This window comes from Mustela lutreola, chromosome 13 (assembly GCF_030435805.1).
Source record: "Mustela lutreola isolate mMusLut2 chromosome 13, mMusLut2.pri, whole genome shotgun sequence".
In the NCBI taxonomy this organism is placed as follows: Eukaryota; Metazoa; Chordata; class Mammalia; order Carnivora; family Mustelidae; genus Mustela; species Mustela lutreola.
In genome coordinates this window covers 29,925,841-31,079,273 of record NC_081302.1, presented here as the reverse complement: position 1 = coordinate 31,079,273, position 1,153,433 = coordinate 29,925,841, and the positions used below count along the sequence as shown (strand labels likewise).

The 1,153,433-nt window shown below is 38.7% G+C and overlaps 7 protein-coding genes, 3 long non-coding RNA genes and 1 pseudogene across 47 annotated transcripts; 5 read left to right on the top strand and 6 right to left on the bottom strand.

Annotated features, from left to right (window-relative positions):
- Positions 1 to 21,101: 21,101 nt before the first annotated feature.
- Positions 21,102 to 159,958, bottom strand: LOC131813830 (uncharacterized). Of its 2 annotated transcripts, XR_009346991.1 has the most exons (9): positions 156,467 to 159,958; positions 155,697 to 155,803; positions 150,978 to 151,166; positions 140,407 to 140,580; positions 138,691 to 139,977; positions 137,760 to 137,858; positions 63,914 to 64,015; positions 30,076 to 30,231; positions 21,102 to 21,171 (listed from the first exon to the last, which is right to left on the bottom strand). It is a non-coding gene; the product is annotated as an uncharacterized LOC131813830 (long non-coding RNA). The 2 variants fall into 2 exon arrangements; XR_009346992.1 differs by lacking the exons at positions 140,407 to 140,580; positions 150,978 to 151,166.
- Positions 159,959 to 174,832: 14,874 nt separating this feature from the next.
- On the bottom strand, positions 174,833 to 228,313 carry LOC131813682 (uncharacterized). Its single transcript, XR_009346893.1, has 3 exons — positions 227,582 to 228,313; positions 176,889 to 176,997; positions 174,833 to 175,018 (listed from the first exon to the last, which is right to left on the bottom strand). It is a non-coding gene; the product is annotated as an uncharacterized LOC131813682 (long non-coding RNA).
- On the bottom strand, positions 220,605 to 226,944 carry KCTD12 (potassium channel tetramerization domain containing 12). Its single transcript, XM_059144062.1, has one exon. The coding sequence runs from the start codon at positions 226,715 to 226,717 to the stop codon at positions 225,734 to 225,736; it is 984 nt and encodes a 327-aa protein (XP_059000045.1). The 5' UTR covers positions 226,718 to 226,944; the 3' UTR covers positions 220,605 to 225,733.
- A 3,148-nt stretch (positions 228,314 to 231,461) lies between the features above and the next one.
- Positions 231,462 to 261,250, bottom strand: LOC131813767 (uncharacterized). Of its 3 annotated transcripts, none has more exons than XR_009346960.1 (6): positions 261,111 to 261,250; positions 260,439 to 260,599; positions 245,789 to 245,873; positions 237,479 to 237,522; positions 234,750 to 234,928; positions 231,462 to 234,360 (listed from the first exon to the last, which is right to left on the bottom strand). It is a non-coding gene; the product is annotated as an uncharacterized LOC131813767 (long non-coding RNA). The 3 variants fall into 3 exon arrangements; XR_009346959.1 differs by lacking the exons at positions 260,439 to 260,599; positions 261,111 to 261,250 and adding exons at positions 254,106 to 254,229; positions 254,328 to 254,393; XR_009346958.1 differs by lacking the exons at positions 260,439 to 260,599; positions 261,111 to 261,250 and adding an exon at positions 254,106 to 254,306.
- A 60-nt stretch (positions 261,251 to 261,310) lies between these two features.
- Positions 261,311 to 277,423, top strand: ACOD1 (aconitate decarboxylase 1). Of its 4 annotated transcripts, none has more exons than XM_059144234.1 (5): positions 261,311 to 261,450; positions 271,407 to 271,568; positions 272,429 to 272,518; positions 274,338 to 274,543; positions 275,447 to 277,423. In XM_059144234.1, the coding sequence occupies exons 2-5, from the start codon at positions 271,491 to 271,493 to the stop codon at positions 276,390 to 276,392; spliced, it is 1,320 nt and encodes a 439-aa protein (XP_059000217.1). In that variant the 5' UTR covers positions 261,311 to 261,450; positions 271,407 to 271,490; the 3' UTR covers positions 276,393 to 277,423. The 4 variants fall into 4 exon arrangements, with proteins under 4 accessions (XP_059000217.1, XP_059000216.1, XP_059000215.1 ...); XM_059144232.1 differs by lacking the exon at positions 261,311 to 261,450 and adding an exon at positions 267,975 to 268,145; XM_059144233.1 differs by lacking the exons at positions 261,311 to 261,450; positions 272,429 to 272,518 and adding an exon at positions 267,969 to 268,145.
- A 17,782-nt stretch (positions 277,424 to 295,205) lies between these two features.
- On the top strand, positions 295,206 to 304,260 carry CLN5 (CLN5 intracellular trafficking protein). 3 transcript variants are annotated; one of them, XM_059144717.1, is made up of 6 exons: positions 295,307 to 295,426; positions 295,902 to 296,007; positions 298,065 to 298,230; positions 298,725 to 298,769; positions 299,494 to 299,719; positions 302,281 to 304,260. In XM_059144717.1, exons 3-6 carry the CDS (start codon positions 298,147 to 298,149, stop codon positions 302,790 to 302,792), a joined length of 867 nt encoding a protein of 288 aa, XP_059000700.1. In that variant the 5' UTR covers positions 295,307 to 295,426; positions 295,902 to 296,007; positions 298,065 to 298,146; the 3' UTR covers positions 302,793 to 304,260. The 3 variants fall into 3 exon arrangements, with proteins under 3 accessions (XP_059000698.1, XP_059000700.1, XP_059000699.1); XM_059144716.1 differs by having other exon boundaries at positions 295,355 to 295,426; positions 295,838 to 296,007; XM_059144715.1 differs by lacking the exons at positions 295,902 to 296,007; positions 298,725 to 298,769 and having other exon boundaries at positions 295,206 to 295,426.
- A 2,799-nt stretch (positions 304,261 to 307,059) lies between these two features.
- FBXL3 (F-box and leucine rich repeat protein 3) lies at positions 307,060 to 327,545 on the bottom strand. 3 transcript variants are annotated; one of them, XM_059144713.1, is made up of 6 exons: positions 327,407 to 327,545; positions 326,004 to 326,174; positions 322,818 to 323,166; positions 320,117 to 320,239; positions 316,766 to 316,937; positions 307,060 to 309,564 (listed from the first exon to the last, which is right to left on the bottom strand). In XM_059144713.1, coding segments are annotated over exons 2-6 (1,290 nt in total). In that variant the 5' UTR covers positions 326,006 to 326,174; positions 327,407 to 327,545; the 3' UTR covers positions 307,060 to 308,920. The 3 variants fall into 3 exon arrangements, with proteins under 3 accessions (XP_059000696.1, XP_059000697.1, XP_059000695.1); XM_059144714.1 differs by lacking the exon at positions 326,004 to 326,174 and having other exon boundaries at positions 327,407 to 327,542; XM_059144712.1 differs by lacking the exons at positions 326,004 to 326,174; positions 327,407 to 327,545 and adding an exon at positions 326,801 to 327,234.
- Positions 327,546 to 329,836: 2,291 nt separating this feature from the next.
- On the bottom strand, positions 329,837 to 623,943 carry MYCBP2 (MYC binding protein 2). Of its 13 annotated transcripts, none has more exons than XM_059144685.1 (85): positions 623,329 to 623,943; positions 594,722 to 594,797; positions 580,365 to 580,580; positions 569,273 to 569,426; positions 564,910 to 565,106; positions 558,593 to 558,835; positions 558,295 to 558,366; positions 556,776 to 556,872; positions 552,925 to 552,998; positions 552,654 to 552,792; positions 550,866 to 550,942; positions 549,757 to 549,961; positions 548,150 to 548,314; positions 545,402 to 545,560; positions 543,029 to 543,233; positions 540,834 to 540,979; positions 540,406 to 540,507; positions 531,840 to 531,947; positions 525,316 to 525,435; positions 523,924 to 524,005; positions 516,164 to 516,281; positions 510,679 to 510,883; positions 509,920 to 510,073; positions 501,633 to 501,805; positions 500,459 to 500,584; positions 500,238 to 500,365; positions 494,749 to 494,840; positions 492,390 to 492,524; positions 490,455 to 490,538; positions 489,342 to 489,438; positions 486,447 to 486,639; positions 485,661 to 485,935; positions 481,962 to 482,183; positions 477,346 to 477,537; positions 474,888 to 475,094; positions 473,936 to 474,067; positions 470,069 to 470,247; positions 467,604 to 467,746; positions 466,174 to 466,274; positions 465,269 to 465,487; positions 458,735 to 458,960; positions 457,349 to 457,467; positions 456,593 to 456,680; positions 454,207 to 454,256; positions 452,259 to 452,431; positions 450,885 to 451,029; positions 448,189 to 448,404; positions 444,608 to 444,663; positions 441,528 to 441,643; positions 438,421 to 438,518; positions 437,596 to 437,712; positions 436,518 to 436,658; positions 427,740 to 427,814; positions 424,741 to 424,965; positions 423,743 to 423,875; positions 420,009 to 420,131; positions 417,066 to 417,245; positions 402,344 to 403,987; positions 401,080 to 401,249; positions 400,095 to 400,339; positions 397,840 to 398,007; positions 387,199 to 387,356; positions 385,666 to 385,865; positions 384,679 to 384,828; positions 381,219 to 381,379; positions 379,523 to 379,679; positions 379,116 to 379,340; positions 376,188 to 376,253; positions 374,525 to 374,764; positions 374,117 to 374,215; positions 366,526 to 366,606; positions 365,227 to 365,493; positions 364,477 to 364,760; positions 362,988 to 363,084; positions 360,708 to 360,827; positions 359,087 to 359,188; positions 358,249 to 358,377; positions 357,743 to 357,875; positions 356,453 to 356,556; positions 354,301 to 354,489; positions 353,384 to 353,491; positions 351,941 to 352,150; positions 349,186 to 349,293; positions 348,367 to 348,532; positions 329,837 to 333,742 (listed from the first exon to the last, which is right to left on the bottom strand). In XM_059144685.1, the coding sequence occupies exons 1-85, from the start codon at positions 623,628 to 623,630 to the stop codon at positions 333,660 to 333,662; spliced, it is 14,259 nt and encodes a 4,752-aa protein (XP_059000668.1). In that variant the 5' UTR covers positions 623,631 to 623,943; the 3' UTR covers positions 329,837 to 333,659. The 13 variants fall into 13 exon arrangements, with proteins under 13 accessions (XP_059000668.1, XP_059000665.1, XP_059000666.1 ...); XM_059144682.1 differs by lacking the exon at positions 329,837 to 333,742 and adding an exon at positions 342,384 to 343,215; XM_059144683.1 differs by lacking the exon at positions 329,837 to 333,742 and adding an exon at positions 342,384 to 343,215 and having other exon boundaries at positions 374,126 to 374,215.
- Positions 623,944 to 624,027: 84 nt separating this feature from the next.
- Positions 624,028 to 953,644, top strand: SCEL (sciellin). Of its 14 annotated transcripts, XM_059144697.1 has the most exons (36): positions 624,028 to 624,166; positions 662,308 to 662,412; positions 740,468 to 740,639; positions 787,948 to 788,087; positions 796,752 to 797,015; positions 862,742 to 862,803; positions 863,812 to 863,929; positions 866,665 to 866,724; positions 870,388 to 870,456; positions 875,423 to 875,491; positions 876,285 to 876,323; positions 878,400 to 878,480; positions 880,470 to 880,535; positions 897,726 to 897,806; positions 900,296 to 900,361; positions 903,577 to 903,636; positions 907,575 to 907,619; positions 908,594 to 908,653; positions 908,954 to 909,013; positions 913,051 to 913,110; positions 913,612 to 913,671; positions 915,077 to 915,136; positions 919,190 to 919,249; positions 919,895 to 919,954; positions 920,993 to 921,052; positions 923,814 to 923,876; positions 927,503 to 927,562; positions 927,706 to 927,765; positions 927,908 to 927,964; positions 935,715 to 935,771; positions 941,350 to 941,442; positions 942,141 to 942,212; positions 944,048 to 944,122; positions 947,775 to 947,883; positions 950,133 to 950,235; positions 951,684 to 953,644. In XM_059144697.1, the coding sequence occupies exons 6-36, from the start codon at positions 862,761 to 862,763 to the stop codon at positions 951,698 to 951,700; spliced, it is 2,043 nt and encodes a 680-aa protein (XP_059000680.1). In that variant the 5' UTR covers positions 624,028 to 624,166; positions 662,308 to 662,412; positions 740,468 to 740,639; positions 787,948 to 788,087; positions 796,752 to 797,015; positions 862,742 to 862,760; the 3' UTR covers positions 951,701 to 953,644. The 14 variants fall into 14 exon arrangements, with proteins under 14 accessions (XP_059000680.1, XP_059000681.1, XP_059000682.1 ...); XM_059144698.1 differs by lacking the exon at positions 740,468 to 740,639; XM_059144699.1 differs by lacking the exons at positions 624,028 to 624,166; positions 662,308 to 662,412; positions 740,468 to 740,639; positions 787,948 to 788,087; positions 796,752 to 797,015 and adding exons at positions 845,182 to 845,364; positions 848,382 to 848,496.
- A 26,941-nt stretch (positions 953,645 to 980,585) lies between these two features.
- On the top strand, positions 980,586 to 1,039,546 carry SLAIN1 (SLAIN motif family member 1). 3 transcript variants are annotated; one of them, XM_059143973.1, is made up of 8 exons: positions 980,586 to 981,193; positions 994,364 to 994,503; positions 1,022,091 to 1,022,240; positions 1,023,373 to 1,023,522; positions 1,025,583 to 1,025,924; positions 1,031,692 to 1,031,847; positions 1,036,511 to 1,036,796; positions 1,038,465 to 1,039,546. In XM_059143973.1, the coding sequence occupies exons 1-8, from the start codon at positions 980,586 to 980,588 to the stop codon at positions 1,038,538 to 1,038,540; spliced, it is 1,908 nt and encodes a 635-aa protein (XP_058999956.1). In that variant the 3' UTR covers positions 1,038,541 to 1,039,546. The 3 variants fall into 3 exon arrangements, with proteins under 3 accessions (XP_058999956.1, XP_058999957.1, XP_058999958.1); XM_059143974.1 differs by lacking the exon at positions 1,022,091 to 1,022,240; XM_059143975.1 differs by lacking the exons at positions 994,364 to 994,503; positions 1,022,091 to 1,022,240 and having other exon boundaries at positions 981,175 to 981,193.
- A 12,000-nt stretch (positions 1,039,547 to 1,051,546) lies between these two features.
- LOC131813796 (14-3-3 protein theta-like) lies at positions 1,051,547 to 1,052,935 on the top strand (annotated as a pseudogene).
- Positions 1,052,936 to 1,153,433: the final 100,498 nt, after the last annotated feature.

The following is a 1,153,433-nucleotide window of genomic DNA, read 5'->3' as shown; positions in this document are numbered from 1 at the left end:
TTAAAAAATAAGAAAACACTCTATAATCCCTAAAAACATTCTATATACTGGCCATATTGTTCCAACATATATAAAGTACTGTGCTACTGATTTTAAATGCATCACTGATGTCTTAGAAATAAAGATAATGAGGGGTGCCTGAGTGGCTCAGTCAGTTAAGTGTCTGACTCTTAATTTCAGCTCAGGTCATGATCTCAGGTCTGTGAGCTGGAACCCCATGTGGGGCTCTGGGCTCTGTGCTCGGCAAGGAGTCTACGGGAGATTCTGTCTCTCCTCCCTCTGCCCTCCCCCTCCCATTTTTTTTAAAGATTATATTTATTTATTTGACAGAGAGAGATCACAAGTAGGCAGAGAGGCAGGCAGAGAGAAGGGGGGAAGCAGGCTCCCTGCTGAGCAGAGAGCCCGATGTGGAACTTGATCCCAGGACCCTGAGATCATGACCGGAGCTGAAGGCAGAGGCTTTAACCCACTGAGCCACCCAGGCACCCCTACTAAATAGATAAATCTTAGAGGAAAAAAAAAAATAAAGAAGAAGAAGAAAGAAGGATAATGATGTAAAAAATATATATATATACCAATCATATTAGGATATCCCTTTAAATTAGGCATAGAATGTTTTTGATTTCTAAAAATCCTCTAAAATTTGTCGCAAGTTTATATAAGATGTTTACCTCAGGAAAGTTAAAAAGATTCTCTGAGACTCATCTCATCTACTATCAAACTGGCTCAAAGACATTAATGTAAAATAAATGACCCACGGTATCATATTGATTTATTATTTCATCTTGTAAAAAATATTCCAGTCCTTAGGGCTCTGAGGGCATGTAATTTTCAAAGAAGAATAAATAGTGAGACTAACTCAAAATTAAAGGCACAGAAAATGGCTACATTCTGTGAAAGCAGGTTAAATAAGTAGTTCGATCAATATGCATGTATCAACGGAGAATTGGAAGCAGGAGTTTCTCCCTGGCTCTTAAGGTACAAAATCTTAAGGAAAAAAAGAAACAGCTCGATGAATAGAAGATAGATTCGAAAGAACACGTGATGAGCAAGTGTCTAAATGAAATTCACTGGGCTGTCTTGAGGAAGCAAAAATAGAATACATGGAGACACACTGCGGAGCTCAAGAGAAGAGGTCCCACTGTGAAGGCACCATGCAGACTGAAGCCAAGTCAGAATGCAGAGATGGCCCAGCCTCCACCCAGCCGTCCAGGCCATTGTTAATACCCAGAAGCACCATGGGTACAGTCAGAGCTCATAAACCAGCCCATCTCCCCATGCCTGCACCAAGGAGCTATACCAACTCTCCTCCCCACTGGAATTCAACGAGAACTTTCCTTTGACAGCAGTGCACATGGATCAGTGGCCGTTGACTAGCCAGCATAAGTGACATCCAGTAGAGCCCCAAGACTCTGCTTGGTCTATATCAGTCTAACCTCTATGGAAATCCCCTTATCCCAAGGAATTCATAAGCCCCAGGTCTATATGGGGATCTGAAGCATGGCATCTGGTGAAGTGGTCAGGGTACTAGAGAAATTCCACATTAGCTGATACTGAACAAACCCAACCTAAGATCCCCCTCTCTGGAAAAATGTGTGTGCAAAATTGATGAGAAAAAGGGATGCCTGGTTGGCTCAGGTGGTTAAGCATCTGCCTTTGGCTCAGGTCATGATCCCAGGACCCTGGGATCAAGTCCTGCATCAGGTTCCTTGCTTAGTGGGGAGCCTGTTTCTCCCCCTGCTTGTGTTCTCTTTCTCTGACAAATCAATAAATCAAAGCTTTAAAAAGGAAAAAAAAAAAAATTAATGAGAAAACAAAACAGAATTCCTTCTCCTTCAAATATCCTTGAGGATCCCAAACTTCTAAGATGTCTATTAGACCAAAGAGATTACCACACCATACACACATTTATAATCCTTACTGAGCCTCTTGATTTAAAAAGTCAAGTGTTGGGGTGCCTGGTTGCTCAGTGGGTTAAGCCTCTGCCTTTGGCTTGGGTCATGATCTCAGGGTCCTGGGATCAAGCCTCACATCGGGCTCTCTGCTCAGCAGGGAGCCTGCTTCTCCCTCTCTCTCTGCCTGCCTTTCAATCAGCATTTGTCGACAATTAATTTGTGTGGACAGATACACATTTGATGGACTGTCCCAGGCTTACTCTGCCATTCCTCACTAGGCATCATCAATACAGTTTGGAGACTTGTCCCTGTTCCAGAGTGAGCACTAAGTAGTCTAGACCAAAAATGGAAATCTCTTCAACTACAAGCATCAGAAAGCCCTTCCAAGCCAACAGCTCATGGCATTTCCCAGGAAACAGCCATCAGCTCTGGAACAGGCATGTGACTCAAGTCAGGTCAAAGAGCCATCAGGGGCAAGTTTTCAGAGAGAGTCACGGGTAGAAATGCTCTCTCGCTCTTCTGCCAAAATTGTTGAGAAAGCAGAGAGCTTCATTTGCTACTGGCCGGACCTTCATGACAGTCAGGGATCCAGCTTTAGCGTGGAGCCTATGCTGTGAACAGCCGACAAAATGAAAAAAGTTGGGATCCTTAATTGCACCCTAGACTGGACCAACCTATCCCAAGGCCAGCCCTGCTTAGCTAAGTGCCACCCATACAGTTAATCAACAACTAAGCCAGTTACATTTCTGCTACTTGTGACCAAAAACAACTGAATCAATATATATGGCTATGATGCTAGTTTTAGGAATATTTGTGGCTCTAGAGACCAAGATATTTCCTAAACACAGAGTCAGTTTTCACCTGAAAATATACCCTGTTCGCATTCTCCTAGGTAATGGCTTGTCCCTCAGATTAGAAACCAAAAATAATATAAAGAAAATCTTAAAAAAAAAAATAATTAGAAGGCTTTGGGAGAGGATCAGAGTTAAAACACCCCTTCTTGACCCTGTAGCAAAGAGACCACATGTTCTATGAGAAAATCAAAATCCCTTGAAGGGATTGAGTGTATTCCTAATGGGAATGGGAATTAAAGTGAGAAGACTCTAAGAGAAAAGAGAAAAGCTAGAGCACTGGATGCTGACTACTCTTGTTTGGAGATTCTCTTCCAGGGCTTGACCCAAGAGGTCCTAGGTTTTATTTTACTGATGAGCAGCATGTCCCTTTGCAGCATTGTGGTAAACTTGTGGCTATGCTGGATTGTAAATGGACCAGACTCAGCATCTAGATAGTCTCAGACGTGACAATGGTGACGGGGGCATAGTCCCTGGGTAGTGTTTTCTCACCTGAGGAATACCCACTTTAACAGGATTTGCTGTCCAGGGTGCTCATGAAATCCTCCGGCACCATGAACACCCAGTCAGCAGAGTGAATTCGTTTCCTTCTATGAGGCACCTGTGAGGCCCATGCAGCCTGAAAACGAGAGATTCTCTGAATATGTACCAGCATACCACTTTATAGATGTTAAGACCCTGCCCATCCATTTTAGAGGATCTTGCAGATTCTCGTTTCAACAGAAAATCAATATATGGAAAGTAATTCATGTATCAGCACAATTAGCAGGGCACAGAGCAGAGACTAGTAAAGTAAGCATTTTTTTTTTTTTTTTTTTTTTTTTTTTTTTACTATTTGGAGTAAAAAAATAAGTTACTGCTATTTTTTTCTCCCAATTGCTCAGCAAAAGAAAATACCATTTTAGGATGTCCACCTTTACTGGCTGGTTGTAGATCTATTTGACTTTAATTGCTTTTTTAGGAGAAATTTTTATCTATTACATGAATGCACCAGGCTGACTTACTAAAAAATCTATAGAACCTTTTCATCAGGAAAAAAACCAAGTTCCTGAAAGAAAATAAACCTAAGAAAAAAAGTACCATGCAAATCACAATGTAATTAATGTTTTTTAGTTTGGTTGGGTTCTTCTGCCTGCCTCCAACCAATTTCCCACATTATCAGATGCTTCTTGTGTAATTTTGATTCAGCTAAATCAACTTTAAAAATTAGCTTATTGTCTCACTTTTGTCACTTATTTCAATCCCAAATATATGTTTTATTTGAGCTCTTTAAAAAATTATGCCATGCTTTGAAATATTCAATCTTTGCCCTCAAGTTTTAGTGGTTATATTTTTGTTGTATTGAAGTTAGAAATCACTCAAGGGAGACACAGCAGCACTCTCCCTTCGAATGGCTCAGCTATGTACTGTATTTGAACGTTATCAATATTAGATAATGTTTTTGAATTCTTTTGAAAATAGAAAGTCCAAAACATCAAAAGGAAATCTCTTAGATAGGCACCACATGCCACTCCTATGGTTAAAAATGGAAAGCTAATCTTTGGAGCAGGAATTCATAGTGACACCAGATCTCTGCTTTTGGTTATTATGATTTTCATTATTGCTCAGTAATTGGTTCGTAGGGCAGTAAAATAGGACACCACAAGACCCATTTTCAGCACAGCAAGCAGTTATAGGGTTCACCATGCAACTTGCAATAGCCTTACTGTGCAATGAGAAATACATTTCCACCCTCCACACTGACAATGTTGCCAGTAGGACTGCACTCACAAGACAATAAAACTGAGACCAATAGGCTACGCCATCTCTGGTTGGGCGGGTAAAGCACAAAAGGAGTTGAAGATTTGGCAGAGACCAGTTAATTTGGACAAGGGATACCACCTATGCAAAATCATTTAAGTCCTAATGTGGGTCTAGGAATGACTCTTCTCAATGGTCAAATTAATTTTATAATTGTTAAGATATTGTTTGCAAGTGTAGGCAGTGCTATTTGCATAAGGTGTAAATGAATGTGATTCAGATACCTGGTATTTCTGATTTACCAACGCTGCCAAGATGGTCTGTGAATAGTAGGTGAGGTAGTTTACTCCCCTGATACTTCTAAGGGGATTATATGACAACTAACAAATATAGCAACAGAGTCATTGGTTACATCTCATTCCTTGCAGAAGGTACAGAACTGAGGTATGCATTCCGTTGACACATCCCTTTATTTTCCCCGCAAACATACAGTGAGACAGAATGAACAAGGTACTGTTCGAGGAAATAGGAATGATCATGAGACGAGGCAGACACTGCACTTGCTGTCCTGTGGCTGTCCACAGGAGGAATGACATGAGCCAGGCACCTGTCCATTCTGTTTCTACAGTAATCACAGCACTACCTTCAGAGCCAGACAGACCTGGAGCAGAATTTGGGCTCAACTCGCAAATAACTTACCATTTGTGTGCCTTTGGGCAAAACACATAATTTCTCTGAGACTTGGTTCTCTTGTATGTTAAAAAAAAAAAGGGGGGGGGAGTGGGGGAGGTAATAGTAATATTTTCCTCATAGAGACTTTTAGGATTCAGATAATCTTGGAAAATACCAAGGCAAGTGCTCAAATAACAGCTCTCCTTCAAATGATGACAATGTGGCAATGACAACAGCAATGAGGATGGTGGTGGTGATGACAGTCTTAAATGGGGAAGGAAGATAATTATTAGAACTTCAAACAGCTAGAGATGACCACTATCTTCTATGTATAACTTGAAGTATATCAGAAAACCCTAATTCTAACCACCAATGGAAATATACCCGATCTTTAAGTCTGCCCCTTAGGAATTCATGCCTTTGATTTCAGACCTTGTACCTGTTAAAATACAGAGGCAGGGAAGAAAAAACATGCAGGCATATTTTCAGTCCTTAACATCTTAGGATGAATTATTTCATTATATCCCAAATGGAGGACCTATTCGACAAGGTTTTCATTTGTGGATAAGAGGAGGGGTAAAGGGGGCACCTGGGTGGCTCAGTGGGTTAAGCCTCTGCCTTTGGCTCAGGTCATGATCTCAGGGTCCTGGGGTCAAGCCCCACATCGGGCTCTCTGCTCGGCAGGGAGCCTGCTTCCCCCTCTCTCTCTGCCTACTTGTGATCTCTCTCTCTCTCTCTCTCTCTCTCTGTCAAATAAATAAATAAAATATTTAAAAAAAAAAAAAGAGGGGGGCGCCTGGGTGGCTCAGTGGGTTAAAGCCTCTGCCTTCGGCTCAGGTCATGATCCCAGGACCCTGGGATCGAGCCCCGCATCGGGCTCTCTGCTCGGCAGGGAGCCTTCTTCCCTTCCTCTGTCTCTGCCTGCCTCTCTGCCTACTTGTGATCTCTGTCTGTCAAATAAATAAATAAAATCTTAAAAAAAAAAAAAAATGAGGAAGGGTAAGTCCAAAGTACAGGGCGTGGTTATCAGGCATATATGGGACCTGCACAGTCAAGAGTATGTAGACGTAGCACTTATGGTCAAGAAAGAAAAAGGGAAGGAGCTTCTGGGTGGCTCAGTCGGTTAAGCATCTGCCTTCAGCTCAGGTCATGATCTCAGGTTCTGCACTGGGCTCCCTGCTCAGTGGGGAGCCTGATTCTCCCTCTCCCTCTGTCTGCTGCTCCCTGCTTATGCTCTCTTTCTCTCTCTCTCTCTCTCTGTCAAATAAATAAATATAATCAAGAGAGGAAGGAAGGCGTACAAAAGAAAGAAAAGGAAGGAAGGAGAGAGGGAGAAAGGAAGAGAAAGGGATAAGGAGAAATGGCAGCAGGCGGGAAGATGGGAAATTTTTAAATAATGGCTAATGTGACTATTGTAAGGACTATTCTGAAGACTTTGCATGCACATCTCCTGTGGTACTCACAAGAAGCTTCCTAGATACAACTATTCATACTCCTGGTTTACAGCTGAGAATTTGGAAGCAAATCAATTTTAAGTAACTTCCCCAAGATGTACAGGTAACGTGAGTGGCAAACGCCAACATCCATACTCCAAGATCCTGACTGTAGAGCCTTCTCTTAATGACTGTCCCCAAAAGGTTCTTTCAGCCCTTCAATCACATGACTGTTTTGAACTGTGTGACATTTAGCCAATATATTACTTAGGGTTCTCCCGAGACACAGAACCAATAGGGTATATTTGGTACATTTAAAAGGATTTATTACAAAGGATTGGCTCACATGATTACGGAGGCTGAGAAGCCCCGGGATCTGCCATCTGCAAGCTGGAGGTCCAGGAAAGTCAGGGGTGTAGTTCCAGTGCAAACCTGAAGGCCTCAGAACCTAGGGAGCCAATGGTGTAAAATGTCAATCCAAATCCAAGGAGAACAGGAGAAGATGGGATGTCCCAGCTTAAATTGAGAGCAAAGCTGCCCTTTCACTCTATCTTTTTGTTCTACTCGGGCACTCCCTAGATGGGATAATACCCATCAGTGTTGCCCAGGGCCATCTTCTTCATTTAGGTAAATGCTCATCTACTAGTTAAATACCCTCACAGACACTCATCTTCACTAAGCAAATGCTCATCTATTATTGAAACACCCTCATAGACCCATCTGAAAATCATATTTTACCAGTTATCTGGGCATCCCTGAGCCCAGGTAAGTTGACACATAAATTTAACCATCTCAGCCAAGATTCTCAAAGTTCTTGGTATGTTTAAGTCCATCCTCTGAATCAATGGGAAGACCCATTTTTCTATCAGGAACTTTCTGAGCCTACAACACAAAAGGAGACAGTAGAAATGAGACCAAAGGATTCTTGTGTCCTGATGCTTTTATGGGGACGGTCTGAAGAGATACAATATGTGCTGACCTACAGGCAAGGTATTTTGGAAGTCCTTTATAAGGAAGGGACAATTGCTTCCCTTTGAGCACAGCTGTTGGAGTGTAGCAAAGAGTGCTTTTTTTGACACAAGATAGACATTGATACTTAACAAAACAGGGCTCCTAAATCCATCACTTTGGTAATAGATGGAGTAGGGACACTACAGCACTTACTTTCTGGCATTACGTGCAGCTGTGGTTGTATTTGACACTGGCAGCCCGCACCTTGGTAGAAATGTGGGCAGGAGGCAGAGGGACAGGGAGCGTATGAAATGTCTCAGCTGAAAGCAGGAGCAGCTGAGGAACATCTTGTGGGGATTGAATCTTTTGCTCCCTATTTATGATAGCTCTCATGGGGCTGGCCTGAATTAAAAGTAAAATGAATTCCTCACCCTGGAGAACCAAGATGTCCTTTATAGTTTCCGGCTTCAGCTTGGGACAACTTCTAAGTCTTATTACTAATGTTCTCTTTGCCTTCTGAGCTCAGCTGGCAGAGATAGGATGTTAGCTCCCTACTGAGGAGGATTATGGAATGAAAGACAGGGATCAAAATGTAGGAGAGGCCCTTTTCCGCCCCACAGACCAATGTTATCTTTTAATTTTCATCAGTGTTATGACTGTGGAGGAGGGTATAAAATCAAGAAAAAGAATGGAGGAAGGTGACACTTCTAAAATGACTTCCAGACCTATTAAAACATCAAAGCCAAACTATTCCCCCAGGAATGATAACAGTTGAAAGGAAGACATTTCAAGAAATGTTTTTCTTAATATTCACAAAACCTAAAGCTCCTCATCTCCATGGTATTCTATGTTTTTATGTGTTTTAGCAGCTTATAATGACTTCAGAGAAGAAGTAAAATTATGAGCGCATTTTGTTTTTAGATTGCATTTTAGATTATATGTATTTATTATAAGATTCTATTGATTTAGATTTTATATATATTATATACATATCATATATGTAATCTAAAACACAATCCTTAATCTTTCATTATCATTCTAGCCTTATCCAATAGGGACGGAATAAAAATTGAGGTTGTCATGTATATCAAGATAGATAAAGAACACTTCTACAGGACTATTCTTTATGGAAATATTTTTTATTGTCACAGAAATGTTTCTAACCCCTGGAACACAAAAAAGGTGTGCAGATACAAAAAAGCTATAAAAGGCTCTAAGGACCTACAGTTAAGAGGACATCTACCTCTAGAAAAACACACACCCCTCTTTAAGTGTAAAGCTCTGCCTGAATCTCTTTCAGATAGAAAGAGCACCATGATACGGTAAAAATCAAACCTGATTTGAGTCAACTTTTTAATGCACAGTAAGGTTAATAGGATAAGCAGTTATAAACTCCTGGTAGGCTTATGAACTCTTCCCAGACGTTTTTACATTAGAAAACCCAGTCGTCAGACATCTCAACTTTGGGGGAGAATTTGCTCTTCCAAGCTTGCTGTAGCTCTCACAGGAATGGAGGAATAAATCTGTCTTCTCTGCCAGTATCCCCTAGCAAGAGGGGAAGCGGAGGTTTCAATCTCTCCAAGGATCCCTTTGTGCTCTCGGCAGCAGGCAGTGGGAGCTGCCTAAACAGATTCCTTCTAAGGCTTGTGTGAGACTAGAAATCATGATGCAAACCAAGGGGTCGCGCGTATAATACATTTGGCGTTACTGTCCCCAGATAGACACGTACAGGTCAGACCGTGTGTACTGATTGGCCATGCAAGAACTATGGTCACCATATGTTCAGATTTCTGTGTTTTCTTAATTCTATTTCCTCCCCACCTTCCTTTAGCAGTTTATGGTTCTTTTTCATTGACAAATTACCAATGCTTAATTTATAAAACAGACAAAGTGTAAAGTCACCATAGTGAGGAAACCAAAACAAAGGGAAAAAAAGCAAAAAGAAATAATAGATCAAAATACTTCCCATCACAGAGGTATGATCTGTTTTCAACCTTTGAGCCTCTAGAACACTCAAGGGGAGCAAACACTACTCAGAGGTGACCCGACTATGATATCATTTTATATCTGTTTGGCGGGGGTAGAGAATGTGGGAGTGATACTTGTTTAATTTACAAATAAGCCAGCTTCCTAAAACAAGGGCTAAGGATCTGAGAGATTATTAAGCATTTTTAGAGAGCACATTTTCTTACTCTGGCTTTATCAAAATAAAAAGAAAACATCTTGAATTAGAAAACCCCAGGAAACTCCCCAGTCTGCCCTAGTACCTAAATGTCTAAATAGTATCTTACGAAAATAATAAGCAAGTACCTTTCATTCCAGGCTCTTGCAAATCCCCCAGATACTTAGAGCTCTCTCCCAGACTGTCCTGTTAAATCTGCTATCAGCTACAGGCCCCTGCTCTAAGGCCAAGTCACTGTCCTAATTGAGGATTATGAGATTCTCTGTCCAAGATTAAGCACTTGCCTATTCTGACTTGTTAAAACTTAACTTATTTGTCCAAACCCCAGATCCCCTAAAAGAAAATAGACTTGATCTTAAAATAAGGGCAGTTAAAATGAAGGCAGTTAAAAATTCCCATATCATAAGGAATTTTCTCCTTTCCTATAGCTAACTAATGGTATTAACCTACTCAAGAATGTTTGCTTAAAAGGAGATGACCAGGACGAGGATATGGAATAGAATTTGCAGACTTAATTGTCTTTCCAAGCAGCTTGGTGCTTGGGATAGTGTCCCAAATTGAGGGTCATAAGCACCAGAAAGGAATGCTTCCCTCTCCCAGGCTTCATTTCTACTGCTAGTCTCCATGACTGGCTGATGGTGTTTTGATTGGTATCAGCCCATCTCTGAGAGTCTCTTGGTCTCTGGAAAGTACTAGTAATGTCATGGTCTTTGAGCTGCAGAAATAAAGATCTGATCTGGTTTCAGTATCTTCACCAAGGCTGGGATACAGTAAAGACAAGAAGCCTACTGGTGTAGAGCCAGTTGGTCAATGACATACTTTGGCCTCACAGAACACCTCTGTTCAAAGGTCAATGCACTGTGTTCAATCAACATTTTATAATCTCTTCCCTCCTTCCTTCACCCTTTCTTCCTTTTACCCTCAAGGCTATTCACCATTCCCCTAACATGCCAAGAACACTCATAGCTGTGTCTTTTCCTCAAATTGTTCTTTCTGTCTAGAGTTCCTTATGACTAACTACATCTGAGAAGTAAGCAAAGGAGAACTTTTTCCAAGGTGCCCAGTCCAGATGGATGGAAGGAAAGTGGTGCCATTAAGTGCATTGAGATGCAGACACAGTGAGGAACAGACCTGGGAGGGAAGGAGATAGTGGAGATAATCAACGTGGGGACCTGTCGTGTCTTTAAAGATCTATAAAACATTTCAGAAGAGAGCCACATAGCAAATTATTCAGGCAGAGTTTGGGGAGGGTGATAGATACATGAGAATCATTAAAGCAGTGATAAATGAAGAGATTTCCAAAGGAATGACAGGAGAGGGAGAAAATAAATAAGATGAATGAGGAAAGCACCTTGGTAAATGTAGGAAAATAGGACACCAAAAAAATGTAAACAGTGTAATAAAATTCCCCAAAAATGAAGAGAACAGGCAAGTAGGAGAACCAGAAGACAGAAAGTTCTTCACACAAACTCAGGAAGGATCAATAATGTCAAGGAGTATCAAGATGCGAAGCAACAATAGAACTGGGAAAAAAAATGAGTCATTAGATATGGTCATTACAAGATTAAGTAAAAAAAAAAAAAAAAAAGATTAAGTAAACCTTGAGTGGAAGGCACCCCAGCTAACCCTGGAATGGGACTGCCTGGGTTTGTAGACTAGCTGAAACTCTGTGGCCTTGGACAGATTATTTATTCTTGCCTCCATGTCCACGTTTATAAAATGAGGATCACGATAGCACCTACTTTGTAGAGTTGACATGAGGATCACATGAGTGACCACGTTTAAAGTGCTGAAACCACTGCCTGACACGAGCTCTACAAGGATGTTTCCTGCTATTATTGATTATTATAAGATTTCAAAGAGGCAGAAAGCAATACATAGATGGCCAAGCATATTAATCTTTGAAGAAGTGTGGCAATAAATCGAAAGGGAGAAACTGGGCACTATCTTCAGTAGGAAAAAGAGTATAGTTACTTTTCCTTTGACTTTCCCCTACAACAACACTAACGGTAAAGGAAAAGAATATCAAATTCATGGATAGTTACAACATCAACTAGTAACATGGAAACTGAAATTCTTGTCAAATGCTGGAAAACACCACCAAAGTCCTTATGGGCATTCCTAATCTGACATTTTTTAAAACGTGGAGGTCAATGCCTGTTGGTCTGATTTGCTTAAAGTATATTTTTATTTCCACCAATTCTGTGATTATTTACCTTGTTTAATCAAGTAACTATCAAGTATATTCCTTTCTCATTGTCTCTACTTTGGCTTTAAGAAGTAATCATTGCATTATATTAGATTTGTAAATAAAGCAATTCACTCTATCCAGAGAAACATTACAGAAAAACTAATCTATACAGCACATGTTATTACATTAAGTGAGAACAAATTATGCTTCCCCAAATAATTTTACCTTAACTCTGGCCATCAATCATCTCATACTTAGTAAACAAAATGATTCTTCTCTTTAATTATGTAAATCCTTACATCTGTGAGTGAGAAGTAAGCAATAAAGTAAAGATTTATTATAAGGAATGTAAGGTACTTTTTTAAAATTAAAAATGACTGTAGTTTTTAGTTTTCCCAGAATTTGGTGTCTTTCTGTTCATACAGTATTCCATTGTATTCTTATTCCTTACCCTTACAAAGCTTCCATTCACATCAAAAGTATGTTCAAGACCCTGACCGTGACCATGAAAGTTCTCTTTGTCCTTATGATTACATCTGGTAGAACTTAGCTGGCCACCTGCTATCTATTATTTTATTTAATATCATAGGATACTTTGGCCTGTTCCACAGAGCCTTTCAAGTGAAGTTTGGTTGGGATTTTTTATTGTTGTTGTTTCTTTTTTTCTTTCTTTTTATTTTTTTTTCATTTTGAAGAATGAGAAACTAGAATAACAGAGAAAGATTTTTAATTTGTTTAAAGATTTTATTTATTTATTCAACAGAGATCACAAGTAGGCAGAGGCAGACAGAGAGGGGGGGGGGGAAGCAGGCTCCCCGCTGAGCAGAGAGCCCAATGAAGGGCTCTATCCCAGGGCCCTGGGATCATGACCGGAGCCGAAAGCAGAGGCTTTAACCCACTGAGCCACCCAGGCGCCCCGATTTTTATTTTTTTAAGCCCATTAAGAGCTAACATTTGGAAAGGAAAGCAGCAGGATTTTCACAAGCACGTTACCAACTGACCATATGGTGACCAGTAGAGACCCGGTAGGCATGGTAGGTCCTGTAAATCATGGTTTGCCAATGTATCCATGTCATGCTCCACCAATCATTCTATAAAAGAATCTTAGTCCCACGGTGGGCTCTCTTTTTAAGGGACATTTTTCAGTTTCCTAGAATTTGCAAGGACACAAGTTTAACTTGGGAAGCAAAACTAATAAACATGATTGATGAATTATCAGCAGAGTGTCAAGCACTGAGAAACTGTCCATAGGTGCAGTCAGAATGGGGAAAAAGGACATCAACAGTAAGGAACAGAAGTGAACATCCACCTGACTGGAAAGGTATGAAGGGTGAGGAAAGTCTCTCGGTCGCAAAACTACATGCAAGAAAAATCCCAGCAGCCAGTTCTGCCCAGGGAGAACAGAACCTGGTGCACCTAGGAGAATGCCTCACTGGCTTACACACCTGCCTTCTCATGGACCCCTCTCAGTCCATACACTTCTTGTTTTATCTGGAACAGTAGAGTTTATTTATAATTTGACATTTTACATATTTTATAACTCTACTAAGCCTGTAAATTACAACAGAAATGTCTCATATGGCAAACTAATTACTAGAAAAGAAAGAAAAAGAAAGGAAGGAAGGAAAGAAACAAAAGGAAAGAAAACAAAAGGAAAAAGGAAACATAAAAATGTGTGTCCTCCTTAGAAAGAAATTCGTGTTCTTCCATGGTTTATTAGGTGTGGCTACAGACTATTTTCCAAAGATGTTTGTGCTTCTGGTCTTCTCTCCTTCAGAATTATGCTGCATGGAACACGGAGTCCTGTGTGGCCCCACGGAAAATCTGCCCACAGCTTCCCTGGCAAAGCGTAACCGCAGCTGCTGTCAACAGACCTAATTCTGGCCGTGTGTACCAGCCATACACATGGAAGGGACATCCACCTTCCTAGACATTGTTGTGGCCCACTGCAGGTGTTTGATTCTATTGATAAACTGACTTTAAAATGACATAGCTGATTAAGCCATTTCCAGGAAATTTAAAAAAAAAAAGGAGCATTGGTTTAGAGGTTTAGATTAGATTGAGCATCAGGAAAAAAACCCTCTGCCCTGCATCACTTCCAGTCTTGCCAGTTGACTTATTTTGTTGTGTATGGAGGGGTGGGGGCTGGGCAGCCTGACGGCTGCTCACCAGTTGTCTCATTGACATGGCTGCACAGAGCTCCCCCCATGCTCCTCAAGCCTGAGACCACCCACTCCACACCTAGATCTGCAAGGACCTTGAAGGACACTTCATAAACTCTACTCTATGCCCCCACCACGTACCTGGCTTGATCCCCGCTGCTCCTTTTTGGTTTATCCTGATTTTCTACTCAGTCTTTCATTCTATGACCCAACTGATGAGTCAGTAGAAATCACACAAATAAATCCTTTTTTTTTTTTTTTTTTAACAAGTAAATCCTTTAACACTTAAATGTATGTGGCCGAATTCAGTGAAGAATATTGAACAAGTGCTTAATGTGTTTCTTATAGTTAGCTGCCACACAATGGTCGTCATTTTTAAAAGGTAAGAGAGAGAGAATTTCTTGAAATTCTGTTCCTTGATGCAGAACAGATGCTAATAACTTACCAGAAAAGTATTCAATTCTCACACAGGTAACTGAAATTCCTTTAAATAAATAAGCGTGTCAGCCTTGTTACTTTTTTATCTTAACAGTGGTACCAGGAAAGAGCTTTCTTAATCCAGGAGCACCAGTCATTTGAACTCTGCCAATGAACTCTAGATTTCTGACTAAATTTATTAATATGCCTCATTACCAGACTCCAGCAAATCACAAGTGTATTATATTACTTACTCATTAAGAAAACGTTTTATACGTCCACTATTGTGCTGTGCTATATTCAACCATAAATGTGGGGTCAAAATGCCTCACGGTCAGTGAATATTTATATATGTGTGTGTACATATACACAAATATATATGTATGCCATAATTATATATAATTATATATAATATACAAGAAAAATAACAGAAGACAAGGAACGTTACTTCATGCCATTCTAATCTGAGCTCTTCCTCAATTTGATGTTACCCTAATACCTAATTTCTCAAGGCCACCTTCATATTCTGAAAATGGGGAGTTTAGACTACATGCTTGCTTAGAACACTCATAGCTCTAAAATGTCAATGAGTTTAGATTTAAAAAGCATAAATATCTAAAGTCATGGTGATAAAAAACAGAGGGTAAAAAATATAGTCAATAATACGGTAACAGTGATGTCAGGAGACAGATGATTAGCTATACCTGCGGCGAATATAGCATAACGTATAAACTTGTCAACTCACTATGTGGTACCTCTGAAACTAACATCACATCATGTGTCAACTATACTCAAATTAAAAAAATAATTAAAAAAAAATAAACATCTAGACAAGGTAACTTGGGCTAAGTGTTGACTGACTATAGATATTAAGGAGGTTTAGAGTAGAAGTCAATCATGGCAGCCTGGCCGGGGGAAGACATCCAGAAAGAAGGCAAAGCAGACCAGGTTTGAGGGATTATAAGATGGATGGGGCGACTGGCGACTTGAACTGCCTACTGAGGTGGTGTGGTGCGCAGCTACATTCAGATGATGGAACCAGGTTCCTTATGCTGAGGGGACCGATGAGGCTGGCTGAAGGGAGGGAATTATAGAAGCTGTGATGAAGCTGAGAAGCAGTTAGGAAGAAACCGCTTCCTTCACATCACGCTAACTGCTTAAGTTACTGGTACATAATTTTTAACTGAATATAAGTAAAAAGCCAAATCCTATTTCACAATAGAGCATATAACCTTCACTTTCTATTGAAACAGTTACTCACACTGGATTCTTCCTATTTTTTTTTTAATATTTATTTGTTTTATTTTATTTTAGAGAGACAGGGAGACAGGGGGTAGGGACAGAGGGCCAGAATCCTCAAGCAGACTCCCTGATGAGTGCCGAGCCTGTCTCAAAGCCCTATTAGAGGCTTGACCTGGGGCTCCATCCCAGGACCCGATCATGACTTGAGCTGATATCAAGAGTTGGACATTTAACCAACAGAGCTACCAGATTCTTCCTATTAAGTACCAGGTAAAAATACATCATTCGGGGAAAATAGTGATTTTGAAATTAGATAAAGGATCTAAGGAAATAGGCATGCTTGTATTCCTTTTCCAAGCCCAAATAATCTCCCAAGAAACCGAGAATATGAATATCAGATTTAATTCAAGGATTCTGCACCAATAGGATATTTCGTCCAGGATTTCTGGGTCTCTGACCACATAAGGTTTGCTCCCTGTGTCCAAGCTCCTCTCCAAAAGTGAAGATTGAAGATCTTCATGCTGCTTGTTCAGCCTAGCTGGGCTTTCAGTTAGTAAGCAAGCCCTGAATTTGTAGGACCTTTAGCCCCACCTTTAGTTTGGCTGCCCTATGGATGTTAATCCACTTTGTCCCAAGTGAACCCCTGGAGATCTGTTTGGATGCCAGCTTCACGTTCATGTCTGAATTCTACTGTGTGTGCACCATTCACAAGATGGGGCTTTTTCTCTTATTCCTAGTTGCTCCTCGAGTTTCCCTACCTTGAATTTTATCCCAAACTCTAGTCTTCTTGTCTGGGGTTATACTTACCTAATTTGCGACAATCCCCTATTTCAAGAGCCATCATATAAAAGACCAGAAGTTTTCAGTTTAAGCGGTCTCCATTGCTTACAGTCATGGTTCATTGCCCCATCAATGTTTATTTGGGCACTCCCAGGATGCGAGCCTCAACAGGGCTCAACAGTGGTTTCAGGTGCCCATTAACAGGACAGGAAGGTGTTTTGTTTTGTTTTGTTTTGTTTTTTTAATAAACATATAACGTATTATTAGCCCCAGGGGTACAGGTCTGTGAATCACCAAGTCTACACACTTCACAGCGCTCACCATAGCACATACCCTCCCCAATGTCCATAACCCCACCACCTTCTCCCGACCCCCATCCCCCCAGCAACCCTCAGTTTGTTTTGTGAGATTAAGAGTCTCTTATGGTTTGTCTCCCTCCCGATTCCATCTTTTTTCATTTATTCTTTTCCTACCCCCCAAAACCTCCATAGGACAGAAAGTTTTGTTTTGTTTTTTAAGATTTTATGTATTTATTTGACAGAGAGAAATCACAAGTAGATGGAGAGGCAGGCAGAGAGAGAGAGAGGAGGAAGCAGGCTCCCTGCTGAGCAGAGAGCCCAATGCGGGACTCGATACCAGGACCCTGAGATCATGACCTGAGCCGAAGGCAGCGGCTTAACCCACTGAGCCACCCAGGCGCCCCAAGGACAGAAAGTTTTTGAATTGTCTCTTAGCTCCCAGAAGATTCCAGGATCTATTGCCACTGTTAGTCAAAGTCTGTCCCCCAAATTTGATTGTATCAACAGCTCTTTTAAGGCAGTGGGAACGAAATGTCATTTCGTTTAAGTATGGTTCTGGATCTCACTGTGGCTCTCTTAGGAACTCTAGAAAGGAATTTATAACACTCTGTACTTTGCCACATTTTTTTTTTTTTTTTTACTGCTGTGTAAAAATCACCATAAACTCAGCGACTGAAAACAGCATCCATGTATCTCACAGTTCCATAGGTCAGAAGTCCAGGTAGACTTAGTTCTTTCATGGAGCCAAAACCAAGATGTCGACTGGACTGATTTTTATCAGAAGACTCAGAGGAAGAATTCACTTCCAAAACCATTCAGGTTGTTGGCAGAACTCTCCCTTCCCTGAAGCTCTCAGTCTGAGGTGCCTTTCCCTCCTGACTGCCAACCAGAGTCTACCCTCAGATTCTAGAAGGAACCCACATTCCTTGCCTTTTCCATCTTCAAGTAAACAATGGCACATCAAGTCCCACCTCATGCTTCAAATCTCTCTGACTTCAGTCACCAAGCAAAGAAAATCCTCTGCTTTTTTTTTTTAATTTTTTTAAGTTTTTATTTATTTATTTAACAGAGAGAGAGAGATCATAAGTAGGCAGAGAAACAGGCAGGGGGGTGGGGGAAACAGGCCCTTTGCTGAGCAGAGAGCCGGATGTGGGGCTTGATTCCAGGACCCTGAGATCATGACCTGGGCCGAAGGCAGAAGCTTAACCCACTGAGTCACCCAGGCACCCCCAAAATCCTCTGCTTTTAAAGGCTCATGCAATTACATTTAGGCCCACCTGGATAACCTCTTTTTGCTCAGGTCAACTATGCCTATGTTATGGGTTCAGTTGTGTCCCCCCTCAAAAAGATATGTTCAAGTCCTATCACCCAGTACTCTACAATGTGACCTTATTTGGAAATAATTTGAAGAGGTAATCAAGTTAAAGTGAGGTAATTAGAGTATACTCTAATCCAATATAACTGGTCTTCTTATAAAAAGGGAAAATTTAGACATATAGACTGACACAGAAGGAAGAGGATGTGAGGATATACGGAGAGGATGTCACATAAAGAAAGAGGCAGAGTGCAGTCCAAGGATACCAAGGATTGACCTCCCCCAGCAGAAACTAGGAAGAGACAAAGAATGATTCTACCCAGAGTCTCAAAGGGAGCATGGCCCTACCCATACCTTGACTCAGACCTCTAGATTCCAGAACTGTGAGTTTCTCTCGTTTTAAGCCATCTATTTGTGGTGCTTTGTGATGGCAGTTGTAGCAAACTACCATGTAACATAACACAATCTGAAGAAATGATAACTCACCACATTCACAGGTTCCAGGGATTAGGGTGTGTGTGATGTTGAAGAACTTTCCTAGAAGCTCCCTACCATACTTACTCTATAGCTCTTTCATAGAATGTGAAGATCCTATGTTCTGAATCCCCCCAGCATCTTTTTCTCAGACCACATTCCTTTCTCCTCCCAAGGCAGAACACAGACCCACTGATTTTCTTCAACGCTTTATTGAGATGTAACTGATACACAAAAATCTGTACATTTTTAATGTATATACCTGATGAGTTGGGACATATGCAAACTCCTCTGAAATCATCATTACAATCAAGGTAATAGATATATCCATCATCTCCCAAAGTTTCCTGTGTCCCTTTGTTTTTGTGTGTGTGTGTTGTAGAAACATCTAACATGAGATCTACCTTCAACAAACAAATTTTTAAGGGCGCAATGCAGTATTGTTAACTCTAGACACTAAGCTATACAGTGGATCTCTGGAACATACTCATCTTACATAACCGAAATTTTATATCCATTAAATTCTCCCTTGGCTCAGAGCATTTTTTAAATTTCCTTACACAGAATTCCTTTTAGTAGACTGAACTGGGACTACTATTCCCTCCGACCAAAGCCCAAGAGTAGACATAGAAAAGCCCCCTAAATTCTTTTTCAGGGATTCAATGACCAGAAGTTGGAAAGACAGTTATGTAATTCAAATACCAGGAGCACTTTACATAGTTCCAAAGTGCTCAAAGTAGCTTTGTGAACAAGACCCTAAGGATGACTCTGGATTACACGAGAGGAACACAAGCACAGCTAGTGCGTTAGGGAGCGACGCCTCTGTAAATGGTCTACCAGACGCACAGATGCTGTAAATGCTCAACACAATGTCTTCATCAGAGCAATTTGTTCTTACTGACCTTACTTGTTTAGAACAGAAACCTCAGGTCTGAGCATTGTTTTCCAAATTCCCAGCCTTTTTGGTACCTTTCCTCTCCCTCTCAAAGAAGGATTGATTTCCCTGAAGCCACTTAAGCCCCTGGAGTGAATAACACAGACTTTGTCTGAGAAAAATGGGATTTCTGAGGTTCCTCTTTTTTTTTTTTTTTAAGATTTTATTTATTTATTTGACAGAGAGAGAGATCACAAGTAGGCGGGGGGTGGGGGGAGCAGGCTCCCCGCTGAGCAGAGAGACCGATGCGGAGCTCGATCCCAGAACCCCCGGATCATGACCTGAGCCGAAGGCAGAGGCTTTAACCCACTGAGCCACCCAGGTGCCCCTCTGAGGTTCCTCTTGATCTCCAGATACTCTGTCCTCTTATTTCCTGTCTAAACACAGATGCTCCTCTTTCCACACCTTTTCTATCACTTAACAACACTGCTCTCTCTTCCTTCCCCAGGAGAGTCTCTGCCAAACATTTTCTCCATATGTAGACAATGCATCATACTTTCTGAGAGCCATAATATCCATTCGTAAGCATGAATTACTGTAGGCTCAGGGCCCAGAGATCAGCCTTGACCCAAAAGCTTTCCCCAACAGGCAAGAAGGGAGAGTCAGCAGCCTCTGTGGGTTACCAGGCCAGAGAAGCCTGTCAAACCCCACCATTTGGAACTGGTATGTGAGCGCAGCATCTGAGCACAGGTCTTTCCAGGGACTCAGAATGTAAAACATTCTGCAGGCAGGAGCAGAAACCGAAGGAGTCACCGGGCAGAGGTGATAAGCCTCAGTCATGACACAAAGAAAAGCATGATTGGGTAGAAGCCACAGGAAAAGAAAAATAAATAAATAAAGGTAGTGTGAGAGTGAAAGGGAGGGAAAAGCAGAGACAAAGAAAAGCAAAAACAGCAGAATGGTAAGGTAACTGGAAGAGGAAGTGATGAGTTCCACCTCTGAGGGCAAAGTCCACCGAGTCTTTGCCAGCTGTGTGCTAGGCAGGCAGAGCCAGCGTCCTTAGTTTCCTTAAAATCAGTCCCCAGCATCTAACGTTATAGAACATTTTACTTCATTTTCTCAACCTTATTTTCTTCCATGTTTTACACCCTCAAATGGACTTCGGTTCTATCATATAGTTTCAACTCAAATCATTACATTTCAGAGAAAGAATATATACATGCCACCATGACCTGTCCTCTTAAGAGGACATTACTGATTTTTTAAGGCAGACTTCGATTTTATATGTAAAAACCACGTAACCAATGAGCAAGTTCAAAGTGTTTCACCAAAACTTTATAATATAAGAAAGGAAAAAGTATCTTCCTAATGATTTCCAACATTTAAGAAATGTATTGACCCAACGTTATGCATCACTGCTCTTAAACATTTTCTTATCATGAATCTAACACCCTACTAGAAAATTGTGCCCCCGGAAATATCACAAATTGAACAATTACATAACCACTACCAAGTCAAGAAATGGAACATACTTCTCATACTCTCCTTCAGTAACTTCAGTAACTTCCTTCTTTCTTCCCAAAAGATAACTGCTATCTGTAAATCCACTTCTGGTCTGCACTTACCTTTGGCTCTAGTTCTGTCCCCCTTGGTCCCATGTCACAAGTGCAGTTGTGTTTCTCAGCAGATATCCCTGGAAAAAAAAACTGGACTTACTGGGCTTACCCCTCCTGATTTCCTTTTTCACCTAGATCTTGACTCTATAATTCTTTACCACCTTGTTAGCTAACCAATGCTTTCAAACATATTTTTAATTTATTTTTACACCTTTCATAGGTATTCTCTATTGTTGTAGTTGGACTGAATTGCTGTATCAGCCATACCAGAATTGGAAATCCCAGGCAGACGAAACCTGCAGTTACTCTTTTTAACCTTCTTCCCCTCGGCCACAAAAAAGCATGAGAATATATTCATGGCTCAGCATATAGACACAGAGTAGTGAACTTGACCCCAGTATTTTATCTTCTTTTATAGTAAGCTACCGTCTTCTAGACATAGTATATTAACACTCGAACAGCATTTTAACTTTCCACTTACCTTCTAAACACTAACTGATTATTTAACTACTTAATTGGGGGATTCTAGTGCTTATCCATTCAATATTTACCTAGTGGAAATACTGCTTTGTGTTCATTTATACATCTATTCAAATATTTTTGATGGTTTCTACATGCCAAACATCGTTTCAGGAGCCAGGACAAGGCAGGCAAGAGCTCTGCCTAGGAGACATAGACAAAACAAATACTTGAATAAGTCAGAAAATTGACAGAGGGTGGCATAAAAATGATTATGTATTAAGAAATATTATGTGAAGAATTAATATAGATTGTTGTGAGAAAATAAAGAGTGATCACTTTATAATATAAATCATGAAAGGCTTTCTTGAGGAGCTGCTTCCAAAGCTCAAATACGGAGGAGCCACAGTGTGTGGTCAGAGAGAAGAGCACTCTGGGTAAAGGAAAGAGTTTGTGCAAAAACTCTGGAGCCAGAACAAGCCTGATTCATTCAAAAAACACAACACAGGGCCAGTACGGCTGAGTATAATAAGTGAAAGGGAAGGTGCAGTAAATGAGGTAAGAGTCACATACTGGACCAGATTAAGGTGGGCTTTGTCACCCAGTATAAGGAGCTGATATTTTATCTCATCATGGTAAGTTTTAGGGAATATTTAAATGGGTTTAGAAAGGGAGAGGGAAGGTGGAGTTGACAGAATCTACATTATATTTTTAAAACAATTTCTCGGGGCACCTGGGTGGCTCAGTTGGGTTAAAGCCTCTGCCTTCGGCTCAGGTCATGATCCTGGGGTCCTGGGATCAAGCTCCACATTGGGCTCCCTGCTCAGCGGGGAGCCTGCTTCTTCCTCTTTCTATCTGCCTGTCTCTCTGCCTACTTGTGATCTGTCAAATAAATAAATTTTTAAAAATCTTTAAAATAAATAAATAAAATAAAACAATTTCTCTGGCTGCCATGTAGAGATTATGCTGTGCAAGGGGGTAAGTGAATTAGTGTTGAACAAAGAAATTATTTTTAAAATTACATAGGTTCTCTCTATTTTTTAAAGATTTTATTTATTTGTCAGAGAGGGATAGAGAGCAAGCACAAGCAGGGGAGCCATAGGCCGAGGGAGAAGCAGGCTCCTCACCGAGCAAGGAGATAGATTAAGTGACCTGATTCCATGGCCCAGGGATCATGCCCACAGACCAGAGTCTATGGCAGATGCTTAACCAACTGAGCCAACAAGGTATCCCTGCTTAGCTCTTTTAAACAATGACTATATAGTACTAGGAATTGGTTACAGTGGTGCCTGGGTGGATCAGTTAGTTAAGTGTCTGCTCAGGTCATGGTGCCAGGGTCTGGGATGGCACCCCTCAGTGGGGATCCTGCTCTTCCCTCTGTCTGCCATTCTCCCTGCTTGTCCTCTCTTTCTCTCTCTGTCAAATAAATAAATAATATCTTTAAAAAAAAAAAAAAAAAGGAATTGGTTATAAAGCTATAGAAGACCTAAGATTTAAAACAGGGTATGATGAAACAACTTGAGATTCACCTCTACTACTTCCAGATTGAAGAAACCAAGAAAAGTAGCATGAACATGGCCCAGACACTAGAGTCCTCCAACAACAGAACCTTCATCATCACCTTGTGTCTAGGTCAAAGCATGGAGATATCAAGTGTGTGTTAAATGAAGGTATGCCAATTTGTGATAGACCATATGAGAATGGTCATCTAATCATCAAATTTAAGGTAAACTTTCCTGAGAATGGCTTTCTCTCTCCTGATAAACTCTTTTTGCTGGAAAAACTCCTACCTGTGAGGAAATAAATAAAAGAGACTGATAAAATGGACCAAGTAGAACCGGTAGACTTTGATCCAAATCAGAAAAGATGGCGCCATTACACCATTACACCGGGGAAGCAAAATAAGATGATGAACATCATCAAAGGGGGTTGTTCAGTGTCAGACCTCTCAAAGAGGGCAGTGAATAATACCACTGGCATCTTTTTTGGGGTAGTGAACAAGTGAAGGACTATAATCATAGCTCACTACTTGCTATTTTTTTTAAATATTCAACTATAGTTGTGTTTTAAAAGTTAAATGAATAAACTCAAGTATAAAAGCTCAAAAAAAACCTTCTTATGTTCATATAGTATCATGGTAGGAGCCTTCTTTAGGTCTACACAAGATGGGACTATCTCAAGCAGCTGGAGCCACAGAGAAGATGTGTTATAGGAGTCATCACAGCAAACAATCTTCCACCAATTCTCTCTCTACTAGGCAAATCTACCTACAAGCCAGAGGACAAGGGAGGCTAGGAAATTTAGTTCACTGAGGCACTGAGCTGTACAAGAGATCAAAGAACAATAAGACAGTTGACCAGCCACAAGACAAAAGCAGAAACAAGGAGACCAAGAGGAGCCTGATGAAGTAAGTCAAATGAAAATTATAGTTGATTGGACCATAAAGGTAGAAATGGAAATGACCACAAATAAATGGAGTCAATATATTTGAAATACAATTAATAAAACTCATTGGGAGAGCAGATGTAACAAGTGAGAGATAAAGTGCAAACTTAGGGATAACTTCTAGATTTTTTTGCTTGAACAACTGAAGAGATAATGATACCTCTAAAAGGATGAGAGACTAAAAAAAAAAAAATCACTGGACTTTAGATGTGCTAGAATTAAAAATTCTATTTTGGCCATGTTAAATTTTAAGTGCCAATTAGAAATCTATATGGAGATTTGGCATGGGATAAATGAGCCTAGAATAATGGGAAAATATCAGGACTCAAGATATAGAACTTGGGACTCATTGGTATAAACATTGTTTAGGAAAAAAATGGGATGGATGAAATTACCAAAGGAACATATATAGACAGAGAAAAGACACCCAGGAGCATTCCAATACTGCATGCTGTTGACAGGTCAACAAATATAAAAACAGAGAAAAGACCATTATATTGGCAACCCAGAGATCACTGATGATTTTGACAACAGCCACCCCTGTTTAGTTGAAGGCATAGAAGCCAAATTAGAATGGGTTGAGAAGAGAATCTAAATATTATATGGGGGGAACTATCAGGCTATTATGAAGAAATTTTGTTCCAAAGAAGAGCAGAGAAATGGAGCCACAAATGAATGAATTTTTCATCTTTTTAAAGATAGGCTATTTAAGATAGGAAAATTTGATTAGATATTGATGGAAGGGGCGCCTGGGTGGCTCAGTGGGTTAAGCCTCTGCCTTCGGCTCAGGTCATGATCCCAGGGGCCTGGGATCGAGTCCCGCATTGGGCTCTCTACTCAGCAGGGAGCCTGCTTCTCCTCATCTCTCTCTCTGTCTGTCTCTCTGCCTATTTGTGATCTCTCTCTCTCTGTCAAATAAATAAATAAAATCTTAAAAAAAAAAGTTTAAAGATATTGATGGAAAATTATCTAGTGGAGGGATACAGAAGATGCAAGAGACAGAGGAGGAAACTTGATAGGGCCAAGACCTTAAAAAGTTAAGAAAAACATGATTCAAAACACACAAGTTGGAGGGTTTGACCCTTGATAGGCACAGGGACACTCCATCGACAACTCCATCAGAGTTGGCCACAGAAGCAGGTAGGTTGGTGGCTGGGGATCTCAGAGGGTTTCTGTTTAATTTCTTCTGTCTCAATAGTGAAACATGAGGACAAGGTCATCAACAAAGAGTGAGGAAGTAGGGTATGTAAGAGTTTAAGGAGAGTTTGAAAGAGGGTTTGAAATTGTTTTGAAAAATTAAAAATAAATATGCAAGGGATGTATATTAGGGCTGCCCTTTATAATAGCACCATCGGAGTAGATGACTAACAGATTTTAACTAGGCAAGTACAACAGAGCAAATGAAGGACTTTAGGACAGTTACTGGTTTATGATGGTGCACTATGGAAACAACGTAGAGTCATGTCAAAAATGAGTGGCTAACTCTCTCCTGAGTAGATATGTAACACACCTAGCTAATCACCTACATGATAGCAAGCAACGCAGCCTTCTTTCAGTACCACAGAATGTCTGTATATGGCTGAACATCTGCTCAAAGCCAAGAATGGCCAGCCTGACCAAACCAAGCAATAGAATCCAAGAGTTTTCAATAAAAAACAATGAGTGTCTTCTACTCCAGGAGTTCATTCTTAATTCCTTACAAAATAAATATTTGTGTTATTCAATTATTTATTTATATGGGATAACTAGAGGGGGGAGGGTATTAGTATTTTTATCTACTGACATATGTGTGTTTTTTTTACATTTTGGTGTTGAGACCCCTATGTGAAACTCTGTAAACTCTACTAAGCTTGGTCAAATGAAACAGATTCTTACACCCAGGAATCCAAATTCCCAGGAGGCCCATGGAAGCATTTCATTTGAAGCCATCTGATACAAAAGGTCAGAAGCTGGGAGGCTAAAAACAATTTTTCTCTATCATGGACCATTCTGGTTGGTAAACTGGCCGTGCCAGTGACGACTCAGTAACTCAGCCTATATAAAACATGCTCCAAAGGGTCCTAAAATACAAGATTAGGATTTCTAGTAGATGTGAAGGTTATTGGCTCTAAGGGAATGATTTTTTGAACCAGCGGAAGATTAATGAAAGATTTGTTAGAAACCACAAATATAATTTCTTCTTCTGCAGTTTCCAAGATCACATTGCAGAACATTCCATCTAGAAATCAGTAATGTGACAAAATAGTTTTTGTTTTACTCTAGGTAGACAATAAATACAATGCAGTGATTTAATACAACTGCATGAATTTCTTTCTCCTTTATTGACATGGCATATGCATCATTTTTATCTACCATGTCAGCTGCTATTATAAATATACTGATTTTTGGTATTCCTTAAAATAACCCGTTTGACATCATTTGTGTGATATGCACATGCAAAACAAATTTGACATAAAAACAAAATAACCACATATAATTTTCTATTGCAAGAGTCCTTTTGGAGACTGAAATTTCTAATGAATAACCTTAATCAATTTATAATCCCGAGACACTGGAACTATAAAAGATCTCAGAGACCATCAAGACCAATCTTCTCATGTTAAGAAATAAGGAAACTGAATCCCAGGAAGGACAAATGTGTTTTATACAGGATCACACAACTCATTAGAAACAGAACAGGGACAAAAACCCAGACCTTCTGACTCCACTCAAAACACTGGGCTGGTGATCAACTTAAAATTTATAGACCACTCCAAGAAATAATAGATCTATTGAAAAACATACTTATGTAAAGTATGAGGCAGCTTTGTTAAGCAAATAATCAGAATCTTAATGAAGTCAGGATGATATTAATGAAAATTAAGAACCCAGACTAGTGAAGAAAGGAAAAATTATTAAACAGCTAATAAACTTAGTTTCCCCCATTAACTTTGCATTGGCTTACCGGACACTTTAACACTGTATGAGAGCTATATACAGATGTCTTGTATCTTTTAATCCTAGTCTTAAAGGATCTGGAAAGGAGCCACAAATTCCAAGAAGCCGGAGAAACAAAAGTAAATATAAATGGGCAACCATGTTAATTTAAGAAATTTCAGGCAATAGTTCATGTACCAAAAATGAGTTTGAAGACTAGATGTTCTACAAACAGGAAAAGCTTAGGCATCAAAATCCAATTTGATCAAACCACTTTGTACAAAGGAAAGGAAATTGTGTGCAAGATAGTTTGCAATGAGGTTGTCTGTCATTTCTGAGAAAAAGACTTTATATTCATACAAGATTCATAAGCAAAATCATGTCAAGTATGATGGTGTTGTTAAAGGATATAGCTGTAAAGTCAATGCATCCACCACAGTAAAAATTATCTTTCATGTAAATATTGAGAAACATTTTAAAATGTGAATTCTAGTTACTAATTTTAAACATCCAGTGAGAAAATGACTATAAAGAAATTGAGCTTATGACTGTCTGTATGCGGGCACCAAATGCCACCAGGAAAACACCCCAACCCAGTCTCTTAGGGGTCAGTAACAATGTCCCTGGCCAAAATGATTGTGGGGTGAACAACATATATCCCTGAGAGGGCCAGTAAGACCTTCTCAGCATTGTAATGATCTGTATATATTTTAATCTCATGATTACAACCTACAAAACCAAGACCTATACCAGTATCTGAAAATTTAAAACTCAATATATGCTTTATCTCAAGAAAAAGAACTCTAAGATTGGTTCACCAAATCTTGAAAATCAACATTGTTAGCTGTGAATATAGTTCCTATATTCAGAGTTCAGTAATTCCTATGTTTTTAAATAATTTCTTACATAAGAAATGATGTGTTATTATAGAAATGTAGAAAATATGCACATAAACAAAAAAACTATAAAAATGAATTATAAATGATAGGAAATTAAAAGAAGGCAAGGATGTCTCCTCCCTCTACTCTATATAATATTATATTGGAGGTACTTGCAGTCTTGCTGTAAATCACAAAAAGAAGGCATTCCAATTGGAAAGAAAAAGTAAAACTTGCCTTGTTCATAGATGACATAATTTTATATACAGTAATTCTTAATGAATCTACAAAATAAGCGATCAGATCTAAAAAATGAATATAAAACAGTCATAGTATATAAGGTAAATGTGAAAAGTCAACCATATTTCCATAAACCAACAACAATCTTTATGTTCTAATAAATAATTGGAAATTTTAAAAATTCTAAATGCCACTACAAGAGTATTAACAAATGAAATAGTAAGGATAAACTTAAAACACAAATGCAAGATCTCCACACTGAAAACCATAAATATTGCTGAGAAAACTAATGGAGACCTAACTAGGTAGAGAAACATACCATGTTCATGGAATGATTGATTCAAAGTTAATCAATTATCTCCATATTGATCTATAGAGTCAATACAACTTCAATAAAAATGCCATGAAGGTTTTTTGACTTGACAAACTGACTCTAAAATCATGCGGACATAGAAGGGACCTAAAAGAACCTGAAACAAATTTGAATATGAAAAACAAAGTTTGGAAATGTAATCTACCTAATTTGAAGATTTACCATATAAAGCTACAGTTGTCAAGGGAGTGTAATAGTAGCATAAAAATAGACATATGGAAAAATGGAACAAAATAGTGAATCCAAATGTAGTTCCACAAATACATACTCAGTTTGGGGTCTTTAATTTTTCTTGGTCTGGTTTGGTTTGGTTTGGTTTTTCATTTTTCATTGTTTTAAAATTTTATTTAAGTAATCTCTTCACCCAACATGCAACTGGAACTCATGACACCAAGACCAAGAGTAGGATAGGAGTGGAGCCTACTTTTAAAAAAAGATATGTTTGGCTTTAAAAAACAACAACAACAACAACAACAACAACAACTTACCAAGGTTATCTGTAGAGGAAAAAAGAATGTTTTTTCAACAGATGGAACTGGACAGTTGGATTATCACTGTGGAAAAAAAGATGAACTTTAACCCTTACTTCACACTGCAAACAAAAACCAACTCCAAATGGATCATCAATCTAAATATAAACTTTAAAACTATAAAACTTCTAAAAAATAATAAAACAAGAAATAGAAAAATCCTTTGAAGTCTTGAGGGAGGCAAAGATTTAATAAGTAGAATACACAAAAATGAGTACTTTTTAAGGATATGATTACACGGACTTTAGAAAAATTTAAGACTTTTGTTTCTCAAAAAACACCACTAAGAAAGTTGAAAAGCCAAGTCAAAGACCAGGAAAGAATTTTGCAATACATATACCTGGCAAAGGACTAATGTCTTGAATAATAAAGGACTCTTACAACTCAACTGGATGATAGTCCAATAAAAAAACCAATGGGAGCACTGGGGTGCCTGTGTGGCTCAGTCAGTTAATCATCTGTCTTCAGCTTAGGTCATGATTTCAGGTCCTGGGATTGAGCCCCACATCAGGCTCTGCACTCAACAGGGAGTCTGTTGCTCCCTCTCCCTCTGCGCCCCCATCTCTCTCTCTCACACACACTCTCTCTCTGTGTGTGTGTGTGTCTCAAATAAATAAATAAAATCTTTAAAAAAAATAATATGAGCAAAGGATTTGGATACTTTATAAAAAAGACTTATGTATGGCTAATAAGTACGTGGAAGGGTGTTCAATACCCCTAGTTATCAGGGAAATGATAATTTAAACAAGATACTGCTACAAACCCACTACAATTGTTAACATTATAAACACCAATAGGGGGGCGCCTGGGTGGCTCAGTAGGTTAAGGCCTCTGCCTTCGGCGCAGGTCATCATCCCAGGGTCCTGGGATCAAGCCCCACATTGGGCTCTCTGCTTGGTGGGGAGCCTGCTTCCCTCTCTCTTTCTCTGCCTGCCTCTCTGCCTACTTGTGATCTCTGTCAAATAAATAAATAAATAATCTCTATAAATAAATAAATAAATAAATGAACACCAATAGTACCAACTATTGATGTGAATGTGGAGCACCTGATACTCATACATTCATTACTCATGGCCATGTAAATGGTGCACTCATATTGGAAAGTATTTTTACCCAGCAATTGCACTCTTAAATATTTACCTGAGGAGCTCCTAGGTGGCTCAGTCGGGTAAGCATCCGTCTCTTGATTTTGGCTCAGCTCATGATCTAGGGTGGTGAGATAGAGCCCTACATCAGGCTCTGTGTTGGGCATGGAGGCTGCTTAAGATTCTCTCTCTCTTTCAGTTTGTCCCCTCCCTAAAAAGAAAAAAAAAAGATCTTTACCAAAGAGCAATGAAAATATATATTTATAAAAAGTCGTGACATAAGTATTCATAGAAGCTCTATTAATAATAGCAAATAAATGGAACAACCCAAATGTCCATCAAAAGAGAAAAGGATACAATCAGGTACTGCTTAGCAATAAAAAGGAACTAACTACTGATATATACAGAAACATAGCTAAAATCTCAAAATCATCATGCTAAGCAAAAGAAACCTGAATCAAACTACATACTACAAGAGTCTATTTATATAAAATTTTAGAATGAGCAAAACTAATCCATAGTGACAGAAAAAAAAGTAGTGGTTGCATGGGGCAAGGAGTCAAATTTTTTACTGAAAAGGAGCATGAGCAAAATTCAGGGGGATGATGGAAATGTTGGTATTTGTATTGTGGTAGCAGTTCCATAGGTATATACATCTGTCAAAACTTGAAAGTATAATAGAGCTTCCAGACTGACAAGCAAATAAAAAAGAATGAAGGAAATTTTAGCAAGTCAACAAAAGTAGGCAAATGGAGAGGGGAAAATAAATAGCAAACATCAAATAAGAAGGCATAAAATCAAGTATATCACATGAACCGACCTATTTTTAAAGGACATTCTGGCCTCTGTTTTAAGAAGAGGCTGAGAAGGTATAAGCAAGTTTTCTTCTAAATATTGCCTCTATAAAGAAATCTTCTCTGGCTCCCTTGTCTAAAGCAGTCACACACATCCCATTTATGATTATCATACATAGAAAAATGCATAAATGAACAGAAAAATTACTAGAATTAATGTTGTATTAGCAAGAGTTCTGGATACAAAAAATAATAAATATATAAATCAATTTTGTTTCTATGGAATAAGCAAATAATTGTAAAATATTTTGAAATATCACAATGGCATCAAAATATCAAAAACCTAGGAATCAATAAATTATAAAATATTACTGAAAGAAATTAAATAAGACCTAAATAAATGGAGGCATGTAATCATTCTCATGAATTGGAAAACTCAATGTTATAAAAATGTCAACTCTTCTAAAATTTATCTATGGATTCAAAATTTGTTTATGGTTGAGAATTTCTACAGCTTTTGGTAGAAGGTGGCAATCTAAACTCCATATTAAAATGCAAAAGACCAGGGTGCCTGGGTGTCTCAGTGGGTTAAGCCTCTGCCTTCAGCTCAGGTCATGACCTCAGGTCCTGGGATTGAGCATGCTCAGTGGGAAGTCTGCTTCTCCCTCTCACTCTGCCTCTGCCCTCAACTCCTGATCTCTCTTTTTCTCTCAAATAAATAAATAAAATCTTAAAAAATAAAATAAAATGCAAAAGACCCAGAATAGCCAAGATGAAAAACAAAATAAGAGTACTAACTTACCTAGACATAAAACTGCAGTCACTAAAACAGCTCAATATTGCCTCAAGGATAGACAGATACACCAATACAACTATTAAAGAGGCCAGAAAGAAATTTACACATGTTCGATGACCGGATTTATGATAAAGATAACACTGCAGAGCACTAGGGGGAAAGAGACTACTTCAATAAATGGTTCTGGGTCAATTAGATATTCTAAATAAATGAAACTGCATCCCTACCTTATATTATATAGAAAAATCAATTTTAGGTAGATTGAAGACTTCAATGTGAAATGCCGAACAAACTTCCTAGATGAAAATGTTAGTATATATCTTTAGCATCTTGAAGTAGTTTCACCCGAATATAAAAGTCCTAATGATAGGGAATAAGATTGATAGATTATAGTGAAATTAAGAACCTCTACTGGAAGATTCAAAAGAAAAAAAGTACATAGGCAAGATATAGGATTGGAGACGATGTTTGCAACACTTACTTGCAACAAAAGACCCAAACACAGACTGCAGAACTCTTATAAATCATCATTAAAGATACAATTCTACTCACTTGAATAGGATAACCAAAAGGTTCAAAAAGGATAACCACACGGTCAGCAAAGTTATGAAAACTGTCCAACCTCAGTAGTAACCAAGAAACACAACCTGAGATCATAAGTCAGTATCACTCTAAGTGCACCAGAATGACAAAAATTTTAAATCTTGATAATATAGTGGTGATAATTCACTAATATATGCATTTATGATTTCCATGTATAGTGTCCTCCACCATACATAAAAGTTACAACTAGTTAGAAAATAAATGGTGGGGGAGAGGAGTCAAGATGGCGGAGAGGTAGCAGGCTGAGACTACTTCAGCTAGCCGGAGATCAGCTAGATAGCTTATCTAAAGATTGCAAACACCTGAAAATCCATCAGCAGATCGAAGAGAAGAACAGCAATTCTGGAAACAGAAAAACAACCACTTTCTGAAAGGTAGGACCGGCGGAGAAGTGAATCCAAAGCGACGGGAAGATAGACCCCGGGGGGAGGGGCCAGCTCCCAGAAAGCGGCGGAGCAACGGCGCACAAAATCAGGAGTTTTAAAAGTCTGTTCCACTGAGGCACATCGCTCCAGAGGCTAAACCGGAGCGAAGCCCACGCGGGGTCAGCGTGGCCTCAGGTCCCGCAGGGTCACAGAAGGATCGGGGGTGTCTGAGTGTCGCAGAGCTTACAGGTATTGGAACGGGAAAGCCGGCTACAGAGATAGAGCCGACAGTAAGCTCGCAGCTCGGTGTTACCTTGAACCGGTCGCAGGCTCGGTGAGCTCGGAGCGCGGCCGGAGGTCAGGCAGACGGGAGTAACTGGCGCTGTTCTCTGAGGGCGCAATGAGGAGTGTGGCCCTGGGCTCTCGGCTCCTCCGGGCTGGAGACCAGGAGGCCACCATTTGTATTCCCGTCCTCCAGAACTCTACGGAAAGCGCTCAGGGAACAAAAGCTCCTGAAAGCAAACCCGAGCGGATTACTCACCCCGGCCCCTGGTAAGGGCGGTACAATTCCGCCTGGGGCAAAGACACTTGAGAATCACTACAACAGGCCCCTCCCCCAGATGATCAACAAGAAATCCAGCCAAGACCAAGTTCACCTACCAAGGAGTGCGGTTTCAATACCAAGGAGAGCAGCAGAATTCCAAGGAGGAGAAAGCAGAGCACGGAACTCAGGGCTTTTTCGCTGTGATTTTTTTTAGTCTTGCAGTTAATTTAATTTTTTTCTTTTTCATTTTTTGTTTTTTTTCTCGCCTTCTGGTAAAATTTTTTTTTGAACTTTTACCTTTTTCTTTTTTAACGTTTTTTAACCAGTTTATCTAATATATATATTTTTTCTTTTTAATATTTTTCTTATTTGTTTTCATTTTTTTAAAATTCTTTTCTTTTTGTTTTTCTTTTTTCTTTTTTTTTCTTTCTTCCTTTTTGAACCTCTTTTTATCCCCTTTCTCCCCCATCACGATTTGGGATCTCTTCTAATTTGGTTAAAGCATATTTTCCTGGGGTTGTTGCCACCCTTTTAGTATTTTACTTGCTCCTTCATATACTCTTATCTGGACAAAATAACAAGAAGGAAAAATTCAACACAAAGAAAAGAACAAGAGGCAATACCTAAGGCTAGGGACCTAATCAATACAGTCATTGGTAATAGGTCAGATCTAGAGTTCAGAATGACAAGTCTCAAGGTTCTAGCCAGGCTCGAAAAAGGCATGGAAGATATTAGAGAAACCCTCTCGAGAGATATAAAAGCCCTTTCTGGAGAAATAAAAGAACTAAAATCTAACCACGTTGAAATCAAAAAAGCTATTAATGAGATGCAATCAAAAATGGAGGCTCTCACTGCTAGGATAAATGAGGCAGAAGAAAGAATTAGTGATATAGAAGACCAAATGACAGAGAATAAAGAAGCTGAGCAAAAGAGGGACAAACAGCTACTGGACCACGAGGGGAGAATTCAAGAGATAAGTGACACCATAAGATGAAACAACATTAGAATAATTGGGATTCCAGAAGAAGAAGAAAGAGAGAGGGGAGCAGAAGGTATACTGGAGAGAATTATTGGGGAGAATTTCCCCAATATGGCAAAGGGAACAAGCATCAAAATTCAGGCGGTTCAGAGAACGCCCCTCAAAATCAATAAGAATAGGCCCACACCCCATCACCTAATAGTAAAATTTACAAGTCTCAGTGACAAAGAGTAAATCCTGAAAGCAGCCCGGGAAAAGAAGTCTATAACATACAATGGTAAAAATATTAGATTGGCAGCTGACTTATCCACAGAGACCTGGCAGGGCAGAAAGAGCTGGCATGATATTTTCAGAGCACTAAACGAGAAAAACATGCAGCCAAGAATACTATATCCAGCTAGGCTATCATTGAAAATAGAAGGAGAGATTAAAAGCTTCCAGGACAAACAAAAACTGAAAGAATTTGCAAACACCAAACCGGCTCTACAGGAAATATTGAAAGGGGTCCTCTAAGAAAAGAGAGAGCCTACAAGTGGTAGATCAGAAAGGAACAGAGACCATATACAGTAACAGTCACCTTACAGGCAATATAATGGCATTAAATTCATATCTCTCAATAGTTACCCTGAATGTTAATGGGCTAAATGCCCCTGTCAAAAGACACAGGGTATCAGAATGGATAAAAAAACAAAACCCATCTATATGTTGCCTTCAAGAAACTCATTTTAAGCCTGAAGACACCTCCAGATTTAAAGTGAGGGGGTGGAAAAGAATTTACCATGCTAATGGACATCAGAAGAAAGCAGGAGTGGCAATCCTTATATCAGATCAATTAGATTTTAAGCCAAAGACTATAATAAGAGATGAGGAAGGACACTATATTATACTCAAAGGGTCTGTCCAACAAGAAGATCTAACAATTTTAAATATCTATGCCCCCAACGTGGGAGCAGCCAACTATATAAACCAATTAATAACAAAATCAAAGAAACACATCAACAATAATACAATAATAGTAGGGGACTTTAACACTCCCCTCACTGAAATGGACAGATCATCCAAGCAAAAGATCAGCAAGGAAATAAAGGCCTTAAACGACACACTGGACCAGATGGACATCACAGATATATTCAGAACATTTCATCCCAAAGCAACAGAATACACATTCTTCTCTAGTGCACATGGAACATTCTCCAGAATAGATCACATCCTCAGTCCTAAATCAGGACACAACCCGTATCAAAAGAGGGGGATCATTCCCTGCATATTTTCAGAACACAATGCTCTAAAGCTAGAACTCAACCACAAGAGGAAGTTTGGAAGGAACCCAAATACATGGAGACTAAACAGCATCCTTCTAAAGAATGAATGGGTCAACCGGGAAATTAAAGAAGAATTGAAAAAAATCATGGAAACAAATGATAATGAAAATACAACGGTTCAAAATCTGTGGGACACAACAAAGGCAGTCCTGAAAGGAAAATATATAGTGGTTCAAACCTTTCTCAAGAAACAAGAAAGGTCTCAGGTACACAACCTAACCCTACACCTAAAGGAGCTGGAGAAAGAACAAGAAAGAAACCCTAAGCCCAGCAGGAGAAGAGAAATCATAAAGATCAGAGCAGAAATCAATGAAATAGAAACCAAAAAAACAACAGAACAAATCAACGAAACTAGGAGCTGGTTCTTTGAAAGAATTAATAAAATTGATAAACCCCTGGCCCGACTTATCAAAAAGAAAAGAGAAAGGACCCAAATAAATAAAATCATGAATGAAAGAGGAGAGATCACAACTAACACCAAAGAAATACAAACTATTATAAGAGCATATTATGAGCAACTCTACGCCAATAAATTTGACAATCTGGAAGAAATGGATGCATTCCTAGAAACATATAAACTACCACAACTGAACCAGGAAGAAATAGAAAGCCTGAACAGACCCATAACCAGTAAGGAGATTGAAACAGTCATTAAAAATCTCCAAACAAACAAAAGCCCATGGCCAGATGGCTTCCCAGGGGAATTCTACCAAACATTTAAAGAAGAACTAATTCCTATTCTCCTGAAACTGTTCCAAAAAATAGAAATGGAAGGAAAACTTCCAAACTCATTTTAAGAGGCCAACATCACCTTGTTCCCAAAACCAGACAAGGATCCCATCAAAAAAGAGAGCTATGGACCAATATCCTTGATGAACACAGATGCGAAAATACTCAACAAAATACTAGCCAACAGAATTCAACAGTACATTAAAAGGATTATTCACCACGACCAAGTGGGATTTATTCCAGGGCTGCAAGGCTGGTTCAACATCCGCAAATCAGTCAATGTGATACAACACATCAATAAAAGAAAGAACAAGAACCATATGTTACTCTCAATAGATGCTGAAAAAGCATTTGACAAAGTACAGCATCCCTTCCTGATCAAAACTCTTCAAAGTGTAGGGATAGAGGGCACATACCTCAATATCATCAAAGCCATCTATGAAAAACCCACTGCAAATATCATTCTCAATGGAGAAAAACTGAAAGCTTTTCTGCTAAGGTCAGGAACACGGCAGGGATGTCCATTATCACCACTGCTATTCATAGCACTAGAGGTCCTAGCCTCAGCAATCAGACAACAAAAGGAAATTAAAGGCATCCAAATTGGCAAAGAAGAAGTCAAATTATCACTCTTCGCAGATGATATGATACTATATGTGAAAAACCCAAAAGACTCCACTCCAAAACTGCTAGAACTTGCACAGGAATTCAGTAAAGTGTCAGGATATAAAATCAATGCACAGAAATCAGTTGCATTTCTCTACACCAACAACAAGACAGAAGAAAGAGAAATTAAGGAGTCAAACCCATTTACAATTGCACCCAAAACCATAAGATACCTAGGAATAAACCTAACCAAAGAGGCTAAGAATCTATACTCAGAAAACTATAAAGTACTCATGAAAGAAATTGAGGAAGACACAAAGAAATGGAAAAATGTTCCATGCTCCTGGATTGGAAGAATAAATATTGTGAAAAAGTATATGCTACCTAAAGCAATCTACACATTTAATGCAATTCCTATCAAAGTACCATCCATCTTTTTCAAAGAAATGGAACAAATAATTCTAAAATTTATATGGAACCAGAAAAGACCTCGAATAGCCAAAGGGATATTGAAAAAGAAAGCCAAAGTTGGTGGCATCACAATTCTAGACTTCAAGCTCTATTACAAAGCTGTCATCATCAAGACAGCATGGTACTGGCACAAAAACAGACACATAGATCAATGGAACAGAATAGAGAGCCCAGAAATAGACCCTCAACTCTACAGTCAACTAATCTTTGACAAAGCAGGAAAGAATGTCCTATGGAAAAAAGACAGCCTCTTCAATAAATGGTGCTGGGAAAATTGGGCAGCCACATGCAGAAAAATGAAATTGGACCATTTCCTTACACCACACACGAAAATAGACTCAAAATGGATGAAGGACCTCAATGTGCGAAAGGAATCCATCAAAATCCTTGAGGAGAACACAGGCAGCAACCTCTTCGACCTCAGCCGCAGCAACATCTTCCTAGGAACAACGCCAAAGGCAAGGGAAGCAAGGGCAAAAATGAACTATTGGGATTTCATCAAGATCAAAAGCTTTTGCACAGCAAAGGAAACAGTTAACAAAATCAAAAGACAACTGACAGAATGGGAGAAGATATTTGCAAACGACATATCAGATAAAGGACTAGTGTCCAGAATCTATAAAGAACTTAACAAACTCAACACCCAAAGAACAAATAATCCAATCAAGAAATAGGCAGAGGACATGAACAGTCATTTCTGCAAAGAAGACATCCAGATGGTCAACAGACACATGAAAAAGTGCTCCATATCACTCGGCATCAGGGAAATACAAATCAAAACCACAATGAGATATCACCTCACACCAGTCAGAATGGCTAAAATAAACAAGTCAGGAAATGACAGATGCTGGCGAGGATGCGGAGAAAGGGGAACCCTCCTTAACTGTTGGTGGGAATGCTAGCAAGTGCAGCCACTCTGGAAAACAGCATGGAGGTTCCTCAAAAAGTTGAAAACAGAGCTACCCTATGACCCAGCAATTGCACTACTGGGTATTTACCCTAAAGATACAAACGTAGTAATCCAAAGGGGCACGTGCACCCGAATGTTTATAGCAGCAATGTCCACAATAGCCAAACTATGGAAAGAACCTAGATGTCCATCAACAGATGAATGGATCAAGAAGATGTGGTATATATACACAATGGAATACTATGCAGCCATCAAAAGAAATGAAATCTTGCCATTTGCGACAACATGGATGGAACTAGAGTGTATCATGCTTAGCTAAATAAGTCAAGCAGAGAAAGACAACTATCACATGATCTCCCTGATATGAGGAAGTGGTGATGCAACATGGGGGCTTAAGTGGGTAGGAGAAGAATAAATGTAACAAGATGGGATTGGGAGGGAGACAAACCATAAGTGACTCTTAATCTCACAAAACAAACTGAGGGTTGCTGAGGAGAGGGGGTTTGGGAGAAGGGGGTGGGATTATGGATATTGGGGAGGGTATGTGCTTTGGTGAGTGCTGTGAAGTGTGTAAACCTGGTGATTCACAGACCTTACCCCTGGGGATAAAAATATATGTTTATAAAAAATAAAAAATTTTATAAAAGAAAAGAAATGGTGGGGAATCAATATTAGAAAATCAATTAGAATAGCAAACAAAAATGGGTCTAATGAATGCACAAATACCTAAACAATATTTACAAAAAGTAGAAGCTTTTGTCAAATATTTAATTCAGCCAAATTAATTTAATGTAATTTCAGTTAGAATCCTAATTTTGATGATTCTGTTGGGGCTTTGTGGGGGAGAGAAGATGGATAAAATTTTTTTAGGATTTGTAAGATAAAAAAGGGTCAATAATAGAAAAGAAGATTGTGAACAAAGAAAAATGGTAAGGGGGATATATGCCTTTACAGATATTTAAATTTACTGTAAAGTCATTGATAATCTCTGGGACTGACAACAGAAATAGGTAAATATATTTGTGGAACAAAGTAGAGTCAAGAAATAATCCACAAAAGTGACATTTTAATTTGGTGGGAAATAGTTGGTTTATTAATAAATGATCTTGGCATAATTGGCCATCTACAAGAAAACAAGCTGGATCTACCTCGCACCATATGCCAAAATGAATTCCAGATGGGTAAAATTTTAATGCAAAAATATTTTTGAAGTTTCTAAAAATTAGAAAATTAAGAAATTTTCACAAGCTTGAAGTAGAGAAACACTTTCTATGCAAGACATAATGGTCTGAAGCCATAAATAAGAGACATATTTTGACTTCACAAAATTAAAACATATATATAGATGTCAAATCCTCTGTAAACAAAGTCAAAATAAACAATGATAAACTAGGAAAATATTTGCAGTTCATGTGACAAAGGACTTCTATATCTGACAAGCCAAAAGAATGCCTCTAATTTGAAAAATAATGAAGAAATGAAAGAAAAATGGACAGAAGCTATAAATAGACCATTCAGGGATGCCTGGGTGGCTCAGTGGGTTAAGCCTCTGCCTTTGGCTCCTCATGATCTCAGGGTCCTGGGATCAAGTCCCGCATCGGGCATTCTGCTCAGCAGGGAGCCTGCACCCCCCTCTCTCTCTGCCTGCCTCTCTGCCTACTTGTGATCTCTGTCAAATAAATAAATAAATAAATAAATCTTTAAATAAATAAATATGCCCAACTGGCCAATAAATGTGGAAAGATTCCTGGCTTCATGAGAACCTAGAGAAGTAGAAACTATAGAACAATTGAAGTGGCCCTTTTCACCCACATCAGTAAAAATAAGATGTATGGCATTCAGTGCTGATGAAGATGTGGGGAGAAGAGCACTCTCGCATTTTCTTGCTGGAACACAAGCTCCTTGCAATAAGCTAATATTGAGAGGTCCTGCAATTGCTATAAACTTCAAAATATACATATCTTTTGACCAAACAATTTCACTTTGGAAAACCTATTCTATAGAAACAAAAACATCAATGCATAATGATAAATACAAGGATGATTGTTGCAATGATTTTTGTAGCAATAAAAAGGGAAAAAGAAAAAGCCCTGGAAAAAAAAAATGAATGTCATCAATACAGAAATAGTGAAACACATTGTGGAATATCCATTCTATAGATGTGACTTTTGAAACAAGAGAGAAAGGAAGGGGGAAATGGGGAGGTGCAAATCAATGGGTATAAAGTTGAGGTTAAGGGGCACCTGGGTGACTCAGTGGGTTAAGCCTCTGCCTTCGGCTCAAGTCATGATCTCAGGGTCCTGGGATCAAGCCTCGCATTGGGCTCTCTGCTTGGCAGGGAGCCTGCTTCCTCCTCTCTCTCTGCCTGCCTCTCTGCCTACTTGTGATCTCTGTCTGTCAAATAAATAAATAAAATCTTAAAAAAAAAAAAGTTGAGGTTAAGATGAGTAAGTTCTAGAGATCTAGAGTATCTAGATTATGCCTCTAGATAACATTATATTGTCATCTAAAAATCTGTTAAGAGGGTAGATCTCATGTTCAGTGTGCTTATTACAATAAAATAAAATTTTAAATTAAGAAAAGAAAGGAAAACATTTAGATCAGTATCTATTCACTTATGGATATCCAGGATGCATAACTAATTTGCATGCAAGTAAGGATCATATGATAACTACTTTGTAAAAGAGCAAATGAGATCCTGTAGGTGTGTATACATTTCTATGAGCACTGAGAAAGTCCCAGAACTTTAACACCCAACATATATGTATCAGTTTGAAATATCTGGGTATAGAAGGAATGAGAAAAGATCATATCTTGGTACATCTTTGGATTGTTTCACTAATTTCAATGAGCACATATTTTGTAATTACAGATTTTTACTCAACACCTCTTCTAGAATACTTGTTAACTAATTGAAAACAGACATTTGACCATCGTTTAGTATAAACTCACACATTCTAATTAATATAAATTCTTTCTCTTCTCGTCTCTATCACTCTTCTTTCTTGACTTGGCTTTTGCCCTCTCTCTAACCCTTCCCTAGCTCCCTTGTTAGCACCTTTTCCTCACTCATTTTTTAAATTAAGTCATTTCTGATCATCCCTTCCCATAGCCATTCCTTTCCTGTGGGCTTATGGTCTTTATTTCTCTTACTTATGGTCCCAAATCACCACAAATTCAGAGAAATGTAGGAGACAGATAAGGAAATCAAAAATTAAAATAGACTGAGAAAATCTCTTGATGTAACATACATTAAAGTTCTAGAGGGAAGTACACAGAAATCCATTTTGGAACACCAAAAAGTTACCAACCACCTGGGGCTAAGCCTTTACAGCAAAATCCTGACATGGGAAATGGTGGGTATATGTTGCCATTCATTGATTCTCGTTTTCTCCAGCAACATTCAATGTTAAGATTAACCACATGAATTATAGAAGACGGCCTACTGGACTAAAATTGTGCTAAAAATACATTTCCTGTTCTGAAAAATGTAGAGAAATAAAGATGCTGCCAGGCTAGTAAAATAGGCCAACCAAAGTATCAATCTGGAATTCAAATTCAGCAGAAGAAATAAGAATCATGCAAATGCTATCCTATTCTTCTCTAAGTTTCCAGCATTTATATTTTTACTCCTTCTACAAGACAGAGGCAGTGCCTAGCTTCACAGAGCCATGCAAGTGAGATGCATGCAAACAGAAAAGGAGCACAGGATGTTGTGGTAATGCACATTTGTCGTCCTTTGGTTTGATTAATTAATTATAAAACTTTTTGTTATATGTGTTGATTCGGATGATTTGTTCAGGGGTCATTTTTCTTTTTTTTTTTTAAGATTTTATTTATTTATTCAACAGACAGAGATCACAAGTAGGCAAATAGGCAGGCAGAGAAAGATGGGGAAACAGGCTCCCTGCTCAGCAAAGAGCCCAATGTGGGGCTCGATCCCAGGACCCTAAGATCATTACCTGAGCCGAAGGCAGGGGCTTAACCCACTGAGTCACCCAGACGCCCCAGGAACATGACTGCTCCTTGCAAGAGCACTCTTGGAACAAAAGAACGTGGAAGAATTCAGGTAGAGCTCTACTGATTTCCCCTCTTCTCATCACACCACAGCACATGACCGCTACCGGGATGGGAAGGATAGACACAGGAGGATTTGTTAGAATTGGGCAAGCACACCTTTTTGGCTCTTTGGCTGGGTCGTCTTCCAGAACACAGAAATATATTCCTTCAATAACATGGGGAAAAAAGTTTATCATCTCGAGAACTTGCTTTGTATGGAGCAGAATTGTATACCTATGGAGAACATAACCAAAAGCTCTCTTAGAAATACCTGTCTCAGCTCCTTTTTTTTTTTTTTTTTTTAATAGATTGAGTCAGAGCAGAGCAGTTAAATAAGATGTTCAAGGTCTCACAGCTACAAAGTAGTCTTTCATTTCCATAATTCTATGTCCCTAAGGCAAATGCTTTGAATGAGAAGCAAGCAAATATTTCTTGAATTTCCACAAACATGAATTAAAATCTTTTTGAGAATTTCTACAGTAGGAATGCTACTTTAAACACACAAGGAAAAGGGGTGCCTGGGTGACTCAGTCATTTAAGTGTCCACCTTCGGCTCAGGTCATGATCCTAGTGTTCTGGCCTTGAGCTCTGCAATGGGCTCCCTGCTCAGCCAGCAATGCTCTCTTTTGCTCACTTACTCTCTCTCTCAAATAAATAAATAAAATCTTTTAAAAATACACAAAGGAAATTTGCTATTAAAAGAAGCTAAGCGCAGAGGACCATATCGGAGGGGATGGAAAACTGAATGGGAAGGAATCAGAGAGGGAGAAAAACCATGAGAGATTCTGGACTCTGGGAAACAAACTGAAGGTTACAGAAGGGAGGAGGGTAGGAGTGGGGTCACAGGGTGATAGGTATTAAGGAGGGCATGTGTTGTGATGAGCACTGGGTGTTATATGCAATTAACAAATCATTGAACACTACATCACAAATTAAGGATGTATTATATGTTGGCTAACTGAATATAATAATAAAAAATAGAAACATTAATTAATTAATTGTTTTTTAGTGAAATAAATACCCTTTCATCAATACTGGGTTTCAGTTTTTAAATACTACAGTATTTTTCTGAGCGAAGGAAGTAGTGCATTATATTCTTAAACCATATCAGTGAAGAATCAATGCTCTTGTCACAATAGCTAGAGAAAAATCATTGCAATGATCTTATCAACTCTACCATTAGTTACTGAAAAATGTCTTGTGTTTCTATTCCACTAAATAACGTGCCCAGTGTGTTCTTCTTTTTAAAGATCTCATTTATTTATTTGAGAGAGAGAGAGAGACAGAGAGAGCGAGAGAGAGCATGAGCGGGGTGGAGAGGGAGGAACAGCCTCCCACAGAGCAGGGAGCCCAGTGCGCAGGGCTTGACCATGACTTGAGCTGAAGGCAGACGCTTAACCGACTGAGCCACCCAGGAGTCCCATGTGCCCAAGTGCTTTTAAAAAATAAAGGAAATCTCAAGATTGTCCAGTCAGAATAAGATCAGCACATTTATTCACTCCCCATCCCGGGAAGTTCTGTTAATTCTGACTTGCCTTTTGCTTCTCTGCCTCCCTCCTTTAGACCTTTCTTTCCTGGCATTTTAATTTTTTTTTATTACACGTTTTTTGTCAGCTGCAGGGCACCACCTGTTTCTGAGCACTTGGCATTCATGTCTAATAAATTGTTCTATAAATACTTTGGAGCCTTTCTTTATGGTCCTTGTCAACCTTTCCCTACTACATTTTTCAATCTTCAATGATCATATTTGCAATCATACCTCAAATAAGAGGAGAATATTCAGTCCTGGTCTAAGAGAAGGCACAACATTTGTAAAGGATGGTAGGTGAAATCATGTCTATTTTGGGAAATGGACATAACGTACCACAGCATATTCTCTTCCTCTTTATCTTTATCCCAGTGCTGCTTTTCCTTTTGGTGCTTGTACCTCAACTATAACAACACACTGTAACAACTAAATGTTACACTAATGTAACATTTTAGTTCAACCAATATTTCAGTGCCCAGGGTGTGGCATCCGCTGAATATCACAGACGAATGAAATATGGCCAGTGCCCTGGGAGCACGCAGTCCCAAGTGGAAGGAAAACAGGGTTCAGTTACTATATTACAAGGTGGTTAGTGCTTCCTAATAGAGGTATTATCATGGATCGAAACATTGAAGTTGTTCTTAAACTGCATCTATGGAGTAAAGCATATGAGTCGTGTACACATGGGGAATTAGAATCCAAGGGACTAATGGAGGCAAATGTTACTTAGAAGACTCTGGCGGTGGCTATCTTTGGCCACTGAAGATTACCCTGTTCTGGAATTAGGTCCTCCCTCCCTGAATATCCCAAAGTGGATTCTCCTTCAAATTCCAACCTATTTCTGCCCCTTCCACAGGGCTGGCTCAGTCTACCTCACCTGGGGACCTCTGTGAGATATTTATGCATATACCTAATCCAGTCTCCAACTTCTTTCCCTGTCCTAAGACCTCTTCCCCTGGCAGTTCCCATGAGAGAGTTTCTCCAGCTCCTACAGCCTGTAATTCCTCACTCACTCAGTGGCTGGTGCTAGTCTCAAGCACTAGGACCAATCACTGCTTTGGAAGACCAGATCTCCTGCTCACGCCCCAAACAATAAACCATATTAGCACAGAGAAGACATCCACCTGAAGAGATTGCAAACTCGGGGATATGAAACCAGCCAAAAAATAAAGATGAAAGGGATAGAAAAAGAACTAAAACTATCAACCCAGGGCAGAAACGAGATTTCAAATAGAATAGCGAAGTCTGACTGGAAGCATTTTCAGGGGGTTCTCCAAGGTCACCAGGTTGATCATTTCCTTTTCTCCTGATTTGCAGTTTGTGTTGGAGTTTTGTTCTGTTCTGTCTTGTTTTGTTTTGCATGCCTCCAATAGTTTCTTCCCACATCTCGATAGCCCAGAAGGAAAACTATAGTTTTCTCTTCATCCAAATGCCACATTTAGCCGCTTTAACCCACACTTAAAGCACCAAGAATTCTGTCTGGAGAATTGAGTGGGTAGAAAAGGTAAGTAAGTGCTCTGGTTCAGCTGGGTTCAATCAGTCCCCATCTTCCAGTCGGCGCTTGAAAGAAGGAGGCTTTTAAACCTCAGAATACTTTGAAGAAACTCTTACAACTTCAAAGGAGTGTCAGTGGGAGCCTTCGAAGAGCATCTTTTCTAGCTTCTCTGTGATGTCCCAGCCGAACCTCTGAGGTAGAACCTGGTGTCTCCAGGCTCCTGGGTTCCTTCTGTGAAAGAAGCTGACTCTTCCCTGTTTAGTTGGGACTTTTGTCTGGCTACTTCATGCCTTTTTTTTTTTTTTTTTTTTTTTTTTTCCTGAAACTATAGCATCTTTGGGCAAGGATTTCCACACGTTTTCTAAGCAAGGGCTTCAGCTTCGGTCTTATCTGAGGGCAAGTTCTCTGGGCCTGCTTCTCCCACAAGATGTTGTGTTTTGAAACATCATCAGGTCTCTCCTTTAGTGTGATTCATCATGATACTATTTCCTGTGTAAACTTGTGCCATGCAAATACTACCTCATGAATACTAAAATGAAGGTGGAAAGAGAAAATATTCAGCATTTCCTCAGAAAACCTTAACGTCTTGAATAATTTCAACATACTTAAGTTGAAAATGCTTATATGAGTCCCATGCATTTCAGACAAAATACAGACCGGTGTGGGCCGAAAAGATGCTGGTAAATTATTTAGAATGTAGTGAATTTCCCGTAGAGACAATGATATAAAAGATTCTCAAATGATATGGTAGCAGTCCTCATTAGCACATCTGATTCCATTTGACATTAATTGTACCACTTGCGATAGCAAACTGCACACGTACCAGAGAACCCCAGAACATATCACATACTCTGCCATAACTCCCCACCTCACAACCAGCCCTCCTTGGCCTACCGCCAGAACGGCACAAAAGGGGAGAATAAAACAAATGTTTGTCTAGCAACTATCAAGTGCTGAGATGGGGTAACATAGAAATTGTTACTTGATTTCCTATCAACAAGAAATTTGAAAAGCTAGCCTGATAGGAACTATAATTATATGATTATAGAATGTTAATGTTGCTCTATTTCCAGGGGCAGACTTACAGTATTCCTCTGTGCACCAGGGGACCCTGCTTGGTGATAGATGTAAAGAGGAATTAAAATGCTGTTTCTATGCTCAGTGGAGTTTATAGAAGAATGGGCAAAGCAAACACCTAAACAGGTAAATGTCCTTAGGAAGCTATTGCTTTCATCCAGTCTTCATTAGCAGGATGGGTCTAAAACTACGCACCAAGAGGGGGCACCTGGGTGGCTTACTGGGTCAACCAGAGGCCTCTGGCTGAGGTCATGATCTCAGGGTCCTGGGATCAAGGTCCAAGTTGGGCTCCCTGCTTGGTGGGAAGCCTGCTTCTCCCTCTTCCTCTGCCTGCTGCTTCCCCTGCTCGTGATCTCTCTGTCAAATAAATAAGCAAAATCTTCAAGCAACAACAACAACAAAAACTGACCAAGAGGTTTGGAGTAAGAACTAGCTGCACTAAACAGTTTTGATAAGTATCAGCCCAGCACTTACATGCATCACGAAACCTAACTTCCACCCTGACCGTGACGTTTCACGGGAGACCGCACAGAAAGCACAACAAGCAACATCCCACAAGGTATAAGAACAGTAAACCAGGCTGCTCTCTTCCCTCCCCTCCTTGATATTTCATATTACGCGTAGAATTTTTTAAATTTTTAAACATTTTTTTAAAATTTTTTTAATTTTAAAACTTTTTGAAAAGATCAAATTCCAGATTTCTGAACCGCAGAGGAAACTGTCCAATGTAGGAGCATAATTGTTCTGGTCTCTTACTTCTTCCACTGTCAACAGCTCTCCCTGTCCAAAGCTGTGAGAATGTGGGTCATCTCTGCAGGACGGTCCCTCATGATCACTCAACGTTGACCCCAGCTTGCTTCTGCTCAGAATCCTACATACACTGGCAAAGCCCGTGTTGCTACAAAAGGACATATTTCTAAGCCGGTGCGGTGTCGTTATTTGCTACAAAAGGACATATTTCTAAGCCGGTGCAGTGTCGTTATTTAGAAATAAACGTCTATGATTTCCCTTTATCGTCTTGTTCAGTAAGTGTCCCTTTGTTCAGAGTGACCTGGCAACGTGTGACTAACGGGAACTTGCAGCCAATTTTTTAAAAATCCATTCAGAAGTCTCCATTGAAGGAGGGAAAAACTGAGAGCCTAAGGACATTTGAGAAAATGCCAGGGGCTTGTTCAGAACTTGCTTATTAAACCCCAGACCTAGTTAGCAATAAGTTCTTCTCTTTTAGGTGAATAAGGAATGATCTCTAAGGTGCCTGCTGCTATGATTTCAAGCGAGCAGGGTTTCCTTAAGAGAGCAAGCTTTTTAACGATATGAGCAGTGGATCTGAACCCTTAAGCTCTTACTTCAGAAATTCATTTCAAGGGACTGATTTCTGCTTTCAGAATTCATCAAAGCCCTAGCCTGTCCTTACTCCGTGGAGATGAGCTTCTTTAGAGGAACGTGCCTTTATGTGATGTGTGCCGCCCAAGCAACATGTATTTTTAACCTGGGTGCGCCATACTGGGGCAGGGCGGGGGTGGGGGGTAGTCCACAGAAACGTTTCCAATGGGTGAAACAGCCTCTCTCCTATTCGCTCCAGCCTGGGAGCAAGGCATGAAATACAGTGTTCCGTGCATTTTAGTTCTCAATTAAAATTCTTCTTTGTCCTCGGTCTAAATTCTTAATCCAGACTCGACTTAATTTCTTTCCAACACGGACTCCTGAGCCGCTGAGGACAACTGAGGACCCATAAAAATTTCCATTTATACCTGGAAAGTCTTCTCCAGCAGGCCCCTTTGAGAGGGAGAAACTAAACAAGAGACTAGTAAGAGCTCACCACCCTGCATTCGTCTGAAGTCTTACACAGGTGCATTTAATCTTCATAATTATCCTATGAGGCAGCACAATTAATGTCACCATATTACAGCTGGAGACAACTGAGGCAGAATGTTTTCAAAGTTACACAGACACTGAGTGATAGAGACAGGTTATAAATCCAGGGGCCACGTGCTGTGTTACCAGGGCTGGATGTGAGAAATTTCCTTGGATTGACCCTCAACAATTCTGAATCATTTATGGTGGGTTGGGCTAGGAGAGGGATGGAGGCGGTGGATGTTGGGGCAGCTCACATGGCTCACGAACCAGCCATTGGCCCCAAGCCCCACCCCACAGAGCTGCTTATTGAACACAGCTGCACACGACTGCATGGAGACCAAGTACCAGTAATTTTTTAAACTCTGATCATTCTAACACACAGGTGGGGTTGAAAACTACATCTCATAGACTGTTAACTCTAGTCTCTCCAAGGAGTGAAATCAGAGGAGAGAGGCAGTGACGTCATGTTCAAGATGGCCTCTGTCTCTTACTTACATAGAAAGAAGTAGCTGACCATGTCATGTTTTGGACTTGGCAATGGGGATGGAGATTGTAGATAAGGAGAAAAGTTCTTACCTCTGCCTATCCAAGAGAGTCAAGAGCAGCAGAGTCAGTGGTGTGAACAGCCAAGAGCAGATTCTCAAGCAGACTGGAAAGGACCATGGTCCAGGGAAGAAACTCGGCAACTTATTCAGTAGGAAATAAAGATGAAGGAAATCAAGCAGAGAGGTCTGACACCAAAGAGCTGGAGTCCAGTTCCGATGTCTGGGCTTCAGAGACAAGAGGAGAGTTCATACCTGACCAGACTGGCACAAACCAGGGAAAGCTCTGGTCATGGAGGAACTGGGATCCTAGGAAGGATGCCCACTTGTGGAGAAGTGGCCCTGAGGCACAGTCCTTGAAAGACCAGTTCACTAGGTCAAGGTTCTGAGAGGACCAGAAACCAAGCTGGCCTGACTAGGAGCCTCTACCTGAACTTGCTAAATGTCCGGGGCCTTGGCCATGTCCTTGCCATGTCCTTAGAAACAAGGATGATCTGACTCCTGGAGCTGATATTCTGCAGGCAGTGCGCCAGCAGACCTGATGCATATAGTGTCACTGCAGCAGGCATGATGCTCTGTGAATTACAGTTTTTCTGGCAAGGCAACTTCAGTTACATAGACTGAAAAAAATAAATAATCAAATCAGATGCCATTGCAATGGAGCAACACAATGAGGCCATTCCATCCCCCTCGCAAAATTTCTTATGTAACATCAAGGTCTAACTTCCTGATTTTTAGCAGAGTAAAAGTGAAAAACAAGTAGAAAGCATAGGTATCCACAGTGCAGCATAGATGTGAAACATAAGGGATGTGTATCATATAAAAGCCAAGATTGGGACCAGAGGACATGGCCCCATTATGTTCATATAATGATTACACTATCCTTAAATTTTCAGTCAACACAAGAGAGGAAACTTTTGGAGAATGAAGAATGGCTCCCCATGCTGCCAATAAGAAAGACACAGCTACCATACTGTGTACCTGAAACTTACACAGTTCTATATGTTGATTATTTATCAACGAAACTGGAAAAAAAAAAAGAAATAATGTGGCTAGACAAGACATCTATTGTATTGGCAAAACAATTTCAGCAGCTTAATTCAGATGCAGTCTTTGAAAACAGTATCATTCTTTCACTCTGACCCATTTGCTTAGAAATGATGATGATAGATCACCCACGTACAGTTACCATTCACAAAACCTCAGATTCGTGGAGCTTCTTGGGGCAGAAACTCTAATGGTGCTTAACACAGAATAGATAGTCAATGGGTATTTATTGAATTGAAAGCATGGTATACAATGACCTCAATATTACCCATCACTGGGGTGGCAAGGGTAGAAGTTTCAGAAGGAATTTAGGTGTTCCACCAGAATGCATTCCTGATGAAGGATTTTTGGTCATGAGCTGGAGTAAAATAGTGGTCTCATTGGTTACATTTACTAGGATGATAAGTGTTAAAGACATCTACATTGTTTTAAATATTAGAATTACATCATACCACACCTGGGAATATATGGACTCATTTCCTCTTCCATCTCTTTAATGGCACATTTACCTAAAACCCATTTTATCATAATTTATTATTTTATCTATACTAGAGAAGCGTAACTCCACCTGAGAATTTTTTCTATTCCTTTAGTTTTCTATTTTGACAAACTAAACTTCAAAACTGTCTTTAACCAACCTGGAGATATTCCGTTTTAATTTCTTATTACGAAAAAAAGTTCAATAGATTCATAGCCCTTCATGTATGCTAGCATGTTCTCAGTTTCTTTGACATTTCCAACGTCCTTTCAAAGGTATTCTGACCTATTTCTGCTCATATTAAGGATTTGTTTTCATCTAATTTATCTAAGACAACTTTCATTTTGTTTAAATTTTTGCTAAGCATTTAGTTATGGGGCTGTGCTAAGATGCTCAACCTTGGAAACTTTGAAGCAACACAGCCAAAGAGACACGAATCACTCCTTTTTGCCTAATAATCTTGAATTAGTTGGCAGGTAACCTTGAAATAGATGCTTTGGCAAGGAGCTCAAGTTGTTCAAGAGTGAGGTGGAGGCAGAGAAGAAGAGCTATCAGAGGTATAGCCTGCCCAAGGCTCTCCATTTGCCCCACACTCCACTCCAGAGAGGGTTTCCTTTCTATAGGAAGCTTAAGGACACTCAGATCCCTTTTAAGGATGTCACCATGTACGTTCGTTTCCTATGACTGCTGTCATAAAGTGCTACACACTTGGTGGCCTGAACAACACCTATTTATTCTCACAATTCCAGAGACCAAAAGTCCAACATGGTTTCACTAACCTGAAACCAAGGTACAGACAGGACCACACTCTAGAGGAGAATCTCACCCTTTGCCTTTCCCAGTTTCGAGAGCTATATTTCTTGCATTGTATCTCTGGCCCCATCTTTCACCTTCAAAACCAGCATCACGGAATCTTGCTTCAGCGGTTATTGCCTTCTTTGTCTGTATCAAATGTCCCTTTGCCTCCCTTCTGTAATAACACTCATGATTGCATTTAAAGGCCCCCTAGATAATTCAGAATAACTCTGTCTCAAGATCCTTAATTTAATCACATCTGAAATGTCTTTTTTATCATATAAGATAGTGTTCATGATTCCAGGAATTAGGATTTAGATATCTTCCGGAGCCATCATTCAATCTATCATAGTCTGTTATCCTCCTTTCCATATTTTAACTTGTTTTACTAAACATGTTATTTGTATATATTTTGAAACCTTTGTACCACAGTAACAGAACTTTCTTTTATCCTTATTTATTCTACTTTTCATCCATTCACTCTTTCCATTCAAAGTTGTGTACCTACTTTTTGCCAGACAAAACAATAATCAGAGCAGACAGATATGGCATAGATGTTGAAGTGATTAAACAGGAAATTTAAGATAACTATGACTAAAATATGAAAAGCCCTAATGGAATGAGTAGGCAACATGTGAAAATAAATGGTTAAGGTGAATGGAGAGACAGAAAATACAGGAAATAATTAAAAGGAAATACTACAAATCAAAAACACTAGCAGAAATGAAAAATGTCTTTGATGGGCTCATTAGTAAGCTGGAACACAGTAAAGAAAGAATAAGTGAGCTTGCATATAGGTCAATAGAATCTTCCCAAAGTGAAATCAAAGAAAAATAAGTATTTTAAAAAACAGAACAGAACATCCAAGAATTATGAAAGAATATGAAAAATATAAGTATACTTAATGGGAATACCAGAAGAAAATGAGAAAAAGAAAGAAGCAGAAGAAATATTTTAAGGACTATTGACCAAGTAATTTCCAAAATTAGTGACAGACAACAAAGCACACATTCAGGAAGCTGGGAGAACACCAAGCAGGATTTAAAAAAAAAAAAAAAAAAAAATCACCTTAGACCTACACATATCCTTCAAACTGCAGAAAACTAAACACAAGAAAAAAATCTTGCAAGAAGCTAGAGAGAAGAAAACACCTGACCTCTAGAGAAGCAAACATAAGAGTTACAGTTCACATCTTGCTAGAAACCATGCAAGCAAGAAGAGAATGGAGTGAAATCAGTAAAGTATTGAAAAAAGAACCCCCAACCTAGAATTCTATACACAGCAAAATTATCTTTATAACGTGAAAGAGAAATAAAGACATTTTAAGAGCTTTTTCAGACAAATAAAAACATGGGACTTACCACCAGCTGAACTGTAGGTGGAAGGAAAGGGATATGGTCAGAAACTTGAGTCCACATTAAGAAAGGAAGACAGAGAAGGAATAAATGAGGGCACTTTTGTGTGTCCATTTGGTGGAGCTCTGGTTTCAGTTAGTCAATCAGGCACTAAATCTAGATGTCATAGATGTGATTAAAGTCCATAATCAGTTGACTTTAAGTGAGATTATCCTAAATAATCTGAATGAGCTGATTAAATCTGTTCAAAGTTCTTAAGAGCAGAGCCTGTTTTCCTAAACAAGAAACTTCACATGTGGACAGTGGTTTCAGCTTTAAAAGACCAGAAGTTCCAGCCCGCCTTTCAAGACAGCCTGCCCTGTGGTTTGGGACTTGCCCAGCCAGTATAAAATACATATATTAAATATGTATGTAGATATAATGTGCATATATATATATATATATATATATATCTCACTGGAATTTTAATTTGAATGTGTTTGTGAGTGAAACTGAGTATTTTTTTCATGTGTTTAATTCTTGGTTTACAAGGGTAGCTTTTCTTGGAAAATTGGTACTTTGTGAAAGGGAAGGGGGAACAGGGGGAAGGGAAAGGAAAGAAGAGAAGGAAGGAGGGAAGAAGGAAGACAGGGACGAGATATACTGAAACAGTGGATGTCTCATTTTAACATGATTAATTCATTTCATTTGTATTATTTCTAAGTTTGCTTTAAAATTTTTAGTCTAGAGATGCCTGAGTACCTCAGTTGGTTAAGGGTCTGCCTTTAGCTCAGGTCATGATCCTGGGGTCCTGAGATGGAGTCCCAAGTCAGTCTCCCTGATCAGGGGGGAGCCTGCTTCTTCCTCTCTCTCTCTCTCTGTCCCTCCCCCAGCTTATGCATGTGCACATGCTCTCTCTCCCTCAAATAAATAAAATCTTTTTAAAAAAAGTTTTTAGTCTAGTTTTTAAAACTTCTCTTTTACTTTTAATCTTTGTAGTTTTAATTAACATTAATATTTTAAGTGTTAATTTTCAATCACATCCTTTTTTTAAATTACCATTCTTAACCTTTTATTTTCCCCCATGGAACGCCATTTCGATTTCCTCTTCTTTTATACAAACTTAATCTGTTGACTGTGTTTCGGAAGAATTGTGTTCTGACTGCAGTGGGGAAAGCCAGCAAACATGAGAGGTGGGGAAATTACCCTGCTGCCTGTATTATCTGCTACTGCCTAATAATCACCCCCAAAATGCAGTGGCTTAGATGCAATAGTCATTGCTTACCTCTCATGATTTCTAAGGGTCAGGAGCTCACACAAGGCACCTCAGGACAGCTTGCCTCTACTGCAATATGTCTGGGGCTCCAGCTGGAAGATTTAAAGGCCGGCACCTGGAATCCTCTGAAGGCTTGCTCACTCACAAGTCTGACATTTGATTCCAGCTGTCAGCTGAGACCTAAGCTAGAGCAGTTGGCTGGAACACGTACACATGGCCTCACCAGGTGGCCTGGGCTTCTGCACAACATGGTAGCTGAGTTCTAAAAGTAAGCAAGCTGAGAGAGAGAAAAAAAGACAGCAAGGTAGAATCATACTCCCTAATTATAACCTAGACTTGAAAGTCACCCAGCATCACTTCTGCCACATTCTGTTGGTCAAGACAGATGCAAACACACATCTAGTTTTAATAGAGGGAGGATATTGTTAATGTCATATTCTTTGAAGAGTGTATGAAATGGGATATATATTGGTGGACCCATATTTAGAAACTATAATTTGCTAGAGTGCCAGATGTATCTGAAACAATCCTTTGAGTTCTTCCTAAATGAAACTTCATGCCTTCCAAGTGTGGCTATAAAAATAAATAAATAAATGCAGGAACAAATAAATGAATGAATAAATTACTTCCCTTGGTTAACTTGGAATGATTTGTGGCACTATATTTCTCTGCCCACCATTTACTTCATTGAAGATTGTCAACCACTCACACATTCTACAAATATTTGAGAGTGCCTGTCACGTCTCAGTCACCGAGCCAGCATCTAAAAAAATAATGACAACATTACAGAATCTCTGTCCTTAATGAGCTACAGTTTCGTGGGAAATACTGAGAGTAAACCAGAAATTGTAACTCAAATATGTCTTGTTTGAGAACAATGGTAAGTAGTGTTCTACAGAAGTATCTAGGAAAGACTCATTACCTAGACCTTGGAATTGGGAACAACTTCCCAAGGGAAGTGACATCTAATGTAGAAATAATGAATAAACAGCAGTTAACCAGGAAATATGTATTCATAATGCAGGAAGGAGTGGGGGCAGAATTATTCAAAATAGAAGGAAGAGCACGTTCACAGTTCACAGGCGAGAGAAAGTATGGCTTGATCATAAACAAGTATGTAATTAGTTTATTATGGCTAAAATGTTTGTTTTGAAAACAGTCATGAAAATAGTTGAGACTAAAATGTTCAGAGCTAGAACTAGAAAGGCATGTTAAGGAAATGGATGTACACTATTGATCAGATTTTTTAATCCCAACTTGTCCTACCCCGGGCTTCAGATGTTCTATGCAAAGCATGTTCTCCAGTACAAAGACTCCTTCAGTCTCTACACTATCCTTTCTTTACCCATGGAGGGCAGGAAGAGACCAAAGAAGGAGGCAAACTGCCCCAGATTGGTGGGTATCAGTTTTTACAAGCAAAGGAACTTAGTCACAAGGCTCGTCTTGCGCAGCCATAAGACAAGTAGACCCTAGATCAGCCAATCAGAATCTTCAAAGTATATAAAGGCCTTAACTGGGTTTAGCCACATATACCATCCAGATGGTCGAAACAATACATTCCTCTCTCTCAAGGCTGTGACCTTGAGAACACCTCCCACTTTGGAAGAGGTGGGCAGAGCCTACACTCCAAAGACAAGGGAGAAGATGAGGAGCCTCTGATTGCTTGGGTCCACCTCAGGGTCAACCAGCAGTCACATCTACTTCATGAGCTTCCCCAACATATATCAAAAATTCAGAGACAACAACTGTTGGCAAGAATGTGGAGAAAAGGCAACCCTAGAATATAGTTGGAGGGAATGTAAATTGGTACAAGCATTATGGAAAACAGTACAGAGGTTCTATAAAACATTACAAATAGAACTACTATATCATGCAGCAACCCTACTTCTGGGTACATGTCTGAAGGAAGTGAAATCAGAATCTCAAAGAGATATCTGTACTGCTATGTTCACTGAAGCACTGTTCACAATGACCAAGATACAAAAACAACCTAAGTGTCCATCAACAGACAGAGGAATGGATAAAGAAAATATTATATATATATATATATATATATATATATATATATATCCATAAAAAAGAAGGAAATCCTGCCATTTGCAACACCATGGATGGACATTGAGGGCATTATGCTAAGCACAAGTCAGACACAGAAAGACAAAAAGACAAATACTGTATGGTCACACTTAACATGACAAATCTAGGGGGGGAAAAGCCAAATTCATAGAAACAGGGTAGAGTGGCAGCTGCCAGCAGATGGGGAATGAAAGAAATGAGATTTTGGTGAAAGGGAACAAACTTCTAATTATAAGAAAAATTAATCCCAGGACTCTAATCTTCAGCATGGTGACTCTAATTAACAATACTATATAATATACTTGGAAGTTGCTAAAGAGTAGGTCTTAAATGTTCTTACCACAAAAAACGTATTGTAATTACATGAGGTGATGAATGATACATTTATCACATTGGGCACCATAAATGTACATAATGTTATGTGTCAATTATATTTCAATAAAGCTGAAAAAATTCTAATTTTAAAAATCCCCCATACAGGGGTGCCTAGGTGGCTCAGTCAGTTAAGGGACTAAATCTTGATTTTGGCTCAGGTCATGGGAGGATTTGGGGGTCATGAGATCTAGCCCCTGCATCAGGCTCCATGATGGGCATGGAGTCTGTTGGGGATTCTCTCTTTCCCTCTGCCCCTACCCCCACCCCCACTCATGTTGTCTCTCAAAAAAAAAAAAAAAAAAAATCCCCTACATAGTCTTGGTGTACAGTAGGAACTCAGTGAATGTGGGAGGAAGGATTTCTAGTGAGAGGCAGTAGGTTGTACCAGAAAGAATACTGAATTCTACCATTAACTTACATAAGTCACTTTTCTTGAGTCTCAGCTTCTTTGTTGTCAAATGAGGAGACTGGTACTTTCATCAGAAACCCCAATGTTGAAGAATTTGCTGCTAGCCCTGTAACTTTAAATCCAGCACACTCATATTGTATTTTTTTTTTTCTCAGAAGAAATATATTGCTTTGGAAGAGCCCAATCAAAGAGCAATAGAAAGAGAAAAATAGTCTACTAACTCAACATATCACTTTATATAAAAATAGAAGAGGCTCAGAAAACACTAAAGCTTGGTAATATTTTAAATTCCTAAGTGAAAATAATATGTGTATGTTAAAACCCTGAAAGCAAAGAATTAACTTCCTCTGATATCTGGCAGCCCCAGAAAAGGGTGATAGATTATGTATTTGCTTGTTTGGAATGCCATTTATATTCTATTCAGTGCTGGAAGATTTAGAACATCATGAAAATGTTGCAGCTCTTAGGGAAGAAGAAAAGAAAAGAAATAATAAAGTAAATCCTCAGATTAAATGAAAAAAAATTAAAGGAAGAAGAAACAAATCTCAGAATATAATGGAAACAGATATCTTCTAAGAGGAAAAGGGAGTATATCATGCAGGTAAATGCAAGCTTAAAAAGGAAAAAGATAAATTTGTAGTAGATTTGCCACATTACTGAAACACACCACCAAACAAACACCAGAGCTTCACTCTATAGATTTAAATACATAATTGCTTCATGGTCCTGCTAAATGAATTCAAACCTATAATTGCTTAAGTTCCTATTGTAAGCGAAGTTTTGCAAACTCTCAAACACATTTGGGAAAAAATTGCTACACTCAGCTGTGGCTTGAGAACAATCAAAAGACGCTCATGGCATTTCTCAAGTTATAAGAAAAATATTCAAGTATGGTTTATTCTAATTTAGACCAGCATCCAATTAAACCCAAATCTTGCACAGTTCTTCATTTGAGCATTAAAACTTACTTTTATTAAAAAACTTCAAAAAGCATTCTTTTGCATTTTCTTCCATATTCCCAGTGAGATGCGTTATCTGTACTGAATTTATCATTCAATGCAGTGGTACCAGGTGGTCTCGGAGGCTTAATGAGGATTTGATTACAGGCGCAGGGGGGGAAAACTGCAATGAAAATGCCTTCATTCTGGACACTTAACTTTCTCATTTGTCTCAATATGTTACTTTTTAACTAAAGTTTCATATTTATACCTAGCAGAGATCAGGCTGAAATAGCAGGGCTTATCAACATTGGCTCGACAGAACTGTGTTCAGATCTTATGTTGCGGGGCACCTGGGTGGCTCAGTGGGTTAAGCCTCTGCCTTGAGCTCAGGTCATGGTCTCAGGGTCCTGGGATAGAGCCCCGCATCGGGCTCTCCACTCGGCGGGGAGCCTGCTTCCTCCTCTCTCTCTGCCTGCCTCTCTGCCTACTTGTGACCTTTCTCTCTCTCTCTCTCTCTCTCTGTGTGTGTGTCAAATAAATAAATAATCTTTTAAAAAAAAAGAAATCTTACGTTGGCCTATTTTCCCAGACCGTATCCTCTGTAAACGGAGAAGTCAAGGAGATTCCATCCATAAGCGACTCTACAAATAAACAGGCAGGTGACATCTAAATGGTTCCACATGGCTTACTACGCCATGGAGTCAAGTTTTTAAGATAATTTTAAAGGGAGAGAGGAGGCTGTAAAAAGGAAAGAGGAAGGGAATTTGTTTGCAGCTGATGTTCCGGAAAGGAAAGCTAATGTCAAATATGACATAAGTTTAATAAGTCACTGTCTTGCCAAAGGTGACTAGTTACTTTTGAAGGTAATCCTCTCTGAATTGGGCTAGAAAAACATTTGACTGGCTAGTATCACTTAAATAGACTTTAGTTCTAAACAAATGGGAGGAGAGAAACACTGAGTGCCTGGTGACCTCCTGCTCTCCCCTAGCTTCTCTATTCCCGGGTATATTTCTCTTTTTTGCTACAATCCCCAACTTCTATATAAGGAAATAAAGCCTCTTTTGCTCTGCTGAGTACTTTTATGAGTTTCGGTTATGCAAGTTTTTTCGGCGGGAGGAAAGGGGTTAGGGGTGAAGGATGAGAATTGCTTTGCAAAAAGCAAGAAAATGATTTCGAACTCTGTGACCGATGCGGGATAAAAAGAGGCAGAAAAATAGAGGACTATATGAGTGAAGGCTCCAAAAAATGAACAGAAATCATAAGGCAACCTTTAGATGCTCAAATCTGTGATTTTTGCAAGATTTCTTAGAAAACAATATTTGCATATCAGGAGCGTGAGAAGCTTTATTTCATATCTGGGTTACACATCAAAATAAGCCCTGAGCATAGAGGGGTCTGAATATAGAGATTGAAATCAATGGCACTGAACAAGGTCAGCTGGAAATCATTATCAGAAAAGGTCATTGAGACTCTGGTCTTGAAGACATCTCTGAAGTCATTTAGCCCATCTCCCCCATTGCCCTGGGACCCATCCAAGCCACCACAAGCAAACAGCATTCCTGCCTTCCGACACCCTTCCTTATGACAGAAGAGTCCACCGTTTCGCCAAAACATCACCCAATTCTCACAGTATCTACCAAAGATCCACATAACTGAACGACTCTCTAGTGCCTACAAATTTACCTACCATTTAAAGTCAGCAGAATTTGTCAGCATCAATGAATTAATCCATTTTCCTAAGAAATGTTTTAATAATTCAGCTATGAGATTAATAATAGAAGGTTTTGCTAAAACTACAGCTCATCAGTTTCCCAGAAGGAATCAGCAATTATATCAAGACTTTCAAATACCTTTTCTCATTACTTAAGGTATGATTTCAAATTTGGCTTCTTTTAGAGGGAAGAAATAGTTTATGAACATGTACTGGTGGGAAAGTCTTTTGTCAGCATCATTTGCGGTTTAGTGGGATGGAATCACTGCGGCCTGAAATGGGTCTGCTGTGCCCCACCAGACCAAAACAGCCAAAAGGCTAACACAAGCCATTCAGCGTGTCATTAAAATTCAGTGACAATCAGGGTGGAAGTGACCTTTACAAATGAGGAGACAAGGCCAGGATGGGCGACTAAACTGTATTTCGAACATGATTTCATTTAGCCATCACAGTTAGTTCATTCTTTTTTAATCTTTAACTTGTGAAATGACAAAAATGAAGGCAGGTTTTAAAAGAGAGAGAAAGGAATGAAGATAATTCATGAGCTTGGCACACATATGCTGAATAATGCAACATTTACCATAATAGAAATAGCCCACTTATTTGTCTTAAAAACGCTTGGTTCTTTTTTCATTGAAATTAGACACATGATTGCTACAACAAAAACAGTACACACTTCTGAGGTCCCAAATCTTTCTTCCATTCACCAAAATCAAACAATAACAAAGTTTGGTTTTTGTGTATAAATAGCATTCATAAAAACATACATATACTATATTTAGATAATGACCTATTTTAATTAATAGCTGAAAAGAAATATTTATTCTTGTTTTTTTAGTCCTACATTACTGGGAAGTGTCCTACTCTAATTTTATGTCATTGTTCTTCTCCCTATGGATTCAGGCAGAACACGTACCACAGAATAAAGACTTTTACTACCTAAAAAGCCTTTGCAGCAACTGTCCATTTGATGAACTTGTTCGCTTTGACTATAATCAAAGCACTGATAAAAACCAAAACAAGGCGATCCTGGGTGGCTCAATGGGTTAAAGCCTCTGCCTTCAGCTCAGTTCATGATTCCAGGGTCCTGGGATCAAGCCCCGCATCAGGCTCTCTGCTTTGGTGGGGAGCCTGCTTCCCCTACTCTCTCTCTGCCTGCCCCTCTGCCTACTTGGCACTGTCTGTCAAATAAATAAATAAAAATCTTTGAAAAAAAAATTGGGGGAATGGGAAAGAGTTTAAGGTGAAAATAGAAAAAAAAAAAAGTCTACTTTTCCAATGACTCCAAACAGGTAAATGTTGATACAAGACCCCATCTTTATCGATTGGGTCTAGTTTCTAGACATTAGTCTACCACACTGGGCCATTCACTGAGGAATCCTCCCAACCAAGTTCATGGATGGAAAAGGACCTACAGATGTTTCCAGGGGAGTCGGCGGAGCACTGGCCACAAATGGAGGCCATAAGAAAACTCAGTACCGTTTGATTTAATTCATTTAGAACATTATTATTAGACTACAAAAATGTAATTTAATAGAAATAAATTTATGTATGACAGAAAGTGTTTGGTTTCAGCTGTCTTAAATGATTGAATTGTCATAGATTTTGTTGATGCTGATGCCGTTCTCTTATCCCGAAGTGCATACATTAGGTTGACCCGTGTCCAACCTATCATGCCCTTCTCTCCCGGAAAAGCCCTATTTGGAAGCTGGTAATTCTGTTTGCCTCCTAAGAATGGTTGCTGGTTTTCCTTTTTGTTTGTTTCGGTTACATTGGATTTTGGTTTTGTTCACATCTGTCTTTGACTAACTTTATAATCTTCAGATTTTCTGGTATGTGAATGGTTTCATGTCTTTAAAATACTGTCTTTTTTGTGAGACATTGTATGAAGTAGCCACAAAAAGTCAAGAGGAAATTAACTTTTTTTCTTTTTTTAAAATTTTTTATTTTTTATAAGCATATAATATATTTTTATCCCCAGGGGTACAGGTCTGTGAATCACCAGGTTTACATACTTCACAGCACTCACCATAGCACATACCCTCCCCAATCTCCATAATAAATTAGTCTAAGGGAGGGGCACCTGGGTATCTCAGTGGTTTAAGCCTCTGCCTTTGGCTCAGGTCATGATCTCAGGGTCCTGGGATTGAGCCCCGCATCGGGCTCTCTGCTCGGGGAGGAGCCTGCTCCCCCTATCACCTGTCTCTCTGCCTACTTGTGATCTTTCTCTCTGTCAAATAAATAAATAAAATCTTAAAAAAAAAAAAAGAAAAAAGGTAGTCTAAGGGAAATGTCCTTTCTTTTTTTAGTGACTGCTTCATTAAGAGGCTTATAACCCAACTCAGACCAAGGCAAAGTAGAAGATGCCTTCTTGGGTGCTTCTGGGAAAACGACGCCTGCCTAGGGGAGCTACTGGATGGAACAACATCTCTTGTCCTGACTTTTTCATGTCTAGAAACTGCTATGGCATATTACTGTCTACACAGAGAGCCAACACTAAGAATGGCAGATCACAGATGGAAAGAATTTGAATCTCTAAAACCTCACTGAGATAGGACCCAGCCATCCCTTAGGATGTTCCTGCTGTCTACTGCTGATCTTCCTATTTTATAAGAAAGAGAACTTCATTAGGGCTCAAGCCAGTGTGAATCAGAGTTTCTATTGCTTTCAGATGAAAAGACTCTAACTGATGTAACATACTTAACCACATTGATTTAGTTCTTATTATGGACAAGACCCCATGCTCCTTCCCTCAGACTCTCATGAGCTTCCCCAAAAGATGTGAGAAATAGTACAACTAACTTTGTGGAGAAACCAGTGGATTGTGTAATTTTTAATGAATAAGCTGTACTTGATATTAAATCACAATTTTAAAATAGAAATATACATGCTGCTATGATAGCACAGCATCTGGAGCACCTAACCAGAAAGCAGGAGTCTTCCACCTCTTTTGCTTAAAGAACATAGAAATGGTCAAACAATATATGACTTTTTTCCTGCTGAAGGGACTGCTGATCTAACTCAATCATGTTGATAACCAAGTATTTGGCTGGGGTCTGAACTGGATTCCCTCGCCTTGAAAGGGAACAGTAGAAGCCCTGAATACTCAGAGCCAGAGGGAAAACCAGACCAAAGACCACTGGGGGGGGGGGGGGAGGGAAGAGGTTTGAAGATCCAAGAGACAGAAGCCAAGTGTCAAATCCAAGGGTAAAAGGCAAGAATCAATGCAAGGGCCTAAAAGCTAAATGAACCTGTAAGTCAAAATCCAAGCTAATTAGAACCAGCCCAACAAAACATGGGTTTCCAGAACTGTCTCCACCACTTCTCCACCACTCCACAGCACAACTGTATTTGTGCTTCCTTGAAGGAGACAGCAGGTGTAGGATGCTTGGAAAGATGAAAATGGCTTCCAAGACTAGGACTGGGCAGGCAGCCAAGGGTCTCAAAATCAGAACTGGGTTTTAAGCACTTAAATATGAATAACTACAATGGCAAGAAGCAAAGTACTTGCTATGGCAAAAATATGAAAGCAGAATTTTTCTCTTGTGTGGCAAGGGCTCTCTAGTGAGAAATAATATGAGAAGACACAGGTGTTATGGTCATGATAAAGGTCAATAATCCTCAAGTACATTTGAGGATGCTGAAGTTCTATAACACTTGATCATTGAGAAAGAGCAGAGATCAAGTGTCTTTTGCATAATTCTTCCACCAAAAGACATCGAGACTAACTGAAACTCAAGTCTGGACTGTGGCACAGCCCTCTGGAAAACACCACTGGGGATCCACTGCCGAGCAGAGCAGGCTGCCTGCCGAGATGAAGGGAACCGTCACCTGCCGGAGGTTATGTTACATATTGTGGGCCATACTGATCGGTGCATCCGAATGACTGTCAATATCCAAACTTGAAACAATTCCAGTGATAGAAATGAACATTAAATATTTACCAGCCAGTGCACCACCAGATCAATGCGCTCATCTCCCTCCCTTGAGGACACACAATAATAAATGAATAGACTTGGACCAGCAAGAACGGTTTGCCATAAAATTGGAAATCAGTGATACCACTATGGTTACATGACTAGAATAAGCAATAAATGGAGGCTGCTGTCATTTTTTTAGAGAATAGTATAATAACAAGGAAATAAAAACGAGGTAAAGGGAAAATTTCCTTATATCTGCTTTATTTATTTTGAATTTGTTCGATGAATTCTTCCAGAAGTCCCAGGCTACATGTCCTTTACAAAACGACATATTATCCCAAACTAACAATGTCTCCTAATCCTAAATCAAGTTTCTGTCAATCTGTCCCTTAAAATATTTTAGGTTCAGATTCTCAGTTTGTGTCTCTGCTGAGAAAAAGTCCAATGACTAAACGTCTTGAGGAGGAATGGAAGGTGGGGTTGCAATAAATAGTGTCAAAGGAAGAAAAATATGTGTGTTTTCTTTTCATCTTTATTTCATTCTCTCAAATCTCATGCCTTACAAGTTCTGTGAACCAAAAAAAAAAAAAAAAAAAAAGTGCTCAAGTCCTGACTTACCGTGGAAAATTCTGATGTTAATGTTGTCTCTCAGAACTAATGAGCTCTAGGACTTGATCTAGCTAGTTGTAGAAGCTTCTCTGATATAGTTAATAGTAAGATTGTGACTACAATACCACGTCCCGTCCACAAACCGGGTAAGGTCTTCCAGCAGTATGACAATAACACCTTCGTGGCTTTCATTCACTCCCTCCCAAATTAAGTGGCTAAGTGACAAAACCAAATAGAAGACATACCTGAGAAAACGCCAGAGCGAATCAGCCAGAAGCTGCATCCGGGACCAATGTGTTCCTCCCCTGAGCCAAAGAGTTGGCCCCAGCCAAATCCAAGGAGGAGACCTAGGGCACACAGGTTGGTACAATCAGAAAATACGTCTCCTCTTCGAGAAGAGAATTGGCACTAACTAAAGAGAAAGATAAGTTCCAATTTATTACAAGTAGGGAGCCCTATGAAGTAGAAAACCATTTCAGGGGCCTAAATATACTTTTTTCCTCTGTTGCTAATTTTGAATGTTGCTTTTCCCTATACCTGAATATAAATTCAGCAGGATTCATAATATGTGAAATGAACAAAGGAACTTGTTAGAGCTTTTCTTTATCATAAAGCCTGCTCTTTACCATTTCACATGTTACGTTTCTCTATTTTATGCTAAAATTTCAAAGAGCGCTTTAAATGTTAGATTGTTTTCCTATAGAATTTATCTTCCTGTAGAAGTTCCAAAGCCTGTAGAGCATGCTTCTAAAATGATGGGAAAGCATACATATGTCAATAGTAGGAGTTGTTTAGTTCGCAGTGCCCCTACAATTACTCGCTGAAGTTGTCAATAGGTAGGTTCATTCGGTTTTAGGGTTTTGGGGGGATTTTTTGGGTTTGAGGGTATTTTTTTTTCTTTCTTTGTTCCTCCAGTCTATGCAGATTCTGCAAACCCTCTGGAGAAAAGGCCCAGTCAGTGACTTTCTTCTTGCAATATCTGTATCAAGCCAAATTAACAATATGGATACCAATATGCCACTATTTATTAAAATGCTAATTTCATTTAATAAATCATCAATGATCATTTATTGAACCTCTAGAATGTGCTACTACTACTATTGAGCCAGGAGATAAGGAGACAAGTTAGCAGTCTGGCAGCAAATCGTGAAATCCCCAGGGTTTTCCAGACAAGTAGGGTTCAAATGTGAAAATGAGCGTGTAAAGAAATGGAGGTAGAGAATTTTTCAGTTTCCAAGATTCTGCTTGGTGTAAGCATTGTACCCTTTTGCAGAACAAAACGCTGCAGAGGGCTGTTGCCATGAGATTGGAGACACTAAAGTAAAAGGCTTTCGTTAAAGAGCAGAAGCCAGTGAAATGTGGTCGGAAGCTCCCAGTCCCATGATGGATGAGAAGCCAACCCGGGTAGAAGGAGGGAAGAGAGTGCACATTGCACTGTGCAAAGAGAGCAAAGGAACTTGAAGACCTCTGGGGAAATCCAAAAGAACAAAGAGCATCCAGAGAAGGGGGAGTAAGGAAAAAGAAAGTAACAGCCACAAAGACTTGGTAGAAGCAAGGCCAAGAAAGAAGTCCAAAGAACATAAATTATCTCATGTGATACTTTTTTAAAATGCTTTGTTACATAATGTAGGGTTCCCACTCCTACTCAGTTCTGCCCACCCACCCCCCGCTCCTCCCCAAGGCCTCCTGCCAGGTCTCCCTCCTCAATGTCTTCAGTAAACACTACCAAAAAAAAGAAAATACAAAAATCTTTGTTATTTATTGGATTTCTTGACAAAACCATTGACTATAGAACATTCCAGATCTGGGTTGAGGCAGACTGTAACAGAATCCGGATGTGGCCGAGGAGACAGCGGATACTGGGCTGGTTTCACACAGAGAATCTATCAGCAGGACAGATGCAGCTTTTTCTGAGGCCCAAAGTAGTATCAGGAGGATTATCATTTAAGAAAAAAAAAAAATCCACAAAAACACACATTTATCTTCAGGGGCTTGGAAGGAGGCCATACAAGTGAAGGTTACCAAAACTAAAGCTTCGTTTGCTTCGAATCAACCTGCCTATGAGTCAGTCAAATTATGGAGACTTTTCCGAAGAGAAATACAAATATTGTTTGAGAGTTTTCTTCCTTTAAGACAAGAACTCAGAACTCTGGATAAAGTGGAGAAAGGATGGGACTATATAAAAATAAAGTTATTTATAAAGTCAATGTTTACCATTAATTATCGAAATCATTTCCTATATACCCATCATTGACACATTCTTTTAATTAAATGCATGTCTGATATAGAAACCATCTCATTATGTTACTATAATCAGATAGGAGCAGTTTATGTCATTACGTTTAAGTACACGTTAATTCCCAGTGTCAAAGTATATATAGAATGCTGATTGCATTGGTTTCCAGTTACTCTTATTAAGACTTGTGAATAATCTGCATGAATTATAGAGCATGTTATTATTGTAATTATGGGTGGAAGATAAACAGAAAGTATACCGTGCTTATTTTTTAAAACCCCCTTTACAATGAGGGATGTGTGTCTAAGAAAGAAGAAAGAGGTGTTATCGCTTCTGGCATGGTTTCACTAAACAACTTCCCTGATCTATGCCCTTCCTGCAGCTCAGTGCCTTCCCTGCCAGAATTTTCCACCAAGAATCCATACAAAAGCATCAGGAGAAGATCATTAGAAGTATATCAAATATGCAGATTTTTAATCAGAATATTACCTTTCTACCTGCATTCATGTTGATTTCGCACTAGGTGGAAGTTCAAGGCAGAGCAGGAAATAAAATGCCATTTGACAGTTCTGTTTCAGCACAGAACAGGGGTGCTGGCCCAGTCTCCCCTCCCCCTTCTTGGCAACAACCTTGGCTTTTCCTATGAAGGACATGACTCCTTCCAGTTTTCTGGTCCCTTGAGACGGTCTCAAGGGTATTGAAGGGACAGCATGTGACCCAGGCCAGACCAACCGGACTTGCCTCCCTGGGAGGCTGCATCTATCTCTAACAGCATGAAAGGCAGATGGAAGCCATTGGGGCTGAGTTCTTCCAAGGGCACAGGCCAGAGAAGACAGTGCAGTGAACAGCAACAGTTCCCTGAAGCCCGTCCAGCTCCCGTCCTTGCGCAGGCGTGGTGACTCAGCAATTCCTTCGCATCTGCAAGCTATCCAGAGCCATTCCTGCAAAGTCCTTCTGTGCTTAAGTCAGGAAGAGCTGGGCTCTGTTGCTAGCGACCAATGGGTCCTAACATGGGGAGAGAGGTGGTGACCTCCATGAACAGAGCAGTCCATCATCAGAAGAGCGGCTCTTTCTGATTTTATAGTCATGTTCATTTCTCTCTATAATCTTGGAACTACACTAAAAGGAAATCTGAAAGCAGTCTTAAAAGCAAAAAATCCCCTCCCCTCTTGGGGAAACAAAAAACAAAACTTCAATGAAAAATTTAAAACATTAGTTTTTACTAATGTTTACTATTGTGGATTTCACAAAATCCACAATACCATGTCTAAAACTACTTAGACAAGATACAACAGGAGAATTTTCTTTTGGGATTTTACATATATCCCAAAAGAAAATGTGGGGTTTTTTTTCCAAGTACTTATGAAGCTAAATGAATTTGGGCGTTAAAAAATTATTTCTTGTGGTTTGAGGACTTACTGAGACTTTTCTTTAAACGCTCTTCAAGACCTATTTGCAAGCTTACCTTCATTCTTGGGGGACTTGAAAAATAGTCTAAAAATGTTTAACTAATTTTTAAATTTGTCAAAAATATTTTCAGGGGCACCTGGGTGGCTCCGTGGGTTAAGCCTCTGCCTTGGGCTCAGGTCATGATCTCAGAGTCCTGGGATCGAGTCCCGCATCGGGCTCTCTGCTCAGCAGGGAGCCTGCTTCCCTCTCACTTTCTCTCTCTGCCAGTCTCTCTGCCTACTTGTGACCTCTGTCAAATAAATAAATAAAATCTTTAAAATATATATATATTTTCAGCACATTTGTATTTATGTATATGTCTGGATTACTTGAAAGAGATTAATTTTGACAAGTTGAAATGAGAAAGGCAGTTACCTCCAAAGGCAGCCTAATTGCTTTATCTACTTAAACAAGGAAACAAGTAGATAAAGTGAATTTTCCAAGCACAGCATTCTCCTAATGTGTTCACCACCAGCCTGAGAGGTTAGCATAAGACAGTCTAATATGCCCTCAGAAGAGATCTCCAATTACCTTTCTATATGGAATCTGCCATTGGAGGCAGGCCAGTCATGTTCATTTCTCTCTATAATCTTGGAGCTACACTGGAAGGAAGGCAGGCCTTTTCTCTCCAGACAGGACTTACATGCTGCCAACTACAGAGGTTTCTGCTCTAATGTCTCCATGTAAATTCCCCGGATGTGGACCAAATGTATTTCTAGACTTGTACATGAAAGCACTTTTAAAACAGCAAAGCCAATCTATGTCCAGCATAGCTGTATGAGATGTATTCATAAATTGCTAATAATTACAAAATAACCCTTGGCTTTTTCTGCCTATATTCTGGATCATTCAGATTGGACAAACTCTGTCAAGAAGCAGTCTCTCTGATCTTACAGAGAATGCTTACCAACCATACTTCAAACCAGGGTGTGGCAGTGGAAAGTTTATAGTTTTAGCAAGACCTATAAACCCCTAGATAACATTTGCTGATACTAAGATTATGGAGATAATGTGTACTGTGGTGGCAAAGAGAAAAGCAAATGATAAAAATCTTGGTAACACCTATTTTGGGTCCCGCTTAGAAATCAAAGGTGAAGTAGAATATGAATTGAGTTCCTTTAAAAGAGCCATGTGAATTATGGGGTCAGGGTGGGCCACAGACAATGTGGTTTTGTGGCCCATACAACAGGGATGGTACCCATGGCCATGTTCCCACATGCCCCATCTCTGGGAACAAACCTTGGGTTGTTTCTCCTCAGTTCCCCCAAGTAAAGGCGTGAAGGTTTTATTTTCCATGTCCCATACAGTCCTGGGTGTCGAAGACCTGTATTTTTGCTTTTGTATTCTATAGTTAGGTTTGGGAGTGACATTGGCATTTGTGGGTGCTCTGGGTCCCTATAAGGGGGTGAGATCTGTACTCAGGGGCTCAGACAGAGCTGAACAAGCATCACTGTTGCCCATCACATCAGCTCTTGGTGGAGGTCCCCACCAGATATCCCCTCGAAAACCAGTTGCTGAAGCTCCTGGGCAGGGATGGACAAGCACTGCCCAGGCCACCTTGACCTCAGTGCTGTTCCGATGGCAGAAGCCCCCAGAGTCTCAGTGCCCTTCTGCTCCCCTTCCTGTGGTCACTTCAATGTGGCCATTGTGTGGCCCATTGATGGCCTCAAGTGTCACAATCCATGCCTCATCCTCAAGCACAGCCTCCCAATGCTCTCCCGCTAGAGAATCACTATTTGTTTTCTCAGGACACCCTCCTTTCTCCTGGCTTCACTGCCCTCACCCACTCCACCCAGCTGAGATGACTCTGCCTCAGATGCAGGCATGACTTCCCTTGAGAGCTGGGTAAGTTTCGAGGAGTCCTTGCTCAATAAGAGCAAGAAGCTATCCTTATCTAAGCACAGAGAACAGGTTTGGGTAAAATATCAACCCAATCTCCTGCATTCTCTCCCCTCTCCAGTGTGAGGGGTGGTCTCCTCATTGGAGAGGTAGTTTTGGTTCCAGTTTCTGGACTTTCTCTCACTTGCACCAATGAGATCTCCCAATTCCTAGCCTTAAAATCTCTTCCTTGCCTGATTATGGAGGGAGTCTTTACCTTCAAAGCAAAAACCCTCCAATATCCCCCAGGTCTCCATACTTCTCATCAAAGATGGTACAGCATTCCCTCCTCAAGAAGAGATTCAATACTTTTGGCATCTTGATGCCTGAAGTTGGGGTCTTTCCAGGCCGAGCCCTTTCTATGATACACTCTCAGTCATGGGATTATGACAGCCTCTGTCTAAAAACAGCTGGGATTTCTGAGCATTTACCTCAATGCCATTTTTCTCCTGGGGACACAACTCTGATTTCAAACTGACTTGTTCTAATTCTTACCCAGGATTATTATTATTATTATCTGTTTGTGGAACAGATGTGCTTCAAACAAGGACTCTTCAGAATTCCAGACAAGTGTGCCCAGGTAAGGGGTATGAATTTCAACAATCACAGAAGATGAGTGTGCACAAACAGATATTTCTTTGTATCTTCAGAACTCGACACAGCCCATACACTCCTTTTTTTCTGCTGATGACAAAAACATAATCATTTCACATGGATATTAAAGAATGGTAAAACAGAAGGCTTCAGTCTGAATAGTGGTGGGAGCCCCCAAACCATAGACACCAACCATTTTCACTCACATTTCACTTCCTGTCATGGGGATAGTGGAGAAAAACCAGTTATGTGACTACTGGCCCCTAACTGAGTGGTGACGGTAAAGCAGGGAGTGTGGAGTCTTGTCATCTCTAGTCAAGTGAGAAGAACTTTAGTGGGACCATTGACAAAGCTTTCTATGCACAATGGGGTCAAAGAATTTGATCCCATTGTGCATAGAATTTTACTCAATGAAGTTATGTTCTTCTCTCACAACTTTCTTGGCGTGACCATTCAGGGTGGAGAGAGACTTTGTCTTACCCCTTTAGGTGAGCTCTAGGGCAGGCCCCTCACGTTACCTGACTGTTCTCAGATAACGTTCACCAGTCATTTCAGAACCGCTGAAAGTAGACTTGTTTTAATAATTAATGTACGTTTGAATGTAATCACCAAAAATTTCATTCAGGATTAAAGTGTCCACCTTCCCTAGCTCAAGCCTGTGCTGAGGGGGAAGTGAGCTGTGGGAAAAGAAGCGAGAATCTGGAGTCCTCCTTTTTTATTCTGTCAGCATCTCCAGGAACAAACCTCCACACTGGCTATAGCTTCTCACCCCTCAGGGCTTGGAGCATGGAGAGAAAGAGGAGTCAGAAGCAGGACAATATCTCGCTCAAGTGGCACTACTCTGAGATTGGTTTCCACAGAGCCTGGCAGGTGTTTGAAATGGAATTTTTCTCCTGTGGATGTTTCTTCAAAGCCTCCTTGGCAGCGGGCTGAGGCCTGTCCTATGTCTGTTTGCTCTCAGATCCATCCTTTACTCTACCTGCTCTGTATTTCCACAGGGCTGGTTTCTTGGGGTTTGGCTAGTTGGAGGCACTGAATGGGAAACAAAAAGCGGGAAGAAAGGGAGGAGCCAGGGCACATCTTTCCATGTCACCTCATATCCAGTGGCCCCTCCAGCTGTGGCTGTGTTGTCTCAGAAGCTCGGCTCCCATGAAAGAGCCCCACTCAGAGTCCAGATCCCTTCCAGTGGTCCCAGGGCATGGGCTGCAGTAACACCGCCCCTCACGTTGTCCTCCAACCCAAGGGCATAGCAGCTTCCTGCTCATGCCCATCTCTGGGTCACCTCTCCACCCCCTGTCTGGATCTCAGTTCTTCTGTCACCCATATAAATCATTCACCACAGCAAAGTCCCACCACTGTAAACACTGGAAAATGTCTCTGTTTTCCTAGTTAGACTCTAATGGGGTGCTCCTGGACACATACACATACACACACACACACACACACACACACACACACACACTGCTGCCCCATGACTAGGGAACCTCCCCTTCAACCCCCTGACCTGGGAGTGTAGTCTGGCTTGCCACATGCTGCTTTTCCCTCAATCCCTGCTTACTGGGAACACTTGAGCATCTTTTAGTGGAGGACCCCTCTCCCTGCCAGTGGCCATCCTGTCTAGAATCTAAGATGAACCAGCTTCATATGTCCTAGACATGGTCCTCGAGGAAAAACCCACCACGGAAATGGTCAATGGAAATCTAATTATTCCCTGTCTTAGCCAGGGCTCCCTCAAAAGCAGACTCTGATACAAAGGCTTGGGATTGTGACCTCAGGGAACAGGAGTGAGGGATGGGGAGTGGAACAGTGGAACTCTAAGAGTTTCCTCTTAGAGTTCTGCCTTAAAACCTTACAAATGTATTATCTGAGGGTCATGAGGTCAGAGGTTTGAAATGGGTCTTACAGGCTGAAATCAAGGTGTTGGCAGAACCGGTTTCTTTTGAAGTCTCTGAAAATAAAATCCATTCCCTTGGGTTTTTTTCAGATTCTAGAGAATGCCAGAATTCCTGGGCCCGTGACCCCTTCCTCACATCACTCTAACCTCTTGCTTCCAACTTCATACCTTGCACTCTGACTCTACTGCCTCTTCCTTATAAGGACCCTTGTGGTTACATTTGACCCATCCAGATAACCCAATAGAATCTACCCATCTCAAAATCTTTAACCACATCTGAAAAGTCCCTTTTGCCATATAAGATAATGTGCTTAAAGATTCCAAGGTAAGAATGTGACCATCTTTGGGGTGTCATGATTCAGCCTACCACAGACATACTGGCCACTGCTGTGGGCAGTTCAGTCCTGCAGAACCTTCTAAATGGTCTTACAAAACCCTTCTCAGAACTAGCTGCCTAGAGGACGAAAGGGAGACAATAGCAGCACCCATCCCCTGTTGATCGAGGTTGTCTCTGGGGCATTAACTCCCACAGCCACATCTCATGAGGGTGTTGGGGGGAGGAGGAAGAAAACCCTTCAAAGGCCTAAAAAGGAAAAATCAGGATTTATCTCTAACAGCTACTACAAGGAAGAGATACAGAAAGAAGCTCCAAAGACTGGACTAAAGCACCAAGAAAGGCAGTTAAAGAAATTATTCTTTGCCTGGCTAGAGTCAGTTCTTACTGAAAGTTCAAGCTCTTCTCAGATAACATAAGAGATAGAGCCTCTGAGCCCTGACTGGGCAGATTTCTAAAATGTTACCAGAGTGAGAGAATCAGGAGGTCAACAACACAAGCTACTCCGTCATTCATGTTCTCAAGAACCACCACCCTTTAATGAGAAGGCACCTGGACTTGTAGAAAACATTAGGGCTGACCTCTGTCTTCCACCATTTACTAGAAATGGAAGAGAAGTATCTGTGGATGGAAACTGCCAGAAGCAGAGGGAGTAACACCACTGCACTGGGAATCACGAGTGTCAACAAAGACAATGCTGTCTCATTGATCAGAGAGGCAAAAACTAAGAGGAGGAAATAGATAGAGTTTTGGAGAGGGGATGAAAAAAATGAGCATTCTGACAATTTCTTTGGAAGCATGAACTGATAGCTTTTTGAAATGCAGTCTGGCCTTTATCTACCCAAATGTAACAGGTGCAGCCCCTTTGACTCAGAATTCTGCTTCTGGAGGGAAAACAAATCTTCCAGAAATATATAGACAAATGAGCAAAAAAATCACATGAAAGCATGATTGTTACAACATTGCTTTGAATTGGAAATCGTCTGAGAAGTTGTTTAAGAAAAAAAAAGGTGAGGTAGTTCTTTATGTACTGACGTGGGAGAAGCTCATGATACATAAAGAGAAATAAGCAAATTGCAAAATAGTGGGTGTGGTACGGTCCTGTTTATATTTCGCAAGAGAGTATTTGCATGTGTGAAAGCTTAGTGTGATTTGACTATCATGTCGCAGCCCTGCTACGTTCTGGAACAGCCTTCGCATTATTGGTCCCTCTCACGGCCAACATGGGCTTCACAGAAGAGAAGCTGTAACACCAGAGCGGCTTCCTTTGTGGGACTTCTTCTTTTGTTTATGAGTAAAATGGGCGATTACGATGACAAATGAATATGAAGTCTGTGTTAATGAGAGTGCTGACAGCAATAAGAAAAGAAAATCCATTCTCTTGAACAAAATGGGATATCATCAATTGTTAGATGTGGCCAGTGGTGTTTAAGTTTTGCATGTTGCTATTCTTAAAAGAGTTAATGAAACCCCTCTAGGTAAAAAATAATTTTGCTTTAAAATTCTAAACTCTGGCACCCCTGGGTGACTCAGCGGGTTAAGCATCTGCCTTCAGCTCAGGTCATGATCTCGGGGTTCTGGGATCGAGCCCCAGGTCAGGCTCCCTGCTCAGTGGGGAGTCTGTTTGTCCCTCTCCCTCTGCCCTCATATGAGCCTGTTCATGTTCTGTCCCTCCCCCTCTCTCACATAAATACATAAAATCTTTAAAAAATAACAAAAAATAAAATAAAATTCTAAACTCTGTATTCCCTTTTATATGAAAATAATTTATTAAATGATTATTGTTAAAGCAAGACAAAATGCCTGAAGAAGACTATTACTATAGCAGGAATAATTTATATCTATTCCTAAAAGCCTGGAAGGTCTGACAACCTCGGGCTAAACACAGAGCATGGGATACGGATGTTGCTGTCTTGCAAAGCCCCCACTGAAATAAAACTGGAGGAACAAAACCAAGATGGAAACCTACAAGGACTGAAAGGATATAAGAGGGTATAGTCCTGAATGGAAAACGGGTGTCAACGCATTTTTGGAAGAAGGAAGAGTGTGAAGGAACCGAGAAAGCTGAACAACAGGGTTGTCGGTGGCAGGAGGGGAGGACATGAACAGGAAGTCAGTCATTTCATTCAACAAAACCCAGAAAGTCCCGGGCAGGCATGGGGGCACAGCTGCCTGAAAGTGTTAAGCTGGGAATTGAAAACAGGAGCATCTGCGAGCCTGTAGGAGGGAGTCAGACCTCTGGACCCTCGTCCTCATCCGACACAACTGGGCCATTGCTGTTGATGGGGGCTCAGACACATACGGCAGCTTCCTTGATCGCTTTCCTGTCCACTAGGTATTGAGCTCTTCCTGGAAGGGAGTTGGGGTAAGATATTCTCCTCAAGGAGCAGAGCAAAAAGCTTTGGGACAGCCGCTGCTTCTTCGCAATCCTGGGAAAACTGCCACCATCCCGGTAAGATGTAGAATTCCAAGATCGTGGAAAGGGCAAAGACCTTCTCCAGGGGACCAGAATGTGGCTCCAAGACTGAGACCGTAAAGCTGTTTCATGGTATAATGTCCCTTTGCAACTGGTTTTGCCCCAAAACACATCCTACAGTTTTGAGAGAGCTAGAAAAGAGAGAGAGAAGGTTGGTGGGGAGACCATTGTCTACCCTGGCAGAGGGGAAAAAAAAAAAATTGTATTAATCTAAGATGGCAGAACACATCAAATTTAAATTCCAGGCTTATACCCACTGCAGTCAGCAGAAAGCCCTGCCAACAATCGACAGCTTATTCGGGAACTACCCAAAGCAGCAAAATCCTAGAGCAAGCATGCATAGATCCCTTGTCCTGGGAATTAGCAAGAATGAAATCCGGAGACATCTGGTAGAGGCCACAGCTCCAGTCAATGTGCACAAGCCAATGACCGCACAGGCTGGAAGAGCCCCCAGAGCTGCTCAGTGTCACAGGACAAATGTTGCCCAGGTACGAGTTTTCTATTCAAATCCTCTCAGCTCAAGAGAGGTGGATCCTATAACAAGTACTCACTAAACCGAGTTACAAAAGTCTAAGATGAAGAAGACCCACAATCCGAAAGAGTTAACAAATTCAACGGAACTTGTTAGTGACTGTGGAGCCGGAGTCACCAGATGGCCGATATCAGGACCTCTCCTGGCCCAGCTCTATCGGTGACCTGTTGCTACCATACTGTCACCTAAATACCAACCACTAAGCCTCAGTGGCTCACAATAATAAATATTTATTTTGCTCACAAATCTATAGGCCATCTGGGTAGTCCTGCTGCTCTAGGACGGGCTTAGCTGATCTTGGCTGGACTCGCTTACGGACGGGCAGCCAGCTGGGGCCTGATTGTCAAATGTGGCCTCATGATACAGTTGGGATAGCTCCCCTCTGGTTCTTACAGTTCCTCAACCCAGCAGGCTGGCCCAGCCTTGTTCTTACGAAGGAGGTTGGGGTCCAAGGTAGCAAGCAAGCAGCACCCAAGGCCTCTTGTGGCCAAGGCTCAGAATGGGCTCATCTTTGTATCTGCTGCCTTTTATTGGCCAAAGCAATCCGCAGGCCAGGCCAGTTTCAAGAGTGGGAAAGTAAACCACCTCTTTACAGGAGGTGCTAAAATTTTGCATTGCAGGGAGCATAGGAAGAGGGAGGGGTGATAAATGAAAGCCATTAAAGCAATTAATCTACCCCACCAACATCTTGACATAAGAGAATTAGTTCCCTGAGTAAATCAGAAGAACTTGGTTAAAGGCAATGTGATATCCTAGAAGGAAAAAAAGAAAAAGAAAGAAATGTGTGTATATATATATACATATATATATATTCTTTCTTCGTGTATATATATGTATATACATATGTATATACATGTATATCAGTGAGAAAACTGCTACAATCTGAATCAAGTCTGTATTTTGTGAATAGCAATATTAAGTTCCTTGTTCTGACCAATTCAGCACGGCTCTAAGGTGTTAGCAAGAGGAGAAGCTAAGTGAAGGACATACAGAAACTGTACTGTCTCTGCAAATTTTCTGTAGAATTAAAATTCATTCAAAATAAATTTATTTTTAAAGAGCATTATAAAAAGAACCTGGAGGGAGCCACTTTGGTGTGCAGCCCCCGAAGCTGGGTGTACCACCAAGTCCCAGACAGCACTCTGTCCTATTTTGGGAAACCCCCGTGGCCTGAGAAAATCTGGCAGCACGCAGGGCATGAAAAGCCTGGGCAGGTGGCTTGGCCGGGGCCGCGTCTCTGCAGACCTCCCAGGCAATAGCTGCCCTGAGGCTCCAGCTTCAGCAGGGGAGGGGCTGGCTCCGCAGGGCAAAGAGCTGTGCCAGCATCCTTTCTCAGGGTGTCTGAGGGCTGCTGACCCTGCTGGCTGTGGCGGTGGGAGCAAACGCCACCTGGCCACAAGCCTGCAGTGCCTGGGGAGACTCTTTTCCTCTCTTTTCAAGTGAGTGAAATCTAGGCTTGGCTGACTCCTTCTGGGAGACGTGACAAGCTTTGTGATTCTTTGTGAGAGTGACAAGCAGCAATCTTTGGCGTCCTCACCCCTGAGTCTAACGGGGAGACCAAATAAGACACAGAAACACAGGATTATGGTACAGTGGGACAAGATCCATGAAGGGCAGTTTCCCAGACCTGGTTACTCGGAGCAACCCTCCCTCTGGGCACTACAACTGGTCAAAGAAAAGTCTTTCCCCAAGGTGTGCTCATCAGACCCTGTCAGACTCTGTCATATAGGAGATGGGATCTCTGGGAGGAAAATGGAGGGCTATCTTTCTTTCTCTGATATTAGAAGCAGTTATAAAAATACAGACTGTCCGAAGGTAAAATTACCAGATGGAAGAACCAGGCTATGGAAAGAGAAAATCATCACAATGTAGCTGCAGCCCCTGGATACAGCCAAGCCTGAAGCCAGAGGGACCTTTTGGACTTCCATACCTCTGGCCATAATCCACTTTGAGTTGGGTACTCTCACACTTATACCCACAAAAACCCTGCCTATTGCAGAGATCAGGACCTACAAGTGGGGTTGGGAATTAACAGGCATTACAATGAGCATTCAGCTGAGATTAGGTGAGATGCCAGGCAGGCAGGGTGGCCTTTCGCGTTATGGGAGGATAACAGGGCTTGCTAAATGCAAACAAAACAGCTGGGCAGATTTGTCGTATTTGTGTTTTGGGATTCAATGCAGTTCATCTCTGCGTGTCTGGGGAAATCAACTGTGACAAAGTTAAAGTGGGTTGACCCCCAGTTTCACACACTTTGGGATGGTTCCTAAAAGTCTGGGACCAAACTAGCTCTCTGATGGCAGAAAGGGAAAGTTCCACAAAGCCTCACCAAAGAGATTACTTCTTCTCCCCGAAATTCTTATGAAGATACAAAAACTGATTCTTCTATTTCCAAAGGAGGTCACGTCAGGATGCAGGAAGAGGTAGAGCACAGGAGAAACCCTAGTTCCCAGGTCTCTCAAATATATTCCCTGTCCCCCCAAAAGCTACAATTCTCCCCATTTTAAAAAGACTTCCATAAGAATGAACCCCACATCATTATCCCAGGCCAAGGTTCCAAGGGCAGGGACCAAGAGACACCCAGGTAAAGACTTTCTGCTAAGAGACAGAAACTCCAAAAGCAGGTTGGATTACGGAGCCATGCTATATTCAGACTGCTGGTCTCTGTCACCAAGCCCGCTGCATTTCCAGAAACTAAACAGGCTGGCCTCCCTCTGAGATCTCAAGGCAGTGTTATTTCCACAGATTGCCCCAGCCCTGCAAACAGGCTTCTGATGGATCGTTCCACCCCTAAGGCAATCCCCAAGCCCCCAAACCTACACTAAAGGAAAATGGGCTCCAGTTCTCCAGCCGTTCTTCCTGAACTTTATGGGTAAATTCAAGGGAAGGATTACGGGAAGTCACATTTCAGCCTGCCTCTGGCCCAAGCGCCAGGGTAGTATGACCGGCAGTAAATGGGATACTGCCCTCTCATCCCATCTGGCTTACGTCTAACCCACAACTGATTCGGAATTAGGAAGGAAGAAGGATGAGTAATTAAGCTCTGCCTCAAACCCCAAGACCAGAAGGTTGGTACTTTTACCCCGCAGGCTTTAGGGACCAGGAGGGAACTATCACCAGTTTCAAACAGGATTAAGGCAGGGGAAAATTCATGGTGGGGTTCGTGAAGATAATCATGACAGCACGGTACATTGGCAGGAGAGGGGGTGACTACAAAAATGAGGAAGCGACAGCAATAGAAGAACGAATAATGGCTTGAACCACAGAGCGCAAGGAGTAACGAGTATGGAGAAGCACTGGGGGACACAGAAGTTGTGCAGAAGATGAAAATCCCACCAGCAGAGGAAATAAAGCAAAAGTGCACACCTTGGAAGCCAGCACTCAGATGAAACTCTGCGGACTGTAAATAGAGACAAGTCCCTCATGTTCTGTTTTCGTTGGAGTGAAGGGAGCAGCGGACAGCTGGAATTCTCTCTGGAACAGAAGGAAAGATTTTCAAACCCCTGTTTGTTTTACACTTGAAAAGGATTTGTCCTGAAAATTTCCAAGCTGTATAGATGTTCTTTTTTTTTTTTTTTTTTTTAGATTTTTTTTATTTATTTATTTGTAAGAGAGAGAGAGTGAGAGTGAGCACAGGCAGACAGAGTGGAAGGCAGAGTCAGAGGGAGAAGCAGGCTCCCCGCGAAGCAAGGAGCCCGATGCGGGACTCGATCCCAGGACGCCGGGATCATGACCTGAGCCAAAGGCAGCTGCCTAACCAACCGAGCCACCCAGGCGTCCCTGTATAGATGTTCTTAAGGGACCTTGGCAAGACATACACAAAAGAATGCATTGGTTGGCTTAGCTGAATCCGGCCTGCTGGGACCTAGGAGCCACCAGCTCCATGGCGCCAGGTTTTAGGTTAGATAATGAGGTTAATTACATTCCTCCTGGGTTCCCTGTAACCTGGATGAGAGCACAGCACTAAGCTAGCCTAAAGGAGTCTCCTGCCTATGGAAATACGCAAACCAGAAAGTTCTGAAACACACTTCCATGATTTATAAAAGCCGGACGAGATTATTACCTGCCCAAAGGAGTTTAGCATCCGTCCATTTCCCCCGATAGTCCTTCCCTGACTGGGATTCTATGGAACACTGCCTTTCTTTCCATAACTTACCTCCCCTCCTCCGTCACAACTTTGTGACAGTCCCTAGAGAGTTCTTTCTACCTGGGTGCCGAATAAACACCCACTGGTATCTCAGGCAAATGCAGATTCCGTTTGGTAATTCTAGTCTGTGCATCATATGGGGTCAATGGGAGGACTGAATGAAATCTTGCAGGGTACGTGCTTAGCTTAGCTTCTAGTATAGAATGAAAATCACATATGGTGGCTATCCCCAGTTACAAATAACACTGAAAAGTCTGGCTTTGGCTACAAAAGGATTTAACAAAAAGACACTTCGATGTTCCGAGTATCTAGGAACCCACCCCTAATTTCACTCCAGTCTCTACTTCTTCCTCTGTCGATGCCTCTCTGGAATTCATATATCAGAAGAATTCAGGCACATAGATGCTTAAATTTAATTTAAAAAAATTAATGGCAATCCAAACACCACCCAAGCATTCCTTGGCTAAGTGCAAGATTATTATTCACTAGCACACTCGGGCTTCTCACCCTTTACAAAGAGTAAAAATTATTTCTCATCATCAGCAGGGAGACTTAAAGTTCTTTCCCAGAAACAGCTTAGAGTTCTTTCCCCGACTTGGCCAGCTGCACTTGAATTCAGGGTTTCCGCCCTAGAAAGAATGCGGTTGAGTCCAAGTGGGATGAGTCACTGAATTCTAAGCAGAGAAGCTTTCATCTCTTTTAAGAGGAGCAATGGAGAGTTCCACGTTTGTGGTGAAACAGTGCTTGAAGGGGACCAGGACGAGAGCCATCCAATGTCACATCCTCTCTTCCAAGCTTCGCAGCTAGGAGAGAAAGGGATGAACTGACAGGAAAGAAAGAAGAGTTGAACTCTGGCAACAGGCCACTTGGCCTTGTGGAATTACCAAGTAAATCTTGGCCAAGAAAAAAAGGTTCTTGAGCAATGGTATGGAACATGAAGCCCCTCCAGATGCTCATGAAATGCTTGTTGGCGTCTGTTGAGAGCCCTGGGCCTCATTGAGGTCTGCTGTGCCGCTTGCCACTGATAGACCTACAGACTGCATCCTATCTCCACCTTCTTTCGCCGCGGTCTCTATAAACTACACTGTTACTTTTTTTTAAGATTTTTTTTGTTTATTTGACAGACAGAGATCACAAGTAGACAGAGAGGCAGGCAGAGAGAGACAGAGGGAAGCAGGTTCCCTCCTGGGCAGAGAGCCTGATGCGGGACTCGATTCCAGGACCCTGAGGTCACAACCCGAGCCGAAGGCAGCGGCCCAACCCACTGAGCCACCCAGGCGCCCTACACTGTTACTTTTACTTTTGAGATTTGCAACACTTAACCCTCTCCCAAACATCAATCACGTGGAATGTGAAAATGAGCTTTTGTGGCATCGTTTGCTGGAAGAACAAAGTTTTCAGAGGGATTTAGGAATATGGGAATCACCTAAGCTTTTTTTTTTTTTTTTTTTTTAATATCATCACTGAGGATGGGACCATTTAATTTTGTCAGTGTTCTTCTACATAATACTCCATTGAATCATCAGCTCTACCTTGAGAAAGGTCAAGTCGATATTAGTTCCATTTGATAAAATCATGTAACAGGCATGTAATGAACACCTACTAGAATTCAAACTGCCGTGCCGGGTGCTTTGGGAAATACAAAGCTGAGTAACACATAGTCCCCACTCTCTAGTAGCTTTTTTTTTTTTTTTGAATTTTACTTATTTATTTGACAAAGAAAGAGAGAGCACAAGCAGGGGGAGCAACAGAGGGAGAGCTGAGCAGGAAGCCCAATGCAGGGGTCCATCCTAGGACCCTGGAATCATGACAGGACCTGAATGGCTTGGAATCAAGCCAAAAGCAGATGCTTAACTGACTGAGCCACCCAGGTGCCCCTCTTGTAGCTTTCAATCAAGAGGAAAGACAAAGCAAAGTGAGCTATGAAAAGCTTTGGATTATTTCCCATAAACTCATGGAAAAGCATGGAAGGATTGTAGGCAATAGCATGACACAATCCTAGTGGTATTTCAGAGAGCTCCCCCTGCCTGCAGGATGGAGAACAGATTTAAAGGAAGCAAGCAAGTCAGAAAGCACCAAGGGGCTACTGCAACAGTCTAGGCAAGATACAGAGGAAGCTCAACCTAGTGCCCGGAATCCAGAGAGAATGCGGAGAACACATTAAAGGATTTTAGTCAGGGAAAATTAGTAGGACTGGTGACAAATGATTGACTGATGGGGGCTGCTGAGGAAATGTGAAAAGGAACATCACGCCTAAGTCTTCAGCAGCTGGGGGGGATGCAGTACAGTGGCAGAGACAGAGAAGGGCCAGGACAAAGGAGCCTGGGAAGGCTTCAGGGAACAATGACACCGCAGCGGACAAGGTTGGGAAAGCGGGCTAGGGCAATGAATGCCAAGCATGGAGTCTGGGCTTCAATTCAGTGAGCAATGGAAGCTTTTAAGCCGTAGAACAACAAGACTGAAGCAGTTCTCTTGGAAAACTAACCTGATCAACAAAGAGACTGAGATTTCAAAAGGTTAACTGGGAAGACAATGAGTCAGCGTCAGAGGTGAATCTAATATGCAGGTCTTTGGACTCTTGGTCTGATCTGTCAGAGGAGGAAACTTGCCGGCTTCTCAGAATTCTAAATACGCACTCCCGTCTCCAAGAAGTCTTCTGCCCTTCCTGAATCCCACAGCCTTTAGGGTCAGCTTGGGCTGGACAATTAGCACACTGAGAATGGATGGCTACTTGTATTTAATATCAACCGAAGAAGGTTGTTCTAATCACAAATGTGCAAACATCAACTCTAATTGTTAAATGTAGATAATAAGACTCCTCCAAAGGTAGGAATCTAGCAGAATTAAAAGGGTACGGAATACGATAAAAATAATAAAATGGCTTGCCAACACAAGTTAGTACTATAAGACAACAGAAGTAAGAACCACATTTTACTGAAGTTGTAATCTGTGACAGCAATGACTTCAGCCATTATTTTGTCTTCACAACAGCCGAATGGCAGAGTCGGCATTCAGGCCCAGTTCTAACTGAAATAATCTGAAATAATCTGCTATTCTGCCCTTCCCAGTCATTTGCTAGGGAAAGTCCGAAAGAAGCTAGAAAGAGCAAAAGAGCTTATTTTTGTACAAGGACATGGAGCAGTGATTTTCTTGTGGCTGCGTAGGCCACTGTAGCAGACAGACGTCTTTTACCCGGAGCCACAGTGAGAACCGACCAACTCCGGTCACGTCCCCTTTGCAATCTTCCCTACTATTTAGGAAGAACAACAAGATCCTGTTACACTGGAAATAAAGACAGGGGAGGGGGACAGCATGAGAGGGGAGTGGGCTGCCATTAACACCACTTACTTTAAATAAACACTGCATGAACAAAAACAACCAGGAAATGAAAACAAACAAAATTCTAAGGAGTGTGTGTCCTTTCTGTATGTGCGTGCACAGAACTAGAGGGAAGGCGCTGGAAAACCAAACAGCCAGAGTCAGCAGGAAGCAGTGGGCTTTCCTGTTCACTTCTCAGAGCTGTTGTTTTCATGACATAAAATGCTGTGTGTTGGCGCTTCCATTTTATTAAGGCCCTTGGGTAGATTGTCTCTTTTTTAATGAATGACATTATTTGCTAAAATAAATTTAATAAAGAAGTTCCCATGGGAGCAAAATGATGAGTTTTTTTTTAGCGAACATTTTGTAATATAACGTTACCTCAACATTTCTCTTTATCATATTTATTCATGACCAGGCAGTGAGTTTTAAATCTGCTCCTTTTGGAATCCATCTATTGAGAAGAATGAAGGTTGGGCTTAAGGAGAAGTGAGTCCAAAGGAGAGGAGCTCCTGTGCTGGGCTAAACATTCATGCTGGTTGGAAAGGAATTACGGAAAAAAGGAGCCATAAGAAAATACTTCGTCAAAACAACATGACTACAGCATGCAAAAATTAACTTTTTAGGGTGCCTGGGTGGCTCAATGGGTTAAGCCTCTGCCTTTGGCTCAGGTCATGATCTCAGAGTCCTGGGATCAAGTCCCGCATTGGGCTCTCTGCTCGGCGGGGAGCCTGCTTCCCCCCCCCCTCCAGATCCCCTACCTGCCTCTCTGCCTACTTGTGGTCTCTCTCTGTCAAATAAATAAAATCTTTACAAAAAAAAATTAACTTTTTACTAAAACAGATTCTTAATTTTTGCCCATGATTAACCTAATATTCTCAGTTTCATAGCACTGTCTATATTATATCAAAGTATTGGCCCGTTGTAATATCAAATTAAGGATAATACGATCTTTGGGAGTCATGTAGTCCATGCAATCAGCTGCAAGCAATTCATTATAAATGGCGATTCCAGAACGAACAAATGTCAATTCAGAGGAGGAAAGACAGAAGGGAAGAGTGAGAATGAGAGAGTAAGGGCAAGGAACAGGGGAGGGAATCACTCCTAAGCCCAAGACATGACTCCTGATGGAACAAGGTGCATGTTTCACTTTTATATTTGTTATTAAAACCAGATAAAACAAAGTGGCTTAAGAAAAAAGAAGGGAGCAGTAAATCTCAAAGACGTTGTTCTTATAGCCATTTAAAACTATAGTTTAAATAGATAGAACACGCCATGAAATTAAATGCTTTCCCAAAAAAAGAAATAGGAAAAAATCAAATAAAGCGACATGATAATCTTGGTACGTGTTGACCTTTAGAATATTTTTTTAAGCAGAGATGAAGACTTAAGGATAGCTTATTCCAGAATACCCAAATCTAAAAGAAAAATTGTTTATTGACATAACAGAATTATCTAAGATCATATGAACATGGTTCATCTTTTTTTTTAAGTGAGATGAAGATCTTTAACAGAAAAATTAAAGAATTTTTATTGTCTGTATATCAAATGAGTCGTTAAAGAAAACAGAAGACTCAGTCTAGGAATCACCAAAGAAACTACAAAAAAATATTTACAATACCTCTTTCTTTCTTGCTTTTTCTATAAATAATAGTTTTACATTGGAAAGTTGGAAGGATTTACTATAGAATCATAGATCTGGAAAGAACCTGTCTAAAATTCCTCATTCTTCTAAATGGGAATGATTTCAGACCAGGCAAAACTTATTTCTATTCAACTTTTTCTTAGGAGGTTCAGAAAAGGAGACACTACAGTCTCAAAAATGCCCATCAGTCTATCCCCAACAACCTTGAAAAATCATTTTTAACTCTAACATGAGACCAATAAAAATATAATCATCAACTTTCAGAAAGGACATTTTTCCCAAATATTGCCTTTGGACACTTTATCTTTTTTCTTCTTCTCCTGACTAAAAAAAATACAAATCAAGGTATTTGTGACCTATTTTTCTAAAGCCAAAAACATAAAGAAAATAACTTTTTAGATAAGTAAAGGAGCCAGCTGGTCCATAGAGGAGCCTGAGAAAGGCCCAGACAAGCATCAGTCTGGCTCCAAGGAGACCCTGTGTCTGCAGTAAGCAAATTATGAAGGGACTAACTCACCTGGTGAATCACCACAGCTGATCTACATCAGAAAATGGCAATGCAGAAAAAATGAACACTGCTGTGCCTGATGCATAGTGGGGACCTTCAGCCCTAGATTTGAAATTGCCCTCCACAGCCCAGCTTCTTTGTATCAGAGAAGAAGAAAAGCTAAGAGACCTCTCCCTCTTTTAATTAATGCTTTGGTGTGAGGTGATGGATGTCCCTAAAACAGATGTTCATTGTGATGGTCATTACGGAATATATATCCATATCAAATCATTATGTTGTACGCATAAAACTAATACAATGATACATGTTGATTATATCTCCATGAATAAACAAATAAATAGACCAAGGTTGAAGCAAAATATGGATTTCAAGAACCTTAACAACAGAACGATGATAACACGGGTAATAATAAAAACCAGAGGAAGGGGAAAGCTGGAGGACGTGTGCCAGTTTTCTAAGTTACAGAGCCAGGAGTCCAGTGATACTGTCTAAAATTTGAATCTGTAGTTTTAAAAAATGACTACATTCTATTTTTTCTAGCAAGGTGCCTGAGAGCCATGCAATGAAATTAAATGGCTCACAGTGAACATTTCTCTCCAGTTCCTGCAGCTTCTGCCTGTGCCAGTGTCTCTGATGGATGAGAAGCTTGGCAGGCAGGAGGTTGCCCCAGGAGGAACCCTCAAAAATGAGGGGCAGGAGGCGGTGGATAATATGGGCCGAAGGAAGATTCTGAGGTGGGTTTGGCAGTCTTTCAGAAGCTGCCTGATTCCTCACAGCCCCAGCTCCCCTCCGTGGTTTTCCTCCCTCTTTGTCTCACCTTCCCGCTGTCTCGCACTGCTCCTGGGATCAGAACTCCAAGTAGCAACCCGCACTCAACCCTTGACTCAGATTCAGCGTTTGGGAGAAGCCACCTGTATTAGTCTGCTCAGGCGGCTACAGCCAAATACTACAGACTGGGTGGCTTAAGCAACAGAAATTTATTTCCTCACAGTTCTGGAGGCTAAAAGCCCAAGATCAAGGAGCCACGAGTGTTGGTGGTTTCTGGTAAGGCTTTCTTCTTGGCTTGAAGATGGCTGCCTTCCTTCTGTGTCCTCACAAGGACCCTGATCTGTGCACAGGCAGAGAAAGAAAACTCTCAAGTCCCTTCCTCCTCTTGAAAGGACGCTAGTCCTATTGGATTAAGGCTTCACACTTATGACCTTGTTCCTCACAGACCCTATTTCCAAATATAGGCCCCTTGGGGGTTAGGGCTTCAAAATACAAACTGGGGTTTGGAGAGGGCATGACTCAGCGCCTAACAGCATCTAAAATAAGACCTCACGGTGAGGAGACATCAGCTCCATGCTGCTCCCACAGGGACTCCCCACCCCAAGATAAACAGTTGATTAACTGGAGGCAGTAGAGGGTCAGAGGAAACATCCCACTGTCCTTCTTCTTAACCAAGCTTCCTCAGGTGCCAAGGTCCAGAGCCACTGGTGAAGACTCAGGATGGCCGACAGCGCGGCTTACAGATCTCCCGCGCTCCTTACCCCCTCAGTGAGAGGAGCAGCATCCAGGTGGTGGCAATGAGGAAGTCGAGGCAATCCCTGTACCCTCACAGAAGAGAGGAGGTGGCAATTTCTCAAAAGAAAGTCAAGAATAGAAACCATATGGTTGAATCCAAAGCCCAACACCCAAAAAATGGAGGCTACAGTTCAAAAGCTTATGGTACATACATGTTCTTTTTTCCTAATTGATTAAACCGTATTTTTCTGCTTTTGCATAACACTCGTAATAACACCTAATGTCAAGGTCATAGTGAAGAAATGAAATTGCAGATACCACGTGGTCAGTCCTGTGCCCAAGCCAGTTGCCATCACTTGACAAGCATGACTTCTCTTTCGGCTTTTAAAAATGTATCTTTCTCCCCCTCCACTGGAGACTGGAATGTAGACTGGTCTCTGGTTAGCCTGAATCTATCATTCACAGGGGTTTTATTGTGTTTTACTGTTGTCGGTTTTTAGAAACTACCTCTGGGTTCTTATGTTTCAAATCAAATTTTGTCGAAGTGAAAACAAAAAATTTCTTTTTCCGTGGACCTCTTAAGCTTTCTGATTTCCACTAAAATGAAATTTGGGGTACGAAACTATCGTTTCACTGATTTGGGGACAAAAAAATCAAGCTTACTTCAAATATGTACCAGTGTGAATAATCTATCTGATTCCTATGTTAGAATCAGCACCTACTTCCAGAGCTCGGCTTGGGGGCTGGTTAGAGAACCCCTGTCATCAAAGGAGACCCTTATTTCACAGGAAAGATGACAGGAAGAAGGGCTGATTCCTGTTTTAGACGAGACAGAATTATCTCCATGGCTTTTCCTCTTACTTAGTCAATAGGGATCTCTGTTTCTCTAAGTCAACCTCATTTTCCAGTTCTTGGATCTGTTAGCATCCAAACAACATCTACTTTTCCTCCCAAACTATTTCCACGTTTCAAATTCCCATCCTGCAGTGATTTCTCTCCTCCTCCTCTCCATACACCCATGTGGTTCTCGTACATTTCTCTCCCTCTTTGAAGCTCACACTGGCCTTTTCTTTTCTTCCTCATAGCTTGCTACAGCAAAGCCCTTCCAGGACCAGTCTGTCTCTATGAGGCCTTCGTGACAATACAGTGAAAATCTCCGTGACAGCTGGCTCCCGGGATGACACACAGATTTTAACCGATGTTTGGTATTCTGCTCACAGTTCTCGGGGCCTCGTGGAGAGGGTCTGTAGCTTTGATAAGAGCATCCCTGGACAATCTCCACAAACATGTCTACCTTCCACCCTCCTGACTTCTCTAAAATTAGAGAGGAAAACTGCTGTGATCCTAGTGGAAGAATAAAAGAGGCCTGGGAACAATCAGCAAATCTCCACTTGGGTTGACCAAACAAAATATTCAACCCCGACTTGCCGAGAGCAGCCTGGTGCCAGGGTGCCAGGCTCCAGCAGCCCACTCTCCTGGTGCACGCTTGCACACTTCCCTGACAATGACCAGAGACCACAGCCTCACAGCTCATAGCAAACAGGAAGCAAGGGAAACCACTGCATGAAAAGGGGTGAGAGCCCCAAGCCACCAGAAAAGCTCATGGGGGCGCCTGGGTGGCTCAGTGGGTTAAAGCCTCTGCTTTTGGCTCAGGTCATGGTCCCAGGGTCCTGGGATCAAGCCCCACATCGGGCTCTCTGCTCAGCAGGGAGCCTGCTTCCCCCTCTCTCTCTGCGTGCCTCTCCGTCTACTTGTTATCTCTCTGTCAAAGAAATAAATAAACAAAATCTTTAAAAAAAAAAAAAAAAAAGAAAAAAGAAAAGAAAAGCTCAATTCCAGACTTCCAACATCTGCCCCAATGATATCCTGTGCCTTTGTCAACTAAGCAATTTGAATTCTCTCCATTTCTTTTTCTTTTTTTTCAATCTCAAACAATTTCTTTTCTTTTCTTTTTTTTAATTAGCAGATAATTTCAGGGGTACAGGTCTGTGATTCATCAGTCTTACACAATACACAGCGCTCACCACGACACATACCCTCCCTAGTGTCCGTCACCCAGACACCCCATCCCTCCCAACCCCCTCCAGAATTCCTTCCACTTCTAATGGACAGACCACAGATACCATCTGCCCATGCTGTCACCCAGTGAAGGAATTCTGTTTGTAACATTCCTGAAGCTTAGTCACCCAACCTCTGCTAGACTATTTCTAGAAGGCCTTGAGGGATAATGGACAGAGTTTGCTCCCTTTTTCACCTCCTATTTTGATTTCTTCTCCTGCAAGCTGAACAGTCGTGAGTCCTTCCCTCACTCTAAGCTAGACATGTTTTGTGGGTCCTTCGCTCTCTCAGTTGCTCTATTTTTATTATACTTGGGTTTCAAAGCTGGTGTCCAAACCAAAGGTGTTCACAACTCCAGCTAGTATTACTGACAATATTACTAATAGGATACTACACAGACATTATTATCGTCTGCATCGTGGTAGGCAAATGGCCAGGGGCTTTAGCAGTGATTACTTAATACTCCTCATTACATACTGGGACACGAATTAGCCTCTACTTAGCTCCCACTTTCTGATTTTTCTCCAATAGTTGGGCAGGCCCTGAAAAAAAATCACATTCATTCCCTTGTGAATTCAAAACATGTCTTACAAATGTCAAGATTATTTCCTAGGAATTTCTTGTTATTTAATATTACCCATTCCTGAAAAGAATCGTCAGCAAGAACTAAGGAGCAATAAAATTTAATACAACCAGGACTGGAGGAAAATGCATGTTAAAATGTGTGCAAAATCTATGTGACAAAATGAATCAGACACTATGGAGGATCGCACTGAACGGCGTAAACATGGAAACCAAACTTTTTTAAAAAATCTGGTTACGTGTCCAGAAGCTAGAGCCAAGTTGATATTAACAAAAGCGGCAGACCCATGCCTGCGTCCTGCTGCCTATATTAAGTGGGCAGACACTGGACGCTGGGAGGTCCTTATGCTTTAGAATCTCTGCAGAGCAGGCTGAGAAGTGAGGGGAAAAAAATAGAAGGCAAGAAGGAAGGAAAAGTAGGAAGGATGAAATCAGTAACAGAGCTAACCAAGCCTGCTTGCCTCATACAAACGGCATTTCTGCCAAGAGAATAGAAAATGATGATAGAGCGTTTCCTTTTCAATAACCCATCTATCAACAGCCTCTGTTGTGTAGCCGCTGTAATGATTCATGCTGTAATTAGTAAAACCTTCCCTATCTATAGTCTCTAATGTGAATGTGCAAAGAAGAACATCATGTAAATATCCTAAAATAAGACAGTGCTCCGAGACAGACACACACACCCAGAGCTGGACGACAGAGAAATAAAAGGAAAGAGCTGCTCTTTTTCAACTTCCGAGTGTTCTGGGTCCGTGCAGGGAGGGAGAGCAATCTGTGGGTTTGCGCTTTTCTGTTTTGTTTTGTTTTCCAGGAGATAGCATCTGCTGAGAGCCTTTCAAAAATGGAAAGAGAAACTCCTGCAGGTTTCGAGGAGGCAACGTCGAAGAGCTGTCTTTCCTGAATCACAAACTGCAGCAGATAAACAGGAGAAAGTAACTAAAGGTCATCACACACTCACGGCCTCTGAGTTTGGGGCTTTCCTTTTTCCTTTGGCCACCACACTGCCATCCAATACGTGGTGTTTTCTTTGCAGAATCGAGAAAAACAGGCAAGCCAAAAGCGATTATTTTCCAGAAGCTTTGCTTGTTCAATGTCCTGGGAATTGTTGTTGTCTGGTACATTCGGGAGTCACAGCAAAGGCTCCATGATGTTTATGGATTGCTTTCCAGCTTGATGTTTCTACCATTCTCTCTCCTCCCAACAGATTTCGGTTGCACCTGTCCCCCTGCTCTGTGAGCGTGAAAGGACAGCTAATGTTCACTGTCTAAGGCTGCCCTGCCCTAATCCCAGAATCATAGGAGAAGTCTGAAAACATAAAGCAAGCAGGATTTTTCTCGAAGACTCATTAATCATATTTTGAAAGGAATAAAAGACTTGACAAATTTTTCCTATTTTCTGGGCAAGTAAAAAAGAAGGTCTTGGAACCATCAGATAAAATGTATTCAATTTACATCATACCATGTGTGTGCCCAGAACTATAACCAGGCACTGTAAGGGATGTGGCATTTTGAAAATACAGGACATGGTCGTTGCCTCTACACAGTTGAAAATGTAACTGAAAAAAATTTAGAGGATAATGAAAAGGCCACAGGAAGAAGCAAAGTCTCAGGAGGGACAGAAAGTCCAGCAAGACCTTGAGCCAGCAGATTTGTGGAGAGCTAGAGAGGGAACTGCGGCCTGAGAAAAGCACGACTAAAAGCAGAAGGGAGGGACCACTCTGAGACTTTTTAGGCAGACCCGGTAAACCTTAGAGGAAGCAAACAGAGAAACCCAATTACCATGCTAAAAACAAGCTTCAATTATTTTAATTCTAGGAAGGGGTCATTTTTCTGCTCAGGAGGGCATCAGATGCTTTGGAGTACATGTTTTATTTTCTTTTCATTTGTCTCAAGTTCTATTTCCTTTAATGTAATAAATTCCTGGTGGAAATGGGGGGGAGGGGCGGGCAAGTTGGGTGGTGGGGGTTGTTTGGCTGGTTGGTGGGTCTGGTTTTGGCTGGTGAACGTTATGCAGGACCTGAAGTACTGCTTCCTCCTAAGCAAAGCACAACCTCTTTTACTGCGGAAACCACATGCACACAGCCCTGTTCCTCATACCACCTGCCCACCCATACTGCCGGGGCTAAGGCCTAATAATAGCTGGGGGGGAGAAGGGGCCGGGCAGGGCTAAGGGTGAGGGAGGAACACTCATAGCATGAAAGCCAGATGGACTGGGTTTGAATTGTTCTGTTTTCAGGATTTGGTGGGGCATTGCTTATTAGTATTTTACGAAAGATAATGTTCTATTATTAATAACTTCAACTCCACCGGAGATGGAAATAGTGCCAAAACCCGTACCTGGGAGAGAACAGTATTTATTTCATTAAGGTTTGATAACATCCACAAAAGTAGCCCCTTCTTTCTTATGGCTGTGTATCTCTGAGGAGGCACCCTGATTTTCTGTGTTCGAGTAATATCCTTCAGGCTATTGCAAGACTGTTGGTTCTGTTGTTTAGCTTTGAAATTCCTTTTTCATTCCCTTCCTTCCATTGACCCAATATCTAGGCAAAGCTGTGAAACAACCTGAAGACAAAAGAAAGGAAGGGATTTGTAAGTGAAGGTCGTTACCATGTATTGTCCTTCAGATGTCAGATCTCTGCCAAGAGCCTTACCTGCATTATCTCATTGAATCCTTCCCAGCACCCTAATGAGGTAGGCATTATAATCCCCATTTTATACAGGAGGAAACTGACAGCTCAGAGAGGTTGCGTAAGTTTTCTAAAGTCACATTTTGGCAAGCGGTAGAGCTGGGATTCGAAGTCTGCCCTGACCATCATGGAAATTTCAGTATGGAGCATGGGGTGAGTGAAAGGGGAAAGGGGCCACGGGAGATGTGAAATTAACCCTTCAGGAACTGAACTGAAGGGATGGTCCCGGTGTCAAAGCGGCTGATCTCTCATCCTGAGGCAAGAGGGTGCGTGAAGAAGAAGAACTAGGATCAGAGTTTGGAACAGATGAGAGATCCAGAAGGGATAAGCAATACCCAGGAAATAAAAGCCTGGTCTCAACCAGAAATCACCCGAGCCCCCAGATTCTCTACTCTCATCAGAAATTATCTGAGTGGTTTCTGCCCTGCATGGCTATGGACAAACTGGAGAGACAGACCTTCTCAGAGACGCCAAAGACTAGAAACCAGGAGTGTTGCCCAAGAAGGAGAAACGGTCTGTTTTTACACAGGGTTGGTGACAACCTTCTGTGTGGAAGGAGTAAGACTGGTTGAAGAACCAAGAAACAGACCAATAGGCTGTCACAACGGTATCTGCCCATCTTCAAAGCACATGAAATCTCTGGCACATGTTGTCATTTTTTAGACTGCCAGTGTTGAGAAGACATTACTTAGAAAGACGGTAATTTAAATGTTACAGGATGCTTTTTTGTAAGCTAGAACAGGGATGGTGCTGGACCAGTGTGTGGATATGGGCAACTTTCCTGGAAGTACTTGGGGTTTACTCCAAAACCCTAAGAAAAAGTGTCTTTCACCATCATAGGAAGTTTCAGGACAAGCAAAAATGTTCTAACCACATTTCCATAAGAAAAGATCTGAACAGTGATGATGATATTCAGGTCCCTTAAAATTATGTCTGCTGGAAAAGTCCAGAGAAACCCCGATGTCAGGGAGGAACAGCCTCAGAGAAAAGCCCAGTTAATGGAGAGAGAATCTGGTATGCTGGGTGAGAAGTAGCGCAAAACCTGAGTGTCCATAGGAAAAGAGCTGGTCGACACAATGCAAGGCAACACACTGACACCCACCCTTTGAAACTCGGTCTCTTGATGGCACCTAAGGACCTAAACCCAAGCAAAAGGAATTCACTAAGGAGTACTTGGATATCTCTGTCTCTTGGGATCCAAGACTCCGAATTTCAGCACAATCCATAATCTTAAATATCCCCCCTCATTACTAATGCCATTCAAACCCCAGGGAAACTCTTCACATTCTCGCCCTGTCTTTGAAAGAAGTGACAACTGTATCCAAATGCCAGGAAGGTTTAGGGGCTATGCCACTGCCCATTTCAGTGATTGACAAGGCTTCAGAGTGCCGGGAGGACACAAGCAGCCAAAAGTACTCAAGTAAGGGAAAAACAAATTAAATAATGTGTCATAAACTTCTCCAATATTGTGAAATAATATATTCTTGCATAATGAAGTATATCATTTCCTACTGCTACTGAGCATCCATTGTCTTCCTTTTCTTCACATTCCAAATTGAGGCTCTGGCGGCACTCACAAATTAGCATACCATTCACAACAGTTGCATGTGGAAAATGAGGGGCGTTCTTCCATATTAAATAGTTCCTGTTACTCTTAAATTATACATATATAAATTTATACTCTTAAACTACACCTAAAGATCTAGACATAACGTGCATAAAGCAAAATATCCTTTCTTTTTATTGACAACTAGATGGACACTGAACACTAGAAGTAGTAGTAGTTTTATTTTTACAGATAAACTTAAATGATTTAATTTACATTCAGAAAATTTAAATGCCAGCTCTATTTTAAAAATTGACTGCAGTTTATGATATTCAACAATTACACTTTGAATTTTAGCTCTTAATTTTAGTATATCTTTTTAAATATTGTAGAAAAAGTAGTCTTTGAAATTTTTAAAAAGGTTTTATTTTTCAGTATTTGCCTTTATTTTATTTTTTTTAAGTATGTTTAAATTTTATTTTTTAAGTATGTTTAAATTTTGTATGCTGTTAATAAAACTATACTTTATTTTATACTTTAGATTACTGAGGTTGAAAACAAGCTAAAACATGATAAAAATACACCAAAAAACTCAGAAAAATTAAAAGGCTAAAATTTTTAAAAAATAAAAATTTGTTGTAAACTGAAGGAAAAGATATATTTTCTAGAACATGTTCACTTGATTTATACTCTGAAGTCTTAAGACTTCAATATGTGGGCCTCCCATTTTTACTCTTCTCCTGGGCCACAAAAATGTTGGGGGCAGGACGGCTATGCTCCCTAAAATGGAGAAAAATATATAGGAAGACCTTTCCTTAATGTGAGAAGCTGTATTTTTAAGACCCTAAGCGAATTGTGCACTTTGCCTTTGGAGAGCTTGGTAATGTAACTGAAACAGCTGTATCTCTTGGAGTCTCTCTTACAAGACAGCTCCCACACACCCACATGACCAAGAATGGGCTGGGCTCCAGAAAGAGAGTCATTTTACTGTGGACAAAAGGTGAGATGAGCACCAGGGTCAGGAGGCAGAATTCCGGGCCATGGCAACCCAGAGGATAAATCAAGGGCAAGTCATGAGTGCCAAGTAGAGATGCGGCAGCCACTTTACTAGACCAGAGAGGCCAAGACAGATGGATTCCCTAGGGAGACCAGCAGCAGCCAGAGCACAAGGACAGCGGCCCCCCAGGCATTGGCCGTATTATAAGGGCCCCTCTCCTCCTCTGTCTTCTGGAGGGTTCCCTGATCATGAGAAGTCAAGGACTGCCTCTTGAAAGAAGTGGCTGTTGATCCACAGGACCAGAAGTTTACTACAGGGGAAGGCATCAGACCCAGGCAGCTCCTGTAAACTGGTGAAATCTAGGAGCTATTCAGGTCCTAGGGATACAGATGAAAATATTTGGTATGAACATTATTAATAAGTAATAATATCCTAAGGCTGGTCCTCGAGGAATGTAAAACTTGAAAATAAAGACATTATTAAGCAAGACTAATCCATTAAAAAAAAATTTCCTGAAAGACATAAAATACTATTTTGAGATACATAGTTAAAAATCTGGGATTTTCAACTTTTTTGTCTCAAACTTGAAGTATGTAATATAATATATGAGGCATTTTAAGGAATCAAGACACCTCAAAAGATAATTTGGTCGGTTAGTTTTTTTTAAGACATAACAGATATGGTTTACTCTTTCAGGCTGTAAATGTCATAGGCGCCACTTAACCAAAAGAAATAAACATACTCAAGATAGATGCTGCCTGTTCTAAATCAAACACAGCAAAGAAAATGCGTTGGGAAAGGATCCTTCCCCAGAGAACCATAAAACGTATTATGCTTTTTGGGAGGGAATGAGTCCTTTTTTTTTTTTTGCAACAGTCAACATTCCCCTAAAAGCAAGTGGGACCATCCCTCTCAGCCTGGGATTTTTGCCTCTGAAAGACAATTTTAATTGAGAACTTCTATGTCCAGTCATAGGTGAAAGTATGAGAGCTTTCCCGAAGTTTTCCTATCACGAGGAAACAACTCCTGCAGCCACATTCGGGGCTTTCCAATGACTCCAAAGGTCCATGCAGGAGGTGGCCTTGCCAAGATGGGTCCCCCTCAGGCAGATGAGGGGAACTGAGGCAGACGTTGTCAGTGGAATTGTCTGAATGGTTACTATTTCTCCACTGTTACAAAGGAAGATTTTCTTCAGGCCATTTAAATAGGCATAATATTTATCACCCGTGTTAGCTCTCCTGGAACATTTTAAAAGGACTCTTCCAACTGACCTCCTTTAAACAAATGATGCCTCTCTGTGTAATCCTTAAGAGACAAGAAGCAGAGATGCAGAGACATTGCCATATACTCAGACTAGCCTATTAAATCCTGGTCTGCAAAAACAAACAAGCCATCTGTCACCCATGAGACCTGGAAGCCAAAAAGACACAAGCTACCACAATCCACTGAAGCCCAAACCACAAGGCAGCCTCGGTAAATTGGGGACTTGAGGTCACCCTGGAAGGGCAGCCACACTTGAAATCCCTATGGCTGCTGCCAGGTCCAGGGGGCATTTCCTCCAGCAGTCTGGAGTCCGGAGAACACAAGCTAAAGTCTCAACTGAGGATCCAGTAGGCTTCTGTATGAGTCTTCCAGAGTTTCTCCAGAAAAATGGAACCAATAGGGTAGAGACAACACAGACAGAGCAATTTCTTTTAAGTAATTGATTCAAGTGACTGTATTAGCTGGGCAGGTCCAGAACAGGCTGGCAGGTTGGAAATTCCAGCAAGAGTCCTGGACTCTCACCAAGATGCTCCAAGCTCTAGAATCAGGTCACTTAGCATGGGAGCTAGTCCACCTTGCACAAGTACAAAGTCACCCCCCATGGCCTCATCCCAAACATAGGTAGGGATCCCACAGTTCCAGATACTTCTTAGCCCCCTCAAACCCTAAGGGCAGATCTCTCCCATACAAAGCACCACACCCTGTCCGAACATGGAAAATGGGCCAAATGGGTTCCCATTCCCTATACCTGTGCATGGATCATGACACAAGCCCCGAACGCAAGCACTGAACTGAGCTATCAGTGCAGTCACAAAATCCACCTGCCCCGTACTTTTGGGCTGTGTCTCTCAGACATCCCAACAAGACAGTGTGAGATATTTATAAATCACTCAGAGATCCCCAGATTGGTACCACTTTGTGTAAAAACTGGGCACTTTTAGCAGCTCTACACTTGCACATACTAGGAAATAGGTTCCTTTAATCTCTAAGCTTACTCTGAGTTTTAAAGAAAGCCTTTCCCTGCTGTTTTTGATAACAGAAATGATAGCGGAGTGAAAACAGAGGTAAGACCCATCTCAGGCTCAGGAACCACCACATGAAATGGGTCCCTGAAGCTGCAGGGCTCATCGGGAGGCAGAGAACAACAACAACAACAAAATACAAAACAAAACAACAAAAACAAACACACAAAAACAAAAAAACAAAAGGAAAGGCATGGAGCACTCATTTCCTTACCTTTGGAATCACTTTCTCTCTCTCTCTCTCTCTCTCTCTCTCACACACACACACACACACACACACACACACAGGCTTCATAGAGGGTTCTGGAGGCTACAGGAAAGGAATATCATACAGCAGAGTGAAAACCAAACTGAACAGCATCACCACAAAGGATAAAATTTTCCAAATTCGTATTCATTCTCTAGCAAGACAACTGCAAGCAACCGTAGCATCCTAAAATGAGTTACCACAGATCCTGGTAGCACTATAGAAATTAAATTAGTTCTTCCATCCTTAGGACAATAGATCATTTGCATGGTAATGGGCGGCTGAAGCACCCAAGGAGCCTTGTTTTAAACAGGGAAGTGGCCTCCATTTTGTTTCACACGGTGCTGTCCCCAAAGAGGGAAGCGGAACAGCAGGGACAGATGATTTTGTAGACTTGTTATCATCATTGGTAATTAACATTTACCAAGCATTAAGGGGACACTCAGTGCCTAGCAGACACGAAGGCAGCCAAGTGGGCCCTTGGCCTAATTTCAGCCCCCAAACATCAACAAAGACCAGCCACCAAAATCAATAGCAAGAGGAGGCAGACTTGGCTCATCAGACCGAGAATTGCCTGATTACACAACAGGAAAACGAAGTGGCCAGAAAAGAACTTGAAAGAGGAAAGCTGATTTTTAGAAACGTGTCATTTCTTTCCTTTACCCATTGACCTCCCCAGTAGGACTTTTGTAACAAAGGTATCATTATTTACAAAAGTGGCTTATGGCAGGCCAGAGAAGAGACCTGAGGATTAACAAAGATTTCTTGTGGAATAGAGGAGGTTTTGATTTCAAATGAAGGAGCAAGTTCTTCATCATTCAAGTTGTAGTTCGAGTCCCCAGTAAAATTGAAAACTTAAAACAGTCCTGTTGCCACATCTTGAGTTGGACATACAAGGGAAATTTCCTTATAACTAATAGGAAATCTGCATTCCTGTTTTACACTAGATCGTTTTTGGCCTGGTTCAAATCCCTGGAGGAATGTAGGGCACAGAGGTAAAGGGTCTGCCTACCAGGGTTTGCATCAGAGACAGGAAGCCAAGCCTCCTCTCGTCTTTCTGACCCAGGGCTCTTCCGCGTCCCCAGCACACTAACAAGTTCTACAAACTCTGATCCAGGTTTGGGCAGCAGGGATAGGCAGGCTCCGTGGGGAGCCTCACTCACTCACCCAGGGCTATCACAGTTAGATCAACCAGTAAGCGGATGTGCTTCCCTTCTCTCCTTGTTTCCTTCTAGATCAGTTCCTCTTTCCCCCACGAACCCCTCCCCAGGTCCCAGCCAGCCTTGCAAGAAGATGCAGCTCAGAAACGGCTTTTGCAATAAAACACAGGGCCCAAGGTCAAAACCTACTCCCACCCACCTCCTCTTTTCCTTACTCACCCACGGTTCCTCTCTGTTCTGGCCCTTACGTCGGGGCTTTTTGACCACAAGCCCTACAGACAGACTCCCAAGGAGCCTTCATTTCCCTGCTTCTCCCACTTTCCACCCAGTCATCTTTGCTCTCACCCTCTGCATGAATGTCTTTCTTCCCTTCCTCCCTCCCCCCCACCCCATCCTGGTCACCTGACTATCCCTCCCTCCTTCTGCAACTCTTAATTCCAGCATCCGGAGCTCTGCATCCTTCTGAATCACTCCCACCCACTGCCCAGATGGGATTCAAGTGCCTCCCTTGCTGGTTCCCAAATGTGTATTTCTATCCTTGCTTCCTTGCACTCACCACACGTTTTACATCTCTGCGTGCACTCTCTTCGAGGGCAGTGACCATCTGCTTTCACATCCCCGGGACATAGCACAGTGCCTGGATTCTCAATAAATATTTGTTTGAATGAATGTAACACAAGTAAAAATATCCCAACTCTTTCATTTAGCTAAAACTGCTGTTGTTTGCATGTTAGTGACTTAAAACCCTTTCATGGGTTCTTTAACTGATGAACGAAGCAACTGTTTTCTTTTCTTTTCTCCTGATTCTGATTTCCCTACCTCCCCTCATGAGGCACTGCCTCTTCTACTTTGTTCTTTCCACCAAAATCTACAAGTTCGAAGACAATCTCTCCACTCAAAGAGTTAAGAGAGACTTGGGGTTGCACGGGTTGCATGGTACGAAATCACTCACTGCACGGGAAGTCCTTGCAGTGACAGATACACCGAAAAAAGGGAAGAAAGCTCTTACCATGAACAGCACACGTGCTGCTGCTGAGCAAAGGTGCCCTTGAAAATGCCATCACCACCGCCACACTCCACGCCTCTCTTGGGCAGCAATTTGGGCTGCCCAAAGAGCACATGAGGTACCCCAGATGCCCCCTTCTTCTAGATTTCCTTCCCACTTTCTCTTTTTCCCCGAATCTCCATCCCCAGCACTCCATCTCACCCTCAGCGGCCATGACCTTGCACTGGAAAGATGGAGTTCGGCCCAGGAGTCCTCCCGTGAGCTCGCGCCCTCACATGCTGCCCCGCCCATCTCATCTGCACCCTCAGACTCTCCTCCTTTCTTGAGAAAGGCGAACACTGCCTGCTGCCCTTGTGCATCAGATCCCAAGCCTCCCTGCCTCTTCTTGGGCATTTCTTCAGCTCTTCTTTCCTCTCTTGCACAGTATCCATTTTTCTTTCTATACTGGATACTTCCATTAGACATACATAGTCTTTCCTCCCATCTTAAAAAAGGAAAAAGGATGGAAGGAAGGAAGGTCGGTCTCTACCCAGTTCCTTCCACATTTTCTACTTCCTTTCTAGCACTGCTCCCCAGGAGCCATCAGGAGCAGTGTTTTCAACTTAACCCTTTGTGTTGTGACTTGAATCTACACCAGTCACACTTTTACCCTCAGAAGTCCATCGAGGTCCCCAACACCCTCTACAACACTAAAGCTATGGCCAAGTCTCTGGCTTTGCCTCATTGACATTTCAGCAGATTTTGTGAAGGCAGGAACTACTTTTTCTGATTCCTCCTCACTGGCTTGGAGGACACCTCACACTCCTGGTTTGTCTCCTCCTTGCCTAGACACTCCATCCTGATTGTCCTTTCTGGTTATCCTTCATCTCCCAAATCTCTAAATGTTAAGAGTACTCCAAACTCCTTCCTGAATTCTCTATACTCACTCCCTTGGTAATCTCATCTAGATTTATCATTTGAACTGTCATTTTTATCTTAATGATTTCCAAAGATATCCAATAGCATCTTAAATCTATCATATCTGGAACTAAGCTCTCAACACATACCCCCAAATTAGCTCCTTTCTTGTTAATTGCAACTGAATTCTTCCAGTTACTCAGGCCAAAACTCTTGGAGTCATCTTTAGATCCTTTTTCCATTTGCCCTACATCAGCTCTGTCAGCCAATTCTGTTGACTCTGCTTACTTTTTGCCTTCATCAGCATCTTCTATTATTATTAAAGGGCTCTAAGCCTCACACAACTCCAGAAATTGAAAAGGAACCATGAATGCTATCAGGAATGACAAAGAAGGCAGAAGACCCCAAGAAAAGCCACAGTTCTGCTTAACCCTCAGAACCCTCTTTTTCCCTGTTCCCCCTGATGTGTCTCCCCACATCTGCTAATATTATTTCATTTTTGTACCTTTCACCCAGTTTCTACCAGTATTGCATCTTACATATAACTGTAGCACAATGTCAAAACCAGGAAATCAACACTGGTATGCATGGGTAGTACCATGTCATTTAACCATATATGATGATTGCCATCAGCACCACCACAAGCAAGATACAGAGTGATTCCATTGCCACAAAGATCTTCCTTGTGCCACCCTTTTATTATCACATCTACCTCCCTGTACCCCTAGCCCCTGAAAATCACTAATCTGTTATCCATCTCTTTCATTTTGTCATTTTGATAAAGTCATATAAACAGAGCCATATAACATGTGATCCTTTAAGACTGGCTGCTTTTCACTTGACATAATAGCCATGAAGTCCTTAGTAGTAATTGGGTGCATTGATAATTTGTTCCTTTACATTGCTGAGAAGTATCCTATGCTATGGCTATTCCATGGTTGTTTAATCATTTACTTATCAAAGGACGTTTTTGTGGTTTCCAGTTTTTCACTATTACATATAACAGTGCTGTAAATAATCCTGTACAGGTTTTTGTGTAGGTAGCCTGGGTGGCTCAGTCAGTTAAGCATCCAGCTTTTGATTTTGGCTCAGGTCATGAGCTCAGTGTTATGAGATTGAGCCCCACTTCAGGCTCTGCACTGAGCATGGAGACTGATTGAGATTCTTTCTCCCTCTCCCTCTGCCCCTCCCCCCTTCTTACTCTCTTCTCTCCTCTCTAAAAACAACAACAACAACAACAAAGCAAAACAAAACACATAAACATTCATTTCTCTGCCCAGGAGTGCAATTACTAAGCTACATGGTAAGTGGATGTTTAGGGTTTCATGTTTGGATGGTTTTGTTTCGTTTTAGAAACTGCCAAACTACTTTCCAGAGTGACTGTAACATTTTACATTCTGAGATAGTTCCAGAATCCAACCACTTCTCACCACCAGGATAGCACCCAGATCCAAGTCACAGTCCTCCCTTTCCTGGATCATTTGAATAGCACCTTAACGGCCATCTCTCCTTCAATCCAGGTTTTTTCCCCACCCCTTCAGTCTATTTTTAGTCAGCAGCCAGTGTGAGCCTGGTAGGATGAAAATCAGTTTCTTTTACTCCCCTGGGTGAGACTACGCACTAGCTTCCCATGGCACCCTGAGTAAAGTCAAATTCTTTACCATGATAGAATTTCATCTTCCCTCTTCTCTGACTCTATTCCCAGTTATTCCTCCTGTCACTCACTCTTCTGCTGCTATGACAATGGTGTCCTTGCTCTGTCGGCACATGACAGGCCCTCTCTTGTCAGCTTCACATTTGCTGTTCTCTTTTCCTAAAAAGCCCTTCCACACAGCTCATTCCCATACTCCTTTCAAGTCTTTATTCAAACACTCCTCCCAATTAGGCTTTCCTAGTCATCCTACCTCCCCGCCAACCTGCCCTGCTTTGTTTTTCTCCTTGGTGCATTATCACCACTACACATGTGACTTGCATTGATGGCCATCTCTTACCTTTCATTAGAATGAAAACACTTGGAAGGCAAGGATTTGGTCAGTTTTGCTCCCCACTGAATTCCCAGAGTCTGAAATAATTCCTGGTACATGACAGATGCTCAATAAATATGTTTTAAGTGAATGGATGAGTGGAGGAATGAACAATCGCTAACTAGAAAAAGATGATCGCCAGCACCCCACATTTGTTCACAATGTTCCTGTGTAGAACACCATTTTAAGCACATTGAAATGGAGGTCAAAGCAAAACACTAAAAACATTTACAAATGTTCCCAGAAAATAAGAACAAATGCATATTTGTAGATGGCCACATCAATAATGCACTGGGCCACTGGGCCAGAGTCCTTGAATGTCTGCATCTCTAAAACAAAACTCTGGATCTGCCCCCATTCTAAAATGTCCTATCAGAACACACATTTCAGGAGGCCACAAGTTCATTCCCTGAAAACCTAGAGAAGAAAGCCTCATACCATTTACAGCCTCCCTTTGGTTGTCAATCCGAACACAGAGGCAGACTCCTTCACTCCTGTAATGACTGATTCTCAATGCCTGAAAGAATAGAATTTTACCTCATTACCCACTGCATTCCACTTTGAGCCAAAGTTATGCTTGGTAAGAGAGAGAATTTAAATCAAAAACAATAGGCAGGGACGCCTGGGTGGCTCAGTGGGTTAAGCCGCTACCTTCGGCTCAGGTCATGATCCCAGCGTCCTGGGATCGAGTCCCACATCGGGCTCCTTGCTTGGCAGGGAGCCTGCTTCTCCCTCTGCCTCTGTCTGCCCTTCTGTCCACCTGTGCTCGCTCTCTCTCCCTCTCTCTCTGACAAATAAATAAATAAAATATTAAAAAAAAAAAAAAAACAATAGGCAAAGAGTTCATAGCATGTGTAAGAAGTTTCAAAGCCAAGAAGGAGAGCTTGCTAATAGGCCAACAGGTACTATGACATGACACAGACTTGCTAGGAAAAAATATTTTAAGTAGGCTTATTTCTACTTTGCTTACTGATGTCTTTTTTTTTTTTTTTTTTTTTTAGTGCTTGCTATGAAAATAACCAGTAATGATATAGTACCTATTATGTACCAAAGACTTTTCTAAACACTTTACACATATTAGCCCAACCAATCCCCCCTCAATACCATGAAGAGTTAGACACTGTCATGGGCCCCAGGTTACAGACAGCTTTAGCAACATGTCCAAAGACACGCAGCCAAAGAGTGAGGCCCCGCGCTTCCCGAACCCAAGCAGCCTGGCTCCGGAGTTGTGTTCCACACTTTGCCTCTTCACATCTGAGCTAAAATATGTCCCCCTCGTTATCTTGTTCAATGTTTAAGACCACCCAAGAGCGACTGAAGAGCTGAAGTAAGCAGCCTGCTAAGTGGTAGGCAGGGTTTCCAGTTGAGGACGTCCGACTCTTAAAGTCCTCTAAGCAGCCTCTTCTGGCCTCTCCTTCCTCATTTTCTACATTGAACTCTTGAGGGGGGGGGTCTGTCCATGGGCTGCCCACCTTCATGGGCAGCTTCCCAGCCTACAGTAATACATACACACCAACTAGCCTCCCCTTCCTCCTTCCTTCAAATCACCTTCCCCTAATCATGTTGGAAAGAAAGTGCATCCATCTATTACTGAGACTCCCTTTAACAGTCCACTACTTACCTCAAAAGAAGTTTTTATCTATCAGGTTTCAGAGGCCAAGATAAGAATCTCAGAGAGCATAATGGAAATACTTTTGACTGGGGTGGGGGCAGAGGTCCCGTTCTGGTAGACCACAAATCACATCCTTTGAGCACTTGTTTTTATCTTCAAGCAAAGCTGGCAAAGCCACACTGCCTGTGTGATCTCTGACAAGTCACATCATTTCTCTGTACCTCAGTTTCCCATGCCAGAAAGGAGATTAAAACATAGCTACTCCGTGGCAGGCGTGAGAGGCTTCTTTGAGCTGTATACAGAAAGCAGTATTTAGAAAAGTTCTTGGTTAAAAGTGAGTGCGATGTAAATATTTGCTATTATTAGCCCTCTTATTAAATGCCCTCCACACTTCCCAACATGGCGGCCTCAAGGAAGGAGGAAGGAGAAAGGCGGCTTTCCCCCTCCTCCATTCCCAAACTCCTCTCATCTAGAAATCTTTCCTGCCACTGGTTTTCAAGAGAGCTTGTTTTATGCCTTGTGGAGTGGAGAACTGGGTTGACTTAATATTACTTGCTATTCATATAGTGTTTTTCTTCCTTAAAAAACCTCTGTGCAACCAACATTACTTTGCATGAGACCAGACAGAGATTCTTTAAAAGGAAGTCTTGAAAGAAATGTTTTGGGCCTCGTTTTCAGGAGTGGCCAAGCTGCTTCAAGTCTGTTTACTGTGAGAAATGTGACACAAACTACCCCAAAAAAAGAATTTCCACAAGACAAGGAAATGGACTTTGTTCAAATGGAAAAAAAAAAAAAAAAAAAAAGGCCATTTTACATTTATCAGCATTTGAGAGTAAATTTGCATTATTCTGAATGTTTTGCATGGTGCTCTTTAGGCTTCTTTTAAAAGGAACTTAAGAGAAGGAAAAAGAAAGAGAACAGTAAAATAAAAGAAAGGCCTCCTTTGCTTCTATAACTCCCGCCAAGGAGATTAGCAAAAACAGCCCACTAAGCGGAGTTAGCCCCTCTCCCTGCACAATCCACTGATAATCTTCACCTCACCTGCTGGAAACTTCTATGCTTCCTCCTACTTTTGCATGGGATTGTTCATCTTCCTCATTCAGAAGCTATTTCCCACAGCATGAATTTTAAATATCCTCATTTAACTCTTGCCTCACTGTGCTCTGAGAGAAGCTCTGAAACTTATAAACGGGAAACACATCCTGCTCCCTATTCCCTACCCGAAGACATGCTTCCGTGATTATTTATGGCAGCGACTCCAGCAGTACAAGACCTGTTGCAACTTTCAATCCAACAAAAGGATTTGCTCAGGAAATTATGAAAGAAGCCAGATAAACGGTGAAATACCTGCATAGTTAGAAATGAAGAAATTTTCCTAAACAAGATATCCTAAGACACTCTGCTTCCCCTGAGCTGGAGGACAAGAGTTGCTACTCCTTGAGCTTAGGGATGAGTGCCTGGACGACAGGAACTCCCCTCAAATTAAAGCTTGATTAAAAGATCAGCTTTTGGGGTGCCTGGGTGGCTCAGTGGGTTGGGCCGCTGCCTTCGGCTCGGGTCATGATCTCAGTGTCCTGGGATCAAGTCCCGCATCGGGATCTCTGCTCAGCGGGGAGCCTGCTTCCCTCTCTCTCTCTCTGCCTGCCTATCTGTCTACTGTGAACTCTCTCTGTCAAATAAATAAATAAAAATCTTAAAAAAAAAAAAAAAGATCAGCTTTTGGGGGCACTTGGGTGGCTCAGTGGATTGAGCCTCTGCCTTCAGCTCAGGTCGTGATCCCAGGGTCCTGGGATCGAGTCCCGCATCGGGCTCTCTGCTCAGCAGGGAGCCTGCTTCCCTCTCTCTCTCTCTCTCTGACTGCCTCTCTGCCTACTTGTGATCTCTGTCTGTCCAATAAATAAATAAACTGTTAAAAAAAAATCGGCTTTTAGATCCATACTTCCATTCCAGATGTCTGGACTGGATCTGACATAAAAGACACGGAGCTACTAACTGTTGGGGCCCTGTGATTCTGCCCCACAAGTAAGACATGCTCAGCTGATGTCCCCATCGCAGGTGACAAGTCAGCGGGTCTGATGGGAGCCACCGCCTCCTCCCTGGCAATGGCTCTCACACATGCCCTTGATTGTTCCTTCTGTCTGCTCTGAGGAGACTGCCCTCCTTCAGCAAACAGTGCAGCAATTGCTTTGACATCCTGTTATCACACATCCTGTTCCCAGGCACAGATAAGAAGACCTGTGTCCAAGCAAGCAGAGTGCTGTCGCATTTTCTTCATTAGATTGAGTGATTAAATTGCCTAATTATGGGCGTGTTGTAAGCCTGTGGTGGCCAGATCTACACAGCTGGGCAGGGTTTGTGTTGCTGGTTGATTCCAGAGAACACATACGCTGATGTTGAGTTTTGCGTTTTATCCCTGTAGCTCTCCTTGGCTCCACGAGCTTTCTTTGAAGTCAGCGCTTGTTGTGTTAGATCATTAGCATGCAATCGTAATAACGCCAGAGCCATTAACTGGTTCATTTGTCAATTAATGTCACTCAGTTCCATGGCACAGACTGTACTCATTCTAGTTAACTTTCCCAGAAATAAGTATAGGTTACCAAAAAGACCAACTTAAGAAAAGTGACTAGATCATCATAAATCCAGGACCCCAAGACATAAAGCAATTCAAAGGTACCATGGGTGGAGGGGGTCATTTTTCTTATGTAAGCAACTGCATTGCATACAGAATGGCTCCTTAAGAGTGCCTATTTATGTAAAACGAATATTTATATAAGACTGTAAGCCAGCACCTGTACTAAAACTTATATATGTAATTAATACCTACATATCAAAAGTTCAGAGTCTAGGGACACCTGGGTAGCTCAGTTGGTTGGACGACTGCCTTCGGTTCAGGTCATGATCCCAGAGTCCCAGGATCGAGTCCCGCATCGGGCTCCCAGCTCCATGGGGAGTCTGCTTCTCCCTCTGACCTTCTCCTCGCTCATGCTCTCTCTCTCAAATAAATAAATAAAATCTTTAAAAAAAAAAATTTCAGAGTCTAATGTTCACACACGTAATGACATCACCATAACCAAAGCTTTTGTGGATTTTCTCTATGTCTTGAAGCATACAAAGCAATGACACTGGCTTTTCCCCCAGAGTCACTGTGACAACGTTCAGCATTACACCAGAATTTATTCTATTAATAAACCAGGAATGAACACTATTTGCCAATATAGATCATTATATCTCATATCAAACAGCCAGAAGGGCAGATGTCCTGGACCTAGTGCATGGTCCACCCTGTCCCAAAAGTGGATATATCCATATCAAGAAGATGAATTAGTCAAGCTCTCTCTGCCAAAGGCCATGGATTGCTCAAATCATGCAACTAAATTCCCTGATTGGAAGAATCTCTGTAGCTTGTCTGTGTGGGTAAGACGCACTTGATGCTGACACCAGGACTCATCAATTTACTGAATTCAACAAATAGGTATTAACGGTCTAATTCAGGCTTAGGAATACAATATCCTCCGGGAGCTTGAATTTTAGACAGACATTGATCAAAGAATTATATAAATACCTATGAAATCCTGCTTGTGACAAATGCTATGAATGAATGGTATAGACTCCTAAAAGAGCAGAAAATAATCTAAACATATCAGTATTGTTATTATGGTGAGCAGGTTAAAATCAATGTACTATTTAACTTTCAAAATTCTTACATGTTAGTTCATTGAATTTAAATGAAATAAATTTTTTAATTAAAAATCTCTACATACGGGGCACCTGGGTGGCTCAGTGGGTTAAGCCTCTGCCTTCGGCTCAGGTCATGATCCCAGGGTCCTGGGATCGAGCCCCACATCAGGCTCTCTGTTCAGCAGGGAGCCTGCTTCCCCCTCTCTCTGACTCTGCCTGCCTCTCTGCCTACTTGTGACCTCTGTCTGTCAAATTAAAAAAAAAAAATTTTTTTTAATTCTCTACATACTTAGATAAAAAATAAGGATCAGCTTACTATAGTGGATGGGCTAAGCTATGTTGCAGAATAAGTAATAAATAAAATCATGGAGACTAAATACATCCAAGGATTATTTCTCACTAAGACAAAAGTGCCAGCAAGTGTGGCAGCTCCCTAGGGAAGCTCCCTTCAAGCAGGGAATCATCTTAGAATTCCAGAGCATCTCAAGCTGTGGCTTCTAGATCAGATGGCAACAAAAGTCCATAGGGCAAGGGACTGCAGGGTCATGCACTGGCTCTTGCATGTTCCATTTACCCTGAGAATGCTAGTAAATATGGGGAACATGGATGTTCAGTAAATATTTCTGCCAATGAGTGGGAAGAATGTGGTTCTTGAATGAGTGACCTAACTTTTTTGAGACCATTTTCTCATGGATCAAACGGAAAAGATCCTTCAAGCTATCTCACAAAGTTAAGAAGACTTGCAGAGAAGACCTTATTCTCTGCAAAGGGCCAGAGAAAAGACTATTATTGCTATTTCTACCACAACCACCAATGACAGCAACACCAAAGGAAAGCATACAAACTGAATGGAAGCATGATGGGCCTGGACTAGTTTCTGCCAATGGAACAAGCCACCCTGTTTGGCTGGGCACCTAGGGATTGACAGCACCCTGCAACCATGTCACCTGGGAACATTTAAGGGGGCTGGAAACAGCACTAGAGCAAACAATGCAGACACTGGTCCTTCCCCTACCTCTTGGAAAGTACAATTTGACTTCCAGGTCCCTGCACATTTACCTAGTGAGCTAGTCTAATTGTCCTAACAGAGAGTTAGCAAAAAAGCTAAATACATCTACTATTTCCTTATCCTGAATATTACCCTGGGTCAGAGATAAGGTATATCACTTGTTTAACTGCCATTATAGGTCCCTGTCTGACCATTAATGGAGGCCAATGGCCTTGATCTAAATTACAGACCCTTCTTTACTAACTAAAAACCAAGAAACCCGTAAAGAAGCAATTCCTGGTTCTCGTTAGGGCTCCCAATTGTCTTTGGTAAAATGGAAACTGAGGGGGTGTTTATCTGCTTGAGAAATATTGTATTTACTTAGACTCTCCAAAGTGTCTGTCCTCAGCACCAATATATCTGCTTAATATGCTCCGCTTATTGCGTTGGTGATGGATACCAGCATTAGGAGCACAGCATGACAAATGTATATTTGGACCTTGTGAAAATCATGTCGGGCTTTTTATCAAGAGTTTTAGTTGTCTGTCTGCCTGTGCAGCTATTCACAGCCAGAGCCAAAAACAACATGTGATAATATTAAAGGAATACTAAAATTTACCAAAAAAATATGTTTCTATAAAAACAAGTAGAAGTGAAAGAGAATGAAATGAAAGTAACTGATTCTAAGAAAAAAATCTCAGAGTGAGGAGGAACGAGATGGCAGAGAAGTAGGAGACCTAAATATCACGGTGTCCCAAAAGTTCAGCTAGATAGTTATCACATCATTCTGAACACATACAAACTCAACAGGAGATCGAGTAGAAGAACAGCAGCAATTCTAGGAACAGAAAAGTGAACACTTTCTGGAAGGAAGGATGTGCAGAGAAGTGAATCCAAGGTGATATAAAGGAAGATATACCATGGGGAGAGGTGCCAGCAAGCAGTAGAGCAGCAGAGCACAAAATCAGAACTTTTAGAAGTCTGCTCCACTGAGAGATGAAGCTCCAAACGCTAAGCTGGGGGTGAAGCCCTTGAGGGGACAGTGTGGTCTCAGGACAGGGTCACATAAAGACTGAGGGTGTCTGTATGTGGCAGAGCCCCCAGGGATCGGAGCAGGGAAGCCAGCTACAGAGATGGAGCCAAGGAGGGACACTCAGCTCGGGATTACCTTAAACTGTGATCCAAGACATAGTGAAGCCACTGCTCTTCAAGCAGGGACCCCACAAGTGGCAGATCCAAGGAGACCCCTACTCCTTCCTCCTCCGGGGGAGTGGTGCACGAGCATACTGCAGGAATCTACTGGGTTTGGAGACTCCAAATGGGGCCATGCACCAGAGAGAGAAATGCTCGGTCACAGGCCAGGTGAGCACAGAGCGGGCCCAGAGACTAGGGAGATGGGAAGAATTGACTGCTTTTCTCTGAGGGCCCACTGAGGAGTGGGGCCCTGAGCTCTCAGCCTCTCTGGGCCAGAGACTGGGAGGCCACCATCTTCATTCCTATCCTTCAAAGCTCTATGGAAAGTGTTCAGGAACAAAAGCTCCCGAGAGCAAAACCGAGCAGATTACTTAGCCTGGTCCCTGGCAAGGGTGGTGCAATTCTGCCTAAGGTAAAGACATTTCAGAATCACTGCAAAAGTCCCCTCCCCCAGAAGATCAGCAAGAACATCCAGCCAAGACTAGGTCTACTGATCAATGAGAACTGCAGAACTCTAGAGCTAGGGGAATATAGTACATAGAATTCATCACTTTTTTCCCATGATTCTTTAGTCTCTAAGTTAAATTTTTTTAATTTCATTTTTTTCTTATTCTATTTTTTTATTTTTCCTCTTCCTATTTTAACCTTTTTAACTATTTTCTCTTATTAATATCTTTAAAAAAATTTTTTTTTATTTCATTGTTATAGTCAGATTCTATCCCTTCATTATACTTAACCTTATTTTTTGTATACATATAGGTATTTCTTTCTTTAAAATTTTGGGATACAGTTTCTTCCAACAGATCAAAATACACCCTAAATCTAGCATATGGCTTCATTATAATATGCAGCCTGTTCACATTCTTTTCTCTTTTTTTTTCTTTTTTCAAACAACTTCTTACCTTATCAATTCCTTTTTAGAGCCTTTTTAAATTTCCATCTTTGGGGTGCCTGGGTGGCTCAGTGGGTTAAGCCGCTGCCTTCAGCTCAGGTCATGATCTCAGGGTCCTGGAATCCAGCCCCACATCGGGCTCTCTGCTCAGCGGGGAGCCTGCTTCCCCCTCTCTGTCTGCCTCTCTGCCTACTTGTGATCTCTCTGTCAAAAAAATAAAATCTTTAAAAAAAAATAAATTTCCATCTTTACACTCATATTCCATCCCTTCATTGTGTTTACCCTTATGTGTGTGTGTGTGTGTGTGTGTGTGTGTGTGTATAAATGTCTTTCTTTAAAATTTGAGAAGCAGTTTCTTCTAACAGACCAAAATACACCCAAAATCAAGTGTGTGGCTCTGTTCTATTTACCAGTCTAATATATATGTTATGTGTGTGTGTGTGTTGTGTGTATTTTCCACCCCCTCATCTTAAATCTGGAAGTGTCTTTGGGTCTAAAATGAGTTTCTTGCAGACAGCATATCAGTGGGTCTGTGTATTTTCCCCCCTCCTTTCTTCTCCCCCCATTTCAGGTCTCTTCCAATTTGATTAGTGTATATTTTTCTGGGGTCATTGCTACACTTTTAGTGTTTTATTCTCTCATTCATCTATTCTTTATTCTTATCTGGGTAAAATGACAAGGCAGAAAAACTCACCTCAAAAAAAAGAACAAGATGCAGTACTAACTGTTAGGGACCTAATCAATATGGGCAATAGTAAGATGTCAGAAGTAGAGTTCAGAATGACCATTAACAAGGTGCTAGCTGGGCTCAAAAGAAGCATGGAAGATAGTAGAGAAATCTTTCTGGAGAAATAAAATCCTTTTCTGGAGAAATAAAAGAACTAAAATCTAACCAAGTTGAAATAAAAAAGAGCTGCTATTAATGAGGTACAATAAAAAATGGAGGCTCTAACTGCTAGGATGAATGAGGCAGAAGAGAGAATTGGTGATATAGAAGGCCAAATGATGGACAATAAAGAGGCTGAGAAGAAGAGAGACAAACAACTACTGGACTACAAGGGGAGAATTCAAACGAGAAGTGATATCATCAGATGAAACAATATTAGAATACTTGGGATCCCAGAAGAAGAAGAAAGAGAGAGGAGCAAAAGGTATATTGGAGTAAATTCTAGCAGAGAATTTCCCTAATTTGGCAAAAGGAACAAGCATCAAAACCCAAAATTAATAAAAATGGGTTCACATCCTGTCATCTATTTTGTAAAACTTACAAGTCTCAGTGACAAAGAGAAAGCCCTAACAGCAGCTCAGGACAAGAGGTCTGTAACATATAACAGTAGAAATATTAGATTGGCAGCAGACCTATCCAGAGAGATCTAGCAGGCCAGAAAGAACCGGCATGATATATTCAGAGCACTAAATGAGAAAAATATTCAGCCAAGAATACTACATCCAGCTAGGCTGTCATTGAAAATAGGAGAGAGAAAAAGCTTACAGAACAAATAAAAACTAAAAGAATTTGCAAACACCAAACCATCCCTACAGGAACTATTGAAAGGGGTCCTCTAAGCAAAGAAAGAGCTCAAAAGTAACAGACCAAAAAGGAAGAGAGGTAATATATAGTAACAGTCACCTTACAGGCAATACAATGGCATTAAATTTATATCTTTCAATAGTTACCCTGAATGTAAATGGGCTAAATGCTCCCAAACAAAAGACACAGGGTATCATAATGGATTAAAAAGAAAACAAGACCCACTGATATGCTGTCTGCAAGAAACTCATTTTAGACCCAAAGACACTTCCAGATTTAAGATGAGGGGGTGGAAAATAATTTACCCTGATAATGGATATCAAAATAAAGCTGGGGTGGCAATCCTTATACCAGATAAATTAGATTTTAAACGAAAGACTATAATAAGAGAGGAGGAAGGACACTATATCATATTAAAGGGTGTATCCTACAAAAAGATGTAACAATTTTAAATATATATGCCCCTAACATGGGAGCAGCCAGCTAAATGAACCAGCTAATAATAAAATCAAAGAAACACATCAACAATAATACAATAATAGTAGGGGACTTTAACACTCCCCTCACTGAAATGGACAGATCATCCAAGCGAAAGATCAACAAGGAAATAAAGGCTTTAAATGACACACTGGACCAGATGGACATCACAGATATATTTAGAACATTCCATCCCAAAGCAACAGAATACACATTCTTCTCTAGTGCGCAAGAAACATTCTCCAGAATAGATCACATCCTGGGTCACAAATCAGGTCTCTACCAGTACGAAAAGACTGGGATTATTCCCTGCATATTTTTAGACCACAATGATTTGAAACTAGAACTCAACCACAAGAGAAAAGTTGGAAAGAACCCAAATACATGCGGGCTAAAAGGCATCCTACTAAAGAATGTATGGGTCAATCAGTAAATTAAAGTAGAATTTTAAAAATTCATGGAAAAGGTGAAAATGAAAGCACAGCTGTTCAAGATCTTTGGGACACAGCAAAGGCAGTCCTGAGATGAAAGTATATAGCAATACAAGCTTTCCTCAAGAAACAAGAAAGGTCTCAAATACACAACCTAACTCTACACCTAAAGGAGCTGGAGAAAGAACAGCAAAGGAAACCTAAACCCAGCCAGAGAAGAGAAATAATAAAGATCAGAACAGAAATCAGTGAAATAGAAACCAAAAGAACAGGAGAACAAATCAAGGAAACTAGGAGCTGGTTCTTTGAAAGAATTAATAAAATTGATAAGCCACTGAACAAGCATATCAAAAAGAAAACAGAAAGGACCCAAATAAATAAAATCATTAATGAAAGAGGAGAGATCACAACCAAAACCAAAGAAGTACAAACAATTAAAAGAACATATTATGGCAACTATACACCAGTAAATTTGACAATCAGGGAGAAATGAATGCATTCCTAGAGACATATCAACTACCAAAACTGTACCAGAAGAAATAGAAAACCTGAACAGACCCATAACCAGTAAGGAGACTGAAGCAGTCATCAAAAATCTCCCAAAAAACAAGAGTCTGGGGCCAGACAGCTTCCCAGGGGAATTCTATCAAACATTTATAGAAGAACTAATACCTATTCTATTTAAAAAATAGAAATGGAAGGAAAACTTCCAAACACACTTTATGAGGCCAGCATTACCTTGATCCCAAAACCAAAGATCCCATCTTTGGAGAATTACAAAAAGAATTACAGACCAATATCCTTGATGAACACAGATGCGAAAATTCTCACCAAATGCAAGCCAATAGGATCCAACAGAACATTAAAAGGATTATTCACCACAACCAAGTGGGATTTATACCAGGGCTGCAAGGTTGGTTCAACATCCGCAAATCAATCAATGTGATACAATACGTTAATAAAAGAAAGAACAAGAACCATATGATACTCTCAATAGTTGTTGAAAAGCATTTAACAAAGTACAACATCTTTTCTTGATCAAAACTCTTCACAGTCGGGGCACCTGGGTGGCTCAGTGCGTTAAAGCCTCTGCATTCGTCTCAGGTCCTGGGATAGAGCCCCACATCGGGCTCTCTGCTCAGTGGGGAGCCTGCTTCCTCCTCTCTCTCTCTCTCTCTGCCTGCCCCTCTGCCCACTTGTGATCTGTCTGTCAAATAAATAAATAAAAATCTTAAAAAAAAAAAAAAAGCTTCACAGTATAGGGATGTAAGGTACATACCTCAATATTATAAAAGCCATCTATGAAAAACCCACAGCAAATATCATCCTTAATGGGGAAAAACTGAGAGATTTTCCCTAAGGTCAGGAACACAGCAGGGCTCTCCACTATCACCACTGCTACTCAACATAGTACTAGAAGTCCTAGTCTCAGCAATCAGACAACAAAAATAAATAAAAGGCATCCAAATCAGCAATGAAGAAGTCAAACTCTCACTCTTTGCAGATGATATGATACTTTATGTGGAAAACCCAAAAGACCCCATTCCAAAACTTTTTGAACTCACACAGGAATTCAGTAAAGTTTCAGGATATAAAATCAATTCACAGAAATCAGTTGCATTTCTATACACTAACAGCAAGACAAAAGAAAGAAATTAAGGAGGCGATCCTATTTAGAATTGCACCCAAAACCATAAGATACCTAGGAATAAACCTAGCCAAAGAGGCATAGAATCTGTAGTCAGAAAATCATAAAGTACTCATGAAAGAAATTGAGGAAGACACAAAGAAATGGAAAATTTTCCATGTTCATTGATTGGAAGAACAAATATTGTGAAAATGTCTACAGTACCTAAAGAGATCTACACATTTAATGCAATTCCTATCAAAGAAATGGAACAAATAATCCTAAAATTTATATGGAACCAGAAAAGACCCTGAATAGTCAGAGGAATGTTGAAAAAGAAAAACAAAGTTGGCAGCATCACAATTCCAGTCTTCAAGCTCTATTACAAAGCTATAATCATCAACACAGTATGGTACTGGTACAAAAACAGACACATAGATCAATGGAACAGAATAGAGAGCCCAGAAATGGACACTCAACTCTTACAGTCAACTAAACTTTGACAAAGCAGGAAAGAAGGTCCAATGGAAAAAAGACCATCTCTTCAACAAATGGTGTTGGGAAAATTGGACAGCCACACGCAGAAAAATGAAACTGGACCATCTCCTTACACCACACACAAAAAATAGACTCAAAATGGATGAAAGACCTCAATGGGAGAAAGGAATCCATCAAAACCCTTGAAGAGAACACAGGCAACAAACTCTTTTACCTCAGCCGCAGCAACTTCCTCCTAGAAACATCACCAAAGGCAAAGGAAGCAAGGGCAAAAATGAACTATTGGGACTTCATCAAGATCAAAAGCTTTTACACAGCAAAGGAAACGGTCAACAAAACCAAAAGGCAACCGACAGAATGGGAGAAGATATTTGCAAATGACATATCAGATATCCAAAATCTATAAAGAATTTATCAAACTCAACACCCAAAGAATAATCCAATCAAGAAATGGGCAGAAGACACGAACAGACATTTCTGCAAAGAAGACATCCAAATGGCCAACAGACACATGAAAAAGTGCTCAACATCACTCACCATCAGGGAAATACAAATCAAAACCACAGTGAGATACAATCTCACACCAGTCAGAATGGCTGAAATTAATAAGTCAGGAAAAGACAGGTGTTGGCAAGGATATGGAAAAAGAGGAACCCTCCTACACTGTTGATGGGAATGAATGCTAGCATAGCCACTCTGGAAAAGAGTATAGAGGTTCCTCAAAAAGGTGAAAATAGAGCTACCCTATGTCCCAGCAACTGCACAACCAGCTGGTGTGTTCATGCACTGTTGTGTAACTTGAGTGTGTGCATGGCTGTGGTTGTGCCTTGTGGCTGTGCCGTAGTGTATGTGTATGGTGTGGCATGTGTATGACTGTGAATGTGTGATTCTATGGGACTGCACGCATTGAGTGGCGTGGGGGATGTGATTTTGGATATGTGTGAGTCTTCGCAAGTCTGTGTGAGCGTATGTGTGAGTATCCCTGTAAGTGGGGATGTGAGGATGTGTGAAATTGTGTATGAGTGGATACATGAGTGTGGGTGTGTACGTATGCATGCATGCAGGCACATGTGAGGATATGTAGGAGGCTGTTGCCCAGAGCAAAACACTTTTAATAAACCCAAGGAGTGAGGCATTTCCATGGCCTAGAAGGAGACAAAGAGTACAGGTAGCTAAGGGGTAATTAGCATAGCAACTTCCTTCTTCTGAGATCCCTCAGACCAGCACCACATTCACTATAAAAGTAATTTCCTGAGTAGTCCCATAGAGGCTGAGGTCCACCTTCCTGTCCATCTGTTCACTGCTCTTTTTATCCTTCCTAGCCCAAGAAGACAAAAGAACTCCAGGAGTATCCGTCATGAGCTCCCGACCAGCTCTCTCTTCTAGGCACCCTGCTACGTCTGTATGAGTGAGGAAGGTGCCAACCTCCACCATCCAGGCCCAGAACGTTTTCCAAGCCCTGACACGTTCATTCACGAGACCTTCCCTACCCAACCTCCCCTAACTCCAAACTCCCTCAGCTCTCAAGAATAACCTTTACATTTTGAATGACATATCGAGGGGAATCAACTGTGTAAAGAGATGAAATCACATGACTAACTACACAGGGTGATTTTAATGAGTATAATAGTCAAGTTTTATTGAGTACTTACCATGTATGTGCCAGCCACTCTACTAAGTCCTTTATCCACATTTCAATCATCACCACATTCCTTTGACATGGCTATAGTCAGGACTTTTATTTTAAAGGAAGAGAGTGAAATCCAGACAGTTTAAGTAACTTGTCTGAAGTCTACTCTCTCTTTTTTTTTTAAAGATTTTATTTGTTTACTTGACAGAGATCACAAGTAGGCAGAGAGGCAGGCGGGGGGTCAGGGGTGGGGAAGCAGGCTCCCTGCTGAGCAGAGAGCCCAATGTGGGTCTCGATCCCAGGACCCTGAAATCATGACCTGAGCCGAAGGCAGAGGCTTTAACCCACTGAGCCACCCAGGCGCCCCAAGTCTACTCTCTCTTTCTCTTTGTTCTCTATTATTCATATTCAGTAAATTCTACTGATGTGTCCTCAAATTCACTGATTTTAGCCTGTCTTCTCTAGTCTACTACTGAGTCCATCCAATGAGTTTTTACCTTGGCTATTATATTTTTCAGTTCTATAATTTCCATTTGGTTCCCTTTTTATAACTTTTGGGTTTTTGCCCAGATTTTCTAACTTTTCGTTTGTTTCAAGAAAATTCGTTTGTTGTGAAGCATTTTTACAGGGCTGCTATAAGTTGTGTGATCATATTAAAATGTGATTCATCTCGGTGTTGGCATCTGTTGATTGTCTTTTCTCATTCATGTTTTGATCTTTCCGTTTCTTGGTATGACATGTGACTTCCTATTGTATGCTGGGCATTTTGGATCGTTTATGATGAGACTTCATATCCTAGATTACCTTCTGTTTCTAGCAAGCAGGCTCCCCAGGGAGATGTAGTACAAGGTGGGATGCGTGTGAATGTTCGAATGCCCTGTGGGCCTGCCCACGCCATCAGAGCAAGAGAAAAACACCAACTCACACTGCCTCCTTGAAGACAAAGGCATTCCTACTCAGCTCTCCTTCTGCCTGATTGACACCTTCTTGTTGAAAGTGGGGCACTAACTCCCACACCCTGAGCTTAGCTGCCATCAGGGGAGGGGCAGGAGGGAAGTGGAGTGCCAGCAAACCCTGCCTCCCAACATCTAATCCTGTCTTGTTGCTACTGGAAGGAGTAGAGGCTTAGCTCCCTGGTAGGGAAAGTGGAGTGCTGATGGCCCCAGGGTGCACAGCCTCTGTCCCATTGCTGTTGAAGAGGAAGACTCAGGTCAGCACTGGGTCCTACTGACCCTCCCCTGACAGATTGGCACTGCCTGGTTCCTCTGGGCAGGGCATGGGAGATCAGCAGCCCACTTGGTCCTGCCAGAACCAGCCAGTGGGAGAATCGAGGCACAGCCTACTTCCTCAACACACAGGACAGAAGGTTAGCTTCCAGTTCAGTCCTGCTGATGCCTTCCTGTGGGGTTATGGGAGCATGCTGCCTGCTTCCACACAACACGGGGGTGGAAGATAGAGCGGTCATTCCACCACTGGTGTTTGATGCTTGGCTAGAGTAGGGTAAATGTTTTCAAAATGCTTCCTGGTCCTTCACCTAGGGGAAAGAGAGTCTTCTTGGAGCTTCCCATGCCTCTAGATGGCTCTGGTTTGGAGGCTTCTGAGGGGTCTATACAAAGTATAGAGATGTTTGGTATCCCAGAAAACCACCATGTGTCATTCCTCAAGTCCTGTGGCCTCAGGAGGCCCTTCTTCATTTACCTTTCAGGGACTCCCTAGGCTTGTTCATTGTATTACGTCCAGAGACGTTTCGTTATAAGGGACGGGATAGGGAGGGGGAGAAACCTCATAGAAATGAGGCTACCCCTTCTTGGTGGAACTGGAACGTTCCAGGGTATTATAAACTCTAAATGGTGAGGCCAGAACTTGAACCATGAAATCTAGTCATAGAATTATTATTTTAATTGTCATGCTAACACTAGTCATAATAGAAATTATATGTGTATTAGTTTGCTAGGGCTATCAAAATAAAATACCACAGATTGGGTGGCTTACGGAACAGGAGTTTATTTGCTCTCAATTCTGAAGCCTGGAAGTCTGAGATCACCATGTCAGCAAGGGAGGTGTCTTCTGAGGTCTCTCTTCTTGCCTTACAGATGGCTGCCTTCCTGCGTCTTCATATGGTCTTGCCTCTGTGTGCGTCTGTGTCCATTCTCTTTTTTAAAACTAGTCATACTGGATTAAGGCCCACAACAAGGACCTTATTTAAACTTAATAACCTCTTTAGGACCCTGTCTCCAAATACAGTCGCACACTGAGGCACTGAGGATTAGGACTCCCAATACATGAATTGGGGTGGGAGGCTGGGACTCAATTTAGCCCATAACTATATGCCATATTGTATAAAGCAGTATTTTACATAAAGGTAAGATATTATAAATGTATATTATATGTGAGAAAAGTAGCCTAAACATATAGTTGTTTCTTGGCCTCTGGTGACTTTACCAATTTGTACATTAACCATAATTCATACTCACTTATCTGGCCCTTCTCCTTAGTATTATGACAGGCATGGATTATAGCTGATTGAAGGAGTGCAAAGGAAGAAGCTATTGCCCTCTCTGAGACACTCCGGTTGAGAAACAGGAAATCCATTGGCTCAACGTGGCCTTTTCCTGAAAAGAATGTATCTTGCACATTCGCCACAGGCAAATCTAAATACAACCAGGCCAGTCTGCCCACCACCAATGTGGAGCTCAATGGTGCCTCTGGCCTTTCGGTGCAGTCCTTGTCTGGAAAGCCTTCTTCTCTCTCTTCCACCTCTCCAGATCAACATCCACATCCAGATCCTTCCAGGCCAGATTCAAACCTTTTCTTCCATCTAAGCCATTTCTGATTTCTTCTCACTTCTTCAACAGCACATGGTAGCCCCAAAGAAAATCCTATGAAGTGACTGACATATTCCCTAATTTCTCTCTTTACAGAGAGTAAACCTCTCAGGACTGAGAGTTATTTTTTTCATCTACATCACTTATGATTTGGATTGTGTTGAAACTTGTGGACACTTAGGATTCCATCAATCCAATGTTCCCTTTTACAACACTGTCCTTCTTTCTTTGCCCCAGGCTAATGCCTGAGCCACCCTGTTGATAGAAAGACATCTCACCACTGACCTATTCAATGCAGCAAGCCTGACTTTAATCTAAACAAGGCTAATGAGATCCTTCTGTAGGATTTTTAGACCTGGTGCCCAGAGATTTGAGACCTTAAAAAGAAAAGTTTGGATGCTGATATCTCAATATCAGTCATGTTTCCTACTATGGGTAAAAAAGAGGCAGAAAAATCTAATGTTCAAATAGAGGAAGGAGCAGCTGAACAGAAACAAGCAGAATCAGGACTGGAGGGAATGTTTGGGTGGTTGTTAATTCTCTGCTTCCAGTCAATTCCAGAGTCTTGACTGAATTCCTGTCCCTGGGTTTAGCAAGACCCCCTCAGTATTTAATAAATTCCCCCTTTTAGTTCAGCGAATTTAAATAAACTTTCTACCAAATTCATCCAAGGAATCAATCTTTATGATCCATTCTCCATGAGGTTGATGCATCGTACCTGCCCCTCATTGTCTACTTTCCTGAGCCCTCTTAGCCTTTTAGCCAAGAAAGAATATTATAGTAAAGGAGGTGGTGGCTATTAACTAGTTCAGTCAGCATTTACTGAGTACTCTGTGATGCCGGGTGCTAGATATCAGACCCTTGCCCCCTGGAATGCCCTCTGACTACCCTCCATACTTCCAAGAAGTTGGCATTCAACCACTGGCTAAGCTCACTTCAACTCTGACCTCCCCCAGAATCTCCCTTTGTTTCCGGAACGGACACCCTCAACATCCCTGGAGCCACATTTCTCACATTTCTTGGTTTCAGGATTAACATTCATTAATTAAAAAAGAAAAATGCAAGGTTATATAGATTGTAACACATTCTCTCAGGTGTGGCAAAACGGAAAGAGGACTAAACCCTCTTTCCGTCTCCTTGCAAGGAATCCATACTCTCAAACTTCACAGAACAGACTATCTCCTTAATATCTGATTTTCAGAGAACAAATCATAGAAACAAATATCAGATCACTAAAGTTTTGGCTATTTTTACGAGTATGCACATTCATATACATCCTTAAACTATGGATTTCACGAAGCAATGCGAATTCTGACCACATTTTAAATATCTAAAATAAATGAGTTAATTATTTGCTCTGAGACCAACACAAGGATTTTGCACAGCTACCAACCTGCTTTTCACAGATAACATTGTAGCTGGTGTCCCAAGCCATGCTGTCACCATAAAGAAACACTCCTGCTTACTTTGCGCTAAATCTACAAAGCACACGTATTTTTGCCTGCCAAGCATTCGAGCTTCCCCCTCCACCCCGTGTCAGAATTATGAATTCTGTGGTACCGAACGGTTAGTGGTGGCAAACGATTAGCAAGGGACTACTGCAGGTCCCATAGAAAAACTAGAACAATAAAAAAGTCAAAAACCGGTCTCTTGGACACTCCCTGGGTCTCTCCCCGTGGACCAATTAACCAACACATTCAGATGTTGGCAGTCCTTCTTATTTTCAGAACCACGGGCCCAATTACGGGGCTCCAAACAGCTACATTTTATAGCTGAAATGATTTAGAGCCAATGTTTTCATTGCACAGTACGTGTTCCTCTTTGTTAAAACAAAAGTTCCCAGAGCAGGCCCCAACTGAGGCGGGGAAGGGGAGGCAGGCAGGCAGAAAGATCCCACATGCAAAAAGCCAAATGCAAATTAGAGAAAAAACAGCAGTCTTTGGACTTCAGCCCTTGTTCTTTGGGATTCAATGCCAAATGGGTATTTAAAGACACCCTGAAATATCACCAATTTAGAATGTACTTCTTGCCTTTGTTGAAATGCTGCTCTGCCACAGGGCTTGTTGAACAATAAGCCTAATTCGATTACCAGAGGGCAAAAAACTAGCTGTCCATCTAGTTTGCTTTGTTAATGACTAAGTCAGGCAGAGGATCAGAGACCCTATTCATTGTTTAATGCTCAACCATTAAAAATATTTGGAGTGAAGGGTGGGAAATGGGCTTCAATTTCTTTTTTCCTCAAGTAGGCACTAAACCCAGTGTGGAGCCTAACCTGGGCTTGAACTCACGACCCTGAGACCAAGACTAGGACACTTAGCTGACTGAGCCACCCAGAAGCCCTAGACTTCAGATTTTAATACCGATGAGGATGGAGCCTCAAACCTGTGTCAAGCCATCCACTGAAGAGGAGAGCTGACTCACTCTCACAGGGTTAGCCCATGGGGTTTAAGTAAAGAAGACATCTACCTTCTGGACTGGATTGCATAAAATCATTCTTCCCTGACTAGCATCTTATAAATGAATTTTCTGTTCACCGTTCCACCTTGGGTAATTAAGAAATGACATATGCTGAAAAGGGAATCTAACTCCAAGAGTGGTAGAGATTTAACTGCTTTAAAACTTTTTTTTTTAAGATTTTATCCACTTATCAGAGAGAAAGCACGCACACACACAACCAGGCAGAGTGGCAGGCAGAGGTGGAGAGAGATGCAGGCTCCCCGCTGACCAAGGAGCTAGATGTGGGACTCGAACCCAGAACCCTGGGATCATGACCTGAGCCAAAGACAGCACCTTAACCTACTGAGCCACCCAGGCATCCTTTTTTTTTTTTTTTTTTTTTTTTAACTGCTGTAAAACTTTTGTACTCAGTGGTTTTCTGTGAGGGGAGAGAGGAATATTGCCCACCAGAGATCATTCAACAATGTCCAGAGACACGGTTGGTTGTCACAACTAGGGTGAAGGGTGCCACTGGCATCTAGGGAGAAGAGTCAGAGATTTGGTTAAACATCCTACAAAGCACAGGACAGGCCAGCACAGTCCAGAATTATCCAGTCTATAATGTCACTAGCGCAAAGGTTGAGAAACACCATTTTACACTTCCACACAAATTAACCACCAGATACTTTCAAACATTAAGCTAAAAGCAGGTTTCCATAAGATTTTATCTCATCTGAACAAGGTGCCTAGGGTGAGAAGGAATTAAGAAAAGGGCAGGAGGTCGCTCAAAGGGTGAGCAGAAAACTGAACTGAACACAAAACTTCTCTCCATTTCACTTGAGCTTAAAAACTAATTATCTACTGGAAACTTGGTCATAATCAGCCTGATACCTCGTCCCTTATCAAGAGAAAAGTCGGCTTCAAGCCTTTTTGCACAAGTGTTCAAATTCTTCTTTACATGAGGAAACAAATTTCCCTTCATCCTCACTCACTTGGGGCTTCTTTCTGGACGTTTACATCCTAGCATTTAGCTTTTGATATTCAAGACAGAAAATAGGCCTTGTTTATAACAACCTTTGAGTATTATATTTCAAAGTCAATTTCACATTAGGTACCCAAAATTCTATATATTTTCTCTAGGAAACAGCTCTGGGAAAGAGATAACAGCCAACTTCAAGAATTCTCATCACATCACAGGTACCGGCTCCCTCAGTTCTTTAAAAATATTGATACACATCTCAATCTATCAGATCAGCATTCCCCATCTGGTTTCCTTAGAAGAGTAGTCTCTCGTGTGTTGCCCTCAGAGTCACGCATTCAAATAAGATAATGATATTATACTAGAAACAAGAAACTTGTGTGTGGACTCTGATCCTGGCATTCTGCCAAATGTTCTACATAATGTTATATTATTTGCCATCCACAATAAACCCTATGAGCTGAAACTCATTATTCCAACTGCTAAAATGGAGCTGGAAGATTTCCATCAGGGGAGCCCGGGTGGCTCATTCGCTGAGGGTCCAACTCATGATTTCAGCTCAGGTCATGATCTCCAGGTCATGAGATAGAGCCCCATATCAGGCTCTGTGCCCAGAGTCAACTTGAGATTCCCTCTCTCCTTCTCCCTCTGCACCCACCCCCTCAAAAATAAATAAATAAAACCTTAAAAAAAAAAAAAATTCCCATTGTATAGGGAAGTAACTTGCCCAGGTTTCATGGCTAATAGAGAGCCTGGGATTTCGGTCCATGTCTGTGCTCAAAGTCGGTGTTCATAATTACTACATCCTACTAGTGGGTTAAACAGAGTTAAAGAAAAATTCTTAACTGCAGAATTTCTCAGGCCCTTAAATATGTCATCTCTAAACACAAGCTCTAGGGGAGCCTGGGTGGCTCAGTTGTTAAGCGTCATGGTCCTTGTTGGCTCAGGTCATGATCCCAGGGTCCTGCAATTGAACCCCGCATTGGGCTTCCTGCTCAGTGGGAAGCCTGCTTCTCCCTCTCACACACCCCTTGCTTGTGTTCCCTCGCTGTCTCTCTCTCTCTGTCAAATAAATAAATATATCTTTTTAAAAATAAATAAATAAATAATAAAATATAAACATGAGCTCTAAATGTGTTTCCCAGCCTGATTTGTCCCATGCCACCTTTTTCACCACGAAGCATCTGGCATGACCAATTCCCAAAAGAACCTGTTGAGAACTACACCATGTTCTCTACCCAGAAGAACCTGGTCAGAAAAAAAATCTGAAGGGGAGCTCGCACCAGTTAGTTGTGCACGAAGTGACCTGAGCCAGTGACCACAGGACCACCACTGAAAAGCTCTGTGAAGCAGTAGAAGTGTCACGGGGCTGATGAGAGAAGATCATTTCCCAAAAGCAGAGGCCAAAGGGAGTCAGGTTTTTTGTAGAGTCTCCTTTAGAATTTAAAGCAAGCACCGTTTTCTCCCTGAGAGCCTCCTGTTGAGGTCTTTACCAACGAACAGCTGGAGAGCATTAAAAGCTGCGGGAATATTTTCTTACCTTCTAGAACAAAAGACGTTAAACTGCCAAGGGAGGTTTGGTGACTTATGAAGTGTCCCGCATCACGAGCAGTTTGGGCGGCTGCAAGAGCGGTTCAGAAAGGCCAAAAATGAAGTGTTACTATTGAATGAATTTCCACATTTTCATAATATCGTTAGCGTGTTATGCTTTTCAAAACTTTCCGCTGTGTTCCTCACTTTTATAGTGGAAGGGGAACAAGGGAAAGTCAGGTAAAGAGCATTATAGCCCATGAGTCACATACACTTGAGGGAAGCCAAGAGGAGAGACAGTCAGCAAAATAAAACCAGATGTGAATTTGATATGATTATACCAGCCCTTCCAATGGGACAAACACTCTCAAATTCACATTTTTTTTCCCCTTGGAATCGGTTGCATCACAGAATTCTTTCAAATAAGTGAAACACTGAGCATCTCTTGCCCAAAAAGAATTACATGAAACCCACACAGGGCTTTTGAGAATTCATTTGCATTTGAATGATGCAAATTATAATTTAGTATAATAAAGTCTGGAACTGAGAGGGAGAAATTATATGAACAACTCCACTCCCAGTCAAGTCTACTCCTAGTCCCCATCCCAACCTTCAGCCAACATGTCCCATCAGAGATGCTTTTCTGCAAAATAAGTCCTACCCTTCCTAACACGGCCACACCTGTCTGTCACTGATAAGATCAAAGGTGGTCTACGCATGTAGTTATTTCCACCTGATAATATATTCTTAAAGATTCCCCATGAACAATGGATGTTTCTGTCTGAGTCTTCTTTGGTACAATAGCTAAGGCATGATGGTGCCATAATTAAGAGTGAACCTCTCAAAGATATATTCAGGCTCTGATGTAGAATCAGCATAGGAACAAGTCTGTATTATAAAAGATGGTATCTTTGCTGGGGGAAAAAAACAATATTCATCAATTATACATTATTAGAGTACAAACAACTATAAAAATACTTCATTTTTCGAACATAAATAGGATAACAATGCAAGAAAAATTGTTCTTTCCTTGGAATGGTTGACCCATGTAATTTCTAAGCCTGAATATTGCAATGTGAGGAAAGGAGACTCGGGCATCACTCACTGTGCATGTCTGTCGCATCTCCACAGTATGGTACTGTCCCCTTAAAGCTGAGCTTAAATTTTTCAAAAATAATTTCATAAAAAGTATGAATTTATAGTCTCTTTATCAACTCTCAGGCTTCAGAGAATCTTAGATGTCACCTCGCGTCCCCACCCAGCCCCTTCCAGTCAGGACTGACTTCTTTGCTGGAGCGCCTCTAACAGAGAGGCAGCTGAGGTAATTACCTCCTGTGTTTTGTGTTTCTGCTCTGAAAGTACTTCCATAAACAAAAGCAGAATTGACCTCTACAAAGTTCCTTGGGAGCAACACAAACTGAATCTAGTCCTTCTTTAAAAAAAAAAAGACTGAAAGGAGTCTCAGTAGCTCAGTGGGTTATGCATCTGGCTTCAGCTCAGCTCATGATCCCAGGGTCCTGGAATTGAGCCCTGAGTGGGGCTCCCCGCTCGGCAGGGAGCCTGCTTCTCCTTCTGCCCTCCCCACCACTACCCACCTCCATTCATGCCCTCTCAAATAAATAAATACAATTTTTAAAAAATAAAAATAATAATAAATTAAAAGACTGAAAGGCATACTATTCCACTCTCGAAAGGATCCGCTCTCCCTAGAGCCAAAGTTGGCCCATTCACTCAACCATGCCTCATGTGATAGGTGCAGAGACTAAATATCCTCGTCGCCCTTCTTTGACACTGTCATCTCCCAACCTCCTCCTCCTGGACCCAACCTTTTGTGTTTGGGTTTTCTCATTTTCCTTCCTTCCCTTCCTTCTCTTCCCACACCACACACTCGCGCCTATCTCGTAGACGAACACTACCCATGCTCAATCTTCAGTGCAGGTTTCTGTTTCAAGCTCAAGTCCTAGCCGAACCACATGCATGCATCAGAGGCATCTCAATCTCAAAGAGCCAGAGTGACCTCTTGCCACCGCATCCCTGAGCTCAGTGAATGGAATCTACCATCATCCAAGGGAGGCACTTTGGAGCCATAAGAAAATCCTCTTTCCCCTCTCAATACATCCTTCCAATAAATCCATTGCCTAGAACATGCTTGAATTCTGTTCCCTCTTATCGATCCTCCTCCTGCCACATTCACTCAGGTCATTGCTGTTCCTCCTCACCCATTTCCCTCTCTAGGGCCTGAGCGATCCTCCCCAAACTCAAGCATGTCACCTTATTTTAATCACAAGGAAAGAAACTATACCTAACTAAACCCCCTTTCACATCATATAAAGTACACTTACTGGTCATACTCTGTAGACAAGAGATATGCACATAAATGGTATTCTTTCTTTAATCAAAGCGTGGTTGACATACAATGTTATATTAGTTTCAGGTGTACGACATAGTAATTTGACATTTATATACAATACAAAATTATCACCTCGATAAGTCTAGTTACCATCTGTCACCATGCAAAATTATTACTTTAGGGACTATATTCCTTATGCTGTACTTTACATCTCTATGACTTACGTATTTCATTAACGGGAAGTCTGTACCTCTTAATTCCCTCCGTCTCTTCATTCATCCATCCCCCACCCCCCTCCCCTCTGGCAGTCACCAGTCTGTTCTCTGTCTTTGGGAGTCCGTTTCAGTTGTGTTTAGTTTGTTTGTTTGTTTTGTTTTTCAGATTCCACCTATAAACACCATACAATGTTTGTCTTTCTCCGACTTATTTCACTTAGCGTAATAGCCTCTATGTCCATCAATGCGGTCACCAAGCTGTATTCTTTTTAAGAAGAGGTTTGAGCTAAACAAAAGAAACAGTTGTCAGAAAGCAAGGGCTACAGCTTTACAAAACATCCCCACACAGCTCATCAGTTCTAAGCTGTTAGTTGACAATAAACATATGGGAGGAAACAACAATATAAGACAGATTTAGGAGCCCCATAAAAAATACCTGTGATTTCAATAAGACATTTTCCAGACCCCTCATACCTGGGTAAAATCAAAGACCACATTCTGTGATGCCTTTCAGTTTTTAAGAAGGAAGTTAATCTTCCATTTGCCCCATCATTAATAACTCTGTGGTATTTTTATGCCTGTCTACCCTCACAGATTACAGGGGGGATCTGATCGAGTTCCCCAGGAGGGAACTGAAGAGTTTGAAGGACTGTGATTCAGCAACAGAAACAGAAAACTGCATTACACTTTTTTCATGAGGCAGGTTAACTTCTATATCATATGAATTGTCTCTTTCACAAACAGCATCCCATGAGAGATGAAAGCAGATTCTGTTAGTCCTCAGTCACTTTTATGAACAAAGCAGAGTGATTTAATTATACATTCTTGGGCTCCTAAAATCAGCTCTGCCATTCTTTGCCCTTACAGTTTTCAATAAATGCACACTGTGAGTCACAACTTTGTAGCTTCTTGACAATTCTCCCACAAAATATTTTAGATTCATTCACTTGTCTAAATCTATTTAGAAAAAATATTTAAAGGGTGATGATGGACTGGACCTAGCCACATTTCAAATGAGCAGAATGTCCTAAATTTTCTAATTTACTTATTTTTTTGACAAAATCCACAGCACATTCTCATTTAAGTAGTGTAAAATTAAAGGAAAAGTTCTTTTTTATTTGATTTATTTGATCCTGAAGACTAACACACTCTAAAAACAAACACACAGAAACAAAAACACTAAATCATGAACAATAAATGATTTCAATTAGGTCCCAGGCCAAAAGTCTGACTTGTCTCATACTCCAGAAACAAAACTGGTTTTCTTGCACATTTGTAAGTGTTTACGTAAGTACAACACAATGAGTTCTCTTCTCCTCTTCCTTTAAAAACAGAAATATTTTGATTGAAATTTTTATTTTTCATTGTCCCTTTGGAATCTGACACAAAGATGCAAAGCCACACAGTTAGGTGTCGCCAGCAGCCCCTGGAGAAGTTGACCTTGATTAGCTTAATTTGAAAGAATCATTTTTCGAATGGGTTCATTAACAGATACTATTTGAATTCACTTTTCATAGTCCAGCTGGTAACCGGAGCACATCTTTTGGTGGTCATAGATCAAGCTCTTCAACCTCTCCAGAGACCTATAAGCATAGATATGTTTATGACCAAGTCACTGTCCTGTCTGGCTACCCAAACAAGATGATTTTGATCAAAATCATACGGGAAAAAAAAAGAGGTTTGGTTCTCTTTCAAAGAAGGAAAAATAATTGCAGTAGTTTTGTTGTTGTTGTTGTTGTTTTTCTGATTATGGCCATAAAATGATTTTTTTAATCCTCTCCAGGAACTTAGAGGCTATTTCAGATGCAAGAGAAAACTTGGGGGAAAAAAAACAAAGAACAGGAAAGCCATTCTTAAATATGATATTTGTACAACATCAATTCCTTACCTAAATGCAACCCAAAAGAGGAGGACAATATCTCTCTATGGTGGATAAAAATAAATAAATAAAACTTGAAAGTGGAAAAGGAAAGCACTCAGAGAAGATGTGTTAACGTTGAGGATTAACCTCTGTAATGCTAATAAGATAGGGAAGGAAATGATAAGGATTTTCCACCACCTTTCTCCTGCTGAGCCAGAGATAACAGTACCTCACTGCCAAGAATTTGTTTATGTATTGCCATCTATGGGGAGTTCCGTACATTTCACCCTATTTTTGTGCATGTAGAATATGAGCATTTTTAAAACCTCAGAATGGCACTGATTACAGATATTTTCTTTAACTTGAGACTTTTAACAGGTCTTAACTCATTATGGATTCATCTCTGTATTTCAGCTCTTGGTTTAAAACCCCTAGTACCACATATGTCAATCCATGGCTATCTAGAGCATTAACTGAAAATGTCAAAAGTGTAATTCTTCATCACAGAGGAAATAGAATTATAAAAATTAGATCTTTCAATTACAACTGACATTTACCACTCTCATCAAGATTAGCCTTACATGTGGTTGAGGTCAGAGGTCGAAGGAGAATGATTCTATACTCCCACCTAACTCCAGCACAGGTCTGCCATTAAGGTTTTGTTTCCACCATTAGTAAATTCTTCCGCTATCTCCGTTCTCAGTCATAATAGCCACAATAGCTATACTTTACTGCAAATTTACTAGGCACCAAATACTGTACTGCACCCTTAATAATTGACAAAAGGAGTCCTAAAGTATGGACACTAAAGTCAGACTCCATGTATTTGAACCCTGGCTCTTGGGAAAATTACCTAACCTTGCTAAACTCCTGCTTTCTCAAGTGTAAAATGGACTTGATTGTATCTATATCATAAGGTTCCTACAGAAACGATGTGACGATGTTTGAAAAATTAAGCATTTTTCCTAAGATCATAGTCAGCTAAAGAGATGAAAGGGCCAGATTCAAACTTAGTTCTTATAATGCCAAATTTCTGAGTTCCCATAACTGTCCACTGTGCCACACCACCTCTGGGAGGGTGACAAGGATTACATGCAGGTGCCACAGAGGAACAAGCCACCAACACACACAGTATTTCCATTCCTGGGAGGAAATCCAGACCTTTGAGGTCCCGGGGTAACCTAAAGCAGGCAGATCCTGTTGGACACTCAGAATTTTAGGAAATCATATCGGTGACCTGTTGTTCAGCTGGACATCATAGGGGCGGATACAGTTTCTGACCAACAGTGCCCGACACACAAAAGAACACACACACAGGACTGAGGGTAGAGAATGAGCCAACTACTGAATTCTAAGAAATTCTATAAAGGAAAGAGAAAAATTCCTCCTCCCAGTGAAACATTTATACTTCTTTCCCAACTTCAGCACCCCTCAAACACCTTTATACCTACATTTTGGTACAGAAGATGAGGGTACAATTCAGGAAATTTGGAGTGAGTCATGGTGCCTCTTGATTGTAAGCTCCACGAAGGTAGGATGATCATTGTGTGTGTGTGTGTGTGTGTGTGTGTGTGTGTGTGTCCACTGTACTCATATTAGTTAGCCCATGCTATGTTAACACTCAGTAAGTACTCTTGAATTTAATTCAGTCAAATTGCTACTGTGATCTTCCCCCATAGCACACAGAATTTGACCCTCCTGTTTTGTCTTGAACTCTCAATATCTAGCAATATTCAATTTGACATACGTTTGGATCCCATCCATATTAAGCATCTGCAAGGCAAAGACCTAAAGCCACACAGATCAGACAATCAACTCAAGGAAAATGGAAACATTCCAGATCAAAAGGAATGTGCATTATTCTAAATGGCCCTGTTTAATATAAGATAATGCAATTTGATAGAGGGATGTAATATTACACGATGTTAATCCGGATTTAACACAGACTTTTCTCCTTCATGAAATCTAGAAGCAGTCTCTCAGTGTTTTTTTTTTCTTTGCAAGACACTACAGTCATCTGAAGACCTGACTGGGACAAAAGAATCCATTTTCAAGGTGATTTATTCACAAGTCGGTTCTTATTTTAAGGCTCAGTTCCTCCCTAAACAGGCATCTCTGGAGGCTGCAGTGTTCCCTTAACAAGACTCCTGGCTTCCTCTAGAATATCATTCCACTTTTCAGAACCTATCCCAAAGAAATAGTCACAAATGCAAAGAAACATTTGTATTATGAGAGAAAAAAGTTTGGTTTTTTTAATAAGCACATAACTTTTATAAATAAAAGACCCAGCATAACAAAATGATTAATTAAAATTCAGGTGCATCCATTGATGGTAAGATTCACCTTTTTCCACATTTTAACCTCTCTGAACTTGAAATATGTCTTAGAAGTAGTCAGCCAGCATTTTATTATCCCCGTCAGACACGCAGTAGACAAGAAGTAGCTGTCATTGCCAGGCACGCATGAACATGGTCACAGATGTTCATCTTGTCATTTCCTCAGTTGAATTATGTACATTGTTGGTACTACACATGTTGATTTCACTGCTACTTAAAATGTATTCGAAGTAACACTGTGATTCAGCACTGCAAAGAAAAGTTTTGTGTACACAGAAAGGCATGTAAATAGAACAGCAGTGGGTAAATTTTGTATTGGTGAGGCAAATATTCGTCACAGGAGGAATGATCACTAGTTCACATTTTGTTCCAAAGCGATAAATCATGTGAGTACTTTATGGGACATAGGTAGACGAAGAGATGTTGCATTTTGTTTTCTAAGTCATATGCAAATGCATGTGTGTGTGTGTGTGTGTGTGTGTGTGTGTATTTCTTCTCCATGCCATATAATGCAAATAAAGGGAAAAGAATTGCCAAATCCCTGAACTAGAAAGAAATGTCAAAGCATTAAAAGGCTGGTACTACTGACAAATTTTTCATGGAAGGTGATCATTAAGGCTTTGTGTCATAGCTTAATTAAAAACATTATGGTCCTTTCATATCAGTATGTAAAATAATAATGTGTCCTAAAGTCAATGGCATCTTAAAATCACATTTAAAAGAAAGATTCCCTGGAGACTTGAGAAAACTTTGGGCTTCAATAAAAATATAAAAGCAGCAAACAAAATTTCAGTCACAGCCAAGATAAGATGATTTTAAAATAGTGTGGAAAAATGAAAGCAAATATATCAAAATGTTAAAAGTAAAATGAGATTAATCTCTATTTTCTTGTTCCTTCTCTAAATTGCTAGAAGAATGCATTTTTTTAATTAGCTACAAAATAATACTTCAAATATTAAAAACAGAGATGGGAATGTATCCCCCTGATCCTAATAACTTCCTTTATAGCTGTTATTGTTATCCATCTAAATCTTTTTTGAATCCATTTATATTTCATATCTTTCTTCTTCTGTGGGAAGCACATCCTATAGATTCATAAGTTTCAAGCTCTACCTCCTGTCTGGTGTTGCTGGCTTGGCCAGTGCAGGTCAACGCAATCCACATTCTTCACCCTTCCATAATCTTCAATAAAACTTCCACAGCCTTGGTATTCCAGCCACAAATGCTAGTTTATTAGGTTTTCTTTCTCCAAATATTGAAGCTCTTTCAGAAAACCTAAGGACCTTTCCAACTCCTCTTTCTTGGTACTTAATAATTATTCTGAGCTCACCACCCAAGACCATCCTGAGATCAGGTCTATCGCAGACCAAGTATATCCCCAATTCATTTAACCATTCGTGACATTTTCCCACTTCTTTCCTATGTGACAGAAACTAAGAGAACTTCTTCTGGGCATCTGAGTGATCAAAGAAAGGGCCACTTAACTGGCATTTTCTGCAACCTTGGGATTTTGGATAGCAACTTTAATACCAAACATGAGAATTTCTGAGGTCACCCAGAAGATGAATGAGTAGAGCAGAAGGTGAAGATGGTACGGAAACAAGGAGATACGGAAGCCGAATTGAACGTCAGAACCAGGCGAATCTGAACCAGCTGGATTCATGCTGGGGAATGTACTCCCAGACCCCTCTTCCTCTCTGCCCCGGATCTTTCTAAGTGTTACTGCATTTGCAAAATCCATTTCTTTCTTCGTTTCTCTCTCTCATGCTTTTGCAGCCGGAATAAATCGTGACCCATTGCCACAGGCAGTCTTGGGTTGCAACCAAGAAGCGGGATGAACCCAACCTCCCACGCTTGGGCTCTTCATCCTCAACACTACCAGAAGACCTCCCCCAAAGCAGCATCTCCATTTGTCTCTGAAGTTCACAAGCTTCCATCCTGGGGCCTCATACACCTTCAGTCACTTACCAAAGCTGATATGGACCTGCTGCAGAGGTGGCAAGAGTATCAGAGGACCACCCATCAATGCCACCAGCAAAGGCCACCATGCCCCACACTACACTCTCCCATTGGCTCCATCAGTCAACCAAGTCCCTAAATCCAAAGCTGATTACAGAAGTTGTTTCTATTTAGTCCCTCCCACAAGCACATTCATTTCCTGGTATAATTACCAACTCACGTAAGCATTTAACCTGCAGCCCATAAGCATGTTCAACTCCCTATTTTCACCCTAACCCACCACTGACTAGTTAAAATAATAAATTAAATAGAATCAGGCTTTAATGCTACTCATTTACAACTAATGATCAATGCCTGAATTGGTCTGAGATTAAAGTTCAAGTCTTTCTTGGCTGGAGCTAGACTTTTCCCAGTTCTTGGACACAAAGGCATGGTGGAGGAAGATGGGATGCCTGGGCACCACAGTGATACAGAGCCCCTTTCAAATCAGAGATGCGACACATCTGCTCGCGCAGGGAGAGGAGCAGCTGACACACAAGTTTGGGGGAGGAGGGGGGAAGGGTCTGCTCTAAGTGTCTCGTCACCATTACATTAAGTCCTAAACTTCATAAAGTCAGAACCTGCCAAAAATAGCAAAGGAAGAATATATCTCATTGCTCTGTCATGTGTGAGACGTTCATTAGCATTTCATGCAGGCAGGCAGAAAATTGCTGGAGAAAGGAAGAAATCACATTCCTAGCTCATTCCACCAAGCGCTGCAAATCTGGCATTCCTGCACGGGAGGAAACCATCCCTGCTGGCAGCAGACTCATCATCAACCCAACTCACAATGAAAACACAAAGAAAGCAAAACACCCCTGCATCTTTATTGCATTCAATACCTTGTGAGTATTTATCAGACTCAGGAACATTTCCCTGGAATCATTACATAAACTCTCTGCTCTCCCGAAGTTCCAGGCTCCCTACCTGAATTCTGTTTAATTCATTGGAACAGAGGTATAATTAGTTTCTCTAATGAGCAGCAGCATCGGAGGCATCTGAGGAAGTGCGGGAAGAGAGGAGAAACGGCATCATTGCGCTCCGAGCACCGGAGGGAGGCTGGAGGTCACCTGCGTCTCAACCCCATGCACTCTGCCCTTTTCAGAAGTGGGGTCCTCTCTACCAGGCAAAGCTGCTGCCTAGCCCCAAGGGATCAACCGGCCACAATGCTGAGTTTGACTTACACCTTTGAGGTTATGTCGGTGCTTCTAACCCTGCAAATTTCTCAATTATCTATGGCAACACAGAACTCATGAAGTAGAAGAAGGCGAGCCCTTTGGATACTTGACCCCATTTTTCATCACACCCTTTATGCAGAACCGATTAGCGAGGAACAGGGTGGACAGTTTGCAATTTTTCCTGTTCTTCCTTTAATGGCCCTGCGTCTGGCAAAACAGTAATAAACAGGGACAATCGAAAAGCCATGTGTCAAAGGGGGGACAGGCTAGGTAATTGGCGTCTGATGCAGAAATGTGGCTTGCGCATCTGTGTCCACCTGGGAGAGGAGGGCTCTGTCTTGCAGCAGCTTGAGGGACCAGTCTATGGTCTGAACAGTGCTTTGCATTATCAATTTGTGCTGATGGGGTGGGGGGGGGGAATCTATTACACTGTCTTTAGTGTGTGTCTTTGAATTGACTTTCTGTCACCTGCCTCTTGAGGACCTGTGTCGCTGCTGGCAGAAGACTGACAGCTCTCCATGGCCGTTGTCCCTGAACGTTCCAGGCTGAATCTCAGACCGCAGAACCAAGCCTCAGCGCCCTTCTTTCCATTCGGTAGCAGGATTTATTCCACTCCGTCCAGTCCTCAGGGCTCGTCATTTAAAACAATAAAAACCAAAAAGAACGACCTAAGAATATTAGCTGGTTAGGGATTTAAAAACCGAGTTCTTTGCGGAACACTGAGTGACATGGGAAAAGGCTCATCATATAATAGCAAGTGAAAAAACCAGGATACAAAATTATGGATGCGACATGATCTGATTGGATTGTACGTGAATGTATGTGTGTGTCATTCCAAAATACTAATCTTGATCATTTCTTGACCATGCAGTTAAGAGTAATCTTAATTTTCTTCTTTAGGTTTTCAAAAATTTGCTCAATTGAGCATGTATTATTTTTATACGTAGAAAGAAAAGAATCTCTTCAAACTGCTACACGGATATAAAATACTCCTCTGTTTAAACCTGCATTTCATTGTTTATACTACAGTCTGCTACACTAACTCCACTCCCTATCATTCAGATTCTCCAAGTCCCACCCACATGGCTCAACTCCGGTTCTAACATCCAGAACACAAATGACGTGAGCAAGCTGATTTCTGGATGGCCCCTCCACAGGTCAGGAATCACGAAGCAGAAAGAGCGGGGGGGAACTGACTGCTGGTCCCCATCCTGCTCCTAAGAATAATGCAAGAAACTTGGAAATTCCTCTGAGCACCCTGGGCCAACTTCTCCCCATATATGAACTGAAAGGTTGGGCTGGACAACCCAAGGGCCCATCTCTCCACCGAAACTTCTACTTTTCATGAGCTGCTGGATCTAACTGCACCAGAAAGTTCCAGTCACCATGAGTGTGCAGTGACTGCAAAGTTCCGTTCACAAGGCAAATGATTTTCATTCAACAGGAAATGGTGAAAGCCAAGAGTCATAAATACCCATAAATATGTTTTGTTTTATCTCAGAACAAATCTCTCAGGCAAAACAGTCATTACGGATATAAATACAGCCCAAACCTCTACAGTATAAAAAATTGGGGGGGGGGGGGTGGCAGGGGTGTGTGTAAAGGAGCTCAGAGAAGAGATCAGTGAGGTGGGCTTTCAGAAACATTAAATTAGGGGCACCTGGGTGGCTCAGTGGGTTAAGCCTCTGTCTTCAGCTCAGGTCACGATTTCAGGTCCTGCGATCGAGCCCCGCATCAGGCTCTCTGCTTGGCGGGGACCCTGCTTCCCCCTCTCTCTCTGCCTGCTGCTCTGCCTACTTGTGATCTCTCTCTCTCTCTGTGTCAATAAGTAAATAAAATAAAAAAGAAAAGAAAAGAGGGACGCCAGGGTGGCTCAGTTGCTAAGTGTCTGCTTTTGGCTCAGGTCATGATCCCAGGGTCCTGGGTTCAAGCCCCACATCGGGCTCTCTGCTCAGTGAGAAGCCCACTTCTTCCACTCCCCCTGCTTGTGTTCCCTCTCTCGCTATGTCTCTCTCTGTCGAAATTTAAAAAAAAAAATCATAAAAAAAAGGAAAAGGAAAAGAAACAATAAATTATACACTGTCCCAAACATAAATAAGGAGTTTACTGTGTACCCAACATTTAAGTTTAAGAGAGTCTGAATTCACCTGAATCCTTAGGTGACTCAAGTATAAACCCCTGGTATGATTACAATAATCTGAATCTGAACAATTAGTCATAGAAAATATAACCCTTCAACTTGGACGAGATTACTAACATGTTAGCTAATTTCTTAAAATTATGCAAGTCCACATTTGCTGTCAAATAAAATTCAAACCATACAGATGTACTCTACATATAAAGTAAAAACATGGAAGTTTCCCTCCAAGTCTTCCCCCTGCCCACAGCTCTGCCCACAGGTGACCTATGTTGTCGACCCTTTTTATGTTTTTAAGATTTTATGTATTTATTTGAGAGAGAGCGACATGGAGTGCTAGAGAAAACAAGCATGAGTTGGTGGGAGGGGTAGGGTGGAGGTAGAGGGAGAAGCATTGACCAAGGAGCCCAACATGGGGCTGGACCCTGAAATCATGACCTGAGCTGAAGACAGACACCCAACAGAGTCACCCGGATACCCCCGACCCTTTTTGTTTTAAATGTGCCTATCTTTGCATAGTTCCTATCTGTACCTCCCAAAGCCCTACAAAAATATCCACAACTATCAGATGTCTTTGTTTTGTCAAATTTAACCAAAAACTGGACAAATTTCTTACTAAAATAGAACAGTTCCTTTCCAAAGAAAAATCCATTACTTAATCTCTTCTGAATGGATTCCAAGCATTATTCTCTAACTCTGCTAATCTTATTTTTGAAATAATAAGCAGATCAACATGAATCTTAAAGGCAGAAATGCTACTGGGACAGCAAGAACAGCAGAGAAGACTCCAAGGGTGTGTGCAGCTTCTGACTTCCCAGACCTGCCTGTGCAGACCTTATTAGCTCAGACTCTGAGAGCTCAACAGATGCCCCAGATCAGTTACCATGTGAAAACCCATCCAGTCTGTGGGAGCTGCTAGTAAAGAGCACCCCAGCTCTTCTTTCTTGATTTTCTATCCTCACTCAACTCTTCCTTCTCTGCAAAACTATTCCCAAAACTACAGTTCAAGAAGAATCAGGCATTTCGGAGATACAAGTCCAGAGATGGCTCTCTGATTAGAGATCAGTCCTGGACCTTTCATTATTTAAATGCTGATGTGGACAATGTATTACTGGAAAACCCAATTTTCTGGGAAGTCTAAAATTCAATGAAGGTTTTGCAGAGATCGCTGAAGTATGGAGGTAATAGAAAAGAAAATAATTTATGAGATTAAATACAATTAGCCAAACAGCTTAGGTCCAAAACATTATTGAGCTCAGGGAGGAGAAATGATGGGTTTTTTTTTTCCCTTAAAATAGAGGAAATATACCATATCTACCAGTAAGTATCATTTATTGGTGCTTACTACCCTAAGCATCTTATACAAGTTAAACAACTTAATTTCAACAAACCTACAGGAAAGTAATATTATCATCTTCATTTTAAAGATGAGGAAACTAAAGACCAAAGAGCTAGTAAGTTTCATCTGGCAGGATCTGGGCTCTCCCTCCTTGTAGCTAATGGCTGCAGCAGTGTCAGCCCTCACATCTCCTTCCTACCCCATCCAGAGGAAGAGAAGGTCTCTTCTGCAATTGACCTGTTGTGTCACACACTCTTACTACGAGGACAGGGAGGCTGGGATATACCAATTAGACTAACCCGATGAGAGCCAACTAAGTATGTACCTGGAGGGAGGGTCACTATTACCTAAACCTCCTGGCTGAGAATGGAGATAGTAGCAGGAGGGAGATCATGGATCCTGGAAAGGTGGTCTTCCCTGAAATGTCTACCATAGTATCCATCCACCTGAAAAAGAAGAACAGAAAGTTTCTCCAATGGTACAATTATAATCATCTTTCAGCTTGACACTATTACATCTTATTGGCATTATCTGTTCTGAAACAATATGTCCTCTCTGCAGTTCCTTTTTCAAGAAAAGTCCAAGTTTTATTCTAACCTCTCTTCTCCAGAATCGATTTCTCCTGGGGACAACAGTCGGTTTGTAATACATGTTGGGTACTCTCAGGAACATATGTGACCATTTTTTATGAGGAAATTTGATAGTGCAGAACTAGGACAATCATATACTTTTTGATGAGAGAAAAATAATGATTTCAAATAAGACGACTCTGTCTACCTACTCATCTTTTGTGCGTGTGTTATTTCACCCCGAGTTACGGAACTAGCACTCTTCTTACACACAAGCAAAGCACACAAGTGAAATCAAGAACTGTATGAGTCCTTAAGAAGTACTCAGAACTATTTCTCTGCTTTTATTCTAAACAGATAATTAGCTATCCAATTTAAAAGATGTTCTCAAATGAAGATGCCACAGTGTTCCTTGGGAACACATTTTAAAGTTTAATGATCTTTACTATCAGCAGGATGCCTGTATTGAAACTAACACTGAATTCCATTTAATCCATGAATATTTGTGAAGTGTGGAGGACCCACTACGTGCTCCTCCTGAAGCTCAGAGACAGATCTCAACAGAAAACATCGTCCCCGTTAGCCTTCGTAAACTAGAAGACCACAGTCGTGCACAGCCCCACACAAGTTAATCAACAGATATGTATTTGAGTCGCTGTGCTAGGGAAAGTGACATGCAAACACGCATCAACATTATCCTCAACCTCACCTCCCCAGGATACATGTTTGCATTTCATTTTCCTGGTCTTCATCGTTTCCATGGCTTTCCTCTGAACCTCCTGCTGGTTTTCCACAGCTATGATAAACTGCTGTCTCGCAATGGAACTCCACAAATAGAAACAACCAAATGGATCCTAGGAAAAAATAGTGGCTTTTTTTGGGAAAACAGATTCCCAACCACAACACCCTTTTACATTGAGTTGTCCTTAAACGGAAAAGAAAAATAAGTATAAAACTGAAAGAGTAAACATAACAGATCTCGACTAATCATCCAGGGGAAAGGCTTCATATCATTGTTACTGCGGATGACTAATCCGATAAAGCCCTTAGCGAACACCAGCTGTCCATAATCAAAATAGACTCGCAACCATTCCCAGGCCCACGGTGATGCGCACACATGCTGCCGAGAAGGACTGATTCTATCAAAGCCTAAGCAGCTCCGAAGTTCATTTAGTTCTGCTCCTCAACAAGCCTCAGGGCCATCTTAGACCTCTCCAAGGAGGGTATGAAGCTCCAGGGCAGGCATATTAGGGAGTGATTGAAGTCATCTAGTTTAACGCAAGAATCCCTCTACCACCCTCTACCACCGTGTTTATCCGCCGAAGCAGCCCCAGGGAAGCCGGTCAGGGTGGCTCCAGAGACCGTTGTCAAGTTCCAAATACTGGGGAGCCATTCCTTCGAGTAAGTCACACCCCTCCTGTCTGTCATTCCCATCCCAAGGTGTCTAACCCTCCTTCCCAGGACAGGGCTTTAAAGAGAGAAAGACAGCTCTCCTGGTGCCTTAGTCACATCTCCCACTGTCTTCTTCGTAGAGCATCTGACAGCTGCATGTCATTGGCGTCTTTCTCCTTGTCACTTCAGTTCAGCAGGTTACATGATCCAAAATCCAGACTTTTTGCAAAAACTTACCTGCTTCCTTTTCTACCATATTTTTTTTTTTTTTTGCTGCTGTTAAAAGGTGCTTATGTTTATTTTGTCCTCACTCAGAACTGAATGAGTGAACCAATACGTGTCATCATAAGCCTTTATCCTGAGGATATCCTTTTCGTCATGAGTCAACATTTAAGCGGCTCGGCACCCGTTTGAACTCTCCTCTGCCACTTTCCTCTGCCTGGGAGTCTCTCCACATTCAGTCTTCTCCATGCAGTCCCTCTGGCCCGGTGGATTAAGGTCAGGTAGCAAATGCCTCTATTCTCCATCATCTAATTGATCATGCTGCTGTGACATTTCAATCTCTGCTGCATCGGGAGAAGCAGCCTCATGTTCGATGGTATTGCTGTGGAGGGAAACACAGAAATAGAAAAAGCCCATTAACCTTCAGAAAATGATAGTACATTTGGTGCTTCTCTTAACACCTGATTATTTTCTAAGCAGTAAAACTTCCAATTTATTAAGCCCTAGGTGGGTAAGGAATGATTTATCAAACGGAAAACCCGAGATACCACTTTTACGTCATTTTGTGGCAATCCCACCAGCTGGGAGAGACTGGAGCAAGGACCCATCGACGAACACCACAGACCTGAGTTCCAAACACTGAGGTGCTCTGTCTGCACATTTCTAGGTTGATATTTACACAGATAACGCTAATGTGTAACTCCAAATGGCAGAATTCAGACTTCATCTGAAAGACCCGGGATTGTTAAGTACCCAATATAGACCCAGGTTCTACTGTGTATATCGGCTTCACCCATCTTAACTCACCTACACTTCAAAACATCCTGTTCACACCTGGAGGATGGGCTCCATTTTGCAGATGAGTTCCCTGTGGACACTTGTGACTTGTCAAAGCTCACGTGTCAAATGGAGTTGAGGTAGAAAACAAATCAATCACTAGGTCGGTATAGCACAAGTGTTTCTCATCTTTCCTCCTCTCCGAGACCTAATACGACAAAATTAATCTCTGCTTTTGCTTGCCCTAAGTTTTGATTAGTTATACAGACAAAAGAGACAATCAGAGGGGAGTAAGGATCCCAAGAAGGCTGCCAACATATGTCCTCAAGGATATGTCACCAGGCCTGCCACCAACACTGATCTTGGCCTCAGTGACTCGAGGGTGCTTGTCACACAGGAACACCACCAGGCTGCCTTGGCATCTGCTGCTGGCCACCCCTCCTTCAGCTGCTTGCTGCGGAAGCCTGACTCCAAACCCAGCCTCACTGTGAATATAGGACCCTCCAAAACCTGGCAGCCCCGAGACAGTACCCAATTTTCCCGTCTCTGAGGCAAGGTCTGAAAACCCGTTTTTTAAAAATGCTCCAGGGAGAGGGGGAGACCATTTTTTTCTTTCTCACTTTCTGAGAGAATTGGGAAGCTTCCCTCTGAGATGTTTGTGGGGGGGGGGGGGAATCCTTGGGGTGGGGATGCAGTTTTCCTTCTGAAATATTTCCAGGTATTTCTGAACCTTCATACCACTTACTCCACTATTAAGCATGTGAACATCGTGAACCTTTTTTTTTTTTTTTTTTTTTTTTGGGTAACTAAGCACAGAACAAACTCTACTTTGCCATTTGCTTTATAATTGTAGGCTAGTGACATATGTTCCTTTATCTACAAAATGGTGATAATATTACCCTACTCCGGGGAAATCTTGTAAGAATAATAGAGAAAAGCCTTTAAACCCAGTTATAGCAACCACCCCCATAGACAAAGGTTTCTAAAGGATTTGGGAGGAGTGGGAAGGAGCACAGAGGGAGTAGGATGATAGGAGGAGACTCGGAGAAAGAAGCCCCGCCCACCTCGCCCCAAGTCGTAACATTCTAGCCTCTCTTCTCCTAATACAAGCACTCTTCCAAGATCTAGTTCTTCTTCTGACCCAGCAGGTTCTCCATCAGACCTCCTCCAGGTCCCAGGGAACTATTATTTCCACATTAAGGCCCCTTGCTTAAGATTTCATTTAAGAATCTCACATTTTTATATGTGCCTTGCTGCTTTCCAGACTACCCAAAATACGCTAATGCCATGGCTAAAGATTCTTGCAGTAAGAAAATTATAGTAATGTTGAATCTGTTTACTTTTCATCTTAGAGACCCATTACATCACCATCTACTTCCGGCTCTAGTTTAACAAAGGTTGACAAGCTTATAGAGCCACATATCAGGAAAGGCATAGCCAGTCTACAGGGCCGACCCTCCTGGGATGCTACATCCCCAGTCAGCCTCAGAGTTAATAAAATATCACCTATCGCTGGAGAAATAAGGAATACAAAAGAAACCTCAGCTGAACACCACCACGGCAGAATTATGAAAAAAAATGAAGTCATTGCTTGATTGGATTTAAAAGGAAATTACATAGAACAAAAAGAACATTTCTCTTGGTCAACCCAAATGCATAATGCTTAACTTTACTGAAAGCACTATTTGCCAAGAATGTGTATCAGTAATTATAGGTCAAGCCACTAACAAAAACTCAGGAATCAAATCATAAGAGACTCTTAATCTCAGAAAACAAACTGACGGTTTCTGGCGTGGAAGGGGATGGAGGAATGGGTTCCTGGGTGATGGCCCCTGGGGAGGGTATGTGCTATGGTGAGCACTGTAAACTGTGTCAGACTGATGAATCACAGACATGTACCCCTGAACTAAATAATAGATTATATGTTAATTTAAAAAAATAATGTGGGGAGGAGTAAAGATGGCGGAGAAGTAGCAGGCTGAGACTACTTCAGCTAGCAGGAGATCAGCTAGATAGCTTATCTAAAGATTGCAAACACCTGCAAATCCATCGGCAGATCGAAGAGAAGAAGAACAGCAATTCTAGAAACAGAAAAACAACCACTTTCTGAAAGATAGGGCTGGCGGAGAAGTGAATCAAAGCGACAGGAAGATAGACCCTAGGGGGAGGGGCCAGCTCCCAGCAAGCGGCGGAGCAACGGAGCACAAAATCAGGACTTTTAAAAGTCTGTTCCACTGAGGGACATTGCTCCAGAGGCTAAACCGGGGCGAAGCCCACACGGGGTCAGCGTGGCCTCAGGTCCCGCAGGGTCACAGAAGGATCAGGGTTGTCTGAGTGTCGCAGAGCTTGCGGGCATTGGAATGGGAAAACCGGCTACAGAGAGAGAGCCGACAGTAAGCTCGCAGCTCGGGGTTACCTTGAACCGGTCCCAGGCTCGGTGAGCTAGGAACACAGCCAGAGGTCAGGCAGACGGGAGTTACTGGGCGCTGTTCTCTGAGGGCGCACTGAGGAGTGGGGCTCCCGGCTCTCGGCTCCTCCAGGCCGGAGACCAGGAGGCCGTCATTTGTATTCCCATCCTCCGGAACTCTACGGAAAGCGCTCAGGGAACAAAAGCTCCTGAAAGCAAAGCCGAGCGGATTACTCAGCGCGGCCCCTGGTAAGGACAGTGCAATTCAGCCTGGGACAAAGACACTTGAGAATCACTACATCAGGCCCCTCCCCCAGAAGATCAACAAGAAATCCAGCCGCGACCAAGTTCACCTACCAAGGAGTGCGGTTTCAATACCAAGGAGAGCAGCAGAATTCCAGAGGAGGAGAAAGCAAAGCACGGAGCTCATGGCTTTCTTCCTGTGATTTTTTAGTCTTGCAGTTAATTTGTTTCCTTTTTCATTTTTTTTCTCTTCTTCTGCTAAAATTTTTCTTAACTTTTACCCTTTCCTTTTTTAACATTTATTAACTAGTTTATCTAATATATATATTTTTTCTTTTTCATACTTTTCTTTATTCGTTTTCTTTTTTAATTCTTTTTTCTTTTTCTTTCTTTCTTTCTTTTTGAACCTCTTTTTATCCCCTTTCACCACCCTCACGATTTGGGATCTCTTCTGATTTGTTTAAAGCATATTTTCCTGGGGTTGTTGCCACCCTTTTAGTATTTTACTTGCTCCTTCATATACTCTTATCGGGACAAAATGACAAAGCAGAAAAATTCACCACAAAAGAAAGAACAAGAGGCAGTACCAAAGGCTAGGGACCTAATCAATACAGACATTGGTAATAGGTCAGATCTAGAGTTCAGAATGACAATTCTCAAGTTTCTAGCCGGGCTCGAAAAAGGCATGGAAGATATTAGAGAAACCCTCTCGGGAGATATAAAAGCCCTTTCTGGAGAAATAAAAGAACTAAAATCTAACCAAGTTGAAATTAAAAAAGCTATTAATGAGGTGCAATAAAAAATGGAGGCCCTCACTGCTAGGATAAATGACGCAGAAGAAAGAATTAGCTATATAGAAGACCAAATGACAGAGAATAAAGAAGCTGAGCAAAAGAGGGACAAACAGCTACTGGACCATGAGGGGAGAATTCAAGAGATAAGTGACACCATAAGACGAAACAACATTAGAATAATTGGGATTCCAGAAGAAGAAGAACGAGAGAGGGGAGCAGAAGGTATACTGGAGAGAATTATTGGGGAGAATTTCCCCAATATGGCAAAGGGAACAAGCATCAAAATTCAGGAGGTTCAGAGAATGCCCCTCAAAATCAATGAGAATAGGCCCACACCCCGTCACCTAATAGTAAAATTTACAAGTCTTAGTGACAAAGAGAAATCCTGAAAGCAGCCCGGGAAAAGAAGTCTGTAACATACAATGGTAAAAATATTAGATTGACAGCTGACTTATCCACAGAGACCTGGCAGGCCAGAAAGAGCTGGCATAATATTTTCAGAGCACTAAATGAGAAAAACATGCAGCCAAGAATATTATATCCAGCTAGGCTATCATTGAAATAGAAGGAGAGATCAAAAGCTTCCAGGACAAACAAAAACTGAAATAATTTGCAAACACCAAACCAGCTCTACAGGAAATATTGAAAGGGGTCCTCTAAGCAAAGAGAGAGCCTACAAGTGGTAGATCAGAAAGGAACAGAAACAATATACAGTACAGTAACAGTCACAGGCAATACAATGGCACTAAATTCATATCGCTCAATAGTTACCCTGAATGTAAATGGGCTAAATGCCCCAATCAAAAGACACAGGGTATCAGAATGGATAAAAAAACAAAACCCATCTATATGTTGCCTTAAAGAAACTCATTTTAAGCCTGAAGACACCTCCAGATTTAAAGTGAGGGGGTGGAAAAGAATTTACCATGTTAATGGACATCAGAAGAAAGCAGGAGTGGCAATCCTTATATCAGATCAATTAGATTTTAAGCCAAAGACTATAATAAGAGATGAGGAAGGACACTGTTTCATACTCAAAGGGTCTGTCCAACAAGAGATCTAACAATTTTAAATATCTATGCCCCCAACGTGGGAGCAGCCAACTATATAAACCAATTAATAACAAAATCAAAGAAACACATAAACAATAATACAATAATAGTAGGGGACTTTAACACACCCCTCACTGAAATGGACAGATCATCCAAGCAAAAGATCAACAAGGAAATAAAGGCCTTAAATGACACACTGGACCAGATGGACATCACAGATATATTCAGAACATTTCATCTCAAAGCAACAGAATACACATTCTTCTCTAGTGCACATGGAACATTCTCCAGAATAGATCACATCCTCGGTCCTAAATCAGGACACAACCGGTATCAAAAGATGGGGATCATTCCCTGCATATTTTCAGACCACAATTCTCTGAAGCTAGAACTCAACCACAAGAGGAAGTTTGGAAAGAACCCAAATACATGGAGACTAAACAGCATTCTTCTAAAGAATGAATGGGTCAACCGGGAAATTAAAGAAGAATTGAAAAAAATCATGGAAACAAATGATAATGAAAATACAACAGGTCAAAATCTGTGGGACACAACAAAGGCAGTCCAGAGAGGAAAATATATAGCTGTACAAGCCTTTCTCAAGAAATAAGAAAGGTCTCAGGTACACAACCTAACCCTACACCTAAAGGAGCTGGAGAAAAAAACAAGAAAGAAACCCTAAGCCCAGCAGGAGAAGAGAAATCATAAAGATCAGAGCAGAAATCAATGAAATAGAAACCAAAAAAACAAAAGAACAAATCAACGAAACTAGGAGCTGGTTCTTTGAAAGAATTAATAAAATTGATAAATCCCTGGCCAGACTTATCAAAAAGAAAAGAGAAAGGACCCAAATAAATAAAATCATGAATGAAAGAGGAGAGATCACAACTAACACCAAAGAAATACAAACTATTATAAGAACATACTATGAGCAACTCTATGCCAACAAATTTCACAATCTGGAAGAAATGGATGCATTCCTAGAAACATATAAACTACCACAACTGAACCAGGAAGAAATAGAAAGCCTGAACAGACCCATAACCAGTAAGGAGATTGAAACAGTCATTAAAAATCTCCAAACAAACAAAAGCCCAGGGCCAGACGGCTTCCCGGGGGAATTCTACCAAACATTTAAAGAAGAACTAATTCCTATTCCCCTGAAACTGTTCCAAAAAATAGAAATGGAAGGAAAACTTCCAAACTCATTTTATGAGGCCAGCATCACCTTGATCCCAAAACCAGACAAGGATCCCATCAAAAAAGAGAGCTATAGACCAATATCCTTGATGAACACAGATGCGAAAATTCTCACCAAAATACTAACCAATAGAATTCAACAGTACATTAAAAGGATTATTCACCACGACCATGTGGGATTTATTCCAGGGCTGCAAGGTTGGTTCAACATCCGCAAATCAGTCAATGTGATACAACACATCAATAAAAGAAGAACAAGAAGCATATGATACTCTCAATAGATGCTGAAAAAGCATTTGACAAAGTACAGCATCCCTTCCTGATTAAAACTCTTCAAAGTGTAGGGACAGAGGGCACATACCTCAATATCATCAAAGCCATCTATGAAAAACCCACCGCAAATATCATTCTCAATGGAGAAAAACTGAAAGCTTTTCCGCTAAGGTCAGGAACACGGCAGGGATGTCCATTATCACCACTGCTATTCAACATAGTACTAGAAGTCCTAGCCTCAGCAATCAGACAACAAAAGGAAATTAAAGGCATCCAAATTGGCAAAGAAGAAGTCAAATTATCACTCTTCGCAGATGATATGATACTATATGTGGAAAACCCAAAAGACTTCACTCCAAAACTGCTAGAACTTGTACAGGAATTCAGTAAAGTGTCAGGATATTAAAAAAGAAAAAATCAGTTTCATTTCTCTACATCAACAACAAGACAGAAGAAAGAGAAATTAAGGAGTCAATCCCATTTACAATTGCACCCAAAACCATAAGATACCTAGGAATAAACCTTACCAAAGAGGCTAAGAATCTATACTCAGAAAACTATAAAGTACTCATGAAAGAAATTGAGGAAGACACAAAGAAATGGAAAAATGTTCCATGCTCCTGGATTGGAAGAATAAATATTCTGAAAATGTCTATGCTACCTAAAGCAATCTACACATTTAATGCAATTCCTATCAAAGTACCATCCATCTTTTTCAAAGAAATGGAACAAATAATTCTAAAATTTATATAGAACCAGAAAAGACCTCGAATAGCCAAAGGGATATTGAAAAAGAAAGCCAAAGTTGGTGGCATCACAATTCCAGACTTCAAGCTCCTTTACAAAGCTGCCATCATCAAGACAGCATGGTACTGGCACAAAAACAGACACATAGATCAATAGAACAGAATAGAGTGCCCAGAAATAGACCCTCAACTCTATGGTCAACTAATCTTCGACAAAGCAGGAAAGAATGTCCAATGGAAAAAAGACAGCCTCTTCAATAAATGGTGTTGGGAAAATTGGACAGCCACATGCAGAAAAATGAAATTGGACCATTTCCTTACCCACACACACTAATAGACTCAAAATGGATGAAGGACCTCAATGTGAGAAAGGAATCCATCAAAATCCTTAAGGAGAACAGAGGCAGCAACCTCTTCGACCTCAGCCACAGGAACATCTTCCTAGGAACATCGCCAAAGGCAAGGGAAGCAAGGGCAAAAATGAACTATTGGGATTTCATCAAGATCAAAAGCTTATGCACAGCAAAGGAAACAGTTAACAAAATCAAAAGACAACTGACAGAATGGGAGAAGATATTTGCAAATGACATATCAGATAAAGGAATAGTATCCAAAATCTATAAAGAACTTAGCAAACTCAACACCCAAAGAACAAATAATCCAATCAAGAAATGGGCAGAGGTCATGAACAGACATTTCTGCAAAGAAGACATCCAGATGGCCAACAGACACATGAAAAAGTACTCCATATCACTCAGCATCAGGGAAATACAAATCAAAACCACAATGAGATATCACCTCACACCAGTCAGAATGGCTAAAATCAACAAGTCAGGAAATGACAGATGCTGGCGAGGATGCAGAGAAAGGGGAACCCTCCTACACTGTTGGTGGGAATGCAAGCTGGTGCAACCTCTCTGGAAAACAGCATGGAGGTTCCTCAAAATGTTGAGAATAGAACTGACCCAGCAATGGTACTACTATGACCCAGCAATTGCACTACTGGGTATTTACCCTAAAGATACAAACGTAGTGATCCGAAGGGGCACGTGCACCCAAATGTTTATAGCAGCAATGTCCACAATAGCCAAACTATGGAAAGAACCTAGATGTCCATCAATAGATGAATGGATAAAGAATATGTGGTATATATACACAATGGAATACTATGCAGCCATCAAAAGAAATGAAATCTTGCCATTTGCAACAACATGGATGGAACTAGAGCATATCATGCTTAGCGAAATAAGTCAAGCAGAGAAAGACAACTATCATATGATCTCCCTGATATGCGGAAGTGGTGATGCAACATGGGGGCTTAAGTGGGTAGGAGAAGAATCAATGAAACAAGATGGGATTGGGAGGGAGACAAACCATAAGTGACTCTTAATCTCACAAAACAACCCCAGGGTTGCTGGGGGGAGGGGGGCTGGGAGAAGGGGGTGGGGTTATGGACATTGGGGAGGGTATATGCTTTGGTGAGTGCTATGAAGTGTGTAAACCTGGCAATTCACAGACCTATACCCCTGGGGATAAAAATATATGTTTATAAAAAATAAAAAATTTAAAAAAAAAAGAATAAAGAAAAAAAAGAATGTAATTCTGGGGCAGCTGGCTGGTTCAGTCTTTACAGCATTTGCCTTTTGATCTTGGGGTCATGAGTCTCTTTAAAAAGTTAGGCTTTTTATACTTGTATAAATAATACAATCAGTTGTATTTGTAGATGAATGTGATTGCCCCACTTTTTAATAAATAAAATTTGTATCTATACTGAATTTGGTCAAGATGTTTATCCATAAATATAGCTATATAACAACTAACTCTAGAAACAAAGTCAAGATGAAAGATATACTTGTCAAGTATAAAATCTGATAAAATTTTAGTTTAGCTTCACAAGTCTCAAAAATGACCTAGATTGGATTACATGTTGATTCCCTTCTTCCTTTCCAACTACTTGTTTTGCATCACAAACCAGACTATTCTATACTTGTGATCCTCTTCCTGAGTATGTCAAAAGGCCAGTGGTCCTTCTGTCATTTCAATGCCCCTCTCTCTATGCATTTCCATACACCTTCTCAACAAGTATCAAATTAATGAGCTGTTCATCTCCAAGTCACTACTGAGGCACCCCATAAATCAAGAGATGTGCTTTTGATTCAACACATCACCCTCATTTCTTCTCTGCTAGCCCCTAAAAAAGAAATCATTCAGACCAGGGGAAATTATTTCCAGAAAAGAATCATCAAAAAGGTGTTTCAAAAGGGCACCTGAGTGGCTCAGTGGGTTAAGCATCCCACTCTTGTTTTTGGCTCAGGTCATGATCTCACTTCACTGTCGTGAGATCCAGCCCCAAGTTGGGTTCTGTGCTTAGCATGAGGTCTGCTTGAGCTTCTCTCTCTCTCCCTCTGCCCCTCCCTACAATGCTCACTTGCTCACTTGCTCTCACTCAAATAAATAAATAAATCTTTTTTTAAGTATTTCATGGCCTTCAAAATCTACATCAGATCTGCAAAACTTTGATAGTGAAGTGTTGGCTAGGCACTATCATTTCAAGATACTATTTAAAAGTAGCATAGGTCCATGTAATATGATATGCATTTGAGTATGCATGCACAATGACTTAAATCAAATGCAAAGACATAAATATAAACTATTGCAGTAGAGATTTATGTGCATGTGTGTTTAATATTTTTGACAGCTCAATATTCACTTCTCCTTCCTATAGGACACAAATCTTCTTTTGGTGAATTACTTCTTTCCCATTTTATTGCTTTGGTGGAAGAGTAAATCCAGTGCCTGCATCCTACTAAGAATGTCAAATTAACGAGCTTTCTCCACACTTCCTTGGAAAAGCCAGAAGCCTGGGGAATCAGCTGCTGTCTCCCAGGATCTGCAACTTATGTGAGAGATACTGGGATGGAAGAAGCTGTTGGAATTCCACACTTCCCACCTGTGGTGCCCAAACATGATCATTCCTGGTCTGAAAACACTCCCAGCCCCCAGAGCAGCTTTAAGTAATGACTATTACCAAGTCTGATTCTTAGCTTTCCAAGTGATTTTCTGAGTTCCTGGTAAATTTCCAGGAGATTCCTTTCTTCAATTGCCCAACGTCATCTTCTGTTGCCTGCAACCCAAGGACCCTGATCATGACTGTTACTTTTGACATAAACACTAAGAAAGAATACACATTAAATATATTATTTACATTCTTGGTGATTAGTATATATTTGTAGATGCATTTTGTTGATCAATGACTAAAGAGGGTAAAGGAAGTTGCATTTTCAGGCAGGAAGATTGACATGAGCTCTCTCCAGGAAAGTAAGAACTGAGAAAACATCTTTTTCAGACATTGTGTGTATGTGTTTGTGTGTTTCAGATACTATATATACATATAACTAGTGGTATGTTCTGAAATTTTATTAGTACCTTCAATGGAATATCAATTAAAATTGGCAGCCTGGATGTTCAGTGAGAATTCCTAACAGCAAAAATGTGAGCTGCCTTTCTGTGTTGGAAAATTTTGTATTTTGCGCAGCCAATTAAAAGATCATCTCATCCAACTATTCAATATGAGTTTATTATGCTCAAATAGCTATGGATATTTTATTGTTCACTCTTTGCGATCTTTTCTAATAACTACTAACTGTCCTGATGAGCCCATATCACCCCGCCAGGAGGAGATTTCTTCGTTTTGTTGATGCAGAGCATTAACTTAATGTTGCAGAACTTAAGGTCTTCTCTTTTATAAACTTATCATATCCTTTCTCTCCCTGCACAGTAAGTCTGATTTAATTAGCTCCCAGAAATCAGTAAAGGTACTATTTTCATCTTTGCTTGCCCTTAATCCTTATTTGATTAAAATATCACATGTTTAATTGGGTTGCATTTACCTCAACCTCTTCCCTTCCAAATATGGAAGACAGCCTTGGGACTGCTCGGGTGGTTTCACAGGTCCCTTGGACTCCACAGAGGGCTTGTGGCCAACCAGCAGATGGGAGTAATGCATAAAATGCCAGTTCCTCTCCTCAGGGGCTCTGCCCTGCACTGCCACGCCCCTGCACCTCTTCCGTTTCCTGTTCCTGCACATAAGGGAAGTGGCGACATTTGTAAGAAGGAGGAGGATGTGTGGCACCAATTACTCCCCGTTCAACAAGCTGGAATCTTTTCAGTCTTGCAGGTCTTTGAAAAGACTACAAGTGCTATCTAACAGAAACCCTGCAGTATTGACCAGAAAGGGCTCACTAAAAATCTCAGCATCTGAAAAGGAAAGAGAAGAACACAGGCCCCTGTCAACAAATATTTTTTAGGAAAGTATGGGTATCATGGTGACACTTTTACCAATGAGGGAATTTTCAAGATGTGGGGAGAGGGAGACAGTTGGGCCAGGGAGAGAGAGAGAATTTCTCTCTGCTCCAAGTGGAAGCAATATTGCATCAAAGTCATTTTCCCACCAGTAGGCATCTCCAGGGTCTCCACTAAACAAGGTGTAACTGTAACATAAAAACGGTGGTGGAGGAAATGACTGATTTCGACATTACCCTCAGGGCTGGTTTCCTGTGGGGCCACCATAACATAGCACCATAAACTAGGGAGCTTAAAACAACAGAATTTTTTTCTCTCACAGCTCTGGAGGCTTGGATTCTGAAATCAAGGTGTTGGCAGGGCTGGTTCCTTCTGGAGGGAGGGAGGATTCTGAGGGAGAATACGTTCCATGCCCTTCTACTGGCTGGTGGTGCTTGCCAACAATCCTTGGCATTCCTTGGCTTACAGCTGATTCACTCCAATCTGTGCCTCTGTCATCACGTGGCATTCTCCCTATGTATCTCTGGGCACAAATTTGCCTCTTCTTATGACAGCAGCGTATTAGGACCCACCATTATCTCGGATGACCTCAACTTAATTTGATTACATAAGCAAAAGCCTTATTTCCAAATAAACTCACATTCACAGTAAAGAGAGTTAGGACTTCAACATATCTTTTTGGGAAACACAATTCAACCCACGGTGCCCTCCATAAATAAAGTAGCCTTGTGCTATTCCCAAGCTATTCAGTGTTCATCTTTGTATGTTCAACACTTTCTAGAACTCACAGTGGTCCACAGTCAGTGGCAACTACTCAACTACTCATGGAGTACCCTTGTGTGGGTGTGTTGCCATAATTACATTGAAATGTTACAGGGTAGAGGACAATGTGTTGTGAATAAGAGGTAAGGAACAGAATTCATCTGGATCCAAATAAAGGCCGTTTGTTCACTATAAACCACAAGAATTTTGCCTTGTCAGTGTATCAGAGAAGGAGTTCAGGGCAATCCATAGGTCCACCAAGATGGGCAACATTGACACTGGTGAGCACTGTGGGAGTGAGGAAGAATGTCCTACATGCTGCGAGGTGTGACTATACCGTGGTAGCAGCCAGACTGTAATCATCACTTATTTGTTACGCTGTTCTGAGACTCTGAGTCTCTTCCAGTATGCCTTCAAATCTGTTAATGCTTAGAACGCGTACATATTAAGAAACACTGTTTTCAATTTTAAGTGTAGATCAAATGTTCTAACTCCAGCACCTCTCCCACTAAATGACACCTTTGTAATTTACCAATTTCCTCACTCCGTGCATTGTCTAAAGATGAAAACCTCTGACCTATAAAGGAAATGATTTGTGGTAGCTGAGTGCTTTTTCAAATTTATCCAGTGATTCGTTCCACGGGTATAGGAAAATAGATTTAGCTCAGGGCTTGAATAAAATCACCCAACTTCACCAGAAAAAAACTTGGATTCAAGAATATGAATCTCAAGACCCCATCTATAGCTTCGGAGAGCACCTAGGAGGATTTGCCCAGGCTACAACCTCCAGAAACTGTTGGGGAGCCAGAAATCCCAACAGCAGGGATTTGTTCTGAAGATGACCAAAGAACAGCCTGACACAGTGGAAATACCCCCACACACACACACACAAAGTGAAGATTTTATGGAGAGCCCTTTATCGGGTATGTTTCCAACCAAGAGGGCTAGAAGTAAACCCAGGAAAGTCATCTGCTAAAAAGAAACCAAATGCAAAGCAAAGGTGCCTAATCATGCCCCCTCCTTCATAGTTGTCCTAGGGGCCGGCCCTGGGACTCTTCTTCCCGTGGAGCTCTGCATAGCATGTCTCCCGAGGACATCTTACATAACGTGGATGATGGAGGGGGCCCGTGAGGCAGGAGAACTGCACAAATATTCTCACAGAGAAGAAAGTCCCATTCAGTGAAGGGAAATGAGGGAGAGAACAGAGATCTAGAGAAAAGAAAAAATGTGTTCTGCTTTTGCTCCCATGGTCGGCTTCCTCATCCCTCAGCAACCCTCTTCTTATCTAACCCGCTGATTGCTGAGTCCTCTATGTTTATCCCAAAGGCCAAGCGAACATTAGATGGAAAAAATGAGAGCCCACGGCGCACTGGCCTTCCACCACTCCCCCTGATCCTGGGCAAAGCTGTGAAGGAGACGCTCCCCCTGCTGAGACGCTGGGTCAGATGCAGAGACTGCACCCACTACAAGCCAACCCTAGAGTCTCATCAGTTTACAGATCGGAAAAGGACTCTGGAAATGTCACCGGTGCTGAAGCTCTCTCTCCTGACCACACCTTGGCTTCTCTGTTCCTCAGAAGCCTGCTCTGCTCTGCTCCACAAACCACTCTAGTCAGAACTTTCAGGCCACTGTGCTGGGGCTATAACCAAAAGAACACGTCCCCTTTCACAGGACAGCCTAGTGCCGCAAAGGCCCTTGTTTTTCCTGGGCATAGAGCTGGACCTCACCCCCAGTTCCCTCAGAGTTGGCTATAGCCACAACATGGAACCCTAACAAGGGGACAGTAAGGGACACAAGCCACTCGTCCATCTGGCACATGGAACTTCCGTGCACAGGAATCTTTGCTCTTGGCCCACCCACTAGCCTGATGCAACCAACACAACCACATAGGAAGCCACGCAGAGAGGACGGCAGAGCCACATGCCAGGGCCACAGGGTAGACAGAGCTTGGGTCCCAGAATCACCACCAGGAAGCTTCAATCAAAGAACACCTTTCAGGGTATTATATAAGCAAGAAATAAACTATTATATGGGCGCCTGGGTGGCTCAGTGGGTTAAGCCGCTGCCTTCGGCTCAGGTCATGATCTCGGGGTCCTGGGATCGAGTCCCGCATCGGGCTCTCTGCCCATCAGGGAGCCTGCTTCCTCCTCTCTCTCTCTGCCTACTTGTAATCTCTATCAAATAAATAAATAAAATCTTTAAAAAAAAAAAAGAAATAAACTATTATGTTTGAGCCATTGCACATTCTTGACTCCAATTTTTTTCTTACTGCCATGAGTCCATCTTAATACACCTTCTTTCCGAGGTGCCCACCATGGACGCTGTGTGCTTTCCCATGCTGGTTTTCGCTAGAGCATTTCATTGGGCAATCATGCTTTTGAAAACACTGCAGATGATGTAAGAGAGTCTTCCCTACTGATGGCAAAACTTTGCTAAGCAACTGGCATCTGATATTATGCAAAGGAAACAGGGCAAGCTATAGAGTCAGACTGGGTTTGCTCTCCTTTCCACAGTATTCTGCCCAGGTGATTAATACCACTCCCTTTATCTTTCTGAGCCTAAACCTTTCTCATAACTGGGACAACTAATTAGCCCAATTAATTATTAAGATACAGTTGTAAAGAGTAAGGCTTAAGGAGTAGAATCAAGTAGAATCACTGTATTAAGTGCCAGGTATGCAGAAGCTATTAATGTCATTATTATTTATATTTACTTGTATTTACTCGATTGTACCCTTTAAGTACAGGAACAATATCTGATTCATCCTTTTAACTTCAGCATTAAACATGAGTTCCCAGAAGACATGGACTATGTCAAATTTATCTTTGCATCCCTCATCCAGAACTGTGATGGTTACTTCATGCAGGGAAACTATCCTTGGTATTAATATTTTTACTTACTAACTCTCACCTCCAAAGCAAGGATTGTGTCCATTAAATCTTTCTCTGGAATCTAGAAGGGTGGCCTATATATACTAGGCCCTCAACAATAGTAATTAGTAAACTAATTTCTCAAAAAAATATAAATTAAATCAATAAACCAGTTTCTCTCTGGTAGGTAGTTGATGTGATTCTGGTCATGGGGACTGGTGGGAGGCAGGGGTCACTAGAGAGCAGGTGGGTCTGTGAGGGAATCTAGATTCCAAATCAATAGCTGCCTGGAGTTCCCAGACCCCCTACACCACATATGGGGCATTGCTCCTCACAACCACCAGAACATTCTTTTGAGATGGCACGTTCTCCAGTTCCCACTGTGTTGTTAAAAGTACACAATATAGCCTAACCAGCTACCTCAAAAAGTTGTCATGAAATTCATCTAGTGCAAAAAAGTTGATAGAATGCAAGTTTTTCTGGGAAATGGACTGGTACTGCTCTATCACCAGTTTACTTTATGTCACAAAATAATTATTATCTTTCCCTAATTTCCAGAGTCATAAATAGAAACAGTGCCTCTAATTTTGATGTTGTCATTTAAAAAGTGAAAACAGTACTAAAAAAAAAAAAGCCGATGTGAAATGATATACACACATGGAGAGATGCTGTTACCGTTATGGTTGTTTCTACAAAAGTCCCCTCCAGTCTTCTTCGTCGTCAGTACCTTGGGTTCGTCCTTTCCCTTCACCTGGTGGGAGATGCTGTGTCCCATTCTTCCCCTGGGTAAGGTAAGGCCATGTCTTACTTTAAAACATTATTATTAAGACAAATACTCTTCTACTGTATGTTACATAAAGACAAATATCTTACCTAAAGACAAATATTTTTATTATTAAATTGTCCATTTCTTGGAAACACCCCCAGAAATGACTCATTTCTTCGAAAAGGTCATAAAGCACTCCACTTTGTCCAAGACATAGCTGAATCGCACGCCAGTGACTACCTGGTGATAAGTCACATTTCAGTTTCTTAACAGTGTTTCAACCATGAGGAGACTCATAAACTGCTTTTGAAATGAAAAACGGGAATTGGGAGGAGAAGGCGGGGCAAGAGCTTAAATGAGAAAAATAGGTTGAAATTAAACTTGGACGTAGCTGGAGGAAATGTAGTTCAATTACACCGTATATAAATAATTGCCCTGGTTACACACCTAAAGAAGTTTGAAAGAAGGTGCAGTGTCACCAGGAGGGTCTGTCCAGCTGAAGGCCAAAGGACCCTCAAAGTGACATTTACTTTGGGGCTCCCTCCCTCGGATAAGGCCAGTCGTCCCCTTTAAAGATCTGCTATTCCATCTTGTCAGCACACGCAACGAATTCAGCTCTTGAGGACCGAAGTTCACAGGAGATAGAGGGAAAAACAAGAAAGGCAACATATCCACTTACACTGAGCCTTGCAGCTTTCAGGACCCTCGTGTGTGTCTCATCTGGCCAGCCTGGAAATATAGCCTGAAGGTGGTTCGCTTGGTGCGCCCCGCCGAAGAGCGGGCTGCAGGATTCTGAGGACAGCCTTTCGGTCCGTTCCTTTCCAGCACAGAACACACCTGCCTCTAGGAGTCAGTGCGTCAAGCTGGGGGAAATGGGTGCCTTTTGCCTTCCTACTGTGCCACCCTTGGCCTCTCTGTCCCTTGGTCTCCTTCCTCCCACGTGCTTGCCCTTACTAACCGCCACCCCCCCCCCCAACTGGATGGCACAGTCTTTCTCATTCTTCATCATATCGATCGGGTCAAGCAAGGGTCTCAAGCTTCCTGTTGACAGCATGTGAAATGCTTTCTGTCTCAGGTGACTCTTGCCACCGTTTGATCTCCACGACCATGCGATACAGTTATTCAAGTTGTCAGCTCTCTTTATAAGAGGTCCTGTTGCTTTTGCCCAGAGCAGAATATATATGTTAGGCCTGGTTTTTGAGGCAGATGTTACTTGTTTGATGGTGTCATCTGTAAGTCCTTAGGTTTCAAGTTCCATTGGAGGACAGATATCCTTATTATTAAATTGACTTCAGAAGCACAGATTTCTTGCCAAAGGAAGTCTGGAGGAGACATTGTAACTAAAAGAACAACTGGTACCTGCGACACAAGAAGGTTGCTGAAATAACAATGGACTAGAAATCGGAGTACCTGGGTTCTCAACCTCCCCCACACCCTCTGATGGCCAGAAGGAGGCCAGCATCCACGACCTCCCACCAGGAACCAGATCAGCCAGCAGCAGCGTCTCGGATTCCCGGCATCCAAAACTATGAGAGATAAACGTTTGTTGTTTAAGCCACATAGTCCATGATACTTTGTTTTAGCTCCGTAAGACACCCAAAGCCCTACAGTTAGGACCAGGTCCAAACCCTTTGCTAAAAGAAGTGGCACAAATGTCTGAAGAAATCGCCCCCAGGGCAGCCTACTAAATGCCAACAGTCCCAGATCTTGGGTTCCGCTACTCGGAGGGCAGAATTAGAAATTAATTTGTGTCAGTGCCAGCCCTACTCCCAAAAACGTAGCCAATGACCTAGATGGTCTAATTCAGAGGACGGACACTCCAAAGGCCACCTTCGGCAATAGTATCTCCCTGGCCTGGGAGCCAACAAGCTGGGCATGTGCCCAGGCACCATTCACAAGTCCATTCCTCTGGAATCAGCTCTGCTTTCTTCCCGGGGCTCTCTGTCAAACTGCATATCCCACTAGCTGGGAGGCAGAAGCTCATAGCTCCGAGCCGGCCCACCAGATGTAGCTGCCAAGCGAGAGAGAGCCCCAGAGGCCTGAAGAAAGAACGGGCGGGGACCGGAGGGAGGGAACTGGTGAGAGGAAGGAAGCAGATGGGGCCACCACCAACTTCTCCCGGCACTGGCCCGACTCCACAGTAGAGAGGTCTGCTCCTGCCTTGAGTCGGGGTGCTAAAGCCATTATTTCTAGCTTACAGCCTGCCCAACCAGGCAGCACCCCTTGCCTGGGAAGGTAACCAGAAGAAGCCAGGAGCACAGAACAGTGGGGACACTGCTACAGCAGATGGTGGCCATGTGAGCTGGGGTGGCAGCCTGTTTGGAGGAGATTCTGTTCTGCTTTAATGGCATCTGCTTCCAAGCGAGCCAGAGCCTTCAGATCTGCTGACTCCACTGCTCCTGGATCCAAGTCGGTCACCGGCTCGGCATCCAGACCCCTCAGCCTTCGGGCAGGCTGTGCGGAGCTCAGGCAGAAGATGGAATTTCCCCTTCCTGCCTCGTTAAAGGAACCATCCAAGTTCACTTCTCCAACAAGAGTAATTTGGGCTGAATTGAGTCTTGAGCAGCGATGAGCCGAGGCATCGAATGGCACGGGCCTTCCTGTGTCTTAGTAAGAAACACACTGGAGTCAGAAAGAACTCGCTGCACACATCCTCCCTCCCCTGGGGCGCGTGCAACTCCATCTGCCACTTCACGTGCGGAGTGCTACGGATGGCAGTCACTTCTGAAAAACCGTTAAAAAAAAAAAAAATTCTTTCCAGGCCATACTTTGCATTTTTACCTCCACTGAGCATATCACCGGGCACCAAGCAGAGAATACTATGGGTCACGAAATCTCACTAGCTTTAGATGTTTCTACGTTTGGGGAGTGGGCCATTCTGGAGGTTTCCTCTGGAATACCCAGATAATGGAGGGGCCATATTGATGTTTCTCATAACATCTCTCTTAATACCCCTCCTTAGTTTCCCCAATGTGGACCCCGCTGTCATTTCAGCTTCTTCAGCTCCATGTCGGGCTTGAGATTTGTAGTTCCAGTGTGGGCTGTGAGGAGAAAAATGTAAGAATGAGATCATAGGTCTTACTAAACCCCACTGCCCCAAAACACAATGAGCCGCTTTTGGCAGCCCGGCCGGTTGGACAGGAAGGCCAGCGGCTGAGGAACAGTGCCAAGCTTTAGCTAAGAGCTCGGTGTTGAAAGGTTTCAGGCAAAAATCCTGAAGCAGAGAAGTGAAATGCTCAGGGAGTAGAGCCCCACAAATCGTGTTTATTGGATCGTCTCTGGCTCCCAGCACCCCAGTCTCCATTTCCACCAGGCAAACAGAAATAAACACAAACTTTGAGCCACCTCACCCTCCCGACCCTCCCCAAGCGACCCAGGCTTGCAGCAGGCTCAGACTTCTCTCACTTCCCTTCTAAACACAAGCCCTCAGCACCCTCCACTCCACCCAGAAGGTAGGTGGCAAAGAGCCAGGCTCTGGCGCAGACAGAGCAGCAGAGACACGAGAAACCGAGCCCTGGGCATGTGGGCCACTGCGGGGCGGGCAGAAGGGAAGGTGGTGTTGCAGGGAAGGTTCTGCAAGCCCTTGAAGTTTAAGGCCCCAGGAATTGCAACTTAGAAGGACCTCTGTCTGCTTTGGTCATTTACTGCTAGAAGCCCTAGCCCAGAGTGAGTCGTGGGAACCCAAGATTACACAGAACTCAAACTCAGGTCTCCTGGGCACTCTCTGCCCACTACTCCTCATGGTTTTCTTGTGTGCCGGGTAAGAAGAGAACGGAAGAGGATCACGGAGCAGGAACATCTGAGAACCTCTAGCTCCAGGGTTTTCTGAATCAGAAATCGTGCGCTTTTCATCTGTTCTGCTCCGAAGACATGTCCTCCTCTCCTCGTGCCAAGTTGGAATGGAGTGGGGCCAGGACAGAGCTCAGCCCATGTCTGGGCCCCAGGGGCTCCTTCTTGCAGCCTGGACAGCCTTGCAGCTACAGAGGAAACATGTGGAAACTTAGAAAAAAGGAAGCTGTGGCTTAGCATTAGCAGGCAGCATACGGAGACACAGGGCTGAGAGCTGAAGCTTACCCGCAGCTTAGATCCCTATCTCACCCACCATCTCCAAAGCCACTGTCCAGAAAAGCTAGTGTGAAATAATGTCGATTTCTTTGCCTCTCCTTACAGGGTTTCGAGAGCTTTTAAAAGAAAAAAAAAAAAAAAAAAGTTCCATCTTCTTTAGATTGTGGATCTTTTTCTTTTTTAAGATTTTATTTATTTATTTGACAGAGATCACAAGTAGACAGAGAGGGAGGCAGAGAGAGAGGGAGGGAAGCAGGCTCCCTGCCGAGCAGAGACCCTGAAATCATGACCTGAGCCAAAGGCAGAGGCTTAACCCACTGAGCCACCCAGGGGCCCCTGTGGATCTTCTTATAGCACAAAAACCTAGAATTTTAACTCAGGGCCATGCCACCTCATAAGAAATGCAGATTCATGGTGAAATCCAATACTCCAGAATTTTTCTTGTGGGTCCTCCGGATGTCGTTATTGCCTTGGTACACAGAATGTACCAAGATAACAGAAACTGCTCTTTGTGCTACAGGCCAGGGATCTCAGATACATCAGGCAAAGGAGATGTTATTATTCCCATTTTACAGACAAATAAAATGAGGCTGAGAATTACCGGTTGCATGATTTGCCCCAGATCTTACAGCTGGTCCCAGGGCTGTGATTCCAACGCAGGTTTGAGTCTGAAGCTGGTTTCATTCCCAGCCATGGCTCCCTCCACCCATCTCCAGTACCAGTGGCTGGAACTCAGTCACCTCATGACCCCACTCCATAAAACTGAGCACAGAGAACCCTGGAACACCTACCACCCCCACACTCTCTTTGACTACTGAGACTCAGCGAAGGGGAGCTCTGCTGTCCCTGTCCCCATGAAATACTAACCCAAGAAAGGCAAACTACTTCCTTTTCCCTGAGAGCCGCGTGTCACCTACAGATCTCCTTCTGATATGCCAGTCGGGGTCCACCCATGCTGGCTGCTACCAAGTTTGTTTCCTCTGTCATATTTATAAATTTGTGCCCATCCCTTTGGCAATGGTGTTTACCCTAAGTTATAATCCTACGCAGAGGAAATCTAGGCTGTTTAATTTTTGATTCAGTATCAAACAAAAAATCACCCAGGATTGGGCACTTAATGAAGATGATGGTGGTGAAGAGGAGGAGGAGGGCCTGGGATGCTCTGTCCCCGTAAAGCATCTCCAAAATGATCCGTAAAGATTTCCCAGCAAGCCGACGCAGAGGACTCAGTAGACATGGGCATCAGAGTCTCTGTGAGCAGCCATGGCTCCCTCCACCCACCAGTAGTACCAGCTAAGGGCTTGGCGTCTCCCCCCCACCCAGGGCACTGAACCCCAGGACGGGGAGGGCCCGAGAGGCTCAGAGGCAGCAGGAGGCCACTGCTCCAGGAAGAGCACCTGTGCGTAACCAGAAGCATCACCTGTTCTCCACGACAGGGAACCAAATGCCTCTGAGTCATCATTACCAAGCTCAGAGCCAAGCTGACAGGCGGGAGGAAGAAGTTAACACACCTTCACATGGGGCCCAAGGACTACTGGTTTCCGTCATGATATGCGGAGCATGGCTCTAAGTGGGAGAAGCTGGAACAGAGAGCCCAGTCCCTCAAGTAAGCCAGCTGCATTTCCCCCACCCTCCTGGAGAAGGCTCTGCGTCCCACCATCCGGCCCGCTGAGTAGGGTCAGTGCCATAGCACAGGGCCTCACCTCCTAGAAAGCAACAGCAATAGCTATGGTCCCATATGGAACAGGGCAGCAATGACAATGTAATAACTGGAGAGACACTGTCACACGGGGTGGAACTTCTTCCAGGAGGCACTCAGAGCCTAGCTGTGAATATCTTTTAAAATGTTCCGGGCCCCCTGGGTGGCTCAGTCTGTTAAGCACCCAACTCTTGATTTCAGCCCAGATTGTGGTATCAGGGTCCTGAGATCCAGCCCCACACTGGCTCTGGGTTAGGTGTGGAGCCTGCTTCAGATTCTCTCACCCTTGGGATGCCTGGGTGGCTCAGTCGGTTAAGCTGCTGCCTTCAGCTCAGGTCATGATCCCAGGATCATGTGGGGTTCCTTGCTCAGCAGGGAGCCTGCTTCTCTCTCTGCCTCTGCCTGCTTATGCTTTCTCTCTCTCTCTCTCTCTCTCTCTCTCTGACAAATAAATAAATACATAAAATCTTTTGAAAAAAATAAATTCTCTTTTACTCTCTCTCCACCAGGTTAAAATGCTCAGAAGCTTTTCCCCCAGGTTTTCTGCATAAATCAAAAATTACCTTTTATCTTCTAAAGCAATTAGACTTAAGTGATTGTAAATAAAGAAAACAAATAGCTTACATTATACATCGAGTCAATATATCACGTATCCCAGACTAATAGCTGTCGCTCTGATTCCGTCTTGCATTTAGGACATTTGCTCTTTATTGCATTCGTGGTTTGCTGAGTGCTTTCAGGGAGAATAAATAAGACTTTGAAGGAATAGCCGAGGAAATTTCTAAATGGGAAGTCTTTTTTTACTTTTAAAATAATTTTACACTTATAAGCAATTGTATGTCAATAACTTATAGTCTTTTAAGAAGTTGTACATTTTCGGAAAGGAAATCTACTTTAATATGAACACTTGCTTGCTTGCTTTAGAAATAGGACACAGAAATCAATCCACAGATATATTTCAACTCTCTCTTGTCATTTTTGTTATTTTATTCCAGAGCTCACAGAGATGAGGACTGGAAAAGAATGAAAATGTACCGTTTGACTCATCTATCCTTATTCTGTTTTAATTGCAGGTAAAGATGACACATTATAGTGAAGACATTTTATTACGATTCAGAAAGAAAAAGGTTGAGTGAGTTATGAGCAGTATGGGATGGGAGCACAGAAAGATTCATGAAGGTTCGGTGCAGGAATACCCATCATTTCTCTGCATGTGGTATTGCAACAGATAGATAACCCGCACGTCAGGGATTGCATCTGCTTAAATAAATGGCATCAGCTTGCTATAAATATTGAATATTGTCTTTTCTATTAGAGTAAGCATTAGTAATGATACCACTATCTCTGCATTTGAGGTCAAATGGAAAGATTAGTGTGCCAGGTTCTAGAATGATGAACTTTGACCATCCTTCTCTCTAGCACCCACATCCAGTTCACAGGCCTGAGCCACGGTGGTGGGAGTGGGAGAGAAAGGGTATGAACACACAGTCGGGAGCCAGCCGGAGTCCTGACCCTACCCCTCACTAGCATTAGACCTTGACCAGCTGCCCTGTCTCTCACTCTGTGCCTCACTCTCCTCCTCTGGAAAATGGAGCAAGAATCATTGCCTGTTGTGTGGATTCATGGAGCTGCATGGAAAGCACTGAGAACAGTGGCTGGCACCTAAGCATCAGGTCTTTTGAGGACAATGATTCTTTTTCATATTGAGGCCTTCTTGAGCACGGCTACTTCCACTCCTCTCCACACCTACTTCCCACCCCCTCCCCCACCTCACCGCCTCCGAGCAACTGCAGCAAGTAGGATCCTAGCTGGGCTTTCTGCTTTCTGCTCACCCACCACCAACACTACCATTGCCCACTCCAGCCGCAGATCAAGTCTGATATCCGCCCCCGGTACTCACACTACCCAGGAGACAGAGCCATCCCAGCAGCCACGACACTTAAACCATTTTCTTCATCCATCTACATTCATGTGTAGTGGGGCTAAAAAACACATGTTTTAAAGGCTGATTTCAGAAGCCCACTTTGATAGGAAATCATCTTCACTTGGGATATACCTTAATAAGCAAACGTGGGCAAGAAAGATAAGTCCCAAGATTCTTACTGTAAGGAGGGACTAACTCCTCCACGCGAGCAGGACACATACACTGGGTGAATGGTGGAAAATAAGTTCAGTGAATGGAGAAAGGCCAAAATGATTTCAACGTACAGAAAAAGATGGCCAGAGAGAGATGCCTGGCAGCTGGGGCTGGAGAAAATATTTAAGAAGGAATGAGGCCTCTTGAAGTTTAAATTGTTTGCATTTCTGAGATATGAAAAAGACCCAAAACTTAAGTAAAGTCTTAAATAAATTGGCTCAGGTCCTCCAAGAAACAGACAGGATTGGATATGTAAGAGATTTACCAGGGGAAACCACAGAGTTCTAAGAAAGATCTGATGAGGCTGATGGAAAGTCCTTGAGAGAAAGTCACTGTTGGAGGAGTCCAGGCACATCACAGTCAGCAACAGTACGCACTCCATGCTAACAGCAGCCCACTCACTGCGGAATGACACCCGGGGCTGTCAGCTGCACACCTGCCCTTGCCACCACCTGGGGTCACCTCAGCTGACGGGAATCATGTCTGATTCATCATTAGATACTCAACTACTCAATAAGTTAATGAGTAAACAACTATTGAAAGTAAACAACTATTGAAACCAAATGTGCTACACAAGAGAATTATTGTACTCTGCCTTCTATTTTATTGCATTTAAATTTTCCTTAACAAGAAGGTTAATTTAAAATATTATTTAGGGGGCGCCTGGGTGGCTTGATGGGTTAAAGCCTCTGCCTTCAGCTCAGGTCATGATCGAGCCCTGCATCGCTCTCTCTGCTCAGCCGGGAGCCTGCTTCCCCCTCTCTGCCTGCCTCTCTGCCTACTGTGATCTGTCAAATAAATAAAATCTTTTTTAAAAAATACATACTTTTATATATATATATATATATATATATATATATAGAGAGAGAGAGAGAGAGAGAGAGAGAGGTGCCTGGCTGGCTCAGTTAGTTAAGTGTCTGCCTTCAGCTCAGATCATGATCCCACCATCCTGGGATTGAGCCCTACCTTGAGCCTACTGTTCAGTGGGGAGTCTGTTTCTCCCTCTTCCTCTCACTCTCCTCCCCCATGCTTTCTCTCTCAAAGAAATAAGTAAAATCTTTTAAAAATATATTATTTAGGAAGCCTGTGATGGTTCCTCAAAAAATTAAATATAAAAAAAATTAAATACAGAATTCTTACATGACCCAGCAATTCTACTCCTGGGTATATACCCCAAAAGAACTGAAAGTAGGGACACACAGACAAATCTACGTTCTCATGTTCACAGCAGCACTATTCATAATCGCTAAGAAGTGGGAACAATCAAAATGTCCATCAACAGAAGAACGGATGAACAAAACATGGTATACACATACAAGAGAGTATTATTCAGCCTTAAAAGGCAAGGACAACGGACGAATGGATAAGGAAGATGTGGTCCATATATACTATGGAGTATTATGCCTCCATTAGAAAGGATGAATACCCAACTTTTGTAGCAACATGGACAGGACTGGAAGAGATTATGCTGAGTGAAATAAGTCAAGCAGAGAGAGTCAATTATCATATGGTTTCACTTATTTGTGGAGCACAACAAATAGCATGGAGGACATGGGGAGTTAGAGAGGAGAAGGGAGTTGGGGTAAATTGGAAGGGGAGGTGAATCATGAGAGACTATGGACTCTGAAAAACAATCTGAGGGGTTTGAAGTGGCGGGGGGGTGGGAGGTCGGGGTACCAGGTGGTGGGTATTATAGAGGGCACGGATTGCATGGGGCACTGGGTGTGGTGAAAAAATAATGAATACTGTTTTTCTGAAAATAAATAAATCAATTTAATTAAAAAAAAAAAAAGGCAAGGACAAGCTACCCCATGCTACAACACAGATGAACCTTGAGCATCGTAACACTAAATAAAATAAGCTGGTCATAAAAAGACAAATAATGCATGATTCCAGTTATGTGAGGTAACCACTGTGGTTTCAAATTCCTAGAGATAGGAAGAAGAATGGTGGTTACCCTACCGGGTGGCAGAGAGAATAGGGAGCCAGGATTTAATGGTTAGAGTTTTGATTTGGGGAGAAGACATTCTGGCGATGCTTAGCGCCGCTAACGTGTACATCAAAAAATGGTAAAAATGGTAAACTGCGTCTTATGCATATTTTACCACAGCAAAAATACATATTATTTAGAGATTATATCCAGTAAGGAAGAAAACTACAATGGGATACTTTCTGCTACCATGTGCTCTTAGGCTTCAGGCTCTAAGTCTCTGCCTCCAGATCCCCAGTGAAGTCAGTACAGCTATGACTTCTCCAGGCCCAGCCATTTGGCTGGTGGGCTGGTTCCAGGGCTTTCTCTAATTGTCTTCCTCCCAAAGTCTGCTTAGGGCAATTTCTCCCAGGAGCCTCCTCTTAGACCAGCCATTCCTACAAAGGGTCACAGAGCCCAGGTCTTGGTAGCTCATTAAGTCCTAGATGCTGGCCCTGTCCTTTGGTCCCCTTAACTGAGATTCCTCTGTTTAAAAATAAAAGTAGACTTGTTTTGGTAAAAGTAGCGAGATGATATTTCTTTCCCTGAAAGACTTCTGCCAGGGTGATGGCATGAGAAAGAAAACCCTAATGAGACACTAACTGAATCTTTGGCAAGCATGGCGGGCTGCCCCCACAGCTCCCCACTGGGCCATGCCCCCTGGGTTAACAATAAAGAGGATCAAAGAAGAACCAGGGCAAGAGGCAAACTGGCCTGTCTTCACTGCCTGCTTCCTTACCTTCTACTTTTCTCATGCTTCTGACCCTTCTCACTTTCCACTCTGCTTCAGGCACTAAATGACTTCAGATACCCTGTCATTCTCTCCATCTTCCTTCCTGCATATCTGTCTACTCTATAACTTCTATCATACAAGAAGTTCCGATCATCAGGAACCCTAAATTCAAAGTTTGGGCTCCACATACTTTGTGTTCAAGTCGGTGTGTCAAACACGGTAAGATGCAATCAGCAGGAGCTGTGGGAGCACTGACCACCAACACGGCGGACCCAAGCTACCATAGGGCCTGGATCTACACATTGTTCAAAAGGTCAGGGGAAGAGGGACCAAGAGGGCATAGGATGTTTGAATAAAGGATGCAAAAAGTATAGCTATTCCTGGGTGCCTGGGTGGTTCAGTTGGTTAAGCAGCTTCCTTTGACTCAGGTCATGATCCTGAAGTCCTAGGATCAAGTCCCACATCAGGCTCCCTGCTGAGCAGGAAGTCTGCTTCTCCCTCTGACCCTCCTCGCCTCATGCTCTCTAATAAATCTTTAATAAAAAAAATAATAAATATGACTATTCCCTTGCAGCGATGGCAAAATAGAGAGTCTGTCCCTCTCTTCCCCCGAGTAGCTTCCCATGTCAGTTTACTTTTAGGTGACCCGAAAGCAATTCTAAATAGTTTTAATCAATTAATTAATTAATTAATGGAGATGAGTTCCTTCCTAGGACCTTTAGAAAACCTCGCCAATACACTTAGGGACTAAGCAACCAATAAAATGCCCAAATTGAATTCATCCAGCCCTGCGGTTCGGGAGAGTTAGGTCCACACAGCCAGCACTGGCAACATGTGCACACCATCCTGCTCCAGACCCTCTGCCACAACGGTCTCCAGAAACTAGATGCTCTTCCCCTTGTGCTAGCCAAGACGGCCCCACACCAGCCCCAGCTTCACTGGCTTCCAGAATAAAGTCTGATTGGTGGGACCTAGGTCCCATGTCTATACCCTAACTGGAGGGCTGCTGGGTAAGAATCAGGGGGAACTGGTAGCTCTCTCAGGTAGGGGAGTCTCTGATCCTGGGCACCAGAGCCACAGGCAGTGACGGAGATACTCTATTTATATGGCAAACCTCATCATGGTCTCCTCAGAAGGAGTATATTCTAAGAACTTTAAATTTTCACAAACTCTTTAATTTTAATGTGGAGAATGTTTAACAGAAGAAGCTTACCAATATTTCTCTGTCCCTAAGTTTATTTGAGGGGATTTCAGATCACACACACTATAGCTCCTCTCGCCTCCTGAAAGAGTCAAGTCAGCTAAGGCAGGTTAGAGAAACATCTGCCTCTCTGTGGCACAGAAATTCAAACAGGAATGTCTCATAAGTGCAAAAGCTTCTGTGAAGAAACCAAACTTTCCCTCGCCTCTTCAGTTTAATGGTATGCTAATCATACTATCTGAGGCATGTCTGAGAATAAACTCTGAAAGCCACAGTTTTCAAGAAGATACCAAGAGTCTAATATAGATGTGTATCTACATCCTAGAAATCAAATTCTCTTATTTGAATATTTATGAAGCTATATGGCAAGGTTAAAATTTTCCAGTGGCCCCAATCAAAAAGCTCTTTTGCTTTCATATTATTATATTGTGTTCAACTCAGGGGAGGTATTTTTAGTACTCTATTGCTAGGTACTCAACTTCCTTCTCCCATCAGAAATATAATTGACTTTATTTTTATCTACCTCTACGTTTCCTTAATAGGATAACCTTCTAAACATCCGTGTCTGATAAATAGTCAGATTTCCTTATAAATGTAATGTTTTCAGCTCTCACTGAAGATACCATAAAACTATAGGAAACTCATCTTGGATGGAATGTTCCTTTGGGAATTTTGTGCCCTCCATCTTCCAGTGCCTTTCCAGAAATGGGTATCACATGAGGAATTGCTTCTAAATTTGTGTTCTAGAAAATATTCTGCCTTTCCTGAAGAGCCGAAATTATTTGTCTTCCCAAAAATGAAAACTAGTCATGTCGCTCATCTCACTTTGGCCACCAGGAAACTCGGTGCCAGTTTGCAGGCCAATTATGTTTGGATCCATTAGCTGCAACCAGAATTGAAGCTGTTCAGAATCTTACGACTCAGTAGGACACTTACCCACTTACAGCCTCTCAGCTCCAAATCCATGCTTTTTTCTGCTCTGTAAAAATGGATATGGTCCCTTTAAATGTTTTTACTCTGCCAGCTGGCACTGCGTTAACCTTTGGAAAGACATTTCAGGAGAAAAAGATTTTCTTTCCTGGTTCTGGTGTTTAATCTCCAGGCTCCCGCAGGGCTCGCAGCATCTTGAGGGGTCTCTCCCAGCTTGTGTGGCTTCTCCAGCACCTGCAGCAGAAGCAGCTTCTCCCTTGCCAGACTCCTGCAGGGCACAGTAGCCCGCATCCCAGAGCAGCCCGCGGCTCTTCCAACACCCCTTTGGGCAGATTTGTAGCAGAGTTTCTGTGGCAAGACAGCTCCCTGTGAGCAGCTTTCTCCAGCGTCCTAGATCGCAGGTTGCCAGCAAATGCCTAAGGGTGACTTTCTAGAAAATTCCAACAGCACAGCACCACACTGACTTCTCTGCTATTGTCAGCCGCAGCTGCACCCTCCGAAGGAGACCTGGGTCTCTTGGATCCAGGGGCGCTCTCCCCCCACCCGATCTCAGCCTGAGGGATAGTGATGATTCCCTCTCCCACGTTCTGTTATTCTATAGAATTCTCTTTACTTCTTCCCCAGCAACTCCTTATTGCTCCATTTCCCTGTTAGAGTCAGTAATTCCTTATATTAAACTTTCTGCGTTCAAAGGACTATGGTTCTTCTCTTCTGATTAGACCCACACTGATACACTCAGCGTATGTGCACTTTATATTTTCTTCCTATCCTGACATCTGCTCAAACAGATTTTACCCCTCGGTTCTATTATTTTTTTTTTAAAGATTTTATTTATTTATTTGACAGACAGAAATCACAAGTAGACAGAGAGGCAGACAGAGAGAGGGGGCGGGAAGCAGGCTCCCTACTGAGCAGAGAGCCCGATGCGGGCCTCGATCCCAGGACCCTGAGATCACGACCTGAGCCAAAGGCAGAGGCTTTAAACCACTGAGCCACCCAGGCGCCCAGTTCTATTATTTTTATTATTTTTAAAATTCAGATTTCACTACTTAATTGTGTATATGCTCTCTTTACTCTAAAACTATCTGTGGAATGTCAAGGCCAATAATGAATTGAAATGTCTATGCAAATGAGGGTCATGCCTATTTAACTTGCTGTGCACCTTTCCAGAAAGGCATCTGTCTCCATGCAGTAAACCAATTATTTTTGACGAAGATAATGAGACTAATGATCCTAGGTTCTTCCATCCCACGTTAGACTTTTCTAACAGCTGGAATAGGACCCTTAGAAGTTTAGAGATTCGTACCAAAAATAACCAACCGATAGACCCATGATAATAATAGTTCATCACTGTGCTCCTCAAGTCAAAATTTTTTTTTCCTACATGGTTCCTGAAGTTCACCTGACCTGCCCCAGGCTAGCATCTGATTCAAGAGATCCTAAACACAGAGAGATGGGTAAAGATGGAGATGGAAAATTTTATGAGATGGAACAGAGATTTTTCCGACTAGTGTGACGGAGCAGAGGACAGCAACTTTACAGAAACATAAGAGAGACCAGTGAGCACTGTGACAGTTAAGGAGTAAAGTCTCAGACCAAATTCCCAGGGTGGCCCCAAACTGCAAACCTCCCAGATTAACCATCAGTTCCCTCACCACTGCCCCAGGGACGGAGGGCCGTGGCAGAGGAGCTGACTTTTGTGAACCTCCAGGCCCCATTATATGCCCTCGAGAAATTCCTTAACCTCTAGAGTAACAATGCCCACCTCCCATGGCTGCTGGGAAGATAAAAAGAAGCACTAATATGAGCACCCTCATCACGGTGCCTGGCGCATCCCAAATCTTACCAAATGTGATTGCCTGCCACCCTTCTTTTCATTTCCTAGGGCTGCTGTAGCAAAGAACCACAAACAGGGTGCACTTGGGTGGCTCAGCTGGTTAAGCAGCTGCTTTGGGCTCAAGTCATGATTCCAGAGTCACGGGATTGAGCCCTGCATTCGGTTCCCTGCTCGGCAGAGAGCCTGTTTCTCTCCCTCCCTCTGCCTGCTGCTCTGCTTACTTGTGCTATCTATCTCTGTCAAATAAATAAATAAAATCTTTAAAAAAAAAAAAAAAAAAACCACAAACTGGGTTTGTGGCAACAGAAAAGTATTGTCTTCCAGTTCTGTAGGCAAGAAGCCCTAAAATCAAGATGGTGGCTTGACCCCGCTTCCTCTCGAAAACTACAGGGGAAGGATTCTTCCTGCCTCTTCCAGCCTCTGGTAACCGCAGACATTCCCCGTCCTGTGGCAACACAATTCCCACCTCTGTCTCCACCCTTACATGCCCTCTCCCTGTGTCTGTCCATCTAGTCTTCCCTGCACGTGTCTGTCTCTGTGGCCAAATTTCCCGTCATGCTGCATTAGGACCCATCTTTAGATGAGGGTCAGTAGACCTCGTTTTAACCTAACTCTCTGAAGACTCTTTTTTTTTTTTTTTTTTAAGATTTTATTTATTTTATTTGACAGAGAGGGATCACAAGTAGGCAGAGAGAGAGCGAGGAGGAAGCAGACTCCCTGCTGAGCAGAGAGCCCGATGCGGGGCTCCATCCCATTCGAAGGTACTGAATTCCCTTGTCTAAGGTCACCTCTCCAACTCCCCCCGCATCAGGGTCTAAAACACCCATCACTAGGCCCACTCTTAGGTCAAAGACGTCCTATCCTTCCACATTTGATAAAAGCAGAACATTTCTGGGGAGGAACACACAGTCCTTAGTGCCCGTGAACATTTCATGGGTACCAGGAGACTGTATTCCCTGGTGGTCGCCTCCGTCAGCCATCCCCAAGGGGAACAAATCCAACCTTGGACGTGCGTTGGTTTTGTTCTCTGCCCTGTCCTCAGAGCTGTACGAAGCCCTGGGTGTGAAATGGCATATACATCTGCCTCTACAGAGTGAGACCAAATAACACCCAGCACGTCACGTTGCTGTGAAGAGTTAATGATTAACGCGGCTAAAATGCTCAAAACCATTCCTGGCCGCAAGAGAGATGCTGGTAAATATTGACTGTCATCATCATCATCATCATCATTCTTGGTAATGACTGAGAAAACACACAAGCAAAGGAGAAAGGGCTAGAGAAAGGACACCGGAAGGCCCCCAGGGGGTGATGCGGGAGGGAGGAGGGGTCTGAGAGGAAGTGGGTGCTGGGCCAGAAGGGAAGGAGGGCAGGACCAGCGGCTCCCAGTGCACAAACGCGCGGACAACAGCCCCGTGAGCACTGCCTGTGTCCCGGGCACATGGCGGTCACAGAGGCTCACTGAGAGCCTGGCACTGACCCGTGACCCTCTTTTCCCTCCTGGACTGAGCCAGAAGCATTTGTCTAACTGCTCTGCCGTAGTCAAGGTGTGATAAAACGCAGCCGACTGCAGCGGGGAGAGGCCCCCATAAATTAGAGAGGGACTGTGTCCCAGAATCTCTGCACCGAACCAAAGAAATAGGGAGCCCCGGGGCACTGGAAATGAGCGTCCTCGATAGTCAGCGAGTACCCACGGGATCCCACGGGGCCTAAATGGAAGGCAAAGCGCCCGAACACAGGTTCCCCAAAGTGTGTTCCAGGTGGCTCAAGAAAATAAGAAGTATTCAAATAGGTTTCTGGGTTAAACGGAGTTTAAAATATTTCTTCTTCAGAAAGAGGTTTTCAGAGCTTCTGATATGCCTAAATGTGTTGTGACAACCCCTCACAGGTGGGTCCTGTGCCGTGTTCCCCTCACGTGCTGGAGAAGAAAAGCCTGTTTTTAAAAGTATCCGGCGACCGGTGTCCTGTCAGGAAACACTGGGGCCGTTGGTGAATGCTGGACAACGTGTCTCAGAGGGCAGGTCACCCAGGGTTTCTGAGCCCTCTGTTTCCTCATCTGAGAGATGAAAGGCCTCAATTGGCAGTTCTTGGCTGAGCAGCTGGTAAAAGCTGTGGATGGCCTCCCCATGCCGGGGTGCCTATTACACACGTGCCAGACTTTTTTCCCATACAGTTTCAGGAAATCGTAAGTCTCTCAACGCTCTGATGTTCTAAGACCCCTTCAATTCCTTGTATTAGAAGGATATCATGAGAGGGGAAGCTGGGTGGCTCAGTCGGTTAGGCGTCTGCCTTCAGCTCAGGTCATGATTCCAGGGTCCTGGGATGGAGCCCCGCATTGGGCTCTCTGCTCAGCAGGGAGTCTGCTTCTTCCTCTGCCTCTCCCCACACCAGTTTGTGTTCTCTTTCTCTCTCTCAGTCACTCTCTCTCTAATAAATAAATAAAATCTTTTAAAAGGGGGGGCGGCTATCATGATAGATAGCCATTGCTTTTACTCTGTCTCCCTTCCCATTCATTTCGGGAACAGCACCAGCCTCCTCGCGAAACCACCTCTTTCCCATTCTCCTTCCATATATGTCCACACAAGGGGACCAACTGCTCCCTCCCAACTCCAGAAGCTGGTACATCACCCAAGCCTGCTAACCAGTCAGCGTACCCCGTTCCCATGGCCACAAGGAACCACATGGATGGTGCGATGTTAAGAGAATTCTCGAGGACGCAAGCTGGGGCTATCGGATGAGGGAGGGAGGGAAGGAGGAAGGTGTCCACAATGTGGGTATTAAATGAGCAGGACGGAAGCCTGCAGTCTTGGTAACCATCTTTATCGTTGAAAGGGAAAAGCCATTCCTGGTTATATTAGCTGAATCACCTCTGAAATCCACTTCATTCCCCCCCCCCTCACTTATTGTGAGACAATAAGTATTTCTTCTGTTTAAACCAACTTGCAGCTGAAAGAGTGCTGAATAATTCAGACATCAATCCTGGGAGCCTCAGGACGGCTGTGAGGCTCCACATTAAGGGGCTCACACTTTGCTGAGTGTGGACTCAGCAGAGAGCCACTGTGGAAGGACAGTAATGGATGACCGTGCACTGGGAGGTCCTGTGACCCGTGAGAGCTGTGTACCAACAAGACCCCAGAGACTCCAAATAATCTGTCCCCCGCTGCTCCCTGCTTCCTGCAATGCCATCATGGAGATCCGCCATGGTGGAGAGGTGGGGGTGGGGGAGGGGGGAGGATGTCACAGAAACTTTTGAGAATCTAACAAATTTAATCAATCCTCTTCTTTAAAAAATATACAAAAATATCTGCCTGTGATTACAGGGGTTTTACACTCCCTGAAACCCCAAAGAGCCTCTCTTCCTCAAGGGTCTCACTTCAGGATTGGAGAAATTGCTGGACGTGTCAAAGATGGCAGCCTCTCGGAGGGCTAGGGTTGGGAAGGGAGTAAAAATTGAACTCCCCGAGGACACAAGAAGGGAAACGAGAGAGCCGAGATAATCCAATAATCCACAAAGACTCTGGCATTGGAACAAACAGCATGAATCGATCCCACAGCCTCCCCTCTGCCCTTTGAGGACTTTCCACCTTAGAGCAAAGGAAAGCCACCAGGGCAAGAGCCCCAAGGTCAGATTCGGAATCGACCTTGTTGGTGGTCAAGTCTGGACTCCTGTGAAAAGGGATCTCGGGAGAGAGGACCCTTCAAACTCCTATCCATCATTCATACCTCGTCCCAGTAACACATTTCCAGAAGGAGAACAGGTGAGTCAGTGCATGCAGAGGGAAGAGGTCTGAGAACGCGGGTCTTCGGCTGTCTGCCTTTGTCTGTGCCTTTTCTGCAGAAGCGCTACTCTCTGAGAACAGCTACTTATCCCAAACTTTGGAACATCTTCCTAAATAATTGTGTTAAATGGCTATGTTCTTTCCAACTGTGGGAGGTTTTCTTTTAAAAAAAAAAAAAAAAAAAAAAAGCTAGGCCTCATAGCTGAGGAACTACTGAGTTTATAGTTGGCCTGACATTTAATAGTAAAGTCAGACGCTGACGGTGTGACAAATCCTCCCCCATTTTTCTTTTCATCCTTAAATTTTTTTTATCAGAAATGGTCTCCCCCACTGCAGCCTGCGCGGTCCACTCGCAGCCTCGGAGCCCACCCCCAGCAACCCCTGGCAGAAGGTAGCCAAGGCCAGGGCACCGCCACAGCTCCTCTCCTGGCCAGGACCCTCCCACCAAACCGAAGTCACGGGTATTTTTCTCCTGCCATAAAGGATGTCAGATCGAGGGTCCCATGTCAGGAGCGCTCAGGCGACTCTGTGTAAAACACATTTTACGAGTGGGAGCTTTTTGCCAAGAATAAGAAGGGTCTCGCCTGTGCTTATTTCAGTCTCAAACCAAGAGCAGATAATAATTTATGTTTGCCTCACTCCTCCACAGCTCAGAAAGTGCTTTTCTTTATCCTTCTGCCTGCGTGTGTTACCTGAGACCCCTGAGTGGAAGCGGCGTGTCCCATCCGCTCCCTAGCAATGCTGTCCCTCTCCTTTCAGCTGGGCCCTGGTCCTCACCACACGCTTGCCGATGACGTCTGCGCCTGGCGCTGGGTCCTCGACCTCACTTCAGGGGTACTGGTGCCAGTAAATGTGAATATTTTTCAACATCGCCGCCATAAATCCTGGAAAAATAAGAACAACTTACTCTTATATGAACTAAGAAATAAGACATTTACATCTAAAAAGCCAATTTCGTGGGGGACCTGGGTGGCTCAGTCATGAAGGGCCTGCCTTCAGCTCAGGTCATGATCCCAGGGTCCTGGGATCGAGCCCCGCATGGGGCTCCCTGCTCAACAGGAAGCCTGCTTCTCCCTCTCCCACTCCCCCTGTTTGTATTACTTCCTCGCTGTCTCTCTGTCAAATACATGCATAAATAGCAAGTGAATTTCACAAAGGCAGCTAGCTTCACTTTATTTTGAAAGGCTTGTTTCAGTACCAAAATCACTCAGCTTGATATCTTCCAACAGGAAGCTCATTAAAACCTGAGAAATATCGTGAGCCAAGGCCTGACACCCGTCAGCTCACAGGGCAAGAATCTGGAGACGAGGATCTGTGTTTTATGAATGACCACACAGGGGCACAGCCTCGGGCAGCGAGCGAGGACTTCACCTCAGTGCCCCTAAGGAGAGCCAGAAAGTAGGAAGTCTGTATTGGGGTCTCCTCCTCTCTGTTTTCGCCCCCTCTTACACTTCACAGAACCCCTTGGAAGCTTCTCTTTGTTCTCCATCCTCAGACTTCATCTTCATGCTGCTTCTCTGTGTCAAAGGGCTCTAGACTTTAAAGTACCAGCATGGGGGTGGGGGGTGGGGAGAGGTGCGGGGGGACCTGGGAGGCTCAGTCAGTGACGCGTCCAATTCTCTATTAGCTCAGGGCATGACCTCAGAGTCCTGAGACTGAGCCCCGCATCAGCTCTGGACTGTGCAGAAACTGCTTAAGATTCTCTCCTCCTTCCTCTACTCCCCCCCCCCACCCCGCCCCTGCTCATTCTCTCTCTGGCTCTCAATTAAAAAAAAAAAGTACCTCCCTGGGATGGCAGTTGTAAGACTGTTGCAAGAGCAAGTCTGGCCTGTTAAACAGCTTCATGGAGTTGTCAGGCACCATCTGGCAAGATGCTTCTGCCTCTCCTTAGCAACTGCTCCCACTCCCACGCCCATGGCTCTGGTTACCTTGCCTGCTTCCCTAGTTACCAGCGCTCCCCATCTCCTGCACACCCCTGCCACCACCCACCTCCGCTTGCAGCTTCCCTGGTGAACCCCCCTGGGGGTGGATCCCAGGGATTCTGCCTTCCAAGCCCAGACTGACTCTCAGCACCAACTCTGGTTTTCATCCTGCCAAGCCCATAGTATGTTAGTCAAAACCCCCAGTTCTAGAGTTTTAATTCAGCATTAAATAGTCCAATCCGTTATCCCAGTGGATCACAATCCTGAAGCTCGTTTGAATCCCCCGGAAATCTGTAAAAATTACTAAGTCCCCAGGTTAATACACAGCCTCCCCAGAGATGTTGATTTCATCGGTCTGTGGTAAAGCCGCGTTTTTTTAAGCCCTGCCCTGGTTCAAAGGGGACCCATGGTTATGATCTAACCCAACAAATAGACAGTGCTGAGCTCCCTTTCACATGCAAAAAAATAACTGGCTAACAATGACTACAGTGCCTGGGTGGTTCGGTTGGTTAAGCATCTGACTCTTGATTTCAGCTGAGGTCGTGATCTCAGAGTCAAGAGACTGAGCCCCACCTTGTGCTCTGCACTTGGCGGGAAGTCTGCTTAAGATTCTCTCTCTTCCCCCTCCCCCTGCCACTCCCCCTGCTCTCTCTCAATCTCTCTCAAATAAATGAATATATTGAATCTTTAAAAAAAAAAAAAAATGATTTCTTGGACAAATACTAAAGAAGTTATCGCAGTTTAAATTAAACAAATAATCCCTCCAGATATTTTAGTATGCCTAACATTCAGTAAAATACATATTTTATGATGATATTTTGTAAAGACTAACCCAATTTTTTAGTCTTCGTGGAACTGCATCATGCCGTTCTGGCCACAGACTTCATCACGTGACTCCCCGGCTGACCTTGGGAAGCTGGAAGTCCTTCATATGTGAAACCCTGAAACAGTCGGTTACATAATAAGAATGTCATTAACCATTTTCCCAATTAAATCTTCGCAGTTTTTTACCCCGTCCTCCAATCCCTTGCTATTCCCTGTGAGGTCCATGGATTAGCAACACAGACCAACTGGATCAGAATCCCCATTTTAACCAGAGCCCCGGGAGAACCTGCGGCGGCATTCAAGTGTGAGAAGCACTACCCAGCAAACTGCCTCGATCCATTTCGGTGGTAGAACACTGCTTTCAAAGCCCTGCCTCTGCGGCCTTGGCCCTCCATAAATCCTCCGTTCCCCCCCACACCGGACCACCTCCAGGTTCCAGAATGTTGCTCTCCCAACCTCCTTCTCCACCATCTGCTAAGCCCTCTTCTCCCCTTTCTGCCTGAAAGCGGCATTCCCATTTCTCCGAGACCTCACCGAGTCTCTCCTCTCCAGAATGTGTGTACATCTCCCCGCCCAGCGTTCTTTTGATGCCTCTCATTTGATGGCACTTGTCTAGCTACACATTCAGCCAACAGCGTGGCTATTCTGGTTTTACTATTCAGTCTTTATTTTGCCCTTGCCTTTCCAAGTATTTCTGTCCTGTCCATCCCACTTGTCCATCACTTATTCGCCTTTGTACCTGCCGTGGGGTTTTTGCACTAACAGAGTCAACAAATATCTGGTGTTGGGCTTTGACTTAGGTCTCTGAGGGAAAACTACATGATACATAAAACCTACAAATCTGAGTCTGGAAACTGGTAAAAAATTTACAACCTCTAAGCTTTGCTGGCATTCAAATTTCCAATATGCTCAACATAGGAGTTGAGAATGACCAGTATATAAATAGATACTGAACTATTTTAAATAACTAGAGAAAATAATTATCAAAAATGAAAGCAAGGGATGCCTGGGTGGCTCAGTTGGTTAACTCGCTGCCTTCAGCTCAGGTCATGATTCCAGGGTCCCGGGATCAAGTCCTGTATCGGGCTCCTTGCTCAGGAGGGAGCTGCTTCTCTCTCTGCCTCTACCTTTCACCCTGCCTGCTTGTGTTCTCTCTCTCTCTCTATCTCTCTCTCTGATAAATAAATAATAAATAATCAAGACAACATAAAAGCAGGTACTGGCTAACAATGCACAAAGAAATACTTCATGTCATTGCTTTTAAGGACATTTAATCCAATAAAATCCCGCAGCCACCAACAGCTGCCATTGACCAAAATGCACTGGCAAACAATCCCAGACCCACAATGTACAAATAAAAGCATCTCAGGTTCCTGCATATAGGATTTCTAGCAGGGTACAGACAGTCCCAAACTCATTTCATTCCCCTCCTCCACTGAATGACCCCATACATGGCAGCAGGAAAATTCAGGGGTAAGTTTTTTTCTATTTTTTTCACAAAGTCCATAAATATTATTGAGAATTAACAATGTATCCAGCCATAGAGACACAAAGATGACTAAGACGTGTCCTTCCGTTGTTCAGTCTTAGTGGGAGGAGACATAAAGAGATCATTTTAACACAACGTGGAGCATGCAGCATACACAGGGTATTATTGGAACACTAGGAAGGGTTGCCTGACTCAACCTGAAGCAATCAAGGAGGGCACTTTGGAGGTGGTGATAGCCTGAGCTGAGCCGTAGTGTTGGAAAAGGTATTAGTCAAAGGAAAGAAGAAAGATATTCCATTTAAGGGGGACACGCAGGGGAGGGAAGAGGTAACTGACACCATGGTGTGTGGAAAGAGCTCAGATTGTTCTGCAGAATAAGAAGCAGGAAGTGAGGAAGTTCCCTTCACAGAGGCAGTGAGAACTTGCCAGCTGATAAGCTCCTTTTCAAAAGACCTTGAACTTTGTCCTGAAGGCAAACAGAGACTAGCTAGGCTTGAAGGCCTCCCTGTAGCTTCCAAGATCTAATTCAGAAAGTAAGAACAGCTTAGATTCTACACAAACCACACACATTAAGAACCATGGAGTCCTTGTCAACATGGCTGAGACACTGATTCCAAACTTTCTCGGATCATCTCTGCAAGTGGTTAGTGGGGAAAATGATCCAAGATAAATCCCTTCCAGCCCAGGTTCTACTTTCTGATGCCCAATGACTGACAAAACTATGGACCTCTGTGGTAGCCCCATTCTCCTGAAGGCACTAACGCATACCACAGAACAATATACAGTGTTACCAAGGTATGGTAATAAAATAAGAACCACAGAATTAAAGGACAACTGAGGACAAGAGCCTGTTTCCCTCTCAGCCCTAGCTAAGAGCTCTCTTCAGCAATCTACACTTTCCCTCCAATAACAGCTCATCACGTCAGGCATATGGTATATGTTTATTATTTCTTTACCTCTAGTGTTTTAATTGAAAATACTTAGTAGGTTTTTTTTTTCCTTTGCAACCAACCAGTTATTTGCTTTATACTTACACACACACATACACACTCAGATTTTTACCCCATTTTGAGAGGTGAGAAGCTGCTTGATTTGAATATTGGCATTTTGTGAAAGTTTGCCTCTGTATAAAAAGTAAATTGTTTGGTCTACATGTTCAAAACCATTAACACAGATGAAAAACACCAGCAGGAAGTAATTCGGTTTGGCTCAGGCAGGTGACAAAATGAATTATACCGAAAGTTACACATAAGCTGGAATCATTCAACTGCCTGCCTTTAAAACATGTCATGTCTCCAACCTGAAACTTACATTCTGATTTCCCTGATGGCTCCTAATTGGGTCCAGACTTTCAAAATGGGTGAAACTGGATTAACGCGGCTTCCTTCCCTCAACCTCACGGTACCTGGAGGCAACATCCTATCCTTCCGTGTCACCTGTGCACCTTCTGTTCTTCTAGCAGGGACTCTACTTTTGGGGGATGGGGCAAACGCACATATTTACATTTTTTTTTAAATCTTTTCAGGACCACAGAATTAAGTAATCTTTAGGAAAAATGGTGATGATAAAACTTAGAATAATGTTAAACAGGTAAGTGTGATCCTTAAAAACATAAAAATTGGGGGGCACCTGGGTGGCTCAGTCGGTTAAGCGTCTGCCTTCAGCTTGGGTTATGATCTCAAGGCCCTGGGATGGAGCCCCACATCGGGCTCCCTGCTCAGCGGGAAGCCTGCTTCCTCCTTTCTCTCTCTGCCTGCCTCTGCCTACTTGTGATCTCTGTCTGTCAAATAAATAAAATCTTTAAAAAAAAAAAGAAAGAAAGAAAAAAGTAATTTATATACAGCATTTAAATCTGAGCTTGGCACATAGGAAGCTGTAAATGTTAGCTATTATCACTGTCATCATCATAATCATTAAAAGGCACCATAATCGATTAATCTCGGTAATTCTCAGAAAATAGTGCCATGGAATATCACAGGATATTTTCTATTTTATATTCACACAACCCCTCCTTTCCTGGGGTTGGGAGTGGGGGGGGACTCATCTCAAGAGGTTGTATTACAAAGTTAGCAGGAAAGTTTGATGAGGCAGACATTGTTGGTTAAATGATCAACCCCACTTCCAGCCTCTTCCCTGGGTCCTCTCCCAGCTTGAAATGCCCACATGACACAGCTCAGCAGGAAAAACCTTCTCCCTTCTTCCTACTGAAATGATGGCTGGGCTGCAGGAACCTTCCTTGGCCAGTGAAGGAAATGCAGAAAGAATCAGAACTGCCAGGACTAACACCACCGGGCCCCTGAACCAAGGCCAGCAACAAACCCCCCTACAGATTTCTCTCCAGGGCATGAAAAACAAACTCCTTCTCAAGTGAGACATCATATTCAGGTTTTCCAATACATGCGGCCAAAAGTGCTCCTGACGGACACCTATACAGACTCCACACTGCTCTTGAGACAGACGGAGAGGTGCCAATCTGCACCAGATTCAGCCACTGCCACGGAAGGGTGGCAAATTCTTTTCCTAGAGTAAAACTAGGTCCTTAGCGCTGGTGCTTCCACATGTTCCGCCTTCCGCCTTAGCCAGCATATGCTAAATCCCAGAAATAACCAGAAATCCCTTCCTTTCAGGTCTCCTCGATTCCATCCTCCGGCTCTTGGGTACAGCCCCCCACTTCCGGCCACCCAGGAAGCCCCGGCCTGGATAACCAGTGTACCTGTCACCAGTGCACCCATAACTCTTGACGCAAGCATCACAAGGTTTCTCTTAAGTGTGACCCAGGAGGGAGGCACACATCTCCCATCACTTGTCTCCCTCCACCACGTCAGTTTTATTCTGGTGGCCGGTTTTTCCAGGCTCCGCTGGTTTTCAAAAAGATGCTTCTGGCCAGCTAATCCTCGGTCCCTTCCTGCTCTGTTACAGTCTGTTCCAGTTGTAGACACAATCAAATTGGTAAAAGCTATGGAGCTTCGGGGTGCCTGGGTGGCTCAGTGGGTTAAAGCCTCTGCCTTCGGCTCAGGTCATGGTCTCAGGGTCCTGGGATCAAGGCCCACATCGGGCTCTCTGCTCAGCAGAGAACCTGCTTCCTCCTCTCTCTCTGCCTGCCTCTCTGACTACTTGTGATCTCTGTCAAATAAATAAACAAAATCTTTTAAAAAATTAAAAAAAAAAAAAGAGCTATGCAGCTTGTGAACAGCTACGCAGCTTGTGAACAGCAGAGAAGGTTTCCAATCATCCTTTTGTGTTATTGTTATTTAGACAATCAAGCTGCTCGTTGAAATTAATACATTATTAAACTAGTTTTAAATTGTCTATGGACTTATTTAAGATGGTACTACTTCAGCTCCAAAATTATCCCACCAATTCAATTAAAAAAAAAAAAATGAAGACACTGGAACCCAGACTATGTAATTGATAAATTTTTCTTCATAAAATTAGTTCACATTCCAGAAACAAAGGTTTGTCCGTTTAATATCATATGAAAAATTATAGTCACCTTGGCTAAACAACAGTGTCAGTAAATAGCATCTAGATAGGACTGGGGAAAAAAGAAACTATATTCTTGCTGCCAGCAAAAAGATAAATTTTGTTGGCCTTTGAAAGCCAGGGGATTAACTAGCGTTTGGGGGAGATGCTTTGAAAGATACAGAACCTGTCATATTTTCTGCTTCATGAACTAAACATAAACACTGGGAAGGCTGTAATGGGTGTGTTACAGCTGTCTGCCAACAGATGAGGCTTTTGAGGTTGTGAGCCCAAGGAATAGCAAATACCATTCTGTGTTTAATAAGCCATATACCCTCCAGTACTGAGATTACCCCTGACAGGGAGTTAAGATTTGGAAATAACTAGTTCTTCCAAGTCATGGAGGTATGACGTAAGATCCTGTGATTGTAAAGAAATTACATGGATTGTGAAAGGAGAAACTAGGAGAAATGTCATTTTTCTTTAAAATTCACTAGAACTTACAAAACGGGGAGAGGCTGAGCTGATGAAGTATTTGAATTATCCAAACTACTATTTGAAAATGATTTAGGCAACAGGAGACACAAAACAATATATTTGTTTTCTAGCAAAACATGTGTATGTGAATTGAGGTGATCAGAAACTCTTCCCAGATAAGAAAAACGTTAAATCATCGGGCGCCTAAGTGGATCGGTCATTAAGCATCTGCCTTCAGCTCAGGTCATGATCTTAGGGTCCCGTGATAAAGCCCCGCATCGGGCTCCCTGCTCAGTGGGAAGCCGGCTTCTCCCTCTCCCACTCCCACTGCTTGTAGTCCCTCTCTGTCTCACTCTGACAAACAAATAAAATCTTAAAACAAAAAACACAGAAAACTTTAAATCATCATAATAGTAAAGATAAAAGTCACTTTCAGGCAATAGCTCATTAATATACCAAGAATAGAGTCACCACATATATAATTCAAGTATAATATCATCCTCAAGACACATATTCCTAAAATAAAGAGGCAGACAGCCTGTATGGGGATCTGGCTCTTGCTGTGTTACTCTGTGCAAGTAACTTAACATCTCTGGGCCTCCGTATCCAGATCTGTAAAATGTGGGTAATAACTAAATTGTAGGGTTGTTAAAATAAGTGAAGTGGTTGATACTTGTACAATGTTTAGATCAGTTCCAGACACATCGTAAGTGATATGCGCAGGATAAATAACGAATAAGAACAACTGAGTAGCTTACTTGATGGGATAAATTTAAACGAAGCACTCAATGGAAGGAGCCATGGAACCCTCCAGACCAACCTCTTAATCTCATTACAAAAATCCTCTAAAACGCACCAACAGACCTTTGACACACTGCGAGGAAGAAAAGACTGCCTCTCCGTACCGCCCACCTGGAATCCTCAGTCTCCAACACAGGAGAGAAATCCAACCCCCTCCATAAGGCAACAGCTCACACCTCTTTAAGGAGCCCTCACCACCCTTCCCTCCTCCTTTTCTTCACGCTGAGCACCTTTATGCCTTCATCCTTCATCCTTTATGACTTGGATGCGGCCAGTTTCTCCACTGCCTGCAACACCTGCCTTTACAGGCACTCAGCCTGTCAGGTCCCTCAGAAAAATGGGGCAGGATGTCCCCCGCTGTGGTCTGTGTGGCATCTTTGACAATCTCTTCTGGATCTTGATTTCTAGTAAACTGAGGCTTGGATCACATGCCCAGCTTTTGGTACCCATGTCACCCAGCTTTCAGTTAAGGAAACTAGCCTCTTGGTCTCCTGAAAAAGCCGGAGCACTGAGCTCTACCCTTACATTAATATTTTTAAGCCTGAACTCAAAAATGTCTATTTATCCTTATTAATAAATCCTACTTTATTATTAATTGGGATAAATGTGTGTGCAAATGGAATCTTAGTATGCCAAATCAGATTTTAAATGCCTAGAGGAAATTAGGTTGTTTTTTTTTTTAACAGAAATCTTATAATGAAAATTTTGTAAAGCAGATAGCTATCCTTTGATTGATTTTTTATGTAAATATCTACTAACATATTATAGTTGCCTAAAGCAGGATACAAATATATTAAGCTTTGGATTATAGCATATTATGTTATTAGAACAGATCTGCCCTCCTGTACTTTGATTAGGCTAATACTCAAATCAGTTTATTTTCCCTGAATATACTGAAACCGGAAGATTAGCATGCAGAAGACAAGGCCAGGAAGCCACAGACCAGAAAGCTATGTCCAGGTCTGAAATGTCCATAAGATGAAAATAATTAATTAATTGATTGATTGATTTTTAAAATGTCCATAAGGTATACTATCCTCACAAGGCAAAGCAAGAGTAGATTCTTTTGGCTTAAATGTTTCCCTTCGTCCCCTTTATATGAATGAAATAATTAAGAAAAATGAAACATTATAGTTGACTCTTTCCTATTTGTTTCCTTTCCATTTCATACAATTCTTTGTCCTTAGGCAAAGCCTTCTATGGGCTGGCCCTAATTTAGCTCTTCTGCTTCATGTCTGATGACACTGCATCTGTCACCCCTAGAGTTTCACCAGCCACACCCACCTGGACCTCAGTTCAACCCATTTCTCCAAACCACTCTTGACAAAGGAGGCTGCAGGTAAGATCTCAAAGCAATCCTGTGGTAAGACAGCCAATTTCTGGTGTGCCTGGGTGAGCTCTGGGAACCACAGCTGGGATGTGCCCTTCTCTGATGCTTACTCTCCCCGATCATGGAACACACTATGCATGGCTTTCTAACTCAGTTTCTGACGAGGCCCTCCTGGCCCACTACTAAGGCTGAAGCCCTTGCCTGTGTCCAGACACTTAACTGAGGCCTGACAACTTCCGCAGCCCACTTCCAGATGAGTTACCACCTGAGATCCTGTCATAAACCAGAAAGACCTCCAAGCACCATCATGCCCCCTCCCACTAGAGTTTCAGTATCAGTTCCCTGACCAAGGACCTCCCACCACATTGGAAAATTGGCTCAAATTTGCCCTGGGTCTTTCAACATCAATATTAGGATTGCCAATGTTAAATGGAAGCTTGAAGAAGAAATAGGCAAACTCGTGGGTAAAGAAAACCTCAATTTCTTCTTCCACAGCATAAAAGGAGTCTCACAGAAATGAAGATTCAGGCCCTATTCCTGGAGGTAACAAAGAGTCAAAGCCAGGAAGTACTGAAAACCCAGTTGAACCCATTAAACCTTCAGCAGGACCAATCTGCTCATGGGAAGATTCTCCAATCAGAAGAATACTCAGGTGTAGAAGATTGATGGTTTGATTCATCCGGGCTTGATGTCTTGCCAAGCAGATATGAGAGAAGGACATGGGAACAAAAGAATTGATCGTTTCCAGAGAGAGTCTGAAGTGATGGAACATAGCATCTAAATGGGCTGGGAAATGAATTAAGTATATAATATGGGTGACGGAGAAAGAAAATGTAGAGGAATCAAGAGTCTGGAAAGCCTAATGAAACAAAGAGCCTGAAGCTCTTTGTTGGAGGCTATGTCCAGAGAGAGGACATCTGGATACGAGATTTCAGCGATGAGGTATGGAGGATGACAGTGCGAATTACGGCTTTTTAATGACTTGATGAAAAGGGAGCTAGGGGAAACTGGCAGAGATAAGTCAGCCAGAACTCTGAGTGGCTGTTGTCATTCAAGTCCATCTGGAGTCACCCAGGATGTGGCACAGCTTAAGGGTTCACTGAAGGACCAAAGTCACAGGGCAAAATGGAGCCTCTCTCAGAATGAGTGGGGGATTAGCTCATTTAGGGCAATCACTTAGAGGGGCGGCTCAGTAGGTTAAGCACCTGCCTTTGGCTCAGGTCATGATCGCAGGGTCCTGGGATGGAGCCTCTTGTCAAGCCCCCTGCTCACCGGGGAGTCGGCTTCTCTCTCTCCCTCTGCCCCTCCCTCCGCTTGTGCTTCATATCTCTCTCTCTCTCTCTCTCTCTCTCTCTAAAATAAATAAATAAAATCTTTAAAAATATATATATATATATATAAGGACAACCACTCAGACGCAGAACAGGAAAAAGAAACATGAACTGTCAAGAATCCTTCCATGTCTAAGATTAACTACAGGGAGATAAAAGGAATTCTCAGTTTACACGCTCTGGGTAACTCTACAAATACAAATTTAACTTCACCAAGAACAGTTATGAAAGCATGCTCCCTGGTAGGAACAGTGCAGCTCAGGTGGTACAGCAGCACAGCGTGAGTTTCCAGAGGTTTCTATTTCAACATTAATGAAATAGAACCCACCCTCAAGTTACCTTTCAGCATAGCAAGAAAATGAACTCAGGGGATTACCATTAAAACTTAAAGTAGAAAAAAATACATACTTGGCACATACGTAATTTCATTAGTTTAGAGAGCTATTTACAAATCATTAAAAGCCATGACACCTCTAATGAAAAAGAAAATGGCAGAAGAAAAAAAAATGACACTGGTTCTAGCTGGGATAGTAAGTTGGTACAACAACAAAATTATAAAATATTAAGTTCATGCCATAGAGAAATGCCAGTTACTGTAGCCTCCCCAGTATCACCCTCTGATTTCCTTGGAATGGCATTCCATTTCCATATATCATTTGCACTTAGCATGGAAGTTCTAATATCAAACAGAACCTAAAAACTCATGAATGGAAAAGCAAAAGGTAAAGTTCTATTGGCCCTACTTCCTTTGATAAATAAATAATAGTGACATTGGAAGGCCAGTTTCATGTTAAAAGTTCCAACTTGCTCCCACAGAAGTCCATTACCTAAAAATGACGAGCTAAATGGCATTGTTTGAGGCCCCAACACTAGATCCAAAGAAGGACCATTCACAGTTTTGGTTAAAGTAAAAGCTTCTCGACAAAGAACCCACAAGCATTTTTCTGATCAGTACTCATCCACCAAGTTTATAAAACCCAGAGATGGACTCTTAGGTTGGGGGAAAAGAGATTGAGCAAACTATGCTTGACTTGCTGACATTTAATTTCTTCCACAAAGTAAAATTCCACTCATCTTGCTCGTTGATATGTCAAACTCTCTAACATCGTGAGGTTCTACACCATATATGACATCCAACTGAGAACGCAGAGGAGTAACTGGTAACCCACCTCCTATGCTAAGACAGAGAATCAGGGTCTGCACCCACTAATTTCCTCCCCTAATATCTGTGTCACCAACCACTACTTTACCACGGAGAGAACAAACCTTTTTCAACAATTCTGGGAGAACCAGGATTCTTGGCAGGAAATTAATTCCTAACTAAATCATTTTTTAATATCTGTCTTCCTATGCAGGTCCCTCTTTTAAAGCTGTGGTTGGGTTTATCATTATTTTGATAATCAATTTTTATTCATCTTTGTACATAGGAATTGAGATCCTGAATTGAAACTACAAAAATCTCTTAAAAAATAAAAACAATGTATCTGTTGAGGGCTCGTACACCTTAACGAGAAAGTCAACTTTTGATATTGATGTTTGAAATGAGTTTCAGTTTTAAAATTATAAGCAAAAATTGTGCAAAATAATGAGGAAAAAAAGAGAAAAAACACACATTGACACACACACAACTTTTTGTCTCATTCTCTTAAATCCCAAAGTGACTCAGATGCTAGTGGTCAGTTTATTTTTGGGTAACATTGGGCGCCTGGGTGGCTCAGTGGGTTAAGTCGCTGCTTTCAGCCCAGGTCATGTGATCTCAGGGTCCCCGGATCGAGTCCCACATTGGGCTCTCAGCTCAGCGGGGAGCCTGCTTCCTTCTCCCTCTCTCTCTCCTGCCTCTCTAACTACTTGTGATCTCTGCCAAATAAATAAATAAAATCTTTAAAATAAATAAATAAATATTTTGGGGTGACATAAAAGTATGCCAATATTTTTCTCACACTGAAATTTGGGTAGGGGGTAGAATGGGCTTCTTTTCAATTAGCTTCAAAACTGGAGCCAAAAAAAACCAAAAAACAAAAAACCCAGATCAAATGTAAATCAATCCTTTTCACAGAACAAAATATACTAAAGTAAAAGTTAACGTGTGTGCTATAGGGGAAAAAAAAATCATACCCCTCTACTTCAGGTTTCATAGATTAATTCAATGTTTTTAAATCTTTTCCATAAAAGATCATCCTCTCACTTTAAAATGAGAAAACTGAGCATAAGCAAAACTGTAGTTATTCCATGTTTCATTCTCTGAAATAAATACATTAACATAAAGCTACTTTTCAGCATGACACAGGAACAGTGAAACCATCTCAGACAAATATTCTATAACCTCTCTGTCTTAATTTGACAACTTAATCTCCAACACTGGCTCTGGAACACTTGCTGACCAAAATATTTCATGAACTACTCCTCGTATTATTCAAAAAAATAATAAAACATATCACACTGAGTCATTTTTCTTTTTAGAACACCAGGGTAAAATCTTGCAAAGATTCAATGGAACAGCAGTGTCCCTCTGGGGATTAATTTGGCAAAGATAGTATGACTGGGAGAATCTTTTTTCTGGTGAGATATGTAAGAAAAGATACAAAGCCATAAGTATTCATTTGTCCTTTTCCTCCCTGTGGTGACAATATAAAAAGGGTTTATCTACCTTTATTCTTGATTGCAGCATAAATTTAAGATAACCTGCTCCCTTGTAGACAATCCACTTGTAGGTCCTTGGGCCCTGACATCTGCATTCCTGCAAGTTTGGGCTCTGAGAAGAAATTCTTCATGCCCAGAGAAAATGTGTCATAAAATAACATACGCATGGCAAGTGTGACTATGAGTCAGTACTTTTTCCTTTATAATTGGTCATTCCAGAGGAAGAAAACCATTAAAAATTGCCCTAAATATGAAAGATTTTCTTTCCACAACATATTTTGAGATTCATAACTGAATCAAAGTAGATAATGATTAGAGTTTAAATCAAGAGGACTATAAAGCATTAACCAAAATGCTGATGGTTAGAGGGACTAGGAGGGACTAGAAAGCTGTCAGCAAAACTACTCACAAACATGTTCTTTGCTTGCAGGAAAGCTGTGAAGACAATGTCATGCTAATTAATTTTATTGATTAAAATGACAGTTTCTCTACCTGTTGGAGTAGAAATAATCAAATAGTTTTGCCTTTACACATTTTCCTTGTTGCCAAGAAGGTTACCAATTTAACCTTTTGGCCTCGGAACAAGATTAGCTTTTCAACCAAAATGTGACTAACAGAATCATAAAACTTGAAAAGCAAGGTATCATGCTCACTTTGAAAATATGCAGTTTGAGATTTGCCAGATTCCCAGCTTATTTTTGTTCTTTCCTAACTTTCTTCAACAAAACCAGTGAAACTGTTATCTTAAACAGCAAGACTTTTTCTTTCTAAACGTGAAGCTTTGGTTGTCAAATCCTAGCCGGAACATGTGCTCCCAGGCCTGGCTGCCAATCTCTGGCCCACAGGGTAGAATCATTCTACTGCAACATCGCTTGCCCTTTCCCCAAGTTCCCAGCAAAAAGATCTCTGTGAGCCAAGTCACCAAAAAGATAGGTTCAGGATAAACTGCAAATGCAGACTATTTTTGCAGAACTGACTCTTCTTTCTTTAAACTAGAAATAAACCAAATTAGAATTTGAAAACAAAAATTAGAGAATTTTTTTTTAAATGTACTCTTTACCCAAGTTTTGAAGGAAATGGTGCTGGAATAAGACATGTGAACTTACTACATTTAACAGGATAAAATCTGAAAGAAAATTTTTTTTTTTTAAGATTTATTTATTTTGCTGGAGGAGGGGCAGAGGGAGAAAGAGAGAGAGAATCTTAAGCAGATTTTCCGCTGAACATGGAGCTCTATGGGGGGCTTGACTGGAGGGAGAGAGGACAGGGGGCTCGATCCCACAAAACTGAAATCACTACCTGAGCCAAAATCAAGAGTCAGGGGCTTAACTGATCAGCCACCCAGGCACCCCTGAAAAGTATTCTTAATATAACTATTTATATTTCCCAGGTATTATTTTCTCCCCCTTGTCAGTTTTCTACTTTTCTCCTTTTTCCCTCTTTATCTCTATCCTTTGTTTGGGGAAGTTGTCCATGGTTCAAACTTCTTTCAATTTCTTTTCTCTCTCCACTTGGTAGTTCACAGTAGAACACATCTGTATATCACTTTATATATTTTGCAACAGTTAGCACATTTGATTCTCATAGCCATCCTACGATATAGTCCTAAAAGGTACCACTACCTTCCATTCTAAGCTTCCATTCTCTACCTACCTGAAACCACACACCTATTAAGTGGTAATACAGACACCTGCGAGACTCTTCCAATTGCCTTCACCCCCTCTAAGGAGACCACGCAAGCAGGAACATCTCTCTTTTTCATCAATGTGACCTCAGCAATTAGCATAGCTTATGTTATACATACATAATTATACATAAACGATCATTGTAATGTGCTCAATATAAGATTTTATTTATTGATTAATTTGGGGAGGAGAGAATATGAGTAGTAGTGGGGGAGGTAGGTAAGGACAGAGAGAGGGGAAGGACACTCCCAGCTGAGCAGGGAGCCCGATGTGGAGCTGGATCTTGGGACCCTGAAATCATGTCCTAAACTAAAGGCACATGCTAAGCTGACTGAGACACCCAGGAACCCCTATATATTATATTCAATATATTGAATAAATAAATGAGTGAAAGCTAGCTCTACCTCTTATACATGTACAAGATCATGCACTTTCCAAAGTACTTTTTAAAATATGAACTCCCCTGGGGTGCCTGGGTGGTTCAGTAGTTTAAAGCCTCTGCCTTTGGCTCAGATCATGATTGCAGGGTCCTGGGATCGAGCCCCACATCGGGCTTTCTGCTCAGCAGGGAGCCTGCTTCCCCCTCTCTCTCTACCTGCCTCTCTGCCTACTTGTGATCTCTGTCAAAAAAAAAAAAATATATATATATATATATATATATATATTTAAACATGAACTCCCTGGATGAACCCATTTTATGAATTGGTAAGGTCAACTTTGGCCCTAATGCTACTGATAAAGAAACTGTGGCTCAGAAAAACTGAAGAATTTATTCAGAAATAATAGTCAATAGCGGTTCCAAGCTTAGAGCCTAAAAAAATATCAAGTTGAGAGAATTTGGAATCCTGTATGAACCTGCGGGCTACTCTTTACTATAAGGCTGCAGTTAGGTGAAATCAGTTATGTGTGGCTAATTATTTTCATCATTCTGTATCACTCTAATATTGTATATGTATCTGTGTATGTTCCAGTGCAAGCCTTTTGAGATATGAGGGGAAAAAATTTTACATTTTTTTACTAGCCCATTGCCTCTAAGCAATTGAATTAAACACAATTAGTCAGTTCCTTTTAAATTTTAAAACCCATCATGAAAAGATCAAAGCTTTCTAATATTATTTAAGCCACGATAGCAGTCCCTATATCACTGTTCTGTATTAACACTCCTTTAAGTAAAAAACGTCCATGACCTCACACATGACCACAAACATTCCTCACACATCACATATCGCATGTATGTTCACACATGTTTGGCGCATACGCACTGTTTCTTGCAGTTTTCATCACCATTCACCACCCTGCTCTTGGGCCCTCCAGATGGTCCGCTGGTTCTGTTCACAATGAACTCCAAGATTCCTCTTTCCTAACTGCTGGCTGCCAGCTGAAGCTGTCTGTGGCAGCTGTCCCCCGTGGTCACCTGCAGCTATGCACGGCGTGGGCCTAGCCTCAACACAGTCTTCAGGCTCTTCCTCTACCTACCAACTTCATGGCCATAACCAGTCCTCGACTGTCTATGCAGAAAGGAGATTACCTATGCAAAAATGTAAATCACAAATGTAAATGTAAATCACAAAATCACAAAAATCACAAATCACAAAATGTAAATCACAAAAATGTAAATCACAAAAAGTCATGTTGAAAGAACAATAAGGGGTGCCTGGGTGGCTCAGTGGGTTAAAGCCTCTGCCCTTGGCTCAGGTCATGATCCCAGGGTCCTGGGATCGAGCCCCACATCGGGCTCTCTGCTCAGTGGGGAGCCTGCATCCCCCTCTCTCTCTCTGCCTGCCTCTCTGCCTACTTGTGATCTCTGTCTGTCAAATAAATAAATAAAATCTTTAAAAAAAAAAAAAAAAGAAAGAAAGAAAGAAAGAACAATAAGTATTAAACCAGGTGAGACCTGTCGATCTCAGTTTTCTGGTCTCTGAAGGCAGCAAACAGGCTTGTAGAAGAATTTGGTTATCAAGATAAAGTATATTCCTTATTAGCTATTTATTCATTTATTCAATAACTTTAATAAAGAGTGTAGGATACAGGAGACCTCAGTTAAGTAGGTGGGGGCTAAATGGAATGAAGGGAGAAAGAAAGGGATGCAAGTTACTATTCCAAGGAACTGAAATCAAGATTTCCGGCTAACATACCCATGATGTGCTCTGTTGTCTTGGGCCGTGTGCTTCTGCCCTTAGTCTGCAGGAACCCTCCCCCCCATACCCTTCTTCTGCCGCTCTCCACTCTCTCCTCCACACTAGCTAACACTGATCCATCCTTCAAATCTGACACCCAGTGTCGCCAGAGGCAACCTTCCCTAAACCCACCTCCCAACCACAGTAGCGGTCCCTCCTCGTTGTGCCTTCCACTCTCATCTACCATCACGTTAGCTCTAACTTTACATCTAAAATATTTTATTTGGGGGGCACCTGGGTGTCTCAGTCAGTAAGCATCTGCCTTCAGCTCAGGTCATGATCCCAAAGTCCCAGATGGAGCCCTGCATCAGGCTTCCTGCTTGGTGAGGGGTCTGTTCCCTCTGTCTCTGCTCCTCCTCACACTCGTGCTCTCTTTCTAATAAACAGATAAAATCCTTTTTAAAAAATAATAAATAAAACATTTTAAAATTTATTTTATTTCATAAGTAAATAAAATCTTGAAAAGATAAATAAATAAAATATTTTAATTATATTTAAATATATTTAATATATTACATTATGTAAGAATCATTTTAGTCATATTTATTTTATTTAATATACAGTATTACATATTTTAATGATTTACTCTCTGTCTCTTCAGAACCTAAAAGCATGCCAACCATCTAGGAGGTCCCCAACTAATGTTCTTGAATAAAGAAATGAATTAGTATATAATAGATGTAAGACAAAATGATGTAAGCTCTCAGTGGTTAAAAATGCAAGTTTTAGGGCACCTGGGTGGATCAGTGGATTGGAGCATCTGCCTTTGGCTCAGGTCATGATCTCAGGGTCCTGGGATCGAGCCCCACTTCGGGCTCTCTGCTCAGCGGGGAGCCTGCTCCCCCCCCCCGCCACCGCCTGCCTCTCTGCCTATTTGTGATCTCTGTCTGTCAAGTAAATAAATAAAAATGTTTAAAAAAATGCAAGTTTTCAGTCACATTGCTGGGCTTGGATCCTTCTTCAATATTCACTAGTTGAAAGAAACTTGAGAAAAGTACAGAGATTAAAGTTGTCTCAAGTAATAGGAGATTTTTAGTAAGGATTCTGTGATGGTTAATTTTACATGTCAGCTTGGCTCAGCTTTGGTACCAAACTAGAAAGTCAAACCCAACTGAGATGTTTCTGTGAAGGTATTTTTTAGATGTGAGTAACATTTAAATTAGTAGACTCTGAGTAAAGCTGATTCCCCTCCATAATGTGGGTGGGCCTCATCTAATCTGTTGAAGGCCTTAAGAGAAAAGACAGATTTCCAAAAGAGGAAGAAATTCTCTTCAAAACTAAAACATAGAAACCATGCCCAAGTTTCCAACCTGCTGCTGTATGTGGAATCAGACTCAAGACAACAACCTCAACTCTTACCTGAATCTCAGGCCACACAAATTTTAGATTTCCCAGTCGTTCTTCATAGATCAAATAAATCAATCAATATCTCCTCCGTGGTATATATACATACTTCTCTATACTATATACACATATATACATATATGCATATGTACTCATATATGTGTGTGTAATATTGGTTCTCTTTCTCTGGACAACCCTTCCTAACACAGATCCATATTAGGGAACCCAGGAGAAGTCAACAGTCCTCCTTCACAGAAAAAAGAAAAGATAGACTCAGACTCATGGAGACCGTGGAGGCCCAGTCACACAGAGCCTCAGCAGCAGGCACTAGTACTTCTCATCCTTGGACTTTGCCATCAGTGTGGCTCTGCTACTACTCCCGTGCGTCTCCCATTCTCCAGTAGCTAGAGACAGGCTGCTCCTATGCTGATCTGCTCATCTGTTCCCTGGCTCGTATCTTCTGCTGACTCACAGTTTCTGCCTTTCCATCTTCCCTGTCATTTCTGCCTCTTCCTGACCTTGATCTAAGTCATGACTTCATAGCACCAACATGACTCCCTGGTTTTCTCCTAAGCGACCTATGTTTCAGCTCCCACAGCTGGCCTCTTCCCTATCATTGTGATTCACAGATCCCATTCCTGACAGAGAGACTTGAGTTGGCACAACTCATCTTTTGGGGCCAGATCATAGTATAGGCTTCTGGACAGCCTGTGAATTGGCTGACTTTGTAACAGTGAACTACAGCTGGGGATGAGCCTTGTGAAGCCATGCATGGCCATCTGAGACCATTTTTTCATAAAGAACCATGACAAAGTTTCCCTTGGAAGAGCTGTGAGTATACGGTGACACGTCTACAAAAGGGGACAAGGCATTGGCAGAGAAGAGCAGCCGCCACAGGCTAATGAGAGCAGGATCTCTTTCCCACCCCTGTGGAGGGAACAACCAGTCCATCCACGTCTACAGTACAGACCACTTCCGACCTGGGCTCTGTCACTATCAGGGACAGAAAACCTTGGGTGTTCCACTGGTTATAATAATGAGAGGGACTGTAAGATAATGATAGCATTCAGTGTTGTTCTGAGTAATATAAACATAGTATTCACAGTGTTCACAGCACTGTCGTGAGCTCTAAGCTTTTATTCTTGCATTAGATTAGAGAACCTTCAGAAATTTTTATTATCTTTGGGGGAGAAGGAGTTTGAGCAGGACCAGGCCAAATTCTGGCATAATGTTTATCTGTGCCATAGATTTGCTGACCCTTCTTAAATTCAGTCTTTTTCTTTTTTTTCAGATGTATTTATTTTAGAGAGAGAAAGAGAGAGCATGAGCAGTGGGAAGGGCACAGGGAGAAAGAGAGAATCTCAAGCAGATTCCCCACTGACTGCAGAGCCCATGGCAGGGCTCCATCCCATGACTCCGAGATCATGACCTGAGCCAAAACCAAGCATCAGACACTCACAGACTGAGCCACTCAGGCGCCCCTTACATTTGGCTTCTTGATGTTGTGGAAAATTGCAGTGAGACTTTTAAATGACCTCCATGGGATTAATGTGGGCCCTTACAGGTCATCCCTAGCTTGAGAAACACTGCTAACTGAACAGTGACAAGGGCTTCACTGAAAAGCCAGCAGGTGGGTACGGAGCTGTACCTTGCAACCCAGCAGCCTCTGGTTATACATGACTGTGCACATTTAAATAAATTTAAGTTGAATTAAATTAAAAATGTACTTCTCAGTCATAATAGCCCGTTTTCAAGTGGCAAATGGCTAGAAGAGTGGACAGCCGAGAAGTAGGCCACCTCTGTTATCACGGAAATGTCTATTGACAGTGCCTGAATGGCACGCTTGCTGTGATACTCGAAGTGAAAGGAACGAGAACACAGGCTATTAGACCTTTCCTTACAGAAGGATGATCTTAACATTTCTAGGAAGGTACTTCTGAAGAGATTTCCAGGAAAAAGAATTGTTGGTACCTTGCCTTATACTCGAATTTTTAAAGAAGTTGACCCATTTCCTAGAAAGTAAAATGAATACACTGTAAAATGTGGCCAAACACCAGAGCATGAAACGCCCCTGCAGTCCCAAGCCCCATGATCTCCTAAGAAACGTATGCCATGAAGAAGGTGCCTAGCTCAGCAAGACCCTTACAGCAGCAATTAAAGTCAGAAAATCAGTGTTTCTCCAGAGAAATCCTGCATGAGCCTTTGAGAAAGCCATCTGAAAGCTGTCTAACAATTACAGCTAAGATGGGGAATGGCAAGTCTGAGGGAGGAAAACCCTGGAATTCAGTAGAGAGTCTACAAGCCTTTCTCCTGAAGGCAGCCATGTTCTCGCCTGGTACCGAGAATTCTTAGCCAGGTGTTGGGGGCTGTGAGAAATCTAACACCTCTACCAGAACAAAGGAAAAAGTCCAGAAATAGTACAGGAAACAGTACAAAGTAGAGGACTGGATAATCAACCAGAAGTTGCACAGCTTCTGAGCCTACAGTTTCCGGCATTGACAGTTAGAGGGCAGACAGAGGATCCCGCCAAGGTGGAGCAAGACAAGAGGACTGCTCTGTGAAGACCCGGTCCTCACGGAGTTCTTGTTTATTCAACGGTGTGATGAATCACCTCCTTTTACTCTTTTAACCTTCTTACAATGGGCAAACACTATTTACATATAATTGTAGCCTCTAGGAATACATATTTTAATCTTTCGTGTGGTCAAATTTATTAGTCAAGGTCTCTAAACCTGTTGGATTAGAAAGCAGGTGGCCTGAGTGTAGCCTTGAATTCCTGTGTACACATAACCTGGTTTGCCTCAGCAGCTGTGGTTTATGTTCCTGTTCAGGCGTAATTATTAATAGAGCCCCCTTCCACTCACAGAAGTCTTAATTTGGACAATAGATATATGGCCACCTACCCATAATGCTATTCTCTAAATGTGTTCCAAAATGCCAAGGGCAAATGTGTTGTTTTCAAAGTCTGGTGGTTTTAGGGCCACTTTCCATCTCAGCAAATGTCACCTTGGATGAAAGACATTACTTCCCCAAGTTGGCATTGTTGGCCATTTTCAAAACTATTTCATTCCAATGCCTTTTTTTAACCTCTCTGTACTTTTCAAATTCAATTTTAGTGTCAATTTTGCTTAGCACAGTCTTCTTCTTGTCCTTCACTCTTCAAGACTTTTTCCCTTTGGCTTTCTATGTTCTTACCTCTGTTGTCTATTTTTCTACATTTACTGTAATACGTGTCTCCTATTTATGGTTCCTTTCCTTCCCACATTCAATTTGTCTGTCATGTTCTAAATGACTGTTTTTGAGTAAAGGATAGCATTTCACAAACAACCACTGGTAGAATGTGTACCACCAATAACTAACCTTTTTATTCCACCTCAAATATATTATATTGAACTTAGTCTGATAGGTTAAAATTTTTAGTGCCTTTAAAAATATCTGAAAAGCTGGGGTGCCTGGGTGGCTCAGTCATTAAGCGTCTGCCTTCAGCTCAGGTCATGACCCCGGGATCCTGAGATCGAGCCCCACATCGGGCTCTCTGCTCCCTGCTCCGTGGGAAGCCTGCTTTCCCTCTCCCACTCCCCCTGCTTGTGTTCCAGCTCTTGCTGTCTCTCTCTCTCTGTCAAATAAATAAATAAAACCTTTAAAATATATATCTCTGAAAAGCTTCAGGTTGCTGGTAAATATTTACCAACTGGCTTTGGAGGTAAGGAACCCTGATTTGTAGTGTTTACTTATTTCTGTGGTTTAATAGTCTCACCATGGATAAATTCAAGCTACCAATATGACTTCAACTGATCTGTGAAAATTTAACAATCGTCCTGATGAGCCAACAGGAGCTAGCTTCAGCAAAGCATAGCAAAACCCTTTGCTGAGATACAAAAATAAAATTTCTGAAAAACAAATCACATAATAATATTCTAATTATTTAAATTTTGTATTTTATCATAAAAGGAAAATAAGCTTATATTGTAAATATATATGGAAAGAAAACTTTTATGGGAAGCTTATTAAATAATAAGTAGATATTGAAAATAAGCTTCTATATGAAAATAATAACATCAAAGATTCTGTTTGGTAAGTAGAAGTTTCGATAGGGGCTATTTCTGGTACTAACTTGGCTCTCTTCCCCCAAAGATCATTCTCAAATCCCAAGAACATTATTATGCAAGGTTAGGACTCCAGGCTCCATGATTGCCACAGTAAAACAAATCCATGGGCCAGGAAACTTCCAAGCTCTGGATGTGAGCCTCAGGGCAGAAAGTGAAAAAGTCAGACACTATCAGAGCTATAGATCACTTTACTAGCTATTTAAAAAACCCTTTGGTATTCAGAAAATTTAAAAGATTGCCTTCTTTCTATTCTAAGAGATTCCAGAAGACCTACAGGTTACATTTGGAATCAGTGGTTTTTCACAGATCTAAGCATTATTTTTATTTAAAGCCAATTTATAGCTTTGTTTAGTGCTATGGCTTCATAAACAATAGAAACTAAAGTAGCTTAGAGGTGGGAAAAGTCCTACGAGAAATAAATAGTTTAAGAACCACTCCCATCCATTCTAATGATTTAATCAAACTTAAGAGTTCTGAAAGAATGCACTAACCAGAGACATGCAGTGAGAGCAAAATGAATATTTTCTAGGAAACGGTCTGTGGCCAACACAACACTACCTTTGAACCTGAAATATGTGGCCTGAGGGGGAAGAACTAAAGGCTAAAGATTACAGACCCCAAATGTATTAAGATACTTGTCTTTGAACATATCAGCCATATATATTATTGTAGAATTTTTAAAATCCATATGCCAAACTCCACAGATAACAGATTAAAAATAAAATAGACTCTACTTATAGTCATAAATTGAGGCATCATTTCTAGAAATAGCTCATTTGTTGTTAGACACTATGATAAAAGCTCTGCACAAATGATTTTATTTAACTATTAAGAATGCTAAGAGAGGGGCGCCTGGGTGGCTCAGTGGGTTGGGCCTCTGCCTTCGGCTCAGGTCATGATCCCAGGGGCCTGGATCGAGTCCCGCATTGGGCTCTCTGCTCAGCAGGGAGCCTGCTTCTCCTCATCTCTCTGTCTGTCTCTCTGCCTATTTGTGATCTCTCTCTCTGTCAAATAAATAAATAAAATCTTAAAAAAAAAAGAAAAAAAAAAAGAACGCTAAGAGAGGGGTGCCTGGGTGGCTCAGTTGGTTAGGCAACTGCCTTCGGCCCAGGTCATGATCCCAGGGTCCTAGGATCAAACCCCATGTTGGGCTCCTTGCTTGGCAGGGTGTCTGCTTCTCCCTCTCCCTCTGCCTGCTGCTCTGCCTGCTTGTGTTCTCTCTCACTCTCTGTCAAATAAATAAATAAAATTAAAAAAAAAAAAAAAAAGAACACTAAGAGATAAAAAGTGTGATCTACACTACACGTTAGGAAACTGAGTCTGGATCAGAGACTTACCCACAGTTACACAGCTAGAAAATGGCAGGATCTGAGCTGAAACATAAGCATGACCCACAAAGCACCTACATTTAACCAAGGCCGCCCTGTCAAAAACCTTAAAATCAGTTTAGGCTCTCTGACCACTCGTCCAACTGCTACAAAGCTACCCCAAGATACTATGTCCTAGGCAGCCACAAATACAACAAAAGAACTGGAAAAAATGTAGATGTTCGGCAACGTTAAATGACCTATTCATAGGATAGAGTATTTTTCAGTCAAAAGTTTGTATTCATCAAGATTAATGAGATGAGAAATTGATGATATAATATCCCCAAAAAAGCAGATCATAAAACCAAAAGTGCAGTATTTCACTGTGTAAAATAGACATATATGTGGATGGGGGCTCCAGGGTGGCTCAGTCGGTTGGGTGGCTGACTCTTGATTTGGGCTGGGATCATGATCTCAGGTCAGATGGAGCCCTGCACCTGCATCCAGCTCCACGCTCAGTGGAGAGCCTGCTTAAGATCTTGAAATTTTCCTCCTCTCCCTCTGCTCCTCCCTCTGCTTGTGCATGTGCTTTCTTTCTCTCAAATATATATATATACATATATATATATATATGTATATATATATATATGGGAAGGATGGGAAAAGCTAAAAGAAAAACACAGCAATATCTCTGATTGTCTCTTGGATTAGGATGTTTTTGTTTTGTTTTTACTTTCTTCATCTATTTTTTGTGATGAAAAATATTTTTATAATGAGAAAGCATCATTTTTAAATTCAACAGAAGCCTATATAGAGTTCTCATTCCCACATCTCATGAAGGAAATGTTGGAACTATAAAGGGTCAAATAAAGTAACTAGAATGGTTAGAGGAAGGGGTAATAAACTAGTATTATCAGCTCTAGGAATTGTTCAAAATGTTCTGAAATACACAGGCAGGAAATGTCCCAGTTGAGTCCGTCCTGGCTGGGGAGCACACTGGACAGAATCCTTAGTCAGGAACAGGACAGAGGCCCAGGCCAGCCCTGGGATCTCTCAGCTCCCTTATAGCCAAGACCCTTGAACAACTTGCCTTCCCTCCCTACCTCAACTCCCTCATCCCCATTGACTCTTTAACTCACCATAACCCGGCCTGCCCCCATATCTTCCTCCCCCACACCATGGAAATTACTGTTATCACTGCAACCAACATTCTCTTTATTGTCAAATCCGACAGTCACATCCCATTCTTGTCTTCTATGAATGACCCCAAAGCTGCCAACTGACTGCTTCCTTGAGCATCTGTTTCTTAGAATCCCATAGCAGACACACTGTTGCTTGGCCCCCCAGCACTCATTCTTCTATACTCAGGTGCCCACACAGTTTCTTGCTACACAGTGCCAGCTGTGTTCAGGCATAGGACAGCAGGATACTCAAGGGGAGTAGGCCTCTCCCCCATGCCCAGGAGATGAACTGTGTTGGCTTAAACCAATCAAGGAAATCTCGTTCTCCTTTGCTGCACATTGGTTTAGGAGTTGGTACTGGCCAATGAGACCTGGTAAGCCCTGCTCTTTCTCTGAAGACCAGTTCTTGTTTTTATGGAGCTCATAGGCTCTGCTGGAATACCATACGTGTGGGGGGATGCCAGGGCAGGAAGAGGGAAGATGTGGCCAGCCAGAGATGGTAGCGGGTATACAATGCACGATTCCTGTCTTTTGAACACAGTTTTTAGTATTTGATACTGTAACAGCCTTTTTGTGATCGTGAGAGGAAAGCCAGGAGAATTAACAGAAGCTAACATACAGCTTTGACATGGAACTATCTTCCCCTAAACTATTATGTAAGATGATAAAAGCCTATTATTTAAGTGACTCTTAGTAAAGTGTTCAGTTCCTTGCTGCCAAAGATATTCTAGTCAACCCTGATACACTCTCCTTTCTGGCCTCCCTTCGATACCCCGTCTACTCTTCGGGCCCTCTCCTGAATTCTACCACACTTTGCGTGGCAGTGTTCTGGAGAGTGTCACCTTTGGCCTCCTTATTATTCCATTCACTTTCTCTTTGTGCTTTCTCTCTTCCACTTGGATGATTTCAACTATGCTTATTTATTTATAGTTCACATAAATATTTACTCAAAGTCTACTATGAGCCAGATCCTGTTTCGTTTTCTAATGCTCTGGGAATATGCTGATGAATAAGACCACGGAGAGACAACAGAGAGGGAAGGAAGACAAGGGAGGAGAGAGAATTGAGGATCTTTTCATGAGTCTTTTTATAAGATTTATGGATGGTATGACATGGCATCTATAGTTAAGAAATCAGTATTGCACATTTAAAAATTTGTGAAGAGGATAGGTCTCATGCTAAGTGTTCACACACACACACACACACACACACACACACACACAAATGGAGGGTTGAGCAGAAGGAAGAAAACTTTTGGAGATATTTTATTGCTTTAATTGTGGTAATGGGTCACAAGTTTCTGCTTATGTCCAAACGCACCAAATTGTATACATTAAATGTGTTCAGGGATTTTTTTGTTTTTGTTTTTGTTTTTGTTGTTGTTGTTCTGTTTTGATACATCAACTATACCTCAATAAAGCTATTTTAAAAACAAAAATACAAAAGAAAGTTCTTTTACGAAAATGTACAAGTCGTCCGCCTCTTTTTCTATGGAATTATCTTTTTCATATTTCTTCTAAGAAGTGTTTTATACTGGACACGACTTTTTCTATTCTCTGAGTCTGCATAGTACAGATAGTTTCTGTACTATGTTTCTTAAAGATTTTATAAAACTTCTGGTAAATTTATCTGGACCTGAAATGTTCACTGGAAAAGGGCTTTTTATTTCTATGTGAGTCAATTTTGAGGAGTTATATTTTTCTAGGAATTCATCTATATCTTCAAATGTATTAGCTAAAAATTGCCCTCTCTTCAGCTTTGGTTCATCCCAATAAGTTTTTACATACAGTATCTTTATTTAGCTGTGATTCGAAATACCTTCTAATTATATTACAATTTCTCCTTTGACCCATGGGTTACTTAGAATTTTTTTAGTTTTCACATATACTGATTTTTTTTTTCTAGACATCTTTTTGTTAGTGATTTCTCTCTGAATGCATTTGTAGTTAGAAGACATACTCTGTATGATTTTATGATCTTAAATTTGTTTAGACTTCCAGTATGATATGGGATCTATCAATTTTTTATAAACCCATCTGTTCTTAAAAAGAAATGCATTTTTTATTTCTTAGATGTCCCATATGTGACCATTAGATCAAATCTGTTAATCTATTGCTCAAAATTTTCTCTCTTTATTAATGTCCTTTTCTTTTTTTTTTTTTTAAAGTAAGCTCTACACTCAATGTGGGGCTTAAACTCAGGACCCCAAAATGCTCAACCAACTCAGCCAGCCAGACACCCTATCCTTGTTTACTTTCTTGTTAACTAATTCTATTACTTCCTAGAAAGACGTATTAAAATTTCCACTATGACTATAGAATTGTTTATTTCCCTTAACAGTTCTGTGGATTTTGCTTTATATATTTTGAAACTGAGTTATTTGGAGCATCCAAATTTGTTATAATATTCAAGGGAATTAAACATGTGACCTTTATCTCTAGTAATACTTTTCTGTCTTAAAGCCTATTTTTTAAATAAATTAATATAAATACATAAGCTTTCTTTTCGTGAGGATTTGCCTGATTTGTTTTTTTCAATCCTTTAATCCAATCTTTCTTTATCATATCCATTGCCTTTTAAATGATTCCATAAAACTACTATCTCTGTTGTGTTCTAATTACAGTTTTGGCTTCCAAAATAAGATTATTCACTTCTCAAAAGAAACAAGAAACAGAACTGGTATTTCTGGAATCATGGTTTGTGGTTTTGAATATCACTGGCTTACTATGGTAAACCCTGTCTTTCTCTGAAGACCAGTTCTTGTTTTTATGGAGCTCATGGGCTCTGCTGGAATACCATAGGTGTGGGGGGATGCCAGGGCAGGAAGAGGGAAGATGTGGCCAGCCAGAGATGGTAGCGGGTAAACAATGCTAAGTGTAGGGTGAATGTGGCAAGTCCAAATGCCTACAAGGACCAAACAGCCAATTTAGGCAATTACACAAGGCAGGAGGGAACTGTCCAGACTGGGGATCACTTGCCCCTCTAAAGGCAGCTGTTTATTGTCTATCAATCCTTACTCTGTCGGAATGTTGCCAGGTCATTTTCAGAGCACCTAAATCTAGATTTGGGTGGGCATACTATGCCAGTCAAATAAATCACATCTGTTACTTACATTTGCAAATGCTTGGCTCCACCTGCAAAGCCTGGAAGAGATTACAGTTAGGAGGATTAGAACTGGAGAAGGCTTTTTCCCATCCCTGCTTATCCTCCTCATTGGGCTCGCCACTCCTCTTTATGAAAAGAAATTCCTCTTAAGCAATGTAAACCTAATTCACGTCCTAGCTCTTGACAAATGAATTTTGAGATTTTTTTTGGCCTGGTCAGCTACCACAAGCAGTATGATATGCTGGTCATCCCTAGAGATATAAATGGGAAATGGTAAGAAGCAAGAGTGGGGCTCATGCATGAAGATGTACCCAAAAATTGCGACCAAAATAAAATTTGAAATGTCGTCTAGGGCCCATGTTGGCAGCCCTATGCCAACTAATCTCACTAACCTCAGCCCAGGTTAGTCCAGTCTGAGAAAAAATATGGAAAAAAGAAGAAAGGAAAAGTTAAGATGTACCCTCCCCCCAAAATATATATATATATATATTTTTTATGTGTGTATATATACATATATATACACATATATACATACACACACACACACACACACAGAGGCACGTGCACATACAAAATCCTTATACTTCTTTATACTTCCTTATACTTCCTTATACTTCTGCTCATTTGTTATTATTTCCAAATCATAAAATATTAGTGATGTATCTCCAGACAATCTTTAGAATCTGTCCCACCACCAAGAGGAGGTGCTCTGATGACTGGACAAACAGAGTGTTCTTTACCAAAAAGAAGAAGAAAAAGAAGGAGAAGAAGATTGAGCCCCTACTACTTACAGATCACTTTTAGCTGCTTTTATGTACGCTATTTTATGTAGCGTCCTAAGAAAACTGTGAAGTACTTCCATTTTATAATGAGAAAACTGAAGCACAAAGAAGACAAAGGACTTACCAAGGTCATAGATTTAATAAGTATTAGTTACCAGGATTCAAAAGAGGTCTCTTGTATGGAAATCCTGGGTTTTTCACTCTATCACACCTTCTCTGACTGACAATCAGATGAGAATCTCAGCTCCAGCAGCCTGTTTCTTAGACAGCCTTGACTTCTGACAAAGTGTGGGAGCTGAGAGGTGCCAATGTCAGGAATTCAAAACTGGGTGAAATGAGAAATGAAGAGCGGGACTCCGCATGTAGCAAAGGCAGGGCTGCTGGATTGTAACAAGTAAACACTTACGTCTGATTTGTAAAACCCTGTGATTTCTCACCTTCCCCACAACCAAATCTCCTTCCCCTCTCCTCCGCATGCAGACCTCGTACCCACATTACTTCTCTGAACATGAAAGCCATTTTACCTCAAATTCAAAGAAATTACTTTTCTGTTTCCCTTTTTACAGTCTCTTTCCACAACCCAATCAACTAATTACTTGAGCTTAGCAAACTCCAAATTTCCACAAAATTATTTCACTGTCCACCTTCTTATATTTTTAGTATATTAATATAGGTAAGTCAGTATGTATTGCCTCAGGTAAAGAGAACACACTCTCTATATAGATTAGAACATGTTGGGGCGCCTGGGTGGCTCAGTCATTGGGCGTCTGCCTTCATCTCGGGTCATGATCCCAGGGTCCTGGGATTGGGCCCCACATTGGGCTCCCTGCTTGGTGGGAAGCCTGCTTCTCTCTCTCCCACTCCCCCTGCTTGTGTTCCCTCTTTGGCTGTTTCTCTCTGTCAAATAAATAAATCAAATCTTAAAAAAAAAAAAAAAGATTAGAACACGTTGAGTAACAAAAAATTCCTTCTGCTTTAATGCAGTGTCCATGAACAGAATTGTATTTATACCTGTTTAGAAATACTGATCATTGGGTGCCTGGGTAGCTCAGTGGGTTAAAGCCTCTGCCTTCAGCTCAGGTCATGATCTCAGGGTCCTGGAATTGAGCCCCGCATGGGGCTCTCTGCTCAGCAGGGAGCCTGCTTCATTCTCTCTGCCTGCCTCTCTGCCTACTTGTAATCTCTGTCTGACAAATAAATAAATAAAATCTTTAAAAATAAAAAATAAAAAGAAATACTGATCATATAAAGTACATATCTGTAGCATGGTATTCTGACACAATTTTTGATGGGTCATATAGTAACTGTATTGAATTTGTCATATAAGAAAACAGGGTGTTTTCTTTTAGACAGAAAATAAATAAACAAGAGAGTATATAATTAAATTAGTTCTCATCCTCTTCAATATGCACAATATAAATTTTCTCAGGGAATTGTGATAAAAGACATTTTACTAGAAAAGGAAATCCATAATTCATATGCCATCTCTCTGGTTAATAGTCACACTGGCCCGTCAGAGCAAAGTCTACAATTGTCCTTCAACATTTTCATTATCAAAGGTTTATTTTACAAATAAAAATGATACATGTATAACCCACTTCCCAACATTGTAAAATTTAACTTATTCTTGGGCTTTATTAGAGATTTTAGATATTCATTCTGAAGTGAACAGCTTCTCCCCAAACTGATCTCAGGCTCACCTTGTTCACAATTGCTGTATATCTCTGAAAATTCACAGAAGCTGTAATAAAACATTTAGTAGTAAAGACAGTGTCTTATTTGCCTCAATCAGTATCTACCACAGTTCCTTGGAATGAACTGTGGAAGGAACAGAGAGCATATGAAAACTGTAAACAAATAGGTGCTTGCCTGTGTAGGGGAGAAAAGAACTTAACTCTACCTTTCAACATTCTTCTAGCTGGGCTAAGAATCAAACTGACAGGAGACAGAAAAACGAGAAAAAAAAATCAAAGTCTAATAATATGTATACCTCCCGTACACATAAGAGAGATCAAGGAAAACTGAGTAACTCACCGAAATGGCTGAAGCTATCATCTTAAATATCACCTCCAGCTAAAGGCAAAAGCAGTTGGGGAGTGAGTTACAGAAGCTTACCAGGAAAAGCACAGTAAAGAAGGGTTAGGTTGTTATGCAAATTTAAGCCCCCATCTTCTCTGCTGATAAATTTCTACTGACTTAAGAGTGTCCCCTTTTTCTTGATACTGAGGAAGAAACTTACGAATGGGGATTTCTCTTACACATGTAAATGTCTCTTACTACCAGCTAACTTCTACTCAGTTTTCAGAGTTTCTCTTGCCTCTGCAGTTTCTTAAAATAACCAGCTCGGAACAGTCAATATGCCAAAGAGGCAGATCTTGGGGTGGCAAAATTTGCTCCCTTACACCCACAAACAAAATTAAGCTTTAAATATAGATTTCCTGTACAAATGACTCAAACCTATTTTGAAGAGTTCTCCCATCTCCATCGGGAAGGTACTTGGGAAAACAGAGTCATTTACATTTAACTGAAAGTTCACTTTATAATTTTGCTATAAAATTGTAAGTTTTCAAAAAAATACTTGCTTATTGATACACTTTCACATACACGCACACATATAGCATGTACTGAAACTCTTTGCAAAAAAGAAACCATTCAGCTTTCCAACTTGATTATGTCCTATCCCCCTTCAAGAAGCAGTTATTGTCATATGAGAGGGTCAATGATTATAAAAAGAATTATGTTTCTCTGGTTTTTAATAGAAAAATTCGTGAAGTGCTTTTATGAAGAGCATTTTTAAAATCTCTAGCAGTTTATTTCATGCATTTCTAGGACCTTTAGCTAAAATCAAAAATCCATTACCGTTTCTTGAAACATTTCACTGGGCATTACAACTTGTATAGAAATAGGTCCCCCAAGGGCCCACATTATCCTCAGTGACACCTATACCACAGTGTCCCATAACTCCTGAGTCAGCCCAGTGAATCACGACCAAATAACAGCAGAGGAAGTAAAGATACAGTCTGAGAATAGTTGAGTGTAATTCCAATCCTATGGTATCTTATACACCACTATTCAACACTGATAAAATATAGTGGATCTATCTATCTCATAGAAACTGGAACAGAAGTAAAACAGTGAATTGAGAAATGTTCAATATATAGCAGAGAATGTTGTCTTTCTCTCCTGGAACACTGAGTCTTCTAGGTTACTTGCTCACAAATGTTTTTTAGATCCCCATGTCTGGGGATCTCTTCAGGAGATCATTTGCCTAAACAGAAAGGACTTAGTAGAATAAATGGGTCATAAGTGAGATATTGAATGAAAAATAACAAGTAAATTAGTAATTTATTTCCAGAAGTAAAACTTTTTTTAAAAAAAGATTTTATTTATTTATTTGGCAGAGAGAGATCACAAGTAGGCAGAGAGGCAGACAGAGAGAGAGACAGAGGGAAGCAGGCTCCCCGCTGAGCAGAGAGCCCAATGTGGGGCTCAATCCCTGGACCCTGGGACCATGACTTGAGCCGAAGGCAGAGGCTTTAACCCACTGAGCCACCCAGACCCTCCCCTCACTGACTTTTATATACTAGAATAAAAAGCAAGCTGTCCAAGATCCATGGGATAGACTCTTACAGACCATATTAGTTCCCTAAAACTGCCATAACAAATTATCATATACGTGGTGGCTTAAAACAACAGCAATTGATTCTCTCACAATCCGACAGCCAGATGTCCAAAATTAGCTTCACTGGGCTGAAATTAAGGTGTCGGCACGACCATGTTCCCTCCAGAAGCTCTAGCAAAAAATCCTGTCCTTGCCTCTTCAGCTTCCAGGGGCTGTGCCGTCCCTTGGCTCGTGCCCACACCACTCCAACTTCAGCCTCGGTGGTTGCATGGTTTACTCATCTTCTCTCTGTCTTCCAATCTCCCTCTGCCTCTCTTTTAAGGACAATCACCATGGCATTTAGGGACCTCTGTCATAACCCAAGACAATCTCAAGTCAAATGCTTAACTCACCCAATATCTGCAAAGACCTCTTCTTCACAAGTGCAAGTTCCAGAAATTCGATTGGAGAGATCTCTGAGGGAAGGTGGAGAGGCAGTTTCAATTTACTGTACATACCAAGACCATAGCTCAAGAATTTAATTGTGAGTAAAGAAAATGATGAAGAAAAAAAAAAAAATCTGAGTTTTCCAAGTCTCACACGACATCTTTCTCAAGTCCTTGTTGAACGTCAGCGTTCTAGAGAGTCGTTTAGGGTCTCAGTCACAATGACGTTTATGGATTAATAGATTATCTGCCCTCAGGCAGTCATCAATCAATGGGGAAGCCGATTTCTCGGCCATTTATCTAATAATAAAGATACATGTAATGGGAGCGAGCGATCCTCTGACCTGACCCTGAAGTAGGACAGAACATGTTCTCTGATTATCCTTCAGTGCCTTCCAGCAAAGTGTTTTAGCTTAAAAGTTGCCTTGGAGACTACCAGGTTTTTTTTGGCCACAGAATATTGTCACTGACAGGGTTACAAATAGGGAGGCAGAGTTTACTTCTCAAAATGTCAGGTGAGGTGCGTGGAAAATGTCAGGCCAGCTTTGGTCGCCCGGTGCTCACCTTTCCGTGGCTAATGTATGTAAATGATCCCATCCAGGGGCCCAGCTGTTGGATGTGGAAATGTGCTGATGAAACTAAATTGGGATTCTAGAGAATGCAAATCAAATTGTAGGCTAAATTACTGAAACACGCCAGCCCTCTTCTGAAGCATTCTAGACCAACCCAAGAAAAATGACTAATGGGTAATAGGACACAGTCCTGACAGGAATCATAAGCTAGGAAGGAAGCTGCATGTAAAATAATAATAAAGAATATTAAATTGCCACCAGGCCCTGCCAGAGACAAATGAAAATGGAGCAGATTCTAACCACCAGTCACTTACTCAATCCCTTTGAAAATGTCCCAGGAATCTGGAGACAGAGAATGCTTTCACCCATATTCCCTTTCTGCTAGAAAGGGATGTTTTCTCAGGAATGTTTCCACACAGGAAAGGGCAGATAGGGGATGCCCTCTGAAAAGGAGGCCTCCTTCCGGCCAGTCCGTCCCACTTCTTTGGGCACCAAGGTGAGATAATGGGCTGCTTTTATCAACTACCTGTAAAGAAAATTGTGCACTTTCCCCAAGATAGCCATAGTTTCATGGCTTTTCATTTCTTCTCTTAGAATGTCATTCTTCTCGGGCGCCTGGGTGGCTCAGTGGGTTAAGCTGCTGCCTTTGGCTCAGGTCATGATCTCAGAGTTCTGGGATCGAGTCCCGCATCGGGCTCTCTGCTCAGCAGAGAGCCTGCTTCCCTCTCTATCTCTCTCTGGCAGCCTCTCCGTCTACTTGTGATTTCTCTCTGTCAAATTAATAAATAAAATCTTAAAAAAAAAAAAAAAAAAAGAATGTCATTCTTCTCTTATCCATATAAAATATGAACTAATTGTTAATTGTTCATAAAACTAAAGATTCTTTTTTACTCCTAGGTGATTCCTTTTCATCAGAAGACTATTTGAGGTCTTTCTGGAAGTTTAAATGCAAAGCTCTGTCACTGGTCCCTCAAGCAAAACCCAACCTGCAGCTCTGGGCATCGAGCCAGCCAGCAGCAAGCCGCACACGTGCCTGCAAAGGGCAGGTAGAAAAACTGCGGGCAGAGGACAGGCAGCCCCTAAGCTCCCAGGGCAGCTTACTTCAGCCTTATTCTTATCACACTGTTTATTCCTCCTTGATTTTATTGACCTATGAGGACAGCGGTTTTCAACCCCAGCTGCACATGAGAAACATATGGGAAACGTCTATAAACATAATTGAAGTCTCATACCTTCCCCTAAACATGGATTGAGTTGGTCTGACATGGGGCCCCAGCATCACTATTTTCTTAATTCCCCAAGTGACTCTAATATGCAAGCAGGTTTGAGAAGCCTCGCTCTGCTTGCTGGCTTCCACTACTTTTGACCAGTCCTGTCTTCCCAGACTCTCTTCCACATTCACCTCCCGGGGCCCACCGTATGTATCCACTTCTTTTTCTAGAGCCCTTTAAACTTCATTTCGCTGCCTGAAGCGGTAATACTGTCCTGCCCTTCTCCAGGCTGGATACATTGCCTGGCAAGGCTTTCTGTTCAATTCTTTTCCAGATCCTGGCTTCTCCCGCCTCGCTCCAATGGGACATCCACCAAGATCACAAAACTCACCTTAGCAAGAGTCGCCTACCCACCGGCTATCTCCCACCTTCACTTTAGCGCATCCCAAATCTGATAAGTCACTTAATCCTTTCCTCCTTGGAACTCCCGTGACATTCTGTGCCTTAGTACACATTTGAGCCGAACACCTTACCATGGCTATACCCTTGCCTACCTACGCATTCAGAATTATCACCATGTAGCGCCAAATAAACCCTTTGTTGTGGGAGGCTATCCTGTATGTTAAGATGTTTGACAGCGTCCCTGGTCTCTGCTCACCAGATGCCAGGAGAGCAGCCCAACTTGTGACAACCAAAAATGTCTCCAGACATGGCCCAGTGATCCTGGGGGAGGAGGGAAGAATTACCCAGTGTCTACCCCATTCAGAACCACTGCTCCATCTGTATGTCTAATCTCCCAAACTACTTCAATCAAGTTGGTTCGTCTGTCATCTGGTATATACAGTCTTCCCAGTACTAATTCTCATCCAAGTTTACAATCCATTATTCTGAAGCATCTTCTTCGTCCTGAGTTGATAACCTTCAGCTTTGATTCACTTCCCAAATGATGCCAACCCCAAAGCAGCTAAAACAGATTCTCACATGCTCTGGTCATCCTTAACTCCCCTGCGCAGATGACCACTGGGCAAATTCTGTGGAGCGTATCCCAACACAGAGTTCCAATCCATACAGTTATTCGGAAATCTCCTTAAAATCACTACTGTCGGGGCACCTGGGTGGCTCAGTGGGTTAAGACTCTGCCTTCAGCTCAGGTCATGATCTCAGGGTCGTGGGATCAAGCCCCTCATCGGGCTCTCCGCTCAGCAGGGAGCCTGCTTCCCCCTCTCTGCCTGCCTGCCTCTCTGCCTACTTGCGATCTCTCTGTCAAATAAATAAATAAAATCTTAAAAAAAAAAATCACTACTGTGATTTTTCCATTACATAGCTTTGTTGCATAAAGAGTGGTCTTATGCTGAGGCACCTGGGTGGCTCAGTCGGTTAAGCATCTGACTTCAGCTCAGGTCATGAACCCATCGTCCTGGGGTCTAGCTGTGTTGGGGGTCCCAAGCTCAGTAGGGAGGCTGGTTCTCCCCCTGCCCCTCCCCCCACTTTTCTCTTTCTCTCTAAAATAAATAAATGAATAATCTATTAAAAAAAATATTGGTCGTAAGTTATAAACCCTGCAAACACTAAATGAATTTATATAACAATGTGAATGTTAACAGAACATAGACCAGGACTTTTTTTTTTTTTTAAGATCTTATTTTTAAGTAATCTCTACATCCAATATGGGGGTCAAACTTACAATCCCAAGATCAAGAGTTGTACCTATTGAGCCAGCCAAGCACCCCAAACCAGGACCTTTCTTAACATTAGAAATGCAAGTTGATTCCTGACTCTGAACACTCTTACCCTCCTGAACAATTATTTATTCCTGCCTCTGACTTGTGGAATGGGAATTGTAATGTTCTTGCAAAGACCTCCGAAATTCCAAATGGGGTGGAATTTCATTTCAATTCGAGTACCAACTCTTAATTACTTGAGCTAATGGAGAGGGACAAAGACCAAAAATAGAATATTCATATTATACAAATTTAAGCTCATACTGACACAAACATGTATTCTCAATTTTTCAGAAATTAAAAGGTGACTTAAAGTTATTAGGCTGATTTTATGGCGTGATTCAGAATTCTTCCAACTGAAGAACTGCAAATACATATGAGCATTATGTTATTGACATAAGACAACCAGAAGAGCAACTTCCCGGAGTTCCTCACTGTAATTAGAGGTGATTTCAATGTCAATGCTGTTTCAGTAGCTTCATATAAAATTTTTATTCTCGTCATAATTTTTTCGTGTTATCTTCATTAAACGCTTGTTTTTATTGTGACAAAATACGCATACAGAAAATGTATGATTTAACCATAATTTTGAGAGATTTATTCATTTATTGGGGGGGTGTGTGCACAGGTGCAACAGACAGAGCGGCAGAGGAAGAGAATCTCCACCCAAGCTGACTCCCCACTGAGTGTGGAGCCCCAGGAGCTCAATCCCACAACCCATGAGATCAACACCTGAGCAGAAACCAAGAGTCCAAGGCTCAACCAACCCAGCCACCCAGGCACCCCCCATTCACCATTGCTAAATATCCAGTTCTGTGACATTAACTTCATTCACATCGTTGTGTCGCCATTGCTACCACCCATCTCCAGAATGTTTATCTTCTCCAACATATCTTAACAGATAGCCCCTCCCTTCTGTCTACTAATAACCCGCTGAATATCATTTCAAGTTAATTTGCGGTAGCTCTTATTGCAATAAAGTTAAGTCTACCTACAGGATTTATATGGGTTTATTGATGCTCCTATATAAAAAGAATTCTTGTCTTCTCATAGTTACGCTTCATACATTCCTGCTACCCAATGCCTGATTAACCCTGTCCCCTCACCATTTTCCTTTCAGCACTCCAGGGGAAATCAACATGTGCAAGAGCTTCTAGTTGCCTCCAATAGTACATAGAGTACAGGTGGCTGACTAGACAACTATGGTTTCATATCTGCAAAATTAGAAAGTTTTTTTTTAAGATTTTATTTATTTATTTGACAGAGATCACAGAAGGCAGAGAGGCAGGAAGAGAGAGGAGGAAGCAGACTCCCTGCTGAGCAGAGAGCCCGATTCCGATTCCGGGATTGATCCCAGGACACTGGGATCATGACCTCAGCTGAAGGCAGAGGCTTTAAACCACTGAGCCACCCAGGTGTCCCTAGAAAGTTATTTTTAACAAATATAACTCATTTTGCTTAAAAAAGTGTTATGGACATTGCTTATACGATACTAAAACAAAAGCATGCTCATTTGGAGGTTTTGTTTTTCTTTTTAGGGGGTGTGTGTGTGTGTGTGTGTTTTAACCCTTTGGCTTTTAGACTAAACCACTTTTGGTTCAACAGGTACAAAGTGTTAATCACTGAGGAAGACAGAAGTTTTGTAAAGCTTTATTAATAAAGTTTACCTTAGCCTCCCACAGCCCTAGCTTTATTAATAAAGTTTGTTTTAGCCACACATCTCTTTTAAAGGCTACAGCAGCTTCTCTGGAACATAACATACTACCCAACTATCACAAAACTCCAAACTTTGGATTGAGGAAAACATTGCTACATTGATTTTTATACCGGAACTGCAGACTCTCATTTTGTGAGAGACAACAAAAGACTGAAGTGGACGGCATTGATAATCACTAAGGCATGTCTCCAAGATCCATGTCTTTCATAGAACCACGAACAATCATCCCCACCACACTCTAGCTCTTGTTTAAAAACTTCTCGATAAGGAAGCTGTATATCACAATAAAAAGTTGAGTTCTCCATAGTTTCTCATGACAGCATGTGACAATTTTAACTTCAACATTTTTTAAAAAATGACTTCCTTCTCTCTGCTCTTTCTTAATGATTATTCTTATTTAATTTGCTGTAACTAAGTGAGAATTAATACCATCCTCTTAACCAGAAGTTGCTGGCAGGTTTATTAGTTATGTCATATAGTAGAGTGCATCAAAGACAAATGTCAAAGGATTCAAGCCCTAAAGACTCTCTTCATCTTTTAGGTCCAGAAACTAAAACAAAGCACTGATTTTCTTACTTATCCCCCAAATCGACTCAAACCTAGAATTAAACTCTTTGATGAGGGTGCCTGGGTGGCTCAGTCTGTAAGCATCTGCCTTCAGCTCAGCTTATGATCCCAGGGTCTTGAGATCGAGCCCTGCATCAGGCTCCCTGCTCAGTGGAAAGCCTGCTTTTCCCTCTCCCACTCCCCCTGCTTGTGTTCCCTTTCTCACGGTCTCTGTCAAATAAATAAAATCTTTAAAAAACAAAAAAACCTATACGATGATAATAACATGAAACTTGTTTTAAGAATTCTTCTCAGATACCAGAAGGAGACTCTAAATTCCAGAGGAGAGATACAACAACAATATAATCAAATTTCACTGTTACTTGTCATAGTTCATGCTGCTGTAACAAAAATACCATACACTGGAGGAGCTGAAATAACAAACATTTACTTCTCAGTTCCAGAGGTGGGGAAGTCCAAGATCAAGGCGCTGGCAGATTTGGTGTCTGAGGAGAGGACACTTCTGGTTCACAGACATCCAGCTTCCAGTTGTGTCCTCCAATGGTGGAAAAGACAAGGTTGCTCCCCGGGTTCTCTTCTCTGAGGGCACGGATCCCACTCTTGAGGGCCTCACCCTCATGAACTAGTCACCTCCCAAAGGCCCCACCTCCGGACAGCATCACACTGGGCTTTAGGATGTCAACATATGAATTTTGGGGGTAGACACAAACATCCAGTCCACAGCACTGTTGTTCTTACTTATATTTTACAAGTATCACTTCCAGATGGAGCAGGCCACACTGTGACCTACTAGCAGTGGCTCTGATATTAGCTCATGGAAACTACTTAATACTTGGAACACACGTGGTTCTGAGCAGAATTGTAAGGTCAGAGCATCATGGCACAGACCGTTTATTTTTTTTTTAAGTCCTTGCAACTGTCATGTTAAAAACTCACAACCCTCACCAGCAGAACATTTGGAACCATATACTCCAGTGTTCCAGGGAGGTCAAATTTGTTTTCTACAGCTCTTAAAAGGCATCCTTGAAACTTTCCAGTTAAGGTTTTCAAAACTTTGTAATAAATAATAGCCCTGGATGAAAGCCTGTAACATGGCTCTCAGTGAACTTGACTTCCACCATAAAATGGAAACATTGTCAAGATTTGGGGTTTCAGAGCAGCTGCCACCTAATAAAAATGCCCACATTAGTTTAGGTCTTTTTGTAACCTTTGTAACTTTCAAGTCAGATAGAGGCATAGTCATTTCTATTTATTTATTTATGAAACTACAGTTATAATTTCTCAAAAAATATATATGTATAAAGAGGGATTATTGATTCTTAGAAGCGCTACCAAAAGAAAAAAAAAAAGGCAAATTTTAAGTTTGGTCTTTTTCTCCCGAACACCTGAGAAAGGATGAATGATGTGAGCATCCATTTATTGATTCAACAAACTTTTATTAATGATCTATTATGGGCTGAGTACTGTGTTGAGCCCTGAGGCCAATACAAAGAAATAAATGTTCCCCCCCACCACCATCCCACATAAATGGGGTAAATCAATGTCAAGGCTGAGTGAAGATTAAAAAACCACACCATAGGGGCGCCTGGGTGGCTCAGTGGGTTAAGCCGCTGCCTTCAGCTCAGGTCATGATCTCAGGGTCCTGGGATCGAGTCCCGCATCGAGCTCTCTGCTCAGCAGGGAGCCTGCTTCCTCCTCTCTCTCTCTGCCTGCCTCTCTGCCTACTTGTGATCTCTCTCTGTCAAATAAATAAATAGTTTAAAAAAAAAAAAAAAAAACACAGCATAAAGGAGAAGCAAGCAGCCCCGTCAGCAGGCAGCCTGAACGCCCAGCGTCCCTCGCATTCCTCTCGCTGGAAACCACGTGGTTTCATTCAGTGTTTTTCAGAGACAGATAAAGGCTGAACAGGAAGATACTTCTACTCCCCTTTCCCTTCCATATACAGAAACAAGGGCTTGTTCTAACCTTAGATTCTCTCCCTCACCCACTTGGAAAGTAGTCGAAGGGAGAGAGGGAATGAATGTATGAGGAACAATTTGTAAATCACTTGGGAAATGTCTGTTACTAAAACAAAGGGGAAGTCCACATAATTAATTTTAGAATCTGTCATTACTGCGCTTCCTCTTTTTTCCTTCTTGTTCTTCTGCTTTAATTTTACTTGCACTACGGTTTTGCACATCGGTGAATAAAAAGACGTGTCTTCGGTCAGGTTGGAGTGGTCATTGTTTCTCCATCACGACCAGGAGCAACCGTCTTCTCCTTCACCCTATCCTGCTCCGTCCACGTCAAGGCCAGTCCAGAGGAATGGGACCCCCTCCTCAGTCCAGGATGTCCCTTACTCCAAACCCCTTCGGTGCCCAAGGTGGACACCCCCCCCACACACACACACACACACATCACCACCAGCTCAGCAATCCTGTACTTCTTTTTCCCTTTGAAACTTTTTCCCATTGAAAAACCGGGGGAGGAGGGTGTGAATCATGCTTAGTAGCTAGTAAGTGTATTCAAAACAATTGTGGGGGAAAGGTCAGGTTCATAAAACTCCAGACATGCAAAGTATATATGGCCCATCAGTGCTAAGTTTTCCCTGATTTCTGGTAGTGTCAGAAGTAAAGGCCCTTCACCTGGCCAGTCTACCGTTTCGCTCTCCACTGTTGAAGGTAAAGAAAATACACCTGAAAGGAGACTGGTGTGTCTCAAACATATTGGGGACTCAACGAATGCCTGTTGCAGCTAAAAGTTGAGTTGGTATTTCAGAGCTCTTGATGTACTCTAACAGGTGCTCAATAAAGTGCCTAGTGAATAATTAGGTCTTGCCAAGATTCCATAAAATGTCCTTGCTCCTCAGATCTAGGGATTAATAGAATTCCTCATTCAAACATGGTGTTCCCAATACATTGCAAGCAAATCTCACAGAAAACCGAGTAGCCTGGGTGGTTGAACGGGAGGAGAAAGGTGAACAAAACCTTACCCCCCTTGCAACCAGGTGCTCCGCATGGGGCTCAGGGTACATAAACCTGACCCCGCACACAGTTGCCTAACTGGCTTCCAGCTCCCGAGGCCCATCAAACCATCGCCCACGAAGCTCCCAGGGATCTCTGAAAAAGTGGCATTATTTTTTATTATTTCACACCTTGCTTAAAATTATTCAGTAAACACTAAAAATTAACATCTCTACCTTTGAACACGGTATATGAGGTTCACCGTGCTCTGGCTCTCACTTCTACTCCAGCTTCTTTGTTGGTTGGCTAGGTTTTTTTGTTTTGTTTTTGTTTTTGTGGGGGAGGGCTTTTTTCTCCCCCATGAGGTTCTGGTATTCACTGTGTTCAGGTCTTTCCTCAGGAAGCTGGCCTATGCTTAGAAGGCCTCTGCCCTTTCGCTTCTTTACCTATAAGCCTCGTTTCTGGCACCTCCTCCTCCAGGAAGCATAAGGCTGAGTCAGGTATCCCCCTTCCTTTCTCCAACAATTACTCAGACTATCCCAGCACTGCACCTCCAAGTTTCTTATTATTTGTCTCCCTTCTCATGTTCACTGCTTATTCATTCTGGCACAGAACTGGCACAGTCCGGCACATAGTGGATACTCAAGAGATTCTGAATAAATGAATGAATGCTGGATGGCTGTACATGGGGAAAAGTTACAGCAGCCAAGTTAAGAATTAATGGCCTAAAGTGGCCCCTGAGTGCCTCTTTTCTACCTCGCCCCATAGGCCACTCTCAGGGGGATCTGTGATTGGAGAGAGAGGTACATTTTGGCCCCAAAGAGACACTGACCTTGAAACTTCTTATATGCGAATAGAGCTAAGAACTTAGGAGGTTAACATTTGGGGCACCTGGGTGGCTCAGATGGTTGAACGCCTGCCTTCAGTTCAGGTTGTGATCTCCAGGTACTGGGATCAAGCCTCACACTGGGGTCCCAGCTCACTGGGAGTTGGCTTCTTCCTCTGCCCCTCCCCTGCTTGTACTCTCACACTCTCGCTCTCTCTCCCCCCATCTCTCTCTCAAATGAATACATAAAATATTTTGTAAAAAATATTTTATGTATTTATTTGACAGAGATCACAAGCAGGCAGAGGCAGGCAGAGAGAGAGAGAGAAAGAGGAAACAGGCTCCCTGCTGAGCAGAGAGCTTGATGTGGGGTTCGATCCCAGGATCCTGGGATCATGACCTGATCATGACCTGAGCCACCCAGGCACCCTGAATAAATAAAATCTTAAAAAAAAAAAAAAGAGGTTAGCATTTTCCCTATTCATCAAGAAACAAGCCCAGCACATACCAGCAGAAGTTCTCAACCCTACCACCAAGTTGTTAATGACAGAGGAAGGTGAACTGTCCTGAGGATTGTTTACAAGGTCAGGTCAGAATATCTTTAATGTTTATGGTTCTCTTGGAAGTTTTTGTAAATTTATCATTTTTTCCATAAAACGAAACCGATTTTTTTGTAAATTACCTGACAGTTAAATGACTTAATTTCCCAACTCAAATATATGCATCTCAGTTAGTCCAACTGATATTCCAGGAAAGGGCCCCATATTTATTCTATAGCTTCCTATCCTTTCTCAACTCCCCCCTAGAGAATACATTGACATTAAGGCTCCTCTTTCTACACTATATTCCTAAAAACCAAGTGTCATCTTTAATTCATGGGGGGCAAAAAGCCCTAGAATAAAAATGGATAAGGGTGACCTTCAGAAATAGAAAAAATGGAGGACATGGGAGGGAGGACTTGTCCTCAGTATGAAGAATACACATAAAACTTCATACTTGTGGGGTGCCTGGGTGGCTCAGTGGGTTAAACCTCTGCCTTCTGCTCAGGTCATGATCTCAGGGACCTGGAATCAAGCCCCGCATCGGGCTCTCTGCTCAGCGGGGAGTTTGCTTCCCTCTCTGCATGCTGCTCTGCTTACTTGTGAACTCTCTCTGTCAAACAAATAATAGAATCTTGTTTTTTTTTTAAAGATTGTATTTATTTATTGGATACACAGAGAAAGATCACAAGTAGGCAGAGAGACAGGCAGAGAGAGAGGAGGAAGCAGGCTCCCTGCTGAGCAGAGAGCCCATCACGGGACTAATCCCAGGACCTTGAGACCATGACCTGAGCTGAAGGCAGAGGCTTTAACCCACTGAGCCAACCAGGTGCCCCAAATAAATAGAATCTTTAAAAAAAAAAAAAAAAAAAACTCCATAGTTGTACATCTAATTATTCTAGAGTTACTCCATCCACCATATCCCCATTCCCTTGAGAATTCCCAGTGAATCTTACCATTTCCATAGCCACTACAGAAAATAGTACCTACAGGTGATTTCTGTCTTGGCATAACTTCATACAAAAAAGACTCATATTTGCATCAACGTGAAAAGATACTCAATACAGCACTCTTTGGAGCAGAAACAAAACACCTGAAAAGTTAAACGCCCATCAAGGACTGGTGAAATAAATGCCAGCATATCCAGACAATGACCCACCACACAAAATACCACGGAGCTATCAAGTCAAAGGAGGTGCATCATTGCTACACATTCAGGCACGCATGGCAAGAGCTCCAGAACGTGTGGTTCAAAGAACGCAGGACACGGGGCAGGTATAATTCCTGCTGAACAGAAAAAAGGGAGGAATATATATATTATATATAGAATGTCTCTGTAACAACACACCAATGGTTCCCCCTGGGGAGAAAAACCCCTCCAGGGATTACTGGAGGAGGGAGACTCATTTGCTAGGATATACAAAAATTACATTGCTCAAAGTTTCCACATAAACTTTCCAAAAACAAAATTGTTTATGTGTGTATTTGTACATAAACACACACACTTTCAGAACAAAAGCTATCTAGAGGAAGTACAGGCAAAAGCAAAGAGGAAGGGCGAAGCCCGGCTCCCTCTCCATGCGCCACTCCTGGCTTCCGGTGCCACAGCCCAGCAGACCAGGCTGTTGCCCCCCGCCTTCAGCTTGGCTGATTTCTCAGTCTGGAAGGCTCTGTGCTCTCTTTCAAGAGGAGGGTCACCAGTGATGGAGGGGATACAGGGGAGAGACCCTATCATAAAAATGCAGATTCTCTCCCAACATTCTGTGGAAATTTATCTTCACAAATTCTACTTTTAATTAAGGCATGTCTCGAAGTTTCTATTTTTTTCCCCTACAAACTTTTTTTTTTTTTTTTTTTTGAGAGAGAGAGAGAGAATGCAAGTATGAGCCAGGGAGGGACAGATAGACAGAAAGAGAGAATCTTAAGCAGGCTCCACGCCCAGCATGGATCCCAACACAGGGCTTGATATCAAGACCCAGAGATCATGACCTGAGCTGAAATCAGGAGTGAGACACTTAACTGAGCCACCCCTACAAACTTTAAAAGGCATCTTTCCCTTCATTCCCCACGTTCGAAAATAATTGGCATGTGCTGCTAAGACTGAGGTCCAAGAAAATGGGAAGGACTCTTCCTCCACCCTAACAACCCACCTTAACAGGCATTCAACAGACAATAAACTGGGGCCGAAGCCTGTTCACTCCTGGCCAAGCTGGCCAGTTACACCGTAAGGAGTTCTGAGGGCCCAATGTTCATCAACAGCCCCACAACAACCTGGGAAGCATTCCCTCCCAGTACTTAACCCCTTAAATGAAATCAGACCACTCTTCAAGCCAATCCATACCCAGGAGTCAAAAGGAATAATTAAAGGAGTGAATGTTTTATTCTTTAGTGTTTAATAGAATACATAACAAGTCACATAATCAATGATTCATTACTTCACACACAGGGAGGAAAACAGTATCGAGTAGGTCTCTTATACAACTGGTTGTGAACAGGGAAAACAAATCTCTAGAGCATTTAGACGGTTGAAGAAATCCTCACTTAAAGTTTGGGCACGTCTCAATTGTCTTTTTTAAAATACAGAGGGATTTTTTTTTCTTGGCTTTCTGTTTCATGAGGAAAGTCTGATAATCGTTATTTTTTTTTTCTTTTCCCCTTCTATTTTGAGAAAATGGCTCAGTGATACGTATCACTTAGCATGTAATGTTTTCAACAATTGCATAATCCAGAGAGCTCTGTGGGAATCTTACATTGTTTGGCAGTTAAGAGTTTTCAGATGTAGGGAAAAATTTAAATAACATATAATTTAGGTCTTCAAAATTAACACCCACAGTGGACATCTTAAACTTTTGTCATTAAATGTCACTAATGATGTGTAAGTGGTCACAAATTATCATCATTTGTGATCAATAGTAATGGCAAAATTCACCTGCCTATAAAGTCACAAACACAGCTGTAAAATACTTTACATTACAATTAATGTTCACATACCTCAAAATACATTTAAAATACAAAAAAACTTGGTGGGGGGGGGACCACAAAATGTATAAGGTGACAAGAATTCTTGGTCAACTATTCATCTTCCTACCACACAAGATTAAACTCTAATATAAATTAGTCTGCTTGGATTTCTTCCATCTAAGTTTCAAAGGCCCCAGTAGAGAATCTAAATCTTCAAATTCAAAGATCTTTAAGACTTTATTGTCCAAAATTGTGACAAAGAAAAATTAACTTCAACATAACTTGTTTCTGGCTCTAGGAAACCCTGTACCAGGTACTACAGCCACTGAAAATCCAAGAGTATTTTATTTATTCTCTAGAGACAGACAGGTCATCTAAGAAAACTAATTCAGTTTTTTAAATGAGTTATCATAAGGAAAAAACAAAAGAAATTCCAAAGGATTTACTCTGCTAAGTTTACAATAAAAAATATTCAGTCTACTATTTTAGAAATTTAAGTCAATTGAATAAAGTACTTATGATTGAGACTATAAAAGAAATTCTTACAGAATTCAACCACTCCAGTCAATACTTTTCTAAATACGTGCACTAAAATTTAGCATTTTTCATGTGGAGTACAAAATGTTTCGAATATTAGAATTTACCATAATTTAAAAAGTAAAAAATTACCAAAGCTTCACCTTACATGGCTTCAATGTAATGACATTCCATGGAAAATTCCAATAAAAATTGGGATATGTTAGAGAATTGCCAGTTGCCCATTTTTGTCTGAGAATTCAGATTGTGCATTTCCTCAGAGAAGCAACAGGCCCCATATATGGATCTGGTTTGAAAGAGAAGACAATTTTGGCTAGTTTCACAAATTTTCACTTTGCTATCAATGCCAAAAAAAAAAGGCAAAAAAAACAAACAAAAAAATAATGCCACCACCACTACCACAAAAAAAAAAAAAAAAAAAAAGAAAGAAAGAAAAGGAAAAAAAAAAAAAAGGCAGCAGCAGCAGCACAAGAATAAAAACAGTACAGAAAGGGAAAAAAAATTTTTCCAAAAATTTCCAAGTCTCACACCTCTAAGGAATATTTTCCACAACATATAATCTGAAAAATTAGACTGAATATGGTTCATGGTCTACATGTACTTTAAAAATAGGCAACTTATCCAACTCCTGGTGAAAAAGCACTGGACGAGGTACCTGTCTCTAGCCACCACTGCCAACAATCTTTTTTTTTTTTTAATAAAATTTGTTAAATCTCATGTCACTCACTTGTACTGATGAACCAAACAGTCATTAAAGCCATAACACAGGTAATTGCACGCTATACTGGGTCAGTTTCATGCAATCATAATTATGTGAAGAATTTATGACATTCTCCCGGGTTATCTGAATGGTGTCTTTGGAGGGCTTACTGGTACGGACCCTTGATATCCCATCCAAGATCAGAGGTGACAAGTAACACTCCAGCCCACTTTGTAGATCACAAAGGGTCCTTCTGTGGCCCACAGTACAGGGAAGAGAAGGGACCCAAAAGCACCCATGCTAAGTCACCTAGCCACAGTAATCTAAGCCACCCAGCACAGAATGAGTTTCCCACCCAGCCTTCACGTTGGGCTGAAAGTAGAATATTTGCATTTTTTGACTGCCAACCTTAGAGGAAACAGTCATTCCTAGGAAAAGAAGTCAGTTTATGATCTCTGATCATTTAAATTCCCAGTCTTTGACATAATGCAAAGGGAGGGTAGCACTGCTGGGCAGCCAGAATGTGAGGGAAAGTAAAATCCATGTGCCCAAAGACGCAGAATAGTTCAACTCAAAGTTTTACGACATAAAATTCATTAAGACTTGAGTGGCACAAACAAAACTTTAGCACTGTCCCAGGACTCCTGGAATTGTGCAGATGTAACAGAGAAAATCAGAATCCCGGAGTCTTGCCACCTCTCAGTGGCTTTGAACTGTCCTAAGATGTTCTCACATATTTGTTGTTTGCCAAACAATCTAACAGAACACCACATAGGGTGGAGAAATCTGTGATGCTCTTTTGTCCAGAAAGTGACTTTGCTAAATCATTTCAGGCTTGAAACAGAGATAAGCTCTGTTGCACTACCTACTCTGAGAACACACCCAACTTATACACAAACACAACTTCCTGGATTTCTACTTCCATTTCCCTTACAATTACAGTCTTTATATACCAACCTAACTTTACCTTTCTAAAAATGTAAGTCCAATGAAAAGACCTCAAATCTGTTTACCAATTAAAAAAAAAAAAAAATTAGTAGGTTAAAAATACAAGTACCTTCTTTTTAAGTGGACAGTTAACTGACATATTATTAGTACATAATTAATAGCCAAGGAAAAAAGTATGGAGCAAACTCAGTTTTATAATCACGTCTTTTTTCCTAACCCAGTGTCCCCAGAGACAAGGATCTGAGAAACTCACGAAAACATGTTGCTTTAGTATATACACCATCTGATGCACGTTACTGGGAGTAGATATAGGAAATTATTTAGCATTAGTAAATGAATTAAAAAACTAAATGATTCGTGTAAAATGTTTATATATGGTATATACAGGTTGGATCACATGAGTTGTAAGAATAAAACTGTTCCAATTCTTAGTATCTGTTACGGACATAGTAAGATACAGTACAAGATTCATTTTTAAAAAGAAGAAAAAATAGCACTAATTTGAACACTGAAAACGACTCTTACAAAATCTTTAAAAACATACTTCAGAGGAACTGCTGTAACTCATGAAAAAGGAAAGGCTTCTCTGTCATCACAGAATATCCAAAGGAGCCTCACAGCATGAAAAGACAAGGATTCACTTCCCTTCACCTAAAGTGTAGATAGAATATGCAGTGGGGATTTATTCCATGTTAGAGTAAAGGTATAAGGCAACCAGGTCTCCTTCTGTTTCTCTTGCATTTACCTAAAAACACGATTTTATTGCTGAACCCACTTGTAAGCACTTTCTTGCCTTTGTTTACAAACGTTTCATTGTATAGCTATGTACAGATGGGCAGCCCTGGGTGCTTCTGTCTCTCTGCAGCTCTGTCACCCGAAGAGATTCCACCTTAATTTCAAACCATCTGCAGGAAGAAGTGGCATTTTCAGGTTTTCGGGGTTTGCCCAGAAGTCAACATTGGCTGGGCTTGAAGAAAATAAGGATTTTTAAGAAGAGATCTTAAGTTTAAGTAACCAAGACCAAACAGATTTTGCTCGTTAATAGATCTTAAAATCAGGATGTATAATCAACAAGAAAATAAAGTTCAGAAAAACCTAAACTAAAGTTCAAAAACTACTGGGTAACTCTTTGGTTAGGTTATGTAAGTATCAGCAACTTCTAAGTTTAGGACTCAAAACAGTTAGTTCAATAAACTGCCAGATAAGAGTAGATCTGTTACTAATCTTTACAAAATGCTTTGCATGTTTGTGTGTACTATTTTTTTTTTAAATGTGCGTGTACTCAAACGGATGGCACAAACTTCCAACTTTCAAATAATAAAGGAATGTGTCTGCTCCCCCCTTCCCACCCCTTCACCCCTCCTTCCTCCCTCCCCCCCATCCCACCCCCCAAGTCTTACAAGCTAAGGTCCTACTGCCATTCACTGCAACAATACGGGCTCTCCTAATACCCACGACGTGCATTATGGCTACCCAGCTCCGGTTACGGTCACAGCCAGGTGGCTTCCCGCAGTGCCGGGTGACCCGGGCTGTCTCGCCCTTGCTTGCCGGCGTCAGCACTCTTGCTCCCTCTCGCCGGTAAAGGCAGCCATGTCGACCGGTCGAACTAAGGGAAGCGGGCGCTGGAGCCAAGGAGAAAGGATGCCTCCCCACGCAGGAGGGTAACTTTCTACAAGTTTAAGCCACAGGCGAAGACTTTTCATTGTGCACGGAAAAGATACGATCCTTCATTGTGCCAGCACTAGATTCTTTTCCTACTTCTACCTATTAACGTGTCAAAACTTTATTCATTCTGCAGTCTCTGTCTCCACGGGATCCTAATTCCAGGTCCAGAGTCTTCCATCCAGCTCTCTCAAACTCTACCTTTAAAGAGGGTCACAAAGGCTACGTAATGACCTTTGAAAACACTAACTAGTCCCAGTGTTACCAATTCTGATCTCTCGAGCCCCGAAAAGAGTCAAAAGAGCTTGGGATTTCAGGGAATCTTCTACACACTGGACAGAGTCCCATCTGGTTCTGAACAATTCTGCCATTCCCAGGTACTTGGTGACTTTGTGGCCACACTGCCTCATTAGATCCAGACTGAAGGACAATCCAGGGGAGGGGTGGTTGGAGTCAGTGGGGCAGAGGAAGCACTGGAGGGGGTACATCGGGGCTCTCTCGGTTAGCGGGGTCCAAAGAAAACGAAGAAGCCGAGAGGATCTGCGGCTGCAGGTTCTCAAGTGGGGCGTGAGTGGGCCTGGCGCAGCTACTAAAGGTGGGAGACAGGGGCATGGAAAGGCGTGGGGTAGGAGCAGGAAGGCGGGGGATGGGAGCGCTGGAGTCGCAAGGGGGTCTGGGGAGCTCACTCCCGGCAGAAGACGTACTCCGTGTAGCTGGTCCAGATCTTGTCCTCGCTCTGGTCGGTGCTGCTGGCGAAGGCGCAGGTGCCCGTGGAACTGCACGCCACCATGTGGAAGCCCGACTCGGACAGCTTGTCGAAGGCCTGCTCCAGGAAGTTGAACTTGAGGTAATAGCGCGAAGTGTAGCGCTCGGGAGGCCGGTCCGGGTCCCGGCTCTCATTCAGGGTGTCGCCGAACACCTCCTTGGCCAGCGACGTCTTGCCGCACACCGTGATGCGTGCCACTCGCCGGAACTTGGCGTCTGCCTGCGCGTCCCGCCCGATGGTGTAGGAGCCGCGGTAGCCGATGGTGATGTAGCCCGAGCGCCGGCTGCCGTCCAGCGACTGGGACGGCGTGAGCAGCGGGCCCGCCGCACCCCCGGACGGGCTGCGGCTAGCCAGCTCCAGCGTGGGCGACGGCGCCCCGGCAGACGAGCCCTCCTGCTGCTCGGGCTCCGCGTAGCCGAGCGGCAGCAGCTCGTCGCCCAGCGAGCCCTCCTTCTGCACTCCGCGCCGCGAGTGCGGAGGCGGCGGCCCGGGGCCGGGCTGCTGGGGCGCCCCGAGGCGGCGCACGAGCTCGGGCAGCTCGAAGTACTCGGCCTCGCGCTGCAGCCGGCTGCGCTCGGGGAAATAGTCGGGCAGCACGAGCTGCAAGTCCCGCAGGTAATCCAGGATGTAGCGGAAGAGGAAGCCGTCTCGGTCCAGAAAGAAGCGGCCTTTGCTGTCCCGGGCCAGCTCCTGCGGCTGCTGCTGCGTGAACATGCGCCAGAGCAGCGAGTCGGGCACCGACACCACGGTGCAGCGCCGGGTCACATACACCTGGCCCCCCACGTTCAGCTCCACGATATCGGGGAAGAGCGGCGGCTCCGCCGAGGAGGACGAGGAGCCGCTGCCACCCCCGCCGCCGCCCCCGTTGGGTAATCCACGTGTGCTGTCCGCTAGAGCCATGGCAAAGAGGGGGCCGGTCCGGGGTGATGGCAGGGAGCGGGGCCGCGCACCGAAGCCGCCGCCGCCTTTGCCGGACTCTGGCTCAGCCCTGCGCTCCGGCCGCCGCCGCCACCGCCACCGCCACCACCGCCGCAGCCGCCGGGAGCCGCGCAGAGCCCAGCGGTGCCAGCGCGCTGCTGTGCGCCCCCCGAGGACCGCGGTGCGCTCGCCCCGCCTCACCCGCGCGCTCCAGGCGAGTGCCGGGTCTCGGCCGGCGCGCGGCTTAAGTAGAGCCGCCCGCTCGGGCGCCGCGGCGCGCAGGAGGCGTGGGCGGCGGTGGAGCGGCGGAGCCTTGCTCCCCCGGGCGGGAGGGGGCGCCGGCGGAGCCAGGAATCGATTTGCATCCTAAACGCTGACGCCGCGCCCGGTTGCTGGCTCCACCCCGGCTCGCGCGCGTCGGGGACGACCCGACTCCCCCGCCGCCCCACCTCCACCTCGCCGGGCCCGCGCTCCAGCCCTTCGCGCTCCCGCCCAACTTTGTTCCCCTGCAAAATGGATGGAGGAGGTTGGGACCGGCCGCTCCGGAGGACCAGCTTCCTTCGGAGGGGCAGTCGCGGCGCCCTCTGCCCTCCTAACCCCGCCTGGGAGGAGGACGTGAACTTTCCGGCTCCCCCCGCAGTCCCAGCCCCGGCCCGGCCGCCTCCGGAACTGGCCACTTTAAACCTCGGACCTGTGGCGCTGCCCTAGTCGGATGTTGTGTTCCCGAAAGTTCTCAAGAGAGGCCAGAAAGCTGGAGGGACGAAGGGGCCGCCCCAGGCCCGAGGCAGCCAGATACTACGGGCGTTAACGAGTAGTCTCGGGAAAGCCGAGGAACAGAAAACTAACCTCGCGCTCCAGCCGTAGAACTCTCTCCGACAGTTTGTTCCATGGGTGAGGCGGCAAACTCTGGCTGAGAGACCTCAAGGTGGGAGGAAATGAGCTGCTGTGGCTCCCGGAGAAGTCCGGTGCGCTGGAGGAGTGACTTGGTGGCGCGTTGCCGAGGGCGGAGGACGCGGCCTCCTCCCGTGGCGCCTTCGAGGCCGAAGGAACCACTGAGCCTCCCGGTCCCCTTCAGCCTTCGCTGAATCTCGCGGTAAAATAAGCAGGTTTTGCAGATCTAACGTCATTTGGGAAAACCACCTTTCCGCCCCAGCGTGTTTCTCCTCTCAAAGGGCCAGGTGCACCGCGGTCCTTCCAGGCGGTCCTCTGAAGGTTGCCTCGAAGTCTCAGGGCCTCTGGACTTGTGGAGGCCCCTCTGGGATCCTGGTGCCCTGAATCCTCCCTCCTCGCATTCACCTGGCGCGCTGCAGCCCAGAGGACTCCTTCTCCCGCACCTCGCCAACCCTTCCCTGGCTTCGCAAGGCCGAGGAGCCCGCTGGATTGCTCCTTCCACGTGCCAGCCCAGCCAGGCCCAACACATTCAGAAATTTCATGTTGGTGATGATCTGATCCTGACTTCGGAAAAGAAGAGCGCTACTGGGCACTGAAGAGCGAGGACAGAAGAGAGGGCGGAGGGAGGATCTTAAGAAATCCCCATGCCCATGAATAGTTCTGCACCGCTCTTTGCCAAGGCCCTATAGTGAAGTAAGATCCAAAGTGCTTTCCGCGCAGCCTAGCAGGCAAACGGTCAGAAGTCTGAGCGGTTGTCAGATCAGTTTGAAGTACATACCGTCAGTCAGGATAAATCAGGGCAGATCTTTGTTCTCCATAATAATGTTTTCCCGTGTTGTAACTACCCAATGAACTTTACAGTCTTCTCACGGATAAGTGTCATTTTTTACTTTGAAATGTTTATGTCTGTTGAACAATTATCTCATTCATGTCAGAGTGCTGAAATTCGATCCAGCCCCAAACTAGCTCACTTAATTGCAAGTACAGATTTTGATACTGAATATATTTGACTGCTCTTTTTTGTTTGTTCTTTCGGATAAATAATAGATGACACAAAAAGTTCCAAGTTCCGAAGCTGAATTTCTAGATGGTTGTGCTACTATTTGGTATATCAGTGTCACAAGACTGACAAAAGCAGTCTCTTTTCTATAAACCCCAGAAAGGCCTTCTTTCTATATATATTTTTGTATCATTACTTTGTTCACTGTACCAGCAGATCCTTTCAGTTCCACCTTAAAATACATCCAGACTACCAACAAGTCCTCCCTTGCCCATAATCACCACCCTGGACCAAGCCACCCATCATCTCTTACCTGGATTATTGCATTGGTCTGCTAACTGCACCCCCCTTTGCACCCTAAAATATTTATATTTTTATGTAATATTTTATCACCAGAACAAAAGGAGGGATCCTATTATAACCTAAATCAGATCATGTCTCTGTGCCCAAAGCCTCCCAGTGGCTTCCCACTTGACAAAAGAATAAAAACCAAATTCCTTTCATTGGCCTACAAGACTCTACAGGATTCATGGCACCTGGGTGGCTCAGTGGGTTAAAGCCTCTGCCTTTGGCTCAGGTCATGATCTCAGGTTCCTGGGATTGACTCTCATATTGAGCTCCCTGCTCGGTGGGGAGCCTGCTTCCCTTCCTCACTCTCTGCCTGCCTCTCTGCCTGCTTGTGATCTCTCTCTGTCAAATAAATAAATAAAATCTTCAAAAAAAAAGAAGACACTACAGGATTGGAGCTGCCCCCTAGCACCTCTCCACCCTTCTGCTGCCACTTGACCAGGAGCTTGCCGGCTTTAGCCACCTTAGCCCCCACCCCCCCACCCCCATTTGCTCAGGACCTTTGCACTTCCTATCCCCTTTGCTAAAAGACATACCCTCCCCCGCCTTATCTTCCTCACCTTATTCAGAGGCCTACCTCCTCACCTTCTTCAAAACTCTATAGCCAGACCTTCCCTTGATCACTTTATTTAATACAACACAGCCCCACCCAAGCAGCTTCCCCTTCTCTGTTTTGTTTCCCTGAATTAGAATGCAAACAGAGAGTTCAGGGAGTTAGCTTGATTCATAACCACATCCCCAGTGCCTAGAACAGGAGTGGTATATAATAGTCATTCAAGGAGTATCTGCTGCTCACTGGCTCATTTGACCAATATACATTAAGGGCCCTCTACTGTGTTCCAGGTAGCTTGTTAAAAAACAATCTCTGCCTTCTCAAAGCTTACAACAGTATGGTGAGGATGAGAGATAATAAGTATATAGACAGGTAAGTTCACTTTAGGTAGAGATAAATGTCATGAATACAATTGTGAAAAGAGATAGTATCTTCACTGTCAGCCCCTCTACTTTGTATAGACTGGCGGGGAGGGCCTCTCCATGAAAGTGACATTTGAGCTAAATAACAAGAGAGAGAGAACCGTGGGAAGCTCTGGAGGCAGAGCATTCAAGGCAGAGGGCAAAGCTAGTTAAAGGCATCTAGGTAAAGAATGAGTTTGGTACAGTTCACAGTAGAAGTTTATCTATGGTTATCATCTGCTTGTATCTTGTGAATCTTCAAAGTACCCCTGAAGAGGTGAGTATCAGCTCAATCGTGAGAGATACTGCTTGCCTGCACAGCAGCGGCATGCTACCTTTGGTCTCTCCGGTGGACATAACCCATTCATCCACCACAAGCAAGTCTACCACAGGAAGACACTGGGATTTCCTTACAGAAGTCTAGGCTGTGCATGAGAGGCATGATAATGAATGGCACAGGTGATCTGAGACTGAAGGAATACTTTCTGGTCAATTTGGTATGTTCTATTTCTTGTCTGTTGGTTAGTAACATGAAATTAAAGAGGAAGTGTGATTGGGGAACTTAAAAGCTGGGACCTAAGGGCCTGCGTGTTTATGAGTGAAAGGAGGGCCTGAACTCTGGCTTCTTGTGTATGTTAAATATGCTTAAGGTAAGGGAGGAGTTGGGAGATCGCCAGCGCTGGGTCTGGTCTCAGTCCAGTTTCTGGTGATGGGAGAGGGATGCTCACTGTTCCTCTGCAAGTGACTCTTTGGACTTGCCTAAATAAGAGTGCTTTTTCCTTTCACCCTACAGTGTAAGGTACTGGAAACATCTCTGATCTACATTCTCATCCGATGTCCATCTCCCCTCCACGTACCACCTTCTCCTCCAGTCAACTTCCTCCCTACTGTGCCCCCCATGAACTTGGCAAATATTCTGCACACTAAAGATCTGAGCAAGGAAGTAAGGACGGTTATGAGAAGTACGAAGTTAAAAGGGGAAGAAGAGCTGAGTGAAATGAAGTGAGTGCCTCGGAGGATTGAATGAATTTAACATAAACGATCAATAAACTATAAAGCACCATTCAAATGTCAAAACCACGATTTCCCACTGCCTGTCAGAGTGCCTGACGAGCCTTCCCAATAAATAGTGGAGGAATAAGTGAATCGCAAAAAACACTGAAATGAATGCTGCGAGGAGAGGGGAGAAGAGAGAGAATCGCAAATTATCCCAAACAAATGTTTTGTTCATTTATCATCCTCCCAAAGTGTGTGAGTCCCTTCCGTGTGCAGCCTTTAAAATTCAATGATGTGTTGGTTTCAGAAAAAGGAAAGACCTGGATACTGAACTTGAAGTAAAGCCGGGTACAGAAGAGTCTTAATAAACACTCAGTACAATATACACCACATCTAATCCTTAAAAAAGAGAGAGAAAATGTTAAATGAGGGACATGGCCAACGTCTAGGACATGGCCTAGAAAATGAAAGAAACCCCAACATCACTACGATGTGACTTTTATACTTAATAGAACCAAACACAGGAAGAAACATTAATAATGTTGGAAATTTTTAACTTTTTATTTCCATAGCCTTACAAACAATGTCTGAGACTTTTCCCGGACACAAGTAATAATATAACAGTAGGCATCCCTAGAGCACTTCCTATGTGCTGACCCTGTTAGATCCACCCAGGCACTGGCACATTTCACCTATGAGGCTAGTCCTATTAACCACCCTATTCTTGGAAAAGCATATGAGCAAATGAGTGGTGGAGCTGGGATTTGAGCCCAGGCAATCTATCTTCCAAATTGATGCTTTTAAATGCCATTTTTCCAGCTTCTCACTTCTTCAAATGCTTTACATGCACGAAAGAAATTGGTTCTATTATTTTCCCCACTTTACCAATGAGGTATCCAAGACAAAGAGAGGTTTGGTAACTTGACCAACAGCCGTTTATCCCTGGTAGGAGCGGAAATGGCCCTCAAGCTCCCTGTGCTTGTGAGCTATACGGGTGGTGACTGAAAACTCAAAGGAGCTGCCCTGGAAGGACTAGGACTAGGAAGGAGTGAAGTCTTGGCTCCCTTCTGCCTTCTAGCTGTAGCACAATCTTGCCTCCAGGAGAAATCTCCAAGGACGCATTTGAGCCCACAGACAGAATGGACTCATTATTGCTCTACTCTTCACCCAACCCAGTCCTACACAAGATAAATATGACTTCATTCCTGGCCTCCTAAAATACCATAAAGGTTTAAAGCACTGGGTTCTTAGTATGTTTATTTACTCTGATCTCATTAACTCTAGACAAGGATTAAGTGAGTCGGTGAAAACTGCTGAGACCTGGTTCCAGTATTCCAAAGCAAGCAGCATCCGTTGGTCTTCTGGGGCTTGTGAAATTAAACAAATGAATTCTACTGGTGGCTTTCCATATCAAGCTGAGTACAGAAATAACTGGCCCTCACACACACACAGGTGACTCTGGAATTTCTCTTCAAGACTAATTATTAACATCACTGATGTTTCCTAAGAACTTGAAGGCCTTGGCTTCGGACTGTGGGACTTCACCTGGAGGTTAACCATGAATGAGTTACCACATTCTGTTCCTGCACCCCACTGTTTTGAGGGGTTTTCTATTGTCAGCTTCACCTGATAATCACAACTGTGTCAGCAGGTGTCATTCAACAGTGTCCCAAACGCAGGCAGGAGCTCAGAAAGGTTAGGTGACTTCCACTGCCCCTCAGGGAGCAGCAGAAGGCAAAGGTGCCTCACAGGGAGATGGATGCCCGGCAGGGAGGCCAACAGATGCTTCGTGACTCAACGTTCAGTGCTCTTCCGGCTCATCAGCAGCCCTGTCAAATCTACTCCATTTCATGCCCCACAGGAGGGTTGTCATTCAAAATAATCACCTTGGAGACTATATGCTTATTTGGGAAATGTCAGAATAGCTCACCGATTTATCTGTTGAGGAATTTTCTTCTGAGCTTGTTTACAGAAGAACATCATTGCCTTACTTTATATGTATGCCAGATTTGGGGTCAATCTCTTTACAAGGCTATAAAACAAGGCACCTCTCCACAGGACAGACCCACGTGTCTGAGAATAAATTAGGACAAAGCCAGTTTTCACAAGCGTGAAATTAAGGTGATGATTATCAGGTACTCACCTTTTGACACTGGGCTTTAAGGATCTCATCCCTGGAGTTCTCTATATGCTGAATAGTACTGAGGTTAGGTTTTGCAGAAAAAGGAAGGGCTGATTCAACCGCAGAGATTTTAATGTGTGGTTCCAGAAAGTCTGCATATTTCACTGTGAGGTTTGGACAAGAAGCCAAGCCACTGGCTAGAATATAATGGGCGACTTCTTATATAATTGTAAGATCATTTGTTTGATAAAATTAAGTGGGGGGAGGGAACCTTCCCTAATTTGCTTTCCAGTTACTGCGGAAATATGCATGATATTTCACAGTAAGGAAATGGCCTCAGACTCTGCTAAACTTTAAATTGATACTGCCTATTATGACTTATGTTTAGAAAATAAGTTTCTTATCCTCAAGTGTATGAGAAAATCATACACTTTGGAGTTGGGTGAACCCAATATGCTTCTACTGGCTTTGTTATTTAAAATCTAAGAGTTGGGGCAGAATTCTTTAAATATTGTGAATTTCAGCTCTTTATCTTAAAATACAGCAAAAACACTGGACTCTTATGAGATTAAGTAAGATGATGGAGAGCGCTGCATTTCGCTGTGTCTGGCAGATAATGGGCACATCATAAACATGGTGCCACCTTCCAGTTCCTGTCTCCATCACACTTCTATAATCCAAACAGTTCCTTGCTGAATACGCTTATCTTGAGAGTTTCATTACCTTTTCCCCTTGGATGACATCTCTAGTAGTTTTATCAGTAGTGTCTTAAGTATATCTTAAGAGTATTGTAGTGTCTTAAGAGTATCTTAACTGATACTCTCTAGTAGTATCAGTAGTGTCTTGAGGTCTACAACATTTCATCTGCTATTCCCTCTTCCTCTCAGAAGTCAGTAATTTCCAAAATAAATTTGCCCTCAGGTTCAAAGATTTAGTCAAAATCTAGACAGCTCAGAGGTTTCAGTGTCGGGGCTCATTTGTCATCCTAGGCTTTGCAACAATTAATAAAATGGCTTGGTTTTATTCTGAACTAAAAGTTCAGCCACCGGCAACACCTGGGAGGGGGAGTCTAGGTGGCAGGGGGCAGAGGTTAGACGGCATAAAGGAAGTCTAAGGAAACTCCAGGTGTCCTGAAAATCCAAAGACAGTGACTTCCTTGCTGTGCCCAGCCCAGGAGCCTAAGCCAGGCAATGATGAAGAATCGGGCCTAACCAGGGTAGAGCAGCAAGAGCACCAGCTCAGATGGCAACTGCAGTGTTTCCCCGCAACTTCCGGGGTCCAGCAGGTCCCCAAGAGGAAGAACACGTGTGTGCCCTGCAAAGGAAACAGAAGTTGTACGTCGATTGTAGCACACATTACTGGAAGAGAGAGCAACCATATGAAAGAAGTTTAGTGCCTCTTCACATTGCATTCAACATCCCTTTAAATATTTATAAAGCGCCAGCTATGTGCCTGATCTTGTTGGAAGTCACCATGGCTCTAGAGGTCTATGGCCCATGAGAATCTGCACAGTATCAGAGTGAATGGCCACCCGTAGGGCTGTCGAGAGTTTCCATGTCACACAGGAACATCATAGGGCAGGAAGATACCTTCCTGTGTCAGTTATCATCCTCCAAAGGAAAAGAACCAACAGGATGGATATCTATATCTAAATATCTGTCATTTGATAGATAAAGATAAAGACTGATTTTAAATTAGCTCACATGATTAGGGGGCGGGTAAGCAAAACTTTTGTAAAGCCAGCAGGCTGGAAACTCGAGCCTTGAGATGGAATTCTTCTTTGGGAAACCTCAGTCTTCTGTTCTTTTGACCTTCTGTTGACTGGATGAGGCCCTGTTGACTGGATGAGGCCCAGCTGCATTATGGAAGATCATCTCCTTTACTAAAATGAAATAATTGTAAATGTTAATCACATCTTCAAAATATCTTCACAGCCATTGTCTAAACAATGGGGCACCAGAGACTAGTCAAGTTGACATGGAAAACTAACCACCACACCTTCCAAACAGTGTCCTATTTCATGAAACTGAGCTTCTTTTTTTGTTTGTTTGGTTTTTGGGTTTTTGTTGTTGTTGTTGTTTTGCAAATGAATATTTTCTTGTCTTTTTTGTGTGTGTGTGGTATATAAACATATATTTTTATCCCAGGGGTACAGGTCTGTGAATCGCCAGGTTTACACACTTCACAGCACTCACCAAAGCACATACCCTCCCCAATGTCCATAACCCCACCCCCCTTCTCTCAACCTCCCTCCCCCCAGCAACCCTCAGTTTGTTTTGTGAGATTAAGAGTCACTTATGGTTTGTCTCCCTCCCAATCCCATCTTGTTTCATTTATTCTTCTCCTGCCCACTTAAGCCCCCATGTTGCATCACCACTTCCTCATATCAGGGAGATCATATGATAGTTGTCTTTCTCCGCTTAACTTATTTCGCTAAGCATGATACGCTCTAGAAACTGAGCTTCTTTTGAGGAAAGATGGCTGTTGGTCAGCAAAAAGCCACAGGTTCATAAGCTGTAAAGAACCGAAACTACATGCATGTAGTAGAGCGTCTGCAACTGCAGGTTCAGCTCCCTTAGTCACTTCAGACGGACTTTGGAGTCCAAGCTGTGAATAGATGAGCTCCGGGGGTCTCTCTCTTGGCTGTGTAGCTTAGGGACAGGAGGAAGCCCTTTCCTGCATTTACAGCCCATAAACCCAGGTACAGTAGGTATGTGGACACACTGCACTGTATCTAAATGCTCCTTTATTAATAAAGATGTTCTTTATTATTAATTCATCTTTTATGTATCATTTATATATGACTCTGTTAAGGGGGTATAATGAGATACAGTGGAGGAAAGCTTTTCATAACTAATCTGACAGTGCCCAGCCACCTCCAAAAAATCACTTTTCACACCCACCTATGTACCTCTCTATGCCTTCAGTCTCTAGGCTATATAGGAAGAGAGTGTTAAAGGATCTACTTTTTCTACCCATGAATGAGACACAAACCAATGTTGTTCAGCTTTCCAAGGAGAGAGAAAAGATAGTTACCATAAAGTAAAGGCTAGAAACTTGACCACCGCCTCCAAAAAATTCCAGAATGGATTATTAAATAGACTGTGGACTTTTTAGAGCGAGAACTGACTACTGGAAACAGTATCAGATAACTTCTACCAAGTCATCTCTAACAAAACACTTTTACTTCTTGAGCTGCATTGCTAATCTCATGCAATGTAGTAATACTGCATCATAGTATATTATATTTTTACAAGTTCTTTGAGAGCTCGATCATAATATCTTTTTGGACAATTTAGGGAGAGAGGCTGGATTTAATTATCAATTACATGGGCACATTGTTGGTAAGATAGGTCTATTCAAGATTGTTGATGAATGGAACAATGTCAAAGTGAAGAGAAAGGGGTAGGAACAAGGTTCTGTTTAAGCTCTTTTCTACTAAACTTTTATCAGCAAATTAAATGAATATACGACAATCATGTTAACAAAATTTATAGATGACACACATCTTGCTGGGCTCACCAATCCAACAAATATGGAATTAACATTCAAAATCATCCACAGAGGCTTTAGTAACAAAAAGAAACAAAGAGAGAAAGTAACAGGGATAAATGTATATCATACAGTTGTTTAAGATGCAGCTTAGCAGAAGGTCATGTGAAAAATTATCTGGAACTCTGCAGCAGTTGCAAGTTCAAGAAGCAAATAAGATGGAATATCTGTAACACAGATACACACACACACACGCACATACACAGGCACACCAAATACAATAGCTTTTAAAAGCTGGAAAGAACCCCAGAAATTATTCAAATCAAATCCCTCATTTTACAGAGAAAAGCTGAGCATGCAATCATAGAAACACAGTAACTGATAGTAAAACCAGTATTTATGTCTTATTGTAGACATCAAAACTTTGAGTTGTTTTTATTGTGGTCTTGATTTGCATTTCCCTGATGACTAGTGATGTTAAGCACCTTTCCATATACCTTTTCAATGGCCATCTGGATGTCTTCTTTGGAAAAATATCTATTCAATTATTTTGCCTACTTTTTAGTAGGTTATTTGGGTTTTTGCTATTAGGGTATAGAAGTTTCTTATGTGTTTTGGATATTAACCCTTATCAGATATAAGATCTGCAAATATTTTCACCCATTCCAAAGGTTGCCTTTTCATTTTGTTGATTGTTTCTTTTTCTGTGCAGAAGATTTTTTAGTTCAATATTGTCCCACTGGTCTATTTTTACTTATATTATCCAAATATCCACTGATGGATGAATAAAGAAAATGTGGTATATACATTAAATGAAATATTATTTAGCCTTAGAAAAAGAAGGAAATCATGCCATTGGGACATGGATGAACCTGGAGCACATTATGCCAAGTGAAATAAGCTAGACATGAAAGGACAAATACTACATGATATCACTTACCTGTCAAACTCCCAGAAACGGAACAGAATAGTGGTTCCTAGGGGCTGGGAGTAGGAAGAAATAGAGAGAGGTTAGTCAAACAGCACAAAGTTCAATTACATGAAATGAATAGATCCTTAGAGATCTACAGTACAGTACAGTGCCTATAGTTAACAATACCATATCATGTACTCAAAGTTTTGCTAAGAGTGTAGGTTTTATGTTCAGTGTTAACACAAATAATAACAATAAAGAAAAAAGTTATTTCAATAGGCAACAGTTATTTCAAAGAGCATAAGCAAGATTTTGAGGAATACAAAAACCATATAATGGCAAGAGATTTTTAGTTTAGCCTAGCATATAGTAGAATCGCCTAGAGGGGGTTCTATTTGAGGTAGCATGGCAGCTATATTCTTCCCAATACCAAATAGCAAAACTAAGATCTATAAGTAGAAGTTAAAAAGGAAAATTCGGGTGTAGCTATGAAAACCTTTTGAACAACTGAAGCCACCCGTTGATGGGAAACGCCACTTCAACAAGAATTGTATTCCCAGGCACCTGGGTGGCTCAGTGGGTTAAAGCCTCTGCCTTCGGCTTAAGTCATGATCCCAGGGTCCTGGAATCGAGCCCCACATCAGGCTCTCTGCTCGGTGGGGAGCCTGCTTCCTCCTATCTCTGTGCCTTGCCTCTCTGCCTACTTGTAATCTCTCTCTGTCAAATAAATATATAAAATCTTTAAAAAAAAAAAAAAAAAAAGAAGAAGAATTGTTTCCCCATTCCTGTGATAGATCTAAGCTCTAGGCCCACTGAAAACAATTGACATAAACGGGATTCAGAATTTGGGTGAAGAAGGTACAGTAGATGATCTACTTCCTTTCTATTTCTTTCTTTTTTTTTTTTTAAGATACATTTTTTTGACACAGAGAGAGAGAGAGAGAGTACAAGTAGGCAGAGTGGCAGGCAGAGGGGAGAAGGAGAAGCAGGCTCCCCACTGAGCAGGGATCCTGATGCAGGGCTCGGATCCCAGGACCCTAAGATCACAACCTGAGCCGAAGACTGGCACTTAACCAACTGAACCACGCAGGCCCCTCTTCCTTTCTATTTCTAAGATTCTATAATTTCAGACAACTGCCTCACCAACTTCTTATGCAAAAATAAAAAGGATTTTTTTTTCTCATTTCCTCTCCCATTTTCAGGGATCAAAACTTGATTTAACACCTCTAATTTTAGAGAACTTACAATCATAATCAATAGCTAATATGCCTTATACATTCCCCATGTGCCAGGATACATGGCAAACAGTAGACCAATGATGCCTTAAATGTCCACATACCTAGTGATTACCAGATTTGGGGGGAAAAAAAAGTCAGGATTTTCTTCTTGTTGTTGAATATATGACTAAATGTGAGGGCCATGCTCTCGTTATGATCAAATATTTCCAAAGTGTTTTATAATCATTTTTATTCATTTACTTAAATAAATTCAACGATACAAGTATAACAAGTGAACATTTACTAATAAATCTAGTTTTATAAGTACATTAAAGTGGAATTAAAAGCCTATTAAAAATCAGTGCCAATCCACATAATTTAAATCTTTATTACACAAATTGATTTTTTAATTATATTGGTTTCTCTCCTGTTCATTCTAATAAAATCTTATATTATTGACCCCTTATGCTATATAAAAACTGAAGCAAAAAAAAAACCTGAAGCAATCAAGTATTTAGCAAAATCCATAGAATTTTGTAATGCAGAATAAATTTTAATGTAAAATATGGACTTCAGTTTAGACTAATGTATCCATCGTCACATCAGTTCTAACAAATACATTACACCAATGGAAACACAGAAGAAACTTCAGAGGTGGGGAGTTTATGGGAACTCTTTGTACTTTTTTTTCAATTTTTCTGTAAACCTAAAACTGCTCTAAGAAATGAAGTCTGGTAATTTAAAAAAAAAAAAAAAAAAGAAAGAAAGAAAAGATTGAAGCAGTCAGGGGCACCTGAGTGGCTGGTTGGTTGAGTCTCCACTTTCAGCTCAGGTCATGATCCTGGAGTCCCAGAGTCAAGCCCTACGGCAGGCTATCCACTCAGTGGGGAGTCTGCTTCTCCCTCATACCCTCCTCCTCATGCTGTCTCTCTCACACACTCTCTAATAAACAAAATCTTTAAAAAAATAAAAAATTGAAGCAAACTTTCATCAGCCCTTTGATTAATTACAATTAAGCCATGCCCCCAAAAGTGTCTATCACCCTGCATTTATCACTGTTTGCAAATATCTCAGCCATAGAAATATAGAGATACTAAAGATAGAAAGAGGCAGCTCTCAATTATAACTGTCCCAATGTGTGACATCATCACAATCTGGAAGCTTAGCTTTCCCCTACCCAATTTAACACAGGACTGGGTGTTTTTAATATATCCTAAGGAGAGTGGGAGGGTTGTTCCATGAATTTTATACATATTTGGACTATCCGATCCCTATTCCTAATAGAATCTCCATCACCCTTCCAATTCTTCTAGCCCTCTAATTAGACATTATATCAGCCCATCCCAACTGGCCCCAAGGACTCATGTTGTTTGCACAGTGAAAGTAGCTGTCACCAGGCCTGGAGTGCCTGTCACGTGCAAGGCCCTGAGCCGGGTTCTGGGGACACTGCCGTGTCTAAAGCAGGCGGCCTTCCTCTCCTCGGCAGAGAAGAAAAACATCACAGGAATTTTACAATAAATAAACTATGTTTATCACACTCACAGTGTTCACACAAAAAATACCGATTGAATGAATGAATTCAACTGATTAAGAACATGGATTCAGTTTCACTTTTCTCCTCCTACCTACTACCTAGAAAATGTTTACTAAGAAAAAAAATAGCATAGACAGAATAACATGTGCATATCCAAAGTGCTTAAACTGAATATGTTTAAAATATTGATATAATCACTTAGTTGATGTCCTAAGTTTCAAATAAGGCCTATTTTTTTTTTTTTAATTTAAGAGGAGTATTTTTCCCTGGTTAGCAGCTTCAAGTGACCAGAGGACTCTCCTGCGTGTTTTGTGAGAGCACCTCAGGAAGGCTGGCTACGTGTGTTAAGTATTTAAATGTTCTGACCAAACTTCTGAGGTTCGGTTCAGAGGAGTAGCGAGGGAACTCTCTGTTCTGTCAGCAGGATAAGGCAGTAACTGCACACCCTGTCCGAGAACATCAAAAGGCATGTGTTTGTTTGGTTTTCTGCCAGCTCTTTCCAGCTACTCAGGTGAGGCTCGGAGTTGGACATACCCAGGGAGGGAGCGGCAGGTGTGGGCAAGGGAGTGATGAAGACGACGGAATGCATCCAAGTGGTGCACGGCGGGGAAAGGAGGGCACGAGTGGGGCCTTCTCAAAATAGCACTTGAAGACATAGGATTATGCTTCACTATTCTTTTCTCCTCAAAGGAGGAGTTCAGGGAGCCAATGGAGCACATAACAGGGTTTCTAACCAAGAGGGAATAATAGAAAGATCATTTCCCACCTCTCGCCTTTGCTGTCTCTCAGTGTGTCTCTCGCCTCCTTTATTAACACGACATGCCTGGAGCCCACTGCTTCGGGGCTACTGGAAGAACAGAGCCTTTTCAGCTTCCCCTGGATTAATCAATATTCCTTTCACTTCAATTCTCTTTCGACCTTCAAAAGTAACCTTTATGGGTGACTTGTCCTCTTGCTGGTGTGAAAGGGATTGGATTGCTGGATTTGATCATCATGTTATTTCTATTTCTGTCTGGCTAAACACTAAAATCCTAACTCCAAAGTCAGAACAAAAAGCAGGTCCTTATTCCTCTAACCAAAATAGTTCCTTAGCAGGGAAATGAGACTCAAGAAATACAAGTATACCCCTGGGGATAAAAATAAATGTTTATACAAAATTAAAAAAAAAATACGAGTAAGACAAAAAACAGTGTTGATTTTATTTCCAATGACCCAATTACAATGAGGAGTCGTATCACCGCCCCCGACAGTGACCTGTGCTGGTAACCTGGAGGAAGGCAGGCACCTGTTCCAGGTGTCCCGCCCAACACTTCCACAGCAATCTCTTTGGCCCAAACTCAGTCATGGAGCCACATCCTCCCTGTGGGACCACCAGGAGGGGGGCAGCACAGCCACCAGCAGGTTCCAGAACACATCGTCCAGACAGTGGAAAGTTTCTGTCCCCTTAGTCTCAAGGCATGTGAAAGTCCCCAAAGGATCCTTCCATTCATACCATCCTGCTCAAAGGAGAGTATCCTGGGAACTGTCACTGTGCTCTCTGCTTACGAATCTCTCTTTCTCTTTCTTGCCAGCCCCACGTCACCCTCAACTTCAAGCCTTCACAGCACAGAGGCTATTCCATTTTATTTTTGTATCTGAAATACATGAGCTTGCTCAGTAAAAGTTTGGCCAGTGCATGAATGAGTCAGTGCGTGAACAGCTAAACTGGACAGGGGAATCTGAAGGAAGACCTGAAGAAGACATATGTTCCAAGGATCTAATTTGCCCAATTGGCTTATTTTGGGTTTTTTTGAAAAATCACAATTTATTTAGTTTTTCATTTTTTCCCTCCTCAAATTGTTTTATCCAGTGGGAAGAGAATTTTTTAAAATTTTAATATTTAGAATTGCTAAATTTTCAATCCGATGCCCTGATAAAATCTTTTCTCTGAAGGCCCAGTGAACATAAATATGAAAGTGGTTTATGAATTTAGAATTTAGAACCAAAAATGTTTACGATGTGCTTATCCACAAGCACTGGGTGGGAGAAAATCTTCCAGAAAAGCTGAACAAACAGGGATTCCTATCAGCTACTTATCATCTAGCTCAAGATATTTAGCATGAGACTATAAACAGATCCCATACATTTTCCTCCTGTGCGGCTATAGATCAATAATAATGCCTTTGGGTGATTTGTAATATATAATAACTTAAAGTTCTACTTTTTTACTGTCTCACATGTAAAATGGTATAGATACTATAATATGCCACCTTTTCAGCGAGAAATCATGGGCATGTCAACTGTCTTTTTCATGACATTATAACCCTATAGCTTCCTTTCATTAATATGAATTAATAGCAAGTAGAGGTATTGATCGTCTTCAGTTTTCTGAAACGTGCTGTGGGATGATACTGCAGAAAGCAGGGATAAGCTTCACTTTCCACAAATGTTGAATGCTTGGCCAACCACTTTCAAAATACTGTATTGTTACAATGATGAGTAAATAGGCAAGGCAAAGTTTTAGCTTGTGTTTAAATAGGCCGTCAGGAAATAAAGAACTCCGTTGGTTTTGCATCTGTTTTGCTTTTGAGACTGGAGATATGTATGTGATGGAGGAAGAGTAGCACCTAGTGGTAAAACGTATCAGCTGCACCCACCAAGTAGCCAATGGAAGTGTTCCAGAAAGTAATTCAGCCACTTTTGAAAAATGAAATTTGTGTTTCAGGCATTTTTAAATGCTGGCATCTTCGATTCCTCAGATGGGCGTTTATCGTGTCAATTACAGAATCTGAGTCAACTCTATATGCTTGAATATTTCCAGATAAAATGTAGAGACAATCAATATAGCCAAGAATTTAGAAAAAGACCCTAGGAGTGCCTGTTTGGCTCGGTCAGTTAGGGGTCAGACTCTTGAACTTGGCTCAGGTCTTAAGCTCAGAATTGTGAGTTCAGGTCCCACACCGGGCATGGAGCTTACTTAAAAAAAAAAAAAAAAACAAACCCTAAACTTCCCAAACTTTTTACAGTTACCTAAAGTATATATGGTAAACGGTACAGGTTAAAATAATATACTTCTTAGATGACCTCAGATTTTATTTAACAATTATCTTGTTTTGAAACCAATATTGCTTTCTTAAGCAATGAGTTAGTATTTCACTGAAATTATTCAAAGAACTTATAGTACATTTCTTCTATTTTAAGATTTATTTCTTTATTTGAGAGAGCGAGAGGGCAGGAAGAGGGGCAGGGGAGAAAATCCTCAAGCAGACTCCCCACTGAGCTCAATCCCAGGTCCCTGAGATCATGACCTGAGCCAAAATCGAGTCGGACATTTAAGCGACTGAGTCATCCAGGCACTCCAGAAGTACATTTAAATAGCTATGCTGAACTTCATTTTTCTTTCAGTGATGGATAAGCACAACACAGTATTTTACACCCTTTGGACATAAAATAAATTAATAATTGAGGATTAAAAACTTATATAGTAGAAACTAATTTTAATTATATAGCTTAGAGTTTGGATGCCATTGACAGAGGTTAGGAGAAATCACTGGTAAAAGTATGAATAATCATTTGTGTATACCGTTATTCCTATACTAAATATAAATCCAACTCAAATTTTATTCCCCTAGTGGGGTATAATCATAAGAGTACGTCATTTGTCCATGAGACCCTGACAGAAAAAGACAGAACGGTGAAATTCGAATTGCACTAAACATTTTGCTTTAATTCCCCAGGCTCTTTTTCTAGTAGCAAACACCCCCGCCCCCCCCACACACACACACACTCAGGCCAATCATCATATCCTGCCCATTGGTCTTTGTGATTATTCCAAGGTTGTCCATTCAAAGTGCAGCTTCCAGCAGAGACACCTTCAACCAGAGCTGGAAGGGAAGCCCCTTCTCTCCCCTTAGGTGGGCAACTGTAAGGGGTAATGGTCCAGCCACGAGCAGCTTTTGCAGCAGAAAATGCAGGCAAATAACAAGATATATAGCCCTTAACACATGAGTCTCTCATTCTCTGGCTCATGTTTTAAGTTCCTGTTTCTCCTCCCAGTGTCTCTTCCCATATATCTCTTTGAGACAAAATCTACTTCAAGATAGGTGTCCACAACCTGAAGAGAACTGACTCGTACCGCGTTTCTAAAATAAGACATAGCTCTGCTCATACCACCACCCTGGTCAGAAATCTCTACTGCTCTCCACTGCTTGGAAAAGTAACGTCCAAGTGCTTCTGACTTTGTGATTCGGCTCTAATCCACCTTTCCAGCCTCATCTCATTCAATCTAGCGAAACTGCTCCTTATTTCTCCAAAACACCTATGATTTATTCTCATTCACTCTGCACCATTAAAATGTTTTTCTACCTCCAGACACCCCCGTTTCCACCTTCTGAAATTGTATCCACTTTTAAGATCGACCACCAGTGACTCATCTTCTAGAAACCCTTCCTCATTACCCCACGAATCAGCTAAGGTGAGGGTCAGCTGCCTATAAATGAAAATGTAAAATTATAATCGTTTAAAGAAGTGAGAAATTTAATTCTTGCTCACGTAAAAGGAGCCTGGAGGTAGGAATTCTTGGGCGGTTACAGTGGCAACACCAATATATTAGTGTTTGTGCTACACCAACAAATTAGCACTAACTTAACAGCTCCAAACAATGCACTTTTATTATCTCCCAGTGTCTGTGAGTGAGGAGTCAGGCTTTGGCTTAGCTATGAGGCCTCTCTTAAGGCTTAAACCAAGGTGTTGGCTAGGCGCTAATGTCATCAGGAACCTGGCAGCTGGGGGGCGGGGGGGGGGGTAATAATACTCCCTTGGGGGAGTAGGGGGCGGGGAGGTGGAATCCACTTCCCAGCTCCCTCAGAACTGAATTTTTGGCAGAATTCATTTCTTTGTAGCTGTAACATTCGTCAAGCACTACTTTTTCAAGGACAGCAACAGAGAGACAAGAGTCTCTGCTGCTTGGAGTCTCTGAATTCAGGGAAGGCATAGGCCCTCTCCCCTGATTAGGGCAAACCTACCCAAAATAATCTCCCTTCTGATGAACTCAAAGTCAACTGATCATGGACCTTAATTACATCTACAAAATTCTTTCGCCCTTGCCCTATAAGGAAGTGTTGTTGTGGGAGTGATATCCCACCTCCTTTGCCTGTCCCATTGTTTAGAAGAAGCAAGTCACGGGTTTCATCCTACCCCAGTGAGAGGGGATTCTAAAGATTTTTTCTTTATTTATCTGACAGAGATCACAAGTAGGCAGAGAGGCAGGCATAGAGAGAGGAGGAAGCAGGCTCCCTGCAGAGCAGAGAGCCCGATGTGGGGCTCGATCCCAGGATCCTGAGATCATGACCTGAGCCGAAGGCAGAGGCCCACAGGTGCCCCGTGAGAGGGGATTCTAGAATGACATAACTCATCGGGGGCTACTCAGTATTGTCCACACAAGCAGGGACCTGGGTCCTCAATTTTTCTGCTCTACCTTATCACTAGCCTCCACCCTCAAGTTCCCCTCATGATGGAAGAAGGTGCTAGAGCTCTACCCATCATGTCCTCCTAAAACACTGCAGAGATGAGGAAAAGAAATAGAGCAAGAAAGAGTATTCCTCCCACCTGAGTCAGTCGCCTGTAAGCAGAAGTCCCACATGTTCACTTAAACCTCTTCAGGCTCAGCTGCCAGCAATAAGAAGTACATTATCTGTAAAGGAGTTATTAAGAAGCAATAAAGCATTAAAGTCCACCTGCTTTTTGTTGTCACCATCCACCAGCAATTCTAAACAATCCAGTGATACTCCTTCCCAAAAAACAGTTTACTGGTGGTCTAAACTGTAAACAATTGGTGTGATTACAGTTGAGTTTTAATAATATACTATATAGGGATGCCTGGGTGGCTCAGTCAGTTAAATGTCTACCTTCAGCTCAGGTCACGATCTCAGGATGCTGGATCAAGCCCCACCTTCAGGTGGTCCCTGCTCAGCGTGGAGTCTGCTTCTGCCCCCTTCCCCATCGTGCTCACGCACTCTCTAATAAATAAAATCTTTTAAAAATAATAATATATGTGCAAGTTTCAAATTAACATAGTTTTATTACTTATCCTCTAATAACATAGTATTCTATTTGGAAATTAATTCAAAGAACTCCCCGTTTTCCTCCCCTCACATGAGAACTTGTTTATCTCAAGAGTACATTCATATGCTTTAGAAAATCTTCCGACTCCTGGAGTGTCTGGGTGGCTCAGTCGGTTGAACATCTGTCTTTGGCTCAGGTCATGGTCCCAGGGTCCTGGGATAGAGTCCTGAGTCAGGCTCCCCACTCAGTGGGAGGCCTGCATCCACCTGTGCTCTCTGTCACTCTCTCTCAAATAAATAATAAAATCTTAAAAAAAAAAAAAATCTTCTGACACATCCCTGCACTGAAACAGCAGATTCCAAGTAAACAATGATAGCATAGGAAAGAAACAGAAATGGAATTACTTCAATTCCTTCATTCTGAGTTGTTACTTTGTATTTGAATTTAAGACAGTGGAAGAGAGTGTGTGCAAACTGTGAGGTGTATTGTTTTGTTTGGGGATTGCAAATTTTAATTTATGTATGAAATGTATGAAATATTTCACTTCATGGTGATGATTTGAAATTTAAAAAAAAAAAATTTTTTTTTCAAGTAATCTCTGCGCCCAGGGTGGGGCTCGAACTTACAGGCCCAAGATAAAGAGTGGCACACTTCACCCACTGATACAGCCATGTGCCCCTTTCTTCTTTTTTAATTGTTAGTTATTTCTAAACTAGAGAACAATTTCAGAAAATGAAACATCATGTCAGTGGTCAATTTAATAGGTGCCTATATTTGCAGATATTTTGGTTTTATTAAATTTTAACTTTTATTAACTTTATTAGTTACTATAGTGTCATCCATGACTATGACAAACAATTATGCAATTTAATAGGTTATTTTCTTTCTATTTTATTACTCCTGACATAATTATGGAGCTCAATGACCTTGACCTATCTTTCAGGAAATAAATAGGCATAATAAGTAACTACAGAACTAAGGTAGCATGCTTTGCTGAACCCAGTTTTGAGATGGGGAGCTCTCAACTTCCTGTAATTCTAACATTTGGTTTCCTCAAATGCCTCCTCCATTAATCTGGGGAGGGAGCTGGAGCAGAAATTGTTTGTGCCCTCTAGACTGTAGCTGGCCCCAGGGGGTGCAACCCTTTGTTCAGACTTTCACAATAAAGAAAGATCCAGGGGCACTGGCCATGACAAGGACAGGGTCAATATGTGGACATTCTCAAATGCAATACTTGGTTATTTCATTGTGCAAGAAAACAAGGATTTTGTATTTCAAAACTAAGTCATTTCTATATTTTAAATTCATATTAATAGAAATTGAATTCTAGGGACGCCTGGGTGGCTCAGTTGGTTAAGCAGCTGCCTTCAACTCAGGTCATGATCCCAGCGTCCTGGGATCGAGTCCCGCATCGGGCTCCTTGCTCCACGGGGAACCTGCTTCTCCCTCTGACTCTGCCTTCCACTCTATCTGCCTGTGCTCACTCTCGCTCGCTCTCTCTCTCTGACAAATAAATAAATAAATCTTTAAAAAAAAAAAAAAAAAAAAAAAAAAAGAAATTGAATTCTATTTGTTTAAGTAACTTTTAATAAATGTTATTCTCAGTAATATTGTTATTTACTAAATAATAATGATGTCATGTGTTAAATAATACTTATTTAATAATATAATATAAATAATATACACTGAGTAAATGTTATTAAATGATAATACATTCAATTTTAAAGTAAGCATCAAATCTCCAATGTGCTAAATACAAATAGGTCAAATGCAAATGGAAAAAGAATAAAGCAGGGTACATTCTGGAGTTAACAGGGTGAGGATATGTACCCCATAACAGTGAGGATAAGATACACGTGTTCACTCCAAACCTCCTAAACTTTCTCCACGGCAGTGGGTCAGGGTGGGGGAGAAGGTATTAGAGAATCTGCCTGGAAACCTCACAAGAACACCTCCTCCCCTTTGCAGGGTTCTGATTCTTTTTGTCACTGACCCACCTCCAAGTCTTCTAGGCCAAGAGATAAATAGCCCATGCTGAGCCCGCAGAGAAGAAGCGAGCCAACCAAAGCCCAGGTGAAGAGGTGTGGTGCTTCTGCCTCAGAGGCTCCCTGTTCCTTCTAGGATTCCTCAAAACGGTTCACTCTGGCTCAGAAGAGACTCCTGGCTTCTGGACGCATTCTGACAACTAACACGGTGGCAGAGGCTCCCAAGACTGCAATTCGATACGCTCTGACCTTTAAGACAAACTGAACCCGAGATCATCTTAACACAAGAGAGTAAAACAATGCTTTAATGGTGGAGTTTGTGTTATTGAATGTATTAACACCAATTTTTTCTATTAGTGGAGAGAGTCATGTCAACAAGGGGCCTGTGTCAAGCAATGAAGTGAGCGGTTAGGTACCGCAGCTAGGAGACATGGCGGGACCAATGTTAGCTGACACCCCAGAACTAATATCAAGGTCTGCGGGGAACCAAAACCTATTAAATCCCTTTATAAAGGAACGGACGTTGGCAGCAAACTGTCAGACTCTTCAGACCTGACCCCTCTGCGCCAGACCACTTAAAAAAGGCAAGTGATGCCGAGGGCTCTGCAGGATGGATCTCTGAACGGAACCGAGAGCCTTCCCTGCTTGAACATCAGAAGGTGGCCATCTCTCGGACTTGTGCCCCATTCGCTCTTCTCCAGCTTCTGTAATCTCAAGTGTTCCTTATACTGACTTCCTCTATGGCCATAAAATATAGCCACCATCCCCTTTAATAAAAAATACCTTCAGGGCGCCTGGGTGGCTCAGTGGGTTAAGGCCTCTGCCTTCAGCTCAGGTCATGATCTCAGGGTCCTGGGATCAAGCCCCATGTCGGGCTCTCTGCTCAGCAGGGAGCCTGCTTCTCCCTCTTTCTCTGCCTGCCTGTGTACTTGTGATCTCTGTCTGTCATTTAAATAAATAAAATCTTTTAAAAAATTTAAAAACCTTCAAATGCCCCTGCATCCCCCTTTTTTCTGTTTCACAAAGAAGCTCCTCCAAAAAATCATATGCAGGGGCGCCTGGGTGGCTCAGTGGGTTAAGCCGCTGCCTTCGGCTCAGGTCATGATCTCAGGGTCCTGGGATCGAGCCCCCCGCATTGGGCTCTCTGCTCAGCAGGGAGCCTGCCTCTCTCTCTCTCTCTCTCTCTCTCTCTCTCTCTGCCTGCCTCTCTGCCTACTTGTGATCTCTGTCTGTGAAATAAATAAATAAAATCTTTAAAAAAAAAAAATTCATATGCAGATGGTCATGTCCACCCTGCTATTTACCACTGCCAGCTGGCTCCTGCTCCATCACTGCCCTGAAAACGCTTTGATAAAGATTCCTGAAGGCCTCCTGTTGGCCAATGTAATTTTTGGTTTTTTTTACTTTTTTTCAGTGATCCAAAATTCATTGCTTGTGCACCACACCCAGTGCTCCATGCAATACGTGCCCTTCTTACCCACCACCAGGCTCACCCAACCCCCCATCCCCCTCCCCTCCAAAACCCTCAATTTGTTTCTGAGAGTCCACAGTCTCTCATGGTTTGTCTCCCCACTCCTATTCCCCCCTCTGCCACTCACTTCTCCTTTCCATCTTTTATTCAGATTCTCTCTGTCAAGTGACCCTGTTGATCACTCTGTGTCTTTAAAACTTTTTTCCCTTTTGGGTTTCAAGAAAACACACCTAATTCTGCTGCCTTGCTCAAAGACTTTTTTGTTGTTTAAAGGTTGGTGTTCCCTAGGGATCTGCACTCAGGCTAGTCATTACCTATGCCTCCAGTTGTGGCCTCCAGACCAGGACCACCCTCATCCCCGCGGCCCTGTGTTAGAAATGCAGATTATGTTGCCAGAATTCAGGATACCCAGTTCAATTGTAATTTCAGATAAGCAGTGAATAAATTCTATGATAAAAAATATGTAGAATGGGGGCTCCTGCATGGCTCAGTGGGTTGGGCCTCTGCCTTCGGCTCAGGTCGTGGTCTCAGGGTCCTGGGATGGAGCCCCGCATTGGGCTCTCTGATCGGTGGGGAGCCTGTGTCCCCCTCTCTCTCTGCCTGCCTCTCTGCCTACTTGTGATCTCTGTCTGTCAAATAAATAAACAAAATATTTTTTTAAAAATGTTGGATGAGGGGCGCCTGGGTGGGTCAGTGGTTTGGGCTGCTGCCTTCGGCTTGGGTCATGATCTCAGGGTCCTGGGATCGAGCCCCACATCGGGCTCCCTGCTCCGCAGGAAGCCTGCTTCCCTCTCTCTCTCTCTCTCTCTGCCTGCCTCTCTGCCTACTTGTGATCTCTGTCTGTCAAATAAATAAATAAAATCTTTAAAAAAAAAAGGAGGATGAGTATGTGGCATGTACTTTGGGGACATACTTATCCTTAAAAAAAATTGTTTATCTGCAGTTCGAACTTAATCAGGCATCTTGCATTTTTTTTAATTTGCTAAATCTTACAATCCTAAATGCACATTTATAGTCCCTGTCACAGTCCTACTGAAATTCTGGAGATGGGATCCATAATGTTTTAATAAGCTCTCCAGGTGATTCTAAGTTCCCTAAAGTTTAAGGAGCACTGCTCTATCTCATACCAGTGAGTGACCTCATCTGCTTGACATGACAACACTTCCCCCAAGTGTGGGATGCTCCCGAACTGCTAACTGATGTGGGTTTTCCTGAATTTGATTTAATCATGGGACCCACTTCTGCGTGGAAAAGCAGGAGGAATCCAAGAATCCAAGATCAAGGGTTTGGCTTTAGAGCAATTTAAACCTGTCTCGGTGTGAGACAGAAAGATTGGGGAGTGGACACAACAAGGGACAATCTGGTTTTCTCCCTGCAATTCCCTCTAGAGAATTTAAAAAAAAAAAAAAAAAAAAGCCCCTGGAAGCACATTTGCTGTATCCAGTCCCACATCCTTATCTCTGTAAGGGAAGGTAATGGACGGGTGGAGGCCCCCCCATAAGTGTGGGGCTCTGAGCATAGAGGAGCGAGTGCCTCCCTCTGGAGTTTCTCTGAGCCACTGTGGCTTTTGAGTCTGGAAAGGCTTGGACGGTGAATTAAGTTGCACAGTTGCACAGTTATTCCATCTGGAATAGTCTTAAGGACTTAACTCTGAAATTGTGGAAGAAGAGGTAGCCTTTAATGGAAATAGCGCTGTTAAACACCTGCGGATCCCAAGATCCAGTCATTGAAAGCCCTGCTCTCGTTCCCCACACTAGTTCACTGAGCGCCCGCTCAGCGCCACGGACCATACCAGATACTGTACAGACTGGAATGGTTCGAACCGTGGCAATCACTGATACAAGAAATACTGAAAGAGCTGGGTTCCAATGAACTTCATCGATAATTGTAAAATTCTTGATATGTCGCTATTATAAGGAAGTAAAAATCCCAACGGTGAATGGAGGTTATTAGAAGGAGCAGCAGCAATTAAGTCTCAGATACATACATAACTTTAGGATGAAAATATCAAGAAGGATAAAGGGAAAATCATGGAAGCCAGTAAGAGACATTCCATAAAATAATAAAAGACAGGACCTTTTCATAAAGGTAAGGTCTTTCTTGATGGCAAGAAAATATCACAAGTTAGAGTAATGCTCATTATTTATTGAATGTGTTCAGTATGTCACGTGCGGAGATCTTGTAATTCTATGAGAGATTTCAATTTAAAACTCCCTTTGTGTGGACTAGATAATGACCTGCCTACTAGCTTCTTCCCACCAAGGGCCTGGGAAACCGATTTGGCACAGTAGGTGGCACTGTCTCCCCGGGGTTTCTCAGTCAGGGTCCTGCAACGGAGCAGAACCTTCCTGAGGGAGGCGCTGTTGACACCGCCCACTGCCTACTTGTCTCTCTGCATCTGCCCATCCCGGTCACCCCAACCTGTGCCACCCTGTCTGGCTGCCTGCCTCTCTCTGAGGTTGCCCTCCTCCAGCAATGCCCTTGCCCCTCTGCTACTACCGGGAACATTTCTACTCATCCTTTTCTCATCAGGCCTTAATGAAATGTCCCCTCCCCGTGACACCTACTTGACGCCTCCAAAATGTGTAACCGCCACTTGAGTGATAACCTCAGCTCTCCGTCAATGCCCGCTGTTGCACGGCAGTAACGCTTTATAGTCACTCGTGCATTCCTTCATCAAATATTTATTGATCACCTGCTATGGATCAGACCCTGTGTCCGGCCCTGAAAACAGAAAGATGCCTGGTGCGTGGGGTCTGCTCTCACGCAGGTGGCGAGCTCCAGGGGGAGACAGGGACCTGATTCCAGGATGGTGCACTAAGGATGGGCGACGATGTGCCAGGGTGAGCCGTAAACAACTGAGTTAGCAGAGGAGGTGTGATGCCTAAGGAGGGTGATGGGGCGGGGGGAGGGATGCCTGGGAGGGCAACGCAAGGAGCAGTCAACGTTGCTAAGGAAGGGAAGGCACTCTGGGCAGTGGGGAGAGTGGAAAGGCCTGTCAGTTACCAGTGCTAGAGCTGGGGAAAACCTACAAGCAGCTGGGTGTTCGGAGGAACTCAGAGAGACTGACAAGAGATAAGGTTAGAGACAGGAGTAGAAATCAGAATTCCCCTCCTTTTAGGAGGCTTAGCTCTTATTCAGGCAGCATATTAGAATCACCCAGGTAGCAGCATAAAACTACAGGGGGCAGTCAGTTGAGTGGTGGATTCTTGACTGTGGCTGAGGTCACGATCTTGGGGTTGTTAGATAGAGCCCACCATGAGGCTCATGTTGAGCCTGGAATCTGCTTAGGATTCTCTGTCTCCCTCTCCCTCTGCCCCTCCCCCCACCACAGTCCGCCTCTCTCTCCAAAAAAGAATGTATATAGATAGATAGATAGATAGATAGCACACCCCAGATTTGCTGATTTCACAGATCCAGGCAAGGGCCAGAAATCTTCCATTTAATAACCACTCAGGTGACTCTGATGCATTTGCCCAAGAACTGCATTTTTTCTTTTTTAAGATTTTATTTATTTGGGGCACCTGCATGGCTCAGTGGGTTAAAGCCACTGCCTTCAGCTCAGGTCATGATCTCAGAGTCCTGGGATCGAGCCCCGAATCGGGCTCTCTGCTCAGCGGGGAGCCTGCTTCCTCCTCTCTTTCTCTGCCTGCCTCTCTGCCTACTTGTGATCTCTGTCTGTCAAATAAATGAATAAAAATCTAAAAAAAAAAAAAAAGATTTTATTTATTTGACAGAGAGATAGAGATTACAAGTAAGCAGATAGACGGAGAGGGAGAGCAGGGCGCCCGATGTGGGGCTCGATCCCAGGACCCCAAGATCATGACCCGAGCCAAAGGCAGAGGCCCAACCCACTGAGCCATTCAGGCACCCAAGAACTGCATTTTTAAGAAACCTCTAAAAAGGGGCGCGTGGGTGGCTCAGTGGGTTAAGCCGCTGCCTTTGGCTCGGGTCGTGATCTTGGGGTCCTGGGATCGAGTCCCGCATTGCATTGGGCTCTCTGCTCAGCGGGGAGCTTGCTTCCCTTCCTCTCTCTGCCTGCCTCTCTGCTACCTGTGATCTCTCTCTCTGCCAAATAAATAAATAAAATCTTTAAAAAAAAGAAAAAGAAACCTCTAAAAATGACGGGAAGCCCTTGAGGGACTTCTCAAACACATAACAAAGACTTGAGCTGTAGAGAAAACAGTCTTGTGGTCTAAAAGAGGATGCAATTAAGAGGATGAGGGTGGAAGCAGACAGTACTCGTAGGTGGCCTTTTCTGGCCAAAGTTAAGAAATGCTGAGGGCTCCAAGCAGAGCAATAGTTTAGAGTACAATGAAATTCCCCCAACACCACCCAGGTGCCCCATTTAATGCTCTTTTTGAGGAAAATACTGATCCTTCCCACAGAACTCTGTGTGACTCACATATGGCAGAAGACAGAAATCGGGCTCTTGAATTTCAACAACATGTTGGCAATGCTGTCTCCTTCCATCCAGCCTCTCTTAAGAGATGGATTCTTCCACCAGCAACATAGAACATTGTAAGGGCCTATTTAGCCAGAGCAATTCCATCCGGTTAAACAGTGATTTTGTTGTTTATGCAATAAAACTTAAACTGACCCTGCCCCCACCCCCAGGGGAACTTACTTAAAAGCAAGTCCCGGAAACCAGTAGAATATGGTCGACCAGTCCCTGATAACAGAGCCCAAATGCAAGGGCAGGTCAGGTCAGGTGGAGGTAACAGAGCCCGAATGCAGGGATGAGTCAGGCCAGATGGAGACATCCAATCAGAAAAGCCTGAATACTGTCCCCCTAGCTACCAAGGAGTGTGGGCCCCGCCTTTTGGGCACCAATTCTGACCAAGGTGATAGGCTAGTTCAAATAGCTACTATGGGGTGAATTGTAATTCAGTTGGCCACCCATGTGTGACCTAGCATGACTGTGCAGCTTTCTCTGTGTGTTGCAATCTCACTGGCCACCTGTGTGTGGCCAGGCTCAACCAAAGGGCCTTTGCTCTATAAAAGTTAGTCTGTGAGGCTGGGAGGGGTCTCTCTCTCTGTAAGAGGCGGCCCCGAACGGTCGGTTTGATTCTCGCTCCATGCTTGGCGCGAGAAATAAAGCTTTGCTTGACTTTTGCTTTGTATCAGTCTCGTTCCTTTGATTACAGACCCATCAAACATAATTTAAGGTCCAGCTTGGAAAACCCAACCTCAAACCCGTTTAAAACCAGCCCTTTCCAAAGGAATCCATGGGGCCTCTGATACTGAGAGCACCGAGGGTCTCTCTCTTGCCCACCTCTTGGAGCTCTCCCCAGCTGCCAGGAGGCTAGACCACACCAAGTAACCAAGCAGGCTCCTATTACCGAAGCTCCCTGCACAGATGGCTTCCCTTACTAAGGTGTTTTCTTCTCTTCAATTTTTATGGATGGTATATACACAGAACATCCACTTAAAACCATGTCCCTGTGACTTTTGCAAAATTAGAGTTACTGCCCATCAAGTTGTACAAGATCCCTCATGGAAGAGCCGGATGATAAACTGCTTCTTCATTCAGGGCAAGAAAAATATTAGTTCCTCACAAAGCCAGCCCTGCATCTTGCTGTCAAGCAGTAAGAATACTATTATTCAACTATTTCCCCTATTTGTCTCAGCTCCAGAAAAGTAGAAATTATTGTGCCTTCCTGCATTAACTGATTTGTCTCAAGGGCCCTGGAACATTGATTCCCCTGCCATATTAATTAATGTATCTCTGGTCTAAATTGTGCACTGTGTTTGATTCTGTAAATTGCCTCTGGCTTTTCTAGAAATAGGTGCGCTATCAATTTAAGGAAATGCATTTTTGTTTTACCAAAAATTGGTTTCCTTCAAAACTTTTATCTCAGTTTTCTTTAATTTTAAAAGGTTTTATTTATTTATTTGAGAGAGAGAGAGAAGCAGGATCCTGTCGAGCAGAGAGCCATAGGCCCAGGACCCCGAGCTCATAACCTGAGCCCAAGGTGCCTCACAGGTTTTTTTGTGTGTGAATTTTTCTATTTAGTTAATCTCCATACCCTGTATCAGAACCCAAATTCCATGAGGAGAAAGACTCCATTTAACCTACTCACTGTGTAGCCTCAATACCTAGCATTACTCCTGAGGGTCTGTGGTACCTATACAGGTCCAGACAAACCAACTGTGCTTCACCAACAAACAGCCTGAAAACCCCCAGGAGTTAAAAGAACAAAGGGGTTTTTTTTTTTACCCTTCCTCACTCTACACATCATAGAAATCAGCTGTGGGTGTTCCCTGCCTCTTAACCACTGGAAGAGGACCATGAAACAGAGAAAAGAGAGAGGAGAAGCCACAAATCACTTGTGAGCACTTCCCTTTCAAGAGCCAAACCCCAGTCACAGGGCCAGGAAGTGGAAGTGTCCCTCTCCCAGGAAGGGTTCCTGCACTAAGGGAATTTAGTGATTGGTAAGCCCATCTGTTAACACTACTGTAGGAATTAAGTCATCTAGGCATACAAATTACATTTTCTTCAGTTAGCTAGGTGCTCTTGTGGAGGCCAAGAAAAACAAGGCTGAACCCACCTCGAGTCTAGCCCTGACATAAGTACACGCATCTTGACAAAGCAAAAGCTGGCACCTTGCACCCCCTCTCCACCCGCTCCCGCTCCCCTCGGTAATCTGTGTGACATTCCTCAGGCACAACTGGCTGCTGCCCTAAAAGAAAAACAAATAGTTAACTTTCAGAGATCACAATCCTGCAAGACAGGAGTCTCCCTTGGTTTACAAATGTCCTAGAGATTTACAACAAAGAAGCTATCTTATCAACAGCCCAACTTCCAGAGACAAATAACTCAGTTCCTCAAGCCCTAACATCGCCCTCCCCTCCATAAAACTGAAGGAGGCTGAGGCGGAAGAAAATGGAAATAAAGTTAAACCTAAATCTCACTAACAAGGACACTTGATAGGAGGCATAGGACATTCCACCAGGAAACTCCCAATTGTCTTCATGTTAGTGCCTCCTTAGACAGAAAAATGGCCTTGGCTTGATAATAACCAGGCCTCCAAAATCCTGAAGGTCTTCTTTACCCAGATAGCCCTTCTGAACATCCCCTTTGTCCTCACCTACTGCCGAGTCCACCCCTACTCTACCTTTAAAAACTCTGACTGTAATCTGGTTCGGAGTCCAAGTCCCTACTCTGCTGTGTCGGGCATACTTGGGCCCAAGCTTAAGCTTGTCAAATAAACCCTCGTGTGATTACATAGGTGTTGGCTCCTTGGTGGTCTCTCAGACGCGAAAACTTGGGCATAACACTCTTTAATCATTCTTTCCCGTGTATCTTTAGTGTTTGGTACATTCGAAACTTACTTTTATTTTTTTTAATATTTTATTTATTTGACGGAGATCACAAGTAGGCAGAGATGAAACTTACTTGGTTTTGTTTGTTTGTTTTTAAAGATTTTATTTATTTATTTGACAGACAGAGATCACAAGTAGGCAAAGAGGCAGGCGGAGAGAGAGAGGAGAAAGCAGGCTCCCTGCTGAGCAGAGAGCCCCATGCGGGGCTCGATCCCAGGATCCTGGGATCATGACCCGAGCCGAAGGCAGAGGATTTAACCCACTGAGCCACCCAGGCGCCCCGAAACTTACTTGTTTTTTAACTGCCTGATTTTCAAAGTATCTCACTGTACTTTGACTTGGTTATATTTAGGTCAAATATATTTCACCACACATAATATCTCCCTCCTACAAATAGCTCAGGAAGTCTAGAGAGCTGCATACTAACTTTTCCTGAGACCAATATAGTACCAGAGGCCTTTGTGCTACTGGATTTCTTTTCCTTTAGTGCCACAGGTTCTTGGTCAGTCACTTTGCGAAAAGAAGAGAGGGAGACCAGAGGAAGAATGGTGGGCAACAAAGCAAAGTTGATTGAGTGATAGTTACTGAACATAAACCCAAGAGGGTTGCCTTTGGGCGTTTAGATAAAGGGGTTTTAACAGGCTTCTTGGTGGGCTGTTTTAATCTGATTAACCCTCAGTGTGCCTGCAATCAGATTTTTGTCCTCTACCTATCACTTTGCAGGGGGCCGGAGGAGGGAGGTGTCCTTCTAAGGTGGTGTAAAATCCTTTGAAGAATGGTTTCCTCTTAGGGCAGCTTCCCTTGTCCCTGCCTGCGGGCCTTTTTCCCAACTACCCTTCTGACTTTTACAGAGCTGGTGGCAGTTTCCCATTCTGTAATAGGATAGCCCAGATAACCTGAAACCCTTTCACTTCAAAACACCTGAAAACCCTGGACAAAATATAACAACATCCTCTTAAAGCCTGCCTGAGCTTAGAAGAAAATAAGGGAATTCCGAGGGCCAAAAAAATGAGAATGAAAGTGCAAACTACAGTAGGAAGCCAGGGAGCCAAGAGTGTGTCAATCATGTGGTTGGTGGGGCTTTCCAGTCTGATGCTAGCCTCACGACCTCAGGGTTGAGAAAGCGAGCACGTGCGTGCACTCACATGGGCACAACGTGGGGGTGTAGCGCAGAGGGAGAGAGAGAGAGAGAATCTTAAATAAGTTCCATACCAGGCTCTAAGTTCCTGGTATGGAACTTATTTAAGGGCTCCACCTCAGGACCCTGAGATCATGACCTGAGTGAAATCAAGAGTCAAACGCTTAAATGACTAACCCAGGCACCTCTCAGAACTGAGATTTTAAAGTCTTCATGGAAGCAGGAGACCTCAGTCAAGTTGAGAAGTTACAACTGAGACTCCATATAAAGCTTGACTTTCCAAAAGACCTCGGCCTAAGTAAAAGTTACACCTAGAATTGCCATATTTAGCAAATAATAACATTAGCATTGTAAGGGCCTATTTAGCCAGAGGGATTCCATCTTAGGTTAAGCAGTGATTTTGTTGTTTATGCAGTAAAACTTAAACTGACCCTGCCCCGCCTCAGGGAACTTACTTAAAAGCAAGTCCGGGAAACCAGTCCCAGGTAACAAAGCCCAAATACAAGGGCAGGTCAGGCCAGGTGGATATATCCAATCAGTGGGACGCGCATACTGTCTCCCTAGCTACCAAGGAGTATGGGCCCCGCCTTTCGGGCACCTTTTGGGTGCCAATTCTGACGAAGGTGATAGGCTAGTTCAAATATCTACTAGGGTAAATTGTAGGTCACCCATGTGTGACCTAGCTTGACTGTGTAGTTTTCTCTGTGTTACAATCTTATTGGCCACCTGCGTGTGGCCAGGCCCAACCACATGGCCTTTGCCCTTAAAGGCTAGTTTGTAAGGCAGAGAGGTCACCGCCTGTTTGCAAGAGACGGCCCCGGCCAGTCAGTTTGATTCTCGATGCTTGGCATGAAATAAAGTTTGCTTGACCTTAGCTTTGTATCAGTCTTGTTCCTTTGACCATGGACCCAATAGTATTAGAGGATTTTTTTTCCTCCATCGGTGGCTACGGTTCTTGGTTACGTCACTTCGAAGAATGAAGAGGTAGACCACACAGTGTTGTGGGCAGCAGAGCAAGGGTCAAAGTGACAGTACGAAGCTCCCAAGGAGGGAAGGCACCCAAATAGATTGCTACCAGTTTCTAAGTCTGAGTTTTAAGGGACTTGTTGGCACACTGTTTCAATCTGATTAACCTTCCTTCTGCCTGTCATCCAATCAGATTTCGTCACCTATGTATCGTATGGGAAAGGGTGGAGGGCTCCTTCCAGGGTGGTGTAAAATCCTTTTGAAAGTGGTCTCCTCCTTGGGGGAGGTGGGGAGCCTTGTCCCCACTTGCCTGCCTTCCAATTATCCTTCAACAGCACTCTAGTTAAATCAGTAATGCAATGAACAGCAAATAAATGTTTAATATAGGTATGTCCAGTATAGTATTTGGCCATACTAACCCTAGAAAATTATTTGTTGCCTATCTGAAATTCAGATTAAACCGGGAGCTGTGTATTTCATCTGGCAGCCCTAGATAACACCAGAAAAACCACCCACCAGTATAGAGAGTCAACAAGAACACCTGCCTATCTCCATGTGGGCTCAGAGTAGGGGCAGGAAAGTACCTCACCACAAGAATGAACAATCATAGGTCTGCCCTTCCATGATCTTATGATTTGACTTTATACTACCTGCATGATCCCCATCTACCAAGGCAGAAATAAGCATGAGAACTGCTCCCTGCCCTCCCAACCCCAAGATCATAAAATGCTGGGACTCTCCCAGCAGAAGTAAAACCTGCCCTGAGTAAGGAAGGGCTGTGCCCTCAACTCAGGCTCCTATGGAGATCCACAGACAAAACTCTGATGTGGAGAACAAAGGCAGAGGCAACATAGAAAAAATTAAATATCCTTATAACCTGCAGCCCATTGACAAATACTTGAGGCAGGCAGAGTGTAACACTCCTCCAGGGAACCCAAACTTGTCTCACTGCTAGTGCTTTGTTAGAAGGAAAACAACCTTAGCTTGACAATAGCTAGGTCTCCAGGGTCCCAGGAGTCTTCTTTAGCATATCAAAGTCCTTTTGGAAACTTGCCAGAGTCTTTACCTCCCCCAGCTCCTACGTATATAATCAGCCACTCCTCACAAGCCCTTGGAGTTCTTTCTGCCCCAGGGTTTTAATCACCTTTTGGGACCAAAGACATCTCAAGAATTCTTTCTTGCCCACTGGCTCCAAACCCCACCACTTCAAACCACATCAACTTCACTAAAGATGCATTCACAAGCCAAAATTAAAAAACATAGGGGGGGTTGCTTGTCTACAGCAAGAAGGCTGGCCTTTTCACTTACCAGTTAAAAAAGTCAAAAGAGGGGCGCATGGGTGGCTCAGTCTGTTAAGCATCTGCCTTCCGCTCAGGTCCTAGGATGAGTCCTGCATCAGGCTCTCTGCTTCTCCCTCGGGGAATGTGCTTCTCCCTCACCCTCTGTCTGCTGCTCCCCCTGCTTGTGCTCTGTCAAATAATAAATAAATAAAATCTTAAAAAAAAATTAAAAGTCAAAGTGCACAAAGCCTTTGAAATACATCCAGGACCATTCAAAGCTGATTACTTCACCATGTTCCTTTAAGTGGGGCAAATCACAGTATCTGGTTTCCAGAAGTAAGACTGTGATTCTCCTCAGGCCCACTATATCCCACAAATCCATCAACATGGCCGAAAGAAAAACAAAAACAAAAACAAAAAACAATTCTAGGGGCATCTGGGTGGCTCAGTAGGTTAAGCGTCTGTCCTAGGCTCAAGTCATGATCCTGGGGTCCTGGGATGGAGCCCTGCATGGGGCTCCCTCCTCAGTGGGAAGCCTGCTTAAAAGAAAAATAAAAAGCCAATTCTAGTGACAGAAGGCTCAGCATTCATTAATGCATTAAGAATAGATCTAAAGGCACTTCAGTGCTTTTAGTCCCCTTTTCTCACTAAAAAGTGTTTGTTAACTAAAACTAGAGAAAAGCCCAAGCCTGCCACTTACAGAGCCTAAACTCAGGGACTGCACTTCCCCAAATTTCCCAGAGACTAATCAACATCACAGTACTTTCCGGGGCAACGCCTCAGTCCCAGGCACATCAAGACAATTGGTCACCGAAAGTATTCTTCATCTTTTTTTTTTTTTTTTTTTTTTTTTGACAGAGATCACAGTAGGCAGAGAGGCAAGCAGAGAGTGAGGGGGAAACAGTCTCCCCACTGAGCAGAGAGCCTGACGCGGGGCTTGATCCCAGGACCCTGAGATCCTGACCTGAGCTGAAGGCAGAGGCTTTAACCCACTGAGCCACCCAGGCGTCCCAATATTCTTCATCTTACTAAAAGGCAAAGTAAGTAAATATGTGAATGTTTTCCTCTGTATCTTCCTACCAGCAACATTCAGGCAAAATAAACTAATAAGTATTTCAAAAGGTTCTCGCAGACAGTGTCCACACTGACAGCATGGAGAAGTAAAGAAGCATACAGACTCTTGGCTCCTTGAGCTTTGGTCTCCTCATCTGCAAAATACCAGCAGCCATGGGACCAGGATGGGCAATGAGATTGTGTTGAACGTAGATAAAGCTCTTAGCTCAGTTCCTGGCACAACATACACACTCAAGAAAGATGGTTATTTGGATTACTAAGTTTGGGGCTTTTGTATCATTGAGATTTTATATTTCAGAAACATTTACTAAATTATTCCATTTTGTACATTTTGGGCTTGAAATAGCAGTTTTGTTGGTATTGCTTGATTATTCTCGTGCAGCATGTCAGAATTTACTGACTCGTGCAAATTATTTTCTCTTACTGTGTTTGGATGCTCATCTGGTTGTTCATCTTTGACTTTCAATATCCAAAAGTCTTCATTGAAACTTAGGAAACATAACAAGAATCTCGATAATCTTTTTCTTCCCACTTTTTAGAAAGCAAAGCTGACATACTTTATCTTGTCTATCTTTATTTTTTTCCAAAATGTAAGAATAACTGTAAAAATAGCACTTTTTTTTCTATCTCCTACCATCAGTGACCCAGAACTAACAGTCTGTATTTCTAACTGACTGATTTTCGGAGTATTCAAACTCTAAGTAACCTTTAAACTGAGTGTGTATGTTATGCCATCCATTGTTTTACTGAAAGAGAAGGAGTTAAAAAAGCTCATTTTTCCCCTTTGGCATTAGGCTGCATTGAGCGTATGAGTATTAATAATCTTTTAAAATTGCTAACAATTTGAAGACATTACCTTCTCTCTGTAAGGACACAGTGCTGAATCATCCGGAGTGAGTTGTAATAGATTTGTCCTCAGTCACCCATAAATTCTTATTTGGTCTCCTTTGTGGCCACAATATAGTATAATGTCCTTTGGCTATTGATATCCAATAAGGTTTTTCTTGTTTGACATTAAAAGTCCTAAATGGAATCAAAACACATGATCTAAACTAATACTTCTCATGATTAAAGGTGCTCCCAAATCACATGCTGAGAAACTTACTGAACAGATTCTGATTTGATAGGTCCAGGCTGGGCCTAGAATTCTGCATTTCCAGCAACCAGCAGATGCTGATGTCTAGAACACACTGCAGCAGCACTGGTGTAAGCCTATGGTTCCCAGAACATGGTTATGGCACCAGATGCAGGGACACCACCTGAGAACTTGTCAGAAATGCTCATTTTTGGACCTCCTCCCAGACTTTGTAAAAGAAACTCTAGGGACAAGTCCTCCAGGTGACCCTGATAGACACAGTTTGAGAACCACTCTTCTAAACAAGTAAATCTGCTTGCCTAGATGAACTAAGTGTTGGGTTATTTCCCATGATGAAGAGACCCAAGGCTGTCTTGGGACTCAGACAACCAAGCCAGACAGGCTAATGCTCAGTTATGGAAAGGAGCATTTAACAGATCCATCCACACTAGTGAGTCGGCTTTGGGGTAACAGACGCTGCCAGGTGCCAGCTGAAACTTTGTCAAGCAGGTATGTCCTCTGCATCCAATATGCAGGCAGCACTGATGCCCCCAGCCAGCGTCAGGGAAGGGTGACATGAGGTAACACAGCAGCGCTCAGTTGCCCAATGGAGGAAATGGGCAAGTGCTTACAGCAGCTGTTAAGCAGGGACACCAAAAATGTAAGACTAAATTTTTGAAAGAATTTGACATTTCCTCCCATAAAAGCATCAAAGTAGATACCTGGGGGAAACATATCATTCAACTTCTTTACACTCCTTTTACCATTTAGCATGGCTGAGTCTGGAGCCAGACTGCCCATCTCTAAGTCCTGGCTCTCCCACGTCATGGGGTGACCTCAGGCAAGTCACTCAGCTCTCACCACCACAGCTTCCTCACCTGGATCTCACATTTTGTGAGAATTAAACAGTACATTAATATATATAAAGCTCTTAAAATAGTGCCTAATATTCAGTGTCTCATAAATTTTTATTACAAGTAGGCATAAAGGGCAGAAGGGCCCTACATTTTTTTTTTTCCAGTGCTAAGGGTCATTAAAGAAATAATTTGTGGCCCAGTGGAACCTGACACAGCTTAGGAGAAATCAGACAAAAGTCAGAACTGCATGGAGAGAAGAGACAGCATCTGGAGAGTTCTGTGGGCCCCAGGGAAAGACTGAGAAAGAGCAGTCTAGAGCTAGAGCAACTGTAGGGCTCTTCACAAAGCCAGGCACATATCTGGAGAGGCAGCAAGCCTTAAATCCCAGAGTGGAAGCTGGGAGACCAGTAAGGGCTGACTCCACAGGAGAACAGTAACATCATCAGTAAATCTCAGGATCTTAGGCTCTCACCTTGGCTACAAATGGAATCATCTGGGGAGGATTAAAAAAATACTGATTCCTGCATGTCACCCCTAGAGAGTCTGTTTCTGTAGTCTGGGGCCTGACCTGAGGAACAGATTTCTAAAATCTCCCCTACTTGAGTTTTTTTAGGTAGAAAGGGTCAAGGATCTTACACTCAGGTCAACACTGATCTTAGTTGTAACGGGCTTAACTCTACATAGATGATCAATGAAATGGCTAGAAAAACAGTCCCTGCTGATTATCTCCACCTTGTCTCCTCTTTATGTTATGCTCTGAACTTAGCTCACTCTTTTCTGGCTCCTGGTTGTTCAGAGAGTACCTTTTTGCTCTTCAGAAAAATGCTCCCCTTCTTCCAGACTTCTTGTCAAGGACTGAGACATTATCGTACAAGCAAGCTAACGATGTAGCCTACCGCAGTTTCATGGATGGTGGCTGAAGACATGAGACAACTGGGCCAGAGACAAAGAACTTTTGTTCTCACAGAGAATTACTCACAGAAAGAATATCAGTTTTTCTTGCAGGAAGAAAGCCCCCTTTCCCACAACAACAGAAAAAGGAGACATCTGCACATACAGCAAACTTTATTACGAGAGAAGAACCCTGAATTCAGGAACCTAAGTCTTTTATAGTAGGCAGTAAGCCTGCCTGCCCTTTCCTCCAAAGAAATAATACTTCTACTTTCAAAGGCTGTTTACTACGCACATTCTTCAAAAGATATTCTGAAATAAAGAGTCAGTGCGTCTGCTGGCAAAATGTGGAGATATGTGTGAGACCCATGCAGAATGGTCTTCCAGCATACTTCACTTTCCTCATCTGAAAAACTGTTATAATGATCTCATTGGAATGAAAAACTTCATGTCTTCTGCTACACAATTATCATAGTAGTTCTACAAAGCTACAATGTCTGCGATGTACGTGGAGTCCTCCTACATATGAAGCAGTTCACAACTTATGCAAGTGTACTGTGTGGCATTTCATATTTTTAGCTTACTTGCCTACTCTATCCTTGTTGGGCCATATTCAACCTTGCTTTTGGACTTATTTTAGTTTGTTTTTTTTAAAAGATTTTATTTTTATTTATTTGACAGAGAGAGATCACAAGTAGGCAGAGAGGCAGGCAGAGAGAGAAAGAGGAGGAAGCAGGCTCCCTGCTGAGCAGAGAGCCTGATGCGGGACTCGATCCCAGGACCCTGAGATCATGACCTGAGCCGAAGGCAGCGGCTTAACCCACTGAGCCACCCAGGCGCCCCTTATTTTAGTTTTTAATCATGTCATTCCTAATCATTTTCTTTCTTCCACCCCAACTTTCCACTACTTATTTACCTTAAAATTTTAATACTTTGAAACATGATCAGTCCTATTCATTCTTGGGCCTATTCCTTGTTATTCATTCACTGGAGCAACATGAGGGACCCCCAGGGCAGGGGCACACAGAATACCTCTCCAAATTAAACTAGCAAAATCCACACATGACAACTGGGTTCTGTACAAATGACCCATACTAAAGATGAGATGAAACCACAGATTTCTAAGAGCAACGACAAGGTCTCAGGACCATGAAGATACTTCAGGAAGACATGATATGCCACAAGTAAGGATACACCTTCCCAGTTACAAGAAGTCAAGTGTAATTTCTGAGAACTATACTGAAAACATGACCAAACAAGAATGTGCTGTCATGTATGGGAGTGTTGCAACAAGAAGAGGAAGATGATCAGTACGGATTCTTGAAGGGGAATAAAGAAAAAGAAGTAAACAGAGACCATCTAGCATAACCTGAAAGGACTGCATCTGGTGAAGACCAACAGAGAAGTAGCCCCTGTGTGGGGGCAGGGACATGTGAATGTCCTGGTGAATGTCCTTGAATTCTGCTGCCACTGTTGTGTTCCAGTCCTAGACTCCGCAAGCAGCCTGCCATTCCCGACCTGGCTTCCCAGCTCTGGTAAGGACGCTCCACGGTCAAAGTACCTAGCCTTGCAACCCAAAGGTATAAAATGACAGACTGGCATTCTGATCTATGCCTCCACCTTTTAAGAGGGTGAGGCATCCCTCCCCAGTGGAGCTCAGCACTCAGGGCTGGATCCAGTGGGGTCGCACACATGACCTCATGAAGGCACATTCCTAGCAAAGCCCTACTGGGTTGGCCAGTTTGTCTCTTTAAACTCCTCTCATGACTCCATGCCGCCAACTGGTCCCAAGGTCAGATTTCATCCCTCCGCAGGCTGAGCTCCTGAGCTGAAACTGGTCCCAGCCTTCCAAAAGTCCACGCATGCAGAGGAGCTCCAGAGCCTTTCAGGAAAACCTCTTGCCATCCATCTTTGGACAAGTAGGTAGAATGTTCCTCCCGGAGCTGAAATGCAATTTCTCAACTGTCCAAAAAGTAGAATACGGGAGGGACTTGGAGCTACCATACCCACATAGGGTACACAGTCATGCCTTCCCTCACACATTCATTCACACAGCACCCAGAATGGGGCAGAGACTATTAAAGGTACTGGAGATACAAAGACAAATGATATGGAAGCTACTGGTCCTGAGGGCATTTTGTATTAGGGTTCCGCAGAGAAACAAAACCAATAGAATGTGTGTGTGCTGTGTGTGTGTATATGTGTGTGTGTGTGTTTGACTAGAATGCATGCAAGTAAGATAGAGATTTCAGAGAATCAGTTCATGTGATCACAAAGGCTGGTTAGTATGAAATCTGCAGGGGAGGCTGGCAGGCTGAAGACCCAGGGAAGAGCGGACCAGGAGACTTCAGTCTGAACCGTGGTCTGGAGGCAGAATTCCTTCCCTCTTGGGGGATCTCAGTATTTTCTCCGAAGGACTTCTATTCATTGGATGAGGCCCATTATAGAAAATAACCTGCTTTCCTCAAAGTCTATTGATTTAAATGTTAATATACCTTCAAAGCAATATCTATACTGGTATTTGACCCAATCCACAGATACCATAGCCTAGCCAAGTTGACACATTAAAACAAAAATACAGGCAAAACTTGTTAAAGTTCATCAGACTTACTAAACCCATCATATCTTTATTTTATTTTTTTTTTTTTAAGATTTTATTTATTTGACAGAGAGGAGAGGGAGAGAGAGCACACAAGCACGGGGAGGAGCAGGCAGAGGGAGAGGGAGATGCAAGCTCCATCCCAGGACCCTGGAATCATGACCCCAGAGGAAAGGCACATACTCAACCGACTGAGCCACCCAGGCGCCCCTCATCATTCTGTTATAAAGCTTTTCCACGATGAGATGCTTAAAGTTATCTTAGCCTATTTTTCATTTCATGTAAAAGTGGTCTTAGGAATTGCTCAGATGTTAAATAACCTGTTTTGGGGACCACTATGAGTATAAACCAACTGTCTAAGACTAGACAGCCCAAGGGAAACAGTAATTACCCAGAGAAGCAGAGAGAGATCCAGAGTAGCCAAGACACAGTGACTAATCATAAGCAAAGAAGCTATGGGGCAATTGCCCTGGGCAAGGGCAGGGAGGCAGGCAGTGTATCCCAGCAACTGGGCAGGGGACCAGGAACCAGAGATCTGAATCTGTAAAAATGCAGGGCAGGACCAAATAAGGATCGAGCTGGGGAAAAGTATGATTAACTCCCAATGACCTTCTAGATTCTTCATCTCAAGCTACCAGGAACTCAGGCTGGCACACTTGTCCCCAGACAATGGTGACCAAGGGACTGACAAGGAAGGGAGAAATGAGTGTCCTTGAACACCACCCATGCCCTATTTTACTCCATGGGGTAAAATTGTTCCTAATTTTCTTAGAATTGATTGTTTCTAATTTTCAATCTTCTAGCAAATCTGTGCACTTTTTTTTCACTAGATTCTTACATACATCCATGCTGATTTCCTCAGTATAAATTTTTTGAAGTGGGAGTACTGGATAAAGAAGTGCATATTGTTCTGTGTTTGATGCAAGGCATCTAAGCCCAAGATGCAATCCTAGCTTCGCTGTCAGTGCACTTCCCCAAGGTCTGTGAGAAATCATTTGACCATCTCTCTGTTCCTTCCTTGTTTCTTTCTTCATCCCCTGGTAGGTTAGACAGCTCATCACCGGGAAGCTGAAGTGAGCGTACGTATATGGGAGGTGTTGAAATTGTGGAAACTTTAGCGTCACAACGCAGAGAAAGGGAATGGGCTGGAGTGAAAGGTATAAAGGGAGTCACCTAGCTAACTAAGTCCTCCTCTGGTTCGTGCCTGAGAGAGCCTCTGCTTTCGACATGATGCTCAAGGTATTGTTACATTTTACATGGCTTATTTAAATTGGTGTTCTAGCCTACCTCTCCTTTTCTCAGTGTCCTTATAGCTTCTTGCTTCTTCATCAAAAATGGCATTTTGGCATTTCTCACAGCCTCTGGGCTATCTAATTACCTGCAACTTTTTTTTCATTGGTGCCTTCCCAGTAAGAGATGTGATTCTGTTGCATAGAATTAGGAAGAAAATGAATCATTACAAGTTCACTGAATTTTAATCTCTCGGTTTTGTCTGTGTCCATCCCGGAATGGCCAGATTGCCTCCTGATGATCTGTTTGCTGTCCTTAGTTCCCTGGAGAAGATGATCTTTCTGTGGCAGGAATTCTAACATCTTGGTTTGGTATTTTAGAAAGCTTAGCACAGTGCCAGACATGTGGCAAGGCCTTGTAAAATATTTATCAAATGGCTGCACATTTTGCCCTAATTTATACACTGATCACAGTATTTTACTACAAAGTTGTAAATGCCATGAGAAAATCAGGAAGACCAAAAAACATTTTAGAAATAGACAGGCTCGATCCTGCAGACAGCTGAGCAGTTGCATGTTTACGGTCTCACGTGCCCTTCTTCCTTGGGAGAATTTCTGTGGGACACTGGTGCTATGCAGGACTTGTCAGGAGATCCCCAGGGGGCGTACCTTTGTAGGTCACTAGCACCCCGGGATCATGCAAACAGATGCCACAATCCCTTTCCAGGCTTCACGTTGGTGGGCCGATGACACACGCTCCCCATAAGCCTCTCCCAAGCCAAATCAAACCCTGGAGAGATGAATGACTAATCACTAAGTGCCCTCAACTGTAGGAGCTGTGGGGATGGAAAGAAAGCTTGAAAAGAGGTCATTTTGCTTAGAACAAGGGATCCAATCAGTTCTCAAAACTTTAAGTTTCACTTGGTGGATCATGAAACCAATGCTTTTTCTTCCTTCCCTGCCTCTGTCCCTAAATATGTTTACCCACATTCCTAGCAGCAGGACAATCAAAGTTTTGTTATTCTCCATCCTAATTAGAAGCATCCATGCCAACACCCTCACTCTCCCATCCATCTTCTCTCCTGCTCTCTCCCACCACAGGCTCCCTTCACCTTTCTATCAGAGCTTCAGAGACATACCACGTAGCCCATCCTTTTGAAAATGGCACTGGTTCTGAGACTTGGTCATCTGAAGACTGAAAATAGGGGACTAGCTGGTGGCCAGGTTGAGGACTTTCAGCTGGGCACTGGTTCCATCTCTGTACCTCTGCCCACACACCGATCAATCAGGGAACCCCAGACACCCCAGATCCTCTGATTCAAAAACCCCTCGCCCTATATAGCTAATGTTTTAAAATGGGTATCTGATGCTCAGAGAGGCAAAGGAAGTTGTACAATGATGCAATAATCAGAGCAGAAAAGGGAAACAAGCTGACATTTACTAAGTGGTGCTAAGTGCTAGGCATGTCTGAGACACAATTGAAGAGTGGGTGTTTTTAGCTACACATAATAGATGTTCTCTTGGGAAGACGTGTAGAAAACAAAATCATTGCCTACACATTGAAGAACTTGATATTTAAAGGAACTGCAAAACAGTCTGCTGCAAATAATACTGCAGGTTTTGATGATCTGGTTTGTGGGCGACAGCGGAATGGTCTTCTCCGCTAGGATGGGCATGGGCATTTCACATTCAGCAAGTTCACAGCAAGACCATCATCACTGTCTGGACAGCAGCCCCTCTTCCTGTGCTCCCTCTCTTGGCAGAGGGCACTGCCATATCACTGCCCAGACCCCAGGCTTTTGCCTGCCCTTGTCTATCCTCTCAATCCATTTGCTACACAAGGGCCTCCGAATATCTGCAAGACACAGTCTGATAATATCGACCTTTTTAAAGCTAGCACTATGGCTCCCCTTTAAGTCACAGACTCCAGCCTGGTGGAACTTCCGCCACTCAGTCCTAGCCTGCAAAGCCCTCTCACCTCTGCCCACTGTGTACAGCTCTGCAGCTGGGCTTTGCCTAAATCACTGCATCTCTCGCACCTCCAAGCCCCAGTCTGTACTGCCACCTCTGCCTTTAACATCCATCCTTGTCCTGGGCACCTTCCCCTGCTGACTCCCCTAAGACTTCATAACCAGGCCAGGTATCCACACCTCCAGGTGATCTCTACCAACAAGAACGAACAGGAAGTGGTTCTCAAGTGTATTTTAAATTTTCTAGTGGCCATATTTTAAAAAGTAAGAAGCCGATAAAATGAATTATAATGGTATATTTCACTTACCAATACATCCTAAATACTGTCATCTTCGCATGTAATCAATATTTTACAATTATTTTTGAGATCCTCTATAGATTTTTTTTTCCTACTAAGTCTTCAAAATTCAGTGTTTATTTTACTCTTGTGACACATTCTAGTTTGGACTAGCCACATTTCCAAATGCTCGATAGCCCAGGTGGAGAGTAGCTACCACATTGGCCACAATAGCACTAGAACATTTAAGAATCACCTAAAGATCTTAATGAAAACACAGAATCCTGTTCTTTGCTTCCAAAGCTTCTAGTTCACTTGGGGGGGGGGGTATTCTCATTCTGGAGATCCAGAGTAGGGACCAGTTCTCATTTTCAACAAGAACTCTGTGTGTTTCAATGTTTGTTTTCCTCTTCAGGAAACACGGCTTAATAATTACATGCAGCAGTCTGGAGTTAGACCCATAGGAATTTGTGTCCAAAGTCCTCCATTTAAGAGTTGTGTAACTCAGTGACATCAAGTCTGGGTCTCCTCACCTGCAAAGCAAGATGACGCTCATAACACCTACCCAGAAACTTGTGGCACAGTAGATACTGTATTTACAAGAGTCAGCGTGACACCTGGCACGTATCTAATAACGGCAGCTCCTAGATGACCCACCGGCCCCAGCATGCCCACCTTACGGGCAAGATATCCCCCTATCGTCTCCTCACTCTGTGCTTTGCTCTGCCATAGCCCACGCACTCTGTGGCCAACATCTGCATGTTGGTCTGTGTCCTCAACTCGAGGACAGAAACTGGCTATTGCATATTTCCACATCCCTTCGCCTCACACAGAGCAGGGGCTCCGTGCTTATCATTTCTCAGGAACTGAACTTAAGTTGATTAACTAGGTTTCCCCTAGTTAATCCCCTAGTTATATAAAGAGCAAAACTCTTCATATAAAAGTACCTTAAGCTCTTGTATAGCAAGGAATAAGCAAATAACGATTGAGTATAGCACTGTTCTAACACTCTTTTTTTAAAAGTCTGTCACAGAAAGCTTTGCCAGAGTGATCCATGGCTTGGCCGTGGGGCACCTGACCGATCATGTTATTCAAAGAAGCAAGAGAATGATTCTGGATACTCTGGGCGTTGGCTTCCTGGGAACAAGTACAGAAGTGTTTCACAAAGTCAGCGAATATAGTAAGGTAAGAAGTTTGGGGGGCGGCTGGGTGGCTCAGTGGGTTAAAGCCTCTGCCTTGGGCTCAGGTCATGATCCCAGGGTCCTGGGATCAAGCCCCACATCGGGCTCTCTGCTTAGTGGGGAGCCTGCTTCCCCGCACCCCCTACTCCTCTGCCTGCCCCTCTGCCTACCTGTGATCTGTCAAATAAATAAATAAAACTTAAAAAAAAAAAAAAAGCCTGCTCATGACGTATACCCACCAATGTGCCCGGGGATGTGTGTTTATAGCCTATTATTCTACTCTGTTTTGGAGATAGTACTTGGTGTGCGTAGGATTGTTGTATACAATTTTATGCTATATTTATCCGAGTTTTAATATTCATCCGTATTCTTCACTAAGTTACTGTCTGAAGACCAATTTTAGGAAGAGTGTCTTCCCTAATAGCATCTACTATTTATTCAGGCAAAGGCTTTAAAAGTCTCTGGAGAAAAAGCTGGTTCAGCACTCTGAGCAGAGTGGGTGTATATGCGGGAGACAGAATACCCACTCTCCAAAAGATGTGCTTGGTACGGACAACTGGTCCACCTTCCCTCCTGTTTAACCTCAAGGCATAAATAAGAATAAATTCAGACTGCATCCCCAGGCACACCTGTGGATCTTAGACTGGGACAGAGAAACAACATCTCCTCTCCTTTCCATGGAGAAAGTTGTGTTCTTCTACAAGGAAGAGAGGAATGCAGTGGTTAAGGCTACGATCCACAACGAAGTGTTCATATAAGGACTATTCAAGTAATGCCTCCAAATATGAGGAACGGCTCTTGAAGCAGCAACTTGGCATGCTGTGTTTCCACTCTGTATGGCTCACTGATATTCTTTCGTTTCAGATCTACAGTTCCAATGTGTCCAGCAGTGTTTGGGGTCGACCAGAGTTAAGACTCCCGCCGCCATATGCTGCTTTTGTGAATGGTGTGGCTGTAAGGAGGTTTACAAATCTTTTCAACTGTTAAGCAATAACAATTTCAGAGCCAGGAAGTATCTCAGAAATCTTTCAGTTTCCATATTTCATGGATGAGCCACTGAAGTTCAGGGAGATGAAGTGGTCTGTCCTCTTTTCTATGTACTTACTTTACTTTTCGTGTTTGACAGTGAATTGATACTTTTCAAACAAATTGTGAAGTATGGGAAATAAGATGGAGGATTTAGATAAAAACAGTGTAAGCTATCTAAATCTGGAATATATATATAGCAAAAAATACAAAACCTGATATCCAAACTCAGTTCCTTGTGTTGTGACCAGTACCAGTTTCTCTTCAATAACCAGCTTTTCATCCATCCTCTCAGTCACCAGATAATTATTGAGAAAGAAACAATGACCACATGCAGTCGATATTTTCTGAAGCAAAAATCAGCACTTTTCATCTGACAATTTTTTCGCTTTGTGTATCAGTGGCAGTCTGTATCTATATACAAGATATAAGTTAGATATGAATGTGTTGGGATTTCTGAGATATTCTTATGGTTTGTGGGACAGTAACTCAGAATATTAAAAGTTAAACCCAATAGCACATCCAGCAGTAAATGTCCAGTGTCCAGACCAACCATATCCCATAGATATGGAATTCTATTTTTTAAAAGATCTTATTTATTTATTTATTTGAGTGAAAGAGAGAGAAAGAGCATGAGCCAGGAGGAGAGGAAGAGAGAGAGGGAGAAGCAGACTCCCTGCTGAACAGAGAATCTAACATGGGGCTCCATCCCAGGACCCTGAGATCATGATCTGAGCCAAAGGCAGACGCTTAACTGACCAAGCCACCCAGGTGCCCCAATATGGAATTTTATTATTATTTTTTAAGATTTTATTTATTTCTTTGACAGAGAGAAACATAGTGAGAGAGGAAACATCAGCAGGGAGAGTGGGAGAAGCAGGCTTCTCCCTGCTGAGCCGGGATTCTGATGTGGGGCTCCATCCCAGGACCCTGGGATCCGAACCTGAGCTGAAAGCAGACTCTTAACGACTGAGTCAACCAGGTGCCCCTGGAATTCTATTTTTAAGGAACTTCTGGTTATTACTATTTCATATAAGGGATAAATAAATGTCTAGAATGAAGAGAAATAAAACCTTGGAGCAGCAAATAATGATTTTAAAACATAGCTTCATAGTTGGGGCACCTGGGTGGCTTAGATTGGTTAAGCATCTGCTTTCGGCTCAGGTCATGATCTCTGGGTCTACAGATCAAGCCCTGAGATGGGCTCCCGGTTCAGTGGGGAGTCTACTTCTTTCCCCTCTTCCTCTCTCCCCTGCTCACGCTAAAAATAGTTATTCTGAGTTCAAGAGTTATTGCAACTTCCCCGAAAGTTTGAAATTATTTCATAATAAAAAGGTACAAAAATTTATGATCTGATATGGAATAAATGGCATTAAACTTTTAGTGCAACTTGTTTGAAGGGTGGAGGAGGGAAAAAGGAACAACCACCTACTTTCACAGCCTTATTTTTAAGGGGGATATAGCTCTTCCCAGGTGCTGTGGCAGAGAGCTCTGGCCACCTGGGTAAGATCTGAGCTAATTGATAGGCTTTCTAGTTGCTCCCCAAAGTCCTGTCTGCTCTGGGCAGAGGACAGCATGTCCTGTGCCCAGCCACATGATCAAGAATTACAGCCAGCTTCTAGGTTTTATGTTCAGATCATAGGGTCTAAAAATCTCATATCAAATAAAGTTATTACTAAACTAAACTCTTACTGGTCATTGCATTCAGGGAAATACTTTCTTGGTTTTTGTGTGTCTGTTTACACAGATTCACTCAATGGATTTTGACGACACATGGCATCCCGCCACCCACCCTTCTGGAGCTGTCCTTCCTGTCCTCATGGCTTTAACAGAAGCTCTCCCTTCAAGTCAGAAGTTTTCTGGCCTTGATATGCTGCTCGCTTTCAATGTTGGGATTGAAGTACAAGGCCAATTAATGCATTTCTCCAAGGAAGCCAGTGACATACCAAAGAGGTACGGAGAGAATCTGTCCCCTGCAGAGGCACACAAGTTCCCCTTCACCTGTCAATCGTTATCTCTGTGGAGCCTTCTGACATAGAGGTTAGCTCAGTTGAAGATAATCACATTAGCGCTGACTGCTAAGTCAATTTTCCCATCACATATCAACCATATATCCATAAACAAAGGTATGGCTTCAGAAGTACTAATGAAAAGTCTCCTTTGGGTTTAGAGAGTCAAGCAACCATGAGCATAAAATTAATCAGAGCCTCGTGCTTAAGGATGATTCCTGTCATTCTGGTATCCACGGGTACTCTGAACCTTCCTAATCCCATCTCAAAGCAGAATCTACTTTGACATTTGCTAAGGTCCTTCAGACCAAGAACATTCAGAAGATCGTGAAACTGTTCAATTGATTAATCAAAAATGGTCACATGTTGACTGTATCATATAGTTCAATCTTGTATTTCCTTTTTACTTGATCCCACCTGCTAGGAGAGAAGTAGGTTGGAATTCTCAGTGAATTTTCACAGTTTCTACCAGGCTCTCCATTTTTATGGCTACTTGCCATATTTTTATGGCTACCTATGATTTCAGCAAACAACTTTTGGCTTTCTGGCAATAATTATTAAAAATTTACTGCATCAGGCACTATTATAAGTATGTGGATTCATTCAAAACTCACAAAACCCTATGGGGTAGATATCATTATTAGCACCATTTTGTGAGAGAGGAAGCAGGCACAGAGAAGTTGAGTGACTTTCCTAGGATCACACAGCTAGTAAGTGGCAGAGTGAAGATTTGAACCCAGGCAGCAGGTCTGCAGGATCTATACTCCCAACTACTATACCACTGCCTTCTGGTGACTGAGGTCTGTAATCTCCAGCTCTTTGCTCTTTTTCTTTTTTCACTTTTCAGATTCCACCCCCCTTCAGTGGTAGGAACTTTGGGGAGCGCGGCCGCAGCATCCAAGCTTTTACGGCTCAGCATGGCTAAGTGCCAAGAGGCCCTGGCTATTGCTGTCTCTCATGCCGGGGCACCCATGGCAAATGCTGCCACTCAGACCAAGCCTCTTCATATGGGCAATGCTGCCAGGCATGGCATGGAATCGGCTTTTCTAGCGATGCTGGGTCTCCAAGGAAACAAGCAGGTCTTGGATATGCAGACGGGCTTTGGGGCTTTCTATGCCAACTATTCCCCACAAGCTCTTCCAGACCTAGATTCCCACACTTGGCTGCTGGGCCAGCAGGACGTGGCATTCAAGCGGTTCCCTGCACATCTGGCCACGCACTGGGTGGCGGACGCAGCTGCGTCCGTCCGGAAGCACCTCATCACAGACGGAGCCCTGCTTCCCACTGACCATGTTGAGAGAATTGTGCTCAGAATTCCAGATGTCCAGTATGTCAACAGGCCCTTCCCAGACTCAGAGCACGCAGCTCGTCATTCGTTCCAGTATGTGGCCTGCACCACACTGCTCGACGGAGGCATCACCGTCCCCTCATTCCACAAATGCCAGATCGACAGGCCACAGGTGAGAGAGTTGCTCAGGAAGGTGGAGCTGGAGCACCCTCCGGACAACCGGCCCAGCTTCGACACACTGTACTGCGAGATAAGTGTCACTCTCAGGGATGGAGCCACCTTTACAGAGTGCTCGGACACCTTCTACGGCCACTGGAGAAAACCACTGAGCCAGGAAGACCTGCGAGAGAAGTTCAGAGCCAATGCCTCCAGCATGCTGTCCTGTGACACCATAGAAAGGCTTTTAGAGATCATCGAGAATCTAGAAGACCTAGAAGATTGTTCTGTGCTGACCACTCTGCTGAAAGGACCCTCTCCACCAGAGATGGTTTCAAAATCTATCTAGCATTTAACAATTCCAACATACAATCTCTCCTGAGGCTTATCAACATCTAAGTGACTTTATATTGGGGAGAATTCGGTGATTAGCTTTTAAAGCCAGGGCTTACAGTCGGTCGGCCCAGAATAAGGGAAGCAAGTTGGAGAGAGTCCAGAAACAGAATTGGATTTTTATGGAAGGAGTCTTGTCCTATAAATTTTGCCAGACAGTTCCAATTACCTAAAGCAAAATAATAAACATGTAAGAAACACAGAGAAATTGATTTTATAAGCATTCATAAGGCTGAAATTCAAGTCACCTCTAATTTGCTTATAAAGTTAATCTTTACAGAGGACTTCTTTATGAACTTCACGAACCTCAAGGTGTAGGGGGAATTTGAACCTACATGTAAATTTGCTGACAGTGGAGAAGGCCTCTGGCCTACTGTGCCACCAACAGATTTCTTACACCATGGGTTTTTACAAATCCTCCACAGGGGAAGGGGTGCTACCAGGTTTAGATATAAGGAGTTAGTGGACCCAAATCCTGCCCCTACAACTTACTAAATGTGACCCTAGGCATGTTGCTGGGTAACCCTCTGCCACAGTTTCCTTATTGATAAAGCAGAAATAAAAAGCAGTGTAAAAAGTAAAAAGAGTTTGGCTCTGGAAGCCATGCTGTTAATCACTGCAATATATTGCCTTTTGTTATAAAAATTTCTCAGGAAAAATACCATGGATGAAGAGTCGGAGATATAATACAGGATGACAGGGGGGGGAAAGTATATATGTGAGTAATTAAAAATATTGATTTTGTAAAATAACAAAAATGTTTCATGGGGTTAAAAATTGCAAATTTAGGGCGCTGGGTGGCTCAGTTGGTTGAGTGACTGCCTTCAGCTCAGGTCATGATCCCGGAGCCCCAGGATCAAGGACCACATTGGGCTCCCAGCTCCACAGGGAGTCTGCTTCTCTCTCTGACCTTCTCCCCTCTCATGCTCTCTCTTACTCTCTCTCTCTCAAATAAATAAAATCTTTTAAAAAAAAATTGCAACTTTAGCAACAGATATAAGCAAGGAGTTATTACAGTGAATGTATTCTAAATTCCTTGTGTTATTTAAGAGGGCAAAGCTATTGGGGTGCCTGGGTGGCTCAGTGGGTTAAAGCCTCTGCCTTTGGCTCAGGTCATGATCCCAGGGTCCTGGGATCGAGCCCCGCATCGGGCTCTCTGCTCAGTGGGGAGCCTGCATCCCCCTCTCTCTCTCTGCCTGCCTCTCTGCCTACTTGTGATCTCTGTCTGTCAAATAAATAAATAAAATATTTTAAAAAAATAAAGAGGGCAAAGCTATTAACTCTAGACTATGATTTGCAAGTATGCATGTTGACATTTCCAGGGTAACCATTATAAGACAGTAGTAAAATGTATCGCTTCCAGGTTAATAGAGGGAGAAATATGGAATTAGGATAAAAAATAATCCAAATGAAGGCAAGAAAGGAGGAGGAAAAGAAATATGTAATAGGTAGAACATACCGACAACACAATATAAAACAACAGGAAAGGAGCGCCTGGGTGGCTCAGTCATTGAGCACCTGCCTTCAGTTCAGGTCATGATCCCAGGGTCCTGGAATGGAGCCCCACATCGGGCCCTCTGCTCAATGGGGAGCCTGGTTCTCCCTCTCCCCGTGGTTGTGTTCCCTCTCTCGCTCACTCTCTGTCAAATAAATAAAATCTTAAAAAAGAAAAAGAAAAAAAAACAGGAAAAAAATCTAAATATATAGGGGCGCCTGGGTGGCTCAGTGGGTTGGGCCGCTGCCTTCGGCTCAGGTCATGATCTCAGGGTCCTGGGATCAAGTCTCGCATTGGGCTCTCTGCTCAGCGGGGAGCCTGCTTCCTTCTCTCTCTCTCTGCCTGCCTCTCAGTGTACTTGTGGTTTCTCTCTGTCAAATAAATAAATAAAATCTTAAAAAAAAAAAATCTAAATATATAACTACAAAAAGAATAAATAGACTAAATACCCCAGTTAAAAAATACAAAGATTTAAATAAACAAAATCTTAAAAAAAAAAAAAGGTGGGGGGTGCCTGGGTGGCTCGGTTGTTAACTGTCTGCCTTCAGCTCAGGTCATGATCCTGGGGTCCTGGGATCAAGCTCTCCCATTCCCCCTGCTTGTGTTCCCTCTCTCACTGTCTCTCTCTCTGTCAAATAAATAATCAAAATCTTAAAAAAATATATAAAGACTATGTATACATTAAATACAATGTTTAATAAATTTATTAGCATCAAATTTACATATCATTAATTCATCTATTTTGAGTGTACAGTTCAATGAGTTTTAGTAAATTTAGAGTTGAACAATCATTGCCACAATCCAGTTTTGGAGTACTTCTTCTTCTTTTTTTTTTTTTTTTTTAAGGTTCCATTTATTTATTTGACAGAGAGAGAGAGAGAGAGACAGAGATCACAAGCAGGCAGAGAGGCAGGCAGAGGCAGAGAGAGAAGCAGACTCCCCGCTGAGCAAGGAGCCCGATGCGGGGCTCAATCCCAGGACCCTGATCATGACCCGAGCCAAAGGCAGCGGCTCAGCCCACTGAGCCACCCAGGCGCCCCTGGAGTACTTCTTTTTAAGATTTTATTTTTAGTAATCTCTCCACCCAATGTAGGGCCCAAACTCACAGCCGGAGATCAAGAATTGCATGCTCTATCAAATACCTATTTCTACCAAATATCTATCAAAATACCTACAGTACCTCTGTCATGCCAAAAAAAGCAAAAACCAAAAACCAAAATTCTTCCTGCAGGCCTGGAATTAATCCCCATTCCCACCTCCAGTTCTCAGCAACCAATGATCCATTTTCTATCTCTATAGTTGTCCAGACATTTCATATAAATGGAATAATATAGGGGCACCTGGGTGGTTCAGTCAGTTAAGGATCTGCCTTCAGCTCAGGTCATGATCCCAGGGCCCTGGGATCAAGCCCAGTGTCAGGCTCTCTGCTCAGTGGGGAATCTGCTTCTCCCTCTCATTCTCTGCTCTAAAAGAAATAAAATCTTTTTAAGAAATGGAAGCATATAGTAGGTAGTCTTATGTGTCTGGCATCTTTCACTTAGCATAATGGGTTTTTCCCCCACATATGTATCGGTACTTTATTCCCTTTCATTGCTGAGTAGTGTTCTGTTGTATGAATATACATTTATTTACCCATTTAGTAGTTGATGGACAGTGGACTGCTTCCAGTGAGTCTAGTACAAATTATGCTTCTATGATCATTCATCTGCATGGCTTGGTGTGGTAGCACCTCCATTGTTCAGAGGTAGATACCTAGGAGTTGGAATGCTGGGTCATTTAGTTAGTACATGTTTAACTTTATAAAAAACTTCTCCAGGGGAACCTGGGTGACTCAGTCCCTTAAGTGTCTGCCTTCGGCTCAGATCATGATCGCAGGGTCCAGGATCAAGTCCCACATCAGGCTTCCTGCTCATTGAGGAGCCTGCTACTCCCTTTCCCTCTGCCTGCCACTCTGCGTACTTGTGCTCTCTTTCGGTCAAATAAATAAATAAAATACAAAAAACTTATCCAAAGTAGCTCTAACACGTTACATTTCTACCAGTAATATATGAGGGTTCCAGTTTCTCCACACCCTAACCAACCCTTGGAATTGTCAGTCTTTTTTATTTTAGCCTATCTAGTGTATATATAATGGTATCTTGTTTCAGTTTACATTTTCCAAATGACTAATTCTTGCTTTTTTTTTTTTTAATTTATTTATTTGACAGACAGAGATCACAAGTAGGCAAAGAGGCAGGCAGAGAGAGAGGAGGAAGCAGGCTCCCCGCTGAGCAGAGAGCCCGATGTGGGGCTCGATCCCAGGACCCTGGGATCATGACCCGAGCCGAAGGCAGAGGCTTTAACCCACTGAGCCACCCAGGTACCCCAAATTCTTGCTTATTTTTGAGAATTATTTTAATTAGTTTGTCTTCTTATCCAGTTGTAGGAATTCTTTATATAACCTGGGTTCAAGTTTTTATCATATATGTTTTATAAATATTTTCCCCCAGTCTGTGGTTTGTCTTTTCAAGTGTTTAGTGGTCTCTTTTAAAGATCAAAAATGTTAAGTTTTGATCAACTCCATTTTACCATTTAGATTTTTTTATTAAAAAATATAGAAAACAAAAATAAAAAATGTTATTGTCCCTGCTTTTGGTGTCATCAGAAGGTTTTTTTTTTTTTTTAAATCAAGTTAAATAAGTTATTCAAGACTCATAAGGATGCAAAAAAAGTTTAAAGTAAAAAGATGGGAGAAATATGTATGGAATACTAACCAAAGCAAGCTGGAATAAATAAATGTTAATGTTAGACAAACCAGATCTCAAGCAGAAAGCATTACTGGAAACAAAAAAGATGACTATATAATGATAAAAATTTCAAATCAGTAGGTAATTAAAATAATTTTAAATAATACTGAACTACAAGGAGAAATAAATGAATCCAATGCCACACAGAGAGAATTTTAACACTAATCTCTTAGTAACTGATCTCTCAAGGAAACCAAAAGTAAGTAAACTACATCAAGATTTAAACACAATATACATGTTTTATGTAAAGGACATATAGAGAATTCTGCACAAAAGAACTAGAGATTTCACAATCTTTTAAAAATCTCACAGAACAGGGTGCCTGGGTGGCTCAGTGGGTTAAGCCGCTGCCTTCGGCTCAGGTCATGATCTCAGGGTCCTGGGATCGAGTCCCGCATCGGGCTCTCTGCTCAGCAGGGAACCTGTTTCCTCCTCTCTCTCTGTCTGCCTGCCTCTCTGCCTACTTGTGATCTCTGTCAAATAAATAAATAAAATCTTTAAAAAAAAAAAAAAAAAAAAAAAATCTCACAGAACATTTACAAAAAAAGGACCATCTACTGAGCCATAAAGTGAGTCTTAACAACTTTACAAAGGATTGGACGATATAGATCATTTTCCCTAATCATAATGCAATTAAGTTTAAATTCAACATAAAAAAGATAATTGGAAAAGCTTGAAATGTTTGGAAATAAAAATTCTTTTAAGTAACTTTTGGATCACAGAACAGTCATTAAAAATTATAAAACATTTTGAACCAACCAATAACAAAAATAGTATATATCAAAATTTGTAGGATGTAGCTAAAACAGTACTTAGAAATGTGTAGAATTTTCTATGGCTGGCTCTCTATCACTTGGATTATGCTGTTTGATAAGACATATCATGTAACTGTGATTAATTTGTTTGAACAGTAAATAAAAAGTAAATAAAACAGGAGATAAAAGTGGTGGTTTCTATTATGGCCTTCAGATACAATTTAATTATCCTGTCTTTATGCACTTCAGAAATTTCTAGTGGTAAGATCTAAGGACTAGTAATAATATCCCCAAGATCTAAGGGCTAGTAATAATACCCCCAGTAATAATATCCCTTTGGGCCAGTAAAAACCCCTGCTAAAAACAAGACAACAGGTGTGCCTGGGTGGCTCAGTGGGTTAAAGCTTCTGTCTTCGGCTCAGGTCATAATCCTGGGGTCCTGGGATCGGATCAAACCCCACATCGGGCTCTCTGCTCAGCGGGGAGCCTGCTTCCTCCCCTCTCTCTGCCTGCCTCTCTGCCTACTTGTGATCTCTCTCTTTCTCTCTGTCAAATAAATAAATAAATCTTTAAAAAACAAACAAAAAAAACCCAAGACAACAGACCAAAAATGGAGTCTTAATGCTAAGCACCACACACTAAAATGAGATTTATTTACAGTTTCAGCGCTCGCAGAAATGGAATCTTAAACCAATCATTCAGGAATTGCCAGAACAATTAAGTAATATGCCTGACAGACCCCTGCCATCCCCTAAAGGAAAGTAACCTTGAAATAACCAATCTATTTTGTCGAATGTAGCTTCCTTGTTCTTATTTCCTTCTACCTTTAAAAGTTTTTCATTTTATAAGCTCCTTGGAGCTCCTTTCTATCTGGCTAGGTTAGATGCTATATGATTCAAATAAATTTTTGCCCAAATAAGCTCTTTTTTTTAATGGAATATAATGTTATTTATTTATTTGGGAGACAGCAAGTATGTGAGCAAGTGAGCAGGAGCAGGTGGGGCAGAGGGGGAGAGAGAGAGAGAGAATCTCAAGCAGACTCCATGCTGAGACAGAGCCCTGATGCAGGGCTCAACCTCATGACCCTGAGGTCATGCCCTGAGCCAAAAACCAGGAGTCAGATGCTCAACCTACTGTACCACCCCAGGGCCCCATGAATAAACTCTTAAAAAAATTTAATACAGGGCAGCTGGGTGGCTCAGTCTGTGGAGCATCTGCATTAAGCTCAGGTCACAATCCCAGGGTCCTGGGATAGAGTCCCATGTGGGCTTCCCTGCTCAGCAGGAGTCCGCTTCTCCTTCTCCCTCTGCCATTCCCCTGGATTGTGTTCACTCTCTCTCTCTGCCAAATAAATAAAATCTTCTTAAAAAAATTTAATGCGCCTCAGTTTATCCATCTTGATGGATGTTTCAGACAAACAACAAAGGTTGGAGAAAATGATCTCTCCTGAGGAGACGACAACATTCGAGGTGATCTTGATATTGGTTATTATGCACACTAAGTGACCTTGACAGAGAACATGAGGGGATATGCATCTGGGGAGGGAACATAAGGGACCTCTGCACTGGCAGCCCTGCACACCATCTCCTGCTCCCCACATACAAAAAAAGCTGAGGTAAGATAGGGAAAGACTTGTTCCCCACATTCCTTTCTAGATGATTCCTTTCCAGGAGGGTCAAAAGTATGGGCATTTTTGAGCCAGAGTGCTGGCAGACAGCTTTGATGAAATGGGAGAGTTAAATCAAGCCCCTTTGTCTCTTGCATCCATGAAGCTGGGGAACAGGACAGCCTGCGAGCCACTCACCCTGGAAAGCCAAAGGTGGGCTTTCTGGGCTGCTCTGATCTGCTGTCTAGGCAGTGTGGCAAATGCTTGCTTTTCCCCTTCCGTTCCCTTGGGGGTGACGGCAAAGGATGCCACTGTAAGACAGGGTCTATGTGTAGGCAAATGAGTCTTCCACATGGATAAAGCCAGACCACCACTGAGAAAACCCACCCGAGACTGGGACCAAGGCTCCAGCTCAGAGAGAGGCTCATTTTAGCACTCTTGGTGTTTCTGCATCCTTAGCACACATTTGAGGCCTTGAGTCAAACTACCTGTCACCAGACACACCCAAGGAACCCCAGTACTGGCTGGCATATATGTTTTGGGGATCTCCAAGACCACATGTACATTCAGGGATCACAAGATGAAGTTAGGGGACTCAGCACAGAGCTGTACTCATGGTTAAGGTTTATTACAGTGAAAGGATACATGACAGGATCAACTAGAGAAAAAGCCAATAACAGCAGAGTCTGGAGGCTTCTGATGCCCTCTTCCACCAGTCAGGAAACACACGAGTGCGTTCCTCTCTCCAGGAGTGAAAAATTCACCGAAGTGTGCACATTTTTTCTCCCCTGGGGAGAGCCTTAGCACTCAAGGTGTTTAATAATGTTTGGTCATGTCGGTCCCCTCTGCCCAGCAAAGATCATAATCCCAAACTCAAAGAAGGAAAGCAGGTGTTCGGCATAATTCTGCATAGTCTCGGCAGAGCAAACTATTTTTCTCAGACAGGGGGCGGGTTAAGTGCCAAGCTCCCAGATGCCAGCCGAGGACGAACCTCAGGAACAGGACTTAATAAAGACAGCAGCTTGAGGCCTGCTATATTCTCTCTCTTGCACAACGTTTCCCACCCCAAAGTGCTCTTCCTTCCTATTTGTGTGGTTTTGCAGGGTACAGAGACATGACACAGAAAATGGGCTTTGCCTCCACTCCAGGAATTGTCCTGCTCTGTAGCACTCGGAGCTCTACAAGCTGTGTGTTCTCTCACAGTAGTAACTCCAACTGATGGCTCCAGCAGCTTACAGCTGTCACAGACCAAAGAGCGTTAATGATTTTAACCCTGGCACTGAAAATGAGACTTATGGGACTTTTTTTTTTTTTTAAGACTATTTATTTATGTGAGAGATGGGGCACCCAGGTGGTTCAGTGGGTTAAGCCTCTGCCTTTGGCTCAGGTCATGATCTCAGGGTCCTGGGATTGAGCCCTGCATTGGGCTCTCTGCTCGGTGGGGAGCCTGCTTCCCCCTCTCTCTCTGCCTGCCTCTCTGTCTACTTGCAATCTCTGTCTGTCAAATAAATAAATTTTTTTTAAAAAGATAATTTATTTATGTGAGATAAAAAGAGTAAGACAGAGAGCGCCTGAGCAGGGTGAGGTGCAGAGGGAGAAGCAGGCTCTCCACTGAGCAGGAAGCGCGATGCAATACTTGATCCCGGGAGTCCCAGATTATGACCCAAGCTGAAGGCAGATGCTCAACTGACTGAGCCACCCGGGCTACCCCAGAATATGTGACTTTATATAACATAAATATATATATTTTATATGTAAATATTTTTATATATTTTATAACAACTTTCCTTGGAAGCCTTTATCTGAAAAAGATATCACAGTCAGCTACATGCCCTATGTCCCCACCTTAAGGTCTGTATGGGTTTATAAGGGGAACCTCTTTGAAGACTCTGAGTAAATGGTGGGTGTTCTTTATCAACAAATTTATATCAAGGGCGTCTTATGCCAGAGGATATTCCTGGTGCAGGCGATAAAGCAGTCAACAAAACAGACAAAAACCTCTTGCAATCATGAGTTCATAATTTATAAGCTGGGAGCAGAGATACAAGCAAACTCAGTACGTAGGACAAGGAAAGTGCTCTGTACCTATATTGGGCCAGCAGTGCTTCCTCACTCCTCCCCAGTGAGAATGTGAACCTTCCATAGGTGGAATCCATGGTTTTTGGTTCTTCCCGGGCCGAAACAGAACCTGTGACAACAATAACTTTGTGGGACTGGAAATATGCAGGACCTCCTCGTGCAGAGCAGCACTCCAGAACTGAAGGGAGGGGGCAAGGTCACAATGAGATCTGCTGCTTTTCCTTCCAGCAGAGGGGAGCACCTGTGCACGAGCACGCACATGTAGTCTCTTCCCATCCACGTGAAATCTACCTGCAATGTTGCAGGTTCTTATCACTCGGGCTGAGATCGTTTTATTCTCCCTCTTCACCTACTTTAGATTTCAAAAAAATAGGGGTAGTTCATTGCAAGTGAAACACTCAAAAACAGATAAGCATTCCGCAGGCTACTCTGGTTCCTGCTAAACCCTGGGTGCCCAGTGGCAGACCACTATAGAGGAAGGACATCAAAAGAATGTATGAGGGGTGCCTGGGTGGCTCAGTGGTTTAAAGCCTCTCAGCTCAGGTCATGATCCCAGAGTCCTGGGATCGAGCCCCTGCATAGGGCTCTCTGCTCAGCGGGGAGCCTGCTTCCTTCTCTCTCTCTCTCTCTCTGCCTGCCTCTCTGCCTACTTGTGATCTCTGTCTGTCAAATAAATAAATAGAATCTTAAAAAAAAAAAAATGTACCACACACAGTAACTTTAAAAAGTGTCATGGCTTTACCTGAATCATATGAACAGAAAATCTTCACAAAAATCCTGAAGATTAGTTTAGTCAACTAATTCAGTTGTAAGTGCAGAAATCAGCATCCAGACATCATATCACTTAAACTCTCCCCTTTTTTTTTTTTTTTAAGATTTTATTTATTTATTTGACAGACAGAAATCACAAGTAGGGAGAGAAGCAGGCAGAGAGGAGGAAGCAGGCTCCCTGCTGAGCCGAGAGCCTGACGTGGGGCTCAATCCCAGTATCCTGGGACCATGACCTGAGCCCAAGGCAGAGGCTTTAACCCACTGAAGCACCCAGGCGCCCCTCTCCCTGCTTTCTGCTATCTTTCTTATTAAAGACAATTCCGCCCATCCCAATCACAGTTGGTGTCCTTACAGGAGACAACCTGGAGGTTCACGAAAAAGCCCTTGGAACAGTCCAACGCCCATCTGTTTGAAATACGGCACGAGAGTCATTTCTGACTTTAAAGAAGTGAAAGTGTGCTTGCCTAGAAATCAAGTATTTCTGAATAATATCATGGCGTTTTTAATCTTTGAGTCAGGATTACACTGAAAGTAAGTGTTGGAGTGTGTACCTCATGTGGCTGGAGCTGTTTTTACTTGAACAAATTCTTCTAAATATTACCACTAAAGCATCACTTTTCAAATACCTTTGAAAGCCTCCCTTGCCATCTTACCTCTCTCTACACATGGCTCCTGTGGAGGGGCCACCTCTGAGCCACTCTGTGGGCAGTGGCCTGGCAGGAGACCCCTCCCGGCAGCCCTGAGCACAGTTGGACTTCTGCACAGCAGTGGCCCCGGCAGCATCATCGAACCTACCAGAAGAGAAGATACCTGGGTGGAAGAAAATGTTTCTTAGGCAACTGACAGCATGACTGTGAAGAAAGTTAAAATGATCAGCTTGCAGTGGCCTCTCAAATGCTGCACTGTTTGGACAGAAGCCCGAAGCCACCTTGCATGGAAAAAATCTGTTCCAACATGATACTTCATTTAAATATTGACTTAGTAAGAGAAAATGAAGGCTGTATGTACTCGGATCAATAGGAAAAAAATTACAGCAAGGTTAATTTGAACCATACAGCTGAATGATATCATACAAGAGAACTGTTATACTGAAAATATTTTCTTACAGAATAAGCCAGTGTATCTCAAAAGAATGCATTTTCCCTCTGCTTCAAAGCCAGCTGGTCTCATTGCCTTAGAGCACCGTCCCCTACCATGTCCACCCACATCCCACCCCCGTGCCATTAGGCAGTCCCCAAATGAAAGATAATTTGTTAAGCAAAGCAGTTGCACTGATATTCATTTGCAGCAAGGAAAATGGGAAAAGGCCATAGAACCTGCTTACCAGGCAGTAAGCTTTTCATCCTTTTTCTCCCCCTCCATCCACAAGATTATCCCAACCCACCGTGACTTCGCAGCAGGAAGGTGTCAGCTGCCAGCATGTGGGAAATGCAGCCAAAGGAGTCCTCCACAGAACCGCTGATGGGGCAGTCCTGGGCCACCCCAAAACCACCTGCAAAGAGAGGAAACGCAGGATTATTTGAACCAGCTGACCTATGAACAATTAATACTTCATCAAAGAATTAAGGCAGAGGAGAGCAATAACCCACGATTAGAATGGGAAAATAACATTTCTTTAAGTCTTCTGGGGTCAGCAATGATTTAATTAATTCGTTAACTTCATTTTTAAAAGTCAGAATAGCAACCTGTATTTGTCAAAGTTGCTCCAAGATCCTTTTGTAAAAAGCTGGTGCCAAATGCTGAAACACAAACCCAATCCTTAGGGAATTTACATGGCTTCAATGTAGCCCTTGTAGAAAGTGGATTTTATGGACATAAAGGAATTATATTAACCAAATGATAATAATAAACATTTTGCATCAACAGCAAAATTCTGAAGACACAGGATGGGATACCATCATGATAATAATTTTTGCTAAGTATTTCAAGTGTGGTATAAAGTAGAAATATATTTTTTAAAGAGCACTTGAGATAACTTCATTCATCCTAAAAACAAAGATATAGCTTTCTGTATTAGACTAAAAGATATTTTTTTTAATCACTGTAAGTTTTTGATTGATTTACGAGTAACGCCAATTTAGAAGTGAAAACTAATTTTAACATCAAACCTCAAGGGCAATAAAATTTACAAAGTTATCTCAGGGCATACCTATTTGCAGAGAAGAAAAGAATAAACCTACAAGATACCAGCAGCTCAAATAAAACTAATCTCCTTTACGTCCGCCCCATGTTTTGTAAAGATATATTTAAATTTATGTTGTATATATAGTATGTAGCAAGTCTCCAAAAATGGTGCCTGATATCTATACCTCCTGGTATTTTTTCCCTATTGTAGACTCCTGTCTTTGAATTTAATCTCTCTTTTGATCAATGGAACATGGCAGAGGTGACACTGAGGTCATCTGTGGCTGGAGCATAAGAGGAAAGCCTGGGTTTCCCGGAATGCTGTTCTAAAGAATGCCAGCTCTCAAGTGAGAAGTTCAAACGCCCAGGGTCTGTAGGTTCCCAGGAAGCCCAAGCTTGCCAGAGGGAATGGCCAGATGGCCGTGCAGCCACGTCTCAGGTGTTCTAGCTGATCCCAGCTCAGGCACCGGACACTGGCATGAAGACACCGTGGTGCTGTCTTCACCAGTGATACCTTCAGCTGTCTGCAGCTCTAGTCACCATGCCGCTTGCCAGAGAGATCTCAAGTAAAGCTCAAGCTAAGCCTAGTCAACCAACAGAACCAGGAAAGGTAATAAATTATTGTTGACGGCGCTAATTTTGGTGGTACTTGTTACCCAGCAATATATACCCGGAATACTTGGTACATAAAACAGCAGTAAGCAACCTGTTCAGATGGACCTGTAAGCATCCACAGCAACACACTCCTTATCTGATTCTCACTGTAGGACATCTCCAAACCACCTTCAAAGATTTGAAGGATATTGTGAACATTTAAAATAATCTTAAAATAGGGATTGCCTGGGTGGTTTAGTAGGTTAAGTTGATCCTGGCACTCTGGGATCAAGCCCTGAGTCGGGTTCCCTGCTCAGCGGTGGGGGCGTGGGAGGGGAGGCTGCTTTTCCCCTTCTCTCATGCTCTCCCTTGCACTCTCTTAAATAAATAAAGTCTTTTTAAAAAATAGTAATCTGAAAATAGTGGCGCCTAGATGGCTCACTCAGTTAAGCATCTGTCTCTTGATTTTTGGCTCAGGTCAAGATCTCAAAGTCATGAGACTGAGCCCTGCATCAGGCTCATGCTCAGGGAGGAGTCTGCTGGAGATTCTCTCTCTTCTCCCTCTGCCCCTTCCCTGGCTCCTGTGTGTACACAGATGCGTACGCATTGTCTCTCAAGAAAGAAAGAAAATCTTAAAAAATAGTAATCTTAAAATAAAACCAATTTTAATAGTTTAGGCAAACTGTAAACAAACTAAACCTGTTTAGTTTGAAAAAAGATCAATATATAACGTATAGTTCCTTAGGAAGGGATTAAATAAGAAGTAAAAAAATCTAAGACAATTATATTTGTAAATCAATCACTTATTTTAAAATGTGGAATCACCTATCTATAAAGTGATTTCTACACTGAAAAGGTCCAGAATCAGGTAACCCTCCACTGTGATTTCCAAAGTCTCAAGGCCTCACATGCCACCTGTCCCCTGTCACCTGGGAGCTGAATCAGCACCTGTACTGGAACAAGAGCTTCAGGTGATTCACATACCTATTAAACTTAGAGACATGCTTTTATAGAGATGTGGTTCCCAAACTTATCTGCATATGAGAATCATCAGGGAATCTTAAAAATTCCAAAATCCTGGTCATAGGTACACAGGCATAGATGGTTTTAAAGCCCTCCAGGTGGGTCCAGGTACAGCCAAGTCTGCGAACCACTGGTCACTCTTGATAGGTACTGGTTCTCAAGTTTGGCTGCACAGTGGGAGAACCTGTGGAACAACAAAAAAGCACTACCATCTGTTTCCACTCCCAGAGAGTCTAACGTGAATGGTCTCAGGTGTGACCCAGGAGCTGAGACTTTTTAAAGGCTTCCCAAGTGACTTCCAAGTACATTAAAGTTTGGGAACCGTGACCTAGAGCCTGGCACAGAGGCTTCAAAATGGGAGCTAAGTCTGCACTGCTCTTTCTGGAAAGGGGTTTAAAGTCAGTGAACATTAATTAAAACGAACAGTTGGTCTCACAGCTTTTAGCTAACTCACTGGTATAATGACAGCTTCAAGCTTGCTGGAGTTCAGGTCTGCCAAATCTTGTATGTCCCCACGGGCTCTCCTGGCACTTCCTCCAGCACATTTCTCTTCTGCTGGGCTCTCTTTCAAGTGATTAACAATGTACATCTGCTCAGCATTAGGAGCAAATAGCTTCACCTTTAAAAATAGAAATAAAAACAAATGATGTCATTGCCTCCATGAAAATAATCAAGCAAATCAATCTCAAACCAGGAAGGAAAGTCAGAAAACCACTAAGTAATTCCATATGCCTTCTGGGCCAACACCAACTACAAATAGCAGTCACAAGGAAGAAATTGTAGGAGACTTCTTGAGGGGGTGGTGAGCTCTAAATTACCTTCTAGAAAGAAAGTAGAACAGAAAGTTTGGTTTCCAAATACACATATCCACATATCTATACACACACACACAGAGTAATTAATATGTGTACGTGTGTATACATAGACCTTAAATAACACACCTATGCAGCCAAAAATTCATGTATAATTTTGACTACCCAAAAACTTAACTACCCATAAGCCTGTTGACATAAAGCCTTACTGATAACATGAACTGTTAACACATATTTTGCATGCTATATATATTATATACTGTAGCCTTACAAGGAAGTAAGATGAAAACGAAAATGTTAAGAAAGTCATAAAAGAGGGCATCTGGATGGCTCAGTCAGTTAAGTGTCTTCCTCCAGCTCAGGTCATGATCCCTGGGTCCTGGGATTGAGCCCTGCATTGGGCTGTCTGCTCAGCAGGGAGCCTGCTTCCCCCTCTCCCACTTCCCCTACTGTGTTCCCTCTCTCACTATGTCTTTCTCTGTCAAATAAATAAATAGAATCTTAAAAAAAGAAAGAAAGAAAAAGAAAACCATAAAATATATTTATAGTACTATATTGTATTTATATTAAAAAATTCTATGGATAAGTGGACCTACACAGTTCAAACCCATGTTGTTCAAGGGTCAACTGTACAGGCTTTTTTTTTAAGATTTTATTTATTTATTTGACAGAGATCACAGCTAGGCAGAGAGAGGAGGAAGCAGGCTCCCTGCAGAGCAAAGAGCCCGATGCGGGGCTCCATCCCAAGGCCCTGGGATCATGACCTGAGCGGAAGGCAGAGGCTTTAACCCACTGAGCCACCGAGGCGCCCCCTGTACATGCTTTTTAAAGAGATGGAAGAGAGGACTTGATTTTATTTTAATATTTTATTTATTTATTTATTTATTTGTCAGAGAGAGAGGAAGAGCACACGCAGGAGGCAGAGGGAGAAGCAGACTCCCCACTGATCAGGAAGCCTGTGCTGGACTCTGCCTCAGGACCCTAGGATCAGGACCTGAGCTGAAGATAGACACTTAACCAACTGAGCCACCCAGGTGTTCTGAGAGGATCTGATTTTATAGATAGAAACACAGAGGACTCAAAACCATAGAGAATTGATTAAATCTATCTTTAAAGTCTTTCCAAAGCTGGGATTCTCAAGCCTGCTGCATATTAGAGTCACCTGGAAAGGCTGAGGCCCCGTCACATGGACTCTCTGGGACTGAAGCACTAGCTTGGTTACTGGTATGTCTTAAAATCTCCAGAAGTGATCCCATCAATTATCAGAGTTGGCAACCACTGATCAAAGACAAGTAGGAAATAAAACTCACAAATTCAGTTAAAATTTCAGGGGTTTTATTTATTTATTTTTAAGATTTTATCTATTTATTTGAGAGAGCACAAGCGAACAAGAGAGGGGAAGGGAAAGAAGCAGACACCCCGCTCAGTGGGGAGCCTGACACAGGGTTCAATCCCAGAACCCTGGGATCAGGGCCCAAGCTAAACGCAGACACTTAACTGAGCCACCCCTACCCAAGCACCGCTAAAATCTAAGGGGTTTTAATGTAAAAAACCCAAAGCAGACCATTTGGTCTCAGTTGACTCACTTCCACACAATCAACCCAACCAAGCTCTGGATTATCACCCCCAGTCTGCCATCAGAAATAATTCCTCTTTCTGCAACCACTGGACCCTGCAGGGTCAGAGTCATGAAGATTAGGAGGCAAGGAAGGAGGCTCAAGTAGGCACCTATATACTGGGGCCCTTGGTGTCATACTTTCTCCATTGACATCCACCTTACCCCAAAACTTGCAGGTCCACTTCTCCAGGAACTGGATAAGGCTGGTCTGAGACAAAGGTCCCTTGACTTGCTGGGAAGGTTTTAGCCTCCTGTTATTAACCTTTGTATTTGTTTAAAATATATATTAATAGTCTAAACATTCTCTCTTCCCTGTATTTTTGGTTTTGTTTTTTTGTTTTTTTTTTTTTAAAGATTTTATTTATTTATTTGACAGATCACAAGTAGGCAGAGAGGCAGTCAGAGAGAGAGAAGGGAGGAAGCAGGCTCCGCGCTGAGCAGAGAGGCTGATGCGATGTGGGGCTGGATTCCAGGACCCTGGGATCATGACCTGAACCGAAGGCAGAGGCTTTAACCCACTGAGCCACCCAGGCGCCCCTATATTTTTGTTTTACAAAACCAAGTAATATCTCCAATCCATGTGATAGATCCATGGGAGAGAGTCTAAACACATATATAGCCCATTATTAGTATAAAGGGAAAAAAAGCTTACAACATTCTGATGGGCTAGAAAGATGAAAAAAAAAAAAAAAAGTGGACTGGTTTTTAAACCAGTAATTCTGGAAGCAGATTGACTTGCAGTTGCTTTGAGAAATTAACCAGATCTACCTGCCCAATGTACAGGTGAAAATAAAAATTTAAATTTCACTTAAACTCTACCCTTCTCCAGAGAATCCTATAACTCTATTTTTCCCTTTGAGGAGATGCCATACAGTTCCACTGGTGGGCAAGAGCTCAGTGGTTGATAAACATGATTTTATCAGACTACACTAATGTTCTGAGTACTCTTAAACTGAGCAAAGACCCAAGGGAAACCGATTGGATTATAATTCAATCCAGTTTTTTTTTATGGATCTTCAAGATTTGAAAACCATGAACTAGGGGAACCTGGGTGGCTCAGTGGGTTAAACCTCTGCCTTCTGCTCAGGTCATGATTTCAGGTCCTAGGATGGAGCCCCATGTCAGGCTCTCAGCTCAGTGGGGAGCCTGCTTCCCCCTCTCTCTCTGCCTGCCTCTCTGCCTATTTGTGATCTCAGTCTGTCCAAATAAATAAATAAAATATTTTTAAAAATAAAAAAAATAAAAACCATGAACTAGAGAGAAGTCAATATAATGAGGGATCAGGCAACAATAGTCTATCTGCATCTTTAGCCTGGGATACTGGGGTCATAGCCAAAAGAACAGAAGGCAGAACCAGACCAGAGCAGATGGGAGCTACAGAGAGACTGAGTTAGGGCTAATATGAGGGACTGCTTTCTCACCATTAGAGCTCCCTACACCCGGAATGAAGAGACTGCAGTCCTAAGAGAGAAGATCCTCACCACTGACAGCAGTGAACTTGAAGCTTGTTTCTATAGCTCCAGGAGGTCCTGAGTAGGATGAGAAGCTCCCCTGTGTTCCTCTAGCATATCCCATTATTTGTAAACTGTTACTTCTGAGAGCTGTATTAAGCCAAGCTCATGTAAATACCCACGGGGAATCCTGCCGGTGCCCTATCAAACTGAACATTACATTTCAGCTGCCATAGCTAGGATGTGTTGCCCACCCTCCTTCACACCCCAACCCCTCCCCCTTCCCCGCCCAACTCGTTCAGGTCTTTGAAGAGGTCATTTCAGCCTTGGGGATGCTAAACTGAAACGCCGGTATGCAGGAAAGCTAGGAGGGCAACCACCTAAACGTTTAGATAAGTGATGCCCTGACTGAATTTTTTTTTTTTTTAAGATTTTATTATATTTATTTGTCAGAGAACACAAGTAGACAGAGGCAGGCAGAGAGAGAGGAAGGGAAGCAGGCCCCCTGCTGAGCCCAGAGCCCGATGCGGGACTCGATCTCAAGACCCTGAGATCAGGACCCGAGCTGAAGGCAGCGGCTTAACCCACTGAGCCACCCAGGCACCCGCCTTGACTGAATTTCCACAGAATTCTCCAACCTGGGGCAGCAAGCGGGCAAAGGTGGGGGGCCTGGGGGTTAACGAGTTCCCATTAGCCCTCAGAAGACCTAGTAGGCCTGAGGAAGCCAGTGCCGCTCCCTTCAGCCCAGCATGGTTCATGCGGGCGCCTGTGGTGGCATCAGCCCCCTCACGTACTCCCAGACGCTTCCAGATACTGTGACGGTTCACAAGGGCTGTGGGTGAAGTGAAGGCAAGATGCTCTCTCGGGAAACAAGGGACAATCCGTTATAACGCTTTTAATGTACTATTTATGGACATAGGTCAGTATCTTTGTATCAAAGTATGGTAGGCCACGGGTATCTCACCAGAAGCAGGGCTGTCTTGAGGTGGCTGAAGGGTCACAGAGGGGTACGGCAGAATCTCCTTCCCCACGGAAGTGGTAGATCCCAACAAGGAAGAGCATCTGGGGCTAGGGGACGAGGAGGGTTAAACGGCGTTTAGAGTGATGTGCTATCGCGGGGTAGGACCAGTCATTCCTCCATCCCTGTCGTCCTCACCGCACCACCACCGCCAAAGGAAGATTCTCTCATGCAAATGTTTGCGGTCAGCTAGTCTGGACCCTGGGGAGCGGCGTGAGAGTTCCGTGCTAGAGACTCCAAAGAATGGGCCCAAAGCTGGATTTTTTGTTGGTGGTGGTTTGGTTTGGGGGGTCGTTGCGGAGCGGAGGTCGGAAAATAGCTCCAAAGAAGGGGTGAACTTTAAACGCAGACGCGGGGCCAGAAGCACGGGCATTCTGGGTCCGTTTCTTAAAAAGGAGGCTCCGAGGCCCGGATGGAGCGGGAGCGGAACCCAAACGCCTTCCTGGTCGGCGAAGCTAGAAAGTCGCCACCGTGCAGGCCGCAGTGGACAGGAAAAAGAAGCGCGCCGAGGGGCTCCGCTCCCTCCCACTCAGGCGGGCGACGGGCGTCGCGGGCCGGGGAGAGGGCGGGGCCGGCCGGACCCTAGGGGCCGAGTCCCGGGTTGGCGCGGCGCGGCGCGGGGGCGTGGCTCCGCGCATGCTCAGCTCGCGGGCTGTCCGCGTCGCCAGGCTCGAGAGGCGCCGGAAGCACCGCGAACCGCGCCATGGTGCGGGAGGGGAACGCCGACCCGGGGGTCGCGAGGCAGCGGGCCGCGGGCGCGGCGCCAGGGTGCGCGCTTTGGTGCTGGGCCCTGGCGCTACTGTGGCTGGCGACAGCCGCGGCCGGCCCCTCCCGGCGCCAGTGGCCCGTGCCCTACAAGTGAGTGCGCGCGGCGCGCGGGCGGGGCGGGCGCGCGCACAGCGGGGGCTGGCGGAGAGGGGAGCCTGGGGCCGAGAGGCGCTCCCGGCGCGGTGGGAGACGGAGTTCACCCCGTCCGAGTCGCCGCTGCCTGCCGCTCGCCGCCCTCGGGCCTTTCTTCGTCTCCTCTAACACTTGAGCAAATTTCTAGGTGATGTAGGCTCAGGACAGTCCCTAATCAGGGAAGAAACGGGGAGTAATGTCATATTATTGAGTGACTTTTAGATGCAAGTAACCGACTGTTTGAAGAGTTTGGGGAGACTTTAACGCCCTGCACGCCGTTAGTTATCGTGAGCGCGTACCCGTTGGCACAATTTACAGCATAACCTACTGGCCTGGGTTCTCTGAGACTGACGTTTTTATCCCCCAAAGTCACGTGTCCTTGGACCCAGGCACCCCCGGAAAGTTGGTGACCTCGTTTGTCCCCCGTTTCCAGTCTGCGTGTAGGATGTGGTCCTAAGACCAGGATACAGACTGCGAACCTGTGACGCTGATTGGAGCCTCTGACGTAGAAGAGGATTTACACGGCTTAAGACGACCAGGTGGTTAAACACACCGAAAGAAAACGTGTTGTTCACAATCAGGCAGGGCTTTTGAAAACGCACAGCCATTTGGGAGGACAGAACAGTGAGTGGGGTGTCAGGTGAATGTAATGGTCAGGAGAGAACTCTGGGTTCCAAGCTGGGCGCCACCGTCACTAGCTGTTCCATACTCCGGATCCCTGTGACCTCGGGTCCCGAGTGAGCGGGAATAGTAGCAGCATTTACCCCGGGTTTGTTAGGAGGATTACATCTAGTAAATGTCAGCTGTTGTCAGGCCTCGATATTAGTGTTTTCTGCTCACTGAAAGGCTTGCACCACTTCCTTGTTTTGCTTGAGATATATAAAAAGAGAAGTTTGGGGTTTCTTGGGGAAAAAATTCAATAAAAGGTTCATAAGAAGTAAAAAAAATTAAATGTTCAATAAAATAAGGGATTGTAAATCCAAAACTACTTGATTTAAAATTAGGGCAAGGTATGGACTATAACTCCATGATTCTATAAAAGTTTCTAATCTCAAGTGAATATAATAAAATTTAACTTTAATAAGCTCATACAAATTATGCTTTTGAAATTACCCTTAAACCTACAAGAGGTTTAGCTGTGGCCAAGTGAAAACTATATAGTTATGTATTTGTTAAAACCAGATGAGCACCTGTAAAACAGGTAAGAAGTATACCTGAGTCTTATAAACTTTGTGTGCGGTGGGGGATATTTTTGGCTAACATCAGTATTCTTCTTAAAATAAGACATTTTTGTTCCTGTGTTAGGGTTAAAAGAAAACAGATCTTTCTAAACCCTTAGAGATCCAGGATTCCTCGAGGGTAGATGGAGGCAGCCTCCTTCTTTCATGGGTATATTCTAGTGCCACATACGGAAGGTGATCGGGGTAGGTACTACTACTGTCCACACCCTAGCCCTATTGCCACGGCCTTCTCTGGGGTATTCTGGTTACATTATTACAGTAATCTCCTACCTGACCTCAGCCTTAACTTCCCTTCTCTCACTGCTGTCCTCTAACTCATAGAATAAGGTTTGTTTTGTGGCAAATCCAGTCAGACCAGGTCTACTAAAAAATCCTTGAACCTCTCTGGGGCTCACTCCTCGCCAGTGGCCAGTCGTAGCTTCCAGGGCTTGCCGATCTTGCTGCGTCAGTGCAAAATGACAGTCTCTGCGTCCCTCTCCTGCCGGGAAGGCTGGATTCCTCATTCATAGTTTTATTTACTTGCTGTCTTATAATACTTAATGTTTCCTCTATTTTTGTGTCCTGACCTTCAGAAGTATTTTAAAACCTAAACCAGGTCTTCATCTCTTTCTTTCCCCTCCTCATCTCCACATCAGGTAGAAGTGATTTCTTTTTTGGGCCCATAGGACTCTGAAGGGAGCATCATTTTAATTTTGTTTTCCTTCTTCCTACTATAGCGTCTGACTCATAGTAGAGCTTGAATAAAATTGGTTGAAAATAGAAAATATATTCTATTTAATCATATTTATTTTGGAATCATCTTAACATGGAGAGTTTAGATAATTAAATGTCACTTGAAAAAACTACTTTATTCAGTAAATATTTGTCTACTAAATAAGACCTGATCTGTCAACATTTTAAGATACAGCCCCCATTTTCAAGAATTTCACAATGGGAGAAGGAAACTAAGAAGCATGCATTTAGCAAAGTGCTCTTAATGTATCATTTGCTATCAAAGCCATCATTGCTGGGCACCTGGGTGGCACTCAGTGTCTGCCTTCAGCTTAGGTCATGAGCCAGGGGTGCTAGGATCAAGCCCCAGATCAGGCTCCCTGCTGAGTGGGGAACCTGCTACTCCCTCTCCCTCTGCCTGCTGCTTCCCTTGCTTATGCTCTCTCTCTCTACTAAGTGAATAAATAAAAATAAATAAAGACATCATTGGCATTTGTTCACAGGATAAAGAAAATGTTTAAACACCATGGGCTAAAGTTTTGAATGTTTTCTCTGAAAATGTTACATGTTCTGGATTTGAAAATGTGCAAGAAGAACCACATTCCTATTAGAATCTAAGTTAGTGGTTTCTTTTTCTCTATTAGACGCTTTTCCTTCCGTCCAGAACCAGATCCTTATTGTCAAGCTAAATACACGTTCTGTCCAACTGGCTCACCTATCCCAGTTATGAAAGGTGATGATATCATTGAAGTCTTTCGGTTACAAGCCCCAGTATGGGAATTTAAATACGGGAACCTCCTGGGACACTTGGTAAGGCTGCATCTTGATCTTATAACTTTGGTTAATTAGATGATTTATTAAGTGGATGAGGGAATAATTGCCATTCAAAGGGCTAATGGGAGATAATGTTTAATTGGTGTTCTTCATGGTAAAATGAATAGTCAGTGGGGTGCCTAGGTGACTCAGTTGCTTAAACATGTGACTCTTGGTTTGGGGTCAGGTCATGATCTTGGGGTCATGAGATCCAGCCCTGCCTCAGCTCTGTGCTTGGGGGCAGACTCGGGTTGAGATTCCCTCTCTCTCCCTCTGCCCCGCACCTCTCTCTGAAGGGCACCTCTCTCTCAAGGGCATGCACGGATTCGCAAGCTTGTGCACATGCGCTTGCTCTTTCTCTTTCTCAAATAAATAAAATCTTTAAAATGTGTAGTCAAAAAATATTACCGTATTTTGTGACCCTGACAATAAATGCAGTTGCTCTAATCCTTTTTGATTGTCCTGTATCCATACCCCCCTCCTGTACCCAGCTCTTGGAAAGTAAGAAAGGAAGTCCAGAGGAAGGGGCAAGGCAGGTGAGAAACATTTCACTTCCAGTCCCTGCTGTGCACATTTCTGCTAGGATCGCTCACCGCTTGACCCGCTAATGCCCCTGCAAAGTATATAGACTGCCTGAGACTGTGGCACGGAGCTTCTCAAACCAACTCTAAGGAAATTAAGAGCATGTCCATATAGCAGACATCCTTACTATCTGAAATAGGCAGCAGTGGTCAAAACCAGAGTGGAGGGGCACCTGGGTGGCTCAGTGGGTTAAAGCCTCTGCCTTCAGCTCAGGTCGTGGTCCCAGCGTTCTGGGATCAAGCCCCTCATCGGGCTCTCTGCTCAGCGGGGAGCCTCCTTCCTCCTCTCTCTCTACCTGCCTCTCTGCCTGCTTGTGATCTCTGTCCGTCAAATAAATAAATAAAATCTTAAAAAAATAAAAAATAAAAAAAAAACGAGTGGAATGGTGAGTGCTGTGAAATGTGTAAGCCTGATGATTCACAGATCCGTACCCCTGGGGCAACTAACACATTATATGTTAATAAAAATAATTAAAAAAAAAAAAAAAAAACAGAGTGGAGGAGAGCCTGGAATTTGAGGAGCCATAGAGTGGACACAAGAATAGCAACATGGAAGAGGAATGGCTGAGCAGTTGTTCTACCTGAATGCAGTTGTGGTATATTAACATTTTCTCCCATTTGGTTCCTGGACCAGTAGGTCCTTCACAAATGCTTTTATACATGTATGGTTTTTACACAGAAAATTATGCATGATGCCATTGGATTCAGAAGCACTTTAACTGGCAAGAACTTCACAATGGAATGGTATGAACTTTTCCAACTTGGAAACTGTACATTTCCCCATCTCCGACCTGAAATGAATGCCCCTTTCTGGTGTAATCAAGGAGCTGCCTGCTTTTTTGAAGGAATTGATGATATTCACTGGAAGGAAAATGGGACGTTAGTTCTAGTAGCAACCATATCAGGTAAGTTTCAAAAAATATGGCAGTATCTGACGATTACATCAATATCCAAATGAAAAAAAAATTACTTCCATTGAGACATTTCAGTCATGTTCTACTCTTGATGTCAGTTTACAAAATGTACTTCTGGAAGCAATAACTTTTGACCCAAACTATTGCCCATGGCAAGTTCACTTTTAGGTGATGGATGGTGTCTCTCCTCTATTCCATGGGGTGGGGGGGAGAATGAATTTTCTGCAATTAAATTGGACTTAATAAATGAAATAGTGGAAGAAAATCCACAAAATGCTTGACAAAATAACTGATTAAAGGTCCTGTTCACTGTATCTGGAAAAAGACTTAGTGATGATACCATATTTTTATGTCAAGAAGTATTAATAGCTGTCTCTCATGGGGACTTAACTTGGCTCAGCGGTTCCAAGTGCTTTATCTATATATCACATCATTTATTATCATAACCACCACCCCCCGAAATAGATACTGTTACTCTGCCTCCCCCGTCATTTTACAGATAGGGAAACTAAAGCACGAAGTGGGATTCCAGCCCTGGCAGTGAAGCCCTATTGACCATTTTCTTAACGACTTCACGCCATTGCTTCCCAAAATATGCATGATCTTACAGACTTGAGGCTCCTTGAGCAATTGAAATATTTTATCTCTAACATTTTTTTAGATTTTTTTACTTTTGAATGTATTGGAAAGTTGCTGAAACACTTAGAATTTTGCTTCATGTGTTGTGTTGTTGGGTAGTGATGAAAAAAGTTCAGAGCTTTCATCAGAAACTGGTGTGTGACCTTGGGTGACCTTTTACTTTCTTGACTCATAACCTCATGTGTAGAATGGGGATGAGACTATCATTGGATCCTAGAGGTAGGGAGCTTGCCCAAAGGATTCATAGAGCTCTGCATTATAATTGTTGCTCTCCTAGAAAGGGAATAATCTGGAAGGAAAGCCCTGTTTGTGATAAGAATTTTGCAGTCAATCACAAGACCTGAAGATGTTAACATGCTTTCTCTTTTGATAGCTCTTCGCACAGCATTTTGGATTATGTTATCTGACAGTTCAGTGAGGAAAAGAAAACACTCTTCTTTAATATGTAAGGAATTGAGGGTCAGCCAAGTAGCATGATTTACCAGTCTCTTAGATCACAGGTCTGGTTGTAGAACCAGGGATAAAATGTCATCTGGGGATCTTCTAACTATAGTCCATGCTGTTATCTGATCTTCCTTACTGCTTTCTAATTGATATGCCCCAAACCATCCCAACAATATCAAAGTCCATTTCTCTTTTAACTGTGCTCGGTGTTCATATTCTTTTCATTCCAGATCAGTTACATTTCTTTCTCTTACTCTCTGAAAATCCTGACAACGGTATATGATATGAACAAATGATCATTATTTCATGTAAAATAGTTTGTAATATGCTAGTACTTAAATCTTTCAAGTTATCCTTCTGCTTTGTGATTAATCCTGTTCATTGATGTTTTCTCATGTTACATAGTGTTTTGAAGTATTCTTATCTCTTAATTATAGCAGTGACTTTTTAAAGTTGAAGAACACTAAGAACAGTATCCCCAGTTCTAAGAAAACAGGCTTTATATTATTCCACACTTTTAATTCCATAAATTGATCAAAGCAGCCACTCTTCATTTTATAGGACATGAAGTATTGATTTTATAGACTCAAGTTTGAGCACTTAAGAAAGGTTCACATAAGGTAACAAGGTGAAATGTTGGGGCCAGGCTCTATTAGACATTGTAAATGCTCAGAGGAGGTTGTAACCATGCAAAGTATGGCGTTCTGTTAAATTTTGGGAAGATTAGTGTGGTACAAGATGTTAGGAGAGTGTGAGACGTTCTGGAATCACATCCACAAACGTGACTAAAAACATTTCCACTTTAGTTCTTCATTGTAAGAATGGTTAGGGGATGGTTGTAAGCAGGACCCCAATAGCTACAAGTAGAGAGAGAAAAGGGAAATAACAAATATTCAAGGAGGATAGGGCATAGTAATTACTTTCTCTTGTAACATTAGTAGGCCAGCCTTCTAGAGTAGCCGGTCCCCCGGCTGCTGTTCATACTATATGCACACTGTGCTGCATGTGACAGAAAAATTCTGCATGGCCCCCTCCTCCATTCTTAACACTGCCTTTGTCCCATTCACTTTTACCTCTTCCTCAAATTTTTCCTTGTTTTCTTTTGCCTCTGAATCCAAGAGTTGTTGAGTGGGGTAAAGAGAGGGCTCCTGCATGTATCTAATTTTGCTTTTGACTATACTTTAAATGTTTATAGAACTGGTATGTAAGGCTTTATACACTTATTATAGCTGATGTTAACGATTCAGAAATACCTGGTGCCTTGAAAAATAGAATAAAAATTGGCTGAGCTTGGACTCCTATTGTGAGATGCAGGTTTGGAACTAGTAGTATAAATAATAAATAATTAGGTAAATAAAGAATAATAAAAACTATTATTTATTTGTGCCCTTAATCATCAGGTTAGAACATTTTCATAAAACTATTTGATTCGCTTTGATGCTTACATAGGTAATTTTTTTTTTTAATAGGAAACACATTTAACGAAATGGCAAAGTGGGTAAAGCAGGACAATGAAACAGGGATTTATTATGAGACATGGACTGTGCAAGCCAGCCCAGAAAGAGGGGCAGAGACATGGTTTGAATCCTATGACTGTTCTAAATTTGTGTTAAGGACATATAAGAAGTTGGCTGAACTTGGAGCAGAATTCAAGAAGATAGAAACCAACTATACAAGAATATTCCTTTACAGTGGCGAACCTACCTATCTGGGAAATGAAACATCTGTTTTTGGGCCAACAGGAAATAAGACTCTTGCTTTAGCCATAAAAAAATTTTATTACCCCTTCAAACCACATTCGTCAACTAAGGAATTTCTGTTCAGTATCTTGCAAATTTTTGATGCAGTGATTGTACACAGAGAGTTCTATTTGTTTTATAATTTTGAATATTGGCTTTTACCTATGAAATTCCCTTTTATTAAAATAACTTATGAAGAAATCCCTTTACCTAACAGAAACAAAACACACTCTGATTTGTAAAATTTTAATTCTACTGCTCTTTTTTTCTGTTACCAGCATGTGTTTTTCAAGGGGTGATTACATTTGTGGATTTCTTAGGCCTTTCTGTCTTGGAGCAGAAATGCACCTGGGCAGAACTGCCACCTATCATCTCAGGACTTTTCTTCAAGAGAAGCTGAAACACTGCGTTGGCCAAAGTGAGCACATTAGGTGACCTTGATTGCAAACTCCAAGCCTCTGCTAATAAGAATTATAGTTCGTATCAAATACGTAGGATCTTCGGGTCCTGTATTTTTTTAAATTGTGGATATGGTGAGCCAAGATTTTTTAAATACCCTCAGTGACATTCATGATGGGAGGTACTTTTTTCTGGTATGGTAGTTAACGCTTTTTCCTTATTTTTTGGTAGTTTAGACTGACTTGACAGCTTTTATAACTTTGGGGACCAGGTCTAGTAGTTTGGTTTTGTTCTATTCACTTAAAGACCAATTTGGACACCCTAATTGCTGCATTTGTGCTTCCGGATGAAGTACAGTGTTAAAGAGCACAAGTTTCCAGCTAGCATTTTAGAATTAGCTAGTAACTGGCATTTTGTGATTTAGGCAGATGAGCATTTCTGAACCTTAGTGTCCTTATCTCTGTGATGAGTCGTCTTGTCAGGATTGTTGTAAAGGTTGAAGCCATATATGTTTGTCATAGGAAAGTTAAAGTAAATGGTTGCTATAATGATGAGTCAAAGAATAAAGTGCCATCTTTGACTTGGCCTAATATAGTTTACATGCCAACCTTTCATGGGTTTTATGGTGATACCCTAGACTTTGAGCTGGCAGTTGAATGCGTCTGCAGTTCTTTAAACACAGGGGACACAGAAGTATCAGACTGCAGATGCACCTGGGTGAGCAGGCACCCCCTGACTCCCTTACTCCTCTGGTATTCCTTCCACTCAGTAGAGATGCCAGCTCAGTAGAAGAGGGTACACTTCTGACAGGGGACAGGTTTTTGTCAAGATCTCCAAGTAGCTGTGCTTCCTTCCATTTAGGGCCATCAAACAAGGTTTCAAACCCTAAGTTGGATGATCAACTGAACACTACTGTTCATAGGAAAAACACAAGTCAGTAAGATGGTGAAGCAGAGACAATCTGTTTAACACATAAATTATGTTATTTAGTTTCTACTAACAGTTGAGTGCCTCTTGAGAAGTTAGGTACATTATCATTGAGTTCTCTTAATCCAGATGATTAAATTGGGGCTTAGAAGGTTGAATGACCCTTCCCTGGCTACCCAGTTAATGGTAACGGAGCCATATTTGAACCAGTTCTGTTGACTGCATGGCAAACATTATGAAGTGAGGTTTAGTTGTTTTCCTCAGACAAGTGTCCATACCACAGGTTACCAACACTAGGTTACTACAGATACCAAAACATTTTAAAGCAACTTATTGGAGTAATTTTGTTTCTGTTGAATCTAATAAAAAAAAAAAAGGCTTGTACTTTGTATGTCTTTTATTTCATTTGTCTAGGAATTCATTTTTATTGACTTTTTAGGCACTACAAAAAACCCAGCCCTTCACCACAGATAGCTTGAGAAGCACTGCATTATTTTGCTTACTGCAGCACAAAGGCAGTCTTGCTCAAATACATGGGAAGAACTTTGTTTCACTGCTTACCATTTGGCCTATAAACTCATATTAATAGTGCCTAAACATCCCTAATTAAGTTTGTCCCTTTAACCTGCTAGTTTAGTTGTCTTCAGAGTGTCACAGATGTGGATCTTTGCATTATCTCCACCTAGTGGCTGAATTCGGGCAATGCCAACTTTTACTGGATTTTTAGGAAAATTGATCTGGGAAAACAGAATTTTGTTTTCTAGAACTACATTGGGCAAACAAGCAAAAACTCCTGTGCCACATTTGTGTTAACTCTAAAGCACAGAACTTGGTTCTGTAGCAAAGACAAATGAGGACATCTGGATGTGGAACTTGAATTTTAAAGCAAGATTCTAGTTTAAAAAAAATCAGTATTTTTCAGTTCCTAAGAATATTAACAAATCAAGGAATTCTCTAAAAATAACAGGCAGACTGGGTGACTAGAGAAGAGCATAAAAATCCCATTAGTACTTAAGAATTTATCAAACTTGTCAACTGTACTTATAAGATGAAGTAGGGCTTCTGGAGTGGAGATTGAATGAACATGCTTTCAAAATGTCTAGGCAGGAATTTGCTGATTAAATTTTGCTGCCCTTTGACCTACTATATAACTTAAATGTGATTTCTATTTTTCTATTTGTTATGAATATATAAAATTTCCTGTTAAGACTGATTTAAGGCTTTGGAATAAATATATTCCCACTTATTAATTCTGGTTCAGTGTTAAGAAAGTATCCCACAAAGTGTCATCAAATATATTTTAATAGTTACAGGGGAACAGTCAAAAGGTTAAAATACTATTTGGAACCCTTGATATTGGCTCCTTTGAAATCAGGGGGAAAAAATTTCTTTGGAAATTGCATCTAGCTTTATAATCTGGTCTGGTGGTACTTAATGAATTTTGGGGGGGGGACTTCATTTCCTTTAAGATCATTTATTTATTATTTTTTAATTTATTTGACAGACAGAGAGGGAACACAAGCAGTGGGAGTGGGAGCGGGAGGAGGCATCCAGCTGAGCAAGGAGCTGGATGCTGGATCCCAGAACTCTGGGATCACAACCCGAGCCAAAGGCAGATGCTTATTAAGGGATGAGCCACCCAGGTGTTCCCCCCCCCCGCCCCCGCGCCTTTTTAAAGGAATTGTTGGTATGTTATACAAAGAACAGTGTTCCAAAAGCACACACACATTTTTTCCCTGTTCACAGCCAAGGCAAACGGGCTGGCCAGTTTGTTTCCAGCATCTTCCTACTTACCCGTCATTGTCCAGGTAACTTCCTGTGCTCTCAGATTTGCCTATCTATGTTTTCTCCCCACTACTTAATAAAGCCTTTTACTGGACTGATTATTCTAAAGAAACGCTCTTGGTTCACTTTTGGAATAAATGGTTTTGTGTCTATTGTGTCCTGTATGTCCTTGTGTTTAAAGTAGAGTTGGGTGTCACAAAGCAGGTAAAATTTTTCTAGCTGCTTCCTAACAGTAAAATCTCAAACTGAAGCTGGAGTCTGCAAAGACTGTTCCATTTTGTATGGGGTACAGATTACTTAACAGCTTCTTAAAGGACCTAGTTCAGGCCTGGAGCCTTCTTCACACCAACCCCTCCCCTCCCACTTATCTATTCTAACCTTTTCTGTAAATATAAATATTTCTTTAAATGTGTAAATTGACTTATCTTTAGTCGTGCTCATTGTTTTTGTTTTGTTTTTTGTTTTTTTCTGGTAGTATTGTTAAAATAGCCCAGATTACCAAGGGAAACTGAAGTTATTTTCTGGAAGCTGTGAAGACAGGAAATAAAACAATCTCAATAGTTTAGCAACTATTCTGGTTGGGACAGCTGGGTGGCATGGCACAGACCATTAAGCATCATACTCAGGTTGTGATCTCTTAAGTCATGAGATTGAGTCCCAGGTAGAGCCCAGTGAGGCTCTGTGCACAGCACGGAATCTGTTTAGGAGGGCTCTTTCTTCCTGTGCCCCTCCCCCCAGCTCTCTCTCTAAATAAATAAAACTTAAAAAAAAAACCAAAAAACTATTGTGATTGTATGGATTTATAGAAGACATTTCTCTATGAAAAGACTACCTGGGTTTAAGGACTTTTATGAATTCTGTTTTAAGGGTGCCTGGGTGGCTCAGTCCTTAGGCATCTGCCTTCGGCTTGGGTGGTGATCTGGGAGTCCTCAGATAGAGCCCCGCGCTGGGCTCCTTGCCTACTTCTCTCTCTCCCACTTCCCCTTGCTTGTGTTCCCTCTCACTGTCTCTCTGTCAAATAAAATCTTAAAAAAAAAAAAAAAAATTCTATTTCAAAACACCTGTTTTATAATTCTTCTAAAAGCATAGTCTATTCTTTTTTATTTAACCATTTTCCTTACACAATTTGAAAAATAAATTGACATTTCACAGTCATTTCCTATCACTTTGGTCATCAGAGTTTATCTCAAGAAAAGATTTCATTTGCCTTAACTTACTACATCTTCAAAACAGTCATTCTACCATAAACTTAATATTAAACACTGTATTTATCAAATACAAATCCAAAACTAAATCCCTAAGTTTGTATGCTTAACTTGTTGGAAAGTATGTATTTTAGGGTATGTATTTTAGGGTAGTTTTTTAGGGTAGTTTTTAAAAATTATAATAATACAACAGTGTTAGTAACTATCTTTATTCTCAAATTGATAAAAGCATTTAACATATACTTTACAGTATAAACAAAGTAAGTGCTACGCATTTTGCTTATAAAGTGACTTAAGTATTTCAAGCATTAATATTCAATTTGTACAAAAAAGTACATTTCCAAATAAAGCTTTGGTTAGTAGAACTCATTATGTACTGTCAAATCCATTGTCCAAAGTTGTTCAAGGAAAAAAGCTTCATCCACTAACACAGGTATTTCTTGTACAAAGCTATTTACTATTTAGTAAGAGGGGAAAAGATTACAGTAATTGCTTTTCATTTCCAAGTCTGGATCAGCCTTTTTTCTTCTCATTTATATGTGGCCAGAATACCAAGACTTTGAAAAATCACCTTTTACTTTATTCTTAGGAAGGTAATCTATTTAAAAAATAGATTAGATCTGTAAGACTGTTAGTTTCCATAATTACCAAGATGCTTTCCAAATATTTCAAGCATTATTGTATTAGTCAATTGGGGTAAATCACTTCTAATTTCCCTTAGGAAAGGTGGTATCTACTAGCACTAGTGCTCAGAATCAAAGCTTATATAATACCTCAAAAAACTAAATGTAGCCTCAAACTTAATATTTTTATAGCAACGTGTGGATTACCTTTTATTCATATGAAAGTAATAAAAATGCTACCTAACTTAAATAATATAAAACAGCGTTTTAACCAAATTAACAATCACAAAACTTAAGACATTTTTCTATTAAAATTTTCCAGTCCACTGAACAATATTTACTCAAAAATATGATTATGAACTTAAATATATCCTCTTTTAAGTTTACTTGTTTATGCTAACCTGTACACTGGTGCTCCTTTTATGTTTTTTGAAAGCCCTGCTTACGTAACTATTTAATTCCAAAATGGAAAAATGAGCCATCACTAAAATTCACTGGAGAATAATATTCTTTCATGGAAATAATTTATAAATATTTTAAAGTTCTACTTTTAATTACTTCAATTTGGCTTTTTTATATAGATAAGCTTTTCATTTCAATTACTGTATATTTCAAAACTAGCTTAAACAAAGATAAACAAAACCAAGGAGAACTGGTAAAGCATTCCTTACTTTACATAGGATGCCTCAAAGTGTCACATACATAGTAACATCACAGAAGAGAATTTATATGGTTTAGCAGATTATAGAGCAAACCTGAAAGTTTATACAAAGTTAAATACTGCCTCCCTTCCTGTTTTTTTTCTTTTAATTTGATCTTGGCTCTGTTTATTATCCTTCTATAACCACTGTGACACTTCCAGTTGTCTACGAGATCCAATTACCTATACATACCTCTTTAAACAGCTCTGTAACATATTTCAGAAACATTCAACCAATCTTTTTCATTCAATATGACATATCCTACATTTTTCTCACAAAATGCTCTGTCCTGAGCTATAGTAAACACCTTATAACAGGTGTATGTATAACTGAAGACCCTAAAATGTCAAGTTTACATTTTTTAAAAAATGCATAGAGAACATAACTTTGGAAAACCTATTAGTACTCACTTCTCAGATACTGTAAGACACAGGTTTTGTTTCTTTCAGACTATTAATCTTCAATAACTGGTTATTACTTTCAGATCTGAACCACATTTAAAAAACTTTTTCCGAGCTTTGACTGCTATTAGGCTGAAGAAAGAGATGAAGTTTTCTGACCAAAACTGGTCCATGGGTCTTCCAATAAACAATCCTTACATATTCAATGCAGGTATCAAATTTCCATGCCACAAAATAGAATTACATCAGAACTACAGGATATAAACTCTTATTATAATACAATATGCTTAATATTAAGGTGCTATTCATCATGTCCTACATCATTCAGTCTACCAAGTGGGCATCATGTCGGGAAACCATACCCTACCAAGATGCTTGGACACCTCCCAATGGATCTGCTCCAAACTGTATTTTTGGTCAGGAATTAATACTTCTTCCATAATGGATAACTGAGACAGGCGGCCACCACACATCTTCACAAACTCAACAAAGGCACTACATGAGACTTCACATTCCCCTAGTCCAATAGCTGACAAATTTTTACAACGTTCTGCAATGCGAATTAACTCTTCATCAAGTGGCCGTAATCCATTAGCACATACTACTAATTCAACTAGTCTAGGGCAAGTCATTCCCACACGGCCAAGCACATCTTTGCTTACTGATCTCCCAAAGTAAAGATGGGTGGCAGGTATTTCATACCGAAAGAATGGATCAAATTCCTCTTCATATAAAAAAAAATACATCACTAAGTTCACTTTTGGTGAATGTCTGATGAAAGCATCCCAGCTGCTTTTCTGAATAGTATGGAAGTGTGTCTGTCCAGGATTCTCACTGACTACATCAATGCGCAAATGTTCTAATCGGACATGTTTTTCAGAAGATAAAGCAAGCAGCAATTCATCACTTAACAAGTGGTAATTCAGGGCCAGTTCACGTAAGCCATGACATTGATCAGCCACACAGAGGATACCTTGAAAGAAAAAAGACCTAATTATTTACAGATTTTTGTACAAGTTCATTATCTGTTCAAAAAAGTTAATCAAGTACATGTCTCACAATAAAGGCTTACATATTTTCTGATCACAAAACTACAATTTAGTTATATGGTTGGACGAGCAGAAAGTCAAACATTCAAAAACCTATTACTAATTCTGTCTATTAACAATGAGACAGTAAATCTGACACCTTAAAAAGAAGGTGAAGCTCACTTAACAACTTACATCATAAATTATTAATAAATACAGTTGACCCTTGAACACCGAGGTTAGGGACACTGACCCTTGTACAGTTAAAAATCTGTGCATAACTTTTGACTCCTCCAACACTTACTAATAGTCTACTGTTGACCAGATGCCTTAGTGATAACAGTCAATTAATACATACTTTGTATGTTAAATATATTTTGTGCTACACTCGTACAACAAAGTTAGAAAAAAGAAAATACTAAGAAAATCTTAACAGGAAATATATTTATAGTATATGTCTGTATTTATTGGAAAAAAAAAAAAAAAAAACAAGAAACCACATGTGGACCCACAAAGTTCAAACCCATGTTGCTCAAGCGTTAGCTATATGTTAATATTCCATAACTTAGTAACGTTTACCCTAGTTATGCATGGACAATGCCATAGTCTTTAGAAAACTTATTATTAACACCCAACTTGTAAGTTAAGCCAAGAAAAGTTAAGTGATCATTGCTATAGAGGCCAAAGGACATTTTTTTAAACTGAAAACTTAATCCTAATTAAAAAGAAAAAAAAAAGGCAAAGCCAAATAAAAGAATCAATGTAACTTAAAAAAAAATTAGACAAATTTTAGAAAAATATTTCTAATAGGTGAGCAACAAAGAGTTTTAACTGCTAATAGTGCAAGATACCACTAGATAAATGAGTCCAAGGTAACTAATTCACATGAATGGAAATATTAAATATAACTAACATATTCTAACATATCCAGAAAGCAGTTCTATAAATGTTTCCCTAAACTCAGGGCACTGTGCTTCAGAACTGCCCCAAACCCCTATCAGCAGATCTTACCAAAGGTGAGTATCTGATCTCAGAAATGGCCTAGTATAAAAATTCTACCCCAAACAGAGAGCCTGTACTACTTGATAAATGATCCATTCAAACCATTTATTTCTTGTACTTAGAAACAAGGATAGAAACAAAACACACATCACATTATCTACTATTTATTGTGTAATTATGGTATGTCAGATACTTGATATGCTATCCCATGAATACTCAAAAAAATCTAGAAAAATAAGTATTATTTCTATTTTGAAGCTGATGCAGCTAAAGACAGCAAAGCTGGAATTCAAACACAGATTGAATGACTCTTAAGTTCATGTGCTTAACTACTGCTTGAGAAGTGACAAAACAGAGAGGGAATTATAAGATAAAGTTTAACAGCAGTGGAAGGAGAATATCGGCAATACAATCAGTGAAGAGATAAACTGAATCACCAGTATAAGAGTCACAAAAGAGGGGATAAAGGATATCTGTGCTGGAGCACCTTGGTGGCTAAGTCAGTTAAGTGTCTACTTCTTGGTTTCAGCTCGGGTTGTGAGATCGAGTCCTACATCAGACTCCATGCTCAGTGCAGAGTCTATTTGTCCCTCTCCTTCTGCTCCTCCCCCACTATACTCTCTCTAAAATAAGTAAAATCTTAAATTTTTTAAAAAGATTTCATTTATTTTAGAACACAGGCAGAGGGAGCAGGAGGCAGAGGGAGAAGCAGGCTCCCCACTGAGCAAGGAGCCTAGTTTGGGACTCCATCCTGGGACTCCAGCTAGGATCATGACCTGAGCCAAAGGCAGATGCTTAACCAACTGAGCTACCCAGGCTTCCATAACATAACATATAACATAACATAACACATAACATAAAATGTAACATAATGACACCTGTGCTTTCAGCCATAGCATTCAGCCATGGCTGAATGAGTTTCCACTCTCCATAAGGTGTGTATATACTTTGAAATAAATCATTACCCAAGATAACATGATATCTCTTCTTTACAATCTCATAAAGCCCAATATAAAAAGAAAACAAATACAAATAATATAAAAAAATACAAACAATATAAAAAGAAAACAAATGAGGAATGGTAACCAAAGATATAAATAAAAGAAACTGAGAGACCATCTGATAACTATTAAAGCAGCTGTGGCAGGCATAATTCTAAAAGTGATCCCCAAGATTCCACAATGTAACCACCTGGAACCTGTAAATGTGGTAAGATACCACCTCTATGACTATGTTATGTTATACTGTAGAGCTGGCTTTAGTAAGATTGTCTAGGTGGTTTGACTCTAATCACATGAGCCCTTCAAAAGCTGAGTTTGCTCTAGCCAGTTGCAGAAAAGGAGTCAGACTCAAGAACTTCTCTGGCTAAGCAGACAAGCTAACTGAGCAAGGCCTATAGTTCTGAACTATAGAACTGTGATCCTACTAAATCAGTGTTGGTTTAATCTACTAAATTTGCAGTTGTTAGTTAACACAGCAATAGAAAACTCAAACAATTACTATATGACTCAGCAATTCCACTCATAGGTAAATACCCAAAAGAAATTAAGCCTTATGTCCACACAAAATCTTACATAAGTTTTCACAGCAGCATTGTTTGTAACAGTCCCAAGGTGGAAATAACCCAAATACCCATCAAATGAACGATAAACGTGGTATATATCCATACAAAGGAATATCACTTGGCAATAAAAAGAAATTAAACACTGATACATGCTTTAACTTGTACAGAAATTCATTATTGGTGGTATTATATAAATTCACAGAACTCAATTAGAAGAAAAAACGGTAAAAAGCATAAAAAAGATTCAGACCCTCTGTCCTATGGAAGAAATTAGTAGAAGCAAGCTGCTAGGTGCCAAAATAGTTCATTTTTTAAACCACAGCAAAAATGTAGAAACAAGTATCCAACCTTTAAAGAATTATAAGACTAACATTGGCTTATCAACAACACAGAATACTGAGTAACTAAATGCTGATTAGTTCGGCTAATATTTAATTAGTGTCTACATGTCAAGCACTGGACCATAAGTCCAGTGCTTGACATGTAGAACAAAACATCTTTATCCTGAGAGAAGGCAGCAGATAATGAAACAAGAATGTTCTGGGGGTGCCTGGGTGGCTCAGCGGCTTGAGCCTCTACCTTTAGCTCAGGTCATGATCTCAGGATCCTGGGATCGAGCCCCACCATCAGGCTCTCTGCTCAACAGGGAGCCTGCTTTCCCTGCTCTCTGCCTGCCTCTCTGCTTACTTATTATCTCTCTGTGTCATATGATCTCTCTCCCTGTGTCAAATAAATAAATAAAATCTTAAAAAAAAATCCTTTAAAAAAAAAAAAAAGAATGTTCTGGGAGTGGTAACAAGGGAATCCAGGAAATTTCCTAGAACTAACACAATGAGACAAACAATTAGAAAGATCAAGTGAGGGAGAAGGAAAGTGAGTAATATTTCCTGTGTGAACACCCAGACATGGAAGAAAACACAAGCCTTCTAAGAGCTCAACATACAGTGATGCAAGTAAGGTAACACTTTATGGATGAAACCCAATATACAGGCAAGGGCTAGATCATATGGGAACCTTTTCAGCTTCAATAAGGAGTTGAGATCTTACATAAAGCATAGTGACAAGTAGTGAAGAAAACTGGAGTAAAAAATCAAGATTTGTATTTTAGAAAGATTATTCTATCTGTAACATGGAAATCCCATTAAAGAAGAGCAGGCTGCAAGTTAGGATATCACTGTAAGAGGGTACTGCAGCAGGGCACCTGGGTGGCTCAGTTGGTTAAGCATCAGACAGACTCTTGACTTCAGCTCAGGTCACGCTCTCAGGGTCATATGAGATCGAGCCCCACATTGGGTTCCTCAATGAGCACAGAGTCTGCTTATCCTTCTCCCTCTGCTCTTTCTCCCCACCCCACTCATGCTCACATTGTCACTTTCTTGTTCTAAAATAAGTAAATCTCAAAAGAAAAAAAAAAAAAAGAGGGCACTGCATATAAAGACACAAAGATGGGGGCCTGTACTAGAGTAGTAAGAGTAGAGATGAAGAAAGGTAGAATGTCTTAGTTCAGGTTGCTTAACAGAATACCATACACAGGGTGGCTTATGTAATAAGCATTTATTCCTCATAGTTTTGGAGCCTGCAAGTCCAACATGAGGATGTTAATAGCATGGTTAGGTTCTGGCGAGCAACGTACTTCTTGCTGACTTGTGGACAACCACCTTCTTGCTGAGTCTTCACATGGTGAAAAACAGATCCTTTCTCCTCTCTCTCTTTTTTTTTTTTTTTTTTAAGATTTTATTTATTTATTTGACAGAGATCACAAGTAGGCAGAGAGGCAGTCAGGGGTGGGGGGAAGCAGGCTCCCCGCTGAGCAGAGAGCCCAATGTGGAGCTCGATCCCAGGACCCTGAGATCATGACCTGAGCCGACGGCAGTGGCTTAACCCACTGAGCCATCCAGGTGCCCCTCTCCTGTCTCTTCTTGCAAGGGCACTAATCCCATTTGTGAGAGCTCTACCCTCATGACCTAACTACTCTCCCAACCCAATGCCAAATACCACCACACTGCAGCTTAGGGCTTCAGCAACATGAATGAGGGGCTGGAGAAGGGATCGACACAAATCTTCAGTCTCTAGCCTAGAGATTCAAGGCATACTTTAATGATGGGAGTCACCAGACCGTGGTGACTGAAGGGATATAGAAAGGGCAGCAAAGGGGCGCCTGGGTGGCTCAGTAGGTTAAAGCCTCTGCTTTCAGCTCAGATCATGATCCCAGGGTGCTGGGATCGAGCCCCGCATCGGGCTCTCTGCTCAGCGGGGAGCCTGCTTCCCATCCCCCTCTCTCTGCCTGCCTCTCTGCCTACTTGTGATCTCTGTCTGTCAAATAAATAAGTAAAATCTTAAAAAAAAAATTAAAAAAAAGAAAGGGCAGGAAAGAATCAAGGATGTCGGCCAGGTCTCTGACAACTAGGATGGATGGTACCATTTACCGAGACAGCACACAGGACAAAGCAAGAGATTTGGATAGAGAGAAAAGAAAGTTCATTATTAGTCTGAAGTACCAGTGAGACACTCCAGAGCAACTGGGCCACCGGCAGCTCCACACATTGCTCTGGAGTTCCAGAGTAACTGTAACTGGGAAGTGTTAACATACAGAATGAAACTGAAGCCACAGATGACCATGCACAGCCCAGAGTGCAGAGTAAAACAAAAAAAGACCCAGCACAGAACACAGTGAAACACCAAAATTTAAGGAATGAAAAGAAAAATCAGCAAAAGGAATGGTAGGAAAAATCAGAGGAGGAAAATCAAGAATACAGTATCAGTCAAGTCACTAGTATCAAATGGTGCCTAGATCAAGCAAGAAGACAATTATAATTACTATATGAAATGGGAAAAAAGTCTGATAAAATATTCAGTGAAAAAAGAATAGAAAATAGCCCTTAATTTCAACTTAGAAAAAGAACAGTCCCAATATGCAAAATATAGATAGAAAGAAAATATGCAAATATATTAAATTTTAAAGTGAAATTCTCTACGGTTATACTCTTAAATTAAAAAGCATTACAAGTACTCTCTTTCATTTCCCTTTTCGAACAACTTGCCCAAAGCCATTAGGTAAGACCACACAAGTTTATACATGCTATCAGAATTGATGTGTATATATTTAATAAAAGTAAATGAACAGGAGATGGGCTAGGATAAAGAGAATAATGAACTCACAGTTTCACAGAGAAACTAGAGACCTAACGGCTCTCTTAGTATAGTCTAGTATGGGAAGTACTATAAGTTATGTTTAGAATACTATGGAAACAACACATGGGTGAATTAAACCAGAGAGGAGGAAATAAGAACAAAACCAGAATTCTGAAGGCAGGCCTGGAGTTAGCTAGAGGAAGAAGTGGGAGAAAAACTGAATTCCACAAAGTACAGTGTATTAATGCACACACAGGGACTAAGAACCATAGTTATGTAGGACTCAAGTAAAAGCAGAAGGTAAATGAATAGCAAACAAGATTAAAGAGACAGGAGGAGGTAAGGATACAAAGGACCTTGTACGTTATGAAGCTATGAAATGTGGACCATGCTCTCACAGCAAACCTATAAAATAGACAGAAAATGTGACCAAGGTCACATTAGAATTAAGTGCCAAAGGTCCATTCTTCTTAAATTCTCTTTTATTAGATTATTACTTTCAGTAGTAATCTAGAAGGGGCAGAATCAACTAGGGAAATACTGCAATACACCTAGCCATTCCAATCACCAAGACCCTCCATGTAGGACACATGGACAACAAGTAAGTAATCTCCATCCAAAAGGAAATCATTTTCTTGGGGGAAAGCCAGGCTTTAGTCATGGTAAGAAGGTGGGAAGTATCCTGCAACGACATCAAGGATTTAACAGTCTTAAAAACAGGTTTCCTAAATAACACAGCCCAAAGACTGGGAGGGATGTCAACAGTGGGAGGATGTGTCAGAATGGAAGCCTCAGGGAGTAGTAATACCAAGTACAAGTTTAGTGCTCGCTTCGGCAGCACATATACCAAGTGCAAGTTTATACTTAATTTACAGTACGAACCATTTGGAATTTAAAAGATCTCAAACTGAATAATGTAGTAATGCTTAGAAAATTCTATAAAAGTTGGAAAGAGCTTTCATAATGCTACTCCCCATTTAATGGGCTCTCAGCTCCAAAACTCCACTTAAGAAAAGGGTTATTTTGCAAAATCTAAGGTGGCGACTTTAGCATAGTTCTCCTCCTTCTACACAGTGAGAAGAAAAGCAATTTTGAAATTGCTCTGATTCAAAACCTACACCCTGCTGGCTCAACTACAATTAGAGTAAATTCTATCTTACCTGAATGGGCAACCTCAGGCAAATCTTTTTTTTTTTTTAGTATGTCCATTTTCTTGAACATGTTGGACACAAGTTGCCAAATAAGAGTAGAAAATAAGTGAAAGTTAAGTGTCTAGGTTAGGAATGCCACAAACTTTATGTTATTGCATTATGACATTAATATTAAATATTTATCCAAAAAAGATGAAATAATATTGACCGATCTATGAGGTTAATGATCACAGTTTTTAATTTGATAAGTGCATCAATACATTTTACTAACATGTTATCTGGCAAAAAACAACACACCTGCTGGAGAGACGTGAGGACAGCTGCTCATTTTCAGAAGCTTGAGTGTATCGCTGTTGTTGGCCACTAGTACTTTGAGGGATGGATCATCTACTGGGGTATCATCTATTTTAAGCGAGGACAAGGATTTGGAGTTTACAAACACTACCGTCAGTGCAGAAATAAAGTGAGACTGAAAAGCAAAAAAAATTAAAACAGTTGCAATCTTCATAGAAGAGAATAGAGGGGTGTTCATATAATTCACATAAGGATCCATCTAAACCCCAATGATATATTCCATAACTATTATAGGGGTAGCATCCCTCCACTTTGTTGTTGGAGATATGGCAAAAAAGAGAGGTGACTATTTGTTATCTTTGAGGAAAAGATTTTTAGTTGTAGAAGAAAGAGATTTTAAGCCTCAGGCTGCGTGTCTCTAAATCACAACTGTCACTGGTGAGTAAAAAGACAAATTACGGAATCCAGGATGAGAATACCTCTCAGATACTTCGTATCATCTTATCTGGAAACCCTATTCCATTGTTTTATAACACTGAACTGCATTTTTTTGGTCTGATAATGACCATTAAAACATTCATAATTATTAGCATAATCATTAAAATTATAATAAAGATCAACTCAGAAGCTATGAAAGACTCACCTGGAATATAAAAGCTCATAGAAAATTTGATTCTAAAATAAGGAAAAATCATACCTAAACAAAATTCCAAGTTTAAAACTCCTTTAAATATGTTCAATTATCTACAATATTTTCAAGCTATTTTATTCCAATATATTTCCCCACAAATGTACCAATTATTATTACTGCATTTATTATATACATATAATTATGTTGGAATCTGACCTAAAGGAACCACTGCAGAATAGCAGGAATTAAAGCATGGTCAGCGTATGTAACTTGGAATCAGCTAAACCAATGGACGAGGAATTCAGGAGTAGGAAAGAGAGGTAGACATATGCTCCAACATCATCTTCTACATAACCAATCTCACCCTCCACTTAGCTTTATTTATAAATTCACTACAGCAGTTAAAAGGAATGAGGGCAGGCTAACACAATGAAACACCATTTTCATGGTCACATTCCGTAACTTTCTTTTCACCTACAATTAAATAACTAGTTAACTAATTAAATTTTGACCTATCTTCTCTTAATACTTTGACATCAACCTCAATTCTACCTTGTACAGTCACATGTCATTAGCATACTCACAACTGTATTACTGCCCTTTCCCCATTTCCCTCAGATTTATCTCTGGTCAAATACAACTTCTTTTATGTTCTTTTCTGTTCTCCCAGGATTTCCAAGATATAGAAACACCCTATTTCAATCTTTGACAAGAGCCAAAATGGGGATCAAGGTGGAGGCAGAGAGAACTTCTACCAGATGCATCACAGTACCCAAAGAAAAACTACTAATGTACACATTTGTTTTTTAATTAGGTACATAGAAAATAAATTCAGAACATATAATTTCCTATATAGAAGTCAGTACTCTGACTTAATCAGAATCTCCTGTACTGCTCAAAGGAGGGGGGAAATTCAGGATAGGGAAAGTAATCTAAAATCTCAAAGCTTCTCAGGTGATTTTCATGCACATTAAGTTTGAGAACCACAGTGCTCTGACTCACATACTTACATTCTTAAAATGTTGAACAGAATATCTTACCCATCCCCTTATCTTAAATGAGGAAAACATTTTCTCTCAAATGTATGTAAAGAACCATTTAAAAAAATCAAGTAGGGATGCATAGGGGCTCGGGTCATAATATTAGGGTCATGAGATCAAGCCCCATATTGGGCTCCACATGAGGTGTGGAACCTTCTTAGGATTCTCTCTCTCCCTCTCACTCTGCCCCTGACCCCAGCTGCTCCTGCTTGCTCTCTCAAAAAACAACATCAAATAAGACTTTTAATCAATTGGTGATACATTTCTTACTGATATTCCATTCTATTACCACCTGGGTTATAACACACACTCAATTGAATACAATTTCTTCCTAAATCATCCTTGTAAATTAAACTGTTAGGTGTGTTAAATGGATATCTAGATTTTAGTTTGCAGTGTACTCTGATAAAAAAAACTTTCAAATTATTGTTAGATGCTAATCTACCCAACATTAACTAACATACTTAGGGGACCTTTATCAATTGCCTTTCTAAAAACACACACTTGGGGCACCTAAGTGGCTCAGTCAGTTGGGCATCTGATTCTTGATTTCAGCTCTCGAGGTCATGGGATCGGGCTTCACATTGGGTTCCATGGTGGGGGAGGAGTCTGCTTGGGATTATCTCCCTCTCCACCTCTCTTTGCCCCTCCTTCCCACTAGAATGTGCTTTCTCTCTAAACTAAATAAATAGGGACGCCTACATAGCTCAGTCAGTTAAGCATCTGCCTTTGGCTCAGGTCATGATCCCAGAGTCCTGGGATTGAGCCCCACCATCAGGCTCCCGGCTCAGCAGGGAGCCTGCTTCTCCCCCTCCCTGCCTTCTGCTCCCCCTGATTATGCTCTCCTTCTGTCAAATAAAATCTTTAAAAAATATAAATAAAAATAAACTAAATAAATCTTTAAAAATGTATTTTTTCTATTTTAAGAGACTAGTTATTAGAGACACCATCTAATTACATGTAGGATTATGTTGGAATATATATATAAATATAAATAGTTCACTCTTCACAAAAAACAAAAAAACTTCTCTTTAAATAAAATCTATGCATTAATCCAAGCTGTACTAATTTTTGCTCAAGAATAAATCTTTACCCATTACCAGAAGATTTTATAATTAATCTATACTTGTTCTCACTACTGGCACTGTCTACTTTTCTTTGATTAAAATTTCACCAATCTGCTCTGAAAGTCCAAAAAGGAGCTGCTATATGCCTTTTTTCTAATATGCTTCTCAGTTTTACTTAGTCTCTTGTTGAACCCTCTGCAAATTTCTTTTTAAAGATTTTATTTATTTATTTGACAGAGATCACAAGTAGGCAGAGAGGCTGGCAGGGGTGGGGGGGAAGCAGGCTCTCTGCTGAGCAGAGAACCGTATGAGGGGCCTCAAGCCCAGGACCCTGGGATCATGACCTGAGCCAAAGGCAGAGAGGCTCAACTGACTGAGCCACCCACACACCCTACCCTCTGCAAATTTATTCACTCTTAACTTTTCCCACCAAGAAGCACAAGGTGATCAGAAAAAGGAAAAGCTTTTAAAAAAAATCCTATTGCCTAACAATCTAAACAGTAACCAGTTTTCCAATGAGTGTACTATTTTTCTTACACTCCCATTGTCACTACAAGAAATGGGCAGGGCTTCATTCGATTTCTCAGTAACTACCAGTAACAAAACCAGCAAATACCTTTGGTAAATCCATAAAGCTTGGTCGAGCCGTTGAAATAAGTCCAAGTGTTTTTAAAGAGCAGTTTACCAGTTGTGATAATATATCACAAGCTGCTTCAGCAGATTCTTTGCTGCTGTCCACCTTAAAAAAGAACAGATAATTTAGCCATGCCTATATTTACATTTCTATGCATAATCTTAATTTTACAAAAGCAAGTTATTAATTACATTACAAAGAATTAATATTTATTCTTTCAATCATATACCCTCATGTACAATGTCAGCTTTTTCTGAGTCTCCTTGAAAAATTTTAAGTGCAACTGTCAAGACTTAAATTTTGTTATGATATAATAAAGGACTTGATTTTTAAGCTGATTTACTCCAAACTGACTATATAATATATAATCTAATGGAACACATGAATTTATAGCTTTTGAAAAATAATTACATATTTGGTAATAGATCTAATTCTACATGCAAATACAGTGTCTATGGTACACAGGTTTCAAGGCACCAGAAAGTGAATATTTACTCAAAAGGTTCAAATTAATCAAAACCTGGGATTCATCACTAATGATATTAACGGAAAGATGAATGTGAAGTAAAATGAGGACATCTGACCAGTCAAGCATGAAAATCTGAATCAAATGAGAAGCAGCTGCTCCCACACAGAAACATTTCCTAGTGAAGAGTAATATGGACAAAAACTCCTGTGGGATATGAGAAGGAGCTCTAGTTGTTCCATGAGCTAAAAAACATCTTAAAAGAGAACAGTTAAAAGTAATATGACTTTCATTTCTAGAATGATGTACCTTACCTTAACCCAAAAATGTTCTGAAGAGCTGGCTGTAAAACTGCGAACTGTTTCAGAGCTGTTTATAGTACTTTTCTTTGACTAAGTATTTCTACAGAAGTGGTTCCTAATGTGTGCTCCCTAGACCGGCAGCATCATCATCACCTGGGAACCAGTTAGAAATGCAAATTCTCAGGCCTGTCCCAGATCATCTCAGTCAGAAACTCAGGGGGTGGCACCCAGCAATCTTTGTCTCAACCAGCACTCCCGGTGTTTATGATACACATAAAGTTTGAGAACCACTGTTTTATACTCATAATTACTAACGCCTGTCTGGCCTAGTTAGTGATAAACTCCACACACAATATAATCAGGAGAGCTCAGGAGACTATTACGGTATGGCTCTTTTGGTAAATAAGAAATTATTTTCTCAGGAAAATAAATAATCCCTAATAAAAATGTTTAAACTTACAAGAAAGATGTTTTGTAAGGGTTATGCAAGTTGGATACAGCTGAACTGTGTCATATGGCTGTAAAGGAGTAACACTGACCCAGCCAACCCCTGGATGGAAGTGGTTTTTAGATCTATGAGATTATGTTATTATGCTCATCTTTTCTCAAATTTATGACAGAATACTCTCAGACAACTCAAAGATGACTGAAACCGAAGGAAGGCTCTTGAGCTTTCTTCATGGGGAGATGGGGGGAGGGACAACACTTGAGGAGTTCTGGGATTTGTCTGATTCTCTCACCATTCCCTCACCCTTACCCTCAGTTAGGGATGCCAGGTAACATACAGGACATCCATTTAACTAAGTATTATGCCTCAAATAATGAATGGAATATATTTACACTAAATATTATATGTTGATTATCTAGAATCAAAACTCAATTAATAGGCATCTTCTATTTTTCCTTGATAAAGCTAGCAATCATATCCCCAGCAGACTAAGAGCCTTTGCGCATTTTTCTGGGAAGACAGCCAAACGCACCCAACCATTCCTATCACCACCACTCTCCTCCTCTTCAGATACATATGGAATAATAAGCAGGTAATCTTTATCTAAGAAGGAATGACAACTTTGAGAGCAGTCAAGACTAGTTTTGGCAAAGAACTCTGGGTTGAGAACCACTTTATCTAGGTTTAATCTGACCTATTTAACAACTGCTACCTATGGGTAATCAGGTATGCCATGTGTTCCTTTTCAACAACTGTCAGGTATGTTAAAGGTTTAGTAAACATGTCTACGTTCCATTATTTATCCTCAGAACAAAACATTATAAGCCTCTGTACTCCTATAAACCACTGTGATTCCTTAAACTATTCTAGACATCTCAAAAAGCCACCCAAGTTCATTTCTCTCCTCACTGCATGAATTCCCTTCTGGCAACGAAAAAGAAATAAACAGTTCCCTTTGGCATTCTTCCAAACACCTTTGCCTATTTCTCTCTAAAACATACTCTTCTGAACCTTTTACATAGTATTTCTGTATCTCCTTTTTATTTGAAGATCCCATATCATAAAGCCATCAATAACCAGAATTCAGTCCCTATTAAATAGTAATAGCAATTAAGTTTTGGTCAATCATAATATCCACATTTTTTTATTTTATTGTACATTTCTTTTTCCTCAAATTAACAATAATGCAATGTGACTGTCAGCTTTGGTAAATGATTTATACTTATTTAGAAGTTACTTCTGTTCTTTTAAAAAAAATCAACAGTAATTATGACTCAGTGGAGTAATTTAGCTCAAAAATAATTATTTCTCACAGCTTCCAACGTATGCTATAATTCTCAATCTTTTAAGAACTTTCTCTAAAAAGGCAATATTCTAAAGACAGGGGAAGACATATTGGTTTAGGACAAAAAGCCAAAACAAAATATGCTTTTTTTCTTTTTTTAAAAGAAAGATTTAAATTATTACCTTGAAGCTGACATACTGCAGATGGTTTGAATGTCTTTTAATAATCTGTTTGATCAGCTCTGGATGTGTAGCTTTCAAGTAAGATGTAGCTGGCTGATTCAGTTCAAATTCAAAACATCTCCACAAGTCAGGCATGTGAAATACCTGGTTCCAGTTGCGGCAAACTTGTGAAGCATGAGCCCGGTCAAGAAGAGGCAAATACTTAAACACCTGGAGAATAATGTCCTGAAGGAGATTACCCCAATCACAAGTCTGAGAATGCTCATTTGTAGTCCTCAGTTTCTTAGATTTCTCTGCAGTACCTTCTTCTGATGAATTATGGTCACTATCTCTTCCTCCTCGTTTCATCCTATTCAGAAAAATGCATCATTTTTTTCCACATTTAACTTTTGAATAAAAATAAATCCAATACTCACTATCACTGAGATGCATATATATGTTCATAAATAGAAACACAAATATGCAGAAAGAACTGGATGAGTGATTCAAGGAGAATATCAAACAAAATGGAAAATGCCAGTGGAGACCAACTGTTATTTAAATATTCTATACAGGTGTTTTTAAACATCTATTTATACTATACTACTTGGGGGAGGGGAAGTATCGTGATTTTGAAACTAAACCAAGAATTGTATTTCAAAAACTACAGTCAACTAAAAGGAATATAAAAAAGAATCTACAGTGACACTTCCCAAAGGTTTCTTAAAAGTCATCTAAGGATACCTGCTATATTTGAGTTCTTAAATTTAAGGAGACAGTCCCAAGAACCTGTAGAAAGGATTTGAATTAAGTAACCACCAGATCTTTCCACAATGAGTAGTCTGTGATATGCATTACTACCAGACCCAATCTTTGCTTAAAATAAGCAAATCCACCCCCCTACTATGCATTGTTTGGTCCAAAATGTGGTTTCTTCTTCCAACATATCAGTTACTACTGCAATATTTACCCTAAGTTGTATTTCTGAACCAGGTTATGTATTTATTCTGTGTATATGTACTACCTTCATTTCATTTGTTTCTTTGAAATAGTCATTGTTGCAAAACAGTAGCGTGATTAAGAGAATGGGCTCTGGAATCAAGCTCCCTGGCTTTGAACTGTAGCTCTACCTCTCACTGGTTCTAGGGCCTCAAACAAACTACTTGATTGACCTTCCTGTGCACTTCAGTTTATAAAATGGGGATAAAAACATACAGGGTTCTTGTGAGGAATTAAACTGCATTAGGGCTTGAAAAGAGAGAATGCTGAACTCAGGTACACGAAAGCAATCCAGCATTAAAGACATTAGTGTGTGACACACAAATGAAGTATGTGTGAGTAAGTGCAAGAACACATGCTTATGTAAGAGAAACACATACTGGAAGTAAATTTACCATATTAATTAACTATAATAAGCGGAATTATACTGTATTGTATTACACTAATAATATAGTAATAGGATTATAATAGTGGTGGCATTACAGGTGTAATCAGATAAAGAGGTCTTTTTCTTTTTTAAGAGATCTTGTTTTGATTTGTTATTCAGAAAAATAAGTACTAAACTAAAAAATAAGTACTCCAAATTAAAAAATAAGTACTGCATGATCCAAACTAAAGGAGTAAGTGCAGACCAATCATTAGTACCCCTATTAGTTTAGGCCTGCAACATTTTTATCTCTAGAGAATAGTTCTGGCAGGGTAGTGGTTTGGAGTCACAGCTTTTGCAAAGAATGGCTTGTGGCTCCAAACTCCCTTCTTCTGGTATATGAGTGTACAAGAATTTCTGATTTCTGTGTGGGATGAAGGATGTACATATGCATGACTCTTAACCAAATATGTCTCTGTAGATGCTCTCTATCCAGCAGCCAGCAAAACTTGTGAAAGGACTGGGGGCTGAAAGGAAACAGAATGGCAAAGGCCCCTTCATGCCATTAAAAATCTGCCCAGGTCTTAGCTCATGTGCAATAAATGAACTACATTCCTCACTGATCCTACTTCCAAATATGTGAGTTAAAGTAAACAACCAAAAGGGGAGGGGAAAGGAGAAAACAGAATGACACAGGTGATGGCAAGAGGGTAGTTTTATGAAAGATTAAAACTTGCGTGTTAATGTAAGAATATATTTTTTAATGTGTTTAGAGAAAAGGCTGATTATACCTTTTAGAGAAAAGAAATTTACTATACCTTTTAGAGAAAGGGTATAATTTACAATATAGTCTTTAATATTTTTAAAAAAAACCTCTTCTAGGAATAATGTCCCACTAGAGGCTGAGGTCACACTGTCATTATGACCCATTTTTCAGCTCTACCTTATCCTGGAGGCTTACTTTAATTTTAGCATAGAAAATTTGGGTCAAAGAACAAAGAGTCTGCTACCCAGCAAACTCATAATTTGGCTTATAATTTCTCTTCTGACTGCCTAAAACTACTCATAATTTTGAGATGCAGAGTTCAAAAAAGAATGAAGCTGTCTTTATAACTACTACTCCTTATTATACAATGCTGATTGTCTGTTTCTGGAGAAAATCTTCTAAAACCATAATTATTCAACTTACAGATGGAATGATTCATTTTACTTTAGAATATAGGGATATATAAACAAAAATAAAATGACAGCCTTATTTACACAATTATCTTTGCTAACACTTTGCTGATACTAACAATAGTTCCTTTCTTTTGTCACTACAGCCATTTTAAGTATGTTTCAATATCTTTCCAAGTTGAGTGGAGAAAAAAAGGTAACATATAAAAAAGACATATGCAACACTGAGGAATAGTAATCTCTTGAACTAGATATAAGACTGTATGATTGCCAAAGTATATTTTAAGCACTTACTAGTTTATGAATACCTGAACAAAAGTCTGTAATATGTCAGAACTATAGTACATATAGCAACAGAAAAAAATGCAAGGCCAAATGCTGATAAAAATGGTTCTCTGTATTATTTTCATTCATGCATGAAAATAAAAGAACACTGTAGGCACCTAATAAAATTTTTAAATGTCAATCTTTTCCAAGATGATCTCGTTTATTCATGCAAAAAAAGTTTATATTGCTTCTAAAAGTATTTAATTAAACCTATGTACACATGAAGCTCTTCTGTATAAAGAAAGCTAAACAATTCAGAGTATCCACCAGTCTGCAAAAAATTTACATCAATAGAGTATTAATCTCCTTCTTTTAGTCAAAGTGAAAACACCTCTTACATTTGAACAGGAAGAGTGCAGAGGAAGAAGCTGGACAATAAATGTCAATGACACTTTGCAGAGCACCAAAATCAGGTTTCTTCAAGGGCTCCAGCAGTTCCATTTCCAACTGCAACTTCTCCAGGCCCCAAATAATTCATGCACCTTAGGCCCCAAGAACATTTGTTGGGACTGATATTATCATGATGCACCAAAGGAAAAACAAAACAAAACAAAAACAAAAATGAGGAAAAACTACAGACCAGTTGAGCAGAGCACAGGGAGTTACTGAACTAATTATTAATATTTCCATACACTCTGAAAGAAGCAGTAAACTGGTTCATCAGGAGAGCTGAGGAAAACACTCAGCTGTGTCCACCATGTGTATTAAGCACTTTTAATAAACTGTGCATGTAGTAATTTAAAAAACCCATTTGTACTACGCTCTAAAAAGCCCGTTTTGGCATCACATTCCCTTTCCGTTTCTGTTCTGCTTTGACGATTATCAAAATTAATTTGCATGAATATCAAAATTAATTTGCATGAATATCAAAATTAGTTTGCATGAATATCAAAATTAGTTTGCATTCTTCGGCAGGAATGCAAGAAATAAAAAAGTGGGAAGAGATTAATTCTCGGAACTAAATGGTAGGAAGAGTGAGGTGGTGACAATGTGTGTACAGTCATTTGCAGGAAACTCGGAGTGGACGGCATTTTTATAAATATTTCAAAAGAAGGCGGAAAAAAATAAGAAACTAATTAAAAGATCTGGGGCACTGGATTGGGTATCATCAACAACAAAATAATGGTAATCTAACCTCTTCGCTCGGACATGCAGGTCAATCATTTAATAGGCTGCTTCCTGTTCTCGGTCTGCAACTCCACCTGAAACGCTGCCCACGCCTAAGGCTGGCGCGAAGCTGCTCATCACAAGTTGGCCAAGTTTTCCACTTGGCTACGGGGCCGCAGCGTCCCCTCCTCCTGCGCCACCTCCAAGGATTGGCTCTCCCTGACATTTCTCACGCGCTCCACCCAGGGCAGTCTGCTTTGACGTCTTAACGCCCCTCGCTTTCCACACTACACGCACCGGCACAGCCCACGCCGGGAAGAGCCCGGCACAGCGCAAGCTCCACGGTGCCCGTCACCAATCCCCGCCAAGGGTAACAGAAGCGGGCGACAGCGGCCCCGAGCCCGCACACGCACCACGCCTTGTTGACATGTTTTGAAGCAGGCGTCGCGGGGAAACGCCCCCAAGCAGGCTCCGACGTCTGGGCGCCGCGCCCCATACGACGCTCCCGAGGGGCGGCGAGTACGCGCCCGGGACCCGCCGCCCCCTACCCGCCCTGCCGCCCACGAAGGTCGGCGGACGCACCCCAGCCCCGCCGTCACAGGGGGGCTCGGGCCCTGCCCCTACCCGCCGTTACCTGCTGCCGGGGGCGGCTTCCCCCACACACCACCCCGGGCTCCGGGGACGGCGGCGGCTGGTCCCGCGGCTCTCACATGAGGCCCCCCGGGAGCCCGGCTTTGCGCTCCCGCCGCCGCGGCCCGCCGCGCTCCGCCCGCATCCGAGACTCTGGTCCCGCGGCGAGCGCCAACCCGGCTCCACCTTTGCGGCTCTGGCTGCCCCAGGAGAAGCCTCCTTTCGCAGTCCCGCGCTGCCCGCGTCCTCCTTCCGGGACGCCTTGTCGCCGCGAAAGACTCCTTCAGCGAGCCGCGGCCACCGCGTAGCTCCCAACCGCCTCGGCCCAGACAGCGACTCCAAAATGGCGTCCGGGGCTCGCGGCCGCGCGCTTTCCCCGGCGCGTCTCCGCCCGAGGGAGCGGGCGCGTGTCCGCTGGGGCGCGCCCGCGGAGGGCGGGGGAAGGCGGCAGTGGGCTGCGCCCGCCGGGAGCGCGCACCCTCGGTGCAGCTGGGGGCCTCCGCCTCCGGGTGCCAGGAGTCTGTTGTCTTCCTCCCCCAGACGCTACTGCTACTTTTAGGGGATTCTTCGTTTTGAAGCCAGTGTGGGAGGGCTGGAGCAGGCTAGATGGCTGAAAAGCTATCTGCGGTTGAAACTGGAAAGTTTAGGGAGGTGGAGCAGGAAGGGAGAAAGGAGTGTCTCCGCAGCTGGGGACAACTCCACAGCTGCATCTCCGCAAAAAGATAACCTGTAACGGATTACAGCGGACTCACCTGCGTGCTGCGGCGCCGGGCTTGGGAAGGCCACGCCTGCGCCGCGGAGCCCGAAGGGTTAAATACAGTCTCTGAAAACTGACACACGGCATAAGTCCAGAAGGGGTTGTTGTTCGTTTGACATATGATGTATCATTTGCTTGAGGGGTACAGCTCTGTGAACGGTCAGTCTTAGCCAGTTCACAGCACTCACTATAGCACATACCCTCCCCAGTGTCCATCACCCATAAAGCTGCGGCGGATCAGGGAAGAATGGTTGGCAGTGTTAACGTTGGGATTACGAATGATTTTTCTACTTAAAATATTTGTATTTTCCAATTTCTCTAAAAAACGCTTTGGGTCGTCAGAGTTACTACTTGTTAAAAAAAAAAAAAAAACACACACACACACCTTTAGGGGCGCCTGGGTGGCTCAGTGGGTTGGGCCTCTGCCTTCGGCTGGTGTCATGATCCCAGGGTCCTGGGATGAGCCCCGCATGGGCTCTCTGCTCCTCGGGGAGTCTGCTTCCTCCTCTCTCCCTCTGCCTGCCTCTCTGAATACTTGTGATCTCTGTCTGTCAAATAAATAAATAAAATCTTAAAAAAAAAAAAAACACCTTTATAAAGTCGGATGGGACTACTGAAATTTGTAAACAGCTTTCTGAAACACAATGAGAAAGTATAAAGGAGAAGATGGTTATTTAAAAGATAACCTACAGGTGAAGCCTTGAGTCAGTCATGGAGTCTTTGTGTCTAAGTGCTACCTGCTTAACTTGTTTTAAAAGTGTGGGGTTTTAGATGCTGTGTTTTCTTTTTTTTTTTTTAATTTTTTTTTTAAAAGATTTTATTTATTTATCAGAGAGAGAGGGGAGAGAGCAAGCACAGGCAGACAGAATGGCAGGCAGAGGCAGAGGGAGAAGCAGGCTCCCCGCCGAGCAAGGAGCCTGATGTGGGACTCGATCCCAGGACGCTGGGATCATGACCTGAGCCGAAGGCAGCTGCTTAACCAACTGAGCCACCCAGGCGTCCCATAGATGCTGTGTTTTCTTAAAGTTAGAAATATCCTTAACAAAATCATGACTTGAAATCATACACCGTCCCTCTCGCCTCCCCCCCAAATAAAAAGAAAGTGATTTTTCACCCCAAGAGGTCTTCTCCGTGATCTGACCTATGTGTTAGAGCCTGGAAGCAGTGGTCCCTAGCCAGGACTCTACTCTTCTATGGGTCCCCAGAATTCACTCTTGGAAGTCAGGTGTAAAATTACATTAAGATTGTGGGAAAATGCCAGCGGTTCTTCTTTGAGGGCCTGGCTATCTGATCTTCAGGTCAAACGGATCAAAGTCTCTAGCAACATAATAATGTGGATGTACCTGAAAGGCAGCATTTTTTTAGGTTGCTCAGTGACTGAATGATGAAGGACGACAGGAAGTATAAGACACGCAATGATAATTATTAGTGGAAGAAAAACAGGTAAATCAAATCAGGCCCATGTATTTAAAGCGAGTTTAACAGTATAAATAATTGACAAAGCACATTAAACCAGTTCACCAAACATAACTAGGATATATTGTGTTACGTTCAAACTCTCATACTCCAATCGTAGTCTGTTTTAAAATCCTCATCACGGTCTGTTCTCCCACTAAAGAAGATAAGGATCTAGACACATTTCACCTGTTGAATGTTCCCTCTCCTTCCCTGTTACTGTTTTTTTTTTTTCATGATTTTATTTCACCTTTTTGTAACTTGTGTTTTAGAACTTGTGTGTGTGGGGTTTTTTTTAATTATTTTTTAAAATTTATTTATTTGACTGACAGAGATCACAAATAGGCAGAGAGACAGGCAGAAAGAGAGGAGGCAGGCTCCCTGCTGAGCAGAGAGCCCGGTTCGGGGTTTGATCCCAGGACTCTGGGATCATGACCTGAGCCAAAGGCAGAGGCTTTAACCCACTAAGCCACCCAGGCGCCCCAACTTGTGTTTATTTTTAAACGAGTCAACACTTACTTACATTTGTCAGTTGTATTCGTCAAGATCAGTACCACTGAAGGGGAAGGAAGAGGGTGGCTGTGGAGTAGTTCGGTCCAGCACAGAATCTTTTACTGCCAACCCTGTTTAGAATTGCCAATACATGTGATAATAAAAAGCAAACCAACATTTATCAGCATTACTACTGTTTTTAAATTCTCTACAGTGTACCCCATCTGCCAGGGACAGGTTCTTCTCACCTCCACACCCACCTTGACCCTTGACCCTTGACCCTCACTGGTTAAGATAGATTAGGTTATGTTGAGTCCTTTCTAACACACCATTGTAATTATTCCTTGTTTTAATGACTTTCACAGTTAGGAGTTCTGCCCTAGGATTCAGTGTTTTCTATAGTGTTCTGCAATTAGGGTTTGTCTCGTTTTTCTCATGATTGGACTGACGGTAGGATTATTTGGGAGAAAGATCACAAGTATATAAAGTACCATTCTTATCATATCATATCAAGGCTACCTGTTGTCAAAAGGACTTATTCCCTCTTGGAGTTGACTTTCATCAGGGTGAGGTCAACTTGCTCTGCTCCAAAATTACTTTTCTCCCCTCTGTTTCCGTACTGTACTGTTTGGAAGGAAGTCACAAAGCACGGATCATTCTAAAGGGTTGGGCAGTTATACTCCATCTCTGTGAAGGAGGGGAATGTCTACAGAAATTGTTGGAATTATTCTGCATGAGAGGATTGCCTCCCTATCTCTTAATTTAATATTTTTATGTCTTTATTGCTCTGTATTGAAATATTTTTGATTTCCTCAGATATGTCTTTCAAGTCACTAATTTTTTCTTCAGATCTGTATAGCTTCTGTTAAGCCAATCTCTCCCTGTATTTTTTTTTTTAAGATTTTATTTATTTATTTGAGAGAGAGACAGTGAGAGAGAGCATGAGCGAGGAGAAGGTCAGAGAGAGAAGCAGACTCCCGGTGGAGCTGGGAGTCTGATGCGGGACTCGACCCCAGGACTCCAGGATCATGACCTGAGCCGAAGGCAGTCGTCCAACCAACTGAGCCACCCAGGCGTCCCCTCTCCCTGTATTTTTTGTTTCTAAAAGTTACACGTGGTTCTTTTCACATCTGCTTGATCTTTCTTGATGTTTTTTTCTATTTTGTTTTTAATTCTTTCTTTCTTTTTTCTTTGATCATTTTAATTGCATGGAATGATTGGGGGTCTAATCTTGATTTTTGTAAATGTTTGTTCATGGTGGGCTGTTATTCATGTATTTTATGATTTGGGGTGGTGAGTTCATCTTCTGTGAAGCTTTAGGTGTAGGAATCCTGTGCAGCCTGCTTGAGGGGGTGTCACTCTAGAGAGGCTTTTTGTGTTTGCCTCTGCTAAGTGGTGCTGGGTGTTACTACCCTGGAAGAATTTTTTTTTTTTTTTAAAGATTTTATTTATTTATTTGACAGACAGAGATCACAAGTAGGCAGAGAGGCCTGCAGAGAGAGGGGGGGGGGGAGGCAGGCTCCGTGCCCAGCAGAGAGCCTGATGCGGGGCTCGATTCCAGGACCCTGAGCCAAAGGCAGAGGCTTTAACCCCCTGAGCCATGCAGGCGCCCCCTGGAGAACTTTTTATCATAATTTCTTGACTCCTGGATTCTTGGGTTATGACAGGATAAATTCAGGCTCCAACCTGAGTGAGGGCAGGCCCATGGCTATGAATTCTCAGAAAGAGAATTTTTCTTTTTCCTAACTTAGAGCTCAAGCTAAAATATGTCCCTTAACTGTTAATCTCCCTGTGGTCTGGGACAGCTATTCCTTGAAAAGGATAAAGGTCTTCAAAACTCCTACCTTATGCAGGGATCTGGTTACAACTTCTTTCTTCTCTCTCTCTTTTTAAAATTATTTTATTATTTTTGAAAATATTTTGTTTATTTATCTGACAGAGGGAGACTACAAGCAGAGGGGCAGCAGGGAGCGAGAGAAGTGGGTTCCCACTGAGCAAAGAGCCCAAAGTGGGGCTTGATCCTGGGATTCTGGGATCACGACCTGAGCCAAAGGCAGACGCTTAACTGACTGAGCCACCCAGGTGCACCATGGGTTACAACTTCTTCTGCAAACTCATCTCCCATCCCCTATAAGACGCTGTCTTTTCAGATAGTTCTTTCCCTTCAATCCTTCCCTTTGGTCACATGGGCTGCATGTTCACTCCTCTCAATTCATTTTCTATATCTTTTAACTGCCCTTTCATATTTTCTCTCTTTGTTTCTCTTTGCCACATTACATATTATCTTCTAACTTACTGATTTTCTCTTTGCCTCCAATCTAGAGTTTATACCAACTATAAACTGAAATTGAAAATCCCATTCCCCAAATTTCTCATTTGCTTTTCATATTCATCTAATTTTAAAATAATTATTCCTGGGGCGCCTGGGTGGCTCAGTGGGTTAAAGCCTCTGCATACGGCTCAGGTCATGATCTCAGGGTCCTGGGATTGAGCCCCGCATTGGGCTCTCTGCTCAGCAGGGAGCCTGCTTTCTCCTCTCTCTCTCTGCCTGTCTCTCTGCCTACTGGTGATCTCTGTCTGTCAAATAAATAAATAAAATCTTTAAAATAAAATAAAATAAAATAATTATTCCTTGGGGGGCCTGGGTGGCTCAGTCAGTTAAGCATCTGACTCTTGATTTCAGTTCAAGTCATAATCTCAGGGTCATGACATTGAGCCCTCCTTCAGGTTCTGTGCTGAACATGAAGCCTACTTAGGATTCTCTCTCTCTCTCTCTCTCTTTCTCTCTCTCCCCCCCTCAGGGTTCCTGGGTCGCTCAGCCAGCTAAGTGTCTGTCTTTGGCTCAGGCCATGTTTTTTTGTTTTTAAGATTTTATTTATTTATTTGAGAGAGAGAGTATGAGCAGGGAGAGGGGGTAGAGGGAGAAACAGGCTCTCCACTGAACAGGAAGCCTGATGCAGAGCTCGATCCCAGAACCCTCAGAACACCTGAGCTGAAGGCAGAAGTTTAACCCACTGAGCCACCCAGGCTCCCTGTATGTCTATTGTTTAATGTCTGCCTCCCTGACTAGACTATAAGACCTAGGAAAATGAGAATCTCAGTCTGTTTTGTTCACAGATTCTAGGCCCCTACAACAGTTCCTGGCTCAGTAAATGTTTCTCTGAAGAATGAAAGAACAGGACAGGACAGGGCTTATGTTCATATTACACAGAGCAGTGCCTGGACTTGAGCCATGTTGTGGTTAAAATAAATCTGTCCTGGGGAATAGCTGTGCAGTTAGATGTTGCAGGGGAGAGGAGAATCTTAACATGTGAGTAGGATGGTGACAAGAAGACAGTCATAAGTGAGTTTGCTTATGGGCCAGAGGACGCAAATTATACAAAGAACTCTGTGCATTTATGACTCACCAATTTCACAAGGCCCATAAGGAATGGGAAACCTTCTCACAGAAAACAGGAAATCTGTTAGTAGAACCCAGGAGAAACTAGTGCAGCCACTGTGGTCCTCCTCTTCCTTATTCTCCTTCACCTCGTCTATATCTTCTACTTCCTCCTCATCCTCTTCTTCTTCCTTCTTCTCTCTTCCTCCTCTTCCTTCTTCCTCTTCTCCTTTTTCTCCTCCACTGTCTACAAGAAGCTTGGTGGTTGCAAAGAAAAAGAACAAGGTTTCTGTCCTTCCACAGCTGTCTAGAGGTAGAACATCCACCAGGGAGATTAGAAAATGCTTGTACAACACTTATTTCATACAAAACCCTTGTATGAAAAAGTTCCTAATAATAAGATTAACACTGTATACAAAGGTGCGGAGGGCATGAGAGAGAATAGTAATGGGCAGGGAGAGCTCATTCATTGAGCACGGTCAGTTTTGAATCAAATCTTGAAGAAAGTAATGGAGTTTGGCAGAAGGGAGGCAGGCAAGCTATCCAAGTGGCAAGAAAAGCACAATGCCAGGAGTTAGTAAGATCCAGAATCATAACTAGAAAGTCATCTAGACTTTCATCTAGAAAGTCATTTCTAGAAAGGACTGAAGTCTGTTAGGGCATCTGTAGTGGATACCTGTTCAATTGTCTACCTAGCATCTCTTTGGCGGGGGTGGTGGGGAGCACTTCCCCATCTACTTGGTTTTAGTCTCAGCTTCCTGGAGCTCACGAACCTTGCCCCTTTCCATTCAGTCTAAGACAGTCTGTCCCCAAGGAATTTTGAATTAATTCTGAAGGAAAGAAAGTTGCTTCCTTGAGTGCTTGGACTTGTAGCATCTAGACTCAGGAGCAGTAGGTAGTCACTTCCTACCACATGGTCTGGAAAGTAATAACAGGTGCTCCGCAGTGAGAAAGAAGAAAATAGAGGCAGAGAGGGGACCTAAAGGAGAGACACCGCCAGAGCCCCCAGCCCTGGTTCTACTCTATTACCAAAGCCTGGAGGTATCCCAACAATTGCATCTGTTTTGCTTGGTTTTTGTTTACTGAAGTTATTTTGAATTTGTCTTCTTTTGCTCATAACCAAAACTCCTTACCCTGCAAACCTGACCTGGAAGTTTTCTTCCTTGGGTCTCAAATGATGTTTCTTTTCAACTGAAAGGTGACAGTGGAATTTGGTCTCACTGTGTCCGATGTCCAGAAGTGGGACTGGGATGTGGCATCAGAGACTATAAGTCAGAGACTCCATAGCTTACATGAACCAAGTTCATGAACCACGAACCCTGCCTAGTTATGCAGGGACAGTGGAGCTGGAGATGGGCTTGGCTTGGATGGAGTCACAGGAACATGAGTGATTGCCTCTTCTTCCTGCCATGCAAGCTGACAGATTATCCACAGATCTTACTATGAGAAAGATGCCTGTGGTACTTCCCTGAGGGGCAGGTAGATTTCTAAAGATTCTGGTTCTGCCTTTACTGGATATGCAAGCTTGGACAAGCTACTTAGAGTTGTCTGTGCTTCAGTTTCTTCATCTGTAAAGTGGGAACAATAATAACAATAATAGCAATATCACTTACTACACAGAGTCATCATTAGATCTAAATGAAGTTAATGCATGTAAAGCCTATAGGTCGGTTGCAGGTGTACAGTAAATGCCCAGGAAACGTTAGCTACATCTCTGCTATTATTATGACTGGTTCTAATTAGCCTCACTGGTGAGGACACCCACTCCTCCATGGTGTCATGTCTCAGTAGTACCACTTCTCTGGGTTATTCCGCTATGCACCACCATCCTCTGCCAGATTAGTCCAACTAAACCATTTCATCTTCTCTATTTTAACCTTATCGAGGATTAGACTGCAGGCTTCTCAAAGGAAAGATGTGATGAGAACCTTCTCCTTCAAGCCACTTTCTGACCTGTTTCTTGCATATCTTTGTAAAATACATGTCTTTGCTCAAAAACAATCCAAAAATAGGTGACCAAACCAAACTGTTGAGAATGAGATTCTAGGTCAGTACTGTTTATTAGAAATATATACAGGTCACATGTGTAATTTAACATTTTCTTGAAGGCACATTTTTAAAAAAAGCTAAAAGGGAAGGCACCTGGTGTCTCAGTCAGTTAAGCATCTGACTCTTAATTTCAGTTCAAGTCATGATCTCAGGGTGGTGAGATTGAGCCCACCGTCGGACTCTGTACTTAAGATTCTCTCTCTCCCTCTCCCCCTGCCCTTCCTACCCTCACTTCACATTGTGTCTCTCTCTCTTTCTCTCCAAAAAAAAAAAAAAAAAAAAAAAAAAAAAAGTAAATAGGAACAGGTAAAATTAATTTTAATAATATATTTTATTTAACCCAGAATATCCCAACTATTATATTTCAATATGTGAGCAATTTAAAAATAATTCAGGGGGCGCCTGGGTGGCTCAGTGGGTTAAGACCTCTGCCTTCGACTCCAGTCATGATCCCGGGGTCCTGGGATCTAGCCCTGCGTCAGGCTCTCTGCTCAGTGGGGAGCCTGCTTCCTCCTCTCTCTCTCTCTGCCTGCCTCTCTGCCTACTTGTGATCTCTGTCAAATAAATAAATAAAATCTTAAAAAAAAATAATTCAGATATTTTCGATTCTTTGTCTTTTAGTACTGTCTTTGCAAAACCTTGGGCTACTTTTTTTTTTTTTTAAGATTTTATTTATTCATTGGAGAGAGAGAGGTAGAGAGAGAGAGCATGAGAGGGGAGTACGTCAGAGGAGAAGCAGACTCCCCACGGAGCTGGGAGCCCGATGTGGGACTTGATTCTAGGACTCCGGGACCATAACCTGAACTGAAGGCATTTGCCCAACCAACAGAGTCACCCAGGCATCCCCTTCCCCCTGCCCATCCCGTCTCGGGGTACTTTTTAGCCTCCATGAGACTCAATTGCCTCATCTGCAAAAGGCAAGCAGTTGTGCATAGGTTTGTGGAAGACGGAAGTGTGATCACATGCATGAAGCCCCTTGTATTTGTGTTCTGCTGCTGCCGTAAGAAATTACCCCAGACTTAGTGGTTTAAAACAAGACAGACTTATTAATGTATGCAGTGCTAGAGGTCAGAAGTCCAGGTAGGCTAAAATCAAAGCGTTGGTAGAGAAGCCTTCCCTCTAGGGGCTCTAGCAGAAAATGTTTCCTTCCCTGTCCCAGCATCTACAGGCTGCTTGCACTCCCTGGTTGCTGGTCCCTGCCACTGTCTTCACAGCCAAACAGTGGAGGATCTTACAGCCTCTAACTCTGGACTCTGCTGCTGTTCCCACCTCTCCTCTGGCTTTGATCTCCCTGCCTCCTTTTTCCCATATTAGGAATCTTGTGATTACATAGGGCCTCCTAGATTAATCCAGGACAATCTTCCAATCTCTGGGTCTACAACCTTCATCACATCTGCAAAGTCCCTTTTGCCACACAAGGCTGCATATATTCGCACCTCCTGGGGGTTGGGACGTGGGCGTCTTTGGAAGGCTGTCATTCACCTGCCACACCCTCCACTGTGCAGTAATGCAGGGTTTGGTTCCTCTACGCTCTCCACAGTTTTTTTAAAAAAAGATTTTATTTATTTATTTGACACACAGAGAGAGATCACAAGTAGGCAGAGAGGCAGGCAGGGGGGGGGGGACGTAGCCTCCCTGCCGAGCGAAGAGCCTGATATGGGGCTCAATCCCAGAACCCTGAGATGATGACCTGAGCCAAAGGCAGAGGCTTAACCCACTGAGGCACCCTCCACAACTTTTTTTTTTTTTTTTTTAAGATTTTTATTTATTAACTTGAGAGAGAGATTGAGAGAGTGAGAGGGAGCACAAGCAGAGGGGACAGAGGGAGAGGGAAAAGCAGACTCCCCACTGAGCACAGAGCCTGATAACAGGGGCTCCATGTGGGGTTCCATCCCAGGACCCCGAGATCATGAACTGAGCCGAAGTCAGACACTTAACTGTTAAGTTAAAAACAAATGTTCTTATTTTTAGGAAACCTTGATTCTAGTTCCTAACAGCATTACTCACACATTTTTGTAAGTGTCTATGAATGTCTTATCCTTGGCACTTGGCACAGCACATTGCATCGACTTACCAACTCATGTTCATCAGGTACCTTTCATGTGTAAATCATGGTTCATAAGGAGTTGGGAGCCCAGCTCCCATCCTCGTGAGTATGTACTGTCAACTGTAGATATAGAATGGCACTCAAATATTTATAGATGAATTAATAAAGCAAAACAGCTTATTTCCACCTCAGAGGAACAGGTCATTGCTTTAGTTCTTACCATAGTCTCTCCCCGGGATGCTCTTTCCTACTTTTGCTTGTCAAAATTTATCCATCCTTCAAGACTAGGTTCAACACCTGCTCTTTTCGCTTTTTTGTGGAAAAATGGCCATTGTAAGTTGCACGTGAACATGTTCCCTGCCTTGCTTTGTTAGCTAAGAAACTTATCTCAAGCTGATGGCCTGCCTGTTCTCCACGAACTATGCAAGACTGTATGGTTACTTACTGGACACTCATCTCTAACCTGGGATTTTTTTTTTTTTTAAGATTTTATTTATTTGACAGACAGAGATGACAAGTAGGCAGAGAGGCAGGCTTGGGGGCGGGGTGAAGCAGGATTTCTGCTGAGCAGGGAGCCCAATGAGGGGCTCGATCCCAGGACCCTGGAATCATGACCTGAGCTGAAGGCAGAGGCTTTAATCCACTGAACCACCCAGACGCCCCCTGGGATTTCTTTTCATAATTTTTCTTCACTGTTACTCCCTTGAGCATTTATCTTTTGTAGTCTCTGAATTTCCTCTAAGCTACCTTGCACAATTTGTGAAACGAAGACACCATACATAAGTCATTTAAAATGTATTATCCTCCTGTGTCAGTCAGTTGGGTCCTCTGGGAAACAGATGCCAAGACAAAGTTAGAAGGGCAGTGTGGGGTAGTACCTATGAAGGATGAAGGGTTGAGGGGGTAGTAGGCAGGGAGGGCCATCAGACTGTGTTGCGGGTTTGGCATCTATAAGAGGGTAGAGAGTCAGATGGGCTGGGAAAAGCTGCCGACTGCAGAGCTGCCCTGGGGGTCTCGGCTGGCCCTGGAGTCCTGGTGCAGAGTGCCCGGAAAGGAGTGCTTCCTTGGGCAGATATGGCCAGGTCCTAGCACCCCATTCCCCCCCCAAACTGGGTGGGGCTTCCCTGGGGAGAGTGTGGCTTTGGACCAAGTGCCGTGGCAGATCTCACAGGTGCTGTAGCTGGAGGCTGTCAGCTGTCTCCTTGACCAAGGGGGTGCTCCCAGCAAGGAGACCCGAGCTGCGCACCTCCAGACCTAGCCTGCTTCTTAGGCAAATACTGCCATGGTCCCTTTGTAAGCTGGTCCATACTGCAAGTGTCCGCGAACTTCTCTTCATCGAACCTTTGGGTGATATAATAGCAATAGCATGATGTGGTAGAACCAGCTTGGGTTTTAGAGGCAAAAAGAGCTGGATTCACACCTCAGATTTTGTTTTGTTTTTAAGATTTTATTTGAGAGAGAGCGAGCGAGAGAGAGCGAGCGTGTGCACAAGAACGGGAAGGGCAAGTAGCCGAGGGGGAAAGAATCTCAAGGAGACTCCAGGCGCTGAGCCTGGAGCCCAGTGCAGGGCTGAATTTCACACCCGAGATCATGACCTGAGCTGAAACCAAGACTGGGCCGCTTAACAGACTGAGACACCCACCCAGGTGCCCCACATCTCAGGCTTTTTTCAGCCAAATCTCAGAGTAGCTGGAATCCAGTGCAAGTCTCTTAACACCTCTAAGCCTTTAAAGCCGTAAAATGAGATTAATGATGTTGTATCCTTCAGAATTGCTGGATTAAATGAAAGACTTACAGTTTGGCGTCAGCCATTTAGAAAGTGTTGAATAAATGTTCTTTTCTCCTTTACTCTTCACTTTTAAATGCTACTTCATTGTAGGATGAGATGCTTGTGTAAATACTTTCTCATATGACTTAGATTAGGTATCAGTTTCTCAGACATTGTGACTGCAGAAGGCTAAGTGGTTTACTCAGTTCCCACAGCCAAAGCCACGGCAGAGGCAGGACTTGAACTCAAGCCTGCTGGCTTCAGTGTCAGCAGTTTTAGGTAGTGTTGGCGGTTTTCAGGAAAATGAGCTGTCATGTCCCATTAGACAATCACTGTCAGAAACACATGTGACTACCTACAGGTGGCATTCAGTGACCAAGTGGGGAGAGGCATTGGGGCTCAAAATCTGAAAAAGAAGGCACATCAACACCTGTTGTGAATGAAAAGTGAACAGAGAATACTGCATGTATTTACCAAATAAGCTTATTGATGAGGTAAGGAGGTTTTAGACCTAAACGGTCTGGCCAGAAAACTGCTTAAAAATGGCTTTTCCTAGGCCTGAAAATATAAGAGGAAAGCAAGCTTCTTTCCAGATTGCCTAACACCTGCTATTGTGATTCTGCTGTTTCTTGCCTTTTTCTTTGTGCACAGAATGCTTTGAGACAGATTGATGCAAAGCCATTTCCCTTCTGTGCTTTGGCATAACTTATTCCTAAAGTTATGTTCTCTGGTTTTGAGATGCTTCAGATATGATTAAAGATACCTTCCTTATAAATTATGGTGAGTTTTATTCTTCTGATTTCTCAAATATTAACTTGAGATGGCTTATTCTACTCAAGCATCACATTAGTTTCCCGTCTCCTTTTATTTCCATCACAGTTCACACGTGGAACTGATCAATTTGCCAGCAAAGTTGATGGATACAAAATGGTATTCTTTCCAGTTCTCAAGTGTCCATGATGTCTCCTGTGTGCCATTCTGAAGGCTGGTCTCATTCCTGTGGCCTATGTGTTTAAATCCACTCTAATTACAATGGCCTCTTCACATTCTTCCCTCCAGTCTCCAGGATACACCTAGGAACAGCTTCTGTCTCATCTCTGCACTTATTTTGGGTTTTCTTCTTTAAGATTTTGAGAGAGAGAAAGAGAGAGAGCATACAAGCAGTGGGAGGGGCAGAGGGAGAAGCAGGCTCCCTGCTGAGCAGAGCGCGCTGGATGTGGGGCTCCATCCTGATCCCAGGGCTCTGGGATCATGACCTGAGTTGTAGGCAGACGCTTAACCAGGTGCCCCTATTTCGGCTTTTCTGGAAAAATGTAACTCCAGTCCTGAGCCTGTGCCCTCAGACTTTTCCCACAGGCGTAGGCCAGGGGCCAGGTTACCGTCATAGCTGAGAGCTGTTAGAGACATAGAGCTTCCTAAACAGGTCCTGAGAGGTAGACTCTAGGGCTGAGTGGTCATCCTTTCCTGATGCCTGTTTCCCAACCTCAAGGCGGAATGACATGTTCTGAAGAAAAAGACTGTGTTGCCCTGAAGGTTCTGGAATCTTTTTTGAACACAGGAAGCAAGTCCCAAATGGCCCTTTGTGGATATAAACATGTAAATGCCTTCAGAACGCTTTTCTGCTTAAGGCATCAAGATTTCTTCATGAAATATTAATTCAAGGTACTTTGGAGGGTGAAATTGATTAGTTCTGCCTGAAACCCTTTCACCCTGGGTTGGGACCACCAGTAGTGCCCTTAAAGACAACAGATTGCTCCTGGTTTCAAACACATTGGGGCAATTACAAATTGCTTGTGACTCTGGGGCACTGTCACGCCACACAAATGGAGTTTGCATGATCTCGGATGGATCAGATGTATCTTTGTTTCAGATGAAGGGGGACTTTCTGTACTACTTCAGAGTCCTTCCTTGCTCAGGAAGCCTATGAGCTTGCACAAACAGCAGATCCACAAACTGCATTGTGAAGAGATCAGTCTTTGTGATCTTCAGGTTTGTGTTTTTTGGCAGTAAAATCTCCAACATCAGGAGTTAGACTACTCACACTTTTAAAAAAATTCTTTTAAAATTTATTTTATTTGAGAGAGAGAGTGAGTGGGAGAGAGAGGGCACTCAAACAGGCTCAGAGGGAGTGGGAGAAGCAGGCTGAGCAGGGAGCCTGATGTGGGTGGGGCTCAATCCCAGGACCCCGAGATCATGACCTGAGTGGAAGGCAGACACTTAATGACTGAGGTGACCCAGGTGCCCCTACTCATACTGATCTATTACATTTTAGAATTTTCTATTTACATATTTTTCCTAATGCCTTTCTCTGCCCCTTGAAGTAACTTATTCTTCAAGATGGAGCTTAAATGGCCTCTTACTTACTCCTCTTCCAACAACAACAACAACAACAACAACAACTACAACAACAAAAACCAATACTAACAAGTTTTTCCTAAATCCTGAAGCATAGGACTTGGACATGTTTATGAAATTTATTAGAAGATTCTCTGAATAGTTATGTGTGTTCAGATTTGATCTTTTCAAGTTTCTTCAAAGCAAACATTATATTGACAAATCAATTATACATTTTTAACAGTGGGAATGTAGAACAAAACTGATAAAAACTTTTGGCATTCTCATGAAATAAACACAACCAGACTTATGATGACTCATAAATCAACAGTTTGTCAATTTCATGAATTAACTGTAAAAAAGATCTATAGAAACTATACTGTAGTCTGTAAAAAAAAAAAAAAAAAACCTAGTGATTTTGTTGATTACTTTATAAAAGTTTAATAAGGGCCTGGTTAATATGATGGGAGTTGGCCAATTTCCTAAATGTTTTCTTTTCCTGTCTTTGGCATATGTCTGTTCACTAACATACATATTTATATGTTCTTCCCAGTGTTTAGGATTCCAAAATGTACTTCAATGCTATTCTTCTTTTCCCTATGAGTTATGAAAGTCATCTTTGTGCTTTGTTAGTGAATTTGGATAGATTTTTAGATCTTAAAGGTATTTACATTTTGTTCTGAAGCAATAGCTCACACAGTTGTCAGACTTTATCACTGTATAAAAATGTACAGTGGTTTATTGACATGTACATTCCAATATGTTTACAGCTGCAAGATAATGAGGCACACTCCGTATTGCACTTCATTAAAATTTCAGGCTCAATGTAACCTAGAAGTTTAAATGAAACTGCATTTGTAATTTAGTAATTCTTATACAGGACAAACATTGATATCTTTATATACAGTGTGATACTTATTACATTTATATGCCAGGCCTAACACAATTTTTTTTTTAAATAACAGTCTAGGAAATAAACCAGAATATTCCTTTTTTCATCCCCACCCGTGATGCAATTATACAGGATTACAAAAAGGCAGTATACAATAAACAATGATTATTTTTCTTTTTTGCTTGAAAGCCAGCATCATTCTTAGTCCATGGGCATGGTGATTCTTTTATATCAATTATCTATAAATGTTCAATGCTTCACAGGCCAATGACGGTAATGGCCACATGCAAACACCTCACAAGTTTGATGTCTTGGTTCAAAAGAAGATAAACCAAAAGAATGGGGAAATTTTCATAGCAAGAATTATGTACATGGTATTTGGCATCCTTCTTGCACTGTGAATGGTTCATTTTCATGGATGTAAAAATGGTCCCGTCCTTATCCTGAGCAGAGTTTAAACTTTACCACATCCACTTGGGGGATGAAGGCAACTTTTTCTCTGTAGACAAAGGAATCTGAGTGTTCTAAAAAGTGTGAGCATTTCTGCACACTCCACAACCCAGAGCAAATTCTTCCCCAGTGGGTGGATGAACAACATGGAGCGGACATTCAGTTCCTTCTAATTGTTTGCCTTTGGGACCTGTATAAATTTTGAAGGAGGCAAAGAATATAACTTAAAAAAACCCCACATACATAGAAACCTAATGTAAATATAAATCACCAATAATTTATTCAAAGAAATAATATGGCTATGATTATACAAATATAAAATTTAAAAATTAATTTTCTAACTACAAAAGTAAAAACATTTGCCATAAAAAATTCAACATACCAGGTATATACAACAGAGAAGGGACAGAATCCCTTATCCACAACATCCTCCTTAGAAATAACCCTTATGAGCCATAGATCTTATTCTATTTGTGAATGAGTGAGATACATCATCTAAAAATTTTTTATTTTTTAAATTGAAGTATAGTTGACACACAATGCTTCAGCTTCAGGTGTATAATATAATGATTCTGCAGAATCTAAACACTATGCTATGCTCACCACAAGTGTAACTACCCTCTGTCACCTACAAAGCTGTTCTAATACCCCTGACCATATTTTCTATGCTGTTCCTTTCACCCCCATGACTTATTCCATAACTAGAAGCCTGCATCTCCCACTCCTGCTTTACCCATTTCGTGCTGCCCCCATTCTGGAACTATCAGTTTGTTCTCTGTTTTTATGGGTCTGTTTCTGCTTTTTTGTTTTGTTAGTATTTGTCTTTCTCTGACTTACTCCACTTAGCATAATACCTTCTAGGTCCATCCACGTTCTCACAGATGGCAAGACCTCATTCTTTTTATGGCTGTGTAACATTCCAGTGTGTGTGTACACATACCACATCTTCTTTATCCATTTATCTACCAATGGACACGGGGGTTGCTTCTGTATCCTGGCTATTGTAAATAATGCCACAGTATACATATGGGTGCATATATCTTTTTGAATTAGTGTTTTCATTTTCTTTGGGCAAATACCCAGTAATGGTATCACTAGATCATATGATGTTTCTATTTTTATTTATTTACTTTTTTAAGTAGGCTCCATGTCCAGCCCATGGAGTCCAAAATGGGGCTTGAACTCATGAACCTGAGATCAAGACCTGAGCTGAGATCAAGACTCAGAGGTTTAACTGACTGAGCCACCCGGGAGGCCCTGGTATTTCTATTTTTAATTTTTTGAGGAACCTCCATATTGTTTTCCACAGTGGTTGCATCAGTTTGCATTCCCACCAACAGTGTACGAGTGTTCTTTTTAGTGCACTTGTTATTTCTTGTCTTTTTGGTTCTAGCCATCCTGACGGGTGTGAGGTGACACCTCACTGTGGTTCTGACTGGCGTTTCCCTGATGATGACTGATGCTGAGCATTAGATACATCATTTTATAGCAAAGAGCGATGAACAAAAATGGTCATGAAAACCCATCAGTTCAGTTAAACAGAAAATTATTCTGGATGAGAGAATATGGAAACTTTGGATAAAATGTTTTTCTCCAAGTAAGAGCAAATTTAAGTGTGAATAAGCCATGTTACCCTTCTACCTCTCTGAAAAAAAAGCACATACTGATGAATGGGAAGACTGATTATTAAAGACTGTTATTTTTAAAAGTATCTGAAGGGAGATTAGTAGAAAAATGAAAATCATTGTAAATATATGAATGGTAAAATAATATAAAATTTAACGATCTGGAAGAAGCATTTTGGGGAAGATATAAATTAATAATAATCAAATAGATGAAGCTTAAAAATGGACAGTAAGGAGGGCATGCGATAATAAAACTGACGAATCACTAAACTTTACCCCTGAAACTAATACATTGTTAAGGGCGCCTGGGTGGCTCAGTGGGTTAAGCTACTGCCTTCGGCTCAGGTCATGATCTCAGGGTCCTGGGATAGAGTCCCGCATCGGGCTCTCTGCTCAGCAGAGAGCTTGCTTCCTCCTCTCTCTCTCTCTGCCTGCCTCTCTGCCTACTTGTGATGTCTCTCTGTCAAATAAATAAATTTAAAAAAATACATTGTTAATGTATTATTAATTATGTTAATTAACTTAATTTAAATAAATAGAAAAATAAAAAATAAGAATAAAAAATGTATAAAAACCTGTATTTTTCTGACTTAAGTGCATGACACCATCAACGATGGTTCCTGCAAACTGCAGTTCTTGTTTTTTTTCTGGGACAAAACAAAGGGCCATTTATTCAACAGCATTTACCTGGTGCCCAATGTTTGAACGGTGTTATAGCAGGTCCTTGGGATGTAAAAACTAACAGTACATGGCCCCTATCTTCAAGGAGTTCATAATCTAATCATGATGGTGAAAAATTATAGTAGTAAAGGTAAAAACAAAAGAAAACATACCTGCAGACATCTGCATGCTTACTACTGAGGCTCTGGTCTAGTATATCAACTCAATTTTGTACCAGTCAGAGGCAGGAACTATTGTCCCCACTTTGCAGATAGGCAAACTGAGGCAAAGTTAACTTAATCTTTCTTGATTCTTAGGTCCCTCATCTTTAAAATAGGCACAGCAATATTTAACTCAAAGGAAGCTGTGAAGGTTAAGTATCCTGGCACAAAAAAGGTAATTAGTAAAAATTTTAGAAAGTAATAGAGGAATTATCTACTTTAATTTGGACTCTTGTCCTCATCCATATATTAAAAATTGGAATTAGTGGGTTGACCGTGCTTAGAGAATCAATCCTCTGTCCTTCTAGGTAAAATGCATGGCCGTTTTCCCTGCTGATTTCATTGTGGGGTCTGCATTAATTCTATTCTAGTCTCTGAAGGAATGGATGAATTAGAGTAAATCAGTGTAAATATATCAATGGTAAGCAAATACATGAATGATCCAGCAAGAGGCTGGACAGCATGCCTCAGTCTGAACGTTAGGCCAGCTACTGAACCTCCTCTTGAGCCCTGAACCTTCCATCTGTGAGGGTGGGGATAACACCATCTACCTTATAGGTCATAAAAACTATGGAAGAAAATACATGTGAGGGGCACATGGGTGCCTCAGTCAGTTAACTGGGCTCCTTGCTCGGCGGAAAGCCAGCTTCTCTCACTGCCTGCAGCTTCCACAGCTGTGTGCTCTCTGACAAATAAATGAATAAATAAAATCTTAAAAAAGAAATGAAGAAAAAAACTAGATGTGAAAATGCCCAAGATAGATGTCCATTCTTTCTTTCTGCCATCTCTCTAAATCCTTTCCTGCCTCATTCCTCTGGTTAACAGCTGTTGCCAGGGTGTGTTCCCTGTGTTGGCTGACTGGTGTGATCGTGTGAATTGCGAGGGGAGGCCTTGCCTTGTCTAGAACCTCTCAGTGACGATCCCACCTCTCCACAATATCCATTTTAGTTCTAGCTAATCTGATCACTTTCAGTGTTTGGTTGTTGTTTTGTCTTCGTTTCTGAACACAGAAGAAACTTTCTTTCATTAAGTAAAATGTGGACTTTCCCTGATGATATTGCTGGCCTCTAAATTTCCTCAACTATAAATTGCTGATCTCTTGAGCTCCTCTATGTCATAAAGGCCAGGGAGGAAGACTGACTCCCCTGGTTCCCCTTTACTTCTAGACCACTAACTTAAAACTTTCATTCAGTAACAACACCCCACCCCCCACCCAAGCTAACCCAATATAAACGCTGCCCCATCTCACTCCCTTCATCTGCTTACCACCCTTCTCCTGCTATTAGGTTCACATCTTTATTTAGGCCATTATCCTAAAGACCTAGCCTCTCATTATTCTGATCTTGCTTCTTTCAAAGTCTATCACATCTCCTTAAATAAAAAAAATTTTTTTTTAGAAGGGGAACAGTGTAACAATTTATTTTTGACATGAAGAAACAGAAGTAGCCATACTAAAACAAAACAAAACAGAACAAAACAAAATAAAACAACTCTACTTATTCTTTCTGGATAATATATTTCTCATGGTTTAAAAATAAAAAGAAAAAATTAAAAAAAAAACCCAAAAATCACAGAAGTCCTTTAAAATGGTTATATTATCAATTCGTAACCCCCCCCATTTCTACCCATCTTCCTGGTTTTTCCCCATAGCTAATTAATTTTATTAACTTCTAGTGTATTGTTCCAGTAGTTAATGCACATATAAACAAATGTAAGTATATATTTTCATTTCCCCTTTCCTTACAAGACTGTATACTATATACCCTGTTCTGTAACTTGATTTTTCATGTAACAGTCTCCTCTACATCTTCCCAGATCAGTACACAGAAACTCCATTTTCATCATTATTTCCTCTTTTTGATGGTGCACAGTACATAGTACTTAACCACCCACCTCCTGGATACTTGAATTGTTTACAAATTTTTGTTACTATAAGCAATAGGCTTGCACATTTGCCTTTTTTATTTACTTCACATATGTACGTATATCGCCAGAAATGGGACCCGTTGAAGGGTAGATGTGTTTGCAATTTTGAGAGGCACAATCAAACGGCTTTCTCTATAGGTTTCTAGCATCTGCACTCTGATAAGCAGTGGAGGAGAGTGTGTTTCCCAGCCTTAACAAAATTGGGTATTGTGCTGTAAGTACTTTTGTGTGTATTTTCACCAATTTCAGATATACCTCATGTAAAATTCTCCTGTATGGTCACATTTACTCTACCTTCCACTTCTCTCCCTTCTCACCTCATTGGAACCATCAGGCTCCTAATCTCTTGCAATGTTTTCAGTTTCTTTTGGTTTCATATTCTTATTTTTTTCAGCCCAACCTCCATACACAATCATTTGTCCTGTATTCTCAGTGGCTTAGCCCCTTGGCTTTCTGATGCTCACTGCACTGCCAATTCCCAGCCATTCTAGATCAAATCAAGTTCAAATCACTTGTTCATTTCATGGCACTGGTTCCAGACTTCTCAAAAAAAAAAAAAAAAACAAAAAAACAAAAAAATCACAGAAATCTTTTAAAATGGTTATATTATCAATTCGTAACTTCAAACTTTACATGGCCCTTTAGTGCCAAAGAGTGATTCTTTCACTAATCTTTAGCTGATTTTCCTTCTTCTTCTCAGGCAACTGTCTCCATTACAACTTCTGACCTATCATCACCATGGTGTTCTTTCTACTTCACTCAGAATGTCAGAAGCTTACAAGGGCCAAGAAATTCCCTGATTCTTCAGGCTAGTTTGAATTGGGTTTCTGCCACTTGGAATAGTTACCATGTGATCATTAAACCAGAAAGTATATACATCACAATCACTTAAAAATATTAAAAGCATACCTGCAGGACAGTGTGGTAGTTCTTCCTTGGGAATGCTAGTCATTCTTTGAAAGTCATCATGACAAGCATTACAGAAATGTGTTGTTCCAAAACAGAAAAAAACAGCCACTGAACAGCAGTAGCGACATTTATATTCCAAAAAGTCTGTGCCATGTTTTGGACACATCTATAACAAAAGAAAATACATAGACACAAGATTATAGCAAGTCTATTTCAATTACACTTAAGATAGTCATGTACATATAGCTCGGTGATTCATATTTTCTGAGTACACATAACTCTCAAAACTGACTGAAAAACTGGTGATAGATACATGAAAAAATTAATGAATAAATGTGTGGCTTTGTCCAAAGGGTACAGAGAAAGCCCCAAATTCTCATCTCAGATCTATCAGAACCAATCTGATTTAATAAATAAGACAATTTCCTGGTGACTTGTTCCTGGTCAGACAAACTGAATAGTTGATATTTCATTTATCTCTCAGTCTCACAGCTACATTGTGAAGATTTCGAAGATTGGAGTGAGGTAAACCTAAAACTGTGGCTGTAGGTTTAAGAAAATGAACTAAGGAAATTTATTACTTGTTGAAATATGGTGACTATTGCATGGAGGACAAAAATTATAAAATGCAAATACTATCTAAGAGAATAATATCTATGAATTAATTTGGAAAATTATACACTGCTGTATAAACATCAGAAAACACTGGGCAAAAAACCTGCTATCCTATTCCCACAATATTAGTTATATTATTATTTTTGGAAAAAATAGAGGTTTAACATTTCTAAATTATCCTTTCTAATAAAATGTTCTGCCCACCTGAGCCCTGGACACATCAGAACAGGCACCACAAATGAGCTCTCTGGGATCATAATCATCCCCTTGTCCAGCCTCAGCATCGCAACGAGCTTCGCCACCAAAATATGCCTATGAAGAGAACACAATTAGATTATAGCAGGAAAAAAGACAACCTTGCTATGGGAGATACAGTATGAGCATAGTGAAAGTAAGATCAAAAGTCTTAGAAAATACTATTATCTATTAAATACTCCCTTGCAATGCCAAGTAGATGCCTGTATAGGTGGATCAGGGTATGAAATAAATCAGCTTTAATTTTGGAATAAACTCATGCTTATAGTAGGAAGTTCAAACACTGTACTGTCAAACCAAAATAACGAGAGAATGTATAATATCCCAAATAAATATCAAGAATAAGATATTAAGTAATGATGAGAAACTGCTTTTTCAGAGCAAAGTTTCAGTAATTTTTCTCATTTTGAAGTAGTAAATGTTTCCTCCTACTGGTCTGATAAATATGCTCAAGGAATTTCTGAATTTTAGGGGTGCCTGGGTGGCTCAGTGGGTTGAGCCTCTGCTTTCAGCTCAGGGTCCTGGGATTGAGCCCTGCATAGGGCTCTCTGCTCAGCAGGGAGCCTGCTGCCCCCACCCCCACCTCTGCCTGCCTCTCTGTTTACTTGTGATCTCTGTCTGTCAAATAAATAAATAAAATCCTAAAAAAAAAAAAAAAATTCTGAATTTTAACACTGTAGTACAAAAAATATGCCTAAAAAAAATATTAGTACACAATTAGAATCCTGGGGCTAATGGGAGAGAAAAAAATTCAATTTTGATCATACAGAAATTTTTAAAAAGGAAAACAAAGGGGTGCCTGGCTGGCTTAGTCAGTACAGCACAGGACTCTGAATCTTGGGGTTTTGAGTTCAAGCCCCATGTTGGGCATAGAGATTACTTAAAAAAAGAAGGGAAGAGAAATTTGGTGATTGCTTAGAAGATTGCTCATATTTATAAAGCTACACTGTATAAAGAACTCAGCAGTATCCAATATACATACTTGATAAATGAAATGATGTTGGTGGATGGTTTATCTGTATTTTCTCTGGACACAAAATAAATGAGGCCAATTATAATTGGGGCAATCTGCATGGACAACTTGTCCCACAGCCATGTCCATACTTGAGGATAAACAAGATGAGTCAATATAAATCTATTATCTGCACCAGAAAAACAGGTCAAAAGACAGGCTCCATTGATAAAGAGGTTATAAATGGTTATCCACCAGCTAAATTTGGCCTCAGAAGTATTTCATTTGTCCTGAGGTCTACTGTTTATTTTAGCTGTTTCTCTTTTCCAGATTCCCTGCTTAGCTTCCTAGAAATTGGACTGTCATCCCTGTGGTAATGAATTAACTATTAGTCTTGCCTTGAATGTATGTATATTTATCTGCCTTTCCACCTCTTCAGCCTTCCATTCATTAATTGTATTTTCTTTTCGTTACATTGGGAGACTACGTACTTTTCATTTACAGATTGCTTCAATCATTTATTCATTCTCTAACTAACCTAATGTCAAGTACTGGAGAAACAGAAATGAAAACCACTGTCTTTGTTCTCACAGGACTTATCAAGTGATACAGAGACAAGTGAATCAGTAATCATAATGCAAAATACGGAGTTCTACAAAGAAGGTATGCAAGAGATCAACGTCGTGATAGCAGAGTGGAAGTGTGGGCACATTACAGAGCAGGTGAAATGGAAGTGTGATTAGACAGATTTAGCTCTGCATATGAGCATGTCACTTTGGGTGGGTGTCAGGTCAGATAAAATGCAGGGGAGGAGTAGGGAAGAGCATTCCATAAAGAGGAATAGCCTATGCAATGGCATGAGTTTGGGCAATTGTAGGCTGCTCAGTATTTTGTAGTATGGGGCACAAATGGTAGCATTTTGGGAAATGAGACTATAGATGTGGATAGGTGCTACACAGGATCAGAAGCAGAAAAATGACACATCAGACCTGAGGTTGTGAAATATTCATCTACTAGCAGCGATAGAAGTGTAAAGGATGGAATGGAAGGGGTACGGGCTCCACACAATGGGCTGAATAAGAAGGCTACTATAACTACCAAAGAAAATGATTAGGGTTACGGAAGACGTAACAGAAAAAAAGAACTCAGAGAGATTTGTGAGAAATTCAAATGTGTGGAAAGCAGTTAAATAGTTTGATCTAAATCTCAAAAATTTTGGAAGAATGGTACAGATGTTTGGCAAAGACGTGGATATACAGGAGCTCAGCAAAGGTAAGGAGGTTATTATTAGGTATGAACACAGTGCTAAGAAACTAAATATGTAATGAGGAGGTGAATGAAAAGGAGTTAAAGACAACCAACCAGAATGGAAGGATATCATGAGTACTATCCCGGAAGCCAAGGAATTTTAATGAGAAAATGGTGAAAAGAGTGAAGTAGGAGACGTTTATTTAAGAATCAAATGGTTTGCCTAGCAGGAGATTACTGATGTCAAGCAGCTTGGGTAGAGCAACAGAGCATGATTTGGAAATAGTATGTAAAGGTAAGAAAAAAAAAAAAAAGAGAAAAAAAAAAACCCAAACAAATTAAGTAAAAAAAGAATTCAACTTCAAATGTAGTATCAAGCTTTTTGATTTTTAATTTCAGACTTAAGATGTAAGAATTAGATATCATTATACAATTCAGGTCAGAATCTGAATCACATAAGTAATCTCCAGTTCTTAAAAATTCCTAGTTTAATTTATAGCATACCTTTCTGCATTTGTAGCAGACATAATATGCATATCTGTTCATGGCATAGCCAGCTGGGTCATTATAAAATCTCACACCAGGAGTTGTGATAGCTTCACTCTTATGCAAACCTTCATATTCCAATCTCATTAAGGCTTTTCTTCTGACATCCTCATAGAGTTCTTTTATTGGATCAAGCAGGTCTTTTAATACTATATGATTTATTTTGTTCTGAAATTTAAAAAATAAACATTCCTTAGCAAAATCATTTATCTATGAATCCAATAAATATTTAAGTGGGTACCTAAGACTAATAAGCACTATGCCAGGAGATCACCAGAGAGTGAATGTTTTCTCAATAAAATGCCGGTTAGAAATAAATCTGTAAAATCCTCATAAGCCTGTATTTTTCTAAGATCAGGGACAATAGGAGAAAATGGGACATATAGCACGAAAATTCTGTTTCATTAGCTTCATATTTCCTGAATCTGAAATGTTACCTCTGGTTGCCTTAGCTCTTCTGGGAATAAAAGTTTGCCTTGCTGCCACAAATAAGACATACTCCCTCTGTGTTGTTCCTTGGGGCTGGGTAGACGCCAGGAAACAGCAATGAGGAGGTAGTATTTTCTATATGTTCATATATCATTTCCTAAATGTGACCTTTCTTTGTGGCACCACATGAGAAGAGAAAGCAAATTACTACAATCCTATTGATTGTTCCTCCGTCTAACTAAGCAATGACTGTGTTGTCTTTCTATGTTAAACCCTTTTATACCAGTCTGCACGTCTGTTGGAAATAGAGAGAGCTTAAGAGAACAAAAAGAAATGAAGAATGAATTGAGAAGGCATGGTCAATCACAATCTTAAACAAAGGTTTTTTTTGTTTTGTTTTGTTTTTTAAATTAATCATCACTGGCTTGCCAAAATAAGTGGTCATTTTGCTTACTATCTTTAAAGAGATGTGGCAAAATGTCAATAATTTTTCCTTATTTTACCTAAGATTCTAAAAGAAACTGGTTTTTTCAGGCTTCATCTTTAATGATGAAAACCCAGACTTCATCTTGAATGGCAGGTGTCAGAGTCTACAAGTATCACAGGCTCATACATTTTGGTAGTCATCCGTTGTCATGTTACACAATCTGAACTCTGAAGGGTCTAAAAGTGGTGACAAACCGCCTTTAATGCGTGTTATGTAAATGAATTTTCTGATACAGTATGTTTAACTCCATTTAATCAGCTTTTAATTGACACTCACCATTTTGAAATGCATTATAACAAACAGAGGGATCTTACAATATTCTCTGGCATCACCTGGATGAAAAGGGTAGAAACTGATGGGGGCTGGGAGGAAAAAGTAAACTGGGAAGGACACCAAGAGATGTGGAAGCATTTATTCTAAAAGATGAAGATAAAGATAAAAATAAAAATAGATAGAAAGTAGATAATTTCTGAATCTCTCCATACCTTGCAAATGGGACAAGATATAAATCCAAATGTTATCCTTGGACCAAGCCATCTGTTTTCCAAAACTCGTCGGCAGCACTGTAAGTGGAATACATGACTGCAGTCCAGCTTAAATTAAAAAAAAAAAAAGAGAGGGATATAAGCAAATGTGATAATGATATGTGCTTGAATAAATGGCAGATTATTCAATGAAGGTGCTAGTTAAAGCAGATAAGAGAAAAATCAAGTTTAGGAAAATGAATTTGCGCCCATTTCTGTTACTCATGAAATATCATTAACTAGGTCTTTAGCTTGTTCCAATTTATTACCACTTGCATATTAATGCCACTTTATAAAGAGTAAGTCAGATTAGGGAGCAATTTAAAATTATTCCCTTCTGTATTTCATAGAAGGAAGGAACTACTGATTTTATTAAAGAGTTAAGATTTATTTTTGGAGACTATTCATTTACCTTGGAATCATAAGAACTGAAAATATAAACCAGTGGTCAAATTTAAAAAGATATATTTAGCAAACAGTAACTTCAATAATATCATTAATATTATAGATGTAGGCATATACATTATGTATGGAGAGGTGTGTACTACTATGTATACACCAATCACACAGTGATACCATTCCATGTTTTAGAAATTAAGAATAGTTACTAGATAATCTAATTGTTTTTTTCCTCCCTATGAACATTTTATATTTTGTTGATTATATAGGCTCACACAAATGACAAAGTAAAGCTGAGCACACAAAATGGAAACAGAACATATAGGGACGGAATCGGCTCCTCAAAACACTGGGAGGCACTAGGGGCACATTTTCCCCCAAGGACGTGAACAGTCCAGGGATCTGTTTATTTCACAGATATACTTCTATTTCCCATGTTAGATTCCAGGCCCACCCGATGCTTTAGAAGCTGAGACAACCTGAATAGCTGGTGCTGCCGAGAGCGCCTCGGTGAAGCAGATCATGCACATGTCATCGGCGTCCTGCTTCAGCGTGGTGGCGCTTTTGTCACAGCCGTGTAGACAGGGCAGACAGTGCTCTTCATTCTTGACACCTCCACATGGATGGCCACAGGGATGCGTCTTACTACAGGCTATCTTAGCATATTCCTATTAGAGATAAATTATAATGGCATAGAAAATATCAAAAAGGCACACACTCTGATAATTATATCAATTATATTAATGTTCTAAGATATTTCCCACAGGAAATACATATTAAGGCTATATAACAATAAAGTTATTTTTATTCTTTTTTTTTTTCAAAAAAGATTTTTTAAAAAATTTTTTTATTTTTTAAAAACATGTATTTTTATCCCCAGGGGTATAGGTCTGTGAATCGCCAGGTTTACACACTTCACAGCACTCACCATTGCACATGCCCAATGTCCATAACCCCACCCGCCTTCTCCCAACCCCCCTCCCCCCAGCAACCCTCAGTTTGTTTTGTGAGATTAAGAGTCACTTATGGTTTATCTCCCTCCCAATCCCATCTTGTTTCATTTATTCTTTTCCTACCCCCTTAACCCCCCGTGTTGCATCATCACTTCCTCATATCAAGGAGATCATATGACAGTTATCTTTCTCTGCTTGACTTATTTCCCTAAGCATGATACCCTCTAGTTCCATCCATGTTGTTGCAAATGGCAAGATTTCATTTCTTTTGATGGCTGCATAGTATTCCATTGTGTATATATACCACCTCTTCTTTATCCATTCATCTGTTGATGGACATCTAGGTTCTTTCCATAGTTTGGCTATTGTGGACATTGCTGCTATAAACATTAGGGTGCATGTGCCCCTTCGGATCACTACGTTTGTATCTTTAGGGTAAATACCCAGTAGTGCAATTGCACTACTATAGGGTAGTTCTATTTTCAACATTTCAACATTTTGAGGAACCTCCATACTGTTTTCCAGAGTGGTTGCACCAGCGTGCATTCCCACCAACAGTGTAGGAGGGTTCCCCTTTCCCCGCATCCTCGCCAGCATCTGTCATTTCCTGACTTCATTAGGCAGAGAAGGCAGAGGGAGAAGCAAGCTCCCCACTGAGCAAGGAGCCCAACTCAGTGCTCAGATCCCAGGACCCTGGGATCATGATCTGAGCTGAAGGCAGATGCTTAACTGACTGAGCCACCCAGGCATCCCATCACTTTTTTGTTTTAAAATTTTATTTATTTATTTGAGAGAGAGAGAGACAGAGAGAGAAAGCAAGCAGGGGGAGGGGCAAAGGGAGAGGTAGAAGCAGGCTCCCTGCTGAGCAAGGAGCCGATGGGAGGCTCTATCCCACTGAACAGAGGGCAGACACTTCACTCACTGAGCCACCCAGGTGCCCCTATTTTTATTCTTTAACTGAACGTAACTTAAGAATTATTAGCAAATTTTTTTAGTGTGTAATTTCTAAATTTTAATTTAAAATTTTCAGTGTGAAATTTTTCTTTTCATGTGATTAAAAAAATTTCACTTCGCATAAAGGGAATGCTGATAAAAAAGGGAAATGTAATTTTAATCTATTTACTTTTGTGTGTAGTCATGAAGCAAAGAATTTCTGGATATACAATCTCCCAATCACCACCTATCCCCTCACTAAAATGGGTATAAACAACATACAGGTATCTTTCATTAGCTGAGCCCTATCCAAGTTCTTGCTAACTGAACTGAGGAACTAAAAATATCTGGATGGCATGAAATATGTGTATGGATGTTCAGGACTAAAGAACTCTCAAATATTAGAAGTTGATTGTAGGGAAATAAGTGAATAAAGTAGGTAAGAGGTCAAGGAAATGCAGTCCAGAGATTTTTACCTTTTTCCAGCACAAGAGCAAACATTAAATATTTATTATGGTGATAGTTGATAAACACACACTGTATATTGGGGTTTGAGAAATTTATCTGACCCATTCTCTAGCTCTGATAAAGCATTTAGGTCTTAACATGGGGATTATATTAATTTAGAAAACTGAAGTGATGCTGAGCTGAGCTCTAACTCTTATTTAACATGAAGTAAATACATCATGAGGGAATACATGCTATTCCTTATTGGGACAGCCTGACTATCTAAGCACATACTCACCTGGCAGTCTGCATCAGAACACACACTGCCAACAGCAGATAACTCTGTTCCACTCCTGGAACCACAGAAGCGGCATGCTTCTGAGCTACTTGTGGTTGGCTTGCCTAGGTTCAAGAAGAAAAAGAAAAATCCTCAAGAATAGGTTTTCCACATATTTTAACACAATTAATAGAAAAAACCTACAGGAAAATCAGGTTTGTATCAGTTTGCTATCACTGGGAAACCAGCCGGGCAGTTTTACAGTGGAAGGGTTGTTAAGACGTCCTAATTATAAGGTAACTAAACACAAAAAAAGGAACAAGAAACTAAAGACCTATTAGAAGTCAAACACATAAGAGGTTGAGCAGATAAGGCAAATCCCAGCTCCAAAAGCATAGTTTCAGACAAAACAGAATAATAAATGTTATGCAAGAATATACAGAAGAAAGATAAACCTTTAAGAATTTCTATAATAACAAAATTACAAGGCATAGAAGAAAACCTATTGTTAGAGAATATGAAAGCTTGAAAAAAAGAAGAATTCCCATCCAAGGAACTAGTACTGACAGAGCAATATGAAAAGAAAATTAAATGTCTGAAACAGAAAGAAGGAACACAAGCCATAAAACAAGAACAGAACAGGAAAAGGACAGGAAGATATGGATGCAGACCAAACTCATTTTAAAACACAGATACCAAAATTCTAAATATAACAGTAATAAATGGAATTCAGCAATATTTACAGGAAAAATAGATTTTTAAAAAGAATAGTTTAACTCATGAATACAAGGATGGTTCAACATTAGAACATTTATTAATGTAATATATGACTCTGATAGACTATAGGAGAAAAAAAAATCAGCCAGGAGAAAAAAAGACCACGCTCTCATAGCATGAAAAATTAATATGAGTGGAGTTATATTTGTTCAGATTTTTACTAACTCCAACATCATAAATTTGTGTCAGTCAGACTATAAAGGTAATGAAAATTAAGAATCTGTAAGATTCAATGTAACTTTAAGCTGAGAATCTCAACCAGATTTACTTTAGTAAACCACGTGTTTTGGGGATAAAATGACTTGCTCGAGTGCACATATCTAGTCAATGACAAATCAGATTTCCTTACTTGAAGTCTAATGCCTCTCTGCTATAGAACATTGTCCGGAACATGTAACAACAAACAGTGATTAATGATTCCATAGTTATCAGAATATACCCGAAATAATCCACATTAAGTAATTCATAGTAAGTAAAGAACATCTAATTAAATCCTAAGCAGCAGGCATGGTTCAATCCTAAATCCTCTGCTACCTGTGTGCTCTCGGAATTCCACCATCGCCTTCATTGTTTTAGAATCTGCTAGTGCCATCAACCAGAACAATTTGGTTCTACCACAACCTTCATGAAGGTCAACCTTGATAGCTTCTTCTTCTTCTTTGAAGACCTATTGTTTCATCAAAGAAAAGGGAAAAATATTTTATTTTTCACTCTGAAGGAGGAAGTATAAAATTTAATTACTCAATAACAATAATAGCTTTTATTTACTAAGCACTCTAAGGATTTCGGACATTTGCAGTCTTGTCCTGAATCTTGACAATGACCCCATTTTTATAAATGTGGAAACTAAGTCTCAGGTTAGCCGACTGTCTTGATTTACACAGTGATAAATGAGGCGGCGAGGAACTCCACTGAGGCTCTGACTGCAAAGTCCCTTTCTTCCCATCACAGCAAGCCTCCTTCCCACATTTATTTTAAAATTTACTGAATGTATCCTATGCTCCAGAAACTGCTCTGCGTGTACAGACAGAAGCCGGCACCTGTCTTTGATGAGTCTTGGTTCGCCGATGAAGATGAAGGAATCTGTCACAGTCAGTGCACAGATTTCCACATACGTTGCACAAGATGATAGCTGCAGTTTCTCCATCATCATGGTTGTCACACATAGGCTGAAACAAGGCATTTTCACATGTCATATTACATTTGCAAGAACGTCCCAGATGCTCATACAAATGGAATGTAATTTATTCACAACAATAACGTTATTGTTCTGAAGTCTATTAGGAAAATTTAGAATCTGAACATTAAACAGAATTATGGCAAGTGTACTCAAGTACAAAAGACCTTAATTCAATAATTAATGTGCTGAACAGTTTCAATGATTAATAAAATAAGCATGTATACTTTGATTAATGAGTTAAGCAACTTTCTTCCCCCATGTTCAAACATTCTGTATGCTAAATGAATAAATGATTCATTTTGAAACTTGAACCTTAGTGAGAAAATGTTGGAAGGGCCTCTATAAAGTCTTCCCTCCCAGTGCACCTAGGGATACCTATCAAACTACTTTAAGTACTGTGTATTTGTGAATAAATGAGATGTCATGGTGCCTCACTTACTGCTCTTATTTCCTTCTTACCATAAGACTGATAAAGCTCTTTTATATAATTAAAGCCTCTAACACGCTATGAAGAGGGGACCCTAAGTGAAACAGACTTGTGAGATGACCATGGGCAATGTGCCACAATTTTCTGCTAAGTGTGGAATTTGGACTTGCAGATTCTTTTTTTAAATTTTTAATTTTTTTTTAAAATGCTAAGCTAGAGCTTACTTATAAAGAAAAACAAGATACATTTTTATAAACAATTCTGTTCTTACCATTTGTTTTTGCTGTCCATCCTTTCCCATCCATCTCCCCGAAGAGAGACGATCTACATGGTCCTGATCCAGCACGCACAGTGAAGCTAGAGCAAGCCAGAGCTATTAAAAGGAAAGGCTGTCACAATACTGAATTTTCAGAAAAGACTTGTAAAGTATTGACTGTTTGACACATTGTAATAGCTCAATAAATGTTAGCTGAATTTGAAAATACATGGATACCCACTGGCACTCAGGTACCAGGCACACGTGCTCACTGCTGTATGGGCCATAGGCACAGTAGGCACTCAAATATTTACTGACTGCTGCTGGATGAACCATTCTGGTTTTTACCTGACATATAATATTATCCTTTATTGGTCTACTAAGGAAGCAACGTATCAGTAAATGAATTTACATATTCAATATTTACTGTACCGATGCTTCTTGCAAATCTTCCCATCTAAGTGGCATCTGCCTGAGGCACTATGTTCCAAGCAAGGTGGCACGATGACTTTCATTTTACACAGTCCCAGGAGTGGGTGGGTACATATTAAATCCTTCTGGATAAGAGCAGCTCCTTAGAAGTCTCTGTATACCCCTAAATGCCTAGCACTATCCTTGGTATACTTTGTCAGAAGTAAATGTCTAGCAAACTTTTGAAAATAGCCCTCAAAAACAGTTTAAAACTTTCTGGGGCTTAACGGGTGAGCTTCAGTTTTTCACGGAAGGATATATTTCTGAACTGAAAACTGAATAGAACTGAAATAATGAAAAGGAGTTATTTAAGAAGTGCGTATGAGTGTCACCAGACATGAAGAGGAAGACAAGGAAAAATAGAAAAAGGAGAAACAGAAGCATGAAGTGTGCAAGGAGAAATGGGGGTGCAGAAGGAAAGCATGCGCGTGCGTGGTGCTAGAACTCTGCTGTTCGAGGAACTGCTTCACAGGTCCACTCACCAGCAGCACGGCATCAAGCAGCTTTTCCTGCCCCAGAGAAAGACAGTCTGTCTTCCTTTCCAGACTTCAGAAGATTAAATCAAGCAATTTCTGTTAGTGTTTACTTCTTCCTAATGCTGCCACACATCCCTGCTTCAAGGAAACCCCTAATCTCTTTTGGATGTACATGGGACATGAAATTTGGTAGGTCAAAGTGACTACAGATGTCTCACCTGAAGAATGCAATCCTACTCACTAGCTAAGAAAGTCTGCCTCACCTTGTCCAGGGCTTACACTTTTTGCTTTTTAAAAAGTAAGGTCTGTAAATCCAATAGGTAGGCTTTGCTTTAGAATAATTAGGCCATACCAAACGAGTAAGGGAGGGTCTTGTCTTTGAAGGAGCTTCAGTCTATCTGAGCATAAGGCTGACACTGAGTTTACTGTGTAAGCTCCAGTAAAGACATTACTAGAAAGACAACATAGCCTTTTCTAACCAGATGATCCTTAGCCTCCCCCAAAATAACAAAAACGAAATAAAGAACACATAACAGTGAGCGTTTATAACCACTAATTCAAAAAAGCCTGTCACACTTTTTCAGTAAACACAGTATTTGGTAAAAAATTGGATTAAGCTGATTTATTCATTTAAGTTTGTTCAAACTAATTACTGCAATGATAAAGACCACATAAAAAGAAACTCCTACCCTAGTTGTTGCAATACATCTCACTGGAGATCTAAATTCTTCCTCCATCTTGGTCAAGGCAATGATGGTTTCTGCAATGGCATTTTTTGTCACTCGGGACCATGCTTCAGACAGATGACCCTATTGAGAAAGAGAGAATAATAAATAACCAGACATGTGTAATAGTAATATTAAATTCTCTTCTCTTAGATAAAACTCATCAAAAGGAAAGACTTGTTAGTGCAACTTTTAAAAAAAATTTTATTTATTTATTTGAGAGAGAGAGGGAAAGAGAGGGAGAGAGTGCCAGAGAGAGAGTGCATGAGTTGGGGGAAGAGCAGAGGGAGAGGGAGAAGAAGAAAGAAGACTCCCTGTTGAGTGAGGAGCCTGCTGTGGGGCTCAATCTCATGACCCTGAGATCATGACTTGAGCTGGAAATCAAGATTGGACGATCAACCGACTGAGCTACCACATGTCCCTGTGAGTGCAGCTTTAGATTCAGGGGCATACTTCTGAAATAAAAATCCTTCACAACTCTATGAAAAATTCAACTTCTAATCACTATTTTAAAGACTGGAAAGTAAATAAAAAATCAGGTTCTCATTTTCTTTTTCTATAGAGCTCAAGAGTATTTTCTCTTACATTTAGATAAAAACATAACAGAAGTATTGAAGTATCGGGGCCTGGGTGGCTCAGTTAGTTAAGCCACTGCCTTCGGTTCAGGTAATGATCCTGGAGTCCAGGGATTGAGTCCTGCATCGAGGACTGCATTGGGCTCCAAGCTCTGCAGGGAGTCTGCTTCTCCCTCTGACCTTCACCCCTTTCATGCTCTCTTTCACTCTCTCTCCCAAAATAAATAAATAAAATCTTTAAAAAACAAAGTAGTACTAAAGTATCTATGCTCCAGAAATTCTGATTATGAAGACTTGTTATTGAACACAAAATATATAGATAAGTGAATTGCTTTTAGATGAACACTAGAACTGGTGAGCATAAATGGGTTCAAATAAAAAGAAAAAAAACCCTCTTTTATTTATTTATTTACAAAGATTTTATTTATTTACTTATTTGAGAGACAGAGCAAGAGAACAAGCAGGGGGAGCATAAGGAGAGGGAGAAGCAGGCTCCCCACTGAGCAGAGAGCCTGAAGCAGGGCTTGATCCCAGGACCGTGAGATCATGACCGGAGCCGAAGACAAGTCACTTAACTGACTGAGCCACCCAGGTGACCCTACAACTAATAACTTGGTTTTTGCTGAACATAAACACCTGTCTACCATAGAGTTTAGGTGTTCCTAAATATTATTCCTTGGTATTTTCATCCAGTGAACATGCTGTGAAAGACTTATTGAAAAGTGAGAAAGTTATCCATTTTTCCAATTGAGGAAACGTCCTTGCTGTTGGGAAGTGACAGAACTTTCTATATCCTGAGAATATCCTCTCTTGTCTCTCATCCATTTGCTATCAATCTTTTTTTTTTTTTTTTAAAGATTTTATTTATTTATTTGACAGAGAGAAATCACAAGTAGATGGAGAGACAGGCAGAGAGAGAGAGAGGGAAGCAGGCTCTCTGCCGAGCAGAGAGCCCGATGCGGGACCTGATCCCAGGACCCTGAGATCATGACCTGAGCCGAAGGCAGTGGCTTAACCCACTGAGCTACCCAGGCGCCCCCATTTGCTATCAATCTCTTAAGAGGCAGTTCCACTTCCTCTTCCTCCAAGATGTTTTGTCTAATCTCTCTCTCAGAAGCCCACATTTCCACAGCACCTTGCCCTCATGAGCCTGAAAATATAATGGAATGTGAGGAAACTAGCATTGTGGAGCAACCAATAAGAGCCCGGTACTTTGAGAAGTAATTCCCTTTTCTCCACACTCCCAGATCTCGCCGAAAAGAACATCTAACAACAATGACAGAGAATGTTAATAAAGAAGAGCAAAAGGTTTATAAACCAGGAGAACTAAAGAAAAGGAGAAACTTTTGTTTTTCCTTTAGGGTTTTGATTTGTCAGGCTCAAAAAAGGTATATTTCATTTTTCAAGTTTTTAAGTCTTAGAAGACTAATATAACAATTTGCAAGTAAGTTAACTGGAAAGCTTGAAATTAACAGTTTTCCCAAAGGACAAATTAATCACTGGCTGAAAAGACAGACGGCACGATAGTTAACCTACTAAACAGAGGCTTTAAGTAAAGCAAAATAACACCAATGTACTTCTGCTATTAAGGTAGCAGAATAAACTCCTTCTTTTAATCAGATTTTGACTGTACTTCAATGACAAAATGATCAGGAGGATGGGAACTCACTGCTGCCATATCCTTGATAAGTTTAATGATGATCTCTGAGATTTGGGTAGGAGTTGAGCCCTTCATCCACCAATGACTTTCACCTCGACGGACATAACTACAAAGAAAAGTCAGCATTTGCAAACCAACCAGTGACAGTTACAGATAAATATGATGAAAACTGCTATATTTCAGCATGCATTTTAATTTTTTAAATGATTCAAACAACTAAAGAATTTTAAAAAGAAATTAATCAAAGTATCACCCGTAAGATATTCAACTTCAACCCTGAGAGTAGCTATTCTGATACATGTTCCCTTCCATGTATTTGTATATTATTTTTGTAGCCTGCATCTTCTAGAACAGAGCTGTTCAAAGCATATTCACAGACCACGAACTATTTGTTACCAATCCACATAGAGAGAGATATTAAGAGCTTGCACCAGAATATGTCAACTATATCACTGAGTATACTACTCTTTATTTCAGCTGACTTTTTTTTTACTTTCGTAAAACTATCTAGATGAAGAAAACAACACACTGATTTATATTCTGGTACTACTTAATATCATGGACTGGCTCTTTGACTAGACTGTTCTGGATGTCTAATCTTCTGCTGTTATACGCAATTCTGTAACAAACTTCCTTGCATATATTTTTGTACACATGTATAAACATCTAGAAGTAGAACTGGTAGGTCAAAGGATAGGCATATTTTAAATACAGTGATATGTTATTAAACTGACATCCAAAAAGGCTGTAGTAATCTACATTAGATGCCATAAAAAATGCCTATTTCTTCATAATGCTGCCAAGACAAAGATATTGTCCTACTGTTTTAATCTACAGATCTCTGATTCCCAGTTAAGTATCTTTTCTTTTGTCTACTGGCATTTGTAATTTTTCTTCTTGGAACTAACTCTCTTGTCATATATTTTTCTATCAGTTCTTTGTCTTTTCTCATTAATTTATAGTCATTTTTTAAATATTATGATTAATAATTTATTCTCTACTATATAGGTGTTAAATATTTTCAGGTCAGTTTATATTTTAAAAACATTTTCATATAGTTATCCTTCATTTTTATGTAGCCAAATCTGAGAATTTTTCCTCTGTGACATTTGTATTCTGTGTTTTAAGGAGGTCTTCCTGGATTGAAGATTACAAAAATAATCTTCTTTAATTTGTCCTAGTAGATTTTTAAAGGAAATATACATAAAGCTTTAGTTGATCTCAAGTTTACTTTTGGATATGGTGTGAGATAGGGGCCTACAATATTTTTTCTACATGAGAAGTATTCCAACATTATATTCAACATACAAACATACCTTCCTCTCCCCATTAACTTGAAACTACACCTTGGTTATATACAGCATTCTCTTTTATACATGCATTAGTTGTTTATGGCTTCTATTTGGTAAACAAGCAAACAAGGTGGAATTTGAAATCCTGTTTTAATTCTCCAAATAGGATTTACTATTTTACTACTAAAGCAGATGTAATGACCAACCTGGAATTGAAAATCATTGGAAGAGTAACTGTGGTAACACCTTTGCCCACAGTGGTACCAGCTGTTCCTGTGATGGTAGTTCCTTTGGCTTTTAGCTGTACTGTGAGTGCTTTGGCAATGCATCCCAGAAACATGTCCAAGATACCTAGCTTATTCCAATCTCCTTTTTCTGTTGAGTGAATGATATCACTGATATCTGCTGGGGGAAGGGATTTTACTCCTATGATGCTGGCCAGACGATTAGGGGTCACCTCAGGCAACACTCGTCTTAGTAAGGAGGTTACCTGATAAGAAAAAAGGAAAGAATTCATCTTAAAGACTGTTGTTCTAAAGTTCTCATTTTTTAAAATGAGCCTAGCGGGTGTTCTAGGACTCCAAAAGCTTTCAGAAGGACAAAAATATGATTTAAACACTATTTTAATTTCTGAAGTGGTAATTACCCCTCCAGGGCAGCAAGAAAAAAACATGTCTTTATTTGGTCAGGAATAAAGAAACATTACACATCTCATGGTAACAAGACAATTAGTAGAGCAACAGCACAGTAGTAAAACAGAACATATTTTGTTCTTCCATATTCTCATTACAATGAGTCAAAAATAAAAACCATGGAGTAAAAATGCAATTCAAAAAATCAAGTAACAAAAAATAAAGATCAACAGTTAAGACTCTAAGGTGATTCTCTTTGATAATGTAATTTTTAAGTGTTTTGAGGAACAAGTAAGCCAAAAGGTAGGTGGAATGACCAGTCACCTGTCTCTGGACTCGAGGAGAGGCCGTATGGAGCAGTGAAAAGAGATCCTGGAGTAGAGTTAGTTGCTGAGCCAGATACTGGCGGCCCACGTTAGAGCCACTCAGGGCTAAGACCATAGAGAGCAGCTCAAAGCAGTAAGCATCAGAGGAGGCATCTTCATCATTGGGCTGAGAATTGGCATTTTCTTTGCTTGATATAGCATGTTCCCATTCTTCGCGAACTCTGGTGGCTTCCATGCGAATAGCCTGGACGATGTGAGCACACACCTATTTAAAGACAAAATAAAGGATATGTAAAAACCTACTTGCAAATCTGATGTACTACTTCTAGTAAAAAAAAAAAAAAGACAAGAATATTAGTTGATAGTCAATTTAATTATTTCTCCCCATTAATTTCCATCATACCATCTTAATTCATCTTATAAACAATTAAGAAAATCTAGCAGATTTCTAGGAGAAATTCTAGCAGAATAAAAATCTTAACATTTAAATCAGCTACTATGTAGAAACTATTTATATACAAGTTGCCAATACCCCTGCCTGTGGTTTAAGACATCAAACAAAAGCAAATTACCATAATTTATCACTTCTAAGCCATATTTCCTTCCAGATATCATTAGCATTTCTATTCATAATGTGTTTTATAATTGATGGCATTCATAATGTAACTGGCAGCAAACTTCCTTTTTTTAGTGATACATGAAATACAGCACATTTTATAACTGGTAGAATCTAAGATTCAATGATATATTGTTAAAAAGACAAAGCACAAATAAATTTATTGATTTAACAAGTTGAAAGTTAAAATGATGGGCTAATTTAAAACCAGTGTTTTATTTGACTTCTGAAGGGCTGATTATTATGTTATCTAGGTACTCCATTATATGAACAATCTAGCACTACCCCACCTCTTTATAATTAAAAATATTAACACTGATTTAGTTAACACTATAATTGCTCAGGAAAAAAAAAAATCAACTGACACAAAAGAACAGTGGGAAAAGGAACACAGAAAATGCAAATGAACTTTGATATATCTGGATATTTGACACCAAAATAAAACAATCTACCTGAAAATGAGAAATAACAAATAGTAGTAAGGTAAGAAAGTTAACATTCATAACAAAATCTTTAAAGTGATGCAGGTATGCCTATACACTCCTTCGTCTCTAGAAAAAGGCAGATACAGTCCACAAGACCTATAAGAGTCAGCAAAGAAAAGCTTCCATAAATTTTGGAAAATACTTTACACCCTAAAAACAAAAGCTGATGAAGACAATGAAATGACTATTTACCAACCTGTTTTTGTAAATTAGTCAGCTTACTCCTGCTGAATATGATTCCAACCATATGTTCTTTCAGGTCAGCATCTGATGTTGCCTTTACACACAAAAAGGGAAGAAAAAAAAACCCCACCAGGTTCTTTGAATAAAATTTGTGTATTTGATCTTAAAGTATCTTGAGAATTAACTATGCAGGTATTTTTTATAAGGTGAATTTATTTTAAACTGAGTCTGTAACACTAAGACAAAGGGTAAGGTTTGAAGAAACCACTATTGGCTAACAATGACTCCAAGAAAAAAAGAAAAATTTCTGAATTTAAGAAATCCAGAGAAGCATACTACTTTTTCATGAACTTCTTTAATCTGTCAATTTGATTCACTTTAATTACATCTATTTCTAAATTGTGAGGATCCTACATTTAGTTATTAGAACAACTCTGAAAATGATACTTGGTTAAAAGGGAAATATCCTAACAAAACTCTATGATAATGGTATTCTTAGAGTAGGCTAATCTACTGCTAACAGGAGTCAAAGAAACATATCATAAGAAGAGAAATAAAGGCTGGCGTTTTATAATGCTTATTATGTGAATGGTACTCTCCTAAGGTTCAGATACACAGCCATATAGTTATCACACACACAAATACTCTTATTTAATCTTCAGAACAAGCCCATAAGGTAAATTTGATGTTTGATTTTACAGGTAAGGAAAGTAACACAAAGCTTCTCTTCTAAGAATAAAAAATGACTCTCAGTTTCACTTTCTTAGGACAGAGAAAGCTACAAGAGCATGCAATGCCAACCTAAACGAAAAAGAGCTGATCATCTACAAAACCATATAATTTTGATGCCTATCAGACAAATGAAGTTTGCAACCAGGTAAACTAAAACCCAAATAGACAAGTACATATACAGGTGGACACTTCAAAATTTTCTCTGCACTTGAAAGTATAAGTAAATGAACAAAGGATAATCAGTAAAGCTCCTGAAGACTTGAACAAAACTATGAACCAAATTGAACAGATAATTATAGAGCCTCCTCACAAAACAAAAACAGAGTTCGACTTCTTTTCAAGTGCATGTGGATATTCGCTAAAATATGTGAGTCAGAATTCAAATCTTAACAATTTTAAAAGACCTGAAATTATACAAAGTATATTCTTTGACCTCAGTGAATTATACTAGAAATTAGTAACAGAAAGCTATTTGAAAAATCCCCAAATATTTAGAAACTAAACAAGAAATTTCTAAATTATCCAGGGGTCAAGGAAGAAATCAAAATGGAAATTAAAAAAAATATTCTGAACTAATGAAAAGAGAACGAACATATAATCAACACACCAAAATTTGTAACACTCGACTAAAGCAGTGCTGAAAAGAAAACTGTACCACTACTTATAAAAAAAGATCTCAAGTCTTTGAAACTAGAAAAAGAACAAATCAAACACAAAGCAGATGGAAAGAAGTAATAAAAGAAGACACATCACTACAGATTCTATTGATATTAAAAGAATAATAAGGGTATATTATTAACAACTTACACCAAACAATTTAGCAACTTAGATGAAATGAGAAAATACTTGAAGCACAAAACTATCAAAGTTCAGTCAAGAAGAACAGATAACTGCATTAGCCTTGTATCTGTTAAAGAAAGCACACTGGTAGAATAATTCTCTTGCTAGTTGAAACGCTAGCTAGATTATACATTAACAAATGAGAATTTTTTATAGTTACTTTATCTTCTTATTTTAAAAGTTCTTTCAGAATTTTCTTAAATAGCTTTGAGATATACAATGGAGTATTACTCAGCCATCAGAAAGGATGAATAGCCACCATTTGCACTGACATATATGGAACTCAAGGGGATTATGCTAAGTGAAATAAATTAGGCAGAGAAAGACAATTATCATATGGTTTCACTTACATGTGGAACATAAGGAATAGCATGGAGGACATTAGAAGGAAGGGAAAAATGAAGAGGGGGAAATCAGAGGGGGAGACGAACCAGGAGAGACTATGGACTCCAGGAAACAAACTGAGGATTTCAGAGTGGAGTGGGGTGGAGAGACGGGTTAGTCCCCTCATGGGTATTAAGGAGGGCACTTATTACATGGAGAACTGGGTGTTATACGCAAATAATGAATCATGGAATGCTAAATAAAAAACGAATGATGTGGGGTGCCTGTGGGTAGTAACTGAGTGTCTGCCTTCGGCTTGGTCATGACCCCAAGGTCCTGGGATCGCGCCCCGCATCAGGCTCCCTGTTTAGCGGGAAGCCTGCTTCTCCCTCTCCCAGTCCCCCAGCTTGTATTCCCTCTCTCACTTGCTCTCTCTGTCAAATAAATAAAATCTTAAAAAAAACAAAACAGGGGCGCCTGGGTGGCTCAGTGGGTTAAGCCGCTGCCTTCGGCTCGGGTCATGATCTCAGGGTCCTGGGGTCGAGTCCCGCGTCGGGCTCTCTGCTCAGCAGGGAGCCTGCTTCCCCTCTCTCTCTCTGTCTGCCTCTCCGTCTACTTGTGATTTCTCTCTATCAAATAAATAAAATCTTTAAAAAAAAAAAAAAAAAAAAAAAACAAAACAAAACAAAACAAAAAACTAATGATGTACTATACGGTGACCAACATAATTAAAAAAATAGCTTTGAGATATAGTTAACATACTATTCAGTCATTTAAAATATACAATTCAGTATTGTATTAAAATATACAATACTATTCAGTCATTTAAAATATACAAATATACAATTCCTGGGTGGCTCAGTGGGTTAAAGCCTCTGCCTTCGGCTCAGGTCATGATCCCAGGGTCCTGAGATCGAGCTTTGCATTGGGCTCTCTGCTCAGCAGGGAGCCTGCTTGCCTTCCTCTCTCTCTCTCTGCCTGCCTCTTTGCCTACTTGTGATCTCTGTCAAATAAATAAGTAAAATCTTAAAAAAAAATACAATTCAATGGTTTACAGTATATTCAAATATATGTGCAACTATCACCACAGTTAATTTTAGAGCATTTTCATCACTCCAAAAAAGAAACACTATACCTTTTAGTTATCACTCCCCTAGTTCATTAGCTTCCTTTTATTTTAATTTAATTTTATTTTTTTAAGGATTTTATTTATTTATTTGACAGAGAGAAATTACAAGTACACTGAGAGGCAGGCAGAGAGAGAGAGAGAGAGAGAGAAGGAAGCAGGCTCCCTGCTGAGCAGAGAGCCCGATGCGGGACTCGATCCCAGGACCCTGAGATCATGACCTGAGCCGAAGGCAGCGGCTTAACCCACTGAGCCACCCAGGCGCCCCCATTAGCTTCCTTTTATTAAAGAAAAATACACTGACATATCTACTAACATATAGCAATATATGAATTATCTTAATGCATAAAAAGAAAAATATTTAAGAATATCCATTTGAGGGGCAACTGCGTGGCTCAGTCATTAAGTGTCTGACTTTGGCTCAGGTCGTGATCCCAGGGTTTGGGATTGAGCCCCATATTAGGCTCTCTGCTCCACAGGAAGCCTGCTTCTCCCTCTCCTGCTCCCTCTGCTTGTGTTCCCTCTCTCGCTGTGTCTCTCTGTCAACTAAGTAAATAAAAATATTAAAAAAAAAAAGAATACCATTTGATAAAAACTCTCAGAAAACTAGGAATAGAAAAAAACACCTTCAATCTGACTAGCGCATTTACAAAATATCTACAGCTAACATCACACTTAATGGTGAAAGACTGAATGTTTCCTATTAAGATCGAGAAAAGGCAAAGATGTCTGATGTCACCACTTGGTATTGAAGGCCATAGCTATTACACTACACAAGAAAAGAAATTTAAGGCATATGGGCTGGGAAGGAAGTAAAACCAACTTTCTTTGCAGACAATATGATTATCTATGAAGAAAATCCTAAAAAGTCTACAAAAAAAAAAACCCTTCTAGAACTAAGAAGTGAATTTAAGAAGATCACAATTATATTTTTACATACTAGAAATGAACTGAAAAGTGAAATACCATTTGCATTAAATCATTAAAAACTATTATTTACAGATTATTGTTAATATTAATATAATTATTTAGGGATTAAGATGTGTATAAGACCTGTACAATGAGCTACAAAACATTGCTGACAAAAATTAAAGAAGATCTAGATAAATGGGGAAATATATCATGTTCACAGATAGGAACACTCAATATTACTAAGATGTCAATTCTCCCCAAATCACTTAGCAATTTGGTACAGTTACAATCAATATTTCAGTTTTTTTTTTTTTTTTTTTTTTTTTTAAGAAGAGGAAAAGACAAGCTGGTTCTAAGCTTTATATGAAAACATAAAGGGCCTAGAATAGCCAAAATAACTTAAAAAAGAACCAGGTTGGAATCTGATCTCATGATTTCCATAAGCTGCAGTAATCAAGACACTCTGATGTTGGTGTAAGAATATACATATAGATCAATGGAAAGAGTGAAGAATACAGAAACAGACCTACATATTTATGGTGAATTTATTATTGATAAAGGATAATTTTTTTCAACAAATGGTGATGGAACAACTGGCTATCTACACGCAAAAATAAATGAAATTCTGGGGCATCTGGGTGGCTCAGTAGTTTTAACATCTGCCTTTGGCTTAGGTCATAATCTCAAGGGTTCCGAGACAGAGCCCTGCAGTAGGCTACCTGCTCAGCAGGGAGTCTGCTTCTCCCTCTGCCTTTCATCTTACTCGTGCTTTCCCTCTTTAATAAATAAAATCTAAAAAAAATCCACCATCCTAATAGAATAAAGAGATTAAAAAAATAAATAAATGAAACTCAACTCTGACCTCACACTATAAAGAAAAATTAACTTAAAATGTATATGGCTATAAACAAAAGAATTAAAATTCTATTCCTGTTAGAAGAAAATCTTTGTGACATTAAATTTTAGGTAAGATTAAAAAATCGCAAGTCATTTAGAAAAAAACAGACTGGATTATACTTCCTCAAGATCAAAAACTTCTGTTCCCAAAAAACAAACAAAAAACCCCAAAACACTTCTGTCCCTAAAAGATAAAACACAGAGTAGGAGAAAATATCTGAAAACGCATATTGGCTAAGGAGTCTTTATATATATATATATATATATATATATATATATATAAAATCTTTCAACCTAATATAAAAAAAATAGGGGTAAAAAATTTGAACAGATACTTCACTAAATAAAGTGATGGAAAATAAGCACATGAAAATTTACTCAACATTACTAATCATCAGAGAAATCCATATTAAAACCATAATGAGATACTGCTACATACCTACCACAATGGCCAACATTAAAAAGAGTGACAATCCTTATAAAAAATAAAAAATTAAAAAAAAAAAAGTAATAGAAAAAAAAAGAGTGACAATCCTAAGTGCTTTTGAGAGAATGTGGAGCAACTGGAAATCTCATACACTGCTGGTAAAAATGCAAATTGGTTCAATCACTTTGGAAAGAGTTCAGCAGTTTCTTACAAAGTTAAACATACATTTACCATACAACCCAGCAATTCTACTCACAGGTATTTACCCAAGAAAAATGAAAACATACCCATACAAAAATCAGTTTTATTTATTAATAGCCAACAAAGAAACAACATAAATATCCATCAAAAGGTCAAAGAATAAACAAATTATGGTAAATCCATAAAATGGAACACTTCTCAGCAACCAAAAGAAACAACTACTGATACGTGTTCCTACATGGATGAATCTCAATATCATTATACCAAAAGAAAGAAACCATAAGAAAAGGTTACATTCTATCTGGTTCCATTTATATGACATCTGGGGAAAGGCAACACTCCAGGAGCAGAAACAGTTCAGTGGTTGCCAGGATCTAGGCATGAGGTGAGAGGACTGACTGCAAAGCACCCAGAGGGACATTTTATGAGTGATGATTTTACTACTGCATATATTGGTCAAAATTCATCAAACAATACAGTTTAAAAGGATGAATTTTTTCCTTATCTAAATTCTACTTAAAAAACCTGATGTAAAAAATGATTCTCTTAATAATTATACTATTTCATGGGCATCTTACCACTAGCATAAACTTTCCCAATCAACCTTAAAATCTCAACCTACACTCTCCTACTGTTAGTCCAGCCTCTTCAAAGAGCTCTACTCAAATCCCTTCTGTCATGCTAACTCTGACTCATGCCCTTTCTAGTCCAAGTCATACCCAATACCTACCCAAAGCCTCCTCTGACTGCTGCAGGGCATAATATTTTCAACATATTCTGAAACCCTGTGACATGTGCTATGTTTTCACATACATAAAAAAACAGATTACATGCTATAGAGTATCCCTACTGATTTCTTCTTTGGGGTTGTGTGAAAAGTTCACATCTAAGAAAATATAGTTTTCTGAGGGCTTGGTACCAATTACCATAGTTACTTAGCACAAAATCACCATTTGCTAAAATTCAGTTGATTTAATGAATAATCACACAGTCTTGTAGTCATTCAAATGAAATCGCCACAGGATGCTAGAAGAAACAACCAGACTTTATAAAATCGTACTTTCTATGGAGCCCAAATAGAAAGATGTGGATGACTTAGACATTACTACACCAGAAGGCACAGAGCTAGACTACGTAAGTCCTTGAAATTATCTTTCAAAGAGCTGCCAAGGTGGTTATCTGTAACATCTAACAACATAAGAATATTGAGACCAGTCAGGCTTGACCTCTTTTTGGAAATAGGTGAGGTTTTCCTCTTGGGTATGGTGCTTTAGAATAGAACAAATAAGTAAAGGCAACCACATTTTACAAGAAATTTCAAGAACAAGATAAAGAACAGGTTATTCCAATAAAAACAGACTGAATGCATGTGTGTTTATGCCATGGATATAAAGACAAATCAGATTATGTACTTGGTTTTTAAGAAGCTACGATTCAGTAGAAGAGACAAATCTGTGTACAAGTAAACATATGGAAGAAATTGAGAAGAGACTCATAGAAACTATGATGAAGTTTAGCAGAAGGAAAACTGCATATTTTGCGGAGGGAATGTTAAAGAAGATTCCTTGAGGAGACAGTATATATATATATTTTTTTTTAAGATTTTATTTATTTATCAGAGAGAGAAAGGGGGAGAGAGTGAGCACAGGCAGACAGAATGGCAGGCAGAGGCAGAGGGAGAAGCAGGCTCCCTGCTGAGCAAGGAGCCCGATGTGGGACTCGATCCCAGGACGCTGGGATCATGACCTGAGCCGAAGGCAGCTGCTTAACCAACTGAGCCACCCAGGTGTCCCAAGGAGACAGTATTTTTGACAGAGACTGTGAAAGGCAGAGTAAATGGAGGAAGGAGATCACTGACGGCACACGGTACAGTAGATGCCTAAGCTGATTTTACAAATCCCAACACTTGAACACAACAGCCCAAGATACAGAGGAAATTTTGTTGTTACTTATAATGCTAGCTAGATCATACATAAACAAATAATTTCTTTTGATAGTTTCTTCATCTTCTAATTAAAGTAAAAAATATTAACTGCATATTAACTATCATCTATCCATTAAAATACATGGCAATAGGTAATTTCACTGAATAAAAGTAAGAAAATGAAAAAAAGAAATAAGTATCTTTAGAATACAAATAAATACATTGTATACTTTTTCCTCTCCTTCAGGTGAGGACAGTAGTGCTTTTTCCTCTTGTTCTGGTGTAGGTTCAGCATCTCCAGAGATGAGCTTTCCAAATACCTGATGAAGACAGGAGCATGAGATGGGATCAATGGCAGTAATTATTAGTGTAGAAGCTAAAGGATGCATGAGCTAATTCTGCAGGCTTTATAATATTACTATGCTATCCTTGCTATACTTTTAAGAGTTACGGGTGCAAAATGAAACACAGGAGTTTTGGGCTATGAGAAGAAGAGAAAATGGGTCACATCTGTTGCCAGCCATCTCTAACAAGTTTTACAAAGTATTTTGTTACTGTTTTGGTATTGTTATTGAGTAAGATTTTATTTCAGGGCATCCTGTGCTAGATTATGTAGTAAGGACACTCACTTGAGATGTAATAAGTCTGAACACTCGCAGAGTCTCGGCTTCACAGTTCCTTTGCTGGGCCACACTGGCTGAAATCTGGCCAGCAATTTTGGTGCTTTCGCCATCCTTCCAGCCCAGGACTTTCACTTGTCGAACTCTCAGTGTATTTTCTGGGCCCTTTAATTCAATCTTGATGATGTGATTATCCCCTCCTGGAAGTTCACTTGTTACCCAACCAATGTGCCTGGAATCCAGATCAACCTAGTATAACAGAAGAGGGATAGAAACCTGATACAGCTGTCTCACTCTCTTATCACTGTCCTAGACTTAGCGCTAATAACAGCAAGCTCAAATCACAAAGACCTGTGCAGAGACCAAGATTTACTGTGTTACTTCACACTGATTATCTTACTTAAACCTTGTGAGGGTAAGTAATACTACAGTAGCTATTACACCGATGAAGTGAGGTTAACACAGGTTAAAGGATTCTTAGTACTAGATGGAGCTGAGAATTAAAATGCAGGTCTGAGCACTTTCCAGGGACAAGTTATATAAGTAACATCACTAATCACTATATGTGACAGTCCTTTCTGTATACTGACTATGAGTAAGAGCACTCACAAGATCAGCATGGGGTCCTGTTTTGTGGATTTTTTTTTTTTTTTTTTGGGTGGTGCATCTTCACATAAAAGTACCATTTAAAGATAAATTTTTTAAAAAAAGATGAGGATTTTTGATGTGCAGTAACTTAATATGTTTTACTTTTGAAGAAAAATTATATGTAACTTCACTTTTATGATTTCTTATTTCACTGTATTTCATTGTGAAACTTTTTTTCAAGGATTAAAGTTCAATGCACTGTAAAATGGTTTTGACACTATTCACTTGATAACATGAAAACCATTATTACATTATTTGATGTCAAAAAGAAAGGAGCTGCAACTTCATTATTTATGTAGACATCTAAATTGGTATTATTTTAATTGATAATGCCAATTTTATAGAAAGAGCATTAAGTATAAATAAATAGTACCTCATGAATAGGATTATTTCCCTAAATTTTTTAGCTTTTTAAACAAAATTAATTATTTAATCCAAAATCTCAATTCATTCTGTCCATGATTTGAAAAACAAAGCAAAACAAGTGGTCAACATTTATGGGATAAAGTTGCTACAGAAGAACTCTGATAAAGTTTCACTAACACAAGTCAGTTTATACAGAATTTCAGATACATACCCAAATAAAATTTAACTTGTTTCTAGAGATGGTTTGTAAGATCAACTTGCAGCCTGGATACAGTTTCAGTGTTCTAAGTAATAGATTCAGGCTGGAGGACAATTATCTACATTTTAACCTGAGGTGTAGGTGTTCATTGTGAATTGGATTTATGATGCATTTAAGGCACCCTGAATCTTTGTAAGGGAGGTGGAGGCAGATTGGAGGACTATAGGTACAGTATAAGCGTTGGTGGCAGGAGAGCATTTAGGGCACTAATGGATAAGATGTTTAGCACAGAATGGTTATAAACATTCCTATATCTGGAATATTTGTCAGGTTAGTGTTTTATAAACAGATGATTTTCTATAGTACTTTGGTAGCATGCCAAAATTAGAATTTAACAGTGGAGGCTGAGAAGAATTTCTCCCTAGGTAGCAAAAAATTTAATGACAAAATTTTAATTACCTGCTTTATTCTGCACAAATCTTCTACTGCTTTGCCAGTTAAGAAGGTCATTGAGGTAACTTTATTCTAAAATAGACAATTCACAACAATTATTATCCTATATTCCTGGTCCTGAATTTACAATGGTTTCTTATGTCCTACCAATACCACATTAACAGTAACTGTCATTTTTCTTCCCAACTGACCTCACTCCCTCTGCCTGATCAACCACATTCTTACAACTCCAGTCTTGCCTTATTCTCACAAATTCTACCTTCGGTCTCCATGGGCTCTGAAAGAGGAGCTTGGCATTCCCTCTTTTTATCCAAAGTCTAAAGACTGATTTTTTAAAAAAGATTTATTTATTTGAGAGTGAGTGAGTGAAAAAGAAAGAGCATGAGAGGGGAAAGGGGCAGAGGGGCAGGTAGACTACCCACTGAGCAGGGAGCTTGATGCAGAGCCCGACATGGGACTTGATCCCAGGACCCAGGATCATGACCTGAGCCAAAGGCAGATGCTTAACCAGCTGAGCCACTCAGGCACCCCCAAAGTCTAATGATTTAAATTCTATCCCTATCATGAGACCTTTCATAACTCTGTTTGCCACTCCTGTCCCACTCTCTCTGCTATACTTTCATTGCTTCTGGAGGTAAAAGCAAGGAAGGTAGGGGACTTAACCAACAAATACTTGTGAGTGTCACAATGTACACGCACTGCCTTACAGATTTGGAGAAGGATGTACGAGAATGACGGGTTCTATTCTCTCGAGATCCTTGCCACACTAGGGAAGGAACATTAATTAACACATGAAATAAATATCAAATAGAAGTTTAGAATCTTTAAGTACTGAAAAGAATCATTCTAGTACTAGAGCCAGAGACCCGAAAGTTGAGTAACTTTTATGTAAGGCACATCAAGGAACAGATTAGCACATTAATTCCTGAGAGAACTGCATACTTAGCTGTATGTCAGGTCTAGGCTAATCCAATTCTAACAATTGCTGTGTATGAGGCACTGATGGTGGGCAGGTGGGGACACAGAGGTACATCAGCCTCAAGGATGCTTGTAACTCAGAGGAGGTTTCTTAAAAAGAAAGCAGATGTTGGCTAACCTACTGGGGCTTTTATTTTTAGTCTTTTTAATTTGTTTTTTAAGATTTTATTTATTTGACAGACACAGATCACAAGTAGGCAGAGAGGCAGGCAGAGAGAGAGAGAGAGAGAGAGGAGGGGAAGCAGGCTCCCTGCTGAGCAGAAGCCCAGTGTAGGGTTTGATCCCAGGATCCCGGGACCAGAGATCCCAGGTAGAGAGGCCTTAACCCACTAAGCCACCCAGGCGCCCCACTACTAGGGCTTTTAAAAACGAGTATTGCTACGATTCTCTCCCTAAAAGGGAAAAATGTCAAATTGATTGCCATCATTGTTCTGCCGGAGAGTATGTCCTGGCTTAAAATATACCATGAATTATACATAACTTTGTACTAAACAGTAAATTCTAGGTAGAAAAATGTTTTGATTTCTTACACTTGACTTTCTAGTTGTGCCAAATGAAACTCTTGGCTCCAAAAAGGAGATACGCCTTATGATATATTAGCTAAACCCCCTTTTCTTATTCACTGCCAGGGAACAGGAGTTAGGGATGGCTGTGGATGGCAAGGAATGTTGATGGGAGACTGGACTTCTGATGTTGGCATCCTATACGGGTTATCCAAGACCCAACCCCACTACTCTGGCTCCTTCCGGGAAAGAAAATACATGAATGGAATGGGGAGAAAGCTAGCAATGGTCAAAGGGGATTTATTTACTTATTTATTTTAAAAGATTTTATTTATTCATTTGACCGACAGAAAGGCAGAAAGGCAGGCAGAGAGAGGAAGGGAAGCAGGCTCCATGCTGAGCAGAGAGCCTGATGTGGGGAACAATCCCAGGACCCTGAGATCATGACCTGACCCGAAGGCAGAGGCTTTAACCCACTGAGCCACCCAGGTGCCCCTCAAAGGTGATTTATTAATACTGTTTCTGCTAGCAAGCCACAACCCTTCTGAGGGAAAAATTCTAAGGAGTTCCTTCCCCAGGAATGGGGGTAGAAGCATGCGAGGCAGCTGGTGTTTCTTCTTGGTTCTCAACAGTCCAGGAGATAGGACTCTTTTTCCTTTGTTTACTGCCTCTTGTCAAGGAGTACTAAATTCAGTTCAAACATGTGAACAGGCTAGGTTAGGAAGAATACAAATTATGATTATTCACGGTAGTCTAGATACCCCACCACCACTGCCATGAAAGCTAAGAGTGAGGGTTGGAAACTGAGAGCTAATTACATGATAGGTCAAAGTATGTTAAGTGCCATCAGAGTAATATAAAAAAAGAACCTAGAGAAGGGAAAGAGTAAATTGTTAAAAAAAAGATTTTATTTATTTCAGAGACACAGAGATAGCAACAGAGATAGAACATGAGTGGGGAGGAGAGGGAGAAGCAGGTTCCCCTCTGAGCAGGACCCTGGGATCATGACCTGAGCTTTAGGCAGACACTTAACTGACTGAGTCATGCAGGAACTCTGGAAAGAGTAATTTTTATAGAAGAGGTCCTGGGAGAGGAAATTTTTCCTGGTCTTTCAAGATTCTGGAAGAATCGGATAGGCAGAGTTTAAGGCAAGGACTTCCAGGCCAAGAGAAGAGCTGAAACAAGGGCATGTGGGCAGGCAGTTACAGTGCATTCATTTATTCTGCTTAGCTGGGAGCCAGGGTGTTCCTGTATCACATCTCTTTTTAGAATTGGTATTCCATAGTGCCCCAGTCCTCTTAATGTTTTTAGATTTAAGATTTATTTGGGAAACATAAATGTTATTTGGTGAAGTTCTACATGAAAATCTTTTTGCTAAACTCAGAAATGATAGGGCATAGTCACTGACGGTCTGAAAAGAACTAATGAGCCACAAATTAGTTTCCTTTCTTACCCCGAGATCTCGCGAATTGTCCACATGGACAGATACGTAGCGGGCATTGATTCCTTTTACACAGTTGATGGTGATGTTCTTAGTTTTGTTTTTATCCTCATCTCCTGATTCCCAAAAGGTTTCTGTAGAACCATCTGTCAAACTGCCGATCATGGCAGGTCGGCTTGAAGTTTTTATGTCAACAATGCTGGTTAAGTCCTTTAGGCACATTACTATGCACAATTCCTACCGGAAACAAATGCACGTTATTACAACACTGAAATGGAAATCTTTCCTGGTAATAAGACAAACAAGACATGAGATAAGAAACAAATGAACCAAATTGTTTAGGAGTAACCTGCAGTTTCTCCTTCTACACACTGTTGAATGTTAGCGGGATAATACAGGACAGTGGGTCAATGACTGACCTGACTCATTGCTTCAAAGCCAGACTGAATACTGATGCTAAAACTTTCTTCACTATCTCCATCATCTGATTTTGACAAAATATTGTTAATGTGATGAAAGACATTACTCTGATGGAGGAACTGGTGATCAGACTGCTTGAATTTCAGACTCCAGCACCTAAAAAGGTATAAGCAATACATTAAATAATTTCTAAGGAATTCTTGGAAAAGCACTCCATAGTTAGTATTCCAAAAAATCTTAATGTTCCAGGTGAAAAACAGAAATGGGAAAAAAAATTAGGAAATAGTATCACTGCCTTTTTCTGAGAAATAAAGGCAATTTCTTTGGGACAAGGTAAGACCTAAAGAAAGTTTGTTCATTTTACATCTAGAAAAATACATTTACATATAAAGAAATTTGCTTCTGTAGCCATGAAGATAAAGGGTATAGAAACAAAAAAGGTAATAGATCAAATTTGCAGTTAGACAAGTGTTACCCCAACTGAAATAGCCTCTCAAATTTATTAGTTTTAGAATTCTATATTAATTCATCAGAGTGTATATAACACATCCTGCACTTCAAAAATCTTGTGAGGAGGAAAACACAATCTCCCCTCTGCTGGTTTTATCATTAGGGCTGTGGGTAGCCAAAAATCATTCCATCACCTTACAGCTTACAAAAGTCAATGGAGCATTCATTTATATGTGTGGCTCCATATGTAGATCTGATAACAAGGTTCACAATGTAGAAGTAATGTTAAAATCTTAGCAGGCTTTAGACTTAAAAGTAGGTGATGCTCCCTACCTTCAATTTTTCTCAAAATTCTTTTCAATTCAAAATCAGTATTTTAATTTCTATTTCTGAGACTTTATTCTCCCTCTCCCTTTTATGACATTTAAAAGTCTCCTCTTAAGTAACGGAAAAATTTACATGATGGTATAAAATGTAGGGGACATGATGAAGGTCACAATTCTTCACCGAAAAGCTCACTCCCTCATTTGCTGCTCTGAGTGGGAGCTGTAGGCTCACAGAAGACCAAGTGGGTTACACAGGGCCAGAAGGAGTAGAAGGGGGGAATCAGGTACTTAGTAGCTTCATGGCCTTAGCCAAGTGACCTCTCACATCCTTAGTCTCCACCTCTGAAAAATGGGAACAGCACACCCCAACTTCCTGGCTCGAGGGGCCTCCCAAGTGCACTCCCAGGGACACAGGCCCAAGCTCTTCTTGTTTCCACAAGAGTTCATTCTAAAACATAGCAGGGAGCTAACCATCCACAGGAGTGGGGAGGACCAGGTTTATATCACTCATTCTATAGCAAATAACTGACCATCCCTTTTGCAGTAAGCACCAGTCATTGGGGAGTGGGATGGAGGTGGCAGGGGGAGTACACAGAAGTGGGTTTTTTAAAAATAGGTAATCTAAATATATTTAAATATATTTGGGAAAAAACAAAAACAAAAATCTCCTCTTGGGTAGCACTGAGACAAGTGACTTGGGGTAGAAGTGAGGTGGGATGTGAGGAAAACTGTTACAGACTGATAATTCAGAGCATCAAGAGTGTATTAACCTCATTTTATAGAGGGGCAAACAGGTGTGAGCTAAGAAGGAGAAGTCTTTGTATCTTACTATTTAACAAGGTCTTTCAAGCATTTTGTGTTTGAATACTACATAAAATCTCTTCTCCACTGTACCTAGAACACTTAGATGTAAAATTACCTTAGGGCCATTTGCTGTAATGAACTGCCACTGGGGAGAGACATCATAAGATCGGAGATTGTCTGAAGTAAGCGGTGAAATGTGTGGGGTAAAGGATGAGCAGCTTCCCCGGCAATCACTATATCCGAGAGGGGATGTTCACATACTCTCGTGTCCTTCTCCTAACACAGAAATGGAAAGCGAGTTGATCAGTCTGTATACTGAAAAGGACTTTCCCCCCACACAAAAAAATTATGTATACTTAGAAGTGTTATGTATACAGTAAAGACAGTTATGTAACAGAAATGCAAGCAAGCAAACTAAAACCAAATCATACCCAAAACATGCTTTCACTAATTATGTTTTGTACTATCTTTTAGGGAAAAAGTGATGAGGTCACTCATAAATAAAATCACCAAACAAATGGATACGGTATCTGTATAGATTCTGGTGAGCTCACAAATATACCAACAAGGCAACTTCTATGTTTGGAGCCTCAGCCAAACCGCTGACCTACACAGTAGTCAGCCAGTAGGCAACTGTTTTCATCCGATAAGTTTTAGGTTGGTTTGTTATGCAGGAATATTTAGTTGTTAAAGGTGTGAAACAATCTTACACTGTAATTGTGTATTTTTTTTTTCTATTTCTCCTTGCAGTTCTGTCAATTTTTACCTATTATTTTTAAGACTATATTACTGAGGGGCGCCTGGGTGGCTCAGTGGGTTAAAGCCTCTGCCTTCCGCTCAGGTCATGATCCCAGGGTCCTGGGATTGAGCCCCGCCTCTCTGCCTACTTGTGATCGCCTGTCAAATAAATAAATAAATTCTTTAAAAAAAAAAGACTATATTACTGATGCATACATGTTTAGAATTGTTCATCATTTTGTAGAAAGCTTTTTTATCCCTATTATTAATTTCATCTTAAAACTTTCTTTTCTTCTGATATTAAAGAGTCACACCAACTTTATTTTGTTCGGTGTTTGTCCAGTATATATTTTTCTAAACTTCCACTTTCAGTCTTCTGTATCCTTATGTTTTAGATGTGATGCTTATGAACAGCATCTACCTTTTGTTTTATCATCTATTCTAACAATTTTTGTCTTTAATTAATTTTTTAAAAGATTTTATTTATTTATTTGGGGGGGGCATGAGTAGTGGGGAGGTGCAAAGGGAGAGGCAGAAACAGATCCCTGATGAGCAGGGAGCCTGATACACGACTTGATCCCAGGACTCTGAGATCATTACCTGAGCTAGAGGCAGAAACCCAACTGACTGAGTCACCCAGAAAACCTTTATTTATTTATTTATTTTTTAAAAAAGACTCATTTATTTATTTGAGAGAGAGTAAGAGTGTGTTTATGTGTGTGTGTGTGTGTGTAGGGGGAGTGCCAGAGATAGAGAAGCAGACTCCCCGCTGATCGCAGAGCCCCACACAGGGCTCTATCTCATGACCGAGATCATGACCTGAGGCAAAATCAAAAGTTGGATGCTTAACCAACTGAGCCACCAGGCATCCCAATTTTTGTCTTTTAAATGGAAGATTTAGTCCTCTTTGTACTTATTTCTAATATGTTACTTTCTATTTGCACCACTTCTTTCTATTTTGTTTTCCCTCTTGGGGAGGGGCTGAGTTGACTTTTCACATTTTTCTATGAGTTTGGAAATTATACACTCTTTTCTTTCTTTCTTTTTTTTTTTAAGGTTTTATTTTTAAGTCATTACACTTTGTGTAATGACACACACTCAACTTAATCTAAAGCTAATCAAAAATTATTATCAGCCCACTGAACACCAACACCAATCACCTGCCTCCTGATGTATATGGTACTGCTGTGTGTATTTTGGCACTAAGTTTTACAAATCACTCCCATTACATATTATCACTTTTTATATAGTCTTTGTTAAGATTTAACATTTTCTTTTCTTTTCATTCTCAGATCTCCCATGGAAGATCTCCTATTGTAACTGAAGCGCATTACAATTTTCCTTTGCAACAGTCTGTTTGTGGCAATCCCTCTGTTTATTTTCTGAAAATATCTTTATTTTTCCCTTCTTCTATAAAGATAGATTCATTGGATTGACAGTTATTTTCTCTCAGCACACTGAAAGTATCAACTGATTGCCTTTTAAAAAAAGTTCACCGTTTTACAACTTAAAATACGGTTACTGAAAATTCAGTTGTCATTCTTACTGTCCCTAATTTTTCTGTCCCTAATTTTACTGTCCCTAATTTTTCCCTCCATGGCTACTTTAAAGACCTGCTCTTTGTTTTGGTTGTTCAGTTAATTCACTATGATTTGCCCACCACGATTTTTCTTTATTCTGCCTGGGGTTCACTGGGCTTCCTGATTCAATGTATTGTCATCTGTAATCAATTCTGGATAATTTTCAGGTATCAATTCCTCAAATAGTACAATTTTCCATTCTGTCTATCCTCTCTTTCTGGAACTCCAATTAGATATATGTTACACCTTCTCATATTTTTCACTTTTTAAAGGAACTCATTTTTTTTCTGTTTTATTCTGGATGATTTCTTTAGGTCTCTCTTAACAGTTCACTAATTTCTTGACTAATCTGCTGTAAATCTCAGAACTGATTTTTTTGGTTCACTGCTTTTTTTCTAACATTAGTTATTATACTAACATATAATTCTTACATGTTAATTTATTTAGTTCTTTTTCAAATCTGTCATTCTTACATTTCTTCTTACATTATTAAAGTTTGTCTTTCATTTTTTAAAGCACATTAAACATAGTTATACTACACAGATAGATAATAAATTACAACTACTGAAATTGTTGAAGGTCTATTTCTGCTGCCTGTTTTTTCTGCTAGTTCTCACTTAGGGTACTTTGTTTCCTTGTGAATTTTAAGAATTTGGCTATGATAATGTTGTCTGATATCTTTGCAAATTAATCATAATTAAGCATATAATTTCAGAATGCCTGCAGGTGAATTAAATGCGGTCTAGTTTTCCATTTACAGATGAGGCCAGTAAGTCACAATGTTACAGATGTGGAAATGGGTCTAGCACCCAGGCTTCTAGGGTCCTAGTCAATGTCCTTCCATTATGCAGGTTGTTTCCTATAAAATCCAAGTCCTTTCTAGCCAAGCAAACATTTTTAAGTTTCATGTCCTTACATAGTACATTTTTATTACCAACTTAAAGCAATGTTGTGAAGTAGATAGATCTTCTATACAATAATGTTGCCCTGTTTATCTGTCTTATGTAGTACTGTTAACAGTATATACCTTTCAATTCTTTGTTTCAGGACAATAATGTTTAGTGAGACATCAGAACTAAATGACCGTCTTTGCCAGAGAGAAAAACATGTTGCTCATAGCACTGAAATTTTACTCTTGCCTTTAGGTTATATAACCTGTGAATGAGCTCATGCCTATTATTATATTATCTGAAGATGGTTCTACTCTTCTATAAAAAGATGGACAACCCCCACCCCCACCAAAAAAATCTCAGTTACTTGTTCTGCATTTTCTTTGTTTGTTTTATTTTCCTCATCCTCTTCTTCTTCTGGTTCCACTGGAGCAGGAGTTAATGATGCCACAAAATGCCACAGAATATCATGTAGAGAAGTTGTTTGGATAACATTACACAGAAGCCAGTTGAAAGCCTGAATAAATGATGGTTAAATGAGTCAAAGATAAAAAGAAAATATGTGAGTAAACATTACCAAGTATTCCATGGACCAAGTATTTCAAGTAAAGATACTAAAAACACCTGAGTTTCATTTTACCAAAAACACACCAAACTTGAAATAGTCAGTAATTTTGGTTCCCAATTAAAAAACATGATAGGGAAAATAATACATATGAAATGCAACGCAGAAGTCTTTTTTTCAAGCCACTTTTTACTTCAAAGCTTCATCTTCATATTAATTTGCTAAAGCATATTTTTTTCCCAACTTGTATTTAGGATAACACAAAATGTTTTTCAAGTTCTATACTTAAATGTATTTATATTGTTCCCATCATCGTTGAAGTGGCAGGTTATTTATTACACTGATGACAAAAAAGATTAAAAATATAAAAATACATATAAAAATATGACAGATAGCAATTCCATCATTTCCAGAGAATAGGCTCAGAAAAGTTATTATAGTTAAATTTATAAATCAAAAGCCCTACTTGTCCTCTCTTTTTCATGATTCTTCTAACTGAAATGATGTCATTCTTACAAAAAGCTTTTTTAAAAAAGATGCTAACAGGATTAAAACAATAAAGCACTACAGAAATAAATTTCTTGAGAGTGCTTAAATATGGATCTTTATATTCATTTATATTCATAAATGAAGAGTTTCATTTTGATGTGAACATTTTATATTTCTGATTGGCTAGTGTCTCTTAATTTTTTGATATTTCTGTTGAGTAGAAAAGAAACTAACATTAAAGAAAATCATCAAATGATTTGTATTATCAATGAATCAATAACCCCATTAATGTATTCATACCTCCATGGCAAAAACTCGGCAAGCAGATTTCCTTAGGGCCTGTTTCATTGCTATTTCAAGACCTTCTAGATCATGATGTTGTATAACAAAAGCTAAAACTGGCCATTGAAAATTTCGTTCTCCTTTGGAAAGAGAACTGTGGGCTGAGATTAGCCGGGAAAGCTCAGGAGATGGATGCCTCAAGAGGGAAGAACCAACTTCTATTTATTAAAAAAAAAAAAAAAAAAAAATTAACTTTCATTGACAATAATACATACAATTAATATATTTAAGATGATATTAAAATAACAGTATCTAGGTTATTCACTATAGTATTTTTTTTCTTCTTTTTTTGGGTTTGTTTTGCATGTGACACAACTTCAATTTTTACTGAGGCTGAGAAAGATTAAATATACATTTTTTAAAGATTTTATTTATTTGTCAGAGAGAGAGAGAGAAAGCCTGGGAGGAGAGGCAGAGGGAGAGGGAGTAGCAGTCTCCCTGCTGAGTAAGGAGCCAGATGCGGGACTCTACCCTGAAGGCAGATGCTTAACTGGCTGAACCACCCAGGCATCTGGAAAGATTAAATACCTTACTTTCCTATAATCATGTAGCTATTGAGTTATCAAACTGAATTTTGAATCCAGGGCTGAATTTTAAGTTCATGGTTTCTAAAACACTCTTAAAAGCTAAATGTTATATTTTTTTCCCTAAATGGAATCTATATAAGATATATAATTACCTATGTATAAATACTAGATTAAATCTTCATTTCAGTGGGCTACCTGATAAATCACCGTATTATCCTTTTCTCTTGGATTTCTTTCTTTATTCCTGACACAGAATCAAGCAGCTCTAATTCGAGGCTACTGATACTAACTAGTACAGATTATTTAACTTTTTCGATGACTAAGAGCTACTTGTATCCCCACATTATCTATTCAGAGTGGAAGTAGCTCCACTATAGAAGCTCTATAGAGTTAGAAGTGTCTATTGGGAATGAGAATAATTGTGAAAGTAAGTCACGGGAACCACCAGTTCACTGGAACTTAGTAAAAGGAATAATGGTGGCAACATGTGACTTAGAAACTAACAGGTAAGATTTTATTTTATTTTATTTCACTTTATTTTAAAGATTATTTATTTATTTATTTGACACAGAGAGATTACAAGTAGGCAGAGAGGCAGACAGAGAGAGAGGAAGGGAAGCAGGCTCCCCGCTGAGCAGACAGCCTGATGTGGGGCTCAATCCCAGGACACTGGGATCATGACCAGAGCTGAAGGCAGAGGCTTTAACCCACTGAGCCACCCAGATGTCCCTAAAAGGTAAGATTTTAAAGGTCAATTTATTCTTGAATTATCACTGGATGCTCTCTAGGTCTCTTCCAACTGAGATGCAAAATTTAGACAGGCATACTGTTGGGTGTGTCTCATAAAAGGAATGTCAACACAATGTAAAATTAATCCATTTCCTTTAAAAAACTAGATTTTAAAAAATATCTGCAAATAAAACCATTTGGACCACACAATCTTCCTTTTTATCTTTATACTCACCAGTGTCTCCACTGTTAACTCTTCTTCTAGGAATGGCTTTCACTCGTGCAGGTAAGATGGAGTGTTGTTTATCATATTCAGAAGCAACAACTGAGTATGATCTTTGGAAGACAGTTCTCTTTGCAAGATCAGTGTCGGTTATGGGGCTAGTTTCCAAACTGCAGAAAGAACAGAATGCCCGATAAAAACTTAGGAGAAGCAGTGAATAAAGTGAAATTATATTTAATTTATAGTAGTATAGTCAAATATATGAACTTATATCTCATGGAAAAACACAAATTCAAAGCCAACTTGACAAGCGCTCTTTAACTCACAATTTGATCTTTCCAAATGCACTAACATTTTGATTGATTTCAGAACCTGTGTCCCAAAACTTCTGGTTTTCTTAAATCTACTTTGCATTTTTTAAAAAATATTTTATTTATTTATTTGACAGAAATCACAAGTAGGCAGAGAGGCAGGCAGAGAGAGATGGGGAAGTAGGCTCCCCGCTGATCAGAGAGCCCGATGTGGGGCTTGATCCTAGGACCCTGGGATCATGACCTGAGCCAAAGGCAGAGGCTTTAACCCACTGAGCCACCCAGGTGCCCCTACTTTGCATTTTTAAATGAAAAAGAAGAAAAGGTATTAAATGTTCTAAACTCCTTTCAAAATCAAAAGCATTCTGGTGGAAGTTATGTCATGATATTCAAGAAACCTAGACAGATAAATTCGTAAGAGCACAGAAAAGAAAGAAAATAGATATGTACATACATAACAAATTGGAAAGTGAAACAATTCAAGGTTCTTTCTGTGCCTGAGTTTTCTATTACATTTCTCATTCTTGGGAAGTGCTGCCCACAACCCCTTCTAGAACATGGCCACACTAAGTATAATGAAAGGTAACAAACTGATTTTTGGTGTAGAGTTACAGTATACTGACATTCTGGAAGAACTCAGTTTAAGTAAACTAACAATTTTTCTATTTACTATAGCAACATTAAAAAATACTTGAAAAGTTACTAATATAATAATATATTATACTAATATAATATTGAAGCTTTTCATAAAAAAGAGAAATACCTTTCCTTACTTCCTCTCTAAGACAGCTTATTCTTTCAGGTGTGGTTTTTTTTTTTTTTTTTTTTTCTGTTACCTCATTCCAAATAGGGAAATTTTGCTCACTGTGAGTTCTGGATTTCTTTTCATCATTCAAGCCAGGTTTGAACTCTTATGTCTGTCAGTCATGCTTATACGTTTTCTAGAAACTAGTTACCTCCCTGATGTTTTCTGTACTCACCACCTCTCTAAGGGTATAGACATTCTCATTTGAACAGGCTGTAAATACCTCATATAACCCAGGGTGGTAAAAGTGCCTGGATGTCAGCTTGGGCCAACAGGTTCCAGAATGACCAGAGAAGAGAGTCTAATTTAATTTAACAGAACTAATTTAATTCACTTTATAAATGGTTTTACTACAAAACTCAAGACCTCTGTTGTGCTTTCAGAGGAAGTTTATCAACTTGAAAACAAAACAAAACCCGAACTGCTATACAACCTAAAAAGAAAATGACTCATTCTCATAAAAATGGTTATGCTTGTAAAAAAAGAAAAAATTCAAAGATAACCACCACAACCTCAGCTACTTTCCATCAGATTACTCCCTGTTGTGGGGGGCTGTCTGGTACTACTGTAGTTTGATTAGTAACATTCCTCACCTCTCTACACTGGGATGCTGCCTAAACTAGCCTAGTTATGGCAAACAAGGATGTTTTCAAATACTGCCGGTGTCACCTGCAAGGTAAAACCACCCTTTTACTCCCCACTGATTTAATGGAATCATTATTCATTATCTTTTGTAATAGCTAGAATTTGTCAAGACTTTTTAAAGAATAGCTCAAAGATGCTCTATTCCCTGAATTACTATATGCTTGGGATGTCTCAACCTGGCTGAATATAAAACACTTGAGTCATAGTTTCTTTTATTTAAGACTTTATGAAAATTACTCTTACGTGTAAAGTATATATCTTTTAAATGTGCTTTTCATGCATTTATTTGATTAATCCATAATTTAGTTCTAAGATTCCCAAGACCCTTTTTAGAAAAAAAAATTTTTATTTTTTATTTTTTATAAACATATATTTTTATCCCCAGGGGTATAGGTCTGTGAATCGCCCAGTTTACACACTTCACAGCACTCACTAAAGCACATACCCTCCCCAGTGTCCATAACCCCACCCCCCTTCTCTCAACCCCCCTCCCTCCAGCAACCCTGTTTGCTTTGTGAGATTAAGAGTCACTTATGGTTTGTCTCCTTCCCAATCCCATCTTGTTTCATTTGTTCTTCTCCTACACCCTTAAGCCCCCATGGTGCATCACCACTTCCTCATATCAGGGAGATCATATGATAGTTGTCTTTCTCTGCTTGACTTATTTGGCTAAGCATGATACGCTCTAGTTCCATCCATGTTGTCGCAAATGGCAAGATTTCATTTCTTTTGATGGCTGCAGAGTATTCCATTGTGTATATATACCACTTCTTCTTTATCCATTCATCTGTTGATGGACATCTAGGTTCTTTCCATAGTTTTGGCTATTGTGGACATTTCTGCTATAAACATTCGGGTGCACGTGCCCCTTCGGATCACTACGTTTGTATCTTTAGGGTAAATACCCAGTAGTGCTATTGCTGGGTCCTAGGGTAGTTCTATTTCCAACATTTTGAGGAACCTCCATGTTGTTTTCCAGAGAGGTTGCACCAGCGTGCATTCCCACCAACAGTGTTAGGAGGGTTCCCCGTTCTCCGCATCCTCGCCAGCATCTGTCATTTCCTGACTTGTTAATTTTAGCCATTCTGACTGGTGTGAGGTGATATCTCATTGTGGTTTTGATTCGTATTTCCCTGATGCCAAGTGATATGGAGCACTTTTTCATGTGTCTGTTGGCCATCTGGATGTCTTCTTTGCAGAAATGTCTGTTCATGTCCTCTGCCCATTTCTTGATTGGATTATTTGTTCTTTGGGTGTTGAGTTGGCTAAGTTCTTTATAGAATTTGGACACTAGCCCTTTATCGGATATGTCGTTTGCAAATACCTTCTCCCATTCTGTCATTTGTCTTTTGGTTTTATTAACTGTTTCCTTTCTGTGCAAAAGCTTTTGATCTTGATGAAATCCCAATAGTTCATTTTTGCCCTTGCTTCCCTTGCCTTTGGCGATGTTCCTAGGAAGATGTTGCTGCAGTTGAGGTCGAAGAGGTTGCTGCCTGTGGTCTCCTCAAAGATTTTGATGGATTCCTTTCTCACATTGAGGTCCTTCATCCATTTTGAGTCTATTTTCGTGTGTGGTGTAAGGAAATGGTCCAATTTCATTTTTCTGCATGTGGCTGTCCAATTTTCCCAACACCATTTATTGAAGAGGCTGTCTATTTTCCATTGGACATTCTTTCCTGCTTTGTCGAAGATTAGTTGACCATAGAGTTGAGGGTCTATTTCTGGGCTTTCTATTCTGTTCCATTGTTCTATGTGTCTGTTTTTGTGCCAGTTCCATGCTGTCTTGATGATGACAGCTTTGTAATAGAGCTTGAAGTCCGGAATTGTGATGCCACCAACTTTGGCTTTCTTTTTCAAAATTCCTTTGGCTATTCGAGGTCTTTTCTGGTTCTATATAAATTTTAGAATTATTTGTTCCATTTCTTTGAAAAAGATGGATGATACTTTGATAGGAATTGCATTAAATGTGTAGATTGCTTTAGGTAGCATAGACATTTTCAGAATATTTATTCTTCCAATCCAGGAGCATGGAACATTTTTCCATTTCTTTGTGTCTTCCTCAATTTCTTTCATGAGTACTTTATAGTTTTCTGAGTATAGATTCTGCGCCTCTTTGGTTAGGTTTATTCCTAGGTATCTTATGGTTTTGGGTCAATTGTAAATGGGATTGACTCCTTAATTTCTCTTTCTTCTGTCTTGTTGTTGGTGTAGAGAAATGCAACTAATTTCTGTGCATTGATTTTATATCCTGACACTTTACTGAATTCCTGTACAAGTTCTAGCAGTTTTGGAGTGGAGTCTTTTGGGTTTTCCACATATAGTATATCATCTTTGAAGAGTGTTAGTTTGACTTCTTCTTTGACGATTTGGATGCCTTTAATTTCCTTTTGTTGTCTGATTGCTGAGGCTAGGACTTCTAGTACTATGTTGAATAGCAGTGGTGATAATGGGCATCCCTGCCGTGTTCCTGACCTTAGCGGAAAAGCTTCAGTTTTTCTCCATTGAGAATATTTGCGGTGGGTTTTTCATAGATGGCTTTGATGATATTAAGGTATGTGCCCTCTATCCCTACACTTTGAAGAGTTTTGATCAGGAAGGGATGCTGTACTTTGTCAAATGCTTTTTCAGCATCTATTGAGAGTATCATATGCTTCTTGTTCTTTCTTTTATTGATGTGTTGTATCACATTGACTGATTTGTGGATGTTGAACCAACCTTGCAGCCCTGGAATAAATCCCACTTGGTCGTGGTGAATAATCCTTTTAATGTACTGTTGGATCCTATTGGCTAGTATTTTGGTGAGAATTTTCGCATCCGTGTTCATCAAGGATATTGGTCTATAGCTCTCTTTTTTGATGGGATCCTTGTCTGGTTTTGGGATCAAAGTGATGCTGGCCTCATAAAATGAGTTTGGAAGTTTTCCTTCCATTTCTATTTTCTGGAACAGTTTCAGGAGAATAGGAATTAGCTCTTCTTTAAATGTTTGGTAGAATTCCCCCAGGAAGCCGTCTGGCCCCGGGCTTTTGTTTGTTTGGAGATTCTTAATGACTGTTTCAATCTCCTTACTGGTTATGGGTCTGTTCAGGCTTTCTATTTCTTCCTGGTTCAGTTGTGGTAATTTATAGGTTTCTAGGAATGCATCCATTTCTTCCAGATTGTCAAATTTGTTGGCGTAGAGTTGCTCATAGTATGTTCTTATAATTGTTTGTACTTCTTTGGTGTTACTTGTAATCTCTTCTCTTTCATTCATGATTTTATTTATTTGAGTCCTTTCTCTTTTCTTCTTGATAAGTATGGCCAGGGGCTTATCAATTTTATTAATTCTTTCAAAGAACGAGCTCCTAGTTTCGTTGATTTGTTCTATTGATTTTTGGTTTCTATTTCATTGATTTCTGCTCTGATCTTTAAGATTTCTCTTCTCCTGCTGGGCTTAGGGTTTCTTTCTTGTTCTTTCTCCAGTTCCTTTAGGTGTAGGGTTAGGGTGTATACCTGAGACCTTTCTTGTTTCTTGAGAAAGGCTTGTACTGCTATATATTTTCCTCTCAGGCCTGCCTTTATTGTGTCCCACAGATTTTGAATCGTTGTGTTTTCATTATTGTTTGTTTCCATGATTTTTTTCAATTCTTCTTTAATTTCCTGGTTGACCCATTCATTCTTTAGAAGAATGCTGTTTAGTCTCCCTTTATTTGGGTTCTTTCCAAACTTCCTCTTGTGGTTGAGTTCTAGCCTCAGAGAATTGTGGTCTGAAAATATGCAGGGAATGATCCCAATCTTTTGATACCGGTTGAGTCCTGATTTAGGACCGAGGATGTGATCTATTCTGGAGAATGTTCCATGTGCACTAGAGAAGAATGTTCATTCTGTTGCTTTGGGATGAAATGTTCTGAATATATCTGTGATGTCCATCTGGTCCAGTGTGTCATTTAAGGCCTTTATTTCCTTGTTGATCTTTTGCTTGGATGATCTGTCCATTTCGTGAGGGGAGTGTTAAAGTCCCCTACTATTATTGTATTATTGTTGATGTGTTTCTTTGATTTTGTTATTAATTGGTTTATATAGTTGGCTGCTCCCACACTGGGGGCATAGACATTTAAAATTGTTAGATCTTCTTGTTGGACAGACCCTTTGAGTATGATATAGTGTCCTTCCTCATCTCTTATTATAGTCTTTGGCTTAAAATCTAATTGATCTGATATAAGGATTGCCACTCCTGCTTTCTTTTGATGTCCATTAGCATGGTAAATTCTTTTCCACACCCTCACTTTAAATCTGGAGGTATCTTCGGGCTTAAAATGAGTTTCTTGGAGGCAACATATAGATGGGTTTTGTTTTTTTATCCATTCTGATACCCTGTGTCTTTTGATTGGGGCATTTAGCCCATTAACATTCAGGGTAACTATTGAGAGATATGAATTTAGTGCCATTGTATTGCCTGTAAGGTGACTGTTACTGTACATTGTCTCTGTTCCTTTCTTATCTACCACTTGTAGGCTCTCTCTTTGCTTAGAGGACCCCTTTCAATATTTCCTGTAGAGCTGGTTTGGTGTTTGCAAATTCTTTCAGTTTTTGTTTGTCCTGGAAGCTTTTAATCTCTCCTTCTATTTTCAATGATAGCCTAACTGGATATAGTATTCTTGGCTGTATGTTTTTCTCATTCAGTGCTCTGAATATATCATGCCAGCTCTTTCTGGCCTGCCAGGTCTCTGTGGATAAGTCTGCTGCCAATCTAATATTTTTACCATTGTATGTTACAGACTTCTTTTCCTGGGCTGCTTTCAGGATTTTCTCTTTGGGACTAAGGCTTGTAAATTTTACTATTAGGTGACGGGGTGTGGGCCTATTCTTATTGATTTTGAGGGCCGTTCTCTGAACCTCCTGAATTTTGATGCTCGTTCCCTTTGCCATATTGGGGAAATTCTCCCCAATAATTCTCTCCAGTATACCTTCTGCTCCCCTCTCTTTCTTCTTCTTCTGGAATCCCAATTATTCTAATGTTGTTTCGTCTTATGGTGTCACTTATCTCTCGAATTCTCTCCTCGTGGTCCAGTAGCTGTTTGTCCCCCTTTTGCTCAGCTTCTTTATTCTCTGTCATTTGGTCTTCTATATCGCTAATTCCTTCTTCTGCCTCATTTATCCTATCAGTGAGAGACTCCATTTTTGATTGCACCTCATTAATAGCTTTTTTGATTTCAACGTGGTTAGATTTTAGTTCTTTTATTTCTCCAGAAAGGGCTTTTATATCTCCAGAGAGGGTTTCTCTAATATCTTCCATGCCTTTTTTGAGCCTGGCTAGAACCTTGAGAATTGTCATTCTGAACTCTAGATCTGACCTATTACCAATGTCTGTATTGATTAGGTCCCTAACCTTCGGTACTGCCTCTTGTTCTTTTTTTTTGTGGTGAATTTTTCTGCCTTGTCATTTTGTCCAGATAAGAGTATATAAAGGAGCAAGTAAAATACTAAAAGGGTGGCAACAACCCCAGGAAATTATGCTTTAACCAAATCAGAAGAGATCACAAATCGTGAGGGGGGTTAAAGGGGATAAAAAGTGGTTCAGGAAGAAAGAAAGAAAAAAAAATGAAAGAAAGAAAAGAATTAAAAAAAGAAAATGAATAAAGAAAAGTATAAAAATATATATATATATATTAGATAAACTAGTTAAAAAACATTAAAAAAGAAAAGGGTAAAAGTTACAAAATTTTTTAGCAGAAGAGAAAAAAAATAAAAAAAGAGAAAACAATTAAATTAACCGCAAGACTAAAGAATCATAAGGAGAAAGCCATGAGTTCCGTGCTTTGCCTTCTCCTCCTCTGGAATTCTGCTGCTCTCCTTGGTATTGAAACTGCACTCCTTGGTAGGTGAACTTGGTCACGGCTGGATTTCTTGCTGATCTTCTGGGGGAGGGTCCTGGTGTAGTGATTCTCAAGTGTCTTTGCCCCAGGCGGAATTGCACCGCCCTTCAGGGGCCGGGCTGAGTAATCCGCTCGGGTTTGCTTTTAGGAGCTTTTGTTCCCTGAGCACTTTCCGTAGAGTTCCGGAGGACGGGAATACAAATGGCGGCCTCCTGGTCTCCGGCCCGGAGGAGCCGAGATCCTGGGGCCCCATATCTCAGTGTGCCCTCAGAGAACAGCGCCCAGTAACTCCCGTCCGCCTGACCTCCGGCCGCGCTCCGAGCTCACCGAGCCTGCGACCGGTTCAAGGTACCCCCGAGCTGTGATCTTACTGTTGGCTCTGTCTTTGTAGCCGGCTTCCCCGTTCTAATACCTGTAAGCTCTGCGACACTCAGACACCCCCGATCTTTCTATGACCCTGCGGGACCTGAGGCCAGGGCTTCACCCCGGTTTAGTCTCTGTAGTGATGTCCCTCAGTGGAACAGACTTTTTAAAGTCCTGATTTTATGCTCCGTTGCTCCACTGCTTGCTGGGAGCCGGCCCCTCCCCCTGGGGTCTATCTTCCCGTCGCTTTGGATTCACTTCTCCGCCAGTCCTACCTTTCAGAAAGTGGTTGTTTTTCTGTTTCTAGAATTGCTATTCCTCTTCTCTTCGATCGGCCGATGGATTTGTAGGTGTTTGCAATCTTTAGATAAGCTATCTAGCTGATCTCCTGCTAGCTGAAGTAGTCTCAGCCTGCTACTTCTCTGCCATCTTGACTCCCCCCCCCCCCAAGACCTCTTATATTTCAGTATGTTTGATCGATTAGGTAAAACTTTCAAGGTAGTATTTTCTTTCTTTTGAAGCACTGGAGACATTGTTTCACTTTTTTTCTTTCATTCAAAGTTGTTCAACAGAAGTCTGAATTCAATATCAACTTTTCCTTTTGCAAAATGACTTCTTTTTCACTGCTCAGATACTTGAGAAATTCTTACGGTTTTTTTACTTGGAATTTCAGTAACTTAACCAAAAATTTTTTTTTTTTTTATTTTAAATTCTGTTATCTCTCATAGTCACCTGCTATAAAAATTTCCTTTTAATTTGGAAATTCAATACTTATTCATTTGGGGAATTTTTCATATAGTTTTAGATATATTTTTAATGATATTGGTTGATTTTTCTTCTTTAAAAATACTAGTCATTCCTCCTTTATTTATTAAGATTTAATTTATTTATTTGATGGAGAGAGACACTGAGAGAGGGAACACAAGCAGGGGGAGTAGGAGAGGGAAAGAAGCAGGCTTCCCGTTGAGCAGACAGCCCGAGGTGGGGCTCCATCCTAGGACCCTGGGATCATGGGCCAAGGCTTAACCCTCTGAGCCACCCAGATGCCCCATATTATTATTATTTTTAAAAGACTTTATTTATTTATTATCTGAGAGAGAGCATGAGCAGGAGGAAGGGGTAGAGGGAGAGGAAGAAGCAGGCTATTCACTGAGCAGGGAACCCAATGTGGAACTTGATCCCAGGACCCTAAGATCATGACCTGAGCTGAAGGCAGCTGCTTAACCCACTGAGCCACCCAGGTGCCCTAATACCAGTTATTCTTAGGTTAGACTGTCCTGTTTCCATGCCTGTTTTTTTCATTGTTATAATTATTTATATTTCCCACAGCATAGAACTGTGGGAAACAGGATTCCCTAGACTTCCACTTTCTTCTGACACTAGTGATGATGTTCAGGGCTTCTATGTTAGAGGGTTTCACCTTGACTATGCCAGTCTATGATACACAGAATATTCTAAGATATTCCAAGATATATGTAAACTTCTTTTCATTGTCTTTACCTGAAAGTTTATGCTACTTGATTTTGGTCCTAAAGGTTAATAACAACTCAATGAATCACATTTACTAACTAGTCTCAAAATGGTTTCTAACTCTTTAAGAAAATCTATAGAGATACTTTATTACCTTCAAAGTTATAAAAGGCTACACTGTACTCTTCAGAGAAACTTTTAAAAACCTTTCTTCTTTAGAGAAAATTTTAAAAGCAGCTCAAAAAAACTCTGATGAATAATCCACACAGCCGGGGGAGGGGGGAAGTCGCAAGTATTTTCAGTGGAAAAACACTCATTTGGATATATGAATTCTACTGTCTGTATTCAACTCTGTTATAGTAGTTTATAATAATAATAGCATAGTATTAACACAGTGGCATACCTGAAGAAGTGCATTCTTTCTTCCTTCAGCAAATGTCTTCCTTTCCAATGATAATGTGTATGCAGTTACTCATGTCTGATATCCTGACACGATCCTAAACTTATCCTTTTCATTAGCCAGTTAGCCAACAAGCCACACTGACTTTTACTAGAAAACATTTCTATTATCCAACTTTTTTTTTCCATAATCATTGCCAACATAATTCAACTCCACACACTTAGTGAAAATCTTTGACTAAATTTATAAGCTTCTCAGCTGACACTGTTTAGACTATCTTTGCATTTTTATCATGCAGTTTCTCCTCCAAAAAGTCATGGTGGTACCCTAATTCCTTCTGCATTATATTTACATGCTTTTATTCAGTTTTCAAGAAGGTCTTTACACTGATGTTACTACCATACTTAAGTGAGTGGGAGAAGACTGTATACAATATTCCAGTGAATTCAAGATTTATTTTTGGTACTAATTTTCCCATGGAACTTTCTTTAAGGACTGCCTCAAACTGACCTTTCTCTAGTCTGGTTTACGACAGCACTCAATGATACAGTATTATACAACAGAGTCCTTCATTATTACTTCCATTAGTTGATCTTTTCTCTCCAACTAGTCTGCCTCTGCTATCAAGGACTTTGTCTTATTCATGTATGTATGCTTTTTCTTACAGCTCTAATAGTTAGCAGAGATTCAATGTCCTTCTTGAGATGAAAGGACATAACAAAAGAACTTCTAAAGCATTCTTTTCTAGTTCAAAGTCCTTCTACCACCAAACACTGCTATTCAACAGAGAGGAGAGAAGTGAAATACCTTGGAGGCATAGACTTCATATTGCTCTCTGGCTCTTCAAATACATTAGGACTTGCATCTGGTGTCACGGATATGTATGGGGCAGGTACAGATGTTGAACGTAGGTATCTCATTTCATCCTGGAATAGGTTGTCATCTTGATAGCCCACAAAGTTTTCATGATGATGCCTGCATTAAATCAAACCCAGTGACTTCAAGTATGACAGCACCATAGATACTTTTCATTTTTAATCTCGCTCATAAAAGTAAAAGCAGCACATGTAACTGTAAGGGTGAAATATTAAAACAATCATAGATATAAGTAGAAGGAAATAAAATAATTATTCCAGGTACTACAAATATTTCAAATCCAAAATTGAACTCCTTTTCTTTTATTTTGAGAACTTCTCTATCCCCTATTGTTTTGATGAGTGATCCCACCAACTATCCAGGTGCCTGGGCCAAAGTATCTTGGTGTTGTGGTAAGTCTAGTCCTCAACTATGACCAGTTATGACCACTCAGCCCTATGAATACTAGGTTTCCTCTCTTCTGACTCCCTGTCATCATTGCTTGGTTCAGGCTCATGTTTCTTGCATGGGCTATTGAAATACAGTCACCATTTTTGGTAGGAACATATGTAAGAATCAAATTTGAGAACGATTAGATCCATGAAATGTTCCATGGGGTTGGGTGGGTGTAGGTGTCCATTTCCCAGAAGGCTAAAAATATAAAATCAATATTATGGTACAGTGGCATTTTTAAAAAAATGTTTTACAATTTGATTCTTTACTTTTCGAACTGGAACAGAGAGTTGTTAACCTAAGTCTACTAAGTGGTCTGACTTAAGCTAAAGATTTATTGCATTTGGCATACTAATGATCTCCACCTTGGTCTCAAATGCATTTAGTATCACATTCCATTTTGTTTCCTGCTTGTTTTATTAAAATAGTAAGTAGAAAACTAAAAAAAAAACCCAAACTATATAATTCTGCTACAGAGAGGACAACATCATCAAAATGGAAATGTTGGTTGGTGAGCCATTCCTGCAGGCAATTTCCAGAAATCTTCATTTGACAACTGTTGAAAAGCAGTCTGAATTTGGTATATTAAAGTCTGTTTACAATGCCAGTGTACAGTGTATGGAAGTATAGGCTGTATAGCTCAAGTCCAATACAGGAAAATAGTATACTATTAACAGGTTTCCCTCACCTTCAGTTATACCCTTTATGAAGTTTCCATGTTTGAAGCAGAATGATCTTATAACTATAAATCAGTTTATGTATTTCCCTGTTTAATATTCCTTAACTGTTCTCCCTGTGGGATAAAATCCAAACTTAGTATTGACTGCAGAGCCCCATATTATGTGGGCTTAGGTAACTACTTCTGGGGCATTTCCTATGTTTCTCCCAAAGGCCAATGCTTTCACCAGCCTCTGATTCCTTAAATGTGTAATGTTATTTCATGTGTGTCTCCACGCACGTGCCTTACTCTGTGAGGAACTGCTTTCCTCTACCACCTACTTGATTGATTCTTATTTATCTCTCAAGACTGCTAAAATGTCAGATCCTTTGGGAAACCTTTCTTGATTCCTTGGAAAGATAGGTACTCTCCATCCTTCAGGCTCTAACAGCAGTCCATGCATACTTCTATCACAGAATTCCTCACAAAAACATTTTAAATGTTTCCTTTATGGGTCTGTCTTCCCACCAGAGTGTGGAACACCTGAATTGTATTATATTTATGTATTATGTACATACATATATACACACATATACATATTATGTATATGTACATATAAAATATATGTACATATAATGTATATGTACATATATGTATTATATTTATCTTGGTATCTTCAAGGTCTAGAACAAAGCTGGTTCCCAGCTAACTAACATTTAAATACTAACAGAATGAAACTTTAAAAAATGAAAGATTTCAATAGCAAATTTTTTTTTCCACTATAGTACTTCCACCTATTAATAGACTGAAGTCAACTTTCCAAAAACTAAGACAGCTATTGTCTTAGTTTCTAAGTCATTTTTGCACTAATAATACAAATTGATATAGCGTTTACATGTTTTTTAAGAATACCTACTACCACAAAGTGTGTACCCTACCAGTCATATATTGGTCAAAACAACTCACAAAATACATTCCTGGAGGTCTTTTATTGTACACAAAAGGAATGTAGTGTGGGTATTCAGAGAATGATATTAATCAGCAATGGCTATTAATCCCAAGTGATTAAAAACAAACAACCACCAAGTTATATTACCTAGCTAATGTCTGCAGGTAGAGACAAGGCATTTTAACAGGAAGATCCTCAGAAATGCCCTCTTTCACGCTGGGAAGATGAGACTGAAATGGCTTTGCAGGATGGTAACAGAGAATGCTTGGCTCCGCTGCACTGCTCAGGGACAGCAGGAAGAGCGCGTTTGCTTTAATCACCTGGTGAGCTTCCATGGTGGGCAAGGCACGAGGAGTCTTGACTTGCACTGGCTTCCTCCTGGACTGCTTGACCTGGCAAAGAAAACTGTGCAGTGATCTCCTTCTACTTGGATTCAAATGTCAAATTTCTTAGCCTGGCTATTGTGAGTTCTAATAAAAATTACTGAATATTTACAGAACAATTTTAAAATAATAATAGTGATTACTAAAAATAACATTCACTTCATGCTTTTCCTGAACTGTCTGAAATTATTTTATTTTGGACACAAACTCTCTCTTTCCTTCCCTTGGGAAAATTTAAATGTAATTATTTTTTAAAGGGTAAATAGTGTGCGCGTGTGTATGTGCATTATATGTTTGGAAAAATTTTAGTTAGGTGTGCCTCTAGTTCCCATAGACCTAAAACATAATTAAGGGTTTAAAGACAAAGAGAGGAGAAAGTGGAAAAGGAAAAGGAGAAGGGAAAAGAGGGGAAGTTCAGAGAGATAAAGGTGAAGAGGGAAAGCTATGTACATGTATGGAGTAGTATACCATTAATAATAAAGAATTACATAGTAAATGTTTGTCAGTCAGGCATATGTGCCACAGGTTAGTTGTCTTGTATTATTTAAAGATATAATTTATTTTTGTAATTAAAAATAAAACAACTAACCTAGTACAATATTAAACTTGTATATTGTTCCTATTATAAGATAAGCTGATCTTTAATATCATTTCTGTGGAGTTATCTAATATTGCATGATGATAAAAAGGGATTTTTATAAGATTGATTCCTATAATTAACAGTATAGCCATAACAGAATAAAAAATACCTTCTCCCTCGCAGCAGCCTGTTTTTCACGGAGGTATTTTTCTCTACAGCGATCACATACCAGATACCAAGTGCTTCCTCCTATGCCGCCATCACCACAGTTACCAGCCCATCCTCCACAAAAATGTCCAATGCTATTGTAACCTTGTCCACCAGCATACCGGCCACAACCTTGAAACAAGCGCAAAAATACACTGTAAGTGTCCTTAACAATCCAATGCTTGACACTTGTACATGAATGACGACTTACCTTTGCAAAATAAGAAAAATACTGAAGCAAGTATCTGACTTTTTTTTTTCCAGGCTATTAGCTGTATCAGAAAACATGCTTGGCTAAAAAATAACCAGTTAAGTAATGCCTAAAATACCGGAGATACTCTATATAGTTAGGGAAAAAGAAATTTAAGATAGGGGTACATTTAGGTTTACTGACATATGCCAATAAAATTGGACAAAATATTCTGTAGGAATGGTTTATTTTAAGAAATCATGTATTTTACAGAACATTTCATGTATAATATGTAGAAAGAAAAAAAATTTAACCAAATTCATAATAGGTGAATTTTGGAATACTAATCAATTATTACAGAAATCCTTACATTTATCTAAAATATAGTCTTCTGGGCACCGGTGGCTCAGTTGGTTAAGAGACTGCCTTTGGCTCAGGTCATGATCCTGGAGTCCCAGGACTGAGTCAGCATTGGGCTCCCTGCTCAGCAGGGAGTCTGCTTCTCCCTCTGATCCTTCCCCTCTCTCATGCTCTCTCTCTCTCATATAAATAAATAAAATCTTAAAAAAAAAAAACCCATAAAATACAGTCTTCTGATTAAATAGTTGAGATGACTTCCATAGGAAAATGACCAGGGAAATCAGTATAGTCTAATTTAATTTGCAATTTTTAATAGGAAAACACTAAAATTGAAGGAGACCTAATACTGGAACCTCTCTTATGTATATGGACAGGTCATTATTTCTGTTGTGTTAGACACCTTAACAAAACCTTAACAACACCCTTTGGGTAACACACATTTTAAAAATAAACTATTTTAGAATATGATACATTAAGGTACCATTGTACTAGATTGCCTTACTACTATAAGAATTTCTTTACCTATTTTCCACAAAACTGATGCTGATACACTTTAAACAGTTTCCCTTTACTTTAACATAATTTATAGAACAGCTCAACTTAGAAGTGACTAAGTTCCTTTTTTTTTTTTTTTTTTTTTTTTTACACAAAGTACTTACAGATTCAATATTTTTACCTGGGTGAGCCTGTCGCATGTGATATGTCACTGGGTACGGATGGGATTCTCCACACAGCTCACAGATGGTATCTTTCTCTGGTCCTCCCACTGCCAGCTGGGCCATCTCACCAAACAAATTACCCCTGGGTCGAACTTCTGTCTTTTCCTTTTTCTTTTTGTCTTTTTTGGCCTTCTTATTTTCTTTTTCACACTCTTTCTTTTTAAGGACTGCACAAGAACCAGGACTTGGAAAAATCATATTCTGGGAAGCTGCTTTGATAGTAGCCAGAGAGATGTCTTCCCAAAATGCCACTAAATGTTGTAAAGTTAAGGGAAGAGGAGATTTGGACTTCATTGGGTGGTGCATGGACATTTCAAAAGTGGCTTCGGTTTTCCCATCCTCACATTTTTCATGTAGAGGTGGTTCTTTAAGCATAGACAACACCTTATTTTTGTTGATACTACCCATTTTAGATATATCTGGTCCATGAGGTGCAATATTAAACATATTCAGTGCAGATGATATCTCCAATGAATGTCTATTTTTTAATTTGGTTTCCTTTTCTTCTGTAGGCTGTTGGCTGTTTAAACTATTTCTTATAGGAGCATGTTCTTTGGAAAGTTCAGGATTAAACTTTAAGAAAGACGAACAGGCCATTGCATCATGGACTATGCCTTCATGCCACAGAAAAGAGGCAAAGACTGCTCTGGCACACTCAGCTACAGAAGGGGACATGGCTTGCTTGGCTGGCTCTAAAGGTTTGGATCCATCTCCTTTAAAGAGAAAGCTAGATTTTTCCTTTTTGGGCCTGGTGTGCCTATTAGCACATTTTCTACTTATTTTGGGGGATGCTCTCATTTCCTGTTCATCTTTCAGTGGTGCTTTTCCTATGCTGAAATGAACTTTATTGGAACTTTCATCGATACTCTTAAATTCACTGCTTTCATCACAGGTGCTATCTGTTAGACTATTTGTTTTCAAAGTACTTGAAGTGCAGACCTCAACCACTTCACTGTGAAGGTTTTCTTGTACCACATGGGGAGAAGGAGCTCTATTTTCGGATCCAGGGGAATCTTTAGAATCCTTTGGTACCGGTTTTGGTTTTGGCGATGTTGATCGTCCCCTTAATGGTTCTGTGAGGGGCATTTTCTTCTTGCGAAGGGTATCTGGGTCAAGTGTGTAAGAGTCTGATTTAGAACGTTCCCGAGGAGGATCAAGTTTAGTTTTAACAGGAGCAGTGCTTTTTTGAGGTAGATTTTTATCATGTGGTGAGGAGGAGCGTGGAGAACTAGCACCAGAAGGGCTAGACCTATTGGTTGGGAGAGTCTTTGGCTTAGGAGATGATGACCGAGAACCTGGTCCTGGGGATTCAGCTCTAAAGCTAGAAGACATCCTCCCATCAGATTTTAGTGTCTGCAAGGTGTTATGGTTGGGGGACAAGGACCTACTATGAGAGTCCGACCTCAACTTTGCAGCATCGGATTTCAACATCAGGGATTCACTAGCTGATAAGCCTTCTGTACCCCTTGGCTTCTTCTGATCAGCAGTAGTCCGGCTCATACGTCCATCAGGTTTAAGTGATCTGCTGTGTTTAGAGGGCAGTTCTGATTTTCCTGGTGTAGAGACTGGTCTAGAAGATGTTGAGATAGTTCCCCGGTCACCTGTATGGTCCATTTTATAGTGAAACTTGTTAATAAAACTATAACTTACTGACAATATAACCACTAAATAATTGAATAAAAACACAGCTAAAAAATGTATATTGTCATAGACAAAAATACTTAAAGAATAAGGAAAAAAGGGAAATATTTCTTGTAAAATTTCTATTGCATCATTACACAACCATTTCCACCAAAAACTATTTTCATGGATGCATAACAGACTGAACAAATACCGCCTACGCATCAGTATGAATTATCCCTGATACCTCAATCTCAGCCCTAGTACAATTTTTCATTAGAATTTGAATGCAGGGGCAGACTAGAAAGAAAAACCATAACTATTTTCTGAATAATAAATTAAAACCGATGTATTTTAAAGTATAAAGTAGTTGAGCTAAATTTCCAGTAGAGTCGTACCTCACATCATTATTAGGGTAATGGTAAGGATCATACTGAATTAGGAAGCTGGATCTATATATAGATACACTTATTATTCTCAAGTACACAAATAGATACAATTAGGCCGATAAGAGCTGCTTAGGAAACACTAGTGATTGGATTAGAATTTATAATTAATATATGAATGCCTGAAAGTTAATATTTAATTACATGTAATTCAGGCAGTCTATTGTTTATAAACAGACTGTATTCTAAAAGTTTATTAAGTTCACTAAGTTTAGCTGGTTAGAACTTAGAGCTTGTGTCTTCCTAGAAAAAAAATGGTGGGATCCTGAGAGTTAGTAGTACAAGTCTGAATCATGGGGCCCTGAAATAAGGAGTCAAGAAAATGACAGAAAAAAGGGGATTAAAAAAAAAAAAAAAGTCTCTCTTTGCCAGGCAGAGCACTAGTTGTTTCTATAGGGACACCACTATTCTTGGCGTCCTGGCTCTCAGGCAGTGCCTCTCCTTCCTCATGTTCTCCTTTGAGGCCTTAGAGCCAGGCTGTCTTTGTCACAGGTAATAAGGGTCAATCTAGAACATTACTTTTCTTCCATAAAATAAAAACTTCTACCTTTAATGCACATAAAATTAGTTGTAAGGAGAAAAACAATCTGATTAAAGTGATTCAAGTGGTATTAAAGACTAAAAACTCATAAATCTTGCTAGAAGTATTTATATTTTTTGAAAAAGGGTATATGGTAAATTGAGATGGATCTCTTAACGGGTTATATTACAGGTATTTCTCTCTCTTTTTTTTTTTTTTTTCTGAAAAAGGGATGCAAACAAATTTGGATAATGTAGGAAATATTTTTTGGCTGGCCTGTATGTGTGTGTGTGGGCATGTGCAAGTGCACACAGGTGTTTGTAGCCAATACTCTAGTTGTCTAAATATCAAGATAATATTGCCATAGAATTTGCCCTCCTAATGGAAGGTCCAGAAGGACAAGTATCTTTGTCTGCTATTTTTCAGTGATATAATGTCAACAATGGGTCATGGAATATAGCATGTGCTCAATAAATACTTTTTTCTTCTGTTATTCCCAAATTTCACATTCCCTGAAAATCCACTTTTTATAATGATGACTCCCAAGGCCACAGGGCAGAGGTAACTATAGCCACTATGGAATAAGGGTCAGATGCTGGCAAGTCTTGTAATGTAGAAAAATAATGAAGTATGGCAGATAGCCTCTCCAGAACATATTAATGAATGGAGCAGTTATTTAACTGTGAAACACCAATGTCCAGAATAATTATTCTCACTCTTTGAATAAGAAAAATACACTAAACATAATGTTCTTCAGTTTCTACAGTTCTTTAGCATTCTATCATGAATTTCATTTATCATATGTAGTATGTATTCTCTGCATAAAGATAGTATAAGAGACAAGGCTAAATTGAGGGAAAAGTTGTGAAAAAAAATTACATTATAAAAAAATTCTAGACACTGATGCTACCTTGTAGAGCACAGATAAAAAAGATGTAAAATCTGACAAGTAAGTGCTCTCAAACTGTACAAAGGTAGTTTAGCAAACTGCTGCTCAAATTACTGATCTAGTAATGGGTCCATAGAGCAAATTTTATAAATAAACTCTATTTGGTAGAATTAAATATCAACCTAGTTCTTTCCACTAATTTTCCATGTGTGATGTTTGGAGTACTAATTTCTGTTACTAATTTGATATCCTGAAGTGCTATCATCATCACATTTACTTCAGAAACTGAACAATATGTAACAGTAAAACTAGACAGTTAAGTAAACAGTAAATCTTTTATGTTTGCCAGTCCTTTCTCTAAGAGATCAATTCATGAATCGAAACAGGTATGCTTTCTAAATCAATGGTGTGCAATTCCTCATAAAGGGAGATCTCTGTGGTTGGCTGAATAACGGAATCTTACAAATAACAGGAACACCACTTGTCATATGCTAGCAATAAATGTTTGCTATGTAGAGAAGGTCAGAGAGTACAGGCGCCTGTACAGTTCATCTCTTTGCCTCTAGCAGTGATGAATATTTTCTCAAGATCTGTAAGTGGCCAAAGCTGAATACCTTTTGGGAGTCTGAGTTTATAAATAATGCAGAATTATTTCTTCTTGAACTGTTAATTGCCAAATTATAAATAAATCCTTTTGACAAATTTACTTTTCCAAAACACATTACATATATTTTTTTAAAAAAATGTCATGTTTGCTAAGTATGATAGGCCCATATGCTAACTAATTGATGTTTTTCTTCTTCATTTGGGTTTAAAAAGTTTTGGAGCATGTAGTAAGTATTAGGAAAAACTGTCATTTGTAGCTGCTTGAAATATCAGTACATATAAAAAAGATCAATAAATATAAATAAAGTATTTAGGACATCCATAATACTTTCACATTCATCACTTAGTTTAATCATTGTATTTATCGTATGTAAGTTTAAGTGATAGTAGGCAAAAACTGTCTAGTCTCAATGCAATTCTGAAGAAAAAATAATACAGGGCAGGATGGAAATTTAGTACATTCAAATAAATCAGTAAACATGTTAAACATTACATATTCATTCACCAATGACCTGTATAATTCTTTCATGCCAAAAGCATAAATGATCAGGTTATGTGATACTACACTATAATTAACATACCATAATATAATGACTATATTGTGCTATGCCATACTATGTATCAGGTTATACAACTCTATATACCGAACAGATCAGGTTCTACAATACTATTTACTATCCTATAGGAATATATAGTATCACTGTGAACTGTAAAAATGAGGAATGTAAAAACGTTTTACTGATTTCTAAGAAAAAGGAGAATTACTTGAAAGACTTATGTAATATGTTAACTACTGGTACAAAAATAATTTGATAAAATTTTCTTAAAACACAGGATTTTAAGTTTAATTAAATATTACTTTAAGACAAAAAAAAGTGTAGGCATCTATAGTCCTATAAAAGACCAAAAGCATATTTTTAAACTATCTGAAATTTTATCAGTTGTCATAGTAGTTTGAATATTTCTAAATTTAAAATTTTAAAACTAAGAAAATGCTACAAAGAAGACTTAATGACAGATGGGACATGTAGGTTTAGACCTATGTATCTATGTATGTATATCTATCCTGATAACTAAGTTAAACTAAAAGACTTTAACTTAATTTTCGAAGAAGACACTAAAACAGGAAAACGATTTAACATTCTGTAGCAGTAAAATAAGTTTAAGGCTAAACCTGCCACCTGAGATACTACATTCTTACAGATCACAACATCCTTTATGCCTTATACAAATATACCATCTGTTCTGATGATACTGACTTAACAATTTCCCAAATCAGGGACTTCTTTCAATATCTCTATTTTGTTTTTGTTTGTTTTTCCTATTTTGTTTTTTTAAGACCTTACAGAGGTCTGATATTAAGTAAAAGTAATCCTTAACCTATAAATATAATTAACATGCATATCAACAGGATAATTAACAATATATTATTGAATAAATACAACATAAATTGCCCCCAAATATCAAATTTTAAATAAAATGATAAACTTTAATCTTTAAAAATGGAATGGAATGGAAATGACTGAGGTGAACTAATAAAACTTTATTGAAACTTCCTATGTTCACTACGAATGGCCCATCCGTGAATGCACGCATACCCACCCTTGAGTTTGTGAGACAGAGATGAGAGAGCAGAGGCAGGCCCAGCTACACCATAAGTTTTGTAAATGCGCTCGCGAGAAGCAAGGTTGTGAGATGGAGATTCTATAGTGGAAAACATTGGCAAAGAAGCAGCACAGATTCAATGGAAAAAAAAATTCAGCAGAGAACACAAGCAGAAACAAAGCATTTCAAATGGTATGCACAATCACCTTAGTAAAAAGTTTGTATTTTGCTAAATTTTCCAACAGGTTTATATTTCTCTAAAATTAAAATGGAAAACAAAGACCAAATTGATTTAAATTAATTAAGATAGCTCCAAATGCATTAAAAGTTAAGGCTCATTTCTCTCATAAACCAAATTTGAACATTCCTTTTTAGACTAATATTTCTTTAACTCATTTTTCTTGTCTTTGGTGCTCACTTACTTATAAATAAAAGTTTATAAGTAAATTTTTTTCTTTTGTAAATAGTGGGAGATACAGAAATATTACTTACAGTTTAGCATACTACTGTTGCCTAGTTTTCTATATGGACACATGACTATGACTTTTCCAGTATGTATGGAAACATTTAGGGTTGACTACTTTTCTGAATCCACCTTTGGTGGGAAATGTTAGTGCTACTCCCAATATTTAGTATTTGTTCTATAGAGCCTATTACTGAGATACCAAATTTTTTTTATAAAAAGTTTTGCAACACAAAGCAAAGCAAATTTACAAGTCACTGAAAAATGTTAGACACATTAATGATTTATCATGCAGAAAACGAAGTACTTAAAATTATCTTTTTTTCCAAATAACAGAACTTCTAAATTATAATCTTTTAAAAGGAGTATCTTAAAAAACCTTCTATCTAAATCTGAAAAAAAAAAGTATTTCATTTAAAATTTTAACACACAGCAATGAAAATAAATGTAATCCATTGAGCTAAAATAAATTCAGGCAGTAAGGAGATAACTTTATTATTGAAACAAAAATTGGATACAACATACACTTTTCTCAAAACAGAAAAAGTAATAGTTGACTGACTTATTAGCATGGCCAAGATTAAAGACGAACTACTCATAAGCCAAGAAGTCCTTCCATGCAAGGTATGGACTATGAATTACATGTCAGACACTGTTCTAGGAACTGAAGATAAAACAATGAACAGAAATAAAGTCGATGCTCTTATAGAGTTTATTTATCTTCAGGTAAAAGGAGAGGCAACAAACAAATATATACTAGCTCAAGTGGTGACGAATTTGGGAGCCACAAGCATGCAGATGCTGAGTGACATTCCATGCCTGGAGAGGACCAGTTAGGGATGGCGTCCAGAAGAGAAAAAGCCCTGGGACATTCCTAGGAAGACACAACAGAGGAGGATGCAGAAAAGAGAAATGAACAGTCAATGAGGTAGGAAACATCCAGCAGAAGATATTTCAGGGAAAAAAAAGAGGGATCAACTCTGTCACACACTCCTGGACAGAGTACCAGAGATCTTAGTACTGACGAGCAAAAGTGACTAGTAATTTCTGTGAATAAGGATGACTGCAAAGGACCTCTTGCAGTGGTTCAAGAGAGAAAGGCAGGAATGCATGGAGAGACGGGGCATACATGCCCTCAAATCATTTTCATCTAAGTTTAAAAAAAATAGTAATTTTTAATGTTTTTGAGCACCTTCTTTATGAAATCTATAAAACCTCAAAGGTACCAAGCACTGCGAAAGGAGTTCTTCTGCTATTTAAATCTCATGTAATACAAAGTCTGAACCCGTCTCTGAAAATATCCATTAGGAGGGTACTAGTTTTTGGCTAGAAGAGTTAATTCAAGGAAAATTCAAACTACAAATTTAAGGACACAGTCTTTTTTTTTTTTTTAAAGATTTTATTTATTTCTTTATTTATCAGAAAGAGAGAGAGAGAAAGCACACAAGCAGGCAAAGAGGCAGGTGGAGGCAGAGAGAGGCAGGCTCCCTGCCGAGCAAGGAGCCCAATGGAGGACTCGATCGCAGGATCCTGGGATCATGACCTGAGCTGAAGGCAGTGGCTTAACCCACTGAGCCCCCCAGGTGTCCCTAAGGATACAGTCTTGTGGCTTGCTTGCTAAAATCTATGAAGACAGGGTTTAGCAGGAGGACACCGGAGAAGAAATCAGAATACTATCTTAATTGGAAGCGCCCATAAACATAAATGTGAAAAATAAGGCAATTTGTAGGGTAAGGTGTTAGAGGTTTAAGGACAAACTCCTGGAAAAGGGTTTGAAGTCAAAATTGCTTTGAAGTCTTTTCAATATGTTACAAAGCCTAGAGATATTGAATTCCTAGCTATGATTCAAGTGAATAAGAAGAAACATTTTTTGGAAGTCTTAAATGCCTAAAAAAATTAAGCTGTGACTACACACTTGTTCTATGCATCTAATTTTCACAAAATTAGCTCATATTTGAAAACAGTTTGTTACAATTTTTAAAAAAGATTTGTATTTTTCAATTTAAGAAGAGAAATAATCCTTAAGACATACATTGATAACTTTATACAAAAGAAAAAAAGTTAATCAACTTTCAGGCAATTTGTTAGAAACTAAATAATCATGTTCTTTTAAAAATCTCACTTTTTAGGCAAAACACCTAATTATTAAATTTGCCTCTGTGGAATTCTGATTATTTTGGGTGCAACATACAGTTCACTAAAAAGAGTATTAAAAGCAATATAAAAAACAGGATTTTTCTCCAGTACTCATATGAAGTCTATGCTGTGTGTTTGGTATAAAATATCCCTTTATTAACAATATGGTTCTTAATATGTAATTTATTCTTAGTTTTCTAAGTCTAAGTCTTTTTTATTTTTTTTTTTTAAAGATTTTATTTATTTATTTGACAGAGAAATCACAAGTAGGCAGAGAGGCAGGCAGAGAGAGAGAGAGAGAAGGAAGCAGGCTCCCTGCTGAGCAAAGAGCCCGCACCCTCTAAGTCTTAGAATAAAACTTATTCTAAGTTTTCTTAGTCTATGTTGTGTGTTTGGTATAAAATATCCCTTTATTAACAATATGGTTCTTAATATGTCATTTATTCTTAGTTTTCTTTGTTTGGGATCCCAACTATTAAGTTCCCTGGGGAACTTCGTTCATTTTCACATCACAGGAACTCTGAGTTCACTGTAAACTGTACTTAAAAAAATTACTCCCTAGGTATTGATAAGAAAAAAAAAAAAACAGTATAACTTTCATTTTTAATAGGAAAGCATTCTTGTTTCAGTTTAACAAGGACAAAATGTGGTTCTGCTGTGAATTTTAGAACCCTGACCTTTGTCACTGGGAACATAAACTGGAAGAATCGAAGAATATGTCACCATCTAGTGGCAGCACACAAAACTGCAGTTCTGGGATTTAAAAAGTAGCATATACTTCTTTTCATTGTTAAGTCAACAATTAAGCAATGATTAGAAATGTTAGACGGAATATTAGAAACAACACTATGCCGAAAATACATTACATATAAGAGGTCAGGTGTCTAATCATATCGCCTATGTCACTATCCCTGACACTCTGATAGGAGAAATAATATTAATGGAATTTTTTCCACTTAACATCCATCTTGTAGAAGGCTACAAATAACTGGCAGAAATAATCTTCAGCACCTATTTCTCCTCCTTTTCTAGTTCTCAATCTTAAAAAGACTTGGATTGGATTTGATAGTCTCAATAAAATTACTAAATGTAATCCTAACATAGATATTTGAAAGTATTTGAGGACATTTTATAAATAAATCTATGTCAATGCTCAAATTTCACTATTCTGTCCATTCTTATACAACCTACATTGATGTGTGTGTATATATATGTTTTAAAATATAAGAAAGAAATCTAATTCTATAGATCCTTCATAAGCAATGATCATAAAATTTCACTGAGCTTATTATGGTAGAACGACAGGGACAGTGCTCCTGACTTTCTTCACCTGATTTAAATCCCAGTACTGTACATTTGTATTCTGCTCTGAATAGAACTTCAGATATTTTTGACAGTATGGATGCCTTCCACAGACAGAAAATGGTTAAGTTTAACTTGATATTCTGGAAACTATTTTAAAATTATCTATTTTAAAAAATATAAAAAAACTAGTTTATTGGTTCTTGAGACATTATATAAATTAAACATTTAAAATGGTCAAAAGATGTGAGTAATTGAACAATATGCAGATAAAAAATTAGTGTAATTAAGTATAACAATTATTCTTACTTCTGTCTATTAATAGTTTGGAGGATTTAAAAGAAGGTGATAGTAATAATTACATACTCTTAGCTAGCAGCCGCCTGGACTGACAGTTTTAGATGCAATATCACTGCATGATCAGTAAATCTAGAATACTAGTAAATGTAGGAGGAAAAAAACTGAATTAAGTGAATGCTAAAGGAATGGGAAATAAAATCTATTCATTAAATGAATTATAAAATAATGAAATCTAGAACAAAATTTCCAACTGAAAGATAAAACAGAAATAAGCTTTTCATTAAAATGTAACACTAACCTAAATGAAAAGAAAGTTGTAAGAAAGATGGATGACCCCTAGGATAACCCCTAAAACACAATCTGTCTCTAAGTAACTTCGAGACATAACTGCACCTGCATAAAACATATTCATAGCATATTACTGAATAAATAGTAAATTCCAAGTAACTATGATTAAGGGATATAACATTAGGGAAAAGTGTATCATTTCAGAGTTTTTGATGGCTGAGATAGGAAAATGCTGAGAAAATTTGATGTGTATGTATCCTGGGCCTTAGAAAGAATAACTTCAAAAAACTCCATGAAAAGGTTAAGTATTACTCCTTAAGCAATAATGTGAGGTGCAAGAGAGCTGGGAATGCTCTCAAAAATAAAAATCTGGCTCTCCACAAACTTCTTACTAACTGTAAGGTGAAAAGTGGTAACTATTCATCAGAGAAATCAGACACTTTGTTCTGGTTCAAAACAGGAGGATACAACAAATGTAGAACAAAGACAGCTAAAACTGAAACCAAAACAAAAAGGTTTTTAGAGAAGATACTTATGTTTGAAGAAAGAAGAAAAGAGGAGAACATAAATTCAAGGTTCCATCTGTGCCACAGCTTCATGGTAGGCAGGTAAGCAAATGGGACAAATTTTGTGGTATGATTACAATCCAGGATAGAAAGGACTTCTCAGTCTTGGAAACAAAGCTGGCATTTATACACTAACATTCACAGTAATATCTGAAAATAGTGTTACTACATGAAGAATCAATCTCAAGAAAAATAAAAGTTATGCTGTAAAATGTACACTGAAGACTAGCTAGGAAACCTTAACTGTTTCTTTCCAAATTCTTTCTTGCCACTCCTTCCATACTGAGAATAAAACTGCTCTCTCTCTCTCAGGCTATGATTTCTTCTAAGCTTCCCTGGAGCTTAAGATATGTTAAGTGCTTGCATCAAAAGGCAATAGTGATACCAGCAGATAACACGCATGGGGCACCCCACTTATGGCGGGGTAAACAGGGCTCAGATGTGTCAGTTACCTAACTATATAAAGCTAGTATGTGGCTGGAGGGGAAATTTGAGTTTTAGGTCTTTCCATCACTTCATCTCTGTAAGTTAAATAAACACAGTGTTGGTATATATTTATATTCTCAAATGTAAATAAATATGCATGCAGATACTCAAGTGGACCTTTTAAGTCACATTTAACAAATTTTGGTTTCATTTAAGAATGTGACATACAGGTGTAACAGAAAAACTCTTGTTGCAAGGTAACCTTGAGGTTTCCTATCTAGGCTTGAAAGTCTTGTCAAAATAACAGATAACATAACAAATAATGACAAAATAACATATGTTACATGTTTAAAATGTCTGGGAGAATACTAAATTGTCTTCATTATAATTTTTTCTACAAGAAAAATAAATACAAACTACGTAGCATCCTGTATAGTAGATATAAACGCCCATGTTAAACACAGTCATTTGGGATAGTTTCTCAGTTGGAGGATCGTGCTTAAGTATACTCAGAATTATCATAACTCTGTATATTAGGCATCATATAGGCATTATAGCGTTTTATTTATTTATAGTGGTTTTAATTAGTACTGAAATATTTTTCCTCTTCTTTGAAGATGTACTCTGAGTAAAAACTGGAATATCTAGCGTGAAATAACAAGAACTACATGATCTTAAATTCATGTTTTACACTGAAGAAAGTGATCATCTTAGGCATTTATACTCAATAAAAATTCCTTCAATGCCTATGATGTATGAGACCTGGGCAGGGGCTATGGAACAGAAAATGATGCTTTCAAAAGGAAGGAGTAAAGAGTGAAAAAAGTAAGTGGTATGATATTCTTATAGAAATCAGGCAGAGATATCATTTTCCACCTCAGTTCACTAGACCCTCATTGCAAAATTGTTTACCAATTCTAAAAACTCCATAAATAATCTGAAATAAAAAAGTAAATTACAGAACAGTAAAGAAAAAGCTTACATGCACACTTTTCTCTCTCATGCCTATCTACACATAAGGGAAATTTGTAATTTTTTCTGTAATCATTCTATTTCACTACAATAACAGTTGAAAAAATTTGTGTGTATATATAATTTTGTTAATTTAAAAAAATTACCAAATTAATTTAATGTACTAGGATAAATTCCAATTCCAAGATTAATGAAAAACTACACCTCAGGAATAAAACAACCTAAAGAATTACTGATAATAACACTCACAGAAATTCTAGGTAAAGTTAACATGTGGGTCAGTTTAATGTGTGTCTACGTAGAGCTTGTCTACTTAACTGGGAACCTGAGTTATGACATTTAGGAAATCTTTTTTTCCTTTCCAACTATTCTGCACTCTTAAAATTAAACTATAAAACAAACAAACTAATAAAACAAAACAAACAAAATACTCTACATAAAACAAATGTAATCAGAAATTTTAAAAACACATATTGGGGCACCTGGGTGACACAGTTGATTAAAGTGTCTGACTCCTGGTTTCGGCTCAGGTCATGATCTCAGGGTTGTGAGACTGAGCCCTGTGTCAGGCAGTGAATTCAGTATGGAGTCTGAGTTTCTCTCTCCCTCTGCATCTCCCCCACACCCACCACCCTGCTCCTGCTTGCGCTTTCTCAAATAAATAAATCTTAAAAAAAAAAAAACAAACCCACACATATTAAAGGCCAGTTTTGGCAGTATTACTTATCAGTACACAAAGGTGAATATTTAAAACATGGCACTTGTAGTCAGTAGGACTGGCCTCACATTCTGGCTCTACCATTTTACTGTACGTGTTTCTAGGGAAAATCATTCATTCTAAGCTTCTGTTTCTTTGATGGTGATATTACCTTAAATGAGGATGTATTAAAGTGCTTAAACATAGTGTTTAGTACATAGTGGTGACTAACAGTATAAGCAAAAATTAGTAAATATACGTTTTATTTTCGTATCATAAAAGTGTAAGACAAAAATGAGTCTCATATTACTAATTAGTAATGGGAAATTCAGTATGTAGCCATCTTCTAAAGCAAGGTGAACTGCTGGTGTGACAGACAGCAATGACGTTCAGGAAAGAATACCCTGCTCAGGTAGTCTTAACAATCAGCACTCTGCCACATTTAATTGTCTTAACATAATGTGATTAAGACCATTGTAATTTATTTCCAAAACATTAAAACTATTTTTACATTCCGCACTGTTTTTAGTCTTGCTCGAAATTAAGAATTCTGGTTTCTAGAATTTGGAAATCAAACTTCAATGATATTCTGATGATACTAAGAAGTTTAGAAGAAAGATTTAAGTAATCCTCATTGTTGGAGTACAGGCAAGCAATGATTCAGAACATTGGTAACTGAGATATGTCTAGGACACGATTTCAAATTTGCTCCAAGATGGTAAAGGAAGAAGTGGTACTAATAACATCTAGACACAAAAGGCACAAAATTACTTTGATACAGTGTCAGTTGGAAGCCCATTATCCTTTGGGAGAGACAAATCTAATTTTATTATGGTTGTTATATTTTGAAATATTTCATTAAATAATTTCATTAAACTTGCCTAATATATAGTAAAATCCTAGAGAAGTTTATACTCCTATAAACTCTAACATAGAAAATAATATCATAATGAGTAACATCATTTGCATGAAGTGGGACTTTCATAAATATCTCATTCAGTGAGCATGCCTACATATTGTATAGCTGATATATGAACTGAAGGCCAAAAAGAACATATTGTTGTCATACTGCAAGAAGCTTTGAGAATTTTATGTGGAAGCCTCAGGAGGTCATTAAGAAAAAAGAACACTCCATTAAGAGTAATTTGTTTGGGTCTATTTTACAGATCAATGTGAGTTACTATCCTGGAGGAAGGGCAAAAGCAATCCCAGAAGGCAGAGCTAAAATCAAACGACCACTTTAACATAGTAGGAAAAAGAAAAACAACAACAACAAAAAAATAAAAAGCAAGAGAAGAAACAATAATTTGAGAAAATCTGGAAACCTAAAATTGCTACACATTTCACAGATACCAAATTCACTTAAGAAACAAACAAACCTGCCCAGTACCACCTCTCCTCCACCCACTTGTACAGTGAAATAGGTTTATTCTTTTGGGGCATCTCTAAGTAATAAAGATCCAGTGTAAAACAATGAAAGTTATCTCTATAACTGATGCTTAGCATAGTCATGCATATTGTAAAAGAAGAACTTAAATAAAATAGTTTTTTCTTAACATGCTTTAGCATATGTATTTGCTTATGTTGGAATTAGAATAGAGAGCATAATAGTCAGACTGCAGTAACTATACTTAATAAAAAATGAGTGATTAAAAAACAAATGTCTTAGCTGCAGAATGTCTTAGCTCAAAATAGCTTAAATGCTTCAAAAATGTGGGAAGGGATAACATCCTCATAAAATAAAACCAGTCAAGTGAGTTGATAAATAATCAGTAACTGATAAACAACTTGGAACAAAGCTTCAGAAATGGCTTCATGAGGCATGTAAGGCTGACAGACTTACTCTGAAGCTGAGGCTGCTGGAAGGAAAGGGGCTGTCCGAACACAAATGGGCTGTGGACTAGGGAAGAGGGAGGTTTTGCAGCTTGATCAAAGATGGAAGGAGCTGGGAGATTGGGCCGTGACTGAATGGAATTCAATATGGCACTCAGTTGGTCACCTGCAGTGGGCAAAACAGTCAAAACTACAACTTGTTATTAATTAACATCCAAAATGGCAAAGAATATGGTGCTTTATGACATTCAGATAAAGTTAGACACTAAATAAAACTATGCCAATTCAGAAATGAGTGGAAACTGGTGTTGATTATCTTCAAGTTAGGGACAAAATGTTGCATGTTGTTTTAATACTCTTATGTAACAGCCCACCTACAAAAAAAAATTTATGTAAATTCATATACAACGTTGAGCAGCAGGCATGGAAGAATTCAGAGTCCATGAAGAATCTATGACAGATAAGTTGACTCAGTATCATACCAGTGTAAATGAAGATCTAAGTAAACAAAGTCTTCTACATAATACCTAACAAATAACTAAATAACCCTGCCTCATATGCATTACATGACATGCAGAAGATAAGCAAATATGAAAAGGTTTTTAAGTAAATGTAGAACTGAAGGGAGGCAAAGCCTATGTTATTAACTTAATATATTTACATTTAGTTAATATATTAATATTTTCATTAAGTTGTTCCTGCCAAAGAAATTATGCTTCTTAAAAGCATGAACTCCTTTGCTTGGATGAATAATATAAAAATCTGTAAGACCTACAAGATAAAAAGGAGTATGAGCTATCTAATTTGAATAGTAGCTCAAATGTGAATTCTGACATTTTTCCTTAAAATTAAATGCAAAGGACTTTAACAGATAAATATTTTAAAAAATATGAAACAATATAATTAGATGGATGATCCTTATAAGATTATGCATATTAAATAGTTTGTATGATGCTGAAAAAGAGAAGAAGAAAAAAACATCTAGAATAGTTGATGCAGAAATTGGAAAACAGTACCTTTCCAATCCCTAAATATAATAAAGTTTTTAAAGTGAAAACTTTAAATGAAGCAGCAAAAAGCAAGAGTTATATGGAAAGACCTGTGTATACAGCTACATGTCTACTTTTCAAAAACTTAACGCTGTACATTACAGAAAGGATTTTAGAGATTATGAAGAATTTTTTACAATTAAGAATAAAGAATTTTTGCAAAAAACAATTTCTTGAACTTCGACAGTCTAAAAATTTAAAGAAAATGGGAACTACTGTTAAAGGTAAGTTCATAAACAAAGGTTAGATATATCTAATTAGATTTAAGTTTCTTAATACTACTTTGCACCATCTAAATATTTAAAAAGCACATAAACAAGTACATGATATTTCTGAATATTAGCAGAATCACACTTTTAAAAAGTAATATTTTATTATTTCTACTTAAGAACAAATTTTCTCAGCAATGTCTGTCTCTTAAAAGTTGATTTATATATCTATGATGTTTTATAATATTTTAAAGACTGATTTAAAGTGATAGCCACCAGTACAATTTAGACATTACAGCATACAATTTGAAATAAATGTGGCTTTAAAACAGATTATTAACAAAGCATAGTAGCGGTAAGTAAATGCTGAGATTTTAATTTAAGAATCGACAATGGGAGAGAGAAAGGGACATGAAGAAAAAACCACCAAGCATTTACCCTACTTAAATATGAAGATCTAGCTCAAGTTAGTTGAAATCTGACCTACCAAAACTAAGCAAGCAGGTATCCCCAAGCCTGAAGGATAGTCCAACATAACAGAATAGGAAAAGCCAAAAAGAAATCCTGACACTAGGCTTCCTTCCTATGAATACTTTGTGGAAAGAAATAAAGGTATCCAACAAAATGTAGTTTTGTTCTAAATTGAGTATTTCCTTTACATTGATGTCATTTTGCATCTTGTTGACTATTGCATTATTTCACTTGCTCTGCAAGTCAGGTCTAATGACACTGTTTTTATTCCTTGACATCAAATCCTACGAATTAGTGTAAACAACATTTTTTTTTAATATATATATATTTTTTAATATTTTATTTTTTATAAACATGTATTTTTATCCCCAGGGGTACAGGTCTGTGAATCATCAGGTTTAGTGTAAACAACATTTTAAAATAAAATTATTTCCACAAAGGCTATCTTCTCCCTCCTACCATCATTGAACAAGTAGCAAGTAGCCAGTATGCTACTTGCTGATGATATGCTGATTTAGAAAAGAAGTCACGATCAGGTACATGGAAAAGAACAGGAATGTGTCTGAATTTAGATACAGATACAATTTTAGATGAAATTCGGGTATAAATTGTTCTGAAATACTTACTTGTTTGCATTGTCCCTGACACTGGTCTCTTTTAATACTGCAGTCCAAAACAGCTACACACAATTTATATTTTTTGGCTTAGGGCTTTTGTTTTTCTTTTCACAACTTTCTGATTTCATTACACATACCAAACCCAAAGATGTCATTCATTTCATATGATTCTAAATTAACTAAGGTAACTTAGACATTCAAAACTGCACATGTAATAAGGTTGATGTGTAATATTACTTAAAATGTTTTGATTTTAAATGGATCATTGTAGAGGGTTCTTTTTTTTGGTCATTAATACTACTCTTAATAATAAGTGGATGATAAAAACAATAGTTCTTTTACTAGATTTCACAGAATCTTTATGATGTGAATTCTGAGCGAGTATCTTTAAAATAAGAGCATATAAGCAAGAACTCCTATGAAACGTAAACTAAAACTGGTAAAAATGATAACATAAAAACAACACTTTTGCAAACATTTTGACTATTAGTTTTCTAGGAAACTTTAATAAAGTTTCACAGGTGAACAGTAAGAAAAATGGGTAAAAGAGAAGGTAATAAAAAATATTAAAGTTGGGTAGGTAAAAGACTCACTTTCAAACACCTACCTTTATTATTTCCAAGTCCATAATCAAATCCTTGGGCGCTGCAACTTGCCCCTTTATTAAAAGCTTGCACTGAGAAAGGGCTTGGAGGAGGAGTTTGAGAATTTTGATCCAGAAGAACTTGTTCTATAATAAAAGGCACAGCTATAACATTAGTTTCCTATGTGCTAATCCCTATTCACTTACATTTCTAGACTCTTTTCAAAAAATCAATCCCAGCACTTCCCTTAGGCAATACTCTTCAGTATGAGAGATTTCAGCAGTGAAATAGCTCTTCTGGAAAATACCCGTGAACAAAGAGAGAGTTGCCAAGAAAGACTTTATAATGGTTAGATTTTAAAATAACCTCACATTTAGATTTAACAATAAGTCTAACAATTAGGGCCATCAACACTTGACAAAGTAGATGACAAATCTTTGTTTTCATCTATCAAATACACAGTGAAACTTAGGAACTGGATATGCTCTTTTGGAGCCAATTTGCTTTTACTGTGGCTGGATATATCACTGAATGTATACTAATATTTTTGGACCAGGAGCTCAAATTTATAACAAATTTATATAAGAGTATTTTATAAAATAAAAACAGGCACCTATAAACCAGAAATCAAAATATTTTGTATATCACTACTCAAATAGTAAAAAGTCTTAAAAATGTCTAAGTATGTGGTACTTATTCTATTTGAATATCTAATATATAAAGTATTTTAAGTTCTGAATATAAAAATTACGGAAAATTTATTTCTAACTTATTTTTACTCATTATATAAGGCCATTTTCCCCAAAATGAAAGGATGATAAACCAAGTCATGCAGTCAGAGCTATTTGTACATGCTCAAGTCAATCCTATTTCATGAAAAAAAAAAAAAAAAAAAGGGCAAATATTTTATTTGGTTTACTACATAATTAATAAGCTAAGTTATTCTCTATTATCAATCAAGTGGCCATAAGATTCTGTATGATATAGGACTAAAAACACTAATGCCAGAATTCAATAGCTAATTAATGCCAGCTAAAAAAGGCAAAATAACATCTGCCAAATGAAAAGTAAAAAAGAGAAAAAAAGATTCCATCAAAATAACATAATGAATAATGAAAATTTTTGAGTATAGTTTTTAAAAGTCACATCTCTTTAAAGAGAAAATGGAACTAGAAGGTGGTGGTGGAATGTGTTCCTCCTCCCTGTGAATCAGACTCCTGCTGTACCACTGGTACTGTACGTCTACCTCTTCATTTACATTTCTAGACTCTTTTCAAAAAAATCAATCCCAGCCCTTCCCTTAGGCAATACTCTTCAGTATGAGAGATTTCAGGGGTGGAAGAGCTCTTCTGGAAAATACCCATGAACATTAATCTCAGTGGGAAAGATGACATCACTCTTAAAACCTCAGAATGGTCTTAGCACCAAGCATGAAGTCTGTTTCTAACCAAGCAGTAACTTTGCCTACTAGTTTTACTTAAAGATATCAAAGACCTGTCTGTAAAGAATTTTAACGAGAGGAAAATTTTATTTTACTTATACTACCTCATATAAATTGCTATAGTGCCAAATCCTCTTATTTCCATATTAGATACAGTTACTTGCTAATACCAATGAGCAGACTATTTGGGATACAATTATCAACGAATCTTAGTGATTTTAAGGCACTAACTCATCACTTTTTTCCAGAGCACCCCAGGTCTTATGTTAATTGAAGAATCACATTATTATCAAATATATATGTATCAAAGAGGGAAAGGATGTTAAGTGACGGCAGAGAGAAATGTAAACTTCTGCTTTTAGGGCTGAATATCTTTCTTAGCAGAAATAATATCCTAATTTAATTTAAGAAGCATTTTATCTAAGAAGAATCTTCTACCTTCTAAGTAAGTAAGTAAAGTAATTAAGTAAGTAAAATTCTCCCTTTAAAAGTCAGTCTTTAGAATAGACAGTATTTTACATTTTAATAACAGCTAACCTTCCCATCTGGCACCTTTATGTTATTATTTGTTCATGGAGCTTTCATATCAAACTTATAAAGTATTTTCATTTTGTAAATGAGAAAACTGAATGACAGAGATGTTAGGAAACTTGGCCAAGGTCACACTATTGAAAAGCTGCAGAGCTTGTATTTGTGTTCTAGCAGTCGAGCTCCAGAGTCCACTTTTACACATGAGGCTGTATTAGGCTATACTGCCAGTTAAAATAATTATTATACTAGGAAGGTCCTTTGATAGTTACCTACACTATTCTCATACTATTGAACTATATCTTCTATAAAGGTGATTCCACTTTAGGTATTTTTATTTATATCTAAATATTCCTATATAGTGGAAATGTTTACAAATTTCTGAATACGTAGTATGTATGTAAGTATATTATAAATGAGAAGGTTATTCCGTAAAATGTCTGACTTACATCAAGTGAACCCTTTTTCATTCTCACAACAAATGGAAGAACAGTTATGCCATAAGGGAGTAGGTTCTCAAGTTCTATTCCTTGACTACTGATACAGGCTGGTGTGGTGTCATGAGCACAGCACTTCAAACACGAATGAAGATTCTGGCTTAGGTCTTACATCTGCCATAGAGCCAGCTGTATAACTACAGGCAAGTCATTTTAAATTCTGTGACCTTTAGTTTCCTTATCTGTAACATGAAGATTATGTAACTTATCACACAGGGTTGTTGTGAGGAAAAAAAAAAAGGAGGACTTTAATATACAATATTAATACATCTAAATGTACTCTGTCATTCATGAAGCTTTAACTTTTTAAAAAATCTATTTATACTTATGGCCATATTACCTCTTGGACAATAAATACTGTGAACTTACTCTCTTTTGGATAAATAAACATGTTCTTTTATTTATCTGACCTTTTCCTTTACGTTTTGGGATTTGATTTGGAGTAAAATCTATGCTTGACTTAACCATTTATTTTGATGGCCTAACTAATATTTTTGTGACCCAACTTGTATTTACAAAACTTAGTATGCAATTAGTATGTTTTAGAACAAGGAACACAAAGATTAAAAACCCGTGCCTGTCCACAAGGGACTCACAATCTAGGTGTAAAGATATGAAAATTAACTTCAATATAGACACAGTTTTATCTAGTAGTGAATATAGTTCTTTGGGAACACAGAATTCTTGACTCAGTCAGTTTCAGTTAAAGCTTCGCCCAAGAGATGACATGGTCTGAACTTGGAAGAACCATGTTTCTGCCCACAGGAGAATGAATAGAGGGGACAATAAGGAAAGTCTTTTATTAAATAAGACCGTTACTAAAAAAGATAAAGTTGAAAGCTGAAACTCTAACAACAACATAGTAATGCTCCAAAAGATGCTATGCATTTATCCAATGCTCAATGAGACAAAATTTAATCAAATGAAATTGCCTGGGAGAAGTACTGTGATTAATGGTTTGAAAAGTGAATCTCCATTTAGTGGCAGAAAGGGTGAAACATTCAGCCCTGGACTGGCACAGAATAATGAATTCATATGAATCCACATCAATGAAATAAAAAGCATGGTTTTCAAGGATGGAATCATATGTTTCATATTTTCTTTTAATTCTCTTCTTACATGTGCATTCATTTAGTATCCATTATTTTACAAACAAATGTTAACAATTTTAAGATTTTAACCTTTAGTTTTGCTTTTTTACCTAAAAAAACCCCAAACAAACACAAAAATGCTGTTTACTTCTGCATTCCAAAGGTTAATCAGATTAAATCACAAATTTAAGCCAACTTGCCATCTTCATGTCGGAGGTACTGGTTTCCGCCTCTGTCTCTAGCTAAGGACCATGCCTCTCCTTCATCACTCTCACAGAACTCTACCATGCTGTTCTTATCCAGCTGCACCCACGCACCTTCAGAATTGGTTACCTAGTACATAACAAAAAGCATGATTGATTGGCTTGACTCTTTTAGGGCACTCAGACTGAAAACCAGCAACAAATTTAAGTGTTTGAACAGGGTAATCATTCAGAAAGTTTTTACCAGAAATTAGTTTCTGAAATTAAGACCACAGCCTGAGGTAAGACAGAAATCAATAAAAAGTTCTGTAAAATACTGCTTATTTATGACTTTGGTAAAAATAGTAATTTTTAAGGCACAGGATAACCCCTAAGTAACTTGAAATATTACCCCAAAACAGGTGGCATTCTCTCTCTTTTTCTTTTTTGCACCTAAAATGTCCTAACATGGCAAACTATTATTTAGATTGGTCGTGTCTACAATACAACCTGAAAATGACCCTGACACTGAGAAATAGCATGACACACTACATCTTCAAGCTCATCAGTGAGGCAAATGCCACAGGTGACTAAAAAGTAATTTTATTTGCTCAGGACTTCAGTGAGACACATAAATGGGAACAAAGAAATGTAACTTTATATATATTACATCTCCACACCAATTCATAGCAAATATTTTAAAGTGCTGTTAATCAATGATGTTATAGTACATTTGTAATTATGAAAAGATATATGCACATACCAAACATTCATATGTACAATACAAATCATTTTGTTAATATATTGTTCTCACAAGGATAATTATAAGAAAAAAATTACTTAAAAAAGAAACAGAAAAATTATGTTAGTAATATTTGTAATACAAGTAAAGATAAAGAACATTAACATTTAAGCACCTGGGATGGAAATGGCAACCTTTGGAAGAAAGAGATGCTCTGGTTGTATTATATTAAAAAGGAATAATTTAGAAGTCATGAAGCTACAAGAATCCATACCTCTCCCACTGCTTTGACTTTGTTTCCCAGAACTAACATTCCAATTGGGATACCTCTAAGGTTAGGGCAGCTTCTGATGTTGTGACCGGAAGGTCCTGTCTTCACTACCTTGTACATGCCTGGCCCTCCTCGCAAGAACGGCATATCTTGTTCTTGCATTGTGGCTTCCTGTGGGCAGCAGGAGTTTATATCTTTGAAAAAGTCATCAGTATTAGTTTTAGGTTCCTGAAAATTTGAATAGGAAAAAAAAAATACAATCTATTATCACTTTGTCATCCTCTTATTAATAGCTTTCACAGCAAGTCTATAATACTATCAAACAAGAATACAATAACAGAATATATACATTAATACCACTACTAAAGAATCTTTCAGTTTCTCAATGCTGAGTAATACTTAAATAGATGTGAAGAAAAGTTAGCGGGAGAGCATATGAACCTCTGGGTTTTTGCCCACCACAGTTTAAGAAATATGGTAGTACTTAGTTTTATTTTTATCTTTTAATGAAATATTGAAGAGTAGGAACAACAAAAAAATACACTCTGTGAACCACAACTGAATAATTTTGAATCATTATTACTGCATTGCTGCATGTTGGTATGGATTAAAAAGTCTAAATCTTCATTTCCTTACACCTTATAATATTTATTTATAGAGAAAACAAGTGTGAAGACTCTGGAGACTTATCTATAAATAGTGATAGCAATAATGAAAAAAAGGGCATAAAATATAACTGTATCTTAATATTTCTAGTTATGAATGAAGTAAGAGTGCTTTTAAGATTTTAACAACTCATACTTTCTTAATATAATACAAATAAAAATGTCTTGCTAGATTTGCTAGGCCATTACTAAACATATTAATGCTATTAACAGAAAAAGATGATTATACTTCCAGTACAGAAATATCAAAGATGCATTTTTACAGAAATATAATGCATTTAGATAAAAAGGTTTGTTTCTAAAATGAAAGAAAAGGATATGCTCTAAATTTTCTGTTGAATCTGAAATCTGAATGAAATTGTTTCCTATGTGAATGTAATAAAGAGAAATAACAACCTCCTCACATTTGTCTTCTTCCCAAACATATGTAAAGGAAAGTTCCATACCGGGGTTCTTCTATTGTCATTACTACTCCTTAAAGACAGATTTAAACTGTACTTTTAAAAACAGTACTAGAGACTCTAAAAATTGTTTTATATTTAAATACAACAAAAGATGACCATAATGGGACACTTTTTCAAACATTAGGTTAAAATTAAATTAATATTTAGCAATGTCATATAAATGGAATAAAAATGAAAAAACCCACTAATATTTATACAAGATAAAATAATCCTGAATAGTTCTATCCTTCTATCACTACAAGGAGTCTCATACTAAAGGGTCTTTCCTATGGTAAAAAATTAAATATAAAATCCTGAGGTTAAAAAAAAAATGTGGATTTGAGAATTCTGTGTACCTGTGACTTTAATTCAATATATGATCAGGGAAAAAAATTTTTTTTTAAGATTTATTTATTTGACAGAGAGAGATAACAAGTAGGCAGAGAAAGGCAGGTGGGGGTGGGGAAGCAGGCTCCCTGCTGCGCAGAGAGCCTGATGTGGAGCTGGATCCCAGGACCCTGAGATCATAACCTCAGCTGAAGTCAGAGGCTTAACCCACTGAGCCACCCAGGCAACCCCAATCAGGGAAAATTTTTAAACCCACTATTAACCTTCACATAATATTCCATAAATTTCATTATGGTGATAAAAAATCACCAATTTTTACATATACAAATATGTACTAGGGATAGTATTTATTTACATTTAATATAATTGTCATGCTGTATTTATCTAACATTCTTTAGTCATACATTGACAATTTAATAGAAATGAGAATTTTAAACACCTGAAAAATTTAGATTAGAATTATAATCTAAAGTAAATTTAAAATATGCATTGTCCTTACCCATGCATTTGTATTTATACAGACTTACATAAGAATACAAAAGATGGTGCTCAAAATAAAAATGGGAGAGTAAGGGTCTAAACTTCAAACTGTGTTACTACACTAACAAAGTTCTCAGTAAACATTTAAAAATGTCTAGTTGTGAATAATCAATTTTAGTAAATACATCATGCTATTTCATAGTTGGAAGAGGCACGTTAGTCCTATTTACAACTCATTTAAAAAAAATTACATAGTATGATGTCAAAAACAAGCAAATATGAATAGATTTAGTGAAAAATCAATTTCACTCGTATTCAATGATATATCTACAGCTTTTAACTGAGTTATAACAATATTTCTAACTTGATCATTTAGTGTAACATTAAGAGGTAAGTCTTGGCAAAAACTAGTGACAATTTCAAGTTATTCAGTGAAAGGTAATACATGAGAACTTCTATTAAAAATTTGTTATTGAACTATACAAATTAATAAATACAAAACAAGGTCTACACTTTTTTTTTTATACTAAGCAGCATAAGAAGAACTGATATACAAAAAAGGTCATAGAACTATAGCTGTCATGCTCAAGCAACCCTAGCAATACACACTTCATTCAGTACAGAAATGGAAGACCTGGGGGCCAGCCTGTGAAACTGACAAAGTGCAGTGCTCTTTTTCCTCCTTGCATTCCCACCCCATTCTCAGATGAACATCCAAAAGGGCATGTGAAAGGCTAGGGAAGAAGAGAAGAGCCACAGAGTGGGGACTCGCCCATTAAAATAAGCAAGCTCTGAGAAAGCCAGATGTGGATGTCGTTGTGGGAAAAGCTAGTCATAAATTACATATGCAAATCTGAAGTCATATAAAAGCTTAACTTAAACTAATAATACATTCTTTGGCAAAAGTAGAGGGAAAAGGATTACCATGGAGACTCAACTGTAGCACTTTTTTGGCAAAAATTCTTTTATTAACCATAAGCAAAGGCTTCAAAAAGTAGAAGGTAAAATTTATTATACATGCTGAAATACCTGAATAATGTATGACTGTTCCTTATAGTTAACTCACCTGGGGAAAAAAAGCTTTGGAAGTCCATGAAAATACGTCCAAATCCCTGACTCCTTGGCTAGCATTAAAGATACTCTGAGCGACAAAGTTTAAGAAAGAAAAATATCAACAAAGAAAGGGAACAGAATATTATCTGCAGAAGATGCGTTTACAGTAACAACATTGCTCTGTACTCTATCACCAGCACTGTGATATTATTTTACTAAAGGGAAACTGAAGCCACCTGAGTAAACCACACAGCAAAGAAAGACTGATAAATTTAAGTTTTTGTCAAAAGCTCTCCATGGATATAGTGTGTCATGCCATTTACTAAAATTAAGAGCCAGACATTGATTTAAAGCTTAAGACAGTCAATGCAAGTAGGAAACCTTCAAACTCTTTTAATAGACGACATATGTTTCAATACACGCTGGATTTGTTTTATGACAGAAAACAGTCTGCTGTTTTATAAAGAAAGTGTAAATAATATAGATTGTATTGATAGTGCAATTATCATTATGAATAATAATGGCATGTAGAATCTGTGGACATTTTTACTTTTTTAAGTACAAAAAAGAAAAAAATTAAAAAGCTAAAAAAAAAAAACTAAGTCATTTTTTCAATTTCCCTTTCTTCTCTGAATGAGAAAAAATCATTTGGAAATGTTACTAAAAAAACTGTTAGGAAATATGTTAAGAAAAGCATAAAGAAAAACATACAACCTGAATCTTTTCTCAAAAGACAGACCTAGTTTTCTTCATTTTAAAGTTTAGGAAATGCACAGAGCATTTTCATCTCTGTTAGAATCTAAAAACATTTTGTTAAACAACCAACTTGCAGCAGCATGGTCCCAGAAAAATCAACATCTTCACAAATGTCTTAATGAAAATGTAAATGGGATACATTTTACATAAAAATATCATGCAACTGAATATATTTGTATGATCTGAAATTAAAATCTCTCCAGTGAATAGCAATTACAATTTTACTGCTTATGTAAATACATTGAAAAATGGTTATTTTGGGGGGAAAAAAAGAGGACACTCAAAATGTTAATAAAAGCTGTCATCATCTAAAACTTCAATACAAAAGAAATGTAATTCCCAACCACTTATAAGTCACTTTTGATAATGAAAATTTATTTAATATTCTCTAGTTCTGTATTTTCCTCATGTATATATGTATGGACAGATGTAGATACACACCCATATACATACATATGCATGTTAATTCAGAAATATAAGACATATGAAAGCCAGAAAAATGAATTTCTAGTAATATGCCTACAAATAAATCTGAAACAAAATAAAAACCAAAAACCAAACCCCCCCTCCACATTTAAAAATATACAGCAAATAGGGCCCTTTCTCTTTACGTGAAAATACTATTCTTTGGGGAAAAGAGATGTCCTTACTGGCTCACTCATGTATATAGAATTTTTGGGCTATGTGCTCAATGGTTTTTCTCCTTCACAGAAAATAGTGGTACAGACCTTTTGACATAAAACAATATCAAGATTTTTTTAGCGTTTTCTACTTTTTCTAGCATAAATTTCTGTAGCGTTAAAAGCAATGTAAAAAGCATTGTGAAAAGCAAGGCAGAAGTTAGTGATAAGAAGCAATGTGGTGATTAACAATATTTAAAGCTTGTACTTTTATGTCAGTGTGCATAAGTCTTTCCTGAGTCTGAGAACATGAGTTAACATGTATAATGATATTTTAAAGTTACATTACTGCTAATCATTATAATAAATTGCCAATCAAATCAATTTTGTACGTATTAATCATATATGGAGTCGAATTTGACACTTGTTTGCTTTTGTTCTGAATTTGTGGAAAATTCTTAGCCACACTGGTTTACTATTATTATTTTAAGAATATGCTGTCTAAATAAAATTCAGTTTATCAAATATCAAAAATACACCTGATAGAAAGCTTGAGTTTAAAAATAATATATACTTGTATGGTTTTCTTTAGAAAATTTAGGAAAGTTGTTTAAAGATATGAACATGCATGAAAATATTAATTTCTCTGAAGTCTCAATTTCTTACTTTAAAATACATAAATTAGGATTCATAGATTAATAGGAGTAACACTATGTATGTGTGTGTGTGTATATATATATATATATAAATACACATATATCTATAATAATCTAAATCCTTTTATTCTCAAAGACTAAATACAAAGATGGTCTCTTAAGAAAATTAAAACTTGAAGCATACTAAAACCCTAACTAAACTAATGAGCACTAAACTGCAACTCTAAGTTGATAATCTTTCAAGGCACAGAAGATCAAGCAAGTGAGTAATTTTCACTGTGAAAATACATGACCAAACATGCCAAATGTTCATGCAAAAATATGATAATAATTCTTTCATGGTGCTGCCTGATGAGCAGAGTTAAGAATTGCCATTTTTAAAGCAAAAAAGATAAAATCTCTCAGGAAAATAAAAAACAGCATATGTATAACAATTAGTGTTACTTTAATTGCCTTAATTTCATTTTGTAAATGGTGTATTAAGTAAATATTTAGTATTTACTAAGATTAAAAAACAGATTATGTATACATATACAGAAGTCTATGAACATAACAAAACCAAGCAATTCAGGGTAAGTTAAAGGTGTGGCTATCAGGCATCATCAGGTAACCAAGAAGAAAGTAATTGGACATAAATAAAATGTGAAAAACATTTGCTAATTTGACCAACTGCCCTGGGTAATGCTGTTAGAGAGATTACCAAAAGATATTTTCCCTTCATCTCTCTTCCACAACTTCAGGGCCCTAAAATTTAGAAAAATCAACCTACTTTCTATATGTGAACACCAATCAGCCTAAGCAGGTTTGTACAAATGGATGGAGATGTTTTGAGACACAAGTTGCTTCTGCAAGAATTCAGATAATATAGGCATTATAAAGTTATTTTAGAATACTTCCAATGAGGTATTATTTAGTTTCTGGATATAAATTCTAACACTCAACCTTCACAAAGCTGGAAGCCTCATTTCTGGCAAGTATCCAAAGAACTGGGCCTGTAAGTTTCAAATCACTTTATCTCCTAGCCCTATCCTAGAAGTAAACCTGTTTTCCAAAAATTTAAGCTCTACTGTAGGTAGTCAAATATTTCCCATGTCAAGTACATAATTTATTCTCTCTCTTTTTCTACTTATATTTTCCTCAATGAATGAAACATCCTATTAGCCTGCTTATATTTCATAGTTTCCAATCTTCAGGATTTTAATTTAAGATCAACATTTTACGCCCTATGCCTTCTCAGACTGATGTACATCAACTTCAGAGTCCAGAGCACTAATCATTTCATGATGGGACCATGACCTATGCCACCTTCAACATGTATCACAATATTCATCCTCAATCAACCATTAGGGTCATGAATATTCACATTTATTTAATTTGGGAGTTCAATCCAAAGGAATATGATTTTCAGAGCTATATATTTACTATATCCTTTTGTAATTATGTATATCTTTCTCTCTCCACTACTTTCTACTTGTGATCCTGGGACAGTAGCTATCTGTTGACATACAAAAAAAGAATAAAATACATTAACATCACAGGTCACAATGAAATTAAAGGAGAGAATATTAAATGAGAAGCAGCATATATGTGATAGGAATTATTTTGAGAAGCACAATCATATCAAATGCCAAGATTTAAAATTTAGTATTCAACAAATGTTGAAAGCCTACCATGAGCAAAATGTAGTATTTAATACTTTGGAAGAAATGTGGATGAATAAGAAGGGATTCTTAATGAGTCCTTACCCTTAAGAAGCTTAACAGAAATAAGAGGTATACAAGTACAAGTGGGCCACAGGCAAGAAAATAAACTGAACATTGTGGGTAAGAAGTAAGGCTTTCCTACTTTTACAAAGTACTAAGGAAAGAGAGGGAAACCTAATTTCCCCAGTACTTCTATGCTTTCTACCCCCACTCCTTTACTTCACCATATTAACTAGTTTCCAGTTTCCAAACATAGCAGGGCTCCATGACTTTCAACAATTGATTCTCTGTCTAGAAATTCCTTCACTTTTCTTAGCAACTTTTCTTTAAGATTTTTTTGTCTCAAGTATTACTTCCTAAGTGAAGACATTCTGTAACTTATCACAGTGCAACCTTATTATCTGAGTATGGCATGTCTGTCAAATTATATAGTGAGGACCCCAAGAGGAAGAACTGTACTCCTTATTTATTTTGTATCCCTTCCCTTTCCTCTCTACTCAGTGCCTACCTCCTATCTTGGTATTTAGGTATATTAATAAGGACTCAATAGTCCTTGAGTGAACAACTAATAAATTGCTAACTACAGCATTACTGAGAAGTATAGATAAGAAAAGATGACAACAGAAATTTCTGAGCCTGGTCAACTAGGAAAACAGTAAAATCTGAGAAGTACAGATAAGAAAAGATGACAACAGAAATTTCTGAGCCTGGTCAACTAGGAAAACAGTAAAAATGCTAGGAAAAAAAAAAGGAAAGCATTTTAGACAAATGAAACAACAGTAAACAAAGATTCTAAGATGCACAAGTGAATAGTCTGTTCTAAAACGGGCACAAAGTTCTGGTTTTCTTTTAAAGGGTACAATGTCTATAAGCACATAAGCACCTCACATAAAAGGGTCTTTATTCTTCATATTATTCCCTGTTCTTACCACTAATTAACATATATATTTTAAAAATACAGTTATATATAATAGGAAAGTCTAATGCTATTTACTCTCTAAACTAAAGCATTACTAAAGTGCTAAAACAGAGTGAAAGTCACATTTGCACTAAGTGAGGATGCCATCAGTTCTTGGCAAAGTAATGAAGTATTGTGAGGCAGGCCAACAGTTAGTTACAGTACCTATTTGCAATGACAACAGGAGTTCTATAATATGGCTAAATACAGAAGACAGTGTAACAAAAATCACTTTAAAGTTTACTCTAAACAGGATTATTTACGGTGATTTTTAAAGATAGTTCATGAAATGTTTAGTCAGTGTTCCAATTTCTAATCCTCGCTCCCACTCTTCCCAACAGTTTGGGTCAGGATCTGCATAGAGTACATACACTGAAGTGAATGCAAAATTGTTTTAACAAGAAAAGGTTTAAGAGGTAGATGTCAAGTTTGCTAAAGGCAACTTTTTGGTATTTTTCATCTTTTTCAGTTAGTGGAATCTGTCCTTGGTTATTTCTGTATTATTTTTAAATCTCCAGACTCTCTCCCTCTCTCTTTTTGGTTGAGTAGTGTTTAACAAGCATCAGCCGTAATTATACTTGATTTATTTATAAATGGACTGAAGTATAAAGGGAGAGTAGGTAGAAAGTGAAAGTGTTTTTCTAACAATAAATGTAGTAAGAGATATAAATAAGGAAGTAGAAAGATACATTTACTTAGCTGTATTAATTCCCTGAAAGGATGAAATGGAATCAATATTCCTTCTACCCCTATCGTGTTTAGCCCTACAGAGTAACCTACTCATTAAAAACACTGACTGTGTAAGGGGCCTGCCCCCGTCCCTACAGACAAAACCTTAAAAAACTAGTCTGTCTTTGCCTACACCAGGCTGACTGTGTGAGTCCTCATCTAACAACTGCATTGAAACAACTTTATACCAAATCTGTTTGGAGCCATAGGCCAGTTAGTTTTATCCCCTCTCTCATCTTTCGTCGCCACATAAAATATAAACCTTTCTATCGTATACGTGTTTTCATATTTTTATACTAAAACTGCTGTATGCTTCTCCCTGATTCAGCATCAAACTACTGCCATCTGTCCCATTACTTCATATTGTATCTAAGGGGACCCCTCCTTCAATGGTAAACATCTTTAACCCTGTGGGTCACAGTGCTGCCATCCACCATCTGTGTGTCTTTGTGCTGATACAGATGATCACCTAAGTGCTAAGCCTTTTAGTTCTCAGACTGAGGTATTTAAAATGACTTTCCCCTCCACTATACTTCAGCTACAAGCTCATGGTCACATTAACAGGCCATATCATTCAGTAAAATGCTCTGTGAAAAAAACCCTCAAATATTCTATTTTATCACACACCATCTATCCTTCTGTCTCTTCAACCACAGTGTACTTATATATCCTATTCTAGGATTTATTATGCCTACAAATCCCTTGGATATTCCACTTCTCCTTTCATTTTTCTAACTCAGGCTGAATTCCGCAGTTGGTGAACTCAAGTCTTTTTTCATCAACATCTGAAATTCTGTCCCTATTTTTTCTGTCACAGCAGCCCCAAATTCTGGTCATTGCTATAATTGACTCTCTTGGCACTTTTGATTCTAGACACATAGGACTAGGGGTGAGGAAGGGAGGAAGGGCATCCAGAATGGATCCATCCATTGGTCTCATTGGGTCCTTAGTGGCCCACTAATTCAAAAACAAGTAGTTTTTCTTCAGGTCCCTCTCCTGTTTCTCTCAAACATTATTCCAAGCCTTTATTGGATGTCTAAACCCTCTAACCTAACTCATTTGTTTCCATCTTAACTGATGTCTTTCATCTTTTCTATCTTATAAAACTCATGGTCTCCTTCAAACTCTTCCCTTTCTCTCACCATCCCTAAAAAACCTTACCTGCCATATATATCCCCTCCCCTCTCTCACAAAACAACTTTCCAAATGTGCCCTGAATTCCATTTTCTCCTTCTTTTTCAGTCTTCAAATTTCTTATCTATATCTGTATTTCTGCCTTTGTATTGACATCTTTCTTTTTTAATTTATAAGGATCTCAAGTCATTACTAAAATAAAGGATGGGGAAAACCTCAGCCTTATCAATAATCCTGGGCATTCTGAGTTACCTACATTAAAACAGAACTCATGTCATTCTTCAACATAAAGAAAGGCTAAAAAAATACCACAAGTCACTTCATATCTTCAATATTCTATCTCTACATTTCTTCAAATAAATCACTGACAACCTCTTTCACATTCCAGCAAAAATGCACCATGAAGTATTTGTATGGCTCACCCATTTAGCTTTTTTTCTTACTTCCGTTACTGCCCTTCTCTCTCTGGTCTCAAGAAGACCATTTACTACAAACGGTCTCTTGAATGGGGTTTAAGAGCATCAAATAATGGAACACACTGTTCCAAAATGAAACCAGGGGATTTAAAACTTCAACACACAACATTTCTTGCTCTTCCTTTCTGCTTTTGCTTATTCTCATTTTATCTGTGTGAATATATTCCTCTTTTAAAAGCATCTCCTCAAATTAGCAAACAAAGGAATTAAGAAGAAAATTTTGGAGTGGGAGAGATGGTAAGGATAATAAAATTTAATTAATGCCTTATCAGAGATAATGGAAAATGGTTTCAAACTATTTAAGGCTAACTTTTTAGATACAGATGATAATTATTATTCCTTTTCCAGACTAGTCCCTCTTTCCAGAGGCTCAAAAATCCTTTTCATTTTTATTTATTTATTTACTAAAGGTTTTATTTATTTGTTTGTCAGAGAGAGAGAGCACACAAGCAGGGGGAGAGGCAGAGGGAGAAGTAGGCTCCTGTTGAGCAAGGAGCCCAATACAGGACTCAATCCCAGGGCCCTGGTACCATGACTGAGCGAAGGCAGACATTTAACTGACTGGGCCACCCAGGTGTCCCTCCCTTTCATTTTTAAATGCAGATACAAATATGAGGAAAATTAAAGAAGATATGGTTTATTTATTCAAAACTTTATATTTTTAATTATACATTTAGCATTATTTGGCTTAATCTCAGTAAAATAGTATGCCAACACTCTCCAAACTTTATCACACACCTAATAGTAAAAAACAGATATATATCTCTCCCTACTGTAGTATTATAAAACATATATAAAAGAATATAAAGAAGAATGAGATCAATAAATATGAGTAGAAGTTCAATTATTTCTTTCCCCAAAGAATCATCATTCATATCTGTCCCTTTGGAGCACAGAATCTGGACTACCAAAGAGGAAAACATATAATATATTGAATGCTTTAACATAATAAGCTAACCTTATACATGGATTTTTAAGAAATTCAACTGTTTAAACTACTAAGTTTTTTTAAAATAAAATTTTGCTAGTGCTATTTATGAACAGTGTCATTAGGACTAAATACATTTGATGGTGAGGAAAAGGAAAAAAAAACCCACATATTTCTGTTAAATTATAAACCCATAGGTTGCTATTACATTTACAGCAATTTACAGACATTGGCTCTAAGTACTCTACTGCATTTGTTAAAGAGGTTCAATGAGTTCTCTGACACCAGAATTCAGTTTCAACTAGAATACTCTAACACCACTAAAAAGACTAAAGAATCCTTCTTATTTTTACACCACAGTATTATAACATAGTAGTGTTTTAAGCCAAGAAAGAACAGAGGCAAACTTGGACAAAACACAGAGAACTAATTACAAAATGCCAACACACAGAAGAAATATGTTATACATGTTTTTGAATGCATAATAATAGTGAATTCACAATTTTTAGTTTGGAATTCATTCCGAACAGTTGGGTGAATAAGAAAGGGAAAAAAAGTATACTTTCATTCTCTACTTCTTTGAAAGGAATTCCATAGACCTAGTTTTATTTTACTACCTCCTGCTTGTGATGGGTCATAACAAGTACTAAAGACCTTAGCCTTGCCAAACTCCACCTTCATTACACAGAAGCTCCTCAGAATTCAAGCACTTATAAAGTAAAAGTTATTTAGTTGTGGTTTACCTCAGAACTGAAAAGCCTTAATTAAAGAAAGCTCTGTAATGAGGACAGAGTGTACCTATTACACATTTTAAAACCACCTTTTACTTACGTCAACTGGGACCAGAAGACTCTTGCCAAGATGCTGATTGAAGGACAGGCACCAGGCTTCAGTGTAACCATTCATATTAGGAACATACTTCTTTATTGTCTCATCATTCAGTCTCAGCCATACTCCATCATCATTGTGGATCTACGGAAATAAATAGCGAAAACAAGCCATGCCCACCTTTAAGTCCTAGGAGGCAAGCAAGGGCTAAAAGGCTGTAGAGTAGGCAAACAATGGTGGACATGAAGAGTAAGCATCTAGTTTTTGCAGGAGGTACAAAAAAGAGAAACTTTAAGGAAAAAGCAGCAAAGAATGGCAAGCAAGGTGGTAATTCACATAGTAAGACAGTAAAAACAATGTCACTTAAGAGTAAAAGCCCAAAGAAATCACAAATTAAGAGTTTAAAAATAAAATGTTTGTTTCTCAAAAGAACATAAATTCTTCCCTCACCTCAAGTTGGATTTTAAAAATCAGAAGTTACTTGGTTGTATTAATAGAAAAATATGTTGTCCAAAGTCAAAGCAATATGTGTGTGTTTTAAACACATTTAAAAACGAACAATACTTAAAGTACTTAAGAAAAGCGGTACCCATTTTCAATGAGTACTTGTACAGGTTCTGTTTTTGTTTTTTTTTTTCAAAGATTTCATTCATTGGTTTGAGAGCCAGCAAGAGCACGAATGGTGGGGAATGGCAGAGGGAGAGACAAACAGACTTTCTACTAAGCAGGGTGCCTGACATGGGGCTCAATCCCAGCACCCCGAGGTCATAACCTGAGCTGAAGGTAGACACTCAACCCCTCAACGGACTGGGCCACACAGGAGCCCCCAGGTTCTGCTTGTTAAAATTAAGTTTCTTTCAGGTGAAAAATATAATTTAATTTATTTGTTTTTAAACATAATTTTAGTTATTTTGTTGATAAAGAAAAATAAAATGTTTGAAACTCAATTAACTCAATTTTCCAAACACTATCCAAACCAATTAAAACATACTAGCAGAAAATTTAGTAACCTTATTAGTATACAAATAATGTAAGAACTTTCTGTCCAAAATTTATTACCAAGTGTTTCTTTACAAATTACCTCATCAATGAAAGTGATTGTTCCATTGACTTTTACTATGCCTATCTGCTCACTTTGAAGGGAAGGGTGGCTACGGATACGGAGTCCTGCACTATCCTTGGCCACAAATTTTCGAACCTGAGAAAGGCAAAGACAGACAGTTGAGACAGAAAATCATAGAACAGACATCTTATAAATGGTAAGAAAATTAAACAGATTTGAAAGTATTATAATTCTGAGAAAGTTTCCAAAATCACTTGCAGCTGGTTTCCCTGCGCAAGTTAACACTGGTTTATTTATAAAAACAGAATTTGTTTTATGTGTATGTATTAAATATACATATATAATTTCCTCTCTAAACTTTAAAGGCATAGGATAAAAAGGAGAAAAGACCCATTTTTTTCTTTTTAGAAAGATTAGATACAAGTTCTATTACCAATATTTCCTTTTTAATAAACAGTTTACCAAATTCCCTATACTTTTTAGATGTTAGGAAATTATTTTTTCTTTTGACAGGATAGGATACTTTCCTTGGAAACCTTATGCACTGAACTTCAATAAAATTTTTGTTAATTGTAAATTTTCAAATAAGAGAAGTACACAAGACCTATAAATTACCATAGCATTATACAAAGAAGACTAAATGTACATGTTTTAAAATTGACAAATGATTAGAATTACCACAAAATACCCTTCAAATGGATTTTGGGATACTTAGAATTCAAATACTAAAATCAATCAACTAAAATATTAGATACTGATGGCCACCTTAGAACATCAATGAATAAAATTACTAATTCTCTAACCAATTCAGATTCTTCTATCATTATATCATTCTATCCTAACCTTATTTGGTTGAGGTTCAGTCTTTGGTTTGACCAACTGAGTTCCTGGTGGTATCATCCCTTTTGGTGGGTCCTTTACTTTAACTTCTAGGCCAGCATCTGTAAGAAAAGGAAGGGAACTGTAACATTTGAGACTACAAGGGGGAAGGATCCTTAAACCTACCCTTATATAAATTCGCAGACTATTTTATTTATTTATTTTAAAGATTTTATTTATTTATTTGACAAAGAGAGAGGGAGAGAGAGATCACAAGTAGGCAGAGAGGCAGGTGGAGAGGGGCAGTAAGCAGGCTCCCTACTGAGCAGAGAACCTGATGTGGGGTTTGATCCCAGGACCCTGAGATCATGACCTGAGCCAAAGGCAGAGGCTTAACCCACTGAGCAACCCAGGCGCTCCTCATAGACTATTTTAAATAAATAAAACAAATGTCTAAATTGTCTTTTTAAGGTGATTAATATTTAAAAGCTAAAAAACGGACGTTTAATTACAGAGACCACACTGACGGCTACCAGAGGGGACATAAGTGGGGAATGGGTGAAATAGGTGATGGGGAGTAAGGAGGGCACTTGCTGAGACAAACACTGAGTAGTGTATGGAAGTGCTGAATCACTGTATTGTACACCTGAAACTAATACTACACTGTGTTAACTAACTGGAATCTAAATAAAAACTTTAAAACAAAAGAGAGAAATATTTGAAAAATGACTTAAGGATTCCAAATGAGTGTCTCAGAGGTTCAAGGAGGAGAAGGAGTCCTTATTCTCTGTCTACGAAATAATACTGAAAAAAGTAAAAACAAGAAACCCTAGAGCAGTTAAATGTTAGCATCAGATCGCTGCGCCAGGTCACTGTGTCAGATGGTGACATCAGCTACACCAGTCTAGCCAGCAGGCAGTGCAGCATGGTGGCTGAAAGCTGGGGGTCTCATGTTGGACTGTCTTGTTGTTTGCACATGTACTGCTGATTGTCTGTTAGTACCTCAATGTTTTTATCTATATCATGAGAATGAGAACAGCACCTACCTGGCTGAGCTATTGTGAAAATGAGACAATTTAAAATATAAGATGTGCATAAGACAATGTAGACATTATTTAGTGATCAATAAATATTAGCTATTGATAGTATTGTTATTCTTTCTTCTTTTTAAATTTAATTAATTTATTTGACAGACAGAGATCACAAGAGAGGGAGGAAGCAGGCTCCCCGCTGAGCAGAGAGCCCAATGCCAGGCTCAATCCCAGGATCCTGAGATCATGACCTGAGCTGAAGGCAGAGGCTTTAACCCACTGAGAAACCCAGGTGCCCCTAGCATTGTTATTCTAATGAATGATTATCTGTCCTTGCCTAGGGTCAAGCAAGGTCCCAGTCTACTGACAGTTTGGTCACATTGGAAAAAAGTTAAATTCCAAAGGTAGGATAGAGGGCACCTGGGTGGCTCAGTTGGTTAGGCAACTGCCTTCGGCTGGGGTCATGATCCCAGAGTCCCGGGATCAAGTCCCGCATCGGGTTCCCAGCTCCGTGGGAAGTCTCTTCTCCCTCTGACCTCTCCCCTCTTTATGGTCCCTCTCAAATAAATAAATTAATTAATTTAAAAAAAAAAGGTAGGAAAGAAAATGATGCTAAGTAAATATGAATTATTTTCTTCAGTTTCATTTCAAAAAACAAGTATGTGGATTTTTCTTATCTACCTTGTATTAGTTTTCTTCAGCCCACTATTAGTGAAAATTAAGCCAGTCTTAACTACCTCCACTTTTGAATTCTTAAAATTTGTACTTCTCATGGATCACTACTTATATCGTACTTCATGTGATTTTGTTTGCTCATTTTGTCTTGCAATCATCAGTAACTGTTAACACTAGACAGGAACTGTCTTACCTAGAACAATGTTTTGCTCAGAACCAACTAAAGTTTGCTGACTAAAGGCTTTATGGATATGTTGAAATAAAGGAGAATGAAGTAAAGACTGAGGATAAAGGTCCCTGGAATAGGGACATCTGATATATCTGATTCTGTACAGTTACATTAATGCATAGTGTATCCAGTTACAATCAACATAAAGTGCCTCTCTACCTTCACTGTAAAAATAAACTACTTAAACCAGAGTTCCTCAAAGGGTATTTTGGTGGAATGTCTTTTTTTTTTTTTTTTAAGATTTTATTTATTTATTTGACAGAGATCACAAGTAGGCAGAGAGACCGGCAGAGGGAGAGGAAGAAGCAGGCTCCCCGCTGAGCAGAGAGCCGGAAGCGGGGCTTGATCCAGGACCCCGAGACCATGACCGGAGCCAAAGGCAGAGGCCCAACCCACTGAAGCACCCAGGCGCCCCGGTGGAATGTTAATCAGTATTGCTTTTATCTCTACCTTCAATCCCTCTTCCCTACAGCAAAGGGTCTCAGGTAAGTGTTAAAGTTAGACAAGATTCTTAATTTCATCGCTTTTAGACTCCCTTCTATGTTAATGTGAATTGTATAAATGTCTAAGGTAAGAGTTTTAGGTTTTCCAAATCTACCTCATCACAGAAGCCCCTTCTCTTGAAAAGCATCAGGAATTAGTGTTATAAGAAATTCATACTGATAAACACTTATTAGAGCTTTCTTGTTCTACTGTTGTCTATTATATGAATAGTAAAGGAAAAGATTAATGACCAAAGGAAAAGCAATATACTTTTTAGAGTTAGTGGTGGATAAAGAAACTTCAATCATTCGATAATTATTTATTGAGCAGCCACTATGTGCCAGGCACTTATCTAGATTAGGAAATACAAAGATGAATAAGATGGGCTCTGCTCTATGCCAGGAAAGAAAGACTGTAAGAGGGGGATGAGGTATGCACATGGTGAGCAGCAGAAAGGAGAACATAGTTGACCAGTCACATTAGAGAATGGAAGAAAGGAGTCATGAGTGCTACGATGATACCATAAATTATTACAAAATTTTGAGATGTTATGAATGTACTAATTAAGTACTCACTGTAAAGGAGGATGAAGACCCAAATAAGTAATGGAAGCTGTCCATGTGTCTATGATATAAGTTAAGGAGAAAACCAGAACAGAAAGACAATTCTGATTTTGGTTGTTTGCACTAAGTAACTCATAACTTAAAGAATACCTATTTCAATGCCATCAATGGTCACATGAATAGTGTAGAGCCCAATAGCCCCTGGAGTCCAATTTGCACAGTAAGTGCCATCGTTATTGACACGGATCAGCATATTCTCACTGGGTCTGAAAAGAATAAGGTGTAATTTACTTTTGGTTAAACAGCTGACAACATCATTAAGATAATTTCTAACTGTATTATTACAACAGGTGGCAATCCTATTGTCCTGCCATAGTATGTGTTCCCACCCTCCCAAATGACCCATTTTATTTTTCTTCTCCTCAAACCTTTATGACCCTTCTTCCTCACTCTCAGAAGATCACAACCTTACCACTTTTTCAGTGAGAAATGGAAGCAATTAGATACATCCCCAAAGTTGTAATCAGATTAATAAACCAACTTTCCATATCTCTACCTTCTGTCCTGATAAAATCCAAGAAGTGCCTTGTTGCTTATTTAAAGCCAGCCCCCTCATTTGTCCTGTGAATCTCATTCCCTCAACACTTCCATGCTGTAATTGCCTTGCTCATTCTCACTCATCATCAACTTCTCCCACTTTACTGAATCATTTTTATTTCCATCTCATTTCTATACAAACAAACTTCAGAATCTCTTAACTTTAACATTCCTTGATATTATGACCATCAAGACTCTAGTAAGGTCTCATGTCCCTTTTCCCATTACATCAAAACTTATCTAAAGAATGGTCTACAATCACCCTCTCCATTTCTTAATTCCCAGTTCTCTTCCACAACTTGTCCTAGATAGGCCTTTGTTCCCAGCACTTCACTGTAACTGCTTCTGTTGGTCACCAATGACCCCAAATTCAATGGTCATTTCTTCATCCTCAGCAATCCCTCAATAGCATTTGATAGCTGACAACTCCTACTTTCTTGAAATATCTTCTTTTTGCTTCTGCAACATTCTCCAGGTACTTATATTGCTTGCCACTGTTTTTTAGTGTTTTGTTGGCTCTCCTTCTGACTGCCCCTTAATTTATGGACATTCCACATAGGTCTAGTTCTTTTTTCTTTAAATAGCATCTCTCTAGTTGATCATCCATTCCTCTGTTTTAAATACCATCTCTATGTAGAGGACTCAAATTTTATTTCTCTCCTGAATTTAAAACTGAAACATCCCCACTTAGATAGCCAGGAGGCATCTTGGCATCTCAATTTTTAACATAGCCAAAGAAGAACTCTTCTCACTCACCCCAGTACCAACCAAAACAAACAAACAAACAAACAAACAAACAAAAACGCCAGCTCATTTCTCAGACTTTTTGACCCTCTTAGAAATCATGATACTCTACATCAGAGATCAGTAGTATTTTCGGTAATGAAATTTTAATCTACCGTGCAAAACAGTTTTTGTCACACTACTTAACTACTCTATCTCTGTGAAACAAAAAGCAGCCACAGACAATACGTAGCTAATGAGTAAGGCTATGTTCTAACATAATTTTCTTTACAAAAGCGGGCCTGATATGATCTGCAGGCTAAAGATGGCTAAACCCCTACTACTATACTGCTCTCTGATCTCATCCTCATCCACCTTCCTTCTTGCTCACTACTCTCCTGCACTGCTCTCTTTTGGTTCCTTGAAGACATCAAGCTCCGTCCACCCCAGAACGAACTTTTTTTCTCTGCCTAGAACGAACTTCCTCCAAATCTTAACATGATCAACTACCATCTAGCTCTCTAATGAGAAAACACCTCCTCACACAGGCCTCTCCTATCACCCAATACTTTGCTGGACTGTCCTATCCTCATCACTCTCTATCAAAAAAACTTACTTATTATTCCTATTTTGTTTACTTATTTATAGTTTGTTTCTCTACAGGAATGTAAATGTCCTAAGAACGAGTACCTTGTCTATTTTGTTCATAAAAGCCTATAGCAATGTCTCTCACATAGCAGATGCTTAATTAATAATATTGATGAATAAATAATGCATTTACTTAGATAAGACTATCTTTTTTTTTTTTTTTTTTAAAGATTTTATCCATCTATCTGACAGAGAGAAACCACAAGTACACTGAGAGGCAGGCAGAGAGAGAGAGAAGGAAGCAGGCTCCCCGCTCAGCAGGGAGCCCGATGCGGGACTCGATCCCAGGACCCTGAGATCATGACCTGAGCCGAAGGCAGCGGCCCAACCCACTGAGCCACCCAGGCGCCCCGATAAGACTATCTTAATTAGGTTTAAAATACCTAATATATATGAAAAAACTATTTACAGGCAAATGGCCACTATTTTCTTATTTAACATATTATAAATTTATAGAGTTCGTATTTCTTTTATAAAAATCATATGCTTCCATTGTATGGACATTTTATAACTAAAATTAAGCCTTACATAGAATGTTAATGCCCTATTTCTAGACAAAGATACATTCTCAAAACTTGGCTATTTTTATAGAAAATTTTATAGATTATGCATTAAAACTCTACTTGGAATACATGTGAGAATAAAGTCACAGTAACCTGTTAATTTCTAGTAAGTTATGTGATATGTGATATAATGAAATATATAAAAATCTTTTCAGGTCCACTTTGGAGCTTTTTCTAAATTTTATGGAGGTAGTAGTCTCTCCAAGGTACATTCTATCTAATAATTTTTTCAAGGCTTCCAAAAGTACTTCTCCTAACAAGCAAATAAAATAGTAAGTCAAAAAATCAGCTCAAATCTGGAGATAAGAATACTCAAAAACTGAAAACTTAAGACTCTGAGCTAAAAATAAAAGTACAACATGTACTGAAATTGCTCTATAACATATAAGGTGAAGGAGAGAAGGAATAAAAACCCCAGAAAAGAAAACTAACAACTCTAAAGAAGCCAATATGTATCTTTTTAGATACTAATTATTCTTCCTCTAGGACCTTAGCATTATGTAACATTGGCAATATTGCAACTGATATATTCTATCGGTAAATCTACACATTATAAAATCTGTGGTAAATCTCTACTGGAATGTAAAAAATACTATAAAATATCTGCTTATGGAAAATAAAGTTGGAATGTAGGTTGATGTAAATTATAAGCAGCTGACAATACATGTCTTAGCTATGTGTTGCAAAAATGATCCTTACCTTTTAGGAGTTGGTGATGCAAAACGTAGTTCTTCAAATGAGTAATTTTCATAAACCTTTAAGAAGAGACCAGTAAGAATCCAGTAAAATAAATTCCAAGACCAGTAACTCATTAGAAACATTCCTAAGGCAGTGATAAGAAAACAATAACACAACTGGTTCTCCATATAGGAGTAAAAGAAAAACTCAATTACCTACATCATACCCTTTACAAAAATAAATCCTAAGTGTGCTAAAGACCCAAATGTAACAAACAAACCATCAACAAACTTAGAGGAAAAAAAAAAATCTTCTGAGTACATTAAATTTTTAGATTTCTCACCAAAAAAGATGCTTTAAAGGGCAAGGATAAGCCTTCACCTGGGAGAACAGGATTTGCAATTCACAACCAAAACAGGATATACATCCATAATATAAAGACTGCTGCAACTGGACCTGGAGAACAATCTGTTTCTCAATAAAAGGTAAAAAAAAAGTCTGGAAAAAATTATGGTGAAATGTAAAGACAAAAATGGACTGCAGGTACCTGAAACTAGTTATACTATTCCCAATATTTTTGTATTCCTGCAATATTGCCAAATTGATCATTAACTTTCAAAGTTCAGGTAAAGTTCTCCAACTGGCTCATTCACTTCTAACTTCTACTCTACTTAAAGAAAGGCACATCCACACCCCTCAGAAGCTTCCCTCCTTTTTCCCACTTCTCTATTTTCACGAATGTGATTTAGAAAAGACCAAGCTGCCTTCACCTACTAAAAAGTCACAAATGAGAAATATGCCGCTTAAGGGTAGGTCTAACAGGAACTCCCAGGGTTCCAGATTCCCAGCACAATGTGTTTTCCACTCCACCATTTTCCTTCAGAATACATACTGCATTTATTAATGAAAGAACAGATAATATCTCATTTTCCCTATCCTCCACAATATTTGGTTGACTGCTGAGTAGCACACAGTAGGTGTGAATGGCTGATAAAAGAAAATCCCTTTCCTGGAACATGCACTGATATCTCAGAGACAGTGTGGGATGGTATACTGTAAATGCTCTAACTCTACTCAGGATAGTCTTGAAAAGTTCTGATCAATCCAAATGATTACTTTCCCCATGTTCATATGACACACACTGCAATGTTAACACAGGATTTCCCAATTTCATCTGATTCTTCAGGATGGGTGATAACTCTTTTCTCATCAGTTCTCTTTCATTCTCTGTAATGAATATTTCCTTTTTTCCCCCTTTGTTTTAAAATCCTGACCCTGACATTCATCACTCCTAATCCAACTTAAAATGTGTGATTACTACCATAATAATTCTTTTGGCTGTATAACATAAAAATTAACAAGCATCTGCACTAATTACTTTCTTTTCCCTCTCCTGTAGGGTGAAAGAGGTGACACTCCTGTTTAAGGCCCACCCCTCCCTCATAAAGAGTTTGGAACTCTAGACTCTATTTCCATCTCTCAGACTATCTTCCTGGTTTCCTTCCTCTGGACTGTCTCCTCATCAGTATTGGGTCTAAGTCCTTCTCTATTCATCCCAAACTTAAAAACCTTCACTCAATGCCATTTCTGCTGTTTCTTCTTAGAACCAAATATCTTGAAAGACTTAATCTACTCATTTTGTCTCAGTTATTCTTACTTCTGCTCAATCTATAAATTTTTCTGACCTACAATGTTGTTTTTTTTTTTTTTTTAAAGATTTTATTTATTTATTTGACAGAGAGAAATCACAAGTAGTCGGAGAGGTAGGCAGAGAGAGAGAGACGGAAGCAGGCTCCCTGCTGAGCAGAGAGCCCGACGCGGGACTCGATCCCAGGACCCTGAGATCATGACCCGAGCCGAAGGCAGCGGCTCAACCCACTGAGCCACCCAGGCGCCCACTGACCTACAATGTTTTAAAACTGCTCCTGCCAACATCATTGATGAATTCATTGTTGCTAGAACCTTTTCAAAACTTTGCTTCTGCAGCATAATTTGCTTAACCCCTCCCAAACTGTTCTTTCAAGACATGCCATAAGGAAGTGATCAGGAAAATCAAACATGGAGTCAGACTTCCTGCCACTTGTGTGGCCTTGAACAAGTTAACTTCACCTCTCTCTGTGCTTTAGTTTCCATGTATGTAAAATGGGAATAAAACCAGAAATTTATAGGGCTGTTGTGAGGATTATGTGAGTTACTGTAGGTTAAGTGGGGGAAAGTGGCAAAAAGTAAATGCTGGTCCTAGCTTAATGTCGTATCTCTTTGGCTAATAGTCTTATCAATGTTTCTTTTTTTCTTTCTTTCTTTTTTTTTTCTCTTAACCTATTTTGTAAATCAATGTTTCTCAAAGCGTAGGTTTTGAATTTGAATCACTCTGCATATTTGCAAATTCTTGAACCCCTATCCAGACCTACTGAATCTAAATCTTCATATTATTGGAAAATCTCCTTTTTAAATAAGCGCTGCAGATGATTTTGATGCAGACAAAAGTTTTAGAATCAGGTGTTTCTCAGGATCCTGCCCTGGAACTTCTCCCTTCACTCAAAATGGAAGATAGATATTATCTGCTTCCATGATATCATGAGTAATCCAAGTGCTATTTATTCCCAAATTCTTGTCTTGAGGTAAGATCTGTGATCACTTCAGGTTTGTACAACCAACTTCCTTTTATATATCTTCGCACGGATATTTCAGAGATATCTAAAATTCATTACACCCCAAAATATTATCTTTTTCACCAAAATCTGCTCCTCCTCCAATATCAATCTTACTACTTAAGGTCAAACTGTGAATTTCACCTTTTATTTCTTACCTCTTTCTCTTTATCCCCTTCAGCTACCAAGTACTACTGATCTTAAAACTATTCTCATCAGTTCAAGGGATTAACACATTTTACCACGTTAAGTCAACATTTCCTCTCCAAAAGAGACTTAAACCCAATCATGTCTCTTGATCATCTGTCCAATAATTCTCCATATTCCATTATGATCGTTACCAAACACAAATCTAACTGTGCTGTTTCTCTAACTGAAAGCCTTCAATGGCTCACTACTGTTCTCTGTTACAGGCACAATTCCTAACTCCGCTTTAACTAATGTGCAATTTGCTAATTTAATCTAGCAATGCCTCTGTAGAGAACTGAAAATGCTGCACAAAATATTTTAAAAAATCTGTCTAAAGGCAGTGGAGAGCAAAAAACCCCCAAAGTAGAGAACCCAAAGACATAAGGCTGGCATATAAGAGAACCCCAAAGTGAAGGGGGGCTAGGTAAACTGAATTCTTGAAGGGTTCTATATCCTAGGTAGAAGTGGTAAATTGAAAATAGACAAATACTTTTGCAGGAAATGAAACTGAGTTTTCAACCATCTCAATCTCTGACTGGATTAACTTGATCTATTACTGGAATCTGCCTTAGGCATCTGCCAAAAAAAATAAGTGAAAATCCTCTTTGGAGGAAAAAAAAATCATCCTAAAAAAAATATTCCAAGTTTGTACCTATCAATAGCTCTTGACCTGTAATTTTGTGTCTGTGTTAGGATCACTGAAATGCCTGTTAAGTGAAAAGGGTGGAAAATAAAACTTTTCTGATGAGTGAAATAAATTACCTTCATCATTGTTATGGCAATATACCGAGCTTCCTTCACTATCATGGGTTCATAGGAAACATCCAGCTTCGGAGATGCCAGCCCGCCAAAGGTCATATCAGTATTGGAAGGCACAGTTGCTACTGCAGGGCTGCCAGGGATCCTTTGAGGTTTTTTCACTTGCTCTTGTTGTAAAGATGTTTTTTTCTGAGAAACAGGAACGGCTTTCACCTCCACCTAACCACATTATAAAAACCAAATACTATTACTATATAATTGTCTATGACACATTTAAAGAAATAATTAACAAGTGTGGACCCACATCTCCATAAATTTTATGTGACCACTGGTCCGTCTCGGGCATTCCTTTCAAAGGTGTGCAAAATGACCGCAAGATAATTCTACAACGTGAATCTGTGTAAAAGAGGTCTTGATTTCTGGAACAAATACTCATAGACATCAAAACATAAAATAAAAATAAATGCCACTATTCATAAAGTACACGACAGCAGAATGAACCTTCAGTGAATTCTTGAATTCTTGCAGGGAATAACATTAAATTACTTTATTAGGTAATTCACATTTAAAGCACCAATCTCCATTTTAGCTATACTATTCTGCAGAAGAAAATGTACTCTATTGATAAGACTTAAAAAATAACACATAATAGAAGAATTTGGACTGGCATTATGCCCTGGGAATACTACAAATCCATCTTATATTTAAAAAACATAGAAGTTTAAAGGTAAAAAGTAAAATTCTTTAGCTGAAATGCATTGCCATCATTAAAAGGTTTAAACTTTAAATGTAATAAAAAGAAAAAAAGGGAAAAGATAAAAAGTGAATACTTCCAAATTTAAAGACACCTGATTTTTAAAATTACAGTCATTGTATTTTTTGGCTGTATACAGCCACATATGTACACAAATATATAGCCGCATATATTTTGATTAAATCTTTCTTTAAACAACTACAATTACACTAAATAAATTAGCATCAAAAGTTCATTTGCCTATGTACTATGAACCTTGAAGTAAATCACTGAACAATTTTATACTTTAAGAATACTGAGATATTGCAGAATGACAGTTACACTACTTTTTTTTTTTTTTTCCTAAAATAAACTACTCTGTGAGTGAATAGGATTTTGTGGCTTAATAAATTCTAAGCTTCAAACAACCAAATCACTTTGCAACAACAAATCTTTGAGGGGTTGGGAGCCGCTGGGGAACTGCCCAAAACAAATTTTCATTCAATACATTTTTTTTTAGAAATATAATAAAAGTTTAAAATGAGATAGTTACATTAATTATATCATAATGGATTCATTTAGTGCATTAAAATATGCTCTAAAATGTTATTATTAATTAATGTCTCAGGAAAGACATATCCAAATAACTATATCCATTAATGTAACATATGACTATTTCCGTTTCCCATTCTTTTATTATCCAAATTCATGTATTTCTAATTTTTTTATTAAGTTTTTTATTGTAATTCTAGTATAGCTAAGATACAGTGTTTCAGATATACAATATAGTGATTCAACAATTCTATACCTTACTCAGTGCTTATCACACTAAAAGTCTACTCCCATCACCTATTTCAGCCATTATCCCCCAATCTCCCTCCCCTCTGGTAACCATTAATTTGTTCCCTACAGTTAGGAGTCTGTTTCTTGGTTTCTCTTTTCTTCCCTTTGTTTTGTTTTTTTACACATAAATAATTTCACATATAAGTGAAATTATTTAATATTTGTCTGTGTCTGACTTATTTCTCTTAGCATTATACTCTCTGGCTCCATGCATGGTGTTGCAAATGGCAAAATTTCATTCTTTTTTGTGGCTGAACAAAATTCCATTGTGTATGTGTGTGTGTGCATATATACAACCTTTTCTTTATCCATTCGTCTGTTGATGGACACTTGTGCTGCTTCCATAATTTCACTACTGTAAATAATGCTGCAATAAACACATATGTATATGCCCCTTTGAATTAGTGTTTTTGTATTTTGGGGTAAATAACCAGTAGAGTGTGATTACTGGATCACAAGGCAATTCTATTTTTAACTTTCCAAGGAACCTTCACCACAAACTTCTAATTTAATATGTACCAATATTATATTTTAAATGTTTCAACAGTACCAAATACAGAATGTACCTAGTCTTTTAAAATTTAAATTCAACTAATTAACATATAGTGTATTAGTTTCAGAGGTAGAGTTCAGAGATTCATCAGTCTTATATAATACCCCGTGCTCATTACATCACGTACCCTCCTGAAAGTCCATCACTCAGTGTGTTTGAGTCTTTTAAAAAATACATACAAGGTTTTAAAATGTGTTCTGGGTGTGGTGCATAATCAATGAATTCTGTTACGCTTAAAAGAAATTAATAAAAAAAAATGTGTTCTTTCACTGATTTATTCAATCACTACATAATAAGGGCCTTCCCTCTACGTACATAAATGAACACTTTCTTATACTTCTTTTGATCACCATACCTCCTAGCAAAATGTAAGACAGAAATAATAAAATATATAACGTGGAAGTGTATACTAATTAATATAAATAAATCATTTAAATAATTTTTTGGCTTCCTCTATAAATATGAAGACAGTACTGCAAATGGGCCCTAGCCACTTGTTTTTCCCTAAAATTTTATTAGTTAAAATAGTCAGTGCTTTGATGACTATTACTTTAATTCTGATATAATTACCTTCATATTGGGAACATGTACCACATCCCCATATTGGTCTTTTGTTTGAACAGTTATGGTGGTAGGCCAACCACAACGAATATCATCCTTGTTCAGGATCAGAGATGTTTTCTGAGGATCAGCATAAGAGTCTGGCTGAAGCCACCTGAGAGTGACGAAAAAGCAAGCAAAAAACTAAATATTCATCAGTATCTTTAATGATTAACATGAAATTAAGCCAAATGAATAAAACCTGTATCAAACAAAATGCTAAAACAATATCTTCATTTCCAATGCAGTGAAAATCACAAGTGTCTCCCTTGCAAACTGTTAATGACAAATTTGTTAAAAAATATGTCAAAGTACATGAGATTTCTGATGATTTTATAAATAAAATAGAAATAATTTTAAAATCAGAAAATTTGACATTTTAACATGGATGATATAATAACCAAGAAAATGAATTTAGGTTATATATATTTTAAGTCTTAAGCATATGCATTTTACTGAAGGACATCTGCCTTAATTTGCCAGACTGAAAACCTGGGAAAGAACAGCTCCTCTATAAAAGCAGTGACAGAAATGGCATTGTACTTGCTTGAGGACAGCTAGGTTAAAGATACACTATCTTCTCTTCACACAATTTTTCAACTATCTTTCCTCATTACCTTCCATGAAAATTCTGTCAAATTTCTATACTCTGGGATATCCATTCTTGAATTCATTGCATGATCTACATTCAAGTTGTCCTGGGAGATAAGTGATAAGTAATTCTGTTGTGTTACATAAGATTGTCCATAAAGTTAGCAGTGAGGCTGATTTAAATGATTTTCTATTTTCCAATCACCATTTTGGTTTTTAAGAACCACAGAGGAATCTCTTTTATTAAAACTAAAACTGGGAAGAAGTTGGACTTCTGTAATTACTAGTAAAATCAAACAAGCTAGGATATTTTTTCTTTCCATTAAAAAAAAGAAGCAAATAGCAAAAAAATAAATGAGAACTCTACAACCTCAAATTATTTCATTTAAATTCTTAATTTATATTTATATTATTGGTAGCTTTCAAGAGAAATCTGATTAAAATAAAATACAGTGATAAGTTTAGTCTAGATATTACATGTTATTATTGAATATACATATACTTCTCAATTATACCATGTGCTCCATCTATTTTTTTAAATAAAAGTTCACCAAGGAAACTTTAATCAACTAAAAACAACTATATATTTTTAAAATATTTATCATTTTATACTTCAGCAAGTTCAAAACATATAAACCAGATTATTTAAGGCTGCATTTTAACATCTTAATGACTTTCCTTTAGTTTTTCTTCAGAAATGAGGAGAGAGACAAGACCAGACAGTCAGGAATTGTAGTGCTTAAAGCGTATTACCTTGCAAGCCTGCCACCACTTGATCCTGGAACACAAGCAATAAAATCATCCAGAAAGGACTGTTCATTGCTTTGGATTTGAAGTGGTAAATTTCCTTCAAGTGCCTCTAATATAGTTGGTGAATGAGAAAGAGCTAAACCCTTTCCAAGAATACCGGAATGGGTTTTGCACACCTGATGGGTAAAAGAGAACAGTTATGTATTTAAAATGTAAAATTTAAATTACATGAGTTTCTTGAACTTGCAGAATTTTAGGGAGTCCTTTTGGGGGAACATATTTTCTCTCCATGCCTTACAGCTCCTTTAGCCTATAAAATAGGTTCCCCAGGCGGGAAAAAGAGCCTACAAAATAGGCTCCCCAGGAGGGAAAAAGATGGGATAATACTTCCAGCCTCTTTCCTTCACAAAAACAAGTGACACATCAGAGATATGCATGCTACCTGAGACAGTGCATCCCTGCCCAGTCTAGCCCTCGCTGTGCTGCATCCCCATCTGTCTGGGCCAGGCCTCCCTCTACAGGCAGCTGTGGAGTCTCCCACTTTCTGTGTTCCCATTATTAGTAGCTTTCCTGGTTGGACTATATCTGTTCTCTTAGGTGGGTGGGGATCAAGGTCCTGCCTTGGGCTAAAAGTGGACAGAAGCCTGACTGTGGCTGCACATAAACTCTATTAGCCTGTCAGCAATTGCATTAGGGTATTTACCCTAAAGATACAAACGTAGTGATCTGAAGGGGTACATGCACCTGAATGTTTATAGCAGCAATGTCCACAATAGCCAAACTATGGAAAGAACCTAGATATCCATGCACAGATGAATGGATAAAGAAGGTGTGATATATATATATATATATATCACATCTATATCTATCTATCTATCTATCTATCTATCTACATACACACAATGGGATACTATGCAGCCATCAAAAGAAATGAAATCCTGCCATTTGCAATGATGTGGATGGAACTAGAGGGTATTATGCTGAGCAAAATAAGTCAATCAGAGAAAGACAATTATATGAAGAATTTGAGAGGCAATGTGGGGGGTTTGGGGGCTTGGGAAGTTAAAAATGAAGTAAGATGGGATGGGGAGGGTGACAAATCATAAGAGACTCTTAATCTCACAAAACAAACTGAGGGTTGCTGGGGGTAGGGAGGTAGGGAGAGGGTGTTTGGGTTTTGGACATTGAGGAGGGTATGTGCTGTGAAGTGTGTAAACCTGGCGATTCACAGACCTGTACCCCTGGGGCTAATAGTACATTATATGTTAATAAAATTTTTTTAAAAAAATTCAAAGTATTTGGAATAGTATTTGATGAGGTCAAGATCAAATAATGTCTATTTTTATTATTACTGCTGTGATCAATTCATCTTGGGAAATAAATAAGATTTAAACCATTAGCTGTAGGTACCTGACTCTATCTCCCAATTAGTTGAATTCTTAAACAAATCATAGGATTTCTCTAAACTGCAGTTATTGTATTATAAGGTGCAAAAGAGAGTATTGACTTCAAAATGAGAATTCCAAAATAGATAATATTAAAGATATGATAAACTATAAAGTGCTCTATAGGCATTATTTATATTACTACTATTAATACTCTTTTCTCTTTTTCTAACTGGTAAATAAAACTTTCAAGATCTAATTTCAATGTCAACAGTTCTGTAAAGCCTTCCCCTATCCCCCAGGTACTGGGTAACTCTTCTTCCAACCCCCCACTTCCCCCACTCCCACCCCCAGGATTTATGTCTCCTTTCAGATTTAACAACCACTGTGCAGCACAGCAAGAGCTCACTTGGGTTTCTCCCACCAAGAAGTATCTTTATCTGCCAATGAATAGAATCAAGTATTTGATGAAAGTCTTATATTCAAGAAAAATAAGGTTGATCTGAATGAAAATAGTCCTTTTAAATTAATGCACAATCTTATCCTTATGATGTTTGGAACAATACCTGCAATGCAGCCTCTTCAAGAATTTCAAGGTCTTCCTCTAATTCATTACCTGTTGTGTGAATGAAAAGTTTTATCAACATATATCAATATTTAGTTTAACTTTCTAGTCCTTTGCATTAATTATACCTTTTTCATAATTCTGATATTCCAGACTGAAAAGAACTATTATCGTTTTGGATCAGTTTCAGTGCTTTACCTTTTAAAGTGTAATTTTCAGTGTGAATATAAGCTATAATTCTCAAGGCAATACTAAAAAATTATCCATTGAGTGATTTGCATAAGATATAGACTATATTTAGGCATATAAATGTGTACTTTTACATTTAGCCTATTTATAATCCCTTCCCCCCCCAAATAAGGGAACTGATTATTTGGAATCAGAGTCTTTTTATTTTGGTATGTTATAGAAAGAAGAGCTATACCTTTAGTAAAAAGAGTCACAGGAAAAAATGAGGTAATAATTGTATCCTCTATCCCTTTTCTCCTTTATTGCTTAATATAAAACATTACTAAGGTTATACATCTTAAAAAGGAAATATTCATATTATCCAGGAGTTGTAGAATGAAAAATTCTCCCATCATCTCCCTTCTGAAGATAAACAGGTCAACAGTTGAAGTATTGTTCAAGAAACTGTATGCAAATAAGTTTATGTGTGTCAACATACATATTTGTCCACACACACACCTATATTCATATATATATATAACATAATGTTCACAAAAATGGGACTAGCTTTTGCAACTTGCTTTTCTCAGTTAATATAGTTTGGAATCTTTCCTGGTAAGGACATAGAGAACTCCTTTTGTTGTTGGTTTTTATAGCTGGACACATTTCCACTGACAGATGTACCTTGAGTTATTCAACCAGTTTTTCAGGTTTTATAACCATAAGCACTGTTATATTAATCTATCTTACAACACATATTTTTTGAGCATTTGTGCAAGTAAATACAACAATTGCTATATCAAAAAGTAGAAGGCATAGAAAATTTGAACAGGTATTAACAAATTTTCTCCAAAGGTTATACCCATTTTCTTCATATAAATAGAACACAAGATGTCTCATTTGCTCGTACATGTAACAACATTCAGTAGGAACAGGGGAACTGAGAAGCATGGAAGGGAACAGAGAAGGAAGAAATGAGAAGAAGAAGAGAACGGAAGAAGGAGGATGAACTGAGAGGTGTAGTCTCAGAGGGAGGGGCTATAGATGGACTTCTAGGGATTAGAATTGGGGAAATACAATTATTGCCTTTTATTCCCAAACACTGTGAAAATAAATGTTCAACGCCAAGCATCACAGAATCAGTAAACATTTTTAACTTTAGTTTCACCTTTATCATCCTGATTATAAATCAACTTACATATACAAATTTGTATCATATAAAGAGGTACTACTCCTGCCAGTGCCTCATTTCTCTGCTGTGCTTCTCATGAAAACTCTTCTAAAGAGATATCTATTCAACCTGTACCCCCGCTCTGACTACCCATTCTTTCACTCTAGTCTAAAGGCCTTCTGTTTCTCTCCTATATTTCTTGTTGAGTATGTAAGTAACCAATTGGTTTCTCCACTCGATGGTAGATTTTAACTGACTTCTCAATTGCATTCAAAAGAATGTCCTCTCTCCTGGTTTTATTCCTACCTCCTTGGCTGCTATACCAGAGTGTTTTTTACACCTCTTTCATCCTGTCTGTCCATTTTTGACACTCTGGCAAGTCCCACCTTTGATCCTGGGGGATCTTCTAGTTCTTATTTGTATTCTCTTCCTAGCCCATCTTTCACATGGTCCATGTCTTTAAATATCAACTGTGTTCAAATTACATTTCCACTGACTTGTCCCCTGAGTGCCAATGAATATTCACCTGCCAACTTGATATGTCCACTAAGATATTTAAGAAATATCTCAAACTTTTGGCTTAATATCATATATACAGTGCTTAACCCAGTGCCTGTCACATAGCATGTACTTACCTAAGGAGGGTTTTTGTGCATGTCTGTGTGTGAATAAAAAAGACCAGAGGACACTTCAGTAAAGAAAACCCAAACTACTAGTGTATTACTATTCATGAATGTATGTGACTACTGAATTGATTTTGATAATTTATTTCAGAATGTCCTAAATAAGCATATTCTACTCTTGAATTTTTTTTTAAATCATAAACACAGGGTGCCTGGGTGGCTCAGTGGGTTAAGCTTCTGCCTTCGGCTCAGGTTATGATCTCAGGGTCCTGGGATCGAGCCCTGTATCGGGCTCTCTGCTCAGCAGGGAGCCTGCTTCACCCTCTCTCTGTGCCTGCCTCTCTGCCTACTTGTGATCTCTGTCAAATAAATAAATAAAATCTTTAAAAAAAAATCATAAACACCTAGTACTCGACCAGACTTACCAATAGGAAGTGCTAGATCCTTTTTCATCAAAGCTGCGGCACAAACTCCACCAAGATTGGCTAATTCTTTTTCCAACTGAATAACTCCCTGGATAATCATTAAAAACAAAAACAAAAAAACAAAAACCTGCTTTAAAAAAATGTTTGTAGGACAAAGTGTCTGGAAGATAAGGTAGCTTATTAATATAATGTGATTTGCATCCAAGCCTAACTTTTGAGACCAGAAGGAAGAACAGGTCAGCTAGTGGTTAAATTAAGAGTAGAAGAGGGTCAATAATACATCTCCTACATGTTACAAGGTCCAGGCCTATAGGCTCATCATCCAAAGAACTTATCATTCACTACTTTAAAGTAGCATGATAATTTTTTTCAACTTTTATTATATGATTTGAAACACTTAGAAGGGATATTGAGTTAGTCCCATTGTGAAATCAGGTTCTATTATTTACTCAGAAAGGTACAGCCACCTGAGGGGATTTGAAGCAGGCACAATTATACTTTCTTTAAAGGCTACGTCATGTTGCACAGACTCCATTCTCTTCATGTATTAAAAGTAGCAAAAAAAGCAAAAAACAAAAAACAAAAAAACCAAAAAAACCACTACACAAAATTAAACCAGAAGGAATTCTAAATTATACACCCTAACTTAAAATAAATTTCAGAGTTCTTGAATACAGGTAGCGAATACAACTTTAGTTAATAGCAGCCCTAAAAAAAACACACTCTTAATAGAATGAGAAGATAATTCCTTCTTACCTCATCAGGTCCAGGGCTAAACTCGTATCCAATTGCAAAACATTTAAAACCATAGAAAGAAGCTTTGTCATCTTTCACATAATCTGATGCAGTTTCCAATGAAAAAAGGGCCTCATTTCCTAAAGAAAAACATTGAGTTCAAAATCTGAAACAATTTTATTAAAATTATATAAATATAAAATTAAAGATATAAAATATCTTTCATCTATCTCAAGATAGGTGGCAATACAAATCAGATACTAAAAAGCCCAGTCTTTTTGGGGTGTTAGGGGTGTTCCTGTATGTGCCGGATTAAGACTGCTAAAAACCACGCTGGCCAACAACAGAAACATCCCAAGTGAATTGTTATTATTTTTCTTTAGGACCAACCTCTCAACATCAAATGTTCTACCTTTGTTACATAACCATTTTTTCAATTACCTGTCAATTACCAGGGTGACCTAGGTTAGTTAGCCTTTTCTGTTTCAGAATGAGCAATCCTCTAACCTGGCCCCTCACAAACAAACAAGGCAGGTCAGACCAGAAGACACAAGCTTCTGAATTCAAACAGGCTGTGAATTTGAGGAATCACAAGAATATTTATGGTTAATTGGTTAAAAACACAACAGACTACATACAGTTTTAATAACTTACAAACTTTCTTTGAAAGAATACCAGTAATAGCAATAACAGAAGTGCTGCCTGTCCGTCTCTGACACACACAACCACAAATGCGAATACACATCCCTCCAAGCCCGAAGAACTGAAAAACAATAGCTTTAACATAACTCAGAAGGGGGGCGCCTGGGTGGCTCAGTGGGTTAAGCCACTGCCTTCGGCTCAGGTCATGATCTCAGGGTCCGGGGTTCGAGTCCCGCATCGGGCTCTCTGCTCAGCGGGGAGCTTGCTTCCCTTCCTCTCTCTCTGCCTGCCTCTCTGTCTGCTTGTGATCTCTCTCTGTCAAATAAATAAATAAAACCTTTAAAAAAAAAAAAAAAAAACCATAACTCAGAAGGTTAGGTAGTTGACCAATTCTCCTGAATGGAAAAGAGTCCTGTTAAGTTCTCAGTATCTTTCACTTACTGGGGAAAATAAAAGAGCAAATCCACTTTTTCTAGAGTTTGTTCCCAACTGTGCAGGCAGCCACTCCTCAGTATTAACTCTGCTTTGGTCAAGCTAATCTTTTTCCAGAAGATCCTCACAACATTCTCTCTTCTAAAACTCAGTCATGCTATACCCCACACCCAGAGTCTTTTTCAGTACTCAAGTGCAATCAGATGCATAGCAGGTCTTGAAAAAATCCTTTCAAAAGTTGTAAACATCTTCAGTGATGGATCCTTACTAAGCATAATTATTATAAGTGTGTAGATTTTACCATATTAAACATGAAGAGAAAAAATAACTTACCTGGCAACACTAAAACCATAGTAGGCCACCCAGCGGACCCTGAAAATTTCTTTAATTCTATCCAGGAATTCAGATTTTCATGAACAGATGTCAATTTTGGTCCATATCCTGAATTCTGAATAGTTCTAACAGGAATCAACAAACGAAGGACATCTTCTGACTGTGCAGTGCCACACTGGGGGTCAAACTCGATCGTTATCCACCGTACACATTCCGGGAATGTCACCTGAGATGAAGAGGACACTTTGTTAAGAAGAGTTTGATTTTCGTCTTTTTTTCCTATTTTAGAAAAAGGACGTATCGTAAAAATGATGCTTTCAACATATGGCAAACTAAATTTTAAGTAAGAAATTAATAGAGTAGTTTCAATATGATAAAAAATCATATTAATGTTCAGTATCAATTGTCCCAACTCCCCGCTTGCAATATCTACTGTTTTCTACCTAATACCTGGTTGATACATTAATAATATTTGTATGTACATACTGATAATACTTAAATAATATTACAAGGTTAATTTCTATAGACATTGAGCTAATCTTCTTGTGGAAGTTCATTTATATAATAAATTTTCCATTTCAGTCAAAATACATTTAAGGAATATAATAGGTAAATGAAAATATAATTTGATGGGTAAAATGTAAAGATATATTGATAGAAAGTGAATAAATCATTAAAATCTAAGGTTTTAGTCACTTTCAGGTTATCTATTATTCATGGTATGTGCTACAAATGATACTTTTGAGTAACAAAATACTTCAGAACTTCATATATTATGAAAATAAATAAATATTAACACACGATGAGTGGTGTTTGGGTGGCTCGGTTGGTTAAGCATCTGACTCTTGCTTTCAGCTCACGTCATGATCTCAAGTTTGTGAGATTAAGCCATATGGGAGTCTGCTTCTCTACCTCTGCTCTCCACCATGTGCACCCACAACATGTGCTTTCTCTCTCTAATAAATAAATAAACCTTAAAAAAAAAAACCACATGATGAAAACCTAGATTTTTATGTTTTCTTAACCTAAAGTTTTATTGTAATGTGAGTTTTTCATGACATATAATTACATTATTTTTAAGGCCACTTTTAAGCTTTTGTTACCATCATGGCAGGAAAAATCATGTCTTAAAAGTCAAATTACAATTAAACAGGACCATGTCAATAGTAAACTATGAAATAGTTATAGGATATATGAGCCTTAAGAAATCTCCTAAGATATTGGTCTAAAAAAATTACCTAGTTTAGACTAAAGCAAAAATCTTTAGTAGGATTAAAAAAAAAATCTCCATTTAGGGGTCACTGGGTGGCTCAGGGGGTTAAGCCTCTGCCTTCGGCTCAGGTCATGGTCTCAGGGTCTTGGGATCGAGCACTGCATCAGGATCTCTGCTCAGCAGGGAGCCTGCTCCCCCACCCCTCTCTCTTTCTGCCTGCCTCTCTGCTTACTTGTGATATCTCTCTCTCTGTCAAATAAATACAATCTTAAAAAAAAAACCTCCAGGGGCGCCTGGGTGGTTCAGTGGGTTAGACGTCTGCCTTCGACTAGGGTCATGGTCTCAGGGTCCTAGGATCGAGCCCTGTATCGGGCTCTCTGCTCAGCGGGGAGCCTGCTTCCCCTACCCCCTCTGCCTGCCTCTCTGGCTACTTGTGATCTCTCTCTCTGTCAAATAAATAAGTAAAATCTTTAAAAAAAAAAAAAAATTCCATTTAAATGAAAAGCTCTTGTTCATAATTACATAAATGCAAATTAAACCACAAGTAAAATACCATTTCTTCCATTTTATTAGAGGTCCAAAATTTAATCATGTACTCTGTTGGAGAGGCTGTGAGAAAACAAGCACTCTCAAACATTGGTGGAGACACAAAATAGTATAGCCTCTACAGAAGGGATTTTCTCAACATCTAGGAAAGATACATATTCATTCACTTTCTGAATCAGTAACCCCAAATGTATGAAGCATATGGCTCTTCAGTCTATATTTGTTTGACCCAGAAATCCCACTTCTAAGAATTTACTTTGAAGATATACTTCTAAATACATGAATAAACAAACAAGAAAACCCAAACACATACACAAGGTTATTCATTGCACAAAAATTTGCAAAATACTGTAAATACCCTAAATGCTCATAGATAAGACTGACTGAAAAAGCTATGATATATCTTCACAGTGGAGTACAAACCAGTTTTAAGAAAGAATGAGAATAATTTCTTTAAGTGGATATGGGGAGATTTCTATGCATGTTGTTACATTAAAAAAGTACAAAATAGTGTATTTGCTGTACTACCATTTTTCTTTTTTAGATCTTATTTATTTGCTTTAAATGAGAGAGTGAGAGAGAGAGAGCACACAGGTAGAGGGAGCAGCAGACTCCCCACCAAGCAGAGGACCCAATATGGAGCTTGATCCCTGGACCCCTGAGATCATGACATTAAGTTGAAGACGCTTAACTGACTGAGCCACCCAGGTGCCATGGTGTGCTACCATTTTCCATTAAAAGAAAAAGAAGACTACATCTATATCCGTCTATCTATTTTTCAAAAAGGAAACAAAGAAACACCAGGATACTCAGTGTAGTAAGTGAGAACCAGAGAAGGGAAAAGGAAGGGCCTCATAATTCTGAGCATATTATTTTGTAAAACTTTATTTCTGGTGTCATGTTAACTATTTTACACATTTAAAAAATAAAATTAGGGGCACCTAGGTGCCTCAGGGGGTCAAAGCCTCTGCCTTCCGCTCGGGTCATGATCCCAGGGTCATGGGATGGAGCCGGAGCCGGGCTCTCTGCTCAGCAGGGAGCCTGCTTCCTCCTCTCCCTCTGCCTGCCTCTCTGTCTACTTGTGATCTCTATCAAAATAAAAAAAAAAATAAAGTTGAATCAAGTAGGATGGGGGAAAACCACAAAAATTAAGCACAAAAACCCAAATAGGGCTATCCTTACAGCAAAGTGATCATAAAGCAACCTGCGCATATAGATGAAAAGAACTATTCCAACTTCTGAATATAGTATTTCGTTATATAATGTCACTGGGATATATTCTAAAGACAAAACATTTTGAAAGGAAATTGCTTAGGAAATTGTTTTTTACAGTGACATCTAAATGGGATAGACATAAAGAAAAGACCCCTACGATGTTGACTGGAATTAAAAAGGAATGCTCAAAAACTGAAAAAAAAAAAACATAGGAAAAGGACAAAGAATCCAGCTTGAATGAACTTTCACCTGCCAAATCAACTAAAATTTGAGCGTCAAAATGAATAATGACAGCAAAGGATTGTAACATTAAACAAAAAGAAAATTCTTAAACCTGTATTGATATAAACACGTAACATAATGGATGAATGTTTAAAAGTGGAGGGGATGGGAAAACTGTCTTTTAAAATTGAACACCAAATGAAAGGAATAAGAGAATTAGAAAGCTACCATTTTGAAACTTCCTATAGGAACAAGTGATTTGGGTTAAGAATCACCAATAGGTGCTAAAAGCCCTGGGTGAAATTTGTTAGGAAATGATATTTTTTATATAGTCTCTAGCTGTCTACCCATGAACATTTTCTTCCTTTCTTTTTTTTCCCAAAGATTTTATTTATTATTTGACAGTGAGAAAGAGAGAGAGAGAGCGCGCACAAGCAGGGGGAGCGGCAGAGGGAGAAACAGGCTCCCCGCTGAACACGTGGGGTTCCTGGAATCATGACCTGAGCCAAAGGCAGCTGCTTAACTGAGCCACCCAGGTGCCCCTACCCACAACCATTTTCTTTCAAAGGGAAAAAAGATGCTTTTTTGGTGGAGAAACTTGCCAGATACCCTCTTAATCAAGTGGTAAGTACTTCCTGATGGGATGCACTGAAAAGAATACAGCATCACTTATGAAGTGTTGCTGCCCCAAACACTCAACCTGAGTTTAATCATTAAAAAACAATCAATCAAGTCCAAATAAAAGGAAATTTATAAAACCACTGATTGTATTATTCATAAATGCCAATGTCCTGAAAGACAAGGAAACCCTGAGGTACTGTTTCAGATCAAAGGAGACAGAAAAGACCTCACAAACAAATGCAGTGGATGGGTTCCGCTGGAACCCAGATTTGGATTTAGAAAAATGTGTAATGCTGTTGTTGGGGCAACTGGCAAAAATGTTTATCTTATAATATGATCTACTACTACTATTAATTATGATAATATAGCATCAATGTTAAATTCCCTAAATTTGATTGATGTATTGTTGCTATACAGGAAAATCACTGTTCTTAGGAACAAGGTGATGGGTAATGATGTTTGCAACTTACTCTTAAATGGTTCAGCAGTAGTAAATCCATATAAATAAATACAACAAATGTGGCAAATATTAACTGATGAAGCTGGGTGAAGGGCATATGGGTGATCATTGTACAAATCACTTTTTCCTACAGGTATGAAATTTTTTTTTTAAGATTTTATTTATTTAGTTGACAGAGATCACAAGTAGGCAGAGAGGCTGGCAGAGAGAAAGGGGAAGCAGGCAGGCTCCCTCCCTGCTGAGCAGAAAGCCTGATGCTGGGCTTGATCCCAGAACCCTGGGATTTTAAGAGTGGGTTAGCATAAGAATGGCCAGCCTGAAGGCCAGGAAGCCATTTTACTGAGCGTGCCTAACTGGTCGACACTGTGTACGTGACTTGAGATAAGAGGAACTAGCTAAAACCTGAAAAAACAACTTAATCATATACCACCATAGGCGGTGGCGCCACAGGGACCAGATGTTAATGAAAAGCAAATAGTTAACTTGCAGAGATCACAATCCTGCAAGACAGGAGTCTCCCTTGGTAATATCCCAATTTCCAGAGACAATGGCTCAGTTCCTTGAGGCCTGGTGTCCCCCTCCCCACTATAAAACTGAAGGAGGCTGAGGCAGAAGGAAATGTAAATAAAGTTAAATTTCTTCTAAACCTAAATCTCACGTAACCGCCAGGGTGGCGAAAAGTTAAACAAAGTTAAATCGTCAAAGTGTGGCTGTAGCTATGAAAAAGTGCCTTGAAAAATGCTATATAAACCCTTGGCTCTGAGAACTCGGGGTCCTTATTGAAACCGACTGTGCCCAGCAGATACTCAGTACCCTAACAGGATCATGACCTGAGCTGAAGGCAGAAGCTTTAACCCACTGAGCCACCCAGGCGCCCCAAATTTTGGCTTTTAAATACTTATAACCATTAAAAGGAACCAGGGCATTTTGTAAAAATGGCTAGTTTTAGATCTAAAGCAAGAGATATAAAAGAGGAGCCTAGAATACCTTATACCAGAGAGGAAGGATGCTATGAATGACCACAGGGGGTATGTCTAAAGGATTCAGAAGGCAAGATGAAGAGGCTCCTATTTAACAGAGACATATGATCCAGTTTCTTAAATAAAATGTAAGGAAACAAAGAGTTGGAGGAGAACCTGTAGATAACAAGAGACTTAAGAGACATAATAAACAATAACAATGTATGGATCTTATCTAGATTCTAATTCAAGCAATTAAAAAAAATTAAACTCTTATTTGGATCCTAATTCAAATAATTAAAAATGTGCACATGATTACATGAAGGAATGAGCTTTTTTGGTGTAATAATAATATAGTTACTTTTTACAGGTCCTTATATTTAGAAATGTATAATGAAACATCCACAAATGTGCTTTAAAATAATCTAGAAAGGGACAAAATGGGTGGGGAATAAATTAAACAGGTCTGGCCAAGAGTTGGGTATGGGGATGGGGTAAATGGGTGGTGGGAATTAAGGAGTGCACTTGTGAGCACCGGGTGATGTATGGAAGTGAATCACTATATTGTACACCTGAAACTAATGTCACAATGTATGTTAACAACTGGAATTTAAATTAAAACTTTAAAAAAAAGACTTGGTAACTACTGAATCTGGGATGACTGGTGTGACTGTACTGGTTTGTCATTTTATATATTTACCGTAGTCTACATAAAATGCTGAATATTTTACAAGTAAATACAACGTATTATTAAACTGATGAAGTAGATGAATCCTCTTTTTCCTCCTTAATTTACATGACATAACTTAAAAAGCAAGGAAGGAGGACTCTGGATACTCTACAATAATATTGTATTTATAAATATTCTATATGGTTTTTGTTTGACATTATCTGTATTAGAGCCCCTCAAATCCTATCTTGGATATGCAAATTTTCAGAGCTCAGGTTGTGGTATAAATATTATCAGGTCCAAAAAAATGATTTTAAATTTTGATATTTATATCCACTACTATTACAATACATAATATGTTTAACATTATATACTGCATTATACTTATAAAGACATATTAGCACAATTCTCATAAATACCCGGAAACTACATGCTTTCAACAAAAATTCTGTCTTTAAACCCCTTTGTGTATCTGACAGCGCCTAACCACCTGCTGATTTCTATATTTAAATGCAAAAAAATTATACTTTTAAACAGAAAGTATCTAAACAAAGTATACTTGAATACAGCATTATAAAACATCAAACCAAATTTTACGTTTAAACTCCACCTAGGAACCGGCACCTACCTTGTAGTGCATCACACACGCCGGCTTATAGGGGTGCTCACTCTCTATGACAGCGTAGTGATTAGAGGTTGTACAAGCAGAGAGGCCTTGCTCAGGCTGGTTTCCTGTGGTGCTATCTGTCGACTGATTGGGATTGAATGCAGGGGGTGCATACTTCTGATTCAAAATGGCAACTGAGGGAAGTAATTGTTGGACAAGACCAAAGACTTCTACAGCCACCTAGTATAAAAAAAAAGATTAAAAGAGATAATAAAGGTAAAAATTGCTTTAAAATTATTAATTACTGTAATTGTTGGCTACCCTTAATTACCAAGAACATTACTGAGAATTCTTCTAGCTAAGTTTTTATTCAAGGAAATCTGTTCTATGGAAAAAAGATTTACCTTAGATGTTTTAGATATTACATGAAAATAACCTCGTCTATACTTTTAAACACTTTGCCTTTTTATAATCTGCTGTAAACTGGGTTTTACTCAATATTTAATTATGCCTAAGAATCAATAGTTTATGATTACCTTCATGTCTTGACTATTGCACAGTTGTAGAAGACTCCTATCCTTCTACATTGTTATTCTTATCCAAAACGAAAGACTTGGCATCAATTTCATAAATTAGGAAAATGTATGTTAACTTAAGCTCTCCTTACATATCATAATTCTAAATTATATTTCTCATTCCCAAATTCATCAAATGTAAAGCCAGTAAATAAGCACAGTAATCCGGTAAATAAAACGAAGAACAGTGAGATTTAACTGATAATGTCTACCATTTAACTTATCTACCTTTGTGTGTTACTTGTAACCCAGGTACCTCAAAGATGAAAGTGTTTATTAAGGATAGATACAAAGTCTAAAAAAAGAGATATTTCAAAAAAATATTCAAAATTACAGAATTAAATTACACACCTTGGGAATAGCAGCAGCTACTGGTCCTATGTAGGCTATAATAAGGGGAAGCAGCATGGAAAACAGACTGGAAGAGCTAAGCAGTTCTGGAATGTCATCAGCTAAAAAAGGTATTAAAACTATAGTTAGAAGGTAATTTCATTGTAATGTATATACGCTGTACTAAATCTATATTTTATTCTTTTGAGCAAAATAAAATTATAGTTGACATTGATTGAATGCTTATAAAGGACGTGGCCCTCTTCTAAGGGTTTTATACACATAGCCGTATCAATTAATCCTCACAATAAGATACTTTTATAATTTCCGCTTTTTACAAGGGGAAATCAAGGCACACAATGTTAAGTAACTTACCCAAAATCATATACCTGTAAAATGATAAAGCCAGGATTAAAACCTAGAGTAACAGCCATGATTTTAAACCACTATAGCTGATACCACACATGGTTACATGTGTGACATTACACCAATTACTTAACTGGTATGTGCCTCAGTTATTCCTCTGTACAAAAGAATAATAACAGTACTTCCCTCACTGGATGTTATGAAAACTGAGTTAATATATGTAAAATGCTTAGAACAATGCCTGCACATATTAAACACTACAAAAATGCTTACCTTTATTAAGCTATATTGTCTTCTATTTTACCAGAGAAAGCACTTTGTCACTTATTTAAAAATAATAGTTCCTTAGCCCAACCCAAACCTCTAATTTGGACAGGCCAAATATTCTTTATTTTAAGAAAGTTTCCCAGGTGATTCACTAGGTGATTCCCAGGTGTGCACTAGGCTCAGGAACAAATGGTCTAGATAACAGTAAGACTGGGTGGGTAGCAATGAATCCTTTTGTAAACGAGCTCTGCTGCCAGTGCGGAGGATGGACAAGGAGTGGGAGAAAGGTGGCAGTGAGATTGCTGGGATGCTATCCATCCATGAGGAAAAGGACACAGGCCTGCACCACGGTAGCTTGAACTACAGAACAGACAGGGGAATACCAACTGGAGAGTTGCCAGTGGAAGAACTCCCAGAACTCAAATCAGATAAGTGAGTTTAGGTTACCCAGATCGTTGGATGAATGGTGATACCATTACTGGAAATAGGATACATAGGAAGAAAAACCTGCCTAAAAGAGAAAACAAAATGCTTCTCTACTCCTAAAGGAAGGATAAAGCAAACACTCAGCTTACTGATGAGTTTTTCTCTTACTAGGTTAACTAAGAAAGTAACAGGTATCAGCTAACTGCTTTTGAACACCCTAAAAAATCCTGCATATGGAGAGTACAACTGATACAAAATGAATGTATATACATGTACAGATCCACCATGAATAAAATACTCTGGGATTCTATAAGATGGTTCTTCTTAACCCTGTGTGTAAGTTAGAGAATTAAGAATTTAAAATATGACTATTAAGCAAATAAAAGTCTTACCATCCACAGCAAGAGCTCTGTGCAAGAGGTCTTTTGCAGCTCGAACAACAGTGCTTACCACAGAGAGAGCTCTGCTACAGTTTTTATCTTCTTCATTGGCTTTACTTAGAAGCTGGGATTGTAAATCTCCATCAAATTCACTCCTGTAACAAGAGTAACATATGAAATTTTACAGGGTAGGTAAAACATGATCTAACTCTAGTTATCATATTTACATCAGAGTTCCTCACTTATTTTAAGACACTACCAAGGAGAGTCTATCTTAGGAACCGATACTTTAAAAAGGCCTGAATTATGTTTAAAAAAAAAAAAAAAAAAGCTGAGGGAAAAGTATTCAGGCAAAAGGAACAGTAAGATAAAGGTTCAGACAAGAACAAAATGAGCAAGTTTAAGGAACAGAGTGACAAGTGTGCCTGGAATGAAAGGAGAATGGAGGGTGACAGATGTCAGTTCATGTGAGCTTTCTATGCTTTCTCTGTGAGACCGTACATTTCATGCTGGGATGGAAAGCTGAGCAAGGGCAGCACTTGCCCTGATGCACATTTCTGTAAGATCCTTCTGGCTGCACTGTGCAGAACTGACTGCAGCAAGACCACAGCAAAAGGAGGGAGACTGGGTTAGAAGTTGTGATAGTTGTTAGCCAGGGAGCACTAGTGATGGTTTGGATCAAACTGTTAATAATGGGGATTAGAAAAAGTCAGATTTGAAACATTTTACTTTAATTAATTAATTAGTTAATTAGAGGGAGACAGAGAAGAGTGTGTGCGTGTGCATGGCAGGAGGGAGAAGGGCAGAGGGTGACGGAGAGAATCTTAAGCAGGCTTCATGCTGGGTGTGGAGCCTGATGTGGGGATTGATTGGACAATCCTGAGATTATGACCTGAGCTGAAATCAAGAGTTGGGCCCTTACCCAACTGAGCCATCCAGGTATCCCTAAATTTAATTAATTTTAAATTTAAAGCTAAGGGTTGGTAAAGCTGGTGGGAAACATAAATATCTAAAACACTGTATTTGTGTAAGAAATAAAGTCTAGATAGCAGATGCTTCTAAGGGGCTCCCCAGCTTTTTGGAATATATAACTTCTGCGCATGATATGACTTTTTAATGTATGGTTTGAGAAAGAGAATACTATTTGTTATAGTGCTATGTAACAAAAAGTTTTTCACAAGTTGGTAGAAGGACTAGAAAACTTGTATCTCAGCAGCAACCTGCCACCAGGAAGCTATTTAACACCTACCGTTTCTATTTTATTTCACACACAGAAAGGCAGGAGAAAATTCTACATCCAGGCAGTGTTCCCAGATTGTTTATGAAGGAAAGAGAGAAAGCAGCAAATCTCTGAAAGTGATACACAACCCTGGTGATCTGAGGCTAAGTCAGACGGAGGGTAGCTACGGTGAATGATACTTACTATGTATGACTCCAGCTAACTCACTAAAAGAAAAACTGAGATGTGGTGACAAATGTATATTTAGAAGTGTTTTTTGTTTTTTGTTTTTTTTTTTTTAAAACCCCAAATTGTTATCCTTCTTTTTACATACTGGTTACATAAGGAATGGTTAAAGAGTACCTAGAGTACATCATTATGTACTCTAGGGCTTTAAGAAGTAGATTTACAGATATCAAAATACACTGCAGACAGGATAACAGGATCAAGGCAACACTAGTACTTGGATAGAGTTGATTTGATCATTAATTTTTGGTATTTTTAAAAAGAAATGAATAAATTCCACTTAAATTTGAAACTGTAGATACAAACTATAAAAGTGACAATAGAGGGGCTACCTGGGTGGCTCAGTGGGTTAAGCCTCTGCCTTCAGCTCAGGTCATGATCTCAGGGTCCTGGGATGAAGTCCTGTATCGGGCTCTCTGCTAGGCAGGGAGCCTGCTTCCTCCTTTCTCTCTCTCTCTCTCTCTCTCTCTGTTTGCCTCTCTGCCTACTTGTAATCTCACTCTGTCAAATAAATAAAAGCTTTTTTAAAAAAAAAAGTGACAATAGAGGAGCGCCTGGGTGGCTCAGTGGATTAAGCCTCTGCCTTCAACTCAGGTCATGATTTCAGGGTCCTGGGATAGAGCCCCGTATTGGACTCTCTGCTCAGCAGGGAGCCTGCTTCCCCGCTTCTCTCTCCCAGTCTGTCTGCCTACTTGAGATATCTGTCTGTCAAATAGATAAATAAAATCTTAAAAAAAAAGAAAAAGTAATAATAGCACACATGTCCAAGACACAAAATATTTCAAGGATATTAAAGAAATAATGGCAACTACATTTTAAAGCACTCACCTTTACAATAAAGACTGAATTTACACATTAAAATGAGACCTTTTTATATGAATTAGCACAAGTATGTGCAAGGCAGTTACACAGCATAATTATAACTATGAATTTAGCATTTTTTACCTTGGTAATAAACTGTATGTGTCCTATCACTTAAAAATAGTCCCTTTACTTCTACACACACACTCACCTATAGTAGAGTATCTGTGGAATCTGTCCTCTGGTTTGGTTTGTGCCATTACTACTCAAGCTGCATGTGCTGAATGTGAATGTCACGCCATCAGGGCACTGAACGGTGGTCATTCCTCCATCTCCGTTGGCTGTACGGCTTCCGTAGTTCCTCAAGCGCACAGCATATTTAACATTTTCCTTCACAATCAAGATATAAAGCATGTTTATAATGTACAGAGGATATAAAAAAACTGGGCAAATAAAATGAATTTGTCATTTATAGATGATTTGGTTAAACACATTTGAATGAATCAAACTGGAAGATAAGCAACACTTCCTGATGTTTACTATTTAAAGGAAAGTATACTAATTATTTCAAATGCTTTAATCAAATTATACCTTAAAATGACTTCATGAGGTAAGTACCATTACTATGCCTATTTTACTGATGAGGAATCTGAGGCACAGAGAAGTTAAGTAACTCACCCAAAGTCACACAGCTAATACGTGATGGAATTAGTATTTCAATATAGGTAGTTCCTGCTCTTAACCATAATGTAAAGCATATTAACCATAACAAAAGATTTAAAATACATTATCTATTTTTTTGATGGATTTAACTTTTGAAATAATTTCAAATGTGGGAAAAAATAGTGGTGAGTCTACTATATTTTTTTAAGAGACACTCAAAGATGGAAAGAGTTAGGTGGACAGAAATGGGAAAAAATATTCGTAAGCAAAAGTTGTCCTAAATAAGATGCACTATGCGTAGAAAACACGAGATACAGACATGTATGTCTGTATGATCTACGATATAAACCTCATAGTGAAGATTTTTTGATTTTTTAGTACCTAAACTCTTTTTGATAATGTCTCTGATGAACTTATCTTATCCCAAATTCTGCTCTATAATAAAAATAACAATATAACTACTAGAACTCATACAGCAATTCAGTAATGTGGCAGGATACAAAGTCAATGTACAGAAATCAGTGGCTTTCTTACGCACTAACAATGAAAATACAGAAAGGGAAATTAGAGAAATGGTTGCATTTACTATAGCACCAAGAACCATAAGATACCTGGGAATAAACCTAACCAAAGAGGTAAAGGATCTGTACTTGAGGAACTACAGAACACTCATGAAAGATATTGAAGACACAAAAAGATGGAAGACCATTCCATGCTCTTGGGTCAGAAGAATAAACATTGCTAAAATGTCTATACTGCCTAGAGCAATCTATACTTTTAATGCCATTCTGGTCAAAATTCCACCGGTATTTTTCAAAGAGCTGGAGGAAATAATCCAGAAATTTGCATGGAATCAGAAGAGACCCCGAATTGCTAAGGAAATGTTGAAAAACAAAAATAAAACTGGCGGCATCATGTTACCTGATTTCAAGCTTTACTGCAAAGCTGTGATCACCAAGACAGCATGGTACTGGCATAAAAACAGACACCTAGACCAGTGTAACAGAGTAGAGAGCCCAGATATGGACCCTCAACTCTATGGTCAAATAATCTTCGACAAAGCAGGAAAAAATGTACAGTGGAAAAAAGACAGTCTCTTCAATAAATGGTGCTGGGAAAATTGGACAGCTATATGTAGAAGAATGAAACTCGACCATTCTCTTACACTGTACACAATGATAAACTTGAAATGGATAAAAGACCTCAATGTGAGCCAGGAATCCATCAGAATCCTAGAGGAGAACAAAGGCAGTAGCCTCTTTGATATCAGCGACAGCAACTTCTTTCAAGATATGTCTCCAAAGGCCAAGGAAATGAAAGCGAAAATGAACTTTTGGGACTTCATCAAGACAAAAGCTTCTGCACAGCAAAGGAAGCAGTCAACAAAACAAAAAGGCAACCCACGGAATGGGAGAAGATATTTATATTTGCAAATGACAGTACAGACAAAAGGTTGATATCCAGGATCTATAAAAAACTTCTCAAACTCAACACATACAAAACAAATAATCATATCAAAAAATGGGCAGAAGATATGAACAGACACTTCTCCAATGAAGACATACAAATGGCTATCAGACACATGACAAAATTTTATCATCACTACCCATCAGGGAGATTCAAATTAAAACTACATTGAGATACCACCTTACACTTGTTAGAATGGCCAAAATTAGCAAGACAGGAAATAATGTGTTTTGGAGAGGATGTGGAGAAAGGGGAACCCTCTTACACTGTTGGTGGGAAAGCATGTTGGTGCAGCCACTTTGGAGAACAGTGTGGAGAGTCCTCAAGAAATTAAAAACAGAGCTTCCCTATGACCCTGCCATTGTACTACTGGGTATTTACCCCAAAGATACAGATGCAGTGAAAAGAAGGGCCATCTGTACCCCAATGTTTATAGCAGCAATGGCCACGGTCGCCAAACTGTGGAAAGAACCAAGATGCCCTTCAACGGACGAATGGATAAGGAAGATGTGGTCCATATACACTATGGAGTATTATGCCTCCATCAGAAAGGATGAATACCCAACTTTTGTAGCAACATGGACTGGACGGGACTGGAAGAGATTATGCTGAGTGAAATAAGTCAAGCAGAGAGAGTCAATTATCATATGGTTTCACTTATTTGCGGAGCATAACAAATAGCATGGAGGACATGGGAAGATGGAGAGGAGAAGGGAGTTGAGGGAAACTGAAAGGGGAGGTGAACCATGAGAGACTATGGACTCTGAAAAACAACCTGAGGGTTTTGAAGGGGCAGGCGGTGGGAGGTTGGGGGAGCCAGGTGGTGGGTATTAAGGAGGGCACGTATTGCATGGAGCACTGGGTGTGGTGCAAAAACAATGAATACTGTTACGCTGAAAAGAAATTAAAAAAAAACAATATACAGTTGAATTCGGAATCACTCCATTCATAATTAAAGTTAAGTACAATTTCTGTTTTGCTAATTCGTTATTTACTGCTAGACAACAAAGTTACATGCATAAACAACTTATATAGAGTAATAGTAATTTAAATTACTATTAACTAATAGTTTATTAAGCCCACTTTTTAAAAAGATTTTATTTATTTGATAGAGAAAGTACGAGAGAGCAAGAGAACACAAGCAGAGGGAGAAGGGGAGGGAGAAGCAGGCTCCCCACTGAGCAGGAAGCCCAATGTGGGGCTCGATCCCAGCACCCTGGGATCATGACCTGAGCCGAAGGCAGAAGCTTAACCAACTGAGCCACCAGGTGCCCCAAGTCCACTTTTTTTTTTTTTTTTTTAAGATTTTTATTTATTTATTTGACAGAGAGAACACAAGTAGGCAGAGAGACAGGCATAGAGAGAGGGGGAAGCAGGCTCCCCACCGGGCAGAGAGCCTGATGTGGGAATCGATCCCACAACCCTGAGATTATGACCTGAGCTGAAGGCAGAGGCTTAACCCACTGAGCCACCCAGGCATCCCCCAAGCTCACCTTTTAAAAAAGTGAGTTTTGTCACAATGAGAAGGAAAGACAGGAACTCATATTTACTGAGCTTCTCTGCTGTGCTAGGCATGGAGACAAGTACTTTATTCCATTATTTAATTTTACCTAAACAACACTACAGTATAGGTACTATCCTTCCCAATCTACAGATAAGTCCCACAGTAGCTAAATAATGAATGAAGTTCAATGTCTTAGAGCTACTATGTGGAAGAGCAGGCATCTGAAGCTACTTCTATCTAACTCTAAAACCTAACAATACTTTCTACTAAACCAGATTTTTAAGACACTTTTTGCAAAAATAGAATATAAGACAGTACAATATCAGGAGTATAGTAGTGACTCAATAACATTTAAAGCACCACTTAAAGGAATACTTCTCATTACTACATAAGTAAGCTACATAATAATACCTCTTATTTACAAAAGAAACATAATGAAATTACCTTTAAAGGAACAACTTTGTCAAGTCTGATTTCAGCTATATCACTGGGTGAATCATCTGTTGTATAGGTTCCTTTGACTAATTCTAGAGATGTCCATCTATGAGAATGAGTCGAATCTCCTGCATGTTCACTCTAATTAAAACAAAACAAAACCCATCATATTCTTAATTTTGTTTGTTTTAAGCAGTTTATTTTCTTGCATATAAAATTATCCATCAGCATATCCTCATACATACTGAAGAAAAAATTTTTGGTATGCTAAACTATTCACTTTTATCTGATTTCCTAAGGACACTAGAACCTAAATCATATCAATGGGCTTTCCTCATCTGATGTCTTAAAGTGATTCCCACTTCTTCATTAGAAGAGTGCAACTCTAACTATAGAACTTAACGAATTAGGGAAATAAACTAATTGTTACAAAGAACCAAGATATGGATAGATTTCCATTTATTATTAAATGATTTACATGGTAACTTTCTGTCCCATTTTAATAAAACTTAGTGAAAACTCAGGTTTTTAAAGTAATTTAGAGAATATAGTAAGATAGACCTTAATCAATCAGTTAGTGTCTTTACTAAGAATCATCCATTAGCACTCTATGACAAAACTGCTTTAATCACTGATACAGGTAATAGCATTGATCTATCGTTCTCATTTCTTAAAAAACTACAATAGCAAAAAAAAATTACACAAAAGTTGTAATCAGGGGCTTAGCTATGTAATTTCTAGTCTTTTCATTTAACATCTCCCCTGGAAGTGTAAAAAATATGAGGCAGAAGTGATCCAGAATGGCACACAAAGCAATCATGCAGGATCACTTTCTTTCAATTTCTTTCACATCTGCCAGGATGATTATGATTAATCAGCTAACCCCTCCAAGATCTGGGCAGCCTTACTATGATAATGGTAACCCACACAGCAAGATGAATACTGTAAGAGTCATACTTACGTCATCAACCAATACCTCTAATTCATATTCATGAATTCCACCTCCTCCATAGACAGAAAAACCAACCACAACTATTCCAGGTTTGTCTACTGAAAAACAGATTGCATCAGGGGACCCATTCCCAGTGTTCCAACTTCTTCCTTGACTTGTTTTTGTGAATCGATTAGCACTGGCTTTAACGGAGTGGAGAGAATTAAGTCCATCAACCTAGGAACAAAAGCAAAAGCAATTATACGTCAGCAGTCTATACCTGAGCGTTAATAACATGCCTTTAACAAAACCCCCAACTTTCTAAGAAGTTCAAAAAGATAACCTACATTTAACAAGTGGCTGTAAGCCTTCCTAAATATACATTCTATAGAGATTACCCAGCAATAAAACCAGATTTTAAATTTATAAATCATTATCACTTGACAGTATTTTCTTCCTTAGTCATAGGAGACTATACATTTCACTTAATTTATAGTATCAGAACTATAAACCTGTAAGTAATTATGGTCATAACATATGAACGAATTATATCACTCACTTTGAAAAGAGATACCAAAATTTCACCAACATTCTATGGACCAAACGTTTTCAAACCATGAGACATCGGGCTCTAGGGATTCAGCAGAGATGGGTAGTCAACAAAGAAGTGGATTTAAGTTTCCTTTGTCAATCAGGCTATCCTATCCCTCCTCTTATCTGGGAGTTCTGAAGACTTTTATTAGCAAAAAATGTTCTATGTCTTAAGTTTGAATACCACTAAAATATATTATGATAACTTGGCTTTCAATATTTGAATATATATATACAAACAAGTACAGCCTCACTAATTACAGACTCATTAGAGAAGATCAGTGAACTTATTTTGGCTTGAAACCGCTCTTTAATTACGGAGCCAGCTTTTGATCTAAATTGGCTGCAGAAATCTGGAAGACCCACAAGAGGAAAAAACTGCAGTTTATGATTCTAGCAAAAATTTTAAACTGCCGTGGGAAAGAAAGAAATATGGGTGTCTAAGCCAGGACCTTTGTAAACTTCCAAGTTTGTATATTAGGCACCTGCAATTTGGGACATTCTTTTTCATTAAAAAAAAAAAGCTCATAGGGGAAAACTAGACAGTAACCTTCTGAGGGGGAGCTATGTATCAGAGACTTTCTCCTTCAGGATCTGGTATGGAAGGGAAGTATATTATAGGCTGAATGACTAAGTGGGGAAAAAAAGAACCAAATTAAAATTTTCTGACAGGGGATTCAATGACCTCCTACAGCTAAGTCAAAGCTAACAAAGAAATGAAGGAAGTGCTTCCCAGGGTGAAATACTAAAATATGCGCAGGTACATGTAATCATTCAGAAATCCTAAAGGCTAAACTGTCACTATGAATCAGTAATGAGTATAGACTACATGATTAATTAACCATAGATTCTAAAATAAATCTGTAAGTAAGAAAAAACAAAGGCTAGGAACTATAAAAGTAAAAGAGAAAGAAGATGTTATTTTGCAAGCAATGGCATACATGCTAGCTATTAAACATTCATTTAAGTGATAGAAGGTGTTTCACATTAGGACATGATTTTCTTTTTTAATTCTTTTTTTTTTTTTTAATATTTCATTTATTTATTTGACAGAGAGAGGTCACAAGTAGACAGAGAGGCAGGCAGAGAGAGAGAGAGAGAGAGAGAAGCAGGCTCCCTCCTGAGCAAAGAGCCCGATGGGGGACTCGATCCCAGGACCCTGAGATCATGACCTGAGCTGAAGGCAGAGGCTTAACCCACTGAGCCACCCAGGCGCCCCAGGACATAATTTTCATAACCAATCTTCTGTCTGCTTTTTTGGGATAAAATTAGAAAACTTCACTAAATTCAGTCAAAACATTTATATAAATTGTACAACAGAGTGAGCAGGGCACTGAAATGGTTAAAAATGTTACTTTACAAAATGTAAAGCCCTTTCAAAGTAGTTTTCCCAAACAGAGTAATATTTGTTCCTTTTAAAATTTTGGCTGTACAGCAATGTGAGTGTACCGAAGGCCCATTTTACATACGTTATTTGTCTAGTGTCAGTCAAGTGAGCAGAACTAAGGTCTAATCCTCTTTACCTCCTCCATACCATGTGCTCACTATTAGCAGCCCCATTTCCATTATGCATTACCAGGAATGCGAACGATTTTTGCTTCTGTTGTGACATCGCAGTGAGGTTGTACTATGGAGTATATAAGGAAAACATACGGTCTGTATTACTGTGACATCCTGGGCAAACGTGAGAGAGAGGGAGCAAGCAAGAACAGAGAAGTAGTATAAGGAAGGGAAAAGCAAAGAAACAATTTAGCTTGGAAGGTTTTGTGTTGTTTGAAAGAAAAACAACACAAATGGGATTAAAATTAGTTTCTACAAAGCCAAAATATGTGAAAAAAGAAACTATGTGGAAAGTTTAAACATGTGCTTATTACCCAGTCTCAAAATATAACGTTACCTCAGATCCCAGGGCTGATGCTGTCAGCTCGCTGACAATACTGGCCAGCAATCCACAGGTATTGGAAACCAGGTGGGAGGAGAAGAGCTCATTTTCTCGCCTCAGGCTATTCCTGACTGGGAGCACAACAATAACCAACATTTTCTCCAGAACTTCTCGGAAGCTTGTCATACCAGAGATATTCTCTTCACTCTATGGTACATGGAAAAGAAAAAAGTTCCAGGATATTACTGCTTTATTTTCCTTCATGTGAGTAGCCCTCAATTGCAAATCTTATTTTTCTAGATGACACCCTTAAAATTCAGGCCTGACTCTATGTCTATAAATCCATCCAGTTGCTTGTGGAACCACTGAATTTACTTTTCACTTATAAGTTCTTTTTTCAATTATTTTCTCTGTGTATCGTAAAAGTACCACATCCTTACAAGATTTTTTTTTATTAGCTTTGAGTCATTTTCACTTATACTCTTAACTTCTCAATAACAATCATATATGACAGAAAAACACTCCTGTCTGAAAAGCTTTTTTTTTATAGGGCAAGATTCCAATATAAGATAATTATTTCTGGTATATTTAGAGGTAAAGTAACTGAGTATATGAGCTGCCAAAGCGAACAGGAAGTAAGGCAACTGAGAAATAGTACGTACAAATATATTTTCTTTTCTTTTCTTTTTTTTTAAAGATTTTATTTATTTATTTGATACAAAGAGAGAGATCACAAGTATGCAGAGAGGCAGGCAGAGAGAAAGGGGGAGGCAGGCTCCATCCCTTGACCCTTAGATCAGGACCTGAGCCAAAGGAAGAGGCTTGACCCACTGAGCCACCCAGGCGCCCCCAAATCTATTTTCTAATAAAATTCTTTCTGTATATATATATAATAAAAATATGGAATTTTACTACAAATACTCCTATACTCCCTACTATACTTGATTTCCTAAGAAATTCCAACCCCTACCAATGGAAAACTTTCAAGATAAGAAATTATAAAGTCCCATTAAAGACCAAGGGGGAAAATATTTTTTTCCCAGAAATAAAGGGAAAAGATGATTAATTTAAGTGATATCCAGCATGAACACTCTTTATCATTTTTTTACCATCCAATACCATATCTTTTAGCCCACTATGGACAGGGAGTAAATGCATCTGATTTTGAGAGGGGGCAAATTGTGAGCAATGACCATTTCAATTTTACTGTAGACTAGCAAATCAAACAACCTGGGATTTAGTTCCAGCTTCTTTGCAATGCCTCAACTTCGGTAAAATCAGGGGAACTATATGTTGTAATTCGTTTATCAAAATCACCTGAATGCCCCCTGAACACACAAGTTTTTCCATACTGCTTTCTATAAACATTCCATACTGCTTTATGAGAGATAGCATAGGTAACACATTCAAAAGATTTCATAAAGTCATAAAATCTCAAGGCAGAAAAGCATCTTTATACTCAACCCATGACAGAATATTAAGTTAATTAATTAATTAATTACAGTTAAAATCATCACAAGCATCATTATATATCTTTCTTAAAGCATAATCTTAGGCTTAACAAAAAGTCTCTTAGAGATAATCCTCCACCTTTAAATTATTTCTATTATTACTTGAATAAGATAACCATAACACATCAATTTCTTACGTAATTATTTTTCCTGGCTTTACAATAATCAACTCCTGATTTTGTTAAAATTATAATTCTTCTATCCTTTACATCACTTTGACTCTCCAGAACTTTACTTTCTGGCACTTCTCAGAAAATCAGTTTTGGATGAAACTCAATCCCCAGTGTATTCCATAATCAACAACCTTGGAAGGACTTTATTAGGGGTATGGGTGAAGTATATTTATTTAGTTATACCCACTTAGTTTCTAATTAGTGACTAACAAGATTAATACAAGAAGCTTCCCATATAATCTTAAAATGGAGTTAATGGTGTCAATGTTTTAGTTGAAGAATAAAAAAAATATACATATACATATATGCATATCACTAGCCCCCTAGATTTTAGAAAAAGGAATTCATTCACCAGTGATGGGGAATGCAAGGTGACACTAGCTTTCTGGAGGACAATTTGTTAATTGTAAAGTCTTGAGGTGTTTTTCTTTCACTTAAGAATTTTTCCACTCCAGGTGATTTAGTTTGGAAAAATCATCATGAACACGCATAAAAATGCAGTCAATGGCATTTTCAGCATGTTTAAAATACTAAAATACTGGGAACAATCTAAATATGTGTATTTTTTTTTTTGAAGATTTTTATTTATTTGTCAGAGAGCGAGCGATAGAGAGCGAGCACAGGCAGACAGAGTGGCAGGCAGAGTCAGAGGGAGAAGCAGGCTCCCTGCAGAGCAAGGGGCCCAATGTGGGACTCGATCCCAGGACGCTGGGATCATGACCTGAGCCCAAGGCAGCTGCCCAACCAACTGAGCCACCCAGGCATTCCTAAATATGTGTATTTATAGAGGGAAAAGATGAACTGAATTATGCTACACCCAAATGGTAGAATCTTGCAATATCTATTAAGATAATAGAAGATGCATTCTATCTTCATAGAATATTAACAAAGACCTACAAATATTGAATTATTAATCATTAATAATTACCAAATGTTTATAGTTCTGAAAATCTTTAAATATTTAGAAATTTTATTATACCTTTAAGGAAAACATTGTAAACACTAAAGTGAATTCCAAAGGAAAAATAAGAGAATTACCCATAACTTTATCACCTAAGCATTATTTTCATTTCTCAGTATTCTCTTTCAAAATATATACTACATACATACTACAAAATACATATGCCTTTAGCACACAGTTTACACAGTCATCATAGTATACCATAGTCATAAAGGATATATACTTTGGTTTCTGATTTTCTAATAAAAAAATGTAAAAACATCACCTTTTTAAAAAGATTTTATTTATTTGAGAAAGCAAGCGCATGCATGGGAGTACAGGAGGAGGGATGTAGGGAGGGGAGGAGGGGCCAAGGGAGAAGCAGATTCCTCACTGAACAGGGAGTCTAACGCAGGGTTCAATCCCAGGACCCTGAGATCATGACCTAAGTTGAAGGCAGACACTTAACCGAATGACCCACCCCAGGAGCCCCAACATCACTCTTGATATTAAATGTAAATATAGGGACGCCTCAGTGGCTTAGTCCCTTAAGCAGTTGCCTTCGGCTCAATTCATGATCCTGGGGTCCTGGGATGGAGTCCCGCATTGGGCTCCTTGCTCGGCAGGGTGCCTGCTTCTCTCTCTCCCTCTGCGTGCCACTCTGCCTGCTATGCTCTCTCTGTCAAATAAATAAAATCTTAAAAAAGTAAGAGTAACTATAGCTATTTTTAAAGGCTGAGCTCTTTTCTGTCACACTGATATATCCAAATTAAACTATTTGACTTAGCAATGAACATTGTACCAAGGCTCTCATTAAAGTTTCCCATTTTCCTTTTAATAAAATACACATAAAACTTCAGTCTTTCAATTATTTCCTTGGATAATTTCCTTTGCAAATACTCATCACACCTAATACTGAATTGATGATTTATCCCGTAAGAATATCTTCCAGTTTATAGACATCCACTGCTCCACCAATTAAACAGCTATGTTTTTTACTCCTGTTTCAACTAGTACCTAATTATAATCCCAGTAAATACTAAGAATACAATAAATACCTGCTGAAAGACTGAAAGAAGATTACTTAGACTAATTACATAATGAAAGAAACCATCTATAAATTTAGTAGGTTTCCTCATAGTCTCAGCAGAGTAGGACTTAGTAAGAGAAAAAAAAATCATTTTTTCTAATTTTTACAAATAAATCAGTACTTCAATTCATTCACATTTAGTTTCTAGTAAGGCTGAAATTTTTCCCGTGCTGGCTTACTCTCTAAAGTTCCTCTTATATTTACTCTTATTATTTCTAGTAATTCTACAAAGGTATTATATTAACTATAAATTTTCTTCCCATTCTGCTAATGTCCTTCATTTCTGTATGTCACTTAAAATTTTCTCATAATTTTTCTATTGCTTCAGTCAACATAAAATTGCTATTGTAAAGTAATTAGGATAACTATTCTATATTCTACTGCTTTTCTTGGCTTTCATTTTAAAGATTACTTCTCATCGACTTGATAATATTATACATGGTTTTCTTGTGTATGTAAGTTGTTTTTCTATAGTGCTTCCTAATAAACCTAAATGGGTTACTACTTCGATTGTTTTAGAATGTTTATTTTAATACATCAAAATGTTATTGAAAAAATGTTTCAAAAATTTATTTATTTCCCTCAAATTGTATCTTGGCAATCTAAAATATTATAATATAAAAGTATGCTTATAGTATCTGCAACTTTCAAGGGGTTTGGCATATAAAAAATATGTGGGAATTCATTGCATGACCCTCACATTTTTTTTAGTAGGTTAGGTTTCATTCAAAATTTTAAAATTAGAGAAAAAATATTACAGATTTATAGGTAAACATGAAAAAATTTTCCCCCTTGAATTTTAGGTCTTCTTGTGAAACACATATTTGTTTGGTAAACACCAATATAGAAGAATAAGCACCAACTTAAATAGGCCCTCCTTTGTGGTTTTCAGTATAAAAGTTCAGAGAAAGACCTACCTGGCTGAGTTTCTCCATATGTGCTACCAAAAGGGGAAACCGGTGAACTAGTGTTGAGTCATTCTCTGTGCTAACTTGTTTAACAATTGATCGTAGCAGCACCTCTCCATCGTATGCAATAGGGAAGATAGAAGTCAGCTTCACAGAAGTGTGGCAAAGAGCCGACATAACAGCTGCAAGCAATCGGCTACTCGAGGTCTTGAAGTTTGCTTCTTGGATATCCTTTTAAAAACAGAAATATGCACCCACCGAAGAAATATGGCATCAGTATAATCTACATTTTTAGGTATATAAAAAGTAAACAACTCTTTAAATTATTACAAAATTTTCTAGCATTCATTTTAATTGTCCTGATATGAGATTTAAATAGAACAATACTTTTAAACACAACTGTTCCAAGTTATTTCCCAATGAAGATGGAAAAACTATTAAAGATGATCAAGAAAAATCAGCCTCCTATTCTCCAACCAACAACTTTATATATCCTCTGAATCACAGTCCTCTTTAGTACTATGCTCAAAGAATGACGTCAAAAAGGCCTCAATCAGTATATATCTAAGGCATGTCCAGTAAAACAAGCACTGAAACCACTTTCCTCCAATAATAAATGATTTAAATTATAATTGGTGCTACTAATGTTAATGGAGCATAATGAATAATTATTATAATAAACATTGCAGTAAGGTCATAAAATTATATCATCACACTATATGGTTTATTCAGAAAAATGAGTAGCATACTTGTAAATTTTTAAAATTTTATTTATTTACTTGAGAGAGGAGAGAGGGGAGGAGCAGAGGGAAAGGGAGAAGCAGACTCCCCACTCCCAGGGAGTCCAAGATCCTGAAATCATGACCTGAGACTGAAGGCAGATGCTTAACCAACTGAGAGCCACCCAGGCACCCCAGATTTTTAAACAAAACATTAAAAACTTACCAAGACAGAATATCCTAATTCACAAAAACTACATACACATTACTTAGTTCATCAAACATTTGTGTTACAAATTCAGGCTAAAAGCAATACCCTATCTGTTAAACCAACATTTGTTAAAGTTAGCCTGCCTGTAACCTGCTCAGTGGCAAAGAAAACAACCATGTAAGATTGGACAGGTTGAGACAGTAAGCTGTGCACTAATCCAGTCCCAGAAAATACACTACTCTGCTATAGAACATGGGTGAACCTGGAGGACACTATAATGAGTGAAATAAGCTAGTCACAGACAGACAAAATACTGCACGATTCCACTTATATGAAGTATCTAAAATAGTCAAACTCACAGAAGCAGAGAATAGAATGGTTGGGAGGAGGGAAAAATGGGGAGCTGGTGATAAACCAGTATAAAGTTTCAGTTATGAAAGATAAGTAAGCGCAAGTGATCTCCTGTACAACATCGTACCTGTGATTAACAATATATTATATGCTCGAAATGTGTTAAGAGGTAACTCTCATGTTAAGTAGTTCTTGCCACAATGAAATACATTTTTTTAATACCAAGAATAAATTCAGTATGTAAGTAGCTTAAAAAGTAGTAATGATAAAATAAAACAAAGTTGTCTAACCAGATGTCTTCACTGGACTATCTTTCAAATAGGCTAGTATACCCTGGTGATGACAGTGAACTTTCTTAGGGGAGGAAAAGGTGCTAGAACTTCTACGACAATGTTAAATAGATGTGGTGAGAACAGTCACCTTGTGCCTTGTTCCTGAACTTATTAGGGGGGTATTCAATATTTCACCACTAAATATGATATTAACTGTAGATTCTTCTGTAGATATCCTCTATCCTTTATAATCCTAGGTTGAAGAAGTTTCCTTAAATCCTGGTTTGGTGAGAAGTTTTTATCACTGATTGCTAATTTTGTCAAATGCTTTTTCATTATTTATTGAGAAGATTATACAATTTTTCCTGTTTATTCAGTTAATATGGTGAATTACACTGGAAGTGTAATTTTTTTTTTGAAAGTGTAATTTTTGAAAGTTAAACTAACCTTGCATTTCTAAGAAAAACCCTAGTGGGTGTGATTTATCTTTTATACTGCTGGATTTGATTTGATAATATTGTTAAGAGCTTTTTTTATCTATGTTTGAGTAATGGTTGCCTGTATTAATTTTTTCTTTTAATATCTTAGGTTTTGGTATCAGGATAAAAAAAAAGGATAAGGCTAACTTGACTAAATTAGTTGGGAAATGTCTCCGATATTTTCTGAAATAGTTTGTTAAAGATTGATATCATTTCTTTCTTATAAGTTTAATAGAATTTACCAATGATAATTATCTGCGTCTGGAGTTTTTTTTGTGGGAAAGTTTTCGATAATAAACTCACTTTTTAAATGGATATAAGGCAGTTCAGATTTTTCTACTACTTGTCAGTTCTGGTCACTTTATATTTTTCAAGCTTTTTGTCTACTTTACCTGAAGTTGCAACTTACTAATATAAAGTTGTTCATAATATTCCCTTATCAGTCTGTTGCATCTATAGTGACATTCCCTGTTTTTATCCTTGATCATTTGTGCTTTTTCTTTATCTCTTGTCTCTCAGACTTGCTAGGAGTTTATTAATTTGGTTTTAATTTCAAAGAACCAACTTTGAACTTGTCAATTTTCTCTGTTTTTACTTTACTGTTTTCTGCTCTTATTTTTATTATTTCCTTCATCTTTATTACTTCTTACTTTCGTTTGCTAATTCTTTCTGACTTCTTTAGGTAGAAACTTTGATCATCAATTTTAAACCTTTCTTCTTTGCTAGTGTTATTTAAAAGTATAAAGTTCTTCCCAAGGAATGCTTTAGCTACATGTCATAAATTTTGATGTTATACTTTTATCTTTTAGTATGAAATCATTTCTAATTTCCTTTGGATTTCTACTTTGATTCACTGGTTACTTAGAAGTATTGTCTATTTAGTGCCTTTCTCAATATATTTGCCTGTTGTTTTATTTAGTTCTAGTGTGGTCTGAAATTCTTTAATTTTAATCTTTTGAAATTTACTAAGACGTGTTTTATGGCTTAGCATATAATCTATCTTTGTGAACATGATATGTACACATGAACATATAGAACATGTGCACTTGCACTTTCTGTTTTATAAACGTCAATAAAACCAACATGGTTGACGGTGTTGTTCAGATCTCCTATTTCTCTACTGATTTTCTGATCTACATGTTCTACTCATTACTCAAAGAGAAGCACTGAAGTCTCCAAGCATCACTGTACATTTGTCTATTTCTACCTTAAATTCTGTCAGCTTTTTTGAAACTGTCAGTATTTTGAAACTGATGTGGAGCATACACATATATGAGGCTCGCAGTTTCCTCATGAATGAATGGTTCTTAGCAAGTAAGCTCTCTCATAGCTCTCTCTCCTGACTGTTCTGCAGCTATGGGGTTGGCAGAAGCTCCTCTTCTAGCACTATCCTTGCTCTTACACACGCACTCATGATTGTTCTTGCTCTTGTACATGTGCACACTCATTCACAGATTCAAAGAGCATATCAATTGTGCCTACCAATTTTATAGCTAAACATGATAAAGCAAGCAGGAAAAAAAATGACTTTCAACTTTAAGTCACACATACCAAATCAATGTCCTAATTTATCATTTATAGAAGTTAGATATATTGAGGCAATAGCACTTAATTTTCTTGAAGAGTATTAGGTAATCTATCATATTTTCAACTAACATTTTTCAAACTGAAATTACCTGATCCAAACAATTCAGCAGATCACAAAGGCAAGCCCATTGTAAGGCAGGAGTTGGGTAGAAAGAATGAAAACAGGCAGTGAAGGTATTATGACACTCCTGAAGGACAGCTTCTAGGAGACTCAAGGGTTGACTGAGGTATCCTTGAGGATCATTATCCAACTTCACCATGCAGTGATCAACTCCTTCTGATAAAATTTTTCTTAACAAAGTTCTGGTTTTTCCAATACATTCTGCTAATTTGCTAGTTTCTTCTACAACTGCTTTTCCTGTAGCTTTGAGGAAACAAAGCAGATTGCTAATTAAATGGAGTAATAAACATGCATGGAGATACTCAATATAATTCAAGTAATTTCCTATATAGCTAAAGATTGCAAGTACTCAAAACTTAGAGATGAAACAATTTAGAGATTAAATGTAGTCCAAAATTATTTCTTTTAAAAATGTAAGTAGGAAGAAATTTTTTAAAAAGCCAAAACATTGGTTTTAGCATTTAAGTCCAAATGAGTCGTTCAAAAAATTTCTATTTGACCGAATCTGTTTAAAATAATACATTATTAGAGTATTTTTTTAGTTTAACATGATTTTTTGTTATCAACATAACAAGTAATCTGTTTTATTCTTTTTAAGTAAACACAAAAGGATCTTGAAAGCTGACTTTCTGTCTTTATTTTAGGAGAAGATTAAAGGCAGCTGGGGATCTTAAACTCCTGGTTATCCCTATACAGACCTTTCCAATGTGTCAAATATTTTCTTCTTAAAGTAATTTAAAAACATGTTTCATACCTGATACTGGGTAAATTTCACAGGTATAGACACGCAATAACCTCAGACAACAGGAACCCACAAAACGCAGTCTTTCTAGATCTAGAAGTGTAGCTGTGAACTGGAATCCTTTTAATCCTCTAAGTTCTTCAACTCCTAAGACTAAGGTGGTCCAGCTCCAGTGAAGAATACTCAACAATGACTCAAAACATTCCTAATCCAGAATATGAAAAAACAGAAAACAATTAGTTCAAATGATACCATAGGTTGAATCAAATGGAAAGATGACACTGAACTTCAAAACTTTATTTGAAAAAAGCAGAACGAAACAAAACAAAACATTATTTGAACTTTTTAACTGAGTTTTGATTAGCCCAAATAATGGATATTTTATTAGTTCATTTATCACATTACCATTAGGAATATCTTTGAAGCTTAACAAATAAGATAAAGTAGTTAGGCATGTAAAAAAGCAAAATTCTTCAATATTTGCCTATTTATTTTAAAAAAGATTTATTTATTTATTTACTTGAGAAAGAGAAAGTGTTATCAGCAAGTGGGGGGATGGGCAGAGGGCTAGAATCCCAAGCAGACTCTGCACTGAGCATGGAGCCCAACTCAGGGCTAGAAAGCTTGACTTATGAGACTATGACTTGAGCCAAAACCAAGAGGTGGAGGCGTAAGTGACTGAGGCTCTCAGGCACCCCCATATTTGCCTATTTAAAAATATAGCTTTGTTTCCCTGCTACCAACCTATCTAATTTACCATATAAGTAAGGCAAAAAATTAAAAACATTTACAAATACATGATTACTTGAAAGCAAAATTAAACTCTACACTGTTACTGTAGTATTATATAAATAAGCTGAAAGTATTTAAAGCACTTTAATAATTTTTAATATAATAAAGTATTTTATTTAGTATTAGGTAGTAATGACGGTATTAAATAACTTATTCATTATAAATAATAACTTAATAAATATAAATAAATAAATATATATAAATATATAAAAATAAACAAATAAATAAATGACTTAATAAGTAATAAATAACTTAATAAATAATGCAATAAATATCTTATTTATTAAATTTTACCATACAAACGATAGCCAACCCTTGATAAACAATAGAAGATAACAACTGACCACAAAATACTAAATAACTAATAAATAACTTATTTATTAAATTTTACCATACAAACTATAGCAAACCTTTGATAAACAAGTTAATAGAAGATAAACATTGACCACAAAATACTAAAATATTCTTACTAGGTTTTTAAATTCTCCAGTGTGGGTTTAGGGTAATGAGCATTCCTTTCAGTTCTAGTTGTTCTACAGGCTTTACCATACTTACATGATGACAAATACTAGATAATCTCAAAGCAAAGCACTTATTCCCTGACCTCCACCAAATTCCAGTCCTCTGGTATAGTAATACCAAGATAAGAGTTTATAGTTTAGCTTCTTAAAGAAAGAGTTGAATACATTTCTTATATAAAGATAACAATTACCTAATGACCACAAAACCACTTAGACACAAATATCAAAAAATTACTAAGCACAAAAAAAAAAGATCACTGAAAAAGACATACAGAGTCAAGATACTTATTTGGATCAAAAGCTATCAAACTGATCTTACTACTAAAAGGATGCCAAGATACCAAGGAGCCAAAGTTCTTGTAATCTTATTGCAAGCTCTATCTCTATAAACTACCATAGATCTTTTGGAAGGTCATTTGGCATGATATGTCACAATTTAAATCAGCACACTTCCAGTAGAAACACTCACATAAGTACATAAGTAATCAAAAGATGCATATGGAAGGACATAATAGTAAAAAACAAGAAATTGATAGGTATAGGACTGAATAAATTAAGAGTACAATTATTCTATGGGATGCTGTGCAAATACAAGAAAAGATTAACAAAGAACTGAATACACTAACATGGATTATGTCCTTAACATTATGAAAATTTTAAAAACAGATGCAAAACTTTACTATTACAAACAAGGAGACTGTACAGCATGCTGTATATATACACTAACAAGTTTGTGTATGTATAAAAATGGTTTGGAAGGATATACATCAAAATGTAAACAGTAACAGGGTGACTTTAGTATACTTAGCATACTTTTAATATCGTTTATCCCCACTCCACCCTCTTCCCAGCCAAAAACGCGTATAAATCTTGTTATTTAAAAAAGAAGACAAAAAAGCATTCATCCTACACGGTTCACAAACATGAGAGACTACCAACTACATGAATAAGTCACATTCATATAGTGCCTTACATTTAAAAAGCATTATTGTATCCCTTATTTCATTGGAAATTCATAACAATGCTATCACATAGTTTATTTAGATAACTGGCATAAGAATGTTCAACGAATAAATGAAAGAAGAACTAAACTCAGGCTTTCTGACATTCAGACATTTCACGACAATTAAATCATGTTGGCTTTCCATTTTTCCATTACTGGCAACCCCAGTAATGAGGTATTTCTTTAAATGTAAAATGTAGACAGTCAAGTAATTCAACAGAGTATTTAGATATATAACTCTTGTATTTAGCTCCTCAAGCATTAGGCTAGTGCCTTTTGTCAGTATCGGTCTTAACTTTTCTTTCACTTTTTAACTCCTTCCGCATATGTATTCATACATGATTTACTAGAAAACCCACTGGTTATATCAGTTCATGTTGAAGTTCATGGTAAAGTCACCCAACATCTCTATTTTCCCATTATTTAAAGGCTTTATTCTTTGGCCTGGGATCTCAGTGCTAATATCAAAAAAATCTGAGTTTGTAAAACTCTCCTGAGATAAACTCTTAGAAAAGTGGCTAAATGCTAAATATCAAAATGAAATAGAGCACTGGACAAAAAAACCTGAAATTTTTTAAAAAAATGGCTTACCACTGAGACAGTTCTTGCAAAAGATCTCTTTAAAATGTGTACAGGTTCGCTGGTTTGCTGTTTGCCCTTTGAGGCACTGCCATCACTGGTTGGAAGTCTGAAGGTAGCAGACACACATAAATTTATGTTGGAAAGTCCAATGACATTTTTCTTTTCAAAATACACATTTTTGCAATAGCAAGATATGCTACTATTAAATTTTAAGGGCTATATTATTAAGAAGTTATTTGACCAGTGTACCCAGGAGTAGTCTGAGCAAGTTGCTATGTTCATAATGCTAATTGTTACGAATTCTAACTATAATAAACTGCATAGAAACAAACAAAAATCTCTTCTTGGGACACCACCTAGAGTCCTAAAAGTGATTACTACGGAAGAAAGACATGAGAGACATCACTGGTGGAGAGGTATTTCTTTAGATTTTTTATACTCAAAGAATGACATTTTTTAGTGAGGGTTTACATATATTTTAATTCTTCATTCTAAATATTATTATAGTAATCTACTAGAGATAGATGGATAATAGGCATATGCTTCCAGAAATGTCTCAAATACCAGGAAGTAATTAAAATTCTTAAATGTTATAAGTATAATAAATATTATCACATGGATAATTATTATTTGACGTTTCAAATAAAAGGAGGAAATTTTTCAGCAGTAAGGGCACTCCTCAACAGTAAGAGATTTTCTATTCATTCCATTACAGTACACAACAGAAAACACAAGACAGCAGGAAATCAATCGGGCTTGCATCTGAAGTCCCCATCTAATGTCCCAGTATCATTTCTCTAAGACAAATTTTTATTACTTTATAATATTTTGAAATGGGTATGAAAATCCAGATAAAGAAATAAGTTACTAAAATACTGCTAATGGCATAATACAGATAATCTGAGTCATGAAGTTTAAAATTCAGCTCAATGTAGAAGATGTTTAAAAATATACAAAATATTAAGTGTTTTTGTTAAAAATAGCTATATTTCTACTGGTATATTATAACTTGTTGAATGCTTCAAATAATTTCTTTCATTATGTCACATATATTTTATAGTATCCTAGATCATTATAACAAAGGACTGAATTATATTAATTAACTATAAATATGCTAAATACCTGTATAATAATTGGGGTATCTGACCAGCATTAACATCTGTACCATTATTTGATTTCTTTGAACTCTTAAATTGGAATACCACCCTAAGAAGAGAAAAAATAACAATGATACCACAAAACAACATGATTCAAGATACATGAAAGGAAGTAAGAAATCCGACAACAGTGTTTTCAAATCGTATGTTAATGAACAGAGATTCATTCTTTAAGGAAAAACAGAAGTAAAAAGGAGTTGTTTTTATTTTGGTTCAAGCTCTGAAATGGCTTCATGAATAAAAGAAAGGAATTAAACCTGATCAGGAATTCCTTGGTAAGCAGCATTCCTGTCTCCTTTTAGTCTCCCCCAGCTCAACTTTAACCAAAACAATATGCTTTTTGTTTTTTTAAGATTTTATTTATTTATTTGAGATAGAACAAGAGAGAGAGAGAGCACGTGCGCAAGAGAGAGCACACATGCAGGGAGAACAGCAGGCACAGTCGAGAAGCAGACTCCAGCCAAGCAGGGAGCCTGACTGGGGGCCAGATCCCAGTACTCTGGAATCATGACCTAAGCCGAAGGCAGGCGCCTAAGGACTGAACCACCCAGGTGCCCCAAGAACAATAAGTTTTTTTTTTTTTTTTTAAGATTTTATTTATTTATTTGACAGATCACAAGTAGGTGGAAAGGTAAGCAGAGGGAGGTGGGGAGAGAGCCTGATGTGGGGCTCGATCCTAGGACCCTGAGATCATGACCTGAGCCAAAGCCAGAGAGGCCTAACCCCTGGAACCACGCAGGCACCCCAGAACAATAAGCTTTTAACAAAATATTTCAACTTCTAAAGAGTTTAAAATATTTCAACTTCTAAAGAGTTTAAAATATTTCAACTTCTAAGGAGTTTAAAATCTGTTCAACCATACACGATAAGCTTTAGAATTAGCTTCAAAGTGCTGTAATACTTCAAAGTTCAACGAGCTGCATATGGAATCACACAGTCCAGGATCAAAGCAGTCTCCCTAGTGCTAGCACACAATCTTAGAGTAAGTGTGAAAGGGATACTTTACAGCAGGCTTAATTTATTTATGCATTCCACTTGAACATTCAGGAACAAAGAATTCTCCTCATTAATTAGACTGTTCTGTTTTTGATGAGCTTTGTTAATAAGCTGAACAAAACTGTCTGAAATATACTATTACATAACTTCTACTCATTTCAAATAGATGCTCAAGAAGAGTAAGGAGTAAACTGAATTTCTCTTCTAAATGATAGTCCTTTCAAACACACAAATTCAGAGTACCGAGAATAAAGAAGGCTGGAGTTAGAGTCAAAAGAGATTCCAGGTCTAGTTTTCATTCTGCCACACAGCCGGGATACGATGTGCAGCAAGTCAGTTCACCTCCTCTTTCTCTATTCCCAAGCGGAAAACAGAGCTAATAACAGTTTCACAAAACTGTTGAGGGCATCAAATGAGAATATAGATATGAAAGAGTTTTATAAACTAAAAAGCACTCTCCATATGAAATTTAAACAGTAAATCTCCCCTTACATCTTATTAAAGCTGTGTCATCTCATATTGCTAAAACTGAAATTTATAAACTGTTTTTATAAGGACTGTCAAATTTTATAGCAAGTATTTATTTCTTTTTTATGGCTTCCAAGTTCCTCATTCTTCTTGTCACTTTATGTAATTTCTAATTGGTAATAAATTCTTAAATGATATAACACCCAGAAATACATACAAATGACAAATGACAAAAGCAAAGAGTAGCAGTCCTGTTCTCTCCCTGTTCTGTCTAGACCTTATAATGGCACGAGATTGCATAAATTTAATGTTTGGCAGTCACATTATGATCTAGTCTTACTTACACTTTTATCCTTCTGAGAGACTGAGCTGCTAAAACAATATTCCACTAACAAAAATGAGAGTTGCTTAAGTAATTCTTAAACATTTTGCTTACCCATCATCTGTGGTAATAGAAGCTTGTCCATGAGATCCACAGTCACTGCTGGGTCCGGACACTCGAGCCCATGCTACATACCACCAACCAGCTTGCAAAAGAACTGGTTCATCAAACATCATTGCATATTTTTCTCTGAGAGAAAAATTAGTGAGTCAAAGACAATGCCTTTGCACTACTCTGTTACATATATTTGTTATATATCCTTTATAAATAAAACATGAAATTCATTGTGTAAGATTCTTACTGAACATCATTAAAAACCCATTTTAAAAAGTCTGAAACAAATTAAAAACTAAAAATATCTGCACAGGAACATACACATAATAGTCATTTGTTGTCATGGTGATGGCACTCCTTACCTTGAATTCTAAAACTTGGTTAAATGTTATAAAGCTCTCATTAAAATAGCACAAATTTTTTTTAATTGTTCAAAAAAAACCACATGCCAATTTAATTGGAAAAAGAAACTATGAATTTCAGTTTTAAAGTGTTTTGAGAGGAAGTATGTTAAGAAAATGGTTCTGGAGTCAGATGGCCTGAGATCAAGGCTCAGCTTCGTGATCTGCTAGTTGTGTAATTTTGGGTAAGATATTACACCCTCTCTGTGACTCAGTTTCTTCATGTGAAAATAGGGATGAAGATGATGTCTAGATCACAGGACTGTTTTGAGGATTGAGGAAATTCAGATAAAGTATTTGGAACTGTGCCTGTCACAGTAACCACACAAAAAAATTTACTAAAATAGAAGGAGAAAGCTTATATATAAATAAGGAGATCTGATAAAGTTTTAGGTAATAGACTGTAGTGGTTGTTACTGGGATAGAGAAAAGAATGAAGGGTATCTGAGGAAGGGAAAAAATTAATGCACTGTAGAGGTATGAAAGTACAAAACAGGGCTTAAAAATGACAAGAGGTCCAGTCAGGTCAAAGCATTAAGACAGATAAAAAAGTATAGTTAGGCAGAAAGTTAAAAAAGATGTTGTAAAAGATTACTGAAGTCCTTTAATTCTAGCCTTAGGAACCTGGGTTTTGTTAGCAGGGAAATGAATAAAATCTAGGTGATTCTCTGTATGTGAAACAATATATATATTTTTGAAATGATATATTTTTGACTCATATTTATATGCTCAAAAATAAATACTAAGTGACAATGGCATCTTAAGGCTCTGTTAAAAATCAATCAACTAATTTCCTAAAATCTTCCTAATCTTCATTTGTATATCACATAAAAAACAACTAAAAAATATCTTCTGATACTCGTGAGTGCTTATAGTGAAAAAACTAAAAATTTTCTGTGGGTTTACTATTTTGTTCTCAAAAGCAGTTATCTGTTAAAAGCAAACTTAATGTCTTACTACCATTTTTAGTAAATACAAAACATTACAATTACAAAAAGTAATATTTATGGAGCACTTACATAAGCAAAAAGCTTATATATAACACACAAGGTTTTAACATAGTTATTACTGGTAAGTACAGTTTATTATTACTATTATGAGGTTCACTTTATTTTTTCCTCATCATTATATCCCCTGAAACAAATCACTAACTTGTCATAACACAAGAGAGAATTCTTGGGATTACACAGAGAGGACTGATAAAAGCGAATTCTCTTCATATTTTAATGAAGTTTTATAAATAAACATCCAGATTCTGGTAACAGAAAACCCATTATCTTAACAGGTTTCAGTAAAGTTGGCCACCTCCCCAAGTGTGTTATAATCAAGCACATACTACAAGCATGGTGTCAGGCCACATGAGTGATCTGAATTATGGCCTGCTATGTCTATTTGGTACTGTAGACATACTGCTACAAGTAGTAAATAATTCTAGGACATTACTAGAAAGCTAGCACAGTAGGTGCTCTCTAAGTGATACACGAAAACAAAAGTGTGCAAAATATATGTATATTTTCATCTTCAATGGAGAAATATTTTATCTTTTAAAATACAAATACGGAAAACAATATTAGTTTTAGTACAGTTCTATTAAATACAACACTTCCTTTACCTAATATACAGCTTAATTTCTCAAGCATCTGATCACAGATTATTTATTTATTAAAGATTTTATTTATTTGATAGAGAAAGAGAGAGAGCACAAGTAGACAGAGTGGCAGGCAGACAGAGAGGGATGAGAGGCAGAGAGAGAGAGGGCTTCGCAGAGAGCATGATGTGGCACTCTATCCCAGGACTCTGGAATCATGACCTGAGCTGAAGGCAGATGCTTAACAATCTGAGCCACCCAGGCATCCCCACAGATTATTAAAAACAGCATTCTTACATTTCTTCACTCACAATGAATTTTTTTACATTAAGTATGTGAGGATGCTGCTGAGTAATGAGGAAATCTTTACCTGGCAGCACAGTCATAAGCCAACACATCGGTCTCTGCAAGAAGGTCTCCATCGGTTTCATGATCTCCTCCATCAGGACCCAACTCGAATAGCTGGGAAAAGGAGAAAAACACATCATGTCCAATTGCTCAGTCATGCAAACCGGCTGAATAATATGTTTATAATTTTGTGTGTTTCCAATAATGTGTTGGACACTCCAGAATACAAAAATCAGAATGCCTGCTTTTTAAATGTTAAATACACAACCCTACATATTTAAATTAAGAAACTTATGGCCTATGTAAATCTCAGTCCTCCTTATTTATATATTCATCTATTTATAGCAAATGTTCTCAGCTGTTCTGTACCAAATATAAACATGTGATGGAATGAGAGAACTCAACCAACGCATTTTATCTATGTGAGCTTTCAAATGAGGAAGAATTTTGCTTCAACACTTAGAATCTGTGAGATCTGAGATCCAGTTTCCTCATCCATAAAAGGAAGGAGGACACTAACAGTCCCTACTTCGTAGTGATTTTTGAGAATTACAAAAAGTAATTTTTTGTAAGCACTTAGAAAAGTACCCAGAAAGAAAGGCTACAAAAGTGTTAGCTACGGAGAGACAGAGGAATAAGAGAAGATACGCATCCTTAAAAACACGGATAACAAAAAGCAGTTCGAGGTAATACGGCATGGGAAGAGGAGAGATGGAGAGGAAACAAATGGTTATAAAACAAGGGGAGGACCAAACCGTCTGGGAAAAGGATAAGATAGTTAATATCAAAGAGGAAAAGTGAGGAAATTAAATTAAAATAAAGGAGAATTATCAGGAAGAGATCTTTTTTCTTTAAAAATAGACCAATACAAATAAAAACCCCTTATTTCTCTGGAGAATTACAGCAGTGAACTACAAAAAAGGCAGATAAAACACTAAGGACAAAGAGAGGGAACTTACTAGGCAATTACTATGGTAGATGTTTCATTTTTTCAATTATATGCTAATGATGTGAAAATCTGTCTCCAGCTCAGCTCTTGTTCTCAACAGTCACTACATCCACCTGCCACACACCGCCTACCACCAGCTGGATCTCATTAGCTCTAAAGGGACTCACTCCCCTGTCTCCTGCTTCCCCTGTTCTGATTAATGGCACTATCACTATACACTCAGATAAAAAACCTGGAATAATCCTTTTTTCTGTATCTTTCTGCCATCACTACATCTATTCTATTGCTTGTATCGAAGTTTTGTCAATTCAAGGATGCTCACGGTTATTAGTTAGAACTCATCAGTCTTCTTATCTCTGTTCTCTCTTTGCTCTGGCCCATACACCACAAAGCTAAAAAGTTTTATTTTTGTTTAATGACCCCCAGTACTCTTTTTAAAATGAGTATCTGATTGGAATACTTCTTTAAAATTCTTCAATGGTTTCTCATTTCTTTCTTTGTAGCATGACATACAGGTCCTTAATGAATTCCCCCTAACCTGGCTCCCCTGCTTATATTCAAAAAATATCTTTCAGGGTACCTAGGTGGCTCAGTGGGTTAATAAGCCTCTGCCGTCAGCGTAGGTCATGATCTCAGGGTCCTGGGATCAAGTCCCGCATCAGGCTCTCTGCTAGGCAGGGAGCCTGCTTCCTCCTCCCTCTCTGCCTGCCTCTCTGCCTACTTGTGATCTCTCTCTGTCAAATAAATAAAATCTTTAAAAAATAAATTATTTTTTAACACATACTGTGCGACAGGCACAATTCTAGACACTTGGCATATAGGGATGAACAATGCAAACAAAAAAATGGTGGCTATTGGAAGTAAGTTTCTGGGTAAGGGAGAGGATTTAGTTTTAAGTAGGTTCACCAGAGGGTCAAGACCTGAAGATAATGAGGAAGTAATCACACAGGTACTGAAGTAAAGAGCTGTAGTGAGAGGGAGTAGCCAGTGCAAAGATCCTGAGGTTTCAGTATGCCTGGCTTGCCTGAGGAACAACAGCAGGCCAGTGTGGCTGGATTAGAGTGAGGCAGCTAGTATAACGTAAGGTCAGAATGATAATGGCACTGAATTCTGGTGTTTTGTGGGCCCTTATGAGGCCTGTGGCTTTTAATCTAATATAAGAAGACATTGCAGGAATCTGAACAGAGAGGAGTGGCAGAGTCTGGTACTAGGGATAGTTTTTAGAAGTGTAGATCCTAGATTTATTTCCTAAGTGTAGACAATAGTATTTGCTGCTGAAGGGGATGTGGGGTGTGACAGAGGGAAGGCAATGATGACTCCAAGATTTCTGGCCTAAGCAGCTGGAAGAATAAAGTTTATTCTAGGTCAATTAGCTGGGATGGGAAAAATACAGTATCAGCAGGTTTAGAGAGATGACCAGAAGATAAGTGTTAAATATGCTATATCCAAAATGCCTATTAGCTATCCAAGAGGAGAAGCAAAGTAGGCAGCTGTATATATGACTTTTGAGGTTTAATAATAAGAAGAAAAATACTTAAGCCATAAGGCTGGATCACTCCAGGGATGAGTAGATTTAAAAAGTGCCCAAGACTGAGTTCTTATAGAGGTCTGGAAGAGGTCTCCAATATGTAGAGGTCTGGAAGATAATAAGTAACCAGCATGAGACTTAAAAGAGCAGTCAGTGAGACAGAAGGAAAACCAAGTGTGGTACCGTGAGAGACAAGTGAAGATAGTATATAAAAGAAGGGGTTGATAAGATTAAATTATGTTGACTGGCTAAGGAAGAGGTGGACTAAGCCTTGACCACTGGCTTCAGCAATCAGAAATCACTCACATTCTTGACCAGGGCAGCTTTGGTAGAGTGGCTGGGGCAAAACACCGATTAGAGTACGTTCAAGAAGGAAGGGAAAGAGAGAGAATGTAAATAAAAAGTACATAAAATTAAGAATATGTACAGAGTCCAGCTAGGTGGCTAGTCTCTATGGCTAGACAAGTACACAAGTACCTTTGCCCAGAGTAGTTCATGGTGGAAGAGTCTTCTAGCAGGAGGAAAGAGATAAAAGAGAACCTATCAAGACAGATGTCTAGTTTCTGCCTTATGGTAACAAGTATATGGTGGATGGTACTATTCAAGAGACAAACCACTGGAAGAGAGCCACATCCTAGGGAAAGAGCATGAATTCAGTTGCAACATAAAGACCAACAACTGTCATGCCTTAAAAGCACTCACATGGAAATGGGTCAAAGAAGAAGTCAGAGCTGGACATTCAAAATTTGGGCATTATGGTATGCTGACAGCTATTTAAACTTTGGGCTTATTAGAGAATATTTAGGAGAAAATACAGAGGAAACAGGGGCTAGGGCTGGGTCTAGAAGAATTTAGTCTCCAGGTAGAAGAGGACAAACCTACAGAAGAGAAGAATCAACCAGAAATATGATAATAAAATAAAAAAACAAGATTTACTGCTAGAAAAAAAAATGTAGATCTTAAAGAGGTGAATGGAGAAAAAAAAAGACTTCTGTTGGAAAACCTTAATCTACTCATTAATAACTGAATTTCTTTCTTTCTTCTTTTTTTTTTTAAATTTTCTTTATTTATTTGACAGAGAGAGATCACAAGTAGGCAGAGAGGCAGGCAGAGAGAGAGGGGGAAGCAGGCTTGCCGCTGAGCAGAGAGCCCGATGCGGGACTCGATCCCAGGACCCTGAGACCATGACCTGAGCCGAAGGCAGAAGCTTAACCCACTGAGCCACCCAGGTGCCCCTGAATTTCTTTTTTAAAAAGATTTTATTTATTTTTGTAAGAAAGAGAAAGAGAGAGCATGAGCTGAGGGAGAGGCAGATGGAGAAGGAGAAGCACACTCCCTGCTGAACAGGGAGCCAGATGTGGGGCTCATCCCAGGACCCTGGGATCATGACCCAAGCTAAACCACCCGAGTGCCCCGATAACTGAATTTCAAAGGCAAGTTCACTTTCAGGGAATGGGAGGAGTAAAAGGAGATCTGAGACTTGAGGGGGAAAAAAATCATACCTAATATATAAACAGCATTACGGAAGGCCTATATACTTCTATACCACAACTATTGGAGATAAGGGTCACTATGGTGTTCAATATTATCAAAACAAAATGAAAAACCTTTCAGGGACAGAAAAAAATGTATCTTCTCAAAAACTTAATAGGAATTGCCAACTAGCACTGCATCATTGCCTTTGCTTTTCTATCTTGACTTCAAATCAAGACATTTTCAATAACCCTTTGAAAGCAGTTGCTCTAAAAATAAGCCAAAAACCAAAACTGTTTCCCTTTTCCTTTCCTTCTTTTCTTCTTCCTTCTTTCATATGTACCTACCTACCTACCTATGCCACTGTATTAATAATTAAGTGTTCTTAATTATTATTTCATCCCTATCCTCTATATAACTCAAGGGGCTTGTAATTCTTTTTTAATTTCCATATTATCTGTATTTCTTTAGCATGTGTATTCCAATTACAGCCAGAAAGAAGCTATATCTTCAACAGTTTGTCAGTTCTGGTTCAGCTTCTAGGGGACGTGTCCTCAAAAACAAGGGAGTTTTAACATAGTAATATAAGTTTTAGATATTACTGAGAGGAGTAAGAAAAGATCTCCTAAACAGATGGCATTTAATTAGAATTTTTAATGAAGACTGCTACTGAAATTAAGGCACAAACTATAGTTTTCTCTCTTTATTTTTTAAATTATTTTTAATTTTTTTTATTTTTAATTTTTCTTGGAGAGAGAGTGTGAGAGCTTACACATGTGAGCAGGGGTCGAAGGTTGGGGAAGAGGGAGTGGGACAGAAAATCTTAAGCAGGCTCCATCCCCAGTGTGGAGCCCAACTTGGGGCTCAATCTCCAAAACCGAGTCAGAGACTCTTAACTGACTGAGCCACAGACACGCCCCTCTCTTTTATTTTAAAGGCAAAACCAGATTAATCCGAGAAGTGGAACATTCAAGATCTTAGTGAATTTTCAAAGTATGAGCACATCCTTTGCTTGGAATAACTGCAGACCCTTTCTGAGATGAACAGGTACAGTAAACTGAGGACTTTTGATCATTTTTATTTTGTCTACCCGATGAAATCCATACCCCATATTCTATCTCTAGCTTCATCCCTGGTCCCTGCCTCAGGGTGATCATGTCAGTTTACAAAGGATTTGGCATCAAAAATGCTAAAAAACTTTTAAAGCTACATCAAAATGTCCCTGCATCAAAACAGCTGTGCACCCGTCATTAAAGTGGCTAACAGAAAGGAGGCATATCAAAATGTCCTGCTATTACTAGACCACTAGGAAGTTCAGTACAAATGACTGAGATGGACTAGTCTCTTTCAGCCTAAAATTATTAAAAAATTATTTTCTGTTCACTTTCTCCCATCTTGACTTTTGATTTTCTAATGAGTCCATGATCTAGTATTATCGCATTACATTTTAGCAGAGTTTTCTCAAGTCCTCTATTATATATTATATGTATATAAAATCATAAACTAAGTCAAAACCAACATCTTCAAATAAAAAAGGGCAACAGTGTTAAAATCTGCTTACCTTAATTTTAGCAGTATATTCTCCTCTCCCTCCAAACAAACCAAGGCCACCAAGTAAAATATCAGTGTCAGCACTAAAACGTATAGCTTCTACTGAATGAGCAGAGTAACCCCAGCCCCCTCCATGACCTAAAGGATATAAATAATAATTAATGTTATAAAATATCTATGTATATATATTTCACTTAAATAACAATATTTCTTAAACATAAATATACATACTTTCAAACCTGTTTACTACACTATAATCTTCTTTGGAATAAACCTTCATTACTGCTTGAGTCTCCTCCTCTGTACTTGCAACACCCATTTTTAAATCCTGCATAGCTGCTAAGGTATCAAGGCAACCTAGAAACAAACAAAAATTCAACTCCTTGATATTAAAATTTCCCATTATACTGATGGTATGAGATGCTGTAGGGGACAAATTAAAATAATCAACTCTGAGTGTGCTCAAAAATGCACTCTAAGCTTTAAACAATATTTCATGAAAGAATACCTATAACCAGTAAGAATTCTCTATTTGGGTAATTATATGTAAACACATTCTATATATCAATGTTTTGCAAAAACTTGAAAAGTTGGACTCGCTCAATCTTTGAGTCTTTACAAGGTTCTTCCTTTTATGAAACTCTGAATTACTTTTAGATTCTTAAGAGTTCTACATGAGGAAGACATAGCAGGCTGAGAGAACCTTAATCAATGCAAGTTTTGGATGTTTACAATGATTACCACATGAAATTTGAGAAAAAGGAAGCAAGGAATTATATGTATGATCTATTTAATTATACTTAGAAATATGATTTCAGAGCTGAAAATTTTAGATAACCATAAACGAGTCTTCTTAAAAGCAATAAATAAGTAGTTACATGGATTGGTATATAACTTCTATGAAAAGAATATATATAAATTCTGAAAAAATGCTATATTTAAATTAAATAGAAGTGAAGTTGGTGTGCTGTGAAAATGGTGTTATATAAGAAAAAACAAGTAATATATACAAAATTCATAATTATATAAAAATATTTTGTAGAATTTATTTAAAAATGTATATAAATTAAATTTTATAATTATACATTTGAATATTCCATCTGCATCTCTAAAGTTTTTATATTAAAGCTGAAAAAAACAGTATTTAAAAAAATTTGCCTGATAGAAATTATATTCAGGAATGCTTTATGTTTGGCCATACATGAATTGTGTTGGTTCAAGTCTGATATGTTGGTGTTTGTGGGACTGATAAACTTCTTTAAGTTAGAGGGTTTAATGTATATTGCAACTAGAATATTGTTGTTTAACACATATGAGAAAATAAAACACAAATCTAAATATTCTTTAAAAAAATCCTCAGCACATATTAATGAAAATTAGCTGATCATCAAAAGCGCAACCCTACCTAGAATGTGCAAAGCTGCATGAGATCGGGTGGTGAGAGCCCTGGATCCTGTTGGTAAGGCAAGTTCAGGACTTAGAATACTGCATCTGGATTGCATGTCTGCTGCAGAGGGAAGTCTGGCATCAGCAACCACTGCATTGTAACACCACAGTTCTCTGGTATTTGGTCGAAACCTTCAAGAAAGAATAATCATAGCACTTCAACATACAGTTTCTAAATTTCCAAAGTACAACTGATGATACAAAGAGAATATAGTCAGCTTAAAGAGGACAAAATGTAGTTCATTATTTTCTGAGTTAAATATATAAATAAAATTATCTGTCACTAGAAGTGAAATAATTTGAATGAAACAGTATTATAGATCATGATACTTGATAAGTAACAGAGCAACAGCATACATATATGAAGCTTCTATACAACAAAAACTCCATAAAAAACGTTTAAAGACAAAGGGCAAGTTGAAAGAAAATAGGTGACACATACGTATGAGACAAAACAACAATATCCACAATCCTGTAAACCAATAAGAGACAATCTATCCAGTATCAAGAGCGGGCAAAAGACCTGGAATGCGGTTTTCAGAAAGAAAGCACTAGTAAAGTGTATGTAGATGTTCAAACACTAATAAACAGTAACTCATAAGCGACCCACAATACCCTCCATCATCTCATTTCTCTTATCTCTTCCACAAAAACATTCTCAAAAAGCTGCCTCTACTTCTTCACCACTTTTTCTTTTTGCTATGAATTCTTTTTGGAAAAGTTTTTATCAACTACACAGTACATACAAAATAATAGTAACAAAATATTTTCAAATGAGGTATGAAGAATAATGGATAATAATAATAATGAAGAATAATATGCACTAGTAAAAAGAAAATTACCACTATCTCGGCTTTTCTTCCCTACTGAATTTCTTCCCTTTTCCTTCAAAATTACCTTGAATTAACAATTAGCAATTACCTTGAATTTCAAGAGTTTACCGTTCTCTTGCTTTTAAGATTTTTTTCATATGTTTATATCAAAATTGTGTATAACTTAAGTTTCATATTTTGAACCATATATGAACAGGATACACTGTTCTTTTGTTATCTTTCTTCAAACAATATTCTTACAATGTATTTTTATTTTTATTTATTTATTTATTTTTATTTATCAGAGAGAGAGAGGGGGAGAGAGCGAGCACAGGCAGACAGAATGGCAGGCAGAGGCAGAGGGAGAAGCAGGCTCCCCGCTGAGCAAGGAGCCCGATGTGGGACTCGATCCCAGGACGCTGGGATCATGACCTGATCCGAAGGCAGCTGCTTAACCAACTGAGCCACCCAGGCATCTCTACAATGTATTTTTAAAGTGATGTATGACTCTTTAAGTTCACTCATTCTTGTTATAAAATATTTTTTTAAGACTTTATCATTTATTTATTTGAAAGAGAGAGAACATGAGAAGGGGGAGGGTCAGAGGGAGAAGAAGCAGGCTTCCTGCTCAGCAGGGAGCCTGATGCGGGACTCGATTCTGGGACTCCAGGATCATGACCTGAGCTGAAGGCAGTTGCTTAACCAACTGAGCCACCCGGGCACCCATCTTGTTGTAAAATATTAAGAGTTCATGTGACTATATTACAACTATATGTCTATTCTGTTTTTTTTTTTTTTTTAAGATTTTATCTATTTATTTGAGAGAGTGAGAGAGAGACAGAGCATGAAGGGGGAGGGTCAGAAGGAGAAGCAGACTCCCCCTGCTCTGCCAATGTGGGACTCCATCCCAGGATCCTGGGATCATGACCTGAGCCGAAGGCAGACGCTTAACTGACTGAGCCACCCAGGTGCCCCTTATTTGTCCATTCTATTACTGATAGCAAAAAACCAAAACAAAACAAAACAAAACAAACACCATTCAATTTTCCAATAAAAAAAAAATGCTGCTGTGGATAATTTTAAACATAGCTCCTAAAGCTTAAGTACGAGACTAGACAGGAAGGAAGACCAAAGTAATCATTTTTTCATAACTCGTAAGCCTACATAGAAAATAATCATTTTTTTGAAAATCTGATTTGTGTCAGATACAGCTAACATTCAGATTCATTTATTAAGGATGGACTTCTCAATCAATGGTGCTTGATGATCCACGTGTACTAAATATAAGAGAAACAAAACTCAACAATCCCACTTCCGGCATATATCCAAAAGTACTGAAAGGAGAACCTTGAAGTGGTATTTACACATTCACAATCATAGCAGCATTATCCACAACAGCCAAGAGGTAGAAGCAACTTAAGCAACCATGGATGGATGAGTGGGTAAATAAAATGCAGTAGAAACATACAATGGAATGTTATTCAGTCTTAAAAAATTCAGAAAGAATTCTGTCACAGGGTGCAATGCGAATGAATCTCAAGGACATGATGCTAAGTTAAATAAGCTAGTCACAAAAAAGACAAGTACTGTATGATTCCACTTCTTTATCAAAAGTTGTCAAATGCATAGACAGTAGATGGTGGCTGCTCCAGGGTGGAGGGAAGGAGAAGTGGAGAGTTGTTCTTTGGGGATAGAGTGTCAGTTTTACAAGATGAAAACACCTCTGGAGATCTACTAGACAACAGTGTGAATATACTTAACACTGCTGAATTATACACTTATAAATGGTAACATTTTATGTTTTTTAGCACAATTATTTTATGTATTTTATATGTATTTTAGCACAAAATTTTTTAATTTTAAACTTAAAAATAATACTTGGTGTAGAATAAATTCTATGAAAGTACCTGCTATAATTAGTACAATTGCTTATAATTTAATCTCTTAATCTAATTGGTTTTTTTGGGTGTGTGTTTATTTTTATTTCTCTGGTTGCTTTTAAAACTTTTCTCTTGGTCTTTAGTGTTCTATAGTTTCCCTATAATTCTCCTGGTTGCAAATAATGGGAACACATAATTTCTAATATTTCTGAATTTAAATCTTTTTTTTTTTTTTTGGTTCTGGAAAATTCTTAGGCATTATCTCTTCAAATATTGTTTCTCCTCTATTTTCTCTAATCTCTAAAATTTCCTTCTTGGACTTCTATTAGATCTTTTCATTATATTCTTCAAATTTTTTTCATATTTTTTATATTCTTGTTTCTGTGGCATTTTGTGTAATTTCCTCTCAATTCTTCAAATCTGGTCTACTCATGCATTTAGGTAAACAACTATTCTTCACTTATAAAAGTTTTGTTTGGTTGTTTTTCAAATATGCCTCATCATTCTGAGTCTCATTATGAGTTTCTTTTGCTTGATCAATTTTACCTTTTATTTTTAAACATTACATATATAATTTATATTGTTTCTGCTAATTCCAAGATGAAACTGATCTTGTTGTTCGTCTTTAGCTGAATTTCACTAACAGTAATATTGTTTATATGTTAAGCAATCTTAGACTTTGTGCTCCTATTTGATGGAATGTTAATAAATGAAAACCCTATGGGCCTAAACAGAGGAGGGGTTTTCTCTGAAGATGATTTACACTTGTCTTCTGCTGGAGACACAGGGGTATTACCTATTTAATCTCAGTTAGGCATCATTCCAAGGCCAGAAGCTTAACAGAGTTTCAGGATCAGTTTCCATCTTAGTCACCTCACAGCTAGCACAACATATGTTTTCCAAACTGCAGCACTGCTTATCAGCATTTGCCCCTAGTGAAATCCCGTGTTTATAGTGCTGACTGCTTACTTCGCAAGGGTCACCGCACGAGGTATGACTTTTATTTTTATGCTGGCTTTCTTTCTTTGAGATGGGGGTGGAAAACAGGGGCAGTATATTAGCAACATCTTGGCTGAGTGTCAAGCCAATGTATAAAAATACAAACTTTTCTTTTTTTTTTAAAGCATAGGGGCCCCTTCAAAGTGTTTAGTTTACCAAATTGCCAGAAGTGAAATGCCCCACTCACTCTTCAAACACCAGTCTAGTTTGCACATCTACCACTTCCATGAAATTATTCTCAAAATTGCAAATAACTTCTAAGTAGCTAAACCTAATGGAATTTTTTGTCATCTACTCAGGTAAGCCCTCAGCAGTATTCCAACATCACTGAACACTCTTCTTTTTGACTCACTCCCCCTTTAATTTCTATGTCTACACACACTCTCGCTTTTTCCCGTAGTTCGTAAACTGCTCCTTATAGTCTCCCAAATAGTTTCTCCTATCTCACCTAACTTCTCTAAATCTTAAAAGCCCTCCTCAACCTACATCCTCTGTCTATGTGATCGTGTCCAATACCATAGCTTTAGATACACCTAAACTAAAAATTCTCAAATATATATCCCAGTCCAGAGCAGTCCTTTGAACCTGGCTCACTTAACATGTCAAAAACAGAAATCTTAAACAAAATCTGTCCCTTTCTCAACTTTTCCTGGCTTGGTTAATGCCACCATGTTTATTCAAATGCCAAAATCAGAACCCTGGAAATCATCCTTGACTACTTTCTTTCCTTAACCACTTTCCAATACAAGCAAGTTTTATTGGCTCTGTTCCAAAAAATATGCTGCTGACTGCTCCTCTCCATCACCCTCCCACCACTACCACTCTAAGTTTCATGCCATCATCTCTCCCCTGCACTGCTGCAGGAACCTCCTACAACTACTCTTGCCTCCTTCCCATTTATTTTTTCACAAAACAAGTATAATACTTAATGTCACTTCCCAAGTGACTTAATGTCACTTAATGTCAAAATCTTACAAAAACTTCCTATTTTGAAGAAAATTCTATTTCCTTAATCCAGTCTACAAAGTCCTACATGTCCTGGTCCTGCCTACCCCTCTGAATTTATTTCATGCTGCTCACTCACTATGCTTTAACCACACTAGGTTTCTACAAATTCCTAAAACACCACCAGGTTCTTGCACCAAAGTATTTGGGTCTACTAAGCTCTGCTTGCTCAGAAAACTTTCCCTAACTCTTCAAATGCTTGGTTCTTTCTTATACTTTAAGGTCTTAACTTAATTGTCTCCACTGAATGGAATATAGGTCAGTGCTGTTAACCTCAATTACAGCAACTCCTTCTTCTTTAACAATACTAAGTAAGATCTATAAAGTGTATTATTTATTCACTTTCATATAGTCTATATTTCTGTTTAAAAAAAAAAGACAACTTCCCTATGAGCAAGGGAATCTTATCTGTATCTTACTGTATCAATCTTTGCTTACCATACAGAATCTATTTAATATTTACAGACTAAAATTAATAGCAAAATTAAAAAAAAAAAAGCACTGTATACTGATGTTGGCAGTATGGGAAAATATGGATTCTCACTGCAGTTGGTGAGAGAGTACTGAAAGACAATTTAGCAGTATATATCAAAATTCTATGAGCCAATCTTTTGGCCCCGCAATTCCACTTCTTAAAAGCTATCTTATGGGAATACCCTTCCATGAGTACAAAACTGTGTGTGTATATACACACCTGTGTTTGTGTGCTCACTCTGGCAATATAGGTAATACCAAAATATTAAAAAGTAATATTAAAAAGTAACCTACAATGTTTGTTGATAGGGAAATATCCTAGTAAGTGTATTTTGGTTTATCCAGACTATAGAATTCTATAGAGTTTAAATAACAAAGCAGTTCTTACTGTACTGACTTGGAAAGATCTACAAACTGTCATTTAGCCCCCCCCCCCCCAAAAAAAAACACCTTAGCTTTTAAAATGAATATATTCTTATATACATTAAAAAACACATGCATTTTTAAAAAGTGTCAAACAATATAAACCAAACTTTATACCTGTGACCCACAGAGGTTAGTAGGATTTGAGTGGGGGGGAAGAAAAACATCTGAAGGACCACACAATTCAAGTTTTGCTTTGCATTTGAAAAAGTAACATATGTGTTATTTGTGTAAATTTTGAAGTGGGAAATAAAATTGCTATTCTTTTTTTTTTTTTTTTTTTAAGATTTGTATTTATTTGACAGACAGAGATCACAAGTAGGCAGAGAGGTAGGCAGAGAGAGAGAGGAGGAAGCAGGCTCCCTGCTGAGCAGAGAGCATGATGCAGGGTTCGATCCCAGCACCCTCGGATCATAACCTGAGCTGAAGGCAGAGGCTTTAACTCACTGAGCCACCCAGGTGCCCCTAAAATTGTTACTCTTAACATTTATCTGCTTTTTACAGATGCTAAGTTTCCAATTACTTGGGAGAAGTTAGCTGTTTTTTTTTTTTTTAAGATTTTATTTATTTAGTTTACAGGAGAGACAGAGATCAAAAGTAGGCAGAGAGGCAGGCCCAGAGAGAGAGGGGAAGCAGGCTCCCTGCTGAGCAGAAAGCCCAATGTGGGGCTCGGCCCCAAGATCCTGGGATCCTGACCTGAGCTGAAGGCAGAGGCTTTAACCCACTGAACCACCAAGGCATCCCGAGAAGTTAGCTGTTAAGAATACAAAAGGAAGCAGACTCTGTTCGGGAAGGAAAGTCAAAGTGAGCTACTACTAAACCTACAGTGTGTAGTACTGCAAGTATTTAAACCCAAAGTGTAAGTATTGAATGAGAAACACAAAGGACATAAACCAGCCAGAAGTCAGGACAATGGAATATAACTCTGATTCTGATTATAAGAAAACATCTTCTAGCTGTTTAATGAAACGTTTGAGGAGACTACTCTTCATCTTTTAATCTCTGTTTTGGAACAAAGGAGTAAATATTCAAGGACCTGGCAAGGCATTTCAGATCATCCCTCCCAGTGCTTTCACCATTCGTGTAGAAGGCGAGGCTCAGCTAAACGCACACTACACTTCTGAGTTCTGTAGTTCTGTCAAGACTCCAGGGAAATAGCTCTAGTTATACTGTTAGAATCTAGTTCTGCTAGTAACTAATTTAAAGAATGTATTTCTAATTTAGTGAATGTATCCATAAACAAAATCTCTACTGTTGATCTTTATTTTGTTAGTGTAAATTTCTTTCATTTAAAGATTAAACATAAGATAATAGAAAATAAAACATCAGTTTAAACCAAAGTCCAAACCAGGGCTTGCTCTTTGGTAACTAAGACTCTTGTATACAGACTTGTCATCAGTAAATAACTAATGACTAGTCTTTCTTTACACCATGTGCCTTTCTATCCCCTCCACACTATCTCACTGTGACCACTATAATTTTGGTTCTCAGCAGCTCATGTCTTTATAAGGATTACTATAAGACTACTCACCTCTAGTTTCTCCTTATCTAATCTATCCTGTATAATGCTGCTTGAGCAACTACAGAGTGCTACTCAATCAATTCTGGCTTCCAGGCCTTTCCACAAAATGAACACTAAGACAGCAGGCTGGTCAGCAACCTGGGAAGTACTGTAATTCCTTCACTCTGAATTCAGCCTTAGGACTGATAGAAAACATGGCTTAAGACCTGGCTGGCTGACGGAAATGAAAGAAGGCATGGGCAGAGGAAGAAGACAAAGAAGTCTTTTCCCTTTCTCATTGGTGCCACTTAAACCTTTCAATTTGTCTAATTCCTGTCCACTGACTTGGCCAAATAAACAATGAAATAGGGGGAAAGAAAAAATAAAGGTAAGTCCTAAGATGCGTCAATCTGGTAATGCAGGGGATACCTCCTACTAGAATTTTAAGACAGAAATGCTGAAGACAGAAATTCTCTTTATTCATGATACAAAGCACCAAAACAAATTTAAAGTAGATACAACATAATTTGAATCTTTAGTGTACCTGTATCCATTCTCTACACTTTTACAGTTTCTAGAGTTTGGTAATCCTATACATTTCTACACTTCTCTATCAATATATGAATATTCATAAAGGGTTATCTTAATTATTCTATGTTGTCTTTGGCACAATTTCTTCTACATAGCTCGTAATAATTTGGCATATGGAAAACACAGACAAGATTGCTGACAGATCAAAAATAATTAACAACAAGATTCTTGAAAGTAAAACTGCTTAATATAATGACAGCAGCAAATAGTTCCGTAGCACGTACTATGTGCCTCTGCTCTAAATTCTTCACTCTTCATAACAATTTATGAGATAGGTACTATTATCACTCCAAATTTATAAATGAGAGAAGAGAAGCACACAGAGTCAAAGTAGCCACTCCAAGGTGACACAGAAAGCACACTGTGGATCTGGAATAACGCAAGGCAGCCTGGCTCAGAACATACGCTTAAACATTGCACTACACTGCAAAGGTTCTGGGGAGCACAGTTAAACAAGAGAATTCTCATGTATAAAAGGTCTGCCTTATACCTGAATATTGTATCACCACAAGAGTATAATTTGATCAGAACTTATTACTCTATTTTATGAACAGAGCTTACCTCCAAATGACATCATATACTGGATCAAGACACACACCAAATCCTTGCAGATCTTCTTGTTCAGAGTCATTAAAAGTTTTACAGCTCCCATCCACTTTATTTATCAGAAGACATTTAAATGGAGGAGGTTCTGATATAGAAGCAGGTACCAAGCCTTGGGGAAAGATATTTATCCATCTTGAAAATGCATTACCTTTTTATAATGCCTCAGCTTAGAAGATAAGTATTATTTATAAGGGAAGTATTATTATTACATCCATTTTACAGATGAAGAAACTGAGACTTGAATAAATTAAAAACTTTAAGGTAATAGAATTAGTACCAAAACCTCAGGCTGTCTAAATCTACAACTTATGCTCTTAATTTCTATACTGTATCACTCCATTATATAATTAGTTATGATCTCACAAATGCAAGTATACATTTATACCTATAGCTGGAACTTCAAAGTTTGACTTAAGTAACCTTTCACTGAAATTAATTTCTACCATTTCTTTAGCAAGAACCAATACAGAAAAATTCCTCCTTCCAATACAGGTTTTATCCTATCACGATTTATTTAGCTCATATTTCCAATACTCTCTAGCTTATAAATATTCACATAAACACAGACATTTAGAAGCTTCTTTTAAATTTCTTCAGATAGAAAGAAAACAAAAAGCTCTAAGATTATATATCTCATGATAGGTAAAGATGAACCATTTATTGTCAGTTATGACAAATATTTTGGGAAGAACATTTGTTTGTTTGGGGTATTACCTATTATGTGTTTACTGGCAAAAATTTCTGATGTAGCCAGCACATGAGAATTAATAAGTGCTTCATCAATGCGTAAGAAGGTCTGGTCCCCACTTGCACCTATCCAGGTAGCTTTTCGTCCATACTTTGATCCAATGTTAGGCATGGGAGCTGGTTTTGCATTCCAATATGGCACATCCAAAATTGGTCTACCCAGCTGTCCTTTCTAAAAGATTAAATAAACCATATTAACAACATTCCTAAATAAAAAATCTATAATTTTTTATAAAGTTAAGACAGGAGACAAAAACAGGTCTATGAGAAATTATTCCTTATCAATTGTTAGTACCTTTTTTTAATTAACGAAATTCATGTGAAATTTAGACCCAAATTTGTAAAGGAATAAAATAATTTCTATTATTCTTAGGACCTCCCCCCCAATAATAAACCACAAAGTATATTATTAAAAAATAACAATAAAGCTGAAATACTTTTTCATCCAAGAAATTGCCCTGAAATACTGTCACCTGCATTTAAATGAAAAGCATAATAAGTATACAATGTTAAAAAATTAGCCTTACAAATTGTTCATTTAAAAAAATCACTGAAAAAATATTTTTGATATTTTAAGTTGACAGTACTTAAGATGATAGAAAGTCACTACTATCTTCTACTATGTACTTTGATATTTTAAGTTGATAGTACTTAAGCTGATAGAAAGTCACTACTAAAATCAGAAGTCTGAAAATATTTGAATACTACAACTGTGAATACAATTAGAAAACTACATTTTTTATAAATGATGATGTGTTACTAAGTTATTTTACTTATGTTTCAAAATAAACAGCATAACTAAATAGTAAGGTATGATATCTCAAGTAAATAATTGTTAACTCACTTAAAAACTATGGCTGTCTATAGGTAGTAGGTGAGGTAAGAGTTTAATTTTAAAATAATAGAAAGTCTCTCATTACTAAGCTAGTAGTAGCTATCAAAGAATGCTGACAGTGGATGGGTAAACATATATCCACCCCTGGTTCAGGAGCTTGCCCTCCCTGCAAAGCACTAAGGAGGGTGGAAAATGCTGTCTCATGGTATCCAGGGTCATCTGCAAGTCCTGGGAATGAGAAATCATTAGCAAAAAACCTGAAGAACACTGGCACACTGCAAATAGCCTGGTTAATTCTCACCCAACTATCAGGTTTCTAGCATGTTCTATCACTCCTTCAATACCACAGCAAGAAAATATAGCCACAAAGTGACTGCAAAAGCAATGCAGCTTTAAGCCCTGGGTGGAACCAGGGGAGGGAACAATGTGGCAACCACACAAACAGAGAAGCAGCCCAAAATTTCACTGTTAATTCTCAGCTTCTTTGAATGTCTATCCTTATTTTTTGACCTCCAAAAAAGCACAAAAATGTGAACACTGAGCAAAGTATATAATATTCAAAGATATATTATGCTTTTAGAAGGAAAATAATTCTATTTGTCACTGACTACTGAAATAACTATCTATTCCCTACTATCAACCAACTAATGTAAAGAAAAGCAGTGTAAAAATACAAAAGATGCCTGGACAGGCCCATGGGATTCAGAATGTGGTTACACATAAGCCATAGTTAAGTTCATAAAAGTTCACAACAAGGACTTTTGCAGGTAGAGGACAAAAATGGCTGATTTCAATTACTATTCACATTCTCCCGCAAACAACAAAACCAACACACAGGACAAAGAAAACCACACATGACTCAAGTCTATAGCAGTTTAGGAAACAGCAGATCTGATGACCTTTCAGTCACCTGTAACCAAAAGGAAAAAAACAAATTCCAAGAGTCTTCACCCTGGACCTGCCACTGCAAGCTGGAGGGGGTGGAGAGTGCAAAAGGGCAGCTTCTGAGGGACAACAGTAGAGTACTGAGGTTAGAAAAAACACTGGCAAAATCATCTGCAAAGAGAAAATCTAACCCTTGACATCAAAATATGAAATGAAGGCACACAGCAACAGCTACAGGGAAAAGGCTTCAAAGTGTGCAGGACCACTTCTCACCCATGAGACTGACGCAAATTAAAAAGATACGACAGAATATTCTGCTCACAAGGCATTTTCAACCACTGCTGGTGAGAATGCAAAAATGGCCCACAAAACAGAAGAGGCACTAACCTTCAACCCAGACAGCTACTCTAGAAACTTACCTCAGAGGTACACCTCTACTAGTATTTATTGCTTTCACTGCAAAATATTGGAAAGTACTTGCAAAATATTGGGAAGTTGTATCCAAGCTTAAGAAACTGATTGAATGAACTATAGTGTATATGCACAAGGGTACTATGCAGATATTAAAAAAAAGAATGAGGAAGATCTCTACGAACTATCACAGAATGATGTCTAGGAGATATAGTAAAGTGATAAGAGCAAAGTAAAGAAGAGCATATATAAAATGCTACCTTTTGAAAAATAAAGGGAAATAATTATATGTGTGCACATATATATAAACACACCTGTATCTATACAATACACACAGGAAGGATAGACTCAAAAACAATGAAGTTCATTACTTACAAGCATGGAGTAAAGGGGATATGGGAGGAAATGACACTTGACTGAATACACTACTATTTTTGTGTTACTTCAACTTCTGGAAACATGTTAATGTTCTACATATTCAAAAAAATAAAACTATATCTAAAGATATGAGAGGAGGGATCCTGAAATTAAAAGCAAACTGAAACAGTGCACTGGACCAGAAGCCCCTTTCGTTAGAAGTCTGAGGACAGGTCTTAACAGGTGTCAGCATTTTCACCAGTGTGTTCCCAGGAATGGGGAGGAAGACTGTTATCACAGGCAGAAGAGGAACACCACTGTTTAACAGTCTTTTGAATCTGCCCCCTTTTCTGCCCTCCCTTTGGCATCCCTAGGGAGCATCATTCATTGGTCCAGGCCAAAGTTATCTCCATGTTGAAAAGGCATCTCTCTCACCCAACCCCTGACATCTTACTCACTTTACAGAGAGGAACCCCTGCCCCAGGATAGGGTGAGACAAATAGACCTGTAAAAGGGCTTATTTTCAGGGACAAGGAGAAGAAGGGTTGTTCTTGGCTGTTGCTGCTCCTCACAAAGAATCTATTATTTGTAACTATGCTTATGAATATTAACTTTTTTTTTAAATTAAAAAAAAATGGCAAACTGAAACAAATGAATCCAACTCTATTTCAAAGGAGTAACATAATCCCACTGAAATGGGGTGGGGGAAAGAGCCCAAGAAACTTATAAACCTTATACCTTTAGCTGTGGGGAAGGACACAGGTGAGGGGGGCAGGAGTGAGAGTGAAAGACAAATCGTGAACTCCTTGTTTTTATAATGGTGTGGGAAAAGCAAATATAAAACTATTTTACCATACTTTAGGACTGAGTGAATGAGAAATAAATGTACTCATAGTACATAGCAAAAATTCTTACTTCAGAGGAAAAGAAACAAACACAGAAAGGGTGAAGGTTAAGAAAGACACCTGTGGGGATGGGCTGGAATGGGCTTCTGATTTATAAAATACCCTCATGTATGTATATATGCATAAAAATGTGTACCAGGGATCTAAAGACACCCCACTGCAAGGAATACACCTAGTGCCTAAAACTAGTTTCCACTAAAAAGGACCCTTGTTTTTGGAGAAATGGCTGCTTCTAGGACTGATATAGAGAAGCCAGAAACAACTGGTTATGCCAGGAAGTAAGGAAATGCCCCCAAAGTGAAGGGGCATGTCACAAGAACACAGGAGCCAGCTCGAAGGGACTCTGATCCATGAAATCTGAGATAGTCTATGCACCCAATTAATTATGGACAGTAATGAGGAAAATACAAATACATGCATCTGGACCAAAAAACCCCCCAAAACAAAACAAAACAACAACCAAATGAGAAAGAAGGGTGCCTGCTTACAATAAAAGGCAAAGGGCTAACTGGTAAATGTAAAGGGGTGCTGGAGTTGGGAAATCATCATTTTGCAATCATTATAGTAAAGACTGGTTTAGGCAAGAATGGGAATCTAAATCTTGGGGGAAACTGTAAGAGAAGCATATACCTTAAAACTATCTTATTAAAAGAGTCAACCCATAAACTGCTTATTAGCTTCAAGAGAAAAAAATACTAATTATGCAGTGGAAAAATCAGACATTTTCCAGGTGGAGATAGCATTTTGTGCCTTCAGATGTGATACCTGTGGAGAACACAATATCACTTACATAGCATTTTGGCCTGGAATACACAACCTACATCTAAACATGGAAATATCAGAAAAACAAAAATAAGGACCATTTTATTAAAACAACAATAACAACAACAAAAACCAAAGTACCATACTCTTAAAAAATGTCAATGCCATCATGATAGACAAAGAAAAGGTAGAGAAATGGTACAGATTAAAGGAGACTAAAGAGACATCACAGTCAGATGCAATACCTGATCTTAAATTAAAGGAGACCAAAAAATGCCAAAAAAATAACTGTTGGAATCAATCAAAAAAATACAAGTATTCAGGAATAAAGGATCATAATATATGCAAAGTTACTCTTAAAGGATTCAGGAAAAAATATGTTTTACACACACAGACACACACACACACACACAGACAGACATACACACACACACACACACACACACACACACACACAGTGCTTAAGAGAGAACAAGAGCATGCATGTGTAAGTGATAATGCAAATCAAAATGTTACCAAGTAGGTGAAGCTGGTTCAAGAGTACAAAGGTGTTCTATGTACTATTCTTACTTTTTGCAATCTTTCTGTAGTTTAAAAGCATTTCCAAATAAAAGATTTTTTTCTTAAAGTACACATTTACATTTTTTAAAAAATCAATAGCTGCAAATTATATCCCAGAGATTTAGGTTATGGAGTTATGAATAGTTACCCACATCAGAGATGATATAGGCTTATTAGCACAGTCTTACAAGGCTTTTCCTTGATCTCTACTATGCCCAAATTATATAAAGCTTCTCAGAGCATTTTCACTCTTTTCAAGCTTTGGCAGAAAGAGAACAAAACAGGCAACAGACAGAGACAGAGAAAGAAAAGCAGAGGGAAAAAGAAACTATAATTTTAAAGAAATCTAGTAAGAAAACCAGGCTTTTAAGAAGTTCTAAGTTAGAAAAAGTTCTATATGTTAAAAAAAATGAATCCTTGCAAGCCACTTGGGAAATAAGCTCTCAAATGACAGAATAACTCTACTGAATGCTTAAAGGACTTTGACCTGGGATAAACATGTCAAATTCTAACATAATTGTTAAATTTAATAAATTCTAATAGTACACTAGAGAAGAAAATTATTTCACAGTAATGTCATTCAGGTCTTGTGTATGCTGGATGTGGAGACAGGAAATATGCATATGCAGTAATTATAACACAAGAATTGCACTGAAACCAGAAAAAAACAGCTGACACAGACAAACTGTAAGGCAATGGTACAATGCAATACTATTAATGCTTAAAAATTCCTTACAGAAAAACTTCCAAATGTGAAGACCTGTCCGTCCATTAAAAGTACGGCCGTGTGGTTGCTGCCTGCAGTAACTTGTGTGCTAGGGCTTGGCAAAGCTTGAACAAGAGTGGGACATCCCCTAGGTTAAAAAAAAAAAAAAAAATTAAGTCAATTTCTTATAAGACTCAACTGAAATAAAAAGCAATAAATAAACATTGCAATAAGGAATAGAAGAAATAAAAGGCACTAATAGTATACTTAGTATTTATTAAAGTACCATATGCCTGCCTTCATATACAAAGATAGGTGCCAGATATACAAAGATGAAAAAGATATTAACACTGACTTTAAAGAGATTATTAAAAAGATTTCCTAAATTTACTACCCTACTTATGGACACAAAATTTTTTTTTTTAAAGGAAGAAAGTTATATTTTACAGGAAGGATTTGTGGAGTTATATAGAACAGAAGAGTTGCAGAAATGCTTGCGACGCAGGGAAACATAATTTTTATTTTTTTTTCTGAAAGACTGGTGCTACCTTTGTTTTTAAAAGGAAAAAAATTATCTTTTATAGCAATGGCACATTAGAGATCTCTGTAAATATTTATACGATGAAATAAAAATCATACACTGCTTTAACAGGAATTCAATCCAGGAGCTATATGAAACGATCAATCTTATATCCTTTTTTCTACCTTTTTAAGCGAGCTCTAATTTTAGATTTTAATAGAGTGGTTAATGAAATCAGAATACAGTAGAACAAGAGGCATGAGAGCCGTGACTAGACGCCTAGACACTAGAGCTAGACTGCCTGCCTGGCTGTAAATCCCGGCCCCATCACACAATAGCACTTGGACCAAGACTATGAACAATGTACTACTCATCCTTCTTGTATTTTAGTTTTCTCTTCTATAACACAAGAGGATAATATGAAACAGTACCTACCCTGTAGGGTTCCTATGAACAACAGAGAAGCTCACACATGTCAAGTGTTTGGATCAATGTCTAGCACACAGTTAGCAATGAGTAAATGGTAACTAATACAATAAATGACATCCTTATATCTATTGTATCCATTCTCGTATGATTTTACATTATTACAAATAATAGGAGGCTCTATTTTAGAGACAAGTCTGATAAATTTTTTTTTAATTTAATTTTTTTATTTAGAGAGACAGAGCACAAGCAGGCAGGAGCAGCAAAGGGGGAGGGAGAGAGAATCTCCACACAAAAAATGAAAAATAAAGAACCAACAGCTAAAAGGAAAATGAAGCTCAATGAGGCTTTGCTCCTTTTAAGATGACAGAGATTTATGTAAGTTTAAAAGCATGAGTAGAAATAAAAAGGCTAAAGGTACAATTTAGAGAGGAGAAACAAAACAGCGAGATTCCCAAGGAAAAGGTAGGTAGGCTTCATAGCACGTCTGAGAACAGGTCCCTCTTTCAAAGTAATACGAAGAAGCAAAAGAAGTAGTATAGATGTAGATAGGTTTATAGAGTTGGTGGGGTGAAGAACTTCCCACCTAATGGATTTTGTTTTTGCTGTGATGTGAACAGAAGTCATGTGTTAAGAGGAAGAAGGAAATGGGTAAGCAGAGGATTTGAAGATTACAGAAAAGGCATGGTGGTGAATGGAACAAATACATATGCAGATCAGGAGTTTTTAACTGAGATTCAAAGGACTTCTAGGAAGTCTGTGAGTAAGCTTCAGAGCTTCTGTGAACCTCCTAAATTTATAAGTTAACCTTTATGTGTATATTCTTATATCTACTGTCCTGAAGACAGACCCAATCTTTCACCAAATTCTCAAGAGGTGTTAAACCAAATAGTGCAAAACCACAAAGCAGAACAATGATTGCCCATTGTAGAGCTCTGGATCAATCTGGAAGTCAGGTAACAATCTGCGCACATACAGTGATTCATTTTTTTCCAGAAGCCTAAGTTAGACATCAAAAACATGGACAGAGTGATCCATGCTGAAGTTTTGCCATGCCCTAGCATTGAGACCAAGAAGGAAAGAAAATGAAGGTTACTGATAAGAGTCTAGGTGAAGAAAATCAACAATCTCTTTAACTTGGAGAGAAAATAAAGTAAAAAAGGTAGAAGAGAGTAAAAACATAGAGGGCAGTGGGGAATGAAGTACTGATAAAGTCAAAGGCCGAGTAAAGTAAAGCTAAGTAACAGAAGGAATTATCATCAGATTATGAGGTGTTTAAACTCAAGAATTCAGAGTTGGATCCAAGATGGGTTCTGTGAATAACTACCATGAATGTGGAAGTAAAATTCACTATATAGAAGGCGTCAAGATGGGCGCCTGGGTGGCTCAGTGGGTTAAGCCGCTGCCTTCAGCTCAGGTCATGATCTCAGGGTCCTGGGATTGAGTCCCGCATCGGGCTCTCTGCTCAGCAGGGAGCCTGCTTCCCTTCCTCTCTCTCTACCTGCCTCTCCGTCTACTTGTGATCTCTCTCTGTCAAATAAATAAATAAAATCTTAAAAAAAAAAAAAAAAAGAAGGCGTCAAGATTAAGTATATTGTATGGGACCACGGACAAGGATACAAAAGTCACTCACGAATGTGACAAGACTCAGAGTGAGAATATACTGTCAAACAAGATACTAAATCTTCAGTGAATCAAAGGCTACTGAGTGAATGGTAAGTAATGAAAGGGGAAGAGAGCAGAATGGCCTTGCCTCAAAAGAGCAGTGGTTTTTTCAACTTGTGGAGGGAGTAATATGACCAAGAATAGTAGTGAAAGGTAAATGGTTTTCAACCCTGAGCTACAGGGAGCTTTGCCAAAACAAAAACAAACAAACAAACAAACAAAAACCCACAATGGCCCCAAGGGTTATATAGTGAACTAATGCTCTCTAAATGACCAGTAGCAAAGAATAAAGGTAACGTTCTAACAACAGTTAAAGTCTCTGTAGTTTGCAAAGCACTTTTACATAAAACCTATCACTGATTATTAAAATAACTCAGGGTAGATCTGAGGAGCTTAGAGCATTTTCCCAAAAGCTGGTGGCAGACTTTCTAAAACAGTCTTTGAACTCTTTCCATAATATTAGTGAGCCCATTTATTAAATTAGTTTGAATACACAGGAAGAACAGAAAACATGTGTATGTTTGCATGCATGTGTACACACTAAGCATTTCACATACACTGCACTAATTCTTCAACAGTCCTATGAGATATTTAACGTAAAGCCTAGTAAATTGCAATTAGGTAGTTGGTAATAGATGAAGCAAAGATTTCAAACTTGTCTAAACGGTTCTAGATACTATGATTGGATAATATATTAATGCAGAATGAAGATAGTCTACCAAGAAAAAGAGGAAACTCAAAGACACTTTAAGAATGACCAAAATTCTACTGAAAAACAGAGAATAAAAGCCTCTATAATCTTTTACTAAAAATGATTTTTTAAAAAGTGGAATTCAGACATTCAGAAGCATACTGAACAAAAGAAACAAACCAAAAAGAGGGCTAGTAAACACATCATGAAAATGTCCAAAGCCTTCACGAGCTTTCTGACTTACTTTAAAAAGCAGCAGCTAACATCACTGAGCACTTAATGTGGACTAGGCCCTGAGCTAAGTGAATGACAGGCATGATCTTCCTGAATTCTCGCAAGAACCTTCTCAGGGAAATATATTTACTCCAATTAAACAGAGGAAGAGACAGAGACAGAGACAAGTTAAGTAAACTTGGCCAAGGTCATATGGGTACCAAGTGATCGAATCAGGACCCAAACTAGAGAATGAACTCATTTTGCCAACACAACACATTAAGTAAGAAGACCATCAATAACATTTTGTTAATCTTTGCCACCATGCACACTTCAATACTGACCTTCCATTAACCACACATTATTGTGTGCTATACAATAAATTCCAGTTAAAAGCACTTGATTTACCAGACATTTTAAAAATTGCCCCCCAACCATACACTTTAATTAAATATCTACTAAATGTCTTCTTTGTGTCAGTTAATATGTATGCTATAGGGATTCTGTTCCTCCACATACGTGGTCAATTTGATTCTCAACTTGTACCACAGTTCTTGTGTCTTGCCTCCCAAGTCTGACATGGGTCAAGACAAATAGGGTAACTAGAGGGGTTATAACAGAAATGGTTTTGGCTAATTTCTGTTTAGGACACCCAGGCATAGTGTGTAAGCATTATTTCACTGGGCTACCCAGTTTATTCTTCCCACACCACATGCTACATCCTTCCAGTTACAACAATCAATGGAACCAGGAATCAAAATGTACCTGTGGGAAAAGAACAGCATCAAGCAGTTAAAGCAAACCCCACCAGAGTTTAATCTTTTTTTTTTTTTTTAAAGATTTTATTTATTTATTTCACAGACAGAGATCACAAGTAAGCAGAGAGGCAGGCACAGAGAGAGAGGAGGAAGCAGGCTCCTTACCGAGTGGAGAGCCCAATGCAGGGCTCGATCCCAGGACCCTGAGACCATGACCTGAGCTGAAGGCAGAGGCTTTAACCCACTGAGCCACCCAGGCACCCCAGAGTTTAATCTTCTCAAGAAACCCTGATATCTTTTTAATAATTTAAACCTATTATATTTTTGTGAAGATGATAAACTCCAGCTATTCGAAATACTCAGCATATTGCTATAATATCATCACCTGAAGCAAGTCAGCGCAAATTAAGGGACAGTGCTCACTGATATAATCAGGTCTATGAGACAATGTTTTTTTTTTTTAGGTAACTTCTTTATTTTAAAAGCTGACAAGAGTACTTCTCTTTCGGGGAACCTGGGTGGCTCAGTAGGTTAAAGCCTCTGCCTTCAGCTCAGGTCATAATCCCGGGGTCCTGGGATTGAGCCCCGCATCGGGCTCTCCACTCAGCAGGGAGCCTGCTTCCTCCTTTCTCACTGCCTGCCTCTCTGCCTACTTGTGATCTCTGTCTGTCAAATAAATAAATAAAATCTTAAAAAAAAAAAAAAAGTACTTCTCTTTCAATAGCCATTACACCTCAATGTGGTGTAGCAGAATCTTGTGCTTATGCTGCCTGTTCTTCATATCACACACTTACCTCAGGGATGTGACTTGATTATACTCATGATTTTCACTATTTCCTTCCCACTCAGGAGAGGCCATGAAATATAATTATTTGCCGATTATTTTCTGCCCTCTTGCTGCACATGATTGATGGTCCATCATGTCTAACTGTAATGCACTTTTCTCAGCTTATACCATGACTACAAAATTATCAACATGAGCAACAATGATGATGATGACAATGAAGATGATGATAAACCCTCTTCTGTGTAATGAGCCTCAGTGAAAAACAGAAAAGTTGACAAATTCTTCCCCATACAAATTACAACTCTGACTCAGTCTCTGCATATCACTGATGTCATTCAACTATAAAGCAAAATATCTGTTGCCTTCTAACACCTGTGACAGTAACTGCTCAACCCTGCAAACCACTGATATTTTACCATGTCCAATGTCCAATATTCAAACGTCATATCCAGTGACATCTGAGGAACTGATTCTGCCAAAGACCTTTTGCTCTCTTTCTAAGCACGATATTGGTCATTAAGATTGCAGTAGTGTTTGTTAACTAGAATTAAAACATTTAAATAAAAGGAAAAAGATTGTGACCGCTTTACAAATCTCTTGACAAGAATATTAAATGGATGCTACATTTATTAAGAAATTCAACTTAATGGTTCCTTAATTATCTCTTCTCATTAGCAACAACATTCATCAAAGTAACTAAGGTTATGCCATTTCATACCCATTTTGTGTGCACTGCAAATGGATCTGACCCTACCCATGAGGGACAAACAGTGAACTGACCTTAATCCTGATGCACATTAGAGTATGGACAGTTTTTAGGAAAAAAACTCTTGATCCTATCCAGCACTGCCCTTGCTGCCTCCATCCACCTCCACCCTACCCGCAACTCCCAACATATTCTTCTTAGAGGTAGAATCCAGCATAGGATTTCTGAAGTTCCCTAGGTAATTCCAGTGTGCAGCCAGGATTAAGAATCACTGGTCTTTACCATATAAATGGCAATAACTGCATCCCTGCCAGAGTAATGGGGTGGTTTCAGAACAGAGTGAAAATTCTGGATTTTACTTAAGGACTAGAGTAATTCACTGTACATAAAAGAGAAACCATACACACCCAGTTGATTCTGGCAGGTATCTTAAAAGTACAAGGGAGAAAGAGGCAGAGTAGAGATTCACAAAAGAAAGAAGGTTCTTATGGCAAAATGAATCAGAGTAAGTCAAGTCTGGCCTGAAGCTGCCGTACATATCTCCAGGCTTAATCAATTAGGCTGGTTTCAATGGTGAGGCAGCCATATACGTGGATCATGGAGACCTCTGACAACCTACTTCAGGGAGCAGAGCTGAGATGCTGTCCCTTTGGATCCATGAGGCCATTCTTCTCCCCTAGGTTGCTATCAGCCATGTCTGAGCATGGTAAGGTATAATGCTTGACCATCCTGCCCGATATGGGGCTTCTCCAAGGGCAACCTCAGCTTAAGGACACCACACTGCCTGCCTGAAACTCCTCTCTCAGAACTGCACTTCACTCTAGACAGTTCCTACTCTATCCTTCTTCCTTTTTTCCTCTCACAGGGTCAGATCTGCATTGTGTTTGACAGTTTTCCCTGCTTATTCCTGCGCTTTTCCCTTTCATCTTCCACAGGAGCTTTCTCCCAATGACTCCTTTGCACATGACATCCTGTCTTAATAACCTCTTCTTGAAGTCCTGAACTAATAAAGATAGATTTTCTATACTTTCAGCCAAAAGCATTCTCACTTCTATTATTAAGCAGGAAATGAATTTAGCTGGCATAAGGAAAGCCAAAGTAACAAGGACTTAAACAAGATAGAAGTTTATTTCTCTCTCAGCTGAGCATCCACTTGTAAGAAGCCAATGTGGCAATTCTACGGTGTCAGGGACTCGGACTCTCTTTGTCTTGTAGCTCTGCCAGTCTCAATGTGTGGTTTCGAAGTTATGATTGCTGCATCGACTTCTCCAGTTCCTGCCACTACACATAGATTCCAGGCCACAAGCTGGGAAGCAAGGACAGGAAGTGGAAGAGTACTTCCCTCCCCTTTAACAGCATGGTTCCAAAGCACATTTTAATTCACACGGCTATATCCTGCAGCAATGGAAGCAGGAAAATGAAGTCTTTACTGCATAGTCATGTCACCAACAAAAACTCTCCTCCCAAATGAGGCAGGGAAGAAGGAATATAAGGCAATATCTGATAGTCTCCACCACCAATAGTTCTTTACTATTCCGGATAAGTCAGTTTCCTCTGAGAGACTGCAGGTTCTGTTTAAAGATTATCAAAATGCTTCTATGATTTCATGTTAATATTAGATCAAAATTTCAAAACTGACAACATTAAGGGATATGAATGAATCCACTGATTTTTAAAAATGCAATTAAAAATGTAATTTAAAAATGCAATTTGGGGATATCCACTGTCTTTTCTATTGCTATGAACAGCCTTTAAGAAAATAATAATTACTAAGAATATGGAAGAATTTTGTGATAATCATAGTCACTCTTCTATTTTAAATGTATAAAATGTAAATCAATATTTCTTCTGAAGCCACAAAATCATCTATCTCCACAAAAGCACTCAACCACAAAATCAAGATCCACCAATGATTTATGGGCCACATTTTGCAAAACAATGGCATAAACACGATTTCAAGTATAGAAATAAATATTTAGAAAGAAAAAGAAGAAAACGTATCTTCAAACAAAAAGTCCTAGTACCTGGAATTGACATCTCCATGTCCTAGCTGCCCATGCTGCCCATATCCAAACGTATAGACATCTCCATTTTCCATTAAAACCACTGAAAACAAAATATACAGCTTTATTATATGTATTTTTATTTGTCATGACAATACTGAAAGCAGTATAATATACACTATTTAAAATTTACAGAGCCATTAAAATGTGTAATTGACATGAATAGATAAAGAATATGTAATATACATATATATACAATGTAATATTATTCAGCTATGAAAAAGAATGAAATCTTGCCATCTGCAACGACATGGATGGACGTAGAGAGTAAGAGAAAGTCAGAAAAAGACAAATACCATATGATTTCATTCATATGTTGAGTTCAAGAAACAAAACAAATGGGCATAGGGGAAAAAAAGAGATTGAGAGAGACAAAGCAAAAAACAGAATCTTAACTACAGAGAACCAACTGACGGTTACCAGAGGGGAGGTGGGTGGAAGGATAGATGAAATAGGTAATGGGGATTAAAGAGTGCCCTAGTCACATGAGGACCAAATGTTTAAAACAAAAACTTAAAAAAAAAAAAAAAAGGGTAATTGAATCACAGGAAATTTATACTTAGTAATATAGTATAATTTTAGTTCTGTAAAATATTTGTATAGATTATAAAAATGTACAATGTTTTATATAATACATTAAAATTCTTATAAATGCCATTTAATAATATCAGTATTTTATAAGATACCAGTTTGGGCCAACTGTAAAACCTTTTTAATAATGAGTAGAAAATTCCATAGAAAATAATGTTCTCTCATATCTAGGATAATTATATAGGCAGCACATGGGTTTGAGCTCTGTACAATTATGCACAACTTCAGTGAAATGTTGTAATTTTAATATCTGTCAATACTTGTCAAATAAGGAAATACATTTAATACCAAAGAAAGAATTAAACATTTTTTATTTTTATAAAGGTTGAACAGTACAACCTAGGCTATATAGGTCGAATGTCAGTAATTTACTAAGAGTTTAATTATTTTCTACATTTTAAGAAATATGTTGATACACATGTTTCATTGAACAGCAGCAAAATATGGGACCAGGTGGTAAAAATCACAGAATCCTAGACAGCAAAGGAATTTTAGAGATTATTTCATCTTCAGCAGTTTCATTAATTGAATTATAAAATAAGTCCATCAGAAGACAGATTAAAAACCAGATCTCTAGACAAGTACCTATTCTATCATGCCACAGTGTCTGTAACAAATACAAAGCTTTTACAGATTTGAGAGAAATTGTCATACTACAGCTTTTAACACATACTTAGTAGACTGCATTTGTCAAAACCAAACAACTAAGTTATTTAGCACAATTATAAAAATGCAGTTATACCCTAAAGTTCCAGCTGCTACCTGAATGGTGAAATCCACAGCTGACTTGTACTGCTCGGAGCTCACAGTCAAATCGCACAGAGCCTGGAGGATATGTTGTGATTTTGCTGGCATCTTTTTCTCCTCGTTCTCCACTTCCATCTGTAAGTGTTATAATTTGTGATTAAGCCATTATTCATCTTCAAAATAAAACTTTCAATCAGTTTACTATGGAAGAATAAGAGAAAAATGTTAAGAGAAATAAGCAAGAATCTGCAGCTGTTAGAAGTGACAGATCAAGAATCTACCTGTAAAGAAGGAATTTTGGAAAGATATACTATATATTTCTGTTTGCAAGTATCACTAAATCAATAAAAACAGAGAAAAGATTTGGTTATGGATAAAACCTATTAAGCTAGTCAGTTATGTAATGTAAATGGGTCATTAAATTATATATTTAACAGAATTCTAAATAGTTTACATGGGAAAATTTAGTTTGCATAAAAATAACTGCATGCAAAGTCACTTAACAATTATTTTAAACTCAGTAATAGTGTTAGTACCAGCCACTTAAAAAATAAGTTCCTAGTTGACTTTTAAATGACTTAGATTTCACATATACATCTCAGAAAGGCTACCCTGTCCATCAGTATTCCATCAATTGAACTTTAAAAAAATGTATAAAGACCAAAGAGCTTTATCCAATATATTGTAATCCAATGGCTGGCTCTTATTCATCTTTCCTGTCCCACCCTGCTCTTTAGCCATTCTACTTTGTGGTCTTTTTCTAGCCCCCAAACACTACTCTCAACCAAACCTTTCCGTTTCAGTTCTTCTTTCTTTCCCTCTCGAACTTGCTTCAAACATTTCTCTCCATCCCTATTTTTTACATTTAACTTAAATATTCTGGCATTCTGACCATAAAACAAAAACCACATTCCAGGATCTAAAACTTTAGTCCGGAAAGTGTGAATAAAGGAGACAACTCATTTTTCCTAATCTAAAACTATATACCAACTAAAATATGATCTCTGTATTATCAAGATTCAAATTCCTTACACTTAGAATAAATGTAAATCTGGAAGGAATTTCAAAAGGTCAACTAGTATAAGCCACTTCCTTGTGGAATAGCAACTCTAAATAAGTGTGTATAATATGCAGATACACATGTGGATCTATATACATTTTTAATGACATCTGAATTTTTATTGCCCATTTTAGAATGCTAGACAGAATAACATCAAATCCTTTTATGTTCAATATTACCCTTTCTTCTTTTATATAGTATTTCTAACCTTTAGTAATGATCCAGGTAAAATAAGACTGGCCTAAATTATGAGTTTCCTTTTTATAACTAAATAACATCCTATTATTTAAAAAATCTTTAAACTCTTTATAACACTAGGACAGTAAAACCTCACTAATTCGGAATAACATAGAATAGGTTGGTCCATATGACTTACTGAAAAGGTCTTTCTTAATCATAAAACATTTAGGTAAAAATTCTGTCTAGTATCTTCAAGCAGTACAGTTTACAGATTAAACTAAGTGCTACAATAAACAAAATGTGGTTACCTACATTATAATTCAAAATAGGCCTATATTACATAAAAATGTACCATAAACATAAAAGTCCTTTAACATACAAGAATTAATTGCTGGACCCAGAGGTTGAAGGCACGTTGAAGGAATCCTTCATTTCTTGAGCCCTTGGTTTGAAAAGCTAGTGATTTTAGACAGGTTTCCCCTTATAAGTATGACCCTGAAAATTCAGAGGAAGAAATTACTTTGAATTTTTTACTCAAAAAAGATCACAAATACTGCATCTGAAGTATAATAAATTCTGAATTAGTGAGAGGTTTTACTATAATAGGATAAAGAATAGGATTCCTCTTTTGCTAAATTACCTAATGTGGGTGTGTCAAACTAAATCTGCAAGAATGAATGGGCTAAAAAGAAAAAAAATCACAACATTTTGTTAACTCCATCCAAAATGAAGCACAGTCTTAGTTCCGAGACTCCTCATCTTGAAAGACAGTGGAACGGTTAATACAAACAAGGCCTTATACAAAAAGGAGTAAATATTGTCTAAAAACTATATAAGATGACAGATGTATAGAAATTTTACAGCTTGATCTCAACTGGTAAAAATATCTAATTATTAAAACCAGATCTAATTTAACAGAGAAAACATATTGTGTTCACGGGATTTTGTCAGACTTAGGTAAATTCAACATTACAAGTATCATATTACTTTATATAAATGTATTGATGCTTAATTAGAAATTTTTACCTTTGAGTTTAGCATTTTGCCCTCTCCTGTGATTCAGAGATTAATAAATATAGATACAAATCCCACAATAGAGGTACAGCATCAGGGAAGGAGACAAAAAAAAAAAAAAAAAAAAAGAAGAAGAAGAAGAAGAAGCCTAGTAATTTACTGATTAAAATCATAGTGATTGAAAGAGTAACAGTTATTATTTAAAGGTAAAAATAATACGAGGAACATTTTGTTCAAGTTCATCCAAACAAACCTGTATCTAACTACATTAAATAATCTCTCAATTATTATAAATGGTGAAAACATAACAAGTAAAAAAAAAAGGAGATGAAGTTTTTTATCATTAGCAGCAGCAGTGGAAGAATTTCAAAAATACATATTTGTATCTCGTATTTGATGTCAGTTAAAAAATCAAGTAAACATCTAACAGTTTAGAAATTTACAGGTCATCAAAGAATAAAAGGGTACCTGATTCGCAGCTAAAAATTCAGTGTCAATTCAAGAATCAGGAAGTGAAATTTAGCAAGATTAATTCTCCTCATTATTCAATAAAGTGATAATGAGCAGCAACATAATCTCAGATTTGCTGGAAAAATAATTAGATCTGAATATTCTTATAATTGGCCATGTAGGTATAAGCGTATCTGCATTTTCCCCACTATAAGTTTGTCCATCTATGTGATAATGAAACTATAACACAGCTATAAAGTTTGACAGATATAATTAAAATATTGTGTGTATATATATGCTACATTATTTATGCATATTTGTGTACACACAGAGAGATAAGAAGATTCAATATCTAAAGGGCTCTAACTTTTAATTTTAATATTTACCTCAATCTATACTTTCTTGAGTAATCTTATAGTCATGCATATCATAAAACGTAGCACAGAACACAGTGAGTACTTTGAACAAAATGACTAAAAGAAAACAGCAGAGCACTTAACAAATACAGTTAGCTATGCACTTACTTTGTACTACACAATGAATATTTAAATACCACAGTGAAGAAGTGCTTTTGGGCACTGAAGACTAAGAGACTTGAATTGGAATTCTGGCTCTACCATTTGCTACTTGTATGACAACTGAACACTGGACCTTCTTTAAACCTTTAACTTCTATCTATGAAATAGCAATAGTGTACATTACCTCACAAGCTCCTATATAATATATAAAAAGTGTTCAATCAATATTCATTACTGTTGCTTTTTAAAAATCAGTACAACAATTGATGATATCAGTATTGTTACTCTACTTTGCAACTGGGAAAACTGAGGCTTAGAAGGGTTAAGTAACCAGCCCAAAGTAATAAGTAGTAGGGCAGTTCTGGAGTTTGATCATCTATTTTACAACCATCAAATGGCTGACATCTTAAATCTTTTCTAAAAAGAAATTAATTATATCTTTTTTTTTTTTTTTTAGAAATTAATTATATCTTTAACAAATCTCAAATTTTGTGCTTTTGGATAATTCTAAAAGAGAAAGCAAAGAATTCCAAGAATATATATGTATATATACACATACATATACATACATATACACATACATATATATCTTAATTAAATCTTTAAATCAACATAATCAGTTACAAATTATCATTCTTATCTTTTAAAAAAAGGAAAACTGAAGCCAAAGAGATCATGAAATTTCTGAACAGCCACATAGTTCTAAAAAATAACAAATTTAGGACTAAAACTGACATATAATTCCAAAGGCTATATAATTTCCATTACACCACACCATTTCTAAACAGAAAATAGGTATAAAATACACAAAGATGTTTATCAGTGAGCCTTCGGGTTTCATATTAGTCACTCCAAGCCAGATTTCAAGACTGTCTCCAGAGCAATTCAGATGTTCCTAACTAGGAGTACTACATCAAAATCTTTTTCTATGTAAGTCACTGAATAGCTGAAACAAATGTTAATCCAGTTATCTGTTTGAAATATGGTCTACGGTTACATTTTTAAAATAACTTACTATATGTTTTATGGATTATATGTTATACTTATTAACTGAGCTTTATATAGTCTAGTTTCCCTCCAGTCAAAATTTGCCTATAAAAGGTTGGATTCTGTGACCTTCTCTGAATTTTCTCCAGTCAGCCAGAAGCTCTCCAACTTTTCAGCTCAGAACCCACTCCTGGTTAACAATAAATCCACATTTCTTACCCTCCACACACCTCTACAAAAAAGTGATAGTCAAGACAATTTTATCTATTACCATCTGACAATCTGTACCACCAATATAATTAAATGAAAGACAGAACACAGCAATTAATATAGTAAATTTCTCGTGAAGGACAAACAGGGTAAGAAAAAAAGAGAAAATTATATGTAGGAAAAATTTATTAAAAGAACGTGATTATATGTAGCAAGAGTTAAAAGCAGAGTGCGTGGGAGATGATTAAATGACAGGAATAGTGAATGCTAAGAGAATAGGTAGAGAGAGTTTGTGGGTGTACAGGAATTAGTGAGTGGTAAGTTAATACTCTTTATGTAAAATAAAGCACCATTTGATAAAATATTACTTACTTACACTTTAAATTCATTTTGGTGGTAAAGAGATGAAACTGTTTCACTCTACCAAACCTGATAAAAACACATATACATACACACAACTGGCTGTATACTGTAATACCACAAGTAAGTCCTTCTAAAGAGGTTGCTACAAAAACACAGTATTGTTATAAAATAAGCCAATAGTAGATAAGATGGCAGCAAGGCCAGTTATTGTTGAGTAACTGCTACAGCTACTCAATGTAGACACTATGAAAAGTCGGTTTTAAATTTGTAACCCTAGTCTTCACTTAGCATTTCATTTTCAAATTCTGCAAAAATGTATGATGTTTGGCCATAAGAAACTAACATGGAGCTGAAAAAGTTTTAAACTGCTTCATGAAATGTGGACATTTAACCTCAGGTAAAGTACTAGAAAAATTCCACTTTTCCTTAATTGGGGTTTTAAAAAAAAAGACAACTGAGAAAAATCCATCCTAATAGTAGCACAGTATAAAATATGAGATCAGAAATTCTGGCAATAACATAACTGACACATAGTATACCCCAAATATCATTCCTTAGATTTAAACATTTATGGCATTATTAGAGCACTCAATAAATGAAGCAATCACAACTTTTCCTATAGTTAATCATGTTAGATTTAAAATATCCTCAATTTTTATTTCTGTAGAATATATCTTAAAAAGTGCTCTACCAATACTTTGATTAATAAGAGGGGTTTTGTTTGTTTTGTTTTGTGGTTTTGCTTTGAGTGGCAAGCTGATAAATTGAGAGAAGCAAATGTAAATAAAGTTAAATATAATATATTGCATATGAAAGTTTAAAAATAAAATTAGTTTTATATAAGAGTCTTGCAGCAAAGGAAAAATAAAACACAAAACAGGTTAAGTTGTCTATATGGAATGTATGTTTTTAAAACTTCGTATTCTATTTTGTGGGATATATTCTGAGCATTTAAGAAAGCAGCAACTGGAAGTTATATTTATCAAAGAGCCCCTGGTACACACACCAGGATTCAAGGCAGAATTTATATATAAATTTATAAATACTCTGCATTAAATTCTTTCCTGATCTTAGTTGACCCATACCTGTAGTTTAAAGGAAAATAAGTTTGCTTTAGGGATATGTCTAATTAATCCAGAGCTATAAGATCTCAAAGAATAACACAGAAATAGATTCTTAGTTAACTCACAGACTTGTCTAGACCTCTGACAGTTTTCTAGGACTAGAATAGGTCGATATAATAACTCTTTATTTACACCTATCAGCATTTAACCCTCAAATACCAAATAATTTGTGTGTGTTGTGTATATAAACTTTAATGTTAAAACAATGGAAAAGTATAATAGCAATCAACTCATTATCACTTTATACACTGAATTTAGTAATTTTGTTAATTCTAAAACATTTTTTAAAAAGTACTATAAAACGTCTGATAGCAGTCATTGAAGAGCAAATAATAAAGGATAAAAACAGAAAGCAATAATTATTTTTCCATCTTCCCTCAACTTTATGAAATTGGAAAAGAAAAGGTAAGGAAAAAGAAACATTGCAAAATGTCTTATTAAAGTTAACAAATAAAAAGGAATGAGACTGACAGCCATTGACAAACAGTACATCTTTCATCATGTTCTTTCTCCTCAGGCTATATAATGAAAGAAGCCAAGTAGAAGAATTGTGCATTTTCCCAGAGACAAAATTCAAATGAGTGGAAGAAACTGGGGAAGTATCCCACCTAATCGATAAGGAAGACCAAATACCTTTGTGCTTGTCCCGTTTATGCTTTAGCTGAGCTGGATGGGATCTGAGTCTGGCTAGAGCCTGTTCTCGATGGTTCATAAAAATAGGACCAGCAAATACAAGGGGGCCTGAGGAGAAACATTTTGTATGTGCATAGAAAAGCTCACAAAATGAAAACACTACAATGAATAAAAAATAATTCAAACTAAAAGCATGGAAATTTATTCTTTACTGTTTTAGACATTATACTTTTCTCCCAATTTCCCCACATTAATCCCCAACCCCATTCCACACCCAAGTGTTAATATCAGAACTACAGTTGATACAGTAAAATTTCTTTTACCTCATAAAATTATCATGTAGGTATGAAAAGTCTCAAGTACATAATCAGAAAGTTCAATTAAAAAAAATCTTATATTTTTAATATCATATATATTCAAGCTTAGTAAACCAAACATTTATAGACAACAATATCTTTCCTATTAAAATAACAAAACCAACTAATTTTAAAATGATTACATTTTAACAAGGTTTTCAAACTTTAATATCCACATCAGTCTTGCTACAAAACCAAGATAAATATTATTGACTTAACTACATTAACATTCTGCAATACAGGTAGGAAAACAAGACAGCAAAAAAACAAAACAAAACCAAAAATTACTATGATATGATATATACATATACATATATGGACACACATTCATATACATGCATATATATATATATATATATATATATATATATACAATCACTACTTTGTAAAGACAGGATTACAGAAGTTGTATTTAATTTTCCGAAAAGAATAAATCTAACTTCAAATGTGATTTCTGTAACAACATATACAAAATCAGAAACAAGGTATTGATGCTTAAGAGGGTAATCTAACCCAAGTAACATTTTTGGAATATTAATAATTCTCTGATAAAATTATATCTTTCTGAAGCTCCACTATGTACATACACACATATACAAATGCACATTCATATAGATTATAGTTATTTCCACTTATATTCAAGAAAAAAAATAGCAAAATTAATCTCAATAAAAATTTAATTTGCTTTTCCCTACTATCCTTTAGCTTAAAAAGGGAAAATTGTAAGTTGTATCTTAAAACTTCTGTTCTTTTCTTATAGAATTGAACTATACTTTCCTTAAGTTTGAGTAACATCAAAAATGCCTGCAAATTTCAAAATACTCTAAGGTTACTAGTATTCGAAAAGGAAACTGACAGTATATAAGCACTGAATATTTTTAACTAAAGCCAGTTTTCAGGATTCTCTACACCTCTTCAACGGTAATTAATTTTTCTAACAATGGAACAAAATAAATATCAACAAAATACGATCCTATGATAAAATTTGACAAATGCAAATTCAACAAAGTACCCTTCATTAAATATTAAAAATTGGTAGAAGAAATATATTTTAATTATGTCTTGAGATATACATAAAAATGCAGGCAAAAATGCAGGCATCCCCAATTCTATGAAAAATCAAGAGTAATATATTCTATGACTACTACAGATAGAAATATGCTAATTTAAAGTTAACAAAAATTAAATATTATTTCCTAGAATGCAGCAGCAATTATTTTCAAGGTAAAATGTCTTATTTCTTCCACATAACATTTTTCAATTAATTTACTAAAGCAAATAATATAAACCAGTCTAAAAAGCATCCAATACTTTCCAACTACTGCAAAGAACTGTAAATATAAAAATGACAGTAATATTAAGTTACATTACTCTTTTCTGATTTCTATGGTCTTCCTGAGATACTGTTTCTTCCCATAAAAATATTATACCCATAATATTCATAGTTATTTAGCTTCTTACTAACTTCAATCTCTTTAGAGTCTCTTGGTACAAAAATTTAGAAGGCCCAAAGGCAATCATGCTGAGGAAGTATACATCTGACCTCAATTTAATTCACCACTTATAATATCAAGCTATGAGGTTCTAAAATATTTGTGTTCCAAGGACTACAATAATTTTTCTTATAAACATAGTTCAGTCATTTACTTACTCACCATTTTTTGTCTTTAATGTAACAGACACCAGGTATCATGTATGTTATTATGACAAAGACACAGAGCTCATTAGAATTTAGTCCATTAGGGAAGACAGAAATAACAAAACTAAGAATTGCAATGTGTTGGGATAAATGTTATAAAGGAAATCTGTACACATTCTGAAGGATGAAAAGTGACCTATCAACAGGGGTGAAAGAATGAGAAAAAGTCTGCCAAGAGAGAAGGAAGGAAAGAGAGGGCATTCCAGGCAAAAGAAACAGGATTTATAAAAGGAAGCAGAGGTAAACAATATTGTATAGTCATTAAAAACACATATCGCTGAAATGGATGGAGTGCAGGGTTATGAAGCAGAGAGTGGTGGGAAATGAGTTTGCAGATACATATGAAAAACAGATAATTACAATCTTTTTCTACCATGAAACATTATTGTAGAGGTAATGAGATGTCATAAAATGTTCTCAATTAGTCAACAAGAATATATTAAGTACTGACCAATTTCAGGCATTACCCTGGGTCCTGGGAAATCTTGGAAAAACAAGACACCATCTCTGCTTTCTGAAGTTTGCAGTCTAATGTGGGGAGGGGAGGGAGGGTAAGTTTACACACAACTCAATAAGCCATTATGACTGTGGGCTACCAGAAAATTAAGCACACTGAACGGGCAGCCAGCAAACCTTAAGGATGGGAATGTAGGAAGTTTCAGGTACAAGAACAGAAAATACCACATAAGCTAAAACTTAAAGAGGTAGTGGTACTCCAAAGGTTCACAGATATGAGAAAAAAATGGACATAGGGAACATGAGGCTGTAGAGCAATTTTTTTTTTTAGATCTATTTATTTATTTGAGAGAGCATGAGCACATGAGCAGGGGGAGGGGCAGAAGAGGGACAAGGAAAGAGACTCTCAAGCAGGCTCCCCACAAGAGTGCTAGTCTGATGCAGGGCTCAAGCTCAGGATCCTGAGATCATGACCTGGGTAGAAGTCAAAAGTCGGATGCTTAATCGACTGAGTCACCCAGACGCCCCAGGAAATCTTTATGTATGATTATTATGCAGTAAGTGCTTTTGTGCTATTTAAATCAGCAATGAGATGACACTTCATCATTTTTTTTTTAATTAAGAGGAATAATGCATTAGATGCTAGAAGAAAACACCACTTTCAGATGTTAGTCTTGAGAAGATGAACTCCTGTAATATTTCAAAAACAATTTGAAATATCTGTTAAAATTTAAAACATAAAAACTCTCTGGCCCAGATATTCTATTTCTGGGAAACTCTACTATATAAGCAAAAACTCCAATATGGCTATATAAGTTTAAGAACATGTGCCTGGGTGGCTCAGTGGGTTAAGCCTCTGCCTTCGGCTCAGGTCATGGTCTCAGGGTCCTGGTATGGAGCCCTGCATCAGGCTCTCTGCTCAGCAGGGAGTCTGCTTCTCCCTCCACCTCTGCCTGCCTCTCTGCCTACCAATGATCTCTCTTTCTCTCTCTGTCAAATAAATAAATAAAATCTTAAAAAAAAAAAAAAAGGAATAAAGAATATTTATTGTAAAAAAAAAAACAACATAAAAACTTGAAAATAACCTAAATGTCCATCAACAAAATAATGGTTGAAAAAAACTGCAGTACAGCCATATTACAAACTATTATATAGCTCTTAAATAGAATGTAGTAGATCTATATTTACTAATTTAGTGTGTGTTCATGATGTAAAATGAGAAAAAGATGCTGCAAAGAATTGTATCTATAATACAATGCCACTTTTGTAAATAAACATTTGCCTATACTTTCACACATGCATAGATATCAGCACAGTAGATATATGTGTAGATATACTATAATGGAGTAAATGTATATATGGTATATGGAAGGAAGTATACTTATTAGACTAAACTCCATTTGCTTGACAGAAAGAATGGGAAGGTAAGAGAAAAAATATAAGCAAGATATAAAAATGCATATACTATCACATTAACCAAATATGTAAAACAAAACTGTCAGTGATTTAACTGGAAATGAATAAAACTTGGTTAGAAAATAAAGAGAAAATAATAAAAGAAATAAGTTAAAGGATAGATTTGTGAAAAACTTTTGACCTATATTCCTGTATTAATTTAAAATGGCACTGCAATAAAGCACCAAAAATTTTTTTCTAATAGAATATCAAGGGGAAAAAAACAAAACAAAACAAAACAGGACACCCTATGTATCACAGTATGAAATGATGTACGATAACTCAACAAAAAAATATACACAGAAAAAAACTTGAACAACGTACACCAAAATTCTACCAGTGGTTATCTTATTACATTGTATGTAATCTTCATTGTATGTACTGCTTATTAAAGGTAAGAAAAGGGAGGTTCAGAGTGGTTAAATTCCAGAATCATACACCCCCAGTAAAAGTTAAGAAGCCAGGATCTGAACCAAAGCCTAATTTCAGAACCTATGCTCTGAACGGTCATGCCATATAGCTTTGCTAACCACAGAACATGATACCCAAGTGAAACTATTGAGAGGAAAAGGGCCTGGACAGTCAATGTAAAACGGGACTCCCAGGCAAGTCAGACATAAGCTCACTCCATCTATAGCTCCCAATTATCAAAGTTTGATTACATTCAGGGGGAAAGCAAGAAGTAAAAGTAGCCAACATTATTTGAGCTTGGTGTTCCTTACAAGAGAGCACTGAGAAGGAATACAAAGATTAAGTTCATTCATTGATACAATTACCCAGTAGTTCTTCTGATGAGTTAAGAGAGTTCTACTGAAAAAATTCCACTGAACAAGCATTTCACCATTAAAGTTAATATAAGACTCAGAGCATTTAAATATCAATCAACCCTATATAACCTAAAAAGCTAAAACTTACCACACATATCACTGAAATAAAATACGTAAATGAATACACTGGTAACTAAGAATATACATTTAAGGAAAAAAATTATACTAAAAGAATATAAAAAAATCTAAAGACTAAGTTCCAAATTAATAAAAGTACAGTATTAACACTGTTCTTTCAGGTTTCAATAGCACACTCCACTCTGTAAGACTGTGTCACAAATAGCAGCAACTAAATTACATGAATAGTCCTGAGGCTGAGCAAATCTTTAATACAAGAACCAGGTCCTAAAATCCTGATCAACTTTGAAATAACACAAACTTAATAAATACAATGAGACAGATAAATCAAGTTAAATAATTTGATATAATCTAATCTTGAAGTTCAGAAATTTCAACATAGGTAAAAGCCAATTATTAATGAGTACAATTATTAACTTATCACTAAGTTGTTAGTAACTAAAAGATACCAAAAGGCCAAGGAAAAAAAAATATAGGTATGTGTGGCAGTTGGAATACTAAAAATTTATTTTACTTTGTTTTGTCTTCCTCATTGAGGCAAAACAAAACAACTCTCTCTAGCTCTTTAGCAGAATGCAGACATTCGGACACAGGCCTGGTATTCTGCTGCAGAAGATGCATGCAAGCAACTATGAACACCACTGCCTGGGAATAGGAGTTCTTGTGCTTTAGCACCAACAGAATTACCTAGACTTGTTTAAACACAGTTTGCTAGGCTCCGCTCCCTGAATTTTTGACTCAGTGGGTCTGAGGTGGAGCCTGAGAACAGGCAACTCTAACAAGTGCTCAGTGACACTAGTCCCTTTGAGACTACTTTGAGAACCACCATTCTAACATAATGAAAAGCACAGTATTTGAAAGACATTCCTCCATCCAATTAAAATAAAAATATTTTTTAAAAAGCAAAGGTAAAGTATAAACATCTTAGAACTAGTCTTTATCTTTTTAAGAAACAACGGCTTAAGTTTTAAAAACATAGCTCTTATTTTGTTTATAAAGTAATACACACATTGGAGATTATTTAGAAAATACACTGTAAAGAACAAAACAAAAATCACATCTAAACTCACTTTTCAGGAAAAGTTACTACTAACATTTTGTTATCTACCTTTCTGGTTTTTCCCCTATGCAAGTGTGGATATATCTTTGTACACATTTTTTTTTTCTTATAAAACTGCTGGTAAGGGAGTGCTGGGAAAAAATATAAAGATAATATCATAAAAGAGTCATATCACCATATTGGTTTTCAATTATTTAATATGGTATAAGAATTTCCTAAAATCATTGAATAAGAGTCTGTAGTCTGACTTTTAAAAATGGGTACACACAAAAAAATGGGTACACAGTTAAAATTCTTATTTAAAAGTATTTTTACAAAATAAAATGTATAAACAAGGTTCTCTTTGCATTGCACTGTGTTAAATGAAACACATGCATACTGTAAAGTGTTCTCACTATATGATACCATAGTAACCATGGAGGTTGTACAAAGCAAAGGACATGGTTCTAATATTTCAGTACCATGTTAGGTAACGAATGCCATAATTCAGGCCCATAATGAGGATCCTAAGCCATTAAGAAAAGATATTTTCTGCATATTTTACTAAATACTGTGTTTTAACAAAAATGAAAAAAAAAGTATGAGAAAGAGCTCAACCAAAAAATAGAAAGACAAAATTTCTATGCACCAATAATCTAAAGAAGTCTTTTTATATATTGAGGACATAGGATGAAATGGACTTGTCATAATATATACACCAATTGCCTAGAACATAAGTCTGTGTTTATAAGATCAGATACAGTAATAAAATCTCTGTAAATATTTAAATAGTAGAGTTTTTAAAACCTCTGAAAGACTAGAGTTTATGTTTTTAAGGTCTATGACACATTTTTAAAAAAATGGCAAAAGAATATTCTGCAATCACAAAATTTCGTTGAACTAATGCATCATCAATGTTCTTTTACTTCTGATATGTAGAAATATACTACTGCTAGAGAAGAAAAGCTTTTTTACAGAGGGAGAAAAAAACTAATACAACACACAGAGCGAGCAATTACACATCATCATAAGGACTTGCTGTACTTCGGTTGCAACATAAGAAATTGCTGGTTTTTGTAGGTCAATGCATATGATTCAACCCAGTGTTTCCCAAAAAAGAAAAAAGGTAGTAAAAAGATGCATTGATAATTATTTTAACTTTAACAAATCATATTATTTGAATAAAAGAAATTGTCACTCAATTACCAAATGTCATAAAGACGTAGAACTTAAATTTTACCCTATTTTCTATAAAACATTTAATATACAATTTTCCCCATATTTATATAATGTAAATAATGACAGTATCTACATTCTCATTAAAATAAATCAATTTTAAAAGTGATAATTTTATGTAAACATAGCCAAGGTAACAGCAAACATTCTTATATCAATTAATCAGATTGTTTATCAGATCCTAGAAAGAATAGTCTCCAAGTTCCAAGCATGTTCTACAACTTAAGTTTAATAAAAATAGAATTTACAATACATGCTATATATTTTAAGACTCCATTTATTACTCCAGTCTATGTTAAAAAAAAGTACCTAGAAAAAATTTGTAATGGTGGCTAAATGGATAATAGATTTTATTTCATGTACCAAATCTCATGTCATTTCTAACAAGCATTTAAAATAAACAGTATCAGTATTTCCAATCAAAATTTTGCCTGGCAGAGGAATAAAATCACAGATCTCTTTAACCATCTGTCTTAATCCTACAAAGAAGAGATTCTACTGGGCAACCCACAGTTTTAGTAATATTTATATTTATCTCTGTTATTGGATGAATATTGAAATATCTGTATTTTACTATCTACTTATAACTACAGTGAAATGTATTTTCAGGCTCAGAAATGGTCATAAACAATAAGAAAAAGACAATACACCTATCTTTGCAATTAAAACCTGCAAAACTCTCCAACTTACCCTTCTTTTTTTTTTTTTAAAGATTTTATTTATTAATTTGACAGAGAGAAATCACAAGTAGACAGAGAGGCAGCCAGAGAGAGAGAGAGGGAAGCAGGCTCTCTGCCGAGCAGAGAGCCCGATGCGGGACTCGATCCCAGGACTCTGAGATCATGACCTGAGCCGAAGGCAGCGGCTTAACCCACTGAGCCACCCAGGCACCCCACTTACCCTTCTTGTACATAACCAGAATAAGCTTTTTTTGGGGAAAAAAAAAGACATATAAAAACATAATTATGCACTGGACTGAAAGAAGAATGCCAGGACCATGCTCAAATGGAAATGATCATAGATGACTAAGAAAACGGAAATTAAAATACTATATTAAACTTTTGTTGTTTAGGGTTAAATAACAATCATGGGTCCAAAATCTGGGAGAAAGACCAGTTCTTAGAATTCATATATTATTTTTTAAAGTTGCCATTGCTAATAGTTTTTGATGCTTGGCAGATGGCACAATTCTTAATATGCTTGACTTACTCCATAAACATCATATTGAATTAAATCTATGTTAATAGCACAAATGTAAATACCCTGAATATTTTCACATGACTTTCATATGTTACTATAATCTTACTAATTTTAATTGCAATGTCTTACCAAGTCAGCCTATTGTATAAACTTTCAGTGGTCTCAGTATAGGGTAAGAAAATGGACTTTCATATACTTTTCCTCTGCAGCTATATCTTACCTCTTCCTTCTTCTAATCTGTGTCTCCTGATTACACGTTGTCGCTTTTCTTCTTGTCGTAACTGAAGGTGTTCTTCAATGTTAACCCCAGGCACTGGGACAGCTAAATGATGGATCAAAAAAAAAAAAAAAAAAAAAAACCACAAAGAAACACAAAAAAAACCATATATAGATAGATACAATAAAAGATATGAAAGAACCATATGAAATTCAAGAAAGTAAAATCTAACAAAACACTGATGAAAACACAAATTATTTCTACTCAAAGAATCTTAGCAAAAAGAGAAAAAGAGCCTTATCCTTTAATTACTGACATACTGTCAGTTACCATATAAGCAGTATTGCATAGGTAACTATTAATTTTTTAGCACATACCAATATAAATTACTGAGCTGAGGACAAGATGCGTAGTACAATCCATCACATTACCTAAGAGAAGATCTAAAGGTATCATCTCCTTCACTGCATCAAGAATTCCTCTTTGTCTTGCCTCCTGACCATCCAACTCTCTTGCACAAGCCTTGCAACACCCACACACGGCACAGCCAGATTCTCCAGAACCACAACCACAGATCCTTAAAAAATAAAAATAATTAACTGAAATTCTTCTACTCTTTCCTTAAAACTCTTTTCTGTTAATGTCTTTTCAGGATTTCTGAAGTTAAGTTATATGAGTCAACAATGAAATCGCCCCTTCAGATCAGGATGTGCCAATTTTAAAGAACTGACTAGGTATGTACAGATGAAATAACTAAAAACAAGAGTTTATTAAGTTCCTCATAGGTATAACTGGTATATTCTAACAGAAAATACAAATGGATTCTGCCATCCTCAAAACCACTATCAACAAATATTTTAAAAGCTACCACAATTAGTAAAGCACCAGCAGCTTACTATTAAATGGTCTGGGTGGGTTGGGCAGTTACCAAACAAACACTGTTCTCCACCAGCTAACTTAAGGAAGGTGTGTTTAGCCATCAGTAAGTGAGCTCAGCTTGCTAGCTTCATATGTTATGTCTCCTTTTCTCTCCCTCCTTTATATGCCATCATCTCTCATTCTCTCCTTTCACTGTATCCAATTAATTACATGGTCCTTATCGTCTTCTTTGTCCTGTTCCTATCAGTTGTGAACAAGTGTATGATACTGGATTACAACATAAAGAGAACAAGAACACTCCAGAAGTTGCCTACAGAGTCAGTGAACAACTAACTTTTTTAATCACCTATTACACAGATGTAGACAGAAGTCACAGCTTTAATGTTATTGCTGGATCAGAATTGAAAACCTTCAGACAGCTTTGCTGAGCCTGTGGTTATCCAGATTTGTGGTGGTACCAGAGAAAGAATCCCCCTGGCAGCATTTTTGAAAGACACAGCTAGGTGCCCTGTGGAACTCCTGGGTTTAAAATGCAAGCACTATTGACAATTTGGATGATCATTAACTAAAGGAGTAAAAACTGATAAACTAATGGGCCTATTACATTATCTATGCACAGTTTAAAAGATAATGTGGCATTCTAAATTTATTCTAAGATATACAGCCACAATTCTACAATAATTGAAGTCATTTTTAATAGTGCAGAGTGTCCTGGCATATAGTCTTTCTTATGTTAATTTAATTAATTCATTCATTTTTGCCTCTTTAATATAGAAATCACTGTATTTGGTTAGGTACTGTCCATTTAGGTCTGCAGGTTTAAGTTATAAATAATTATTGAAAACTGACAGTAGATCTCTGGGGGAAAAGCACATAAAGAATAATAATTTTAGGAAGGATCAGAGAATTCAAAAATTGATTTATGATACTTTCCAACTGCTTAAGTTCAGAGAAAACTTATTGTTAAAAAATCATATTCCATTAGACTAAAAGAAAAGGCCTGTTATGTATGATTTATTTTCATATGTTAGGCCAAGTATAAAATTCTTCCCAACACTCTAGCGGAAAACCTGCATTCTGATTCTGCCAAACTCACATACAAAGTTTAAAATAATGATAACATGGGACCCCAAGCAGGAGGATACAGGTCCAACAAAAGCAAAAGAGGATAAATATAAACAAGTATAATGTAACTTTAGAAGTGACAGTTCCTAGAACACCTAAAATCATGAACATAAATTTAATTTAAAAGAATATTATATATTCTTAATTGTTTCATATGATATTTGATATTCATATGATATTGATATTCCATCCAGAAAAGATGAATGTTCAACAAAAAAGGATAGATATTTGGCATTTATTTTAGAGAGAGATCACAAGTGGGAGGGAGAAGCAGGCTCCCCACTGAACAGGGAGCCCACTGAACAGGGCTCAATCCCAGGATCCTGGGATCATGATCTGAGCCCAAGACAGATGCTTAACTGACTGAGCCACCTAGGGGCCCTATGACTTGTTTTTAAACAATGGTTTAAATGAATCAAATGAGAGAAAAGCAACTTAAGTAAAACTGACACTAAATTAGAAATTATTGTAACAGAAAACAATTATTAGAATTACATGTATATGCCAATATGCCCTCAAGAAACAACAAAGTAGAATACTCTCTGTAATAATTTTGAAAACAAATGTGTTGTGCACATTTTCCACTAGTATTTTATTTCTTCAGTATTAATCATGCTCTTACCCTCCAGGGACTCTGTCTGGACGCCCACTACTGACACAACTGGCTCCATAACCTGTACAGTCTCCACAGACAGTACACACCATGCACTGTTCCAGCTTCCATTTATGCATGCCTGGAGGACACATCATGGACTTCTCATCTTTTTCATCTAGTTCTTCTTCCAGGTCTTCATCCATTGCTGTTGCCATATTCTCAACTCCAAACCCTATTTGACAGATCAATTTATAATTTTTATGTAGATTACTCCCATGTCTAAAAGCCTGATAAAACGATATAACATACACTAATCTAAGTGAATATAAAAAGGAATGCTTAAAATATAAGAGCAACAAAAACAAAATTTAATATGGGAAGCACAAATAAGTGCTCTCATTTCCTTTCTGCAAAAAGAGAGAAGGCAGGAATACCTCTAAGCTGTTACTTTCTGCAAATCATACTTTTAACTTTTGTTGATTTTAGTCCCTCATTTCCATCCTTACTGCCAAACTGTCATTCTCCAGACCAGAGTGTCTCCCAACCATTCTCTAAGCCATGAGTCCCACCCCTCTAGAACAACCTCTCGCTACTAGCAATTGGCAAAAATTATTATAAAGAAAAATGAAAAACTTGTCACCAAAATTTAGAAATTACATACACAAATGAAACTAAAAGTAAATGTAAAAGATAAGCCAGTTAGTCAAAGATATGTATAACCCATACAACATATCAAAAATTCCTACAAACCAATAAGAAGGCAAGAAAACCAAGTTTGAAAGGATGGTCTAACATTCTCCTAAAAGCCAAGGAATGCAAATTAAAAGAAAAATGAGGGACCCAGCCTTTCTACTCCTAGTTATATGCCCAAAAGAAAAGCATACAAATTTTCACCCACATTCACTAGAAATGTTCAAAGCAACTCTATTTCTAATAATCGAAACTAGAAACTACCAAAATGCCATAATACTTGAAAAGATTGAAAAACTGTGGTATATTCACACAATTGATTACTATACAATAATGAGAAAAAATAATCTATAAATACCTGTAACAATATAAATGAATCTTGTCAAGTTGAGTGAAAAGAAACTAGATATAATCATGTGACATAATTCTATATATGTACAGTACAAAAATAAGTAAAACTAATTCATGGTGTTAACGAGAGGAAGGTAGTAACTGGAGAGGAACATAAAGGGACTTCCTGGGGTGCCGCTAATATACTATTTCTTGAAGTAGGTGCCAATTACGGGAACATGTTCAGCTTGTGAAAATTCGCCAAGATCTACACTTATGCTATGTGTATTTGGCCACATGTATGTTTTACTTCAATATGACAAACAAAAAATTATAATGAACTATACAACGTCATAATCATCAAACTGACAAAAATCTGAGTATTGATACTATATCCTGGATGATGTGGAAAATCAAAGATACAACCTCTTCTAAGAAAAGTTTAGTAAAGCTGAAATCTACAACACCAGAAATTATACTAGTATAGCTAGTATACTAAATTATACTCACACATGTTTGCCAGGATAAAGGAGGTGTTGAAATTATTGATAAGAGTGAAAAATTGGAAATAAACTCATCAATCAGCAGAAGAATGGATAAATGGTGCCATGTCAGTGGTATGGTTTTTTACGTAGCAGTTAACAGGAATCATTTAGATTTATATATACTAACATAGACAAATTTTAAGCACACAAACATGACAAAGGATAAACATGTCTTCCTGTCGATAGCCTGAGTATTAGGGCAAAGCATATATGAGTAAGATGCATCTATAATTCAGCTCTTGGTAAAGGGCGAAGTATTCTTAAGAATCATTTTTAGTTGTCAGGAACTATTTACAGGTAGCCCGTGCTATTAAACAGGAAGAAAATATCTCCCAGAAAGGCTGCTCTCAAAAATGGTTAAAACTGAAAATGTGTGGTATAAAAGGAACTAATAATGAAGAGTTTGAAAAATGCATTTTTCTAGAATAATTTAGGTCACTCAAAATGCTAAATCAAAAAGGTGTTACCATACTTTATATAAAATTTTTAAAAAATTGGGGTGCCTGGCTGGCTCATTTGGAAGAGGATGTGACTCTGCATCTTGGGGTCGTGAATTTGAGCCCCATGTTGGGTACAGAGATTACTTAAATAAATAAACTTTAAAAGAAAAAAAAGTAAGTAGAACACTCAAGTTCATTTGCTCAAAAATTAAAAGCCTAAAGTATATTCAATTGTTTCAGTGATATAATGTCAAATAAATAAGAAAGTCAGTGGTTTTCCTATTTTATAAGCATGAAATTAAATAGCCACTTGTTTTGAAAAGAGTAAGACTTCTGTTCTAAAAAACTTATGAAAAGATGACACAAAATTTTATATCTGCATGTCCAACACCTACCTTTCCCCCCTTGGTTCATGGCACCAGTGTCTCGTCCACACTGTCCTTTATTATTCACACCAAATGTCCAGACTTCTCCATTCTTCATTAAAACACAAGTATGAGCTTTCCCCATAGCTACTTGAGTTACAAAATGGCCCTTCAAATCTGTTACCAAACCTATAGGAAAGATACAGATTTCGTAAGGAACAACAATAAAACCTTTCTGAGTCCAGTAAATTATCAGTATTGTAAAAGGACCACCTCAACACAGAACATTTATTTCTGGGATAAAATAACCCACAAAAATGAGAAATAAGTAGCCAAAAGACTGGTAGGGTATCAGTGAACTTATTCTGTAAGTTTGTAATGAAGTTCCAAAATCTTAAAACATCATCATTCAGACTTGGGACAAATTTTTACTGTGGCCATTGGCTCAAGCCTGCTTCTCCTGAATGTCTGCTTTAAATGTCAAAACTCTCAACAGTTCTCAGAAGGGTCACTAGTTCTCAAACTTTCCTGGTCCAAGCACAAAGAAGCCTACAAATCATGTACTTTTATCTGTTTTGATTTGCCTTAAAAAGGAATGAAGGAGGGCATGTGATGTAACCAGCGCTGGGTATTATATAAGACTGATGAATCACTGAACTCTACCTTTGAAACTAGTAATACATAATAAGTTAATTAAAATTTAAAAAAATAAGGATTGAAAACACAATAAAACACTTGCTGGAGTATACTGAAACCACATTGTTTCTGTAGAAACCTGTGAGATGTCCCAAAGTAGCATTTTTCAATCATTTTTAAACTATAGGTATTTTCTTCCACAATCCAACAGCTAACTAGTTTCGCCAGTTCCTCACTATTCACATGTTACTTTCATTCTATTTGCCATAACCAAGTGCCACCCATACAATCTTAATATTTTTGAATCAATTTTAAACTGACCAAGCATTTTACCTCAAGTAGCAACAACAGTAAAATTCAAAGATTGTTGAGTATTTCCAATATATACTAAAATAAAGACTTCTCAAAGAAACTATTAAAGTATTTGTTTTATTTAAATTATAAATAATAGAATTCTTGTATTACACTTTGGGAAGATCATTCCACATCTTATTTTCTCAGATATTACTTTCCTAAGGTGACCTTCTCTTCCACTTAGATTACTTCGGTCTTTTTGCTTAACAACTCCCACTTTTAGTACTTAGCATGCTTTAAAAGGATACGTATATTTAGTAATATTATTTATTATTATTGACAGTACTAGCTGACATGTCTTAGGCCCTTACATGTGTCAGGCTCTGTGCTAAGCATTTCATACACATTATCTCCTATAATCTTATAACAACCATATATGAACCATATCTTTAGTTCCCCTTGAAGATGGAAAAAAAAATGAAAGTAATCTTTGAAAAGTTAAGGAATGTAAGCCAGTTATTAACCAACTAAAAAGTGGCAGTGCTGGGATCTGTGCCTATATCCATAACCATTAAATCACACCTCTCTAATATGTAAGCTGTAATACGCCCAACTGTCTCTCAGATCCTCAAGAAGAGAGGGACCACGTCTGCCTTGTCCATCCAGCTGTGACACACAGTTCTCGATAAGTATATATTGAATAAATGCACAAGTTTTTTTCAGTGCTATCTAACAGGATCATAGCTAAACTGAACATTACTTTTAAACTATACACGAGCCCACTCCCAAATTCTGATTGACAGCTGAGGCCAACTGAGGATCTAAATATTACCACATTAAGTTAATTCACATCACCTGAGTACAGTTCAACTTAATCGCTAGAACTGTGCAACCAACATATGTCATTTCCCCAGCAGTGAGACAATCACTTAAACTTCCAACCAGAAATTTCATTAATTCTGTTTTCCTTTTCACAAAGAAATTCACAGGCTTTACATATTTACCAAATATAAAATCCTACCAAGTGGGCTGTCACAATCATACTCATTTCTTAAGAGCTAGAAAGAAAATCTAGTAACCAAATATAACAGGTTTTTGAGAGTAGAGATTATAAATATAAAAGTTTTTATTTGGCTAGTCCTATCCCACACATCCACTCACTACACTTTTTTTTTTTAAAGATTTTATTTATTGATTTGACAGAGAGAGATCACAAGTAGGCAGAGAGGCAGGCAGAGAGAGAGAGAGGAGGAAGCATGCTCCCTGTTGAACAGAGAGCCCGATGCGGGACTCGATCCCAGGACCCTGAGATCATGGCCTGAGCCGAAGACAGCGGCTTAACCCACTGAGCCACCCAGGCGCCCCACTCACTACACTTTTGGTTTATCTTGCTTAACAAGTAATTCTTAGGACCCATGTATAAGATACTGTGTTGGGAACCGGGGATACGATAGTCAATAAGACAGAGGGTCTCCCTAACTATCTAATGAGGGACATGGATAATTCATCAATTATAAATCAGTTATGTTATGAAAATCATTTCTCAAGGGTACACAAAGAGCATGTCACATGAGCATCTGAATGAGTCTAAGGAAAGCTTTCCAGACAAAGTAATAGCTAAGTCAGAGTTGTACTAATCACACTCTGGGATTAGCTCTGCATGAAACCGGTGACACTGCTCCCAGCAACAACAGGAAGGAATCACAAAATATTGTGTTTGGAAAGAAATGTGAAAAATTTAGAGAACGCATGCTACAACTGTTAATTTTCTACACGTATCTTTCCAATATATAATGTCTAGTATTGGACTTCCTTTGCATAAATGAAATGTGTTTAAGATGAACTTACTTGAACTGTCAGAGTAAATGGCATCTTTCCCAAACATGTACAGCTCTCCATCTTTAGAAATAACAGAACTACTTCCATTATTACAGGCTGTATACACCACAATCTTTCCTTCCATCTTAATTATCTTTTTAGGTTTATAGGGTTTTGATTGCCGTCTGCTCTTAGCTTAAAAAACAACACAGAATAAATAAAATTAAGGCATCTATACATAAGTAAAAACAATGGTTTATATTAAAAAGCCCAAAATACATGCACTTATGATACACTTTATTTATTTATTTTCACAAAGGCCTGGGCTTCCCAATATGTCAATTAAAATGAGTCAACCTGCAAGCTTCATCTGGTTAATTAATACTTAGGCTATCACTGTCAGATCCTTTTTTTTGTTACACACTGAAATTTCCAATGAGAATTTTACAATTTCCTACCAAACCTCTGGCTTCTGGGGAGTCCAATCTCTAGACTGGCTATTTACATTATTAAAACTATTTCATTATCATATATATGATTTTCTTTCAAACTCTACCTCACATGTATTCTTATGCCAGCTGGATCCTAGAAAGCAAAATCAGTTCCTCGTCCATTCAACACATATTTAAGCAGCTACACCCAGTCAATGAAATTGTGGAAGAGGAAACATATATATATATGGAGAAAGAGTAAATAAATTTAAATGTGGATGATGATACAAGTAGCCTCTGCTCTCAAAAACTAAACCCCTGAATTGAGCAAAAGATGGGAAATAATCAATCTTCTGTTCCTTCAGTCAGTCCCAATTCTTGATGCCTTTCAGAGTAAAAACATTTTACTGTGCTGGGCACAATTCTGGGACTTAAAAATACCCTTATATTTTTTCATATAACATGATCCATATTCATGTATATGGTAACTACACTACCTGGTGCTCAAAGAAAGAACAATGTCCTCCAAATGCTAGAAGAAAAACCTGGCAGTGCTGAAATTTCTCAACTATGGCCATACACTTTATGAAGATTTTTTTCCAGGTAACTTTTATTTACACATAATTTTTACATTAGATGTTGACTTCAAACCTAATCCTTATAAGATACTACTCCACTGTTCTAAAACATATAACGCATATGAAAAGTTACAAAAAGAGAAAAATGACACTTTGAGGAAAAATTGAACAAAAGTATAGGAAAGATCAGAGACAAAATTCTTTGCTTAGGAATGATTTCATTATAGAAAAATTATAAAAAGAATAGTGATCCGTATGAATACACAGGTTACATAAGGTTTACTGCATTCTAAAATATATATTCCTTATAAAAATCCTTATAAGATTTCCTAAAATAATATATTATAATAAATACGCTTTTTAAAATAACACTAATGAACAAAACAGATGAACAGCAGTGTATCCCTAAAGCATCATCAGTTTTTTTTAAATTATAGATGAACTCTAGAACAAAATCAGCACTTACAGTTCTTTAATGAATACAAAACAACCACATAATTAGTTAATTATGCCCCAATGTAAAATCCTCTATTAATTTGGAGAGGTTAGTGCTACTGAAATTGATATACCTCATGTTAATAAATTCCACAATATTTTTACTGAATGCCCAGTTGATCAGTCAACTTACTTGACTCTCCATCTTCTCCTTTACTCGCAGATCCTGTAAAGAATATGCTTCCATCTTCTGCAACTAAAAGGGCATGAGAGCCATCGTGTCCAACTGAAAAGTGTACAATCTTTGGAGATTTTGTAATTGGTAACTCAACCCATTTTCCTGCTGAAGGACCACCTTGCTTGATTCCAAGACTCTGGTACTTGCCAGTATAATATATCTTGTATTTATATATATATAAAAAGAGAGAGAGAGAATTACAGTGCTTTTTGGAGTAGTGTACCATATTTCACATGAGGAAAAAAAAAGCTTCCGTATCTTACAAAAAACAAAAATAACCTGAAACCAAACTGTTTATATACTACTAAACTTCTGTGAGATCAGCAGGAGAGAAATATACATATGTTCTCCAAATATCCAGTTCTTAATGGCTTTTTCATATCTACTCAGGATGCCTAAAATCTTTCATTGTAAATCTCCTGAATAGATACGAATAAATATATATACAAATATATACAAATATATATCACAAATATACTCCAATCTCACAACAGTAGGAACTTGATAAAATTCTCAACATTTTTTCCCAATGTAAAAAACCCTACATACAAATATACCATAATTGCCTAGTAATTTTAATTTTCAAAATTCTTTTAATTACCTTACTTTAACCTTACATCTACTAGATAAACAAACTTCTATCTCTATAGATTGACCTCAACAATCTGTGACTTAATTAAACTTGTTCCTACTTCCCCCAACTTGTCGTCTCTATATCTCTGCACATTTACAGAAATTTGCAATAAATGTGCTCATCAAAATGGACTCAAAATATGAATTCATCCCAACTCGAAAAATTAAAGAGCTCTATAATTAAAATAAACATTTGTAAAAATGTAACATTTTATAAAGTTTATAAAGTTTTACACTCTTATAGTCATAATTTTCCTGTATACTATTTCAACATGAATAAAATTTCATATTAAAAGAATAACAATTTAAAATCAAAATTTTAAATATTATGTTTAAACATGTGAACTAGGTAAACTAATCAACTGATTATACCAATTTGACAATCTCATAAAGCAGAGAATGTTCATTTTTGATCCTAAAGAGTAATTTACCTTTCCACTTGCTGTTTTCATTAGTGCAAACTCTCGTCCTGCACCAAGTATTGCTGACTCCTCATCAAATCCTGTACCTGATAATACAAGACTAATAAATACTACTATACTTTAAACATGAATAATGTAAATCATAATTTTGCACTATTTTGAGTGGTTAAAAAGTCAACTCAATACCATTCAAAAACAACAATACTTGCTAAATCATTATGTTCCACACCTGAACCTAATGTAACAATGTGTCAATTACACTTCATTTAAAAGAAAAAACAAGGATGACAAAATGTCATATGCCTGACTTAAAAAAAAAATTAACTATATACTACACTCCAAGGAAAAATAAAATTACAATAAGATTTTTAATTTTTTTCAAACTAGTGCCAAGTTAATTTTTCAAACATAAAAAAATTTTAAACCCATGTCAGTAATATTCCTTGAATGAACGAATGAATGATTGAAGCAATTTTAATTGAGCATTATTAGGCGTCAGGCATTACAGAGTGCATGAACCTTAACAACCATTCTGCCTGATTTACAAATGAAGAAATATGAAGCTTGGTGAAATTAGACAGGTTCATTTGGACTTGAACAATACCATGCAGATATTTGAATTAAGGTATATCAGATTCTTTGTTGCATGTTTTTCTACAGAAGAACATTTCATGTAGCTACTTCATGAATTTGAATACATATACAGAAAGACCCTTATGCACATTTTCAAATCGCAAAACTATGAGTAAATAACTATATAGGACATATTTTACAACTGTCTAATTATACAAACTACTAATTAGTTTACGGGCTTTTTAAATTTTAAAACTGTAATTTCAATTCAGTACTTTTCCATAAAGAATTACAAAAACACAACATAAATAAAATACGCAAAGTAAACCACTCATGTCAAGTTTATTAAATTTAATGAGATAATAGTCAAAAAAGTGGGTCTTACAAAGAATCCCATAATTTAAAAATAGCATCATTAAACCTGGAACAGCATGGCAAACCAAAATTGAGAGCCTCCTGGGAACTAAGGGTCCTAATTACTACTAGGACACTGCAAGAGTACATATACTAAGACAGAAATACTCTGTGGTTATCTCTATTTCTGTATCTAAATGAAAGTTTATTAATCAGTTTATTAAGCCAATTACCATTTCCACAATCTATGAGATCATTCTATGGCTATGTTGAAAATCTGTTCAAATAACAAAGGTTTCAATGAGAGACCTATGTTTACTAATGTAGTAATTTTTTTTTAAAGATTTTATTTATTTGACAGAGAGATCACAAGTAGGCAGAGAGGCAGGCAGAGAGAGAGGGGGAAGCAGGCTCCCCGCCAAGCAGAGAGCCCAACACAGGGCTCGATCCCAGGACCCTGAGATCATGACCTGAGCCAAAGGCAGAGGCTTTACCCACTGAGCCACCCAGGTGCCCCAATGTAGTAATATTTTTAACACAAGTTTTCAAAATTTTAAATGACTGAATAAAGATAGAACATAAAAAGTAATGATGTCCCTAAATGTCATCTATAATTCTTATCAGATTAAGTATATTTTCATTTGCTCTATTCAAAATGAAAACGGGAAAATTATTAGTCACTTCCTTAAAATGGTGTTCATACAGCACACTCTGTTTTCTAACCACTTACACATATTAATTCTTAAATTGCTTTATAGTAACAGCAAAATAACCACCAAAATACTATTGCTCAAAACACAATATTAATTCTCAAAAGAATAAAGAATCTGAAAATTTAAATATGGGAGAAAGGCTTTTTGGCTATCTTACTTATAATATGCAAGTCCTTTTCCAGGTCAAATAGTGAGATACCACAGGCATGTAAACATTTTCTGGCCAGTTTCAGTTGTAATTCTTGTTGTAGCACAGGTTCAGTGCTTGTGGCAAATATTCTGACAACAAAGCCATCCTACAAGAAAAAAAACATTCAGAGTAGTATGTTTACAAATCGGTCTTTCAAGGCTTTCTATTGTCTAAGATCAAATAATTTATGAAAAAGGGATTCCATTTATACCAACTATTCATAATTCAGAGTACTTACATCTCTTGAAGCAGCTATCTGATTAATATATTCTCCATCAGTAAATAAAATATTTTGACCTTCAGTGTGGCAATCTGTACAAAAAGAGGAAAAAGTAATTATATTACAATATTAATAAACAGGTCACAAACTGATTTTACTCCTCTGCTGAAGTCAGAATGAGAGTTCTCCACGCAATAAGGATAAACTTAAACTTAAAGGAATACTGTGCTTTTTAATAAAGAATTACAAATTAGCAGAAACTAAAAAATTCAACTACTAATACTTATTACATTTTATGCTTACACTTTAAATTTTCCATAATCAAGGACCTGAAAGCCCACCTAATTTCAAAATGAATTAGTATTAGGTATAGTCTGATAATAAACATGCACCATGATGAACAAACTACAATGTTGGTTATAATCATTTCAACACAATCACATGCGATATAGGCAACACTCTACCCTCGGACATACATCACAGTCATTAGTGTCACAGAAAAATACAGATAGACCTAAAAGCTTCTGCATTTGAGGTCTATGGTATCCAACTACAGATATCCCTTGCTTTATTAAACAGAACTGGTTTTACAGTTTCTACTTAGAAGTTTAATACTCTTTCCCAGCATTTTTAGCATTTGGCATGCTATACATTTGTGTGTGTGTGTCTGTGTGTGTGTGTATTTTAAGTAAGCTCAATGCCCAACATGGGGCTTGAACTCAGGACCCCGATATCAACAGTCACATGCTCTACTGAGTGAGCCAGCTAGGAACCCCAAAGCACGCTATACATTTTTAAATGGTCATCTACTTCATACAGCACACACATCTAAGCTTATGAATTTCCTTTGTCTGAAAGCACTCACATATTTTGGCTGGAATAATGTGTTTTGTCAATACTGTATGAATCTCTGTGGAACAGTGCATATCTACTCTGATCAAAATAATGCACAAGTGCCATTTTAACAAGGGATACCAGTATTACAGAAGGACAACAGGGACGTGTGTTAGTGACTGCTACTAAATAACATGAAACTACAAGCAAAATCAACATCTAAGTATAAACTATATCCTTTTGGAAAAACAAATGTTCAGCAAGCAAGTATAAGAGCACACACACCTCCCAAAATAACTACAGAGAACTAGGATGAATCTCTCCATTAATTACAATACAAAAAAATATTTCATTTCTAGTTGCACCTGAATCAACAAAACATAACATTCTGGTTTTGGAATACAGTAATGGAGCCCACCCAAATAAACTGGATTACGCCATATCTTTGCCCAGGAGCTTCATACTAGCATACTTCCTTATTATAAATATGCAAAACACAGGCAGACCCTTACCAAATAGAGAATTCAGTGATCACAAACTGGAAATAGAAACTGGGAGACAAGGCCCACTGGTAGCCCAAGAGACTTGGTAATCAAAGAGAGGAGAAATCGAAAGAAAGAGTTCCTAGTCCACTGTACAGAATACAAAGAGGCGCAAGAAAGATGCTTCTCAAGCTCTAAGCAGTAAGATTTTAAACTAAAAAGCAAAGAAGAAAAACTCATTATAATTTCAGATAAATGCAGGGGTGAGGAGTGAAGCGGCGCAAGAAGATTGGCAAAAATTCTCATGATCTGAGGCAATCTGTCACCAGACACAGACAGTAAATGACATAAGGGTACAATATAAAAGATATGCCAACATATGAAGGCTAAAATGACAACAGAAAAAAAGCGTTCTAAGATCATCAATGCTAGGTTGAAAATAACTTATTTATAAGTTAGAATCCAAGACTGGTTAGCATGTGAAGCTCAAGGAATTACCAGATTATGTCAATTTTAAATATGGCATATTCATTATCATCTATGAACCTGACAATTTATTTCTGCTTCTTCTGGATGTGAAAACTATCAAGTTGCCCCTAGGTAGGGGGAAAAAATTGCTATTGGAGAAACTGCAGTCCAGGTCAAAGAAATGGAAAAATGATGATAGGCTTCCTCAGGCTTGAGGGCAGGTCTTCCTGCTGCATGATTTCAAAAAGATCTTCTTATCCTTTCTTTATCCAGCATGTAACGTTATAAGACAGCATCTTCAGGAAAATATCAAGCAACTTCTGCCAATTAGGAAGATACACAGCACAGGACTGTCCTCCCAAAGTTTGGTTCATTCTTCTTCTTGGATATGGTGTGTATTATGAAACACAGAAAGCCACACTTGTACTATTAAAAGTTGCATTTCATATGTTAAATGATGTAGAGTGATTTAAACTGAACAGACACATTAGCAAGTTATTATTACATTGGAATAAATAAAACAGCTATAGGTAGGCCATTTTCAAATTATCTTCTCAGTCACAGTCTTTATTAATTGATCAGTGTATAATGAAGTAAATTCTTTATATTAATATTCATCTGTTGGGGGGGGGGGATAGTGTATTTAAGAATTTTTCTTCCAGGATGTCATTCTAAAGTAACATGCACAAAGTGTGACTGGGATGCTCTTTACAGTGTAATTTATATGGTAAAAAATTGGAAGGAACTTCCATTCCAATACATTAATTAATGAAATATATTTTGTAACATTAAAATGATATTGTGAAAGACTAATTAATGGCCTGGAAATATATTCAGAATAATAAGTGAAAAGGGTAGGTTCAAAAGCATTAGGTAGCACATGACCTCTTTTTTACAACACTGTCCTTTAACACATTGAAAAAAGACAGGACATTTACCAATATGCTAACAGTGATCATACATGGGAAGTGGGGTTACAATTAGTTTTTTTTTTCTTATATGATACTTATACAATAAATGTGATTATTTTTAATATAAGTATGTATACATGTATGTGTATATACATATATACGCATATATATATGGAGATGCATGTAATTATTTTAAAATTATCATTATCATCACCATCAGCAGAGACATGGTTTGTCCAGGACTTGTGGTGATTTAAAAGAGAAAAAAATGAAAAAAATTTTTTAAAAAGCCTGTAGGTACATCTGAAAAGACAGTTATTTATAAAATGGCCTTAATAAGTTATCTGTTTTCCTAAAGTAGCTTTTTTTGTGAAACACACATAAAATGTGGCATTTACCTTAACACAGTGTCATGTGTACTACTTTGGATATATAGATGCATAGCACCATTTGAATAAATATTTGATGAAATTGTAAGAATATTTTGAAAAATTAACAAAGCAGCTTGGGAGCAATTATCTTTCCCACTGTATTCTCCAGAAGTAGTTCTCAATCATTTTCAGATGGTCAAATGCTTAGAAGTAATATTTCTGCTTTCCAGGAGATTATTGATAGATACATTAAACATTTAAGATTTTAATATAAGCAAACTCTTTCATTATGCATTAAAGGTATACGCAAATTTAAATTTTGCATTAAAAAAAATTCCTGATCCATTTAAAATGTGTCTGGAAACCCTTTAACATAAAGAGAAAAACCTAAAGTGCAACGTTGTTAAAGCAAAAAATGAAAATTAATAGAGGGTCCTTCATACCAAGTTACAGGAGAGCCAGAGTCAACCTTTTATTAGGAGCAACAAAGTAACCTCATCCCCCCTAATTTCACAGCTGAAACTATCTTGATCGGGTGAGGCTAGGGGATCAGGCTGCAGATGGTCAGTGATTTGAAAACAAATATTAAAACACTTTATACTATATTGCTGATGTCTCTTTTCCTCACATGCATTAACTTTATATAGACTAGAAAATGTTTTGTGTGTCAAGATTTTTTTCAGCCTATTTGTAAGCAAGCACTATTCCTGGCTAATCACTTTTTATATGTCCAAATGGCCTAACATGTATATCTCTTAAAATCACCTGTGAAGAAAACAAATGACTATAGTTGAATAACATACCTGGTAACATTACTGTACCATCTTGTTCCAGTGTTTCAGGGCTTATTCTTATGGCTGTCATGCTGTGGTTATTCACATCTCTATACAATAAATAACCCTGTGTACAACAAAAAAATTTGCTGTGTTATGTGTTAAAATATTTTTTCATTAGCTACTTATCAGAAAAAGTAGTCATACAGGTCTGTGAAGTTTTATGAGGTATGGGAATATGTTAATATTAATGTGTAAAACAGATTTAAGATTAAAAATATAAGAACATGGGTATGTTTAGTAAGAGAAGAACTGTACACTACTGGGTATCAATTTAACCTATTACATTCTCAGATCCATACATTAGATATACCACCCAGGACAATATAGACATTTTGTTCAAATTATTTTACCACTTGCCAAGTAAGAAGAGAAATGATCACTGTTACTTTAATAAATATTTTAAGGAAAAATAGCTAAGATATTTTGGTTAATATTTAGAAATGAATAGGATAGTGGTTTTAGATGGAATGATATGCCACTGAATATTTTTCTACGTTCTTATTTCTTACATAAAATACTACTATAGTGGCAAATAAAAATCTGATGAGATGTTTTGAACCAGGTTAAATTTTAAGAAACAATCACTGAGTAATTAATTGGACTTAAAATTTAATTTCAAAATCTCCCCAATAATTAATACAGAATTATTTTTCATATAACAATAATTTCTTTAATTTTCAAAATGCTTTCAAATACCTTTTATCATCTGATGATGACAATGAGCTGTGAGTGGGGTAATATAGGTATGTAGGGATATCTTTATTCTATATCCTCCCACAAGGGACCTTGGACTTTATCTCTAAGGAAGGGACAGAATACAAATAAATCCTCTGGCTCTTTGTCTTTCACCTGCTTCTCTTCATGGGAGGTACAGTAAGGTATCTTGACTGCTGACACCCATTTGGCCATGTTAGGTGATGAGATCACAGCAGTAAGAAAGTAACAGGCCTCGCTCTTTCCTCTTTGGTGATACTCTGCATGATGCCCCATACAGGAAGCTGTTCAGTGGGCACACCATACACTATTTCCCAGATGATACTGATTTAGACTTAAAACAAAGGATCTAGTGATAAGAATCTCTAATTTGGACTCAGGTCACACAGATACAGTCCCAATTCATATTTGCTAATGGTAATTGTGATCTCTGATTTTTATCTAGAGATCCACTTAAATAAGAATTCCAACAGAAGACTTTTTTATGCCCATTTTATAGCTAAATAACAGAGGATCCAATGGAATAAGTTAACTGAGTTGTCCAAAGTCACACAGCTAATAAGGATCAGGGCCAGGACTAAAGGTAAACCAATTAGGAATGCTAAGCCAATGTTCTTTATATTACACTGTGACACTGTTATTAGCCATATTATTAAAAATACACTGTATCTGTTTAAACAGAAGTGATATTATTTACTGATCAAATAAGTACAAGCCACATGTTGTAAAAGACAGGAAAGAAAAGCTTGGTTTATTATGGATAATCTCTTACCTGAGCATACCCTAACCAAGACTTTTTTTCTTTTCTGTTTCTGATGCGAGATGTAGAATTATATATATGGCCCTGCAATGTAACAAAAAAATTAGCCCATCAACAGTTTCATAATTAATAATCAATGAAAAACAACACAAATGTATGACATTTAATACTTATGTTTCTATCATGATTTTCAAAGAAGTATTATTACATCAAAATTAAATAGTACTCTAAAAATGAAGCTGAAAACAAAACACAATTCAGCATGGACATAACTTCTGCTATAATTAAAAACTATAAAGAATCACATTACCCTAACTGTTCCACTGTATCCAGAGCCTATTTTGTATAATCCATCCTTGCATAACAGATAAAGAAAAAATCCATCATTCTGAAGTAGACATTGATCATCTTCATCAACAGATATTTCTTTTAATGGCCACTTATGCATTAAAGCTGCTTTCTTAATGCCATTGCTAAACCAGTCCTGAATTTGAATTTTTCCCACCAACACTGCCTGTACACTTCTCTGTAGGGAATTTAGTATCGTTGGCACCTATTTAAAAGACAAGAAACAAATAAGTAGGTATTTTTAAGTACTGCAAACACAAAACAGACAAAATAAAGATACTTCACCATTTATGAGAAAATAAATTGTTCAGAACAATCATGGTTTGGCACATCAGTAGAAACTACTAACTAGAAGTTTACCTATAAGAAGCAAATCTCAGGAGTCCAAGGTAAAAATATCAAATTCAAAGAATATTAACTTGCATTTTTGGCTGAAAATACTGAAATATGCATCTTTCTCCCAAACACCAATAACAAGAACTGCCTATGATTTCAAGTTTTGCAGACAGAAATATACTAGATTAGTAAAAAGTATGAACACTGGATATAAATAAAATTATGCTGGATTAGAATACACACAAGCCAAAATATCTTTTGTAGGATATGCATAATTATTAATACACTTCCCATAACAAAGCGCAGACTTAAGCAAAAGAGAACGGTGCGGTACAGTTTCTACAGATGGAACAAAATTTCCGATGTATTTCTTCCACTTTGCTTTTCCATTATGACTAACGCCCATTAACATCAACAATATTCCATGATATGAAAATTCATTTGTGTTAACTGTGCATTTATTCAGCCTTCATTTATCATTGGATAGCAATATTTATCAAAGACCTGCTAATATCTGGAACACTAACTGAGTTGTCAACAGTCACCAGCATGGGACCAGCATTCTGCCAGCAGAGGAAATTCTATTCCTCATCTTTTGTCACTCTTTTACCATATCCAACAACACAGCCTGACCCCAGGAGACCACTCAGTCACAGTTCTACAGCTGTACTTTCTAATATGGCAGCCATTAGCCACATGTGACTACTGAGCTCTTGGAAGGTGGACAGTGCTCTAAATAGAAAATACGCACTGGATTTTGAAGACTTAGTATAAAAACAAGAAGGCAGAATCTTAATATTGCACTGATTACATGTTGAACTGATTTTGTGGTTATGTCGAGTGAAATACACTATTAAAATACATAATTAACCATACTTGTTTCATTTTACCTTTTTAATGTGGCTAATAAAAAGTTTTAATCACACATGTAGACTACATAATATTTCTATGGGACACACTTTGTAGAGGGAAGAGCTTTCACAGAGATAAGTGACCCACTGTTCACAGATATATTCTCCACCCCTTCCAGTTCTAAGGCCTGACTCACCCAAAATAATTTATGCTATATGTATAGATAGTATAAATATATATAGATATGATAGGATAACATATACATAATTGAATATTACAAATTCTCTCCCTAGAAGCAGCTATATTAAACTTACCTAGAATCACTATCCATATTCCTAAATAATATGCCAAAGCTTCCACGGTTCATTTTTTTGTTTGAGATACTTTCTCTGTTGGTGTCTATTATGAACGATGATGCCCCTCCTCCTATCCCAAATCCTCAAAATTGAGCTATATAATTTCTGGTTACATTAGTATTCAAAGGTCACTTATTATGAATCTGTAGTCACGGTTCATGAACCAAACTGTATAACATTACATTTCCCTCTTGTGTATTTTTTCTTTTTTTTTTGTTAAGTCAAAAACTGCCCTGTTTTGGGGCTTGCTGGTTTCTCTATACCTACCCCTAAGTGATCCTTCCCAAGCTCCTCTCAATAAGTCACAAACACACCATTTCTACTTTTCCTGCTTGGCAACACCCCTCATGAAACCCTGCTCTGACCTAGACTAAGGAATAGAAGTTAAAATTATTCCATTTTCACAGAACTAGAACAATCCTAAAATTTGGAACCCCAAAAGACTACAAATAGTCAAAGCAATCTTCAAAAAGAAAAGCAAAGCTGGAGGCATCCCAATTCCAGACTTCAAGCTATATTACCAAGCTGTAGTCATGAAAACAGTATAATACTGGCCCAGAACAGACACTGATCAGTGGAACAGAACAGAAAACTCAGAAATGAACCCACAACTATATGGTCAACTAATCTTTGATGAAGCAAGAAAGAATATCCAATGGAGAAAAGATAGTTTCTTCAACAAATGGTGTTGAGAAAACTGGACAGCCACATACAGAAGAATGAAACTGGACCGCTTTCTTACACTATACACAAAAATTAATTCAAAGTGAAGGGAAGACCCAAATGTGAGGCAGGAAACCATCAAAATACTAGAAAACAGAGGCAACAACCTCTTTGGTATCAGCCATAGCAACTTCTTAGTAAACACATCTCCGGAGGCAAGAGGAACAAAAGGAAAAATGTACTGGGATTCGTCAAGATAAAAGACTTCTGCAAAGGGAAGGAAACATCAGAATGGGAGAAGATATCTGCAAATGACATATGTGATAAAGGGTAAGTATCCAAAATCTATAAAGAACTTACCAAACTCAACACCCAAAAGACAAATAATCCGGTTGTACACTTTTAAGAGTAAGCTACTAAAAAAATGGTAGAAAACTTGCTATGAATAGACAGGATTTGACAGATCACCTGATTTGAGCTCACCTCAAAATGATCACACTAAGATTGAGAGTTTCAGTGGTGGGCCCCCTTCCAAATGTCTGCATTTGTGGGTCTTTTCTTGCTCTTTCTCCAAAGAAGATTCTGCCAGTCTTTTTCCTAGAAGCTATAAGTCTTATGGGCACCATTCCGGAAATTTAGTGAGGATTTTGAAATTCCATCATCAATAGAAAGACTTTCATTAAATCTCCATTTTCAGCTTAGCTCCTAATTCCACTCTCAGTTGTGGCTGGTTTCCCCTGGTCTCTCTGGCTCAGTTTCTTTAGACAGGAAACTTCTCTCTCTGGGATATGAGAGAAGGACAGTTGCTTGGCTAGGACAGTTGCTAGGAAGGGCAAAAGAACACCTCTGGGGTTCTCTACTTTTTCTTTTTCTTTTTTTTAAGATTTTATTTATTTGACAGATGGAGATCACAAGTAGTCAGAGAGAGAGGAGTAAGCAGGCTCCCCGCTGAGCAGAGAGCTCAATGCGGGGCTCGATCCCAGGACCCTGGGATTATGACCTGAGCCAAAGGCAGAGGCTTCACCCACTGAGCCACCCAGGCGCCCCTCTCTACTTTTCATTATACAGATTTCAGTTTTTAGCTCTTGACCTCACCACCACTTCCCAGGCACCTGCTACTTCTAATTCTAAATCCCATCTGGAGTTTTAGGTGAAAATTAACTTACTTTCTATGGGCATTAGCCTCTTAAGGAAATTAAATTTAAGCTTTCTCCTATTTCTATTTTTTAAAAATATGTCCCATTCTTAAAAGTTTATACTTTAAAAATAATTTATTATAACCTTATTTAAACCTTTATTATAACCTCCCTGGAGAGAGGGAGGGGCAGAAATTAATGGGTTTCTCCAACATGACTCCATTTCTTTCATGCTTTCTAAAAGGGTACTTAATTCTAAGATAACCCAGTACTACAATAAGAAGTCTCAGATTTCCTCCTTTTTTTCTTCTGCTGATTTTCTCTCACCAACATTGCGGCAGGACCTAGAGAATTTACTATGATCAATTAGACTTCCTTAATCTGAGGATTCCATGTCATTACCAATTTTAGAAAACCTTACCAATTATTTCAAGTACTACTCTCCACCAATGCATCACTGCCTTGTGAAACTCAAATTGTATTAATACATTAGGCTTTCTCATTCTCTATTCATGTTTCTTATTTGGTCTTCCATACCTTCTCTGTCTCTCATAATTTCTTCCTCCTTTATATCCAATAATTAACTCATCCTTTAAATTTCAGATTGTAATTATTATTATTTTTTTATGTCTAGGAGTTCAGTTTGGTTTTCTGATCCTTCTGATTCTTTTTATATTCTTATTCCTTAATAATACTTGGTGATACTTTCTTTTATTAATTTAACTATATTAAATATGTATGTTTTATATTCTATTTCAAATAATTTCAATATATATAGACTAGGCAGGACTGACTCTGCTATATTTGTTTCTATTAACTCTAAATGATAGTGCCTTTTTTTCCATGTGCTTTTTGTTTGTGAGCTCAGATGTGTTTTGTCCATGGTAAATCTATGAAGCTTGGAGTTCATTCCTCCAAAAAGGATTTTAGTCTACTTCAGTAAGGTACCTCATGGTACTCGTATTCCTGCCCTACTTTAAACTCTCAGCTTAAGCTTTTTGGAACAAGATAAGTAACATGCATTTGAATCCCAAAAGAATTTGAGATGTTAGTTATACACTCGGAGGGAAGAATTTTCTTTCTCTACCCATAGCCTGGCCAAGACGGTTCTGTGAAATGAAGTGGTTGGTGGAATGAGGCCAAATCAGAAGGAACCCTGTAAGCCACATTAAGATAACAGGCTGTAGTATGGTATCTGGGCTAGAGACAGGGATGCAGGGATGGGGCAGGTCTATAGAGAACCTCAGCTTTTGATTCAGGATATCTAGTATTGTGCACAGACCAGGGCATATTAAGCATAATACTAGAGTCAGACAGATATACATGCAAGTCCTATCTCTGTTAGCTTAAAGCTCTTAATACTATAACTACACTAAACTACTTTCAGCCTTCAGGATTCCACTTTTACTCTTATCTCCCTGCCTTAGCCCATGGACACTAAGAACAGGCTCCCCCAACATTCCCAACAGTAACACCTCCTCTCCCTGGACTGGCCAATTCAACTCATCATTTAGACTCCACCTCATATCCTCTGAGATGAGGCTATGCACAAAAATAAATCACACAATGCCTAATAAGCTCATGTGTTTATGGTCACTGTATTTTAAAAGTTTGGTATATGTAAATGTTTGTCTTATTTTATTAAAATTTAAGAATTATTTGTGTATTTTAAGCACGCATTTAAAATTTTGCCATACCTCAAAGCACAGGTGCAGAACAGTTTTGAACATTACTGCATTAGAGGAACTTCAAAATAATTCAAGGTCATAAAAAGGGAAAAGAAGATTTCCGGCGGGGCAGAAAGAGGGAAAAGAGTAAGACCCGAAATCTAGACTAAGGAGATTGCTCATGTTTGGCAAGGAGAGTTCAATATTGCTGAATTAAGCCTAAGAAAAGGACCCACACTCCCATTCTGCTATCTTTGGCTGCGAATAACAGGATTGAAGCAGCCCTTCCATCTGTTCTGGAGGTTGACCAAGGGGCCAGTAAAGAGCACATAACAGAGACTTAACTTCTTACTCAATTTCCAGAACAATCCAAAAGAATTAAATCAATTGTGCTTTTAGAAGAATTGTATTTCCCACTACTAACAACAATAAAGAGCTTATTCCACAGTCAGGTATTAAAAACTTAAAAATGTTCTATGTAAAGCTGAAGCAGCTCAGAAACAAATTAATTCATTAAAAAATGACATTTGAGGGGCACCTGGGTGGCTCAGTGGGTTAAAGCCTCTGCCTTCAGCTCAGGTCATGGTCTCGGGGTCTTGGGATCGAGCCCCGCATCGGGCTCTTCTGCTCAGCAGGGAACCTGCTTCCTCCTCTCTCTCTGCCTGCCTCTCTGCCTACTTGTCATCTCTGTCTGTCAAATAAATAAATAAAATCTTAAAAAAAAAAATGACATTTGAGGTGCGCCTGGGTGGCTCAGTGGGATTAAGCGGCTGCCTCTGGCTCAGGTCCTAATTCCAGGGTCCCATCAAGCCCCACATCAGGCTCCCTGCTCAGTGGGGAGCCTGCTTCTCCCTCTCCCTGAAGCTCTGCCTACTTGTGCTATCTCTCTGTCAAATACATAAGTAAAATCTTAAAAAAAAAAAAAAAAAACCCAAAAAACAAAAAACTACATTTGATCCTTGAACAGTGCAGGGGTTAGTTAAAATACTTAAAAATTCTGGGCAAGATGGGAGGTGGGGAGGACAGAGAAGAAGACAATGCAAGAGAAGAGGTGGCTGGGGTGCCGACAACAAAGACCAGTTTAAAGCTCTCAGAGTTTTTGCCAAATTTCATTTTATTACTTTATATATGCTGTGGATTACTTATATCAACCTTGGATAGCTCAAATAACTATAATGAGTGAGAAAAAGCAGGGGACACCTATTGACAATTAAGGTGAAATTCCAACTTGGCATCTTATAACCTTCTAAGCAGATATAAATGAAATACCTGTATTGTTTGGCAAGCGTGGCTGCCATTATTGGTGAGGATAGCAGAGATGGCCTGAAGTGTCCTTCCTGTTTCTCCCCAAGAAGCCACCAGACTAAAGAGGCAAGCACAGGAAAGTGCTGTCAGAGACTGGCCTGTGCTGTCATTCATTCCCGTACTTCGAACAGTGATTTCCAAAAGGAGCTGGAAGAGAGACTCTGCGGATAAAATAAAACTCAATTACATTCACTCGACATACAGAACACTTCATGCATCTATTTATTTACTTATACCTTGCTTCATTATAAAAAAAATATTTAAGGCACCTAGAACACTTACTTTGCATTAGTTCCTTTCTAGTTACCCTTTCCCCCGCAAAGTTAGAATATTTATATAAAAAGGACCTTAGAGAACATTTAGTTCAACACTTTATTTTTGTAAATAAAAAAATGGAATCTATCCCAGGTTGTTTAAAAGAAACTTGTCTTGAGGCATTCACACATTCAAGAAATATCCTCTCAAGTAATAGACTACTCACTGCACTTATTTTACCTTTTAGAGTGGGAAGAATACAAGCTTCTTAAAATGTTTATAAGTATCCAGAAAATTACATATTTGCAAAACAACAGAATACATATACACATGCTATAATTTGTTTTTATGTGAACTTGCTTTATTGCTAACATAATAACAATTCACATTTGTATTTATAAAGTGAGTATGTAATTCATTTTATACCCTAGAAAAACCTTCTAGTCAATAGGACATATACCATCCCCCTTTAACAGACAATGAAATTCAGACAGGGAGATAAAGAGATTTTCCCTAAATGATGAAGGCATTTAGTGGTAAAGATGGTAAATGAACACCTGAACGTTCTATGGTCACATGAAGTTTCCACACAAAATCCCCTGAACAACTCTGCCCAAAACTTAATCATTGATTAAGACTTCCAGGTATTTCTTCTGCCAAAGGGAAGGGGAATTTGAAAATCCGTATAGAATGAGAACTCAAGACAGAAAAAAAAAAGAAAGCAGCAATCAGAAAAAGACTGCAAAATTGCGGAAGATGAAGAAAGGGAGAGGGAAAAAGAGCAAGAGAAAGAATTCGTGTACTGCAACTCTCTGAAAACTAAAAGGCCACATGTGGTTTCTCGCTGACTCCCGGAGCTCGCCTTCCTCGGTCTCCCTCACCTCCTGTCTCTCTCATCCCCGTACGCCTGTCACTGGTGCTTCCGAAAGCCTTCACTTGGTCCATCTCACGACCAGCCTCCCAATCCATCCTTCCAACCACCTCAGAATCAGAATACTACAAAGTGCTCCTTAATTAGCTCCTACCTTCACTTTGTCCCCTTATAGCCAGAGAGAAGTTTTAAACCAAGCATCTGGTTTTTTATTTAAAATCTGTTCACTCCTTGGTTAGTTGGTTCGTGCTCCTCTCCCTTCTTTCTCCCTCCCTTCTTCACTTGCCTGTATACCCTTCAGTCTCTCCTTCCGTTCACCCTTCACTCCCAACTATACTTCTTTCCCCGCATCCTTTTCTCTCTACTATCTCCGTTTGTCCATCCTTCCTTCCATCATTATCCTTCTGCCCCTTCATCTTTTAATTACTCAGAAAATATTTACTGAATTCTTTCTGTACATGAGAAACTGTTCTCGGTTGTGGTAGTACTTTGGCAAACAAGATAAAGAATGCCTGTTATCAAAAAAGTTAGATTCAAGTGGAAAAGAACAGTATAAGTGTTATAAAATAAAGAACTTTTTTTTAAGCTTAAGGAGACAGTGAGTGACTTTCCATTTCTCCTAGAACAAAAGCTACCGGGCTCCTTTAACATGGCCTATGAAGCTCCATATGGTCTAGTCCCTGCCTCCCTCCTCACCTATGGCAAAGGCTTCCTTCCCTTCACTGTCCACATTCCAGCCAGACAATCTTTGTTCAGTCATTCTCCTTCCTATCTCAGAGACTTACTGCACGTTCTCCTTTCTGCCTAGAAACACAGTTAACTTCTTCCTACTTGTCTTTCAAGTCTCCAATGTCACATCTTCAAAAAAGCCTGTTATAGACTCCCAGAACTCCCTCTGCATCCCCCATACTATTTATCCACATCTGCAATCACACATGTTCGACTGTCTGATACTAAGTCCCATAATAACAGCAACAATGTCTGTACTGATCACCCCTGAATTATATGCTCTTTGCATAGAACATAGAAGATACTTTTACATTTATGTGAATACTTAAGAACATACATTCCAACCCTAAAATGAACAGAAAAATAGATGTAAGAATGATTTTTTTTACCTAGACAATTTCTAAATCAAAATCCATCTCCTAGGAGAAGAAGCTTGGTGTGCAATAATCAATCAAGCTACCCTGACAGTAAGAGTGATTCATATATACCTATATTTTCATGAATAATATGAAAACAACCCAAAGTGTATTCATGTGATTACACTATTAGATCAAAGGAAAAAACAGAGAAAAATTTCAATAAAAATTTAGTTTTAAAAAAGTCAAATTAATTAAACAAAATGAGAAATATAAAGTGATGGTAAATCCCTCAATAGAAAAATAAATCAAAGCACTAAAGAGACCAGAAGCAAACACTGAAAGGATAAAAGAGAGACCAAAGAAGTATAGTAGTATCTGCAACTATTAACAAGAAAAAACAAAACAAAACAAAAAAAACAAACAAACAAAAACCCTGGCCAAATAAATATATAAAACAAGATGTTTAACAATGGATAAAAGACAATGGTATGCCAGAAGATCTAGGAAATAGAAATGATCAGCAAGTAACTCAAAGTAATAAATAGGATATATAGGTTTTAGTGGATATTTTAAATATTTCAATTATTTGTTAAGTGACAAGCCAGAGATCAGCAAAAAATTCTTTAAAAAAAAAAAAAAATCAGTGAATCATGAGAGACTATGGACTCTGAAAAACAATCTGAGGGGTCTGAAGTGGCGGGGGGTGGGAGGTTGGAGTATCAGGTGGTGGGTATTAGAGAGGGCACGGATTGCATGGAGCACTGGGTGTGGTGCAAAAATAATGAATACTGTTATGCTTAAAATAAATTAATTAATTTAAAAAAATAAATAAAAAATAAAGGAAAACTTTTAAAAAATCAGTTAAATAAATAAAGCTTTAGTAAGATGCTGTGATGCCAAGTAATGCATCACAATAGTAATATGATCACTGGTGTTACCATAACAATAATCAAACAAGATGCCTGCTTCTCACCATATGACAACTTTTATTTAGTAGTAGTATTTAATAACACAGGGTGGGGGAGGGTTTTTTTTTTTTTTTTTTTTTAATTTTCAGCTTGTCTCCCTGGCAAGCACTCCCTTCCCCCACTAAACCAAACAAAAAAACTAAACACAAAAACTAATCACCATGTGATTCCCTACCCTCCCCTGAAAAAACCACCACCAAAACAAAACCAGTATGACATGTAATTAGGTTCTCACATGTGGGCCTAATAAATACTAAATAACCAAGTAGAAAAGAAAGATCAAACTCTAGTCCAGACCAACAGTGTTGTCCCCAGGTGAGCTGCACTGGCACACCACCCAGAAATGTATTCTAAATGCAAATTCTTGGGTCCTATGCTGAATCTACTGAATCAAAAACTCCACAGATAGGACCCACATGACTCTGATATGAACTAATGCTTGAGATTTAGAAAAATCTAGACTTTAGCATCAGAGAAAAGTGATAGCCAATTTCAAACTTGTGCCCCTATCTCTATTTCTCTTCCTCAAGAGCTCTCAACTTGCTTACTGGATTATGTGTTGAACCTGTATCAATAACACGAAAGGCATGCATTTATAAAATCCAAATACATTTTACAAAAAGAAAACCTATTTACTTATTGGAAGCTGTCACTAATTCAAAAGCATTATCTATAACAAAAATGGGTTTTTGTTTACAATGGATACAAAAGAAATGCCGTCTGTTGGGAAACTAGATGTGCTGTTTTGGGTTGGTGGCATTTGTTTCCTCTCTTCTCACATTTTTAACTACCCAGAATAACACATAAAGTTAGAGAAAGTCAATGTTCAATATTTTGGCCTAAGGTTTAATGAGAACAAATTAAATTAATGGCGATTATAAGGCTTGGGATTATTTCTGGGTTCCAAGGATTTACGTTTTGCTTTTTCCCAATCATCACAGAAATCAAGAAATGTCTGTGCATGAACTGTAAGTATTAAACTATAACTCTAGTAGAACAGAGCAAAATACCTTAAAATTTACACCCCTGCTGTTTTAATACCATAATTTAAAAACAAAAACAAACACTGCATTACAGGCAGTATATGCTTCATAAGAGAAGCTATTTACATTTAAAGACTTCATTTAATGATCCTGAGCTCTTACCTAGGACCTCAGGTGGCTCTGACTGAAGGCCTTCTGGCTGCTGACCCTGAAGTACGTTAAGCAGGGCCTGGAGACTCCTGAGGCATAGGGATGGGTGAGAAAATCGTGTCTCCTTGATCAATTCAAAAACTTCACAAAGTCCAACTTCAATGATCTGTTTAAGATGGAAAAAAAAAAATATATATATATATATACACACACACACACACACACACACACACACACCTTGTAATAGGTAAGCTAATAACACTTTCCTGGGTTTTGAACCAGTACAGCTTATTTCCCCAGCAAATAATTAATGCTTCCATATTTAAAAGGCAAAAACAAAAAGAAATACATTACCCCCACCAAAACCAACCAAACAAAAAAACCCACAACTACCCATGATGTTTAATTTCAAGATTCAGAAAACCATTTAGTATGGAAGGCTAAAAAATAATGGTACTATTTTAAAAGCAGTTACAGCATAAGGAAGCCATAAGAAAATAACATGAAAATTGTAGGAGTGCACTAGATACTAGGTTATATTCACTCAGAAAAAATAAACTCTATTAATTTAAAAGTTCATTTGGCCATACTTAACTACAAATCAGCAATCTTTCATTAAAAGTCATGTCAATTGTTACTTATGACCAGAAAAAAACTCATTTAAAACGGAGTTTTTCATCTTAGCCCTTCCTATAATGGTACAGTCACATTACTATTTATTGATGGTGTCCCCTCTTCTTGTAGGGTTTTTCACAAAAAGAATTAAAAACTGTCTACTTAAAAACTCACTACTATTTTTACTTTAATTATCACTCCTCATCAGGACCAAGGAAAAGTCTGACTCAGTACCCAGCAAAAGACAGAGAAATCTGCAGCTAAAGTCTGAGAGAGAAATGTGATGATCTGGTATTGGGAGATAACTTCAGTGGAATGACAGAACAACAGACAATGAAATCCCATTCTTCAGTCAGTGGCAATATTTTGAGAAAGAGGTGTGTAAGATCTTTTCAGACGGTGTCAAATTATTTGGAGAAGTAACAGAAAAGTTAAAACAAGACTAATTAGTAGAAATGCATCAAAGCATTAATTCTGTTGGACATAACAACAGAAGACTATCTTCCAGGCTGAGATCTGTGCATTAATCACATATTAATTTCTTAAGCACTTATTTTTGGGAAACTCACTACAGGAGATATTAAGATACACATTACACTAGTCCCTGTCTTCTAAGAATTTATACTCTAACTGGATAAATGAGCCTTGCCCATGACTCTGTTACAGCATTTATTATATTATAGTGTAGCTGACTATTTTTGTTTCCTTTTTCCCAATTAAACTGTGATCTCCTCATAGACAAGGAGCATGTCTGAACTAGATTATCTCTCATAGCTAGCCCAGTGCCTGACACATGACAGGCATATAATAAATATTTGTTTAATTGCTCTCTCAGTTGTGTGCTAAAAACCACTGCAACTCAGAAAAAAATTTTCCAGATAATGGTCAAATCAGTTGCAGGCAAGTCAGTTGTAGTTTTGATTATCATTTGCAAGGTTTCTGAAGAATACAGATATGACTAAGAAGTCAAAATAACTAGCAGGACTGTCTTTTTAGAGAAGTTACTTAACATCCTAGCAGATTTAGTTATAGCTAAGATTACAGAAGTTGCTTGTATAAAGTTTTAATTGATTAAATGCACTAAGCAGTGAAAATTTCCAGGTGATAGAGTTTCTTTTCCTGGAACAGACTAAAAAATAAAAACACCCTGTTCAAGATTTCTATCTGCTTATGCACTTTACAGGAAATGAATCTGAACTCAAAGATCTCCTAAACACAAAATGTGGGGCTCTGTCCTCAGGCCAATGGGAGACTATATCCTTTTGGTCTCCAAGAATGCTTACTCTACTGCTACCAATTGTGACTTTTCAAAATCCAAAGGAGAAGTGTCACAGATACATTCTTAGCAAGTTTTATTTATACAAAATTCCTACAGTAACAGAGAAAGTACTGAACCTTACCAGAAGGTGTAAGGCTACTTACTAATCAAGTTCCTGAGTTGTCTCTCTGGTAAGTTTAGAGTGTAAGAACAAATGTATGACAATAAGGAACTGCTTAGGAATAGAACACTGGCTTTTTTTGGTAAGACATACCCATAAAATGTTAGTCAAATGATCAGGAAAGAGAAATGACCCATCTGTCTAGGCTAACCACTGTAGATTCTCGGTACTCATTTGTACCTTACTTCACAAAAAATTTTTTTAATAAGGGGGAAAACTACTTCGTTTCCAGAATAATTGTATGTTTTCAATATATAACAAAGTAAAAATCAACCTCAAGTTTTCCAACATATCTAGCTTTGAATTATTGAGTTGAGAAACAAAAGATGTTGCAAAGTGTTTCCCCTTGAGGTTTGGCTGAGAGTATTTTACTGTATGTATGAGCTTTTGAAATTGTACTTTAACACTGAATCTTTTTTTTTTTTTTTTAATTTATTCATTTGAGAAAGAGTAAGAGCTAGAAAGAAAGCACACACAGTGGGAGAGGGAGAGAGAGAAGCGGACCCCCTCTGAGCAAGAAGCCCGACACAAGACTCAATCCCAGGACCCTGGGATCATGAACTGAGCTGAAGGCAGACACTTAAATGACTGAGCCGACCAAGTGCTCCTAAGCTTCTATACTTTCAATGATAAACCATAACTACCCAACACATATTCTTCCACTTCTCTTCAGAAAATAGTGTTTTGTAAATTTACTGAATTTTTTCTTTACAGCTGCTTTCAAATAAGTAAATCCTGAAGGCTCTCTACTATACTTGAAGGAACACAAACCCAAATAACTCTCTGATACAGTCAGTCCAATGTCACTGCTGAGAAAAATAATAAAAATATGCTTGGCCAAAGAAAAATGATACAATGAGTCTTTCAAAAAGGTTTTATTTTTGCTCTCCTCAAAATCATAGTATTTCTAAAAGTGATTTTATTAGTTCACTAACAAGTATGAACATAAAACTTGAGTTACATTTAGATGTAATAATAAATTCCTTGCCGTTAGAAATTATAACTTGTTGTATTAAATAGTCCTAGAGGAGGGCACCTGAGTGGCTCAGTGGATTAAAGCCTCTGCCTTTGACTCAGTTCATGATTTCAGGGTCCTGGGATTGAGCCCCATGTCAGGTTCTCTGCTCAGCAGGGAGCCTGCTTCCCCTTCTCTCTCTTCCTGCCTCTCTGCCTACTTGTGATCTCTGTCAAATAAATAAATAAAATCTTAAAAAAAAGAAAAAGAAAAAAAAAGCAATATAAATATGTTTTTTTTTTTTAAGATTTTATTTATTTATTTGACAGAGAGAGATCACAAGTAGGCATAGAGGCAGGCAGAGAGAGAGAGGAGGAAGCAGGCTCCCTGCTGAGCAGAGAGCCCGATGCGAGGCTCGATCCCAGGACCCTGAGATCATGACCTGAGCCGAAGGCAGCGGCTTAACCCACTGAGCCACCCAGGCGCCCCTATAAATATGTTTTAAAAAAAAAAAAGTCCTAGAGGGAGAGGGTGGAGGTAGGCAAAATAGATGAAGGGGGTTAGGAGGTACAAACTTCCAGTTAAAAAATAAGTAAGCCCTGGAGATGAAAAGTACAGCATAGAGAATATAGTCAATAATATTGTAATAATGTTGTGTGGTGACAGATGATGACCACACTTAACATGGTGAGCATTTTGAATTGTGCAGAATTGTCTGTATGGTCTATACCTGAAACCAGTATAACATTCTATGTCAACTATAAGTTTAAAATTGCTTTCAAAGTCCTAGAATCCATTCCAATACTTCCAGAATACATTTGAAAAAGCTGAAGAGGAAACCAAAAGTAGACTTATATATTACCACAGAGGAAAGTATATTGACTTTCAGAATTTTTTACATAAAGCAAATATTTGGTAGTGATGACATTTATAAATAATAAAGAAAAAAAATCTAGAAGGCAGCGAAAGAAAGGGTGGGGGAAAAGCGGCAGCAGAGGAGGAGGAGGGTAAAAGAGGAGGAAGAAGAATTCTGCCTCTCAGAAGATCTGGGAGTGAAATGTCTAAGTTCCTATCCTCTGACATACAGATTTATCAATGACTACTACCATTTTCTTCCCTTCTCTTCATGCCCAAAAGAAGTGTTCTTACAACTTTTCAAAGCTAACAATTTTTAAGCAATATTCTTGATCTCACTCCCATCCTATCTCTAGCAGAATTTCATCTCACCTTCTTCCCCCACACCGTAATAGCTCCCAAATCTCTATTTTTAGCTGGGGCTTTTCTTTGGAACTTCAGCCCTATCTAGTGTACATGGGACACCTCAAACAATCCGGCCAGAACTAAACGTCATCATCATTCCAGCAAAGCAGTGTTTCTCTTCAAGTTCTCCCTTTTGCAGTAAATGGCACTGCCCAAGAAACTTCAGAAATATGTTTAGATTACACCTTCTCTGTCAGCCTTCATAATCAACCAACTACTAATTCTTGTCATATACTTCCTATAGGCTGAACACAACCACTACCTCATTCCAATCAGTCACTCTTTGTGGACAACTGCAGTAGCTGCTTAACTAGTCCCTCTGCTCTAATCTCTCCACCCTCTAGTGATCTTTCTTACTAGCACCTACATAAGTTTACTAAAACACAAGTCTGATTAAATTCTCTTGCTTAAATCTTCAATATTTCCAAATCATAAGATGAAATCTGAAAGTGGCTACAGGACACAGAAGGCCCTACAATCTAGCTGCTGCTCTCTGACTCACCCAACTCCACTCTGGCCAAGAAGAGACCACTTACACTTTTTTTTTTTTTTTTAATTTTTTATTTTTTATAAACATATATTTTTAATCCCCAGGGGTACAGGTCTGTGAATCACCAGGTTTACACACTTCACAGCACTCACCAAAGCACATGCCCTCCCCAATGTCCATAATCCCACCCCCTTCTCCCAACCTCTCTCCCCCCAGCAACCCTCAGTTTGTTTTGTGAGATTAAGAGTCACTTATGGTTTGTCTCCCTCCCAATTCCATCTTGTTTCATTGATTCTTCTTCTACCCACTTAAGCCCCCATGTTGCACTTTTACGATGATGCTGTTTTCTCTGCCTGCACCTGCACGTGCACGTGCAGTCAGTGCTGCAGTTTTACCCCACCCTGTTGCGCTACACCTATCACGCCCCGAGTAACCCTTAAGTCACTAGAATGCCGGCTATCCTTACCAGACATAACTTTCTTGAGGGTGGGGGCTGTGTCTCATCATTTCATTTTCAGAGCCTAATATAAAGCTTGCTATAACTCAAAAAATAATTTAGAAGTAAATAAACTTAAGAAGTAAACAAATAAGTCTATCTACGTCTCTATCCTTTAACAAAATATGTGGAATACTAGCATCAAATGAGAGTGAAAGCAAAGTATGAATCTAAAAATGACTGTTAAAAATAATGTAGTTATAAAGCTTGGAACACTTTGGAGGATCTGGAAATCAGACAATGAAAGATGGTGTGAGCTGGGTAAAAACTGTGTTTTGTTTTTTGTTCTTTTTTCTAAGATTTTATTTATTTATTTGAGAAAGAGAGAGAGCATGAGTGGAGGGGAGAGGCAGAGGCAGAGTGAAGTAGGCTCCCCACCAAGCAGAGAGCACAATGTGGGACTCAATTCCAGAGTCCCAGAATCATGACCAGAGCTGAAGGCAGATGCTTAACCAATTGAGCCACCCAGGAAACCCTAAAATTTGTTTTAGGCAAAAAACTTAATATGAAGTACTTAGGCGGGGGTAAGACAGTTCTTTTTAAAATATCAATGGCTGTTGACCCAATAAAACAAGGCAAAGGAACTGACAAGCAAGGGCCATATAATAAATTCAACTTAGCTTTTAAAATAAAACTGCATCAAAGTGATACTTCAACAACAAATAAAAACTATCTTAATTATGCCAGAGAAAAGGAGTAGGAGAAGAAAAAAACCTCAGTGAAAAAAAGGAAAGCGAGGGCCACACATGCAGGAGGAGCAAGAGAGGAACAACTACGAAGAAAAGGAACTGATGGAAAAGAGTAGCACCTGGAGCTCTGCATAAAGACATCTCAGCACTTCTCCTCTCGCTTGTCACATGATCTCACAGACTGTCCAGAAGTTTGATTTCCTTGGACATAAAGTATTTATTAATAGACTGAAGAGTTCCTTGAAAAGAAACTCAAATTCATTTGCACCTACACAGCTTCTTGTTTGCACCTTGTTTGCACCTAAGCTGATACTTCTAACTACTTATTTATAACTATGACATTTATTAACTCACTGAATCCTCACTACAATCCTGCGAGGTAGATGTTACCTCCATTTCACAGTTGACAAAACTGAGGCACAGATAAGTCAAGTAACTTTGCCAGCACCACAGAGCTAGTATTTTTAATGGTGAGTGTTTGAGCCTGACAGTTTGACTCCATGGTAAGTAAGCCCTGGAGATGAAAAGTACAGCATAGAGAATATAGTCAATAATATTGTAATAATGTTGTGTGGTGACAGATGATGACCACACTTAACATGGTGAGCATTTTGAATTGTGCAGAATTGTCTGTATGGTCTATACCTGAAACCAGTATAACATTCTATGTCAACTATAAGTTTAAAATTGCTTTCAAAGTCCTAGAATCCATTCCAATACTTCCAGAATACATTTGAAAAAGCTGAAGAGGAAACCAAAAGTAGACTTATATATTACCACAGAGGAAAGTATATTGACTTTCAGAATTTTTTACATAAAGCAAATATTTGGTAGTGATGACATTTATAAATAATAAAGAAAAAAAATCTAGAAGGCAGCGAAAGAAAGGGTGGGGGAAAAGCGGCAGCAGAGGAGGAGGAGGGTAAAAGAGGAGGAAGAAGAATTCTGCCTCTCAGAAGATCTGGGGGTGAAATGTCTAAGTTCCTATCCTCTGACATACAGATTTATCAATGACTACTACCATTTTCTTCCCTTCTCTTCATGCCCAAAAGAAGTGTTCTTACAACTTTTCAAAGCTAACAATTTTTAAGCAATATTCTTGATCTCACTCCCATCCTATCTCTAGCAGAATTTCATCTCACCTTCTTCCCCCACACCGTAATAGCTCCCAAATCTCTATTTTTAGCTGGGGCTTTTCTTTGGAACTTCAGCCCTATCTAGTGTACATGGGACACCTCAAACAATCCGGCCAGAACTAAACGTCATCATCATTCCAGCAAAGCAGTGTTTCTCTTCAAGTTCTCCCTTTTGCAGTAAATGGCACTGCCCAAGAAACTTCAGAAATATGTTTAGATTACACCTTCTCTGTCAGCCTTCATAATCAACCAACTACTAATTCTTGTCATATACTTCCTATAGGCTGAACACAACCACTACCTCATTCCAATCAGTCACTCTTTGTGGACAACTGCAGTAGCTGCTTAACTAGTCCCTCTGCTCTAATCTCTCCACCCTCTAGTGATCTTTCTTACTAGCACCTACATAAGTTTACTAAAACACAAGTCTGATTAAATTCTCTTGCTTAAATCTTCAATATTTCCAAATCATAAGATGAAATCTGAAAGTGGCTACAGGACACAGAAGGCCCTACAATCTAGCTGCTGCTCTCTGACTCACCCAACTCCACTCTGGCCAAGAAGAGACCACTTACACTTTTTTTTTTTTTTTTAATTTTTTATTTTTTATAAACATATATTTTTAATCCCCAGGGGTACAGGTCTGTGAATCACCAGGTTTACACACTTCACAGCACTCACCAAAGCACATGCCCTCCCCAATGTCCATAATCCCACCCCCTTCTCCCAACCTCTCTCCCCCCAGCAACCCTCAGTTTGTTTTGTGAGATTAAGAGTCACTTATGGTTTGTCTCCCTCCCAATTCCATCTTGTTTCATTGATTCTTCTTCTACCCACTTAAGCCCCCATGTTGCACTTTTACGATGATGCTGTTTTCTCTGCCTGCACCTGCACGTGCACGTGCAGTCAGTGCTGCAGTTTTACCCCACCCTGTTGCGCTACACCTATCACGCCCCGAGTAACCCTTAAGTCACTAGAATGCCGGCTATCCTTACCAGACATAACTTTCTTGAGGGTGGGGGCTGTGTCTCATCATTTCATTTTCAGAGCCTAATATAAAGCTTGCTATAACTCAAAAAATAATTTAGAAGTAAATAAACTTAAGAAGTAAACAAATAAGTCTATCTACGTCTCTATCCTTTAACAAAATATGTGGAATACTAGCATCAAATGAGAGTGAAAGCAAAGTATGAATCTAAAAATGACTGTTAAAAATAATGTAGTTATAAAGCTTGGAACACTTTGGAGGATCTGGAAATCAGACAATGAAAGATGGTGTGAGCTGGGTAAAAACTGTGTTTTGTTTTTTGTTCTTTTTTCTAAGATTTTATTTATTTATTTGAGAAAGAGAGAGAGCATGAGTGGAGGGGAGAGGCAGAGGCAGAGTGAAGTAGGCTCCCCACCAAGCAGAGAGCACAATGTGGGACTCAATTCCAGAGTCCCAGAATCATGACCAGAGCTGAAGGCAGATGCTTAACCAATTGAGCCACCCAGGAAACCCTAAAATTTGTTTTAGGCAAAAAACTTAATATGAAGTACTTAGGCGGGGGTAAGACAGTTCTTTTTAAAATATCAATGGCTGTTGACCCAATAAAACAAGGCAAAGGAACTGACAAGCAAGGGCCATATAATAAATTCAACTTAGCTTTTAAAATAAAACTGCATCAAAGTGATACTTCAACAACAAATAAAAACTATCTTAATTATGCCAGAGAAAAGGAGTAGGAGAAGAAAAAAACCTCAGTGAAAAAAAGGAAAGCGAGGGCCACACATGCAGGAGGAGCAAGAGAGGAACAACTACGAAGAAAAGGAACTGATGGAAAAGAGTAGCACCTGGAGCAGAAATGGTCAAAAGGAAAAGAAAAATGCCAACATTTCGCACCTGCCCTCAAACTCCCATCACCTCAAGCCCTGAGGCCTCATTTCTTCTTCTGTGTCAGTCCTTCGTGTCACACAAATGACTGCCAAACTCACCACCTGGGAGTTTCAGTCCCCACCCACGCCGAAACCCCACAGCATGCTGAACGCCTCTGCATAAAGACATCTCAGCACTTCTCCTCTCGCTTGTCACATGATCTCACAGACTGTCCAGAAGTTTGATTTCCTTGGACATAAAGTATTTATTAATAGACTGAAGAGTTCCTTGAAAAGAAACTCAAATTCATTTGCACCTACACAGCTTCTTGTTTGCACCTTGTTTGCACCTAAGCTGATACTTCTAACTACTTATTTATAACTATGACATTTATTAACTCACTGAATCCTCACTACAATCCTGCGAGGTAGATGTTACCTCCATTTCACAGTTGACAAAACTGAGGCACAGATAAGTCAAGTAACTTTGCCAGCACCACAGAGCTAGTATTTTTAATGGTGAGTGTTTGAGCCTGACAGTTTGACTCCATGGCCCACGTTCTTAGTCACTGTACTCTATTTCCTGTCATGTCAGTACCTGATGGAAAACTCTCTACCTAGAGGAACTCACATGGAAAAGATGAGCTTGTTTGTTTTAAGTAGAAGAAGGAGGTAGTGAAGAAGGTACACTTAAGGACACTGGAGAGAAAGGGACTAAAGGAGGAAGAGTCCCAAGAGAAGGATATTTGAAGGTGACTGACTAAAAGTCAGAGGAAGTTCACAAAACCTCTCTTACTCTATGAAACAGGAAGCAAGTCATCCGCTGAGCATAAAATGAGAAGAACCTGACAGTAATGATTAAGGACAGTGGTGCACTTAGAAGTAGCCACCATGAGATGTGAGAAAAAAAAAAAAAAATCAGATGAGGAACATACTTTCTATCTTGGCTGCTATTTTCAAATACCAAAATATCTACAAGATAGCTCCTCTGGGTGTGTATAAAAAACTTTTCAGGCGCCTGGGTGGGTCAGTGGGTTAAAGCCTCTGCCTTCTGCTCAGGTCATGATCCCAGGGTCCTGGGATTGAGTCCTGCTTTGAGCTATCTGCTCAGCAAGGAGCCTGTCCCCCCCGGCCCCCGCCTGCCTCTTTGTCTACTTGTGATCTGTTTCTCTGTCAAATAAATAAATAAAATCTTAAAAAAAAAAAAAAAAAGTTTTCAAGGCATGGCTTTAAGGTATCTGTCAGTTTAGTAAAAGGGCAATAGACCTGAATCATTTATGATAAAGGAAATCATTTTAAAATGCCTATATTTAGACAAAAGCAATATGCATAAATCATTTACGATAAAGGTACCTTTTTAAAAAATGTCTGTATGTCTTTTGTTAGAAATACAACTATACCCACAATATAGACAAAATATTATATATAAAATAACATTACAGTCTTAAAATATATTAATACTTAAATAGAATGGAGTACCTTAAGAATAGCCTATTCTACTACCATACATGTTTTTATAACACCAATTAGCTTGCAAGTCTCTGGTAAATAAGGAATGATATCAGAACAATGTAAAAGTCTTATTGCTTCATATGAAATTTTCTTCCTAGGCAAAGGGTGCCAAACTAACAAGAATACAATTATATCCTTAGGCAGAAAAGGCAAGAGCTCTCAGCTCAGCAGTTGCACAGCCAGGAGCCCTTCTAGTTCTAGTTCAAGAAAAATAAAAATGCATACCTGTACCCCAGATTCCCTCTCCAGAAGGGAGCACCCCCAGCTTTCTATGGCCCTTGGCTTGTGGTAGTTTGCTGTTCTGCTTATGCCTACTTTAACAGCAGTCGACAGGCTCAGAGCTCCACTTCTATCTGCAATGGCTCAAGGTTTACAATCCACCATTCCACTTTACTGCTTTTGTACATTTTTAAAAGCCCCTGATCTTTCTTCCTGAGCTGTCCAAGTACTTACCACTGAGTTACCAATTACTGACTTTGTTAGCACTCCAGCTATAAAACTGCAGTTTTCCTGGTCTGCCCCAAACCTGTTTTTCCCCATAAGCCCTGTTAATTTTTAGTGCACAATTTTATAAAAAGGTATTTTAGCAATGCAAATATTTGTACTATAGCTGGAATGCTTGTAGGTTATCCATCCAAGTGGAACTTAAGTGACTTACCTTTGGAAGCTTGATAGGGGGCTCTTTGGATTCCTCCTCTTCATCACTGTCTGACTCTCCACTCTGCACAGAGTTCTTGGATGCAGCTGCCAACGATGTTTCCTTTTTCTGCCATTCCAGAACACAATGGCGTACGTTGCAATAAATATTGAAAGCAGAAGGATTGCTATGTAGTTTGATATCTGGTATGATTACTGTATTCTCCAAGTTTTCAGACTGAAATATAAGACAGAATATATCAATTTCATATTTGTTTCCATAATCACCAATTCTCATTTTAAATAAAAAATTAAAGATTAAACATGCTAGATGACTTGCAGAAGTCAGACATGTGACACAGCAAAGATAATCTAACAATTTACATAAGTACCCTTTCTTCTACACTTCATTACTTTCTAAGTAACAACAATAACCAAACTGCCAAGGGATGGAGAGTGGCAGAGAATCTAACAGGAGTGCCCTTTGAGCCCATGACAGGAATAGAGCCAACAAAGCTTAACTGTTGTAGTATCACAGGATATTAATTTATTGCTTTTCTAGGGGACATGAAATGTATTACGGAGTCTCAGTGACCTACTACAAATGTTAAATTACATTTTGATTTCTTTAAAAAGTAGATTTAGGGGCTTAAACAGAAATCAAAACAAAACAAAACAAAACAGAATTTTTAATTTTGGTCAACTTTTTATGATACTGTTAGGAAATTAGATTTCTGCAGATTATGGACATATGCTTTCCTGAAGCTCTCTCCCAGCTATCAGTCTTAATAAATACTAAAAATCACGTGCTTGGTAATTTCATTGTTAAAACTCAAGAGTCCATTTCTGCTTTGGCCCAGCATTTTATTCATCAGACCAACATTTATATTGATCTACATTTATATCAGATCTACATTTATATTAGAACTATACAGAACTGGTTTAAGATAGTCTATTAATGCAAGTTACAAAAATTAGAGTATTCAGGAAGTACACCTCAAGTACCGAACACACTGGTCTCAAAATTCTACCCTTCTTCCATAAATAACTGAGGAAAAACTGGACTAATTCTTGTTAGAAAAAATATATACCAGAATTAATTGACAAATAACATGTAAGTATGCCTTCCAGAGATATTAAAAACAAGCAATTATTAGCAATCCAAATCCAAGAACATATGAAAGAGATAATACATCACGATCTACCAAAAAACTGGCTGGTAACAATACTGGAAAAGGAATCAGCATAATTCCCCATACCAACAAAAACAATAGAAAAAACATATGATACTCTAAATTAACATGGAAAAAGCATTTGACACAAATGAAACACCTATTCATGATAATAAGTACAAGTAAACTAGGAATAAAAGACAATTTCCAAAACTGAGTAAAAGGCATCTATGAAATACCCATAGCTACACATAGTAAAAGACTGAACACCTGCAACCTAAGATGCAAACAAGGCAAAGACACCTATTCTCAACAATGTGATTCCACATTGTACTAGATAAACTAGTGTCATAAGCCAAGAAAAAGGAATACAAGATATAGTGAGAAAGAAGTACCTACTAGACAAATTTGTTTGTAGAAGACATGTAGAGAATCTTAAAGTGTCTGCAAAAAAAGTCACTGGAAATAATGTGTGGATTTAGCAATGTCATGGGATACCAGATCATATTAAAAAAAAGTTAATGTATTTATATACTAAGAATGAACAACTGGAAAATATAATTTAAAAAATAATAGCATTTAAGTTACGAACTGGGAGAAACTATTTGCATACTTCACAAAAGACTAGCATGCAGAATATATAAAGAATTTTCAAAACTCAACAGTAAAAAACAAATAGCAATTCAATTTAGAAAATGGGCAAAAGACATGAATAGACAGGTCACTGAAGAAGATATACAGAAGGCAAATAATAAGTTCATTATAGTGAGCCATTAGGAAAATGCAAATTAAAACAAAATGAGACATAATACAAACCTATCAGACTGGCTAGAATAAAAAATAAGGACAACACCAAATGTTGGTGAAGAAGTGGAGAAACTGGATCTCTTATACATTGTTAATGGTAATATAAAATGGTCCAGCCACTCTGGAAAAAAGTATAGCAGTTTCTTACAAAATTAAATATGCACCTTACAGTACAACCCAGCAACTGTGCTGTTGGACATTTTTACTGAAGAAATAAAAACACATGTTCATTCAAAAACCAGCACATGAATATTCATAAAAGTTTTATTCAAAATAAGCAAGAAACAACTCAGATGTACTTTAATGGGTGAACGGTTAAACAAACCACGATACAGCTTACTACATGGAATGCTTACCCAGCAATAAAAAGGTAGAAACTAATGATATATGCAAAAACTGAGATAAATTTCAAGAGAATTAAGCTGTGTGGCAAAGGCCAGTCCCCATGATTACATTTATATAACCTTCTTGAAATGAAAAAAAAAAATAAGGAAATGGGGAATAGATTGGTGATTGCCAGAGTCAAAGAAGAGGGTGAGTGTGGGGGAATCTCTATGGCTATATAACGTAGCAAAAAGGATCCCCGTGATGAAACTCTTGTACACACGGACTGCGGTTATTGTCCACAGATCCACATATGTGATAAAATTGCATAGAACTAAATACATGACCACATACAAACACAAATGAGTACGTGTAAAACTGGTGAAATCTGAATAAGTTCAGTAGGTTGGATCAATATGGATTTCCTGGCTGTGATATTTACTACAGTGATGCAATACTTTAGCAATTGGGAAAAACAAGTGAATGGTATACAGAATCCCTGTATTATTTCTTACAACTGCATTACTATGATCATCTCAAAAAATTTAAAAAAATTAATAGCATTTATAATAACATCAAAACCACAAAATTAGGGGGAGGAGTCAAGATGGCGGAGAAGTAGCAAGCTGAGACTGCTTCAGCTAGCCGGAGATCAGCTAGATACCTTATCTAAAGATTGCAAACACCTGAAAATCCATCAGCAGATTGAAGAGAAGAAAAACAGCAATTCTGGAAACAGAAAAACAACCACTTTCTGAAAGGTAGGACCGGCGGAGAAGTGAATCCAAAGCGACGGGAAGATAGACCCCGGGGGGAGGGGCCGGCTCCCGGCAAGCAGCGGAGCAACCGTGCACAAAATCAGGACTTTTAAAAGTCTGTTCCGCTGAGGGACATCGCTCCAGAGGCTAAACCGGGGCGAAGCCCACGCGGGGTCAGCGTGGCCTCAGGTCCCGCAGGGTCACAGAAGGATCGGGGGTGTCTGAGTGTCGCAGAGCTTGCGGGTATTGGAACGGGAAAGCCGGCTACAGAGACAGCCGACAGTAAGCTCGCAGCTCGGCGTTACCTTGAACCGGTCGCAGGCTCGGTGAGCTCCGAGCGCGGCCGGAGGTCAGGCAGACGGGAGTAACTGGGCGCGGTTCTCTGAGGGCGCACTGAGGAGTGGGGCCCTGGGCTCTCGGCTCCTCCGGGCTGAAGACCAGGAGGCCGCCATTTGTATTCCCGTCCTCTGGAACTCTACGGAAAGCGCTCAGGGAACAAAAGCTCCTGAAAGCAAACCGGAGCGGATTACTCACCCCGCCCCGGGTAAGGGCGGTGTAATTCCGCCTGGGGCAAAGACACTTGAGAATCACTACAACAGGCCCCTCCCCCAGAAGATCAACAAGAAATCCAGCCAAGACAAAGTTCACCTACCAAGGAGTGCGGTTTCAGTACCAAGGAGAGCAGCAGAATTCCAGAGGAGGAGAAAGCCAAGCACGGAACTCATGGCTTTTTTCCTGTGATTTTTTTTAGTCTTGCAGTTAATTTAATTTTTTCTTTTTCATTTTTTTTTTTTCTCGCCTTCGGGTAAAATTTTTTTTTTAACTGTTACCTTTTTATTTTTTAACGATTCTATACTAGTTTATCTAATATATATATTTTTTCTTTTTTACATTTTTCTTAGGTGTATTCTTTTTTTAAAAATTCTTTTCTTTTCTTTTCTTTCTTTTTTTTTCTTTTCTTTTTCTTTTTTTCTTTTTTTTTTTTTCTTTCTTCCTTTTTGAACCTCTTTTTATCCCCTTTCTCCCCACTCACGATTTTGGATCTCTTCTAATTTGGTTAAAGCATATTTTCCTGGGGTTGTTGCCACCCTTTTAGTATTTTACTTGCCCCTTCATTTACTCTTATCTGGACAAAATGATAAGACGTAAAAATTCAACACAAAAAAAAAGAACAAGAGGCAGTACCGAAGGCTAGGGACCTAATCAATACAGACATCGGTAATATGTCAGATCTAGAGTTCAGAATGACAATTCTCAAGGTTCTAGCCCGGCTCGAAAAAGGCATGGAAGATATTAGAGAAACCCTCTCGAGAGATATAAAAGCCCTTTCTGGAGAAATAAAAGAACTAAAATCTAACCACGTTGAAATCAAAAAAGCTATTAATGAGGTGCAATCAAAAATGGAGGCTCTAACTGCTAGGATAAATGAGGCAGAAGAAAGAATTAGTGATATAGAAGACCAAATGACAGAGAATAAAGAAGCTGAGCAAAAGAGGGACAAACAGCTACTGGACCACGAGGGGAGAATTCGAGAGATAAGTGACACCATAAGACGAAACAACATTAGAATAATTGGGATTCCAGAAGAAGAAGAAAGTGAGAGGGGAGCAGAAGGTATACTGGAGAGAATTATTGGGGAGAATTTCCCCAATATGGCAAAGGGAACGAGCATCAAAATTCAGGAGGTTCAGAGAATGCCCCTCAAAATCAATAAGAATAGGCCCACACCCCGTCACCTAATAGTAAAATTTACAAGTCTCAATGACAAAGAGAAAATCCTGAAAGCAGCCCGGGAAAAGAAGTCTGTAACATACAATGGTAAAAATATTAGATTGGCAGCTGACTTATCCACAGAGACCTGGCAGGCCAGAAAGAGCTGGCATGATATTTTCAGAGCACTAAACGAGAAAAACATGCAGCCAAGAATACTATATCCAGCTAAGCTATCATTGAAAATAGAAGGAGAGATTAAAAGCTTCCAGGACAAACAACAACTGAAAGAATTTGCAAATACCAAACCAGCTCTACAGGAAATATTGAAAGGGGTCCTCTAAGCAAAGAGAGAGCCTACAAGTGGTAGATCAGAAAGGAACAGAGACCATATACAGTAACAGTCACCTTACAGGCAATACAATGGCACTAAATTCATATCTCTCAATAGTTACCTTGAATGTTAATGGGCTAAATGCCCCTGTCAAAAGACACAGGGTATCAGAATGGATAAAAAAACAAAACCCATCTATATGTTGCCTCCAAGAAACACATTTTAAGCCCGAAGACACCTCCAGATTTAAAGTGAGGGGGTGGAAAAGAATTTACCATGCTAATGGACATCAGAAGAAAGCAGGAGTGGCAATCCTTATATCAGATCAATTAGATTTTAAGCCAAAGACTATAATAAGAGATGAGGAAGGACACTATATCATACTCAAAGGGTCTGTCCAACAAGAAGATTTAACAATTTTAAATATCTATGCCCCCAATGTGGGAGCAGCCAACTATATAAACCAATTAATAACAAAATCAAAGAAACACATCAACAATAATACAATAATAGTAGGGGACTTGAACACTCCCCTCACTGAAATGGACAGGTCATCCAAGCAAAAGATCAGCAAGGAAATAAAGGCCTTAAACGACACACTGGACCAGATGGACATCACAGATATATTCAGAATATTTCATCCCAAAGCAACAGAATACACATTCTTCTCTAGTGCACATGGAACATTCTCCAGAATAGATCACATCCTCGGTCCTAAATCAGGACTCAACCGGTATCAAAAGATTGGGATCATTCCCTGCATATTTTCAGACCACAATGCTCTAAAGCTAGAACTCAACCACAAAAGGAAGTTTGGAAAGAACCCAAATACATGGAGACCAAACAGTATCCTTCTAAAGAATGAATGGGTCAACCGGGAAATTAAAGAAGAATTGAAAAAAATCATGGAAACAAATGATAATGAAAATACAACGGTTCAAAATCTGTGGGACACAGCAAAGGCAGTCCTGAGAGGAAAATATATAGCGCTACAAGCCTTTCTCAAGAAACAAGAAAGGTCTCAGGTACACAACCTAACCCTACACCTACAGGAGCTGGAGAAAGAACAAGAAAGAAACCCTAAGCCCAGCAGGAGAAGAGAAATCATAAAGATCAGAGCAGAAATCAATGAAATAGAAACCAAAAAAACAATAGAACAAATCAACGAAACTAGGAGCTGGTTCTTTGAAAGAATTAATAAAATTGATAAACCCCTGGCCCGACTTATCAAAAAGAAAAGAGAAAGGACCCAAATAAATAAAATCATGAATGAAAGAGGAGAGATCACAACTAACACCAAAGAAATACAAACTATTATAAGAACATACTATGAGCAACTCTACGGCAATAAATATGACAATCTGGAAGAAATGGATGCATTCCTAGAAACATATAAACTACCACAACTGAGCCAGGAAGAAATAGAAAGCCTGAACAGACCCATAACCAGTAAGGAGATTGAAACAGTCATTAAAAATCTCCAAACAAACAAAAGCCCAGGGCCAGACGGCTTCCCGGGGGAATTCTACCAAACATTTAAAGAAGAACTAATTCCTATTCTCCTGAAACTGTTCCAAAAAATAGAAATGGAAGGAAAACTTCCAAACTCATTTTATGAGGCCAGCATCACCTTGATCCCAAAACCAGACAAGGATCCCACCAAAAAAGAGAGCTATAGACCGATATCCTTGATGAACACAGATGCGAAAATACTCAACAAAATACTAGCCAATAGGATTCAACAGTACATTAAAAGGATTATTCACCACGACCAAGTGGGATTTATTCCAGGGCTGCAAGGTTGGTTCAACATCCGCAAATCAGTCAATGTGATACAACACATCAATAAAAGAAAGAACAAGAACCATATGATACTCTCAATAGATGCTGAAAAAGCATTTGACAAAGTACAACATCCCTTCCTGATCAAAACTCTTCAAAGTGTAGGGATAGAGGGCACATACCTCAATATCATCAAAGCCATCTATGAAAAACCCACCGCAAATATCATTCTCAATGGAGAAAAACTGAAAGCTTTTCCGCTAAGGTCAGGAACACGGCAGGGATGTCCATTATCACCACTGCTATTCAACATAGTACTAGAGGTCCTAGCCTCAGCAATCAGACAACAAAAGGAAATTAAAGGCATCCAAATCGGCAAAGAAGAAGTCAAATTATCACTCTTTGCAGATGATATGATACTATATGTGGAAAACCCAAAAGACTCCACTCCAAAACTGCTAGAACTTATACAGGAATTCAGTAAAGTGTCAGGATATAAAATCAATGCACAGAAATCAGTTGCATTTCTCTACACCAACAGCAAGACAGAAGAAAGAGAAATTAAGGAGTCAATCCCATTTACAATTGCATCCAAAACCATAAGATACCTAGGAATAAACGTAACCAAAGAGACACAGAATCTATACTCAGAAAACTATAAAGTACTCATGAAAGAAATTGAGGAAGACACAAAGAAATGGAAAAATGTTCCATGCTCCTGGATTGGAAGAATAAATATTGTGAAAATGTCTATGCTACCTAAAGCAATCTACACATTTAATGCAATTCCTATCAAAGTACCATCCATCTTTTTCAAAGAAATGGAACAAATAATGCTAAAATTTATATGGAACCAGAAAAGACCTCGAATAGCCAAAGGGATATTGAAAAAGAAAGCCAACGTTGGTGGCATCACAATTCCGGACTTCAGGCTCTATTACAAAGCTGTCATCATCAAGACAGCATGGTACTGGCACAAAAACAGACACATAGATCAATGGAACAGAATAGAGAGCCCAGAAATAGACCCTCAAATCTATGGTCAACTAATCTTCGACAAAGCAGGAAAGAATGTCCAATGGAAAAAAGACAGCCTTTTCAATAAATGGTGCTGGGAAAATTGGACAGCCACATGCAGAAAAATGAAATTGGACCATTCCCTTACACCACACACAAAAATAGACTCAAAATGGATGAAGGACCTCAATGTGCGAAAGGAATCCATCAAAATCCTTGAGGAGAACACGGGCAGCAACCTCTTCGACCTCTGCCGCAGCAACATCTTCCTAGGAACAACGCAAAAGGCAAGGGAAGCAAGGGAAAAAATGAACTACTGGGATTTCATCAAGATCAAAAGCTTTTGCACAGCAAAGGAAACAGTTAACAAAATCAAAAGACAACTGACAGAATGGGAGAAGATATTTGCAAACGACATATCAGATAAAGGACTAGTGTCCAGAATCCTTAAAGAACTTAGCAAACTCAACACCCAAAGAACAAATAATCCAATCAAGAAATGGGCAGAGGACATGAACAGACATTTCTGCAAAGAAGACATCTAGATGGCGAACAGACACATGAAAAAGTGCTCCATATCACTCGGCATCAGGGAAATACAAATCAAAACCACAATGAGATATCACCTCACACCAGTCAGAATGGCTAAAATCAACAAGTCAGGAAATGACAGATGCTGGCGAGGATGCGGAGAAAGGGGAACCCTCCTACACTGTTGGTGGGAATGCAAGCTGGTGCAGCCACTCTGGAAAACAGCATGGAGGTTCCTCAAAATGTTGAAAATAGAACTGCCCTATGACCCAGCAATTGCACTATTGGGTATTTACCCTAAAGATACAAATGTAGTGATCCAAAGGGGCACATGCACCCGAATGTTTATAGCAGCAATGTCCACAATAGCCAAACTATGGAAAGAACCTAGATGTCCATCAACAGATGAATGGATCAAGAAGATGTGGTACATATACACAATGGAATACTATGCAGCCATCAAAAGAAATGAAATCTTGCCATTTGCAACAACGTGGATGGAACTAGAGCGTATCATGCTTAGCGAAATAAGTCAAGCAGAGAAAGACAACTATCATATGATCTCCCTGATATGAGGAAGTGGTGATACAACATGGAGGCTTAAGTGGGTAGAAGAAGAATAAATGAAACAAGATGGGATTGGGAGGGAGACAAACCATAAGTGACTCTTAATCTCACAAAACAAACTGAGGGTTGCCGGGGGGAGGGGGTTTGGGAGAAGGGGGTGGGATTATGGACATTGGGGAGGGTATGTGATTTGGTGAGTGCTGTGAAGTGTGTAAACCTGGTGATTCACAGACCTGTACCCCTGGGGATAAAAATATATGTTTATCAAAAATAAAAAATTAAAAAAAAAACCCACAAAATTAATATTTAATAAAATTATGTGCAAGCTCTGTAACACTGAAAACCGAAATAACACTGCTGAAAGAAATTAAGGAAAACCTAAAGAGAATAGAGACAAACCATGTTCATTGATTAGAAGATTTAATATTATTACAATGACAACTCTTCCTCAAATCTACAAGTTCAATGAAGTCCCAATAAAAATTCTAGATACTTTTGAAAACAGAATTGAGAGGCTGATTCTAAAATTTATAAAGAAACATAAAGGACCTAAAGTAACTAAAGCAATGTTTTTTTAAATTTCTTTTATGATTTTATTTATTTATTTGAGAGAGAGAGAATGAGACAGAGAGAGAGAGCATGCGCGAGAGAAGGGGGAGGGTCAGAGGGAGAAGCAGACTCCCTGTTGAGCAGTGAGCCCAATGTCAGACTAAATCCTAGTACTCCAGGATTATGACCTGAGCAGATGGGAGTCACTTAACCAATTGAACCACCCAGGCGCCCTAAAGCCATTTTTTTAAAAAAGACCAAAGTTGGAAGACATATGACCTGAATTCAAAACTACTGTAAAGAAAACAGTGTGGTATTGGTGTGAAGAAAGATACATAGATCAATTAAACAAAAATTAATTCCAGAAATAGATTCAAAAGAGTATGGTCAACTTATTTTTTATAAAGGTGTTAAGACAATTCAATAGAAAAAGAGAAGTCTTTGTAAAAATGATGCCAATTAACTGAATACCGATATGAAAACAAATGAACATGAACCCTTATTTTATACCACACGGAAAAATTAACTATAAACCTATCATGGGCCTAAATACAGCAGCTTAAACTATAAAATTTCTAGAAGAAAATATAGAAAAAAAATCTATGTGACCTTGGGGGAGACAGAGATTTCTTAGAACACAAATTATATGAATCATATATATAAGAAAATAATCAATTACATTTGTGAGGCTCTTTTTGTTCTTCTAAAGCACTATATAAAAACAGAAAAAACTACCCCACAGAACAGGAAGAATTATTTGTAACACAGATATCTGACAAAGGACTTCTATCTAGAGTACATAAAGAACTCTTGACAATTTAATAAGATGACAATTATAAAAAGGGGAGGCAAGACAGGAAAGATATTTCACAATAACAAGATATGAATAGTCAAAGGCACATGAAAAGATGTTCACATCGTAAGTTATTAGAAAAAAGCAAGCTAAAACCACAGTGAAATAAATACCCGTATGTATTTAGAATGACTAAAATTTTAAATGCTAACAATACCACCATTTGCAAAGATATAAGGCAACTGGATCTCTCATACACTACTGGTGGAACAGTAAAATGCAACAATTACTCTGAAAAATAGTATGAATGGTTTTTTGACAAGTTAAATATTCATCTACCATGCCATCCATGAGAAAAGGGTTAACAATGCAGGTATGAATGCTTATTCCTTGTTATTTCCCCAAGGGAATCAGGGCTGACTGTGGGCCAATCCTTAGGAATGTGGTCTTTAGACTTTTCTTTATGTTAGTTACTGATGGTTTTGTAAAATGCACCCAGAGCAACGGACCAGGCCTATTGGCTTGTTCCACTGCTTTGTACAAACATCAAGACTGATGATGAGCACCTGAGTTTCGCGTACCATGGCTGACTGCAAAGCAGGACATGCCTACATGTGACCAAACCCCCCCATAAAAGTCTCATATTCTAACACTCAAGTGGGCTTTCCTGAACAGAAACATTCCATACATATCCTTATAGTTCACTGTCAGAGACAATGTGTATCCTGTGTGCTCAGACAAGGAGGAACTAGAAAGCCTATGCCTTAACTCCCTAGACACCACTAATACTATTGATTTCTCTTTCCTGCTGCCTATTCTGTACCTTTGGCTATAATAAATCTAAGCCATCAGTGTAAGTTGCTTTTGAGACTTACCAATTTTTTGGCAAATCATGGAAGGAAACAACACCTACTCATTCCACTTTTAGGCATTTATCCTTCCAAAAACCAAAAACATCTATCCACGAAGACTAATACACAAATATTCATAGCAGCTTCATTTGTGATAGCCAAAAACTGGAAATAGCAACAGGTAAATGGATTAACAAATTGAGATATATCCACTAACTGGATACTCAAAAGCAAAACAACAAAAAACAGAAAACAAAACCCCACAAACCAGAATGAACTGTTAATATATACAACTACATGGATACAACTCAAAATCATTATGCTGAGGGAAAAGAAGCCAGATACAAAAGAGTACACACTGCATGATCACATTTATATGAAATTCTAGAAAATAAAAACTGATTTACAATGACAGAAAGTACATCTGTGGTTGCCTAGAGCCATAGCTGTAGGAAGAGACAGAATGCAGCAAAGGATGAGGAAATGCTAGGGAATGATGGAAATTTTCTAAACCTTGATAATATCTTTCAAAATTCTGCGTTAAATACCCTAACCTAAGACCCAGGCATGTTTGGTAACAGGATGCTGAAGAAGTTTCCTGTGTAATGGATTTGACTTCTTCTATAAGAAAGTAAAGTCATTTGTTAGAGGATAGGACTTATCAACTTAGAAGAGAGTGAAAAGGTTTGAAATAGTCATAGAACTATTTTATCAGAAAAAATAAGAAGACAGTCTAGCTATGCAAGGTCCATTTGGGACTGGTAATCATGAATGTGTACTGGTATCTTAACTCCCTTTAGCTGCACACAATACTCACCTGCAGGGAAAGAGAAAACAGCTGGGATTCATACAGGATTAAATTTTGTCAGATGAGTGTAACAAACGGGAGAAAGGAAGATGTGGTAAGCAGAATACTGACCTCCAAAGATACCCTCCCCTAGTCCCTGCAACCTGGGAATGTGTCACCTTACATGACAAAAGGTACCCTGCAGATGTGAATAAATTGCAGATTTTGAGGTGAAGAGTTTATTCTGGATTATCTGGGTGTGCTCAATGTAATCACAAGGGTCCTTATGAATGAGAGAGGGTGGTGGGACAGTCAAAGAAGGAGCGGTGGGGCGCCTGGGTGGCTCAGTGGGTTAAGCCGCTGCCTTCGGCTCAGGTCATGATCTCAGGGTCCTGGGATCGAGTCCCGCATCGGGCTCTCTGCTCAGCAGGGAGCCTGCTTCCTCCTCTCTCTCTCTGCCCGCCTCTCTGCCTACTTGTGATCTCTGTCTGTCAAATAAATAAATAAAATCTTTAAAAAAAAAAAAAAAAAAGAAGGAGCGGTAACAGTGAAAACATGTCAGGGTAACGCAACATGAGAGGAGTCAACCAATCATTGCTGGTGAAGGTGTAAAGGAGCACAACCCAAGGCATGCAGGCAGCCTCTAGAAGCTGGAAAGCAAGGAAATGAATTCTCCCCTAGAGTCTCCAGAAGGAACGCAGATTTACTAACACCTTGATTTTAGCCCAGATCCATTTTGACCTTCAGAATTCTAAAACGGTAGAATTATTTGTATTGTTTTAAGCCATCAGTTTATGCAATTTGTTACAGCAGCCACAGGAAACTAACAGAGATTAAGTACTTTTTTTTTTTAAGACTGTGCTATCTAAGCGGAATAAGAAAGAAACTGAATGAAGGAGATGGCTAATGGACGAGGGGAAATAGAAGAGCCAATGACAGTAATAAACAAGGAAATAAAGTGATACAGTTAAATTGTATCTTATTTCATTTGCTGAAAAGAAATGTTCATTCTTAAAATACATTGGGGGGAAGCTCACTGGAATTTTTAAAATAACCTTTTTAAAAAAGGTGAATGAAAAATACTCCAGAAAAAAGGTGAATGAAAAATAATAGAGAGGAGGACGACTAACGACACTCTTACTATTTTATATGCCCATCATAAGCAGAAAACATTTCTTACTCATCTTTCTCTCCCAAATACCCAGCATAAGGCCTTCACAAGGTCAGTATGCATTAATGTTTTAGGAACAAAGGAGTAACTTTTTTTTTATCACTCTTATCACAAGGCACTCCTAAAAAGCAGATAAAAAACCTGAGGACAAAAGAAGAAAGATGAAACATAACTCAGCCTAACCAATCAAAGTACCCTATCTCCAAGGCCAAAGTGAATGAGGAAGTTCAATCAAAAATCATACTCAAGACTTTCTGCTAGAACTGATGAAGCTGGAGCCCCCAGCAGCCTTCATCCTCAGCCAGAGGTAATAAGCCCACACACAGAAGAAAGCAGAAGCAAAAGATGAAGACACACATTTGCTGACACTACTGATGGATCCAGCTGTGTCTTAAGATAGAGCCATGAAGTAAACTTCATCCCCTATACTTTTATTTTATTTTTTGGCTTACTACTTTAAAGTACATTTCTCTCAGTTACAAAATGGAAAGAACACGAACTAAAAAGGGCAGGAAACAATTGTCTTTAGAACTTAAATATGATATACAGGCTAAGCTAAGCTATTGTTTCTTTAACTAAAAGTAGAGCTGTTCAGAAATCATAGTTATGACTTCCCTCTTTCTCCTGTCTATGCTTCTTAGTACTGTTCAAAAAAAAAGGACTCTTTGGTAGAAAGTGAAACTGTCTAAGATTTAATAGAGTCTTACTTCCGCTTTAGATGGAAAAAGAAAGATCCTTGCCCTCTACGGTCTCATCTAATTAAAATATTCCATATTGCATTTTCTTTTGCACAGCCACCCACCACCAAAAAAAGCTCAGAACAATATAGATATATCAAGATTCTCCCTAACTCATGACATATGCATAGGCCAAATCCAAGTCCCAATGTCCAAGCCAATTTTACTCAGTTTCTAGAACACGTAGTTAGGAATGAGGAAAAAAAGAGAAGAGAAATGGATATGTTCCCCCCAAAAACTGATCAAAGATAACATGAATAAACAGTAAATAATTTTCATCACCCAGATATTAACTTCCAGGCCACTGCCATGAAATGCCCCCAAAATGAAACTAAATAGCATAACTATGTAACAAGGGGCTTTTTAAAAATTAAAATTTAAAAAATAGACATGAAATGGTTTGCTAGTTATACCTTTTTAATCTTGGCATTTTTATTCCAATTACTATATGAAAAAGTCCTACTCCCTATAAATTGTCAGCAGTTTTACCTTGTTTCTTGTCTTCACTTTTGATTTGCTCTTCTGTTTTCTTTTCAACTTCTTCTTATTTAAAATTTTCTTATTCCTAAAAGTGGAAAAAAGAATTATGAAAGTTCATTATTAGGATATACAAAGCTATGAAAAATGTACTTCCAAACTAGATATCTGAATGTTTCTTCTGCAAACGTTCTATGACACAATATACTCTCCATGCACCCATAAGATACTAACACACAATACAGCTATTGAGATAATAACACAGCACTGGAATGCTAAGAAATATACATTAAATGATCAAAAAATTAAATTTTGCAAATATTTTTATAAAATTAAAAAAGGCAAATGGCATCAAATAAAGTTTTTAAAATGTTATTCAATAGTGGGGAGGCCAATAAATATTAGGTCTATTCTTTTCCCAGAAAAATCTACTCTTTGTAATTGCAAGGGCTACAGTAGAAAAAGGGACAGGAAGCAATTTTTACTAAATTGCTATAGAAAAGACCTCAACTCATACTCTTCTTATATCCTGTGGCCAGTTTTTTCACAAGGTCACAGGCCTAAGACCAAATTATTCTTTAAGCAGAAGGATGCCCCCAAATGACTTCGAGAAAGAGACAGAAAAAATGTGGCAAAAAATAAGAATTATAGTGGAAGAAAGAAGAATCAGGGAAAACAATTTTATTTTATTTAAGTATGTCTCTAACACTGAGGTACACACTGTTAGGTACTAAAAAATACAACATGAAAAAGACAGTTTTTGCCCTCAAGGAGCTCAAAGACTTGAATGAAAAACATAATTTAATGATCAACAAAAGGATGCTACTGAAGAGGAGGAGGAAGAGGAAGGGGAGGGGAAGAAAAGAGGAAGAGGAGGAGGGGAAGGAAGAGACACTAGATGCTAGAGTCCTTAACACTTGGTAACTAATTTAGTGGAAGTTGTGACCAAAACAAAAGTTGCATGCCTAGGCCACCTGGAGGTAGGGATGTCATTCACAAAAACAGGGAAGTCAAGGGGAAGAATTTAGTTTCCAAAAGGAAAACATTGGTTCTATTTTTTTTTTCAAGATTTTATATATTTATTTGAGTGTGTGTGTGTGTGTGTGAGAGAGAGAGAGAGAAAGAGAAAACATGAGCTGGGGGAAAGGCAGATAGAGAGGGAGAAGCAGACTCCCCACTGAGTAGGAAGCCTAATGTGGGGCGATCCCAGGACCGTGAGATCATGACCTGAGTGAAAGGCAGATGCTTAACTGATGGAGCCACCCAGGTGCCCCTATTTTTAATTTTTTTAGAAGGGTAAAGGACAAAGGGAGACTCCAACTCACAACCCTGAGATCATGACCTGAGCTGAAACTAAGAGTCAGCTGCTTAACCAAATGACCTACCCAGGTGCCCCCAGTTCATTTTTAAAGATGTTTGAGTTCAAGATACTAAAATGTCAGCAAAACAGACATGAAAAAGCATATGAAAATTTATCTTTGACAGTTCCTTCAGCTTTACTCTCTAAACCAAAATAATCAAAAATTCTTGTCAATTATGTGTTATAAATAGTTCTTGAATCTGTCTACATCTCTACGGCTCTCTACATCTCTACATCTCTATGGCTGCAATTCTAATAACCTGTTACCACCACTTCTTGGTTGGTCTACTGCAAAAGCTTTTTAATTCATTTCTGTACAACCATGTTTGCCCTACTTCAATTCATTCTTCACCCAGGAACCCAAATCAACTTTTTTTAAAAAATTAAATTCTTTATTTTTTTTTAAAGACTTTATTTATTTATTTGACAGAGAGAGATCACAAACAGGCAGAGGTAGGCAGAGAGAGAGGAAGGAAAGCAGGCTCCCTGCTGAGCAGAGAGCCAGATGTGGGGCTTGATCCCAGGACCCTGAGATCATGACCTGAGCTGAAGGCACCCCCCAAATCAACTTTTAAAAACACAAATCTGAAGGGGTGCCTGGGTGGCTCAGTTGGTTGAGCATCTGACTCTTGATTTTGGCTCAGGTCATGATCTTGCAGTTGTGAGATACAGCCCCACGTGGGGTTATGAGCTGAGCCTCAGGTCTGCCTGGGATTCTCCCTCCCCCTCCTCCAGCTCACATGTCCTCAGTAGCATGTGTGCTCTCTCAAATAAATAAATAAAAACTCTAAAAAAAAAAAAATAGAAACACAAATCTAGGAGGTAACTATCCCACTCAAAACCCTACTAGTATCTACTCAATTCTCTTGGCTTAGAGTCCAAAAGCATGGCTTTAAAGATCTTCTACCAAGATCTGCTCTCTGCCAGCCTCTCTGCCTCATTTTGCATCCCTCTCCAACTTGTTCATCATACTCCAGCCACAAATACTCCAGCCACAAAGACATCCTTCTAGCTATGTGGATCTGCTAAGCTACTTAGGGGCTTTCATAAAGGCTCTCCCTCTTCCGGGTATTCTCTCCCACATCTTTTGCTAACCACCATTCATCTCTGAGGCCCCAATATAAGCATCAGTTACTCTGTAATGTCCCAGATTGGGATAATTTCCCTAATATTCACTCTCACATCACTTACACTTGTTTCACTGTGTTATCTACAACTATAATTATGTATGGGATTATGTGTGCAATGCATTACTCCTTCACCAAGTTGTAAGTGCCAAGAGTACAGACGCCATGTATTTCTTGCGCTGTGCTCTAGCTTCTTAGTCTAAAAAGTACTTTGAACAAAGTACTCAATACTATTTTGAGAGAAAGAAAAAGTTGGAGGAAGGAGACAGGAAAGAGAGAAAAGAATGAAGTTCAGAGCTTTAAGCATTATTCAGAGGACCAAGGTTAGATTCGTGGATACACAGATACATTTAAAGGATATGTAAGCCATACATATCCATTTAGGAGCTATCCATGAAATGATTTTATGCAGATTTTGGTGCAATGGAGGTAATGGAAAACCAGGTACACGGATAAGATTTCCCCCAGAGAGCATGCTACAAAAGTAAAGAAAAAGACTGATCAATAGTGTCCTGTGGGACACATGAACAGATACACCAGCTTATACAGTCTATCCAACTATGAGCATTGCTAGAGCATGAAAAATGTCTATTTCAACTCCACTTTCAAGACCTGCATCACTGCCTGACATATCATGGTTGTTCAAGAATTATCAAAAATGAACAGAAAGTTAATGAAAATTAACAGATATTTCTCATTAAGGTTTAGAAAAACAACTTCTCTTTTATATTAAATGAAATCAGTTATTTGAGCAACAGGAACATGTAACTGCTAAAAGATTAGCCCCTTTTGTACAACTTAGAAAAACATCAAGGTTCACTTAAAACTAATCTTTAGAGAAGTAGAATATATAAACCCCCCAAAAATGACTTTCCTGAAGCCTACTCATCACAGACTAAAAGTTTTCACAAATATACATCAATATTTGTTTTTGTTTAATGAACATCTTTGAAGTTCAAATGGCTTTAATACATATTCCTAAAATACTTCTTCCTATGCATTTAATTAGTTATAACAATTTTAATGAACCTAAGCCCACCAATTCCTGACTATAAAGAATCAGCTTCTCCCAAATCCCCACAAATTGATTTCACTGTGTTTTGTTGTTATTGTTGTTCTTGTTGTTAATTTGGCTTGTTTTGTAAGAAGTAGATGGCTGTCAAAAGAAAGCCAGTAATAAATTAAAAGTTATTATGGAGAAAATCTATAGTCAATATTAGAAAGTAAAAATACAATTTTTCAGTAAGCTAACATCCCCTTATATAACTAATGGAAAAGCTTAGTTGAAAACTAAGTTTAAATAAAGTTTTCATGATATCAGAGCATGGACAGATAAAAGAAAAACTCTAGAAACCAGTCTTACACAGTAATAATTCACCCTGGAATTTATGATGATTTAGGACTTCAAATCCTAAATCAAATAGGAACTTAAAATGAAAAAATGTCTGGAATTGATCTCATAGGATTTTTAGTCATTTCACCAAAAGAACCTCATACCTATGAGATTTGAAAGAATTATGTGTGCTAATAAAAGGCAAAGGCTATTAACATTCTTTAAATATTTATTTTTAAAAAATTTACTTTAAAAATTCCAAGGAAGAAATTTTAATAGTTACCACGGTTTAAGGAAAAACAATTTTTTTCCTGCAATGTAAGAACAAATGAATATTTGCACGTTATTCCATGATATAGATCATTAGTTTCTCTATCAGCTTATTGCTGAGTCTGTTTTCTAAAAAAAAAAAAAAAAACAAAAGTTAGTTAAAATTTAATTTTAAAATGTCTCTCATCCTGAATCTGTTTCTTCATTTGTAAAATAACAAGATGAAGGAGATTATTTCTGAGATTCCTTTTAACTCTAAAATACTGGAGTTTTAATAAGTCCAAATACAAAGAACTTCTAGAATAAGATTTCAATCTTTTGTTTAATTTCCCTTAGTAATGAGAAATGAAAAATTCCTAAGTCTATGGTCTAAGGCAAGAATAGAGAAATTTTTTTTCTATAAAGGGCAGACTGTAAATACCTTCCACTTTGTAGGCTATAGGATCTCTGTTGCAACTACTCAACCATTACAGCAAGAGAGCAGACATAGACAAACTATTTAGGAACACTGAAGTTTGAATTTCATAGTTTTTATATGCCACAAAACACTTTTTTTTTTAAACCTTTAAAAACATCAAAACCATTCTTAGCTCACAGGCAATACAAAACAGGCTCTGAGCCAATTTGGTCTTTGTGTCACAGTTAGTCGACCTCTGGTCTAGAGTGTACTTTGATAAACAGGCTCAACGAGAAAGAAAAAAGTAACTACTACTATGCAACACAGATAAAAACTGTTCAAAATATCACTATGCTCATACAAATAAGCATTCTTTTTTTTAAATTTAGTTTAATTTTTTTTTGTGTGTGTATTCCAAAATTCATTGTTTATGCACCACAGCCAATCCTCCATGCAATATGTGCCCTCCTTAATACCCACCATCAGGCTCACCCAAGGTCCCCCCTCCAAAACCCTCAGTTTTTTCCTGAGTCCACAGTCTCTCATGGTTTGTCTTCTCCAATTTCCCCCAACTCACTTCTCCTCCCCATCTCCCAATGTCCTCCGTGTTATTCCTTATGCTCCACAAGTAAGTGAAACCATATGATGATTGACTCTCTGCCTGACTCATTTCACTCAGTATAATCTCCTCCAGTCCCGTACATGTTGATAATCTCCTTCAGTCCCTATATGTTGATACAAAAGTAGGTATTCATCCTACTCAAGGAACTACAGAACACTCATGAAAGAAACTGAAGAAGACACAAAAAGATGGAAGAACAGTCCATGCTGATGAACTGGAAGAATAAACATTGTTAAGAGGTCTATACTGCCTAGAGCAATCTATACTTTCAATACCATCCCAATCAAAATTCCACTGGTATTTAAGAGCTGAAACAAACAATCCTAAAATTTGTATGGAACCAGAAGAGACCCCAAATTGCTAAGGAAATGTTGAAAAAGAAAAAAAAAAACTGGGGGCATCACATTGCCTGATTTCAAAGCTTTACTAGAAAGCTGTGATCACCAAGACAGCATGGTACTGGCACAAAAACAGACACATAGACCAATGGAACAGAGCAGAGAGCCAAGATATGGACCTATGGTCAAATAATCTTCGACAAAGCAGGAAAAAACATACAGTGGAACAAATAAGCATTCTTAAAATTATGTCTTTCCTTTTGCAAAGATAAACTCTGGACTTCCGCTTCCTTAAAGTAAGATGATACTAGAGAGAAGCAAGCCATTTTTCTTTCTTCAAAAACTTGACTAGCCTAAGAACACTGTGGAAGTAATTAAGAACTAGATAAACCAAAACTCCAGAGATGAAAGAGCACTTCCATGGTGAGCTCAGACCACTGGCATTTTCCTCCATGGGGGTATTTGGAAAGTTTGGATACATGTGAGGTCAAATTGAGCCTAGTTTAAACAGAGGAACTCTACTAAAGAAAACCAGAAACTAGTGGAGCTTTAGCTGGAGTGAGACCAGAAATCTAGAAAAGCCTCAAATACATAGGCAGTTTCCCTAGTGATATAAAGTTTAGTAATGGGATGCTGGAGGATAGGGAGGCTGTACCAACAGAGTCAATTTCCCAGTCTCCCAATGTCTAGAAGACAGAATCCCAGTCAGAGGAGGAGTCTCCTTAATTCATGAAAGGATGGAAATTGTCAACACCTCATTCTACTTGTCTAACACAGCAAAGAGCAAAATGCTCTGAAAGAAAATAACTGGTAGGCAAATACTAAATATATTAAGAGATATACAAGAAGGAAAATAATCAGGCAGACTCAAAATAACTGTCATTGAATTTAGGAGACAAGGATTTTAAATAGATGCAAAGATGGAAAAATAGGATGAAATGCAATTTTCAGAAGAATCTAATTTTTTAAAAGCCAAATAGCTTTTCTAAAAAATAAATAGCTGAAATCAAGAAATTGTCAGGTGATTTTAAGAGCAGACTAGACTAGAGGAAAATAGGATTCATGGATTTGCAAATAGGGAAAAGGAAAATATCCAAACCCAAACACAGGGAAAAAAATGAGATGAATAAAACAGAGTATGAAACAAGTAGGACACAGTTAAGTGGTCTCATATTCATGTAAATGAAATCCAAGACAGAAAAAAGAATGGAGCAAATACAGTATGTGAACAGGTAATTAATGAAAAGTTGATAAACATGAGGAAAGAAATCAACCCGGAGATTCAAGAAATTCAGGGAAATACAAGAGGAAAATGCAAAGAAAACCAAAGGCACACCAAATGCTAGGCACAGTCAAACTGCTGAAACAAAGAATAAAGAGAAAATCTTAAAAGCAACAAGAGAAAAAAGATACACTCAAAAGAACAACAGTTAAGATTAATAGCTTCCATTCTCTGTGTTGAACAGTGCTGGGGAAGGAGAGGTGTAGACCTAGAATTATGTACCTATCAAAAATATCCTTTAAAAAGGAAGACAAAAATGTATTTTAGACCCACAAAAGCTGACACATAATTCATTGTCAATGTACCAATAGTACAAGAAATACAAAAGGAAGATCTTTAATAACCGTTATGTCGAATTTTTAAATAAAAGGATATAGAGCTGAAGTAGAAGAAATGGAGAAGATATATCCTGAACATGATTACCGGCCTTGCAAAAAAGTATGGCTATATTAGTATTTGACAAAATTAATTTTTAAGGCTAGAAGTATTATTAGAGATGAACTGAACACTTCATAGTGCTAACAGGGTCAATTCAATAGGAAGACCCAGCAATCCCAAATCTGATGCATCCAATAATAACATAACTTCAAAACATATGAAGTAAAATTGAGCTACATAAAAGGAGAAAGACAAATTCACAATCAAAAGAGCAGATTATAACATACCTCTCTTTAATTGACAGAACAAGTACAGGATAAAACAGCATGGATATAGAAAATTTAAAACATGATTTATCAACTTGACCTAAATGAAACACCTAGAAAATCACACCTAACAACTGCAGAATGCACATTCTTTTTTAATGCGAATATAGAGTATTTACCAAAACAGACAACAGAATGCTGGACCACAGAATGCTGGATCCAGAATGCTGGATCACAGAATGCTGTGATCACAGAAAAATTAAACTAGAGACCAAAAGGTAAAAAAAACTAAGATATTCCCAAATGTTTGGAAATCTAAAAAAGAAAACAAAACAAAAACCCAAATAAATAACCTATGACTCAAAAACTTATAACAGAGAGTTAAAATAGAATTCAGACAATATTTTCAATTAAATAAAAATGACAGGGGCGCCTGGGTGGCTCAGTGGGTTAAAGCCTCTGCCTTCGGCACAGGTCATGATCTCAGGGTCCTGGGATTGAGCCCCACATGGATGGGGCTCTCTGCTCAGCAGGAAGCCTGCTTCCCTTCCTCTCTTCCTGCCTCTCTGCCTACTTGTGATCTCTCTCTCTCTGTCAAATAAATAAATAAAATCTTTAAATAAATAAATAAAATGACATGACATATCAAAACTTGTGAAATGTAGCTGAAGTAGTGCTTAAGGAAAATGTATAGCTGTTTGCAAAGATTAAAATGCATATAATGAAAAAAGAAATTCTGAAAATAAATGATCTAGGCTTACATCTTTAGAAGCTAGAAAAACAATACCAAGTAAACAATGTAAAAAGAGGGAAACAAAAGTAAGAACAGATAATCGATAAAATAGAAAACAGACATTGAGTAGGGAAAATCAAGGAACCAAAATTGGGTTCGATAAGGAAAAGACTGCTCTAGCAAGACTGGTCAGGAACAAAACAAAAACCAAAAACCAAAAAAAACATAATTACCCATATGAGAAATAAGAAAGGGGACATCATCATAGACACTGCCCATAAATTTGACAATTTAAATACAAGGGCAAATTCCATTGAAAAATGTAACTTCTCGATATTAAATAAGGAAAAAATACAGTATCTGAATGGTCTTATATTCTGTTAAAGAAACTGAATCCCTAACCAAAACCCTTCCACAAAGAAAACTATAGACTCAGTGGCTTTACCGGGGAATTCCTCTAAATACTTAATTCACTGGCACATTTTTTCAATTTCGATCTTAAACTAAATCTTCCTATAAATATAAAAAGAAGAAACTTCCCAACTCATTTTATGACACTAGCATAATTCTGATACCAAAATCTGAAAAGAATATTTCAAAATAAGAAAATCTCAAGCCAACATCTCCCATGAACAAAGAAGCAGAAATACTACCATAGCCAAAAAGTGGAAACAACCCAAATGTTCATCAACTGACAAATGGTAAACAAAATGTGGTACATCCATATAACAGGATACTATTCAGCCATGAATGGAACAGACACATGCTACTTTATGGATGAACTTTAAAAACATTATGTTAAGTGAAAGAAAGCCACAAACTGTATGATTCCATTCGTTTCAAATGTCCAGATTACACAAATCTATAGAAACAGGAAGCTGATTAGTGGTTGCCAGGGGCTGATGGAAAAGAGAAGCAGAGTGAGTGGCAATGGGTATACGATTTCTTTTTTGGGTAAAGAAAAATGTTCTGTTTGCACAACTTTGTTAATACACTAAAAATTACTGATTTGTATACTTTCACATGGTGTGTTTCATGGTATGTGAATTATATCTCAACTACAAAATAAGATTAAAAAAGCCACTGATCTAAACGTGAATTCAATGTTCAGCAACCTATAAAAAAGATAGATAAATTACAAAATCCAATCAATATAACTCAACAGGATAGTAAAATAAGGAAAAAAATATCATTTCAATAGAAAAAGTATTTTATAAAACTCAACAACTACTTGGATGAAATACTTTCATAAGGCAGGAAAAAAATTAATCTGATAATTACTAAATCTGGCAATTACTTAATCTGGAAGCCCGTAAATTAAACAAAGGAAATAAAAATCATAATGGTGAAGAAGAAAACAGTAAAGCATTTTTACTTGTACATAATCTAACTGTATTTACAGAAAGCAAAAGTAATCCACAAATAATAAGTGAATTATCCAGGTCACTAGATACAACACCAATTTTTTAAAAAAATCAACTAATTTATAAAACACTGTATGTACTTAAAGCTTTTCTAAATAAACCAGTTATTTCTCCTATGTAATTAATGTAATGATACTCTCATCACTGTGTTCAAGCATTACTAAATAAATTAGGGAGGAACAGTAGTCTGATTACTAAGTAGAAAACTTTTATTTACTTTCCTAGGCTGATAATTAGTAACAAGAAAAGAGATTTGAGCAATTCAAACTGATCTGGGGAGAGATGCAAACAGATTTCCTATATATAGCTTCAATCTCTTGATCTATTTAGAAGTCTTCATATGGCAGTGGGGATGGGGGATAATAATTCTACATAAATCCACCTTGGCAGTGGGCACAGCAGTCTAACAAAATGAGGGAATAAAAAGTGAGGAAAGAAGTCTCTGAAAAGTTAAACTTTAGACCATGCCTCCTTCAGATTTATATTGCAGATACCAGTAGCCAAAGTGGGTGAGAAAAACTCAAGCCATGAAGACATTGTAAAACTTTCTTAGGACAATCTGTTCACCCCAGACCTCAGAGAGCTACCACAAGTGTAACAACAGTTATCAGTCAAATAAGCAGGCACACAAAAAGATACAAGGAACCCTGAGAACTAGCAGAAATACACAACAGATACCAAAACAGAGTGCAGGTGGAATTTTCAGACCCAACTATGCTTACCAAATTTAAAGAAAATAAGAGACAGTTTTAAAGTATCTGCAGCATATGAGGAATATAGCATATATGGAAGATAACCAAATCAAACTTTTATGAAAAAGAAAAATACAGTAACTGAAATTAAAGACCCACTAGGTAGGTCTGCAGCATCTCAGACACAGATGAAGAGAGAATTTGAAGAGATTAGAAAAAAGTATCAGCACAGAATGATAAAAAGGTTGAAAATGTGTTCTTGAAACCTCCAAGTCTGAAACCTCCTTCAACTCCCATCATCCCGAAAGAGATAGCCTTTACTCCATCCAAGAATACTTCTCATACACTGGACCCTATCTCATTAGCCATCCTCAGGATTTCACTCAACCACTTGCGTCCTCTTTTTGTTCACTAGTGAAATCTCTTTAACTGAGGATTTCTAAACCTAGAAGCCTACTGGCCTCCTCCAAATGAACGGGGAAAAAAAGTTAAATGATTCTCTATTTCTCCTCATTATGAAATTTCTTAGGGAAAAGTGGTCTTGAACTTTATCAATCCCTTACTATCAAATTCCTATGTATGACTTCTCAATGCCACAAACTTCCTTATTGCTTATTCAATTCCCTAGCTTCAGCCTTTATCTTTCACATTCCACTGTATATGAGTATTGTCAGTCTACTTCTTTAAATACCTTCCTCCTACCCCTTGACTTCAACCCTTATTTTAGTGTTTCTTCTATCTTTGATGATGATTCTTTCTCAGTCTAGTTTAATAGGTCCTTTTCCTGTCCTTGAAATGTTTATTATATATATTACATCTTCTGAGAGTTATCTGTTCATATTCTATATTTTTTAATAATCCATAACAATCCTAAATAATAATTATTGAGAGTTCAGGAACATCATCGGAATACTGATCAGGAGCAAGTTGTGTTCTCTGACAATAAAGGTACATCTACCAAAAACCTGACAACCTTTCTAGCTTCTTCAAAATCCTACCCCAACTCATTTAGTTCAGATTAGATCTCCTAATTGCTCCTTAAATGGGCCTTACTTCATGAATTATCCTCATTCTCTCTTTTTTATTCATTATTCCCATTCTTCTCCTTCAGTCTAGTAGGTCGAGTAAAGAATTTAGAGACAAATGGCCAAGGTTCAAATGCAGACTGTGTCATTTATTAGCCATGCTCTGGGAAAGTTACTTAACCTCTCTATGTTAGCTGTCTCTTCAGTAAAATCGGGTGAAAACAGTACCTCTCCTATTGGATTATAAAGCGCTTAGAGTTACACCTGGTATTTAATAAACACTAAACAAATTTTATTTCTTATTATTATCATGCTAAAGTGTCTACCTTGATTTGGGTTTCCTCAGAAGCAGACTTGATTCAAGGATTCATGTAAAAGGAGCTGTTTTGAGAAGTGAGCCAGGAAAAACACTGGAGGAGGGGATCAAAAGTAAGATAGGGAAGGCAGTCAGTAAAGAGTGGATTAGCCAACTACCCTGATGGGCAACTAGAGTATGATTCTACTGGAAAACTCTGGTAGATAGTATAGAACATGGCTCAGTTACCCCAACGAAAAATGAGGTATTTACCCACCAAACTTTTCATCCATCACTGGTTGAAAGCCTTTCTAAAGGCATTAACTTTGGCATTTCTGGCTTGTCCTGCCCATAAGCCAAAAAGGTCTCTATGGCCAATAAGAAAGCTCTCAGGCAGAAAGTCATAGACACAAGTAGAAAGCATGGAGATAAATGCCAAAGAGATAGGGCTAGGACACTAATAACATCTACTATAGCATCTCTTATCCAAAAGATAATTCTTTGTCTCCTTCTTCAAACTACTATCTTCCTTATTCCTTTTTAAACACTGATTTTTTTTCTTTTTAAAATTTTTTTATAAACATATATTTTTATCCCCAGGGTACAGGTCTGTGAATCACCAGGTTTACACACTTCATAGCACTCACCATTGCACATACCCTCCCCAATGTCCATAACCCTACCCCTCTCTCCCAACTGCCTCCCCCCAGCAACCCTCAGTTTGTTTTGTGAGATTAAGAGTCACTTATAGTTTGTCTTCCTCCCAATCCCATCTTGTTTCCTTTATTCTTCTCCTACACCCTTAACCCCCCCCCATGTTGCATCTCCACTTCCTCATATCAGGGAGATGATATGATAGTTGTCCTTCTCTGATTGACTTATTTCAGTAAGCATGATACCCTCTAGTTCCATCCATGTTGTCGCAAATGGCAAGATTTCATTTCTTTTGATGGCTGCATAGTATTCCATTGTGTATATATACCACATCTTCTTTATCCATTCATCTGTTGATGGACATTTAAGTTCTTTCCATAGTTTGGCTATTGTAGACACTGCTGCTATAAACATTGGGGTGCACGTGCCTCTTCGGATCGCTACATTTGTATCTTTAGGGTAAATACCCAGTAGCGCAATTGCTGGGTCATAGGTCATAGCTCTGTTTTCAACATTTTGAGAAACCTCCATGCTGTTTTCCAGAGTGGTTGCACCAGTCTGCATTCCCACCAACAGTGTAGGAGAGTTCCCCTTTCTCCGCATCCTTGCCAGCATCTGTCATTTCCTGACTTGTTAATTTTAGCCATTCTGACTGGTGTGAGGTGATATCTCATTGTGGTTTTGATTTGTATTTCCCTGATGCCGAGTGATGTGGAGCACTTTTTCATGTGTCTGCTGGCCATCTGGATGTCTTCTTTGCAGAAATGTCTGTTCATGTCTTCTGCCCATTTCTTGATTGGATTATTTGTTCTTTGGGTGTTGAGTTTGCTAAGTTCTTTATAGATTTTGGATACTAGCCCTTTATCTGATATGTCATTTGCAAATATCTTCTCCCATTCTGTCAGTTGTCTTTTGATTTTGTTAACTGTTTCCTTTGCTGTGCAAAAGCTTTTGATCTTGATGAAATCCCAATAGTTCATTTTTGCCCTTGCTTCCCTTGCCTTTGGCAATGTTCCTAGGAAGACGTTGCTGTGGCTGAGGTCGAAGAGGTTGCTGCCTGTGTTCTCCTCAAGGATTTTGATGGATTCCTTTCGCACATTGAGGTCCTTCATCCATTATGAATCTATTTTCGTGTGTGGTGTAAGGAAATGGTCCAATTTCATTTTTCTGCATGTGGCTGTCCAATTTTCCCAAAACCATTTATTGAAGAGGCTGTCTTTTTTCCACTGGATATTCTTTTCTTTGTTGAAGATTAGTTGACCATAGCGTTGAGGGTCTATTTCTGGGCTCTCTATTCTGTTCCATTGATCTATATGTCTGTTTTTGTGCCAGTACCAAGGTGTCTTGATGATGACAGCTTTGTAATAGAGCTTGAAGTCCGGAATTGTGATGCCACCAACTTTGGCTTTCTTTTTCAATATTCCTTTGGCTATTCGAGGTCTTTTCTGGTTCCATATAAATTTTAGGATTAATTGTTCCATTTCTTTGAAAAAAATGGATGGTATTTTGATAGGAATTGCATTAAATGCGTAAACTGCTTTAGGTTTGCATAGACATTTTCACAATATTTGTTCTTCCAATCCAGGAGCATGGAACATTTTTCCATTTCTTTGTGTCTTCCTCAATTTCTTTCATGAGTACTTTATAGTTTCCTGAGTACAGATTCTTAGCCTCTTTGATTTTTTTTTTAAGATTTTATTTAATTTAGAAAGAAAGAACAAGTGAGGGTGGGATAGGGGGAAGAAGGAGAGGGAGAAGCAGACTCCCTGCAGAGTGGGGAGCCCAAAGTGGGGCTTGATCCTAGGACCTGATATCATAACTTGAGCTAAAGGCAGATGCTTAACTGACTGAGCCACTCAGGTGCCCCTAAACACTGACTTCTAAATACTCTCCTTTCTTCCCCTAACCTCAATTTACTTTCCCCCTGAAATGTGACTTCTTGCCTTCTGGAAAAATGAGGTGGGGGTGAGTGGGTGTAGGTCATTATCTCTTAATGCAAACTTGAAGATGAGGTCTTTAGACTTCTATTTAGCTAACCTACAGGAAAAGACACAGTTTGTAAGTGATGGTATGAACATACGTTCATTGTTCATGAAGAACCTTTGAATATACTGAGCATAGTGAGAGAGAGTCCCAGCAGCAGACTTTTCAAATTACAGGTCTAGAGATCAAGGGAAAGGTTTTAACTATAAATCACACACCAGGAAGTAAAAAACCAATTAGGTAGTAACTACAATCAGAGGAGTGACTGAAATAACCAAGGAAGACAATTTAGAGAGAAGGGTACCAAGAATGGACTCTTGAGAAACTAGCTCTTTCTAAACTAGCTACTTCTATACTTGTAATCTAGTCACCTATTTTATCTATCATTCTTTCTTCATTCTTCTAACACCAAAACATTCTTGAATCCATTCTGTTGTAAACAGACTTATACTGGAACACAACCATGCTCATCTGTTTACATATTTATTGCTTATGGGCACTTTCAAACTCTAACAGGAGTTAAAGAGTTGCTAGATTGTAGTATCCTAAAGCCTAAATACTTGAGGGTATTTGTTCCTATACAGAATTATGTTTGCTGACCCTTCACTCATGAGACAATAAATACCAAGCAACCTCATATGTGTATACCTGGGTTCCCAGAAGGAAACAAGATAGATTTGAGTTTGAAATATTTGAGGAGATAAAGGCCAAAATGTGCCAAATTGAACAAAAATTATCTCACAGATCTCAGAAATTCAATGAATACCAAGCACAAGCTAAGCACACATACACACACACAAACTTTATTTAGGCACAGCATAATCAGATTACTAAAAATCAAAGGAAAAGAGAAAAACCGTAAGAGCCGTCGAGAAAGAATTATGGTTACAGTATGGTGGCACAAATTAAAATACAGCCTATCTTTCCTACTGTTTACAACTAAGAACTATGGACAAAATACAAGAAGAAAAAAGAAAAGAAAGAAAAAAGAACTGAGGACTCTGAAAAGCAAACAAAATCATTTGTAGAGCGGAGTTCAATTTGGAAAAATGACCCACAGGGGAGTGAACTTCCCAGTTCAATTATTTTTCCTTTCTCTCTAACAGCTTTGCCCAAAGGCCAGGAACCAATCACTGATCAGAGCAACAATCCAGAAGTTAAACCTCCAAGAGAAATCCTATCGTTCTGGCCAGCAGAATTAAGGAAAAGGGCTCCTGAGCGCTGAAGAATGTGGAAAAAAAATCCTGAAAAGGATAATGAGGAGAGAAAGGGAGTCCCTAATTCTATCTACAAACCTACACAGGTCTTGGGCTTACGCCAGACCTACACAGGTACAGATCAGACCCTACCAGTATAGTAATGACTCAATTGAACTGAGATTTAAAGTACCACCCATGAAAGGCAACACCAAATTTGCCATCTGAACCTAAATGAGTTGACAGTCTGCTAAAAGGAACAATAAAAATCAAAATCTTCCCCCGATTATAAGCCTCAGAGTTTACGAAACATAACATTAACAATGTCCAAGATGCAATCCAAAATTCTTGCAATGCAAAAAAGCAAGAAAAATGTGACCAATTGCAAAGGAAGAAATAATTAACGGGTACCAACTCTGAGGTGACCCAGATGTTCCAATTATCCAACAATAGTTTTTTTGATTGTGTTACGTTAGTCACCTTAGTTTTTAATGTAGTATTCCAAGATTCATTGTTTATGTGTAACGTCCAGTGCTCCATGCAATACAAGCCCTTCTTAATACCCATCACCAGGTTCACCCATCCCCCCCACCCCCCTCCCCTCTAAAACCCTCAGTTTGTTTCTTGGAGTCCATAGTTTCTACATGCAAAAATGGCAGAACACAAATCCTTTTCAAGTGTATATGGTACAATCTTCAAGGTATACCATATCCCGGGAGATATGGCTTATCTCAATCAATTTTAAAAGACTGAAATCATACAAAAATATGCAATAGATTGTAGTAACAACATAGTAAGAAAATACCAAATATCTGAAGGTTAATAAAATAATTTTTTTTAAGATTTTATTTATTTATTTGACAGAGAGAGAACTCACAAGTAGGCAGAGAGGTAAGCAGAGAGAGAGGGGTAAGCAGAGAGCCCAATGTGGGGCTTGATCCCATGACCCTGAGATCATGACCTGAGCCAAAGGCAGAGGCTTAATCCACTGAGCCACCCAGGCACCCCTTCTATTATAATGTATGGCTCAAAGATAAAATTACAAAAAAAATTAGAAAATATTTTAAGCTTGAGCATCTACCTTTGGCTCAGGTCATGATCCCAGAGTCCCAGGATCAGAGTCCCCAAATTGGGCTCCCTACTCAATGGGAAGTCTGCTTCTCCCTCTGACCACCCTGCCCCATGCTTTCTCTCTCTCTCTCTTTCTCAAATAAATAAATGATTTTAAAAAATATATATTTTAAACTAAATGACAAAGAACATTCGGAATATCAAAGCTGTGGGACACAACCAAAGTAGTGTTTACATGAAAATTTATAGTTTTAAAAACTTATGTTAGAAGAAAAGTCTAAAATCAATTATCTAAGATTCCACGTTAAGAAACTAGAAAAGAAGAGCAGAGTAAACTCAAAGTAGAAGTAAATTATTCTGATGACAAGAAAGTCAACAAAGGAGAAAACAGATCAACAGAGAAAATCAACAAAGCCAAAGCTGTTTCTTTGAACTTATGAACAAAACTGAAAAACTTCTGGCTAAACTGATCAAAGAAAAAAGAGAAGACTCCAACATGAAGAATGAAAAGATGAATTATCACCACAGATCCCAGATATTAAAGAATAAATGAATGCTAAGTAGCTTTCTGCCAAAATGTTCAACAACTTAAATGAAATGGACAAACTTCTCCAAAAGCTGACATGAGAAAAAATCTGAATATCCCTGTATCTATTAAAGAAACTAAATTTGTCAAAAGCATTCCCAAAAGATAACTCCAGGATCAAATGGTGTCTCTGATGAATTCTATCAAATATTTAAGAATAATTTCTTAAGAAGTTTTAATAATTATATATGTATATACACCTGATAGCTCCAAAGTTTCATGGAAACTTTTTAAAAATACAGAAAGAGACTACTGTCCAAATCATTTTATGACACAAGGATACCTGTAATACTATAACCTGACAGACTAACAGACCAATACCCTTCAAAAATGTACATCTGAAATTCTTAACAAATATTAGTAAATCAAATTCAATAATATATCACATATAAGAAGGTTTTATCCCAGGGATGCAAGGCTGACTTAACATTCAAAAATTAATTTAATTTTTCCTTTTTTTTCTCTTAATATATAATCATTTCAACAAATGCAGAAAAGATACTTGCCAAAATTCAATACCCACTTATGATAAAAACTAAGAGCAATGTAGAAATATTAAAGAACTTCCTCAAATTGGAAAGGCCATTAAGACACCCACAGCTAATATCGTAATATTGAAAGACTGAAAGACTAATTTGTAATTGTTTCCTCCTCAGATTAAGGAACAAGGAAAATGCAACTTTCACCACTTCTATTCAGCATAGTTATGGTGGTTCTCGTCACTGGAATAAAAGTTGGGGGGGCAGAGTCAGGGGGTGCATTTCTGATTTCTGGAAGTCAGAAAGAATAATGACTGATCTTAGAACATCTCAGAGAATCTACAAAAACAACTATTAAAATTAATCCATGGCATTCACTACAGTCCACCTATTACACGACTAGGATTCACTTTCTTTATATGTATTCTGGAAAAAGCTCCTCCAGAATTCTGCTTCATCCTTATTTCCTGGAGAAACATTCCAGGGGAAGTAAAGTAGGACAAATTACAACCCCCACCGGTGACTGGTTTCAGATGGCTTCAAGAAGAAAACTGTTATAACCTGTTTCCTGCTAGTCATTCTAGATTCCCTTCATCTTTGGCTAGCATTTCTGCTGATCCAGGTGGCTGATCTTGTGAGGCAGTCATCAGACCTTCTCATGTCCATTTAACATCGTAACTGGAAATAAATAACAAGAGACACCTAGTAGATCACGTGTGTCCCAAATCCCCATGCTCCATCGTGTAACAGCAGCCTTACCTCCTCCCAATGATCTGGTGCTTTAGTCCTGTCAAAATGGCAACTCCTTTCCCTTGAAAGGGGTGTCAAGTCCCAGAGATAGCTGTGCCTCAAAGTGCAACAGGACTCCTATTACAGTGTCTTCTGTTGGAAATGTTTCCCTTCTGAAAACTAGGACCTTTTAATCCCCAGTGCTCGGCTACAGAGATGGGAGTATAAATTTGCCAGTGGTACTAAGTGGAACCATTCCTATTTCCATGTGTCCTTCCTACTGGGAACCCTGGAGGATGGACCCTCATCCTGCAGGGTATAATGTCCAAATTGCTGGGTATCATAATCAGTTGTGTCATCAAGACTGTTTTGCTGCTCCATCAGGTCAGAAACTTCTGGGTGATGTGATGCGTGATGCAACAAATGGATCCCATGAATCCTCCTGTGCTAAAAAGTGGGTCCCTTGGGGCACCTGGATGGCTCAGTGGGTTAAAGCCTCTGCCTTCGACTCAGGTCATGATCTCAAGGGTCCTGGGATCAGAGTCCCGCATTGGGCTCTCTGCTCAGTGGGGAGCCTGCTTCCCCATCCCCACAGCCTGCCTCTCTGCCTACTTGTGATCTCTAACATAGAGAGATTTTCATTTTTTAATGAAAAAAAAGAAAAAAGAAAAGATAAAAGTGGGTCCCTTACTCTGAAACAATGTTATGTGGGACCTTGTGATGATGGATCTGTAAGGTCTGTAAGCCTTCAAATAGTGGCAATGGCTGAGCCTCTGCAAGCTATAAAAGCAAACTCATAAATATGTATCAAGAAGCACCTAGGTGGCTAAGTTGGCGAAGCGTCTGTGTTCGGCTCAGGTCATGATCTCAGGGTCCTGGGATCTAGCCTCACAACAGGGTCCTTGCTCAGCAGGGAGTGTACTTCTCCCTCTGCCTCTCTCCCCACTTGTGCACTCTCTCTCTCTCTCTCAAATAAATAAAATGCTAAAAAAATAAAAATATGTGTCAAATCCAGTCAAAATGGAAGGATGTGAAGGATGGTTAGTTTCCACTACTCAAGCAGGACATTCAGCAATTCAGTTGCCAGATGAGTACTGGTAAGTAGAAATCTGTTATTGGGCCCTTGCATAGCCACCACTAGTAATTTTCCACAACACTTATAGGCCAAAAGAAATACCTAACAGTAGTTTATTAACTACTTAGATCCAAATAATCAATAAGAATCTACATCCTAACAACTCAACCATTTGAAAAAATGATACACATAAACTGAAAAATATTTATAAACACAACTGCTTAATACTTGGACATGTATAATGCTAGACACTGCACAATTTCTCAAAATTGGAATCTGACTGAACATGCCACCCTCCCTTCCTGTTTCACACTAATTTTTGTGCAGTGCTTGATGTATATCACAGCAACTACCAAAAATACAACTTCAGAAAGATATGACAGCATCAAAAGGAACATAGCATGATCTAATGTCAAAACTGTGAACTACCTCTAGCTAGTTCTTTGTGACAGAAGCTGATGTGTTTCCTTTGAAATTCTGAAATATCCCATGGTATTCCTGTGTGTCTGCTATGGTGTTTCAGGGTGCCTCAGTGCATCTGGGAATCAGCACACACGTGTGTATACCCATACACATGCACTCCCTTTCTTCTCTGAGTGGGCCTAGCACCTCCCAGTAGGTTTTGCTGTGATCTAACTCTAGTTATTGGTTTGATGATAGCCAGTAGGGGGAAGAAGAGATTGTATAGTAAAGGCAGCATAGTTTTCATGTAACTACCCTCTAGCTAGGAGAAAAAGGCCACTCTTACAGCCCCAAAGAGCTTGGGGGAACTTGGGATTTCAAGATTTTCAAGTGCATCAACTCAGATGTCCCATCCAAAGAGTTGGGGTCCCATTTACTTCTAATCAAAGCAGACAACTGGCATAGAAAACTTGTGAGAATTCAACATACCTTAGAGTTCTGCTACTCTTAAAAATTGTCTTGAGCCTAACCTTTAGCCTTTTCTTTCCTCCTACTAAGGATGAGTTTCTTTACACAATGCTAAAGAAATCACTCAACTTTTTCATTTTGCCCCCAGTTACTTTCACCCTTTCATTGTCTTTCTCCAATCTATCAACATCACGTATCAACAACCATCTGATTACACTGGCCTTACAATTAATAACTTCCTGAACCTCTCAAAAGCATAAAATATTTGTACTCTCTGGTGCATTCCCTTTTACAGGAATTTCATTCCAAGTCACCACTACTCAAAGTATTAACAACTGCACAGCCACGGTGTATGCCAAGGATTATTAGCATCACTGCTCCATCTACAACCCACAGTGGGGTTCTCACTGTCAACCAGACAGCAGATAATCCAGCTCCAAAATCCCATTTTATTTATGTATTTATTTTTAAAGACTTTATTTATTTATTTACAGGCAGAGATCACAAGTAGGCAGAGGCAGGTAGAGAGAGAGGAGGAAGCAGGTTCCCCGCTGAGCAGAGAGCCCGATGTGGGGCTCAATCCCAGGACCCTGAGACCATGACCTGAGCCGAAGGCAGAGGCTTTAACCCACTGAGCCACCCAGGTGCCCCCAAAATCCCATTTTAAAGTCTACTTCCTCAGACCATTCCTAGCACCACAACTGTTTTGGGTAAAGCTCCACAGGAAACAGACTCTGAAATTGTGTTCTGTGTACCAGAGGTTTACCAGTGTAAACTCTGAACCAACAACTTTAGAAGAATGAAGGAAGTAAGATTGAATTGTAATGCAGTCACACAAAGGACTGAGCCAATCCCATGTGGAGCTCTGGCACTGGGAGTGGATCTTCAAGGTTGTCCTACCCTAGGGTAAAAGAGCCAAACATTTATATCCCTAAAGACAACAGGCATTGGATGCAGGTTGATGCTGAAGAGGAGGCATGACTTTGAGAGAAGCAGTTCTGCAGGTCCGGGGAATGCCTGGAATGGGACTCGGCTGCAATTGGTTTTAGGTGCCAGTATTCCCAACAGCTAGGGGAACTCGTACCTGAACAGAGGGGTCTGGATGCAGGTTGATGCTGAAGAGGAGGCATGACTTTGAGAGAAGCAGTTCTGCAGGTCCAGGGAATGCCTGGAATGGGACTCGGCTGCAATTGGTTTTAGGTGCCAGTATTCCCAACAGCTAGGGGAACTCGTACCTGAACAGAGGGATCTGGGTGGTGAACCAAGCAGCCACTAATGGAGTATTACACTAATTTGGCTAATGATGGGGGAGAATTAAGCCATTTGCCCTGCCTTCTTAGGAGGAAACACAGTCCATCCCCAGTTGATGAGAGAAAACTCTTCTTTGCAGAGGAGTACCAGCTAATAAATATAGAAAAAATAACAGAACTATTAAAATCATCATTTTGGGGTGCCTGGGTGGCTCAGTGGGTTAAGCCGCTGCCTTCAGCTCAGGTCATGATCTCAGGGTGCTGGGATCGAGTCCCGCATCGGGCTCTCTGCTCAGCAGGGAACCTGCTTCCCTTCCTCTCTCTCTGCCTGCCTCTCTGCCTACTTGTGATCTCTCTCTGTCAAATAAATAAATAAAATCTTTAAAAAAAAAAAATCATCATTTTGAAACCCCTAATGAAATAACTGACTCAGACAAACATTATCAAAGAATGCTAAAACCATTAGGTGAAAGATACAGTGTACTGGAGTTATGAACCATCATTACCTGCTTATTGCACAAGAAAAAAGGATACATTTACAGAGGAGAGATCTGGCGGGTACCACCTTACCCAAGTAAATAGACTGAGCATTAGTAAACAGTGGCACAACCTAAAAACATATGGATGGGCTGCAATATGGAGTATTCAGCACTATATGCAAAATATTCTAGCTAAAAAATGTTTAACCCAAACCTAATGAAGCCTTAAATCCTAACTCTCATTTACAAGAAATATAGGGATAAAAGACATGGAGACTAACAGTATCTGGGGTCCTGCCTTTAAAGAGGTAGATTTATAAGACATTATAGAAAACGTAAAATAAGAGTGACAGAAAACTGATCTGTGGTGGCCAAGGGCTAGGAATAGGAGGGAACTAACCGAAGAAACTTTTTGGAGTGATGGAAATGTTCTATACTTGACTGTGGTGATGGTTCTAAGACCCTTCAAATGAACATTTTAAAAGGGTGAATTTTATTATATGTAAATTAAGCCCTGAATAACCTGAATCCTCTTCAGAAAACCTGAAAATTTTTTAATTAAGAAGAGTATTCTGACTATTCTGTTGATTTTTAAAACAAAGATCTTAAAATACAAAAGCATTTTTAAATTAAAATTTTCATTTTATTTTTAAGGCTGATCACAAGATTTTCTCTTATCTTAAGCTAGGACTAATTTATCTCATGTCTACCTACCAATATGCCAACAGAGCAGTTTTTGCCTTAAAATGTATTTATATAGGATTCCACAATTAGAGCTATATCAAACACATTATTACCTAATCACAAATATAGATATACAAACTCTAATTCAATCTCACATCACTTACTAAAGTACTCCTACAATAATGTTTCTTTATAGTTCAAAACCATCAGGGTCTACTGTATAAAATCTAATTTTTAGCTTGCTGTTCAAGCTGCCTTACCCTGACCAAAGTCTCCATTCCCATTATGAATTACCACTACTGTCCCTCCTAACACCTACATGATCCCATTAACAGAGTTCTTAACATTACCTGCACATAAACTATGCTTTCTCACTTTTTGCTCATGCTTTCCTGCCAGACCAGAATGCCATTTCCTGTAACACTTTTATAAGAACCTGCCTTTGTATTTTTCACCATTACCCAGATAATAAACTCAGGTATAGAAACTATGTCTTATAAATCTTTATAGGGCCAATGGTTAGCACCAAGTAGTAATCCGTGAACCTTTGTTGGATTAATTGACTACTTAACCTCTTAAAACCAAAATCCCAAGTATGTGAGATAAAGTAGCTGAAGTAACTAAGTGGGTTTAGCTTAGAGAAGAAAAGCAATTCCCTATTTTGACCATAATCTCCTCTACTGTTTCCACTTTGTTCTTCTATCACTTCAACCCACATCCCCTGACTCCTCTTTATCTCTCAGTCTAACAGTTCCTTCCTTGCTGTTACTTTCCTTTTTACCAAATGGTCAATGTCACCAAAACTTTCACTTTCTTTTTTCCTTTGACCTCCAGTCACACTAACCTTGAGCTAACTCACCCAACAGTTTTTCCCATTTCTTTGTTGAGTGAAAAAACTTATAATATCATGCTGACTAGAATTTTAAATATATAATTTTAATAAAAACAATAGCAGCAGCAGCTGACATATAGTGAGTACTTACCCTGTACAGGCACAATATCCTTTAAATAACCCTATAAGGTTACAAGTAAAGAAACAGACAGAGAAATGCTAATTAATTTGCCCAACTTAGAAAAAGGTAGAACTGGGATTTGAACTAAGGCAGTCTGCCTTTAAGGCAGATTTAGCGACTGACCTATAAGCCTTCCCAAATGCAATGCTATATTACCATCCACACTCAGAATTGATCAGACATTCCTTTACTGATTTCTACTCCAATCCCCTTCCCCAAGTTAATGTTCTAATTTTGATCAGTTCATTCATACAAAAATACATTTACTGAGTCACTGAATAAACGAAATCATTATTCTCACATTCATCACAGTCACTGAGACCAAAAATAAGAGTAAGACATGATATTTGCCTTTTAAGTGCTCAAATGCCATCTGCCCCCTCACTCTCAGCAGTAATCAATAATATTTAGTAGCACTTAATTTGCCAAGCGTTTTAGATATATGAATTCATTTAATCTACACAGCAATCCTCATTATCATTATCCCCTTTCTACATATAAGTGAGGCATAAACAAACGTGAAATAAAAAGTGGGGCTACACCAAAATAAAAAGCTTTGGACAGCAAAGGAAACTATCAATAAAATGAAAAGGCAAACTACAAAATATGAGGAAAAAATGTAATAAAATATTACCATATATCTGGTAAGAGGTTAATACCCAAAATATATAAGGAACTCATACATTACAAAAGCAAAAACATATACTAATAACCATTCAATTAAAAATGGACAGAGGACCTGAAACGACATTTTTCCAAAGAAGGCATACAGATGGCCAACAGGCACATTAAAAGATATTCAGTATCACTAATCATTAGGGAAATGCAAATCAAGACCACAATGAGATGACTAACTCACACCTGCTAGAATGACTGTGATAAAAAAGACAAGAAATAACAAGTATTGGCAAAAATGTAGAGAAAAGGGAACGCTGTGCACTGTTGATGGAAATGCAAATGGGTAAAGCTGCTATGGAAAACAGTATAGAGGTTCCTCAAAAATTGAAAAATAGAACTACCATATGATCCAGCAATTCCACTTCAGAGTATTTATCCAAAGGATATGAAAACACTCACTCAAAAAGATATCTGCATTCCATGTTCACCGCAGCATTATTTACAACAGCCAAGACATGGAAGCAAACTAAGTGTCCATCAATAGATGAATGGATAAGGAAAATGTGGTATGCGTATATGTACATATATATATATACACATATGTATACATACACAGAGACAGAATATTATCCAGCCATTAAAAAGGAAATCTTGCCATTTATAAAACCAGATGAATCCTGAAGACATTACCCTCATTGAAATAAGTCAGACAAAACCAAATACCATAAAATCTTACCTATATATGAAATCTGAAGCAAAACAAAAAACCTGAACTCATGACACAGAGAACAGACTCGTAGCTGCTAGAGGTGGGAGGTGGGGGTGGATAAAATGGGTATAGGTGGTCAAAAGATAAGGTTATAAAATTAAAAAATCATGGCATGTAATGTACAACATAGTGACTATCAGTAATACTGTATTGTTTATCTGTAAGTTGCTGAGAGTAAATCTAAGAGTTCTCATCACAAGAAAACAATAGTTGTAACTGTGGTGATGGATGTTTACACTTATTACAGTGATTTCACAATATATACAAAAACGTAATTATTATGTGATAAACATGAAACTAATATAATGTTATATGCTAATTATATCACAATAAAAAATTTTTTCAAAATCTTGAAGCAAGTAAATTATATAATATATCCAAAGTCACACATCTAAAAAGTGGTAGAGCCAGGACTGAAAAACCAGTCTAGTTTCAGAGTCTAAGCTCTTAACCACCTCACCAAAATGCCGTCAAAATCACTGACTCCATTAGGCTTGCATCCCTCAACTACTCTACAGAACATATAAAATATAATCCACAGTAATTAATTTATTCAACACCGACATAACCCATTTGCCTTATTTTTTGTCCCTTGAACACAAGCTTGTTCCCACCTCAGAGCCTTTATAATTTCTTAAAACACTCTTCCTCTAGATCTGCCTTTCCATCATTATGATTCAACTTAAATCTCAAGACCTTCCCTGAACACCCTACCTAAAATAGCTCCCCCACTATAAATCATCTATCACATATAATTGGTTTTCTTTCTTTCATAGTTACTTATCACTACCTGAAACAATCAGTTGTCTATTTCTCCCCACTAGAGCAGAAGTTCCAAGAGAGTAGAGATCTTGTCTATTTTTCTCACTGGTACATCTTCAGCACATAAAACAGAGCCTGGCACACACCAGACTGTTGGTATTTACAGAATGGATGCCAAAACCTGTGCTATACATTGGGATTACTAAAATGAATAGGATAGAGTTCTTAGCCTCAATAAACTCCAGTCTTTATAGTTAACTCCTCCCTTTCTAAATTAGAGGAAGACTAGCCCTTAATTTTTTTCAATGGCTAACTTCCCCACCAATATCTTAAACCTGTCTCTGAGATCTCTTTGACTTCTCTCCATTAATTATCCCCTCTCCCACCTCTTTAATTTCTCCTTCTCCGCTTACTGAACATTTCCCACCCACTCTCCCATATTTGAATATCCTTCCCTCAATCCTGCAACTGCCCGTTACCCCAACATCTCTCAATGACTCCTCACATCTCTCTATGACCACTTCCTCAAAAGATACCCAGTGACGGGGAAAGTGTTCTCACTTTTTAAGTATTTAACACTGCTGAGGACTTTTAATCCACTTTCTTAAGACCAGAGGTGCCACTGTCTCACAGCTGTCTTCTTTTTTCTCTTTTTTTCAGCTTCCTTCACTATCTCCTCTCTCTCACACCTTTAAATTGGAAGCTCACTAGAGCTTCATCTTCTATTCTGGCTCTATTCTCTGTCTTTAAAGATCTCATCTTCTCTTCTAACCCAACTAGTGCCCCCATTCAAATAATTGTACCATTCATTCACAACCTAAATCCAAGCTCCACTTGCCGTGTCATATTTAACAAAAATGTGATTGAATTCTTATGCAAATTCCCAATAAAAAATAGTCGCAGGCTCACTTAGATAAAATAATGCAAACTAGAATAAGCAATAATGTTCTGAATGAGCACTAGAAGGCAGTAATACACACCTTAAGCTGGTTTCCATGACTACTTCTTAAAATATGTGAACTAATTCTTCATTAATTGTAATTGACAGGCTGTACAAAAATGGATCAATGACCAAAAATCACTAATAAATGTTATATACGTGATTAATCTATATGAATTTTGTCTAAAACTGTTATAATATATAATATATATATATATATATAATATAGCTCTAGATACACAAAACTGTATTACTACACAAGTATACTAGTAGAAAGTTAATATAGGAATGCCAGTCACAAATTATAAGCCTGGAACAATATACATAATAAATTAAAGTTCGAGAGGGGTTTGTAAAGATGTACCTAAAGTGCCATAATTCAGAAACTCACAGCTCAAAATTATAACTATCAGAGCAAACTGTCTAATGAGGTTTTGTGCTATTTTCAAAAACATGAGCAAGAAATCAGTTTGTGCCACTATGGCCTTCAGTTTAGATAGCAAAAGGTCATTATATATATTTATACCCAAATGATAAACTGCCCAATCCTGTAAACAATTACCCATAAAAAGTGTGAACAAAGCTCCTTCTTAACACCTCTGCAATGGGTAAGAGCCCCAGTACACAATGGTAAACTACAAATACCTGACTTAACAGCATAAGCCCTTTCATAATTAAAGGACATCTTATTACTGCCTCATACACTGCACATTCAATAAGTACAGTAAACTCTGGAACTTATTGACAAAATACTACTATGCTTTCCCCATGTGTTGCAAGAAGCTGTGAGAAAAAAAGATGAAGGAAACTCCCAATTACCACTGTCAAAGCCAAGCTGGTGAAACAAGTCAGTCATCATCCTTCAGGGTATGTGGCATGTAGGGACAAGGAAAAGAAAACAATAGGAGAACCCTCAGCAAAAAGACACCCACATTTTAAGAAAAAGAAAATGAAAGTGATTAACATCTCTTTATATCAAGGAAGCTTAAGATACAGTGAGCCTAGGAAGAGATTGTAGGAGCTACTCAAATTTTCTAGTTGGTGGAAGCTAAACACTGTAAGCAGTCATATTTAGAAATTCTACAGCTTTCCCCCTTTCCCCACAAAACCCCTTCACCCTCTTCTACTCTAAAGACTATAAATAATGGGGGAAATAGAACATAAGATGAAAGGAAATGGCTGATAGGACATCAGAACTCAAGTGCAGCTGCAATCACATCTCTAGAATACCAAAATGTCCAGTTGTTACCAAAGTACAGCTCTAAAAATCTCTACTAGACACCGTTTCACATCCACATAAATCTCCTTCTGCATCTCCTTTGCATAAATCTCTTAAACTCCGTGCCTTATCCAACGGCACGATTATTTAAAACTCATCCAATATATGACACCATCCTTAACCTATACCATTGCTCCCCTTAAGTGAAAGGTAGATTTTTTGGGGGTGGAAAGTGGAGGATGGAATATCACTGGGGAGTTGGGGGGGGGGGTAGTTGGTAGAATACGTACAAATACCATTGCGGCAGAGGTACTGGAACGCCACTTCCTTCACCACTCTTGCAAATTCTCTCCGTGCAATGCCCTCTTAGCCTCTACCAATCCCTCCTCCCTCCTCAACAATACACACACACACGTGTCGTAACCGACCGGCACCACCACCTTTTCTAACATCACATGCTACCTCCCACTCTCACTAACCCCCCACAAAGACAGTCACACACACGGCAGAAATTGTTGCCACCGCACCCTATCTCAGTAAGTGCTTCCACCACCCAGCATCAAGCCCTTGTAGAAAGACAACTCAGTAAACAGGTACGCAGACACACATACATGCATGCACGTACACACACACACACACACACACACACGAACGCACACACATGCGGCATGTGGCCCAAGCAAGGGCACTGGAGACGCACCTGGAGGCTGGGTGTCCAGCGTTGCTGCCCCCCTGGTCCCTGTCACTGAGCGCAGCTGTGTAAATCCTCCGATAGCGGTCGGCCAGGGCCCGGCCTGACAGCAGCAGCTGGTAGTGACCCCGGGAGTCCGCGGCCGGCAGCCCCAGCCCCAGCCCCGCCGCAGCCACGGAGCCCTCGGGAACCGGCATGAACAGCGCCCCCGGCGCCGAGGAGGAAGAGATGGTGGCGGCTGGGAAGAATCCGTCCCCGCCGGGCCCCGAGGAGGCGGCGGCGGGGGAGGCAGTCGCTGAGCACATCATCATCCTCGCCGCCGCCGCCGCCACCGCCGCCTCGTCCCTGCGGGCCGGGCAAGCAGACACGCGCGCGCACACAGCCCTTTTCCAACGACGACGGCTCTGGCAGCGGCCTCTCGTTCCTGCAGCAGGGCACTACAAAGACGGCGTCCTCCTCCTCCTCCTCCGTCTTCTCTTTCTCCCCCCTGCGCCGCCCTCGCCGCTACTGGGACCGCTCATCTAACCCCGCCACCTCGGGAGTGTGAGGAGGAGGCGGTGCCGCCGCTGCCGCCGCCGCCACCGCTGCCACCGCCGGGGTTACCCGCAATGGGAAGCTGCTGTCCGCACTGGGCATGCGCCACTCCTTGCACATGCTCAGTAACTCCAGCCCTTTTCCCTCCCCACCCCCCTCTCGCCACCACTCCCTCAGCCTCAGGGCTTTGGGTGTGGGGCGTTTGAGTGGTGCGGAATCCGAAAGAAATCCACCTCTCCGTGTTTTACTAGCAGCTTGAGGAAGCGTAAGGAAAGTGCTGGGAAGGCTGTCAGCTACAGACTCTTGGCTTCAGGTAATGGGGTTCCCCTCCGGTGGGAGAACTTGGACTTGAAAGAGGGAATGTCCTCCCCGCTGGAGAATGAGTGTTACGCACCCTCCTGATACTTTTTCTCAAAGTGTGCACTCCCAACATGAAGATTTTCTGAGAAGAGTGCTGGCTAATTCAGAATCACAGGCAGAGAAGACCAGCCAAATTAGAAGTATCAGTGGTGATCCTATTTTAGATGTTTTATCATTAGGATTAAAATCCTTTTAATTTCGAAAAACAGGTAGTAAGCTAGTGCATTTTTTTTCTATGAAAGTAGAATTCACAGATTAAAAAAGTAGAATTTGCAGACAAGTCACATTTCCTAAATTCTTTTTCTCAACATTTACCACAGAGCCAAACCTTAGTGCAGTAGTACTTTTCTTACATACTACGTTGACCTCACACTCTTCTTTAGAATGCACTCTTATCTCCTGACAGCGGTCACTCAATGGCTTATCTTTTTCTGCCCAGACTTACGTTACTAGAGATAATTCCTGAATCTGACCTGAAGCTGTTAATTGTGACTATGTGTGACATCTGAAAACGTCATATCTACCAAAGATCTTAACATTTTATCTCTTAAAATGTAACATTTGCTGAGTCTCTTGCGCCAAGCTATTCTACTAACCCTGTATAAATAATTGCGCTAGAAATGCATGTGCCAATGAACCTTGATTCCTAAGTTTTTCCTATTTGACTCTCAATTTGAAGAGTCTGCCTAGTTTATACTCTTGACAAAATAACTTCCTAATCCTATCATTCCCAGGACTATTTTCTTTATCCACTTACTGGCTCTTAAAAAGGGGGGGGTATTTATTTATTGGGGGGGGGGGGCTTGCTTGCTTGTATGCACGGGGAAGGCCGGATGCTCCTAGAAACCCAGAACCCCTGAGACCTTGGCCTGAGTGGAAACCATGAGTCCACTGCTCCACCCACTGAACCACCCAAGTGCTTCACCCAAGCGCCTCTCTATTTACTAGCCCTTTCCACAAGTGTACTTTTCAAAAAACAAAACAAAACAAAACAAAAAAACAACCAAAACCTTGGTTAGTGTTTTGGAAAGTATAAACAAGGAGGGGAGAAATAAATTAATTCTAGCTTTTGCTGGAAGAGAGTGCTAAAGCAGTGCATTTTACCTGGGGCTTTAACGTATGAATGTCATTTTCATTAAAAAAAAAAAAAATGATAGCTACAAGTGGGATAATAGAAACATAGGGACAAGGGTGCCTGGGTGGCTCTGGGTTGAACCTCTGTCTTTGGTTCAGGTCATGATCTCAGGATCCTGGGATTGAGCCCCACATCAGGCTCTCTGAGCCTGCTTCCCTCTCTCTCTCTGCCTGCCTACTTGTGATCTCTCTCTCTCTCTCTCTCTCTCTCTCTCTGTGTCAAATGAATAAATAAATTCTTAAAAAAAAAAAAAAAAAAAAGACCATAGGGCCAAAGGACTGGCATGGGAAGTCATGATATTTTAGCACTGTGAATAGCCCTGTTAAACAGGTTTTGTACTGGTTTTCTCAACTATGAGCTCATAAACAAGAGCTTCTTATTTATCTTTGTGTCTTCCTCAATCCCTAGTCTAGAAACTGGCCCATAGTAGGTCACCAGTAATTGTTTGTTAAACTAAATTCCCGTCCTGATGCTTCAGCACAGTTAAAAACCTCAGCGTTGGACAGGAAGCACCCCCGCCCCCCCAAAAAAGACAAGATCTTGAGACAGTGAAATGCTAGGACAGTTAAAGACCCCAATGAGTAGAAGCTGCAAGGGCTCATTACTGTTGATCAACCAGCCAGGTAGCCAACAGGCTCTGACAATCCAGAATTTAGATTCTGACTGCTATTTGTATGTCTTTGGGTAAACTTCATCCTCGGAATAATGGTCAAAGGGTATTGCATGGGATTGCAGAAAAACTTCAAACATCTAGGATGTCCACCTTGGCACATGGCTTTTCTCGAATTGTAATACACAGAACAGAACACTAGACTTTTCCGTGAGGACGGAACGGTGGCTGTGTCAGTTCCCCCACTACATTCTCAGCTCCTAGCACAGGCTCTAGCCTTAAGCAGGAGGGAACCAAATATTGGGTGAATGAATTAATGAAGGTCGCCTGCAAAAAGAAGCATTTCCAGTCCGGGTTTAGGGAGTGGCTTGCTCAGTCACAGCGCTCTTGGAGTTTCTAGTGGGGATAGAATCCAGCGGCGGCATGGTTCTCAGAGTTCTTCCCACCCCTTAATTTCGCTTCGGCTTTTACCTCGCGCTTCAGTCTCAGGCAGGCCCCTTCCAGGGCCTTCTGGGTACGCGCAAAACCCGGTAACTGGATAATTTCCTGCGAAACCCGTTGTCATTGAGCGGTGCAACTAGGCGTGCGCCGAGTCGCACACATGCTCACTTAGGTGGCGGAGAGTGGCGTTTCTGTAGCGGTTGGCCGCATTTCCTTCCACGGCAGCAGCAAGAGCTGCTCTACCCTAAATTGATAGCCAATGCAGTTTTTTCTCCTCCGCCGCCTCTCTTTCCTGCCCGGGCACTGCGCGCTCCCTGGGCACTGCTACAGCTACTGCCCTGGCAGCTGGGCATTGGGAAGGTTCCCTTGGGTTGGCGGGGAATCGGGCGCATGCCGGGAACGAAAGTCACCCTTAATTCCATTGCCAAGGGGATTTGAGGGGAAGGTGGTCCCCAAGGTAATGCGCGAGAGCCACCTGAGCCGTCGCTGCAGACGGGGGATGTGGGTTTCTCGTCGCGTGCAAAGCAGGAGTCCCCTCCTGTCAATCCTGCGCGTACTACTACTGAATACCTCATACTGCCTCTGTGGTGGGCGTGGGAATGGGGGGCCCTTGTTAGTCAAGAATATGCAGAATGAAAGAATATAAAGAGATTTGCTTCTGTTTTTCCAGCCCCACTGAGTGCGGCCCCAGCACTTTCGGCGCTGCCATCTTAGCTTTATCTTCTGGCCAGGCTGGGCGTGTGTGTGCCTTTGGTTCGGAGGGAGGGTGCAGGGAGCCCTGGGCGGGTTGGGTGTCAGAATTGGCTAGACAAGACTTAAGGACACAATCGCCCGTAAAGAATAACCTGGAACTCAGGCAAATCCTGACTTTGCCCATTTTATAACGAAATTTTAAAATAAAACACATGCGTAGTATTTTTTAGTCTGTGGATGATAATCATGTTCATTTCTCAAAAGCATCTCTCCTCAATGATTGTGTAAGACTATGGCTTCATCTTTCATAGGTATAATCACAGATTTGGTCTCTCTTTTCGACTTGAAATTGCAAACCTGGGCGTACAATTTTCTAAACTCTTCAGATTTGTATTTTATGTACTCTGTATCTTTAAGGATATGTTTTTTGGTTTTTTTTGTTTTGTTTTTTTTTTAAAGGAAGCCTTCAACACTGATGTAGTAAATAACAGACAGAAACCATAAAGTGTATGTAAGAGGGCAATGATTAATGTTGTTAGTTTCATTTAAAAGGTTAACATTGTACTAAAGCTATAAGATTACAAACACGGGAAGCACTTTTGTTATGAGGAACATCAAGACTGCTGAAAATGCTGTGGTCAAGTCAAGAGTCAGGGTTGTTTCCCAAATTTGTACAACAGTGTTGGGACATTTAAAAACAAAATTGGTAGCTGAGACCATTTTTAAGACCAAACTTAGTAGCTGAGAACAATTTAGAAGGAAAAAAATGCTCAAGCTTGAATAGTGAGGAAGTATTTCACTCTTCGGTAAGCTTCCCTTAAGGACCATGATTCTACATTCTTGACAAAATGACCATAGGCACTTAAAATGAAAATTGCTTTTTGTACTATATTTAATACTCCAAAATAAACAGAAAAAAATTAAACATGGCAATTTAAACTCTTTTACACAAAAATTACATATTGGCTTCCCTAGATATCATGACCTCTTGCTTTAAATAAATGTTGTTTTTAGAGTTTTGGAAAATTCCATAATTTGTAGGTATGAAGAAATAATGCTTTTTTCTTTTTATTCATCTTAGTTTTTAAAGATACAAATTTTATGTCTTCCTATAAATAAAAAATTTAGATTCTAGGGGGCTTGAGGTAAATATGGATGTTGTCAGCCCTGAAAAATTATTCTAAATGTGAAGATATTCTTTAAAGTGTGTGAAATTCATTAATATATATTTGAATGTAAATCATGTTTTGAAAATCTTGTTGTTGTGATGCATTTTAAACCAAAAAAAGCTTTCACAAATGATAAAGGCGTATAAAGTATAATTCTGTGAAAGAGAAATGTAAGAACCTTGCATTTTAACATTGAAAACTTCACTGTAGTTTATAAATATTAGGTTGGTCATTATTGTTAAGGTTAAATAGTTTAATAATAAAATCGTATCTTCCTAAACCTGAAGCATTATTGAAATTTTTACATAATAGTAATTTTATCATATCAAAATTTCCTTGAAATGCATTGTTGTTAAGATATTTCTTCCTAATCCAGATATCAGGATCTATCTACATGGTTCTAAAATGATTATACTAAGCGTGATCTTATTTTAAAGACATGTACCCTCTGCCAGGCTGTTTTCTCATCACTAAAATGAGGGTAATAAGAGCACTTACTTCATTAGACTCCTTGAGGATTAAGTTAAATAATATATATGAGGGATTTGCTTAGCATACTACCTGTCAAACACAACTGTTATTATTAATAGTATGTGTGGTCTCCCTTATTTGAAGTGTATCCCAGTCTTGTACCAGAGGAAGAAACAAACAGTTATAAACTTTGAGTTATACACTTGGATTTAGAAGTATGTTTTTTAATATAGTCCTTTTCACAAACACAGATTAACTGTATCTTGACCTGACAAGAAAAATAGAATCCAAAAATTATTTGTTTCCCTAAAATACTCTGTTCTTATATGATTTGTTAAGTCACAAAACATATTGCTTACTTTCATTAAGTTCAGTGGGTTTTGGGAATTCTAACTGATAGTTGCATTTTGATACAATAGTCTAAACAGATCATAATTTCTTCTTAAATGGCTGGTGGCTATGGTACACTCCTAGGGTCAGAAATTATATACCATCCATGGCTCACATTCTCTGTTAATTTACCTGTATTTAACATGAAAGTCTTAGCCCTACCTAGTTCAAGTTCCTGTTTTGATCAATATTTTTACTTTTTATTTTGAAAGTAAAAATAAGTTGATATATTAGTTCTTCATAATTAAAGATTTTGCCCCCTTTCTTTAATATCAGGTTTGCTTTCATACTGGGCCAGAGCTGTTTAAAAGTTTCTAAGAAATATAATACATGAAAAATAGTTCATACTTCCCTAAATTAATTTTTGGTGACAGTATTTTCTTAGTATAGAGAGAATAATCTTATCTGTATGATGTCACATGTTGGGAACTAAATTATTTATGTGGAAGAGCAAAGACAACATTGCTTCTGGAGAAAAACTATGGCTTCCACACAAGTATTCCTAAAGTCCACCTCTACATGAGGGTGAGATGGAATGGCGATCATTTGCTCATTTGTTCCTGAATCCATTTCTCTCCATTTCCCTGCTCTGCTCTGTACAGCAAGGGAGTGAACCCCGCAAACTACATTTTCCAGGCTCCCTTGACAGCTAGCTTCAAGTAAGATTCAGCCAATGGAGTGAGATAGATGGTTGGGAAGTGGGAAGAGGGGAGAAACCATGCCTCCAAACCTTTTACCCCATCTTACCCCCTTCTGCTTTGGGCAATATCTCCCCCCATCTTCTCTGTGGTTCCACTCCGGCTGGGCAACTTCTTCCATGATCCAATTCTAGCCAGGTAACCTCTGTTGTGGACCCAGTTCTCACTTGGCAGCCCTAGGTCCCAGAATCTGGTAATAGCATCTCTTCCTTTGGTCTCTCCAGCCTTATGCATTATAGTGACTAACTGCAGATATCAATTCTTAGATGCCTCTGTCCTTCATTGGGCTTTTCAGTTCCTTCACTACTGTTGCAATTAGTTCCTCATATTCAATTCTCTCTCTTAATGACCTCTCACATGCCTTTCTGTTTTCCTATTTGGACCTGAGCGATACGAATAGTCTTCCATCCAAATAATAGACTTGATTTGGCTTCTCAGCAAAATGATGGCACTTTATCATCTCATATCTGGTCTTTAAAGCTTGTGCATCTGAGCTCAGTCAGCAAAACAGAAACCTGGTTTGAAAACAAAATTGATTGATACACCCAGTCCAAATTCACTGTCCCCCCACCTTCCTTGCTTTCCTCTACTTTAAAGACTGGAAAAAGTGAAATATTCTCTCTGTGAGCCTCTCCTGTATTTAGGATTGGCTTTAGGACACAATTTAGGCCAAAAAGATAAAGGAAAATCTCTTCTTATTGCTTCTGTCTCTATTTCCACTTTAAAAATGAACAGGATGGCTGACATTTGGTAACCATGAAACAAGCGGTATGAGATAAAGGCAGAGAGCATCACTGACATTGGCCTTGACATTATAGAGTCATTGAACAAAATTTCAAACTTGTTTTTATGCAAGAAAAAGAACTCTAAATTGTCTCAGTTACTGTTAATGAGGTATTCTGTTACTTGTAAATAAAAATGTTCCTACTTGATACACCAGCTCCAACATCTTGTCCAAAAAAATGTGCTTTCTATCTAGTTTCTTTGAGTAGTCTGCCTGAAAGAAGAAATATTTATGAAAAAATAGTCAAAAGCTTAAAAATCCACTCATTCCCATGGGTCCTAAATTTCTTTGCTTTATTCAAGTCACAACATCAGATAGTTCACTAAACTATGTTTTATTTCATGCTATTGGATTTATTAAAGATTTCTGCAGTGATATACCTCCCACATAACCTTCCAGATCTGAGGCACTTATTCCCCTAGCTTCTGGGAGTGTTGACTACTCACCTTTCAAAAGTTACTCGTGGCTTTAGGGAGCTGTCTCGCTGAAGGTTCCACTCCATCCCCAGAGGGAATCCTCATCAAATAACAGGTAGATGTGGTGTACAAAGATCTGGACCTCTGACTTTAATTCAGGATGATTCTGAAGAGCCATCCCTGCTCCTTAATTCTGCATGGAATTAGCTAAGGCCTTTGTTGCAATTGCATTGCAGTTCCATTTCTTTCTCTCTCTTAAGCCATCCTCCTTTCCTCACTCATTTGCAGGCTGTTTTTGAAAGCACTCAGCAATAAACCTCCTGCATGCAAGTCTCCACTTCTAAATCTGTTTCTCAAGGAACCTGACTTAAGTCAGTTGGTATAGGGAGTGGTCTGAAAAAGTGAACTCTAAAATGGGATGGGTGTTAGATCTTGATCATCCACTGGTTGGTTGACAATGGGGATCTCATCTTTGGTGGACAGTTTCTAGGGTGACCCCATGATCTCCATCTCCTAATATAACTGCTCTTGTATAAACCTTTCTCCTTTGTAGGGTAGGACCTGAAATTTTCTTCTAACCAATAGAATAATGCAAAAATGACAGGATGTACACATTTACACATATGTGACTGATTAGTATTATATTATCACTCTCGTCTTGCTGGGGCCTCCACTTCCTTGTTGATGTGGAAGGAACAAGCTGCCATGTGTGAGCTACAGCATGGGGAGGTCCACATAGCAAGGAGCCAATGGTAGCCTCTGGCCAACAGCCAATAACGACTGAGTCCCACAGTCTGGCAGCCTGTGAGGAACTAAATTCTGCCAAAAAAAAAAAAAAATCTGGCTTTGTAAGTTGTTCCTTTCTCAATTGAGTCTTGGATTAGCCTGTAGCCCCAAGTGTGATACCTTGGTTGCAGCCTTGCAGAGGACAGAGCTAAGCCATGCCTAGTCGTCGTCGTCGTCTTCTTCTTCTTTAAGATTTTATTTATTTGACAGACAGAGATCACAAGTAGGCAGAGAGGCAGGCTGAGAGAGAGAGAGAAGCAGGCTCCCCGCTGAGCAGAGAGCCCAATGTGGGGCTCGATCCCAGGACCCTAAAACATGACCTGAGCCGAAGGCAGAGGCTTAACCCACTGAGCCACCCAGGTGCCCCTATGCTTAGTCTTCTAAAGTATGGAAACTGTCAAATAGTAAGTGTGTGATAAAGTCAACCACTGAGTTTGTGTCAATACTATTATGCATCAACAAAAAACCCAACAGACCATCAATGGTGGTAGGTTGGGTGTGATAGCCCTGAGATGGGTAGAACTGTGCAATTGCTGAAACTTTCACTGGAGGTGAACTAAGATGGGATAATTGCAGATGGAAAGCACTTGTAGGTGCAATGGCCTAAGCTTTTGAGAGTCTAAGGAAAGTGTTCATTATAAAGATATTGGAACTAGATTACTCTTCTGAGCACCATAGATGTACTGGGAAGAGAAATGAAATGCTGAAAGTTAGGGTTCCAGTGGTCCGAAACATGTCAAAAATCTCCTACAAAGTAAAGGGTAAGTTATCACATTTCACACTTCCTACCACAAAGAAGGAGGAACAACACTTGCTAGGCTTCTCTGAGTCTACAGGCATAATATTTACTTGAGAATATTGCTCTGACACATTTCCTGAATGACACAGATGGCTGCCAACTTTAAGTACTGTCCAGAACAGTAAAGGGCTCTGCATCATCTCTTAACTGTAAAGAGAGCAGTTTTGCTTCTTGGACCATTCAACATGATAGCGCCTATGATATTAGATGTATCAGTGGTGGGGAAAGATGCTGGAGAATGAATGGGAAATGAATCATAAAGAAAAGTGCACGGGTTCTGAAGCAAGGCAAAAAAACCCCAAAACCAAAGCAAACAAACAAAAAAACCACCAAAAAACCTTTTAGCAAAAAAAAGTCTGCCAGGCTATTTGGGCCCTGATAGACATAGAGCACCTCACCATGAGATGTCAAGTTGTTGAACTGCCTGTAAGGAGCTGAGTTTTGTCAGACCCACTAATTCATAAGGTCCAGTGGGCCCAGAAAAACCTATGGTCAGGGGGCGCCTGGGTGGCTCAGTGAGTTAAAGCCTCTGCCTTCAGCTCGGGTCATGATCCCAGGGTCCTGGGATCGAGCCCCACGTCGGGCTCTCTGCTCAGCAGGGAGCCTGCTTCCACCTCTCTCTCTGTCTGCCTCTCTGCCTCCTTGTGATTTCTGTCTGTCAAATAAATAAATAGATCTTTTAAAAAACCTATGGTCAGAGTAAGTAATATATCCATGATTGGGCATGAGCAGGCCCAGAACACAAGTAAGCTGTATGGATGTGTGGCCAGACTCCTGTGTCCATCAACCATTACTGAACTGGTACCGGCCTCTAAACTCAATTAATGTTGTTGCGTGGGATTATGAAGTCCCTTAGAACTGGCTGGTGGAGGAGAAAAAAGGCAAAGCTTTGTTCAAGCATTTTGCATATAAAGAGCAAATGACCTGAAGTAAGACTCACAGGTAGTGGCAGATGGCTTTGGCAACTGATAGGGGCTTGGAAATAGAAAGACTGAAAGATTGGAGAGAAGAAGGGCTGTGGAAGAGACATGTGAATGGATGTATGAGAGTGGACATGAAGTGTGGCAGTCTTTGAATCAAATCACATGGTGATGTGCATCAGAGAATATCCTATCAAGGTAGAGACGATAAATGACCACATAGTTGATATTTGCTAGGCTCTACTTTTGTCCACCCACAGGGGACATGCAGAGCACATGGACAGGGTAGTTATGGTGCAGAATAGCTATGGTGCACATGCACAGAGTAGCTATGGAACTTACAGTTAGTTCTCTGCCTTAACAATGCTGATCTAGCTACTGCAACAGCCAAATATACAACCTGCCAGCAAAATATACCAACACTAAGTCCTTAATATGTTGTAAACCCTGAAGACCAACCAGCCACTTGCAAGAAAATTAGATTCCACCCTGGAAAGGCCAGTGATTCAACTTGGGTGGGAGTGATGCATAGTCTGCTGTGAATTTGCTTTCCCTACCCACATTGGCCAGAACTGTTATCTGAAGGCTTACAGAACTCTGTTTCATAAATAAGGGATTCAGAAAACCATTGTCTCAGACCAGGGGATTCACTTTATAGTAAATGATATGTGACAGTTTATGTATATTTGTGGTAGATCAAATTATGACGCCCCCCAAAACTGTCCACATTGTAATCCTTAGAAACTGTGAATATCTTACATGGAAAAAGGGACTTTGCAGATGTGATCAAGTTTAAGATCTTTAGATGAAGATTATCCTGGATTATCCAGGTGGGTCTAATGGAATCACAAGAGATTTTTTGTTTTTTGTTTTTAAGATTTATTTGTTTATTTTAGAGAAGGAGGGGGGGTTGCAAAGAGAGAGGGATTTTCCAGCAGACCCCCTGCTGAGCATACAGGCCTATGTGGGACTTGATCTCACAACCCTGAGGTCATGATCTGAGTTAAAATCAAGAGTCGGCTACTAAACTGACTGAGCCACCCAGGTGCCCCAACAAGATTCTTATAAGAAGGAGGCAGTTGGTCAGAGTGAGAGAAGGCAATGTGACAATGGAAACAGAAAGACATGATGATTAGGAGAGGAGAAAAAGAAAAAGAGACAGATTTAAAGATGCTATGCTGCTGGCTTTGACTGTGGAGGAAGGGCCATAAGCCAAGGAATACAGGTGGCCTCTAGAAGCTGGAAAAGACAAGGAAATGAAGGCTTCCCTAGAGCCTCTACAAGAAATATAGCCCTGCTAACATCTTGATTTTAGTATTTCTGACCATCAGAAATGTAAGATAGTATATTAGTACATTTGGTTTGTTTTAACTTAGTAAATTTGTTGCAGGAATAAGAAGAAACAAATCCAGTGCCAATTGGATCCACTTACCCTATCGTATAAATTACCACCCGGGACTTGCTGTAGATAGAATTGAAGGTGCAATTGGGGCACAAGTTACACATAATACACCTTAAATTAATAGCTATTACATGGCACTATGTGCCCACTGGGTAGAATATAGGAATTCAAGAACCCAGAGTGAAAGTAGTAGTGGCCTACTCCCACTGAACCCTTAGAGAATATGTGCTTTTCTCCTGCTTAGACTCAGTAGTTCTAAAGCTCCTAGTTCCCAAACGTCAAATGCCCCATTGGACTTAGAATCATGGCTGTTCTCAGTAACTTCAGGCTCCTAAGTCCAAGAGACCACTAAGAAAAGAGTCTCTATACTGGTAGGAATAATTGACCCAAGGCATCAGAAGTAGATAAGGCTGCTGTTCCATATGCGAGCAGGGAGAATATGTATAACACTTAGGCAAGCCACGGATGTGTCTCTTGATACCCCTTACAATTTTTATGTTAAATGAATAAGTACAGTTCACATAGCCTGAGAAGGGCATGGTGACTAGAGGCCCAAGGACTCTCAAGAATGAGTGTGGGTGACCCTACAAGATAGGCCACCTAGACTAGCAGAGGTTCTAGCTGAAGGTAAGGAAACCTAGGGCAGCTGGGGAAGAGGGTCATTATGAATTTCCCTTTTATGAGTGAAACTCTGTAGCAACAAGGACTGTGGTTTATCCCACTTATTTTCCTCTTTTAGGTTTCTGCAGAAAAACAACAACAACAACAACAACAACAACCCTGAATCCTGTATATAGGGTGAACTCACTAGAGAAGCAAATAAAATTAAGCAATGTTAGGTGTGAACTGAAATGGGCATTATAGTCTATTGCCCTGATTGACTGCTGTTTGCGATTGAGTCATTTCCCCGAGGTCATAGGTGTTGGCTGCTGACAGTTCATAGCTGAGCCCTTCCTCCTCTGAGCGTTGTCCTCAGCAAAACGTTGTTGCCTGGACCATGGTTGTGTCACCACATGCCCCGAGTGCGTTTTGTTTCACTGTCTTAACACTGCAGTGGTACAGGAGCCTAGCCTTACCCTTAATTTGGTGACAACTCTACAAGTCATCCCAATTTCTTAGTTCTCTGTGGGTTGGCTGATGCTTCTCCGCTGATCCTCAGTTCAACTTCTCTCTTCCTAGACTTGTTTTGTCACTTCTTTACAAGTTTTATTCCTAAGTGTGTTGTCAACAAACTTCCTGCATGCAAGTTCTTGTTTCAGATCTGATTTCCTGGGGGAGTTTAAACTAGGACAGTTACTATGATTAAGATATACAAAATTTGTCATTGCATTTGCTTGAAATATTGATGGCATTATTCATGTCATGCCGTGTTCTAAATTTCATCTTATAACTAAGTACTCAAAAAATGCCTTCCCTTAAAACCTATTCTTTTTCTTTTCACTAATAAAAATTTCATAATTGATCATGATTTCTTGTGCACTTGGCTACTGAGAAACAGTAAATTGGGTATGTACTACAGTCCTTTTTCAAGTTCTGATTTAAAAAAATCATTGTTTGTAGCAAATGAAAGCAAAACCTTATCTTTATTAAACAAATGGCTAAGTAAGGGGACAGAGCTCAATATAAAGCCAAAAAACCTCTCTTTTCTGAACCCCAGATATTAACACTTTCAGCCATGCACTCACTTTCATACTGTCAGCCCTCCTTACATGACAGGGAAGAGATTGTGTACTCTCTGAAGGATGAAAGGAGGAAGGGGTTGGGCTATACATGCCCAATTTCTGATTCCTAACTCAACAATGAGAAAAGGTACTGCTTCTCCACTATGCATCTTCTATCATCATTACTCTCCTGATGGTTAGAAAGTATCAGGCACCTTGAACAAAAGACATCAGTTAGGGTCCTTGTAGCTTCAGCATTACCTGTTGAGGGCCTCAGCTAAGGAAGTCAGCACAGAGGAGACTTCAAGAGGTAAGATACACAGGAACAAGTGATCTAATGTGAAGGATGAGAGAAATGGAGGATCCTAATCTGACTCCTAGATTCTGGGTGGATATTGGTGTCATTCACTGAGATGGGAAGCCAGGAAAAGAGGCTGTTTTGGGGCAGGAGATTAAGAGTGATGTTTATCTTCTCTAACATATTTCTTGGTCGGTTAAGAGAATGCTTTTAGAGGATGTGACCACTCCCCAACTTACACACATTCCTTTGGCACTGATTTTTTATTTTGTCCATTCTATTCTCTACACAATGGTCATTTTTGAAAACTATATGCAATGAAATATTATCCAGCAGTAAAAACGAACAATGCCACAACCTTGTAGATGTTATACTAAACGAAGAAGCCAGACACAGAAGCCACATATTGTATGATTCCATTTAGAAGAAACATCCAATATAGACAAAACCATTGAAACAATGTAGATTTGGTTGCCAGTGACTTGGGGAGGAGGGGTGATGGGGAGGGACTCCTTAAGAGATATGGTATTTTGAAGGGGGCAGAGGAATGTGATGAAATTGTTCTAAAAATAGATAGTGTGGATGATTGCACAACTGTGCAAATATATTAAAAACCACTAAATTGTACACTTTAAGAGGATGAATTTTATGGCATATGAATTGTATTTCAGTAGAACTTATTTTAAAGATCTGCTTCAGATCCTTCAGTGATTTTGTATTAGAATAATTAAAGCTAGCTTCCACAACAATCCCCATGAACTGCTTATTCTCTTTACCCTTCAGAGCCTTTCTTCTCCCTTCACTGAGCAGCTTTGTGCCCTAAGAGGCTAGATCTCCAGTGCACTGCAAACCCGGACTCTCCCAAGGCTACTTTCTGATTGGGTTTGCCCAACAGGGAAATCCTCTCAGGAGACAGAAAGACAGGAGAAAAGGCAGGTCAAGGTATTTTTCCTGGCTCTCTCCCCTTCTTCTGGCAACAGAATATCCCTTTGTGACTGGAGTTCCTGCTGGGGCATTCCTCCTCTGTGGCACCAGTTCTCAGGGCTCTGATAACTCTATTTCCTCTCTGCCTTTTCAGTTGCAGGAGTGGGAACATCTTCCTGATTCCCATGTTTCTTCCCTTACCATGTCCATACCTCTGAAAGGATTTCCTTCCTTAAAGTCTATTCATTTGGGGGCTCCTGGGTGGCTAGTTAGTTGAGTGTCCAGTTCTTGGTTTCAGCTCAGGTCATGATCTCAGGGTCGTGGGATCAAGACCCATATCTGGCTCTGTGCTGGATGTTGGGCTTGTTTAAGATTCTCTCTCTCCCTTTCCCTCTGCCTCTCTCCTCCCCCCACTTCACTCTCTTTGTCTCTCTAAAATAAATAAATGAATAAAATATATTTTTTTTAATTTCTTCATTTAAACCACTTGGGATGATTTTTTTCTGGTAGAATTCTGATCGATACCCCGCAAACCTCAGTGCCTTAACACAATAAAAGTTGACTTTTCACTCATTTGATACAAGTCAGATAACCCTCTTCTGCCATCTGGACTCCTGGCATCCAACACATGGCAGGAAAATGGTGAATTAGAAGATCATAGGGGATGCTCTCAACGGCCTCCCACACACATCCAATGCCCAAAACAAGTCACAGGGTCCCAAGCTAACTGCTACCATCGTGGCATGGTGAACATAGGGCACTATCTCTGACTAGTACTACAAAATTGCCTTCATATTTGAATGTGCTCTCTAGTAGAGCATAAAGATATGTCACCATCTGGCCCCAACCTACCTTGTTAACTCTACAGCTGCTAGTGCCCCATGCTGTGTCTTTGCACAAGCTATTCCCTCTGCCAGAGTTTTGATCCTCTCTCTTCTCCACTTGGATCACTTCAGAAATCAGCCCAATAATTAACTTGTCCAGAAAACTTATTCTGACTCTTCCCAGGGCTGATTTAACTATTGGTCCTCCATGGTACAACCATAGTGCCAGGAAAACATCTCCATTATAACATTAATGGTTCTGTTATAATTTCATTTATTCCTTCATCATCTTGGCAATTGAGCTATTGATTTCTTGGAGGCATGGATTATATTTCATTTCTACCTTTGCCAGTACCTATCACTGTAGTCACTATACAGATAATAATTTTAATTAGTAGTTCTTAGCAAAGGTAGTACTATTCCCTCAAGAGAGCATTTTGGAAATTTGAGGACATATTTTTCATGTCATAATAACCAGGAAACCCTACTGACATTTAGGTTATGGACTAGAGGTAATAAACATCCTGCATTATATGGGACAATCTGTCACAATGAAGAACACTTCTCTGTCCTGAGAGAATTTCAGTTGTACCACTGGATCTTCAAATAGATGAGAGACCTGTTTATTTTGACTTGAATCTGGAACCCAACTCAGCTTTACATAGAAATGCTGTTTTGGTTGTCTATTGTTATATAATCGAACAACCTAGAATATGGAGACTTAAAACAGTATAGGTTTATTATCTCCTATGTTTCTGTAGGATAACTGGCTCACTTGGCAAGTTCTTCTGTTCCATGTGATGCCAAGCATTGCTGCACTCAGATGGGCTCAGTGGGGCTTGAACATCCAAGATGGCTCTCTCTCATCACTGGGAGTTGATCTAGGGGTGTCATTTGGAGCACCTCAGATCTCTTTCATGTGGTCTTTCCTCATGGCTTAGGCTTCGCTGGGTTTACATTTATAAAATATTTATAAAATAATAGATATTTATATATTTAATTATTAAATATGTGAAGTAAGTATAATTATACATAACACCAAAATATTTGTAGATAGATAGAAGGGTAGATGAGCAACAAACTTTCATTTTAGTTTTCCCTTAAATTAGAGCATTGTGGTATTTTTTATTATGTATAGATATGTTATATTATTTATTAATTTAATATCAGGATAGTAAAGAAGTTGTTACACAATATTTGCTCTAAGGAGGAGATAGGGTAATAAATTTGAAAGATTACTGATTTGTGTGAACTGAACGGATAACCTGGCATTCCCTTTTGGTTTCTGTATTTATCTTCTCTGGACACAAATCAACTCAAATCTCTAAATATATGGGGAATATGAATAAATGAATAACTTAATATATTATTCTGTGTTTTTTCCAATTATTAAAATGCATAATTCTCATGGCATTTATCTTCAAAGCTGATTTTTTCTCGCACAGAAATAGTTTTTTGTTATTTTCTAGTTTGAACCAGATTAATACGAATGTCTAGATAATGTGTCATAACAACACTGTTATATTTTATTGGTGTACCTTAATAAGAATAACTTCTTGATTAACTACTACATAATCTTATTTTTGGAATAAGGTGGAATTATACACAATGATTTTAGATTCCTGACATTGCAAATTGCTTCACCTCATATTAAGATCTCTTAAGAAAAAAAGTATCAGACTTTTTAGTGAAGCCAGCCTGTGTATAAATGTATTTATCCCATACCTTTCCTTAAATGATTAAGTTGAATAACTGCTGTACTTAGAATATACTTGTTATCTGAAACTAAATTCTGTAGAGCTATAACTACTAATAACTCTTCCTGTTATCTCCTACTGCTTATATAATGCATTACAATATAATCAAGGGTTTGTTTTCTAATGCTTGTATTTTCATGCCAAAATACATAAGTGGGTCTTTGATTATTAAATCACTAGCATTTCCCATAATATGATTTTTTAAACAAGTATACAAATACAAAAATAAAATAAACTCATTTAATGTCCTTTCCTCTGGGATCTGAAAAATGCTGCCCTCCTGGTCTGGTAAGCAGAGGATACCCTCCCAGTTTTTGGATAGATGTTAACCATTGGTTCTGGTAGGCATATGCATCCTTGTTGATCTGGTAGACAGGTAATACCCTCCTGATCTGGTGCAACTCTCTTGGTCTACTTGGCTGATTCTACTCTCCTGGCTGGTAGACACATGCGACTTCTTTGTTTGATAGATGCTAGTTTCCTGATTTAGTAGACAGATGTTGCTCTTCTGGTCTGGTAAGGCAATAGAGAACCAAGCTCTCAAACTAAAATAGTCCTATAAATAATCACTTAGCTTCTGCTCAGGAAACAGAGCAAATGATTCTGTTAGTTACCACTGGTGTGAGGCACAAATGGCCCCTGAAAATTGTACTGTGGACAGGATATAAGAGATATAATTACTTAACTACTGTTGCTACAATAGGCTCTGGTAAACACTGTCATTTTCCTTCTTAAACTATTTTAAGGAGGGGCAAGAGAAATCCAGTTTCACATCAAGCTTTATCTTCATGCTCTATAAAACTGAATACTGGTGTGGAAACCCCATGAATTTTTGACCACAGAGAGAAAATCCCCACCCTAAGCCAACCTCTGTGTCTATATCAGTTTTAGTTTGCGGAACTAGGTCAGTGTCGATTATACTGTGGCAAAAGAGAAATTGGACTGGTTCCTTGTAAGTACAAATAGTGACTAATTTAATTGTTAATTTTTAAAAAATACTGCCAACATATAACATTGAAAGCTATGACAAATATTTTTGACATAATCTTTTGTTGCTCCCCCATTTTCCCCACACAAACCATAAAGTATTTTTTCAGTGTATTAGAAAGGTTTACTTAATCTTTGTACCAAAGAAATTATAAGAAAAAAAAGAGTAAATTTTAGAATCAACCTACCAATATTGCTTATAATATGGGTGCTAGTCTATTTGAGTTAATATCACATCTCTGACATTTAAAAATTTATCCTTATTTCAAAGCGATATAAGTTCAATCTAAAAATGAATATTGGCCTATCCTAAAAGTGTTTACTGAATGTGAGAGAAAATTAATTCTGTTGACAAACAAAAATAGTGCCTTAAAGTGTGTGCGTGTACAACATCTTGTCCAATGAATCCATTTTACAAGCATGGAACTGAGCACATAAAAATTTCTTTTTTTATGGTGACATAAAAACACAAAATAGTACAAAGGAGAGAATCAGCTTATCGTCCTATCCAAGAAAAATGCATCCCCTGGTTCAAAATATAGTATGAAACTCACTTAACAATTGTAAACACATTAGTTAGTAGTAGTATTACACCTTCACTAGTCAAAATATTTGAGTGATTTAATGGATTTTCACTTATTAGAACTATACTTTTCATAATTTCACAGATCTGATAACTATTGAATAAACTATTCTAAACTATATAAATCCCACTGCTATGATCCCATACTTTATGTAACTGGTGATAGAACAATATAGTTTTAGAGTACTACAATAACAGTTTGTCTAATATGAGTGAATTTGTTATCATGTGAGTTTGTGGTGTAACCCTATTAATAAATTTAAAAAACCAAAATCCTTCTGGGCCATTGTACTACTTTAATATGGCTAACATTCAGCAAGAAGATAGCCCTAGTTCAGAAAGTGAAATAATTGAATTGAAGAGCTAAAATGTGAGAGGGTAAGTCATAAAGATAACTAGAGGTTTAGCAGAATTTTGCAGAATCGACGAGAACTTTCCATTCTTGTCCTTTCCCTTTTATTCCACACACAGAAATCATCACTATGGCATCTTCTGCTTTATGACTATGATAACTTATTTGTTAAAAAGAACCTCAATAAGCTGATTAATTGTTATTATTTCTTCCCAAGAGGGTGAATATGGAAAGTAGTGACATTTAAAGTTTGTTATTTATTACCAGCTCTCATAAAATGCATATTTACTTATAAATCTTCAGGTGTATACACATGCATACATGCATGGGTGGATATATAGCTAAGGAATAATGAAAATAATTGGCCAACATAAATTTTCAGTTGATTTTTGGCTCTATCTATTACATGTTTTTATATTTAGGATTTTCTAAATTGTACTTTATAGCTATTTTTGGTAAAAATTCCATTTCTGTAGCAGATAAGCTACATTCAATATCATATTTGTATAGCATGCGATAGCTTTAAATATTATCTTCAAAATATAATTGCAAATAATGAAGTAACACTGCTCTATTCTGGATGAGGCAACTATGTCCAGAATGGTTAGAAAATGTGTCCAAGGTCATAAAAATAAGATGTGGCTTAGTGCTATATTTTATCCTATTATAAAATGGCATTTAGTATAATCTCTAAACCATGTTGTGTATGACTTTTTAAACTGAGCTTGAAAGAATTTTTTTAACAACTTGGACACATTACTTATCTCTCTGACCCTCAACATCCTTATCTCTAATATGGAGATAATAGTAGTACCTGTCTACAGGATTGTTGTGAGCTAATTCATGGAAACTCATACAACAGTGCTCAGTACATAGTAAGTGCTTAGTAAAAATGTTAACCATAGTGATTATTGAGACCACTGATCTTTATAGTCTTTTCTTTCATCCATTAATAATCCTGATTTTTGGAGGGGATACCCCTAATTTTCTGAATTCTAATTCCATTTTCTTTCTTTCGGTAGATCTTCAGTTTCATATATTTTAGGTAGATTTCTTTCATTCTACCTTCCATACTTTTATTTATGTGTGTGTGCTGTATGTGTCTGTTTGCCTACCTACTTTGAATTTCTTTTTTAATGAGTTGCCTATTCAAATCTTTTGCTGTTTTTTATTGGGTGGTCAGTTTGGATCCCCTAGGAAGCAGATGCCAAGCTGAACATATAAAGAGACAGTAATTGCATTTCAAACTTTATAGAAACAAGGGTGACCTGCTAGTAGAATGTAATGGGGAAGAGAGGATTCTTTTCTGTTTTTTTTTTTTTTTTTCCTTTCTTTTTGCAGAGAAACTTTGTGTTGCTATTGGTTTTACTGGCCCTGCTGTAGTGTAGTTGTCAGTCTGGGGTGGGAAATATACTGATAGATCTGCCATTACTTTATGAGATCATTTGTTACATTATCTTTTAAGAGTAGCATCCATTTTCTGGAAAACAGCATGGAGGTTCCTCAAAAAGTTGAAAATAGAGCTACCCTGTGACCCAGCAATTGCACTACTGGGTATTTACCCTAAAGATACAAATGTAGTGATCCGAAGGGGCACATGCACCCGAGTGTTTATAGCAATGTCCACAAAAGCCAAACTATGGAAAGAACCTAGATGTACATCAACAGATGAATGGATAAAGATGTGGTACACACACACACACACACACACACACACACACACACACACACAATGGAATACTATGCAGCCATCAAAAGAAATGAAATCTTGCCATTTGCGATGACGTGGATGGAATTATAGGGTATTATGCTTAGTGAAATAAGTTAATCAGAGAAAGACAATATCGTATGAGCTCCCTGATATGAGGAAGTTGAGAGGCAACATAGGGGGTTTGGGGGGTAGGAAAGGAATAAATGAAACAAGATGGGATCGGGAAGGAGACAAACCATAAGAGACTCTTAATCTCACAAAACCAACAAAGGGTTGTAGGGAGAGTGTGGGTGGGTTATGGACATTGGGGAAGGTATGTCCTATGGTGAGTGCTGTGAAATGTGTAAACCTGGCAATTCACAGACCTGTACCCCTGGGGCTAATAATACATTATATGTTAATAATAAAAAAAAAAAAGAGTAGCATCTATTCCAATAATTTAAATGTTAATTTTGAGAAGAAAAGCTGCCACCTTTAGATTTTCCTGTTTCTAATTTTATGTGAGGGAAACAATAATTGGTTACCTTCGAATTTTGAAATTAAAAAATGGACAATTTTTTTTTAAAGAAAAAGAAGGATAAAAGTGTCTTGGAATAAATAGTGAAAGTCTCTGACCTTAGTGCTGATTTGACATGTGTGAAAGGAGAGAAGGAAGGAAAGTTTACTATGAGGAGTCTCTCATTGCAGTGAAGCTCTGAGAAAGCATCAGCCAGGCCAGTGGGGAGTCCCAGAGCAACAAATGCCTGTCAGAGAAGTCTTATGGTAGATGGGAATGAGTAGGCCCTAGTACCCTGCCTTGCTCAGTTATTGGCTGAGAGCCGACCTGGAGAACCTGGCCTTGGTGTGAATACTGTGGTGGATCCAAAAATGTTGCAGCCATCTAGCAGCTACCCTTCTTATTTATTTGTTTATTTATTTATTTATTCATTCATCCATCCATCCATTTATCCATTTATAAGTTTTCAATTTTAATTCTAGCATAGTTAATATACAGTGTTATATTAGTTTCAGGTATATAATATAGTCATTCAGCAGTTCTATACATTTTCCCCATTCTTCATGATAAGAATATTCCTTAATTCCCATCACTTATTTCACCAACTACCCTTCTTGCCACAGTTTCTCTTGAAGGGAGATCCGAGTAACACATCTTCAAGGCCCCCACAATTGCTCAGTGTTTTCTCACAGATACTATGGAATCCCTTGCATATTTTAAATATTAATCCTTTGTTTGTTGCAATAAAAGTCTAACTGGTTGCAATAACCTGTCTGTTAACTTCGAGATGTTAGTCACAAAACAGATATTTACCATTTGTGGAATCCAGTTCTACGTCTTCTTTGCTTCTGAAGTTGCATAATATTATGTAGCATCTGAAATATTCCTAAAAGAACTTCTTCATCAAAGATTATTGAAAACCTTGTTCATATGATATCTGTTGCCAAATCCCCTTGCTATACATATATACTACACATAGAAATTTACAAGGTTGTGAGTTTGTTTGTTTGTTTGTTTTTTAAATCAAATGTCTGCTACCAGGTTGCATTATTTCCTTGACAAGTCTGCCATCCACCCACTGATTAAACAATACAGTCCATTTGTAATAGAGCAAATTCTCTGTTGCCTGAGAATTGGGCTTGGGATTGTTTAGGGGCTTACAGATCTGGCTCTGAAATAACTGGTGTCTGCCATTCTTTCTCAGTCTATATAAGAAATCTGAGAGTAGGACAATGAAAGACAGTTGGGGGTCAGTAGAAGTGGTAGGGTGGAGAGGGTGCTAAGAGAATTTCTTCCAACAATTGGGAATAACCAGCTAGAAGAAGAGATGCCATTCTGTTTCCTGATAGACGTCTTCTTTGGGAGAAATTTCTTCCCATTCTTCATGAGTCTTTCACGTATCTGTATGTCTTATGAATTAAGTATGGACTACATTTTGTTCTGGTTTATTTTTCAAGAACATTTGTACAGCAAACAGTCTTGGAACTTAAGGTTAGTGTCTCCCTCTACAGCAAAGGGCAAGAACCCTTGCTGTCTAGTGTAATAAAGACATCTTTTGGAACAAAGGTCAGGCTTACCAAGTGCCTGTCTTAAAACACCTGGATTCTCTAAATTTGAAGTTCTCCTGAAATGCAACCCATTTCATGTGCAGGTGACAGCTGTCCCTCTTTATGACTCCCTATGGGAACTGGGGCTTGGGAAAATAGCACAAAACTGGTGATGTTGTGGCTATACTCTTGCTGTAACAAACTACTCTTCTAGTCTGATGCAGGAGTCTTGTGTTTTCTAGCAGCATTCCTGAAACTATGACAGATTAACTTGTTAGCTTGCAAATAACATATTCTCAGACTTTTCACAATTCTTAATATTCTGCTTAGACAGTGGGTTTGTGTTGCTTTTCTTCTGTGTTTATCTGAACATAGGAAAGGGAATTGGAAAAAGATGGCAAGACAGAAAGAAGAAATTGAGTAGACCAGTTTTTACATAATCATCATTGAATGGAGTACACAAGTTATCTATCGCCACAGTAATGCCACACAACGAACAACAATGAAATTTTATTAACTACAACAACAAACATTTATTTCACTCAAAAGTCCGAGAGATTCAGCTGATATTAATTGAGATCACTTTTATTTATTTATTTATTTATTGGCAGGGGTGGAGGGCTCCTTAATGAGCTAGGATGACTTCAGCTACGATGGCTTAGGCATTTCTAATCCTGGAATCAGTTACTTGGTCAACACAAACATGGCCTTCTCCTAGTGATGGGAGTGAGAAAGAGCATGGCAAACCTAGTTAGGCCAACATTTTCCAAGTTCCCATATCATGTTTGCTAATAACCCATTGCCAAAGAGCAATTCAGAGATAACATTGACTAAAGAAAATAAAACTAATTGGGGACAAAAATATCCCAACACAAGTCCAGGTTCAAGTAAAAAGGGAATAGCCTCTATGTCTTAGTGAAAGAATCTACAGAGTCATAATAAAAGGCATGGATACAAGAAGGTAAAGAACTGGGGCTCTAAACAGCCAATGGATTAAAGATGAAATTAAAAGAGAAATGAAAGAGTTTCTTGAAACATTAAAAAATGGAAACATAACATATCAGAATTTATGGAATGCTGCAAAATAGTTCTAAGAGGAGAAAGTTCATAACAGCAAATGCCTATGTTAAGAAGTAAGGAAGATTCCAAATAAAAAACTTAATTCTACACCTTACAGAATAAGAAAAAGAAGAACAAACTGAGCCCCAAGTTTGCAGAAGGAAGGAAATAATAAAGATTAGAACAGAAATAAATAAAACAAGAAACAGAAAAAACAATAAAAACGGTTAATCAAGTTAAGATTTAGTTCTTTGAAAAGATAAAACAAAATTGACAAACCCTTAGGTAGACTAACCAAGAAAAAAAGAGGAGCCAAGAAAATAAAATTATAAATGAAAAATAGATACTACAACTGAAACCACAGAAATACAAAAGTTCATATGAAGCTACTATGAACAAGTATATGCCAACAAACTGGAATGCCTGAAAGCAATGGGAAAATTATTAGACACATAAAACCCACCAAGACTCAATCAAGAAGAAAGAATATCTGAACAGCCAATTACTACTAAAGAGATTGAATCAGTAATAATAATAATAATAATAAAATCTCTCAATGAAGAAAAGCCCAGGACCAAATGGTTTCACTGGTGAATTTTACTAAACATTTAAAGAAGAATAAATATCAATCTTTCTCAAACTCTTCCAAACAAATCAAAGAGGAGGGTGACCTGGGTGGCTCAGTTAGTTGAGTGTCTGAATCTTGGTTTTGGCTCAGGTCATGCTCTCAGGTTCATGAGATCAAGCTCCAGATCCAGCTCCATGCTCAGAAGGGAGTCAGCTTGGGATTTCTCTCTCTCTCTCTTCTCTCCTCTCTCTCTCTGCCCCTCCCTGTACTGCCAATCTCTCTAAAGATAAATAAATAAATCTTTAAAAACAAAGAGAAGGAATACTCCCAAACTCATTTTACAAGGCCAGCATTATCCTGATATCAAAACCAAACAAGGGAACTACTAGATAGAAAAGAAAACTGCATGCTGATATCCTTGATGAATATAGATGCAAAAACTTTCAACAAAATACTAGCAAACCAAATTCCACAGCACATTAAGATTGTTCACCATGATCAGCTAGTATCCCTGGGATGCAAGGAGGGTTCAATAAATGCACATCAATATGATGCATCATATTAATACAATGAGAGTGAAGAATTATATGATCATATTAATCAACAAAGAAAAGTCATTTGACAAAATTCAAGTCATTAATGATAAAAAAAATTCATAAATTAAGCATAAAAGGAATTTATCTCAACACAGTAAAGGCCATATATGACAAGTTAACATTATACTCAATAGTAAAAAGTTGAAAGCTTTCTCTCTGAAATCAGGAAAAAGACTAGATTTCCCACTCTCACTGCTCCTGTTCAATGTAATACTGGAAGTCCTAGCTAGAGCAACTGGCAAGAAAAAGAAATAAAAGTCAACAGAATTGGAGAGCTAGAAGTAAAATTGTTTTATTTATAAATGACATGATCTCAAAAATAGAAAATCCTTAAGAGTAAACTAAAAAACTTTTAGAACTAATCAATGAATTTAGTAAAGTTACAGGACACAAAAGTAACATAAAAATCAGTAGCATTTTTATATACCAACAACAGTTTCTGAAAAAGAAATTTAATTTAATTAATTTATTTTTTTAAAAAGATTTTATTTATTTGACAGAGAGAGATCACAAGTAGGCAGAGAGGCAGGCAGAGAGAGAGAGAGAGGGGAGGAAGCAGGCTCCCTGCTAAGCAGAGAGCCCGATGTGGGACTCGATCCCAGGACCCTGAGATCATGACCTGAGCCGAAGGCAGCGACTTAACCCACTGAGCCACCCAGGCGTCCCAAAAGAAATTTAATTTAATTTAATTTAAATAGCAAGGTGAAAAATCTCTACTCTGAAAAAAACTGAAGAAGGCACACATAAGTGGAAAGGTATGTGTGTCTTGTTCATGGGTTGAAAGTGTTAATGATAATGAGTTAATTAATAAAGGATTAATCAATAATAATAAAATGTCAATACTACCAAAAGCCATTTGTAGATTCATGGTAATCCCTATCAAGATTCCAATGACAGGGGCGCCTGGGTGGCTCAGTGGGTTAAGCCTCTGCCTTCAGCTCAGGTCATGGTCTCAGGGTCCTGGGATCTGCTCGGTGGGGAGCCTGATTCCTCCTCTCTCTCTCTCTCTCTATTTGCCTCTCTGCCTACTTGTGATCTCTCTCTGTCAAATAAATTAAAAAATCTTTTAAAAAAATTTAAAAAAAGATTCCAATGACATTTTTTACAGAAATAGAAAGAATACTTCTACAATTTATATGGGACTGGAAAACCCCCAAATAGCTAAAGAAATTCTGAAAAAGAACAAAACAGGAGGCATCACACTTCCTAATTTTTAGCTATACTATAAAGCTGTAGTAATTAAAATAGTGTGCTACTAGCATAAAATCAAATAGACCAATGGAACAGAATTAAGAGCCCCCAAATGAACCCAAGGGTATATGGTCAACTAGTATTTGGCAAGGGAGTCAAGAATACTCAATGGGAAATAGACAGTCTCTTCAATAATTGGTGCTTGGAAAATTATATATTCACATGATCTCTATCTTATACAACTCAAAAAAATTAACTTGAAATGGATTAAATACTTAAATGTAAGCCCTGAGACTATAAAATTCCTAGAACAAAACATAGGAAACAAATCCCTTGACAATGGTCTCAGTAATTATTTTTTGGAAATCACACCTAAAGCACAAGCAAAAGAATAAAAGTGGGGCTACATTAAACAAAAAATAGCTCTGTAGAGCAAAAGAAACTATCAACAAAGTGAGAAGACAAAGAATGAGAAATAAAATTTGTAAACTATATATGTGATAAAGTGTTAATATTCAAAATATATAAAGAATTCATGGCAAAGAAAACAAGTAATCTAATTTAAAAATTTGACAAAAGACCTAAATAAACATTTTTCCAAAAAAAGTGTATAAATGGCCAATAGGCATGAAAAGATGTTTGACATATAATATTGAATATAATATGGAATATTATATATATATATATAACGGAATATTTTTTTTTTAAAGATTTTATTTATTTATTTGACAGATAGAGATCACAAGTAGGCTGAGAGGCAGGCAGAGAGAGAGAGAGGAGGAAGCAGGCTCCCTGCTGAGCAGAGAGCCTCACGCGGGGCTCGATCCCAGGACCTTGGGATCATGACCGGAGCTGAAGGCAGAGGCTTTAACCCACTGAGCCACCCCGGTGCCCCTATATAACGGAATATTATGGAATATATTATTCAGCCATAAAAAAAACAAGGGGATCTATCATTTGTGACAGCATGAATGGACCTTGAAGGCATTATGCTAAGTGAAATAAGTTAGAGAAAGACAAATACTATATGATATGACTTATCCATGGAATCTTCAAAGACTTTTATTTATTTATTTGACAGAGAGAAAGAGAGATCACAAGTAAGGAGAGAGGCAGGCAGAGAGAGAGGGGAAGTAGGCTCCCTGCTGAGCAGAAAGCCCAATGTGGTACTCGATCCCAGGACCCTGAGATCATGACCTCAGCCAAAGGCAGAGGCTTAACCCACTGAGCCACCCAGGTGCCCTGTACATGGAATCTTTAAAAACAAAACAAAATAATAATAAAAAAATCCAAACAAAAACATACACCAAATTCATAGAAAAAGAGATCAGATTTGTGGTTACTAGAGGTGGGGGTTGGGGATAGGGATAGGAGGGACTGGAAGAAGGTGGTTAAATATACAAACTTCCAGTTATACTGCTAAGGATTTCATGTTCAACATTATGACTGTAGTTACCACTGATGTATGATATACAGGAAAGTTGTTAAGAGATTAGATTGGAAGAGTTCTCATCACAAGCAGAAACTTTCTTCTCATGTTAAAGAAAGTTATTGTACAATTTGTTTAACAATATATGTAAATTAAACCATCATACTGTATGCTTTAAACTTATAGAGTGCTATATGTCAATTATTTCTCAATTAAACTGGAAAAAAAAATACCATCAAAATAATTGGGGCTCTTAATGCAATCTGTCTTTCACATGAGAGAGTATATATGAGTTTCCATGGGCTAAGTAAGCAGGATGGAATAGAGCTGGACTTCAGCCATCTACTCAGAATGCCATTTAGGATCATTTGCTGTGGGAAAGGGCCTCCAATAGCTGGAGACTATGGACGTCCCACAGGTGCTGGGAGCTGTGAGTTGGGGATAGGTCAAAGAGATTGTACTGGAATCGGTCTTCCAACCACAGTTTGGGGACCTGTGTAGTGGTGAAGTCCTTCATAGGTTGCCAAAGAACTCACATAAGCATTCTATGAGAGAACCAGTGTTTTGGGTTGCCTGGGACTGAGGCTATCTGTGATCTGTCAATTAATGACAACCAATGTAGGAAGGACTGCCTTCTTACCTGATCCACCCCCCTCTCCTGCCCCATTCCCATCAAACCTATACCTTGAAGAAGAATAGAAAAGATATAATTGAGCAGACAATATCTCTTTACACATTTTAGGCCCTTTAGCAAACCTGTAGATAAAAGTAATAGCTGTAGAGAACCACTTGTGCTGGGGGTTGGGGAGGAGGGAAAGGGTGAAGGGTGAAAGACAGATGGAGAAAAAAGTGCCTGAATCTGGTGGAATTTGCTTAAAATGATGTTAACAGAACACTATTGATTAAAGAAGATAAATCCATGTTATATTTATACCTCTCCTGAAATATTATTCCTCAATAAACCAGGTATATATAAAAAAAATACCCTGTTCATCTTAGTTGAACAACTAGCATTTTAAAAATATGCCTATCTCCAAAATTTAGACCCAAAAGAAATACAAGATGCAATTAGGGCAAATAATTTTTTAAATTTTTATTTATTTTAAAAATTTCTCTTCAGTGTTACAGAATTCATTGTTTATGTACCACACCCAGTGCTCCATGCAGTACGTGCCCTCCACAATACCCACCACCAAGCTCACCCAACGTCCCACCCCCTCACCCCCCTGCAAAACCTTCAATCAGTTCCTCAGAGTCCAAAGCCTCTCAGGGACAAATACATTTTAAAAGTAAATAAATCCAAGGATTGAAAATGTATTCTTTCACATGAAACATCATTGCCATTGCATCACTAAAAAATGAGTAAAACTTGCATTTAAAACATTGGGTTTACATAAGAGACTCTTAATCTCACAAGACAAACTGAGGGTTGCTGGAGGGTGGCAGGGGTAGGGATAGTGTGGTTGGGTTATGGACATTGGGGAGGTATGTGATATGGTGAGTGCTATGAAATGTGTAAGCCTGACGATTCATAGACCTGTACCCTGAGGCAAATAATACATTATATGTTAATAAAAATAATTAATAAAAAATCAGGTTTATATTTTTACTATTAATGGATATGTGCTCATTTATAGAAAACTTTGGAAATGCAATATAGATATTCAGCCATAATCACACAGCTCAGAAATAACATGTTAATATTTTGGTGCATTTTTATTTAATATTTTTATCTGTGTGTGCATATATTTTAAAAGATATTGAGACGCCTGGGTGGCTCAGTTGGTTAAGCAGCTGCCTTCGGCTCAGGTCATGATCCCAGTATCCTGGGATCGAGTCCCACATCAGGCTCCTTTGCTTAGCAAGGAGCCTGCTTCTCCCTCTGCCTCTGCCTACCACTCTGCCTGCCACTCTGTCTGCCTATGCTCACTCTCTCTCTCTGACAAATAAATAAATAAAATCTTTAAAAAAAAAAGATATTTATGGGGGTGTACAGGTGGCTCAGATTGTCGTGTCTGCCTTTAGCTCAGATCATGATCTCCACGTCCTGGAATTGAGCCCCATGTCCAGCTCCCAGCTCCTCCAGGAGTCTGCTTCTCCCTCTCCTTCTGCCTCTTCCCCTGCTTATACTCTCTCTGTCTATCTCTCTCAAATGGATAAATAAAATATTAAGAAAATAAAATAAAAGATATTTATGATTATACTGTATATCTAACTTTCTGTTTTGCTTTTTTACTCAAAATCATGTTATCACCATTTTTTTAAAACTAAAGATTGAGAAATTAATTTTAATGGCTATATGATAAAGAACATATGAAAGTACTATATTAAATATAGTATTATATATATACTATATATAGTACATATATGTATATGAAAGTACTACAATGATTGTTTTTGTCATGTATTATTTACTAGAGTGGCGTTTTATGCATGTATTGGTATATACATACAGATTTAAAATATTTATGTGTGTGCATGTGTTTTATATTCTGTCTTCTGGGAACTTTTTGTTCTTTCCTTTTCCAACCATGACTGGCAATTTTAAAAAGCTCATTCTAATAAGTTCTACTTTTCAGATTTGATAAATTAGATAATAATTAAATTGTATAATTTTGCATTTGTTAACAGATCAGATATCCCATATCTTATTAAGAACTTATGAACACATACCTAGGCTATTGTGGTAGTTTAGCCCAGCAAAAATAAAAAGCATCAAGTTGGAACAGGAGAAACCTGAGCACAAAATATTTTTTTACCACCTACTAGTACTGTGATCTGTATCCATACTTCTCTGAGCTTCAACTAATTCAGTTATAAAAAGGAGAGGATGGTCCTTGTCTTCTGGGGTTGTTGTGAAAATTAGAAGATATATAAAAGAATCCAGCACATAATTAGTGTATAACATTCTGTCATCCTTCAAAGTCAAACAATCAGAGAGCATCTGGAGACCCAGTAGAAAACTGATTAATGGGAAAGTATAATTATTTTATGCTTTAATAGTTTTTTCCCATAATGTAGTCTTTAAAAAAAATTTGGTAACTCTTACATTCCCTTCAATAAAGATAAAAACATCAGTTTAATATATAAAAACCCATAGTCTATAACCCACTTCCTTTTCTTATTTCCTCTCTAACAGTACTCTTAAGTTTACTCAAGTCTTTCTTTCCTTTTATTATTTTTTTAAATGCTTCTTCTTCTTAATTATTCAAAGTTCTGTGAGGTTCATTTTATTTATAACTAGAATTCTTTCTTCATCCTTATTAAGTGCTAGCAACTTAATTATCAAATGAGAAGAATATCAGTCTTCTGATTGGTATTCTTTCTTTCCACTAAACTGGTTTTCAGGACAGAGAACTAAGTTTCAAATCTGTTCTGCAGGGCGCCTGGGTGGCTCAGCGGGTTAAGCCTCTGCCTTTGGCTCAGGTCATGATCTCAGGGTCCTGGGATTGAGTCCTGCATTGGGCTCTCTGCTCAGCAGGGAGCCTGCTTCCCTTTCTCTCTCTCTGCCTGCCTCTCTGCCTACTTGTGATCTCTCTCTGTCAAATAAATAAATAAAATCTTAAAAAAAAAAATATCTGTTATGCAAACTCATTTCACAATAACAATGAATTAAATTGACTAAGGCACAAGAACAATTTCTTATGGTTATAAGATATACTCTGTATTTCATATTAAGCATTGACTTCATTTTGTGTAGTAGGAAATATTGTACCTAAAATAATGGTGCTTTTTGGAACTGATCCCAACTGGGATCCCCTAGTTTCATTCACAAAAAAGGTTGAGAACTGCATTAAGAATTTCTGCTTTTGTTATTATTGGTCTAAATATCTCTGAGAGTATCATCTTTTACAGAATATTTAACTTCTGGAGAGTATACACCTTGGAGGTATTACTGGTTTTGCACATGATAGGATGGTTCTCTAAGGATAATACCTAAAATGCAAAACCAAAATTGTAATGCTGGGGTTGGATGTTTTATATGTTTTATATGCACTTGAAAATTTCTGTACTAAAATTTACAAACATTAAGATAGTTGGGGGGATATGAGGGATAGACTGGGAAAGAGCATATATGTGGATTTTTTTGGAGTTTATTTTATTTTTTTAAAGGATTTTATTTATTTATTTGACACAGAGAGGGAGAGCACAAGCAGGGGGAGTGGCATGCAGATGGAGAGGGAGAAGCAGGTTCCCCTGCTTAAAGTGGCTTGATCCCAGAACCCTGGGTTCATGACCTGAGCTGAAGCAGATGCTTAACGACGGAGGCACCCAGGCACCCATGTAGACAATTTTTATATTAATCCCACCCACCATAATTAAGATACAGTGTTATATTAGTTTTGGTCATATAACACAGTGATTCAATAAGTCTATACATTACTCAGTGTTCATCAAGATAAGTGTGCCCATGATTTCCTTCATTTATTTCACCCATCTTCCCACTCTCCTCCCCTCTAATAAGCACCAATTTGTTCTTTACTTTAAGAGTCTGTTTATTGAGTTGCCTCTTACTTCTTTTTAAAAATTTTTTATAATTATGTTCTTTGTTTTTTTAAATTCCACATATGAGTAAAATCATATGTTGTCTTTCTCTGGCAGACTTATTTCATTTAGCATTATAATACCTTTAGATCCATCCATGTTGTTGCAAATGGAAATATTTCATTCTTTTCAGTGGACGAATAATATTCCATTATATATATATACACAGCCTCTTCTTTTTTTTTTTTTAATCATCCTTTTATTTTTTTTAATTTTTTCTTTTCAACGTAACAATATTCATTGTTTTTGCACCACACCCAGTGCTCCATGCAATCTGTGCCCTCTCTAATACCCACCACCTGGTTCCTGCAACCTCCCGCCCCCCACCCCTTCAAAACCCTCAGATTGTTTTTCAGAGTCCATAGTCTCTCATGGTTCACCTCTCCTTCCAATTTCCCTCAACTCCCTTCTCCTCTCCATCTCCCCTTGTCCTCTATGCTATTTGTTATGCTCCACAAGTAAGTGAAATCATATGATAATTGACTCTCTCTGCTTGACTTATTTCACTCACCATAATCTCTTCCAGTCCCGTCCATGTTGCTACAAAAGTTAGGTATTCATCCTTTCTGATGGAGGCATAATACTCCATAGTGTATATGGACCACATCTTCCTTATCCATTCGTCCGTTGAAGGGCATCTTGGTTCTTTCCACAGTTTGGCGACCGTGGCCATTGCTGCTATAAACATTGGGGTACAGATGGCCCTTCTTTTCATGACATCTGTATCTTTGGGGTAAATACCCAGGAGTGCAATTGCAGGGTCATAGGGAAGCTCTATTTTTAATTTCTTGTGGAATCTCCACACTGTTTTCCAAAGAGGCTGCACTAACTAGCATTCCCACCAACAGTGTAAGAGGGTTCCCCTTTCTCCACATCCCCTCCAACACATGTTGTTTCCTGTCTTGTTAATTTTGGCCATTCTAACTGGTGTAAGGTGATATCTCAATGTGGTTTTAATTTGAATCTTCCTGATGGCTAGTGATGATGAACATTTTTTCATGTGTCTGATAGCCATTTGTATGTCTTCATTGGAGAAGTGTCTGTTCATATCTTCTGCCCATTTTTTGATATGATTGTCTGATTTATATAGCCTCTTCTTTATTCATTCATCTATCCATGGGCACATGGGCTTCTTCCATAATTTGGCTATTATAAATAATATTACAATAAATATGAGGGTCCATATATCTTTTCAAATTATTGGTTTCATATTCTTAGGGTAGATACCCAGTAGTGGAATTACTGGGTGATATGGTAATTCCATTTTAAATTTTTAAGGAACCGCCATACTGTTTTCTACAATGGCTGCACCAGTTTGCATTCCCACCAAAAGTACATGAATGTTCCTTTTTCCACATATCCTCTCTAACACTTGTTTCTTGTGTTTTTGATTTGAGCCATTCTGACAGATGTGAGATGATATTTCATTGAGGTTTTGATTTGCATTTCCCTGATGATGAGTGATGTTGAGCATATTTTCATATGTCTGTTGTCCATTTGGATGTCTTCTTTGGAGAAATGTTTGTTCAGGTTTTCTGCCCCCCCCTTTTTTGAAGATTTTATTTATTTATTTGACAGACAGAGATCACAAGTAGGCAGAGGGTCAGGCAGAGAGAGAGAGGGGGAAATAGGCTCCCCATTGAGCAGAGAGCCCAATGTGGGGCTCGATCTCAGGACTCCGGGACCACGACCAGAGCCAAAGGCAGAGGCTTTAACCCACTGAGCCACCCAGGTGCTCCTCTTCTGCCCATTTTTAATGGAATTATTTGGTCTGTGTGTGTGTGTGTGTGTGTGTTGAGTTGTGTAAGTCCTTTATATAGATACTAACGCTTTGTCAGATATGTCATTTGCAAATATCTTTTCCCATTCAAGAGGTTGCCTTCTAGTTTTATTGTTTTCTTTGCTGTGCAAAAGTTTTTTGTTTTGATGTAGTCCAAATTTATTTTTGCTTTTATTTCTTTTGTCTCAGGAGATATATTTAAGAAAATGTTGCTATGGCAGATGTCCGAGAAATTACTGTCTGTGTTTTCTTCTAGGATTCTTATGGTTTCAGGTCTCAAATTTAGGTCTTTAATCCATTTTGAATTTATTTTTGTATCTGGTGTAAGAAAGTGGTCCTCTTTCATTCTTCTGAATGTAGCTGTCCAGATTTCCCAACACCATTTATTGAAGAGATTGTCTTTTTTCCCTTGCATATACTTGCTTCCTTTGTCAAAGATTAATTGATCATATAATTGTGAGTTTATTTCTGGGATCTCTATTATATTATGTTGATCTTTGTGTCTATTTTTGTGCCAGTACCATACTTCTTTGATTACTATATCTTTGTAGTTTTGTAATATGGTTTGATACCTGGGATTGTGATACCTCCAATTTTGTTCTTTTTAAGGTTGACTTAGCTATTCAAGGTCTCTTGTGGTTCCATAAAAATTGTAGTATTATTTGTTCTAATTGTGAAAAATGCTGTTGTATTTTGATTGGGATTACATTAAATCTGTAGATTGCTTTGGATAGAATGGGAATTCTAACACTATTGAGTCTCCCAGTCCATGAGTATGGAATATCTTTCTATTTGTTTGTGTCATCTTTAGTTTCTTTCATCAATATTTTATAGTTTTCAGAATGCAAGTCTTTAACCTCTTTGGTTAACTTTATATCTAGGTATTTGATTATTTTTGGTACAATTGTAAGTGGGAATGTTTTAATTTCTATTTCTGCTGCTTTATAATTAGTGTACAGAAGTGTAACAGATTTCTGTATATTGATTTTGTATCCTGTGACTTTACTAAATTAATTGATCAGTTATAGTAGTTTTTTGGTGGAGTCTTTATGGCTTCATACATGTAGTATCATGTTATCTTCAAATAGTTAAAGTTTTACCTCCCCCTTACCAATTTGGTTGGCTTTTTTCTTTTTCTTTTTTTTTTTTTTAAAGATTTTATTTATTTATTTGACAGAGAGAGATCACAAGTAGGCAGAAAGAGAGGAAGGGAAGCAGGCCCCCCCGCTGAGCAGAGAGCCTGATGTGGGACTCGATCCCAGGACCCTGAGACCATGACCCGAGCCAAAGGCAACGGCTTAACCCACTGAGCCACCCAGGCGCCCCTGGTTGGCTTTTTTCATTTTGTTGTCTGATTGCTGTGACTAGAAATTCTGGTACTATGTTGAATAAAAGTGGTGAGAATGGACACTCTTGTCTTGTTCCTGACCTTAGGAGCCAAGCTCTCAGTTTTTCACCATTGAGTAGGATGTTTGCTGTGGGTTTTTGATATATGGCCTATATTAAGTTGAGGTTTGTTCTCTTTAAACCTACTTTGTTGAGGATTTTCATCATGAGTGTATCTTGTACTTCATTAAATGCTTTTTCTGTGTCTATTGAAATGATCATATGATTCTATCCTTTCTCTTATTGATATGGTGTATCACATTGATTTATTTGCAAATATTGAACCACCCTGTACCCCAGGAATTAATACACTTGAATGTGGTGAATGATTTTTTTAATACTTGTTGAATTTGGTATGCTAATATTTGTTGAGGACTTTTGCATCTATATTCAGGCCTGTAGTTCTTTTTTTTTTTTTTTTTTTTTTTGTAGTAACTTTATCTGGTTTTGGTATAAGGATAATGCTGGCATCATAGAATGAATCTGGAACCTTTCCTCCATCTTCTACTTTTTGGAACAGTTTGAGAAGAATAGGTATCAACTCTTCTCTAAATATTTGGTAGAACTCACCTGTGAAGCCATGGTCTTGGACTTTTGGTTGTTGGGAGTGTTTTGATACTGATATAATTTAAATGTTGGCAATTAGTCTGTTCAATTTTTCTATTTCTTTCTTATTCAGTTTTGGGAGGCTATATGTGTCTAGTAATTATCTATTTCTTTTAGGTGGTCCAGTTTTGGGGCATATAATTTTTTCATAATATTCTCCTATAATCCTTTGTATTTCTGTGGTGTTGGTTGTTACTTCTCTTTCATTTCTGATTTTGTTTATTTGAGTCATCTCTCTCTTGTTTTTGATGAGTCTGGCTAAAGTTTTATCAACTTTTTTGACTTTTTTTTTTAAGATTTTATTTTTTTGACAGAGATCACAAGTAGATGGAGAGGCTCCCTGCTGAGCAGAGAGCCCCATGCGGGACTCGATTCCAGGACCCTCGGTGGGTTAAGCCACTGCCTTCGGCTCGGGTCGTGAACTTTGTTGATCTTTTTAAAAAAACAGCTCTTGGTTTCATTGATCTGTTCTGCTGTTTTTTTTTGTTTGTTTGTTTTGTTTTCTTTTTTAGTTTCTATTTCATTTATTTCTGCTCTAATTTTTATTATTTCCTTCCTTCTATTGGTTTGGGGTTTTATTTGTTGTTCTTTTTATGTTCCTTTAAGTAAGGTTAGGTTGTTTATTTGAGATTTTTCTTGCTTCTTGAGGTAGGCCTGTATTGCTATAAACTTTCATCCTAGAACTGCTTCTGTTGCATCCCATAGCTTTTGGACCATTGTATTTTGATTTTTATTTTTCTTCATGTGTTTTTTGATTTTCTCTTTGATTTGTTAGTTGACCCATTCATCTTTTGGTAGCACATTATTTCGCTTCCATGGATTTATGGTCTTTCCAGATTTTTTCTTGTGGTTGATTTCTAGTTTCATAGTGTTATGGTCAAAAAACATGCACGGTAAGACTTCAGTCTTTTTAATCTGTTGAAACTTGTTTTGTAGCCTCACATGTGATCTGTTCTGGAGAACAATCCATGTGTACTTGAAAAGAATGTGTATTCCACTGTTTTAGGATAGAGTGTTCTGAATATATCTATTAGATCTATCTGATCCAATGTGTCATTCAAAACCACTCTTTCCTTGTTGATTTCCTTCTTGGATATCTATCCATTGATGTATGTAGGGTGTTTAAGTCCTCTACTGTTGTTGTGTTGTTATTGATTACTTCCTTTATGTTTGTTATTAACTGCTTTATGTATTGGGGTACTCTTATGTTGGGTGCAAAAATATTTAAAATTGGGGCACCTGGGTGGCTTAGTCGGTTGGAGCCTCTGCCTTCGGCTCGGGTCATGGTCCCGGGGTCCTGGGATCAAGCCCTGCATCGGGCTCTCTGCTCCGCGGGGAGCCTAATTCCTTCTCTCTCTCTCTTTGCCTGCTTCTCTGCCTACTTGTGATCTCTGTCTGTCGGATAAATAAATAAAATCTTTAAAAATATATATTTACAATTGTTACATTTCCTTGTTGGATAGTCCCTTTCATTATTATATAGTCCATCTTTGTCTCTTGTTACAGTCTTTGTTTAAAGTCTATTTTATCTGAAATAACTATTGCTACCCAGCTTTCTTTTCACTTCCTTTTGCATGATAAATGCTTTTCCATTCCTTCACTTTCAGTCTGCATGTGCCTTTGGGTCTGAAATGAGTCTTGTGTAGGCAACATAAAAATAGGTCTTGCTTTTTTATCCATTCTGTCTTGCTGTGCTTTTGATTGGAATGTTTAGTTCCTTTACATTCAAAGTACTTATTGCTAGGTATGTACTTATTCTCATTTTGTTACTTGTTTTATGTTTGTTTTGGAGTTCTTCTCTGTCCCTTTCTTTTATTTTCTTCTCTCATTGTTTGCTGGCTTTCTTTAGTGCTCTACTTGGTTTCCTTTCTCTTTATTTTTTGCATAGCTATTACCAGTTTTTGATTTTTGTTGACCATTAGGTTAATATATAACATCTTATGCATGGAGTAGTCTATATTAGTTTGATGGTCACCTAAGTTTCAACTCATTCAAAAAACACTAAATTGTTACACTCTCCCTCCCATGTTTCAGGTGTATGGTGTCATACTTTACATATTTTATTTTGTGACTCTCTTGACTGATTTTTATAAATATACTTTATTTTACTAGTTTTATGCTTCTTACTTTTCTTATTCCTGATTATGGTCTTTCCTTTCTACTCACAGAGTTTCCTTTAACATATCTTAGAAGGCTGATTTAGTGGTGATGAATTCCTTCAAAACTTTCTTTTTTGGGAAACTATCTCTCCTTCTATTTTGAATGATGGCCCTGCTGGGTAGGGTAGTCTTGCTGGTAGGTTTTTTATTTCAGCACTTCAAATATCATTCTGCTCCCTCTGGCCTGCTAAGTTTTCACTGAAAAATAGCTGATAACCTTATGGGGTTCCTTTTGTATTTAACTATTTTTTTTTCCTCTTGTAGCTTTTAAAATTCTGTCTTTACCACTACTTCCTGCCATTTTAATTTCTGTGTGTCTTGGTGTGGACTCTACTGTGTTGATTTTGCTGGCAGCTCTCTGTGCATCCTGGATCTGGATTTCTATTTTCTTCCCCAGATTTGGGAAGATTTCAGCTATTATTTCTTCAAATACATTTTCTCTCCCATTTTTTCTCTCTTCTCTTTCTGGGATATAATGTGAATATTATTACATATGATATGGTATGAGTTCCCTTAATCTATTTTCATTTTTATTATTTGTTTTTCTCTCTCATATTCAGCTTAATTGCTTTCCATCATTCTGTCCTTCATGTCACTGATCCATTCTTCTGTTTCCCCTGGTTTACTATTTCCTCCCCCTTTTGCCTACTATTCATTCCCTTTAGTGTATTTTTATTTCAGTTATTGAGTTCTTCATCTCTGATTGGGTCTTTTTTATGTTTTTTATCTCTTTGTTGAGGGTCTCACCGAAGTTTTCCAGTCTTTTCTCAAGTCCTGTCAGGATCTTTCTGATAATATGTAAGTTACTTATTTCCATTTCTTTTAGCTCTCTTGCTATGACTTTGTACTCTTCTTTCATTTGGGGACATATTCCTCTGTCTCCTCATTTTGTCTAATTCTCTGCATTTCTTCATGTTTTAGGAAAGTCAGCTACCTTTCCTGATCTTGAAAGTCGTGGCCATATGAAGAGGTCCTGTAGTGCCCACTGTACAGTGTCCCCTGTTTACCAGAACCTGTAATTCCGAGGTATCTCCTATGTGTGTTTTGTGCATCCTGCTGCTGTGGCTAAGCCGTTTTTTTTGTTTTTGTTTTTGTTTTTGTTTTTTGCCTCCAGTCCAATCGTTTGCAATGACTCTCTTTGCCTGTTGGGGGCAGGGTTTGGTCCCTGTGTTGGTAGCCAGTCTGGGACCACGTTGGCTTGAGTTGAGTCAAAGGAAGCATTTTCCTGAGCTGCAATGCCAACAAACTACAGGGCACTTTCCCTATGTTGTCCCCTACGAAGATTTTGTTGATGGGTAGGCCTGCAGTCAGACCAGATGTCTGCCTTAAGCCCACTGCTGGGACCTCAGTTGAACAGATATGTATGGTTTTCTTCCCCTCTCCCTATGCAGGAGCCACTTTGGAGTGGTGCCAGCCCCTGTTGTATGGCTGCTTGCACACTGCCAGTCTTGTGGCACCACTTTGGATGAGCTCTGGCCAAGTGCATATTAGAGGGGGCAGGTCTGCAGGAGAATGCAGGGGTTGGGGACATAGTGCTAGCAAGGTTTGGGCAGGTCTGTTATGGGAGAGGACCTGTAGCCACTTTAGGAAATTCCTGCTGCTGGGATCAAGGGGGCAGATCCACAGAAGCATGCAGGGATGGGGCTTACTATTAGCTGGCTAGGTGGGAAGTTTTGGCACTGAGCTGGTTCCCTGCAGGTGTCTGTGTATCTAGGCTGGGAAAAGGGGAGGGAAATGGCACCCACCAGCTCTTTTGTTCTTGAAACCTACAAACAATCCCTCCACCTCAGCACATGCTCCGAGATTAGGAAACAAATCTACCTCCTATTATACCCCAGGCATTTTTCAAACTGCTGCTTCTATGCTGTGTCTCTGCAGGGCTGTTTGTTGTGCTGACTCTTTAAGGTAAGTACTCAGCCCACTGAATTTTAAAGCTCCCGATGTCTAGCACTACTGATTGTAAAAACTCACAAAGCCAAGCCCCTCTGGACTTCAAAGCCAAATGTTATGGATATTCGTCTCCCCAGTGTGGGCCTCTTGTGCCTGAGTTACCTAGTATGGGGTCCTCTTTTCTCCCCTCTCCATACCGATAAAGTCCCTCCCCCCTGTGAACAGTCCTGTGGTTCCCTTTGGCTCCTGACCATGTTTCCACTCCCTACAATTGTCATTGTGGCCTCTTCTCTACATTTAGCTGTTCTGTTGCTGTTCAAGTCATTTTCTGGTTTATTTATACTCCTCCGGTTGTTATCTAGTATCTGTGGGACAGGTGAGCCCAGGATCCCCCTACTTTGCCATCTTCCTAGAAGTCTACCTATATTGATTTAATGGTACTAATAGTGTTCTAGATCTTGGGTTGGGAGGTATATTTATGAGTATTGATTATATTATGATTTGTTTATTACATCTTTATTACATATAATGTTTATATAACATTATTTGCTTATTTATTTATTTATTAAAGATTTTATTTATTTACTTGACAGCCAAAGATCACAATAAGGCAGAGAGAGAGGAAGGGAAGCAGGCTCCCTGCTGAGCAGAGAGCCTGATGTGGGGCTTGATCCTAGAACCCTGGGATCATGACCTGAGCAGAAGGCAGAGGTTTTACCCACTGAGCCACCCAGGCGCCCCAACATTATTTATTTTTAAATAAAAAAATTAATTTAACTTCCTGACACTTTTTATTTTAAAATTTCAAATATAAAGTAAATAAAATACAATAGATAATCCAAAATGGATAATACGAAAAATTCATGTACTCCTCTTAATTCAACAACTATTTTTTAAAAAAGATTTTATTTATTTATTTGACAGACAGAGATCACAAGTAGGCAGAGAGACAGGCAGAGAGAGAGAGGGAAGCAGGCTCCCTGCCGAGCAGAGAGCCGGAGGCTGGGCTTGATCCTAGGACCCTGGGATCATGACCTGAGCCTAAGGCAGAGTTTTTAACCCACTGAGCCACCCAGGCGTCTCTTAATTCAACAACTGTTAACATGTTGCCAAATTTTAAAATATTTCTGTCAATATATATGTATACATTAGTTTTCTTGCTGAAATGTTTAAAAGTCATTTGCAGACATATGAAACTTCACCCCTAATATTTCATCATACAACCTTTAAGAATAAGAATGTTCTACTTAATCCCAGTGCCATTATTACACCCAAGAAACTTAATAATAATTTTGCATTATTTAATATCCACTGCATATTTTAAATCTCCCAATTGTCTCCAAATTCCCTTTATAGATGCATATTTTAACATATTAAATTTGACATATTGAATTCAGACACACATGTATAAAACTCACACACACACACACACACATATAACACATCTTCTTTAGACATTAATTCGTTGATTGATACTTAGGTTGTTTCCATATCTTGGCCATTATCAGTAATACTGCAATGAACATAGGAGTGCAGATACCTTTTTAAGGTCTTATTTGAATTTCCTTTGCATATATCCTCAGAAGTGAGATTGCCAGGTCATATGGTAATTTAATTTTTTAATTTTCTGAGGAACTTCCATACCATTTTCTGTAATGGCTGAACTATTAGGGCAAATTCTTTTTTTTTTTTTTTTTTTTAATTTATTTGACAGAGAGAGACAGCGAGAGAGGGAACACAAGCAGGGGAGTGGGAGAGGGAGACCTTCTGCCAAGCAGGCAGCCCAATGCAGGACTCGATCTCGGGACCCTGGGATCATGACCTGAGCTGAAGACAGACAATTAACAATTGAGCCACCCAGGTGCCCCACAAATTCTTGAAAGTTGAAAAATTTGGTCAAAGTTATAAGCCTTCTCTAGGCTTATGATCTGGATTGGTGGTTGGCTTTCCATAAAGATTGTACCAAATTCTACTGATACAAACCATGTTTGTTAGTATTCCCCTAAATGTGACATTTGCTAACATTGATCAGTACAATTAAAAATATTTTCTGAATATAATAGAAAAGTGTATTATCTGTAATTTTGATTACATTTTCATTTTAATTGGACATTTTTGTTTTTTCTATAAATTATTTTTCTTATGCCATTGCCAACTTTTCCATTGTAGTTTCAGCATTTTCTAAATAATGAAAGTTGAATGACCATGTAGCGGGTTATATTTTACTGCAAATCATCTTTTACAGTTTGACTTTTGAAGAAAGCTATTGTATTAAAGATGCCATGATCCTACCAGCATTAGAGGGACACTAAGAAATGTGGAAAAAAGTGTTTCTCTATATCTTGTTCCCAGAAAGCTTATTTCTAGCACACACAGATATAAAAGTCAGTCAGGCTAAGTGATTTAAAAATTGATGCCATTTCTATGTGGATATTTGATTTTTGTAAATATTTCAGCAGTGAACCTAGATACATTTGCTAAATGTCAAAAGCAAAGCACTGAACATGGAGCAAGTTTAGAAACTCTGCTTCTACTGCTACTTGACTCCTCTGTAGAAATTTCCTTATGGCGTTTTTGGTATGGTCATGTTTTCAATGATCAAGGTCACCTCTACATGGGCATACTATAGCGATTTTAAAATTATAATTCTTCTAGGCCTATTTTGAAGTTGGAATTTTTGAAATGTAGATTCTTCTTTGAGCACATTTTCTTCTTTCTGTATGACTGTTAAATTGAAACCTCTCCCTTCCTTATATGCTTCCTCAAAGATAAGACAAGAAAGCCAATAATGTCCAACCTTGTCCCCAAATTGTGTTAAGTGTTACTGCTACATAGTATAGCCAGGTGGCAGCTTCTTTCTCTCTTCTGCAGTGTGTTCATTTATGACCTTTCAGTTAATGCTCAGCTCTACTTTGAGGAGCAAACATGGTCCTATGGGGTGAAATATGTGAATCTCAGTTTTTGTCACCAGCATTAACACCCAATAAGTTGTCCTTACACTGACATGATCTGCAAAAATATAGGACTTTGTTTTTTGGTATTTATCAGTTATACCTTGTCTTATTTTGTAATTATCTTTATATTTGTTAATTCTGCTTACCTTCCATCCAATATTAACTCTCAGAAGGCATAGATGTGTCTTAACTTATCACTCCATCTCTGCACAGATTCTTGATGAAGGAAGTTGAGTTGAGTCATCTTTTTTTTTTTTTTAATTGAATTCCACATTCTATATGACTTGCTTAGGAAGCATATATAACTTTCTCTGGTTGGTCCTGAGTCAGAAGCAAGACCAAATTATTTGGAAACAACCATCAATATGGTCCTGTTTTAAAAATATAATTGTAGGGGTGGCTAAGTAGCTCATTCGTTAAGCATCCGCCTTTGGCTCAGGTCATGATCCCAGTGTTCTGGGATCAAGCCCGATAGAGGGCTGCCTGATCCATGGGAAGCCTGATTCTTCCTCTCCCACTCCCCCTGCTTATGTTCCCTCTCTTGCTATGACTCTCTCTGTCAAATAAATAAATAAAATCTTAAAAATATATGTATATAATTTTTTAGCTTATTGTTTTCTCAGAGGAAACAAGCATCTTTCCCTCAGTTATGTTACTGAAGTTACATCAAGGGCAAAAGTTTGTAATTATTTATCAGGAAAGACTATTTTTTCAATTAAAATTGGCATATATATTTTAAAAATCTCTATAATCCTGTGATAATATATATACATTTCACAATCATTAGAGTTCTAATGTCTAGCTTAAATTGTCTGCTGTAATTTCCATCTCCTACATGGGACTAGCTATTACCAGTTATTATTATTTATAATATAATATAATAATAATAAATAATTATTATTTTATTTTAAGTAGGAAGTGTTTTCATACTCAAAAACAAGAGTCAGTCTCCCTTAAAACTTCTTTACTTCAGGTCACATAAATTAAACTCTTTTCTCACAGTTTTTACTACCAAACTTTAAATGGTATCTGTCTCTTTGTAATGGACTTTCTCAAAATTGCCATGCAGAACATCACACAGGTTCTGACTAATGCATTGTTGTTTGAAGAGTGGTAAGTGGTATATATATATATAATATATATAATATATATATATATATATATAATATATATTATATATTATAATATATAATATATATTATATAAATATATATATATATAATATTATATATATATATATATTTATTTATTTATATTTATATTTGTGGGATTCAGGAAGTCAATGGAACCACAAAAACAAGTGCAAATTTAGGACATGCAAAAAATTAGTAAAGGCCTAATAACCAAATGGCAGAGGGTTTATTTAATATGGTGGGTTTTTTTTTTTTCTGTTTGTTTGTTTGTTTGTTAGCTATCCTGTTAGCCTAATAGAAGGAAGTGTTTCTGTTCCCATAATATATTGATATAAGTAGCAAGGAAATGAATAAAATTTCATGAAATAAATGGAATTTTCTGCCAGATTATGGTTGAGGGACAGACTTGGCCAATGGACTCGTTAATGTATATGAGGATACTGGATCTGATTCACTGAACTATGTACTTAGAGTGTGATCACATTGACCCAAATACTCTCTTTTACTGGGACTATGGTATGATCACTTGCCATCTCTCTGCCCTAGCCAGTGGTGTGTGAACAAATAATATAGCTGATTTAACTGTTTGGCCTTGGAGATAGTAACTGTGGCCTCATTAGTGCCACAGTCATATGGTATGACTACACAAAAATAACCAACTAAAGAGAAATCTATTACTTGACCTTCCGGTGCTTTCTTTCTTACATGGAAAAAGTGAATAGAAATTTATTTTGAGACTGTTGATTTTGCCACTTGACTTTACTTTGCAGCAGGAAACCCTATTTCCTCTTAGGACCAGTCACTCTAGCCAGGTTCGCCCAGGGGTTATGAAGAGCTGGGCTCTATAGCTTGCAGCTCAGATGCCCCTGATACCACCAGACATTCCCAGATACTCCCGGTGCTGGCACTGCTACCACTGTGGCACCTGGATGCTATTATAGCTTCTAATGTGCTTCATTGTCCTGTCCTGATACTGCTAAATGAATCTACCTCACGCTCTTTTCTTATTCTTTATGTCACTAGCTTCACATTCAAAATCCTAGAGTTTGATCCTGATGATTGGCTGAGTCTTGTTCATGCACCCATTTCCTAACTAGCACGCTTCTTGGGAAAACAAGTATCCATCCTTTTCAGCTTCTTTAGGGGGAGGTAGACTGCCATCTGTGAAGATTTAAAAGGTGGGGAAGTACCCAAGACACGGAAGGTGTGGGGACTCAGACAAATGCACTACAAGTTGGAAAGTTTAATGTATGTTCTGAGGTTGGAAAGCATGGAGAAAAAGTGGGGAAAACACTCTGGAAGTTGGACCTAGAACAAGGGGAACCCTGACAACCAAATGAAGGCATTTAGACTTTATTTGGTAGGCAGAAAAAGTCACTAGAAATTTCTGCACGAAGAGGTCAAAATGGGCTTTAGCAATAACGATCTGCAGCAGTTTGTATAGAAGAACATTTGGAGAAAGGAGATTTTGGAGGCAGAGAAACCAGTGAGAAGTCCAGGGAGTTATCTACACATAAAGTGATGGGTGTCTGAACTTGGATAGTGTCTAGAGCAAAGGAGGTGGAAAGAATAGAGCTTACTTAAAGAATCCACTTCCCTCCAAGCATTCTCAAATTCAACATTCTTGATAGCATAAATATGAATAACTCATTAAGAAGTATTCTTCTATTGCAAAGAGAACCCAGTGGCTGCTGGGGGCAGCACTCCTTAGAGTGTGGACAGCTGGGCTCTTGAGATCCTTGCAGCCAAATTTGCAAGATTAAAACTATTTTTACAGTAATACTGAGATGTTAGGTGCCTTTCTCACCATGGTGACATTTACACTGATGATACAAAAGCCACAGTGACTAACACTGCTCCTCATCACAAACCAAGGCAGTGGCACTGAACTATATCAGTAATACACAGTAATCATTGTATTCTTTACCCACATACCCCCATACTTATAAAAAAAAAAAAGAAAGAAAGCTGTTTCACCTAAGAATATCTTTAATGATGCAGTAAAAATACTAAGTTTATTAAATCTTGATCCCTAAATACATGGCTTTTAAGAATCAGTGTGAGGAAATGGGAAGTACAAATAAAATCGACTGCACATCAAAATGTGCCAAACACAAGCATAATTGTTTGAATTGGAAGCTAAACTAGCTATCCCTGCCTCCCCTCCCTACACATCATTTTTACTTGAAACAACAACTGACAAATGATGATTTTTGATCTTTAGCTGGTTGATAGACACTATCTTGAAAGTGAATGAAATGGATCTGTCCTTTGGAAAAAATAGTTTTTGTTGCCAATGATAAAATTAAAATTTCAAAAAACCTGTATCTGTCAGCTAACCAACATCCTAACATTTAAAGATTTTTCTAATGAGATTATTGATGAAATTAATGGATGCGATTTAAAAATTATGCAGTGAACTGTGTCAACATTTGAAAGATCTATATAACTCAGTGAGCAAATATTTGAAAAATGACCAGTGCAGGATATTAAAAGTCATGGGGAAAAAAATCCATGCAAAGACCAAAACAAGCCAGTAGATTTTATAACAAAGAATGAAAAACCCACTGGTATGGTTTTAGATTCTGTATTGCAACTTACTTCTAAAAACTAATCATTGCCCAGTTTTAATGTTGTTACCATTGAAGAATATCTACAGTTCTCTTCCCTTCTCTAACTGTATATCTATGTGAGACTGGATTTATATTTCGACAATAACAACATATTACAACAGATTAAATATAGAAGCAAATATAGGAATCCAACTCTTACCTATTTAAGCCCTATTTTAGAGATTTCCAAAATATAAATGCCATTCTTCTAATTTTTCTGTTTTGGAAAATACATTATTGATGTTAATATATAAAGCATTTTTAATTTTTTATTTCTTTAGATTTTACTTATTTATTTGAGAGAGAGCAGGGTTGCTTATCCTCTTTTTTCATTTGGGACAAATCCTTCCATCTTCTCATTTTTGTCTAAGTCTCTATGGCTATTTCCATGTGTTAAGAAAGTTGGCTGTGTCTCTAGCTCTCAAGGGCAATGGCTTTATGAAGGAGAGATCCTTTAGTGCCCTGCAGTGTAATGTCTTCTATTTTTGAGAGGCTATTCCTCTATGTCAGAGCTCAGAAAAGGAGGGAATGGAGAGAGACTGCTAATGGATATAGATAGAATTTGGGGGGGGGAGAGGAGGGTAAAGAAAATGCTCTTGACTTGATAGCAATGATGATTGTAAAACCTTGTAAATATACTAAAAATCACTAAATTATATACTTTTAAAAAAAGATTTATTTATTATTTGAGAGAGAAAGAGGGGGAGGGGCAGAGGGAGATAGAGAAAAGCAGACTCCCCTCTGAATATGGAGCCCAATGTGGGGCTCAATCTCATGACCCTGAGATGATGACCTGAGCCAGATTCAAGAGTCAGATACTTAACCTAACTAAGCCACAAAGTGGCCCAAATTATACACTTTTAAATGGTCCATTTTATGGTATGTGAATTGAATCTCAATAAAAAAAAAAATTGTACGCTGGAAAAAAAACAAACTATGTTAGAGGTTCACAGCTAATACTGAAATTATTCCTGTTGCAAAAATGTTTTGAGTAGCGGGGTTTGAGGGGTTGGTATAAATCATACAAAGATACAAATGTTGGTGATTTTAGAAATAATCAACCTTTCTATAATTTGCTTGAGGCTGGCTAGCCTTAGTGTTTTGCTTCATTTAGATGGTAATGATCACCACCATAATGCAAAATCCCTACATTTTTCACTTTTAGCAATGGTGAGTGAATTCAGTGACAGTGACTGAAGCCATCGGATTTCATGAGACTTGCTGACATCTCAGGGTAGCTGCCATCAGGAAGAAAAGGAAGCTGGTTGGAAGGATATTGGCAGTTGGAGTAGGGGAGGAGTGGGGAAGTGGTAGTTTTTGTAGGTATAGCAGCAGGACTGTCCTGGCAGTGGTAATGCACAAACTACCTGCCTAGAAGTGGCATCACTGCAAGAGCTTACCCATTATGGGGCAGAACTCTATTAACAGGTCCATTCTCCTGGTGGCCAGACCAGCAACAATGTCAGAACCCCAGTGCTAGAAGAAAGGGATTAAGAGCTCATGTCCCAATGGCAGAAGGCAGGAATTGTGAAAGACCAGCCACAGAGATTAGATGGTATTGAGGAGTGTGAGGAAAATGCTTCAGATTTTGTGGTCAGAGACTTCCAGATTTTGTCTAAGTGCCAAGCTGAGGTTACAGAACTAACTGTAGATCAAATCGACTAGGATTTTTTTTTTTCTTTTCTTTTTACTTTTTTAGTCCTAGGCTTACATTTTGGCTTGGGAGAAATGTCTGATGGTGTTAAATGCTTACTCATCTTGCATGTGGACTTTTGTTTGCTTTTTTTGTACAAGTTTTAACCAATGATGAGAATTTACTATTACTGCAAGACAAAATTACTGAGTTACTGAATATTACTAAATGACAAAAAAGATACAATACAAATTGTTGGGAACACTGTATACTGACAACAAAGAAAATGGGGTCATTGAAAAGTGTTAATTATAGAAAAACATTCTTTGCAATTTTGTTGAGTTTCATTGTATACTTTAAAATTGGTTTAATTTCCATTTTTAAGGATAAAACTTTTCTCCTCCTCTTTCATTGAGAACAAGCCCCAATTAACAGAAATGCAACAGTGATTTGCATAACAATAACTTCTTGGCATTAGAGAAGCTTGGCATTTGGTTTTCTCTAAATGAAGGGTTTGTTCTCTGCAGGCCACCACAATATTTTTATCTTAATATTTTGTAATCTTTTCATTATTTCCTGAAATCCAAATTTCAGTACATAATATATCTTCATGCTCCTTGTTGGCATACCTGAAAACACCTCTTAAACTTTTATAGCTTGACCCAATCTCACTTTCCATTTGTACCACTTCCTCCTGTGCTCTAGCCAATAGATTGGTCTTTTCCACATTCCCCAAATAATCCATGGTCTTCAGTGGCACCACACAGAATCAATTACTCCTAGCTCTGCATTCCCACCACACTTTACGTCTCCAGGCCTGGTGATTTTGGTTGGTTTGTTTGTTTTTAATTAACATATAATGTATTATTTGTTTCAGGGGTACAAGTCTGTAAATCATCCATCTTACACAATTCATAGCACTCATGGTGATTTTTTTTTTTTTTTTTTTTTTTTTACACTACATACACTCTAAGATATTTATGCAGAGGTGCCACAAAGTTCTCATGTATCTGAAGATTCACCTCTCCTGGGTAGAGAGAAGAGAATGTACTCTAGAGTCAAATCTTAATTGACATTTTAACCCCACCACTCAAGACCGGGTTAAACTTGGTGACTCATTGATTTTCTAACCTTTAGTTTCCCATTAGTAAAATTGGATGAGTAATACCTAGGTTATAGGGTCATTGTGAAGGTTGAGTAGGATTCTGTAATACAATGGGCCTAGTCTATGCAAAAATGCTAACTCCTTGCTTCTTCTTCTCATTTTATAACATGCATAATTTTGACAACGTGGTTAGAATCTCTCCCACTGGATTATACCAGCAGGGAGGGAGATGGAGCAGTATCTGGCCTAGACACCTTGACAAATGAATGAATAGCTCTGAGTTTTCTTTCCAAATTTCTTTGTAAGTTGTGGTTTTTTTTAACCTGCTTTTACCTGTGTTCACACCAGACATACACTCAATTCAGTTGGGAAATTGGATGAGATTGCAGGCTTTTCATCTTCTCCCTCATGTTCAAGTTGTTTTAGATTCCAAATGGTCATACTTTCTAGAATCCTAAATGGAAATTTGAGATGAAAAATATTGTTTCTTCCTATTTGTACCTATTTTTAGTTAGCTTTTCATTCTGTTTGGATTATTATGCTCTATGTAGTTCTAGAATACATTCTTCAACCTCATGGTTGGTTTTCAAATAATAAGGTTTTTTTGAGCATCTTCTATTTTCTTTCTCAAAATTAACCAGGCTCAGTAATATCTTGTTAAGTTATGAATTCATTAGATCCCATATATATGCTTAGAGAACAAAAAATGACAACCATAATTGTTTCTATGAAAAATCTATAAAAGATAAATGAATGGTGGTTGAGTAATGACTTTTTATTTAACAAAGGATGAGATATTTAATCAGAGACAGTTTTTCTTTCAATACCATATTAAAAGCTTTCATATGTTCAAATTTAGAGTTATTGCCTTAGAAGGTACAATCGTTACTGCAAGTTCTTACTTTTCTCTTTTAGAAAATTTTATTAGCATGGAAAGTTCTCTCTGGGCAATGCTTTTGATCCTGAAAGTAATTCATATGTATCTTTTATGAAATTTTTATATTGGAATAAAATAGTTAAAAAAATACCAGGTAGCTTTTTCAAAAATTATACAAACCAGGATACTGTTGAAAATTAACTATTTTTAATCATTTTAGGAATGAAAGTTTAGAGGAGGCTTTGGCTTTGCCAGGAATACTCAGGAAAAGCTATGTAGAGTTCATGTTTGAGTAAAATCTTGAATAATAGGAATTTCTCAATGAGAAAGTGAAGAAAGCATTTCAAATGAAGGGAATAACCTTTACTAGTTGATGTTGGGTTTAGCTTTTATGTGCTACCCCTAAAAATGTTGAAAATAGGTATTGTGTCAGTCTTACTCTTTAGGTAAATGTACGTATTAGGAAGGTGAAAAGAATAGGCAATTTCTCCTTCTCTTCTGGAACAAGTACCCAGGAAAATAGGCTGAGCAATGTTCCAGGTTGCTACTAGAGTGTTTCAAGGATGCTAGGTTAGTATCACTCACCCAAAACATCTTTGTTCTACAAAGTCCTTTTCCTGCATTATCTATAAAAATTACAATCCTGAAACTTATACTACCTTGTGAAAACTGCCTTAGAGGAGATTCCTGTTCTTTACCAAAGCCAAGTCTTTTCATAATCTGTGACTTGTTATATATATTTTACTGCTTCCATTTATTTTACAGGCTTTATCTTGGGGACAGAATCCATATCTGTACTTTTTAATATTTTTCTATGAGTTTAATATAGTGCTAGAATTTAGATAGAGCTTCTCAAATACCTCTTAGATTGCTTCTTGATTTGACCATGATGGGAAAGAGAGGAACTGCTGAAAAAATATATAAGGCTATTCAAACTGCAGATATGATGGTAGAGGGGAATGTGTTTTGGATATTTGCCATTGCCTTTCTACATCTACTTTCCATCCTACTCTGACTGATCTTTATGGACGGTATCAATTTGTTCCCTTGCCCTTTGGCTTCCATTTGGGTTTAGCAAATAGGAGGAACTGGAAGGAAATCTGAAGGACAGAAGGAGCGAGATTAGGTTATTTATTCACACCATTCCCACTCTGCAGGAATTCATGGCTGCTTTTCTCTACCTGGTTCACAGCTGCTTGTCAGTATCCTCCTCCCATACATATCACTATAACCCTCTTCAGTTTCTAATAATTGCTTGCTCCTCTTGCCCCTTCAGGTCTAGTGATGATAATGACTCCCAATTATTTTAGCCTTAGGGTGCTTCACTATCATTTGTTGATATCCTTAACCCTGCCCACACCCTTCTGAAGATCTTTCCATTCAGCTCTCTCATTATTCATCTACTCATATCTTGCTGGGATTCTAACCATGACAGGTGGTGGCCATAACTTTCTGAGTAACTCTGGAAATTACAATTTGCATTTTATTGTTGTTATTGTACAGCAAGATTTTTTTTTCCTTAGTTAATGTGAGTATTTACTTTTCCAGGGGTGGGAGGAAAGACAGACACCCTGAGATGGACGTTTGAGGAGACTACTATAATTTTAAATTATGACCGTCAACAGTTTGTGGAGAAAACCAAATTTCTTACCCTGCACTCCATTTTTTAAAAGCTTGTTTATGTAACAGAGATGTTTCCTGCCCAGTGATTCAGTGATCCATTATTAACCAGGCTTGTTCATTCTAACACATTGTTTTAGGTGCTTAATTGACTCAACCCTTCCATACAAGGTAAAACTTGCTTAGGAACCCCTTTGACTAGTAGAGTAATTACGCAGATAAGAATGTGAATTAAATGTTTGGGTGAATAACAATGATAGTCCCAGTGTTTCCATTTTTTAAAAATTGTTGACAGAGCAATAAGAAAGATCAAAATATTATTAGAAATGACTGAGATATAGGACCTTTAAGTAATTCTTGATATATGAAAGAATAAGGTGATCCTTAAATATTATTGCTGTTGTGGGTTTTTGTTTATTTATCTGTTTTTGTTGGTTGGTTGGTTGGTTGGTTGGTTAAAAAAAGGAACATTCCCTTTTAGTTAAGGGCATATATTCATCAGATATTTTATGTTATGATGTATGATTTTTACATTTATATTTCTGTAAACATGAGAAATATCTAGTTGACAGCAATGCTATGATCTTAAGATTCTTTTTTAATGTTGTCCTCTACTTAGTACTAGGAAATGTGTACTTTTTGAAGCATATTGAGAAAAAATATTTCTCTAGAGTGTTCTTTCTTCATGATTCTTTTGGAGCCAATTTGTACTTGAATTAATGAAGAAATCTCTCAATGTAACTGAAAACTATCATAGTGAGAGCTCTAAAGACATAAAATATATGAACGAATGAGTTTTTTATATAGAGCTTTAGAAATAGCCTAATAAAGTATCTGAACAGCAATATAACAATTTTGTATTCATATGTTCTTTCAGACTATATTTGAGTTCCTTTTCTGTTTCTAGTCCTGGACTGAGCACTAAGGATATCTTTCATTAAAAGCCAATGTCATGGAAATATTACGTGTGTCAGGGGTGATGTTGAACTATTTAAAAATTCATATATCACAGTCCTATACAATCAGAAGGGAAGCCAGAAGTAAACAACAGATTTAGCTGGACCCCTATATCCTGCCCGAGTGTCCCCGAGACTTAATTCTTGGTTTTATCACCTGAAGCCTCCAGGCCATTGACTGAAGATTTGTACTTGTCCCTTATTTGAGATCAGGCTAGCTAGGTCTCCTTTCTTTGTCTTTGTGTCCTGTGTTTCTGATTCTAGACTGTGCCATGTGCTTTGACTTTCCATTTTTCCTTTAAGTACTTCAGTCCTTCAGTCCCAGGTGCTGATTTGAATTTTGGATCTTCTACTTCCTCAGCCTCTGGTTATCCTCTTGACTTTTTAGTCACCTACTTGTTTCTGGGCTCCTGGTCATATTGCAATATATATTTCACTTCTTTAGTCTTCGTTGGTTACCATCCCTTCTCTGACCATCACAGGATACTTCGTCTCTACTTTTCTTATGGTGTTTGTTTCTCTTGGTTACTTAAGTAAAGGTTTTATTAATCCTTCTAGATTATGAACTTTTGACAGCAGATAGCAATTCTTATATGTATTTTTTAGATTTTTGTTTTGTTTGTTTGTTTGTTTTAGAGAAAGAGCAGGAGCATTAGTGGGAAGAGCAAAGGGAGGGGGAGAGAGAATCTGAAGCAATCTGCTCTCAGTACAGAGCCTGATGTGGGGCTTGATCTCATGACCTGAGCCATCACCTGAACCAAAATCAAGAGTCATATGCTTAACTGACTGTGTCACCCAGGTGCCACGAGAGCAAGTCTAATAGAACTGGATATACATTAATAGCATCAGATATTAAGCAATTATTTTTACCTTGTTCAGTGCTATTATGGTTATGGTTTTAAAATTCCTTACCTAAAAGAAATATATACCAAAATACTTGTCAGGTGAAATATGATTCTGGCATTTATTTAAAAATATCCTAGGAAACAAGACTGGGGATACAGAGAAGATAAAATATTGGCAGTTAGTAAAATTGAATTATGGGTACATTGGGGGGGTCACTGTACTTTTTCTCTACTTATATGTTTGAAAATTTCCATAATAAAGGCTAAATTATATATAAATACAAGTTACACATAACTATAAATATAAATAAAAATAATGATAAATATAAATAAAAGACTATATTTAAATGTTTGCTCACAGAATTGACTCCTGAAATTGCCTCTTCTGCTGGTCTGGAATGATTGCTGGATACCATAAACATCTTCCTTATTCTTATCTAAAGGGGATGTCATCTGGGGTGGGTACTTGTTCTCACAGTAGTTTCCTCTTTTCTGGGAATGGATTAAAACACAGAACAGGCCTCTAGTGGCCATACCTATGCTACATGGCACTGGTATGCTCCACCCAAGTTCATTGATCCAGATGTAGATGGACACATGCTTGAGCCAGTCACACTCTTTCTTCATACTCTTTCTTCTGACAAACTTTTAAGAGAGAACCACATAAACTGGTCAGATTGGAAGCCTGTGTGTTAATGGCAATTACCAGAGATAAGGCCTATGAACTCTCACTGTGAGGTTTTCTAGTTGCCTTTTTCTCTTTCTGTGGTTTTCATGTCCACTTCTTCCCATTGCTTCCAATGCCTCAGTATTTGCCCAGTAAATCCCTCTCCCTACTGTTTTTTGTTGAAATCATCCAGAATTTTCTGTTACCTAGAATAATAAAGAAAACTTATTTGATGTGTCATCTAAATGAAATGAACTCATTCACATCATAAGGAACAGAATGTCTGATTTCAGCACATTTCTGCATATGAAACATTTTTGTATGTTATTGTGCAGAGGATTTCCTTTCTGCCTGCTTACTTTCCTACCTTCAACACTAATTACTGAGTACCTACTATGTGTCTACACTGTGACAAGTGTTGGTTGTGATGAGAAAAACAGAGAAAGTTCTTTCCCCCATAAAGCTTACAACTTTATGGGGGAAATAGGTATTATCAACTAATGATACTCACCATTGTGTTATTAGAGAGATGAGTATCCAAAAGGAAAGGAATATATTTCAAAGAAGGTAAAGAGCCAGAGAACCTGATTAAGAATGGATGGAGAGTAGGGAGTCAACTTGATTTGAAGGCTAAAAGATAAACAAATTATAACTATATGAGAGGACATTGAAATGGAGATGGGAGTGAAAAGTCATTCTTGAAAAGTTGACTTCCAGAATTCTGTCCAATCAACAAAATGGATGGAAACAGAACTCCTACATGCAAAAAGATGTTTGTCACTGTCTGATTAATAATTAAGACTACATTAGAATCTGTTTAATATTCACCATTAGGATAATAGTTAAACTAGTACATTCACTTTATTATAAGATCAAAATCTCCCTGAGGTTTTACTAGCCAGAACTGTGACACATCTGTACTTTCTAAGCTAGGTACCAGTAGGGGCAGTTGTAGTGAATGGCTTAGAGAATAATCTTGATTTCTGACCCTCAGGCTAGAGAAAAGTTCACATCCCCTAAAGCACATGGGTATTATATAAGCAAGACAGTCAACAAAAAGAAACGGCTATTACTTGGACAACCAACAATGTGTGAGCAGACAAGTCAAATGACCTGGGCAGGAGCTGTTCTATAGGAGCTGTATGAAGGGAAGTTTGATTGGAGAGGCTTTGAGTGAGAGTGAAAAGAAAATAATTATAGCAGTAAGTATAGACAACTCTTTTGAGAATTTTTGCTATAAAAGCTAGAAGGGAAATGAAGTGGTAGATGGACAGTGATGTAGGGACCAAGAGAGATTTGTATCTAAGATTGGAGAAATTACTGCATGTTTAATGTTAATGGGTATGAATCTATAGAAAGGCAAAAGTTGAGATAAAGAAGAGAGGAAATGATGTTGGTTAAGAGAGAGTTGGTAGGTGAATGCACACATGGGAGATTGGTCTCAGGAGGAAGATAATTCATCCACAGTGATAGGAGGACGTGGTCCCAGATGTGGTAGATGTTAAGATAGGGTAGGGAGCTTGTGTAAATTCTCTTCTGATTGCTTTTACAGAACCCCAAAATGTAAAGTATTGAACAGGTTTCTCAGGCAGATTAAATTCTTATGTGGCAGAGAATATTTTGTAGTATCCCCATGAATAATTTCTATGATGTCTTGATTCTTGATTTTAACTAGGCTGATTGTTAGTACAGTAAGGTGATTGTTCTAAAACTATATTTATAAATAGATCCATGGGATCAGTGTTAAGATAGAAGGAAGTGTTCATGTACTTTGAATGAAATTCAAACTCCTTACTGGAGACTACAGATCCCTATATAATCTGATCTTTGTCTACCTTTCTAAACATACCAAGTATTATTATTCCCTTGCTTATTCTGTTCCAGCAAAATTGTCTGTCTTTCTTTTTTCCCCAATGTCAAACTCATTTTAGTTTTGTGATCTTTGTACTTCCTGTTTCCCTCTTCTTGGAACACTTTTCCTTTGGGTATGCATACGGCAGTCTCACTGACATCATTCTGGGCTCAGTGAATCTCCCTAGTCCCTTTATCTAAAGCTGTGATACCCTGACCAGCCACTAGTGTATTACTGTATTTTGATTCTTTGTAGTACTTAGCACTAACCAAAATTCTACATTGAGTTAGTTGTCGTAGGTTATTATATGCATATATACTTGCATATATACTTGTTTTAGAAAATGGCTTAAGAAATACCAAAGGAAGGACAGCAAATAACATGTCTGGACATTGTAATTCTCCTCATCTCCTTAGACATAGATCAGGTATGCTGATCTATTTTATAGAACATTTAACAAAAATGCTAGGCAAAACAGTTTCAGGAGAATAGTTATTAATTCTTTAAAAGTTTGGTAAAATTCCCCTGGGAAGCCATCTGCCCCTGGGCTCTTGTATTTGGGAGATTTTTGATGACTGCCTCAATCTCTTTACTGGTTATGGGTCTGTTTAGGTTTTCTATTTCTTCCTGGTACAGTTTTGGTAGTTGATATGTCTCTAGGAATGCATCCATTTCTTCCAGATTGTAAATTGGCTGATATGTAATTATTCATAATATGTTTTGATAATTGTTTATACTTCTTTGGTGTTGGTTGTGATTTCTCCTCTTACATTCATGATTTTCCCAATTTCGGTCCTTTCTCTTTTCTTTTTGATAAGTCTGGCCAAGGCTTTACTGATCTTATTAATTCTTTCAAAGAACCAGCTCCTGGTATCATTGATTTGTTCGACTGTTCTTTTGGTTTCTAATTCATTGATTTCTGCTCTGATCTTTGCTATTTCTCTTTTCCTTCTAGATTTAGGATTTTTTTTTTTTCTGTTCTTTCTCCAGCTCCTTTAGGTGCAGGGTTAGGTTGTGTATTTGAGACTTTTCTTGTTTATTGAGAAGGGTTTGTATTGCTACATACTTTCCTCTCAGGATTGCCTTTGCTGTGTCCCACAAATTTTGAAAAGTTGTATTTTCACTTTCATTTGTTTCCATGAATCTTTTTAGTTCTTCTTTAATTTCCTGGTTGACCCATTTGTTCTTTAGTAGGATGCTCTTTAGCCTCCATGTATTTGAGTTCTTTCCAACTTTCCTCTTGTGATAGAGTTCTAGTTTCAGAGCATTGTGGTCTGAAAATATGCAGGGAATGATCCCAGTCTTTTGTTACCAGCTGAGACCCGATTTGTGACCCAAGATGTGATGTATTCTGGAGAATGTTCCACATGCAGAGAAGAATGTGTATTCTGTTGCTTTGGGATGGAATGTTCTGAATATATCTTTGATGTCCATCTGGTCCAGTGTGTCATTTAGAGCCTTTATTTCTTTGTTGATCTTTTGTTTAGATTATCTGCCCATTTCAGTGAGGGGGGGTGTTGAAGTTCCCTACTATTATTGTATTATTGTCAATGTGTTTCTTTGATTTTGTCATTAATTGGTTTATATAGTTGGCTGTTCCTGTGTTAGGGGCATAGATATTTAAAATTTTTATATACTCTTGTTGGACAGACCCTTTGAGTATGATATAGTGTCTGTCCTAATCTCTTATTATAGTCTTTGTCTTAAAATCTAATTTATCTGATACAAGGATTGCTGCCCCAGCTTTCTTTAGATGTACATTAGCATGGTAAATTTTTTCCCATCCCCTCACTTTAAATCTGGAGGTGTCTTTGGATCTAAAATGAGTTTCTTATAGACAGCATATCAATGGGTCTTTTCTTTTTTTTTAATCCATTCTGATACCCTGTGTCTTTTGATTGGGGCATTTAGCTCATTTACATTCAGGGTAACTATTGAAAGATATGAATTTAGTGCCATTGTGTGGCCTGTAAGGTGACTACTACTGTATATTGTCTCTGTTCCTTTCTGGACTGTTACTTTTAGGCTCCCTCTTTGCTTAGAGGACCCCTTTCAATATTTCCTGTAGGGCTGGTTTGGTGTTTGCAAATTCGTTTAGGTTTTGTTTGTCCTGGAAGATTTTGTCTCTCCTTCTATTTTCAATGATGGCCTAGTTGGATATTGTATTCTTGGTTGCATATTGTTTTTCATTTAGTGCTCTGAATAGATCACACCAGTCCTTTCTGGCCTATCAGGTGTCTGTGGATGGGTCTGCTGCTAATCTAATGGTTCTGCTGTTGTATGTTATAGACCTCTTATCCCAAGTTGCTTTCAGGATTTTCTCTTTGTCATTGAGACTTGTAAGTTCACTATTAGATAATGGGGTGTTGACCTATTTCTATTGATTTTTGAGGGAGTTCTCTGTGACTCCTGGATTTTGATCCTTGTTCCCTTCACCAAATTAGGGAAATTCTCTGCTAAATTTGCTCCAGTAGACCTTTTTTCCCCTCTCTCTCTTTCTTCTTCTTCTGGGTTCCCAATTATTCTAATATTGTTTTGTCTTATAGTATCACTTATCTCTCGAATTCTCCCCCATGGTCCAGTAGTTGTCTATCTCTTTTTTTCCCAGCTTCTTTGTTCTCCATTATTTGATCTTCTATATCACTAATTCTCTCTTCTGCCTTATTTATTCTAGCAGTAAGATCCTCCATTTTTGATTGCATATATATATATATATATATATACACACACACACGTGTATATATCTATCTATCTATAGATATATAGATATAGATAGATATCTATAGACATATATAGATATATACATATATAGATATATACATATATATATACACACACATACTAGACTCATGAATAGAACAAAGTCACATATTTGATTTTGGTTGTATTCTGGTCTGTTAGAAGAAACTACCTCTCAAAATTTTAAAGAAAGAAAAACTTATATATATATATATATAAATAATGGTAAGTATGATGAAGGGATGGAATAGGACTATAAAGATGAAAATTTAAAAGATTCTAAAAAAGGAATAGATAAGATAAGAAGTTGGTTGAAAAAAAGAATTTTAAAAAAAGAGGAGAGAATGTGATCAGGCTGGAGATTAGAACAAAGCCATGCAGTAGATTTAGGGTATATTTTGATCTGTTAGAAGAAACTGTATGCCAAAATTTTAATGAAAGAGAAACCTATGTATATAAAAAAATAAGGTTAAATAAAATGAAGGGATAGAATATGGCTATAATAATGAAAATAAAGAAACATTTTTAAAAAAGGCATTGATAAGGTAAAATAGTTAAAAAAGTTAAAACAGTAAAGGGGAAAAATTTAAAAAATAGAATAAGAAAAACATAAAAAAAATGTAACTTTGAAAGACTGAAGAATCATGGGAACAAAGCCATGAATTCTATGTGCTGTATTCCCATGGCTCTGGAGTTTTGTAGTTCTCAGTGATTGGTGAAGTTGATCTTGGCTGGATATTCTTGCTAATCTTCTGGGGGAGGGGTCTGTTGCAGCGATTCTCAAATGTCTTTGCCCAAGTTGGAATTGCACCACCCTTGCCAGAGCTGGCAAAGTAACGTGCTCGGTTTTGCTCTTGGTAGATTTTGTTCCCTGATGCTTTCCATACAGCTTTGGAAGATAAGAATGGAAATCATGGCCTTCCAATCTCAGACTCCATAGGAGCCAGGAGCTCAGGACCCCACTTCTCAATATGCCCCCAACAAAAAGAAGTCAATCACTCCTGTCTCCCTGATCTCTGACCCCACTCTGTGCTCACCCAGCCTGTGACTGAGAGTTTCTATCTCTGGTGCATTGACCCATTTGGAGTCTCCAAACTCAGCAGATTCCTGCAGTGCTCTCTTGTGACACTCCTCTTGGAGGAGGTGGGAGGTGGTCTCCCCAGGTCTGCCATTTGTGGGGCCCCTGCTTGAAGAGCAGTGGCCTGACTGAGCCTCGGATCATAGTTTAGGGAACCTCGAGCTGAGAGTCCACTCCTCAGCTCTATGTATGCAGCCAGCTTTCCTGCTCTGATACCTGGCAACTCTGCCACACTCAGACACCCCTGGTCTTTTTGTGACCTTTTGGATTCTGAGACCACACTTTCCCTATAAAGGCTCCACCCCCTGCTTAGCCTCTGGAGTGACATCCCTCAGTGAAACAGACTTCTGAAAGTTCTGATTTTGTGCTCCACTGCTCTACCACTTTCCAGGAGCCAGCCCCTCCCCCCAGGTCTAGCTTCCTGTATATCGCCTTGGATTCACTTTTTCGCCTGTCTTCCTTTCAGAAAGTGGTTGTTTTCTGTTCCTAGAATTGTTGCTCTCCTTCTCTTTGATCTCCTGTTGAGTTTGTAGGTGTTCAGAATAGTTTAATAACTATCTAGCTGAACCCCTGGGACGTGATGTTATTTAGGTCTCCTGCTCCTCTGCCATCTTGTTCCCCTTCCCTGACTAGTTTATTCTTATTAAACTTTCCTCTAACATCTTATTGTGAAATATTTCAACTCAACAAAAAGATCAGAAGAATATTAAAATGAATATCCATACACCCTCCTCCCAGATTAACTAATTGTTCACATTGTGCCACATATGTTGTATCCCTTTTACAATGAATAATAATTACTTTTTGAAGCATTTAGAGCAGATAACTAATACAAATTTCATGCTCATTTTATTGCCTTTAGTAGCAACTAGATTTATAAACTCTGTAAGGGTAGGAACCAAGCCTGTTTTGCACATTGCTGCATCCCGGCATCTAACATAATGTTTGCCATGTAGTAGGAGGTCCATAAATATTCATCAATGGGGTGAATGGTGAATGAAAATAAAGAAATTAAGTCAGTCTGATCTTAAAGCAAAATATCCAAAAGTGTACTCAAGTTTTAAGGGAGATATGTCTAAACCCTCCTCCTACCTCTCTAGGCACTTATTATAAAGTCTTTCATCACATACATGCTTATTAAGTACTCCCTAAAGAAAATTTGATTAGAGTATCCAAAATAGTCCTGACTATGATCATACTTTGGAAAATAAGTTTCAGTGATAAAAATTTAGTGAATGGGTTTATTCAGACTGGGACAATTCATGAATGGATCTGGTGTCTTAGCTGGTCCGTGTTGCAAGTTTAAGTCCTAAAGCTGGAATTCAGGGAAGAGGACAAGCAATGAACAGAGAACAGGAGAAAAAAAAAAGGCAAAATTAATGAAAACCACTACACAGGAATTCTTAGACATATAGAATATGTTCTTGAGAGTGAAGACTAAGTTTTGAGATTGGGGGATTTATAGAGGTTATTCTCTTCTGTAGATCTTCCCTTTTGTGGAGGAATCTACTACAAAGTAGAATTTCTAGTCTTTTATGTGTTTCTTACTAAAATGACCACATATGAACATATGAAATAGATAAAAAGAATAGATACATATAGAACATATGAAATAGATAAAAAGAATGTCAACAGAATATTTCCTCTTTGCCTACATAATAAAGGTCAAATATCTTAATATATAATTCAAGATCTTCTACAAAAATAACTCCCATCTGTCTTGAGACCTTCATTTTACCTGTTTTATGCCTAGCTTGGGTTGGTCCAAGAGTGGTGGTCCAGAGTTTTCCTAACCATGTTCTGTGGGGCTGTAGTGCCCTTAATAGAAAGCATCTAGTATCTCTAATAAGAACATCTGGTGTTAAAAAATTTTGCATGGTGAAAAGGTTTGGGAAATGTTTCATATTAGATCCCAGGCCCACCTACTGTAGGTTCAATGATAAATGAACCTCATTAGCTCAATCAGAACTACATTAGCCCAGTTAGAAAATATGAAAAATTCTGCAATGAGAAACCAGTTTAATGTATGGTTTACCAAACTTACTTGACCAAGAATTTTTTTTGGCTGGCAGAATATTTATTAACATCATGAAAGATACTTATTTTCTCCAGAATGCAGTTTGCAGAATGCTGCTTAACCACCATAATACTTGGGATTCCTTGAATTTTGCTCATGTCATTCTGATTGGAATAATTTATGTTAAAAAAGCCCCCATCCTTAAAAAGATATTCCAAGGGACTTACAGAAAGGAAGCCACAAAAGACAGGGAGTAGTTGTGGAACTAATTCTGTGATTTAGACTCATGTTTAAATGTTCTCCAAGGTCTGTAATCAGCTGTCTATTATAAAGTTGGAAGTATAGTCTTTAAGTACAGTTCTGCATTCTCTCCCTATTTTGATTAATTGTAACCTCAGAATTTGGTGTCATTTACATTTTAATCTTTGGGATAAAGATTTTTAGAATCAAGGAATTTGTACAGTCATCCTATGTGTGGAATGATGGAATGAAAGTTGAAGCAAATTGTTTCCATGAAGTTAATAGCATTTAGTAAGTTCAAAAGTGTCACCTGTTGAGTTTCACATGATTTATTCAAATGAGTGTCAGTTATTGAAAGAATGACATAATTTTTGGGGGATGATTCATGCAGGCTTGCAGAGCCCCAAAGGGTTTGCATATGAGGCAGAGCACTATTAATATATACCTCACCATGTTTACCATCTGGCATCTCCAGGAGCAGTGGACGGTCAATTGGTGCCATCAACTGAGGCCAGCTGGGATTCCCTTATTGGAGAGGGAGGCTGGACGAAGACTCTCCTGCTGCTGGTGGGGCTGCTGCTGCCTTGGGAGAGTGGATGGGTTTTGGGAGACAAGGCAGTCTCAGACACAGAACTCCAGGAAATGTCCACCCAGGGGAGTGAGTACATTAATAAGGAAATTAAAAATGGTCTCAAGGGGGTAAAACAGATAAAGCGCTAATAGAACAAATAAATGAAAGTGTGCCAGTCACTACTCAGCAACTCAAAAGAGGCCAAGAAGAAGAAAGAAGATGCCCTACATGATACCAAGGATTCTGGAATGAAGGTGTAGGCATCCCAGCGGTTGTGTGATGACACCATGGTGGCCCTCTGGGAGAAGTATAAGCCCTGCCTGACACAGACCTTCATGAAGTTCTACACACATGTCTGTAGAACCAGCTCCCACCTGGTTGGCTGTTAGCTCATGTTGTTCCTGAACTGGTTCTCCCATCTACTTTTGGATTAATGGTGGCCTCATGGACTCCCTGCTGGAGAAAACTTGCAGCAGACCCATGCCCTGGACTCATGCAGGACAGCTTCAACCAGACATCTAGCATCATAGACAAGATTTTCCAGGACAGACTTTTCACCTGTGCACCACAGGATACTTCTGCTAGTCACCCTTCAGCTCATTCTAGGAGAGGCCTCTCTTCTTCAATCCCAAGTCCTGCATTGTTTGGAGTAGAATATATTTCCCTGCATATTAATCCTTGAACTTCCACTACATGTTTCGGCCCCTCTTTGACATGACATACCAGGCTCAACAGGCCCTGGATGTCACCTTCATAGAATTCCCTACCACTTCCCAGTGGAATTCACAACCAAGACCATGCCATGTTCAAGAAGATCCATCACAACTCCACAGCTTGACTGAGGATGAAATACCAGTGTGACAAATGCCAGGAGATCTTGTCAGTGGACTGTTTGGCTGACAACCCTTCTCAAGTCCAGCTATGACAGGAGCTTAACAGTTCCCCCCAGCTTGTGGAGAAGTTCACCAAACTGTACCCTGAGCTTCTGCAGTACTCCCAGGAAAAGTTCAACACATCCTCTCTGCTGAAGCAGTTGAATGAGCAATTTATCTGGGTGACCCAGCTGGCTACTCTCACTCAAAGTTAAGAGCCGTTCTATCTCCAGGTCATTATGATGAGTTCCCAGACTTCTGACTCTAATGTTCCCTCTGGCCTCACTCACTAAGGTGATTTCAGAGCTCTTTGACTCTGACTTCATCACTGCAATGGTCCCAGAAGTCTCCAGGTATAATTGTAAGTTTATGGAGACTGTGGCAGAGAAAGCTTTTCAGGAATACTGCCAAAGAACTGGGAGAATGAGATGTAAATATTACCTCTTCAAATATGAGGGTGTCTGAATTCAGTTGTCCCCAAGATGAACCATAGGCCCCTAGAGAGAGCTCTGCATGTCATCAATTGACCAGGCCTTGCCTTGAGGTGGTCCTGTCCCCTCACCAGTCTTTTCTCCCTCTGGACTCTTCACTGCAATACCTGCCTTCACTAATCATGGGAAGAAATCCCCCTAACTCAATAAAACCACCAGTATGAAAGAGAAAAAAAAAAGAATGACATACATTTAAATAAATAAAATAAAATGAGAATCTTTCTTGGTGAACAGACATTTATTGACATACGCTTGTGTGCAATTATTTAGACAAATAGAGAATGGATGAACTATTTGATTTGAAACTCCTTACTTTGTCAGTTTCTCTGAGATGTTCATAAATTGTGTCATTTATTCACTAATTTTTTCAACTTAGTGCTAAGAGGTAATTTTCATGGATTTTTCCATGTTTCTGCACATCTTGTGAACAAAGTTAGTGATAGCCTTTTGTTCTGAATGATCTTTTCAAAGATGTCTGGGACTGAACAGAAGATAGAGATAATATCTCCCTCTGGAGCAGAGGGCCAGTCTGCTTGCTGTCCAGTATGATTATTTTCATTATTGCCTCTTGAGCAGCTTTGGACAGGTTTTCTTGCAGTCCAATCTCTTATAAGATAAAGTTGCACTTTCTCAAGCTCAGGGTATCTCAGCTATGATGCAAACCCTTTTGGGTAAGCAGCACTTGTCTAGGCTGCTCTGTGTAACCTATGGAACTTGAGGGATAGGAGGAACCAACACAAACATAAATTTCAAGGTGTTGATTATGCCATGAGTAACACAGTGTTTTGTCTGCAACCCAAGAGTCATGTGTCTTTTGCCACTATCCAAAAAAACCTGTGGCAGACTAACTTGTCAGCTTGCAGAAGTTGGCAAAATCTCAGCTGTACCAATATTTTTTGTTGTTGTTATAAAATTTTTTGATACTTGTAGGAAGTATCATCTTCAGGGATATGGGTTGAAAGGTTTTTTCCCTGGATATCGTCAAGGCTTGACCTGAATCAGGATCCCTGGTAGGGATCATTACTGGATGATCAGGGTGGGCAGATTTGAATCTGGAGGGAAAAGCATTGCTAGCCTGAGGTAAATATCAAGTGAATAGGGTTGATTAGTCTTATCTAAGAAAAGCCATCTAAGCTGTATGTGAAGTAGACCTGACCTGAATGAGTGAACAGAGTAGGAAGTAGGCAGGCCTCAAGAGGTAGGATGGCTCATGTAAGTACATATCCCAGACAAAAGTGGTCAGAAGCTGGATGGTAAAAAGTAACCGCTTGATTCCTTTCTATTCTAGAGCATGACTTTTCATACCGAATGTGCTCTTTTTCCTCCTCCAAAAGTGATCCTTGTGTAAGACTTCAAGTTCTTAAATTGCTAGGTTCTTGGGCTATTCTAGTTCCAGATCTGGCAGACCCTAGTCATTGTCACTCTTAGTGTTTAAAGAAAATGATGTTCTTTGCCTGATCAGGAACATTGGCTGAACTATGATATTTTCCTTTTTTAGGGTGTGCTCGTTCCTGGTGTCAGGTTGCCTAGGCTCTTCTCCAGGATAGGCTTTTGCTCTTGAGACAAATAACCCTTAACTATTGGGGTGAAAGTATGATACTTTGAGCCTTAAGAGATCACTTGGGACAAACATAAACAACCAACCAAACAAACAAACAAAACAAGTTAATAGTGGCTTCAAAAGTAACAAATTTCCAAACGATGTGTCATTCAGTTTTCTCAGTATAAACAGTTACAATTCCCTCAGGAATTTGGAACTGTTGGTTGTGCTCTTTCTAAAGTGGAATGTGGTTAAAATAATAGCAGTCAATCCAAGCTGGCAGGCCAAAGCAGTGGTGGCTAAGCCTCTTTGTACTCATAAATAGTCTTATAAAAATGGATATGCCATGAAATGCAATGGTCACTGCATGATCATGTGAAAGTGTGTAAAGAAAATTCCCCAGATAGTTCAGACACTTAATTTTGGCCCTAATTATTGTGCCCCTCTGAATAGCTTCCCAGTTATTCTATCAGTGTTATTGGCAGGATCAACAAAAATACAAATTATTATCATCATTATTATTATTATTATTATTATTTTGAGAGAGAGAGAGAGGAGAGGGGCAGAGGGAGAGAGAGAATCTTAAGCAGGCTCAATGCCCAGTGCAGAGCCTGGCATGAGGCTCCATCTCAAGACCCTGAGATCATAACCTGAAAATGAAATCAGGAGTCAAGACACTTAGCGGACTTGAGTCATCCAAGCACCCCACAAATTTTCATTACTTTAAGGAGAACATTTAGGAGCAGTTTATCTTAGAAATGTATATTCATAGGTTGCCTTTCAGTTTGATTATTCTTTTTTTTTTTTAATTTTTTATTTTTTATAAACATATATTTTTATCCCCAGGGGTACAGGTCTGTGAATCAGCAGGTTTACACACTTCACAGCACTCACCCAAGCACATACCCTCCCCAATGTCCATAATCCCACCCCCTTCTCCCAAACCCCCTCCCCCCAGCAACCCTCAGTTTGTTTTGTGAGATCAAGAGTCACTTATGGTTTGTCTCCCTCCCAATCCCATCTTGTTTCATTGATTCTTCTCCTACCCACTTAAGCCCCCATGTTGCATCACAACTTCCTCATATCAGGGAGATCATATGATAGTTGTCTTTCTCTGCTTGACTTATTTCGCTAAGCATGATACGCTCTAGTTCCATCCATGTTGTCGCAAATGGCAAGATTTCATTTCTTTTGATGGCTGCATAGTATTCCATTGTGTATATATACCACATCTTCTTGATCCATTCATCTGTTGATGGACATCTAGGTTCTTTCCATAGTTTGGCTATTGTAGACATTGCTGCTATAAACATTCGGGTGCATGTGCCCCTTTGGATCACTACATTTGTATCTTTAGGGTAAATACCCAATAGTGCAATTGCTGGGTCATAGGGCAGTTCTATTTTCAACATTTTGAGGAACCTCCATGCTGTTTTCCAGAGTGGCTGCACCAGCTTGCATTCCCACCAACAGTATAGGAGGGTTCCCCTTTCTCCGCATCCTCGCCAGCATCTGTCATTTCCTGACTTGTTGATTTTAGCCATTTTGACTGGTGTGAGGCGATATCTCATTGTGGTTTTGATTTGTATTTCCCTGATGCCAAGTGATATGGAGCACTTTTTCATGTGTCTGTTGGCCATCTGGATGTCTTCTTTGCAGAAATGTCTGTTCATGTCCTCTGCCTATTTCTTGATTGGATTATGTGTTCTTTGGGTGTTGAGTTTGCTAAGTTCTTTATAGATTCTAGACACTAGTCCTTTATCTGATATGTCGTTTGCAAATATCTTCTCCCATTCTGTCAGTTGTCTTTTGATTTTGTTAACTGTTTCCTTTGCTGTGCAAAAGCTTTTGATCTTGATGAAATCCCAATAGTTCATTTTTTCCCTTGCTTCCCTTGCCTTTTGTGTTGTTCCTAGGAAGATGTTGCTGCGGCAGAGGTCGAAGAGGTTGCTGCCCGTGTTCTCCTCAAGGATTTTGATGGATTCCTTTCGCACATTGAGGTCCTTCATCCATTTTGAGTCTATTTTTGTGTGTGGTGTAAGGAAATGGTCCAATTTCATTTTTCTGCATGTGGCTGTCCAATTTTCCCAGCACCATTTATTGAAGAGGCTGTCTTTTTTCCATTGGACAGTCTTTCCTGCTTTGTCGAAGATTAGTTGACCATAGATTTGAGGTCTATTTCTGGGCTCTCTATTCTGTTCCATTGATCTATGTGTCTGTTTCTGTGCCAGTACCATGCTGTTTTGATGATGACAGCTTTGTAATAGAGCTTGAAGTCCGGAATTGTGATGCCACCAACGTTGGCTTTCTTTTTCAATATCCCTTTGGCTATTCGAGGTCTTTTCTGGTTCCATATAAATTTTAGCATTATTTGTTCCATTTCTTTGAAAAAGATGGATGGTACTTTGATAGAAATTGCATTAAATGTGTAGATTGCTTTAGGTAGCATAGACATTTTCACAATATTTATTCTTCCAATCCAGGAGCATGGAACATTTTTCCATTTCTTTGTGTCTTCCTCAATTTCTTTCATGAGTACTTTATAGTTTTCTGAGTACAGATTCTGTGTCTCTTTGGTTAGGTTTATTCCTAGGTATCTTATGGTTTTGGATGCAATTGTAAATGGGATTGACTCCTTAATATCTCTTTCTTCTGTCTTGCTGTTGGTGTAGAGAAATGCAACTGATTTCTGTGCATTGATTTTATATCCTGACACTTTACTGAATTCCTGTATAAGTTCTAGCAGTTTTGGAGTGGAGTCTTTTGGGTTTTCCACATATAGTATCATATCATCTGCGAAGAGTGATAATTTGACTTCTTCTTTGCCGATTTGGATGCCTTTAATTTCCTTTTGTTGTCTGATTGCTGAGGCCAGGACCTCTAGTACTATGTTGAATAGCAGTGGTGATAATGGACATCCCTGCCGTGTTCCTGACCTTAGCGGAAAAGCTTTCAGTTTTTCTCCATTGAGAATGATATTTGCGGTGGGTTTTTCATAGATGGCTTTGATGATATTGAGGTATGTGCCCTCTATTCCTACACTTTGAAGAGTTTTGATCAGGAAGGGATGCTGTACTTTGTCAAATGCTTTTTCAGCATCTATTGAGAGTATCATATGGTTCTTGTTCTTTCTTTTATTGATGTGTTGTATCACATTGACTGATTTGCGGATGTTGAACCAACCTTGCAGCCCTGGAATAAATCCCACTTGGTCATGGTGAATAATCTTTTTAATGTACTGTTGAATCCTATTGGCTAGTATTTTGTTGAGTATTTTCGCATCTGTGTTCATCAAGGATATCGGTCTATAGCTCTCTTTTTTGGTGGGATCCTTGTCTGGTTTTGGGATCAAGGTGATGCTGGCCTCATAAAATGAGTTTGGAAGTTTTCCTTCCATTTCTATTTTTTGGAACAGTTTCAGGAGAATAGGAATTAGTTCTTCTTTAAATGTTTGGTAGAATTCCCCCGGGAAGCCGTCTGGCCCTGGGCTTTTGTTTGTTTGGAGATTTTTAATGACTGTTTCAATCTCCTTACTGGTTATGGGTCTGTTCAGGCTTTCTATTTCTTCCTGGTTCAGTTGTGGTAGTTTATATGTTTCTAGGAATGCATCCATTTCTTCCAGATTGTCAAATTTATTGGCGTAGAGTTGCTCATAGTATGTTCTTATAATAGTTTGTATTTCTTTGGTGTTAGTTGTGATCTCTCCTCTTTCATTCATGATTTTATTTATTTGGGTCCTTTCTCTTTTCTTTTTGATAAGTCGGGCCAGGGGTTTATCAATTTTATTAATTCTTTCAAAGAACCAGCTCCTAGTTTCGTTGATTTGTTCTATTGTTTTTTTGGTTTCTATTTCAGTTTTATTATTCTTACATGCTTATATAATATTATATATAAGCAGTGGGGAACATGCTTCTGGAAATTGAATTTGAAATAGAAAAGGCAACATGAGTGAAAAAAATCCCAAAGTATAGGCCTTAGTCTTGAAGCAGGACTGGCTATCATAAACCAAGATTTTTTTTTGTTTGTTTGTTTTGTTTTTTAAAATATTTTATTTATTTATTTGAGAGAGAGACAGTGAGAGAGAGGAGAAGGTCAGAGAGAGAAGCCAACTCCCTATGGAGCTGGGATCCCGATGCAGGACTTGATCTCGGGACTCCAGGATCATCACCTGAGCTGAAAGCAGTCGCTTAACCAACTGAGCCACCCAGGCACCCTATCATAAATCAAGTTTAACAGAAACCCAGGAGAAGCAGGTTGGATGAGAAGGCATAAGGAATTCTAGACCCCATTGGATTTTAGGACAGCTAGTTAAGAGGGAAGGTTAGATGTACAGGAAAGCAAAAGAAATCTTTAGCTTGGTGGCAGAGACTGGGAAAAGCAAATACAGGTAGAAAGACTATTCAGGCTTATCTGCGGCTCAGGGTAAGTAGGACCACTATAAGCAAAACAAAGCACCAGAAAAGTGCCTGACCAGACCGCTTTTTTTTTTTTTTTAAGATCTTATTTATTTACTTGATAGAGACAGAGAGATCACAAGTAGTCAGAGAGGCAGGCAGAGAGAGAGGAAGAAGCAGTCTCCCTGCTGAGCAGAGAGCCCGATACGGGGCTCCATCCGACCCTGAGATCATGACCTGAGCTGAAGGCAGAGGCTTTAACCCACTGAGGCACCCAGGTGCCCCATGACCAGACTGCTTTAACAGGGCAAATTAGGGAGCGATAAAGAACCTGCAAACTATAACCCAATCTGTTCTGTGCCTGGTGATAGCTGTGTTGTTAGGAGCACCTGGAGCAAGACTGGGGCAGTTTATGTCTCCCTCCTTTGCTAGAGAACAACATTTCTCTGATGGGGAGGGTTCTCTCTAGGCTGGGTTGGTTAAGAGCCTCTCAGCCAAGTCTGGAATTAGTATAAGCAAGAGTAGAGCTAAAGCTAAATGCAGTAATTCAGAGAGGAGATTTATATACACTATCAAACTGAGGGACAAGAAGGTATCAGAAGTTCTGGGAAGGAGTTGGGGTAAGCATTCCTTTTTATTCAGTGTATATTATGTGCCAGGTTCTATGCTAGGCTTTGGGATTACAAAGCTGAGAAGACAACACCTGTGATAATTTAGAGTGCCATTGCTAAACTAGACAAACTGATTGCAATCAAGTGTATATAGATGGGTATATACACTTGGTATAAAGGTTACTATAGGACTCTCCAGGAGTACACAAGGTGGGGGTGAAGGCAGAGGTTACAAAAGATGGCATCCTGGAGGAGGTGATCACCAAGTTATGTCAAGAAAGATGAGTAGAGGGGAGGCAAGTAAAGATGAAGATATTCTAAATTGAGGTTTGCGTAAATCCTGTGAATTGAGAGAAGGCATGATTCATTCTGTAACCTTCAAGGTTTTAGGGTAAATGAGGCTGAAGAACCATAAAGAGCATCACATATTCTCCACAGTAGTAGAGAAACTCAATCACTCAGTTTTCGGTTTCTCAGAGCAGCTCACTCATGGACAATAGTGGCTGTCTAAATTACCTTTGTGCCCTCTCTAGGCAAACTATCTTGTGAGGGTTTCCTCACAATTCCTCAAAGAGTCCAAGCTCTCTCTTCAAGGGCTAGAGGATGTAGAGGGAGTAGAAATGGCCTCTTTATTTCATATATCCTCACATGCTGAGATGCCAGTTCTCTCCCTCTTTGACTTTGGAATGAGGTCACAGACCAGCATACCCAGGTAAACCCATGGTGACTTTTTCTGTGAATTCTCCTCTTAGCAGAGGGATATGGACCGACACATGTCAATAAATAGCAAACTCTGGGGCATGTGCTAATGACAGACAATTTTGGGGCTTTTCCCCATGAGGAGAATAGATCTATTATATCCTTTAGGTCTTCTAGTCCTTGGGCTGAATTCATATTTACCATCTTCCTTTCTGGTTTAAAGATGTTGCAGAAAATGAAAATGTCATGTTTGTTTAGTACTGCTTAGATATTATCTATGGTGGGGGATTGTTCCTATGGTATTTGTTATGAACGCTCAAAAAGGCAGAGTGTGGGCTAAAGTGAAAGTACAAGAACACTGTATTAACCACAAGATTCTGATGTTTCTGGTGCTAGAAGGCAAGTTATGCAGCTTGCATTGCCCACCTCATGGGGTTATTTGTAAGATTAAATCACAAAAGGTATTTGAAAAGGAGGTGTCCCCAGGATACTCAATAAACATAAAACGTTATTATTTTGACTTGTTCCTTAACTAGCTTGCTAAAAAAAAGAGCATTTTTTTTCTTTTGAAGTGTATCTTTTAGCTAAGAATGAGTTACCATGGTATTAGAGATACTTTAATGAAACATTGACAAATAAATGAAAAAAAAAACACAATAAAATGTGGTTGTTTGTGAGTTTTTAAAAACCTCCAATACAGTTAACATACAGTGTAAATGAGTTTCAGGTGTACAATATAGTGATTCAACACTTCTGTATAGTATGCAGTGCTCATCACAGCAAGTACATTTCTTAATCCCCATCACCTATTCCACCAATTCACCCACACACCTCCCCTCTTATAACCATCCATTTGTTTCTATGATTAAGAGCCTATTTCTTGGTTTCTCTCTCTGTCTTTTCCTTTGTTTGTTTGTTTCGTTCCTTAAATTCCACATCCGAGTGAAATCATATGGCCTTTGTGTTTCTCTGACTGACTTATTTCACCTACCATTTAATACTCTAGCTCCAACCACATCATTACAAATGGCAGGATTTCATTCTTTTTATGGCTGAGTAGTATTACTATTGTGTGTGTGTGTGTGTATGTGTATACACATATATACATATATATGTATGTATATCTCACATCACATATGTGTACACATACACACACATATATGTATATATATCTCACATCTTCTTTATCTATCAGTTGATAGAGATGGCTCTTTCCATAATTTGGCTATTACTGATAATGTTGCTATAAACATCAGGGTGCATGTGCCCCATTGAATCAGTATTTTTGTATACTTTGGGTAAATACCTAGTAGTGCAATTGCTGGGTCATAGGGTAATTCTATTTTTAACTTTTTGAGGAATCTCCATACCATTTCCATAGTGGCTGCATCAATTTTCAGTCCCACCAACAGTGCATGTGGATTCCTTTTCCTCCACATCCTTGCCAACATCTGTTGTTTCCTGTGTTATTAATTTTAGCCATTCTGACTGGTGTGAAGTGATAGCATTGATTTGCATTTCCCTGATGATGAATGATATTGAGTATCTTTTCTGTATCTGTTGGCCATCTGGATGTCTTCTTTGGAGAAATGTCTGTTCATGTATTCTGCCCATTTTTGAATTGGATTGTTTTTTGGGTGTTGAGTTGTATCAGTTCTTTTTAGATTTTGGGTTCTAACCCTTTATTGGATATGTCATTTGCAAGTATCTTCTCCCATGCTGTAGGTTGCCTTTTAGTTTTGCTGATTGTTTCCTTACCTATGCAGAAGCTTTTTAGTAGTCCCAATAGTTTAGTTTTGCTTTTATTTCCTTTAACTCAAGAGACATTACTAGAAAAATGCTACTATGGCTGATGTCAGAGATATTACTGCCTGTGTTCTCTTCAAGGATTTTATGTTTCATGTCTCACATTTAGGTCTTTAATCCATTTTTAGTTTATTTTTGTGTATCGTATGGGAAAGTGGTGCAGTTTTATTCTTTTGTGTAGCTGTCTAGTTTTCCCAACACCATTTGTTGAAGAGACTTTTTTCCTATTGCATATTTTGCTTCCTGTGTTGAAAATTAATTGGCCATATAATTGTGGGTTTATTTCTGGGTTTTCTATTCTGTTTAATTGATCTATGTGTCTATTTTTGTGCTAGTACCATGCTGTTCTGATTACTATAGCTTTTTAGTATAACTTAATGTCTGGGATTGTGATACCTCCAACTTTGCTTTTCTTTTTCAAAATTGCTTTGGTTATTTGGGGTCTTTGTGGTTCCTTGCAAATTTTAGAATTATTAATTTAGTTCTGTGGAAATGCTTTTTTTTTTCTCTAAGATTTTATTTATTTATTTGACAGAGAGAGAGAGCACAAGTAGGTGGAGAGGCAGGCAGGGGTCGGGGAGGGAAGCAGCCTCCCTGCTGAGCAGAGAGTCCGATGTGGGGCTTGATCCCAGGACCCCGAGATCATGACCTGAGCCGAAGAGCAGAGGCTTAACCACTGAGCCAGCCAGGTGCCCCTGCTTTGGGTATTTTTTATAAGGATTGCATTAAATCTGTAGATTGCTTTGAGTAGTATAGGCATTTTAACAATATTTTTTTTTCCAATCCAATGAGCATAGGATGTCTTTTCATTTCTTTGTATCATCTTCAGTTTCTTTCCTTGATGTTTTATAGTTTTCAGGGTACAGGCCTTTCACCTCTTTCATTAGTTATATTCCTAGATATTTGATTATTTTTGGTGCAATTATAAATGAATTTGTTTTCTTAATTTGTCTTTCTGCTGCTTTATTATTAAGGTAAAAAATGTAAAAGGTTTCTGCACATTAATTTTGTATCCTCTGACAAAATTTGTATCCTGAATTCATTTATCAGTTCTAGTAGTTTTTTGGTGGAGTCTTTAGGGTTTTTTTATATATAGTATCATGTCATCTGCAGATAGCGAGAATTTTACTTCTTTCTCACTAATTTAGATCTCTTTTATTTCCTTTGTTGTCTGATTGCTACAGCTAGGACTTCCAGCACTATGTTGAATAAAAGTAGTGAAATTGGACATCCTTGTCTTGTTCCTGACCTTAGGGGAAAGGCTCTCATTTTTTCATCATTGTGTATGATGTTCACTGTGGGCTTTTCATATATGGCCTTTATTATGTGGAGGTATGATCCCACTAAACCTATTTTGTTGGGGGATTTTTAAAAAAATCATGAATGAATGTTGTATTTCATTTTTATGTCTCTATTGAAAGAGTCATATGGTTTTTATCCACTCTTGTTGATGTGATGTATCATGTTGATTGATTTATGAATATTGGATTACCCTTGCTTCACAGAAATAAATCCCACTTGATCATGGTGAATGATCTTTTTTGATGTACTGTTGGATTCAGTTTGCTAGTATTTTGTTGAGGATTTTTGCATCTATGTTCATTAGAGTTATTGGCCTGTAGTTCTCTTTTTTTGCGGTGTCTATCTGGTTTTAGTATTAGGGCGAGATTGGCCTCATAGAATGAATTTGGAAGTTTCCCCTTTTCTTCTATTTTTTGGAATAGTTTGGGAAGACTAGTATTAATCCTTATTTAAATGTTTGGTAGAATTTGCTCATGAAACTATTTGGTTTTGGACTTTTGTTTATTGGGAGATATTTGATAACTGAGTCAATTTCATTGCTGGTAAGTAGTCTGTTCAAATTTTCTGTTTCTTTCTGCTTCAGTTTCGGTAGATTATACATTTCTAGGAATTTATCCATTTCTTCTAGCTCATCTAATTTGTTGGCATATAGTATTTCATAATATTCTTTTACAATTGTTTATATTTCTGTGGTATTGTTTGTTATTTCTTCTCTTTCATTTCCGATTTTGTTTGAGTCAACTCTTGTTTTTGATGAGTCTGGCTAAAGGGTAATTAATTTTGTGGATCTTTTCAAAGAACCAGCTTTTGGTTTCATTGATCTGTTATATTGTTTTCTTAGTTTCTATATCACTTCTGCTCTTTATTATTTCCTTCCTTCTACTGGTTTTGGGTTTTGTTCATTGTTCTTTTTCTATCTCCTTTAAGTGTAAGATTACTTTATTTGACAATTTTTTCTTGTTCCTTGAGGTAGGCCTGTATTTATTATAAATTTTTCTCCTAGAACTGCATTTGCTGCATCACAAACATTTTGGACCATTGTATTTTAATATTCATTCAAATTCCTATACTTTTTGATTTTTTTCTTTGATTTCTTGGTTAAGCCAGTCATTATTTAGTAGCATGTTATTTAACCTTTGTGTATTTGTGGTCTTTCCAGACTTTTTTTTTTTTTTTTTTTTTTTTTGGTGGGAGATTTCTAGTTTCATATTATTTTGGTCAGAAAAGATTCATGGTATGACTGCATACCATGAAATTTGTTGAAATTTGTTTTGTGGCTTAATATGTGATCTATTCTAGATAATGTTCCATGTGCACTTGAAAAGAATGTGTATTCTGCTGTTTTAGGATGGAAGGTTCTGATGAATATATCTGTTAGATCCATCTAGTCCATTGTGTCCTTCAAAGCTATTGTTTCCTTAGTTGGTTTTATGTTTAGATGATCTGTCTAAAGATGTAAGTGGAGTTGTTAAAGTCCCCTACTATTATTATATGACTACTGATTATGTTTGTTATTAACTATTTTATGTGTTTGGGTATTCCATTGTTAGGTGCATAAATATTTACAATTGTTTTTATCTTCTTGTTGGATTGTCCCTTGTATTATTATAATATAGTGTCCTTTGTCTCTTTTTCCAGTCTTTGTTTTAAAGTCTATGCTATCCAGTGTAAGTACTGCTACTCAGGCTTGACACCAATTTGCATGATACTGTTTCTCCATCCCCTTTGAATCTGCAGGTGTCTTTAGGTCTGCAATGAGTCTCTTGTAGGTAGCATATAGGTGGGTCTTCCTTTTTTATCTACTCTACAACTGTTTTTTAAAATAGTTTCTTAAAGCATTGAATAATATATAGGGCTTTTCATCTGTATTTTGGGCTCTCCCTGCAAACTGACAGATATTTGATTCCATAATTCAATGTATTTTGATGAAGGAGCACTGAAATATGCAGCACTTTTTTGAAAGATAATTGCTTTAAAAAAGAGCTTTAGCTTTGACAGAGAGAAAAGTATTGGTAATTTCCAAAGATGCATTAAAAAATGGGTAAAGAGGGGCACCTGGGTGGCTCAGTGGGTTAAAGCCTCTGCCTTCAGCTCAGGTCATGATCCCAGGATCCAGGGATCCAGCCCCGCATCTGGCTCTCTGCTCAGCAGGGAGCCTGCTTCCTCCCCTCTCTGTCTGCCTCTCTGCCTGCTTGTGATCTCTGTCTGTCAAATAAATAAATAAAATCTTTTTTAAAAAAATGGGTAAAGAATTCAGACAGGAGGCAGTAGGAGTGAACACACTGCCTGTTCTAAAAGTTTAGATGTGCAAGGGATATGAGAAGTCAGGAAATATATGGAGGTGGGGAAAAGATTTGTTCTCAACCAAGGGTGATGCTTGATGTAAAAGTATTGCAAAAAGAGCACAAATCTTCACAATCATCACTATCAGGGATTAAGTATCTGCCCCAAGCTCCTCCTATCAGTTGTCTGCCCTGCTTGCCAGATTATGAAAACTTCCAGAGGGAATTTTTGTGGGTTTTGTGGACAGGAGGAGTATTTTAACCTGACAGTCCCCCATAAGGCAGCAGACATTGACTTGTACCTTGCAAACCTCCTAAAAACAAATGCCTAGAGCAGAGCCCCCTTTTTTTCTGATTTTCTCAACTAGAGAAGGAGTCATGTTAGTAACTGCAGAGGCAACCTGCTTCTATAGGAACATAGGTGCAGGACAGACTGAGGTTCTTTTGTCCCTCCTTGTTCAAGGAAATACATGGCTTACACTCAATAGGGCGCATTGACTTCAGAGTTATCAAAAGTGTTATTTCTAATATTTCTACAAGTGGAAGACTATTTAAAATGAACTTATTAATTTCAATGAAGAAGAAGTTTCCTGCATTTTATGTAACAAAACTGCATAAATGGATCAGTATCACACTAGTGTTTAAAAAGAAAGCAAAAAAGAAAAAAAAGTTAAAGCTCTTGAATATTTAGTATTCTGGCTGGGAATTATATCATATTGATAATATGTTAATCCAATGTTTTCAATGAAGTCTTTCTAATTAGTGCTCACAGATAACTTAATTCTATTCATGGGGGAATAAATTTGAATACCTTTATAATATACACCCACACTCAAAAGATTTTTTTAAATGAAAATTTGTAAGTATATTATGAAAATTCTCTTTCAGTGCATTAGTTATTAAATTCTAGAACCAAAATACTAAACTCATTGTTTTCTAAAAACAGTATTTAGTTTCATGAATAAAGTATAGTGGTCCTGTCAATAGTGGGAGATTATAGTTAATGAAAAGCTGTTTAATAATTTTGAACATGCAAGTAATGAGTTTTAACTTTGTATTTTATTGTATTATGAAAAGAGGTCAGAAACCTTTTGAAGATAGTGCCTATGTAATTTCATACTGGGCAAATCTTGTTTTGAGGCTAGTGTGGTAATGCATATTATGCTGAACAGATATTTCTTGCAGATGGGTGTGGCGAGGTAAATATCTGCAGAGTAACTGATTTTTGCTGTTGGCTCAGAGACCTATGTCTGCCTGTGTCTGAAGTGTTGAGCCTGAATTGTTGGGTGTTCTTTTCTATGGCAGAGTGGTTCTGTAGAGGCTAATCTGATCTTAGCTTATATGTAAAATGGACCCCCCCCCCCCCCAAATCCTGGGTGATTAGGACACACATAGGATTTCAAATACATGCTAAGGTCGGCCTAGGACTGACTGGTTTATCAAGCACATTGACAGTTGGGGAGATCTTTTCAATACCTGTAGAACCAGAAACTGGACCTTATGGATTTTCTTTTTCTTAAAAAACAGTTAAGTAAACTTAAAAAAATTGAAGTAGAACATACATATTGAAAAATACACAAATTAAGTGTATATTCATTTAATAATCATTAAATTGTAGCCCCTTGTTTCCCTAGTATAGCATTTAAGGCTCAAAATTTCACTCTGAGCAGTTTTAATTGCATCTCACAGATTTTGATATGTTGTATTTTCTGTTACAATTCAGTTCAAAATTTTATGAGTTATTTAGAGGCAAACTGCTTTTTATCAAACATTTGGGCCTTTTCTAGGTGTTTTTTTAATTATTGATTTTCAGCCTTATTTCATAAGATTAATGATTTAAGTGACTTGAAATTCGTTGAGACTTGATGTATGGTCCAATGCTTGGTTAATTTTGGCAAATGGTTTATGTGCACTTGGAAAAAATCTGTATGCTATTATTGTACTGTATATAGCAGTTAAATGAGGCTCATTAATCATGTTCATAAAATCTTCCAAATCTGATTATTTTTTTCTTGCTTGTTCTTTCTTTTACTGAGAGAATACATTCAAATCTTCAAATCTAATTGTAATGCATCCATTTTTTCTGCCAATTTTTGCTTCTTTTGAGGCTGTGTTATTAGAAGCACACACACATTTATAACAGTTAAGTCAGTCTGGTGGATTGACCCTTTTACCTTTATAAAACATTTGCTCCCTCTAGTACTGGTTCTTGGTTCTTTTTTTTCCTGATATGTTAGCTCTAGCAAATTTTGTTTTGTTTTGTTTTTGTGTTATATACATTTTCCCAACTTTTGTTTTTAACCTGTGTCATTATGTTTAAGAGGTGTCTCTTGTAAGAAATATACAGCTGAGTTTTATTTTTTATTCCAATCTGATGATCTTTTCAATTGGAGAGTTTCATCCAAATTGCTGATAATTTTGGTTTTAACTCTTTTTATTATTTGTTTCCTATTTGTCCCTCTGTTTTTTCTTTCTTTTTCTTGTCTCTTTTGAACTGATGAAATATTTTATCAATCTATTTTCTCCTCTTTGAATTGTCAATTATGCATAATATTATGTTTCTGTCAATATGACAGCATACATTCTTGACTTAGTACTTTTATCACTGCCTAATAATGTCAGGACTTTCACTCCATATAATACACTTCTGCCTTTTTTCCTCTCTTTCCATATATATGTATATTTTAGCTCCCTCTTGGAATATTATTATTGTTTTCTGCCATTACAATTATTTATAGTTTCTTTCTATTGCTTTTCATTTTGTCTTGCATTTCTGTGTTATTGCCTGGGATTGTTTTTCTCATGTTCAACAAAATGTGTTTAATATTCCTTTTAATACTGGTCTGCTAATGATGTCTTCTCTCAGTTTTTGTTTGCTTTAAAGTGCATTTCTTCTTCACGTTCTTAAAAGACTTTTATTAAGGTACAATTTATATACTAGAAAAGTCACCTTCTTCTTTTACTTTTTTTCCTGTCTCTTTCACTTAAAAAAACTGGAGTAAATCACAATATAAAATTTACCACATAAACAATTTTTTTTTAAAGATTTTTATTTATTTGACAGACAGATCAGAAGTAGGCAGAGAGGCAGGCAGAGAGAGAGGGGAGGAGGAGGAGGCAGGCTCCCTGCTGAGCAGAGAGCCTGATGTGAGGCTTGATCCCAGGACCCTGGGATCATGACCAGAGCCGAAGGCAGAGGCTTTAACCACTGAGCCACCCAGGTGCCCCCACATAAACAATTTTTAAGTGTATAGTTCAGTAGTGTTAAGTATATTCACATTATCATACAACAAATCTCTAGAACTTTTTCACTTGGCAAAACTTCTTCACTTTTATGGGGGTATAGGAATATAGCTTGACAATTATTTTCTTTCAAAATTTAGTGTCAGTATTATTGTTATTTATTTGAAGGAAATGTTTTTTGTTTCTTTGACATGAGTGATAATTCTAATTTTTGGTTATCTGTGAATCCACTTCTGTTGTCCACTTTGTTGTTGTTTTGGCTTTTAGTTGGTAATTTGATCTTATCTTCTGAGATGCCTAGTAACTGTTGAATGCTGGATAAGAGGCATACAAAATTATAGACATTTGGATGATTTTATACTCCTTCTAGAGAGGATTTACTTTTCTGTTAGTAGGCTGTTTATCTAAGGATAGATTTCCTCAATTTAATCAACCATTAAGATGATTTGTGGTGAAATTTCAGTCCATGTAATGTTTATTTTATTTTTGTTTGTCTCAGTCCTGGGATATAGCCTTTCTGGGGTTTAATGCAAAGCTGAGGTGTTTACCTTGATGGTTATTGAGCAACAGTTTTTATCTTTTCATCCCTGTGAACATGCTGAATGCTCTGATTTTGAAAGCTAATGCTCTGGTTGGCCCCTAAGCCCTATGGTGCTTAAGTGTTGGCAAGTTTCTCAAGGAGCAAATTTAGGAGAAAGTTGAGCTTCTCATCTATAAACTTTCCTTTATGTGCTTCTCTTCTCCCCTGTGATGTTGGTTCTCTTAAGTGTTGGCTGTATACATTGCTTTGTAGTGCCTTCAAATAGCTGATTTTTTTTTAAAAAATAAGATTTTGTCTAGCTTTTTGGTGGAATTATCAGTCTGATATATAGCTGGAAATGGATATCTTCTGGAATTTCTTCAGATTAGGGTGAAGCTAAAATATGCAGATTCTCTTAGCTAGATATTCAGGTCTGACTAGAACTTGTATGTGGCTGTTCATCATTCTGGGATGTGCCATTACCAAATTTTATCTCAGTGGGGAAATGGGCTAAGAATATTAATTAATATTTCACAGGAACAATATAAATGTGGCAAGGAAATCTATAAACAAATGTTCAATCTCAATTAGTATTAAGAAAATGGAAATTGAAACAAGGAGATGATTTTCCTCCATCAGATTAGAAAATTAATTTTCTGGGCACCTGGGTGGCTCAGTGGATTGAGCCACTGCCTTCGTCTGGGGTCATGATCTCAGTGTCCTGGGATCGAGCCCCGCATTGGGCTCTCTGCTCAGCAGGGAGTCTGCTTCCCCTTCTCTCTCTGCCTGACTCTCTGCCTACTTGTGATCTCTCTCTCTGTCAAATAAAATAAATAAAATCTTAAAAAAAAATTAATTTTCTTACTATTTGTGGGAATGTAAATCAACCAAATCTACATTAGCAATAATAATAACTGACGTTTATTGAGCACTTCCTGTATGTGTCATGAGCTGTTTAATAAGAAGGAAAAAATACTCTACTAACTAAAGGAACACTCTGTTTTTCCTACTCATTACATTCACCCAGAACACTTCTGTGACCAGGCATTTGGGTTTTTTTGCATACCAATAAATTCTCTGATACCAATTGGGTGTTGTATAATTCAGTTCTATCTAGGGTAGGTACAGTTTAAACTGCTTGGAGTTAGTGTCAGATCCCACATATTAAGGACCCAGTCCCACAAAACCTCTCCTACTTCAGATATCAACAGCAAATCCCAGGATGTTAACTTCTACTCCTTTTTTTTTTTTTGTAATTTTATTTTATTTATTTATTTTTTCAGTGTTCCAAGATTCATTGTTTATGCACCACACCCAGTGCTCCATGCAGTACATGCCCTCCTTAATACCCACCACCAGGCTCACCCAACCCCCCACCCCTCTCCCCTCTAAAACCCTCAATTTATTTTTCAGAGTCCACAGTCTTTTATGGTTTGTTACCCCCTCCGATTTCTCCCAACTTACTTCTCTCCATCTCGCAATGTCCTCCATGTTTTTCTTTATGCTCCACAAGTAAGTGAAACCATATGATAATTGACTCCCTCTGCTTGACATATTTCATTCAGCATAATCTCCTCCAGTCCCATCCATGTTGATACAAAAGTTGGGTATTCATCCTTTCTGATGGAGGCATAATACTCCATTGTATATATGGACCATATCTTCTTTATCTATTCATCTGTTGAGGGGCATCTTGGCTTTTTCCACAGTTTGGCGACTGTGGCCATTGGCTGCTATGACTATTGGGGTACAAATGGCCCTTCTTTTCACTACATCTATATCTTCAGGGTAAATACCCAGTAGTGCAATTGCAAGGTTATAGGGTAGCTCTATCTTTAATTTCTTAAGGAATTTCCACAGTGTTTTCCAAAGTGGCTGCACCAACTTGCATTCCTACCAACAGTGTAAGAGGGTTCCCCCTTCTCCACATCCTCTCTAACACTTGTCATTTACTATCCTGTTGAATTTTCTACTCCTTTTTATTAAAAAAATATTATTTATTTATATTTTCTATTGTGTTATATTAGTCACCATACAATACATCATTTGTTTTTGAAGTAGTCTTCCATGATTCATTGTTTGCATATAATACCCAGTGCTCCATGCAATCCATGCCCTCCCTTAGAACCCATCACCAGCCTTACCCATCCCCCCACCCCCATCTTCTAAAACCTTTAGTTTGTTTCTTGGAGTCTGTAGTTTCTCATGGTTTGTCTCCCACTTCGATTTCTCTCCTTCATTTTTCCCTTCCTTCTCTTAATGTCCTCCATGCTATTCCTTATGTTCCACAAATAAGTAAAACCATAAGTTAATTGACTGTCTCTGTTTGACTTATTTCACTTAGGATAATCTCCTCCAGTCCCATCCATGTTGATGCAAAAGTTGGGCATTCATCCTTTCTGATGGCTAAGTAATATTCCACTGTGTTTATAGACCATATCTTTTTTATCCATTGATCTGTTGAAGGGCATCTTGGCTCTTTCCACATTTTGACTATTGTGGACACTGCTGCTATGAACACTGGGGTGCATATGGTCCTTCTTTCACTACATCTGTATCTTTGGGTTAAATACCCAGTAGTGCAATTGCTGGGTTATAGGTAGTTCTATTTTTACTTTTTGAGGAACTTCCACAGTGTTTTCCAAAGTGGCTGCACCAATTTGCATTCCCACCAACAGTGTAGGCATAGCCTCTGACTCATGACTGACCAGATAAAAATTGAAATTTCCCATGACCTTCTCCTTGGGTTCAGTAATTTGCTAGTCTGACCAACAGAACTTGGGGAAACACTTACTTCACTTACTTACATTTACCAGTTTATTGCAAAGTGGTAATAAAGGATAAAGATTAATAACCAGATGGAGAGGTACGAGGGTGGGTCTAGAAAGGTCCAAGGTACAGGGTCCTCTTCTCCCTTGGAGTTGGGGTGTGCCAGTCTCATGGCATGGGATATGTTCACCAATCCAGAAGCTCTCCAAACTGTGTACTTCAGGGATTTTTATGGAGGCTTCACCATGGAGGGACAATTGATTCTTAACTCCTATTCCAGTGCCATTCCCCTCTCAGAGAATGGGTGGTGAGAGGGGAGAGGGACTGAAAGTTAACAAGCTTTTCTTCATATCTTGATCTTTGCAGTGGCCAGCCTCCATTCAGGAGCCCACCAAGAATCACCTCATTAGGACAAAAGATGCTTCTGTTACCTAGGACATCCTGAAGGATTTAAGAGTTCTGGCTCAAACACTCCTACCTCAGAAAATTACAAGGATTTTAGGAGCTCTGTGTCAGGAAAAAGGGTTAAGGACCAAATATTAGCAGGAATCAGGAAAAGTTCACAGCTCTTCTAAATACATTATATGTATTATTTATTCTTACAATGTATGAAATGAATAAAATTATCATGAATCCTATTAGTAGAAGGAAAACCTGACACAAAAAGAATTAAACAGATGTCCACATTCACTCAGATCATCAGTGACAGCTCTGACATTAAGACTCAGAGAATCTGTCTGAAGTGTTCCATACCCTTCTGCACTAATTTAGACTGCCTCTCAATTCTTATTCTAAAGCTTCTTCCTATAGACATTGCCACACAAAGGTACAAAGAAGCATGCACAAAGAAGCTCCCTGTATATTTGCTAATAGTTAAAAACTGGGAGCAGACTAAATATTCATTCATATGGAATTGTAAAAATAGTCTCCATGCAAAATATCCAAACAATGGAATATTCTGCATCAATTACTAATAAAAAGATAGATGGAAATTTGCCAACATGGAAAAATGTCCAAGATATTGTTTTAATAAAGGAAATATAAAAAGGCGTTTCTGTGATAAAATTAAATATCTCTATATAGATGTATGTGTGAATAGAAATATTCATGTTGATATACACACCAAATTAATAGTGATTTTCTCCTGTGGGTAGTGGTGAGGGAGGAGTTTTGCATTTTTGACTTATACATGTCTGTATTACTTGTATTTTATATACTGAATACATATTAATTTTGTATTATCTATAACATTTTTCTCTTAAGAAGATTTTAAACATACACAAAAGCAGAAAATGCAATAATGAAACTCCACTTATGTACATCTAGAACAGTCAACAATTATTAGAGTTTTACTTTGTTGACTTCATTTTCCCACATCCATTTTTTTTCTTTGCTAAAATGCCTTACAGCAAATCTCAGACATCACATCCTTTCATTCCTAACTAACTCAGTATGTGTCAATAGAATCATAGAAATTTTATTACATAATCACAGTGCCATTATCATACCTCACAAATTGACAATAACTCTTTGGCATCATGTAACACCCAGTCTGTAATGAAAATGCCACAATTGTCTCAAAAAGGTCTCTTTATAGTTGGTTTGTTTAGAACAGGATTCAAACTAGGTTCTTACATTGTATTTAATTGTTAGATTTTTTTCCCCTATTTTAACCTAAAATGGTTCCCTCCTTATTTTTTTATGCACTGACTTGTAATTTAGCAATTATTAGAAGAATTCAAACATGTATTCTCATAGCTACCTATATGGCAACCCATGTCACACGTTAAATCTTATGAAAGTAAGACACATATGTATTTCTTCCCTCCATCATCCATCAATATTTATTGAAGGTCAAAGTGGTTTGAGCAAAAGACATTTCTCCTTTTCTCCCTCCCTTCTCACGCCTTTCTTCTCTCCTTTCTTCCTTCCAACCTTCCCCTCTCTCTCTCTCTCTCTCTTTTTCTTTCTTTCTTCTCTTGCTATAGTCAGGAGTTATTGGTGTGGAAACCTGGAAATCGAATTTTTTTCCCTAAAAATTATAGTAAATTTTAAATACCTTAGCTAAAAAACTCAGAAACTTAAATAACTTTCAAAGAAGGGCAAGTCAACATAATGACAATCTCAGATGGAATATTCAGGACAGTTTAAAAGTATTCAGTGCACGATAAATAAAGCTTTGCATCATTGTGTACAACATTTGAGAGAGAATGCCAAGATGGCACAGAGTTATTCTCCCTGATCCAATGAGACCTAATTAGCACTAATGGGGGGGAAAACAGCAAATGAGAGCAGAAGTGCAATATTATATCAGGGAAAATATCCTAATGGACAGATTGATCAGTTAATGGAAAAACCCCAAGAGAAACAACGTTAAGGCCATTGAAATATGTAATTAAGAGGACAGAGAACACTGGAGGAGAAATAAGTGTGCTGTTTGTAATTCTCCAAGCAACCCTGCATAGATCAATTCCTGTTTAGAACATTTTGTCTTTATTTTGGAAAAAGATGAAAGCTAGCATTGTTGTATTCTTAGTGAAAACGTATCTAGAAAGAGAACAGAATGCATATAACTATGTTTTGTTTTCATTGCTCTTGCTGATTTTCGAGTGTGCATTCTAGAAATTCCCAAAGGAGGCTCACATTTCAGTCTCACTTACTCACTTCAATGTCATAAAATTTGCTTAATTACAATATTTAATGATACTACAGCATTACTGTGCTTGCTGTGATGGATGCTGACCAAGAAGGAGAGAAGTGAGACACACACTTTGGAAGCTTTGCATCACAAGTGTGATAATCAAATTGCTAGCCCAACTAATCCATCTTCAAAACAATAGGTTATTTTGTATTACAAAACTCAGAATATAATTTTTCTATTGTATGTTCTTTTAAAATTATTTGGTGGAAAATTTGAAATTATAGAATGACCTGAAACATCTCAAGAATTTCACCAAAGCCCTTTGAATTAAGTGTGGGCATATTAAACACAGTTACCATGTATTTGTTGAATCAAACTTTTTTTACTTCTAGTGAAAGAGACCAATGTAGGACTGAATAGTGATTTTAGCTCTCATTTAGCAATATACTGGAATATAAGTCACTGAAATTTACTGTATCTAGTGTATCTATTATTTGCTCTGTGTTGTGGCTAAGAACATTTAGATATGGCCAGAGCATTTATAATTTAAAGCAAATTTCAGGAGCAGGGGTAAGTGCAAAAGAATATAATGGTTTGTTGATAGGAATAAGGGTTATTATGAAAGTTTTCAAACTAGTTATAAGGAAGTTCCTATCTAATTACACTCATTATAATTGCACTACACCCATTAGATGTATTTGTTTATTTAAACTTGCTGACCATAAACTAGGACATGCCTATGTTATTAATGACGAGAAATGATCAGACATGCAGTTAATCTTGATCCTAGAACTTGAAGAAAAGAAAAGGAAAAAAAAAAAGCCTGGAAATAGAATTTGAAGTCTATCACTAAGTAAAGAATCAACCTGAAAACATTCTACAGATGTCAAAGGAAAGTCTATATGGAAACAGCAGTCTTAATATTTGGCAAAAATAAATTCAAATGAAAGGTAATTGAGCCTAGTGGATAGATAATTTGCTACATGGTGTTATATTTTCCCTCTTTCTTTGTAGGAGCTATACATGGTGCTTGATGATCTCTCTTGTGTCAGAGTGTTGGATTCACAGGGTGTTCACAAATCGAAACCATAATCCAGTAATCTTTATTATTCCATGGGCATAAAGCCATATTCCCTATAAAGTCACAGCAATTATTTCTGTAATTATATGGTTGCATCTTATTCTTTAGCAATGTGTCTACTATATTCATGACACGATGGCATTGCTTGTTGATATCAAGATAATACTAAACTATAAATCTTCTTAAGGCAGAGACCTTATTAATCACTCTTATATGTCTAGTATACATGGTAAACATGGCAAAAAGTACAGTGAACGACCTATAATATAGATGAGTTAAAAGTGTTTGTATCCTATTTTTAAGGCAATGGATCTATCCCCACTGACTGGCTAGAATGCTAGATACCTAATGACTGGTTGATATCTTCAGAAGTTGAGGTTACTAACACAGCTCACTGAAATGTACTGTGTTCTATGTGTTTAAGTTAAAACTTCAGGGAGGCTGGACTCTTACTCCTGGATTCCTATATATAGTCCTTCTCGAATTGATTGAAGGCTTTAAAGGTAAGGGGTGTTAATTTAGGATTTCACTGCTTCAAAAACAGTAGTAATTTAACAGTTTTCTGTTTCACTAAGGTGCAAAGTAAGACTATTAGTGATAAAGTATTTTAATTCCAGATCTCCATTTATTTCAGGCTTTACAGACTTTTTAGAAGTTAGGAAGTTGTTATGAATGTTAGTAATTTTTTTAAAAAGATTTATTTATTTATTTGAGAGAAAGTGAGAGAGAGTAAGAGCGGGTCAGAAGGAGAAAAAGACTGAGCAGAGAGCCTGATGTGGGACTCGATCGCAGGACTCCAGGATCATAATCTGAGCCGAAGGCAGTTGCTTAACCAACTGAGCCACTCAGGCACCCTGAATGTTAGTAATTCTTAATATTGATGCCAGGTTGGAAACCTCAAGTGATATTTCCCATTCTACAGGCTGTGAAAAGTATGTTTTACATTTTGTTTTGTTTTTCATAGCATTATGGAAGTATAATTGACATACAATAAACTGCATATATTTAAAGGATAAAATGACATTTTAACTTATTTATTTACATGTGAAACTATCACCATAATCATGATAGTGAGCACATCCATTATACCTGAAAGTTTTTTTGTAATCCCTCATCTCTCTCTGTCTTCCCTACCCCATGTCTCCAAGAAATCTTTGATCTATTTTCTGTCACTATAGATTAGTTTTTATGTTTCGAATGTAATATAAAAGGAATTGTGTAGTGCTTACTCTTTTTTGTCTATCTTCTTTCACTTAGCATAATAATCTTGGATTCATCTATGTTTCTCTGTGTATCAATCAATAGCTCATTCATTTTTATACTGAGTAATATTCCATTATATGTATATGCTACAATTTGTTTATCCATTTACCTATTAATGGACTTGGGTTATTTACCTATTTATATATATTGGGTTATTTATAATAACTTGGGTTATTTCAAGTTTAGGTCATTATAATAAAGCCACTGTGAGCATTCCTATATAATCTTTGTATGGACATGTACTTTCATTTCTGTAGGCAAATATATAGGTATAAATGATGAGACCATATGTTAGGTCTATACTTAACTTTTCAAAAACTGCCAACTCTTTTCCAAGGTAATTCTATTATTTTACATTCCCATTAGCATTGAGAAAGAGTTGTAGGTGTTCCATGTTCTTGCCAATATTTGGTATAGTTAGTCTTTTTTTTTTTTAAGTTTTTCATCACTTAAAAATTTTGGAAAAATTGTTTCAGGTTTTTAATTTAAATTCCAGTTAGTTAACATACAGTGTAATATTAGTTTCAGGAGAATTTAATGATTTGTTACTTACATACAACACCCAATGCTCATCACAATAAGCACCCTCCTTAATACCCCTCACCCATTTAGCTGATCCCCTGTCTGCCTCCCTCCATCGACCCTCAGTTTATTCTCTGTAGTTAAGAGTCTGTTTTATGGTTTGCCTCTCTCTTCTCCCACCCTATGTCCATCTGTTTCATTTCTTAAATAAATTAAATGTGAGTGAAATCATATGGTATTTGTTTTTCTCTGACTGACTTATTTTGTTCTAACTCCATCCACATCCTTGCAATATTTGAGCATATTTGACACACAATGTTACATTAGTGGTATAGTCAGCCTTCTTAATTTTAGCCATCCTAATAGCTGTGTAGTGGCATCTCATTGTGGTTTTAATTTGCACTTCTCTAATGACTAAATGTTGAGCATTTTTTCATGTATCTTCTTTAGTGAAGTATCAGTGCAAATATTCTGATCAATTTAAGATGATAAAAAATGCACTCCTCATGTTTTCTCCAAGTATGAAGCTTTTTTCTCTTAGCTGTGCCTAATATCAGAAGTTAAAAAAATTGACAAAGCCAATTTATTATTTTTCTTTTATTAATTGTACTTTTGGTGGTGTAGTTAAGAAATCTTTGCCTAAGCCAAGGAACCAAGTATTTTCTCCTATGCTTTTGTCTAGATGTTTTATAGCTGTAGATTTTACATTTAGGTCTTTGGTGCATTTAAAAATAATTTGTTTCAAAAAACAGGGGTGTATATATGCCTTCAAATTAGTGTTTTTTGTCTTCTTTGAGTAAAAATCCAGTAGTAGCATTACTGAATCATATGGTAATTCTATTTTTAACTTCTTGAAGAGCCTCCATACTGTCTTCCACAGTGACTGCACCAGTCTGCATTCCCAATAGTGCATGAGGGTTCCTTTTTCTCCATTTCCTCACCAACACTTGTTGTTTCTTGAGTTTTTTTTATTTTAGCCCTTCTGACAAGAGTGAAGAGATATCTTACCATGTTTATTGCAGCAATATTTACAATAGCCAAACCATGGAAGCAGCCAGAGTGTCTATCAAGAAATGAATGAAAAAGACGAGTAATGAAGATATGTAGATATATACAATGGAATATTATTCAGCCATAAAAATGTTGCCATTTGCAACAACATGGATGGATCTAGGGAGTATAATGTTAAGTGAAATAAGCCAGTCAGAGAAAGTCAAATACCATATGATTTCACTCATATGTGGAATTTAATAAATAAAACAGCAAACAAAGGGGGAAAAAAGGAGAAAACCCAAAAAACAGATTCTTTTTTATTTTTAAATTAGCATATAAAGTATTATTAGCCCCAGGGGTACAGGTCTGTGAATCATCGGACTTACACACTTCACAGCACTCACCATAGCACATACCTTCCCCAATGTCCATAACCCCACCACCCTCTCTCTACTCCCCTCCCCCTGACCACCCTCACTTTGTTTTGTGACATTAAGAGTCTCTTATGGTTTGTCTCCCTCCTGATCCCATCTTGTTTCATTTATTCTTTTCCTAACCCCCCACCCCCCCCACGTTGCATCTCAACTTCCTCATATCAGGGAGATCATAAGATAATTGTTTTTCTCTGATTGACTTACTTCGCTCAGCATAACACCCTCTAGTTCCATCCATGTCGTCGCAAGTGGCAAGATTTCATTTCTTTTGATGGCTGCACAGTATTCCATTGTATAGATATACCACCTCTTCTTTATCTATTCATCTGTTGATGGACATCTATGTTCTTTTCATAGTTTGGCTATTGTGGACATTGCTGCTATAAACATTTCAGTGCACGTGCCCCTTCGGATCACTACATTTGTATCTTTAGTGTACCCAGTAATATGATTGCTGGGTCATAGGATAGCTCTATTTTCAACTTTTTGAGGAACTGTTTTCCAGAGTGACTGCACCAGCTTGCATTCCCACGAGCGGTGTAGGAGGGCTCCCCTTTCTCCGTATCCTCACTAGCATCTGTTATTTCCTGACTTGTTAATTTTAGCCATTCTGACTGGTGTGAGGTGATATCTCATTGTGGTTTTGATTTGTATTTCCCTGATGCCGAGTGATGTGGAGCACTTTTTCATGTGTCTGTTGGCCATCAGGATGTCTTCTTTGCAGAAATGTCTGTTCATGTCCTCTGCCCATTCTTGATTGGATTATTTGTTCTTTGGGCGTTGAGTTTGATAAGTTCTTCATAGATTTTGGATACTAGCTCTTTATCTGATATGTCGTTTGCAAATATCTTCTCCCATTCTGTCAGTTGTCTTTTGGTTTTGTTAACCATTTCCTTTGCTGTGCAAAAGTTTCTGATTTTGATGAAGTCCCAATAGTTCATTCAAAACACAGATTCTTAATTATAGAGAACAGATGGTTAGCAGAGGGGAGATGGATGGGGAGATGGGTGAAAGAACTGAAGGGGATTAAGAGTATACTTATCCTGATTCACACTGAATAAATATAAGGAACTGTTGAATCACTGTATTGTATACCTGAAACTAACATAACACTGTTTGTACAGTAAGCCAGAATTTAAAAAAAAAGTTAAGTAATTTGTATATATGGTATGAGATATGGATCGAAGTTTAATTTGTTAATGTATTGACCTAATTATTCTAGCACCATTTATTGAAATGACTGTCTTTTCTTATTGGATTGCCTGAGAACATCTGTTAAAAAAGTCACATGCCAGTATGCCTGGGTGGCTCAGTCAGTTAAGCATCTGCTTTCAGCTCAGGTCATGATCCCAGGGCCCTAGGACTGAGACCCTCATCAGGCTTGCTGCCTAGTGGGGAGTATGCGTCACCTTCTCCCTCTGCCCATCCCCCTCTGCTTTGTTCTGTCTCTTGCTTTCTCTTCCTCTCAAATAAATAAAAAAAATATATTTTTAAAAAGTCACATGTCCCTATATGTCTAGGTCTACTTTTGGAATCCCTATTCTGTACTATTGATCTTTTGTATCTTCACATCAGTATCACTGTCTTGATATTTGTAGCTTTATCATAAATATTAAAATATAACACAAGTTCTCCAACTTTTTCAAAGTTATTTTAGCTATTCTAAGTATTTTGGCTTTTCCATATGAGTTTTAGAACCTTGTTAATTTCTACACAAAATCTCCTTTTTTTGACTGGAATTGTGTTGAGTCTATAGATCAATCTGGAGGAAAACCAGAAATTTTAACAATATTGAGTTTTTCAACCTATGAACATGTATATTTCTCAACTTATTTAGTTCTTTCTTAATTTCTCTGACTGTGTTCTATAGTTTTCAATGTCCAAGTCTTGCACATCTTTTGCCAGATTTATCTCCAAAATAGTTTTTATGTTTATGTTATTATAAATGATATTGCTTTTTCAATTTTGATTTCTGATTGTTGCTGGAATATAGAAATAAAAGTGATGTTTAGAAATATTTTGTTTATTTGAGAGAGAAAGGGTGTGTGCACACACAGAGGGAGAGGGAGAAGCAGACTCCCCACTGAGAAGGGAGCCTGATGCAGGGGCTTGATTCCAGGATCCCAGGATCATCACCTGAGCCAAAGGCAAACACTTAATGGACTGTGACACCCAGGTGCCCCTAAAAGTGATTTTTTTCTATGTCAATCTTATATCCACAACCTTGACAAACTCACTTATTAGTTTTAATAGCCTTTTTTTGTTCCACAAGATTTTCTACATAAATGATTGACATCTCTGAATAAAGATAGTATTTTTTTCTAGTATAGAGGATTTAAAATATCTTTTTTTTTTTTTTTTTGCCTTTTTCATGGGTTAGTATCCTCAATATAATGTTGGATTGAAGAGCTGAAAATGGGTACCCTTCCCTCGGTCATGACCTTAAGGAGAAAGTATTCTTTCATTAGATATGATATTAGCAGTAGGTTTCTCATAGATGTTTCTTAGCAGTTTGAGAAAGTTCTCTCCTTATGTTGCTGAAACTTGTATCAAGAATGGATTTTCTCACATGCATCTATTTATAAGATTATAAATTTTTTTTAGTTTGTTAATGTAGAGTATAATCTTTGTAGGTTTTCCCAATGTCAGTGGGGCAAAGCATGTGTCAAAAATCCTAAATTACACAGATTTCAATATGAATTTTCTAGCAGAAAATAATAGATTTCTGCAAAAAAGAGACATATAGAGTATACTATAGAAAAAAAAGATAATGTCAGTATAAAGCCATCCAGTTTTAGAGAAAAGACAACTCTAGATTTTTGATGTTACAAAGAAAGAGGGAAAAGAACAGTAAATATTTGTGCCATTCAAAGCAGTTCACTCTATTTCTGTTTGAATACTGGGCCATTATGTGTTATTTTGTCCTCTAATACTAACTTAGGTGACTTAGATTTTTGTATTATATGTAACAATCCTCCCTTTCTTGAGGTCCATCTTTTAAGAGGACATCTATAAATAGGTAAATATACCTTGCCCTGATGCGCTAAATAATATAAGCAAAGGAATTTCTCCAAATCATTGTGAAAAGCTCATTTTGTCTTCTGGGATCTCATTTGCGAGACCAGTTTTAGTCTTTTATCTTACACAGGGTATATAAATATAAGGATGGCTGCCGAATTTACATTAGTTTTTTTTTTTTTTTTTTTTCTGAGGATACTGGGGGAAACTCGTTATAGTCTAAGCTGTATTTTCTTCTAGGGTTCAAATGTGTGGCTTGCTGGGTTGGGGTGTGCAGTGGGTGGAGTGGGGCATGGGCCCTCCAGTCATCTATTTATATGACTAAATGAAGCCTCGTGGGAAAGAATTCATGCCTAAGAAGGAAAGGTCAAGAAAGGAAGATTTGGCCTAACCTCAGGGATCAAAAGGGACCCAATATTATGAGTCTCACCTTGTCAGCCTCTCAGCTCTGGTCCAGGGTCACATAAGTCTTGCAGAAATAGGAGTTGAGAATTGTAGTGTCCACAGTCTCTGAGACATGAGGACACCAAACAAATTTACTCTGGTCTCTGGGCAAAAAGTCAAAAAGGAAGAGATGCATTTCCCCTTTTCTGGAGGGAACACAGAAGTTGGCACTTAGAAGTTTCCAGAAAGCTCTACGCATTTAGCATCACTGAGACTGGATCCTAGAGATAGAGTAGTGCCTGTGGCTTCTCCTTTGCAGATAGTGGAGACAATAGATTTGCTCCTGGAGACTCCCAGGTAAAACTGGAGGGATTTTGAGAGAATCTGGGGATCCCAAAGTTGTGGCTTGGGGGACAGTGGGTAGAAATATAGGTTGTTACTCTTAATGTGCCTTAATTTTATCCTATAGGTGGATGTTATATGGTGAAATATGGGCAACCCATTCTGGTTAGGTTAATTTGAAATACTGTACTTTGAGTCCAATTTAATGAGACATAAGAAAGAAAAAAATTGATAAAATCAAGTACCAATCAACATATCTTTATATAAAAAAAAGTCCTCTTGTTTGACACAACAATTATTTTCCTGCTAGTCTTGACTATTTTTAGATGAAGAAAAATTTGCTGTGATTTCTAAGTGCTAATTAATTCTAAAGTTCACAGATTGGGTAATGGTAAAAAGTGCAAAAGGTGTGATTTAGAAAAATAATGTCTACTTTATGTTTATGTTGGAATATAATGGATTATGTTTCTATTGCTATGAATTTGTCATTTGTTTTTGAGAAATAAGACCTGGCCACTCACTCAAAAATGATAAATTAAAAGGGATTTTATATTAGAATATACTATTGAGGTGAGAGCCTGTAAATCATGTAAAATTATGAATAGGTACAATTTGTTATAAACAGTGGTGGCAATGCTCCAAGCATGCACCACCTGGATCAGGCATTGCTTTGGTGATACAGAGGCTGACTTTCACAAATCTTCATTCTGGTGACTTTCACAGTGGCCTCTAGCGCCCAGAGCCTGTCAGAGTTAAATAAAAAGGAAGATGACTTCATACATCCTCAGCTTGACTCAGAGGGCATTCCTTCCAAAGTATGATTTTCTACAAAACAAGATTGTTTAAAAATATGGATATTTCTAAAATGGGTATAGTATCATATCAAGATAATAATAATAATAACAGTAATAAATGTATTCTAGTCAGACTTTCTTAGAATCATCAGGCGCTAATTTCCCTAGGTGACTTTATTTATTATTCTGTTAGCTGCTTTTCTGTAAGAGAGGTTTTAAAAATAATTCCCTTATTTTTCTAACAGTCTTTGGATTTTTAATTTTAAGATGCCATTTTCACTAGCATCTTAAACTTAATTTTCACTGTTGAAAAAGAAAAATATTGCTTTTTCCTTCTAAGCCATTATTTTCCCTCTGTTTTAATAGTTCTCTGTCATTCTCTTTCTTTTAATAATTAAACATATCTGTGAAGTAGGTATTCATATCATTTTATGGATGGGGAACTGAGATTAGTTTTGAGTTCTTTGTTCATGTTTTGAAAAGGAAATGTGATTATGTGCATCTGCCCTCATGATGATCAGTATATAGTCATTAAGTAAACAATTCCATAGCATTTCTTAGTAGGGAAGCTTGACAGGTAAATAAGACTGTCCTTTGGAGCTCACAGGGGGAAATTTCACTTTCTCTGTGAATTGGTTGTACAGTTTTTTTTTTTTTCTTATATATATAATTTTTTATTTTTTATAAACATATATTTTTATCCCCAGGGGTACAGGTCTGTGAATCACCAGGTTTACACACTTCACAGCACTCACCAAAGCACATACCCTCCCCAATGTCCATAATCCACCCCCTTCTCCCAAACCCCCTCCCCCCAGCAACCCTCAGTTTGTTTTGTGAGATTAAGATTGTAACAGTAATCTAGAATGAAATTGTAGGCCATACACTATAAGATATATGGGAACCTTTAAAAATGAAGTGATCAAATATTATGTTCATCAAACAGAAACTGTAACTCAGCTTTGGGAAAAGTCATTATCAATATCATCATTAAAAATGTCATGTGAAGCTATATACATAAATAGGTGAATTTATTCAGGTGATTTAAGCTCATACTGTATTAAAAAAATCAAAATTTTTACAGGTGATTATTTTATCTTGGTGACATATTTTCTCTTTTAAGAGAAAGGGAAAGACCATAAGCAAACTAATAAAGACTTTAGGTTAAGTAGAGCTGCAGTGAGTTCTAAAGAAAATAATACACTGACAGCTTTATTTGATAAACCTCAAATAGATGGGAAAATCAATGCTGTTCACATCATTTGGTTTACTGTCCTATAACCTACCTTATCAAGCAGAAAATAAATTGCTTTCTTTTCACAAGTAATAAGAATGTTAACAGTCGCATCATATGAGTCTAGGCATAGATCAGCAAGTTTCGCTTAATTTGTGGGTATATAAAAATCACCATTTCAGTGGACTTATTTCATGTCCATTTCATATCCACCATTTTAGTGGATATATAGTTGATGATTGTCATCTGGGGATAGAAGTTAGAAAACCATAGAAGGTAACTGAATATCTGGCATGCACAACTGTTATTAATTATACTAATTAATATTGACTTCAAGGTTAATATGTGCTAGGTATAGTGTTGAGTATGTTAGATATATTATGTTAATTTAATTTGGTTTTATATAAACATTGTTCACTGTATACATATATTGATAATTTATCAAAGCTATGGACTGGCTTAAGGTAAGATGCAAATATATACATGAACACAAATGTTTGCATGTAATTTTAGGGATCATAAATCCTGTGAAGCCTATTCCTGAATTCTCACCTTAAGAATTCCTGTTTTAGAATACTACTTAGAGAATTCAATAGCAATAATACTGTTTCCAAATGTAACTTGCTTATTTTTATGTGTATTTGATAGCATAGAACTTCAGGAATAGAATTTTAATGACCCTGTTTGTAAGTTACATCACATGAATAACATAGTATCATAAGTGGAAAACACAATTTATACCAAAAGTACCAACTGAGGGATAATTTATAGCAGGGCAAAATTGGAAACAGTATCCAATATCCAATGATAGAGTATAGGTTAAATGGATTATGAGACAACAAAACGTCATGAAGCCATTTGTAATGAATATATACATCAATATAGCATATCACTGTGTCAAGAACTAGCTTTAAGCAGCATATATACTGTTTTGAAAAAATACACATATTAATGAAAAAATCTAGGAAAGCCCTTCATTTGATTCTTTAAAAATTCAAGCTAGCCTGGGACGCCTGGGTGGCTCAGTTGGTTGGACGACTGCCTTCGGCTCAGGTCATGATCCCGGAGTCCCGGGATCGAGTCCCACATCGGTCTCCCAGCTCCACGGGGAGTCTGCTTCTCTCTCTGACCTTCTCCTCGCTCATGTTCTCTCTCACTGTCTCTCTCTCAAATAAATAAATAAAATCTTTAAAAAAAAAAAAATTCAAGCTAGCCTAAGAAAACAGATCTCACTGATGGGCTACATAAAAAATTTTAAAGGAAATCTACTGGGTATCCAGGAGTGCAAGGCCTTCTTACATAGCTGATGTCATGATGGAGTCTAGAGTGAGAGGTAGTTCCCAGTTTAAGAAGGCTCTAGGTGATCAGAGTTCAGAGCCTTCCTTCCAATTCTCCTTGAACATGACTCAGCCACACTGTGCCTCCCAGCTTCTTTCTGTTCCACTTTAACTGGTATATTCATTAAATCTGCTCCTTGTAAATTTAATTTGCCCATGGTACAGTATGGTGTCTTTAATTCACAACCTTTTGGTTTCAGACCCTACTGTTAACTGTTTTTAGTTTAAATTCTCAGGATAGAGCCTATTGCTTGGCTAATTGGACTAGATTTGTTTCTGGACAAACTGTTGGTTATTTCCATTAGAGAGACATCTAACTACAGCTGGGGTGATGGCCTGGGGTTGTAGTTTCATATGGTAGAAGGGTGTAGGTAGGGTAATTTTATTCAGAATGATGTAGGGATATAAGCAGTGTAAAGTAATTCTAGTGAGGAGGGCTTAGGCATCAAAAAATTAATAGTGGCTATCTCTGGCTAGTAGGATTATAAGTGATTTGAAATATGTGTGTATATATGTATGTATTTTTCTCTTTGCATTTCTCCAATTTCTAATTTTAAAATAATGATTATGTCTGACTTAGAATATAAAGAAATAATATCACTAGAATGTGATTTGTACTTTTTCCTCTGTAGTACTGTAGTTGTGGTCTAATTCCATTTGTTAGAGAATTTCCAGATTCTAGCAATAAAATGTTGCTTTGAAAAAGACGAAATGTCTGGAAAAAAAAAAAAGAGAGAGAGAGAAAAAGAAAGGAAGAAAAAAGAGAAATGAAAAAGAAAAAAAAGAAAGAAAATTAAATATGTGTTTTATGTTTTAGGCAATTAGAGCCAGTACTCAATACCATTTTGATTCTTTGGCTTTATAGCAAGGCTTGTGCTGGGGCTGGAGAAATACAGAGATACATAAAACAAGGCCTCTGTCTTCAAGTTCCATTCAGTAAATATTAATTTAGTACTTTAATGTACAATAGGGATCCAGATGTGATAAGATATAGTCACTGCCTCCTCAAAGAGCTAGATAAGAACAGGAAGGGGATGTGGAGAAAGGGGAACCCTCTTCCACTGTTGGTGGGAATGCAAGTCGGCGCAGCCTCTTTGGAGAACAGTGTGGAGATTCCTCAAGAAATTAAAAATAGAACTTCCCTATGACCTTGCAATTGTACTCCTGGGTATTTACCCCAAAGATACAGATGTAGTGAAAAGAAGGGCCATCTGTACCCCAATTTTTTTAAAGATTTTATTTATTTATTTGATAGACAGAGATTGTAACTAGCCAGAGAGGCAGGCAGGGAGAGAGAGGAAGAAGCAGGCTCCCTGCTGAGCAGAGAGTCCAATGTGGGGCTTGATTCCAGGACCCTGGGATCATGACCTGAGCCAAAGGCAGAGGCTTTGACCCACTGAGCCACCCAGGCGCCCCTGTACCCCAATGTTTATAGCAGCAATGGCCACGGTCGCCAAACTGTGGAAAGAACCAAGATGCCCTTCAACGGATGAATGGATAAGGAAGATGTGGTCCATATACACTATGGAGTATTATGCCTCCATCAGAAAGGATGAATACCCAACTTTTGTAGGGTACATGGATGGTACTGGAAGAGATTATGCTGAGTGAAATAAGTCAAGCAGAGAGAGTCAATTATCATATGGTTTCACTTATTTGTGGAGTATAACAAATAGCATGGAGGACATGGGGAGTTAGAGAGGAGAAGGGAGTTGGGGAAAATTGGAAGGGGAGGTGAACCATGAGAGACTATGGACTCTAAAAAACAATCTGAGGGGTTTGAAGTGGCGGGGCGGGAGTGGGAGGTTGGGGTACCAGGTGGTGGATATTATAGAGGGCACGGATTGCATGGAGCACTGGGTGTGGTGAAAAAATAATGAATACTGTTATGCCGAAAATAAATAAAAAATAAATTAAAAAAAAAAAAGAAACCTGTGGGGGGGCAGGAAAATAAAATTAATATTGCAAGACAATCTATGTGAAGGGTCCAACAACTGATATGAGAGTTCAGAGGCATGAAAATCATTTTAAGTTGGGGTGAATAAAAAAGACCTCATGAGAGATGTGGGATTTGAGTTGGTCTAATTGGATGGGGAATGCTTGTGTAAATGGGGGTATGGTAAAAGACATTATCAGATTGTGGGAAGAGCTAGCAAAAAGGATATAGGTAGGAGTGGTACAAGGCATGTTTGGGCAATGTAAGTGTAGTGGACTCATGTTGCAGAGTGGTAGCAGATAATATTGGGTCAAGCAGAAACAAGATTTTACTAAATACTTTTTAAGTATGCTTTCATAAAATGCTTAGAAGTGTTTTGTTTTTTTTTTTAAATTTTGATTTCATTAACTAGACTATTTCAGAGCTGACTAGCTAGCCTGTGTCTGAAAAGGGGATGGTAGTCTATTGTCCTAGATCTGCCTCATGACCATCTCTCACCTAGAATCCTTAGTCTTAAAATCCTCTGTAACAAATGAGAGTCCAAAGACCTTCTTAATAAAACACTGGCATTTACATGTTGTTCTGGTATTCTAATCTAGAAGTCATGTGATTATGAATGCTTGCTTGAACTTTTACTCTACTTTAGGCTCTGAATCTACTATTGCCTTTCCTGACTATTTTCCTCTCTATTTACACTCTTCATTCTGCTGGACATCCTGATTCAGGTTTCTGGCCTTGACTTAGGAAATTTTACCATGGTACTAATTTTTGATACCCAATTCCAAGGCTTTTTTTTTTTTTTTTTTTTCCAAATCCTAGTTTGTGGTGCTCAGTTATGACACCTGATGGAGAGAAATTTGGTGTAAAATGGAATCCTCTCTATCCTATCTCAGATAATTTCTTGAATGAAGTGTAAAAAGTGGTGTATATGTGTTCCAATAAAGTAGCTCACAGAAAAGTTATTTCATAAAATAGGCCTCAAGGGCAGTGTTATATTGATATCCACTCCATATACTTGTTTAATAAATTTGATAAACATTAAAAATAATAAAAATCAGTTTTACAAGTGTTTTTAAACATTTTTCTGCTTCTACATATTCTCCATGTTTTTCCTTATCAACTCCTACCATCTTCAAAAGATGATGTTGATAATAATGATTATCATTATTCAAAATAAGTATTTTTAAAACAACTTATTAGAATTGTGTTTACACAACATGTAATTATTCTGAGATGGTCAGTGGGTATGAGTGTGATAGTAGGGAGACAACACTAGTCCATTAATTAATTTAATGTCTTGGTCCATTTCCAACTATCCCAGCTCTATTCAGCTGCAGGCACAGAGGACCTTTTCTGTAGCAGGCTTTTCTCCCTCGCAGTCTCTGAATGCAACCTGTCCAAGGCAACAGTATATCACTGGGCTCAAGTGTGGCCAATAGAAGGGTCTGGAATGAATCTAAATTGAGTAGCACATCCCTCTGAAGCACCCCCTCAACCATCATCCTGACCTCCTGCCCCCTTATTGTGTTTGTCCATGGCTTAAAAATTTTTTTTAATTTTTAATTTTTAAAATTAACATATAAGGTATTATTAGCCCCAGGAGTACAGGTTTATGAGTCATCAGGCTTATACACTTCACAGTACTCACCATAGTACATACCCTCCCCAATGTCCATAACCCAACCACCCTCTACATACCGCCCTCCTCCCGGCAGCCCTCAGTTTGTTTTGTGAAATTAAGATTCTCTTATGGTTTTTCTCCCTCCCTGGCCCCATATTGTTTCATTTTTCCTTCCCTACCCCACAAAACCCCAATTTGCCTCTCAAATTCCTCTTATCAAGGAGATCATATGATAATTGTCTTTCTCTGATTGACTTATTTTGCTCAACATAATACCCTCTAGTTCTATCCACGTCATTACAAATGGCAAGATTTCATTTCTCTTGATGGCTGCATAGTATTCCATTGTGTATATATATGCCACATCTTCTTTATCCATTCATCTATTGATGGACATCTAGGTTCTTACTATAGTTTGGCTAAGGTGAACATTGCTGCTATAAACATTCGGGTGCATGTACCCCTTCGGATGACTACATTTGTTTCTTTAGGGTAAGTACCCAGTACTGTGATTGCTGGATCATAGGGTAGCTCTATTTTCAACTTTTTGAGGAAACTTCATACTGTTTTTCAGAATGGCTGCACCAGCTTGCATTCCCACCAATGGTGTAAGAGGGTTCCCCTTTTCCACATCCTCACCAGCAACTGTCATTTCCTGACTTGTTAATTTTAGCCATTCTGACTGGTGTGAGGTGGTATCTTATTGTGGTTTTGATTTGTATTTCCCTGATGCTGAGTGATGTGGAGCATTTTTTCATGTGTCTGTTGGCCATCTGGATGTCTTCTTTGCAGAAATGTCTGTTCATGTCCTCTGCCCATTCTTGATTGGATTATTTGTTCTTTGGATATTGAGTTTGATAAGTTCTTTATAGATTTTGGATCTATCTGATATGTTGTTTGCAAATATCTTCTCCCATTCTGTCAGTTGTCTTTTGGTTTTGTTGACTGTTTCCTTTGCTGTACAAATGCTTTTGATCTTGATGAAGTCCCAATAGTTCATTTTTGCCCTTGCTTCCCGTGCCTTTGGTGATGTTTCCAGCAAGAAGTTGCTGCAGCTGAGGTTGAAGCCATGTTCTCCTCAAGGATTTTGTTGGATTCCTGTCTCACATTGAGGCCATTCATCCATTGGGAAGTCTATTTTTGTGTGTGGTGTAAGGATATGGTCCAGTTTCATTTTTCTTCACATGGCTGTCCAATTTTCTCAGCAACATTTGTTGAAGAGACTGTCTTTTTTCCATTGGACATTCTTTCCTGCTTTGACAAAGATTAGTTGACCATAGAGTTGAGAGTCTGTTTCTGGACTCTCTATTCTGTTTCATTGATCTATGTATCTGTTTTTGTTTTGAAATCTGGATTGTGATGCCACCAACTTTGGCTTTCTTTTTCAACATTTGGCTTTCTTTTTCAACTCTGGATATTTGGGATCTTTTCTGGTTCCATATAAATTTTAGGATTATTTGTCCCATTTCTTTGAAAAAAATGGATGGTATTTTGATAAGGATTGCATTAAACATGTAGACTGCTTTAGGTAGTCTAGACATTTTCACAATATTTGTTCTTCCAATCCATGAGCATGGAACATTTTTCCATTTGTGTCTTCCTCAGTTTCTTTCATGAGTACTTTCTAGTTTTCTGAGTACAGATTCTTTGCCTCTTTCATTAGGTTTATTCCTAGGTATCTTATGGTTTTGGGTGCAATTGTAAATGGGATCATCTCCTTAATTTCTCTTTCTTCTGTCTTGTTGTTGGTGTATTGAAAGGCAACTGATTTCTGTGCATTGATTTTATGTCCTGACACTTTACTGAATTCCAGTACAAGTTCTAGCAGATTTGGAGTGGAGTCTTTTGGGTTTTCCACATAAAGCATCATATCATCTGCAAAGTGTGATAGTTTGGCTTCTTCTTTGCCGATTGGATGCCTTTAGTTTCTTTTTGTTGTCTGATTGCTGAGGCTAGGATTTCTAGTACTATGTTGAATAGCAGTGGTGATAATGGACATCTTTGCCATGTTCCTGACCTTAGTGGAAAAGCTCTCAGTTTTTTCCCATTGAGGATGATATTCGCTGCGGGTTTTTCATAAATGGCTTTGATGATATTGAGGTATGTGCCCTCTATCCCTATAATTTGAATCAGTTTTGATCAGGAAAGGATGCTGTACTTTGTCAAATGTTTTTTCAGCATCTATTGAGAGTATCATATGGTTCTTGTTCTTTCTTTTATTAATGTATTGTGTAACATTGATTGATTTGCAGATGTTGAACCAAACTTGCAGCCCTGGAATAAGTCCCACTTGGTCATGGTGAATAATCCTTTGTACTGTTGGATCCTATTGGCTAGTATTTTGGTGAGAATTTTTGCCTCCATGTTCATTAAGGATATTGGTCTGTAATTCTCTTTTTTGTGGGGTCGTTGTCTGGTTTTGGGACCAAGGTATGCTGGCCTCATGAAGTGAGTTTGGAAGTTTTCCTTCCATATCTATTTTTTTCAGAAGAGTTTCAGAATTAAACTAGTTAAATTAATACCTTTTAATTCTTCTTTAAATGTTTGGTAGAATTCCCCTGGGAAGCCGTCTTGCCCTGAGCTCTTGTTTTTGGGAGATTTTGATGACTGCTTCTATTTCCTTACTGGTTATGGGTCTGTTTAGGTTTTCTATTTCTTCCTGGTACAGTTTTGGTAGTTTATACATCTCTAGGAATGCATCCATTTCTTCCAGAATGTCAAATTTGCTGGTGTATAGTTGCTCATAATATGTTCTTAAAATTGTTTGTATTTCTTTGGTGTTGGTTGTCATCTCTTCTCTTTCATTCATGATTTTATTTATTTGGGTACTTTCTCTTTTTGTTAAGTCTGGCCAGGGGTTATCAATCTTATTAATTCTTCCAAAGAACCAGCTTCTAGTTTCGTTGATTTGTTCTACTGTTTTTTGGGTTTCTGTTTCATTGATTTCTGCTCTGATCTTTATTATTTCTCTTCTGCTGGGGTTAGGCTTTCTTTGTTGTTCTTTCTCCAGCTCCTTTAGGTGCAGGGTTAGGTTGTGTACTTGAGACCTTTCTTGTTTCTTGAAAAAGGTTTGTATCACTATATACTTTCCTCTCAGGACTGCCTTTGCTGTGTCCCACAGATTTTGAACAGTTGCGTTTTCACTTTCATTTGTTTCCATGAATCTTTTTAGTTCTTCTTTAATTTCCTGGTTGACCCATTTGTTTTTTAGTAGGATGCTCTTTAGCCTCCATGTATTTGAGTTCTTTCCAACTTTCCTCTTGTGATTGAGTTCTAGTTTCAGAGCATTGTGGTCTGAAAATATGCAGGGAATGATCCCAATCTTTTGGTACCAGTTGAGATTTGTGACCCAGGATGTGATCTATTCTGGAGAACTCCATGTGCACTAGAGAAGAATGTGTATTCTGTTGCTTTGGGATGGAATGTTCTGAATATATCTGTGATCTCCATCTGGTCCAGTGTGTCATTTAGAGCCTTTATTTCCTTGTTGATATTTTATTTAGATGATCTGCCCATTTCAGTGAGCGGGGTGTTGAAGTCCCCTACTATTATTGTATTATTGTCAATGTGTTTCTTTGATATTATTATTAATTGGTTTATATAATTGGCTGTTCCCATGTTAGGGCAAAGATATTTAAAAATTTTATATCTTCTTGTTGGACAGACCCTTTGAGTATGACATAGTGTCTGTCCTCATCTCTTATTATAATATTTGTCTTAAAATCTAATTTATCTGATATAAGGATTGCCACCCCAGCTTTCTTTTGATGTCCATTAGCATAGTAAATTGTTTTCCATCCCCTCACTTTATTTTTTTAAAGATTTAATTTATTTATTTGATATACAGAGATCACAAGTAGGCAAAGAGGCAGGCAGAGAGAGAGGGGGAAGCAAGCTCCCTGACAAGCAGAGAGCCTGATGCAGGGCTTGACCCCAGAACCCTGGGATCATGACCTGAGCCGAAGGCAGAGGCTTTAACCCACTGAGCCACTCAGGCACTCCCTCCACCCCCTCACTTTAAATCTGGAGGTGTCTTTGGGTCTAAAATGAGTTTCTTGTAGACAGCATATTGATGGGTTTTGGTTTTGTATCCATTCTGATACATTGTGTTTTTTGACTGGGGCATTTAGCCCATTTACATTCAGGGTAACTATCGAGAGATATGAATTTAGTGCCATTGTATTGCCTATAAGGTGGATGTTACTGTATATTGTCTCTGTTCCTTTCTGGACTGTTACTTTTAGGCTCTCTGTTTGCTTAGAGGACCCCTTTCAATATTTCCTGTAGGGCTGGTTTGATGTTTGCAAATTCTTTTATTTTTTGTTTATCCTGGAAGATTTTGTCTCTCCTTCTATTTTCAATGACATCCTAGCTGGATATAGTATTCTTGGCTGCATGTTTTTCTCATTTAGTGCTCGGACTATATCATGCCAGTTTTTTCTGGCCTGCCAGGTTTCTGAGGATAAATCTGCTGCTAATCAAATATTTTTACCATTGTATGTTACAGACTTTTTGTCCTGAGCTGCTTTCAGGATTTTCTCTTTCACTAAGACTTGCAAATTTTACTATTAGATGATGGGGTGTGGACCATTTTTTATTAATTTTGAGGGCAGTTCTCTGTGCCTCCTGGATTTTGATGCTTGTTCCCTTTGCCATACTAGGGAAATTCTCTACAATAATTCACTCCAATATACCTTCTGCTCACATCTCTCTTTCTTCTTCTTCTGGAATCCCAATTATTCTAATATTGTTTCATTTTATGGTGTCACTTATTCTCGAATTCTCCCCTCATGGTCCCATAGTTGTATGTCTCTCTTTTTCTCAGCTTCTTTATTCCATTGTTTGGTCTTTTATATCACTAATTCTCTGTTCTGTCTCATTTATCCTAGCAGTAAGAGCCTCCATTTTTGATTGCACCTAGTTAATAGCTTTTTTGATTTCAGCTTGGTTAGATTTTAGTCCTTTTATTTCTCCAGAAAGGGTTTTTATTTATCCAGACAGGGTTTCTCTAATATATTCCATGCCTTTTTTGAGCCTAGCTAGCACCTTGAGAATCATCATTCTGAACTCTAGATCTGACATATTATGAATGTCCATATTGATTAGATCCCTAGCCTTTGACACTGCCTCTTGTTCTTTTTTTTTTTTTTTTTGTGGTGAGTTTTTTTCTGTCTTGTCATTTTATTGAGATAAAAATATATGAATGAGAGAGTAAAATTCTAAAAGGGTGGCAAAAACCCCAGAAAAATGTATTCTAACTAAATCAGAAGAGACCCTAAAATGGGGGGAGAAGAAAGGGGGTAAAAGAAATTTAAAAAGTATATATATATATTAGACTGGTGAATAGAACAGAGCCACCCACTTGATTTTGGGTGTATTTTGGTCTCTTAGAAGAACTGCTTCCTAAAATTTTAAAGAAAGAAAAAAATATATATATATGGGTAAACACAATGAAGGGATAGAATATGACTGTAAAGATGAAAATTTTAAAAAATTTCTAAAAAAGGAATTGGTAAGATAAGTTGGTAGGAAAAAGAAAGAAAAAAAAAAGTGGAGAGAATTTACTCAGGCTGAAGACTAGAACAAAGCCCTGTGCTAGATTTAGGGTATATTTTGACCTATTAGAAAAAATTGTATCCCAAAATTTTTTAGAAGAAGAAACTCTGTATGTATACAAAAAATAAAGTTAAATACAATGAAGGATATAATATGACTATAATAATGAAGGTTTAGACATTTTTTTTTAGAAAGGTATTGTTAAGATAAACTAGTTTAAAAAACGTTAAAAGATGAATGAGGAAAAGTTAAAAAAGTTAGAATAAGAAAAAAATAAAATTAAAGCAATTTAATAAACTTTGAAAAACTAAAGAATCATGGGGAGAAAGCCATGAATTCCATGCTTTGCTTTCCCCTCCTCTGGAATTCTGCTGGTCTTGATCAGTGAGCTTGGTCTTGGCTCGATGTTCTTGCTGATCTTCTGGGGGAGGGGCCTGTTGCTGTGATTCTCAAATGTCTTTGCCTGAAGTGGAATTGCACCACCCTTGTTAGGGGCTGTGCTAAGTAATTTGCTCCAGTTCGCTCTCAGGAGCTTTTGCTTCCTGAGCACTTTCCATAGAGCTCTGGAGGATGGGAATGAAAATGGTGACCTCCCAATCTCTAGCCCAGAGTAGCCAAGAGCTTGGGGCCCCACTCCTCCATGCACCTTCGGAGAAAAGCAGTCAATCCTTCCTTCTCTCTGGTCTCTGGCTGTGCTCCTAGCTCACCTGGCCATTTATTTCTCTGGCACACAGCCCTGTTTAGAGTCTCCAAACCCAGCAGACCCCTGTTGTGCTGTTCTTCCAGTGGAGGAATTTGTCTCCCTGGATCTGCCACTTGTGGGGTCCCTGCTCAAAGAGTAGTGTCCCAGCAGTGCCACAGATCACAGTTTAAGGTGACCCCAAGCTGAGCACTCACTCCTTGACTCTGTACCTAGCTTTCCCACTCTGATACCTATGAGCTCTGCTAAACTCAGGCACCCACAATCCTTCTGTGACCCCATGGACCCAAGACCACATTTTCCCTGTAAGATCTCCACCCCTGCTTAGCCTCTGGTGCAATGTCCCCCAGTGGAGCAGACTTCTAAAAGTTTGGATTTTGTGTTCTGTTGCTCCACCGCTTGCCAGGAGCTGTGCCCTCCCCCTGCTATCTATCTTCCTGTCACTTCAGATTCACTTCTCTGCTCATCCTACCTTTCAGATAGTGGTTGATTTTCTGTTTCTAGAATTGCTGCTCTTCTTCTCTTTGATCTCCTATTGGGTTTGTAGGTGTTTGGAATGGTTTGATAACTATCTAGCTGAACTCCTGTGACCTGATGTCATCTCAGTCTGCTATTCCTCCACCATCTTGCTCTCGGCCCTTGCCCATGGCTTATGAAAATTCTTGCCATGATTTCCTTTTCTGTACTCTAGTTTCATCTACAAATGGATGTAATGCTTCTAATCAGCCCTTTTGTCTAGTATCCCATATATATATTTTTTAACTTGTCAACCTCTTTCCTGGGAATTCTTTCCAAAACTCTGCTAAAGATAAAAAGATGACTTAGAATCACAAAACTGGTTCTGAGATGGGCCACCTGAGGATCTAAATCAGATTAATTGACCTGATTAATTTTTCAATTGTCTTTGAGCTGTGTGACATGTTGTTCTGAGGGAGCATTTAAAGAATATGCATAAGAACACATTGAGTATCATAACCATTAAATCCTTAATGGGTAGCAGAATTAGCAAAGTAAATATTTAAGGAGTTAGATATAATTTCCTTCTTTTGGTGTGTCATGCAGTAGTTGTTATCTATCGAAAAGAATCTGAGACTTAACTGATTCACAATGTATGTCTACAAACTCTGTTTTTCTATACAGTGGTGTTTAAGTATCAGATGACTATATATTTTTTAAAAGATTTTTTTTATTACTTGAGTATTTTAATATATAGTAGAGATCCAGAGGTGATAAGATGTAGTAGTCATTGCCTTCTCAAGGATCTAGCAATCCAGTTAATTACAGGAACAGGAAAATAAAATTAATATTGCAAGACAATCTATGTGAAGGGTCCAATGACTGATGGGAGAGTTCAGAAGAATGAGAAATCATTTCAATTGGGAGGAATAAAAAAGAGAGAGAGAAAGAACACTTGAGCACAAACAGTGGAAGTGGCAGACAGATGGAAAGGGAGAAGCAGGCTCTCCACTGAGTAGGGAGCCCAATGTAGGACTCTATCCTAGAACTCTGACAGATGCTTAACTTACTGAGCCACCCAGATGCCTCTGATGACTATCTTTAAACATTACCATGAGTATTCATTTTCAAATGAATACTCACTTTTTATATGAATCATATTGGACAAAGAGAACACCTAGATCATACTATTTTAGAAAATATTTGATGCTTCATATAATTCACCTACTATGTTTACTGAATGTCTACTATTTATAAGACAATACACTATAAGGGATATCAAAAGGAGTACAGGATATCTAAGGGATATACAAATGAGTAATACATGATCCTGGCCTTTGTGTGGAGGGATTAAGACAATTACATGTAGACATGGGCCCCGAGCAGGATAGCCAATACAGTCCTTAAAGGACAAGAAAACAATTTTAATAATAATGGTATGATCTTAGTCCTTGGCTAAGATAAAGAATAATTATATACTCAAGATGCAAATTATGCTTGGCTTAATTATCTCTATCAATTTGAAGAAGCAGATGCTCAGATGTGCAGACAGATACTAATAATTCAATTGGGAGCATTTAATCTGTATCTTTTTTTGGGTGTGGGAGAGATGTTTACTGATTTCAACTCAGCAATTTTACAAGAAATTCCACTTGTAAGGGTCTAGTCTACAAAAATACTAGCTTAATTATATATATGAATATATATCCAAGAATGCTCACTGCAGTGTTTTTTACTAGCCAAACACTGGGGGAGAACTGTCAATCAATAGGAATGGTTGAACCAATTAGAGAATATTTATTGATTGTAAGAACATGTATTCTTGTTGGGTTTTCTCCCCAGATGAAAATAGAATCAAGCTATGAATATGGTTTTGCAATGTGCTTTTTGCTTTACTTGTAATAAACACTTTCCAAAGTCGGTACATGTGAATCTTCTACTCTTTTTACCTGGTATATGAATTTTTTTTTAAAAGATTTTCTTTCTTTACTTGAGAGAGAGAGCATGAACAAGAGAGCACAAACAGGGGAGAAGCAGAATGGAGAAGGAGAAGCAAACTTCCCACTGAGCAGGGAGCCTGATGTGGGGCTTGATCTCAGGACCCTGAGATCATGACCTGAGCTGCAGGCAGCCGCTTAACCAACAAGAGTCACCTAAGCACCCCTGATGTTACATTCTTTAAGAACAATATGGCAGACCGTTCTCAAACTGTATTCTACTATGGGTAACCTTTGCCTGTACATTCTTCAGGAGCTAAAAAGACAGCCTAGTTAATGGCAAAATCCATATCTTCGTGTCAAGCTAATTTAAGGAACATTTTATCACTTAGCTTCACAGTGTGAAGAACATTAATAATTCAGTGGTTTGTATACTTTCCCACTCATTCTTCTTGTGGAGATGTTTATGCTGTATAACAACGGTACAGGGATGAAGGAGTTGGGCAAATCTCTTTGCCACCCCGTTCCCATGCTTTCTTTCCTTCTAGAATATCTGGCTTCAGCAACAGTGGAAGGATCATTCAGTAGAGCTGAAGAAGTGCTAGTGTTTGTTAGTACTTTATGCCTTCGCCCACTCCTCATTGGTGATATCCTTCATGCTAACTTTGTCTAGGTTATTAAATCCTATAATTTAAAAAAATTTCTTTTCTATAATTTGATACTAGCAAAAATAAGGCTTAGCATAAAAATCCTTTCTCCTGTGTTGAAACAAAGATTTTTAAAAATGCAGACTCTGAAGGAAGATTCCAGAGATTTGGTCTCTTGAGAACTACCCATCTGTGAAAAAATTCTATTTCTGTTGGACTCAAGGCCTGGCAATGGCAAAATGGACTGCCACTGTGAGCCATTTAGTCTGTCTCACTGGACAGAATAAATGGTTTCCTAATTGAATCTATGTCATGACATAACTGTAAAATGTGGTTGCAATAATTTTCTTTCAGCTTAAAGAAATGGCACAAAATTGTCTGCTCTTTAAAGAAGCATTTTTTTAAACTGGACTGTAAGATAATATTGAAAAAAGGAATACTTTCTGGAAAGTTATTTTATACATTAGTTTAAACTACATATTTTGCAATATTCTGAAAGAACTAATTAAAAAGCATTATGTATATGTGTGATTTTGAATAGTATCCCATTTTTTATAAGTAACTAAGAGTTTTTGAGCATAATTTCCTTTACCATTTCCTGCCCTACAGACAGACATTTTGCTACCTTTCAGATGAGATCTATAATACAGGAAACTTGATTACAAACATTAAAACATGTGTATACAGGTGATAACTACACACAAACACACACTATGTCGATATTAAAAACATCCATGGGGCCGCCTGGGTGGCTCAGTGGGTTAAAGCCTCTGCCTTTGGCTCAGGTCATGATCCCAGGGTTCTGGGATCGAGCCCCACATCGGGCTCTCGGCTCAGCGCGGAGCCTGCTTCTCCCTCTCTCTCTCTGCCTGCCTCTCTGCCTACTTGTGATCTCTCTTTCTCTGTCAAATAAATAAATAAAATCTTTTAAAAAAATCCATGAATTTAGTATAACTAAATTATAACAAATTATAATAATAAAATATCTGAGAATTTAGTATAATAATTATGAAATTTCAGAAATGATAGGCAAAAGGATTATTTCAAATGATCTTAAACTATTTGGCAATCTTGTTAGATCTCCACATCACACTTTTCACACAAGTAAATTCCAAATAGATTAAAGACCTAGACATTGGAAAAGAAACTCAAGACTAAATGCTAGAAGAAAAGGGATTGAAACAGATTTATAATTGTAGCATGAGAAAGAACTTTCTTAGCACAATATAAAACCTAGAAACCACAGAAAGAAAAATCAACACATTAAAAGTAAAACAACTTGGGGTGCCTGGGTGGCTCAGTTGGTTAAGTGTCCGTCTTCAGCTCAGGCTGTAATCCTGGGTCCTGGGATGGAGTTCTACATTGGGTTTCCTGCTCAGTGGGAAGCCTGCTTCTCCCTCTTCTTTCCCACTTCTGCTCCCCCTGCCTGTGCTCTCCCATTCACTCTCTCTCTCAAATAAATAAATAAAAATCTTTTAAAAAAGTAAAACAACTTTTATTTGAAAAGACAAAAAGTTAAAAGACAAGGGAGCAATTGGTAGAAAAATACATGTAACATACATAAAGGCAAAAGATAATTTCCAGAAAATTTTCCCAATATTATGCCAATGAATAGAAAAAGACAATCAGACAAAAAGAAAATTGACAAAGAACACAAACAGGAAATTAATGAAAGAGGGAATATATGTGTCCCTCTTTCATTATCCATTTCAGCAATTATTAAACATGAAAAGTAAATAATAACTAGATATATTATTAGTCCACTTGATGGACAACTTTTCAAAAGATTCATAACGTCCATCCTTGGTGAGGAAAAACAGGTACTCTTGGACTGATGGTGGTGAATATGGGTATAGCTTTTTGTAAAGCAAACTGGAATTATCTATCAAAATAAAAATATGCATGACCTTTGACTCAGCAATTTCACAAGAAATTCCACTTGTAAGGGTCTAGTCTACAAAAATACTAGCTTAATTATATATATAAATATATATCCAAGAATGCTCATTGCAGTGTTTTTTACTAGCCAAACAATGGGGGGAGAACTGTTAATCAATAGGAATAGCTGAACCAATTAGAGAATATTTATTGAAAAAAATTCATATACCAGTTAAAAAGAGTAGAAGATTCACATGTACCGACTTTGGAAAGTGTTTATTACAAGTAAAGCAAAAAGCACATTGCAAAACCATATTCATAGTTTGATTCTATTTTCATCTGGGGAGAAAACCCAACAAGAATACATGTTCTTACAATCCTAAAATAAAGCCTGGAAGAATATAAAATGATCTCTTAATGGTGGCTACCAAGGTCCAGGCTGCAGACTCAGGAGAGAAGGAAAGGAGGAGTTCCGCTTGTCATTTCAAATCCATTAAAAAAAAAAAAGTGAAATTATGAGTGTTTTAATTTTTGCTTTTTTATATTGAACATCTTTCCTATTATAGACATGTATTGCTTTTGTTTTAAAATAATAGATGTAACCTTGAAAAGCTAATTTCTTTTTTTTTTTTTTTTTTTTTTTTTTTTTTTTTTTTCTGAAGCATGGGTTGAAAAGATGAGAGACTGGAGGCAGGAAGCTAATTTAGGAGGCTTTAACTGACCGTGGGAAGGACAGTGAGGACTTGGCTTAGGGTACGGACAAAGTGATTGAGGAGAGGCCAAGGGAGTCCCTGGGAAGTGGTGACAACTAATATGAGGCTCTACTCCCAAATCCCAGTCCACAGCACTTTCCCAGAATCTTCCCAAAGGCACCATGATGCCATCACACAGGCCCCAGCAGATGCCATCACACAGGCCCCATCACACAGGCCCCACTCAGGTAGTCTAGTTCTTATGCAGGCAACTATTTCAGTTTTGATTCTCTTAACGTGCTTCCACATGAGATCAGATGAAAGCAACAGTCACCTTTGCCAACAGTCCCTTGGGCTATTCTCTGCAGCTCTGCAGCCTAAAGGTTATAGCACCATGACATCAGCTTCCTTGGGGATGGACAAGCAGCTCTCAGGCTGTCTCCATGGAAGATTGCTCTCCTTTCCCTACTGTGCTTGAACCAGACTGTTGCATGTAGTCTGCTTAGACTCTACTAAAACCTTTTGCTTCCTGTTTATGAAGTCATGCTCAGAAACATGAGACCTGAGTCACCCGCAGTCTGCTCTGAATGCAGCATTGTCAGTGCCCTGAACTGTGATTGGATCATCGCACATCTCACCTTTGAGCTCCTTCATGCCTAAAGAGCACACCCTCCGACATGCACAGCTCGGTGCTCTACAGAGAGTAAGCAATTTCACACGATGGAAACGAATTCACACGGGGCACCTCTCTGAAGGGCCTGCTCTCTTTTTGCTTGTTTACTCAGAAACAGATGTTTAAACATCTGTTTGAATATTGTGAAATCTTTTCACAAATTGGACATTAGTTCCTGTAGCATAACTGGGAAAGATCACATTTACCAAACTAGAGGCAAATTGTATGATGGAAAGGGAAATTTGGTAGAATAACTCGTATAGCATTTGAATGAGAACAAGTGTAATGTTCAAAAACACTTTCGTGTGTTTAATTGGAAATATCTTGGGGCACCTGGGTGGTTCAGTGGGTTAATTGGAAATATCTTTGGTTATTTCGAGCTTTAAGTCTCACTAGCATATTATTACCTTGCATCTTTTTTCATTTTATGGATAGATTATATAAAATTGCTACACATAGAAATTTTATGGAAAACAATTTTGAATAAAATTTAGAATGTATCTGAGAGGTGAACTGGTGTGCTAGAGGAGATACATGGAAAACGTCCCTTTCTCTTCTAAAAGATTGTAAACTTTTTTGATTTTAAAATTATTGCCTGTTCACATAACATCTCTAAGGAGCTACATGTTGGCCTAAAAATAGTCCTGCTGTTTTCCTTCTGTAGTGCAATAGAAGAACATGAGGCTTATACAATTAAGATAATCTGGTTACCTCACAGACCTAATGTTTTATTTTGAATTTGAGTTATTTCTGTCTGATGTCACATAGAAGAAAATATAATTTTGCTTGTCTTTTAGCAGCAGATAATTTGTAGATTTTGTTACTCAATAGCTTGACTTTAGAAGGAATTTTGAAATTGCACCTTGAGACCCCCACCATTTTGCATATGAGATAATTGATAGGATTTACTGGTAGCTTTTTCAAGCAAAAGCATGTGACTGGTTGGAAGTGGAAAATTCAATAAGATTGTTGTTTGTCCTCCCTGATTTCAATCACTGGATTTAACAGCAATGTCTAATTGCTTAGACATCATGTAGGGTAGGTTGGAAATGAAGAAATTACTTCTTTTTTTAAAAAAAATTTTTATTTCTTTTCAGCATAACAGTATTCATTGTTTTTGCACCACACACAGTACTCCATGCAATCCGTGCCCTCTCTAATACCCACCACCTGGTTCCCCCAACCTCCTACCTCCCACCCCTTCAAAATCCTCAGGTTGTTTTTCAGAGTCCATAGTCTCTCATGGTTCACCTCCCCTTCCAATTTCCCTCAACTTCCTTCTCCTCTCCATCTCCCCTTGTCCTCCATGCTATTTGTTAGGCTCCACAAATAAGTGAAACCATATGATAATTGACTCTCTCTGCTTGACTGATTTCACTCAGCATAATCTTTTCCAGTCCCATCCATGTTGCTACAAAAGTTGGGTATTCATCCTTTCTGATGGAGGTATAATACTCCATAGTGTATATGGGCCACATCTTCCTTATCCATTCGTCTATTGAAGGGCATCTTGGTTCTTTCCACAGTTTGGCGACCGTGGCCATTGCTGCTTTAAACATTGGGGTACAGATGGCCCTTCTTTTCACTACATAGGCAGTAACCTCTTCGATATCAGCCACAGCAACTTCTTTCAAGATATGTCTCCAAAGGCAAAGGAAACAAAAGCGAAAATGAACTTTTGGGACTTCATCAAGATCAAAAGCTTCTGCACAGCAAAGGAAACAGTTAACAAAACAAAGAGGCAACCCACAGAATGGGAGAAGATATTTGCAAATGACAGTACAGACAAAAGGTTGATATCCAGGATCTATAAAGAACTCCTCAAACTCAACACACACAAAACAGACAATCATATCAAAAAATGGGCAGAAGATATGAACAGACACTTCTCCCATGAAGACATACAAATGGCTATCAGACACATGAAAAAATGTTCATCATCACTAACCATCAGGGAGATTCAAATTAAACCACATTGAGATACCACCTTACACCAGTTAGAATGGCCAAAATTAGCAAGACAGGAAACAACATGTGTTGGAGAGGATGTGGAGAAAGAGGAACCCTCTTACACTGTTGGTGGGAATGCAAGTTGGTGCAGCCACTTTGGAAAACAGTGTGGAGATTCCTCAAGAAATTAAAAATAGAAGAAATTACTTCTAATTAAATCTTTAATTTACCTTGCTAGGCTCAATTTTCTCCAGTTACTACACACACTCGCACACACTAAAATAATATAATAGAGGCATTTTAACCCATTTTAGAGAAAAATAAAAAGCAATCATAGAGTATTATTAGACTTCCTCTTTTTTATTTAAATAATGTGTTATGTTGAGAGTGATGCTTAACTCTTACCTTTTGAGGTGACCTCCACAATGACAATGTTTTAGTGCTCCTCTATGTAGGTGTCTAGTGACCACGGGTCCTAGGTCAGTTCTTCAGCACTCATCGAGGATAATCAGTAGTTTCAGTTAATTTAGAAGCCTATTTATCTGCCCTTGGTTAGAAACATAGACTAGCCATATTCAAGTTGCCTACCAAAATTTTAACCTTGGACCCTCTGCTACTCAATAATTTTCAAAAACTTTCATAGATGAACAAAATTAGTAAATGTGAATAATATTTAAAACCCAGTGGAAAGAAATAATATTCCCATATATGTGAGTATCTAATATTCATGGTATGTGACTACCTGTAGGAGATACCATTTATCTCTCTTCTTTGATACTCTAAACCTCACCACTGGGGCAAGCCAGGCCATTAGAGAGCTATACCATGCAGTTTTGGCTACTTCAGCTACCCTTTGAGACCTCATGTTCTGTGATGCTACAAAACTTGGTGGTTTGGCAGCTTAGAATTCTGCCTATATCCAGTAGTTTGTCTGAAGCAGATTCTAAGGAACTGTGTTTGGGACCGACTGCCTGTGTTCTTTTGCTGTTATGTTCTCTACTGTCTCTTGTAACTGGCATGCCAGGTATAATGAATGACACCTGCCCATTAGCAAGATTTGTGCCTGAGGTCAGTGATGAGGTGATGAATAACAAGTCAGAAAAAATAAATAAATAAAGGAATCAGGAAGGACATTTTGAGCTTAGTAGAGAATGTGGTTTTTCCTGAAAAACTGCATACTTCCTAATATGCTTTAAGGGAAATTACATATCTGATTTGGAGATGGGGAGAAAAAAAACAAAACAAAACCAAAACCAAGCAAATATTGGGGGTCCAAGCAGCTCGGATTGTGTCTTTCATAAAAATAATCTGGGAATTGCTTAAATTTTCCTTTTGTTTTATTTATTAAGTTATTGTCTTCTGCTCTGTTCCACAGTCAGGGTGCTTTTTGTTTTTGAAAGCTTTTTAGTAGCATCCATGACCAAATTAGTTTTATTTTAGATACTTTTTTTTTTTTTTTTTTTAGTGAAACAAAGATGTCTTCCCTTCCCTAATCCCCAGTAGCTTGGTTAATTAACTATGAAATCTAATGAAAATTATTCACAGTTGATAGGAGAAAACTATAGATATTCTATTCATTTATTGGCTTTTTACAATCAAGAGGACTAAAACATGTTGTTTCCAATTTCGCCTGCCAAAGGGAAATGGTGATTTTTTTGCTTTGTCTGAACACAGTGGTTCCATCAGCTCCTTTTCTAAACCCTTCTGTGAGAACAAGCTGGTTCTTCTGGGAATAAAGAACTGCCTACAGCTATTTGCACTCATCTGTTCTTCTCTACATACGTGCTTGGTCTTTTCCACACACAACCAGCGGGTGCTAGTGGACAGGCCAGGCAGCGTTAGTCAGGTAAGAAAGTATTTATTATTAAATGTATAATTATAAGAAAACCATTACAAAAAATGTTTTATAATGTTTGTTTGTCATATCGAAGTTATTTATCTGCCCTTGCTAATGGGGCACAGTCTTCTGTGGGCTCTATACTCTGAATGCTCCTTTATTAATGCCTTTTCTTGGTCTTTGTTACACATTGTCAGAGTAACTTGTTGTGTGCTATTTGTACCATAGATGTAAGATCACACCCCTATGTAGTTCTGGAACACTTTCGTCAACTAACGAATCAACTAACAATATTCCTCCATTTTTGCTTTCTTGCCTCACTTACATTTCAACAACTCATAGTAAGAAAGAGACCTGAATTCACAGAGCACCTCCACATAATTGGTAGCAGATTGGGCTGGGATGGAAGGGAAATGCTTTCCTTTTTAATTGAATTTCCATTTTCTTATCTCTTAACATATCTCTTTTGGATGCTTCACCTCTAGGTTCTATGGGAGCAATATATGAACGTAAATATTGAATTCCTTTCTAGCATTTTCTTTTTTAAAAATTATTTTTATTAACATATAATGTATTATTTGCCCTAGGGGTACAGGTCCATGAATCATCAGGCTTACACATTTCACAGCACTTACCATAGCACATACCCTCTTCAATAACCTAGCTACCCTATCCCTACCCTCCCCACACCCCAGCAACCCTCAGCTTGTTTTGTGAGATTAAGAGTCTTATGGTTTATCTCCATCCTGATCCCATCTTGTTTCATTGTTTCCTTCCCTACTCCCCACAACCACCTGCCCTGCCTCTCAAATTCCTCATATCAGAGAGATCATATGATAATTGTCTTTCTCTGATTATCTATGTTGTTGCTCATCATAATACCCTCTAGTTCCATCCACGTCATTTCTAGCATTTTATTTTTACAAAAATTGTAAAGCTTATGTGAAATTCACTGTGATGGAGTTTTACTGTGTGGGTGATGTAGAGGCTTTTAGGAAGCAGGTTGAGCAATGGAAATCTTAGTAAGGTAAAAAGACCCACATTGACCACTGGGCTGACTGCAAACAGGCCCATTAGGTGACCCACCTCAAAATATCCGTAAGCCCTAGTTGATCAGTGGGCTACTTATAACCAGGCACAGGTATCAAAAAAGGAAATTTCCCCATGTTCCTCACTTTCTCCTTTAACTGTATATGATTTGCCTGTGGTTATACAGATTACGGTAAAGAGTTGAAATTGGGAAAAGCACTCCTATTAGCTATTCTATCCAATGATATAGAATATTGAATTTGTCTATTTACTCATATAAATGGTAGTGACTATTTTTAAAAAATAAGTTCTGGTGACTTTCAATGTAAATGTTATAGTTTAAGGGTTTCAGAATTATTCAAATGACTTTGTAAGTTGTGAATATTTTTAAGGCATCACAAAAATATCTGTGAGCATGTGTGTGTGTGTGTATGAAACACAGCATAATTTTTAATAGGTTTAACATTCTCTGAGTCATAAATATATAAGATTAGCTTCTAGAAGCTTGCTTCAAGGTTGCATGCTCATTTGTTTGCTGGGGCCGCCATAACAAAGTACCATAGACTGGGGAGCTTAAACAACAGAAATTTATTTTTCTCACAATACTGGAGGCTGCACGTCTGAGGTCAAGGTGTTAACAAAGTTTGTTTCTTCTGAGGCCTATCATCTTGGCTTGCAGATGGCTACCATCTCCTTGTGTCTTCCCATGACTTTCCCTGTGTGCATGTCTATGATCTAATCTCCTCTACTTCTTTGTTATTTTTTTAATTAAAAAAATTCTAGTATAGTTAATGTACAGTAATGATTGAACAATTCTATGCATTACTCAGTGCTCATCATGATAAGTCTATTCTTAATCCTCTTCACTCATTTCACCCATCCCCCCACCCACCATGCCTGATAACCATCAGTTTGTTTTATAGAGTTAAGAGGCTGGGTTCTGGGACACCTGGGTGGCTCAGTTCATTGAGCAACTGCCTTCGGCTCAGGTCATGATCCTAGCGTCCTGGGATCGAGTCCCACATCGGGTTCCTTGTTCTGTAGGGAGCCTGCTTCTCGCTCTACCACTCTGTCTGCCTGTGTGCAGGCAGGGTTCTTTGTTTTTTGTTTTGTTTTGGTTTGGGTTTTTTTTTTGGTTTGCCTCTTTTTTGTTCATTTGTTCATTTGTTCATTTGTTCATTTGTTCATTTGTTTTGTTTCTTACCACATATAAGTGAAATCATATGGTATTTATATTTCTTAATTGACTTATTTTGCTTAGTATTATACCCTCTAGATCCATCTATGTTGTTGCAAATGGCAAAGATTTCATTCTTTTTTATGGGTGAGTAATATTCCGTGTGTGTGTGTGTGTGTGTGTGTGTGTGTGTGTGTGTGTATTACACATCTATCTATCTATATCTATCTATAGATATCACACATCACACATCTTCTTCATCCATTCATCTGTCAGGAGGCACTTGGGCTGCTTCCATATCTTGGCTATTGTAAATAGTACTGTGATAAACATAGGGGTGCATATATCCTTTCAAATTAGTGTTTTTGTTTGAGTAAATACTTAGTAATGGGATTATTGGATCATATGATAATTTTTTCATTATTTGAGGACCTTCATACTGTTTTACAGTAGCTGCTCCAGTTTACCTTCCCACCAACAATGTACAAATGTTCGCTTTCTCCGTATTTTTGCCGACACTTGTTTCTTGTATTTTTTTATTTTAGCCATTCTGACAGTTGTGAAGTGATAGCCCACTGTGGTTTTGATTTTCATTTCCCTGATGATTAATAATGCTGAACATCTTTTGCTGTATAGGTCAGCTATCTGAATGTTTTCTGCTCATTTTTAATTGGATGTGTGTGTGTGTGTGTGTGTGTGTGTGTGTGTGTGTGTTGAGCTGTCTCAGTTCTTCATATACTTTGGATACTAACCCTTTATCAGATATGTCATTTGCAAATATCTTCTCCCATTCAGTAGGTTGTCATTTAGTTTTGTTGATTGTTTCCTTTGCTGTGCAGAATTTTTTTTTTAATTTTGATGTAGTCCCAATAGTTTATTTTTGCTTTCATTCCCCCTGCCTCAGGAGACATACCTAGAAAATGTTGTTATGGCCAATGTCAGAGAAAGGGTCTTTAATCCTTTTGAGTTTATTGTATCTGGTGTAAGAAAGTGGTCCACTTTCATTCTTCTGAATGTAGCTGTCCAGTTTTCCCAACACCATTTGTTGAAGAGACTGTCTTTTTTTCCATTACATATTCTTGCTTGCTTTGCCAAAGATTAATTGATCATATAATTGTGGGCTTATTTCTGGGCTTTATATTGTGTTCCCTTTTTCTGTGTGTCTATTTTTGTGCCAGTACCATAATGTTGATTACTATCGCTTTATAGTATAGCTTGCTACCTGAGATTTTGATACCTCCAGTTTCATTCTTCTTTTTCAAGATTGCTTTGACTATCCAGGGTCTTTTGTGGTTCCATATAAATTTTAGGATTACTTGTTCTAGTTCTGTGAAAAATGCTATTGGTAATTTGATTGGGATTGCATAAGTCTGTAGATTGCTTTGGGAAGTATGGACATTTTAATAATATTAGTTGGAAGCTATTTTTTTGAATAGTTTGAGAAGAATAAGTATCAACTTTTCTTTAAATATTTGATAGAATTCACTTGTGAAGCCGCCTGGACCTGAACTTTCATTTGTTGGAAGTTTTTTGATTACTGATTCAATTTCATTGCTGGTAATTGGTCTGTTCAAATTTTCTATTTCTTAATATTCAGTTTTGGGAGATTATATGTTTCTAAAAAATTATCAGTTTCTTCTAGGTTGTCCAGTTGGTTGGCATATAATTTTTCATAATGTTCTCTTATAGTTCTTTGTACTTCTGTGGTGTCAGTTATTATTTCTCTTCTTTCATTTCTGATTTTGTTTATTTGAGTTGTTTTTGTGGGTTTTGTTTTGTTTTGTTGTTGTTGGTTGGTTGGTTTTAGTTAGTCTGGCTAAAAGTTTGTCATTTTATTGATCTTTTCAAAGAACCAGTTCCTGGTTTCATTGATCTGTTCTATTATATTTTTAGTTTCTATTATATTTATTTCTGTTCTAATCTTTATTATTTCCTTCCATTTGCTCATTTTCAGTTTTCTTTGTTTTTTTTTTTTTTTTCTAGTTCCTTTAGGTGTAAAGTTAGTTGTTTACTTGATATTTTTCTTGCTTCTTGAGATAGGCCTGTATTACTATAAACTTCTACCTGGAATAGATTTGCTGCATCCCAAAGATTTTGGACTATTGTGTTTTCATTTTCATTTGTCTCCATGTAGTTTTTAATTTCCTCTTTGATTTCTTGGTTGACTCATTCATTGTTTAGTAGCATGTTATTCAAACTCCACATATTTGTGTTCTTTCCAGATTTTTTCTTGTGGTTGATATTTAGTTTCATAGTGTTATAGTAAGAAAAAATGCACAGTATGATTTTGATCTTCTTAAATTTGATGAGACTTGTTTTGTGACCTATGTGTGAGCTCTTCTGGAGAATGATCCATGTGCTCTTGAAAATAAAGTGTATTTTGCTGTTTTAGGACAGGATGTTCTGACTATATCTGCTAGCTCCATCTAGTCAAACGCATCATCCAAAGCCACTATTTCCTTATGGATTTTCTGTTTGGATGATCTATTCATTGATATAAGTGCTAAAATCCCCTGCTATTTTTTTTAACTAGTGTTAGTTACTTCTTTTATGTTTGTTATTACCTGCTTTGTGTATTGGGTGCTCCTATGTTGGATGCAAACATAGTTATTATATCTTCTTGTTAAATTTTTTCCTTTATGATTGTGTATTGTACTTCTTTGTCTTTTGTTATAGCCTCTGTTTTACAGTCTATTTTGTCCAAAATAAATATTGCTACCCTTGCTTTCTTTTCACTACCTTTTGCATGATAAATAGTTTTCCATTCCTTCACTTTTAAGTTGCATGTGTCTTTAGGTCTGAAATTAGTCTCTTGTAGGCAGCAGATAGATGGATCTTGCTTTTTTTGTCTATTCTATCACCCTACGTTTTGGATTGGAGCATTTAGTCCATTTACATTCAAAGTAAATATTGTTAGGTGTATACTTATTGCCATCTTGTTACAGGTTTTGTATTTGTTTTTGTAGTTCTTTTCTATACCTTCCTATTGCTTTCTTCTTTCATTGTTTGCTGACTTTCTTTAATGCTTCTACTTGGATTTCTTTCTCTTTATTTTTTGTAAATTTATTATCAGTTTTTGATTTGTGCTTATATTGGTTTTAATATAACACTAATATAGCAGTTAATATGATGTTGATAGTCACTTAAATTTGAACCCATTCCCAAAGCACTAAACTTTTACTCTTTTCTCTTTCTCATTTTCTGGGTATATGGCATCATAGTTTACATCCTTTTATTTTGGAAATCCATTGACTGATTTTTATAGGTATACTTATTTACTACTTTTGTGCTTCCTACTCTTCTTACTGCAGCTTATGGTCTTCCTTTCCCTCACAGAGTCCCCTTTAACATTTCTTGTAAAGCTGGTTTATTGGTAATGAATTCCTCTCACTTTTGTTTGTCTTGGAAACTCTTTATCTTTCCTTCTATTCTGAATGATAGCCTTGCTGGATAGAATAGTCTTGTTTGCACATTTTTTTTCTTTTAGCACTTTGAATATATAATGCCACTTTATTTTAGCCTGCTAAGATTCTGCTGAAAAATCAGCTGATAGCCTAATGGTGTTTACCTTGTATGTAACTATTTTCTTTTCCCTTGCTGCATTTAAAATTCCCTCTTCATCAGTATTTTTTTTTTTTTCTATTTTAATTACTACGTGTTTTGGTGTAGACCTCCTTTGGTTGATTTTGTTGGTGACTCTCTGTGCCTCTTGGACCTAGATTTCTATTTTCTTCCTCAGAGTTGGGAAGTTTTCCGCTATTATTTCTTCAAGTACATTTTTTTTTTCACTCTTCTCCTTCCAGGTTCCCCACAATGTATTAGTACACTTGATGGTATTCTTGAGTTCCCTTAATCTATTTTTATTTATTATTATTTTTTTTTTCTCTCTCCTGTTCAGCTTGATTGCTTTCTTCTTCTCTGTCCTCCAGGTCACTGATCTGTTCTTCTCCTTCATCTGGTTTACTATTTATTTCCCCTATTATATTTTTAATTTCAGTTATTGAGTTCTTCATCTCTGATTTTTAACAATGTGCTTTCTATCTCTTTGTTGGGTATCTCGCTGAGGACTTCTACTCTTTTCTCAAGTCCTTTCTCTTTTCTGAAGTGAGTATTCTTTTTTTTTTTTTTTTAAGATTTTACCTATTTACTTGACAGAGAGAAATCACAAGTAGACGGAGAGGCAGGCAGAGAGAGAGAGAGGGAAACAGGCTCCCCGCTGAGCAGAGAGCCTGATGCGGGACTCGATCCCAGGACCCTGAGATCATGACTCAAGCCAAAGGCAGCGGCCCAACCCACTGAGCCACCCAGGCGCCCTCAAGTGAGTATTCTTATGACCATTATTTTAAATTCTGTATCAGGCATATTACTTATCTCTGTTTTGTTTACCTGTCTTGCTGTGATTTTGTCCTATTCTTCCATGTCATACATTTTGCCTAAACCTCTGATATGTGTTCAGAAAGTCAGCTACATCTCCTGATCTTAAAAGTAGTGGTTTTATGAAGAAGAGGTTCTATAGTAGTCTACCATGAAATTTTCTGTTTGCCAGTATCTTGCACTTCAAGAGTATCTCCTCTGTGTGTTGCATGCAACCCACTGTTGTGGTTGAACCATATTTATGTTCAGTCCAGTTATGTGCAATGCCTTGTTGGCCTGTTGTGTGTAGGGTTTGAATCTCCACACAACCTGTGCTGTCCATAGGCCAGTCTGAGGCCATCTTGGATTTGAGTTGGTTTAGACCACACTTTTGCCAGGGCTGCAGTCTCACTGAACTGCAAGGTGCTCTTCCTGGGTTGGTCCCTGAGAAGTTTTCATTGGTAGATGGAGCCTGCAGTCAGACTGGCTATCTGCCACCAGCTGACTGTTGGGCTGCAGTTAAACCTGTGTGTGGGTTATCTCTTCCTGGGACAGGAATCACTTTGGGTTGGTGCTGTCTCCTGTTGAGGCTGCTTGCACACTGCCATGTTTGTGGTGCTGCTTTGGGAAACCAAGAGGCCAAGTTGGAGAGAATTCACTTGCAGAAGAATGCAGGAGTGGGGACACTATTACCAAGCAAGTTGGAGAGTGTCCATGCTGAGCTGGTTTCTGCTGCTCTCTGTGTAACTAAGCTGGGAGTCAGGGAAGGGAAGTGGCACCTGCTAGTTTTTATGTTCTTCTGGAAGTCTTCCTAAAGATCTCTGCCCCTCTAGCACATATTCTGAGATTAGTAAATAAATCTTCCTGCATACCCCATGTTTTTTCAAACGACTGCTTCAACACTATCTCAGAGGGGCTATCTCTTTAAGGATGGGGATTTTGTTTCCTTTGACCACTGATTTTTAAAGTTCTAAGAGTTAAGTCCCACTGACTGTAAGAACTCATGATGTTAAGTACCACTGGTTTTCAAAGCCAAGTGTTATGGAGATTCATCTTCCAGTGTAGGCACCCCATGCCTGTAGTGCCTGGTAGGGGGCTGCTCTAATCCCTTCTCAGTGCTTGTGGTGTCCTCCTTTCCCTTGGACAGTCTTGAGGGTCAGTTGTTTCCTGACTGTGTCTGCCCTTCCTACCCTTTTCAGTATGGTTTCTTCTCTATATTTACCTGTAGAGGATCTGTTTTGCCAGTCTTTGAGTCATTTTCTGGGTTATATACACTGATGTGGTTGTTATCCAGTTGTCTGTGGAACAAGGTGAGTCCAGGATACTCCTTCTCTGCCACCTTCCCCTGAAGTCTCTTTAATCTCCTTTTCTAATAAGAATACCAGTCATATTGGATTAGGGCCTACCCTAATGACTTCATTTTACCCTAATTACCTCTTTAAATACCCTATCTTTAAATATGGCCACATTCTGAAGTACTAGGTGTTTGGACTTCAACATATGAATTTATAGTAAACATAATTTAGCCCATCATACATACTAAGGGTCATATGAAAATGCAAATAAATTGCTTTGGGAAGATATAGAGAAGAGTGAGATACTCCAGATATTGCAGAAGGTAGAATTCACATAAAAAATTCAATTGATTAACAAGGAACTCTCTGACATATATGATTACTTTAAGACAGAGAAATCCTTCCCAGAGCACAGAGATAAAATGAAGCAATGCCACTGAAGTGATAAGGAAAAAAGTCAATAAAATGATGGGAGACATTTGTGTCCTTTCATGAGAAACACTTAGAAGAGTAAAGAGGGGGCGCCTGGGTGGCTCAGTGGGTTAAGCCGCTGCCTTCGGCTCAGGTCATGATCTCAGGGTCCTGGGATCGAGTCCCGCATCAGGCTCTCTGCTCAGCGGGGAGCCTGTTTCCCTCTCTCTCTCTCTGCCTGCCTCTCCGTCTATTTGTGATTTCTCTCTGTCAAATAAATAAATAAAATCTTTAAACAAACAAATAAATAAATAAATAAAAAGAGTAAAGAGGTCCTTTGATGTGATTCTTCAGTTCCATTCCTGGGAGACCAAGCCAGCAGCTAATGAGTCTTCTGATGGATCTGCCCATGTAAAAGAACCACACTTTTTGCTGTGCTCTTAGCAACTGTCATATGTAGCATGCAGGTATTATTAGTGCATCTTCTTTGAGACAAAAACAAGAAAAAAAAACAAAACAAAAAAACAAAACCAAAAAAACACAATACAATATTTTGAAAAGCTTATTTTTCTCATAAAAGAATCTGTTCCCATAGATTTGACATGTTTTTCATGTGAAGTAAACAAAACATGCTATATTCCATAGGGTCCTAGTTGCTATATTCTAGAAGAAAGGCTTACCCTAAATTAGAATTCTAATCAACTGGAGACAAAATGTAATCCTTTTATGAAAGCAGTGTTCACAGCAATCCTTTCATTGCCTTATCAACAAAGATGAAACTGTTTAAGTTGCTAGGAACTTACTTGGGCTGGTAGTTTAACCAACATAATTTGGCCCATCATTATCCTAATGCTACATGTGGAAATATATGGACCTGGGACAGGGGAAAAATCCCTGGGAAGGAAGATAAGATGTGCAGACAAGATGACTCACTCCCTAGAAGGCAATGTAATGAAACATCACATAGAGTCTGAAGGAAAAATAGATAGAAGATCCTTTGATTTTCCAGACATAGAAAAATAAGAAATTCCACTTTTAGCTTATTCATCTGTTGGCATAAGTATTTGCTAATTTTATACCTTATATGTTTTTCTCCATCCTTTACCATTTCAGGCAAATGTGCTACTAGAGAATTTTGAAAATAATTTAGTTCTCAAATCCCAAATAATAGCACTAGTGAGGCAAAATGAATGTTTTCATGAAAAGCAGTAAAATGGGAGAGTGGGAGGATGCTCAGTGATGACAGTTAAAATGCTGTTTTTTTCTAACATAATACTGTTTCAATTGTAAAGCCATCGAATTCAATTATCTAGGAGTGTTTACTTGTTAACAACATATGAATTTATTTAATGATAGTGTACAATTTTTAGTAGGGCTTACCAGAAGTTTTCTAAGAATGTTGATTCCTTTCAAATCACATTGTTTTTCAGATGTTCTAACAAAAAACCCCATAGCTAATTACAGGTAGGAAATAATTATATCACCTGACTATTTTCATTGCTGGTGTTGATTTTTGTCTTAGATCCAGCACAACGATGTGCTGCTTAGCAACACACTTCCTGTAGTCAAGGAAACATTGTCACACTGTTAGAGGAAGAGATGGAAGTGGATAATTGAAAGCTATCCTTGAAGTACTGAGAAGACACTTGCAGGAAGGAAGTAAATTCAAAGCAATTTTTATCACAAACTTAAATGAATTTTTTGACCTCACTGATGTCTAAACATGGTTAGAGAGAGATTTTAGAGATGGAGATGCCACCTTGAATTTCAAGGCTCAAGTGTGTGTGTGTGTGTGTGTGTGTGTGTGTGTGTGTGTGTCTGTGATGGAGAGGCTTTCTAAAAGGGATCTTTAAGGAAGTCAAGAGATATGAAAAGAAGTAAAGAGAAGCCTGAGGGGCAAAATTTCTTATTCTCTTACCTATATGTCTCAATAAATCACATAAAGACACCCAACAAATGTTTGTGGATCTGCCCTGCTCTGTCCCAGGCCAATAGAAGAGTATATAAGACAACACTGACCATGTGTGTTCATATAATTGCAGAGGAACTTCAAGCAAAGCAACTCCATTCACATTTTTAAATATTTTGCAGTATTTACTTTAAAGGTGTTTTTTTGTTGTGGATATTGGTTTTAAATAGTTTTACTACAATGTACTTGGGTACTTTGTTGTTCTTATTCTGCTTGAGATGCATAGAATTTCTTAAATATGTGACATTGTCTTTTATCAATTTTGAACATTTATGAGCCAGCTTCTCTTCATTTTTATCTCTGTATCATTATCCTTCCTTTTCCCTTTCTCTTCTGTGTCTCTCTCTCTCTGTATCTTGTGATTTTTTTCTGGGATACTTATAAATATGTTAGATTTTTTCATCATGTCTTATATATTTATATTCTATACTTTTTTTTTAATAATTTTTTTCTCCATGCTTCAGTGGTTCCATTTTATTGAACTTTCTTCCAATTTTCAATCCTTTCTTCTGCTGCATCTAATTGATGTTAATCCCATCACTAAATTTTAAATTTTTACTATTGTACTACCCATTTATAGAATGTTTACTTATATTTAATTATTTCTTGAAGATTCCAGTTCTCTAGTGAAATTATCCATCTTGTCATGTGTTTCCTTGCATATATTTATGATAATTCCAAAGGCTATATAACTCTAAAATCTGGATCACTTGTAGCTCTGCTTCCATTGTCTGTTTCTTTTATTTGCATGATATCTGGTCCTTTTCAGGTATGCCCGAGTGTTTTTTATTGAGCACAAGGCACTGTGGTTGAAAAATTGTAGAGATAATTTGAGACTTTCACAGAAGCTATTTTCTTCCAAGGAAGATTTTTCTTTTCCTTTTCTGATTGGCAGTTAGATTAAGGGAAGATCATTGACTCCTGTCTGGGGTTTTATCTGATTCAAAGATGAGTTTCAGTCTTGGTAAGGTTTTGTCTATTTTTGTTTCATATTTTTTTCTTATAATATAGCCCTGGATTCTTAACTGGAAATATAAGAGACTGTCTAGAGATCCCTCTACTTGAAGGGCCCTAATTTTTCAGTAGTAAGACTACTGAAATCCCAGTGCAGGTAGGCAGCCCTTTAGGCACAGTTTTCTGCTTGGTTTCTTAGTGTCCCTTTCCTATGTAGCTTAGGAATCATCAAATTCCTCCAGAGGAAAGTGTTGCAGAATGTTGACTTGATATCAATGAATTTCCCCTCTTTCTGAGATATGGCACTTTAAATATTGACTGCCTTGGTAGCTTCTTGATTTCTCCAAAGAGATTGTCTATATAAATTTTGTCCAAATTTAGAATTAAAGTCCTATTCAAATTGGAATGCAGTAATAAGTTCACTTACTCTTGTTGACACTGACCTAATTTTCTTTTATCAGAACACTTAATTTTTCTCCTTGTGTTCATGAAAATTTTTAGGTTGCCTTTTTAAAAAAGCAAATGTAGCCATTCAACCATCAGGTCTCCCAGTTCCGTTACTTGGTTTTCTTTGCCATTTTCTATTGCCATCATTTTGCTTCTATTACTTTCTATTGCATCATTTGCTTCTATCCTAGCATCGATTACTTCTTATTGCATTAATAAAAAAGTTTGGTTTAAATTCGTCTGCTACTCTCCAGTTACTGTTTATTTTTCCTTTTGATTTGCTGCAAATCTTAACATCAATTACTGTATAAGTAACCACTTTAAAAATAGTAGATTAAAGCAATGATTTATTATTTCTTTTACGGATTGGTTGGCAATTACTTCTGCTCTGTGTGGTATCTGTCAGCTGGGGTCATATGGCTGCTTAGTTGGAGGCTGAACTGGGTCTGGAACATTAGAAATCATCTTACATATCTCTTGCCTCATCTGGGATGGATTAGTGGCTAGAGTACCTTGATTCTCCTCCATGTGTATCCCTTTCTCCAGCAGTTTAGATTGTCTTTCCTAAAGCATGACAACTGGCTTTCCAGGAAGACGAATGGATGCCGCCATTTTTCTCAAATCCTTTGCCCAGAACTGTCACAGCATCTATTCTTCTGCCTCATCCTCTAGATCAAAATAAGTCACAGGCCAGAACCAAGATGAGGGGAAACAGATTGCTGTTCTTAAAGGGGAGGGAGGTACGCATGTACAGAGATAAGAGGAATTGTTAATGGCCGTCTTTAAAAGCAATCTACCATAGTGCATATTTATATAAAAGCATTTTTCTTTTTCCAGGACAATTTGCCAATAGTACACTGCTTGTTTGGCTTCTGCCCCAGATTTTTTACTCTACCAGCTGCTACCTTCAGTTACTTTCTACCAGTAGGTTCAGGCAAAGCATAAGCATTGGGCTCAATATCAATCTAAATAGAGAACATTTTACTTAGACATTTTCTAATTACTTATCTTAGTTTTAATAACTCTATTTCTCTATCTTTCTCTTTTCCTGAGGCAAACCCACCTATGTTCTATTCCTATCTTTTTAAATTTCCTGAACCTCATTGCTCTCTGGAACTACATCTTGCCTTTCTTGACCCTCTGAAGGTCATTTTCTCTTGATTAGATTTCTTTGTATCTTCAGAACATTGGCATCTTCTCAGCACCCTCTTCCTAGTATTGTGGAAAATACTTGTCCTGCTCCCAGTGGGAGAGCCTTTGTTCCAGGTATTGCCCTTATTTTTTCTAATAGGATTAATCCTTTATTTCAAAGATGAATTGATAGTTCCAAATCTATTTTTATTATTATTTTTTGAAACAGCATAAAACCTGCAGCCATGTGGTACAGTGGACTCCACAGGTTATAAAGGGCTATGTGTATATAAAGTTTTACTAATTTTGATAGTTGTCATTATATTTTTTGAAAATGTAAGTTTGTTCTTGAATAGAATCAAGTTTGTCCAGATTTTCTCAGTTTGGCTGCAATATTAAACTACTAGCATATGTGTTTTAATTTTTCACCAGTTTTTACAAAAATAGAGTAGGTATAGATTTAAGGCAAATCTTTATTTTATTCCATTAATTTTTTAAAAATTACTATAGTATTCTGTGAGATGATTGAGACTTTAAGTCTCACCTAATGTGTAAGTGGCTAAGCAGTTGTAAGACCATATTATAAAATATGAAATGAAATATAAACATTCACCTCTAAATAATATTACTGAGCACATCAAATTTGTCTTTTGTAATTCAGAATTTTTCTCACTAAGAAAAAAGTTTAAAATTAAATAATGCATTTATTATTGCTTAGATCTTTGGGGAAAAAAGTATGTCATGACTATTATTTTACTGTGTAAAGAAAGCATAAATATATATTATTGGGAAGCAGGACCTCTTTGAAAGGGCTTTGAAATTTGGTTAGGTTTTTAGAATAGAAAAGTCTCTGGCAGTAGCAAAGTACTAAAAGCTGTCTTAACAGTAGGTAACTTTTTGAGAGTTGGCTACATTTTAACCACTAGAATGAATAAATCTTTGTCAGAATCACGTATTAGTTTATTTGTCAATAACACCTATCTTTCATAAAGAGTAGGTGGAAATTGTCCTTTTAAGGTTTATCATGCTTTTCAATTTAAGAACTCCCATATCCAAAATGTCACTGAGAACTGAAATATAGAATTCCTGCACTCTCTTCTTTGTCTGATTTGCCAATTACTCTCTGAACCTTGGCAGATTTCAACAATTAAGTCAAGTTGATGAATCGCTTATATTTTTGATTCCAGTCCTGTTAATTTAAGTGGATGAAAAGTTCATTGTGAAGATGAAAAAATTATTTTTAGTAGACTTATGCAAATAATTACCTGTTTGCTTTGTGTAATTTTATGAAAAGTAAAATTCCACAGAAATTTGAACTAAGTATTTTCTGGGGTAGCTATAAATTATGTGGGTAATAGTTTTTTGAAAATGTGCTCTTAAATTTTAGTTTGGACAATTTTCATTATCATACCTATAGCATCACATCCTTTCCCCAAGTTTCAAAACAAATTAAAAAAAAACTATTTAAGGAATACAATGGGAAAACCGTGTTTAACAATCTATCATGATTCAGCATAGGGATTCCAATGGTTAAAAAAAAAGGAAATTTGAGACCAATGATGATTTTGTTATTGGATTAAAGTCTCTAAAATTTGTTTTAAAATTTATACTTTGAGTTAACACAAAATGTATGTTTATCAATGAAATTTTCAGTTTCAATCTAAATTTTGTTTTTCTAGTATAAATTTTTATTATACATTTTTTCAGGATGGGGGTGCTTTCTGGTGTCTTCATTAGTTTCCTTTTTAATCTCTGGTAAAACTCACTTGTATCTTTCACTTTAGGAATGTTTTTCCAGACCACATTTCTCAGTCATGTTGTCTAATACCAGCCACACCTAATATTATCCTTCCCATTCCATTCATGCCTCCTTCTTTTACTAACTCTGACCCTCTGACTTGGAGCTCATGTGTGTATTTGTGTTCATAGAAGTCTTTCCATAATATTAAGCAGGCCTTCCACTGATTCATCAAAGATTTAGTGAGCACTTGCTCTGTGCCAATTAGTGTGCTAGATTTTGGAGATAAGATAATCATAGTCTCTTTGAGCTCTTTGAGATTAGGGGTTATGTCTTGTTCATCCTGGTATACCTCGTGCTTGACATACCTGATTCATAGCTGACCTTTCATAAAACCGTTTTTTAAAGGAATCTACAAAAGCCCATCTGCCTAAGAAACGTACCATTTGTATTGACTGTTTCCTCTTAGTTCCAATAACATTTGTTCAAAATTTGGGGACTATTCCATGTACCCAGTCAGTAAAATATGGGGTAGTAAATATTGTTCTTAGATTTTCAAAAGAAATCCACTACTGTGGCAGCAAATTGCCTGAGGACAGGGAACACACATTGTGCAAACATTGCTTCAAGTACTTCATTGCTATATTAAGCTGGGTTTTAATGCAGCCTTTGGTTGAATTGCTGACTTTCTGGATAGGATGTCTCTTGTGAGTAAAGCGATTTGTGCAGCACTAGCTTTGCAAGGCTATACCAGAAGCACACCTTTTGTTTTGTGACCCAGAGACCAAAGGTTGAGAAAAACAGAATGTAAAAGGAAATTAAGTTGTATATTTAAAAATAATATGGTATAATTATTTATATTCATATCATAATGGAGGAGAATACCATGTGGCAAGGTATGTAATATCAAGACATTTGTGAAATTAAATTAAAATTTGATTTTTAAACTGCAGAAATGTATTCCAGAAAAATCTTGTAAGTATTTCCTGATCTTCTTCTTCTGTGAGTAATCAAAATGAAATTGAACTGAGATTACATGTTCACATTCAGTTATTCATTTCCTGACCTTGAAAACTTGGCTTAATATAATTTCTTTTCAGTCACATTAATTCTCAGAACTATGAAACTACTATCAGGTTTTTACTTGAAAGGGTCGATTTGTGTATGGCATGGCATTGGGTTACAGTCCTGAAATCTCTAAAATCTCATTCTTTGTTTTGGCCAACTTTCTTGTGAAAAGTGAGCGTTCATGCTGACTTTAATAACCCTTATTTGTTTTTCTAGATAATGTATGATTTAGTCTTCACAGTTTGCAGAACTCAAGATCATACTTGCTCAATGCTCTTCCTTCCTTTGACTTGTTTTATTTATTTTTATTTTTAAGATTTTACTTATTTATTTGGCAGAGAGAGAGAGAGCACAAGCAGGCGGAATGGCAGGCAGAGGGAGAGGGAGAGGCAGGTTCCCCGCTGAGCACAGAGCCTGGTTCAATCCCAGGAACCTAAACTGAAAGCAGATGCTTAACCGACTGATCCACCCAGGTGCCCCCATTTGTTTTATTTGTGAGGAAATTACCCCTTTTGGGAACAAAGAGTTTGATAAAAGATGACTCACAGAAAGGTTTGTTTTAGGTTGTTTACCAAAAGAGGATATGAAAGGGGTCTACAGCTAAGGTGAGGCTTAAGAGACAGAAGAGAAAGAGAGGAAAGTGAGATCTAACAAGCTATGGAAAAAAGACTTGAAATTTGAATTAAAATATGTATCTTATCGATCCATTCCTGATGTATTTATCATAATTTCTATCAAAGTTAATGATCCATAGAATTTCATAGAAATTCAAAATATTATTCAGTTAATTTTTACTTCCACTGAAAATAAAATTTTGTGAGCCATCTTTTGTTAAATGTTTTAAAACTGAACCTGTAACAATTATATCTACAAAAATGCCATTAGGTTTTCTAAAAGAACATCAATCTACTTAGAAGTATGAGCTCAACTCATTTAATGCATGTGTTTACATAGATGCTCCCCCCGACACCATCCCATGGGCAGTATGATGTACTGGAAAGAATATGAAATTCTGGGATTAGAGGAACCTCTAGGGCATGAGTCCCAGACTCTGCACTACCAGCTGTGTGACCTTGGGGAAGTCACTTCATCTTTCTGAGGCATGTTTTTCTTGCATGTAAAAAATAAAAGACACCAACCTTTCAAGGTAATTATGTATATTAAATGAGTAATATATATGAAAGTGCTTTGTAAATTATAAAGCATCATGCAAATGATAGTTATTTTATTTCAGATTAACTCAAATATTGCTTTAAACTGGTAAACTGAAAATAAAACAAATAATTGTTAATGCCCATAGTAGCCCTGGTTCTATCTAGAAAAATGTTCTTTACAAAACTAGACTTTTAATTAGCAAACTGTCAATGAATTTGGACTCTTTTAAAGAAAATCATTATACATTTGAGTCATTTGATTAGGAAAAAATATAAGCCTCCTTTAAGAGAACCCTATTAATGCTGAATCATTTATTTTTGATTCTATTCTCCAATTCTGAAACCAAACCCTTTTTTTCAGAGAAGCCTCTTTAAGCTGTGGGTTGTATAAGTGAGAAAAATGTATAAGTGAGAGCACATGCACACAGGGAAACCTTCCTCATGAGACAGTGGGCACGGTGCCAAGTTTCCACTCTACCAAACAGAAATGGTTTACTTTCTTTTGAAATTAGAAAAAAGATATGAACTTTTAGGTCAAAGTAAATGTTTTAATGTATAATATTAATAAATTCATCTTTATGCCAATGAATCATAGATAGGACTTTTGTATTTGTCCTAGCTCTTGTAATCTAAGATGAATTCTCTGAGGAGCCCAGTTATCTGTTGTTTCAAGACACACCTGGGCACTGTTCCAGCAGAGATTTGGTTGCCAGGAATCACGGATGTGGAGTGATTAGTTCTAACCTGAGAAAGAGGGAAGACTTTGCAGCGTTGATATTTAAATCAGTCTTATGAGGATAAATATGCTTTCTAGAGGTGGAGGTGGTAGGAAGGGCATTTCTGAGAGAAAAAATAGCATGAACTAAAGGATGAGGCTGTGGAGAGAGAATATTGGAACTTGGCAGTAGTCAATAACTGACAATGGCTTCTTCAATATAAAATCATGGAGGGGGGGAGTCCATTATTTACATGCTTAAATGTTACTCTAGTTTTTGTCCATTTTCTTGAAGTATTTTACAGCTAAACCAACTAAATTACATGAACACCCACAGAAATACCTAATGAGTAAGGAGTTGGTTGTTCAAAGAGCTGGTGAGCTTAGATAGAATTAATAAGGATATTGTGTCAATAATAAGGCAAGAATACCTTATGTAATAGTTATTCTTTGCAGGCAACAGAAACTGATTCTAGCTGATTCAGACAGAAAAGAAACAGAAGAGGAAATAAGAAAGGAAGCTGGCCCTGCTAATTTTCTTCCTTCCCCACAACTCCACCTGGAGATTCAGTTTAACCTGAGATCACTGAACCAATTCCATCCTTTGTCAGGAGCTCTAGGTCAATACTCAGGTTATGTAGCACCAAATATGCAACTTCTGATCTGTGCTCTCTTTCTAGCAACCCTTGTGCCTTGTTACAAGACTGGTAAGCATTATATGGTTGAACTCTGGAAACTGTTTTCCATCTTGTTACTAAAAACAGGTCCTCACATTTTAGCCTCGAAGTCCTCTTTCCTGTCATCGATGTCTCTATTCCTCATCAACCATGTCTTTGCTTCTCATCTCCAAAGGCCTCTGAGCAGGGCCTACACTGCACTGAACTGCTTATTTGCACTGGTATCTGTTCTGATGTATTGAGGTATCCTTTTCTTGGGCCATGACATCTGTTCTGACTTGTTGGTACCTGTATGTATCAGTGTTAGATATGTTCCATATCATTCCTGCACATAATTAACATTTAATTTGATGCTTGATAGCATCATTGGAATCTCAGTATGAAGACAATAAATGTAGGTCTTTTGGGTGGTATAACATTACTTCTCTTCTTCCCTTAATAATAATAAACAGGTTAGAATTATTTGTCCACCAGAAAATATTATTTTCAGAATTGGCCTCCTTCTATTATTTAAAAGGCTAGCCCTCCATGACTCTAGTCAGAACTGTTGATGGATTAGACTTTCAGTACATGCATGCCAAATATGCTCTGAGGCCAGGTATTAGGTACAAAAAGATAAATTGGCCAGGTATTCTGTCTGCAAGGAACTCACTGTGTAGGGCTTCTATTCTAGATCTGCCCCTTATTACTCTGTTCAGAACTATTCAGTTTTAAATTTGTTCACCTTAAAATTATGTTAGATTTCTCATTGACTTTTTGAAATGTAGGTGATTAGTTAGATTTAGAAGTTTATTTGAAAGTATTACACTAAGCTTGAAAGGCAATTGGGTAGACCATCTGAAATATCCATCCAAGTAATCTCTCAAACTCTCATCCATCTGGTCAGCCAGCCAATCTTCTGACATCTTTTTGGATTCATTCTTCTGCCTGAAAATGTACTTGCAAATAGAAAGACTCCCAAGAAGCTTATAGACTAGTGCAAAAATAAACACACAAATAAACAACTATAATGCCACTATAAATTCACAGGTGGATGAACGCGCACAAATTCCAGGGAGTATAGTGAAAATAATTCTAGAATCTGGAGGATTGTAAATCTGGACTTGAATTCTGGCTCTTCTCTTATTAAAGTTGTTGAGTGAGTTATTTAACATCTCTATATCTCAGACTCTTCATCTATTATATATACAGAATGTTGCTTGTCTGACACATAATAAGTGCCATCATGTTAGCTTCCATCTCTCTATTGCCCCTCTCTTTTCTTTCATTCATTCAAACTTTGGTTTCCTTATCTCAGAAAGGAAAGACTTTAATTCGATCTCTGAAATCTTTAAGAATCTAAAGTTCTTTGATTTAGGAAAGATCCCCTGATCTTGAAAGAAGTGCATTCATTACTTGTGCTCAAATATGCAGGATTATGTAAACATAGTACAACTTTATGAATAACATTGATGAATCTCAAACACACCCCGGTTCTTTCTCACTTTCAGTTCTTGGTGCATCCTGTTCCTCTTGCTTCACGATCTCTTTCTCCTGTGCTTAACTGAGTAATTCCTGCTTGTCTTCCAGGTCTCATTCTAGAAGTCATTTTTCTCAAGAATAAATTCCACGGATGATTTCCAGGGGGCTGATCTGCCAATTCTCTTTGGATTCTACTCATCCTTTCCAAAGAGCCACCACCCACTTACATGTAAATGACAAAGTTAGGGATCTCTAATCTTCTAATGTGTTTCCCTTTAAAAAGTCCATGTTAATGACTTCTTTTATAGACCCTTCTGGGGATAGGTGTATGGTTTACTGCAGAGAATGGGGATCTATTTATATTTCATCCTCTCAATGCAGAGTGTGGATAAAATTATTAATGGCTAACATGTAGAAATCATTCATTACATGCCAATCACTATGCCAGGTACCACATATGTATTATTTCATTTACTTTTCATTTACTTTTATCAACTTTAAGAAATACATTTATGAGTAAAATAGGTTTACAAATTAAGAAATGGGCAAATTAAGGAGTTTAAATAAATTTCTTACCTTTACACAGAATACTGTGTTTCCTACATATCAAGATTCCATATGTTGTAAAAATAAAAAAGGGAAAAACAAAAACAAAGAACACCAAATGCTTAAAACACTACAGTCAAAACACTATTGATTTAACAGTAGCTTTTCGGGGAGAGAAGGAAATAAGCCTTACCTACACATATTGTTTCTGAGATGATCACCTTGTCAGATACATTTGGATTGAGGACTATAAAAGTTGGTTTGAACTGAGGATTGTATGGTTTTAGAACCAATATTTTCTCATTACATCTTCAGGTTCAGAAAATCAGCTCTCAACTAACACGATGCTTATGAAAGTCCCATGAGGCAAATAAAAATTTTATTGGAAATTGTGAAAATAGGCCAACAGGAAATACAAATGCAAACAAAACCAAACAAAACAAAAACACTGATTAAATTCAAACTTGCCAACAATATTAGATTTACAAACTTTAAAATAAATGCAGAAAATAGAGAATATTTATAGGTACTAATCACTTCATAATTTTATCTTATTTAATGCTCATAACAATTGTAGAATAAACATTAACTATGGTCCATACTTAATGAGTTGGAAAACTTTAGCATAGAACCTTCCCCAGTTTATATACTAACAAAGAGCAGAGTTTGTATTAGACTTAGCTCAGAAATAGTAAAATTGGTAGGAAATTCTACAATTTCCTGGATCACAGGGATACAGCAATGCTTTCTGAATAATTGAATAAGATTAGTGAAGAGAAATATTTGGTGTTGGAACAAGTTTTTTTTTTTTTTTTTAAGATTTTATTTATTTATCTATTTGTCAGAGAGACAGAGCACAAGCAGGCAGAGTGGCAGGCAGAGGCAGAGAGAGAAGCAGGCTCCCCACTGAGCAAGAAGCCCAATGCAGGACTTGATCCCAGGACCCTGGGATCATGACCTGAGCTGAAGGCAGTGGCTTTACTGACTAAGCCACCCAGGCATCCTGGTGTTACAGCAAGTTTTTAACATGGGAGTGTCTGGTTTGTTGTAGAAATGATCATTTTACATCTATTTTCTACCAGATTTTAATTTTGTCTGTTTTAGGTTTGATGGTTATGGCAGTTTTAGGAACACGTCCACACAAGAGGCTCCATATAATTGCACTGTAATCTTGATTACTTGTCTCCATGTACCTAGACTGACAGCAACTTGTGGTCAGGTGTTTATGGTTTCTTCTTGGTTGTATTGGTGGCAGGTACAGTCAAGGGGTTCAATAAATACTTGTTGAATGAATGCAACATGGGAGAAATTGAGCACAAACAATTTTAGATTTAAACAAGGAAAGGCATAGCATGAAGAATGTGGTCTTTTCACTGGATCACAGCCGGCATCTCCACGGCCTTTCATAAATTAGAAAAAGTGCTCTCTCAGGGTGGATAAATTAGGACAAACAACCCATTGGTAGATGTGCTCTCCCTGACTTGGCCTACCTCTGCAAAGGGATTCTTCGAGAAAGCCATGGAGTCCAGCTATGTAATAGAACATAGATTTCTAAACCTACTTGCCCCCTTAGTCAGGCATGTTTAGCCAGTGAACAAAATGTACAGCTCTATTAGGTGTTCTAGTTTATCCCAACTTTCCCTTGATTTTTTTTTTGGGGGGCGGCGTGCAGAATAGCAGGTAAGGCAAGTGTCCTTTTGTCTTTTTTAATGAAGAAAATCCTAGTCTGCCTCATTTGAAAAAATGTAAAATGATTGCACTCTGTTGATTTATACCTTATTAAACAACCATGTCAGTCTTTATTATTCAAAGAAAGTAGATTAGGTAGATTAGTATCTTCTCTCCTTATACTGTAATCTATAAATAATTTTTATAGGATCTTATTAGATTTTGGAAACCAAAAATATTGGGCCCTGAAACTGTATATTTTAATATTGGAACGCTCTTTGAATTTTCTGTTGCCATTTTTCTTAGTTTGGATTAGGTGAGCCACTAGAAAAACAAATAGCTAAATCCAGACTCTAAAGAACATGAGATTGTTTTTTCCCTTTCAGATATGCATGTACACACACATACGTTCTGTGTTAAGTGGGACCTTAGGGGCAGCCTGATTCATAGCAAGAGACACAGGATTTCTAGTGGAATTAACAGCTCTCTGAACTTCTCTGATTAACTGCAAATTATTATTGTAGTGAAAGTTTCTTAAGAAGGTTTATAAAAACTTAAATTGTAAAACTTCAATTCATATCACTTAGACACATGCACTCCAAAAATTAAGGTATTAAAACCAATATTCCTTTCTTGACCAATGAAAAGGCCAATTAAAAGCCCTTTTTGCTGTAATAGTCTGATCATGACGCTGAATAAATGTGTCTTTAAAAAAAAAAAACAAACCCTTTTTGCCTTGATTATAGCTCCTCTATAGTGGGCCTTTTAAGACTGCTATTTGTATTAATTTTAATAAGGATCATGGAACTATTTTCAGTTTCAGACATAAAAGGGAAAGAGAATGTTTCAATTCAGCTTGAAAGTCCTCAGGTTAAAACATGGGTTTCCTTAGTGAGACATGTTTAAACAGTGAACAAAATGTACAACTCTAATGCATTTATAAATATAGACAGATCTCAATATCTGTTGTAGCCCCTTTTAATCTTCATTTTTTTTTTTTTTTAAATAAGTAGGCTCCATGACTTAGTTGGGGCTAAACTCAAGACCCTGAGATCAAATATCCCATGCTCTACTGAATGAGCCAGGCAGGCGCCCCCTTCATCTTTTCTTTTGTTCTGAAGTTTGTCATTCATTAAGCTAAAGCAACTAAGCGGAAAGAATTCCTATGATGGAAAAGAGAACTTGCACTTTCGCTAGCTCTGAGGGTGATTCACTCTTTGTGTGAGCAGTGTATATGAATATGGGCAGGTTCTGTTCTCTCCATTGGTAAAAAAGGTGCAAGGACAGGTCTGTCAGAAGAACCTTTCTAAGCATTAGTGAAATACATAGCAATGTGTTTGGAAGAATGCTAATCCTAGCATTAGGACTGCTAATGCCTACCAGTACTAGTTGAACCCTGCTTTATCAGAAACATTAATTTGTAGCACTTTTCTTTTTAAGAGATTTTATTTATTTATTTGACAGAGAGAGATCACAAGTAGGCAGAGAGGCAGACAGAAAGGAAGGGAAGCAGGTTCCCCACCGAACAGAGTCCGATGCAGGGCTCCATCCCAGGATGCTGGGATCATGACCTGAGCCAAAAAAAAGAGGCTTTAACCCACTGAGCCACCCAGGCACCCCTTGTAGCACTTTTAAAATGATGTGGTTTCCCAAGGCTTTTCTGGTTCACATTGGTTTTACTATTATTGCCTTTACTGTTAAGAATATGAAACCCTGGATTGGCTTCCAGGTGTAGCAGGAATAGATAATAGAGAATTTGTGTCATCTAGAAACAGTATTGAGTGGTAATGAAAGGATTAAGGACTTTAGAAACATGACTTTGAATCACAGCTTTGCATCTAACTGTATGAGGTTGGGCAAGTTGTTAAACTTTTCAGTCTTTGTTTTCTTCTTTTGCAATAGCCCCTGCCTCCAATGTTTATTGTAAGGATTAAATTAGATAATTCATGTAAAGTGTTTAGCATAGTGCCTGGTACAAGTTCAGTTCTTGGTAAGTGACAGCATTCTCTATTGGTGGCATGTGATCCTGAAGAATTATTCTAGGTCTGAAATTCCCTTCATATAGGTTGATTTATAAATCCTAGCAATAGCTACAATAAAATAAAACTCTGGAGATTTTTGAATTTGTGGGAAGCAGAACATATTGCCAAGAGAAATTATCAAATCACCCTTAATATGCCCTAAATTATTTTCAGTGAACTGGACTAGATGTATATTATAAATAAGAATAATAATGAGAATGCTTATAAAATAATATTAATGTTTTCTGTTTGTTCAATGCAAACTTTATTAACTAGGCACTTTATGTATCATTTTAAGTACTTTTAACAATGGCACAAATTGCAAATCAAACCCACAATGAGGTATCACCTTACACCTGTCAAAACGGCTAGAATCAAAAAGAGAAGAAAAAAAATTGTTGATGAGGATCTCAAGGAAAAAGAAACCCTTCTGTACTGTTGCTGGGAATGCAGATTGTTGCACTCACTGTAGAAAACAGTATGGAGTTTCCTCAAAAATTAAAAATGGAATTACCATATGATCTGGCAATTCCACTACTGGGTATTTGCCCAAAGAAAACAAAAGTACTAATTAAAAAGATACGTGCACCCCTATATTCATTGCAGCATTATTTACAATAGCCAAGATACAGAAGCAATCCAAATGTCCATCAGTAGATCAATGGATAAGGAAGATATGGTGTATATACACAATGAAATATGACTCATCCATAAAAAGAATAAAATCTTGCCATTTGCAACAGTATGGATGACCCTAGAGGATATAATACTAAGTGAAATAAGTCAGAGAAGGACAAATACCATATGATTTCACTTATATGTGGAATTTAAGAAACGAAATACAACTCTTACAAAAGAGGTAAGTGAAAAAACAGACTCCTATATACAGAGAACAAATGGTGGTTGACAAAGGGGAGGTCCTTGGGGAGATGGATGAACAGATGAAGAGATTAAGAGTGTACTTACGATGAGCATGGAGTAACAGAGAGAATTGATGAATCATTGTATTGTATACCTGAAACTGACATAATATTGAATATTAATTATACCTCAATAAAAATAAAAAGTATACAATTTTAAGTACTTATAACGTGGCACAAATTAGGAATCAATTTTTGTATTTTATAGATAAAGCAAGTCTCAGTATCTCTTTATAGATAAAGAGTCTTAGAGAGATAAAGAAACTTCTCAAAGATGGCACAGCTAGGAAACAGAAGCTCTGGGATTCAAAACTAGGTTTGTTTTATTTCAGAGACTTTGCTCTTTCTGATACACCTGCTGATGTTCAGAGACTATGCCGAGTGGTCTACTAAATTTATCCTTCCATGTATGCAGTGAAAGTCATTAGGTGGTTTTGTCTCCTTAGTGAATATCAAATATTTTGCTGCCAATTTCACAGCCTGTAGAGAATCCTACATTCTCTTCTTTGCTAGAACCCAGAATCTCTTTAGCTGATTAAATTATTTCCATTAATGTGGATTTCAATTCAATCTAATAGCAACAAGGCACTGTCTTGACAAAGGATGTGCTGTTGTTAGGGTTTTTTTCTGAGAGGCAATTCTTTCATAACTTTTCAGTCAGATGAAGCTGAGAATAGCATTATTAACATCTGTCCGGTCTAGGGCAAAGAGAAATTCTAATGGTTTTCCATCTAGTGGAATTTTTCATGAGATTTACAAAATGATTTTTTTATTTTTTAAAATTTATTTTATTTTTTTAAAAAGATTTTATTTATTTATTTGACAGACAGAGATCACAAGTAGGCAGAGAGGCAGGCAGAGAGAGAGAGAGAGAAGAGGAAGCAGGCTCCCTGCTGAGCAGAGAGCCTGATGCGGGGCTTGATCCCAGAACCCTGAGATCATGACCTGAGCTGAAGGCAGAAGCTTCAGAGCCACTGCCAGGCACCCCCAAAATGATTTTTTTAAAAAAAGAATCAGTTCAGTATTAGGAGAACAAATCAGTGTTACAAAGAACAAAGATGAATGACATAGATAGCTAGGAGGAAGAGACAGGGCTATAACCTAATAATAAAGTTAAAGGTACCAGGAGAGAAAAATGAGTGCAATATAGTAGAGGAACCAAGGGGAGGAATGATCTGGTTCTTATATGGGAATCCAGGAACTTCTTCAAAGAACTGAAAATCATTTAACTGAGTACTGATTGGCTATGTGCTTTCAAATGATAAAGGAGAGGAATGGACTGTGAAGGGAAGTTAAAGCTCATATGGCAAAGTAAAGTGTCAGGCAACTTGGCGATAGATCAATAGAATAATCCAAGAGGAACATAGAACAGAAAATAAGCAAAATTGATATAGGTAGACCTATATCCAAACATATCAGCAATTACCTCAAAAGTTAATGAACTAAACCTGCTTTGCCTAATATGACAGCCACTACCATATGTAGCTATTTAAATTTAAATTAATTAAAATAAAATATAATTACAAATTCAGTTTCTCAGTTACACTGGCCACATTTCAAGTGCTTGATAGCTACATGTGAATAGTGGCTTTCATACTGGATGGTGCAGATGCGGGATATTTCTTTCATTGCAGAAAGTTCTACTAGACAATTGTGGACACAGGAAAGGTCAAATGGATTTAAAAAAAAGAAGCCAGATGCAATTATATGTTGTCTGCAAGGGATACATTTTAAATATAAGGATATAGAAAGATATACCATACAAATGTCATGTAAAACAGACTTCAAGACAAAGAGTATTATTAGAGATAAAAAGGAATATTTCATTTATTCTTCCTCAGCTTGACTTATTTCGCTAAGCATGATACGCTCTAGTTCCATCCATGCTGTCACAAATGGCAAGATTTCATTTCTTTTGATGGCTGCATAGTATTCCATTGTGTCTATATACCACATCTTCTTGATCCATTCATCTGTTGATGGACATCTAGGTTCTTTCCATAGTTTGGCTATTGTGGACATTGCTGCTATAAACCATAAGTGACTCTTAATCTCACAAAAGAAACTGAGGGTTGCTGGGGGGAGGGGGGTTGGGGAGAAGGGGGTGGGATTATGGACATTGGGGAGTGTATGTGCTTTGGTGAGTGCTGTGAAGTGTGTAAACCTGGTGATTCACAGACCTGTACCCCTGGGGATAAAAATATATGTTTATAAAAAATAAAAAATATAAAAAAAATAAATAAAATAAATAAAAAATTAAAACAAAAAGGAATATTTCATAATTAGAAAAGAATCACTTCAATAGGAAACCCTAGCAATTATAGATATTTATACCCCTGTGTAGTTTTTTCCCTGACCCTGACTAATTTTCCGATGTTCTGACACCAAGTCAGTGTCCTACAATTTAGTTCAACTGAATTCTGATACTACCTGGACAGAGTTAAGGGCTGAATCCCACAATCATGTAGTCACTTCAGATACCTGTCACAAATGGGGTCCCCAGGAGATCTACACGCCTGCCATACTGACTACAGGTATGGGGTTTGTACAAACTTCACTCAGATTCAATAAAATGAATCATGGTACTCAAGAAAGCACTTCACAATTATGGTTTATGACACAGGCTACCATTCAGAAAGACAAGTAGAAGCAATGTCTAGGACAAGATATAGGTGGAAGATGTCCAAAGCTTCCATGCCCTCTCTGGGCATGCCACCCTCCCAGCACCTCGATATGTTGTTCACCAACCTGGATGTTCCCCAAAACCAGTTTTTTTTAAAAGAGATTTTTAAGGAAAATTTTATTTTGGGGGTGCCTGGATAGCTCAGGCAGTTAAGCTTCTGCCTCTGGTTCAGGTCATGATTTTAGGGTCCTGGGATCGAGCCCCACATTGGGCTCCCTTCTCAGTGGGGAACCTGCTTCTCCCTCTCCCTCTCCCTCATGCTCTCCCTCTCACTCTCTCTCTCTCTCTTTCAAATGAATAAATAAAATCTTTATAAAATTCATTATGTAAGCACAGTTGATTAGATTATTAGCCATTGGTGATTGATCTGTTCTCTAGCTCCTCTCTCTGTCTAATCACTTGTTTGCTTTTCTGGTGGTCAGCCCCAATTCTGAAGCTATCTAGGTCCCTCCCATATGTCTCTCATAAGCATACGAAAGATGGTGAATTCCAGATGTTTTAGGAGTTCTGTGCAGGAACCAGAGTTAAAGATCAAATATTCCTATTCTACTATAACACCATGACTCATCATAAGACCTCCAAACACGTGAAGAAAAATCAATAGAATTAAAGGGAGAAACAGACAATTCCACAATCATATCTGGAGATTTCAGTACTTCTCTCTCACTAATTGAGAAACAACTAGACAAAGGAGTCAGTAAAGACATAGATGATGTGAACACCACCACCAACCATCAGAACATAACTGATATTTATAGAATGCTACACCCAACAGCTACCAACTATGTATTCTTTAAAAATGTATTTGATAATATTGGTAGGCTATAAAACAAGCCTTGATAAATCTGAAAGGATTAAAACTGTATGAAGTATCTTTTCATAACCCACAACAATTAAACAGGAAATTGAAAACCTCAAATTTTGTGCCAGTACCATGCTGTCTTGATGATGACAGCTTTGTAATAGAGCTTGAAGTCCGGAATTGTGATGCCACCAACGTTGGCTTTCTTTTTCAATATCCCTTTGGCTATTCGAGGTCTTTTCTGGTTCCATATAAATTTTAGCATTATTTGTTCCATTTCTTTGAAAAAGATGGATGGTACTTTGATAGGAATTGCATTAAATGTGTAGATTGCTTTAGGTAGCATAGACATTTTCACAATATTTATTTTTCCAATCCAGGAGCATGGAACATTTTTCCATTTCTTTGTGTCTTCCTCAATTTCTTTCATGAGTACTTTATAGTTTTCTGAGTATAGATTCTGTGTCTCTTTGGTTACGTTTATTCCTAGGTATCTTATGGTTTTGGATGCAATTGTAAATGGGATTGACTCCTTAATTTCTCTTTCTTCTGTCTTGCTGTTGGTGTAGAGAAATGCAACTGATTTCTGTGCATTGATTTTATATCCTGACACTTTACTGAATTCCTGTATAAATTCTAGCAGTTTTGGAGTGGCGTCTTTTGGGTTTTCAGCATATAGTATCATATCATCTGCAAAGAGTGATAATTTGACTTCTTCTTTGCCGATTTGGATGCCTTTAATTTCCTTTTGTTGTCTGATTGCTGAGGCTAGGACCTCTAGTACTATGTTGAATAGCAGTGGTGATAATGGACATCCCTGCCGTGTTCCTGACCTTAGCGGAAAAGCTTTCAGTTTTTCTCCATTGAGAATGATATTTGCGGTGGGTTTTTCATAGATGGCTTTGATGATATTGAGGTATGTGCCCTCTATTCCTACACTTTGAAGCGTTTTGATCAGGAAGGGATGCTGTACTTTGTCATATGCTTTTTCAGCATCTATTGAGAGTATCATATGGTTCTTGTTCTTTCTTTTATTGATGTGTTGTATCACATTGACTGATTTGCGGATGTTGAACCAACCTTGCAGCCCTGGAATAAATCCCACTTGGTCGTGGTGAATAATCTTTTTAATGTACTGTTGAATCCTATTGGCTAATATTTTGTTGAGTATTTTCGCATCTGTGTTCATCAAGGATATTGGTCTACAGCTCTCTTTTTTGGTGGGATCCTTGTCTGGTTTTGGGATCAAGGTGATGCTGGCCTCATAAAATGAGTTTGGAAGTTTTCCTTCCATTTCTATTTTTTGGAACAGTTTCAGGAGAATAGGAATTAGTTCTTCTTTAAATGTTTGGTAGAATTCCCCCGGGAAGCCGTCTGGCCCTGGGCTTTTGTTTGTTTGGAGATTTTTAATGACTGTTTCAATCTCCTTACTGGTTATGGGTCTGTTCAGGCTTTCTATTTCTTCCTGGTTCAGTTGGGGTAGTTTATATGTTTCTAGGAATGCATCCATTTCTTCCAGATTGTCAAATTTGTTGGCGTAGAGTTGCTCATAGTATGTTCTTATAATAGTTTGTATTTCTTTGGTGTTAGTTGTGATCTCTCCTCTTTCATTTATGATTTTATTTATTTGGGTCCTTTCTCTTTTCTTTTTGATAAGTCAGGCCAGGGGTTTATCAATTTTATTAATTCTTTCAAAGAACCAGCTCCTAGTTTCGCTGATTTGTTCTATTGTTTTTTTGGTTTCTATTTCATTGATTTCTGCTCTGATCTTTATGATTTCTCTTCTCCTGCTGGGCTTAGGGTTTCTTTCTTGTTCTTTCTCCAGCTCCTGTAGGTGTAGGGTTAGGTTGTGTACCTGAGACCTTTCTTGTTTCTTGAGAAAGGCCTGTACCGCTATATATTTTCCTCTCAGAACTGCCTTTGTTGTGTCCCACAGATTTTGAATCGTTGTATTTTCATTATCATTTGTTTCCATGATTTTTTTCAATTCTTCTTTAATTTCCCGGTTGACCCATTCATTCTTTAGAAGGATGCTGTTTAGTCTCCATGTATTTGGGTTCTTTCCAAACTTCCTTTTGTGGTTGAGTTCTAGCTTTAGAGCATTGTGGTCTGAAAATATGCAGGGAATGATCCCAATCTTTTGATACTGGTTGAGTCCTGATTTAGGACCGAGGATGTGATCTATTCTGGAGAATGTTCCATGTGCACTAGAGAAGAATGTGTATTCTGTTGCTTTGGGATGAAATATTCTGAATATATCTGTGATGTCCATCTGGTCCAGTGTGTCGTTTAAGGCCTTTATTTCCTTGCTGATCTTTTGCTTGGATGATCTGTCCATTTCAGTGAGGGGAGTGTTAAAGTCCCCTACTATTATTGTATTATTGTTGATGTGTTTCTTTGATTTTGTTATTAATTGGTTTATATAGTTGGCTGCTCCCACGTTGGGGGCATAGATATTTAAAATTGTTAAATCTTCTTGTTGGACAGACCCTTTGAGTATGGATCAAGGACCTCAATGTGCGAAAGGAATCCATCAAAATCCTTGAGGAGAACACAGGCAGCAACCTCTTCGACCTCTGCCGCAGCAACAGCTTCCTAGGAACAACGCAAAAGGCAAGGGAAGCAAGGGAAAAAATGAACTATTGGGATTTCATCAAGATCAAAAGCTTTTGCACAGCAAAGGAAACAGTTAACAAAATCAAAAGACAACTGACAGAATGGGAGAAGATATTTGCAAACGACATATCAGATAAAGGACTAGTGTCCAGAATCTATAAAGAACTTAGCAAACTCAACACCCAAAGAACAAATAATCCAATCAAGAAATGGGCAGAGGACATGAACAGACATTTCTGCAAAGAAGACATCCAGATGGCCAACAGACACATGAAAAAGTGCTCCATATCACTTGGCATCAGGGAAATACAAATCAAAACCACAATGAGATATCACCTCACACCAGTCAGAATGGCTAAAATCAACAAGTCAGGAAATGACAGATGCTGGCGAGGATGCGGAGAAAGGGGAACCCTCCTACACTGTTGGTGGGAATGCAAGCTGGTGCAGCCACTCTGGAAAACAGCATGGAGGTTCCTCAAAATGTTGAAAATAGAACTGCCCTATGACCCAGCAATTGCACTATTGGGTATTTACCCTAAAGATACAAATGTAGTGATCCAAAGGGGCACATACACCCGAATGTTTATAGCAGCAATGTCCACAATAGCCAAACTATGGAAAGAACCTAGATGTCCATCAACAGATGAATGGATCAAGAAGGTGTGGTATATATACACAATGGAATACTATGCAGCCATCAAAAGAAATGAAATCTTGCCATTTGCGACAACATGGATGGAACTAGAGCGTATCATGCTTAGCGAAATAAGTCAAGCAGAGAAAGACAACTATCATATGATCTCCCTGATATGAGGAAGTGGTGATGCAACATGGGGGCTTAAGTGGGTAGGAGAAGAATAAATGAAACAAGATTGGATTGGGAGGGAGACAAACCATAAGTGACTCTTGATCTCACAAAACAAACTGAGGGTTGCTGGGGGGAGGGGGTTTGGGAGAAGGGGGTGGGATTATGGACATTGGGGAGGGTATGTGCTTTTTGAGTGCTGTGAAGTGTGTAAACCTGCTGATTCACAGACCTGTACCCCTGGGGATAAAAATATATGTTTATAAAAAATATATGTTTATAAAAAATAAAAAAATATATATATATATATGTTTATAAAAAAAAAATTAAAAAAAAAAAGAAAACCTCAAATTTTGGAATTAAACAACTTTTAAATAAGTTGCAGATCAGAGAAGTAATAAGATAAATTAGAAAATATTTTAAACTGACAACAAAATGACAACAGATCACAATTTGTGGGATGCAGGAAAAACAGCTTTTAGAAATTTAATCTTTAGATATTTATTTTAGGAAAGAAGGTCCAAAAATCAATGTTCTATGGTTCCATCTTAAGAAGGTTGAAAATGAAATGTAAAGTAAGGTGAAAATAAATAGAGGGAAAGAAATTATAATAGAAATCAGTGAAATTAAAGAAAAACAACAGAGAAATTTAACAAAGCCAAGGCTCAGAGGGGAAGAAGTTAAGTGGCCTGGAGATGCCAATATGAGGATGACTGAGCTGAGGGGTAGGTCATGTGAAGGGTTTTATCGCCGCTGTTATTTTACTGTAGTGTTTTGAGACACGTATTATTTTTTTAACAGCATTTTGAAATTTAAAATTTGTGTATAATCTTATCTTGCTCAAAATAAAGTAAATGCCTGCCACTTTTCTATGCCTCCAATTTTCTCTTTTTGCCGTTTAGCACTGTTGGCAAGAACTTCTTCCTGATTTCTCACTGCCATTATCTTTGCTGATTCACATCAGTATATAGATGCATGTAGATTCCATTCAAGATGTAGTGCCCGGGGTACCTGGGTGGCTCAGTCCATTAAGTATCTGGGTCTGACTTCAGCTTAGAGCATGATCTTAGGGTCCTGGGATCATGCTCTGCATTCAGCCAGGATTCTTCTTCTCCCTTTCCCTCTCTCTCTGCCCCCTCCCACTGCTCCTACACACACACTTGCTCTCTTGCAAATAAATAAAATCTTTAAAAATATATATATATAGTGCCAGCAGAGCTGGATTTTGTCTTAGTATAGCGTCTGCAGGAAAGTATTGTCTGGAAGAGAGGGGCTACATGTTCTTGCTTCCATTTAATATGCTGTTGAAATGTGCAAATGCTGTGTACTTTTGTAAGAATATAAGTTACAATTTGGATTATGGAAAATGACGATTTGATTACTGAATATTTAGTGTTAGTTTCTGTTGGAATTTGGATACTTTAGTTTCTTAAGTGATGGTCATAAGACTCAGTAAAAGTTTGTATAGGTTGGGGCACTTGGTTGGCTCGGGTTAAGCATCTGGCTCTTGATTTCTGCTCAAGAATAGGAATACTTGATCTTGAGATCAAGCCCTGTGTTGGCCTCTCTGCTGGATGTGGAGCCTGCTTAAGATTCTCTGTCCCTCTCCCTTGAAACCCCTCCCCCCACCCCTTACTCCTGGTAGCTTACGCACCTCTTTCAAAAAAAGCTTTGAGGGGTGCCTGGGTGGCTCAGTGGGTTAAAGCCTCTGCCTTCGGCTCAGGTCAGGATCCCAGAGTCCTGGGATCGAGCCCCACATCAGACTCTCTGCTCAGCAGGGAGCCTGTTTCCACCTCTCTCTCTGCCTACCTCTGCCTACTTGTGATCTCTCTCTCTCTCTGTCAAATAAAAAAAAAAAAAAAAAAAAAAAAAGCCTCTGCTTTCGGCTCAGGTCATGATCCCAGGGTACTGGGATCAAGCCCCGTATCGGGCTCTCTGCTCAGCGGGGAGCCTGCTTCCTCCTTTCTCTCTGCCTGCCTCTCTGCCTACTTGTGATCTGTCTGTCAAATAAATAAATTTAAAAAAAAAAAAGCTTTGAATAGCTTATGCATAAGCAATTGCCTTTAATTATGTTATTTGACCATAAGATACTTTTGCTTCATTGTGTCTTTTCTTCCACCCTCCCTCCCTCCTCTCTTTCTCTCTCTCTCTCACTCCTTTCTTTCTTTCTTTTTTTCTTTTTCTTTACAAGTCAAGTAAGAAACAAACACTCCTCCCCCAAAGTATTTATTTTTATTTTTATTTTTTTTTATTTTTATTTTTTTTTTATTTTTTATAAACATATATTTTTATCCCCAGGGGTACAGGTCTGTGAATCACCAGGTTTACACACTTCACAGCACTCACCAAATCACATGCCCTCCCCAATGTCCATAATCCCAACCCCCCAAAGTATTTAAAGGAGATTTGTGACCTCTGCTGAAAAGTAGAAAATACAGAACTTTGTTACCTAAAAATTTGTGATATATATGGATTTAGCTATGCCGTAGGACTAATACTATCCTCTGAAGCTAACTACAGTCAATAAAAAAGCTTCATCTAAGATGATTTTTTGTTCAGTCCACAAATACCAGCATTATCTAAGGGCTCCGCTTTGTAGAGGTACATGGAGAGGGTTGAAAGAGTACATCTTTGAGTCAGACAGATGTGGTTTCAAATACTAGCTGTGCCACCTAGTATTTCTCTAATCTTGATTGTGTCCCTTGAGGGTTTTGAATGTCAATATTTTTAGTGCCTACTTCACAAGGTTATAGTGTGCTTTAGAAGAAATAATGCATGTAAAGTGCTGGCACATAGAGGTCCTCTGTGTTCTTCCTTCCTTGACCTGTAATACAATAAACTTGAGTGACAGGTAGTGCTTGCATTTTCAGAGAGCCAGTGTGACAGCCTGGAGGGAGAAGGCTATTCAAGCACAGAACAAGCCTTACTCTCCTTTGCCATTCATTGGCCATCTGACTTGAGGCTGGTTACTTAACTTCTTTGAGTTTCTGTTTCCCCTTGTATGAGAAGATTTCCCTTGTATGAGAAAAGAAAAAGAAGATTGTATCTGTAGACATGTGATGGCTAAATGAGTTATATAAACATTTAGCACAGTGCCTGGCATAAGTAATGATCGATTAAGAGTAGCTTCAAAAAAAAGGAAAAAAAAGAGGAGCTTCAGTTCTATCATTTTTGTGCTATTATGTTTGTTTTTTTTAATTAAGGTTTTCTTTCAAGGCACCTTCGATTTTCACTGTGTCTTAATGATCAAAACCCTTAGGGGGTGCCTGGCTGGCTCAGTCCATAGAGTATGTGATGCCTGATCACGGGGACATGAGTTCAAGCCCCATGTTGAGTGTAGAGCCTACTTAAAAAAAAAGAAAAAAGCTCTCAGGGTTACAATCAGCAATATTAGAACTCAGATCAATTTCTCATTCAAATACTGGATATTTAATTTTATCTCTGTCTCTGTTTATGAGGGCTAGAAAAGCCAGTCTCACTGTTCCATAGCTGCAGAGCAAAAAGATGCCCTTGAGCTCATTGGAGGTTATTTTTCATAGCTCTAAGAACCTAATCGTTATGATTGATGACTGTTGTTTTAAGATTTAAAAAAAAGTCCCATCTGAAGAATTCATATCTCAGATTATTGATTTTTGTTGGACTTGCCTACTTTTCAGTGCAACAGAGTATATGATCAGGGAGGTAAAGAGCAATATTTATTTGATTAAAATTTCTTCAGCTTGATTTTCTTGTTGCTAGTGGCAACCAACAAAAGAATAGATCTAAAATGATAGGTAACAACCACAATGATTACAGTCTGTATTTTTATCATTACCCAGTTGTGATTTTAAAGTATATTTTCTAGTGCTTGTAGTCATAAAAATGGTTACTATATATGCCACCTTAGATATATTGACAAACCACCTACCCAAACAACCCTATTTCACTAATGAACCTCTTGCCAGGGCTTAGAGAGTCAGACTCAGGCCACATGTGTCATTGCTACAGTAATGGCTGTAAGGAAGATGATACTATTTACATTACAGAAATTATTTTCCAAAGTACATTTCCATTAACTGGTATGTTTTGGATCAGCATAACATTACGTGCTGCTGCAGCATTTACACAATTTGTATCATTTTGAAAATAGTATCACTTCTTAAAAACAGAACAAAACAATTGCATGTTATCTATTTAGAATTTGGTGATCCTGATATAAAATATACTGAAGTCTCCAAAGGCAACCGAAAATATACCCTTGGGAGATCTGTTCATAATCCAGTGAAATTCTATTATACTCCTTTCCAAGGACAAAAGATCTTTGTAAGCAGGAAAATAATATTAATTTTATAAAAGCATGACACACCTTTGGGATATTTGTTGGATCTTCCAAAATTGAACCTCACATACAGGAAGAAAACACTAGAGCCGTTCATGACATAACATATTTCACTCTTCCTCCAATCATCTTGTTCAAGCATGTGATTTGATCTCTGCTTGTTATGATCCTATCTGTCTGATTCTTGAAGTGTCATGTTCACTTGAACAGGACTTCCAGAGGAGTGGCCATTATCAAACTTATAATAAGACTTCTGCTGGATGAGAAGCCTTTTTGTTGAAAATCTTGTATACTAAGTTGTATTTCTTGAGACCACGGAAAGGTCCCCCATCCCCTGCATGGTAATAGGCAGGACCCCTGAGGAGGAACACTTTAGCCTGCTAACAGTTACAGCACAGTAGGGGATAAAGTTGGGGAGCAGAGCATTTTCTAATCAGCTGGGAATTAATGGAGCCCTCACTTCTGATGAGGGGTGACCCTTGGCAGGAAGACACGTCGCAGAAAGTACAATGTAGGGAGAGCCTCTCTGAGCTGAGCAAGTCAAGAGGGCAAGGGAGGAAGCCAAGAAGTGGTGTGAGAGGATCGGAAACATTTGGTCTACTTCAAAAAATTTCCTAACCCTGGCACTCAAGATCATTTCTAAAAAAAAAAAAAAAAAAAAAAAAAAGTACTCTTAAAGAAAGTTTGATCTAGCCAAAGTCACAAGATACAAGTGACAGTTCCTCATTTGCCTTTCTCTAAATCTGTACAGTGATGCAACACTGCTTATCTTCTTGCCCAAATTTGCTGCATGCAATGAAGATCTTACCTTCCTGGCTCTGAGCTGGAGCTGGCTCTGAGTGAGTGTTGCCAGGGCGAATGTTGGAGTAATAAAGACGTGATGAGTAAGCCATCAATTTTAACTCTGCTTCCATTCTCCATGCTCACTCAAACTGGAATGGATTGGAGCCCTCCTTGTTTCTAGGGCTCACCCGGGGGAAACCATTTATTGAGTTAGAAAACAGCTTTGTCTCTGGGAAGAATAATTTGGCTTCAGTCCTGATTATCAGGGCTTCCTCCTCTCACTAAGTATGTGCACTTCTGGAGCACTCCCTGTGGCACTGGTGGTGTCCTGTGCACACACCCAAGTCCTACTCCATGGAAGGCACATGAGAATATGCTCTCTGGCTTGGTTATTCCCATCTGTGATGTTCAATCCCATTCAATCCCAGTCACATTTGTATTCATTAATTTGAAGCTCCTTCTATTTTCTTTTTGTGCTTGGGAGACCCCACACTCACTGTTTTGCCTGAATTTTCTCAACTTGTCCGCTTCTGACATTTCTCCTCTCAGTAGTTCATTTCTACAAAATCCCCCCAATTTTGAATTTTTGAGAAACCCTAGTGTTTTTGTGAACTTGCTGTATTAGAATCCCTTTTCCTTCCCCCCTCCTTCCCTTTGTTCCTTCTCCCTCCCTCCTTCCCACATTATCTTCCTGTAGGGATAAATCGTGCAGTAACTCTTTCAATGTGAAAATTGCAATATTTGGATCAGAGTTCTTGTTGGTACTATAACCACAAATTTAGTGACTTAAAACAATATAATTTTATTATCTACATTTCTGGAGGTCAGAAGGCTGGAATGGTCCAGGAGAGGGCTATTCCTTGCCATTTCTGCCTTCTACAGTATGCCTGCATTCCTTCTGTGGGGGCCTCTTCCCTGGTCAAAGAGAGCAGCAGCCAATCAAGTCTTGCACGCTCATGACTCTGGCTTCACTTCCCTCCTCATAGCTCCTTCTCTGACTCTTACACTCTTGACTCCCTCTTTTCACTTATAAAAACCCTTATTACAAGGGTCCTTTTCATTGGGCTCACCCTGATAATCCAGGATAATCTCCCCATCTCAAGGTCCTTGATTTAATAACATCTTCAGAATCCCTTTTGCCATGTAAAACAATGTATTCATAGATCCCAGGGATTAAGATGTGAATATATTGGGAGGAGGATGGGGAGAAGGTTATTATTCTACTTATTATAGACCTAATGGGCTCTTAAAAATAAGGTTATTTATATAAAGCATCATGTCATCTGCAAAGAGAGTTTGCCTTCTTCATTGCCAATTTGCATACCTTTTATTTCTTTTTGTTGTCTGATTGCTGTTGCTAGGACTTCTAGTACTACGTTGAACAAGAGCGGTGAGAGTAGGCATCCTTGTCATGTTCCTGATCTCAAAGGGAAGGCTGTTGGCTTTTCCCCATTGAGGATGATATTCGCTGTGAGTTTATCATAGATAGGTTTTATGAAGTTGAGGATATCCCCCCATCTCTGTACTTTGAAGTATTTTAATCAGGAATGGATGCTGTATCTTGTCAAATGCGTTTTCTGCATCAATTGAGAGGACCATGTGCTTTTTCTCTCTTCTTTTATTGATTTGTTCTATCACATTGGTTGATTTGCAAATGTTGAACAACACTTGCATCCCATGGATAAATCCCACCTGGTCATGGTGAATAATCTTTTTAATGTACTCTTGGATCCTATTAGCTAGGATCTTTTTGAGAATCTTAGCATCCATATTCATCAGGGATATTGGTCTGAAATTCTCCTTTTTGGTGGGGTCTTTGCCTGGATTGGGGATCAAGGTAATGCTGGCTTTGTTAAAAAAAAAAAAAAGTCTGGAAGTTTTCCTTCTGTTTCTATTTTTTGAAACAGCTTCAGGAGAATAGGTATTATTTCTTCTGTGAATGTTTGGTAGAATTCTCCAGGGAATTCATCAGGTCCTGGGCTCTTGTTTTTTGGGAGTTTTTTGATCACTGCTTCAATCTCGTTACTAGATATTGGTCTATTCAGGTTGTCAATTTCTTCCTGATTCAGTTTTGGAAGTTTATTGGTTTCCAGGAATGCATCCATTTTATCTACATTGCTTAATTTATTGGCATATAACTATTGATAATAATTTCTGATGACTGTTTCTATCTTCTTGGTGTCACTTGTGATTTCTCCCTTCTCATTCATAATTTTACTAATTTGGGTCCTCTCTCTTTTCTTTTGGATTAGTTTGGCCAATGGTTTATTGATCTTATTGATTCTTTCAAAAAACCAGCTTCTAGTTTCGTTGATGTGTTCTACTATGTCTCTAGAGTCTGTCTCATTGATCTCTGCTCTAATTTTGATTATTTCCCTTTTTGTGTGTGGGGTTGGCTTAAACACCCCCAAACTACTAGAACTCATACAGGAATTCTATAATGTGGCAGCATACAAAATCAATATACAGAAATCATTGTTTTCTTATACACTAACAATGAAAATATAGAAAGGGAAACTAGAGAATCCATTCCATTTACTATAGCACCAAGAACCATAAGACACCTGGGAATAAACCTGACCAAAGAGGTCAAGGATCTGTATTCAAGGAACTACAAAACACTTATGAAAGAAATTGAAGAAGACAAAAAAGATGGAAGACCATTCCATGCTCATGGATCAGAATAACAAACATTGTTAAAATGTCTATACTTCCTAAAGCAATCTATATTTTCAGTGCCATCCCAATCAAAATTCCACCGGTATTTTTCAAAGAGCTAAAATAATGCTAAAATTTGTATGGAACCAGAAGAGACTCTGAATTACTAAGGAAATGTTGAAAAAGAAAAACAAAATTGGAGGCATCACACTGGCTGATTTCAAGCTTTACTACAAAGCTGTGATCACCAAGACAGCATGGTACTGGCACAAAAATGGACACATAGAAGAGTGGAACAGAATAGAGTGCCCAAATAAGGATCGTCAACTCTATGGTCAAATAATCTTCAACAAAGCAGGAAAAAATATACAGTGGAAAAAAGATAGTCTCTTCAATAAATGATGCTGGGAAAATTGGACATCTATGTGTAGAAGAATGAAACTTGACCATTCCCTTTTCACCATACACAAAGATAAACTCTAAATGGATAAAAGACCTCAACGTGAGGCAGGAATCTATCAAAATCCTAGAGGAGAGCATAGGCAGTAACCTCTTTGACATCAGCCACAGCAACTTCTTTCAAGATATGTCTCCAAAGACAAAGGAAACAAAAGTGAAAAAGAACTTTTGGGACTTCATCAAGATCAAAAACTTTTGCATAGCAAAGGAAGCAGTCAACAAAACGAAGAGGCAACCCATGGAATGGGAAAAGATATTCGCAAATGACACTACAGACAAAGGGCTGATATTCAAGATCTATAAAGAACTCCTCAAACTCAACACACACAAAACAGATAATCACATCAAAAAATGGGCAGAAGACATGAACAGACACTTCTCCTATGAAGACATACAAATAGCTAACAGACACATGAAAAAATATTCATTATCATTAGCCATCAGGGAGATTCAAATCAAAACCACATTGAGATACCACCTTACACCAGTTAGATTGGCCAAAATTAACAAGACAGTAAACATGTATGTATGTTGGAGAGGATGTGGAGAAAGGGGAACCCTCTTACACTGTTGGTGGGAATGCAAGTTGGTGCAGCCACTTTGGAAAACAGTGTGGAGATTCCTTAAGAAATTAAAAATGGAGCTACCCTCTGACCCTGCAGTTGCACTGCTAGGTATTTACCCCAAAGATACAGATGTAGTGAAAAGAAGGGCCATCTGTACTTCAATGTTTATAGCAGCAATGGCCCCAGTCACCAAACAGTGGAAAGAACGCAGATGACCTTCAACAGATGAATAGACAAAGAAGATACAATGCATATATACAATGGAGTGTTATATCTCCATCAAAAAGGATGAATACCCAACTTTTGTATCAACATGGATGGGACTGGAGGAGATTATGCTGAGTGAAATAAGTCAAGCAAAGAGAGTCAATTATCATATGGTTTCACTTATTTGTGGAACATAAGGAATAACATGGAGGACATTGGGAGATGGAGTGGAGAAGTGAGTTGGGGAAAACTGGAGGGGGAGACAAACCATGAAAGACTGTGGACTCTTGAGAAACAAACTGAGGGGTTTGGAGGGGAGGAGGTAGGGTGTTAGGTGAGCCTGGTGGTGGGTATTATGGAGGGCATGTATTGCATAGAGCACAGGGTATGGTGCATAAACAATGAATTTTGGAACACTGAAAAGAATAAAGTGAAAAAAAAAGGTTATTTATTGTTTTCTGGTTGAAATGTTAGCTGCATCTAACCTAGATTCCAAATCTCCAAATCTTGGCCCAAATGCTTGCTCATCTTCTCTGCCTTAAGTCCAGTAGAACAGTAGCAGATGTAATACTTTCATGAGTATATTCCATTATAGACCAGAGCGAATTCTTTATGTGTGCAGGTAATACACATTTCAGTGAGCTGAAAATGAGCTTGACTCTGCAAAATGTCATGTTATATTTTGGTACTTTCACAACTAGTTTCAAACACTCGATCATTTTAGTAATGGCACATTGGTACTATTTTGTGTGCCATAATATTTCCCAACTTTTGTCCTCATTTTTTTGTACTCCATTTTCTTCTTTTTCCAAGAAAATTAGATGAAAACTCTGTAATATTTTCTTGGAAATACAAAGGTATAGCCTGTAGTGACTGCGATGATGTAATTACCATTATTCTGTTGAAGTGAATTTTAGACCAGGATGATTTATAAGATATAGTAAAACATCAATAAACATCAATTAGTCTGCCAGTCCCTGTGTGTTCATGGGAATAAAATGTCACTCCTGTCCTTGAGGAATTCATAGTTTACTAGGAGAAAGAGATCATGTACAGAATAGAGAATTAACAAACTGTAGTAGCAAGACTCATACTAGAAAATTAAATAAGGTGATACAAATTTTGTTAGTGGAGGACACTCAGACCTTAAACATGCAAGCAAAGGTATTTCCTTGGAAACTGAAGGTAAATGTCACTTTCTGAAATTTGTATTTGAAACAAAGGAGGTTAGCGATTATAATACATGTTGAAATAAAATTTCTAATTTGAAATATTTTTATATTTGTTTTACACATTTCTTTTTGATATCATATTAAAAGATTTGACTATATTAATGAATAGGAAACAATGTACAGAACATTAAAATGGGTATTTCAGGGATTAGAAAAGAAAAGCAATTAAAATATGTATATTGATTGTTTGGATTTTTTTCCTAAAATTCCATTGAATGTCTATCCCCCAAAGGAATATGGAGAACATAGGCTTGTGGAGGAAGAGTAAGAAAACGATAGTTCTGGCTCCTGATGAATGGGGATGACAGGCAGATCTATAACATTAATTTAATAAAAAAAATGTAAATGATTAAATCTTAGAGACACACAATTACCTATGGTAGTGTGGAGATAATTACATTAAGAATTAGTTGTCGGGGGACACCTCGATGGCTTAGTCATTAAGCATCTGCCTTCAGTTCAGGTCATGATCCTGGGGCCCTGGGATCAAGCCCTGCATCGGGTTCCTTGCTCAGGGGGAAGCCTGCTTCTCCCTCTCCCACTCCCCTTGCTTGTATTCCTTCTCTCACTGTCTCTCTCTCTCTCTAATCCAAATAAATAAATAAAAGCTTTAAAAAAGGGCGCCTGGGTGGCTCAGTGGGTTAAGCCGCTGCCTTCGGCTCAGGTCATGATCTCAGGGTCCTGGGATCGAGTCCCGCATCGGGCTCTCTGCTCAGCAGGGAGCCTGCTTCCCTCTCTCTCTCTCTCTCTGCCTACTTGTGATCTCTGTCTGTCAAATAAATAAATAAAATCTTTTAAAAAAAAATCTTAAAACAAAAACCTAGTTGTTAGGAAAGATGAAAGATTAAGAGACAAAGAGTTATTCTTGAGTGATTGCCAAAATGCCCATTTTAAGAAAAAAATCTTCTTTAAACGTATGTGGTACTTATGAACTCCTTTGATGTAGATTTAGTATATTCATTCAGTAAAGGATACAACTATATTTGTGACTGGACCATGTGATTATCTTCTCTTGCTTTTTTTGTATCTATCTTGAGTTGACTTAGATTATAGCTTTGGAATAATCTTATTTGATCAATGTAGAGTTGCATTTCCTATCTCAAGGGTTAGAAATTTACTCTGCATGTATGTGGCGGGAATTGGGTTGAGGTCACATTAAATATGGTTATAATGGCTAGGGGCCAGTTGACTGGCACAAATGAAGATGACTAAGAACCATTATCTTGTGTCATGATATCTGCATCCACCTGCCACCCTTTGTCAAATGATGCTTTATCCCCCTTGGAACTGTGCTTGGTGGCTTGTGGAACAATAAAATTCAATAACAGTAATTCTAATCTTGTTGGTAGATGGCTAATCAGCCTTCAAGTCTATATGACACCAAAATAACTAACCCTGTTGCTGCTTTAATTGCTTGAATTTGTTATTTTGGCTACATAAAATCTTCAGAGTGAAAGTCATGTTGAAAATTAGCCGACAATACATGCCGAATAGAACTGTAAGGAAATTTTAGGTGACCTTTCATTTGGAAATAAAGACTGTTGAGATGAACTGAAGGGACCATCGGATACTACTATCCTATGGCTCTGAGGTCTGCTGGAGCCCTGGAGTGACATATAGAAGCAGGGAGAATAATGGACCAGCATCACTAGGTCTTTGACTATTTTAAACATGAACATTTGAATGACATGAACCCAGTAATATCAGATACCATTCCCTAGGGAGAGAGGTGGGCTAAGTCTTTTCAGTTTGGGTAACAGGTAAACTGAGTCAGAGATTCCAAAAGATTTTTAAAGATTTTTTTCAAATTAAAAAAAAAAATCCCAAAAGATTTTGTATCCTTAAAAACACGCTGTCATTTCCAAGTTAAGAAACAATTTTTGCTTTTAAAAATAGGCTTAGGGTGCCTGGGTGGCTCAGTCATTAAAGCATCCAACTCTTGATTTTGGCTGAGGGCATGATCTCAGGGTCCTGAGATGGAGCCCTGCATGGGGCTCCGGTTCTGCTCAGGATTCTCTCTCTCCCTTTCTCTTTAGCCCTCCCCCGGCTTGTGGGTATGCACGTGTTCTCTCTCTCTCACTAAATAAATAAATAAAATCTTTTTTAAAAAAAGGCTTAAATAATAGCCTCAATTGTTTATTAAGTTGATCTCTTTCATTTCAGAAACTGATCTCCAAGGCAAGGTCCTCTATTGGATATTTTTTGTTCCTCAGAGAATTAAAGGCTTGAAGGGCCCTAGAGCCAAGAGCATATGGCTGACACAAAGAGGGACCTGAGACCATTCGAAATTCCCACTTGTGAGACAGTGATTTGGGCCTCAACTGTCAAGATTAGTTGTCTGTTTACTTGAGTATTATTCAGTTTGCTCCTCCTTCTGACTGGGTCCTCTATCTGTATGGCAGACCTAGAATAACTGTGAATCTGACCAGTGATTTATTGTCGCCAGTCCATAAACTTGATGAGCGACAGGAGCGTGGGAATGCTGGGGCCTTTCCCATGTCTGGTGAGCTCTATGTTTTGCTGTAACTGAGTTCTGTGAACTCTGGCCTTATCACATGATCCTTCATAATACAGAGCTACCCTCAGACACCGAACTTTCCTTGGAAGTGATGATAGAGTCAAAATTGTGTGGAGCTTTTATGTGTGTGTGTGTGGTGTCAAAAATTTAGTGCACAATACTATCCATTGTTAAGGGAAGACAAGGCATGTTAGAGGCACAAATTGATGTTAATTTAGACATATTGCTTTAAGTGTTGTAAAACATTGATTCAAGCGTTTTGTAGAAATGTTGTTTTTGCTTAAAACACTTGGGGCAATTGACATGCTTCAGCAACCTTTGATTTTACATATCCTTCCTTTATTTTTGAATTTTATTTTATTTTTTATAACTTTTCTATTAAAAAATCAATTAATGTGTAGTGTATTATTAATTTCAGAGGTAGAGTTCAGTAATTCATCAGTCTTATATAATACCCAGTGCTCATTACATCATTTGCCCTCCTTAATGTCCATCACCCAATGACCCCATCCCCCCCATTCCCCTCCTCTCCAGCAACTCTCATTTGTTTCCCATGATTTAAGAATGTCTCAGGTTTGTCTCCCTCTCTGATTTCATCTTATTTTTTTCCTCCTTTCCCCTATGTTCCTCTGGTTTGTTTCTTACATTCCACATATGAGTGAGATCATGGGATAAGTGTCCCCCCTTTTACCCAACTCTCCTGGTTGCTTGGCTCTGCATCCTTTCAGCACTTCTGTTCTAGAGTGAACCTGTGGGTGCAGGCCTTGATCTGGGTTTCCATATAAACAGCAATTAGATTGGAGTTTGGGTTTTATAAGATATACAATTTCTCCTTTTAATTTTATTGCATTGGAGAAATAAGGATAATATATACCTTGTGAATCTATGTTAATAATGATCATAAACATATGTAAAGTGCTCAGGAAACTAACTAGAATATATGTTCATCCAGGGAAATGTCTGTGGTTTTTCTTTGTTTCCCTTTAGTGTGGATATTCAAGAACTGTTGCCAAATAAGAGGCTGCTCAGATACAAACACAAGAGAACATGCTGAAACTGCCTTTAAAAATGCAAGCCAGCTGGCTGCTCTAGACAAACGCTTAGGAAGAAAGCCTTCTTCATCTCATTCATAAATGGGGAAATGGGATTGCCAGGCCTAACTGGCTTGTTTATTTATTTTTGGTTTCTTTAAACAATGTATTCGTGAATAACTATGACCACATTAAGAAAAGGGTGCACTAGGAAAGCGAGGGGTGACCTTTCATGAAGTAGTGTTATAACCATCTCTATATATGGAAGAGTCTAGAGATGATTCCATGCAGGAAGCACTCTGGGTGGTGTGGCCTCTGGCAAGCAGGTGATAATCGGCGAGTATGTGTGTATGTACCAACTTGGCTGGTGTGTATGTGTATGTGTGTGTCTGTCTGTCTCACATGAATATATTCTGTATTATGGCTCTCTCCATATATACAGAGGAGAGCATGAAACAGTGTGGAAGTAGGCAACCATCAGTTTGTTCTTTGTGTTTATAGGACCTGCTTCTGCTCTTTGTTTGTTTGCTTATTCGTGTGTTTTGTTTTTTAGATTCCACATGAGTGAAGTCACAGGGTATTTGTCTTTCTGGTGGGGGGAGGATGGAAGGATGGGCAAAAATGGGTGAAGAGAAGTGGGCCTCCAGTTATGGAATGAATAAGTCATGGGAATAAAAGGCACAGCATAGAGAATATAGTCAATGATATTGTGGTAGCACTGTTACGGGCAGACATGGTGGCTACACTTGCGAGCACAGTGTAACATACAGAGAAGTTAATTACTGTGTTGTACACCTGAACAATTGTGTGTCAACTAGACTCAAAAAACAAGACAAAAAGGAAAAGAAAATAAAGAAAAATGTGAAAATAAATGTTGATTTTTGTCTATCTATCTATCTATCTATCTATCCATCATCAACATTTATTTTCATGCTCTTTACACTCTCCCCTGCATTGCAGGCTAGAAGCTTGAGAACCCTGTTTTCCAGACACCTTTGCTTTTGGTTCTGGCTATAATTTATACTCTGTCAATGAAATCATCTCATGTAAGATCCTGCAGGTAAAATACAGGCTCAATGAAACCATATATGAAAAAAGAATTCCTTTGCAATTACAAATAATAACTTTCCTAATTTATTGGTTTTATAAGTTTGGAATTCTGATTTGAGACCTTTTCCCCTTTAAAGCAAGAAGTAGATGTTCAGCTTTCACTGCAATGATTGAATCCTTTATTTGAAAAAAAATAAATAAATAAAAAGAGGGAATGCATTTTTTTCTTTTTGGCTGACTTTTAATGTGACATTGTTTGAGAGACTGAGCACAAAATTTTTAAACAGATGACAAGGCTGTCACCTTTGAGTGGTACAAATTTAGTAGCAATACTAGAGTTTTTATTATGATTTCTTTAAAGTATGAAACCCCAAAGTTATTCCTCTATGCCTTCATGATGAAATTACATAGAGTGGCAATGTTTAAGACAGTGATTGGGAGAAAGGCAAGTGTGAGGAAGGCAGTATAATTTTCATCTAAGGAAAGAGTGCTAGACTTGTGGAAAGGTAATTGTAGGTATTACTGAGCAGTGTGATGATTCTCCCCTACGAAAGTTCATCTCCAAGAAGCATTCCATCAGGCAAGCTATCAACTAGAACTGGCCTTTGATAAATACACCCACTTTAATAGCAGTCCCTGAGATGAAAAGGTTTGAATGCTTTCAAGGAATCACAAATTCATGGCACTGAATCTCTGCAGCCTGAAAATATGAAATGAAAACTCTAGTGTGCTGCCTTGAAAACCATCAAATTATAGTAGAATCCTACTTTTAGACATTAAAGGAAGACATACATAGGACATAGCATGTTACTAATGATTTTATCTTTCTCTTTATCCCTAAAATGATTTTAGGCAACTGGCTATGATATGAAAATAATGCTTCTTGGCCTGATGTAAAATGAGGAATTGCACAAGGTATCTTCCATACTACACCCTTTATGAGAAAATCGGGAGACTCTGGCCTTCAGAATTTCATTACAAGGGACCATAAGGTAAAGTCTTAATAATAAGCCTCCTCATGTGGTGTTTAAGATAGACCTAACTTCATTCTAGAATCTACCCAATATTTGGAATGTTGTGATTCTGAAGCTTACAGATACAGTGTTGTTGTAAACTTAATTCCCTAGAAAGTTGGGAGACAAGGGTTTATTCTCTGTTCTTGTTACTAACTTGAATTTGGCAAATGCTTGTTACCTTTCAGTGCTGCAAATTTAGTAACAGCAGAAGAATGTCTTATTACAATGCTTATATTACATGAATTCTAAAACTAAGTTTGGTGATTTGAAGGGAAGATAGTTAAGAGGACAGTTTACTTTTCATCTAATAAAACATTTAACTTGCGAAAGGTAATCATAATATTACCAGTGGAGTTTCTTCGCTGACAAAATAGACTTCCTTTTGAAGAAAAGGATGTCAGTTTTATCCTCTTGGGAAATTTTTCGAGCCAATATTTTATGTGTTTAAAAAAAAAAGAGTTTAGGCAATATAATTCACAATAGCCAAAGTGTAGAAGTAACTGAAATGTCCATCAACAGATGAATGAAGGAGCAAATGTGAGATATACATGAGTGGACTATTATTCAGCCTTAGGAAGGAAGTTCTGACCCGTGCTACAACATGAGTAAAACTTGAGGATAGTATGCTAAGTGAAAGAAGCCAATCACAAAAGGACAAATACTGTACGATTTCACTTATACAAAGTAACTGGAATAATCCCATTATAGGAACAGAATGTAGAATGATGCCTGTCAAGGGTTGAAGGAGAGGGACGGGGGAGTTAGTGTTTAATGGGTACAGAGCATCAGTTTGGGAAGATGAAAAAATTCTGGAGATGGATAGTGGTGAAGGTAGGACAACAGTGTGAATATACTGAAATCTATAGCACTGTAAACTTAACAATGGTTAAAATGACAAATTTTATGTTATGTCTGTTTTACCCCAATTAAAAAAATAAACTTAAAAAGAAAGCTTAAAATGACTTCAACGGCCTCATGTTTATCCTTTTTCCTAATTTAAGAAGGAAATAAGTCCTATGTCTCCAAAATACTGTGTCCTGGCTGCTTTAAGTCTGAATAAAATTATCACCAGTGCCTTTTGGCTCTTTTAAGATGTCTCATTTGGTAGGCCATCAGCTTTGAGACAAATCTTTGTGGCTTTGAATTCAGATAAAATAGAGTTACCTCTGAGTTGTATCTTGCATTTGTTTTACAATTATAAACATGGAAGGTAAATAAAGAAAAATAATATTACCATTTTGGAATATTGCCTTTTGGGAGATTACACACATGGCGGTTTATATTAAAGATGTGATATACCCTGTCTTCTTATTGAATGTATTTTAAAATGCACATTTTTGTATCAAGTTAAAGATGCTTATAAAATATTTTCTTATTTGTTAAAGGGAACCCCACTTATTGATAAGCTTCTTGTTTCCCTATGAATATTTGACCAAATCTTCGGTTCTTTTACCTTTTAATGGTGCTTAAAGTAAACAAATAATGCCCTGAAAAGTTGTTTATTTTTCTATCTGTTTTCTGCTATAACTCTCATAAATACCTTTATGTGTCAAAGTTTCATGCCAATAATACTAAAGTGAGAATAATGTTTCCACTTTTTAAAGTAAAGTTACAATGATCTATCAAGTGTTTTAAAATTCAGATTCTCATCCAAAAACATAATATTTATTTTAGAATAGTACCTACTCCTTTCCCCCAGCAGGTGGGTGGTAAAAGATAAGAAGAAAGAGGACATCAAGCATCTATACATATAAGGCACCTTGAATTTTCCTCCTTAATAGTCCTGTTTTTAAATTTTTAAAAAGATTTTGTTTACTTATTTGACATACAGAGATCACAAGTAGGCAGAGAGGCAGGCAGAGAGAGAGGAGGAAGCAGGCTCCCTGTTGAGCAGAGAGCCCGATGCGGGGCTCGATCCCAGGACCCTGAGATCATGACCTGAGCCGAAGGCAGAGGCTTTAACCCACTGAGCCACCCAGGCACCCCTAGTCCTGTTTTTAATGATGAGCTTGTTATTACTTATGTTTGGCAGGAAATTTTCATAAATGCTTAGTTCTTCTATGGACAAAACAATTTAGAATAAAATAACCATCACAAGGAATAGCCAATAACTTATATCATTGTCCTGAATTTAAGGGTGAAAGCATTTATAATCTAAGCACCAAGATACTTGGAAGTTCAAGAAAGTTATTAGCAGAGGAGCCCTTTATAAGTCATGAGTGTCTGCAGGGGCAGGAATGGGTGAGACAGAACTTGTAATGCTAAATACATCTTGGGCAGCAGTGCTCCTGGCTTTGGACAGGATTTGTTATAAGCTTTTCCTCCCAAATCTGTTGCAAAATGTAGTTTCAAGTGCTCCCAGATAGTTATGTCAGTGAGAGTAAATTTCACAGTGGAAAGGCTGTCTGTTTGAGTCCACTCGGAGTCAGTTATTTCCCCATGAATGGTTCAAATTTATTTTGGGTCAGTCTGAGTAAATGTCGAGCGCTTTTTCACATGGTCAAAGTGAGCTCTTCTGTAGGCACCGCCTATGAAAGTCGGACACCATGGCAAAGTTAGGACAGCTCCTCAATCCTTTACAGGCAATTCTCAAATGCAAACTCCTCTGAAAACTCAGACTTTGTTTTCACAATTTCATTGATGATATTGTTGGAGCAGACCTGATGTGACTATTCAGAGTTTTAACTCATTCTACTTATTATAAATGTTTGTACATCAAACTGTGGAAATATTAGTGTTTGATTACAAATCCTTCCCTAGAGCCTGTTAGGAGTGTCCCATAATGTGATATGTGCACAAAAATCAGAACATTTCTGAATTCCCAAATACCTCTGGCTGCAAGGGACTCAGAAAAGGGATCTGGGTCTATATACTACCATTCATATTTGCATTACTACTACTAAGTAATGATATTCTTTTCACAAAACAAGTATTTATTGTATGCCCATTATGTCACTCACTGTGCCAGGAGTGGGATATACAATTATGGGGAAAACATACAATTCCTACTGTCTAGTTGGGGAAACAATCACATGTACAGCTATATAATTATAAAATATATCTCTATCTGTATATCTTTATGTCTTATATATTTAAATATATCAGATACAGTGTTATATGTAATATTGTCTACAGTATATTATATACATATTAAATATATGCTATGTATATAATTTTAGAATGATATAGATAGCCATATGTATGTTAGATATATGATATGTATGTTAGATATATGATATAGATAACCATATGTGTTAGATTGTATGAAAGAAAAGAATAGAGTTCAGGAAAAAATGGGGGAGGGTCTAATAAAGGTTAATGAATCAGACAATATTTGAATGGAAACCTGAAGAGTTATTGGAGTAAACAGGTGAAGGGGATGTAGAGGAAACATGTAGAGGAAACAGGTTGTGCATAGGTATAGGCAAATGTGAAAGGCATAAAGAGACTATTTGCTTAGTACATGGCAAGGGTTAAGAGAATAAGATAAGATGCACTTTAGAAGCAGAAGAATCTAGATTATTTTGAATGGACCATGGGAAAGACAAATGTTATTCTATTTGCTGGGGAGTGATATAATCAAATTTAGTTTTTAAGTTATCATTCTAGGATATCATAGGAATTCTGAGAATGAATTGGAGTTGTACAAAATTGAAAGAAAATAAAAAGCATTTCAGATGAGAGATGATGGAGGAAAGATCAAAGTGAAGGAAGTGAAGATGAAGAGAAAGAGATGGAGTCAAAATTTAATTTGGAGAGAAGACAGGCAAGGCTTAGTAATGGATTGGCCACAAAAGTTAAGGGAGAGTCTTGCTGTTTTCTGAGTGAATGGAAGTGTCACTTGCCAAGACAAAGAAGACTGGAAGAGGTGGGTATATTTTGTGGGCTGGGATGAGGGGAGAGAAGAGTTCCATTTTAGACACATGAAGTTTGTGATGTTCAAGTGGACATCCACGTGGACACGTCAAGTAGACGTTGGGATACACAGATCTGGAGCTGAGATATAAATTGGGGGGCTGTTAACTTGGGAGTTATAATACAGATGGACTTAAATCATAAGAATGGATGAGGATACTTAAAGAATGAAGACAGAGAAGAAGGTCAGAAGGTAACATTCAGGCTTGTTGGGGAATTTTAACATTTAAAAATCAGGCAGAAGTGGAAAAATCAACAATGTGGAATAAGAAGGAGTGACTAGACCGGTAGGAGAGGAACCTGGTGAGTGTGGTATCAAAAAATCCAGGAGAAAAGGGTTTTAAGAAGCAAGTGCTCAAGAATGTTGAATGCTGCAAAAAAAAGAAAAAAAAAAAAAAGGAGAGAAGGGGTCTGAGTGGCTCCTTGGTTTTGACAACAAAGGGTTAATTGTGGCCTTAGCAAAAGCAGTTTCTATAACTGGATTATGGTAGTTCAATCAGTGATGGGGTGGGGTGGGTTTTTCTCTTGTTTTTGTTTTTTTTCCAGAAGCTTAGTTGTGAAGGGGAACAGAGAAACAGAGATAAATAGAGATAGATACAAGGGCAAAGAGATTATTCAAAAGAAAGTCTGAACACAGATGGGGAATAGTGAGGGGATAGAAGATGCTGAGATGCTCAGGAAAGAAGGGATCCAAGGAGTTGAGGCCACTGCTTACTCTGTGTCAGGGTACTAGGGTATTATACGTACATGAACCCACTTTAATCCTTACAACACCACTAGAAATAAGTATCACAGTTGTAACACCTGATTCCATTCCAAATGGCTAGGAAGTCCAGTGAGAATAGCTCCAGGCTTACTCGTGTCTACTAGGAATATCTTTGAAGTTCAAAGGAAAGTGCCCATGTTTCTATCTTGCTCCCCTTGGTTGCCTCCAGTCCCTGCCAACTTTGCTCTGAACGGGGGCTCACAGAGTCTTTCTTCTCTTAGTCTATTTCTGTCTCATTCTCATTTCCATGTCATCCTCTGCCCTCTCCCTCAGTCCTGACTTTTTGTCACTGTACTACTTTTACTTATTTTAGTAAGTTCTCTTTGAATTGGGAAGCATCCATAAAGTTCAACAAAGCATCCATAAAGTTCAACAAAAGGTAATATTGATCACTTCCTATAGCACATCTTGCTTGGATTTATTCACATAATTAAATGACTATTGTGTGCTAAATACTATACTATACAATGGTGAACAAACAGATACGGGGCTTATATTCTAATGTGTTTGTATGTATGGAGGAGTGCAAATGCTTGGTGAGTGAACCAATAAATTATTTTAAAAAGATAATTTCAGGTTATGATGAATTCCATGGATAAAATAATCCAGAGTAATGGGATGGGGAATTGAGTGTTTCCTTTAGATTGGGATGTCAGGAAAGTTCTGAATACCATGCAAAAAGACCTCTCTCCACAGGGGATCAAGATGGAAACAAAGAGAACCCACCTTGACCTACTAGGGAGAATTGATAAAAATCAAAGAAGTGAAGGGGAAGTTCAGGAATGTGGTGTAGCAACCTACTCCCATTTCCCAGTCAAAGATGCAGAGGGCAGTTACCTAGTCTGTTCAAGGCTCTTTGACTCAAAAGGGATAACATTATGATTCCAAGCTCTGACTAATTATTTCCTGAATAAAAGCACCTGTTCTAAGCCTACAGTATATCCGAGGAAGCCTTGAACAGACTAACTTACCGGGCTCTGTAAGTGAGGCTATTACCAAAATAAGCATCTTTGGATGAAATGATTTATGTGCAAAGGTACTGTGAATCTTTTGGAGACAGTGGGCAATGTCAAATCAAGACTTTCACTGCCACAGCATGCTATCATTGTGAAATGTCGTTTTTTTTTTTTTTTTAGACAGGTCTTAAAATTCTGCCAAAGGCCACTTTAGTCTTTCCCTTCTCTTCTAGGAAGGAATGTGCCTAAATTTTCCCAGAAAAATGGGTGTTCCCTTCAGAGAAATAGATTGCTCAACCTTGCTCAGTGACAGCCAACTACAGAAAAATCACAATCATTAAGGCAGGGTTTTTCTTTCTTTTTTATACCCTACCAAAATTATTTAATAGAAATTCAAGACTCCACATGGTGGTCTGAGCTTCACAATCGCAGAAAAGGATCTAGAAGTTGCTGTTGTTTGACTGGTTTGACATTCCTCCAAAATACCTACCAGATACCCGGGGTGTACTGGAAGTTATAACTACAGAGCATGACTTTGTAAAGTATGGGGGAGGTGCTTCTTCTGATTCGTCTTTTATCTTGCAAACAGTTTAGGGGACTCTAATGGATAGTATATAAAGCCAAGAAATAGCCTACCTATTTTAAAAGAGCAAAGGGAATGAAATGATCATTATATGGTTAGAAAATAAGATTTATGAGAAAGGATTAAAGAAGTTGGGAGAATGAATAGAAACCTGAAGATATCAGAGGTCAGATTGGTGCCTGTTACTATTTCTTCCCCATTCCTGAGCTGGACCTCAGAGTCACCTGAAAATCCTCTGGAGTACCTCAAGGAATCTCTGTAAGCTCTTCTTCCTACCTCTGTTCCTCCTTCTTCTGGTGTCCTCCTCCCTTTCTCTCCCATCTCTTCTTGCCTGGTTTATTTCCCCTACCAACACCTTTAGTTAATTGTCTTACAAAACTATTGTTTCCTGGCTCTCTGCCCTTTTCGAAAGAACCATTTGCTATTCCCATCTAGTGGCTAACTAAAGATGACCCTTCACGTTGGTTTCTGGCACATGGTTTTGCTTACTAAATGCTTTTTGAATCAAATATTTATAACAGTATCTTTGCCACGGCTATCTTATTATGTGAGTCTGGTCCTTTGTGAATGAGTGACACACACACAGAGAAAATAGCAGGTCTGTATATACACAGCAATTCCCAGCTGCTTGGTTTTCCCATTCCAGCTCCCGCCTGTGAAGATCTTTAGAATAACATCAGTTTTCTCAGGCTGGTATATTGGTTGGGACAGGCCAACTGCTACGACACAGAATGTCAAACCTGCGAAGTTCAAAATTTGGATTGGAAATCCAAAATAAACGTTTGTCACTCATATGAGGCTGGCTGGCTGGCTAAGGTTTTATGGGGCTGCTCTCCTCCGAATAGCAATGCGGGCTTTAGATCCTCTTCTTGATCCTTGGACTTCTCCATTCAGTGGGTACAAGGGGGAAAAAAGAGAGAACTGTGTATGTGAGGCCCGGAAGTAGTATAGAAGTATTCATATACAGTTCACTCTATTCATAGTTCATTGACCAACACCCAGTCACAGGCTGGATCCAACTGGAAAAGTGGCTATGACATGTCACCCAGCAGTGTATTGGAAAGAAAAGAAAAATCATTTGGTGAACAACTAACTATTGTTGGCACAGATGCCATGAATGAGCTTCTATTTCTTTCTTTTTTTTTTTTTTTAAAGATTTTATTTATTTATTTGACAGAGATCACAAGTAGGCAGAGAGGCAGACAGAGAGAGAGAGGGAGGGAAGCAGGCTCCCAGCTGAGCAGAGACCCGGATGCGGGGCTTGATCCGAGGACCCCGGGATCATGAACTGAGCCAAAGGTAGAGGCTTTAACCCAGTGAGCCATCCAGGTGCCCCATTCTATTTCTATTAATCAAATAACTCTAACTAAAATGTTAACATAAAGTATGGCTGCCATAAAGCGTACATGCAAAATCTTCAAAGAATCTTACCTTTGGGAGACCATTATATTTTGACATACAGGGTTAAAGAAATGAAGTCAAACACATGAAATTATACTGAAGGCTAAAATATACATGGTCGATATACCAGAATTGTGACCCTGCCAATATATTAAATGTTTCTCATGCAAAACCATTAGGAATATTATAGTGTCCACTGAAGACAATTCATTCACACCTTTGCCATTTTTGCAGGGTATCGGACCCTTTCCCATTTCTCTCATTTTCATATTTATTTTAATATTTTCAAAAAAAGAAAAGCCCTTTTGTTTGATCTGCTTATGTGTGTTATCACAAAAGAATGAATGAACTTATAAAGGAGTGAGAAAGAAAGAAGGGAGCAGGGAGGACAAATCACACTTAGTATATAAACATGTTCACACTTTTTTTTATGATTCTTTTAGTGCTGTTTTTTTAAACAATGGAGCCTATTAAATTTTGAGATTTTTCTCTCAACTATGAAAAATATAAACAAGCAGAATTTTATTTCAGTGTTTGTTTGGGCATCAGGTTTAATTATTTTTCTTTTCTTTTGGTTATACCAGCTTATCCCTCTGTCTATCAGCATTCGTTCTCCCTCATACAGGAGTACTCTGGGCTTCTGGTGGAGCACATATTAAAAATAATGAAAGAACAAGCAATTTACAAACATCAAAACCTGGAGGAAGTTTGGGAAGAAGAGCAGAGCTTGGAGAGAATAAGTAGAAAGCAGGGCTATCAACCAGATTAAAGATCAAAGAACCCAACTTCTTCCTAAAACATTCAACATTATAAAATACCATCATGGGAATTCTATGACTCATTCAAATGGCATTGTTGAGTGTGAGGATAGAAGCGACAGGAAGGCCTTGGAGCAGAACAACAAGTGGCCTACACCAGTAGTCTAGCAGATTTTATTCTGAAAATTCTGTTTATATTTAAGAAACTAGAGCTTACTATCTTTCCGTATAGTCATTCTTCCTTCCTTTCCTCTTATACAGAGCACCTTCCAATATGAGATACACACTGCAAAGACACTGTCCAATCAATACATCTTTGAAGGAACATCAATTAACATTGCTCAGCAGTTCAAGAACCTCAAGGCTGACTAACCTTCTCAAAGGAGACCAAACAGCTCCTGTGTCTGGAGGCAATGGCCTGAGGCAGCCTGGACACCTGGGAACAAAGCAGAGAGCCATCCGTGGAAGCTCTGAGCCACATCTCCCATGTGTCTGGATGGGAGATTAAATTGCCTTACAAGGAAAGTAAGTGCCCAGGGAGATGTGTTGGGTGAGTCCCATCTCTTGCTTACCTTCTACCTTGCAATCTCATTCATCTAGTCAAAGTTTATTGAGTTATAAATATGCAAGACAATCAAGGCAATTGAATGATGTGTGAGACACAACCCTGCTTTTTTAGGAATATACAGTAACTATAATATAAGATAGACAGGGCCATCTGAAAGGTACAGTCAGGAACTCTGGGTGTGGATATGTCTCCCGGTGAAACTACAGAAGTTTCAGGGAGGAATCTGTATATTTGAACTGGACTTAAAAATCTCAAACTTGCAGGCACATTAGGGTCTGACCTTTTACCTTTGTGCATGATTAATTTATTTGACAACCTGTTCTGTAAGTTACAGAGTTATAGCATATTTGCCTGTAGTAGAACCAGATCTACAAAAACCTTTTGGTACTCAGAAGCACTACCATGTATGAAGGCCTCTTAAGGAATCTTAGGAATCACTAATTCAAATTCCCCTGTCTCTTACAGTAAGTAGCATGACTTCTGTGAACCCAAAGGGTCAAATATTTAAGGCATATCTGATTCTACTGCCCCTGTGCAAATCTGCTTTATGAAAGGAAAAGGAAAGGGAAACCCAGGGTCACAAATGGTTAGAGGAGATTTGAATAAAACATGGTCAGAAAACTCATTTTAAGATGTCTTATGTTAGGCTAAATGATTTGTTTTCCTGTGTATTTATATGAAAAAATAAGTATTTGCTTACCATAAGTATTTGTAAATAAATATGCTCAATAAATTAATCTCTGGTCTATTTCAGGAAAATGGTTGGAGATTTAAGTATCTGAGACCTAACTAAGTTGCTCCCTTTTACCGTCAACAAGTTAGATTAGTCTCTCATTCAGAAGGAGCAAGGATATAGTTATTTCCCACTGAGTCAGCTCAAAGTGCTTAGAGCCTTTTCCTCCAAGGAGCCAGGGTGCTATTCACGGAAGTCCTAGTACTGGCTGGCCAAGCTCTGCTTCAGGAAATCAAAATGTGTTGGCCCTGACTTCAGCCTTTATTCATCTCACTTAAGCCTAGAAGGTTCTTTAGTTCCCTTTGACATTTGCGAACTAGATCCATAGCCACATTTCCATGGTTAATTTAGCAGTAGCTGATTTGGAAAGTTTCTTAAGTGTGACATCACATTATACATATTTTTCTAATTTAAAATGGCTAACAGAAAAATTATAGACTGGCAATAATGGAAAAAATCAGATGCCTAGGACCTTAAAATACTTTTTAGCTTTAAGGTCTGGGAATCTTCATAATGCATAGGATTACTTTTTCTTCATGCCTTCCTCACTCCTAGCCCAATTCTCTTTTTGGAGAGATTTTTAAAGACTAAAAGCTGAGTGTTTCAATGTCTGTCACCATTTTATCTGCATTTTCACAAGCGTTTCAGCAATCATGTGAGTCATCTCTTCCTCACCTCCCACAAATAGCGTGGGTTAAATAGAGCCATGGGAATTTTTTTTAAAAAGTAGTAATTCTGACTCTGGAATCTAAAAAGACATCACTTACATTAAAAGCACACACACGGGGCACCTGGGTGGCTCAGTGGGTTAAGCTGCTGCCTTCGGCTCAGGTCATGATCTCAGGGTCCTGGGATCGAGTCCCGCATCGGGCTCTCTGCTCAGCAGGGAGCCTGCTTCTCTCTCTCTCTCTCTCTCTGCCTGCCTCTCCATCTACTTGTGATTTCTCTCTGTCAAATAAATAAATAAAATCTTTTTTAAAAAAATAAAAAAGCACACACACACACACAGAGTGAACGACCTACCAATGCAGCTGCCTATGAATGTTGCATAAGGCAGATGCCAGTGATTTGTGTTTTGGGTGTTATTCCTGATATTCGGCTGTTTTGGAAGCAATGTTTGAAATCAGAGTGTGTTGGGGAACTGACCTCATTACAACATATGTGCTGAATCACTGTCCTACAACTCTTGTACCCAAGGCACAGGGCAGACATCACATTGTCAATGCACTGTCCTGGAAATGTGTGCCAGTAAAAATCTTGGCAAGGCTTGTGGGACATTTTTACTGTTTTTTCCCATTGTTACATTCATGTGATCAAGAAGATACTTTGTTCTCTGTCTCTGTCTCTCTGTCCTTCTGTCTCTCGGTCTGTGTCTGTCTCTCTTACAATCCCTTTTTCTCTAAACAATCAAATCCTTTTAAAAATCCTTTCCTTGGAAGCTACTGATCTAAAGACTTGCCTCTCTGCATCCCCAGTGTTTTGACTGCCCTCTAGTGGCTGTTTTGAATCATGTTTCCAAAAGAGTTCATCTTTTTGTTTCTTTACCATGTCTCAAGTAAAAACCTGTGTGCTGGGAGTTGTCCTTGACGAATTATGAAGCTTTCGGGTTTGAAAAGAACAAGAAAATAGTGATGAATTTTAATCTCTATTTTGTTTCATCTTTGCAGTTTGAAAACCCCAAACCTCTGAAATGTTAAATAAATTAACCCACCTCTGTGTAACCTCCGTCAATGAATGCCATAGTGTAAGAATACTCATTTTTTTGAAGAACAAACTGCTTTTGTCTGCACCACTCAATTTAAGGGAAAACTACTTCTGGAATCCTATCCAAGCTCTTCATACTCTGAATAATTTCTACTGCTACTCTAATTATCAGCCAGGATGCTTATTTGTAATCACCCGCTTTCAATAATTTAAATAGGTAGTTGTTCAGCCAACTATTTTTATTCAAAATGTGACAAAAGCTAAAATTACATGTTGAATTTTATCCAGATGCTGTCTTCTTTTAGGACATGCCAACGGATGCAGAGCAATTGTTCATTTTCTTATAACATGTCAGAAGCACATCTTTACTTCATGAATCTAACCAGCAATCTAAAACACAGTCTGCAATTTATGGATCAGTTCAGTTGCTTACCAGAACCAGCAGGCAGGGCATTCTAAGATTTAATTCAGTCTGCTGAATCATCAAACATAACCACACCCAGGCTGTGTTATTCTTCAGATTTTAGAGATGAGCTTTCACTGTCTTGTCTGAATTTCAGCAAGGGATCATTTTGGCTGTTATATTTTCCTCCAATTATAAGGGCCAGTTTGAATAAATTTATCAGTATGACTCTCACTACTTAATATTTCTGTAAAGGCCCTTAATCTCTTTGGTCTAAATTTTCTTTTATACTTTTATATACAAAATTCTCAATAAGAACTGAATCAGACAAAGTCCAGATTCCTTAAGAAAAAATTTCTATTGTTTTGATGAAGTCCCAGAACCTAAGTCAGGTTCGGTGGGGTGAGGAGGTTTGGAGCCGACGACTAAAGAAAGAATTCTTAAGACGTCGTTGGTGCAAAATGGTGGTTTATTAAAGCACGGGGACAGGACCCGTGGGCAGGAAGAGCTGCTGCCCCGGGTTGTGAGGGTAGGCATGTTATATACCTTGCGGTTGGGGGAAGGTGAGGGGAAGGGGTGGGAGGTTTCAACAGAGTTTTCACATGTTAGGGAGGGCCTACAAGGTGCCGGGGGGAGTCCTTGCCCTTATGGCTTGATCAATGTCATCTTTAGGTCAGGCACTAACATCAAGATAGTTGGGAGATTCTTGGTAGGGTATTATGATCCTGCTATCATTTACATTCCCTTCTACCTCAGTCTCTTCCAGTTTATGGTGGGGAGGGAGACATTAGGGCTTCAGGAACTGAGAGTTATTTGCCTCTGGAAATTTGTGCTATTGATAAGGTAACCTCCCTGTTTAGGTCTCTAGAACATCTGTAGAGCAAGGGAGATTCCTGTTCTGCAGGATTGCGATCCGTGCAAGTTAACTATTTATCGTTTTATGGCAGTCAGGGGTGGCTGAGGAATGCTACACATATGGAGGGGAGCGGGTGAAGAGGGGGTGCAAGGCGCCAGCTTTTGCTCTGTCGTCCTCAGCGAGTCTCCTGCTCCCTCATCAGTTTCATTCTTTTTTTTTTTTTTTTTTTTTTAAGTCCAGTAATTATAGCCTTCTAGGCTGGCAAAGGAGGTCTCTCTGAAAAAGTCCCAGGGTTGCAAAATTGCAAAATTGAGAAGCTAGGTTAAAGGTTTTTTCTGTTTTGTGAAATTTGCTAGATTTTGCCAAGCCCCTGTTTTTGCACCAAAAAAGTTTCAGGGAAAGCTTGTTGTTATCCTTTGTCTGGGTCCTTGTTCAAAAACTGTCTGTGGAGTAGTTAATTGCTATTAGCGAATGCAAATACAAACAGTTGCCTCAAAGCAGCTCGGTAGTCCTTTTGTCAGTTCCCAATGGGCCCCTCGCCAGTTTCTCATTGTGGATTTTCCAAATTTTCATCCCTTTCTTCAAATCCACCCCACAACTCCCCACAGTCACCGTCACCAGATTACCTTGGCTCTTGCCTCACAGAGGAAGTAGACTATTTACAAGAGCTCCTTCAAGTTCCTTTCACTCTATAACCTTACCTGCAATTGTGATCCCAGGGGCAGGGTTGGGGTGGGGGGTGCAGAGACTTCCGATTTTCCAGGACCAGTCCCTCCACCTCTACTCTTGTTTCCTCAGAGCTCTTGCTTCACCCTTGTCTCTATGATTTAGGGTCCATCAGAGTCCAAATGACAGGTTCCAGCTCCTTCCTGAACACAGAGGCCACAGGTGGCTCCTTTGACAGAAGCTGCATGTTTTCAGTTATGTGGCCCTGACTCCCTGGCTTCAAGGGATTGCATTATGGAGAGGGGCTGCAGCCAAAGGCAGCAGATGTACGGGCCGTAGCCAAAGGCAGCTCAGATGTGAGAGCCAAAACGACATGGTGTCTGAATCCTGGTTGGATTCCTGTTTGCAAGCAATAGGAAATGATTCTGGCTAATTGAACCACACCAGAATCTTTGCTGGAAGGATGTCTGTGGCTCAGATATCTATAGGGACCTAGAAGGCCTGGCTTAGAGAAGAGGTAGAAACCAAGGTGCTCTGAAGAGGTCTACAGTGGGGAGCACAGCAAAAGTTATGCAGGAGGTGCAGCAGGTTTTGCCTGCTGCCTCCACTGCTGCTCCTTTGATGGGAGTGGTCTTCAGCTGTCCCTATACTTGTCTGACTAGCTGAGGCCAAGTGACAGGCTTGCTCCACAGCCAGGCTAGGCAGGGAGAGAAAGAGCGCTGGCCCATTGGCTACTGTGTAGGATGTGGGTTCCATGCCTAGATCTACATGGTAGAAAATTCTCTGAAGGGAGATTGGAGTGTTAATAGGAGTTGGATACTAGACAGTCCAAACTAACAAATGATGATTATAGACAATTCTCTAACACAATGAAAGGCTTTTGTGGAGAACATGAATGTGAGACAGAGAAAGAGAGGAGAAGTAGAAAGCAGTAGAAATGGAGGAGCAATGGCAGAGAGAAGCAAAGATGAGAGACTCAGAGCCGTTGGGAAGGACAGAAGTTGTGTCATGATAATGGTAAGTTATAAGAGTAGAAGAGGGACTGATGTCCACTCTTGGGGGTGGGGAGACAAATGGTGACCACAGGTGCTGGGTTGCTTGGGACACATGAGCTAGCTCAATTCTGGAAGAGTAGATAGTGTTAACCTAGCTCATAGGCTTTGGAGTCAGAAACTGATGGAGGACCCTGAGATTCATACCCCACCCTAATACTCACCCACTGAGTGATCTTGAACATATTTTTTAACACTACATCCTCACTTTCCTAATCTGGAAAAGTTATATTTACATTATATGGTTGATGTAGCAGCAAAATGACAATACATAAAAGTTCTTATCATAGTTCTTGGTATATTATATGTTAACTATTATTATTATTATTATTTCATATCTCCCATGACTACAAATTCTATTCTATTTTTTAAAAATATTATTTATTTATTAGAGAGAGAGTGAGCAAGAGAAAAGGAGAGCACAAGTGGGGGGAGGGGCAAAGGAAGTGGGAGAAGCAGACTCCCTACTGAGCGGGGAGCCTGAGGCCAACACTGGGCTCAATCCCAGGATCCTGAGATCAGGACCCTAGAGCCCACTCAGAGGGCGTGGAGAACCCTCGGGGGCAGAGAGGTCAGTGGGACAGGAGCAGAACAAGGGAGAGAGAAAAGGCCAGAGAGGTGATAAGGATGCAGGGGGAAGAGTCTAATTATTCATTTGCTTGGGGGTTACATGAAACATTGACATGCATAACAAATGTTTAGGGAGGGTTGAATGAGTTATCTAATTGTAACAAAGAGAGATGTATGGTAGTGTTAGAATAGTGGTCCTTGGTGTCAGGTGGGAGAGTTACGTCATCATCCTAGCTCCAGTTGAACCAGGGTGAACAGGACAGGGAGGGGATGAGGACCCAAGAAGTAGGACTCAATCCAGATTGTGGTGTCTCTCTCCCATTTGAGCATTATGTTATACAACCCAGTACCCATAATGCATGTGGCTCACCCAGTCACCCCTGGGGTCATTCATCCACAATTTTTAAATATCATTTTCTCTGCTTTTGACTTGTTAGGTAAATTTTGTCAATGATGGTTTTCTTCATTGCTGGGTCCTTCATGTTTGCAACTATGATTTGTGTTGATTAATGGCTAAACACTGTTTGTGAAAATATAATAAATCATTATGGAAATTCTAAGCAACTGGATTATTTTTTGCTTTCATGACTCAGAATTGGCAACTTTACAATTTGTGTTTTATCTCCTTTGGATGATTACCTTGATCAATCAAGCCAAATGGAAATAAAACCTGCTTTAGGTGGGGGTGAGGCATATGCAAGTAGCCTTTGGCCAAGTAGAGCTGACAGTCTTTCAGGGCTGGAAATACTCTTGTCCAATTTCTTCATTTTGCAAGTGTGGAAACTGAACTTAGTAAGTCCAAGTGACTTGCCAAGGCTGTCCTAGGGGAACAAATAGGATCCCATATGTCCTCCCCTTACTTGAATCATTATGGCATCACTAATATTTGGTAGAGACAGTTGAAAAACGTTATTTTCTAAGCATTGGGTAAGTGGAGGTAGAATAGAAAAAAAATTAAATCAGGTTTTATTGACCTATTCTTCATGTATAATCTCCATTCTGCAAGTGTAAGGTCTATTTTGAGAATCTGTGAGGAAATTTGAGGAAGTATAAAACAGCCAGATTTATACTTCAGAAGTTGATCTAGCAAGAGTACTCCTCCATACTACAAAGAATTTTTAAAAAAACTATATGTATTAAAAAAATAATTCTTGCCACACTTTTATTAACTGAAATTAGTTTTATTGTTGTGCTCTTTTTTGACTTGTACAAGAAATATATTACTTTTTAAAAATTATTTTTATCAACATATAATGTATTATTTGCCCCAGGGATACAGGTCTGTGAATCATCAGGCTTATACAAGGAAACATATTATCATTTTGCTTTTATTGTGTTATTTCTAGATACTACCATGTGTTTCTCCTTGTATTGGCTTGGTTCAGATAAAACTTTTAGTTGAGTTGCTTATAATAGTGATTATCTATTTGTTAACTTTTATGCTCAGTGGGCCCTTAGAGCCAGGTATAATGCAGAATAAGACACCTGTGACCATGCAATGATCAGTGAAGATCCACTTCAAAGTCAATGTGATGTACTCTGTACTCATATATTCTTGATTCATTGCTACAGGATGCAGCATTGCTATCTTTCATTTGTACTTATAAGATCTAAGACATTAGTTCATTTATTAGTTCATGTGTGTGTATATGTATGTGTATACATGCCTAGGTATGTGTTTGTGTGTGTGGGAAAATAAAAATAGTATAAAACATAGTCACTAATCTGAAGTTATCTCCCAATTATGTCATCTTAGCCCCCACCATTTCTTATAAAGCATGGGTAGTGGGCCTTTATCAATTTTGTTTTTGTCCACCCCAGCATCAGAACCCATATTCTATGTTTGGGAAATGTTCTCCCTTATTGATGTCTTGCCAGAACTTACTGTCGAAATGCTGACATTAGTGACTCCATCTTTGGCTGTCCACCTTGCTCATGCTTACTCGATGACCTCTCTCAGGAATGCATGTTCTTCACTTAGAGATTAATATACATATCTTAGAAATTCCTGCCAAGGCTTGGATCAGGGGAGACTTGCTTTGGCCTCCCATGAATCTGTTAGAGATAACATAGTCTTTCCCTTTCCTGATGCACAGGTGACACCACGAGATTTAATTAAAGTTTAGTTTTCAATTAGCTGCATGCAAACCTTTTGATCTTTCTGCAGCCCACTCTCCTCAATCCCATTCCTTGCTCTATAAAATCTGTAGCCTAAGGCCTGGACTTGGCTGAGAATAGCTGTGGAGCAGCTGGATCGTTGCCTGCCTGATCCCTGATCAGTAAGATATCTTGAGTGAAACTCTTTGTGAATTGTATGGAGTCACCTACTTCGTTTTCCAGGCTCAAAGTGTCTTATCAATTTGTGGGATACTTTACTGTCCCTCCCTTTCCTTCTAACACTCACCTTTCTTTCTAGGCTCCTTGCAGTTAGGGCATGGATCTAGGCTCTGTTAATCAGATCTATCTGCTCTCCAGATTGTGAATCAGTAACTAGTGACTCCAAGAAGCAAAGACCATCCAGAATATATTTGGACAACATATGGGGTTGGGGACAGCATACACAACTACATTTGGTTCCCAAGGGGAGTAGTGGGAGCTGCTCCCTAGGCAGTGTCCAGGGTCTGGTCCCTGAGGCTGCTCAAATGTGATGTGGTGTCTGTGCCTGACAGGAGCTTCAGTAAGTATTTGACAAGTCCTATGGTTTGCTTTTGGGAATTGCTTCTAAAATCCCTAACTTTGTTTCTTTAGCCCTTGCAGAGAGTATATGAGCTATCTAGTGTCTTTTAAATAATTTCCATTTTTGCTTTAATTAGCTGGGGTTGGGTTCCTTTATTTGTATCCAAAAACCGTGTTGCTGAGAATTGTACCAGGAGAGACTGCAGAAAAATCGGGGGAACCTAGAGTTTATTACCTGTCCTTGGAGGGGAAAGCAAAAGCTGATATTAAGAAATGGACCTGAGAAGAAACTGAAATTAGTGGGGGAAAGAAAAAAAAAGAATGGCTACTCAAATTATCGCCTGTTGTCCCCTTGAGTGACAGCCTCATTGAAGGCTGGTGTGTGAGACAAGGTAATTGTTCCAAGAGGGCAGCTGAGGGGTGTGAGGAACTCAAGGACTGGCAGATCTAGGACTGGGCAGTTTAATAGAAGAAAATAACACTCCAAGTCTTTAGCTCTCAGCTCAAGGCACCAACTGAAAACCAGTCACTTCATGAGAAAAAAATGTATAATCTCTTTCAGCCACAGGGCTGAGATGATTGGAACCTACACTCAAAGATTTATATACCAGGTGGCTTATATCAGTTTATACCCTTTTCTAGTTTCTTATATGGAAATTTCAATATTAACTAATAGGGTGCTAAGTGGAGGTCTTAACATGGGGTCGAGATGTGTGAGAAACATTGGGTTGCTTAGTGTTCAAACCATCAAAGGCCACTACACTGTGCCCTATATCTACCCCACTCCCAGTGTAAGCATTCTCTAGGGCCCATTATAAAGTCAACCCAATGGAATTGCAAGATTTTATTGACTTATATTTGCAAAACTCTGGATGATATATGAGGGAGCGAATTCTGAGGATTGTTGACCAAGGATGGAAGAATGTGACTTAGATCAAGGAGAATATGTCAACATGTGTACATGCACCTTTATGTAATTCTATATTCAACTGGGGTTGGATTTTAGTTACTTTTTGTAGTCTGCTGATGAACTTGGACTCAACAGTGGCCTAGACATTTCTTATATAACAATGAGGAAGAAATTAAAAGCTTTAGAGGTGTAGGGAAATTTTTTTGTGTTCAATCCATTCCTTTAATTCCTGATTGTGGCCCCAACTCCTCCCTGAGTTGTGCATTGAGAAATTCATTGGTGAGGAGAATCCCAGCCTTTTAGGAAATGTCTGCAGAATCTCTTCTTTGTGGACCTAAAATTCAGTGAGAGACACAGTTGAAGTGAACTCTGATTTCACTGGGGTATTAGAATCCCAGTGGCAGAAGTCATATATCAGGATGTTAACACTGGAGACAGTTGGTTTTTGGTGGGTAGTGGGGAAGAAGAGATGATTCAGTGGGTAATCACAATGGTCTGACCCCCAGAGATCTTTGGTATTTGCTAATCAGTCATGAGTAATCTGGAAATGACATATATATACAGCCCACCAAGAAAACATTTGATTTGTAAAACAACACCAACATCAACCAAAACCCCCAAATTCTAGATATGTCAACCAAAGGCCCAATTTGAACCATGACTTAAAAAAAAAAAAAAAAAAGTGTTGGCCTTTTATTCAATATCCAAACTTAAATTTTAAATATGAAAAGGAAGCTTAGGTACTCTTGAAAAAATAATTCTGTAATGATACTACAAATGTGCATTTCTCCTAGACTTTAGCCAAGGGACCTTCAGCTATGGGAATGGCTCTACAGTGGGAAAAGGAAATGCTTGGATCTTTCACGTATAGCACAACAGTTGCTCTGAGCTCACACTTGTTCCTGGGGATCCAGAACCCCTTCATGACCAATCAGGATGAGGGTTTATGGTGGTCAAGTAAGAAGTGGGATTTTGAAATGAATCTACCTCAAAGGAACCCAAGCTTGTCTCTGTTATTTTACTCAGTTCCTGGTTTTATGATGGGAATGAAAACTCTCAGCAACCACAAAATCCTTTTGTCGACTTTCCACCACATGGAGTAAGGGTTATTATTTAAGAATTGCCTAGTGGAAACCCCTAGGATTCCTAGTGGTTTTTAAAATACCATGCATTCTTTCATTTATTCAAACAATTGTTTAAAGATTTATTTATTTATTAGACAGAGAAGGAGGAAACATGCACAGAGTGGGAGAAGGGGCAGAGGGAGAGAATCCCCAAGCAGACCTCCTGCTGAGCCTGAGGCAGGGGCTGACACATGGGGCTTGATCTCATGACCCATGAGAGCATAACCTGAGCTGAAACCTAGAGTTGGTCGTTTAACCAGACTGAACCACAGAGGCACCCTATTCAAACAATTTTTATAGATTGCCAGTGGTATGTCAGAGCCTAGCATTGGTAATTGTTAGTAAAGAAAGCAGGACAAATAGAAATTTCTGCCTTAGTGGGGTAAAAATTTTATAGGAAGAAGACAAATTAATAAGTGAAGTATATGGTATGTCAGGTAGTGATTAGTGCAAGTGATTAGTGGAAAAAAAACAAAAACAAAATTAGAGGTAGAGTAAGGTGGAGGGATTGCTTCATTTCTCACAGAGCCAATTGGGATTACAAAGGAATGAGGGCTGATGTCGGGTTCCTGGACTTATTGCGGTGACCAATATAAACACAGTTTGAAGGTAACACCAAATGGGTAAAATTATAAGCAAAACCCCCATTTCACACGATAGAAGGAATCAAAAAGTCACCTAAAAGGTGCAAGGGTGTTGACTCCCTATCTGATCTCCATTAGTTAGTCAATGTGGCAGATACAGGGGACAGATGAGTGCTGGAGAAAGATGGGTTAATGTTTTGATAGTAGAATTTAAGCTAAGCGTGCAGCATAGAGAATCCAGCTCTTTGGGGTTGATCAGTAGATACAACGTTATACCTGTGAGTACTCATTCTAACTGACACTGAACCTTAGCACTGATCATTTGGGCATTAATTTTAAAGTATTTAGCAGCTCAGCTGGCCTCCACAGAGTGGGGCTAGAGAGTCAGTACTAGACAGTGTTGGAATCTTCCCCTCTCTAGGCTTGATTGATTGTTATAGGGTTTGTTTCATAAATGGCTTCCCTTTCCACAGCAGTTTTATCATCATTAATCAGCGGGATAGCCTGCCTGGATGTTGATGTCTAAGCTGAAATTAAAATCTGTTTGTTCAGGAGGGTTTCATGGAAGCTTTGTATAACAAGAGAAGAATGATTTATGCAAAGGTTTATCTTTGAGCACATTTGTTTTCAGAACCCACCCAGTATGATTATATAAAGTGAATTAGCTTTTGTCCTTGAGCTGAGCAACTTTGGATTTGCTGCCAAGCTTTAAAGTACAAAAGGAAGATCTCCTCCTGTTGAATGTAGTTCTTTGTTAACAACGTTAAGAAAAATGATGGCGGTTCACCATTCTTTAAAATATGGCTTAGTGGGCCTGACTTATCTACATTAATTTTTTAAAATTCTTTTTCTGGAAATTTCTTCTTTTGTCATAAAATACACCTATTTCTTGCAGAAAATCTGGAAAATTCAGGAAAGTGGAAAGGAAATGTATTAACTCTCTGAGTTATCTTCCGGTTCACTTAGGCTATATAAACATTGTAAGTACGAATGCTCATCTGTAGTTTTATAAATATTCATTTATCCATGTAACCTTTCAGACTGAGTGTTTTCTTTCATACTTGGAAAGGATTAACAAACATCAGGAGAGTATGTAGGTTCTGACAAAAAACAAAAGAGATGCTTTATTCTATAATTTTTCTGAACAGGTCCCTGAGAGGCCCAAAGAAGGTTTTCAGCTGTATTTTATAGGACAGTTGCTCTCACAGAATATGTTTATGAATTGCCTTCTTTTTTCTTTTTTTTTTTCCTTTTCTTTTCCTTTCTTTTTGTGCTGCTACTGCTTTTAGTTTGTGTTTTTTAGCATCGTGGTTCCTTGAATTCAACCCAGGCAGCATTTTCGGGTTAGATAGGTCCGAAATGTTACTTGCACAGACACAACATTGCTGACATTCCATTTTAGGGCAAAATCAATCTGAAATTAACTGAAAATATATATTTCATTGATCTGTTTGCAGTCACAAGAACCTCATGATACAACAAGTGTAGGTAGTCTGGTGAGGGTGCAGAAAGCAGGGAGATGTAAGCAAATAATATTTTGGTTTCGTAAGACAGGAGTATAAACAATTCATCTAAAAAAACTTGTATGGGACTTTTAATTTTATAGATATGATCTCATTTCTAATGGAGAGATAACACTAATATTAACTTATTTGTCTGTATATATTTATTGAGTGCCTGGAATGTTACGACACTTAGGACAGTAAGAAAGGCACAATACAGCCAGAAGTCACCTTAGCAAGGAGGCATTTGATTTCAAGATGCTTGATTATTTGATTAAATTTCATTAAACAATAGTTCAGTGATGGTTTTATGATCATAAAATGTGTTTGCTTTAAGTGCTTTAAATAAGGCATCAGTCAAAATTATACTAGATTGTGATAAGACCAGAGAAATTAATTACCTTGGTTTGGGCTCTTGTATAATTGTTCAACACCTGCCTCCATTTAAGTTTTCTGCTTTATCTTTGTCTTCCCTCTACATTCCAAAAGCATGTGCTCATGTGTCCAACCTCCCTCCCTGCTGCAACACACATACACACAGATTTAACTATCAAACCCCACAATGCCCTTTTTCTCCTCTCCACTGAGGCAAAAAGTACTCTACCTACCTTAGTTCAAGCTGTGTATTAAACAAATATATCCCTTCTCTTCCACATCAGACCATAAATCTTCAAGAGAGCTGATCTTTACCTCCAACAAGGACAAAATACTATCACTTCAGTGCGTTCGAGTACCATATTTATGAAGTACCAAAAGGAGTCGTATTATTTTACTTAGGGATCTGTCACTGGCAAGGAATAGATGCACAAACTGTACCTTGTAAGGACATAATCAGGATTTCATGGGAATCTGAGAAGAGGAGCTAATGCAGATAGTTGGGAACTGGATGCCTCTTGTGTCTCTCCGCTTGTCACTGAGTCTTTCTCTCTTGCGATTTTCGGATTTTCTTACCATGTGTGTTGTTGTTTCTTGTCTTCCCTGTTTCTGTACACTAAGCTGCCTTTATGGGAAATCACATTTGACAGCAAAGCCACATGGCCTGGATTTCAATCCTGCTCTACCACTTACAGCTTATGACAAGCTTCTTAATTCCTTTGTGCCTTAATATTTTCATCAGTAAAAGGTGATGGTGGGAGTTGTTAATAACAGTAATTATTTTGTAGGGTAAATTCAATAACAAAGTGAAACACATAGTAAGTACCATATAAATGGTAGCTCTTGTTATTTATACATTTTATTTTTATTTCCTCATAGCTCCAGTTGACTTGTACTATCATTGTTGTCATGATACTTTCTATAAGAGCTCTGATCCTCCTAGTAACTCAGTCCAACACTGCCAAGAAAGGAGTCTCTTTGGCTAGGTTCATCTTTTTAAACTGGGCCACATTGGTATTGGTTCCTGGCAGGCAAATGGATTGTCTGCCTTTTAGGCCAGAGCTTTGCTTTGGTCCAATCTTATGTAAGGGGTTGTTGAGGGTGCAATCCCTTGTCCCATGGTATGGCTGCTGTCTCTCAGCAGGTATGGCCAGTCATTTTCCCAGTTTCCAGTGGAAGAGAGGGTAGGCAACTGACACTGTAAAAAAAGATACTGGCCAGAGATGTAAGTGAATATGTTTTTGCAAATATCAACTGGATTTTAGTGAGTTTTTATAAATTGTTTCATAATTTTCATTGATTTTATAACCTCAAAGATATAATTCAGACTTTTTACTATTACTAAGGTGGATCCTTTAAATCTGGTAAAGACATAATAGTGTTATGGAAGGAGCACAAAGTTTGGAGTCAGATGATCAGGATGAGTTCTGATTTCTGCTCTTACCCACTGGTTAATCCTGGGCAATGCATGGTATCTCTCTGAACATCACTTTCTTCTTCTGTCGTCTGGAATGAAAAATCCGTTTCACAGAATGTAAAATATCAGGTATTGTTATAAATATACTACTTTATAGGAAATAGCATCCCTAGATAGTGCCTTGCTGAAAAACTCAGCATCAGAGCTCAGAAATAAAAAGTACAGCATGGTCACAATAGATAAAAAGTCTTTTTAATGTCTGTATTTGCTGGATTCAAAAGGCTAGCAGCATAGAGAAAAAAAAAATCAATGGTAGATGGAAGATAACAATAAAGCACAAGTAATATTGAAGAACAGCAGCTCAATACTAAGCTGAAAATAACAAAATTCCAGCAGTTTCTTTAGATGAAGGACTTGAGCATCATCAAAGAGAAAAGAGAACGATTTGGAAAATTTGAATATATTGTGCTTAGGTATATCAGAGTTCACTCTCACTAATCTCATTTTAAAAATTGTAAAATTAGGGACACCTGGGTGGCTCAGTTGGTTGGATGACTGCCTTCGGCTCAGGTCATGATCCTGGAGTCCAGGGATCGAGTCCCACATCAGGCTCCCAGCTCCACAGGGAGTCTGCTTCTCTCTCTGACCTTCTCCTCGCTCATGCTCTCTTTCACTGTCTCTGTCTCTCAAATAAATAAATAAAATCTTTTAAAAAAATTGTAAAATTAACTTACTTTCTAGTGTTCATGTTGTTAGTAGCTCAGTCATGATTACACATGGGATTCTGATGGATAACCAGCTTACACCAGCTGGTTGAATTGTCTACAGTGTGATTTGAGGGATACACAAGCCCCCCTTCCCAAAATACTCTTCCAATAGATTGTTGATTCTTCTTCTTTATTTATTTACTTATTTATTTAAAATATTTATTTATTTATTTCAGAAAGAGAGAGAGAGAGAGCACATGCACAAGCCAGTGTAGCAGCAGGGGGAGAGGGAGAGAGAGAGGAAGAGAAGCGGACTCCCCACTGTGCATGAAGCCCGAGGTGGGGCTCAATCTCAGGAACCTGAGATCATAACCTGAGCTGAAATAAAAAATTGGACACTTAACTGACTGAGCTAACCAGGTGCCCTGAGAAGACACATTTTAGCTAGGCTAAAGAGCTGTGTTTTGTGAAAGATGTGGCTATCTGATAAATAATACCAACCATATTTATTTCACAAATATTCCTGAGGGAATAGAATGTGTTTGTAGGACAGACAAACCTCAAGCCAGACTGCCTGTGTTTGGATTCCAACTCCACAATTTATTACATTAATGACTCACACTCTCATCTTTTAAAATGAGATAATAAGGGTACCTCACGGTTATGTACTTCATAAGGTTGAATGAACTAGATTTAAAGACTGTATAAGTATTAAGTCCTATTATGTTAATGTAGATGAAAGGAAAAGTCTGGAAAATAGAATTATGCCTTAATGGGAGGTGTGTGTGTGTATATGTGTGTAGGGGGCAGCCAAGGAACATTGTAAACAATGTTAGGAACACCGTGGGTGGTTCAGTCAGTTAAACCTTCAACTCTTGGTTTCAGCTTGGACCATGATCTCAGTGTTGTGAGATCTAGCCCAGTGTCAGGCTGCACACTCAATGTGGAGTCTGCTTGAGATTCTCTTTCTCTCCCTTTGTCCTTCCCCTCTCTCTCTCAAATAAAGAAATATATATATATTTTAAAACCAGACAAACAAAAACAGTTAGGAGTGCTAGAAAATAATGTGAAGAGCCCACCCAAAAGGGCAATGGACATCAATTATTAATTTTCCTTTTTTCCACAGTTTTGCAGAGAATCATCCATCCAGCTACTAATAAAAATACCTTTATGATGGTGGCTGTCAGAGAAAGATTAGTATAATTCTTCTCTCTCATCTTATAGGCCACTAACTCCTTTGTTCATCATTCTCCAGTTATTTTATTCCCCTTCAGTTCCATTTATTTTAACAAATATTTTTGTAGCAAGCAATAACAGTATAAGAGTTGTTCAAGGTAAATCTTATATTTATGTAAGAAAATTTGGTGACTGTGAAAATTTCTCAAGGAATAATGATGGAAGTAAACATATTTATTCTGGAACTGTTAATATCACTGCTCTATTGTATGTTTCATTAAGTGGAATGTTAAATAAGCTAAGAACTGATAATCTTCATCTTACTACTTTGGACATTGATAGCCTCTATGACCATTTAGCCTTGATGTGACTTTTGCAAAGAAGATGGCTCTGTGAATAACTTAGAATTGCATTTGTTTGTGACTTTCAGTAAAACTCAATGACAACACTTGAATCAACAAAATTCATTTCTTTCCCATTAATGCCTAGATGTAGGCATTCTATGGCTGTAATGGGAGGCAGCTCTGCTTCTTGAAGTCTCAAGGATCAAAGCTTCTGTCTTGGTGGTCCTCCCTCCCCTGGCCTCCAATTCTCAAGTCAAGCCAGCATATCTCCATCCAGACATCGGGAATGAAGAAAAGGAGAAGGGCATGTTCCCACCATTCCAGGACCCATCATAGTGCTTCATCCACCACTCTAGTCATGTTCCATTGGCCAGAACTTACTCACAGGGCTATGCCTAGCTGTAAAAGAAACTGAGAATTGTTCAGTCATGTGTCCTGAAGAAGGGAGATGAGCTCTTTCACAACAAATAGCAGCCTTTACCATCTTGGGTCCAGAGTAACTGTTAATCAACCTGTAAAATGAGATACACTGCAAAATGCACTTAAATGTTTATCTAGGTATTTCAAAGCCATCTCCATTTGCTCAGTTTCTTAAAATATAGTACTTAATTATCACAAAGGAGCTCATTTATTTCAAGTAGTGAATTAGAAGTTCAAAAAAATAAGGTATAAATTTAGTCATCTTCTTGGGTTCCTAAAACCATATTTGCTAAATTCCCATAGCAGATTCCCCACAGGGTCAGTTGCATGCTTTATTGGAAGAGTAATTCCATTCTGAGCTGGAAGAAATTTCAGAAAATTTATATCTATGGCTTAAAGGCTCACATGCCACGATTTCCCTCTCAGACACTTTACTTGATTCTAAAATTTATTGTTGTTGTTGTTGTTTTTAAAACAAGCCCTTGTCTTGAACTTCATTAATAGGTCCTACAGGATGCCAAGTTCTTTTCATTCCTCTGAAGGACAAGTGTCTAATCCTTCCTCTGAGGTCCTGCAGCATCTACCTCTGATGTCAACCACATCCAATCTTACATTCACTGGAGTAATGACGCTGAAACAGCCATTGGCTACCCATTGCTGAACCCGTATGCCACTCTGGGCTTCTGGGCATTGCCTGGGTCTTTCCGGAATGCTTATTCTACTGAGGTGTCTTTATTCTCTGGGTTTCTGCTTCTCTACCCAGCCCATTCTGGAAGCCTATGACCTCATATGCCTGATGATACAGATGAGAAGTCTGGATTTGCATGATGAAAAACAAACAAACAAACAAACAAAAACAAACAAAGAAAAACAAATCCCTATGTATGTATACACTTACCATTGTAGAGACACAGTCCAGAACGTGATAGTTGGCAGGGGGAGGACATTGCTTATGGTAGCTGCAGTTACAAATTAAACTTGGAGCTGATGATGCATGATGTAAAAGAACAAGAATCCCCAAAGAACAACATGTCCACTGTCAGAATTTATCATGATGTAAATCAAAATCAGGTGCACTTAAGATTTTTGGTAATCCAGTCTAAAATGAGTAACAGGACTTCCCACTGTAAACTGAAAATGCCTTCTTGGCTTGAAAATGACTTGGAGAAAGGATCCTCAAACTTGCCCTTTGCAAATACTCAAAAGAAAATTCACTCCTTTCTTTCAGAGAAGGAACCATCAGGATAGTGGATAAGAGCTTTGGCTTTGGATTCTGGCAGACGTTAGGAAACCCCAACTCCCTCTTCTCAGCTGTGTAATCTTCCATCAGCTACATAAACTACACAATCTCCTTAAACCACAGTTTTTTCATCTTTAAAATGGGTATAATAACAACCCTTATAAGAATATTGTGCAGAGGAAGGAAATAATTCATTTAAATACTTGGTATACTATGTACCCATTGTATGTCCTTAATAAATATCATCATAAAAGCTAGAAAGATATTAATGTAACTATAACTTCTTTGCTACCTTTAAAATCAGATGAGGAACCACACATCAGATTAAAAAAAATAACGTAGTATGATCCTCCATAGTACTTTAAATGCCATGGAAAACTCATGATTACTTTTCTTCCCCAGTTTCATTGGAATATAATTGGCATACAGCAATGTGTAAGTTTAAGTTAGAGAACATAATGATTGGATTTAAACACACCATGAAATGATTACCACAGAAAAGTTAATTAATATCATCTTATATAGATACAAAAAAGAAAAAAAATTTCCGGTGATGAGAACTTTCAGGATCTTCTTTCTTAACTTTTGATATATCTTACAATAAAGTTAACTGTGGTCAACATGTGGTACATTACATCTCTAGTACTTATTTCTCTTATAACTAGAAGTTTGCACATTTTGAACACCTTCCTCCAATCCCTGTTCTCCCTACTCTTTGCTTCTGGGAACCACAAATATGATCTCTTGGAAAAAATCATGATTCTTAATATATTCTACCATTATGCTGTACTAAACTGTGCTACTGTGGTGTTTATATTCTAGTTCTTTGAATGATGAGAAGTTCAGGGAATACAGCAGGTTTAATAAGGAAACCAAAAGGGTGGTGTTCTAGAATCTTTGCATAATTATTACTCCACCTAAACCCCAATTTTAATCTCCAAAATCTCACTCTAAGCCTGTTGTGATTGCTGTGATTTCTGGTACAACTGGCTATTACCATACCTGTTTCAAGCTGGTGGAACCTGAAAAGGTCTTGCTTCATTTGACAAGGCAGAGAGATGCAGGCCTCACCTCATATTTCAAATAAATATCAGGTAAAAAGCTTCCCTACTTACTGAGCTGTCTATGGATCATTAGATGGGCATCATTCAGGAACCTGTTAGAAATGCAGAATCTTGAACCCCACCTCAAATCAGCTGAACAGAATCTGCTCTATGACAATGTGCCAGAGAAGCATTGAGGTGAAGAATATTTGACAGCATGTATTTCATTTACTATTTAGACATAGTTATACTGGGATGATGGATCTTACTCTGTTTCAATCAATTTGTTAAAAATTCCATGTTCCCTAATTCTGTCTTCTTCTATCCATTAGTCATGACCTTTGGTCTTGGCATAAGAAAGTAACGTGGGCTATCACTATTTAAATGTCTATACCCATATTTTGTTCCTCCCCTTGGTGTGAATGTTCTTGAGCTAGAATAGTGGTGAAGCCCACAAACTCAGAGTTCAGAGAGACAGAGATTATTTCCTATCTGCCAGTTACCTCTATGAAAACTAGAGTAAATCATTTTTCTCATCTATAAAATGGGCATAAGAGTGATGCTTCTTTGCCCACTTAATTTTGTAGTGGTTCCCACAACTTATAGGGTCAGAGAAGAGGCTTTGTATCCATGTCCATTTTCTTGGACATGTATGGAAAATGTATCTATGTATCTAAGTATCTGTGTCCATTTTCTTGGGAACTTTGATTGGTTAGCTCAGATTAGCCAGTACATGAGTCAGAATATTTAGAATTTTTGCAATTTAAACTCTCCTTTTGATTTTATTTAGTTATTAGTGGTGATTTCTGTCTCAAGGTGAGGACACAGTTTTCATCCCTATTCCCCAAGACTGACTTACGTGCATCCAGGTAAGACTGAACTTCCTCCCTGTGTTCAGCACTATCCAGTGATGGGGACATCACACTGAGCAAGGCAAAGAACGCTGCTTCTCTCGTCAGGCTTACATTCTAGTAATAACTGTACAAACTTTAAATGTGTTTACAATATCTTATTGCAACATTTACTTTCCCTTTCTGTTTCAGATAAAATTTTTTTAGGGCATGACTTACTGCATTTCTAGAACTATTATTTGAGTATTGCAAATGCAAAACCTCAAGATTATGAAAGTCAAAAAATGGGGCCATTATAATCATCATCTTCATTATCATCATTATTTTAATTCTAATAACCTGTAAGATTTATGAGAGTTGTTAATTTTTGGAACTTAGGAATAAGTGAAAGACAGGTGTAATGTCACTTTTTCAGACTCATTACTATATGAAAAATTTAGAGGCACCAAACAGCACTGAATTTATAAACCCTAGGATTTTAAGGACCAAAAAGATAGTAAGGACTAAATTTATACTCATTCTTCCTTGGAAATAAAGATCAAATATATACCAGCAGTCAAAATACATATATTTTGATTTTACAAAGATAATTCAAATAAGTCAAATTAGCATTTGTCACTTTGCTAGTCTGACAAAGGCTGGTTCTTGATAAACTGTAACACACACATATACACATTACATGTATATTTTTTAAAATCAGGTATTACCTCACCAAATACTTTGAGTAAATGTACTAGGACACGTGATTGTTTTTTTTTTTCTCCTCTCAGTAAGAATAACCCCTAAGTTTGAAGTATGGTTGTTGAGGCCAGTTACAAGTTCAAGTTCAAACATTATCATCTCAACATCAAGCTAATTCATATGTAAAATATGATTAAAAACAATTTTGGGGTAGCACTTGGAAGATGAGGTTTCCTTTACCTGAAATTTTGCTCCATTTGAAAGTGGAAATGAACAGCAGATAAAGGGTTAAAGACTAGGAACTCTGGAAGGGTTTAATGACACTTATTACCAATAACAAAAATCCCCAACATATTTTCTTTATAGAAAGATGGTGATGAAATGTGTGCACTCAGTTGTAATATTTCTCCTTTTTTGTTTTGTTTCTGAAAGCCATGACCTTCCTACTGGTGTCCTTAAAAAGGAAGCAGAAGTCAGAAACGGGTTGTAATTTTCCTGTTAAAAATGACAGTGAAAAATGTGCTCCTACATGTAACTGGGAAAGTAATTTCCTAAAAAGAATTTAAATAGGCCTTGAATAATAGGCAAGTGTAGCCCAAAAACTCACTGCTTCACCATTGTTTTCTGCCTCCATGCGAGATGATGATTCTCTGAGTTCCCAGCTAAAGATTTCCAGCTATAGATTTGTCCAGCTATAGATTTTGAAGTATTGTGAAAAAAAAAATCCAAACTGGAGTATTTTGAAGCCAGCTACTATTGGAAAGCCTTTTGCCCATAAAGTTATAGAAGAATACAATAATGAAAAGAATAGTGTTCATCTTTTTTTTTTTTTTTTTTACTTTCTTGCTTTGTTTCCCTCTAATGCCCCAAAGTGAAATATGCCTGGTTATTTTATATGGAGACATGCCCAACTCAAAGGACTAGGACTTTGTTCATTAAAAAAAAAAACAAAAACAAAAAACCCTTGAGATTTCACTATTATAGTCTCTTTTAGAACCTGGACACTATTGCCCCTTTTATTTTATTTTATTTTATTTTTTAGGATTTTATTTATTTATTTGACAGAGAGATAGACAAAGTGGGCAGAGCAGCAGGCCACAGGGAGAGAGAACTGAGCTGGGCGCCCAACATGGGTCTTGATCCTAGGATCATGACCTGAGCCAAATGCAGCCACTTTAACTGACTGAGTCACCCAGGTGCCCCTACTATTCGCCCCTTTTGAAACATGTGTGGCCCATAAATCTGACTTCCCTCTTCCTCATGAACACCTCTCTTTTTGGAAAATACTCAGATTTCAAGGAGTCAAGCACATGTTTATGTTTGTTTCTGTCTTCTGCTGGACCTGATATTTTCCTAAATTTAATAATTCTACAAATGTGGTGATGTGCATGTTTTAGTCTTAAGCTGGAACCATTTTTAGCTGGTAGGTTAATACAATCAAATCAGCTTATAGGCTCAATACAACCAAATTTTGACTTTATTATAACAGTAATTTTTTACAAGGAGGAATTGAATTAATACTTGGATTTCAGATGTCAAGTGCTCTGTTTGAACTGGAGACATCATCATGATCATATTTGTGGTCATTCTTGAGCATCTGAGGCAGTAAGTGTCTTCAAAAAAAGAGAACAATAATCAAAGCTTGCTACCATAGTAAGAGTTATTACTTTGAAAGAGAATTCATGTTGATACTCTAAACGAGGAAGAAAAGGCTCTGTGGTCATTCTGGGCCAGTGCTTTGGAAGGGTGATTCAGAGCCACTTAAAATTCCTTTTGGCGAGAGACGGAGTATATATGGTCAGATGATATTTTTAAGGCTTTTCTAGGATTTGATGATCTCACAGTTCAGGCTGGACAATTTCCCACAATGACAGGTTTATTAATCAGATAATCTAGGTGTGACAACCAGTCAGAGATGCCTTTGTGCTCTTCTCAAAAAAGAAGGTACTGGACAGACCAGCAGGGAGGCACATGGATGCCCCAAGAGCTTGTCCAACCCTGCCCTCTTGTGATCTCAAATATGTGGCCAGACACCTCAACTGCACACTCCTTGCCTGTTCTCCCTCAGATGATGATCAGGTGACACAGTAAAAGCATTATTTGGATTTCAGTCCATTCCCTGATGTGTTTTTAAAGCTCGAGATAGAACTGTTGAGTTGTAAGCAATATCCTGGGTACTTCGAATTAGAAAAGGGAAGGTGGAGATAAAGTATACCTGGATGAGAACTTTTCTTTGGCATGATTTAAAGATACTTGGCAGTAGTCTTCAAGGAGGGTGTGTGTTTATCTTTTTTGGCATGGCTTTTGTTTTACTCATTCTGGAGCCCCACCTTTTATTTAGGGTAGTATTTTATCTGATATCTTTGGCAGCGATGCTGAGGCTGCTCACAGTTTCAAATTATCTGGTCAATTTAGAAAAAAACTCCAGTAATTTACATTTATGGCATCAATTAGAAAAATATTATCCAAGCTATCGCTTCGCAGTTTGGAATGTTGGTTGTTATGTGAAGACAGCCATAAATCTGAACAATGCAAAATTTTGGCAACTCATTTATACAGAACGTGAGACTATCAAAATAAAATATCAATGAATATTTTACTTCACTCAAAAAAATTATTTTAGTTCTCTTACCCATTATCAGCAGCTTTATTTTTTAATGGAAATAAGTAATAACGGCAACATTTTAGGATCTTCAACTATCACTTGACTGTAGACCCAAAATTTAAGATAGAGGTTTTCAAGAAGAGTTCTTTTTTTTTGTTTGTTTTTGTTTTGGGGTTTTTAAATTTATTTGAGAGAGAGGGGGAGAGAGAGAGAGAGAGAGAGAGCAAGAGAGCATGGACAGAGGTGGGGGTTGGGCAGAGGGAGAGGGAGAAGCAGACTCCCCATTGAGCAAGGAGCCTGACTCTTTGATCCCAGGACACTGGGATCCTGAGTCAAAGGCAGACGCTTAACCCTCTGAGCCACCCAGGTGCCCCAAGAAGATTTAATTCTTACTGTGAAAATATAGTGGCCAAATGTGTGGATTTTGGAAAAAACAAAACAAAACAAAACAAAACCTTGAGGTTGAAAACGTATTCTACCACTTACTAGCTGGGAGAACTCTGAGGTGAAAGACTCCATAAAATTACGAAATTTTTCTTTCTTTTATGCCATTCTAAACATTTCATGTGTAACTAATGGTCTGACATATAGTGAAAGCTCAAATATATTTGGTGACTCCATGAGTGATAAGGGCTTTTTGTTTTTCTGTGCATGATAATTCTTTTTCAGTAACTGTTTTTTTATAAAAAGACTCCTCTTTTGCTCTTTCCTAAGATCATTTGGGTTCTGCAGGGTCTTATATGCTTGAGAAGATGAAACATCACTCAGCATTCTGACATTTCTTGGTTCCTGTTTCCTATTCAATTGCTCATTGTTGAGCATGCTAACAAAATTGTTTCTAAACCTATTTCCTTATTGTTTGGTTAAATCAGATCAGAAACATATCTAATAATAAATGCTTCATAACATTTATGTTTAAAAATATTTAATAAATGAAGGACTACCAGTTGTTGGAGCATATAAAGGCACAAGTCATCAAAACTAAGGAAAAAGGATCACACTTTACTAATAAAACTTAGAGATGATTACCATCTTCTGTATTCTATGGCCAGTAATCACCAGCAAATTTTGTCCGCACTTAAGTCTTATAACCACATAAAACTTAAAGAACTGGGTCCTTAAATTCTCTCCACAATGGCAGGGTAATCGTGTGGAATATCAAATATGTGTATCTTCAATATCTCAGATGGCTGCCTATCAACTCATTTAATTTCATGAACCTTACATGAGCAATGACTGTGGGACTCTCTGAGCCGGGCAGTGGTACATTTAAAAGCCAACATAGATATTTCCTATCTAAAAATTATATGCTATAGTTTAGGATAGTGACATAAATACAAACAAAATATAGTCTGATACAAGTAATAATAGAACATGGACAAAATAATGGCAGATTTCACAATAGGATGTATTCAGAGATTGATAATTATTTACCCAATATTAATTTGCCCCCTATTTCTTTTAAAACCACTCCAATTTTATTCCAGGTGGCAAGAGGTCCAGCTAAAGACTCTGTTTTCTATCTTCCTTTGCAGGAGATGTAGCCATAGGACTAAATTTCTGTTAATGTTTTGCAAGTAGAAGTTTGGGATTGAACTTCTGAGTTCTTCTTAGAGTGGGGACAAATGGCTGGGGCTTGCAGGCTAGATTGTAGATGTGATGGCTGGAGCTCCAGGGACAATACTGGGGGGTAATGTGACCTTAACAATGGAAGCAATTTAAAAGATGACAAGTGGGGCATCTGGGTGGCTCAGTCAATTAAGTGTCTGACTTGATTTCAGGTCAGTTCATGATCTCGGAGTGGGGGAGATTGAGCCCCATATTAGGCTCTGTGCTCAACATGGAGTCAGCTTGGGATTCTCTCTTCATCTCTCTCTTTCTACCCAACCCTCGCCAACTCTCTCTCTCTCTCTTTAGAATAAAAAAAAAAGGAAGACAAGGAAGGAAGAGAGAAAGAGTCTGATCACTAATGACACAGCAGAGTGAAATGCGGATTGCTTCTCCTTCAGTTTTGGGGTGGAAATGCATTTCTGTCTTATTTACGCTACTTCTGTTTTCACTGTGTTACTAGAATCTGAATGCAATTTGGGCTGATATGGAATGTGTAGTGTTTTGTTGTGTTTCCTTTTGAGACAAAGGTATTGGGGAAGGTAACAAAGAGAAAGAAATGCCATGGCAGGTTATTTTAAAGGATGGATAGGAGTTTATAGGTGATAGCTGATGAGGATTTCAGTAGAATATTCACTGTCACTATTTATTTCATTAGATACCGTTTTCCTTAACATTGTGGTTGTTGGATTTGAAAATAATTTCAAGCTTACAAAAAAGTTGCAAAAACAAGAAATAATACAAAGAATACCTGTATACTCTTTACTCAGATTTATCTGTGGTTAACATTTTACTTCATTTTCTTTCATTTGCTGCTTCCTTCTTTTTTGTATTGTATTACCAGTATTAAATTATATACATCATGACCCTTTAACCCAATACCACTTTTCTAAGTATTTCACTGTATATTTCCTCAGAATATTCTCTTTCATAAGCATAGTTCAGTCATCAACTTTAATAAATTTAGCATTAGTGCAATAGTTTTATCTAAACGATTGTCCTTTTTTAATTGCCCCAATAATGTTCTTTACAGCATTTCCCCCTCCAATTTAGAATCCAATCCAGGGTCAGATACTGCATTTAGTTGTCCTGCATCTTCGGCCTGGAACATATTAATAAAAGTTGTCTTGTGTCCTTAATCTGGAACAGTTCCACAACTGTTTCTTATGTTTTATGCCAATATTATTTTTGAAGACTATAATCTTCCCCTCTTTTTAATAAAATATTCCTCATTGGCTTAATGTTTCTTCATAATTAGAGTCAGGTTACACATTCTCACCCACATACTTCATAGGTGATGTGTGTCTTTATCAAGGTGTCCCATCTGGAGGCACACAATGGCCGTCTGCTCCTCACTGGTGACATTAATATTAATCACCAGTGAAGGTGATACTCAGTTTATCCCTGTACAATTAACTTTTTTTTTCACTTGAAATTAATTGACAGTTTGTGATAAGGCATTTTAAGTCTAGTGCAAGTTTCTGGTTTTCAGCAAAATTTTATCTGGATTTAGTTATCATTCACTGATGACTCTTGCCTGATCTAGTCTTTATTCTAATGCTGCCAATGATTCAAACTCTAGCACCCCCTCCACATTAACTAGCCATCATTCCACATTCTGCCTTAAAAGCATGAGGCCTCCTCCCTGTCTCATTTATTTATTTACTTACAGCAGTAGCATACATATTAGTTCATATTTTTCAGTGATTTGTAAGTCATTCCTGTCCTTAATATTTTGGTGCTCATATTATCCCTAGTTTGACTTGACAACTGAAGGCCCTTTTCAAGTGGGTTCCTTGTTCTTGTTTTAAACCCCCGTTGTTTTTTTGTTTATTTTTTTCTAAAGCACTTCTTCACTTTCTGGCATAACAATATATTCCTGGTTCATCTTGTACTATAAAGAATCTAGCCTGTGGGTGATTAGTGAAGAGCACTTATATCTTTCAACCCTCAGCCCAATTGATATGGTAAGCATCTGTGCAGATAAATTTGGCTCAGGTATTTTGTTTTCAGTATTTAGCTCAACATATCTCCCTAAAGTACCGCCTTTTTCCCTTTCCTTTAGTTGGAATAGTATTATTATAGGCCAAACTTTGGGATTAGATTTGCTGCTTATGTTACTTTGGTATGGTCTTTGCTTCTTCACCCTTTTGGTATGCAAAGTTAGGAAGTATGTATGTATATACACACAAACATATAGATGCATAGGCATATAAACTTGCACAAACACATGCATATACACATTCCCATGTATTTTAGAAATTAAGAGCCCACATCAATACTTTCAATTCCAGTCCATTCCTGTGAGGCTCCTTCTTGTCGTTCATCATTATGTATTTCTATGTCCCTTCTTCCTTAGTGGGAACTCTGCCTCTCAATAGCATAAACATATTTACTCATTGCTTAATGCTATAAAATATCTCAATTGTTTCAGAATCACTTCCTTCATGCCACTACAAGTACATCTACAAAAAAGACTTCAGAACTTGTTTGCAAATTCTCTATCCCCACTTTCCGCCCCATATATAGTATTTTAATAGGAGAACAAATTTTAATGTTACCAATGTGAGACTTCCATCTACTATTGACCTGAGACTATACAGTGTATGTGGAAATAGTCTTTAAAGTTCTGTGGTTCCTTCCTTGGCATATTCATATTGTTGAATGTAAATCTGAAATGAGTGGGGTGTGTGTGTGTGCCCTGTGCACACTAAATATTGGTAGAGCACTATGAGTATTTCAAATTGCTTCTGTTTGCTTTATCCTTTTCTATTTTCATCACTCTCTATAGAATAAGAGCAAGTTGCACCTTAAATTCATTCTACTAAGTGAAAGAAACCTGTTTGGAAAAAACTATATATTATATTCCAACTATATGTCACTTAGAAGAGGCAAATCTATAGAGATAAGAAAAAGATTAGTGGTTGCCAGGGATTGGAGAGGAAATAGGTGAAGCACAGGGAATCTTACTGGGGACTTTGATAATAAAGTTAATAATAATCTATCAGTGTTGGCTCATTACAGAGTAAAATATGTATATACTGCCTGGAGCTTTCAAAGGACACCCATGTGTTGTTAATGGCACCTATTCCAGGAACAGACCATTCGACCATACTAATGCAAGAGATATAATAATAGAGGAAACTAGAAAGGTGGGATGGTCCAGGGGTATTTGGGATCTCTATACTTTCACCGAATTTGTCTGTGAACCTAAAACCTCTCCAATAAATAGTATATTAATTTAAAAAATAGCAAATTTTGAATCAGAAAAACTTAACTAGAGAAACAGAGAGCTTATATGTTACTGTGAGCTTCTAGAACACACCCAGCACAGTCATTAATTATCATCTAAGAAGCTGACCTAAATATTGGCAAAGACTTTTTGTTATTGTTGGTTTTGATCAGGTTTTTTTGTTTGTTTGTTTTGTTTTGTTCTTTTTGCTTTTTAGGATTTATAATACATTTGGAAAAATTTAAAGGTTGAAAATAATTGTATTTTATTTGGCTTTCAGTGATCTTTAAGCCATCATTAAAATAAACTCTCAGAGATCTACTACGGCAAATCCTATTGGAATTACTCAGTTTCCTTCTACATTGTGCACCCCACCCTACCCCCGACAATTACAATGCTATGAAGACTTTCTGGACTGTTCTCAGTGGCCAGCCCCCTGAATCTGAGTTCAGATCAGCAAACTCCTAAATTTTTCTTTCATGGTGATGCCTATCTACTCTTTTTTGAGCCTCTTGGTTCTCTTACTGTGGGGGAGCAACCATGCTCCTGGGCCTGACTTCTGGGAAGATACGCAGTTTTATTATCTTTCTGCAGGCATGGGAAACACAACTCAGGGAGCACTGACAGATGGGTCATGCTTTGTATCAGGGCCTGTATTAGTCAGGGCAAGGGATTCTCTTTCTTTGCATCTTCAGGATAGTAACCTTTGATCACCTGCATTAAATCAAAATCCATTTGCTCTAAGATCCTCAGCAAAATTTTTGTGCCAGTTACTTATTACTTGGAAAATGGCTTCTCTCATTCTAGGCACAGCTACCTGGGACTCTGTGTCCTTGTTGCTTAGCTGCCTTGATGTTCTGCTCCATTGGTTTCTGTTGGCTTTGAATGGAAGAGAGAGGAGCAGTCTGGAGCAGGCTGGCTTTGATGGGACGTGTGGTTTTCAGATGGATTCCAATGTCTTTCCCTGTCTTGTGATTCATATCATTTCCCTGGTATTCATTTTGAGGAGCAGCACCATAACGTTTTCTTGCCAGCCATTGGGTAAATTTCATGGACATAAAGAAATTTTATTTAGCTATTAATAACAACAAGTGTGTTGGCTGTTGTCAATATAATAAATAATTATATGTGATAATCACCAAAAAGAAGCAAAATGCAGGCTTGGTGCATACATTTGTAGCATCATGTGAAATTTGATTTTATAGTCATGAAGTCAAAAGAAAATCTGGTGAGTTTGGAATCTAATAATGTTTATCAGTTTCCTTCTTCTGTACTGATGCCAGGGTAGCTACACAAAAGTGATACTGCAGAAGGTGTTAGTGTGTTCTAGGCTTTGCTGTACTCTCTTGTAAACTTGGAAACAAGGAAGAGTGATTTAGGAATTCTGGCTTGATACTGTGTTAGTTAACTAGGGTGGCCATAACAAAGTACCAAAGATTGGGTGGTTTAATACCCACAGCTCTGTTACCTATCAAAGTTAAATATTTGTGTGAACTTCCTTCTGTGATATTTGTCCAAATAATCAATTAATCAATGTATCCATCCCTATACACCACTATATTAATTACTACAGCTTTATAACAAGTTTTTCTATCTGGTGAGACTAGTTCTGCACCTGACCACTGCTGTCTAATTCAGAAAGTTCTTGGGTATTCTCTCTCATTGATATAAGTTTCAGAATCAATGCATCAATTTCCATGAAAAGTTCTATTGATGTTTTGATTGGAACCTCACTACATCTATAGCTTATTTTGGGGAAAATTATAGTCTTTATAATATTAAACCTTTCTATCCAAGAACACAAGATCTACTTCCATTTTATTTAGGTATTATTTAATGTCCTTCTAGAAAGCTTCATAATTTTCTGCATATCATAATTTCTTTGCATATTGTTATTTAGTAAGCATAGTTAATGAGGTACATCTTCTATTTTTAAAATTTTATTTATTTATATGACAGAGAGAGAAAGATCACAAGTAGGCAGAGAGGCAGGCAGAGAGAGAAGGGGAGGGAGGCTCCCTGCAGAGCAGAGAGCCCGATGCAGAACTCGATCCCAGGACCCCAAGATCATGACCTGAGCCGAAGGCGGGCTTAACCCACTGAGCCACCCAGGCACCCACATCTTCTATTTTTATCTACAATTTTTTTGAGGTGTCTTTTTTTTAGTTCTTATAGCTATTAAATCTAGATATTGAAATAAAATTATTTTAGAACCAGAGATTTAAGTTATATCCTAATTAATTGAGAAGAACTAATTACAAATATTTTTATTACGAAAAATTTTACTTATTAACTAAAATAATTAAATTAGTATTTATGTTATTCTTTTTAAGTTCCTACTATGGATTTTAAGGTATATATATACCTTATAAGGTATATGTTTCAGTCAAATTTCTGCTAAGGAAACAGAAGCCTTGAGGATGAAGGTTATACAAAGCTGCTGATGGCTTTCAGGAAATCAGGATTTGCAGGAGTTGCAGGAAATGGCTGACTGTGACTCAGCTACATATTCACCACTAAAATGAAATAATTTGCAGGAGGAATACCAGAAGCTTCTGGAAGCATCCTAAATCTAATGTTTGCCAGAGCACATGACATGCTTGCCAATGGCAAGGGAAAATATTATGGGTTCTGCTTCTCTCCCACTGTCCAAAGCTTGTGTGAGTCTCTCTTGGAGGCAGAATGTAATGCAAAGCCCTGCTGGCAGGGAATTCTGAGAAATGTAGTTCCTAGTCTTCTAGCCTTCGTGAATAAGACATCCTGGAAGTTGGATAGTGCTGGGTTATCCAGGCATAATCTGCACAACACAAAACATACAAAAGTGCAGAAAGGAAGTCAAATATTAGATAGTGGAATGTGCTCAAAGTGCTTTTATGCTGGTAAGGAGATGTAATCAATTTTTTGAGATAGTACTTCCCTCATGCCCAGTGACTCTAAGGAGTGCCTCACTCTCTTAACCCCAATTACTGTCTCTCGAATTCACAACCCTTCTCCCTGGCGTCTTGACTTTTGATCACTTTCTTCTTTACTGTGCAATAAATGTTTAAGACACATCAATTTCCTTCTCCTCTGTCTTGGGCAGGTTCTCTGGCGTGCAGATATTCTTTGGCTCTGAGGAGTTTCCTCCTGAAGATGGACATAGGAAATACAGGCTTTAGAGGGTAATGCTGAGTGGGCAATTCTCAAATGCTCTAATAGCGGTTGGGGAGAGGGGTTTATAAACCGAGAGATAGTAATTCGAGAGACAGTAATTGGGGTTAAGAGAGTGAGGCACTCCTTAGAGTCACTGGGCATGAGGGAAGTACTATCTCAAAAAATTGATTACATCTCCTTACCAGCATAAAAGCACTTTGAGCACATTCCACTATCTAATATTTGACTTCCTTTCTGCACTTTTGTATGTTTTGTGTTGTGCAGATTATGCATGGATAACCCAGCATTATCCAACTTCCAGGATGTCTTATTCACGAAGGCTAGAAGACTAGGAACTACATTTCTCAGAATTCCCTGCCAGCAGGGTTATGCATTACGTTCTGCCTCCAAGAGAGACTCACACAAGCTTTGGACAGTGGGAGAGAAGCAGAACCCATATAAATCGCCATTTGCAAGTAATTTTTGCTTCAGGACACACCAACAAAAATGATCACAGACAGTACAGCCTTCTGTCCCTGAGCTACCTCTGGTCTAGTCCCAAAGGGTCTTGATAACATCCCACAGACATTTGTATGACTTCTCTCTTCCCAGCATCCTCTTGTCTTTCAGTTTTTGTCTTCCTGGCCTCCAGGAAACTGGCCTATTATTTCATCTAGCCCTACCCATGAACAAGTCAGAGAGTCTTCCATAATGCAAAAACCAAAATAACAACAACAAGTATCCTTCAGTGCCCCACCCACTCAATGCTGGCATTCACGAGGGTCATGCCTAGTTCACAGGTGATTCACAGGGCCATGAAAATGGACTCCCACTGAGAATCAACAAGAGACTCAGCCCTTACCCAGGGTGACAGTTCAGCTCAAGGAGGCAGTCTCCCTCATTCTCTCACTCCCCTCCAGGGGAGTAGTTTTACGTGTTGCAGGCCAGCAGAGTAAAAGCAACTTTCTCACCTGATATCGTATTCTGTCCAAAGTAAGCCAGAACCACACATCCAAAATAGAGAGATAGTGACGTCAGTTTGGGTCTGGTAGGAACTCTTGAGATAAAACCATAGGGGCAGGAACCAAATTGCTCTCAAGCCTTTGACTTTTCCCATGATTGATGTGGCCTGTGAAAACACAGTTATGGTTAAAAGACATTAATACTGATCTGTACACATAGTGTTATTTAGGATTCAAAAAGAGCCCTCTGGAGGGCTTGTTCTGGGTCAGAGACCTCTTCCCTCCTGGGATGTACTAGAGTACTAGTACTCTAGGGGTACTAGAGGTACCTAGGGGTACTAGGGGTACTAGAGTCCTCCTCCTTCCTGGGCTGTCAGAATGCACCAAGAACATCAGGAGCTGTTTCACCAGAGGTCATGGAGGGAAGGAGGGAAGAAAAGAGAGGTAGAAATCATATTTATGCAAAATGTCCTGTATGAGTTCCATTCTTTCCTTGGTTCATTACAAGAAAGATTAGCTAGGCTAAGTTTTGTTTTGTTATGATTTCTATGTTAAAATGTTAAAGAGATCAGTAGCAGAAGAAGTCTACAGGAATTTTAATGTGAATGTGAATTTTTGGATAAGACAATGTAATATTGATTTCCTCTAAAGAAGCGGTAAATAAGTTTCTGCCCCTGGCTGAGGAACTTGCTCTTTACGCCACACCTCATGAGGAAGGTACAGCTGCCAAATTCCTTGCACAATCCCTAAAGAATGTCTCTGCTTTGGAGAGTGTGTTTGCTCGGGCCTTGTCAGATTGGGCTTGAAGGGCGGGTGAGCCCACAGGGCGGGCTGCATACCTTCCCTGGGAGACCCAGGAGGCTACCCAGCCACTCGTACATAGGGCAGTGGGCTCCTCAGGTGCAGCAGTAGAAGGTTTTTCTGTGCTGAGGCATTTGCCCAGAGATATCTGAAATACTTCAGTGAGGACCTATTGATTATCTCTCTTTTTTTTTTCCTTGTTGTTTTTTAATGACTTTGTTTACCTTCAGTAAATGACTTCAATGACATAATTTTTAACATTTCTTGATTTGCTGCTGCCGTTACTTCTTAAGTAAATGACAAGTAACAGTGGCTTACATCCATGCATTGGCTGTGTGAAGAATATTTGATTCTGTAACATGAGCACATCAACTTAGAGAACTTTTCTCTTCTGCTCATAGCTTGTCATTTAGCCTGCAATGGCTTTATCTTTTAACAGTGGAAGCTTTAGGTATGACACACCAAAACTTTATAAGGAAATACATTTATTCAGAAAAGAAGTGGGCACTGAACATGTCTTCCCCCCTCTTCCTACATTTTCTGCACCTACTTGTTTTACAGGGTTTAGGAGAAACAAAGCAGGGGAAGTGGGCGGATGCTAATGCAGGCAGTGGAAGGTGCTGGGAAAGCCCAACTTTCTAGAAGAGTCACACACTTCAGCTGTGGAATGAAAGTGAACTCCAGTCCAGTTTTCCTGGGGCCCTTCTCTGGACTCCCAGTGGCTATGGTCACTGGAACTGCTCCAGGAGTCTAAGAGAGGGAGGGAGTCTGAACTTGACTTCCTCTTCAAGTCTCCTTGGTTTGGTTGTTGTGCAAGCAAAGATCAAACACTTCACATTTCCCAGCCTTTCTACATGGGGTTGGCCATGGGTGTGTGAAGTCAGGGTCCACTCCCCGTTTCTGTGTTGCAGAATTACAGTTGGACTGGATCAGCGAGTCAGGTTACAGGAGTGGTTTGAGGGGGAGAAAACCCTAACCATGGCATCTTGGATCCGATGTGACAGTGGGAAGTCTAGTGTTGGCTTTCCAGAGGACACAGAATAGTACACATTGGAAAGTGGAGGGGTGGGTGTGTTGCAGCAGCAGCAGGAGCAGCCGCAGCAAGTAGTGGAGGGTGAAAAGCCCTGGCTCTTCTCTGGACCATTTCCGTGCTGTGAAACCCTAGGCATATTGCTTAACCTCTCTGAATCTCAGTTTTTTCATCTGTGAAATGAAGATGATAATAGTACTTTAGAAAGAGGTTGTGAGGATGAACTCAGAGAAAGTTTAAGTGCTTTGAAGCTTACCTGAGAGAGTAAGTGGTCAAGGAATGTTCCGTAATTTTGAATGGGCTCTGGTCTCACTTGCACACAAATGGAGTTGTTGAAGGTTTGGCAAGTCACCCAACCATTTAAAACTTCGGTATTCTTGTCTGGAAAATGAGGTTTGTAGTAGATGTTTATGATCTTTTTCTTACTAGTGTTCCCCCTCCATGGGGAAGAGGAAAAGAAGGAGGCATGTTTTTCTTAGTAGGATTCAGTTAGCATGGACCAGAGGTTGGCCCAGCACTGTGAGCTCTTATTCCTGCAGACCCTTCTGCCCATGCTCAGTCCTTAATCAGATTGTCTCCAGCTGCTTTCTGGTACAACAGCAGAGTTGAGTTTTGAGATATGACCCACAAGGCCTGAAATGAAGTATTTACTACCTGGCCCTTTAAGAAAAAGATTGCCAACCTCTGGCCATAGAACAAAGAACAAAAAAGAGGATTGATTCTAAGTTGCATCAATTATGTTAATAGTGAAAGCTATTACAACATTTGTATTCTGCTTGATACTTTCATAATGACCTTTGCCTCTATCTGTACTCAGAGCCAAGGTGTGTCACATTTTATTTGCTAATGAAAAATTGATTTCGATGGTTTCTTGGAAATTTTCCATGATAGGGAAGGAATATTCTGAAAGATACACTTTTGTAACTGCCGTGTTTTAAACACTGACTTTGGAATTATGGGTCAGTATCATGCTTTAATATATAAATATGAATTTAATCAAGTCTTTAGGTTACTTTTTAGCCTGCCTTGGGAATTTGATTGTTAGGTAGCATTAAATTTCCTTACCTCTTTACTCTTCTTCTTTAGGTATTAATAGTAGAAATGGCAGAAGTCAAGATTTATTTTCATAGAAGACATTTGAAAATATAAACGTATACAATTTTTTTCTTCCTGAAAGAACTGAATATTCAGTAGTGAGAATGGAAAATAAAATGCAAACCAACAGCAGAAAATAAAAAAGAAAAATGAAAAACATCAAAAATGTAGAAAGAGCATGAAATGCATGACATAAAAAGCAAATTACCTCATAGTGTTCTCAATGATCTCAAGGCTTTTCTTTCTCTCCACCCCACTTCTATCACACACACCCCACTCCTAAATTATTGAGACCAACTACTTTTTAATAATTTTAAATGACTTGATGAGGAGAGGAACTGTTGTAAAATCAAAGCAAATAATAAGATGTACCAATTCCAAAATACTTGCAGTTCCCTCTTTTCTAGAGACATTATTAAAATTTTTATAGATTTTTGTCTCAGCAAAGGATTATCCATTAATTTATGATAATGTTTGGAAATCAAAAATTTTCTAGAATTCTCTGCTCTTTTCTGAGAATTTATCCTTTGGTTTTTTGAAGTAAAGAACATGAGAGACAATCCAAAGATGAGTTGTGAGGAGAAACACAAGTGGGTGGAGGGAATAAAGTCCCAGGTAGAGAAGGTGATTGGGAGGGGCTGAAGGTGTAGGAAGTGGGGGCTTTTCAGATATTATGTGTGGGGAGGGTGGGAGCAAGGACACAATTTTGGAAAACCAAGTGGCTTGAGAGATTCACTCAGAATGTGTAGGAGGTAACAGCAAAATATAGCATGCGAAAATAGCAGCAAAAAAACAAGCATGAAGGTGAGGGACTGCTTGAACCCAGTTCTTTGGTCTAATCTTTTGAAGGCTGAGATATTGAGAAGGAAGACACAGAACGAAGGGTCTGATGATTTCATTTTCTTGTCAGGTGACTTCTATTCGGTTTTCCCCTGTGCCACATGGTAATGCAAATGTATTCAGTTAAGAAATAATCACTGAGCACTGGCTAAGTCAGGCCTATTGTAAACATTATAGATTTGAGGGAATGTAAGCTTGAGCTATGCCCTGGAGATGCTTACTTCCTGATAGGGAAAACAAACACAGGTAGAGCTATTGACGTGTGTGTGTGTGTGTGTGTGTGTGTGTGTGTGTGTGTAGATGTTTAAATCTAATATATATGTGCTATATATGTATAAATCTAATATATAAGATATGTGTATAAATATAATATATGCAGGGGCTTTTGGATGGCTCAGTTAGTTAAATGTCTGCCTTTGGCTCAGATCATGATCCTGGGGTCCTGGGATTGAGCCCCACGCCCCCACTCTCTGCTCAGTGGGGAGCCTGCTTCTCCCTCTCGCTTGCTGCTCCCCTCCGCCTGTGCTCTCTCTTTCTCAAATAAATAACATTAAAAATATATTTGCATTATATATGTGTAAATATGAACATATAGAGATATATATGGAGGTATATACATGTGTGTGCATGGCATAGATCGTATAGACAAGGTAGGTAAGTTTCTCCCCAAGTTCAGCTGGGAATAGATTTCACATGATCACTGCAAGCCATATTCGAACATCCAGTGACCATCCGGAAACATGCCTGTTAGGTTAATATTGTTTATATAACTCATGAGTGGAATGGGGAGAATGTTTTAAAAGTTGCATGTGTTTCTAACATTTGTTCACAAGATTTTTAAGTATAAAACTTTAGATGCAACCCTAAGGATGTCAACTATTTTAAGAGTATAGATTTTTTCAATTTATTTACTAAATCAAAGAACTTCACGCATTTTGAACTTAATGAAATATTTAGAGTTTTAAATTGTAAAAATAGAGGAAACCGAGAATGCCGAGAAACTGTAAACATGTGTTGGGTGCAGTAGACCAAATAATGTTTCCACAAAGATGTCCACATCCTAATCCCCAGAACCTGGGGACATGTCACCTTGCATGGCAAAAGGGACTTGGCAGATATGATCAAATTAAGGGTTTTGAGATAAGGAGATTATTCTGGATTATCTGGGTGGCTTCCATGTAATCACAAGTGTCCTTCTGACACAGAGACAGAGGATCGGTCAGAAGGAGGGAATATAATGACAGAGCAAGAGGTTGGAATGAGGCAAGGAAGGAGTCAGTAACCAAGGGAAGCAGGCAGTGTCGTCTATAAGAAAGGCAGAAATACATTTTTTTTCCTTTGAACCTTCAAAAGGAGCCAACTTTGCCACCACACTGACTTTATCCCAGTGAAACTGACTCAGGCTGCTGATTTCCAGAACTGTAAGATAATGCAGTGTATTGCTTTAAGCCACCAAATTGGGGGTAATCTGTTACAGCAACAATAGGAAACTTATACGACAGTGAATTATTAAAGAGAGAAAATAGATTTTTTAAAAAGATTTTATTTATTTATTTGACAGGCAGAGATCACAAGTAGGCAGAGAGGCAGGCAGAGAGGGGGATGGAAGCAGGCTCTCCACCGAGCAGAGAGCCTGATGTGGGGCTCGATCCCAGGACCCCAGGACCATGACCCGAGCTGAAGGCAGAGGCCCTAACCCACTGAGCCACCCAGGCGCCCCGAGAAAATAGATTTTTTTTTTATAAGAAAATAGATTTTAAGAGAGAAATGAAACTCCACCATGGTGGTTGGATGTTTTGGAACACTGCAGCAGAAGAGAAAGATGGGGATTGAGAAGAGAGAAGCGTCCAGCCAGTCATGAAGAGAGTGTGCATAATAACAAGCTGCAATTGAAGAGAAGGAATTGTGGAGCACGACAGTGAATACTGAACATACATGGGCACCTCTCATTCTGTTGTTCACAAATAATCCTTTCTGGCTCAAAAGACCAAAGTTTCCTGGATGACAAGCCTTCTCTAAATCTATCAATAGTTTCTCAATAAGTCCCAGGGACTGACTCTTGAGCAGATCATCATTCACCCTCCAAAACCCATGTTTAGTGGTAGACAACTACTTAAACTTGCTCATTAGAGTTTGACCATTGGACACATCAAATATGTCTAGATGAGTGGGGTCGTTAATTGCACTTACCTCTTGTTCTTGTTTGATATATTTTATATGTAAATAAACAAAATGGATTAATATTTCACTGATAGCTTACTTTTAGGTAGCACCCTCAGTCCCAGGCCCCATTCTAAGGGCTTGTTGATAGGAACATAATTGATCACCATTATGACCCTATGTGGGAAGTAGTATTTTATTATCCTTATTTCATAGATGAGGAAACTGAGACCAGAGTTTTGCAAGATTACACAATTCGTCACTGGCCGAGGCCACTGGGCCTCTTAAGTACTAGCTATATGGTCCCCACTATTAAAGAATGTATGTGGTACACTGAGTATAGCTAGGTTACCAAGTAACATAGCTAAGTGCTACAGTAGAAGCACATACAGAATTTTCTTGGAGCAAAGAGAAAGGGAGGTTCCTGCCCATGTTTGGAGAGTGGAATGGTAGGAATATCTTCACAGAACAGGCTATGTGTTTGCCGGGCATTTAAAAGTGAGTAAGACATTGCCAGGTGCATAAGAGGCGAGGATATTTCAGGTCACAGGTGTGCCATAAGAACAAATAGTAAAGGCATAAACTGCACAGTAGTTTGGGCAACGGCAAGGATTTTGATGTTAATAGAGCTTAGGGTACACAGGGTAAGTGGTGGGGGATGAGCCTGGAATAGCCGAAAGTGGCTTCAATAAGGCAGACCACCTTCCTGTTTATTTTATCTGCCCTGTCCACTATGGTATTCGAAAGTGGCTAGTGCAACTGAAGAGCTGAATTTTTTTTAAAGATTTTATTTATTTATTTGAGAGAGGAAGAGAGAGAGAGAGAGAGAGAGGAAACACAAGCTGGCGGAGTGGGAGAGGGAGAAGCAGATTTCCCACAGAGCAGGGAGCCCCATGCGGGACGCGATCCCAGGATCCCAGGATCCCAGGATCATGACCTGAGCCAAAGACAGACTTAGTCTGTCTTAGTCACCCAGGTACCCCAGAAGAGCTGAATTTATTACTTTATTTAATTTTGGTTAATTTAAACTTGAATAGTCACAGATGGCTACTGGCTGCCATATTGGGTAACATATTCCTATATGAATGTAAGGTGTTTGAATTTTATGTTACACAGGAAGTTATGATATGTTTAAGGCTGGAGAATGATATGATTGCCTCTCTTTTGGAAAAATATTAAACGGGAATGTGTCTTTCCTGGGAAGAAAGTAGTAACTTGGTGTGTGCTATGTACTCGGCCCACTTCCGAGCAGTTGAGAGGAACTGTGCTTTGAACCATGCAGCGCTGGTGTTGGTCACAGCTGAGTGAGATGGGGTAGGTGTCTGAGAAAAAACATCCTCTGTGGCTCACCAGAAGCCCAGGAGATGGACTGGTGCAGAGGCTGTCTCTGTAGAAACACAGACGACTACCAACACCCAGCCCCGCCCAACTCAAAGCATTTTTCTCTCAGAGGATTCTAACGGATACTTGCAGGAACTGTGATAAAATGGTAACATAGTACAAAGAAGAAGCAGGAAGAGAATAAAAAGGCTGCTGACAATGTCTGTCAGCCTCCCGAATCTTTGTACTAAACCTCCTGTGCTGTGAGGGTTAATTCCAACAAGGCTGGGATTAGCCTGGGTTACTCTAAAAAGTAAGCAGGCACAGCTTTCATCTGAAATGTATTAATAGCATTACTTTGTAAGCATGTGCCCTAAAAGTTTCAGGATGGTTTGTACCAGCTGGTCGACATTGTTTCTTGTTAACAGTAAAACTGATGATTTGTACCTGGTGAGACCCCAGAAGGCCTGGTCACATGGCAGGAATATGCCTTACATGACTAGGAAGGTATAAGAAATTCCAGCTGGCACTCCATTTGGGTAATCCACTCACAAGTCAGTGGTTCTCTGGGAGAAAGCAGATTTTGCAAAGACCCTTTCAGAGGGAGAACAACTGAAGCTTGCAAGAGGCTTCTCTGACCTTGTACTATGAAACAGGCTTTTCCTGTAATGCCTATCTTTATTTCAATGCAGTTGCTACATTGAGTCTTTTTCCTGTATTAAGTTGTAGATTTCTGAGCACCATTATTTGAGAGTACTGTGGCTCTTCCCTGTTTAATTGCCACTGGTAGTGTGTTTCCGTTGACTGAGATTTCTGAAGTTTATCTCTGATCTTTACATCCTGAAAGAGCCTGAGTGACACAGTAGGGGACAGGTCTGAACAGCAAAGAGGCCAGTTAGTAGGTGGTTGAAATGGTGTTCGCTCAGGATGTTGAAGTTCCCAACTCAAGCACAGGTGGTGGGAGTCAAGTAGAAGGGAAAGGTTAGAGTGAAGCAGGTGATAGAATTTGACAGTGATGGGTCAGGGACCATTTCATTAGATGTGGATGTGGAGAGAGCAAGGGAGGAGACACAATGTCGTGAAGGCTCCAACCTCCAGTAATAAGTTCAGTTATGATAATTACTGTTTGAGCAATCTCTATAAAATGCAAAGAAATCTTTTCTCGCTTTAAGAGAGCAGTATGACCAGTGAGTTGAAGAACTGAGGCTAGTCTGTAGTTCCGCCTATTATAATTTTTATAGTTCTGCCAGGGATAGAAAAATATCATAAGAAGATCAGACTTACAAGACAGATAAACCAGATTTTTGACAAATGATGAATATCCCTTGTGTATGCCCGGTTATTGCTTCTGATCATTATTCCTTCATTCAGTCAATAATTAGTGAGTGCTATTATGAGTCAGGAACTGTGCTACACGTTTAGAACAGAGACACATTTAAGCCCTGCTCTCTGATCTCAAGGGGTTTGTGATATAATACCATGAGGTAGTTGACAATGTAGAGACTGATAAAGTGGAAAGCATTGACTGTGTACTGAAAAAAAACCAAAAAGCTAAAAAAAAAGAAAGAAAAAAGAAAAAAAAAACAGAACTGATGATCATGAAATTATGAAATAACAATCTAAAAGTAAAGACTTTAATTATAAAAGTTGATTTGCCCCACAAATAAGTGAAACCGTATGATAATTGACTCTCTCTGCTTGACTATGGTTTCACTTATTTGTGGAGCATAACAAAAAGCATGGAGGACATGGGGAGTTAGAGAGAAGGGGGTTGGGGTAAATTGGAAGGGGAGGTGAACCATGAGAGACTATGGACTCTGAAAAACAATCTGAGGGGTTTGAAGTGGCGGGGGGTGGGAGGTCGGGGTACCAGGTGGTGGGTATTATAGAGGGCACGGATTGCATGGAGCCCTGGGTGTGGTGAAAAAATAATGGTACTGTTATGCTGAAAATAAACAAATGAAAAAAAAGTTGATTTTCCAAAAAAAAATATTTTTTTTTTTAAAAAGCTGATTTGCCATTCTAGATTTTTCAGTGGAAGGAAGAGCAACTCTCCCTTCTGATCCCTGCAGAATTGGTTATTTCATTCTGGAGCAGGAGGCTTGCACTGTGTTTGTGGTGTAGCTTACATTTTCTATAGGAGATGATATGACTGGGAAAGTGTGGACAGACATATACCACTCTGTGGAACTGTTATTGTTGCTGCAGAAATGCTGCTTTGGGTAGGTACAGGAATGAGCAGGAAAGTAGCAAAACTTCCAAGCAGGCTTTCTTGACTTTGGCACTATTGAGGAGAATCTGGCTGTAAGTCCTGTTTACCCAACTAGATCTCTGCTCCTACTTCCCTCATTAATTGGACCAGTCATGCCTCACATTGCCTCAGACTGCCAAATCCTGAATTATATTCGTAAGCAGGAATCTGGAAGACCTTAAGGAGCAAATCTAGGAAGGCAAAATGGATGGATGGCTCTTCTTCCCTTCGACCATCTAATCAATGTTCATACAAACTTCGAAACTCAGTATCATCATTAGCCCCCAGACCCAGGTAGAATTCTTCAGTCTCTCTACCATGTAACTATGACCATAATATTTCTGTGTATTATTTTGTCCTGTGTATTACACTTATTTAATTCAATGTCCATCTCTCCAACCATGATGAATTCTTGGAGAGCAAGTACTGGGTCTCATTAATTTTCCTGTCCTTTGGATTGAAACAGTACTAGAAGCACTTAATTAATTAAGTGCTATTAAGCAGTACTTAATATTTGTTAAGTGAGCAAATGATTGAAGAAGACAAATGAGGGTAAGAGGGATAAATTGGTAAATCCATTACAGAGGACAATTTGCTAATATTTATCTACCAGTGTTAAAATGTATGAATTCTTGGATCTAGCACATCTATACGCATTTATCCTACAGGTGTATACACGCATGTGCCAAAGATTTATGTACAGTGTTATTGACTGCAGCATTGCTCGTTAGCAGAAGGTTCAAAATGATGGAAATGTCCATTAATAGTGGATTGATGAAGTAGATTATGGCATATCCATAGCATGAAAGGCCAAGCAGCCACAAAAAACACAGTGTAGAAAGATTGTCAGAGGATAAGATGTTAAAGAAAAAAAAAAAAAAGGATTCAGAATAATGTAATATGCAAACATTTCAGAAAAAAATGGAGGAAATAATTGTATCATACATTTGCTTATATGTGTATAAATATCTATGGAAGGACCCAGAAGAAACTAAATAACTGCCCTTTTTTGGAGACCAAAGTTTGGGGGGGAGTGGAAGACTGTTCATTATACTCCTTTCTATACTTTTAATTTCTGAAAATGTAAGTATATGGCTGGTTCAAAATATATTGTGTAAATTTTTTTTTTAATGAAAACTGCCTGTGAATGATCATAGCAAGTTTGTTCATACGTGCCAAAAGTTGGAAACAAATAAGATGTTTTTCATTGTGCAAATGGATAAATAAACTGTGGTATAGACAGTGGAATAGCTGAAAAGCCATGAGCTATCGGGCAGTGAAAAGACATGGAAAAACCTTAAGTGCATATTACTGAGTGAAAGAAGCCAATCTGAAAAGTCTACATACTGTATGATTCCAACAGGATGACATTTGGCAAAGACAAAACTATGTAGACAGTAATAAGGTCAGTCATTGCCAGGAGTTGTGGGGAGGGTAGGATGACTAGACAGAGCATAGAGGGTCTTTAGGGCAGTGAGAGGATCTCTACGACACTATAATGGCAGATACATGTCATTATACATTCATCCGAATCCATAGAATGTATAGCACCAAGAGTGATGGTCTAATGTAAATTATGGACTTTTGGGTGACAATGATGTGTGAGTGTAGATCCATAAGTTTTACAAATGTATGCGCCTGGTGGGGGTGGTTTATAATAGAGGAACCTGTACATGGAGGGAGGGGGTACATGGGATTTCACTGTACATGACTCTTTATTTTGCTATGAACCTAAAACTGCTCTAAAAATAGTCTTAAACATGTAAATAAATATTCTTTCAATAAAGAGAAAAAGAAAACTTATTGATAAGTTAGATTTACAATGTCATTAAGGGACCCTGGATTTTGAAGCCAGTCAAGGCCATTCTCTCGTCTAACATTGCAATCCAACACATGTGGGCTATGATGATTTAAGATTTATGTACATTTCCTGCTAAAAGCCGTTGTACTTTTCTGTCACTTACTAGTCAGGGCTCAAGCCTGCTATACATTTAGCTCATCGTGTGGTCTAGCCACGGTCTCTTGGATCAAGTAGCACCCATGATCCTTTTTGGCATTTTGGAGAAATAGTGGAGCTTCATACCCAAGAATGTGGGCTCTGCAGTCAGTGTACCTCAACTGGAATTTGGGACATGTCTAATTCCTAGCTGTGTTTGTCTTGGGCTTTTGTTTTCTCATCTCTATCATGGACATAACAGCAGTTCCTATTGTGTAGGGTGTTTGTGAAGATCAAATGAAATAACACAGGTAAAGCACTTAGCAGTGATGGGCACATATTTAAATGATTAATGTTGCTATTGTTGTTATTTTCATCATCATCATTATAATCACCATCAACCATGCCTAATCTCTGCTATTTTCTTTGGGCAGGGGAATTCCTATTTGTAGCATGAAGAGTCAGAAAGGACTCAGAGCTGAGTCCTTCTAATTCGTTCTGATGTTTTTGTAGAACAAAGGTTTGGAGTCCTTTTTGAAAAAAAACGGACATCTTCATGGTGACCTTTATGCAGTTGGTAAAGAGGTCTCATCAGTCTTGCTGCACCAAGAAAGACACAGGCATGAGGGTTAAATGATTTGCCCATAGTGAAGAAAGGGGCTGCACAGAAAATGGCACTCCGGCTCCTGTGTGCCCTCCGCTGAGCTCTCCATTGGCCCACATTACGCTGGCCCCATCAGAGTGCATGAAGCAATGCACCGGCTCTTGCAACACTGGCAGTAATGCAGGAATTCTGACATCTGTCTACTCCCAGCCAAAGAGAAATTGGCTCTGTAATTATCATCCTAATGATATATCTTTGTATCTTTGTTTTAGCATGCACATAACATTTTTTCCATCTGGGAGGAAAAAGGGGGACTCTTTTTCAACCCCAGCGTGACCTATGTAATAGATGAGAGAAGTTCGAGATGCTTATTTGTCCCATTTGCTTTTTTTTTTTTTTTTTTTTTTTCATTTTCCACATCATTTTTGGAATCTGTCTGGCGCGAGGAGGTATCTTAGTCCATTCAGGCTGCTATATCAAAATAGCACAGACTAAGCAGTTTACAAACAACAGAAATTTAATTTTCACTGTTCTGGAGGCTGGGGGGTCCAAGATGAAAATGCCAGCATAGTTGGGGGATGGCTTCTCTCCCTGGTTCAAAGCCTGTGCCTTATCACTGTGGCCTCACCTGAAGGAAGAAGCTAGAAAATTCTGAGAGGTCTTTTTTATAAGAATACAATCCCATCCAGGAGGGTTCCACCCTCATAACCTAGCACCTCCCAAAGGCCCCAACAACCCACCATTACCCTCTTTGGGGGTTAGGATTCCCACATATGAATTTCGGGGGACACAAACATTCAGACCATTGCAGAAGGTGACAATCATTTAAAAACAATCATTAAATTAATGTATGAAAAGTGCTTAGAACAATGCCTAATGCATTAACAGTGCTATGTATTTGCTATTTTCATTATTATGTAGTAGTAAGGGCTCATTTTGGCTGATTGTTTCATTGGGTATAATATATAGAAAAGCATTGCTTTATTTTAAAAAAGGGAAAAACAGGAAAACCACTCTTCTATTTTAGGAGCTATATTCCGCAAAAAAATCCCCCCTCTGAGATGCGTGGTAGATAATGTTAATTAAAATTATGGCACTCCTGAGTAAGTCAAAAGTTGCTTTACAAATCTCATCATATCCCTCCAGGCAGCCACTACCAAGCAATTGGCATTGGGCACCTGCAATAAAACATCCCAGCCTAGGAGCTCATGTTCTAAAGAGACCTCATGAACTCAGATACAGCGAAATAGGCCGGTGGACCAAGTATTCCAAGCATGCTCGAGGCCTGAGTGAAACCGAGACCAAACCTATCTGGCCACCTCCACACCCAAACACATTATTGACTGACCTCTTCAAACTCTGAGATTCTTAATTCTTAGCAGTCTTTTTGCAGAATGTCTGCTCAGCCAGGAGGAGGTGTGAATTTTCCCCAAGTGTTTAGAATGAACCCCTTCTTGAGTCAAAGATTTGGTTCTAAATGAAAAGACACTGGTGTGGCTTAGTGGTATGGATTCCTGCCGGATGAGAGGAACCATCAATTACAGGCAGAAATAATTGCTTGGAAGCTCAAAAGCCTAAGACGTATCTTGGGCAGTAGATTTGACTTCATTAAAATTTAAAAACTTATTTTTCTGGTTCTATATTTTATGAGGACAAAAACATACATTTAAACATTCTGTAATGTAAGTTATTGCCTGTTCCTACAAGCTGGCTCTGAAACTGTTTTAGCCCTTCTTTTAGCTAAATGAATGCTGAATCATGCTGAATATAACTTCTAATTTATTTTTTGAATTGAACAAACATGTTTTTTCAACTTTCTCATCTATAGTATTAATATCCCGCCTCAATCTAACCAACATTTACAGGCATCACAGAAGTTCAGAACATATTTCTAAAATTTTTTACATTTATAAAATTCTGTGGAAGGATGGAATATACATGTATATATATGTTACTTTTATTTTTTTTTTAATTTTTAAAAGATTTTATTTGACAGAGAGACAGAGAGAAAGAGAGAGAGCACAGGCAGGGGGAGCAGCAGAGAAAGAGGGAATACAAGCAGGGGAAATAGGAGAGGGAGAAGCAGGCTCTCTGTTGAGCAGAGAGTCCGATGTGGGGCTTGATTCCAAGACCCTGGGATCATGATCTGAGTCGAAGGTGGATGCTTAACCCACTAAGCCACCTAGGCACTCCTTTATGTTACTTTTTTTTTTTTTTAAAGATTTTATTTATTTATTTGACATACTGAGATTACAAGTAGGCAGAGAGGCAGGCAGAGAGAGACAGAGAGGAGGAAGCAGAGGCTTAACCCACGAGCCACCCAGGCACCCCTGTATGTTACTTTTAAAGAAAATTTTCCATTTTAGATTTTCAAATTCTTCAGCCCAGAAAAAGGGCCTATTAAGGAAGTGGTGTCCCAGAGTATAATGACTGCATACTACAATTTCTGTGCCTTCCCGTCTGAACACTTCTACTTGTTGTTATGGTCATTTCTGTGACTATAGCTCAGCTGGCCTGTAGTTTTCAGGAGCTGTCTTGAAACTGGGAGGATTTGGTTAATTGTTGGTATGACGGATGAATAAAGATGACCCAGGAAGTTCTAATGACTTGGCTTTGCTTGGCAACGTCCCAGGTTTGCTGAGCTTCATGTAAAGTCTCTCTGGCTACGATGGAAGGTACATTTCAGACCCTGTAATGGGAACCCCCACCAAGCATGGCTTTTCTATGTTGTTGCTTCCTCCCCGGAGCAGGGGTTAACACAAGAGTCTACTTCTGCCCTTAGATGTGAAAGACGTTCCAAGCGTCTCTTTCACATTGTTATCTACGTTGAAATAATGAAAGGATCAGAATTCTTACATTTCATAATGCTTGTTTCCTCTGATAGTTTTATAAAATATCTCATGTATAGAATTTGTGTCCTTTCTTAGTTTCTGATTTCAGAATTTCAAAGGCCTTCTCTCTCCTAAAGGATATGGTTCCAGTGAACAGTGTGCTTCTTGTGTTGTGCCTTCCAAGCCAATATGGGTAGATAGAGAAAAACTCTCCCTACCTTAAGTTTTGGTTTTGCTTTTTAAGAGAATCCAAAATGGGGGGCTCCTGGGTGGCTCAGTGGGTTAAGCCTCTGCCTTCAGCTCAGGTCATGATCCCAGGGTCCTGGGATCGAGCCCCACATCGGGCTCTCTGCTCGGCAGAGAGCTTGCTTCCCCCTCTCTTTCTGCCTGCCTCTCTGCTTACTTGTGATTTCTCTCTCTCTGTCAAATAAATCAATTTTTTAAAAAAACCTTAAAAAAAAAAAAAAAGAGAGAGAATCCAAAATGGATTGGGTACTATGCCTCCTTGTTCTGTGCATTGTTGATATCAATTAAAAGGGCGATAACAGGAGTACATTCTTTTTGGCATAACGAGGCCATAACTTAGAACAAGAATTCGCCAAACAGAGACAGTAGGTCCATGAGTGAGCCTGTTTTAATTGAATTGGTATTTATATAAGGTGACACCCTCTTTCACACCACCCACCTCCTCCCTGGGTGACTCAGCCACTGAGGGAAAAGCCGCAGAACTATTCATTAACACAGTGAAGTAGAGGTAGAAAGGACACTCATTTAACTCTGGGTACACATTAGTTTCAGCAGGATCCACCTGGGGAATCGCTGCAGACAGTTTAGACAAAAGGTCCTGGTTTTTGCCTCAAGAGAGGTAAGTTGAATGATATTTTCAAACATAAATGTATCTGCTTTCCTTGTATTACTTTTCCTGTGTATTTTGCAAATGACTGCAATGAAAACTTACTGTATTAACTTTGTCGTTTCTCCAGTTAAATTTCGACAGCTCCCAAGGGGCTATTCTGCTTGTCAACAGCTCTGCTGCTTCTTGTGATTTGAGATGGTATTGCCTTTTAACTTTTCTGCAACTTAACACAATTATGGGTAGCAGAGAAATGAAAGCCTCTTTGAGTTTCCGTGTGGGAGCTGTCAGCTGGTGAATCCGATCACCTGTAAGGGTAGTAACTTCTTCAAGGCAATTCTATTTTGCAAGTGACTATAAAAACATTTTTAAAGAGGACCTCCCTGTTTTCACAGATGATGCTTTTATGGTGTACTCCATTATTTTACGGATTTGTTTTTCTTGACTGCTAAAAACATTGCAAGCACTGAGCTGTGAGGGGGAGATGACAAGCCCATACCCCCTCTACCCCATCTTCCCCAAATAAGAAAAACCACATTTCTTGCACAGTGTACCAAGGAATAAAGCAGGGTGACATGAACTGGCAGCAGGTGGGGGAGGGGCACATAATGTCCTCCAGGGATTCATGTGTATTTGGCCAACTTGTCTGTGTTATATCCTGAGTTCTAACCTAAGAATTAGTTAATGTAGATGGGGGGCAATTTTCAACCTCTATTCATATTCTAGTCCTGAAAATTGGCTTTAGAAACTGATTCTTTGATAGGATTAGAAAAATTATTCTAACCAGGCTTTCCTTTATAATTGATAACAAAGCTGACTTGTCTGACTCATGTTTTTTTCTCCACTGTTTCCATTTATGACATAGAGCCTTGGGACTCAAACTCCTGGATGCATGCAGTTTGCAAGTAGTAGCTCTGTGCCCACTAGAGGGTCTCCCTCCCAAGAGCCTTGAGGCTCTGCCTTAAGTTCTAGCCTTCTCATTGCTTCCCATTGCTGACCAGGTCATGTGTGTCTCAGAGGGGTTTAGAGCTCAATTCCCAAAGGTTTACTGAGGAATTTTATAACCTGGCTTTCAAACATTTATAGTAATCAGAAAGCTAAAGTACAGCATTTGTGGGTTGTAAGTTTACTTTTCAGTAAAGGGAATCAAATTTAAAACCAGCCATCACTTCCACAGTTTATAAAGCAGATGTGGTCTTCCTGATATCTGTCGTACTCCAGGGCTTATTGGGACAATCAGTCTGAGAAAACTGAGAAATGTTATCAGTAAAAATTTTAGAAAAGCATTGGGTTGATTTTAAATGTCAGGTTAGACAGAATGCAGATAAACAGGTCAGGGTTTTTATTTAAGTTTTAGCTTCATGTAAATCTTTGATTCCCGTGACAGAAATTTCTGATAAGAATGGAGCATAACCTTATCTAGTCTAATGCGTGAATTTTTTAGATGAGGACAACGAAACATATCAGTGTCGAGCAACTTGCCAAGACATGGTTACCAGAATTGGAACAAGAAGCCTGATTTTTGTCTTACTGAAATTTTCAATGATTTTTCAAATTTCTTTCACATAAAATATGTAGGAGCAATAAATGTGCTTTCCTCTGGCTTTATAAAAAAGCTAAAATGATACGGAAACAAGAATTTCCTTATCCAGTAATACTTGTGCGTGTGGTATGACTATTACGTAATGAGATACATTTTTATTTGTGGTTTACGGGTCGTCCTGTGAAACATTGTATTCCCAGGGTTTTAATCCAAGGAGCAGTCAGCCCCTCTGCAGGAAGGCAATGGGGTATGTGTTTGGAGGTCGTGGTGCTCCCCATCTGTGACATCCCTACCCCAGCTACCATTCTGTAGTTGCAATGTCTTTCCCAACACTGGAGTTTTGACTGAAATACCTAAAGAACTAATTTTTCTGTAAACAAAACAGAGAGCATATGTTTTGAATGACTAAACTCAGACTGTGGTATCTAATTCACTAAGCAGTCAACTTAAGTAAACATGATTTAACTGAGAGTATCCTTGTGATCCAGGCATTAACTTGAAGCATTCTTTATGAAAAAAGTGGTAAAATCCTTGGCCAAGAGGTCAAGGGAGATCTTTGTTGTCCCACACAGCGTATCTTCTGATATTACCTGCTTCCAGGCCATTGATTGATCAAATTTCCTTTTCTTTTGCTGAGAACTTTGGAATAAGGGTTTTATGTAAAATTTCTGTGTACTGTCATTAGTTTCTCACGGTTTACTTTTTAATCACGAGTCTTCATCAGATATGTTCAAGTGTTTCTAGTTTATCACTGTAAAAATCTGTGTGATTTTAGAATTTGGGAGAGGCCCTTCTTCAAATGGACGCTTTCTCAAATGACAGCTATATTTATTAGATTGCATTTTATGTCAGTTGCTAAACTTATTAAGGATACAAGTCATCCTTTTATTGTGATTATTAATTGGAAGAGCGCCTTTTTTTTTTATAAAGATTTTATTTATTTATTTGACAGAGAGAAATCACAAGTAGTCAGAGAGGCAGGCAGAGAGAGAGAGAAGCAGGCTCCCTGCTGAGCAGAGAGCCTGATGTGGGACTTGTTCCCAGGACCCTGAGATCATGACCTGAGCTGAAGGCAGCGGCCTAACCCACTGAGCCACCCAGGCGCCCCGGAAGAGCGCCTTTTATGGCTCCCCATTAAATGACAACTAGCTTACTTCTAGACATGAGAACCAACAGTGCTGAATCCTCATCGTAATTGTATACTTGAGAACTCCAAGCATCTAAATAATTTATTCTGCATTTCTTGACCTAAGTTCCCCTGGTCTAAAATGTAATTAAGTATCCTTTTATGGATTCTCCTGCGGGGAGCTAGTGAACTATAGACCATACTTTTCAAACTGGAACATACACATCCCAGAGACTGGTGGTATTTGAGAAAATGCACAGATGCCACATGGTACAAATGCACTAAGAGCTAATTTTACTTAAAAGGTTTTGCAGAAAAATGTCCTCCTATAACTCTGCCCTTTTCCCCATTCCTTTCCAGTGTTCTTGCTTTTTTCATTAGGTAAAAGTTTGAAAGGAATCCGTATAGAAAAAACTGTGGGAGGCTGGAATCCAGATACACTTGGACTGAATTGTGATCCTACTTTGAACCAAGGGTAATTTGTATGATCATGCATGTCTCACAGCACCAGTAGATACAAAGAAAATTTAGAATTCTTTTAGAAAATTTTTAAAATCTTTTTAAAAAAATATTTTATTTGTTTGCGAGAGAGAGTGTAGTGTGCGTGCACAAGCAGGGGGAGTGGCAGGCAGAGGGAGAAGCAGATTTCCCTGCTGAGCAGGGAGCCCGATGTAGGGTTAGATCCCAGGACTCTGGAATCATGACCTGAGCTGAAAGCAGACCCTTAACTGACTGAGCCACCTAGATGCCCCCAAATTTAGAATTCTTATTGAAATATATATATATATATATATATATATATATATATAAAGAAATAAATATAAATAAATATATAAATATATTTTATATAAATATATAAAGAGGTAGTAAATATATATATTTACTATTTCTTTCACAATAGCACAAGATATGTGAAACATCAAGAAAAAATCCCCATGAGAAAAATGTGGGACCCGATTTTAAAAAACCACAGAAATTTATTGTAAGACATGAAGAATTTCTTGAGTAAATGCTTCTTTGAGTACTGTCCCTAGATGGACAGATTGAATATCATAAATGTCAGCTCTTTTGAATTCATTTTATAGGACTCATGCAATTCTGATCAAAAGTTCCAATAAAATATTTATTTTGGAACTAAAGGAAATGTTTTAAAGTTTATATGAAAGAAATAAGTGGGTTAGAATAGTTGATAGAATTTATACAAAGGAAATTAATGAGGGGTGCTTGCACTGGTATTAAAATGTTTTATAAAAAAGACAGTAATTAAAATGTTATTTCTGTTATAAGAAACTAAAAACAACTTTCTGGAACAAGACAGACAATCATGAAGCATTCTAGAATATGTAAGAATTTTATATGTGACAAAAGAAGAATCACATATCAATTGGAAAGGGATTCACCATTACCAGAGTAAATCCATATGTAATAGAGTTTCCATGTAACAATAAAATACTTTAAAAAAAATTTTAAGAAAGCACGCATAAACATTTAATTAATCCCATTTGTCTGTCTAATGAATATCCCTCTGGAACTGATTATGTGCCAGATACTCTAATAAGTTTCTAGAAACACAACTGTAGAGAGGATGGTCTTGTTTACACTTTTCAAGATTTAGTCTGTGTGTGTTTGTGTGTGTGTGAGCACACGTGCGCACATGTGTGCCCATGTGTACTTGCTCTAGGGATAGAAGAATAGTCACACAAACAGGCAGTCTGTTTGGTAAACGTTTTTACTGAGAGATACTCTTTGCTATTTGAACACTTGGTAGGGCCCTTAACTTATCCTGGGGAGGTGGGGGCCAGGTTGCAATGTTGTCACTGAATGCTTCTGGGAGGTTATGTGACCTAAAGAATGAATAGAAGTCTTTCCTAAAAAGAGAGTTAAGGGGTGAGGAAAGGTTCAGAACAAAGACTGTTTGGGGCCTAGTGCATAGCATAAGCAACAGCCTAAGGGTGATAAAATGGATGAAGCCTTCAGGGAATTAGCATGATTTAGTGTGGCTGAAACTAGAGCTTGAGTGAGGAATGGGGAGTGGGGAGAGATGAGACAGGAGGGTGTGTGGACTTGTAAGCCTTGTTAACAACTTGGCTTTTAGCCTGACGGAAATGGAGCACCACTGAAAAGTTTTAAGCAAGATGGTGACTCTCTGGTAGAGAATGTGTTAGAAGAGATTAAGTCTAGAGACCAGGAATATATCAAGGAAGCTGTTAAAATAGTGAGCAGATTGTGGTAGCTTGAATTGGTAGTGCCAATAGGGAAAGACATCCTATAAGGGATATGTAGGAGCAGAGTTGTGGGTCTTGGTGATTGCTTGGATTTTGAAGTCAGAAACAAGTTTCATGCATGGTCTACAGGAATTTTTAAAGACTGAAAGAATTCATAAGGGGAAAGATAATTAGAAAAGTGAAAGCTGCTGATAAAAACAATCAGAATTAGCAGGCAAACATGCAGAAAAATGAAATTGGACCATTTCCTTACACCACACATGAAAATAGACTCAAAATGGAGGAAGAACTTCAATGTGAGAAAGGAATCCATCAAAATCCTTGAGAAGAACACAGGCAGCAACCTCTTCGACCTCAGCCGCAACAAGATCTTCCTAGGAACATCGCCAAAGGCAAGGGAAGCAAGGGCAAAAATGAACTATTGGGATTTTATCAAGATCAAAAGCTTTTGCACAGCAAAGGAAACAGTTAACAAAACCAAAAGACAACTGACAGAATGGGAGAAGATACTTGCAAACGACATATCAGATAAAGGACTAGTGTCCAAAATCTATAAAGAGCTTAGCAAACTCAACACCCAAAGAACAAATAATCCAATCAAGAAATGGGCAGAGGACATGAACAGACATTTCTGCCAAGAAGACATCCAGATGGCCAACAGACACATGAAAAAGTGCTCCATATCACTCAGCATCAGGGAAATACAAATCAAAACCACAATGAGATATCACCTCACACCTGTCAGAATGGCTAAAATTAACAAGTCAGGAAATGACAGATGCTGGCGAGGATGCAGAGAAAGGGAACCCCTCCTACACTGTTGGTGGGAATGCAAGCTGGTGCAACCACTCTGGAAAACGGCATGGAGGTTCCTCAAAATGTTGAAAATAGAACTGCCCTATGACCCAGCAATTGCACTACTGGGTATTTACCTTAAAGATACAAACGTAGTGATCCGAAGGGGCACATGCACCCGAATGTTTATAGCAGCAATGTCCACAATAGTCAAACTATGGAAAGAACCTAGATGTCCATCAACAGATGAATGGATAAAGAAGAGGTGGTATATATACACAATGGAATACTATGCAACCATCAAAAGAAATGAAATCTGGCCATTTGCGACAACGTGGATGGAACTAGAGCGTATCATGCTTAGCGAAATATGTCAAGCAGAGAAAGACAACTATCATATGATCTCCCTGATATGAGGAAGTGGTGATGCAACATGGGGGCTTAAGTAGGTACGAGAAGAATAAATGAAACAAGATGGGATTGGGAGGGAGACAAACCATAAGTAACTCTTAATCTCACAAAACAAACTGAGGGTTGCTGGGGGGAGGGAGGTTGGGAGAAGGGGGTTGGGGTTATGGACATTGGGGAGGGTATGTGCTTTGGTGATGCTGTGAAGTGTGTAAACCTGGCGATTCACAGACCTGTACCCCTGGGGATAAAAATATATTATATGTTTATAAAAAATAAAAAATTAAAAACTAAAGATTAAAGAAAAAGAGAGAATATTAAAAAATAGAATTAGCAGGCAAGTGAAAATTGGAAAAGTAAAAATTACTATTACTGATATATGATGAGAATAAGAGAACAGTAAGAAGCACGTGATATAAATCAATGGAGAATTCACAAAATAAATAAAATAATGGATACAATTATGAAAATATGAAATTGAGGTAAAGTGATTCCACTTTCATTTATTAAATTCTTAAAGGATTAATAAGTGACAATTCTAAATGCTGGTGAATGTGTGGACATTTGTATACTGCTGGTGCATTATAAGCTGGTACGGGTTTTCAGGAAGGAGATTTGACAATAGGGATCAAAAAGGTTTTAGAGGTTATACCCCTTGGCAAGCAATTTCACTTCTAGGGATTCATCCAAAGAAAATAATCAGAGGTGTGGTCAAAGATTTTTGTATGGTTTTGTTGGAAACACCAGAGAAGTTATGTTATATTCATAGACACATAAGATGAAATATATTTTAGTTGCAGAAGAAATGATCATTTAATTATTTTTAATGACATTGAAAAAATGTTGATCAGTAGGATCTAATAGGCAAAGAAAACCCTGGAAGAAAATAATGATATTGATGAAAGGTGTCTCATTTTTTTCTTTGTGCTTTCTTTGACTTTTCACATTTGAGAAGTATTACTGGTATAATAAAAAAGATGGTACAGTGTAAGACTGTAATAAAGAATGACCTCATGACAGAGCCATTGTGAATATGAAACATGGTAAAGTACTTATGTTAACTAATGAGGTTTTGGCTTATAGTCCATGGTTAAGAATTTGGGTCTTCACTCATTTAACAAATGTTTTCAGCTAAAACTGAAAATAGCTCGTGAAGGGCTCAGGTGATAGATAACTTTTGTTCCATAGCATTTTTATTAATGAGTATTAAATCAGTGTCTTTTTTTTTTTGTTGTTAAGATTTCATGTATTTATTTGTCAGAGACAGAGATAGCGAGATCAGGAACACAAGCAGGGGGAGTGGGAGAGGGAGAAGCAGGCTCTCCACTGAGCAGGGAGCCGGATGTGGGGCTCGATCCCAGGACCTGGTATCATGACCTGAGCCAAAGGCAGACGCTTAATGACTGAGCCACCCAGGCAGCCCTAAATCAGTGTCTTCTATAGACTGAAACCGATCATTGTCCCAGAGAGTAGAACTCTTCAGGCTAGAACTCGATGCTGTCATTCTGTGGAAAAGAGATGGTGACCGGCTCACACTAAAAATAGAACAACCAGAAAATGTTTTGGTGGGTACCAGAAAACCAGTGGCCTGTAGACCTCTGGCTGCTGAAAGATTTCACTTGCATACGTTTGGAACTGTTTCACTGCTAGTGAGCAAGTTTCTCAGTGCTAAGCTCAGACTGTGAGATCGCATGACTAAAGAAATAGCAAATTTCCAACCATCGCAGCAGGCTAAATGAATCCTTAACAGCCTGATAATTACTGGATTTGCCTCTACACTGCATGTGAAGGCTAAACGCAATCCATTAATTTAAATGGACCTGTTAATGTTTGCACTTCACGAAGACCTGTTTGTTTTCTTCTTACATAATATTTCATGTTCTTTTGGGTGCTAATGGGTTGTTTGTTTTTATTTGCCTTCCAGAAGCTAAGGCTTGTGTTTATTGGTTTGTAATTACCAGCTTCCTCTTACTCTTCTACAGAAAGCAGTTTGATGGCATTTGTTCTTTGCCAGTTTCTAGGGGTTTTTTCCCGCTTACCAGTGATCTCTGGGAAACAGGGACTAGTGGGTATGGCACAATCATTGGGCTGTGAAACCACCCAGACTTTCATACACAAAGGTGAATGCCACCAGGGCGTAGACCTCTGCCAGTCTTTACCCATTTTTTGCTGTTTTTATTTCTTTATCTTACATTATCTTTTAAATACTTTCCATCACTATAGTGATGTCCTCTAGGTGAGTGTTCACGTTTGCTCTTTTTCGTAAAGATATCAGTTTGTCTAAGTGTATTAGAAGCTTGGTAAATTGGAAGATTTTGGAGCAGTGAAAATAATCAAGTATGACTCAGTGCTGATCTTATTATACTTTGGCAAAATGATCCAAAAAAGCCTAGTCTGATCTCTTTCTCAGTAGAGGTCCATCAGGGATCCATGGTAGAGGAAATGTCATTCTTTCCCTTTCTTTTAGCCTGTTACTTTCCACCTGCCAGCCTCTTTTTGTTTCCTGGGTTTCTAGGGACAGGAACTTTGTTGCCAGGTCAAATCCCAACTTGTGCACCGGCTATGGAGCCTCAGGCAAACTATTCATCCTAAAACCTCTTTCCAGAAACCAGTAATTTCACCCAGTGCCCACATTTCCAACTCCTGCCCTACCTTCTGAAAAAAGACTCTGACTCCATTGAAATCATTTATCGCACAGTTTCACTTAGGTGTAGAATGAAGATAATGATAACATCAACCTTAAAGCCTGGAGTGTGTGGGTTTTAAATGAGATTATATATATATATATATATATATATATATATATATATATATATATGTATTATATATAAATATAAAAACAGAGCTCCATGCTGCTGACACTATCACATGACCCAAATACCAGCAGTCACATTGAGTTTTCCTTTTTTTAACTCCTTTCTTCTCTTATCTATTTTATCATCTTATTTTCCCCTTTTCAATCTCACTTTTCCTATTCCCTTTCTTCTATGCAACACCCCATTCCAGTTTCTTTGCTCACCCAATCTTTCTGAAGAGAACATTAGCAGAGAGTAGTAAAGACCTTGTTACATAAGCCAAGAGACATTTTGTCCTTGTGCAGGAAGGGAAGAGTGAGATACACAATCTTTTTGACAGGAAGACCCAGATGATGAGGGAAAAGACTGTAGCTCAGTTAGGAAGTGGTCCAGGAAATTATTTTAGAGTTGGGACAGGAGGAGCTGGAACTGAGATTGGGCTTAACCTAATGGACCTCAAGGCTCTTGGGAAAGTGCTATTATTACAAATAGAAAACAGTGAAAGGAATTGAGAACAACCATAAGGAAATAAAGAGAAACCGAAAAGAGGATAATTTAGGAAATATGAGATGTTTGATAGTTTCAGATACACCCAAAGAGAAAGAAGAAACGTGATTGCTTTTGTGATTCAGAGCTTAAGAAGAGCGATCTCACCTAAAACCTAAAAACAGATGTCTTTGTGTGTTGGTTGTAGGCATGGGGTAAAAACCAGCTTTTTCTGGTGTTTGGCCACAAAGAGGAAATGAAAGATGGGCCAGAGGTTGAGAAGTTTTTTCCTCTATCTTTATTGATTTGATGTCATGATTTCATATCAGAATTTTCAACTTATGCATTCGATGCCTTAAAGAGAAAGGCTTTTGTAGTGTCCAGTGTAATAGAGACAGACAGCTTTCCCACCTCTTTTCCCATAAAATTTCCACATTTAAAGTACCATTGTTGGTTATCTGCCATTGTTAGGCATATACACTGGTAACAGCTTTTTGAGAAGCTGACGTTAGAGTCTATCTTTCTCCTGAAAAGTTACAAACTTAATTGGAATGAAACTGAAGGGCAGCACTTAGAAATAAGTCTAATTGGCCAAACCGAGGCTACTAAGATGTCATTATTAGACACCTTATAGACATACAGACACAAAGGTGTCTGAGTAGGTTTGAAACAGGATAACTTGAGTCCCTGAAATAAGTAATTTCTTTAAAAAATGCCCTAAAAATAAATTCGGCTGTAGATATTCTTGACACTATCAATTTAAGAGGTTAGTTATCTCTGGTTCACTTGACAAAAGGATATTTAATTAATATTAATTATTAATAAGGGTTATTCTCAAAGACGTGTTGTTGATCCATTTTAATAACAGTACAAGAAATATTCATATATCCACAATACTGCTTTATATTCTGGGTAAGATGGAAAGAGTTCCACTGCAGTAAACTTTCCAAGGCATGAAAGGTGGATGAAACAGGGTCTTACACTTTAGAGGTTTTAGATCAGAGCTTCTAGGAATGGTTCTGGGCCACCAAAGAGGCTGATGTGGGGAAATGGTTAGGGCAACATGGCCGCTAAGTCCTAAGGAGGAAAAGGAGAAGGTGGGGCTGAGGGAGATTGTGTGGGAGGTATAAGAGAGACATATGCAGGGCGCTGTGTGACTCAGTCGGTTGAGCAGCCAACTCTTGGTTTCTGCTCGGGTTGTGATTTTGCGGTCATGGCATCAAACTGCGCTCAGCATGGGGTCTGCTTGTCCCTCTCCCTCTGCTCCTTCCCCTGCTGTCAAGCACTCTTTCAAATAAATAAATAAATAAATAAATAAAATCTTACAAAAAGAGGAACACATGTAGATTTAATGAGAAAAATTTATTTTCTCATAATATTAGTCACTTTTATTAGGAAAAAAAATACTCTTGCATATTTATTAAACTACCATCACCTGAAAATGGAATATATTCCTTTCTCATTTAGTTTGTGTCAACAGACAGCCCGGGGCTAAAAAAGAGTATGAAGCATCATTAAGTCATCTAATAGGGAGATAGATCCAGGCAAGGAGTCCGGTCAGGAATCCTGCCAGGCCACTCATGGCTTCCGTGTAGAGGCAAGAGTGAGGCTCGAGGCTGAGCTGTCCAGAGATGTTGGGGCAGCCCTTCATTGCTGCTGCTCCTCCCAGCTCCTCTTCCATTATCTTCCATTTTTCAGAACTCCAGGGCATTTCCTTGTGTCTGGTGTGGGTTATATCACATGGTACTTAGGGTGACAGGTAGTATCATGTACTCAAAAGAGCCTTGGTATTCTGGTCATAGGGACCTAATTATACTTCCTGGTTCTGCCACTTACTGTGTGACCTTGGGCAGGTTATTTAACCTCTCTGAGTTTGGGATTCCTATAATTAGAGGTAATAGTACTCATTTGGAAGGACTAAATAAAATAACACTCATAAGGCACGCAGCTCAACCTGAAGCAATAGTAGGGACTCAACAAGTGATCCCTTCTGCTAGGAACACTGAACACATAGACATATTGCAAGAAAGAGTGTTTTACTAATAAAAGAGTCAGAAATCTTTAAAAAAAAAAATTTTATTTATTTCTTTGAGAGAAAGCACAAGCAGTGGGCGGGGCCGTGAGAGAGAGGGAGAAGCCGACACCTTACTGAGCAGGGACCCAGAGATCATGACCTGAGCCAAAGGCAGACGCATAATGACTGAGCCACCCAGATGCCCCAAGAGTTACGGATATCTTATATTTTGTAGACCACCATGGGCTTTTTATATCTCCCAGCTTCTATTTGCTCCACAAGGACCTCATAACAGATAGGAAGAGCATTAATCTTGTATAATAAAAATATGGAAAAGCAATCTTCTGAACAAACTAGGAGGTTTATTTTTTTTCTTGCAAGGAGAAGTCAAGAGCTAGATCATCTAGGGCTACTGTGACAGCTTTGTAATTCTACCAAGGCCCAGGCTCCTTCAGCTTCCCGCTCTGCTATGCTTAGTATGTAACTTTAGTCTTCATGGTTGGTCCATGGTCCCATGATGGCTGCTCCTAACTTCTGCATGCATTCTAGTTTGAGAGAAGAGGAAGCACGAAGAACAAAAGGCTAAGTTCTTCCTGGGGACTTTCATGGAAGAGGCAATGAGATAGAACCAGGTGTCCTAGAGGAAGCAAGTGGGTTTGTAGGAAACTTCCCTAGAAAGTATTACAGAGACTCTGGGGTGGAGCCAGAGAGGTGTTTACAGGACAGCTGAAGCCACTCATTGTCAGGGAGAATGAGGTAAAAGGCCATGAGCTTCATGCATGCCTTATCTCACTTGATTCCACTTAACTAGGACTTCTGGAGAATACCTAGCTATGGGAGGCATGAAAATGTCAGTCCCTCTAGCAGAATGTTGGATCTGATTAGAGCCATTCTCTAAATATAAGGTAAAGAGGAGATACCTGCTTTTCTCTGTACAACTTTGCAGGAAGTGCTGATGATGTGGGAGTCCCTGACATAGGGGAAAAAATGATGAGCTTCCAGCTAGAAAACCTCAGGTTGAGTCTCAGCTTTGCCACTCATTAGTTACTCGATCTGAGCCTTTGCTTCTGTCTCTGTGAGGTAGGGATTGTATCACTCTAATTTTTTTTTTTTTAACTGAGGTATAGTTGTCCTACAATGTGTCTCAGGTATAGAATGTAGTGATTTTTAAAAAAATATTTTATTTACTTATTTGACAGAGAGACAGCACAAGTAGGCAGAGCAACAGACAGAGAGAGGAGGAAGCAGGCTCTCCACTGAGTAGAGTGCCCAATGTGGGGCTCAATCCCAGGACCCTGGGATCATGACCTGAGCTGAAGGCAGAGGCTTTAACCCACTGAGCCACCCAGGTGCCTCTAGAACATAGTGATTTTAACAATTCTTTGTGTTAGTGCCCACCACTTACAGTGGTGAGTCGGATGCAGAGACAGATGCAGTCCCCATCTGCTGTCATACAGTGTTATTCTGTATTATGGGCTATATTCCCTATGCTCTACCTTTTACCTTAGTGACTTAGTATTTATTTTACAGCTGGAAGTTTGGGCTTCTTGATCGCCTTCACCTATTTTGTCCATCCCTCTAACCCCCTCCCTTCTGGCAACCACCAGTTTGTTCTCTGTATTTATTAGTCTGTCTCTGTTTCTTTGTTTATTTGTCTGTTTGTATTAGATTCCACATATAAGTGAAATCATATCGTATTTGTCTTCTTCTATGATTTATTTCACTTAGCATAATGCCCTCTAAGTCCATCTGTGTTGTTGTGGAATTATATCACTCTTAAATGTTGTGAAAATCAAATGGGATAAATTATAAATTAATATATAAGCATCTAAATTATTATTCTTGTCTGAATGCTCCTCTTTAACCAGCAGAACTTAAAGGGACAGCAGAAGACTTGCTTGGGAGAGACTTGAGGTGAGATATGGTAGAACCACAAAGAAAATCTAAAAAATAACATCCATGTAGAACCATAAGCCTGTGGTCTGTTATGTCTGGCTTCCCTCATGAGCGTGTGTCAAGTTCATTCATGTTGTAGTATGTATCAAAACTTCATTTTTGAAAAATTGCTGAGTAAAATCTATGAGTGTAGCACTTTCCTGTTGTATACCACGTGCTCTTTGCCCATTCATCCATCTGTGGACGTTTATGCTATTTCCACTTTTTGGCTGTTTTGCATGCTGTTATGATCATTCCTGTACAAGTTTTTGCATAGATGTCTTTCCATAACCAAGAGAATATCAGAGAGCACCCAGAGAATCCTGCTCTGTGAGGCCTTGTCTGCTGCAGATGCCGTCCAGGTTCTCCTGCTGGGCACTGCTGGCAGAGCTCATAGCACTTCTGAAGCCTGAGATGTCAGGAGTCAGGTGGGGGCCGCTGGGGTCTCCCTTTCCTCTCACGCTAATGTCAGGGCACTGGTCCAGTCTTGCAGTGACTCAGTATGAGCCTTATTGCCGGTCTCTGTAGAAAGAGGTGGCTCTGGTTTAGAAGGCAGATTCTGCCTCTTCCCACCTTAGGTGTTACATCCTCTCCTTGAACTTCAGATGTCCTGCCTGGGAGATGGAGATGATAATTGCTATCTCACAGAGTGTAGGATGAGGATGAGACAATGCCTGGGGAGTGCCCCATTCTGAACAGGTGCTATTATGGCCCCAGCAGTAGGACAGTTGATGACACAAAGGGCACAGATCAGAGACAGTGTGACCCAGAGCTCTTTGAATGACCTGTTTTAAGAACATTTAAATCCCTTTTCCCATAAGCACTCTATTTATTTGCTAGGTCTGCCGTGACAAAAGACCATAGACTGTTGACTTAAACAACAGAAATGTATAGTTTCACAGTTCTAGAAGAGAACTAGAGGCTACAAGTCCAAGATCAGGATGCTGTCAGATTTGCTTTCTCTTGTGGTCTCTCTCCGTGGCTTGCAGATGGCCACTTTTCGTGTACTCACATGGGCTTTTCTCTGTACACATACATCCCTGGTATCTCTCTGTGTGTGTCCAAAATTCCTCTCTTATACAATCATGAGACAGGTTGGATGAGGACCTACTTAATGATCTCATTATAACTTAATCATCTCTTTAAAGGCTCTGCCTCCAAACACAGTCATAACTTGAGGTACTGGGTACTGGGCTTCGACATATCAACTTCAGGGGAGACATATTCAGCTCATAACAAGCACCTGAGGAGCATCTACTCTGTCCCAGACCCAGGATATACAGATGGGAAAGACTTACCTTTTACGCCGGGACACTTAGTCTTTTGGTAGACATAGGCAAATAGACAATTATGACAATACCTTTTCTCCATTTACCTTGTCCTGTGTCTTACATGTAATTTTCAGTCTTTGCAAATGTATAATCAAATATACATTCAGCATTTTGTCCATTGCAGAATCTCAGTTCAGTCAGCTATGAGCTCTCTCGGTATTTACAAGCTCAGGAAGAGAATTTATTGGAGTCCATTGAGAAGCAGAAGGTTAGCCAAGAGCCCAGATTAGCTGGGCCAGACCAAGGGGGAAATGAACAAATAGTTGAGATTGAAGTTTGTCTTCACATTGCCTCTTTCCCACCCCCTTCTGCCAAATTTTGGTGACCTTCAAACACAGCTAGCCAGAGGCTGCCCACACTCCCTGCATGCCCAGTGTCCCAAGTTTAAGGCTGTTCCTTCCCCTCCCTACACCCAAACATACCTGCCTTATGTCTTTGTTCTCTGCTTCCAAGATGATAGAGGCATGAGGTTAAAAGCTGAGCATTTTATGGGGTGCCTGGGCGGTTCAGTTGGTCAAGTGTCTGCCTTTGGCTCAGATCATGATTCCGGGGGTCCTGCGATCAAGTTCCATATTGGGCTCGCTGCTCCACAGGATGTCTGCTTCTCCCTCTCCCTAATCCCCTGCTCATGCTCTTTCTCAGATAAATAAATCTTTTAAAAAATTGAATGCTTTCAGTATGTTGGTCAATAATTAAACACTTTACAAATGTCATCTAATTTGATCTTCAGAACAGCGTTTTCACGTCCTTTGATAGATGGGGGAGCTGGACTATGACACACTCAAAGTAACAGTCAGCAAATAGCATCCTTTAAATGCAGATCTTTCTACCTTCTGGTAGTAATGGTAGTCTCAGGTTGGGTTCCTAAAAGCAGTGCCTGAGAGGAATGTGGGTGCCTGTAACTTACTGAGGGTAAGCTCTCAGGAGAGAGGAGAAAGGGAAGCAGGAAGTAGAGGCAGAGGAAGGGGCTGAGCAAGGATATGTTCTCTGTTAGTTTAGCTTTAGTCTGATCCCATAGTGAGCTCTGAAGCATAAATCACCTGCATAAATTGGCTCTACCTTGGGGCACCAGATTCACATTTTACCCTAGGTCATTCAACCATTGGCTGTAAGCTGTAGTGTGTGGGGAGGGTGTGTAACCAGGTAACCCCACCAACAATCATGAGTCCATAGTGCCAGACATGAGATAGGTAGACAGGACCTGGTCTGGGCACCAATACATTCCACTTCTCACCTACTCCAGGTAGGGGTATGGACATTCTAAGAGAAGGTCCCAAGAAAAATGATGTATGATCAGGTCCTATGGCAAATTATTGTAGGAGATATTTTTGCATCAGAATGTGAGAGGGGCTTTTAGAACCCCTGAGTTATACCTATGAACAGCTTCCTGACAGTATGGTCTTAAATTGGACTAGCACTTAAAGTTTAATGATTGATGTTTGTGTACATTATTTTTAATCATCACAAAACTATGATGGCAGGTTTCATTAGCCCATTTTATGGGCCCATTTTATGGGAGATTATGTGGTTCAATTATAGAACTTTTAAAAAAAGATTTTATTTATTTTTTTGAGACAGAGAGAGAGATTGCATGTGCATAAGCATGGGGGAGGGGTAGGAGGAAAGGGAGAAGCAGATTCCTGGTTGAGTGGGGAGGCCAACCTCAGGATCATGACTTGAGCTCTTGAGGCAAAAGCAGGTGGTTAACCTACTGAGCCACCAGGCACCCCCCAATTATAGAACTTTGATGTGATAAAGCTCGGCCTATGACTTGCCTCGGACTTGAGATCTAATGTCCCTCTGTGATTTCATCCATTGTACAGTTGGCCAGATTCTGCAAAAAACATACTACCCCACCTAGGGGACCAGCCATTCCCCTTTGCTCAGGACTTTTTCAGTTTTAAAACTGAAAACCTCACATTCAGGGAAACCAGGACCAACTTAACCATTAAACAAAAAAAGCAGTGCCTAAAGCCTATGATACTTTTGGGGGCCTACAAAAAGGTTCTAATTTTAATTCCTTTTAACAAGAGAAGAAAACAATGAATATTATAATAATGAAAGTCTGCTAAGTAAGCCAGCCTGAGTTATTTTTCATCTTTATACTAACAGTTACAAAATATAATTTTTTAACTGTGTGGGCATGCGTGTGTGTATGTGTGTGTGTGTGTCTGTGTGTGTCTGTGTGTATCTGTGTTTGTGAAAGAAGAAGCCTATGAAAGCAAAAGTGCCTAGGACTCACAAAGTCGTAATGCAGCCCTGAGTTCACTTTGGTTTCCCCACAGGTACTCTGCATATTTTTCTGTGAATTCCATGTCTTTATCTCCCTATAGACTTCACCAGTCTCTATCTCCCTATAGACTTGATGCATTTCTCATATTCATCTTCTTGTCTCCAGCTCCTGGCTTAGGGTCAACCATACTCTAAGCACCCAATGCCTATTTATTGATTGAATAAATGAATTAATTGATGGCCTCATTCAGCCAATTGCTTGTTATTATAACATTGGGGACATCAGTTGCTCTTGGCCTCAATTTCTACATCTGTAAAATAAATACATTGGAATAGAAGAACTCTCAGGTTCTTAGGGGACACTTGATGTCATGTATTCCTGATACCAGGTCATGGGGCTTTCTTAATGTCATTGGAAAATGTCATTACCAATGAAAGAATCACTTGTAGATTCTTGAAGTCATTGTTGTATTTTTTCCCCTCCTTATTTTTTTTGTAGATCCTTACTGGAAGCCAGCATGTCCAATTTTACCTCGCGAAAAATTTCTTCCACAGGAAATGGTAATGTAGATATATTTTCCTTACTCAGAAAGCTTAAAAATCTGAGAAAAACAACGCATAGCTCTTAATTCTTTTACATAGATATGGAATGCTTAGAAGCAACAGTCTAACTTAATTAGCATTGGTCAATGTAAGACTTAGAGAAAAAGTAGGAGTGCTATAACTTTTACTCATGTAATTGCAATGCAAAGATTTTCTTTTGTGTGTGAGACATTCTGTGCTTCTGACTCCTCTGAAGTTAAAAAATTCAGTTACGGGGCACCTGGGTGGCTCAGTGGGTAGAGCCTCTGCCTTTGGCTCAGGCTATGGTCTTGGGGTCCTGGGATTGAGCCCAGAATCAGGCTCTCATCTTGGCAGGGAGCCTTCTTCCCTCTCTTCCTCTGCCTGCCTCTCTGCCTACTTGTGATCTCTCTCACTCTGTCAAATGAATAAATAAAATCTTAAAAAAAAAAAAAAAGAATTCAGTTGCTTATAATCAAAAGCACCGGGACTTCTTGACTATCATTTACTAGGTACATTGTAAAAAAGTCTTGTGTGTATATTTTTTCCTTGTATGTATATATAAAGAAAAAATGTATGTGTGTGTGTGTATATATATGTATATGTATACACACACATAATATATATATATTATATATATATATATATATAATTTTTTTTTGAATGAATGAATGAATGAAATGGCCAACCCACCAAACCGACCGTGGCTTTGTTTATCCCACACCCATGGTTCTATATTCCCGGGTGCAGCACAGGACATCATGAACTGCCCTGGCAGTTTCACTTGGCACCTGAGCAATTTTATATGTTATCTCTGATGCTGGGGTGTGAGATTTGTCCTCTCCTACCAGAGCATCATATTTTGAAACAGTGCTGAACTTGTCAGCCTAGGAGATGGATGATGGCCAATCAGATGTGCCTCTCAAGACACCCAGGTTAACAAACTCACACTTGGTCCCATATAGTTGCATCTCTCAGTTTTTTTTTTTTTCATTTTTCTGTTGATAGATATGAAGAATACCTCTCAGGGGACAACATTGAGGCAACAGGGTTTTCATGATGTGAACAAAAGAAGGACTTTCTTACAGGACAACAGCTGGATAAAGAAACGTCCGGAAGAAGAGAAGTAAGAGAGTGTGTGTGTGTGTGTGTGGGTGGGTGGACAAGTAGAGCTGTTCTCCAGCTGGGAAGCTAGTGGCCATCTGGAAATCAGGTTCTTTCCTTAAAACACTTTGTTGCATAGCCTAATGTTTGATTTAACAGGCATACATTGGCTTTCAGATTTTCAAGAATATTTCTACCATTTTTATGATTTATATAACAAAGAGCATGTGAGTCATTAGGGAGAAAAAGCAGAGTTTCATTGTTACAACTAGCATGGGTGTTTGTGTCTCTTTGACAAATTGAAAAGAACATGACTTTCCAGTTTCCCAACAGGTACTATTTAATCCATGGCAGGGAGCCTCCTCATGTATATTCATCGTGTCAGTTGAAATAAACAAATAATAGCATGATTCCTAATTTACAAATTTAATAATAATTTATCTAAAATTCCTATATGTTCAAGTGAAATCAATACATTCTCAACTCATTTTAGTCCCAGTGGTCATATATCTCTAGATATCGGGTGGGTGCTAAATGTGGTATTACCTTGCAAGGGAAAACATTTACCATCAAGAATGTTTTGTCTGTTTTGAGCATTGCTTCTACTAGCTCAGTGTTATAGATCTGAAAACAATTACAGGCATATTGTCTCATTGTCAGCATAGATTTACAATAAACATTTGTCCAGCCCATATATATTTATTATAAATCACACATATACATAGGCACAAGTTTTAAGATGCCCTCTTACATATAGGTACATAAAAAGCATCTTTAAATCTCACAAATCACAGATATTATTACGTCCTCTATTTTATAGAAGAGGAATCTGAGGCTCAGAAGAGTTAATAACTTGTTCAATCTATGCACCTGTTAAGTGATGGAGTTGAAATTTTTAACATGACCCATTGTCTTTCTGTTACACCAGTGGTTCTCACTGAAGGGCAGTTTTATCCCCAGGGCATGTTTGGTAAGAGCTGGAGACATTTCCAGTTATCAAAATTAGGGAGTACTCCTGACATCTAGTGGGTAGAGGTCATGGGTGCCACTAAACATCTCCCAATGCGCAGGGCACTCCCCACAACACAAAACTGTCAGGCCCATGGTGTCCTAGTGCTAAAGTTGAGAAGCTCAACATTACAGGATACTTACTCTAAACTTTCTACTAAACTGCCCATGTATGGTTATCTGAGGAACATACTTGTGACTGTTAAATGAAGATGTCTATTAATTCCTGTTACCAAATCTTATTATTTTAAGGGAATATAGGGGTATTTAGAGACTCACATTGACATTTGGAGTTGACATTCTTGGACAACAACCATTTCCTCTAGTAACACACATTTACTACTTCTGTCAAAGCCTAATACGGCACTTCTATTTTTCCATAGTGGTGGAGTGATGTCAAATGTGAATCATAAATTCTGTTTTGCAAATATTTGCACAGATGTGTGAGCATAGAAATGTCTAAGGCAAATTATAATTGGTAGGAATGATGGTTTTTAGCCAAGGATGCCTCATTTATAAAGGGCCAGAGAAGCCAAGTTGGATGGTAGAGCAGCTGCTGAACGAAGGGAAAATGGGCTCTGATGCTCTCCCCACTCCTGCTGGTCCAGGTCTGGGCTGTGTGTTACGATTCTTCTTCAGGTCAGAATGTGTCCCGTGTCTGCTACTCTCTCACAAGTTTAGGGAATGGATACCAAGAGAGATGGAAATGTTCTCTTGGGATTTTTGAGGGCATAAATTTGCTGGAATTGTTTCAGTTTCACTGTTCATCTTTCTTTTTTAATTATCTACCACAGTTTCTTGTATAGCTTTATTACAAATAGTTCCAGAATGTTGAGTAACATTAGGGGAGCGGAACCAGGAGTAATGTTGTATTTCAGGTTTAGTTGGGTTAACATGAAAAAGGTTCAGGTACTTGGTTCAAGGCCAGAAGCTCTACTACATGTTTTGACATTTCCTAAAGTTGCCTGTACTTTCAGGTCTGCTGCACAAAATAAGAAAGGGTTTGGGATTTTATGTATGAAGGTCTATGTATGTAGTAAGGGTTAACTAGGAGAAAAAGTAAAGGTTTGAAATAGAAGGATCTGGGTCCTACATCCATGCCTTCACTTACTAACCTTTTGGTCTTAAGAAAACCACAAAATCTCTGATCAGTTTTTTCTTTTGTGAATTGGGTATGACAGGGTCGTCTTTGCCTAATTCATAGGATTATTTTAAGGACCAAACAGTTCTCATGGTTCAAATGGGCCAAATCTCCTGTGAATGATCGGCCTTCTTAACCATAAATATTGGTACTTATTTTCCTGCTTTTTGTCTTGGGAAAATATGAGGTCCATCAGATGAAAATGTATAGATATAAAGGACTTAATTAAATTTAAGACATGTTTGTGAAACCTTTTGCCTTCCTGCAGAAACTGACTCTTATAATGTACACAAAGTTGATGTCCACATACATGTTCCCACACTCAGATAGAAAAAAAAAAAAAAACACTCATCCCATAGTTGAATCATATGGAAATCTCATGGGATATATGAGAATAATGATCATTTGTACTGACAAACTTGTTTCTTTTCACCATGCTCTTTCAAGGGGAGACTGATAAAAACAAATATATGGTTGTGTTCTTATGCCTGAAATAAAATGAATTAACCTTGCTCTAAATAGTGAGCTCTTTGCTGTCTCCCTTATTTAGTGTGTACCAAATACTGTGGTAACTCTCCATGTGACTTAGTTTTGTTCTTTCTTTACAGAGATGAAAATTATGGTAGGGTGGTGCTCAGCCGACATAACTCCCATGATGCCTTGGACAGGTGGGTGTTTCAGACAAGTTACATCATTCGCAGAAACACAAAGACAATAGTTTTGAGAGAAGACTTGTTCAAGACAAGCTGAGTATTTGTGGCTAGCCTCAGGCTTTCCCTGGCATTCTGGAAGTCTCTGTGGTATCATTAGAGCGAAGTCTGTGCTTCTCCAACTCCATGCTTCCAGAACCACAGCTTGGGGGTATACAATAACCAATCCATGGAGGTAGCCCTCTGGATGGGAAAAAGAAAGGGCTTCCACAGAAATGTAACCAGATAAGCTATCTCAGAATCTTAGGAAAAGGAACTTTAAAATACAGAAGTAACAGTCCCAGAGTTCACTTGCTTTATGGGCAGTATACTTCTTTTGAGAAACTCCTAGGTTTGTGGAAAACCATTAAATGATACTGAATAGCAAAATTAGTAGAAAAATTTAGACAAAACTCATAATCATAATAATGCAAATACTCTAAGATTGATCAAGTAAATAGATAATACTCTTGTTAAAACACATTTATGCTCACACACTTGCAAGAACCACACCCAGCAGCAGAACCTGAGTATTTTTCAGACACAAGTTTTACTCTGTCTAGTAGTCTGTGTCTGTCTGTCACCAAACTGTATTTAGTAAAGGAGTGTGATTATCTTTCATGGCATAGACTTTATAAGTAGACACCCTAAGTATTTTAGAAACTTTTATTTATGTATTTTTCTAAACCCTTTTAAACTTCTTTGTAATTCTGACCTATTCTAAGGGTACCAAGCTTAGAGCCCTCTACACAAAGTATCTGTTTGGTTTTCTGGTTCCCAGGCTTAGTTCATCTGACTCATTGTTCTGTGACTACCTTTGTCCTCTCCTTAGTCTTCATGATTTTGAAGATTACAGCCTTGTTCTCAGATAGTCTCATCACACCAAAGGGAATCTGATCATTTCAGTCCAGCTACCAGTGAAAATTACTCCGTCCGTTTTATTGGCCAATTCCCCTCCATATATACTGGCTAATGCAGTACCTTGAACTTTTATCTTTAGTAACAAAAGTGTGTGATCCCAGAAGGTTTTCCCCATAACCCATAGATAGAGTCTCAAAACACACTTTCCTAGAAGGGTAGTGCGGGTGATTTTTCTCCTTGTACTTGGTCAAATGGATGCCTGCATAGCCCTTTTCTGCCCTTTCACATAGCCTGTACCCACTTTGGTGAACATGTCACCCCATTTTGGAGCAGCTGTTATGTTTACTGCCATAGTACTAGGTACTGGGAATACAAAGATGCATAAAATGCCACCGTTGACCTTAGGGAACACTTACATGCTGGAAAAATATGGATCCATAGACTATAAGACTAAAATTTACCACGGAGGTGCTATTGTAGAAGTGTGTGACAGGGCCATGGGAGAAGAGATGAGAGAGCCTAACTCTGCCTGAATTAATCCGAGATGGCACCCAGAAAGTGGCCGTTGGTGTTGGCACTGCTGTTTGAAGGATGAGGAGGGGTTTCTGAGTCGGGAAGTAATGCTGGTGGGCATGAAGCAAGAGAGCAGTGCTTCCAGCAGAAGTAGCAATGTGTGCAGAGTCTGAAAAGACGAAAGGGAAGGGAAGATAAACAATATATCCTCCTCACCTTAGGTAACAACTTTACAGTAGGCATGAACGAAGAACTTCCACTGTGTCCTTCTGCCAGATTGTTAAGATCTGCCAGACAAACCTGGTAGCACAAATACTTGGAGAGAGGCCTCCTGTGAGCAGACACTGGCCTGAGGACTGGGAATAAAATAAAATCCCTGCTTCCATAGAACCTGCATCCTAGCTGAAGGTGGAGGAGGGGAGAGACTGAAAATAATGTAATGTGCTGTATGGCCATAAGTTTGAGAAAGAATAAAGTCAGCTAATGAGACATAAAGTGAGGCTGTCTGAGAAGGGGCTGTTTGACCGAAGGGAGTCTGATGGCCCTGCAGTGCGTTCATGCCTTCAACACAATGGTGGGCTAGACCAGGATTTCACTCTGAGGTTCCTTTAAAACTTAGGGAATCACATTAGGCAATTTTCTTTCCTTTTCTCTTGCATCAACAGACACTGTTCCCTCTGCTCCCGTTTGAAAATGTTCACAGCTATTTATCCCGCAAGGCCCAGCTCAAACTGCACTTTACCCCTGAAGCTCTCTTTGATTCTCTTACCTAGAAATAAATGTTCTCGCCATAGAACTTCCTTGCACTTTCCCTGAACTTCTTTTATGACACTGGCCACTGTCTGCCCTTGGGTGTACATATCTAATTTGTCTCTCTAGTTCTGTGTCAGTCAAGTCCATAATTTTTTACTCTTGGCTTCCTCGTAGTCAGCAGCTACAGTAAATTGTATATTGTTTACCTTCAAGTATTTGCTTAATAAAAATATACTATATCAAGTTAAAAATTAAATTCTAAGTGCATGTTCTGTTTTAGTGCTTTTCTAGATTCTGTATCTTTGATCTATCAGCTTCAAATGATGCTTTGAAATGCAAACAGAGTAAATCATGGTATAATTCATCAAAGAGCTTGCTTTTCTTGTATCACAGGATTATATAAGGCATTAAACAAACTGTTTTTGTTGATCGATCAGTCTGATCAAGATATTTCCATTTGCTTTAATGATCTTGATTCCTGCGATTGAACCTCCTATCCTGTCTTCCCTTCTGTTCTTGTCTTCTTTCCTCTCCCCTTTGTTCTGCCTACCTGTCTTCCTCAACTTCTGCTTGCCTACTGTCTCTCTTCTCCCTACTTCTCCTCATCTCCTCTTTCTTCCCCTCTCCTCCCTCTACATCTCTCCTTTCTCTCTTCTCGTACTCTTCCCTTCGTTTCTTTCTAGCTTTTTCTGTTCCCTTCTTTTCCATTCTTTCTCCCTTCAGTCAGCAAGTTCCCCCCCAACCCTGTCCACGGTGCTGAACTTTAAATAAAGCTATTTGTATTCAGCCTGTTGAGCTGGCTTACGGTACTACTAGAATTCTGCAAACAAAACATAGCTGATTTTTAAGGGATTGAGTTCTTATAATGTAAAAGCCAACAGTATTGCTAACAGTACGTATTTAGACTGAAGGAGTGTAAATGCTACAAATCACAGTTTTATCTTATATTTGGTAGAGATACTCAGTAAGCATATATAAAGTGCAAAGTTAACATTTTTAGTTGAAGTCTAGACAATGGTCACCTGAGGCTATTGACAGTTTAGGTCACTCCCTGTAGCTAAAGATATGCTGCTATTCTAGACAAAAATACCATCTGCTGCATTTTAAGCACACAAGCTGAAACTCGTGGTGTCTAATATATTCTATATTCAGCACTTATTGGCATTAATTCATGTAGGAAATGTACATACTTCTATACCATTCATGGGTTTTAGTTATTTTGCATGCTGTGTTCTTTGTTTTGCCTTTCCTTATCCCTAATTTGAATATGTTACCTTGTAGTTAGAAATAATTGGACCTAGAGAAGAATTCCTTTATTAGCATGGGGAGTTGGGTTTGCCATAATTTATTCTAACCAGGTCAAAACCTTAGAAGATTTAGATAGTCTGAATCTGTCTTTCCTTTGCAACATGTACATCTCCTACTCAAATAGGCCAAAATTTTACCAAAAACATGATAGATTTTATAATTTTTTGGTAATTTATTTGATCTTTCTGTAATTGCTTTTTGCTGCAGGAAAGCAAATGAGAGACATGAGCCAAAAGCTACAATTAGTCGGTACAGATCTGATGACACTTTAGACAGGTAAGGTGTTGTTGAACCATGTAAAGCAGAATGCAAAATGTCTATGAAATCCCATTTTTTATCACTCATGAGGTATTTAAATGTTTCTCAAAGTAAGTTTTGAACCATGATACCTTATCCCTAGGACAGAATGACTATTTGAATTGAATTATCATCTTCAAAATTCACAAAATCTTGACTCAACATGCTATTTTCTTAAAATCCTGCTGACGGTATATTGATAAGAACAATGCTGAAGAAACTGATTTGAGTATAAGCAGGGTGGACACTACAAGGAATCCGTTCAGTTTAAAAGGAGAATTTAGTTATTTTCATGAATATGAGTAGTCAGTTCTTGTTCTAACTTTCCATCCCACTGGTAGGAAAACAGCTGTTTTTGTGTTTATAGAGACTATATGTTTTAATAATCAAGTAGCTTTGATCCACTGTAGTATAAAGGCTCAGTAGTAAATGAGACTACTCTTGTGGGTGACACTAGAGTCACCAGATGGTCTATAGAATAGGTCCATTATGTTGTGCCTATTGTTAGTTCCTTCCTACACAGAGGAAAAAGGCTCATCTTTATGGAGAAAATTGAGAAACATCTATTCTTTTTTTTTTAAAGTAGGCTCCATACCCAGTGTGGAGCCCGGTGCAGGGCTTGAACTCAACACTGAGATTAAGACCTGAGCAAATATCTAGAATAGGACACTTAATTGACTGAGCCACCCAGGTTCCCTGAGAAATATCTATTTAGACTGAAGGAGTATAAATGCTACAAATCACATTTTTATCTTATATTTGGTAGAGATACTCAGTAAGCATATATAAAGTGCAAAGTTAACATTTTTAGTTGAAGTCTAGACAATGGTCACCTGAGGCTATTGACAGTTTAGATCACTCCCTGTAGCTAAAGATATGCTGCTATTCTAGACAAAAATACCATCTGCTGCATTTTAAGCACACAAGCTGAAACTCATGGTGTCTAATATATTCTATATTCAGCATTTATTGGCATTAATTCATGTAGGAAATGTACATACTTCTATACCATTCATGGGTTTTCAAGCCAGTCTCCCTTAATAGAGGATAATCCACACCGGAATTCCTAAGGAGTTAACTTCTCTCTTGTAATAGCCTCAAAAAAACCAAACCAAACCAAAACAAACAAACAAATAAACAAAAAACCCCAAGTTTATAGAAGTATCTGTACAAGATCTCATCTCTACAGAACTGAGTGGAGAGAGGAGTCAACTGTCCATTCATGTTGGCCTTGTGGGCTGTCCTGTTGCACCATTAATTGAAGACAGAAACCCTTTTTCTAGGAATGAATCTGAAAGATAATTATGCCTCAAGAAAGGTAAATATGTGGGAGACCTAAGCCTTTGTAGGCTGTGTATCTGAAGGTCTACATTGGGCCAGTCAAGACAGAGCCCTGGAACGTTAACAATGAACTAGACCAGACCTCACAAGCTAACAAGATGAGTCATTCTCAACTTCAGCTGCAAATTAGAATTACTAAGAGAGCTTTAAACTTTGCCGATAACTTGGTCCCACCACCTCTTGCCCTCAAAATTCTAATTTAATTAATCTGAGGTGGACTTGGGCATTTTAAAAGCTTATGAAGTGATTCCATCATGCAGCCGGAATTCAGAACCACCAATCTGGCCCTAATCCTTCATTTTGTACCCTAGAAAATGAGGCCAGAGATGACTTGCTTTATTTACACAGAGGTTTAGTTGTGTGTTTAGTCAGTTCATTTCCAAGGCAGTCCTGAGTCCCAGCAGTATGCTACATCTTTCTAAGGGTGGAAATAGATGTGAGGGAAGGAACTGAGGAATCAGTAAAGAAAAGCAAGTCCTATCAGTAGTCAGACTTTTCATAATGCTGGCTACTCCAGATGTGAGATAGGAAATAATTTTAGGAGGAAGATGACCAAATATATTTGGTATACATGTGTGCATGTATTTAAATAATGCGTTTTATTTTATTTTATTTTTAAGTAATCTCTGCCCAATGTGGGGCTTGAACACACAACCCCGAGATCAAGAGTGGCATGCCCCACCATGGTGGCCCATAATAATGCATTTATTTTTAAATGAATTTGAGGAAAGTTCTGACTTAATATCTGGAATTCTCTTTTAAAAAATATATATGTAAGTAAAAGCACAAGATGTTCTAAAGGAATATGAGTAAATACTAATATATGTAGCGTGCAGTAAGGTCCAAATCCTCAAGGTGGTCTAATGACTATTCGGATAACCTAGGTTGTGGTGCCCTCTAGTGTTCAATCATGGAAGTGTAACTTTTCCTTTGGTACTTTTGATCACACTGCTAAATGGCTATATTTGAGTATTTCCTGTCTTCAAGATTGACACTTATCAAAACAACCTATTTCATATCAAAAGTTGGCAGAAACTTAACTTTCAAGAGAAATACAAAGAATCTCCCTAAATAATAAGAAATTGACGTATGTATTGGAATGGTGTGTTAGAGCTCTCTCCATTGTTACTCATAGACTGATCCCCCTAGTGGCATAGAAGAGATAGTGCAGGTGAAGAATAGCTCAGGAAGACATTTTGACCTAATACAGGAGTGTTAAACAATCACACTACAGAATCAGATGTATGACACTGGGCCCTCCTAGAAAGACTTTTATTCCAGAGATACCCTACTTCTTAGTTGGGTGGTCAAGAGAAAGTCATTCACCTTCTCCGAGACTCCATTTTTTCATCTAAAAATGAAAATAGTTACACCTCCCTTGTAAGGATATTTTAAAGAGTAGAAGAAAATATATACAAGAAACAGCAAAGAGTAAGTGGCTGTTTTTATTATTATATCCAGTATTGCCCACATAGGCCTACACTGTAGAATTTTTATTAACTTTGTTTAATTTTAACATCAGAACTTGCCTTGATATATACCTTGAGAATGTTTGATATTAAGGTTTTGTTTGTTTTAGACAGATTGTTGTTTTCAGTGAACCAGAGTAGCAATTTTCTAAGATTATTTTTAACTCATGTTAGGGCCTCATAGACAGCTATAAAGTATGAGTAGAGTTTCCAAGGAACATTTAAGATTTAAGATTTAAGGTCATTTGACCTCTTAAAGTACTCATGGTGGTTTACTGCAGAGCCCTTTAAATATAACCATCCCAGAGGCTCAGTAGCAGTTAGTGCCAGGGATACAGTTACAGTCCTTGGCCTGATGATCACTTTGGACATGAATTTTTTATGCCTGAATTCCAGGAGCATGTACAAGTTAATGCCTGGATTTTGAATGGTTCGTTGAGAATATGGAGTTCTGGAAGATTTCAATCTCCCTTCCTTTTTTGCATTTAAGAGTTCATCAGTTTGTGGCATTATGTTCTATAAACAAAAATTTGTTTGGAGTTGATGCATAACATTTTAATGTATTATAGTTATTTATCCAATATTTTGGAAAAGTTAGTTCGCATCTTTCTAGGAATAGTTTATGTAAAATTGACAGTTTAGAGAAAGTGATAGTAGACACATAGTATTGGATCAACAGAAAAGTTTTGCTGACATTTTGTTTTCCTGAGCCTAATTTTGCTACATCCTAGTGTTGTGCAAGTCAGCAGAATGCTCCAGGGAATAGTCCTATGACTTAAGAAGAACCTTCCTATCTGATATGAGGGAAGGAAGGGAAGGAGGCTCTGCAGTCATGAGAGCCCACCATTGGCATGAAGACCACAGGATTCCTAATTTATCTTTTCCGACACAAGGCACAAATCACCTTTTCCAGATATGACCTCCTTGTGGAGACCTGAGATCTGAGGGATTAAAACCTCTGATGGCCATTAGAGGCTATTAACTAAATGTGTTAGTCAAAGTAAACTAATTCACCAGGGTAGAGTAACTCTTTGAACAAGTTCCTTCTCTTGCCCCCAAATCTCTTGTGGTTTAGCACAATAGAAGATTACTGTTCACTCTCTTGAGGGTCCAGTGTGGTAGGCTGGAAGATGGGGGATGTCTCAGCTCCCTGAAGTGACTCAGGGATCTAAGTTCACGTTTTGATGCAGCCATCTTCAGCCCAGGTACAACAAAACCATAGTAGGAAGAGGAAGAAAGAAGAAGGAGATTACACAAGAGGTTTTATGATGGGTGTGGAAGTAGCAAACAACATTTCTGCCCACATTCTTTAGTCTAGAATTTAACCACATGGTCCCAAGTTAATTGCAATGAAGAATGGGAAATGTGGTCTTCCTGTGTGCGCAGAAGGAAAAGAAAATTAGTTTGGCAGAGATATAGCATTGCCTATGCCACAAAATATCTAAAAACAAACAAACAAACAAACAAACAAAAAACTTGTCTTTCATTGATACCTTTTCCAGACTTGGGAAGTACCATCATTGACTGGATATACAGTTGACAATACAGGGTTTAGGGGTGCTGACCCCTATGCAATCAAAAATTGACATAATTTATGACTCCCCAAAACTCAACTACTATAACCCACTATTGACTGGAAGCCTTATCAATAACATAAGCAGATGATTAATACATATTTTGTATGTTATACATAAATGAATTCTTATAATAAAGTAAATGTTATTAAGAAAATCATAAAGAAGAGAAAATTCATTTACAATACCATACTGTATTTGTCGAAAATATCTGCATGTAAGTGAACGCGTGCAGTTCAAATCCATTTGATTCGAGGGTCAACTGTATTATTAAATAGTAATGAAAATAAAATAGTGGGTTAAATGTTCCATGAATCAGAGAGTCTAGTAGAAAGCATAAACCTTAAAAATTCCAAAATGTATCAAAATAGCCTCATAAATAGATTTTGTCTTAAGTAGCTTTTTTTTAAATTGCAAAATATTCTAAAATATAACACCTGAAAACAAATCTCTTTACCAACAAAAGGTTTTATTGTGGAGTAATTCTTTCATGACAGCAGTATGAAAGGACTTTAATGATCTAAATGTTCACCCAAACTTGTGTCTTGTTTCTTTATAAAGGATCTCAGACAGAAATGATGCCACTAAAACATATAAGGCCAATACCTTGGATAACCAACTAACCAATAGGTACCAGTATCTGTTCACTTTGGGAAAGACCCAAGTACAATAATTTTCTAAGCATTACTTATCTACTTATAATTCTTCTGTCCTACTTGATTATCTTTCTGTAAATTATTATCCTCTAGTTTTTAAACATAAAAATTCTGGAGTATATACCTTTATTCTTCTTCATGGTTAGAGAAATAGAAAATGTTTGTTGCCTTGATTAATTTTTTTTTAAAGATTTTATTCACTTATTTGTCAGAGAGTGCCCAGTCAGGGGGAGCAGCAGGTGGGAAGCAAGTTTCCTGCTGAGGAACTAACCCAATGCAGGACTCTATCCCAGGGCTCTGGGATCATGACCTGAGCTGAAGAAAGACGTTTAACCAACTGAGCCACCCAGGCATCCCTGTTGCCTTGCTTAAATATTGAGAGTTCATTGCTTCAGGTCATCATTCTTACCACTTTCATGTTTCTGTTTTAAATGAACCTGGTGGCAAGAGTATGAAATAATGTAAATGCCAATTTTACATTCTTTTTGCTAAAGAAAATTACTGAACTCAATAAATAGAAACATAGGGCTTAAATGATACTGAATTTTATGAAATAAAATGATTTCCTTTAGAATCTAGTACGAGACAACAAGATCATGAAATCACCTTATCAAACTTATTCAAATAGTGATGCTTTTCTTTCTCTTTCTCTCAAATAATGTCTCCCTTTAAATAGAAACTCTAAATTCATGGACAATTGCAAATTGATGCAAGTATTCATTCTTTGTTGCTGCTCATACTTTTGCCTTTCTTGTCTTTTTCCCCAGAAACATGTCCACGTTTAGGTCACCAGAAGCAGCAAAGATGTATGTATTTTTCTGATGGAAGTTACATTTTAAGAATAAAGTGTATTTCTTTGTATGCATTGAAGACAAACCAGGGTATATGCCCCTCGGGCCAAAGTTTCATTATAAGAAAGCCACATTCCTGTTGCTTAAGCAGAGTTTAGCAGAAATAAGAAAATGGTGCACGAAACTTTAAATATTTACCATCTGGATTTTTTTTTTTTTAAGATTTTATTTATTTATTTGACAGGCAAAGATCACAAGTAGTCAGAGAGGCAGGCAGAGAGGAGGAAGCAGTCTTCCCACTGAGCAGAGAGCCTGATGCGGGGCTCGATCCAAGGACCCCAGGACCATGACCTGAGCCAAAGGCAGAGGCTTTAACCCACTGAGCCACCCAGGCGCCCCATATCATCTGGATTTTAACAGAAAAAATTTACCAACCTCTGTTTTTTTTATATATATATAATTTTTATTTATTTTTTTAAATGAACATATAATGTATTATTAGCCCCAGGGGTACAGGTCTGTGAATCGCCAGGTTTACATACTTCACAGCACTCATCATAGCACATACCCTCCCCAATGTCCATAACCCCACCCTCCTCTCCCTGCCCGTCTCCCCCATACCAACCTCTGTTTTAACCAAACATCTTACCAAACCATCTTAACCAAACATTCTTTTCTTCTTTTCTTTTTTTTGTCTTATTTTTTTCCCCTTTCCTTTTTATTTATTTTTTCTTTTTCCAAATCTTTATTTAACTTCTAGTTAGTTAGGATACAGTGTAATATTGGTTTCAGGAGTAGAACTTAGTGATTTGTCACTTACATACAACACCCAGTGCTCATTGTAACAAATTCCCTCCTTAATGCTCATCACTCATTTGATCTTTACTATTTTTCTCCCACGGATCTTTATTTTTCCCTGTTCTTATGGCCACTGACTTTCTTCCCCTACTTCCCTTGTCTTTCAAACACCATCACTACAATTCAACTGAGTCATGAAATCATGTTTGTTAGTAATTGATTTAGGTGAAGTACATTTTCTCAGAAACGTACTACTAGCGATTATAAACAGCCAAATTAGGTGGGTTTTTTAAAACAGAATTGGCTTTTAAATTTTTATTTACAAATAAAGTAATTTTCACCTTGGACCATACCTCTCAGTCATTGAAACAGGTCTGGGTTCCTTCTTTTTTTTTTTTTTTTTTAAGGGCTATGTATATTCATAAATGCTAAATAAGATGTAAAATGGTGTGATTTTCAGGGGCTCCTGGGTAGTTCAGTGGGTTGAAGCCTCTGCCTTTGGCTTAGGTTGTGATCCCAGGGTCCTGTGATTGAGCCTTGCATCGGGCTCTCTGCTCGGCGGAGAGCCTGCTTCTCTCTCTCTCTCTGTACCTGCCTCTCTACCTACTTGTGATCTCTGTCAAATAATAAATAAAATCTTTAAAAAATAAAATAAAACAAAATAAAATGGTGTGATTTTTTTTTATTTTTAAATGCTATTTTATTTATCTTTTTTTTTAATTTTTTATTTTTTATAAACATATATTTTTATCCCCAGGGGTACAGGTCTGTGAATCACCAGGTTTACACACTTCACAGCACTCACCAAAGCACATACCCTCCCCAATGTCCATAATCCCACCCCCTTCTCCCAAAACCCCTCCCCCAAGCAACCCTCAGTTTGTTTTGTGAGATTAAGAGTCACTTTTAAATGTTGTCTTAAACAATCTAATGCTATTAACTGCAAAAATGATACAATATAATTCTGCAGGTCACAGTATATACAGGATTTTATTTATATATAATATGAATCCGGAGCATATCAGCATTCATTGGTCTGGATTTCAGACACACAATGTCATATAATGAATGGTTTCATTCAGTTTCTTCAGTTCTGGTTACTTGGATGAAGGCCAGATGATTTATAAAATGGCTAAACTAAGGAAGAACTTGTTTTCTGTTCTTCTTTTGTCCTTTGAAACATTTTACGGTGGGTAAAGAGCAGGTGGGAATATGAGTAGAGGATAAGACCTTTCAAAGGTAGGATGGCATAAAAAAGTTTCAAGAATGTGATTTGTGGTTGTGATTGAACAGGCAACCTAGAGTTTCGTTCAGTGCCAACACTGCCAGCACCCCGGCTCCCACCGCTGTGACAACTCCTGTAAAGAAAAAGAGGTACGACGGGCTGGTTGCATCTGCTTCTTGCTGATGTTCTGTACAGGGTTGTCCTTTATTAATTTCTGAACCAAACCATCCATCAAGATGCCCCGCAGCATTCAGAAGTTGGTCTCTCGTCCCTGTTCCTTCCTCCCTTTCCAGGGATCCAGTTCCACTGGATTCTGCTGTCCTCAAACTTTGTTCCTTTTCCTCCTCTTTTCTGTTTCAAACATGCAGTCTTGGGGCACCTGGGTGGCTCAGTGGGTTAAGCGTCTGACGGTTAATTGTCTGACTCTTAATTTTGGCTCAGGTCATGATCTCAGGGTTGTGAGATCCACCCCAGGGGGACCTCTGTGCTCGCTCATTGTAGAGTCTGCTTATGGATTCTCTCTCCCTCTACCTCTGCCCTCCCCCTGCTCACAAGCTAAATAAAAGAATAAATATGATCTTAAACAAATATGCAGTCTTTTCTCTAGGTCCCTTGAGGCCTTGAATATCTAGGTAATGCTTTTGATGAACAGAGTTTAGCAAAGGATAAACTACTTCAGGTAACACCTTTAGTAGAGTCCTACTGCGGGGAATGCCTTACCCTGAAATAATTACGACTGTGGGATGGCCAAATGTTGCCACACTCCTGAAATCTGTCTGCATCGCTGGGGTCTCCTCTGCTCTGTAGATTAGGTTGGTCCTACTTCCAAGTACAGAGTCAAAGGCCCCATCTTGAGACTTCTATTTATGTAGTGGGCACAGAGAAGCAGCTAGACCTGTGGTGGCAGAATATTCTTCATGAGACAGAATGTGATGTTCAAAGCAATTTTTGCTTGTTGGAGAGAACACAGTGCTAGTGAATCATCATCAGATGGAAAACAAGCATTCACAAACCTCAGTGTTTTAAAAATGTTTTTATTTTCTTTGCCTGTGCCTAGAACTCTGCCTAGTTTGGGTTAGGTGCCAATGTTTGTGGAATGACTGGCTGATTGCCAAAACACTCCTGCAGTCAGAATTCTGGCTGTGTCTGCCAAGTCTCAGGAAATGTGATCACCTTTCTCACTTGGACCCAAATTTCACATCTCCTATCCACTGCAAGAATCTTTCCTCTGACAGATTAGGCATAATTCAGGATCACTGAAGCCAGCAATAAGACTCTACTTTTATGATATATATTGGACTAGTTCTTGTGAGTAGCATTGATGACTTACATTGAGTTGAAATCTACTTTGATTTATGCCCATCTCTTCTTAGGCACCTGCAGTGCCTCAGAGAACAGACCTGTTTCAAGAATTTAAAGCCAGCTCTCCTGTCCTTCTTATCCTAGCCTTTCCCTCCCTGGGCTTTCCTCTGATATGTCACTGTCCTCTACATATCTTCATTTTTGGTCCATATCTAAATCTTTCTGATGGAGCCCTAAGCTCTCTCTATCAATTAAAATTAAGTCCCAGTAATGTGAAGACATCTTTCTAATTGGATATATATGTGATTGTATATATGCATATATGTACATACATATGTATACATAATTGAAGTTAGCATTAGTGGGGTGTTCACTTGTGTTTTCAATACTCTTACTTTTAGATTTTTTAAAATCACACAGCTTCTTAAAAACTATGTAGAATAGAGCATGACTGGTTTTGATTATAAAATGTTTCAGATATGCAGAAAATAGAAAAAGAGGTATATTGATGATAAATACCCATGAACCCACCAGCTACTTTAAACAAATATTATTTCCCAGATTTTCTTCATATTTCTCTTTGAGGAAATCTCCACATTTTAGTGTCAAGAAAATGGGGGGAAAAGGAGCTTATTTGGGGAGCAGAGAACATAGATTGTGGTATAGTCATTTCCTTTTAAGTTTATGAAATAGTTTTCATTTTATTTCCAAAACCTGTAGAAAAGTCATCTCAGTGCCTCTTGAGTGTCAAATTATTTTCAGCTTTTCCTGGTGGACATGTGGGTGGGATCAAGTCTTCAAGCACCACATTTATAGCTGATGTCATTTCCTAACAGACAGTCCTGGATTCCGCCTCCTCCTCCAGGTTACAGTTCCACCCCAAGCACAGGAACAACCAGAAGGTAAGGGAAAGGTGTCAGATGTCATTGCTTTGTAACTTAATGGTAGAATGCATTGGGTCTTGACTGTGTATAATTGAGAGAACTTTGGAATAAACTGGAAGAGATCTTGTAAATTCTGACCGCTGAACACGACAGTGCTGGGTGGGAGTGAGGTCAGGCTACCAGTGCCTCTGGTAGGAAATCTGACGAGGTGTGAGGAGTCAGTGGATGTATGAGTTTACTAAGAGCTGCCATAACAAAACCTGTAAACTGGGTTGGGGTGGGGGGTAACAAAAGTGTTTCTCACAGTTCCAAAGGCTAGAAGTCCAAGATCCTTGTGTTGGCAGGGTTGGTTCCCTCTGAGGGCTGGTAGGGAGAGTCTGTTTCACACTTTTTGCTGGTTTCTAGTGGTTTCTAGGCACCCCTTTGGCATCCCTCAGTCTGTATAAGCATCATCCAGATCTCTCCCTTCATCTTGGCATGATGTTCTCCCTGAGTGCGTGTCTGTTTCCACATTTGCTCTTCTTAAGAGGACAGCAGTCATATTGGATATGCAGCCTATTCTCCTCTAACATATCTAATTACATCTGTAATGACCCTCTTTCCAAGTAGGGTCGCATCTGAGGCCCTGTGGGTTAGGGCTTCAACATATGAATTTTGGGGGTGCACGGTTCAACCCACAAGTGGCAGAAGAGAGAATGGAATGAAGCAGCAGACAGGGCTCCACTGGCTCCTGGTACACCAACCACTTCCAGGCAGCCATGAACCCAGACAACTAGATGTGAGTTGCAAGCTCTTTGTAAACTTTAAGAGATAAATGGGTGTTTTCTACTTTTATTTTTTTTGTTGTTGAGATCAATAATTATAGCCAAAATAATAGACTACATGGAGGATACTTTGTTCTACAAAATCCATGTTAGGAATGTCAACAAGCATTTGATTTCATACAGGATTATTGAATGCCAGATATTTTTCTAATATCTTGGGATGTATCAGAGAGCAAAACATGGAACCTACCTTCTGATCTTCAGAGAAGCAGACATTTGTGCAGAACTCTTATATTCTATGCCATCTCTAACACACAAAGAAAAATAAGTCTCTGATTTGGTTTTGCTTTAGGGTATCCAACATTGTTTTTATGTCTTCAACCCCCAGAATATATTTAGTGAACATTTCCATGTTCCAGTGGGACTTATTTTCCCAATGCAACCATTGGAAAAAAGAGTTATTAAACAGTATGCTGGTTTAGCATTAGATTGTTTTATTTCCTAAAATTGTCATCTGTTGTGTAGGCTTTTGATGTCTCTTTTATTTCCAAATAATAGATATATTTGGAAACCAGTGTCCTTTATTACAGTTTAGGTTGGTTCTATAAGGATGTCCACATGTTTTCACACATGTTGCACCCATATATATTTATATATATTACATATTAGTTTTACATGTATAATTATTAAACTTGTTGAACAATCACAACTTAGAATTGTAGCTCCATTCTATTAAAATATTTTCTTTTTTCTTTTTTTTTAATTTTTTAATTTTAATTTTTTATTTTTTAAATAAACATATAATATATTTTTAATTTTTTAATAAATAATAAATTATAAAATTTTTATTTTTATTTTTATTTTTAAATTTAAAGATCTAATTGGTTTTATTAATTGATTCTGACAAGTAGAGAGAGGGTAGTTCTGTTGAGCTGCAGGAAAGACAAGGTTTTTTTTTTTTTTTTTTTTTTTAATAATTTTTTTATTTTTTATAAACATATATTTTTATCCCCAGGGGTACAGGTCTGTGAATCGCCAGGTTTACACACTTCACAGCTCTCACCATAGCACACACCCTCCCTATGTCCATAACCCCACCCCCCTTCTCTCAACCTCCCTCCCCCCAGCAACCCTCAGTTTGTTTTGTGAGATTAAGAGTCACTTATGGTTTGTCTCCCTCCCAATCCCATCTTGTTTCATTTATTCTTCTCCTACCCCCTTAACCCCCCATGTTGCATCTCCACTTCCTCATATCAGGGAGATCATATGATAGTTGTCTTTCTCCGCTTGACTTATTTTCTTTTTAAAGAAAAAGAAAGTCATCTATAGGTGACTTCCAATTATATGAACTGCCAAGTATGGATTATGTTTCTAGTTTAAAACCTTCTTTCCCCTCGGGCAGTGTTTAGGTATGTCTCCATGAGTCACAACTTTCATGGGTGTTTAATAACTAGGAGTGGGGAAAATAATAACTAGGAGTTTTGCTAGTTACTGTTGTTTCCTGAGTATTTTAAGATCCATCCAATTTTGTCTTGATAGATAACTGGTACTTGGGAATATTTATTACTTATTTCTAAAATCTTATGTTCATCTTCTATTTATTTTTTTCGATATTAATGTAAATTGTCACTATAATAAGCAACTGGTTGTATAGCTGTGTAAGAATACCGAAGGATTATTCATGAGTTCGTATCTCATGCTTTCAATGCCCATTGAGCTTGTGGATCTCTGTTTGCACAGAACTGGTAGGGCTTGGCTATATGCCCTTACAATTTAAGCATTGCTGGATATAATTTATGTGGAAGATAAAACGAGTCACAGTGCTCCTATTTCTGGTTCCTGGATCAGATCCATAGCACCAAAATTAAAGGAAAGAGAAGATTATTGGAGTAGGTTGATCAGTTTAGATATCCTTTCCTTTTTTAGAGGCACAGATTATTAATACAATAGCTAAACTGAAAGACTCCTCTTTGAGGATCCAAGCTAATGTCATGCCAGGCTTTCAGGGAAAGGAGGGAATAATAACAATATAGCAATGCCTTTGATTTCTAAAGTGCTTTTCTTTGGAAAAGCTCAGAGTACAGCTTCTGTTTCTCACCTTTAATGCCCGTGCATTCCTAGGGCTGAAAAAGAGCCTTTTTAGTGAAAGCTGAAAAAATAGAAGCAATTATTAAATGATAAAAAAGAACCAAAGACTTGAAAAAGAGATCTTTGTCCCCAGAAGAACACAAAGAAAATGAAAATAGGTCAAAAAAATGAAAATGGAGGACTATGATTTTTAATATTAGCTAATAGCTCGATGCTAAACCTATTCCCCTCATCCTTCCCTTACACATTGGTTCCCTTCTCTCTTTTCCCATTCTCACATCTCCTGCAGGAGAATCTCCCCTTACTGCTGCACTCTTGCTCTCCTTTCTATTCTTCATTTTGTGAACCTTCATTTCTCCCATCACCGGACCATTCCCAGAGATTTCATTTTCTCTCACATACCCCTGTCCGTGCTGCACATTTGAAACGACCACCAGACTTCCCCGCCATTGTTGGAGTAAGTCCTTTTCTTCAACTTTTCTCCCCCTTAACCTCTCCATGGCCTTCGACACCATGGAGCATGTCATCCCTCACCGGTTCCTTTCTCATAGAGTATCGAAAAGTCAAACTTGGTTGTTTTGGGGTTGAAGACCTTTGTGGACGTCGTGTTTGGATTAAAATCTGTCACAGGCATGATGTATTCATTACAAAGTGTCTCAAGCTCTTTTACCAGCAGAGGAACCCATGCTATCATAGCTTTATCTATATTTACATGTATATGTATACTTATACCTATGACTACATAGGACTGTGTTTACCTCTATGTGTCTTTCTGTATCTATATCTATAACTATATCTACATCTAATTCTGGGTACAATTAACACAAGACTGGTGAGTTCAACTAGAGATTAAATGAGAATTCTAAAATAACCATATATTATAGCTAAATAAAAAAAGCAATTTCTTAAAACAGGTATCCTTTTATGTATGATATACGTTAGTCTTATGATGAGAGGTTGAGATCTGGGTGATCAAACAGAATTTTGGAGTTACGAGTTAAATATCTTTGAAAGCCTCTTGCCTTTTTTTTTTTTTTTTAAATAAAACAAGGTTAAGGAGAGAAGCTCTGATTCATGATAACAAGACATATAGCATTTAAAGTTTGAAACTTAAATAAAACCTTTTCTTGGTTTCGAAGGCCGCTCCTTGGTCATTGGGATGGAAATATTTTCTGACCTCTTCTTCCTTTTTTTGCTGAGAAGGGAAAAATCTAGCATCATATTTGAATGACCTCCAATGTCAACAAGGTTATTTCTTCTGAAATATTCTTATATATTTTTTTATAATTTCTTATAATTATTTCTTTTCATTTGAATTAAGACTGAATCAAGATTTAACTTTTATAATTGCTGTTCCGTGTTACTGTCGTCAGTCTTTCTTTCTACCTCTGTGATCAAATCTTTGCTTCACTGGTTTCCCTCCCTTCTATATTCAAGCCCCTTTCACCTTAAAAAATAGCTTCTTAGAAATTGATATCCGAGGGGGGTCTGGGAGGATCTGTTGACGGTGTCAGACTCTTGATTTTGGCTGGGGTCATGATCTCAAGAGTTGTGAGATCCAGCCTTGGGTAGGCTCTGCACTGAGTTTGAAGTCTGCGTAACGTTCTAGCTCTTGCTCTCCCTCTGTCCCCCTCCTCCCCATGCACAAGTTCTCTCTCTCTCTTTCTCTCTCTCTCTCAGAAAAGAAAAAAAAAAAAAGAATAGCCTAAGGGCTCCTGGGTGGCTCAACTGTTTAAGCATCTGACTCCTGGTCAGAGTCATGGAGCCTACTGGTCATGGAGCCTACTTAAAAATAATAATAATAATAATAATAATAGCCGAATTACACAAATCAGTTCAACGGGGCACCTTATCTCTCCACTGCAGCCAAGGTTTTCAGAAAAGTTGATGATACTTGCCATCTTTATTCTCTGGTTCCCACCACCATAAATTCGTAGAAGCAGCTCTCCTCAACGTCACAAATGACCTTGCTGATAAATTCTTGTTGACGTTTCACTCTCTGTGATTACTTGACCCTCAAAGGACATTACTGGCTACTTGTGCCTTTAGGAAATCTCTCTCCTTCTCTTTTGAGAAACCCCCCTACTCCACACCCCAAACGTACTCCTGGGTTTCCTTCCTCTAACCAGTCTTTCTCAGTCTCCTTTGCCACCTCGTTATCCTATACCAGCCATTTATTGGTCATGCTCCTGAAGCTTCAAAGTTCCTCCCCTCTTCTCGTTCTGTATTCTGCCCCTCCACAGGTTATCCATGCCCAGGACCTCAATGACCACATGTGTGCTCTTGACTCCACTTATAGCCACTCCACACCTCTTTTCTGAGTGACTTTGGACAGCTAACTATGTGCTCAACATCTTCCCTTACATATCTCAAAAGTCTTGTAAACCTCACATGTTCAGAATGAAATTCCTAATTTTCCATACTAACCTGGTGCTCTATCTCAACTAAGAACACCATCTTTCAGCCCACTGACACTTGAAAACTTTACGTTATTTTTGACACTTTTTTCCCTTAATCACCAATATCCAATCCATTTAGTAAATCCTATCAATTTATTGGCAAGATACCTCTAGAATCCATATGCCTCCATTCATTTCTATTATCATATCTTTTCTGGACTACAGTAGTAACTACCTAGGTGTTCTCCCCTCAGCCATCTGGATACGCACTCCCCTAATCTCTTCTCTACATTAGCTGCCTGAGCGATATTTATAAAAGGACAATTGGAACATATCTTCCCCCTAAATAAAAATGACTTTTCATTTTTCTTAGAATAAAGACCCAAATCTTTAGCACTGACTACTGCCCTTACCTGGCTTCTATCCCTCATAACTCCCTTTTGCTCTCTTTTCTGGTCACATAATCTGTTTTAAATGCACCATATCCCACCTTCTGTAGACTCTTAACATAGAGTTCCTCTCTGCTTAGAATCCTGTCATTTCCCCCATTTGGAGGCACTTACATTCTTGTGGCCATGTTTTCATCTGTCTTCTCTTCAAAATATCACTTCTGCCTGTTCTGTCCTCTCTGCTTCATACTCACTCAGGTATGGAAGACGGCAGCTTCCTCCCTTGATTTGTCCACACACCCCCTGCATAAGATTTCAGTAAGACATGGGATGGCAAAAGTGCCAGCAATACATTGTAGAAGCCCAGCCCAAACAAGGTCAAATGTCATGTTAGAAATTCCTGTTTGGTAGTTCTTGGTCACACCTGTTACGGGTTATTTCTTCTTGGCTGAGATTTCTCTGCAGGCCTGATCTTGTCGCTCTTTTGCTCAACAGCCCCTCACTCCTTCTCTCCTCCATCTTTCTTTTTCTCTCCCCCTACCCCCCCCCTTCCTTCCACCCCTCAAATGTCTATTAATTATTTATGCATGCAGTTCAGTTCTCTCTTTGCCGTGCCAGGCTCTTCTCAGAGAATCTCATCCCCATAACCAAGCATGATGATATATTCTCTCTTTGGGAAACATTCTATGCTACTTTTAAAAATAAAATTATTTTCTTGTGTCACAATAATATAAACATCCAGTCACCCACATTTAAAACATCAAAACTGTCATTGGCCTATCTCCTTTTTCTTTTTCAATAGTCACTGTAATGAAGGTGAGGGACTTGGGTGCCATTCAAGAAAAAGGATATGACCACGGTGGGGGAGGGTGGGGGTAGTTGCATACTCTGAGCCTTATTTGAATGACACTTTGATAGATTTGTCTGGGGAAGGAGTCACTCCCACATAAGACTTTCCTAAAGCTACTGCACAGGGGCCACCACCCAGAACGGGAAGAGGGCAAGGGAACTCATGAACGAAAGGAAGATTCACAGAAGGGCTTTCATATCTAGGTGATGCCACTCAGCAGAATGGAAGGCAGTCCTGGGTCAGAGAACTCTGACAGGCAGCAGCAGTTGGAGGTCTTTTATGGCTCCCAAAGTTGCATAGCATGGACACAGAAGAAATCTCAACACAAGATCAGCTGTGGGATCATGAGAAAAACATCAACATACTCTGGGAACTCTGATGTTGTAAAGAAAGTTTCTAACAGGATTCAGAGAAGAGGTTCTGAAAGAGGTGTGCCATTTGGAGAGGAATTACATAATACACAGGGTGATTTTAAGCCCAGTGATGCCACCGGTCAGGATAGGAATAAACAGGAGTAGAATGGGGAATACACGGTTGGTTTTAAGAGGCTGAGTTTTGATTGGAACAGGTAGGGTCTGTTTGTGGAGGTGACTACCAAACAGTGGGAGCTGGGGGAGGTGCTCAGGCAAGACATTTGTGCCACAGACCCAGGTTTGGAAATGATACCAGAGATTTAAATATAGTATCTTCAGAAATGGAGAAAATATTAAATGAGAAGAGAATGAAAGTTGAACCTTGATGTGTGTCTACACATCAGGTGGTGAAGGAGGAACCAGAAAATGATACTCTCTTACAATTGCATGGTAAAGGTGAAGATCAGTATGAGATCAGTAGCAGGGATGCAGAGTGAGTGGATGCTGTCTACATCCCAAACCAGTCCAACTTTCAGTCTAGTATGAATCTCACTTCCACCATAGCTTTCTCAGTCCAAGGAGTTATTTTTGTCATCTGAACTCAAAAAGCTTATTCTCTACAATCCTCACTTGGCATTTAGTTGCCCATTACCTTAGAACATTACTTATTTTCATGGTATACTCCTTAATGAATGGTATCATCTTATAATTCTATGAGTCGTCCATACAATTTTATCCATAGTAATTTGTTAATAAGTACATATTAATATCAATTTATCAATGAATTGTAGAGCAAGTCCTTGAGGGTATAATAAACACAAAGATTGCAATAGCCACAAAATATGTGGAGACATGGAGGGGGAGCCAGTAGAGGTTGTGTTTGAGGTACAGTAGGATAGGCAAGAGAAGCCAAATACAGAGATAAGGGGGGGATGGAGCCGTTCCAAGAAGAAAGGATTGCAGGACAAAGGTTCTAATGCCAGAGAGTGTGGTGTGTGTGTGTGTGTGTGTGTGTGCATGTACATTAATGTGTGCACACATGCACACACACCCATGTATCTGTTCACGTGTGTGAAACTATGGGACTTCTATCCAAGAGGCATTATCTGCATTCATCCTCTATTAGTTATGTTTAGTGGTAGCAGGAAATCTAGTAATTGCAAATTCAATGTCATATGGAAAAATGTCTAGATATCCATTTGTAGATATTCTATGATAAGTTTAAGTATCTTTTCAGAATATCAGATTTCTTTTTTAAGAGTTAGTGGTTTGCTGTTCTGTGATTTGAGCTCTGAGTGTATGCTAGAGATTATAAAATCTATAATAGAAAATGCCAATGTCATCACTATGGGTAATTGTTTGGTAAGAACCAGTGAAGTCTGCCTTTCCCACTTCTTTTGCTTTAGGATGTGTCAGAAAGCTTGACGCAAAACGAATTGTCCCCAGTCATTTGGATATGTCTTCAGTTTTCACGTTCTTAAACTTTTCCTCATTTTTGAGTTCTTCAAAAGAGTGATTACATTTGCCAAGCTTGAGCTGGGGCATGGATAATAGTCTCCATTCGTGAGAAATATTCCATCACAGCACAATGAAATGCGGACACAGAATTTCTAGGAAGTTGATGTTGAAGTTGCTTCTGATTCCAGTACCAACCATTAAATATATTCTCTTTATGATACATTTAAGGGCATCTATGTGTTAAAGTGACTTAGAGATTCAGTGGTTAAATGGCATGTGGAGCTCATTTAAGAAACTCACTGAAGCTGACTTAAGGTAGTTGCTTAACAGACAATATGAATGTTTACGATGTTACCCATTATGGTGATTCAAGACCAGCAATTAAGCCACTGCCAGCACTATCACTACCAAAACACTAATGTGCTTTTTTTTCTGGAATCATTTCCAAAGATAGAGAATAAAACACATAGCTTCTGATAAAGTTAAAATAGTGGAAACTCACCTAACAAATTTGTCTAGGAAATTACCATATATTTAAAGGCTTGCTATGTACTTTTATAATTTCTCATCCATATTTGTTTCAATCTTTTTTTCTTCAGTAGATTTCACTTTCAGTTAGCTGGTTGGTGGAGTTGAAGGAGGAAAGAAAATCCTGATTGAGATGTGAGTTGCCATGGCAACTTTGCACTAGTTATATTTTTCTGTCTGTAACTATAAATGGTAAAATGTAACCTTTCTAATTATACTGCTACATTTTTAACTCTATTGGTACCAAACACTCTGCAAAGTTTGTTGTCATGGTATTAAATCAATATATTTTATTTTTTATCTCAACCAAATTCTTATATTAACTGTTTCATAAAAATGGAATCTGTTTCATAAAAATTAAGATTCTAAGACCATTAGTAAAATGTCAAAGTACAGTGAGTTTAAAATATTACCTGAATGCCAGAAATACCCATTGTAGGGACACCTAAATGGCTCTCAGTTAAGCGTCCTGATTCTTGATTTTGGTTTAGGTCATGATCTCAGGATTGTGAGATCCAGCCCCTCCTTGGCTCCAGGCTGGATGTGAAGACTTCTTAGGATTCTCTGTCTCCCTCTGCCCCTTCCCTTCCTGCACGCACGTATACTCAAGTACTCTCTCTGTCTGAAAGAAAGAAAGAAAGAAGAAAGAAAGAAAAAAAGAAAGAAAGAAAGAAAGAAAGAAAGAAAGAAAAGAAATACCCATTCTAGACATTCAAAATAATTAAAACATTAACCTGAAGTAAGGTTTTGAAAAGCTTTATTTTTGAATAGTGTTATTTGACTAGAATGAGGAGAAAGCTAATTTAAAGTGTGTCAGTGAAGGGCTTAACCTTTAGCATTGGGTTAGTTGCTTTTTTTCAGTCCTATGAGGTCAACATAGCTTCTGGTTTCATAACACTGGCTTTAAGTAACTCATACATTCAAACAACAACCAACAAAGTCATCCTTGCTTTCCTCCAGTCTAGATTCCAACAGCCCTGATCCCTCTGAGCCCCTGTTGCTTCTCCTGCTGCTGGGGGAGCCCCTCGAAGTATAATGAAGTGGGGGATATTCAGGTTCTGAAGCAGGGACAAAGAAGAAGCTGTGAGAATCAGGATACCTAAGAACAAGCCCCCTGCCAAGTTGCAGCTCCCTCTGCACCAACCATAAAAAGGAAACAGTTTGATTAAAAAAAAAATTATTTCACCCTTTAGTAGTATTGTTTGAAGGTCTATCAACTAGAGGTTATAAATCTCACCTCAGAGAAAAGCATGAAAATTCTAAGAGGTTAAAGGGGCTGTCTCTGGTCATCTAAACCTTAGTGTTAATGACTTAAATCATGTTTCTTTCCTGTTAGAACTGGGCAGAGTTGGGACATGCTGAAGTATGGTGGCTTGGATTTCATGAACAGGGCATAGCTTTAGAGCAAGAAAACAGGGCATCCTGGGTATGGCACAGTGCGTGTGACAGATGCATACTGTGATGTAGGAACTGGGCTTCCAAGTGCCTAGGAGGAGGGCAGTGGGAAAAGTGGGTGGGGGGTGCAAGGACCTCATTTTACTTAGGACTGTCTGCACATGTGGTGGCACTTCTTTGTCTTCTGATCCTTCTTCCTCCTATGTAAGGAATATACAGAATATTAAATACACGGAGTCCCACAGTATATGTAGCCTTTTTGATCTTGTTTCTTTTACTTAGCATAATGCATGTGGAATTCATCCATGCTGTTCTGCTGTATGCATCAGCTGTTTATTCCTTTTCATTGCTGAGTATTATATGGAGCCACGCAGTTATTTATCCATTCACCTAGTAAAGGACATTTGGGTTGTTTTGGGGGGGTGCTTCAAATGTTCTCACACAGGTTTTAGTGCATAGATGTTTCTTGGCATGATCATTTCTCTTGAATAAATGCTTACAAGTGGGATTGCTGTCATATGGTAAGCATATGTTTAACTTTATAGGAAACTGCCAGCTTGAAAAGTGGCTGTACCATTTTTGCACCCCACCAGCAATGCATGAGATTTCAAGTTGTCTCACTTCTTCAATATCACTTAGTATTGTCAGCTTTTTTAAAAAAATTAAAATACAACATATTATTTGCTTTAGCCTGTGCACCATCAGTCTTACACAGTTCATAGCACTCACCATAGCACATACCCTCCCCAATGTCCATAACGCCCCTACCTCCTACCAGCAACCCTCAGTTTGTTTCCTGAGATTAAGTCTCTTATGGTTTGTCTCCCTCCTGATCCCATTTTGTTTCATTTTTTCCCTTCCTTCCTTCCATGACCCCCCCAACCCTGCCTCTCAAATTCTTCATATCAGAGAGATCATATGGTAACTGTCTTTCTCAGATTGACTTATTTCGCTTAGCATAATACCCTCTAGTTCCATCGATGTCGTTGCAAATGGCAAGATTTCAGGTTTTTTGATGGCTGCATAAGTATTGTCAGCTTTTTTTTTTTTTTTAAAGATTTTATTTATTTATTTGACAGAGAGAGATCACAGTAGAAGAGAGGAAGGGAAGAGATCACAGAGAGAGGAAGGGAAGCAGGCCTCCTGCTGAGCAGAGAGCCCGATGTGGGACTCGATCCCAGGACCCTGAGATCATGACCTGAGCCGAAGGCAGCGGCTTAACCCACTGAGCCACCCAGGCGCCCCCGTATTGTCAGCTTTTAAAAGAATTATTTTAGCCATTCTAATAGGTGTGTAGTGTAGCTTATCCTAGTTTTAAATTGGATTTCCCTAGAGACTAACAATGTCAAGCATCTTCTCACATGCTACTTATCATTTGTACATCTTCTCTGGTGAAGTATCTGTTCAAATCATTGGCCTATTTTATTCAGTTGGTAGTTTGTTTACTTACTGTTGACTTTTGAGTTTTAAAAAGATGATATACTGCTTTCAAGTCCTTTGTCAGGTATGTGATTTGCGAATTTTTTCTCCCAATGTGGCTTATATTTTTCATTCTCTTAATAATGTATTTTCCAGAGAAAAAGTTTTTAATTTAATGAGGTCCAACTTATCAAATTATTATTTTTTTAATGAATTGTACTGCTGGTGTCATATCTGAGAACCCTCTTCCTAACCCATGTTACAAAGATTTTTCTTCTGAAAGTTTTATACTTGTGTGTTTTATATATGTTTATGATTTTTTACTTCACCTGATAATAATTGGGCTGTTCTTTTTTTTATGTCTTTGAGAAAATATCTAAGGACCAAAAGCTTCTGTGAATTCAGGAATACTTAAAATTCTGTGACACTTTATGTCTATTTACTGGAAAATATTGACATTTTTCTTATAAAGCTGAGATGAGTTATGCTAATTGAAATTGTATTAACCACAATTGCATCTACGTACATTTGATAAGTGCAGTATATAAACATGAAGGTGCTTAATCTACAGCAAGTGCTCGGGGCTCTGTGAGCTGAAGACACCTTGCAATGACCCTGCTTTCCCACAGTCACGTGGGACAGATCAGGACCTATCTTCTCCTTTAATAAAGAAGCAGAGGTTGAGAGAATCAGCTGTCTTACTAGAGACAAACTGAGTTAGTGGCAAAGCTAGTCTACAATCTAGGTCTCTGGAATTTAAGTCCTGTATATGCCCTATTGCTGGGTTATGGTTTATTGAAATGGCCCCTGGGCACCAGGAAATGAGACTTCATTGCAGTAATCATTCTTTTGAACATACGCCGCACATTCAATAAGCCCTTGGGAGCAGGGGCTGCCCCTTTTCTAGTTTTTAAATTTTGTTCTGTGTTGCTATGTGTCCTAACATTATACCTGGGGCATCTGTGGTATAAACGCTCATTAACAATGCCGTCCTTGGGCAAGGAAGCAATGCAGGACAATCTATCATTATTAGATTTTCCCTGGGAATATTGAAAGGAGTATTGGTTTAATGCAGTACATTATAGAGAAGCACATGAGATTCAACATTAGAAAAACTAGGTTGGAACCCTGGTTAGGCACCATGATGCAAGGAAAATTATTCATCCTTATTGACTCATTAGAAAAAAAACATTTTCCAGGGGATAGATGTATGATTGGACTAAAATAATGTTTGTGATGCCCAATTTCCAATTTCCAAATTCCCTTGGAAAAGTTAGCATGGCACAAAAACTCAAAAAAATATAAGTTCCATCTCCTTTATCCTTGTTAAAAATTCTGTGTGTGGGAAACAAAGACTAAGCATAATGGGAAGTAAAAACAAAACTCAGAATTAAACATTACAGTCATTTATTCTTGGTCCAAACCTGGGTGTGTGCGGCAGTAATGAAATGCTCTTCACATAGGCAGACGAACAGAAGTCACAGAGCCAGGCATGTGGTGCAAAAAAGCCATAATGGAAAGAAGTGATCTTTGTAGCAGCATGTGAAAATGAAGTAACATAAACTGCTTCACAGGGTTATTTCTATTAGTTTTGGCCTTTGGGCTTTTATCTACAAATTTTCCCATTTCTTGTGAAAGCTGCCTTTTTATTCCTGGAAGTTATTCTTAACAATAATAGCCATTAATGTGGTGGTGTCAACCCTGCAAAGGGTCTTGGGGGCTTGAGGGAAAGACAGAGGGTAGAGCCAAGGGTCAACTTATCCAAGCTTAAACATTGCATCTCAAAGCGGTATTCAAACAGGATCATGCCACATCCATGTCTCTTGTTTGCTTCTCTTCAAAACATTCCCGGCCACAGCTTCCTGCCTCGCTCTTGCATTTTAATCCCCCTGCTTGGCATCCCATCAAGCTCCTGGCATGGCATGAATGACTTCTCTCATTGCCCCTAAGGGTTTGGGTTCTGTCATCTGTGGCTGTCATTGCAGAGATGCAAATGAAAGCTCTTTTGAGGTGAACGGAAGTCAATGTGGCATTGCCTAGCCCTGGCCCAGCCGGGGCCTGAATGCAGCACCCTCGGAAATAAATGTGTTCCTCTGCTTCTCTTGGCCTTCACAACTGCTTGCCCACCTTTTCTTTCTGAGTCATCCCCAAAGCATATCTGCACCATGTCCCCAGCTCTACTTCTCTCCCCGTGTCTGTTTCCTGGATACACCCGGTTGATATTTACCCACCTCTCTGAGGGCTTAGCCATTGTAACATGGAAGAAATGGAACTTTTTATCAATGTGATTCTGGCATAAGCAAAGTTTGGCACCATCCTTTTTCTCCTTTTTGCAATCCTCCTTTCCATCATTTTACCTCTCTCTTGCCTGTTCACAGATATCCAGTGTCCCAGCCAGGACTGACCCATCTTCTTACCCCTTTCCTCTGCCCCTGGAAGAAAAGCATATAATCAGCTAATCCACGCAGATACACAAAAGACACATTATCACTTGTGATATCCCATTATTCCCCACACAGGGATATTTTTTGAGAAGAGGAGATAATGGTAGTTCAAATAAAATAATATCTCATTGTAAAATCTAGCACTAAACCAGAACAGGGAACTGTTTTTTTTATAAATTGTTTTTGCTAAATTTGAACAGATTTTAGAAGTTTCAAGCCCCTCTTCACTACTCATTTCCTTCCTTACCAAATAGAAATCCAGCCTATCACCCCCTCTTTCAACACCATCTTTAATTTTTATTTGTTTTTTTTTTATTTCTTTTCAGTGTTCCAGAATTCATTGTTTATGCACCACACCCAGTGCTCCATGCAATACGTGCCCTCCTTAATACCCACCACCAGGCTCACCCAACCCCTCCACCTCTCTCCCCTCCAAAACCCTCAGATTTTTTCTCAGAGTCCAGTCTCTCATGGTTTGTCTCCCCCTCCAACACCATCTTTATTGAGCACCCAAATCATACACAATCCTAGTACTTGGGATATAACTATCCTTCTAGGAACTTATAGCCCAGTATAGAGACAGAAAATTATTTGTAATCCAAAATAGTGAGAGATAGGCCATAAAGAGGATGTACTATGGGGAGACATAAGGATATATCCAGCACAGCTTTGGTACCACCAGATTCAGTAATGTCCAAGCCAAGTCTGAAGGGCAAGAAGGAAGTATCCAGGGGAAAGGGAGAAGCATGTCGGCCAGAGAGCAGAGAGCACATGGTGGTGGGGTCGTTAGGAGTGCAAGCATTTTGGCAGTTAAGTATTGGGTTTCCATGGGGTAATAACAACCACAGCACAACACATAGAGCGAGCACTTAGTGTGAGCCAGGAAGAGCTTAAATGCTTTGTAGGCCCTTCTCCGGCCTTCAATGCCGCTGTCCACACAAGAGCCAGGAGACCCACCGTGCTCTCCGCTCTGCTGCTCCACTGCCCGTCACCCGGACAATCATTCCCATGCTCTGCTGAGAAAGATTTAGAACTAATCGCATCATGTCCTCCATCCCTATGGCTACGGATTCCCCAGGAGAAGCCCACTCTGATCGTTGCTTGTCACCAGGACTAGTCCCACAGAGCTCTGTCCGACACGGAGCCTGACCTGACCTAACAGTAGCTTAACCACTCAAACCTTCCACAGTACCACCCTGGATGTGTCCACTGTTCTCATCACAACTGGCTGCTCTGCAGTCTCATCTGTGGCTCAATGGCACTCTGCTCTGTTGGGCTCTCCCAGAGGACTCACTTCCACAAGATCCAGAGGAAGTGGAGAGGTCTAGTTTGCTCCTCTTTGCTACTGCTTATCAATTTTAGCTTTCTCCTCCCTAGAACTGCTCCATCTTCTTGAAATCGTGGCATCAGGAGCGCCTCTTCCTCATTGCAGTCATCTGTAGGTCTCAGAGTCACTCATCCGCACTCTTTGAAGATGCTGGCACCAGGCTCATGGTCTGTCTCACATGTGTCTCCTGTCATAATGCTCGGTGATTTCCAAATCCATGTGGAGGATCCTTCCCCACTTTGACCTCTCACTTTCTTGATCTTCTCTCCAATAATTTGTCCTTTGTCCTACCTTAGCCACCCATAGATCGTGCCCTTCTGAATAACCACACAAATTTCAAAATCTTCCCATTCTGCTTCTACTTTCTATCTGCTCCATTCAGCTCATTCTCACCAGTCCTCTGATTCCAGAAGTTTCTCAGCCTTGTCCTCACCAACCACCAATCCACTGACTTTTCACATTTCCTCTCCCCTCATATCCTCTGTTCCCTCCATGTCCATCTCAGATCCCATGGTCCCTCCTTGTCATCACTTCCTCACATCCCGCTTCCCCTCCTTCACCACCATTCTCTTTGTTGCCCTCACTTGGCTGAATTATTAACTTAGTTAAATCCAACTCTCGGTTTCCTCTGTTTCTGCCCCCTAAGCTGCTGAATGGGCCATTGGAAAAACAATGGCAACTAGCTTTAATTCCATGACCATGAACCATGACCACAAACCAGTAGCTGAGCTACTGACACTGCCAAAGGATTCCTAGCAAAATTTGGCGGGGTCGAGGGGAGGTGGTGCTTACGGAGCCAGATTATCCGCTTTGTAGAGTACCTAATGTAGAAAGCTGCTAATAAATGTTTGTGAAATAAGATCATGGTCTAATTTAGTCCTGACAACATTCAACAATCCTATGAGAAAGGTCATTACAATAAAGAGATGGAATCAAGTTGACCCATTATCACATAGCTCTGACAGTTCAGACAGCTGGACTCCAGAGCCTACGTGCTCACTTAGCATGCGGCAGAAGCCAGAGGGGTACCTGGAGTCGAGATCACAAATGTACTTTAACTAGGTATGGAATTTAACAGGGAACCACTAGGGTGGTAGCGGTGGGGGTGGGGGTATGACATGACCTGGGTAAGGTACTGACTCCATCCAAATGATGGACATAATTGCCTGTCTGCAGTTCCTAGGTTATCAAATCACACTGGCTCAGAGTCTGCCTTGGCTCTTGGTTGGAAAGTTTAGGCTGACAGTATATACTTGCTTTGCTAGCAGCAGACTGGCCTGTGCTGCCAATATTTAAGTCAGATTTAGTTAAGAGCTTCAAATCAACTTTATCTTGAGGTCTGTAAAACTGAAAACCTTTCTTGCTGTTTCCATAGCAGCCTGATGGTTGACATAATTCTTAAAGAAGATTATATGTTAATGCCCAAGAACCATTTACTATGCTCACGCGCTGCTGACCCAAAATGCCACAGCTTGAGCTGGATAGTCTAGCAAAATATTAAGCTTTTAAAAGGACACATTATATTTCAAACTATAGTGAGAGGGGATGGGGTTTCCAAAAATCTGATTAAATGAACTTTGAAAATACCCACAATTTAAATATTTGACTCCTCTTAAGTTTAGTGCTGTATAGACTCTAGCCTTTCAGCTACCTCGTGCAAAGCGGGGGTGGGGGGTGCGGGGTGTGGAAGATGCATGAGTTATTTCCATATAGGCCGTAAGTACATTTGGTTAATAGATGCTAAAATTTGCCATGTCTCCATGGTGAAATGAACTGCTGTTTTCTGTTTTAAAGGGAACCAACTGTTCACCCTCCAATACCTCCAAAGCCCAGTTCTCCTGTTTCATCTCCTAACCAGCTGAGACAGGAGAATAGGTGAGACCTGGCGTTCCAGAATCTCTTGCTCAAATGAAGAAATTAAAGAAATGAAAGCAAATGAATTGTGACCTGTTTTGTGCAAAGCGTGGGTATGTTTTGTGCACATATTCACAGAAGAAGCACTTATAAAGCTTTTCTAATTGCCAACACAAGTGCGTATTTATGTTTGCCTTCAAATACTTATAGCCACATCCTGTCTTATGGATACACCTTCAAGATAGGAGCTGAACAGTATTCATGTCCAGAAAATGTTTATCCTCTGGTTTCTTCTAATTTATGTATGAGGAAGCATTATTTAAGGAATCTCTTTCTTTCTGTCCCTGTGTATATATACATATAGATATAGATGTATACATATATAGTATTTAACATAGATAATCTAGATAGAAACTGTGTGTGTGTATGTGTGTGTGTACACACTTAAGTTTCCCATTAAAAGCTATATTTTCTAAAAAAAAAAAAAGCTATATTTTCTGATGAAAGATGTTCTTAAAACTTTGTGTTACTTCTCAAACCTTCTTTATTTTAGAAATACTTCTAGGTAGGTTTTTAGTATTGTTTTAGCTAAGGAATTTACAATTTATTTCAAAACTATTGCAATTAAAAAATGGAGGCTTAAGTGGGTAGAAGAAGAATAAATGAAACAAGATAGGATTGGGAGGGAGACAAACCATAAGTGACTCTTAATCTCACAAAACAAACTGAGGGTTGCCGGGGGGGTTTGGGAGAAGGGGGTGGGATTATGGACATTGGGGAGGGTATGTGATTTGGTGAGTGCTGTGAAGTGTGTAAACCTGGTGATTCACAGACCTGTACCCCTGGGGATAAAAATATATGTTTATAAAAAATAAAAAATTAAAAAAAAAAAAGAAAAAAAAATACAACTTAAAAAAAAAAATTAAAAAAAAATTTTAAAAAAAAAATGTTCTCTGAATCAAGGGAAAAAAGACAGACTTGTTTTTTCATTTTGAATCTCTGACATTCTATAATTAATACTTAGAAACAAATTCAAAGATCTGAAAAATTTCCCACGTGTTTCTGTTAAACTGTTTAGTAATCTTGAGCTGTTTTTCGAGACGTACGTTGCACATTTCCATTATCATTGTGAGATTTTAAAAATATCTCATTGAAGACTGAGTACATTAGATCCGCTTGATTGCCTGCCTTTGATTCTTTTGTATTTTTACATTTTGATGGTGATTTTTGTTGACAACATGAAGGAAAATTCTAGAACTATTCTTTGGGAAGAGGGTAACTTCAGCTAGGAAATGCTGACTGGGCAGCAGAACTCTGTAGCGTTAGGTGTTAAGCCTATTGAGTTAAAAACCCAGGTCTGAATATCTATTCAGTGAAACTTTGCAGAATCTGAAATTTTGTCCTTAGGGTGAGAAGGTATTACTTTTCCTTTTAATGAGCCAAGAAAATACTTCTTCATTGAATTAATGAAAGATATAGACCAAATTTATAACTTTTTATTTGTGCAATGATTATAATTATACTCTTAAAATAACTGGAGTTTTTTATCTTATATTATTTTTCCTTTTGTAGTATTGAGCAATTAAATTTTAATTTGAATAGGAATTTTTAGGGGTCCTTAAATACATTGGCTTTAGTACTATCGAAATTCTAGTCTAAAATCAGCAACTCTAGAGCAGTAAGCTTGTGTAAATTTTTAAAAAAGCTAAATTTCATGGGAGTTGGTCTAATCCATTTTTATTACTTTAATTTCTTTCTTCTACCAGTGATCTTAAAAATAAAATTAGGACAACTTGCATGTTTTAAACTCTGTGATTACTTTAATCACAGTAAGATGATTTTAATGAAAGAATATGAAAGGGAAGTGTTTCCTATGTAATTAACACATGTTCTCAGGAGGACAAAAAATAGTTGAATATAGGTTTTTGAGAACAAGCAAGAATATATAAGTAGGTCAATCAGATACTTAGGAAAATAACAGATAAAAACCTCATATCATAAATTGTGACAGAACCTAATATCATAAACTTATTCTATTAACTTTGTGTATTAGAAACTTAAGGTATTTCCCATCTTATCTGAGAAAATATATTTTTGGACTGTATTCAAATAGATTAAGTCTTTAAGAAAAAAAGCATTCATTTGATGCCCAATAACGAAAAAGAGCCTTAAGAGAGAAGTATGAAAATGCTTTATTGATGATTGGAGACTAAAATAAGATGAACATAAATACATTTAAGACAGATATTTCTAGATATATCTAGTGGTTGAAAATATATTAAAAGAGATAAGCTAAATTACAAATTACAATAGAGTTCAGAATTTCAAATAAGAAATGGCTGAGTTCTAGCCAACCAAAAGAGCTAAAGTGAAGTTTGTTATCTCAAGCAGTGCTATTGATCCAACACTCTGTGATCTTTTTGAACATGAATGTTTCCTTAAAAATTTATATTTAGCAGAGAAGTGTTTTTATTACCTAACAGATATTATCTTTTACTTTGAAAATATAGGCAAATATGTCCACCTAAACCAGGTGTAAATACAGAAACCAACAGATCTGCTGAAAGAAATATAAGGTAAAATGATCTCTATTTATATCTATGTAATTGTTGAAGTAATAATGTTTGTCTTATTAGAATACTTAAAAATATAAGACAATCAATAATAGACAAAATCAGTCCTCCAGCTGGCTTCAATATAGCGGGTAATTAATATTTTTATATGTACCTACAGAATTTTGTTCCTTTTATTTCTATTCTTAGCTTTACATTAAGAAAGCAACCAAAATTGTCTGAACATGATAATAGAATAAAATAAACCCCTTAAGAAGGGAAAATTCCCAGTACTTGGGAATCAGGTCCCAAGGTCTGTGATACAGTTGTGCTGATGTTTAAATGAATAGGTGTAAATATGTCATTTTACTGAACTTGTTCTACAAAAGCTTTGCTAGAATTGGCTGTATAATAAGGCCATATCCAGCTCTATCCACATCATCAGAAAAAGGCTTGCAAATGGTATTGATCTTTGGGTAAGCTTTCCCCATAATAGTCCTGATTTATGCCCATTGTCTTACTCATCCTATCTGGTTCAGTATAGATTTTGGTTATATCCTGGTTTGATTTTTTTTTTATTTTTTAGGAAAAAAACCAATTTTTATGTTTTATTTTTTAAAAAGATTTTATTTATTTATTTGACAGAGAGATAGTGAGAGAACACAAGTAGACAGAGCCACAGGCAGAGGTAAAGGAACAAGCAGGCTCTCTGCTGAGCAAGGAGCCCTATGTGGGGCTTGATCCCAGGACCCTGGGGTCATGACCTGAGCCAAAGGTAGCCGCTTAACTGACTGAACCACCCAGGTGCCCCCCCAAAAACCCTATTTTAAAAATTAGTTTTAAATAATGCTATTCTATAGGTTTATGATAAACCAGTTTTTAATTATTATGGTAAAAATATAACATTAAATTTACCATCTTATCCATTTTGACCAATGATTTTTCAAAGTTCAAAACTTGTGTACTTTTGGGGTTTTTTTTGTTGTTGTTATCTCCCCTGATTCTCAGAAAAGTCCGAGTTTGAAACATACATCACATGGACACTTTACCTTTGGGGAGAATAATATTTACCTTGTACTTAGTAACTTCAAGTACAACCACATCTCAGCATTTCCCAAGCTGTGTCCCATGTGCCCCAAGATGTCAATGCATGTTCTGTGAAAGAAGGATTTCATGGCCGACCCATTTAGGAGACACAACAAAGTAGAGTTCTCTATCGCAGGATTTCTTCAGAACCTTCAATGTGCTTATATACATTCTGAATCTCCAAAAGTTGGGTATATTTCCTAAATTTACTTGACTGCAAAATTCTTTCTTCATGGAACCCTATTAACCTTCTATGAGACATTGTTTGTGAAACAGTTATTTTTTAAAAATTTTTATTTGTTTTTTTTTATTTCTTTTCAGTGTTCCAGAATTCATTGTTTATGCACCACACCCAGTGCTCCATGCAATACGTTCCCTCCTTAATACCCACCACCAGGCTCACCCAACCTCCCACCCCTCTCCCCTCCAAAATCCTCTGTTTGTTTCTCAGAGTCCACAGTCTCTCATGGTTCATCTCCTCCTCCAAATTCCCTCAACCGTCTTCTCCTCTCCATCTCCCCATGTCCTCGTGTTATTCCTTATGCTCCACAAATAAGTGAAACTATATGATAATTGACTCTCTCTCTGCTTGACTTATCTCATTCAACATAATCTCTTCCAGTCCCATCCATTCTGATACAAAAATTGGATATTCATCCTTTCTGATGGAGGCATAATACTCCATAGTGTATACGGACCACATCTTTCTTATCCATTTATCCTTTGAAAGGCATCTTGGTTCTTTCCACAGTTTGGCAACTATGGCCATTGCTGCTATGAACATTGGGGTACAGATGGCCCTTCTTTTCACTACATCTGTATCTTTGGGGTAAATACCCAGTAGTGCAATTGCAGGGTGATAGGGAAGCTCTATTTTTAATTTCTTGAGGCGCCTCCACACTGTTTTCCAAAGTGGCTGCACCAACTTGCATTCCCACCCACAATGTAAGATGGCTCCCCTTTCTCTACATTCTCTCCAACATACGTTGTTTACTGTTTTGTTGATTTTGGCCATTCTAACTGTTGTAAGTTGGTATCTCAGTGTGGTTTTGATTTGAATCTCCCTGATGGCTAGTGATGATGAACATTTTTTTAATGTGTCTGTTAGCCATTTGTATGTCTTCATTGGAGAAGTGTCTGTTCATGTCTTCTGCCTATTTTTTGTTATGATTATATGTTTTGTGTGTGTTTAGTTTGAGGATTTCTTTATAGATCCTAGATATCAGCCCTTTTATAGTATCATTTGTGAGTATCTTCTCCCATTCCGTGGGCTGCCTCTTTGTTTTGTTGACTGTTTCCTATGCTGTGAAACACAGTTCCTAATTACAGGAACATCAGTGAGGATGTTTCCAGTTATTCCTTTCCATGATCACTAGGGAGATTTGTGTGGATTCAACCCCTCTATGTTAAGTGCTTCCAAATACCCTGTAGTTTAAAATGTACTTTCCCTTTGGAAGCTTAAGAAGACAGACGCTTTCACCACATGTGAGGGATGAATTAATCATCTGGACATGTTGCTTAATGCTCTTTGGCTCTGGTCAAAAAATCTCTGAACACACTTCTGTGTTTACCTGAGTAGTTAACTCTGCTTTCTTTTCCATATCCTCTAAGTACAGAACTAGAGAGAAGCCAAGGTGTTCAGGAGAAACTAGTTATTTCAGTGAGCACTAGATGGCAGAGCCAATGCCCAGTGAAATGACTGCTGTGGGGCGGGGGGTTGGGGGAAAGGGGGGGAGTGTGCACCTGCATGTGCCCACACCCACACCTGCAAACCCCATGAGCTGATATGATAGAACTATTTCTTTTTTTTTTTAAGATTTTATTTATTTATTTGACAGAGAGAAATCACAAGTAGATGGAGAGGCAGGCAGAGAGAGAGAGAGAAAGAGAGGGAAGCAGGCTCCCTGCCGAGCAGAGAGCCCGATGCGGGACTCGATCCCAGAACCCTGAGATCATGACCTGAGCCGAAGGCAGCGGCTTAACCCACTGAGCCACCCAGGCGCCCGATAGAACTATTTCATATGCAGTTAAACTCAATAATTCCTGAACACATGGACTATTGTTTTCTTTACTGAAAACATAAATTTCAGACAACCTTAAAGATATCTGTACTGTACTATCATTGACTTGTGTTTCCTTTTCATCCTTTGAAGGGGTCAGGATCTCGAGAACATCATCAAAGTGGCCACTTCATTTCAGAAAACTAACAAGGGGTAAGAGCTCAGAGCTTTTGAGCTTATGTTTTTCCTTTCTTTATGTTTCAAAAAAGCTTAACCAGTACCTTTAGAAGTTCCAGATATAAATAAGATCCCCATGCTGTTTACCAAATATAATTTAAAAGAAGAAAGAATCAGTCTCTTTAGATAAGTGTCCCTGAAAAGTGGGTCAGATGGACATTTCCAGTACTCTTCTTCCTCTGCTTTGTCTTTCGGTGATTATACTCATCTCCTTCACCTCAGCTGTTTGTGGTTTTGACCTTGTTCCAAATCCGTGTCCTGTATTTATGTTGCTGGCTCAGATCTCAACTTACCTGTCTTCCCAGAACCCTCGCTAGAATGTCTTAGGCCATATTGACCTTCCTTCCCAAGTGCGCTATTTCCTAACTTCTTTCTGTTCTCTCCTTCAGCCAAGCTCGCCTCTCTGGAATCATTCTTGATTCTTCCATGTCTTTCTCCTCAATGTAGTATCTGCCATATATGCATAAAATGCCTAAAATTCTCCTCCTGCCCACATGGCCTCACCCCAGTTCAAATCTGCATCAACTCCATCATAGATTATTAGACTAGCTATCCAGATTTACTTACATTCCCTCAGTCTTTCCTAAACCATTTTTTAAAAGATATTCATTTATTTATTTATTTGAGAGAGAGAGAGAGATCACAAGTAGGCAGAGCTGTAGGCAGAAAGAGAGGGGGAAGCAGGCTCCCTGCTAAGGAGAGAGCTGATGCAATCAATGCTGTGTGAAAGCAGAGGCTTAACCCACTGAGCCACCCAGGTGCTCCTCCCAAGTCATTTTAAATTAACCATTTCCTCTCCTAAGCCATCACTGCCAGAATTTTCTTCCTAAAATTCTACTGGAACAACTGTTTTGCTCCCCACTGCCCATTTAATTACATTTAACCTTTGTTAACTTGGCTCCTTCCAACCTAACATTCCAGAGTTATTTCTGACTTCGCCTTTACATTTACCTCACATGCAATGCCAAATGAAACCACATTTTTTCCTACGGTTTCCAAATACCTTGCCTTTGCTTATGCCATTCCACCCACAGGGCCATTTTTCCTAGCCTCGAGGCCACTGTGTCAATCCCTTCAAGCCCTACCTATTTTTCAAGATCTGGATCAGATATCATTTCCTCTGTTGAGTCTTCCCAGAATGATTCAGGGAGATGTGACTTCTGTTTCTCTAAGTTATTAGAGCCCCACTATTTATGTGTTAGAACAACTAATCATATTTGTTGTTATTTCATGGTATCTATATAAATACTTCATCTTTTCTATCATTTCTTTAATCTCTTTGGGCAAATATTTTGTCCTATTGACCATAAGTCATTTGCAAAGTCTGACACAATGCTTTAGGCAAAGTAGGTGCTTACATAATAGATTATGGTAAAGAATGATGAACAGCAGGAAACCTGGAGTATAAACATGCCATAATTTAAATCACATTCCTACAAAAATCCTCCTCACTCAGTGGAATTTAGCAATGCTAAGTGTGATTAGGTAGTGCAGTCTCCGCCAAAAGACCTGAGAAAAGAAACAGAAGCAACAGGTAGTTCTGTGTAAATGAAACTCATTGGAGCTCTGAATCTGGAAGGGGACTCCAGAAAGTATCCTGAGTGTTTCGTTTCCATTTTTCTTGTCGAAGAGCTTGGATCTCTTATTTTTATCGATTTGCATTTATTGAGGTAATATTTTGTTTTTAAAAGGGATTGAACAGTTTTTTGGTGAGTGATGGGGGTGTTTGAAAGAGAGACATATGAGTAATGCTGAAGAGAAATTTGGTTTGGCACAAAGCCAACAAAAACAAGAACTACAGTTAGTTCTGTCCCTTCTGTGTAGGCACAATAAACTAATTCCACAGCAAGATGCATTCTTCACAGGGAAAGGTTACTGCTCTGACAACGGCCAGGGAAAGAGTCTGTTAGATCGACACAACCAACTACCATCACTGTGGGCCATCTGTGGGGACTAGAAATAACTTTTAATCCCCTGAGCTGCTCTTGGTGACATTCCTGTGTGAAGTGGACTCCTATCTGATTAAGAACATTTAATTTACTACCCATAAGATGGTGAAATTTAATATCCAAAGCTTTCCTTGATACAAGGTCATTTTAAAAGTCCAACTTCCTAGTGAGAATATTGTCTCCATTTTGTTTAATTTACCACAGAGTGTCTTCTCATGATTTATGCCCATTCATTTGTGATAAACATGAGCAACCCTAAATTCTGATCATCATTTCACTGTGACTCATACTAGTCAGAAAGGTCTGAGACTACCATTTTACAGGATTCTTAGGTTTGCTCTTTTCCTTGGAGACATGGACAGATTCATACTCTCAGAGCTGGACAGTGGAATTTCAAGCAAGAAACAACGCTGAGGCATTGTGTCAAGGGACTATCTAGTATGTTAATCTATTTTTTGTCAGGGTCAGAAGGATTTGTATTTCAGTATTTTTCCCTCAGCCTTTGATCCTACCACCGAATATGTAACATTTCTTGAAAGGATTCACCTATGTGAATTTAACATGTTTTTAGGGTCTCTAAGCTTTTATGGCTATATATTGTGCCAGACATCTTCAGAGCCCATGTATGACTCAGCAACTATACCTGTCTAGCCAGAGCCAAAGTCTTGATGTCTCTAAAGGCAGTTTAAAAAATAAATATAGCAAGCATTTATTAAATGATAATTTTAGTAGACTTGGAACTGTTTTCTATAATGGCCAAAATTAATTGAGAGTTTAGGACTTACCAGACATCATGCTACACAATTTAGACTCATTAGTGTTTTGATTCTCTTCTCAGGTGGGTACAATTAGCATTCTTTTTGGACAGATGGAAAAACTGAGAGGGCAAGAGGGCAAGAGTCACCAGCTAATAAGTGGTGGATCCTGGGTTGGGATCTGTGTATCCCTGACCTGAGACCCTGAATATGTAACTACTCATAACCTCCTGGTCAGTACCACGAAGACTCAGAACGAAGCAGAAGGAACATTGAGAAGGTGTAGAAAATGTGCAATTTAGAGCAGGAAGAAGGGAAAACCATGATGTGGTATCTAAAAACTAGACTAGGAAGGCAAGAGAAATTGGGGGCAAAGGGATAACAAATGTTAAAGAGAGAGAATGCTATCAGGGGCAAACAGGAACCAGAAGCCCACTAAAACTGCCTTCTTGGGAGAGAGACCTGTACTGAGATGATGCTAAGGGATATTCTAGAACACAGGAGTTTAGCCTAAATAGGTTGCTCCCCAGGAAGCGACCAGAAAGTTGCAGTTCTCAAATACAGACAAAAGATCACAAATTTAGTGGACTTGGAAGGAAGTAGGATCACAATTTAAAAAAACAGCCAGACTTACTGATGAACAGGTGTTTTCCTATAGCTACTTTGTGTAGGTACATTGTATAAAGATAGAATCTATAATTAGTCAATGTGCCTATATATGTTGATTCAAATAAAACCCTGTATTAAATATTTACTGTTTAAAATATATGGTATTAAAGACTGAAGAAAATCCAATGCAAAACACAGTTGTAAATTTTAAGTGATGTGTGTGTGTGTGTGTGTGAGAAAGAGATATAGGAGCAGGGACATTACATGAGAGAAGTATGCAGCTGCTACATCACAAAATATAGTAGTATTAGTGCCATAAAAGAGGTGCAAAAAAACCCAACAACAACAACGACGACAACAAAACAAAATGCAGCAAGGTTTCCAAAATTCAGAGGACTGTATTCTGTTGAAGGACTGGGGACTGTGTGTTGGAGGAAGAGGCATCTGAAGAGAGCCCTGAAGGATAAACAAGATTTTGGTATCATGTGTTGTATTCCAGGAACTCAGAAACAGTGGTTTCAGGTAGGCCTGCTCTTTGACTCAGGGCTGGCTTTTACTGATGTGAGATTTTGTTTGTTTGTTTGTTTGTTTATTCCAAAAGTGAAGAATTGGATAATCTTATCAAAATGAACAAAAGCTTGAATAGGTAAGATTTGAAAAAATCTATTTTTTCCTTTATTATTGAGTTGCATCTTATGGCTTCTTATATCTTTTTAGTATTTGAGTATAAGGACCCACATAAGTTAAAAAATAGCCTACAAGTCTTGAATAAAAAGCTTGCAGGAATTATCATTTTGTCACTGCTATAAATGGTTATTACAATCTAAAGATACTAATATTAAAGTATCTTTGATGTTCACACTCTATTTAGTAAGACAGTTACATAGAAAACCACAGTTCTCTTAATATAAAATATATATATTTTATATTAATATATAAATATGTGGGCAGAGTTTAGTTTGGTCACTGTTCTCAGGTCTATACTTTACAAAAGCCACTTACAGTCTTAGTTAGACTTACCTCCTTAATTTTGAATCCGTTAGAATTGCACACTTTAAAGATTATAATAATTGAGGACTGTGTTGGAAGTGTGTGCAGTTTTGGTGATCTCTCTGTTACTCTGCCTAACATACTAAATGGGTAAGGACTAGAGAGACAGAGAAACAAGTTAAGTTTCAAATGAGCTCATTGCTCGGAGCTTCCAAAGGTGTGGTGTTCATACCCTGTCTGACAACAGTGATCTTACTGTGACTTATTGTCAACAATTCATTTAAATGTGCTGCTTTTTTCAGTTTCTTCATCTATAAAGACAGAGGGTAAACATTGGCTCACATTAAAAACAAAACACTCTGTGAAATCCATACAATGCATCACGGACCTGTTGGCTGTGTGGATCCCCAGTTTGTATTTTCTATCTTATTTTTTCTGAGGTCCACTGCAGTTTAGTGTCTATGAAAATACCTATTTGAAATAAAGCAATTTTAAGAATTATTGCTCATCTTTCCTACCCAGCTTCTACTTCCTATCTATCTATAGAAATATAAATTGGTCTATATTTCTAGAGTTACGTATCTGCTGTTACCACTGATGAGGGTTTTTTTTTATTCAATGCATTTAAAGAAATCAAGGTCTGGATGGTCTCTTCAGAGCAAATCCTAAGGCAGAGCAAACAGAGAAAAGGTAAGTGCATCTGTCCCTAACCTGAAAATATGATCTCCCAGATTGCTTGCTTTATACTTTCAGACGGTTGCTGGAAGGGAGTTGTATCCTCTGGCATGGAAATGTACGAGCAGATGGAGTAGTGCTCTCAGAATTGTACATTTAGTTCAGACATAATTGCCCCAAAGGATTTCTGTTCTTCCATTCAATAAGAGTAAATGAGCAATTCATGAAGAATGTTTATTGTATCTAACCTCTCAAGATACCACCCAATTTTATTTCAATATGTAGTCTTTTATTTGAATTTCTTTGTGTTTACAGAGCCAAAAGCCTTGAAAATCTCATTTTTATGAATACTCGAACAGACAAAGACAGCAAAGGGTAAGCTGTGACTCTTACAGGCCCGTTTGATTGAGTCCTAGACTATATGCCATTTCCTAGGTTTGACCTCCTGTTCAGGACAAGGGGCAGGCAGGCTGGTGGAACAGGAGATGGGTAGAAATCTTGATAACGGGCTCTGCCTCCCACATCTATCGGGATGACCCTGGGCAAGTCACTTAGCCTCTCCAGACCTCTGTTCTCATCCCATTAAATGAAGAGCATGACCCAGATGATCTCCAAGTTCCCTTTCGTATTTAAAAATGAAGCAACTCTAGTTGGCTGTTACAAGTAGTGGACAATAGGCTGGTTTATGAACTAATTATATTTACTCTAAGACATTTTGATGTTGGAAGCTAGTCTCTCTTCACTGAAGTCTTTTTTTTTTTTAAGATTTTATTTATTTATTTGACAGACAGAGATCACAAGTGGGCAGAGAGGCAGACAGAGAGAGAAGAAGGGGGAAGCAGGCTCCCTGCCGAGCACAGAGCCCGATGCAGGGCTCCATGCAGGGCTCGATCCCAGCTTAGATCATGACCTGAGCCGAAGGCGGAGGCTGTAACCCACTGAGCCACCCAGGCACCCCTTCACTGAAGTCTTTATAATGCTCTAAGGTACTTCTCAGTTAGACTCCCAGTTGAGTCACTTCATATGTATGTCTTACATATATTTGTAAATATCTCAGGGTGAAGAGTCATGCCTTTACTTATTCTATATCATAAAAAGGGTTAGTGAATGATTAATAACTAAACTGATAGCATTTAAGAGGTTGACTTACAGTTCTAGACATACTGAAGTCCTAGAAAGTTGACTTACATGACTGATTTTATTTTTTATGTGGAAAGAAATCAAATTCCTGACAGTATTATTAAAGAAAATCTCAGAAAAGGAACACCTGGGTGGCTCAATTCAGTGTCTGCCCTTGACTCAGGTTGTGATCTCGGGGTTATGCCCTGGATGGGCTCCTTATGCCGTGGAAAGTCTGCTTCTCCCTCTGCTTGTTGATCCCCTTGCTTGTGCTCTCTCTCTCTTTCTCTCTCTGACAAATAAATAAATAAAGTCTTAAAAAAAAAAAAAGAAAGAAAGAAAAAGAAAATCCCAGAATTGTAAAGAATGACAAAGTGTAAGGATTTAGAAAATCACTACTGTTTTTCCCCCAGATTGGCTGTTTACCCTGTACTTGGTTAGTCATTAGATTTGCCTTCCTAACGTGATAATTATTTCTATTGTCTTGATTATCTTTTAAAGCCATTCATCTGTGCCAGTCTGTGCCCAGAATGGTATTCTAGCTTTCCAAGTCAATCTTGGCAGATGCATTCTCAACTGTCTCTGATATAGAACACTGAAGTCTATGTGATCATATTGTGAAAATAATTGGCAATAATAATTTCACAGATACTGAATCCTTATTAAGAATATATTATTACAATGTCAAAGTGCAAGTATTATTACAGGTAAAAATTTTTCTTCTCATGGAGAACTGATGAAGTGGTAAAACAGTTCTCTCTGAGTGGTTATATGAGCTTTATAAGAAAAGATGCGATTTCAGATATTTAAAAAATTAAATTGGGAAGGATCCATCAAAATGGTAGAAAACAGAAAAATTAGGATGAGTATCTGAAGCAATTCATTTCTGGACTGGCAAGGAGAAAAGAGATGTGGTTTGTAATGTGTGATAAACGGGCTTTCTGTTGCAGGAATGACTGAACTCACTGACATGGTAGGGTCAGTCTGTAGTCCCTGGTCCTTCTTTTAGCCTTCCCTCTTTGTTTTCTTTTTTATATTGCAAGAAACTAAGATGTCAATAGTCTTACCACCATGAAATCAGAGACAGATGAAAATGACAAAGCTACATCTGGGCAATTGGGTGACTTAGAGGGATTAACTTCAATGTTCCCTAATAGCTTTAAACCATTTGCATGGAAAAGGTTTATTGTCTGTAGTCAGTTTATGTAAAGCACTGGAGCCATCTTAGAGTTATTCCTACCTTCCCAAGGGTACTTCAGAACCTTGAACTTTTTGCTAAAAATGATATGTCTGTCTCCAAAAGGTTGGGACACCTGCTCAGTTGGTTGAGCATCTGCCTTCAGCTTGGGTCATGATCTCAGTGTCCTGGAATAGAGCCCAGACTTGGGCTCCCTGCTCAGCAGGGAGTCTGCTTCTCCCTCTTCCTCTGTGCTCCTCTCTCTCGTGCTCTCACTCTCTCCTCACTCTCTCTCAAATAAGTAAATTAAATCCTTTAAAAAAAAATCTCCAAAGCATTTAGGTTTAAAATATTGACCATCTGATTTCCACCCCTGATATGAATGATTTTCATGTTTAAAGAAGGCAGTCTATCAACAAATGTATTAAAGTTAGCTTCCCACCAACTGTCCCTGAAAGGACAGAGAAGGCACAGACTGATACCTGAAGGGAACTTTTACTTTTAAAATGGTTTAATGATAAAGAAAATGTGATGTGTATTTATATCCACAGACACATACCCACACAATGGAATATTACTTAGCCATAAAAAGGAATAAGATCTTGCTATTTGTGACAACATGGATGGACCTAGAGGGAGTTATGCTAAGTGAAATAAATCAGACAAAGACAAATACCCTATGATTTCACTTATATATAAAACCTAAAACACACACACACACACACACACACACATACACACACACAAAGAAAAAGCAGAAATAGGCACACAAATACAGAGAACCAACTGATGGTTGCCAGAGGGGAGGATGGTATAGGAATGGACAAAATGTGTGTAGAGAAGTGGAAAATAGGCTTCTAATTATGGAATGAGTAAGTCAGGAGAATAAAAGATACACTGTAGGAAATATAGTCAATGGAATTAAAATTACAATAGTATTATATGATGATAGACAGTAGCTACGCTTGTAGTGAACACTGTATCACATATAGAGTTGTTGAAACACTATGTTGTATACTTGCAACTAATGTGACTATTGTGTGTCAACTCTATTTCAAAGATTTTATTTATTTGACAGAGAGAGAGAACACAAGAAAGGGGAGTGGCAGGCAGAAGGAGAGGGAAAGACAGACTCGCTGCTGAGTGGGGAGTCCAATGTGGGGCTCATTCCAGAACCCTGGGATCATGACCTGAGCCAAAGGCAGATGCTTAACCAGCTGAGCCACCCACGTGCCCCTCAACTCTATTTCAATTAAAAACATTAAATTTACTAGGGCACCTGGTTGTCTCAATTGGTTGACTGTGGGACTCTTGGTTTCAGTTCATGTCATAATCTCAGGTTCATTAGATGGAGCCCCACATTGGATCCCATGGTCAGCAAGGAGTCTGCTTGAGATTCTCCCCTTTTCACTCTGCCCCTCCCCCAACTTGTGCTTGGGCACACTCTCTCACTCCCCCTCAAATAAATAAGTAGTGTTTAAAATAAAACCATTAAATTTACTTTAAAAATTAAAAAAAATAAAGAGTTTGCAATAATTTGGCCTCAATCTACAGGTCAGTCTCAATGACTATTAGGTCTTCTGAGGATATGAAGGATAAAATATTAGAGTAATTAAGGACCCTAAGATAGCATAGTCTAATCCCCTTATAGTGGGGAAAATGTGCATGATGTGAAAGAACATGGTCACAAACCATGTTAAAATTAGAACAAGGATTTGAATCCAGTTCTCCTTATACTGATACTGAGCTCTGGTGCTATGATGCCCGGTAATAAAAGTAACCTGAAGATTATAACATAGTATAAGCTGTCAATACAACAACTCAGTTCTAAATAGCAGGAATGTTTATTAAAAATTATTCCATTAAAATGATTGAATCGTAACTGAGTAATGACTGAGACTTTATCATTAGAATAGTTGGCATTTATTCAGCATTTTGCACAGAGAAGCGTCATTTGTATTAAAAATTAAGGCTTTATTTGTATTAAACTGAGGCTTTAGGTTCTGCTAACATCTTACTCTTGGGGTGAGAAATCTGCTGTTGCCATAAGAGATTGAATTACTCTCTTTCCTCTCTTTTGTGGCTCTTCTATCCTCCTTGCTCCCATGTTATGAAGAAACCAAGGCCTTGGAAGTCTTATTAAAGTTAATCAAAGGATGGACAAAAATGAAGAAGGGTAAGGCCCTACCTTGCTGGGTCTCCCTTTTTGCTAGTTAGTTTTTCACACCTTGTTAGAAATGGGAGTGTAATGCTTTCCTCGATCACAGAAGAACTGTTGCACTCTATAGGCCTATCAGAGAGTAAGCAAAGGAGTATGATGTATGCTGTTTCTATAGGACCACATGTTTGAGTTACATTGAAGAGAGTGTAGGAAATCTGCTCCATAATCTCTTATTCTGTATTTTCTTAAACAATGTAAACATGACCCAAGTCCCATATTTAATAAAGAAATATAAAGGACAAAATTGCAAACTGAGAGGTGCACTGGGAAGTTCTCAACTGATTTAAACCAAGTACTGCTGGGGAAATTAACAGCTCCAAGTATGTCTGGCCATTTGGCCTGGAAACGTATGATATCCTTTCCAGGACATTCTTGTTTATACAGATTTCAGAGACAACTGAATGTAACCTAAGTAACACAAGGTTTTCGTGTTTTTGTTTCTGTTTTTTTCCAAAGAAGCCAAGATCTCGAAACGATTATCAAAGTGAATGCCAGGACAGATAAAACTAGGAGAGGGTGAGAACTGTTTTGATGTTTCTGGATCTTGGTTGTATTCTCCCAGATTTCAATGTGTGATCTTTTTAGTGACATTGAGAGGGTCACATCTTTGAGTTTCCTTTCTGTCTTCTGTGTCTGATCCCTACCACCCTGATTTTCACTTTGGAGGCTCTACAATGAATTCTATCTAAATTTACCTTTGGCTGATATAATTACCAGAGATTAATTTAATTATGTTATCGATAGGCAATTTTTATAATAAAATTAATATAATTCCCATATAATGATTTTCTCCAAAAGCTTTCAATTAATCAATAATATAGAATATCTATATTTAGATATAATACTGTGAGAATACTTAGAAAGTGAACTAAACTTTTTTTTAAGAGGTAAAGACCTTGATGATCTTATCTAAGCAAAGCCCAAAGGAAGTGAAAATGCCACTGGGTTAAGAATTATTAGTGTCAAAAAAAAAAAAGAATTATTAGTGTCTTTAAGTCTGATCTCTGTAGGTAACAATCAATAAGATAAAATGATTCAGCATTTTAACTTCATAACCATATTTTATTAACATGGAGATAGACAATAATAGTGGGCCACATGACTTTCTCTTCTTGTTTCTAATAAAATCGCTTATTTTTTTTTTGAAGAACTGTCCTAGCGTTTGATAGTAAGTTACCTTTTGTCCTAGATTTTAGACTTGGATTTGTTTTACGCATGAGTTACTGAAATGAGTTTCTTTGTATCTAAAGAATGCATGGTCTTGATTACATTTTCAAGGTGGATCTCTAAATTAGCAAAGATAGCCAAAAGCGAGGCTTGACTAAAACTCTTATAAGTCTGCTTCTCTAAGGATGATGGTCTCAGAAGGCAGCCCAAGAGAAAGGCTGGGCAGGTATACCCTCTGGGAGGAAAGAAATTCCACCATTTTTTCTCCTCTTCACGGCTCTATCAACACGATAGCAGCAAGAAGTCACAAGACTTCTGCCAACCCCTACAGTATTCTTTTTTCTAGGTTCAGATGATCTCCTTTTGATATTATTCAGTGCATTTTAATGAGGGTGACATGTGTCTTCCCAAAAATGAGTCAATTTTCTTACTATGCAAGGTGTTTTTTTCTTGCTCTTTGTAATTTGTCATACTTGATTATATTTTTAAAAAGCGTAGGTTAGGGAAATTGTTGACTTTATATGAAAACATATATTCTTATTTAAAAAAATATTATTATCATTATTACTTTTATTGACATTGTTCTTATTATTTAAAAATGGAATAGGCGATTATATCTGATATCTTGAGTAGAAATTTATATTCTGCCTGAATCCAGTACAGAACTTTGACTTACATTACTTCTCCAATCATCATTCACTTGATTCATGTTTTAATTAATAGCATTCATTAAAACTCATTTCTTTATTCAAAGGAAACAAGACCTTGATGGATTTATTAAAGTGAATCCTGAAGCAAATAAAAATATCAAGAGGTAAGACATTTAAAGCTTTCTCCCTTCCCTTTGGCATTCATAAGCACATTGGAACCCTGAGTGTTTGTATTCAGGAGAGTAAATTGAAATTCAAACCAAGTTCTCTTTCCCCCAAAACATATCATATTAAGCAGTTTTATACAAATGATGCTTAGAAGTGATCTTTTGCATTTTTATTTTTTGAGTGACGTTTACTATCAGGTAGACTTTGAGAAATTAAATGGGAATTTCAGTTTCTCTACTGAGTTAAATGATTTCTTGTGTGTGTGTGTGTGTGTAAGTAGTGTGTGTTTTTACAAATGTATTTCTGTATATATAAATAGTGTGTATGTATAAGGGTTTGGGTATAAGAGTATATACATGTTCTGATCAGGGTTTTCCAGAGAAACTGAAACAATAGGATATGTATATACATAGGGAGAAAAAGAGATTTATTCTAAGGAATTGGCTCATGATCTTATAGAAACTGAGAAGTCCCAAGATTTGTAGTTGGCAAGCTGGACATCTAGGAGAGCCAGTAATAAAGTTTCTATTCAAATCCAAATGCCTAAGGATTGGGAGATGTAGTTTAAGATGGAGATGTCTTAAATCAAGCAGTCAGTCAGGCAAACTCCCTTCTGACTTAGTCTTTTTGCTCTATCCCATCCTCAACTGATTGGTTGTGGCCCACTATGTTCGGGAGGACCATCTGCTTTACTCTATACATTTAAATGTTAATCTCACCCCAAACACCCTCCCAGACATACCCAGAATAATGTTTGACCAAATGTAGACACTCCGTAGCCCAGTCAAGTTAACATATGAAATTACCATCAAAATGTATATATATGTGTGTATATATATACCGTGGATATGGATGTATAACAGTATAAATATATATGTGTATGTATGTGGATGTGTAAGTAGTGTGTGTGGGTATATGTGGATGTGTTCATGTGTGAATGGTGTGTGCATGTCTAGTATATTTGTGTGTAGCATATGTATGCCTACATGGTATATATTTAAAGATGAAGAACTTAACAGAGTGTACTTCATTAAAAGAGTTCCGCTACCCATGAACTGTCAAGTAAATCTGGAAAGCTTATGTCCTCCTGCTTTTTATTTTTTAAAAAGCAGATGGAATATATTTAAAACTGAGCTTGTTGGTACATTGCTGAAAACAGTACACCAAATAATTCCATGTGGTTTCCTTTGAACTTCTTTCCATTCAGTTAACTCCATACATGATATTATTAGTTGATTCTAAAATGTGTCGCTTGTGCCTGCAGGCCCAGTCAGGAGAGCAGGGGCCCAGCTAGCTGACAAGCTGGCGTACACACTGCCAGGCTGTCCTGTTCTAGCAGCATGACATGGTCGAAGGCCCAGCAATCCAGCAAGTTAGACACTCTTATATGCCCCCATAGACTGAGAAGAAAGCATTGATTTCCTTGGCTACCTAGGTGGTCTGGGATGGTAACTGGAGCAGAGAGTCTAAATTCTGGGTTCACATTTTGGCTTGGTCACTTGCTAGCTGTGTCCTCATGCTTCAGTTGACTCATCCACAAAATAGAGATCATCACACTGTCATGCCTAGCACAGAATAACTATAAGTAATTGTTAGCAACAATGAAGATTTAGATGAATTATGTTCTGTTAATGATTTAGATACTGTTCAAATATTTAAATTACTTTGATTCTCCAAGAAAAATCCTTGTATTCTTCATTTTTATTTATGAGTAGTTTAAATCATCTAATTGTTTTTCATACATTGGGGTATGTGTGTGTGCATGTCTATGTGTGCCCCTGTGTATACATGAAAATAAATGTTTTGCGTGTGTGTACTTGTGTTTGTGTGTGTGTGTATATGTATAGGTGTGCCTTTGTGTGTGTCAGTGCACATTCATATGGGCGTGTGCATGTCTTCTCAAATGTCCTGTATGTGGTTGCATGAAAGTGCTCACATGCTTGCATGTACATGGATACACATATATCTCTATGCTTTTGTGTGTATATGAGTTTATATGTACGTGGGTGTCTATGTGCTTTATGTGTGTGCATCCATGTCCATGTGTTTCAGAGTATGCAGTGTGCGTGTGTGTGTGTGTGTGTGTGTGTGTGCATGCACCTTGTGAGAACTTTCAGGGACACTGGTTGTCTTTTTCTTTCACTACAGGTAATTAAGTCCTGTCGATCTTTTAAAACAAAACTAAATCACGCTCCCTCTCTTATTAAAAAATTACAGGGCTTTTCCATTTCAGGTAGAATACAATTCTAACCCTCAGTAATGGTTGCGTACTTGTTCCATATAGTATGGCCAAATTAATCTTTTTTTCTATTCCTGATTTCATTCCTGCTTTATGAGTTCTTTATATGCTTTTTGCACTTTGGGACTACTTTACGCCCAACTTGTCATTTCTGACCATTGACTATAACTGTCACCACCCCTTCCTCCAATCCCAGCACCACAGGCACCAGACACTCTTTCTTTTCTTCAGAGTATATATTGTTATCTGGAATTGTGACATTTGTTTGTATGTTTGATTGTATGCATCCTGCCTCTAACCAAGTTAGAATCGAAGTCTCATGAGGGCTAAGCCTAAGTCCATATTATTCATAGGTTTCCATAACTATTTGTGGTTTGAAAGAATGATCAAATATAAAGATATATGCATTATGAGGCATTGATTCACAGTTTAGCTCAAAATATTATTTTAAATGACTACATTAATCAGCACACTCTGCTTTATTGATTTTATTTACTTTGAGATTTAAATAATCTTCCACTTATATGTGCTTTATTTAATATGTGTAAAGAGATCAGTTCTTGACAATATAATCAAAGCAAACGCCAGAATCAACACAAACATTACAAGGGAGGGGTTACAATGCTTATTGTGTGTTATTACTTTTTCTTAAGTATTCAAATCTGGAAATAGAATTCTGGGAATTTTTTTTCTCAGACTCTGGTATTCAAATCTCATGTACTTCATGTAGGCAAAAATTAACAAGAGGTAAAAAAACATCAACAAGGGGTAGTCTGGGACAGAATAGTTGCTTCTGTTGGATTGTTTCATTTTGCATAGAAAATGTCTGCATTTTTTTCTCTTGCTGCTTTTAGCCTGGGTATATACAGTCTTGGATATCTGAATACAAGTCAAAACTTGGGTCAACATCTGATTGCATTCAAATATCCCTATCTTTGATGTTGTATAGATGCAACCTCAGAGACTTTGTGATACAATCTTAGCAGGACCATAGGGCATGGAAAAACAGGGATTACCTTCTGTGGAAGTTCTTTACCCATGTGGCATCCTCTGTAGATCGGAGGGGCATTTGCTTGTGCTATGTATAAGGAAAACACATAGAAACAATAAGAAAAGTAAACTTCTATTAAGATCATAAACAGAAATATTAAAAGATAACAACAAAATACTGACTACATGGAGTTTTTATTATAGTAAACATAGCTTATATTTCAGAGCTCTATAGATTTTAATCTTCCTACTATTTGTTGCCAACAGAACTAGTCAAAATTTGTAGTTTGAACACATAGTTGTAAGCACCACATGCAGATACCAGGTTGAATAACATGGACCTCAACAAATTGGTATATTACTCTTAATCCAGGGTTATGAATAGAAAACCTGATAATGAATGTCAATTTTACAAAATATAGATTCTCCAAAGTTGATTTTAAATTACCACAGAATGTTGGAGGTTGATAGTGAGATGATGTACTTTCTGGAATGTTCCATGAGATGCATATATAGACTATTACAAGATGTTCAGTGCACCTAGCGAAGGTTAAGAGCATAGCATTAAATGAATCATATTCGAGACAGAGTCCAAGTACAGTGTTTGTGACTGGCCTAAAGCCTCTAAGATTAAAATATTGTCTCATTGAGTCTTAGAGATGTACAAATCCCTACGTTCTTCTACATAGTGACTTTTAACAATTTTCCATTCTTTGGCATGATCTCAGTGTTTATCCTGTTTCTGAGTTTTAATAAATGGCTTTATTCATTTGGTGTTAATCTCTCATTAACCTCATCATTTTTCTTCAATGTTTCAAAGGGGCCAGAGCCTTGACAATCTCATCAAAGTGACTCCTGAAGTAAACAGCAGTAACACAGGGTGAAGATTACATACTATCTTTCTTCCATCCCCGCCTGCATCAATTTGTGCCACTCATCAGAGAAGCTATGTGGAAAAAAATCTTTGGGTTGGAATCAAAAAGTCTGAAATCCATTACTTCCCAGTGGGATGCCTTTGAGCAAGTCCCTTGAACACCCTGAGCTGAGGCTTCTTCATTTATAAAATGAGGATCATTTATAACTATCTGGTCTACCTCTATCACTTGGTTGTTGTAAGGATCAAGCAAAATGATGCATATAAAATCCCTTTAAAGCAAGAAAGCACTGTAAATGGAAATGATTAACAAAATCTAGTATAGTAACAGCTACAGTGTTAGATGGAATACTTGTGGGGGGCAGGTGAAAGTTTTTGGCAAATCAATACATAGTTGCTGATTGATTTTTTAAAAACGCAATACTGCCTGAATGTTATGGTTTCATTTTGAGGGTAAATAGGAATTGAGCCATATATTGATGATTTGTATGGACATCAAAATTTGTATCTTTCAAATTAAGAACAAAGACTGGAATTGATTTTTCTCAAAACCTAATAGTAAAATTAATCTTGAGCACATATATCTTCTAAATAAATACTTAACTGATTTAGTTCCATTTTTACTTACCATTTTTGCTTTTTGTTTTTAAGTTCCAAAAATCTTGATAACCCCATCAAGGTGGTTCCAAGAACAGGAAAAAGTATGCAAGGGTAAGATTTAATATGCCTCTGATTTTTTTGTTTCTCTCATATTAATGCTTAAAAACATAACTATATTAATGATTGTAGCAGACTGACACTGAACTCAATTAATAGTTCAAGAAAAGTCATGCTGACCTTCATGACCTCATATCTGAAATTTTGGCCAACTAATTCTTAATAAAATGGAGACAATCTTTGATTACTTAGATGAACAGTTGATTTCCAAGAATGGACAAGACACTTGTGTTCTTTGATTTGTTTATTCTTCTTACACAGAGGCTGGCACAGAAGTGGGATGGGAGATGGTAGACCATAGCTGTGGGTCTAGGTCTTGGCTCTGCCCCCACTAACTGTGCAAAATGAGACTGGCCACTTCCCTTGTTTCAGTTTCCTTGTCCTCACAGTAAGGAAACTGGACCAGGTGCTGTGTAGTCACTTCAATGCTAACACAATTACTCAGTGCCAGTACGATGGGTGGTATCATGGACAGAGCCAAGCGCTCTTGAGTTAGATTACTTTGTTTTCACTTAATCTTCTGTGTCTCAGTTTTTCCCTTTGAGAAAATAGGGTCATAATACTTCCTATATTGAATGATTGATGTGATATTTTGTTTATTACAACCTCCCAAAATACCCTAAATGCAAAATATGATTTGGAAAACAAAAAGCTTAAGAGCAATTTAAATTTGAGGTTGTCTTGAAAGAAACAAGAATAAATGTGAGGATTCACTTATATATATATATCATATAAATCACTTGACCACTGCCTGGCACATCATGAATTTTCTAAAGCCATTGGTTATTGTTTATTATTTCTATGCAGCAGTAATTAGGTCCAAATATATATATATATATATATATATATATATATATATATATATATATATTCATAGCACTGGAAATCTCCAATCCTTTGAGATGATCTCTGTATTCATAACTATTATATAACAAAATATTTTTATAACAAAAAATGTTTCTTGGTTTTAATATTTGCAACCACATGATGGAAATCGACCACTGACCTAATCATTTCTTCCACATTTTAAAGGGGCCAAAGTCTTGACAGCCTTATCAGAGTGTCTCCTGAAACAAACAGAATTAACCAAAGGTGAGGTTCATGGAATTCCTCTATTTTTTTTTTTTTTCTATTTAACCTTAAAAAAAATGTGACTTGAAGAGATTATGCTCAGTGAAATAAGTCAAGCAGAGAGAGTCAATTATCATATGGTTTCACTTATTTGTGGAGCCTACCAATAGCTTGGAGGACAAGGGGAGTTAGAGAGGAGAAGGGAGTTGGGGGAAATTGGAAGGGGAGGTGAATCATGAGAGACTGTGGACTCTGAAAAACAGTCTGAGGGGTTTGAAGTGGCGGGGGGGTGGGAGGTTGGGTTACCAGGTGGTGGGTATAATAGAGGGCATGGATTGCATGGAGCACTGGTTGTGGTGAAAAAATAATGAATACTGCTATGCTGAAAATAAATAAATTAATTTAAAAAAATGTAATTTACTGTTCTACCATTGAGGCAACCAGTGATGGGACCCAGAATCAACAGCTTTGTGTCATAAACCTAGTGTTCATGTCCTTGCTCAGGCCTCCCAGACTGTGGGCTTCAATGGAGGATAAAGAATTTCTTAAAATATCTCTTATCAGTATGGGTTTGTGTTCCATGCTTGGGATTTCAACATCATTCTATTTCAGCATAATAGTTCAATATAATAATTTACATGAAAGGATATGTGCATGATAAAATTGCTTACAAGTTAGTTCTAAAGATTCCTTAAGTGATACAAACCTTTCTGGCCTTTTTACTCTTCAGGATGTATGACATAGTGTCCAATAATAATGCATATCCAATTAGGCAACTTGTTTAGGCCTTTGGGGTTAGCGTTGGTATGAAAGCCTATTGTGATAATAGGAAAGTCTCTTTAAAGGTATGATTGCCTGTTTGGGTGCTTAGAATAAAAGTAATTTATGTAATCCAAAAGTCTTCTTGTTCTGATTTAGCCTTGCATGAAGTGCAATTCTGAAGTGATTTAATTATTATCCTAGAGTAGCCTCAGTGTTACACATTCGCATCATATATATTACCTGCACACTTCGGAATTGGGAAATAACTATTTTTTAGAAGTTCCAAGTTTTGTTGTTTTGTTTGCTTGTTTGCTTGTTTTTGTTATTTTTAAAAAATATTTTATTTATTTATTTGACAGAGAGATCACAAGTAGACAGAGAGGCAGGCGGGGGCAGCAGGAGCCCGATATGGGGCTCGATCCCAGAACACTGAGATCATGACCTGAGCTGAAGGCAGAGGCTTAACCCACTGAGCCACCCAGGCACCCCTGTTTTTGTTATTTTTTAGAGAGGGAAGCAAGGAGTACATGTAAATGATAAACAATTTTGTATTTTTTTCTTGTTCGTTACAACCTCCTAAAATATCCTAAATGCAAAATATGATATGGAAAATAAGAAGCTTAAGAGCAATTTAAATTTGGGGTTGTCTTGAAAGAAACAAGAATAAAACTAAATTAAATTTTCATATATACATAATGGTATAAGATATGAATTCATAGCCACCCGCTTTTACGTAGGGCTAAAGGGAATTCAAGTAATGAAGAAGGTGTTTTGGTTTTTTTTTTAAGATTTTGTTTATTTATTTGTCAGAGAGAGAGATTGAGCACAAGCAGGGGGAGCGGCAGGCAGTGGGAGAAGCAGACTCCCCACTTAGCAAGGAGCCCAATGCAGGATTCAATGCCAGGACTGTGGGATCAAGATCTAAGCCGAAGGCAGACGCTTAACCAACTGAGCCACCAAGACACCCCTGATGAAGTTTTAAGTTAGCAATAATTTCTCTTAATGTAATATTAAAGTTGAAAAGAATGTATAGATAATTATTGATTTTGAATTATTTTACCAGCTGTTACAACTTGGCATCATTTTTTTAGGATCCAAACATGTTGCCTCAGCAAACACAAGGTAGATATATCAAGATTACTGAAGACTCCTGAGCAAGTCTCCAATTTCTGCCAAAAAAATAAGATCAATCATTTGGCTAAGGGCATTCTGAAAGGGGACATGAAAAAAATAAGAACAGATTGATTTGTTGATGTGTAGTGATGCTGGATGGACTCTTCTTTTTTCATTGTTTCAATTTATTTCATTACAATATTAAAGTGAATGCTCTATAATCCCTACTTAAGAAGTCCACTTTGACACAATCATAGCATTACCGTAAATTTATAGTTAATAAATCATTCATTCATAAAACTAGATAAACCAAAGAATATTGACTTTCTCTTCTCCACAAGCCCAAGGATTAGTTTTTAAATGACTCAAGAAAATTGGTGACATAGCATTCTTATATTTGACCATGATATTTTCGCATGACATTGACTGTAGTTCTGTCTTCTTGAGGAGGTAAAACTCGTTGTATCTGGGGTCAAAGGTCAATAAAGCATGCCAGAGTAACTCCAAGGTACCTCTCTCAGGATTACTGTGATGACGGTGCAAAACATGGTGCAGATATAAGGAATTACTGTGAGCATAGAGGGAACATGATAGTGGAAAGGAGTGTGAGGGTTGGGGTCAAGTTGCTATGTTTCCAAACCTGGTTCATTATCTCTTACTTCTTCCTACTTGCCCCCAAAGAGCCTTAAATTCCATGAAGCTCAATTTCTTATTTGTAAGGGGAGGATGGTGATATCTACCTCAGTAGGTTTTTTGAGGATTTTTAAAATCTTTGTAAAGTAGAAACTTGGCAAGCATTACTTTTTATCTAGGATCCCATTGTATAATCCACATGTATCAAAAGAAAAAATGTCAGTCATAAAATTTGCAGATTTTTAGCTGAATTTGAACTTTTATTTTGTTTTAGCAGGAAAGAAGGTCTTGATGAACTTATCAATGTAAGCCCCAAAGCTGTCAAAAACATGGCTGGGTAAGAGAAAGATGTTATTTGTTTGTTTGTTTTGGCTTTTTTTTCCTCTTTAAGTACAGTAAGAATGTAAGTGGCTTATAGTTATTCTGTGCACAAACTGTATATAGGTCTTAAAAAGCCATCACAGTTTTTATATGTTCCTGGAAATAAATATCTATTTGTTACTAGCAAGAAAGAGCGATAGCTGGAGAAAATAATGTGGTAGTGACTTCCCTTCTTTGTCTCTGGAACTGATGAAAATATATTAATAATAGTTTGTGTTTATAAAGACCTAGAACATTTTATGAGATTCATCATCAGCAATACCATGCACTTCATTTTTAGGGAGTGTTCTCTGGTAGTCAGCAGAAATTTTATGAGCCGTATTGTTCCTTAGATCATTTGATGCTTCCAGCCAAGTTATGGGCCTAAATTTGTTATTTCTTTAGGTGGTGTCTATAAGATGATAAACTCATGTTTTCTCTGGGTACATGAGGATTTTTAATACAGTTTCACACTAAAGGAGTATATAGATAATATACACATTATATAAGATTATATATTATATATGTCATATATAATATATATACATATATACACATGTCACTTAAGAATGTTCTCATGATTTCCCTTATTGAGTTTAGCTGGTACATATAAAATTGCAAAATTTTAGAGACGAAGAAAGGAAGCTGAGAGAACTCCCAGCCCTGTTAGTTTGAATAGTTTTGAAAACTGCTGTTCCAGTCAAATTGATTCCATTTCCAGAAGAGGAAGCAGACTCACGAAGGCTAAGTGATCTGACCAGGATCACAGAGAAAACTGGTGGAAGACTGGTAGTAGTTCTGTGATATGCTAGGCAGAGAATAATTACTGAGCACCTACTGGGTTTGAAGCTTACAACTAGGTATCATTAGTTGCACATTAGGTATAATTGTAGGCCATGGACGCCAAAAAGAGAATTCAGTAGACATATTCAATCTTATTAACAGCAGGCAATTATCAAAGATTAAAGCTAATTATGTACTGGGGGCACAGAGATGTTACTCCAAGAGAATAATAGGTTGTCAATTTAATATATTACATTTTGGAACACTCATATTCTGCTTGCTGAATATAGAATGCATTGTCAGGACATTGCATTTAAAAAGAAAAGGTGACATTAACTAGCTAGTATAGTAAACATGACAGGCAGTCAGCTTCATATTCATAGATTCCTAGGAGTAGATGTTAGGGATGGGTGGATTCTTACAAATGGTCTGATCTCCTTATTTTAACAGATGAGAATAGTGAGGCCAGGAACAAAAATCTCATAGTCTCCTATGAGTTCTTCTCACTCCCAGACCAACTCCTGGTCTCGAAATCACAGACACAAACTTTGATCTTAAAATAAATCAAAGTTAATTAAGAACCTATGGAAATAGAGACTTATAAAGCTAGGATTGTTGCTCTTGCCATGGGATAGCCCAGAGATGTCCTTTACTTCTCTTCAGAGTCTCTTGAAATACGGCTTCATACATGACAATGGCACAAATGTGCAAATGCCTGCAAACTTTACAACTCTTCAACTATGTGGAGGTAATAATGGCTAAATATTTGGATATATCTCTTTACTACATCCTTGAAGCAAAACAAATGAAAGCAGTCACTTGAGTAGGAAGAACGTTACATTTCCTGGATAAACTTTAGATATAAGATTCCTTTGTATGCAGGGATCCAGGGCCTTAAAAAAAAATAAGGTCTATACATTTGTTATTTTTAGTTCATTGAGATAAACCACATGATGCTATCAATCAAGGCAATTCAGAACTGACACCAAGATCTTTATTTTGTTAAAAACGCCGTGCTGTCTTTTTAGGAGTAGTGATGAAACATAGCATCTATTTCTATATTTTCTAAGCTAGGATTTCTCAAACTATAGGTCAAAACCCATTAAAGCGTCTTGCAATTAATATAGTAAGTGGCAATCAGCTTTTTTTCAGTTAAATTAATTAAATAAAGGGGAGAATATGAGTGTTCCTATGTAGTAAAGGTGTTATTTAATGAAATTCGTGTTTGCTTCTGTATGTCTGTCTGTCTGAAAAGAGAGTATTGGGCTGTGATGCAAAATGTATTTCTTAATGGGCTTTATGAAACAGTAATTTGAATATCACTGTCCAGGCTGTTAGATAAATCAGATTTTCTGTGCTCATCAGAACATTGAAAATGGAAGTTCTCATGGTTGTGTGTGCAGCTTATTCTAATTTTGCTGGTACATGAATATTACATGCAGTTATACTAAGAGATATTGTGATTAATTTATATGTTAAAAGACTGTGACCTTTGAATACTTTTTCTTCTAATATATGAAATTAACCTCACTTTATTTTATTTTAATTCCAGTGTAGTTAACATACAATGTTACTTTAGTTAGAGGTATACAATAACCTCCCTTCAGAGGTTATTGTCTTTTAGGCACAGTTGAGCTTTATAAGATTCACAGTCAGCTCATGCAAGGAAACTGTATTTTGGATAGCTGTCATATGTTATCATTCCTTTAATAGTATTTGTAGACACCAACTGATTATCTTTAATTGCAAATACTATTATTGGAGATAATTCAAAATAGTAAATATTCAATTAGCAGCTTTCTGTCTACCATGAAAATCTGAAAAGAAACTGAGTGAAGCCAGGAGCTGGGAAGCACATTCTATGGAAACGTTAGGGTTGAGGGAGGGAAATGCAGAACTTTCCTTAGAATTTTTTGGTGATGAAGCTCTAAATGCCTTCCCGTCAGTTCTTAACTTTGTTTCAATCTTTTTGATGGGTAAAATGTCTCTTATTTTTCTATAAGGAAAAAGGGCTGCTGAGGGGGTGGGAAAGGGGAGACAGGCAGTTTGTTGTCCAAGAGGGTACGGAAAAGCCAGTGTTCTCAGTCCTGCAATTTCTTGCCAAAACAGGCTATCTTATTTCCCGGAATAAATATTAAAAAGGGGTTTAAGAGAACACTTTGAAAAATCATCACTTAAAACAAGGTATTATACTGAGGCAGTGAATGGCAGCAAACTTTATAGGAAGAAATAGTGTTCATGACTGAGAAAAGGAACTGGTGGGACTTACAGTAGGAAGTGGACAGTCTTCAGAGTCTGTAAGTCATTTGACCATGAGCAGCTGCATTTAATTCAGTTTTTTAGTTACTGTAAAGGAAAAAAAGTCACCAATTTAATGGATTGCTGGGATTCTCCATGCCAAGCCTTAGGCTAAGTATAATCCCAATTTTAGAATTTATTAAAAAAATATCTTTAGTTGGTGAATAGGATCTTAAAAATAACAAAGAAAAGGACATGAAAATCAGCATGTATCTTCATAATGCTAAAACACTGCAGAGTGCTAAGTTGTTAATCACCAGATGTTTGCTGTGAATGCCTGCCAACGTGCCCCTGTGGATGTGCTCTGGCTATGAAGTAAGTAAATTCAGAGCAGCTTCTCTTCTAATCCAGCATAATTTGTCCCCCTAGATTAGCTAGAAAACTTATTTCAAGGCTGTTCTATGCCAAACCAGTATGTATCATACTACACGATAAGATAGCTAATCTTTTCTTCTAATTCCAGCCAACTTGAACATGCATTTTCTCTAACACAAACTTCTTTAAATTTTTTTCTACTTAAAGAAATCAAGATCTTGATAAGCTCATCAGAGTGAATCCTGAAATTCTCACCAACAACCAGAGGTAACAGATCTATATTCATTTTTGTGCTTTGGTCAGGAAGAATGTTTTGTTTTATTGTTATTTCAAGCAGATTTGTAACCTGACTGCTCCTGCCAAAAGAACTTTATCATTAACCTGCTCGCCTTTTATTTTTCTATTTAAAGAAACCAGGATCTGGATAACCTCATCAAAGTGAATCCTGCAGTGGCCAGAAGTCGTCAGAGGTAATCAGATAAAAGCAGTCATTTCATGTTTTCATCTGTCTGTTGCCCCTGGATGGAGTGGATTTATAATGTTGCTTTATTGATCTAGCCCAACCAAAAACCTATCCCTAATCTGAACTTTTTTTTTTTCTCTTTCAAACAGTGAAGGCTTGGACAATCTCATTAAAGTGAAATCTTCAGCTCTCAGAAACCCTGAGCGGTAAATGACTTTGCCTAAGTATCTTGATAGGTCTCAACATTCTGGTTAGGAATTTTGTTTCCTTCTCTCCCAAAAAAGAGAGTTTTTCTTTTCTCTTTCTTTAGTGTTCAAGTGAAGACACAATTGTGACTCATGTTTCTCCTGTCAGCAAGGAAACATGTTGCATTCTTCTGGAATCAACAATCAAACCACTCTTGACTCAGTTTTAACTTTTTATTTGCAGTAAGACAACTTAGTGTTCCCTGTCTGTAGCAAATGGAGTGTTAAATCAGGAGAAAAAGTATTTTGAGGAATTGAACCAAACTGGTGGCTCATAAGGATGACTGTAGAGCATCAGAAAGGATATTTAGGGTCCTCAAAATCACAGGTTCAACAGTCTGTGTGGGCTCACAAAATATTACAGCAGATTTTGTCTGTGAACTTCCAGTTTGAGTTCTACAAATATCTTACAATTTACTACCTTTACGTGACATCTTTCACCTAAAGTCCTTTATTAATAAACAATAAGATAATATACGCTAATAAGATAATATTAGCTAATGCCCCAGAGTACATTATATTAGAAATTCAAATTCAAATTGTTCACAATGTTATCATGATAAACACAGAGCTGAGAACTATAGTCTCAATATTCTAGGCTCAGAAAGCAAGTTAATCTAGGGAAAAGTGCTGCAGACCACTGGGAGAAAGAAGACCTTTTAATACACACTCACTGGCTCAGATCTTCTATCTCCTAGTTTGTTGTCTACATTCATGCATGATTTTGCCATTTCTGTTTGTATGTTTTTATCTCTGTGCTGCTGGGGTCTTTGGAATAGGCGGGCATAAAGAGGTTTGCAGAGCCATCCCTATTGAGAGTAGCATTTATCGAGCACCTCCTGTGTGACTGGCAATTTCTATACATTTAATTCTTACAACTACCCAAGAGAAATTTATTCACAAACCCTGTTTTATAGAAGAGGAAACTGTAGCTCAAAGTCATTAAATGACCTTATTAAGAAAGAAAACACATCCCAGATCGAAACATCTAAACTCACATCTTTCTGATGTCACTGTCTAGAAGAAGAACAAAAACTGTGGCCAAAACAGTTCAGACCCTCTTTTTCTGTCCACCCTTCATATTCCCCACAGTCTCTTCCCTTCTAAGTCCCCACCTCCCACTCTGCAGCCAAAGGGCTACAATTAGAAACATTTACTCTAGAAAGTTATCACAAAAGTGACAGGGAGGAGAGAAAGTAGTCTCATAGAGGTTTCCTGATAGCTGAAATGACAGCAGACTTCTGCTGACCCTGCTACTGAGAATTGTATGGGAATATCTTTGTTAAGTAAAACCATTTCTTCATAGTGGTTTTGGTGGGGACAGATTTTTCTTTTCATTAGTAACAGTATGAGGAGGTTCCCCACCATGTTGGAAGTGATTAGGTTTACTAACCACATGCAGAATCACTAACAGTGATTACTGTAGCCAACTCTTCCCTCAGATTCCACAAAATGTACAACTGTCTCTGACACACGCGTGCACGCACGCGCGCGCACACACACACACACACACACACACACACACTTTCCCCTTTATCTCACTTTCCCTTCCTTCTCTCCCTACGTCTGGCAAATGTGCTTTGTGGACAGACAATGGCAACTTTCTCGTGTTTCTTTGCCTATTGTTTCTTAGAAGACACTAATTTTATAAAAAGGTAGTTCGTATTTCAGCAACTTCTAGAACAATTTCTATGGAAAGAATTTTCCTTATATGGATGAGATTCCTAAGAAAAGGAAATTTTAAAATCTTGGCCATCATGTTGCATTCAGAAGGCAGCCATGAATCCATGAATGGAACCTAAGCAATGTCTCACTGTTCTTTAGGGGTGACACCAGATTTAATGATGACCAGCCAGGTTGTTCAAGAATTAGAGCAGAACAGACGAACAGGAAAGCTGCATATTTGAAAAGAGTGACTTCATTCAATTGGCACAGCCACCTGCAACTATAATGTATCTATCGTACCCACTTGATTTTAGCAGGGCTGGGGGAGGATGGGGTGGGAGGGGGTAGAGGGGCCTTTTAAAGGGTCTCCCAGAGGAATAACAGCCACAGGCACTTTTACATCCAATTCAATGTGACAGGAGCACCGATTATTTAATAGTAGAACAGCAGTGAATCAGAGGCCTTTTTATGTGATTTTGCTGACATTTCCAGCAGCTGTATATTTAATTCACAGTTAGAGGCAGAATAAACTTTGGTCATCGATCTGAATGTAAGTAGATATCCCTGAGCTCCTTCTAGGAACACAACAACTTGAACAAATGCAGATGTGCACAGAATTTTCATTTATTCAGGGAGAAACTACAAGGCTTTTAGCAGGGACAGTTTCACATTTTCGTGAACCAACATAAAAGGAAGACATTCAGTTATCTGTCGCATATAAACTGCTGCTCCCAAATGAAGATTGAAAAGCAGCTAGTGCCATTTAGGCCTTTACAGTTAGAAAAGGCATTCTTCATCTGAAGTGAAAAAATATTCTGAAGTATTTGTATTTGTATTTGCACTTCCATATTTTAAGGGCTTCCTATTGACTAAAACATACACCTCCAAGTTTTAGTATTCCAACAAGAGAAGAGGTTCTTGCTATCTTCCTGATGCAGATTTCTCATATAGCTGCTCAAGAAAAAAAGCTGGGGGGGAGGGATAACCTCAACTCTTTCCAGTGCTTCATTCCCCACGTAATCAGTAGGCTATTTTGGATGCTTCTATCTCAGGGACTAAGACACTTGATCTTCCCTGATACTACCATAACCAGATTGCAAATCGATCTCCTAACTGATCCCTCTGCTGTCAGTTTTGCCTCCTGATCTTCAGTCCATTGGCAACAGTATAGAGTGACCTTCCTAAAACACACATCTGATCATGTCATTCTGATCAAATCCAGGGGCTTTCCATTACCATTGGACAATGACCATACTCCTTAACATGGTTTCCAGTCTACCTTATCCTGCCTCCACAGGTTTTCCCACGCCTACCTCCCATCATGCCCGCCCCACCAGCAAACCCCACCCATCCTTCATCTGTATTGCACTAACTTTTACTTATCCCTTAGGTCTCAAAATAGGTGTCTCTTATTTAGCTCTGGAAGGTCCCCTGGACCCACCACCTCTGCTTCAATTGCTTCTTCTAGAAATTCTCAAGCTCTCTGAACTTCCTGTCCCATGGCTTTTGTCTCATAGAGGGAATTATATTTAATCACCTCCAAGAATTGGGTCTGTCTTACTCCCTTCTTTATTTGCAATGCAGAATATAATGCTTGCTCCCAGTTAGATGCTTAACAAATACTTTGTGAATCAAAGGTCAAAATCTCAAACTAATAGAGGACCTTTGATCATCCAGCTACTAAAGCTTATTGCTTTCCAGGTCTACCATTCTGAGTCCCCCAGAAGTGAAATCAGATTGAAGGAATCTGATATCTTGTGATTGGTCTGCTTGCTTAAGCCAAAGACTAACTCTTGCTCATGGCATAATTTCAATCAACCATGGTGAATTAGAGTCACTAAAATTCTTGGTTACATCTTATATTTAAAATACCTATGTTGTCCAATTTCTCTATGGACATGTCAATTTCTTAAATATAAAATATTAAAGCCTCTCTCATTGAAAAGAACTATATATACATTGAGCCCATTTTGCTGTGTCAACAGAACCGAAGAGTTATACCAGTAATTTCACTGTATTCTATACTCCTTTCAGAGAGCCAAATATTCCCTTTGAACTAAAGCTTAATGCCTAAGATTTAGTTCTTGGCACAAAAGAACTGCCATAGTAAATTTTTTATATGGAGGCTCTTAATTTTGCAAATATGTTTGGTACTCTACAAAAGCAATTTAAGTAAGCTGTAGAGAGAGAAACATATTGCAGCTTTTAATAAATACCTCCCACACCCTCATGAGAGAGGAAGAGCAGTGGTGAGTGAGCTGTTAACTTTCTCTCAGGCAGAGCTTATCTCAGGAGAAGTTGTGTAATACCAGACATAGTAATACCTATTTTTTTCTTAATCTGATCTGTAAGGGATGTGTCACCGTCCTTAATGAGACAGTGGAAAACATATTACGATAGCAAGGATAAATGGCTTATATTCAAAAGTTGTGCTGTGACACTACATAACAGAGGACTCATTCCCCCTCCCCCAAATTGTCAAATCTACATTAAAAAAATATTTTTCGTTGCAAAAATTAAAATTTCTTTTTAGCATTTCTCATTGTATCCACAGAGAACTTTCCTTGGAGCTAATTCCAACTGCTCATAAATGTACACAGGTCTTCCTTCCACTGCAACTGCCATGAGAAGGTTCACAATCAAGTTTTGCTCCACCCTGCTGCCTGGGTCTGGGTTTCTATAAAAATCCTCTTGTCACACTTTGGCTCACAGTGTTTCATTTTCTGCCATAGTGTAAAAGACAGGATGCAGTAGATATGTTCTTAATTAAAGAGTGAAAATTTATTTTTATATCCTTCAACTTGAGCAGTTTATGGGCAATCTGAACTTCTTTTATTGGATCTTCAGATCTAGCTGATGACATCAGTCAGGGTGAACAACCACAGCAAATACACATTCCTTGCTTTTCATAATCTGAAACTTTTCATCTTGTTTTAAATATTGGTATAGATTATTCAGAATAAAATCTTATAATTCACTCTATCGAACTTGATATGTGATGCTGTTTAATAAAAACACCAAAAATTCTATGAAACCACTAATAATATGGCTTACTTGATGGTTCGTAATTACATCACTTTGGGAGCATGCTTCTTTGAAGATGTGCATAGGTTCCAATTTTGAGTTACCTACTTGTAGTTATTAGATCTGCTCACTTCTTATTCTTCCTCAGGTCCAAACTCATTCCTGCTCTCCGTCATGAGAGCTGGGATCCAAAAAGGCTTGGGTCCTGAGGCAAGGGTGAGAGGATACACAAAGATCCAGTATCTGCAGCAGCCAGGAACAAATGGAAAGTACCAGCAAAAGAGAGGATGTCCAGGATCAGAAACAAACTAAATGTAATTGTGTTGTGAGGGCAGAAGTAGATCTCCGTTGGTTTTCTAGGGTTGTCATAACACATACCACAGACGGAATAGCTTAAAATAGAAATTTTCTCACAGTGCTAGAGGCTGAAAGTCCAAGAATAAGATGTCTGTAGGACTGGGTCCTTCTGAAGATGGAGAAAGAAGACTCTATGTTTTTCTCCTTGGCTTCTTGAGGATTGCCTTTATCCTGTAACTTCACATTGTCTTTCATCTGTGTGTGTCTTCAACCAAACTTCCTCTTCTTGTAAAGACACCAGTCCAACTGGATTAAGGCCCACTCCAATGACCTCATTTGAACTTGATGACCTGTGTGAAGACCCTGTCTCTAAAGAAGGTCGCTTTCTGACCATACTAGCATTAGGACTTCAACATACGAATTTGATGGGAGAACACAATTCGGCCCGTAACAACATCCCAAAACAAGGAAACAAAGCCAGAGTTGAGAGCTGTATATAAAAAAGAAATATATGTAATTTGGGGGTGAGGTAAGGCAGGTTCCAGGTGACTGACACCAATGGAGATGAAATATCCATCACTGCCTTTACTGATCTTTTTCTACAAGGTCATGGTGCACACTGTGTCTAGATGTGGGTAGAGCTGACTGCCTTAAAGGTTCAGAGTCTAATGTCTTCCCCTTGGGGCCCCTTTAATATCTTTTCCCAGAGCTAGGTAAGGTAGTTAAAGATTTCCCCTGGGGAAGTAGAAAAAGAATTTAAGCTTAATTTCCTATTTCAGTATGTTAGGAGAAGCTTCCATGTACAAGGCCATGGAAGGCCATGGTAATGAGGCTCTACTCCCACGTTGTAGTGAAAACCACCAGGGTCCTTAAAAAATGGCACTCAGTTCATCCTAGGTTAGTAGTGGAAGGAGAATCATTTGCTGGGACAACATTCTAATTCCTCCAAGATTCACAGTTCTGGTGATCTCACTATTTACTACTGCCAACCATCCCAGTTGGCACTCCTAAGAGAGTGGATTATATAACATTATGGTTCATTTTTTCATTTTATTTCACTATCCCCCAAGTATTTAGTAAAGTATTATTTTAAAATGATAAAAGGAGGACCACTTAATGCCAGGTTATTAAAATAGTACAGTGGTCCCTGAGGCCACAGAGGTAGCTTTAATAATCTGGGGCCAAGGACCATCAGGGTGTTAACAAAAGCCTTCTGTCTCCATTTCCAAATTTGAACGATGTGATCTGGGAGGTTTCCTTACATGATTCTAGCAGTTATGTTGAGGGAGTAAGTTCTGAATTTTACATCATTCAGACTGCAGCATCAAAAGATTGCGACACTTCTGAGCTACTTCTGAAATCTTGTGCTTTTGACATGTATTATTTAGCATGTTTTCCTGACTATAATCACATGAAAAAATAATCTAACTAATTTCTACATTTTCAAAATTATGCAGCTAGTATTTTAAATGTGAACTTTAAGTGTGGCTATGGAATGCTGCCTAATTTACAGATTGATCAATTATTGGTAGTTTGGATGTTATGTAAAAAGAGCATTACATCTTGTTATACTGCAAGAACTTTTTATAGTATTTTTCATCCTTATCAATATTAATTTCAGGAGTGATCATCCATACTCTGATTCCATGTATAATAATCTTATTTAGATCTACTATTTATAATCATGAGAAGGGAGATTTATGAAAACTAGTGCTAATTAAAAAGGTGAAGAAAATTAGAGCGGAAGTAAAAATGGAAAGGTAGTCCGTCAAAATATTGGAATCAATGGTGCCTACTGCTGTGTCACCGAACTTCTAGTAATTATTTACTTAGGCTTATTCAGTTCACCCACGACTGGGGGCATTGTGCCATGACTCTTATTTACATTAGCTCATTCATTCTCACCACAACCTGATGAAATTAGGTATGATTAGTCTAGTTTACAAAAAGAAGATTAGGAAGGTTGATTAACAAGGAAATAGAGAAAGAGATGACTTCATTGTTTTGACTCCTAAAAGCTTTCTCATCAATTGGGTTCAGGACAAAGGCTTTTCCAAACTCATGGGGAAAAAAAAATCAAGAACCACCAGTGTTGTAACCAAATATATGAATAACTAATGTATAAACAACATACTAGAGGATATTGTATATCATGAAAGTATATCAGATCATTACTGTAGCTCAAGATTCAAGAATCTGATTGTCCCATTCTCCACATTGTGAATTGTTTACTAAAATTTTGGGTTTCATGTTTCTGTGATCTACAAAGCTGGAATGAAGACTCTAATTAAATATCCAAGAAGTGACTTCAGATGGGCAGGTGGCTTGGCCTCAAATCTTGACTCTTTTACAAATTAGTTAATTGACCTTGGAAAATTCACTTAGCCTTCCTGAGCCCCAGATGCTGTCCTGCAGGATTTTGTGAGAGCTGAATGAAATAATCCATGTGAAAATACATAGTTAGTACTTTGTGACACAAAGTTAGTAATCATTAAATGTTAACTGAATGGGACTATAAATTGGTTGTCTATTTTCATACCAGATTTCTTAAAACTACTAAACATTAGTTCTTTATTTCTCTATCACGCATAATCAATGGTTTTATAAATGAGTTGTATAGATCAATTAACTCAAAGTTGGATTTCCAATGTCCCATATAATATACATATTTTATATTTGTACATATATATTATACATGTTAATTATATATATTTTTCTCCTATAGAGACCAAGATCTGAAAAATGAAGTAAATTCTAATGTGCCTAAAAACAAAAATGGAAGGTAAGAGTTATTATAATTTCCTTTTTTGTTATCAATCCCGTATAAGTCTACATAAATTATATAATCTTAAATCTTAGAAGATTTGCTGAGGAGTTATATTATGGTATTTAGTTATAAATGCTACTGAAATACAAAAATTAATATACAGGTACTTAATAGTTGATATGGAAAAAAGTTAACAAAATTCAAATTCTGTTGGAATTTCTGTCAAAGAGCCTTCTACTCAATTCCTTCATGTTAAAGGTATCATGGAAATTCAAAGCTCTGCACTTGGGCTGTGAAGATTTATTTTTACTTTTTGTTGCTTGGTAGTTTTTCAATGGTGCAGAAAACACTCTGGGACTCTCTTCCTTGGATACCTAGTGCTAAAAGAATGTACAAATTCATCACAGCTACAAGACAAGACCTAGTTTTGAAATTTCTTTACACCACAGAGTATAATGGCATTAAAACTGTTGTACTTTTTTTTTTTTTTAAAGGGCAAGTATACTTCATTGTTGTTACAGATTGTTTAAGAAAGAATTAAAAATATTTTTCCATGTTTTGTAATCCTCCCACACACATATAGGAGACCCAAAACCTATAGGCTCTTATTTTTTACCTTTGTAAGGGGCAGTTGTCTTTTCCAGTAAAAATTTCTTATGCAAAGAAATGATATTGCCAATATTGTATGGAGAGTGGAAAAGCAAAAATGATCTGGGTCACTTTTTCCCCCATAATGTCTACAAAAGATTGCATCTAATGGGTAATTTCGTTCTGTCCCTTAATTCCCTACATCATCTTCTGCCTTCTCTTCTTGTGGTCACAAAAAAAACCTTTGATAAAATGAGGGAGGGTAAATTTTCAGTAGGATCTGTTTATCTTAGAAAAACATCCATTATTTTGAGAATAGGATTGGGTTTACAATTAACCAGTCTTCCAGATAATTTGAGTATTATATGGAAGTGATCAAGGTAAAAAAAATTACAAGTAAATGATCATGTATGCTTAAGGAATGTCTCATTTAATATGATTTGAAAGATGGTCCAATTTCAGTGTGGCTTTTTCACAAAATGGGTTTTATTGGAAGGATTAATGAAGAAATGAAATTGTATGGAACTTCAAGAGCAGGAATGGTAGTATGCCCAGGTCTCATAGAGACCTGAACTGGAAGGTTGTTCCTTCTTGGCCAGAGAACATTCCATCAGGAATCCCTGAACACTAACCCGAGTTCCTTATCATTACTGTAACTCAGCTACTCCCTGAATTTTGGCTCATCCCAGTTTTTCTCCCAGTCTTTCTTCTGCCCGTTGGCTTCCTTATTCTCTACTCTGTATCTGTTTGATAACCAAGATTCTTTGCTGCCTCTCGGTTTCTGCCTCCTCATACCTGGAGCTTATTTTAGCTTTCCGTGGTCTGTTTGGCCTCCTAAAGCAAGGCAGTATGGGTTTGGCCATCTGCATTAAAGATGGTGTGTAGAGGGAAAACACCATGGTTGAAAATAAGGTGCACAGTCTCCTTTCCTTTCCAGCAATTTCATCTGTGTCTCCTGCCTTCCATAATCCAATAATGACAGAAACGTTTGCAAACACACCCACTCTTTCCCAGGGAGATGGGAATCAGCACAATCGGTGTCTACATCCAGATGCCTTAACACCACCATTACAAGACATTTGTTGATCCCTGAATTCTGTTTTTAGGTGGTGTTTATTCTCCTTCAGATCTATCACTATCCTGTATGTGTATAATTTCTCATGGTTCTGCTATCTAAAAATTAAATGGAAAATGTCACTCCCACCCTGGCACTGACACAACCATCATAATAAAAATTTTCACCCAGAAAAAAGTGGAAAGAAGAAATCTCTAGGCCCAACTTTTATGCCCATGGAATGGATTCTGACTGCAAAAAGGACTGTCAAAATGGGTGAATGGGTAAATCTCGAATAGAAAAAAATTTGAGAAAGCTCACAGAGAGTAAGAGACGACTAAGTGTGGAAGGTTACTAAGTCAGAGAGGTAGGATGAATCCAAGTGTTAGGGCAGCAAATCCTCTCTTACAATTTTTACAATAGAGTACTTTTTAAAAAAAATATTTAAAATTTGAAATTTTTACAAGAGCTTAAGACCTTGACATTTTGTAGAAGTAAACCTAACACATATCATACAAAATAGTGGGCTTTTAATAAGAATTTTATTCTTTATGCAAAAGAGATTTATAAAGTTCATAGGGGCATGGATGTTTATCCGTTGAAATTGCTTTATGGTAGTTAACGTCAGGCTGCCAAGTTTAATCTAGTAAGACGATGGAAATCTAAATAAGAATCTTGGGCCAATGTGCTAAACAGACTTGATTCACTTTAGGAATGCATTCACTTTGTATAGTAATTGGATGTACGAGTAAATATATGTTCCTAATCAGTATACACATGCAGATGTGCAACCATCACCACAGTCCATTTTAGAACATATTTGTCACCTCAAAAAGAAACCCCATATCGTTAGCAGTCACACATCATTTTCTCCCCAACCTGTCATCCTAGGTGACTGCTAATCTACTTTCTGTCTCTGTGAATTGCCTATACTGAACACTTCATATAAATGGAATCATACAATATGTGGTCCTTTATGACTGGCTTCTTTCACTTTTTGTAATGTTTTCAAGATTCATCCATATTATAACATATATCAATACTTTGTCTTTTTATTCCCAAATAGTTCTTATTCCACTGTATGGCTAAACAGCATTTTGTTCCTTCATCAATTGATGGGCATTTGAATTGTTTCTGACTTTGGAGGTGTATTTAACTATTGTGAACAATGCTGTATACATAGCTTTTTCGGGGGGGGGGGTATCTTTCATTTTTCTTGGGTATATATTTAGGAGTGGAATTGCTAGATTGTATAGTAAATCTGTGTTTAACTATCTTAGGAACCGCCAGACTGTTTTTCAGATCAGCTGTACAATTTTATACTCTCATCGGCAATCCATGAGGGTTCCAGATAGGTAAATTTTCAGGGTGAATTTCCACTGCAGGAAACATTTTCTCAAGAGCAATTTCATTAAGAATTCTGTAAGATCCTACGCAGTGCTTGAGTTTATATTTTGTAGAGTTGTTATTTAATTGAGATAAAACTATGACCATTGATTGGAAGTTATAATTCAACGATTTTTTTTCAATGAAGAATAGATTCTTAATCATAAAACTGTTTTTTAACAACAAACATTGTGAGTCATGAGTTCTCCTTTATGAGGATTATTCAAGGCATCTGAGACAAATACTTGATTTGTACTGGTTCCCAAACTTTAGTGCATGTCACAACCACCTGCTGACCCAGGGATCACACTTTGAGAACCAGTGCTCTTTTTGGTAAGATGTGGGGCTGCCCAACCTCTAAGGTGTTGGTTTTCAACCTTCACTTGCGTGTGAGACTCACCAGAGAGGCTTAAAAGAATCCCAGTACCTAAGCTGCTATTCAAGCTAATTAAACCAGAATACCTGGTGGTAAGACCCAATAGCATTAATAAAAGCACTACAGGTGATTTCACTGGTTGACAAAGTATTTTCTAACTATTTCTATGGTTCTAAATAATAATACAAAATAGATCACCACTTATTGGCATCAAGATAGAATTTCCTGTGTAACATCTATCACCATCTCATGAAGAGCAAAGAAAGACTTGGCAACAATCACAGACCCTAGAATACTAGAGAGACATGATGATTTTGTGAAAGATATATCCTGGTTCTGATTCTGGAACTGAGAAAGGATATCAGTGGAAAAATGGACGAAATACAAATGAAGTCTATAGTTTAATTAACAGTATTGTACTGACGTTGATTCCTTAGTTTTGACAAATGTACCATGGTTATGTGTGATATCAGTATTAGGAGAAGCTAGGTGAAGGGGTGACATGGCTTGGCCACATCATCTTTGCACTTTTTCCACACATTCAGAGTTACTCGAGAATAAAAGATCTCTCCCTTTTTTTAATTAATCTGTTATCTTCCAAACCTAGTGGCAGAGCAAAATCCATCAAAGAGTTTGTTGTTCCACATTTCAAATTGGTTTACCAGTGTTTGGGTTTTATTCACAATTATAAAAATTAAATCTTCACGAAGGCATTGTTATTAATCTCATAAACACAACTAGGAAATGCTACTCATATTATCACTCTGTCTGGGCTGCCATAACAAAAATACCACAGACCAAGTGGCTTAAACAACAGAAATTTATTTTCTCACAACTCTGGAGGCTAGAAGTCCAAGGTCAAGGTGCTATCAGGTTTGGCTTCTCCTGAGGCCTTTCTCCTTGGCGTGCAGATGGCCGCATTCCCACAGCCTTGCATGGCCTCTCCTCTGTATTTGTACAAACACACGCAGATCTCTCCTGTCACGTCCTCTGCATAAAAGGTCACAAGTCCTATGGCCCCTCCCATGACCTCACTTAACCTTTTTTACCTTCTTACAGGCTCTGTCCGCAAATCACATTGAGCATTAGGGTTCCAACATATGAATTTTGTGGGGAGACAATTCAATCCATAGCAATACTGTTTGCAGATTACTTCCCTTTCTTATTTGCTGATTTTGCTAACTGGTGATACTCAATTTTATCCTGCCAAGGATGGTACAAACACATTTCAAACTCACGGACAACCTTTATGCTTTGAAGCAGTTTATCTGTTAAAATTGGGTTTTGCTTTGTATATGATATGATTTGAATGTTTCCAAACAACTGCTAGTTAGGTTAATAATTCCTGGAGTGACATATTTTAATAATCAGGTTAGAAAATCTTCTAATGTAAATTCTACTTTCTCATTACTGAGTATCATTTTAATGTAGCTGTATGTTTTGTGAAACATCCATCCTAAAACTTGAAGATGATCTTCTGTATGCCAGAGATAATATGTGAACAAATGTTTTCCTCTTCTTTAAGAGCTCTCTGGGAATGGAAGGAACAGCGTGTTTAAAAATGATAAGGCTTGATTAAGATCAAAACTATCCTCTTGGTTTTCACATCTCTTCTATATCAGAGTTTACTAAATTGCAGGGAGAAAAGTGGCTAAAATTCTAAAGCTATTCCTGCTTTAAAATTTTCCTCTGTTCCAGAGGAAAAAGAAAATATGCCTACAATTTGTTAAGCATAGTGACATGTTTTAGTTGACTGAAATCTAGGTCAGGGTTCTGTAATCCTCAAAATATTGCTTTCCATTAAAAACAAGATGGAAACTGTAATTTCCAAAAGCAATCCCTGGATAATTTTCATCAAGTTGATAAGCTCAAGATACACAAGAGAAGCTTTCTACAGTGGCACTGCTGGTGTGACAATGTTACTGGAACCAATTTCAGATTGGTTTTTGCCCTTGGTGAAAAGGTATTCTGTCCTAGTGTTAGAAAATATGACACAGGCCTGAGGATTATTCTTAAAGGTAAGACAGTGGTTGCTGTGGAGAGTAATTCTGTTCGTGTATCTGCACAGAAACCAGAAAAATATAATGAAGTTAACTGTATGTAAAGAATGTTAATTGAACAAATTTTAAAAAAACAGAAAACTTCTAAGTGGCCTTCGAAATGCCAAATATCCGCGTTTGCTTTCCCAGGCTAGATGGCCAAGTCAATGGATCCACGGATGCTTTGAACGACCAGCTCACTGGATCTCCTGCCCATTCGTATGAAGCCAGGAAGAATCTCAGGTACTGTAGCCAAATATAAAACAAATGACAGGTCTACTCTCCTGTTTTTAAAAATCATCTTATATATAACCTGACCGCTCCTTTGAAATGCTTAAGTTTCTAATTTTATCAGTGGCTGTATGTAAACCGCTTCATACAAAGGCATTAAGTCAGAAACTTAGTTATTGGGAAGTTTTGATATCTGGATAGGAAAATGCAAATGTGATTTTTCCCTGAAATTTTTACTTTTTATTTTTGAAGAGCCTCTTTGTGACAGTAGTGTTGAGATTCTCTAGGTAGATTTAAAGTTTTCATTAAAATGGATGTTATCATGTTAATTCATTAAGGTCAACTTTTTGAGGTTTGTGGGGAAAGAGGTGGTTTGGAAATATGAATGAAACACCTGGGAAACAAACACCAAAATGTATGATACAGATACTCCAAATAATCTTCATGCTCTACAGCAGATATTCTGAGTGACCAATTTTCATAGTGTTCTGGAAGTAGGCCAAGACAGTGGAAGCTAAGAATAAAATAGGAGATATGCAGACATTTTGCAGAAGTGGGTTAATACCCTTTTAACAATTACATTTCAAAAGTTATAATTTAAAAGGAATATATAAGCACTGTTTGTTTGCACTGAATTGGATAACAGCCTAATTATTTTTGTTATCCTTGTAACTGAACTTTAAACATTAAATAAATGGTTCATATTGCAGCTTCAATGCTGAAACCAAGCACGCAGGACCAAAGGATACCTTTGTGTATACAAGGACATATGTGGAGAACAGGTACTAGAAATTTATTTAAAATATTTTGCTCCATTTATTCCAATTTTGAAATAATCTGTGTGTAAGAAGAGATGCTATTATTTTGGAGTAAGCTTGGTTTTTTTTTGTTTGTTTTTTTTTTTTTTTTCAAATAGAAGACCATTTTAGAATATATTACGTTCTAGGCATATAATTCTTTATAATAGATCCAGTGTTAAGTTTTTGGCAAATAATCATAAATAGTCATTGGTTGAACCAAATACTTGAATATAACAACTGTATACATAATAGGATAACCATTTGTCAGTTCTCACATAATTGTATGTAACTATTTGTCTATAACAAGCTTTATAAAATCATGCAATACAAAATGACTCCATTATTTCTATGGTAATTTTAAGTCCCATTTTAATTAAATAACTCTAGTTCTATCTCCTCTTGTTTACTTCCAATCTGAAATAGGGGGTATTACTTTTAGGAGATACACTCTGGCTCAAATTACAGAGAATTGGTATCTCCAAAAATCTGCTGCTTGGGGTGATGAATGTTGAGGAAAACATCAAACAAGGTCATTAATTCATAACTCATTCCATTTTAAGGAGTTCAAAAATAAGAATTAGCCTAACTGTGGGATAATATACTGATGGGGACTACAAATATGATCTATGTGACATATGTGTTAACCAGAGCCCATTTCAAAGAAGGGAGAGCATCTGTGGAGAAGGCTCCCTGAAAGGACTCAAGGAACTTCATTATATGTCAGGAAGTGGACAATTTTCCAAAAAATGTTTTTCAAAGCATACATAAGTTACCTTGTAAAATTTAGCTTCAAGTTTGATTTTTCTGTCGAATCTAATTCTCCCTAAATTGTACACTGATGTTGCAGTATAGTGTGGAGATCCTGGCTTCAGATTTGGGATTGAATCTCTATCATTTACTAACCATGTAGTCTTGGCAAAAGATACTTAATTTCTTCACATCTCAGTTTCCTCATCAATAAAATGGGAGTAATAATATATGTATGTATCTTGCACAAATGTGTGCAAACTCTTACTTAGCATTGTGGGCTATGTATTCTGACAACAGTCTGCCTGTGGGCAGTTTGAAGGGAGAGAGAGATTTCCTATTTACAAATTTCAGGGGAAGGTTGTGGAATTACCACTCACTGTATGAAGTAATAGCAATGTATTGCTTCCAGCCGTAATATACTCCAGGTAGCACAAGTACTGGGAAGCAATTATGAGCGGCCAGCTGGTTAGTGCATTGCCAGACTCCGTTCGTCTCCCGGAAAGACTGACATTTACAAACTGGGGCAGTCTGAGAAATGGAACAAAGAGACTTAAAATTACTTTTTTTTTTTTTTTTTTGCTTTCATTCTGGACCATTCTTTTTTGGGTGTTTTCAAGTAAAAACAACATTTCTACCTACGAGTCTCTGCTTCCCTACCTGAATGGTGATGTTTGTAGGTGCTTATACTGGTTCGTGCTTTGTGTATTTCCTTTTCTCTGTTAGATTACATGTGGCTTCTTTTCGTAAATGAACAAGGGAGGGGCAAGTATAAATTTCATGAGAAACAGTAACTTATCCCATTCACCCTTGTCCCTGTGCTCTTGCCCTATTCTCTGTTTACTTCAGTTGGTATGTCATCTTATGTCATCTTGGAGATGGCTTATGTGTTAGGTCTTCTCTGTATTAAAAAAAAAAAAGACATTAGTACATGATGTTGTTAACATCACAGAGAAGAATAATAAGGCTGCATGAGGAGGTATGTGTGCTTTGTTATCTGCATATCGGTGTGTACAACAAGACTATGGAAATCGCCCAATTCTCACATGTCCATGTGTGTTTGTTTTTAGTAAATCACTGAAGGATGGATATCAGGAGAATATCTCCGGAAAATACATACAAACTGTTTATTCAACTTCAGACAGGTGAGTTTGTTTGTATTTCCACACCTAAAAGTATGTATACACACATACTTACACGGACATATATACACTTATATAGACATATATGTGTGTATATACACTTTTAGAGATAATATATATTTTATTTATTTTACTGTATATGTATATATGTATGTATGCATACATATATGTTCATATATAATATTTTATATTCACATTTGATATATTTTTATTTTATATATATATATATATATACTATTGAAATATGTGATTCTTGTTGTCCATTGTACTTAGAGATGGCACTCCTGACAGTTACTGTTGCATATGTGTACGAATGGAACAATGTACAACAACCTCTGCATCCAGGAATTAATTCTTTGACTTCCTGGCTATTGCTGCTCTCTGATTTTGATGTACTTGATGTACTTGATTCCAACAGAGCTTTGCACACCTTCCAGCTTCTTCACAGACCAGCCCCTAGACTGTTGCTGATTCCCAGGAATTCCTGTTGATGTCACATTTTTAGTGTCTAGGCTTCATTGCATCACTTGACTATGCCCTCAACCCTCCCTTCTTCTGGTTTTCAAAACCCAGCTTACTTACCCACCGCTGCGTGGATATGGATATGCTGCTATGACCCAGTCTGGGCCCACTCTCAGTTCTCAAGACAGGGGTTACAGTGCATATCAAGTTAGTTCTGGGAAAGAGACGCCAGGCTTTTGCTGTTGGTGATCCTTTTTTACCATTTAATGTTCAGGGGGCCCCATAGACGATGCTTGTGAGAATATAGCCTGCAGATTTCCAGTGGACAAAATGAAAATAATTAGCATTTCAACCCAACCACTGGAAACCAGCTATAGTGCAAATTTACAACATTCTATGAATGGTATTTCTTTATAGCAGAGGCTGGACATATGACTTATGAGGGTGAGGGCTTGTCTTATTTTTATGCACAGCCTCAGCCTGAAATGCAGTGTTTGGCACCCAGCAGGTACTCAGTAAATGTTTTCAGAAAAAGAAAACTAATGCTCTATTTGCTACAGAAAACACAGATAGGCCAGCCATCAAAATTATATCCTTCTTGTCTCTTTTATAAGATCTTGTAGTACTAGTCATCTTTCAAGTGTCTTGCCTTTAAGTCACACTGCCTTGAGGAATAAAGTCATCCCTGCAAGCGTTAGAACTACAAATACTGTCTAGATAACTAAAAACAAACAAATTTTAAAAAAACAAAGTTTGGTGTTTTTTTTTTTTCATAATGCTTTGAAAAAGGTCTTTGATTAACAGTATGATCTTAATAAGGACAATACCAACATCAGGGCTTTCCCTTGGCTCATATTGTTATTATTAACTTAAGGAAGGAAAACATTCTTCACAAAAGCATTGCTCTTAATGTGAAGAGTTTCAGTTCTGTTACTCAAGTGGTCCTTGAAATTTTATCTTAGTCCTCAGAGCAAAAGTCAGTTCTCTGCAAGACTAGCCAAGCAACTTTTTTTGTTGATTATTGTGTGAAATTAGCTGAATCCCCTGAGTTCTTATCTAAGCATTTCAATCCCATTTAAAGTGGCTTCCCCCTTTACAGGATAAAGACTAATTCCTTTGCACAATTATTTAAGGGCCTTTAGAACTTGCTCCTTCTGAATATTAACTGATGTTTAATGACTTCAGATACCCTCTTGGGTATATCCTGTTCACTCTGTTGAATTCCTTTCTCCTGCCCCTCTACACCTCGCCGAGCTCACCTTGAAGGCCCTCTGTCTTCAAGCTTTAACTCATGTGGCACTTTTTCCAGCAAGACCTCCCTGACTCCAGCCTGGGGAATAGTTGCTTCGTGGGCCACGGTCTCCTAATTCTCTCCATGTAGCCATAATACGCTGTGATCATTGAATCATACACTTGGCTGCCCTCATGAAAAGAAGGAGACCATTTCACTCTTCTTTATATTCCCAGCTCCTCCCTCAGTGCCTCTAGAATGGAAGTAGAATAGAGAGTGCCTGTTTTCTACTCTTCAAGAGCTTGCAGTCTTACAGGGGAAATTTATATGTGTGTGTACATATGTATGTATGTATATGAATTATCCATAGGAAAGTGCTTGCCAGGAATATATACCCAAGTACCTTTAGAGTTAATTGAAAGATGAAAATATTTATTGATATACATAAGGACTAGGAAGACATGGCTTAGAATGACCGAAAGTATAAAATTGGACAATATTCTTCTACTTGAATCTTCTCTCCTACCTCCTTCTTCTAACCATTTTCCCTCCTCTCTGCTTCTGGTCCTGGGCTTGATCCTAGGATCAAGGCTCCCGGGCATGCCTAGTTCACTTTTCCACAGGGAGTCTGAGAGTCTTTGTGGGCAGGCCTAGGTAGCACAGGGACTCTAGGGCCACTCTGCCTTCACTCAAATCCTGCTGCTGCCACTCAGCTAGCTGCATGACTGGAACAAATTTCTTACCCTTCTGTGCTTTAGTTTCTTCTTCTGTAAGTTGATGTAAAAATAGTAGTACCTGCTTTTCAAGACATGTGGTGAAAAATAAATGAGTTTAAGTGAGCCAAGTGCATGGAAAGCGCACTGCCCGCATAAAGCCGATTAGCACTCTATAAGTATTGGTTATTTAAAAAAATATATTTATTTTAGAGAGAGAGCACGCATGAAAAAGGGGAAGGGTGGAAGGGAGGGGCAGAGGGAGTCAAGCAGGCTCCACGTTGAGAACGGAGCCCAAAGTGGGACTCAGTCTCACGACCCTGAGATCGTGACATGGGTTAACACCAAGAGTCAGATGCTTAACTGCCTGAGCCCTCCAGGTACCCAGTATTGGATATTTTTATTTTACCACCCCATTGTATATTCTACTGTGGAAATTTCAGGCCTGCCTGAAACTAATAAACTTTGTGAGGTGCTATGTAAGACAGTTCTAGTACCTTCCCAAAGGAAAAGAATTGCAGAGCTGTTGGCCTTCTGTAAGGTGCTGACCCGAGGTCTTTGGGACTTGCTGATCGTATCTGTGGTTCATGTTATTGGACACTATTTTTTGAAAATAAATAACAAAACTCTTTTCCTCATCAAATATGTGGGTTATTTCTGATTGGAGAACATAAATTTGGTCATGAAAGCTAGCCCTGTATTCTGAGTCTTAAAAGACACCAAGAGATTATAGGAGTTGTAGGGGAGCATTTTGGGGACTCTAGACCCTGGAGTCTGGGGTAATACGGACCCAACATTTGTGAATTTACCAAAATATTTTTGAGTGGATTTATATTTTTATCCTATTGAATGTTTCAAGACCTAAATTTTTATATTAATCTACTGTATAATTTTTTCTATGATATATGCAAATTAATAATTCAAAACCTCTTCTAGCTTCAAGGGGTACTCATGACCTAGTTCAATTAGGAAACTGTAAACATCTTTGCCCTGCCCAGATGCACCCTTGATTGCTAATGAATTAATAATTTGAGACTTTCCTTCATGTTAATTCTTTGATATCATTTTGAGGTAACTAGAAGAATCAAACCTATCAATAGAATAAGTAAGTCCCAAAATTTCCTTGATTTTCACACAATTTCCTAAAGTATCAACAAAATTAACATATTGCTTCTACATGACTTTATGGGGAAAACATCCCTCTCTTGCATGATGACAAATGTATTTGTAATTCCTTAAATCCCTATAGGTCTGTCATTGAAAGAGATATGTGTACTTATTGCCGGAAACCTTTGGGCACAGAAACAAAAATGATTTTAGATGAATTACAAATTTGCTGCCATTCCACTTGCTTCAAGGTAAGGACATGTTTATTATAGTTAATGAAATATAAAACTGCATAATGATGGCTGGAATCAAAATAATTATTTAATGAAATACATGAGATGAAGTTAAAGCCTTCAGAAACACTCTCATCCACATTAATAATGCACTACTTAAATATTTCGCAGAGTTCTGCAGCCTGAACCTCAAAGGTTTATAATTACTATCTTGGCTTTAGGCTTAGAGTTGATTACTGACACATTTATTACTCTTACCCTAGAGATTTAAATCTGTAAAAATATAAACACTTGTCCCCTTTTAAAAGCTTTTGCAACATTTTAATGAATCATGCGTTGCATAAAAAAGTCACAAAATCCAAAAAGAAAAAGAAATTGTTGAGAAGAAACCTAGTAACTTTTTACGTGAGGCATGTGGTTAGGACTGATAAGCTTAATAGTTGAAACTCAGTCTGCTTTTGAGAACATGGTTAGTTATAACTAATTGTGGCTTAGTGTAATAAAAATAAAGCTTATGCAGAAGAATGCTTCAGCTTGTGCTCATTTGCCATTTCTTTTGCTTCTCACAATAATATTGGGTAGGTCAACATGACAGTTGTGGTGTAACTTGATGAGCACTGGATTGGGAGTCTGAAGGCCTGAGTACAAGTTCTCACTTCCACAAGCTGTGACTGTCATTTTGGACCAGTCCCTAAATAGCTTGGCTTCAGTTTCCTTTTCTGTTAAATGAGGTAGCTGACTAGACTAGTGGTTGTCAACTTGGCTGTACATTATCATCACCTGGGGGCAGTTAGGAGAAAAATAGACTGCTTAGGACCAGCCCCAGTTAAATAAAAAACTCTCAAAGATTCCTGGGCATTGGTATTTTTAAAAGCTCCTTGGATAGATCCAAGGGCCACCAGTTTAAGAATCATTTGCCTAAATCCAAGTGTCCTTTCTGTGCTGACCTTCTGTGGTTGATATAAATTACCTAATGTGGTCAAGCACCTGTAATTCTTTAGACAACTGATTGCTTCTCCTTAAATTTGCTTTTAGACAGTGACACATAGCAATCAGATATATGATGCCTCATTTTGAGAAGAAAAGTCAAATTTTAGGCCACAATTTATAGAATTCCATATAAAATAAAATATGAAATTTGCACAATTAATTATGGGAAAATGAAATTTCCTTTTAGTTATGAAAATTTACTCAATAAAACAAAAGTTAGTCCACATTATCTTTATTGAAAGTTATTATGCAGAAAACTTTAAAATAAAATAATTCTCCCATTTATTTTTTTGTAAATAACAATAATTTCCATTGATTATATATTTTTAAAAGATTTTATTTATTTATTTGACAGGAAGAGAGAGGTCGCAAGTAGGCAGAGAGGCAGGCTGGGGGTGGGGTGGGTAGAGGGAAGCAGGCTCCCTGCTGAGCAGAGAGCCCGATACAGGCCTCAATCCCAGGACCCTGAGATCATGACCTGAGCCGAAAACAGAGGCTTAACCCACTGAGCCACCCAGGCGCCCCATTTATTGTATTTTGGATGATTTATTTCCATTTTTGGTTTAATTATAAAATACTACTGAGAATAAAAATGTCGCCACACTCCTCGGAAAAGAGGTATTGCTCTTATAGCCATGATAATAGAGAACCACCTGGACTTGTTTAAGCATGCTGAATTGATCAATGACAATTTGCTGCAGTGAACTCACCTCTGAAAGCCATCTAATCAGTAATAGCCTCATGCCTGAAAGTCAGCCATCCAGCAGTGAACTTGTTTCCAAAGAACACAGGTCAACATTTTTCGGCCTCCATAACCAACACAATGCAAAACAAACTGTTCCCTAAAGCCTATTTAAGATCACAGGTCTGTTTTGTCCAGTGAGACTCTAAGCAGACAACATAATTCATCCTTAGCAAGCCAGCGATACGCTTTGTGCTTTTGTTTGAGATATTGAGTGGTGATCTTGCTATTGACATTAACCCATTTTTGAAAAATTATATCTACTCTATTGTGAGTTAAATGGACGTTCCGGTGCTAATATGCCCTGAAATGCACATTTTCAGAGTAGCGAGATGTCATAAGAGTTTGTTTGAAAAGTTCAATGTTTGGATCCTGGACAAGTACATTCTTACAATCCCTGAGGGTTCTCTTTCATCTGAGCGTTACTGTGTAGGACCGTGCTGAATGAAGTGAAAGGGCTTTTCTATCCTGTTGCACTAAGAATCTAGACACCATGCATAATACATGTTAACTTCATATATCTTTTTTTTTAAAGTGTGAAATATGCCAACAGCCTTTGGAAAACCTACAAGCAGGTGACAGTATTTGGATTTATAGACGGACAATACACTGTGAACCTTGCTACTCTAAAGTTATGGGTAAGTGTTAAGCACTTTAAGAAATGATCACTTTTACAAATAATAATGAGCACTTGATGTTGAAAATGTAAAGTAAATAAAGTAAAAAATACTTAAATAAATAAAATAATAAAGTAAAAAAATATTTTATTAATTATACTTAGCTAAGAATTCAGCTGAAGGTAGTTACACTATCATAGTGTTTTAAAGTATATAATCTGTCAACATGTATTATTGTTGCTTGATATCAGACCAGGCATAATATAACTAAATAATGAAGCCACTTAATTTGGGAAGTTTTTTTATTTTTTCCAAACAAAAATAAAGATCTTCTTTGTTCAAATAATTTCTTGTCTTGAAGTCCATTTCTGTGAATGACCTTTTATTTTTGCACTGAAATATAATTTTGTACCTAATTTGGTTATTACACAAATCCTTTAATGTTATTTTTAAATGCAAGGTTTAGAGCTAGTTCTATATAATTTTATATTAATATAGCATCTAAGTATTTTTTAATGTGCTCTTAATTGTTATAAATGATATGAAAAGAAAACACTAAGGACTGGCATTTTTAACTCATTTTCTTTAAACTGTGAAAACTGTAAAAGTTGATCTTAAAGTTATGTACAATGTACACTAAGATAGTAAAATAAAATCCTATGAAACTTGAGTAGTTTTTAATAACCAGTGTCAGCATTTTATTTTTTAATTCAATGGTACATAGAATAACCAAGGTGATATTGGATACCAGGACAACAGCCCTACATGGGGGCAAGTTCCCTGACATCTTACTGGTGTGGTAAATAAAAGAGGAGCATGTGGGATTCTTCCATGGGATCCAAAATATGGAATTTAATGACAAATGTGTGACATTAATGAGGTACTTGGAGGCTGCATCTGGAAAATGTTCTGAGAAATACTCAGAAACCCACGTTCCATCAGGCTGCAGTATCAATTATAAGAACAAACCTAATTATATTCACACTTTGCTTTCTATTTCCTGCTTTCCCCAGCCAGTTTCCATATTCTGTTTTCTTCCTAATTTAGCAGACTTATTATGATCCAGTATTGTATCAAAGGCCTTGGTGTGCATGGTGACAATCTGAAACTTTCAGTCTTCTAGAAATCCATGACATGGATTGGGAGATATGGTTACCAGAAGACTCAGAAATCTTTGTATCTTCCTCCCTGTCTAGGTGCACTCCACAGGCATTGCCTTTTTTATAGTATGTATCAGTTGTCAAGACACGACTCTCAAGACATCTCATAAGTACAAATACCAGGCATTGGTAACTTTGTGTTTATGGTGTCTGACCAAAAGCCATAGTAATGAATGCAGTAGAAAGAAAACATTGAATGCTTAACCCACCACTACCCCGCCAATGATAGTTATTTAACATTTTTTAATTGTAGGCTTATGTTTGTACTGAAGTTGTATTTCTAACTGTTATTTTCTTTCAAATTTTCAGCAAAGTGGATTCAATAATTCTGGCACATGGAAATCAAGAGAAAAGCGTACATTAAGAAGTTACAATTTTATTTTAAGAATATTTCATCTGGAAAAGCATTTACACTGAAGATTGACTCTTGTATCTAACAATTCTGCTATTGCACAAATAATCTAATTGCCTTCAATAAGGTCATATACAAAAAGGAAACCATCTGGTGTCTGGCTAGATTTAGCCATGAAAAATTCAAGAGGTTCCAGCTACCAGTGTCCAAGGAATGATTGTTCTGAGGGCAGTGAGCTGTGTCAACCTTAACTAGGTCCATGTCTGTCCCCTATGTGTGTGTGGACATTGTGGTTGCTGTTATAGAAGAGTTTCCTTTTTCTCATCTTTGTTTCCCTAAGGATTTGGATTTACAGACATTATTGACATCCTGACAAACTGTCAAAAAAGCAAAATATGTTTCTTTTATGCTCAAAAGAAATGTTGATAGAAATTTTTTATGAAGTTTGGCAGAAAGATGTTTCATATAAAGTTGTATGAACCTCAGAGAATCACTTGACCCTTCCAAACAAAATGATTTCTAGGGTCCCTTTCTGCTCCCCAAATTATCTGATTCTAAAGCAAGTGTTGTTTTCTTCTCAAAACTACAATTGAATATGTGTTTGTTAAGCATATTGAACTAAATAGTACATTCTAAACAATTTGATGTTATCCTTCAATTTGCCAGAGATATAATTTTTATAGAATGTTTTAAAAATAGACATGGATTTATGGATAATGGGGAAAAAATCACATGATGTGGATAGTTTACATATGATAAATTGTTCAATTTTCTTTGCATGTATTTCAAAATCCCGGTATATGAATAATCTCTGAGAAATAATGGTTGTGGATTACAAAGACATGTTCTTCTGCTTGTTGCATATCTATTCATACTACATAGCACTTTACAGCTACAGACAGCATATAAATAAAAATAAAATGAATTACCAGTTACACAGAATCTTTTTGTGGAATGTCTATAAATATTCACTGACTTTGATGTCATCAGTTACAGAGATCACAATTTATTATATTCTATGCCATACTGGTTAACTTAATTCTTTAACTACTTGAACTATAGTTTTTATTTTATTATTATTATTATTATTATTATTATTATTTTGAGAGAGAGAGAGAGAGAGAGAGAGAGAGAAGCACAGTGGGGGAGGGGCAGAGGAAGAGAGAAAATCCCGAGCAGGCTCCATGGCCTGCGCCTATCCTGACACAGAGCTCCATCTCAAAACCCTGAGATCATGATCTGAGCTGAAATCAAGAGTGGGGTTGCTTAACTGACTGAGCCACCCAGGGACCCCACAGCATTTATTTTTTAAGAGCTTTTTCTTGAGGAATTGAAAATTCAATAATCCTATATGAGGATCTAGTATATTTGTGAGAAATTGTTCTTATAAACTATGTTATGTGCACACAGAACTGCTTTCTCAAAGGAAGGCATACAGAACATTGAAGAGAGGATGGAATTTTAGGGAAGCCTAAGGTAGTTGTGAAAAACGGACATCAATTAGGGAGATTAAATGATCATCATATATTTTCCAAATGTTGATAAATTTAAAGAATTATTCTTCTGTGTAATGATATCAGCATCTGTTCCTCTTAGAGACTGGTCTGCAAAGTGTTAAATACAAAACCCTTATCAAAACACAGCAATGTATAATTGTCCTATGGAGAGGAAGCCAGAAAAAAACAATTAATAATAATTTGATATTCATTAATTCATGCTTGATGAGAAGCAGTGGTAATTGGGCCATATGTTTTATTGTTCTTTTATTACATGCTATCAGAGTGGATCAAAAGAAATAATTTTCTTAGGGTTGGAATTTGTGGCAGAAAAGGATGGATGGAAGAGTATCCCTCCCTTTTATATAAAGTCTATTAACATCTCAATGCCTTTGTAGTAATTAAAAATCATTTGAACATCATTTTAGAAGTATTCTAATTTCTAATGCTGCATTTAAAAAAACTTAAAAGAAACATATTTCTCACTTTTCTGTAGCTGTTTAATGGACCCTTCCTTCTATAATAATGTATTAAATTAAACCAAAAACTGTTGTAAAAATGGAAAGAATACAGAGTGGAGAGAGCAAGGCTTTGAATTCACTAAGACCACTTCATTATGTCTGGGTTTATTTGCACCATCAGAATACAGATTTCTAAGACGATTTGGAAGGTTATAGTTTTTTTGTTTTGGGTTTTTTTTTTTTTTTTTTTTTTTTGGGCAGCAAATTAATTATGTTATAACTGCTATACTTTTCCTGGGCACGATTGCCTAAATCTCAAACACCAGGTCCTGAATTCTATTGCTAATTAAGAGATGCTTCTGAAAAGAATGGCTGCAACATAGCAATATCCTTCTAAAAAAGCAAAATGGAAGAAATATAATAATCTCAGAAATAGGATTTGTTAAGATAGTATTCTTTCTTTTAATAAGGCTAAGAAATAAAAACATAGTCAGGAACTAACTTGTACATCCTAATTGTTTGATTGCAACTACTCCTGTCCTTAAATATGAGTGATGTTATGGTCCAGCACTTGCTGTCAGTGTGGTCTCTGACTTGTCTACTACCATAGAAAATCATGAGTGTTTGGAACATTTTCCTATGTGGCTTGATTCAGAGTTCTACCAAAACAAGTGACTGTTTGGTCTATATTATGGCAAACTGACAATGCCGATGTTGATTTTTATTTATATGTGTGTGTCCTACTGAATTTACTGGTTATTTTGTAACAATGTAAATAAGTTAGTTTTAGAATTCTACCTATTCAGTACTCAGCATTTCCCAGGGGCCCCCCTAAATGTCTCCTTTAACTTGGGGCATGCCCTTTCCCCTGTGGTCCTATTCATTACTTAAAATGTGAGATTCAGGGGTGCCTGGCTGGCCCAGTTAGTAGATCATGCAATTCTTGATCTTGGGGTTGCAAGTTCAAGCCCTATGTTGGGGATAGATTTCACTTAATAAAAAAAAGTTTTAAATAAAAATAAAATGTGAGATTTAGAACACTTAGAACATGTACCCTACCAGCTCCAACATTGCATGGATCTGTGAACCTGCTGCTTGCCTCATTCTGAGATAATCTCTTTCATTAGATGCCTACAGGTTGTTGAATGTTTTATATTTTTATTTTTTCTTTATGTCTATGGACTTGATGGTGGTGGTGGTTTTCGGTTTTGCTTTTTTGTTGTGTTTTTTTTTCTTTTTTTTTTTTTTGAGATTTTATTTATTTATTTGAGAGAGAGAGAGTGCAGGTGAGAGGAAGAGGGAGAGAGAATCTGAAGCAGACTTTGCACTGAACACAGAGCCAATGTGGAGCTCGATCCTACAACTGCGAGATCATGACCTGAGCCAAAACCAAGAATTGGATGCTTAACCAACTGAGATACCCAGGTACCCCTTGTTTTTGTTTCTTAAGATTCCACATATAAGAGAGATCATTTTGTGTTTGACTTACTTCACTTAGCACTGACCTTAAGATCCATCTGTGTTGTTGCAAATTGCAATTTTATTTTCTTTGAATACACACCAAGAAGTAGAATTGCTGGATTATGGGGCAGTTTGATTTATGTATTTATGTATTTATTTATTATTCAAGAGGCAGGGTAAGGGAGGGGTGAATGGAGAGGGAGAGAGAGAGAGAGAATATCAAGCAGACTACCCCCTGAGCACAGAGCCTGATGCAGAGCTCAATCTCGTGACCCTGAGAACATGACGTAAGCTAAAACCAAGAGTTGGACGCTTAACTGACTGAGCCACCCAAGGAGAACTACAAGGTAGTTCTCTTTTTATTCTTTAGATTTTATTTATTTGAGAGAGAGAAAGAAAGAAGGTGGTAGGGGAGAGACAGAGGGAGAGGGAGAGAGAAACTCAAGCAGACTCCTGGTGAGTGTGGAGCCTGCCACAGGGCTTGATCTCATTGCTGAGATCACAACGTAAGCAGAAACAAGAGGTGGACACTTAACCAACTGCACCATCCAGGTGCTCCTATTTTTTAATGTTTTGAGGAAACTCCATACTGTTTTCCACAGTGACTGCCCCAGTTTACGTTCCACCAACAGGAATTTCCTTTTCTCTGCAGTCTCATCCATAGTTGTTATTTCTTTTCTTCCTGATAATAGTCATTCTACCAGGTGTGAGGTGATATCTCATTGTGGTTATCTGGTATCTAGGAATGCAAAAGATTTTTGTGTATCAATTCTGTATCCTGCAACTTTACTGAATGAGTTTATTAGTTCTAACAGGATTTTTAGGGGTATTTTTGTTTGTTTGTTTTTTGTTTTTAGTTCTAACAGTTTTTTGATGGAGTCTCTATGGTTTTCTGTGTATAATATGTCATCTGCAAATAGTGACGTTTACTTCTTTCTAGTTTGGATGCCTGTTATTTCTTTTTCTTGTCCAATTGCTTTGGCTAGGACTTCCATTACTATGTAGAATGAAATTGGTGAGCTAGGCATCCTTGTCCTTCTCCTTATCTTAGAGGAAAAGCTCTCAGCTTTTACCATTGAGTATGATACAAGCTGTGCACTTACCATATATGGTCTTTATTACTTTCTCTCTATAGCCACTTTGTGGAGAGTTTTTATCATAAATGGATGTTGAATGTGTCAAATGCTTTCCTCCATCTATTGAGATGATCATATGATTTTTATCTTTAATTTTGTTAAGATGATATATCCCATCAATTTGTGGATGTTGTACTATCCTTGTATCCCTGAAATAAATCCCACATGATCATGTATGATCCTTTTAATCTATTGTTGAATTCGGTTTGCTAATATTTTGTTGAGGATTGTTGCATCTATCATCAGCAGAGATATTGGCATATAAGTTTTGGCTCCTTGTCTGGTTTAGTATTAGGATAATAATGGCCTCATAAATGAGTTTGAAAGAGTTCTAGAAGAATTGGTATTAATTTTTCTTCAAATGTTTGGTAGAATTCACCAGTGAAGTCATCTGGTCCTGGACTTTTGTTTGTTAGAGGGTTTTTGATTACTGATTCAATCTTACTACTAATCAGTCTATTCAGATTTTTTAAATTTCATCTTGATTCCATCTTTTTTTTAATGAAGATTTTATTTATTCATTTGACAGAGAGAGTGAGAGAGCACAAGCAGGGTGAGCAGCAGAGAGAGAGGGCTCCCTACTGAATTCAGTCTTATTAGGTTGTATGTTTCTAGGATTTATCCATTTCTTCTAGGTTGTATAATTTGTTGATGTATTATTTTTCATAGTAGTCTCTTATGATTCTTTGTATTCCCGTGGTATCAGTGAAACATCTCCTTTTTCATTTCTGATTTAATTTATTTGAGTCCTCTTTCTTGGTGAGTCTAGCTGAAGGCTTGTCAATTTTTTCAAACAATTTTTCCTTATTCTCCACAAAGAATCAGCTCTTCATTTTACTGAATTTTTTTTCGATTCTCTTTTTAGTCCCATTTCATTTACTTCTGCTCTAATCTTTGTTATTTCTTTTCTTCTACTAACTTTGGACTTTGTTCTTTTTTCTAGTTCCTTAAGCTGTAATGTTAGATTGTTTATTTGAGACTTTTCTTGATTCTTAATGTAGGCATTTATCACTATGGACCTCCCTTTCAGAACTTTTTTGTTGCATCCCACAAACTTTGGTATACTACATTTCTATTGTTTGTCTCAAAGTGTTTTTAAATTTCTTTTGATTTCTCTTTGACCCATTAGTAGTTCAGTAGCATGTTGCTTCATCTCCACATATTTGTGAATTTTACTTTGTGTAATTAGTTTTTAGTTTCATACCATTGTGCTTGGAAAAGATGGTTGATATGATTTTCATCCTCTCAAACTTATTAAGGCTTGTTTCGTTGCCTAATCTACAATCTCTACTTGAATGTGTTCCATGTCCACTTAAAAAGAATGGGTATTCTTAAAAAAAAAAAAAAAAAAAAAAAGATTTTATTTATTTATTTGAGAGAGAGAGAGAATGAGCACACAAGCCAGGAGGAGAGGCTGAGGGAGAAACAGACTCCTCTTTGAGCAGTAAGCCTGATGCAGGGCTCGATCTCAGGACCCTAGGACCACGACCTGAGCTGAAGGCAGAGGCTTTAACCCACTGAGCCACCCAGGCGCCCCAAGAATGGGTATTCTATTGCTTTTGAATGAAATGTTCTGTATATTTCTGTTAAGTCCTTCTGGTCTAACATACCATTTAAGGCAGATGTTTCCTTATTGATTTTCAGTCTGGATGATCTATCCATTGATGTAAGTGGGCCATTATAGTCCCCTGCTGTTATTGAATTGCTGTCTATTTCTCACTTTAGGTCTGTTCATATTTGCTTTATATATCCTGGTGCTCCTATGTTGACTGCATGAATATTTACATGTTATATCTTCTTGTACTTTAGAATTGTATGTTAGCTTTATCACAGTACAAATGTTTGGCACCATCTGAACTTTTTTTTTTTTTTTAATTTTTTTTAAATGTCATGTTAGTCACCATACAGTATATCATTAGTTTTTGATGTAATGCTCTGAGATTCATTGTTTATGTATAACACCCAGTGCTCCATGTAATACAGGCCCTCCTTAATACCCATCACTGAGCTCACCCATCCCCCCCACTCTTCCTCCCCTCTAAAACCCTCAGTTTGTTTCTTGGAGTCTCCAGTCTCTCATACTCCCATCTTGCTCTGCAATTTCCCTCCCTTCACTTTTCCCTTCCTTCTCCTGAGGTCCTCCATGCTATTCCTTTGGTTCCACAAGTAAGTGAATCCATATGATAATTGACTTCCTCTGCTTGACTTATTTCACTCAATATGATCTCTAGTCCCATCCATGTTGATACAAATGTTGGGTATTCATCCATTCTGATGGATGAATAATATTCCACTGTATATATGGTCCACATCTTCTTTATACATTTGTCTGTCAGCTCTTTCCATAGTTTGGGTATTGTGGACATTTCTGCTCTGAACATTGAGGTGCTTGTGCCCCTTCTTTTCACTACATCTGTATCTTTAGGGTAAATAACCAGTAGTGCAATTGCATGGACATAGTATAGCTCTATTTTTAATTTTTTGAGAAACCTCCACACTGTTTTCCAAAGTGGCTGCACCAACTTGCATTCCCACCAACAGTGTAAGAGGTTTCCTCTTTCTCCACATCCTATGCAACATTTGTTGTTTCTTGCTTTGTTAGTTTTGGCCATTCTAACTGGTGTAAGGTGGTATCTTCTTGTAGTTTTGATTTGAATCTCCCTGATGGCTAGTGATGATGAACATATTTTCATGTGTCTGTTAGCCATTTGTAGGTCTTTATTGGAGAAGTCTATTCATGTCTTCTGTGCATTTTTTGACTTGATTATCTGTTTTTTGTGTGTTGAGTTTGAGGATATCAGCCCTTTGTAATGTCATTTGTGAATATCTTCTCACATTCGGGGGGGGGGGGCTTCTTTGTTTTTTGACTGTTCCCTTTGTTGTGCAGAAATTTTTATCTTGATGAAGTCCCAAAAGTTCATTTTCGCTTTTGTTTCCCTTGCACTGACAATGAAACTGTAGGGGCAGCTGGGTGGCTTGGTTGGTAAGCGTCTGCCTTCAGCTCGGGTCATGATTCCAGGGTCCTGGAATTAAGCCCCACATCTAGCTCTCTGCTCAGCAGGAAGCCTGGATTAAGCCCCACATCTAGCTCTCTCTTGTGTTCTCTCTCTCTCGCTGTATCTCTCTCTCTCTCTCTGTCAAATAAATAAATAAATATTTCTTAAAAATTGAAGAAGACACAAAAAGATGGAAGAACATTCCATGCTCATGGATTGGAAGAATAAACATTGTTAAAATATCTGTGCTGCCAAAAGCAATCTATACTTTCAATGCCATCCTGATTAAAATATCATTAGCATTTTTCAAAGTGTTGGAACAAGCAATCCTAAAATTTGTATGGAACCAGAAAAAAACCCAAATCACCAAGGAAATGTTGTAAAAGAAAAAGCTGGGAGCATCACATTGCCTGATTTCAAGCTTTATTACAAAGCTGTGATCACCGAGACAGCATGGTACAGGCACAAAAACAGATACATAGACCAATGGAACAAAGTGGAGAGCCCAGATATGGACCCTCAACTCTATTGGTCAAATAATCTTCGACAAAGCAGGAAAAAAAAAACAGTGGAAAAAAGATAGTCTCTTTAATAAATGGTGCTGGGAAAATTGGACAGCTATGTACAGAAGAATGAAACTCGACCATTCTCTTACACCATTCACAAAGATAAACTCAGAATGGAAGAAAAACCTCAATGAGCAACAGACGAATGGATAAGGAAGATGTGGTCCATATACACTATGGAGTATTATGCCTCCATCAGAAAGGATGAATATCCAACTTTTGTAGCAACATGGGTGGGACTGGAAAAGATTATGCTGAGTGAAATAAGTCAAGCAGAGAGAGTTAATTATCATATGGTTTCACTTACTTGTGGAGCATAACAAATATCATGGAGGACATGGGGAATTGGAGAGGAGAAGGGAGTTGGGGGAAATTGGAAGGGGAGGTGAACCATGAGAGACTATGGACTCTGAAAAACAATTTGAGGGGAATGAAGTGGTGGGGGGGGTGGGAGGTTGGGGTACCAGGTGGTGGGTATTATAGAGGGCACAGATTGCATGGAGCACTGGGTGTGGTGCAAAAATAATGAATACTGTTATGCTGAAAATAAATAAATTTAATTTAAAAAAAGAGAGAGAGAGAGAAAGGAATCCATCAAAATTCTAGAGGAGAACATAGGCAGTAACTTCATCATGAGCCACAGCAACTTCTTTCAAGACACATCTCCATCTGAACTTTATTTACTGGATCTTTGTCCTGTCATTTGAAAAGTATGGCTCTCAGAGACGTTACAGAAAAGTTCAAAGACATGAGTCAGATAATGGTTTCAGTTTTTCACTAGAAGAGAGGAAACTAAACATTATGATTGCCTTATGAATGATATGAGAAGGATGTTTTAACATCATTGCCTCTGTAGTTTCTTTAATACATTCTTCTCCTTATAATATTGAATTGCTGAACTGTTCTAGGTGCTATATAAAAAAATGCATGGCTTATAATCTATTATTATTCAGTTGATCAGTCATTTGTTCTGTTATTCAATAAACTTAAAAACCTTCATTTTAATCATATGTTCCAGATCTTAGAGATGACCAATACCACCAAGGTTCCTGGCCTCATGAGATTTATAGGCTAAAGGAGCAGTTCAAAAGACAGAAAATAAACATAGTAATCTCTGAAACCAATAAGACCCATGAAAGAAATAAAACATAGTGACCAGGTCTTAGAATTGGCCAAAATCAGAGCATTTTCCCCTTTAAAACATAATAAGGTAGAAGTTCAAAGATGCCAGGAGGCAAAGATCAACCAAAACTTTTTAAGCTTCCTCTGGTCTTCATCCAAAACAATATTCAAATATTACTCAGATAGCTTTCAAAAAGGGGTGGATTACATCAAGTGGCTCCTGAAATCCTGGTCCTCAGGCTGAAGTGCTCACTCAGAGAAAGGAGCCAAAGGGCCTGTTCTGGTGACTCTGCCAAAGGGGGTGATGGGCGAGACGGAAGTCTGAACAAGCCCTCAAATGGATTGGAAATCGTGGGTATGACCTTTGCTCACTTCATTTGAGGCACTAAGGATTAAGTCACTTTCTGTTTTCCAAGTGGAAACATGAAATAGCCAGCATCACTTCTGATCTGGGAGAGACTTCTCCTAGGAATTTGATAAACATTACATGTTCTCTTGCCTTCTTGCAATATGAATAATGGATCTGGTGGAAAGAAACATTCATATCTTGGTATAACTTTCTTGGCAATCACAGTTTGTTAATTTTACCTCCTTTCTCAAGAGAAAAGGGATTCATGAGCTTCAAGGGCCCTTCAGGCTCCTAAAACAAGAAACTATCAAATTTGCAGAAACAAAACCGGGCGATTCACAGACCTGTACCCCTGGGGATAAAAATATACGTTTATAAAAAATAAAAAATTAAAAAAATTTTAAAAGAATTATTCATAATAGAGCTCTTACACTAATAGTATCTTGGTATATTTCAAGGATGCATTTGGTTCATGCCTATACTTGTGAAATTAGGAGATGGCTTACCAGTGTTTTTATTCTAACTTTTAAGTTTTTTTCTCATAATCTTGGATTATAAAAATTTCTCCACATGATTAAATTATTTGTTAAAAAAAAATTTGCAGAAACATGGATCCTTCTTAAATGTTCTTATATTGGTAAATGAACAAAGTCGGACAGAGGCTCCATGCCATATGATTCCACCTATACAGCATTCTGGAAAAGACAAAACCACAGAAACTGTAAGCAAATCAGTGAATGCTGGAGGTTAAGGGACACTGGGTCTGGGAAGCTGGAGAGTTGAGTAAGTGAAGCACAGGGAATTTTTTAGAGCAGACTAGTCTACGTGACACTGTACTGGTGGATAAATGACACTATGCTTTTGTCAAAACCCATAGAACTTCACAGGACAAAGAAGGAACCTTATTATAAGCAGATTAGAATCTCATTTAGGTGGTCAGGGAGCGGAGATCTCAGGATAGAATGCCGAATGTACCAAAAGAATCTAACTGTATTAAAAATGTATAACACCATCTCACTGAAGGGGCTGAGTGGAAAAATGCTGACCTAAGTAACTTTGGAAATGAGTGGCCTCTACAAGATTAATGACAAAAGTATCTATATATGAACACCGTATTCTAGCCAATAAAGTTGTTTTCTGAGGGGTCCAGGTTAACAATTTTTCAGCCACTATAACTGTATGCTGGAATTGAACAATTAAGTAAATAGTGGATAGAGGGGGTCAGATATCTCATAGTTGGAGGGGGAAATTACAGATAAGCAAAGGGAGGAGGCTAGAATGATCTGTGTGATAGTGAGTACATCCATTTGCATTCATTAGTTTAACATGGATACAAATGGTCAAATATAGAAGTATTTCCAGATATGTACATATACATGGATTGCTGTACATGCATATATTGTTCTGTCAACGGAGAGGGCCTACAAGCAATGAAACTCCAATAGCAATGGGTGTAGCTGGTATCTAGATTTGACTTCTAATGCCATTCTCCAGTATAAGGGACTAAGGCTTCTTGGAGAAATGGCTGGTTCTAGGACTGGAGCGGGATGTATGTAAGATGAATCTGGAGCATCTTATAGTGCTAGAAAATAAGGAAGTGTTCAAATACACATGTATAAATACACACACACACACACAGAAACACACCCCTCAATGTGGATATGCTAAAGACATATAGGATTCAACTGAAAGAGTTTCCAATGCCCAAGGCTGGAACAATTTGAGTAACTAAATAAATAATGAAGTACTGAATTACAACCCAACGTATAAAGTGAACAAACTCTCAGTTTGTTTCCCAGAGTCCAGAGCCTTTCATGGTTCCTCTCCCACTCCGATTTCTCCCCTCTTTAATTTTCCCTTCTCCCCATGTCCTCTGTGTTATTCCTTATGCTCCACAAAGAAGTGAAACCATGTGATAATTGACTTTCTCTGCTTGACTTATTTCACTCAGCATAATCTCCTCCAGTCCCATCCATGTTGATGAAAACGTTGGGTATTCACCCTTTCTGAGGGCTGAGTAATATTCCATTGTATATGCGGACAACAACTTCTTTATCCATTCATCTGCTGAAGGGCATCTCAACTAGTAATGTCTTTTCCGGATGAACAGAGGATTTTAGATTTGTATGGCCATTTGAGAATAATTTTGGCCTGATGCCCCCAATTTACAGGATTTATGGATGAGGAGAGTTGGGGGCTTGAATTTTTCAGTGGCAAAACTGGATTAGAGACCAGTGTGCTGAAGTCTTCTTCACTAACTGTGGGGTTTTCAAGTGAATACAATAATCTAAAATTGATCTCACCAGAATAGATAACAGTGGCAGACTAAGCTAAACCTCCCTTGCCATTCTCCTGTTTAGAGAATTTAGTGTTTTATTAGCTTTTAGAATTACAGTGACACACTGCTAACTCCTACTGATCTTGTGGTTTTTGTGATTCTAAATCAATTTATGGCATACATTTGAAAAATAAGTTCTGTCCTAGCTTGCATTTGTATGGATTTCTTCTTCTATGAGTTGCTTTTTGTACTCTCCATGTGTCATTATTGAATTAGTTAAATTTATAGTCCTTTGGCTCCCATTTAATATGAGATGCTTTAGAGTGAAATCCTGGGACCAAATAAAAGTTTACTAAAATTCTTATGTGTTATATCCATTACATACCTCCCAATTTACTATATTTATTCCTATTACTAAAAAAAAGAAATTAGATTAGGATTTACTCCTTTAAAGTCTACATTATTTTCCATATTTTCCTATTTTGTGTATGTATTCCCATATTTCTTCTAGAAATATAGCTGATTGGACTCCAATTCTGGACTTATTCCCTTCAAAGTCTGATTTTCTATTTCACTTTAAGGCTTTTCCATAAACACTTTACCTTACATTTTCTGCAGAGATATATTTTGCCACGTGCTTCTGCAAAGTGTGGGTTTCCAAGACCATTCTGGTTTCTGGCTTCTACCACAAGTTCAAGTGTTCTTCTAGACCACTGTTCATTTCCATAATTCACAAGAAAGATTCCTAGAACTCAGAGCAACTATTATTGTTATAGTTTATTATGGTGAAAACGTACAGGTTCATATCAGCCAGGGCAAGAGGCACATAGCGCAGTGTCCAGGAAACAGCAAACACGGATCTTCTGGTGTCCTCCCCCAGTGGATTTGTGGGGACTGCTCTTGTTTCTATGATAGGTGATGATAGGCAATGAGTTGTGACAGCCAGGGAACCCCATCCCGGCTTGGTGTCCAGAGTTTTTAGTGGGGTTCAGTCATGTAGACTTGGTTGACGGCTTGTGTTGTTGACCTTAATCTCCAGCCCCACTAGAGGTGGAGCTGATACCATGAGACCCAAAGCCCCACCATTGTTAGCTGAGGGTATCTGGAGTGGCCCAAGACCTCCAAGTAAACAAAGATACACATAGCAGGCAGAACATTCTAAAGACACCCCCTCCCCCCAAGAAACAGGGGCAAAGGCTTATTCTCCTTAGGCAAGGTCAATCTTTTACTGTATATAAGTTTCAAGTAAATAATAATATAAGCCTATAAATTCAGACACACTTGGGATTCATTCCCATAACAATGCTACACTTAAGAAATATAGTTCAATTCTTAAAATGTAATTAAAAAGAGTTATCTCTTTAACTAGTGACTCTCAAAGGACATTCAAGAGGATCCAAATACATGCTCCACATCCACTTTTATTAAAATCTGCTTCCCTTGCTCCCAACCTTTCCTGCCCCCCAAAACCCTCTTAGACTCCCAGAGTATCTTAATATTTCCCTCCCTCTCTCCTCTTTCTCCTAACATTATTTAGTAGAGTTTAGTCTTAAATTCAGCACAAAAGTATCCATCCCCTTTGGAACTTGGAAGAGGTGGAAAATTGGGTTCCCTGATGCAAATTTTCTTTGACAGTCCGTAAAATGGGTGAAAATCAAAGAATATGCCAATACTATTTTTTTTCTGATACAATAATAGTAACTTCCATTCACTGGATACCAACTGTTTCATTTTCCATGCATATGTTTCTGGGTCTAATATCTCACTATTTCAGAGATGTCACATCTTGGGGAAAGTGAAGGCAAAACCATTTAAGGAATGCTACAGGTGTATACAGCAAAGGGCTTGATTCCATGATACTTTGATATGGAAAAAGAAATATGTATCATGGGAAGAAAAAATATATAAGTATCAAAATATTCAGCCTCGAAGATTCCTTTTTCTTTATTATTTCATACTCTTAAATGGTTGTCTTCTACTCTGTATTGGATGGTTAATTTAGGGAGAACAGGGGGAAAGTCTTAGGATTCTACCAGCCTCTAACAAACACAAAATTCTAAAATGCAGGCATATGTCTGTATGTTTAACTCTCTCATGAAGTGTTGACTTCTATTCTCTAGTATACGTGGAGATGTTTGAATCTGTGACAAAATTTCAATATGCTTTCTTTACTAGAGAAAAATGGGCCAGAGAGAAAACTTTTTCCACCATCTATGTGTTTTAACAGCATCGTGGGTTCATTTGTTAAACGACTCATGCGCATGCTTCAGGGTGAACTAAAACCAAGGTTGAAATACATTTTATAGTTTATTCTTCTGGAAAAAGGAGGCAGCAACCCTTCCTTTCTACCTCCGTGACCCGCCTCCCCCTTACTTCAGGCTTCAGGAGACTGATTCAATGGTGGTTAAAATAGGATGCTTTCTGTATGACATTTACTATCCTTACACTTTTAATACATGACACCATATCACCAATATATTTCCCAAATCAGCTACAATTCCTTAATCCCCTCAAATATCCAATCAGTGCTGCCATTTCCCAAATTGTGCTATAAATGTTCTCTATTTGAGTTTTTTTTGAATCATGGTTCAGAAAACTCTGTACACTGCATCTGGTTAACATGCTCTTATCTCCTTTAATCTATACATGTTGTCTCCATCTCTCTCTCTCTTTTTTTCCCCTTTGGAATTTTGTACGTTTTGTAGAAGAAGGAGAAGGGGAAGAAGGGGGAGAAAGAAAAGAAGCTGGGTCACTTGTCTTATAGTTTCCTGCAGTTTATATTTTTGTTGTATTTTATAAGTGTTTCCTGGCCTTATTCCCATGTCTTGAGATACCAGGTTTGGTGGTGGTGTGGTGCAAGTATGAAGACTACCTAGCAAGTGGTGTTGGATCCTTTCACGAGAGGTGCAAAATATTTCTCATTTTGTGATATTAGCAATTTGCCTGAGACTATAAAAAGCGATATTCTCCTTCTATTGTGCCTTGTTCATTTGTTAACCAGAACACAGCCATTGAAAGATACCTTCTCTCATCACTAATTTGGTTACCCATAATTTGTATAAAAAAGATAGAATAAAGTCTTTCTCCTTTATTTACTAGTTTTCAAAATGATAACCCAAAGCCCTTCATATGCTCCAAAGATGATCTATGTGTGTAAGTGTCATTAAGTATATTTGATGCGCTTTAATTATGGCAGTTCCTGTCCTTATATTGTCACTTGAGTTGTGTAATCTTCAGACAGTGGGAACTTATTGAAGTTGGTTCCTGGGTCTTTTTGACACAATCCTACTAGCTCCTGATAAAAAGTTTCAGGATCATCTACCACATTTTGTACCTCAGACTTCCAACCAGGTTTCAAGAACCCTGATCTCTTTTTGTGGGGGAAAAAAAAAGGGTATTTTAAGACCAAAACCTAGGCACTAGGGTAACTCATTGCTATTGTGTTGGTCAGTATCTCTAAGCAATTTCAGTGACTAGTGCTAAAAATAAATATTTTGTACTGCAAAGGAGTTTGAACTGATACTCCAATTCAGTTTAGGATAAGAAGTTGAACTCATGATCTTAGTGGAGATCCCTTTTCTCCTATGCTATTAACACCAGTACTCAGGGACACAAATGTAACACTCATTTGCTTTATGCCTGAGTGCACACGTCACAGTCTCTAAAGAACCATATCGACACCACGATCAACAATATATGTCTCGCAATTTCTTCAATTCAAATGAAAGAACTCTAGGAAAAGGAGAGACTCTGAAAACTGACCCTATGGATGACTCTTTCTTAAGCAAAGACAAATCGCATGGGTTAAGTGTAGTTACCTGGTGTTACGTAAGATCAGTGGAAGTACTGTGTATGTGTGAAGTCCTGCTCGGAGGATGGTAGAATCTTCTTCTCAGGATTAGCACCTCAGGGGTGCCCGGGTGGCTCAGTGGATTAAGGCCTCTGCCTTCAGCTCAGGTCATGATTCCAGGGTCCTGGGATTGAGCCCTGCATCGGGCTCTCTGCTCAGCGGGGAGCCTGCTTCCTCCCTCTCTCTCTGCTGGCCTCTCTGCCTACTTGTGATCTGTCAAATAAATAAATAAAATCTTAAAAAAAAAAAGAATTAGCACCTCATATTCAGATGATTCACAAGCACGTCTATAACTAATTCTTATCTCCCCTGTGTGTGACGCCAGGGCTAACATATTTGCAGAGAAACTCTCTTGTAATGTGACAGGACTCACAATGAGTTGGTCTCCCTCCATTAGAAAGGCACAGTAGGGGTCAAGCCATACCCGATTACACCATGCTTCTGTCTGGTCTCCCCGAACAGTTACCTTCACCATAGCCACTTTGAAGCACTGAAGGAACAGATGGTAAATTTAAAAGAACAGCTTTTGAAATTTTAAAACAAATCCAAATGTAAACCTCCCTCCTCTTCTCCATCCCACTCTTTGCCAAGAAAGGGGAGAAAAACATCACAAGTATGATTCCGAGATGTTTATTTTAAACGTATCATTTATCCTAGCTTTCAAAATCCGTTACAACTCATCTTAAACAGTGGGCTGTTTGTGGTTTCTTTGGCCAGCTAGTGCTTGATTTTTATCGGCTTTCTTTCCCTCACTCGTGACCAAGAGGTAGGAGCACAAGAGTTATGAGACTACAGTTTCTAGGAGGCACCAGCAGAGAGAAAGCTGCCGCCACAGCCCAGTTGACTCTTCTAGACTGACACAGAGAGCATATCACTATACCTAAATGCATGTGATTTTTTTTGTTTTTTTTTGGTGAGAAGATGCTTTATGCAATTTACCTCCTGGTTTTTACATCAGAGAGAGAAGTTTAAAATCACCGTAGCTTCCTCTCATTCTGTGATCAGGGACAACATACCCATGAAATGGCATACCGTCCATGGCGCACTAGAGGCCAAGTGGGGTTGTAACCTGCAGAGAGAGCTAGCGCACAGTCAGACATCTGCTGTGGAGTGGGGCTAGGATGAATGCACTAGGGTTTTTTTGTTTGTTTGTTTTTGTTTTTGTTTTTTTATCATATAATGAAAGAGTGTAGACCTCTTTTCAAAGTGGCACAGTTCATGTTTTGAACCACCCACAGATTCCACATCCCAGGGAATAAAATTGGGAGAAAAAAGTTCTCTGTATGGACCAGGAATGGAAGAGAAATACGGGACAGAAGCCACAGGACTGCCATTCTCAGCACCACGTGTGGCTGAGACAGTGCAGATGCAAGTGCCTCGGACTGTGGAGAAGTGGGGTGGAGTGGCAAGTCATTCTCCCCCCTCCATCCTTGGTCTCCGTCCTGGGAAGAGAGGCTGCAAAAAGGCGATGCCATTTGCTTCCCAGAGCAACAGCTGATAAAAATCTGAGTGCCAAGACAGACATCAGGATGGACTCAACTTTCAAGGCCAAACGTAGCCAAAATATCTGACTTTATACTATTCCCAGTGTCATGGTGGAATAAGAACCCTGGACATCAAGAGGAGATCCGGTGTTGGACTCTGGGTTGTAGGGGCTGAGGTGAGGCAACCACAAAACCTTTTAAATAAGGAATAGTAAGAGAAAGAAAAAGAAAAGTAGCACCAAATCCAGGTGGATCAAAAAACCAAAATTTCAAAACATACAAAGAATATTAAAACCAAGAATGAAGCCAAGTAAAACCAAATATTGGGAAATAAAATCATTCTGCATGAAATAAAAATAAACATGCCATCTTAAGAAGCCTTCAGATATCTAGAGTTATCAAAGAGATATAAAAAACACTAGCATCTTTCCAAAAAGGAGTGAGAAATGATGCAAAAAAAAAAAAAAAAAAAAGATGGTCTTTAAAACTTAGTTGAGTGGATAAACACTAAACTGGGATAATCAAAATAATACAAATGAATTGGGAAACAATTCACAGGACTTCACCAAGAATATAGCAGAGAAGCGAAGAGAAAAAACGCATATGAAAGATCAGTTAAGAGATATGGAGATAGAGTGATATGGAGATAGTTATGCATGAATGAATGAGTGAACACATGCCAGGGGCATACAAACACACATGCACACATGTGCACTCACACTCACACCCCCCTCCCCCTACAGAATCCCAGAAGAGAATGGGTGCAGAAGTAACAAGAAGAGGGATTAAAAACTGAGAATTTTCAAAGCTTATGTAAAATATGGGCTGTCAGATGGAAAGAATACTCAAGAAGACTAAAAGTAAATGCACCTTTAGACACATTAACATAAGACAACAAAATGCAAATATATTCTTAAAATGTACCAGGAAGAAAAGACAGGGTAGCTACACCTGGACTTCACATTGGCAGGAGATGACAGAAGAGATAAAATTGTATCTTTGAAGTTCATAGGAAAATATCTATCTACTCAGAATTTTCATTCCAGTAGTTAACATACAGCATTATATTACTTTCAGGTGTACAATTTAGTGACTCAGCAGTTCTGTACATTGCTCAGTGCTCATCGTGATTGGTGTATGCTTACTCCCCATCACCTGTTTCACCCATCCCCCCCACCCACCTCCCCTCTGGTAACCATCAGTTTGTTCTCTATAGTTAAGACACTGTTTCTTGGGGCACCTGGGTGGCTCGGTTGGTTAAGCATCTGACTTGATGTCAGCTCAGGTTAAGATCTCAGTGTTGTGGGATCAAGCCCCATGTCCGGCTCTGTGTTCATCAGGGAGTCTGCTTCTCTCCCTCTCTCGCTCTCTCCCTACCGCTGTTCCAGCTCTGTCTCTAAAATAAAGGAATAAGTCTTTAAAAAAAAAAAAAAAAAAGAGGGCTCCTGGGTGGCTCAGTGGGTTAAGCCTCTGCCTTTGGCTCGGGTCATGATCTCAGAGTCGTGGGATCGAGCCCCACATTGGGCTCTCTGCTCAGCGGGGAGCCTGCTTCCTCCTCTCTCTCTGCCTCCTTGTGATCTCTCTCTCTCTCTCTGTGTCAAATAAATAAATAACATTAAAAAAAAAAAAACAGAGACAAGCAGTAAGAGCATTTTAAAAAAAAAGAGTCTGTTTCTTGGTGTGTCTCTCTCTCTCTTTTCTTTACTTGTTCATTGTTTTGTTTCTAACATTCCACATATGAATGAGATCATATGGTATTTGTCTTTCTCTGACTGACTTAGTTTGCTTAGTGTTATACTCTGTAGTTCTATCTCTGTTATTGCAAACAGTGAGTTTCATTCTTTTTTATGGCTGAGAAATATTCCATTTATACACACACACACACACACACACATATATATATATATAATATCTCTTTTTTATCCATTCATCTCTTTTTAAAAATATTTTATTTATTTATTTTACACAGAGAGAGAGTACAAGCAGGGAGAGTGCAAGAAGAAGGAGAGGGAGAAACAGGCTCTCCGCTGAGCAAGGAGCCCAGTGTGACACTCGATTCCAGGACCCTGGGATCATGACCTGAGCGGAAGGTAGAAACTTAGCTGAGCCACCCAGGCTATCCCTATCCATTCATCTGTTGATGGACACAAGGGTTACTTCCATAATTTGGCAAATGTCAACAATGCTGCAATAAACATAGGGGTACATATATCCTTTTGAGATAGTGTTTTTATATTTTTGGGTAAATACCCAGTAGTGTCATTACTGGATCACAGGGTAGTTCTATTTTTAATTTTTTGAGGAAACTCCATAGTGTTTTCCACAGTGGTTACACCAGTTTGCATTCCAACCACAGTGCATGAGGGTTGCTTTCTCTCCACATCCTCACTAACACTTGTTGTTTCTTGTGTTTTTTATTTTAGCCATTCTGACAGGTATGAGGAGATATCTCACTATGGTTTTGATTTGCATTTCCCTGATGGTGAGTAATGTTAACCACCTTTTCATGTGTCTTATGGTCATCTGGATGTCTTCTTTAGAGACATGTCTGTTCATGTCTTTTGCCCACTTTTTTTTTTTTTTTTTTTTTTTTAGTAGTCTCCACACCCAGCTTGGAGCCCAGCATAGGGCTTAAACTCATGACCCTGACGTCAATACTTGAACTGAGATCAAGGGTTGGGTACCTAACTAACATAAAACAACACAATTAAGCCACTGCGGCACCTTCCTGCCAATTTTTTAATTGGTAAAATGCATAATTTCTAAATCAAAAGAATGGAAAAAGTGGACTATAAAAAATGTATAAATCTAAGAAAAAGCAGAAAAGGAAAAAATATGGTAAACAAAAACCACAAAATATTATGATAGAAATAAGTCCAGAAATGCCAATAATCACAAGAAATGAATTCACTTAATAAATAACAGACCATCAGACTGGATGATAAAACAGAATTTAACTATATGTACCTTATGCAAATCTCTTCTAAAATAAAGCAACATAGTAGGATGAGAAGATAAAAATACTAACTGAAAGAAAGCTGGTATAGCAATATTAATATTATCAATGTTAAGCGAATTATATTTTAGGGCAAAAAAACATTGAAAAGGATGAAGGAGACATCACATAATAATAAATGGAATTATCTACAAATATATAAATGATGACCATGTATACATAAAATATATAATACAACAAATATATGTGTATTTATATATACATTCTTACAATAGGACATTTAAACACTTTTCTGTCAGTAATTGATAGATAACTTAGACCGGTAGAAGATCTGAATAATATAAGCAACATTATTTCAAAGAAATACACACAAATTATATATTTTTATAAATATAACTTTAAATAAATGTAATATTTATATGTATATAAATTATATATGTCAGTATGTATCCAACAAATTAAACATATACATACTATTCAAATACTCATAGAATATTTCCAAATATTGACAGTGTACAGGGTACAAAGGAAGTCTCATCAAATTTCAATGAACCGGAGTGAAATAAATCAGACAGAGAAAAACAAATACCATAGGATCTCCTTGATACTAGGAATCTAAAAACAAAACAAAACAAAACAAAACAAAAAAACCCATAGATAGAACAGATTGGTGGTTGCCAGAGGGGACATGGGAGAAGGCAAAGTGGATGAAGGTGGTACAAATTTCTAGTTATAAAACCAATAAGTCATGGGGGCATAACAGGCAGCAGGAGGTACATGATCGAACATACTGTATCATATATTTGAAAACTTCTAAGAAAGTAGCACTTCAAAGTCCTCATCACAAGGAAAAAATGTTTGTAATTGTGTGTGGTGATGGGTGTCAACCTGACTTATTTTTCAATATATACAAACCATTTTGCAATATATACAAATATCAAATCATTATGTTTTACACCTGAAACTAGTATAATGCTGTATGTCAATTACACCTCAAGAATTTTTTTCAGAGAATCAGATTAATATAGATCATAACCCCTAGTCACCATGCCATTAACTTAGGACACGATATTGTAAAAGGTGATTTATTTATTTATTTTTTTAAAAGATTTTGTTTATTTATTTGAGAGAGAGACAGTGAGAGAGAGCATGAGAGGTGAGACGGTCAGAGGGAGAAGCAGACTCCCCATGGAGCTGGGAGCCTGATGCGGGACTCCATCCTGGGACTCCAGGACGGTGACCTGAGCCGAAGGCAGTTGCTTAACCAACTGAGCCACCCAGGCACCCATAAAAGGTGATTTAAAAATCATATATATATACAAACAAAAATTTTCTTTAATGTTACAAACAAACCTAAGACACGATTGCAATGAATTTACAGGCAAGCAACCACAAAAACAGGAGATTGCAAGATTTATGGACTCTGCCAAAATATTTGAGGTAAGATTAACCTTAAGTATTTTTAGTAGCAAGAAACATTTACGTAAGAGTGAATTATAATTCGGTGTGGTACACTAAATATTTCCAGTTCTTTTAGTCATGTGGTTTGATTGCATCTCCATGGTGCTGGGAAGTTATGTGCAGCCATATGACTTGCTTAGGTCAATGAAATGTAAGTAGAAGGCGTTTTTGCCACGTTTTTGAATTAGGGTACAGTTGGCCAGACCCTTTGTTCTTAGGCTGGCTGTTAGAAAGCATGGACATGGAGCCTCCCTGAGCCCAGGTACCTGAGTGAGGTTGACACTCTTCTGAGGCCTCCTCTCACTCTCTTCCTGTCTGTCCACATGTGTAAGGCATCAAAGGGACAGATTGCCACCATCTGATATCCAAGTTAGGGTTCCAGTTACTCTCTGGGTTTTTGTCTTCTACAAGCTAAATTATTTTCAATTTTCTTCTTTGGCGCTGCATTTGCAATCTATTGACCTGATCACCTCGTCAGCCTGTTTTATTATTTCTTGTTTGCTCTGTCTCCAATTTTTTAGTAGCATCTGGGAGCTTTCAGATACTGTATTCCACAGACTAAGAAAAAGTGCTGGGGCACCTGGGTGACTCAGTCCACTAAGCTTCGGACTCCTTTTTTTTTTCTTCTAATTTTATTCATTTATTTGACAGAGATCACAGGTAGGCAGAGAGGCAGGCAGAGAGAGAGGAAGGGAAGTACGCTCCCTGCTGAGCAGAAAGCCCAATGCAGGACTCGATCCCAGGATCCTGGGATCATGACCTGAGCCAAAGGCAGAGGTTTTAACCCACTGAGCCACCCAGGTGCTCAAGCTTTGGACTCCTGATTTTGGCTCAGGTCATGATTTCAGCGTCATGAGATCTGAGATCAACTGTACATGCTGGAAGCCCAGTATGGAGCCTGCCTAAGATCCTCCCACTCTCTCAGCACCCCCCAAACTCCAACACCCTTTAAAAAAAAGTGCTTAAAATATCACCAAATAAAGCCCAGAGTCTGAAAACAGAGGCTTTAAGCTGATGATAGATTTTGCAAAACTGCTTGGTGGCTAATTCGTCCCTGTCCCAACCATTTGGCTCTTCTTCAGTTGCCAAGAACGCATTCATCTTTGAGCTTTTTTGTATTCTGTTTTGGTGAAGGCAATCATACCTTTAATAAAGTATTTTCTGCTAATTGACGTATCTTCCTTTCTGAAAACAAACAAATCATATTTCTAGAGATCAGAAATAAGAACATATCTATAATCATAATGGCACAATCCTCTAGGGCACGATTAGAACCACTGTCACTGGGAAACATTTAGGATGAGATTTTATAGCTGAAACACAGACCAGCCCTTTCTGGTATAATTACTATTCTTTTCTGAAAATTAATTGTGCACAGACCATCGTTAGACACTCGCTGATTGTTTATTTTGGATAAACTTGTAACTACTTTTTTTCAGACTGGTTTCCGACCTCTAGAATGTGAACAGTTATCTGCTGGAGAGAATGCTGAGGTATTTTCTGTATGCTACCTTTTACTGCCATTTACTTAGATTTGGATAGTCATGTCCTTGAAACCAGGCTAGCGCCTTGAAGGAGGATGGAAGAATCCACTATCGTAGGAGGGCTTGTTGCCCTGAATGTCACACAGTCTTTGAAATAATTTCTGACTTTGGTTTGCAAGACTCTGGTATGACTGCAACTTTTTTGCAAGGGAGTTTTACAAACATCCTGGAAATTATCAAAGAAGAATAACTCTTTTGAATTAAAAAAAGAACACTCTCTACCACATTAACTTTTATGATGGCAGGAACATTTGAGGAAAACAAGAAAATAGATTGTTCTATATCGAAATACTTTCAAAACCTCTAGGGCAGATACCAGTATGACGGTGGGTAGCATACAAACCGATTTTTGCCAGTGAGACTCAAGCCCTATAGATTCGTTTTTCTCTCATGAAGTAACACATTTTGAAAAAAACTCAAGATGCTTTTCAGCCTGATGTTATCCTTCAGGGTTGAAGTTATCTCACACACTCATTTTCAAGAAATGCAAACCATCTTGTGGTTAAAAAAAAAAAAGTTTCTAAATTTGAAAAAAGTTTCTGAATTTTTGTTTTTGTTTTTGTATTTCAATAATCATGACGGGATCTGTTCAGGCGGACATAGTCCGACATTGTTTGTTTTGAGTATTCTTCAGAGTGGAATTGACATAAGAAGAAGCTAAATGGCTAGAAATGCAGGACAAAGCAGTGAATGCTGTTATGCTGTTTGTGCAGAAAGAAGCATAGAATGAGTGTGCCCATGTACTGTTGCAAAGGTTGTACCAGCACTGGCAACTTTGTTGATCTTGGAAACCTACTGTTTTCTAATCTGTGCTGGGTAACTTTGTAAGTTCCAGTAATATTTGCCGATTAATGTATCAGACTTTGTTCAAGATGCTCCTTGCTATTGATTTTGCATTAGTAAATAGTTTTTATTGATAAGCCACTGTGACCCGAACAGGGTATTCTGGTCGATGCTGCCTAAGACTCAAAGGGAAATACTCCATTTTACAAGCCCGGACCCTGCAGCAAGACTGCCTCTCTTCAAATTCCGGTTCTCCTGCTTACTGGCTAGGTAAGAGTGTTGGACCTCTCTGGGCCTCAGTTTCCTCATTTATAAAACAGGGATAATAACCGAAACTACCTCAAAGGGCTATTGGGTGATTAAATGCCTTAATGCCAGTAAAGGGTTTGGAACAGGTACTAGCAGTTAGTAAACACCAATTGCTACTACTAAGGTAAATTGTAAAAAGTTTCATTTTAAGGGGAGTGGTAGATATGTGAGCTATTTATAAAAACGAAACAAAGTGACCACAAAGGAAATAATACTGATCAGAAATTAGAGATGGGCGCCCTAACCCTAGTTCTATTATTGCTTTGATATCCTGTCTGATAAATGAATGTCACAATACTTGTCCCAATGCCCCATGGCTTCTTCCTAAATTTTTTAGCCAAAATTAATTGCCTCTACTTGGACACTCCCTATACTGTTGACTTGTATTTTTGCCATGACACTTAACACACTAAGTCTTGTACTACAGTTAATTATGAATATGCTTCTTTCTCCAGCCAGATAAAGGTCTTGGTGGTGGAGACACTGTCTTACTCACATCTAAAGAGACACTGTCTTACTCACATCTAAAAATCATCTAGCATTGTGACTTGAACATAATAGACATGTAATAAGTATTTATTAAAGAGGTCTCTGACAAATATAGCTTGCCATATAAACAGAATAACTATCATTATTACTATTATAACTACTACTATATGTAACTTTACAGGGTATAATTAAATGGGTTATTGGCCCGAATTCGAGAGGTAGAGTTGGGTGGGGTTTGAACACGGCAACCCACACAGGGATTATTTATATAATATGTGGCTTGCGTATTTTTGTTTTCTCTCTGCATTATCACTGCACGTTAAAATGAACACATTAGATGCAGCAAGTATGATTCTAGCTTTTAATTGGTCCAGATGTGAAATAATCAATTATTATGGGGTTGCAAAAAGCCCTCTAAATCCTTCCATGATGTTACCACACGATAAATGAGGCTTATGGAAATATCTACTTACGTTTTTGTCTAAATTCCAGCTAAAACTTGGGGATTGATTTATTTATTCATTTATTCTTAAAAAAAATTCAATGTGTCTTTGCTACGTGCTAGACACTGTGTGGGGAACTGTATCAGGGCAGTGGGGACCCACAGTATTCGAGTCTATTCTATATGGACAAACAGGAATCTTCATTAAGAGGCAAACGAAATCAAACACCATAGTCTGATTGAACTTGAAAACACAGTTGGGGATCTTTGATCTTAGGTTAAACACTTAAAGTGATTTCCTCTTCTTAGAGTAATTGGATCTATGGGCATGATAAATGTGGTGCCCATCTTAGGGTATGTCCATTGCACTGATGGAAAATTTACATTTAAAATGTATGAGGCTCCCTCTTAGAGGACTTTTACCCTAAGACAAGGATATAAGGAAAAGAGTGGTTGCACCACTAAAAACTATGCTGAGAGCCATCATTGTTTTCATGCCTGAATTTGGGCGAGTTGCCTAACCTTGTTAGGTCCCATCTGTAAAACTAGGATAATAACAAGCTGTTCCTAGATTCCCTTAGAGAATTAGGTTTACACACTCAAGAAGAAACTGCTGCCTTTTCAGTTCTGTGGCGAGGTCAATTTGATGTCCATAGACAGTGTTAAAGATATATGCAAACATACAAATCAAAAAAAGTTTTTTTTTTCTCTTAAAGTTCAGTAAAATGACTTAGTGACCATAGTTCTGAAGCTTAAGCAATGGGAAGCAATAGAGAAATATGCATTTATTTATCTATCTGGTTTGATTGTGTGATATATGGATGTTTCTCATCACTTTATGGTATTTCAAATACATTGTTAAAGCAAAGTTCTTAATGAGATGTGCACTTTTATATTTCATAAGCCTCTGAAATCATATATTATATATAAAATAATAATAACTTAAAGTGAAGCAACTATGCATGCAATTTCTTTCAAAGCATAAAGCTTTGCAAATTTGCATCAAAATAAAAAATCAAGACTGCTGAATTAAAACCTTGACACCATCAACCTCTTTAATTACGTGTTAAAGAGACAGGCATCCTGGGGATACCAAGTTAAAATCTGTGTACATTCTGGTCCTCTCTGGTGTGTGTACATGAGTAGCTCACAGAAGGGGAGACAAAAAGAGATGCTTTAATAGAAAGGAAAAGAAATTGTTTAAAATTTCTCTGGACATGAGTCATTTCATACTTTTTAAAACAGTTGTGAAGAGGGCAAATTTGTCTTTTCAGAAGAAGAATGAAGAAAAGAAATTTAGGGCAGAATGTGTCATCTCTATTCTATGTCTAAATTGCAGCGAACACTTACTTTTTAAACACTAATGTTTTATTTGATAACTGTGACTTAGAAGACACAGTTCTAAGACTTGACTACTGGTTGCTTGGCTGTATTCTGTAGACCGTAGTGAGTAAATGGGGGAGGTGTGGGCTGTTTATTTCACTGCTTCTCTAGAGTATATACATTTTGTAGTGAAATGACTGCTTTTCTTTACATCTGAATTCTTGCTGTCTTCACTATTATGTGTCTCTTCCCAATTTCTTTTGCTAATGGGGAAGCCCGCAGCTCTTTGTTCTCATTGTGTCTGTTGTCTCCCTTTCTTTGTGTTGCAGGGTTCCTGCTACCCGCATCTGCCACTGAGCATGCGGAAAAATCCTTCAATAGATTCTTTACTTAGGACTTTCAGGAGTATTACTCCACTTCTCCAGGTTTTAGTAGTCACCAGGATATCCAAAAGATAGGCCGAAACTTGGAAAGGTGATACAGGTGGTTCAGTGGTGGTCTAGCAATCGGGAACTCCAGACTGGAAGGGTCTGAGTAGTTATCACACATACTTCTCCAATTTATGGAAGCCCTCACCACGCAAGTTAAACGCAGATCACCCACCCTACAGGCAGAAGCCACAGATACTGATTGATAACTGAGAAGACAAGTGTTTCAGAGCAGGAGGGCACAGAGTCAAATCTAAAACCAATGATAAAATGTGCATGTAGTTACAGAGCGATGTGGAACATTGGCACAATGATCAGTATGCAAAGTCCTGGAGCAGGAACTCTTACTAGATGGCCTATCATCTGAGGATGAGAACCAGTTGTGTGGACTTTTCTCATAATAAAATCTCAGACTTTTTCCCGATCGTGTTAAACACTTGCAATGCTAGGTCAATACTGATTGATGGAAACTGAATTCCATTCTTCTGCCTAAAAGCTTCCCCGCTCCCCTCTCCCGGGCAGATTTGCCAGTGGTTTCCAAAAGATATAAAAAGAGCGGCCTTGCAGGTGAGTTTAGGGATATGGGAAAGAGTCCGAAGGTTTTCTTTTTCTCATTTCTTTTTTTCTCCGTCCCCTTCCACCCCGTAAGTGTGACCTAACAGCTTGTCAATTATTAAAGAGATGGAGCGCTATACAATTTTACTCAGGTTTCGCCTGTAATGATTTTTGCTTGTTTTTTTTTTTTTTTTAATATTTTATTTATTTGAGAGACAGAGTGAGCGAGAGAGAGAAAGAGAGAGAGAGAGCACGCACAAACTGGGGAAGAGGCAGAGGGAGAGGGAGAAGCGGACTCCCTGTTGAGCAGGGAGCCCAACATTGGGCTCGATCCCAGGACCCTGGGATAATGACCTGAGCCTAAGGCAGACACTTAATTGACTGAGCCACCCAGGTGCCCCAATTTTTGCTTGTTTTGTTCAATGCTCGATGGCCAGCTCTTAGAATCGTGTCCGAAACAGTTAAGTGCTCAAATATCTTTTGTCTGATAAACGTAAGAATATACATAGTATGGAAAATGCTCTAGCATTATTATGACAAACATCGGTGGTAACAGAATAATTTGAATTCCACTCTTTTAGAATAAACTAAACACCTGGCTCTTCAGCAGCGGGCCACTCTCAGGATTTCTTCTGTCTCCTTGCGCTCCTCTCCCACCATTTTGTCTCTGGGTTACCAATTAGTGGATGAATAGCATGGTCTCCAAGTCTTTCTGTTCCACTTTCTCATTTCCCAGCCCTTAGGATAACGGTCCCTGGCCCTCTGGTTCCTCAGCCAGTGGCTAGTGGCTAAGGTCATTGAGCACAAGCTCCTAGACCGTCGCAAACGAGAGGGCGCGGCGTGCACTCCTCCAGGGCAGACACCTGCAGCGGCTTTTTTGGAACAGGCTCAGAGATCCGCACAGTTCGCTCTCCCCGCAGCTGCCGAAGCGCCTGTGGCGGGAAAGTTCGGACCAGGTCCAATCAGGCACCTAGGGCTAGGTAGCGCGGGCGGCGGCCCCAGGACCCCAGCCTCCGCTGCCTGCCCCGCCCTCCCGAGTTCCTCTTTCCCCCGCGGCAGGTCCTCCACCGGCCCCGCCCCCCGGCATCGCCCCGCCCCGCCCCGGGGCCGCGGCTAAAACCCGGAGCCGCCGCGGCGCCCAGGGGACTGGAGGGACGCTCTGAGCATGTGCAGAGCTGTTTGGCGGCGGCTGCCTCGGCCGGAGGCTGGGGCCCGGTGCTGATGCGAACAGCCGGCTCGGCCTCTGTCCCAGCGTGGTGGGCGCCCCGGGCCCGGGTGGCAGGGAAGGAGCCATAGTCTCTCCGCGGCTCGAGGAGCGGGGCGCGGCGGCGCGCACCACCCCGGCGGCCGCGGCGCCTTCGGGGCCCACGATGATGGCGGAGCAGGTGAAATGCGCCTCGGCGGGGGGCGGCTCCGGAGCGGGCTCCGGGCCGGTGGTGAACGCGGAGCTGGAGGTGAAGAAGCTGCAGGAGCTAGTGCGCAAGCTGGAGAAGCAGAACGAGCAGCTGCGGAGCCGGGCGGCCAGCGCGGCCGCCGCCCCGCACCTGCTGCTGCTGCCGCCGCCGCCGCCCGCCGCGCCGCCCCCCGCCGGGGCCTGCAGCCCGTTGGGTCCGCGGAGCCCCCCGGCCGCCGCCGCCGCCGCCGCCTCGGGGGCTCTGGGGCTCGGGCTGGCGTTGGGCGCCGGCGGCGGCGGCAGCGGCGGCTCCAGCCCCGCGTTCTCGGGGACCTACTGCCTGCCCAGCCCGGCGCCCTCCCTGCTCTGCAGCCTGGCGCAGCCCCCCGAGGCGCCCTTCGTCTACTTCAAGCCGGCGGCGGGCTTCTTCGGCGCGGGCGGCGGCGGGCCGGAGCCGGGGGGCGCGGGGACGCCGCCGGGGGGAGCCGCCGCGCCGCCCTCGCCGCCCCCCACGCTGCTGGACGAGGTGGAGCCGCTGGACCTGGAGAGCGTAGCCGCCTGGCGGGACGAGGACGACTACACCTGGTATTGCCGGGCTCCGCTCCTTCCCCCGGAACCCCGGCCTCGGAGGCCCGGGGACGGCGGGGGAGGGCGTGGGCCGGGGAGGAGAGGGGGACCTCGTCCTTGCCCCCGGACGTGGTGGCCTGGCAGGTGCCCAACTGGGCGAGGAGCGGAGGCTTTTCACGGGGGCGGAAACCTGTTTCTCGTAGCTCAGGCTGAGCCAGCTGGGGATGAATGGGTCCCCTGCATCTCCCTGTCTTCTGCTCTGCGCTGATGACTCGGTCCCCAGCTCCCTGTTAGCATTAACTAAAAAACCCGTGCCATCTTTTTGTCACTCAGTCCTGCCCCCCCCCCCCCGTCATTTTTGGGAGTAGCGGGGGATGGGTAGGGGTTGGCCTCAGTCTGCGACTGTTCGTGGTCTTTCCTTCCAAACGAACGCTGGGCAGGATTTGCGAGCTCTGCGGTCTCGTCCCGTGGCGTCCCAAGCCGCCCAGGGACGGATCGATCTCTCCTTAGAGAGTCGTGCTTGCAGCTGGACTTGTGCAGTCGCGTGTCCTCCTGCGCTGCCTTTTCGTTGATAGCGTCTCGTTTCAAAGGCTGACTTGCTTTTTGAAATATGCTGCCCTCATGGGCTTTCCTGTCCGTAATGGTGTCAAAAACGAGGGCTTTTTCAGGGAATGGAGTGGCAGCATGAAAGTACGGTTACTTAGAAATCAAGGACCTTTCTTCAATTTTTAAAACTGAACCGTTGATTAAAGAAAAGTGAGAAGCAACTTTTTATTTTATTTTTTTTTTTAGAAACCGTGAGTTGGTTATCAGAAGACTTGTGGTTGGCATTATCTTTTCATTTGAAATCTGGCTAGCTCTGTTTTCCATCAATGAGTAACTGTGTGGGGGGGGGTCTGATTCCCTTATTTTTCATGCTGCTTTCTCATGGGGTTAGTCCTTTCATGACTGACTTCTGGTTGGTTCCTTTGCTTTCCTCCATCAGGAGAGGTAGTGGGACATGATAAGATGAGTTGAAGCCTCAGAGGAGGTCAGACTTAAGTTCCTGCAGGGAAAATGAACAGCCTTCACCTTTCCGGAGCTGCGGCATGAAGCACAGTTGTCCTTTTACTTTGAGTCCTTCTACTTCTGACCCTTCCTGTTTTTTGCAAGCTGGGTTTTCCTTACTTTCTCTGTGGTCCTCTTGCATGATCCCACAGAGGGAATGAGAATGGAGAACCCTACCGGTTTCCCCGTTAAGACCTGTGGTGTTCCCTTATACTCTCAGAACTCTTGATGGTAACGTGCATTAACTAGTTGGCCTGATTCGGAGAATCAAAATGGATGGAGCTACAATAAAGCATCCTCTCTTCCTCCACCTCCTCCTCCTCCTTAGTGCTCCACCTGTGGGCAACTGTGCTGGTTGCTCAAGTTGTAAAGATCAGAACAACTCACCACTCTGCGTAGCTTTGAGCCATTCTTTAGAAATGACACCTTTGTGTTTGTGGAGCCCAGGCTGTATTGTAAACAGTTTCATCCTGAGCGTGGTACTAGAAAGTGCTCTCATGGCGGTTCTTGGGTTATGATCACTATAAGCCCTTATGCTACTTCCAAATTATATTATCTTGATTTAGGGCCCACTTGGCCTTTTCTGGAGATACATGAATGGTAGAAGGCAACTTATTTGTATTTTTGATGGGCATCAATCTTATCCATTAAAAATGTTAGCATTTTAAAGCCTGTGATATAGTTATGATTTTATAAGTGTATTCAATTGGGTTGGTATATACATAGCTAATAGAATTATAAATTTTTTTCCATTGAATAGACTTCTACCTATTTACTTATCATCCAGCTACTGCTAGAATTTTGATATGCAGGCTTTTCATAGTTTAATTTTTGTCAAAATAGTATTGGAATAACTTTGGGGGAAAAATGATCTGCTTAATGGAATTCCTCTGTTAGCACTTGAGATGGTTTGAAGTGGTTGTAAAGTATAGCAGGTTCTACTAATTTCACTCATCAAATATTCAGGGGAGTACATGAATCAATGTTCCGACACTTTATGGATGTTTCCACAGACAAGCGGCACACTGTTTTACAGCATGTCTTTCTCAGAAGAAATTTAGGACTAGAATCCCATGTGGAAAAACGGAGGGATAATTACTCTTTGGTGGAATGTAATTAAAACATTTTTAAGGTCACCTGATTTACAGAAAACTTTCTGTCCTGACACCTTATACATTAAAATATTTTTGTATTACATTATCTTGGCCTATTGATGAACAAATAGCAGGCCTCATTCTCCAAGTTGAACCTACTTGTTAATGCTGATGACGTTCTTCATCGCTGTAAACTGTGTACGTCCCTGTCCTGTAGTCTCACAAACAGGGTGTTTTTCATTTGGATTGCCTCATATGTTTAAAGGGAGACAGCTTACCTTTATTTCGCCTGTTAGGAAACCACTGTAGTGAATAATAAGTACCTGATTATTCTAAAAATACTTGAAAATAGTTTTACATTTTCACCGTGGAAGAAAAAAGCCCTCACAGATGTGAGTATGAAGTCATAGGAGTCTTTCCTCTTGTCCTGAATTCATTACCATGATTCAGAGTTTAACTGTTAACATTCTGCAGAACCTTCAAGATACAAACATAATTATCCAAATCCTTAAATGCACATCAGTTTTGTTTAAACTGCCTTTCACTGAACCTATCTTGGACATCTTTGTCTCCCTGTAACAGTTGCATCATTGTTAAAGTAACCATATTTATTAAGGACCCATGTACTGTTGACTGTCTCCCCTATAATTTTTCATGCATTTTTATCATGGTTTCATCCTGATGACTTAAAATTGATATTTGATTATTTAGAACAGTATTTCTCGCAAGATGTCTTATCTTCAGGAAAGAAAGTTCACAGATGTAGATTAATCTTTGAATATTTTAGAAGTTCTTTCATGTAAGTCCCATTTTTTTCTAATAAAACCTTGTAACTCTTCACCTTTTATTAACAACCCCGACAATACTTGGCTCAAGAATTATGTGTAGGAGGAAAACCGTTAGTTGTAGAATCAGTATTTGCTTGATGATAGTTCATTAGTTAATGAATGATCAATCAAGTCTCTTAGGTCTTTTTTTCCAAACAGTTATTTAACCTACATGTATCTTCTGTTTATAAAAAACCAAAATTTTGTGAGAAGTATAGTGTGTTCTCCTTTTCATTTTGATGAAAATCTTTGAAATAAAACAGTTGTCTCATTTCTTCAAATATTTATCTCAGTTGAATTTAAATTATTTTTTCTTTAATCTTAGCATAGGGCTGCTAGAAGTAAATGTCTCAGGAAATTGGATTGTGGTTCCAGGACCTTAATTTTTTTTTTTTTAAAGACTTATTTATTTTAGAGAGAGGGAAAGCACATGAGCAGGGAGAAGGGTAGAGGGAGAATCTCAAGCAGACCCCCTGCTGAGCACAGAGCCCCACGCTGGGCTTGATCCCACAACCCTGAGGTCATGACCTGAGCCAAAATCAAGAGTCAGATGCTTAACTGACTGAGCCACCCAGGCGCCCCCTAGAACCTTTAATTCTTAAGTCCAATTGTTATAGTCCCATAGTAAACTTCACGTCCTGCTACATGGGCTCTTCAGGGATGGCTACTAATTTGACAACCTTAGCTCTCCAGGAAACTATAGGCTAGAAAGCGGGGGGTTCTGAATTTCAGGAGCAAATTAAGCTCCAAGGATGGTGACTTTGATACATACTTGGAACATATGCCTGGATGATTTGCCAGTGTGTATGGAAGGATGTTTTCAAAATCACTGTCCCGTGTCACCAAGCTGAGAAGCAGCAGGGTATCAGGAAAAGAGAGCAGATTGGTGTGAAGTGGCCAGAGGAGCAGTAAGTTGTTAACTTCACTCTAGACCTTTCCATGACCTATTTCAGCTCCCCTATTTCCTGACTGAGGGACTGAAGTGTGCGATGCGACTTTAAAAGCTCCTCCAGTTATTTACTGAAAGGTTAAAACCACAGTTCAGATGGTTGAGACTGATTCCGAAGTGTGTACAGCACGGCTGTTCTTCCCGAGCTTGGTTATGCACGTCAGCGTGTCATAAGGTCAGTTTAGTGGCTTGACCAGCATTTCTTCTTTAAAAAATGAAGAGCAGTAGAATATAAAATCAGAAGGCAGCATATCTTGTGATACAAATTTGTATCGATTGAACTTGTTTCAGTTTTACATGTGTGTGCCCTGGGCCGAAATAGTAAATATATTTGTGCGTTAAGGTCACAGTCAGAAAAACTCCATTTTACACCATCTGAAAGCAAAATGGTGTTGAAGAAAGCAGGTGGAGAAGCCCAGCTCTCTGAAGAGAGGGTAGCACCGGGGAAAGTCAGGTCTTGCGCACCTCAGTCAGGGAGAGAAGTCTATATTCAGAAAATGTCAAGATAATGATATGCCAGCTAACAGAAAATACAGTCCTGTAGGGCCTTTATTTTAGGGGAATGGCAATTAGAAGAATATTGAAACTTATGTAAAAGGGACTTGGCAGAGATTTTGAACTTACCCAATGGAAAGGACAGTAGAAAAGTCATGATTATAAAGGGGAAAGAGTGCTATGTACAAATTAAGGAAAATTTAATGAATGAGCTATTCATCTTTCGAGTGTAACACCACGACCCTCGACAGCTGGCTGAAATCCTTGCCAATTCTCCATCAAAGCTGCTGAACACCTTGTACTGTACATATGGCACAGCTAAATGAGACCACCTGAACTGGTCTTTTTTTTTTTCCCCCCATAATTGATTTTCAGTGAAAAGACCAGAGGGTGCTTCACTTTCTGACAATGCTAATTGAAAACCGCAGTGTTTTCTAGAGGCAAACGGAGTGGAGTGAAGTATGTGCTGAGGTCTTTGAAACCCTGCTGTGAGACACCAGAATAGAATCCAGCTTTAACTGTGGAGGGACAGTGGTAGAGTCTGCTGTAGGACAATTCTGTAACTCCCATTTGGGCTTCATGTGTCCTTTTAATAGCTTAGTGGTTGTGAATTTGCTTTGCGATGGCTGCCGAGTGTGGCTCTAGTGGGCGCTGGTGAATCAGATGTTTCAGTTCCCCCGAAGATTGATTGATTGCCTATCAGTGCTGATGCTTCAGCTTTCCTTAAAATAGGACTTGTGATGCTTGAAAGCTCTTAAATTACACGTCTGAAAATTGCCACATATTCCTTCTCAGTGACAGGCATGTAAAACATATGCATATGTTTTGCCGTATCATTTGTTTTTGTTGTTATCAGAAGGATGACTTTAGAATCAAACATTTACTTGAGAATAACTGATTTTTTTTTTTCTAGATAGTTGTAATAGTCCTTTGAAGCACTCAGGTGATTATTCTGATGGCAGGTTTGATGTTGTTCCTGTCCTCCCTATGTTAGCATGGGAGTGAAGTTAAGTGAGGGCATCCAGAATGTGAAATGTACGGAGATTCTACGAGAAAGCTAATTGTTTCTAGTCACATGCCTTTGGAAGGTCTTGATGCAAAGTCAAAGAAAATTAGAGTGTGACGTTTTCAAAGATAGCTTTCCTAATATTTGAAGAATTTTCAAGTTTTAGGTGAGGGTTTTTCTTGTCTCTTGCTAGATTCTAATATAGTTTCATCAGTGGAACTAGAGAAATTGAAAAAGCAGTTTATAAGTCACTAGGAGGTATGTGGCATTAATGATGGCAAAATGGAATATTGTAATGACAACAAATAAGGTGGTTTTTATGACTTTTTGGAAGATTGGAGCTATTTGGGGCAAATACAGGTTTTACCCTGCTTATCTAATTTTGGTGTTATGTCACACTCAAGGAGTTTGTAGCCCTGTGATCTCCATCTTCCTGTTTCTTTAGGTCCAGCTCTCGGCCTCTCCATAGAAATAGTAGGCTCAGAGCTATCCTGGGTGCGTTGTTTGGAGACTGACTCTGAAAATGATCCATTGTCTTCACGCTTTGCACAGTGCTTCTAAAGTTTTATCAAAGTAATGCAATAAGCAGAAGATAAATAGCGAGGCTTTTTACAGAAAGCAGGAGCCCTCTATCACTCGGACCTCTGAGTCCTCTGCACAGGCATCACTTGATTCTCATATGGTTGTTTCTTTTGCTCTTTATTTCTGAGCAGTCATTTGTACTATATGATCTTAGACGTCTGTAGACTTGTTTTGGAAGATGAAGACTAAGCTCTCTTCTCCTCACCCCCACTCCACAATGTCATCTTTCCCTTCTCATAATGGTTTTCATTATTTTTGTGTTAAATGCTATATAACACTTGTATTATGACTATAGTGGTTATTAACTGAGCCCTGTTAATTATATGTCATTTTCCTCTCATCCCTTTTTTCCTCCAAGAGTTACTAATGACCTCTCTTTCCCCCTTCAATTTCTTTAATCCCTATTACGAATTACTTTTTCAAATACTTTCCTGGAGCCATAAATTCCTTGATAAGGTCATGCATACTTGACAGTCTTTTAAGTCTGTTTTTAACAATTTACTTTGTAATGCCATCCCTTCTGGAACTTTTAAACCCATTGCTCCGGTCTTTACTGTTTACTTCTTAGGCTGCATGCACAGTGCTATGTTAATGGGAATTTCTTAGGTTTCTTGCTTATGTAGGACCTCTCATTTTTAAAATTCTTTGTCTTCATATATTTTGTTTAATCTAGTGGGGGCGGGCACAGCCTCCAGTAGTTTTCTGAGAAAGGGCATTATTATGAGAAGGATAATGTGAAATTTTGATTATTTGAAAATGTCTTTATTCTAGCCTCATGAAAGATTCATAGTTGGGCTGGGTATAATAAGCCTAAGTCACTTTCTCTTATGTTTGAAGGCATTGTTTCATTTTGTTCTAATTTTTATTAGGTTTTAGATATTGAAGTGTCCTGTGGTTTGGATATCTAATCCTTGACTTCTTTTTTAGTGTTTTTTTATCCCTAGTTTTCTAAAATGCCATGTTGTATCTTGGTATGGGCCTCTCTTATTTGTGGTACTGGACATTTATGGGTGTTCTCACTTGAGAATTCAATGGCCTGCCTTCAATTCTCAAAATTTTCTGTCCCCCCCCTTTTAAAATAATCTTCTCTCCATGTGTGTGCATATATATATGTTTGTGTTTTAGAACTTGCAGTAATCAGATGTAGGCCCACCTGATGCAGTCATTTAATTTTTTTTGTTTGTTTTCTTTCATTGTAAATCTGTGTCTTTGTTTTGCATCTGGGAGACTGCTTCAACTTGATCTTTCAAACTCACTCACTGAATTTTTTGTATATGCTAAAAGTTTCATTTTCCAAGAATGAAGAATCTTTCTTTTTTTAATATCTTGTTACTATTATTATTATTATTTGTGAATGTAACTTTTTCTCTCAGATGATACCAGTTATGGTTATCTTAGATTTTTCATCAGTTCTCTCTGTTGTTTTCTCAGTTCTTCTTTCCCTCTACTTTTGGTCTCAGCTTTCAATTTAAAAGGAATGTTCTAAGTTTCTGGTGTCACTGATTATTTGTTTGCACCAAAGAGGGGGGTGTTGAAGTTGATCTAAAGCTCTGTGTGGGTGGAGCTCTTCAACAAGGGTTTGGGTGGGTAGCCAGTTCAACTTTCAGGATGCCTCGGTCTTCTCTTGGGTTCATCTGTCTCTGGACCCAAGTTTCTGTACTCCTGGGAAATAAAAGAGTAACACAAGACAGGTCTAGGAATAGTAAAGGGAAAATGGGACTAAAGTTTGAGCCAGTCAACATGGAGGTGTTCATTTCACCTCTGTTTCAGTAAAGTACTTCATCCCTCCTTCTGCTGAATTTGTGCTTGAAGTCAGAGCTTCTGGGCCATCCTCTGGTCTTGGGTCATGGTGGGGAAGAGGTGGTGGGGGCAAGTGCTGCTTTTGAATATGCTATGAGTCTGTGTGGTCCAATGAAGGAACTATAGTGCATAGACCCTAACAGATAAAGGAAACTTCGGAGTTCCCCTATAAGCAAAAACAACAAAACAAAACCCCACAAAAAACTACCAGAAAAAAATCCAACTCGTGGGAGTACCTAAAATCCTGAGGTAGACTGGTTGGTGGAAGCTTTGTAATAGAAGGTAAGAGCAGTTCTTATGATGCTAGAGGTAATGAGCAGAACAGTGCTTCACCCAGTGGCTTCTTGGGGCAGTGAGAGGGGTTTGAGAACAAGCAGAGACTCCGGCAGTGGAATGAATTTGTGTGTATATAAAACAGTAGGGATAACTTATTAAAGAAGTCTAAAGATAAGTTCCATTCTCTCTCTCTTTAAAAAAAAAAAAAAAAAAAAGCTAAGTAAATAAGAAAAAGGCACCTGGGGGCACAGTCAGTTAAGCATTCAACTCTTGATTGCGGCTCAGGTTGTGATCTCAGGATCTGAGATTGAGCCCTGTGTTAGGCTCCGCACGGGGCATGGAGCCTGCTTAAGATTCTCTCTCTCCCTGCAATCTCTCTCTCCCTCACCTCTAAAAAAAAAAGTACATAAATAAAATAAAATAAAGTTCCATAGTTGACTAGTTTAGTGGCCCATTTATGTCAGGGCTATGGCACCTACTTGTTGTTTCACCTCAATTCCATTCACCTGGAAAGGCTGCTCAAGTCTCGACACAGAAGGACAGAAAATAATTGCTTTTGTAAGATCTATTTTTAAAACTTTATTGAGGTATAAGTGAAGTGTAAGCTGCATATATTAAAATGTACTATTTGATAGGTTTTGGCATACATATATATCCCCATAAAACCATCACTAGAGTCCAGAGAGTGAACCATATCTTAATGCTCCAAGTTTTCTTGTGGCCTTCTGCATTTCCTCTCTCCTGCTCCCGCTTACTTCCCACCAAGGCACCCAGCCACTGGTCTGCTCTCCCGTCAGTCTAGATTAGTCTGCGCTTTCTATACTTTCATATCTATGAAATTATATAGTATGTGCCGTTTCTTCATTTGTTTTTGGTCTGGCTGCTTAGGATTGAGAGTTATTTTAAAATTCTTCTGTGTTACATGAAACAATAGTTCATTTCTTTTTGTTGGGAGAACTATTAGATTATACGCATGGAACAATTTTTTTTTTTTTTTTTATCCATTCATCTTTTAATGAACGCTTGGGCTGTTTTCAAGTTTTGGCTATTACAAATAAGTCTTTGTGTGGACACATGCATTCATATCTTTTGGATAAATACTTAATGGCTCTTGAGAGGCTGGAACAGGAATAGGTGTATGTTAACTTTTTAGGAAGCTGCCAAAATCTTTCCCAAAGTGGTTAGGCTGTTTCCTATTTCTGCCAGCACCGTATGAGAATTTCATTTGTGCATGTCATGCTTGCTGTGGTCAGGCTTTTTAATTTTAGCCATTCTGATAGGTGCATAGTAATACTTCAGAGTGATTCTACTTTGCATTTACCTCATGACAAATGATGAGCATATTTTCTATATGCTGTTCATTCATAGATTTTCTTTGTTGAAATGTCTTTTAATTTTTTGTCCATTTTTAAAAATTGGGTTTATTATTGAGTACGCAGAGTTTTTACATCTGTCTACATACAAGTTTTTTTTTTTTTATCATATGTGATTTGCAAATATTTTTACCCACTCTGGTTTATCATTTATTCTTCTGTTAGTGTCTTTCAACGAGCAAAGTTGTAATTTTAGTTTTAGTGAAGTCGAATTGATAAAAAATTTTTTTCTTTAATGGATCATATTTTTCCATGTAAGAAATTCTATGTAAGAAATATTTGCCAACCCAAGGACACAAAGACTTTTCTTATGGTTTCTTTTAAAAATTTTATAGCTCCAGGTTTGACGTTTTTATATCTCTGTTTTGCGTTAACTTCGGGTATTGTGTAATGTATGGCTCAAAATTTATTTTTTGTATATAGAATTAAATGCAGTCATTTAATTCGTATATTAATTCCTGTCCTCCCCGTGTTAGCATGGGAGGTCAAGCATTGAGCACTCCCATGTGGTGCTTTGGGGGTGCCATAGTGGAATGGAGTGGTTGTGACATTTGTTTCAGCATGATTTGCTCAAAAGGCTATCCTTTCTTCATTGAATTGTCTTTATACTTCACCAAGAATCAGTTTTCCGTACATGTGCAGTTCTGGACCGTCTTGTTTCCCCATTGATCTGTTTGTCATCACTGTCCTCCTCAACTGTCTTCACTGCTATAGGTTTGTAATGTGTCCCACTCACCGGTAGCTCTCCAACTTCACTCTTTTTTTCCAAGGTTGTTTCGACTGTTCTAGGGTCTTTGCATTTCCATATGAATCTCAGAATCAGCTTTCAAATTTCTTCAAGAAGTTTACTGAACTTTTGGGATTTTATTAAATGGATACATTTAAGGATAACTGACATCTTAATATTTAGTCTTCTGATCTGTGAACATGGTCTGTCTTCCCATTTATATCTTTAATTTCTCTCAGAGTGTTTTGTAGTTTTTAGCACATGGGGCTTGACATCCTTTATCAGATTTATCCTTAGGCATCTTATGGTTTTGGTGTAAATGGGAAGTGAATTTTCAACAATACTGATTGTCCCTAGCATAGACATGCAGTTAACTGTAGTATGTTCATCTGGTATGCTAGAGTCTTTTTTCCTAAACTCCATCGTTAGTTTGAGTATCTTTTTTGTAGGTTCCTCAGATTTTTTGCAGAGATGATCACGTCATCTCTGAATAAAGATAGATTGACTACTTATTTCCAGTCTAAATGTTTTAATTTACTGTGTGATTGTACTAGCTAGAACTTCTAGTGCTTGTTTCGTTCCTGATGTTAGGGGAAGAACATTCAGCCTTTCACTGTTAAGAATGCTGTTTCTGTACATACCTTTAATCAGAAAGTGTTTCCTTCTTAATTTGCTGAGAGTTTTGTTTTGTTTGTGTGTTTGAATCATGGATGGGTGTCAGATGCTTTTTTGTTTTTGAGATTATCGTGCCTTTTCTATGGTAAGCTACACTGACTGAATGTTAAACCAACCTTTCATTCCTGGGATAAACCCTACTTCCTAACAATGAAGTATCCCTTTTATATGCGGTTGGACTCAATTTGCTAAAATATCCAGATTTTTGCTTCTTTGCTCATGAGGCATATTGGTCTTCAATTTCTTTTCTCTGTGGTATTTGGTAGAATTCAGCAGTGAAACCTTCTGGGCCTAGGCTTTTCATTGTGGGTATTACAACATACGTACATGTGTTGTAGGCAAGCATATAAATGGGTCTTTTGTGACAGCTTTAAACATGAGAAACTTGCCCATCAGAATATTTCCCATTAGTTTTTAGTGGCTAGAATTGTATCCAGAGCTTGTGCCCAAGCCAGTGATGGGGCAAACAGGAATGCCGCAGTGATTCAGATTGGCTTAGCCATCTGAGATTGGCAAACCATCTTAGCCATCCAGCCATTGGTGCGTCCATCTCCAGGTGAGGTCTCCAGACAGCAGTACGAGCATCACCTGGAAACTTGTCAGACAGTCACGTTCTTTGACCACAGTCCAAACCTTCTGAATCAGGTAGATTAGACCTGCCTGCAGTCGAGTGTTAGCAATTTGTGTTTTAACAGCCCACTAAGAGATTTCGATGCACCAGAGGTTGAGAACAGCTGACTTAGGCTAGCTTGAACTTGGGGAATTAGAGTGAGCTACGTGACACTGGACTCTTCAGGGGTCTCTTAGCGAGGGGGGGGGGGGACTGTGGTGGTGGAAAGGATGGATTTACATAGGTGGGTGTTAATCTTGTCATAGGAGACTGAGTTGTGCCCAGGAATAAGAATTTTCAACTAATCCATATACTCCTGATGAAAGGAGGCACCGTGGTCCACGGAGGAACTCCTGAATGGATGAAACGGTGTTTCAGAATCTGCACCTGTAACAGGAGTTAGCAGACTGTATCTTGGGGCAAGTTGGCCCTGCTGCATGGTTTGTATGGTTGGTCAGCTAGACATTTTTAAATGACTGAAAAAAAAAAAAGGCAAAAGACTACTATTTTATGACTTTGAAAATTATGGGAAGTTCAAGTTTCAGTGTCTCTAAATGGTTTACAGAAACACAGCCTACTGTTCACCTTGCGTACCCTCTGTGGTGCTTTGGGGCTGCCATAGTGGAATTGAGTGGTTGTGACAGAGACTGTGTCCCATGAAGTCCAAGTACATACTGGCTGCCCCTTTACAGAAAAAGTTTGCCAACCTCTGATCTGTAAGGATAATTTTACTGAATACTACCATTCCCCAACCGTCTTGGGTAGCTGAGAAATTATTTTGACAGGTGGGGGTCCTGACTACGGTGGCATGAGCGTGAATAGTGAAGTATGGGATTTCAAGAACATGTACTCGTTAGAATTATGGTAACTTTGTTTAAAGGAGTGTTACTTTAGACTTTAGTGTGATTTATAATTATAATCCAGCTTCGTAAATAAGTTAATTACTAGAAGCAGTGATTATAATTCTTTCTCTTCCTTTTTTAAGTCAGCTAAAAAGATGAACTTTTTTTGTATAACCCTGTGACTGAAAATATGCTATAGTTTACCTCAGCACCATATGTCAGCGAGAAAATCTTTAACTTAAAGTGCCTCATGGTGGTTATTTTGAATTCTGTGTAATGTTATAGATGATGAAAGCAAATTTTTCTTAAAACGTATCTTTGAAAGCTGTTTGGCTTTTGTAAGAAAGAAGCACATACCAAGTTTAGTACCGATTTGAGACAGGGTGGGGGCAGATACCTGATTATTTAAGGGTTGAGAGAATCAATGAACTTTCACTAATTTTTAGACTTTTTTTTTTAAAGTACATAAAATTTGCCTAGTTTGTCATGTCTTGTTTACATATTAGCCCGGTTCACTTAACATTCTGCTATTAAAGAAAGAGATGAAAGTGTTCATTTCTACAATGAGGTAGTTAGGTCATCATGGTATCCATTCAGAACATCATGGCGTCCGTTCCAGGCTAGTTCAGTAGCAAGAGCCTCTGATCTCAGACTCTGAGACATAGTTTCTCATAGTGTTTTGAAGTCCTCCTTCCCACCAAGCTACAGAAAGCATTACATTTTATTTGGGGGTATTTGCCTGTTAAAAAATAATTTTGGTATTTGAAGTAATCCAATGTGAGTTTTGTGTTAGTAGAAACTGTGAAATACATGTTGTTTTCCCTAGAAGGGAGGTCATGTCCATATACCTATATAATACCTATAATGTAGATTTCTTTTTTTAAGGTTATACGTTGGCTCTTCAAAGACATTCACATCATCAGAGAAATCCCTGAGCCCTTTGCAGTGGTGTAGACACGTCCTAGATAACCCGACTCCGGAGATGGAAGCAGCAAGGCGTTCCCTGTGCTTTAGACTGGAGCAAGGTAATTTCGAACCTGTACATCTACGTTCTCAGACTCTTGCCACTGTCAGCTCTGTTAGTCACTGGTTTTGGAATTGACACTTCAAAGGAAAAGCCTTACCCCAAGGGGTAGCTGTTGCATGCGATTTTTCCACACTCCTCCCACATCAGACTTTCTCAAGGTAGAATATAGTTTCATGCTTGTTTTTAGCCACATTCTTAGCTTGTTTCAGTTTGTATTGAAAGGTAGGAAGGCATATTATTTTTCTGTGTTTTTTTTTCCTTTCTCTATGCAAATATACCAATAAGTAAAATGGTTTAGCCTTAAATTTTCTGGGGACAGCAACAGGTGGTGTGGCTGAAATCCAAGATAGAAAATGGAGGTTTCACTGGGACCTGAGTACTGACCTTTTTGAGTTCCATACGTATTTAATTGGTTCTATAACTGGAAGTCCTAACCTTTAGAAACTGGGAAATAATCGTCCTATTGTATATGACATTAGTTAACTTAAAGGGCTGAACATAAGTTTAAGGCCAAAAAAAGGGAAAAAAAGGAGAGAGAGAGAGAGTACTGTCGTGGAAGGAAAAATTACAAAGGAATTCTAGTCCTTAGCTTTTGTCATTTTGTATTTAATTAAGACTATGATCACTGAGGATTTTGCTCATCTCTTAACCCCTCGGTATCTTCTTCATTACCTCGGGGACTCTTTCCATTCCACGGATTCCCTGTATCCAAATCACACTTGAGCTTGGAAATGCAGAGTCCTGCCTTTTCCAGATTAAATAATCAGAGTCCCTGGGAGTAGGGCCGAGGGAACTTGCACTGACAAGTTCACCACTGTGATTGTGGCCCACAGTGAAGTTTGCGAACACTACCTGTAAAGCCCTTCAGGGATAATAATGGGTATCGAAATCTGGACATGAGACAGAGTATAATAGGTGACACTTCTTGAGCTCTGAATTCTGTGACCATCAGTACATTCAGTTCTTGCCATCCTCTTATTCAATCTAACCACACGCCTGTGAGCTAGGGACACACTCACTTTTAGGGAAGAGACAGGTGAAGTTGAGAGAAGGTCAGATTACGGGGACCAGCGTGATACCCCAGGGACAGAACTGGAAGCTGGGTCTCCCCAACCTTAAAGATTGTCCTTCGTCAGTGGTCTCTGCTGCTTTTTTGGCACAGTCATAAGTAAATATCAGCAGAAATTTGTTTAAAATATTTGGGAAGCATCAAATTAAAGGGCACATTTTATTAATATTTTAACTAAAGCAAAATGAGGGATTTAGTAAGAAGTTGAATGGTGGGGTAGGAGCAAAGGAGTAGCATTAGGGTAAAAATGTTGGAGACACGCTGATCTAAGAGAGCAGCGCTGTGAGGCAGCAGACTCCAACCTTCACTCTGTTCCCGTTTACCCGACTGACCCTGAGCGAACCATTAAATCCCTCTGGACTTTAAGGGCTGTGTAGACTGTCTCTAACATCTCTTGATTCAAGGACTTTTCATATGGACATTTTTATATATGAATTTGCACAATTTTATTTGAATATATAAAATTCAAATGAAATTCAGAACTAGAATCCTTTAGTTCAGGGGTCGACAGATTTTTTCTGAAAGGGACCTGATAGCAAGTATTTTAGGCTTTGCAGGCCACACATTCTCTACCATCAGTAAAAAGCAGCCATAGAGGCAAACATTAGCAAACAAGGCTGTGTTCCAATAAACCTTTATCTGTGGATACTGAGATTTGAGTTCTCATGATTTTTTTCCCCATGTGTCACAAAATATTTTTAACCATTTAAAAAAGAACAAACCCATAAAAACAATTTTTAGCTGGTAGGTGTTACAGAGCTGGGGGGAGGTTGGATTGGGCCTCCCAGGCCACAGTTTGTGACCTCTGCTTCATTTGCCCACAAGGAAGAGTTATATACAAAGTTGATTTAAAAAATGGAGGCTTTGTTCAATTTAATGTAATTAATTCTTATTGGTGGCTGCTTTTGAGATTTGAGACTAAGTGCCTGATCAGCTAATTTTCTCTTCATTGACGAGGGGCTGAAGCAGAATGGTGAGGTTATGAGGACATGCATTAATGTGTTTATTCATAATGTAATGTATTTCAATTTCATGTAAGAGTTTAAGTAGAGAACTAGCTTTTCAAAACCTACCTTAGTGTTTTCCAAAATTTGTTTTCTACATCCAAATCCTCTCTTGCTGTGATACTAAATGCTTTTGTTCTGAAAATCAGTAATCCATTCATGAGATAAGAAGTCACTGTCTACAATCGGTTGTTCTTTGGATGAAATTTTTTTTTTTTAAATTTAACTTCTATTTTATAGGGAAATTTTTCTATAGCTTAGAAAGTATTAATCTTATGGATATTGTAAGGAAAATAGCAGATTCCTACCCCGGCTCTCGTGCCCATGTGATTACCCAGATGTGGTTACTTAACAAGAGCTATTTGTTGTGGTTTTGCTATTTATCTCTCATGATTCCCATGCCCATGTGGCTGTGGCTTGAGTTGTCAGTTCATTACTTTGGGTGTTGAAGGTTTAATTCTTCAAACACTTTTTTCCCCTTACACTTTCTCTCTGCACATCTTCCTTCCCATGTAGCTTTTTACCAATTTGGGGATACATTAATATTGATCACAATACAAACAATCATATCTCAGCCATGCCGTATTTTTATTGTTCTGTTTCTCTTTTTTGGTCTAACCTTTTATTTTTCCTAGAGTTAATTGTGAAAAGACACTTACTTACTGTTTTTGGTTTTTGTCATTAATTTACCCCCAGACGCTCCAAATGAACTGACCACTGGTATAGTGAGGCAAACAAATCCACCAAGGGTGTTAATTGTTTTATTTCCCTTTTTTTTTTTTTTTTAAAGATTTTATTTATTTATTTGACAGAGATCACAAGTAGGCAGAGAGGCAGGCAGAGAGAGAGAGGAGGAAGCAGGCTCCCCGCTGAGCAGAGAGCCCGATGCGGGACTCGATCCCAGGACCCCGAGATCACGACCTGAGCCGAAGGCAGTGGCTTAACCCACTGAGCCACCCAGGCGCCCCTCCCTTTTTTTTTTTTTTAACTATTCCTGCTGGTGTCTCCCTCTGATCCCCTGTCAGGCTCTGAACTCCTTCTCTGCAGGACCCCCCCCCCCCCACCCCCAACACCTCACCTCAGAGCTGTCCTGGGAGGACGTCCCCCTGCCCTCATCCTGGGAATTCTGTCCACTCCTTAGTTTAGCCCTGCCTGTGTCCCAGATGCCAGGGCTCCCTTTTCCTTATGTTTCCTCTCTGTGCAGAATTCCTAATCCTGTTGCCTTTTCAGGGAAGCAGGAGAGGAAAGAGGAAATGGGGGAGGGAGAATTTGAGAACCTTCTGTGTCTGAAAATGTCTTCATTATATCTTCAGTCTTGATTGTTCTTTGAGCTGGGTGTAGAATTCTAGGTTGGAGACCATGTCCAACAGAGTATAGAAGATGTTATTTCATTATATTTCAGCTTTGGGATTGCTGTGGAAGGTCCTGTAACATTCTCATTTCTGATTCCTGTGAGCTTTCTTTAAAATAACTTTTAGGAGCTCCTGGGTGGCTCAGTCGGTTAAGGATCTGCTTTCAGGTCAGGTCATGATCCTGGGGTTCTGGGATTGAGCCCTGCATCAGGCTCCTTGTTCGTGTAGAGCCTGCCTCTCCCTCTCCTCCTCACTTGTGCTCTCTTGCTATCTCTTTCTCTCTCAAAATAAATCAATAAATTGAGTAATAGATTTTTTTAAAGGATTTATTCAAGAACTAAATACCTTTTATAATCTCAGACTCTTTTAATTTCTAGTACATGACATTTTCATTTTTTTGTGCTGGTGGGCATTTTAAGCAGAAAACTTGAGTTCTGCAAAATGTCCTGATTTCTTTCTCTGTAAATCCCTCCTGTCCTCCAGTTTTCTCCTTTCTTTCTTTTTTATATTCTGTCCTGTTACATATCCATGCTACTGATGTTCTCTTTTCTTGGAGGTTTTAAAAACTCCTCTTTGAGGGACACCTGGGTGACTCAGTTGGTTAAGCAACTGCCTCCAGCTCAGGTCATGATCCTGGAGTCCTGGGATTGAGTCGCGCATCGGGCTCCCTGTCCAGCAGGAAGTCTGCTTCTCCCTCTGACCCTCTCCCCTCTCATGCTCTTTCTCTCTCTCATTCTCTCTTTCTCAAATAAATAAAACCTTTAAAACAACAACAACAACAACAACTCCTCTTTGAACTCCTCTGCTGCTCCTCTGAGCTCCTCCTATTAAGTACAGGCTGTGTGCTAGACACTTTGTAGGGGATGTGGACACAGCAGTGGCCAAACAGATAAGTCCATGCCCTCATGGAGTCTGCCTTCTCGTACACAGACCTTCTCTTAATCCTCCCGTGTTTGTGAGGGACCGTTATTTGTGTAAGGTATTTTAAATGTAGTCGCTTTTCATTTTGGCTTATTTAGGCAATAAAAGTGAAAGAGGAGCAGCTGCTTGGGAAAGGGAGGGAGCTGAGGGTCCCAGTATTTTCCTAAACAGTCCTCCTGTTTTTGCGTCACTATAAAGCTTTCTGCCTTCAGTGGTAGGTTGTACATCCAATTCCAGAACATTCCAGGCTCTTGTTGGCTTGTCCCCACTGTGGGCCTCTACAGCAGAGAATGTCAGAACCCAAGTCTGTTACCCAATGTTTATCCGTTTTCCATTTCGAAATGAAGTTCCCTTCTCAGACTGATAGGGACTCCTCTCTGTTCCATCTTATTTGCAGGTTTAGAAGACTTGGAGTTTAGCTCTCATTCTAGTGTGTTTTTACGGTTAATTGTATTGTTTAAGTATAACTGACAGTTTCAGGTATACAAATATAGGGATTCAGCAATTCTGTACATTTTTCAGGATTTTTCAAGATATGTGTATTCGTAATTCCCTTTTTCTGCTGCACACATCCCCCAACCCTTCTGATCATCACCAGGTCTCTGTATTTAAGAGTCTGTTTCATGGTCTCTTTTTTCTGTATTCATTTGTTTTGTTTTTTAAATTCTATGTGAGTGAAAGCATTTAGTATGTGTCTTTTCTGAGTTTCTTCAGGTAGCATAATACTCTCTAGCTCTTTCCATGTGGTTGCAAATGGTAAGATTTCATTCTTTTTATGGCTGAGTAATATTACATTGTATATATACCATATCTTCTTTATCCCTTCATCTATCAGTGGACACTTGGGTTGCTTTCATATGTTGACTTTTTAAATAATGCTGCATTAAACATAGGAGTGTGTGTATGTTTTCAAATTAGTAGTTTCATATTCTTTGGGTAAATACCCAGTATTTACTGGAATTATTGGATCATCGGGTAATTCTACTTTTAAAGTCCTAGCTACAGCAGTCAGATAAGAAAAAGAAATAAAAGGCATCCAAATTTGTAAGGAAGAAGCAAAACTTTCACTATTTCCAGATGAAATGATAGTATATATAGAAAACCCTGAAGACTCCACCAAAAACTACTAGAACTTGATAAATTAATTCAGTAAAGTTGGAAGACACAAAATTAATATACAGAAATCTGTTGCATTTCTATACACTAGTAATGAAGTAGCAGAAAGGGAAGAAAACAATCCCAGTTTTAATTGGCACCAAAAATAATAAAATACCTAGGACTACACTTAACCAAGGAAGTGAAAGATCTGTATACTCTGAAAACTACAGTACATTGATGAAAGAAATTGAAGATGAGGCAAAGAAGGGGAAAGATTGTCCATGCTCACGGATACAGAACCAATGTTTTTAAACTATCCATATCACCCAAGGCAATCTGCAGATGTACTGCAATCTCCATCAAAATACTAACAGTATTTTTCACAGAACTAGAACAAATAATTCTGAAATTTGTGTGGAACCGCAGAGGGCCCTGAATAGCCAAAGCAATCTTGAAAAAGAGGAACAAAGCTTGTGGTATCACAAGATATACTACAAAGCTGTATGAATTGAAACAGTATGGTACTGGCATAAAAATGGGTGTGTAGATCAATGGGACAGAATAGAGAACCCAGAAATAAAGCCATGCTTTATGGTCAATTAATCTGTTAACAAAGAGGCAAAAATATACAATGGGGAAAGATAGTCTCTTCAACAAACCGTGCAGGGAAAACTGGACAACTACATGCGAAAGAATGAAACTGGGCCACTTCCTTAAACCAATGTGGACATAAACTCAAAATGATTAAAGACCTAACTGTGAGACCTGAAGCCATAAAATTCCTAGAAGAAAACATAGGCAGTAATCTCTTTGATATCAGCTGTAGAAACATTTTTCTAGATATGTCTCCTCAGGCAAGAGAAACAAAAACCAAAGTGGACTACACTAAAATGAAAAGCTTTTGCACAGTGAAGGAAGCCATCAACCAAACAGAAAGGCAGCCTACTGAATGAGAGCAGAGACTTGCAAATGATCTATCCAGTAAGGGGTGAATATCCAAAATATAAAGAACTTTTGCAACTCAACACCAAGGAAACGAAATAATGCAACTAAAAATGGGCAGAGGACTGACCCCAATAAACGTTTTGCCGAAGGTGGACAGATGGCTTGGCCTGCAGACACATGGAAAGGTGCTCAGCATCCTTCATCATCAGGGAAATGCAAATTAAACCTTAAACTCCTCACACCCATCAGAATGGCTAAAATCAAAAACATAAGAAACAAGTGTTGTCAAGGAAATGGAGAAAAGGGAGCCCTTGTGTGCTGTTAGTGGGAATGCAAACTCGTGCAGCCACTGGGGGAAAGAGTATAGAGTCCTCAAAAAAGTCTTGTGTGGTTTTGTAAGAGAATAGGGAGGAATTAATAGTTAGTCTTCAATACCAATTCTTTTTTTTTTTTTTAATTAGATTTTATTTATTTATTTGACAGAGAGAGATTACAAGTAGGCAGAGAGGCAGGCAGAGAGAGAGAGGAGGAAGCAGGCTCCCTGCTGAGCAGAGAGCCCGATGCGGGACTCGATCCCAGGACCCTGAGATCATGACCTGAGCCGAAGGCAGCGGCTTAACCCACTGAGCCACCCAGGCGCCCGCTTCAATACCAATTCTTACTGACTTCCAATTAAGGGAGTCCTTCGTCCCTGACAGCTAATTAACTGATACCAGAAATTGTGGTTTTAACTTTATTCCTATTATAGCATAAATATTTAATTGGGATAATGTGAGCATTCCATATTTTAGAACTTTCAAATAATTCTAATAAAACACCTGTTTAGATCTCATGTCTCTCTTAATCAGCATTTCCAAGTAACAAAAACTTTGAGATCAAGTTTGTTGCCCTTCATTTTAACATAAATTTGCCCCAGGACAGTGACTTTGTTTCACACTGGCTAGAAGGGAACCAGACACCTTAACGATTGCTGTTGCTAAAATAAATAATTTTTGTTTAATTCTTATTGAATTAAACCTTACAATTACTGCTGTTACATTTTTAGTTTTGGTTTCCAACATTTTAAGGTGAGGTGGAGTCTTTGCACTCTTTCCTCACTGGCCATCTCTCGCTTATCAGTGTCCTGTGAAGCTTAAAATAGTTTTTACTTATCTTACTGCATTTTGTTGCAGAATGATAAGTGCCTCTATGCTCCCCTCCCTCTTCCCCCTCCTGGAATTTAAAGACCTTCGGTGAGACCTTCCACTGCTGTGACCAGGACAGATGAGAGATAGATTTTTTTGAAAGGATAGTTTTCTTCCCTTTGTCTTTCTTTTCCTATCTCTCACACTTCGTAACCAAGGGGTAAGGGAGAGTTTCTTCTCTGGGCGTTCAAAAGAGATGGTGCCTTAATTAGAGAGCAAGTTAGCAGTCTCCCTGCTTAAGAAGTAAATTTCCCTGGGAACACATGTGAGGTCGGGCTTGTCAACCTCGGTTTCTGTGGGTACGTTGGATAGCGTTTCTTCCAAGGCTGTCCCTAATTGTGCAGCTGCTAATGAGTTTATGTGGATCGTGACTTTGGGAAGGGCCCCTGTCTCTCTTCTTGCTGTCAGCCTTCTCGGGGAGGGTCTTCACATAGCCTTCACGCTCTGATAGCCTCGTGACCCTGGATCTAGGTAAGGTAACAAAACTTAGCAAATTATGGGAGTATGTATGGGAAATGTTCATGTTTTGTTGAGGTTGTGAGAACAGGCTTATTAATATCCTACCCTTCTGAAGAAAGTTTGTTTTTCTGGAGAAAACGAGGCACAGAAAGGAATATTTCGTTATTCAATTTTATTGGAAGACAGCACCTGCATTTAAGAGCTTTTTAAAGATATTGCTGAAGGTGTATATACACACACACACACACACACACACACACACACAACTAATATGTATCTGATGCCCCCAAATTCTCAATTGACTAGGTCAATTAATATTTTAATGGAAAATTAATTAAACTGGAAGTTTATTGGAAGAATGAGATCCCAAAACTTATTTCCTGCTGTTCCAGACTGGTCTTTTCATACCAAATTTCATACTTTATAAGGTCTTCTATATCAAGTGGTCAACACTGTCCAGTTACTTAAGCATTCTCACCCTCTTCTACTTTAATGTTTGTTTTCTATGGTTGTTGTCAGGCAATAAATAAGGATGTTTATAAAGCAGACATATTAAAGGCTTAAATATCAGATCTGTTTACTAATACATTTGAAAATGGAAATGGCTTTTTTGGATAATGTACAGAAAGTAATGTTAAAATAATTCATCACTGAAAGTTAAATCTTTTAGTACCTTTTTTTTTTTTCTCCAAGATTTTATTTACTTGAGAGAGTGAGAGAGAGAAAATATAAGAGAGGGGAGGGTCAGAGGAAGAAGCCGGTTGCAAGAAGCAATCCCTGGACCCTGGGATCATGACCTGAGCCGAATGCAGATGCTTAACCCACTGAGCCACCCAGGCGCCATCTTTCAGTACTTTTTAATCTGCATTGGACCCTGATTAGAATATACAGTCTTAGACATATTCAGTATCTTGGTTGGTTTTTCTCTTTGAAAATGGTACTAACAATGTTACTTTCCATTTGGAAGTGTCTTGTTTTGTGAGCATCTTTTTACTTAATTTTTAATGTTATCTATGCCTTCTTTCCAACTTGGTGAAGAAGCATCTGAGGACAGGAGCCTGCCCTCGTTTCCTTTTGGATACCAAAACTTAAGAAATTCTCAAACATGATTTAAGTTCTGAATGGGTTTTTTTTTAATGATTTATTAATTTGAGGACATTTAAATTTCTTACATGAGCAAAGAAACTAATTGAACATTGATGTTGTAAAAGACATCCAACAAGCCAAGCTGGAAAGAATTACCTGATGGTGCTCAGTAAAATGTTAGTGTTGGCGCCTGGGTGGCTCCGTGGGTTAAGCCTCTGCCTTCAGCGCAGGTCATGGTCCCAGGGTCCTGGGATTGAGGCCGGCATGGGACTCTCTGCCCGGCAGGGAGCCTGCTTCCTCCTCTCTCTGCCTACTTGTGATCTCTGTCAAATAAATAAATAGAATCTTTAAAAACAAAAAACAAAAAACAAAACTTAGTGTTGGGGGTGGATATTTGAGTCTGTTTTGTTCAGTGCTGTTGACCCACCAGTGCCTAGAACAGTTCCTGCCCTGTGGTCCGGACTGCCCTGTGGTCTGGACTGCCCTGGGGTCCGGACTGAGTGATAATTGTGGAGTGAATGAATATGGTGGGGGGCATTTTGATTTAGTAGTTAGACATGGGGCTCACTAGGCCTCCATGTTCCTTAACTTTGATTAAGAGCAGGTCACGGTCCCACGACTTATTTTATAACTGAACTTTTGTGCCTCTTTAACCCCCTTACCTGTGTCACCCCCACCCCCCTTTTCCTCCTGGCAGCCAGCAGTTTGTTCTCTGTATTTGAGTCTGTTTCTTTGTTCATTTGTTTTGCTTTTTAGATTCCACATGATAAGTGAAATCATACAGTTTTTGTCTTTCTTTGTCTTATTTCACTTAACGTAATACCCTCCAGGTCACCTCATGTTGTTTCAGATGACAAGATTTAATTCTTTTTTATTGCTGAGTAGTATCTGTGTGTGTGTGTGTGTACACACCACGTCTCCTGTATCCATTCATCTGTCCATAGATGCTTAGATCACGTCCATGTCCTGCCTACTGCAGATCATGCTGCAGGGAACATAGGGTACATATATCTTGTTGAATTAGTGTTTTTTTCTTTGGGTAACGTAGAAGTGGAATTGCTGGATTGTATGGTGCTTCTATTTTTAATTTTTTGAGGAATCTCTGTGATATTTTTCACAGCGGCTACACCAATTTCATTCCTACCAATAGTGCACAAGAGTTCCCTTTTCTCCACATCCTCGCCAACACTTGTTTTTTCTTGTTTTTTCGACGCCAGCCAATATGACAGGTGTGAAGTATTAGCTCGTTGTTACATTTTAGTGAAGGAAAGAAAGAAAGCATGCCACTTGTTTCTAGCCCATTGCCTATTAAGTGGGGACATTTAACAGATTTCACAGGGCTATTAGAAAGATTTCAGGCAGTGTTGAATGTAACATTACTTTGATAAGTGTGAAGTGCTATGGGATTATGTGGACACAATCCTACTGTGCAGTTCTTTATTCAGAATGTGAACCAGAACATAAAGGGAATCCTCTTAGTTTGGCTGTTTATACTTTATAGGAAACTAATAGCATTTTTTTTCTTTGGGTTGGTGGGGGGGTTTGTTTTCTATACCTGTAAGTCAACATATCTGTTCGAGTTGGGATCCCAGATTAGAAAGTTTTGAGTATCATTTAAGAACAGTAGAAAGTTTAAAGCAACTTCATTAACTATTTCTTTTTCTTCTGCTGCTTCTTAGATCGATATGTATTCCATTTCTGACATGCTTTTCTCTGGTCTTCATCACTTCCCCCACTTGTTTATTTTTTTAAGATTTATTAGAGAGAGCGAGAGAGAACACGGCATGGGTGTGTGTGGGGGGGGATTGGACAGCAGAGAGAGAAGCAGACTCCAGACTCTTCACTGAGCCAGGGGGCCTGCCTGTCTGGGGGCTCGATCCCAGGACCTCAGGATCACAACCTGAGTCGGAAGCAGATGCTTAACTGACTGAGCCACCCAGGCGCCCTTACCCCCACCCTATAGACTGTAAATAACAAACACCCATAGAAATTTCATGAGCCTTAACTCACGTGACACCCTAAACTGAAGTAAGGCTAATTGAGAGCCTTTGGTGAGTCCATGCCATGGGGCTGGGATGTTAAATAGCCAAATAATGATAAAAAAAAGCTTATCTGAGTAATTTGAAGCACCCAGTATGTGGCTTAGTTAATTTGGGGCCAGTTAATAAAAGCTTATCTTGCCTGAAGATCCTTGAATATCCATAACTATTGAATCAGGACAGGTCACATTTGAGGATTGTGGGTGTAATTTTCACAAAGAGTGTAGCCCTACACAGTTACTGCCTTGGGTCATGTTTCCTTATGAGCATCTTTCATTTCCTCTGGGATTATATGCTAAGCACATGGAAATAGATACTGCTTCTTAACGGAGTTTTTCTTTTATCTTCCTATGATACTGGTTCCTGTGCTTGCCTTGGTTGTTATGATGTAGCATTCCTCTCTAAACTTAGCCGATGGAAAAGAAAGTTGTCAACTAATCCAGTGCTCTCAAGGTGGTCTTTTCATTTGTTAAAAGCCGCACAGATTGAACTGAAACATTAGGAAGTTATTGAGTGTCTGTCTCCTGGACCCCATCCAGCCTCTCCTTGCCTGGCCTGAGATGCTATCTTCATCAGCTCATGTTTCCAATCTCGAGGTGCTCTGTCAAATTGGGAACACAAAATTAAAACTTACTCTGTGCAGTTCATGTTAGGTAAACTTTGTAAGGGAGTGCCTTTCTAATCGGAAGAATAATCTGGAGAGATGGGGTCTCTTGACATTTGCTATTTTTTATTATTATTTTTTTAAGATTTTATTTATTTATTTGACAGAGAGGAGCACAAGGAGGCAGAGAGGGAAAGGGAGAAGCAGACTCTCCACTGAGCAGGGAGTCTGATGCGCGGCTCGATTCTAGGACCCTGGGATCATGACCTGAGCTGAAGGCAGAGGCTTAACCACCTGAGCCACCCAGGTGCCCCACTATTTATTATTCTTGTGTGGCAGAAATGGAAGACACATTGTCATGGCTGTGGCCTTTGATGGCATCTTTGCTTTCTCCTATGTTCAGAATAGTCCCAAAGCGCGTGCTTCAGTATTGGGAATGATGCTTGGTACAATAAGTAGCAAATCAATAAGGATTGTGGTCCTATGAAATCTGCGGTTTCTATCCCATTATATCCAGCAACATGGGCATGTGTTTGCCAGACACTCTTCCTTTCCTTTCTTTTGCCGATTACATGTGTTTCTCTGTGTTTTCTCGTTGTTCTGTTTTTATTTTGCATTTCTAGCACAAGGAAGTTATTAAAATAAGCAGTAGCTTATGACCGCGCATATAATGTTTGTTACAGTGACTCTCTATCATTGACACGCTGTTTTCTTACCCCGTTGAAGAACAGATAAAGCAATAGACACTCTCCCATGGTAGTCGATTGCTGCTTTCACAGTGCTCTAGCGATTGACAGTGAAATTTTATTCTGGGAGATGTTCATGGCTGTGTCTTGGGACCTTTACATAAATTGTCCATTTAGGCAAGAATTCGTAGCCTCTCCTTTTCTGCAACACTGGGCTTCGATTCGAGAGACGATTCAGATGCTTCCTCGTGCAGTAAAGGCGCGGGGCCCTGGCTGCACGCAGGCACCGTGCTAGGGACGAGGGGCTCCGTGGTGAGGCGAGCTCAGGACCTTTCCTCAGAGCCAGCAGTCCAGTATCACGGACTGCGCAGGTAGCCGCTCTTGTTCTTTTTTCTTCTTCCTTTCCTTTCAGACAGGCGTGATGGTGCTGGCGGACCTGAGTCTGAGGGGTTTGATGGCCGGGAGACGCGTTCCCAGGGATGTGTGCGACGTCAGCAAGGGTTAGGCTGTAGGGAGAGTTAATGCGGGTGGTGGGGGTGCGGGAGGGCGACCCAGGCCGGCAGCGCAAAGGTCTGGCGCAGGGGTGAGACTCCTGATCCGGGAGGAGATGGCAGGCCTTTGTGGGAGTGTAGGAGAGACAGGTGAAGGGAGAAGAAGGGAGCCCAGGGATTCTGCACGTAACGGGGGAGGTGTGCGGCGTGTGCAAGGCGCCCAAGGGTTTCGCGCTTTAAGACGGCTTGGAAGCCTTTGCGTAGTTTTCAGCAGAGTGACCTGACCCTAAACGGAAAGTGTCAGAGTGTTAAGTGAACTGTTGATTTTCTAGCCTTTCTTAAGTCTGGCAAGATGTGGAGGATGAAATGGTGATTTTAGAAATTCTTAGCCATGTGAGTGAAGTTGGGCTTTTGAGCATGGTTGTGTGTGTGTGTGTGTGTGTGTGTGTGAATTTTGTTTGTGTTTTTTGAGGGAATTCTTTAATTTAGATACACTTGGAAATGTTTTCTTCCATTAATACCCTGTATTTCTTGTGTGACTTCTTGTGAGCAATGGTCATTTAAAATATGGCCACGCTCTTCATGATACTTAATTGACTTTGAAAATACAAAGCTTTGAGGGCGCCTGGGTGGCTCAGCGGTTAAGCCTCTGCCTTTGGATCAGGTCATGATCCCAGGTTCCTGGGATCAAACTAAATCCCCGGTTGGGCTCCCTGCACAGTGTGACAGTGGGGAGCCTGCTTCCCCCTTTCCCACTCCCCTTGCTTGTGTTCCCTTTCTCGCTGTGTTTCTCTCCGTCAAATAAATATAAAAAATCTCTAAAAAAAAAAAAATATATATATATATATATGTGTGTGTGTGTGTGTGTGTGTGTATATATATATATATATATATAAAACACTTTGATCTTCTTGATTACTTAAAATACATGGAGCTTTAAACTTTTATATAGTAATAGGTTTCATACATTTGAGTGTTGGAGCTCTTGTCAGCTTTTATTTGTGAATTTAATTTTTTTTTATATTGTAGCTGTAAAATTTTATTTCGAGGAACAGGGTGTGTGTGTGTGTGTGTGAGTGAAATTCAGATACGTCCTCATCATACATGTGTCTATATTCATATTACATACATGCGGTTTTTTTTTTTGCCGCGCCTGCGCATGCTCAGTCTGACTGTCCATTTTTATGGCAGTTTTAGATAAGCTAAGTTAGATCAGTAAGAGGATACTCCGCTTTAGGAGTTGCTGGCGTGTGCTAAAAGTGGTGACTGCAAGTAGTTGGATGTTTAGTCTTCCGGAGAAACCAGATACCTATTCTTCAAGAAGACCGAGAGTTCTAAGTGTGGGATCCCTACCCCTGACTGAGAAGCAGAGCTTGAGGGAACTTAAATTTTGATGTCCAACGGTAGACTGAGCTGGGGGGACTAGTAGATGAACTCATAAAGCATTCCACTCCTGCATAAAGACCGCCCTCCTTTGCACTGTTGGGACCCTCAGTCACTCTGCTGCTGCATGTCGAGGCATCTCGTGGGAAGTTTGCTTACGGAATAACTCAGGCATTTATGTAGTGTCTGTTGTCCATCTTTTAAGCTGGAGGCCTATCAGGGTAATACCTATACTGGTGCAGAAGTTGTTCGTGCCAGTTACTTATATATACAGATAAGCATAGTCTGTATTCAAAAATAGAGACCAGTGGGCCGAGTCTCATTTGTTTTTTGGGGAAGTTAATAGCATAAACAAAATAAACAGATCAGCAACTTCGTAGGAAATAAGAAGCTAAGGGAATAAAGAGCTCCGTGCACTTAGATTTAAGTGAATACTGCACCTTTAAATAAGAACAGATTACTGGGGAAAAAGCAGCAAATCATTATTTGTAGTCATTTTTAACTTCTTAGCAGTATGGAATTGGAATGGACAGGGCTAAGAACCAAGCTGCTTATCCGTATTTGTCAAAAGAGATCCCCCTCAAAAAGAGAAAATATGAGAGAAGTTAGGGGACATGGAGGGCAGATTCCAAACTTTTAATCTTCAGCAGTTCTGTAAGCAGGAACAGCAGACAGTGAAGAGGAAGGAAGAATAAATAACAGAAGATAATTTCTTTGAGCTCAAAGACAGCTCCCTGGTATGAACTAAGGCAGATGAGAAGAGACCTAAACCCAGACATCCTGGTTGAATTTCCAGGGTTAAAGCCCTACAGATGTTCAAAAAGAAGAGACATTATCTGCAGTGTAATAGACCTCAGGCATTTCATGAGGAATGCTGACTGCTTAGCTGGGAAATGAATACAGTCTCTGTAGTTTTGAGGAAAGGTATTTTTAAACTATGATGTTGTGCCCAGACATATCATAGATTGGGGAGACAAATGGAAGGGGATTTGGGTTTGCAAAGATTTAGAAAATGTACCATCTGTACCCTGTTTCAGTGGCGGAGGAAGTACAAGGACATGAGATCCATGAGTCTGGAACAGAGTGGCTCTGGAGGTGCCCCAGGAGAGGCCAGGAGCAGGGAGATGAGGAAATGGGTAGGCTCTCAAGGCTTGTGACATTCTTCGCTCAGTGGTTGGGGGCTGGTGCCAGACAAGTCCTTTCCTTTCCCTGGCCCCTCTGACCATACTCAGCTCCCCAGTGAGCGAAGCTTCCGTCAGAACACTGAAATGCCACCTCTGTGTTGCTCAATGGTCACCTTAAAGTTGTCCTGTTCACAGCTGTCCAACAGAATGGGCAACTTGTAGTCCTTGACAGTGTAACAACAGAACTGTGAGATCTGGAGTTGGGAATGAAAGAGAAGAGGGATTTAGCATGGGCTCAATATCTGACTTTCTCACTGCCACGAATCAGCGGGCAACAAGGTGATACTGGTTTATCTGCTGAAAGTCACATAGTAGTTACAGAATTGTCCCCAAGTTCCCAAACAAAACTCCGGGAAAGCGGATCTGGGTGGGAAAGGGAACGAGATTCCTGTTTCAGACCTTCGTGTATATTCTAATATTCTTCCATGTGCAGGCATTAAATTAATTTTGGGGGGTTGGTGGTGAGGAAGAGGGAGAGAATCTTAGGCTCCATGTAGAGCCCGACACAGGACTCGATCTCATGACCCTGGGATCATGACCTGAGCCGAAATTAAGAGTTGGGTGCTTAACTGACTGAGCCACCCAGGCACCCGGTATGCAGGCATTTTAATAAAATCATGCAGCCATTACTTTTAGGGCCAAGAAAATAGTTTTTTCCTTATCTAAGTTCTTAATGATATATGCTTACTTTCTACTGCTTCTCAAGACTAATGGGTCAGAGGCTTTTTCTCCCATGGGACTATAAGCACATGTATTGTGTCCCTTATTGAAAGAAGAGTATTTTAGCCCAGGAGATACCGAAGAGGAAGGAATATCCAAATTCTGTTTCCATCACTCTTCGTATTCAGGAGCACACAGGGCTTTCTAGTAGCTTGTGGGGCTCGCATTTCCCAACACACTGGACATGGTCAAGGGCAGGGAGGTTCTAACCGGTGGTCTAGTCTATCTTTCTGAAGAGGAAACACACTGTTTTCAGACATGAGGAAATCAAGCCTGTTTCTTGTAGAACTGGACTGTAGCGTCTTCCTCGACTTACCTTGTTACAGCCATATGGAGCTTGGAAGTCACTCTGGCTGGCAGTCATGGCTTGACGGTGGCTGGCGTCCAAATTAGGAGCAGCTGTCTAGAATCCGCATGACAACATCGCGTCATTGGCAGATGATTAGGTCACTCTTCTCCCTTGTTCTTTTCAGGTTAAATTAGGACTTTCACAAAGGCTGACTTTTCACATTTTGTGACTATTTTCACTGTCCTTACGTTAGATTAAAGTCATAGTCATCCAGTCTAAGGAAAAATGGGGTCTCTAAAAGAACATGCCTTTGAAGAGTAATTACTGCTGAAGTCAGTGTGTTTTTAAATCCCCCCCGTTAATTGGAGATGGGAAGTCTGGTCATCTGTGCAGTTGCAGGCAGAGCTTGCTCCAGGGATGGGCAACACTGAATTTGGTCCATGTGTGCTTGGAGCTGGCAGCTTTTCTTTCGTTTTGACCAGTGATGAAGTAAATACATGTTAGCTGACAGTTCAGAGAAAATTCCCTTTCCAATCCTCATTTTTCAGTTCTCAGACCATTGTCCTGGTTAGAAAACACCCACAGGAGCAGTGGGAAGAGTGTTTGGCAGTCCCAAGACTGGTGAAGGTCTGAGAAGTAGAAAAAGTCCAATTGTTACATGGTGACAACTGGACACTTGAACCAGCATGTCTTACTTTACTACTAAGACCTAGAAAACGTTTGACCCATTAAGATTAAGAATAATTATAAAAGTCAAATCCCTATGGAATAAATGTGGTTAAAACTCCTTCATGGTGAAATCTTATAACTCATTCAAGTAGTAAACATTTATAAATGTTTATCTGCCAGTCATTGCACGTATACAATCCCTTAGTTTCTTTTAAATCTCATACATTTTAAAACTTACTCAATTAATTAACTCTAGTATTATTTGTAGGGGTAAATGATCTCTTTTATTGATGTTTCTTTAAGATGGTGTGTATGTCATGTTTTTGTAACTTGTTACATTTTGAATACAACCGCAGGTTTGAATATTGAGTATTACAGTGTTCTGTAATATTTAATATATATTTAAACACATAAAATGTATATTAGCATGTAACACACACCCATTTATGAACATAAGTATGTGTTAACATGTAACAAACACAGGTACACATATGGACATGTAACAAGTATACTAATGGGTACAACTAACTTATCCTGAATAAACGTTCACTAAGGATAGCAATTAGGGAGGGAGGTTTACTAGTTCCGTAGCCTTTCTCCTTACGTGAATATACTGGCAAATGCATAACAGTTGAATCTCCTTTACTTTGTGACTGTCTGGAGAGAGTGCTGAGAACACCTGGTCCGGAGAAGTAGCAGGCCTTCCCAGCCCCCGTGTGCATGTTCATTAGGTCATGGAGAGTGGCGGAGAACTTAATGCTGCTCAAGTTTACCCAATAAAAGTAAGGGATCAGATAAGCTGCCAGCCATATGTTCCTGCCCCAGGGGGTTTGCTCAAGCTGGGGCCAAGTCCGCAGTGCTTACTTAATGTGAAGCACATTAAGAGCCCCTTAAGAAGACTTGTATTTCAGTCTGGGCAGTCACTTTATAAGAGTGAACCAGTAAAATGCTATCTTTACCTATGTTCCCTAATTCCTTTAAGTTTAGCGCAAATATTCGAGCACATCAATGTGCAAGCATTTCTGCAGGCTCTGGCCTCTAGGTATGGACAAACATAAAGTGATCACCTGGGAAGTTTATAACCGAGAGGCTGGTTTGTGAAAATACAGTCTTCTTGCCCTGGTGTTGTGTGGGTTTAGGTCAAAATGCTGTGGTCTAGATAAAACTTACTGCCAACCTAAGAGAATAACAGGTACTAAAAGATGTGGTGTCCCCCATCCCTTCCCTGATATAAGTCCACACTGTTGCTGGTGTGAGTGGAAGACCACGTATGGGATCCCTCCAGTTTGGCTTAGTACTGAGGCCTGCCCACCTGTTGTGTGAAGAAGGAATACAAGCAGAGGATTGAACGTTTATCTTCCCTTTCTTTCTCGGGCCTTATTTTCCAGGACTCGGTGGTAAAGAACACCATTATTTAAGTGTTAGAGACATTACTCTAGAAGCCTGTGGTTTTGAAGAAACCATATTTCTTAAAATGTGCTATTTGGGACATACGTTTCCTCTGAGATGAGACTTTGGATACATACGCGAGCACTGTTGACCTACCCTGATCAAACTGTGGAATGTTCAAGGTTTAGTACTTTGCCTCTGACTGAGCTGGGGAAAGACTGAGTCTGTGAAATTGTCTAGATAAGAAGGTCTGATGTAGAAAGCATGCCCTTCATTTTGAGAGGGCAGGTTAAAATGCCCAAGAATTCAGAGTTAAGGAGCAGAATATTTTTAAACTCTCCTTTCTCCTAGTTAGCTTCTAGAACATTCCCCCTCTGGATTTAGAGTATGGTTTTCCTCCAGCTAGCTGTAACTTTTCCGTAGGCTTATTTAAAAAAAAAAAAAAAGCATTATAGTTTGTGAATGCATGCCACAAACTGCAAACTTTTTTCCTGTGCTTGCCACAGCCCTATGTACTATTAAATGTCCCACAAACATGCCTTGTCACATGGGAATTCTGCAAGCACCAAGATGTTACATGACTTGTTCCATAGGAGAGCCAGCATGTGGCAGGGTGAGACTGGAATTCTGGTATCTGGATTCTTGAGCCAATCTCCTTATAATCTTTTGTTGGTCTTTAGGTTATGAAAAATTGCAGTAAAGAAGTATACCGTTGGCTGTCATTGCTATATCCCAACACCTGAAATACCCTTACAATGCAGTTCTAATTCTGTGTGTTCTCCAGAGTGAGTATTATAGAACTGATATGTGTGTTAGCCCAGGGGTTGGCCAACTGTGGCCATATCTGGCCTTCAGCCTGTTCTTGTATGGCCTGTGAGATAAGAATGCTGCTCATGTTTTCAAATACTTGGAAAAAATAAAAATTTATGACCCATAATTTTTATGAAATTCAACTCTCAGTGTATATAAATAAAGTTATATTGGAGCACAGTCACATTCCTTTATGTGTAGTCTTTGACTGCCATATTGCTGAGCTGCAGAAGGAAGTAGTTGCAACGGAGACTGAATGGCCAGCAAAGCCTAAAATGACGACTAGGCTGGCCCTTTACAGGAAACGTTGGCCCACCCTTGTGTTAGCCTGTTGCTGTGATCTCTGATTTTCACCAGCATTGAATATAGCCATCTAGCCCTTCATTTAACTCCCTTTACCAGGATCTTACCAAAGACCTCTAAAATTCCCCAGTGGCAGATGACCTTGCAGTCAGTAGGGTACAGTAGTCACCCATCTAAACAGAAACACCTTTCAAGTTTTAGACTCATCCCTTGTTACAGATCCCGCTGGGCGATCACTTGGACTTCTCCAGTGGGGGTCAGGCCGTTTCTACTATGCTGGTTCTGTATTCGAGCCTCTGTCTGTGAGCATGTTTATTGCCTTCTAATTTACGGATCAAGGAGGCCATTATTGTGTTCTCTGTGTTCTCACTAGCTCGGCCTCCCAGTTGTGGGGGAGGAAATAACCCTCTGTTCTCCCGAGGCCGTTCGCTCCACCTTCGCTCTCTGTCCCATTCCTCCTGATGTCCAGGACCCCGCGTCAGTGCATCCCCTTTTCTGTAGACTATTGTTTTCTCCACTGTTTCTCTTCTGTTCTCATTCTATTAATATGCTGGTCTTTTCCCTTATCCTAAAACTCTCCTCCCTTGAATTTCATGCTCTGCAAACTACAACCCTGTTTCTTCCTATTTTTATGGCCAGATCGCTCTAGAAGGAGTTATTTTTTTCTTCCTCATCTTCTATCTGCTTGACCTTGTAACACGGATTTCGGGCTTTAGCTCCTCTGTTGAATCTGCTCCCCTCAGTGGCCCAGTTGTCCAGCGAGTTGCTGTTTCTTAGTCTTTATCCTGTGGGACCTCTCTGCAGTAATTCCCATATTAACAGCTCTTTCCAGGTTGCCGTCCCTCATTACCTTTAGTGTTTGGGGGCTCTACTGATCCTTGAACTCCTGAATTCTCTCAGTGACCTTTCTTGGTCTCTGTTACTGAGTCTCCTTTTATCCACTCGTAACTGTTCCTAAGTCCTTTCCTTAATGTACGTTCCCGTGGGTGATTCCATCTCTGCCTGTGGCTTCATCTAACATCTGCTTGTTCATGTGCCCCAAATTCTTCCTCTCTAGCTTCTTTCCCGAACTCTCAGCTCCTACATCGCCGGCACGTCGGCATGTCCTGTAACTGTCTCAGACGGCTCATCTCTCCTCTCATGCAGCGTGCGTATCTCACGTTGCCCATCTTAGCGGATGGCTTCAGTGTCTTCGAAACTGTGGTGTTAGCCGTGGCCGCTTCCTTTCCTCCACTTCCTGTATTCAGTAGGGTACCGGTGACTCCTCTTCCGCTCAGCTGTGGCTTCGTTAACATGGTTCTCATCAAACGTTCTGCTGATCTGTCTTGCTACCTTGTGATGTCCCACCAGCTCTGCTGTGAAGCCTCCTAACTGGTCTTCCCGTCATCACTCTCTGTCCGTATCGTCCATCTTCTAAGTGACGATTTATGTCCTCTTCATAAAGTGTGTATCTGACCATGCCTTTCTGCTTCTCAGTCAGAACATGAATTGAATATTAAAGCGCATCCTCTGAGGGCAGTAAGAAGCTGCTGGCCCCAGCTCTCCTCCCTCGAGCCCGTGCCTCAGTCCAAACCACATTCGCCATTCCTTGGCCATGCTTTTTGTCTTTGTCTTGCTTCCCTGGCTTCACATAAAAGTTATTTCTGCCTGGAATGGCATTGTACCCTGCAGGATAAACCCCTCAACCTTCAAGAGCCATGTTGAACATAATGTCTTCTGGTGAAGTCTTTGGACTCCCTCAGAAAGTGAGTCACCATCTTTGCTGTGTGAGCGTACCTCACGGTGCCTTTGTTCCACTTACTCTGTCACGTCACGTGCATATCTGTCTGACTGGCCTGCCTTCCGCACTAGCTGGTCTTCAGAAATTGGAGTTGGGGGGAGGTGAGCAGTCATCATATTTTATCCATCTCCGTATCGGCAGCATCTGGTATGTTAGAGCCCCGTGGTGGGGGCCTGCTCAAATGAATAGAGAAATGAATTTTATTTTATTTTATTATTATTATCATTATTTTTTAAAGATTTTATTTATTTATTTGACAGAGATGACAAGTAGGCAGAGAAGCGGACAGAGAGTGGAGGGGGGGGGAAGCAGGCTCCCTGCTGAGCAGAGAGCCCGATGCGGGGCTCATCCCAGGACCCTGGGATCACGACCGGAGGCGAAGGCAGAGGCAGGCGTTAACCCACTGAGCCACCCAGGCACCCTGAGAAATGAATTTTAAAAAGCCGGTGGTAGCAACGGGGCCAGATTTCTCAGAACAGCTGTGGAGCAGGGAGATAACCATGTGCTGTGTGTGTCTTTGGAAGATATTTGCATCATTGATGGAGACTGACCTTTCATGTTTTTGGGTTTTGGGTCTTTTAATATTTGAATGAAGGAATGACTCTGGAGGTGCTCTGTAAATATTGGGTGTCTGCGGCTTTCTGGAGAACTTCATGTTTTTTGTTTTTTTAAATTTTTGGCTCGGGGTAAGTACACAGGGTCTTGCCTGTGAAGATTCCCTTAAGAGTTGGCCAGTCTCTCAAGGAAGATCCTGGGTTAGGCAATGAGGGAGGAGAATATAAATTGGGGTAGCTGAGAGGAGCCACGAGCAAGGAGATACAAACTTATGACTTACTTAGACAGCAGTTCTGTGAATTTTAATACAGCAGATCTGAAATGTGGTTTTAATGAGTTTTCATCAGACTTACTAAGAACTGAAGAAGTAAAACATGTCATATAGGGCTGCTCTAGACTGATTTCTCCACACTGACTGGGATCATTCTGGCCTTCTCGGCGATGACCCTGGATCTCCTGCTTCATGAGAGAGAAGAGGATGTGGCGGGTTAGACTGAGCCACCGCCCTACAAGCTGCGGTTCTGCCTTTACCCTCTTCCTCTGAAGGGTGAAAGGGTAGAAGTAGGAAAGGTGAGGGCTTGTTTCCTAGAAAAACCTCCTCCCGTATCCTAGTGTGCTCCCGCTGCTGTAACAAAATTCCACAGAGGAGGTGGCTTATAAATGGCAGTGATTTTATGGCTTGCAGTTCTTGGGGCTGGCCCCTGCGATCCCGAGCTGGTGGGGTCCAGGCTCAGGCTCAGAGGGCCGCCTGCCGGGCCGCGCACTTCTCCTGGTGCCCTCGTGTGTGGAAAGAGCTTGGGAGCTCCGTGGGGCGGCCTCTGTAAGGCACTCGTCCAGTTCACCAGGGTTCAATCCTCTGGACATAAGCTTCTCCCAGAGGCCCCACCTGTAATACCTTCCTCTTTGGGGGTTAGCATGTCACCACGCATTTTGGGGGACACAGACGTTCAGACCACAGGCCCTGATTCGAAATGCTGCTGCACGGTTAGAAGCCAGCAGAAGAAGTAAGAGCGCTGCCCTCCAGGACTGACTGCTTCACCTAACTCGGAGGCTACACCGTTGGAAGTGGGGTTGATAGAAATTCCATGAAACGCTCTCTTAGCTGTTGGTGAACAGTTTCTTTGACTGTAAGAAGTGGTAGCGTTTCAAGAGTCTGAGGAAGCTGTGTTGCCTTCTTGCACGGTTTCCTGCCAACTCTTCTTGTTCTCGGCACATCCTTCACCTTAACTGTGCCACGCAGCGTTGCAGGAATGAGCTCGTCATGAGAGCGCGACCCCCATTTGATCTTGATGTGTCAGTGACCCAGCCGTAACGCCTAGCCCTCAGTGACATAAAATCACTTAGCTGGACACCAGAAGCTCACACGAACGTGAACACAAAGCTCAACAACTTAGTAGTTATTAGGAAGTATTAAAAAATTGTGCTCCTATAGGTGTATTTCTTCATGGAGTCTTTAGCTGGGCTGAAAGGTCAAAACTAACTTCTATCTTCAAAGATACTGTGTATATTGAATTATAGTTAACAAGTTTTAAAAGTTGAGCAGAATCATTTAGAGATTAAGGTAGGAATGGTAAAATGGTTTGAAATAAGGAATCTTAGGAAACTCGGCTTCGACTGTTTACTGTATGCCAGACGGTGTGCTAGGTACCGAATGGCTCTCTCTGTAGGGAGAAGAAAGTGTGAGGAGGATTGTTCCTGGAAAGTTTTCCAGCCCTGCCTTATTGTTGAGCTCGTAGCTTCATGGAGCACCAGTCTTTTGAGGGTTGTCACTGAGCTCATTCGATCAGTTATACCTTTTCCTTTTATATAAATGAAGTCATATTCTTTCCTAAATTTGATTTTGATTCTATGCAGAAACCTATATATTCAACAAAAATTTGAATATTTACTGTGTTTTCTATGAATTTAGGTAAGATATGGAAGGAATGTCATTGTTGCTGGGCACTTTTTTATTAATAGTTTTCAGAGTAGAGACATAAACTTAGATTCTTTCTTTTTTTTTTTTAATTTTTTTTTTTAAAGATTTTTATTTATTTATCAGAGCAGGTGGGGGGAGAGCGAGCACAGGCAGACAGAATGGCAGGCAGAGGCAGAGGGAGAAGCAGGCTCCCTGCTGAGCAAGGAGCCCGATGTGGGACTCGATCCCAGGACGCTGGGATCATGACCTGAGCCGAAGGCAGCTGCTTAACCAACTGAGCCACCCAGGCGCCCCAACTTAGATTCTTTCTTAAACCTATCCTGTCCTTTGTGAATTTGCTCTATATTATCACTGGACCATTTAGCAAATTAAAGTTTCTTTTGGGGGGTGTATTATACTGAATGATGTACAAAAATAGCTTTACAGATTTGTAATTTATTTTTTAAGTCTGGCAACTTTAGAGATGTACCAAAAATAATTGACCATTAGACACTATTTTGGCAGAAAGAGGGACCAGTCTGTACATTAGTACTTGATCAGATTTTTTTCAGTAGAAGATGCTTTTTAGAGGAGGGAGGCACGGTAGAAGGTTTTGCTGCCCGAGGGTGTTAGCAAGGAAGCCAGAAACGCTAGAGTGGGCAGCGGGGCCCAATGGTGGGGAAGGGTCCTGGCGAGATGATCCCATGTGCCTTCCAGATCCTGTGTGCTGTGAAGAGCCACCGCCGTACTTTAATGGAGGAAAGAAATACAGTTTCAGTAGTATCTGACAGACGCAGCTGTGGTTGTGAGTTCAGAGCAGGCTGGCGGGGGGCAGGCTGGCGCGGGCAGTGGTAGTGAGGGGTAGGCTGGTGGGGGCAGTGGTGGTAGGGGGGCAGCAGGCTGGTGGGAGGCAGTGGTGGCAGCCACAGGCTGGCTGAGTAGACGGGCGTGCATCTGGTGCAGGGTGGCGAGCATCTCGATCCAGAAGCTGCATGCGGAAGAGAGCGTCCCGGGAGGCAGCTCAACTTAAGGTGTTTGGGAATGAAAACCTTCAGTGCGCCTTGGTGTTTGGGCCTAGCTCTGCTCTTCAAGGGTCGGAATAGAACCAAAAATTAGGAGTCCATGCCACCTTCAAGTTTGAAAAGCATTGGAGTTACAGGTAGCACTTTGTAGTTGGAGTATAAGACAACATAACTGCTGTTCCGAACGTTATTAGCGATTTTCTCCTATAACAGCATTGTCTTATTCCATTTTTAGGGTCATCGCAACCATCACTGAGCCTCTCAAATAACTTACCATCCTCATATGAAAAGTCCATGAAATTGATCGAAAAAGATAAAATGGCCCTGTAGAAGGTTCTTTTGTTTTATGCTCTAGTGCTTCCTGGGGGCACCTCACTGGCTCCCTCAGTAGAGCAGGTGACTCAATGAGTTCAAGCGCCACATTGGGGTGTAGAGTTTTCCTCAAAAAACAAACAAGCAAACATAAAAATGCGTCCTGTTCTAACTTGTGGTAATCCTCCCCTGCATAGTGAAGCATGACTAGGATGTGATGGCTTCCGCTCCTTTCCCCCCTCTGACTCGCCACAGCCTCGGGCACTGTTCGAAAACGCTGTTGTTTTGTTAGCTTGCCCCCAGGGTAATTCCCCTCCTTCTTCTTAAAACCCTCCCTGCCAAGGACAATGTAGAGCATTCTTTCTTGCAATAGATGCTAATTGTGTTCTTAGTGGGATCTTGCTGTCAGAGCCACAATCACTGTGCCATTGTGCTGGGAGGCTGGGGCAATGGCACAGTAGTCACTGTGCTGAGCAGTGAATGCTGTTTACTCGGGATGCGTTGTCGCCCGCATCTGTGGGTGAGAACACGCAGTTACTGTAATTTGCTTGGCAAGTGATCAAACATCATCTGTTAAGCGAGTTAGCCGTCACAAAGAGCTATTGATTTTCTTTTTTAAATATAGAATTTTAATGAGAAACGTGGAGTCCTAGAGATTGAAGGTGTGAGAGTGGCTACCTCTCGTATTAACTCCCATCTTTCAGGGTATCTGGGGATGAGGTTCACGTATCTCGAAGTTAAGGGACTGGGAATGCTGGCTTCACAGGTCTCCGCTCGTAGTGACATATCGGGGAAGTGAGGTGACTGTGAGTTAGGGACGAGTCTTCTCCGCAGTGGCCCTTTCCAAACACTCGCGAGTTCCAAAAGTGGGGTCACTGTGGATGCAGTTTCTTCGCTTAGCTCGTTCACCTCCAGAGGGAAATGATTTTGTTTTACATAGTTGTTGGAATAGGATGGTACTTAAGGCAAGAACTCTTGCTGAAACAAGAGGAAACGTTTTGCTCTTTTAGATCACCTTGGTGATTGTTTGCAAGGATGTTAAGAATCCCAGTGTGGGAGCCGATGATTTTCTCGGTCCCCGCGTCCCACAGTTTCTCTCTCTTCACCCCACTGCCCGTCTGTGAACACTTTTCAGCTGTCTGTGCATCAGCAGTGCTGGCTGAGAGTGGTCTGGGGCCTTCCTGTCACAGCAGTCCCCTGTACACTTGCTTCTCCAGGTTTTGTCCCATTTCCAGCAAATACAAACCCAGTTATTGCTTTAAGTGAAGTTTAACCTCATCTGTATTTCTTAGGTGTTCCCTCCTGTCCTGCTTATTAGTACATGTTGAAATGGTTGCTTTTCAGAAAAACAGATGTTCCTAGCACAGTAATTTGCATCCCTTGAAGGGAGAGTATGTGACGTTTGTTGCTACTTAGGTTTTTACAATTTGAGGTCTTTTTCACGATCACTAGAACTTAGGAATAGCAGGGGCGGCAATTTGGGAGACGGGAAGTAAATTAAATAGGCCAGGTGAAATAATGTAGGAATTAAATCATTTGCCCACTAGAGGTAATATTCCTTTTTGGTCCTTATTTTGAAGTATTGATGTAATAGTATGTACCATCCTATCTTTCATGTTACATAAGTAACACGTGTTCCAGATAACTGGGAAAATATTTTTTATAAAAAAATAAACAGCAAATCACCAGCTGATCTCTTCACCTGCCATCAGAAATAGCTGTCATTAAATTTTATATCCTTCTGTGATTTTTTTGTATTGTTTTTCCCTAAGTCTTGTTTTGGACTCATGGCAGCCATTCAGAAAGGCAGTCATCCTGTTAGGTTTGTCCTGTAAGCCAAGAGCAGGTTCCTATAAAAAAAATTTTGACCGACATTTTCTGATGCTAAATGGGTTGGGAATTCATTTTAGGAACAAAAAGATATAGGACATATGTAGTTAATATTAACATTCCCCCCAGTTTCTAATTTTGACATTTTTAAGACACTGACCTTTTATATATACTATAAAACACTTAAATCCTTGTGCAGAAATACAGGGTAGAAAATAAACATTTCCAATGTAGAAATTCAAAACAAGTTTTCATTATTACACAGGTATATTGGCTTTAATCAAGCTGATTACTAATTCTTAAATGAAGGTATCCATAGGAATTCACAAATGGCCTATACTTACATATTCCTGCCTTAACAAATGGAAGTCATTCAAGATCTCTTCATGAAAAGTTGCTTTGTCTTGTCTTTTGTTTTTAACCTCTTCCCTTTCTCCCTCTGACAAATCAGCATCTGCTTCCGGATAGCTAACTGCTGCTGTTTATTGTCTGCTTCTGTGACAGCGAGCCGATGGCGGAATCCCTTCTCTTCAAAGGTCTCACTGGCTTTTCCTTACAGTCCTGTTGCAAGACTCAGCCCTTATAGCAATGGCATTAATACTCCCAGCTTCTCTAAAACCTCAAATAAAGCAGTACTAACACCCGAAAGAACAGGTAATCTTTCAACTTCTTGACTAGCTGCTTGCCTTGTCAGTCCTTAAGAACAGCATGAATACCCTCTTCCCCGGACAGTGGAGGGCGATCTTGTGCTGGACAGTGCGTGCTGCACACCGTGGGGACAGAGAGGAGCCCCGCAATCTGCGTTTTAGCACCAGTAACGTGCTCTCCATTGTGTGTCGTAGGCAGTTTTCCCTGGTTAGCAAAGACCTACGTGTCTGGTGACGTTTCTGAATGCCTAACGTGCTTTTAACATTCAGTGTTGTACACGAGTTAGGTATTTTGTTAGGATTCAGGAAGATAAGGCTTTTGTGTCTTTGGTTTTTTTAATTTTATTTTTCTGATTACTTTTTTTTTTTTTTTTTTTTAATGAAGCCAGGGCTATGCAGAAAAAACAGCCACAGTACCTTTTTGTGAGATGACGTTCTCTTCCTTTCCCTGTGTCCGCGCCGGTGTGATTCCATTGCTACAGCTTTTCTCCCGTTGGGTCCTCTTCTTCCTTCGTTCTCTTACCCAACTTGTTGCTTTTTTTTTACTTTTGTGGGTGACTACAAGTCTCCTGTGACTGCTGTGCTCCCTCCTTTATTAAGGTTTTGTGTATGCTTCCGTGTATATATGCGGGTCTTTTCTGTGTGATACTTGTATTCAGAGCATGGCTTGTACCTGTTTGAGAAAAATTTATTTGATTATAATTTAAAAATCAGTTACTACTGGAGATAAGCATATCTGATTATTAATTGAAAGCGAACATGGATATGTATTATATAATGCCTTTAGATCTCTACTTCTGTAATGAATGGGGTGCGGATTTCAGCATTGGTGACAGATGTTTATTTTCTAATTTTAACTCAGTCTACCCTCTTAACAGTTTGTTCTTGGTGTATAGTACAGAGTGATTTTTTTTTTTTTAACTGTGAAAATTGAATTTGTAAAAACAAATTGTTTATGTGAATTATGGACATGTGAAAGATATGCATATTGTCTCCCTGTTAAATAGTGATAGGTTGGTCATTTTGGGGTGACAGGAAACTAGAGGAAAAAGTTGCTGACTTGATACAGGAAATGTCAAGCATGATGTAGACACCCGTTCTCCAGGCTAAATAATAAACCTGTTTGCTTTGGATTTTAGGTCACAGCTCCAGGGGCTCCCCTCTCAGCCCCCAGTCCTCTATAGACAGTGAGCTGAGTACTTCGGAATTGGAAGATGATTCTATCTCCATGGGATATAAGTTACAGGATCTCACGGACGTTCAGATCATGGCTCGTCTCCAAGAAGAAAGTACGTTCTTTTTAAATTAGAAAACTTCTTGAACTAGAGGCTTCTGCTTGGAATGTAAGGAGGCAGGGAGGCTCAGGCATTTCTCCCCAGGCAATGGGTAAACATTAGATGCTTTTTCTCATACCAGCCCACCTTGGACGTGGGCCAGTTAGTGCTGCTCAGGCTCTCATGGGCATTGGAAGGTGTTAGGATATACACATGTATTATATATAAAGACATCAATCAGAACGCATTTGATATAAAGACATTGTGGCGTAGCTGCTATGGAAACTGTTTCTTAAAAAACCGAACACGCAATTTCTATAGGCCCCAGCAAATTGTAGTCCTGGGCACGTATCCCAGAACAGCAGAAATTTGTGTTTGCACAAATAGCTATACATGTTTGTGGTGCTTCATTTGTAATAGCCCCGAACTGGTGTGACCCCAGATGCCCTCTGGGCAGTGCATGATTCATGAAGCTGCGGCGCCCCATACCCTGGAGTGGCCCCGCACACTCCGCCGCAGGAAGGGGCAGACTGCTGGTGCCGGCGGCATCTTGGATGAGGCTCTGAGGAATGTTGCTGAGCGAAAAAGGATGACTTCAGACTGCATAATTCCATTTCTGTAACATTTTAGAATGAGAAAATTTTAAAAATGGAGGACAGATTAGTGGTTGATGGCATTTACAGACAGGATGTGGGATCTTGGGGGAGGTGGATGCGGTGAAAGGGCAGCACGAGGGATATTTGTGTTTTGCGAGTTTTTGGAGCTGTTCGATATTTTGACCCTACAGGTGATAAAATGCAGAGGACTTAGTCCTTCCATGTACTGAGTAAAATTGGGAATATCTAAAAAAAAAAAAAAGTTGGGTTTATATCACAATATCCCAGGTGTCGTATTATTCTGGTAATTTTGCAGAATGCGACTATTGGGGCGAGCTGGGCAGACTGCACAAGCAGTCTCTGTGTTCTTTGAACTGCATGTAAGGGTATAGTTATCTTACTATAAGCTCAATTAAAATGCATTAATAAACTTCTCAGGATAAATAATGATTGAAGAGAAGATAATTAGAAATGGGACAGTTTATCAGTGGTTCTGCAGTAAAGTTAACCTGTCATCTAGGAGTGAACTATGGCAGGGGTATTTATTATAAAGGCATCAAGAGGCACAGTGAGCTGTTGAGCACTGGATGGGGCTTGGTGTGTTCTGGAGTTATCTTTTCAGGTCAGCATAAAGTAGAAACAGCCAACTATCGTTTCACTGAAGCATGACCATTTCCTGCTTTCAGAATTAGTCAAGGCTATTATGAGATACAGTGTAATGATTACGGAGAGTTTCAGAAGATACACTTTGAGGGGCAAAGAGACGGTTTTATGTTACTATTCCATAGTAGTAAGATAACAACGACTTATTCTGAAAACATATGGCTAAACGATTAATGTCACTTCCTGCTTTTAAGAAATTGTGGTATTGGTAATAAGGTGAATAATTAGAAACTTCCGTTTTGACTATTTTTAGATGGTTGTCATTTGGGATGACCCAAAACTATTGAAGTGTCAGTATGCTTTGAAAAAGATAGTATTAGTAATAAGTAGGACAGAGAAGCGACCTTGTAAGAAAATATTTTGTAGCTTGGGTTTTGAACTTTGCTTTGACTTTGGAAAGCTGGCGCTAGGGACAGGAGGAGTTCCTCCCCGGTAGGAGATGTGATTATTTTTATTATCTAACCCATAACATACTATTCATAATGATGATGCGTAGCTTTTCCTAAGTATCTCTCCAGATTTCAGAAGGGATCATTTGGGGAAATTGACAGACACTGACTGATGAACTGTGGCAGTATATCTAGTCTTCTCTGGAATTGGGGCGGTCTTTTTGCAGAACAGAACAGTATAATATTGGACACCTGTTTGGTGGGTAAATGTGTCTGTTTTCTTGGGATTTAATAAACCATGAGCAGGATAATGGCTCTTAATTTGAGTTGTTTACCTGGCACACGTTTTCTTCTGATACTTCATTGCCACTTAATTTTTGCTAGGTTGAACAGTCTCCATAGGTAATACTGTTTCTTGTTGTCCCAGGTCTCAGGCAAGATTACGCTTCCACCTCAGCATCTGTGTCCAGACATAGCTCCAGTGTGTCACTGAGTTCAGGAAAAAAAGGGACGTGTAGCGATCAAGAATATGACCGCTTCAGTCTGGAGGATGAGGAAGAATTTGATCATTTGCCACCACCGCAGCCTCGTCTTCCAAGATGTTCGTCTTTCCAAAGAGGCATTCCCCACTCACAGACTTTCTCCAGCATTCGGGAGTGTAGGAGGAGCCCCAGTTCCCAGTATTTTCCTTCAAATAATTACCAGCAGCAACAGTATTACTCACCTCAAGCCCAAGCTCCAGATCAGCAACCAAATCGGACCAGTGGAGGTAGGTTATATGTGCCCTTTGGACTTTAATGTGCTTTGAGCTTTATGTGTAGTAGGAAATGGCTTTTAGGTCAATGTAAATAATTAGTAAATGTTTCCCAAACTTACGAAGTAAGTCTTTAGGACCTTATTGGTTTGGTCTCAGTTAAAATCTAAAACTGACCAGCGTCTGATGACGTGTCCCAGATTTACAGATTTAGGGCTTCAAAAAAACACTGTGATGTGGCCACCACAGAATGGGTCATGCGTGGGGGGCATCTTTGTGCGGTGGCTCATTCAGGGCAGGATGGGCAGGGGGTGCTGGTGGAGTTCACAGGGGAGTCCCGTGGAGGCCTCCACGCCGAGCCGTGGCTCCTTCTGTATCCCACCAGCTGAGTGTCCGGCCTGTTCCCAGCACGGAGTGAGGAACGGGAAACGTACCCAGTGATGCTCATGTGCGTCCAGATTAAGACAAGTCTGGATGTGTCTCTCCCTCGGACGTCTGGAAGTGGGGTCTGTGTAGCAGGAGGGGTAAGGAGGCTGATGCTTGGCTTGCTAACCGCAAGTTGGTCTGCCCCAGTGTCACGTGGCGGTCAGAGCACGTGTCCTCTCCTGTACGTTTTCCTTTCTCCCACTTCGCCATTTGTTTTCCAGGACTTACGGTCCTTGACCTTCAACAAACTGTAGGGAGAACAGTCAGGTCCTCTTCTAAGCCTGGTATGCTTTTACAGTAATGACCAGCCAGACTTCATCCACAGATCCCATACAACATGGAGAAATAAACCAGATATATAATTATAATTATAGCTTCTGATCATTATATAGTGCCATTTCTGGGCCCAGGAGTGATTAAACAGCTTACTTCAAAGTACTGCAAGGCCAAATACAGATCGTATTTGTGATTACCCGTTACCATTTTTTTTAGTTTTCACCTTTTCTTCTTCTGTATTTTTACCTTTCATGCTAACTGAAAGATCATTTGAAAATATTGAACATTTAGTCATAATTTCACTTTGAGAACCTTTAGATTCCAGATTTAAAAGAAAAATCGGCAGCTATGTCATGTCATAGTAACTCAACTTACTCAACCTCATAATATCAGAAAAAGCAATATGTTTCATGTGCTTAATCAAAGTCAGCCTCATTTTAAACTTGAGGAAAAGCGCCCTAAGAATTGTTGCTCTAAAGGTTGTCAGGTGTCCTCGAACAGCCCAGCCATCCTGCAGATGCCAGCTCCGCGTCTTGATCAGCGTTGCCAGCGGATCGTTGTCTTACCTTAGAAAAGTGGCTTTACCTTACACCAAACACCACGGTGAAAAAGATTAGGTTTCCTTGGAACTGTGCTATGATGGTTCCTGTTAGGAAAGCAGAGACCTATCACCGCTTAGTGTCCTGACTGTGGTAGTTTTAGTTTTCCTTAAAGCTCTGGTCTCCACATACAAAGGAAAATGGACTACAGAGGCAATCGTCTGGACTGGACTTGTGCCACCTAGCGGTGAGAGCACAGGCTCACGAAGTCCAGTCCCATCCTTAAAGGTTTCTCAGGTCTGTGAACTTTGATTTCTTTGGCTATAAATGGGCCAGATATTACCTCTTCTTAGAAAACTTAGGTATAATTTTGCATTAAACCACCTGGTGCGTATTCTTCCAACCTAAGGAAGAAACAAAATAATTACTCTTATTTTGGAGTATGTGTACTGAAGAAAGGGAAAAAGGTTGCCTCCCACCCACTTTTCAAAGAAAATAGGACTCACTGGGGCGCCTGGGTGGCTCAGTAAGTTAAGGGTCCAACTTTTGATTTCAGCTCAGGTCGTTATCTCAGATCAGGAGACTGAGCCCCACATTGTGCTCTGTGCTGGGTGTGGAGCCAGCTTGGAATTCTCTCCTGCCCCCTCTGTCCTTCCTCCGCGCATGTGTGTGTGTGTGTGTGTGTGTGTGTGTGAGAGAGAGAGAGAGAGAGAGTGTGTGAGAGAGAGAGACTCAGCTGAGCCTTTATCTGTTATCACAGAATATCATTTGAGCAAAAGTGTGAAATATGAATGATTACTTGGAAACTATCAAATATTTTTCTAAATCACCAAAATAGTATGGATAGGAGAGAATGATTGTTCAATCATTGATTCATTTAAAAATAATTAAAAAGAAACCAGAAATGCATGTTTATATTTATTGCTTCCATAGCTCCTACACTACCTAGATTCAGAAGGGAGGACTCTTAAAAAGTTACCAGAGTATTTATAGGGGTAAAGAATTAAAAGGAGCATATTTGGAATCATTTGCCAGATGTGAAAAATGACTAAATCTTGTAGGATCTTTACTCAATGTAAAGGGAGTTGATTGGGCAGGGATTGTCGGTGGCGTGATGTAAGCACTGTTGGCTCGAGGCCCTCCCTTGCACCCTTGTATTGATTGGGAGGCCAGATCGGATTGGTGGGTAACTGAGTATCTCCCTTCCCAAGGATTCTTTAATCTGTTTTCCTAGAGGGGTAAGTCCTGGTGCCACTTCATTATGAGAAAACTCATTCAAATTCTTGCCTTGGTCTATTCCTCCAGCTTCCTGCTGCGTTCTCAGTACTTGAGGGTAAATTGCTGATTTCTTGTGAAGATAGAAATAGAGTGTTATTTTTGATTCCTTGAATATTAAAGTATATATGATCATTAACATGTTCCAAATTGTTTGACAGGAAAGGGTACTTCATTTCCAGATGGTCCCTGACACAGCTTGGAGGTCACAGCTAAACTCCCGGAGGAGTCATGTTCTAAATATTTACACTTGGTAGCCTTTATTTTTAAGAGCATATTTCACGTTTAAAGCTTTGTGAAGCTGACTTGATGCTCACATGAATAAAGATTGGTTTTGAAAGCCAGATGCGTCTGGATGAACAGATTAGAAACCTAACCACCACATCTAATGCGTGAACCTTGATTGATCATGGTTTAGGGGAAGAAGTTTAAGAAAGACTTTCTTAATGTTTGGAAAATTATGTGTATGGATTATTAAAAACTGTTGTTATTTTGTTTATATTCATGACAGTATTGTGATTCTACAGAATTTTCTTAGGCGCTTCCTAAGATTTCAAAGTACCTGAGTACAAATTTCAAAGAAAAGAATTGCAGTTAAGGAATGTCATAGTTAGGGACTAACTTATTAAAGTTCAGAATATTAGGAAGAAAATGAATCCCGTGTGCTTCATGGAAGTCAAGGCATCATATTAAAATTGAGGGAGAGGGTCACATGTCAAGATGTCTGCAGCTCTTGTGTGGTTTAACAACCACAAACAAGTGTGTGTTTATATATGGAGATGAATTAATTTTGGCAGAATGAAAACAACTAGTATATCTAGGTGGAAAACAGATGTTTATGATACTACCTAGATATATGGAAACTTTTATGGTAAATAGTTTGGAAACTTAGAACTACAGAAACACAATGCATATTCTAAATAATGGCTTATCATTCTTTCCCGGTGCCTCCCTTCAGCTTAAATATATATAATCGAAGTAATTTAGTCTTGTACTGAGAGAGGCCCACCTTTCATGCCAGTTATCGTGATATTCAGAAGATCTAAGCGTTGACTCTAAGATTTATCCATTCTCTCTCCTTTCTCCAGCATACACATTAATAACATTTGCAGAATGTATAAATGCCTCCTACCCGGGGTTAGCAACTTTAGCAAGAATTTGGGAATACGAGGCCTATGGTTGTTAAAAGCAGGTTTCAAGGAGATAATGAGGAAAATGGTCAAGAAATCTAACAGTAACTGGCAGTGTCTGAGCATAATTACTCTAGAAGTATCCACAGGGAGTAAGGACATGGTGTGGGGGTGGTAGATCCCTCAGCTCAGGGCTGTATAGAAGTTAGTGAGGTCGATATAATTCTTTCTGGTCTCCTATCTTAGTCCTCTCTACAGTTTATTATACTTTTTCATGTTTATGATGTAAGTATCCTTACTGTATTTGTTTAATTTTCTGTCTTTTCCCTAGACTGTCTCAAGGAGGCAAAAGTTGCTGGATAGGGCTACAGAGGCTGGGTCTAAGTGATATAGAATGAGTAGTGCAGATGGGTTTGGTTTTGTCCTCGGACACGCTTTGGATGAATGTTCAGGTACATCATTCGTTTTCTGATTTAGCTTGAAGGAAAGTGACCACAAACCTGAATGTCCTGACGAGTGTGTCTCTTTGTGCTTCAGGGCCTATACCAATAAAAATGAAACTATCGAGGCGAGTGGGGCACGTGTGAAAAGCACGAGACCATTACAATGGTTGGTGGTCCTCCAAAGTTCAAAATGTTTGAGTTTCAGAATATTATTTTCGGTATTTGTTCCATTTGGGAGAGAAAAGGTTAACGTTAAATTTATTTTAGGTTTTCTTCTTGGGATCGATAGTGGAAAAAAAGATTATGAAACCCTGGTGTAGATTATAAAACTCAGAGTCAGGGACTGTACGTGTCGTACACGGCCCGTACCCCCAGCAGCTACCATGCCTGGCACAGAGTACGTACACAGTGAATTCTGGTGCCCATATTCATTCGCTCCCTCCACAAAGTGGGGACGCGTGGCCAAGTGGAGGGACCAGCGCATCACAGGTGCCGGGGAGTGGGGAACATTTGGGAACTTGGCTCATCCACTGGAAGGCCAGTAGGCTGAGGGGTGGGAGTAGCAGGAGATAAGGCTGGGGAAGGAGGACAGAGCCCATACATTGAAGGGTCTCACGTTGGCCATGCCTAGGGGCTTTCAGATGAAGGTGGGAGTGGCGAAGATGGGTAGGAGGTACAGGACAGGGTGCTTGGAGACCAAGCAAGAGGGTTTCGTGACAATGTGGCTGGTAAATAGTGAGGTCCGAACCAGATGTAGTGGAACATTCATTAACTCTTGTGCAGAACTGACAGGACTTGAGGGTAAGGGTATAGAAGGGGGGCGATTCAGAGGAGATGGCCCCAATTTCTGGATTAGAGGACTTGCTTGCTTGCTTGCTGGTCAGGGCAGCCAGCAGGGCCGAGTAAGTGTGGAAGGAGCTGTGTGTGAAGGGGAGGAAGGAATGAATCCAGTTTCGTACTTGAACGGGGAGGAGGGGGGCTCGGCTTGGTGTTCACATAGATGCTTTGTTTCCTGAGCTTGGGTGAGTGACCCGGAACCCGGACTTTAGTTTGGGGTCCCTGTGTCTTTCCAGGGTGCAGTCCTGCGTTGAATTACCAGCTCAGCCTCACTGAGGTCTGTAGGCGGCTCTCTGCTGCCCCTTTGTGGCAGAACGCAGACTCAGCAAGGAGAATGACTGGAAGCGGTCTCTGGTTCATGTCTCAGGAGGTTTAGAGGCCGACTCCTAGTTAAAACTTTACAGAACTTAATGGGGTCATAGTGATGTGTTGAGTGGGTATCTCAAAACACATCAGGGTAGAATTTTAATCATTCTTCCCATTTTTATATGCTTTTTTTTTGTTAATTAATATGTAACAATTTCTAACTAAATGGCTGTAAGAGGATTCTCTAACCTCCCTTTGATACTATTTTATCCACCCACTGTATAGAAACAAATAGCTAATTGATTAGCTAATCCCTACTTCTTTTTATGGAACACTTTTTTTTTTTTTTTAAACAGTGTATTTGGTAGAACCTTCCTGGAGTTACTGAGTGTGTTCACAGAGAAGGTTAATTCCATGTTAGCTTGTTACAGTCATAACACACGTGACAATTTTTATCTGTTTATGAACATATATCATTTATGTTTACTTTTGAAAGCTACTATTTTAATTGGCATAAGCTTTATGATTTTTAACTAAAATTCTTTTCTAGACAAGCTCCGGAGAAGTATGCCTAATCTAGCTCGGATGCCAAGTACAGCCGCGGTCACCAGCAACGCCATCTCTCCGGTCACCGTGAGAAATAGTCAGAGTTTTGACTCGAGCTTGCATGGCGCCGGCACCGGGATTTCGAGAATACAGTCTTGTAGTAAGTATGGTGATTTGTGATTTTTTTTGTGTGTGATTTTTTTTTTTTTGTAACACATGTTTTTCTTTTGAGGACATAGTAGGAAAGTTTTCTCCTTTTATTTTTTAACTTCATACGATTTAGTATTTTCATAAGTGCATATATTAATAAATTAATAATTAGTCAACTATATTTAATCTTCACTATCCAAGGATAGCAGTAGAAGTACTACAGGATGATTCATTTGTTCACTCATTGTCTAAACAAAGATAACCTCTGTTTGCCTCGCAGGTCTGCCTCTTTCTAGCTCTATCTGCTCGATGCCTTTCCTCTGAAGAAAGCACACTTGTTCAGTCTTGCTGTTACTTTGGTCTTGTTGTTCACCAGTCCAGAGCTTTGTTTTACCCAAAATGAAGCTCTGTTTCAGCATGTAGAGTAGTATTTATCTGCTCCCCTTCAGCTCACTACAGTCTGTCATTCATTCTCTGTATGCTTTACCCAGCAGTGAGCAGTGCAGTGAGCGTGAAATCTCAGATGCATGTGTTTTTATTTTCTGTGGGCATGTGGTGGTTCAGGTGTCCCCCTCCCATTCCGACTCATGCTGTTTATGTGGGTAGTTGGGATTAAGTCTGAGAATGACCCCTGGCAGGCGGACTGAGGGTCACAGTCCCAATAATGATGTGGCCCAAACACAGGAGGCATGAAGTGTGTTCAGAGTGGGCCGACCAAGGTCATCAGCCAAATGTCTAAATCTGCACCCAGAGTGACTTGAAGCCCTCCTCCCTGAGTCCAGTTTTGGGGTTCAAGTGGTATTTTGCCCCATGGGACCGTTTTTCATTTCAAAATGGGAACATTAACTGAGCTGGAGGAACGGTGCTAACCGGTTTTTAATCTGTTGTCTTAGCTCTGCCAGTAACCCTATGAGGTGGTTTCTGACCTGGCTCCCATTTTGCAAATGAAGAGAAAGCAACAGTAAAAGCTGTGCAGCTGAAGGAATAGAGCTAGAAACTGTTCTGATTACCCTGGAGTTTATGCCTTTAACTGCAAGCGTATTCTGACTCCCGTGTGCTGTTCTTTCCCTTTCTTTATGCAGTCTTTGCTGTTTACTTTTATCCTGCAGCGCAAACACCACACACCCTTTGAAAAGGCTCCATTGATGACCTCAATAGATTTCCCCATAAAGTTCTGAAACAGATCTAGGGTGGATTCGATTTTTGGTGCTCCCCTTGTTTGGTGTGTCATATTTCACAGTCTTTGTATTTATGGTCCAGGCTAGCTCATCGGCTCCCTCTGGGCTTGGGCCCTAGCTTAGCTGATTTTCTGTGCCCTGTACCTGGCACCCTGCCTGGTATTTGATGAGTTTGCTGGGAAGGTTTGAATGCATGAGTAAGTGAATGCCCCAGGGCTATCTTAGGCCTTGATCTGTTAATACTGGAATTAACGACTTGTGTCAAGACACCGAAGACAACCTACGGAGTTTGCTGAGGGTGGTGGGGTGAAGGGAGAGCTGCCACTTGACTGGGAGGCAGCTGGGGAAGCCGGCCAGATAGAGCACGATGACATTGAACTGAGGTGAGCACGCAGCTCTCTAGTTGAGTACAGGAGTCGATAGTATTAGCGTAGAATGGGAAAACAGAGTCGTGACAGTCACAAATGTGGTAATGATTAGGAATTTTTGTTAAGTCCAACTCCGTGTGGGTTAATAGCATGATTTGAGTGCCCGAACAATGTATATGGATGTCCACAACAGAAAGTGGCTAGTTTTGACTGAAGTGCTCAGAAACTAATGGGAATCTGTCAGAAGGACATAGAAAATGCCTTGAAATGCCCAGACACTGAATCTGTGATGCTGAGGCCACAGAAAAAAATAATTCAAAAAGATTCTAACCAGTAGAGTAAATAATTACAGGTCCATATTTAATGGACAAAATATATAAATGGAGAAGGGGAAATTTTTCTTTATAGAATTCCAATCCATCAGTGTAAAAAAAAAAAATCAATATTTGAAAATCAAGCAGTATAACAAGAGAAGAAAAACCCTTCAGAGCACTGCTGTGTAAGAGAAGGTCAGTCATACACTTCTGTCAAATCTCAGGATTCTCTTCTCATTTACTTTTATTCGTAAGTGTTCCAAGTGATTATTATGTATACATTCTGGGTTTATATCTCGACGGTCCCTAGTTCTGGGCCATTTTACTTTCTGGGAAACACAAAGGTAAGATAATAATGTTGAAAAGGCAACGTGATACAGAGGAGGGCCACTGGATTTGCAGTAAAAAAAAAAATCTGAGTCTGGGTCTTAATCATAAGTTCTTGAGGAAGTTATATGTTCTTCTGATTCTTGTTTTCTTACTTGTACAATTGGGATTTTGTCTTAACTCACATTGTTTTTTTCCACTTCTTTTAAAATACTCAAGTAGTTATCTTGAATAGTTATTGGTTTTGTATATAGGAGAATTTATAGGATGCTTTTCCTGAGTAACTTGTGTAATTTCATTTCAAATGATATGGATTGGGGTCACTGAAACTGTAGATGAATTTTAGAATTGCAATTTTCATAATATTCTTCTGACTCACTACCCTGGAACCCCTTTTCATTTTGATCTTTTTCCATGTCTCCCACCAAAGTGTTTGTAGCTTCTTGGTGGAATTTTTCTGCCTCATAGTTAAATTTATTCCTAGGTATCTGATTTTTTAAATTTTTTTATAGGTAGTGTTCTTTTAAAGTTTAGTTTCTGCTTTGCTGGTATTTAGAAATAGTTTTTTATTTTGATGCTGTATTCAGAGACTTCGCTAATAACTATCCTGATGGTTATAGAATTTGGAATATAGTAGATATGAACACTGAATGAGTAGATATGAACACTGAAACCTATTCAAGAACGTTGCCCAGACCCGACACTGAAATAACCCAGCCTTCCGTCATCAGCTGAACAAACTGTGACATTCAATATAATGTCATATAATGCAGAGCAGTGCAGACAACATGGCTGAATCTCAGAATCATGATGCTGAGTCAAAGAAGCCAGAGAATGTACTGTGTAATTCCATTTCTATGAAGTTAAGAGTAGGAGTAACCGATCTGTGGTGACAGAGTGAGAATCACTGTCACCATTATGGGAACAGTGAGTGGGAGTGGGGGTGAGAGCCTTCTGGGCTGCAGGTAAGGCTCTGTCTTGGTGTGACTGGTGGTTCCACAACGTGTTCACTTTGAAAATCGAGTGCTAGACTTAATATACATGAAGTACATAAATCTTAAGTTTTTTAAAAGCGACTAAGCCAAATTCACTTTGGTTTTTTTAAATCCAGGCTTTTTTTTTTTTTTTTTTGTCCTGAGCAATGTAGGCTTACTGAGCAATTAAGAAGTATGGAGGCGCCCATATATCCCTGTCTCTCCTCTCCTTCCCTGGATTCCCCTGCGAACCTCTCAAGTTAGTTATGTTGCATTAGTTACTTGGGGCATTTGTTACACCTTGACTAGCCAGTGTATCGAAATACTCATGGTTAAAAACTACCTAATTAAGGAATTGTAGAATTGGTTGGAAAAGAACTTAGAGATTATCTGTCCACTGACGGAGGTTTTACGTGTCACGAAAACTCGCTGGGATCAAAACTACCCAGAGTCTTGTGAGGACCTTAGTCCGTGTTGAGTTTCGACGGCCATACAGGAGTGTCAGCGTCAGCGTCAGCGTCAGCATTCCTGTGTATGGACTTCACCTGACAGACGCTTCAGCAAAACTATTTTTTTAAGGAAATAATTTAAGAAACATTAGCTAAAACAAGGGACATTTTTTTTTGTCTTTCTCGCTTCCTATTTTATGGTTAAGTTCAAAATCCATTAAACTACTTTAGAAAATGTTGGGTGTGTAAGTATATTGATGTAGTTTTTATGCATTCTTACCCAGAGGGCTGTTGTTCTCAAGGTAATAATAGTGCTGGTTGGGTGGTTACTAACTGACAGGCACCACTTAAGGCTTCATGTGGATTAACTCATTTACTCTTTCCACCAACCCTAGGACGTCGGTCAATGCCATGACGAAAATATTTAACCTGTAATAAGCTGTTCGTAACCTACTGATGTCACCTCTGACTTCCTGTCGTTACAGTATTAATCGTCCCCTCATTTTATTTTCATGAAACCATCCCCAGAGCCACCATCAACATCCTAATGTCTTCCCATCAAGCATGGAAGAAACTGTCCTGTGAGAACTCAGGGCTGGTTCCATTCATTAAAGGGAAGGAAACTGTTGTTAGATGGGGCTTCTAGATAGAGTTCCGTGCTCAGAAATGTTGCTAATGGACAGGACAGGTGACGTGTCAAGAATTAGAATTTTCAGGGCGCCTGGGTGGCTCAGTCGATTAAGCCTCTGCCTTCGGCTCAGTTCATGATCCAGGATCCTGGGATCGAGCCCCACATCGGGCTCTCTGCTCAGCGGGGAGCCTGCTTCTCCCTCTCTATCTGCCTGCCTCTCTGCCTACTTCTGCCTACTTGTGATTCCTCTCTCTGTCAAATAAATTAATTTAAAAAAAAATAGAATTTTTTAGTACTCACTACTGTCTGGAACCCACATTTCAATTCTGTGCGTTCCCTTTCAGACTGCACTGGCCTTGAACGGGAGGTACATTTCCTGAGTTGGCTCGCCATGTAAGTTTTCTCTCTCGCCCCTGTCCTTTTCGTTTCTAGTTCCCTCCCCGGGACAGCTCCAGCACAGAATCCACAGCGTGGGGCATTTCCCTGTGTCTGTGCGGCAGCCGCTGAAAGCCACGGCCTACGTGAGCCCCACCGTGCAGGGCGGCGGCAGCAGCACGCCTCTGTCCAACGGCCTCCAGCTGTACTCCAGCTCCGGCATCCCCACACCAAACAAAGCCGCCGCGGTCGGGAGCGTGGGCCGCAGCGCCCTGCCCAGACCTTCACTGGCAATAAACGGGAGCAACCTGCCTCGAAGCAAAATTGCACAGCCTGTTAGAAGGTACGAACCTTTGTCCGCTCCACAGCCGCTTTTGCAATTTGAAATTGGAAACCGCAGGAACCATCCTCCCTTTCGGGGTCTCCAGCACGCTGCCGTGCATGACCTGACCTCTGACCCCCTTCCTCTGGAAAGTGCTGGGGCGGGGGGCTGGGATGTCCCTTCCTCCCTCCTCACTTCACTCCTGATGCACCACCTTCGCTTTAATTCTCCAGATACGCTCCGTCTCTGGGGCGTCCGTGTATTTTCCTTCCCCCCCAGTAATTTGCAGGGCCTTTCCCCTCCTTCAGGACTTCGCTCAGATGACCCCTCTGTCCACAAGGGCAAGTCCAGGGGCGGTTGTAGCTCCTTTTCTACCCCCTCCTCCTCCCCCTTTTCCCCCATAGCATTGATCACCATCCGAGGGACTACAGATTCTCCTGACTTCCTAGTTTACGGTCTGACTGTCCTCTCTAGAAATGTAAGCTTCATGGGGACGGGGGAGGGGGTGGTCATGAATATAAAACCCCAAGGCTAAGGACTGTGCCTAGCACAGGATAGAATTGTAAATATTTGTCAAAATAGTAATCTTTCATCAAAATAGGCAAATGCGTTAGGCAGGCGTATGCATGCACACGCTGTCCCCGGCCTGGTTGGGGACGGCGCCTTGGTGATCCAGAGCTGGGCCTTTGTTAGCTTATGCTGGTAAGGTGAGTGTGGTCCAGCTGGAACTTTCCTTCTTTAAAATTTCGGATTAGTTGCAAGGCACATATCAGACAAGCTCATGGTCACGATGTGCCCTTCTTGAACTGGAGATCTTGAAGTGTTTTAGGTCAATGACAATTGCATGTCAGGGATAGTTTTGGAAGAGGCGACCATGGAGGCAGTAACCGCAGTAATCGCTCCGGACCAGGAACGAGGCTGTGGACCCAGGGGTGGGGGTGGGTAGGGGGGTGAATGGGTCACAGTGACGGTATGAAAAGGGGTGTTGCATGAGCAAGCAGTTTTCCCTTCTTTCTGTGGTAATATGTATAATTATTTTCCGATTAGAATAGGTGCTCAGATAAAAATTCAGAAACTATTAAAAGTAAACAAAAGTGAATGAATACCTAATCCCATTACTCACATAGAAAGCATTTCTTATTTGCGTGTTTAATAAATTCTGGCTTATTCTCCCCCTGTAAATGCACATGGTGTTATGTTCATGGCAGACTAGAATCCCATTATTTGATGGGTGTAGGTTACTGTGACCCTCCATTGGTCCTTGAATAGGTCTCCAAGCTAAGCTCCTCTCATGGTGGTCACTGCCAGGCTGTAGGAGAGGACGTCCTCTCAGATTTAGGCCAACGCTGGGTATTCTTCTTTGCCAGTAAGCTAGGCACATCTTTATTTGTAAGGCTGCAGATTACTTCGTGTGAATTTGCTGTTTACATCCAAGGAAGTACCCATTTGTCTTTAGACTAGTTTCTCTTTCTGGTTTGAAAATACCCTTTGTCCCCGAAGGATATGTTGCAGTTCGCACGTAACAGCACCCACGGCAGTGCATGTGCTGAGAATGGCGTTTCCAGCTGCCGAGCACGTGGCGAGGGTCCAGTGCACGGCTCCCGGCACGCTCTGGAACAGGCCGGTCACGGCTGGCCAAGCGCGGGGACTCCTGGGAGTGTACTCACGGGCCGCTTTCCATCCCCGCAGTTTCCTTCAGCCTCCAAAGCCTCTGTCTTCGCTCAGCGCTCTGCGGGACGGGAGCTGGAGAGACGGCTGCTACTGATGCGGTTCGACGGGCCCCTGGAGCACGGGCAAGGAGTGGAAATGAGGGTCGAGGTACCTAGCTGGCTAGGTAACCGTGAACGTCGGGATAGTCTTTCCCTTCTGCATTTAACATATTGACTGCATTGTTTTTCAGCGGACCAAGCGCCAGAGACTAATGATTGCACTTAAATATTTGCCTGAGAGAATACCGCACCGGTCTGGGAGCCGTGGTCGTGGTATCGTGACACTTAGATCTAGGGGGTTTTTGTAGAACTGCTACGTACCTGAACACTTTTCGAGGGGATTGAGATGTGTCGATAATACTTTCTTTGTCCTGAGTTTGTTAAAGTAACTTGTTCAGTTTACTTACGTGTTCTAAACATCTTCCCATTACATGTTCGGTATTTTAATACATTGCATATTTACAACTAGGTTCTATAATTTATGCTTTGAAGTTTACTTTATTATAGTTTACAGGAATTTTATTTTTTGTGCCTATTTCTTTTTACACCTATGTGAACCACTATGGAACAACTTAAATTTTGTGCCATAAAAATATTTTTGTGGTAAGGTACTATTTTTTTAGCTCTAGGGATAGATCAGCAAAAATCCACCATACAATTTGAAAGACCTAATTTTATGTTGAATGAGCACAACCTGAGCTGAAGCATCGCAAGGAAGTAGCCAGTTAGCGGCTCTTGTCATTTTCTTTGTTAATTTATTGTCATACATGGGTTTCCGATTTATAAAGGCATCACGGGCTCATTGCACTTAATACCTGCAGTGTTTGCTACTGTGCCACGATTGATTTTCACTACTTTATTACAGAAGATGAGAAACTGTAATGTTTTATTAACAATGCTTCTGGAAATGGATGCATTTTAAAGCAAATAAATCTTTTTGATAGACCTTTTACAAAACCCATTTGCACTAATGAATGCTTTCTTATGGTATATGACTTAATATTTGTTACTGTGTACACTGCTCTTTTGGAATGTTCAGAAATAAAGACTATTTCAGCAATACCAGGTCACGCATGGCTGTGCAGCATGAGCAGTTAAAACACCATCTCTGTGTTTCACTGTCGTTGTGAGAGCGGGTATTGCCGCTTCGTTCTTAGGCGGACTAGCTATAGCTGACATTCACATTTGTGAAAACTGTTTCTCCAGAATACCCCTAGTAAGAATGGGAGGTTTTGGTTTTTTGTTTTTTTTTTTTTAAAGATTTTATTTATTTATTTGTCAGAGAGAGAGGGAGAGAGGGCGAGTACAGGCGGACAGAATGGCAGGCAGAGGCAGAGGGAGAAGGAGGCTCCCTGCTGAGCAAGGAACCCGATGTGGGACTTGATCCCAGGACTCCTGAGCCACCCAGGAGTCCCGGGAGGTTTTGGTTTTGCAGTGAGGTGTAGGTTCCTTTTAGAACGGCCGTCAACTCAGGTAGCCTCTTGCCCAGAAATACTTGCGGATGAACACCAGCCGTGATGAACATTTCGTGGGGGTTCAATTTGAAGTATCGTGCCAGTATCAGCAAACTATTATTCTCTGTTACGTCTGATGTATGTTATAGGAAAACTTTTTTAACCTGAAGGTACTATGGAAAGGTTAGGCAAAGGTTTTAATGTTAAATATTAAAATAGAAACTTACATATAATCCCATCTAGAACAGCTTTAGATAACTCGCTGAGGAAATGAAATGTGAGCTAGAGGAGCTGTGAGATACTGAAGAGGAAGGAGTATTTTTTGAGCACTTCTTTAGTGAGAACTGTCCTAGAAATTTCGCGTCCATTTGTCTATCCCAAACCACCTGCTTCTCTCCCCATTTACAAAATAAACACACTGAGTCCAAGGTAGCATGTTAACTTTATACAGACGTTTCGCTAGTCGTAAAGCTGACTTAGGAATCCAAGTTTAGTGGATCTCAGAAATCTGTTTTCCCCACTGCTGTGCTCTCTTCCTATGAGCACATGTAGTTAGTACATTTTTTTAAAAAATGGATTTCTATTCTGCTAAGGAAATTAAAGGACTAAATTTCAATTTAAATTACTTCTATCCAAAAAAGTCTGTTCAGCTCTTGGGATGAAAAAGAGCTCCGTGCTTTGGATCTCCCATTCCAGGTGGCCGGAGACACAGTAAAGGATCAAGTGAGTGAATCTCAGTGTAGATCCCTACTGCTCCGGAAGGGAGCAAAAGGTGCTCAAAGTAAGGGGGGGGGGGGGGTCGTTAAAGCAAGAGAAAACTTGAGACCGGCAGAGCTCACACTGTTAAATGTCACCTGCCTAGATCTCATTAAGGACTTGACCCTTGCAGATTTGGGAGATGGAGAGTTAGTCCTAAAGTTACTTCACAGACTCTTCCCCTGGAGTTCTCCAGAACACCAGCAGCCTCTTGTATCAGCATCTCTTGGGAACTTACTAGAAATGGAGATTTCCCACCCCCGAGGCTTACTGGAACTGCCCTCTCAATCTGAAGACGTTCCTCCAGAACCACCCCTGCAAGGGCTTAGGAGGGGGCAGGCCCGGCAGCTGGAGGAGGAGCAGAAAGGCCGGCGCGGCTGCGTAGACGGGCCAGCAGGACAGGAGCGGAGAGGTCAGGGCGCTGTGGGCTGCGGTGCGGAGTTTCACGGCACTCTGCAAGGGGAGCTTGCATCAGAGCTCATGGTTTGACTTAGGTTTAAATAGATCACCCTGGCATTTGGGGGAGAATAGACTAAAGATGGCAAATGTAGATTGAACTGTTTCAGTAATCCAGGCAAGAGAGGCGGAATTGAACCAGAAGGATCGCAGCGGGGGTAGTCGAAGTGGCCAGCTTCGGGGTATGTGTGAAAAGTGGAGCCATCAGGATTTCTTAATGGATTGGATCTACTCTGTTCACAAGTGGAAACAAGCCCTTCGGGCGGGCAAGGAGAAGGACGGAGTTCCACGGGTGGAGACAGGGAGGGCTGGGACTGTGGCCGAGATCAGCGAAGCCAGTCTGCATGGAGAGGAGGTCTAAGGAGTGGGAGCTGGGCACGTGGGCCTTCTAGCTGACGTGAGTTGCTGGCTCCCGTGGCTTGGCCTCAGGCAGAGAAAGACCGCAGAGCTTCGTATATGGAGGGGAATCAGAGATGGTGTCGGGTTAATGGATTTGAGCAGAGCTTAATCTGTACTAGTTGTCACCGTGTAACCAGTTACCACAAAGCTTGGTGGCCTCACACAAGCTCTCACAGTTGCTGTGGGGCTGGGAGTCTGGCCACAGCCCAGTCGAGTCCCCAGGCGTAGGGTCGTGCCCCAGACTGGCCTGGGAAAAGAATCCGCTTCCACGCTCACTCACAGGGCTGTGGGCAGGATTCATCTTGCGTGTGCCGCTGAGCAGAGGCCACCCTCTGTTTCTTCTTCAGGGCCCTGTCCTGGGGCAGCTCCTAGCACTGTGGCTGGCTTCATCAGGATGCCCAAGTGAGAAGTTACAGGAGAGTGAAGCAGAAATGCGGAAGGCAGGCTCTCCCCGCTTCATCTTGGAAGCGCTTTCCCATCACTTGACCATATTCTGTTCGTGGGAAGCAAGTCACTAGGTCCAGTCCCCCTTCAGGGTGATGGGTTTTTATTATTTTGCTTCCCACCTGTGTTTTTATTATTCATGTGGTGATCTAGTTGTCCTAATAACACTGAAAACTCCACCCTTACCCCAGTTTTAAACTGTCTGTTCTTGTAGAATCTCAGAACCATACTTTTTTTAAACACTGTAGCCTTATAGTAAGTTTTGCCAAACAGCAAAGCCATCTTTTTTTTTTCTTTTTGTTAAGGTTTTTATTTATTTGTTTGACAGAGAGAGGTCACAAGCAGGCAGGGAGGCAGGCAGAGAGAGAGGAAGGGAAGCAGGCTCCCTGCTGAGCAGAGAGCCCGATGCGGGGCTCGATGCCAGGACCCCGGGATCGCGACCCGAGCCGCAGGCAGAGGCTCAACCCACTGAGCCACCCAGGCGCCCCACAGCAAAGCCATCTTGCTCTCATGTTTTCCCTTAGGAGGGTCTTGGTTATTCCTGTCCCTTTAGCTTGTTCAAAAATACACATGGCCTTGCAGTCAGTGACATTTCAGAAAAACATCCTGTTGGAATTTTGATTGGAATTGCATAGAACTTAATCAGTTTGGGGGAAAGGATTTACAATATTGAGTCTTATAATCCATGAACTTGATCCAGGTCTTTTATTGATTGAAGAATTCTTTCATCTCTCAATTGTGCCAAGTGCTTCATGGAGCGCTTTTGTACTCTTTGCCAGATTAATTTCTAGGTATTTGATATTTTGATGCTATTGTGAGGGATATTTTTAAAAATTTCATTTCCAGCATTTTCTTGAATGTTTTATTCAACATTAAGCTTATGTCAGTTCTATATAATTTATTGTTAGCCTTTACTTACATAGTCAAACGTATGAGAGTGAGTTTTATTTCTTCCTTTCCTGTCCTATTTTTGCTTTATCTTGACTGTAGTCATCAATGCAATATTAAATACAAATGATATTTTTCTTTTTGATAATTTCAAAAAGAAAGCACTTTTTTTAACCATTAACTTTCAAATTTGTTAAGAGCATTTTTAATTACAAAAGTGAATTTTAGCCATTGTCTCCTTCTATTAAAATATCTCTTCTAGTCTTAATATGCCAACTTGATGATTTTTTTTTTAATATTGAATCGACCCTGATTTAGATATGAATCCAAATTGGCCTGGACATTTTATTCCCTTTTAAAGATAGATGGATTTGATTTATGAATGTTTAGGATTTTTGTCCAATTTTTTGAATAAAATTAATCTGTAATTTTTTTTTTTTAAGATTTTATTTATTTGACAGAGAGCATGAGAGGGGGAGAGGTCAGAGGGAGAAGCAGAATCTCCGCTGAGCAGGGAGCCCGATGTGGGACTCGATCCTGGTACTCTAGGATCATGCCCTGAGCCAAAGGGAGTTGCTTAACCAACTGCGCCACCCAGGAGCCCTGATGTAATTTTTCTTAATTCTTAAACCTGATAGAGATAATTTAAGATAATGTTAGACTCATAAGATGACTTGAGAAGTACTTTGTGTTCTATCTGGACAAATTTATATAATATTGGAATTATTTCTCCTTTAAAAATTGATGATAAATCTCAGTAGTGAAGCCATTGAGGCCTAGAGCCCAGGTCATGTTTTAAAAATCTGGTGTTGTGTCTACTTATTGTACTTCCACAAGCATTATGAGAAAACCTACCCCAGTGGTGGACATCTACACCACTGCCAAATTTTGCTTCAGGTCTTTTGAGGATGTAGGATTTGGTGTATATATATGTGGATATTCTTTATCTTCCTCACAGAGTGAACCTGTTATTGGAAATACTTATTTTCTTAAAATGACTAGGAATCTATTTTTCTGATATTAAGTAGCTATAATAGTTTTTTAAATATCTATAGGATATATATATTTTTTAAACCTTTGCTGTCAGACTTTTATCATTGTTATGTTAAAATAGCATATAGTTCACTTCTTAACCTAGTATGAAAATCTTTGACCCTCTGCTTGAGCATTTAAGCCAATAGTATATAAAATGACTGACATATTTAAAAATAAGTTTATGGGGCACCTGGGTGGCTCAGTGGGTTAATCCTCCGCCTTCCGCTCAGGTCATGATCCCAGGGTCCTGGGATCAAGCCAGGCTCTCTGCTCAGTGGGGAGCTTGCTTCCCCCCACCATTGCCTGCCTCTCTGCCTGCTTGTGATCTCTCTCTGTCAAATAAATAAATAAAATTAAATTAAAAAAATAAGTTTATGAGTGTTTGTTACATCTGTTAGCTTTCTCTCCTAGTGGTTTGAAAATTATACCCTAATGCTCTTTTGCTGTCTATTAGGAATTAAAATTTTCATCCTTCACCAATCAAAGAATATTAATCTTAACTTTTTTTACCATCCTCGTAGGCAACACAAGGACATCATTACATATAATCTGGTATCATCCTACACATTAGCCTCCTGACACCTAGTCTCTGTATAGGCAATTCAAGTCTCAGCCAGAGAGTGGGAAAGAAAAATCATATGTAGATTTGGGGGCTCTCTGAAGCTCTAAGAAAACATAGCCATGTAAACAATGCAACCAAAATAGGAGATGCTTGTGGAGTGCGTAGTCCTGGTGACTTGGGGAATTTACTACAGGGCACCCCAGGACCTCTTCTACACAAGGCTACTACTGTCAAGACCAGGTGTAGCTGACCTCCCTAATACATGGAAACAAAATCAGATAAAATAAAGAGACAAAGGAAAATGTTCTAAATGAAAGAATAAGACAAAAATCATAGCAGAAGAGCTACCTGAAACAGATATAAGCACTGTGTCTGATAAAGGACTTAAATAATGGACATAAAGATACTCACTGAACTTGAAGAAAGAGTGAAGAACTCTTTTGTTAAGAGTTTTTCACTCTTAACACTGAAAACTTCAGCAAAGAGACAGAAAACATTATAAAAAGTGAAGAGTTCAGTAACAATTAAAATTACATTAGATGGAATTAGCAGTGGGTTAGAAGATGCAGAAGAAAGGATCAGCGATCAGAAAAAGTAATAGAAAGCAACCAAGATGAGGAGCTCAATAAATAATAAATATAAAATATGCGAATAGGTTAAAGGGACACAGTGGCATCGCCAGGTATCACAATGTTTGCAATTTAGGGATCTTAGAAGGAGAAGAGGGGGCAGAAAACTTGTTTGAAGACATCATAACTAAAAAGCTCCCTACTCTAGGGAAGAAAAAACACATCTAGGCCTCAGAAGCACAGAGAACCTCTAAAACATTAACCCAAGAAGGTCCACACCAAGACACATAATTAAAATGGCAAAAAGGAGTGATAAAGAGACTTTTAAAGCAGAAAGAGTTTCATACAAGGGAAACCGCATAAGTCTATCACCTGATTTTTCAGCAGAAACTTTGCAGGCCAGAAGGCTATGGCAAAATACATTTGAAGTGCTGAGGAAAAAAACCTGCAGCCACTTGGACGAGTACTCTGTCCAGCAAGGCCATCATTAAGAATAAAAGGACAGGAGCGTCTGGTTGGCTCAGTGGGTTAAAGCCTCTGCCTACAGCTCAGGGTCATGATCACAGGGTCTTGGGCTCGAGCCCTGCATTTGGCTCTCTGCTCAGCAGGGAGCCTGCTTCTCCCCTCTCTGCCTGCCTCTCTGCCTACTTGTGATCTCTCTCTCTCAAATAAATAAAATCTTTAAAAAAATAAATAAATAAAAGGAAAGATAGTTTCCCAGACAAAAGTTAAAGGAGTTCATCACCACAGACAGCCTTACATGAAATATTAACATTCCTTGAGTGGAAAGGGAAGAACATAACTAGAGTATGAAAGGAAAATATTTCACAAGTAAAAGCAGACATTAATAAAAGTAGTAGATTAATCAGTCATAAAGCCAGTATGGAGGTTAAAACACAAATAGTAAAATCAATTATATCTATAAAGTCAGTCAAGGGGCACACAAAAAGATGTAAAATATATACATAAAATATGGAGAAGGGAGTAAAAGTTAAGTGCTGTTAGAATGTGTTCAAACTTTAACCATCAATTTAAGTGTTACTGAACTTGAACACAAGACTGCTATACACATAAGACACTGTACATGAACTTAATGGTATCCTCAAATCAAAAAACCTCTAATGGATCCAAGCATAACACTAAAGAAAGCAATCAAACCACAGAAAAGAAAAATGAACTGAGAAGAACTACAAAAATAATCAAAACAATTAACAAAATTGCAACAAATACATACCTATCAATAATTGCTTTAAATGTAAAATGGACTACGGGCTCCAATCAAAAGACACAGGGTGACAGAGTGGATTAAAAAAAAAAAAAAAAACTATGACCCGTCTATACATTGCCCACAAGAGACTCACAACTCAGATCTGAAGATACATGTAGACTGAATGTGAAGGGCTGGAAAAACATCTACCATACAAATGAAAGTAATAACAAAAAACAAATTGGGGTAGCAATATTTATGTTGGAAAAAAATGTACTTTAAAACAAAAGCAACAACAGACAAAGTTAAGTGCGCTAGGCAATGATAAAAGGTAGAACAATTGTAAATATTGCTGCAGTCTCTGCACTGGGCATGGAATGTGATGCAGGGCTCCATCTCCCAACCCAGAGATCATGACCTGAGCCAAAAACCACTGAGCCACCCAGATGCCCAGAGATGCAGAACTTCTTAACAAAATCTTACCAAACAGAATCCAAAGATATATTTAAAAAGTACTTACCAGGGCCACCTGGGTGGCTCAGTGGGTTAAAGCCTCTGCCTTTGGCTCAGGTCATGATCCCGGGATTATGGTATCAAGACCCACATCTGGCTCTCTGCTCAGTGGGGAGCCTGCTCTCCTCTGCCTGCCTCTCTGCCTACTTGTGATCTCTGTCAAATAAATAAAATATTAAAAAAAAAAAAAAAAGCGCTTACCATGATCAAATAAGATCAATTCTAGGAATGCAAGAATGGTTCAATATCAATAAATCAGAGGAACACAGATGCAAAAATTATCAACACGTTGATAAAAACAATTAAAAAACTTAAAAATTCATTTACCACAATCAAGTAGGATTTATTACAGGGATGCAAGTGTGGTTTGCTATTTGCAAGTCAAGCAATATGATACATTCACATCACATTAACAAGACAAAGTGTGAAAACCACCTGAATTGATGCAGAAAAAACACTTATCACGATAATACATGCATTCATGACAAGAACTTCCATGAAGTAGGTTGAGAGGAGACATATCTCCACATAATAAAGACCATATAGGATGAACAGAAAGCTAAATCATATTTAATGGAGAAAAACAGAGCTTGTCCCTCAAAGACCAAGAACAAGACAAAATCCATTATCACCAGTTTAATTCAACACAGTACTGAAATTCCTAAATGTACTAGTCAGATGAAAAAAAGTCATCAAAATTGGAAGAAAAAAAAAAGGTAAAACTGCCATTAAGCAGATGACATGGTGCATGTTTTATAAACAAAATTCAAACTGTTTCAAAAACTATTAGAAGTGGGGCACCTGGCTGGCTCAGTGATTAAGCGGCTGCCTTTGGCTCAGGTCATGATCCCAGGATCCTGGAATCCAGCCCCGCACTGGGCTCCCTGCTCAGAGGGAAATCTGCTTCTCCCTCTCGCACTCCCCCTGCTTGTGTTCCCTCTCTCGCTGTGTCTCTCTCTCTGTCAAATAAAATCTTAAAAAACAAAAAAGCCAACTATTAGAACAGATAAATAAATTCAGTAAAGCCAGAGGATATAGAATATACAGAAACAAGTAATTTTTATACTTGGGATTGAGCCCCGCATCAGGCTCTCTGCTCAGCGGGGAGCCTGCTTCCTCCTCTCTCTCTGCCTGCCTGTCAAATAAATAAATAAAACAAAACAAAACAAAAACATGGGCAGAGGCCCTAAATAGACATTTTCAGAGAAGACATATAGATGGCCAACAGACACACAGAAAAGTGCTCAACATCACTAATCATCCTGGAAAGGCACATCAAATCCACAGTGTGGTATCAGCTGGCAACTGTCCGAATGGGTATAACCCAAAAGGTAGAAATATCAAAAATTGCCAAGGGTATAAAGAAAACAGGAACCCTCATGCACTGCTGGGTGGATCATAATTTGGGGCACCCTATGGGGAAAAGAGTCTAAATATTTTTTCAAAATTACAGAGAAATAATGTGATCCATTATTTCCACAGCCAGACACCATAGGCTTATCCTCATGTTTGGAACTTCAAAAACAAAACAAGTCAACCTACCAAGAAGCAAATCAAAGTAGACTACTAAATACAGAGAGCAAAGTGGTGGTTGCTAGTGGGATGGTGGGCATGGTTTGGGGTAAAATGCATAAATGGTATCAAGGGTTGCAAGCTTCCAGTGAAGAAACAAACACTAGGTATGTGGAAACTATTGCATAGGGAATATAGGCAATAATCTAGTAATAAAAATGTTTTGTAACAGCTGGCAGCTACACTTATGATCAGCGGTTACTAATGTTCACAATTTTTATGTCTTTATGTGTACACTTGACACCAATAGAACATGTCAATAATTCCATTAAAAAAGTCATTTTATATTGGGTTAAAGAGTGCAATATTGGAAGCGAGCACAGGTTCATATCTTGTAAAAGGAGCTGTATATACTTAGAAATAGTATGTACAAATTATAGACGTGGCAGTGCTTGGCGAATCTAGGATTGTCTCATTAACTACACTGCAGGGTGCCAGGGAGTATTAGAAGAAAGAAGCTCAGGAATGGGCAGGATGTAGTTTTGGGATGTCCTTTTATCCTATCGAATGCATAAATGGAGAATATCTTCTAATACTCTGTTAGCCAGGGTTTAATCCAGATGGCACAAACTATTCCAGTTGTTTTGAAGCAAAAAGTCTTTGATAGTAGAAATTAGCACCTACAAAATTATTGGAAGGACGGTTTGGCGTGGCCAGGCTGGGCCTCTCAGAAAGGCTTTCCTAGCACTGCCAACCAGGAGACAGCGAGGTGGTTAGGGACTGGGATACATACGGGGAACAGGAACCACTGGCTTCACTAACACTCTTTAGTTTGGTCTGTGGGTCAGACTGCATGCAGGATGTCATCACGCCTTCCAGATCTGCACTAACAAAGAAACAGTTTGGCGATGGGTCTCGTGTGTCTCACATGTGCAGTGACCAGATGGGGGATCTCTGCTCATGCTGCCACAGATTAGAGCCCATGCATCTGGCTGCACTTGTTAACAAAAACATGAGACTTCCCTGAACGCTCATCTTTCACTACAAGTACATCTGATTCATGGACTCGGTTGCATCCAGAATCCACTCAGCAAGGAAGTCTAAAAGATGAGGTTTTTAGCTTTATTTCTCTACACTGTAGGGAGAAATACCCAAAGAAGACCCATGTTCACCATGGAGATGGCTGTGTTCACAATTTTTATGTTCATCTAATGGACAGTAGACAGACTGGAAGGAAACGATTAGACAGACACAGAGAAAGTAAAATAGACAGGATTTAGTGACTTATGTAGGCTTTGGATTAAACAGAGCTAAGCCAGTTTATCAGGTCGGGCTGGAAAGATTCATTTAGTGAACACCATGTCCACTGACTGCCTGGAGGGGAGTGAGGGCTGTGAGGTGTCTCCTCCAGTCTCCCAGCAAGAAAAATTGCTGGAGGCTACAGCTGGACCAGACCTTTTGCTACGGCATAACAGGTGTCTCCATTTTTCTAGCTCAGATGCCATTTTCCTTATCTCACTGCCGACTGCTAAGCCAATGACTTACTGAGAGAGAAGACTAAAATCAGATCAACCAGATAGTTGTACATCCAGGTTTGTGGCATCATTAGTCATAGGAGCCAAAAATCGAAGTAACCCAAGTGTTCATCTGCAGGTGAAGGGGTAAATTAAATGTGGTATATACATATAATGGAATACTACTCAGCCTTAGAAAGAACAAAAATTCTGACACATGCTTCAACATGGATACGACTTGAGTACATTATGCTAAGTGAAATAAACCAGTCACAGAAAGACAAATGTAGGATTCTACTTAAGGTACCTAGATTAATCAAATACAAAGTGGTTGCCAGTAGCTAGAGAGCTTTTCACTAGAGGGTAAAGGGATTGAGCACCACATTGGGTACCCCAACTTTTAAGACATGCATCACAGAGACAAGCCACCAAAACATCTTGTTTTTGGAATTCAACAGTGTGTATATCCATGGGACCAACTCTGAGAAATGGCTGCTATAGGACTTTCACCCTTGGCCTCACTCACCCCAGGGATCAGTGCAGAAGCAGCTGATTGAAAGGTACCCAGTCTTATTTTCTTATCTTAAAGCTTTGATCTGAGGACAAGGCATCTAATTTACTGCCCACGTAAGAGTCTGCTGGGGTACCCTCTGGGGAGGGTCATGTTCCCATTCTCCCTCTGTCATGCTCCTGAGTACCAGTTTTTCCCAGGGGGCAGATTTTACATGCATCTGTGCTCTGGTTTTCATGTCTGGAACCACAGATTTTAAGGCTGTTGCCCAGGGGAAACCCCTGACTGCCTAGCTCTGCTGGCCCGGGGCCATGGATTCCTGGATCCAATGGGGCTGTAACAAGTAGAGAAATAGTACTTCAGCAGGATACCACACACAGGGCACTGAACACACCTTAGACTGAAGCACCCCAGTCTTTCTAGACAGGGCATGAGGGGCAGATCTGGTTTGGCACACATCTAGGAACATACTGAGGTGTTCCCTGGGGACAAAGGCTGGTGGGTGCCATCTTTGTGCTCTCCCTCTGCCTTAATCCAAGTTACCAGTATCTCCCAAAAAGGAATTTGTACACTTTCTGTCATCCTGATTTGCTGGCTGTCATCTAGGGAACTTCTGTATACCATCTGGTTTTGGTGGCCAGGGAGATTCATGCCTGTGATCCCACAGACTGTTTATATGTGCATACTTTAAAAACTGCTACCTGAGGATCAGGTCTTGGCCTCAACATGGGAAACCACTAAAAACAACACTCTACTTGGGCAATCATAGAGGTTTGAGAGACAACGAAGAGCTAGGGCAGGGGTCTACAGTAAGTTCCATCTCCTGCACAAGTCCACTACTTCAAGACTGGGAGAGGTGGCTATTTTATCTAATGCACACAAACCAACAGAGGCAATCAAGCAAAATAAAGAAACAGTATGTTTTAAATCAATGACAAACCTCAGAAAAGGTCCTTAGTGAAATGGAGATAAGCCATTTACCTGGTAAAGACTTCAAAGTAATGGTCATAAAGACACTCACCAAACTCAGGAGAATGAATGAACATAGTGAAAACTTCAGCAAAGAGATAGAAAATACAAGAAAGTACTTAATAGAGGTTCACAGACTTGAAGAGTGTAAAGCTAATCTGAAAAGCAGATCAAAGTGGTGGGACTTGCATTGTGGCCATGGATATGTGGTCCTCCTCATGACTCGCCCCTATCCAAGTCATTGCTCACACTCACTCTCCTCTCCCCATCCCCATGGAGAAGATGGAGCTGGTCCAGAAGGTGAAGCTGGCAGGTCAGGCCAAGCGCTATGAGACCTGGCCACCTGCATGAACGCTATGACTGGGCAGGCATCAAGCTGTCCAATGAGGAGCACAGCCTGCTCCCAGTGGCCTACGAGAACATGGTCAGGGGCCACAGTTTAGCCTGGAAGGTCATCTTGAGCATGAAACAGAAAACCAACACCAACAAGAAGTTGCAGCTGATTAAGGACTATTGGGAAAAAGTGGGGTCTGAGCTGAGGTCCATATGTACCACGGTGTTGGAATTGTTGGGTAAGTATATAAGAGCCAATGCAACTAATCCAGAGAGTAAGGTCTTCTATATGAAACTGAAGGGAAATTACTTCTGGTACCTTGCTGAAGGTGCATGTGGTGATGACTGAAAACAAATGATAGATAGTTCCCAGGGAGCTTACCAAGAGGCTTTTGATATAAGCAAGTAAGAGATGCAACCCACACACCCAACTTGCTTGGGGCCAGCTCTTAACTCTTCTGTATTTTAAGAAGAGAGCCTTACTAACCCAGAGCTTGCTGCACACCTGATACACTGCAGAACATGATACACTGAATGAAGACTGCAAAGACAGCATCCTCATCACGCACTTGCTTAGAGACAACCTAACTCATGGACCTCAGTTTAGGAGAAGAATGTGATGTGTCAGAAGGGACAGAAAACTAAATGCGTACAAGGTGTCATCCTTCTTCCCTTCAAGAAACCTTTTTTTTTTTTTTTTTTAAGATTTTATTTATTTGACAGAGATCACAAGTAGGCAGAGAGAGGCAGGTGGGGGGTGGGGTGGAGAGTAGGCTTCCTGCTTTGAGAGAGCCAGATGTGGGGCTCGATCCCAGGACCCTGGGATCATGACCTGAGCCGAAAGCAGAGGCTTAAACCTTTGAGCCACCCAGGTGCCCCTTCAAGAAACCTTTTTATTTATCTCCATTACTTATTCCACTTGGATTTCCTATAGCAAAGAAACCTATTGATGTGTATGGAATCAATTGTTTATAGTCTTTTCACACTGCAACTTTGGGAAAACTCCATTCCTTGATTTGTGTTTGTTTTGGCCTTCATGGTGTGCAGTTACTGCTGTAGAAAAGCATTAATAGGGGTGCCTGGGTGGCTCAGTGGGTTAAAGCCTCTGCCTTTATTCCTTTCTGGTAGGAATCCAGAAATATTAGATTGAATGGCAAAGCATTTGGCATTTCTGCACTGGGGCTCCCAAACTGAAATGCGTCCCCATATCATATATGAAGGAGGTCTTGTGTGTTTGTGACAACAGGAAGTTTCCTTATTCATTCTTCATTTGCTGCTATTTAGGTTGACAATGTCTCTTCCCAATAAAAGTTCACTTACACCTCCTGCCTTTGTAGTCCAGTATTCACTTTATTATATAATAAAAGTAGCATGTTGCTGCCAGAATGCGATCATTGTTTTTGGCAAATTAAAGTGCATGTAATTTATTACTACACTAGAAAGGGGAAATAAAGTACACCACTCCAAATGTAAAATGTCAGTACTTTCCCATGCAGATTTGTACACATGTGAGAGGGTGTCCAGGGTGTCTACTCCATGTAGAGTTGGATCACTATTATATGTTGCTGATTACTGACTGTAGTCCCACAAAGCTGTGCAAAAATGTTACGCCCTATGTAACAGCAGAATAACAAGATAAAACTACATTATATAATCCCCCTCCCCACAAAAATCTAATAGCTAATCTGGAAAAAAAAAAGCTAGAGTGGTTTAATAGCAGACTAGATGAAGCAGAAGAAAGTATCAGTAAATTTGAAAACACGGCAATTGAATTTGTCCAATCAGAGCAGCAAAAAGAAAAAAGAAAAAAGAGAAGTGAAGCTAGCTCAAAAGACTTCTAAGACAAACATAAATCAGAATAATGTTTACATTATGGGGATCTCAAAAGGTGGAAAGAGAAAGAGGCAGAAATCTTATTTGAAGCAGTAATTTCTGAAAAATTTCCTAAACTGGGGAAGGAAATAGATATTCATGTCCAGGAGGCATAGAGACCTTAAAATAAGATAATCCCAAAGAGACCCACACCAAGACATATTATAATTAACATGTCTAAAATCAAAGATGAGAAGAGAATCATAAAACAAGCAAGGGAAAAACAACTTACTACATATAAGAGAATCTCCATAAAACCATCAGACTTTTCAGCAGAAAATTTTTAGGTAGGAGAAAGTTGCATGACATATTCAAAGTGCTGAAAGAAACAAAAAAAGCAACCTTACAACCAAGAATATTCTACCCAGGGGAAGGAGTCAAGATGGTGGAGGAGTAGCAGGCTGAGATGACATCAGGTAGCTGGAGATCAGCTAGTTTATCAAAGCATTTTGAACACCTACAAATCCAACAGGAGATTGAAGAGAAGAAGAGCAGCAATTCTAGAAACAAAATTGGCCACTTTCTGAAAGGTAGGACCTGCGGAGAAGTGAATCCAAAGTGACAGGAAGATAGACTGTGGGGGCAGGGGGGGCAGCTCCTGGAAAATTGGTGGAGCAACGGAGCACAAAATCAGGACTTTAAAAAGTTTGCTCCACTGAGGGACATCGCTCCAGAGGCTAACTGGGTTTGGAGGCCTTGCAGGGACAGCGTGGTCTCAGGTCCTGCAGGGTCATAGAGGGATCGGGGGTGTCTGAGTATCACAGAACTCGCAGGTATTAGAACAGGGAAATCGGCTTCAGAGACAGAGCTGAGGAGTGAGCTTCCAACTTGGGGTTACCTTAAACTGTGATCCGTGGCACAGTCAGACCACTGCTCTTTGAAGAGGGACCCCACAAGTGGCAGATCTGGGGAGATCCCCCCTGGAAGAGCAGCAGGTTTGGAGAATCCAGATGGCGCTGTGTGCCAGAGACACGGATGCTCTGTCACAGGCTGGATCAGCTTTGCGCCTGGCCTGAGGCCAGTGAGACAGGAGTGATTGGGCGCTTTTCTCCAAGGGCGCACTGAGGAATGGGGTCCTGAGCTCTTGATTCCTCCAGGATGGAGATTAGGAGGCCGGCATTTTCACTCCCATCAGCTAGAACAATATGGAAAGTGGTCAGGGAACAAAAGCTCCCGGAAATCAAACTGGAGTTAATTACTTAGCCCGGCCCCTGGCAAGGGTGAGGCAATTCCACCTCGGGCAAAGACACTTGAGAATCACTACAACAGGCCCCTCCCCCAGAAGATAAGCAAGACATCCCGCCTAGACCAAGGTCACTTAACAAGGAGAACAGGGGAATTCCAGAGGAGGGGAAAGCAAAGCATGGAATTCATGGCTTTCTCTCCATTATTAGAGTCATATTGTATCCTTCATTGTATCTAACTTTATTTATTTATATGCACACAGGGTTTTTTCTTCTTAAAATTTCTGGGATACAGCTTCTTCTAACAGATCAAAATATACACTAAAACTAGCACAGGACTTTGTTCTAGCTCCAGCCTGAGCAAATACTCTCCATTTTCTTTTTCTTTCTTTTCCCAACCAAATTATCTTATCAACTCCTTTTTTAGAATTCTTTAAAAAATTTTTTTTAAATTCTCATCTTTACAGTCATATTCCATCCTTTCATCATGTTTACCCATATATATATATATATATATATATATATATATATATATATATATATTTTCTTTCTTTAAAATTTTGGGAGGTAGTTTCTTTTAAGAGACCAAATACTCCCCAAATTAAGTGAGTGGCTCTGTTTTATTCACCAATCTAATATATATATTTTCTTTTAAAAATTTTGAACTTCTTTTTACCCCCTTTCTTTGCCCCATGATTTGGGGTCTCTTCTGATTTGGTCAATGCACATTTTTTCTGGGGTCTTTGCCACCCTTTTAATATTTTATTTGCTCCACATATTATCTGGATAAAATGACAAGACAGAAAAACTCACTACAAAAAAAAAAAGAAGAAGAGGCAGTACAGAAGGCTAGGGACCTAATCAATACGGACATTAGTAATAAGTCAGATCTAGAGTTCAAAATGATGATTCTCAAGATGGTAGCTGGGCTTGATAAAGGCATGGAAGATATTAGAGAAATGCTGTCTGGATAAATAACAACCCTTTCTGCAGAAATAACTAAAATATAACCAAGCTGAAATCAAAAAAGCTATTAATGAGGTGCAATAAAAAATGGAGGCTCTTTTTTGCTAGGATAAATGAGGCAGAAGAGAGAATTAGTGATATAAAAGACCAAATGATGGAGAATAAAGATGCTGAACAAAAGAGAGACAAACAAATACTGGAACATGATGGGGGAATTCTAGAGATAAGTGATACCATGAGATGAAACAACATTAGAATAATTGGGATTCCAGAAGAAGAAGAAAGAGAGAGGGGAGAAGAAGGTTGGAATTATTGTACGGAATTTCCTTAATATGGCAAAGGGAACAACCATCAAAATCCCAGAGGCACAGAGAACTCCCCTCAAAATCATTAAGAATAGGTCCACACCCTGTCATCTAATAGTAAAACTTAAAAGTCTTAGTGACAAAGAGAAAATCCTGAAAGCAGCCCGGGAAAAGAAGTCTGTAACATAAAATGGTAAACATATTAGATTGGCAGCAGACTCTGTGGATACAGAGACCTGGATGGCCAGAAAGAACTGGCATGATATGTTCAGAGCACTAAATGAAAAAACATGCAGCCAAGAATACTATATCCAGCTAGGCTATCATTGAAAATAGAAGGAGAGATAAAAAGCCTCCAGGACAAACAAAAACCAAAAGGACTTGTAAACACCAAACCAGCTCTACAGGAAATATCAAAAGGGGTCCTCTAAGCAAAGAGAGAGCATAAGAGTAGTAGACCAGAAAAGAACAGAAACATTGTACAGTACCAGTCAACTTACAGGCAATACAATGGCACTACATTCATATCTCTCAATAGTTACACTGAATGCAAATGGGCTACATGCCCCAATAAAAAGACACAGCATATCAGAATGGATTAAAAAAACAAGCCCCATCAATATGCTGTCTACAAGAAACTCATTTTAGACCCAAAGACACTTCCAGATTTAAAGTGAGGGGGTGGAAAACAATTTGCCATGCTAATGGACATCAAAAGAAAGCTGGGGTGGCAATCCTTATATCAGATCAATTAGATTTTAAGCCAAAGACTGTAATAAGAGATGAGGAAGGACACTATATCATGCTCAAAGGGTCTGTCCAAAAAGAAGATCTAACAATTTTAAATATCTATGTCCCTAACGTGGGAACAGCCAACTATATAAACCAATTAATAACAAAATCAAAGAAACACATTGACAGTAATACAATAATAGTAGGGGACTTTAACACCCCTCTCACAGAAATGGACAGGTCATCCAAGCAACAGATCAACAAAGAAATAAAGGCCTTAAATGACACACTGGACCAGATGGACATCACAAATATATTCAGAACATTCCATCCCTAAGCAGCAGAATACACATTCTTCTCTAGTGCACATAGAACATTCTCCAGAATAGATCACATCCTGGGTCACAAATCAGGTCTCAACTGGTATCAAAAGACTGGGATCATTCCCTGCATATTTTCAGACCATAGTATTCTGGAGCTAGAACTCAATCACAAGAGGAAATTTGGAAGGAACCCAAATACATGGAGACTAAAGAGCATCGTTCTAAGGAGTGAATGGGTCAACCAGGAAATTAAAGAAGAATTAAAAAAAATTCATGGAAGCAAATGATAATGAAAACACAATGGTTCAAAATCTATGGGAAACAGCAAAGGCAGTCCTGAGAGGAAAATATATAGCGATACAAGACTTTCTCAAGAAACAAGAAAGGTCTCAAATACACAACCTAACCCTACACCTGAAGAAGCTGGAGAAAGAACAACAAGGAATGCCTAAACCCAGCAGGAGGAGAGAAATAATAAAGATCGAGCAGAAACCAATGAAACAGAAGCCAAAAAACAATAGAACAAATCAACAAAACTAGGAGCTGGTTCTTTGAAAGAATTAATAAGATTGATAACCCCCAGGGGACCTGGGTGGCTCAGTGGGTTAAAGCCTCTGCCTTTGGCTCAGGTCATGATCCCCGGGTACTGGGATTGAGCTCCATATCAGGCTCTCTGCTCAGCAGGGAGCTTGATTCCCCTTCTCTCTCTGCCTGCCTCTCTGCCTACTTGTGATTTCTGTCTGTCAAATAAATAAGATCTTTAAAAAAAGAAAAAGAAAGAAAAAGAAAAGATTGATAAACCCCTGGCCAGACTTATGAAAAAGAAAAGAGAAATGACCCAAATAAATAAAATCATGACTGAAAGAGGAGAGATCACAACGAACACCAAAGAAATACAATTATAAGGACATATTATGAGCAACTATACACCAGCAAATTTGACAATCTCGAAGAAATGGATGCATTCCTAGCGACATATAGACTACCACGACTGAACCAGGAAGAAATAGAAAACCTGAACAGACCCATAACCAATGAGGAGAATGAAGCAGTCATCCAAAATCTCCCAACAAACAAGAGCCCAGGGCCAGATGGCTTCTGAGGGGAATTCTACCAAACAGTTTCTCCTGAAACTGTTTCAAAAAAATGGAAATGGAAGGAAAACTTCCAAACTTATTTTTGAGGCTAGCATTACCTTGATCCCAAAACCAAACAATGATCCCATCAAAAAAGAGAATTATAGACCAATATCCTTGATGAACACGAAAGCAAAAATTCTCACCAAAATACTAGCCAATAGGATCCAATAGTACATTAAAAGGATTATTCACCACAACCAAGTGGGATTTATTCCAGGGCTGCAAGCTTGGTTCAACATCCACAAATCAACCAATGTGATACAATTCATTAATAAAAGAAAGAACAAGAAACACATAATACTCTCAATAGACGCTGAAAAAGCATTTGACAAAGTACAGCATCCTTTCTGGATCACAACTCTTCAAAGTATAGGGTGAGAGGGTACATACTTCAATATCATCAAAGCCATCTATGAAAAACCCACTACGAATATCATTCTCAATGGAGAAAAACTGAGAGCTTTTCCGCTAAGGTCAGGAACACGGCAGGGATGTCCATTAACACCACTGTTATTCAACATAATACTAGAAGTCCTAGCCCCAGCAATCAGCCAACAAAAAGAAATTAAAGGCATCCCAATCAGCAAAGAAGAAGTCAAACTATCACTCTTTGCAGATGATATGATACTTTCTGTGAAAACCCAAAAGACTCCACTCCAAATCTGCTAGAACTTGTACAGAAATTCAGTAAAGTGTCAGGATATAAAATCAATGCATAGAAATCAGTTGCATTTCTTTACACCAACAACAAGACAGAAGAAAGACAAATTAAGGAGGTGATCCCATTTAAATTGCATCCAAAGCCACAAGATACTTAAGAATACACCTAATCAAAGAGGCAAAGAATCTGTACTCAGAAAACTATAAAGTACTCATGAAAGAAATTGAGGAAGACACAAAGGAATGGAAAAATGTTCCGTGCTCATGGATTGGAAGAACAAATATTGTGAAAATGTTTACGCTACCTACAGCAATCTACATGTTTAATGCAGTCCCTATCAAAATCCCATCCATTTTTTTTCAAAGAAATGGAACAAACAGTCCTAAAATTTACATGGAATCAATAAAGACCTCGAGTAGCCAGAGGAATGTTGAAAAAGAAAGCCAAAGTTGGTGGCATCACAATTCCAATCTTCAAGTTCCATTCCAAAGCTGTCACCATCAAGACAGTATGGTACTGGCACAAAAACAGACACATAGATCAATGGAACAGAATAGAAAGCCCAGAAATAGGCCCTCAACTCTATGGTCAACTAATCTTTGACAAAGCAGGAAAGAATGTCCAATGGAAGACAGTCTCTTCAACAAATGGTGTTGGGAAAATTGGACAATCACATGAAGAAAAATGAAACTGGACCATTTCCTTACACCAAACATGAAAATAGACTCTAAATGGATGAAGGACCTCAATGTGAGAAAGGAATCCATCAAAATTCTTGAGAAGAACATAGGCAGCAACCTCTTGGACCTCAGCCACATCAACTTCTTCCTAGGAACATTGCCAAAGGCAATGGAAGCAAGGTCAAAAATGAACTATTGGGATTTCATCAAGATCAAAAGCTTTTACACAGCAAAGGAAACACAGTGGACAAAACCAAAAGACAACTGACAGATATTCACAAATGACATATAAGATAAAGGGCTAGTACCCCAAATCTATAAAGAACTTATTAAACTCAACACCCAAAGAACAAATAATCCAATCAAGAAATGGGCAGAGGGGGGCACCTGGGTGGCTCAGTGGGTTAAGGCCTCTGCCTTCGGCTCAGGTCATGATCCCGGGGTCCTGGGATCAAGCCCCGCATTGGGCTCTCTGCTCAGCAGAGAACCTGCTCCCCCCCCCTTTCTACCTGCTTCTCTGCCTACTTGTGATCTCTGTCAGTTAAATAAATAAAATCTTTAATAAAAAAAAAAAAAAAAAAGAAGGGCGCCTGGGTGGCTCAGTGGGTTAAGCCGCTGCCTTCGGCTCAGGTCATGATCTCAGGGTCCTGGGATCGAGTCCCGCATCGGGCTCTCTGCTCAGCAGGGAGCCTGCTTCCCTCTCTCTCTCTCTGCCTGCCTCTCCATCTACTTGTGATTTCTCTCTGTCAAATAAATAAAAAAAAAAAAAAGAAAAAAAAAAGAAATGGGCGGAGGACATGAACTGACATTTCTGCAAAGAAAACATCCAGATGGCCAAAAGACACATGAAAAAGTGCTCCACATCATTCAGCATCAGGGAAATACAAATCAAAACCACAATGAGATACAACAGTACACCAGTCAGAATGGCTAAAATTAACAAATCAGAAAACTACAGATGCTGGCGAGGATGTGGAGAAAGGGGAACCCTCCTACACTGTTGGTGGGAATGCAAGATGGTGCAGCCACTCTGGAAAACAGCATGGAGGTTCCTCAGAAAGTTGAAAATAAGCTACCCTACAACTATGGAAAGAACCTAGATGTCCATCAACAGATGAATGGATAAAGAAGTGGTATATTAGCCATCAAAAGAAATGAAATCTTGCCATTTGCGATGATGTGGATGGAACTAGAGAGTATTATGCTTAGTGAAATAAGTCAATTTATTTATTCCTTTCCTACCCCCTAAACCCCCCACATTGCCTCTCACTTCCTCATATCAGGGAGCTCATATGATAATTGTCAATTGTTAATCTCACAAAACAGAGGGTTGCTGGGTGGGGGGTGGTTGGGTTATGGACTTTGGGGAAGGTATGTGCTATGGTGAGTGTTGTGAAGTATGTAAACCTGGCGATTCACAGACCTGTACCCCTGGGGCTAATAATATATTATATGTTAATAAAAAATTAAAAAAATAAAAAAGTAGTCCTTAATCAAAATTCTGGAGGAAAAAAAAAAGAATATTCTACCCAGCAAGACTATAATTCAAAATTGAAGGAGAGATCAAAAATGTTTTTGGACAAACAGAAGGTAAAAGAATTCATCAACACTAAACAAGCCTTATAAGAATTGTTAAAGAGATTTCTTTAGGTAGAAAATGAAAGAAAGGTGCCAATTAGTAACAGTAAAATGTATGAAAATATAAATTGCAGTGGTAAAGGCAAATACATAGTAAAATTTAGAATAATCTAATGTTGTAAAGGTGGTAAATTAATCATTACAAAGCTAATATGAAGGTTAAAACACAAAATAAAATTATTAATGAACTAATTTTTTTAAATTTATAACTTTAAAACTTCTAATAATTATAAGATAAACATGAGAGAATAAAAATGTAGAGTTTTAGAATGCATTCAAACCTAAACTGTTATCAATTTTAAAAAGACTGAATTTATGTTTTTATATGTAATCCTTATGGTAGCCACAAAACAAAAACCTATAGTAGATGCACAGAAGATAAAAACATTAGAACCTAAATATGCCACCAGAAAGAATAATTAAATCATGAAGCAAGAGGGCAAGAAAAGAGGAACTATAAAATAGCCAGAAAACAATTAACAAAATGACATAAGCACATACTTTTAAATAATTATTTTAGGAGGCAGGATCAAGATGGCAGAGTAGGAAGATCCTGAGCTCCTCTCCTGTCATGGACACCATTACACCTACAACAACTATCTCTGATAATGAATCAAAAACTATCCTAATAGATCATACACAACTAAGAATATAAAGAAAAATGCATATTGGGTGGGCATGAGGGACAGAGACATGGGTTAGTCGGGACCCATATTCTGGTACAACAAAACACAAGTGGAAGGAGTATCAGTCCCTTCCATGAGGAACAAGGGTCTGAGCCCCACACTGGGCTCCAAGTCTCGGGAGACCTGTACCAGGAAGAGGAGCACTCATAACCTCTGGTTTTGAAAACAAATAGGGCTTATGTTTAGGAGAGCTGGAGGGCCATGGCATACCAAGACTTTGTTCTTACAGAGTACACACACTACCTCACTGGCTGCAAGTCCTAGCAGAGACAACAGTTTGAAAAGACTGTGGGTTACACAAGTAGATCACTGACCAATTTTGGGGTATGTGTCTGCGGGGGAGATATCTGTTGGAATGTTCTCTGGGGATGGAAGCATTGGTGAATACCTGTTTTATTTTTTCCCATTTCTACCTTTTCTACCTAGCTGCCCTGATGTTGGTGGAGGCCATTTCAGACACTCTCCATCTAGTATGCCAGCACCACTCACCCCACTTGGCATTCTTCTGCAAACTGACCTTGACAAATGGTCCACCCAGCCCAAAGACCATCCCAAGTGGGCCCCTGCCTTGCTGGTGCTGGTGCCCACCCCAACCAGCCCTCCACCCCACCACTCCTGGCAGGCAGCCTCAGTTGGAACTAGAGCTCCTCCCAAGCTCTCCTGTCTTGAGGGACCAGCCACTTAACTCTAAAATACCTACAATAGTACAACGGGATCTTGCAGCAAGCCACACCACAGGTCTGTCCTGCCCACGAGCATAACTGCAGCTGTCACAGCTGGGACTCACAGCCAGCAAACAGGAAACCAATTTGATATACTAGTATGCCTACAAAGTCATGGCTGGGCCTCTTAGCGAGGCAGGTCGCTCAGACGCCTCTTAGCGAGGCAGGGGCCACAAATGTTCACCAGAACAGTCATATAAGTCACAGCAAGAACTCAGACAAACCCACACACTAGTTATTCTGCACTAATTGTGAGCCAGCCACAACAGGAGGGTTCACACAGCCAACATAGGAGTCACTGAGCTCAGATGACCAAAAATGTTTGCACTACGGGGCCTCACGAAACATCTTTGGCATAAAGCCACTCTTTGAGACAAGGAGATGTAAATGGTCTACCTAATACATAGGGAAAAAAGGCATTAAGGAAAAAGAGAAGACAGAGTAATATGTTCCAAACAAAAGAACAAGACAAAAATCTCAGAAATAAAACTGAATGAGGGTGCCTGGGTGGCTCAGTGGGTTAAGCCTCTGCCTTGACCTCAGGCCTCCCATGACCTCAGGGTCCTGGGATCAAGCCCCCCATCAGGCTCTCTGCTCAGCCGGGAGCCTGCTCCCCCCAACCCCAATCTCTGTCTGCCTCTCTGTCTGCTTGTGATCTCTCTCTCTCTCTCTGTGCAAATAAATAAATATAATCTTAAAAAAAAGAAATAAAACTAAATGAAATGGAAATAAGCAATCTACCTGATAAAGAATTCAAAGTAATAGTCATAATTATATTTACCAAACTCAGGAGAAGAATGGGTAAACCCAGTAAGAACTTCGACAAATAGCTGAAGCCTATGATAACTGAAATAAAAATACACTAGAAGAGATCAACAGCAGATTAGATGATGGAAAATACTGAATCAGTGATTAGGAAGACCGCATAGTGGAAATCATCCAATCAGAACAGCCAAAAGAAAAAAGAACAAAAAACAACGAAAAAAATAAGGCACCTATAGGACAATATCAAATTTACTAACACATTTACATTTTATGTGTCCCAGAATGAAAAGAGAGAAAGACAGAAAAGTAAAATTTCCTAACCTGGTCAAGAAAAGAGACATCGAAGTCCAGAAAATACAGAGAATTCCAAGGAACAGGAATGCAAATAGACCAAAACACACTATAATCAAAGTGCTAATAGTTAAATAGAGAATCCTAATAGCAGCAGGAGAAAAATAAGACTATGTACAAGGGAACAACCAAAAGACTATCAGCTCATTTTCGACAGAAACGTTATAGACCAGAAGAAAGTGGCACAATATACTCACTGTGCTGAAAAGGAAAAAAAAAAAAATCACGTCCAAAGAGATAAGGTGTTTCCTAGACAGCGAAAGCTAAAGGAGTTCATCAATACAAAACCAGCATTATGAGAAATGTTCAAGGAACTTCTTTATATGGAAAAGAAAAGGCCATTACCAGAAATTGGAAAATTATTTTAAAAAACTACAGTGGAAAAAATAAACGCATGATAAAGGCAGTGGATCAACAACCTACATAGCTAGTAAGAAAGCTAAAAGACAGAACTAGTAAAATCATCTGAACCTATAATAATTAGTCAAGGGATTCATGAAATAATAAGGGATAATATACCAAAACTATAAAACTTGAGGGGGAAGATAAAAATGTAGTGCTTTTAGAACACATGTGAACTTAAGCAATCATCCATTCAAAGTAGACTGCTGTGCACATGGTATGTATGAATCTCATGGTAACCACAAACCAAATACCTAAAAATAAAGAGGAAGCAATCCAAGCATAACATTAAAGACAGCCATCAAGCCACAAGAGAAGAGAGCAAGAGAGGAAGAAAGGAACAGAGAACTATAAAAGAAAACAGAAAAAAACCTATAAACTATAAAACTATAAACAGAAAAAAAAACTAAAACAGAAAAACAGAAAATTCACAAAATGGCAATAAGTACATATGTAACAATAATTACTTTGAATGTAAATAGACTAAATGCTCCAATCAAAGAAACAGGGCAGCAGAATACCTGTATGTATGCTGCCTTTAAGACACTTACTTCAGATCTAAATACACACAAACTGAAAGTAAAATGACAGAAAAAGGTATTCAATGCAAATGGAAAAAAAAAAAAAGGAAAGCTGGAAAGCAATACTTAATCAGACAAACTTTAAAATAAAGACTCTAATGAGACAAAGAATAACACTGCATAATGATAAACAGATCCATCCAACAAGGGGATATAATACTTATAAATATCTATTTACCTATCATAGGGGTAGCTAAATGCATAAAGTAAATATTAACAGACATAAAGGGAAAAATTGACAGTAATACAATAGTAGAAGTTTTTCACACCCCACTGATATCAATGATAGATCATCCTGACAGAAAATCAACAAGGAAAATAAACCTTAAATGATACATTAGACCAGATAAACTTAATAGCTACATAGAGAATATTCCACAAAACAGCAAAATGTACATTCTTTTTCAAGTGCACATGGAACATTCTTCAGGATAGATCACAGGTAAATCACAATAAACCTGGAATTTTGAAATCATACCAGGCATCTTTTCTGACTACAAAGGTATGAAACTAGAAACCAATTACAGGGAAAAAGAAACTGGAAAAAACACAAACACATGCAGGCTAAACAACATGCTACTAAACAACCAATGGATTGAGAATTTAAAATTAAATTTAAAATGCTATAAGGAAAATACCTGGAGACAAATGAAAATGAAAACACAACTTTAGATTCCAAAATCTAAGGAATGTAGCAAAAACAATTCTAAGAAGGAAGTCTACAGTGACACAGGTCCACCCGAAGAAACCAGGGAAAAATCATCAGGGAGCTAGAAAAAGAACACATACAACCTGAAGTTACTAGAAGGGAAACAATAAAGAGTAGAATGGATAAATAAACACTAAAGATTAAAACACAAAAAGAAAAAAAATCCACAAAACTATGAACTGGTTCTTTGAAAAAACAAAACTGATAAACCTTTAGTCAAATTCATCAGAAAAATGAGACAGGATTCAAATAATAAAATCAGAAATGAAGGAGAAGAAGTAACAATTGACATGGCAGAAATCAAAGTACAGTAAGAGACTAGTATGAATAATTAAATGCCAACAAATGGGACAACTTAGAAGAAATGGATAAATTCCTAAACACAGAATCTCCCAAGACTGAATCAAGAAGAAATAGAAAATCTGAACAGATCAATTACTAGTAATGAAATTGAATCAGTAATCAACCAACTGCCCCCAAAGTCCAGTGCCAAATAACTTCATAGATGACTTCTATAAAATATTTAAAGAAGAGTTAGCTTATCCTTATCAAACTATTCCAAAGAATTGAAGAGGAGGAGAACTTCCAAGTTACATGAGACTAGAAGTACTCTAATTAATAAAAAACAAGCCATAACACTACAAAAAGGAGAATTACAGGCCAATATCCCTGTTAAACACTGATGCAAAATTCTCTCTCTGCCTTTGCCTTCCACTCTGCCTGCTCGTGTTCTCTCTCTCTGACAGATATTAAATAAAATATTTAAAAACAAACAAACAAAGGTGCACCTGGGTGGCTCAGTGGGGTAAGCCTCTACCTTCAGCTCAGGTCATGATCTCAGGGTCCTGGTATTGAGCTCTGCATCAGGCTCTCTGCTCAACAGGGAGCCTGCTTCCCCCCTCTCTCAGCCTACCTCTCTGCCCACTTGTGATCTCTCTCTACGTGTCAAATAAATAAATAAAATCTTAAAAAAAGTAAAAACAAACAAACAAAAAGAAACTGATTTATTATCAGGAACACAACAAGGAGGCCTATTCTCATTACTTTTTTCCAAATACAGTATTGGAAGTCCTAACCATGGTAATCAGACAAGAAAAAGAAATAAAGACATCTAAATTTGAAAAGAATTAGTGTAATATACTAAGTGAAATAAGTCAGAGAAAGACAAATATAATATGATCTCACTCATATGAGGAATTTAAGAAAGAAAAGAGATGAACATGTGGGAAGGAGGGAAAGAAAAATGGAGAGGGGGTAACAAGCCACGAGAGGCTCTTAATAACAGAGAACAAACTGAGGGTTGATGGAGGGAGGAGCAGGGGGATGGGCTAAGTGGGTGATGGGTATTAAAGAGGCCACTTGTTGTGATGAGCACTGGGTGTTGTATGTTGGTGATGAATCACTGAATTCTGCTCCAGAAACAAATATGTTGTATGTAAGATTTAAATTAAAAATAACAACAACAGGGGCGCCTGGGTGGCTCAGTGGGTTGGGCTGCTGCCTTCGGCTCAGGTCCTGATCTCAGGGTCCTGGGATCGAGTCCCGCGTCGGGCTCTCTGCTCGGCAAGGAGCCTGCTTCCCTCTCTCTCTCTCTGCCTGCCTCTCCATCTACTTGTGATTTCTCTCTGTCAAATAAATAAATAAAATCTTAAAAAAAAATAACAACAACAACAACAAAAACCAAACAAAACCAAAGAATTAGTAAAACTCTACTTATATATAGGATAATGCATTCAGCAAATTTGCAGGATACAAGATCAACATAAATATACTGGTTGCATTGATATACACTAATAATGAAGTATCAGAGAAAGCAATTAAGAAAACCATCACACTTATAGTTGCACCAAAAAGAATAAAATACCTAAGAATACCCAATACATGAAAAGACCTGTGCTCTGAAAACTATGATATTGAGAAAAGAAATTCAAGACAACACAAATGGAAAGATAATACCATGTTCATGGAGTAAAAGAAAATTATTAAAATATCCATACTATCCAAAGCAGTCTACAGATTCAGCATAGTCTCTCTCAAATTCCAATGGATTTTTTTTTTTTTTACAGAATTAGAATAATTCTAAAATGTGTATGGCAACACAAAGCACACCAAATAGCTAAAGCAATCTTGAGAAAGAACAAAATTGGAGGCATTAGTAATCAAAATCATATATTATTGTCATAAAACAGGCACATGATAATGGAACAAAATACAGTCCAGAAGTAAAGCTGCATGTATATTCAATTAGCTTACAACAATGTAACAAAAAATACACAATGGGGAAAAAGACAGTCTTTTCAACATACGGTGTTGGGAAAACTGGACAGCCGCATGCAAAAGAATGAAAGACCATGTTCTTACATCATACACAAAAATAAGCTCAAAATGGGCTAAAGACTTAAATGTAAGGACAGAAACCATAAAACTCTGAAAAGTAACAGACAGTAAGCTCCCAGACATTGGTCTGAGCCATTTTTTCTTGGATCTGTTTCCTCAGGTAAGGGTAACAAAGGCAACGATAAATAAATGAGGCTACATCAAACTGAAAACCTTTTGCACAGTGAAGAAAACAGAATAAAGAATTAGCCTACTGAATGGGAGAAAATATTTGCAAATTATATAACCAATAAGGGATTATTATCTAAAATATATCTAGAACTCACACAAGTTAATGTCAAAAAACAAACAACTGATTTAAAAAATGAGCAGTGATCCTGAATAGACATTTATCCAAAGAAGAACCATGAATGGCCAACACAAATGTGAAAAGAGGCTAACATCACTAATCATTAGGGCAATGCAAATGAAAACCAAAATGAGATACCACCTCATATCCATTAGAATGATCAGTTATAAATACAGGAGGTAACAAGTAATGGTGAGGATGGGGAGAAAAGGGAACCTTCATGCACTCCTGGTGAAAACGTAAACTGGAGCAATCACTATGGAAAACACTACAGAGGTTCCTCAAAAAATTAAAAATAGTCGGTTAAACATCTGACTATTGGTCTCAGCTGAGATCTTCATCTCAGGGTCATGAGTTCAAGCTCCACAATGAAAAAAAATTAAAAAACAAAACTATCATACAATCTAGTAAATCCACTTCTTGGTATCTTCCCAAAGAAAACAAAAGCACTAGTTCAAAAATACATGCGCAAAACAAAAACACAAAAAATATGTATGTACACCTATATTCACTGAAGCATTATTTACAAAGCCAAGATATATAAGCAATCTATGTGCCCATCAATGGATGAATGGATTAAAAAAGTTAGCATGGGCGCCTGGGTTGCTCAGTGGGTTGGGCCTCTGCATTCAGCTCAGGTCATGATATCAGAGTGCTGGAATCGAGCCCCTCATCAGGCTCTCTGCTCAGTGGGGAGCCTGCTTCCCTCTCTCTCTCTCTGCCTGCCTCTCTGCCTACTTGTGATCTCTGTCAAATAAATAAATAAAATCTTTAAAAAAAAAAGGTAGCAAACATATATACAATGGAATATTACTCAGTCACATAAAAGATGAGATCTTGCCATTTGTAACACCATGGGTGGAACTAGAGGGTATTATGTTAAGTGAAATAAATCAGAAAAAGACAAATACCACATAATTTCACTCATATATAGAAATTAAAAAATGAAACAGCAGAAACAGACAATAATCCGGTGGTAACCAGAGGGAAGGTGGAGGGGAAGTGTAAATTAGATTAAAAGGTACAAACTTCCAGCAAGACTCAGGAATATAATGCAGTATAGAAATGACAATGTATAACAACTTTGTATGGTGAGAGATGGTCACTAGATCTGTAACTCTAACATATAAAAATGCTGAAGCAGTATGTTATACAACTGAAATATTAGCGTGTCCACTATGCTTGAATAGGAAAAAATAAATGGAAAGGACCTACATTCTCCAATCAAAAGACACAGCATGACTAAAGGAATTTTTAAAACATCTATATGCTGCTTACTAGAGACTCATTTCAGATTTAAGAATGCACACAGAAAGTGAAGAGCTAGAAAAACATATTCCATGTAAATGGAAACTAAGAGAAAGCTAGGGTTGCTAGACAACCCTAGACTGTTGGGTTAAAACAGTCTGTTGGTAATGTCTGCCTCATGGTAGCCTGAGAGGTTCCTTATTTCTTTCCTTTTGATCTACAATAAATTGGACCTCCATAATTGAGCAGAAGTGCTCCTGCCTGGCACATTAGGACACCAGACCATCTGTCTGTGTGCAGAAACCACATGGATTGGAAACTCAGAAGCAGCTACAGAACCAAAGAAACCAGAGTGGTGGCAACAGCTTTAACAAGGAAGTGGAGCGTGAAAGTGGGGAGTGAAAGTCTACTGGGACACAGGGGCTGCAATTTGAGGGGACTCACTGCTCTTTCTGAGGAGAAACCTCTAGGTTTTGGGGGAGGGAAAGAGAGAGAAAAAGGCAAAAAAGGGAACTGAAGGAATGGGTCTTCTGCCCTCCGCCCCAGGATTTCAATAGGAAGTCTGCCAACTAACCTCTGGTGCCAATTCAAAGATCCTCCTACCAGGCCGTGGGCACACTCAAAGCCCTAGGTGCCATGTCCATGCCTCCCTTTCACTGTGTGACAGAATTTTCTCCCTCATGGAAAGTTCTTTTATTTCTCACTTCTGTTTGTAGTTCAGATGTTGAAACACTGCTATCTACTGAGAGCTACTGAGCCAGTAGGATTTCTTTTTATCCAGATTTCTTTTAATAGAAGTATAATTGACACACAATACTACATTAGTTTCAACTGTACAGCAGAGCAATTTGACAGGTCTATACAGTAGACTACACTCATCACAGGTGTAGCTACCATCTTCGCCATATGCTATTGCAATGCCGTCAACTATATTTTCTATGCTTTACCCTGTGACATTCATTTCATAACTGCAAGCTTGTATTTTCCATTCCCCTCTACCCATATTGCCTCATTTCCCATGGCAATCATCAGGTTGTTCTCTGTATTTATGGAACGGTTTTTGCTTTTTGTTTATTCATTTGTTTTTCTAATTTCAAATATAAGTGATATCATATGGTATTAATTTTTCTCTGATTTATTTCACTTAGCATAATTCCTTCTAGGTCTATCTTATTGTCATAAATGGCAAGAGCTCATTCTTTTCCATGGCCAAGTCATGTTCCTCTGTATATGTATATTACTACATATTCTACATTATCAGTTCATCAGTTGATGGGCACTTAGGTCACTTCCATATCTTGGTTACTGTCCATAACACTGCAATAAACATAAGGATGCATTTATATTTTTGGATTAGTGTTTTAATTTCCTTTGGTTAAATACCCAGCAATGGAAGGACTGGATAATATGGCATTCCTATTTTTATTTTTTAAGGAACCTACATACTGTTTTCCACAGTGGCTGCACCAATTTATCCCCACACAAAAGTGCACAAGGGTTGCTTTCTTCCCACATCCTCACCAATGTTTATTTCTTGTCTTGATTCTAACTATTCTAACAGGTGTACAGTGATATCTCTTTACAGTTTTGATTTGCATTTGCCTCATGATTAGTAATGTTAATCATGTTTTCATGTGTTTTTTGGTCATCTACATGTCTTCTTTGGCAAAATGTCTATTTATGTTCTCTGCCAATTTTAAAATCAGATTTTTTGGTGTTGAGGTTTATGTTATTTATATATATTTGATATTGACCCCTTATTGGATTTATCATTTGAGAATATCTTCTCTCATTCAGTAGGTTGCCTTCTCATTTGGTTGATGATCTTCTTTGCTGTGCAAAATCTTTTTATTTTGGTGTAGTCCCAACAGTTTATTTTTTCTTTTTTTCCCCCCCTGCATAAGGAGCCCTATCTAGAAAAATGTTTTAAGGGCCACACTTAAAGAGATTTTTAAATTATGTTCTCTTCTAGAAGATTTATGGTTTCAGATCTCACATTTAGGTTTTTAGTCCACGTTGAGTTTATTTTTATGCCTGGTATCTTTTATTTATTTCGTGCATGGTATTTTTGTGCATAAGAATGTGGTCTAGTGCCATTCTTTTGCATGTAGATGTCCAGTTTTCCCACCACCATTTATTGAAGAGATGGTCTTTCCCTACTGTATATTCTTGCTTCCTTTGCAGTAGATTAATGGACCATATAAGCATAGGTTTATTTCTGGGTACTCTATTATGTTACACTGATCTATAGGTCTATTTTTGTATCACTACCATGTATTTTGACTACTACAGTTTTGTAGTATATCATGAAATCTGGGATTGTGAAACCTCAATCTTTGTTCTTTCTGAAGACTGCCTTGGCTATTTGGAGTCTACTGTAGTTCCATACAATGTAATTATTATCTGTAGTAGTTCAGTAAAAAATACTATTAGTATTTTGATAGAGATTGCATTGAATCCAGTTTGTTTTGGGTAGTGAAGACATTTTAACAATATTAATTTCAATCCTTGAGCATGGTATAGTTTCCCATTTGTTTGATTTAAAAAAAGTGAAGGGGCGCCTGGGTGGCTCAGTGGGTTAAGCCTCTGCCTTCGGCCCAGGTCATGGTCTCAGGGTCCTGGGATCGAGCCCCACATCAGGCTCTCTGCTCGGCAGGGAGCCTGCTTCTCCCTCTCTCTCTGCCTGCCTCTCTGCCTACTTGTGATCTCTATCAAATAAATAAATAAAATCTTAAAAAAAAGTGAAGATGACACAATGTTTTCTTATATTCAGTGTACATCATCTTGCTGGCTAAGTTCATTCCTAGGTATTTTATTCTATTTAGTACAATTGTAAATGGGTTTGTTTTCTTAATTTCCTTTTTTGCTACTTCTTTATTATTGTATAGAAACGTAACCAATTTCTGTGTCTGTGTGTTGTCTTTTTTTTTTTTTTTAAATACACCAACACACATGCTCCCAACTTTAGCAGTAAGTCTTTTTTTTTTTTTTTTTCCATTTTAGTATTTTATTGCTTCAAATGCTTCAAACTATGGGAAATCTTTGGTAAAAATAAAGACAATAAAATTTTCACAGTAACTTTCCACAAAGCATTGCACAGCAATGTTCTTTAGTACACATGAAATACCACAGGAATGTTCAGAGTCCTCAGTGAGGAAAGTAACTGTACAATAGTCATAGTTCTTAATTTTAAAACAAAACTGTTTTCATAAATATTTAAAATATTTCCTAGGTTCTTATCACATATTAACATTTGTATTTTAATCAGTGTGTTGAACTTTATCTTATTATTAAAATAAAAACAATAGTTACAGAAGTATAAGACAAACCAAAACTTGTTCTATAGTATCACCTTCTGGAAAACAAACAAAACTTTTCTAATTACTAACCTGTTGAACTTTTTAGAATCAAAGTAAATAATCTTTTCTGGGGGCACTTGTGTGGCTTCATTGGCCTTCAGCTCAGCTCATGATCCTGGAGTCCCAGGATCGAGCCCCATGTTGGGCTCTCTGCTCGGCAGGGAGTCTGGTCCTCCCTCTCCCCCTACCCCTCACCTTGCTTGTGAGAAGTGAGAAGTGAGCAGATTTATGGGGTGCCTGGGTGTCTCTGTGGGTTAAGCCTTGGCCTTTGGCTCAGGTCATGATTTCAGGGTTCTGGGATCGAGCCCCTCATCAGGCTCTCTGTTCAGCAGGAAGCCTGCTTTCCCCTCTTCCTCTCCCTGCCTCTCTGTCTACTTGTGATCTCTCTCTCTCTGTCAAATAAATAAAAAAATCTAAAAAAAAAGTGAGAAGATTTACAAATATTTAGAAACTAAAAATTTCAAAACAAATAAAAATGGAAATACAGCATATCAAATCTTATGGGATGCAGCTACAGCTGTTCTAGAGGAAAGTATATACTATTAAACATATATATTCAGATATCAAAAAACTTTAAGTAAACAACCTAACTCTATACCTAAAGGAACTAGCAAAAAAAACAAGTCCAAAGTTAACAGATGAGAATTAATAAAGATCAGAGTAGAAATAAATTTAAAAGATCAGAAAAATATAGAAGGAATCAAAGAAGCTAAAACCTTATTAATCAAAAAGATAAACAAAATTGACAAAGGGGCCTTTAGGCTAAAAAGAGAGAGCATTTAAATTAATGAAATTAGAAATGAAAGAAGAGAAATGACAATGAAGACTGCAGAAATGCATAAGATCATGAGAGACTACTTTAAATAATCATATGCCAACAAATTATAAAATCTAGCAGAGATGGACATTCTAGGAACACAAAACTACCAAACTGAATCAGGAAGAAATGGAAAATATGAACAAACCAGTAACAACCAAAATGATTGAATCAGTAATCAAAAATCTCCCAACACAGGGCGCCTGGGTGGCTCAGTGGGTTAAGCTGCTGCCTTCGGCTCAGGTCATGATCTCAGGGTTCTGGAATCGAGCCCCGCATCGGGCTCTCTGCTCAGCAGGGAGCCTGCTTCCTCCTCTCTCTCTCTCTGCCTGCCTCTCTGACTACTTGTGATTTCTCTCTGTCAAATAAATAAATAAAATCTTTAAAAAAAAAAAATCTCCCAACACAGAAAACCCCAAGACCAGATGTCTTTACTGGTAAATCATACCAAATATTTACAGAAGAATTAATACCAATCCTTTTAAAATGCTTTCAAAATATTGAGAAAAATGGAACACTTCCAACCTCATTCTGAAAGGCTGGTATTACTCTGATACCCCAACCAGATAAGTCGAGCCCCCCCAAAATTATAAACCAATATCCACAATAAATATAGATGTAAGAATTCTCAGCAAAATATTAGCAAGCCACTGCAAGAACACATTAAAGAGATTATACATCATGACCAAGTGGGAATTATCCCTGGAATGCATGATTTGATTGCTCTCTTTCTCTTCCTTTACATTTGTTAATGCCAGTATTTAGGTATTTCTATGTTTGGTGTATAAATATTTACAAATGTGTATACATATTTACAAATAGATCTCCTTATTATATAATGCTGTCTCTCTTTTTACTGTCTTTTTTTTTTACTTACTTTTACTGAATATATTTGACATACACTGTTATGTAAATTTAAGGCATATGACATGTTAATTTGATACAGTTATATATTGCAGTATGATTGCTACTATAACAATATTTAGCCCTTATATCATATTACATAATTATCCATTTCTTTCAGTGATTGAGGTAATTAAGTTTTAGTTTCTAAGAAAGTTTGATTGTTTGTTATTCTATGCATTTTATCTCTATGGTTATTTAATTACTTATATATTATTTATATAATTATATATATTATGTAATATATATAATAAAATAATAATATAATATCACAATAATAGTAGGGGACTTTAATACTCCATTGACATCAAAGGATAGACCAGATTATCCAGACAGAAAAAAATCAATAAGGAAACATCCAACCTTAAATGACACATTAGACCAGATGGGTTTAACAATTACATAGAGACACTCAATCCAAAGGAACAGGATACACATTCTTCAAGTGCATGTGGAACATTTTTCAGTTTAGATCATGTTAGGACACAAGACAAATCTCAATAAATTTTAAAAGAGTAAAATTATATCAACTATATTTCTGAACCTCAATGGTGTAAAAATAGAAATCAGTTACAAGAAGAAACTTGGTAAATTTACAAATTTGTGGACATCAAAGAACATGCTACCAACAACCAATAGGTCAGAAAAGAAATAAAAAATGAAATAAAAAAAACTTTGATACAAATGAAAATGGAAAGAACATACAAAAATTTATGGGATAAAACAAAAGCAAGTTTAAGAGGAAAGTTCATAGCAATAAAAGTCTTTATTAAGATTCAAGAAAAATCTCAAATAGATATGATGGCAGGGTAGGAGGATCTTGAGCACACCTTGACCCATAGATACATCAAGGCAACAACTACATCTATGCAAGTAACTCTGAAAATGACCTAAAGACCAACAGAACACATCTTCCACAGCTACCTATAGAAAGAAGGTCACATCTTAAAGGATAAGAGTGGCAGAAACGCAGTTAGGAAACAGGTCCCTGGCATGACTACCACAGAGAGGAGGACATCATAAACATGGATGAGCAAGGGAGATCAGACCCTACAGCAGGTACCCCTGGATCTGGGGCTTTAAATAAGTAGGCTTAACTCTGGGAGAGCTGGAGGGATATAGAAAACTGAGTGACCAGCCTTAAAAAGCCAGAACTCCAAATAATGGCCTAACATAGCCCAGAAGCAGCAGTTTGAAAAATGCCTGGGGTATATGTGAAGGGGATTTATTAACTAATCTTAGAACGTGCACTAGAGGGCCAAGGGATCTGCAGATTACTCTAAGCACAAAAGTGCTTGTGGGTGCCTTCCCTTTGCCTAGATAGCCAGATGCTTGCAGAGCCATTTCCAACACTCTACATCTACCTTGTTAGTTCTCTCTCCCTACCCCAGCATTTCCCTGTGGACCAGTCCCAACAACCTTGCCCCTTGCAGCAGGCATCCTTCCAAAGTGTCTCCTGCCCTGCCACACATGTAAAGCAGCAATGGCTGGACCAGTGCCACTCCAAAGTACTCCTACCTTATGGAATGGGGGAGATAACTGACACATGCAGTTCTTGCAACCAGGCCTCTTAGTTATTTGCACAGAGAGCAAGCCCTGCCCTGTGGTGTGTATGCAGCTGTGGCAGAGGCTAATTATGATGAGACAGGCTGAATGCTAGCCCCACCCACAAGCAAACCAAAATCCTCTGCAGTCATACCTTTCAACACCAGAGGAAGAAAACCCTGCCTCGTGCCCCAGGATAGGCAAGGCAGGTCATTTCAACCAGCCCAACTCACCAGCATGCCCATAGCAATCATGCCTCAGCTACAACAGGGCACATGCAGGCCCATAAGAGACACCTGTGGAATGCCTGGTTCTGGTGACCAGGGAGGATTGAACTAGAGGGCACCAAGAATGTTTTCTACCCAAGGGCACTATTTTCAGGATCAGGAAAGAGTTAACACCCTTAACACAAAGTTAGACAAAATGAGGAGACAGAGGAATATGTTCCAAATGAAAGAAGAAGATAAAAATCACAGCAGAAGAGTTAAATGAAATGGAGATAAGCAATATTTCTAATAAAGAACTCAAATTAATGGTCATAAATGGTACTGAACTCGAGAAAGGAGTGTCTGAACTCAGTGAGAACTTCAACAAAGATAGAAAATACAAAAAAAAAAAAAAAAAAAAAAAAAAACACCCAGAGATGAAAAAAATTCAGTAACTGAAATTTAAAGAAATATATATACTAGAGGGAATCAACAGCAAATAAGAGGATGCAGAAAAATGAACCAGTAATCTGGAAGGCAGTAATGGGCAACTAAACTGAACATCAAAAAGAGAAAAAAGAACACTAAAAAATAAGAATATGTTAAGGAAACTGTAACATCATCAAACATAGCATTATGTGTATAATTGCATTATAGGGATTGAAGAAGAGAGGGAAGGGGTAGAATTTATTTGAAAGAATAACTGAAAATTTACCCAATCTGGGTAAGGAAACAAATATCCAGGTCTAAGAAGCACAGAACCCTAAATAGATTAACCCAAGGAGGTCCACACAAAGACATGTAATAATTAAAATGTCAAATGTAATGATAGAGAATTTGAAAAGAATGAGAGACAACAGTTACATATGAGGGAAATCCCAGCAGAAACTTTGCAGGTCAGAAGAATGTGGCATAATATATTCAAAGGGCTGAAAGGAAAAAAAAAAAAAAAAGAAAAAGAAACCCTGCAACCAAGAATACTCTATCCAGCAAGTTTATCATTCAGAACAGAAGAAGAGATAAAGAGTGTCCCAGAAAAGATGGAAGTTAAAGGAATTCATGACCACTAAACCAGCCCTACTAGAAAAATTAAGTGGGGCTCTTTGATTGTAAAAACCATAATAAGAATAAGAAAAGTAGGAAGCACAAAAGCTGTAAAAATAAGTATATCTGTAAAAATCAGTCAAGGGACTCACAAAATACAAGGATGTAAAGTATGACACGATAGACTTAAAACATAGGTGGGAGAGGAGGAAAGAATGGGTTAAAAATTAAAGTGACCATCAACTTAATATAGATTACTGATGCAGAAGATGTTATATACAAACCTAATGATAATCACAGATATAAAAAAAACAGTGATAGATAATCTAAAAATAAAGAGAAAGGAATCCATGTATATCACTAAAGAAAGCCAACTAATTGAGAGAGAAACAGAAGAAAAAAAAAAAGAACCACAAAATAAGTAACAAAATGGCAATAAGTATATATCTATCACAAGCTATTTTGAATGTCAATAGATCAAGTGCTCCAATTAAGAGAAAAAGGTTGATGAAATGGATAAAAAAGCAAGACCTATCTAATATGATGCCTTCAAGAAACTCATTTCAGAACTAAAGGCCCATGCAGATTATAAGTGAAGGGCTGTGAAAGCATTTATCATATAAATGGAAGTGAAAAGAAAGCTAGGATAGCAATACTTGTAAGGGAAAAAACAGACTTTAAGACAAAGACTGTAAGAAGAGACAAAGAAGGATACTATATAATCATAAAGGGAACAATCACCAAGAAGATATGACAATTATAAATATATATGCATCCAATGTGGGAGTACCCAAATATCCAAGCAACTACTAACAAATATAGAGAAAATAATTAACAGTAATATGATAATAGTAGGGGACTCAATGCTACACTTAAATCAATGGACAGATTATCTAAACAGAAAATAAACAAGGAAATAATGGCTTCGAATGACACAATAGGACAGATGGATCTAACAGATGCATTGAGGGCATTCCATCCCAAAGCAGAAGATGCATTCTATTCAAGTGCACATGGAACATTCCTCAGAATACATCACACATTAGGCCACAAAACAAGGCTCAACAAATTAAAAAAGATCAAAGTTATACCATGTATCTTTTCTAACCACAATGCTATGAAACTAGAAATCAACCACAAGAAAAATTCTGGAAACAGCACAAATACACGGAGGTCAAATACTATGTCACTGAACAATAAACAGGTTAACCAAGAAATCAAAGAGGAAATAAAAATATACATGGAGATAAATGAAAATGAAAACACAATGGTCCAAAATCTTTAGGATACAGCAAAAGCTATTCTAAGAGGAAAGTTTATAGTAATATAGGCCCATCACAAGAAGAAAGAAAAATCTCAAATATACAACCTGACCTTACACTTAAAGGAGCTAGAAGAATAAGCAAAACGAACCGGCAGAAGGAAGGAAATAAAGATTAGAGCAGATGTAAGTGAAATAGAAACAAAAACAAAAACAAAAACAACAATAGAACAGATCAATGAAACAAGGAGCTGGTTCTCTGAGAAAAATCAATAAAATTCATAAACATTTACCCAGACTCATTAAAACAACAACAACAAAAACAAGAAAGAGGACTCAAACAAAATTAGAAATTAAAGAATTAAAGAGGGGAATTAACAACTGACATGACAGAAATGCAAAATATTATGAGAATATTATTAAAAACTATATGCCAAAAAATCAGGAAATCTAGGGGAAAAAAATGGAAAAATTCCTAGAAACATACTATCTTCCAAAACTGAATCAGGCAAAAACAGAAAATTTGAATAGACTGGTTAATAGTAGCAAAAATGAAAGAGTAGTAAAAAAAAAATACAAACAAAATCTAACACCTGATGGCTTACAAGTGAATTCTACAAAAGATTTAAATAAAAATACCTATTTGTATGAAGCTATTCCAGTAATAGGAGAAGAAGAAAAACTTCCAAATTCATTCTAGGAGGCCAACAGTACCTGGATAACAAAAACAAAGACAGTACAAAAAAGGGAAAATAAAGGCAAATATTCCTAGTGAACCTAGATGCAAAAATCCTCAAGAAAATATTAGCAAATCCAATTCAACGATATAGTAAAAGAACTGTTCACCATGATCAAGTGGGATTCATTCCATGGATGTAAGGATAGCTCAAAAATGCAAATCAAACAACATGACGTATCACATTAACAAAATGAAAAATACAAACAATATTATCACCTTAGTAGATGCAGAAAAAGCATTTGACAAAATTCAACATTGGTTCATGATTAAAACAAAAAACAAAAACGAAAAAACAACTCTCCATGAGGTGAGATAACAATATATCTCAACATAAAAAGGCTACATATGATAAGTCTGTAGTAACATCATACTCACTGGGTTAATCCTGATAGCTTTTCTGTTAGAGAGGAACAAGGCAAGGATGTCCACTCTTGCCACTTACAGTCAACTTAGTACTGAAGTCCCAGCCATAGCCATCAAACAGAAAAAAATAAAAGGCATTCAAATTGGTAAGGAAGATGTAGAACAGTTACTATTTGCAGATGACACAAAAGCACATATAGGAAACCCTAAAGACTCCACCCCCCAAAATTAGAATAAATAAAGTTGCAGGATACAAAATATACAGAGGTTGACTGCATTTCTATATAGTAATTCTATATATTAATAATGAAGTAACAGAAAGAGACATTAAGAACATAATTCCATTTACAATTTTACCAAAAATAATAAAATATCTAGGAATAAAGAGGTAAAATATCTAGAACTCTGAAAATTAAAACATCAGTGAAAGAATTTGAAAACAGGAACAAATAGAAAGCTATTCCATGCTGATGGATTGGAAAAATTAATTGTTAAAATGACCACATAACCCAAAGCAATCTATAGCTTTGATGCATCCCTTATCAAAACATCACTAGTAGTTTTCATAGAACTGGAAAAAACAATCCTAAAATTGTCATGGAACCACAAAAGACCCTGAATAGCCAAAGCAATCTTGAGAGAGAAGAACAAAGCTGGAGGTCTCACAGTTCCAGATCTCAAGATATACCACAAAGCTGTGGTATATTTAAAAAATTTAAATACTAATGTATGGGCACAAAAACAGACATATAATCAAAGCCCAGAAACAAACTCACACTTACATGGTCAATGAGTCAACAAAGGAGCTAAGAGTATACCATGGGGAGAAACCATCTTTTCAATAAATGGTGTTGGGAACCCTGGACTGCTACATGCAAAAGAACGAAGTTGGATCACTTTTACACCACACACAAAATTAAACTCAAAATGGATTGAAGACTTAAATGTGGGGCTTGAAACCTGAAACCATAAAACTCCTACAAGAAAACATGGGTAGTAATTATTTGACATCAATCTTAGCAGCGTATTTTTGGATATGTCTCCTTAGGCAGAGACAACAAACAAAAAGGAATTGCACCAAAAAACAAAAAACAAAACAAAAAAAAAAACAAAAACAGTTTTGCACAGCAAAGAAAACCATTGGCAAAATGAAAGTCAATCTATTGAATGGGGAAAGATATTTGATAACCAGATAAATGATATTTCTGATAAGGGGTTAATATCCAAAATACATAAAGAATATATACAACACAACCCACACACATAAAAACCAACAATCTGACTTAAAAATGGGCAGAGAACATGAATGGATATTTCTCCAAAGAAGACATACAGATAGCCAATAGCCACATGAGAAGAGTTAACATCATTACTCATCAGGGATTTTCAGATCAAGACTACTTCACACCAGTGAGAATGGCTAGTATTGAAAAGGTAAGAAATAACTAGTGTTGGCAAGGTTTGAGAGAAAAAAGGAACCATCATGCAAACTGTTGGTGGTTATATAAATTTCACAACCACTGTGAAAAACAGGTTGGAGTTTCCTCAAAAAATTAAAAATAGAAATATCATATGATTCAGTAATTCTACTATTGGTATTTATGAAAAGAAAACAAGAGCACTATTTCAAAGAGATATATGCACCCTATGTTTATTGAAGCATTGTTTATGCTAACCAAGATATGAAAGCAACTCACATTCATCAATAGATGAATGGATAGGCAAGATGTAGTATAAACATACAATGGAATATTACTCAGCCATGAAAAAGAATGAAATCTTGTGATTTACGACAATATGGATAGACTTAGAAGATATTATGCTTAATGAAATAAATCAGAGAAAACATATGATAGGATTTAGCTTAGATGTAGAATCAAAAAAACACAATAAACAGAAAACAAAGTCTCATAAATACAGAGAAAAACTAGTGGTTAACAGAGGGGAGGTGGGTGGGAGAATCAGCAAAAAAGGTGAAGGCATTAAAGTGTACAAATTTCCAGTTCTAAAATAAATCATGCAAATATTCATATTGGATAGGCAGTATAATCAATAATATAATATTGTGTGGTGACAGATGTTGACTATACTCTTTCTGTGTGAGCACTGAGTCATGTGGAATTGTTAAAACACTATGTTGTACAACTAAAGTAATATAACATTGTATGTCACCCATTCTTCAATGATTAAAAAAAAAAAACACTAAGTCAAAGCTTACTAAACTCTTAAAAAAAAAAAAAAGAAAGAAAAATCTCAAATAAATGATCTAATATTATGTCTCAAGGACTAGAAAAGAAAAAGAACAAATGTTTATTTCCTTTAGTAAAAAGGAAATAAACATTTAAGCAGAAATAAATTAAATAGAGACTAAAAAGACAATGAAACAAATCAGTGCAGCTAAAAGCTGGGTCACTGAAAAAATTTAAAAAATGTTGAGAAAGCCTTAGTTATACTCATCAAGAAAAAAGAGAGAATTAAAATAAATCATTAATAAAAAAGGATGCATTACAGCTGATACCTCAGAAATGCAAAGAAATCATAAGAGACTATTATGAGGGGCACCTGTGTGGCTCAGTGGGTTAAAGCCTCTGCCTTTAGCTCAGGTCATGATCTTAAGGTCCTGAGATCGAGCCCCGCATCGGGTTCTCTGCTCAGCAGGGAGCCAGCTTCCTCCTCTCTCTCTGCCTGCCTCTCTGCCTACTTGTGATCTCTGTCAAATAAATAAAAAAATAAAATCTTTTTTTTTTTTTTAAAGAGAGAGACTATTATGAATAATTATCACTGCAAACTGGACAACTTGGAAGAAATGGATAAATTCCTAGCTATATAAACCTACCAAGACTAAAACATAAAAGAAAATTTGAATAGATCAAATACTAGAAAGGAGATTGAATCTGCAATTAACCCCCCCCCCCCAAAAAAGTCCAGAGTTGGCCTCACTGTGAATTCTGCCAAAAAATTAAAGAATTAATACAAATCCTTCTCAAGTTTTCCAAAAAATAGCAGTGAAGGAAACTTTTAAATTCATTCTTTTGACATCAGCATTACCTTGGCATCAAAAATAGAGAAAAGATACAAGAAAGAATTTTATAGGTCAATATCCCTGATGAACAAAGATGCAAAAATTCTCAATAAAATGTTACCAAATTGAATTCAACAATACTTTAAAGGATATGTAACACTGTCAAGTGGGATTTATTCTGGAGATGCAAAAATTGTCAACCTTCATAAATCAATGTGATATACCAAATTAATAAAATGATGAAATCCTGTGATCATTACAATAGATGCAGAAAAAGCATGTAGTAAAATTCAACATTTTTTAATGATAAAAACTCTCAAAGTGGGTATAGTGGGAACATATCTCAAAGAAATAAAGGTCATATGTGATAAGCCCATAGCCAAGATCTTACTCCGTAGTGAAAAGCTGAACGTGTTTCCTCTAAGATTAGGAAGAAGGCAGGATACCTATTCCCACAACTTTGATTTCAGCATAATAATGCATATTCTAGCTAGAACAATTAGGCAAGAAAAAGAAATAGAGGCATTCAAATTGGAAAGAAGTGAAACTAATCGCAGATAACATTATATATAGAAAACTCTGAAGACTACCTCAAAAAATGGTCAGAAAAAATAAAGTTGCAGGACACTAAATCAATACATAAAAATATGTTGCATTTTTACACACTAATAACAAACTACCAGAAAGAGAAATTAAGAAAGCAATCTCATTTACAATGGCATAAAAAAGAATAAAATATCTAGGAATAAGTTGAACCTAGGAAGTGAAAGGATTGTATGCGAAAAACAACAATAAAGAAAAAGACACAAATGAATGGAAAGATATTCCATGCTCATGGATTAGAAGAATTAATATTGTTAAAATGTCCATATTACCCAAAGCAATCTATAGATTCAATGCATTCTCCATCAAAATACCAATAGTACTTGTCATGAACCTAGAACAAATAATTCTAAAAGTATATGGAACCACAAAAGACCCCAAATAACCAAAGCAATATTGAGAAAAAAAAAACAAAGCTAGAGGCATCACGCTCCTTGATTTCAAACTAGATTACAAAACTATGGCAATCAAAATTATATGGTATTGCTATAAAAACAGGGATAACAATGTAACAGAACAGAGCCTAGTAATACATGTGACTGAGTGGCCACATGCAAAAGAATGTGACTGGGATCATTATCTTACACTATCCACAAAAACAAAGATTTGAATATAAGACCAGAAACCATAAAACTCCTAGAAGAAAATCTAGGCACAAAACTGACATCATCCTTGATTTTCTTTGGTGGGGGGGCGGGGGTTAGACACCAGAAACAAAGGTAACAACAACAACAAAAAAATTGGAAGTATGGCAAACTTAAAATGTTCTGCACAGCAAAAGAAACCATCAACAAAATTACAAGCAACATAGAGAATGGGAGAAGATGTTTACAGTCATATATTTGAGAAGGGATTACTATCCAAAATTTAGAGAGAAATCATACAATGAATAGCAAAAAACCAATCTTATTAGAAAGTGGCAGAAGGGGGTGCTTGGGTGGCTCAGTGGGTTAAAGCCTCTGGGATCAAGCCTTGCATCTTTTGGGCTCTCTGCTCAGCAAGGAGCCTGCTTCTTCCTCTCTCTCTGCCTGCCCTTTTGCCTACTTGTGATCTCTGTCTGTCAAATAAATAAATAAAATCTTAAAAAAAAAAAAAAAAAGAAAGTGGCAGAGGATCTGAACAGACTTTTTTCTAAAGAAGATATGCAGATGGTCACAGGTACAAGAAAAGATGCTTGCCATTACTAGCCATCAGGGAAATGCAAATGAAAACCAAAATGAGACACCTCATACCTGTTATAATGGCTGTTCTTAAAAGATAGGAAATAGGTGTTGGTGAGAATGTGGAGTGCACTGTTGGTGGGAATGCAAATTAGTACAATCACTATGGAAAGCTGTATGGAGGTTCCTCAAAAAATTAAAAATAGAACTACTGTATGATTCCGCTCTTCCATTTTGGGTATTTATTCAAAGAAAATGAGAACAGTAGTTTGAAAAGATACATGCATCCCTATATTCACTGTAGCATTACTTACAATAGCCCAAATATGGAAACAACCTAACTGTCCACTGATGGATGGGTGAATGCATAAGGAAGATGCGGTATATATACACAATGGAATACTACTTAGCCATAAAAAAGGAAAGCTTGCAACAAATGGAGGAACCTTGAGGGTATTAAGCTAAGTTAAATAAGTCTACCAGAGAAAGGCACAATCCTACTTATATGTGAAATGTGACAAAACAAATAACAACAATAAAATCAAACCTGTAGATCTAGGGTTTAACAGACTGGTGTTTATCAGAGGGGAAGGCCGGGTTATGAGAAGAGTGAAAGGGATCAATTGCATGGTGACGGATGGTAACTAGACTTATCGTGGTGTAGTATAGGTATCATATTATTATGCGGTATAACTGAAACTAGTATACTGTTCTACAACAACATGACCTGAATTTTTAAAAAGTTCCTCCCGACTCCAGATTATAAACACAGTTGCTTGCATTTTCTTCTCAGGGCGGTGGGACTGAATCCTGCCTTGGGCTCCACACTCAGCAGGGCTCTGCTCAAGAGTCTCTCTTCCTCTCTCCCTCCCTGCCTGGTGCTTGCTTACATGCCTAGTGTCTCTCTCTCTCTCTCTCAAATAAATAAATCTTTTATTGTTGTTTTTAAAGGAAAGTTGCTGAGTGACTTTAAAAGTTCTCATCACAACAAAAGAAAATGTGACTGTGCGGTGAGGACTGCTAACTGAACTTCTTGTGGTGGTTATTTCCAATATATAAAATACCATATTGAACACCTGCAGCTAATATATTTTATGTCAATTATACTTCAATAATAAATATAAAATATGCAATATGAGAATAAAAATTAGGAGATATTAGATGTAATAGGGAAATAGGACTGTTAAAAAATTTATTCCAGGGGCGCCTGGGTGGCTCAGTGGGTTAAAGCCTCTGCCTTCAGCTCAGGTCATGATCTCAGGGTCCTGGGATCGAGCCCCGCATTGGGCTCTCTGCTCAGCGGGGAGCCTACTTCCCCCTCTCTCTTTGCTTGCCTCTCTGCCTATTGGTGATTTCTGTCTGTCAAATAAATAAATAAAATCTTTTAAAAAAAAATTTTATTCCAATTCATTCATACTGATTTCTTTATTAATCAGGTAACTAGTCTTTTGAATTTAGCAGAACTTTCCTTACTCTTAACCTAAAATTACGATAAACTTACTGTTATAATAATTATGAGGTCCATTTATTCAGTATAAATGAATAACCTAGTGATGCCATGAAAATGAATAAATAAGCTGCCATGGTTTATTTTCTTCCTTGAAAAAACTTAAGTTTAAGTCAATAATTGATTTTAGATTTTGAAAAGGAAAATGGATTTTTAGCTTAGTATTAGATTTCTGTCCTGAAACGTAAGGATTAAAAGTTTGAGACTGAGAAGTGAGATTGGACACTGTGTCATTTTGCTTAACTTCTCCTCATTACTAATGTTCTCATGATATGTTGCAATAGTGTTGAGAAATGGGAAGATGTAGGGCAATGACTCTCTAAGTCTTGGTTGACATAACCACAAACTTTTGGAACCACTGAACATATTAGACGTTTCTCTCTTGCAGTTTCAAATTTTATTCATTAAGAACATCAAATTTATCAAGGACATCATTCCTTATTCATTAAGGACATTATTCCTAAATTCATTAAGGGTATCAAATATGTCCATTTTGTCACCCAAATATTTTGTTTTTCCATAAAAAATACGCATCGGAAATTGAGTTCATATGCTCTACTGTCCCTTATGATGACCCTAACCTGGTAGGTCCATAACCAGCAAATGGTTATGGTTAGTGCCAATCTCTGAAGAAAAAGGGAAGGAGAGCTATTCAGTGGATCTTTTAATAAAATCAGCAAGTTTCATTGGCTTGCAAAAGACCTTGATAATCAGAATTCCTTCAGATGCTGAAGGAATGGTAACTCTGTCCAAGACAGTGATTCCAAATGACACCTTATTAGAGCAATTGTACTGAAATCATAAATTAGTACCGAAGTATCTACTACTCCATCAGTTAGTTGCAATTCCTTTAAAATTTGTTTAAATTGACCAATAATGCTCACTTCCAACTCTATAAATACATTAAAATTCTGTTAACTGTAAAATTTAAATAACATAACAAATTCTTAACAAAATAATCTTGCCGCACTTATCTGACATAAACTCAAAGTTTTGCAGTTTTCAGTGAAAGCGTCAAGTTGGATCCCAAAAATCTAGAGCAGACTGCAACAGCATAATAGGTTTTGATGATTATTACTCAATAGTACAAACCAACTGTATTTGTTACTAATAGGAGGTACAGATTTTCACGTATTAGCATGGAAAGTCACAGAAAACACATCCATAGGTGTCAAAATAATTTTATTTTGCTAGCTGCTATGTCTTCCTTTATGTGGTAAATCGGAGGCTTTCTGATATCTGTAACTAGGAAATAGTTCCAGGAGTTTCATTATTTTTATTTTCTTAAGCTACATTTCAGAGACTTAATAAATTCGCGTTTTGTGTTTCCAGGTGTCTCGTTAATTTTGAAGTGGGTAAGCTTTCAGTTTTAAGACTATTTTAAAGCTTACACACCCCGATTTGTTATTTTCATTGCACAATGAAGCAATAGGAGATATGAACAAATATAGTCAGTAATACTGTAATAACGTTAAATGGTGACTGCCCTTGTGTTGAGTGCTGAACAGTGTATAGAATTGATGAATTACTATGTTGTACACCTGAAACTAATATAACATTGCATGTTAATTATACTTCGGTAAAAAAACAGGATAACGTTATAAAATATTCCACTTTTTATCTTTTTAGGAGACGCACATGAAATAATAATTTGTTGATTAGAGTCAACATTTTTCTCATAATACCTTGTTTATACTTTCAGATCCAGCAATGATGTTTGACCTTGATCAGACCCCTGCATATTACATGCCACGTTTGTTTTTACCTTCTAAAAACAAATGATCATCTTAAAGGACAATCACCGCTTGTCCGGGGCAGAAGTCCAGGTTGGGAGGATGTGGGTTATTCGCTCAGAGTTTCTCGAAGCTGAAATAAGCTGAAATCACGGTGTTTGATGGTTTGTTTTCCTTTCTGAAGCTCAGGGTGTCCCGCACCTTCATTCACGTTGTTGGCTGAATTCACTTATCTTACACTGATAGGACTGAGGCCCCTGTTCTGCGCGTGGGCTGTCAGCCTAGGGTTAGCTAGAAGGTCCTACCTGGTCGTGTGGCTCCGTCCTTCTGCCTTAGATCATTCTGGATAAGCTCAGGTTCTTTTAAGGGCTAATTGAATTAGATTTGGGCCATCTGAATAATCTCCCTGTTGATTAGCTCAAAAGTCAACAGGTTAGCAGTCAAATTACCGGAGTGATTCTGAAGCGTTTTGAATGCAAGCAAGAGTTAATTAGTCCAAAGCCTGTACATTAGGGGGCAGCCGAGTTCTGGAGGGCCACCGTGGAATGCTGCTTACCACCTTGGTTTATTATGTTGACGCTCAAATTAACTATTACATGCCCAGAAAATCCAGTGAGAAACTAGTGAAGATCAAATGACCTTCTCTGGGTAAGACATGGCTTTGTTATCACATTATTCTATCAGTTGAAACTTAACATCACTTGCACCTCACAATTGACCATTTCTTAGTGTGCACGGGTCTTGCTAAGGATCCATGCAGTGCTTTCTAATATTTTCTTATTTTCTTTTGTTCTATTTTATAACTTTTTTAGCAAAAGCTGATCATAACTCAAAAAATGGATTTCACAAAATAGATTTCACGATCCATGATTTGAAAAACGTGGTCTTAATCGTCGTATTTTATTTTAATTAGTAATTTTCAAAGTCTTATTTGTAGTAAGAAATGCTCAAGTATATTTATGCAAAAATAATTATTTCTGAATAAATTAATACGTGCGGATGGGTAAGCAAATGTATAATCTTCAAGTTTGTGGATTATCCTGAAACAAATGGCAATACCAGTACAGTCCACAGGAGGGCAGCATGTGTTCTAGGTATATTTTAGACAGCCGCGCAGTTCTCTAGCTGAGTGCAAATTCTAGGTGAATTATTTACAGTGTGGTGGTATGAGCACTAGAAGAACTCAGAGGACTCACACTGCACCGTCGGCACATGACCTGGACCCTGAGCAGAATCTGGATGGGGGGGAGCCTCATATTTTGAAAGAGATGGGAAGTAAAACTCTGCCTGGTGGAAAAAACCCAAAACTACCAGTTATGATAGAGCTTGGTGTTCCTGGTTTCAGCTGTACTCCAAAATGCATGCTCCTTTTTCTTTTCTCTTCTTTTAAAAAATATCATTGTAAAACTCCACATTCTTCAAAAAACAAGTAAATAATAAAGTTATCATAACTCTTCAGCCTCACATCCCTCCCTCTACACACACTCTCCCAGGTCCCGGAACCTGAAAAGGCAACCCCAGCCTCTCATTCCACCCAGTCACGCAGAGGCTGGTTTCCACGAACAGCCCAGCCAGACCCAGCCCATCCCTCAGTCTTTCTCGGAGGTGACCTGGCGACAAGGGTTGTTGAGCCCGAGTGTCTGAGCAACCCGTGTGTCGAGACTGTTAGTTGAGTGCTTGAAATGGAAGTAGCTGACGTTTGGAGGAGAGTGGTTCAGGACCTGCTACAGGAACAGAAAACAGCATATATTTCTAGAGTTAGAAACAACCACTGTACTGTTGGAACTGCAGTTCGAATCCCAGAATCAACCATTTTAAACCCGCTCATTTAAAGATGGCTTGGAACAAACCCTCTCATTACGAAAATCCAGAAATGAGCCATCTTCTGGAAATTGGATAAAATATCTCAAGTACAGATATTCTCTATTCCTTTGGTCATGGGATAGCAGAGCCCTAGAAAGTATCAACCATCCTAAAGTTAATGAATGGACGCTGCTATCACAGCTGGGACTTCAGTTGACATCAACCAACGGAGGTTTTCTTAACTCAGAATAAGTGGGAAGGGGCAGATTTTTATGGATGCATATGTGAGCATCGGAATGAAGGATGAGTTGAACATTTCTTCTTGTTTATTTTTTAAAGATTTATTTATTTGAGAGAGAGAGAGAGAGAGTCTGAATGCATAGGTGGAGGAGGGACTGGGAGAAGAGGAGGGAGAGGGAGAGAAGCAGGCACCCACTGATGCAGGACTCCACACTAGGACCCTGAGGTCAGGACTTGAGGGGAATCAGGAGTGGGTTGCCCAACCCAATGAGCCATCCAGAAGCCCAAAACATCTCTCCTGTGAGTTTCTTTTGTATTTTATTTTCCTATACCTGGAAGGAGGAGAGTGATAAAATAAATAACTAAAAAGCAAGGAATATGTGTGATGGGTGAAAAGATCCAAATATAAGAACACTCACTGAAGGATTTTTATCATAGTAAGAAACAGGAAATAACCTAGATGAGCATCCTGTGGAATTTAGGTAAAAAAAACAAAACAAAACAAAACAAAAAACAAACCATGGGACACAGTGGAAGACTATATGGTGGTTAAACGGAATAAGCTAAATTGTATGAGATAACATGGAAAAGTCTGGAAGACATAATATCTTTTCAGGTTTATCGAGAAATAATTAAGATAAAGTGGAAATAATATTGCATGAAGAAAGCAAGTGGTGAAGGACAGATACAAGATGAGAACATTTATGTAAAGGGTAATATTAAAAATTATAAATTATATATATTTAATCACACAACTTGAAAATACCTACAAGGAAGGATAAATCCCCAAATCAGGATTTAATTTTCTGGGGGGTGGGAGGAGAAGGTAGTGTAGCTAGAACTCTAATGTCATGTTTAAAAAAATAGAATTCTGAAGCTAATCCAGCAAAACGTTAAAATTCCTTGAAGTTTTATGATAGGCACATAAAGATTTATTGCAGTGGATTTTGTTCTTTTGGGAGGTTTTGAAATATAAAAATAACATTAAGGACACATGGAAAAGTAAAGATCTAAAAACAGTCTCGAACAGTAACTGTTGTCCAGATACTCAGTTTGCCAGTTCTTAGCACTTTCAGGTAGAAATTGTGTTAAATTGTGCCTGACTGAGGCCGCACCTCCTCTGCTAGGGGGAGAATCAGAGCAAAGGAGAGGCTGCAGGACCAGGGCAATGCCACCAGAGTCTGGCCACCAGCAGGTGTTCTATTTCCTCCCAGATGGGAACTCTTCCAGGGGAAGGACAGTCTTCGATCTTCCTGTGCCAATCGGGGCACATCCAGCCGAGCGCCAGGGACACAAAGGCCACTAAAAAAATCAGTAATGTGGTTCCTCTGCGGGGCTCTGAAGCAGGTTCAGACCGACTGGACGCCCTTCCTCACGTCCCTTCCCTGGGGTCCTGGGAGTCGGGTTTCCCATCCTAGGACCCATACCACTCTGTGGAGTCACCGTGCTCTTGTCCCGTTCAGTTCGGAAGCAGAAGGGTTTTGGATTAAGAAAGATGACCTGGGAAGCCCTACTGAGATCCGTTACTCTGGATTGCATTGGGCTCCTCTCCTCACTGGACCATGGACGTCGGGAACAATGTGTGTTTCTCGGTTGAATTTTATTGGAAAAAAACTTGCACTGGCTATTTCTGACTGTGACAGAGCTTAGCACGTTTTCTCTCAAAGCCTGCCATCAAGTTTCTGAGGGTTTTCATCATCGCTGTCTGTAAGCCAGGGTTTTGAGGGTTCTCTGCGTGAAAGATTCAGGAAGAGTGGCCTCAGGCTGATTCAGGGAAACTAGAAATCTGGGCTCATCAGACCCATGATACTCATTCTTTCTGGGCAAGAGAAGCAAGGCTCCAGTTCCGCACTGTCTCCTTAGAGTTAAGTACTTATATCCCAGATTAGCTATTTCATGGGAGAGCCAGAGAGGACCCGCGTGCTGTCTGTGTACTCCGCAGAGACAGTTCTGTCATTCTCTGCCTCATTTCTGATAACTATCTTTTGATTCATAGTGCCCAGCTTGATTTTTTTCCAAAGGATAAAGAAAAACACCCTGGGTATTATAATGCAAGTTGTCAGGCTGGTTGAGGCTGGTGATGGTGGCCAGGAGGATGTGGGTTACACTGTAGGCCCCGCTACCTCACTAAGAAAACAATGATTCTAAAGAATGCAGAGAGGTTAAACTCATCCATCTCTTTGTGGGTGGCGGGAAATTATCTCTGTGTGGACAGAGTGGGGGCAACGGAGGAAGAAATGAAGAATGGAACCCCAGAGCCCTTGTCGTGGCAGGACCATGTGAGGTTTCTGAGCTAAGGGATGGGGGGTGGGGGGTGGGGGGGCAGGTGGCCTGGTGGGCAGGGACCGGGAGGGAAGAAAATGGGAGCTGTCCACTCTCACTCATGCCTCCAGATGTGACATTCCTCAGACTTGACTTCTGATATTCATTGAGAGGAAAGAGAAAGTGACTTCGTTTGTGAGCTCTCATGATCTCTTGGTACTTGACTATTTAAAAATAAGTTTTAGGTCTGGGGCGCCTGGGTGGCTCAGTGGGTTAAAGCCTCTGCCTTCGGCTCGGGTCATGATCCCAGGGTCCTGGGATCAAGCCCTGCATTGGGCTTTCTGCTCAGTGGCAAGACGACTTCCGCCTCTCTGCCTACTTGCGATCTCTGTCAAATAAATAAAATCTTAAAAAAAAAAAAGTTTTAGGGGTGCCCGAGCAGCTCAGTAAGCTGAGAATCCTACTTTTTTTTTTTTTTAAGATTTTTATTTATTTGACAGACAGAGATCACAAGTAGGCAGAGAGGCAGGCAGAGAGAGAGAGGGAAGCAGGCTTCCTGCTGAGCAGAGAGCCTGACTCGGGACTCCATCCCAGGAACCTGGGATCATGACCTGAGCCGAAGGCAGAGGATTTAACCCACTGAGCCACCCAGGTGCCCTGAGAATCCTACTCTTGATTTCGTCAGGGGTCCTGACCTCAGGTTGTGGGATTGAGCCACATGTCTCCGTGCTCAACGTGGGGTCGGCTTGAGCTTCTTTGACTCCTTCTCCTTCTGCCCCTACCCCACACTCCCACCCCTGGCTCTCTTTCTCTCTCTAAAGTAAACAAATCTTAAAAAAAAAATAAATTTTAAATGTACTTGTCAGACATGTGATTGTATATTATTATGGTAATTTTTTTAGAGAAGAAAACCAGACTCGGAGAGATTTCCTTCCCTATGGTCATATGTTTAGTGAATGGGGGAGGTAGAATTTAAATCTAGGTTTGTACTGGAGTTCCAAGCTATGTTTATTCTACTATGCAACGTTTGGACCATAAAGTGGATTATAACACAGATGAGAGCATCCACGCGCACAAACAACATTCACTTACGTGTTTTCATTGTGTTTACACAAGAGATTTCCCAAATGGGCTGTATGTTCCCTAAGGGGTACACAGGCTGATCAATTGAGAGTATGGGAAGACAACATGAGAACCTCCATTTGTACTTTTATCTCCGCTTTTTAAAATGACCACTTTGGATATACATTGTAGTACATATATTATATTACAAAAATTATTTATATCATATATAATACATGTATAGATATAGGATGTGTGTGCTTGTGTGTTTCTGCATGTATGAGATACATGCTTAAAATGTTTGGAGAGTGCGGATACAAGCCAGAGTTTGGGAGCTACAGCCTGTGGATCAAATCTGACCCATCACGTGATTTTGTAAATTTTAATGAAACACAGCCATGCTCATTTGCTTTCACATTGTCTATAGCTGAGTTGAGTAGTTGCATCACAGGCCATACGGCACACAAAACCTAAAATGTTTCCCATGTGGTTTGTACAGAAAATGTTTGCCAACCTCAAATTTACCGTGAAGTAGAAGTAGACGATCGTTTTAAAACAAAACTTTGACCTTAAATATAAATTGGTATTCGGGGGCGCCTGGGTGGCTCAGTGGGTTAAGCCTCTGCCTTCAGCTTGGGTCATGATCCCAGGGTCCTGGGATCAAGCCCCTCATCAGGCTCTCTGCTCAGCGGGGAGCCTGCTTCCCCTTCCCACCTGCCTACCTCTCTGCCTGCTTGTGATCTCTGTCTGTCAAATAAATAAATAAAATCTTTAAAAAAAATAAAAATAAAAAAATAAATTGGTATTCGATCACTGCACTGCCTAGAAGTGGATAGAACCCACTGTCTCATCTCAATTATCATGAATCAACTTTTTAGTTAGTGCTTGATATGCCATTGCCTGAAATCCTGCACCTTAGCAACCTATTTTTGTAAAATAGGTCATGATGAACTGGCTGAAGAATCAGCTCAGAGAAACTAAAGGGAAATGTACAATAATGAACAAAAAAGGATACTTTCTGTAAAAGTCAGCCTGCTTCTACCTGCCTGAGATGTGGCTCTCTAGCACACCCCCTCCAATCTACTGAGCAGCAGGATGTTCAGAATTTCAGCTGTGAGCTCAGGCTTGCTAGTTGCTCTTAGTCAGTCCTGACCAACGTGGCCTCAACCCTATCAACAGGATGTTTCTGGAGTAATTCTAGGATCTGGTCAGCCTGGGGTCCAGATTTGTTCTTTGCTGCCCCTTTGGGATAAAGCTTCAACCACAATCTACTAAGCTAGGGTTGAGGCTACTTTGTAACTGGGAGGCATGACCTTATACATGCAAATATCCTGTTCCAATTGTATGGTGTCTCTCCCCCACCCGTTCTGCACACAGAAACATTCCAGCAAGACTTAACCTCATAGCTAGTTTAGCTCTAGCACATTCTTTTCAGATCCACGCTCAATTCCGTTCCTCTGATGGTCCATTTTGGGTCTCTAGCTTGCCTTACAAGTAAGAGCAGAAGGGTTTTGTTTTTTTTTTGTTGTTGTTTTTTTAAATTTATTTAACAAACAGAGACCACAAGTCAGCAGAAAGGCAGGCAGAGAGAGAGGGGGAAGCAGGCTCCCTGCTGAGCAGAGACCCCCCCCTCCCCGCCAATGCGAGGCTCCATCCCAGGACCCTGGGATCATGACCTGAGCCGAAGGCAGAGGCCTTAACCCACTGAGCCACCCAGGCGCCCCAAAAGCAGAAGCGTTTTGCCTGCAGTCTTCCTGAGCAGTAAAATATGAGCTTCAAATATTTGAAATAAGCAGGGTAACAAACCACTTTATGAGATAAATCAGTCACAGGTACAACATTTCTCAAATAATGAAGCATCTTGCTGCTGTCATCCCAGTTCCTCCTGGAGTTCCTAACAGGACAGAGAAGTTGCTAAGAGCTGTGGATGCTCTTAGTGTACAGTGATCAGAGATTAATCATTCCCCACAACAGTGACTCCTCTACTCGGTGGAGACCGTGGCTTGCGTCGAAACTCCAGACCTGACCGGCTCTTGTCAAGGACCTCAAATAGGGGAATGCTCGCTTGCACTGTCCAATCAGTTCCGAGAAACACGACGGTGCTGCCGGATTCTTGTACGGTGTTACATTCTTCTACAGAGGTGGGGCTGACCCAGCAGCCACTCCTGAGATGTTAAAGATGCCCTCAGACTGTTATCGTGCTTTGGGTTTGAACAACCTTGAGGAAAATCTACCCTCGTTCCCTATCATTCTTGTAAAGATTCACCACACCATGAGGAATGCCTCCCAGAAGATGCTTGATTTTGTCCTTGATCTCACTTCATCCATTCTTGTCGCTCCTGCCAGACAGGTCAGGTCCTTCAATGCGTAAGTAAGTCAGATTGTATTTCCTCCCTCATTAAAGTCTCTCCTAGTTCCCTATAGCAATAACTAGAGCTCATGAGACCCTGTGAAATCTGACTTCCACCTGCTTCTCCACACTCTGTGCTCCCCGTGTTTTAGCCCCATTGGACTTGCATGTTCATTTCTACCTCAGGATCTTGGCAGTTGCTCATCCTTGGAAAGCTCTTCCCCAAGATGTATGTGCGGCTGCCTCGATTTCATCAGCCATGTCTTAGCCTCCTCAGAGAAGTCTTCCTTGACCACCCTCGCTGAAATAGATGTCCCCAAGGACTGCTCATTCTCTTCCCCCAATGTCCCTATTTTATTGTCTCCATAGCACTTATTACTCTTTGAATGTATGTGATTTATACCATTTATGCCATTTTATTTGTTTATTTACTTATAATTTACTCATGTATTTATTCACATCCACTTTCCAATGAGAGGAAGTTCCATGGAAGCGAGCTTCATTTGTCTTCACTGCTTCATGTTCAGACAATAGAGATATGTTTTCAATCAATACTTCTGGGTAAAGTATTGATTGAATAATGAGGCAAGGGCTAGTTTTCTCCACTACTTCTTCCATCCGTTTTTCATCTTCATGCGCTCCTGCATTCATTCTTGCAGTCCAGCCTCAGATTTCACATTACACATTCCAGAAAACCCCCCAAATGGACTTTGACGTCAAGATCTACCACATCTCTACAAACAGAAAACTCAGCTCAATAGTCCTATTATTCTAAAGTGCTAACAGAAACTTCCATACCATTAAAGTTTCCACAATTACTAATGAGAAGCCTCCAAAATCTTCTTTGCTAAATGCCTGCATATTCTTACAGATGCATCAGATTGAAAAATGGAAGCGTGCAGCCCATGAAATTTTTCAAGTACTGTGCAAGTTAAGATCACATGGTGGGTTTCAGAGACATCTTCTTTGATTGATTTTTGAGAATTGTGCTACTTTAAAAGAAGTTAGGAAGATACAAAATGGTAGTCAATAACAACTTTTCAAATGTATCTAAATCATACATTTGTAATTTATTTCAGTGTAATTAGTTGTGCAGGTGTGTCAGGAAGGGTGCGATCAGTGGAGAACCCCACTGAATGATAAAAAGGATTTCTTGTAGGGATTTAAGGTTAGGCAGCAATGGGAGCTGGGGAAGCTGCTCGGTGAGGATGCTGTCCTTGCGGCTGAGTGCTGGGCCCAAGTCGGCTGGGAGGTCAGAGTGGGAAGAAGAGCAAGGGACACGGAAGGCCACAGACAGAGGGAAACCAGGAGGATGAGCTGGAACTTGTGTCATCTCTCGCTGGGACTCAGGGTGGTCCCTGACTGCTTCCAAACTTCCGACTTTGATGCTGTGGGTGACTGGAAAAGAGCAGGTGTGCTTGGCCATGGAGAAATCTAGAAGGAGCTGGAAGAATTAAAGCCTAGATATTGCTCTGGGCCAAGGAGGTCACCCAGCAGACCCATGACAATGTGTATGACGTGAGCCGAGACAATGCCTTATTCTCAACCAACGCTTGCTGTAAATATGGCTGGTGGCTCTCTTCCACCTTCTAAGTCTTGAGTAAATTTCCTTTGGCCAGTCCTAACTCAAACCATGCTGGAAAACAGTTCTGGCTTAGCTGATTTTTTGCAATACTAAGTCACCACTCTAGGCCCTGGATTTTACTAAGCTCTCTATATAATCCACACAGACAAAAATATGTATTTCTTTGAGGCTCATTGATTCCAGATAAGAGCTGGATACTATTCAAGGCTTCACCTTTGACCCCACTTTCTCTTTTGGAGGTCACTCAACCACCTTGACCTTAAGATACTACATTGGCTAATTAAGGGCATTGAGCTCATATCTCTAAGTGGCTTTCCAGCACCATGATGTCCCAACTCTAAGATTTATCTTTTTCTTATTTTTTTTTTTTAATTTAAAAGAGGAGAGTATAGAAAATGCAACCAAACATTGTCTTTGATAAGTGTAACTATTTATATACTGGCTCTTAATCAGTGAAGTTTTAAAATACATCATACTTTTTAGAGACATGTACTGAACTCTTTGAGGATCAAATGCCACGAAATGTGGGATTTGCTTCAAAATAATAAGGGAGAAAAGGAAGCTCCAGGAAAGAAAGGGAGAAAACATGAAACAATAGACCATAGTTAATAAAAGATGAAGTTTGTTATTCTTAAATGTGGGTAATGGGTTTATTATATTATTTTCTCTACTTTTCTCCGTGTTTGAAATTCTCCATAATAAAATGTTTATTGCAAAATTGCCTGCTAAACAGTTTTGGATGTTACATTTTGGTTTTCCTTATTTTATTTTATAATTGACTATGAAAAATGAGGTCTAGGGCGCCTGGGTGGCTCAGTGGGTTAAGCCGCTGCCTTCGGCTCAGGTCATGATCTCAGGGTCCTGGGATCGAGGCCCGCATCGGGCTCTCTGCTCAGCAGGGAGCCTGCTTCCTCCTCTCTCTCTCTGCCTGCCTCTCTGCCTGCTTGTGATCTCTCTCTGTCAAATAAATAAATAAAATCTTTAAAAAAAAATGAGGTCTAATTGCTTCATTGTATGATCTCCAGGAGAACAGAGCCCTCTGCCCATATGATAATTTATATCTACTGGTCTCCATAAATCATTCTTCTCCCAGGCCCCAGGTTGCAAGCTCAGGCCTGGGAACTTTCGTTCACTCACAGGGAAGAAGATGAAAACAGTCAATATACAAAATTAATACAATCCACTTGTTTTCAGTGAGGTGCTTCCCTTTCGCCCCTGGCAGAGCCTTTCTAGTCCAACACTACCTGAGAATAAGCCTGTTTCACGTTGTTTTGGAGGGAAACCTCAGCCAGCTCTAAGAGCTGGGAAGGAGATTTGGAAGTCTGACCTTTCCTTACCAGGATTTCAGTGGATCCTGTCTGACCAGCCCCTTCCGGGATCCCCACCAGTCTGGTGGGGATTGTTTTCAGTCAGAGAGGAGGGTTCTCTGGGCTCTGCTGGGTCCATTGTAATTAGTCCTTGGAATTGCCACCTTCCAAAATGTTATTAACATGTACTGTTTCCTATCATTTCATCTACGATTCTTTTTCTTGTAATTAATTGATAACCTTTTTATCCTTCATTCTAAATTTTAGGGCTTAGTGGGTGCTCGAGATAAATGCACTTGTTTAACCCTGTCCCTTCAGCTGGAAATCTCTGCTGGAGGATGTTAGCCCAGATTGCCCTATTCCTTGTTTTCACAGAACTCATTTCAGCCGTCTTACACGGATCAACCTTCCTCCCTCACGTAGGAGCTGGCTGCGTATCGTGAGCCATGGCGGGCTGGACTTGTGGTATCTGCCAGGCTCACCTGTTGAACCGGATTCCTACTTTCAGAATCTTTTGATCAGTCCTGTCTCTCCTGACACGAGTAATGCTTCATTGGATAGAATTATTATTCTAGCCTAACCCAACCCTCTGAGTGATTATTACTGTCAAAGCATCCACATGCACTACAGAAGACTACACTTATCTGTGTTTAAACGCAGAAGCCAGACTAATTCGACCTTCTGGAAGGTTACACTGCCAAATCCTGCTTAAACAAAACAGGCAGCTACACTGTTTGCTCTCGTGTATGTTTGCAGTTCGGCAAAGGGGGACCGTCTTTGGCTCACAGGGATCAAAAATTCCTTCTGGTTATTTTCTTAGGGGTGCGTAAAGCATCTTTGGTGAAGGCGGTGAAGATGTGAAGACGGTCATCAGAGGTGAAGGGGACAGCTCCCCTCCATCACCTTGTAGGGATTTGGTGGAGAGGGAAGGCCAGGAAAAGATGCATCCAGGGCCCCAGGAAGGACCCTGGGAAGTCTTGCAGGGCCCGGGAGAGCACAGCAAGTCTCCTGTCTCCTACCTTTGCTTAGGTCTGCAAGCTGCAAACCCAATCCCAAATTGTGATCTTGTGCCAATTTGCAGAGCTGCTCTTTGAATATACACTTTAACATCTCTGCTTTGGTTTACACTGTTGTCTTCATTATAAAGAGAATGGTTTAGATTGAGCAATTCAGGCAAAATACTTAAATAAAGAAATCCCCCAAATTCCGTGGATTCCTATCTTTATGGATTTACCTCTTATTGCAAGATAGGGATAAACTTATGATAATAACACCTCACTCTCTTCCTCCACTTTTTTTTGTTTCTTCCTCCTTCTCCTCTTCAACTATTTTTTTTTTTTAAAGATTTTGTTTATTTATTTGACAGACAGAGATCACAAGTAGGCAGAGAAAGAAGAGGAAGCAGGCTCCCTGATGAGCAGGGAGTGTGATGTGGGGGTCGATTCCAGGACCCTGAGATCAGGACCCGAGCTGAAGGCAGAGGCTTTAACTCACGGAGCCACCCAGGCTCCCCATCCTCTTCAACTATTAACGTTCATACATTGAGTCCTTGGTATTTGATATTTTTTAAAAAAGTGATAAGACATAGTTCCTGTCTTCAAGGAGCTTACAGTCAATACAATAACATTTACTCAGAGGCTGTTATTTAGTGAGAAGAGAAAATGTTTCAAAAAAGCCCAGATTTTCACTTTTCACCTTCCTCTGCATTTAGAATTGTACCCTCTGTGCTCTTTTCCACCTTGTGCAAAAATATTGTCATTGGGGCAGCTGGGTGGCTCAGATGGTTAAGGTTATGTGTCTGCCTTTGGCTCGGGACATGATCCCAGGGTCCTGGGATCAAGCCCCACATCCAGCTCCCTTGCTCAGTGGGGAGCTTGCTTCTCCCTCTCCCTCTCTCCCTCTACCCTTTCCCCTGATGCGCTTTCTCTCTCAAACAAATAAATTTTAAAAATCTTAAAAAAACCCATTGTCGTCATCATACACAAGTCCTCCAAATTTATTTTTTACAACTCACATGCCACCCACATTTGTCCAATCCCCCTTTAATTGTTCACAGAGGGATGTGTCATCCATGGGTTGAGTTTCTTTGTCCTTAATTTGGAAGTCTGCTTCAAACCCACCCATTCTTTTTTTGTGGAGAACATTCCTTTTCCTTTCGCCTGGAATACAGCTGACTGCAAGTGAGCGTCTCATCTGTTTTATATTTCTGTGTGCACCACTCCAGGGGTTAGAGTTGGTTTTGTCCATTATCTTCAATGAATCCATCTCCTGCATGTAAACGTTTTGAAGGGAAATGTGAATTGTGCGAGGGAAGGTAAGGACGTTGAGTGTGAAGACTGTTTATTTTTAAAAGATTTTTATTTTTTTTAATTTGAGGGTGGGAGGGGCAGAAGAAGAGGGAGAGGGAGAAAGAATCTTAAACAGGCTCCCCACTGGGCATGGATTCCCAAGGGGGAGCTGGATCCCATGACCCCCAGATCACCACCTGAGCCAAAGACTGAGATCTAATGCTTAACTGACTGATCCACTCAGGCACCCCAGGCCTCATTTTACTTTTATTTATTTTTAAAAAAAAATTTTTTTAAAAAGATTTTATTTATTTATTTGACAGACAGAGATCTCAAGTAGGCAGAGAGGCAGGCAGAGAGAGAGAGAGAGGAAAGCAGGCTCCCTGCTGAGCAGAGAGCCTGATGTGGGGTTCAATCCCAGGACCCTGAGATCATGACCTGAGCCGAAAGCAGAGGCTTAACCCATTGAGCCACCCAGGCGCCCCTCTCATTTTACTTTTAATTGGCTGGGTATCCGAGGTACTCAGGCATGCTTTTGCCTCAGTTTCCCAAATTGGGTCAAGTAATGGCTCTGTTTATTTCATGGACGTTGGAGAGAAGAAAAGACTACACATCTAGGCATGCAAAGTTGCCATCTAGGTTTCATCTGCTTTTGAGGCTGTGCAATGTCATGAAATATGATTCCCTGCTGCCATGTTACAGAGCAGGAAGATGCAATGTTTCATGCTCGGTGTAGTTCAGTGTTTGTTTTGAATTCATTTATCAGCTTTGTGCCTCCATTCTCATTCTGGAGGGAGGTTATATTACTCTGATGAGATAAAATAAACTTAAACAAGTCCAACTTGTGGAGATAACTTCCCATGCCTTATGATTTCTTCTTTTGTTCCTTTCACATCAGGGCTTTGTTTCTGTATCCATATATCTCTATATATGGATATATAAATATTCCTTCTACTTGCTCATGGGGAAAGTAACTTTCCAAAGTTGACAGTGAAGTTTTTGTCCTTCTTCCAACAAATAATAAAAAAATACTTAGATCCCTAAATTTCAAGGGATAAAAATGAGGGGTAACTCTTCTATATTAAGACTTATTTATTTATTTATTTATTCATTTATTATTTTTAAAGATTTTCTTTATTGATTTGAAAGAGAGAGAGAGAGCACAAGCAGCATGAGGGGTAGAGGGAGAAGCAGGCTCTTTGCTGAGCCGGGAGCTCGATGCAGGGCTTAATACAGGACTAGATTCTGGGACTCTGGGATCACATCGTGAGCTGAAGGCAGACACTTCACTTACTGAGCCACCCAGGTGCCCAAGAATTTTTTTTTTTTTTTTTAAGCTACTCAGTTCATAGCTAGAATTGTTTCTGCTCTTATCCCACCTCAAGGGGAAAATCTATGCCCATAAATTAGGCAGCAGTTCCACTGCCCTCGAGACTTTTTATACAACTGTGATTACTATAATGCCTTAAGAATATTACTTGATTTACCAAAATCTTATTTGTACACAGATTTTTAAGAAATGGTGTGAAATCATGCATATCATTCTCCACAAAGTGGTCATCTTTTAAAAAAACATTAGATGATTCTTGTCTCCCTTTAAAAGCTTATGTATGTTTTCTATTGTATTTAGAAGAGAATCTAAACCGCTTCTTGTGGCCTTTAAAACCCAGTATCATCTGACTCTAGCTCACCTCTGCAATGTTATCTTTCACCGATTTCGCTTTGCTTACTACATTCTTTTACATTGACTCATTGATTTATTTATTCACTTGGGCAATTCTTTTTGGAGGACCTAATCTGTGTTAGACATTGTTCTATACACTCTAAATACCACTGAGAAAGGGTATTGCCCATATGGGATCAGTACTTCAGTGGAGGAGAGATAATACATAAAATAATATGTAATATATCAGAGATACATCCAGTGAAACCAAATACAATAAGTACTGCAGGGCAAAGATGGAAGAAGATATCTTTGTCTTGCTGGTTAAGGGAGACCTCCTTAAGGAGATAACATCTTGGAAAAACATCAATGAAATGAGAGAATGAGTCATGAGATTTGGTAGAAAAGCATTCTGGGCAGAGGAAATAGCAAATGCAAACGTCCTGAGGTAGAAATTGGTGTTTGAGTTTGATGGACAACAGGAAGAGGAATGTTAGTGGAGAGGAATAGGGAGGGGTTCATAGAGGATGAGATCATAACGACAGGTAGGACAAGATCATGTAAGAACTTGTAGTCTTGATTTGGAATAGACTGTAAAATTGTAAGAAAGGAAGCCAATGGGAGGAGATACATGTGGGGATTGTTGCAGTTGTATAAGTGAGGGATAATAGGATCTTGGATTAGAAAAAAGAAAAAAACAAAACCTCTAGATTCTGGAAAATTATTTGAATTCTGGAAATAGATTTTAAAGGTTGAGTGAAAAGTATTACTATTGGATTTGATAGTGTAAAAGGAACAAGAACTTAAGGATGACTTCTGAATTTTTAGCCAGAGCGACTGTGTAAATGAAAGTTCCATTTACTAAAATTGGGAGGACTGAGGGAGGGTCATGATTTGAAGAGATGGCAGAGTTTTGTTTTGGATATGTGGGGTTTGAGCTGCCTTTTAGATAAAGATGTCCGTTGGAAATGTCTTGGCAACTCAAAATGTAAATCTGGAGCTTATGGGAAACTTTTCAAGTGGGGTATCTGGATGGTATTTGAGCTGAGGCAGTGGATAAAATCAACCAGAGAGCTGATGTGGCTAAAGAAGAGAGCAGAATAAGAGAAACAGTCTGCATGGGAGACTGTAGAAGACCATCAGCTGAGTCAGAAGAAAAACTGGACTGTGTAATGCTCTAGAAACCAACTGGATAAAGACTTCCAGAATGGAAGAAATAATCAGTAATGCCAAATGTTTTCGACCATATCAAGTGAGAAGACTGTCCTGACAACTGGAGTTGGCAAGATGGAACCACCGAGTGTTTACCTTGACAAGAGTAACCTAGGTGTAGTGTTGGGTTAAACTGAGCCAGTTGATATTATTTAGCAAGTTAGCAGCTGACTAAGAAATACATTGAGTGAAAAACCCAATAGTCTTCTTACATTTAGCAATATTCTAATGTAAACACTTGAATAGCCAAGGTTGTCAGAGTTCAAGGTCTTTGTTAGGGTGAGTGAAACTTGAGTTCATAAAGTTAATGAACACAGGAGAAGGGTTCTTGAGATATGGGTGCTCAGGTGCACAGACAGGGTGGGATAAAGAGATTGTACCCAGTTCGCAGAACCTCATGATCTGAATTCAAATCCTAGCTCTTCCAGCTGCACAACCTTCCCTCAATGGACCTCTTGAGTTTTGGGTTCTTTATACAAAGGAGGAATGATATTAACTACATCAAGAAATGGCTGCAAGAATTAACGGGAATAACATATGCAAAGGGATTAATAGCACAGTTACTTAGTTTCCTTCTCTAAGGACTTACTGAAAAGTCTTATGAACATTCTATGTCATTGAATGCTGAAGTTCACACCAAAGGGCCTCTATTTCCTTGGATTTCTTTTATATTAGAGAAATAAAAATAATTCAATTTTAAAAAAGAGAAATAAAAATAGCTCAATTTAAAAAAAGACAGCTCCAGCTTCATCCAAGTGTGGGTAAAGCTGATCGTTACTGTGCTCAAACTCTTTACTGGAGGGAGCTATTCTACTGTTTCCTTTTTGAAGAGAAGCAACCTCTGCCTGTCTCCCTCCCTTCCTCTCTCTTTCTCTCATCATTCTCTTGGTCCTTCTGTACCTTTCTATTTTCTTCTTCCTGTATTCTATTTCGTTTTATTTTCTGATTTTACAAATAACACTTATTTATTTTGGGGGAAAAGGAAATACTTTTTAATTCTTAAGGAGACGGTTTTAACCAGTGATGGCAGTGCCAGGTAATCTTTCCCTAGGAATTTCCCAACAGGTGACTTCTTGACTCTCCTCTGGCTGCTCCCACTTTCATGATGTTGAGGACAAGGGGAACTCATTCTTGTTCTCATGTGGCAGAGAGTGACTAAGCATGATAAAGGACGCCCATGGAAACTTCTATGGATCTTAACTTCATGATATACTTCAGACATATCCCTTTCCCCCAGCACATTTTTCTTTTCGCATGGTGTCTATGTAATTGGGGAATTGGAGTCATAAACTGTTTATGGAGTCCTACCCTTCTTGCCTGATTGACAAGGGGGGGTCATTCAGCTGTGTTAGTCCTCCATACCCAGCTCCCAGACGCTTCCCAGGAGCCAACCATTCTGCCCAGTATGGCTCCTTCAGAGTCATTGCCCAGGAGGCAGAAAGAAGACTTCTGTGCCTGGTGGAGAATGATGACAAATGACTCAGCTTTCAGGAAGCTGAGTCCTGGAGCACTTGGGGAAGCAATTCCTCTCCTAAGAGAGTTGTGGGTTGGCCTGCCTCTTTTGTTTATTGTTTCATGGAGGTAAATGAATCTGAGAGACAAAATGTGTTACAAGATGTCCCTTGAACAAGTTTACAAGCCCCTGTTTTTGCTGAAGTTGTGTTTGTCCCACTCAGCTGCCACTCTGTAAAGAGGAAGGAGACTGGCTTTGCTTAGGACTGATTCAGAGGTACAGGAGGAAAAGGGACCTGCACCTTGACTAGAGCTGGACTGCTTTTTGGAGCCCAACAGGTTTTTTTTTTTTTTTCAACAGGGAGATTTTCAGTGCTTATATAAACTTGACAGGCACCTTTGATTTGTATTTTGAATCTTGCCCAAGTTTGTGCAGCACACTTTTGGTTTTGTCTATGGGAAAAATTGTGAATTTACCTATCAGAAGACCACTTGAAAACCACACGATGTAGGTTGATGTGTAATTGCTCTGAGTTGTTTTTAAATGAAGGAAATATGAAGTTCTAGAAGCAGACACTCAGTGTTGAAATTCTTGGCTATGGAGCAGATTTGGCTGGGAGAAACTTGTGAACTCTGAAAAATCTTCATGTCATTATTCATTTAAGCTTCAAAATGAAGTATCTTTGGTATCAGCCATGGAAACCCATCCACATTACTAGATCCTGGAGCTCTCATCAGATTGAATGGTGAGGGAAATTCAAGTGGCAAACGCTTGACATCATGATTTCCACAAAGTTTTATCAGAAAGCCCGTTTTTGCAAGATGAGTTATATTTTTTGGAGGAAATAACTTTTTTTTTATTACCACAAAAAATTAGGAAATATTTTGAATTTTTTAGAAAGTTACATCCTTTGACAAACATGACCCTGATGGTATCAGCCTCTTAATATTTTGTAGCAGAGACAAACAAATGTATTTATTTTCCTAGGTGGATCACTGGGTCACATGAAGTATGTGAAAACTAGTTTTGGTGTTTCTAAGGTAATACCAATAGTTTTAAGGATCCAAAGTAAATCTACCCAACTCTTTACGGTATGCTAATCAACAAAGGCTTGCCTGTTTTCAGAACTCCATGATAAATAAACTTCGTGTCCTCCATACAAAAGTCCTAAAATTTTAACCACTGAGCCAGCCAGGCACCCCAAAAGTCCTAAAATTTTAAAGGAGAATGTTAAAAGCAAGATTTTAAGGGTTACTTTGGCTGCTAATTTAATACATAAAATGAACTTCAGTTACAACAACAGAGAAATAAGACCAAAATCTCAAACCCAACTGTCCAACAACTGCCAGATGGTTCTTATCTCATAAAAACTCACATAGATCTCCAGAAGTCACATCAGTAGACAGGCCTGTTGATTTTTGTTCTTTGTCCTGTTTCTATCACTTGTTATCTTAACTATAAATTTTCTGTAGAGTGGGAAATAAATAGGATTCTTCCATCCACATTTGTATCTACTCTAAGAATTGAGAGGAATCCTGACATTTTTTCCCCCTGCGACTATGAAATGTGAAGGCTGATGAAAACACTCCATTTCTACAGGGCATCAAATTCTACTAAACACCAGCAGCAAATGCTGATTTTGGCCCCTGAGACACTGTTGAGGAAGCAGTGTTCGGAGTGTTCTCTATGATGAACTTCTCTGGGCTCTCAGGGAGCTACAAGCTTCTGTAACCTGAAGTAGAACTATATGTGAGGAGCGACATTTTAATTGTTGCTTCATTTTTCTGGGTTGAGGTCAGAAATGTTCTGACACAGAGCATATTCATCATTGGGTAAGCCCACCCTGTTGATGGCAGAAAGAAAGAATCCAACATAATTCTAAATGCCTCTGATAGTTTCGTCACACAGGTTTGGATGCTGGACTTCTCTCACTTAACAATGAAAAGCCTCTGGAGAATTTGAGGCTATTCAGGATGCTGGCTATAGTTGAAATAGATTAAAATGATCAAAAGGCTTCCTGTTCTCCCAAAGCTCCCTTATGATTGTTAATTGATGGAATAAATAGCTATTGCTATCCTAAAGGATTATTTTACATAGAGTTTTCCAGACATTTTCCCTGTATATCCCCCCAAATTAGTGTTTTAGTAAAACATGGCATATGCTGCATATTATTCAGCTTTTGCAGAATAGTAAGCGTGCCTATTGCACTGTAGTAATTTCTCATTTTTTTCTGTGCCTTGATCTTGTCTCAGTAGTTATCAAGAAAAGCAGAGCTGTATTATGGTTCTTTTTTATTACCTCTTTCAGAAAGGGAAACAGAGCTCAGATGGCTCCATACTGGGGACTTGGTTACTACTGAGGTTTTGGGGCTGAGGATGAACCCTCCTTAGCTCTCACTCCTAGTTCTGTACCCTCATCAAGATCCAGGACTTTGCGCGGACTCCGGGGGTGTATTGGTGATGCTTTTAGGCCATTTTAGCACAGCTCCTGTTTTACGTTCATACTCAGAGAACCAACCCTGGCTGTCTCTTGAGGAAGCTTACATTGCCACACGTTGTCACCTTTCTTCCTTTCTGTTTTATGTCTTGGCTCACAGTGGGAATAAATGGAGGATTTTTTTTTTTTTCTTTCAAGAGTGGCAAAAATAACCTGAAGGAATCACTGTTTTCTAGCATTTTCTTACAAATATTGTAGCATAGTAAGTAAGAGCTGCCTTGGAAGAAAGCTGACTATATACCAAGCACAGAGCAAAGCGCCATATGTATCCTCTTTCCTTATTGACCCCTCTGTCCTCATGCACTGTGCTCAGCCTTGTGACCTTTCTGTCCTTTGATGGCAACAGGTGGGTTTCCATCTCACAGCCTTTGAATTTGTCCATGACTTTGCCTGGACACTTTTGAGATGCTCTTCCCTCTGCTTCATGTACCTGATGCTACCCATCACTCAGGTCTCAGTTCAATGTTACCTTTTCAAGAAGACTTGGATGATGAACTTCTCTGTGACATTTATAGGATGCATCATCATCTGAAATGATCTTGTTTATTGGCTCACATACTGATTTTCTGCTTCCCCTGAAACTATACACTTCCAAAGAGAAGGAAACTCACCTAAATTGTTTTCTCTTCCATCCTCAACATGCAGAACAGTTTGTAGTCTGTGTGGTACTGTTTCTGTATACCAAATATGGTATAGCAGCTGCTCTGTTGGTTGAATAAATGAAAGATCTCATCAAATATTTATAACAATTATATGAACTATTATCTCATTAAACAATAAAGAAACTGAGAGTCAGAGAAGTTAAGTAATTTCCTTGATGATGCAGAGCCAACAAATGGAATTTTCTATGTTACTGAATTTTTCGGATTTTCATCAGCTTCAATAAAAGTATCCTCCTTCTCATCTTTGTCCTTGTCATAGCATCACAAGAATCACCTTAGAGAGTGAACGACTGATGTGCTTACCCCTAGTATATTTACTCATTTATTCATTTATGCCCTGACATGCTCTAGTAAAATTTCAGGTGGCTCAGAAACACATGCCCTGAAGCAAGATACTATCCATCAAATAAGTGAAAGAGGAAAAACATCCCCAAAGTAGAGGAGATTAAAAATGTAGGATGAAGCCAGGAATGAGATCAGTACCTAAAATGCTCATCAGAATCGGGTGCATATTGAAAGGGTCATTCACAACTTTGGCTTTACATTGTCCAGAGGAGAAAGAACAACTACATTCTTCAGTGTTCTTGTAAGCAAAAATTAATGGGTGATTCAAAAGCAGAAGAATTTTGAGACCCCAGAGAAGTGTCCTTGGTTTTTCTCATAATGAAGACATTGTGTTATGTAAGGAATGAAATTCTTACAGCATCTATATGGTAGATATAACCAAAATTTTCGAAGCCTAACTGAGGGAAGAAAATAATCCTTTCGGGACCCTAAAAGCAATTCTATAGAGACCCCCAAAATAATGTTGTTGGGGTGTCCAGCTCCGTGCTGGATGGCTTAACACAAAGGATACGCTTTGGGCCATGTTGGAAGTATCAGGTTTATGTCGGGTCATTAATACTGTTTTCTAACCAGGCTGATCAGCATTGGATGGAAGGAGCATGGGACATAGACACACACACACACACACACACACACACACACACAACTTCTGGCAACTATCTGGAGTTCAAAGACTCTAACTCTGATACTGGTTATATGTGTAATCATAAAGTTTGACTGTTTATGAAACTCAGAAGAGGCTAGTAGCCCTGGCATAGATCATTGTATCTGGGGTAGGGAATCTTGGGAATTGTATTTTAATTTGAAGAGTTATTAATGTTAATGCATTATTTGCTTGTGCAATGGAGACGATATTATAACAAATGTTTGTGTTACACTCTTTTCTACCACCTCCTGGCAGATCTGAGCCATTGGGAGCAACCACTTGGTATCCCACTTACGAACGATTGCTTATTCCTGCCCTAGTTTAGGGAAAGTGGAACCTTTAACTGTGAGCCTGAACTGACCCTTCATCTAATCTCATGGAAACAGTGATTTCATTTTGGTGAAGTTGATCAAATCACCTGGATGGCTCAAAATATTAAATAGCTCTAATGAGATTTCCACACCCAAGCAAGTAATTTTCAACAGTGGATTGATTATACAAGAAGGAAAACCTTTGGTGTGTCAAGCATCCATACAGTTGCTGGGAAATAAGTCAAGGAAACACTAATCAGTTCATTTAGGAACTAATAACATCAGCCCCAAGGCTACAAGAGCCATTCAGACTGGGCTTCCTCCGTGAGGGGCACATGGTCTCTGAACTGGTGGTAGAGTGGATTTCATCAGATAAGCTGTCAAATGCTTCATAGAACATGCCTTGGAGAATTAAGCATCCACTGTTCATTCAATTTTATCAGACACTAGCAAAGTAGATTTTCCAGTAAAACAGGAAATTGCCCTAAGGCCATGCTTTTGAACATTTATTCAAGATGTACTTTAAATGCTGTTTCAGCTGTCATTTATTGCTATCGGCAGAAATGTCTGCTTTTGTTGCAGATGAGCAGTTCTCTTTAATCATCAAAATCAACTAAAGTGCAGGGGAAACAAGAGCTATAAAATTAGAGCGTGTGCAAGAAAGGTTTTGACGCAAGAGCAGTTGAAGCTAATTTGGAACACAGTGGAGATCCTGAATTGGCAGCAGAGAAATTTATAAATTTCTTTCTTCTCATAAGGTTAATCAGATACACTATTTTACTATGTATACGAGGGCAGCATAGCATAGTAGTTAAATGCATGAACTCTGGAGACAGACCTTCTAATTTTAAATGCCAGTTCTGCAACTTCTAACTTTTGGAACTTGAACTTACTAAACTTCTTTGAACCTCAGTTTCATTAAGTAGGGAAGCCGTATCACTACATTGCACACCTGACACTAATATAACAATGTGTGTCGAATACACTCAAATAAAAAGATTTTATAAATAAATAAATAATAGTACAATGGCAAGAAAAGTATAATACTTAGTAAGTACTAGCTCATTATTTACTATTGCTACTATAGCTCTCTGCAAAATTGGTGAGGAGTCATATGAAAATTTGAATATAAACATATTGACTCTATGTAGCAATTCAAAGTATCAAAATTAATAACTTCTGAAACATATATCAATTAAAGATTTTAAGAACCACTATGAAATTTCCAGCTTTGTTTAGTAAGTACAGAATGTGTGTCTCAGAAATACAGAATGAATATATAGCAAAAGAAGGGCTCAGTTTTCAAACAGTAATTTGTAGGGAAATTATGAATGTCACATCTTTCAGTAGGAAATAACCTCCTGGTAGATACATGGCAAATTATATAAAATATATACAAATGGGTTCATCATAGTCAATAAATGAAAAAATATAGTTATTTCCCATTTTATCATTCATGAATCTAAGCCAGCATCTCAGGAAATGACCAGCTGATTTCATGTGGAATTCATGTGGTCTACTTTCTTCTAATCTGAAAATAGAAGAGCCAGTAATGTCTTTTGCCTTGAGTCACTTTTGAGGAACATCAGGTCATCTCCTTAGTGTAGTAACAGAAAATGTTGCCTTTCTGACATTTGTATTAAAAGGCAAATTTAATATATAAATGATAGTCCAATCTCTAAGTTTTTTACTGCTAGAGAAGCAAATGGCTTCAAGTCACTTCAGGGTCACTGTGAAGACATAAGCGACACTGACTCCTGTATGCCCAACAATTTGTCTTGATATGTGAGGAATATAACTTTGTTTTGAAGTTCACAAGAGCTCATTCCTCAGTTTGTCAGAATGCACTTCATCATGAGTGGTCTGTGGAATATTATGCAACCTTTACTCTGTACAGTCTGGTAAGGAGACAAAATATCACCCCCAATTCTAGAGAATGTAAAAGAAGGGCTGTGAGAACTTAAGTGAATTATGTCCAGCAAGGAGATCATAACTTGTATTTCTGGCTCATAATCTCACACTGTCATTTTACTCCCACCTTCTTTGGAAACATTAAAGAATGTGTCTTCATGTAGAGTTTTCTGCCTATTTGCAAATATAAATTAATGATATTTCACACTGTATATATAATATAGAAGTCAATTCTGCTGTAACACTTACTCTGCAAATGTGAATTTACTTCCAACGTAATTAGTATATTAGAGAACAGTTTGAACATGAATGAATTTCACACTCCTGTAGGTATAATTCTGCCCTCAGAAGCCTTAGGTCAACACAGAAAACTGCACTCAGCAGACCCTGGCAGCACAGAAATACACAGAACTCACCCCATACACCTCAAACATCTACCAGCTGTGTGGTCACTGAGTGCATTGTGATACTCCTATCTACATCTGCTATGGTGACCTCCCCACCAATTTTAGAAAAACTCTCTTCCACCACTCCACAATGACTCAAAATCTGCAGTCCTTCCAGACATAACTCCTGCAAGCCAACTTTAAGTCTTTTTCAAGTAAAATGCCATATTTATGGTAGTATTTACATAATCTGTAACTATTTAACATGAGTAAACTGTTCAATTCTTAAATGTGTGCTGCTGTTTGTACAAAGTTTCTTATCTTGTTTTTAAGTGTCTGATAAATGTTGTACACCTAACCCCAAGGTTTTCCATACAGTATGTGGTTTATGTTGCAAGATATTACAGTGATTTCTAGGAAGGCATATAGCCCATTACAAAAGAACCTTACATGGCATGCGGATTATCATACTCTTAAACTCCATAGTTAACTAACACTTGTTATGTCAGGCAATGCTGTATACATGGTGAAAGATACAATGGTGGCCATTTTGGTCCCTGCCATCTAGGAGTAGGTGATCTGTCAGAGATGGTTACACACATAAACAAATTTAATGATAAGTCACCTTGTGTTCATCAGTGAACAATTACAATGGGAAGGTGCACAGAGAGAGTAATTCCACCCCAGAGGATCTATAAGATTTTCTTAGAAGACCTGAAGTTTGACTTGGCCCTGATAGGTGAAAAGGGACTTTAGCTGGCAGGTGGGAAAGATATAGAAAGAAGGATCTTCTGATACTCCTTAATGACAGTTTAGAAGTGTTTCCATTAATGGTCAATGTTAAGTCCATGATGGTAGACTCTCTGAGGAACGAAATGACTACCAAGGAAGGATCTCTGTGCATCAGACTGTTGGCTTCCTTGAAAAGATAGGGAGTCTGAATTAGGCAAACCCTTCTTGGTATCTGCCCACCATTCCTCTGAACAACCCTCTTCTCATTTTTGCTGTTGCTCTTCCTCTGACTCCTAAAGGATTTTTATTTCTAGTGGTTGGTTCTTGCCTGAGTATTATTTGATAATGAAGCTGTTGCTTAGAAAGAATGTGACCTCCTCCAGAAAGACTGACAATTTTAGAGGAGTAACTGGAAGGGAAGTAGAAGCTTAGAAAAAAGACATTTGCTGAGCACCTACCATGTGCCATGCTTTGTACAAATCAGTTTTATATTTGTGAACTTATTTGATTATTGCAATAACTCCATGGACTCTTCTAGTTCATCCTTCCTACTGTGAAGAGATAGAGATACTTGCTGAGCCTACAGCAGTGGTTCTTTTTTTTTTTTTTTAAGATTTTATTTATTTATTTGACAGACAGAGATCACAAGTAGGCAGAGAGGCAGACACAGAGAGGGGGGGAAGCAGGCTCCCCACTGAGCAGAGAACCTGATGCAGAGCTCGATCCCAGGGCTCTGGGATCATGACCTGAGGGGAAGGCAGAGGCTTTAACCCACTGAACCACCCAGGCTCCTCTACAGCAGTGATTCTTAACCTTGGCTGCACATTAGAATTTCCTGGGGTGGGGGGAACTTTTAACATCCCTTTCCTACGCTACTCTTGACACAATGGAATTGAGCCTGGTGGTGGTGGGGCAGGTATTAGTTTTTCCTTAATGCTCCACAGGTGGGGCCAATGTGCACCTCAGGTTGAGAACCACTGATCTAAAGGTAGATCTCATATCCTTGCTATACCTGCCTTACAAGGGAATTGTGACAGCAAACTCATCTGTCTGATGTAAATGGTAGTTTTTATAAACTCTAGCCTTCATATTTTAATATGAAAGAAAAGGAATTCATAAAGTTATTGACTTAGGAATTTTAGAAGGGTTGTGTTTCAGAGTTTTGTGCAGATGAATTGCTACGTTCATGTCAAAATAGATACATATGTGCTGAGGATGAACCTGTTATTGGACATTTGGATTGTTTCCAATTTTTTTGGTTCTATGAATAAAGCTACAGAGAACATTTGTATACACGTCTTCCTGTAGACATACCGTTTCATTTCTTTTGGGTAAATACCGAGGAATAGGATAGCACTGTAATATAGCTGGAATATGTTTAACTTTATAAGAAACACTTTTCCAAAGTGGCTGTACAATGTTGCATTCCCACCAGCAATGTATGAGAGTTCCAGTCACTCCACATCCTTTTCATTACTTGGTATAATCAAGGCCCTTAATTTTACGCATTCTATTGGCTATTCAGTGCTATCTCATTGTGATTTCAACTCACTTTTCTCTGATGACTAATGATGTTGAACAGCTTCTCATATTAATATTGTCTTTAAACTACAAAATGTCTTCTAACTATTTTTAAGTTAGGTTAATTGTCTTCTTAATACTGAGTTGACATTCTTTCTCAGTAGGATTTCCCTGAAAGAATGAAATACTTATGCCCAAAGGCATATATTATATGTAACACATTAACTACACTCTAATACTTCTATAATGGTGCAAGAGATGCACAATTCTTAGGAGAATATCTTGGGAGAATAGAGAAAATAGTCACACAAATAAATTTCTGTCCTCTGTTTCAGATGAGAAACTGTGTTAAAACTCATTTTCACATTTACATAATGCATAATATTTTCTCCTAGTTGGTGTCTTGCCTTTTCATTTTTTTCTTGGTCTCTTTTAGAGAGGTATTTTGAATTTTGATGAGGCCTAATTTATCATTTTTAATCGGTCATGATTTCTGTGTCATTTCTTAGAAATCTTACCTTCCTCTAATTTAAAAATACTTTCACCTGTATTTTCTTCTAGGAATTTTATAATTTTAGCTTTACACAGAAGTTTATTGATTGCTTTGAGTTTAAGAGCCAAGGCTCATGTGCTCTTTTTCCATGGGAATATCCAGTCATTTCAATACCATTTGTTTAAAGAGTCTATCTTTCCCCATTGAGTTACTTAGCTATCTATCTCTTCTTCTTCTTCTTCTTTTTTAAAAGATTTTATTTATTTATTTGTCAGAAGGAGAGAGAGAGAATAACAAGCAGGGCGAGAGCAGGGACCCTGATGCAGGACTCAATCCCAGGACCCTGGGATCATAACCAGAGCTGAAGGCGGATGCCCAATTGACTGAGCCACCCAGGTGACCCACACTATCTCTTTTAAAAATTATTGACTTTATATGGATGGGTCTATTTGTGAACTTTCTTTTTGGTTTGATTGATATAAATTTCTATCCTTATACTAATATCAAACTTGTCGTGACTACTATAACTTCAGAGTTCATTTTGAAGTCAGGCACTGTAAGCAGTCCAAGTTGGTTCTTCTTTTTATCACAATCATTTGGGCTATCTGTAAGAATAGACTTTAGAATCACCTTGTCAATTCCTAAAAAATGAACTGGTGAGATTTTTATTGCCCCAAATCTATAGCTTATTTTGGGGGAAGATTGACATCTAACAATACTGAATGCTCTGATCCATGTGCATGATAGCCTTTCCATCTATTTAGGTCTTCCTTAATTTCTTTCAGCAATACTTTGTAACATTGAACAGATTTTACACATATTTTAAAAATTTGTTCCTAAGCTGTCTATGTTTAGGGAAACCACTGTAAGTGGTATTTTATTTATTATATATTTATTTTTTAAAAGATTTTATTTATTTATTTGACACAGAGAGAGAGATCACAAGTAGGCAGAGAGGCAGGCAGATGGAGATGGAAAAGCAGCTCCTTGCTGAGCAGAGAACCTGATGTAGGGCTCGATCCCAGGACCTAAGGTCATGACCTGAGCCAAAGGCAGAGGCTTAACTTACTGAGCCACCCAGGCACTCCTGTAAGTGGTATTTTAAATAATTTTCCAAATGTTTATTGTTTTCCAAAGTGGCTATAAAATGTCATATTCTTCATATATAGATGTGCAATCAATTTTTTTTTATGTTGACCTTCATCTTGCTGCTTTCTTAATTCCATTTATTTTCTTTTGTAACTCTTGTGTATTCTTTTTTGTTGTTGTAGATTCTGTCTGGTTTTTGCTACATGAAAATAGTCATGTCGTTTATGGAAAATAAACATTTTTATTTCTTTTGTTTTCTTGTCTCACTTCTTTGGCTACAACATTGTGGAATAGCCATAAAGAGAGCAAAATTTTTGCCTTGTTCCTGATTTTAAGGAGAAAAAATCCAGTCTTCTTTAAATATGACAGCAGCTATAAGATTTTCATAAATGATCTTTATTATGTTGAAGAATTTTTTTATTCCTAGTTTGCTGAAAGTTTTTATCACTATGGGTGTCAAATGTTATCAAATTAATTTTCTCTGCAGCTTTTAAATACCACTTTTGCCTGTCTTCACTCATTAAAAAAGAAAAGAAAAACAACTCATGGAAAAACAAAACAAAACAAAAACTTGCCATCTAGTGTTAGCATGGCTCATCTCCACATATACCCCTATACTCAGACTAAAGAACAGACAAATCAGTTTTTATTGAAATATTTAACATGTTAGGTAAAACATACAACGATGTTTTAATAATAATGAAACATACAAGGATGTCTACCTGATGATTCACAGATATTTGAAGACACCTGTGGTGGGTTGAATGGTGACTCATCCCCAACCATCCTACAAAAAAAATATGTTCCCTCAGGACCTGTGAATTTGATTTTATTTGGTGTGTGTGGAGGAGGAGTATGTTCAGACGTAGTTAAGTGAACGATCTCAGTATGAGGTCATCTTGGATTAGAGTGAGCCCTAAAGGCAGTGACAAGTTTCTCATGTGGGAAGAGAAAGGGAGAAGATGTAGAGGACAAGGTGATGTGAAGGCGGAGGCAGGGGCTGAAGTGATGTGCCCACAAGTCAAAGAACACCTAGGATTGCTGGCAGCCACCAGAAAGCTAGGAGAGAGGCGTGCAATGGGTTCTCCCTCAGAACCTCTAGAAGAGACTAACACTGCTGACACCTTGGTTTTGGGTTTCTGGCCTACGAAAGTGTGAGAGTAGAAATGCCTGTGTTTTTTGAGCCACTAAGCTTGTGATAATTTGTTCCAGCAGTCTTAGGAAACTAAGGCAGTTCCTCTTATGTACCAGGCATTTTTGAAGGCAGTAAGGCTACAACAATGACCAACAGACGGATCCAATCCTGTTTTTGCTGCTTTGCAGAGCTAATAATTTTATTTTTTGCTCTTTTATTAAAATTTTTTTTTGAAGTTCTATGTGTGTCTTCTCTTGGATAATTTTACTGTGACAATATTTTAGAAAGATAGCAGAAACTTGAATCTTCATACAGTGTTCTTTTATCTTGGAAATGATTCTAATATTTATGTAAAAACTCCTTCTTTATCAGTCTGTCTGCTTTGATCTATATCAATAGTCATTAAAAGAAAAAGAAAAAAACTGACTTAGCATATCAATATCATTCTGACAAGGAGGAACAAGACTGGCTTTTGAGCTACAGTTTCCAATGGTGGTCATTCTATGTTAACGTTTAAGCAAATAATACCCAAATGTAGATTTCACTAACTCATTGGTGAATGTAGATTTCACAGTCATGGGAAAAAAGACACAGATGTTTGCCTTATTTGTTCTGTTTAAAAGAAAACGCATTTTCAGTTTTAAACATTCATGCTTCCCAAAATTAATTAATAGAATGTGTTACTGGCATAAGGATGAAAAGAAAATGACTAATGGAACTGGATATAGAGTTCAGAAATAGACCTACTTACATATGGTCACCTGGCTTATGACGAAGGTGACGCCACCATATAATGGGCAAAGAATGATTTTCTGAATAAATATTTCAGGATGAACCTGATTTCCACATGGGAAAAAATGAACCTTGACCTTACCTCACATCTACACAAAAATCAATGTCCACACCAAGGTCTAAATATGAAAGGAAAAGTAATACAACTTTTAGAAGAAAACATAGGACTACGTCCTTATGTCCTTGGAGCAGAGGCAAATGTCTAAACCAAAAACTACACAAAACAAAAACCAAAAACACAAAAAACAGAACTCTAAGACATAAAGGGGAGACTGGTAAGTTAGGTTTTATTAAAATTAACTTCTTTTCATCAGAAGATACCACTAAGGAAGTAGAAAAGCAACCTACAGAGTGGGAGAAAAATATTTGCAATCATACATTAAGAAAAGCCTACAAATTAATAAGAAATAAGCATGAAAACCAATAGAAAAATGGACAAAATAGTAGAAAAAGCATGTCACAAAAGAAAAGATCCAAATGGTCAATATGTATGTGAAACAGTGCTTAATTTTATTAGTCATTAGAAAAATGCAAATTAAAACCATAATGTGATAACACACTATATACCTACCAGAATGACTAAAATGAAAGCAGAGAAGAAAAAATGCTGGAAATTAAAAGTACCAATGAGGAAATAAAGCAATCAGAATGTTTGTATACTGTTGGTTTGACGGTCAATAGGAATAGCCACTGGAGTATTTTGGAAAAAATATATTTGGCATATCAATATGCATATACTATGATGCAAAAATTCCACTCCTTTCTTCCAAAGAAATGCAAATATATATTCATAAAATGACAGGTACAAAATTGTTCCCAGTGGAATTATTTATATTAGCTCTGAACTAGAAATTTCCCCAATTATTCCTCAATGGTAGAATCGATAATAAGTTGAAGTATATCAACGTAGTATAGTAGTACACAGCGATGAGAATATAGTACATCTATATGTAACAACACACATGAATTTCAGAAACCGTGTTCAAGGAAAGAAAACAGACACAAAAAAGTGAATGTCCTTTTTTAACTTGAATAAACTTTGAAGTAGTTAAAGCTAATATATAGTAGTTATGATAGTGGTTACCCTGGAGGATGACAGTAGAGACTGGAAGTGGGCCCAAGAGTGACTCAGAGATGCTCATTACATTCTGTTTGTTGATCTGGGTGCTGACAAATAAATGAGTTCACTTTGTGAAAAAAAAAAATCATCAAGTTGGACACTTATGATCTGTGCTTTTTTCCGTGTGTATGTTATTCTTGAATAAGAATGATTTTTAAAAAAGTATATCTTTTGAAGTCTATAATGTTTTCACTCAGGTTTTGGTTCTGAGTATATATCTTGATGTTGTTTCCATTAGGACTGATAAAAGGGTTAAACTCTTGGATGATGAACTGTATGTGAAGATAATTAGTAAGCTGAAATACCCTTCAGACCAGATGGCCTTAAGCTTCCTTAGAACTCATCACGGTACCATGAAGAGGTCTTCCATATAATGCTGTGGAGTTTTTAAAAATAGAACGAGAACTTTACGCAGTCTGATATTGATCGTAGTCCTGGTTCCAAATTATGCAAGCCAATTAATCATTCTGAGATCAGTTTTCTGGTATATAAAATGGGGGGTATGAATATCAGTTGCTTGTTGTTGATGTTTGCAAAGTATAAAGTTCACTTATTAAACATTTTTCTCCTCTAGATGGTGTGAAATATATACAATTGAATAACATCTATTTTTTTAGCTCTTATGAACATAGGCTTGTGAGAAATATGAAATATGTAGTTACTATCATGTAATCTAGAAAGTAATGAATTCCACAAGAGGAACATATAACGTCCTTTGTTCAGATAGAAGAAAGTGGTGGAGGATAGGGGACAGTAACCTTTATGGCCTACCATATGCCAGATACCTTACAACTATATAAAATCTAAAGATAGTGAAGAATGTTTTGAAAAGGAAATGGCATTGCAGCACTGCCAGGAATGATGTCTTGGGAAAAGGAAAGAGTTACTTGGACAGATAATGATCGATATTCATTATAATAAAGAAGTTAGTATAAAGAAAGTCTTAAAAGTAAAAGTCTTAAAGTACAGGGTGTATTTCAGAAATAAATGGAAATGAATTTGGTTGGAATATTATGTGGATGAAAGAAAAACAATAAAGAATAAGGTTGAAAAGGAAAGTAGAGGCCAGGCTTTGACCACCATGTTAAGTAACTTTGTCTACTGTTTTTAGGAGCTGAGAAGACTTCAGAGATATTTGAGCAGAGGATTCAGTGTTCATAGCTGGGCTTCATTTGAGAAGATTTATACACAAGCATTATGATTTTAGATGATTGGATCCAGTCAGAAAAAGTCTAGAAATACAGCAACATAGTCTTGAAGAAGAATAATTAGTGAGAATACAGAAAAAATGGATAGGCTACTTGCAGACTCTGTGGAATTTAGGAGTTAGTGGATGTGGAGGGCAATTGTTCGGTTTTGCTTATCTGAGCTTAGGGCAAAATTGGCGCAAGGACCAATCAGTTGAGTTGGTTGCTGGATTGGGCAGTATCAGACAAGGTGTTTATTTCTATGAAGATGCTGGAAACAAAGAGTAGTCAGATGGCAGGTGTAAATGATGCCTTCGGTTGAGACAAAGTCACTGCCAAATAAGTAAGCTCTTACCTTAATGGATGCAGCACTGGCCATGGGATCCAGAGGGATTATGAGGGAAATTTTTAGGTGAGAAGAACAAAACCTCATCAGGATAAAGGAGTGAGCAAACAGTGTGTGGTCCTAACTCTTGTTGGGTGCTCGTGCAGGGTCAGGTTGTCTCTGAGAAGTATTTGGCTCAAATGTAGGAGATAGGGAGGAATCCAGGATGATGATGTAACAATACATTCTTCATACAATAGTATTATTATATAATATTATAATAATATATTATTATAATAGTCCATTATTAGGAATGAGGAGGACAGAAAGAAGAACAGGTGTTTGGTTGGTAGTATGTGTGTGTAGTTTGGTGGTCAGCTTAGGTCAGGCATGATATGAGAGCATTTAGGTAGAGGAAATAGTTTGTTTTTGGTATATGTTGAGTTTGAAATGCTGATGGTCCACCTCACCTCACTTGTATCTTCATCTAGGTCCTTATTGGTAAAGGTTCCCTAAGAGACTGAGCTCCCTGTTCAGCCACCAGTAAACTAGATTTGTTGCTTGTTTCTATTTGTCAGTCCTGACCGACACCTCCAAACACTCTGTCTATAACATGCGACTGTTTTTTTCCCAGCCTGTACAAACCAGAGCCTGATGGATTTTCTACTGAAAACTGGATGCATTTACAGCTTCCTTCAGAACTTACTCTGAAGTTTCTAAGAATTTGGAGGAAACAGACTGGGAGGTTCTACACAGCTTTTTACCTTTTGTTGGGTTTTGTTGGTTCTTGGTGGTTATGCCAGTCGTCTGTCCTTCCTGCAACATATTCACTTCTCTGCCCTGCTTTGTGCCACAGAAGGCTAATGCCTAAGGACTGCTCCGTTTCTGGATTCTGGTTGAGTTCAGCCAGTGGAAAACACTGGCAAGAGATGAAAGGGTTGAAGGAGCTATAATCAGGGCATTTCATCTCCACTCCTTCCATTCTTTGGTAGCGTGTCTTTGGCAGTAGTTGAAGAACAGCTCTTGCCCTGCATGTCCTCCTCTGTTGCTCCAGCCTTTATTGTGCTTTGATAACACTATTTCCTCTCTTTGCTGCTTTTACCAAAATGATAATGAAAACTTCCTTTTGTTGCTAATATCTCAATGCCTCAGTATCCCCTGTTGGTTCCTTTAACTCTGCCCTCACCCCTGTAATTATTTTCTTTATTAAGTATATTCATTTGAACAATCTGGGGAGTGACTTCTATTTCTTGCTGGAACCTTGACTGACACAGTTGTCCCAAGGACAGATGGATACTGCCCCCGCCATATACCCTTATCTCCAAAGAAGATCTCACAGCCATAGGAGCCCAGGATTTGAACAGAAGCTACTCCCTGATATAAGGGGCTCTAAAATTTGATAATATAGGTATAGGTCATCTAACACAGCACTCAGATTTACTATTATATTTCCTACTTGTAAGAAAGTGACAGTATCCTTGAGAACTACATTGTGTCTGAGATAAAAGTTAATTACCTTATTTGACAATATAATCACTCAACAAATATCAAATAGGATGGTTAAAAATCTGAAAGATCTTTTCAGTGACATATGTTTAGTGACCCAAACATTCATTAACATATTTACTTTTAATGATGTACTAATACTTTGTTTGAACTGAAGTCAGATTTTCAGCTAGGCATAGGCTTACCCAATATATTTCCATAATGGTTATTGTAAAAAAGATTATTCATCATATTTAATCTAATTAAGTATTTCCCCCATAGAATTAAAGACAGAGGCCTAATTGAATGAATGTCTAGATTTTTTTTTTTTAAGATTTTATTTATTTATTTGACAGACAGAGATCACGGATTTTCTCAAATCATGATGTAACTCAATGCATTAATCAATCAAGAAGTATGTCAGGGAGAGCGAGACCTTTTCTGCTATAAAAATATGTTATTATACAGTTAGAGTTGTATAGAAGATTTAAAGAGTATTTTTTTTTAATAAGGATTAAAAGCCATGTACTCAGTTACACATTCAGACTGTGCATGTACTGGCTAGCTCAGTTTAGCAAACATTCAGTAAACATCTGAAAATGATTAAGAATCAATCCCTTTAAAAAAGTCTAATGGTAATATATTAAAAAAATGCCTGGAAGTAGGAAAACTTCCTGGAGTCCTGAAAAGAATTAGGATATATAAAAGGAAAATAGCAGATTGAGGGGTCAATAAATAAATGCTTGATGGGATGACAAGTACTGTTTGTTCATTTCCACTGTGGAAATAACATGAGTTAAAACTCTGCTGTTTCAGCTCCTCTCTGATCCCTCGATTGGAATTTCTCATACCCAAGCACTTCATTTCTCTATCTCAATACATTTTCTGGGCCAGGCATGGCTGCGGGCTTCAACAGGGCTCATCCTGAGAGATAAACATGACCAATAACCTAATATCAGTTAATAGGGACTGGGTAGGGGTGAAGTGTCTAGCCACCTGGCCACAGGATAACAGTGGGGTACCTAATGAGATTGGTTGCTCAGTACTGAGGGTAGCAAGTTCTTTTTATGACTGGTGTGTCCAGCTTTCTGTGTTTTCACTGCCTCTCTGGTTCCAAAGTGTATTTCTTGAGGTCAGGAATTATGTCTTTATTTTAATTTGCCATGGCTTCTCACAAGGGGCTTGATGAATGTATTTTTCATAAATGACTCATAATTAGTCAAGGTTACACTGTAGACATTAATGCTGGCAGAAATAAATGGAATCAATTTTTCTCTTTTTGAGCACAAAACATTTTCCATTTTATGTAATTGAGGAGGACAGTACTTGTGGGGTGAGGTTTAAGTTAGATTATTTAGGATCTCTCTGGTTCTAGGATTCCAGAGCTATGAGGCAATTTTAGTGTAGCCCTATGATGCTGACTGCAAAAAGAACTGATGAGTTTGATTTAAGGTATGTATATGGGGTACTGATGTTGGATACCGAATCCAGGCTAGAAGCCATTATTTTTCTAGAAGTCTCTTGAATAGGTTACACATGTGGTATTGGGTGAGATTGGGCTTCCAAATGGGCAAAACAGACAAAAAGTAAAGTCTTCGTTCCAGCATTCATGTGATTGTTACCGACATTCAGGACTCACAGCAAAAGGCAAGCTGTAGCGTTGATGAGCAAGCTGGTGGAAAAGCCCCATTAGAGGTGAACAGGGTCCTCTCTCTCTTACTCATTTGCACTGCTGGTAGAGTTAATGTTTTGAGTCTGAAGGACACTATGACTGTTATCAGTTTTATTGGACAAGTGAATATAAAGGTAATTAAAGAGACCATGCCTAATAACCCAACTCTTACAATTTAAAAGTAAGAAAGAAGCCTGATGGGGTACCAGGGATATACCTATCATCCTAATTAAGTGCTAACAAGACAGTTGTCCTCACTTTGGTAACTTCAGTGTATTCCCTCTGTTAACTGTCTCCAACCAGTGGACTCATCTACAATTCTTAATTCTTCTCCACGGTTACCCTCCTTCTTTCTCCACACAAGCAATGTTTCTATAGATTTCTGTGTTTAGCAAGTGGTGCCCCCAAAGCACTCTCCCCAAATCACCCATACAGTTTATTCATTCACCACCTTTTCACACCTTCCCCTTGAAGTTGAGATTTGGCCAAATTGCCATGCAGCTTGAACTTGTCATCTCTCCTAGCCTTTCTACTTTATTAAGCAAGCATATCTCATAAATGAAAATAAGCGGAGATGTGTGGCTAGCCCACTCTCTTTTTATCCAAATTAAAAAAATCACCTCACCAATTTGCATTGCTTCAGGGAGGTGGGTGGTGATAGACTGAATATTTAAATGTGTCAGGAGAAGATGGACAAATGAACATGCATAATCAAGTGGCAGTTTTCTAAATCAGAGGAGTGTCTTGCTCTAGCTATATTCAAACTCCTCAACATACCGGTTAAATATGCCTAAAGACAGGAATACTGTTTTCAGAAATACAGAACAATGGTTTCTGATGTTTGTCATGAAAAACTCTTGTTGCAGAATTACCTGAAACCTCCCGATTTTATTTGAAAGTTTTTTCAGCTTCCTTTTCATTCTAAGAAGTTTGAATTCTGGGAATGGACTTGCACTGATATTTTCTAAGAGTATATTAAGAAGGTGAAACACAACACAGGCTGATAGATCTATTGATATTTGCCAAATGTTAACTCTTAAGGGGAAATGGACAGCCACAGACCCAAGTGTAGTTTCAAAGACATGACAGATTAAATAGAGGAGTTGGTGGTGAAATCATGATGCTTTAGTCCTGCTCGTAATTTACAAAGGATACTTTTTTAGATATAATAAACTACTGTTGTGTGCGACAATGCATGCTCTTTCTTAAAGCTTATATCCCACAAGGATCTTTCTACTATCTCTTTGTAATGCCATCTGTTACTTTTCCCCTAATGCGAGAAAATATTTGAAGAAGAATGCAACTTTGATGATTTTTTTTTAACTAGTAAAATATTGAATTCATGCTAAAGTCATTTTGGATTGAAACTCTCCTTTGTGTAAATAATTTTGATTCTTACTAATTATCATTTCCCTTTTATTAAAAAAGGTGCATTTCATTTAGGGACTTATTGGGGCACAGTAATTCCATTTCTCTAGTAAACTGTGAAGGTACTGTCCCAGCTCCTGGTTGATAGCTGTTTGCAGAAGTGCTGTGAGCTGAATGAAGAGTTTGCCCTCCTTTTCTTCCCGATGATGGGCAGTTTTTACCCACCTCCTGCCAGCCAGATTGCAAACAAAATATGCTCTTTGAAGCTTCAATCAAAATGTATGTTGTTTTAACCTGGAAATGATGTTTGGTAAAGTTCTTTAGCTTAAGGAAAAATATTTTGTGTTCTGTCACACTTAAAAATAGCTCCCATATGCTTGAGTCATGTTGATCACATTCAGGGATTTCTGAAAAAGAATTTGTTTGTCTGTGACTATAGTCAGTAACAAAATGAAGGAAGAGAACTGGACTCCTAATCTGTATCCTGCCATGAAGGCAAAATAAAATTCCAATGCGGGGGTGGAAGAATATTCTATTTAAATTTAAATCATGTTAGAGCTACTTGCATCTCAGTTTTATTTTGCTGTCTTCATGCCTCTTATGGGCCTGTCTTTGTTGACTATCTCAGAGGAGAACTGCTGGAAGGCAGGGACCTGGTTGATGTCACTCTTTGTGCAAGAACAATGAAGCACTTGTTAAAGCTAGTGGATGTGATGTCTAGAATTTTCAGTCCAGAGCTCTCATTTGAGATGCTTGTGGCCACTTGAAAAGAGAATCTTGGGGTAGCTTATTCAGTGGGGCACAAGAGCTTAAGGGTAGCCCCTAAGTCCCAAATACACACTTGCCTGATTTTAGAGATAAGATTTAAAACATTTTAAATTTAAATTCCAGTTAGTTAATATAAGTGTAATATTAGTTTCAGGTGTACAATATAGTGATTCACACTTCCAAACAACACCTAGTGCTCATCACAAGTGTCCTTAATCCCCTCAGAGGTAATTTTTAACTGACTTACCCTTACCAATCTCATATGATGCTCATATATAAGTCAGAATAACAACTAAATAATGGAAAAAATATATTTAGACTTTCCTTCCTAACCCATCTAGTAAATTCCTATTATTTGAACCTTTACATAATCTCTTTTGTATCTGATATCCCCATTTTATTGATGAAGAAATTGGAGTTAAAAAATATTGAACGAACACACACACAGCTCATTTATATAGTACAGTCCAAGCCATGAATTGAAGTCTGTGTAGCTTCAAATTTACTATTGTTGGCTTATTTACTTATATTTATCACATTGAAAAACATTGTTTGCTGGTAAATTAGCTGCCTTCTTTCCTTATAAGATTATCTTTATAGAGAACTGTATTATAACCAGAAATCAGAGTGAGAGGCCATTTTTAATGACTCAGCCTTGAAAAAGCAATTTGGAACATCTCCATCCCTGACTGAACCTGATAAGACCTCCATGTAAACTTTTAAGATTCTGATGGACAGGCATAGAGATCTGCTTGTCCTTCAACTGCTGATGAGAAGCCTTTAAAGATGCTCAAATCAGGGGGAGAGTCAAGATGGCAGAGGAGTAGCAGACTGAGATGTCATCAGGTCACAGGGGTTCAGATAGATAGTTATCAAACCATTCTGAACACCTACAAACCCAACAAAAGATTGAAGAGAAGAAGAGCAGCAATTCTAGAAACAAAAAATCGACCACTTTCTGAAAGGTAGGATGTGCAGAGAAGTGAATCTGAAGCGATGGGAAGGAAGATAGGCCATGGGGAGAGGGGCTGGCTCCTGGCAAGTGGTGGAGGAACACAGCACAAAATCTGAACTTTTAGAAGTCTACTTTACTAGGAATGTTGCTTCAGAGGCTAAGCGGGGGTGGAGCCCTCACGGGGACAATGTTGTCTCAGGTCCTGTGAGGTCACAGAAGGATCAGGGGTGTCTGAGTGTAGCAGAGTTTGCAGGGATCAGAGCAGGGAAGCCAACTACAGAGATGGAGCTGAAGAATGAGCTCTCAGCTTGGGGTTACCTTAAACTGTGATCCACAGCACAGTCAGACCACTGCTCTTTGAGCAGGGACACCACAAGTGGCCAATCTGGGGAGACCCACCTTCCTCCGCTGGAAGAGCAGCACAGCAGGAATCTACTGGGTTTGGAGCATCCAAATGCTTCTGTGCCCCAGAGACAGAAATGCTAAATCACAGGCTGGGTGAGCCCGGAGTGCAGCCAGAGACCAGGGAGATGGGAGTGATTGACCACTTTTCTCCGAGGGTGTACTGAGGAGAAAGGCCCCGAGCTCTGCTTCCTCCAGGCTAGAGATTGGGAGGCCACCATTTTCATTCCCATCCTCCAGAGCTCTACGGAAAGCATTCAGGGAACAAAAGCTCCCAATAGTGAACCCCAGCAGATTACTTAGCTTGGCCCCTGGCAAGGGTGGCGTAATTCCACCTAGGGCAAAGACATTTGAGAATCACTGCAACAAGCCCCTCCCCCAGAAGATCAGCAAGAGCATCCAGCCAACACCAAGTCACTGGTCAAGAACAGTGGAATTCCAGAGGAGGGGAAAGCAAAGCATGGAATTCATGGCTTTCTCCCCATGATTCCTTAGTCTTGCAAAGTGAATTAAATTTTTTTAATTTTATTTTTTTCTTATTCTAATTTTTAAAACTTTTCCTCTTTCCTCTTTTAACATTTTTAAACTAGTTTATCTTAACAATACCGTTCCTTAAAAAAGATCTTTTTAAACCTTCATTATTATAGTCACATTTTATTCTTCATTGTATCTAACTTTATTTTTTGTATTCATAGAGGGTTTTTTATTCTAAAAAATTTGGGATACAATTTCTTCTAATAGATCAAAATATACTGTAAATCTAGCACAGCGCTTTCTTCTAGTCTCCAGCCTAAGCAAATTCTCTCCACTTTCTTTTTTTTTCTTTTTCCAACCAACTTGTCAATTCCATTTTAGAATTTTTTAAAATTTTCATTTTCAAATTTTTTAAAAATTTCATTTGAGTGGCTAAGTGGGTTAAAGACTCTGCCTTCGGCTCCGGTCATGATCCCAGGGTCCTGGGATCAAGCCCCGCATTGGGCTCTCTGCTCAGTGGGGAACCTGTTTCCCTTCCTCTCTCTCTGCCTGCCTCTCTGCCTACTTGTGATCTCTGTCTGTCAAATAAATAAATAAAATCTTTAAAAAAATTAAAAATTTTTGTCTTTACAGTCATAGTCCATCTCTTCATTGTGTTTACCCTTATTTTTGTATATATATAAGTTTTTTTCCTTTAAAATTTTGGGAGGTAGTTTCTTCTAAGAGACTAAAATACACCCAAAATCAAGTGGGTGGCTCTGTTCTATTCACCAGTCTAATATATATATATGTGTGTGTGTGTGTGTGTGTGTGTGTATACATATAAATGTATGTATATATTTATTTATTTTTTAATTTTTTAGATTTCTTTTTACCCTCTTTCATCTCCTCCCAATTTGGGTTCTTTCTGATTTGGTTAGCATACATTTTTCTGGGGTCTTTGCCACCCTTTTAGTATTTTATTTGCTCCTTTATATATTCTTATCTGGATAAAATGACAAGGCAGAAAAACTCACCACAAAAAAAAAAAAAAAAAAAAAAAAAAAAAGAACAGGAGGCAGTACAGAAGGCTAGGGACCTGATCAATATGGACATTGGTAATATGTCAGATCTAGAGTTCAGAATGATGATCCTCAAGGTCCTAGCTGGGCTCCAAAAAGGCATGGAAGATAGAAGAGAACCCTGTATGGAGAAATAAAAACCCTTTCTGGAGAAATAAAAGAACTAAAAGCTAACCAAGCTGAAATTTAAAAAGGTATTAATGAGGTGCAATAAAAAAATGGAAGCTCTCACTGCTAGGCTAAATGAGGCAGAAGAGAGAATTAGTGATATAGAAGACCAAATGACAGAGAATAAAGAAGCTGAGCAAAAGAGGGACAAAAAAAATACTGGACCACAAGGGGAGAATTCGAGAGCTAATTGACACCATAAGACGAAACAACATTAGAATAATTGGGATTCCAGAAGAAGAAGAAAGAGAGAAGGGAGCAGAAGGTATATTGGTGTGAATTATTTTGGAGAATTTCCCTAATATGGCAAAGGGAACAAGCAACAAAATCGAGGAGGCACAGAGAACACCCCTCAAAATTAGTAAGAATAGGTCCAAACCCCACCAACTAATAGTAAGACTTATAAGTCTTAAGGACAAAGAGAAAATCCTGAAAGCAGCTCAGGACAAGAAGTCTGTAACATACAATAGTAAAATTATTAGATTGGCAGCAGACGTGTCCATAGAGACCTGGTAGGCCAGAAAGAACTGGCATGATATATTCAGAGCACTAAATGAGAAAAACATGCAGCTAAGAATACTATATCCAGCTAGGCTATCATTGAAAATAGAAGGAGAGATAAAAAGCTTCCAGAACAAACAAAAATGAAAAGAATTTGTAAACACCAAACCAGCCCTACAGGAAATATTGAAAGGGGTCCTCTAAGCAAAGAGAGAGCCTAAATGTAGTAGACCAGAAAGGAAGAGAGACAATATACACTAACAGTCACCTTACAGACAGCACAATGACACTAAATTCATATCTCTCAATAGTTACCCTGAATGTAAATGGGCTAAATGCCCCAAACAAAAGACACAGGTTATCAGAACGGAAACAACAACAACAACAAAACAAAACCCATCAATATTCTGTCTACAAGAAACTCATTTTACCCAAAGAACCTCCAGATTTAAAGTGAGGGGGTGGAAAACAATTTACATGCTAATAGACATCAAGAGAAAGCTGGGGTGGCAATCCTTATATCAGATCAATTAGATTTCAAGTCAAAGACTATAAAAAGAGATGAGGAGGGACATAATAGCATACTGAAAGGGTCTGTCCAACAAGAAGATCTATTAATTTTAAATTTCTATGCCCCTAACGTGGGAGCAGCCAACTATATAAACCAATTAATAACAAAATCAAAGAAACACATCAACAGTAATACAATAATAGTAGGGGACTTTAACACTCCCCTCACTGAAATGGACAGATCATCCAAGCAAAAGATCAACAAGGAAATAAAGGCCTTAAATGACACACTGGACCAGATAGACATCACAGATATATTCAGAACATTCCATGCCAAAGCAACAGAATACACATTCTTCTCTAGTGCACAAAAACATTCTCCAGAGTAGATCATATCCTGGTCTACAAATCAGGTATGAACCAGTACCAAAACACTGGGATCATTCCCTGCATATTTTCAGACCACAGTGCTCTGAAGCTAGAGCTCAATCACAAGAGGAAAGTTGGAAAGAACTCAAATACATAGAGGCTAAAGAGCATCCTACTAAAGAATGAATGGGTCAACCAGGAAATTATAGAAGAATTGAAAAAATTCATGGAAGTAAATAATAATGAAAATACAACAGTTCAAATTCTGTGGGAAACAGCAAAGGCAGTTCTGAGAGGAAAGTATATACTGATACAAGACTTTCTCAAGAAACAAGAAATATCTCAAGGACACAACCTAACCATACATCTAAAGGAGCTGGAGAAAGAACATCAAAGAAAGCCCAAACCCAGCGGAAGAGAAATAATAAAAATAGGGCAGAAAACAATGAAATAGAAACCAAAAAACCAAACCAAACCAAACAAAAAATCAGTAGAACAAATCAATGAAACTAGAAGCTGATTCTTTTGAAGAATTAATAATATTGATAAATCCCTGGCCAGACTTATCCAAAAGAAGAGAAAGGACCCAAATAAGTAAAATCATGAATGAAAGGGGAGAGATCACAATCAACAACCAAGAATTATAAGAACATATTATGAGCAACTATATGCCAGCAAATTTGACAATCTGGAAGAAATGGATGCATTTATAGAGACATATAGACTACCACAACTGAACCAGGATGAAATAAAAAACCTGAACAGACCCATAACCAGTAAGGAGATTGAAGCAGTCATCAAAATTCTCCCTACAAACAAAAGCCCGGGCGAGACGGTTTCCCAGGGGAATTCTACCAAATATTTTAAAAAGAATTAATTCCTATTCTCTTGAAACTGTTCAAAAGAATAGAAATGGAAGGAAAACTTCCAAACTCATTTTATGAGGCCAGCATTACCTTGATCCCCAAACCAGACAAAGACCCCATCAAAAAGGAGAATTATAGACCAATATCCTTGATGAACACAAATGCAAAAATTCTCACCAAAATATTAGCAAATAGGATCCAACAGTACATTAAAAGGATTATTCACCACAACCAAGTGGGATTTATTCCAGGGCTGCAAGGTTGGTTCAACATCCACAAATCAATCAATGTGATACAATACATTAATAAAAGAAAGTACAAGAACTATATGATACTCTCAATAGTTGTGAAAAAGAATTTGACAAAGTACAGCATCCTTTCTGGATCATAACTCTTCAAAGTGTAGGGTTAGAGGGTACATACCTCAATATCATCAAGGTCATCTATGAAAAACCCATAGCGAATATCATTCTCAATGGAGAAAAACTGAGAGCTTTTCCGCTAAGGTCAGGAACATGGCAGGGATGTCCATTAACACCACTGCTATTCAACATAGTACTAGAAGTCCTAGCCTCAGCAATCGACCAACAAAAAGAAATTAAAGGCATCCAAATTGGCAAAGAAGAAGTAAAACTATCACTCTTTGCAGATGATATGATACTTTCTGTGAAAACCCAAAAGACTCCACTCCAAATCTGCTAGAACTTGTAAAGGAATTCAGTAAAGTGTCAGGATAGAAAATCAGTGCACAGAAATCAGTTGCATTTCTATACACCAACAACAAGACAGAAGAAAGAGAAATTAAGGAGTTGATCTCATTTACAATTGCATCCAAAACCATAAGATACCTAGGAATAAAGCTAACCAAAGAGGCAAAGAATCTGTACTCAGAAAACTATAAAGTACTCATGAAAGAAATTGAGGAAGACACAAAGAAATGGAAAAATGTTCCATGTTCTTGGATTTGAAGAAAAAATATTGTGAAAATGTCTGTTACCTAAAGCAAACTACACATTTAATGCAATTCCTATCAAAATTCCATCCATTTTTTTCAAAGAAATGGAACAAACAGTCCTAAAATTTATATGGAACCAATAAAGACCTTGAATAGCCAGAGGAATGTTGAAAAAGAAAACCAAAGTTGGTGGCATCACAATTCCAGTCTTCAAGTTCTATTACAAAGCTGTCATCATCCAGACAGTATGGTACTGGCACAAAAACAGACACATAGATCAATGGAAAGAATAGAAAGCCCAGAAATAGACCCTCAACTCTATGGTCAGCTAATCTTCGACAAGGCAGGAAAGAATATCCAATGGAAAAAAGACAGTCTCTTCAACAAATGGTGTTGGGAAAATTGGACAGCCACATGCTGGAAAATGAAACTAGACCATTTCCTGACACCAAACACAAAAATAGACTCAAAATGGATGAAAGGCCTCAATGTGAGAAAGGAATCTATCAAAATCCTTGAGGAGAACACAGGCAGCAACCTCTTCGACCTCAGCTGCAGCAACCTCTTCCTAGAAACATTGCCAAAGGCAAGGGAAACAAGGGCAAAAATGAACTATTGGGACTTCATCAAGATCAAAAGCTTTTGCACAGCAAAGGAAACAGTTAACAAAACCAAAAGACAATTGACAGAATGGGAGAAGATATTCACAAAGGACATATCAGATAAAGGGCTAGTATCCAAAATCTATAAAGAACTTAAACTCAACACCCAAAGAACAAATAATCCAATCAAGAAATGGGCAGAGGACATGAACAGACATTTCTGCAAAGAAGACATCAGATGGCCAATAAACACATGAAAAAGTGTTATACATCACTCGGCATCAGGGAAATACAAATCAAAAGCATGAGGAGATACCACCTCACACCAGTCAGAATGGCTAAAATTAACAAGTCAGGAAACGACAAATGCTGGCAAGGGTGTGGAGAAAGTGGAACCCTCCTACACTGTTGGTGGGAATATAAGCTGGTGCAGCCACTCTGGAAAACAGCATGGAGGTTCCTCAAAAAGTTGAAAATAGAGTTACCCTACAACCAAGCAATCACACTACTGAGTATTTACCCTAAAGATACAAATGTAGGGATCCGAAGGGGCACAAGTACCTGAATGTTTATAGCAGCAATGTCCACAATAGCCAAACTATGGAAAGAACCTATATGTCCATCAACAGATGAATGGACAAAGAAGATGTGGTATATATATATATATATATATATATATATGTATTCCATCATATATATATGATGGAATCCTATGCAGCCATCAAAAGAAATGATATCTTGCCATTTGCAATGACGTGGATGGAACCAGAGGGTATTGTGATGAGCAAAATACATCAATCAGAGAAACACAATTATCATATGATCTCCCTGATATGAAGGATTTGAGAGGCAACCTGGGGGTTTGGGGGGTAGGGAAGAAAAAAATGAAGCAATATGGGGTTGGGAGAGAGACAAACCATAAGAGACTTCTTCTTTCTTTCTCTCTTTTTCTTTTTTCTCTTCCTTCCTTCCTTTCTTTCTTTTTTAGCGTAAGAGACTCTTAATCTCACAAAACAAACTGAGGGTTGCAGGGGGGAGGAGGGGAGGAGATGATGATTGGGTTATGGACATTGGGGAGGATATGTGCTATGGTGAGTGCTGTGAAGTGTGTAAGCCAGATGATTGTACCCCTGGGGCAAATAATACATTATATGTTAATAAAAAATAGAAAAAACCAGAGCGAGAGATACCTTGAATGATCCAATACAGGGCTACTGAAACTGAGCAGCTTAGATGAATAATTTCATTTTGTCTAAAGAGATATATCTACCAAGGAAATCCAGTGTTCAGTTTCATAAGTCAGAGAACACTTTTACCTCTACAGCATTTGAAATAATTTGAGATTTTTCCTCTTTGGGCTCCCTGTTTTTGTTAAACAAATAGTCCTTCAGACTAGGTAAGGAGAGATGTTTCTGAGATCCTGAAAATGGCAGAGCAAAGGAGCCTGAGTCCTCAGTAATATCACTGAACCATGGCATCCATCTCCAGACCATTTATTTCCAAGCCACTTAAAAAGAAAATTAAAAAATTATATTTAAGTTTTATGCCACTGTTAATGGAGGTTTTTTGGTTTGCTGCTGTTATTGATTTTGGGGGGGGGGCACTGTTAATTGAATTTTCTATGATTTGTGGCTCAAAGTTTTCCTAACACATTGAACTTCATGAATGTGCAGAAGATATATGCTCTGCCTGAATGTGTTAGATACAAACACTAAAATAATCACCTCTGTGATGGTTTCTCTTTTTGCTTGGCTCATAAATTCCAGTTTAGGCTACAGGGGAAAGTTCCAATTAGTATTGGAACTTTAAAAAATTGGAATTAAAATATCCAATTAGATTTTTTCTAATATCTGGAAGTATTTTTGATTAGAGGTGTTTCCTACTCTAGAAAGTGTTGTTACCTGAGAAAGTGATCTTCTGTCTTCAGAGATACCCAAGTGCAGGTTGATTAACTATCTCTCATGCATGTTCTGGAAAGAATGTCTACTGGCTGGATAAGATGGATGCTTCTAATTCTTAAAGGCTATGATTCTAAATCTTTATGCCTTTAAATGGAAGTGGTCTTTTCATCACATAGGCTTCCTCACTGATCACTAGAGTAAATTTAGAAATCAATAATATAAGGAGAATGGAAACATTCATAAATATGTGAAATTTAAATAACACTCTTAAACAATAATTGGGTCAAAAAGGAAATTTTTCTATTTTGAGACAAACTAAAAGGAAAGACACAGCATGTCAAAACTTAGGGGAGGAAGCAAAAGCAAAACTAAGACCAATTTTCTAGCAACACTACCTACATTAAAAAAGAAGAGATCTCAAATAAACAACCTAACTTTATATCTCAAAAAATTAGGAAAAGAAGAGCAAACTAAACTCAGCTTTCATAGAAGGAAAGGTTTAATAAAGATTAGAGTAGCAATAAATTAAATAGAGAATAGAAAAACAACAACAACAACAACAACTAACAGTTGTTTCTACAAAACTAAGAGTTGTTATTTTTAAGATAAAATCAAGAAATCCTCAGACTAAAAAAAGAGTGAGAAAAGACTCAAATAAGAAAGACATTAAACTGATGCCACAGATATAAAAATTACAATAAGAGACCATTATGAATAATTATACACCAATAAATTAGACAACCTGGAAGAAATGGATTAATTCCTAGCAACCTACAACTTAACAACACTGAATCAAGAAGAAATAGGAAGCCTTAACAAATAAGGAAATCAAACAGTAAACAAAAAACTCCCAACAAACAAAAAGCCCAAGACCAGATGTCTTCATCAGTGAATTATACCAAATATTTATTTTTATTTTTTTTAAAGTTTTTATTTTTAAATAAAATCTATACCCAACATGAGACTCAAACTTACAACCCCAAGACCAAGAGTCACATGTTCTACTGGCTGAGGCAGCCAGGTACCCCTCTTTACCAAATATTTAAAGAAAAGTCAATACAGATCCTTCTCAAAGTCTTCTAAGAAATAAAAAATGAGGAAAGTCTTCCAAACTAATTTTACAAGACCAGCATTTCCACAACATCAAAATGAGACAAGGACACTATAAGAAAATAAAAATACAGACCAGTGTGCCTGATGAACACAGATGAAAATATTAGCAAACTAAATTCAATAATACATAAATAGGGTCATTCATCATGATCAAGTAAGATTTATTCCAGAGATACAAGGATGGTTTAATACCCACAAATTAATCAATGTGAACCCACATTAATATAATGAAAGATGAAAATCACATAACTATTTCAATAGTTTCGGAAAAAGCATTTAACAAACTCAGCAACGGTTATAGAGGGAACATATGTTAACCATGGTAAGACGGGTATAGAAGGAGTATACCTTAACACGATATATGACAAGCTCACAGCTATCACACTCAAATGAGTTTTCCTCTAAGATCAGGAACAAGACAAAGCTGCCCACCTTAGTCCCTTTTATTCAACGTAGAAGTGTTAGGTAGAAAGAAAAGAAAGAAAGAAAGAAAGAAAGAAAGAAAGAAAGAAAGAAAGAAAGAAAGAAAGGGCATCTAAATTGTAAAAGGGAAAGTAAAATTGTCCTTATTTGAGATGACATGATATTATGTATGGAAAACCCTAAAGCTTTTTCCAAAAGACTGTCTGAACTAATAAAGGATCAAGAAGGTTGCAATATACAAAATCAATACACAATAATCTGTTGTTTCTACATGTTAAAAATGCACTATCAGAAAGAGAAATTAAGAAAATGCCACCATTTATAAGAGCATCAAGAAAAAAAAAAACCTAGGAATAATTCAACTAAAGAGATTGAAAGATCTATATGCTGAACACTATGAGACATTAATAAAACAAATCAAAGAAGAGATGAATAAATAGAAGATATTCATGGATTAAAAGTACCAGACTGTTAAAGTGTTCATAATATCCAGAGCCATGTACAGATTCAATGTAATCCCTATAAAACTTCCAAAGGCATTTTCCACAGAAATAGAAAAAACAAAATTTGTATGACACCACAAAAGACCACGAGTAGCCAAAGTTTTAGGAAGATTAGCAAAGTAGAGACATCTCACCTCCTGATCTGAAACTATATATATTACAAAGCTATAGTAATCAAAATAGCATGTTATTGGCATAAAAAGAGACACAGAGATAACGGAGCATAAATGGGCCCAGAAATAAATCTGTGCCTATATGGTCAATGAATTTACAACAAAAGAGCCAAGAATATACAATGAGAAAAAGGACAGTCTCATCAACAAATGGTGTTGGGAAAGCTGGACAGCCAGATGCAAAGGAACGAAATTGGACCTCTTCTTACACCATACACAAAAATTAATGTTAATTGAATTAAAGACCTGAAAGGAAGACATGAAACCATAAAACTCCTGGAAGAAACAGTTAAGGGGACATAATTTGTCTTTGATCTTGGCAATGGTTTTTTGGATTTGATTCTGAAAACAAAAGCAAAAAATCAAAAATAAACTTTGATTACATCAGACTAAAATGCTTGTGCACACACACACAAAAAAATTAAAATGGAAAGGCAACCTATGGAATGGGAGACAATATTTGCAAATCATATATCTGATAAAGGGTTAATATCCAAAATATATAAATAACTTATACAACTCAGTAGCAAAACAAACAAACAAACCCAATTTGATTAAAACATGGGGAGAGGAACTGATTAGATATGTTTCCCAAGAAGACATACAAATGGCCAACAGGAACGTGAAATGGTGTTTAACATCACTAATCATCAGGGAAATGCAAATCAAAACCAATGAAATATCACCTCACACTTGTTAGAATGTCTATTACAAAAACAAACAAACAAAAATAAATTATTGGTCAGGCTGTGCAGAAAAGGGAACCCTTGGGCATGTTGGTGGGGATGTAAAATTGGTGCAGCCACTGTGGAGAACAGTACAGAGTTTCCTCAAAAAATTAAGAATAAGATTGCCATTTGATCTGGCAATCTTATTTCTGGTTATATATTCAAAAGAATTAAAATCAGGATCTCAAAGTGAAATTGTACTCCTGTGTTCACTGAAATGCTATTTACAATTGCCAAGATATGGAAACTCCAAATGCCCATCAGTAGGTGAAAACATAAAGAAAATATGGTATATTTATATTGTAGAATACTATTCAGGCTTTTAAAAAAGGAATTTTTACCATTTATGATATCATGAGAGACCAGGTATGATTATGTTAAGTGAAATAAACCAGACACAGAAAGGCAAATATAACATGATCCCACTTTAATGACAGACCTAGGATAGTCAGTCTCATAGAACCAGAAGTAGAATGGTGATTGCCAGGGATGGATGGGAGGACAAAATGCAAAGGTGTCAAAGGGTACAAAATTTCAGTTACAGAAGATGAGTAAGTTCCAGAGATTCCATGTACAACACAGGGCCTACAGTTAATAATACTGTACTACACTCCTGAAAATTTGCTAGAGGGTAAATCTTCTGTTTAGTACTCTTACCACACAATTAAAAAAAAAAAAAATCAAACAAACAAATAAATAAATAAAGGGAATGGGAGGAAACTTTCCGAGTTGGTGGATCTTTATGGCTTTGGTTATGGTGATGGTTTCACAGCATATATGTATCCCTAAACTCATCAAGCTGTATACATTAATTATCAACTTTTTGATGATAATTGTGTCTCAGTAAAGTGGTTTAAAAAAAGAAAAAAGAAGAGCTGCTCTGGTCCTGGATCCAATGTCCAGCCTGGGGTCCCTGGAGCTTGCCTGTCTCTTCATCCTTCTTTCAGCCCCTATGCAACCGACAAGTCTGAAGACAGAGAGAAATTCACTCTTAAATGTTACCAAGTTCCTTCTGATTGGAGCTCTAGATGATTCCAAGACAGGCTGAGCACAGAATCTTAGCAGGAAGATCACAGAATTCACACTTAACTCATGGAGGCAACCAGGATTGTTGTTTTTTCCCTCTTATTCTTGAGTTAATACTGAATGAGCTATTGCCCCCAATGACCCAAGAAAGGAGTTTTTGTTTGTTTGTTTGTTTTTATCAGAGAGCCATTAAATATGTGAAGTCATTTTGTCTACTTCTCAGGCCTTATCCAGATCTTGATTTGTGGTTGCTGTGGATGTAAGTTTTCAGACTGTTCTGCTAAACTCTGCCCGTCTCTTTACGACTCTTCTAACACAAAAGTGTTTGCCCACTTTCCACATAATGAAGCTTTTTAGGTCTGATACAAATGATGCTATTCTTACATTGGGGCAAAATAACCTGCTCACATTTCTTCTTTGTGTCTGACCTAGCACTTGCCCTCTTCCTGAATGTGGGCCTTGAAGTAAATGTGTAAAGTAAAAATAGGAATTCCGTTCCTAAAGAGATTTCTTTATGCTGGTTTTATATCACTTTTTTACTCCACTTGCAAGTTAAAGTCATAAAATGAATAGACATGGCCTTTGAGGATCTGGTGTCCTTCTATGTGAATATCATTTCATCTGCAGCATTTGAATTGGGAAAATCCTTTGTGTGATTTCAACAACCTTTTGTCCAGATAGTTAAATGCTCTCACAGAGTCTTTTGACAGAGCCACAGAAAATTCTCTGCTGAATACTCAATCAGTTCCTAAGTTGGCTTGCTTCCACTTTCCCTTTCTTCAAGACTATGCTGTTTTTTATTCGTGGCTGCAAGTTTAAGATGAAATAACTTTGGGTATACTGTCTATATGTTATTCTCATCACATACAATCACTGTTTTATATACATACAACACACGCACATCGGGGTATATTGAAATCTATGCTTATACTTTTGAAAAATAGGTTCATGTTTTTATAAATGCCTTCTTTTATATTTAAGAGCTCAATTCCTAATTACTTTACAAATGAGATTATTTCAATATCTCTGAATATTAATACAGAAGTTAAAATCAGATCAGATCCTATTTCTAGGGCCCAAATAAAATAACACTGTTGGGTGAAGAAGAATTTATTGAAAATTTCTGTCAGACATGCTGAATAAAGGACAATGAGGAAAGACAGTGGCATTCAAAATGGCAGAAGCTGAACCTGTTAATGACAGATTTTGTGAGCCAAGAAAGGCAATAACCTGCTGTGAGTCCTCATCCTTCAGATGTCTGGTTGGCTGGTTCTTACTTTTCCATCTACTGGAGTAATCAAATCGAGTGCATGTTTTGACATTGTGATCACTATATATGTAGGCTTCACTTGAGTATTGGGGGTCTTTTGAAGAAGAAGCAAATATTGTTAAGTTTCCTTACAGACATGGGAAATGCTGGCAGCCATTATATTACTCCAAACTATTTCTTTGGGTCTTGATTTTAATATGGAGAAAGAGAGTCACTTTCATTTATACAGGGGCTGAATTTTGGAGATTTATTACTTTGAGAGAAACAACACGCATTACAACATTATGATATGTTTGGCCAGATGGATGCAAGACAGAAAAATCACATGGCTAAGCAAGCCATGTGAATATTCTTGAAGGAGAAAAATAGAAAAGGAAAAGCAAACATGTGTCAGATTTTCCTTTTTTGCTGCACATTATTTCAAATCGTATGGATGCCTTATGTTTGCAATTTGTCAATTATGACTTTCCCCTCATGTTCTGAACTCAGGGATCACTGTAATTTTGGCCTTGCATCAGAGTCTTGTTCTATTTATTTATATCTATTTAATTATGTGGTTACATGTGAATGCAGCAGAGAGCTCCCTAGGTATCCTTTAGGAAAGTTGTGAGGATATAGTGAGAAATTATTCTTTACCATTCACAACAACTGTATATAGATCATATTTTCTCCCTTGGGATCCTGGGCCTATATAATTGAAAAGTGTATGCATTGACAATCCTGAGCAACACCAGAATTGTTGAATTAATTTATGTGTTTTTTTTCCCCCTGTGTTGGCAATCCCACTGTCAAGGTGAGTAAGTATTCACTAAGTGACCACAGTGTAGATCACAGTTTCTCAGCCATACAGGGATAGTGGTGTTCCTCCAGGGATGTCCTTACCTGAAGATCAGGGATCAGAGTACTTTTCAGGAAAGGGAAGGACAATCCCAGGTGGGGGAAATGGTCATGGATTTACTGTCACTTCACTCTATTTTTAACAACCCAATCACTTCTCTGGTGGCTGTTGCCCCACACAGCCTCTGGCATATGGTAGATACCCAATGCATAATTGCTGAATGAAAGAATGAATTCAATCTCAAGGGCATCCATTTCATTTTCTCTGCAGCTACACCATCGGCATGGCAACAGCCCAGTCAGCACATTATTTTAATAATTTTTTTCTTCTTATGCTAGTTTCCATAGGCAGTGGTCTATACAATTTTTAGTCCTACATCACTATTAATGAGGAAGTTTTGTGCATACACTCCCCAAATAGCTATTTTATAAATAAAACATTATGTTATGTTATAAAACATATTTAATAAGTGGAAGAAGGAGATTAAGTAAGTTAATAGAAGTTCTAATATTTTTATTCCTGTATTCTAATAGATTATCTTGCTCACCTCTCTTGTCTCCTTTCTGGAGACTAGGCTACAAGGGGTAAAAGAAGAATAAAATGCAGTCCCTGCTTTGGGGAGCTTATATCTAATTTGGTAGACCAGATGAAAAAATACAGTAATAGAGAAGGTATTTTTATGGCATGGTGTACTAGAAGAGAACCCTGAACAAAATTTTCCTGAAAACACAAAACTTAAAACATAATACAATCTCTACAACCTTTGATTTGTAGTAGAATATTTCTTATGCTTGAATGAGTTCAATCACACTTAGATCTTTGCAGTAGATAAACTCTGTTCTCTTAGAATCACCCTCATTTAATATTTTTTCCAAGATTTTATTTATTTGTCTGACAGACAGAGATCACAAGTAGGCAGAGAGGCAGGCAGAGAGAGAGGAAGGGAAGCAGGCTCCCTGCTAAGCAGAGAGCCAGATGTGGGGCTCCATCCCAGGACCCTGGGATCATGACCTGAGGGGAAGGCAGAGGCTTTAACCCACTGAGCCACCCAGGCGCCCCACCCTCATTTAATATTAAATATTACTTTTATCACGTTAAATTTTCTCTTTTTCTTCTATTCTGAAAAATTTGTTTACTTAAACTTGGCCTTTGAATCCCCTGGCTCAGTAAATTTTACTTTTTGATGGATACTTTTTGCTTGAATTTTGACTCTGAGGTCTTCTATCAATTACATCCTGGAGGTCCATTTGCTTCAAGCAGGCAGGATGATGTAGCAATATATTTACAGATCACGAGAATAAACACAATGATTCTGTAAACAATACAATCATCTCAAGTTTTGTGGCTACCTTAATGTGTACATCTCTCTTCAGGGGCTCTTCATCTCTCACTACCTAATTACTCAATTTTCTTCTTCATTCCTACTTTTAGTCTTCTATGATGTTAAGTCCTATGTATCTCTTTTTAGCACAATGTGGTCCCCAAAAAGGAGGGTTAAGGGCAATCATTTAGAACAAAACTAGAAAATACTCACACAAAACAGATTCACGTAGTCACTTGGAACAATCTACTTTAAGAAATGGTTTCCACACAAATTCCTTCCAGGTTTCAACCACGTGACTCAGATCTAACTGTAGGGAGATAGTGATTTAACATTTATCTACTCTTTTGTGCTGTAACTTAACTATTTAAAGTAATTATGTTAAGACAATTGTGGTATCCATTGAATTGCAGGATGGAGGGAAGAACTGAAAAGCTAATATTGATGAGTATGTTTCTAGAAGTACTTAGTCTCTAGGAGTAGTTATCTTGGGTACTCAAGATGATATTAGTTACAGGTGTCTTAGTAAATTAATATAGTGGCATTTGGGCTTATAAATTCATCTCCTATAAGTTTGACTAATGTGAGTTTGGTTATCTGAGAAAAGTTAATTTTGGACCCACAATACAAAGGGCTAGAACCTGTATCATGATGAATCTACTAAAACACCACACAATGAGAAGCTCTGCCTGAGGTCGCAGCTGACCTCTTTGACATTGTTCTCTTATGCTGGTAGTAATCCCATTTATCCATCTGCTTTGACTTCTATTGTAAGTACCTTGTATAATTAATTTGTTTTATAGATCAATTTCTCTCTTTGAATAATTATAACCTGTCTTTCATGTATTAGTTATGATAAAGCTATTTGGTATTAGTTATGATAATGCTAGTTGCTATCAGGTATAAATCTCAAGATTCTAGTCATTTCTCAGGATACATTTCTTTCATAACATTTCATTGCAGATGTTCCTGGTGGGAAGGTGGGGTGTCTTAGCCCATTCAGTTATACAATGTTCAAGTGGATGGGGGATCTGCCATCTTCAACATGTGTGTTCCCAGATCTCCTTGCATGTTGACATCTGCTAGGGGAAGACAGTAGCTGGCAAAGTGACACAAATTTCTTTCTCACCTGAGCAGAGCAGTGATGTACATCACTGGGGCAAGTCAGTCTCATGCCCAGGTATAGATGAAAGGAGGGAGTGTGGTCTCAAGTGGTGCACCCACTTCCCAGCAACTGTTCCCCACTACGGAAAGACGGCATGAAATCTTGCAGAACAGCTAGCCTGCTCTACCACAATCCATGGCATGGTGGAATGTCAAAGGATAAGAAATGCAATCATTAAAAAGTCCCTCATTTTGCAAAGAAAGCCTCTGATGCCGTGGCTTTTGCTTAAGAACAGGGCAAGTATCTTACACCAACGGTGAATGTTTAAATTACAAAACACAGTGTTTAGGCTGCTTTTAAAATACAAGATAATGTCCCAATCTGACAACTAACTGTTGAATTTCATCAGTGTAGACAACTGACTCAGATGAACCTAACATGACTTTTAATCTGAATTGCCTAACTTGGTTTACTACATTATAGATAAATAAAATAAATTCCTCCTTTGTTTTATATTACATAAATATAATATGAATGTGCTTAGTCTTCTTTCCAAAAGTGACTCCAATTGATTAAAAGAAAACAAGCTTAAATTTTTCCATATGTATAATAGAGCAAAAATACCTCAAGCCATTTATTTTATAGTTGTTTTGGGGTTCGTTCATAGAAATATTTAACAGTGTGGGAAGAAATTCTGTGTGATGTGTCAAGTTACAGAAAATTTCGCCCAAAAATAAATACATGTATTCTTCAGCACAGGGCACTTCAGAAACACAGAAATATTTAATGGGCAAAAGATGGACCAAAGTAAATATTGAAGTTACTTTTCCATAAAAGGACTTGAGCTCTGTTTTAATATATAATCTAGAGTGTGCCCAATCTTCTCAATGCATTTTTTTCCTTGCAGGTGCTTTGACTATTAATTCTATATTCAGTGAAATGGAAAGCAAACACGAAACTAAACAAAATATTTTAAAACCAACTTTTGATTGCAATTGTCTTTTTCTATTTAGCTTAACTTAATTGGTTTTTAAAAACAAGTTTTGCTCTAATAAACTGAATTTCCATCAGTTGTCTCAGTAGATCTTATGGTGAGACCTCAAGCTATGATGTGGTCAGTCTGGGCAGGGAGAAGAGACTTTCTCAAGGACAGACTGACATCACGTCTAATCAAACAAGCCAGGCGAATGCTGTGTCAGGATTTGAGGGATGAAGATGGGTTATGCAGAAGTGTGAAAGGATATTCTAAGGGGGCGGGGTTCTGGCGTAGGATGGGGAAGCTGAGTTTGTTGAGGCAATCGGGGAAGACTCTGGGGGTACTACCTTCCTCCAAAGCTACATGCGATGGATGGAGATGGAATGTTCCTAAGAGTTATCAAGTATTAAGCACTTACTTTGTGCTAGGTACTGTGCTGGAAGATTAAAATATACTTTCACTAATTTTCAGAACAGCCCTACAGGAAAGGTTTCTTTATTCCCATTTGTAGATGTGGACCCTGAAGGAGGTTGAGTGATGTACTCAAGGCCACATAATTATTAGTGGGAGAGGCAGGATTCAACCCTCTTGTATCTGACCCACAGCCCTAGCCGTTTTCTCTGGGCAAAGCCTCTGCTCACTGTGAAGTATCCACAACAAACTTTTTGGATCCTTAGACAAGTTTATCATCATACTTTTGCAGACTTCGGTCTTCCCCTTGCTCTGACATTAGTGACTGCCCCGGGCACTAGCATTTCGCTGCACACCGCAGCAATTATTTATGACCTGGAGATTTGCAGCCTGAGGCTGGTTTACCGGAACTGCTTTGAACAAAAACAAAAGGAACTCTTTTCTCGGATGTTCCAGGATTCTTTGATTCTTTTGATCCAAAGGAATTCTGTCTTCTATAGGAGATGTGGAGAAAGAGGACACACAGAAGAAAGGCCTTTTCCAGACCAGTGGCCTTGTTTGTTTCGTAAGAGTGTAACTTTCATACCAAATCTCATCAACGTGAGCAGTGTCTTTATGATTACTTAAAACTCCCTGGACGTGTCCAGGTGGGTGAGGATGACTGAGCAGTGAATGGAATGGTCTCCGGGGCTGGCAGGTGAGATATGCACCATCACCCGAGTGAATTTGTACTAAATCTTTGTCCCTGGAAAGTTGAGAGAGATGACTACCAGTCAGGTACACCCCCAATGCTGCCCCCATCTTCCTATTGCTTTTCTAACTCTGACCCTTTTTTTAAGACTTGGCTAATGCTTCACCTTGTCAGGAATCTTTTCTGATCTTTTCATGCACAGGGCTTTGTGGCCAAACCATGTTCCCCTGGTGCTCTTATTGCATTTACCTGGTTAGTATTACAATAAATATTTTGCCTGGTAATAATTTAAAACGTGGGGCAGAGACTACCTCTTATGCATGTTTGTACTACCAGCACACAAACAAACATCCTGAAAATTCTCAATATGTGTTTGAGAAGATCAGAATTGAGTTTTATCTACTTATTCAATAAATATTCAGTGAGCACCTACTATGTGAAGATACAAACAAGAGGAAAATCAGATAGCATCTGCCTGGCCTTTTTTTTTTCTCCTAAGACTCATCAGCTAATGAAGGGTTGATGATAAAATGTAATGCACAAGATTGGTAAAATGGAGAGAAAACCAAATCATTACAATAATATCAACAAAAATAAAAATACAATAGTAATAACTCAATTATAATACCAAGACATTCTTTGGTTTCATTTTGTACACACTGGGTTAAAAATCTAAAATCCTTGAAACCATTCAGACTTATCTATAGAGCTGGTATCTTTCCTTCAATTAAGGCACAAGGTTGTGTAAGTATCCCAAGTGTGGACAACTGAGAAAGAAGATGCCCAGTAAGATATGATCCTTAATAAATAACTGAAGGACAATAATCAACTAATCAGTTGTTACTGACATCTGTGTGTAAGATTAAGTATGGGAGCCCTCAATGTGTCCAGAAACTTAGACACCAAAGTCAAAGGAATGCCTGCCTATGAGGTTCAGTTCTGACAAATTTATTCCCCAAGTCTAAGGAGAAAACTTATTCTTTAAAAAAAATTTTTTTTTTAGATTTTATTTATTTATTTGACAGAGAGAGATTACAAGTAGACCGAGAGGCAGGCAGAGAGAGAGAGAGGGAAGCAGGCTCCCTGCTGAGCAGAGAGCCCGATACGGGACTCGATCCCAGGACCCTGAGATCATGACCTGAGCCGAAGGCAGCGGCTTAACCCACTGAGCCACCCAGGTGCCCCAGGAGAAAACTTATTCTATGAAATTTTCTCACTGTCAAGTTTTTCAGGGCATATATGAAACCTCAATATCGATCTGAATGTTTATATTAATCTGCTTAAAATTAAATCACTGTCAGAATACATGTAAAAATCCTTTTTTTTAAATTCCTTTTTTTTTTTTTTGCAAAGAATGAAAGGCCTCCAGTCCAATCCAATTCTCTCTGTCATTCTCCCCCTCACACACCATGATCACACCGTTCCAAATGACTACAGTCCCCCAACCAGATGGCAGTTCATTTCTACCCAGTTGTGATGTTTTTGTCCTAGGAGGACTCAGCTTATCTCTGTCCTCCTCATAAGAGCTTTCCCCAAGCTACCTTGCACTATACATACCTCCTCATGTTACACTCAGCCAATACCACTGTATTTTCTGCTTGAATGCCATATTCTGAGATCTTAAGAAGGCAGGGATCATGTCTTACTTTTCTTTGAAATCTTACTGGCCTGTGACAAGTAATTCATCAACCCTCAATAACTATTTAATAAGAAAATGAATTTTGGCTTAGCTTGTTCTACTGCAGTCTTTTGAAAGAGAGACTATTAGATACCTACTGCAGTCTTTTGAAAGAGAGACTATTAGATACCTTCCAATGGCTTTTCTTTCTTTTTTTTTTTTTTTAAAGATTTTATTTATTTATTTGAGAGAGAGAGAGCAAGAGGGAGAGAGAGGACATGAGCAGGGGGAGGGGCAGAGGGAGATGGAGAAACAGACTCCCTATTGAGCAGGCAGCCCTATATGGGACTCAATCCCAGGATGCTGGGATCATGACCTGAGCTGAAGGCAGACGCTTAACTGATTGAGCCACCTAGGCGCCCAGTATTGCTATTTCAACAAGTTACCAGCATAAACACTATGAATGAAACATTTTACATTCTTTTTTCAGGCTAATAATTCAGATTGTGTGAATATTTTATGCTGAAAGCATGTATCAATCTTGACCAAACACATAACAAGTACTCAGTTGTCACACGTGGCTCATGGCCATAGCATTGGAAGACACAGGTCTAGAGTAAACTTCCAACCCTGAGAGGATGACAGGGAAGAAAAGGTAGACTAGAAACACATCTTCAAGGTGAAGCTAAGCTATTCTATAGGGGAAATGGGTTGAATTGAGAGAGAGTTCCTGAAGAGAGAAAACCAAACGTAGGTCATCTCATTAAGGAGTCTCCATCTTGAGCTAGGAGGGAGGGGTGTTGCGAAGAGGGTGCCCATCCTGATAGGACAGATACTGAATCTTTCTAACCATTGTGTCATTTTGGTGTAAACAAATAGAAAAAAATTTCATGTTACTTCTCAAGTGGATTTTTAAAAAATTTTGTATATACTTAGGTGTTTGGGGAAGTCTCATGGGAATGGGAAATGAAGCTTGAAAGGCTTCTTCCAAAAATGTGAAGGCATTTGAGAGAAAAATGGACCCTCTTTTGGTTATTTATGAAAGGATTTTGAACTGTTTATCAATAATAGAACATAGCACAGTACTTCTCTATGTATCCGTGGAGAAGCATAACAAAATATAAGGTTTGTTTACTTACTGTACGTCTAGAAGTTCACAAAAAACAGATCCAGAACTAAGAGAATTCATGTATAGCTTTGTACTTATATAAGGTAACATCCAATGTTTTCAAAGAAACAATGGTGATCAAATAATATGTCATTAAAACTGAAGACTCTCAATGCTGTAGACTTTATGGTTTCTAGTTAGCAATTGCCCAACCACTTTGTTGAAAGGAATGAAAAGAGGCAAAGCAGATGTCTTCAGAAATACTACTGAAATACTAATGAAGAAATTGGAAAAGAAAAAATAGTCAAGAGATTAAAAATAGCAGATTATATGGGTGGTGGTATTGGGGCTAATGGATTTTAATAGCCTGAATCATTTGCAGTCGTTGTGTTAAAAGCTTAAAGGCTCTAAGGAATTGGTGCTAATAGGAAGATAACGCACAAATCTGTTTATGGGAAAGTTTTAGAATCTTAAAATAGCACATACCAGGGGGCCTGGGTGGCTTAGTTGGTGGGCATCTGCTTTTGGCTCAGTTCATGATCTCAGGGTGCTAGGATGAGCCCTGCATCAGGCTCCTTGCTCATCAGGGAGTCTGCTTCTCCCTCTCTCTCTCCCTCTGCCTGCCACTCCTCCGCTTGTGCTCTTTCTCTGTCAAATAAATAAATAAAATCTTAAAAAAAAAATAAATAAAATAACTTGTACCTAACCAAGGTATTTATTTCAGAAACTTAAAAAAGAAATAAAATTAGATTAGATTGAACTATATGAAATTGTTATTTTTGAGATTATGCTATCAGCCATTTCATATAGTTAAATATACAAGGTGTTAAAAAACTTGTATTATTATGAATATGGGAAAGTTTAAAAAATGTTCTGCATTACATTAATTTAAGTAATCAGGCCGGCTGTTTAACTGAGAGACAGCCTATGTGCACTGGTTTACAGATAGGAATCCGAAATCAGGCCACTGGGTCCTACCTCCACTCCTACTTACCATATACTGTCGGGCCAATAATTTAAGTCCTATCTGATTTATCCATAAAATGGGGATGTTAATAAATTATCTTATTTATTTAATCTTCTCCAAGGTACTATGAATGTTTAATTTATACATCGATAGTGTATGAACATTACACCTTGATAATGTTTTGGAGAAAATTAAATAAGATAATAGGTGCAAAGTAATCAACACAGTGCTTGGCACTTAGTAAGGGCTCAATAAATTTTATTTTTAAACAGTGCCACCGAGGTATAATTTACACCATAAAATTCTTTTAGGTGTATAATTCAGTAATTTTTCAGAAATTTAGAGAGTTGCATAATCATCATCCCAAGGCAGTTTTAGGATATTCACTGCCATTTCAAGCCCAAATAAATACTATGTGCTTCCCGTCTCTCTCTAGAGTTCTATTTTCCTAAACAATGTGTATAAATTGAATCATGCAATAAGTAGTCTTTTGTGTCTGGACTCTTTTACTTCATTTAATGTTTTTGAAGTTCATCTGTGTCATAGCAGACATCAGCAGGTTGTTTCTTTTTATTCCATTGTACCATATGCTGCCTTTTAAAAAAAGCTATTCATTATTTGATGGTTGTTTCCAATTTGGGGATAATATGAATAGGGCTGCTGTGAACAGACATGTTATTTACATGGACATGTATGTTCATTTCTCTTGAGAACTGCTAGGTTGAATGGTAAATTTGTGTTTAACTTTTTTTTTTTTTTAATATATTTATTTGACAGAGAGAGAGAGAGAGAGACAGTGAGAGAGGGAACACAAGCAGGGGAGCGGGAAAGGGAGAAGCAGGTTCCCCACCGAGCAGGAACCCCAATGCGGGGCTCGATCCCAGGACCTTGGGATCATGACCTGAGCCGAAGGCAGCCACTTAACATACTGAGTCACCCAGGCGCCCCTGTGTTTAACTTTTTAAGAGACTGTCAAATTGTTTTCCAAAGTGCCTATACCATTTTATGTACTCACCAGGAAAGTCTGAAGATTACAGTTTCTCCACATTCTTGCTACCACATAATTGTCTTTTCTTATTATAGCTGGTCTGTGTAAAATTGTGTCTCATTATGGTTTTAAGTTACATTTCCCTAAAAACTAATAATGTTGAATTTTTAAATATATTTTTAGTTTTAGGTATGTCTTTTTTGTGTGTGAAATATTCATTCACAAGATGTCCCTTTTTAACCGGGTTGTTTGTCTCGTAATTATTGAGTTGTAAGTGTTCTTTGAATATTCTGTGTGCAAGTCCTATGAGTTAGATGATTTTTAGATATTTTCTATAGCTTAACAGTTTCTTAATAATGTCTTTTGGATAGCAAAAGATTTTAATTTAGATAAAGCTGAGTTTGTGAACTTTTAAATAGATTTTTATGTCATATCTAAGAAAATTTTACCTAATCTTCATATCATAAAGACTATTCTTTGTTCTTTTATTGAGATATAATTGACATAGAACATATGAGTTTCAGGTATACAACATGATTTGATAGTTGTATATATTGCAAAATGATTACCACAATAAGCCTAGATTTTTCTTTTATAGAAAGTCTCCTTTTTTCTAGCAGTTATATTATAGCTTCAGTTTTTCTATTAACTCTACAAGTCCACAAGTCTACAAGCTATGGAATGGTGTATGCTCTGTATTTTAGGGAATGATTTCATTATCCCAGCCACACAGGACTGATCAAAGTGATAACTTACACAATTGTTGGAGAATCAGTCCCATATTCCAGTTGTTTAATCATGTGCTATGGGGTCCTGTTCTTAATATCCCCACAGAATAATAAGCAAGAAGATTGTCTATATATGAGTTATTGTAGTAATTTCTCTTAAGTTTACCTCAAGTTGTCTAGCTTAAGTAAACAACAAACATTTAAAGACAATCAAATCTAGAATTTAACATCCACCAAGGTGGGTATTATTTAAACAACTTTTCTCTGTAAAATAACCCTCCTTTCCTGAGATGGTCAAATCAGGACCAATTTACTTGAGAAACAAATCCAGTTCTAACAAACCTGTCCTAATTATTTACATAAGATCAACAAGAATAGTGAGTGATCATATAGATCTTTTAGAATCTGCTTTTCTAGAATTTTATAAGGAATCTCTAGGTTGAACTTTTAGTAGCCTCTCCAAGCCAGAAGCCAAGCCACATCCTAAGCCATGTACTTGCCATCAGACATGCCTGCAATACCTCTAAGATTTGGGCAGATTCCTCTTCATGAGGTCCCCAAAATATCCTGAGGTTCCTGTACCTTCCAGGAAATGATATTGTTTACTCACCTGGTGAGGTTCCTGGGACCTCTATAAGCAAGGTATCAGGCCAACAGTTCCAAGGGGCTTTATGGATCCAGGTTTCATAAATTCAATCTTAGCTCCTTAAAGCTGTCTGGTCATATCTGAGTCTATGCAAGTGTTTTTCAAATATGACACTCCAGTCAAAGCCTTGGTAAAATAACCAGTGTTTCCAATGGTGTCCTGTTACAAAGAGAACAGATTCTTACTGAACTTATGCAAATGACTAGGATTGCCATGGAATCCTAGAGACCTTTTGAGTTTCAGAGGGTAGGAATAGAGAGAAAAGTTGAATGCTTTAATTTGCTTACAAATGATTATTTTATCATGTTTCTGTAGGTCATAGAAATCTTACATTTCCTTAATCAGGAAGAGTGAACATTAAGGAACCAGCAATGTTTTTCAAACAAGGATCACAAAACTATAATCATCTTTTTAGTTCATTTAGTCCCATGTTACTGATTCTTGTTCAGTCTGAATGCAGCTTCTTAGTTCTGGAAGTTCTTACTCATTTCAGTTTTAGAATTGTTAATATACTGAACACCTATATCTGTCCTAAAAGTCCTTTATATGAATCTCTTTGAAGATATAACTCACATTACAAGAGAATTAGAACAATTTTAAATGACAGACTGAGAATAGACATGGTTAATGATCTGATAGGAAAGTTTACTATGATATGCTTGACAAGGAAACTTAGTTATTCTACGATACATAACACTTCAACAGCCAGAACCAGAACATTACATACCAAATAAGCAAGCCTAATTAGTCAACAAGACTTTGTTCATGATTTAAGTCTTGGGGAACTTTGTTAAAACCTTAGAAAGTTTTAAAGCACATGCCTACATAGCATTAGGGATGTTAAAGACCTGATAAACTGAAGACATAGAAACTGGTTTTTCTAAATAGGCAGAGGGAAAACCACTATTTGCAATTTCTTATCAAGAGGAGATCAACAATTGAGAATATTTTGTCTTTTTGAACAGAGAGAAAACCAGTTTTCTCTGCCAGTGTCTTTTTAAAATTCATTTCAGTCTTAGTCCATCCTGACCACACCTAAAATTCATTTCCAAAGATTTCCTTCTACAACTTTCCAAAAACCTTCTACAACTTTCCTTTGCAATCAGGTTTTGTCCCAAGCCATTTCTTTCTGAAGAACCATCTCATTTAGGACAAAATTACCTTCTCTTACAGTCCGTAAAACATATTCCCATTCCTTATCTTTCTTACATATCTCCTATTTTTCCACATACAGAATTGGTTCCCTTATTTCCATCAGTCTTAGTTATAGTTAGCAGAATTTTGCACTCTTTAGAAACCTTAATCTCCAGTGAAGACTGAGGAGTAACCAATTGTGAACTGTTACACTAGAATTCTTAAATGGCAAATCTGTGAATCGGTTAAGCACAAACCATGTTTACCATTTAAATTTTTAAATGGTTTAAATTTACTTAAAATTAAAATTTAAATATCCTTAGTTCTTTGCAGTAAGTAAAAAAAAAAACCCACAAACTTATGCGCAGTAATTAATGCCTTAGCACTTTATTCCATTTAGAAAAGACCTAGATGTCCAACAAATTTAATTCCATTTGTCATCCAACCAAAACTTTAAATTTCAGGTTACTAAAGACTTTGAAAGCTACTTTAACAATTACCCATGAAAACTTTGATGAGACAATTAACCATTTTATTCATCTTTTTACTAACAACCCGACAGAGGTAACACGAGGTTATTTGGCCTTCAGTAAACCTTCATAGAACAAAAGTTTCACATTTACTAATAACTTAAAAGACACATTTGTCTGAACTAAACCAACAAATTTAGTTTAAATGCTGAATTATGTTCCACCAGGATCTCCCCATGGTCAATTTTCACCTGAGACACATGGGGAAATCTGGAGTGGGTGGTCTTAGGTCCTGGGGGTGTTCGTCTTGCTCCTTGACAGTGAAGGGAGGAGCCATGGTGCCTGAGGCACTAAGGATGGTCTACAAGCCAGTAATGCAGGCTGTACCCAGGGTGGTGCAGAAACAGGAAAAGGGGGATGGGGAGGCCAAAGAGACAGAGTGCTGCCAGAGGAAAGGGAAAGGATTCCCAGTTCAGGAGATCATCAGCTCCAGAGGAGCAGATGCCATGTTTTCCCGCTAACAGCAGGAGGATAGACAATTCATATTGGGCCAGAGAAGACAGGGAATTTCCCCAAAACAAAGGAGTTTTGGCAGCTGCTTGGGAATATTCCTTAAAGTCCCCATCCTGAAGGACACTTGGGATCGTGACCTGAGCAGAAGGCAGACACTTAAGTGACTGAGCTGATATGAGAGAAACTGTACTCTAAGATGGCTGACCAAATCAAGGGAATTCCACTCCCTGTCTGAAAGCCCTCCTGGGTTCTTCTTTCCTTAATCTCTTGCCCGCTAGTGCCAAAAGTACCAAGTATGCAGAAGTAGAAGGGTATAGATTCCCCTCACTGCTTGTGCTTGGGGCTCAGACCCTTGGAGAATGGTCTCCTCTGAGCCTGCCAGTGTTACATGAACCTCTGATTCTCCAAAGTCACTGAGTGCCGCTTGGTTCTTCTGCCAAGATCCAGTCCAGCTTCAGTAACATTTTCCTGACCGGGAAACCCAATGGCGCTGACCCATTGTTGCCACAGGTTTGGGGCAATGGCAGGGTGGTGACGGAATGAGGGATTGTAACAGGGAAGGTGCGCCCTGCCAAATCTTTAGCAGTCTCCCATTGGGTCGCCTTGGACTGGCCCTGCTCCACTGTTCTCACCCAGACTCAAGATTTGGCAGGTGAGGACCTGATCCCAATGTCAGATTCTGGTAAGGCCTGGGGCCCCAGAACCAGGTCAGGCCTACCCTTAAGGGTGGAA

Bases quoted from the DNA above. Each gene is read 5' to 3' on its own strand.
- KCTD12 (XM_059144062.1), bottom strand. From the start codon at position 226,717: ATGGCTCTAGCGGACAGCACACGTGGATTACCCAACGGGGGCGGCGGC.
- ACOD1 (XM_059144232.1), top strand. The intron at 272,519-274,337 runs GTAAGGAGGTTT...CTGTTTACACAG, and splicing joins CTTTTGTGAATGGTGTGGCT to ATTCACTCAATGGATTTTGA. The intron at 274,544-275,446 runs GTACGGAGAGAA...TTCACTTTTCAG, and splicing joins GCCAGTGACATACCAAAGAG to ATTCCACCCCCCTTCAGTGG.
- CLN5 (XM_059144715.1), top strand. From the start codon at position 295,272: ATGGTGCGGGAGGGGAACGCCGACCCGGGGGTCGCGAGGCAGCGGGCC. The intron at 298,231-299,493 runs GTAAGGCTGCAT...GTTTTTACACAG, and splicing joins GGAACCTCCTGGGACACTTG to AAAATTATGCATGATGCCAT. The intron at 299,720-302,280 runs GTAAGTTTCAAA...TTTTTTTAATAG, and splicing joins TCTAGTAGCAACCATATCAG to GAAACACATTTAACGAAATG.
- FBXL3 (XM_059144712.1), bottom strand. From the start codon at position 326,829: ATGATTGACCTGCATGTCCGAGCGAAGAG. The intron at 320,240-322,817 runs GTAATAATTTAA...TTCTTTTTTAAG, and splicing joins TGCAGTATGTCAGCTTCAAG to GTGGACAGCAGCAAAGAATC. The intron at 316,938-320,116 runs GTATTTGCTGGT...TTTGCTTTTCAG, and splicing joins GCTTTATGGATTTACCAAAG to TCTCACTTTATTTCTGCACT.
- MYCBP2 (XM_059144682.1), bottom strand. From the start codon at position 623,630: ATGATGATGTGCTCAGCGACTGCCTCCCCCGCCGCCGCCTCCTCGGGG. The intron at 516,282-523,923 runs GTACTAGGACTT...TTTTTAACCTAG, and splicing joins CATGGAGATGTCAATTCCAG to GGGATGTCCCACTCTTGTTC. The intron at 379,680-381,218 runs GTAATTTTACAT...ATACCTTTTTAG, and splicing joins TTACAGCAAATGGCCCTAAG to GTGCTGGAGTCTGAAATTCA.
- SCEL (XM_059144698.1), top strand. From the start codon at position 862,761: ATGTCCAATTTTACCTCGCGAAAAATTTCTTCCACAGGAAATG. The intron at 880,536-897,725 runs GTAAGGGAAAGG...TCTGTTTTAAAG, and splicing joins AGCACAGGAACAACCAGAAG to GGAACCAACTGTTCACCCTC. The intron at 919,955-920,992 runs GTAAGATTTAAT...CACATTTTAAAG, and splicing joins ACAGGAAAAAGTATGCAAGG to GGGCCAAAGTCTTGACAGCC.
- SLAIN1 (XM_059143973.1), top strand. From the start codon at position 980,586: ATGATGGCGGAGCAGGTGAAATGCGCCTCGGCGGGGGGCGGCTCCGGA. The intron at 1,023,523-1,025,582 runs GTACGTTCTTTT...TTGTTGTCCCAG, and splicing joins GGCTCGTCTCCAAGAAGAAA to GTCTCAGGCAAGATTACGCT. The intron at 1,031,848-1,036,510 runs GTAAGTATGGTG...TTTCGTTTCTAG, and splicing joins TTCGAGAATACAGTCTTGTA to TTCCCTCCCCGGGACAGCTC.